General features: G+C 41.6%; 4 protein-coding genes, 10 long non-coding RNA genes and 4 pseudogenes across 48 annotated transcripts, besides 54 other annotated features; 10 read left to right on the top strand and 8 right to left on the bottom strand.

Annotated features, from left to right (window-relative positions):
* Window positions 17,332-17,584, bottom strand: RN7SKP204 (RN7SK pseudogene 204; annotated as a pseudogene).
* Window positions 38,354-38,473: an enhancer, noted in NCBI's record as "active region_24036". NCBI's record gives its function as "activates an Ori minimal core promoter by ATAC-STARR-seq in GM12878 lymphoblastoid cells {active_cell/tissue: GM12878}" and the evidence as "EXISTENCE:reporter gene assay evidence [ECO:0000049][PMID:35858748]".
* On the bottom strand, window positions 43,172-44,075 carry RPS4XP7 (ribosomal protein S4X pseudogene 7; annotated as a pseudogene).
* Window positions 51,053-51,122: an enhancer, noted in NCBI's record as "active region_24035". NCBI's record gives its function as "activates an Ori minimal core promoter by ATAC-STARR-seq in GM12878 lymphoblastoid cells {active_cell/tissue: GM12878}" and the evidence as "EXISTENCE:reporter gene assay evidence [ECO:0000049][PMID:35858748]".
* Window positions 76,637-76,766: an enhancer, noted in NCBI's record as "active region_24034". NCBI's record gives its function as "activates an Ori minimal core promoter by ATAC-STARR-seq in GM12878 lymphoblastoid cells {active_cell/tissue: GM12878}" and the evidence as "EXISTENCE:reporter gene assay evidence [ECO:0000049][PMID:35858748]".
* Window positions 76,827-76,936: a silencer, noted in NCBI's record as "silent region_16932". NCBI's record gives its function as "represses an Ori minimal core promoter by ATAC-STARR-seq in GM12878 lymphoblastoid cells {active_cell/tissue: GM12878}" and the evidence as "EXISTENCE:reporter gene assay evidence [ECO:0000049][PMID:35858748]".
* Window positions 77,317-77,696: a silencer, noted in NCBI's record as "silent region_16931". NCBI's record gives its function as "represses an Ori minimal core promoter by ATAC-STARR-seq in GM12878 lymphoblastoid cells {active_cell/tissue: GM12878}" and the evidence as "EXISTENCE:reporter gene assay evidence [ECO:0000049][PMID:35858748]".
* Window positions 77,688-207,458, top strand: GFOD1 (Gfo/Idh/MocA-like oxidoreductase domain containing 1). 5 transcript variants are annotated; one of them, NM_018988.4, is made up of 2 exons: window positions 77,688-78,650; window positions 199,626-207,458. In NM_018988.4, the coding sequence occupies exons 1-2, from the start codon at window positions 78,398-78,400 to the stop codon at window positions 200,543-200,545; spliced, it is 1,173 nt and encodes a 390-aa protein (NP_061861.1). In that variant the 5' UTR covers window positions 77,688-78,397; the 3' UTR covers window positions 200,546-207,458. The 5 variants fall into 5 exon arrangements, 4 of the variants coding, with proteins under 4 accessions (NP_061861.1, NP_001229558.1, NP_001229557.1 ...); NM_001242629.2 differs by lacking the exon at window positions 199,626-207,458 and adding an exon at window positions 94,658-96,020; NM_001242628.2 differs by lacking the exon at window positions 77,688-78,650 and adding an exon at window positions 79,144-79,277.
* Window positions 77,717-78,196: a silencer, noted in NCBI's record as "silent region_16930". NCBI's record gives its function as "represses an Ori minimal core promoter by ATAC-STARR-seq in GM12878 lymphoblastoid cells {active_cell/tissue: GM12878}" and the evidence as "EXISTENCE:reporter gene assay evidence [ECO:0000049][PMID:35858748]".
* Window positions 78,327-78,436: an enhancer, noted in NCBI's record as "active region_24033". NCBI's record gives its function as "activates an Ori minimal core promoter by ATAC-STARR-seq in GM12878 lymphoblastoid cells {active_cell/tissue: GM12878}" and the evidence as "EXISTENCE:reporter gene assay evidence [ECO:0000049][PMID:35858748]".
* Window positions 78,327-78,500: a biological region, named in NCBI's record as "ReSE screen-validated silencer GRCh37_chr6:13487020-13487183".
* Window positions 78,337-78,500: a silencer, noted in NCBI's record as "fragment chr6:13487020-13487183 (GRCh37/hg19 assembly coordinates)". NCBI's record gives its function as "represses an EF-1alpha promoter that drives an FKBP-Casp9 reporter gene in an ReSE screen in K562 erythroleukemia cells {active_cell/tissue: K562}" and the evidence as "EXISTENCE:reporter gene assay evidence [ECO:0000049][PMID:32094911]".
* GFOD1-AS1 (GFOD1 antisense RNA 1) lies at window positions 78,517-79,027 on the bottom strand. The gene is made up of 2 exons (NR_046709.1): window positions 78,835-79,027; window positions 78,517-78,607 (listed from the first exon to the last, which is right to left on the bottom strand). It is a non-coding gene; the product is annotated as a GFOD1 antisense RNA 1 (long non-coding RNA).
* Window positions 81,072-81,141: an enhancer, noted in NCBI's record as "active region_24032". NCBI's record gives its function as "activates an Ori minimal core promoter by ATAC-STARR-seq in GM12878 lymphoblastoid cells {active_cell/tissue: GM12878}" and the evidence as "EXISTENCE:reporter gene assay evidence [ECO:0000049][PMID:35858748]".
* Window positions 84,601-85,800: an enhancer, noted in NCBI's record as "BRD4-independent group 4 enhancer chr6:13479720-13480919 (GRCh37/hg19 assembly coordinates)". NCBI's record gives its function as "activates an origin of replication core promoter dependent on BRD2, P300/CBP, MED14 and CDK7 cofactors, and independent of BRD4, by STARR-seq in HCT116 cells {active_cell/tissue: HCT116}" and the evidence as "EXISTENCE:reporter gene assay evidence [ECO:0000049][PMID:35650434]".
* Window positions 93,077-93,371: an enhancer, noted in NCBI's record as "tiled region #12646; HepG2 Activating non-DNase unmatched - State 16:ElonW, and K562 Activating DNase matched - State 6:EnhF". NCBI's record gives its function as "activates a minimal TATA promoter and a strong SV40 promoter by Sharpr-MPRA in HepG2 and K562 cells {active_cell/tissue: HepG2 | K562}" and the evidence as "EXISTENCE:reporter gene assay evidence [ECO:0000049][PMID:27701403]".
* Window positions 98,153-99,352: an enhancer, noted in NCBI's record as "P300/CBP strongly-dependent group 1 enhancer chr6:13466168-13467367 (GRCh37/hg19 assembly coordinates)". NCBI's record gives its function as "activates an origin of replication core promoter dependent on BRD2, BRD4, P300/CBP, MED14 and CDK7 cofactors, with strong dependence on P300/CBP, by STARR-seq in HCT116 cells {active_cell/tissue: HCT116}" and the evidence as "EXISTENCE:reporter gene assay evidence [ECO:0000049][PMID:35650434]".
* Window positions 101,545-102,196: an enhancer, noted in NCBI's record as "OCT4-NANOG-H3K4me1 hESC enhancer chr6:13463324-13463975 (GRCh37/hg19 assembly coordinates)". NCBI's record gives its function as "activates a minimal SCP1, AML or CMV promoter by ChIP-STARR-seq in naive and primed H9 embryonic stem cells {active_cell/tissue: H9 hESC(naive and primed)}" and the evidence as "EXISTENCE:reporter gene assay evidence [ECO:0000049][PMID:30033119]".
* Window positions 102,197-102,849: an enhancer, noted in NCBI's record as "OCT4-NANOG-H3K4me1 hESC enhancer chr6:13462671-13463323 (GRCh37/hg19 assembly coordinates)". NCBI's record gives its function as "activates a minimal SCP1, AML or CMV promoter by ChIP-STARR-seq in primed H9 embryonic stem cells {active_cell/tissue: H9 hESC(primed)}" and the evidence as "EXISTENCE:reporter gene assay evidence [ECO:0000049][PMID:30033119]".
* Window positions 102,925-103,597: an enhancer, noted in NCBI's record as "H3K27ac-H3K4me1 hESC enhancer chr6:13461923-13462595 (GRCh37/hg19 assembly coordinates)". NCBI's record gives its function as "activates a minimal SCP1, AML or CMV promoter by ChIP-STARR-seq in primed H9 embryonic stem cells {active_cell/tissue: H9 hESC(primed)}" and the evidence as "EXISTENCE:reporter gene assay evidence [ECO:0000049][PMID:30033119]".
* Window positions 132,302-132,351: an enhancer, noted in NCBI's record as "active region_24031". NCBI's record gives its function as "activates an Ori minimal core promoter by ATAC-STARR-seq in GM12878 lymphoblastoid cells {active_cell/tissue: GM12878}" and the evidence as "EXISTENCE:reporter gene assay evidence [ECO:0000049][PMID:35858748]".
* Window positions 133,093-133,142: an enhancer, noted in NCBI's record as "active region_24030". NCBI's record gives its function as "activates an Ori minimal core promoter by ATAC-STARR-seq in GM12878 lymphoblastoid cells {active_cell/tissue: GM12878}" and the evidence as "EXISTENCE:reporter gene assay evidence [ECO:0000049][PMID:35858748]".
* Window positions 133,981-134,040: an enhancer, noted in NCBI's record as "active region_24029". NCBI's record gives its function as "activates an Ori minimal core promoter by ATAC-STARR-seq in GM12878 lymphoblastoid cells {active_cell/tissue: GM12878}" and the evidence as "EXISTENCE:reporter gene assay evidence [ECO:0000049][PMID:35858748]".
* Window positions 134,131-134,230: an enhancer, noted in NCBI's record as "active region_24028". NCBI's record gives its function as "activates an Ori minimal core promoter by ATAC-STARR-seq in GM12878 lymphoblastoid cells {active_cell/tissue: GM12878}" and the evidence as "EXISTENCE:reporter gene assay evidence [ECO:0000049][PMID:35858748]".
* Window positions 135,950-136,019: an enhancer, noted in NCBI's record as "active region_24027". NCBI's record gives its function as "activates an Ori minimal core promoter by ATAC-STARR-seq in GM12878 lymphoblastoid cells {active_cell/tissue: GM12878}" and the evidence as "EXISTENCE:reporter gene assay evidence [ECO:0000049][PMID:35858748]".
* Window positions 137,030-137,459: an enhancer, noted in NCBI's record as "active region_24026". NCBI's record gives its function as "activates an Ori minimal core promoter by ATAC-STARR-seq in GM12878 lymphoblastoid cells {active_cell/tissue: GM12878}" and the evidence as "EXISTENCE:reporter gene assay evidence [ECO:0000049][PMID:35858748]".
* Window positions 142,526-143,315: an enhancer, noted in NCBI's record as "OCT4-NANOG-H3K27ac hESC enhancer chr6:13422205-13422994 (GRCh37/hg19 assembly coordinates)". NCBI's record gives its function as "activates a minimal SCP1, AML or CMV promoter by ChIP-STARR-seq in primed H9 embryonic stem cells {active_cell/tissue: H9 hESC(primed)}" and the evidence as "EXISTENCE:reporter gene assay evidence [ECO:0000049][PMID:30033119]".
* Window positions 145,235-145,324: an enhancer, noted in NCBI's record as "active region_24025". NCBI's record gives its function as "activates an Ori minimal core promoter by ATAC-STARR-seq in GM12878 lymphoblastoid cells {active_cell/tissue: GM12878}" and the evidence as "EXISTENCE:reporter gene assay evidence [ECO:0000049][PMID:35858748]".
* Window positions 159,135-159,335: a silencer, noted in NCBI's record as "peak5665 fragment used in MPRA reporter construct". NCBI's record gives its function as "represses an SCP1 promoter by STARR-seq MPRAs in K562 erythroleukemia cells {active_cell/tissue: K562}" and the evidence as "EXISTENCE:reporter gene assay evidence [ECO:0000049][PMID:32103011]".
* Window positions 164,489-164,538: a silencer, noted in NCBI's record as "silent region_16929". NCBI's record gives its function as "represses an Ori minimal core promoter by ATAC-STARR-seq in GM12878 lymphoblastoid cells {active_cell/tissue: GM12878}" and the evidence as "EXISTENCE:reporter gene assay evidence [ECO:0000049][PMID:35858748]".
* Window positions 181,416-181,735: an enhancer, noted in NCBI's record as "active region_24024". NCBI's record gives its function as "activates an Ori minimal core promoter by ATAC-STARR-seq in GM12878 lymphoblastoid cells {active_cell/tissue: GM12878}" and the evidence as "EXISTENCE:reporter gene assay evidence [ECO:0000049][PMID:35858748]".
* Window positions 209,583-209,672: a silencer, noted in NCBI's record as "silent region_16928". NCBI's record gives its function as "represses an Ori minimal core promoter by ATAC-STARR-seq in GM12878 lymphoblastoid cells {active_cell/tissue: GM12878}" and the evidence as "EXISTENCE:reporter gene assay evidence [ECO:0000049][PMID:35858748]".
* Window positions 211,548-214,131, bottom strand: LOC105374936 (uncharacterized). Its single transcript, XR_926496.3, has 3 exons — window positions 213,945-214,131; window positions 212,689-212,759; window positions 211,548-211,667 (listed from the first exon to the last, which is right to left on the bottom strand). It is a non-coding gene; the product is annotated as an uncharacterized LOC105374936 (long non-coding RNA).
* Window positions 227,092-227,201: a silencer, noted in NCBI's record as "silent region_16927". NCBI's record gives its function as "represses an Ori minimal core promoter by ATAC-STARR-seq in GM12878 lymphoblastoid cells {active_cell/tissue: GM12878}" and the evidence as "EXISTENCE:reporter gene assay evidence [ECO:0000049][PMID:35858748]".
* Window positions 235,431-236,673, bottom strand: LOC124901261 (uncharacterized). The gene is made up of 2 exons (XR_007059457.1): window positions 236,390-236,673; window positions 235,431-235,563 (listed from the first exon to the last, which is right to left on the bottom strand). It is a non-coding gene; the product is annotated as an uncharacterized LOC124901261 (long non-coding RNA).
* Window positions 236,406-236,912: an enhancer, noted in NCBI's record as "NANOG-H3K27ac-H3K4me1 hESC enhancer chr6:13328608-13329114 (GRCh37/hg19 assembly coordinates)". NCBI's record gives its function as "activates a minimal SCP1, AML or CMV promoter by ChIP-STARR-seq in primed H9 embryonic stem cells {active_cell/tissue: H9 hESC(primed)}" and the evidence as "EXISTENCE:reporter gene assay evidence [ECO:0000049][PMID:30033119]".
* Window positions 236,406-236,935: a biological region, named in NCBI's record as "NANOG-H3K27ac-H3K4me1 hESC enhancer GRCh37_chr6:13328608-13329114".
* Window positions 236,546-236,935: a silencer, noted in NCBI's record as "silent region_16926". NCBI's record gives its function as "represses an Ori minimal core promoter by ATAC-STARR-seq in GM12878 lymphoblastoid cells {active_cell/tissue: GM12878}" and the evidence as "EXISTENCE:reporter gene assay evidence [ECO:0000049][PMID:35858748]".
* Window positions 236,751-260,337, top strand: TBC1D7 (TBC1 domain family member 7). Of its 7 annotated transcripts, none has more exons than NM_001143965.4 (8): window positions 236,751-236,832; window positions 238,382-238,501; window positions 240,114-240,194; window positions 244,193-244,380; window positions 248,580-248,717; window positions 257,543-257,688; window positions 258,761-258,890; window positions 260,101-260,337. In NM_001143965.4, exons 2-8 carry the CDS (start codon window positions 238,390-238,392, stop codon window positions 260,185-260,187), a joined length of 882 nt encoding a protein of 293 aa, NP_001137437.1. In that variant the 5' UTR covers window positions 236,751-236,832; window positions 238,382-238,389; the 3' UTR covers window positions 260,188-260,337. The 7 variants fall into 7 exon arrangements, with proteins under 7 accessions (NP_001137437.1, NP_001305734.1, NP_001137436.1 ...); NM_001318805.2 differs by having other exon boundaries at window positions 238,325-238,501; NM_001143964.4 differs by having other exon boundaries at window positions 236,751-236,972.
* Window positions 236,751-298,752, top strand: TBC1D7-LOC100130357 (TBC1D7-LOC100130357 readthrough). 2 transcript variants are annotated; one of them, NM_001318809.2, is made up of 9 exons: window positions 236,751-236,832; window positions 238,382-238,501; window positions 240,114-240,194; window positions 244,193-244,380; window positions 248,580-248,717; window positions 257,543-257,688; window positions 258,761-258,890; window positions 260,101-260,226; window positions 297,453-298,752. In NM_001318809.2, exons 2-8 carry the CDS (start codon window positions 238,390-238,392, stop codon window positions 260,185-260,187), a joined length of 882 nt encoding a protein of 293 aa, NP_001305738.1. In that variant the 5' UTR covers window positions 236,751-236,832; window positions 238,382-238,389; the 3' UTR covers window positions 260,188-260,226; window positions 297,453-298,752. The 2 variants fall into 2 exon arrangements, 1 of the variants encoding a protein (NP_001305738.1); NR_134872.2 differs by lacking the exons at window positions 257,543-257,688; window positions 258,761-258,890; window positions 260,101-260,226; window positions 297,453-298,752 and adding exons at window positions 270,390-270,492; window positions 283,735-283,859; window positions 289,740-290,439.
* Window positions 256,848-258,047: an enhancer, noted in NCBI's record as "CDK7 strongly-dependent group 2 enhancer chr6:13307473-13308672 (GRCh37/hg19 assembly coordinates)". NCBI's record gives its function as "activates an origin of replication core promoter dependent on BRD2, BRD4, P300/CBP, MED14 and CDK7 cofactors, with strong dependence on CDK7, by STARR-seq in HCT116 cells {active_cell/tissue: HCT116}" and the evidence as "EXISTENCE:reporter gene assay evidence [ECO:0000049][PMID:35650434]".
* Window positions 262,138-262,187: an enhancer, noted in NCBI's record as "active region_24023". NCBI's record gives its function as "activates an Ori minimal core promoter by ATAC-STARR-seq in GM12878 lymphoblastoid cells {active_cell/tissue: GM12878}" and the evidence as "EXISTENCE:reporter gene assay evidence [ECO:0000049][PMID:35858748]".
* On the top strand, window positions 269,702-292,194 carry LOC100130357 (uncharacterized). Of its 2 annotated transcripts, NR_160971.1 has the most exons (5): window positions 269,702-269,802; window positions 269,900-270,013; window positions 270,390-270,492; window positions 283,735-283,859; window positions 284,132-286,131. It is a non-coding gene; the product is annotated as an uncharacterized LOC100130357 (long non-coding RNA). The 2 variants fall into 2 exon arrangements; NR_134859.1 differs by lacking the exons at window positions 269,702-269,802; window positions 269,900-270,013; window positions 270,390-270,492; window positions 284,132-286,131 and adding exons at window positions 281,846-281,987; window positions 291,782-292,194.
* Window positions 277,451-848,521, bottom strand: PHACTR1 (phosphatase and actin regulator 1). Of its 21 annotated transcripts, none has more exons than XM_005248934.4 (16): window positions 848,392-848,521; window positions 847,545-847,779; window positions 846,441-846,589; window positions 815,498-815,644; window positions 511,759-511,923; window positions 405,004-405,084; window positions 382,602-382,769; window positions 380,283-380,489; window positions 359,152-359,473; window positions 337,225-337,472; window positions 335,095-335,251; window positions 292,373-292,428; window positions 286,959-287,020; window positions 281,726-281,866; window positions 279,066-279,142; window positions 277,451-278,225 (listed from the first exon to the last, which is right to left on the bottom strand). In XM_005248934.4, the coding sequence occupies exons 3-16, from the start codon at window positions 846,541-846,543 to the stop codon at window positions 278,210-278,212; spliced, it is 1,950 nt and encodes a 649-aa protein (XP_005248991.1). In that variant the 5' UTR covers window positions 846,544-846,589; window positions 847,545-847,779; window positions 848,392-848,521; the 3' UTR covers window positions 277,451-278,209. The 21 variants fall into 21 exon arrangements, with proteins under 21 accessions (XP_005248991.1, XP_047274329.1, NP_112210.1 ...); XM_047418373.1 differs by having other exon boundaries at window positions 847,735-847,779; NM_030948.6 differs by lacking the exon at window positions 380,283-380,489.
* Window positions 286,950-287,119: an enhancer, noted in NCBI's record as "active region_24022". NCBI's record gives its function as "activates an Ori minimal core promoter by ATAC-STARR-seq in GM12878 lymphoblastoid cells {active_cell/tissue: GM12878}" and the evidence as "EXISTENCE:reporter gene assay evidence [ECO:0000049][PMID:35858748]".
* Window positions 290,798-291,997: an enhancer, noted in NCBI's record as "BRD4-independent group 4 enhancer chr6:13273523-13274722 (GRCh37/hg19 assembly coordinates)". NCBI's record gives its function as "activates an origin of replication core promoter dependent on BRD2, P300/CBP, MED14 and CDK7 cofactors, and independent of BRD4, by STARR-seq in HCT116 cells {active_cell/tissue: HCT116}" and the evidence as "EXISTENCE:reporter gene assay evidence [ECO:0000049][PMID:35650434]".
* Window positions 292,709-292,808: an enhancer, noted in NCBI's record as "active region_24021". NCBI's record gives its function as "activates an Ori minimal core promoter by ATAC-STARR-seq in GM12878 lymphoblastoid cells {active_cell/tissue: GM12878}" and the evidence as "EXISTENCE:reporter gene assay evidence [ECO:0000049][PMID:35858748]".
* Window positions 306,625-307,125: an enhancer, noted in NCBI's record as "H3K27ac hESC enhancer chr6:13258395-13258895 (GRCh37/hg19 assembly coordinates)". NCBI's record gives its function as "activates a minimal SCP1, AML or CMV promoter by ChIP-STARR-seq in primed H9 embryonic stem cells {active_cell/tissue: H9 hESC(primed)}" and the evidence as "EXISTENCE:reporter gene assay evidence [ECO:0000049][PMID:30033119]".
* Window positions 307,126-307,626: an enhancer, noted in NCBI's record as "H3K27ac hESC enhancer chr6:13257894-13258394 (GRCh37/hg19 assembly coordinates)". NCBI's record gives its function as "activates a minimal SCP1, AML or CMV promoter by ChIP-STARR-seq in primed H9 embryonic stem cells {active_cell/tissue: H9 hESC(primed)}" and the evidence as "EXISTENCE:reporter gene assay evidence [ECO:0000049][PMID:30033119]".
* Window positions 316,917-317,211: an enhancer, noted in NCBI's record as "tiled region #805; HepG2 Activating non-DNase unmatched - State 8:EnhW". NCBI's record gives its function as "activates a minimal TATA promoter and a strong SV40 promoter by Sharpr-MPRA in HepG2 cells {active_cell/tissue: HepG2}" and the evidence as "EXISTENCE:reporter gene assay evidence [ECO:0000049][PMID:27701403]".
* On the top strand, window positions 335,315-342,327 carry LOC105374933 (uncharacterized). 2 transcript variants are annotated; one of them, XR_007059456.1, is made up of 4 exons: window positions 335,315-335,767; window positions 336,169-338,127; window positions 338,743-338,871; window positions 341,310-342,327. It is a non-coding gene; the product is annotated as an uncharacterized LOC105374933 (long non-coding RNA). The 2 variants fall into 2 exon arrangements; XR_007059455.1 differs by lacking the exon at window positions 335,315-335,767 and having other exon boundaries at window positions 337,471-338,871.
* Window positions 335,697-335,786: a silencer, noted in NCBI's record as "silent region_16925". NCBI's record gives its function as "represses an Ori minimal core promoter by ATAC-STARR-seq in GM12878 lymphoblastoid cells {active_cell/tissue: GM12878}" and the evidence as "EXISTENCE:reporter gene assay evidence [ECO:0000049][PMID:35858748]".
* Window positions 335,957-336,016: an enhancer, noted in NCBI's record as "active region_24020". NCBI's record gives its function as "activates an Ori minimal core promoter by ATAC-STARR-seq in GM12878 lymphoblastoid cells {active_cell/tissue: GM12878}" and the evidence as "EXISTENCE:reporter gene assay evidence [ECO:0000049][PMID:35858748]".
* Window positions 347,505-347,705: a silencer, noted in NCBI's record as "peak5664 fragment used in MPRA reporter construct". NCBI's record gives its function as "represses an SCP1 promoter by STARR-seq MPRAs in K562 erythroleukemia cells {active_cell/tissue: K562}" and the evidence as "EXISTENCE:reporter gene assay evidence [ECO:0000049][PMID:32103011]".
* RNU1-11P (RNA, U1 small nuclear 11, pseudogene) lies at window positions 351,033-351,248 on the bottom strand (annotated as a pseudogene).
* Window positions 370,129-370,218: a silencer, noted in NCBI's record as "silent region_16924". NCBI's record gives its function as "represses an Ori minimal core promoter by ATAC-STARR-seq in GM12878 lymphoblastoid cells {active_cell/tissue: GM12878}" and the evidence as "EXISTENCE:reporter gene assay evidence [ECO:0000049][PMID:35858748]".
* Window positions 601,510-606,478, top strand: LOC124901262 (uncharacterized). Its single transcript, XR_007059459.1, has 2 exons — window positions 601,510-601,597; window positions 602,375-606,478. It is a non-coding gene; the product is annotated as an uncharacterized LOC124901262 (long non-coding RNA).
* Window positions 608,726-609,517: an enhancer, noted in NCBI's record as "OCT4-NANOG hESC enhancer chr6:12956003-12956794 (GRCh37/hg19 assembly coordinates)". NCBI's record gives its function as "activates a minimal SCP1, AML or CMV promoter by ChIP-STARR-seq in naive H9 embryonic stem cells {active_cell/tissue: H9 hESC(naive)}" and the evidence as "EXISTENCE:reporter gene assay evidence [ECO:0000049][PMID:30033119]".
* Window positions 677,701-678,304: an enhancer, noted in NCBI's record as "OCT4-NANOG hESC enhancer chr6:12887216-12887819 (GRCh37/hg19 assembly coordinates)". NCBI's record gives its function as "activates a minimal SCP1, AML or CMV promoter by ChIP-STARR-seq in naive H9 embryonic stem cells {active_cell/tissue: H9 hESC(naive)}" and the evidence as "EXISTENCE:reporter gene assay evidence [ECO:0000049][PMID:30033119]".
* Window positions 713,692-714,221: an enhancer, noted in NCBI's record as "OCT4-NANOG hESC enhancer chr6:12851299-12851828 (GRCh37/hg19 assembly coordinates)". NCBI's record gives its function as "activates a minimal SCP1, AML or CMV promoter by ChIP-STARR-seq in naive H9 embryonic stem cells {active_cell/tissue: H9 hESC(naive)}" and the evidence as "EXISTENCE:reporter gene assay evidence [ECO:0000049][PMID:30033119]".
* On the top strand, window positions 730,535-736,693 carry LOC105374934 (uncharacterized). Its single transcript, XR_007059458.1, has 5 exons — window positions 730,535-730,610; window positions 731,336-731,408; window positions 733,543-733,683; window positions 736,044-736,118; window positions 736,609-736,693. It is a non-coding gene; the product is annotated as an uncharacterized LOC105374934 (long non-coding RNA).
* Window positions 815,022-815,523: an enhancer, noted in NCBI's record as "H3K4me1 hESC enhancer chr6:12749997-12750498 (GRCh37/hg19 assembly coordinates)". NCBI's record gives its function as "activates a minimal SCP1, AML or CMV promoter by ChIP-STARR-seq in naive H9 embryonic stem cells {active_cell/tissue: H9 hESC(naive)}" and the evidence as "EXISTENCE:reporter gene assay evidence [ECO:0000049][PMID:30033119]".
* Window positions 815,649-816,333: an enhancer, noted in NCBI's record as "H3K4me1 hESC enhancer chr6:12749187-12749871 (GRCh37/hg19 assembly coordinates)". NCBI's record gives its function as "activates a minimal SCP1, AML or CMV promoter by ChIP-STARR-seq in primed H9 embryonic stem cells {active_cell/tissue: H9 hESC(primed)}" and the evidence as "EXISTENCE:reporter gene assay evidence [ECO:0000049][PMID:30033119]".
* On the top strand, window positions 817,830-820,383 carry LOC105374935 (uncharacterized). The gene is made up of 3 exons (XR_001743982.1): window positions 817,830-817,992; window positions 820,000-820,148; window positions 820,251-820,383. It is a non-coding gene; the product is annotated as an uncharacterized LOC105374935 (long non-coding RNA).
* Window positions 821,006-870,071, top strand: LOC107984015 (uncharacterized). 2 transcript variants are annotated; one of them, XR_001743980.1, is made up of 3 exons: window positions 821,006-821,162; window positions 864,704-864,782; window positions 869,931-870,071. It is a non-coding gene; the product is annotated as an uncharacterized LOC107984015 (long non-coding RNA). The 2 variants fall into 2 exon arrangements; XR_001743981.1 differs by having other exon boundaries at window positions 864,704-864,913.
* On the bottom strand, window positions 828,339-828,488 carry LOC124901503 (uncharacterized; annotated as a pseudogene).
* Window positions 891,638-892,139: an enhancer, noted in NCBI's record as "H3K4me1 hESC enhancer chr6:12673381-12673882 (GRCh37/hg19 assembly coordinates)". NCBI's record gives its function as "activates a minimal SCP1, AML or CMV promoter by ChIP-STARR-seq in naive H9 embryonic stem cells {active_cell/tissue: H9 hESC(naive)}" and the evidence as "EXISTENCE:reporter gene assay evidence [ECO:0000049][PMID:30033119]".
* Window positions 892,855-893,356: an enhancer, noted in NCBI's record as "NANOG hESC enhancer chr6:12672164-12672665 (GRCh37/hg19 assembly coordinates)". NCBI's record gives its function as "activates a minimal SCP1, AML or CMV promoter by ChIP-STARR-seq in primed H9 embryonic stem cells {active_cell/tissue: H9 hESC(primed)}" and the evidence as "EXISTENCE:reporter gene assay evidence [ECO:0000049][PMID:30033119]".
* Window positions 926,982-927,041: a silencer, noted in NCBI's record as "silent region_16923". NCBI's record gives its function as "represses an Ori minimal core promoter by ATAC-STARR-seq in GM12878 lymphoblastoid cells {active_cell/tissue: GM12878}" and the evidence as "EXISTENCE:reporter gene assay evidence [ECO:0000049][PMID:35858748]".
* Window positions 956,679-956,798: an enhancer, noted in NCBI's record as "active region_24019". NCBI's record gives its function as "activates an Ori minimal core promoter by ATAC-STARR-seq in GM12878 lymphoblastoid cells {active_cell/tissue: GM12878}" and the evidence as "EXISTENCE:reporter gene assay evidence [ECO:0000049][PMID:35858748]".
* Window positions 959,197-959,491: a silencer, noted in NCBI's record as "tiled region #7011; HepG2 Repressive non-DNase unmatched - State 12:CtcfO, and K562 Repressive DNase unmatched - State 12:CtcfO". NCBI's record gives its function as "represses a minimal TATA promoter and a strong SV40 promoter by Sharpr-MPRA in HepG2 and K562 cells {active_cell/tissue: HepG2 | K562}" and the evidence as "EXISTENCE:reporter gene assay evidence [ECO:0000049][PMID:27701403]".
* On the top strand, window positions 979,884-982,520 carry LINC02530 (long intergenic non-protein coding RNA 2530). Its single transcript, NR_149140.1, has 2 exons — window positions 979,884-980,184; window positions 981,781-982,520. It is a non-coding gene; the product is annotated as a long intergenic non-protein coding RNA 2530 (long non-coding RNA).
* Window positions 982,521-1,008,275: the final 25,755 nt, after the last annotated feature.

Raw genomic sequence — 1,008,275 nt, 5'->3', positions numbered from 1 at the left:
CAACAGTTGCCAGAAGTTAGGAGTGGGAAGGGGTGTGATTATAGACAGCAGAAGGGAGTTCTTTGGGGTGATTAAAATTGTCTGTATCCTCGTTGTCATAATGGTACACAAATTTATGCACATGCCAAAATCCACTGAACTGTACACTAAAACAAAACAAAAATGTGACTTAATTGTGATGGTTGGACAACTTTTTAAATTTACTGAAACTCACTGAATTGTTCAACTACAATGCGTGAATTTTATGATAAGTAAATTACACCAGGAGGAGTAGGGGATGAAGAGATAGAGAATGGCTAAAGTGGGTTCATTATACTATTCCTTCTACTTTTGTATATGTTTCAAAATGTTCATATTAAACACTTAACAGCTGGGCACAGTGATTCCTGCCTGTAACTCCAGCACTTTGGGAGGCTGAATGGGGAGCCCAGGAGTTCAAGACCAGCCTGGACAACATAGGGAGACATTGTCTCTACAGAAAATTTTAAAAATTAGCTGGGTGCGATGGTATGTGCCTGTAGTCCCAGCCATACGGGAGGCTGAGGTGGGAGGATCGCTTGAGCTGGAAGGTTGAGGCTACAGTGAGCCTTGGTCTTGCTACTGCACTCCAGCCTGGGTGACAGACTGAGACCCTGTCTCTAAATAAATAAATAAATAACAACAACAACAAAAGGAGGCTAGGTATCTCAGAGTCACTGAGGCCAGGTCTAGGACCACCTGCCAGGAGCAATGCTCAAAATTCCACTGCAGAACTGCTGCAGAAGGAACACCTCAGTAGCAACTACCAGGATCAGATCTGAGCTTGAACCATGGATGCTGCGCATTGTGGATATGGAGGTTACCCCAGGCACACTCTCTCTGCTGCCCGAGAAGTTGAATTTCTGAATCCTCTGCCATTGTCAGTGAGTTATTTTTGGTCCCTTCTTTTCGTCATTTTTCTAAGTCAGGGTGGGTGCCTCTGCAGAACATCAGTCCTGCAGCTGTTACCTGGGAAAGCAAGCGTCTTGCATTTTCACCTTCTGGAGTGGAAGACTGACTCTGCTTCCCACCAGAACTCACAAGGTGGGAGAATTCCCCAAACATGGGAAAGAGGTACAGGTACTGAGCAGCCAAAAAGAAGGACAATGCCCACTGCAATACCAAGTACAACCTTCTTACAAGTGTTGCCTTATATTGGCCTCTTTGGGTCTGGAAATGCTTCATATTACAGCAGCAGACTTACATGTTTTCCGAAACATGAGGATGAGTGACCAGGTATCCACTTGCCTGTGCGTCTCTTCTTTCACATACTCCACTACAGTTTCTAGACAGACCCTTACACACTCTAACCCTGTTAGCGTTTTCTGCTCCAGCATGCTTCATAACACAAGCTTTTCTTTCTGCCTCCTTGGCCAATAAAGGCCAAAGGCAACGAGCAGAGCTCAGGCTTTTTGACACTTTATAAAGACAGCTTTGAATCACAGATCACATCCTTACAGTACACCCAGAGGGAAGTGAGTAAAAGGCAAGTTTGCAGGTGTCCTTTACTTTGATGTATTTGTCCCTTGGCAAAAGTTCCGTGGTGGAGGAAGGATATCCTTCATCGTCTTACATTTCACTGAATGCCAAAATGGTACCTATGCAGCTCATTTCCACCATGGCAGCTGGCTACCATGCTTCACTTAGGCTATCCATATATTATTGAAGGAGAGATTTTTATAGCACACTATAGGTCCTAAGTGCTTTCACATCATTAGTAAGATATTTTTCCCTGAATCTTCAGGTCAATGTTAACATCTTTTGTTTTAAGTGCAACTACTTGGACACACAGGTTATGTGATGGGCCTAAGGTTAGGGAGTGAGGCACTGTCAAATCTGAGATTGTGTGATCTCAACATTGTATCATTCATTGGTAGAAGGCTGCAATAAATCCAGGCCACTTTAAAAGTCAAAAGCAAGAGAAGAATTAACTAAGTGCTGAGCTGATTCTTTTGGAAGCTTGGCTTAGGGAAGTGCTGGCTTGAGAAGGGTCTTAAACCTTGCTGCTGTAAGACTTCTAAATCAATCCAGCTCAGCGCCTTAACCACAGACACTAAAACTGTCACTAGAGACATCTCTCCCTGGGTTTTTACATATTCACACTCATGTTCCAACATGACCTTCTTAGGGGTTAATGGAAGAGGTGGTTTAGACCCAAAGTCACTAAACTTGATATAAAGAAAATATTTACCTAAATAAAGCAGTCATTTCTTGGCTGTTAGCCAAGCTATCAGTTATTCACAGTTGCTAGCTAATATTTTATTATTCTTTTCTTCATAGTCAGTTTAAAATATATTTTACAAAAATACTACACTTTTTTTTTCTTTTTCTTTTTCTTTTTGAGACAGAGTCTTGCTCTGTCGTCAGGCTGGAGCTGGAGTGCAGTGGTGCGATCTCGGCTCACTGCAACCTCCACCTCCTGGGTTCAAGCGATCCTCCTGCTTCAGCCTTCCAAGTAGTTGGGACTACAGGCACGTGCCATCATGTCCAGCTAATTTTTGTATTTTTAGTAGAGACGGGGTTTCACCATGTTGGCCAGAATGGTCTTGATCTCTTGACCTCATGATCTGCCTGCCTTGGCCTCCCAAAGTGCTGGGATTACAGGTGTGAGCCACTGCACCCGGCCAATAGTCCACCTTTTTTAGGACTCTCAGTCAAGGAAAGGTTAAAAGCACTGAAGTGAATCCTAGGGCATTGCCATGCAAAATCAATAGTTGCTACCTCTGGGCTTTAGCACCAGAAGACTGCTTGTCTTTCAATTTTTAATTTTACCTTCCTCAAAAAGGCTGAAGGAAAGCTCTAGAAGGGAATTCAAATTCAGTTCTCCTTGCATTCTAGAAAACCCTACAATTAAGCAATAGTAATCTAAAGAGAGAATCCAAGAGAGTCAATCATTCTTCAGCCTAGTAGAAAAAGCTTCTACCTAAATGGACTTTTTTGTTCACTCTTGCATTCTATCATCTCAGCATCAACTAATTTTCTGAGCTCTTCACTGTCAGCTATTTATTTCTGAGGCAGCATAATGCAATATTGTAGAGAAGGCAAGTATTTAGGTATTTGACCCGGACCAGGTAGGAATGGAGCCTGTTGAGTGTGGAGTAACAAAACCCACCGGCTAAACTATTGAAATGTCATTTCCAAATCGGCCATTGAGTAATCCTGCTGCTAGCTCAAAAAGAAAACGAGTGACTTTTGGGCCTGCCACATGTCAGTGTTCAGGTCACCAAAGGTCAGCAGAGGCGAATGTTGGAAAGAACACTTAGCTGGAAGTTCAGGCGGAACACAGCGAACCAAGCTCACTGGCACATTTCCTGTTTGGTTAAATTGGGGGAGATTGGGTATATCATTTTCAAGCTTTTTTTTTTAAGATGCAGAATATTTTCTTCAAATGAACCCTTCACACAAATCTGATGGGCAGGATGTTCCACATTTAATGACGTATGTAAACAGAAATGATTACAAAACAGAAGCCATGCAACATTAGCAATACAAGCTGAAGATTCCTTCTTTTAGGGGCTACGTTTAGCATGCAATGAAGCTGACATAGCTTCATTTAATTAGGCCATATAAGCGTTTTCCCTTTGACAAAATATTAAACTGGGAGGTGGTTGGAAATTGTGTTTTTCTTCAGGCCAAATAAGCAAAACAAAAACAAACACTTCCGATTTTTTAAAATTTTGTATACACTTTTGAGAACATTTTTTTTTTTTTTGAGACCGAGTTTCCCTTTTGTTGCCCAGGCTGGAGTGCAGTGGCGCGATCTCGGTTCACTGCAACCTCTGCCTCCTGGGTTCAAGCGATTCTCCTGCCTCAGCCTCTCCCGAGTATAGGATTACAGGCGCGTGCCACCACGCCTGGCTAATTTTTGTGTTTTTAGTAGAGACGGGGTTTAGCCATGTTGGCCAGGCTGGTTTCGAATTCCTAACCTCAGGTGATCCGCTCACCTTGGCCTCCTAAAGTACTGGGATTACAGGCGTGAGCCACCGCGCCCGGCTGAGAGCATATCTTAATAATAACAAACATTTATGGAAGACTTAATAGGTGTCAACCACTGTGCTAAGCATTTTACATATTGCTTTAATCAGAGCTCGTGTTGCAAGAGGCAGAAACCTACTCCACACTGGCTTACGGAAAAGAGAGAATGTATCACGTACAGTTGAAAAGCCCAGAAGTATAAGAAACTTTAGAAATGCTGAAATGCAGAAACTTAAGCTCTTTTACTCTTTTTATTCCCAGGCAGACTCTCCCTAGGTGATGGTAAAAATGGTTACCAGCAGTTCTAGGTTTACATTCCCTTTTCAGGAAGAGAATGCCTCTTTCCCACTGGGGATCCTAATAGGGGCTGAATCTCATTAACTTTGCTTAGGTCATGTGACCACCTAAAACTTACCACTAAGCCAGGAGGCTGGACTATCCTGATTGGCCAGATTTGGGTCACATGCTCTTCCATGCAGCATGGAGAAGTCAGTCAGCTTCATCTGTGCTGCGGGTACTAAATAAGAATTGAAGAGGGTGATCATCCCAGAGAAAATTAACGTGCTATTAGAAGTCAAGGAAGAAATAAATTCTGGGCAACCAAAAACAACAGATGTCACTGCAAAAGTCTATTTTATACATCAGATAAACGAAGGCTCAGAATTTTTAAGTAATATGGTTAAGGCCACATAGCTGGCGGTTCACTAGGCTTCACACAAACTTAAGTAAAGATTAATAGCCTAAGCTTTGGGATTAGACAAGTTTGAGTTTAAATCTTGCTCCCAGTGCTTATTGGCTATGTGGTCTTGGTTAGGTTATTTATTAATAGTTTCCCTGAGCCTTAGTTTCTTTATCTGTAAAATGGGAATAATAATAATACTGTTAGTGATCAATGGGCTGCTTTTCCAATGCATGTAGAGGCCAATACCATGGCATTGACTTTTGAGAAAAGAAATGTTTAATTGTGAGTTGACTGGCAAGCAGACAGGGAGAAACATTCAAATCTGTCCTCAAGCTGGGGCTGGGTCAGGTTTTATAAGCATGAAATAATAAGATGTAATCTGATCGGATCTTGCAATGAGGTGACATAATCTGATTGGATCCTGCCATGGGGTGACACCAGAGCTTGATCTGATTGGATCCTGGATCCTGCCATGCATTGTCTGCTTCTTAATTGAGACCCCGCTCCTCCATCCCATCTCTTAGATTCCCCTGGTGGTTGCACACCTGGTTCATTGAGGCATGCTCAGATTATGTCACCTTCAACCTGGGAGTCTATGGCTATTGAAAAGCAATTTACAACATTGTTACATAAAAATTGAACTGGAGTGGTCTGATGTGATTACAATATCTGTTTCACAGAATTAAATAAAATAACATATAAAGCATTTGCTGTGTTGTTCAGCACATAGTAAGCTTGTAGTTATAATAAAGTTATACTAACAGTAGTAATTTTAATATTATAACTCATTATTTTTGGCCTTGCTTCAAATCCCATAACTATCTAAAGATATCAGTCTATTTTGGCAAGAATTATTAGTAAATTTAGACATGTATAACTAATTGATGTTTTAGGGTTATAAGACCCTACATAAGTGAAAATAAAGTTTAGAAGTTTGATTAATTCTGATTATATCCTTCCTACTATTTTCTGGTGGCCATCTTTCTGGTGGAAATACTACCTATCTTTTGCCCTATTCCACTTTTAAACCTTTAAAAAAAAACAAACTGGCATCTTCCTATTCTGTCAGTGAGTGGCCCTGACCCCAGGGCAAAGCTCTGGTCTCTGTTTGGCTTGTTGTGTTGGTAACGATTTTCACCTGTGAGTGAGGTTTTTGGCACAGCCTCTGAGCCCTCATTTCACTCATTCTCAATTCAGTTTGAGTAACAACTAAGGTTGTCAGACACGGAAGGAGACACTTATGATGATTTGAAATTCAAACCACACACATTCAGTTTTGAAGCAAAACAATAGGCATCAGTCAAGACTCTTCCCTTTTCCAAACTGTAGCTCTTTTATTCCAAAGTAATAACGATGACCTCTGTCATCAGATTACTCAGATATAAGGTGACCTAGAAGCCAGGCTTATAGCACTGTTATTTTTATTAGTCTGATTTTTCTTGGGAGTGTTTTAAGGACTGGGGAATGTATGCTGTTCTCAGAGAAAAAGGGAAATACCTTAATCATGTCGAGAGTTTACATATAGGACTGTCTGTTGGCTTTAATATATTGTCTTGTGATAATGATAGTTTCATTAATAACAACAATATGTTATTGTTGAAATTGGCTAATTTTCAATCCAGTGTCAGGTTGTGAGCCAAATTAATTCCTCCCCGTGCCTGGCACTCCTGTGCCTGACAGCCCAGCTCTGTCCCAGCCCTGTTTCCTGCGGCCTGCTGTCTGCATCTCAGCCTGCATCTCTGCCAGAGGAAAGCAATGCCTAACAGTCATCCACACCACTTCTCCCACTGCTTTTGGGTGGGCCAAACTGTTGCCAAGGGTGCTACCAGCCCACCTCTGGGAGGGTTCTGGGGCAGGGGTAATAGGACCGACTCTTGTCTGTCTCAGCTTGGAGACTATACTTCAAGAGGACCTTGAGCACCTGGCAGCACCTGGAAGGAAATCAGAGAAATACAAGGATGATCCAAAGGGTTAAAAAAAAGAAATGGTAGGGTCAGGCGTGGTGGTTCACACCTGTAATCCCAGCACTTTGGGAGGCTGAGGCAGGCGGGTCACTTGAGGTTAGGAGTTCGAGACCAGACTGGCCAACATGGTGAAATGCCGTCTCTACTAAAAATACAAAAATTAGTTAGGCGTGGTGGCAGCTATTTGGGAAGCTGAGGCAGGAGAATGGCTTGAACCTGGGAGGCAGAGGTTGCAGTGAGTGGAGATTGTGTCACTGTACTCCAGCCTGGGCAACAGAGCGAGACTCTGCCTCAAAAATAAATAAATAAATAGATGGTTGTTAGCTCACTTAACTTGGAGAAAGGTAGCCCAAGAGTAGTTTTAATTAGATATTTTAAGTATCAACTTTAATAAAGAAATATTTATTAAGAGTCCACCATGTCCTGGGCAGGTGTTATACATGAAGAATCATCACCTGGAAAACAATGGCTAGCCACTCTGTCTCTGCTGAGGATGGAGCAAAAGCAAATGGATTTGCATAGCAGAATAAGAGTTTCAAATTAGCTGTAATGAAGAATTTTCTACATCACATAATGAGAGCTATTAAATGCTGAATGGCTTGCCAAGGGAATGGAGCAGCCAGGAGGGGGCCTGGGGCTGGCTTTGCTAATCAGTTCTGGGTGGGTTGAGACCCACAGCTCACAGCAATCAATTGTCCAAGTAAAGCTGGGGATGTGTTGTTTATCTCTCTGTGTTATTTTGAACCATAATTTTTACAAATACTACTGAGTAATCTCTCAGAAGTGTTAAAAACATGTTACTCAGAGAAAAGAGAAATGAATATCTGAACTCTAGATGAGAAATTTCACAATAAAAACAGCAAGAGGTTTCAGTAAATATTTTCAAATATGTAAAAAAAAAAATGTTAAATGGAAATAGCAACCTGAGGACAATACCAAGTCTATAACAAATGACAAATATTTGTTATCTAATTATTCATTCAAATTGATTAGAAAAACATTAACTCCCCAATAGATAACTGGATTAAAACAAAAACAATCCATAAAAGGAGACTTATGTCTGGCCAACGAATGAAAAAAAAAATCACTGGACCTGATTACTTATAAAATACAATTAAGTCCAAACAACTCACTAATTCTTGATTTTAAAAATCAACTATATTTTTAAGTAATAGTTTTTATTGCTGATGAAGATAGAAAGGGGTCTAGTTGGACATTAGTATGACTCTCTATATGTAAAGCTACTTGAAACATTTATAGCAATTCCATTTTCATTTTTAGAAATCCATCTATCCTAAAGAAAATCTAAATCTAAATATAGTTTTGCTCAAAGATGTTCATTGCATTATCCACAATCACAAGTTCAACATTATCTATAACCAGAAAAAATGGAAAGTAACCCAAATGTCCATTAATAGGTGAATGATCTCATAAATTGTGATAAAGCAACTCAAAACATTGGACAACAGCTACAATTATGTTTAAGTAGAGTTATTATAACATGGTAAAGGTCATGTTCAATATTAAGTGAAAAATGCATGATATGCCTGGTTGTGCCATTTTCTAGCTCTGTGGCTAGTAAGAGATTCCATTTCTCATCTGTAAAATGTGAAGTAACAAAACTGTCTTTCCATCAGTTTGTTTTGATCATTAGGTAAAATTAGCCCAGCACTTTGGGAGGCCGAGGCAGGAGGGTTGTTTGAAGCCTGGATTTAGAGATCAGCCTGGGAAACATAGCAAGACCCTCTACAAAAAACAAACAAAAATACAAAAAAATTAGTCGAATTGGTGGTGCACTCCTATAGTCCCAGCTACACAGGAGGCTGAGTTGGGAGGATCACTTGGGCCCAGCAGTTTGAGGCTGCAGGGGGCTATGATTGTGCCACTGTACTACAGCCTGGGACAGAGGGAGATACTGTCTCTAAAATATATATCTATATGGATATATAATTATGTACACAAAGTGCTTAGCAAAATGTCTGGAAAATATCAAATGCTTAATACATTATAGCTTTTTTTTTTTTTTTTTGAGATGGAGTCTCGCTCTGTTGCCAGGCTGGAGTGCAGTGGCACCATCTTGGCTCACTGCAACCTCCGCCTCCTGGGTTCAAGCGATTCTCCTGCCTCAGCCTCCCGAGTGAGTAGCTGGGACTGCAGGCATGCACCACCACACCCAGCTAATTTTTGTATTTTTAGTAGAGACGGGGCTTCACCATGTTGGCCAGGATGGTCTCGATCTCTTGACCTCGTGATCCACCTGCCTCGGCCTCCCAAAGTGCTGGGATTACAGGCGTGAGCCACCGTGCCCGGCCACCTTGTTTTTTTTTTTTTAGAGTGAGATATAACCTTGCATTTAAGGAGTCATCACAAGTATTTAAATTCAAAAGCTAAGCCTACAGGAAACCCTAGAAAGAAACAGGTCAAAGTCAGGGGTGGTGTCTGTAAGTGATTAACTATAGGTTCAAATATGTTTCAACCCTTCTATATCTCCACTACTTTTATAATGGATGAAAAAAGCTGGGTTCTTTTCTTTCTTTTTTAAAAAATTTAGTTAAGTTTATAACAATAGTTTCCAAAGATGAGTGGCAGAAATAGATTGCCACCAAAGTTCAGGTAGACATTACAAACATTATTTGGCAGTAAATTCAGTGACTTCACTGGTCATGGAAAAGGGAGGGGTTGCCACCCTCAAGCCCCCAGCTCCTCTCCCCCCACTCTGCTATCTAGGCCATGCCAGGACACAGCTGAGCCTAAAAAGGGCTTTTCTAGTGTTTATAAAGCTGCCTCCATGGCCTGTCTTCTTGTGCTTCTTGCATTCTTTTCTCCCGCAAGCAGAGAACTGCAAAGACAGATTTTCCATAAAAAGCCGAGCTTTTATATAACCAAAAGCCTGATTCATCTTGCTTTACTTAATGAACGCCCAAATGGATTTTTATTTTTACATTCTCAAAAAAACTCCCTTCTTTATCCTTGAGTTAGAGGTAAGTGGTATTTTTGTTTTTGTTTTTAAGTTGTCATATTCTTTACTGAAAAATAAACTATAGGGAAAAACTCTGCTAGTCATTCTTTTCCCAGGACCATCGTCTACACATTTTGGGGATAAGGGTGCATGCTCGCTCTGTTTGCACATATCCTCACAGGTGTGATGTGGAATACAGGGATCTGTGGGGAGGGAAGAAAATGGGGGCAAGTCATTGTAGAAAAGTCACGACTATCCCTGAATTCTAATGTTCTGGTATTCATTTCAAGGACAACCGCGAATAAGGCTTGGGATAAATATCCTCAAATAACCTCCCATGAATTTATACACATCCCATAACCAGAAAACATTCAGAACTTTCTCCACCCATTGCTTCCTTCCTCTCCAGTCTTTTTAAAAGTTGTTTGATTCACAGCCACGTCATACTGTCCCCACCTAGCGCTGCCTGCTCCCCTCCACCCTGGCGCCTGCAAAGAAAGCGGCTCTTCATGGAAAGGCAGCTGCATGTGGCTTCCCTCCCTCCCATGGGCTGGGAAGGTAGAACTCCCGCCTGGAGGAGCTGGGCAAGCCTGGCGCCAACCCCATCCCCAGCCCAGCTCTTCCCAGCTGCGTGGTGAGGCAGGCTCTGAGCCTGGGATTTACCACGAAAAGGCTCAAGGAGCATAGGCAGGCTGGCCTTCATGCCCCTGAACTTGAGATAAATGCTGTCTCCTCTTGGCCAGCACTTCCTTGCAGTGCCTATTAGATAGAGAAGAAAACTAACAAGAAAGACTATTTCAGTCTTTGCTGTGACCATGGAAAAAAGATCATGCTGAGATTTATAAAACAGATGAATGTGCCCCAACCCAGGCACAAGAGCTTTGCCTTAGAGTGAGGTTTCTCAACCTTGGAACAATTGGCATGTAGGGCCAGATAATTATTTGTTTTAAGAGGCTGTTCTGTGTGTTGTGAGATATTTACCAGCATCCCTGGTCTCTATCCACCAGGTAGAGACCCCCACCCCAAGCTGTAACAACCAAAAACATCCCCAGACATTGCCAAATGTCTTCCAGGAGGCAGATAAAATACAAGGTGCCCAATTAAATTTGTATTTCAGATAAATAATGTGATATTTGGAAGGTACTTATGCAAACAAATTTTCTGTTGTTTTCTGAAATTTAAATTTAACTGAGCACCATGAATTTTTATGTGCTCAATCTGGCAACCTTACCTGGGGAACAAAATCATTCCCAGTTGAAAACCACTGCCTTAAAAATACCAGGAACTTGGGGGACAGTTCTGGGGCTTGGGTTTCTCATCAGCGGGATTGATCGTCTGCCCAGTCTAATGATTCTGAAAGCTGGAGATTTGGAATAGTCTCACCCCCGAGCCCCTCCATCTTGCATGCTCCCCAGCCACCTCTGCCCCAAGGCAGACCTGCAGGGAAGAATTTCTCTCTGGAGAAACTGACTGGGGACACAGAAACCACCTCATCACATTGATATTTGGGATTCTGCAAAAAAAGAGGGCAGACCCTCTGGTTGATCATCCTAGCAAGAGGCCTGCCCTGCAATAAGCCTCACCCAATGGAAGATTGCTTCCCACTAACAATTTTTGATGCCTCACTCTTGGATAAAAATGGACAACCAGTGATTTAGGAGGGAAATCTCCCAATATGACAGAGATAGACTATAGCCTATCCTGCTGGTCTCGTTTCTTTCTTTTAACAAAGCCCTAAATGTATTCAGGGTAGTAATGTGCACAGTTCTAGATGATGAATCATCATTGGGCCATGCCAGAAATGGCTGGCATTCCCTTTTCCATTATTTTTTCTTGCTATGAATGCAGATGTGATGCTTGGAGCTATGGCAACAATCTTATGGTCATGAGGAAAAAGCCAAAAGAACTCTAGTGCTACCAGCCAATATCTGGTTGGCATTAACCAATGCCAACATCTACCTATTACTGTATTTCTTGTGATAAGAGAAAAATAAACTCCTTTTTGTTTAAGTTTTTTGTAACTTGTAGCTGAAAGCATTCTTAACTGATACGAAGACCAAAGTAAATAATTCAGGACACAGAAAAACAAAAAAACCCACAACTTACTCAAATCTGTGTAACATCCTTAGAGAAATCAAATATTGATTAATCATTCCTCCAAAAGAGAGTATTTTTATGAATTTCTCATTTCTAGTATTTCTTTAAGTACAATATATATTCTTTTTTTTTTTTTTTGAGACTGAGTCTTGCTCTGTCATCCAGGCTGGGGTACAGTGGCACAATCTCAGTTCACTGCAGTCTTCACCTCAGCAGTTCTCCTGCCTCAGCCACCCAAGTATCTGGGACCACAGACATGCACCACCATGCTTGGCTATTTTTTTTTTTTTTTTTTGTATTTTTAGTACAGATGGGGTTTGGACATGTTGGCCAGGCTGGTCTTGAATTCCTGACCACAAGTGATCCACCCAACTCGGTCTCACAAAGTACTGGGAATACAGATGTGAGCCACCACACCCAGCCTAAATACAATATATATTCTTATTCCCTCCTTTTTACACTAAAGGTAGCATACTATATACATTCAATCAAATAATATTCTGTACACTGTTCTGAATTTTGCTTTCATCACTTAACAATACAGTCTGTGATCTCTCTGCATCAGCATGAGATCTACCATATTTCTTTTTACAGCTCCATCAAATTGGTGTACCCTAGTTTGTTCAGCCAGTATTTGACTGTTCAATGCCTGGGTGGTTTATAATCTTTAAATTTTACATATTATGCCACAGTGAATAGACTCGTACATATGTTCTTTCATACTTATGTATGAGATTGTGTAGGATATATTCTCAGAGCAGAAAATATGTCTGTATTTTTGGTAGCTGTTGCCAGATCCCCCTCCATAAGGAGTTGTATGATTTTGCAATAAGAAAATACAAGACCAGCCTGGCCAACATGGTGAAATGCCATCTCTACTAAAAATACAAAAAGTAGCTGTCATGGTGGCGGGCACCTGTAATCCCAGCTACTCAGGAGGCTGAGCCAAGAGAATCGCTTGAACCGGGGAGGCAGAGGTTGCAGTGAGCCGCCAAGATCGCGCCACTGAACTCCAGCCTGGATGACAGAGCAAGATTCAGTCTCAAGAAAAGAAAAAAAAGAGAGAAAGAAAGAGAGAAAGAGAGAAAGGGAAAGAAAGAAAGAAGGAAAGAAAGAAAGAAAGAAAGAAAGAAAGAAAGAAAGAAAGAAAGAAAGAAAGAAAGAAAAAAAGAAAATACAGGAGTGCCTATTTCTCTTCAGCCTTCCCAACAAAATATGATGTCAAATATTTAGGATTCTTTTCCCCCCCACCATATTAGGGAAAAAATGGCAGCTTGGTATAGTTTATATCTATATTTTTCTTATTATAAGTGAAATTGTTCATATTTTTATATGTTTAAGGGTCATTTATAGTTCTTTCTTCCATGAACTCTCCATTGCTTCTACTTTTTATTTTTGTCTTGATTTCTAGGAACACTATAAAGGGAGATTAGCCCTTTGTGATACAATTTACAAATATTTTCCTACTCTGTCTTTTGATTGCACTTTTGATGTTTTTGCCACGTAAAAGTCTTTGTTATTTTATGTGGTTATCAATCTTTTCTTTGATGACTTCTGAATTCCAAATCATAATTAAAAATGCCTTCTCTGTCCCTTAAAGAGTTTACCCTATTCTCTTTTATTAGATATTCATATATTTTGCAGTTTAATTACTTACATTTAAATCTTTGATCCATTTTGAGTCTACCTGGCCATATGGTGTGAAGTGTGGATCTAGCTCTATCTTATTTCAAATGGCTGACCAATTACCCCAATACCTTTTGCTAAAAAGTTGGTCTTTATTCCATGAACTGGAGATGACACCTTTGTCATATATTAAATTTCTCTGTAAGGTTGAATCTCTCTGTGGGCCTTCTATTCTACTCCATGGATCTGCCTGTCTTTCATGCATAATACCATACTGTTTTTATTACTAAGGCTTTGTGTGTTTTAATATCTGGTAGGACTTGTCCTCTCTCAATGTGTTTCCTCTTAGAATTTCTCTGGCTTTTCTTGCTTATTTATTTTCCCAGATGAATGTCAAAATCAACTCCAATATTTCCAGAAAAAAATGGTTATGTTTACTGAAATAGCATTAAAAACAGATTAAGAATGTTGGCTGAAATAAAAATTAATGATGAAGTTTGAAAATAATCAAATAAATCTTTCAGAAAAAAATGGACAAAAAGAAAATTTGAGAGAGAAAAAAAATATCTGAAAGCTCAACTCAGGAGGTCAAATGATCAACTAGTAGGCATTCCAGAAAGTGAACACAGAGAAAATGAAGGAAAGGAAATTAATAAGGAAATAATTTTTTAAATGTTTAACATGAGCTTCCTGACTAAAACAGCCCAGTATATTCCCAACACAATATGTAAACACATATTCCCTCTCCCTCCTTATTCCCGCCCTCTCCCCAGGAATAATTTGAAAACACCAGAGATAAAGATTATAAAACCTTCCAGAAAAAATAATAGGTCACAATCAAATTAATGAAAATTACAATAGCATTAGGCTTCTCAACAGCTCCGCAGGGTTCTTGAAGAATCTCTAAGAACAACACAGGATTCTTGAGCAATGCCTTAAAATTCTGAAGAATAATTATTTTCCACATAAACTTCTGTGCACAGGCAAACTACTAGTCAAGAGTAAGAACCAAATAAAGACATTTTAGTTAGACATTTAAGGACTCAGAAAAATTTATATCTGATGCACACACCTTTCTGAGAGGGTTACTTGGAGGATGTTCTCTATCAAAATGAGGAAATAAACCAAGGAATAGTGAAAGATAAGGAAGTCAGTGGCTGCAGCAGGCCTCAGCAGGACTTATGGTTCTTAGATGTGGCTGTACATTAAAATTGATTGGGGAAACTTATTAAGCATATGATTATATCCCTCCACTTCACCCTCCCCATCTCCAAATTCTGATTTAATTTCTCTGGAGTGGAGCCCAGGTTTTAGTGTTTCTTCAAAGTTTCCCAGGTAATTCTATTGAGCAGCAAAGGTGAGAAACACCAAATTATGAAGAAAAGTATCTTTCTATATACAGACTTTTAGTCATTATGGATGGAACAATCATTTGCTGCTTTTATTGTGTTTTTCAGCCAGATCTGCAGGTCAGAACTTTAAACCACAGGTGAATTCCATGTATGATACAGAGTATTTATGTATTAACTACTAGCTTTAAATGGTTAATATTCACAGGGGAAATACAATAGGTTTTTAGAGTTTTTCAATATATCAGAGAAAAAAACAAAAAAGATAAGAAGGCTGGGCGCAGTGGCTCATGTCTGTAATACCAGAACTTTGGGAGGCCAAGGTGGACGGATCACGAGGTCAGGAGTTCGAGACCAGCCTGACCAACATAGTGAAACCCCATCTCTACTAAAAATACAAAAAAATTAGCTGGGTGTGGTGGCGGGCACCTGTAATCCCAGCTACTTGGGAGGCTGAGGCAAGGAGAATCGCTTGAACCTGGGAGGTGGAAGTTGCAGTAAGCCAAGATGGTGCCACTGCACTCCAGCCCAGGTGACAGTGCGAGACTCCATCTGAAAAAAAAAAAAAAAAAGATAAGAATAAGATGCAATGATTGGGGGACAGTTTGTAAATTTCTAACCTTTGTAAGAAAGTAGGGATGCCTTGAACGCTACTCTTTAATATTCTTTAAAAGAAACAACAAACGTAAATAACCCTCTCCATTGGTAAATAGAGTGCTCTCATTAATTTCTTGGTAGGAAGAGTCTCCCCATTAAGCTAAAGGGCACAAGTCATAGATCCTGTATAACTAGGATTAACTAGTTTTTGCCTGGTGTGGCCGACACCAAGACTTTCTCTGCCTTCTCCTGCTCCACTCAGCTATCAGTGTCTTTGGCAACACCAAGGTATTGGTTTCTAGATCATAATTTTTGCCTGGATAACTAAGGGCCAGGGCCTGACTTGGTTTTTTGTTTTTGTTTTGCCAATTAATAGATACAGGACCAGTGCCACCATAGCCTTGCCTCTTGTGAACACTTCAGATGTTCTGAAAAGTGATCGGATGAATGATGTTTTGGGCATCCTGAAAGAACATGATCGTCCCAGGCTGGGCTTCTAGAGGAGTACCTCCATCTGCCCAGTCACCAACAGCCCTCTGGTGGGAAATGAGTAGAAGAAATTGGGGAAGATTTTAATTTCTTTTCTTTCTGTGTTAGTTTGTTCTTGCACTGCTATAAAGAAATACCCAAGACTGGGTAATTTATAAAGAAAAGAGGTTTAATTGGCTCACAGTTCTGCAGGCTGTACAGGAAGCAGGCTGGGGAAGCCTCAGGAAACTTACAATTGTGGTGGAAGGCAAAGGGGAAGCAGGCACATCTGACATGGCTGGAGCAGGAGGAAGAGAGTGAAGGAGGAGGTGCTGCTACACACTTTTAAACAACCAGATCAAGTGAGAACTAACTCATTATCACGAGAGCAGCAAGGGGTCAGTTCACCCCCATGATCCAATCACCTCCCACCAGGCCCCTCCTCCAACATCCCACCAGGTCCCTCCTCCAACATCCCACCAGGCCCCTCCTCCAACACTGGGGATTGCAATTCGACATGAGATTTGGGCGGGAACACAAATCCAAACCATATCTCTTTCTTTCTTTCCTTTTTTTAGAGATAGACTCTTACTCTATTGCTCAGGCTGGTTTCAAAATCCTGGGCTCAAGTGATGCTCCCCTCTCAGCCTTCCAAATAGCTGGGAGAGCATGCGTGTGCCACCTTTAGTTTCTTTTTTAGTTAACCTAAGGGATTTGGACTTTACACTTTAATTCACAAGGGTAAACATATTGGATTAATTCCTTTGAACTGTAACATAAAATTCCTGGACTTTAACTTCTTTGAGATTTTAATCTTTGAACTTTGAATCCATGGTGACTTCATGACAGGAGGCATGTGTTGTTGGCATTTTATTGTCATTATGATGTCATTTGAGCTCACTGCACAACCTTTGGTAGGCTGTACTGAACAACATGATGAACTTAATTTGGGATGGAAAATAGAAGAGGAAGTAGATTTATAGCTTTTTAGTACCTCAGAGTTAATTTGATTAATGTGGGGGTGGGGGGGATGGATCTAGGTTTTGTGAGGCCTGATGTGTATACAATATGAGGGAAACTTTTAAGAACAAAATTATGAATATCAAAGTAGATATGAAAGTGAATATTTGTTTAGATTGAAAACAGAAGTCACAGCCGGGCACGGTGGCTCACGCCTGTAATCCCAGCACTTTGGGAGGCCGAGGCTGGCGGATCATGAGGTCAGGAGATTGAGACCATCCTGGCTAACACGATGAAACCCTGTCTCTACTAAAAATACAAAAAATTAGCCGGGTGAGGTTGCGGGCGCCTGTAGTCCCAGCTACTCGGGAGGCTGAAGCAGGAGAATGGTGTAAACCCGGGAGGCAGAGCTTGCAGTGAGCTGAGACGGTGCCACTGCACTCCAGCCTGGGCAACAGAACGAGACTCTGTCTCAAAAAAAAAAAAAAACAAAAAAAGAAAAGAGAAATCACAACAAGTTATGATTTTATAAAACTGACAAAGACCACAAATACTGCTCATCTAGAAATTGACATGTTAATATTATTTTTAACCAAAAAATATATTTATTAAATACATATTAATAAATATTGTCACTCTTCTACATTATTTTGAAAGCTTGTTTGAAGGTTCTAGCAGGGGAGCGCAGCTGCTTGTATACCCTTGACTGAAGACCGGTCCTCCTCTATCAGGGACGGTTGTCCTCTTCGACCGAGTGCGCAGCTTCAGGAGGGACACACATAGAGTGGTAAGGGAGGAAGGGGACACCCACCTAGCCAGCCAGATCAGCCGAATCAACCCTGACGATTAGTGGGGTGACAGATGTCGCAGCCAGATTGGCCTCACATCCTCTCTACATTATTTTGGCTGCATACTTTTTGATTACCCCTTCACAAAACAATGGTTTTATAATATCATTTTATGTAGAAAGAATAGAAAGACAATTCAGTCTTCCAGCGTGGTTAAATAAAATTTCCCTCAATTGCACAACATTTTTCATTAGCAACAAAACTTTACTTGGAGATCTTGAGCTTGATCTTAAACCAAATATAAAAGGGACGATGACTTCTGTGTAAATCATTTTCCCAAAGAAAAAGGCACAAAGGGATTACTTGTATCAAATTCATCACTTTGCTGATTCTCTTTCCTGAGAATCAATGAGGAAGGTGTGGCAAGACTGTTTGGGAAAAAAAATCCCTCTTCACAGTACCAGAAAAATGGAGTTAGAGGATTGTCTCTCCTACTGTCGATGAAAAAAATTAAACTCTGTAAAATATTTGATGAGATTTATTATGAGCCAAATATGAGTGATCAATGGCCTGTGACATAGCTGTCAGGAGATCCTGAGAACATGTGCCCAAGGGAGTCAGCCTACAACTTGGTTTTATACATTTTAGGGAGACATAAGACATCAATCAATACATATAAGATGTACATTGGTTTGGTCCAGAAAGGCAGGACAACTGGAAGTGGGGGCTTCCAGTCATAGGCAGATTCAAAGATTTTCTCATTGGAAATTGGTTGAGTTATTATCTAAAGACCTGGAATCCGTAGAAGGGAATGTCTGGGTAAAGATAAGGGGTGGTGGAGACCAAGGTTTCATCATGCAGATGAAGCCTCCAGGTAGGAGGCTTCAGAGAGAATAGATTGTAACCATTTCTTATCAGACTTAGAGTCTCTTCTATCACCCTTAAGATGTGTTTTAATGTTACTGTTGATCAGATGTGTCTGAATTACAAAAGGGAGGAGGGAATAATGAGACATGCCCAACTCCCGCTTCCTGTCATGGCCTCAACTAGTTTTTCAGGTTAACTTTAGAATGCCCTTGGCTGAGAAAAAGGGTCCATTCAAATGGTTGGAGGGCTTAGAATTTTATTTTTGGTTTACATTACCTTCCCCAGCATTTTGCTCCAATAACTTGTTGGGCATAACCATTAAATCTACGGTCAAAAGAATGCTGTTGGTCCCCTTGGAGGAGAAGACCACAGTGGATCAGGGAGGTCCTGCTCCTACCTTCCTTCAAAACCAGGCCCTGCTGTTTTGCAGCAGCTGTTGGCTATATTGGCAGGCAGCATTGATTTTTGTCCTCAGAAATGTTCTCAAAGTGGCTCAGAAGCCCAGAAGTACATTTATTTTAAAGCAAATGAAATTTAAGTTCTAGAGCTCCTCCATTGTGCAGGCCTCTTCAGAGGCTCACTGTATTCCATAGAGAAAAAAGCTAGGTCTTTATTGCCTTCTGCAACATCACCAAAGATCTGGGCCTCAAGTGGCTCAAGCCATCTTTCTGCCTAGGGAGAAGTGAAATTTGTTAACACCAATAAGGCAAAGAGAAAGGTAATTCTCTGCTTCTGACATGGAAAACAGGATTATGCAGCAAGATTTCAGCCATGGGAGGCAGGCTATAGTGTTAAAAAGGGATTTTCTAAATGCCTTTATCCACCCTCCTTTTCTCTCACCCTGAGACCAAGCATGCCTTTTTCCCTGCTAAATCTCTAGTGCCTCCAGAGCTCCTGGGACAAAGCTGGCACTCAATTAATACAAGCTGAATAAGTCAGTGAATATATCCAGAATCTAATCCTGTTAATGCATCAAAGGATACTGTCAAGAGAGTGAAAAAGCAACCCACAGAATGAAAGAAAATATTTGCAAATCACATATCTGATAAGGGATTTATACCCAGGATATATAAAGAACTCCTACAAAAACCAAAAAACCTAAATTCATAAAATGGGCAATGGACTTGAATAGGCGTGTCTCCAGAGAAGATACATAAATGGTCAATAAGCTCATGAAAAGATGCTTAACATCACTAGCCATCAGGGAAACACAAATCAAAACCACAGTGAAATGCCACATCATACCCATTAGGAAGGCTATTATGAAAAAAAAAAAAACAGAAAATAAATGCTGGCATGGATGTGGAAAAGCAGAAATCTTCCTGGGTTGCTGGTGGGAATGGAAAATGGTGAAGTGCTATGGAAAATAATTTGGCAGTTCAAAAAATTTAACAGAATTAAACATAATTAACATATGATCTAGCGGTTCTACTCCTAGGTGTATACACAAAGCAATTGAAAGCAGGGGCTGGAACAGATACTTGTACATTGATGTGCATAGCAGCACTATTTACAATAGCCAAAAGGTGAAAGCAATGCATGTCCAATGATAGATGATTGAATAATCGTCATGTAGTATGTGTACCTATGTATATAATATAACATCATGTGGTGTATGTGTATATATGTATATTGTAATATGTATATATGTATATAATAATATATATGTATGTATATATATACAACAAAATATTTTTCAGCCATAAAAAGGAATGGAGTTGTAATGTTAGCAGTGGTGAATTCATACGGGTCTGCAGCAACCTCAATGCTTGCCTCCTCAGAAGAAAGAACTCGACCGAGGGGCATAAAGCAGAGGGAGAGACCGAGACAAGTTTTAGCGCAGGAGTGAAAGTTTACTAAAAAGTTTTAGAGCCAGAACGAAAGGAAGTAAAGTATACTTGGAAGAGGGCCAAACAGGTGACTTGAGAGATTCAAGTGCATGGTGTGACCTTTGACTTGGGGTTTTATACATTGGCATTCCACATGTGCAGTGGCCTGCCAGCACTCGGGAGGGGCTCCATGCACAGTGTGTTTACTGGAGTTGTAGCACGCTCCCTTGAGGCGTTTTTCCTTTACCAGTTGAATGTTCCTAGAGGAAAGTCATATACGGGTTAAACTCTGCTATTTTACCTCTTAGTGCAAATGCTTGAGTCCCATTTGCCTAACTCCTGAGATCTTACTGGGAAGCTGCTGATCACAGTTTCAGGTGTTTCTATCTATTGGGAGACTGCCCTTCCCTGGTACCGGCTGTGATCCATTATTATTCTAGAGAAACAGTATGACAACTGCCTGGCCATTGTCGGCTGGCTCCCTGACATTCCTGATAGGGGTGGGGGAGCCCTCTCCTGCCCTGCTGATGTCTACCTAACAACCTACTCTAACAGTGACACATGCCACATGGATGAACTTTGAAGACATTATGCTAAGAAGCCAGACACAGAAAGATTGTATGATTCCACTTATATGAGGAACCTAGAATAAGTATATTCATAAAGACAGAGAGTAGAATAGAGGTCACCAGGGGCTTGGGGAGGGAGGAATAGGGGTTGTTGTTCAATATGGGTACAGAATTTCTGTTTGGACAGATGAAAAATTTCTGTGGATGAGTGGCACTGAGCACAATGGTGTCAACGTCCTTAATGCCACTCAACTGTATTCTTAAATATGGTTAAGATGGTAAATTTTGTGTTATGTGTATTTTACAACAACAACAACAAAAATTTGGGAGGCTGCTAGGGGGAAAAGGTCTAATCCTATTGACTCGACTTACATATCTCTCAAAGAGCTGTGTGCTCTTTTCTGTTTTCACTGCTACTGGCCTAGTGAGTCCAGCTCCCATGGCCTGTACCTAGATTATTGCAGTGGCCTCCTCACCTGTCTTCTGTGATCATTCTTTCCCTTTCTAACTGATTCTCCACAGAGCAGCCCGAGGGGACCTTCAAAACGTAAACGGATTGTGTCAGCCCTCTGCCTAAGAAGTGCAGAATGCTGGAAGGTTCAAGCCAGGAGTGCTATGACTAGATTCACCCTATTTAAAAAACTGGCTCCTGTAGGGACATCAGATTTATAAGAAACCAAGAGAAGTGGTTCTCAGACTTCAGTGCCATCAGCTGGAGGGCTTGTTAAGACCCAGATTTCTAGGTCCCAACCCTAGAGTTTCTGACTCAGTAGGTCCGGGGTGAGGCCTGGAAATGCGCATTTCTAACAAGCTCTCAGGTGATGCAGTTGCTTCTGATCCTGGAACCACTGGGGTTTTTTATTTTAAATTTTTATTTATTTCATTTTTTATTGTATATACTTAAGGCGTATCATGTTTTGAGGTACACATACGTGGCAAAATGATTACTACAGTCAAACAAATTAACATATCCATTATCTCACATATTCTTTTTTGCGTACATGTGGTTAGAACACCTAAAATCTGTTAGCAAACTTCCAGTATACAACACACCATTATTAATTATTGTCCCCTGCGTGCAATAGATTCCAAAACTTATTCCTCCTAACCGAAACTTTTTTTGAGACAGGGTTTTGCTCTGTCACCCAGGCTGGAGCGCACTGGCACGATCTTGGCTTACTGCAAACTCTGCCTCCCGGGTTCAGGTGATTTTCATGCCTCAGCCTCCTGTGCAGCTGGGATTACAGGTACCTGCCATGGCACCGAGCTAGTTTTTGTATTTTTAGTAGAGACGGGGTTTCACCACGTTGGTCAGGATAGTCTCTAACTCCTGAACTCAAGTAACCTACCCACCTCAGCCTCCCAAAGGGCTGGGATTACAGGTATGAGTGACCGAGCCTGGCTTGAAACTTTGTGCCCCTCAGACGAACATCTCATTACCACCACCCCACCCGCCCAACTTCAGACCCTTGGCAACCACCATTTTACGCTGATATTTCTATGCACTTGACTTTAAGAAGATTCCCTATGTAAAGTGAGATCATGCAGTATTCTCTCTCTCTACTGGGCTTGTTCCAGTTAGTGTAATATCTTTCAGATTTATCCATGTTTTCGCAAATGGCAGGATTGCCTTCAAGGGCCACATAATATTGTAAGCAACGTTGGCAGGTTCTTGGTCTCACTGACCAAGAATGAAATCACAGATCCTCACAGTAAGTGTTAGTTTTTAAAGGCAGCGTTTCAGGAGCTTGCTCCTTTCGAAGGTGTTTTGAGCTTTTTCTTCCCGGCAAGATCACAGTTTCGGTGGCTCAGCTGGGACCTTCACAGTGACTGTCACAGCTCTCAAAGCACCGTCTCTAGAATTCTTTGTTCCTTGCAGTAGGTTCACAGTCTCTTTGAGCTTGAGAAACAAAGCTGTACACCTCCATAGTCAGCGTTTTAACTCATAAACGGAACGCGGACCCAAACTGAATTACAGCAGGAATTATTGCAAAAAGCAAAAGAACAAAGCCCAAACCACATGTATAAAGGACCTAAATGGGTGACCATTGCTGGCTCGGCAGCCTGCTTTTATTCTCTTATCTGGCCCCACCCACATCCTGCTGATTGGTCCATTTTACAGAGAGCCGAGTGGTCTGTTTTGACAGGGCACTGATTGGTGCGTTTATAATCCCTGAGCTAGACACAAAGGTTCTCCACCTCCCCACTAGATTAGCTAGATACAGAGTGTCGATTGGTGCATTCACAAACCCTGAGCTAGACACAGGGTGCTGATTGGTGTGTTTACAAATCTTGAGCTAGATACAGAGTGCCGATTGGTGTATTTACAATCCCCTAGCTAGACATAAAGGTTCTCCAAGTCCCCACCAGAGTAGCTAGATACAGAGTGTGGATTGGTGCATTCACAAACCCTGAGCTAGACACAGGGTGCTGATTGGTGTGTTTACAAACCTTGAGCTAGATACAGAGTGCCGATTGGTGTATTTGCAATCCCTAAGCTAGACATAAAGGTTTTCCAAGTCTGTACCCGACTTAGGAGCCCAGCTGGCTTCACCCAGTGGATCCTGCACCCTGGCCGCAGGTGGAGTTGCCTGCCAGTCCCTCGCCCTGCGCCCGCGCTCCGCAGCCCTTGAGCGGTGGATGGGACTGGGCGCCGTGGAGCAGGGGGCGGCGCTCGTTGAGGAGGCTTGGGCTGCACAGGAGCCCACGGAAAAGGAGAAGGCTCAGACAGGGCGGGCTGCAGGTCCCGGGCCCTGCCCCGCGGGGAGGCAGCTAAGGCCTGGCGAGAAATCGAGTGCAGCGCCGCTGGGCCGGCACTGCTGGGGGACCCAGCACAGCCTCCGGAGCCGCTGGCCCGGGTGCTAAGCACCTCATTGCCGGGGGTCGGCAGGGCCGGCTGGCCGCTCCGAGTGCGGGGCCCGCCAAGCCCACGCCTACCCGGAGCTCCACATGGCACGCAGGCGCCGCGCAGCAGCCACGGTTCTCGCTCGCGCCTCTTCCTCCACACCTCCCTACAAGCTGAAGGAGCCTGCTCTGGCCTTGGCCAGCCCAGAAAGGGGCTCCCACAGTGCAGCGGTGGGCTGAAGGGCTTCTCAAGCACGCCCAGAGTGGGCGCCAAGGCCGAGGAGGCGCCGAGAGCGAGCGAGGGCGCACGCTGTCACCTCTCAATATGACGTTAATGTACATACTATAATTTCTTTACTCATTTACCCAACGACAGATACTTAGGTTGATTCCATCTCTTGGCTGTTGTGAATAGTGCTGCAATGAAAATGGGAGAGCTCTTCAATGCACTGATTTCAATTCCTTTGGATATAAATCCAGGAGTGGGATTGCTGCATCATATGGTAGTTCTAATTTTGATCTTTTGAAGAACCTCCAAACCATTTTCTGTAGTGGCCAATTCGCATTCTGGGACCACACTTTGAGAACCACTGTCTTTACATGTAAGCAGGGAGAGCACAACTCTGTGGCCTGGTCTTACTGTCTTAATTCTTGACCTTCTGTCCCTCAAATAGGATATTTGCCAACGTATCCATTTTTTTTTTCATGTTCCCCAGGCTGTCATCTAGTAAGTTCTGTCTGCCGGGAACACTCTTCTTTCTCTATTCCTCCAATCTCCTGTACTCCCGTGTTCTGCCTGGTTAATTATCATTCATCCTGCAGGTATCTGTCTATTTGGGTGTATGTTTGTGCATCTATTTTTAAAAAGCAAATTTATTGAGATAGAATTCACATACCATACAATTCACCCATTTAAAGTACACAGTTCAGTGGTTTTCGTAGAGTCACAGATACGTGCAGCTATCACGATCGTCCATTTTAGATGATTGTCACTTCCCCGAAAATAAATCCGTTTGTCATAAGCTATCACCTCTCTGCCTCTCCCTTTTCCACTCCCAACCCTAAGCAACCAGTAATCTACTTTCTGTCTCTATAACTTTCCCTGTTTAGGATATTCATGCAGATTAAATCTTATAGTATGTGGTCTTTTGTGACAGGCTTCTTTCACTTGGCATAATATTTTTAAGGTTCATCCTTGTTGAAGCATGTATCGACATTTTATTCCTTTTTATAGTGGAATGATATTCCATGCCTCATTTTGGTTCTCCATTTGTCCATGTGTAACCCTGGACAATTGGGTTGTTTTCATCTTTTGGCTATTACAAATAATGCTGCTGTAAACATTCTTTTTGTGAGATGGAATTTCACCTTGTAGCCCATGCTGGAGTGCAGTGGCATGATCTCGGCTCACTGCAACCTCCGCCTCCTAGGTTCAGGCAATTCTCCTGCCTCAGCCTCCTGAGTAGCTGGAATTACAGGCGCCCGCCACCATGCCCGGCTAATTTTTGTATTTTTAGTAGAGACGGGGTTTCATCGTGTTAGCCAGGCTGGTCTTGAACCCTTGACCTCAGGTGATCCACCTGCCTCGGCCTCCCAAAGTGCTGGGACTACAGGCATGAGCCACTGCACCCGGCCCTGTAAACATTCTTGTACAAGTTTCTGTGTGGACAGATGGTTTTATTTCTCTTAGATATATATCTAGAAGTGGAATTGCTGGGTCATATAGTAACTCTTGTTTAATTGGTTGAGGAACTACCATCTGTTTTCTAAAGCAGCTGCACCATTTTACATTCCTACCAGCAGTGTGCAAATGTCTAATTTCTCTACATCTTGCTAACACTTGTTATTGTCTGCCATTTTAAAAATCATAATCATCCTAGTGTGTGTGAAGTATTATCGTGGTTTTGATTTGCATTTCCTTGGTGTCTAGTGATGCTGAGCATTTTGTCATGTGCTTTTTGGCCACTTGTATATCTTCTTTGAGGAAGAGTGTATTCAGATATTTTACCCATTTCTGATTGGATTGTCTTCATAAGAGTTCTTTAAATATCCTAGATGCAAGTCCCTTATCAGATGTATGATTTGCAAACATTTTCTCCCATTCTGTGGGTTATCTTTTCACTTTACTGGTGGTGTCCTTTGAAACATAAAAGCTTTTAATTTTGATGAAATGTAATTTATCTATTTTTTTCTTTTGTTTTTCATGATTTTGTTGTCATATCTAAGAATCTTTTGCCACATCTAAGGTCATGAAGATCTACCTCTATTTTCTTCCAAGGGTTTTATAGCTCTTGCTCTTACATTTAGGTCTTCGACCCATTTTGAGTTAATTTTTTGGAGATGGTTTGGGTAGAGGATCCAACTCCATTCTTTTGCATGTAGCTATCCTGTTATCTCCACACCATTTGTTGAAAAGACTGCCCTTTTCCCATTGAACGATCTCAGCACCCTTGTCAAAAATCAATTAACCATGGGTATATGGATTTACTTCTGGACTCTATTCTATTCCATTGATTTATGCATGTTTCCGTGTGCCAGCACCACATTGTCTTGATTACCCTTTCTGCTTAAATGTTGTTACAGTATTTCATCAAATGCATTGTGATCTTGCAGATGTTAAAGTGTAAAAAGGAAGGATCAGTGTTTCTTGTATCCCAATGCCTGAGATGTTAAGGTCTTAGGATTGATTAAACGCATGTGTCTGGGAAAACTTTCTTTATCCCGATAGACTAGATTAATCCTCTGCTCTGTGTCCCTGTTTCACCCAGGACTCATCACAGCATTTATCATACTATTGTGACTGTTCCTCTTAAAGCCAGCGGTTCTCAAAGTGTGGCCCACAGACCAGCAGTATCACCCTCACTTGGGAACTTGTTAGACATGCAAATTCTCAGACCCCCACCCCAGCCCACTGAATCAGATACTCTGGAGGAGGGGCCCAGCCATGTGTATTTTATCAAGGCCTCTGAGTGAATCTGACACACACCGAGGTTTGAGAGCCCCTTGATTCAGAAGGTCTGTGAGGGTAGAAAGCACACCTATCTGCCCACCATTGTGTCCCTAGCACTTGGCATGGTGCCTGGTATGGATTAACAATCAATAAATGTTGAATAAATAAATAAATGAACGAAGTGCCGTGACTTGCCCAAGGTCATATGGACAGTAGGTGAAAGCTGAGAGCTACATCACCTCTTTCTGTCTTGGTTGCCGGGCTTATGGTGTGAGGTTGACAGGAATATCCTAATTCATTCAACAAGCATTTGTTAAAGAATTACTGCGTTCTCAACATTTTGCAAAATTTGGCCAAATGCTCTAGCTTTGGTAATAAAATGTGAGGCATCAGTAGATAACTTTGTAGGATCATTAGAAGCACTTCAGGTTCAGAAAGAATTGGGGAAAGTTAGACTTTATTAAACAGCAGGGGGAGCTTTGTGAAGAAGAAAGCAGCCCATGTTGTAGGGCAAGCCAACCCAGCATAAGGACACTTATTTATTTAAGAATAAATTGGTTCAAAGCCGCTTTTACACTCAATTCCTATAGACACACCCTTCTTCCTATTGGATTTCATTATCTGGACATTCTCTTTACACAGGCTTAATAAAATCACTCTTAAGATAACAACAAAGCTTTAAAGAACATATTTGTGAAAAAAACAACAATATTCTAATATTCTGAAATAATAAAAAATTCAGCTAATCACAAAATAAATGCATGTCACTGGGGTTATATATGTTTTATATTAGGCATATTATGCCTAATAGTTTTAAGTTCTAATGAGGCAAAAAAGGTGAAAGGTTAACTAAACAAAGGACATTGTTCTCCTTGATTTTTGAATGGTTATATGGATTCTGAGGATGTGTTTTCATAATTATTAGAACATCGATGCTTTTCTTTTAAATCTTTGAGAGTATTTAAAGTGCATTCTAAACAATGTTTGGCACAGTAGTAGGAAACCACTCCTGTAAATTTTATTAGATTGCTTTGGGAAGGTACAGGTTATCAGAACAGAGGAAACCGAGTTATGCAGAAGACAAAACACACTGTTTATGGCCAACTTCTGCATCCCCACAAAACACACTGTTTATGGCCAACTTCTGCATCCCCACAGAGTCTCATTACTAAGCAAAAGCCTTCCTCAATCATCCAACTTTAATTTTATAACACTGTTTTAATAGAAATCCACATTGTATCCTGCTTTATTGGAAGTGGGTCTCATTTTGATGGAGCCAGTCCTTTGCACAAGGTTTCCCCTGAAACCTCCTGAGACTTTTATCAGTGTGCAAAGGAGACAACCTACAGCTGTTTTGTGTGAATTGGCTGCTGTTAAAACAAGACAGGCAATAAAAAGAGAAGGCAAATTTAAAGCTGTAAAGCAAAGACTTTGAAATCAGAGTGCAGTGCCAGCCAGTCATTCTGGAAATATTTTAATCATTCAATAAGAAAAAAAGGTTTTCTCTAGAGTGGATGATTCTACAAAATTTTTCAACTATAAGCTTTCAACTTCAATGGAGATGGAACAAATGAGTGGATTTATTAGTCATATGACTTCAAACAAGTTATTTAGCCCATCCATGCCTCAGTTTCCTGATTTTTAGAATGGGGATAGTAATCAATAGCACTTACCTTGCAAGCTGGTTGCGAGGGCCGCACATGTACAGAGCTTGGCAGAAAGCCTGGCAAACATTCACCGTCCAGTAGATGTTTGCCACTATGTGCAATTGTTTTCTTTGATGCTCATGTTCACAATCTCTTATCTGCATTTCCCAAATCCAAAAAAAGCTCTGCAAACCCCAAACTTGCTGGTACGATCTGTTCTGAATTGACAGGAGGCTGATGGGAGGCTTTTTTTTTTAAATACCATTTGGGATAAATTTTATATGTTTTGTAGTACAGATATTAATGTATTTACCCTTCTAAAATCCAAAATGTTCTAAATTCCAAGCCACTCTAGCCCCAGGGGTTTCAAATATATGATTTAGGGCCTATTTCTACAAGATGCCAATGCGACTCAGAGAAAAATGAACAAACAGTGGATTCATAGATACCTGGATTTGAATCCAGATGTGGTCATCTACCTTGTGGGCCTTGGGCAAGCAACTTAACTTCTCTAAAGGCTCAAGTGATTGATACACAATTCCTATTACTGCACAGGGTGCAAACTTCTTCATATTCTTGCACCTCCACTCACAACGGTATCTTTCCCTTCATTCGTCCTTACAACCAACCACTTTTGGGGATTGCCACATACCTGGTTTGTTCAAGGCCACTCTCCCACTGCACCCTTAGCTAACTATACCACAGGTGAACTGCGTATGAGCCAATGAGAAAGTTCTGTGGATTCCAAGAAGGGAGGGAATGATTCAGAGGAAGGAATTGGGTTGATACATTTCTGATACCAGCTAACAATCAACTGGGATAAATTCCCAAAGGGCTGCTGCCCCACAGGTAATTTGCACCAAGGTAAAAATGGTTAACAGCTCAAGGTGGTGATGGGTTTAATTCATTTGCAAATTAGAAAGGGAAAAAGTAGAGTCTCACCTCACCATGTCATTGCTGGCTGCCAAAAGATTGGAGAATGTGGGAAAGGCAAGATCCAGAGGTGGTTCATTGGCCTGGACTGATTTATTAGAGAGGTCGCTTTAGGCCAGAAAACCTCAACCCTGACTCCTCAGCCAGCACCTTAAACAATGCCCATCCAAGGCAAGCAGATCGCTTGAGCCCAGGAGATCAAAGCCAGCCTGGGCAACATGATGAAACTCCATCTCTACAAAAAATACAAAAATTAGCCGGATGTGGTGGTGCACGCCTGTGGTCCCAGCTCCTCAGGAGACTGAGGTGGGAGGATCGCCTGAATCCAGGGAAGTCAAGGCTGCAGTGAGCTGTGATTGGGCCACCGCACTCCAGCTGGGGTGACAGAGTGAGACTCTGTCTTAAAAAAAAAAAAAAAAAAAGAAAAAAGAAAAAAAAGAAAAGCCAGGTCCCTGTTCAGATCAACTGGATCAGAATCTCTGGTGTGGTGTGTGCAGGGGCGGCGGGGGCAGGGGGTGGGCTGGGGGTGTGCAGGCAGATGTCAGTAGTGTAAAAAAATCTCCAGGTGATTCTATATTCAGCTTGGTTGCCACCTGCTCACTGAAGACACCTGGGAGTTTTAGGAAATAAGTACTGATGCCCAGGTCCTCCCCCAGAGATGCTGAGCCAACTGGCTTGCATATAAATGGCCTGGAATGTGATGGATCATCAGGATTTTTTTTTTTTAAAGTCCAGAGTGATTCACAGTGATCCAGGTTATCTCCCAATGTGCAGTATTCATTTCTCCTCACAACTAGGTTTCCTGGAATTTTTATCAAGAATTCCAGCTGCCGTAACAATAATGTTCAGATAATACAATTTGAAAGTTTATTTGGTTCTTTACTGAAAATTCACCTTTTCAGGAAAAGATTTAATTTTTGAAGTGCCTTAAATAGGCTGGGCAGAGTCTAGTGAAAATTGAAAACACAACTGACAGCCATTGAATTGATTACCTGCCTGGGTATTTTTCTCATTACCAAGAATTACTATTATCAGATGAAGGAATGGAGAATACAGAACATGATTCATGATTGTTTTAAGTAAGTCTGCAAGGTTAGTGTGTATCACATACATGATGTACCTTTACATATTACTATATGTTTCATGTTTGAGAATGTCTTATTTTTCACTGGCAGCTAAATAGTTGATTGACATCCCTGCCTTTATGGCACTTCACCAGGTACCTGAGACTCCAGAAGTGAGGTGACAAACCCTGCCTCTCAGAGCTGAGCAGTGACTGAGCAGTGGAGACTGAGCTCACTTACTCTGCACTTTCTCATCATTCCATGACTTTGCTTTGCATCTACTGTTGGCAGCTGGAAGGGCCAAGGGTCCTTGCATTGCCCTGACCTTCAAGGGCTCCGGATTTCCTGTGAGAGATGTCCAAGCTCCTTATCTGGGCATGCACAGCCTTGTTGGATCATCAGCCTCTTCTCCTGCCCAGCCCCAACCATGCCAGCCACGTCGGGCTGCTCCCTGCTCCTCCAAGGCCTCTCCTGGCCCCTGCACCTTTGCCACTCTCCACCTGTGGTGCATATAAATACCTCTTTGGGGAAAATAAGAATTAAAGCCCTAGTCCCTCTATGATCCAACAGAAGTGTACTCGGTTTGCTTGAGAGAGCCCTGGTTTGTATCAATATATGTCGGCACTTTAGCTTTCCTAGCGCAGGAGTGTTTTATATTTATTTTGATAAAAACATAATTCAGAATATTAGGTGAGCCTTTTAGGGAGCTTCGATTTATTCAATGCATTGGTGAACTCCAGAGTTGACATAAATGTGCTCTTTTGGGTGAGAACTCATCCTGCCTCTCGTTTGCAGGACCTAATGAGATAGAATTATAACGTAATTTTTTTTTAAGACAGAGTCTTGCTCTTGTCGCCCAGGCTGGAGTGCAATGGCATGATTTCGGCTCACTGTAACCTCTGCCTCCTAGGTTCAAGCAATTCTCCTGCCTCAGCCTCCCAAGTAGCTGGGATTACAGGCACCTGCAACCATTCCCGGCTGTTTTTGTATTTTTAGTAGAGACTGGGTTGGCCAGGCTGGTCTCAACTCCTGACCTCAAGTGATCCGCCCACCTCGGCCTCCCAAAATGCTGGGATTACAGGCGTGAGCCACTGTTCCTGGCCAATTTTTTTTTACATATAAGAATCCTTTCCATCCGGTCAAAACTCTAACACTCACTGAATGGTCATTGCGGAGTTTAAGAGGGAAATCCACTTAGAGCATGAAGGACCGGCCTGATACCCTGGGCCTTCTGATTTCTGGTTTTGAGACATGTTCTTTGCAGAGAGTACTCACTCCTTCTTCCTCTGTCTTCTCCTTGACTTTATTTCTTTCTGTGGGCTTTATGTCAACTAGGTCAGGCTCCAAAATCCCCAGATAATTGCTTTATTTTAAAAATAAAACGTAATTGGTGGTACACATGAACATAAAGATGGAGAAAATAGACTCTGGGGACTCCAACGGGATGGGAGGCTGGGTTGAAAAATTACCTACTGGGTAAAATGTCCAATATGTGGGTGATGAAGACACTAGAAACCCAACTCCCACCATTATGCATGTAATACCCATGTAATGAACAAGCACATGTACCTCCTGAATCTGAAATAAAAAAATAAAACACAACTGGTATTTGACAGGCAGTGTGGTCAGAATACAACTGGTATTTGACAGGCAGCTTGACAGGCAGTGACAGGCAATGGTAAGCATACAGAGCTGAACTCAGCCAGTTTGGGTTCACAGCCTGGTTCTGCCACTGACTACTTCTATGATTGTGGCAGTGAACTTAATTTCTTTTTGCTTCAATGTGTGTGCATGCGTGAGTGTATGCGTGCATGTGTGTGTATGTAATGTAGGCTTCAAGCTCTAAGCTCTAATGAATTGAAAGTTCCCAAGGTGGGGAGTGGCTAACGGCTTGTCTTTCTAGGTTCTGAAATCGTGCCTGGTCTATCACTCACCTGTCCCAAGAGACACACCACCACCAGGTACTCACTCTTTATTCTGAAACCTAGCTCCTGCCCTTAAACTTGCTTTCTTTCTCACCTGGTAATTGAGTTGAAAAACTCAGCCTGAGCAGCCTGAGATGTCAACTTACTGGTTCCTTACTGGGGGCCCCACCTGGATCCCTTTTGGTTCCTGAAAGTACAAGTCATTCTATACCCTGAAATGTACCTCCACCCTAGAACAGTTTTCAAAAGACAATTGCCAAAAAATCCTTCCCTAATGTCTATTAGCTGTTATCATGTCTCCCCTTTCAAATGTCTTACCCTCAGCTCAATCATTCATTCATTCAACCAACCAACCAACTAACCAACCAACCAATCAACCAACCAACCCACCCACCAACCCACCAACTAACCAGTATTTCCTGAGTTCTAGGCACTCTGTGGGAAGCCCATTCCCATTTGAAGTTAGGTATAAGTGATATATAATATAAGTTATAAGTTAGGAAGCTCTGGTGACCTGGGAGCCTGGAGGAGAGACAGACAGTCCAGCTGAAGGGTAAAGGGATAACCATGGCAGGCTTCCTAAAAGAGATCACTTTGAGCTGAGTCCTAAGGGCAAGTGGGAATCAGCCCTGGGAGGAGCTGGGATATGCAAGAAAGGCTTTCCAGGTGGAAGACAAAACAACCAGGTTGGGAGAGGGTGCAGCAAGCCAACTCCCATGGCTCCTTCTGGGAGCTGCAGAGCCTGCAGAGGCTGAGTTCAAAGCTTGGTTCCACTCCTTTCTTGCCATATGAGCTGAGGAGTGGAAGACAGAATAACGGCTCTCCAAAGATGCTGCCGTCCTAATCTCTGTATCTTGTGACTATGTTACAAGATGTTTTGCAGATGTGATTAAGTTAAGGATCTTGAGAAGGGAAGATTATCCTGGATTATCTGAGCGAGGCTAATGTAATCACAATGGCCCTTAAAAAAAGGAGGCAGGAGGTCAGAAAGGAGAGCAGGAAATGGATGATGGAATCATAGGTGGAGTGATTGTAGCCTTGTGGCGAGAATGCAGGCAGCCCTAGAAGGTGGGAGTGGTAAGAAAATGGATTTGCCTCTAGAGCCTCCAGAAGGAATGCAGCCCTGCAGGCACCTTCATTTTAGCTCGGGGAAACTTGACTGTGGACTTCTGACTCCAGAACAGTAAGATAACAAATTTGTTATTTTAAAGCACTAGGTTTGGGCCGGGTGCAGTGGCTCACATCTGTAATCCCAGCATTTTGGGAGGCCGAGGTGACAGAACACTTGAGGCCAGGAGTTCGAGACCAGCTTGGCCAACACGGCAAAACCCCGTCTCTATTAAAAATACAAAAATTAGCTGGGTGTGGTGGTGCACACTTGTAATCCCAGCTACTCCAGAGGCTGAGGCAGGAGAATAGCTTGAACCTGGGAGGCAGAGGTTGCAGCAAGCCAGGATCGTGCCACTGCACTCCAGCCTGGGCTACAGAGTGAGACTCTGTCTCAAAAACAAACAAACAAACAAACAAACAAACAAATAATAATAATACATAAATAAATCACTAGGTTTGTGGTAATGTGTCACAGCAGCAATAGGAAACTCACACACGGACAAGATGAACATCCCAGTGCACGACTGCCTCTCGTATAATGGGGCTAGAATAGGATTTCCATGGGAGTGCTGTTCTGAGAGGTAAGTTAAATAACACAGTAGACAGTGCTTAGAATCGTGCCCTGCATGTGGGAAGTACTAAATTATCATCTCTTGCTAGAAAGTTTGCCTTTTTATTCCACATGAAGTAACGCTACAGGAGCATTTTAAGCAAGAAAATAACGTGAGGAGATTTGCATTTTAGGCAGATCCAGTGGGAGGGTGTGGAAAATGGGTGCAGGGGGTGAGAGAGAGCAGGAGAGAGCAGGCTAGTAGCTGGAAGACCAGCCAGGGGGCTCCTGCCATAGCCCCGGGCAGTGGCAATGGGGACAAGATCTAGGGCAGCCTTTCCCGAGCCCTCTGTCTCACTACCCTACTGGGTTTTTAAATGCCCTCTTAGTGTTGTCAATACGGTTGGCTGCCAACCCAGAATTTGTTTCCCTCTTCTTCCTCCTTAAAGGAACCCTAATTCTAGTCAGATTTCATCTTCCTACATACCTCCTTGGGGCAGAGACTCCATCCTGTTTGATCAAAAGTTAATTTGATTCCCTCTGCCAGTTTTTGGTTCTGGGATGCGCAAGTGACCCAATTCTAGTTAAGGAGACATGAAAGAAGTCTGTGAGATCTTTTCGCGAACAGTCCCTCTCTCCTTGGGGAGTCGCAGGAAGGAAAGGCCTCTTCTCCCTCTGGCCCTGGTTATACCTGAATGGATGCCTGGAGCTGCTGCAGCCACCTTGCTTCTAATCTTAGGATACAGCAAAACAAGAGAGGTGGAATGAACTCCAGTCCTTGTTGACATTTTTGAACCACTAAGCATAACCCCTTGTAAGTCGTTTCCATAGCTAGAATTAAGCCAGTTTCTTTTACCTAACAGATAAGAGCAGGCTTACATACAATCTGAGGCAGTTTTATTTATTTATGTGCTTATTATTGTCTCCTCTGATAAGATTGGAAACTCTTTGACTGTGAGGCCTTCATGCCTGCAATCCCCCAGTATCTTTTTTTTTTTTTTTGAGACGAAGTCTCACTCTTGTCCCCTAGGCTGGAGAGCAATGGTGAGATCTCAGCTCACTGCAACCTCCGCCTCCCAGGTTCAAGTGATTCTCCTGCCTCAGCTTCCTGAGTAGCTAGGATTACAGGTGCGTACCACCACGCTCAGCTAATTTTTGTATTTTTAATAGAGACAGGGTTTCACCATAGTGGCCAGGCTGGTCTTGAACTCCCGACCTCAGGTGATCCGCCCGCCTCAGCCTCCCAAAGTGCTGGGATTATAGGTGTGAGCCTCCGCGCCCGGCTGCAATCCCCCAGTATCTTGACTGTGCTTGGCATATTGTTGCTGCACAGTAAATTTTTTTTTTTTGAGATGCAGTCTCACTCTGTCGCCCAGGCTGGAGTACAGTGGCATGTTCTTGGCTCACTGCAACCTCCGCCTCGCGGGTTCAAGCGATTCTCCTGCCTCAGCCTCCCGAGTAGCTGGGACTACAGGCGTGTGCCACCACACTCAGTTAATTTTTGTATTTTTAGTAGAGACGGGATTTCACCATGTTGGTCAGGCTGGTCTTGTACTCCTGACCTCAGGTGATCTGCCCACCTCAGCCTCCCAAAGTGCTGGGATTATAGGCGTGAGCCAACACACCCGGCCATAAATATTTTTTATTTGACTTTTAAGACAAATCTGATGACTTGGATGCGGAATGGTGAGGAAAGGGAAGAATCCAAGATGACTTTGTGGTTTGGGGCCTGAGTGAGCAACCAAGTTGAAGAGTGTGCCACTAGCAGAGTGAAACTAGAGGCGGAACGGGCCAGACCTATGACCCCACTGGGCATTTTTACGGTGATCCTTTTGACTTCTCTCTCTACTGAGTCCCTGGTTGTTACCATGGATGCTTTGTGAAAACAGTGAGTAAGGAAAAACATGTGGGACCCCAAAGACAAGGCTAAGAAACAAGGATTTGGCCATTTACAATTCCTCATCCCACCTTTTCCCATACTACAGTGTTTTGGGGACACGCTAGTCTTTAAATATGGGCCTCTCATCCTGATTTGGCATTTTGTGAAATCGTTCTTCACTTGAGAGCAGTTCTTGTCAAACAGTATCAGGATTTTGATGTTAAAGGTGCCTTGGGAGATGAAGCTGACTGACAGGTGATACAGGAAGCAGGAAAGCCCTCCCTCCTCAATCCCATTCAAGTTAAATAAAACCCATTTTTATGGCTAACTATATATATAAATTCCTCTTCCAGTCAGCCCCGCTCCCTCGCCTGCCCAAACATTACAAAGCAGTTGTCACCTGGGCTTTGAGATTCTGGGTCTCCTAAATGGCCCAGCAGGCTGGGAGGGCCGCCCCAGGTTGCTGCGGGCCTCACGGTTTGGCCATAAGCAGGCCCTGCATTGCCTGTATTGTTTTGGGGCCCTGGAGGTTGCTTTTTGTTTTCAAGCTTGCTTACCTCTACTCTCTCTGTTTTCCTGATTATCAGGAGAAAGCCCTTCCTCTCCCCCTTCCATGGTGACAGCCTGAGCTGTGCGTGCGTTTCCCGCCCTCTCCTTTCCTCCTTTCCCACTCTAAATGCTTGGCAGGCAGACACAACTCCCTATCAGAGGTGTTGGTGCAGAAGTTGTCACCTCTGCCTACATTGACAACTACACACTGTCTGCTCCAGGACTGTGTAAGCACAGCCAGGCTGGAAATTGATTTGCTCTTTGTTGCTGCCTTCCTCTTGAATTACATTTTTTTAAAAAAAAGAAAAGTGAGAGAAGCTAAAAGTAAAAAGACAGATGCAGAAGAGAAATACAGCTCTCAGATCTTGCTTCAACTCATCTTTCTTTTGGGGGAGGGGATTTCTTTCCCTTGGCTTTATTGAAATATAATTGACAAATAAAAAATAGAAATTAAAGGCATACAACACGGTAATTTGATATAAATATATATTCTGAAATGACTACTAGCATCAAGTTAATCAACACAAATGTCACCTTATATAGTTACTGTTTCGTTTCTTGTGTGATGAAAACACTCCATTTGCTCTCTTAGCAAATTTCAAGTATATAATACACGATTATTAAATATAACCACCAGGCTGTGCATTAGAGCCTCAGAACTGATTCCTCTTACAACTCAGGTTTGTATCCTTTGACCATGTCCCCATTTCCCCTGACTTCCCAGCCCCCCAAACCCCATTCTACTATGAGTTTGACATTTTTAGATTCCACAAATAAGTGAGGTCATGCAATATTTGTCTTTCTGTGTCTGGCTTATTTCATTTAGCATAATGTTCTCATCTATGTTATAAATAACAGGATTTCCTCCTTTTTATCAATGAAGAATACATATATACGTGTATATATGTACATATACACGTATATACACATATATATGTACATATATATGTACGTATATATATGTATATACGTATATATGTACATATATACATATATATATATATAATGTGTGTGTGTCCCATTTTGTTTAACCATCCCTCTGCTAATAGGCACTTAGATTGTTTCTACATCTTGGCTACTGCGTGACTAATGCTGCAACGAACACAAAGGTACAGATATCTCTTCCACACGCTGATTTCACTTTTTGTGGATATATACCCAGAAGTAGGAATGCTGGATCATATGGCAGTCCTATGATTATTTTTTGAGGAACCAACCCATTCTTTATCAAAGTGGAGGAACCAAGAAGGAAGTCCTGTTTAATATATGAGGCCAGGCAGTAAGGCCCTGCAGTCACTGATTGAATGCCACAAGAAAGGGAAGACGGCACAGCCTCTGGGAAAAGATATTGGTGCTCCTTTTAATGTTTGGTGTGCTTAACACAGTTGCTTTTTTTTTTTTGAGATGGAGTTTTGCTCTTGTTGCCCAGGCTGGAGTGCAATGGCGTGATCTTGGCTCACCGCAACCTCTGCTTCCCGGGTTCAAGTGATTCAGCCTTCTGAGTAGCTGGAATTACAGGCATGTGCCACCACGCCCAGCTAATTTTGTATTTTTAGTAGAGATGGGGTTTCTACATGTTGGTCAGGCTGGTTTCATACTCCTCACCTCAGGTGATCCGCCCACCTCGGCCTCCCAAAGTGCTGGGATTAGAGGTGTGAGCCACCACACCCGGCCCACAGTTGCATTTTTAGAGAAAACATGAGCCAGAGCACATTGGTGCTGAAGCAACTAGTGCTCAAATGCTGTGTGGCTTTGGCTAAAGCCCTTGTGTGGGCAGGGTCAGGATGAGAGGGGTCATCCCCATTCATTCTCCACCTCTCTCTACCCTGACTGTGTGGCCCAGGAGATGCATCTCTAGGGACAGCTTCACCAAAGCTCTTTGCCTGACAGCTTCTGGGCATTCCTGGCTAATGGGGGCACCTGGCGGGGATGGAAGGGAGGAAGGCCGCCCTGGCAGTGGCTTTGTCCCACAGCTCCTGGGAAGCAGTCCCTCTCCCAGCTCTGGCGGTCACTGGGCTGCGGTACCATATTCTGTCCCTTTGCCCCTGCAGTGCTAGGGGGGTAACCACTCCCAGCGTTTGTTTTCTCTGGTGCCACACCGCCCCTGGTGCCACACCGCCCCTGGTAGAGTCAGTCCTTTCATCCTGCCTGCACTTCCGTAAATAGTCCCCTCATTACATTTTTTTTTTTTTTTTCAGTTAAGCAATTTGGAGTGTGCCATCTGTTTCCTGCCCGGCTCTGGCTGATACTGTGACTAACCTTTTCACTGAGGCTTAAAATAAGTTGGTGATGCCTGTTTACACGGATTTAGTAGCCAACACCTGCAGCTTGCTGTTTTAGGTCTGAGCTTGCAAATGAGCCCCTCTTGCCAGGGTCTTAACTGTTGACTCTGTACTTTCCAAATTTTCTATAGGGGTGCTTATTATTTTGTTTCCTAGCCTGAGTTTGCGGTTTGCAGTGAAGTAGGACTAGCAAAAATTTAGGAAGCTATAGGATAGAGTGGTATGGCTGCATGACCTCAGCAATTGCTTAACCTCCTTGTGCCTCAGTTTTCCTCATCCCTAAGATGGGCATCATAATAGCACAACCTTATCTTATAGGGTTTTCCTGAGGGTTAACTAAATTTAAGTGTGTAAAGTACATAGCATAGGGCATGGCACATAGTAAATGCTCAAAACAGGTAGTTCTTATTATTATTTTATTGGAGGAAGGGTTTTACTCAGAATTATATGATAAGGTTAGAATCCCAGCTCTGCCATTGAGTAGATGGGTGACCTTGGAACTATTACTTAAACTCTTAAACTCTTCGAGTCTAAACATCTACATGGGATTAGTAATGCTTGTCTCACTTAGTGGTTGTCAGACCAAAATGTGATCATGTGTAGGAAAGGTCTTTGTAAATATTTGTTTTGTTTTGAGACAGGGTCTCACTCCAACGCCCAGGCTGGAGTGCAGTAGCACGATCTCAGCTTACTGGGTTCAAGTGATTCTCTTGCCTCAGCCTCCCGAGTAGCTAGGATTACAGGCATCCGCCACCACGCCTGGCTAATTTTTGTACTTTTAGTAGAGACGGGGTTTCACCATGTTGGACAGGCTGGTGTTGAACCCCTGTCCTCAAGTGATCTGCCTGCCTCAGCCTCCCAAAGTGCTGGAATTATAGGTGTGAGCCACCATGCCTAGCTGGTCTTTGTAAATTCTAAACCACAAATATGAAGTACAAACTGAAGATCATCTGATCTACACATTGTAGAAGATTCCTTTTTGTCCTGCATGGGTCTTTGCTCTGGTTCATAAGTTAGGAGGGTTTCCTAAAGGAAAAATGGGTGTTTGTTTCTCGTCTAATCATTATGGGGAATGTAGTTTTATCCGGGGAAGAGAAGAGAAAAGGCAGTGTGGTGATTTTGGAGGGAATTTGTCATGGTGATGCAGGAGGAGTGAGCATGTGTCAGGGAGGTATAATTTATTTTTCAGCTTTCTGGAAGCATGATGCTCTTCAGAAGCCTGAGGCCAGCACTCCCTGGCTAGGAGGCAGGCATGTCTAGAAACCTGGGTGACAAGGAAGGATAAGGCAGGGGAAGACCTGTGTTAAAACTTGCGCCATGTTGGCCAGGCTGGTTTTGAACTCCTGACCTCAAATGATCCACCCACCTCAGCCTCCCAAAGTGTTGGGGTTAGAGACGTGAGCCACCACATTAGCCGGGCATGGTGGTGGGCACCTGTAATCCCAGCTACTCAGGAGGCTGAGGCAGGAGAATCGCTCGTGCCCAGGAGGTGGAGGTTGCAGTGAGCAGAGATTGCGCCACTGCACTCCAGCCTGGGCAACAGAGCAAGACTCCGTCTCAAAAAAAAAGAAAAGAAAAACTTTAGACAAGGTGAATTTAATAGAGTTTAATTAAGCAAAGAGTGATTTGCAAATCGGGCAGCCTCCGAAATCAGAAAAGGTTTAGAGAAACTGGCAATTCCGCATGGTTGGAGAGGATTTAGGGACAGAAAAATGAAAGGGACAGTGACTACTGAAACAGCCAGATTGGTTACCGCCTGGCTTCTGCCTTATTTGCACATGGTGTGAACAGCTGGCTGCTTGTTGTGATTGGCTGAGACTCCACTACTTGTTCCTAGAGTAATTTACAATCTGTTTATACCTCTAGTTGGGTTACAGTTCACTGTGTATGGAGACACCTTTAAGCTGAATGTAAACTATGTAAGGAGGCAACTTCAGGCTAAACTGGAATATTCAGCCATGAGAAAAGAGACAGTGCAACTGGGCTGGAATGGACGGAGAGTTGAGGGGCTACAGAGACCACCACTGCTTATCTGAAGGGCCCAGCCTGGGAGTGCGACACTAGACTGCATGGGCACCTAAGGCTGTCCCAGGATGTTTGTGTTTACATTTCCTCTTAAGTGGGCCTCCCTCTACAGGAGCCAGTATATGGGATGCTGCTTAAATAGATCGTGCTCCCCACTCCCAAAAGTGGTCCTTGTCCACATCTCCGGCTGTTTTTGGTACAGAGGTGCAGAAAAAAGTTTGCTGTTACAGTTTCCGGTTCTGGGCTCCAACCACCCACATATAATTTGCTCTGTTCTTCTTGCCCTAGGTGATTTCTGGAAAATCCTGCTGGCTCAGCTCCTCTGTGATCTTGCTGACTTTCCACAGCATGGCCTGAGGCCCATAGCACGCTCAGAGCCCGCAGTCCTCCCTGAGCCTGGCCAGCTAGCGGCAGGGCCTTGTGGCCTGATGCAAATGCTACCACTACCCAAAGGCCATTTATGAGACTCTCCAAGCAGCTGCCTCTAAAGGCCATCCTACCAGCATTTAAATGACCCTCATACAAGTTTTCTTCATCTCGGGGCTCTCCTACCAGCTCCTGCTGCCTTTTTTTTTTTTTTTCTGGCAAACATATTCTTCTGTGACTTTCTCTTGATTGACATGGGGTGATGGGATGTTTCTATGCTCCTATTTGGGTATTTTTAGAAGCTGACTGACTGACCTGCTCCTCCTTCCTAGAATGGTTTAGTTTTTTGTGTCACTTGGTAGAGACACTGCAGGGCACTGTGTGGCATCTGCCTGGTCTGTTTGTCAAACACCGGCTCAGGGTCGCAGCTGTCAAGTCTGGAGGGCCCAGAGCACAGGCAGCCTTTTCCTGCAGCCCAGATGAGTTGACATGGGACCTGGGCTCTCGCCGGGCTCAGCCCACACCTCTCAGAACAGAAGGCAGTTGGAGGAGTGGAATAGCGGACTGAAATGTTAAATCAGGGAGCCCAGAGGTTCTCTACCAAAAAATTCACGCACCCTGATTCCCACTTCCACTTAGAAACAATTCTGCTTAGTCCCGTCTTTCAAGCCCACTGAGCACCACCTATGAATTATCAGGGGCACCAGGCAGATGAGCGACTCTTTCTGTCCACTTCAACATGCTCTCTGACCCAGCCCTGGCTGGAGTGAAATTTTTAAATGATTTTTTCATTTGCATATTTCCATATGGACTATGAGATTCCTGAAAATGCCTATGCTTAAAATAATGAAAATAAATAATTAAAAATAATTAAAATGCTTCAACCTTCAAGAGTGCATTTATTATTAGATAAAAAGGCTTCCATTATTCTCAAGGAAAAAAAAATCAAAGATCCAAAATAACAACTTTGGTTCTGGTCGTTTTATATACAGATAGATAGATAGATGATAGATAGATATAGATAGATAGATTTTTTTTGTTTGTTTCGTTTTGTTTTTTTAGATGGAGATTCACTCTTGTTGCCCAGGCTGGAGTGCAATGGCACAATCTCGGCTCACTGCAACCTCTGCCTCCCAGGTTCAAGTGATTCTCCTGCCTCAGCCTCCCAAGTAGCTGGGATTACAGGCATGTGCCACCATGCCTGGCTAATTTTTTTGTATTTTTAGTAGAGACGGGATTTCACCATGTTGGTCAGGCTAGTCTCGAACTCCTGACCTCCTACCTCAGGTGATCCACCCTCCTCGGCCTCCTAAAGTGTTGGGATTACAGGCATGAGCCACCGTGCCTGGCCCAATATATTTTTCTCTTTTGTTACAGGATGCATATGACAATGTGGTACACTATCAAGGTCTTTGGAAGGCAAATCTCAAAACAGGGTTTCAGTTGCAGAAAACTGAATGGCACACTCTGCCGTAGGAAGGGAATTTTTTTTTTTTTTTACAGTGTTCTTCCCACTATGTGATTTGATGATCATTGCAATGAACCGTATGTCCTTGAGTCATATCCTAATGCGAAATTGCTTGCTGACTAGGAAAAAGGAAGCTACGAATCAGAGCTGTACAAAAGTATTTTAAAATTTTTATCATGAAAACATTAATCTTCCAAGGATACTTGGAAGAGGATGTATGAATTCTTCCTGTCATTGTTGGGTTGGAACATGATGGTCTCATGAATATTTATTTTAAGTGGTTTATGATAGAAAATTTCAGATGATAATGTAATGAAACTCCACCAATCTGTTGACCAATTTTAACAATTATCAACATTCTGCCAATCACGTTTCATCTATCCTCCTTGTTTCGGGGTGTGTGTGTGTGTGTGTGTGTGTGTGTGTGTGTTTTCCAGTATTTTAAAGCAAATCCCAGCATATATAAATGCTTTTAAATGCTTTGATACGTATCTCTAACAGACAGGGCCTCAAAAAAAAAAAAAAAGACCCATGCACAATTATACCTAACAAAATTAACAGTAACTTATAATATCATCCAACACAGATCACGGTCAATTTGTTACATTTGTTCAAAAAGTCTTTTTATCAATTGGTGTGCTTTAATTGGGGTTTAACAAGAGCTATACATTGTGTATGGTCGAAATACTTCTTGAGTATTTCTCCCTTCCACTCCTTCTTGCATTAAAAAGATTTTTTACTATAATGAAAAATTTCAAACATATACAAATGTAGAGAGAATAGTGAAGTAGAGCCCCAAGTGCCCATAACCCAGTTTCAATTGTTTTTTTTTCTATTAATCATGCCACATTATTTTTAATTACGTACAAAGATCTGACATGTCACGCAGGGACCATTTCACCCAGTGCTCTGTTTGGCCACCAGTCTCTTGTCTCTCTCTTCAGCAATGGTGAGGCGGATACCCTTTCCTCAGGGAAGAGAAATCCATGGTTTGTTGCCCTTGCCAATAACAAAAATGTTGGAAAGTTGAGTGGCAAAGCTGTGGCCATTGGCATCTTTCATGTGAAACACGTCAAAAGATCCAGGGTGCCTCTCTCTGTTGGTGATCACACCAATTCTTCACAGGTTAGCACCTTCAGTCACCATACACAGGTTACCAGTGTAACTTGATGAAATCAAGTAATCTTGCCAGTCTCCAAATCAATACGAATGGTATCATTCACCTTGATGAGGGGATCAGGGTAGCAGATGGTGTGAGCATCATGAGTCACCACATGAGGGATTCCTTTTGTGCCCACAAAGATTTTTCTCACTTTGCACAACTTGTACTTGGCTTCCTCAGGTGTAATACAATGTACAGCAAAGTGACCCTTGGTGTCATAGATCAGACAAAAATTCTCTCCCATCTTGTCAATGCTGATGACATCCATGAATCCAGCAGGGTAGGTTTTGTCAGTTCGGACCTTGCCATCGATCTTAATGAACTGCTGCATGCAACTCTTCTTCATCTCCTGTCAGGACATACTTAAGTCTGTTCCTTAGGAAAGTGATGAGGGGGAGACACTCTCTCAACTTGTGGGGACTGGTGGATGGACGAAGAGCAAACACACTGGTCAATTTATCCAGCATCCAATGCTTTGGAGCTGCTACCTGCTTTAGATGCTTCTTGGGACCATAAGCCATGGCTGTGTTAGGCAAGGAAAGGTGGCCTTAGTCTTCTGGTGCACATAGAAATTCATTGTTTTTTTTTGTTTTGTTTTGTTTTGTTTTTTTGAGACAGGTTCTCATTCTGTTGCCCAGGCTAGAGTGCAGTGGTGCAATCACAGCTCACTGCAGCCTTGACTTCCCAGGGCTCAAGCAATCCTCCCAGCTCAGCCTCCCAAGTAGCTGGGACTACAGGTGTGAGCCACCATGCCCAGCTAATTTTTTATATATATATTTTTTAGAGATTGGATATCACTTTGTTGACCAGGCTGGTCTCGAACTCCTGGGCTCAAGTGATCCTCCCACCTCGGCCTCCCAAAGTGATAGGATTAGAGATGTAAGCCACAGTGCCTGGCCTTCAATAGTTATTGATAGATGGATGATCTAGTTTCATCTATATCTCCTTTCCAACCTCTACTCCTACCGCTAATATGTCATTTTAAAACAAATCCCAGGCTTTATATAATTTCAAAGGTAAATACTTCTGTATGTATCTCTAAGAGATAAGGAATTTTAAGAAAGCAACCACATCTTTGTTAGATCTACAAAAAATTAATGATTCCTTACTATCATCTAGTATCCAATAGGTGATGTTACCATTTCCCTGATGAGGCTAGGTGTAGTGGCTCACACCTGTAATACCAGCACTTTGGGAGGCTAAGGCAGGAGAATCACTTGAGCCCAAGAGTTTTAGACTAGCCTTGGCAACACAGGGAGAACGCCTTTCTACAAAGAAAAAAAAAAAAGAAATTAGCCAGGACTGATGGTGTGTACCTATAATTCCAGCAACTTGGGAGGGTGAGGTAGGAGGATCACTTGAGCCCAGGAGTTTGAGACTGCTGTGAGCCATGATTACACCACTACCCTCCAGCCTGGGTGACAGATGAGAGCCTATCTCAAACAACAACAACAACAAAGACAATTTCCCTGATTGTCCCATAAATGTCTTTTTACAGTTGGTTTCTTACAAGTGGGATTCAAACAAGGTCCATACATGGCATATGGCTGATACATGCTATGGACTGAATTGTGTCCCCGCTAAATTCATATGTTGAAGTCCTAACCTCTAACATGACTATATTTGGAGATAGGGCTTTTAGAAGGCAATTAAGGTCAAAATGAGGTCATAAGGGTCTTAATCCCATAGGATTGGTGGCCTTATAAGAGGAAGAGAGAGAGATCTTGCTCTGTCCACGAGCATGCGCTGAGGAAAGGCCATGTGAGCACACATGAGAAGGCAGCCGTCTATAAGCCAGAAGGAGAGCCCTCACCTGAACCCAACCCTGCTGTCACATTGAGCTCAGACTTCTAGTCTCCAGAACTGTGAGAAATAAATTGTTGTTGTTTAAGCCACCCAGTCTGTTGTATTTTATTATGGCAGCCAAACCAATACAATATGCTTCTTAAGTCTTTTACATTCCCCCACTATCACGCCCTTTTTATGCCATTCATTCATCAGAGAAACTGGGTCACTTGTCCTACAGAAATTCCCACATTCCAGATTTCACTGGTTGTATTCTCCTGGTGTCATTTAACTTGTTTCTCTATCCCTGTATTTCTTATGAACAGATAGATAGACCTTGGTTTGATTTAGGTTCATTTTGGTAAGACTTAAAGGTGGTTTGGTATTCATTCTGATTGTAACATATCAGGAAAAATATGATGTCTGATTTTTCTACCTTTACAGGTTTAAGCTGATGGGTTAGTGCTAGGTGTTCTCAGCCTGATCCATCCATAATAAAGATCCTCATCAACCTATTATCTAATGGTTTTTGCAGCCATTGCAGTTCATTGCCAGAATCCATTAATTCAATAAGGACTTGAAAATGATAATTTTCTAGTTCTGTCATTTCTTTTTCTTAGCTGTGATCCTTCTATAAAGAAGAAATTTCTCATATCAACTACTCAGTTATACTGAAATACAGTTTATACAGAAAAAGGCAGGATAAAATCCTTTCCTTTTATTTATCAGCCTGTCAGCAGTTGGTGCCCTTACAATCTCCATAGGTGACCATGGATTTGTTTTTAAATTATCATTATGTGAACTATTGGATTTTTAGATACTTGATGGTTTCACTCTATTATCTTTTTCCATAAAACTGACTCAACTATGGCCAGAGAGAACCCCTTCAAGTTAGCCTCTGCATTCTTTTGCCATCATCCCAGGATTCTTTCACAGTGCCTTTGCTTTGGGGCACAATAAGATGTTCTAGCCTTATATCGAAAAACTCCTGTCCCAGATCATGACTCAGATGTTTTCCCAAGGGTCCCTGGTGTCTTTTTAGTAAGAAGTAGTATTTAGAAATCATATCTGGTGCTAGAGTTGCTCATTGCTGCTGAATTGTCATTGCTTCTAGGTCTGATGGACAGTGCTGAGGATTGCAAATGTCTTCCATCACCAGTGAAACTGTAAATAGCTCTTTGAAACTTAGTAAATTGCTCAAAAAAAAATTTTTTTTTTTTTGAGACGGAGTCTCACCCTGTTGCCCAGGCTGGAGTGCAGTCGCACAATCTCGGCTCACTGCAAGCTCTGCCTCCCGGATTCACGCCATTCTCCTGCCTCAGCTTCCCAAGTGGCTGGGACTACAGGCGCCCACCACCACTTCCGGCTAATTTTTTGTATTTTTAGTGGAAATGGGGTTTCACCATGTTAGCCAGGATGGTCTTGATCTCCTGACCTCGTGATCCGGCCCTCTCGGCCTCCCAAAGTGCTGGGATTACAGGCATGAGCCACCGCACCGGGCCGACTTTTCTTTTTTTATTCAGGGTCTTACTCTGTTGCTCAGGCTGAGTGCAGTGCTGCAATCATGGCACACTGCAGCCTTGAACTCCGGAGCTCAAGTGATCCTCTTGCCTCAGCCTCCCGAGGTAGCTGGGATACAGGAGTGTGCCACCATGCTTGGCTAATTCTTTATTTTTTGTAGAGATAGGTTCTCGATGTGTTGCCGAGGCTGGCCTCAAACTCCTGGACTCAAGTAATCCTCCTGCCTCTGCCTCCCAAAGTGCTAGGATTACAGGCATGAGCCACAGTGCCCAATCAAAGACTTCTTAAGCGTTTTTTCATTTTACTAAGAGAAGAGGGCCAGTCATGGTGGCTCACACCTGCAATCCCAGAACTTTGGGAGGCCAAGGTGGGCGGATCACCTGAGGTCAGGAGTTCGAGACCAGTCTGACCAACATGGAAAAACCCCATTTCTACTAAAAATACAAAATTAGCTGGGTGGAGGTGCATGCCTGTAATCCCAGCTACTCAGGAGGCTGAGGCAAGAGAATTGCTTGAACCCGGGAGGCGGAGGTTGCAGTGAGCTGAGATTGCGCCATTGCGCTCCGACCTGGGCAACAAGAGTGAAACTCCATCTAATAAAATAAAAAAAAAGAAAGAAAAAAAAAGAGAGAGAGAAGAAATAAAGAAATAATAATTGAGAAAACTGAGCACTGCTAGAAAATAAGTACTAAAAGAAAATCAAAGTATCAACTTGGACAGATAAATGTTGGATACAAATGATGGCACAAATATTAAATATATATTTTGCTGAACATTGTGTTTTTCATGTTATTTTACTCTTTCTAATAATAGTGGTTTATTCAATATATAACAAAATATTAATTATTTATACTTGTTAGAAAAGGCCCAATAATGACAGTTAAATGCATGAATGACACTCATAAATCAGGCTAAATTTGTTTGTCAAGCCGTGTGTTCTGATTTGGGGTTCAGACATATGCTTACCTCTAGTGGAGAATGGTACATCAAAATGACCATAGCTGGATTATTTGACCAGTAGCCCTTGTTCCAATTCTTTACTCACACATTAACCTTTTGATCATCATTTGCATTCCCCTACAGATTGCTTCATAGGGAAAGGAATGCATTCACCAACAGACCTGAATATTTCAATCTGCTAGGCAGTCGTATTTCCTGTGTCAAAACTATACATAGGCATTTTGATTTATACATCTGTTTTCTGTGACTTTGGTCAGTGTGAGTCAATCCTCTGAATCTAACTGATCAGATGAACTGGAAAAACTGGATTTTTGGACGTTCTCAAATCAAACTCTGGACTGACAACCCCACCAAGATTCCACCGTCCTGGGGAAGTCCTGTCTATGAAGGCAGCCTGCCTCTCTTTTTAAGGTAGTACATTATTTTGGTCCTTTTAGGAGAGGGTGCTGTCACCATTTAGAACAATGGATGGAGCATTAGCTTTGTTTTCTGTTTCCAACATGTTGACTAACTGTGTGTGCTGTGGCCCTGCATTCGGTTCTGCCTCAGTCTTTGCACGCTTTGGCCTGGAGCCATCCACGGCCACCTACAACATACACTCTAACACAGCCACCTCCCGGTCACTCTCCAGGTCTTGACTCAATTACCCCTTCTTGGGGAAAACTTCCCCTACCCTCAGACTAGGCAATGTTCCACGTTCTCATGGCATGCTATGCCTTTCCTTCCCACCACCTGTCACAGTTCATAATTAAACATTTATTTGTGTGATAATTAGATTAGGGTTGAGAGATAGGGACCCCCTCTGTTGTGTGCACCTTTTATCTTCTGTGCCTATCATAGAACCTAGGATGACCGTAGGTGCCCATTACCCATGTGAGTACCTGAATGAATGACTGACGTCTGCCCAAGTGAGGCCAGTGACTGTGGCACACTGGGAAACCAGCTCATGGGGGCCCACATAAGGGGCAAATTCAGCCTCACCCAGATTCTCTTTTCCTCTCCTGTAGCTCAGCACCCCTTAAGCCTGGGCTAGAAGTTCATTAGCATCCTCAGACCCACCAGCTGGCTTATCCATGGGGTGTAATCCTTCATCCTAGTTAGTCCTGTGCTGAGGTTGGGATCGAGTGTGTTCTTGGGGTATCATGCTCATTACTCTTACCTCTGCCATGTTGGCCCCTGGTTTCTGATAGAGTTCCCACCTTAAATCCAGTGTTCTTCTGTGACAGACACCCTGCCCCAAATGTCAACCCACTCGATGCTCTGCTCAGCATCCTCTCTCCTGTCCCTCCAGGGGATTCCTCCACTATCATGTGACTTGGGCTTTAGTCTGTCCCTTATTTATTGTGTGATCTTGAACATACTGCATTGGCTCTTGAGCCTTCATTTCCTTAATTAGAATACTGTATAGGGCTTATCTAAGCGTGCCACTCCACTACCATGCCCTGGCGCTTGAGGAACTAACTAGATAATACAGCAGCACTTCTTCACTGAAGGTAACAAAAGAGTGCCTGGCCAGTCCATATTTGGGGAAAGCATCTCTAAAGAGGGCACCTTGGAGGTGAGAGCTGAAGGACAAACAGGAGGTACTTTAAAAGGTGTGAGGTGGCTATGATGACAACTTAATCCATTTCAACAAGTATTTAATGGAGCAATGTCTGTTTCTGGAATTGGGTTATTAGCCAATTTGGAGAAAACAAAAAGGCACATTATACTCCTGGGCTTCCTGCTGCTGACAACTGAGCTCTAGAGACCACATATACACACAGCCCCGTGGTTCTCAGCCACGGGGGGTTCTGCCCCACATAGGAGGAAAATTTGGAGACATTTTTGGTGGCAGGGGTGGCATGCCACTGGCGCCTGGGGGTAGAGGCCAAGGATGCTGTTAAACATCCTGCGATCTGCAGGACAGCCCTCCATGACAAATGTGAAGCGTTGAGGCTGAGAAACCCTGACACAGCCAAAGCAATGAGCCCAAACCACAGTACTGAACATCAAGGGCCCAAATCAGGGCTGCAGACATTTCCACTCTTAAAAATTTTTACTCATTTTCAAAATTTGTCTCAAATACTCTCTCACCCTTGAAGCCATCCCCAGTGCCCCTAGTCAGCCTTCCTAGGGCCCGTTGTTTAAGAGCACGGGGCTCGAAGGCAGACACAGCTGGGTTCACATCCCAGCTGCACAACTGATTAGCTGGGTGGCTTTGGGTGAGTCTCCTCACCTCTAGAAGCCTCTGCTTTCTCATCCATAAAACACAGGTAATAGAACTGGTAATACCACAGTGGTACTACTACACAGTGTTCGAGTGGTGATCACATGTAAATCACAGCATCTGACGTCCAGTGTGCATCCAAGAAAGGGGAGAATTCTTTCCTTTGTATTCCCACAGGGGCTTTGCCTGTAAGCTGCTGAGGTGACTTGGCTAATTTCACCGTGTACCAGGTATTGCTCCAGTGCTTAACATATTTTAATCCATTTAATTTTTATAACAACTGTGTGTTCCCCTCCAAATTCATATATTGAAGCCCTACTCCCAATATGATAGTATTTGGAAATGAGGTCTTTGGGAGGTCATTAGGTTTACATTAGGTCATGAGAGTGGAGCCCCCATCATAGGATTAAGAAGACAAAGAGACACTAGAACATTCTCTCTCCTCTGTGAAGATTTGGCAAAAAGGTGGCCATCCTCAGACCAGGAAGAGAGCCCTCACCAGACATCAAATCTGCCAGCACCTTGATCTTGGTCTTTCAGTCTCCAGAACCGTGAGAAATAAACGTTTGTTAAAGCACCCAGTCTATGGTATTTTTTTCATAGCAACATGGACTAAGACAACAGCCTCATGAAATGGGAAGCATTTTTCTATGCTTTTTACAAATATAGAAACGGAGGGCAGGAGAGATCGCATGGTCCCTAACGTTCAGCTAAGAGAGATGCAGGATTATAGGTATGGCTCTTCCTTTTGTTCTTTCAGGAGCCTTTTCTAGCATGTGCTATTTATCAAGGACTTTAAGGATTGGGATATAAAATCAAAGGAGACGCTTCCAATTTTCACCATCTAGTCAGAGAGTCATGCAAATCAATGATTACAGGATTTTATGACAATTCAAAGATACAGTCACACAGGGAGCTGCGGGGGTAAGAGAAGGGAGAGTTAGGTCATAGGGCCACGGGATGGGTACAAAACAAAACCCGACTTTCAATCTCTGTTTTAGCCTTCTGTGAACCACTCGACCTCTCCAAATTTCGGTTTCCTCCTCTGAAGAAAGCGCACAGCACTTACTGGCACCTGGTAAAGATTAAATTGAATTGTATATGTGGAAGGGACTCCCTAAAACGCCAGTGAGCGCCCTGGGGCCTTGTGTAGCCGGGAAGGCTTCTTGAAAGACGTGGTGTGTTTGGTTTGGAGAGAACAAGTTGCTCTAGGATGTGAGGACAGCACCTGGGTAGAGGGTTGTGGTTCACCAGAATCCAATTGCTAGAGTAGTCCTGAGTTGAAGTTGCCTCTATGAATGGACATGGTCTAATGTGGCCTCTTCACTGACCCACTCTGCATAGCGAATCGCTCTCTGCCTACTTCCCTTTGCCCAGCAGCTGTGGTGAGCCCAAAGGCCTCTCCTTAGCTAATGAGGAAAGAAATACACCACTAGATGTGAAAGAAAAGAGGGGGGAGTGGCTAGGCAGTGGCTCATGCCTGTAGTCATAACTCAGAAGCCCGAGTTGAGTGGATCACTTGAGGTCAGGAGTTCAAGACCAGCTTAGCTAACATGGTCAAACCCCATCTCTACCACAGATACAAAAGCCAGCCAGTTGTGGTGACACATGCCTCTAAACCCAGCTACTTACTGAGGCAGATAATTGCTTAAACTAAGAAGAGAACAGCAGCACGCCCAGATCGTGTCTGGAATTAGCAGGTTCTCGGTCCTGTCGACTTAAAGAATGAAGCCACAGACCCTCATGGTGAGAGTTACAGTTCTAAACGATGGTGTGCCTAGACTTTTTCCTTTCTGGTAAGTTCATGTAATCACTTAACTACAAATCTCCACGGTGGTACAACCCTTGAAAGTGTCACGTGTGAAGTTTATTTTTCCCAGGGGGTTTGTAGTCTGTTCTAGCCTCCATGAGTGAAGCTACAGACCTCCACAGTGATTGCTTCAACTCGAAAATGGACGTACCCTAAATTGTTGACGCCCACCTGCCCAAAGTTTTTTCTCTCCCAGCAAATTCATAATCTTCTAGCTTTAAAACCCAAGCCACAAACCTTTCCAGTAAACGTTACAACTCGCAAATCTCACGGACCAAAAACACAATAAACCAACACGATGAAACCTCCACCACCCGCCTAACAGTATCCCAGTGGTTTTTCCCATCCTAGAGTCGGGTGGCCTGCTTTTATTCCCTTATCTGGCCCCACCCATATCCTGCTCATTGGTCCATTTTACAGAGAGCTGATTGGTCTGTTTTACAGAGAGCCGATTGGTCCATTTTTAACAGAGTGCTGATTGGTGTGTTTACAAACCTTTAGCTACACCCAGAGTGCTGACTGGTGCGTTTACAATCCTTTAGCTAGACACAAAAGTTCTCCAAGTCTTCACCCGATTAGCTAGACACAGAGCACTGATTGGTGAGTTTACAAACCTTTAGCTAGACACAGAGTGCTGATTGGTGCATTTACAATCCTTTAGCTACACTGAAAAATTCTTCGTGTCCCCACCCATCCCAACCCAGCTGGCTTCACTTTTTTTTGGTACTCACCAGGGAGCTTTGCGGCACCTAGTCCAGGCACTCCAGCAGCTGAGAGCTCGTCCCAGACAACCAAGAGGGAAAGAAAAGAAAGGAGAAACAGACGGAGACTCTCCATTGTGGCTAGCGACCCCGTGAAGAGAGAACGGAGATCCACGCAGGACCCAGCCTCTGATCAAACCCAGTAGGTGCCGGCTCACAAGCGCCGCCCGCAGCCGCGGTTCCCGCTGGCGTCTCTCTCTCCATACCTCCTCCCAAGCAAAGGGAGCCGGATCCGGTGTCGGCTAGCCCCAGAGAGGAGCGCCCACAGCGCAGCGGTGGGCTGAAGGGCTCCTCGAGCGCTGCCAGAGTGGACGCCGAGGCCGAGAAGGCACTGAGAGCGAGTGAGGGCTGTTAGCACGTTGTCACCTCTCAAGATCACGCCACTATACTCCAGCCTGGGAGAGAGAGGGAGACCTAAGGTCTCTGCAGCACCAGTAAGGCAGGCAGCCTTTGCCCCACTGGTCATCAGATGAGACATTGCCATCGCATGCTTGGCCTTCTGAGTTCAGCTCCCTTCAAGATGGCCCTGGATGTTGAGCTTGTGCAGGAGGTTCCTCGCAGTCGGAAATAAAGAGCGCTGAGCCCTCACAGTGGAATTTGTCCCTCTAGGACTTCAGGAAGGAGCCTGGGCTTTGGAGCAGATGCTGGCTAGCTGCCTAGCTCTGGGCAAAGGTTAAACATCTCTCAACTTTATTTTTTTATTTGAGAGCTAGGGACAGCGTCAGCTAATTTGAGTGTCTGTTGTAAGGACTGGAGTCAATTTATGTGTTGGACCTAACACAAAGCATAATATACAGTTGTTATGCCATAAAACGGTAACCATTCTTGCTAAAGATCTGAGGAGGCTTTGTGCTCCTGAGCAAGGAATGAGCTATTTAATATCTTAAGCTACTAGACTGTTGGGAAAAAAAATCATGCTAATAGACCACACTTCCTCTAAACAGCAATCTTATTTTTTTAGAATACTAGTCTGTCCGGGCACAGTGGTTCACACCTATAATCCCAGCACCTTGAGAGGCCGAGGCAGGCAAATCACCTGAGGTCAGGAGTTGGAGACCAGCCTGGCTAACATGGCGAAACTCGGTTTCTACTAAAAATACAAAAATTAGCTACTCAGGAGGCTGAGGCAGGAAAATCGCTTCAATCTGTTGAGAGGTGACAGCGTGCTGGCAGTCCTCACAGCCCTCGCTCGCTCGGCGCCTTCTCTGCCTGGGCTCCCACTTTGGCGGCACTTGAGGAGCCCTTCAGCCCACCGCTACACTGTGGTAGCCCCTTTCTGGGCTGGCCAAGGCCGGAGCCGGCTCCCTCAGCTTGCTGGGAGGCGTGGACGGAGAGGCGCGAGCGGGAACCGGGGTTGCGCGCGGTGCTTGCGGGTCGGCGCGAGTTCCGGGTGGGCGTGGGCTCAGCGGGCCCCGCACTTGGAGCGGCCCGCCCGCAAGCCCCGGGCAGTGAGGGGTTTAGCACCTGGGCCAGCGGCTGCGGAGGGTGTACTGGGTCGCCCAGTAGTGCCGGCCCACTGGCGCTGCGCTGGATTTCTCCCCGGGCCTTAGCTGCCTCCCCACAGGGCAGGGCTCAGGACCTGCAGCCCGCCATGCCTGAGCCTCCCGCCACTCCGTGGGCTCTTGTGCGGCCCGAGCTTCCCTGACGAGCGCCGCCCCCTGCTCCGTGGCGCCCAGTCCCATCGACCACCTAAGGGCTGAGGAGTGTGGGCGCAGGGTGGGCGACTGGCAGGCAGCTCCACCTGCGACCCTGGTGGGGGATCCACTAGGTGAAGCCAGCTGGGCTCCTGAATCTGGTGGGGATTTGGAGAACCTTTACCTCTAGCTAAGGGATTGTAAATACACCAATAGGCACTCTGTATCTAGCTCAAGGTTTGTAAACACACCAATCAGCACCTTGTGTCTAGCTCAGGGTTTGTGAAGGCAACAATCAACACTCTGTATCTAGCTACTCTGGTGGGGCCTTGGAGAACCTTTGTGTGGATACTCTAGCTAATCTAGTGGAGACATGAAGAACTTTTGTGTCTAGCTCAGGGATTGTAAATGCACCAATCAGCACCCTGTTAAAACAGACCACTCAGCTCTCTGTAAAATGGACCAATCAGCAGGATGTGGGTGGAGCCAGATAAGAGAATAAAAGCAGGCTGCCAGAGCCAGCAGCGGTAACCTGCTCTGGTGTGCTTCCACCCTGTGGAAGCTTTGTTCTTTTGCTTTTTGCAATAAATCTTGTTATTGCTCATTCTTTGGGTCTACACTGTCTTTATGATCTTTAACACTCACCATGAAGGTCTGTAGCTTCACTTCTGAAGCCAGCGAGACCACTAACTCACTGAGAGGAAGGGCTAACTCCAGATGTACCGCCTTAAGAGCTGTAATACTTTAGAGGTCTGCAGCTTCACTCCTGATCACAAACCCACCAGAAAAAAACTCCAGACACACCGACTTCAAAAATTCTAACACCGCGAGAGTCTGCAGTTTCATTCTTGAAGTCGGTGAGACCAAGAACCCATTAATTCCGGACACGCTGGGAGATGGAGATTGCAGAGAGCCGAGATCGCACCATTGTACTCCACCCTGGAGGACAGAGGGAGATTGTCTAAAATACGTATGTATGTAACAGAAAAGTGCACCAATCATCACACCTTGGCAAACTATTACAAAGTAAATACGCCCGTGTGACTAATAATCCAGATGAAAAAAACACGACTAGCACCCCAGAAGGGAAGCTCAAAACTCCTCCCAATCAGCCCTGTGTTTCGCATGTGATTCTGACCCATGTCGCCATAAATTGGTTTCCTATAAATGAAATCACACAGTATGAACTCTTTTGTGTTTGGCTTCTTTCACTGATTGTGAGATTTGTCTATCATCTCTAGTAGTTGTAGTTAATTCGTTCTCATTGCTACTTAGTATCCCACTGAGTGAATACACTTTATCGCTTTTAATCACGACTCTTAAAAACCGTTTTTAATGTGAGGTATCAGGATAATTTTCTTAACTGGCTGTTTAACTTTGTACTTGTACATACAAAAAAGTATCTTAACCATGGGACCTTACTAAACTTGGCAAGAAATAGGTTAAGTAACCCAAGGGGCGCTGGTGAGCCCATTCTCTCGCGATCTTGTCAGAGAATAAATTCAAAGCTTTACAGGGGTGAGAAATACAGCCGTACACGGAAAAATCAAGTTTCTGGTGGAGGAGGGAACAGCCCCAGTGGGTATTTTAGTATCCTTTGGAAACCTTACCCACTCTATTTCCAACTACGATTGCTTGTTTCATATCAAGAAGAAGGAAGCTTCCAACCTTAGATACTGTGGAGGTTTACTTTTTATTTTTTTTTTTAATCTTCAAACCTGTCCTACTTCTTGGTGGAACTATGGGAACTGTGGTTATATTAAAAATGTTTGCTTATTTACTTAAGCTCCAGTGAGTGACATTGCTTGATAGTGGTGAGTCTAGCTTCTCTCAGTATTTTGTTTTATTGAAATCCCCATGACACAAGAAAGTCAGAGGTTGTCCAGCCCAGCTGTGAATTATTTGAGCTTAGCATCTGGAATTCCTTTTCAGCTATTTTGGCAACAAGGAAATCCCCAATGTATTTTGCCCCAAGCACTTTTGCACTTCTTTTTTTTAAAAAGTCTGTCGTTTAGAAAGTAATTTAATCTCGAAACCCCTAATTATAGTATTTTAAACTTACTCATTCAAATGGTGTTTGTAAAAAGATACTTGTTCCAAGAAACCTGTAAGACATTAAAAATCCTACTCACTCGACTTTCCCTTGCCAGAAATAGAAAGAGTGGCTGCCAAGAATAAATGAAGCTGTACAACCACTTTGTAAAACTATTTGGCATTATTTCTCAAAATTGAACATTCGTATAACCTATGACCCAGCAATTTCATTCCTGGGTATCCACCCAACAGAAATCCATGCAGAGATACGCACCAGAAGACATGTGCCAGAATGTTCATACCAGCACAATTTGTAACAACCTCCGACTGTAACTAAAGCCGAATCTCTCTGAATAGTAGAATCAATGAATAAATTGTGGTATAGTCATACGATGGAATATTACACAGCAATCAAGTGAATGAAATGCAGCTGCGCATAGCACACTGACTGAATTTCCAAAACATCATGTTGAATAAAGGAAGTCGTATGAAACAGAATACATATTATATCATTCCATTATATGATGTTAAAAGAAACCTTTGTCATTAGAGGTGAGAATAGTGGTTGCCTTTGGGGAGAGGAGAACAGACAACGATAGAGGGGGCTAGAAGGGGACTTCTTGGGTATTGATAATGTTCCATTTCTTGACCCGGAAGGTGGTTACACAGATGTGAGCACCGTGTGATAATTCACTAACATCACTTTTGGTTAGTGTACTTTTTAATAAACAAGTTTTTAAAAGTAAAACAGAATAAATGCATGCTAAACCTCATGAATTTTAATATTTTTGAACAGCAATCTAACTCTGAGAAAATATATGTATTCCCCACCCCCCCACATCTCATCTTTTTTACTTCATCTAATTAGAAGGTAGCCTCCATTATACATTAGAAGGTAGCCTCCATTATAAAGTACATAGTTATGTACCTTAATCATTTGCAATACCCAAATGTACCATCAGTATAACAGTTTAGTTATAACAAAAATATCTCATCAATTGGTCTCCTGATTGGAGCAGATAAAAGATCCTTACAACTCTCTTTACAAATAAACTATGGTTTTCTTATAATTCATTAAAAATACTTCTCTATTAGTTAAAAAATAAAAACTAAAAAGAATTCCACTATAGACAGCTCATCTCATTTCTAGAGCAATATGGTTTTTTGAATCATGACACAATTTTGACATCAGATTATATGTATAGAAATATACATATAGAAACTTTCCACGTCTCCACATGATAAAATATATTCTGTGCATTTCATTTGCTTCCTGATGAGTTACATGCTCCTGCTAAGAGTAACTGTGAATTGAGTTCTTGAAGGATTAAAACCAACCACCCAGATTTTCCTTCAAAGCTCCTGGGTCTTTGGTCAGGTCATGAATATTAATGAGGTTGGCATAGTGTCCAGCATGGGTATATTTAGGTAGTTAGGTCTCCATGTAGTGGATACAGTGATAAGTGCTTCCACTGTTCTCAGACAAAAAAAAAAAAAAAAAAAAAAAAGTGTGGCTACTGCATTTTGGAGCCAGCTTTCAGGGAGTGTTCTGCTTAACCACAAAGCCTGTGCACACACAGGTTTTATAAAGAATATGCGATGGTTAGAGGGAGTGAGAGGGAAGAAAAGCAAAGGCAGCCTTCTGCCTTCCAGAGCAACATCTGGACTGATCTGAACTTCCACTACAGACCACCTATTTCTGTGTGTGTATATATATATATATATATATTTTTTTTTTTTTTGAGACAGAGTTTCGGTCTTGTTGCCCAGACTGGAGTGTAGTGGCACAATCTCGGCTCACTGCAACCTCTGCCTCCTGGGTTCAAGTGATTCTCCTGCTTCAGCGTCCTGAGTAACTGGGATTATAGGCGTCCGCCACCACGGCCAGCTAATTTTTGTATTTTTAATAGAGACGGGGTTTCACCATGTTGGCCAGGCTGATCTTGAACTCCTGACCTCTGATGATCGGCCTGCCTCGGCCTCCCAAAGTGCTGGGATTACAAGCATGAGCCACCACGCCCAGTCTTATTTCTTTGTACATTTTTAAAAAATTGATTGAGTCAGTGACTTTTACAGTTTCTCTTTTCCCCTATGGCACAAGCTTGGATTTCCAAAATAGTCCAGCATGGTACCTGGCAGGTATTTACTGTTCATGGAATGAATGGCTACAAGGCAGGGGATACTGGGACTGGATGGGACCTTGGGCACCCACTAGCACAATTCTCATTTTTCAGATAAGGAAACTGTGGCCACAACAGCCTTGAGGGTAACTGGACGTACCGATGCAGAGAGGCTGTGGGTTTCCCTGCTTCTTGTCTAGTTCTCTCGCTGACCCCCTGCCTGGAAGAGTTGGGCATATGTCTGTTACACTATTTAGCAGAACTTTGGGTCGGGAAGCTGATCAAAGAACCAGGACTTTTCTCTCCAGCACTGGGCACGGTGCCCAGCCCATACTAGGTTCTCAATAAACACTTGACTAATGAATATGTGCGGACTTAAGAAGTACATTCTTGGCCAGGCTTGAGGGCTCATGCCTGTAATCCCAGGGCTTTGGGAGGCAAAGGTGGAAGGATTACGTGAGGCCAGGAGTTTGAGACCAGCCTGGGCAACATAGCAAGACCCTGTCTCTACAAAAAGTTCAGAGAAAGCAACTGAAAAAAAAACCTCCAAAATACAACAACAACAAAAACTTAGCCAGATGTGGTTGTGTGGGCCTGTAGTCCCTGCTACTTGGGAGGCTGAAGTGGGAGGGTCACTTGAGTTCCGGAGTTTGAGGCTGCAGAGAGCTATGATTGTGCCATGGCACTCACTCCAGCCTGGCAACAGGGTAAGACCAGGTTATATATATATATATATAATATATATGTTCTAACAGGTTAAGGTCACAGCGCAGGGTTTCTCAGCCCTCGTCATCTGCCACCCACTCATACTTGGTGTCCCTGCCTTTAGAAACCTCTCCTTTTTTTTCTTTCTAACTTTTAAGTTCAGGGTACAAGTGCAGGTTTGTTACATAGGTAAACTTGTGTCATGGGGGTTTGTTGTACAGATTATTTCATCACCCAGGTATTAAGCCAAGTACCCACTAGTTGTTTTTCTTGATCCTCTCCCTCTTCCCACCCTTCGTCCTCCAAAGGGCCCCAGTGTGTGTTGTTCCCCTCTATGTGTCCATGTGTTCTCATCATTTCCTCCCACTTACACGTGAGAACGTGCAGTATTCAGTTTTCTGTTCCTGCACTAGTTTGCTAAGGATAATGGTCTCCAGCTCCATCCATGTCCCAGCAGAGGACACCATCTCGTTCTTTTTTATGAGAAGCCTGTCTCTTTGGTGTCACTCTTCCATCCCAGGGCTCTACTCTGTGCTTCTGTTTCCAAAGCTTGGCTTCCAAGTCACTGTCTCGGAAGTTGCCAGTAAAAGTCCTACACTCTTACCTCTACTGAGCATTCTAAATAGATGCTGTGATTACCGTTCGACTTTGTGCCCGGTTTCATTCTAGTGAGTGTTTTTTCCCTGCTACTCTGAACTATTCTACTGACCCTTATACAATAAAACCGCGGCCTCGTTGTGTTTCTGCAACCTGGGCAAGAAGAGACAGGTCACCTGCTTGACACTCAGTCTGAACAGAATCCTTCACAAGTTGAAAATTGAGAGCAAAACTTATCCAGAGAAGGAAGAGATTCTGAGCAGTTGAAGGGCCAACTAATTACAAATGAAACCAGTGCTTCTAAATCCGGAGTCCCTTGAATAAATAACATGGAACGCCACTCCTGGGGCAAGCTCCTGCCTTTAGTCTGGGGGCTCAGTGGTCACTGGCGCACAGCCCTGGCAGGAGCCAGGCCAGGTAACTTACACAGAGGATGATGTGAACACCTGTATGTCCCGTGACCTCCACAAATACAGGCCTCATTTCAAAGGGAGCCAGAATTTGGTTAGCAATTCTGGGTGCCTTCCAAGAGTGATTGAAATGAAAATATGTTCCTCCTAAACAAGAGGAAATTCCAATAGGCTAAGGAGAAATGGGACCTTAGGACCACTGAGAACACATATAATTAACTCAGTACACATTTACTCAATACACATCCATCCATTCTTGAGACATATGTATATTAAAAATATAAATTAGTATTTTAAAGATTTTTCAGGTTGGTGTTGGTACAAACAAAAACTATGTTATTGGTTAAAGATTTGAGATTTTATTAAGAATTCCAGGAAGTTAGATGCTTCCTGGAGATAATACAAAAGCCACAGAGATGTTGGTCCAGATAGTGTTGAAAAGTCTAGCTTTGGGTGTTGGCGAGGGTGTGGGAAAGTATAAATTGGGACAACCTGTCTGGAAGGGAGGGTAGCTTGCCAGTGTGTTTCAAAAGTGATTAAAATATAGCTATTCTTTGATTAAGTAATTTCACTTTAGGAATCTATGCTTAAGGAAATAAAAAGATAAAAATGTGTATATTTGAGGATTTTCATTGCAATAATATTTGTTAAAGAAAAACCCAACAAACAAATCTATAAACAACTAAAATAGCTATAAATAAGAGATTGGTTAAATAAATTAGAATTCAACCATTCTCTGAAAAACATTATTCAGTGTTTCAAAATATTGATGTGGAAAGATGTCTGTTAAGACTTTTTAAAAATTATTATTTTAAAATTATTATTATTTTTTAGAGACACGGTTTCTCCATGTTGTCCAGGCTAGTCTTGAACTCCTGGGCTCAAGCAATCCTCCCATCTCGGCCTCCCAAAGTGTTGGGATTGCAGGCATGAGCCACCATGCCTGGCCTTGTTAAGAGTCTTGATTGATAAAAGCAGGCTATAAAACAGCTATTTTTATAAGGTGGAGGGAGTATATATACATGCAGGTATGCCCTATGTATATGTAAAGAAAAGGTCTAGAAATATATACGCCAAAATGTCAACAATTGTGGAATCTTGAGTAATTTTTACTTTCTGTAAAAGTAATTTATACTTTACTTTCTGAATTTTGTATAGAGGGCAGTTTATTCCTTTTTGGAGAAATTTCAAAAATAGAGCAAAGTATGAAGAATGATATAACAACAGCTGTCAATCCACAACCCAGAAATGATTATCATTAGCACTTTGTTATGTTTGTTTCAGCCTTTTTAAATAATAGAAATGAAATATTGAAGTTTAAGTAGCCGTTCCCATTCCCCTTTCGTATCTGAAGAACCAACTGCTACTGGGTGTTTAGTGTATGTACAGAGGACATACACTGAGATTGGTCAGTGTTTCACAGAGGGAAAAAACAAATAGAACAAATATAACATATATACATTATATATACTAATGTATATTGTACATGTAATTGTCTATACTAATGTGCAACATGTATACATTATATATACTAATGTATACTACATATATAATACTACTAATATGTGCTACATATATACTACTAACATATACATCTATAACTGCAGTATATTCTTTTACTCTGGTTTTATATATACTAATGTATATATGTTGCACATTAGTATATATAATGTATATATACATTTTACATTTGTTAATTTTTGTCAATCTGATGGATGGGAAATAGAATCTCACCCTGGTTTAATTGGCATTGCTCTTGTTACTAAAGATGGCTTAATGGTCATTTAGGTTTCCTCTTCCATGGATCATCTATTTATTTATTTTATTTGTTTTTCTATTGGACTGCTTATCTTTTACTTAATAATGGATTCTTTTTATGTTCTGGATATTGTATGATGCAAATATACAATATACTAATGTATATATAGTATATATATGTTGCATTATAATGTGTATATATATAATATATATACTAATTTACTCATGTTATATGTATATTTTATATATAATATATGTAATATCACATGATTATGCAGGTGGGAAAGTCCCAGGAACTGCAGGGTGAGTTGGCAAGCTGGAGACCAAGGAGAGCTGATGGTATAGTTCCAATGTGAAGGTGGCAGGCTCTACACCCAGAAAGAGGTGATGTTTCAGTTTGAGTCCAAAGGCAGGAAAAAAGCCAATGTCCCATTTTGAAGGCAGTCAGGGAGGAGAAATTCTCTTTTACTCAGGGGAGAGCTGGCTTTTTTGTTCTAGTTAGGCCTTCAAGAGACTGGATGAGGCCAACCTCCACCTCTACCAGGGTGAAGGCAATCTGCTGAATTCAGTCTATGGATTCAAATGTTCATCTCATTAAATGTTATTCTATTATTCAAACATCCACAATAATGTTTGACCAAATATCTGGACACTTTCTGGCCCAGTCATTTTTACATTTGACATGTAAAATTAACCACTGCTGTCTTCCCAGTCTATTTTTTAAGCCATGTATTGAAGTTTAATTTACATACAGTTTTAGCACACAGTCCTATGAGTTCTTCCAATTTGTTTTAAACAGACACACACACACATATGTATTCATTAAAATGCAGAATTGTTTGCATTGGTTTTAACATCAATATAAAAGTAATCACATTTTTATTTTAATCAATGTTATGTTTCTGAGACCAATGCATATTGACACATATAACTGTGGTATATTCTTTTAGTCTGGTATAGTATTGGCTTAAATATACTATCTTTTTTTTTTAAGTTGTTCTTTTTTTGAGGCAGAGTCTTGCTCTGTCGCCCAGGCTGGAGTACAGTGGTGCGGTCTCAGCTCACTGCAACCTCTGCCTCCTGGGTTCAAGCGATTCTCCTGCCATGGCCTTCCAAGTAGTTGGGATTACAGGAATGCACCACCATAACCAGCTATTTTTTTTGTATTTTTAGTAGAGACAGGGTTTCATCATGTTGGCCAGGCTGGTCTTGAACTCCTGACTTCAAGTCATCTGCCCGTCTCGGCCTCCCAAAGTGCTGGGATGACAGGCGTGAGCCATTCTGCTTGGCCTTAAATATACTGTATTTTATTTATTCATTTTATAAATGGACATTTAGGTTGTTTCCAATATTTCCCTACTGTAGTCAATTCAGCAATAACTACCTTGTATGGGTCTTCTTGTGCTATTGTGCCAGAAATGCTCGATGGAATCTCTGGAACTGCTAAAAGTGGACTTGTCAGTTCACAGAGTATGTACATATTAGGTTTAACTACATACTGCCACATTGCTTCCATAATGGCTATAACAATATGTATTCTCACCAGCAATGTCTGAGAATTCCCATTTTCCCACATCCTGATCAACCCTCGATATTTTTATATTTGTTAATTTTTGTCAATCTGATGGATGGGAAATAGAATCTCACCCTGGTTTAATTGGCATTGCTCTTGTTACTACAGATGGCTTAATGGTCATTTAGATTTCCTCTTCCATGGATTATCTATTTATTTTACTTGTTTTTCTATTGGGCTGCTTGTCTTTTACTTAATAATTGATTCTTTTTATGTTCTGGATACTGTAGGATGCAAATATCTTCACCTTCTTTGTCATTCATCTTTTAACCTTGGTCATCGTGTCTTTTTCTTTATTGCATGTGTCTACGTGTATGTGGATATGTGTCTGATTTAAGAAACATTTTCTACAATCACAGATATTCTCGTTTTATTTTCTAAGAAGTTCTAAAGTTTTTTGTGTAAGGTGTGATCCAATTTTACTTTGTTTTAGGGATAAGGCATTATATTAGTTATCTACTGCTGCATAACAAACAATCCTCAAGTTTAGCAACCTAGAAGCATATACATTTATTATCTCATAGTGTCTGAGGGTCAGAAATCTGGGAACAACTTAGTGGGTGGTTCTGGCTCAGCAGTTAAGCTGTGGGGCAGGGTTGCAGTCATCTTGCTGTGGACTAAATGCTTGTGTCCCCCCAAGTTCATGTGTTGAAGCCTTAATCCCCAGTGTGATGGTATTTGGAGGTGGTGTCTTTGGGGGTGAGTAGGTTTAGATGAGGTCCTGAGAATGGAGCCCTCATGATGAGATTAGTGCCCTTACGAAAAGAGGAAGAGACCAGAGCTCTTTCTTTCTCTGCCATGTGAGGACACAGCCAGTCAAGAGACAGGTCCTCACCAGTCACCAGATCTGCTGGCATCTTGATCTTAGACTTCCCAGTCTCCAGAACTGTGAGAAACAAACGTTTGTTGCTTAAGGCATCCAGTTTGTTGTTGTTGTTGTTGTTTGTTTTGTTTTTGAGATGGTGTTTCACTCCGTCTTTTTGCCCAGGCTGGAGTGCAATGACGTGATCTCGGCTCACTGCAACCTCCGCCTCCTGGGTTCAAGCGATTCTCCTGCCTCAGCCTCCTGAGTAGCTGGGATTACAGTTGCCTGCCACCACACCCAGCTAATTTTTTGTATTTTTAGTAGAGACGGGGTTTCGCCATGTTGGCCAGGCTGATCTTGAACTCCTGACCTCAGGTGATCCGCCCGCCTCGGCCTCCCAAAGTGCTGGGATTATAGGCATGAGCCACCACACACGGCCTGTAGTTTTTTTTTAATAGCAACCTGAGCAGACTAAGACACATCTGAAGGCCATGTTGGAAGATCTGCTTCCAAGGTGGCACATTCAGATGGTTGTTGGTGGAAGGCCTTGGTTCCTCCACAAGGTTGCCTGAAAGTCCCCATGACATGGCAGCTGGCTTCCCCCAGAGTGAGTGAGGCAAGACAGAGAGAAAATGTGAGTAAGTAGGAAGCTGCAGTGCCTTTTATGACAGTTTCTAGAGTCACTCACTGTCCCATTTTACCCTGTTCATTAGAAGTGAGTCACCAAGTCTAGCCCACAGTCCATGGGAAGGGAATTACACTCCATATCTTAAAGGGAGGAGTGTCAAAGAATTATAGCAGTCGAAATGCATCATAGGTACAAAGTATCATTTGTCCCACCCCTACTTTTAAAAGTCTATCCTTTCCTTACTGATGTATAATGACACTTCTTTCATCAAGTTTCCACATATGCAGACATGTTTCGGGGGTCTCTATGCTGATCCATTGACTGATTTATCTAGTCTTGCACCAACACTACAATGTAACTTTACTACAATGTAACTTTACAAACACTATACTGTAACTTTACAAATCTTGGTGGGTGATAGGCCCCTGGTGGCAGATTCAATGATGAACACACCTCCTGTATACAAACGCTTGTGTAGTCCCCTCCCCTCAAATCTAGGTTGGCCTTGTGACTTGTTTTAATCTTAGCATGAACTAGAAGTAATACTATGTCAGTTCCTGATCTAAACCTTAGGCAAGGGGCTGGGCCTTGTGGCTCACGCCTGTAATCCCAGCACTTTGGGAGTCCGAGAGGGGCAGATCACCTGAAGTCAGGAGTTTGAGACCAACCTGGCCGACATGGCGAAACCCTGTCTCTACTAAAAAAACAAAAAAAATTAGCCGGGTGTGGTGGCAGGCACCTGTAATCCCAACTACTAGGGAGGCTGATGCATGAGAATCGCTTGAACCCAGGAGGCGGAGGTTGCAGTGAGCCGAGATCATGCCACTGTACTCCAGCCTGGGGGACAGAGGGAGACTCTGTCTCCAAAAAAAAAAAAATAATAATAATAATAATTAATAAATAAATAAAAATAAAAAATAAACCTTAGGCAGGGCCTAGCATTCTTGGAGTCCTGAGCCAGCGTGTGAGCAGTCTGGCTACCCTGCTGGAGAGACCTACAGGAAGAGCCCACAGGCCCTGAGACTTCCTAGGCAAAGAGAGGAGCGCCCCCATCTTAGCAACCCAGCTGACTGGTCCCCAGCTAAATGGGGCCACCTGAGTGACCGCCTGCAAGCACAACAGCACTGCAAAGCTGAGCCCATTCCAGACTGCAGAATCATGATGTTTGCTTCAAGCCATTAAGTTGTGGGAGGTTTGTTATATACCAATAGATAATTGAAACAGCTCTTTTCCCATCCTTGTACTTCTTTTTCCAAATTACCTTTATTGAACTATTGACTCATCTGGGGAAAGAGTATTAAATCTTTCTTTTTATTCATGTATTCAGCTTTTCTTTTTCCTTTTTCAGCAACTTTTGATATTTTCCCTATAAAGCCCTGAACGTAATTTGCTTAACTTATTCTCAGGATCAATATCATTTCTGTTGCTATTGTGAATGAGAATATTTTCTTTACTATGTTTTCTAATTGGTATCAAGGAATGCTATTGATTTTTATGTGTTGATCTTGTATCCAGAAACTTTGCTGAATCCTCTAATAGTTTGCCTGAAGATTCTCTTGGGTTTCAAGTAGACAATCTGAAAATAATGGCCATATCGGCTGGGCACAGTGGCTCACACCTGTAATCCCAGCACTTTGGGAGGCCGAGGTGGGTGGATCACCTGAGGTCGGGAGCTGAGACCAGCCTGGCCAACATGGAGAAACCCTGTCTCTACTTAAAATACAGAATTATCCGGGTGTGGTGGCGCATGCTTGTAATCCCAGTTACTCGGGAGGCAGAGGTTGCAGTGAGCCGAGATCACATCATTGCACTCCAGCCTGGGCAACAAGAGTGAAACTCCGTCTCCAAAAAAAAAGAAGAAAAAATGGCCGTATTATCTTTTCCTCCGTGATTCTTTTGCCTTTTCTTTTCTTGTCCCTTTTCATTGGGAAGAACCTCCAGTGTGATATCAGGTAGTAGGAATGATAATGAGTACACTGGCTTAAGTAGAAATGTGTTTGAAGTTTCATCAGTTATTATGACATTATTACAGGTTCAAAAAAAATCTTTATCAAGTTAAAATCTCCATCTATTCCAAGTTTGCTAAAAGTTTTACTATTTTTTAAATAAATGGGTGTTGAATTTTATTGCCATCAATTTATGGCTGTCCTCCCTTTAATATCTTCATATTTTAAAGTAACTTAATACAGGTTTCTAATGTTGAGTCATGGATATTTTTACAGGATAAACCCCACTGAGTTATGATTACTTTTATATACTGCTAAATCAGATTTGTAAGGTTTTTATTTAGAATTCTTTATATTCATAAATGATACTGGCTTATAATTTTCTTTTCTTTTCTTTTCCTTTTGAGACAGTCTCGCTCTGTCGCCCAGGCTGGAGTGCAGTGGCGCGATCTCAGCTCACTGCAAGCTCCGCCTCCCGGGTTCACGCCATTCTCCTGCCTCAGCCTCCCAATTAGCTGGGACTACAGACACCTGCCACCTCACCTGGCTAATTTTTTGTATTATTAGTAGAGATGGGGTTTCACCGCGTTAGCCAGGATGGTGTCGATCTCCTGACTTCGTGATCCGCCCTCCTCGGCCTCCCAAAGTGCTGGGATTACAGGCGTGAGCCACTGCGCCCGGCTGTTTTGTTGTTTTTGTTAAAAAATACATACTTTTATGTCTATAGTAACCTCAAAAAATGAGTTAGATAGCTTTTCCCTTTTGTTCTATTATCTGGAACTGCTTGCCTAAAATAAAATTGTCTGTTCTTTGAAAGTTTGGTTAAACCTGCCTGTAAAGTTGTCAGAACATACTGCCTTTCTTGAGGAGAGATATTTGACTAGCCATTCAATTATTTTAATAGTTATTGGCATATTAAGATTTTCTATTTCCTTTTGAGTCAATTTTATAATTTCTATAAAGTTGTCCATTTCAGGAAATTTTTCAAAATTATAGGCAAAGATTTATTTATAGTATTTTTATCCCAAATATTGTTTTAGCCTTTTCTCTTTTTTCTAATTGTTCTTTCCAGAAATTTATCTATTTTATTAGTCTTTTTATTAACAACCTTTTGGTTTATTAATAATATTTATATTCTTGGTTTTAGATTCTTTTTATGCTTTTATATTTATTTCTCTTTTCTTCTAGTTTTTTTTTTCTAGAGTGTTTATTATTGTTTCTTTCTAGATCATTAAGTTGAATGCTTAATTCCTTAAATTTCAAATCTTTTTTGTTATCCAAAAAAATGAATTTAAGCTCCAAATTTCTACTTGGGTACAATTTTAGCTGTACCTCATATGTTTTTATATGGGTGCTTTTATTGTGTTTCATTTCTAAATATTTTCCATTTTCATCATGGTTTATTTTCTAATCCAGAAATTGCTTAGAATAATATTTTTAATTGTCAAATTTATGGGGTGAGGGGATACTTTCCTACTGTTGGTTTTTATTTTCAGTGCCCTGTGGTGAAGGACGACCTAATGACCTCATTCCTTTGGAATTTGTTGTGATTTCCTTTGTGGCCCAATAAATTGTCAAGTGTGTAAATGTTCTGGGTGGGTTTATAAAAAATGTGTATTCTTTGTTGGGTAAAGATTTTTTTTCTAAATATCTATTATTGTTTCTAAATATAATGTAAATTTATTGTTTGGAAAAGAGGAAGAGAAAGAGTCTACATCTCAGGAATCTAGTCTTATCAGAAAGGGAAGAAGGATTGCAGAAGCAGAACTTGAATAATATCCTGGGAAACCAAGAAAGCTAATGGTTTGCTGTGTGTGTGTGTGTGTGTGTGTGTGTGTGGGGGTGTGTGAAAGAGAAACAGAGAGGAGGCTCCCATAGAACTGTAGCTTACCTCTGTGATTGCACTTCTCACACACTATATTGCAGTTATCTGTTTGCTTGTTTGATGCACAAAGCCATGAGTTCCTTAAGGGAAAGCTTAAGGATGGAGCTTTTAGCTCTGTATTCTCAGTGAGCATCTCCAGGACTCAAACACAGCAGGCAGTAAATGAACAGAAGTGGAAAGAAGGTAGGGCTGCTGGTCAGCTGGTATACAAGTACCAGGTATGATTGTGCTGCTTGGTGAAATATTCAGCTGCTGCCCTGAGCTTTTAGTACCGCTTTGCCACCCACTGCCTTGACCTCTTCCCAAGATCCCCCAAACCTTACTGTGATCTAGTGAATGAAAGTGTTGAGGCTTGGTCTAGCAAGGAACCTCCAGGACTCTGCTCCAGAAATATACATATTTGCTCTGATTGGTCGGTGCCCATAGCATACCAGTTGTTAAATATTTTTTCTATAATCTCTGGTTGAAGAAATGAATAGTCTTCGTTTCCTTCTACACCTTTTTTGCTGAGTTGTGTGATGTGTTCTCTCTGCCATCCTTCTCCCAGGCTGCACTTTGGCCCTGGTTACTTCTATCTAAAAACAAACCCAGTGTCTCTCAGCCTTTTGAGTGGCTTTCTTTTGGACCTTATAATTACAAGGCCACAGCCTACGTATGGTGTTACTGCCTAGATACTTCCAGGTCAAGTGATCTATCTTGGATTCTGCATGTTGCATCTATTAATAAATAGGTGAGATGTTTGAAATGGAGCATGTATTGTTTTATATATCTACTCTTTAAACCAGAAACGAAGGGCCTAAAATAGTACTCTTAATTTGAATTGCAGATGCCATGTCATTCTCCTCTCTCAACTGGAAATTAAAAATTTAAATAGTATTTATTTACTTTCTGCCAGACTGTTATAAAGGTTATTTTTCTGGTGCACTAAATCTGTGTGTATAAGCAGCATGTTAATGACTTGGGACGCTAAATAGTTTTCCTATGTGCTTATTGATCTGCCTGGAAAGGGCACCATCCTTGCTGTCTGTTTATTTATAGCGCAATTATATCATCTGCCCTACACACCTTAATAGGCTGACAGAGGCAGCAGAAACGTACACTGAACAGCATTACCCCAGAGAAGCTGTGTGCATGAAGAGGCCAAGCACCCTGAGACCTTCACACACCAAAAAGAAAAGTTCTGTATTTTGCTCAGAAGCTTCTGTGATGCCTAAACTCCTATGCATTGATGTAAGGGCATTCCCGCTCTCCAAGAGCCATAGATTGGCTGGTGGTAAGTCAAAGAGTGTCTAGGCTTCTCTTGGCCTGGTGGGTGATACAGATAAGCAACGTGTTGCAGTATAACCTACTTGAGTCAACTATTATTTTGGGCATTTCAGAGGACTAGTGACTAGCTAGACACTTTTAGGTCTTGACAAGTTCATGTACTCAGAATGGAAGAGGAAAGAGATACTGAAGCATCTGACCAGAACTGTTAGTTCACTTACACATTTAAATGGTTTCTTTTCCTTATTGTGACTGTAAGAAAAAAAAATGGAAAAACCAGAAATGCAGGCAAAGGTGTATTACTTTTCATTTTCTAGGCTATTTATTCTTAAAAATTTATAGTTGTAGGCACAAAAATGTGAATTACTTAATGTCACTGTGGAGTTAAAATAATTAAGATGGTAGCTTTTCTATATTTTATCATATACATACGTATATTTTATCATAACACAAAGACAAAAATATGTAGTTGTGATCATATTATACATACAATACTGACTGGCATTGTAAACCCAACGTCATGCTATAAGCATTTTGTCATGCTATTACATGACGTTAGAAAATGTTTTCATGGCCGGGTGCGGTGGCTCACGCCTGTAATCCCAGCACTTTGGGAGGCCGAGGCAGGCAGATTACCTGAGGTCAGGAGTTCGAGACCAGCCTGGCCAACATGGTGAAAACGCTGTCTCTATTAAAAATACAAAAATTAGTAATCCCAGCTACTTGGGAGGCTGAGGCAGGAGAATTGCTTGAGCCCAGGAGGCAGAGGTTGCAGTGAGCTGAGATCGTGCCACTCACTGCACTCCAGCCTGGCCGACAGAGCCAGATTCAGTCTCAAAAAAAAAAAAAAAAAAAAGTTTCCACGCCTTTGTGGCTAATTTGTTCATTCAACAAGTATTTATTATGTATTAGTGAGGTACCAAGTACTGTTTTAGGCCCTGGGATATAGCAGTAAATAAACCAATAATATCCCTTGCCCCAGTAGGCTTACATTCCTACATTCCAGCCAGGGGCCAAGGAAGTGAACTCAAAGCAGACTGTGGTAAGTGCTGTGAATGGAATTAAACGCGGTGTTGTTGGAGAGCAACAGCAGGGGCTTGGGAAGGATGGCTACCTCAATAGGGTGGGAAGGATGCAACATGTGAATTGAGCCCCAATGGCCTCTCCAGCCAGGAGAATGAAGGGCTGAGGGAAGAGCACTTCCCAGATGAGAAAACAGAAAGTCCAAGTGTCCTGAGACAGGAAAGATCCAGGCAAGACCAAGGAACCAAGGGGAGGTGAGTGTGACTGAGGCAGAAGGGGCATCAGGTCAAGAGTGGGTGGCACTAGAAGTGCAGAGAACAGAGCCACCTGGGTCATGCTGAGGGGTATAGATGGCATTGTCAGTGCAGCGCAGGGAGCAGGGGAGGGCTCTAAACAAGTCAGTTTCATGAGTGATGCTTTTGAAAGCTCTCTGATTACCTATGGATTGCAGAAGGCAAGAGAGTGACAGTGAGTCCTGTTAGAAGGCTACTGCGGTAGTCCAAGGCAGAGTTATGGTGGCCAATACCGTTCCATGCCTCTGTCCCCGAGGAGCCGCACCACAAACACAGTGTTGCTTTTCCTGACCTGGACTGCAGCTCTAGTAACCCCCTGCTTAGGGAGCCTGTTGACCTGTGTTAGAAGGGGAATTAAGTGTGCTTCCCTTCCCTACAGGGACCAAGTGCTTGCAGGGGAAAATAGGGGCTGTGGTACCCTATTATACCACAATGTAAGTTCAAGGGCAGCATGCTCAGTGGTCACATACTCTGATTTTGAAATTAGGTGATTTAGTTCAAATGCTTGCCTTTATGATCTCAGGAAAATTACTTAACTTTAAAAAATCTATCAGTTTCTTTTGTAATAATGGGGATAATTGTATCTTCCTGAAAGAGCTAAATGTAAATATATGCAAAGTGCTTAGCTTAAAAACAAGTTGGGCCTGGCTTGTTGGCTCATGCTTGTAATCCCAGCACTTTGTGAGGCTGCAGCGGAAGGATCATTTGAGCCCAGGAGTTCGAGACCAGCCTGGGCAACATAGTGAGATCCCATCTCTCAGAAAAAAGAAAAGTGCTTAGCTTAGTGCATCACGTATAATGAACACTTAGTAAGTGGCACCTATTATTAACAACAAAAAGAACAAAGAGTTGAATGTATAATGATGAATGGATGCTTTTAAAACTCTCCTAATGAAAACTAGTTCTGGAGCATATCTCAGTGCTAGGAATATTAGACTGTTTATAGACCTTTACTATTCAAGTTTTTGAACCTGGCAAAGCTATAATTCCACAAAAAGCAAAAGTATTTCATTCCACAGACATTAAGATTTATAGGAACACTGGGCATCTATGGACAGTCAACTAAAAAGAATCAAAGCCTGTTTCTACTTTGTGTCATAAAGAACAATAAACAAATCTAATTAAAGAGCAAAACTTTTCTATTTCATTAAAATAGTAACATATTTCCAATATTGTGGAAGCAAGTAAACCAAACTATTTACAGTGGCTGTGTAAGGATAGAATGATTAAGGCTGACTTCGTCTTATTTTCTAAAATGTCTGTAATACGTACAAATGACTCTTACAGTGAAAAATACCTTAAATTATCATTAAACTAAATTAATATGAGAAGAAATTCCATTTTATCATCATCTTAGAGATAGGAATACAATTATTTCATTTATTTTATTTCATTTTATTATTACTATTATTATCATTTGAGACAGGGTCTTGCTCTGTCTCCCAAGCTGGAGTGCAGTCAATCATAGCTCCTGCAACTTTCAACTCCCGGGATTATGCAATCCTTCTCCCTCAGCCTCTCAAGTAGCTGGGGCTACAGGCACGCACACCATTCCTGGCTAATTTGAAAAAAGTTTTTGTAAAGACAGGATCTTTTTATGTTGCCCAGGCTGGACATTTATTTTCAGTGACATTCAACTGGGCCTAAAATCTTCACACAAATGCAAAAAGTAGAGGCTGGCAGCTAAATCATGGATGGAGGGAAAGAAAATTTTAGGCTTATTTTCAGAACTGTTTTAAAATGTCAGAACCTCAGGTTGTGTTACAGGTTGGGATTCAGGATCCACGGTTTAAGAGGGTTTCACATGGGCCGGGCGCAATGGCTCACGCCTGTAATCCCAGCACTTTGGGAGGCTGAGGTGGGCGGATCATGAGGTCAGGAGATTGAGACCATTCTGGCTAACACAGTGAAATCCCATCTCTACTAAAAATACAAAAACTTAGCCGGGTGTGGTGGCGGGCATCTGTAGTCCCAGCTACTGGGGAGACTGAGGCAGGAGAATGGTGTGAACCCGGGAGGTGGAGCTTGCAGTGAGCTGAGATCGTGCCACTGCACTCCAGTCTGGGTGACAGAGGGAGACTCCATCTCAAAATAAATAAATAAATAAATTAATTAATTAATTAAAAAAAGAGGGTTTCACATGAAGAACTTGAAGAATAAGACTCGTCTGTGGGGACCATGTGCACAGGCACTGTGTGTGCAAAGGTCTTTATCATCAGAACCTCAGAATAGATGCATGCTCAGAGTTATCCTCCCATGCCCAGGATGGATGAAGCAAGACCTGCCTAACTAGTGAGGACACAAGTGCACGCCTAGCTTCTCCACTAGCCTCAAGCTGAGAAATGACGCCAACATTTTTTTACTCTCCTCCCATGTCCAATTAGCTGCCAGGCCCAGGAGACTTCATCTCTTTGTTATCTCATGATATCTCTGTGCTGGTATCTTCATTCCCATAACTGCCACCTTTCTTAGTCCTCTTTCCCTCACTCTGGGGTCACTGCAGTGGGCTCCCTGAAGGGCTGGGTCCAGTGGCCCCTCACGAGACACCCTCTGTACTGGAAGTTGAGTAATGGCTCTAAAACACCAATCTAATTATTCATTCTCCCCACCATGTTCTGGCCTCCGCATACAGCTTTCCACCTTGAGTTAGCCTGTTCATAGCTTTTCTCTGTCGAGACTATTCTCCTCTCTTTCTTCTGGCTAACTCCAGGAAGTCTTTCAAAACCTGGGCCCAGCCCACTTCTCTCAGTGCATGTCTTCACAGTCTTCCCATTCAGATTTCAGAACCCTCCTCTGCTCTCGAATCAACCCATGCAGACCAGTCTTATGGGTGCGTCATGTTGTGTTGCCATGGCCAATTCATGTCATCAATCAATGGGCTACCAGGCGTAAGCAACCTGGGGGCAGGGGCTCTGTCCTACTCCACTGTGCATCTCCATTGCATGTGCCATTCTTGCACACGGCACTTGGCACGGTTCTGATGACTTTATAAATATTAACTTATAACAACACATGATTGTTAGAGGAATGTGCAAGCATTCATTCAACAAATGGGTACTGAATATCTAGCAGGTGCCAGGTACAATTTTAGGTGTTGGGGATTCAGAAGTGAATGAGACACCCAAACTTCTTATCTCAGTGAATTTGTAACCTGTCAAGGCAAATGAATGATAAACAGATAGGCAGGCATATAATATAATGTGAGGCAGTGACAGGAGGTATAAAGAAAAATAAAGCTGGACAAAGGGATGAAATATGACAGAGTTGTCATTTTAGATGAGATGGTCAGGCCAGGCAGTCTGAGCAGAGGCTTGAGCAAAGTGAGCAGAGAGCCCCGTGGATTTGTGTGTGTATGTGTGTGTGTGTTGGGGTGGGGGGAATGGGGTGTCAGGCAAATGAAACAGCAAGTGCAAAGGCCCTGGGGCAAGAACAAACTCAGCCTGTAAAGAGCACAGCAAAGAGGCCAGAGTGCTGGAATGCAGGGTATGGGGAGGTATGCAATAGGCCTATGGGTTAGGCCAGGTAGAGTCTTTCAGGCATGCTGAGGCCTTTGGAGTTGATTTGAAGTGTGAAGGGTATTCACTGGCAGGTGCCAAGCATGACGGGTGATGATTCAACTTATCTTTTATGGGATCTATGGACTACGAGGGGCATCACTGGAAGCAGGTAGACCAGTAAGGACAGTGGTCCTGATAGTGATGATGGTGACTTTGACTCCCCAACCATGGCAGGGAGAGGTGGGCAGACTCTGGATGCATTCTGCAAGTGGAGCAGACAGGATTTGCTGATGGTTGGCTATAAAGGATATGAGGACCAGATGACTCCATGGCTTTTGGCCAACTGGTGAACTGGTGATTTTATTTATTGATGAAGGAGGAATGGCTTGAGAGTAAGGTTGGAAATGAAGTATTCTGTTTTAAACCTTTAAGTTGGACTTGCTAGCAGGACATAGTTTTGCCTTCTATGAAATGGAGATAATGTTTATTTATAAATTTTAATGAGAATAAAATGTGATCATTTTCTTTGATGTTATATAGATAGAAGGTCTCTTTTCTTTTTTAGAGAAAAGGTCTCCCTCTGTCACCCAGGCTGGAGTGCAGTGGCATGATCAAGGCTAGGCCCACTGCAGCCTTGAACTCCTGGGCTCAATCCCACCTCAGTCTCCCAAGTAGCTGGGACTACAGACACACAACACACCACCATGTCCAGCTAATTTTTAAATTTTTTAGGAAATGAGGTCTTGCTACGTCGCCCAAGCTGGTCTAGAACTTCCGGCTTAAGCGATACCCCTGGTTAGGCCTCCCCAGTCAGTGGGATTATAGGTGTGAGCCACCACAGCAGGCTTAGAAGGTCCATTTTTTATTCACACTCAAGCTAGGGGTAGAGTTCTTTTTAAAAGAACACAAACAAAACTCCATCTTATTACTTAGATATTGCTTCACTGTACAATGGTCTCTCTCATCAAGAAATGACATTGGTAACAGACCCATTCTCTATATTTATTTATTTAACATTTATATAGAACTTACTATGCACCATGCCTTATTCTCAGGACTTTGTAAGTATTAGTGAATACGATCCTGTAAAACCCCTTGTGGTATATACCATTATTACCCACCCATTTTATAGATGAAACTATGCCGCAGAGAAGTGATTTGCTCAAGGTCCCACAGCTAGTAAATGGCAGAGCCAGAAGTCAACGCCAGTGGCTCTAGCTGTGCTCCGACCACTACTGCACATCCTCTGCTCCCTGAAAGCCTGGCCATCTCTGACATGTGACAAGCCTGTGATGTATCCAGCCCCTTGGGTCTGACACCACTGCCTGCCCCTGTGCCCAGATAGGCGTTCCTGCCTTGGTTCTTACAAAACCCCTGCTCAAAAGAAGCCTGTTAGTATTGAGGGCAACACCCCTCTTTGTCTCTCAGTCCTCCCCAGGCTGCTGCCAGCCACCCAGCACTGTGTCCTTTGTGCCTTTCTTCTAATGCCCTAGGTCAGCCTCCACCCCGCATTGCCACACACAGCTTTTTTGGTATCCTGCTCTCTCCACGCGCCCCGCCTCACTGCCAGTTGTTACAAGTTGTTTTAAACTCTTGCAAGTATCACGTTTTCCACTCGTGTTGCGGCAGACCATGTGCTACATTGAGCCCAGTGCTGAAGACAGGAGATGAACATGACCTGACCCATGACCTCTCCAGAGACCTTCAGCTAGAAGACGTGCCTTTCACTTTTTAGTCCCCTCTCCCGGCACCAAATGGGTGCGAAGCGGGCATTCGATGAATATGCATACATTTATTTAGCAAATGTTTATTGAGCGCCTACTACATACAGGGCAAGGCAGTGTGCCAGGTGCCAAGGATATGGCGGAAAACCAGACAGACGCAGAGTCCCCATGGCTCCAGAGGTGCGGGGCCAGCCTTGGCCAGTCCTCCTCAGTGCCCCCTCGAGGGCCTGGGAAGGGTGCAGGGTGGTGGAGGTGGGGGCAAGCTGGGAGAAGTAAAGGCTGCGGTAAGTGGCGACGGCAACAGGAGCCGAAGCAAGAGGCGGGCGTGGCATGTGGCCAGGGCGACGTATCCGTCTCGAAACTAGACACGAGACGCACGTGCCGCAGCGGCCTCGGAGACCCCCTGCCCCGCTGCGGCCGTACACACCACAGCGTCTACGCGGGGGCGGGCATGGGCCTAGGGGCGGGGGAGGTGGGAGGCAGATGGGAGCCCGCCAAGACTGGACTGTCTTGGAAGAAGGCGGCTGAACCGTGCGTGCGCGGCCGGAGCGGGGGCGCGCGATTGGAGCAGGCTAGCTTGGAAGGAGACCGTAGAAGTCTGCGGTTCCGTGCCCAGACTCTGGGGCCTGGATTCCAATCGCAGGCCTGTTGCTTATATATGTCACCTTGCGCAAGTCCCTTAGCCTTCATTGCGGCTCATTCACATCACTGGTAAAATGGGTTTACAATAACCTTAGGTTGCTGCGAGGACTAAAAGGGACAATACCTGGAAAGGCGTTAGTATGATGCTCAGCACGCAAGAAACGCTCCGGGAGCCGAGGTTATTATTATCGGCTGTTCGCACCTCGCCGGGTCCCCTCACCTACCCCAGGCCAAGGCGCCCACTGCTCTCTTCCAAGGGACAGGCGACTAACCTATTAGGGCGCGTCCTGCCTAGATAGATGTATTTGCTTGGTTGGGGCGGGGTTTGGAGTGAAGCAGGGAAGAGAAGGAGATGGTGAGGGCAAAGAAAGGGAAGAAGCGGAGGGGCAGGAGGCGGGCGAGGCGGCCTGGGCGGGGCCGGGGAGGAGCCGGGCTGGGCTCCCGGGGCCCGGGCGCAGCGCGCACCCGGAGCTGGCGGCGGCGGGGGCGGGGGCGGCGCGCGGCGGCCAATGGCGCGCGGCGCTGCAGCGAGGGCGGTGCAGGAACACCGGCCGCTGACAGCCAAACTCGCCAACTCCGCCCTCGTCCCCGCGGGATCCCAGAGCCTGAGCCGGCCTGGGGCCGAGGCCGCCCGAGCCGCGAGGCGAGCGAACATGGCAGCAGAATGAGGAGGCTGGCGCCGGGTCGTGGCCGCCGCTGCCGCGCTGCAGCTCGGGATCCCAGTCCGGCGCGCTCCGGGCCGCATCCTTAGCCGGCCTCCTGGCGGCCGCGGGATTATTTCATTCCCAACGGAGAGCTAGGAAGAAAGGAGACTCCCCCGCGGAGCGGTTCCGTGCTCTGGCAGGGTGTAGACGTTTGTCTGTGCGATTCGCCGGCTGCGCAAACGACGCGGGAGAGAGCCGGTCCCGGGCTGCGGCGGCGCGGCCGCGGGGATGAGCCGGCCATGGAGCGGCCTTGGCGGGGCGCACGCAGCGGACTGGCGCTGCCGCGGGAGCGCAGCCTGAGCCGGGGCTCCAGGGGGCTTCGAAGCCTCCGGCGCCCTGGGGGGGTCCCTGCCGCCGACTCCGGGAAGGACGCGAGCCCCGCGTGGCGGACACTGCCGCAGTCACCGTTCTGAGGCGCCCCGAGCTTGCTCCGCCTGCAGCTCGGTGCGCTCTGGGCACCCGGGCGCCTTGCCCGGTGCACGGCGGCTGGCGCACCGCGGCTAGATTGGCTACAGGAGCGGGGTGCAGGACTGGCTAGAGGTGGGTGTGTGCGCGCGTTGGACTGGAGATCCGAGCAGAAGCAGAACCAGGCGGCTCTGAGCAGCCATGCTTCCCGGGGTGGGCGTGTTCGGCACCAGCCTCACGGCCCGTGTCATCATCCCGCTGCTGAAAGACGAGGGCTTCGCGGTGAAGGCGCTGTGGGGCCGCACGCAGGAAGAAGCGGAGGAGCTGGCCAAGGAGATGAGTGTCCCCTTCTACACTAGCCGCATTGATGAGGTGCTGCTGCATCAGGACGTGGACTTGGTGTGCATTAACCTGCCGCCGCCCCTCACCAGACAGATCGCTGTCAAAACCCTAGGTGAGCGACCCCTACCCCGCATCCTCCGTCCCACCCCCGCCCTTTAACCTTCTCTAGGTTCCTTCCCCCCTGCCTTTCCCTCTCCGCATCCCAGAAGCTTACCCTGCATCTACGCTGCCCCGGGGATCTGAGATCCCAGATCCGACTCAGAGCTCCCTCCTTCCTCGTCCCCGGCCTTCCCCACCTTTGCGCTTCCCTCCTGCCTCCTGGCACCACTTGGACGCGCTTCCCCACGTGTGTAGATTGCAGGCTGGAGAAGGCGTGTGTTCCGGGGATCCGAACTAGGAAGATCAGATGCCGATAATAGGGGATAGGGTGCTCCGCGAGAAGAGGAAAGTTACTCCTCAGCTGTGTGTGTAGTGTCCAAGTGTGTGTGTGTGGGGGGGGGGGATGGGGGGGTGGAGGAGGGTTGTGCGCGCGCGCGCCTGGGAGAGGCGAGTGCGCGCCCAGAAACGCCTGAATAAAAGGCCGCACACGTGTGTCGGGTTTTCTTGGGTGCGATAGAGGACCTGCCCTTCAGCAGCGGTGGCGCCCTGCTAGGGTCGTTTGTTTCTTTCTGCTGTGAGTTAGTTTAGCGTGAGATTGCAGATGTTACCATCGGCTGGAATTATTTCGTCTGCGCTGGAGGCAAGGACGGTGGGAGTGGTTGGATGGGGGTGATGATGTATTAGAATGTTTTCAGAGGCGTCATAGGTTAGTAAAGACTGATTTGGTAAAACCAGGGGGTTTTAACTTTTGACTGCAGCCTCCCGGGAAATGTCTTCTGCCCCAATTTGGAGTAATAGATTTTAAATTTTTAGGAGGATGGGCGCAGTAGCTCCAGAGGCATGGATGCTTTGCATGAGAAAAGGCCCTCCCTAATCGCCTTCAGGAATAGTTTCGGAAGGCACAGTGTTGACCCGTGGGCTGGAGATGAGTTCAGGGTGCCTCACCATCTGGTCCCTGCTCCCCTCAACTCCCAGGCAGTCTGAACAATCTCTGAGGACAGAGTAGCAGCCTCTCAGCCTATGCTCAGGGGAAAGAGAAGGGCATGTTTTGTTCATCATCAGTTCTTGCACGTAACCTAAAACAATCCCAGGAAGGTTGCTTGATCTTACAATTCCAAGAAAATGAGCAGCTCACCTTTGAAAGCTGAAGTTTCTATTGGTGAGGAAAAACACAAAGCTTATAACAAGAACAAAGCTTATAACCAGATGAAGCGAATAGTAGAACAGATTAGAAGGGAGGAGCTGCGAAGGAACAGAGACAACATCCAGAAACCAGCCGGAAGTTATGTAGTCTTGGAAAGACTGTTTTATTTGTTAAAAATAGGTATGGATTCAGGGTAGGTGAAATATACGTGTGTTTTAATTCTGTCTTCGAAGAGCTATGAACAGAATGTAAAACTCTTTCTCCATAGAAAGGCATTTTCATCAGGCCATTTGGCTATTGACTCAGATGCAACATCTGATAGAATTCCTAAGGAGGCTGCCCACATTGTCAGTTTTAATTGTCAGTTAATTTTATTAAGTGTCTGCCCTTTGTGGCCTGTTTCTTTGGCCTTGAACTGAATGCCATTGAACTGAATGCTAATATTTATTTTCTGTTTAATGGAACATGTATGTTGGGTGGATAACTCCCTTGTTTACATTGGCTCTTTGCATATCAAATATCTTATAACGATCTTATGGTATAATTCTATTAGTGCAATTTGTACAAAACTGGTCCCTGATGAGCCCTGCGTATACTGGAGAGCTTAGGACTGGTCATATCTGAAAGACCATGTTGTTAACATCGTTTCTCCACCATAAAGATGGCAGTTCCTGTCCTGGGTTCAGACCCACAGAGCAAACCTAGAGCAGGAGGGTGGCAATTTGGGGAACAAGGATGACCTTGTTTTCTGGCTGTCTCTGGGACCATGGCCATGAAAGTGTCTGGGGGCTCTGGTTTCAAGAGATGTGACACAAATTAGACATTTCTGGATACTTCTTCTGTTCTTATTTTTCAAATATCCCTGTGACTTTAATTAACAAGACATGTCTGTTACCTCTTCAAAACCAGCGATAAGAGGCATAATAGACCTAGTTTAGTAATGGTGATGACAGAATAGGGTTTTGTTCATGTTTTTAGGGTAGGTTTTGAGCTTCTTTCTTCTTTCTTTTTTTAACTCCTTCTTTTGCAGGGTGCCCCTGCGAGTGCACAGTGGGGTGGTCGTCTTGGTTTGCTTTACAGTCACTGTTGAAGGTTCAACACATAGAACGTAGGAAGTGAAAAACCCCAAACAGTTATCAGGCTGATCTGGCTGTTGGGAGTGTATAGATACGAGTGTTTGCCTGGAATTGAAACTAGCTACTTTGACTCATCCTGGTAAATTGTCCTTTTAGCAAAGGCCTGGACTTTGAATTGCTTGCCCAGTGAGGGTGACAGGTCTGTAGCCTTCGATCCACACTCATAACTGGTCACAGGCCTGTCAAAGTAAGGGGCTAGGGACCCTACTTTGTAGGGACCCTACAAAGTGTGGTCTAGGGACCACAGTGAAATGAAACTTCAGATCAATTGAATCACACACATCCTCCTTTAATTTTTAAAAATTTCCTCAAAATCCCTACCTTTGTGAATGAGGCATTCCTCTGTTGTAGAGGCATTTCTACCAAGTGTACTTTCTACACTGTCCAAGGCTGCCTCTTATTAAGTACATACTGTATGCCAGGCAGCATGGTAAGTGCTGTGTATAAAGCATTTCATTTCATGACTAAAATAATCCTCTAAGATAGATATTAGCTCCATTTCACAAATGAAGCAACTGAGATTCAGAGACCTGAGTCACTTTGCTCCTAGACCTACAGCTAGAGATTTGAACCCAGCACTCTACCTCCCCCGGAGTCATTTCTTCCTCTTCCATCAGCTGTACCTGTTCCTCTGCCATAGATCATGGCAGCCCAGGTCAGACTGTTGGAGTTGTCCTTTATTCCATCCCAGCCCTGGAATCGGTTCCCAAACCTGTTTGATGCCATCTGAAACTCTCTGTGTCTGTTCCCCATAGAAGTCAGGTCCTTTCGTAGTTTCTGAACTAGGTTCCAGTCCACCCCACCCAACCCTGCCTCTAGCCACTATCTACACTGCTGCCAGGTATGGAGTATCTGGCAGTGCTAGAGACCTGGTCATGTCATCGTTTCCCCTTTCAGGAAAAGCCCCAGCTGATTGGCGTGACATGCCCAGCCTCACATCCTGAAGAAGTGAGCCCAGCCTCACGTCCTGGTGGCCATTCCCGAACCCAAGGGCTTCAGCGAGCCCACCCTGCTGGGGTTTCCTTGAATGGGCCCTGTTGGCGCACATGTCCAGGTCTCTGTCAGGAACTTCCTTGTCCCTTGAGGTCTCCTTCCATGTTCGCCCTTCAATACTCAGCCCAAGTGTTACCGCTTCCTCTCCCTCAAACCCCCCACCCTACATACCCTTCTGTTGTCTCAGCACTGTGTGCCCCCATCTTGCCTAGCACCTATTTTAAGGCATTCATTTAACATTTAAATTTTATTTAGTTATTTTGAATTGGCTATATATTCATGTGGTACAAATTTCAAATGCTATAAAAGTACACAGTGAAGACTGAATGTCCCCTAGTCCCTGTCTTTGGACAGGAGGCAATCATTATTACCAGTTGTTTATGTCTCCCATTCAAGGCCATATATATATGTATATATAACACATAATATATACATATATTTTACATATACACTAATATATAGATGTATATATAACATAAAATATATGCATATATTTTACATAGAGATACACAAATATGTGAAACTCTGAATGTGAAAGTATTAAAAATAATATATATTTTTCAAGGTATATCCTGGCAAGTATATGTATGGGAATTTAATTTAATTTAATCTAATTTTATTTTATTTTTTGAGACGGAGCCTCGCTCTGTTGCCCAGGCTGGGGTGCAATGGTGCGATCTTGGCTCACTGCAACCTCCACCTCCTGGGTTCAAGTGATTCTCCTGCTTCAGCCTCCTGAGTAGCTGGGATTATAGGTGTGTGCCACCACACCCAGCTGATTTTTGTATTTTTTAGTAGAGATGGGGTTTCCCTATGTTGGCCAGGCTGGTCTCAAACTCTTGACCTCAGGTGATCCATCTGTGTTGGCCTCCCAAAGTGCTGGGATTACAGGTGTGAGCCACTACGCCTGGCCTGTGTGGGAATTTTAAAAACCTTTTACACAGTTGGTAGCATGCCATTCATTCTTATGGACCTTACTTTTGTCATGCAACAATATTAGCTTGAAAATTTATATATGTTAAAATTTAAATATTATTTTAAAAATATATTAAATGTATTAAATTTATTACATAAATTTTATATAGTAATATAATCAATGTTAAGCAATATAAATATTAATATAAATTATATTTAATCAGTTAATATGCATTATTAAATTTATGTATATTTATATCTTTACATATACAGCATATACATATACACATTTGTATATATACATATATTAACATATTTATAGATATACATGTATGCACATTTTTATATATATTACAATATATAACATATAATATATACATATATTTTACATATACACAAATATATGAAACTCTGAATGTGAAAGTATTATTGCTCCTATTTTTGGCTACCTAGTATTTCATTGTATGGATACATCAAAATTTATTTAAGCAGTTCCCTGTTACTCAACATTTAGGTTGTTTCCAATTTTGGCTTATACAACCATGTAATGAATAATCTTGAGCATATGTCATTTTGCACACATGCCAGCTTGTTTGTGGGATAGATATGTAAATTGCTGGTCAGAGAGTACATGCTGATTACATTTAACAAAGATATTGCCTAATTAACTGGCACCTAAAATGACACTGTATTTTTTGTTAATTTCCTTGTTGCCTCTCCCAGCAAGCGTCTTGACGGTCAGGACGCAGACAAGGCAAAGAAGCCTCACTCACCTTTGTGTCCCCAAGCCAGCCTGCCTGGGTCCAGTCTTGTTTCTTATGCAGTCTACTCTGTACAATGGGGAAAGTGAGCACATGTGCACACGTGTGTGTGTGTGTGTGTGTGTGTGTGTGTGTGTGTGTGTAAGGTATCACTCTCCACTTTCAGTGGCTCCCACAGCACCTAGAATAACATCCAAGCTCCTTGGCATGACTTTCTTGGCCTGAAATGGCCCTGCCTTGTCCATCTCTCCCACTTCTTGGATGGCTTCACACACTCCTGGACTCTATATTCCGGCCACCTGGCCTCTTTTCTGTTCCTCACATGCCAATCTCTTTCCTGACTCTTGGCCTTTGCACCAGCTCATCCCTTTGCCCAGAAGGTTCTTGCCTCACTTTTTGGAATGGCTAGCTCATTCTCACTTTCAAGTCTCAGCTTACGTGTTACTTTGGGCGAGAGGCCTTTCTGGATCCTCCCCTCCCAATTAGAAAGTTCTCCTCCAACCTCAGTCCTGCTTCTGTCATCCTCTTTCTCTTCCTGGTAACACTCTTCCTGGTGTGTGATGATCTCTTTCATTTGCTTGCTTGCTTTCTTGCTTGCTGTTTGTTTCCCCAGCTAGAATGTGAGTTATTTCAAGGTAGGACCCTTGTCTGCTTGGTTCACCAGGGTACCCTTATCTCCCTTAGACAGTGCCAGACACTTAGTCACCTAGTAGACACACTATGAATATTTATTGAATGACAAATGAATGCATTTTCACTGAATACATGTATGCCTGGGGGAAGGCAAAAGGTTCTAAAGAGAATGTGTCAATTAACACATAGTATTCTTATCCTCCTGCATGCAGTAGCTGAATGCCTCTCAGACTTTCATGTGTGGTTGTATCACCTGGGGATCTTATCAAAAAACAGATTCCAGGTCAGGCACAGTGGCTTACACCTATAATCCCAGCACTTCGGGAGACGGAGGCAGGAGGATTGCTTGAGCCCAGGACTTCGAGATCAGCCTGGGCAACATAGTGAGATCTTGTCTCTAGCCAGGCATGATGGTGCATGCCTGTAGTCCTAGCTACTTGGGAGACTGAGGTGGGAGGATCACCTGAGGCCTGGAGGTCAAGGCCCAGATCATACCACTACACTCCAGTCTGGGCGACAGAGTGAGACCCTGCCTCAAAATAAAATAAAAACCAGATTCCTGGGTGGGACCTGAGATTCAGAATTTCTATCCAGCCCTCAGGCAGTGTGGATGCTGGAACAGTCAGACACTAAAGATGAGATAGCTCTCTGCCTTTGGGAACAGAAGACATACCCTCCTGTGAGTAATTAACCTGGCAGGGGAACCGTGCTAAAATACCTGTTGCCTTGTGTGGAATGTGATGACATCTGTTTTCATGATCTCTGTTTTTGAGACAGCAGTGCAGACTCTCTTGGTGAAGTTTCTCCATGGGAGTGCAAGGCTCTTTTGGGATGGTGAGTAAGGCCACAGGGTTTCCATGAGCTTTGATCTTGCTGCACATTGATCTTGTCCCAACTTGTTTGGCGTCATCAGCTGAGGACCTGGAGCAATTGGCCCTTTTCTGTCCTTCTTCATGGTGTCAGCAGTTGCTTCATGTTGAAGAGGGCTGCCAGGAACAGAGGTGAGGGAGCAAGGAGGAAATGGGGTTGAGAGAGGATTTTGCTGGCCAGCATTGCCACGCCAGCGGAAATAAGGCTGCAGATAATGCTCATGATGCACTTGGACTTGACAGCAGCCATTCTGACATCCTAGCAAACCCTGCATTTCCAGTTCTTGCTTGAGGTCTCTTCTGGATCTATGTGAAAAAGGTGATTGCGTTTTTCTCTTTGGGTTCCTGCCCCTGAGCACTGAGTGAAATGATTTTTGGTCTATCAATTTGTCGTAGAGCCGAGGAAGCCCTTGGGCATTATTGTTAGGAAAAGTCAAGCATCACCAATCTCATTTCATCTAATTGAAATTAGGTGCAGTTGAACGATTATTTTGTTGAGGATATCTGGCTTTGATAATGTGCAATTCTGCAGAAGTTTCCACTGGAGGGAGAAGAAGCTAAATGAAGAAGTTGGACATTTTGATACCTTAAACTGGGGAAGAAGAGCAACAACAAAAAGTGGAAGTCAATAGCATGTTTTAAGGGTTTCACCAAGAATGAAATATACAGGCACTTAGTTATATATTTGACTCAGGGCAATCATAGCCCAGGAAAGAGCATCATTATATAAGATGTTGTGCTTCATAACACTCATCAATGAAAGGAAAGGTTGACAGGTTACTACTGTGTGACTTTGGGAGTCATAATCATCCTTCCTGAGCCTCAGTTTTCTTACCAATAACACACAGCTAACACTATCATATAGGGTTGGTGTGATAAGTAAAATGAGAGGGAAAATATAAAGACCTACCTGGCAGCTGCCCTCAGCTCTCTGCATCAAGCTCAATAAACAGTAGTTTTTACTTTGCCCTAATGCAGTTAGTTCTTTTTAAAATTTTTAAAAATTTTTAAGTGAGTAGTTCTTTAGACTCTTCCAAATGGTGCTTTTGAAGATTTTTTAAAACTATTTTTTGAAGAGATGATTCCCTCCTGTAAGACTCAGAGACTATATTTAAATTTTTTCTTTTTTTTTTTTTTGGTAAAGGGATGGTACCTAAGCCAAGCTTCAGGTGTCATATTTGCTGTGAATCCAGTACGTGCTTCACAGCTACGTGATCACTCAAAGGTACTGATGGGGTTACCAAGAGCTCACCATGCTGCTCTGAAGATTTACTATCCCTTGCAGTGGGGGTGCTTAGGGGGGTTTCCCACATGACGCAGGAACAGGGCTGCAGCAGGGCTTTAGTAGATACCTGGAAACCAGAAACCCTCTGAATTTTATTCTGCTTCTCTCTGTGTGTCTGCTTCCTCATTCACCCCTCTCTACACCAGCATCCTCTGCTTCACAGGTTCATGTGGTGGGTGAAAGATTGTCCACACGCAGCTCCCAAATATGAACATGACAAGTTCAGCCACCTGAAAGGTGCAGCCCTGCCCCCGCACCCAGCTGTCTCTGTTTGTACCAGATGCTTTCTCCCTGCTCAGTCTTTCCTGTGGTTACCCACGGTGTGGGGGATACATGACCAAATGCTGCGGAGACCACCCTGCTGGAGGGGTGGAGGGATTGTTAAGAGCAGTCATTCTGATCTGGGCTGCACTCTCCAAGAAAAGTGCTGATTCTAAGAATCTAGATGGTGGAAGTTATTACAAATATGGACATTTCGGCTGGGTGTGATGGCCACGCCTGTAATCCCAGCACTTTGGGAGTCCGAGGTGGTGGATCACCTGAGGTCAGGAGTTCGAGACCAGCCTGGCCAACATGCTGAAATCCTGTCTCTACTAAAAATATAAAAATTAGCTGGGAGTGGTGTTGTGCACCTGTAATCCCAGCTACTCGGGAGGCTGAGACAGGAGAATCGCTTGAACCCAGGAGGTGGAGGTTGCAGTAAGCCAAGATTGCACCATTGCACTCCAGCCTGGGCAACAAAATGAAAAAAACTCTGTCTCAAAACAAAAACAACAAACAACAAACCAAATGTAGACATTTCTTGATTGTGTAGGTTTTTTTTGTTTCTTTGTTTTGTTTTTTTTTTTTTTGAGATAGATTCTCACTCTGTTGTCCAGGCTGGAGTGCAGTGGCATGATCTCAGCTCACTACAGCCTCCACCTCCCAGGTTCCAGCAATTGTTGTGCCTCAGTCTCCCAAGTAGCTGGGATTACAGGCATTTGCGACCACGCCTGGCTAATTTTTGTATTTTTGATAGAGATGGGGTCGCCATGTTGGCCAGGCTGGTCTCGAATTCCTGGCCTCAGGTGATCCACCCGCCTCAGTCTTCCAAAGTGTTGGGGTTACAGGCATGAGCCACCATGCCTGGCCTGATTGTGTAGGTTCTTTATCCACTTTGTGAAATACACATTTGGCATTTCACTGTTTTGATAATAACCATAGCAAAACAGTGAAAGAAATAATAGATGTGGTCATCTATTAATACCAACCTAGTTATTATTATTAAATTATTATTAAATTTAAGACATATATATTTTGAAGAGTGTGATGGGAAAGTAGATAAACATGACCAACTGCATGGAGTTCTGTGGTCTTGGTAGGTTTGTAGACCTTTACCAAGAGCCTCCTGGGTAGTGTGTGCAGCAGGTCACAGGAGTGCCACGAGACATAGTCCCTTTCTGCTCAAGTATTGTCTTAGGAGCTTGAAGGAGCCAGGAGTCAGGAAAAGATTGAGGGAGAAGGATTTCTGCCTCCAGACTGCCTTTGTACTGGAAACTGCAACATCAACTCTTCTATGGGTCTCCAGCCTGCCTGTCTGCCTGCCTGCCTGCCCTGCACATTTTAGACTTGCCAACCCCACAATTGTGCGAGCCAATTCCTTAAAACGAATCTCTCATCTACACACACACACACACACACACACACACACACACACACCCCCTATTGGTTCTGTTTCTCTGGTGAACCCTGACTAATACAGATTTTGCCTGGATCAAGGCCACCTGGCTAGGCAAGCTGAGCAAGGAAATACCTGGAAGACGCGTCGGTGGAGAAACTGCTCTGGTTAGTTCCGCTGGTGGGTGTGGGCTCCCTAGGAGAGCAGCAGGCCTCTGAGCACTTGTCCTCAAAGCAGGAGACCTGGAAAGCCAGCGTTCTTTTGGGTTCAGACTTGAGCTAAGGAGATTGTTGGTAAAGAGGCTGTCACACTCACCACTGAGAGCCACAGTGACACTTCACCCCGACCAATTCTATACCCGTCTACAGGTCTTTGACTTCTAGGGTTTGGGCAAGTCTGGGATGCCTTGGGGTTTAGACTTTCCTTGAGAATTGTTGATATCCTACTGTGGAGAATTAAAAAGTGCAGGAAAAATAACTTTACATTAAAATGTTATGATTTAAAAAAATTTTCCAGTCTCTAATTTTAATAGCCTTTAGAGTATTAAGATGCTTCTTTGATTAATGTCCTTAAACTGAAACTATAAATTACTCCACAATTGTAAAGCTCCAATGAAGTTGGTTTGCAGTTTTAACACTACTTTTTAAAAAAATAACTTTATTGAACTATATATACCATAACATTCTTCATTCTTTTTATTTCACAATATTCACCCATTGTAAGTGATTCCATTATTTTTAGTAAATTTATATATTTAGAACATTTTCAACACACTAAAACATTTCCTCATGCCAATTTGCAGTCAATCCTCACTCCCACTTCTGGCTCCAGGTAACTACTAATCTACTTTCTGTCTCTATAGTTTGCCTTTCCTAGAACTTTCATATAAATGGAATCATGAAGTACGTAATCATTTGTGCTTGAGTTCTTTCACTTAGCATAACGTTTTTGATGTTCAGCCATGTTGTTGCACGGCTCAGAAGTTCATTTATCTTTATTGCTGGGTGATACTCCATTGTGTGGATATACCGCATTTTGTTTATCCATTCACCATCTGATGGATGTTTGTATTGTTTCCAGTGTTAAGTGATTGTGAATAATGCTGCTGTGAACATTTGCATATAAGTCTTTTGTGGAGCCATGTTTTCATTTCTCTTGGTTAAATACCTAGGACTGAAATTGCTCAGTTGTATAGTGTGTATATATTTAACTTTTTAAGAAACTACCAAACTGTTTTCCAGAGCAGTGGCATCATATTACATTCCCACTAGCAACATAGGAGAGTTCTAATTTTCTGATATCATCACCAGCACTTGGTATTGTCAGTCTTTTTTTTGAGATAGTCTCACTCCATTGCCCAGGCTGGAGTGCAGTGGCATGATCTCAACTCCCTGCAACCTCCATCTTCTGGGTTCAAGTGATTCTCCTGCCTCAGCCTCCCAAGTAGCTGGGATTACGGGTGTGCGCCACCATGCCTGGCTAATTTTTGTATTATTATTATTATTATTATTATTATTATTATTATTATTATTATTATTTTGAGATGGAGTCTTGCACTGTCACCCAGGCTGGAGTGCAATGGCGTAATCTCGGCTTACTCCAGCTGCCGCCTTCAGGGTTCAAGCAATTCTCCTGCCTCAGCCTCCTGAGTAGCTGAGATTACAGGCATCCGTCACCACACCTGGCTGATTTTTTTTTTTTTTTGTATTTTTAGTAGAGACGGGGTTTCACCATGTTGGTCAGGCTGGTCTCGAACTCCTGACCTCGTGATCTGCCTGCCTTGGCCTCCCAAAGTGCTGGGATTACAGGCGTGAGCCACCGCGCCCAGCCTAATTTTTGTATTTTTAGTAGAGATGGGTTTTCACCATGTTGGTCAGGCTGGTCTCAAACTCCTGATCTCAAGTGATCCGCCCACCTCAGCCTCCCAAAGTGCTGGGATTACAAGCATGAGCCACCATGCCCAGCCTTGTGAGTCTTTTTGATCATAGCCATTATAGTTGGTATGTAGAAGTATCTTGTTAGGACTTTGGTTTGCATTTTGTTAATAATAATTAATGATGTTGAACAGCTTTTCATGTGTTTATTAGACAGTCACATTTTTCTTTGATAAAATGACTATTCAAATCTCATACTCATTTTTAAATTGGGTTGTTTGTCATTTATTGATTTGTAAGCATTGGTTTTGTGATTTTCTTATTTTGTTGAGGTAGCAGACTTCACTTGGGGGAAGGCGTAGAGTTTTTGTTTTTGGTTTCATATACTTCCTCTTATTTTTGATTTTGGAACTAGTACAGCGGAACGAATTCTCCAACCCAAGAGAAATTAGTTTTGCCAAGTATTTACTGAAATGGTTCATGGAGTAGAAGAGAAAGACTACCAGGTGAGGGGTGCTCATGCCTGGGGCTCTGGCATTGCCCAGGGCTGTGAGAATCCACTGAACCCTCTGCCAGGGGCATTTCCAAGTTGAAGATTGTCTTCCAGTAGGGTTTTCTAACCACCTATTCTGCCCAGTGTCTGGAGAGTGTTTCTTTTTTTCCATTTATTTTTAGTTAGTAAATACCTTTTGAATCCCTGTAGCACTATGTTAGCTGTGGTGAGAAATGCCCTATAAAGTAAGACATGGTCTTTGTCCTTGAAAGAAGAGCGCATAGGCAAACATGGAGCAATGCAATGAGATACATGACTAAGTGCAGAGTGACTGGTTATATTCACAATGCCAGGAAGAGCTTGCTTGAGGCAGTTGAGTAATCCCTCAAAAATCATTATTGGATTAAGGGTCGATCACCTGGGTAAGCTTCCCAGTGCCAGTCTACAAAAGGCACTAAGGCAAAGGGGAAAAAAATGGCATTTTTATTTTTATTTTATTTTATTTTTTCCCAAGACGGAGTTTTGCTCTTGTTGCCCAGGCTAGAGTGAAGTGGCACGATCTCAGCTCACCGCAACCTCTGCCTCCCAGGTTCAAGCAATTCTCCTGCCTCAGCCTCCCCAGTAGCTGGAATTACAGGCATGCACCACCACACCCAGCTAATTTTGTATTTTTAGTAGAGACAGGATTTCTCCATGTTGGTCAGGCTGGTCTCAAACTCCTGACCTTAGGCGATCCACCCGCCTTGGCCTCCCAAAGTGCTGGGATTACAGGCGAGAGCCACCGTGCCTGGCAGCAAAAATGTGTTAACAGGATCCCCCTCATAAAACGTTTTGTGTGTTTGAATGAGACACTTGCAGCACAAGGGGCCCGGAAGGGGCTTCCTCTAAGAGCTGGTGAATTATTGCTTCCAGTTTACTGCTGCACATTTGTTTTGTTGAGTAGGGAACATGAGCTTGACATCAGAGATAAAATGAGTGGGGCCCCACTCGTCCCGGGTGCACTTCCCCTCTTTGGTGGGTTGCTGAGAAGGTGGCACTGCAGAGAGTGGGTGCTGCCTGAAAGCTGAGGAAAGGGGCATTCCTGAGAGCTGGAAGGGTCCCAGAAGACCTCTTGGAAAAGGTGGGTTGGTCTTCAACTGGGCCCAGAAGAGGGGGTAGGATTTAAATAATTGAAAAGGAAGACATGGGAGGCTCTATGATATAAAGTCCTCCTCAAGGAACCACTGGTTCTGCGAGATAAACTGTGTGGCTTGCAGTTGACCTGCTAGAGCAAAGTTAGAATGGTTTAAGAATGTCTGAAATTCTACAAATACTTTTCTTCATCAGCAGTAAGTGTCACTTGCATCTTTCTTTCCCTTCGTATCTCAAATGGTGACAGCCACAAATGACAGAGCTCTGGGGTCAGTCAAGGCAAACAGCTTGCTGGAGTGTTGGAAAGGACCCTGTTGAGAGGAGCCCAAATGGCCGCCTTAGAGGGCGTGGGAAGAACTGCAAAAGTTGATTCAGCTAGTAATGCTGTCAAGACAGCTCTGTGTCTGATGGAGTCAGGGGCATGCTATGGTAAACAGAGTCAGCTGTTGAGAGGATGCCTTGAAGGGTGCCCAGCCCCTGGTTTGGTGCTTACATCCGATGGTGGTGGGAGCACCTGTTCTCTTGTTATACAGTTGAGACCTGATGGTGCAAGGGTCAGGGCTGGCTGCAGCAATAATTTACTAGATGAGCAAGGATGCAATAATCTCCTTGGAGAAGGACATTTGCATATGACATGTGGACATGCCTCTCCCATCTTTCATGGTGGGTGGGGCTACAAACTCTGGATTTGTGTCACTGGTGTTTCAAATCCCTTTCTCACCTCCCTTTCTCCTCCCTTTCTCACCTGTCAGCATTCAGAAGTGAGAGCTCATGGAAATGATGATTGTGAGGCTCTCTCAGAGTAGTCTGCCATCTTGGGAGATGGTTTGAGGAAGAGGCCACAGTGGTGGAATGAATAGTTAACTCTTGACTTGGGATCCAGAAGTCAGACAACAGAGCCTTGCAAAGTTACTACGCTGGCTAGGCTTTTAAAAGATCCCTAGATGTGACAAAAATTGTCTATCTTCATTTTTTCTATTTCAAAAGGAAAAGTTCCTTGGCTAATTTGATGTCATTCTGGTGAAAGTAAAGTGATGCTCCTGAAGGCTTTTTTTGGTCAATGGAAAAGGCAGTTTGAAGAGGCTGTCCCATCAGACTTCAGAAAGCTGGAGGCACTACAGAAATGGGTGTGTGGGCACTGCCCGGGGTTGAATCCTTGGCTGGCCATGTGCTATGTGGGTGTGGGCTCCTCACTTAACTCTTTGAAGCCCCAGTTTCTTTATCTGTATAATGGGGATAATAAAAGTACCCATCTCAGAAGGTTGTTGACCTAAACAGGGCTTTGTTTAAAATGAGGACTCAATAAATATGAGAATCTTGCTTAATCAGAACTTATTATGGTGAACTACGGTCCATTTATGATTTTCCTTGAACAAAGATTTATTGAGTGCCAGCTACATACCAGATGCTCTCTGGGTCTGTGCTATGCAGTATGGTAGCCATTAGCCACATGTGGCTGCTTAAATTTACATAAAACTAAATAAAATGAAAAATGCAGTTTTGATGTGGTTTGGCTGTGTCCCCGCTAAAATCTCAACTTGAATTGTATCTCCCAGAATTCCCATGTGTTGTGGGAGGGACCCAGGGGGAGTTAACTGAATCATGGGGGCCGGTCTTTCCTGTGCTATTCTGGTGATAGTGAATAAGTCTCACGAGATCTGATGGGTTTATCAGGGGTTTCCACTTTTCTGTCTCCCTCATTTTCTCTTGCTGCCACCATGTAAGAAGTGCTTTTCACCTCCCCCCATGATTCCGAGGCCTCCCCAGCCACATGGAACTGTAAGTCCAATTAAACCTCTTTTTCTTCCCAGTCTTGGGTATGTCTTTATCAGCAGCTTGAAAACAGACTAATACAGTTTCCTCAGTTGTCCTAGCCACATTTCAAGCACTCAAAGGCCACATGGGGCTGGCTGGTAGCTACCATATTGGACCATGCAACATAGAATATATCCATCATTGCAGAAAGTTCTACTGGACAGCATTAATGGATATAGCAATGGGTAAATCAGTCACTTATGTGAGATCCAAACATGGATTTTTGAGCAACCCCAACCTGTGGGTGTGTTTCATTTTCTCCTGGGAATGTGTTGATAGTCTCCACCTTGGGCTATGGGTGTCTCAATACTAATTAGTAGAGGTTTAACAAGGTCTGGGTGCTGCTTTCTGGATTTATTAGTAAGGACTCTATTATTAATGAGAAGAAGATGTGCTGTGGGAAGTTTCCTAAATTCTTTATTAGACATAGGGACTGAGCAATGAGATAAATGACAGTGCCCCTCCCTGCTCCACCCGCCTTCCCTCAGGTTTATTACAGGACTTTAGGTAGCAGATGGCACGGACCTGGGTGGGGTGATGCCAGGGCAGGAATTCTGCCTTTGCTCATGGGTAGCATCTTCCTTAACCCTCTCAGCCATCCTCTCGGGGAGGTAAGAAAGACATTTTCCCTCCTCAAAGCACCAAGAAGCAAAGGGTCTTAGTAGATGGCCCAGGAAGGTGGTGAGGGGAAGGAAGTATATGCCAGGCCTCTTTGTCCTGCAAGAACTTTCGAGAACACCTGGCAGCTAGCTCCTGAGGACCTGGGCCAGGGGGAGGAATTTTGACTTCAGAGTAAGGTGCTTTCTGCCCTACTGCCAACATGCTGTGCAGTTCCATGGGCAATGGGGTTTCCGACTTTATTCCTCCTCTCTCCACTCCCTTGTCCTTTCCTTCAGCCGAGGGGAGAGGCTACATAAATACTGAAGCATGAAACCTCAACTAATACGTACTTACTGTTTTGCTAATTATTATTGCTTTTTTTTTCTTTCGAGTCCCATTAATGTTGTGAAAGCCACATCCATCTGTGTGAGCAATCTTTAGGGAACTGGGACTGCTAAGTTCCAGCTTGTGGGGGCTTGGAGGGAGAGGTAAGTGTGCATTTGTGAGAGTGTGAGTGCACACACACTACAGTGTGCTGCCCACAGAATGTCTCTTGACTGTAGTCAAGGGCAAAGTAATGATTTTAGAGTACTTGTTATTTAAATGTGTCCCTGGCAGGCTCTTCTTATCTCCCACATGAATATGAATAATCAAAAGTGGGTGGTAGAAAATGAGATGTGTTCCTCTTCTCTGTCTCTTCTCCCTTTCCAACAGAACCAGGACATCAGAGGAAGAAAATCAGCAGACAGAAAAATACTGGGGAAAAAAAAATGCCACGTGGTTCTGTTCAGCTGAGCTTCTGCTCCCTCCAGCACCCCCACATGGGACATTTGTTTACCCCCCACGATGCTGCTCTTGGAGAGTCCCAGGGGACAGGTTTCAAGCCCTTAGGGATGCAGCCTGTCTAACTTAATATGCACAGCCGTTCACATCCAGGGCACAGAGGCAGCCTGGCTTTCCCTGGAGGCCCACGGGGACCACAATGCTGCATTTGTCTGTGGAACTGAGATTTAGCTGCACATTCTTGCCTGAATGCAGCGGGCCTCCAGCCACAGCCTGCTGGCATGGGGGATTCCAGGAGGGATGTGCTTCATGAGCCGGCAATTGCCCTTCTTTCCAGTCCCCAGACCCAGTCAAGATTACAGATAGATGCGTTCATCGCGCGCAGGTGCTGGGGAAGCCAGTGGGACATCACTGGCTACATTCACCAACAGGATTTTCCAACTGCAGTATTTATCGGTTTTTCAAACGAATTCAACATCTGTATTCCTCACCCATTTACTGAGTGGCTACAATGTGTAAGGAAATATTCTCAGTCATGGGGAGTTAGAAAAGGTCAAAGGCATATAAGATATGGCATGTGCTCTGAGAGAACTCATCATCTATCCAGAACCTACTCATCACTTTTGGAAAGAGAAGAGAAACTAGCATTCTATGGAGTACTTACCATGTGCCAGATTTGGTGTGAGACATAGTACGAGTGTTACTCATTTACGTCTCATGGCCAACCTCCAATGTGGACATTTAGCATCTCCATCTTACAAGTGAGAAATTTCACTGTAGAGAGGTTAAATATCATGTGTCATTGATTCTGTGACATGTATTATTTTCACATTTGAACATCTGAAATATAGATATGTCTAAAAGGGCTTTTCTTTCTTGGTAGTAAGATAACTGTAGGTCTTTGCAGTAGTGTCTTAGATTATGTGAAATATGGTATTTTGGCAAGTGTACATGGCTAAGAACAAGTGGAATCAGAATTCAACTTAAGTTTGCTTGACTCCAAAGCTTATGTGTTTTCCAGTATAATGTGCTGCAGTATCAATGGTCTGTATGAACAAAGGCCATATCATTTTTATTGACAAAGTATAGAAACGGGGAAATGGTGACTGAACTGGAACTTGCATCATCTAATTCCATAACTGAGGAGACAATAGCCTGGGGACTGCATGTATCCCACAGGATGTTAAAAAATTGAGAAAATGTTATTTCATGATCTTCACTTCTCTGTTGATTATAACTTATTTTTGAAGAGGCTAAAATAAATGGCAAACTCTTGTATGGATAAGATATAAAAGGCGAGTGTGATGTATTCCTCCATCTGTTCTGGTGTGCTCCAGGCTGAGTGTGGTGCTGTTACCAACAGGGATTCTTTAGGGGATGTGACCAGTGGCCTCTTTACTGTTCTGGAGGGCCATAATAGGAGACACAGGCCAACTCCCTCTCCTACATAACTGAGTTCTGGGAAGTCCCCAAGAGCAGGCCCATGTGTGTTTATTATTGTCACAATGCCCTGTGGCCAGCACTTGCAGAGAAGAAGCAAGGTCTGTTGAATTCCACGAATGACCTGGATTCAGACAGCAGTAGCAAGGGCTCCATAGGGGAGGAAAGAGCTGATCCTGCTGCTGGCTTTTGCACACCATAGGCTTGATCTGCCTGGCTCCCATATGCTTAAACACATTTGGTTCCATAATGGGCTTTGATTAAGTCATTTTCCCAAGCAGCTGATGTGAAAAGCAGAGAACTGGAAGGGGGATTGGTCAGGGGGGCCTTGATATCTCAGATGGGAGGCTGTGGGGAATAGTGGAAAGAGAACACTGCTGGTAATCAGAACACCCAGGACAGGCTGGAAGCTCCCTCTCTCCTAACACCCAGGGGAAACCAAGTCTCAGAGGAACTGAGTGGCTTATCCAGGTTGTCACAGCTGATCACTGACAGCTAAGTCAGGACCAAACCGAGGTCTCTGCAGAGTTGTGCCTATTACCTTATGAGGTTGTTTAATCACTGGGGAACTGTGCTTTTCCAACAATGAAGAAAACGAGGCGGTTGACTTCTTGGAAGTTTCTGAAGGAAATAACCTAAAATAACAACAATGAAAACACCTACATGCACAATAGTGTTCAGTGAAGCCTTATTTGTGATTACTGAAACACTGGAAACAACATAAATGTTCCACAGTAGGAGAACAGTTAGGTAAATATGATAAATATAATTGATAAAATACTAAATAGCCATTAGAATTATGTGTAGGAAGACTAGCAATATAGGAAATTTTCTTATGATAATTTCCTATATTTTAGGTAAAGAAAAAGGACACAGAAGCATTTGTATATTATGATGATAGCCTTGTTTAAAATCACACACACGCACACACACCTAGAAAATTAAAGTCTAGTAAGGAGCCCAAATCCTAATGATGCTTGTTATCAAATAATGGGATTATAAATTTTTTTCTTCTCTAAATTTCTTGTTTTAAAAAAATATCATAATGAAAAAATATATTTTTCAAAAGAAAGAGACAATAAGATGGGAAAAAATGGTTTGGTTGGGGTGACTCTCCAGTTCTTATATTCTGTGATCCTTTGGCTCTGGACTGGCTGTTCCCAGCTGCAGGTACTTGTTTTTCACAGGGCAAAAATGAGTTTAGCCTTGGCCAAAGGAAAAAGGCAGTCTTCTAGGAAGTGGAAGTGGTTGAATAAAGGTCTAGGGACTCTCCCGTTGTTTAGGAGAGTAATTGGGCATGACTCTGAATTTGGGGAGAAACCATAGACTCTTGGCTGCAGGGTAATTTATTTGTATTTCTAACCTTGTGTGCCCAAAACCCAAACAGGTCAGAAACAGCTGGAACAGTCCTATCATTTTTCTCTGCCTCCTGCATTTGCCCCAGGGTGGGAAGTGAAGCTCTTGTTGGCTTCATTCAGCCTTCCAAAGAAAATGCGCCATTCAGCCTTCCAAAGAAAATGTACAATTGCAACATTTCCATTTTTTATTTCCCCTTTTCTTTGCAGGCAGGTTTCTTTTCAGTCAAACCTGTGTTGGTATAAATGGTTAGCAGTTTTAGAACCCTGGGCCTGAGAAAATTCATCACCATCTGCTTGAATCTCTTTATGGGCTGTGTGTGTGGTGGTGTGCAGCCAAAAGGGTGTTGGCCAGAGAGCTGGACAGGCGGTTCTTGTCCTGACACCATACTAATTAGCGGTGTGACCTTGGGCAAGTGACTTCACCCTGCTAGACTTTCATTTCGTTACCTATATAACACAGGCACCAGAGTCAATTTTTAAGAGTTCCTTTTAGCTCCCACCTTTTATGTTTATTCTAATAACTCACTTTAAAAGCTTGGTATTGACTTAGCCAAATTATTTAATTTGGTAAATATTTTTATGTGCTGTTTTATTATGACTGCTGTCATATGGTTGGTTCACTTGGCTTCTGCTATTGCTTCTTTTTTTTTTTTGAAATCAGTTACACAAATATACACAGCTGTCCTTTATACCAGAAAGCATTCTTTCTTTTATCTGTAAGGGAGGAGATGTATTCCAGGGCAAAGTAGCATGGCTCATTGTTGGTTAGTGGGACGGCTGCTTGCCAGTAGTGTGTGTGTATGTATACGTGTGTGTATGTGTGCATATGTGTATGTGTGTGCCCATGGGTGTGTGTGCACATCTGCCCAATGTGTCATGCCTTGTTTTTTTCCCCTCTTTAATGGCACTGCTGAGAACACATCTGCATGAATAACTGCTAATACCAACTGTCAAGCTAGCAAAGCAGTGGGGTTGGGTATAATTTTCTAGCATAAATTTATCAGCACAGTGGGCGTTTGGGGTTAGCTCCTTCTGCAGATGCCTCGTGAAGCAGGTTGTGGTCCACTGCACCAAGGAAAGATGTAGTTTTGCCAAAGAAGAAGTACTGTGCCATCAGCAGCAGATCAAGGGGATATTATCCATCCCAAGCAACTGCAGGTCAGAAATTGTATCATGGACAGTTCACAGGAGGCCACAGGGAGGGAGGTGATTGAGAATGTCACCCTGTCACACTTGAGTCACTGGCGGGTACAGCCACTTTTTATGTGGGTGCCTGCCACTGACAGGCTCCCTCGGCATGTAGTTACCCTTCTTCAAAGGTAGAGGATGTGACATTAGTAATCTGTGTGGGTGGAAAGCCTGTTGTTACTGGTCATAACCCTGATGGAAGAATTAGTGGACCTCACCAGGCCAGTATAAATGTAAAACCCAGAGAGGGTCTTGAAAGGAAAAGAAATCTGTTTACTTTACTTCTCTCATCTTTTCTGTCTATTATCTTCTAACTCAGATCAAAACTCCATGCCATATGGCAATAAAGAGAAGGCACTATACCATCATCTTGTACCTTCCAAAGAAGTGACATAACCAAAGCATCCCAGGATTAGCAGAGAATGAAGGAGCCAGTGGAGACTTGCCTGTATCCACATGGGACATTTTTGGGTCCTCCGAGATCAGAGGTGGCACCCATCTGCCCTAGCAGTAACTTTACTCTTGATGTAAATTTGTCAAATTTGGTGTTTGACAGTCATTTTAAATGAGAAGTGTTCCTAAGATCCAACCTAGGCTGAGTCATTTCTTTTATTTCTAGAGAATCCTGCTGGTTCCTCCCTACAGAGGAGATATTTGGTATGATGACAGTTTCCTGTGTCAGCTGGGTGTTGGATGACCCAGGTTTCATTATAAATGTGCTGATAGTGCACATGGATCTTTTTCCTCTTTCCTTAAAACATTTTTAGGGAGACAGGAAACCTTGGTAGGTTTCTCATTCCTGATACTAACTCACTTTATGACCTTAACAGGGGTCCCTCAGCTTCACTGGGCTCAATTCTCCTTCTAAGACAAGGGGTTTGTTACGGTGGTTCTCAGGCTTGACTATGAGTTAGGAACACCTGGGAAGGTGTCAAACATCCTGAAGCCCAGGCCGCACCCCAGACCGGTTACATCAGCGTCTCTGAGGGTAGGAACTAGGTATACATGTTTTTTAAAGCTCCTCAATGTTAAGAAGCACTTGTTTACAGCAGTGCTGCTTAAATTTTAATGTGCGTGTGAATCACCTAGGCATCTGTTAAAATGCAGATTCTGATTCTGTAGGTCTGGGGTGGAGCCTGAGATTCTGCATGTCTAGCAAGCTTCCAGGGCATGCTGATGCTGCTGGTTCATGGACCAAGCTTTGAGCAACAAGATTTAGAATCTAAGCTTTAGATCAAGCTTGTCCAACCCCTGCCTGTGGGATGCATGTGGCCCAGGATAGCTCTGAATGCAGCCCAACACACATTCATAAACTTTCTTAAAACATTATGAAAATTTTTTGCATTTTTTTTTAGCTCATCAGCTATTGTTGTATTTTGTATGTGGCCCAAGACAATTCTTCCAATGTGGCCCAGGGAAGCCAAAAGATTGGACACCCCTGCTTTAGATGATCAATTAATGATAGTACAAAGCTTAGTAATTGTTTGCAAAAATGTGGCACAAGAAATATACTATGAGAATGAGCACAGAAGAAGAAGCAATTATATTTGGCAGAGGAAATCAGGTGTGGCTGCACAGAGGAGGTAGCATTTCAGAGAGCCTTGAATGACGAGGAAGGTAGTAGTCAAGGAAACTTCTGTTTCTTCAGAGAAACAGAACCAAAAGGATACACACACACACACACACACACACACACACACACACACACACACACGGAAAGAGGAAGAGAGGGTGCAGGGAAGCCCTGCAGGGTAGACCTGGCCAGTGGGCTAGAGACCTAAAGAAAAGTTAATGTTGCAGTTCAAGTCCAAAGCAATCTGCTGGCGGAATTCCTCCTCTTCAGAAGAAATCGGTTTGTTTCTTGTAAAGCCTTCAACTGATTGGATGAGGCCCAGCACATTATACAGGGTGTCTGCTTTACTTAGTATCTACTGATATAAATGTTAATCTCATTTAAAAAATACTTTCACAGGAGCATCCGGAAAAGTGTGTCACCCAATATCTGGCTGTTGTGGCTTAGCCAAGTTGATATATTGAAATTAACCATCACAATGAGGGAAAGAGTATTTCAGTTTCTTCTGACCTCTAAGAACTATAGAACTATAGCTGGACAGGGAGGAGCTTGTGGTCCTAGGGAGCAAGAATGATTTCTGGACACTGTTGACATTCTAACAAGTCTTCGTTCTGTGGTAAGGATAGAAGGGCAGGACTTCACAACCCGTAGCATGGATGCTGGCTCAGCTGTGGTCTCCCTGCCCACTGCCTTCTGCCCTTACTTGTGCTGGGGGCACTGGAACCCAGATGAACGTCTGGAGCCTTCCACTTGCCTGGCTGTGTGTCCAGAGGAAATGGGTTTACAGGGAAGAGTGCATGGAAAATCAGGTCTGCAGGAAAACCCATGTGTGGCACTGTGGAGCAGACACTTTGCCTCACTCTCTCGTGATCTGAGTCATTTGGGAAAGGGGAAAATGAGTGGGGGTAAATCACCCAAACATCTGCAGGCCAGCAGAGTAACTTTTTCTGACCCTGACTTACAGGGAGAACAAATTTTATATTATGATCCGGTATATACGTATATATGGTTTGTTTTTTGTTGTATGTTGTTTGTAAAGCCAGTGATTAAGTTTGAGGTTTGGCAGGTAGGATTTGTTTAAATTCCAGCAGATGGAACTAGAAAAGACCCATGATTTCACTGACCTCAAGACCCTGCTGGATAGATATATATTTATCTTTGTATTTATGTACTGGATCATAATTAGTGTATATAGTGTACCTATATAGCATATATATACTGTATCAGTGTTAAAAAATTTACAGATAACCTACGTATGTATGTATGAATATAAATAAAAATAAACATAAGGTTTATGACATGATGCTTACCCTTGTTTCATTGGCACGTGAAATGCTATCGTATTTTCTTTCTTTCATTTCATTAACAAGAAGAGGAAAAGCTGGCTGTGACCCACTGAACTGATTTCACCATGCTTAATGGACGGATAACTGTGGGTTAAAGAAAAGACCCACACCCCGGTGACGTGGAAAGAGCTTGTGATCTGGAGCAGTCCTGTCCATAGACGTTTCCAAGACCATGAAAATATTCTGTTTTGCGCTGTCCAACATGGTAGCCACTGGCCCCGTATGGCTACTGAGCATATGAACTGAGGCCAGTGTGAATGAGGAGCTGGATTTTAAATTGTCTTTCATTTTAATTAATTTGTGGCTCCTGTGATGGACAGCACAGATCTGGGTTGCTGCCCTGTGCCTGCCCCTAACTCGCTAATTGGCAGTGAGACCCCTTTTTCCAAGTGCAGCATCTGTAAACTGGGAGGCCAGACTCAGTCATCTCCCCAGGGGCTGCCAGCCCCACCCTTCTGCATTCCGGTGGTCTGGAAAGCCAGGCTTTGGGCTTTCAGCTGGGCATGGAGTTAATTAAGTACCCTGGGCGGTGTCACAGATAATGTGCTTTGCATTTTTAAATGCTCTTTAAGAAGCTGGGTCCTTCTTCCCTTTCAGTTGCTTAATTGCTCACCTGTATTTCTTGACAGTTTGAAAAGAGAGCTGCTCTCTGCCTCGTGAAATCTTAGCAGCCCATCTTCGCTGACTTGCTGAGCTCTGGGATGGCATTTGCAACCTGAACAGGAGATGCTTCACTTTTATCTCGCTGTTGCTTTCTTCTCAAGGATAAGAACTCTCTCAGCCGAGAGGCAGAATGTTACGAACGGAGATGACAGTGGCAGTTTGGTGCATAGGTTAACCATCGGGTTGGGTTTAGTTTGTTTTTGTTGTGTGTTGTTTGTAAAGCCAGTAATTCTGTTGGAGGTTTGGCGGATAGGATTTGTTTAAATTCCAGCAGCTGGAACTAGAAAAGACCTATGATTTCACTGACCTCAGGACCCTGCTGGGAACATTAAGGGGCCCAGGAAATGATGGGGGAGGGGTGATTTCCTCCTCACTGTCAGCAAGAAGAAAAGTAATGATAGTCAACCTTGACAGAGGAGGTGGGTTTGGCAGACTGTATCACTTGGCTTATTTGACTTCTCAGAAAGCACTTCCTTCTCCCAGGTGCTCACAGTTGACCGGACTGAAGATGAATTGGGTGTGAGGCTCACACAGCCCATTGATTTGTGCTGAGCCCAGAAGTGATCTGAGACGTTCTGACAATTCCTTGTGGCTCTGATGGGTGGGGTACAAATAGGGGCAGAAATCCTAGGAAGAACCCTAATTTATGACATTCACAAATTGGGAACAAAAATATCCATTCCCTGATTAGAATGAAGCGGTCCAAGGTTGCGAGGTCCTTGTTTGCTTCTTATTCTCTCTGTATAGAGATAATGAGGGGCATTTTAAAAAATAGTGCAATACTTTTGAAGACACACTATATCAGATCCTTCCTCACCCGCGACATAAATGCAAACCCCATGGTATTTGCCATGTGCCAAGCATCTCACTTAATTCTTACCACTACAGTCTGAGGAAGTGACTCTTCACTTGCACATGGAGAAACCGAGAGGTTAAGGACCTTGCCCAGCGTTACACAACTAGGAGCTGGTGGTGTCAGAGCTTGACTCCCAGCATTTGTGCTGTTGCGCTACTCTGCTGCCTCTCAACTTGAGGCCTGACCAGCTGGAGGTGGCCTGCTCTGCCCCAGGGCATTGGTGACTCATTGCACCATGCTTGGTACACAGGGTGCAAGTGGCGTTCTTGGTGCCCATCACTCTGAGAGGTGGGAACCCTGGTCCTCCACAATCCAGCTCTCTTGGTAGAGGCTGAGCCTGGCTCGTGTGTTTTCTGGAAAGAGCTGAGCCTGGGGTGAGGTGGGATGATGGAGAAAGAGCCTCCTTTCTCTCTGAAGTCAGAGGCAAGGAGTTCATGTGAGGGAGAGAGTGAACCCTGGTACACACCAGCTTAAGGGAAAAACACCAGCACACCACTCACAGATGCAGCTGACAGCAGACAGCCACAGAGGTGACCGGGCAATGTGGGGGCAGAGTGGTGCCACCCTGCTGCGGAGGGTGGAAGGTATGAGCTGACAGTGGATGTAAAAACAAGCGGGGGCCGGCAGCTTGGGCTCAGCCAACTGAGGCCATGGTGATGGTGACAAGTCTGCACTGGAGGAATCCCAGCTGTGGTAGTTGACTTGGGAGCCCCAGCATGTTTCAGATGGCATTGGAGCAAGGGTCTGTGTGGGGCTGGGCCTGTAAAGGCTGGATGCCTCCCTTCCCCTTCAAACTCAGTGTCCCTCCTTCTCCCTAGCAGCTCTGGCTCAATGACACTACAAAGAGGGCCGAGGGCTGCTCCTGATCAAGAGAGCAGCACACTTACTGAGGACCCACCATGCACAAGATACCCCACCAAGGGCTGTGAAGGAGACTGCAAACATGGTGAGGTGGATTCTGGGCTTCTAGGGAGTCAGTGTGGAAGGTTAAAAGTAGACAGTACACACACTCATAACCCATGCCAATAGACAAAGATACATCTTAGACAGTCTTGTGCTGCTGTAACAGAAGAGCACAGGCCAGATAATTGATAGCAAACAGAAATGTATTTTTCACAGTTCTGGAAGACTGGAGTCCAGGACCAAGGTGCCAGCATCTGGTGTCTGCTGAGGGCCTTCTTGAGGTGTCCTCACCTGGCAGAATAGGGCAAAAATTGGCAAACTCTGTGTCCTCACATGGTGGAAGGGCAGAAGAGAGTAGACTTACTCCTGCAAACCCTTTTTAAAAAAATGTTATTTTATTTTAAGTTCTGGAATACGTATGCAGGACATGCAGATTTGTTACATAGGTGAATGTGTGCCATGGTGGTTTGCTGTACCTATCAACCCGTCACCTAGGTATTAATATGCATTAGATATTTATCTTGCATGCATTAGATATTTATCCTGATACACTCCCTCTCCCCACACCCCCAACAGGCCCCGGTGTGTGTTGTTCCCCTCCCTGTGTCCATGTGTTCTCATTATTCAGCTCCCACTTATAAGTTAGAACATGTAGTGTTTGCTTTTCTGTTCACAGGAACAGAAGTTTGCTGAGAATGATGGCTTCCAGCTCCATCCATGTTTCTGCAAAGGACATGATCTTGATCCTTTTTATGGCTGCATAGTATTCCATGGTGTATATGTACCACATTTTCTTTATCCAGTCTATCATTGATGGGGATTTGGGTTGATTCCGTGTCTTTGCTATTGTGAATAGTGTTGCAGTAAACATATGCATGCATGTATCTTTATAACAATGATTTATATTCCTTTGAGTATATACCTAGTAATGGGATTGCTGGGCCAAATGGTATTTCTGGCTCTAGATTCTTGAGGAATCACCACAGTGTCTTCCACAATGGTTGAGCTAATTTACATTCCCATCAACAGTGTAAAAGTGTTCCTATTTCTCCACAGCCTTGCCGGCATCTGTTATTTCTTGACTTTTTATTTTTATTTTTTGAGATGAAGTCTCACATTGTCTCCCAAGCTGGAGTGCAGTGGCGCGATCTCGGCTCACTGTAACCTCCGCCTCCTGAGTTCAAGTGATTCTCCTGCCTCAGCCTCCCCAGTAGCTGGGATTACAGGCACACAACACCATGCCCAGTTAATTTTTATATTTTTAGTAGAGATGGGGTTTCACCATGTTGGCCAGGCTGATCTTGAACTCCTGACTTCAGGTGATCTGCCCACCTCAGCCTCCCAAAGTGCTGGGATTACAGGTGTGAGCCACCATGCCTGTAATGAGCCTCTTGACTTTTTAATAATCACCATTCTGACTGGCATGAGATGGTATCTCATTGTGGTTTTGATTTGCATTTCTCTAACGATCAGTGATGTTGAGCTTTTTTTCATATGTTTGTTGGCTGCATAAATGTCCTCTTTTGAGAAGTGTCTGTTTATGTCCTTTGCCTACTTTTTGATGGGGTTGTTTTTTTCTTATAAATTTAAGTTCCTTGTAGGTCCTGGATATTAAACCTTTGTCAGATGGGTAGATTGCAAAAATTTTTTCCCATTCTGTAGGTTGTCTGTTTGCTCTGATGATAGTTTCTTTTGCTGTGTAGAAGCTCTTTAGTTTAATTAGATCCCATTTGTCAATTTTTGCTTTTGTTGCAATTGCTTTTGGCAGTTTCATCATAAAATCTTTGCCCATGCCTATATCCTTAATGGTATTGCTTAGATTTTCTTCTAGGGTTTTTATGGTTTTGGATTTTATATTTAAGTCTTTAATCCATCTTGAGTTAATTTTTGTATAAGGTGTAAGGAAGGGGTCCAGTTTCAGTTTTCTGCATATGGCTAGCCAGTTTTCCCAGCACCATTTATAAAATAGGGAATCCTTTCCCCATTGCTTGTTTTTGTCAGGTTTGTCGAAGATTAGATGGTTGGAAATGTGTGGTCTTATTTCTGAGATCTCTATTCTGTTCCATTGGTCTATGTGTCTATTTTGATGCCAGTACCACTGCAAGCTCTTTTGATAGCAGCATTAACCCACTCATCAGAGCAGAGCCCTTGTGGCCCTGGCACCTACCGTTAGACCTCACCTCCCAACACTTTTGCATTGGGGATTAAGTTTCCAATTCATATATTTTGGAGGGCACACAAACATTCAAACCACAGCAAGATAGGACAAAATCTCTGGATCCTTTCTGCATGTGCCTTTCTTCTTGCTGTCCACCTGCCTTTGATAAACAAACACAGGCATTATCTATCAGTTACCATTCTGGCTGTTCTTTAGGCTTCTCTTCTCACTATTCCATCATCACTTCTTACAAGAAATCATGCCCCAAATGCTCTTCAGCCCCCTCTCACTTTTTTTTTTTTTTTTTTTTTTTTTTTTTGCTCAAGGGGAAATGGAGTCTTTTTGCTGGCTGCCTTAGTGACAATACCACCTGCACAAAGCACTTTCATATCAGCATATTTTTGTCCCTCTAAGGTCCCAACAACCCTATAATGCAGGTATTAGTACCATTTTGTAGAAGAGGAAAATGGGGCTTAGAGAGTTTAGGTCACTTGTTGAAGGTCACACAGATAGTACAGGAAGGGCTCTGGGACTGAAATCAAGGTCAGTGTGCCTCCTCCACCATGCGAGATCACCTGATGAGTTCAGTGGAGAGCATTATTGATTACATCTTCATTTCAAAGGGGTTTGGAAATAGTATATAAAATATTGTATAATACAGGCTGGACGTGGGGGCTTGTGCTTTTAATCCCAGCACTTTGGGAGGCCAAGCGGGGGCGGATCACAAGGTCAGGAGTTCAAGACAAGCCTGGCCAACATGGTGAAACCGTGTCTCTACTAAAAATACAAAAATTAGCTGGGCATGGTGGCAGGTGCCTTTAATCCCAGCTACTCGGGAGGCTGGGGCAGGAGAATCACTTGAACCGAGGAGGCAGAGGTTGCAGTTAGCTGAGATTGCACCACTGCACTCCAGCCTGGGCAACAGAGCTAGACTCCATCTCAAACAACAACAACAACAACAACAACAACAAAAATTGTATAATTCAAAGAGGGTTTAAAATTATGGATGAGGAAAACAGGGCAAAGGGACTAGGAAACAGTACTTTTGCATTTTAATTGTCATTAGTTCAAACATGAGCTTTTGGATGAGGTGAGACTTCTGGGTTGATGAGAAGGAATGAAATAATCCTTTTGAGCCACTGCCTCCAGGCAGAGGTCCAGGCATCGCCCTGGGACCTGTGCTGTTGGCTGGATAGAAAATGCTTCTTGATTTCAGCTGCAGGCTGCCGCTGGAACGGGTCAAGCGAATGATGAAGAGCACACTGAGCCAAGCCAGTGGAAGCCCCCAAGTTCATTTTTCTTGTAAGAACAGGCCGGCAGCCACTTTCAAAGAACATGTGTCATAGAGTCTAGTTTAGAACTGCGTTAAGGATGACTTGCTTACTCTGAATCACATCCAACTGCAGAGCTTTGTTATAGATGGTTGTTGGCACTTAGAGGGAAATACCCGGTCTCTATCAATAATCAGTCATGCTCTGGCACAAGAGAAGCAGCACTGAGTGGGGCATTATCCGACCACGTTCTAGTCGCAGCTCCATCATCCCTGGGTGTGTGACATGTCGGGATCAGTGTCTCTCAAAGTGTATCTGAGGACCACTTCAGGAGGACCCTGGGTTGGGGGTAAGAGGGAGACTCTGGGTCCTGCCCCGGAATATTGGGTGCTCCTGGTGCTGTGTGAGCCAAGTTTCTTGATTGGCTCTCTGCTTATGGCAGGCTGATTTCTCATCATCCCCAAATGTTTATTGAGTGCCTGTTATCTAGAGGGCACAGTTTGGGATATTGTAGAACTTTCTAGACACCATCCCTCCATTTTAGACTCTGGAAAATTTCAGAAAGTCCAGGTCACCTCTCAAATTCCTGGCAGGTGCCCATTTGCTTCTGGCAAGGTCTGACTCAGGATCCACAGGTGGGATTGTTTTCTGGGAAGGTTAAGCTCCTTTTGCAGTCTGTTTTCACTTTCCGTGTTGGGCAGATGTGGACCTGCTCTGCTAGCTGTGGGCTGTGGGCAGCATTGCCCATTTGCTTCCTGTTTATGAGAGAAAAGCCCCATCTTTGATTTTCCCAGGTGGGCCACTGAAATCACCTGAATGCTCTGAAACTGTCCCTGACTTCTTTGCTCAGGTGCCCCCGAGTTGTGAAGTGGCTTAGCTCAAAGCCTCCTGCAGGGCACCACAGTCTGTAGGAGGTCTCTTGTTCTTATATGAAAAGCTCACGTGAACTTTCTGTTCTACTCAGTAATGTCCCTGTGATTGTCTGAATAGGAAGGTTTTCATTCCCAGGAGGCTCAGACCTCCTGGCTCCCAAGACAGATCTGTGCGGGGCCAAGACGAGCAGCGTGCAGGCCGCCCACTCTATATGGTGCAGCCCTAGGAGGCTGTATGTCAGGACCTATCATCTGTTCAGGTTTAATCACCTGCAGTAAGAGAGCAGTCTAATCTGTCTATATATTTATTTAGATTCTTGCTTTAGTCTAGAAAGGATTAGAGGTGACCGTGATGAGTAGTTCAAAAATTAACCTGAATTTAATGGGCAAAAGAAAGTGGAATAAGCTTGCACCTGTAGTCATGACAATATTCATGAGAAATTTTTAAAAGCTAAAGGAGGCCAAGTGTGGTGGCTCACACCTGTAATCCCAGCACTTTGGGAAGTCGAGGCGGGTGGATCACTTGAACTCAGGAGTTTGAGACCAGCCTGGGCAACATGGCAAAACCCCGTCTCTGCAAAAAATACAAAAGTCAGCCGGGCGTGGTGGTGGATGCCTGTAGTCCCAGCTACTCAGGAGGCTGAGATGGGAAGATCACTTGAGCCCAGGAGGTGGACACTGCAGTAAGCCAAGATCATGCCATTGCACTCCAGCCTGGCATGAGAGAGGGTGACAGAGCCAGACCCTGTCTCAAAAAATAAAAGATAAAAACTTTAAAAAGCTAAAGGAGTCTCTTAGAAGCCTCATTTCCCTTCAACCCTCTGAGATCTTGCTTCAAGGTAGGGCTGTTGCACTTTAAAACCCACCTCTGAGACCCATGTCCTTCTTGGGATGATGGAACTTAGCCAAATGAGGAGAGAGCCCCCAGCCTGTCAGGCCTGCTGTAGCAAAATCATGCCCCGCAATCTTGTCTGAATAAACAGCAGTCAAGACAGAGGTATGCCTCTAGTAAACTCCCATCCTGTCTATTGGACAATGCTGTACCAAGAGGGCTGACGAGGCCAGTGTTAAACTGTGACCGACTGGGAGTTGAGGATGCTCCGGGTAATGAGTCCCCCTCCCTGTTAGCAGAGTTCCAGTAGGTGGGTGTTCCAGTGCCTAAGTGCAGGCAAGTCATGGGGCAAGGTGACCTTCTGTGCCTGTCATGATCTAATAGAGCTCTTTGTGTGGGTGTCTGTGCTTAATTTGGCTGAAACATTTATTTCTCTTCTGAATGGGCTTCCTTGTTTCACACAGAAAGTTGGCCCATGTGGGGTGCTGCTGACAGGCAGTAGCAGGGCGTCTGGTGGGCTACCGTTTTGGCTTAATGTTTACTCCTTTGCCTGCAGTTTTAGGCATCCCTCTGTCAAACTGTCAACCCTTGGTGAATATCATAGGATTTTCTCTTTAGAATAACCTGTGTTCGCATCCCAGGTGTTTTTATAATTCAATTCAAACCAATGACAAGGTGGCTTTCCCATTCGTGGTAGCCACCCGGCTGGGGACCATTCCCCACAGTTTCTGTGAGTCCAGAGTTGGCTTCACTCTCAGGAAACAAAATCCCTGATGGGCATCTGGAATTACCAAGGTGATTTAGTGATAGGGACTTCTAAAAGAGCTAACCCCAAGCACAAAACTCAGTTCGGGTTGGGTCAGAAACCTGACCCACCCCGCACCTCTCTGGGTGTATTGCTCACTGCCAGGCTTTGGGGCTGTTTCAGGAGGCTATGTTCTTACAGGGACAAGAGCCAGTGTGTGTGCGTGTGTGGGTGTGTGTGTTTGTGTGTAGAGCCCTGGTGTGTCAGGCACACGTGCAGAGAGATTTAGATCAGCAGACCTCAGATGACGAAACCCTAAACTCTAGCGGAAGCAACTGCATCAGATGGTGGAAAATCTCATCCAAATGCCTTTACAGTGTCTTTCAGGTTTTTGATATCAAGACAACCAGAAATTTGCTGTGAGTGACAGCCAGGAGGTGATGCTAATATCCTGGGGTCTGAAGATTCCTCCCCTCCCTCTACGAAACTCTTGCTCTGGTGTCCATTTGTGGGGCCACCTCTCTCCCCCTCTTGCAGCCCACAGAAGGACTGGGAAGCATTGACAGTGGTCCCCAGCTGCCACCTGCTGTCTGTGACTCATGCACTGTCTGTGGGAGGGTGGAGAATATCATCAGTGGGTTGCGGGGCAGAGAGTGGGAAGTGTCTGCTTTGTGGCTGATGTGTGAGTGTGGGAACATGTGTGCTCCTGGACGGGAGTGGTGGCATTGCTCATTCTGAGGAGCTGGCGGGTAGCATGGAAATGTGTCTTCACTTGGTTTTTTGGGTTTCTAGTTTCCTTTTTTCTTTTTTTAAGACATAGCTACTGAAAGGCCAGGAAGTAGGACTTGGGGGCATGCCAGTGAGTTGGAAGCCGCATTAATGTCCTGTATCTTTAGCTCTTCAGTCCAACAAAGGTGCAATTATTATGTTATGCACATGCCTTCTGCAGGATTATGTATTGGCATTGCTGATTCTAGCTAATGTCTTTTAGCAGTTTGATGGGCTTATATTAGTTTCCGGGAGTTGCCGTAACAAAGTACCATCAGCTGGGTGGCTTAAACAACAGAAATTAATTTTTTTCAGTTCTGGAGGCTGGAAGCTGGAGGTATCAAGGTGTGGGCAGGGCTGGTTCCTTCTGAGGGCTGTGAGGGAGTCTGTTCCAGCCCTGTCCTGGCTTCTGCTGGCCTGCCGGCAGTCTCTGATGCTCCTTGGCCTGAGGATGCATCACCTCGTCTCTGCTTTCATGTTCAGTGGGGTTCTGCCTGTGTGCATGCCTGTGTCTGAATTTTTCCTTTATATAGGTGGCACCAGTCATATTGGATTAGGGCCAACCCTCATGACTTCATCCTGACTAATTACATCTGCCACAACTCTGTTTCCAAATAAGGTCACATTCACAGGTACTGGAAGTGAGGACTGTGACATCTTTTGGGGAGACACAATTCAACCCATAATGAAAGCAAAAGGGGGTTTTGTGTTCCCCTTATGTGAGAGGTCATGTGATCATAGGTTATGGAGGCTGATGGCCTGGGATTGACAGCTGCCACTTACTAGCTGTGTGTCTTTAGGCAACTTGCCTGTCTTGTTTCCATATCAGTAAAATGAACAAATTTTAAAATATGGTTGACAGGTTATAATTTAATACACATAAAGTTCTTTAAAGAATACTTCGCATATTGTAGCTTTCACTAAATCTAAGTTGCTTCTGTCACTTCTGCTACTACCTCTATTTGACTTGCTTGTTTAAAGTTATGGGAATATAGTTTTATTGAGGATGCTTTAAAAAGGGTGAATTGAAAGGAATAAGGACATTGCCACCTGAATTTTTAGATTTATGTATCTTCAAATGACTCAATAATTGCTCACTCTAGGAAATCTGCAACTATGCATTGTGTTTTGAATACTGAAAAGAAATTATCTTTGAAACCGCATTTATTCATTTGATAAACATTTATTCAAGCCTCGCTGTACATGAAACACTTTGCTAGGTAGTGAGGTGCATACAAAAATGACTGTGATAATAGCTCTGGGTTTTAAAGAGCTTGCAGCCCAGTGAGAGACAGAGACATAAAGTGATGCAATAATAGAAGGTAACAGGCGTTCTTCAAAATGCTGCACCTGGATCGACCTGGAAGCAGGATGGAAATTTCAAAAGAACCCAAGGAGATAAACACAGTTCCTTATCTTCAATTCTGAATTTGAAAAACAAAACGAAATGAACCTTTGAAAATTGAATTCTTTCTTTGATAGGTTTGGTGCAAACTCAATTGCTTATAAAACCTGAGCTGAACTGATGTGAGGCAATAGTTTTATCTTCTTTCCCGGCATGTGAATGTTCACAAAGTTTGCTGAAAAACACCAGGGATGGTACGTAACATCCAGTAAATGCGTCACCAGATTCCCTTTCACATCTGGCCCAGAATCCCTGGAAAAGGGATGGTGGGACTGTCTAACTAGATATTTTACAGCCAAGGAACACTGAGCTTCAGAGGAGTCAGACGGTGTGCTCCAGTCCCAAAGCTTGGGAGCAGTGCGATCTTGTCTTTAGTCTCCTTTCATCTGGAACACTTCCACAAGCTTTATTTGTCATACAGAGTGAAGAAGCTAAGTCTGCCTGCTTGGCTCAGCCGATCCTAATGGTAAATGTTAGGCCTGCTTTGCTTACAAGTCACAGAAGCCTGCTTGAGGAGTAGACAAAAAGAGGGCAAGGTGGGCAAGGTATGATTAGGATATGGGGTGCTCTGGTTGGAAAGTTTGTATCCTTGCAAAATTTATATGTTGCTGTGAGGACACAGCGAGAAGGCGCCCCCTGTAAACAGGAAGGGAGCGAGCCCTCACCAGATGCCGAATCTGCGGGCACCTTGATCTTAGACTTCCCAACTCCAGAACTGTGAGCTACAACTGCCTGTTGTTCATAAACCACCCAGTTTATGGTGTTTTGTTATAACAGCCAGGATGGATGCCATTAGTCCATCCATTAGTCTGAAATACTTCAAGTGTGTGGTTCCTAAGAACTGGCATGTTTTCTTACATAACCACAGGAGAATGATCAACTTTAGTATTTTTAATATCGATGCAATGCTTTTATCCAATTCACCGTCCATATGCCAGTGTCTCCAGTTGACCCACTACAGCATCCTCCCCCTCTCAATATGATCCAGTCTCGGGTCAGGCATTGCATTTGATTGGATCTCATGGAGCCCCAGACAGAGCCGTGGCTTAGCCTCAGGAAGGATCAGAATCAGGGACACAGGGAACCCAGGAGTTTTCTTCCTTTGCCTCCCACCTGAGCATCTCTCTTTGACCATTCACTTTTTCTGCTTCCCAGTCCACGTGATAGAAAACAGCTACTACCCGCCAAACCTAACTTTTTATCTCCTGAATTTAAGACAGTGCTGAGCTGAACTGGAGCCTTTTAAATCCAATCCAAATCCCCATGTGTCTGCTTCCCGTTTGCATGAGGATGGAAAATTGTGGTGGTGAGTGGGGCCCTAGTCAAAGAAAACATGACATGGAACACACACATGAATGCAGTGGAAACCCTCACTCCCGTGGTGCATTTGACACAGGATCATTCGTTTGCCGACCTTAACCTGGTGTCCAGCGTGTCTTTGGGGTGAGCATTCCCAACCCTGGTCCTTGCCACCTTCTGCAATTGCTGACTTGCCCGCCTGCTCCCCTGAGATGATGGTGCATCCTGTTTGCCTGGGGCCAAGGCAAGCTGCTTGGCCTTTGGCCGCCCCTCTCCCCCAAGCTACTGGTTTCAAATTGATGGACCCTAGAGCCCCCATGCCACCACCTGCTTGACAGCTACTCGGAGGGCTTTGCTGATGAAGTCTCAAGACACCTCAAGGTGACCCTGTGTTGATCAGAGTGGACTGGCCCTGAGCCTGTGTTCTCTACAAGCTCTCGTACATCATGACTGAACTGCTGGCGATGGCTCCCTGACCTCACCAGGCCTGGTTGCACAGCCAGGCCACTCCCTAGGCTCGGGCCTCCGTGTTGCTGGTCTGTTTCCCTCCTCTCAGGCCTGTGGGTCATGGATGAGGGCCGTGGATGAAGGCCTCGTCAATGTCAAAGCCCTTCCCATGTTTGGGGCCAGTAGAGTCTGGCGGAAGAGAAAGGTTTTCAAGGCCAGACTTAGTCTGGGCAAGTCACTAAACCTCGCCACATCTGTATTCCAAGGGGAATGAACCAGATGTTCTTTCAGGGCCCTGTGGCTCTAAGAAATTCTGTGATGTCACTAAAAACTCCGGCAGGAGTTGCCCGAAGTGTACAAAGAATGAGCACCATTGCATCACATGGGGCCAGCCCAGAGGTGAGGGCTACTCTAAGGTCAAGGTGTGGTAGGAAACCTTAACAAGGACAACCAATCACAAAGCAGCTGAGGCCTGGGATTTACATACCTCACCGGAGTCTTGATTTATTCATCGTGCAGGCCCTAGGCTGCTGTCCTTATAAGGGCCTGCCTGCAAAGTTGACCCTTGGCTGGTGTCTGGCAACTTAACTGATAAACAGTTTCCTTCGCCAATATACAATTTTTCCTAAATCATAAGATGGGCTTGCTGTGCCGAAGCTGCTTGTGCAAACAGTATGATTTATACTGAACACTGCTTTCTATTTGGGAGTCTGGAATTTTGGGACATGGTAGGCAGAGGCTGCCTACATCAGCAGCCCCACGATAAGGTCCCTGGGTGATGAGTTTCTACCGAACTTCCCTGGTTGACAACACTTCACATCTGTAGCCACTGCTATTTGCTGGGGGAGTTAAGCACGTCCAGTGTGATCCACTGGAAGAGGACTCTTGGGAGCTTGGGCCTGGTGTGCTCCGGTCTTCATCCCATGCACCTTCTCTTTGCTGGTTGTGCTTCATCCTCTTTCACTGTCATAACTCTTAGCCATAGGAACAGCTGTATGCTGAGTCCTGCTACCAGATCACCTCTTACCAAACCTGGGGGTGATCTTGGAGACCCCAAACACACTCATGGATTTTCAAAGTGACTAAGCGCAAGTGAAGATAAGTCCAGTGTAATTCCCTGGTGTTAATTCATGCTACAGAGGATTGGGCCCCTCTGCCTGTGCTAAAAGGAGCTTTAGCTTAGTTAACATCTGCAACTGTGGCGTCATGATTACTTACGTCCCCCTCAGCCCCACCTAGAATCCAAATGTTGTGCTGTCCATTGAGAGGCCAGATCATTTGTGGTCTAGGGGTAAAAAATCACAGAAATCTTGGCCTGGTTTGACATTCTGGAATATGGAGGAAATTCTCAGGAACAGAATTTGGCTGGTGTGCCTTCTCACCTGGGCAGCTCTGGCAGCGTTCTTCGGAAAGAGCAGCAGCAGCATTCCTTAATTGAATGGTGGTGACAGTTCTCCAGAACCAAGTCAGGAAAGCCAGTTAGTCTTATAGAAGTTGGGAAAATTTACTGCTGGAGGAAATATTATTTGAGAGGAAGTACAAAGTCTTAACCTTAGTGTATTAGTATGTTTTCATGCTGTTGATAAAGACATATCCGAGACTAGGTAATTTATAAAGAAAAAGAGGTTTAATGGACTCACAGTTCCATGTGGCTGGGGAGGCCTCACAGTCATGGTGGACGGCAAAAGGCACATCTTACATGGTGGCAGGCAAAAGAGAATGAGAGCCAAGCAAAAGGAGAAACCTCTTATAAAACTATCAGATCTTGTGAGGCTTATTCACTACCATGAGAACAATATGGGGGAAACCGCCCCGATGATTCAGTTATCTCCCACTGGGTCCTTCCCACAACACATGGGAATTATGGGAACTGCAATTCAAGATGAGATTTGGGTGAGGACTCAGCCAAACCCTATCACTTAGCATACTTAGAGTTTCTATGAGCTTTGAATAGAAACCACATAACTTTTTCTGAATGCTTTAGGTACCCATAGAGTTCTGTTCTGTGAAGGCAGAGTTTTCGCACCCTTCATGGCAAGAACTGTGGGTCTGTAACTAAGGAGAGGAGAGTATGCACTGTCATGCTTGGCTGTCGCATCATTTATGGACCATGAGAATGCAACAAAGGCTGTTCTTTGTTTTTCTTTGAGATAGGGTCTCCCTCTGTCACCTAAGCTGGACTACACTGGCACAGTCATAGCTCACTGCAGCCCCAACCTCCTGGGCTCAAGCAATCCTCCTACCTCAGCCTCCCAAGTAGCTGGGACTGTAGGCATGTGCCACCATGCCTGGCTAATTTAAAAATGTTTTTTTTGTAGAGACGGTGTCTCACTAGGTTGCCCAGGCTGGTCTCAAACCCCTGGTTTCAAGTGATCCTCCCAACTCAGCCTCCCAAAGTGCTGGGATTACAGGCACCAAATCAGTTTTTGTTTTTTTGAGTAGCCCTTTCTTCTTCTTGCAGTTGCCCTGGATTGCCCAGGTGGCTCTCCAAGGGCAGAAGGAGTCATTCCACCTCTCTGTATTCCAGCGTTAAAATTAGCCCCTGTTTTAGAGACTTTTGGTTCTGTCTCCAGAGCTAGGGCTAGAAGTCAGCAGCTTTAAGAACAGAGCATCTCAGGAGGTACAGCCAGATCTCTGTCCACCAGGTTTCTAGAAGCATGACCCTCAGAGGCTGTTTTGGAAAAGTTTATAAATTCCTTGGTGGTTTAGTGGTGCGAGACACTGACTTTAGCTGTATGCCCAGGAGCTGCTGCAAACAACATGCAGGCAGTAGGCAGATATTGTGCCTCCCTTGACACTTATGAGGAAGACTGAGTGTTGCAATGGCATTTGGAAACTTCCATTTTCTATTCAAATTTGTTCACCAGATCCTTATCAGGTGGAAGACTAATAAGAGCACAAATAGTGAAGGGGACCTGAGGCTTACCCTTTCCTTGAGGCTAAAGCAAGAAAAGGAAACCATTGGCCAGCCACTTTTGTCAAGCACTTCCTTTGTGCAGAGAACATGCTGTGCTCTGTGCCTTATAGGGGTGGAGGATAAACAATTGGGAGGAGGGGCTCCCTTCCAGAACATCCCATGGGCTGCATGAGAGGGCAACACTGAAGCCCTCACCATCACTTGCAAGAAATGACTGATGGGCACTTACAAAACAACAGGTAAATGAACGAGTACATTAGCGTTCCATGTATAAGATGATTGTCCCCAGAGTCAGGTGTGGCCAATTAGAGAAGTTGCTAAGAATGAGGTTTTTGAAGGAACTGCTGAAGCCAGACCTTTATAACAAGCATGGTCTTGTTCCCTGCTGCGTCAGCTTGCTCCACTCCTTTCTTCCCTGCCTCTGTTCAGGGCACCACGAGTGCCCCCTCCATCCCTCCACCCAGGCACACACCAGAGACTTGGAAGCCATGCTAGATGTCCACCTCCCTCCTCCCTCCAAATCCACCCCAAATTCTACCACCTCCATTCTCTCCACTGTGGCCAGTAATGCCCAATGCTTCCAGTGACTCCATTTCACCCTCAGGATAGAGTTCCAGCCCTCCTCAGCCCTCTGTGCCTCTTTCATCCTCACCTCCTACCCTCAAATGTTTGAGGCTTTATAACTCTGTTCTCTTTACTTTTTTGATTGATGCCTTTTCCCTAATGACTTTGCTTTGACTGGAAAACTCTTTTTTTTTTTTTTTTTTTTTTTTTTTTTTTGAGAAGGAGTCTCGCTCTGTCACCCAGGCTGGAGTGCAATTGCACGATCTCAGCTCTCTGCAACCTCTACCTCCCGGGTGCAAGTGATTCTCCTGCCTCAGCCTCCCAAGTAGCTGGTATTACAGGTGCCCACTACCATGCCTGGCTAGCTTTTTTTGTATTTTTAGTAGAGATGGGGTTTCACCATGTTGACCAGGCTGGTCTCAAACTCCCTAACCTCAAGTGATCTGCCTACCTCAGCCTCCCAAAGTGTTGGAATTACAGGCGTGAGCCACTGCACCCAGCCTCAGAATATCTTAAGTTCATATTTTAATATCTTAAAGGTAAAATGAGTTCACTAGGATGGGCCCTGATACACCATGTCGGATGTTCTTATAAAAAGGGGGGAATTTGGACATAGACACACAGAGAGAGCACCAGCACCTGACTTGCAGGCTGATGCATCTACCAGCCAAGGAATGCCAACGATTGCCAGCAAACTACCAAGAGATAGGAGAGAGGCCTGGAGCAGATTTTCCTTTACAACCTTAAGAAGCATCCAGCCCTGCCCACACCTTCATCTCAGATTTCAGCCTCTAGATCTAAGACAATAACTCTGTTTATTGAGCCACTTGCTTTGTGGTCCTTTCTTACAGCAGTCCTAGGACACTAATAAGCCTTCTGACACCGATCTTCTGTGATCTTTTGGGATGGTGGTGAAATCAGCGGATTGTTTATTTTAACATCTAGGAGATCAGATAGGTTCCAAAAGCATCCCTTACAGATGAGCCCATTTTTGCCAATACTTATTGTTACTTAGAGCTGGATGGACTCAGAATTGGGGAAACCATCTCTGTTTTGGACACCTAGAAGATGGGCAGAGAAATGACTGGTGGGGATGAAGGATGTTGTTGCTGCCAGTTGGTGAAAGGAGAAAAGGCTCAAATATGTGCTTCTGATCTCTAACATCCCTTTCCACCATCAGCAGGACAGATGAGTGGGATCACATCGGCCCTTACCCTTTTTCTTGGGATCCCTGCTTCCATGCAAGGCTCCCCTTGCTGTAGCTGGTGGCCACTTGCATACATGTGCTTGGGGCAGTGGATGTGGCCTACACGTGTGATTCGCTGCCAGTGTCAGGGGTGTGTTTGCTGACGCTGCTTGATAAGCCACTTTAGGATTAGCAGGTGGCCAGAGTGGGCCTGGTGTATCCCTTGGCTGTTGCTCAGACTCTCCCGGCTTCACCATGTCCTGTGTCTGAATCCCAGGCTCTTTCCAGGCTTTTCAGGATGTGGATCCTCCCCACACTGTAACAACCTCCAACCTAGAGATCACAGCCACCAGTCGATATAATTAATGACCCCAGTGGTCCCCCGGGTTCTAACACATACAGTTCTCTGTCTTGATGCTTTCCCCCTCATTCTCCTGGGGCAGCCTGGGCATGCTGGTTCTTAGGATTCAGTTTTGGGAATTGCAAGTGTACAGGCCTGTGTTTGGAGGTTTTAAAGGTGATTTGAAACAAATTCCATTTAATGATGTGGCTATTTCAAAAGCCTGTCCCTGTCACATTAGAATCCCCAGAGCTGCAGCTTTGTTAACTTTCAGTTTGTTATTGGGCTAGGAATGGGCTGTGATTATTAGCAAAGTGGACAGAACAATTGGTTCAGACTCCAGCATGGTGGTTTTGAGATCCCGTCTCCCTCTGCTAGTCTATTTTTGACCCTGCCAGCATCATTTTTTTCCTTTTGAGGTTGAATAAACAGACATTCTCTAACCTTCCTCCTGCCACCCAGCACTCTCCTTCTGATCAAGGTTGACACATTTAGCCCACTCTGTGGTGTGATGCTCTATGAAAAGATCAGACCTACATTGTGGCGTCCACCTGAGAGGTGTAGGACAGCTGAGGTTGGACGTCTGGACTGTGCAACCCAGCAGGACAAGCCTGTGTCACACATGGCCAGAAGCTATTGATCTCTTGAAGATTAGTCCTGAGTTTTACTTGGTTTGTGTGTCTTCTAAGTGGCAGCATTAAGCTTTCTTGTTTTAGAGCAAACCTCTTGATTCTGCAGAAATAAGGGAAAAAATGTTGCCTTTCTTTTGAAAGCAAGCCTGTTAAGAAGAACAGAGATGCCAGACCCAGCTGTCTTTTCCTCCTGGTTCTTTGGCTGTAAGAATCTTCTTCCCACTTCAGAACCATACTTGGAGGGGAAAGAAGCCAGGCATTGCCAAATGACGAGATCTGTTTGTCCTTGGCTCTGGATAATGTGAAACAAGAGCTTGTTTCCCTAAATAGTTTTAATTCTATGGCTATTCTGATAGGGAAACGGTGGGATTGGATCTTGGTCTCTTCAGATTGAGGGCCCAGTACAAGTACAGAACATTATTACTGTGATCGATAGGAGATTATAGCCATGGGCAGTCTCTGGAACTCATTTATATGCATATTATTTCCTTAGTAATCAAATATGAATCTGAGAAGTGGTGCTCAACGAGCATCAGGAAATCTGGCTCCTGATGAAGACAGGAGTTGGTGAACATCTGCAAGCTTGGAAGGCTGCCAGCCGATACCTTCACCGGAATGCTAACTCCTCCCTCCTCCCTGTTCAGCCTCGGCGCCTGTGGCTGGCTGCTGAGCCCTCTTCCTTTGCCGTGTTTAGTCCCTGCCAGTGTATGCAGAAGTTGGTGTGTTACTGATCATTAATGTGGTGTTATTGCCAGACTGGTATTTGTATTCTCAATCAATTTCCTTTAGAAGGGGATTCATTTAATACTTAGAGGGGGTTGATTTTTATGGTGGAGCTGGGGAGATGAAAAGATACATATTTAATTTTTATGTTTTTAATTAACATATAAAAATGGTATATATCGATCATATACAATGTGTTGTTTTGCAATATGTATAGGCTTACTTTGGAGAATTGTGGGTGCGGTTCCAGGCCACTGCAATAAAGCAAGTCAGACACATTTTTATATTTCTCAGTGCATATAAAAGTTATGTTTACACTACACTGTAATCTGTTAAGTGTGCAGTAGTATTATGTCTAAAGAACAATGTACATACTTTCATTAAATTTTTTTTATTTTTAAGTTTCCAGTTACTTAGACATAAAACGTTCTATATTAAATATTAAATAATTGAAATTCAATCCCAATAAAAATATTGAACATAAATATAAAGCACGTGAACATATATTTTCATTAGGATAAAGAATTTTCCAGATTTTTTTTAAACTCTAGAGAAAGGTTCTTTTTTTTTTAACAGGAGCATGTGTATATTTGTTAGCTAGGTAAACTCATGTCACAAGGGTTTGTCATACAGATTATTTTGTCACCCAGATACTAAGCTTAGTACCCAATAGTTTTTTTTTTTTTTGCTTCTCTCCCTCCTCCCACCCTCCACCCGTAAGGAGACCCGCGTGTCTGTTGTTATCTTCTTTGTGTCCATGAATTCTCATCATTTAGCTTTCACTTGTAAGTGAGAACATGTGGTATTTGGTTTTCTGTTCTTGTGTTAGTTTGCTAAGGATAATAGCCTCCAGCTCCATCCATGTTCCCGCAAAATACATGATCTCATTCTTTTTTATAGCTGCATAGTATTCCATGGTGTTTATGTACCCCATTTTCTTTACCCAGTCTGCCATTGTTGAGCATTTAGATCGATTCCATGTCTTTGCTGTTGTGAACAGTGCTGCAGTGAACATTTGTGTGCATGTGTCTTTATGGTGGAATGATTTAGATTCCTCTGGGTATACCCGTAGTGGGATTGCTGGGTCCCAAATATTTTAATTTGCTACAAAATGCGAATGATCATCTGAGCCTTGAGCAAGTTGTAATCCTTTTGCCGGTAGAGGGTCCTGCCTTGATGTTGATGGCTGCTGACTGGTTAGGGTGCTGGTTGCTGAAGGTTGGGGTAGCTGTGATGATTTTTTTTTTTTTTTTTTTTTTAAGACTGAGTCTTGCTCTTGTCGCCCAGGCTGGAGTGCAATGGTGCAATTTCTGCTCACTGCAACCTCTGCCTCCTGGGTCCAAGCAATTCTCCTTCTTCAGCCTCCCGAGTAGCTGGGATTACAGGTGCCCACCACCATGCCCAGCTAATTTTTGTATTTTTAGTTGAGACGGGGTTTCACCATGTTGGCCAGGCTGGTCTCGAACTCCTGACCTCAAGCGATCCACCCACCTCAGCCTCCCAAAGTGCTGGAATTACAGGCATGAGCCATCGTGCCTGGCTGGCAATTTCTTAAAATAAGACAATGATGAAGTTTGCTGCATTGATTGATTGATTTCCTTTCAAGGAAGATTTCTCAATATCATGTGATACTGTTTGATAGCATTTTACCCACAGTAGAACTTCTTTCAAAATTGGAGTCACTCCTTTCAAATCCTGCTGCGCCTTTATCAACTAAGTTTATGTAATATTCTAAATCCTTTCTTATCATTACAACAGTGTTCAGAGCATCTTCAACAGGAGTAGGTTCTATCTCAAGAAACCACTTTCTTTGCTCATCCATAAGAAGCAGCTTCTCATCCATTCAAGCTTTATCATGAGATTGCAGCAATTCAGTCACATCTTCAGGCTCCACTTCTAATTCTAGTTCTCTTGCTATTTCCATCACATCTGCAGTGACTTCCCCCACTGAAGTCTTGGATCCCTCAAAGTCATTCATGGGGATTTGAATCAATTTCTTCTGAACTCCTGTCAATGTTGATATTTTGACCTCTTCCCTTGAATCACTAATGTTCTTAATGGCTTCTAGAATAGGGAATTCTTTCCAGAAGGTTTTCAGTGTACTTTGCACAGATCCTTCAGAGGAATCACTATCTATGGCAGGTATCATTTTACAAAGTATATTTCTTAAATAATAAGATTTGAAAGTCAAAATTGCTCTTTGATCCATGGGCTACAGGCATGAAAACAACACTCATCTCCTGGGACATCTCCATGAAAGCTCTTGGGTGACCAGGTGGATTGTCAATAAGCAGTAATGGTTCGAGAGGAATCGTTTTTTCTGAGTAGTAGCTCTCAACAGTTGGCTTAAAATATTGTGCTGTCATCCAAGCTTCGTTGTTCCATGTATAGAGCACAGGCAGAGTAGATTTAGCATAATTATTAAGGACTCTAAGACTTTTGGAATGGTAAATGAATTTTGGCTTCAACTTAAAGTCACCAGCTGCATTGGCCCCTAACAAGAAAGTCAGCCTGTCCTTTGAAGCTTTGAAGCCAGGCATTGACTTCTCTCTAGCTATGAAAGTCCTAGATGACATCTTTTTCCAAGAGATGGCTGTTTCATCTACATTGAAAATCTGTTGCTTAGATCACTATGTTTCATAATACCAGTAATGAAAAAGTCTGAAATATTGTGAGAATTACCAAAATGTGATAGAGAGACATAAAGAGATCGCATGCTATTGGAAAGATGGTGCTGATAGACTTGTTTGACGCAGGGTCGCATAAACCTTCAATTTGTTTAAAAAAATGCAATAGCTGAAAAGTGCAATAAAGCAAAGCACAATAAAGTGAGGTGTGCCTGTATATACTGTGGAATGGCTAAGTCAAGCTAATTAACATAAGCAGTACCTCACATACAATGTTCAGCATCCTTTCATTATAACGATTAGAAAAAAAATTGATTCCCGGCCTTGGCCACTGTCTGTATGGAGTTTGCATGCTCTCTCCGTGTCTGCCTGGGTTTTCCCCAGGTGCTCTAGTTTCCTCCTACATCCCAAAGCTGTGTTATTAGGAGAATTGGCGTGTCTACACAGTCCCCATCTGAGTGAGTGTGGGGGTGTGTGTGTGGGTGTGTCTGGCCATGGGATGATATCCTGTCCAGGGCTGGTTCTCTCCTTGTATCCTGAGCAGCCAGGACAGGCTGCAGCCACACATGCTCCTAAACTGGAATAATTGGGTAAATGATTATCTTACTTGTTTTTGTTAATCTTTCTTAAATATGTATCTATCTATCTATCACATTTACTTCAGTATTTAATATTATAAGTGTTTTGGGTGTTTATTTAGAAGTTTGGTGATATTTTTGTGACCAGAAATATGCCATAGGAACTTAACTCTTGTTTATATCAATTAGTCTATGTCAAATTGGTTTCACATTGGTATGTTGTTATACCAATACAATATACTCAATATACTTTAAGTGCAAAGTTGCAATTTCCAAGAACGTATTGATGAAGGGAGAACTTACTATTCGTAACATTTATTTTTGCAGTGAGACTAGTTCAAAATCTACTATCTTACCAATTTTCAGGAAAAGATACATTTTTTAACACAACGTATGAAATCGGACAGAACCCTAAATTCAGTTATTTTCTCCTTTTTGTTGGGTGTTTATCTATGTGATGCGTAAGTTACGTGTGCCACATTTCGTTTGAAAGAGATTTATCACTTGCAATGATCTCAGATTTGTCATTTTATAGGGAGTTTTTCACCCCAAACCCCACTCATTTAGAAAGAAGAAAAGTCAGAGCCCATAGGTGTGTGCTGGCAGCGTGGATGTGGGAGGATGAAGAAGGGCAGATGTCCAGGGTGGACCCTCATGCACCTTCAGAGCTGGAGGGAGGTCTCAGAATCCAGAAATAAACTTGGGCCCAGTGTGGGCACCGCACTACCCTAGCTTCTGTGGGAAGGGCTGGGGAAGGAGATCTTACTGTTAAATGCTTATTGTACCAAATTATATCAACCTTAGTAGATGTGGACTGTGAGATGACTTCTTCACGATGATCTGATGGACTTTTAGGTTAGCAGATGAAGTAATCTGTGTAATAGGCCAAACCCTATTCTTTTTATTCCCATCCATCTGAATACACAGCTGATTGCAGCAGTTCCTTCTGTCTGTGGGGAGGAACAGTAGGAGAAGAGCAGTGGAGAATGTATCCAGAGCAGGACAGACACACACCAGGGAAATTTTGGCAAAGCTGGGGCTTTAAAAATAACAAAATAAGCACTATTTTAAAGTATTTAAAGAGCTCTGCATTTCTTGAAGTGAACTAGGGATGTTAGGGTAATTACCCAACTACTGTTTACATTGAAAGCTGTTCTCTGATTTAATAGGAAACATATCTGGTTTTGATTTCTGAAAACATCTGGTAGCAAAATTGCTGCCAGGAGACCCAGCCAGTCCTGAAATGGGAGGAAGTCCGAACTCTTGGTTTTCTAGCGATGAGGAGTGCTGCCCAAAGCTAGGGCTCTGAGAGCAGTCATCGTAGATGGACTGATTACAGTCCAGGAGGTGTACATGGTTCACAAATAAAGAATTCATGTTGGCCACACACGGTGGCTCATGCCTGTAATCCCAGCACTTTGGGAGGCTGAGGCTGGTGGATCACCTGAGGTCAGGAGTTCGAGACCAGCCTGGCCAACATGGTGAAACCCTGTCTCTACTAAAAATATACAAAAATTAGCTGAGCGTGGTGGTGGGTGCCTATAATCCCAGCTGCTTGGGAGGCTGAGGCAGAAGAATTGCTTGAACCTGGCGGCAGAGGTTGCAGCCAACTGAGATCGCGCCATTGCATTCCAGCCTGGGTAACAAAAGCAAAACTCCATCTCAAAAAAACAAAAAAAAAAGAACTAATGTTAACCCTTAAATGGAAAGACCTGGCACTCCGTGGAAGAACTGAACAGCCTGGAATGCTAGGATTGATCAAGCTTGGATATCCTATAACAATTATCATTGATTGCCAACATCCAGTATTCTTAATTTCAGCTTTAGGGCAGTATAGGGCAAGCAGTCAAGGTCTCAGGTTCTGGGATTAGAGAGGCCTGGGTTCAAATCCTGTCTCCTCTACTGACTTGCTTTTGTGCAGTGGTTCTTAGTCTTTGCTGCACATTAGAATTGCCCGTGAAATTCTTAAAACTCTGGATGCCCAGGCTGTATCCTAGAGCAAGGGTGTAACAGTCTCTAGGGGTGAATCATAGACATTGGTGTCTTTGAAAGTATTCTCCCTTCTTCTCACCCTGGGTAAACATGTTGAGAGCCACTGTTTAAGACTTGAAAAGTTTCATAGCTCAATAGTGGAGTTTCATCATCTAGAAATTGGGGATAGTATTATCTAACATACATGTTTCCCATGAAGATTAAAAGAGATAATACATGCATGGTGATTAGTCCACTGCCAGGACATAGTAAATGCTCAGTAAATGACAACCAACATCCCCAGCTCAGCTTCTTGAACTCCTGGCCTCAAGAAATCCTCCTGACTAAGCCTTCTGAGTAGCTGGGTTACAAGATGAGCTACTGTGCCCGGTGAGCTCAGTTTCTCTACCTGCAAAGAAAACTTCTGAAGTGCAAATGTGGTGGTTCCCACATATGCTAGAAGGGAGGCAAGGGAATGCAATTCTTGCATTTGTTTGACAGAGACAGTCAGATACTCTAAGCCTATGGTGTTGTTGCAGAGAAGCATTGAGGGAAATGGCTGAGCATCAGAGCCTCTTCTGACAACTGTGCCACTTTCTTAGACCTACAGGTACACCCAAATCCACTTGAAATTACAGAAACACATTATCTTCTTTCAATTTTCAGTTGTTTGTTCCTAGATTCTCCTTCTTATTGTGATAAGTTTTTAAAATGTGACTTTATTGTAGTGTTAGACAAGGGGCAGTCTTGAGAAAATTAAATGTGAGGAAGGTTTGGGGAATGTACCCCTAACCTTCTATCTAGTACATCTAGACCAGTTAATCCCTGAGTACCCTGATTGCAGAGATGGATGTTTCTAGACATGAAATAATGCAAATTGGCTTTCATTTCTATGATTCTGTTCTCATTCACTGGTATAAAATCATGTCTACTTATAGGATATCAATTTCTGTCAATGTTTCATAAGTATTAATTATAAAATCCATTGTGTCTGGATTAACAATTCTGCTCTCAGAACATTACCAGCTAACACCTTCACCTAAGTACCAGCTCCAGTACAGATTCACTTATTCAGGGGTTTTTACTGGCATTTATTAGTGCTAGGATGTTCACCACTGGGCTGGGGTATGGACTTCAGACCTCAGAAGGTTTGGGTTGAATCCTAGATCAGTACTTCGTCACTGAACCTTGGTTTCTTTATCTATAAAATGTTAACAGTGGGTGTTCATTTTACAGGGTGATGGGTGATGACGATTAGAGATGATATAAATAATATATATGTTGGGTCCATTATAAGTGCTCAGCAGTGTAGATGAATATATATTAATATTAATATATTACTAATTGAGAGACTAGTCATTCAGTTTTTCAAATTTAATTGTTTTCATGCATTTTTGAGAAGGTATAATTTTACATTCAGAGATGGTACTGAATTTTCTGTGAGGCTTGGGAACTACTCTTGAGTGGTTACAGGCTATAGTAAAAGTCTGTGTGTGATTACAATTAGCTTTCTTTGTAAAGAGGGTAATTGCATCCTCAGTTCCTCAACATTTTTGTTGCCTTCTTGCCTTCCATGTTGAAATGAACTTCCCTTTCTCTTCATTCTTATGTAAACACAATGCACACAGCTTTTGTATTCTAAGTTTTAACAGAAGATCACAACTGTGCACTGGGGGTATTCAGGGCTGGGTTCATCAATACTAAATCTTCAAAATCTCACTTTGGAATGGAAGAGGAGGCTCAAATTAGTGTATGCCCTTCGATCCTCCCCAAGTTCTTTGTGTGTAGCCTACTAAACCCTTCATCACATAACATCGCCATTTGGCATTTATATGCCTCATCCACTAAATTAAATAAATGAAATAACATGTTAAAAAGTGTGCACTGAATGCTAACCACATAGTTTGTATTTTTCTTTGTCTTTCTTTCCATATTTTATTTTATTTTTCTTCCTTCCTCCTTTACCCATTTTCTCCCTCAGCATTTTATTTCTCTGTAACCCCAGGGCCCAGCACAGCATAGCTGAAATAGATGTTTGCTGAACAAAGAATGAGTAAAGTATCTTTACTCTTGCAAACTCAAGTGCACCAGTAATGATTTCTGTCTGGTATATGGCAGTGTGCTGACCAGACATAGCAGTGACTGCCAAAGGTCATGATCAGTATTTTGGCCCATGGTGTATGCATTGCTGTATATCTATACACATCCATCTGTTACATGATTGCTAGAGGGTGGGTTTGTCTTTTTGAATGGGCTGATTATAAGAGGTTTGAACTAAAAAGGCACCAGTACTTTAAAAACAATGATAGCTGTTCTGCCCAACATAGTAGCCGCTAGTCACAAGCAATTATTTACATTTAAATTAATTAAAAGAAGATAAGATGAAAAATTCAGTTCCTCAGTTGCACTAACCACATTTCAAGTCCTCAGTGGTCACATGTGGTTAGTGGCTTCCATATTGAACAGCACAGATAAAGAGCAATTCTAGCCTTGCAGAAAGTTCTATTGGCTGCATGTGAGGGAGTGTGGAGGGATTTCAGGTGACTTTTAGAGTTAAGAGGGTCCTACTCAAGCCTGTCTCCTACATTTGCTGTGGTTAGAGAAAGGATGATTTCAAAGATAAAATCTTCAGCGAGGCTTGGTGTGTCATCAAGGGAACTCGATGATGGAGCAGGGAGAGGCAGAAACCCAATACCAGGTTGGGTATTGGGAGAGCTTTGAGAGCAGGGAGAGGCTTTGAGGGTAGAACTTCCTGACTTTTCATCATTGCCTTCACCAAGACCCACCTCATTTGGGTCAGCCTTTCCCTTTTTCTCATACCTTACTCACACTTTCCCTCTGAAAGTGGTTTTAGGAGATAAACACAACTTGGCCAAGGGATATCCAGGCCCTGCTTTCCCAGAGCCTCTGAGGCTGATGCCGTTGGACCAGCAGCTTGGCCTGGGGCTGTCCATATGAGCTGGCTCTGCACAAAGCTCTGAACTGGAGTTCTGAATGAACACAGTGCCTTTGATAGAATGTCACATAAAATGATCTCGCTTCATATTTCTCAGGCTAGCCAAGCCTTTTATAGGAGTAATCCGATAGCTCATCAATCATTTTCTCATATACGAAATGGAGAAAATAAAGCCACAGAATGATTAAGTATGTGCCCAGCAATTCAGCAATAGCGGTCAAGGTGAAAATCGTCACCCTTCACCTTTGCAAATCGACTTGTGGAAATTCATTTAGCTACATTAGCACAACTATTTATTGCAGCATTGGTTATAATACTGAATAACTGGAAACACCATATGTGTCTATGTAAATAGGGGAATGGGTTAAGTGAATTGTGTCATATTAATACAACACACTATTATGCAGCCTATAAAACCATAATTTAGATTTGCATATGCTGATATGGAAAGATCTCTAAGATACAGTAAGTGAAAACTTAATATGTGAAATTGAATGCAGAGCATGATCCATTTGTGTTAATTATGTTTAAAAGATAGATATTCTAGGAGAATATATAAGAAACTTTTACAACTGTTTTATTTGGGGAATGAACAGGAGTTGGCAAGGGAAAAACTTAATTTCATTTTATTTCCTACTGTAGTGTTAGACTTGTTTTAACAAGGAACATATTCATGTTTTACTTTCATTTTTAAATTAAAGTTTATTTATGTGCTTTCAAAATTTAATTTTTAAAAACATGTTTGTATACTTTTAGCTCAGGTAATACACACATGTGATTCAAAATTCAAAGGTACAAAAGAGTAAAGTATGAAATGTTAATCTTCCTGTTTCTCCATCCTCTGGTCACCCAACTCCCCTTCTTGGAGAAACCACTGTTACTCCCCGATAACAGAGATGAATGTTTCTAGAAGTCAAGAACGCAAATTGGGTTTCATTTCTGTGATTCTAGTATCTTGTAAATCCTTCCAGATATTCTACTCATGTAAGAGAAAGTTCATTAAAGTTAGTTTCTAATTATATTTGTAAACATGAATGTGTGCTAAAATCTCCTTTGACCATCACTCCTAACCCCTCTCTTCCATTCCTATATTTATAATATTAGGGTTTTAAAAACATAGCTAGCTGGAGAAGAAACCCAACTTTTCCAAATTTATTAGTCAAGAACAGCAGGCAAAAGTTCAAAGTTCCCAGCTAGCCTGTTACTTAGGGCCCACACTTTGTGCACAGGAAATGCTATGAAACCATATTATAAAGAGTCATTGCATGGTTTGGATCAAGTCTAGCTTCCGGGGAAGGCATGCAGTGGGCTTGGAGCAGTAGCTGTTTACCAACCAGCACAGAAGTTTCTCAACAATGCAACAACCTGCTTGGATGTACTGCGGGTCTTACTGGGGCAAACCCACCTGGAGGGATGGTGCCCATGACTGGTATAGTTTCTTTGGAGCTAACAGTCTAGTACAGGAAAACACACCATTGATTATTTAATTACAATTATAATAAGAGAGATGAAAGAGAAATAAGAGCATATGCCAGGGGTCTGAAGTAGTTCGTGAGTAAAGGAAGTCTTATTTGAGAGGAGAGTATGAATAGGAAATTAGAGAGGGAGGAAAAGTGTATTCCCGGCAGAGGGTACAGCATGTGCAAAGGTAACTTGTTCAGGATGCAAGTAGGGAATTAGCACCTCTACCACAACCAATATTTTACAGGTCAAAGACACACTCTTCAAGGGTTCTCTGCTGCTCTGTGTTTGAGTTCCATTGCTTGTTGTTTCTTTATTAGCACTCTGTTCCCGGGTAGGTAAATAGAGACGGCAGTTGTAGCTCAAGGCTGCAGTCCCCAAACCCCCTTCTGTAAGGACATGAAGGCTGGGATGTTTGTGAGTATAGCACAGAATGTGCTTGGAGGTGCTCAGAAAGAGAAAGCTCTAGAAAGGGGCAGGTCTACGGTTGCCCTGGAGGTGTTTGGTTTGAGACATGTGCCGCTCAGGATGTGTGAGTTTCTGCAGTGACCTTGCTGCCGCAAGTGGTCTGTTGAAGGGTCAGATGCTGGTTGAACATGTAGCAAATTCTCTAGGCCTCTGATTTTTCCAACCACGTTTTGCCTTGCTGTTTTTGGTTCTTCTGCTGTGTTCTGGCCTGTAGCCTGCTCTTCTGAGAACCTACTATGCTTCTATTTACTGTCTTCAAGGAGTACCTTCCCTGTTTCATTTGCCTGGCTGATTTTTACTGGTCTTTTATGTTTTGCTTTTCTGGATGTCTACTTCTCCTTCCAGTTCAAGAGTTAGGTGCTTGACTTCTGTGCTCCCATGTACCCTGCACTTAACTTTTGTGTTCTTATAATGCCCTGCACTTGACTTCTGTATTCCCATAAAGCCTTGCACTTGACTTCTGTGTTCCCATAATGCCCTGCACTTGACTTCTGTGTTCCCATAATGCCCTGCACTTGATTTCTGTGTTCCCATAAAGCCCTGCACTTGACTTCTGTGTTCCCATAAGGCCCTGCACTTGACTTCTGTGCTTCCATAATGCTCTGCACTTGATTTGTGTTCTCATAATGCCATGCACTTGATTCCTGTGTTCCCATAATGCCCTGAACTTGACCTCTATATTCCCATAATGCCCTGCACTTGATTTCTGTGTTCCCATAAAGCCCTGCACTTGACTTCTGTGTTCCCATAAGGCCCTGCACTTGACTTCTGTGCTTCCATAATGCTCTGCACTTGATTTGTGTTCTCATAATGCCATGCACTTGATTCCTGTGTTCCCATAATGCCCTGCACTTGACCTCTATATTCCCCTAATGCCTTGCGCCTGACTTCTGTGTTCCCATAATGCCCTGTCCTTGACTTCCCCGTTCCCATTGTGGCCTCCACTTGCCCCACACAGGCTGTAACACTGGCTGTGACTCTGATGCTCTCATAAATTGTGGTGCTTCTCAGGACTGTGTTTACTTCCTCTTAGTATTCAGGGGCCTGGTGCAGGCCTTACAATAAGACTATGAAAATGTTTGTTGAGACGATAGTCTGCAGATAAGCGCCTTTGGGAACTGGAACAGGTGATCTGTACGGGCTGAGGGAGCCTTAATGGGAGAGTCGGCTCTCTGACTGACTCTCATGGTTTGGGCAGAGGAGAGAGGAAGTTGTAGGCATTCTGGGTGAAGCTGTTGGCAGTGCACTGAAGAGAGAGGGAATGCAATGTCACCTCTCAATGCAATGTCTCTCTCTTCAGTGCACTGAAGAGAGAGGGAATGCAACATGAAGGACAAAAGAAAACTTCCCCCACCCCAACCCCACATGAAAACTCCCCTCAAGGCTTTCTTCCATGAAAGTCCTCCTTTAGCTTAACCCAGTGATGTTCAACTGGGGAATATTTTGCCCTCCAGGGAATATTTGGCAATGTCTGGAGACATTTTTGGTTGTCCCAATTGAGGAGCTATCAGCATCTAGGAGTAGAGGCCAGGAATGCTGCTAAATATCCTATGATGCACAGGACAGTCAGCTCCCTACAACAAAAAGTGACCCAAAGGCCAGGGCTGGTGGCTCACGCCTGTAATCCCAGCACTTTGGGAGGCCAAGGCAGGTAGATGATCTGAGGTCAAGAGTTTGAGACCAGCTTGACCAACATGGTGAAACCCCATCTCTACTAAATACAAACAATTAGCCAGGCGTGGTGGCAGGTGCATGTAATCCCAGCTACTTGAGAGGCTGAGGCAGGAGAAGTGCTTGAACCCTGGAGGTGGAGGTTGCAGTGAGCTGAGATTGTGCCATTGCACTCCAGCCTGAGTGACAAGAGTGAAACTCCATCTCAAAAAAAAAAAAAAAAAAGGGACCCAGCACAAAATGTCAGTCATGCTGCCATTGAGAAACCCTAAATTAGGCAGACTGTGGCTTAGCCACATGTTGATCATGTAGACTGGGGCTGCATGAGTAAATGTTGGATGTTTCTAATTAACTTGTACATGTGACCAGTGATGTTCTATGAGCAGTGTTATATGACCAGAGATATAGGAGAGGAAGCTGGTTTGGGGCAAGTTGCTGCTTTGTTTATTGACACTCTGTCTTCTGTCACTGCATGGATGAAGGTTTGGTGGGATATGCAGTTACAGTGTAGGAAGGGGAGACAGATGCACAGGAGACAGAGCAAGGTGGGAGGAGAGGCTGCAGTAGCCTCTGTGCTGCCCGCTCAGGGAACAACCATAGTGATATGGCAGGATGTGCACAGGCCACAGGCTGGAACCTCAAGGGAAACCGTGTAGCTGGGTGTTGTGATAACAGCAAGGTAAGGGACTGGATGGGGTTACTTTCTTTTTTGATGCCCTTTCCTGAAGTTTCCCTCTGGCAGAAGCGTCACCTTTGGCTGACGTGGAAATAGGAAATTCACCCTGTCTCCCTCTTCTGTTTTCTTCCTAAGGTTCTTGTCTGTTTAGAATACCATTAAGCTGGGCGTGGTAGCTCACACCGTAATCCTAGCACTTTGGGAGGCCAAGGTGGGAAGATCGCATGAGCCAAGGATTTTGAGACCAACCTAGTGAGATGCCATCTCTGCAAATAATAATAATAATAAAAACTATCCATGGTGGTGCATGCCTGTGGTCCCAGCTACTTGGGAGGTTAAGGTGGGAGGATCACTTGAGCCCAAGAGGTCGAGGCTGCAGTGAGCCATGATTGCACAACTGCATTCCAGCCTGGGCCCCCATCTCAAAAAAAAAAAAAAAGAAAAGAAAAGAATATTACTTAACCAGGAAGAAATCTGGTGATTAGTTGTGTGGAAAATGGCTGTCTTCTGTTTCTGAATGGACTTGTGCTGTTACACCTGTTGGTTTTTTGTTTTGATGTTTGCCTGCTCAGAGTGGGTTCAGAAGCCATGTGGTGTGTGACTTGGGCCTTGCTGGGGCTGAGTCACCGGGGAATGAGAACCCTCTCCTCCCTGAGCTGTGTTAACAGAGTAGAGGCAGAATGCTGCTGAGGAAATGGTCTCTTAGTGATTTTGAATACCGAGGGTGGAGAGAATTGCTTTTTTCATGAAATCTGCCGTTAGAGGCACAGGCTCTGAACAATCAAATATTTCTGCCAAGCTTTGGATTTTGAAGGCAGGCAAAAGGAAGGAGGGACTTTGGGAAAATGACTTTAATTAGAGATTTTTAGCTGGTGACATTTCATACTTGGTGCAACCTGGGAACTAAATGTAAGTGGTCATTTAAGTTTGTATTGAGGTGCTGGGTCCTTTATTGCTTTGGTTTCTTTCTCATCACAGATGAAAAGCTTCATTCTTAAAATAAAATTTGCATAATGCTAATTGGAGTAGGGCCGTTCAGAGAAGAGAGTGGGTGCAGTTTTTTAGTTAGAAAAGTGCCACCAAGCTCTGTAGCTAAAAGGGCATTTGGCCCTATTGGTGAGTGTGGAATTATCTGGAGGGAAGGCTCTTTCAGCGTATGACTTTAAAGAAAGATCACAGAGAAACTGAAAGTCCAAATGAACCTGTGTGAAAGTGCGGCTAGTCAAGACAAGGTGGTACCATCATGCTCCTTTTGGACGAGGAGAGAATATGAGTGGTAGAGTAGAAAGAATAGGAGGTCCAGGATGGAATCTTGACTCAGACTAAATGACCTTGGAACAATTGCTTAACATTTCTGAGCCTCAGTTTCTTCATCTGCAAAATGGGCAATAATAATAATCTTACTTGCCTAGAGTGGTAAAGATTGGACACCATAACCGTGTGGTACACAGCACAGACCGTGGCAGAGCAGGTGCTATCATCATAGTCCCCACCACCACTAACCTCAGGCCCATAGATTTCAGTTTCCCTTCTCCAACTCATTCTTCTTTGCAGAATATAACATAGTGATTCAAAATAAGCAATGTGAAATTAAATGGCCCTGATTCAGTCCCAAACCCAGACTTATTAGCTGTTTGACCTGAGACAAATGCCTTCACTGCTTTCTTTATGCCTCGGTTTCCCGATGTATAAATATGGCAGTGAATATCAAATGAGATGAAGCACATATAAGGCATTCGTATGATGGCTGGACTGTAGAGAGGGCAGGAGAAGGTTACCTGAAAAGTTGGAGATGGAGTGTCCTCAGGTAGGTATCCTGATGGGAGGGAGTCCTGGAGAAAGAGAGGGTGAGGAGTAGAGTTTGGTAGCGAGCCTGACAGGAGGAGGAGGGAGTAGGGCAGACCACCCAAGACCCACAGATAGCCCTGGTTTCCACTGTCTGGAGGCTGTGCTGGAGGCCACAAGGATACTTTTCCCTACCCGCTGTCCCACTACTCCTGCCATAGGTGGACTCCAAGAGCTTCTTTCATTAAGTCTTCCCCATTGTACACAAGCTGCCCGTCTCTATGGGAACCCCATAATAGGAGTGTTGAGAATATGGATAACACTGTGGCCAATCCCTGCACTCTGTTTATGCTTGATGCCATACCCTATGTGGCTCGGGTTCCTTCACAGTGCAATGGCTGGATTTTATTTTTTAATTTTTATTTATTTACTTATTTATTTATTTTGAGGTGGAGTCTCGTTCTGTCACCCAGGCTGGAGTGCAGTGGTGTGATCTCGGATCACTGCAACCTCTGCCTCCCAGGTTCAAGTGATTCTCCTGCCTCAGCTTCCCAAGTAGCTGGGATTATAGATGTGTGCCACCATGCCCGGCTAATTTTTGTATTTTTAGTAGAGAGGGGGTTTCGCCACATTGGCCAGGCTGGTCTCGAACTCCTGGCCTCAAGTCATCCACCCGCCTCTGCTTCCCAAAGTGCTGGGGTTACAGGCATGAGCGACTGCTCCCGGCCTGGCTGGATTTTAAAAGCAAGCATTCCTACAGAGTGCAGCTACACAGAAGCTGTGATCACCTTTTATAGCTGACCCTTGGAAGTGACATGGTGCCATTTCCACTGCATATTTTTTCATTAAGCTGGTCCCAAAGATCCATCCAAATTCAAGGGGAAGGACATATATTTCACTTCTTCATCAGGAAGTGGCAAGGTTCTGGAAGAACATGTGAGATGAGAAGTAGTGTGATCACTTTTGAAAAATACAACCTGCCATACCACTCTATACATGCATGTGTGTGTATATATATGTATAGTAGCATATTTGTATAATAATGTATATATTACATATCTATGTAATATTCATACATATGAATATATAAAACTTAAATGTTTTACAAAATAATACTTCCCTTATTACCTAGGGTACACTCTATGTTCTCTTCTATTCTTTTAAGAAAGATGCTCTTTGCCAACCCACTCAGTTGATTTCCTGCCACACTATTGTGTTGTGCCCTGTTCTATTTCTTCCAGATAGCCTTGGGCAAAGGGCTGTTTCTTAGAGCGCCAGTGTCTAGGCTGTGCTCAGGGCACTACCTGACTACGTTTCTGGCCAAGCTTTATGACGTCAGCAGTTCCTGTTGTACTCCTGGTTTTTGGCTAGCAGTAAACCCAAACTTTTCTGTCTGAGAGGACCGTGGAACTCACCCTCTCCCTGTGTCTGAAATTCCCTGAGGTCTTTGCATTCGATAGGCATTCAATTGCATTCAATAGTTTGTCGTTCTTAAAGCAGCAAGCTGGCAGAGCATCCTGGTTGATGGCATATAAACAAACCAATTCATAAGTACAGCCATTATTTCACGTTGGGGCCACACAACCCTTTGACAGCCAGTGTCTGCCGCATAGGAGACCAGCTCCTCCAGGCAGCCTGTGGCGCTGTTTCCCTTTACTGGCAGCTGTGCTATGGCCAGCCAGGGCTTCTCAGCCCAAAATGAGATAGCTCCAGTCTTTTCACTCTCATGAAAAGAACAGCTTCCCACCCATCTTGATTTCTGCTGGGGTCTTTCCTCTTTGTGCCATTTGAGAGCCACCTGGGAGCACATCTTAGTAAATATATGACCTGGGCTCATGTTTGTAGAGTCCTGTCTGAGCATCTAGCAAGCTGGCTCACGTGCTCAGGGACTTGGTACCAATTAAGACATTTATTCCCACTTTTCATATGGTCGAGAAGATGTATGTCCAACACAGTGCTTTTAACTAGGTCAGAGAAAAAGCAGGCGGGAAGCTATACATTTTACAATACTTAGTGGACCTTCTTGCTAGAATTAGTGAATGGTCAGAAAGTCCGCTTCTGATGGAGGGCCAAAGGGAGCTCTTTCAGCTCACAGCCGGGCTGTGGTGTTTGGGGAGGGAAGTTTGAGAGTGGCCGCAGAAGTACAGATGATCAAAAGCAGTACTCCTGCCGCCCGCCCTGGGAGGGGGCCTGGACTCCCTCAGGGAAGGCTTTTTTGGTGCTTTGGGTAGAGAAGCTGGAGATAGCAACTGTTGAATTTCCCCAGGCTTCGTGATTTAAAGCCCTGAGCCTTTTTCCATTGTTGTTCTTGCAGCGGCCTTTAATGTGCTGGGTGTGAAAGGGAGTGGAAATGAAAAGCCAGCGCATCGCATCGCACTGGGGGCCTGAGATCAGAAGGTGATGGAAAATGGAAATGTCAAGTTTGCGTTTCCACTGCTGGCCGCAAGGGCCTCAGGCGGCACCCCCTCCTCCCGCCTCGGCTTTCGCATCCTTCTCACTTCCTCCCCAGCCCCCCAGTTTTCACACGGCCCAGTGATAAGTGTCACTCTGGGCTGAGTGAGGCTCGTGGCTTGTCAAAAGAGGCACTAGGACGAGAACAGAGAAATTCAGCATGGGCTTGAGAGGCACGTAAAGGAACTGGCCTTCTAAAGACACCGCAGAGAGACCGCAAAGTGGGTTGGTTTTCCTTTTCTAACACTGAGAAGAAAAGGAGTTCAAAATTCACACATGGTTGATAGAAAAGACGATCTGTTTCCACATGGACTTTCCTATCTCTGTGGTGCCCAGGATGCTTAGACCTGTGAGTCTTTGAACCCAGCTTGTGTTGATGTAGCTCGGGGCACTGTCAGGCCTTTGTGCCCAGCCAGGCGTGGAGGTGTTTGAAAAGAGAGCCATCAACACCTTTCCATCGGGGACTTGCGATTTTTCTCTTTTGGTTGAGTCAACTTTGAAGTTTAGTAGTTCCTTCCCACGCTTGGTGGCCACAATGTCACGAGGCTCAGCCTGGTGTCGTGGGGCTGCTAAAGATTCCGTAGAGGCTGGAAAGGTGCCTGTCAGGGGCACCAGGAATTACGTACAAGTCTAAGGAAGCTCCAGGCTTAGGAAATAGTGGGATAAACCTTCCTTTATTATCGCATGGGATAATCACATTTGTGAAATGTAGATGTCTCAAATTTATACAAATTGAATTCTGAAAAACATCAGAAAAGTTTATTACAAAGCCTTTTTTTTTGAGACAGGCTCTTACTCTGTCACCCAGGCTGGAATGCAGTGGTACAATCACAGCTCACTGTAGCGTTGAACTCCTGGGCTCACGCGATCCTCCTGCCTCAGTCTGCTGAGTAGGCGGGACTAGAGGTGCACACCACCATGCCGGGCTAATTTTTGTAGCGATGAGATTTCACCATATTGCCCAGGGTGGTTTCAAACTCCTGGGCTCAAGGGATTCGCCTGCCTTAGCCTCTCAAAGTGCTGGGATTACAGGCATGAGGCACTGCGCCTGGCCAACAAAGTCCTTTTTTATCATCATGTTTTTAACTCTTCACAGTTTTCTATGTCTGTTACCTCACTTGAGCCCAGCTGGATTTTTGACCATTTGGATAACAGTTATTGGATTTTTCTGGAAGTCTCTACATGCATGTTCTCTGTTCAAAGGGCTTGAGGTGGACAAGTTATGCATGGCCTTCAGTTTTGGGAAGACTCTGTATGATCCTGATAAATGTAATTTCAAGATGATTATATCAAACTGAAAAAGGTGCATTGTGATCCTCTGTTACCTCAGTTTTGTCCTGTGAGGTCCAATCACACACAACTTCGGAGCCACTGCCCGCTTCCTTGTAGTTTACAAAAAATGCTTTGCCACGCTCATCACAATAACTGTGAGAGAGATATGATTATATTTCTGCTGTGCAGAGGAGAAAACTGAGGCCCAGAGAAGTTAAGTAACCTCCCCCAAGACACAGATATGAGAAAGAGATGAGACTCAAACCCCAGCCTTCTGGCACCAGGGGCATGTTCTTCCACCAACAGACACTGACAGCCGTTGCCAGAACAAGAGAAAGCTGGGCAGAAGTCGACACCTTTGGCAAAGGGCTGCCTGTCCTCTGGCCTTGCTGGTTGTTAGCCCCGCTTCTGCTCATAAGGTCCTGCATTATCCCTCGCTCAGGGGTTGCCTTGCGATGGGCCTGGTCACTCTGCTTCCGCATCCTCAGGGGGCTTGTTCCTTCTGCTTGTCCCAGGTGCTCCCTGGACCTCACCTACCTCGGGTGCCTTCAGAACACCAGCAGGGGATTCATTCACCTTCTTAGGGGGTAGAGGCCGCTTCCCGGGCGTTTAAGGGACAGGCAATGGAAGTGGGATCCTTGAGAGACCAAAGGACAGTGACGCAGAGGTCATAGTTACTTTCCTGGGAGCAGAGTAGGTTCGTGTCTGGTTCCTGGTCCAGCTCCACTTCACTGCTCCCATTTCCCTTGTGGCCCAGATGGCACAGTAAGAGCTGGAGTCTGATGAATCTGGGGTTGTGTGTGGGACACCAAGCCCCATTGACGCCTGTTTCTGTGGCTTCCTGGCTCTCATATCTTCTGTATTATAGGACCAGGCAGTCTGGGCCTGTGGCCTGCCTGGGGGCGTGTGTGGCCTTCTTGGCCCAGAACTCCCTCCTAGGAGGCACAGCCAAGCCAGGGGAGAAGGGAGAGAGCTGGAGACTGAATCATAGCCTGACTAACCTGCTTTCCACGTCTGCTGGCTGCCTAGAAAGCTCTGTGATATTTGCATCTCGCATCGTGTGCCCTGGAGACTTAGAGGTAGAGCTACTTCAGAAACCCAACTGGCACTGCCTGGCGTGAGCCTGCTTCTGTGTGAGCAGCATGGCGGAAGACCAAGCTTGTCCAGCCTGCAGCCCGGCACGGCTTTGAATGTGGCTCAACACAAATTCGTAAACTTTCTTAAAATGTGAATTTTTTTCTTTCTGCGAGTTTCTTTTTCTTTCTTTCTTCTTCTTTTTTTTTTTTTCCTAGCTTATCAGCTATCATTAGTATATTTTATGTGTGGCCCAGGACAATTTTTTCTTCTTCCAATGTGGCCCAGGGAAGCCAAAAGATTGGACACCCCTGGCCTAGACCCTTTTCCTGAACCTGGCTGTCATCATCATTTCTGTCAGAGCCGGATGGAGACTATTTTTAGTTGGCTTTCTGGGTGAGATTTGACAGAGGCCAGGATGGGAGATGTCAGAATGTGTATACTGGTGAGGAAGCTGCATGGGATGAAGATCTTGAAGCTTTCAGATCTGAATGAGGACTGCCAATTCTGGTTTATCTCTCTGAGCAACCCCATGAGGGACTTTAACAAGCTCACAATTTTCAAATAGATTTTTGAGCTGTTTCCCAATCCTCCTAATCCTGTCTATTTTAGCTCTGGCCTGGGGAACATCAGCCCCAGGGTAGTGGCCAAGAACACAGGACACCTGGGGCCAGACTGCTTGGATTTAAGTCTGGGCTCTTCCTCTTACTACTTCTGGGACCCGGAACAAGTGACTTAATCTTTCCGATCTCAGTTTTCTCATCTTTAAAATGGTGGCAACAATGGTAACTAACTCAACAGGTTGTGGTAAGAAATAAATGTGTTAGGCCAGGCTCAGTGGCTCATACTTGTAATCCTAGCACTTTGGAAAGCTGAGGTGGGAGGATTCCTTGAGCTCAGGAGTTTGAGACCAGCCTGGGCAACAGAGAGAGACCCCATCTCTACAAAATAAACAAAAAATTAGCCCAGTATTGTGGCATGTGCCTGTGGTCTCAACTGCCTGGGAAGCTGAGGTGGGAGAATAGCTTGAGCCCAGGAGGTCAAGGCTGCAATGAGCCTAGATTGCACCACTGCACTCCAGCCTGGGCTACAGGATGAGACCCTATCTCAAAAAAAAAAAAAAAAAAAAGAATTAAATGTGTTAATATATATAAAGCCCTCAGAATACTGCTTGGCATATGCTAGGTGCAATATAAATTTTGGAGCTGCTACAGTTATTGTTGTTATTATTATAATGTTTATATGATTTGTCCCCTCATGAGAAGTTCTCTAGATTGGATGGATAATTCCAAATTTGTTTTTAAAACCTTTGTAAAATTTCAAAATGATGCAAAAGTATAAAAGGAAGACTTTTTGAAAGAAAAAAAACCCTTGTATCAATGAGGAATAACCACTATTAATATTTTTGCATTTCTTTCTATATTCTATACATTTTTATATGCACATAGTTCTTAAAACAAAATAATGATTATACTGTTTTTCCAATTTTCTCCTTAAGAGCGTGTGGGTATCTTTACATGGTATGGAGTCTTCTTTGAAACCTGATTTTAATAGTTTTATGTTGTTCCATTATTTAGGGTAAGTATTAAAGTATTCTCTTGTTCACCTCCACATGTCCAATTTGTACTCAATGGGGTAAGTTTGAGAGGGAACCCCTTGAAATATGGCTTCTCTGTTTAAAGAGGATTTAAGATAAGCGTTGATGTGATCACCGTGGTCACCATCATCATCATCATCATCATCTTCCTAATGTTTGGCAAATCTGTTAAAGAAATGAGCATACCCAGAACCAATGCATCAGGGTTATGTGAGGGCAGCCTCCAACCCATTGTAGAGGCAAAATTTTTGGCCACTAGACCTGAGCTCAGCAATGGAGTGGTAACTCTCTGAGCCCATTATAATTATTTTAAAAAAAGGGTGAATGACCAGGCTGGTCACAGTGGCTCACGCCTGTAATCCCAGCACTTTGGGAGGCTGAGGCGGGTGGATCACCTGAGGTCTGGAGTTCAAGACCAGCCTGACCAACATGGAGAAACCCCATCTCTGCTAAAAATACAAAATTAGCCAGGCATGATGGCACATGCCTGTAATCCCAGCTACTCAGGAGGCCGAGGCAGGAGAATCACTTGAACCCAGGAGGCAGAGGTTGTGGTGAGCCACAATCACGCCATCACACTCTAGCCTGGGCAGCAAGAGCAAAGCCGTGTCTCCAAAAAACAAAAAAAACAAACAAAAAGAAAGGATGAATGACCATCTGCTGAGGATGCTCTTGCTTCGGGCGGGAGGTAGATCAAAAAGGATGTCTAAGGAAGGACTTATCTCTGAAATACTTCAAGTGAAGGAACTTCATGTAGGGCCATGTAGTGGGAAGAGGATGCCTTCCATATCAAAGTGGGCCCACCCCCGGTTCTGCTACCGACTCACTGAATGCCCTTGGCTCAGTAACCTGCACCCTAAACACCCTCCTCCTCTGTATGGTAAAGTGGACCTGACCACATTCTCAGGGCAACCTGCGACACTCATGGAGAGCCGCTTGCCTCGAGCTTTGCGCATGACAGGTCCTCAATGAACAGACCAACTATCATATATTTCAGGCGTGTCTGTGTGTGTGTCATGGTGCATGAGTTTCATCTGTCATTGGGAATCTGGCCTCAATGCTGGGGTGAGGAGTTTGGGTATTTATACGTTGCTTCCTGTGTGTCAGGTATGGTGTCAGGCATATTACACAGATAAATGCTCCTTGACCTAAGATGGGCTCAACATTCTAATAAACTCATTGTCAGTTAAAATATTAAGTTGAAAATACATTTAATATCCCCAATAAACCCATCTTAACATCAAAACATTGTAAATCAAACTGTTCTTAAGTAGGGGACTGTCTATATTTATCTTGAAATCTAACACTGTCTGGGGTTTCATTCCCTTATTGTCTTTTGGAAATGAGACAGACTTTCAAAGGCATTCACTTGGTTGGTTTTCAAGAATGTGTTCAGTAACCCAGCTGCAAGGGGGTGTCTCTGCCACCGTCGGACATGCAGTACTTTGTAAGTGGCCTGTTCATTCCTGGACTTGCTCTTCTACCTGGAGGATGTGTGTGTAAAATGAGGTACATGTAGGAGAAATAGCCAATTAACGCAAGCTGGGTTTAAAATAGCTCCTTGGGTGAACCTGCTAGTCACACACATTCACACAAAGCCTACCTCGCCACACCGAATTTCCAGAATTGTTAAACCAGGCCAAGACATTCCCACCAGGGCACTTCCTGTTTCACTAAGAGAAAATTCTTGCTAAGAATTCCTGCCCTCTGGTTCCCTGCAGCTTTCAGGAAAGCTTTTGTTTAAACAAAGGAACCAGCCTACTGGTATCTGGGTGAACACAGGCTTCCTACTTAGATGGAAATGATCTGAATGGAGGGGGACACGGGTTTCTTTTTTCATTCCTTTTTTCCCTGTCATCCACCTGAACGCTAGTGACTTACTTGCAAAGGATTGGAGTAGAGACACGTAAAAGACGTCTTGACTTTTGGGGAAGTGACTTTCTGCTTCTGTCTTGTCAAGGCATTATTTTAAATAAATTGAATAAGCAGGAAAGTGGAGGATGAAGGATTTGTTGGATGATATTGAAGCTGGGAGAAAATGGACACTCTCTGTGTAGCATCTTGGGGACACTAAGTGTCACTTGGTGGACCCTAGTTTCCTCCACGGGGTGGATGGGGTCTCAAGCCCCCTCCAGCTACGCCATTTTCTGCATTTGCAGAGTCAGATTTTCTCTCCTGAGAATCCGTTCGGACAGCATGTGTTTTAGGGTTCTTTTACTCCACTTGGGGTTTTTGCAACACAACAAAACATACAAATGAGCTTCTTGTTCATTTTGTTGTCACCAGAACCTAAGTATTGAATGGCAGCCTTAATTGGAAAAGGGCACGATTAGAAGAAAGGGAGAGAGTGTGTGTTTGTGCATGTGTTCTTGTCCTGTGTGTGTGTTTGTGAGTGTGTGTGTGAATGAAGGTGAAAAAGGGGAGGGGACCCAACCAACCCCTAGTTTTTCTGAAAGCCTGTTGATTTATTTTCTTCCTCCCCTGTGGATATATTTCTCCCCCAAAGGAATTATGTAGCTCATGATTTCAGATTTTGGCTCAGTGGTGCTTTCTGGAGATAAAACGCAGCCGTTGCTTTATTCATCACAGATTGTTGTGCCTGTTTGATTTGCAGCCTCCGGGAAAGGCCTCGTGTGCCCGGCAAATCCTCTGCTCCCTCACTAGAGATCCTCCGTAGGCAGGATGAGCTTCCGGCCTGATCTTCTCAACAGTCCCTTCTGTGATGTTCATCCTAGTCAGGCCTTAGAACATAATAGATCCTAAAAATGCTGATCGAATTACAGAAGGTTTTTTTTTTCACTTGCCTCTGGGAGGGAAGGCTAATAAAGATTGCAGTGGTAGGGTGGAGAGAGTATCTGGTGGGCGGCATATGCCTTTTGCGCAGTTGTCAAATATAGAGGTTGGGATAGTGTGGAAATATTGATGGTTTTTTTTTAAATATGGATGGATATCCTGCAGAAAGTATAATTTTTTAAGCTTTTCTTACTTTTTTTTTGAGACAGGGTCTCACTTTGTCACCCAGGCTGGAGTGCAGTGGTGTGATCACAGCTCACTGCAGCTTTGATCTCCTGGGCTCAAGTGGTCTTCCAACCTCAGCCTCCAGAGTGGCTGGGACTACCAAGTGCATGCTACCATGCCTGGCTAATATTTGTTTTTAACTTTTTATAGAGATGGGGTCTTGCCGTGTTGCCCAGGCTGGTCTCAAACTCCTGGGCTCAAGCGATCTGGCTGCCTCCACCTCCCAAAGTGCTGGGATTACAAGCATGAGCGAACATGCCTGGCCAGTTTATTTTTTACTCACATTTTTATATGCATGTGATAACACCAACAGAAAAACAAAAGCTTCAAAAATATCCATCATATAAATGTACCATACTCTCTTTAATTATTCAAAATAACAATGTTATATCTACCCCTTATTGAATACTCACTGTGTGCCAGGCACTGGGCTAAGAATTTTACATACATTATTATTGTTATTTTTAGACATTTAGGTGGTTCGTGGCTCCCCCTCGCCACTATAAATAGTGCTTAGATGAATATCTTTGCAGATAATATTTTGTCTGATGTATGACATCCTGTTTAGAGTGAATTCTTCTATGTACAATTACTGGGCATGGAATTTTTTAAAATACACTTGAAACACATCACAACCTGCTTTAGTGCCATGTTATACTCCCTCACAAAGGAAGAAGGTGCCTAGGCGTATGTCCTCTCAAAGACCCGGAAAAAATCAGTCCTTTGTTGAAGTAGAGCCATTGGCCTGCTGGATAACTAGAAGTCTTGTTAATTTAAGATAAATACCTGGCAGTTTATTCTAGAGACTTAGGAAAAAAGACAGCAGCTCTTGACTGGGTTTTCACTGGATGCATTTTGAGGTACTGCACAGGAAGAAGAAAACACGTGCCTTTTGTCTCAGGGAGGTCAGGAGTTTTCAGGAGGGCTCTGGGATCCATCTCGATTGGTGACAGCTTTTCTCTTTCCCCTGCTTTTCTCTTCCGCTCCTAATTCCCTTAGTGTTCCACTCTCAAGCTAGCTGTATCTAGGAAGTGGGTGGGATGAGCTCTTCCTTGGAAAGATGCCCAAGAATTGGACTACGCTTGGGATCTGAGAGTAGGATGCCCTCTTCCTGCCAGAATTCGACTGCTGTTCCCTCGCCCTCAGACCCCTGCCAGGCCTCCATGTGTTGTGTCCTGAGGCTTGGTTGTCACTCTCTAAAACAGGGCTGCATGGGTAGATGGGAGGATATCTATTTGGAAACAAATCTGTGTATACAAAGAAACTAGAGGGCCCACTGGCTTTGGGTTTTCCACGAGAAACTGTGTTTTCTCCATCCAGACCTCATTCAAAGGCACGGATCCCATGCGAGCCAGAAGGTATGGACTGAGCCCCTTCTCTGTGCTGGCCATTGTCTCAGACACCAGAGGGAGACAGGGCAGTGAACAGGCAGACCACGTCCTGCCTGCATGGAGCTCACACACCTTCTCAGAGGGGAGAGAGATGACTGCATCCCCTCAGCAGGTGATAAACACATTGCCCCAAAGCCCGGCCGGCGGGGCACAGGAGTGATAGGGGCGAGGGGTGAGCAAAGTGCCAGCCTCCATGGGGTGGGCAGAGAAGGGCTATCCGAAGAGGGGACGTTTAAGTAGAGATTTGAAGGAAGCAAGGGAGGGAGACATGAACATTTACGGACAGCAGGTTTCAGGTGGAAGCAACAGTGAGTGCGAAGGGGGTGGGAGTGGGTTTCCGTGTCCCGCAACCGTGAGGAGGTGGTGAGCTGGAAAGAAACAAGCGAGGGGGAGAAGTCAGAGGAGCGGCGGCACGGGCGCTGCAGAGGAGGAAGCAGATCGTGGAGGGTCCTGCAAACCACAGGACTGACTCGGGGTTCTACATCAAATGTATTCAAAGCCATCGGAAGGCGGGTAGCAGGGGAGTCACAGGATCCAATGCCCTGTTTTAAGAGGTTGGCTGTGGCTCTGGTTTAGCCATCGGCAGGGATAGAAGCAAGGAGACCAGCAGCTACTGCCACAGTCCAGGAGAGAGAGGATGGCGGTCTCTGTGGAGAGTGAGAAGTGGCCCATTTAAGAGCACATATTGTAGGGCGATCAATGTCATTTGCTTTCACTCATCCCTTGGGAGGAAATCTGTGGCCTTTAGAGGCCTCTGGCATCCTTCCTTCCCCCAGGGAAGAGTAGAAACTTTAAAAATAGTCTGTTCCCTCTTTGGAATCTTGATCTCCAGATCTCAGTCATAGTTTTTAATAATCCTTGCCTCCATCTCGTTTTGGAAGACGTTCACCTCTCAAATGGGCATGAATCTTCCAAGTTCTTTCAGCAACAGGGAATGCAGTGGAAGTCCAATATGGCAACCTGGACTTCAGCAAGAACCATCTGCTTCTTCTCCTCCATGCCAAGCCTTCTGCTTAATGGGAGCTTGAGAAAAACACAAAGCCAGGAACCACCTGCTGGGGCTCCCAAACTCCATGATCTGACCAGGAAACACCGACCGGACAATTGGCAGGATGCATTTGAAATCTGTTAGCTCCAGCACCTGTTTGACTTCCTTCTAGGGCTTTGCATTATTGATTATATTCATGAAAAGGACTGAGAAACATTTCCCAGTGTGGCAGGAAGGCTCTCGCTGGACCAGTGCTCAGGAGACCTTCTTTTTTATTCCAATTCTGGAATTGCCGTTGGCCAGGTGTGTGGCAACAGGCACCCATCCTTGCTGGGACTGCTTCTTTATCTTCAGCATGAGTCCCAGACAGCTTGATTTCTAAGATGTGTGCCAGCTTTAACATCTCACAGTTCTAAGCTAAGAGTATGAATAAGAAATGAGGAGCAGAGGTGACAGATGACACCAATACTCTGGGCTTCGGGTGATTCCTTAAAGTGGTGTCTCAGGTTCAAGTTCAGAGCAAGCTCCCATGTGTCACCTTTTAGGCCTCTGCATTCATTATTTTCACAGGCTGCATAACTTGATTCATTCCATTAAAGGACACATGAGCAAACTGAAGGCTGAGATAAAAAAATAAAACTTCTTCATGCAAGGAGAATCATCCCTGATGGCTGCATATTCTGCAAACGGACCTAGTTTGATCAGTGATGTGTCAATCAGACCATGTGCCCAGATTGGATTTTTGCAGCTCCGGAGGGTAATTAATGAGAATGGGACAATTCCCCTTCCAAGAAGTGGCTGTTTCTTCCAGTTCCAGCCTTCATTTTTCTTTTGTCCCTTCTCCATCTTGTTATGATTTATAATCCTGCCTGTCCCCTGCAGTGGCTTCGGTGTAAGATTTTTACTAAGTAGGTGAATGGCTAGCTTCCAAAAATGACAACCTTTGTCCAGGTCTGGGGCTGAGGCCAGGTCAGATAAGCATGATACCTTTCTCTCTTCTTACCTGCAAGTTAACACATTCTTTCCAGGTGCAGGAGGATGACAGACCCAAGGCATTCAGCTTTAGAAAGTGTTTTTCTCCTCTCACTTTGTTTTTGTTTTCTCACTTGGACTGTTGCATATTGTTTTGAAATTCACCCATGCATTGATGAAAATGGCCAAGGTTTTCCAGAATGCCTGCAGGAGTGTACGTGCTCTCCATGGTGAGGGGTGGGTTAGACCCTTTCAGCTTAATCTTTTCCCAGCAGGTTCTGAACCCAGACATGCATTGTTGTTTCGACAAAAACATGGCAACTGATATTGTTACTCATGCTATGGTTGAAAGAATCCATATTCCGGGAATTATTCTCCTGCTGCACTTACGAGAAGCCATTCCTGGGCTCAAGGCTCTGTGACTGTTTTGAGCCTGATGTTGTTCTGCGTCTGTGCCTGACAGGCTGTGTGATGCAGTAAGAAGCCCTTTGTGCTTGGTTACACCGACTGTACTAGCAGCACTGTTGTAGTTGCTAAATAGCACTAGGACTTTGGGTCTCTAGGTTAATTCTCTGGTTTTGTCCTTGGAGCTGATTTAAGTCCATCGGCTCATTTAGCAATTGTCAGGTTCTTTTGGAAAATATTTCTAGACTCAGCCATTGGAAATAGGTTAATAAAAAGTCCCCAGCCTGTAATCCCAGCACTTTGGGAGGCCGAGACAGGCAGATCACGAGGTCAGGAGATCGAGACCATCCTGGCTGACATGGTGAAACCCCATCTCTACTAAAAATACAAAAAATTAGCCGGGCGTGGTGGCGGGCACCTGTAGTCCCAGCTATTTGGGAGGCTGAGGCAGGAGAATAGCGTGAACCCGGGAAGCGGAGCTTGCAGTGAGCCCAGATCGCGCCACTGCACTCCAGCCTGGGTGACAGAGCGAGACTCCGAAGTCCCCGAACATGGAGTACTAGAGTTCTCTAGAGTACAGAATAACTTAGCATGTGCTTCTCACTTAGCACATTGTGCAGTGTTTATAATGGTTTTAAAGAAGTTGACTAATTGATTTAATCTTGTCTTGTTCTTTGGTTAAATGATAGTTCTGATAGGGATATGATAAGAATGATGATGATGGGATAGCTTGAGAAGCCAGTGGCAGTGTCTCAGCCAGGCTCTACCCTGGGTCCTCTTCACTCTGTCAGCAAAGCCTGACCACTTTCTTTTCCTTTATTCACTTCTCAAATCTCTGCACTTTTCTCCATCCCCATCTCCATCACTCTAGTCCCCATTGCTACCATGCCCTGCCTGAATAATGCATGCACAATTTTTAGCCTAGAGCCTAGCACACAGTGAGTGCTCGATAGGAGTAAATAGGAATTTTTATTGTGAATAATTAAAGTCTGGTACATCTATATGAGATACCCTCTCTTGGTTAAAACCTTTCAGAGACTTTGTATTACCCTTAGGATAAAATTTAAGCTTCTTACCAAGGACTACAGACCTAGCCCCTGCCCAGCTCTCCCCCTCACCAAATGACACTATCCCTTTTGTGATGGCACAGCAGCCGTACTGACTTTTTCATTTCTTGGACCCATCAAGCCCCTCCTCTCCACATGGCTAGCTTCTTCTCATCATTCCTTTTTAGCTTAAATGTCACCTCAGTGAGGCCTTCTTCGACTGCTGTTTCTAAAGTAAGTTCCTTCTTGTTATCCTATGTCACAAACTCCATTGGTTTCTTTCATAGCATTTTCACAACCTGAAATGATGTTTCTTCCTTTCTTTAATTGTTTTCTGGCTGTCTCCCTGTATTAGTCCATTTTCACACTGCTATAAAGCATACTTGAGACTGGACAATTTATAAAGGAAAGAGTCCATTTGTAATTGACTCACAGTTCTTCATGGCCAATGAGGCCTCAGGAAACTTACAATCATGGTGGAAGGCAAAGGGGAAGCAAGGACCTTCTTCACAAGGCGGCAGGAGAGAGAGAGCATTAAGGGGGTATGGCCAAACACTTTTAAACCATCGGATCTCATGAGAATTCACTCACTATCATGAGAATGGCATGGGGGAAACCACCCCCTTTATCCAGTCACTACCCACCAGGGAAGTGACACATGGAGATTACAGTTTGAGATGAGATTTGGGTGGGGACACAGAGCCAAACCATATCACTCCCCAACTAGACCCTAAATTCCTCGAGGGATGGGACCACGTTTGTCTGTTACCACTGTGTGCCAGAAACATGGTTGATGCTAGAAAAATATGTCAATGTTCGTTTAATGAACGAATAGAAAACTAGACACCAGTCACCATAGCCATATAGATAATAATGGTGGTCAGTTAGGCGGATGGCCATCATGGCTCAAACTCTATGTGCTTCACATTCATGATCTCATTTAACCATTTCTACGTATCCATCTGATGAGTAAGTGGACCATTGAAGAGGTCAGCTTGCCCAGCTAGTGAATCCGGACACATAGAAGGTCTGCTGTCACTGGATGCCCTGTGGAACTTAACCCAAACATCCCCCTGACTCAGGACATGGGCAGATGCCTCCCCTTAAGGAAAAAATGAGAAGTAGGAAGGCTTCTGAAATCTGCAGCCACCCCCAGGTCTGGACCGTGCCCAGTAGCATCCACTTCTTCAGAGTTGTGTTGTGTTCTGAGCCGGAGAGGCCAAGGCAAGGTGGGTGGAGGAGGTGGGGGTGACTCAACGACCCCTTCTTCGCTCCCATAATGGCAGTGCCCTCCCTCAGAAGGGACATTGATGTTGAAAGGAAGGGGGCAGAAGGGCAGGCCAACTGGAAGGCAAAGAAAGACTGTGCTTCCCACAGGCAAGCACATTCTAGAACTGTCCCATGTGCTCAAGTTCTGGAAAGAGTGGAAGACGGGAGGGGATTGGCTTTAGGAGGACCTGAGAAAAGTTAGGTGTTGGTGTCTAGTCTGTGAGGAATATTTTAAGTGTCCTCCCCAGACAGGGCACGAGTGCTGGGGAGGAATCTGGATATAGCAGTGAAGGATGAAGAGGGGGTCCTGCCAGCAGGGAGTTGGGCTTGTGCCCTGCTGCTAGCTGTTCTGGGATATCATGGCTGATGTGCTTTCTCATTGGTGCCTAATTCCCTTCCCTGCTCGGATACTACAGTTGCTGTTCCCTGGCAGGAAAAGCAGGCCTCATTCTGTTTCTAGCCCTTGCATTTGTTGGGATTACAATGGCCTTTACTTTGAGTCACAGTCTCTTTTGACTTATGCCATGTTCATAGGATTCTAAGCCCTCCCCCACTACCACCCAAGAAAATCTAATTTAACATGAAAATTACTTTGAGCTACATAATCTGTCTTTGGACTCAGAGTGGATATTCTGATTCCTGCCATAAACAAAAGGGAACCCCTTTAGAAGTTTAGATTCAGGATAATAGCCAACATTTATCAAGCATTTCCTACATGCCAGCCACTGTGCTGACATTTTTCCCAACATGCCTATGATATGCATGCTGTTTATTGGTCTCCATTTTACAGATGGGGCTATGGAGGCACAGAGAGATCACATGAGGGACCTAGGTGGCCATGCCAGGAATTGAACCCAAGCAGAGTAGCTCTTGGACTAGATCTCATCAACTCTGTGCTGTGCTACATGCCTGGCCAGAGATAGCTGTATTCACCCTGGGCTACCAACCTAAGACAAACAGCTCAGCTTCTCAGCCTCTTAAGCCTCTGCTGGCTAGTTTTGTTCTGTTGGTTGGATTTGCAGGGCGCTGGCCGACTCTGCCCAGTGCTTCCGGCACTCACAGACCTGCGTCACAAGCCTGGCTCTCCTGCCAGTGTGACTGCACTGCCATCTCAAGTCATCTCCAAATATGTGCATCTTTTCTCGCCATCCACATTGCAAGATGCTAAGGAACAGGGCCCATGCTTTGTTTGTGTCCAGTTTCCCCAGGGTACCTAGCTTGTTAGTGGGTACTTATAAGTGGTTTAATGCCAGTTAGCCTGGCTGGGGAACACGATAGTCTCTGCTGAAGAGGCAGCCTACTAATAGTAGATAAAAACCTGCTTTTGATTGGTGTGAGCAAGCCCTTATCTGTTTTTAGAATAAACGTGATTTGCTTTGGCAACTGTAAAGCAGATGGAAAGCATCATCTGTAGAATCTAGAAACTGATTTCTGGGAGAGTCTTAGGGGCTTGGCCCTATTATGCATTCTATATTGGCCTCTTTATATCAGGCATCTCTGTGCTGCATAATTCCTAAGGTGACTCTTGGTCCCATTAACCTGTGCAAGGGACGGAACCAAACTAAGCTTTGAGATTGAACCTCGTTTGCTTGGTAGAGCCTTGGGGTCTTATCTGCCAAGCTGTTTGTTTGGCTTTGCTGTGGGCTGCTTTGCACACATGCTTGTTTGGACAAGGCAGCACAGGCTGTCCCATGGTCCAGGGGGTGGTAGCTGGGGCAGCCTTGGAGGGCAGGGTCAATTCTTGCTTCAGAGTGGTGCTTTTTTTCCCATCTTGGCCAGGGAATGCTCATACATTCTTTTCAGCCTGCCTCACTCTTGGCTTACCTTGGGTAAGGAGAGTACAGAGCTAAACTACAGCCAGCTGGAAGTTCCCTGCCCTTCTAGAGCTGAATGCCACTGTGGGGACCATTCATTAGAGAGGATCACGTTGGTTTTTCTTGGATCGGACCTCTTCTTTTGATTATCCTTTTGATGAGGCATGTGTGCTCATTACTTGTCATTGTGCATGCTGACTCCAGCTGTGCTGATGTGCCTTGGTGGCAGGAGAGAAAACTGGAGGCCAATGACAGGCTGAACAACCCTTCACAAGTGGGTGGCCTGCTCCCCATAGTGCCAGTCCCCAGGTAGATTTTTAAGACTGGCAGGTCACCTCCGTTCCTTCTTCCTGTCTCCCAGGAGAGTGTGGAAGGGTCAAGGCCCTGTGGGCAGATGCAGTGACAAATTGTGTGGCTGGTAACTGAAAAAAGAGGGCAAAACCTCAGGTACGAGTGGCCCCTCAGTCTAGGGTGCAGGCACTCCAGCGGAACATGTTGGCAAAGGCTGACTCAGTGGCAGAGCCAAGAGGGTGGGCCATGTGCCTGGGCAAAACTTCATTCCCAGTTCAGATTTCTTTGGGCCTCTCATGTATACAGTACCTGCCACTGAGACCACTTGAAAGACTGAAGATGCTGGGCAAACAGGATCATGCTTATCGTCATAGCAACACACACACTCTGAGGCAGACAGGATCCCCAAGGCCTTCTCAGATGAGCATTTGATAATAGCTTTGCTCAGAGGAGCCCTCTCCACCCCGTCACTACACTTGGTCATTACAACCTTTGTGCTTCAAAGGAGGGCGGGGGAAGTGCTCAGAGCACAGGGCATGCTGAGTTGTGTTAGCCCAGAAGGGAAGGCAAGAGGAGGGAGCAGAAGGCAGGCCTGTTGCCACTGATTTCTGCAGCCCACGCTGGTTCTCCCATCCCAGGGTCGACACCCCTGGAGTAACAGTAACAACGGGGGGAAGGGAGTGGATGTTAAAGACATTTGAAATATTTCATAACTGATACTGCCAACCAGAAGTGATGTTGGCTCTGCTTCCACACTGGTTGAATATCAGTTCTGCTAAAAATACCAGTCAACCTTTGTATTCGTTTGCTAAGGCTGTTTACGCTGGGTGGCCTAAACAAGGAAATTTATCTTCTCATAGTTTTGGAGGCTGGAAGTTCAAGATCAAGGTGCCAGCAGGGTTGGTTTCTCCTAAGGCCTTTCTCGTTGCCTTGTAGGTGGTGTCTTCTCTGTGTCCTCACAGGGTCTTCCCTCTGTTGTGTCTGCGTCATCTCCTCTTCTCCTAAGGACACCAGTCCTAGTGGATTAAGGCCCACTCCAATGACCTCCTCTTAACCTAATTACCTCCATAAAGAACGTGTCTCCAAATATAGTCACATTCTGAGGTACTGGGGGTTTGAGCTTCAATATATGAATTTTAGAGGGACACACTTCAGCTCATAACACTTATAATGTACTAAGTGGCAGTCTAACCCTCATAGCTAATATTGGAGCTCTTGCTAAGGCTGGAATTGCTCTTAGCACTTGCTGTGGATTATTTCCTTTAATCCCTGCAATAGCTCTAAAGTAGCTCTTCTTATTTCCCTCATGTTTCAGTTAAGGAAACAGAGGCACAAAGACGCTGAGTAATTTGACCGCAACAGCTAAAAAGAGGCAGAGCAAGAAGTTGAACCAGGCTGTCCCATTCCAAAGCTCGTGCTCTGGGCTTCCTGCTCTGGTCTCTGAAGTAAAGGCTTTCCTTGGGCTTCTCACTGGAAATGCTGTCAATGAGCGGGTTGTAGAAAGGGATCATCCTAATTCCTTGAAGAGAAGGAAAAGTTAAGGTGCTCCTTCCCGCCTCTGACTGGCTCCTATCACAGACTGGATGGCAGGCCTTCATCAGTGCAGCCACTGTACAGGAAGGAGGCCTTTCTGGTGACACAGTGTTACTGCGTCTGAGGAAACCGGGCTGCAGGGTACAGCTGGATGAAAATGGGCAGCTGAGGGCCAGGCGCGGTGGCTCAAGCCTGTAATTCCAGCATTTTGGGAGGCTGAGGCAGGTGGATCACTTGAGGTCAGGAGATCGAGACCAGCCTGGCTAACATGGTGAAACCCCGACTCTACTAAAAATACAAAAATTAGCCAGGCATGGTGGCATGCACCTGTAATCCCAGCTACTCGGGAGGCTGAGGCAGGAGAATCACTTGAACACAGGAGGTAAAGGTTGCTGTGAGCCGGTATCGCGCCACTGCACTCCAGCCTGGCTGACAGAGTGAGACTCTGTCTCAAAAAAAAGAAAAGAAAATAGACAGCCGATGTCTTTGTGGATCCTCACTTGGTAATGAAGGAGGCAGGCCCTGGAGCCACGGGTTGGATTCAGTCAGGGTTTGGAGCCCTCTGTCTTCACAGCTGGCTTCTCTGTTCTCCTCTGTGTTTCAAGGTGTCCCTTTGCCTGGAGTCTTCCTTCTGTTTTTCACCATTCCTGCTGACAGTCTCATTTGTCCTATAACGCAATGACAGCATACTCAAAGGTCTGCATACATGCTGGCTGTTTGCAGGAGCTGGGCTCCTCCTGGTGAAAGCTCAGGTTTACCATACAATTATGTGAGGCTTCCTTGTTACTTTGAAAGCTTTCCTTCTGCATCCGTGAAATTAAACTCTGTATTGCTGTGTGAGTAATTATGGGGCCCTTCTGTGCTGAGGCAGAGGGTGAGGGGTAAGGTGTTGATTCTCAGCGTTAGTGTAGGGAGTCAGGTCTCTCTCCTCTACCCTCCTTCTTCCTCTTTCTCCTCACTTTTTCTCCTTCCATCCAAATTGGTCAGACCTATATTGGTCTGTCCTGGGATCCCATGACACTGACTCTGAGCTTGCAAATTGTTCTCTACTTTTTTCTGCCAGCATATTGGGTAATTAATGCCCCTTCTTTCCACCTTTCTTCCTCTCTTCCTTTCCTCCTTTCTTTCTTTCTTCCTTTCTTCCTTCCTCTCTCTCTCTCTCTCTCTCTCTCTCTCTCTCTCTCCTTTCTTTCTTTGACAGAGTTTTGCTCTTGTTGCCCAGGCTGGAGTGCAATGATGCTATCTAAGCTCACTGCAACCTCTGCCTCCTGGGTTCAAGCAATTCTTTTGCCTCAACCTCCCGAGTAGCTGCGATTACAGGCATGCACCACCACCCCCAGCTAATTTTGTATTTTTAGTAGAGATGGGGTTTCGTTATGTTGGTTAGTCTGGTCTCAAACACCTGACCTCAGCTGATCCACCCATCTTGGCCTCCCAAACCTTCTTTCCAACTTTCATTGTTGTTGTCAGGATTTACCAAGCATTAGGTAGAGCCTCCTTCCTATAAAGATGAGATAACCCATCCAAACACAGGAGCAAGCCAGCTGCATTGCCAGAGCCAGGGCTCCCAGAACACAAATTCCAGAGTAGCTTGCTATATTTATCTGAAGTTAAGGCATCTTCCCAGAGTGCCAAACAAAACATTTGTGCATCATCTGGGGCTTTATTTCCCTATGTTACCTGCTTTTCTGATGATGTTTACCTCAGTTGGCCTTAGAGGTTTACCCTGCCAATCTAAAAAAAAAAAAAAAAAAAACTAAAAATCCGTATCATTTTAGAAATTCAGTAGCAGATCCTATTTCAATTCAGTTTCTTTCTTTCTTTTTTTTTTTTTTTTTTGAAATGGAGCCCCGCTCTGTCGCCCAGGCTAGAGTGCAGTGGCACGATCTTGGCTCACTGCAACCTCTGCCTCCCGGGTTTACACCATTCTCCTGCCTCAGCCTCCTGGAGTAGCTGGGACTACAGGTGTGTGCCACCATGCCTGGCTAATTTTTTTGTATTTTTAGTAGAGACGGGGTTTCACTGTGTTAGCTAGGATGGTCTCAATCTCCCAACCTCGTGATCTGCCCATCTCGGGCTTCCAAAGTGTTGGGATTACAGGCGTGAGCCACCGTGCCCGGCTGCAATTCAGTTTCTTTCTTATCTGTTAAGTTCAAATAGTGGAATCCTCTTTATTAAATAAACTATGTGTTATACTCCCTTTAAATTATTTCTGCTTGTAAATCTATCCTTCCTACTATCTCTCTGTGCATAAAGACGTAACTAAAATTGCAGTCCCCTAATCTCATGATGGTTACTTGACGGATGGTGGGTTTGGAGGCATTTCATTTTCTTCTTAGGATTTGTCTCTTTTATTTCATTGTTTTTTTCCTTCCTTCCTTCCTTCCTTCCTTCCTCTGTCTCTTTCTCTCTTTCTCTCTCTCTCTTTCTCTCCTTCCTTCCTTTCTTCCTTCCTTCCTTTCTTCCTTCCTTCCTCTCTGTCTCTCTATCTTTCCCTCTCTCTCTCTCTTTCTCTCTTTCTCTCCTTCCTTCCTTCCTCTCTCTCTCTTTCCTTCTTTCTCTTTCTTTCTTTCTTTCTCTCTCTCTCTCTCTTTCCTTTCTTTCTTTCCTCTCTTTCTTTCTTTCTTTCTTTCTTTCTTTCTTTCTTTCTTTCTTTCTTTCTTTCTTTCTTTCCTTTCTGATGGAGTCTCACTCTGTCACCCAGGCTGGAGGGCAATGGCACAATCTCAGCTCACTGCAACCTCCACCTCCCTGGTTCAAGCAATTGTCCTGCCTCAGCCTTGCAAGTACTTGGGATTACAGGCACATGCCACCATACCTGGCTAATTTTGTATTTTTAGTAGAGAGGGGGTTTCACCATGTTAGCCAGGCTGGTATCAAACTCCTGACCTCAAAGTGATCCACCCACCTCCACCTCCCAAAGTGCTGGGATTACAGGCGTGAGCCACCACACTGGCCTGTGTTAATTTTTAGAAAATGAACTGTCATTTTTCTAAAAACAATGGAGTAATTCCAAGATAAGCGACTATAGAAGTGAACAAATCTATCAGCCTGACTATTCTCTTAACAAAGCTGTGTTACCCGGGTGAGCACAGAGTACCTTCGGACATGAAATCGCTAAAGGTAGAGGGGCCCGGGCATCAGGTGATCTCCTGTTCATTAACTCTTCTGTTTGCTCCTGGCTGGATTTTATTTTGACTCACTGGCCTACTTTCCTCAGGTCCTGAGTTGTTCACCTGAGCTCCTCATTATCTTTTCTCCCTGCCAGGTCACATGGGGAGGTCCTTGCAGGCAGACATTTTTGCTAGAAAAGCAGCCATCAGTAGAAAAGCTATTCTCGCTTCACAATTAATGCTGTTTTTTAAGCAAAATGTGCCCCTCCTCAAAGTTCCACTGGAAACCATAAGGAGGAACAAGGGGAAGCTTCTACCTCACTGCCCAAGATAAGGAGCTTGCTATATTGTGCGGAAAATTGAGTTAGGCAAAGCGAGGCAATTGGAACTAGGTCCTGCTCTAAGAAGGAAAGGAAATTAACCTTTGCCTGCCATAGTCTGGCCCAAGGCCACATTCAATTGTGTTCTGATCAGGCAGAGGCTATTGCCTGAGCTGGAGAGAGAAGGTGTCACTTCATAAAGACTCTATGTGGAGGATAGATGCTACCGTGGCCGGGCTCTCAGCCACGTTCTTCTGCAGTATGCAGTAGGGAAGGGCACATTTCTCACATGCCTTCACCAGATTATAGTTTTCTGGGAGCAAAGCCAAGTGCTCCCACCTTTGGGTGCTGACCCAAGAAGAGATATTCTGTGAACTTCTGCTCTTTGGTTGGGCAATCTCCGAGAGTCAGTTGGTTGGGTGAGTACAGGGAGGAGGGTGGTTGAGATGGAGTCACCCTATTTATTTCATCACCGTCTACATTAAACAAAGGGTTTGTGTTTGCAATTCTCTTCTGATGAAATCCAGTGGCTCAAGAAAAGCCATCTGACTGAGGCCTATTGTAATAGCTGATCCTCTGAGCCCCATTTGATCTTAACTTTACTCCAAGTTTGCTACATAGAAACTCAGAACTGGGCAGAAGATGACATTTGCACAAAACCCCATTCCCGCTTTTGATTCAAAGATAAGCCCTTTGAACTTGGCCATCTCAGGCAATTTTCTCGGCCATTGTAACAGGGTGTTTTGAAGACACTCCCTAGAGACATAACAAAGGGCTCTATTTTAATGTCATCCTTTATTCCAACTGTCTGGGCCATTCTGGTCAAGGAGTGCTGCTCTGTGCCAGCCTGGGAGTAGGCAGCATACAGAAGAAAATGGGGACAAAGAAAGGCAAGGAGGAAGATGTAGTCTTTGAGGCCCGGGAGCTGGTAGGGGTGTAAGATTCTTCATCAATAAGAAAAGTAGGAAGAGCTGAGGCTGACTTTTCAATGTGAAAGCCAAATGGTGGGGTCATCTATTTTAAGGGTATCCTCCTTTCTTCTCTTCAGCAAATAGATCCCAAGCATACAATTTCAGCTGCAGTAACCCAGATCCAAAATAAAAAGTTCTTCCTCCCATAGCAGTCGCTCTGTAAGCAGTCTGGCAGCTCTATAGTGTTTGGGATCCAGGATCCTCTGTCTTGGCGCCACCATCCCTAGAGTATTGTCTTTGCCTTCATGGCCCAATATAGCCTTATGCTTGTCACACAGGAAAAGGGAAATGGAGGGTGCACCATGGAAAGTTTACACAGCTCTTCCATTCACATCCCATTGGCCAGAACTTAGTCACATGGCCACACTTAATGGCAAGGGAGACTGGGAAATGGAGTTTTTTATTCTTGGCAACCATGGGTCCAGCTGAAATGAGTGGTTCTGCTGCTGGAGAAGGAGAGAACTGACAAGGGCAGAGGAAGGACAGCCAGAGGTCTTTATATTTGCTATCACACTGTGTACAAAATGCCAACATGGGGATAAACACAGGCAGCCAACCAGAACAGGACTGTCAAAGAAGGCCTCCCAATCACCTACTGTCAGACACTTTAAAGGCCCAATGGATGAGAGTCCACTTTCTTAAACCCCAGTTTCAGCTGGACCTTTATTTCCCCTTCTTTGTCAGGGAAATTGAATTTAGAAGTTGAGGTTTGATGAGCTACTCTAGATCTTTGCACTTAGCATCAAGTAAGGAGATGGAAAATATTCCTGGAAGCATGAATTTAAAGCAAATAGAATTCTTCTCTTCTCACTCTCGATTGTGCTCTCGCTCTCTTCTTTCTGCCCTCCCCTCCCGTCTGTTTAGGATTAAGGAGTTGTACAGTCCTAACGTGAATACAGGCGCCCTTTCTGAAGCCGTGTTACCTTGTATTTGTAGAGCGCTTGCAGGCTTTGCACAAGCTGTCCTTCAGAGGGTTTCAGGGCAGGGGCCAGGGGAGGAGGGGTGCTACAGAAAGCTCTTATGTAATGTGGTAAACAAACAGCAAACGGCGTTTCATTTTCCATTAGCCAGAGAGGCATTTTATTTCCACTAGAAATGGGAGCAGACGTGAAAGCAATTAGTGTTAGTGGGTTTATAGTGACGTCCCTGGAGCCAGCAAAATCCTGGGGCCAGATGTCTGTACTTTACTGGTTCCTTGTTCCGAGAACATTTGTGGGTTCTTTCCACCCCTGCCCATCTCCACCTCCTGCCAAAAGGACCCAAAATATAACAGTTGGGAGAACATAATATTCCCTGAATAGCAGAGGCGGGAGGCCTGTTCTTTAGAGATAGAGGATGCTGCCTCAGAAGTTGGGGTGGGGAGGCCAAGAGTGAAAGGAAGATCCTTGCCAATGTCCCCAGGCTCCTCCTGGCCCTGGAACCCTTCAAGCCACTGATGAGTTGAGGCTGGGGCTTGCGAGTATCTCTCAGGAGTGGCAATGTCTCAATCCCGTCTTTTATGCTTCTTTGTTCACTTTATCTTCAACTCTGCCCTATCCCACCCACAATACACATATAGTGGGAAAGACAGAAGGAGAAACAGCAGCAAAAATAGAAGCTGTGAATGTCCTCCCCTCCTCCTGTATGCTGGAATAATATGATCTAAGTTTCATTCCATCTCAAACTTTACTATAGCCACGGTCACCAGCAAGACCACCAAAACCCTGGAATCTGCCACTTACATATTTTCTAATGTAGAGGTTCTTTTCCTATGTAACCTCACATCTTCTTTCAAGGCCTCATATTGGATGATTTATAACTGGTCATCTCAATCTGTGCTGTCCCATTCAGAGTCACTAGCCACTTGCTAGCTATCAGCACTTGAGCCAGTCCAAATTAAGATGTGCTGTAAATATAAAACATACACTGGGTTTCAAATACTTCGTTTGAAAGAGAAATGTTTATACTGATTACATGTTAATAAAATTTTGGATATATTGTGTTAAGGAAAATATATTATTAAAATTAATTCCACCTGTTTTTTCCCCTTAATTAACGTAGCTATTAGAAAATGTAGAACTATGCAAGTGGCTTGCATTTGCAGCTTGTATTTTTCTCCTATTGGGAAAGTACTGGTCTATGTTATCTTTTAAAATACTGTAGCACTTTTTTTAAGTTATTGAAAATATTTAAATGAACTTTTAAAAACCTTCTAAAGCTTGAGAAGACTTCAAAAGAAAAGAAGAGGCTCTGCAAACCTTTATAAGAGGAAAGTTGGATAGCCAACAAAGAGATTTCCTAGCATTTGAGATAGAGTCTAGAAACTTAATCACCTTCAGGGACCAGGTACTGATGTAAGGTGAGATGGGGTTGAGGATAGACAACAGAGAATGGTGGGGCTTGTGGTGCACTGGGGAGAGAGGTGCCCTACATAGAGACATTTAAATTAAAAAATTTTTAAACATTGGGTGCCTCATAAAGCAATGGTGAAATTTGACCCAAAGGTGGAATTTGGCACAGAGGACTCTAGCATGTTATTCTTGGAACCTTTAAAAACAAACTATTTTACATGGCCGATCCCATGAAAATTACTCATGCAGACAACTCCAACCAGGTTTTGTAAATGAGAATTTCCTCTTTACATCTTGAAATGACATTACTTTAAATTTTGCACCCAAGTGTGCATGCAGCCTCCACTGTGTAGTTCACATGTTCTTTTGCTAAGAACGTGGCTAACAGTTAGCTCATACCGAGTTCCTGTTCTGGGAGATGCTGGGATAGTGTTGCCTCATTTAGTTCTTGTAACACCCTTTTGAGGCTGGTGGTATCTTCATTTTTATTGAGGCTGAAGGAAATTAAGCCACCCCCTTGGCTGTAGCAAAAAAGCAGCAGAACTGAGGTTCAGGCTCACGTGTTTCACATACTACAGTTCTAATCCAAAGGATTTATAAAACTTCATCATACACATTGTCTCATTTGATCCTTAAAAGAAGTTCATGAAAGGCAGGAAGCTTAGGCAAGTTCCTCGGTCTTCCTGGCTGGCTGCAGTTTCCCTCAGTTCTAAGAAGGGGCTGGACTAAATGACTACTTGATGAGTCCATGGCTTTGTGACTTCCTGGTGCAAGAAAAGGCTGAGCCTGGATCAGACTTGGACCCTTGGGATCCCTTAAATGGTTCCCCATCTCAGAATATTTTGCACAGTCTTTTCCAGTAATTTTCTATGTGCATTAAAATGATAGTCAATATTTTAGACATCACAGAAATGTATTCCAAGTTTCATTTAAAATTAGGCTGATTTCAAACTATCGTTGTTTACTTTTTAACTTTTAAAAATATATAAACATTCAAACATTTTGCTATTCATATTTCATCTATAACTTCCCACTTTTTTCCTGCCAAAAATGCCATGTATTCACAGAGTTGTACAACCATCTCCATAATCAATTTTAGAACATTTCATCACCCCAGAAATAAACCATATATCCATTAGTAATCACTCTTCCAACATCCTTCCACTGCAACCTTAGGCAACCACTATTTTTTCTGTTTCTATAGATTTGCCTTTTCTGGAGATTTTATATAAATGAAACCATAAAATAAGTGGTCTCTTCTGAGACTTCTTTCACATGTCATAATATTTTCAAGGTTCATCCATGTTGCAGCATATATCAGCACTTCATTCCTTTTATGGCTGAATATATTTCATCATATGGCTATACAGTCTTGTAACAAATAACAATGTTTCAGTTAATGATGGACCACATATATAATGGTGGTCTCATAGTATTATAATTTTTACTGTACATTTTTACAGATACACAAGTACTTACCCCTGTGTTACAATTGCCTACAGTATTTAGTGCAATAACATGCTATACAGCTTTGTAGCCTAGGAGCAATAGGTTGTACCATATAGCCTAGGTGTATGGTAAGCACATAAAAACCTATCATCAGGCTGGGCACGGTGGCTCACGCCTGTAATCCTAGCACTTTGGGAGGCCGAGGCAGGCGGATCACCTGAGGTCAGGAGTTTGAGACCAGCCTGGCCAACATGGCAAAACCCCGTCTCTACTAAAAATACAAAAATTAGCCGGGCATGGTGGTGCATGCCTGTAATCCCAGCTACTCAGGAGGCTGAGGCGGGAGAATCACTTGAACCCAGGAGGTAGAGGTTGCAGTGAGCTGAGTTCGCACCACTGTACTCCAGCCTGGGCGACAGAGCGAGACTCCGTCTCAAAAAAACAAAAAATACCAAAAAAAAAAAAAAAACCACACACACACACACACAACAAAACAAAAAAACCCTACCATTTAGGTTTGTGTAAGTACACTGTATAATGTTTGCACAGCAAAATCGCCTAATGATGCATTTCTCAGAACATATTCCCATGAGAAAATGATGCATGACTGTACCACCTTTTGTTTATTCATTCATCGGTTGATGGACATTTGGATTGTTTCCACCTTTTGGCTATGGTGAACAGTGCTACTATGAATATTTATGTACAAGTATTTGTTTGAGTACCTTTCTTCATTTCTTTTGGCTATATACCTAGGATTGGAATTGCTGGGTCATATGGTCACTCTATGATTAACTTTTTGAGGAGTTGCCAGGATGCTTTTCAAAGTGGCTACACCATTGTACATTCTTACGAGCAATGTTTGAGGGTTCCAATTATTCTACAACCATGCCAACACTTGTTATTTTCTGTCTTTTTTATTATAGTCATCCTAATGGGCATAAAGTAGCATCTTATTGTGGTTTAGATTTGCATTTCCCTAAAGACTGATGATGTTGAGCATCTTTTCATGTGTTTATTGGCCATTTATATGCCCTCTTTGGAGAAATGTCCATTTAGATCCTTTCTCATTTTTTATTTGAGTTGTCTTCTTCTTACTGAATTGTTAAGTTATTTACATGTTATAGATACCCTTTTTCTTCTCACATCTGTGACTGGCAAATATATTCTACCATTCAGTCGGTGGTTTTATATCTTGATGATGTCCTTTAAAGTACAGTTTTTTGTTTCGATGAAGTTCAAGTTATATATGTTATATATAGTCACTTGTCTTTTGGTATTATATCTAGAGAAGGCTTTGCCTAAACCCGAGATGTCAAAGTTTTACTCCTGTGTTTCCTTTGGAGAGTTTTATAGTTTTAGCTTTTACATTTAGGCTTTGATCCATATTGAGTAAATTTTTGCATGTGACATGAGATAGGCCTCCAACTTCATTTTTGTGCATGTGGATAGCCAGTTGTTCTAGCACCACTTGTTAAAAAGACGATTCTTTTCCCATTGAATTTTTTGGCACTTTTGTTGAAACTCTGTTGATCGTAAGATAAAATTTATTTCTGAACTCTTAATTAATTCTTCTCATTGATCTATTTGTTCATCCTTATGCCAGTAGTACACCATCATGATTACTGTAGCTTTGAGGTAAGTTTTGAAATCATGAAGTGCTAAAGTAGTTTTCCTACTACTTTTAAAGAGGATATTCTTTCAAGATAACATTTGCTATTCTGGGATCCTAGCATTTTCATGTGAATTGTAGGACCAGCTTGTGAATTTCTACATAGAAAGCAACTGGAATTTTGATAGCAATTGTTTTGACTCTGTAGATCAATTTGGATAATATTACTGTCTTATCAATATTAGGTTTTCTGATCCATGGACGCAGGATGTCATTCCAGTGATTAAGATCTTCTTTGATTTTTTTCAAATAGATTTTTTAATTTTCATAGTACATATTTTGTACTTCTTAAATGTATTTCTAAGTATTCTGTTTGATACTGTTGTAAATGGACTTGTTTTCTTAATTCATATTCAGATTGTTCATTTTTCTGCAACATTTTAAATTAAATAGTGCCCCATTATCCATAAATACTTGTATGACATTCCATTTGTAAATACCATAGCTAGCATCTCTAACTAATAAGGACTGGTTCCTTCCCTTTCCCTTTTTCCCTTTCCCTTCCCTTCCACTACTGGACCCATGACAATGAACAAGGATTCCCTGCTCTCATCTGCTACACGGCTCAGATTCAGATATCCTGGATTATCTATAAAATGTCGTCTCATGGTTGGCCTTTTGGAATAGGGATCCAAACAGGCCCACGCCTTATGCCTGGCAATTAGACCTTTCAAGTCTCCTCCGTTTTCTAAGAGTCCCTCTTTTTTCCTTTTTGTGCTTTAAGGGTTTAAATTCATATTATTCCAGTGCAATAAGTCTGTCACCTCACACAGGCTAACATCTATAGTCAGACATCCTCCTTAAATGGGTCTCGGCTCTCTCGCACCTCACTTTATAGAAAGGAATTTGAAACATAGACTTATGGTCTTCACAAGTATGTGATGCTGTTGTTGGCTCTCCAGGCACCTGTTGAGGGGAAGTAATCCTTGCTGAGGATATTGACAGAACATCATTGTTTCCTGTCCCCACCCCCTGTACTTGAGAGTCAATGACTAATAGTGATAAAGAATGGTGGAGAGGACTCTCGTGCCTCTTTCTTTAATAGGTGAAGAACCAGTCTCCCTTGTCCCACAGAACAGTTTGTCATTCAGGGCCTCCTGTGTTCCCTCACCATCTTTACTCTCTAGTCACCAGATATGGTGTTGTCTCTGGTCTCCCAAGACTCTTCCCTCTTGCTTTGAAATGTTCATCTGCATGTAAGACATGAGTCTGACTAGGGTCCAAGCAGAGCTTAAAAGTGGAAAAAGATTCTCCCACTTTTATGTATTTTTCCATCAGCAGCACTTCATTCTGACGAAATGTGTGCTCTTTTGATCACTATCTGCTTCGAATTACTCCTAAATTAAATTGTTCAAAAAGGATAAACTCGAAACGGAGGTTCTACCTGGTCTTGTATCAGCATTTTCCTGATCCCTGCTAAGAAAGTGAGCCTCATAACAGGAGGAATGGGACATCTGAAATATGTTTTTATGGAGTATGGCCAGGCACTAACCCATCAGCACAGAGGTGCCTAGGAGCTGGAGTGGGATCTTGGTGGCTTCCGCAGTGGTAACCACCAACTCTTCAAGTTGCTGAGCTTTGGAGAGATGGGGAGGATTCCTGGATAATAGAGAGATATTCAGGCATTTCAGGGCAGTGGCTATTTACTAACTGATAAATAGATATTTTAACATTTATCCCACCCCCAATGTGACTGCCATTGTGTGCTGGCTGAATCCCTGCCCGGTCCTGCATGTCTTAGTGTATTGGCCTGCACTATGTCTATTTTAGAGCTTTTGCCATCCAGGAAGTCTTTATTTTCTCTTCAATATATCAGGAGGCCAGAGGCCTCTTAAAAAAAAAAAATCAGAATCCCCACAGTTGTATAGATTAAAACAGCTTCTCAGTAACTGTGTGACCACGTGGAGGATCTTAGGAGAAAGAAATGATGTATTGGCTTCCCCAAAAGGGAGCACCCCTCAGAGACATCAGATCACCCTTCTCCTTCTCCCTGCTACTTTTGTTGAGGTAATTTACATGCAATAAAATGTACCTATTTTAAATGTATAGCTTTGTGAGTTTTGGTAAATGTATATACCTGTGCAATGCCACTGCAATTTCAAGATATGGAAATTTCCAATCATTCCGGATAGTTGCCTTAGTTGACTTTTTGGTGCATTCTCTACCCTCCCAGCCTCAGCCCCTGTCCCAGCCCCAGTAACCACTGCTGTGCTTTCTGCCCTGATAGCTCACTTTGCCTGTTTTACAATTGCAGATAAATAGAATGTCTGCATCCTTTTGCCTCTGGCTTCTTTTCACTCCGCATACCGGTTTTGAGATTTCTTCATATTGTTGCATGTCTCAGTAGTTCATTTATCTTTACTGCTGAGTAGTATTCTATTTTATGAAGGTATCACAATTTATTTATCTATTCAGCTGCTGTTGGATGTTGAGTCATTGCCAGTTTTTGGCAATTATAAATACAACTGCAACAAACATTCACATTTGGTTCTTTTGTGTAGATATATGTTTTCATTTCTCTTTGGTAAATTTCTAGGAGTGGAATTGCTGGGCTTTAGAGTAAGCCTTTGTTTTACTTTATTAAAAATCTGTCTTGCTGGGTGCCGTGGCTTGCACCTGTAATTCCAGAACTTTGGGAGGCCGAGGCGGGCCAATCACTTGAGTCCAGGAGTTCGAGACCAGTCTGGGAAACATGGAAAAACTGTCCCTACATGCCACCCCTCCCTCCCCCACCACCAAAATTAATCCAGGCTTGGTGGTATGCTCCTGGAAGCTGAGGTGAGAGAATCACCTGAGTCCGCGAGGTTAAGGCTGAAGTGAGCTTTGATTGCGCCACTGCACTCCAGCCTGGGTAACATAGTGAGACCCTGTCTCAGAACAAAACAAAACAACAAAATCTGTTTTCCAAAGTAGTAAAGTGCTTGTCTAGCTCCTGCCTTTTAAATGCCCAGTGTTACTGTAACTGGCTCATGATTTGTGCTAGAAAAAATAACAACGAGTCAAATCAACTGGTGTCTGTGGCGTCCTTGTCAATAGAGAGCTTTCAAAAGCAGCTGAGCCCCTGGATGTCCCTCCCTACCTCCTGTTCTGGGATGCTGCCCCGTGGTGGCCATTGACTGGTCTGAGCCCTGACCTGAGGGAAAGTGGAGTCGCCATTTATTGAGAAGCCCGGGAGGCTGAGCAGGCGGCAGTGAGGTGCTGATGGCTCAACAGAGCCTCTTTCTGCCTGCAGGCAGCTGGGATCCTAAATTACCTCCTTTCTGAGTCCAGGAAAGCCCATTAATCAAAACTAAACACCCGATGTGAGCTCCTTGGACGCTGCATTTGTGCACTGGGGTGCACATTCTGGGTTAAATATACAAAATAGGTGTTTAAGGACAGAGGAGCAACTTTTTTTGAAACAATTTTTTATTCAGGTAAATTTACATACTGTGAAATAAGCAGATAGTAAGTGTATACTTTAATGAGCTTTGCTAAATGCGTACACTCAAATCACCACCAATCAAGATTTGGAACATTTCAAAAGGATAAACTCGAAACGGAGGTTCTACCTGGTCTTGTATCAGCATTTTCCTGATCCCTGCTAAGGAAGTGAGCCTCGTAACAGATCCAAGTTAGGTGTCTGTGAATGCTGTTAACAGTAATAACTGACTAATGTGCAAGGTATGTACATACCTGATCTCATTTAATCCTCAGAACAGCCCTATGAGGTAATAGTTCTCATTTCCATTTTGAAGATGAGGAAGCCGAGGCTCAGAGCAGTAACTGACATTGTACATAACATAATATACGGTATAGTACAGTAACTGACATGAAACAGCTCGTGCTGGCAGCCCCTGGAGTCAAACCCAGCGGCAGAGGCTCCAGGTTTGCACTTTCCCCTATACACAGCTTCTCAGACTTCCTTCTGCAATAGCAGTTAAGGACAGGGCAAAGAAGATGCATACTTTGGAAGATAGAGGGAGTATCTGGGGATGTGGCCCATAGTCGGAAAAGTCTTCTTTTAAAAATTAATGCAAAATTTGTTTTCAGTTCCAAATGTGACAGTGTTTATTTTCATATAAAATATGTTTCATTTGCAAAGGTTTGCCCCTGCCCCCATTCAAATTGTTAGTAATAGAATGTGCCGGGATAATGCCACGTGGGCTGTGTGTTATTCCGGGTATGCCCACTGCAAGACATCACCATCTTCTGCTCATTCCTAAGACTGAATTGGTACTTGGCCAAATATTTGTCCTGTTCCCCACCCTGCTCTCCTGTTTTGCATTGGCTTCTAAAGTGGAAGCAGGTGGAGGCAAATATCTGCCCTCCCAGGTGGTATCAGTGCCTTCTGTTCTCCCCAGTGGGCCGGCCCCTGGGTTTTATGATACAAGGCTGGGCCTCCACCCTTCCAGGTTATGGCAGAGGCTGCCCCAGAGATGCCAGAGGGCCTGGAGGTGAAAGAGGAAGTGAAAAGTGAAGATGCAGATCACTTTCTCACGGCAGGCCCGAGTCCTCAGATGGAGAGACAAGGGGCCTGAGCTGGACACCACTTTTCATTTCGAGGGTGGCTTCACATTTGGATCTTTTGTGTAGATATTTGTTTTCATTTCTCTTTGGTAAATTTCTAGGAGTGGAATTGCCGGGCTTTAGAGTAAGGCTTTGTTTTACTTTATTAAGAATCTGTCTTGCTGGGCGCCATGGCTTGCACCTGTAATCCCAGCACTTTGGGAGGCCGAGGCGGGCCAATCACTTGAGTCCAGGAGTTCGAGACCACTGTGGGCACCCACAATGGGTCTGCTCCTGCTCCCTAAGCAAAGGTTCTGGGTGCTCTTGTCCCTTCTCTGAGCACTGTTTCCAACATCTGGCCTCTCTGTGGCTCTGAAGGTGTCGGTCACTGCACACCTGTGATCACCACCACTCAGGAAGCCCTACCTTCCTCCTGGGAGGTAAATATCCCTTCCTCTGACTTGAAACATCCCCAGGTATATGAGTTTCCCTTGCTGTTGTAATAAATTGTCACAAATTTAGTGGCTTAAAACAATACAGATTATTCTCTTCACAGTTGTAGAGGTAGAAAGTCTAAATTCAGTGTGCTGGCAGGGCCGTGTTCCTGCTGGAAGCTTCTGGAAAGAATCCATACCCTTGCCTTTTCCAGCTTCTAGAAGCTGCCTGTATACCTTGGCTCATGACCCCTTTCTCAAGTCCCTCCAACCTCTTGCTTCCAGGACACAGCTCCTATGACCCATTCTGATCTCCTGCTTCCTTCTTGTAAGAGTGGTGCTTACCTCCCACCCACCTGGCTAATCCAGGATAATCCTCCCAGTTCATGATCCTTAACTTCATCCCACCTACAAAGTCTCTTTTGCCATTCTATAAGAAAACATTCACAGGCTCTGGGGATCGGGATGTCGACATTCAGTCTGCCACACAGGAGGACTCAGAATCCTTGGCACCAACTCCTAGGAAAAGGCCACCTGCCCTGTAGGTGATGATGCTATGGGCACAGCTCTCTGTAACTCAGTGTGGCGCTTACTTTGAGAGGTGCACTGGAAAGCACATGGCCCCTCAGAGCCAAGTTCAAATCCTGACCCAATTGTTAGCTCTGTTAACCTGGCACAGATTAAATATGCTATTTCAGAGCCTCCATTTTCTGATCCATAAGAGGGAGGTAGAGATCTGCAGGGAAGATTGAAGATAAAGCATCTAGTACTGTCGCTGGCAAACAGTAGGTGCTCAACAAATGATGGCTATAATTCTTTGGAGGATTTCTAGTGAGCTACGTAGAAGCAGAAGTGACACTGTTCCTCAGCTTAGTTCACATGGGTGATTACATGGTTACTAAAAACAAACAAATGAAACATGTAAATGCGTTCCCCAGGCCTCCAAATTCTAAAACCCGGAGCTACAAGTTTGGAAAGGGCAGATGATAGTGACATACAATGATGACATTCCTGCATCCCCTTCCGCCTGCCCTCTGCTCATCCCAGGCTCAGATCCCCCACGGAGTAAACAAAGCACAGCTAGACTAGAATTGCCTCAGTGCCCTGGACTGGGGCTACCACGGCCTGAGTGGGACCCTCAGGGTCAGGTCCTCAGCTTCTGTGCTCATGGCTGGGAACTAACTGGTGCACGGTGGAGTGGCCGTAGCGTTGATGCCAAGGAAGTTTCTTCAGTGGGAACAAAGACCAGGGAACTCATAAAGCCTCTGGGCTCTTTATCTCAAGTGGAAAAGGGCTAACATTTCTGACTGAGTACTGGCAGCCAGTTGCTTTACATAAGTTATCTTTATTTGATCCATCAGGATATTGCTGTCTACATTTTACTGATGAGGAAGCTGGAGCCCCGAGAGCTTAACTCCCTTATCTGAGCTCACACAGCTAGGAAGGGGCTGGCATCTGTCCAACCTCTAAGCCAACCAGCCCATGACACAGCAGTATCTGAATTTCTGGCTAATTCATGAATCTCTATTGTATTGCAAGAAAGGAAAAACAAGATCCCCTTATCAGAGGCAAGGGAATGATATATGAGTTTTATCGGGTGGTTTATAGGCTCTTTATCATGGATCCAGTGCCTCTTGGGAGATGGCCATGCCAAGGCCATGGCTGTCATGCTGATGGATGTGCCATTCCTTGTTTAATCCAGCCTGTCCCTCCCTCCTGAAACCTTAGCCCCCATTTCCCATCTAAGGGACATTGTGAGGGCAATTTTTTCATTTTTAAATACAAATTTTAATTTTATCTATGTATTTTTGAACTGGCAATGTAGTCACCTTGTTCAAAATTAAAAGAAGCCTGGGCAACATAGCAAAGCCACTGTCTCTACGAGAAAAAAGAAAGAAACCTAGCCAGGCACAGTGGCTCACACCTGTAATCCCAATACTTTGAGAGGCTAAAGTCGGGGGATTCCTTGAGGCCAAGAGTTCAAGACCAGCCAGGGAAACACAGTGAGACCCTATCTCTACAAAATTTTTTAAAAATTAGCCAGGTATGAAAGGCCGGGCATGGTGGCTCACGCCTGTAATCCCAGCACTTTGGGAGGCCCAGGCTGGTGGATCAGTTGAGGTCAGGAGTTCAAGACCAGCCTGGCCAATATGGTGAAACGCCATCTCTACTAAAAATACAAAAATTAGCCGGGCATGGTGGCACGTGCCTGTAATCCCAGCTACTTGGGAAGCTGAGACAGGAGAATCACTTGAACCCAGGAGGTGGAGGTTGCAGTGAGCTGAGATCATGCCACTGCACTCCACCCTGAGCAACAGAGCGAGACTGTCTCAAAAAAAAAAATTAGCCAAGTATGGTAGCATGCACCTGTAGTCCCAGTTACTTGGGAGGCTGAGGCAGAAGGATTGCTTGGGCCCAGGAGTTTGAGGCTGCAGTGAGCTATGATCACCTCACTGCACTCCAGCCTGGGCAAAAGAGCAAGACCTCGTCTCAAAAAAAAAAAAAAAAAAAAAAAAAATTCAAAGGGTACAAAAGCAGATATGCTGAAAAGCTCCTTCCATCCTTCCCCCCGCCAGACACCCGTTCTCCTGCCCAGAGACGACCAAAGTTATCAGTGTTCCTTCCGAGAGATATTCTACATAAATTCAAGCAAATATATATTTATTCTTTTTTCTGTACAGATGATAGTATACCATGCACATTCTTCTGCATCTTGCCTGTTTTTGTCTAACTTGTCATATAATACATGAAGAACTTTCTCATTTTTTCATCTGAAGTACAAATTTTATATAAAATTATGAAAAAGATAATGTGTGACTAACAACAAGGTACATCTTTTTAAATGAGTCTATTTATCAGTTAGCTAGCTTGCACAATAACTGTACATTATTTAAGACATTGGCCAAGGAGCCAGGCACAGTGGCTCACGCCTGTAATCCCAGCACTTTGGGAGGCCGAGGTGGGTGGATCACAAGGTCAGGAGATCGAGACCATCCTGACTAACATGGTGAAACCCGTCTCTACTAAAAATACAAAAAATTAGCCGGGCGTGGTGGTGGGCGCCTGTAGTCCCACCTCCTCGGGAGGCTGAGGCAGGAGAGTGGCCGAACCCGGGAGGCGGAGCTTGCAGTGAGCCGAGATCGCACCACTGTACTCCAGCCTGGGCGGCAGAGCGAAACTCCGTCTCAAAAAAAAAAAAAAAAAGAAAAGAAAAAAGAAATTGGCCAAGGAAAATAATGTACTATTTTGTAGAGTCCATATCAACTGAATAGGTAACAACTCCCTCTCTGAAAAAACAGTTGTTTGTAATCAATGATTTTTTTAAAAATTAAAAACTCAAGCACTGGTTGGCACTATTGAAAAGAAATAGTTCAGCAAGTTTTGTTATCACCAGACTTGAGAAATGAGAGGAGGAGACTCTGTTTTCAGGAACCCCTGTTATGGTACCGTGATGGAGAGCTCTACAGGAGCTGCGCTGTTGCTGTGTCTGCAGGGTCTCTCTGGACTGGCCGGTGGTCCTTTCTACAAGGATGGCAAGCAGGGGAAGGGGCATGACTATAAAGGCTTCTGTCCCATCTTCTTACTTCTTTCCTTTTTTTTTTTTTTTTTTTTTTTTGGTGGTTGTTTTTGAGATGGGGTCTCGCTCTGTTCCTCAAGCTAGAGTGCAGTGGCATGATCTCCACCCACTGCAACCTCTGCCTCTCGGGTTCAAGTGATTCTCCTCCCTCAGCCTCCTGAGTAGCTGGGATTACAGGCATGCACTAGCACGCCCAGCTAATTTTTGTATTTTTAGTAGAAACGGAGTTTCAGCATGTTGCCCAGGCTGGTCTTGAAATCCTGACCTCAAGTGATCCACCCACCTTGACCTCCCAAAGTGCTGGGATTACAGACATGAGCCACCACACCCAGCCCTTTTTCTTCTTTCGATAAGGTCTCACTCTGTTGCCCAGGGTGGAATGCAATGGCACAGTCATAGCTCACTGCAACCTTGAAGTCCTGGGCTCAAGCAATCCTCCTGCCTCAGCCCCCCAAGTGGCTGGGGTTACAGGCACATGTCACCATGCCTGGCTAATTTTTAATTTTTTTTTTTTTGTAGGGACAGCATCTTGCTATGTTGCCCAGGCTGGCTTCAAACTCCTGGCCTCAAGCGATCCTCCCGCCTTGGCCTCTCAAAATGCTGGGATTATAGGTGTGAGTCATTGCACCTAGCCCTTCTTATTTCTCTTCTTCTCTGGAAATCTTCCTGACTTCTTTGTTTCTACCTACCTGGCTCATCTGCTTACCCCCTCTCTCACAATATGAAATGACAAGAGTCAGTTATCTGAGAGGATCTGCAGCAGCAGCTACAGGCCAGCTCCTGCAGGCTCTCTCTCCATCAGGGTACAGCAACAGGGTCTGCTGAAGACAGGCTCCTCCTCTCTCATTTCTCCAGTGTAGTGATACAAAAACTTGCTGAAATATTTGAAATACCAAAACTCTTTTCAATACTGCCAACCAGTGCTTGAGTTTTTAAATTAAAAAAAAAAGTAATTAAGAACAACTTTTTATTTTTTGGTGGAGGAGTCGTTACCTATTCAAAACACACTGACCAGAGGAAACAGATTTTCTTTTTTCTCTTTTCTTTTTTTTTTTTTTTTTTTTGAGATAGGGTCTGGCTTTGTCACCCAGACTGGCATGCAGTGCAACCTCTGCCTCCCGTGCTCAAGTGATCCTCCCGTCTCAGCCTCCCAAGTAGCTGGGACCACAGGTGCACACCATCACACCTGGCTAATTTTCATATTTTTTTAGTAGAGGTGGCATCTTGTTGTGTCGCCCAGGCTGGTCTCGAACTGCTGGGCCAAGGGATCTGTCCACCTCAGCCTCCTGAGCTGGGATTACAGGCATGAGCCACTGCACCCAGCCTAGGAAGCAGCTCTTAGTGTGGCAACAGGGAGTGGGCTGTCTCCTCGTGTCTACCAGAGTAGTCCCTGGTCTACAAATTTCAGAACCTTGAGTAGTTCCCTGCTATGCCATGGGCAGGCCTGTTCACCAACTGTCTACTACAAGTAACTGTTTATCAACTGTTTTAAAGAATAACCCACAACAGCCATTGGTAACAACAACAAAATGACCATCGGTAGAATTGATTGAACATGGACTGTGTCCCAGACCCTGTGCTAAGCTCTCAAGATGGTTCTCACCACTCCAATGAAGTCGATACCCTTATATCCCCATTTAACAGATGAGGAAATTGAGGATTAGGGAGATTAAGTTACTTGTCCAGATACGTGGTAGAGCTTTGAGGTCAGACTCAGCCCTTGGTCTGGCTCGCCTGCTGGCATCCTTTCCCAATATTCTCTACTGAAGCTTTCTTTTCTCTTTTTGAAAAGAAAAAATGGAGTTGTTACCTATTCAATTGATATGGACTCTACGAAATAGTACATTATTTTCCTTGGCCAATTTCTTTTCTCTTTCTTTTTTTTTTTTTTTTTTTGTTTGTTTGTTTTTGAGATGGAGTCTCGCTCTGTCGCCCAGGCTAGAGTGCAGTGGCACAATCTCAGCTCACTGCAACCTTCACCTCCCAGGTTCAAGCGATTCTCCTGCCTCAGCCTCCCGAGTAGCTGGGATTACAGGCGCCCACCACTGCGCCCAGCTAATTTTTATATTTTTAATAGAGACGGGGTTTTGCCATGTTGGCCAGGCTGGTTTCAAATGGCCAATTTCTTAAATAATGTATAGCTGTTTTGGTAGCTAGCTAGCACCGTCAGATAATTCCAGCCACGGTTACTGGAATTGAAGTCCATTTCTCACCTTCTACCTTCACTCAAACAAAAAAATCGAATGTTCACCATCCACTGTGAAATAACCAATCATATCCTTGAAAATCTTAATTAAGTGTCCTGTGAAACTTTCCTTCTCTGGGCTTCTTTCTTCCTTTCCCTGTTACGCTAACTTCAAGCAACAGAGGTTTATTGGAGATGGTCTTTGCGCTGGGCCAGTAGGGGACACCAAGAAATAGATATTCCTGGTTGTGCTCAAGGGTTTCAGCAGCTGGTTAAAAACCGCTGAGCTAGTGTTTATTCGGCACTTCCTGTGCCAGGCACTGTGCTAAGTAGCTTGCATGCATTGCCTCATGCAGCCCTCATAACAACCTTTTGAGGTAGATACTGTTATTATCCTTCCTTCCTTCCTTCCTTCCTTCCTTCCTTCCTTCCTTCCTTCCTTTCTCTCTCTCTCTCTCTCTTTCTCTCTCTCTTCCTGTCTTTCTTTCTTTTTTTTTTTTTCACAGGGTCTCACTGTCACCAGGCTGGAGTATAGTGGTGCTAGCATGGCTCACTACAGCCTCAGACTCCTAGGCTGAAGCAATCCTCCTGCCTCAGCCTCCCTAGTCACTGGGACTACAGGCATGCACCACCACATCTGGCTAATTTTTTAATTTTTTGGTAGAGATGAGGTTTCGCTGTGTTGCCCAGGTTGGTCTCAAACTCCTGGGTTCAAGGAATCCTCCTACCTCCACTTCCAGAGTTGCTAGGACTGCAGGTGCATGCCACAGCACCCGGCTATTTTTTGTATTTTTTTTAGAGACAGGGTCTCACTATGTTGCCCAGGCAGGTCTCGAACTCCTGGGTTTAAGTGATCCTCCTGCCTCGGCCTCCCAAAGTGCTGGGATTACAGGCCTGAGCCACCATGCCCAGCCCCTGTTTTATATAAACAACAACAACAACAACAAAATGGAAGCCCAGAAGGTTTGGAGGAACTACCTCACTGTAATAGAGTTTACAAGTAGTTGGGACCTCAATATTCCACAGGAAAATATGCCTAAGAATTCCAGATGTCATATGATTAAGGCTCGGAAAGTCATAACTGGCTCAGGCAGCAAGTATTAGAGAAGGAGAGATACACAAGGCTTGGGGTCCTCAGGGGGGATGTCCCAGAGGTGGTGGGACTTAAGTTGGACCTTGGAGAAGAGTGGCACAATGGGGACTGGAGAGGCAGGTAGCAAAGGAGGGAAGGTGGGAATGTGCACGGGGGGCTGAACTTGTTTGAACTTGATGACTGAGCAGAGGAAATGCAGGGGGTCCTTTTGGTGAGGTAAATCATGGTAAACATGGGAAAGTAAAAAATGCATATCATGGGCAATGGCAAAGATTAAGTTCTAAACAGAAGGGGTGTGTATGTGTCAGTATTTGGAAAATATTAATAATATGGTAGTTTGGAAAGGGGCGTTAGATTTTTTATTATCATTATACTTTAAGTTCTAGGGTACATGTACAGAACTTGCAGGTTTGTTACATAGGTATACATGTGCCATGTTGGTTTGCTGCACCCATCAACTTGTCATTTACATTAGGTATTTCTCCTAATGCTATCCCTTCCCCCACCCCGCACCCCCCAACAGGCCCCAGTGTGTGATGTTCCCTGCTCTGTGTCCATGTGTTCTCATTGTTCAACTCCCACCTATGAGTGAGATCATGTGGTGTTTGGTTTTCTGTCCTTGTGATAGTTTGCTGAGAATGATGGTTTCCAGCTTCATCCATGTCCCTGCAAAGGACATGAACTCATCCTTTTTTATGGCTGCATAGCATTCCATGGTGTATATGTGCCACAATTTCTTAATCCAGTCTATCATTGATGGACATTTGGGTTGGTTCCAAGACTCTGCTGTTGTGAATAGTACTGCAATAAACATATGTGTGCATGTGTCTTTAAAGTAGCTTGATTTATAATCCTTTGGGTATATACCTAGTAATGGGTTCACTGGGTCAAATGGTATGTCTAGCTCTAGATCCTTGATGAATTGCCACACTGTCTTCCACAATGGTTAAACTAATTTACACTCCCACCAACAGTGTAAAAGTTTCCTATTTCTCCACATCTTCTCCAGCATTTGTTGTTTCCTGACTTTTTAATGATCGCCATTCTAACTGGTGTGAGATGGTATCTCATTGTGGTTTTGATTTGCATTTCTCTGATGACCAGTGATGATGAGCATTTTTTCATGTGTCTGTTGGCTGCATTAATGTCTTCTTTTGAGAAGTGTCTGTTCATGTCCTTTGCCCACTTTTTGATGGGGTTGTTTGTTTTTTTCTTGTAAATTTGTTTAAGTTCTTTGTAGTTTCTGGCTATTAGCCCTTTGTCAGATGGGTAGATTTCAAAAATTTTTTCCCATTCTGTAGGTTGCCTGTTCATTCTGATGATAGTTTCTTTTGCTGTGCAGAAACTTTTCAGTTTAATTAGATCCCATTTGTCAATGTTGGCTTTTGTTGCCGTTGCTTTTGGTGTTTTAGTCATGAAGTCTTTGCCCATGTCTGTGTCCTGAATGGTATTGCCTAGGTTTTCTTCTAGTGTTTTTATGGTTTTAGGTCTTACATTTAAGTCTTTAATCCATCTTGAGTTAATTTTTGCATAAGGTGTAAGGAAGAGATCCAGTTTTAGCTTTCTACATATGGCTAGCCAGTTTTCCCAGCACCATTTATTAAATAGGGAATTCTTTCCCCATTGCTTGTTTTTGTCATATTTGTCAAAGATCAGATGGTCGTAGATGTGTGGTGTTATTTCTGAGGCCTCTGTTCTGTTCCATTGGTCTATATATCTGTTTTGGTACCAATACCATGCTGTTTTGGTTACTGTAGACTTGTAGTATATTTGAAGTCAGGTAGCATGATGCCTCCAGCTTTGTTCTTTTTGCTTAGGATTGTCTTGGCTATGCAGGCTCTTTTTTGGTTCCATATGAACTTTAAAGTAGTTTTTTCCAATCCTGTGAAGAAAGTCACTGGTAACTTGATGGAGATAGCATTGAATCTATAAATTACCTTGGGCAGTATGGCCATTTTCACAACATTGATTCTTCCTAACCATGAGCATGGAATGATCTTCCATTTGTTTGTATCCTCTTTTATTTCATTGAGCAGTGGTTTGTAGTTCTCCTTGAAGAGGTCCTTCACATCCCTTGTAAGTTGGATTCCTAGGTATTTTATTCTCTTCATAGTGATTGTGAATGGGAGTTCCCCCATGATTTAGCTCTCTGTCTGTTATTGTTGTATAGGAATGCTTGTGATTTTTGCACATTGATTTTGTATCCTGAGACTTTGCTGAAGTTGCCTATCAGCTTAAGGGGATTTGGGGCTGAGATGATGGGGTTTTCTAAATATACAATCATGTCATCTGCAAACAGAGACAATTTGACTTCCTCTTTTCCTAATAGAATATCCTTTATTTCTTTTTCTTGCCTGATGCCCTGGCCAGAACTTCCAACACTGTGTTGAATAGGAGTGGTGAGAGAGGGCATCCTTGTCTTGTGCCAGTTTTCAAAGGGAATGCTTCCAGTTGGTGCCCATTCAGTATGATATTGGCTGTAGGTTTGTCATAAATAGCTCTTATTATTTTGAGATACGTTCCATCAATACCCAGTTTATTGAGAGTTTTTAGCATGAAGGGCTGTTGGATTTTGTCGAAGGCCTTTTCTGCATCTATTGAGATAATCATGTGGTTTTTGTTGTTGGTTCTGTTTATGTGATGGATTACGTTTATTGATTTGCGTATGTTGAACCAGCCTTGCATCCGAGGGATGAAGCTGACTTGATCATGGTGGATAAGCTTTTTGATGTGCTGCTGGATTCGGTTTGCCAGTATTTTATTGAGGATTTTTGCATCGATGTTCATCAGGGATATTGGCCTAAAATTCTCTTTTTTTGTTGTGTCTCTGCCTGGCTTTGGTATCAGGATCCGACATTCCCTTGACTATGAAAAGGAGTTGTCAGATTATCTGGGCATTGCTCTATGTTGCTGCTTGGATGCTCATGTAAACATTAATGGCTCTGAGAAGTATTAATACTGTGCTGCATTAGAGAAGCCTCTTCCATGTGGGAAAGCTGCTTGCAATTTCAATTTCTTGTGTGTATGCCTATGTAACTGAGTGTTTAAAATTGCTTCAAAAACTATCAAAACAGAAGCACACAGAAGTACACCTATTAGGCGAGGATATCGTTGGTCTAATCATCTATCCTGGGACTCTGAGAAATGAGATGGAGGCTGGTAATGAGGATGGAATGCAGAATTGATGCTTTTTAACATTTTTCACCAGCATTTCCCAAACTTCTTGACCCTAGCTTCTGTTTTTAATGCATGGCACAATCTTGAACCCCCTGTAGGGCCGGTGTTCCTCAGAAACGCTTCAGAACAGCTGTTGTAGTCCCATCTCGCTTTGCCAATGAGGAAATGGTGCCCAAGGCCACACAGATGGTGGCTGAGTCAGGACTGGGACACGAGACCAGGGGTGCACATGAAGTCTACACCTGCCACATGCCCATATATGCTGATTATTCAGCCTCTGAAAGTAAAGGTGTGTGTTGAGGTGAGCACCACCCATTGAAAGCCCCCAGGAAGAATGGCAGAATGAGGATCGTTGGGGAGCAGAGCTTTGTGGGCAGCTGGTGTTCACTGGTGCAGGAGCCAATGATGGCTGGGAAGAAGACATTCTGCCCCAAACGTTAGCCCACCTGTCTGCCCAGGCAAGTGGCACTTCTGCTGACGCTGGCTGCTGGCTGCTGGCAGGGACAGCCGCATGTCCTCCGAAGTACGCGAGATTCCTTCACAGTCAGGCCAGGTGCTACCTGGAGTCAGCTTTCACCTACGCGGTGTGTATCTAGTGCACAGGTGTATCAGTTTGCTTGCTTATAAATGAAAAGGGGGATTTGGACCTGACGGATAGGAGGCTCCTTAGAACAACTCGACATCATGATCCTTTAGGATCTGGAAATACAAGGGAACCGAGGATTCTGAACACTGAGGCTGTTGTTTAAAAAAAATAAAGTAATTTGGGAAGCGGAGGCAGGAGAATCGCTTGAACCTGGGAGGTAGAGTTTGTGGTGAGCCTAGATAGTGCCATTGCACTCTAGCCTGGGCAACAAGAGCAAAACTCTGTCTCAAAAAAAAAAAAAAAAAAGGAATTACCCAAACTCCCTGGCCTGGGGCAACAGATAGGATAAGGGAATGGAGTCATGGAGTCTTATAAGCTGGTGATTGAGGGAAAGACGGAGTGAAAGGAAATCTAAAGGAGAAGAGAATTGCTTAGACCTGAGTACTTTTTCTGTGCTGAGTACTTTTTTGTAGAGCAGAGAGGGAACTGAAGGGGAATAATTCACTGGCTTTATCCTTAGAAGTTGGGATTTAATGTACTCTATAAGTGCTTTGACTTCCACAGAGTACATTCTGTGGGCTTTAAGCCCTTGAAGAAGGCAGGTAGCTTTGTTTTAGTCACTGTATTTTACCTATACCTCACTTATACTCTATTTAAATAAATACTTACATTTCTTTTTATTCTTCAAGTAGAAATTAACCTGCATACAAAAGTTGCTCAATGAGCTAACAGAATAATTTGGCAAGTTCTACTCATAAAACCCTTGATGATTGGCTTGTCTTACTGCACTGAGAAAGCAGAAAAATGATTCTGTGATTTTCTTCTCTTGTCTGGCAAAAATATAGGACAAGAGTTCTCTTTGGACCCACATTCCTATCTTCTGTCCACAGCCCCAGCAGAACAGCCACTACTCCTTGTTGCAGATTGGTTGGTCTTTAAGGGAGGCTCCCACCATAACTATTTACCAGTGTTGAATGACAGTTCCATTAAGTATGTCACATGGTTCCCAATGGTACTTTTATGTTACAGATGTCATCTTGCAGTTTAGTAGGACCAGAGCTCCATGGGGGCAGGTACCTGGGTGGAATCTCTCCTGCCTGTCCTGTCTTGAGATACCTACACGGAAGGCTGGCACACGCCCGAGATTAGACTGTCAACCTCACACCGGACACACACCTCCTCTGCTGGCCCCAGTATTGGATGGCAGTGGTTGCCAAGCAACCAGGTTATCTGCACTCTCCCGGTTACTGAGCAGATACAGAAGACAGGCCTGCAACTCTCATTGTAGGGTACAGCTGGGAGATACCCCAGGGGGCTGGAACTTGAACTCTGCTGCCACCAGCTAATCCTCCCCTGTGACCTAAGGGTCTCTGCCTTCTGGATCTGTGAGTCTGCCTTTTGAGAATGGAAACAACCATCTAAATAGATGAAATGATAATAGATTCAAGCTTCAATAAAACGGAGCCCCAACCTCATGGGCAAGGAAGTCTGCTAAATCCAGAGGAGTTTAAACTGATTTATACCTAAATTTTCTATCTTCATTTGTACGCAAAAGCCCTTTAAGAGGCAATTGATTATTTTACAGTGCATCAGAGAGCTCAGAAAAATGGATTTACTCTCGAGGTCAGAAAGGCACTGTGCGCATCTCTGCCTCCCAGCCTGTGGAACCGGCGAGTTAGCGTGTCAGTGGTCTCCCTGTAATCACTCAAACCTCGCTGTGCTGCTGTGGATCATTGAGGGCCTCTCATGGCCACATTCTGTTGTAAATCATCAACGAGTACTAAAAAGTCTCTACAGCAAGTGAAGTATGCAGAGGAGACACCAAAGTATTGACCAGTATGAGAAGGCTCCTACGTTTCAGGAACTTATAATTATGGTTGGGAGTAGGAGGACGCAGACATTCTGGAATAGAGGTGTCCAAACATTTTCCATGCACAGTGCCTTTAATGTCTCAGCAATTTTCTTGATGGTGCTCCTAGGCCAAAAGAAAGACTTCACGAGTTCATAGAGTAAGTGACTAAGTCCAAACAATAAGTATTAATCCTAATAACTTAGCAGGTGCTTTAAAAAATAACTCATAAATCGAAAGAGTAAAAACATTTTTGTTTTATTTTAGTTTAGTTTAGTTTAGCTTAGTTTTTGAGATGGAGTCTCACTCTGTCACCCAGGCTGGAGTGAAGTGGCGTGATCTCGGCTCACTGCAACCTCCATCCCCGGGTTCAAGTGATTCTCCTGCCTCAGCCTCCTGAGTAGCTGGGCTTATAGGCGCATGCCACCATACCCAGCTAATTTTTGTATTTTTAGTAGAGACGGAGTTTTGCCATGTTGGCCAGGCTGCTCTTGAACTCCTGACCTCGGGTGATCCACCTGCCTCGGCCTCCCAAAGTGTTAGGATTTACAGACGTGAGCCACTGCGCAGTACCAATATGTTTATTTTGTTCTTAATCACAGTGTTAATGGTGTTAAAAAATAAATGTAGGCCCATTAACATTTTAAAGCGCTTACTTGAACATTCAGCAATTCATGAGTCCAGCAGTACCAGACCAAAAGTGGTTCAGTGCTCCACCCAGGGGTGTGAAGAAGCAAGTCAAAGTGGAAAGTCCCTATTAGATGTTAGTTGGCATTTCTAATTGGTTAAGCTTCAGTTTCATTTTACTGTTTACATAGGGTTGGGTTTTGATTTGCTTACATAGAAACCCAAGGCGTGAGAGCCATCTCAGCCTAATGGCCTTCCCATTAATTATTTTAACAATGAGATGTGTATGCCTATGGGGCACTGCACTTCTCAAACTTGGAATCAGATAGAACTCTGCCACCCACAGTTCCATCCCACACCTTGATTTTTTCCTAGTGTATGTTTGTTCTAATCACAGCAACTGCCAAAAACTCAGCTTCACAGAGATAGGCTGTCACTGAAAGGAATCTTGTGTAACTCAGTGTTGAAACTGGGAACTTTCTCCAGTTAGCAGTTCCTGCAGTATCCAATAGATGTCAAGTAACAGAATGTTTCCCTCTAAATTTCAAAACACACTGCAGTTACCCTGAGTTCACCATGGGACCTCTGGATGCCTTAGGTTGGGAACCATGGTTCTAAAGCACAGAAAGTAGTTGTGGAAAATACAAGATTTGATGGCAACCTGGGTGACCCCCCATCTTTTCTCCAGTAGGTTCTTAATAAATGTTTGTGGGATTACAAAGGAATATAAATCATTCTATTACAAAGATACATGCATGCATATGTTCATTGCAGCACTGTTCACAATAGCAAAGACATGGAATCAACCCAAATACCCATCAGTGATAAACTAGATAAAGAAAATGTGGTACATATACACCTTCGAATACTATGTAGCCATAAAAAGGAATGAGATCATGTCCTTTGCAGGGACATGGATGGAGCTGGAAGCCATTATCCTCAGCAAACTAACACAGGAACAGAAAACCAAACACTGCATGTTTTCACTTATAAGTGGGAGCTGAACAATGAGAACACATGGACACAGGAAGGGGAACAACACACACTGGGGCCTGTTGGGGAGTAGGGTTGGGGGAGGGAGAGCATTAGGAAAAATAGCTAATGCATGCTGGGCTTAATACCTAGGCGATGAGTTGATAGGCTCAGCAAACCACCATGACACACATTTACCTATGTAACAAACCTGCACATTCTGCACATGTACCCTGGAACTTAAAATAAAATTTTTTTTTAAAAGTCTGTGGGGTTAAATGGTTACATGAAAATCCACAATTCCAACTTGTATTAGTCTGTTCTCACACTGCTAATAAAGACATACCTGAGACTGAGTAATTTATAAAGGAAAGAGGTTTATTGACTTACAGTATCACATGTCTGGGGAGGCCTCACAATCACGGTGGAAGGTGAAGGAGAAGCAAAGTCACATCTTACATGGTGGCAGGCAAGAGAGTGAGTGCAGGGGAACTTCTCTTTATAAAACCATCAGATCTCATGAGATTTGTACATTATCATGAGAACAGCATGGAAAAGAACCCCCCCCCCCATGATTCAATTACCTCCCACTGGGTCCCTCCCATGATACCTGGGAATTATGAGAGCTACAGTTCAAGATGAGATTTGGGTGGGGACACAGCCAGACCATATCACAACATGATTTCTTCACCATCATATTTGACTGGCTGCCAGATTGCATTCAATATTGTAATATATTATAATCAAGATAAGCACAGATACACAGAGCCAGATTATGGGGGTTTGGATCCTGGCTCAACCACTTACTAGGATGTGAACTTGGGCCTTGACTCTTGAGGGTTTGGCTTTGTGTGTGAAATTGGAAGGACAATAACCTCTTCAGGTTTTGGGAGGATTCAGTGAGATGATTCCTACAAAGCACTTCGCAGGTACTTGGTGGTAGTTACTGCTTCAGTCAGCAAGTTTGTGTGTGTGTGTGTGTGTGTGTGTGTGTGTGTGTGTGCGCGCGCGCGTGTGTGTTTTATTTCTCTTACTCCAGGGGGCACTTTTAGACTTCAGTGTGATTGAGCATGGTGACCTGTCTCAGGAGGAGGTGTTCATGAGAGGAGGGTGGCTGAGGGCTTGGGGGAGGAGGAGGGGAGGGGATAAACCACCTGTCCACACCCCTTCCCACTGGAGCACAAAGCAAGCCACACTTGGGCCTCTGTCCTTGTTCTCTGCATCTGACACACCTTTAGGGCATTGCAGTGTCTGAGACATCTAGACATCTCCCACATGCTCCACCCAAGTCCTGTGCAAATGTGATGAGTGGCTGATTGTCCAGGAGCCCCAGGCCAGACTTGTTCCAGCACTGTGTCCATGCAGAACCCTTTCCTGGGAATCAGTGAGTCCTTTCCATATGGAAGCATCCCCAGGATGTAGAAGGGAACCTTTTCAGCTCCGCTGGGACCCTTTTCTCAGGGGCTGGAGCCTTTATTACCTGTATCCTGGCCTCTTCTAGGGCCTCACTGTATTAGGTGGAAGAGAAAATATGAAAACTTAACTCCTAGCCCATTTCCTTGTCTGTAAAATGGGGCTGCTGCCACCTGACATCACCAAGCAGGCTGTGGGCTTCCAGCTTTTCAGATTTTGAATGAGTGTTGCTGGGGCCAACACAGATTCAGGTGCACCCAGTTTTCTGGGAGTTCTTGCCAACTGGGTTTCTGTCTTCAAAAACAGTCTGCATTATTTTTGCATATTGTTGCAAAAGAAAACAAAGCACCAGGACTCAGCCCAGCCAGCACCAGGGGCAGCATGACTGCTCTCCACCCCCAGGAGTGAGCAGTATTTCAGCCTTTCAGCCTTGGATAGCTGGGCTTGCTGAAACCCCCATCTCATTCAGCTCAGTGGTTGTCATTGGGTCCCTAGGTGAAACATTAAGCACTGTCCCTTGGAGATAAGAGGTTGTAGGAGGGAAGAAATCTGCTGGCTTCTGGGCTGCAGGAGGAAGCCTGGGCAATCTGGGGTCAGATGCTTTGTAAACATTCCCTTACACTCCCCACTTCTGTGTCTCACCTTGCCCATTTCTGAGGTTTCTGAGCTCTGTTGATAAGACGAATTTCCCAGCGATCCTCAGCCTAGTGAGGATGGTAGCATAGACCTATGAAAATATCAGCTTGCAACCAAAAGTGAGGTTTTGTGATTTGGAAAGAGGAGTTTTAATCTACAGCCTTGCATAGCTAGCTAAGCCTTCCTTATTTCCTGGGAGCAGTTAATAATGTGTGTAGCTAAGTGCTCAGGCAACCTCTACCCTCCATTTTTCCAGCCTTGACTCCCTGTGGCCACCCCAGCCAGCCAGCAATGCCAACACAAGTCTCCGCCAGGGGTGTGTGTATGTCATAAATTGAACTTGACATTCGCTAAGCTGCTCCCGCCAGCACCCCATCATGATATTCACGTGGGCAGATCTGGGGGCTGCAGTTTTGCATTTTGTTTTCATTCATAAGAGCATCTGCCCAGGGATCCCTGGAAGAGAGCCCTACAGTAAGTGTATTCTTTGGTTTTATTTGTAACTACATCTCAGTAATAACTTTCTTCTTGCAGTAGGCCTATTCCTTCCACAAACTTTCCCATATACTATTCATTTCATACTGTCAGCAGTCTTAACAAAGCTGGCAGGACCAGATATCAGCTCTGTTTCACAGACGGAATGGAATGAGTGGCAAAGCCAGATCTAGAACCCACGTAGCTTTTGAGTCTGTATCTTTCCCATCCCCTGTGCTGCCACGCACTTACCTCCCTGCCACCAACTTGTTTTGAATTCTTGCAGCTCTAAGAGCTGACCTGTGTAGTTTTTATTTGGGTCTGTTATTGACTTGAGCAGACATTTATGAGCACTTTTCATGGGTCAGGACAGTGCCCATCTGTCCTTTCATCCTCAAAGCAGCCTGTTGAAGAAGGTGTTATTATTCCAGTTTTACAGGTAAGTGAACTAAGCTTCTTTGGGCCACATGGCTTGCAAATGCCAGGTGAGAATTTCAATCCACGTCCCCTGACCCTCATTTCACTTCCCTGTCTGACAAATCACACTAGATCTTGGGCTGCTTTACTAATAGGCACTCAGAGCTTCCTCCATGTCCAAATCAATCTTTTCAGAAAGGGGTCCAGAAAGCTTGGAAACCTGTTGTACTCAAGAGGCATTTAAATTGCCAACAACAGAAACTACCTGGCTGATTTTAGCAGAAGGGAATTATTTGAAAGGACCTTAGTTCCTCACGGAAATGTATGAGAGGCTGGGGAAGTCAGCTTGAGAAACACAAGGAACAAAGAAAGGCTTGGCAGCTGCAACCACAGTCCAGATCACACCAGAGAACCCATCAGGTGTAGACAGAGTCGGTTGCTTGCAGTGGTGCTGGTGCTGGGTGATAGAAGCCGTCATTGCATCACGGGCATCACAGCCCTAGAAACTAGATGCTGCTACCCCCACTGCCAGCACAGATCTCCACCTTCCTCCATTCTCATGTACCAGGCCAGAGTGGTGTCCCTGGTTGGCCAAGCCTGGCTGTGTGCCCATGGCTTTGCTGCAAAGGCTTCTGGGAAAGCAAACAGCTGGCGTGCCTTCTATGGGGGGAGGCTGTACCACCCACCAAGACTCTCAGGTGGGAAATTTCCCAATCACAGCAAGGAGATTCAGGGGCTGGGCAGCTCCCCAAAATCACACATCTCTACTACCTTTCCTCCCCCAAACACACAAACACTCAATTATTGCACTGTAGGTTACTTGTCAGTTTTTACGATTACCATCTTCCCACCACTCCCTGGGCCTTGGCACAGACTGCGTCTACCATTGGAGCTGGTGCAGGTGAAAGTGCTCTGGGCAGTAGCACGTTAATCATGTTTACCACCTGCTGTGGGTGGAGCCCTGGAGCTGGTTTGCCTCCTGGCTGCAGGAGGGGTTTATTGCCTCTGTTAGGCCACACCAGCAGCAGATGGGGTTCTCATAAGCTGATTGTTTCCCTCTGCTTCTGGCTGAAGCAGGAGGATCTCTTGTTTCTTGGGGAGGAAGCATGGAGCACTGGGCTGCTTTCCTTTCTTGGGCAGGCTTTGGCCACTCTAGGTGTTTTTATCCCTCCAAGGACATGCGTTCCTAGGCTGCAGGAGGTGGGGTTAATGTGATCCCGCAGTGGCTTTCCTGCTGGCACCTAGGTTCATGGAAGTGGAGTATGTGGCATGCCCATCACTGCCTGGTTCCTTTGGCTGAGATGAGAGGTGCCCACTTGCGGAAGGCTGGGGCCCTGGGAGGACTTCCTTTATTCAGCTGTGGGAATCCTGTAGGAACCCCAGCACTATAATGGCTGGTTTCCCCATCCTCTCTCTTTCTCGATAATAATCTTTCAGTTGTCCCAGCAGGTTCACTGCCATGGATATGGAGCAACCAGCTATTCGTCTTCAAAGAGAAGAGCCACTGTGTTCTCCCATGTCAAGCCTCCAGCCCTTCTTGCTTTCCAGTTCTTTCATCTTCAAGCTCTAGACTCTGCCCTCCTTTCATTGATTTCCCAAATCTTCTCAATACAATGCTGGGGTCTGCTGGGGGCGGAGCCTGAGGGGTTGGCACTTCCTTTATTAACCCATCTGGTAGTTCTGAGGCTCAGTCGTTTCATCCTATCCCCCATTCCACTCATGTGAAAAATGGAAAACACGGGGCTTTGGGACCACAGAACTGAATTTGCACCCTGGATCTGCACATATCTCTGACCTTGGGCAATCATAATCTCTAAGCCTTAGTTCCCCATTTTCTACAAATGGGGGTGATGGTGCTGGAGTGGTGCTTAAGTGAGCCAAAGGGAAGCCCCTGATGCCAAGTGGATACATACAATTTTAGCTCCTCTTCTCTTCCTTGTGCCCTTTTCTGCCCCAAGACTGAGGCTCTGGCCCTGCTCTGCACCTGTTTCTGTTGCTACTGCCTACAGGGAGCCCAGAGGTGGGGACACAATCTCATTGATAACAAGGGACTGAAAATAGATCTTAAAAACCCTAGAGCACCTCACTGAGTCTTTCTTTTTGATGGAGTAAAAACTACTGAAGGAACTCAGAAACAAAGAGAGTTTTGGAAGGAATGTAGACATATGTCTGAGAATACTTAAGACTCTTCCTCTGTGGGGGTTTCTAGAGCTTGCAGGCAGGTGACACAATGAGTGGACGGGGCTGGAGAAACTGTGGGAGGTAGAATTCTAAGAGGACCTTTGCCACTTGGTGTTACTTCTGTGATTAGTTCTACGGCAAAAAGGGGATCATCTGGGTGGGCCTAATCTAATCACAGGAGCTCTGGAAAGGTGGCAAATTCTCTCTCACTGGTGGCAAAAGAGGAAGTCCAAGGGCTTCCAAGCATGAGAAGCATCCAACTTCCACATGCTGTTGCTGGCTTGAAGATGGCAGGGCACACAGCAGGAAAGTGGGCTCTGTAGAAGCTGACAGCCAGCAAGGAGATGGGGACCTCAGTCCTATAGCCACAAGGAACCAAGTTCAACCAACAGCCTGAATGAGCTTGGAAGCAGATTCTTCTCCAGAATGATTGTGTGAAACCCTAATCAGGGATCCAGCTGAGCCCACCTGAACTTCTGTTCTAGAGAACTGAAAAGCAGTAAATGGGTGTTGTTTTAAGCTGCTCAGTTTGTGCTGGTTTGTTATAGCAGCAATACAAAACTAATACAGGACAGCAATGCACTAGAGACTGGTGAGGACTGTGGTATACTGGAGATGTACATGCCATCTAACTGTGGAAGCCACTAGATAGCTACAACTGAGTGTTGTCATGCAGGAGGCTCTGCAGAAGAAACCCAATGTTTCTGGATTTTTGCATTTTTTGAGACCAAAACTTAGGACTGTGTGAAATATATTGGCTTTTAAAAAAAAAAAAAAAACATATCTGCTGGGTAAATACACTTGTGATCCCTTCACTAAAGCACAACCCACCTTGAATAGAGAATTTCCTACATTTATTCTGAGATGTTGCCTAGTTTAAAGTATCTTGCCTTCCCACTGTACACACAGTGAGGATAGTGTTTCTCTTGAAGTATTGACTTGCAATCAACAAGGAGATTCTGAGGTTTTGTTGGGGACTAAGTGAGGGCTTTGGGAGATGATAGGAGGTTCCCAGCCTTTTGGATGTGTGATGAGGTTTCACGCCATGCTTGGGAAGAGAAAGCATAGATTCCTTTATTTCTCAACAGCCAGGCTGACCGCCATTCTAGGCCTCCATCCTCTTAGGTGGGTGGGTAGGAAATGGAATTGTAGTTCAACCCAGCAATCTCACCCAACCCAATCATTTGTGTTTTCTTGTATCTCAGCCTCTTTTACATGACTCTGGTGACCCAATGTTTGGCATTCTGCTTTTTCCTCTTCCACTCCAGAAATTGGCTCTTTCTATGGGGGTAGTGTGGCTTATGAGACTCTGGCTCTGTCCCTTGGATCCAGGGGGTGCACTGTGAATCCTGGCTTGTCCAAGCGTGGAGTGGTGGTGTAGGCTCAAGAATGGCTGTTCTAGGCCACTCTCTAGAATAGCGACCACCGAGGTACAGTAGTTGTCATTTGGCTATTTTGGACCAATATAGCAGGACTCAACTGCTGGAGTTCACAGTCCTGGCCATTTTCCTCTGTCCGCAAGTCCCTGACCACTGTCACCACTGTATCCAACTCCAAACCTCTGTTCTCCCATGGGACCTCTTGCCCCCGTCCCACCTCCCTGCCTCCTTAGACTCTGGTCTGTATGTGCCACTGACATGAAGGGGAGGACTGCCCCAGGCCTCCCTGCATGGGAAGCTGGCCACTAGCTTGGAAGGTCTCTTGGTTCTACATACCTACCTGTTGTTTCTAGACCTCTACCCTCAGTCTCCCTTGGGCTGGAAGTAGCAAGCTTTTCTTTTCTTTCCTGGGGAATGCCCCTGCTGGAAGGAGCTGGCTAGTGACTCCCCAATATCATATCTGCATTCTCAACTGTAGCCTCAAATATAAGCTGTAGAGATGGAGATGTATGGGATTTACCAATAAGGTAACAGAAATTCGAAAGTGTTTCAGGAGTAAATGCTCATTACACATGTGATAGTTTCCGTCATTAGATGACCAAATGCACACGAAGCAATCTGAGAAAATCCCCGTGCTAATGGGGGTTCCTGGGCAATAAGAGGGCCCAGGCAACAGGCTTGAGTCATGGGGGACGGTTCACAAAGGGGTTGGTGGGATAGGGGCTTGGCCTTATGGGCGGGTTGAATGTAGAAAGCACTTGAGCAATTAATTCAGTTCAACACTAAGTCCCATCAACATCAGCCATCCTGACTTCCTTTCACTGGCTGTAACCCTCTTTCCAAGCCCACTGATAGCCCCAGGAGCTTTAACACAGGAGCTGAATATGAGTCACTCTGACCCATTTCCGTTTCAGGTGTGAAATTAGGATGGAAACTTAATCAAATTGCCCTGAGACTTTAGATGTCACCCAGCAGAACATCGGGCCTCCCATCCCCACCGCCCTGGTTTCTGAAGCTCACTGCAGTCAGTCGCATGATTGTCTTCAGAGCCCTCCTTTTGTGCTGTGTGCTGCAGACATTGCATATATGTGCACAGGCAAGTGTAGCCAGTAAAAATAGGAGCGTGTATCTCTGGGTGACATGGGTGCAAAGAATAACCTAGCCAGCCTTAAGAGAAGGGTGATCAGAAGGCAGCAAGGGTGCAAAAGTTCAGATCAGACCCAAAGTACGACTTGATGGGAGGAATAAGTCCTAGCGTTCTATAGCACTGTAGGGTGACTGTAATTAGCAACAATTTATTGTATATTTTCAAATAGCTATAAGGAGAATACTGAATGTTCCCAACACAAAGAAATCATAAAGATTTGATTTCTTTGGCATGGGTGCAGTGGTTCATGCCTGTAATCCCAGCACTTTGGGAGGTCAAGGTGGGCAGATCACCTGAGGTTGGGAGTTTGAGACCAGCTTGACCAACATGGAGAAATCCTGTCTCTACTAAAAAATACAAAATTAGCTGGGCTTGGTGGCACATGCCTATAATCCCAGCTACTTGGGAGGCTGAGACAGGAGAATTGCTTGAGCCCGGGAGGCAGAGGTTGCAGTAAGCTGAGATTGCACTGTTGCACTCCAGCCTGGGCAACAAAAGACAAGAGTGAAACTTGATCTCAAAAAAAAAAAAAAAAAAAAAAAAGATTTGAGATGATGAATATGCTAATTACCTTGATCTGATCACTATACATTATATGTATTGAAACATCACTATACCCCAGCAATATGTATAATTATTACGTGTCAATTAAAAAAACTTATTTTTGGCTGGGCGTGGTGGTTCACACCTGTAATCCCAGCACTTTGGGAGGCTGAGACAGGCAGATCACTTGAGGTCAGGAGTTCAAGACCAGCCTGGCCAACATGGAGAAACTCTGTCTCTACTAAAATTACAAAAATGAGCCAGGTGCATTACAGGTGCATGCCTGTAACCCCAGCTACTAAGGAGACTGAGCAGGAGAATGGCTTGAACCTGGGAGGCGGAGGTTGCAGTGAGTTGAGATTGTACCACTGCACTCCAGCCTAGGCGATAGAGTGAGACTCTGTCTCAAAAAAAAAAAACAAACACACACACACACACACACACACACACACACAAAAAAAAAACATATTTTTAAAAAGACTAGGCTGGCTTTGTAGCCAGACAATCTGGGTTCAAATTCCAGATTTGACTCTACTACTATCGAGTTGTGGAATCAGAGGCAAGTTGCTTACCCCTCAGAGGCTCAGTTTCCACATCTGTAAGATGGGAACAGGACAAGTACCTGGTTGTGTAGACTAAAACATGAAAATGCATGCAAAATACATTGTGCCTCCTCTGGCACAAAGTAAGCACTCAATAAATGACTGTTGTTGCTATTTGAAATTGTACCATTTGTGCTATGAGCAGATCAGACTAGTCTTTTGAGTTGGGAAGTTGTATTGATGTTAAGAACTTTCATGGGGATTGAAAATCGGGGATTTAGTCTCTTCAAATGGCCTCTTTTAATGTATATGGAGGAAGGGACAGAGGGAAGAGTGAGATTTAGACAAGTCAATCCTGATGATACTTCCACTTCTTTTGCAGTTTCTAACTTCAAAAAAAAAAAAAAAGCGTAGTGTGTGTGTGTGTGTGTGTGTGTGTGTGTGTTGGGGGAGCAGGAAGGAGATTAGCAGGAAGAAAAATAAAAGGGGAAAAAGAGCTGGGCTAAATGGAGTGTTGCAGTAAGTGAGTGAGAGAGTGAAAGTGACTAAATGTCCCATGTCTCAGGGTGCAGGGATGGAGGGATTATAAATAGCTCTGTTCATATGCTTAGTTCTGTTGAAACCAGAGATTTGTCTTTGACCTGCCTTTTTTCTTTTTCTTTACTCTAAACTCCAATTCTGCTTAATCTTTCTTGAATCACAGATTATTTTAAGAATCTAATGAACCTCTCTCAGAAAACTGTGCATCAGGATATACACACAACAGTTTTTATAAACAGTCCAGTATTAGCAGTTTCCCAGATTCCACATTAAACACCATTAATCTTATTTTAGACCATTTTTTATACCCGAACCAAACTCTGAATGATGAATAGGCAAGCTCCTATGCATGCTTCAGAACCCAGCTCAAACGTTCCCTCTCCAGCAAAACTTTCTTCCATGCCCAAATCGGTTGGGCAGCCCTTCCTTCATGGTTTCATTGTTTATCACTTTCTGAGATCTGCATTCCATAATCACGCCTTTCCTGATTGGTCTCCTCTACTAGACTGTGAGCTCTTATTCATCTTTCTTACTCATTTTTTGGTCCCAGTGCCTAGCACAGAAATGTTGAAGGAACAAAGTATAAATGAAGATAATGAGTTCCCTACTTGAAATGCAAAGCAAGCCGTCTCTACCTTCTGCAAATGCGAGGAAAAAATAGGAAGCCATATCTGATGGGACTTCTTTTGGGGGCTCTGCCAATCTGCTGGGACAGCTGCAAGCCAGCCTGCAGAACTAGCATCCGTTTTGGCTTCTAGAAGATAAGGGGCTGTCAACACAAGTGGAATGATGGGGAGGAACTCGTGGAAAGTAGCATTGCCTCTGAGATTTCCACCATGATTAGATCAGGGATTGTGTGATTGGAAGTGTGCTCACGGGGAGGGATGCTTGAGGTTCCAGGCTGATTATGTTAGGGAACAGCCCTGGTCCCTGGGTGGCCAGGTGTCAGCCATCCTTCAGGTACCCAGGGATAACTTCCCTGATGAAGGGCAGCAACGGGTACCTGCTCTGTGGGACAACAGAGCTCCATCTTTCCCTAGAGGTGTGAATGGGAAGCCCCTTGCCCAGACTCCCAGGGGTACCATTTGGATCAAGTGTCAGCCCCACCAAAGCTCTGATCTGTCCTGAGATAGGAGCAGAGACTCAGCCACAACTTGGAGACCCTGAGCTTGGAGGATATAAGGGGAGCAGCTGCCTGAAGGGCTTTAGGGTCTCTGGGCTGGAAACTCTTCCCTATAGCACAGATTTCTCAGGAGGGCCATGAATATTTTGGCTCGGTTACAGAGAACACATTCAGCAGGCTTCGGAGGGAGCTGATTTTCCATTTCCCCATGAGGGATCTCAGGAGGGCAGTAAAGCTTCTTCTGAAATTATTTAACTTAAAAGCTTCTGATGAAGATCAGGCACACTGCCTTGCACATAGCACTCTAACCCGTCAGAAGTTTCCCACGGATCTCATTTTGCTCCTAATTACAGCACGGCAACATAGGTTGGAAGGTATCTCTCAGCTCCACCATTTTAAAGACAGATAGCTTCGCTTTATTTGCTGCTGAGAGGATATTGTCTTAAAATTTTAAGTTGGTTCAAGCCCCAAAGCCTTCAAAAGACCCAGCTTTAGCTCTTTGTTCTCACACAAAGGGCTGCCTGGTCTTTGTGGAGTGAGTTGTGAAGGCCTCCCCAGAAGACTCAGGCCAGTCCTCGTGTGCTTTCTGCCACTCACCCGTGGTCACACTGCATCACATTGACAGATGCGGCAACCCTCCAAGACAGCCATTTCTGGATGCAGGGACAGAGCCCTCAGGGGGGCGAGCTGAGCATGGAGCCGTGGCGTGATGGTTCACAGTCCTGGATGGATGCAGCAGAGTGACCCTCACCCATCATACCCGCATGTGCACAGAAAGCCCCTCCCGTTCCTCTACCACCATTGAGAGCACCAGGGGACTTTGCCAGACCTCTCCCACCACTTGGGAAATGTTTGGGGCTTGGCAAAACACAAAACATACTTTCTCAGGCACTTCTTGTTTTCATGGTTTTCATTTTTCACTGCCTGTTAATCTGGAGTGAAATAGAGTCCATATGTTCCAAGTCCCTTTGCCTAATTCTCTGCAGCATGATTTTTATCTCTGAAATTGTTTGAAGTCCCAAAGTTTTTGATCTTTTTGCCTCAGAAAGTGGGCACCACATTTTGCCACAAGAGGATGTAAACCTGAGACCTAAAGAACGTGTGTTGGCCTGGTGCTCCCAGAGGTGTGTGGACTCAGCATGGGACAAGTGGCTCCCTTGTCTTTTCAGGGAAGTTGTTCACCTAGGAGTAAGAAAGTGCAGATGGCCTCCTTAGGCTGTGCACAGTGACCTAGGGCAGTATTCTTTTCTCATGGCAAAAGGGGGAAAGCCTTTGTAGGTTTCTCCATTAGGAAATTAGCCATGGCTGTAAAGGGCTTATAAGAAAACAGGGCCTCTGCCTCTGCCTGAACCCCTCATTTTCTGTCTTCCCGGTAGAATCTACTTACCCTCAAGTCAAAGAAATGTCATAGCCACGTGCTTAGAGAAGAGTGCAAGACTGCCTCTACTTATTTCCTACATTAAATGGGAGAGAGTGCTTTTCTCTAAAGAGCCATTTTGGTGCTTTCTCCTATGCTAAGACAGATGATTGTCATGAGAAGATCAAATACCTGTGGTATTTGCTGGAGAGCCGAGTCCAAAGCCCAGGCTGACAGACAGGCAGTTTGCAGAACAGGTACCTGTGTGCTTTCTTCGGGAGAAATCCCAGCATACAGTGAATGGCATCTGACACACCCAGGATTGTGGGGTATGTCAACCACACACTCAGACAATGCAAGTTCCCTTTACGTTGCACGTGGTTTTAGGGATGAGAGGAATGCTCTGTGCCACACTAATCCACCTACACACATACATACATACACACACACACACATAAACACATATACACACACACACAGTGTCTGACTAGAAGTCTATACTTAGAATTGTGCTCCTTTAGCAAGAACCTTTTGATAGCGAAGATTTGGGTGGGGAAAAGCTGGAAAAAGAAAAAACCTGAGGATCTTGAGGATCTCAGAGTGGGCTTTTCAGAAGCCCACCGAGAGAGGTAGGGTAAGGGAAGACTGTCCAGAATGCAGAGAAAACAAACTTTGCTTAGCAATTCGTGAAGGGTCTGCTGGCTCTGCGTTTTGGGTTCCTTTTGGAACTGGAAGGATTATCTTATTTTTAACAATATGTCCCAAAGCCTTTAAGAATTTATTGTGAATGTATGATGATGCCTGGGCCTCAGAACCGGAGGGGATCCGTGCATGGGCTTCAGGTTGTGGCAGAGTTTTGTGCATCTGTCTGAGTTGCATGTTTTGGAGAGAGAGTCCACAGCTTTCAGTAAGAATCATAAAGAGGTCTTGAGCAAATGGAGCAAGAAGACCTGGCAACAGAGCCCGGGCTTCTGAAGCTTTCAAGATTCAGGGTCAGCAGAACCTTCTACCAGCTCTCTGGGGCTCAGGAACTGGGATGGGCCCATGAGAGCTGGGACCTGCCAGCTCCCCTAGACTTTGGAGGACCCTTTTTCCATTATTGTGAGTGCTGTCCTTCAAAGGTCTTCCTGTCTCTTTGTGGATTTTTTTAATTAGCTTTTTTTTTCTGACCATAAAATTACAAATTTAGAAAATATGGAAAAATGTGAAGAAAATAAAATCAATCATAATCCTACTAATCCAACCACTCCTACTAATCAGAGTAAACCTCCTAGGGTTTTTCTTTTTCTTTTGTCATTTCAGAGAGGGTTGAGATCATATATGTCTATGAATAGAGCCCTTTTCATTTAACATTACATCATAATCATCTTACTTGCCATTGAAAAGTCTCCATAAGCATCATTTTCTATGGTTGCACAATATTCTATTATATGGCTGCATGACAGTTGACTTAACCCTTTTTCTGTTGGGTATTTGCGTTGCTCATAGTTGTTTTGTTTTTTGTTTTGAGACAGGGTCTCACTGTCACCTAGGCTGGAGTGCAGTGACACAGTCATAGCTCACTGCAGCTTTAAACTCCTGGGCTTAAGTGATGCTCCCACCTCAGCCTCCTAAGTAGCTGGGACTACAGGCATGCATCACCACGCCTGGCTTTTTTTAAGAAATGGGATCTTGCTATGTTGTCCAGACTGGTCTCAAACTCCTGGCCTCAAGTGATCTCCCCAAAACTCCAGAATTATGGGCGTGAAGCCACTGCATCCAACCTCTGTTCCCAGTTTTTTGCTATAATAAATAATGCAGTCAAAACTATCTTTGGGCAAGAAGCCATGCTTGCATATTGGATTAGTTCTTTATGAGAAATTCCTAGAAGTCTCGTTTGACTTTTGAAGATATCGTGTGTTAAGATGTTGCCGAGACCCATCTGTAAAGCATGAATGTTGCAAAAGACTGTGGGCACAAAGGTGGGGCAGGCAACAAGGTTTGCTGGGTTCCTGCTGCACACTGGATGCACCACAGGGTGCTGTGGGTATTAATGGAGACTTAAGCATTAAACAACCCAGCCCTTATCCTTGAGGGCCTTACTGTATAATGTGGAGCCATATCATATATATTAGGTTGGTGCAAAAGTAATTGCAGTTTTACCATTAAAAAGAGGGCACCACAATTACTTTCAGTGGTAAAACCACAATTACATTTGCAGCAACCTAATAAATAGCCTGAAGGGATGTGTGTGTCTCAGATCCCTGGGGAATCCACATGTGAGTCTCAGGGTGGAGTTGCATTTTTGTATATCATGTCATGTTCATTTTACATCTTCTGGAGCTTTCATCAAAATCTCTTTATCTATGGAGCTGCAAAGAATTCCATGCAATCATTGTTTTGGGTGTGTAGGGAAGGGGTGTGGATCATTTTTCTCTAATTATTCTTCTTTTATTATTTTATTTTATAGTTTTTATAATAGAAAAAAATAAAAACCTTTTCTTAAGTGCCATTAATATGACCAATAGCGTATACTAAGCAGATGGCAGTCAGGATCCTGCTTTTGGGGACCTTGAAATAGGGTGTAGTAGAGGCCAGAGCCTACACCCAATGGGTGTGAGGCAGATTTTGGCAGTATTTATCACCTGTCCCTGCAGTGACCTACCGCTGCATTTACATATAAATCTGTTCCTGGTAGCATGAGCTGGTGTTAGATGAGCCTTATGCCTACGGGATCATATTGTCAGAACATAATGTTACACAGGTGTGTGGCACTTTTGGCGATACAAACCAATGTTATCTTATCTCTCTGCCGGAGCCTCAGTCCTCATCTGGTTGCTAAGCACTAAAAGAGCTTCTCACTGCTATTTCATGGCCATCAGGGGCACCAGCCCAGCTCTGCCAACATAGAAGAAAAGGCAAGGAGGTGTGGTCATTCTGTAGGCTCCAGGCTTTTCACTCAGGGCCAGAACTAGATGTGCACGTGGAAACTGACAGCCATGGTTTGTATTTCCTTTCTCCAATCTGTACCGACCAGTTCTAGGATTTGGCTAGCTCTTCCACTGGGAAAATGAGAAAGCCATGTGCCAGGCTGTGGCCCTGGACAGACATCTGCAATCTCACGACTTCTACAAAACCCCATCTTAGCTCAGCACGTTGTAAGTGTTCGTGGATTTTGTCAATTGAGTGTCTGTAGTCAGGACAAGTGGGATAGGGTGGCGTGTGTCTCATCACCCCATTTCTCTTGGGGTCTCTCCCACATCTGCGGCTGGAGTGCCCAGGTCTCCATTAGAGGGTCTATGGGTGAGCATGCCTAGACCACAGAGACCTGCCCCAGGACAGGTGCTTTGACTCCCAAGTCTTTTTGCCTAGCGTCTGTTTTATCTGACTTGCTAACAAATCTGTGTCATTCTTTTTTTTTTTTTTCTTGCCCTCCAGTTGGCTGTTTCTCCAGGTCCAGCTGAGTTGTTTTTCTTCTTCCCTGACTCTTGGCTTCCATGAAATAAATCCCTTTCTCATTCCCTGCCACTCTCCTTTCCTTTGATCCTTTGTTTTCCCCAGACCCAGAACCACTTAGTCTCCTAAAGGGCTCAGAGAGGCATTTTGGTCTCTGTGTAATTTATACACACATCACAGTCATCACATAAGACTAAATCTTATTTGGCCTGACCTCCACTGGCCAAAAGCAACATACCCCACCCTGAAGCAGATGGGGGTCGGGAAGGAAGCAGGCACTGCCAACTCCTCAGATTTAGGTGATATCCGCTCTTTGTAGGAAAAGAAAAACGTTAAACGAACACATCTGTGACCACTGCCAGCCCTAATCCAGAATGCAAAATAAACAAGCATGATAATGCTCAAAATACAATCCTGGGGAATTGTGAGGGGTGGAGAGGGGAAGACATTAGCCAAAAGCTTAGACCTTCAAAGGGTATCAATAAGAAGTTCTTCAGACTTAATTAGACTTACCTTGGCTAGGATTTAAGTTTATGTATTCTTATTCTGTCCAAATACAGGCACTCTTCTCCTTTCACTATATGATTTTTAATAATAATACACTTTTACTAAAAATGATATTTTAAATATAAAATACAACATATCAAACATTTTATATATATGATAACTGTAACAATATATTTTATATGTAAAAAGATTATATTGTATACTTTAATAGTACTATCTAATATTTTGTATTTAAATAACATAAAAGCAAAATCTATTTCTGTTTAAAATGTTATAGGTTTATATAAATAAAATATAAAATGAAGCATTTTATACTACCTTAGCAAATATTGTTAAACATTTCTAAAATATAGGTTACTTAAATATCTTAAAATAAACCTTACTATTTAAATCAATACCAGACATTTAACATTAAAATTAAGTAAGTCATGGCCTTTTGGGACCAGGACACCTGTAATCCCAGCACTTTGGGGACTTAGAGGGTAGGGGACCACTTAAGACCAGGAATTCGAGACCGGCCTGAACAATATAAGGAGACCCCTGTCTCTTAAAAAAAAATTGGAGACCCCATCTCTTTTAAAAAAAAAAAATGGCTGGGCGCAGTGGCTCACGCCTGTAATCCCAGAACTTTGGGAGGCTGAGGTGGGCGGATCATGAGGTCAGGAGTTCCAGACTAGCCTGGCAAACATGGTGAAACCCCATCTCTACTAAAAATACAAAAATTAGCTGGGCATGGTGGCGGGCGCCTGTAATCTCAACTACTCGGGAGGCTGAGGCAGGAGAATCGTTTGAACCCAGGAGGTGGAGGTTGCAGTGAGCCGAGATGGTGCCATTGCACTCCAGCCTGGGTGATAGGGTGAGAATCCATCTCAAAAAAAAGTTTAGCTAGGTGTGGTGGCACCTACTGTCTTAGCTACTCAGGAGGCTGAGGCAGGAGGATTGCTTGAGCCCAGAGATTTGAGGCTGCAGTTAGCTATGATCGCACCACTGCAATGCAGCCTGGGGAACAGTGAGATTCTGTCTCAAAAACAAACAAACAAAAAACAACAAATTAAGTAATGCAACATAAATATTTAAAGTAATATTGAAATATATAGAATATCTTTTTTATTTTCATTATTTTTTATTTTTTGAGACAGAGTCTTGCTGTCCCCAGGCTGGAGTGCAGTGGCCAGAACATAGCTCACTGCAGCGGCCAGAACATAGCTCACTGCAGCCTCAACCTCCTGGGCTCAAGTGATCCTCCCACTTCGGCCTCCTGAGTAGCTGGGACCACAGGCGTGCACCACCACGCCCGGCTCATTATTATTATTATTATTATTATTATTATTATTATTATTATTATTGAGACAGGATCTCTCTGTGTTACCCAGGCTGGCCTCCAACTCCTGGGCTCAAGGCCTCCTCCGGCCTTGGCCTCCCAAAGTGCTGGGACAACAGGCATGAGCCACCACATCTGACCTTCTTTTTCTATTAATGTGAAATATTTTAAGATCTGACCCAGGGACGCGCGCTCGGACATGGTCCTGCCCCGCTGACCGCTGTCTTCCTCCCACCCGCAGGCATCGGCAAGAACGTCATCTGCGACCGCACGGCCACGCCGCTGGACGCTTTCCGCATGACCTCGGCCGCCCACTACTACCCCAAGCTCATGAGCATCATGGGCAACGTGCTGCGCTTCCTGCCGGCTTTCGTGCGCATGAAGCAGCTGATCGAGGAGGGCTACGTGGGCGAGCCGCTGGTGTGTGAGGTGCAGGTGCACGGCGGCAGCCTGCTGGGCAAGAAGTACAACTGGAGCTGCGACGACTTGATGGGCGGCGGCGGCCTGCACTCCGTGGGCACCTACATCATCGACCTGCTCACCTTCCTCACCGGCCAAAAGGCCGTCAAGGTCCACGGGCTGCTCAAGACCTTCGTGAAGCAGACTGACCACATCAAGGGCATCCGACAGATCACCAGCGATGACTTCTGCACCTTCCAGATGGTGCTGGAGGGCGGGGTGTGCTGCACCGTCACCCTCAACTTCAACGTGCCCGGCGAGTTCAAGCAGGATGTCACTGTGGTGGGCTCAGCCGGGCGCCTGCTGGCCGTGGGCACCGACCTGTACGGGCAGCGCAACAGCGCCCCGGAGCAGGAGCTGCTGGTGCAGGACGCCACGCCGGTGAGCAACTCCCTGCTTCCGGAGAAGGCCTTCAGCGACATCCCCTCGCCCTACCTGCGCGGCACCATCAAGATGATGCAGGCGGTGCGCCAGGCCTTCCAGGACCAGGACGACCGGCGCACGTGGGATGGGCGGCCCCTCACCATGGCCGCCACCTTCGACGACTGCCTGTATGCCTTGTGCGTGGTGGACACCATCAAGAGGTCCAGCCAGACGGGCGAGTGGCAGAACATTGCCATCATGACCGAGGAGCCGGAGCTGAGCCCCGCCTACCTGATCAGCGAGGCCATGCGCCGCAGCAGGATGTCCCTCTACTGTTAGCACAGATTGAGAACCTCGGGGACTTGAGCCTTCTGCAGGGGATGTCCACAGAGAGGGAAGGGCCGAGGGGAGAGGGTGACCATGGGGAATGTGGGGATCAGGGAGGTGGAGGGACAGTGTGAATAAATGGCATCTAGGAAGGTAAACTCCAATCCCGGTGACCGACCCCAAACCAGACTGTTGGTGGGCTGAGCTCCTAGCCTGGAAGCATTCAGGAGAGCCTGCCATTCCTGGGATGATCCCTGCTGGGTATTTGCACGAGAGTGGTTTGGTTTAGCTGCCTCTGCTGCCCTTTACTGTGACAAGCAAGGAGGGGTTGCTTCCCTCCCTACCTCATCCATCCCACACACCTTGGCCTTCTGCAAGCCAAGTGGTTCTGCAAGGTCAAGGCACTAGTATCAGATGGCAAGCTCAGTGCCCGGGATACCCACTGCTGGCAGGAGAAGGCCCATTTTCACAGTCCACAGAAGCGTGTTAGGCTGGGGTTGGGGGTGGGATGGGCTGGTGAGAAAGTTCAAATTCCAGGAAGCCACTTTTTATTGGATATAAGGTATCTAACGGCAAAAGTACTTAGTAGCAAAGTGGCCACCTTTTGATTGATTGGGCTTCCTCATAGGAAGCACTGAGGGTGTGTCTTTGTACTTGGTTCATTGCCCTTCACCTGGTAGAGAAAGAGAGGTCAGAAATAGCAAGCAAAAAGCAGGACTCCCAGGAGCCACAAGAAAAGAGCACAGGCTGCACCAAAGCAGGGGCAGCAGAGAATAAAATATCCCTTTGAACTTGTCAACAATTAAAAAACTGCAAGGAGTCACCTTATAACACTATTTCCAGTAAAGGTGGAATTGAGTATCAGAGGGATTACTGCGGTGTTAAGGTAGCCCTGCCACGTGGCTCTCCAGGCAGGGCCAAGAAGACAGCACAAAGTATGGGTTTGGCCATAAGCTCATATGCTGCCCCCAAAGACTGGGGAGAGCTGTGTGCCTCAGTGTTGCAGTGTGAATTCCTAAATAGAGGGTAAAGTGAGCCTAGCCAGGAGGTGTTTGGGGCTCTATCGCGCATCTCTCCTACCAAGCTGGGCAAGAGCTTTTAGGAGATTCATCCAGCTTTGTGGATTTAGAAAGGAAGCCTTCAGTTCCAATCAGAATCCTCTTTCCTTACAAAAAAAAAAAAAAAAAAAAAAAAAAAAAGGATTTTCCTTAGCTCCAGCATTTGCTTTCAGGATTCTGACACCTGAGAATTTGGGGGTAGGTACTAAACGAAACAAAACAAAAGGACAACAAGGAACATTATTTCTAGTGTTTCTAAAATGGGGGTTTAGAACCCCTTAAGGGGCCATACTTAGGCTTGAAAAGGCTAATGTTGGAAAAAACATGTTCTTCTAATTGGTCTGCTGTCTGTCTTGTCCTTGCACACTCTGCTTACAGAGTTTTGTTAGAGATGCTGAACTGCAGGCTGGGAGCAGGCAGTGCCAAAAGGGAACAGACACACACACACATGCACGTGCACACACACACACACACACACACACACAGATTTTTGAATGGTTGCTACCGACAAATGTCGCTGAAACCATTCTTTAAAAATTCAGATCTGGTCTTGAAAGAAAGAGCCAATCAAGTGCATTCAGAGAACAGGGAATTATCCTTTGTTATCTTTGTTTAATTCTTCACCCCACGTAAGACATTTGTCAAGTGTGGACGTGGAAGCCATTCCTCATAAGTCTACGTAGCTTTTGTTCACAGGCTCACTGAAGTCCAACAGGTGTCTTTACATGCAACTGAGGTTTAGAGTTCTTTTCAGATAGCTGCCATTGGAACTAGAAGGGAATCTAAGAGGACTGGAGTCCACCTCCAGCCTGTGTAGGCAAAATCTGAGAATGAACAGCCCAATCAGTTGCATCCTTCATTGTCCTCCCTAGGGTCAATATTCTTTGAAGCCCAGGCTACTCATAGGTGCAAGTGTGGTGTGTCCAAACACGAGGGGAATGCTGGGCATTTTCTAGAACAGAGAAGTAAGTACTGCCTTCCTGGAAAGAGTCGCCCTGCTTCCCGAGGCTTTGCTACAGCACTGCAGGGTGGGTAAGCTGAAATTCCATGCGTGGTTTGTTGTGGTCCCTGACCTGTTGCTGACAGACTTCATGGTCAGCATTCCAGCTCTTGCAGCTATCAGTTCCAAACCAGAGATTTGCTGGAATGGAAGTCTCCCAATAATAGTTTGAACAGAGGCCCATGTCATGGACTGCTTTGGTTCACATTCTTCTTCTTTTTTTTTTTTTTTTTTTGAAATGGAGTCTCGCTCTGTCACCCAAGCTGGAGTGCAGTGGTGTGATCTCAGCTCACTGCAACCTCTGCCTCCCAGGTTCAAGCGATTCTCCTGTCTCAGCCTCCCGAGCAGCAGGGACTACGGGTGGCTGCCACCACAGCCGGCTAATTTTTTGTATTTTTAGTAGAGACGGGGTTTCACTGTATTAGCCAGCATGGTCTCGATCTCCTGACCTCTTGATCCACCTGCCTTGGCCTTGCAAAGTGCTGGGGTTGCAGGCGTGAGCCACCACACCCAGCTGATTCTGGTTCTTCTAAATTGCTCCCTGGGAAAGTAGTTTTTGGGGAAACATTGGAATTATTATTATTATTATTTTCTAGCTAGCCTGAAGGGCTCCGATTAAGGATGAAGGGAAAGTAAACAAAATGATTCAATGGGTTTCATTTTTCTAAGTCATTCATAACCTAAATAGGGATATTCCTGGGGTTTCAATTGTATGTTTCTGTACTAAACCATAATACTCGCGAAATCTTTTCCCAAAACTTCGGGTTTTGGAGAGAGGTCCCCACAAAGGCCTCTAAGCTCTGTAATACATATTTAATGTCTAAAACAAAAAATCTCATTTGAAGCTGGGGTATTAGAAAGAACATATATTCTTTAAAAGAGGCATGAAAAAATATTTTAGTGTGTGTACTCAAATTTTATCTACTGAAATGCATGTAGTAGGTAGGTGAAGGAACAAGAGAAAGAAAAGAACTGGATAGTTCATTTTCTTTAAATATAAACTGTAGCAAATGGGTTTGAGATACTCCTTTAGTGCTCCATTTGCCCTTATCCCACCACATGCAAAGACTTGATTTGGGGTAGCTATATGAAGCTGAAATCTCTAGCCTTCAACAGTGTTCTGCAGAAGGACTTTGTTTCAGCCCAGCACCGTTCATCATGCCTTTAGGGGTCTGGGTACCCACAGCTGACTTTGACCTAGGACTAAAACCCAGCAATCTTTTGGCTCCTTTCTGCTTTGTTTAATGTGTTTCAAGGGCCTCGATGCAAGGAGGCAGTGCTTTAAGAGTCTTCCCATTTAGTTCCTGCATGCCTGTTTCGTTCCCATCAATGTGCGAATGGCCTAGATTCCAAGTTATGAGGGAGGGTGTGGGTCAGGGTTCTTACCTGGTATTTAAAAAATGTTTGGGAGTGCCCTGGGCCTATTTGAAAAGTTTGAATCTGTGATCACTGTCAGCTCCTCCAAGACTTCTCCTCTCAACAGACAATTGCATTGTAGGGCACCCCAGACCCCCCTTAGCCTACATGGCAGCAAATACCACTGTGCCAGTTATATCTGGACTCTAGGGTAGTCTTGGCCAACTCCAAGACTGGCCAACTCCAAGACTTGTCCACTGTGTGCAGAGTATTTTAAGTATGTTATCTCATACAATCCATAAAAACAACCCTATAGTGTTGGGTATTGCTATTTCTTTTATACACATGAGAAAATGGAGGCAGTAAGAGGAAGAGGAACTTGTTCAAAGTCACACAACTGTTAGGCAGAAATGAGGTCATTCAAATCCTTAATCTTCTCCTCCAGACCACACTGCCTCCCAGGAAGAGATGTGGGCACCTCCTGTTCTTGCCAGGCAGGAAACCGCTCCTTATCAATGTCTACGGGGTCTGCTCTCACACCCAGGAAGGACTGTGACAAGCATGGACTAACCTGCGGCTCCACTCAGCCTGCTGTCAGCACCCTCCTGTTCAGCAGGATGCAACATCTGATGTTCTGCCAGGAGGCTGTAGAGCTGCACATAGAAGTAGCCAGTGTTTCTTCCCATTCCAAAATGGAAATATCACTCAGCCTTTTTTAAAATTGACTTCCTATGTTCATTTTGATTGTAGGTGATGCAGCAAGCCTCAGGGCTGGGGATTTTCAAAATCTTGTTGGCTGACTATTATAGATGGCCTTGGAATTTGCTCTTGGGGGTCTGAATATAACGTAGGAAAATGTCCTTTCTCAGGGAGTGGGGCTTTAAAGTTCGTTTGTTTGTCACTCCAATTTTAGCTGTGCACTGCACCTTTCTTTGCACCCCTACTCTCTTCATCTTGTCTCATAGCCACAGCTATTGAATTTGGCCTGTGATCATAAGTTGGGTTTCTGATCTGATCTCTTGCATTCTGGTGGGTACTGGGGGCAGAATCAGCTTTGTTAATGATTTTCTGGGCAGAAGGTAAATTCAGCTGCATCTGAAGGGGCTTCACAGTCCAATAGCCGTCCTTTTGTTTTACATAACAGAGAGTGATGGTCAAGGCCACCCACATCTTTAGTGGTAGAGCCAGGACAAAAAGTCAGGTTTTCTGCCTCTTAAGTCTCATGCTGCCTCACATAGCACCTCCAGAGCTCTAGGGAAAGGAGGCTCAGAGAGATGAAGTGACTTGTCTGAAGTCCTGTGGCTAGTGGCAGAGAAGTTGGAATTAGACCTGCATTGGACCTCAATTCGCTGAGCAGTTGCAGGGAAATCTGGAAATCCTTTTTTTTTTTTTTTTGAGACAGAGTCTTACTCTGTCACCCAGGCTGGAGTGCAATGGCGTGATCTCAGCTCACTGCAACACCGCCTCCCGGGTTCAAGCGATTCTCCTGCCTCAGCCTCCTGAGTAGCTGGGATTACAGACGCACGCCACCATGCCCGGCTAATTTTTGTATTTTTAGTAGAGACAAGGTTTCCCCATATTGGTCAGGCTGGTCTTGAACTCCTGACCTTGTGATCCGCCCGCCTTGACCTCCCAAAGTGCTGGGATGACAGGCGTGATCCACCGTGCCCAGCCGGGAAATCCATTTTTTAAAATAAATTCAATTATGTCTTGAATGTACTCAGAAAACGAGCTGTTTAAAATGTCCCATTGTGACTGTAATGTGAACAATGACCTCTAACTTGTATTTTATTTGGCAAGGATGGGGGATGTGCATCAAATCTTCACCTCTGGGATTTCCTGAGGCTTGGTCTACTTGGCTCACCCTCCACCTGCATCCCCACCCCACTCCTAGATATTAATACAAATCTAGCCTTGACACCGCCTACTGCTCCACCACCGCCTACGTTTTTGGCCATCAGAGCCTTGGAGTTTACAGAGCAGAGGCCATGACATTGGGGAGCTTGTTTAAAAATCAATGATCAGAACCCCACATTTTAGTTTCCTTTTGGGGAGAAAGAGGAGGGCCGTGGAAGAAAAGGGGTGTGCAGCTGGAGCGTTATTATGTCTTTCTCAGCGGCAGGCATGCCCGCCTCTCCACCTTCTCCCCGCCAGGCACAGGAGCCAGCAGCTGGAGCGTGCTCTGAGTTTCAGGGGACCCCCCACCCAGACTGACTGGGGCTTCTGGGACTTCTCATAGGAAGAGTCAAGACCTCCTGCGCTTCTTTAAAAGGTGATGGGCTCAGTGTTCCCAGTGGCATCTGGAGGTGAAGCCGGTACTGTCTCAGGAGTGGAAGGCAATGGCCCACTGGCCTTTTTCTCCCCCACGTCACAGTCCCCATTTGCTGGAGCCCTTGAGGGGGCCACCGAAACTGTGGCTCTCATTCAGCCTCCCAAAGTGTTGCACTACTGAATACTCCTTTCTGTTTACACCAGCAGTGAATAGAGTCATGAAAAGAACATATTATATGCAATGGCTTGATGCTTAGTGTGGCAATCAAAAGCTTGCCTGGGCAGATGTAGGCAGGGGCTAGACAATAGTCATGGAGTTGTCACCAGGTCACTGTCTCTCTCCTTCCCCTTCCAGGTCTCTACTGTCCCCTGCAGCCACCACAAGGGCTAAGCTGTTGAATGAGCCCCTTGGTTTTTCCTTATAAACGCAATGACTTACTTGTGATTCTTGGTCTAATCCCAGGCTAAGAAACAAAACAAAAGCTTGTGATCTGACCCATTCCTTTGCTGCCTTCCTTCTCTTTCAGGCACCTGGACGTATTTAGTATTCTGCCCTGTGCCTTGCCCAGGGGAGGGAGAAGTTTCTAGCAAATGTGACTTTCTGTCTGCTGCCTGGTGCTTTTATAGTACTTCATCTGCTTTTTATTGTTGTTGTTGTGTTTTTTAACCAAAATGGCATTTGTTTGGCTGTCATTGTCGAGTATATATTTATTGTGTTTTACAAACATGAGTATATATGTATGTATATGTATAAAACCAAACTTATATATATAAGAAGTCAAGGCATGTATACTAGATATTTTAAAGAGTTATTTATCAAGGGAAAAAGATGTGTGTTATAAAGTAAACAGAGTCTATATTTTCTATATAATGTAGATAGTCAAACATAGCTTATAAATTATAGGAGGTTTTGGTTTTCTTTTTTATTATTAAAGGAAAAAAAGAAGAAAAAAAAAGACAATGAATGCAACTGTTCTTAGTGTTTTTAAGGCCAAACTACTGTGGAAGCTGGGAGGCGGCCCTCCCTGCGGGCCTCCAGCAGCCCTGTGCCTGCCGCTAGGAGCTCCAGAGCTGATGCCCGTTGTGATCTCTGCGATGCTCGATGCTCGGAGCCAGCGGTCAGCATCACTCAGCCAGCTGGCCTGTGCCGCTCTGACGTGGCTTCCAGCTGTTCTCCGCAATTTGCATTGGTGGGATAAAGGAATGAAAAGGATAAATAAAGATTTAAAAGAAAATACAATTCCAGCTCTTTGCCTGTTTTTTACACCCTGCTGCTCTCAATATAGGCGCCTGATCAGTTTGTGGGATCTGAAGCATGAATGGGTGCATCCAAGGTAGAGGGGTGTGGGTGCCTGTGGTGTTTGTGTGTGTGCTGGGGGAGGCTGTTCATGAGTCAGCATCCATGAAGCTGAACAATGGAAATCAACAGACCTACAATTTTGATTGAAAACCAACGCGTGTGGGAACTGGAGGCACTTCAAAGCCATCTGGTTCAAACCCTCATTTTGGAAATGTGAAAATGAAAGGCAAGTAACCTACCTATGGCCTCTGGGTATGTGTTTGTGTGTCCAAAGCTAGTGTGGACAACCAAAGCTAGTGTAGACAACAAGAGGATGAGAACATAGCTCTTAGATTGGGGGAGCAAATTTTAGAATTCTCTAGAATTCTCTAGTATTTTAACACTGTAACCTAATACTTCACACCAAGCACTGAAAAACAATTTTTTTTTTTTTTTGATACAGGATCTTACTCTGTCACCCAGGCTGGAGAGCAGTGGCATGATCACAGCTCACTGCACCCTCTACCTCCTGTGGCTCAAGCGATCCTACCACTTTAGGCTCTTGGGTTGCTGGGATTACAGGCACATGCCACCACGCCCAGCTAATTTTTTTTTTTCTGTATTTTGTAGAGATGGGGTTTCATCATGTTGCCCAGGCTGGTCTCGAACTCCTGGACTCAAGCGATCTGCGTGCCTCAGCCTCCCAAAGTGCTGGGATTACAGGCATGAGCCACTGTGCCCAGCACTGACCATTTAAAAGAGCGTCTTTGCTTACTTCCTTCTTAGCAGTGTTTAAGGGCAACCATCGCAGATTGAGCTCAGCCTAATTTCAAATTTGCATGACATAGAGTGTTTTATGGAGGGGCTGGCCTTTCCTTTCTATCTTTTGCTGAGTCTTAGAGAATGCTCATGAATGTTCCTTCTGGTCTATGGTTTCCCCTTCACTTAAAAATAAGAATTAATACTGCAAAATCTGAAATCTCATTCACTCCTTCATGAGCAGGTCCTGATATAAATACATCCAGAATTCAGTCCATCTATTATGATAACATTGTAGCAACCCCCTGTATCCACATAGATTATTGTCTTGAACATATGACATTCTCATACCACATGATTCTGCAGTAAATCTAACAGCAGTTCTAAATAAGGCCAAAAAGGAGAGTGCTTTGTCAAAACTAAAAGCACCATCCACCCAAATGTGAAGTGTCATCACGATGGCATCCATTCCCCTAAGTTTCTTTCAGCAATGTGACTTGAGAACCAACCCTCAATGAAAACTCGAATCTCCTAACCAGTTATATAAATTTTAAATCTAGGAGCTAGTTCTTCTTTCATGGATTTTGGATTCTCTTTGTGATGTTGGTTTGTCTCAATTTAGTCCCATTTCTTGCTTTGTAAACCTGCGATTATATGCCTCCTAGTAAACCACATGATATGATCAGCGCTGCTTTCATAGTCTCTGAACTGTTGCTTAAAAAGAACAGATATAATTGCATGGTAAGTCATTCAGGTTGCTCTTTACTGGTGAAATGAAGAGAAACCTGGGTGTCCTCTGATGTCTGTCTATACACCCCACCTCCCTGATTCACAGAACCATTTTCCGGTTTCACTTCTTGCTTCTTTTATCTTGTGCATTTTTAGCACCTGTTGTGACAAGCCTGGGTGACTCGATCTAAAAAATGAAATGACTTACAATTACTGTAAGAATGAATTACAGATACATGATGTATGCACAACTCTGTATAGAAATGAAAACAAAAATAACTTCACCTCACTCTAATTCATAGGCTACCATGTTATTGACCCTTATTTACCTAACTTTTGCTTAAGCAGGAAAGATCCCTCTGCCTAGATATCCCCTGGGCTTGGCGCCCTCACTCCTCCACCCCAGCCCTTATGCATTTGGCAGTAGTAATGGCCCCTGCAGGGAATGTTGTCCAAGAAGTCTAGATGATAGAGATGAAGAAGGCACATCACTTCACAGAGTTTATGCCAAGTCACCGCCAGAAGCGCAGTGTTACAATTTACTTAAGCCAAGACTGCTACAAAAAACTGATGCAAATGGAAGCTATTCAAAATCCTTTGCCTTGTGCATTCAAGTTGAGGCTCCCTTTTGAATCCTATCTCTGAGTCTACATCTGCTGGGTAAATTCCTGAACGATGACTTGAGCTGTGACAGCTTTTGTAGCATTGCTGTGGTCCAACCACAACTCTGTAAGATAAACTACCTAAGCTGGTTGTTGGACTTCCTCTAAAATGTCATTCTAATTATAGAAACACCTTTCTTTCCTGATTTTATACAGATTCTAATCACCTTAACTGCTTCTCTTCAGCCATGAATGAAAGCGAAAGATTAAGTCACTTTTAGAAGCCTTCTTGGGCAATTATAGATTAATTCATTTCTCGCTCATTGAAGGGACTCAATCCTAGAACAACAGTCTGGAATACATGTGTATGTATGCCCCTTTGTCTCTGACCTGCTCATCATTGGCCATCAATGCCCTGGGAAGGAGGGACCCTAGGAAGGCCTGAGGGGCTGCACCTGATGTGCAGGTCATGTGCACAGACCCCACAGGTTCAGGCTCAGTGTTGAAATTCCCTATGTCATTAACTCCCTTGTAGGAAGGATGAAAGGGTCTAGATCAGATTTAAGTCAGACATAGGCTATTTGAGGCGCCTGTGGGAATGGCAAATCACTCCAGACTCCTCAGAAGCAAAGGCCAAGCAGGCCTGAGAGCTAGTGAAACTCCAGGGAGAGGAGCAAGACCAGGATCTGCGCTTTCTCAGCTTCCCAAAGCTGTCTGTCTCGGAACTAACAAATGAGGCTGACTCTTCAGAGTTCTAGGCCAAGGGATCCGGACTTGACACTCAAGTTTCTGCCATGAAGCAAAAGACAGAGCTAGCCTGGAAAGAGCAGCTCTGTATCACTCCGGCTGTGAAGTGCTAAAACTCGACATCTCCCTGAGGAAACAGGAGAGAAGAAAGGATGGAGAGAAAAAAAGAGAGGAAGGAGCTGGCATTAATGGACCAGCAAGGGAAGGAGAAGGGAGCAGGAAAAGCGGTAGTTCACGTAGGGTAAATTAGATGAAGGGGAACAAACAGCGAAAGGTCAGAGGGCTCTGCACTTAAAATAAGGAAGCTTGTGAAGATAAGTAAATGTTGCCTGAGATATCTGAAGTAGGGTTCCTCTTTGGCTGACAAGCCTTAATCTGCACTCTGGAAACAGCTTGTATGAGGAGGAGGACGGCAGACAAGGAGGAATGAGGGAGGAATTCTTACAGGAACCATCTGGCTGAGTCACTTTTAGGGCTGTTCAAAGCTACCCAACTGTTGACATTTCCTGGAAATTCTTTAATGCCAACAATTGTGTTAAATGAGCAACATCCTTAAGACCCCGAGTGCACCTTGGATCCCCTCGTCCTTTCTTGTTGCGTTTGCGATTTGCAAATCCCCTGAACCTGAAGTCTTCAAGGATTCAGCATCTGCCATTTCACCATGTGTTAGTCCCCTCCCTGGGCCCCTTCAAACACACTCTCCACTCAGAAATCTACCATTTAGCCTTTATTTATTTATTTATTTATTTATTTTTGACGCACGCACAAGGCTTCTCACTCCTCCTCAGCTTTCAAAGAATCCACCCACTAGGCTGTCACTTCAATCTGCTGTCTCCTCCTGCAGCACAGAATTTCTGAAGAAAGTCCCCAGGTGAACCAGCCTGGCCAGCAGAAATGGATGCTCACCCACTCCATCTAGCCCCTGGCCTCTGCTCTCCTGGACTCCCTGGCTCAGTCCTCAGATCAGTTCCGGAACTTCTCTCCTTAGGTTTCCTGTAACATCCGGGTTTCTCCCTTACTTGCTTAAAACAACCTCTTGCTTTCATTCATCCATTCATTCACTCTGAGGCCATCTGAGGAAAGCTTCCTTACCTGCTTTCCTGATGACCTAATATATGCTGTACCCACCTACTTCCTCTTCCTTGAATGGGGAAACCAAGTCACAGGGAAAGATACATCTCTCCCTTCTAATGCTGGATCTCATTCCTTACAAGCCTGCTCTCATTCTCCACCTCCAATCTCTCTGTGTCCATTCTTCTCTTCTTTTCATCCGTCAGTTATGCCAGTGGCTCCCAGCCTGGAGTATGAATCTGGGGGCAGGGGTGTCTCTGAACTTAGGTGGGGAAAAAAATGCATCTTTATTTTCACTAACTCTAAGTGAAATTCAGTATTTTCTTTGATTATGACAACAAATCACAATTGTGTAAGCAATATCTGTGTCTTTATCACCAATAGAAATCACATCTATTTTCATCTTTTTTTTTTTTTTGAGATGAGGGTCTTGCTCTGTAGGAGTGCAGTGGTGCAAACACAGCTCACTGCAGCCTCAAACTCCTGCTCTCAAGCAACTCTGCTGCTTCAGCCTCTTAAGTAGCTGGGACTACCAATGTGGACCCATGCCTAGCTAATGTTTTTAAAAATGTTTTGTAGAGACGAGGTCTTACCATCTTGCCTAGGCTTCACATCTATTTTCAGATCTCATTATTGGTTTTGCGATATCTTGAAGTGGCATTTATAGTCATTACTTCTCTGAGATTATGGAAACCAGTAGACCACAACCAGCTTTTGTTATTTAATACTTCAATGAAAGGCTTATACATTGTTTTATTGATAATTTTTTTAAATTTGGAGAACGATACATCAATATAATTTATTATTTTGTAATTATATGCATACTGTTTTGCACACTTAAAAACTTTATTGGAGACCAAGACAGGAGGATCCCTTGAGGCCAAGAGATTGAGATCAGCCTGGACAACATAGCCAGATCCCATCTCTATAAAAAACATTTAAAAATTAGCCAAACATGGTGGTGTGTGCCTATAGTCCCAGCTACTCAGAAGGTGGAGGTGGGAGGATTGCTCAAGCCCAGGAGTTTGAGGTTACAGCAAACTATGATCGTGCCACTGCACTCCAGCCTAGGTGAAAAAGCAAGACCCTGTCTCAAAAATAATAGTAATAAAAATAATTTCTTTTAAAAAAACCTTATTGGGCAGGGAGGGGGGCCATTATTCCCAAAATTGGTCATTAGCTTCACCAGATTGCCAAAGATACATTTCTTAGTCTGTTTTGTGTTACTGTAACTGAATACCTGAGGCTGGGTAATTTATAAAGAACAGAGATTCATTTCTTACAGTTCTGGAGGCTGGGAAGTCCAACAGCATGGCACTGGCATCTGGTGAGAGTCTTCTTGCTGTGGCATAACCTGGCAAAGGTCATTACACTGTGAGAGGGTGTATTAGTCAGGGTTCTTTAGAGGGACAGAAGCAATGGAATATGTATGTACGTGTGTGTGTGTATATATATATATATGTATGTGTGTGTATCTATATGTATACACGTATATACGTGTATCTCTATGTATACACGTATATACGTGTATCTCTATGTATACACGTATATACGTATATTTTTTTAAAAAAAATCCTTTTTTTAAAAAATAAGGATTTTTAACATCTCTCCACATCAGCACAGAACAATCTCATTCTTTTTCAATGGCTTTACTGAATGAAATCTGCATTAAAAAATTATAATTTAAAATATGTATTCGGCCGGGCATGGTGGCTCACACTTGTAATCCCAGCACTTTGGGAGGCCAAGGCGTGCAGTCACATGAGGCCAGGAGTTCAAGACCAGCCTGGTCAACATGGTGAAAGCCCATCTCTACTAAAATTACAAAAATTAAAAATTAGCCAGGTATGGTGGCACACACCTATAATCCTAGCTATTCAGGTGGCTGAGGCATGAGAATCGCTTGAACCGAAGAGATGGAGGTTGCAGAGAGCCAAGATCACACCACTGCACTCCAGCCTGGGCAACAGAGAGAGACCCTATCTCCAAAAATATATAAATAAATAAAATGGTAAAATGGTAAATTTTATGTTACATGTATTTTACCACAATTAAAAAAACAAAAACAAAAACAAAAAAAAACTTTTTGAAGCTCTTCAGGTAATTGAGCTGCTTTGCTCCTCCTGCCCCTGGTCCAGTCACCAGCCTGACATTTTGGAGACGCCTACTCTCACTTTGCCTCTTTTGCCACCATTCTGAGTCCACTCATTCTAGAGAAATTAAAAGCAAAAAGACGAGTTGTATTTCTTCATGGAAACAGTTCCCTCTCCACGGGCGGCCGCTAACACGGAGCTGTAGCGGTATGAAAGGGCTCCTTCCTAAGCCTGTCAGGGGTCGGCAGACGGCTGTTATGCTGTTGGTGCCACCGACAGCCCCAGTACTCTGGGAGGACAGAATCCCTTTCAGCTGTGGAATGCCTTTCATCCTCCGTGTTGAAAAGCTCTGCAGAAATCAGGCCAGGGCTTGTGAAGCGCAATTCAAGCCCAGGCCCAAACAGCCCAAAGAGCCTGCTGTGGCAGAAGTCTGCATGGAAACCTACCCTCCCCGTCCCTGCTAAAGCCTCCTTGTACTTTCTTCCACTTGCATTTCCATATCCCTGACCCATCTACAGGGCTCGGAAAAAGCCTTTTCACACGTGATATGTTCAGATAAGTTAAATCCCCTGAAATTCTGCGTGACGTGGTGTATCTGTGCCATTTAGTGTCGTTCCATTGATCCACAGACTTGGGAGCAGTTCAGATCTGAGGGAACAAAAGCTGGTCCAAGGACATCATTGTCAAATCTTCAACCCACAGGCAGGCTCTCCCAGCACCTCGGGAACTCTGTGTCACAGCAGTCCATGGAAGTATTGCCCTGGCTACAGGCAGACACTTCACAAAGAGGATTTTGTGACCTGGACAAGTTACTGTGGTATGCAAAATTCTTGCATCTGCCTGTTAAGGAATCACTGAATGTCTGGGCGGATCTGTCTTCATATTTTCCACATTCACACAGCGTGGCTCTAAGGTCTGTCCGAGTCCCATCAGTTGGGGCCTGGCAGGGAGATGACTCCATTGGAGACCCAGGATTTTCCTCTCCCCGGCTGGTTTCTCCCAGGTCATTGCACGTACCAACATTTCATCATTTCGTGGAAGTTTTCTTAGGTGTAGCTCTGACCTCATCTCATAGGTTCATTCAAGATTCTTCATGTTCTCCTTCCTACACAACAGCCACTATACTATAAGAGTCGCTTCACTGAAGCCTGTCACCGTGCACCACTGCCACCCACTGCACTGCCAACGCTGTGTCCACGCACTCAGGAACCGTCCCTTCGGTTAGGTTTTTACCTGCTCAAACGTCATTCCTTTCAGCTATGGTGGCCTTGCCTGGCAGGCCTGGTTCATTTTTAAGAATTGGAATCCAGGGAGTGGTGAGACCTGGCTGTTCTATTTGGAGAACTAGGGGCCGCCACTCTCAACGCGTTTTCATTTTCCTGCTGCCTTCCCTCTGAGATCAGACATTCTCAGACTCCATCCTACGGCTGAAATCCTGGCAATTGCTCTATACTGAGGTATGGGAGTTGGGAACAAGCCCTGTGTAGGTCAAAACAGGCCCCTGAGTTCCTGGCAACTGGGTTTCCTAAGATAAAGGTCTTGCTCCTGGTTGCTGGCTTGCCATGGTGCCAAATAGGCCCTTTACAGCCTTCTTGTGGCATGGCTGTTTTCCAAAAATTAACCAGTTCTAGTGTGCGTTTCAAGAAACTTTACTTTCAGCACAGGAAACAAATATCAGCTTCTCATTCTGGTTTTCATGCTCTGGGTTGCTAGCTGGCAACTTTTGTCTGCTCTGAGACTCCTGAAAGATGTCACACCCTCCATCATCAGAGTTGTGTGTTACGTAATCGGTTTTGCTTGGATTCTCAATCAGAGCTACCATCTTCCCCACCTGTGCACCCCAAGTTCACCTGGGTGATACAGCAGTCTTTAAGGATGGGGACCGGACAGGTGTGGTGTGGAAAATTACCTCTAGGTCAGCAGTTCTCAAAGTATGGCCCCCACTCAGCAGCATCAGCATCACATAGGAAACTTGTTATAAATGCAAATCCTCAGTCCCACCCCAGACGTGTCGAATCTGAGGCTGGATCCAGCAAGCCCCCCAGCTGAGTCTAACGCATGCTCACTGGGGCCACGGCTCTAGGTGAGGCTTTGTTTGCCCTCCACCTGTCCCTTATCACAGGGGTCCGCAACCTCCAGGCCATGGACGGGTACTGGCATTATACTCTCACAGGAGTGCAAACCCTATTGTGAACTGTGCATGTGAGGGATCTAGGTGCATGCTTTTTATGAGAATCTAATGCCTGATGATCTGTCACTGTCTCCCATCACCCCCAGATGGGACCATCTAGTTGCAGGAAAAGAAGCTCAGGGCTCCTACTGATTCTACCTTATGGTGAGTTGTATTATGATTTCATTATATATTACAATGTAATAATAATAGAAATAAAGTGCACAATAAGTGTAATGCACTTGAATCATCCTGAAACCATGCCCCCTGACCCCTGGTCCATGGAAAAATTGTCTTCCATGAAACCCATTCCTGAAGCCAAAAAGGTTGGGGACTGCTGCCTTACAAGAATCACAGTTTTAGGCTGGGCGTGGTGGCTCATGCCTGGAATCCTGGCACTTTGGGAGGCTGAGATGGGAGGATCACTTCAGGCCAGGAGTTCAAGACCAGCCTGGTAAACATATTGAGACCCCATCTCTAATTAAAAAAAAAAAAAAGAGTCACAGTTTTAGAACAGTGGCTCTCAGCCCTGGCTGCATCTTAGGATCACCTGGGGAGCTTTTATAAAGTATAGATACCCTGACCTCACACCTAGAGGTTCTGATTGAATTCATCTGCTGGGTCACAGCTCTTCAGGTGATTCTAATGTTCAGATAGGGCTTTAAGAACCATTCACAGCCAGGCGCGGTGGCCCAAGCCTGTAATCCCAGCACTTTAGGAGGCTGAGGTGGGTGGATCACCTGAGGTCAGGAGTTGGAGACCAGCCAGGCCAACATGGTGAAACACCGTCTCTACTAAAAATACAAAAATTAGATGGGTGTGGTGGTGTATGCCTGTAGTCCAAGCTATTCTGGAAGCTGAGGCAGGGGAATTTCTTGAACCCTGGAGGCAGAGGTTGCAGTGAGCTGAGATCACACCATTGCACTCTAGACTGGGCTACAAGAGCGAAACTCCGTCTCAAAACAAACAAACAAACAAACAAAAAACCACTCACAAGCTTCTCCAGGCAGAGTTTGGCAGCCTTGCGAGTAACCACCCATTTGTTCCTCACCACCTCCTCCCAGCACAGAAGTAATTTATTTTTTGCAATTCATCATGATCACTCGTCAGCCAGAGAGGTAACAAAATGTAGGACACAGCATTGCCAGGTTCAGGGAGAGACTTGGATTTCTAACCCGACCCCTCACTGGCTGCAAACCTTTGGGAAAATTAAATCATCTAATCTTTCTAGGCCTCAGTGGCTTCCTTTACAAAATAGGAATTATATTAACATTTATTGGATAGTCTCTTAAGGTCTTTTCCAGGAAAAAAATAAATCTTTGGTTCTAAGAGCTTCTGAAGGGTCTGAACTTGTCTTCAGCATAGAATTGCTAATATTGAGTTTTCATCCTTCAGGATGAGCAGAAGATATTGTGAGCCAGTCCATTTTGTGTTTTTTCCAGTATTCACAAATATGGGCCAAGCCTAAAAGAGACTGGCACTCAGCACCCAGATGCCAAGAAGGAAGCCATGACAGTGGTATGTTTGTACTCCTGCTCCGTGCCCTAGAATGTTCCAATGGGCACTCTGCAGCTGCTCAGGAGAGAGACTTCCACGCTCAGTGTGCCCCCGACTGCCACCCTCCATGTTCACAGACATCCTCGTCCTTCTCACTGCCACTTAGCTACCCACCCTTCCTCCTGACTCCTCTTCACTTTCCTTTTATTTTTTTTGAGGCGGAGTCTCACTCTGTCAAACAGGCAGAAGTGCAGTGGTGTGATCTTGGCTCACTGCAACCTCCACCTCCCAGGTTCAAGTGATCCTCCTGCCTCAGCCTCCCGAGTAGCTGGGATTACAGGTGCCCACCACCACGCCAGGCTAATTTTGTATTTTTAGTAGAGATCGTGTTTCGCCATGTTGGCCAGGCTGGTCTCGAACTCCTGACCTCAAGTGATCCGCCCACCTCAGCCTCCCAAAGTGCTGCAATTACAGGCGTGAGCCACTGCGCCCAGCTCCTCTTTGCTTTTCTTTTTGGCCCTGCAAAGACTACAATAATCAGCCTGTGACTATCTTCACGGAGCTCATCCATCCAACCCTACTAACACGAAGACTCCTATGAAAAACAAGTCAAGTGTTCCAGGAAGGAGAAGGTGAATAGGTCAAGTGTTTCCTGAATCAGTTGCTTAAATAAAAAAAAAAAAAAAAAAATTTTTTTTTTGCATATTCACTTTCTTCCCTGAAAACAAAATAGTTTTATATTCCCCTCCCTCCTATAGCCCCACCGGAGGAAGTAATGGGATTAGAAGGCTAAGAGAAGATGGTAAGTTGTTTGAAGCTGATAGTGTGTCCTCAATACTATGTTAAAAGTCAAGTAAACCTGTAATTTCTAGGAATCTCTTCACAGAGAGAAAAAAACTATATAAGGACCCCAGGAATTTGGCTAGAGGACACGGCCAAGCCTTCCCATGGTCCAGGTTGCCACGGAGAGGCAGGGATGGGTTCCACATGCTGGTGTCCCAACTTCAATTCTTCTGCCCACTCTGGACTCCATTTCTGTAATCAGGGAACACCCATCCCTTCTCTGGAGGAGAGGTGTAGGAAAGGGCTTCAACAGGCACTGGGCTGTACAAGTTCTAGTCCTTTTCCCAGCCTGAATTTGGGAGACTCAAGTGCAGTTGGCCAAGAATGACAGTCATGCTTTTTATCCACAGGGGATTAGGTGTGTTCTGATCAAGCTGAGAGCCTTTTATTCTCTTTTCCAGATCCTTCCCTTGCTACTGGCAAGATGTATGCATATTCCGGATCCCAGGTCTGTTGTCCCCTCATGCCATGTGGAAGTTTCCCAAGACTATAGAGAAATGTTTAGATGTGCAGATGCCACACACTAATTCTTAGAGTTTCTACGGCCATTATGACTAAAGGGATTTTTGTATACTGTTTAATTTTTTGGTTGGGTCTTTGTTTCACTTTTTTTTCTAATTGAGGGGGAATTTTAAATTGTAACCGTTGTTACACCGTGAGCAGACACAGTACCTTCAAGACAACTTCTCCATCCTTTTGGTTTTATAATATGTGCATCCTAAGGCACCCTTTTCAAAGTTACTTAGGTGTCAACCTCAGTGTACAATTCTACAATGAGTAGAACCTGCATCACAGTGAAATAAACTGGTCCAGCTGGTATGATTCGATGGTTCTGGCACTTCCCAAGCACAGTATTCCTCTCTTCCATTCTGTCATTCATACCTGAAACTCCACCCTACTGATTAATGACATATCCATGCTGAAGCACAAATATCTCAGGAGAAAGCAGCTTATTGATGTTGCCTGAGTGATACTTTATTTATCAGATCCTTTTCAATATGGCATTCACTTGAGAGCCGGTTTACAGAGCGGGGAAATGTGGGCAAGAGCATGGTTTATGCAGAGACGGCCTGAGATAGGGCCCTATTCGGCTAGGGAAGTGTGACCAGGCCCTCATGTAATCCTCACGACCATAGCAGCTATTGTTTAACGCACCAGCCCCCACCAGCCCCACCTTTTGTTTTTTTGTTTTTTTTCAAATTCAAAGCTCAGAAAGGTTAACTAACTTACTAAGAGTAGCACAGATGGCAAATGATAGAGGTGGTGTCTAAACCCATATCTCAACAGGAAGCCAGATTCCACCGTGAAATGCCAGTTAATTCTGACACAATCTTACCTTTTTCTTATAACATCACTCATCTAATCAATTTCGAGAGTTTCCCATTGTCCTGGTGATGAGGCAAAGGGCCAAAAAACATGGAGCTTCATGTAGTACCTGAGAGACCACAGCCAAGGAAAAATTACTCCAGTGATCCAAAGAAAAGAAGCCTCTTTGGGATCTCCAACATGCAAACTGTAGTTTTGTATTGTTTGTTTAAAATAATTAATCAGGTCAGTTTGGCTTCCTATTGAACTTACTTGAGGTCTGTAACACTGCTAATGAAAGGAAATAAATGAATGAGGATGAAGAGTACATGCTAGGGTACTAGCATGTAGATTTCCAGAAATGTTCTAAGTCCTAAATTAGTTTTCCTTGATGGATACCTGCCAACTACCTGTTTGAAATTAGACTTTAATTCTTGATATTGTGTTGAAATTCTGATTCCATCCTATGAAGAAAGAGTTTTTCCCATGATCATTCATGCTTTGCACTTGCAGGGGTGGGTGTCTGCATAGGTTAGAACATGGTATGATCCCTGGAAGAGAATAAATAAGAGCCTAATACATGTTTGTGGGGAGAGGAAGATAGGGCGAACGTGTATTAGGAAAAAAAATGTCTGTTGGTTTAGGAAATAATTTTGGGGCCCTTCTGGGAACTATGCACCAGAGGAATCCAAATCCAGAATAGTGAGAAGATGCAGAGGAAGAAATGAGTTGAAAGTTTTTCAGGAGACCAGAGTTGAGTTTCCTCTGATTTAAACTCAGGATAATTGAGTCAAGTATAAGAACTGAGGAATGGCTGGGTGCGGTGGCTCATGCCTGTAATCCCAGCACTTTGGGAGGCTGAGGTGGGCGGATCACGAGGTCAAGCGATCGAGACCATCCTGGCCAACATGGTGAAACCCTGTCTCTACTAAAAATACAAAAAATTAGCTGGGCGTGGTGACACACACCTGTAGTCCCAGCTACTAGGGAGGCTGAGACAGGAGAATCACTTGAACCCAAGAGGCGGAGGTTGCGGTGAGCTGAGATTGTATCACTGCACTCCAGGCTGTCAACAGAGTGAGACTCCGTCTCAAACAAACAAACAAACAAAGAACTGAGGAACTAGATTGTGTTGCAGGCATTCTGAAGGTGGGATGGTGGCAAGATGGTTTAGGCTTGAGTAGAACAACGAAGAAAGTATACGTTTCTCAATGAAGAAGGGAGAGGAGGATAAGATCAAGAATGAACGTAACAGGACCAGAAGGCCAAAGGTGCCCAGGATTGGGGCAGCAGGGCCTCTCATGAAGTCTGTTTTTCTTAATTGGCAAAGAGCTGGGCTCTCTGCCCTCTGCAGCTGCACTTTCCTATGAACGTAAGATTGGCACGTTTACATCTGCTCACATCTCTGTTCTAGGGGTTTCATGGCATTCAAATAAGTGGTCCTGCAGGGATATTTTTATGGAAATCAATTTTTTTTGGATATAAGTTTGGTTGCATAAAACAGAGTCTCAAAGTAATAGAAACGTAATCAAGATACAGGTCTCCTTCTCCTTCATGCAGCAGGAGAAGCTAGAATGGCGGCTGTTCTGACGAGCTGCCGGGGGTTGGACTTACCTATCTGGTTGTCCCATTTTTCCTATGGAGTCATCTTTGTCTGGATGGTTCTGAATGGCTCACCCCTGTGATTGTATTCTAGCCATCAGGAAAAAGAAGGGAGTGTCCCTTCCCTTGAAGAGTATGACCCCAAAGTTTCACATAAAACATCCCTTTCCCATCCTTTGACCAAGACTTAGTCTCGTGGTCACGACGACCTGCAGGGGAGGCTGAGAAAAGAGGCTGACTTGGCTCACGGTTCTGCAGGCTGTACAGGAGGCATACAGGCATCTGCTTCTGGGGAGGCCTCAGGAAGCCTTCAACCATGAGGAAGGCAAAGGGGGAGCGAGGCACCTCAGAAGCCTGGGGTAGGAGGAAGAGAGGGAGTGGGGAAGTGCTACACACTTTTAAACAGCCAGATCTCACGATAATTCACTCACTCACTATCATGAGAACAGCATCGAGGGGATGGTGTAACCCATTCATGAGAAACTGCCCCCATGATCTAGTCACCTCCCACCAGGCCCCCACCTCCAACACTGCGGGTTACAATTCGATATGAGATTTGGGTGGGGACACAGATCCAAACCATGTCACCCTATTATACCCATGAGAGGTTTCCCCACTCTGGGCCACTTTGACCTAAACTTCCACGTTCTCAGTTGCTACCATACTTGACTTTCCATTTAGATCACTCCCTAAAGACCCAACTTCAGCAATCCTAGAATAGAAATGGATATATCCCTCTTACAAAAATTTTTTTTTTAATTCAAATAAGACATTTTTGAAAAAGGAAACTAGGCCGGGTGCAGTGGCTCACGCCTGTAATCCCAGCACTTTCGGAGGCCAAGGCGGGTGGATCACTTGAGGTCAGGAGTTCGAGATCAGCCTGGCCAACATGATGAAACCCCATCTCTCCTAAAAATACAAAAATTAGCCGAGTATCTTGGTGCAAACCTGTAATCCCAGCTAGTCAGGAGGCTGAGGCAGGAGAATCGCTTGAACCCGGGAAGCAGAGGTTGCAGTGAGCCAAGATCGCACCACTGCACTCCAGCCTGAGCGACAAGAGCAAGACTCCATCTCAAAAAAAAAAACAAAAAACAAACAAACAAAAAACAAAGAAAAAGGAAACTAAAACTAAGGGAAAAGCAACATTAAAAATACTAACTGGTATGATCTAGTGCTCATTATTTATATAGTGTCAGCTACTGTTGTACATGTTTTAGATACTTAACTCATTTAATCCTCACAACGGCCTGTGGTGCATGTATAATAATTATCAAGATCATTCTTTATAAGTGAAATAGAAAGAAATTAAGTTTTTGTTTTGTTTTGTATTGTTTTTATCCTTTGTCATAGAGCTTGTGAGAGCAGAGTTGCAATTCAATCCCAGTGATCTGTTCTGGAGTCCGTACTCATTCTCCAAGTCTTCATTCTCTAGGTCTCATTCTCTCCCTGTTCACCAAAGCATGAAGACGGGCACTCACAGGGCATGCTCTCCTTGGCTAAGCTGCCTGGTCAGTAGCTGTAGTTGGCTTGGAGGGCATGGCTTCCTGGCAATTCTGCTCCATTCCCAAGTCACACTTCCCTTTGTCTAGGCTGTCTCCACCTATGGATAAGCCCAACTTTTTCTTTGGTTGTTTCAATCTGGCCCTTGGGGAGACCTCGAAGGCCCTGTGTATCATCCCTTCACTTGCACTCCTGACTCTAGGCCAACCATCCTCTATTCAAAAATGAGGCTCCAGCATTTCTCCCCCTTCTTGCCAAATCAGCAATTATTCCTTCGCTACCAGACCATTTTCATAATCTCAGAAACGTGCTGCTTCTTCCTCTTGGCACTACCTCCTAATGCCCCCCATACCCAGCTACTACCCATTTATTTGCTTTTCTTTGCAACAAAACTTCTCAAAAGAATTTCTGAAGGTCTCTGTCTCAATTCTTCCCTTTCCATTCTCTCTTAAAAACATCTCCATCGGTCTTCTTCCTCACTGATCTTGTCAAGGTCACAATGACGTCCCATTGTCATCTCTCAGAACTTTTACTTGATATATCAGCAAACTTTGACATGGTGGATCACTCCCTCCCTGATACACTTTTTAAACTTGGTTGCCAGAAAAATCTCTTGATTTTCCTCCTACCTTACGGTGGCCCCTTCCCTGTCATTTATGCAAATTCCTCATTTTCTCCCTGATCTTTTAATGTTGGCGTCTATTTTTTCTCCTCCTCCATCTGTCCACTCCATTAGTAATCTCATGGCTCCACACGCCTTTATTTGCTGACAGCTCCCAAGGATATACATTCTGTCTGAAGCTCTCTGCTGAACCCCAGATATCAGCCAGGGTCCACTCAGGAGGCAAAAGCCACAGAGTAGTTTGCACAGGAACAGTTTAATATAATTATAATGGGGGACTGGAGTAATGGATGATGGGCTAGCAATCGGTAAAGAAAATGCCAAAGGATACATAAATAGATAAAGGGAGCTTCTGCCATCTATAAGGCTGAGATAGAGTGTTCAAGAAGAGAACAAATCTGGAAGAGGAGGACCTCCACTCATACTCTAGGGCTGAAATCCAGACCTTATTGGAAAGGGTGCAGCTGTGGCTCATGGGAAGGTGGAAAGGTTTGCTGAGCTGCTACACTGATGTTACTGAGAATCGGCCCTCTCTGGTGCTGGGGGAGCTGCCTGTTGGTTGGTGCTACACCTTGGAACTTGCTGCAAAGTCTGCTGATTGGTGCTGTGCTTCGGAACTTGCTGCAAAGGTATGGAGGGAAGCCAACCATAAGAGGTGTCTTATGCTGCCAGCTGCCAGGTAGTGGCTGCAGCTCACTGTAGGACTTGGGTGCTGCACACACTATGCACACTGTAGGGGCCTGCCACGAAGCATTCACCAGGATTGGGAAGAGAAGCCTTTCCTCCTGCAGCATCCCTCCAGTGCACTCTGCTGAGAAACTTTCACATCATTCCAGAGGGCAAAGTCAAGATATTTACATGGCCCAGCTCCATTTCCACAGACCAGATAATGAAAGGTGGATCTGGAGGTGAGAGGCAGTTAATTGATAACTGGTGTACTCCAGAGTTGGGACCAGCCATCTACTTGACATTTCTACTGGATGTCTTATAATCTCAGAAGCACCAAGTCCATGCCTGCTCTATGTACACCTTTCCCCGTTCTTCTGGCTGCTTAGGTTCGATAAAAGAGGTCACAGTTGACTCCCATCTTCTCTCACACCCCACCTGTAAATTGTGGGGAACGCCTATTGGCTCTACCTTAAACATATATCTATAATCCCACTACTTGTCACTCCACCCACTGCTGTCCCCCTGGTCCTGGTCATCGTCATGATCCCTTGCTTGAATTGCAGGAATACCTCTCTGTCTCTGTTTCTTCCCATGTGCCCTGACATCTATTTTCAACATAGTAACAAATGCAGTTCTTTGAAAATATGAGTCATATTATATCAATTCTCTGCTTAAAACTCCACATTTCACTTAAAGAAAAGGCCAAAGTGCTCACAGTGACCAAAGTGATCTAACTTCTCTCTCCCACCCTGTAACCCTTCTGCCACCACACGTCTACTCTGTCCTTTTGTGGCTCCAGTTCAATACTGGTCCCCTTGTCATTCCTGAAATAAATAGACATGCAACCTCACCCCCAAATACCCAATCAGCATTTCCCTTGTCAACTCTTTTCTTTCTGAAAAATAAATGTCCTTATTTATTATATCCATTGTCTGTTGCCTGTTTGCCCCACTAGACTATATATCCCTATCCTCCATAGGGTAGGGATGTTTTATGTATGCATTTGGACATACCCAAGCACTTAGAAAAGCCCCTGGAACATAGTGGGAGCTCGAGAAACATTAGGTGAATATTGAAGATCTAGCTCTGCATCCTCAACAGAGGACGGTGTTCCGTGGCCACACCTCCTGCCAGCTTCCTATACGCCTGAAGAAATTTGCTTTCTCTTCCTGTTAAAAGCTTGTGCTTCTACTGAAGCCTCTTCTCAAGTGCCTGCTTCTGATCTGGGAGCACCTTTGTTCCGTCCCTCTGTCAGTGGCTCCAAGCTCTCTCTGCAGACCCATTCAGGTGTTCACATGCTACTTCTTCCCTTCAACCCTCTCATCCCAGCCCTTCTTATGCGCAGTGAGAGAAGAGGCCTTCCCACCCCAACAGCCCCTCAGGTCATCAAACCATCGGCCGTGGATTAGCAATCAAAGTAATCATAGGTGCTTTATGGGTTTATTTATTTTAATCCTCATGATAACCTTGTGAGGCAAGTAGTGCCAATATGCCCATTCTACAGAAAAGACAAATGAGGCATTGAGAAGTTAGTATTTTGCTTAACTAGCACATTGAGGAGGTGGAATGTGTCTGTGCCCTGTTGCCAAAATGCAGTTTTATGTCATGAAAATGACAATGACTAATTTGGAGGGAGCTAAGTCTGACTTGAACTTGAATTAAGCATTGGTTTTGAGCTGAATTGTGAAGGGATAGAAGTCAAAATGTGATTTTCCAAAGTGAACAGTCCTTAATCAGTCTTAATAGGCTCCAATGGGAACCAAATCAGAACAGCCTGACATCATCCCGGGCTTCGTGTCCACACCCCCAAGACTGGCTGGTGTGCAGGGTCTCAGGTTCCTATTTTTATTCCAGTTGTACCACCTCCTGGCATTATCTGAGCAATGGCTTCCCATTGCTCTGAAATCCCCCATGTATGCATTAGCGAGTTAATTCTTTCTCATATTCTACTACCTCTCACAGTCTGAATGCATTCTTCTCTAACCCTTATGTAACCACCTACTGTGCACACAAAAGCGCTGGATCTCCGCATGGTTTTCTGGATTCACTCACGTCTCTTTCAGTAGATCACAAGCTCCTTGAGGGTGGGGGCGTGAGTTCCCAGTGCTTGGCATGTAGGGACTCAAATGTTTGCTGAAGAAGGAATGTCCAGAGCCCCCTCCAGTCCCCTCTATCCTTCTTATCAAATCAAGCTCTCTGGAGAGGATCTGGTAAACTCATACCAAATGATCCATTTGGTTGAATGTATTACTCCTTCCTTTGGCTTTTTAATAGTGGAGAGAGCCTTAAGCCAAGGAAATGGTATTAAATACAGAGGAGGGGCAGGGAAGAAAGATTTGGGGCAACTGGGTAAGACTGCCTGGCAAATCATATTATATAGTTGGACATCTCCTTTATCTCTGTGCACTAAGGAAGTACTCCAGAGTCAAAACCGAGCCAGTCATTTTTCAGTTTATATCTTCAGAGAAAGCGCGCGCCTGCACATGAACAAACAATGCTGCTTCCCCTGACTCCTTCACTCTAACAAACTCTCCCTCCCATTTTAAAATTTTTCATTTGCCGTGACAAGTTCCTTTATTGTTTTGATTTTTGTTTTTCCCTAAGACATGCTACTTCTCCTAAAAGAACTTTTTTTCTTCTTATTCCTAAATTGTGACTTTTTTTTGTTTCTTTGAGACAGGGTGTCACTCTGTTGCCCAAGTTGGAGTGCAATGGCACAACCACAGCTTATTGCAGCCTTGGCCTCCTGGGCTCAAGCAATCCTCCCATCTCAGCCTCCTGAATAGCTGGGACCACAGGTGTGCGCCACCATGCCCAGGCAATTTTTTGTATTTTTTGTAGAGACTGGGTTTCTCTATGTTGCCCAGGCTGGTCTTGAACTCCTGAGCTCAAGTAATCTGCCTGCCTTGGCTTCCCAAATGCTGGGATTACAGGTGTGAGCCACCTCACCCCACCCTCAATGGCGACTTCTGACTTGCAGCTTGTTGAAAATCAAGTATTGATTTGTATGAGTGAATGGAATAAATCAATGTGGAAGCCTGGCCTAGTACAGGGACTTCAGGATCATTTGCTGTATCAAATGTGTATGCAAAAGGTGCAGCAGTCATATCTAAGAGCAGGGTTTTGTTTTGGTTTTCTTTTAGAAAAAGTATTCCTTATTCCATTTGCTTCTTTTTAATTTTGTGCTTTTCCTGTACTCATCGCAGTGACGTAGCCCAAGTCCTCCCGCGAGAGTTGTCAAGACTGTCCCTCCTCAAGTTCCTCTTCTCCCATTCCTCCCTCTCTGCCACTTTCTCCCTCTTTATTGTATTTTAATCTTGACAATCAGTGAAGCTGTTGGAGGATTTAGAGGAGCAACCCTCCATGTCTTAATAATTGTGCTGGGTTTCGTTTCCCCTGTGAAAGGAACTATCTAAAATCCTCTAGACTTTTACATGTGTGTTATAAACTCAACTGCAGTGCTTCTTGAGCAATCCTGTGGGCAAGGAACTAGCCACAAGTTACTAGAAAAACCAAATGAAAAAGACATATAAAATACAAGCTCATAATGAGATTCAACAGACATAAAATGAATCTGTCAAACTGCTATCAAAGTATCTAAATGCTCTCGATTTCTGTACTTATCTCACAGGCCCCTGACCAACAGCTCATGGACAGCACCAGAGAGGGGACCGCACTTGAAAGAGCACTGCTCCAGCAAAGTATGTTGTTCACGCCTTACAGTGTTTTGGTTTAAAAGAAGAGATGAAGACTGGGTGCAGTGGCTCGTGACTGTAATCCCAGCACTTTGGGAGGCTGAGGCGGGTGGATCACCTGAGGTCAGGAGTTCAAGACAAGCCTGGCCAACATGGTGAAACTCTGTCTCTACTAAAAATACAAAAATTAGCTGGGCATGGTGGCGGGCAGCTGTAATCCCAGCTACTCAGGAGGCTGAGACAGGAGAATAACTTGAACCTGGGAGGCAGAGGTTGCAGTCAGCCAAGATTGCACCATTGCAATCCAGCCTGGGCGACAGAGCGAGGATCTGTCTCAAAAAAAAAAAAAAAAAGAAGAGATGAAAACACGCATAAATTCTTCACCTTTCCCCAAAATCTAAATAAGCTAACAAAAACTCTCTGTGCACCAGAGAGCATGTGTGCACGTATACACACTCGAATAACAAAACTTTGTAGACAGGTAATACAGTGGAAGGGTTAATTAAACCAATGGACTCAGGAGCCAGATAGCAACCATTTATAAGTTGCTTCCACTTAAACTCATTTACAATAAAATGTGGATGGTAATAATAATGCCAGATTCTTAAGACAATTAAATGGCATAATATGCATGCAGCTCTTAGAAGAATAGGCACTCAATGCCTTTAATTCTTCTTCTTTTTTTTTTTTCTGGAGACAAGTCTCGCTCTGTCACCCAGGCTGGAGTGCAGTGGCACCATGTCAGCTCACTGCAACCTCCGCCTCCTGGGTTCAAGCAATTCTCCTGCCTCAGCCTCCTGAGCAGCTGGGACTACAGGCATACGCCGCTATGCCCGGCGAATTTTTTGCATTTTTAGTAGAGACGGGGTTTCACCGTGTTGCCCAGGTTGATCTCGAACTCCTGACCTCAGACAATCCGCCCGCCTCGGCCTCCCAAAGTGCTAGGATTACAGGCGTGAGCCACCGTGCTAGGCCTATTATTATTCTTTTTGCTTCGTGGAATAAGGCGATCCCTGTTGCTTTGCTCAGTATTTCCATCTGGAAGGTGTAGATGAAACTGCGGTTTACTTGGCAAGCCAGGGCCAGTCGTCTCTTCCCCAGCATCTGGAAACATCTACCGTCAGTGGGTGGAGGCAGAATCCCAAACCTCATAAAGGAATGAAGTTTCCCTTAACTCGGTGTGAGGAGTATCCCAACCGTCTACTGCTGCTGCCCTCTGCTGCTGCCATTGAGAATTACACCAAGCCGAGTTTCTGCCACAAGACCAGCAAAATCTAACCTCATCTGGGGGGAATTAGCAATATAGGTTGAGTATCCCGTATCTAAAATGCTTGCGACAAAGTGTGTCTTGGATTTGGGATTTTTTAAGATTTTGGATTATTTGTGTATACACAGTGAGTTATCTTGGGGATGAGACCCAAGTCTAAACATGAAATTCATTTATGTTTCATATACACCTTGTCCACATAGCCTGAAGGTAATTTTATATAATATTTTAAATAATTTTGTGCATGAAACAAAGTTTTGGCTATGTTTTGACTGCAACCCATTGCATGAGGTCAGGTGTAATATTTTCCACTGGTGACATCATGTCAGTGCTCAAAAAGTTTTGGATTTTGTAGCATTTCAGATTTCCAATTTTCAGATTAGGGGTGCTCAACCTGTATGGACTTTGTTTAGGATTTCATTGAATATCCCAGAATTCATTTTTCACAGTGACTTTAACATAATAGCACTGCATTTTTATAATCTATAACTATTTCTGGACATTTTCATGGAATATTTTTTATTTTCCTTTAAAAAAAATTCTATTATTATTTTACAGACAGTCTTGTTTTGTCACCCAGGCTGAAGTGTTAGTGGCACAAGCATAGCTCACTGTAACCTGGAACTCCTGGGCTCAAGCAATCCTCCTGCCTCAGCCTCCCAAGCAGCTGGGACTACAGCCATGTAACCAACCACCATACCCAGCTAAATTTTTTATTTTTTGTAGAGACAGAGTCTCTGTTGTTCAGGCTGATCTCAAACTCCTGGCTTCAAGTGATCCTCCCACCTTGGCCTCCCAAAGCATGCTGGGATGAGCCACTATGCCTGGACATCAAACGTTGCTCTATGTTACCTCAAGCAGGCTTCTGAACATGGCCAATTCTCTCCTTTTTTTTTTTTTTTTTTTGAGACGGAGTCTCGCTCTGTCGCCCAGGCTGGAATGCAGTGGCGCGATCTCTGCTCACTGCAAGCTCCGCCTCCCAGGTTCACACCATTCTCCTGCCTCAGACTCCCAAGTAGCTGGGACTACAGGCACCCGCCACCACGCCCGGCTAATTTTTTGTATTTTTAGTAGAAACAGGGTTTCACCATTTTAGCCGGGATGGTCTCGATCTCCTGACCTTGTGATCCGCCCGCCTTGGCCTCCCAAAGTGCTGGGATAACAGGCATGAGCCACCGCGCCCGGCATGGCCAATTCTCAAAGCTACTCTTCTCTGACTTTCTCATTTTGGTTTTCTGTACCCCAGTTTCCCAGAGACTTAAGGCCCCCAGTAGCTGTGACCTCTCTTTTTTCAAGTCCTCTCAGTGGCTCAAACCAACCCCTCCCACCCTCTGCAAAAGCTTTTAGCACCTCGAGAGAGGCACTCCTGCCTCCAAGCCTCTCCCTTTTACAGGTCATGGAAATCCATTGTTCAAAGGCTCTCTCTGCTCTGAGTCATCTCTCCACAGCCCATGCTTGGCCCACGCTCCTTGGGCCTCCTGCAACCCACCCTGCCAGCTCCAAGCCTTATCTCTCATGACCCCAACACAGCTGCCAGGCTGGCTCCCATCATCCACATACACATTGTCATTTCCTGCCTTTGCGTTTTAGTGATTGCTCTTTCTTGTGTTGAAAAGGCACTCTTTTCTATAAAAATTATTCACTGCACAGCTCAAATGCTATTTCCTATATAGTGCCTTCTCTAAACACTCCAGGGAGTACCTTAACTTCTATGACATTTCTTGTGTCTTACCTGGGTTGCGCTTATCAAATGCATTGTTACTTGGGCATATTTCTTCTTAAAATTTTTTCTACTATCATATGACCCAGCAATCCACTACTGGGTATATATCCACAGAAATGGAAACCAGTATGCTGAAGAGCTGTCTGCACTCCTATCTCCATTGCAGCATTAATTACAATAGCCAATGCATGAAACAACTCAAGTGTACAGCAAGAGATTAATGGATAAACATCTACTGTCAGTTGGTGGAGGCACAATCCCAACCACTGTTTAGGAATGAAGTTTTCCTAAGCTCACAGTGTGAGAAATATCCCAATCATGGGTATATTCATGGGTAAAGAAAATGTGGTACATATATGTACAGCCTTTAAAAAGAAGGAAATCCTGCCATTTGCAGTAACATGGATAAACCTGGAGGACTTATTATGTTGAGTGAAATAAGCCAGGCCCAGAAAGAGAAATATTGCATGATCTCATTTATATGTGGAATCTCAAAACATTGAACTAATAGAAGCAGTGAGCAGAATGGAGGTTATTAGGGGCTGGGGTGGGTAGGTGTTAGAGAGATGTTGGTCAAAGGGTAAAAAATTTTAGACAGCAGGAATAAGTTTAAGAGTTCTATTGTCCATAATGGTGACTAAAGTTAATAACAATGTATTGTGTTCCTGAATTTAATGTAATACTTTTAAAAACTTAAATGAAATAGAAACATTTCTTCAGAGACCTAAACTACCAAATCTTTTTTTTTTTTTTTTTTTTTTTGAGATGGAGTTTTGCTCTCGTCGCCCAGGCTGGAGGGCAATGGTGCCATCTCAGCTCACTGCAACCTCCGTCTCCCGGGTTCAAGCAATTCTCCCACCTCAGCCTCCTGAGTAGCTGGGATTACAGGCAACTGCCACCATGCCTGGCTAACTTTTTAAATTTTTAGTATAGACGGGGTTTCACCATGTTGGCCAGGCTGGTCTCGAACTCCTGATCTCAAGTGATCCAACAACCTCGGCCTCCCAAAATGCTAGGATTACAAGCGTGAGCCACCGCGCCCAGCCCTAAACTACCAAATCTTAATAAAGAAGAAACAGATCTCCTGAATAGCCTCTATCTATTGAAGAAATTGCATGTAAAGTTTAAAACCTTCTCACAAAGAAAACTCTAGACCCAGATAGTTTCATTGGTGTATTCTACCAAACATTCAAGGAAGAGACAATACCAATCTATACATACCGTTCCACAATACAGAAGAGAAGGGAATACGGAAACTGTTCACTTTCTACCAGTTCCATCGCCCTCCTTCTCCTCTTGCCTCCACCTCCATGATTGGGAGTTCCTGTGCATGTGTACAGGTACCCCAGACCGCAGGCCCATGCTTCAGGCACAGCCCCTGCAAACAACCACCACACCCCCAGGGCCAAGGGGTGAGCCCACCAGTGGCTTTGAAAATGGGAAGCTTACCTGGTGCTGTTCCATTCTTCCAAAGCTCAACACCCCACAAGAATCCACCTGCTCTCGGTTACACTAAAACACCTGCAAGTACTTGTTTTTTATATTTCGTCCAGATTTGATCATTGTTATCTTTAGAAGAGTGACCTGTTTTTTGCATCACAGAATCTAACTTGGTTGTGAGATGCCCTTGTCACCAGCCTGGTTGTTCTATTCCCAAGATGGCACACAACAGAAATACATATTGCTTCTCAAGGTAAACCCCTCACCTTTGAGAAGTGTGTGTTTTGCTGGCTATTTCTGAGATCTGTAGCTTTGGACCTCTCTCTCGTTCTCTGCCTTTTCCTACACGTGCCCTGCTTGGTTTCCACTGCTTTTGGAAACTTCTCCACCTACTTGACATATTATTTTCTAGTTTCACTGAAAATAGAGTTTGCTTTTCTACCCCGCTGACTGTACCTACTGTTTTGACACTAGAACTATCAAAGATTCATGCAAAAGAGAAGACAGGGCCGAGGTCAGACAAGTATCAGTGGTTAACGGAATCATTATTTGTTAAATGACCCCATACGCACTAGGAAACCTATGGCTGTAGCCAGAGGTTTCTATATACCAGGACAGTATTGGAAGTCTATAATCACATGTACGTAAGACATATGCCACCCGTTTTGACAGGTGAACCAATGTCTCCTCTCTGTAACAGCATATTTCTGGGGTACAGTTATGCATGCTCAGGAAGGGCCATGAAAACACACCACTGTGTTAAGTGATACAGGTATAAGCTTGGGTTTACTAGAGGAAAAACATACAAGCAGAAAGTAGTAGAGTGCATGCCATCCCTGGAATCGAATTATCCCTCAGCTTAGACCAGGCATAGAGGTTTACATGCGCTGTGACCAACATTCCAATAAAGACTGATCTCCATGCCCTTAATATTGTAAATATTTACAGTGATGAGGTGGTTCTGCCTATCTGACTGAGTTAACACAGACCTGCTGAGCCAGTTTTCTGCCAAATTACCACAATGAAGAAGAAATGAGTGTCCAGGACCATCCAGGTTTGTCTCTCTTCAGATGTTTTGGAGATGTGGTTTGACCCATGAACTATCTGAATGTATATGTTCACCAATTATGCTGTGATGGGATTTTTACTACATTCACTTTAATGGCTTCTCAACATGAAGACAGTTGTCCTACAGCCATAACCTCACTCCATCTCCATTTCCTTATCTCTAGAAAACGAGGCGCAAGGATTGAGGCCAGTGGTATGTGACAATTACTATTCTGCCAAAGTAAATTTAGAAGCTGAAAGATAGGATGCCACTTCTGAAGATATGCGGCTGTTTTTATGCCCTGAAGCTTAGCTCTCCGCACCACACTTCATGGGACTCGCTGACCTTTAAGTCCCTTTCAACCTTGAGATTTGATTCTGTAACTAGCAGTACGGTGCATTTTTTAAAAAATAATTTAGCAAAAAAGGCTAACCACTAGAGGGCAGAAATATTACAAGAAAGGAGTGATGCCTGTTACAGTGAAGTACACCTGTGAGTTTTACAAGTCTTATTTCAATTAAATTCCACAAAATTTTATTGCCTGACAACTCCATTCTATAATCTGTGTTATGCTAAGAGTCCAGTGACTAATAATGCTGACAGTTCACAACTCAAATATGCAACTGTAAGAACGAATGGCCACCTGTTCACATTGTGTGATAGCCCTTTTCATTTGTTTAGAAGTCTATATTAAGCACTTACTGTGTGCCAGGCGCTGTTCTATGGACTCAGGATACATCAGCTACCGAAGCAAAGATCCCTAACCTTGTGAAACTGACGTTCTGGTGGGAGGACAGATCCAATAAAAACTAAAATAAATAAGTCAGTAATGTAGTGTGTTAAAAAGTGATCGGTGCTGGCCGGGCGCTGTGGCTCAGGCCTGTAATCCCAGCACTTTGGGAGGCCGAGGCGGGTGGATCACTTGAGGTCAGGAGTTTGAGACCAGCCTGGCCGACATGGTGAAACCCCATCTCTATTAAAAATACAAAAAATTAGCTGGGCGCAGTGGCGGGGGCCTGTAATCCCAGCTACTACAGAGGCTGAGGCAGGAGAATCGCTTGAACCCGGGAGGTGAAGGTTACAGTGAGCCAAGGTCGCACCATTGCACTCCAGCCTGGGCAACAAGAGCAAAACTGTCTCAAAAAAAAAAAAAAAAAAAAAATGGGATCATTGCTGTGAAAGAAGGAAAAGGTAGAACTGCATACAGGGGATTGGGATTCAGGTAAAGTGTTGCAATTTTAGGTAGGGTGGGGAAAGTAGCCTCAGGGAGGGGACATTTGATTGAGACTGAGGTAAGTGAGTGGGCCATGTGGCTAGCAGAGGATAATGTGTTTCAGGCAGAGGGAACATGAGAAGGTCCCAAGGCAGGGGAGTCACTCATAGTAGCTGAGACTGAGGTACAAGGAGGTAGACCATGAGAAGTGTTGTAAGCTGTTGTGAGCACTTCAGTTTTTCCTTTGAGAGAAATGGGGAGCCACTGAAGGATTTTTTGCAGAGGGATATTTTTAGATTCATTCTGGCTGCAGAGTTGACAAAAGTCTCAAAGTGTTATCTCTTAGGGAAGCTTCCACATATTCTGTTATCAGCTCATCAAAAAACAGAATGGAGGGCAGTTGAAGGCACCCATATTGCTGTCACCATTCAGTGAACAGCAGTCTTGAAAATTGATTGTATGAATTGGAGTAATCTTCATACCCAGCTAAATTAGAGTCCAGAGATGAGGGAGAAGAGAAAGCAGTTGGGGCACAAAGTGCCTGCCCAGGAATTATATTGAAAGCCAGCTGCCAAGGTGACCTGCTATAACCTGAAGACCAGTTTCACCCAGTAGCTGCTGAAACGAATTGCTGTAACTCTAAGACTAGTTTTACTTACCACCTTCTCTCACAAATTAGAGCTTGCCTGTTCCTAAAAACTTTGCTTAGGGTCAATGAGCTATCTTTCAAGGTAATACATAACATTTCTCTAATGAAACCTCCAACCATCTCTTTGTTGTTCTGAAGACCACCCCAGTCTGTGTGTATGCCCTGAACTGCAATTCTGTTTTCCCAAATAAAATGATTTAGAGACTCATCTTTGCATTTTTAATTGATCTTGACACAGCCAATTCACATATATCCCTACTGTGCCACATGCCAGGCACCATGCCAAGCACTTTACATACTTTCTCATTTAACCCTTCCCACCTTCTATATAATCACCATTGGTGATGATTTTATTTTATTATTAATATTTTTTGAAATGGAATTTCTCTCGTTGCCCAGGCTGGAGTGCGGCGGCACCATCTCAGCTCACTGCAACCTCTGCCTTCCGGGTTCAAGCGATTCTCCTGCCTCAGCCTCCAGAGTAGCTGGGATTACAGGTGTGTGCCATCACACCCAGCTAATTTTGTATTTTTACTAGAGACAGGGTTTCACCATGTTGGCCAGGCTGGTCTCGAACTCCTGACCTCAGGTGATCCGCCTGCCTCGGCTTCCCAAAGTGTTGGGATCATAGGCATGAGCCACGGCGCCCAGCCAGCACCGATCACTTTTTAACACACTACATCATTGACTTATTTATTTTAGTTTTTATTGGATCTGTCCTCCCACCAGAATGTCAGTTTCACAAGGTTAGGGATCTTTGCTTCGGTAGCTGATGTATCCTGAGTCCATAGAACAGCGCCTGCACACAGTAAGTGCCCAGCCCTGGTGATGATTTTAAAGACAAGAAAAGGCAATTATAAAAGTTAGTGACCGGCCCAAGGTTTAGATGAAGTAAATGGAACTTGTGTAAGGTAACTTGAAGAACTCTGCTTACTCATGTGAACACTACCCAAGGAAGGTTTAGTACCCCAGTACTGAGGAACTAAAGATGGTGGTGGTAAGGGAGTGGGGAGGGGCATCAGTGTTTGAGTTCAACCACCACACGTTTCTTCATTTTTAAGTTCTGTCTAGCCATTATACACACATTTGTCTGCACTATAACTGGACTTCTGCACTGTTGATAGTCCTAAGTTTCCTTCAAAGCTTGGCATCCGTGTGGCTTATTTGGTAGAGATTTGAACTTTCAAAGGGACGATACCCATCATTGGGGATTTCTCTCAAACCCTGGCGGTTTAAAAACCTACTTGGGCACTGCTGCTCAGCCAGCCCGAGGACCAGGGAGGCAAGCACAGAAATAGAAAGCATTTGTAAGTGTTAGTAGCTACTTTAAAGAGTAACTCTGTTCTGTTAGACCTACTAATAACAAATTAGGAGCTTGCATTTAGCACATCTTTTTTTAAAAAAAAAACACGTTCATTTTTCTCCTATGTTATAGTGTTTTACCTGAGAGGCTGAATATACTAAGACAATGGCCAAATCTAATATAAAAATAGACCTCCAATCCACAACCTGCAGCAACCTGCCCAGAAAACCAGTCAGTTACCTACAATAACCAACCCAGGGAGCCTGCCTGCTCTAAATCAGACTTGCACTCCTCTGCCTGCCTTTTTTCTTCTCATTCGGATGGTCTTCATCTATTCCCACATACCTGGGGTGGGGAGGAAATTAGCAAAAGCAAAACCCGGGTCCTGCACGCAGGCAGCTTAAGTACGGCCCTAGGGCTCGGGTCTTCCCTAGGCAAGAACCTCGAGGGCCGGACACGGGAGTGCAACCCAGGCACGCGCCTTCGGATGGCCAGAGTAAATGGTCGCGAGATTTTGCGGGGTAGCAAGGGGCCGGGTGCCCACGGCGGGAGAAACTACACTACTCTGGAGGCGAGCCTAGCCCTTCATCCCGTCGGGTTTCACAAACGAAGCCAGAGCTTCCTGGAGTGAGGGTGGAGCTTCCTGCCCGCGCCCTCTGCGCATGCGCCCGCCCGGCGCCCGCCCGGCGACCTGGAGTTGATGTCACGTCCGGCGGCGGCGGCAGCGGCAGCGGCAGCGGCGCTGAGTTTTGTCTCCCGGGCCGTCTGGGCGCGCGCGGGTGTCCCAGGTACCCCGCCGCCTCCCTCCTTCCCGCAGGACTCGTCCCTCCTGGCCCTGGGCCCCAACGGTGCCCGCCTGCCCGGCGGTCGGTCAGCGCACAGGGCACGGCTTCCTCTGCTTCTCCCGGACCACTTAGTCTCAACCCGGGTGTGTTTGCACTACTAGAGGTGAAGCATCCATCATAGAGAGAATGGGACCTGGGGTCTTGGACCAGGGTGTTTTTACTTTTCCCATCAGGTGGACGCGCATGGGCAGGAGATATTATTTGCAGCATTTCCTCCTAGAGGACGCCTTTGTCATTGTAGTGCAATCTAAGAATGGGTGTCCTTAGACAACAGGGACCGACCAAATCGTCATGCAGCTGTTTGGATGCTTTAAAAAAATAAATCCCCACACTCATTACGCGTTTTATGCTGCTGACTTTTTTATTTTTAAGACATCTGCTCCCGAAAGCTCAGAGCCCTTTAGCATTTCATTTTCTAAACGAATCCTAATCTTTCCTGTGACTGAATCGGTTCAGAGGATATCTTTTCAATAAGGAAGGAAGCCCTCCCCTGCTCACTGGGGACGTCGCAGGGTTTTTAAACCTAAAGATTTACTCTTTTGTGCACAGACGCTGGAAGCATTTGGGTGAGGCAGTGCAGTGCTTTTTGGGAAATGCATCAGATCTTTTCTGTTCTTGAAACGCCAAATCTAACTTGGTCTTTTTTTGGATGAATTACCGCCAGTATTATGAAGGTTACTGTGAAGGAACTTGAGACCACTGAACTTTTTGAGTTCTTGCGGTAGATTTTAAATCGTTTTTCCGTCTTCAACTCTGACTTTGGGATCACTGTCAATTGGCTACATTCTTTACCCTCTTCTAGTTATAATTTAATGCGATTTATTTGTTGTGGGTTTTGAATTTCGATAGCTACACTTAATAGAATTGTGTTTAAAAGAAAGATAAGTGAGGAACTCGTGGCTTTTTACTTTTATATAACTTAATTTTTCATTTTACAAAATGCCCATTTAAAAAAAAGTAGCTAAGCAAAAGAAAGGAAATTAAAATCATCTAGAATCCTACTATCTAAAGATAACCATTGCTAACATTTTGGAATAGAGTGTTAAGTTTTAAAATACATGAAATTTGTAAAAAACAAAAAATGAAATCATAGTGTATACTGTTTGAGTATAATTTGCTTGACGTATCTTGCCTGGCTTCCATTTCACTTATTTTTTTTCTTTGCGCATTTATAATAGCTACAGAATGTTCTATTGTGCTAGGCACTCATAGGTATAGTGGGAAACCTAGTGCATAAACCTTGTGCCATCTATTTTATCAGCTCAGAGAACTTTTAACTTATATCTTGGTTTTTAGCCAAGATGCATAGGTGAGATAGTTGCAGAACTGAGTTAAAGGAAAAATTTAATATTGGGTCCTATGCAAGGGTACATCATATTGAAAAGGTGGAGAACATCATTGAAAATTATTCTAATTCTTGACTCTTTGTTTCTAGACTCACTTTTCCCCTTCGTCTTTCTCTCCCTTTCTGTCTTTCTGTGTCTCCTCCAAGAATGAAATATGACTGAGGACTCTCAGAGAAACTTTCGTTCAGTATATTATGAGAAAGTGGGGTTTCGTGGAGTTGAAGAAAAGAAATCATTAGAAATTCTCCTAAAAGATGACCGTCTGGGTGAGTACTTTTAAAAATTAATCTCATTGGTTCTCAATCACTCCACATGTTCTGAAGTAAATATTTTCTTAAAAGACATCCAGAAGCATTGGTTACTTGCTGTATTTTTTAGTGATGTGGTGAAGCAGAATGGTGTATTTTGAGAAAAGATTTTTCAAATTTATATTTCACTGAGCGTCAGAAGTTTTTGAAAGGTTTCTTAAGAAAGTCAGTAGTATTTTTTTCTTTTATTGAACCCATATGTTTTCATGTATTATCTAGGTAAATTTGCTTCTGGGTAAATTTGCGATAACTCTGGTCATGATTTTCTTTTTTTTTTTTTTTGAGACCAAGTCTGACTCTGTTGCCCAGGCTGTAGTGCAGTGGTGTGATCTTGGCTCACAGCAACCTACACTTCCTGGGTTCAAGTGATTCTCCTGCCTCAGCCTCCCAGGTAGCTGGAATTACAGGCATGTGCCACCATGCCTGGCTATTTTTTGTATTTTTAGTAGAGACAGGATTTCACCATGTTGGCCAGGCTGGTCTCAAATTCCTGACCTCAAGTGATCCACCCACCTCGGCCTCCCAAAGTGCTGGGATTACAGGCAGGAGTCACCATGCCCAGCCCATGATTTTCTTTTATGGAAATACTAAGAGTGCATTGTATATTGACATTTTAGTTTGAGCCAGTCTGAATAAGGTCTGTTGTTGACTAAAGTAAAATAAACTGAACCGTAGTTAAAGATAATACTTTATTTGCATAGAGTACTTTTAAAGTTTCTGAAACATTTCTCACCTTATCTTTGATCTTCAATTGTGCGGTCTTTGCTTTAGTATGTCTGGTATTCTCCTTTGATAAGTAGAGGAATTGAGGGTCAGGGAAGTCACTGTAATTTATTGGAAAATGTAGGGATTTGAAGGCAGACTGTACCACTTAATAGCTATGTTAGTTTGATCAAGTCATTTAACTGCTTTGAACTTCAGTTTCTGCATTTTTAGAACAAGAACTACCTAACAGGCTTGCAGTGTGAATTAAATAAACCCTGTGATTAATAACTACCACTGTTATAGGGAATGTAGTAATATATGCAAAATGCATCTCCAATGCTGTAAAATGCAAATTGTTTTTATTTTTATTATTATTTTTAACACAGAGTCTCACTCTTGCCCAGGCTGCAGTGCAGTGGCACGATCTTGGCTCACTGCAACCTCTGCCTCCTGGGTTCAGGCGATCCTTCTGTCTCAGCCTCTTGACTAGCTGGGATCACAGGTGTGTGCCACCATACCCAGCCAATTTTTGTATTTTTAGTAGAGATGGTGTTTTGCCATGTTGGCCAGGCTGGTCCCAAACTCCTGACCTCTAGTGATTTGCCTGCCTCAGCCTCCCAAAGTTCTGGGATTACAGGCATGAGCCACCGTGCCTGGCCGCAAATTGTTTTTAAATAACTTAGTTGGCAGAAGTCTTGGGCTAGAAATCAGACTAGTATTGCCTCTCCTAAACTTACTGACCATATGGTAGACTTCCCCTGAAGAAATGTCTTAACTATTCTTTGAGTTTTAAAAAATGAAATGTGCCTTGACATACTGTGATCAGCATGAAAAGCTTCTAACAATTGTTTTCTTCTTCCTCTAGATACTGAGAAACTTTGTACTTTTAGTCAGAGGTTCCCTCTCCCGTCCATGTACCGTGCATTGGTATGGAAGGTGCTTCTAGGTATGAGACCCAGGAGTTGGAAGATTTATCTTAAAAAATATTGAATGAAGGGATCATTTGCTATCTTATCAGTCAGAAAAAGGAGAATTTGTTTAGGCCTTTTACTGAATATTGGATCTTCCCCAGGAGGTTCAATTACCACTCATTATTTTCTGTTCTATTAATGATACTATAGAAGAGAAAATAGTTTATGTTCCTGAGACAAGATCTGGGAAGAGCATTGGAGTAGGAGAAATGAGAATTGGTTTAGGCTTTGCTATCAGCTGGGTAACCTGGAGGAAGGCGACCCCTCTGGGACTCATTTTTTGCATCTATAAACTGAAGCTTTTGAGCTAAATTACTCCTAGTTTTTAGCTCTAAATTTGTAAGATTTTGTGATTCTCAGCTATAGAGGTATAACTTCCTAATCTGTCAAAGAGGAATTGGAGACTTACTACTCCCTAGAAGTGTGAATGACTAAATTCCAGTGGTGCGAGTGGCTGAGTGAGAAGGAAAACTGATCTTACTTAGTTTCTATGGAAGAAAATGTGAATTAAGTGCCATGAGTAACTGGCAGCATCCCTTTTGAGCCCAAGATTTTCTTTCCCCTATCATTGCTGAGCCTGCTGGAGCATATAATTCCTATCCATTACCATCCTCCTTTTCTTTCTTAAAAAAAGTATTTTTGGCTGGGCGCGGTGGCTCACACCTGGAATCCCAGCACTTTGGGAGGCCAAGGCGGGCAGATCACGCAGTCAGGAGATTGAGACCATCCTGGCCAACAAGGGTGAAACCCCCTCTCTACTAAAAATACAAAAAATCAGCTGGGCATGGTGGCATGCGCCTGTAGTCCCAGCTACCTGGAAGGCTGAGGAAGGAGAATCGCTTGAACCCGGGAGGCAGAGGTTGCAGTGAGACGAGATGGCACCACTGCACTCCAGCCTGGGCGACAGAGCGAGACTCCGTCTCCAAAAAAAAAAACAAAAAACAAACAAAAAAAAACTTACAGTTTGTTCACTGTAAGATAGTGGCGAGTACTAAATTCCCTGAAGAATATAAACTATGATTGCTCCTTATTGGGCATCCCTGTATGCCTGTCAGTAGGCTGAGTAGTTTACATAGATTATACAGAGTAATCCTAGAATCCCTGTGAGGCAGGTATTGGTATCCTAATTTTGCAGATGGGGAAAAGACTCTCTGAGGCTAAGTAACTTGCCTAAGGCATTATAGCCTGTAAGTGGCAGAGCTAGGATTTGAGCTTACGTTTGTGGAACTCATTTGAAGGTAAGATAGATTGTGGACCTCATTTTCTTTCCAAAATGTAGTATCTTTTCAGGGCTTGAGAAGCCTGCAGCCCTGTCTGGTTATGTAATATGGAGGCAGCGAGGGAATATAAGCGGTACTAGGAAGGCCTGCAGAATGACTTGTTTCTTGTTCATCCTGGCAGTCTCTGTGCACTTTTATGTCTGGTAGGTCAACGTGCAGTTACAATCTGGAGAAGCGGTGACAACTATTTTAGTTTTTCCCAGAGCACTTTTCTTTAAATGTTACTGTTCTCCGTGCCTTCTGGGGTACATTTTAAGTGGTAATGTCAACAGTGTCGATTTATGGGAGGTGCTGTGTGTCTATTAATAACTGCAGTGGATTAATGGGAGTTGTGCAGTTGTGCTTTCCCTCACTTCTTGAGTGCTACAGCCTATCTGGCTTATTCCTCACTTCTACTCTTCTTAACCATTCTTTCTTTTTTTTTAATTTTTTTATTTTGAGACAGAGTTTTGCTCTGTCACCCAGGCTGGAGTGCAGTGGCGCGATCTCAGCACTGCAACCTCTGCCTCCCGGGTTCAGGCGATTCTCCTGCCTCAGTCTCCCGAGTAGCTGGGACTACAGGCGCGCACCCCCACGCCCGGCTAATTTTTTGTATTTTAGTAGAGATGGGGTTTCACTGTGTTGCCCAGGCTGGTCGCAAACTCCTGAGCTCAGGCAGTCCACCTGCCTCGGCCTCCCAAAGTGCTGGGATTACAGGCATGAGACACCGCGCTCGGCCCACCTTTCTTTATCATGTCATAGTTATTTTTTGAGGACAAGGCACTGGAAGTTTAGAGCTGTCGCCTGTGTAGGACACAGCCTGACTCTTCCCAGCACAGAGTTTTGATTACTTAGGGATCTTTACTTCAAATGCCTACTTCCTGATACTATTTTAGTTAAATATCAAAAAGAGACATTTTAGGACTAGCTCTTAGAAAACAGGTTTAAGGGTTAATGTGCTGCCTCTAGCAGGGTGATGAGGGTTTGGTCACAGCTGTTTAAGCTGTATTAGCCGAGATGTAGGAGACACTTTAGTGTGTTCCCTTGGCTTTTCTGGAAGCCTGGCACACAGTCTCATAGCATGAGTAAAGATTTCTTTCAGGGAAAAGAACATTTAAGCAAGTTTTTTTTCTAACATTAACTGGTATCATGTTAGCTACTATTGTTTTTGTTTTCTGGGGTGTTCTTTAGAATACTAAACCTGTGGCATTTTGCACCAAAGAGGGATTCATAGTCAAATGTACTAGCTAACACTTATACAGCTTAGTGTTTGCTGAGTACTCTTCTGAATGCTTTGTGTGTGTTGATTTGTTTATTCATCTCAACAACTGTATGATATTAGATATTGTTATTCCCATTTTTCAGATGGGGAAGCTAAGACATAGGAGATAAAGTAATTGCTAAAGGTCACCACCCAGCCAGTTAATTGTAGAGCTGGAATTTAAACCCAGGAACTTTGCTCCAGAGTCTGTACTTCTGTAGAGCCTCATTAAGTTTAATGAGGCTTGAGTAAATAAAATGTTTTTTTTTGTTTTGTTTTTTCTTTTTTTTTCTTTGAGACAGGGTCTTACTCTGTTTTCTAGGCTGGCGTGCGGTGGTACGATCACAGCTCACTATGGCCTTGACTTCCTAGGCTCAGGTGATCCTCCCACCTCAGCCTCCCACTTCAGCCTCCCGGGTAGCTGGGACTACAGGCATGTGCCACTGGACCTGGCTAATTTTTTGTAGAGACAGGGTTTCCCAAATACCTTCACCCAGTTGCCCAGGCTGGTCTTGAACTTCTGGGCTCAAGTGATCTGCCTGCCTTGGCCTCTCAAAGTGCTGGGATTATAGGCGTTAGCCACCATACCTGGCCTAAAATGTTTTTCTTTATGGCAAAACTTAGTGCCATGAAAATTCATTGTCACCATTTCCCAAATCTGTTTGATGAGGGCATTTTTTTTTCTCTTGGGGTTAGCATTCTGTGGAGAAGCATTTGGTGAAATGCTTATCCCATTTCCTGCCTCTGGCAGGTGGGGAAAACAAGTGCCCAGAAAGACACATTTCAGAGTCCTAGTATTATCCAGTCCGAGGCTAGAACCCAGGATGGCTGGTCTGTCTAGTGGTCTTTCCACTGTGTTTCCTCAGAGCCATTTGTTTGTAAAAAAGATATGACACCATGTTTAAATGGGTTAAGGAGCTTAATATGTCATAGAAATGTCCTGTAAGGTGACCTCACCAATGAAGATTAAGGACTTTTGTGACCTGGAGGATAGGATACTTAGTGAGCAAGTTTTAACTGTTGGGGAAGAGAAGAATTCAATGGGCTGTTGGTGGTTCTGAGATGTAGGGGCCAAGTACAAAGACTAGGGTGAGACCTCTAGGAGCTAAAGGCAGCCTGAGGCTGCCATAAATTAAGTTAAACCATTGTTAGGATTGATGTGGTTGCTAATCTTGAATGTATGCGGCATACTTATTCAAGGGCTTTGCCAGTGTTGTTTCATTTCTCTCTCATATCAGTGATGCATCAGCACTCAAACATTGATAATATTTCACATTTAAGATTGTTTTATAGTGAGAATTTCTAAAAGAGATTCTACATGGTACTTGAATGTCTGCGTGAATTCTAGCCTAATTGTGTGGGTCGCTTCTCACGGCATCCTCTTTCATAGATGAGGGATTTGGAGTGATGGCTCAGTATTTTGTCCTTTTTTCGTTTTTCCTGTTCTCTCTAGGAATCTTGCCTCCACACCACGAGTCCCATGCCAAGGTGATGATGTATCGTAAGGAGCAGTACTTGGATGTCCTTCATGCCCTGAAAGTCGTTCGCTTTGTTAGTGATGCCACACCTCAGGCTGAAGTCTATCTCCGCATGTATCAGCTGGAGTCTGGGAAGTTACCTCGAAGTCCCTCTTTTCCACTGGTTAGTGGTCACTTTTGTCTGACACTAAGCTCAACTCTAGACCGTCCCATCTTGCCGGCCTTTGATTACATCATGTTTTGCCTTAAAAACTTTTGGTGGCTCCCTGTTGTTATTAGAATAAAAGTGACACATCTTTACTTGGCATTCATGGCCATGCACATTCTGACCCAACCTTCTTACTTTTTGTTTTTTTAAAATACGTTTTATTTTGAAGTAATTTCAAACTTCCAGAAAAGTTGCAAGAATACTACCAAGAATTTGCATATACCCTTTACCCAGATTCTCCAGTTGTTAACATTATGCAACTTTTTTCTACATCCAACATTATTTAAAAAGTTAAAAAATAAAAAATTGTAGGTGCTAAGTAGCTTTAAGCATCTGTTTTGCTTTGTGTGCATCTGTTTTGCTTTGTTGTTTTAAAACGTATTTTTTTAAACACATTTTTTTTTTCCTAAATCATTTGAGAGTAAGATGCAGACAGGATTCCCTATTACCTCAGATTCCTTCAGTGTACACTTCCTAAAGACAGGACACCCCTGTAGATAGCCATAGTACAGTCCTCAAAACTAAGACATTAACATTGATACAATATTAACGTAATCTACCAGCTCCATTTGAATTTCACCAATAATGCCTTCACAAATAATCAAACGGTCAAAGTTCTGGGTGAGGACTGGATCCTGGTTTAGGCATTGCACTGGGTTATCATATTGCTTTAGTCTCCTTTGACTTGGGACAGTTCTGTCTTTTTTTATCTTTCATGCCTTTGACATTTTTGAAGGGCATAATCAGATGCTTTGAAGAAAGCCCCTCCCTTTAGGTTTGTCTGGTGTTTCCTCCTGATTAGATTCAGGTTATTCATTTTTGGCAGGGATACCAAGTAGGTGATGCTGTGTCCTTCTCAGTGTCTCTTATCAGGAGGCACATAGTGTGAATTTGCCCCATAAGAGGTAGTGTTAACTTGGATCACTTGGCGAGGGTGCTGCCTGCTGGAGTTTTCCGCTGGAAAGTTTTTACTTTTCCCTTTGTAATTGCTATTTCTCTTTGTGGGGAGACACTTTAAAACTGCTATGTAAACATCCTATTCCTTATTAAACTTTTGCTCATGAGTATTCTCATTTGACGATTTCTAAAAAATTTTTATTTTTTAACTTTTTAAATAATGTTGGATGTAGAAAAAAGTTGCAAAAATAGTGCAGTGTTCTGAAATACCTTCACCCAGTGTCCTCAAATGTTACATCTCATACAACCGTAATGTAATGATCAAAACCGGAGAATCACAATACTGACAGCTACTCTGTAGGCCTCACTGGGATTTTGCTGATGTCCCACTGATGCTCTTCTTCTGATCCAAGATCCAGTTCCGGATCACACATTACATTTAGCTGCCACGTCTTAGTCTTTAATCTGGAAGAGTTCTTTTTTTTTTTTTTTTTTTCTTTTTTTTGAGACAGAGTTTTTCTCTTTTTGACCAGGCTGGAGTGCAGTGGTGCGATCTTGGCTCAACGCAACTTCTGCCTCCTGGGTTCAAGCAATTCTTGTGCCTCAGCCTCCAGAGTAGCTGGGATTACAGGTGCGCACCACCACTCCCGGCTAATTTTTGTATTTTTAGTAAAGATGGGATTTCTCCATGTTGGTCAGGCTGGTTTTGAACTCCCGACCTCAGGTGATTCACCTGCCTTGGCCTCCCAAAGTGCTGTGATTACTGGCGTGAGCCACTGTGCCTGGCCTGGAACAGTTCTTCAGTCTTTGTCTTTCATGACCTTGACACTTTTGAAGAGCCCTGGCCAGTAGAGCATTTCTCAATTTGGGTCTGTCTCATGTTTCTCCATGATTAAACTCTGGTCACGCATTATTGGCAGGAATATCACAGAAGTATGGGACTCATTACTGTGCTGCTAACTTTGATCACTTGGGTAAGATGGTGTCTGTGGAGTTTCTCCACTGTAAGGTTACTATTTTCCTCTTTGTAATTAATAAATAACTGTGGAGAAGTACTTTGAGACTTGTAAGTAGCCATCCACTAATGATTCTTGCCTGAACCAATTTTTACTATGCTGATTGCCAAATGGTGATCTAACTCCTTCATTCTTTCTGCATGTATTAGTTGGCATTCTTCTCTAAGGAAGAGTTTTCCCTTCTCCTTCTTTATTTATATCAGTATGAAATTAAAGTGTTATTTGTTTGGCTAAAACAGTGAATTGTTCAAATGGATTTGCTGGAACACTCCTATTTTACAAAATTTATTTTTATTGCAGATCTAATTTTTTTTGACGTTAATGATGAGGTATCCATGGACAAACCTTAGAGCTAATAAAGATCATTTATATTTCTTACGTTTATCGAGAGAGAAGGTCCCTAAAAAATAATTGGAATAATTTAAGCAATCATCTTTAAATTTCACTTATTGGCAAAGTGAAGTTGATAGTACTACACAAGTTCTTAAATTATATATCAAATTAAATTAGATTAGGAATTGAGATGACAGGGTATAGGTTCCGCCTCACCGCTACTCAGCTTGTCTGTGTTCCAAGCTGAGACACCTTTACTGCAGCCTCAGGCAGACGTGCTTCTGAGTGTGTGTTTTGGACTCTGCCATCCCACGTCTCCCAGTCATGATCCTCATTGTATTAGTCTGTTTTTGATTGCTTATAACAGAATACCTGAAATCGGATAATTTATTTTAAAAAGGAATTTATTTCTTACAATTCTAGAAGCTGGGAAGTCCAGGATTCAGGGGCTACATCTGGTGAAGGCCTTCTTGCTGATGACTCTCTGCAGGGTCCTGAGGTGGCACAGGCTATCACATGGTGAGGGGGCTGAACGTGCCAACGTGCTCACCCAGGACTCTCTTCCTCTTCTTAGGAAGCCACCAGTCCCGTTCCTGTGATAACCCATTAATCTATGAATTGACCCACTGATGAGGGCAGAGCCCTCATGATCCAGTCACCTCTTAAAGGCCCCACTTCTCAATACTGCCACAATGGGGATTAAATTTCAACATAAGTTTCGGAGGGGACAGATATTTGAACCGTAGCACCTACTTAGCGCCCACTCTGCCTCATTTTTTAATCCATTAATAAGAGGGTGCAGCAGTGCTCATCACAGGGCCAGGAAGGACGACATGGGTCCTCTTCCCTTGACCTGTCAGTGGTCAGGAGCAGTCAGTGATATGCCACCTTTCGGGGTGCCAAGCACAGTGCACAGAACTGCACGGGAGTCCAAGAAAGGAGATTTTCCTTTCCCTTTTCTTCCTACTTATTTTCCATTCTCCTTTGACACATTAATAAAATGTTTTGAGAAAACTTATTCCCTATGATTTAAATTATGTTTTTCTTGACATTTTATAGAATATTAACAAGTTGAAAGAAGGGCTTAGAATGAAATAATACATTAAAATAACAATTTTGATTTAAGTCGGTACTTTTTAAGGGAAAGTGTGATACTTCTTAGTTTCTTTTTAACATTAAAATCCTTCAGCTATTAAATCCTAGATGAAAATGTAAAGCTTTTTGTATATGATATGGTGTTTGAAAGCAGAAGAGGTTTTCAAATAAGGTCCCGGTTTTTCTAAGATTTCTCTGTTGAAATTTACCTGAGAGTTTACTTTCGCATTCTGAGTATTGACACAAGGTTTGAGAAATGCCATTCTTTTGATTCCTAAAATTCTGATTCTAGGAACATTTTAACTTTTGTACTGCTTAAGATAGAACAAAATTCTGAAGGTATGCGTGAATGCTTTGAAATAAAGCAAATGCTTTATTAGTCTTTTTGGAGCTCTTCAATATTTGCAAATTACTGTGCTGAAAAATGTCTCCAGTTACTGATGGTGCTGTTTATTACACCCTTTTCAAAGATATCCTCACCTAGTACTGAGAATATTTTTGGGTGGAGAGAGTCAGTGACTTGCTTATGATTTATGTTGACTCTGTGAGGGGCTTAATGTTAGAAGCTGGGGAGTGTCTGTACACTCAGCCTGAAACCTGGTCATTCATAAGCAGCACTGACCCTGTAGTTACTCATCTTTTTCTCCCCCTTGCTCCCCTCTTCAGGGAGGGACTCTGTGCTTTTTGATCCTACTTTGATTTATTAATGTAGCCTTTTCAAAATTTAGGGAGCAAGGTTTCATTTTTTATTAAAGAAATATGTATTCCTCTCTTTCACTGCCTTCCTCTTGAGATTTATTATTAATCTTTCAGGAGCCAGATGATGAAGTGTTTCTTGCCATAGCTAAAGCCATGGAGGAAATGGTGGAAGATAGTGTCGACTGTTACTGGATCACCCGACGCTTTGTGAACCAATTAAATACCAAGTACCGGGATTCCTTGCCCCAGTTGGTGAGGGCTTTTTTTTTTTTTTGGCTATTGGAGAGTGAACAATGGTAGTGGGGGTCTTCAGGGAGTGCTCTTACCTCCTGGGGCTGCTGCAATTCTGAATAACCCTTTATAGTAGAACTCAGCAAGCGTTTTCTGTAAAAGTCCATATAATCTAAATATTTCCAGCTTGGTGGGCCAGATGGTCTCTATTGTAACCACTCAACTCTGCTGTTGTTGCACAAAAGCAACCTTAGGCAACGCATAAAATAATGTTCCTGGCTGGATTTGCTCTGCTGCAGGCCAGAGGTGGCCAGTCCTGCTCTATAGTATTCCTTATTCTGGTCTAGAATCCGCTGGTCTAGAGTAATCCCTCTGTGTAAGTTAAGGTTTTCATTTGGCTGCATATAATGGGAAGCCCAAATACCAGAAGCTAAGAATCCAGGCAGTGCAGAGCTGGCGCTGCAGAACCACAGTATGGAGAGGGTTGCAGACTGCTGCCATTCTGCTCCAGTATTCATAGGAATGATCTTTCCTCTCGTGCTCACAAGGTTGCTCTTGGACCAGCGGCCATGACGTCTGTGTTCTAGGCAGAAGGAAAGGGAAGGCAAAGGTAAACACAAAGGAATAAGAGGGACAAGCCAGCCACAACTGTGGCCCATTAGGCTTTCCCTCTGCATGTACAGCTGACCTTTGAGTAGTGTAGGTTTAGGAGAACTGACCCAACCCCAGCATAGTTGATACTCTGCATATAACTTTTGACTCCCCCAAAACCTAACTACTAATAACCTACTGTTGACTGGAAGCCTTACTGATAACATAGATGGTTGTTTAACACATATTTTGTACACATATTTTGTTTCCATTTTTGTTTTTTTGAGATGGAGTCTCATGCTGTCGCCCAGCCTGGAGTGCAATGGCATGGTCTCGGCTCACTGCAACCTCTGCCTCCTGGGTTCAAATGATTCTCCTGCTTTAGCCTCCCAAGTAAGTGGGATTACAGGTGCCTGCCACCACACCTGGCTAATTTTTGTATCTTTTTTAGTAGAGACGGGGTTGCATCGTGTTGGTCAGGCCGGTCTTGAACTCCTGACCTCAGGTTATCCGCCCACCTTGGCCTCCCAAAGTGCTGGGATTTACAGGCATGAGCCACCACACCCAGCCACATATTTTGTTATATGTGTATTCAGTATATTCCTGTAATGAGGTAAGCTAGAGAAAAGAAAATGTTAAGAAAATCATAAGGAAAATTAAATATGTTTTCTATTTATGAAGTGGAAGTGGATCATCACAAGGTCTTTATTCTCATTGTCTTCACGTTGAGTAGGCTGAGCAGGAGGAGGGAGGGAAGGATGGTCTTGCTGTCTCAGGGGTTGGCAGAGGTGGAAGAAAATCCATGTTTAAGGGGACCTTTGCAATTCAAACCCATGTTGTTCAGGGGTCAACTATATGTTAGTGACCAGGACTGTGTCACTTGGCTGCCCTGTCTGCAGTAGAGGCTGGGAAAGGTTCTTTTTTTAAAAAAAGCTGTGTGATCTCCTACTAAAACAGGGGCTCTGTGAGTGACATAGGAGGGGCACATGGGAGTGTGGCAGGCAGCAAGCTGTTTCTGTCATAGCCTGGCTTGGGAAGGCAGAGAACTGAATGGTACTTGCTGCATTGCACAAGCTAGTCTTCCTTTGCCACTTTCTTTTTTTCTAGTTTTTTCCCCTTATTTATCTCATTTATAAAAATAAACCTTTTTTTCTTAAATCATTGGGTTATTTCCTTTTAAAATTCTACTGAAAGTGGTAACTGTGGTACAGGGTGCAAGATGAGATGCGGGGCACTGATGATGGTTGGATGAGCATTGAGGATCACTGCAGTTAATTGTTAATAAGGCAATGTGCAAGACCCTTCAGCTTCTGAGAACACTTACAAGAGCAGTTTTTATATATTTCAACTAAGTAAAATTTGATTTTTAAGATTTTGAAATTTGATCCACTTTGTTGATTTCAATAAAAATAATTTCAGCCTGGAAATGGAGCTTAAGTAAATATGTCAGTTGCCTAATCAAATCAGGAGGTCTCAGTTATATCATACCATGATCTAATTAGCTTTTCTTATTTAATATTCGAGTAAGTCAGTAGCATTTTGATAGTTTATGCTATTCTTTAAAAATTCATCCTTTATTTTTCGTAACATAAATGGTGAATGCATTCTCAAAAGAAATTCAGCAATTCAGATGAATCCATGTTTCCCTAGACCTGGACTAACCACCCCCCATCCCTGCAATTCCCTACTTCTCCTTCTAAGAAGTAAACATTTGTCATTAGCTTGGTGTGTATTACAAGATTCTCTTATGTGCATGCATCTATGATATGATTTTCCTTTCCTTTTTTTTTTTTTTTGAGATGGAGTCTCGCTTGGTCGCCAAGGCGGGAGTGCAGTGGCGCAATCTCGGCTCACTGCAAGCTCCACCTCCCGGGTTCATCCCAGCCTCCTGAGTAGCTGGGACTACAGGCACCCGCCACCACGCCCAGCTAATTTTTTGTATTTTTAGTAGAGATGGGGTTTCACCGTGTTAGCCAGGATGCTCTCGATCTGACCTTGTGATCCGCCCCCTCGGCCTCCCAAAGTGCTGGGATTAATCACATTAAGTAGTATTATACTGTACATGTGGCCCTATGGTTCTATTTTTGTTTTTTAACTTACTGCCTTGGAGAACTTTCCAAGGCAGTTTAGACAAATCACTAGTTTTCAGTCCTGACTTCCTGTTAGTACCACCTGGGAGCTTTTAAAAATTACCATCACCTTTCCTCCACCTAGACAAGTGAAATCTGAGTCTCTGAAGGTAGGGCCCTGGAATTCTAATTTCTTAAAAGCTCCAGGCAATTCTGAAGTGTAGTTAAGGGTTGAAAGGCACTCATTTAGAACCACCTTTTAAAAAATATTTACTCCTAGCATTTCCTGTTACAAATTTGCTCTATTTAAACCTAAGAGATCCATACTGAGAGTAAGCATGCCCTTGTCCAGGCTCCCTGTGTGTATGCGTATCTCTCTAGGCTTGGTACCTACGAGCAGATGCTCAAGCAGAGGGGAGACATATTTAAAATCTATTCATTTATTTTTGACATATTTAAAATTTGAACTGCCTGGCTGCTCATCCAAAGGCCATATCAATTTATGCTCCTACCAAACAGATGATGAGATTTCCCATTTTCCACCCCATTGCCAATACTTGATAGTATCAATGTCTTACATTTTTATCCATCTGATAGTGAAATGGCATCTTATTTTAATTTACCTATCCTCAGTTTCTAGTGAAGTTGAGTATGTTTGCATATGGCTATTGTTTTGTTGACTTTTTTTCTTTGTAAGAGTTATTGGTATATAGTCACTCTTGGATCTGTAGGGGATTAATTCTAGGACTCATTGAGACAGTAAAATTCATGGGTGTTCAAGTCCCTTACATAAAATGGGACTTGCAAATAGTATTTGCATATAACCTACACATCTCTTCCTGTATACTTTAGATTACTTATAATACATAATACAATGTAAATGCTATGTAAATAGTTGTTATACTGTATTATTTAGGGAATAATGACAAAGAAATCTGTGTCTGTTCAATACAGACACAACTATCCATTTTTTATTTCCTGAATATTTTTGGCCCATGGTTGGTTGAGTCCATGGATATGAGGGTCGACTGTACCCTGGATATTTATCCTTATCCCTTACGTTTGTTGAAAATAGTTTCTGTTTGTTGTACAAAATTTTAGGTTTTGATACAATGAGATTTGCCAGCATTTTTTTTTTTTTTGCTTTTTTGTGTCTTACTGGTTAATTAGCCCTTTCCAACCCCAAGATTAAAAAAATATATATTTTTTTGTTTTCTCCTAACTTTTTTTTTTTTTTTCTGAGATGGAGCCTTGCTCTGTCACCCAGGCTGGAGTGCAGTGGTGCGATCTCAGCTCACTGCAACCTCTGCCTCTTGGGTTCAAGGGATTCTTCTGCCTCAGCCTCCTGAGTAGCTGGGACTACAGGCACGAGTGTGGCACCATGCCTGGCTAATTTTTGTATTTTTAGTAGAGACGGGATTTCGCCATTTTGGCCAGGCTGGTCTCGAACTCCTGACCTCAGGTGATCTGCCCCCACTCGGCCTCCCAAAGTGCTGAGATTATAGGTGTGAGCCACCACGCCTGGCCTGTTTTCTCATAACTTTTAAAAATGCTTAAACATTTTAAATTTAGCTCTTTGTCAGGGATTTATCTTTGGTTGGCATCAGACACATACTGGATTTCACTCTTACGCTTACCTGCAACACCACTACTTCTACCAACACATCACTCCTCCTCCTGTTCCTCTTCTCCCCGTCTGGTTGGTGTATTACTGAGAATGTACTTCATGTCAGGCAGTGCTAAATTTACATTGTTAGTGAGCACTTCATTCAAGCATATTATCTTTGTTTTTACAGATGAGGATACTGAAGCACAGAGAAGTTAAGTAAGACCAAGGTCTCAGTTAGTAAGCAGTAGAACAGCACTTACATGGTGTATTTGTCAGTTCATCCTTTTTCCACGGATTTGAAATGCCACCTTTATCATATACTGGATTTCCATATATGTGTGTGTGTATATATATATAAATACATTTTTATATATATTTATATTTATATCTATATCTCTTTCTGGACTCCTTTTTATTCCATTGAGGTATTTGTCTATTCCTGGGCCAAATCACATGATTTATTTAATACAACTTTCTAGCGTATTTTGATAGCTGATAAGGAAAGTCTCTTATTGTTGCTCTTTTTCAAAAATGTCTTGGCTATTCTTGAGCTTGCCTTTTTCTTTTCAGAAATGAATTTTAGAACCAGCAAGACACTTCATGTCCCTTAAACTTTCGTTTCCTCATCTTTAAAAATGGGGCTTCTTTTTGTGTATGCATTACAGTGCCTAGCAAGTAGTTTTAAGTAGTTATGAAGTTCTCAGAAAAGTCATCCAGAATGTATACAAAACCTAAACTTCCTTGTGTTGCTTGCTGTTTGATTTCGGCATCAAGTGATTTGCTTAAACTTTTCTCTCTAGTGAAACCATCTTTAGTCTATCTTATAACACACAGTTTAGGTTGCTGCTTAGTTCTATGGAAATGTGTGTATGATGGACAGTGATGGACTCAAAAGAAGATAATGATGCCCCTGAGTGGTGATATGTCTATTCTGCCATACTATCCTGATTCCTAGGATTGCATCATAGCCTCTCTCCTTACAAGCTTTTCAAATTGAATTCTGCTTTTTGACAAGGTCTCTCATAGTCGAGGAGAATAGAGGCCAACTTCAATTGTATGGCATGGAAGGTTTTTCTTAAGCCATCTCAAACTTAATTGTGTTAATCATTAAAGTAAGTGATCTTTGTTTTATTGCTATTGACACAGTTTTTTAAAGCTCTGCTAAAGAGGTTTTTTTTGTAAGCACTATTAGCAGCTTCTTGCTAAGTTTAATATAAATTCCTCTCAGAGTGATTAAGTACATATTTTTGTCACGTTTTGCCTTCTGTTGATGATGTATAGTTTATTGTCCTCATGAAGTAAGACTATGGGGGTCATAGAAATATTGAAAATAACCAAAATGTTTAGGAGTAAAACATAATTATGGTTATAATAAATCACATCTATCTATAATAAATCACATCTATGTTATCTATCATTTGCTAAGTATGAAAAAGGTCAGGCAATATAAATATTAGCTCCTTCCATTAAAAAATATATATACACATATGTATTTGAATTCACCTTCTTTCTTAGATGAAGCAGTAGCATACAGTACACATTCTTCCCATCTTGCTCTTTTTACTTGCTATGTACTGGAGATCATGCCATATTAGTATACAGAGATACTCCTTATTCCCTGTCATAGTTTCATACTACTGTCCTGTGTATATATTCTTAAACAATATTCTTTTTTTTTTTTTTTTGAGACGGAGTCTCGCTCTGTCACCCAGGCTGAAGTGCAGTGGTACAATCTCAGCTCACTGCAACCTCTGCCTCCCAGGTTCAAGTGATTCTCCTGCCTCAGCCTCCCAAGTAGCTGGGATCACCGGCACATGCCACCACGCCCAGCTAATTTTTGTATTTTTAGTAGAGATGGGGTTTCACCATGTTGGCCAGGCTGGTCTCAAACTCCTGACCTCAAGTGATCCACCCACCTGAGCCTCCCAAAGTGCTGGGATTACAGGCGTGAGCCACCACGCCCAGCCTACAAAATATTCTCAGGTTAATATATTCATACTGTTCTATTGTGAATATAGTTTATTCAACCTGTCTTTATTGTTGGCTATTTGGGATGTTTTCAGCCTTTTGCTGTTTGTTATACACAGTGTTACAGGTAAATAGACTTGTGCATGCAGCTTCTCATGTGTTTGCTAGTATATTTGAGTTGGATTCCCTGAAAATAGATTGGCTGGATCAAAGGGTAAATGCATAAATTACTTTGCTAAATATTGCCAAATTCCCCTTCATAGAGCTCATAGTCTTTTCCATCCTCACAACCAGTAGATTGTTTCCCTACAGCCTTGCCAACATGGTATGTCAGTAGTCTTGAATTTTTGCCATTCTGATAGGTAGGCAGTGATACTTCAGTGTAATTTTATATTGCATTTATTTTGTTGTAAGCAAGGTTGAGCATGTTTTTATATGGGTAAGAGGCAGGTGCATTTTTTTTCCCTATAGAGTTCTTGGCTTTTTTCCTTCTCCATTTTAAAAAGCTCTCTTTAGGTAGGGATATTAACCTTTTAAGATTATTCATTAACCTGGGAAAATGTCCACAATTTGAATGCAAACAGCAAAATACTAAATCGTGTATTCAGTATGAGTTCAACTAATAAAAGAAAGAGAAGTGTGTCTGTATGTATGCAGGATAGATGCTCTATAACCTAAGTATTACCAGTAGTTATCATTGGGAGTGTGATTATACTTGCTGTCTATGTCCTCTTTATTCTTTAATAGAGTTTCAAGATTTCTTATAATAGGCTATAATAAACCAGGAAAAAGGTTAAGAAATTAATTAGATATTGGCAAAAAGATGTATATTGAGCGATTACTAAGATATTGATTGATGTATTTAAAACTTTATATTAATTCACAGTATTGATTTGCTCACTCAACAGTTATATATTGAGTGCTTACCATGCCAAGTGATGTGCTAGGTACTGAAGAACCAGCAGTGAACAAAACAGATACAGTAGCTTCCCCCCGTGAGCTTATTGTCTGATAAAGGAAAAAGACAATACATAGTTTTAAAATGTTCACACATCTCCATCTTGTTTATTATTTGTACTGACTTTTGGATGAAATTTTCTTTGCTCTGAGACATAATATATAACTCTGTGTGTGTGTTTTCAACCAAGTCAATAGGAAAAAAGTGCATATATCCCCTTTGCAAAACCAACCAAATTTCCTTGTTTGGGAAGTTGTCTGCAGTGTTATTGAGAAATTCTAGGAACCGTTGAGCAGTATAGGGAGGTTGGATAAACAGGAAGAAGAGATATCCTGAAACAGAAAGGGGAAAGCTGGACCAGATATTATGATGTGGGCCCCTCTTTGCCTGGCTAACTCCTGTCTGTTCTTCAGAGGTCAGCTCAAATGTCACCTCTCCTGAGAAACTGCTTCTGCCTCCTACAGCCCAGGTTAGGATTTTCTCCTGGATGTACCCAACATCTTGTGCTTGTTCCCATCATAGCATCACAGCGTTACAGTGTATTGTAGTTACCTCTTTACTAGTATGTCTCAAGCTGTAAGCTCCTTGAAGGCAGGGATTTTCTCTTACCTTTCACTCCATTCATTGTGTGTAGCACAGTCTCTGACTATAGTGGACATTGTAAAGGTGATGAATCTCCTCTTTAACAGAAGCAGAGAGGTATAGATATTGAGTAAAATAAACATTACATTTGCTTAAGTGATGCGGGCCCTGGTTGTACTCCTGCAGATAGTGAGTGTGGACTTTAGGATTTGACTCTTAGAGCCCATTCTCAGCCAGTGGACCCTAAATATAGCAGCCAGCCTAAATATAGCAGCCAATGCAAGATGGATTTGGCCAGGTTTGGGGAGCTGGCTTTATTAGCTCTCCAGTCTTCTAGTGTTGGCTGCCACCTGACCTCATGAGAGAGGCTACCAAGTGGAATCCAGGTGCTTTGTTCCCTCTGAGTTATCCCTTGAATTCTAAGAAATTCTTGTGCACATTTATGTTGAATACAGAGTTCACCCTCTGGACATCCCTGTTGTGTGAGCCTGCTTGGCACTGGTGCACAGTGGTGCTCAATCCAGGGCAGTGTATGTATGGTCAGTGACTGGTCAGCCCCTTCTCATCACCATCACTTTTTGTCTTACTCTTCCTAATGCCCTCTCCCCACTCTAATCCCACTCTATTTCTTTGGTTTTACCTTTCCTCTTTCCCCCTTTTTTCCTTAGTATATAATCTGCTGCTCTAGACCAGCCAGTAATATAATGGGCCTTCCTTAGCTCCTCAGAACAACTGAATTTTGCTTTGGACTTTTGCCTTAGGCTGTTGAATCTGGCTAGTGAAGTTAGTATTAGGGTGACCAACCATTCCATTTTGCCTGGGACTGCCTCAGTTTTAGCACTGAAAGAGCCCTGTGTCCTGGGAAACTCCTCAGTCCTGGATGGTTTGTTACTTTAGTTAGGGCTGACCTAGGAAACTGCTGTGTCACAAGTGACTTGGATAATTCTGAAGTTTTGTTTTCTAATACTTCCTTGAATTCAGCATGTACTTTTTTTTCATCAGAGACTATAATATCAGATGATGTTATGACACAGAAAATGAATAATCTCTGTTCTTGCTTAATCTTTAGCCAAAAGCGTTTGAACAATACTTGAATCTGGAAGATGGCAGACTGCTGACTCATCTGAGGATGTGTTCCGCGGCGCCCAAACTTCCTTATGATCTCTGGTTCAAGAGGTGCTTTGCGGGATGTTTGCCTGAATCCAGTTTACAGAGGCAAGTAGGTCTTTCGAAGACATATTGAAGGCTTGGCGTTAGAGCAGAGTTCTGGCCTTTCATGTGGTCATCCCTCAGATTATAAATTTGCTTTAGAACAATACAGTAATTTGAAGCTCAGTCCTCCAGCAGCTACCGTAACAGCACATGATTCTGCTTATTCTTGAATATACAATTAGAAAAATTAAGGGCCCTCAGTGCGTTAGATGCTGTGAAGCAGTCACACCTCAAATGGTCTCCATGAGTTTATATAAGCGTCAGCCCCTTTTTTCCAGAAATGTGACAAATCTTCCTCCAGTAGAAATCTTAGTGTTAGTTTCATCATGATATCTTTAAAGAAGCTGAAAGCAGTCAAAGATTTGACTAAGTTCTTCCAGTCAGTTTCAGACATGTCTGGGTATTTCGGAGTCCAGGTGCCACCCATTAAGACTTTGTGATGTAGTAGAACAGTAACTCTTAAAATAAGTTATGGCACTGAACAGTGCAATACACAGAGAACATTATAAGATAATATGTAACTAAGTGTATGAAGTAGAATACCAACTTTTAGGAGTTACAGGAATGATCAGAATTATTATTTTAGAGTGGTTATAGATCAGTAACTGGCTCCTTACGCCCTTGGAGAAGTTTAAGGAGTCTGTCCCCAGAATCACTGGCAATGAAATTGAATTTATCCCATTTCATATACATCTTTTGTTGTCCCTTAGTAGGCTATAATTATATTAGCATTATGGCATATTAGCAGAATATAAACCATTAGTTTAGGATTTTCTTTTTCTTCCTCAGAAATGTCAGGTTCACAACATGAGGGAATATGATTTTGGTAGATTCCTAGTGGAGCAGTAATTTTTAGTAAACTTTCCTTTCTCCTTCTAGTGCTGATTGTATCTAGAATAGATTTCAAATGGCTTCTGTATTTTGTTGTTGTTTTGGTGATTATTTCATAAAAGTTGTTCTTTGAAGCTTTTACATAAAATTGGAGCAATTTGATTTTATTTTGTAATTTGAGATGTCTAGGCTAAACATAATTCTGAAACTCATATAATTTGATTATATCTCCTTATTTTTGTAGGGTTTGGGATAAAGTTGTGAGTGGATCCTGTAAGATCCTAGTTTTTGTAGCTGTCGAAATTTTATTAACCTTTAAAATAAAAGTTATGGCACTGAACAGTGCAGAGAAGATAACAAAGTTTCTGGAAAATGTAAGTGTGCTTTGATTTGATTTTGAATCTGGAAATGAAGTTACCTTAGCAAGTCAGATTTTCCTGTTACATTAGATTATTTCAGAGAAATAATTACATGATTTTAGAGAAATAATACCTTAGAATGTTTCAGAGAATAATTATAATAATGATTATTTTAGGGAAATTATTTAAGAGAAATAATAATTTGATTTGATTTTGAATCTAGAAATGAAGTCACTTTAGCAAGTGAGATTTTCCTGTTACATTAGATTATTTCAGAGAAATCATACAGTGTATTTTTACATTATAAGAAACACTTTTCCCTGAAAAAGTTTGGCCTAAAGTTGGCCTGAGGGTTAGTTTGCATCCTGTCTTTGGGAAATGATGGTCTGAGACCATCTCGTGAATGTGTCCACTTAGAACCAGAGTCTCATCCTCCATGTGACTATCAGCAGGCATGTCAGGAAAAGGAATAGGTGGGATCTGTCATTTTACAATGAGTAATTTTTGTCAGTTCAAAAGGGGTTCTGTATTTTGGAGGATTTTGTAAGCCATTTCATTTCTGTTACTGTCTCTGGTGTAGTCCCAGTTGGGTTTATTAATATACAGTATTAACCTAGTATATTGCTGAAAAAGGCAATGGTAATGAAATTAACTTTTCCCTCGCTATGTATCTTGGAATACCCTTTACCAGGCAAGAAGTAGGATTAAAGAGACTTATGCCTGAATGATTTTCACAGAATCCAAAATCTATTCATTTTTAAAATAGTATTAACATTTGAAAAATGGCCTGGTAAATTATAATAAAGTACTGAGTCAATATGCGTTGAATAAATGAATAATCATCATTATAACCAGAGGTGGCTAGCAGTGCGAAGCCTGTGCTAAGTATTTTCCATGGGTTACCTCATGTCCTACTGTGAACAGCTCTGTGAAGTCAGGCTATCATTTCCCCCATTTTAGAGATGGGGATCTGAAACCCAGGTAGCTTAGGTAACCTGCCCGGGGGTGCACAGTTAGTGAGCAGTGCAGGATTTGAACCCAGGCAGGCTGACACTGGAGCCCTTTCATGTCCTCAGGTAGCATGTGACGCAAGTCTTTTATGCTGTCACTTTCTGAAAAACAGTGCAAACTCCCATGGAAGTGGATTTCATGCCACAGCGAATGAGGGAAGACACTGAAGTTGTCAACACTGAAATTTCACAAAGACTGATTTGCTTGCCCACAGATTCCCCAGGACAGCTCAGACGCGATCGTGAGCAAGGCCATTGACTTGTGGCACAAACACTGTGGGACCCCGGTCCATTCAAGCTGAACGCACCCGCTGGTTGTGGACCGTCTGCCAGGCACCACAGTGAGCATTGTGTTCTTGGCATGTGATCTGGGAAACTGATTGAATAATACACTTTTCTTGCTTTGGTGCTCAAAGTGGTTTTTTTCCCCCAATAAAATTATTTAATTGAAATGCCTGGTGTTGCTGTGTTGGCGAGCAGCATCTTGCAGTTACATAGAAATGTAAAGTTCATCTCTGAATAGCATTTCAAAAGGGTTGTTAGAAAATAGCTCCCTGATTTTAAAGCGGTTTAGTCAGGGTGAGTGGGTGTGTTAACCAGCAGTGCATAACTAAGCCTGCCCTGCCTGTCTCTAATTAGCACCAAGCTAGTTACTTTCAAGGTCTGTTTCTAGAATAAGAGTGACTTCCTTTTGTTGACACCTCAGATTTGGCTTTTGTTGATGCAATACGTGTTTAAATCCAAGCCAACTGCCTTCTGAGGCTTCATCTTGCTAAACAGGCTTTAAACAATTCCTTACTCTTTTTTCTCTTTGGGCCAGTTGGAATGAAACCATTATTGAACAAAATGTGTTTGAATTGCTCCTAGGAGCAAGTACTTGTTGGATATTTTGCTGCACTCACATTTTTCTTGATGGGGTGTTAAATGTGGGATGTTAGGGTGCACTGTGCCACGCACTAAAGCAGTGAGAGAAATGGCCGGTGAAGGTGAACAGCTCATCACCCCTGGGCCACCTTGTGCCACGTAAATGGCATGGCCACTCTTCACTGGATAGTTCCCGGCTTTGGGAGTAGTGAGTGAAAGGGGACCCTTTGTTTCACACCGGTTTAGCCTTCAGACCTGCAAGAGCCTGAGTGGTGAGTTGGATTTTCCACCCACCCCCTAAAAGACGAGGGCAGCTATGAACTTATAGAGGTACAATTCTGAGAATTCAGGCCCTCCTTAGTGTGTGAAATATCTGTTGAAAAAAAGTTCAGAGAAAGTGTGAGCTGTTGAAATCTGCTGCTTCTGAATACTAACATATCCAAGAGTATTTAATTTTTTAAAATAAAAATGCACTCCAAAGAAAAACCTTTTAAAGCAAAATTGCTGCCTAGAGTTAAAATTTTAATAAAAAATGACTTATTGCCAACCATTTATGCCGGAGCCAGGCAGGAGCGCTGGTACTCTTAGGGAGCAGGAAGGCTTAGGGGCTGAAGTTCCTCTGACTTCGCTGCTTTGGCTGGAGGCCAGCTGATCTGAAACGAAAGACTCTTACTGTACTGCTGAGAGATCTAAAAATAAATATTCTGCAAGTATATTCTGTCAAACCCAGTTTGGTAAAACCTTTCTGGCTGTAGGGTGTGGGGCGGCGATTTTTTCTTGAAGTTAGTCAATCTGAGAGTTTTTATTAAAACACTGATTGGCGGAATGATTTTTTTAAGGCCCATCCTGAGAAAGTGGTGGATGGAGAGGATGAGCATCCAGTTTCGCTTCATAGCAGAATTTCACTTTGCTGAGAGCTGAGTGTTTTGAAAATGTTTGTGCCTGCTGTCTTGGGTGAGGAGCGCAGTTCCTGATAAAAATACATCCATATGCCTTTTCTTCAAAACATTTTGTCAGGATACTGCAGAATTTTTCCTTCATATATTACAACCCACGGTTCCTGTCACAGACTATTGCGGCTAAAATGTGAGATTCTTCCTCGCCCTTGGAAAGCTGGAATTTAACATGATCAAATTTAGTTTCTGCTCTTTCCCGTCTAGAGATTTGCCTTAAACACAGATGAGAGAAGATCTCAGTCCTCTTGGCCAGGAGAAAGGAAGGCCGAGGAAGGTTGGAGAGTGTGTGTGTGTTGGGGGTGTGGCTTTGGCCTGCTGACAAATCGAATGGATGGATTGCGTCGAGGTATAATTGTGTAGAGGATTGTGTGTACACAGGCTTGTGTGTCAAGGCTGTTTCAGGAAATGAGGTCAGGGTTCATGAGAATGAAGCACTTTCTTTGTTAATGGAAAGTTCGCCTGAAAATTATGAGGCAACACTGAAATCATATGATGCGCTGAAGGAGCTCCGAGGACCTTCTTGCACTGTAGCTCTGGGTATGACAGGCACTTGCCCTGTCTTGAATTGCATAAGTTTCCTGTCATGTGGTTATCACGTCCCTATGGTGACTCAAGGTTTTGGTGTTTTCTGTCTGAAAATGAAGAACCTGGAGGGAAGCCAGTGGGGATGAGGAGGGTAAGCAAAGAGCTTAGATGCCCAGGACCAGATCCTAAAATGAGTCACTGGCTCACATGGCCCAAGTGACAGCGCCTGCTCGAGCTCTGTGACCGTAAGCAGCAGAGTGACATCCCAAGTTCTCCAGCCAAGGCAGCCTTTGGGGAGCCTGGTGAGGGGTGTGGGGTGTGGACAGTGAATCTGCCCGGGTCACATAAGGTCAGCAGCCTTTGTCTTTAGCTGGGTGTTTTGGGTCTAGAAGGGCCAGAAGGTGCTTTCCTCTGCCCTTGACAGAGAGGGAAAGGAGTGTGGGAATTTGGGGAGCAGGAGTTGGTGGCATCTCCTCTGTTGGTGAAAACAAAGAGCCGTTTCTCCTTGAGACTGTGTGCCAAATGAAACTGTCCGTGGCTCTTGGCACAAGCCGTGGCTCCTAGATCAGCTGATGTTCCTCCAGAGCTGGCACCAGTTTGAGTAGGAGGGAGGGGTGATGGATGGCGGTGTGGAGAACAGAGGGTGGTAGTGATTTCTGGGGGACCACGGTGGGGGTGCTGGCCTTTCATGGCTTTCCCGACCAGTCGCCCTTTCCACTTTGGTCCCTCTGTCAGCCTTGCCTTGGGGAGGTTAAAAAGTGAGTGGACAGTTTCTAGATGAGGTGATAACTCCCCATAAGGGGAGCCCCCTCCCAGGGGCTGATTTTACTCCAGGACAATGACAAAGGGAGTTGGAGAATGTCATCAGAGAAGGACACACAAGAATCCTAGAAGCTCATCCTAAGCACAACTCCAAATTGAATGTCATAGCAAGCGCTTAAGGTTCACATCTCCAACTCATACCTAATACTGAGGTTTTCCTTTGCAGTTTACCAGGAACTTACATGGCAGGCACTCGGGACTGCCAGAGCTCACGCTAAGCACTGGCTTTATCACAGAGTCACTTCCTGGTCTTCTCCATCATCCTTTCCTAGAGTCTTAATAAGTAGCAAGCTGGTGCTTGCTGGACATTTTAGCATCTCTCTTTTCCCTGCTTCTGCCTGCCCTCTGGACATAATACTAAGAAGATTTGAGAGGGGGGCAGCAAAGAGGAGAAGCTTTGGAAGATTCACTCCTAAACATCAGGTGGCTGCACGCTATACCGCAGTGGGCCTGCATTCCCACCTCCCGTTTCTCCCTCCTCTGACCGATATGTTTGGTTCATTTGTCTTTTTATTTGTTTTCATTCAATCACAAAATATATGTGAATACAGTCTTAATTATGGGCCAGGTACTGAGCTTAATTGCTGAACAAGACATGGTATCTGCCCTCTCGGAGTGTACAAGCATGCAGGGAAGACATATTTAACAGATAGATGTTTTGTTCCAGACATCTTTAGTAGAAACTCTCAACTCCTGTGCTGCCACACCAGGGAGAAGGTGGACTGAGTCTGTCCAGAAGCTCCAGAGGAAGGGTAGAATTGCTGTGAGATGTGTGATTCTGTGTCCCCTTCACTTAGTAATGGAAGAGGTGACAGGAAGAGCCTTGGACCGGGCAGGGGGCATGAGCATCTGCCCCACTCACTAGTTTTGCAAACCAAGCCAATCACTCAGTCTGTGTCTTGGTTTCCCCATCATCAAACAGTGATTCTGTGACATCCCTCCCTCCCCAGCGTGCTTGTGAGCATCACATGAGTTGGCTGTGAAAGCACTTTTAGAAGCATGGAACTCTGGATATTTAATATTTTCAAGAGCATCATTTGCAAGAGTGTGGCTAGGCACTGTCTCTGTTTGAATCTACCGTATGCTTGGAGGCCTAACTCAGCTCTGCCTTCTCTGAAAATTTGTTAACTGCCAAGCTCAAAGTGCATTTTCCTAACTCTGAGCTTCTGTAACATTTCAGGGACCACTCATTTAGCAATAATTGTTTGGAAGTCTCTTGTTCGGTTGTCTTGAACTTTTATTAAGTGTTCCATGTGGTTTCCCTCTAAGATGCAAGATTCTTGAAGCCAGGGGCTGCCTTTAGCACACCCGAGGCACTGGCAGATTCAGTGTCTGGCGAGGGCCCTCTGTGTGGTTCATAGATGGTGCCTTCCTGCTGTGTCCTGGTGGAAGGAATGAACTCTGCTCTTTCAGCCCGTTACAAGCGTCCTAATCCCATGCATGAGGAACCACCCCAAGACCTCACCACCTTCCAAAGGCCCCACCTCCAAATACCATCACCCTGGGGGCTAGGATTTCAGCACACACATTTTAGGGGAAGACAAACATTGAGACTAATACATTGGTTTAGAATGATCTGTTTACGTCCCAGATTTATGTGACCTCTTTGAGGTTAGTGGTAATGACTTATTCTTTTTTTCGTTCCCCCAGTGTCAAGCACATCTCCTAGCCCACGTGGGCTCTTCATGAATATTTGTTGAATATGGGAAGGCCTGGTTCAGCATTAAGACGCCTCCATTGACAAGTAATAGAGTTGTTCTGAAGCACGCTTGCTTAAAGGAGATTTTATTATAGGATGCAGGGGTGAGGCTGAGAACCTAAAGAGGGAGGGCTTGGAGTCTGGGATGGGACTAAAGAGACCCTGGACCCTCTCGTCCTCTTATCTATGATCCACACAGTGTGTGGGCTCTGTCTAGAGTCTGTGTCTCTGCAGTCTGGATCACTCTGGTAGAAGATGCCCCACCCTAAGACGCTAAATGTATACATTACAGGTCCAGCCTCTGGAGACAGAGTTTCGTGACGCAATTCCTAAATCCATGGGAAAGAGGCTGTGGTCTGGCCTGGGCTTGGGGCTGCCTGTGGGCCAATCATGTAGAGCCTAGTGGGTGGAGGCATCCCACAGCAGACGCAGGGCCACCAGGAGCCTCCCTTGTGTCTACTGCAGTGCAGGGAGTGGTGAGCAAGGGGCCTGGTGGACAGGTCCACTGTGAACTGGGAAGAGACTCTCAAAGACTCTCCGCTCCACTTAGATCTGTTGACCAGATAAATGCCCTGCAGAAGGGCCAGGGGGTAACAAGAAGCCTTCCACCTCGACTAAGTCTCAGTGACTTTTCCTGCACCACTTCTTTCTGGTTTCTGCCAGCCAGGCAGGTGGGCAGCCAGCCCTTTCCGACGAGGGTGGGCAGAGGGGTAATATCACACCAGCAGCCTTGGTGAACTGACTCACATGGCCAGGTGCTCCCTTTGCGAACTTTCATACCAAGTCGAATTCAGTCCGAAAGTCTACAGAAAGTCGACTTTGCCCAGCTCCTTCCCCTCCACCTGGGTCAACTGGGGGGCTTCGCTGGCAGCAGCTGTGTTTATTTGTCTCTGATTGCTCAGGAGGGTGTATAGTTTCCCTGCAGGGTGTCCAACATCTGGGTGTCCAGACCAAGTTGGGCTGTGGCCAGGCTGGGTGGCAGTTGAGTGAACCTAAATAAAGCCAGTTAGGGGAGGCAGCTGCTAAGGCTGACTGATTTTCCGATCATACGGAAGGCACGTCCGGACCCGAGGGACGTCAGAGCTGGAGGGGAGCTTGCAGATCACTCCATACACAGATAAGAAAAGTGAGGTTCCAGGTGGTCTAGTGAGTTATTTATACAAGGTCCCAGTAGCTGAGCAAGCTCTGGAACCCAGTCATCCCCGCTGCCTGTCCAGAGTGTATTTCACCAAGCTGCTCCCTCATTCGGAAACACTGACCCATCTTTCTCTGAGCCTTAAAATCTCTCCATCTGGGCAAAACATTCGAGAGAGGCAGCATCTGCTTGGACCTATTGCTGGCTGGCTGGCTGGGTAACTCAGCACCATGTCCTTATTTGTACCCCAGGGGAGGGGATGAGAGTACGAGCTCCCACTTCACAGAGTGGTTAGAAGGATGAGCTACAGAAACAGACGTGAAATCCTTAGACCAGTGTCTGGCACAGAAGTTGGTAAATGTTAGGTATTATAGTTCTACAAGTGTTTTAATGTGCATTCTCCTCAGAGAGTGGCGCTGTGATGCAGAGTCTCACCAAAGACTAAGAGTCCCAGAGCACACTGCTTCCTGAGAAGAGGTTTTTAGGAGAGTGGAGGCCCATTGCAGACTCTTTAGGGCATTGCGTTGGAACAGGGCTTCTTAAACTTGAATGTGCCTTGGGAGCCCCTGGGGTCTTGGTGAACTGCAGATTCTGTCTGTAGGTCTGGGGTGGGTCTGGCTTTCTGCATTTCTAACAAGTTCCGTGATGATGCTGATGCTGCTTGTCCAGGGGGACCACAGTTTGAGTAGCAAGGGCCCAGGGAATGTAGATTTCACCTAATGATGACAGGTTTAATGCTGATTGCAAAAGAAAGAAATATGCCACTTGCCTGTGCCTTTTTCTCATTTTTAAGCTAGTCTGACCTCGTTTCTAAGCTATTGCTAAAGTTTATAAATCACTGGAATAGTTTATCAAACCTGGAATAAAATCTTGATACTGAAATGTGAATGTTTTCCACAAATTGTTCCCTTTCCATGCTAGGAAGTGGTGTCACTCTAACCGTATTACAAATCAGCTCATTACCAAGGACAGCTCTGTGGCAGCTCACCAACTACCAACTACCTTATAGTTGCCTACTCATTCTTCATCCTCTCTCTTCCTTACTAACGACACCCCAATTTTATTTGAGGCAGGAGTGTGTTAACATACCTTATTCCCCAGGCCCTCTTGCTGAAAGGAATGGCCAATAAGATGGAAGGTAAAGTCATTAGGTAGGACTTCCAGAAAAGGTTTTTAAAGAGAATTTATTCAGCTGGCAGGTAAATTTCCTCTTCCTGGTATTTCCTCTTACTTTCTGCGTGGAACACATCCATAATGGCAGGAGCTTCAGCAGCTATCTTGGAATGTGGGGCAACATCAAGAATGGAAGCCACATGATAAGGATGGTGGGGCCGAAAAATAGAGCTACACATTGATGGTGTCACTACCACACACGCTCTTTTCTGCTTCATTCCAGACTGCCTTTACATTTTAAAAAATCCCGATTTGTTTCAGCCACTATTATTTGAGTTTTTGGTTATGTGAAGACTGTTAGACCTAATGCTAACTGACACCACCAGAGCAGATGCAGATTAGCAAGGCAGATATGGGTTTAAATCTATGTCTAAAACCATCATCTTTCTGACTGCCCTTTCTGGGATTCACTAGTGGTATAGGGTCAAGGGAACTGGATTGAGAGTTCTTTGCTCATCTCTGCTACTAACTGTGTGACTGTTTTTTCTTGGCCTCAGCCCCTTCATCTGTAAAACGGGGATGAGAGATGAAAGTGACCAGCACAGTGCTGGGGTGCAAAACTCATTCCGCTGGTGCTGGGGGCAGGGGTGTCTCAGGATGATGGTGTGGGGATGTGATGCAGTGGCCAGTGCTAATGCAGCAAGGAGGGGCCCCGTGGGGTGAAGCTTGGGTGCTGGCAGCAGTGCAGCTTCTAGTCCTTGCTTGCTTTAAAAAAATTCTTTTTGAGATAGGGTCTCACTGTGTCACCCAGGCTGGAGTGCAATGGTGTAATCACAGCTCACTGCAGCCTCGAGCTCCTGGGCTCAGGTGATCCTCCCACCTCAGCTTCCCCGGTAGCTGGTAGCTGGGACTACAGACACATGCCCAGCTAGTTTTTTGCATTTTTTGTAGAGATGGGGTTTCGTCATGTTGCCCAGGCTGGTCTCGAACTCCTGGGTTCAAGAGATTCACCCACCTCGGCCTCCCAAAATGCTGAGATTACAGGCATGAGCCACTGCACCCCACCTTCTAGTGCTTTCTTTAGGGGTGTCCCCCCTTGGTGTGCTGAGGGCAGCAGAGCACCTTCCTCTGTTGTGACCAGAAGGTTTGGACTAAGTGACCCTTTTAGCATGAATGGCCTTTGGTTTTGTTGGGAGGGAGCTGGGGGCAGCACAAGCAGCTTTCCACTGGGCTCAAGAAACCTGCCTTGGCGTCTTCCTCCACCTAGGCATGATGCTGAGGCCGGGGAGGCAGCCCAGGCAGCATCTTGCCTCCCCGCACAGCTTTGCTGCTGAAATCTAAGTGACTCTACCCCGCTACTTGCTCTGAGCCAGCCGAATGTCCGGTCAAAAAAAGAGCATTTGTGCTGTCCTGTTGACTGGGGCCTATAGTAAGATTGAAACCACAGCAGAACTGTGCACACCTCTGCTGTCCAAATCAGAGATGCTTTTTGCTTCTAATATCACTCAACTACTCTCCAAACCTGAAGCTGTCACTCTTTGTCCTTCCCCTCCTCCCCACTCCAATCAGTTACGTTCGGCACCTGCAGGGTTTCCGCTCATGCATAGCTAGCTGATTCCTGGAGGGCAAAAACCATGTCTTTACAGTGAACTAAAAATATCAAGAGACGCACTTACCTCCCCGCACAGAGGGGGGTCACTAGGGAGACCTGAACTAGGATGGCTCAATTGGAGCCTCTCACTGTTTGGCCCAGTGGGTCTCCGTTTTTCTGCCCAGCTGCTGGACAGCCTGAAACATGCCTGCCTTTCCTTACTGTGGCCGGTTCCTGGATTTTAAAATTGGGTATGATTGAAATAAGGTCGTCTGGGTGTGCATGTTACACGCAAGTTAAATTTCCCTGTTCGAGTTTTGTCCTACAAAAGGCAGTCAGCCCTGTGTGTTCTTTCTGGTCTTCTTATTTTAAAAAAATAATTGTAACTAAATTTTTGATGGAAAAGGAACATGTGCCAATAGAGGGGAAAGGCAGCCAGGACAAAAGGGTCTACAGTGACCGGTGGCTGTTCTCCGTGTCCCAGCCCCAAGGACCCTTCCTCAGCACCAACTCCTGGAGTCTAACAATGAGCGTGTTATTTCAGGTACTTTTCTAGGAAGAAAGAGGGGATTTGTCCTGCCTGCTTTGGGGCTGTCATCACCAAGTCAGTGAGATGGAATTGAGGAAAACCCAAGGTGGCTCAGCTGCCACAGGGGCTCCTGCCATGATTGCGTGGATGCTGACGAGCGGGCTGGGGGCATGGGGGAGTGGGGCTCGCCCAGGTGACAGCTCATATTCTAATGGTGGCTTGGAAAATGTCCCCACCACCCCAGCGACAACGCAGCACACAGTCTGAACAAAGCCAGCCTCTTGCCAGATGGCATTTTTGCTATTTTAACCCCAGGGCCTTGCAGAGCCGGTACGCTGGGGCTTCAGTGAGGCGGCCAAGGCCTTCCAGGAGGCTCAGGTGTTGAGCCATAAAGCCCCAGATGTGCTTCATGCATGACGGCCTCGGTCGCACAGTGGCAGGCCTGCCACACTGCGGGGACTGGCCACAGGGTTGCTGCGTGAGACCAAAGCCTTTACTCTGATGCCGTCCCTGGTCAGGACTGTCTGAGATAAGAAGTTCAATCCATGTGTGAAGTGTTTTTTTACCTGTGTAGCTGAAGACTGGCTTGTCCTCTTCTGGGTGGGGGCTCTGAATGGACCCCAGGACCATGGACCCCAGGGACCCCCCTGCCACACTGGACAAGGTGTCAGTGACCACTCCAGGTTGGTGATTGGTGATTAAGGAACAGACAGCATTTTCCTCCCTCCCTCTACCATTTCTCTTTCTCGTTTTTGTTTTGTTTTGTTTTGTTGATTAAAGGTAGAACAGCAATGGTATCTCCACATAGGAAACACCAAGCCTTTGTGACCACATGAGCCGCAGCGTCTTCATCATGGATGAGGAGGGGAACCAGTTCTGGAATTCTGGCTCAGGGTAGATGCATCTTAACGGAAGAAGAATTAGTCAATTCTGTTTCCGTGGTTTACTCTTCCTGTCTCCTGCAGATGAATTCATTAGTTTAATTAATGAGAGCCCTTTGCCTTCCTCTGCAGTGTTGCCCATGGAAATAGTGGATGATCATGGCTCCCTATTATGAAATGTGGAGAGCATTATTTGATTAGGAGCAGAACCCTTTTCCCCCCCAGAAAATAGCCTCTAGGTAAGGGACTGGACGCTCACACACGATGAAGTGTCTGGTGTTCTTCTCTCTCATTAGGTAGCATGCCCTTCTCTTCCTGCCTTTGCAACAGCTCTAGGTAGGACCCACACTGTACAAGTGCCTCATTCGTGACTTCTGCTTCCCTTGCAGGAAGGCATAAATGTTGGCTGACTGTCAAATGCTTGTGGGAGGTCCCCACGGAGTGGAGAAGCGGGAGACTCAGCTTAATCACAGACAAAGTTGTGCATGAGAGGTGAGAGGGAGGAGCTGGAAGCCGGGGCTTGGAGGCAGTCCATGATCTTTCCGTCTGTGATCCTCAGTGTCAGAAAACTATGTAATCACTCAAGACAGGCAAATGGGATAACTGGATGGATGCTGAGGAAGTGTGAACTCAAGAAGGTAGAGGGAAAGCCACGACACGTCAGCGTAGCAGGGAGGTTAAGGGCATTGCCTTAGAGTCAGGCAGACCTGGGTTTGGAAGCCCCTCCGCCACTTACCATCTGTGTGACTTTGCCCACGTTGTTGTTTGGGGACCTGAGTTTCCTCATCGGTGACCAAGGTGTCGTAAGGGTTAAAGAAAATGGTGCATGAAGATGGCCTAACAGAGTGCCTGGGGTACGGTAAGTGTTTACTGTGTGGGAGCTGTTAGTGGTGCTGTTGGTAGGGATCAAGTGACCAGGTAGCCAGAGTTAGAAATCAGGGCCGCCACCTGCCAGGTGTCAGAAGAGACAGCTATTTGTTCATACTTTTTTTTTCTTTGTATGCTTCTCATTGAGTTCCAAGGTTGCCTACATGAGACCTCTCTTGGACTCCTTTCAGGAAAGCTTAGTTGCTCAGTGCCCGAGGGCCCTTGTTAAACCCTGATTGTCCCTGAGGTGGTCACCACAACATGGCCACATCAATAGCATCCCTCACAGGACTCCCAGGTCACACGCACCAGAAGGGTCTGCTTGGGAAGCCTGAGCAGAGTGATGTAGCAGGGGACAGGAGGTGAGGCTGGCGGAAGTGAGCAAGGGCCACACTGTCACTACGGATGCCACACTGCAGAGTGGGGCTTGATGGGTAAGACAGTGGAGGCAGGTACCAAGAGGGAGGGTGGGGTGAGCCCATCTGAGTTGGGAGACATGACTCTCATGGCAGGACTGGATGCTGAGGCCACAGGCAGAAAGATCATGGCTGCCGTCATCCAGGTGGGAGAACCTTTTTCAAAAATTAGTATATCTGTATTTTATTTTATTATTTATTTATGTTTCAATAGCTTTTGGGGTACAAGTGGCTTTTTATTATTTTTTGGAGACAGAGTTTTGCTCTTGTTGCCCAGGCTGGAGTGCAGTGGCACGATCTCAGCTCACTGTAACCTCTCCCTCCCGGGTTCAAGTGATTCTCCTGCCTCAGCCTCCCAAGTAGCTGGGATTACAGGCACCCACCACCACACACAGCTAATTTTTTCTATTTTTAGTAGAGATGGGGTTTCACCATGTTGGCGAAGCTGGTCTCGAACTCCTGACCTCAGGTGAGCCACCTGCCTCGGCCTCCCAAAGTGTTGGGATTACAGGTGTGAGCCACTGTGTCCGGCCTCACAAGTGACTTTTTGTTACATGGATAAAATATATAGTAGTTTATTCTGAGATGTTAGTGCTCCCATCACCTGAGTAGTGTACATTGTACCTAATGTGTAATTTTTCATTCCTACCCTCCTCCCACCCTCCCCCTTCTGAGTCCCCAAAGTCCATTATCTCATTTTTAGGCCTTTGTGTCCTCATAGCTTAGCTCCCACTTATGAGTGAGAACATACGATACTTGGTTTTCCACTCCTGTGTTGCTTCACTTAGAATAATGGCCTCTAGCTCCATCCAAGTTGCAGGACACTCTACGATACCCTGCTGCTTTTTAGAAAACCTGGGCCAGGGGCTTGGGACAGATCTGAGCTACAGCCATAGACAGGGAGTCATCTGAAGCCACACCCGTGGAGGAGATCACTTAGGACCTGTGGAGAGTGAGCCAGGGAGCGTTTGCCGAGTCAAACAAGTCAAACGTGTCCTTTGGCTTAACAGGTTAAGTAGCTACATCCGCAGAGCACCCTCAAACCTGCGATGCTGTAGGGGACAAAGCATTGTGTCGTAGACATCACCCATCAAGACCCAAGAGCACTCCAGGGTGTTTTGCCCAAGGGCAGGGAGAGGCAGAAGGATGTCAGATAACCTGATTGATGGCGGCTTCGGGATGAGGCCCCATGAAGGCACTTGGGAGGGTAGGTCCCAGGGCCACCCAGCTCTCCAGGAGGGCAGTGCATGGCAGGGAGGGACTGCAGGGACAGATGGCAGATTTGTGGTGACCTGAAGGAGAGGAATCTAAACTGTTAGAGACAGGCCTCAGCCGGACTTGCTTTAAAGTTAACTCTTTCTTAATAACTAAGTTGAATGTTTTAAAAATGCCAGTATTCCCAAATCATGGACAAGTTGATGCTCCAAAGAATATTAGGAACATCTAATTCACTGTCTCTGTTTTCCATATGAGGAAATTGAGGCCCAGATAAACAGATGCGATAGACACACCAGGCTGCCCCTTCCTGCAGAGAGAGAATGTGTAGCCACAACCTTTGTTTCCTTGGGAAAGGGCTCCCTCCGTAGCAGGATTATGGCCAGTTTCCTTCCCTCTTGCCAGGCAGTCTGCTAGGAGTTTTATCAAAGCTGTTTCTTTCTTGTCCTTTCACTGCCCTAAAACTTGCAATCAAGTTCTCAGATTAATTTATCAAAAGTCAGAGAGCGGCCGGGCGCAGTGGCTCACGCCTGTAATCCTAGCACATTGGGAGACCGAGGCGGGCAGATCACGAGGTCAGGAGTTCAAGACCTGCCTGACCAACATGGTGAAACCCTCTCTCTACTAAAATACAAAAGTTAGCCAGGCGTGGTGGTGGGCACCTGTAATCTCAGCTGCTCAAGAGGCTGAGGCAGGAGAATCGCTTGAACCCAGGAGGCAGAGGTTGCAGTGAGCTGAGATCATTCCACGGCACTCCAGCCTAGGAGACAGAGCAAGACTGTGTCTCAAAAAAAAAAAAAAAAAGCTCTGCAAGGACAGAAAGAAAGAGAAACTGATGGATTTTTGAAATATGAAAACCTTTTTGTAAAGTACTTGCCCCTTCTGTCATAGCCACTGCTGCTCCAGGGGCCCCCTGGCTGCACAGGTGAGAGCTCTGGGCACAGATACTCTGATGCAAATACTGCAGGACCTGAACATCCAGGAGGGCTTCACTGCTGCTTCCCAGCAAAGATATGAGCAGTACATGGGGGCACTCAGAGATCTCAGGCAAAGGAGAGGTGGCTCCCTTTGGGGATTCTTCTCCCAGCCTTTGAGACTCAGAAGTGGGATTCCTGGACCAGCAGCATCAGCAGGCCCTGAGAGCTTATTAGAAATGCAGACTCCCAGGCCCTGTTCAGACCTGCTGGCTCAGTACTTGCATGTTAACGAGACCCCCAGGTGATTCCTAGGCAAGGTGGTTTGAGCAGCACGGCACGAGGTTGCCCTTTACCAGAACAGCCTTTCTACGCTGCTGGACGAAGGATATGCTACCCAGCAACGTCCCCCACCTAAAATGCAGCCCCTCTGCTTCCGCTGAAAGCCTTCAAAGACAAGTAGTAACCAGAAGGTTATGCAATGCAGTTCTTTGCTTTATACATCAAATACTCAGGCTTCTCAAGAACGGAGATAGAGGCCAGGCACGGTGGCTCACACCTGTAATCTCAGCATTTTGGGAGGCCGAGGAGGGTGGATCGCCTGAGGCCAGGAGTTTGAGACCAGCCTGGCCAACATGGTGAAACCCTGTTTCTACTAAAAATAAAATGCAAAAAAAAAAAAAAAAAAAATAGCCAGGTGTGGTGGTGCACACCTCTAGTCACAGCTACCCGGGAGGCTGAGGCAGTAGAATCACTTGAACCAGGGAGGCGGAGGTTGCAGTGAGCCAAGATCTCCAGCCTTCCCAGATCGTTAAAAGGACAGTTGACATTTTAGATATTCTTATAAAAATGTTGAGGAAGGCCGGACGCAGTGGCTCACGCCTGTGATCCCAGCACTTTGGGAGGCTGAGGTGGGCGGATAATGAGGTCAAGACCAAGACCATCCTGACAAACATGGTGAAACCCCATCTCTACTAAAAATACAAAAATTAGCCAGGCATGGTGGCGCGTGCCTGTAATACCAGCTACTTGGGAGGCTGAGGCAGGAGAATCTCTTGAACCCAGGAGGCGGAGGTTGCAGTGAGCCAGGATTGCGCCACTGCACTCCAGCCTGGCGACGGAGCAAGACTCAGTCTCAAAAAAAAAAAAAAGTTGAGGAAAAAAATCCTAGTACACAAAAGTCTTCTAGAAAGTTAATGTATGTGCTACAATACTTCCTTCCCCCAATAATACCAGAGGAGACATGCGGTTGTCCCGTATGTCCACTCACTCTCACTATGTATTTTGCAGATGAGCTGACCTCTCCCATTCCTGCAACCTCCCTTTCCCAGTCAAAGCATTTTTGGTGGTTTCTGCTGCTGGTTGATAACAAAACACACAAGAGTCAAGAATTTTTTTTTTTTTTTTTTTACTTTTTTTTGGTTTGTTTTTAAAGAAACTGCATACATCATCAGAGACAAACAATAATTTAAATACCATGCAGTTTCTGTATGTACAAAACCTAGGCCACAGAGATCCAGTTTAATTTGTATTCTCTATTTACATCGTTTTCCTCATACAGCCATCATCTGTTAAATTAGAACCTGGGAGATTAGGGGATTGACGGTCACCACACTCACTCCTATACAAAGACAAACTATGTACAGACACCCAGGAAGCAACTGGAAAATGCAACCGGTCTGGGGATTAACAGACAGATAGGGAGAAAAAGTCATTTAAGGTGACCTTTGCCCACCGGCTGTGCACAGGGAGAGCCTGAAATTCCATTCATCAAAGCAACACACCACGATTTTCATTCGGCAAATAAAAATACATGTTCATAAGCGGGAGAAAAATAAACCCAGAGCTTTTCATCACATGTACCGTCACATTGTTTGGTTTCTCTAATCTGACATAAAGGCTAAAGTTTTAAAAGTTTTACAGTGCTTTGAGGGCCTTTAGAGATGAATATATCAGCCATTTAAAAAAAGCTAGTTGGCTGATGGCGGTCTCTTCTGTCACTGATTGATTGGGGGCGGGGGCAGGGTTGGGCAATGTCTAATCTTTAGAAGGAAGCATTTGATTTGAGACATTTCACATTTTTCCTCTCACGCTAATCCAAATGAAAAAAATGCTCAACTGGGAATTTACACACATAAAATAAACTTTGACTTGCCAGCTACAGCTTTTTCAAAAAAGAGATGCATTTTAAGTCATCTAGCTCACCTTTTTATTTTTTCCCTTAATTAATGTCAAATTGTCATCTTGGAAAGTAACACAAATTGCTGCAGTTGTCATGACATTGTAGTGAAAAAAAAAAAAAAAGAAAATTGAATAGGTCTCTAGAAAGACCTTAAGGTTTTAAGAAAGGAAAGAGACAGCAGAAGGCCCATCCTGCAGGCCACAGAGGTTGCTGAGCCTGTGTAAGAGCCACTTAAAACGGGCTTGAAATAGCCCATCCTGAAGGCGCAGGACCTGTCAATGGCAGGGGAGGTGCACCCCTCAGTCTGAGCAAGTGACTGCTGGAAAGGAGGCCCTGCAGGAAGAGCAGTGGAAATTGTGTTCAATATCTTCCATGCACAAAGTGGACTGCAACATGAGGGCACTTTGGGCGGAAACCCTGGGCTGTCTGCTGGCTGGCTGCAGGGAGATCCGCTTGGGCCTTATATCCCCAGGGAATCTGAAGGGCCAAGAACTAAGGCCAGCAGAGAAGCCATGGGCCTATCATGGGAGGAGTCCGGTCAATGGAATGAATTTCCTTAGGACTCGCTCCTGGCCAGGGAGGACCATCATGCCAGGGCACCGCGTGTGCCAGGAGCCCAGCTGCAGTTAGAGGAAGTTCAGACTCAAAGCCTGGCCGGCAGGCAAGTCCACCTGGAACACGTGTCCGCCCGCCCGCCGTAGAGAAGTTCAACGAAAGAGCCCTACATCTTTCGTCATACCATTTGCACATTCAAACGTCAGTAAGCCTTTCGGGAAGACTGTGTTTACAGCCACACTAAAATCCCGATCACATTTTCCCTGAACAATACCTCTCCCCACGGCAGGAACTATTCAGATTCAAGAGTTAAAAAAAAAAAAAAAAAATAGGATCTAGTGATGGCATCCTCCTTGGGTCGGGCAGAGGCGTGCTGGCTCCAGGTGGCAAGGCAAAGCTGCAGCTGGAGGCACCGCCCAAAGAGCTGCCCTGAACTCTCCCCAGCAGTTGTTTGGCTCCTGGGTTAGTGCCTAGATGGGAGCCGTTCATGCCTGCAAAAAAATGCAATGGCCTCGTTGACGGGTGTGCATCCTAAGAGTAACCTGCTCCCACAGGGTTTGTGGTGGGGAGACGACTGGTTAACTTTTTGGAAAGGCCAAGCTGGCGTCTTTCTAAATGGCATGTGTGGTGGAGAGTTCCACCACCTAGAAAGACTGGAGTAACGATGGAGTCACTCCAGAAGGTGAGAGAGCTCTGCAACTGAGGGCCTGCGAGCTCTGTTATGAAGGAAATCGAAAGCTGCAATGGGCCTCGTTAGGATGCTGTTAGGGTTTAGGAGGGTCCTGGCCTCATCGCACACCCTATCCTGGGTGTCCCAGTCAGAGACACACCCACAGTCACGCTCCCTGGCATCATGAGGGTAGAGGGAGGAGCTCTCTGGATCAACTGGAGCAGGAAGGGGCACTGTGGACAGGTGTGGCTGGTGTTGGCCTGATTCTGGCACATGCCCAACTCTGGGGCTCCTTCACAGAAACTCTTCAGTGCAAAAAAAAAAAAAAAAAAAAAAAAAAAAAAAAAAAAGAGAAGGCCATGGAGTGGTTCCAAGTCCCTCAGTGGCTGGAAAGCCAGTCCTACAGGAGTGGTTTCTGGCCTGCATGCACTGGTCCTATACACAGAAGCTAAGAACTCCCAAGCCATATAATCAGCTTCAAGGCGCACAGAGAAAATAAATGTCAGCCAAGCAGTTTCTGACCCCACAGGATTCAATAGGGTCCTCCCACTCAGACTTATAAACAGCACAGGAGTACCTTAGCAATGGCTGTGTGTGTGCGTGGGTCACTCATGACACTGGACACTCTGGACACAGTTGGGTTGATTATTTGAACTGAGCATATGACATCTTTCCCCTTCTAAACCAGAGCTTCCTGAAAGGCAGCTCAGCTCAGGCAGAGGGAGCAGGATGGGTGCTCAGTGCCAGCCTTCGTAGCCAAGAGGCAGCCAGACTCCCCCAGAAATGGGCCCTTCCCTTTTGTTCATTGTGTGGGTGGTGGCTGAAAGGAGGGAAAAGCCAGGGGCAACTGAGAAGTGTTCACTCCTTCTTGGCATCAACTTCAAAGGGCCCCCAAACCAAATGTCATGTCTGGAGCCAGTACATTTGGCCAAGTGTAGAAGTCCAACCAGATCATTAGCTTTGCACAGTACCCCCAAAACAAACCCACCCCTTCAGCTTTCTTTGGACTCAGATGACAGACACTTGTGAGGAAGAGGTTTGCTGGAGACTTCATGAAGGTAGTGCCTGCTGGGCCTGGCTGGAGAGGACAAGGACCGTTCCACCTGCCAGACAGTCTTCAGTCAGGGCCCTGCTGGTGCCCTTGGCACTGCCGGGGGTTGGGATGCATTTTGGTGTCAGAAGTGGGACCAGCAGCTCGGACCGCCGAGCCATCACTTTTGCGTTTTCACACATAAAATCCTGATTGTGTTTCCTTGATTTTTCTTCTTTTTAAAAAAAAGGCAGTTCAGAAGATTTACATCGTAATGGGGAAGTGAATAAATACCAGCACTTATGGTTCTTATAAATTTATGTTTTGAAGACAGCATAGCACTCAAGAGGAATTCGACTGTTAAGGTCGGTGAAACCTAAGGAAACAAACAATTACATCAAGACCAAGGGGCTGCCAAAGGTGCAGGATTCAACAGTCCAATCTCCCATCTTCAGGGAGGTTCTTGACCGTGAGAGGGAGGTGCGAGCTTCCCACCGTCATCCCCACAGGAGTACCACTGAACACACACCTGGCTTTGAAAGTTTCATCTGGGGCAGCCCTGGTGGCCTCCACCTCCTGCCATCAGCCTGGATCCAGCAGCAAGGTGCAGAACCCAATCTGTGTCTCTGAGTCTCTAGACTAAATACTTGCTATATCCTATTTCTCTAAATGTTCCCCCCAAAAGAAAGTCAGAATTAAATCAATGGCTCTGTTGCTAACTAGCAATGCAACCTTATATAATCCTCTTAATCACTCCATGCCTCGGTTTTCCCAAATATCATCATGATGCTGGACTGTCAGGGAGAATGTCAGGGAATAACAGAAGTGGTCCACTTTGGAAGTCCCGTGTGGATGTGGTATTTTGTTCAGGTTTGGCCTCTGCTGACTGGTTGCAAATTGGCAACAATCTTTTCTCCTTGACCTAAGTTTTCACAAAAACCCACCTTGGGGTCGTTGGTAGTCTGGTGCTTATCAGACCTTTAGTTTAAATGAGTGAAACTCAGACTTTGCAGAAAGTTGGTTTTAGCCCGGGCCATCTGTGTTCCACTTCCTCGTTTCAGTAACCTAAAGTGGAACCGCATGCCTGCCTTCCTACTATCTTCCCTCTCATGGCACCCTCCAACCCACTCATGTCCCACAAGTGGGAGAGCTTTATTTGGAGATAAATATTGCAACTTGAGGGAAAAAAAGGAAAAAAAAAACCCTTAATACTAACCTTGTTAAGTGTCTACTCAATTCATGAACTTCCATCTCAGTGCTTTTGAATTCATTGAGCTCCTTTCGGATGGCAGCCTGGAATCAACAGAAGCCCATCAATGTGCAATGGGAGAGAGACAGAAAAAAACTCCCCTTTCAGTTCATTCCTAACAACATATTTTTCTTCTTCAACAAAGACAAACAAGTTTAAGATGGATTCTTTCATTGGGAGGAAGAAAAATCACCTGAGATGTCCTTTAAAACAAAGATTCCCCTCCTTCCCTAAATCTAAGTTGCAAATGATGACAGGCTATTGCCCAAAGTGTGTTTTTCTTCCTCTTTTCATAGAGCTGTGGCATTGAGGCATCAGTGGTGGTGTACACCTACCCCACACTCCTGGGGGCCCAAGAACACATTCAATGTCAACCTCTCATCTTCCATAAATAAACAAAGCTCAGCACAGGCACAGTGATGCCTCGAGGTGGAGACTTCCAGAAGGCGTGGATCAAATTCTCCAACCAAATTAGGGGGACAGGTGATGGCCAGCTCCCTACCAACAGTTTGTTTTTGCTCTTTTACAACTTCCCTGACTCTTCAGTGATGTATTTCACCATGTGAGATACATTTTGAATAACCTCACATGTTCTGAGATGATCCCGAATCACCCCATCCTTATAATACTGCCACTGAAGACACAGGGCCTGGAATCAGACAGCAAAGAGAGGCCATGAGAGAGCAGGGGAGGAGGAGGGGCTGGTAAAGAAGGCAGCTGGGGCCAGAGACAACCTCACTCCTTCCTCAAGGGTGGAAATTGCAAACGTGTGCCTTCTTGCATAGCTCTGTCTATGGCCGATACTTGCTTTGATGGGAATATCAAGGCCCCAGGAGTTTGAGGAGAGAAAAGTCTTCCTGTAGGATCAGAATGGCCCTCCCCAGGAAAAGAAGGCTGGCTTAGGTTTAAGTGCCTGGGTAGCAGCTTTGGGGGTGGGGGCAGGGGTCACCCCATGCTTCCTGTCTTCTGTCCCCAACAGCCATTGAGAAACTGGATATGTTTTCGGCCTAAGAGCTACTCAGAACTCTATGAGGGTGCAAGTAGAGATGTCTGTGGTTTTCTTGCACACTTGCTAATATCCTTATCCTTGCAAGCATACCGCAGAGAGAGTGTGGACAGGAGAGGACAAGAGTGAAAGCCCCTTCCTCTTCGTATTTAGATGACACACTCCTGGGGAGCTGGGTTTGTCTGTCAGGGGCATGGCAATGCCAGTTCCTGGGTTGCTCCCACAAATTCCCTTGCAGAGAAGATGTGAATGCTGTGTTTACAGAGGAGGGCACAGTCTTCCACACATGGTGTCTGTGGGTTGACCCGCCACAGGCGAGGTCGTCTCTGGAAGTCTATCTGCCTCTTGCTGCTTCCGTCCCAGCCAAGTGCAGCAATGTGCCTGCATACATGTTTCCTGCACCTCCTGGATCCAGGGTTGGTGATAATGTAGCCAGCCTGGGCCATAAATGACTTCCTGCTGTATCATATAAGAAAACCCTGGGTCCCTGAAACGGACAGTGAAGGCAGGACTGTTGAGCAGAAGGCCCCTGACACACTCCATAGTTTCTATCGTTACCTACACATTGGGCAGAATCATTATTCCAGTATATATATATATATATACGTGTATCTATATATATATATATATATATATATATTTTTTTTTTTTTTTTTTTTTTTTTTTGAGATGGAGTTTCACTGTTGTCATCCACGCTGGAATTCAATGGTGTGACCTTGGATCACTGCAACCTCCACCTCCTGGGTTCAAGCAATTCTCCTGCCTCAGCCTCCCGAGCAGCTGGGATTACAGGTGTGTGCCATCACGCCCGGCTAATTTTGTATTTTTAGTAGAGATGGGGTTTCATCATGTTGGTCAGGCTGGTCTTGAACTCCTGACCTCAAGTGATCTACCCGCCTCGGCCTCCCAAAGTGCTGGGATTACAGGCGTGAGCCACTGTGCCTGGCGCACAGACTACATTTTTAAAAAGGCCCTTAACCCTCCAGCTCCTCATGGTGACCAGACTAGAATCAGAGAGGATTACCAAACAGAGGTTCATTCTGATACCTTGTCTGGTGGACAGAGAAAATGATTTCTCATTGGCATCACTGCTTTTCCTAAAAAACAAACTGAACCTCAGATTATTCTTTTTGTTTTCTAAATCGGCGAGGGGCTAGTGCAGTGAGATATGTTTTGCGACGTCTCTTTGATTTATGCCCTATTTCCCTCCTGGGGTTATGCGTCTACTTTGTCTTCTCTTTTGGTTTGGTGAATCCCTCGTTGGATGCCGGCAGCACCATCCCCTATACGGAAGGGCTGTGATGAGCCTGGAGCCTCTTGCCTTCACCTGTCTACACCTATCCAGTGCTATTCTCTTTCTCTGGGCACAGCCTCCCAGGCTGCTGCTCCTCCTCCTGTAAAATGGGCACAGTATTATGTGCCTTGTGTTTTCTCCGATTCAGCAGCCTTTCCGCAGATTATCTGTGGCCCCTGGGGAAAGGTGTTGGGGTCTCAACACTCCATTATGGGGACTGCGGCTGAGGCCTGGCTGCAGGTCTCCCTACACGCTCCCCAGCGGTGAGCCCAGCGAGACCCAGCAGACGGTCCTGCCTCCCACTCTCCAGCACTCCCCTCTGCTTACTTTGTCTGCAGCGGTGAGGCGGGTCCACGGCTTATCTGCCCTGCGGTCATAGTCCTGAGCGTCAGCCACCTCCACGTAGTCACTGAAGCGGATGAGGATCTTTCTTTCCCGAAGCTCTTCCACCGTGGGCCTTTGACTGAGCTGCAGGGAGGGAGAGAGATGGACCCAGTCAGCCAGAAGGGTTGACCATGGCACTTGGTCCTGTCTGTGAACTTGCAGGTGTGGAAAATAAGGTTCAGTGAGGCGATGGATGCATCGCATAGTGAGTGAGGGGCAGGGGCAGGGGGAGGGCCAGGGTGGGGGGACCCAAGTCTCCTGACTCTTGGGAGTGGGACGTTTCTAGGTCCTAAGAGAGAGCTTTGTTATCCCTTACATACCCTCTAGGCCAAGCTCTTTTTTTTTTTAAACTTAAAAAAAATCTTTTATTATGTAAATTTTCAAAACAAGGAAGGAGACTAATGTAATGAATTTGGTGTATTATCACCAGCTTCAACAATAATCAACTCTTGACTACATCCACATGTAGATTGCTTTGAAACAAATCACAGGCATCATATCATTTTATCTGTGTATATTTCAGTATAGAATATATAAAGATTAGGACTTCAAAGCATATTCACAGTACTGTTTTTACACCTATACAAATCGATAGTAAACAGTCTCTATCTTCATAACATTGCTGAGTCCCAGTCATTACTAGAAGCTTGTCTTTCTGTTTGGCTGTGGGCGCCTGTTGTGGATTTCTTCTTATCTGTCCTACTCCCACCAGGTGACAGGGACATTCTACAATGATTCTGTCTTATTTTGGATTTGTGAATCCACATCTGTGTCACATCGAGTGCTTTCTGCAAGGGGGTTTTGCAGTGCATTTTGTGTGGGTTTTAGATGCAAAAAAGCGTATGTGCAAATGGTATGCAAACTCTGGGGTATGCAGGGATGGGAATCTGCTGGCTGAAGAGGTCAGCCCAAACATTGCTGACGGCCCTCTGCAAGAAGTTCAAGGGGAAGGTCAGTCAACAAATGCGGAGTTGAGTAAGTACAGAAAAAGGCCACATTTATGCCAAGGGAGACTCAGGACCAGCCCTTTGGATGGTGCATGATGAAGGACTGCAGGAATGAGGGATGAAGCAAGTAAAAGGAAGATTCGTATGTATTTTGCCATCTCCCGATATTAGCCATGAAGACCCTTCCTCTACTTTAGCAACATAAGGCTGACATTTCTATTATCTCTTCCTGTCACCAGGTTTATTTCTCCTGGAGCAACACAGTTGCTCTCTTTAAGATGCTGTCAAATGATGTTCAATCAATGCTATTTAAAAGCAGTTTTCCCTTTGAGCCCTAGACTCTGTGTAATTCTATTACTAGAAGACACTATCTCATAGAATCTTGCAACTCAGGCCCGTAAAACAAACACAATGGAGTCCAAACCACCCTGGCAGTTTCGACTCTGCAACAGGCAGCTTCCAGACACCCGTGGCTAGTGCGAGAATGTTCCAACTTGCTCCCACGCTGGCAGAGCACAATTAGAGGATGGCTGGCAGGTATCAAATAGAGTGGTGGCACACCCCGGACAGGGCCAAGGCAGGCCTACAGCTCCCTCTCAGCCAAAGGCAGGAAGCTCTGGGGATCAGGGGCTCAGCCGCCTCTGGTGCCGGCCCCCCTGCCTAGACTGCATGTAGGCCTCCCTTGGCTTTCTTAGGCACGACAACATTCTGGCACCAGTGTGGGCCTGTCGCGGGAACCCACAGGCTTCCCAGGCTGTTATGGCTGTGGTCACCGTAAACAAAAACAGCAGTCATCCTGACTCCAAAACATGTTCTCCACAATGTGAGTGCAGGGAGATTTTGTGCTATAATTAAAATACATAAAGACATGCAACATTTGCCATATTTACTCCAGATAAACAGACTCCTACTCAGAATCCTGTCTGTGTTCCTCAGGACTTGCTGGGTTTACCTCAAGGGGCCAGACAAAGTGTTATTTTCTTTTCTTCATTTTTCTTTTTTTAGACGGAGTCTCACTCTGTTGCCCAGGCTGGAGTTCAATGGTGCAATGATCTCGGCTCACTGCAACCTCCGCCTCTTGGGTGCAAGTAACTCTCCTGCCTCAGCCTCCCGAGTAGCTGGGATTACAGGTATGCGCCACCTTGTCCGGCTAATTTTTGTATTTTTAATAGAGATAGGGTTTCGCCATATTGCCCAGACTGCTCTCGAACTCCTGATCTCAAATGATCCGCCGTTCTCAGCCTCCCAAAGTGCTGGGATTACAGATATGAGCCACCGAGCCCGGCCCAAAGGGTTATTTTCTGAGTGCACCCATGATGTGAGAAAAGTTGTTAAGCCCTGACTTTCAAATTTCTCTTCCTGGAAACTGACCTGGATTTTACTAATGTCCTATCTATGGCAGAGTCTGGAGTGAACCGAAGACTAAGCATAAATGCTGCAGGTCAGGGGCTGTTTCTTATGCCTGAACATCGCGGGGCCTTGGACACCGTCTTTCCAAATCAAGACAGCATAGAGCACAAGTGCTCAGAGGGAATGAGCGAGGATGCAGCTGGCTGCTGCCTCTCAGAGTCACAGTTGGTGCACGGACCCCAGCACTAACAAACGGCCACCAGGACGCTCCTCTGTGTGCATGGGCTCATGTCCCTGACCACGAAAGGCTCAGAAGACGCACCTTTGGCCTGGTGCTGGCTGTAGCCTTCGGGGCATCTGGAACCTGAAGTCCTTCCTTGAATGCTGCAAAAATAATCTTTGCAGCCAAAGTCAGGCCCGCCTCGGCCTCCCAAAGTGCTGGGATTACAGGCGTGAGCCACTGCGCCTGGCCGCAGGCATGTCTTTTTTAAAAAGACAAAGCATGTAATTTTTATATTAGTCTCAGTTTGGTCAGAGAAAATGACTGGTCTGTTGCTATCAGCCTCAGTTACTACGCTTTATTTTTTATTTTTCTTACTAGTGCATTACAGTTAAATAGAATTTTATTGAAGAAGTTATTGGGCTGAAGGCAGATCACTGTAAAGCAGCCCCCATCACTGGCATCTGGTCTCAGTGTGATAAATGCTCAAGAGGAGAAGAACCTTCACAGGGCCAGGAAGTGATGATGTAGGTTCCCTACCTGCCGGAAGGCGCCACATCTCTGCCCGCAAAAGCAGATATGGAAGTTGCCCCTCTGTTCTCCAGTCTCTCTCTTAGAAGCAGTTATCCCCTCTCAAGCTCCTTATTTCTAACCCCCCCAGCCAGTCCCAGGGGAGGGCAAATGCTAAAATTCCAAGGCCATTTCCCTGGGAGAAGAAAGGAGAGGTGAGCAGGAACAGAGAGGCAATTATTTGATTGTGGAGACCCGCAAAACCTATGAACTATTTGGGGTCCCCATCCCTAGTGTCACCTACCCTAGGGAGATGGGTGTGGAAAGGAAGACTCTTTACTCGCTCATTACCAAATCATGCAGTTAGTCAAGTTCTCCGCAAAATCATATCAACTTTGTTAAGAGATAGGAATTAAATAAATGTCTAAGTATTTCTCTGTGACCGTCTTTTAGCAAGCAACCTTAAAACTGGGTGAATTTTGGGGATCCAGCAACCAATTCTGAAAAATTTGATGAAAATCTGATTTAAACAACTTTTTTTTTTTCTAAGTGTCTAGACCTTTCTGTATCAGAAATGAAAGTTTATCACAGTGTCTTTTTCGAGCCCCAGTCATTTCAAGGACACGATGAGAAAAAGCTAATGCATCTCTCCTGCTCTTCTCACTACTCAAGCTCAGGAAAAACTGCACCCTGCATCCAAAGAGTGGGTGGGCTTAAGGATGTAAAGGGTCCAACCTTGACGGGTGGGACAGCGACTGGCTGGTGAAGTCACTTAGCTCTTGCTCTAGTCTCCACCAGGGTGACCCCAGCCAGTCGTCTGGCCATTCAGGCACTTGTTTGTCCAGCTCTTGCTAATTGGGTTGGCATTTGGCTTGTCACCAGGTATTTGGGATGCTCGCAGGGAAAGTGTGGAGAAATACAAACCATCACCTTAATAATTGGTATGATATTTCAGGATCTCTGAATTTCTTCCTTTGTGTGATATTTCTGGAGAGAAAAATCCACTAATAAACCTTTTTAAAATTAATATTAATGGGCCTCTTAACTGTAGCTAAGATATGAGAGTATCTTTCTCTCAAGATGGTCACTGTAGGAGGCTGATTAAAAACACTTTGACTTCGTCAGACAGAAGGGAGTATTGTATCTTGCATGTCATCAATTAATTAAACTTTTCAGCATCATCCAAGAATAGCCTTAACAATGCGTTTATTATTAAAGAGGACACTCATGTGGAATGAGATGCATGCGAGGCTACAGTGCATTGCCAAACCATCTATTTTTGGGGTTAAGACTATATTAAAATTCCAGTTTTATGACTTTAAGCTATGTGCTTCTCAAACATCTGCTTTAAATTTGTCAGTACTTTCGTAATTTAGCCTAATAAAGTTGCATAGTTCTTAATTCCTAGGGAAAGAATAGTGTCAGGGGGAGCAAAAAAAAAAAAAAAGTCTATACTTTCCCAGGGTCATAGCAAATAATTGTGTAATATTCGAACTAGTAATTTTTTTTTTTTTTTGAGACAGAGTCTTGCTCTGTTGCCCAGGCTGGAGTGCAGTGGCGCGATCTCGGCTCACTGCAACCTCTGCCTCCTGGGCTCAAGCAATTCTCCAACCTCAGACTCCCATGTATCTGGGACTACAGGTGCACATCACCATGCACAGCTAGTTTTTGTATATTTACTTTGACAAAGACAGCATTTTACCATGTTGCCCAGGCTGGTCTCGAACTCCTGGCTTCAAGCTATCCACTCACCTTGGCCTCCCAAAGTGCTGGGTTTATAGGCATGAACCACTGAACCTGGCCTTTGAACTACTGATTTTGATTATGAATTTCCCATTGCTTAATGGGATTATAGTGAATTTTGTAAAACAAAACATTTAGTATAATCAAAAATACAACGCAATAGCCATCGAGTTGTTAGGAAGTAGGTGGGTGTCACAAAATCAAACAACATTGAGTGTCACCAGCTGAAAGGACTGAGGGTCATGAAGCTGAGTGGAGAGGTCTTATAGAGTAAGAGAGTGGCACTCTCTGACACAGGAGGAGAGGAACCAGGCAGCGGTGAGGCCACTGAGGCCAGCAGAGGGCAGAGGTGTGGCAGGCAGCCCACCCTCTCCTGTCCCAGCTCTTGGCATGGAGAACCACCTACCTTTCGGGTTAGCCTCCTCTTGATCTCTCTCTTCTCCTCCTGTTCCTCTTGTTCATTCCGAGCTAAAAAAAATATTTAAGATGTTTTTTTATTTCAGTAAACAGTGTTGTGTACAGGTGCATCCTTTGGACCTTGGCAGGCTCTAGGCCAAGCATCTCATTTTAATAAAGGGAAGAGAGTACTCCTGTCCCCTCCCCCAGCTGCCCTTCTCCTTATGGGGATTGCTTTCCAAACTACCTGCGTTGTTTCAAATTGCTACTGAGCAGGCTGACCTTGTCATTTTGCCTTCTTTACATCACATGGGGTTTCAGGTCTCCAGGCAGAGATGCTGGGTTGAGAAATGTGGCTACAAGGCAGGAAGGTAGGTTTTTTTTTTTTTTTTGACACGGTCTCGTTCTGTCTCCCAGGCTAAAGTGCAGTGGCACAATCATAGCTTACTGTAGCCTGGAACTCCTGGGCTCAAGTGATTCTCCTACTTCGGCCTCCCAAGTAGCTAGGACTACACATGCACGCCACCACACCTGACTAATTTTAAAAATGTTTTGTTGAGATGGGGGTCTCATGATGTTGTTCAGGCCGGTCTTGAACTCCTGGCATCAAGCAATCCTCCTGCCTTGGCCTCTCAAAGTGCTGGGATTACAGGTGCAAGCCACCGCACAGCCCAAGGAGGTGGGTGGGAATGTTGACACGGGGACACACAGGCATTTGGGGAGATGTGAGGCTCCTTTCTTTGGATAAGACTGGGGCTCACTCATTCTTTGTTGAGCCTCCCAGACACTGAAGGAGGCTCATTGTGGTATAGTCCTTGTGTCTGGTGCCCTGTGGGTGTAGAGAGAGCAGAAGACTGCCCTCAACCTGCTGCAGGAACAAGACAAGGCAGGAGGAATTTCAAAACGCTCACCTTTCACAAGCCCTGATTCCATCGATTGTTTGAATCTTCCATGAAGTCCACAGAGCATGGGTGAGGCCAGAGTGTGGGATACAATTGCCTGCATGTAGACTCTTTAGGAGTGGCTCAGAAGAGTAGACTGCAGAGCCTGAAAGCTCTTGCCTTAATATATGGGTGATTTACTCATCAGATTTTTAAATAGCTGTACATGGGAGAGTCTGGGGTAGGGGGCAGATACTTGAAGGGCAGAGAATCTGGGCTTATTTCTCCTTTTAAGCTAACTGGATGACCTGGGGTAGACCATTTCCCTTCTGAACCTTGGAAGAATTCCTTGATATCTGTGGAAGCACAGATATCAGCGTAGCATTGTTGGACTTGGAAAAACTATGGAAGTCAGCTTGTATCAAAGAAGGCCTGTGATTCTCAGCCGTTAAATTTCAAATGGCGTTAGTAAAAGGAAACACGTTGATTTTGGCATAGGGTGCATCACGACTGCCTGGGACACTAGTTGGCTCATTTTGAAAATCACAGTTGTTGAATTATATTTTGGTAACTTCATTAGTTTGTTGTATTGGTGCACACATGCAATTCAGGTATGGTTGCTGATTGTCTCAGTATGGGACAGGTCTTTATTTTATTTTTTAAATTTTTTTAATTTTTTATTTTTTTGAGATGGAGTCTTGCTCTGTTGCCCAGGCTGGAGTGCAGTGGCATGATCTCGGCTCACTGCAAACTCCACCTCCCAAGTTCAAGCGATTCTCCTGCCTCAGCCTCCCGAGTAGCTGGGATTACAGGTGCCCACCACCACACCCAGCTAATTTTTGTATTTTTAGTAGAGATGGGGTTTCACCATATTGGCCAGACTGGTCTCGAACTCCTGACCTCAGGTGATCCACCCGCCTCAGCCTCCCAGAGTGCTGGGATTATAGGCGTGAGCCACCGCGCCCGGCCTTGGGACAGGTCTTTAAAGGAAGGAAACCCCCTGTGCCTAGAAAGGGGTGGGGACCATCTGATAACTGTGTCACCTTTACACTCAAGGTGACTATACCTCCCACTAGCACAAGTGGTGTAAGGTCAGAGCAGAAATCAGGCCCTTGAGGGCCACCCCCACGGGCCTGATTTGGCCCCCCAACCGCCTGTGGGCATAAGGCTTTGTAGAAAGGCAGCACAAGAAACAGCCACATCTTGCTGTGGGCTGAGGTCACCAGAGGTCCCTGCTCCAGCCTACCCTACAGTGCCTGAAACCGTCACCATGAGTGTGCTTTCCTTTGGATTTAGAGATCCTATCTCCCTCCCGGAGAGGTTTTTTTTTTTTTTAATGCAAATTTCTCTTGAATAAAAGCCCATTAAACTAGTCAGCCATTAATAGCTCAGTATGAATTAATCTAGTAGAGATAAACTGGGGGGCAGACAGCAACACCCGGAAGTAGGGAGCCCCCAGACAGTGACATTTGTACAAATGCAAATTTCAGTGGGATAAAACCTATTAAACTAGTCAGCCATTAATATCTTAGTATGAATTAATCTAGCAGAGTTAAATGGGGAGGCAGACAGCAAGAACCAGAAGGAGGGAACTCCCATTTTGCGATGTCTCAGGTGGGAAAACGGATGGAAGAAAAGGTGGTCTGGATGTTGGGTCACCAGGGACAGCTAGAGGGCACACGGTGAAAATTTACAGAAGCACAGAATACTAGGGCCATGAGGGGACCTAGTGACCACCTCGTCTACCACTCCTGGTTTATAACTGAGGATCTGAAGCCTCAGGGGTGTTAAGTGGCCAGTCACACCCTACCTGGCTCAGTGGTTACACAGATAGGTTTTTTCCTGTGGTCATGTTTTGTGTGGGGCCGGCTCTCCTCCTCATTACTAGCCTCAGACTTCTGATCCTACAGGTCCCTTCAGAGCCGTGAAGGCGGGCATCCTGTGACACAGCTGACACAGCATGGAGCCTTCATCTCCTATGTGCGTTTCTTAGGTCACTCTGAGGGGTGGGGCCACAAGCTACCACCTACAGAATTGATACCTTTAGTTCAAAGCCATTGACCAACCCAGGTTCATGAATTTTCAGGCAGAAGGTACCAAGACAACCCCATTAGGCAACTAGGAAGACAGGCCAGGAAAGGCCTACGATGTCGTCATTACAGCTGCCACCGTCAGAGGGTTCATTATGTGCTCAGAGGTGCACAGGGCCTCACTGGCTGCTGGACAGAACAGGGGCTGCTCCCAGGACCAGGCAGGGTGGGGCTGGAAACCAACCCAAGGCTCTCAAAGCTCCAGGGCTGAGCCATGGCATCTCTGTGCCCTGTTCCCCACCACCCAACACCGAGCAGTTCCTCAAATGGCTGAAAGCTCAGAAAATCAGTTTTAAAACAAACTATTGGAGGATGTTTTCTTATACCACTAGACATTTTTTTTGTTTAACAATCGCAATAGATTAAATTTAAAAAAATATTTAGGAGAACATAGTTCCAGAATACAGGGAAAAATAAGAACCTATGGGAAAACAAGTTGATTTCTGAAAAGTTTCAAAACTATGAAATGACCAACCTGTTAGAATTGGTCAAGTAGTTCTTTAATTTGCAACTATGTGGCCAGGACAAGAGGGATTAGGGAAGAGAATAAAAGAGAACCATGGGAACAATCTTTCACAACTCCTTTTTGGTCCCCTGAATCTAAGTTCCCTGGTTGATGGCGGTAAAAACCCAAGCTCAAAGGACCTGTAGTCTCCCAGGGATCTGGACAAGCCACAGCGGGGATCTGATATCTTTGAGAGAGCCCAGAGCTGAGCTAGGGGATTTTAGATCTCTCCAGAAACCGTACTCCTGGTGTGATAAGCACTATTTTCTGAAACCTAAATAATCCCCCGGAGGCTTTTAGCTTCTTTGAGTTTAGGTCTCAGGTCAGAGGCCACAAGTACAGCAGCGGGCTGTGAGTAAGTTGTACAGGTTCACCTGGCTGTTTATCTTTCTCTCCAACAATGGGAAGTTTATAATGGCTCAGGTACCAGATTGGGGCCGAAAGGAAGACATCCTACAAGCCAAATGCTTCCCTGACCTTGGAAATGCTTTGAAAAAGCTCTGAATTCATTATATAGAATATTAAGCTTGGAAACTTTAAAGGGTACCCCTTGGGCAGAAAAAAGTAAACACACATTCCTAGAGACCTAGGCAAAGCGTAGGGTTCCCCCACGACTGAGGAAGGCTAATCCTGAAAATAACTTCTACTGAGAGTTGAGGAAGTGGCGGCTGGCGTGGGGACGGGAGGCAAGACATTGATAAAGGCAGAGTTGACATAAACGGACATGCGGGGGCGTCGGGCGGGGGTGGGTGCTGTAGGCAACAGGTCTCCCCACCAAAGCGGAACCCAGCACCCACCTTCAGCAGACTACGAAATGCCGACCAAGTCACAAGGCCACAGTGAGCACGGTAGAAAGGTAAAGTCAAGAATATCTTAGTGTGGTTTCAGTGGAAATTCCCGGCAAACTCACACTGCGGTTGCATGTGATTTACTGGGCACGGGGCGGGGCGGGGCGGGGGGGCCGGGGGAGGCAAGGAGTCAGTCTGTACAACATAGCATTTCTAGAAAACTCTGCATAGTATATATCTTTCTCTTCTGGAGAGAAATTAGAAGTGTGTTGTGGGGTAGGGGGAACAGGGTCATGAATTAAGCCAGAAATATTTGTTCACTATCTTGAGGCCAGTGTTGGCGAGAATGGTAGCAATGAATGAATAGAATGGTTTGATATTTAAGTTATTTAATATCTACCACTAAACTGACGCATACTGCTGTCCATCAAATGCTTGATCTCTTTTAGTATTTTGTATCCTGTTTTCTCTTTTTTTTTTTAAAGCACCAAGTGGATCCTCTGTACATATTCAAATGTCTCTGTGTCCTAAACCAAACAAGGGGCTCATTTATTTTTTTCTGTCTGCAGCAATGGTGAAAGGCAGTTTTCCTCGAATGAGAGCATCAGACAGGCATGCCCGGGACCAGCTGTGGGAATCCTGAGAGACAGACATGAAGCACTTCACTTGGAAATGCTTTCTTAGTCTTTCAATTTAACATTCAAAGGGATGAGGGATTTTTATCAACAGCAGCCAGCTGCAATGCAAAGTCATGCTTTCTAGTCTCAGTTCAAATGGACATTTCCCTTATTTTAGCCGTGCATATCACAGTCTCCATTTTCAAGCCAATTCTGGTTTAAAGGTGACCCTGCTCTTAAAAATCATTAAATAATAAGTGGTCTCACTCTAATTTTTCAGCTTCTCTCTGACTTTACAACTCACTAAAAGGAAGGTTCTGCCTGCCGCCCGTGAGCTTCTAAAGAATAAAGTGGAATAAAATTTGCCTTCTCTTTGGGGAGGTCGTCTTTGGTGTTCTAACATGCACACATGAAGCTTCAACCGTTAGAAAGGTTTTCAATGCTTTCCGCAGAGGCGCAAGGTAGAAACCTTGTGGCCTACCATTAAATAATAACAAAAGCCGCCACAAAACATCAGGGATTGCCATGGGCTTAGTCACTTACGTTTCAAAATGTTCCTCTGTTCCAGTTCCTCTGCAGTTGGCCTCTGGCTCAGCCGCCTACGGAAAAAATCCAGGAAAAGTTTTTGGACCATATCATAGCCTCCTTGGGTCATTAATTTCCTCGGCCCTTGCAGATACATGAGACAGTCAGTGGCTGGAGTTCTTGTTCCATCCTGTGCTCTGAAAGACTGACTCTCGCCACCACCGCCTCCTCAGTTCCTCAATTTCAAGCCCAGGAGAGGCACGTGCGTCATGTCACAGCCGCTGACCCCCGCCCTCCTCCCTGCAGCGGCCCCTCCCCAGCCCCATCTCCTCCAGTGGCCCCAGGCAAGTGGACTGCAACTCAGACGGGACTCTTTTCTTCACAGAAGTCCTTTTCTTTCCTTGTGGCCTCCTAACTTGGGGACTGTGGCCTCTTGCCTCTCTCTCCCTCCCTTGAGGCTAAAGCCTGTCTCCTGCCTCTTCTGTGCAGACCCAGTTAGAACATAAAGAGGTCTGTGGCCCCGGGGACATGTGAGAGAATGTGTCTGTCTGCAGAGAACAATGGCTGCTCTTCTTCTGGTCCTGCTCCTCTTATTTCGGAGGCTTAGAAGACATGAGTGGCAAAGGCACAGAAATGATACTTCTGTGGCCAGGCGTGAAATTTAGCCACCGTACATGAAACATCATAGCCAGGGCATGAGCCTGCAATGACGCAATGGGTGGAGGCGGGACAGGCAGTGGATGGCACGTAGTGACAGAAGTAGCCAGGGAACGGGCATGGCATCTGAGGGGAGAATGCCTGCATTAGGTCCCAGGAATGACTGACACGGACTCAGGAGCCTGAGCAGGAACAGAGACATCTGTACCTTTGAAGCTTTTGGTAATTATTTAACAACCTGCAATTATCCGGCATTCCACTTCACCCATTGGGATGAGGTGTGTGAGAAACTGAATCATTGTAGAAGAAATTTTAGGCTTCTCAGACTCCTCTATTGGGATCTAAGGGGTAGAAATGATGCTCTCCTAGTTGAGGAAGTTGCAGTCCCTCCTTGGGTATTAGAAACTGGTGTCTATAGTCGGCAAGATGTTCACATCTTGAAATCTAAAGAGAGATCCTAGAGTGAAAATATCAAGTCAATGAAGTCTCCAAACCTAACTACAGTTGGTCCTCTGTGTCCATGAGTTCCACATTCTTCGGTTCTACCAACTGCTGACGGAAAATATTAAAAAAAAAAACAAACAAAAAACAATAGTCTAAAATTATTGATATAGCATTTATCTTGTATTAGATATAAGTAATTTAGAGATGATTTAAAGGATATGGGAGGATACACATAGTTTTTTGCAAATACTACGCCATTTTATACAAGGGACTTGAGCTTCCTTGGATTTTGGTATCCAAGGGAGTCCTGGAATCAATCTCCCAGAAAGGACTATATTTTTAATTCAAAGCTTGTTGTCATTTGTGTTTTTGTTTATTGTGCTGGGCCAGAATCAATTGCTTCTGTGACATTCCCGTGTCACCACCACACATCCTATATAGGGAATGGGCTTCAATGTCTCATATAGTTTGGATATTTGTCGCTGCCCAAATCTCATGTTGAATGGTAATCCCCATTGCTCGGGGGGAGGCCTGGTGCAAGGTGCTTGGATGGGGAGCCCTCATGGCTTGGTCCTAGCTTCTTGACAGTGAGTTCTTGCAAGATCTGGTCATTTAAAACTTTGTGGCGAAACCCCGTCTCTATTAAAAATACAAAAATTAGCCGGGCATGGTGGCACATGCCTGTAATCCTAGCTACTTGGGAGGCTGAGGCAGGAGAATCGCTTGAACCTGGGAGGTGGAGGTTGCAGTGAGCCGACATTGCGCCACTGCACTCCAGCCTGGGTGACAAAGTGAGACTGTCTCAAAAAAAAAAAAAGAAAAAAAAAAAGCATGTGGCAACTCCCTGCTCACTCTCTCTCTCTCTCTTGCTCCTGCTTTTGCCATGTGATGTGCCTTCTTCTCCTTCACCTTCCTCCATGATTGGAAGTTTCCTGAGGCCTCCCTAGAAGTCAAGCAAATGCCAGGGCCATGCTGCCTGTATAGCCTGCAGAACCATGAGCCAATTAAACCTCTTTTATTTATAAATTACACAGTCTCAGGTATTCCTTTATAGTAATGCAAGAATGGCCTAATACAATGTCAGAGAAAGGATTTTTGGTCATATACCTGCTTATAAAGCCTATAGCACCCTGAAACTGTTGGAAATTGCATTCCAAAGTGTTTTTAAGAGTATAAGAACATTTTCATATTTATTATTCCTTTTCAAAATATCCCTGTGGTATAATATAAAACATATTTATCTTTGACCCAGTTCCTATCACAGAGCACCTAAAACCCCTGGAATTTCTGGGGTGTCAGGAGTGTATTTTGTTACTTGGAATGAGTCCCTTTGGATTACACCAGAGTTTGTGCTAATTAGGTGACTTAGGATGGGGCTGGCCACCAGAAAGAACACATAGTTAGAGGCCTGGAGCTTTCAGCTGGGAAGCAGGAGGGTGGGGGGCTGGAGGTGAAGTTCTATGGAAACTCTTAAACCACAAGATTAGATGAGCTTCCAGGTTGCTGACCATGGGGCTGGGGGGCACTGTTGGGAGGGTGGCACCCAGAGAGTGCACAGAAGCTCTGCCTCTCTCCCCCAATACCTTGCCCTGTCCATCTCTTCATCTGGCTGTTCATCTGTAACCTCTGTAAGAAACTGGTAAAGTAAGTGTTTCCCTGAGTTCTGTGAGCTGTCTTAGCAAATTATTTGAACACAAAGAGGGAGTTGTGAGAACCCCAGTTTACAGCTAGTGGGTCATAATATAGGTGACAACCTATGACTTGGTATTGGCATCTGAAGTGGGGGCAGTTCTGTGGGACTGAGTCCTTAACCTGTGTGATCTGACACTGTCCCAGTAGAAAGGGTCAGAATCAAATTGAATTACAGGATGTCCAGTTCATGTCTGCTGGAGAATTGCTTGGTGTGTGGGGAGCTGCCTCACACAGAAATGTGTGGGGTCACAGAAGTGTGTTAAGTGTGAGAGTAGAGTGAAAAAAAGTTTGTTTTTTTCTTTTTTTGAGACAGAGTTTAGCTTTTTTTGCCCAGGCTGGAGTGCAGTGGTGCGATCTCAGCTCACTGCAACCTCTGCCTCTCGGGTTCAAGCGATTCTCCTGCCTCAGCCTCCTGAGTAGCTGGGATTACAGGTGCGTGCCACCATGCCCCGTGCTAGTTTTTTGTATTTTCAGTAGAGACAGGGTTTCACCATGTTGGCCAGGCTGGTCTTGAACTCCTGACCTTAGGTGATCCACCTGCTTCAGCCTCCCAAAGTGCTGGGATTACAGGCATGAGCCACTGCTCCCAGTCAAAGTTTGTTTTTTCTCTTTGCAATCCCATTAAGACATTTTTCATCCCCATTGACAAGGGCCAGCTGTGTATTTGGAAATTCACAATATTAGGGGGTCTAAATTTGGATGCAGTAGTCTTTGAATTCTTTCTAAAATAGCATTCTCACGCTGCAGGAGGAAAGCGATGATTATGCAACTGAGTGAGCCGGTGTCAGAGGTCTGGAATGCAGCTTACCAACTCCACGTTGAAAGATCTTAACAGCTCTTTCTCACCTGCCAGTTTATTTTCCCTAAAAATACTTGCTGCTTTTATAAGAGATGCGCAGCCACTTTTATGGAATGGTTTGGTAATACCCAGGCTTTAAGTCAAGCTAAGTTTTGGGGGCAGAATGTTTTGAGAAAGCCTTGTAAATGTGGGTGGCGCCTACATTTGGAGATCAGGCCAGTGTTTTGGAGTCTTATGCGAAGTGTCTGCAGACTACATTGTTCCCTCATCAGCTTTGACGGTGCCATCCCATTGATCTCATTAGTGAACATGACAACTGGCTCTGTGGTGGCCTCCCCTTTTTTTTATGGGTGGTCATATTTGGAGGGGGCAAAACTGAGTGACTAGACTCTGATCAGAGAAAATTCTGTTATTAACTAGGCTGCTTTATAGTCAAACACTCATAATTTCAAATGAGTTCCTCTGTTTGTGTTTCATTTCTCTGGAAAGCGACTGAGAACATCAAGACTAATCATAGCTATAACATGCAGCTGAGCCCGCCAGAAGGGCCTGTGCTATAGTTAGTTGTTTTGACCTTGAAAATGAGATTTGGGAGGAAAATGATATGGTGGCATTGTAAGGACAAAGCACTAAGTAGCTCAGGAGCTAGGAGGTTTGGGTTCTAGTCCAGGCTCTGCTCTGAACCTATTTACCTCAGACAAGGTATCAGATCCTGCTAGGCCTATGCTCTTTTCTCTGCAAATCATAAATACTAGTTTAATAAGCTAAGGCTGATTTAATGCCTATAATGTAAGGGTATGGTTCCAAGCACTGTACATATGTTAGTTCATTTAATCTTTATCTTAAGATTTTTAACTGAATTCCAGTTGCAAAGTCTCCTTTGCCCTGGGACGTTACATATTCATAGATCTGGGGATGAGGATGTGGACATCTTGTGGAAGGGTGGCCAATATTTTGTCTGCCATAACTATGATACTTTACTAGTCAGAGGTTGCAAACTGATGCCTGGTGCACTGGATTTGACTCTATCAGTTCTCTTTGGCATGCTCAGAGGTTACACTTTTTTCTCTTTTTTGAGACAGAGTCTTGCCCTGTCACCCACGCTGGAGTGCAGTGGCACAATCTCAGCTCACTGCAACCTCCACCTCCCAGGTTCAAGCGATTCTCCTGCCTCAGCTTCCCGAGTAGCTGGGATTACAGGTGTGTGCCACCACGCCCAGCTAATTTTTGTATTTTTAGTAGACATGCGGTTTCACCACGTTGGCCAGGCTAGTCTCAAACTCCTGACCTCAGGTGATCCACCCACCTCGGCCTCCCAGAGTGCTGAGATTACAGGTGTGAGCCACTGAGCCCAGCTGGTTATACTTTTTTTGAGCCTGAATGCCTTTAGACAGAGTGTGTGATCAAATTAGCCCTCTCCCCAGGCCTCACTTATGTAATACAGGTGAGCACGCTCACATCTGTCCTGCTTTTTTTTTTTTTTTTTTTTTTTTTTTTTTTTTTCAGATCATTCCTGGACCCCCGAGGGCCTCTGAGTTTGAGACGCTGGCTGAGATCAAATGATAAGAATTCCAATTTTTGTTTTCCTAAGTCTTTCATCTGCTAATCTACCCAACATGAACCACGGGCCACATGAAGGGCCAGACACATTCTTAAGCGGCTCACAGCCTAGAGGTGCACATCTGTGATTACAATGTGCAAGGTAAAACTGGATCAACAGTTTCCAAGGACTGGCATGTAATAAAATATCCTCAAAACAACAAGCAAGTTGGGCGTGACTTAGACTTTCACTGCCCATGTAGAAGGCACTGTACATTCTTGCAGCATCTCAGTTGGCCAGCAAGAGGTGAGTCAGAAAAAAACCATTCAGCAGCCACATGGAAGTGGGGCTCACTGGGCACAAGGCAAAACTGTGAAGAAGATAAAGTGTCTGTGGTTCTGCATTGACTCTATTCCCTGGAGTCCTCCCCTCTCGAGTTCCTAGAATTATGTTATCACTCTTGCTCTATCTCATTCCTATCAAGACCTGTTTTAGAAATGGGTGCCACAGACTCAGTTACATTCAAATGTAAACCCATTCATTCATTTAGCAAGTTACTTATTAGTGCCAGTGCTGTGTCAGGTTCTACATTAGGTACCAGAGTACAGTGATGAGCAAAACCAGTCCCTGCCCTTCTGGAACAGAGAAGACTGGAAGAGGATGGGGGTAGCCATTAATCAAACAGTCACAGAAATGAGTGCAAAATGTAGCTGGAGTAAGGGCTTCCATGGTGAGGCACTTGGTGCAGGGATCTCTGGATCTGACCAAATCAGGAGGTCAGGAAAGGCTTCCAGGAGGAAGTGACACTGTGCCCAGAGCTCAGGGATGGAAGAAGGATGCTCCTTCTGGGCAGAGAGTAAGGAGAGAAGATTGGTGGGAAGGAGGGCAGGGGCCAGATGCCGTGGGTGTGATTTGGATCTGTGTCCCTGCCAATCACATGTTGAATTGTAGTCCCCAGTGTTGGAGGTGGAGCCTGGTGGGACATGATTGGATCATGGGGGTAGTTTTTCATGAACGGTTTAGTACCAACCACTTGGTGCTGTTCTAGTGAGTTGAGTGCATTCTCGCGAGATCTGGTTGTTTAAAAGTGTGTAGCACCCTTCCCTCTTGCTCCTGCTCCTCCAATGTGAGACTCCTTGCTTTCCCTCTGTTTTCCACCATGATTGGAAGCTTCCTGAGGCCTCACCAGAGGCAGATGCCAGCATCATGCTTCCTGTGCAGCCTGCAGAACTGTGAGCCAATTAAACCTCTTTTCGTTATAAACTACCCAGTCTCAGGTATTTCTTCACAGCAGTGTGGGAATGGCCTAATACAGATGCTTCCGGGACTTAGATCTTCTTTTTCTAGGAGCAATGTGAAGCCGTTGAAGAGTTTAAGTTTTAGGGTGTGAGAGGGGAGGAGTGAATGAAATGATCAGACTTACAGTGGAAAGAGATCATGCTGGTTATTATATGGAGAAGGGATTGGGGGAGGCAAGAGGAAACCCGAGCAGAGGCTTTGGGAGGCTTGGCACACCTGGTAAGAAATGGTGGAGGCTTGGGCGAGGCTGTGGCAGTGATGTGCAAGCTCTTAGGAAGTCAGGTAGCATATGTGAATGGACAGGAAGAAGCAGGTGTACAGGATATCTCCTTAGGTTTTCTAACTCATGCAACTAGATGGATGGGAATGCTGTTCACTGAGGCAGGCACACTGCAAGAGAACCAGCGTGTTTGTGAAGGAAGAGTGGAAGAAAACCATGAATTTGAATTTGGATCTGTTACATCAGAATGCTCCTGAGACATATGAATGAAGCTGTCATGTAGGCAGCAGGATACATTTAGCTCAGTGGAGAGGAGAGGACTAGGCCAGTGATAGAAATCTGAGACTAGTCTGCAATATAGACAATATTTGAAGCCATGAGTATGGAGAGAGTAGAGAATGGGAAGAGGCGAGGGCTTAGGATGGAACTTTGCCGAATTCCAGTATTTAATGCATGGACTAAGGAGGATGACCCTGCCATGGATTCTGGGGAGGGGAGTTCTTGGAGGTAGGATGAGGACTAAAATGTCATATCATGGAAGCAACGTAATGGGAAAGAAAATATAGTAACTAATGCTAAGGCTTTCTGAAGTGGAGTCGAAGGTTGCAAGAGGATCGCACTCACACCTGCTGAAGGTCAAACCCAGGGGATGTTCCAATAGACTCGGTCAAACAACTGAAGTCAGCATCTGCTGGCCTTCAACACCTCAGCTGAGAGTACTCTCATTAACTAACCAATCACAACGGCTTTGTGATTTAGGATTTCTGCCTGGCCAATGAACTACTTCCGAAAATAACTTTTTATGACAATCCTCTATTTTAAAAATTCTCTCCTGCAGCCTGCCTTATAGGGCACTCTTCAGGGCTGCCCTGATCCGGTGTACCCCAGCTGCCATTTTTGCTTCCCAAATAAGTGCCTTTGACCTGCATGTCAATCTTTTCGTTAACAGTAAGATGATAGGTATGGCCCACAAAGAGTTCTGAGAGCTGCTGTAAGGTTAGATGAGGCCTGAAAAAAATGCCCACTGGGTTTAGCACCATGGAGGCTGTTACTGACAACACCTAGAGCCCCTTCAGTGGCGTGGCAGGAAGAGAAGCCAGATTGGAGAGGGCTGAGGACAGGGGTGGAAAAATGGATGCACCGAAGCTGGAGGACTTAGCCACGAAGCCTGGCTTTGAAGCGGGTGAGAGAAGTAGAAGTGAAGGAGGCTGTGGTGGAATTTTATTTTATTTATTTTATTTTATTATTTTTTTTTTTTCAGAGATGGGGCCTCACTCTGGTCACCCAAGCTGGAGTGCAGTGGCACCACCTTGGCTCACTGCAGCCTCAACCTCTCGGACTCAAGTAATCCTCTCACCTCAGCCTCCTGAGCAGCTGGGACTATAGGCATGCACCACCATACCTAGCTAATTTTTAATTTTTGGTAGAGACGAGGTCTTTCTGTGTTGCCCAGGCCAGTCTCAAACTCCTGGGTTCAAGCTGTCCTCCTGCCTTGGCCTCCCAAAGTGCTGGGATTACTGTTATAAGCTACCACACCTGGCCAAATTGTATCGTATTTTTTTCTCAGATGAGGGCTCACTCTGTGGCCCAGGCTGGAGTGCAGTGGTGCAAACTCGGCTCACTGCAACCTCTGCCTCCCAGGTTCAAGTGATTCTCCTGCCTCAGCCTCCCGAGTAGCTGGGATTACAGGCACATGCCACCACACCAGCTAATTTTTGTATTTTTAGTAGAGATGGGGTTTCACCATGTTGGCCAGGCTGGTCTCGAACTCCTGACCTCAGGTGATCCACCCACCCTCAGCCTCCCAAAGTGCTGGGATTACAGGTGTGAGCCACCACACCCAGCCCAAATTTTATTTTTTTAATGGATGAAAATGGGGCATGTTTAATGGAAATAATCCAGATTAGATGGTGGGGGGTGGAGGGAGAAGCTGAATATATAAAAAGGGAAAGGCCCAATTGGTAGTGCATGAGTCCTGAGAAGGTAGGAGGGCTTGGGATCCAAGGGATGGAGGTAGCATTATTTTTGAGTGGAAGAAGAACAGCTCTTTACTGGGACAGCAGGGAAGCAGGACAGAGTGGGTTGCATGTAGATTTGCAATGTTCCGTATTGGAATTATAGAAGAGTTCCCAATTGATAGCTTTTGCTTATTCTTTCAAGTTGAGATACACTGAAGATGACTTATTTTAGTTTAAAATTTTACCATTCACTGGGAGATTTGTCTTTGATCAGAGACAAATTCACAAACCCAAAGCATAAAGCTCCAGCTTTGGAATTCTAGTCATCAAAATTTTCGGGGGACACCCAGGGCATCTTGCCATCTTCACCAAGCAAAGCAGCCATCTGCTTGGCTCATTTTATGATCGATGTACCTGGTGCATCTCTTAAGTACTGGTTAACATAGAAAGCTGAGCAGCAGAGCACGACGACGTGGTCACCTGTATGAATCATCCCAAGGAGCTGCTAACTCCAAGAATCAAAGTCAAGATGCCTCCTGAATATACTGTATCTCCTTTGCTCCCACCTTGCCAGTAGATTTAACTAGTTGTATCTGATTAAAACTAACATTAAATTAAACAAAATTCCTGACTGTATATCTAAACGTGATCACTTTGCTAGGTGTCAAAGGCAATGATTTTTGGAGATAAATTTTTACATAAAATGAATCATCCAAAATTAAATGTTTAATGTACTTTCAAGGGATCTTAAGTAGCTTTGCTACTATATATGTGACCCTGGTTTATAAAATATGTCTGAGCAGCAAAATGGTTTCCATGCCTCAAATGGTTTTTTCTTTACCATGGACTATGGCTAAATGATTCAGTGAACTGAAAAAATCTCTGGGTTCCTGTTTAAATGCCACATGCTATCAAGTGCTGTATGTGAGCCTTCTATTTTCTTTAAAAATTTAAGAATGGATCTTGCCTTTTTTTTTTTTTCAGTCTGAACAATGCTGTCTCTACTGGTGACCATAAGAAATAATCAAATAAATTGAAGTTTTCTTTTTGCATGGAAAGACTGAAAAAAAAAAAAAAAAAAAAAAACACTAAAAGCCCAAAATAAAGGACACTTCAGTTTTGACCTTGGAAAAAGAAGACTGGTAGAGAATGTAGTGGCAAGATGCTTTAAATGTATGCAGAGCAGGCAGCATTGTCTTTGCACATTACAGCATCTCCCTAGAGAAGTGACAAAACCCTTGTAGGTTTTGTTGGTCTGACTTGTTGAGGCTGACAGAGATTAGTTGTGCTGCACAGAGCTAATGGGCTTTCTGCCGTTTCCAGAACACCAAGGTCACAGCTTTCATTAGCATTTACAACTGCTTATTGTTTTGAGGGCCTTGATTTTAAAGTCTGGATCTCTGAAACTGTATCTGCATTTCAGGACAAAGGAAAAACAGAATTAACTTGGGTTTTCTGCAACTCAGCACCAGAGAAAGGTAACTGCATTTTCAGACAGATGGAAAGAGGAAATGCAAAAGTCCTCACAGAGAATGACAGAAAATAAGATCCTCTCTCCAAAAGTAGGAGGAGATGGGGTTTTCTAACAGGTATCCAGAAGTGTAGATGGGCTTGGTGGGATCAGGGGAAAGGGAGAAGCACTGAATTCTATCCCCTCTACATCCTTTGGAAACTTCCTCCTGAGAACCTATGAGTTCCATGAGGATTGGGGCATTTCTGTCTGGCCTTGGTTATTACTACATCCCCAGTTCCTAAGAGAGCATAGAGAGCATAATAGATGCTCATTTAGTAACTATTTAACCCAGATCCCACCAGTTCAGATGCCACACATGCTCCTTGGATGATCTCATCAACACTCATGACTTCCAATAGCATCAATATGCTGATGATTCCAAAATCTAAACCTCCAGTCATATTTTTGAGTTCCTGGCCACCTTTCTAACTGCTGTCTTGTACTCCTATGGGCCATCAGACTTAAAGGGTCCCAAATGAATTAACTCATCTTCTTCCCCCATACATCTTCCTCTCCAAGTGGTCTTGTATGGAGTCCTAGTGAGATGCCCAGGCCATGAAACTGGGAATCATCCTGTCTGAACTTCACTCTTGATGGCCAATCAACCACCAAGAGTCCTATATCCAAACCATCTCTGATTCCATCTACCACCACCTTGGGGAAGCAGTCCATCAGCATCTCTCCCAGTTGCTGCCAGCCTATCCCACTCTGGTCCTCCTCCAGCCCATACAGAATGATCTTTCTAAGGGACCGATCTGATCACACCACTCTGTGCTTGAAAAGTAAGTATGCCTTTACAGTGCTCACAGGACAGAGTCAAAACACTCAGTGTTCTGAAAGATTCTTCATGATCTGGCTACCTGCCTGTCAAGAATCTGCCCATTCTGTCCTTCACCCAGAATGATCTCTTCTTGGTTCCTTCCAGATTTGCATGCCCTTCCTCATAGCCTTACCATTCTTTTCCTTCCTCTTTGTCTGTCTAACTGACAATAATCCCTAACGTTACAGCTTAAAGCTTCAGTATCACTTCCTCTGTCTGCAAATCTCTTGGTTTAGGTGTCCTACAGTGTGCAACAATATTCCTGCATGTTCCATACCCCAGTGCTTGTTTTACTTTCTTTTATTGCCTGTCCTATTCACCAGACAACAAGGCTTACACTCTGTGAGGCCAGGGCCACCTCTGCCTCACTTAGACAACCAGGGATAGCTTCCTGTCCATAGAATCTGAGCAGGTGCACAGAACACCCTCCTACTCCACCCCTGCACAGAAGGGCTTCCTGCTTGGGGTTTAATGCTCTGTTGCCATTTCAAACTTTTCAATATTTTTTTATCTTTTGAACAAGGAACCTCTCACTTGTTCACCATGACATCTGCAGAGCCTAGCACAGAGTCTGGTAACTGGAGATGCTTAATGTTTGTGAAATAATTAAATGGATGCTACTTGGTGACTTTTCCTTACCTTTAACCTTTACCTCTTTCTTGGTTCTTTCCTTAGGGCAAACAACTGTATTCTCCATTAGAAATAAAACTCTTTAAAACAACAACAAACGAACAAAGCTGTCCTCCTACGCCAGCCTCTTCCTCCAGCTCACCCCTCTCACCTGTCTGCTCTTGGCTGCCAGACCTCTCGAAAGGGTGGTCCAGGCTCGAGGTCTCAGTAACTCTCCAGTCTGGCTTCTGTTCACACAGCTTTACTGTGCTGGTTCTCAGCATGGGTGATTTTGCCTCCTAGGATGCATTTGGTAATGTCTGAAGTTATTTTTGGTTGTTGCGATTGAGAGGGTGCTGTTGGCATCCGGTAGATAGAGGCCAGGGTGCTAAACATCTTCCAATGCATGGGACAGCCCCCACCACAAAGATCATTCAGTCCAAAGCATCAACAGTGCTTAGGTTGAGAAGCCTTGCTCTACTGAATCAATTCTTGATAAGGTCATCGATGATTCAATTGTCTAATCCAGTGGCCTTTTGGAGCCCTTATTTTACTAAACCTTTCTCTATTATATGATACCTTTGACTAATAGTCTCATATTTCTCTCTTAATATTTCCTAATTCCTGCTACTCAGCAGATCTCAGGTGTGATAAAAGCCCAGGGGTGCCCTATCCTTCAGAGTGGCTTTGGGCAGTATGATGCATGCCAGTCACCAGCTTGGGTCAGCCTGCTGTTTAACAAGTGTGAGATCTTGAATGAGACGGCATTCCTCTCTAAGCCTCAGCTTTTTCATCTCTGTGCGATGGAACAAAGAGAATACTTTAACTGCCAGTCCTGGTCAAAATTCTTAGTATTTTAGTGCTAAGAAGGGGCAGAGGAGAAGTTGGGAGGCGGGGAGGACATAGCTTGGTTGTTTTACTCCTCTGCTACCAGCCTTCCACCGCCTGACATTGCGCTAAGAATAATGCTTGAATTCACTCCACACCACAGCCTGGCCACAATGCCTCATTTACCTTCACTCCCTTATTCACAGTAGGACAACCCAGTAGCACATTCACAGTTTAGGGAAGCTGAGATGCCTCCTCTGATTCTACCAGGCAGAGGTAGTAGTTCTGTCTATGGAGTTCCCCATCTTGACGATGGCCTTATCCATTACATTGGTGATACCTGCGTACATGAAGATCTTCTCAGTTGGACGATGAATGCTCCAAAACCACCAATTACATCTTATTTATCTCTGTGTTCTTAGTACTTAGTACAGCAGCTGGCACATAATAGGGGCTCATTTGATTTTTTATGTTAAACAAATTAATAATCTCTCGCCCCTGGAGTTGTGCCCATGGGATGAATGAGAATGCTGGGCGTATGGGAAGGCATTCCTGCCACAGAAGAGGGGCTGCTGGGAGGGCTGAACAGCAGTTTTGCTTTTATTCCTCAGTACTATGCCCTTTTCTCTCTGCAAACTGAGCAGAACAACTCTTAATACTATTGATCCGCACGCCCAGCTCTTCCCAGGCATTTCCATCAATGATTTTCAAATTTCTGTCATTCCCCTTAAGCTAAGAACAGTTAGCCTGGCTAGAGGAGAGAGCACAGAGGGGGGAAGATGAACTGGGGCCCTGAGGCCCGCATCCTGGCCTGCCTGCACCACTCATCAGAAGGTCCCTTGAGCACATGACATCTCCTTACCCCTCCATGCCCAATTTCACTATATGACAAATGGTCATAATGACATCTAGCCCGCCTGCTGTGTAGGACTGTCAGGAGGATCAAAGGAGAATTAGATGTGAAAGTCCCTTTTAAAAATAAGTACAAAGCATGAAATACTATTTTTGGTAACTTGAAAAAAATCCCTTACCTGAAATAGATAAACAGGTTACGCTTAAAAGAATATTTTTGGCTTTATTCTCTGGAGGCTATGACCCCAGTGCAATGGCCTGTGGCTAAGATGAGACACTGAGATAATAACCCAAAAAAGTATTGTAATATTGCTGGTCATGTTGAGTGGAAATCACTTTTGGAGTAATGATGGGACTGTGTGTATTACTAGGCATCAAATCCATTGAAAAACAAAACAGTGAGACGGTTGAGAGCCTGCACAGTGAACATTTTCAGTATTATTAGGATTATTGGACATAAACCCCATGTCAGGATGATTCCACTTTGAAAGAGTATCTGAGTTGTTATAACAGAAATTAAGGTAGTTAATTACAACAGAAATTAAGACAGTCATTTCAACAAGGCTATTTTTACAAGAAGAATCCATCAAAATGAGTGCCAAAACATTGTGATGCCAAAAAGCTAGGAAATACAGAATAAAAGACAAATGTCCAGTGCTCCACCACTTTAAAGTGACTCAGGAGATTTGGTCACCTTTAGCTTAACTCCTCCAACCATCCCTGCGTGTATTATGTGCCAGAAATTGGGCTAGGCTTTCAGTTAGAGCTATATATAAAAACAACATCAGCAAGAATGACCACGCACAGATGATTTAAAAAGCTCTGCCATCAAATATAGACCATGTTTTATCTTTTGCTATTAGCTTCTCCTCACACCTTAAAAACTAAAATTTAGCCTTTGCTTTTCCCTGCTCCTTTCCAATAAAGAGCTCTACCAGGTACCTTTGGCAAAAAATGAACCTTCTTTCTAGGAGCACAAAGCATTTTTTAAGTAACCCTCTGTCAGAGTCTTCAAGAAGCTTAACATGATCTGATCAAAGGAAAAGACTGAGATTGAGGCAAAACTGGTGCAGGGCCACCACTGCCAATCATCACCCTTCACGAGACTAGTGGGAACAAAAACCACACTGAACTTATAACTTCAAGCCCATTGCTGGTCCTCTTGCTACAGCATTTTGTCTCTTTTCCTGATCTCTGCCGCTTGCCATGGTTTCTATGTCAGTGGTTCTCATTCCCGTAGCACCTTAGAATAACCTGTGTTACCTTAAACCTGGGCCACATTCTTAACCAATTAAATCAGAATGTATGAAAGTAGAGCTTAAGCACTGTTTTTTTTTTTTCTTTTTTTAAGACGGTGTCTCTCTCTGTCGCCGAGGCTGGAGTGCAGTGGCGCGATCTCAGCTCACTACAACCTCCGCCTCCCAGGTTCAAGCAATCCTCCTGCCTCCCCCCTAGAAGCTGGAATTACAGGCACGCGCCACCATGCCCAGCTAATTTTTGTATTTTTAGTAGAGACGGGGTTTCATCATGTTGGCCAGGCTGGTCTCGAACTCCTGACCTCAGGTGATCCATCCACCTCGGGCTTCCAAAGTGCTAGGATTACAGGCATGAGCCACTGCTCCCAGCCTGTTGTATTTTTTTGTTTGTTTGTTTAAGCTTTGCAGGTAATTCAAACCTGCACTGAGGATTGTGAAGAATCCCAGGTCAGTGCTTCTCACAGCGTGGTCCCCAGCGTCAGCATCACCTGGGTGCTCTCTAACCTGCAAACCACTGGGCTCCGGAGCTACTGAATCAGAAGGTCTGAGAGTGGGGCACAGCCATCTGTGCTGGTTTTACAAGCTCTCTCCAGGAGATGCACGTGCATGCTAAAGTTTGAGAACAACAGCTCTAGATGCTGTCATAAAAGGTTGAAGGAGGCTGCTTCAATAGGTGGGTGGACATGCAAGCAGGTAAGGTTAGAGAGATGTGAAGATGTGGAGACAGCCTGCATATGACTCTACTGACAAGACAGAGGTCACTGAGCAATAAGGAAAGAAATAGCATGCGCAAAGTGTCAGCCTCCATCTACAAGGGAAAACGTGAGATTTGTGTTCTATCCTGTGGAAGTAAGAAGATCCCAGAGGAGTCAAGAGCTGTGATTTAGACCAATGGGTTTAACCTTTATTTATTTTATTTTATTTCCATTTTACTTAATTCAATATGATTTAAGATATATCTGATGAACGTTTTCCAGATAAGGTGCTGGATGGGTGGGAATTAGAAAGATGATTATGATGTATAATAAAACTCTATGAAGTTAGGGATTGATATGGTTTGGATCTGTGTCCCCACCCAAATCTCATGTTCAATTGTAATACCCAGTGTTGGAGGTGCAGCCTGGTGGGAGGTGACTGGATCATGGGGGTGGTTTCTCATGAATGGTTTAGGACCATTCCCTTGGTGCTGTTCTCCTGATAGTGAATGAGTTCTCATGAGATCTGGTTGTTGAAAAGTGTGTGGCACCTCCTCCTCTCTCTCTTGCTCCTGCTCCTGCCATGTCAGATGCCTCACTCCCCCTTTGTTTTCTGCCATGATTGGCAGCTTCCTGAGGACTCCCCAGAAGCAGAAGCTGCTAGGTTTCTTGTACAGCCTGCAGAACCAGGAGCCAATTCAATCTCTTTTCTTTAAAAATTACCCAGTCTCAGGTATTTCTTTGTAGCAGTTCGAGAAAAGGCTAATACAGAAATTTGAAACTGAGGAGTAGGGTATTGCTATAAAGATACCTGGATATGTGGAAGTGACTTTGGAACTGGGTAATGGACAGAGATTGGAAGAGTGTGTAGGGCTCAGAAGAAGAGAGGAAGATGACGGAACATTTGGAACTTCCTAGAGACTGGTTGAATGGCTTGTGACCAAAATGCTCAAAGTGATATGGACAGTGAAGGCCAGGATGATGAAATCTCAAATGGAAATGAGGAACTTATTGGGAACTGGGGCAAAGGTCACTTCTGTTATGCTTTAGTAAAGAACTTGGCTGCACTGTGCCTCTGCCCTAGGGATCTGTGGAACTTTGAACTTGAGAGTGATGATTTAGAGTATCTGGCAGAAGAAATTTCTAAGCAGCCAAATTCAAAATGTAGCCTGGCTGCTTCTAATGATATATGCTGACATGCATGAGCAAAAAGATGACCTAAAACTGGAACTTACATTTAAAGGGGAAACAGGGTAAAAGTGGAAACTTTGCAGCCTGGCCATTTGGTAGAAAAGAAAAGCCCATTTTCAGGGGAGGAATTCAAGTAGGCTGCAGAAATTTGCATAAGTAAAAAGGAGCTAAGTGCTAATAGCCAAGACAATGGGGAAAAGACCTGGAAGCCACTTCAGAGACCTTCACAGCAGCTCCTCCCATCACAGGCCCAGAGGCCTAGGAAGGAAGAATGGTTTCATGGGCCAGGCCTAGGGCCCCGCTGCCCTGTGCAGCCTTGGGACACTGCTCCCCGCATCTCAGTCACTCTAGCTCTAGCCATGGCTCAAAGGGGCCCAGGTGCAGCTCAGGCTGCTGCTTCAGAGGGTGCAAACTGTACGCCTTGGTGGCTTCCATATTGTAGTAAGGCTGTGGGTGTTCAGAGTACAAGAGTTGAGGCCTAGACTTTAGAGTATGTATGGAAAAGCCTGGGTGTCCAGGCAGAAGCCTGCTGCAGGGGCAGAGCCCTCATGGAGAACCTCTGCTAAGGCAGCGCAGAGGGAAAATGTGGGGTTGGAGCCCCCCCCACAGAGTCCCCACTGGGGCACTGCCTAGTGGAGCTGTAAGAAGAGGGCCACTGTCCTCTAGGCCCCAGAAGATCCACTGGCAGCTTGCACCCTGTACCGAGAAAAGCCACAGGCACTCAACATCAGTCCATGAGAGCAGCTGTGGAGGCTAAACCCTGAAAAGCCACAGAGGCAGCACTGGCCAACGCTTTGGGTGCCCACCATCCACACCAGTGTGGCTGGGATGTGGGACATGGAGTCAAAAGAGATTTAGGAGCATTAAGATTTAATGACTGCCCTGCTAGGTTTAGGACTTACATGGGGCCTGTAGCCCCTTTCTTTTGGCTGATATCTCCCTTTTTGAATGGAAGTATTTACCCAATGCCTATACCCCCATGTATCTTGGAAATAACTAACTTGTTTTTGATTTTACAGGTTCATAGGCAGAAGGGACTAGCCTTGTCTCAGATAAGACTTTTGAGTTAATGTTGGAATGAGTGAAGACTGGGGATTGGTGGGAAGGAATGATTTTATTTTGCAATATGAGAAGGACATGAGATTTGGGAGGCGCCAGGGGCAGAATGATATGGTTTGGATCTGTGTCCCTACCCAAATCTCATGTTCAATTGTAATACCCAGTGTTGGAGGTGGGACCTGGTGGGAGGTGATTGAATGATGGGAGCAGTTTCTCATGAATGGGTTAGCACCTTCCCCTTGGTGTTGTTCTCCTGATAGTGAATGAGTTCTCATGAGATCTGGTTGTTTAAAAGTGTGTGGCATCTTCCCCTCACTGCCTCTTGCTCCTGTTCCTAGCATGTATGACACATTGCAGCCACTTTGTTTCCTGCCATGATTGGAAATTTCCTGAGGCCTCCCCAGAAGCAGAAGCCGCTATGTTTCCTGCGCAACCTGCAGAATTAGAAGCCAATTAAACCTCTTTTCTTTGTAAATTACCCAGTCTCAAGCATTTCTTTATAGCAGTGCAGGAATGGACTAATACAGAGATGTGTTGCTTTCCTGCCTTGGGGAGCTAAGAGGTGGGTCTTTCTCAGTTCAGAATTTATGTCCTCTCTTAACTTGTTGCATATAAGAATTTCCTATCTATAATGTCTTTATATAAAAATAGATAAGTAGTCTATTGCTTTCTTGGCTCTTATGGAAGATGCAACTAACAGTAATCTACATGAGTCACACTGAAAAACAGGTACAGTTCATTTGTCAACTCTGGTTGGTTGGTAAAGGCAGCCTGGAGCTCTGTGTTGAGAAGGATTCTGAAGCCTGCCCACACCTTTATAATTAGTTCTGTTGTAAATAAACCCTCCTCAGGTTATCATAATTAGGAGCCATCTGTTTCCTGCTGGAACCTTGACTGATGGGAAGATCATGATAGAGAACGTCTTCCTTTTTGATGAAGGTATTCAGATTTGGGACACTATGGATATCCAAAGAGGAAGGAGACACTTGCTTTGATAGTCATATAACCACATCAATCCTGGTGATCAACAGTGACAGATAATGGCAATCAGATTAGATGACCTTTGCACCATTTCTCTTTAAGGATAGAGAGTTACACTGGGCCCAATACTCCAACTAAGAGGACTAAGCCAAAAAATATTCAGATGACTTATAAATAACAATTTTCCATGTCACAAAAATACATAACCTCTAATGTTTGCAAATTACCTCAATTAATTCTGGGATACCCCAGTTGGTTTTTTTTTAAATTTATTTTATATTTATTTTATTTTTGAAATGGAGTCTTGCTCTGTTGCCCAGGCTGGAGTGCGGTGTTGCAATCTTAGCTCACTGCAACCTCCGCCTCCCGGGTTCAAGTAATTCTCCCACCTCAGCCTCCCGAGTAGCTGGGACTACAGGCATGTGCCACCACGCCTGGCTAATTTTTGTATTTTTAGTAGATATAGGGTTTCACCATGTTAGCCAGGCTGGTCTTGAACTTCTGACCTCAGGCAATCTGCCTGCCTTGGCCTCCCAAAATGCTGGGATTACAGGCATGAGCCACTGCACCCAGCCACCCCAGTTGGTTTCTAATGTGTGCCCCAAATCAAGTCCTGCAATTATCAAATGGCATTGGGCATTTTCCTCCTTTACTGTCTTAGCCCTTCAGTGAGGTCTCCCAGCAATGCCTAATCACTGCCACTGCCCAATGTGGAGGCACAGATGTCCACGTCCATGCAGCTGACCTCCCGCAGGAAAGGAGACTGCTGGTGGACCCAGGATACACCCACCGAACATGCCCACCACTGTGGGCATGCTTAGGCTCTGCTGAGTCTAAAGCAGGTCTTTTGCTGAGATTCAGATGGTGGTGGACATCCAGATTTCCTTTTCTTAACTGAAGGCTTACCCTAGGTATCACTGTACTTATTGTCCTTACTTCTCTAAGCAGTGTTGCTTCTGATGATTACAGAACTGTGGGGCAAGGACAAAGAGTGATCAAATAAAGAGAGGAAGTTCTGGTGTTTGCTATAGAGAGGGACTGTCACAGGCAATATTGTGGTTAGGTTGATATGCACAGCCCAGACAACAGAAAAATGTCATCATTCATTCATTTATTCACAAAGTACCATGGTTCTAGATTTCTCCAATGCCTGTGCTTAGTTGGGCCTCAATAAACAACACATGCACCCACCAATCATTTTTCAAAGGTAAGCAAGGGATGAAACGTTAAAAATAGGCAACAAGGTGCCTCCTTCCATGTCTTTCTCTGACTGCAACACGTGGATTCCTCCTAGGAGCTACAGAACATGTGCAGCTCATGTGTTTTAAATGTCACCCGCAAAGGGCCAATCTCTCATTTTGGGGCGATCATACTTCCCAAGGAGAGGGCTGAGGATAGAGGGTGGGGAAGAAGCCAGGAGACGGGTGGCAGGAATCCCGATCCTTTCCCTCCTCATTCAGTGGGGCCACAGCTATTTTCCTTCCAGCTGTCTCCCAAAGTCTCTTCTGAACTTGTTTCTGGAAACAATAACAACTCAAGTTCAGATGAGATCTCATGCTATTTAGAAACCTGGAAACGAAAACACAAAAACCCCAAGGAATCTCAGATGCTCAAGTGGAGGGGGGTTTTGGCTGCAATATTTTGCTAAGTTTTCTATAATTCTCCTTTAATAAAAGTCTCATTTTCCCTACCTTTCCTGACCCATGGTCCATAAATTTAAACATAAAGCTTCATTTTTAAGCCAATAGCCTTGTAGCCCAAAGGAATGGTATGAATATAGATACTCTCATTAATCTCTAAGTGTTTTCCTGCGGCCGATACTCTTTCACAAAATACATTTTTCTGCAGATGTGACACAACAACAAAGAGACCCCTCTCCTCTCCCCCAAAACTTTTTTTTTTTTTAATAACAGCAGCATGGCAGATTTTAAGAATGTCTAACCAGTGTAGATTTGTATTTTTGCATTCTTTGAAAATTGGTTAATTATAATGAGATCAGGATAGATGGAATTTTAATAATGGAAATAATGGAATGAGTTATTTATCCAGGAAAGGATCTATTTATATGGGAAACGGAAAGAAGGAAAAGAATGGAAAATGGAGAGTCAAATGGAAGTTTCAAATAGACTTTATCCTTTTCTTTTTTAGACTTTTTTCTTTTCTTTCTTTCCTTTTTCTTTTTTTTTTTTTTTTGAGACAGGATCTTGCTCCGTTGCTCAGGCTGGACTGCAGTGGCACGATCTTGATTCACTGCAACCTCTGACTCCCAGGCACCTGGCTAATTTTTTTTTTCTATTTTTTTTTTTTTGTAAAGGCAGGGGTTTGCCATGTTGCTCAGGCTGGTCTAAGCGATCTGCCCTGGGCTCAGGCGATCTGCCCACCTCAGCCTCCCAAAGTGCTGGGATTATGGGCATAAGTCACCGTGCCTCCTGGCCTTTTCTTTCTTTCTTTCTTTTTTTTTTTTTTAAGGCAGGATCTTGTTCTGTTGTTCAGGCTGGAGTACAGTGGTGCAATCACAGCTCACTGTAGCCTCAAACTGCTGAGCTCAAGTGATCCTCCCACTTCAGCCTCCCCAGTAGCTGGGACTATAGGTGTGTGCCACCATGCCCAGCTAATTTTTAAATTTTTGTAGAGATGGGGATCTTGCTATGTTGCTCAGGCTGGTCTTGAACTCCTGGCCTCAAGCAATCCTCCTGCCTCAGCCTCTCAATCCCCTTATTATATATATAAATTTAAATGATTTTTCACTAATTCTTCAGCTAATCTACTCAATGGCTTGAGAGAGAGCCCTTGAGAGCGCAGATAACTGCTTTCAAATAGGAGACTCAAAGAGAGGCTGAATTTAGAGCTGGTATCTGCCATAGGACTGTCAGAGCTCAGCCTGGCACACATTAGTCCGTGTTCTCTTCCCTTCCTTATGGTTTTTTGTTTTATTTTCTCACATTCCGGTCACATCAAATACACTCAACACACACATGCACCATGAATACATCCCCACCCTCCCCTATATGAGGCCAGACAGACATCAGAGACCACAGCGCCCCCAGCACATGGGCAGGCAGTTTCTTGATGCTGAAATGCCCCAGCTGGAGGCCGGTGAGAACCTGGACAGATCCTATTTGCAGCCCTGCACCCGTGACCGTAATGTCCCTCTCAGGGAGCACCAGACAAACCAACTCCTGCAGTGAAGATAAACACCTGCCTCCATCCTGAGGGAACGACTGATTGTGTAACGTTCCCCTCAGTCACAGGAGCCATCTCCCCCTTCTAGGAGAGCGCCCGCCTATGGCCAGCATCCCACCCGATGTGTCTCTAACAAGAGGTCACTGGGAGGCTGAGTGTGCCTGGCAGGCAGAATCCTACCCACAGCAGACAGGGACACACAGCCACTCGGGGCCCTGAAAGCTGCCCTTCTCAGGTGGCTGCCACTCATGGGAGAGGCATGTGGACGATGCACAGGGACCACTGTCAGTAGCTCCTTTCACTGATCAGAAGATTGATTGTGTGTGTGTGTGTGTGTAAAATGGATATGTTTTCTTCATACAATAAGTGTCATGTAGAGGATTTGTCAGCCTCTCTTCACCACAGTGTTACACACATCCCAAGCATATTCCACGGTTTTGCAATTTGCCAGAGCTCTTGCCACATCTCTTCCTATCTGTGTAACACTCCATTTGTGCACCACCTGTCTTGAGGATAGACCTGTCTTGCGCCCAGACCTGTCTTGCGCCCAAGGAGTCATGTTTTAGTATCTGGCTCTTACTCGTTGGCGACCCTCCTTCCAGCCCCCACCTTTTCCTGCAGGACTTGGAATCTAGCTTCAGCTGCAAAAACAGGAACATACTTCTCACACCTGCTGATATTTATTTTCAAGCTAAGCCTGCATGGCATGGCTGTGGCCTTCCTTTCTTAAGGACAACATACATTTTCTGCTTACACAGATTCCTTCTCTCAGTCTGTCTGCACAGCCAGCCCCTTCTTATCTGGCCGGCAGCTGAGCTGAGCTGCTTTCAATGATACCTGGTTGTCCTTGAAGTAGCTTTTCTAACTGCTCAGGTAATAAATCAAGTTTGAAAAACTGGACCGTATTCCCAGCATAATCTGTATGCTATATGATGCTTCACAGGCGGATCTGGACTAAGAAGTAAAGGTAAATGGGATTATTTTGATGATTAGAGTAATGAGCACAAAGGAAATCCCTATGTGTGTGAGGATGAATTTAGTTTCTTTCTCTAATGGAGATATTTCGGGCACATGCACTTTCTAAATAGATCTAGGATCAGCACTGTGAGAGGAAGGCCACATTCTCTAATGTCCTCAGTCTAGGTCCTTAAATGTCTCATTTCTTTTTTCTTCAAAGGGCCAGATAGTAAATACTTTGGGTTTGTGGGCCATACAGTTTCTGTTGCAGCTACTCAACTCTGCCATTATGGTGTGTAAGCAGCCACAGAGAGCAGGTAAATGAATGAGTGTAACTGTGTTCCAATAAAGCTTTATTGACAAAGACAGAGAGTGGGGTGGGTTCAGTCTGTGGGCCACAACTGGTGGGCCCCTACCATGGAGTGTCACCAATGTCTGAAAACTATTTCCTTGAAGCATCAGCCAGTGGAGCAGAACCACATAAATGGTCATAACTTACAAGACGGAAATTATTTTGGTTTCCCAATGAAAAATGAAATAGGTGATTCTTTAGTCACCATACTTTTTTTTTTTTTTTTTTTTTGAGACGGAGTTTTCTCTGTTGCCCAGGCTGGAGTGCAGTGGTGCAATCTTGGCTCACTGCAACCTCCGCCTCCCAGGTTCAAGTGATTCTCCTGCCTCAGCCTCCTGAGTAGCTGGGATTACAGGCGCCTGCCACCACATCCGGCTAATTTTTGTAGTTTTAGTAGACATGAGGTTTCACCATGTTAGCCAGGCTGGTCTTGAACTCCTGACCTTAGGTGATCCACCTGCCTTGGCCTCCCAAAGTGCTGGGATTACAGGCATGAGCCACCACGCCCGGCTTAATCACCACACATTTTAGTGTAGTTCATACCCCTGACCAGAAAAATGTAATCTTCTGGGGCCTTTAACACACTAGACCAGCTGTCCCCAACCTTTTTGGCACCAGGGACTGGTTTCATGGAAGACAATTTTTCTATGGATGGGGGTTTGGGGGCAAGGTGGTTTCAGGGGTTGGGGTGATTCCACCTCAGATCATCAGGCGTAAGTTAGAGTCTCATAAGGAACGTGAAACCGAGATCCCTCACATGCACAGTTCTGAGAATCTAATGCCGCCACTGATCTGGCAGGAGGCAGGGCTCAGGCAGTAATGCTCACTCCCGCCACTCATCTCCTGCTGTGGGGCCTGTTTCCTAACAGGCCACAGACTGATACCAGTCCACAGCCTGGGGGTTTGGGCACCCCTACACGAGCATGGCCAAAAGGCTGCAAAGAATAATGCTGATAAGCCACGAACAGTTAATCAAACCTTTAAAAATGGTACAGTTAGGAACTGTGGCTGGCAAGGGAGGACGGAAGACCTAACTTCTCCTCCTCTCGTTCTTCATCATCCTTATCACTCTCAATAAAATATCTAGAAGACATTATAGCTTATGCATTGGCTTTGCTTAGTTGGCACGCGATTTTGATGTTTGCAGAGTGCTTTTTATGCCAACTTTCTCTCCGCTGTGGCTTCCAGTCTTCTGTCCCTTGCTTGTGCTTTAGCCCACACATGCAGATTAGATTTTTGGTAGCTCTGCAGTCAGATCAGAGCTGCAGGGATGTGGCTGCAGCTGTGAGTTCCTCCACTTACGGCAGCTAAAGGCATGCTTCTCCCAATATGAGTTATTGCCCCGTCTACTAATTGGCCTTACAATGATGATTTATCTCCTCTAACAGGGTCTCTCACTTTGGGGCTTTGCGATCACCTCAACATGAGGATAACCGTGATCACACACAAGAGACCAGAATTTCCCCCTATATCAAGTTTATTTGCCAAACAGGCAGTTTGAAAGATTTTATAGAAATGACGAGTTTTCAAGTTCAAAACATGTTCCATAGAATTTTATAAATACCTCGATGCTATATTATCAACAAATTAATGCATAGAGATCACTTAATATGTGATACACATTTATGATACATTTTAACTAATTAGGTAGCCTGCAGCTGACGTGATACAATGTTTTTCATTGTTTTGTTTTGAATGAATGAGCTCACTTTATTTCTGCCTAGACAAAGCTATATGCATTTACGGTTTCCTCCTGGGAGCTGCCTGAGCATATCCCAGTGGCTCTGTTTGCTGACTGTGGGAAGAGAATCAGATTTCACAGGCTGTGGCCCCAGATGGCTCTGTTCATTAAGAACTGTGAAGAGAGAGGGAAACTTGACAGAGAACCACCACAACGAGGGCCAAGGCTGCTCAGCAGAGATGCTTCAAGGATGTGCTGTACTGATATGGCAGGCTTCAGGGAGAAGCTGCCTGCTCACAGTTCCATGAATATAAAGGCAGTGCCGAGTAATTGAAGGAGGATGTGCTGAGGGCTTCACCTGAAATGCCACATTAACCAGGCTTCTTTGGGTAGAATGGGCAGGTGGTAGATTCATTGGTTGAACCAAATTTGTCGATGGTAGCTCCTTCATAACGTCATTTAAAATTTTTGTTTTTTTTTAAAGAGGCAGGGTCTCACTATGTTGCCCAGGCTGGAGTGCAGTGGCTATTCACAGGTTTGATCATCGCAGACTACAACCTCGAAGTCCTGACCTCAAGTGATTCTCTAGCTTCAGTCTCCCGAGCAGCTGGGGCTATAGGTGCATGCCTAGCTTCCACAATGTCATGTTAGTGTATAGGAAGATGCAATTATCTGTCTTGGCATCTTTTAAGAGGGAACTTGGGCTGGGCACGGTGGCTCACACCTGTAATCCCAGCACTTTGGGAGGCCAAGGCGGGCGGATCACCTGAGGTCAGGAGTTCGAGATCAGCCTGGCCAATGTGGTAAAACCCCGTGTCTACTAAAAATACAAAAATTAGCCAGGCATGGTGGCTGGCGCCTGTAATCTCAGCTACTTGGGAGGCTGAGGTAGGAGAATCGCTTTAACCCAGGAGGCGGAGGTTGCAATGAGCCGAGATGGCACCACTGTACTCCAGCCTGGGGGACAAAAATGAAACTCCGTCACACACACACACACACACACACACACACACACACACACGAGGGAACTTGATAAGTTACAATGTGAAGATTAGCAAAATGAGGAAAATCCTAACAGTCGAAAGGACGGTTGGATTTACAGGAGAGGCAAACCTCTTTTCAATACACTGATGACCTGTCTGCACCCACTGTTTATCTGTCTACCTATTTCTTTTCAAAGACACTAAAGAGGCTGCCCATTTTGAATAACTGTTGTTTTAATGAGTTGAAGGGCACAGAAGATCAAATTTTCATGAACACACTTCCTAAAATAGAAGTGTATTCACTTATATTTCAAAGGAATTGCTTTTAGAATTAGAGGAAAAGTGATTTTCCAGGGTTGTATCTTTGGATGCTTTTCCCTGTTTACATTCTGCCTCAAAATTACTATTTAGTTAGGCATGTATGCAATTTTTGAGGCCATTATAAAAGTCTTGGCATCCCAAGAGGAGTGAAATGATCATAATGAAGATAAATAAAATGAATTATTCCTATTAGCATTTTGCATGAGATTCGAGGTGTTTTGCCAGTAAACAAAGATACATGGGGACACGTGAAGAACAACTGTACTGCAAATTTCTCAGTTGTAATCTCGTTCTGCTCTTTAAATATTCAGGTCCATGTGCAAGCTCTGTATAGGGGCTACAGAAAAATCACATCCCATCAAGCCTGAAGCCAAATTTGGTGGGTGAGGGAGAAAGAGCACTATATGCAATGGAAATTATAGACTGGAAATGCCAACTTCACCACTGAAACAAAGAACAGATAATTCTTAATAAGTATACATGATTAGAGTTTCACTTATCATTTGAAAGAATCACAAGAATAGGCCAACTCTAAATTAAGGTACCAGCAAAAGAATTTTCCAGAGTACCTGCCTAGTTTTCAAAATGATTAATGAGACTTTGCTCAGCTGTAATGAACCATCAGCCATCCAGGTAGGGAAACATCTTTCGCTCGCACATTTAATTTCAGTGTTCTTTTGGCTAAGTGGGATCAAGGAAGATCATGGTGGCCGTGAAAGAATGTATCTGTGGGAGAATTCAAGGATTCCTTTTACATGGGCCTTTTGATAACTGAATATGTTTTTTAAAGATTTCATTCAAAACCTCCACATTATTTATTTTTCTTTTGAGAAAATCAACGAAGATATATGAGTTGTTATGGTTGCTAACTAACAACTGGCCTGTTTATTCCAGTAAAACATGATCTATTTCTCTCTCTTTTTTGAGAGATATTAATTTTAAGCACCGACTGGGTCAGAGGACTTTATTTTAAATCCTAGTTTGTCAGAAATTACTGTGTGAACTTGGCTAGTAGTGTAGCCTCTATCAGCCATTTACCTGTAAAATTAAGGCTAGATGCAGTGATAGTAAATGTCCATTTAAGTTCTAAAATGTTCTATTACACTCTGAGATCCTAATGATACAGTTGTGAAGTGGGTGAAGAAACTCACCAAAGAACTGGGATAACTGGCTAGCTATATGCAGGGGATTGAAACTGGACCTGCTCCTTACACCATATACAAAAATCAACTCGAGATAGATTAAAAGACTTAAAACCTAAAACTATAAAAACCCTGGAAGATAACCTAGGAAATACCATTCTGAACACAAGACCTGGCAAAGATTTCATGAAGATGCCAAAAGCAATTGCAACGAAAAAAAAAATTGACAAATGGCACCTAATTAAACCAAAGAGCTTCTGTACAGCAAAAGAAACTGTCAACAGAGTAAACAGACAAGCTACAGAATGGGAGAAAATATTTGCAAACTATACGTCCAACAAAGGTCTAATATCCAGCATCTATAAGAAACTTAAATTTACAAGCAAAAAACAAACAACCCCATTAAAAAGGACATGAACAGACACTTTACAAAAACAGAAATCCATGTGGCCAACAAACATGAAAAAATGCTCAACATCATTAATTATTAGAGAAATGCAAATCAAAACCACATATCATCTCACACCAGTCAGAATGTCTATTATTAAAAAGTCAAAAAATAATAGATGCTGGCAAGGTTGTGGGGAAAAGAGAATGCTTACATGCTACTGGTGGGATTGTAAACAGCCATTGTGGAAAGCAGTTGCTATTTCTCAAAGAACTTAAAACAGAATTACCCGTCGACCTTGCAATCCCGTTACTGGGTATATACCCAAAGGAACAGAAATCATTCTACCATAAAGACACATGCACATGTGTGTTCATCACAGCACTATTCACTGCCCACAGTGAAGACATGGAATCAACCTAAATACTGTTGCGGGAAGTCAGGGACCCCAAACAGAGGGACCGGCTGAAACCATGGCAGAAGAACATGGATAGTGAAGATTTTACGGACATTTATTAGTTCCCCAAATTAATACTTTTGTAATTTCTTATGCCTGTCTTTACTCAATCTCTAAACATAAATTGTAAAGATTTCATGGACACTTATCACTTCCCCAATCAATACCCTTGTGATTTCCTATGCCTGTCTTTACTTTAATCTCTTAATCCTGTCAGCTGAGGAGGATGTATGTCGCCTCAGGACTATGTGATAATTGCATTAACTGCACAAATTGTACAGCATGTGTGTTTGAGCAATATGAAATGTGGGCACCTTGAAAAAAGAACAGGATAACAGCAATTGTTCAGGGAATAAGAGAGAGAAACTTAAACTCTGACTGCCGGTGAGCCGGGCAGAACAGAGCCATATTTCTCTTCCTTCAAAAGCAAATGGGAGAAATATCGCTGAATTCTTTTTCTCAGCAGGGGATATCCCTGAGAAAGAGAATGTGCAGCTAGGGTTAGGTCTCTGAACTTGAACTGGCCCCCCGGGGCGTACCTGTCTCTTATGGTTGAGACTGCAGGGGTGAAATAAACTTGTCTCCCATAGCGCTCCCAGGCTTATTAGGAAGAGGAAATTCTCACCTAATAAATTTTGGTCACACTGGTTGATCTCAAAACCCTGTCTCCTGATAAGATGTTTTATCAATGACAATGGTGCCCGAAACTTCATTAGCAATTTTAATTTCGCCTGGCAGCTGTGGTCCTGTGATCTCGCCCTGCCTCCACTTGCCTTGTGATATTCTATTACCCTGTTAAGTACTTGATGTCTGTCACCGACACCTATTCGCGCACTCCCTCCCCTTTTGAAAACCCCTAATAAAAACTTGCTGGTTTTTGTGGCTTGTGGGGCATCATGGATCCTACCAACGTGTGATGTCTCCCCCGGACGCCCAGCTTTAAAATTTCTCTCTTTTGTACTCTGTCCCTTTATTTCTCAAGCCAGCCGATGCTTAGGGAAACTAGAAAAGAACCTACGTGATTATCGGGGCAGGTCCCCTGAAAAAATACCCATCAATGGCAGACTGGATAAAGAAAATGTGGTACATATACACCATGGAATACTATGCAGCCATAAAAAAGAATGAGATCATGTTCTTTGCAGTAACACTGATGGAGCTGGAGGCCATCATCCTTAGCAAACTAACACAGGAACAGAAAACCAAATACCACATGTTCTCACTTACAAGTAGGATCTAAACACTGAGTACACAAAGACACAAAAAAGGAAGCAACAGGCACTGGGGCCTGCATGAGGGTGGAGGGTAGGAGCAGGTTGAGGATCAAAAAACTACCAAACTACCTATCAGGTACTATGCTTATTACCTGGGTGACAAAATAATTTGTAAACCAAACCCCCACTATATGGAATTTATCTCTATAATAAACCTGTACGTGTACCCTTGAACCTAAGGTTTTTTTTTTCTTTTAAAAGAAACTCATTAAAGAGTTTCCAACAAGTCATAGGCCCAAGGTCCACACAGTGACAAAAATCTCTGAGCCAGTCTGAAAGGCCTAGATGAGATATTTGAATATTCCCTGCAGTAAAATCACCTTTTAACCAAGGTTTAGGCCATTATTTGGATGCTTCATAAAATGATTTAAATCAGAGTTTATTCATTGCCTCCTGGTAAGTTCACAAGTGACTGAGAAATCCTTTCATGGTAAAATTATGAGAGAAATGACACATCTTTGTGGCTGTTTTAAGCTCATAAGTGGTTATAAGGTTGTAGAAAAGAAAAAAAGAACATCTCGCAAAAAAAAAAAAAAAAGTGGTCTGACAACTCAAGTTGAAGTTGTTCACATTAATGCACAAGTTTAAGAGGAAAAAAACCTCAGAATCAGATGTTCAGATTATTCAGTGTTTACATGATCAGAGCCCTGACTCATTCCCATTCTTTTGGGGGATATTTTAAAGGAAAAAAAAATGGCAAGAGAAATAATCTAAAATACATTCACACCCATAAAAGAATTTGCTACAGAGAGATCTGCGCCTTCTTCATGGAACTTGCTGTGTCTTTTCCAGTTGAAAGCAGAAAACAGTAAGCATACTTTGACTCACTCATCTAAACCTTCTGAGAAGCATAATTATCTAGCTACCTTTTAAATAACACCCATTACAGAGCTGTGCACACAGTTGGTGCTTAATCAATAGTTTCCAACTGAATCAACTGGCTGAAGCTGAGGTTCCCATGTTCTCCCTTAGTAACTTGTTTCCCTGGAAATTTAACCTTAAACTCATATAAAACAAACTCACTCGAGCTCAAAGTCCACTGTTCCTTTTTGTGATTTCTCAGTTGTAGTTAAGCTAGTTTTTCCTTTAAAGCAAAAGCAATGTTGATTTTTTTGAGTCTGTTTTCTCAAATTGAGATCATTTTGATTTCCATAAGTTGCTTTACTAAACTTAGCCTTAGGTGCAAATTCATTGATATAGACCATGGGCATTAGTGACCTCCATGTACTCGCCCCAAGACAGACCCCTCTGGCAATCCAGGTGATATGCTCCATTCAGATGTACCTGGTGCCCCTGAATTCCAACTGCTAATTGTGGAAAGTCTTTTAATCAAGTCTCTTATAGCTGTGACAGTCCCTTTACACAAGTGCAAGAATCATGACCTAAAGACCTGTGTGGCAACTGTAGGCTCAGTGGAATTGTGGAAAAGGTCCTTTACGCTCATCCAACACTGCGTGTGCTTCTCTATGTTTTCCACACTCCCTTGAAGTGAGATTGGGTTCTGATGAATGGACTGTGAGCAGAAGTGATGTGTGTGCCTCCTCTGCCTGCTCTTCCCTTGCTATTGAGATTGGAGTCATGTGTTCTAGAAGCATGTAATGGCTATCTGACGGATCAAGGCTACCAGATCCACATTAGGCTTAACTCCAGTGAGAAATAAACCTTTGCTGCTTTAGGTGACTGGGATTTAGGATTTTCCTGTTAGGGCAACTAGCATTACTTATTCCTTTTTTTTTTTTTTTTTTTTGAGACAGAATCTCACTCTGTTGCCCAGACCGGAGGAGTGCAGTGGTGCAAACTCAGCTCATTGCAACCTCCATCTCCTGGGTTCAAGCGATTCTCCTGCCTCAGCTTCCCAAGTAGCTGGGACTACAGGCCTGTGCCACCACACCTGGCTAGGTTTTTTTTTTTTTGCATTTTTAGTAGAGATGGGGTTTTACCTTGTTGGCCAGGCTGGTCTTGAACTCCTGATATCAAGTGATCCACCTGCCCCGGCCTCCCAAAATGCTGGGATTACAGGTGTGAGCCACTGCGCCCACCCAGCATTACTTTTTCTAATAAGAGTCGAGCATGATACAGTATTCAGACTCACCAGGAGAGGGAAGGAACTAGCATTCATTATCTACTACAGTTGAAAGTCTTACTCATTTGGTGCTCTGGATGACCTTGTGTGGGAGGTCCGTTTTACAGATGTGGAAACTAAGGCTTGACAGGGGCCCAGCTAGTAAGTGGTGAAGAGCTTTCAAGCTCAGGTCCAGCTCCAAAGTCTTTGATTTCTCTTCTTACTAGCCCATTGCTTCTCAAACTTTAGTGTGCATCAGAATCATGCTGGTTAAAATGCAGATTCCTGCACGCCACCTCCCACCCGGCCCAAGAATTTCTGATTCTGGGTCTGGGGTGGGGCCTGAGAATATGCATTTTCAACAAATTCCCAGGGGATGCTGATGCCATTAGCCCAAGGGCCACACCAGGAGAACCACTGCATTGGACCTCTGTTCCCCACATTGCAACAGGCACAGGTATTACTGAAATGCAATAAAAAAGCCCAGTTAAGCCCGAGATAGAAGAACATCTCCTTTCCTCTTCTTCATTCCATGCCTTATCTCTCCCTTGAGTACATTTGCACATAGCTTGACCCACTGCCACTGTGGAACTCTACAGTCCACCAAGATACCTACCAAACCACAGGTCCTTGGGAGGGAAGCTCTGTTCAACATAAAAACTCAACCAAACTACACATTTTTTCCAGTGGGTTTGCCAGAAATAGGAAAACCCTGGATTTAGAAGATGTGCTTCTCTTTGCCCTTTATCATCTCTGAGATCATTGGTTCAGTTTCCTCATCTACAGAATGGGATTCCCAGTAGCGGCCACCTTGCAGGGTTGCATGGAGATTATTAGATGAGGTGCTGATGGGGAAACACTTTATCTACAGCAACAGGCTTTAAAGTTATAAATGGCACGTATCAGGGACCTTCGCCCTGAGAGGTCTTTAAATGTAGATGGATTGATTCTTCTTTCACTTAGCCAAATATCCTGGCTGGGTACAGTGGTTCATGCCCGTAATCCCAGCTCTTTAGGAGGCTGAGGTGGGCGGATCACTTGAGTCCAGGAGTTTGAGACCAGCCCAACCAACAGGTCAAAACCCCATTTCTACTAAAAATACAAAAATTAGCCAGGTGTGGTGGCACACTCCTGTAGTCCCAGCTACTTGGGAGGCTGAGGCACGACAATCACTTGAACCTGGGGCGGGTGGAGGTTGCAGTGAGCCAAGATTGCGCCACTGCACTCCAGCCTGGGCAACAAAGTCAGACTCCATCTCAAAACAAAACAAAACAAAACAAAAAAACAACAACAAAAAAAAACCCACAACGAATATCCTAAGAAACACAGCCTTTCTTCTGCCTTCTGCTTAGATTAACAAACAAGAACAATCATTACAGATTAGGGGAAAATCACCTGAGAACAAAAAGTTGCTGTGAGTAATAAACAGCCCAGTCTTTGAAGCTTCCTCTTCATCTACCCTAAGAAGAGCCTCTTAAAATGTGACCATGCAGCCCAGAAGATTCATCCATTCCCTGCTTAGTCTGCAGTTGAGTATAGCTGTGCTCTCCCCACCCCCTGCACCCAAAATTTGAAATGCTGCTGGAATAATCAGTTGTTTAAAAAAGCTATGAAATATAAAACAAAGTAAGACTCACAACCTCCAAGAATGGCCACTTTTTTTTTTTTTTAAAGAAACTTTGCAAGTTTAAACACTAAGATCGATTGTGTTCCCACTGGGTAAAAGGCAGCTCTTTGTCCACCACACTTACTGTATCACTGAAAAATGTACAGACTGCCGGGGCAGCCGCAAGTCACAGATGCAGAGAACTAACGGTGCTCTCCAAGATGTGGCTCTGCTCCTCAACATGCGGTACTGGGCTTGCAGACGGGGCCTCCTCTCCTCCTGACACACAGGCATGGACATACACACAGAGTCGAGGCTCAGAAACTCTGTCCTAGCAACAGGATGTCAAGAGTTCAGTCTTTGCTGTAGCTCTTAACAGCTAGAGGCTGGGTAAGAGGGCAAGAGGCCATGCAGATCCCTGCAAGGGCTCTGAGACATGTTCAATGGCTGTAGGTCCCTGTGATGGCTGTGACCCATGGCTCAATGCCAGAACCTCTACATGTGTGGTTTTGAAGTTTTATTCTACCTCCTTCCAATGCGTCTTGCTCAAGTCTTCTTATCCAGACAGCTTTCTCACCTTCCATTGATTTTTTTTTTAAATAAGCCCCAGCGAACATGTGGTTTCTTTAACTTTCTATCAAACAGGTAGTGCTATAGCCTGAGCTCATCTGAGCACCTTTCAGAAGATGTCAGCATTCCCAAAGAGCTCTCAAAAAGGATTTTCTATTGCGTGCAGTGAGTTCATAAAAGATGTCAAATTACCTGAAAGCAGCTTAGCTACACGAAGTCCACGCATTTGTGGTACAAATGTTGTAGAACTCAATAAATACATTCAAGTTATGCTCACCCTGACCTGACTTGCTCCCAACACACAATTTCAGTTTGGTGACTGGCGTCTTCCTTCAGTTTTATGGGAGGTCTCAGAATCCTCCCAGTTTTATGGGAAGTCTCCCTGGCCTGAGCCACCCCCACCCAGGCTTTGTGGATCTGAAGATGAGCGAATACCAGGGCGGTCTTTCCGTTTCTCTCCTGTGCCCCCTAAGCTGTGCCCCACTCCCTGCTCCTCCACAGCTGAGATGAAGATGAGGATGAGGAGGAGGATGATGATGGTGATGATAATGGCGCACAACCTCAAGGGCTAGGCCTACAAGCATGGCCTCTAAAACTTCACTCCAGTCTATTTTCCTTCCTTTTTTCTTTGGAGTGGTAATTCACAGTGACACGTATCCAGGGACACTAAGTAAGTCCAAGTTGAATTGACATCATAGAGCCTTTTATTGTTATTCCTATTTTTAGAAAGTGTTTCTGCAGCAGAAGAAATTACCTAGCCAGGGGAGATGCCAGCTCACACTCAGCATTAGTCCTTAGATTCCTGGGGAGACACTATTTGGCACTTTGGAGCTAGGTGTCGGTGTGTCAGACTCACCGCACCAATTTTCCCCAACCATAAACACTACCCAAACTACATTTAGAAGTCAAGATTACTGTATTTTATTGCCTGTGCTACAAGCATAAAAAATGGATTTCAATTTTCTCTCTTGAACACCGTACCATGATTTAAAGCAGCGCATAATCCTTGGTACATATTATTTCATATTCTGCTTATAGCAACAATGGTGTAGACTACTTAGGAGTATAAAATACAGATTTAGGATACTTTTTCTATCTAGCATATTATGAAATTCTAAATAAGACAGAGTAACATACTAGGTTTCATGGAGATGATCAGACTATTATCTCACTATCTCATTCACTAAGTCACAGTAATGATAAAGTAGTGAGGAGGAGAGAAAAGAGGAAGAATTTCGGTCCTTTACGAAGGAGAAAACTACATCTGATCTACCCCATGGGGCTTAGTGCCAGTTTCCACGCCTTCAGTGTAGATTGAAGCTATCAGCGTCACTAGGTGCTTTAACCTTAAACCCGTCTGATTCCCAGGCTGTGGGTGTTAAGGAAAAGAAAGCAGTGACGCTACTTCACCAGCCTCAACCAAATTAATGTGTTCTTCAGGAGTCACTTGTAGACATTCTGCAGCAAGCTAACTAAATTCCTAAAACAAAGACCTGGAGCAAGTGCTCATTTTTAGGAATATGGCATACTGATTAACAATCAATCCACACAAATAAGTAAAGTCATGCACCTCATAACAACCTTTGGGTAACGGACTGCATATGGGACTGTGGTCCCAAAATATTATAATACTGTATTTTTATTCTACCTTTTCTATGTTTACATGCACAAATACCATTGTGTTACAATTGCCACAGTATTCAGTACTGTAACATACCACACAGGTTTGTAGTTGAGGAGCAATAGGCTTTACCATCTAGCCTAGTGTGTAGTAGACTCTACCATCTTGGTTTGTGTGAGTACACTTCATGATGGCCACACAATGACAAAATTGCCTGACACATTTCTCAAAATGTAATCCCATCGTTAAGCAATGTATGACTGTACATTCAAACTAATTTGGATTCTACAGATGCTAATTTTAAATTGCTACTGATATACACATACACGTGCTCACATTTACATTTACAACATACCTACTATTCCTGTCTCATTGTCTCCTCGGCATGTGCAGTGCATGCACACAGACTTCATGAATATACTATAAATAGAATAAACTACACCATCCAGGTCCAAGATTTAAAACAGGAGGCCCAGAACTGAGATGGAGTCATTGGGCTGAATTCAGTCCACAAATATATATTTTTGCCTATCTCATTTTTTTTTTAAAAGAGGGGTCTCATTCTGTTGCTCAGGCTGGAGTGCAGTGGCACAATTATAGCTCACTGCAGCCTCGACCTCCTGGGCTCAAGGGATCCTCCTACCTTAGCCTCCCAAGCAGCTGGGACTACAGGTGGACGCCATCATGCCCAGTTAATTTTTAAGAATTTGTTTTGTCAACATGGGGTCTGTGTTGTCCAGGCTGGTCTCAGACTCCTGGGCTCAAGTGATCCTTCTACTTTGGCCCCCCAAAGTGCTGGGATTATAGGCATGAGCCACTGTGCCAGTCCTATAAAGTCTAAAAAAATTGAAATTGTCATTTTAAAAATCCAGATTCTTTTTTTCAGAAGAGCTAACAAACTAGTCCTTCATTTTTGCAAAACAACAGGGGGTTGAAGCTGAACAGTGATGGCCTCTTGATGCAAGGGTGGACTTTTCATTTCGCCCCTGTTCCTAACACTCCCTATTCATCTCCTCACTGTCTGCTTCACTTCTGTGCAATATCTGTCTCTTCCCACATGCATTTGGGGTCATGGTCCCTTCTCTAGGTAAACCCACTTGAAACTTCTCCAAGGGTTATGGATTGAATTCTGTCTTCCTAAAACTTCTAGGTTGAAATCCTAATCCCAGTACCTCAGAATGTCCCCTTATTGAGACAGGGTCTTTACAGGGATAATCATGTTAAAATGAGGTCTTTAGGGTGGGGTAGTGGGCCCTAATCCAGCATAACTGGTGTCCTTATAGAAAGGGGAAATCTGAACACAGAGATACACACAGAGGGAGAGCATCATGCAGAGACGAAGGCAGAGATTGATGTGATGCATCCACAAGCCAAGGAAGACCAAAGATTCCCAGCAAACACGAGAGGCCGGGAGAGACGCCTGGAACAGATGCTCCCTCGCAGCCCTCAGAAGGAACCAACTCTGCTGACACCTGGATCTCAGACTTCCAGCCTCTAAAACTCCGAGACAATGCATTTCTGTTGTGTATGCCACTTGATTTGTGGGACTCTGTTATGGCAGCCCCAGCAAATGAATACACCAAGTAGCTTAAATAAAGTCAGTATCTTCCTTTGATCATTGGGAATAATCATAGGTGAGTGGTCTGCATTATTGGCTATGTCTAGCTTAGGAAAAGGACATCACAAGGAGAAATATTCTTTCCCAAACCAAGTGACCAGGCTTCCAAGAGCTTCTACATAGAGATGCATCCAACTAGAAGTGGGGAGTCTCCCTGCTCCAGCTCAGGTGATGAAAAAATTCTGGTCAACTCTGACTGCCAAAAAAAAAAAAATGCCCATAGTTCATTCCTGAGTAGGAGGGTGATATTTCAAGGGTGAAGGGATATTTTAGGGGAAGGAGTATGTCAGGGAGGTAGACAGCCCCAATCCTCATTTACTCCTGAGCTCACTTTAGATGATAAACTCCTGTGTATATGGTGAGGCACTTTCCATTTTATTTTTCTTTTGCAGGCTTTTTCTTTCATCTGGTCCAAACAACAAAGAGGGTATGGGTGGGGACAGAGGACCTCAGTTGGAGAGGACTGGGCCAGTCGATCCTCTGTTGGGTCTGAAGAGCTAGCCGTTCCCTAGGTGAGGTCCCAAGTAGACTGGCTGTTGTCTGACCACAAATAGGTCATGTTTTGGAGTCTTAGTCCCTTCCTTTAAAAATGAGTAGCCCTATCAACTTACTGAATGACTGACTTTTTATAGGATGTTTCAGAATCAAAAGCACAACTTGTTAGGCATTAGGTTACTCTTTAGTTCCAGAACACCCCATACCTAGTGATCTGAAGCTCCAACTTCTGGGGGTTTCACTTCACCAACCTGTCAGTGTCATAGGCTGGAAAGTGAGGAAGTGCCAGAGCATGCTGTCTCTGGCAGATCACGAGGTCGCCCTGACAGGGCACCCTAACTATGAACTTTGAGAAGCATGGCTCTGTGTCTAATTTTTTAATACTGATTTTTTGGAGTAGTATGTTCAATTATATTTCAAATAAACAAAATGGAGTCATGAGGGAACATTACTCTGGTGGGAATAAAAAGCTTGGCAAATGAACAGAACTAGAAGTAGATCTGATGGCTAAGATCCCATAGTCAGGGCACCTCCTAGTTCAGGATGCAGAATCCCAAGAGGAGATCTAGAGAGAATGCAGAATGGTTTTGCATGGGGCGGGGTAGGTGGGGTGAGGGATTGCCCTGAGGTCTCTGTGTGTCCACTGGAGATGAAAAGTGCTACTCATGTAGCACTGAGAAGTGACACTCAAACCAGTGGATTCTAAGAGAACTTCATCAATACGAATCTAAGCAAATGTCCCCATAGGTACCATTCCTTTATGTATAAGACACAGGTACTACTGCAGTGATACACCATGCGCATTACAATTCAGGCACAAATAACCATATTAAAAAGGATCATATGAAATGAATGTAAATAGAAGCTCTACAATTTTTGCCTGGCACCCCAGTGGATGGCATCATTCACCACCCCTTGGTCCTCTGTGCCATCCTGAAGTTCAAAGTCTGTATACATATGGAGGAGGAGCAACGTGAACCCTGTTGACCAATGTTCATGTCTCTGGGGCAGTCCACACGTCTCCAATGGCAGTGGACTGAAATAGTTATTTATTAAAAAATCCAGATGACTTGCTTATTGAGACTTAGTAGAGTCTGCCCAATAGCCTCAACAAGTGAACATTTTTGGAAGCACAGTAATTTTGGCATTTTTATGTAGAAACTCTGCCTTAATGCTGGGAGGTTCTGCAGAAGTTGACATCATTTTACTTGGTGTTTCTGTTTCCCATTCCTCACCCTCAATTTGGGATTATTCTTAGAATGCTACACATCGTGGTCTTTTTTTTTTTCTTATGTTATTGGAACTGTCAGGCTAAAATTATGTTTTCTATCTTGCTGACTCCATGAGGACCACAGACTTGGCCACATGCTTTTCAAAGAGCCTAAGATTTCCAGTACATTAATAGCCAGAGAATGCTGCAGCCTTGTAGCTTCAGAAATGCCAACTCTACAGCACATGTCTACATTCTTTTAGTTACTTTTTGTGATCATAAAGCACATATTTTGCACACAGTAATCAGATGACCTAGTCTAATGCCCTCAGGGCAAATGACTAGGGAATGAAAGAATCAGAGCCAGAACCCAAACTTCTACTCCAGAGTAGCTCGCTCTCTACCACAGTCACTTTTTGGTTCTTGGATTTCCCCTTCATTCTGCCCTGGCTTCAGGATGAATGGGTGGCTAGAAGCACAGAGTTGAGCTCTCAGTTCTAAAGGGAATAGTCCCTAAAACTCTTTGGGTCTGCATTAATGGCTGTGCTACCTCAAAAATGACCTTGAGGTATAGATATGGCCTATCTGCCTGATGTGCTGATCTCTGTACAACTTTGCCAATTTGCTAGGCATGCCTGACAGTCTGTCCTTTAGGTACAGTCCCTGCAATCTGGCTAGAGCTTCCAAGGGTCTTACCACAAAGAAAGAAACTCCCTAGTTGAAAGAGTGAAGGACAAAGTGGATTCAGAGGAAGGATGCAGGCCATCTCAATGGCTTGAATATGCTGCCTTCTCTACTTTGTCTTTCTGTCCCTAGTTGATGTGTCTTCTCCTGCTGGTAAGGTTTGGTTCTGTGTCCCCACCCAAATCTCACCTTGAATTCTAATCCCCATAATCCCCATGTGTCAAGGGCAGGACCAGGTGGAGGTAACTGAATCATGGGGGCAGTTTCCCTCATGCTGTTCTCATGATAATGAGTAGGTCTCACGAGATCTGATGGTTTTATAAGCATCTGGCATTTCCTCTGCTTGCACTCATTCTCTCTCCAGCCACCCTGTGAAGAGGTGCCTTCTGCCATGATTGTAAGTTTCCTGAGACCTCTCCAGCCATGGGAAACTGTGAGTCAATTAAACCTCTTTTCTTTATAAATTACCCAGTCTCAGGTATTTCTTCATAGCAGCAAACTGAATAATACACCTGCCATCCACCATAATGAAAGAGGGCTGGGAACAATGTATACTATGGTAAACCTTCAGTGGATGTCCTTATAAGGGGAAGAGTTGGGAAAGGGCTGATTTACCAGGATAAGATTTCAGATGCAGATAACTTCTTTCAGGGCATGGACGGTTTATGTCTCTTCCCACCTCTGGGTTTTGTGACTGCCTTTGCTAGCTAATCATGGTGGTGGCTTGTGGATATGTATTCAGGCAGGAGAGGCTGGGATTGTCTCCCTTTTTAGGAGTATGCTCTGGGGCAATGGTGCCCTTTTTTACTGTGTTAGTCTAAACCAGGTGCAAGGACCCCACAGTGAACAAGCAGGTGGCCAGCCTCACAGGCCGACTTCCTATGCTTCCCATCTCTCTCTCACACTTGGCACAGAAGAGGTCACTGGGGCAGCCAGATGCTCTGGCATCTCACTCCCATCTGCAGATAAATCTTCATTTGCCCCTCACATACCTGGGGCTCTCCTTGTACTGTAGCAGAGCTGGAGGAATGGGAAGTGAGGGGAAGGAGCTATAATAAAAGATCTGCTCCTTCTCTTTTTTCTGATTCCCTAGAGGATAATGTGTAAACTTGAACAAGCTGGGTCAGGAGTAGCCCAGAACCACACCCACCCACCCCAACCACCCTCAGAACCGAGATCTCGTTCTATGTAACCTGAGAGAGATTGGGGAAGCCAGGATCATTGTCTTCAAGTATGCTACAGCATGCCATGTTATGGGGGATGAGGGTGCAGAAAACACAGAATAAGACCAATGGGTGGGAGTGGCATGGACAGATTTCAGTTCAATATTGGAAGAATGTCTAAGAATAAGGCTCTCCAACAATGGGACAGGCTCTCTAGAGAGCTGTAACTATCACTGAGGTATTAAAAGAGAAGGCCATGTTACTTCAGTCAATGACAGAAAGTATGTATGTGTGTGTGGCAGGTGGTTAGATGTTTTCATTCTATGACTCTAAAGACTGCATAACACTACGTCCAATCATCCATCAGTGTTGACCATTTTACAAAGCCCTGTACCATTACAATATCCTCCAAGAGGAAACCAAGTTAATTTTGAAAAAGAAGCTGCTCTTAGGTAGCAAAATAAATCAGGTGGGAGGGAAGAATACTGGCATACTGTTGGATGATGCCTATGTCTACATAACCTCTAGGCACCACCTTTCTCACTTGTACAATGCAAAGGTGATGGTGAAAACAGGTAACTGATTGCTTGCTATGGGCCAGATACTGTTTTAAATACTTCTATTAACTTGCTTAATTTTCACAACTCACTCTTTTACATATGCAGAAACACAGGTAAGGAGAATAAGTGACTTACTTAAGGCTATACACCTAGTAAGAGGGAGAATCAGAATTAAGCCCTGGTAGACTTCCACACATTATGTCCAGGCACTCACAACAGTGTCTGGTACAAAGTAAGGGCTCAAGAGAGAGAATTCCAGAGCTGTGCTGTGTGACATTATGCAAAGTAACCAAAGTTCTCTATGCCTGGTATTCTCATCTGTAAAATGGGTATACAAATGGTGTATCTTATAGACAGGCTCAAAGACAAACAATGTAATACATATAAAATGTTTAGAGAATGGTGGCAAATAGTAAGTACTCAACAAAGGTTACCTAATGTCACATAAACATGCCCTTGATTACAAATACATACATGGGTGGTTAATATCTTAATATAACATAAAGCTATGCCCATGTCTGTAATATCCATACATAAAGGGCAATCACTCAAAATGAGTCCCAGTGGAGTAATGAAGCATCACTACCAACCACTTAACCGTATATCAGAGAGTGTGTTTGTCTGATTGCTTTGTGCTTAATCAAACCACACCTTATCTCTCCATAGGTCCTCAATTCTATTACATGATGGAGGCTGTTCTTCCTTCCTTCCTTCTTTCCTTCCTTCCTTCCTTCCTTCTTTCCTTCCTCCCTCCCTCCTTCTCTTTCGCTCTCTCTTTCTCTTTCCTTCTTTCTCTTTCCTTCTTTCTTTCTCTTTCCTTCTTTCTTTCTCTCTTTCCTTCTTTCTTTCCCCTTCCTTCCTTCCTTCTTTCCTTCCTCCCTCCCTCCTTCTCTTTCGCTCTCTCTTTCTCTTTCCTTCTTTCTCTTTCCTTCTTTCTTTCTCTTTCCTTCTTTCTTTCTCTCTTTCCTTCTTTCTTTTCCCTTCCTTCCTTCCTTCTTTCCTTCCTCCCTCCCTCCCTCCTCCTCTTTCGCTCTTTCTCTTTCCTTCTTTCTTTCTCTTTCCTTCTTTCTTTCTCTCTTTCCTTCTTTCTTTTCCCTTCCTTCCTTCTTCCTTCCTTCCTTCCTTCCTTCCTTCCTTCCTTCCTTCCTTTCTCTCTCTCTCTCTTTCTTTCTTTCCTTCTCTCTCTCTCTCTCTCTGTCACCTGGGCTGGAGTGCAGTGGCACAATAATGGCTCACTGCAGCCTTGACCTCCTGTGCTCAAGCCATCCTCTTGCCTTAACCTCCCATGTAGCCGGGACCACAGGCATGTGCCACCACATCTCGCTAATTTTTGATTTTATGTAGAGATGGGGTTTTACTTTGTTGCTCAGGCTGGCCTCAAACTCCTGGGCTCAAACAGTCTGCCCACTTTGGCCACCCAATGTATTAGGACTACCGGTGTGAGCCACCGTGCCTGGCCAGATGATGGAGGCTTTTCTACAGATGATTATTCTCCCTGGAAACCTGCCTCTCAATTTCTCCCTGAACCTTGAATCAAGTGAATTTTCCAAGATTTGGATAAATAAAGGAGAGGGCACTATAGAAACAACCTTGGAGACAAAATGGGATGTTTTCCATTGTCTCTTCCTTTTTTTTTTTTTTTTTTTTTGAGACAGAGTCTTGCTCTGTCACACAGGCTGGGGTGCAATGGTGTGATCTCGGCTCACTGGAACCTACACCTCCCAGATTCAAGCAATCCTCCTGCCTCAGCCTCCCGAGTAGCTGGGACTACAGGCCACCATGCCTGACTAATTTTTGCATTTTTAGTAGAGATGGGGTTTCACCATGTTGGCCAGGCTGGTCTTGAACTCCTGACCTCATGTGATCCACCTGCCTCGGCCTCCCAAAGTGCTGGGATTACAGGCATAAGCTACTGCGCCCGGCCGAGACTGAATTCTTTTGCTAGAACCTGGAGAGCTAAAGGCCCACTGCCAGGGAGGCAGAGGGTGCCGCTGTCCTACCTGGTGAGCTTGGTGCCAATCTGTTGCCTCAGCTCCAGCCGCTCCTCATCCGTCTGCCTGGGAAGGATGTTCTTTTCTTCCAGCTCTCGCTTGGAGGGCCTGTTGCTGAGTTTGATGGCTAAGGAGTCCTTCCTGCAGACCTTCATGGCCAGGGAGCCTGTAGGAGACAGAAATGAGTCAATTAAGGCTTACATATCTGCCTGGGCTCCCACAGGGCCAACCCTGGGTCATAAGATACAAGGCAGGAAGGAAGTCATCAAGGTTTTAACACCTGAAAGTGGTTAATGCCTCAGTTCCTAGAGTTCCTGCCATTGCCACACACTCTACCCCTAGCACTGTGTGGGGCACATGGACAGCACATGGGGAACCTGTGATTGGGTCTCTGCTCTCCAGGAATGTCTAGCACGCAGGCAACATCACAAAGGAGGGCAGGACTGGCTGTGGGGTGCAGTGGACTGCAAAGGGGGAGATAGGACAGAGGCTTTTAGCAACTAGGGGAAGTTTCACGAGGAGGAGGGGCTGACACCTGAAGCAGAGATGAGAGTCCAACAGGCAGCAGGTGGGCGGGGATCTGTGTCTGCAGAAGTTCAGCGGTGAAGGCTACACCAGGAAATCTCAAGAGACAGAAAAGATCAACTACACTGGAGCTGGGGGGACGTGAAGGAGAAAAAAGGTAGGCGGACAAAGTGGGGCTGGTTGGGGGTGGGAGTGGAGGTGAGGGCTTTGAAACACGCAATATCCTGGGATGGGTTTTTTCTTTTCAACCCCAGCATTTCTGAGCAGCTGAGGCAGGGCTTCCCTACATCTGATATAAATCAGTGGTTCTCAACCAGTGGTGATTTTGCTCCCCAGGGAACACCTGGCAAAATCCCAAGGCATTTTTTGGTTGTCAAAACTAAGGTGGCAGGCAGAGGGTGCTACTGGCATCTAGCGGACAGAGGCCAGGGATGCCTGTAAACATCCCACAGTGTACAGGACGGCCCCACACCAAAGAATTATCTGGTCCCAAATGCCGGGAGTGCTGAGGTTGAGAAACCTCTGTATAAAACATTTAATTCTCTGGATACTGAACAGCAAACAGGGGCTGAGCAGCTGCTCCTTCCATTCATGGATCATTGAGGTCTCTGGCTGCCCTGTGTGGTTCTTTCCTTGACATCACTTGGATCCCTTCATAGCTCACCAGGTCTTACTTGGAGCCAGCTATTTGAAGCCTGGTAAGTAGAGAGCGAGAGAAAACGCCAGCAGGCAACAAGTCTGAGGATGGCTTTGGGCTTGATTGAGTAGTGCTTTTCTTCTTTCTTCCTCCACTAGTTTTAGAACATGAGCTTCAGAATGTGACAGAGCCCGCATCAAACCCCAGCGTTGCCCCTTAGCAGACGTGAGGCCCTGGGCCAGCGCCTTGTCTCTCCATTTTCTGCCCTTATCTGTAAAATGAGGCAATAGTGTCCATGCCTCAGGGTTGTTGTGAGATGTAGGTGAGAGATTAAAACCGTAGCCCATTGTCAGGCACACAGTACATGTTCAATGCATGGTTGCTATTCTCATAAGTTCATTTATTAAAAAGTTGGCCAAATATCAGGCTGTACTCACGTAACTAAAATTTATTTACTGTTCATGGCCAGAGTGATAGGTTTTGAACTTTGCTTTCTTCATTTCTTCTCTTGTCTCTTAGCACATTTAAAGGTCATAAATAAGAAATTTAAATTGAGGCCTTCTAAAGTTGCTGAGGTATGCTTAAAAAGTGAATTTGTTGCATACACAGTGAGTAGTATTTGAGTGTTTGCTAGACAGGGACAGAGTTTTAAACTTCTTAAAGTTTTTTTTGGGTGGGGGAGAAGTTGCATCCTAAGAGAAGCAACAAAGAAGCCACTTAAAGAGGTAGGAGGTGGCAGTAATTTTTAGAGCTAGGAGGGAATTTAAGGAGGGCATTTAGAGGACATTTACCCTCTCCTCTTACTGATGTAGGAACTGAGGCCCCAACAGGTAGACTAAGCTGCCCTACGACCCAGGACCAGTCAACACCAGAGCAGGGATTAGAACCCAGACTGCTGGGCTGCTGGGTCCACTCTCTGCTGTCTTTCCACAATAGCATGCTTCCCCACCCCTGGTGATGAGTTAAGATGAACGCACTGGTGTATAATGAGCTGTCGTCGTCTTCGTCCTCCTCCTCTTCCTCCTCTTCTCTTGTATACAGGCAAGAAGAGTCTTCGTAGTCTGACTCATGAGGCACATTTTCTTTATTGTCATCACATTCAATCACAACAGTTGGCACTTGTCTTATTTCTGGAAGGCCCATAGGTCCTGCTTTGGTGACCCCATCACCCGAGTGCAACCCAGAGCTGTGGTAAGAAGTGGAACAGGGGACCCGCTGCTCAGAGCTGTTTAAAGACAAGGAGGAAAGAGGAAATTCACTTTGGCTAACGTGCTATATAAATGCATCAAAACCATTTTAAAACTCAGTTGCCCAGTCCTAAGAGACAAAGGGTCTACTGGGCAAGTAAAGTTCCATTGCTCATCTTACAGGGAATCACTTTAAGACGGCACGGTGTCCTGATGGGAATAGTGGCTAAGATGGCACGGTTTCCTGATGGGAATAGTGGTTAAGATGGCATGGTTTCCTGATGGGAATAGTGGCGTGGGATAGGAAATAATAAATCCGGCTCCTCGTGGGTGGTGTGATGGTTGCACAATGATGTGAACGTACTTAATGCCATTGAACTGTATGCTTTAGAATGGTTAAGATGGCAAATTTTATGTTATCTGTATTTACCATAATTAAAAAAAATTAAAAGCAAGGGTAAAGGATTAATTTGATAGTGAAGCTACAGATTCAGGAGAGAAAGATAATAATTGAGGTTCTAGTTTTCTAAAGCTACACAGGGCGACTAATAGGGACTGAGTGTGTGAAAGACTGAAATGCTGTGGCTGGAGATGCTGAGAAAGGGAAGAGCGGGATGGACACAAGGCTGGAGACCCATGCATGACATTGTTAGCGATGACCTAGAGAAAGTTCTCTCCCACAGGGAGCCACAGGTAATGCCAGTCTGGATATTTTGCAGGTCAGTTTTCTAAGAGGCATCGAGGATGATGTTTTTGGTTCTACCTCTTAAGTTGAACCAACTTGGATCAAATATCTTTGTTAACTAAAAAAGCTATACTGCTGGGCGTGGTGGCTCATGCCTGTAATCTCAGCACTTTGGGAGGCCGAGGCAGGTGGATCACGGGGTCAAGAGATCGAGACCATCCTGGCCAACATGGTGAAACCTTCTCTCTACTAAAAATACAAAAATTAGCTGGGTGTGGTGGCACGCACCTGTAGTCTCAGCTACTTGGGAGGGTGAGGCAGGAGAATCGCTTGAGCCTGGGAGGCAGAGGTTGCAGTGAGCCAAGATCGTGTCACTGCACTCCAGCCTGGCAACAGAGCGAGACTCCATCTCAAAAAAAAAAAAAAAAATCTATACAAGTTTGTTGTTCGAAAGTTACTACATGCGTGTCATCAAAAATAAAATAATTATTTTCTTAATCCTCTAGCTGAGGATTATGTAGTAACTTAGAACCCTTTTTTATGACAGGCTTTGCATGAAATCTAGTAAGAATCATAGAATATGAAGCCAGAAACCATAGTTAAATTTTATAATTCTTTTTCAGATTAACTGGAAGTGGAATTTATATCTTTCATTTAAGGAATTTCTAAATACAGGAAACTCAATGCATTTTACCATCCAAAAGTGTTTGACATGCCTAAGGAAATGGAGCATGAGGTTATATTATATATCAGTAAGTCCTACATTTGAATATTTTATCCAAAAGAAATCTGACTTATGACATATGAATGCATGCCTCTCCTTTGAAACTTTCAATTACGCTTTAAATTATTGCTATGCCTAATGTAAATTCAATTAACTTCCTTCCTTCCATTGTTTGCAAAGAGCTGTTTTTCTCTTTGTATTTTTCACAGAACTCTTCAGTGACACAAATGGAAAAATCTAGTTAACACATTATGAGCTATGATGTTCAAGGCAATGAACTAAATCAACTTAAAAAAAAGCCAACTACTGAATAGGATTAAATCACGTATTTACAAAATGCAGCATCTTATTAGTGGTTTATCACATTAGTGGTTTACGTTGGTCCATTTCCCACCTAATTGAATACAAATGACAATGGGAGCAGGAGGGTGAAGTACACGATAGATGGCCTCCAGGGTGGCGAAGGGTGATGAAAGTGGGGCTGGGGACTTGGTGCCCACCCTGCAAAGCAGCCCTTTTATCAGTGACAGCCACTCCATTCCAACTGCGCTTGGATTTCCACATTGGGTATTATAGGAAGTAAGGATGGAAGAGGCCAAAAAATGTAATTCCATGGCTCATGTTTTGCCTGAATCCTGTCTTTTCCTCTCTCCACTTTTTGGTTAATTAGCAATGGTTCCTATAAAGGCACAGAGCTGGGGATAACGGCAGCCGGGAGCTGGGGATGAAAGCAGTCAATAGATTCTTGTTTGGTGGGAAGAATCTTTTAAGGAAAAAAGTTGGAAACTAGAGAGTATGAGTTCCTTAAGGTAGAAGGCTCCAAGTTGATTCAAGAAGATAAAGAAGAGAGAAAAATGCAAAGGAAGATAAGAAACTCCACCACATAGGTAGTGTGTAATCAACAAGAGGCTGTGGTTTCCTCTCTTTCAAAGATACATGGGCAGCGAGAGACCTTCTTGCATAGGATGGGATTAAATGGAGGACAGCTGGCTACTTTGAAAGGTACCAGGTACCATGCTACTGGGTTTGTCAAATAGGGATTGGTCAGGTGGCCAATGACTGCCTGTTGGGGCACTAGAGAAACAGCTAAAGACTTCTGGGGCCAATCAGGTCATCTTCTTGATGTGTGAACCCTAGCATGTGCTTGAATGCCTAATTTTCCTTAAGACTGAAGGAGGTAGTTTTCCATGAAGCTAGGTGAATCCACCAAAAGAATTGTAAAACATTCTATTAATAAATATCCACTGAATGCCAACTATGCATCAGGAAGAGTCCTGAGAAGAAGACAAATGCCCCGATAAATCCACCCCTTTTGTAACTATGGAGAACCACAGGAGAGCAAGAAAAGAAAGGAGAGTATAGAAGTTAGCTGAAAAGGAGGCTGGGAAGGTTAATATGTGGCCTCAGTTTGGGGAGTCCAGACAGATCTGAGTCCACGTTTTGCCACTTACTCTCTTCTTGACATTGGCCAAATTGTAGGGCTGGTGCATGTGAAGTCGCCTGTTGACACGGCCTCAGATGAGACCCTCACTGGTTATTGACAGACATGGCCTTCCAAGTGGTTTCACAGCAGGCTCAGTTTCAGTCCAGTCTCCAGAGCTGTCGGAGCGGCTTTCTAAAACTCGGATCTAAGAGCCTCACCCATGAGAACTTTGAATGCCTCTCAAGTCTACAAAACTACTGCTCTAGGAGTGATGCAAATGAAAATTCAGTTAACGCATCATGAACTGTACTATTTGAGGCAAAGAACCAAATCAACTCAAATGCAGCATCTTATGACACGTGGCCTGTGCCCTGCTGCTGACAGACACCCAGCAGAACATCAGTCACTGTAGCACGAGTTTTTTTTATAACATAGTTATTACCTACATCTGCTCTAAATACAGGCTCTCATTCCGAAAGGAAGGTGAAAACCATTAGCCTGCAAACAGTAGCTTAAACATAATGTCACGTGCCTGCCACACCCTACATAATTTGGCCCAAATTATTAACCCAGACTCATTCCCACTTCTTTACTTCTGTCTCCAAACAACTGACCCCTTGATCACCTGCAACTATGCATTCAATGCTCTTGGCCTGGAATGTGTTCCCAAACCATCTTCACCTCATTCATTCCTATTTCTCTCTCAATACTTGTCTCAGTCAGTGCCTTGCCTGTGTTTATGGGAGAGAGTCCTCAAGGGTGAAAACCATGATCATCTGTTTGCTTACTATCTTCTCTTCACCACCCAAGGCTGTAGGCTCCTTGTCGGGCAGAAGCCACATCTTCTGTTTGTATCTGGTTCCTATTACTATGCTTAGTGCCTAGTATCGTGCCTGACACAAAGTAGATGCTCAGTAATTGTCTATTGCTTTAGCCGAATGAAATAAATATGGGCTGGAATGACTGACATTTAGATATATTTGTAAGCAGTCAGCAAAACATGTTCAAAAGGCATTAACTAAGGGGTTTTTTTTAATTTTCAGGGAGGCATCTAGTGGTGTGCTGCAGGGATGTGGTGCTCTGGACTTGGTTAGCATCTTTATCAATGGCAATGACAAAAAGGGCATCCTCAATGAATAACTGAAAGAGTTGAAGGAGAGAAGGAAAGAAGGGAGAGTGAATAGAGAGAACATTTACTAAATGTGTAATTTTCACACACAGTGTTGCATTTCACCTTTCCAGCAACCGTATGGGACAGGTGCTGTTCTCCCCATTTTATGAAGCAGGAAATTGAAGCTCTGAAAGGGTAATGAATAGGCCCACAAGGACACAGTTGGTAAAGGAAGGGCTTGAAATTTGAACCTACTGTATTACAAATTCTGCATGCAAAAGTTGAACTGTGATACTTATGAGATGTGTCCTTTGATAAAACACACACCTGACTAAATGTACCCAGGCAAGATGGAGGAAATATCATACCTTGTCAACAACGTGTGTAAAAAATGGGCATCATTATTTATAACTATTTTAAGTCCTACTAACTAGGGTAGGTAATAGTATTCTACCCTGCCATGACCAGGCCACTCCTGGGGCACTGAGTTTAATACTCAGGGCGTTCAGGAGACCCATCTATTCACCGATTCACCTTGGCTGCTTTTGCACCAAAATAGAAGAGTGGAGTAGTTGCAATAGAGCTGAAAATATTTACTATCTATCTGGTTCCTTAAAGAAAAAATTTTCTGTGCCCTGATCTGAACCAGTGTTTTCTAAACCTTGATTATACTCCCACCTCCTTAATCTTTTTTGTGTATGGCATCTTTGAAGTCCATTTACACTATTATTTACTTTGTAATTTTTTAAGTCAGTACGGTATTTTTTAAAAATTTAAACACTATTGTAACCTCATCCTAAGCAAATGATATCTTTGTAATAACAGGTTTTGTATGTAAATCATATAGGTTTATAACATGTTAAGATATATTTTTATATTTGTAATACATATATTTTCAATATTGATATATGCATAAGTACATACAATATTCAATAAAATATTAAAACTAATAAAAGGTTGTCCTAAACTCATTTTCTGTACCACCAATGATGCAGATATCACAGTTTGGTTAAATGTTGCTCTAGACCAGGCTTTTTCGACACAGGCATGACTGACATTTTGGGCCAGATAATTCATTGCTTTGAGGGTTGTCCTGTGCATTGTAGTACACTTAGCAGTACCCCTGGCCTCTGCCCACCAGATGCCAGCAGCACTTCCTCCAACTGTGACAGCCAAAACAATCTTCAGACATTGCCAAATGTCCTCTGGGGGACAGGGGGACAAAAATCATCCCAGATTAGGAGCCACTGGCCTAGAGCATCCACAGTGGCTTTGCTGCTTGCTGCATTCTCAGCACTGTACCATGTGAGTCTCTTCAAAAGCCACTTAGGTATTAATTATCAGGAATCTGCAGCATTCGCTGAATGATGAAGAACTGTCCAGATCCTCTCATGTGAGTTCCTGACTTATCAGGTGTGAGGCTGGCATTCTGGGGGCTGCAACAAGATGCTGATGCTCGTGGGGTTCTACTTACTCAGTTACTTGCACTCCTGCCTTCAGTTCCTGAGCTGTTAGTTACCCCATGAATGCAAGAGCTCCAGGCTGACGCTTGAGTGAAACAGGTTTTCTCATTCTTTGCCCAGATCAGTGATTTACTGAATGACACTCAGTGGTCTGAGAGAGTCACATCTTCCAGAGTACCTATCAACAGGAACTGCTGACTCGTGTAATAAAATCTATTCTAGATCACTCACATCAACATTCTTTGGCATTAAGCATTTAGTTGGCTTCAAATTCAAATGGACTTCATTGCACATGGGTTGTGTTCACCCTCCCTCTTCCTAAGGGCTAACTAGCTTCTAAAACCGCAGGTAAACATGAGGAATCTCATCCTAACCTCCGAGATGGAGTCTTTGTTCATTCTTTTTTTTTTTTTGAGATGGAGTCTCACTCTGTCACCCAGGCTGGAGTGCAGTGGCGTGATCTCGGCTCACTGCAACCTCCGCCTCCTGGATTCAAGCAATTCTCTGCCTCAGCCTCCCAGGTGGCTGGGATTACAGGTGCCCACCACCACACCTGGCTAATTATTATATTTTTAGTAGAGGCAGGGTTTCACCATCTTGGCCAGGCTGGTCTTGAATTCCCAACCTTGTGATCCACCTGCCTTGGCCTCCCAAAGTGCTGGGATTAGAGGCGTGAGCCACCGTGCCCGGCCACCTTTGTTCATTCTAACTGGATTATTACAGATGATGATGGAAGTTAACATTTCTAAATGCTCACACTGTCCCACGTGTTGATTCACTTAAGCCTCACAAGGATCCTAAGAGATAGGTACTATTGTGATCTTCCCGTTTTAGATGGGAAAATGCAAAGGCACGTGGCCAAGGTCACACAACCAGAGGGGTGCAGACACTGAATTCAGGCCATCAGACTACAGGACCTGATCTACTGATGTCACTATACCACTGCCTATGTAGAAGTAGTGGTCCCCCAATGGTTGCAAACTTTAATCTTCTTCCAGACCCTCCCCCTCCCCACCCACCCAGTCCACCCTCTATTCTGCTGTCAAACTGGTCTGATCATGTAATTCTCCTAATCAAAAGAGCCAGGAAAGGCCTCATTGTAAACTGGATCAACTCCACCCTCTACAGCATGGATTAAGAGGTGCCTCACGATCTGACCCTCCAACTCCTTTCAATCTCATTTGTTATTATTCCTTACCATCTTCCTAGGGTTCCAGCCATATCAGACCACTTGCCATTGCCCAAGTACCCTGTGGACTTCCCTGCCTCCTCCCTCTGCTCCTGCAGTTGCTCCGCCCCAGAACTCACCCTTCAGATTTTGGCCTAGAGAGAGCATCCTGCCTATCTTTCAGGGATGACTCAAATCTCATTTCATTTGAGCATCCTTTTCTGATTTTTCCAATGGAAATCAGTCCCTTCTCTGCACATCCATAGCCTCTGTTCCCAGCTTTGTTATAGCATCTGCCACATTATGTTATAATTACAGGCTAAGCATTTACCCCCCACGCCAATTAACTGTGAGCCTCTCCAAGACAGAGGCTGATGATCTTCCTGCCTCTACCTCTACATTGCACATGTGTTTGGAACTGATGGATAAGTTGATCAAATATTTGAATTGAAGTCACACACAATCAGAATACACCACATTACATTTTCAATTACTTAATTTGCTAAAATTAGGATCCCTGACCCTTAGATAGAGTCTTGCTGTTGTAGGGAAATTATCTTTGTGAAAGGAGCATTAGGATTTTTGGAAATAGTGCTCTAGAGGTCTTTTTCCTAAGAAGACAACTCAAGGAGCTAAGGCACAGAGATCTATGCAAGCAAGAGCACATTGGTACCGTGTGGCCTTCATTCCAGGACTGTGTCTGCACAGAAGAGGTAACAGAGAGAGCTTATGATATTCCAGTTTCCAATTCTATACTCACAGGCCGTCAGCCCACTTTAATTCAGACTGTCCAAAGTTAGGCTGCTTTGTAAGGTGACGTCATTAAGCTTGATGAGATCTATATGGTTTCCTCTTATACTAACATTCTATAATGAATTTAAACAAAGACCAAAGGCCTTAAATTATTTTCCAAGGGAAAAACAGATGAATTTCTGCTCCCTATCACCTAGGTAGCACCAAATAATGTCATTTTCTTGACAAATGTAATAGGGATGAACATGCAGAAACTGAACAGCATTCCATGATATTCACAAGATGTTGGACAGATAGATGCACCATTTCGGAATATTTCCACACAATGTCTTAAAGATACCAGCGGGTTCCACAGCTCAGGATGAAGGAGCAGGAGCATCTTTCAAAACCACCACATGGCTACCGCAGATGGTCCTTTAGTGCCCTATGAAAGCGTGTTGTAAATGTTCATCATCTCATTTAATCACCACAAAAACTTGCAGAGTTAAGAAGGGTATTGTTATTATCTTGATTGTTTATGAATGGGGACATGAGGTTTCTGAGAACACAGTGATCACTCGGCAGTGATCACAGCAGGATGTGAACTCAGGTCTTCCCACCCAGGGCCTGTGTTCTTTCCATGAACCATGTTGCTTTCTCCTGGAGAATCAGCAAAGCCCATCATTTTTTCTGTAGATGTATATGCTGACTATGAAATGCAATTTATACCGCAAATTTTAAAAACCGTGGACTATAATATTTTTATAACAAAAAGCAAGGATAACAGATGTTCACACAATCCAGCTACTCTCTTGCTATGAATTTTGCTGTGAAGAGTCCCATGATGAGCGCTATTATGGAACACACAGGGAGGGGGTTTGAATTCTAGACTTGGGGATACAAGTTTTGTGTGAGTAGCACATGGCTGGGGGTGAGTAGGTGTGCGGAGAGAATAGGCGACAAGAGGAAGGACAGAATAATTACCAGGCTGGATAATCCAGCCTTGCACAACGGAGCGCTGCTGATAAAAAGGGGTCGTGCAGTGGGTTTTGTATCTGTTGTGGCCACTTTAATAACACGTCTCCTTGAGGATAGAGAGGCATCACCACCACGCTCCTCCCATGACCCTGCATGATGGTTCTTCAGTGCCCCGTCCCTGCCCGACATCACATTACACATTCACAGGCTTATTACCTGTCGCTCCCACTAACGAGTAAGCTCACAAGGATGAGGACTTTGTTTCATCCTCATTTTCCCCTAGAGGATGGAACAGCTTAAATGAACAGAAAATAATGAACAGAAGTATCCCTAAAACAGAAGCCTTGCTATTTACACAAGAAACACTGAAAAGAGACATATTTGGAAAGCTTGAGAGGAAAATGGCAGTCCCGAGTCAATAAAAGGCACACATTTAAAACTGCCTTCCTCTCATCACATCTACAGGATGCCTTAGGGAGGTGAAAAGCTGTACTCTATTCCCTTGGTCTTGTTCCCACCAAGAATGACCTTTACCAAGCCTTCTTTTTGGAAAACTCGACTCTTCTCTTTAACTCTGTTAAACTAAGTAGGAGATGCATAGGTTGAGAGCCCGGGTAGATAACCATTTCTGCCTCCTTTCCCTTTTTCTACCTTTTCTCTTCTCTTCTCTTCTCTTCTCTTCTCTTCTCTTCTCTTCTCTTCTCTTCTCTTCTCTTTCCTCCTCCTCCTCCTCCTCTTTTTCTCCTCCTCCTCCTCCTTCTTCTTCTTCTCCTCCTCCTTCTTCTTCTTCTTCTTTTTAAATAGCTCATTGCAACCTTGGACCTTTGGGCTCAAGCAATCCTCCCACCTCAGCCTCCTGAGTAGCTTGTACTAACAGGTGTCACCATACCTGGCTAATTTTTTGATTTTTTTTGTAGAGATGGGGTCTCGCTATGTTGGCCAGACTGGTCTCAAACTCCTGGGCTCCCAAAGTTGTTAGGATTACAGGAGTGAGCCACCGTGCCTGGCCTTTTCCCACCATTTCAATGGCCGAATATTTTTAAGGGATCTCTAGACTTCAAAAATGAAGACACTGACTTATCTTTCATGTTCATTACTGGATAAGGGTAAGGCCCAGACTTTACTTTCAGTCTTTCATACAGGAATGAATGCCAAGACATCTACAGTGAGTCTGGGTCATTATAAGAGGCACTCCCTTTTCAAGGGGGCTTTGTAATCATCACTTTATCTCCATTCCACGGTACAGGCTGATGAGTAGGAAATCACTGTGACCCATCCATGGGAGGGGAATTACTGGCCGGCAAACACCTTTGAAACTCTTGTAGGGAATCAAGGGCAGGTCATAAAATTGAAAATCACTGTCTCTTTTAAATCCTTAATCTTTCTCTAAAATAGGTGGGATCCATTTCACCATCATTTCTAAAGAAAAACATGTAATAAAGGGAATATTGCTTTCTGATATCTGATTTTAAATGCATCCACTGTTAAAAAAAAGAAAGACATTAATCTCCTCAAAGGACAGAGAAAATTTATTATCTACAAATATGACACTGAAAGCCAAATTAAACTTCAACAGGAACAGCTTTTGTAATTTAGTCTGCACAAGTTATGAAGAGAGTTTTCAGAGGGGAGAGAGAATAATCAGCCACTTTCCTCTTGGAGACCAAAAATGTGTGAGAAATTATGCTGCAAATTGCAGTGCCTGAGGCTGAAAAATAGCAGAAATAACCAATGTAGCCTAAGAAAATAGTTAATCAGCTTCTTTTTAAGAAAGCAGGCATACATTGTGTGGTTTATCATGGCCTAGGATTAGCCTTCTAAGATAAGACATGTAACATTAAAGCTTTTGTTTTTTGTTGAACTTTAGTCAGCAGGAAACTATGCTGTTCTATATATAGACGAGGGTACTGAGCCTTCCTGAATAGAAAATGTATTTTGAGTTTTTTTTTTCAGCAGTGGTAATGGATTTAAATTAATTTGTTCACAGCCTCTGTCCTTTCAGGGACCAATGACCCACATTTCTGAAATATTATCTGGGATTGGGATGTGATGAACAAAACCATAAGACACACAGAGTCTGACCAAGAGCCCATCCCTCCCAGCACTCTCTATTTCTGATGGAGAAACCAGTGGTGGCTTTTCTACTTGACTTTGTCCCTAGACGCTGGTGAGTGTTCTAGCATGCTTGGCTGAGCATGGGTACTAAAAAGGCAGGACAGAGAGTCAGCAGAATGGTGCGAGTCCCAGCTGGGCCATTGCTAACCTTGTCTCTTGGTGTTTGGCTCTTCATCAGTTAAATGGAGAAACCTAGGTGCCCACCTCCCAGGCAGCTGCGAAATTAGAAGACAATGCTGGTGCAGTGTGCTTCCTGGACAACAATGCTGAGAGTTGCCGTTTTAACTAGGAGTACATGTCAACACCAACAATTTATCATAAATTAGTCATTATAGATATTACCCACTAATTTATTAAAATATTTCCTTTAGTGTTTTAATATTTTTGATCTGCAAAACTTTCTGGACGATGGTTTCCAAGAAGATCAAAGAGTCAATATTTGTGCATTGGAAAAGGGCAGTATTTCTATTGAAGCAAAAAAAATCAAAAGCAGATTCCCTTTCTTTTGAAAATACACTTCCTTTTTTTAATCCTCTTAAGTCTTAAAAAGGTGTTAATGGTTTGTACAGTTTCATTTTAACTTCCTTAAAGTTAAGCAACTTAGGAAATTGCTTAGACAATTTCCTTGCCAACCTTATAGGGAAAGATGGGTCTTGCTCATAATGACATTACTTTGCACTAAAACCACATCATGTACCTTGGAATAGCAGTTAAATCTGAAAAACAACATGTACGTGTAGGCAATTAAAGATGATAAATATAGGCTTTAAAATCAAAGAACTGACCTAAAGTAAGAGATTGACAGTGCTGGCTTCCAAGGGGCAAGGACAAATGTCTAGCTGGAATTGTGTGAGATTTTGAAGAGATGATCATCACCATAAGAAGAGAATCTTTCCCTGGAAACATATTTCATTTAACAATGTAGGCCATTTGTTATGTCATGAAGAAACACGGAACTACAAAGCAACACCACTTCACAAGCAAACAACACCTAGGTGTTCAGAGTTTCATTCTTGCTGAGGCACTGATTCATATCTGTGTATTGTCAGGGAACACCCTAATTAGCAGGTGAAACATTACAGACATAAGCCAATACAATAATTATTTAGACTGTTAAGGCTAAAAGAAACCCTAGGGATCATCTAGTTTAGGAGGAAGAATTATTCTTTAGAATTTCCTGTGACCCTTGAGGCAACATGAAGAAAAGTAATTGTAACCATGAAATGTATTTACCCAAGGATTATAAATTGTATTGTGCTCTTTGAAAGGCCTAAAAATAATCATGGGATAATAGAATTCTAGAGCTTGGAGGGATTTGAGGGTCTACTGATTTCAATTTCTTCTGTCCAATGTAAAAATGATTCCTTTTTCAATATTCTTGACAAATTCATCTCTAGCTAATATGTAAATGTAAAAAGGGGACATTATAAGAAATAATAAACTATTCGTATAAACTTATCAGTTATAATTTTAAAGGAAAGATTGCTTTGTTACTCTGTGCCTATCACAATGCTTGGCATGCAGTGATCAATGGGTGTTGCTAAGAGTTCAAGACGACTCTGGAACTTTCCTGCATCTAGTTGATCATCCAGATTGGACTGGCTTATCCATGTTAACACAGATGTACATTGACTATGCCAGCAGAGGTAAAGCCATTCTACTTCTCCAAAATTTCACATTACAGTTAACCTACTTCAATATATCTAATCTGCAGTTAGAGTTGGATATGTCCTTAGCAGCTGATCCGACCTGTATGGTTTTTCTTTACATAAGTACATGAGTAAACCATTTGGGACTCCTATTAGCCTGATTTTTCTTAAAAAATATTCAGTGTCCTCTCTGTTGGCTCTTGGGTTCTTCCTTATATCTGATTACAATGTTACGTCATCAATCTCATTCTCTATGCTATGTCTTCTAAAAACCTGGAAAACAAATGCCAACTCCCTTTTCTTATCAAAAACCTCATTCTCTATCTGGAGACAGTATATCACCCCTTCCTCTAATCTGCCTAAATGTTCTCTCATTCCCATTCTCCTCTCCATCTGGTTATTCCTCTCTTTTAGCTTTTAGTTTAAATGCAGTTCTTCAGAGAAGACAACTCCGAATTTCATAGACCAGTTGACATTCCTGTTGCACATTCTTCTCCCTCCCTGCACTCTCATGGGTACTGATCTGTCCAGTCTATACTCCCAGCAGGTTCTAACCTGCACTGAGGGTTATCTTCTGTATTTTGTTCACTGTTACATCCCCAGTGCCAAGCACGGAGCCTGGTCTAGAAAATGTACTCAGCAAAGAATTGGTGGATCTTCCATTTGCTAAGCAAACACAGGTACCATCCTTTCTTTTTGCAGGGCCTGTTTTCATTCAAGGTTTACAAGTCAGTAATTGCCTGAAATTTTTTCCTGGCAAATGTCAGTGCTTTCTTCATTTAGCTGCTCAGGGACTTTGGGACAGGAAGAGGTAGATAAAGAATGAATTTATTAGAAACGTATTTATTTTTTCATTTTTAAGGCCCATAGGTGGCAATTTCCATCAGAACTAAATGTATGGTACTTAAAATTTTCCTAAACTAAAACTCACTGGGTGTAAAGAAGGCATCATTAAAAATATCTATTGATATTTTGCATCAGTTGATAGCATGCATGAATGATACTAGTAACAAAAACTCATTCATATTTAGCCTTTTTAGATCAAACTCAGAGATTTCAATTATTCTTCCCATGTGAACTCACCTGGTCTACCAACACACTCCTTCCTCTAATCCGTCTAGAATGTACCCGCATTGCCTTTCTCCTCCTTACATGATTGCTCCTATTTTTCAGGTCTCAGCGTAAAATTCTGGAAGTTAACTTTCAGGTTTAGTCTAAGGACACTGGATAGAGCTGAACTATCAAATACGATTCCCTACACCTTAGCGATCTTAGCATCCCTACCTTAGCTAAGGATGATGACCCCTCTCCCATTTTATCATTCATGAAGGATTTGCTCCAAGAGAATTAATAAGAAGGGACGATGTACTTCAATGATGGCTAAAGTTCATAATCAAAATTATAGTATCTGGAGCTCTAGTTTGATATTATCAGGCATGACAAGTAAAGATCTAGATTTAATTTTAAGGGAGGAACTTTGTACGTTGTTTCTAACATCAAACACAACACAACAGGAATGGCCCAACAGGGGAAGCAGGAGTGGATCCTCAGCAAAAGCCTGTTTCTTTTCTTGCTTTTTTTTTTTTCAGGGGAAAGCGCAAGCACAGTCCCCCACTACCACAAATTATGCAGTCGAGTTTCCCACATTTGGGAAAATCGCAGGGGTCAGCATATCCGGAGTGCGATGGATAAGCCTCGCCCTGGGAAAACCACCTTCGTGATCATGGTATCTCCACTGCCAGGTAAGTATGCAAAAGCCTGTTTCTATAATTGAGACAGTTTGTAACAAAACATTGATCATAAAAGTAAGATATTTTTCTATTTCAAAGATTAGAGTAACTTTTAATGAAACCCACTCCATAAATAGTTTCAGAATACTTCCTACATGACAGGTACTATGGCAGATTGTGGCCCATTTGTGCTGCTATAATAAAATACCCAAGACTGGGTAATTTAAGAAGAACAGAAATGTATTTCCTCACAGTTGTCGGGGCTGGAAAGTCCAAGATCAAGGCGCTGGCAGGTTTGGCTGTCTGGTGAGGGCTGCAGCCTCTGGCTGGGAGAAACGCGGCACGCTCACATGGTGGAAGGCCAAGAGGGCTTTATGCTGCTGTGTGAAGTCCAGTTCACAAGGGTCTTAATGTCGTTCATGAGGGAGGAGCCCTCATGGCCTAATCACCTTTTCAAAGCCCCACTTGTTAATACTAAGACATTGGCCATTAAGTTTCAACTCCTGAATTTTGGAGGAGAGACACTCAAACCATAGCAAATGGGGAGACAAGGATGGTTCCCATCCACATTAAAGAGAGAATATACAGAGAAACACATAACCTGTTGCAAGTATGCAAAAGGGGTGTGTGCAGGAGGGCAGAGCTCTGTATGGGAATCTGAGAAGGGATCACAGAGGACCTGGTATTTTAATGTCTTGAAGAACAAGAATTTTTCTTTGTGAAAGAAGCTGCTCTGGGTGGTAGAGGACAGGATGTAAGAGAGTGCATTCCAAACAGAGGGAACAGTTCAAATTGTTAGAATAAAGAAAATATAAAAGGTTAAAGACCACTAATACTGCTTAATATTTATATAACATATGCCTTGTGAGAACTCAATCCATCAATAGGAAGCAGATTAATAAGTGAAAGAATATCACTGCAGCTATGAGAGGCTCTCCATTCATTCAGTTATTCTTTCACTCACTCACTCACTCACTCACTCACTCAAACCTATAAGCCAGGCCCTGTTGTAGGCACTCTGGATACAGCCATGAACAAAACAGTTCCTGCCCTTGTGGACTGTATGTTCTATTAGGTGAGAAGAGCAACAAACCGAATGAAAGGCAAATGACACAAAACGTTAGATGGTGAAAAATGCTTTGATAGGAATAAAAGGAGCTGGGGAACAGGCTGTGTTGCGAGGAGGGTTGCAATATTGAACGGGAAGGGCCTCATTGAGGATGTGACATTTGAGTAGAGACCCGAGGCAGGTGAGTGTAGGAGCCCTGAGGATATTTGAGGGAAGGGCAGTCCGTCCAGGGGAACAGCCAGTGCCAAGGCCCCGTCAGGAGGTGTCCGGCACGTCCGAGAATGTCCGAGAATGTGCGAGAATGGTGGGAAGGCCGCTGTGTGAGGGAGGAGGGAGCAACAGAGAGGGGAGCTGATGAAGCGAGGGAGACCACAGGGGCAGTCCGTTAATACTCAGGTTTCAACCCTGAATTTTGGAGAAGAGACGCTCAAACCATAGCAGATGAGGAGACAAGGATGGTTCCTGTCCACATTAAAGACAGAATATAGAGAGAAACACATAACCTGATGCAAGTATGCAAAAGGGGTGTGTGCAGGAGGGCAGAGATCTGTACCAGAATCTGAGAAGGGGTCACAGAGGACCTGGTATTTTAATAATGTCTTGAAGAGTAAGTAGATTTTTCTTTGCAAAAGAACTTGGAGTGGGTGTGGGCTTCTGGGCCATGGGGAGGATTTTGCTTTTTACTCTTAGTGAGTTGGACAGCGACAGAAGCATTTTGGGCACAGACATTGTTAAGAGCTGAGCAGTGTCCCCAGATAAATTCATATGTTGAAGTCCTAAGTCCCAGTGCCTCAGAATGTGACTGTATTTGGAAGTAGGGTCTTTAAAGAGGTGAGGGAGTTACAATGATGTCAGTGGTGTGGGCCCTAATCCACTATCACTGGTGTCCTTATAAGCAGAGATGAGGAACAACCACACACAGAGGGAAGACCACGTGAGGACACAGAGAGAAGACACCACCTACAAGCCAAGAAGAGAGTCCCCAGGAGAAACCAACCCTGTTGGCACCTTGATCTCGGACTTCTAGCGTCCAGAACTGAAAGACAATAAATTTCTGTCATCTAAGTCACGCATTGTGTGTGTGTGTGTGTTTTTAAATGGCAGTCCTTGCAGACAAAGACAGTCACGATCTGACTTTCCTCAAACCCTGTCTCTTTTGCTGTTGTAGTGGGGATGGGCTGCAGAGCAGGTGTGGACACAGAAGAACAGGTGGGAGAAACTGCAGTAAGCCAGGCAAGGCCGACTGAGGCTCAGGCAGGAGAAGAAGGAGCATGTAGAAGTGTTGGTCTTATCCCTGTGTATGTACAGTGTGGACCAGACAGGATTTGCGGACAGTCAGATGTGGGGAACCAGAGAAAGGAAGGGGTCAAGGGTGACTCCAGGTCTTTGGCATGAGCGACTGAAAGTGTGAAGTTGCCTTTAATTGAGAAGGGAAAGACTTCTTTAAAGTGCATTCCATTAAGAATCTTCCTAAAATTCCTTCAGGGTCCACATGGATCCACATTCCACCTTCATTTTACTAATAGGAGACTGGAACACAGAGATCAGCCGAATTAAGATCAGAAAGAAACGGCGTCCTGATTAGGACTTTACATCTGACTTCTAGGATTGATGCCAACTAGATCACGGAGCTTACTGCAGATATTAAAAATAAAAACACTGCATCATCTTTGAAATGATAACAAAGGCATAAAAATGATATAATGGACTTTGGGGACTCAGGGGGAGGGGTGGGAGGCTGGTGAGGGATAAAAGACTACACACTGGGTACAGTGTACACTGCTCGGGTGATGGGTGCACCCAAACCTCAGAAATCACCACTAAAGAACTTATCCATGTAACCAAAAACCACCTGTTTCCCAAAAACGATTGAAATAAAAATAAAAATAAACAAATAAAAAGTTGTTCCACAACAGGGTCACTAAATAATCATGAATTCAACTCTTTAATGACTTTAAGAAAAGCTTGTTTCTTAAGAACAAGAGTAAAGGCTAGCAAAGATTTAAGTACAAAAATGGGGAAAAAATGCAGTGTTATTTATTAGAATGGAAAGTTGAGGGGAAATCTCAATGCAAAAAAAAAAAAAAAAAAAAAAGAAATGATAAACCATCATCTTCCAAAAGATGTGGCTCACCAGGGTGAGGGGAATGAAGATAATCTAATTTGAGGAAACTTACCCAAACAAACAGACTTACCCAAACCATTCTAGGGTCACTGAAGACAAATTTTCCATGCTGGCTAATGTTCAATACCATTTGCTTACTGTGTGACATGCAATAACCCCACTGATTTGGATTCATTAAATAATCTGATCCTTACAAATGACCCTAATGAGGCTGCTGGCATTATGATTATTTTTATTTTACAGATAAGGCATGAAAATCAAAAAGAGGTTGAGCCATACGCTTTGGGTCACACAGCTAATACGTGGTGTGTCTAAGACTCAAACTCCGGCAGTTAATTCTGGAACCCACACACTTTGTCCTGAAGTAGGGGTGTGTGATGCCACCAGCTCGGACCCCACTGCCTAGGGCAACCCTGTGATTTTGAATAAATATGACCCTTTAAATTTGCTTCAAGTGGATTCTAGCTCCTTCCCCCAAATCTTGTGAGCCAAAGCTGTAAATAACCACGCCATTGTTTAGTGCCATCAAGCAGGCTTAGGCAAGGTAGTGTCTAAGAACTTCTCTGCAGGTGTGTGCCATGGCTTACACCTGTAATGCCAGAAATTTGGGAGGCTGAGGCAGGATGATCACTTTAGACTATGAGTTCGATGCCAGTTTGGGCAACATGGCAAAACCCCATCTCTACAAAAACTATAATAAAAAAAAATTAACTGGGCATGGTGGCGTGCACCCGTGATCCCAGCTACTCAGGAGGCTGAGGTGGGAGAATTGCTTGAGCCTGGAAGGTCGAGACCGCAGAGAGACATGATCATGCCACTGCACTACAGCCTGGGTGCCAGAGTGAGATGCTGTCTCAAAAATAAAAAATATAAATAAAAAGTAACTTCTCCATATAAATCAGAGCAGATTTGGTATAATCTCAGGGGAACACGAACAAGATGGTATAAGATCTAGAGAAGTCCTTAAATGAAGGGAATGGTAGCTATCTTCAAAGATTTAAAAGCCTTTTACAGGAAAGGAAGATTAGAAATAAGATCGGGAAGGGGCAGATACAAATTTCAGTAAGTAAAACTTTTAATAGAGAGGGAACTTTCTAACAGTCAGACCTTCTTGACAATGAAGCAGGCTATGTTGGGACCTGGGGAACGTCCTGTTGGAGCAGAGACCAGAGGATAAATGGTCAGGAACACTGCTGTGAGCAGGGGCTTGGTGGCCTGGATGGTCTTCAAGGCCCCTTTCATTGATAAGATGACTTGTGCAAATGTATGGTCCAGTGTCAGGCATTGATGCTGTTTAATTCACCATTCAACTTTGTATATTACCTATAACTTTTTCATCAGGATCAGACTGTCCATCTGGACCGATGGCCTATGGTGTGACATTCTTTGAGATTTCAGGGGGCAGCAATGGCCCAAACAGGGGGTCGGTCCAAGGAACTTTAAAGGCAGGATGCCTGAGTGTTTGGTAATGCCTCTCCCTTCTTGCAGAGTTTTTTGGGGTCACTGGAAATTGCCAGGAGGATAGAGAAATGATTCTTTCTTTCTGTATAAAACTTGGTTAGAACAAGAATGAAATCATGTTGACAGGCAACAGGGAGAATTTTTAGGCAGTAAAAATCAGGGGGAAATCACCCAAGACAGCTGGTGATTCCCTCCCTACACTGAAAAGTGTGGCCTGTGACCTTGGCCTATTTTGAGATTCTTCCTGGAGATGACTGGAGACACACAGAAAAATCTCTCCAATCTTTGTTTGGGAAGAGGGCCTCTGGGATGGTCTTTGTTTGGGAAGAGGGCCTCTCTTTCTCTGGGGTGGCAATCTTGTCAAACTGATGCATGCATTAATCTCTGCAGCCTGGTTGGTCTGTTAGGACAACCCTATGCTTTGACCTCGAGTGGGAAGTGAGGGAGAAAGAAGGAGGAAATGACTCTGAGTTGGGACAAAGCGCAGAGACTGCCTTGGCTCTGCTGCCGAGATCATGCTGCATACCCTGCCCCCACCAAAATTCCCTTATCCGACTAGATCTACCCATTGGTCTAAATTAAACTGAAATATCCCGCAAATACCCACAGATATTATAAAACTTGTCAGTTAGCATCTTTAATTGAACCTTTTAATATGGTGTTTTTTTTAAGTGGAAGCATATTTAGCAATATACTATTAACATGCTATCCAAGTATCTTTTCTGATGATTGACGCTCATGAGAGATATGAAAACTTAGTGGGTGCATGTAGACATGGGGTTGGGGGGGTGGGCAGCAATGACGTTGGCTGCTACATGTCCTTAGGAAGCAGCTGTGTGTTAGTACAAAGATCTCTGGACTTGGAGAGGGAAGACCCAGGCTGGAGGCTTAGCCTCTCAACTTACTACCTAGGGTAGTGTTTTCCAAACATCTACAGGGAAGAAACAGTTCTTACTGTTTAGTTCTTTCCATTTTCGATCCATCACAAACTGATGCTTTTGTAAAATATAATACAAATGTAAAAATAATGAAGCCCTTTTTAATGACAAGATTCAACAGACATGAAATTATTCTGTCATATTGCTGTAAGAGTATCTAAAACTTGTTCTCAATGTCTGCACTTACGTGGTTGCAGATGTGAGATAAGCCATTTGTGGGCCACCCTTTGAGAAGGTGGCTTTGGGGAACTTAGTGAACCTCCCTTAGTTTCTCCATCTACTCCGTTTCCGTAGATGATGTGAGGATTAAATAAGATGACAATGACAGTGATGACAATGTGTATGTGTAATAGATTAAAACGTGCCAGCCACATTTTAAATTATTATTGTTCTAATTAATAACAAGAATAGTTGCCAATGACAGCAAGGGGCCAAATTAAGTTTTGTTTTTTTCCTTTTGCAGCAAGGGCAGGTGTTAACACCAAACAATCAAGTCAGAATTCCTAGACACAGCAACCTCCCAGTGAATCACTCCTTTCCCAAATGCAGAATACTCAGCTGACAGGCAGGAGCAGAGAAAGCCACCGAGAGTCAGGAAAACACAACCCGAAGCTCCCGCCTGTGCATCTCGCTTTTAGCTCTCTGGTGATTCGCTGGGACCTCCATACTGCCATTTTCCATCTGTAGGACCCAATGACCAGCAGCCACTACTATGGGACAAGCATTCAGCTCACAGTCAGAGATACCCTTTGCACCTCATAATCATACTTTCTCCTTGTTACACCAGGGCACTCAGTCAAGCAATGTGCCTCAGAGCCCCAGTGGGAAATCCCAGTGCCTTCTTGGATGTGAGGTAGGTGGCGGTGTTTGAATACACACACACACACACACATACACTCATGTGTGTATACACAATCAAGAGTAATTGAGAACCAGTTTGAGAGATCTCCCTATGTGGTGAGGAGTTAGGGTCGTGGCTGCAGGCCTGCCTGTGGGGTCATCTTTGCAGCTCTCCCCGAAGAGCGACTGGAGGCATATTCTGGTGAAAGAGGGAGCTGCCTTGGTAGTGGCCAAATATTAGCCTCACAAGTGCACATAATCAGAGCCTGGGACTCTGCTTCCTCCATCAGCAAGAACAGGGTATACCTTCCCACCTTCCCCAGCCCTCTTGTTTCCCTCCAACACCTGCCAGTCCTCATCTTTTCTTATTTCATATTTTAATTCTTTTGAGTATCATAAAAGTAATATACACAGAATTAAAAAGTACTATAGAAAGATATGAAATATAAAAGTATTTTCTCCCCATTTCACCACACCAGGAATAAATGCTATTAATGACTACGTATACATTTTTCCACAAAACATTAATGCTTATAGAGACACAATATGTGCGTGCATGTGCGTGTGCATGTGTGCATGCATGTGTGTGTGTGTACATGTGTATGTGCGTACACTCACACGTATGCAAAGATGGATATACAGCAGGTCCTTGAATAAGGTCATTTCATTCAATGTCATTTTGCCATAACATTGATGAGAAAAAAAAAACAAACTGATTCCCAGCTGGGGCCATCGTCTGTGTGGAGTCTGCACGTTCTCCCCACGACTGCATGGGTTTTCTCCGTGTACTCAGGTTTCCTCTCACATCCCTAAGATGTATATGTCAGGTGAAATGGCATGTCTACACTGTCCTAGGTCTGAGTGAGTGTGGGTGTGGGTGTGGGTGTAAGTGTGCCCTGTGAGGGGATGATGTCTGACCAGGGCCAGATCTTGCCTTGTGCCTTGGGCTGCTAGGACATGCTCTGGCTAGCCACCACCCGGAACTGGAATAATTGGGTAATCATCTTCTTTGTTTTTATTAACCTTTCTTAAATGTATGTACAGCTCACATTTATTTCAATGTTTAATATTAGAAGTGTTGTGGTCTTTATTTAGAAGTTTGGTGATATTTTTGTGACCAGAAATATGCTATAGGAACTTAAGTCTTGTTTATATCAATTAGTCTATGGTTAAGTTGGTTTTGTTAGATTTTATTTTACTGAAGTTGCAATTTTCACGAACCTACTAATGACACTGAGGACTGTGTGTATATATAAGCATATACATATATACATGAATGTTAGTTTTTCTTTCCGATAAATGTGATTATTCCAGAGCTTTTCAATTGGCAACATTTTTTTTTTCCATGCTTTGACCTTCAGTTTTTTGTCTCATTTTACTTTCAAACATTTTCCCCCAGTGGGGATGACCCCTTGTTCACATTCCTAAGTCATGGTCCAAATCCCTAGGCCCCCCTCCCCAGCCAACCCCTCTCCTCCCGTCCTCCCTCCTGGTGCCCACCTTTACCTTTCCAGCCTCTGCATGGTCATGGCCAGCGTTTTGTTGAGCTCGTCTATCATTCTGCAGCCCGAGGGGTGCATGGGGAGGGAGCCGGTGGTGGAGGGGAGGTGCTGGCCGTGGCTGCCGTACTGCAGCTGGTGCTGGATCTGGGAGGGCAGGACAGTGTGGTGGTGCTGGGCCACACCCTGCTGGCCACTCTTCTGGGCTGTGTAGGACACCAGTGAGAGGTCTGGCCCCCCCACGGGCATACAGATCATGACTTTCTTTGGAGGTAGCGGAGGCGACAGTTTCACTGGCAGACAAGGCAATTTCACAGGGGCGCCAGGATCTGTGGCAGAAAGAGGGCGAGAGGCAGATGTGAGTTTGGGGGCATCAGAAGAAACTCAGAACACCAGATGCGCTCACCTGGAGACTGTGGCCAATGAGTTGAGCCTCTTAGGTAAAATGCGTCAGTTGGAGGCACCAGCGTGATGAGTGCTACTCAGCAAGTATCCATTGACTCTTGTTTCCTACTCCAAGTGCACTTGCACTGGCCATAAGGGCCTTCAGGAACCCAGACATTAGTGGTGTCTAATGCACAGTATGTCAGAGACTTGGGAGCGGCCCAGATAGTGAGGCAGGAGGAAGGAGGCATGTGATGAGCTCTTCTGCTCATGGACACCCATGGACTGTCAAGGAAACCTTTGCTAGGATACGCCAAACTATGGTTTGGATGCAGTTTGTCCCTGCAAAAACTCATGGTGAAATATAATTGTCAATGTAAGGATGTCGGGAGGTGGAACCTTTAACAGGTGGGGCCTAGTGGGAGGCATTTGGGTCACGGGTGTGGATCCCTCATGAATAGATTAGTGGTGGGTGTGAGCGAGTTCGAGCTCTCCCAGGAACGGACTAGTTCCCAAGGAAGAGTGGGTTGTTAAGAAGAGTCTGGGTTCCTCAGTTTCTCTCCTTTGCTTCCTCTCTTGCCATGTGCTCTCTGCACACACCAGCTCCCCTTCTGCTTTCCTCCATAGGTGGAAGCAGCCAGAGGCCCTCACCAGAAGCACCATGTTTCTCATACTTCCCAGTCTGCAGAACTGTGAGCTAAAGAAATCTCTTTTCTTCACAAATTACCTGGCCTCAGGTATTGTTACAGCAACACAAAACAGACCAAGACATGCTAGTCTACAATATATGTCTACAATTTTGCCATTATGATGTGAACAGATCCTTTCAAAGCTGGAACTTCCCAACAGGCATGGGATTTAAAGCCAGCCCTAGGGTCAAGTCCACCAACAGCATGCCACTCTGCAAGTGCCTTTACTGCTGCCAACCTTAATTCCCTCTTCCATCACCTAGGGACGACCATCCTGCTTTGAGAGGATGCTTTGTGAAGATTAGTTTTTGCAGATCCTGGCTTGGGTGCACGAGTGGGGCAGGAGTGAGAGTGACTGCTGGACTGGTGGGCCCACTCAAGTGTGGGCTACTGAAACAGTAAGGAGGCTCCCACAGGGGATTCCAGGCTGCTGGAACCTACCTAGGACCAACTGCTGGGTTCCATGACAATGCCATTGAGCTTCCTAGAGATGCTCCACATTTGAGGGGCTCAGGGTCAGACTAGACCCCAGGGCATTTCTGGGAAGATGTAGCCTGCTGCCATACCCCACATTTCTGGAGGGGAACCTGGTTGAACCCTGTGGGTTGTAGGCTTGCCTGGGAGAAGCATGGTCTGGAACAGCACAGCAGGGAGGAGTAGGGAGTCTCAATGCCCCACTGGCACCCCGTGTTGGGGAGCACCACGCAGTTCTGACTCTCCATCTCGGAGGCCATAGATTCTTCTCTAATGATCTATCTGCCTTGAACGTGGCCTTCCTCCAGTCTAACTTACAGTCCTGCCAAAATGACATTCCTAGAGCACAAATCTGATTACGTAGCTCCCCAGTTTAAAACCCATCCATGGACTAAACCTTCCTGATACATCATTCAAGGCCTTCCATGGGCTGGCTCCTGCTTGGTTCATCTCTTCATGTCCACATTGTACCTCTATAAAGTCTGCTCTGGTTCCCCCAGTTGGAAATAACCTTACCTATGGCACCTGAAAAGCTGGAGCAGAATCTCTCCTATGGCCCAGATCACTTCTCCTGTGGATTCTACTTATTTGGTGGCCCATGGATTCAGGGTCTCCATGCTCAACAAAGTTGACCAGGTGGCCTTGGCCATTCTCCCAAGAGCTGCTGCAGTCTTCCCCAGCCTCCTCCAGGATCCTCACCTTCCACAGATGCCTCTCCCTATCCCAGTGAGGAACTGAAGAGGAGCACTCACGGCTTCCCCACCTCCCATTTAGTTCCAGCCCACTTTTCTCACCATTACCCAGACCATCCACCCTCACTCCTGAACTGCTGAGTTTCCTAAACTGCCTGATGTTCCCATAACCCTAGGCTTTTGCATGTCACTTTCCCTCAGTTTAGAATATTCTCCTCTGTTTTGTCTTCTTGGTCAATTACTAGTCGCCCTTCAAGATCCACCTCACAAACAATCACCCCTGAAAAGCCTTCCTTGATCATTACATCCCTCTTCCCACTCTGTGGAAAGAGAGTGGGAACGTGGATGCATATTATGTCCGTGTTAATCGTGTTAATGATGATAGCAGGAATGACGACAGTCATGATAATCAAGACTTCTATCATGCTTACTATGTGCCAGATACTGTTCTAAGGGCTCTTTGTATTCTAACCGGTTTAATCCTTACAACAAGTCTGAGGTAGATGCCATTATTATCTCATGTTTACAGATGATGAAACAGGGTCTCTGAAGACACTATGCTGCACTTCCTGTTTACATAACTGTCTCCTCTCCCGGAGAAGAGTGACAGTGTGTAATTTATTATTGTACCTCAAACCTCAGCATCTTGTTCAGTGACCAGCTCACATCACAAGAGATGCAAATCATGTTTACAGAATGAGCCAAAGTTATGATGATCTGCTGTGGGATGAATTCACACCTTCCCCAGAAATAGATACTCTAGGAGGGAGATGTGAGCCTGAAACAGATTACAATTTTAGGATCACGCAGTTGTGGCATATGGACACTAAACTTCTGATCCTACCGCTGAGACACAGAAAATTCTAATCATTTCAGGGGGCCTGATAAGATTGCTCCCCAACACCAGAATGCAAACCAGTCATAACCACAGGCTTCCGCATGTTCATTCCTGAGGGCTTGTCCTGTTCATTGTGACCCCTCATGCACATGGTGCAAGGTCACCACATTCAGGAACTTAACAGGCAGGCTAGCTAGTTCCAAAGTGCTGAGACACGGAAAAACTCAACACCATTGTCCAGCTCATCTTACTGAAGGGTCCACTTACATAGCTCTTAGAAGCTTCAGTGCAGGCGGGCGCGGTGGCCCACGCCTGTAATCCCAGCACTTTTCGAGGCCGAGGCAGGTGGATTACTTGAGGTCAGGAGTTCAAGACCAGCCTGACCAACATGGTGAAACCCCGTCTCTACTAAAAATACAAAATTAGCTGGGTGTGGTGGCAGGTGCCTGTAATCCCAGCTACTTGGGAGGCTGAGGCAGGAGAATCACTTAAACCCAAGAGGTGGACTTTGCAGTGAGCTGAGATTGCACCATTGCACTATAGCCTGGGCGAGTGAAACTCTGTCTCAAAAAAAAAAAAAAAAAAGCTTCAGTGCAAACCTAGCAAATGCAGTATGTCCTGAGGTGTTAAGGATTTTGCTCCAGGACCCTTAACCCATAGTCCTTCATTTGAAGACTCTGATTCTCTAAGGCAAGTAGGTGCTCATTTGCTTGGTCAGGAGAAAGAACCAGGAGGGCAGAGTGGAATTCTCTGCCTAGGAAGGAGCAGTGATTATATTGAGTTCTGCCCATCTTGTTAATCAATAGCTTCTCGTAACATTCCACCACTTCTTGTGACTTCTTCCATAGCAAAACCTACTTGGTTTCATCACTAGAAAATTGGCCAAGTGAGCCCCAGCAATTCTATGGAAACAGGCAAGGAAGAAAAGGCCAGCTGGACCAAGTTAGTGGAGACGGTTGTTCTTACTGTTCCAGGAAAGGCATGCTGGGGCCTTGGGGAACCCCCCTCCTTCTTTCCTGCTGCATCTCCTTTCTGGTCATTGTGATGCACATAGCTATGAATTAAAGGGCAGCGAATAAAAGCAAATCATTTAAAATCATTTTTGGCTCAGTGGATTTCATAAAAATGAACAAAAGTAAGAAAAGGGCTAAAATCAGGTAGAATTACTTGCTTTCTGTGAATTAGCCATGCAGTCTCTATCTTTCCCTAAAATTGTGGATAACTGAGGAGAGGCTGGGCAGCTCATGTCTTTGTTAGAGTGGCAATGCCTATTTGTATATTTTTACAACATCTTAACACCAAGTCATTCCCCATAACATAACTAGAGGCACGATTTGGAACCAGCTGCATATTATCTGTCATTCTGAACTTCCATCTAAGCTTTTAATCTCCCTTTTCCCACTCAGACTTCTGTATTCTCTGGCTTCTTGACCACTACACCAGTCTAGACACTCATCTCCTCTTATCGTGTGGATAATGCGGTCCCAGCCCTCTGATCTGTCCCCACTCTGTACCAGATATCTATCTCCCTACAGCACCTGCTGGGCATGCGTGAGGTCCATGATGGCTCCATGCTCAGTCCATGCTGCAAGTCCAAGTATGACTCTGTCTGGACTCTACTATGAGTCTCCCACTTACATCTCTCTCGTCCACTCTGGCCTCTGGATTTCCCGATAACCACGCTCCTTCTCTCTTCAGGGCCTTTGCTGTACTCACCTCCTGAAATGCCTTCCTGTTCCTTGATAATAAAAATTGCATTTGCCCCTCAAGCGGCAAATGAAGACCCGCTTTCCTCTGGCAGCCTTTCCTCCCTTAACTCCTACAACCCTGGTGGTCAGCAGCGCCAGTGAATTTGGCTCTGTTTTGTGCTGGTTACTGCTGGCTCCATTTGGGTCAGCCCTGTCTTCCCAGCTAGTTCCTGGATGGCTCCTCCTACATGTGCTGCAGCAGGACTCTGAGGCTGGGCAATGATGGAACGTGCTCACTGCCCTGTGGTCCTCAGGACCAGGACTGGGGGTGCATCAGAATCACAATGATGCTCATTCCTCTTCTCAGGGATTCTAGGTTGGGTTCCAGCATTATATTTCTTTCTTTTTTTAATTTTTTTCTTTTTTTTTTTTTTTGAGACAGAGTTTCGCTCTTGTTGCCCAGGCAAGAGTGCAATGGTGTAACCTCAGCTCACTGCAACCTCCCGCTCCCGGGTTGTTCAAGTGATTTTCCTGCCTCAGCCTCCGAGTAGCTGGGACTACAGGTGTCCGCCATGATGCCTGGCTAATTTTTTTTTTTTTCATTTTTAGTAGAGATGGGGTTTCACCATGTTGGCCAGGCTGGTCTCAAACTCCTGACCTCAGGTGATCCACCCACCCCGGCCTCCCAAAGTGGGTGGCCACCCAGTGCTGGCCACCTGGCCCAGCATTGCATTTGTAAAAAGCCACAGTCAAAAATAACTCTTGGCCTCTTACTTTTGTCCTTTTCTCTGAACAAAAGGGCACTATTTCTTAGAGCAGAGTCCTTGGAACACCTGCAATAGTTGCCTGATGCAACTTCATGTTCCTGGGCTTTACTTTGGACCTGCTGAACCAGAATCTTTGGGCCAGACATTTGGATTTAAGATGCTTCCTGGCCGGGTGTGGTGGCACGTGCCTGTAATCCCAGCACTTTGACCCCGTCTCTACTAAAAATACAAAAATTAGCTGGGCGTGGTGGCACGTGCCTGCAATCCCAGCTACTCGGGAGGCTGAGGCAGGAGAATCGCTTGAACCCAGGAGGTGGAGGTTGCAGTGAGCCGAGATTGTGCCACTACACTCCAGTCTGGGTGACAGAGTGAGACTCCATCTCAAAAAAAAAAGATTCTTCCCAAATGCTCAGCATATACAAGGAGCTGAGAATCACTGGCTCAGGGTGCTAAATCGCTTGGTGTATGGTGCTGCCTGAGGCAGGGATACTGCAGCACTCAAGGCCAGGATGCATCAGTTCCATCCAGCATCTGGACCAATGTCCATCCTGGGGGGTCATTGGGATAATTTCCAGATTCTATTTCTATGCTCCCAACATGTAAAAAGTAAAAGAGCAATTTTCCCTAAACCAATTTATTAAAAGCTAATTTGCCTAAAATCTATTCACCTAATGATTATCTTGTCCACATTAGAATGTGCAATTAAAGGATACTTCTTAAACCAATTTGTCTAATGGCACTTCCAATTGAGTTTTATAAAAATCATTTGTCATTGAGCCTTTTGTAAATGATAAGATGTCTTATATCCTTGTGGGTGAATTTTTCTATTTTATTTCTATCTATAGAAATAAAATCTTTTATTCTATTTCTATCTATATCTTGTCTAAACTTTAAGGATGTTTTAGACAAGTTTGCATAAAGAGCCTTTCTTCAAAATTTTGTGTCAAGCAATAAGTACTTCATCAAACAATTAGCTTTTCCTACATAGTTGATTCAAAGCATTCAGGTTCTTCTGCCTTCTTGCTGATTTTTTATTTACCCTATGTGCACTCTGTAAATTTACTAAACAAACCAAGAAATATATATCTAGTACCCATTTCTGTTTAGTGAGGCGATTACATTTTTATAGTGAGGATGACAAAGGGAATTGGGTAGATCAGGCTTCTACTGCATGGCATCCACTTTTCAAGATGCCAATGTTTTTTTTTTTTTTTTTTTTTTTTTTTTTGAGATGGACTCTCACTTTGTCGCCCAGGCTGGAGTGCAGTGGTGTGATCTTGGCTCACTGCAACCTCCACCTCCCAGGTTCAAGCAATTCTGCTTTAGCCTCCCAAGTAGCTGGGATTATAGGTGCACGCCACCAAGCCCAGCTAATTTTTTGTATTTTTAGTAGAGATGGGGTTTCACCATGCTGGCCAAGCTGGTCTCAAACTCCTGACCTCGTGATCCACCTGCCTTGGCCTCCCAAAGTGCTGGGATTACAGGTGTGAGCCACTGCTCCCAGCAGCTAACTTCTTAAAGTAGTGTTTCCATCAGCCTCATTAGGGAAGCTTGGGAGAGGCAGATTCCCGGGCCTCACCTTCAGAGTTCAGATTCAATAAGTCCACAGTGGTGCCCAGGAATCTGCTTTGTAAACAAACTCCCAGATCACTCTGATCTACCTGGATGGAAATGACACCTGGTGCTGCAAGTTCTCATCAGGCAAAGAGGCACAAAATCATTACCAACATTTGTTGGTCTAAAAAGTATAAGATAAACTATAAAATCATGCACTGATTCAGTTCTGTTGGCTTCAGCAAATTGCTTAATCTCTTTGATGTTCAGTTTTCCAATCTGTGAAATAATGTGTTATGGCAAGGTTGTCCAACCGGCGGCCTGCATGCGACCCAGGACAGCTTTGAATGTGGCCCGACACAAAATGGTAAACTTTCTTAAAACATGACGGGATTTATGCACGGATCTTTTTCTTTTCTTTCGTTTTTTTTTTTTCACTCATCAGGTATCATTAGTATTTGTATATTTTATGTGTAGCCCAAGACAATTCTTCTTCTTCCAATGTGGGCCAGGGAAGCCAAAAGGTTGGACACCCCTGTGTTATAGGACAATTGTAAAATTAAATAAAGTACATAAACCGTGTGGCATAGCGTCTGACACTCCAGACACTCCAGACAGTTATTCCACAGAGAGTAACCATAATTCTTGATGCTATCACCATCCTCATTATTAATTGCCTCCTTTAGGAAGCCCATCATCCCGAGGCTGGCTGAGGCGCCTGCCCATGGGACCCCCAAGGCCTCGTGCTTCCCTGTGTCACAGCATTGCCTATTGAGTCAATTCAATCCCTTTCATTTTTCTTAACATGTTGCTGATTTTTCCTTGCAAGGGCTATGTGTGATGTAGTAATTATTAAATTTCACTGAGCGTGGCTATTTCCTCCTGTTTTACCTGCTAGAATGAACTAAGCCTAGTGCATAGTAGATACCCAATAAACGTTTGTTTATCTTTTCATCATGTCTTCAGGGCAACGGGAAAAGGTGGAACTCAGTGACTGGTTTCTGCTGTATTAAAGGTCTGCGAGTCAAAGTGTGGCCAATGGACTAGCAGGAGCCACATGGCCTGGGACCTTATCAGAAAGGCAGATGCTCAGGGCCCACCCCAGACCCTCTGGCAAGATCTCTAGGGGACGCTGATCTATCAAGTCTGAGAAGCACCCCTGAAAGAGGCATTCCTTTCCAAAGAGGCTACTCCCTCCATAGGCAAAATAACAAATGCCCAGAGCCTTGTGGAGGAGGAGATTATCCCAGCACTGCTCTGGGAGGGCTGGGAAGGAGGTGCAGAGGCTTCTGCTGTGGGCCGAGGGCAGAATGTCCTGGTGAAACCACCACTGGCTTAGAACTCAGAAGAATGATTCTAGATCCTTGAGGGATAGCATTAGGAGACATACCTAATGTAAATGACCAGTTAATGGGTGCAGCACACCAACATGGCACATGTATACATATGTAACAAACCTGCACATTGTGCACATGTACCCTAGAACTTAAGGTATAATAATAATAATAAAAAAAAAAGGAACTCAGAAGAGCTGGGGTTTAAGTACAGCTCCAAGACCAAGAAACTTTGTTACTCTTCCTAAGACATTTAGCTTTCCTGAGCCTCAGTTTTCTCATCTGTAGAAAGGGAGTATTGCCCAGAGTATAGATCTGTAATGAGAAGTAAATAGATTAATAACTACACAGCTCCATGCAAGGTGCTGAGGGGACCTTAGGGTTGAAATCTAGCCTGAGGCCTGCCCTGGTGTGGGGCTGATTCACTCTAGAGGAAGGGGCATCCTCTACAGGGCACTTTTTCTAATTTTACAAAGTCTCCATATAGGTCAGCAGAAGGCCTGAGTATAAAGTAGCCCCCGTACAGTCCTTGATGCATCAGAGGAGATCAGCAAATGTAGTCTTGATTCTGAGACAAACATCATAATACATTCCCCACCTCTGCCATAGGTTGTTTGGAGGGTCAGACAGGATCACGTGAACGTGCTTTGTAAATTGCAAAGTACCTTATATAGCTGCAGTGTTGCTAATAGGGCTTTCACCACACTTCTGAAAATCCACCTATCCTGATGCTTTCCAGCCTGGGGTGGGAAGGTAGAAGCCAAAAAAACAACAGAGAGTGTTTAATATGTGGTGGTACTATCATAAGTAAGCAGTGGAAAAGAGCAGAGGTGATTGGAAAGTGAATCAAGTAATAGAGCAGAGAGGCTTGCGAAAGACTTCCATGGCGGTTCTCCATGCTTGCAACAAAACACCACCACAAAATGCTCCAGGAGAGGTTTCTAGGTTTCAGTGTATTGTTCTGATGCACACCGCACTACATCGGTATTGAAAACTAGTGACTGGGGCCGGGTGCAGTGGGTCAAGCCTGTAATCCCAGTACTTTGGGAGGCCAAGGCGGGCGGATCACGAGGTTAGGAGTTCAAGACCAGCCTGACCAACATGGTGAAACCCTGTCTTTAAAAAAAGTACAAAAATTAGCTGGGCGCAGTGGCATGCGCCTGTAGTCCCAGCTACTTGGGAGGCTGAGGCAGGAGAATCGCTTGAACCTGGGAAGCGGAGGTTGCAGTGAGCTGAGATTGTACCACTGCGCTCCACCGTGGGCAACAGAGTGAGACTCTGTCTCAAAAAACAAAAAAAAAAAGAAAGAAAACCAGTGGATGATCTAGGAGTCTGAAAACCTGCGTCCTTTGCTTTTAACTGCCTGAGGAAGACATCTAACCTTCCTGGGATTTTGTCTCTTTACCTCTAAAGATCCTAGAATAAAAATGCCTCCTTTCCCTTGATTCCTGGGATAAAAATGCCTCCTTTCCCTTGACAGCACCTCACTGAATAAATGGTTTTGCATCTATCTGATGCATGATATTTATTAATTGTTGGAGGATACACACTACTTCTTGCCTTTCTAATGATGATGGTGGCTGCTCCTGCTGGGAAACACACAGAGCTCTCTGCTTGCTGACTTATTTCTGCAGCTAGACTGATTGAGATGCAGTGTATTCATAAAACTGTCTCTGTTGATGGAGTGGAAGAAGCAAAAACGACCAGTTCCAGAGAACAAGGAAAATAAACCCAAACCGTGAATGTCACAGAGCCATAAAACCCAAGAGGGCTGTATTTCCAAACCTGACACAGCCCTGGCTGATGACTTCAGACAAGGAAAGAAAAAGCAAAGATGACTTCTAAAGTTGGTCCTTGTGCCGTATGGCTGTAGCCGACACACGGAATAAGTGTGGACTAAATAAATACACCTCTAACCTCTCTTCTTACCACCACAAATGAACTTTTTTTTTTTTTTTTTTTTTTTGAGACGGTGTCTCTCTCTGTCGCCCAGGCTGGAGTACAGTGGCGCGATCTCAGCTCACTGCAATGTCCGCCTTCTGGGTTCAAGCAATTTTCATGCTTCAGCCTCCTGAGTAGCTGGGATTACAGGTGCTCGCCACAACGCCCAGCTAATTTTTGTAGTTTCAGTAGAGATGGGGGTTTCACCATGTTGGCCAGGCTGGTCTCAAACTCCCAACCTCAAGTGATCCCTTCATCTCGGCCTCCTGAAGTGCTGGGATTACAGGCATGAGCCACCGCGCCAGGCCACAAATGAACTTTTTAATCAGCACCTGCTATAGAGGCCCATTTGTAACTGCTGCTGTATCGGCAGTTACTTGTCAATGAGCACAGCACTTAGTGCCCAATGAATAAAGGTGTTGCAAAATTTTCTCAGTCATTTGCCAACTAGTTGCAGTGAGTTGGAATTACTTATCTCCTTTAATTACTTAACCTTAGCTATAGGTACTCCACCTGAAGATGGTGGACTATAATAAAGGGCCTATTGGCAGTATATCTGGAACAGAAATGAGAGTCTAGCATCACTAATCTACTAAATCAGATTCCCCTTGGCTGCAAGAAAGAGGTCAACAGGAGCTCCATCAGTTCCTTCAGAACACGAGGCCCGCCTAGGGATGATCACTCGCCTGGCGTTTTGCCTTGGTCAAAGGCAAAATGTGCTGACTGACCCCTTGTGGTGAGAGGGATGATGTTGAGAGAAACAAGAGTAATGAAAAAAATGTTATTTTTGTGAAATGCCCCAAACCTGGCTTTCCCTTCCAAGCCAGGTCAGCATGTGAAAACCACAGCAGACATCTGGCCTCCGTGAGGACCGTCCTCAGATCTGGAATCATAACCTCAAGGGCCATGATAACATACACAACCCTGGCACCCTCAGCTGACTTAGTTTCAGAGCCGCTTTCTACAAAGAAACATTAAATTTAAAAAAAAATTTTACTAGACAAATAATAATTGTAGATATTCATGGGATGACATTTTGATACATATTTGTAATGTGGGATGATTAAATCAGGCTAATTAACAAATCCATCACCTTACATACTTATCATGTTTTGGCAGTGAAAACATTTAAAATCTTCTGTCTTGGCAATTTTGAAATATACAATCCATTATTAAATGTACCCTGGGAAGATGGCCATGAGTAGGGAAGGACTGGAGAGGAGAGTCACTCTCCAGCTAACTGAGTCACTTAGGCACGTCACCCTTGCAGGGCATGTAATTCAGTTAGTTTTTTTTTTTTTCTTCAATAAAATTACACAGTATTCATTGCCAGAGAACTGCTCTCTTTTCTTTTTCCTTTCTTTCTTTTTTTTTTTTTTTTGAGACGGAGTCTTGCTCTGTCACCAGGCTGGAGTGCAGTGGTGTGATCTTGGCTCACTGCAACCTCCACCTCCTGGGTTCAAGCAATTCTCCTGCCTCAGCCTCCTGAGTAGCTGGGACTACAGGCACGCGCCACCACGCCCAGCTAATTTTTGTATTTTTAGTAAAGACAGGGTTTCACTATGTTGGCCAGGATGGTCTTGATCTCTTGACCTCGTGATCTGCCCACCTTGGCCTCCCAAAGTACTGGGATTACAGGCGTGAGCCATCGCGCCCAGCCCAGGAAACTGCTCTCAAAGAGTCAAAATGGTAGATGTCCTTCTAATCATGGAACAAACACCTGTTGAGAGGATCAGTAAGTATTTTGTGAGAAATTATAAATCACCTATATAAAAACACATCATATTGTTTATGTCTGCAGCCATGGACTGGTGCTGCTGCTCCTAGGGAGACCGGAAGAGAAGAATGCCCTTCAATTGATCACTGTGCTGTTGAACCTGGGCCTTCTGCAGGACAGGCATAAAGGAGGGTGAGAAATGCAGAGATGGAGAGATGAAAGGATCATTCATTCATCCAAGCAGATAGGGAATCAAATCAAAGTCACCACGTCATCAGGGTGAGCATCGACACATTCATCTGCTCTCAAAACATGCAAAACAGGAGATAGACGTATGAAGTTTGAAAGTAAATTGAGATCATATAAAAGAAAATACTGAGCTGGATGTGGCAGATCTCGCCTGTAGTCCCAGTTACTTGGGAGGCTGAGGCAGGAGGACTGTTTGAGCCCAGGAGTTGGAGATCAGTCTGGGCAACATCGAGAGACCTTGTCTCTAAAAAAATTTTAAAAAATTAGCTGGGAGTAGTGGCGCATGCCTATAGTCCCAGCTACTTGGGAGGCTGAGGTGGGATGATCATTTGAGCCCAGGAATTTGAGGATGCAGTGAGCTATGATCATGCCACTGCACTCCAAGTTGGACAACATAGTGAGACCGCATCTCAACATACACTCCCCAAAACTATATATATATATATATATATATATATACACAGAGAGCTATTAAGAGGTAGAATATTCATGGTGACAGTGTAAGTTCAAGCTAGATCCATAAATACTTTAAAGGAAAAACAAGGATGGCTGCAGCTCATCTCTTACCTTGCATCTCTTGGATGCAGGATGATATTTATTCACTGTTGGAGGTCACACTCGTATTTTTTGCATTTACAATGATGTTAATGGCTGGTCTAACTGTCTGTAGTTGGTGTGTGTAAGAGCATGCCTGTTTCCTTCCAAAATTCTTAGTGTACGGCCTGAGAACTACGGCTGGACCATGAGTTTGACCAATATGGATGACTGTCATGTTCTAACTGCTACTCTTTAAAGGGGTTGCTTTTACATCTAGGTTATCATGTTTCCTTCAAACACTACAGAATACAGGGGAATCAGGGTTAATTTATGGCAGAACTTAGAACTGGAGAACATTTTGCTAACTTCCCTAAAATGCAAGTATCCTGCTATGAAGATACAGGCAAAAGATCATCAAACTCCTCCTTCAGCAACAGGGCTTCTCTCCCTCACAAAGCCTCCTGTTCAGCATTAGCTAAGGACTCAGCAGGGAACACATCAGATTAAATCCCTGCCCTCATGAAACTTACCCCTGGGATGTTTAGAAAATATGCAAAAGGAAGGAAGCTTGGTGCCCTTTGCAATTTCATGTTGATGTTGGACATGCCCCAGTTTATTTATACATCCAGTTATAAATCCATCGAACAGCATTACTGTCCATCTTATTCACAGGAACAATTGAGAGACATGCTTGGCTGAAATCAAGCAATTGCTGCTAAAAAGTGCACAAAAGATGCTAACTTCCTTCTACAAAGTTAAATCCTTCCTCGTGACATTCACAGCTCTCCACAGTTTCACCACAATCCACTTTTCAGCCCCAATTTTCCTTACTACACCACAAGAATCCTACATCCCTGCTGATAGGACTATTTGCTATTTCTTGAACATAATAAGCCTTGTACCCACGTGCCTGTGTGTCCTTTGCATCTTGTTTAAGAACAACCTCCTCCTCCAATCCTACCTGTCAAAATCCCACTCATCTTTAAGGCTTGTCTTAAATAACTCCTCCTTAATGATGCTTTTTCTTGATTCCTCCAAAAGGATTTGACTTGTTATACTTGAATTTATTTAGAGCCATGTTTACATCTCCTCCTATTAAACATTTTCTGTAGCTTATCACAGCCTGCAGCTCCTCCCGCTGATGGCCTTAACCATTTTTGTACATTGTATGAGGGCTGGCAGAACACCTTGCACATAGCAGGCATTGAAAACATAAGTGCTGAGTGAATTAAATCTCCAACCTAACAGTGCTACAAAAAAGACAGGTATTTTGCTACGCTCTTTGCCCTGGTTATAGAAATCAGAGCAGAAAGCATCCTTTAAAAACTGTTTTAATCAACAGATAGTCCTTGTATGCACTGCAGAAAAAAAACTTCTGCATTTTGAGAATAGAAACAAGACTGGAAAAACATGGAGAAATGGGTAGAAAAGTGAGTATAAAAAGTAAAATCAGCTAACTCCCCCATTCGTTCTGTGTTGTTTCCATTTTTTATTTTTTGTATGAGTTTTGACATCTTAAAAACCTTTCTGGCTGGGGAGACTGTCCCTCCTGGGGCTGACCAATTCTCAGAGTTAGCAAGGGCCAAGTCAGGAGCAGCCCTTTGATATGGAAACAAGCCAGTCCAGAGCCAGACTTCCTCTATCAGGCCTGTCCACCCCAGGATGCATTATTCCTCTGCCTTAATCATCCCATGGCCAGGTACCAGGCAACTATAGAACATTTGTATAGCTTAGAGCCTGCTGACACCATGCAAACTAGCCAGTCCTAAAGTGCTCTGTCTGCCCTGCTTTGCCTTTCTGCAGAAACCCCAATAAACACTCTGGCCTCGGCTTTCCCCTCTCCTTGCTTTCTGCCTCCTGACCACCCTGAGGCTTCCCCATGTGCCCTGTGTGGTGAGCCGTGCCTCCTGTCTCTAGGGCCCGTGAGTATAATAAACCTTATGGCTGCACTTGACCGACCATCTCACAAAGAACACAGAACACCTTCAAATTATCAGTTACCAAGAGAGACTTCTATGCAAACATTCATTTTTTTTCCATTTAAAGGCATAGATAAAGTCCAAGCTCACAGTGGTCTAATCTTTGGTTTTATTGCACTGGGATTACTGGGAGGGAAGGCAGGGACAGAGGCAGAAGTAGCCAGGTGGTTCTGGAGGGTTGGAGAGGAGGACATGGAGGGTTGGGAATGTGGGGATCAATGGGGGAGAGAGAGCATCAGAGAAAAACAGAGACACATAATGAAATTACGCAGCAGCATGTGACTGTAGAACAGTGAAAAAGTCCACAAAACTAGAGAGATAGCTATAACCAGGAATATTGGTCAAGCATGGAGAGAGGATTCTTGTTACACAGGTACACATGCTGGGGCTGAAAATAACACAGGTCATGGACACCATTTGTCAGGCAAAGTTGTAGTAGCGAATACTTTGGTAACATTGAAATGAGCAATCAACTAAGTTCTGAGAATATATTAAGTTTCCTTGTATTTTGAATTCTAACCACTGTGCAAATAAGTCCTGGGTAGGTGTGTATTATCAGTAGGACTTGTTTTCAAGGATAAGCCTCAGTTTCCTTTCTTTGCTGAAGTGTCAGTAATCTCTAACTGTGGTCAGATGCTTCCCATGTGGTTTACCCCTGCTCCTGACTCTTACACAAACTGTCTCCTTTGGGTCTGTTCTTTGAAACCCGACCCAACTGAACTCAGATCCTCCTCTTTATAACCAAGTGCCTTGAGTATATGACTAATTTTTGAAGAACTAGATAATTTTTGTCCTTGAGTCATGCTGTGGACTGAATTGTGTCCCCCCACCTCCTAAATTCATCTGTTGAAACTCTCACCCCCAATGTGACTGTATTTGGAGTAAGGAAGTAATCAAGGTCAAATGAGGCAATGAAGATGGAACCCTAATATGATAAGATTAATGTCCTTATAAGAAGAGACATCAAGCCGGGCTTGGTGGCTCACGCCTGTAATCCCAGCATTTTGGGAGGCTGAGGCGGGCAGATCACTTCAGGCCAGGAGTTCGAGACCAGCCTGGCCAATATGGTGAAACCCCACCTCTACTAAAAAAAAAAAAAAAATACAAAAATTAGCTGAGCATAGTGGCACAAGCCTGTAATTCCAGCTACTCGGGAGGCTGAGGCAGGAGAATCACTTGAACCCAGGAGGTGGAGGTTGCAGGGAGCCAAGATCATGCCACTGCACTCTAGCCTGGGCGACGGAGTAGAAACTGTTTTAAAAAAAAAAAAAAAAAAAGCAGAAGAGATATCAGAGATCTCTTTCTCTCTCCCTGTTATGTGAGAACATAGAGAGAAGGGAGCTGTCTACAAGCCAGCAAAAGATATGTCACTAGAAACCGAACCCTACGGACCTTGATCTTGGACTTTCCAGCCTCCAGAACTAAGAGAAATACATTTCTGTTGTGTAAACTACCCAATCTACATTCTTTAGTTGCGGCAGCCCAAGCAGAATAACACAACTTTTAAAAACAAAGGGGCCGATTTTCAAACTTCTTAAGCAGATGAAAACATACAATGCTAAAACACAAAGAAAGCTGATTTTTTTAAAGATTTGGGAATAGGCCGGGCAAGGTGGCTCATTCCTGTAATCCCAGCACTTTGGGAGGCAGAGATGGGTGGATCACTTGAGCTCAGGAGGTCCAGACCAGCCTGGGCAACTTTGTGAAATTCCTTCTCTACAAAAAAATACAAAAGTTAGCCAGGCGTGGTGGCATGTGCCTGTAGTTCCAGCTACTCAGGAGGCTGAGATAGGAGGATCACTTGTGCCTGGGAGGTGGAGGCTGCAGTGAGCCGTGATTGTGCTACTGCACTCTAGCCTGGAAGATACAGTGAGATCCTGTCTCAAAAAAAGAAAAAAAAAAGGGGGGGTGGGAATTTTGGTGGAGATACTATAAACAAATGGTTATAAATGAGGATTCTGGAGTCAAAAAAAATAGGTTCATGCTTATCTGCCACTTACTAGCTAAGTAACTACGACCAAGTCCTTTAATTTCTCCAAATTTCATGCTCATCTGTGAAAAGAGGTAATAATGATAACAATATCAAAGAGTATGTGGTAAAGTTCTCAAAAAAGGCTGACATTATTATTACCCAAATGTGAACATCTGACTGTGAAGTCCAGCTAAATTGATTTATCCTTCATTCAACTGGCATGCCGGGGGCACCTGCCACAGGTACCTTATGCAGAAGGCATAGGTTATTCATGCAGCGTTGAACATCTGACTTCTGGAGCCAGAATGCCACAGAGAAGTGACTGATGATGACTTAGAGAGGCAGGAGACAGTGGCTTTTGCCTTCATCACCCTTTTGGGGTCACCCATCACTCCAAGGATTCCAAGAAGGATGCATTTCACTTCAGATCACATTCATTACACAACAAGCTCTGTCGGACACTGTACTTCTGGAAACAAAGGAAACTGATGCCAACAACTCCTGGCCCTGTATCGCATGCTGTTGCATGGTTGATGTTGGAGGAGGTGAGATGGAAGGAGATTTTAACAAGAAATGAAGCAAGACAGACAGGGAGAATGAGAGAACTTCTCCCCACCTGGCTGATGAACAGAAGAAATTTGTAAGACAAATACTCTCCAAATTAATTACATTTTCCTGATAAAGTGGAAGCAAACGCCACGGTAGAGGTATTTCTGCATGACTTTCCCTGACTGTGAATTTGGTAGTAGTTCCAGTTCAGCCTCACATTTCCTCCAGCATTCTACCAGACCATTAGCCACTGTCACTCCCCATTAATCACGCTTGGTGTCTTTCAATTGTCCTGTGTTTCCTTTCAAACATGTCACCAGAGCAGCAGACACTGAGAACAGGCTAAAACTCATGAGTCTCAATTTAGAGTTCTAGAATTCTTAGTTTATTAATTCCTTCTGACATGGCCCAGATGTCTTCAGAGCAATTAGTAACAGAACAGGGTTAATGTAGCTACCTCATGGTGATGCAGATTCATTATAACTGATTGCTCACTTATAAAAATTAAGCAAGTCTAATTGAGTTTAAGCCCAAAAGGATAGCACTAGATTTGCAGTCCACGGACTTCTCCACCTGTCTTACTTTATCATGTTTAAGAGGTTACCAGGTACTACATAGTAAGGATATTAGCTTTTTGTGTATTTTTATTCATTTGATCCAAGCTGTATAGAGGTGAGGCATATAGATAACAGAGTCTACTCTCTCAGGAAAGGACCAGGGAAGCCAGAGAGATGGGGCCAATTGAGATATCTTCGGTCTCTCATATGTAAAGAACCCTGTGGATACCAGGCCACCTGAGCTCCTGGGCTCATAGATGAAACTTAAGTTTGTCTCCATTAATGAGATAACTAGATAAATCAGAGGTGTCGTCAGTTAAGAAATTCTGCTGACTCTTCTTTTTACAATGTCATATCTACTGGTTTGCTCTCTCTCTTCTCACTGATATCAGTCAGATGCTTGTTAGCTCATATTTCAATGACTGGAGAAGCCTCTTCAATGGTATCCGTGGCTCAGGGTATCCCTGGCTCAATGGTATCCCATGGCTGAGTCCATTTAGCTGATCTGACTTTGGAGTGCATGGCCTAGAGCTAGCCTTGGTGGTGGCTTCTCTGATAGGCCTTCAACCTGCTCCTCTTTCTGCTCCTTCTACATGGTGATCCAAGATCTCTTAAAGGCTAGTTTTCATCATATCACTCCTCTGCTTAAAAACCTCCAAAGTTTTTTCACTGCCTAGGGATTAAAATCTAAATCTTTTTATGCCTTTTTCTAGTGAGTCCTGTCTCTCAGTATACTTCAGAATGAAGCTTCCACCCCTACTCAGCCAACTCTTCAATGACCCAAAATGTTGCCACCTCTGAGGTTTTGTCTAGGGTCTTCTTTCCTGGAATACTCTTCCCTCATTTTCTATAAATGTCCTTCATGCTTGAAAAGTCAGTTCAAGCTTCAGCCTTCTCTTTATCAGACTGCATTGAATTGCAAGTGTTACTGCTAACAGTAGTTGTGTTAGTACTCTCTCTCTACGTATATATATGCATTCATCAAACCAGGGGTCCCCAACCACCAGGGCCATGAACCTGTACTGGTCCGCGGCCTATTAGGAACCGGGCTGCACAGCAGGAGGTGAGTGGCGGGTGAGTGAGCAAAGCTTCATTTGTATTTACAGCCACTCCCCATTGCTCACCATTACCTCCTGAGCTCCACCTCCTGTCAAATCAACAGCAGCATTAGATGAGCGCGAACCCTATTGTGAACTGCGCATGTGAGGAATCCAGGCTGCATGTTCCTTATGAAAATCCACTGCCTGACGATCGGTCACTGTCTCCCACCACCCTTAGATGGACTGTCTAGTTGCAGGAAAACAAGCTCAGGGCTCCCACAGATTCTACATTATGGTGAGCTGTATAATGATTTAATTATGTATTACAATGTAATAATAATAGAAATAAAGTGCACAACAAATGTAATGCACTTGAATCATCCCGAAATAATCTCTCCCGCCCCACCTCCGGTCTGTGGAAAAATGGTCTTCCACAAAACTGGTCCTTCGTGCCAGAAAGGTTGAGGACAGCTGCATTAAACTGTTACATATTCCTATCTACTTTGATACTTAGTACAGTATTCTGCCTATTGTAGATGTGTTGAATAAATATGTACTACATGTAGGGGTTTATTTTGTACAATGTTTAATCTTTCTTAAGGGAAATTTGACATCAAAGCCTTAAAGGGTGCATAATCTTTGACTCAACAGTTCTAATTTTAGAAATAAATTAGAGAAAACTCAGAAGTGCTTATGAAGATATATGCAGGCTGTTGCAGTTGTTTGCTGTTGCGATTTAGCAATAAGGAAGATGGAAAAACTTTAAGGGGTCAGTCAAGTAAACCCTGATCCATCCAAGCAGCTAATAAAATCACGTTGTGGAATTGTTACTAACACGAAAATCAGTTTACAATATATCACCAAGTGCAAAAAGCAGGTGACAAAACAATACGTACAGCAACATTCAATTTTTATTCAATAGACAGACAGATGGACAGTGGATATTGCCTAGAAGGAGGCTTATGGGACCTTTTCTCCTTTGTAGTTTTCTGTGAATTTCAATTTTTGGACATCGAACAAAAGTGTTATTGATATGTTAGATGGTTCCGTTTGATGGAAATTTGCTCTTTCAAGCCATACACATCTGACTTGGATGGACATACACATTAATAGATTAGTTTGACATGAGCCCATGTCTAAGATGGACTCTTATAGAACTCAGTATCACGTGAAAGACAGCCTGCTCTGGAAACAACATTAGCTGAACTCGGAGTTGAGAAATATAGCATCGATTGTGCCTCTATTACAGAATTCCTGTCAGCCCTGGAAGTCACTTATTTTTCTTGAACCTCAGTGTTTCTCCTATAAGATAGGTGAATATTTTTCCCTAATTCCACCCCCATTACATGTTACAAAATGTTACAATGATTACCTAGGTATTATTTGTCAAAATACCGAGTGCTTTTTAAAAAGGCAGTCGATCAGCATCAGGTGAAACTATTATCAAAGTTGGAGAAATGACCCTCTGAAATATTTTAATCTCTGATTATACCACAGCCTTCAATCACAAAGTGGTATCTAATTCATGTGCCAAAGTGCAGTGAAGTACAATTTCACTGAGTGCTCAATTTAATGCCTGTGGCTACATTCATTAAGTAACACTTCAGAAACACTGCAAAGGACGTGTGCAATCATTTTAGAACAACATTGCTAAGCTTACTCTTCTTTTAAAAGTATTTACCACATAATTTGCAGATTGTCTTTTTTTTTTTTTTTTCCCTAAGAGAACAGACAGCACTGACATGAATTTTAATAGGTGAAATACACTGGGCTTCAGATCAATAACTTAAAGACAAAAAATTTAAAACCTTGACATACTCATATGGAGAAGGCACTATTCTTTATCTTTGCAAAAATGTTGACATTGAATCGATTTCACCTAGATGAGCAAATAATCTTGAATTAGTCACTTAAATACAATGTACACATTTACAGATACACATGACTGAAAGCTCTTGGCATATGGCTGGTAGGTGGATATCAAATGCTGCTTGACACAAAAACACAAACCCTGGTCATGACTGCAGATATCAAGACACACACAGAAACACCCAAACATCCCACAGGGCAACCTCCCCAGAGAGCTGCCTTCAGGCCTCAGTTCAAAGAACAAGAGAAAAAGAAAATCCCTTGAAGGGAAGGAGGGACTGCTTGCCCCAGAAGACGTCTGCACTCACCTGTTAAGTGGTTGGCAATCCTGGTAGTGGGTTTGGGAGGCAGGGCCGGGGGCTGCTTGAGAAGGGGCAGCTGCTTCACTGGGGTCTCTTCATGGTCTCCAGGGAAAGCAGCAGGTTTTTTGGGGGGCAGTAGCAGGACTGGTTTGGCTGAAGGATCTTGGGACAGGAGGACTCCAGACTCACTGGCAGAGGGACTCTCTTCAGACACTGAGGGGACAACCACATGATACACAGGAGACATTACACAAACGCAGTGCAGGCGGGGCCAGCGGGGAACACAGGACAGGGACTCGGGCTGGCAACACAGCGGAGCACCGATGCTTCAGGCCGCCACGCATGTGTAGAGAGCTACAGCGAGGAGGCCAGAAATCCAGTGAAGCAGGAGGACAGAGAGAGGAGGCAGAGGAAGAGAGAGAGTGGAGGCGGGAAGAGCAACAGGGAGAAAGAGGAGGAGGATGTTTTCTCAAAACCATCAAACACTTGACCATTTCAAACTCAGCTTTGGTCATGCAAACCCTACACATGCTCTAAGATGGGACTCATGGGGCACAGCAGGAATCACCAGGGTGGCCAGTGCAGAAGGCCCAGGATGCAGAGCCCCTCTAAACCAAACCAGAACTGAATGCCAGCAGCCTCGCTGGGGCCTGCTTGCCCTTTGCTGAGGGGCAAGAGGGAGTGGATTCAAACAAGTGGAGGGGCTCAGTTTTGTCCACTGGGTCCGCTCTGTCTCTGCTCTCAAATCTGCGACACTGGGTACAGATGACAGCCTGGAACGCTGACACCTCATAGGCTGCACCCCAGGCACTGGACGGCTGCTCCTCCAGGTTCTGGAGTGCCCGGCGCTGAGCAGCAGCCTCTCAGCCCAAATTCTGTAGTTTTAGCAACAGCATCCTGCCCCCACCAGCTCCTGTAAACTTTGACGAGGCAAGGGATGCTTTAAATCAACCTTTTCATCTTCCCCTTTCCTCTCTCTTCTTGCTCACCACAACTATAGTTTTCTTTTATCAATTCCTCCATTTCTCTTTGCACTGCATTGGACGCGCCTCTTCCTTTCTTTCATGGGGGAACCCCTGACTGGCTTTCATGAAGAGTTGTCATTGGGTGGTGGCACACACCTTCCTATCATGCCGGTAGCTTGGCTGATGACAGATTGAAACTCTGTGATTCTGCTGGAATGACAGATTTTTACTATAACAGTCAAATCTATCTGACTTCAGTGTCACAAGGAAGTCTGGATTCTTTTTAAAAAAGCACTGCTTTCATTGGGAAACCCTCCCTGGGGTGGGAGGGTGTAACTCCACTGCATCTCCTCTCACCTCCCGCCACCGCCTCAGTGAGAAAGCCTGTAAGGGACTCCTCCCCTCCCCACCCTCCTTCCTCCTCCCTGATCAGGTGTTCTGTGCAGCACCAAAGCCCTGCTGAAAATCCTCATGAGCACTACATTCTCCTGCCTCAGGGACACTATTATTGTCAATGTGGCACACAGTGATGGAGCAATGACTCACCGGGTCCCATAACGAAGCATGGGAATTAACCCTGTGAAACCTCATCCCTCCCACCCTCCCACGTGACTGCCTATGGATGTGGATTTTGCACATGATGGGGAGAGAGGCCTTTCTATCTATACTCTGGATATTGCAAGAGGTTCCTTCTCCCAGACTCATCTCCTGACAAGTACCACTGCTCATTAGCTGTCAGGAGGGACCTATTTTGGGGCAAATTAGGACCGCTCTGCAAACCTTCTGAGAGGATGAGTATTGGCCACTCAGCCACCTTTGGACCAAAGAAGGAGATGACAGTCAGATGGCATCAAAAATCAGCTATCAGCAGGATACAATTCAATCAGTAAATTATATACAGTTTAATAGACAATTAAATTAATTGACTATATCCAGTAAATTGATACAAGTATTAACTGGCATACTGGGACTAAGACTAAAGGACCTTTCAGACAGACGAATTAGATAGGTATCATATAGAAATGTAGGATTCCTCAGCTTTATCTTAACAGAGATGAATGTTAAAAAACAAAATAATAATATTTTAAATCATTAATGTTACAAAAATAAGCCATATCATCTTTAAAGAGATTAAGGTAGTAAAGAGTTTTTTAAACACTGTAGGATAATAAGTGTAAGTATATTCCATTTTTAAAAATACTCAGTATGTACTAAAAACTAATCTGTTTCACTAAATTTCCAGATCCTTACGCTCAGGATAGTCCAAAATAGAATTCCAAGTCCAGCCAGGCCAAAGATCCCTGGTGCCTGGCTGGACTTGGTGTCTGGGACCTGCTCTACAATCCTGCCGGGGCATTACCTGGCCCATCCATGATGTCTGACGGTTGGAGCACCTCATATGAGCAGGGATCCCTGGGCATTGGGACTGGCTCCATTTCGGACAGGGCAGGCAGAGACAGCTGGCTGGAGCTCAGGGACTGCCCATTTTCTAGGGAGTCCTCTTCATTGGATATAGAGAGTTCCCCATCTGTCAGAGAGAAAAGGAGATTGCAGAGTTAGACAATGTCTGCCTTTCAAGAAAGAGTGGCACTTCCCGCCTGCTGAGTCTAGATGCTGCTGAACAATCAAGGTCAGCCTCTGAAACCAACATCTGTTATTTTGCTTTTAAGACATTTATTTCATCGTTAGAGATATGTTGTCTAATCATCAGGGCAAAAATTTCCAATGATCTTCAGCATTTTGCCTGTTTTCTCTGTGTCTTTCTAACCCGAATCCATCACGTTTTCTATGTATTATTATTATTACTTTTTTTGAGACAGAGTTTCACTCTTGTTGCCCAGGCTGGAGTGCAATGGCATGATCTTGGCTCACCACAACATCCGCCTCCCGGGTTCAAGCGATTCTCCTGCCTCAGCCTCCTGAGTAGCTGGGATTACAGGCACGTGCCACCACACCCGGCTAATTTTGTATTTTTATTAGAGATGGAGTTTCTCCATGTTGGTCAGGCTGGTCTCAAACTCCCAACCTCAGGTGATCCGCCCACCTGGGCCTCCCAAAGTGCTGGGATTACAGGCATAAGCCACCGCGCCCGGCCATTTTCTATGTATTTTTAAAAATAAAAAGTAAATTAAAATTATTTTTTTCTCATAATTTCTAAAAACTTGGGAAAAAACTCAGCAAGCCTCAGAGATTGGAAGACCAGGATTGGGAATTCCTACTTTAGGGAGCAAAGGGCTTCATGTCATTCAACACGCACCAAGGTCCTGTCTTCTGTTTGCCTCCACCCTGGTCCAATTTCTCTACTTGGATAAACTATTAGGACAGCTCTCATCTGCACCTAACAGGCTGCAGCCACTCAGCGATGCTGGGAAGTGCCAGAATTCTCCCGGTGCCGACCACCAATCACGCCACGTAGTGCAGACTTTGATGTTGCTTAAAGCTCAGCAAAACAAGGACCACGGTGCAGGATCAAAGGCTCCCATACAATGGCCATTTGTCAAATCACAATTCCCCCTGTGTGATTTCATCCTAGCCCAGGGGAGTCTTAGATAACTAGACATTAAAGTCAAATTAATTTTTAAAGAGGACTGAAAGCTGTTCCAGCGAGATGAATAAACACCAGATGAAAGACTAAGTTCTGCCGAGTCAGAAACAGAAACCAGCAGAGCAATTATCCGACTTAAAACCAGAAGCAAGATGACAACTCGTAGAAAAGAAACAGTTAAGTGACTCCAAGGTGATTCTTGGGTAAATAATCCTTTCCTTTTTGCTATGTTCCACCTCTAGTTTAATTTTATAAATCACTGATCTATGGTGGCACAGAATCCCTCCTTGGCCCACCCCCGCCCGATTAGAGTCCGTCCAGTGAATATCTGTTTAACAGAATAATCAACAAACCAACAGGCCTGAAACAGCATATGATTCAAGGGCATATGGTGTTTGACCTGAATCTTCTATAAGCATAGAAAAAATATAATGAATGCCAAAAAAAAATCATCTGAAGCGGACAGTGTAAAGCACCAGCATTTGAAGAGTGTGTTTTTTTTTCTTTTTTTAATTCCGCTTTTTTATATGCCCAAAATGGTAGTAAAAGTTATTATAATTGGGATCAATAATATGATGATTACTAATTAATAAGAAAGCAAAAGCAGTGCAGACTGTAAGCCCATGCAATGGAAATCACACAGATGAACTGGGAGTCTTTGGGATGGGAAGGGCTGAGCGTCAGTGTGTCGCTATCCCATCATGGATGCTCCCCAGTCTTCTTAACGTGCCTTTATTTAGCATGTTCAAACAGATGCCGTGGGAAGTAACTCTGTTTCAATTTCCCAGTTGGTGGAATAATGATGCAGCTGTCATTCAGCCTAACACATCTCTAGGAAACCGCTTTGATTCTTGATGTTCCAAAGTATAATAAAAGTGCTGGACGAGACAACCAGAGGGGACGGAGGTCTCAGGGCTCTTGCCAAGTTCTGCTTCTTTGGGGGAAGGATGCAATCAAATGATTGCCATACATTTTAACAGTTAAGAGTACCATAGAAGCAACATTAGAAAAAAGAGATGTAACTGCGGTTGGATGACTCTAGACTCTCTCCATGAATCCTGGGCTTGGCTGGTAACAGAGAAGCAATATTGCTTGCTCCTCTTGGGACATACTAACTCTTGAAAAATTGGGCTCTCTATAGATTAAAAGTAATGTGGCTAAATCACAAAGGCCCAAACCACTTTGGAGAGGAAATAAGCTTGGGAACTCCACTGTTATAATTGCTAAATACACATTTCCTTTGAAAAAGTAAAAACAGGAGAAGAAGGTGTAAGACACTAATCATATCACCACCCTACCTAACAGAAACAGTTTCCTCTTTTTGAACATGTTTTTCAAGATTGTAATCTTACTGTGTGCCAAGTTTTATAGCTTGCTTCCCCCATACTATTATAAGCATAACTATCATCTTAATGATTATACTGGATGACTATATATCAATATTTACTTGGCTAGCTCCCATTTGGTTGGTCACAAAGGGATAGACTTATGCTATTATGAAAAAAATGCAGTGAGGACCATCGTCTTGCATACAATTTTTCTGCAATTAGAATTCTCCCCCTTTAGGATAAATTCCAGTAAATGAAATTTTCATGTATTAATATTCCAATGTCTACTGACACATACATGGATCCTGTGAAATTGTTTTATTAAAGGATTTTCCAATTTACACAATTAGAAGAAATGTACAGACCATACACATATTTTAGCTTTTGGCAATTTCTTCAACATTAATATTGATAACCTTGTTCTGTCTATCTATCTATCTATCTATCTATCTATCTATCTATCTATCTATCTCTATCTACTTATCTATCTACCTACCTACCTACCTATCTTCCTACCTATCAACCACCCATCCATCCATATATGTGTATACATATCTAGTAGAAAGAAATGAAAACCATTCAATAAGTACAAATTCATTATTAATATCATTTATGACCAAGATGGGTAGCAATAAAAGTAAAAACTATTTTACTTGGATTCATTTAAGGATGGAGTAATACTGCCACTTTTAAGTAATATTTTAAATTTTTTATTATGACATTTTTAAACACACACACACACACACACACACACACACACACACACACGAAACATTAATGTAATGGGCTGTATATACCCATCATTAAGCTAAGGAATTATCTGGGAATTCCTAATGCTTGGTAATTCCAAGTGTTATGAATTTGAAGACTAGTCTCTCCATGTCCTGCTATTTATATATCAGTACTGGGTTTGTTGTTGTTGTTGTTGCTGTTTGTTTGAGACAGGGTCTCACTCTGTTGCCCAGGCTGGAGTGCAGTGGCATGAACATGGCTCACTGCAGCTTCCATCTCCCAGGCTCAAGTGATACTCTCACCTCAGCCCCCAGAGTAGCTGGGACCACAGGCCCACACCACCATGCCCCACTAATTTTTATATTTTTTGTAGAGACAGGGTTTTGCCATGTTGCCCAGCCTCATGTGGAACTCCTTGACTCAAGTGATCCACCCACCTCGGCCTCCCAAAGTGCTGGGATTACAGGTGGGAGCCACTGCACCCAGCCAATTGATAATGTTTATTAGCATCTTTACCAGCATTAAAAAATTCACATTATTAAAAAATTCTCCCCAGGAAGAACGTAACTTGCCTCACTAAGGTGAGGCTTAGGCATTATCTGTATCCCCATCTAGCTAGGTCATCACCATCTTGTTAGTGTGGATGAGACAGTGTTCACTGAGTGTTGGAAATTATGCTGATGTTTTACATGAACTTCTAAAGTCATCTGTGATAATGGCTTTGAAAAATGGTACACAATAACCTCCAATCATGAGCTGCTTCCTATTAGAATTAGTAAAATGCAAACAGCAGGAAGAAAGAAGGCAGGATGAGACATGGGTTAAGACAGTGGTTCTCAAACTGTAGCTGGCATAGCAACCCGCTGGAGGCTATTAAAAAACAGATTGCTGGGCTTCACCCCCAGAGCTTCTGACCCAGTAGTTTCTGGGTGAGACCCAAGAATGTGCACATCTAATAAGTCCTTGGGTGATGTTAGTGCTCCTTTTGCTGGTCAGGGTACCACGCTTTGAGAAAACACTGAATTAAGGATAAAGAGTAAAGGAGCCAAGAGAAACTGCAGTGTAATTGTGCCTCGTCCTGATGAGGTTTCCGGCAGGAAATGCTGGCTGTGTGGCTAACATGGGACAGACAGCATGAGGAAGCAGGAAGTTGTGTTGTCTAACCGTGGATCATGAATATGAATCTGACACAAAGGACAATGGGGCTGGAGAGAGCAGAAGGATGAAGTGGAAAAGAAAAATGTGTTTCAGAGGCAGACACGTCTAACAAGGTAGAAGCAGGTTACAGAAGCAGCAGAGAATAGTATGCAGATGTCAGTGTAGGTCAATGTCATAAGTCTTAAATCATGAGACATAGAAAGCAACGGATCTAAGATATAGAGCTGGCCACCAAGATTGTGCCAGCCTTACTCTCCTCTTCTGGTGAAGCATAAGAAACAAAGATGTTAGGAGAGTCAAAGTTAACACCAAATCAGAGAGAATGAATAAACTCATTCAATAGACAAACACCTGTTGATGACAACATGCATCATCTACCAGAAACCTCCAACCCCCGACAATGACCTCATGGAGAAGCCAGAGGTTTGCTGTTAGCTCATTATGATACTTGTAGAAACAACTGCTCAGTAGGCTGCTGCCAGGGCCCTGGAGCTTACCCATACCCCAGCCTGCCGCTCCTCCCATAAGTGAGGCATGAGGCAAACACCTCAAATGGACCTTGTCCAAGTGGCTTAAAAAAATGGTTTGTTGCTACATTATTGTTCTTCATTTGGCTTTAGGGACACCCCCTGGTTTTGGGGTGATCAATATCAACTTCTGTTCAATTACATTTTCTCAAATCCTCATGGTTAACCGAAGTTGTTTTTTATAGATGACTGTCACTATGGAGAATGGGTGACAGGAATTCTTTCAGGCTCTCATGGGTACCTATGTAACAAGAGTTTTATTTAGAAATAGATATAAAAATCTGATATGTATATATATATACACACACACACACATATATACACATACATACATATATGTGTGTGCATGTCTGTGTGTGTGTGTATATATATATAGAGAGAGAGAGAGAGAGCGCAAGAGAGAGACAGACAGACAGACAGAGAGTGTCTTGCTCTCAGAGTGTTGCTCCATCACCCAGGCTGGAGTGCAGACTTTACCTCCTAGGTTCAAGTGATCCTCTCACTTCAGCCTCCCAAGTAGCTGGGACTACAGGTGCACACTACCATGCCTGGATTTTTTTTTTTTTTTTTTTTTTTTTTTTTTTAGAGATGGGGTCTTGCTATTTTGCCAAGGCTGGTCTTGAACTCCTGGGCTCAAGTGATCCTCCTGCCTCGGCCTCCCAAAGTGCTGAAATTACAGGAATGAGCCACCATATCTGGTAAAATATTGTATGAAGGAAGGACATTTTATTCTGAAAAGGCTCAGGGTTCAGGACCCTCTGGAGTTTAGGATTTTTAAAAGTGTCAACTCTAATTCTGAAACACAAAAGTACATTAATAAATGTAAGCTCACCACTAAATCTGATTTTCTATGATATGAATTATGGTTCATATTTTTGAAAACCCATGTTTAAAATGTATCTCTAGTGAGCTAAGAAATCCTTATTTAATAAATAACCATTGAATATGACTATGAAGAATTGCTTTATATCTATATATTGAACCAATATGGCAATACATTTCACACAGATCCAAAAACTAAAAATAAAACTTTAAAACCAGAATAAAAATGTACGAAAAATAGAATAGTAGAAACAAATATATATTTATTTATTTATTCAGGTTGTTCAAGAGGGAAGCCAGATGGATAGTGCTGACTTCCTTATAGAACTTTCTGATTTTTAATTTGCAAAAGGAAATGTTGTACACCAAACAGAAGAACAAAAGCAGCACAATGGAAACATACGTGCTACACAGACCTAATAAAAGAACATACTCTTCCAAGTAGGAAGAGTGTTTGTTCTGGTAAATAAAAAATCAAGTCCCAGGTGCCACTTGTAAAATGCATAACCTTGCTAGGAATTAGAGAAATGCAAATGAAATGACCATGTGAGTGACGTGGATGCATGAGATGTGTTTGAAATAATGTCAAGCACAAAAGCAGGAATGGAGGACAGTATGCACATGTGGATTACAATGACATGAAAATGAAATATGAGTGCAGGTTGGCAAAGCTCTGAAGTGAATCTGGCATGATATAGAACTTAATGATCATTCACTTTTTTTCCCCTGCAAGATGCTTACATTTATTTTTAAAAATACAAAAAAATTGCATGCTGCCATGTTACACTAAAACAATAATAGCTTGGTTAGAGGGGAAACCCATTCCTCATTCCTCTGGTTTCTACATGGAGACGTTTTCCCCAGGGCTTCTGCTTGCCTACCCTCTTGCCCCTCTTAACTGCTGCTTCATTGCTGGGGTATAAGCACTGGCCCCTGTGTCTCCACTGGGGGAGCCAATCCATCCTTTCCCTCCTGCCCTGGACCCGTGTTGACTCCAGACTCAGACTTTCCCAGTTGGTGGGCTGATTTGAGGTCAAGGCTAGGGGAGGAGCATGATCAGACCCATCAACGACTTCCTCCAGCCCAGCTTTTGCCAGTGATAAAGGAGATCCCCTACTTCGATCTCCCATTTGTCTTATTTCTCACATGGTTCAGAAACTCAGAGACAGAAGATGGTTCAGAAATTCAGAGACAGAAGAAGAGTGCTAATAGAGGGCCCCTCAAATCCTTAACAGTCTGGAGACTCAAGGGAAGAGAATGCTTTTTCCGCCTCAGGTAAAAAGAAATCGAAGGAGGCACTGACAGGTGATAGAAAGAATGGTGTTAGAAACCATGCTCTCCTGGGGGACCTGCTAACCTCAGTTAACAGAGGTGTGCTGGTGAGCGCCTCTAATTTGTTCTCAGGAGAGACAGGTGGGGTGAAGCGCAGCTGCAATGGAAAGAAGCCCTGACTCAGAGCACAGGGAGAGCCCTGTTATCCTGGCCATCACTAGCTCTCAACAAGCCACTTAGCTTCTGGGGACCTTAGTGTCTGCCCCTTGAAAAGAAAAGGACTGTGTTGGATGATGCCTGACTTCCTTGCAGATCAAAGTATTCTCTGCATGAGGGCTGGAAGAGATGAGAAAAAGCGCCCCCACCCAAACTTGCAAATCATCCTGAAATATCAGATGAGCTAACACAGCACAGCATTTTATATTCAGGTTTTCTTTTTCTTGCCTGACATACGGTTTAGACCTATTACAGCAAGAACTAGAAAGTAAATGAATGAATTTCTGCTTTATTGTTGGCTAAACAAAGTTTTATATTTTTATTTTTTAAAAACTTGTAAGTAAAGTTTTCACATAGATCTAGAAATCTGTGCTCTACACAAAAAGGCTCTGTACACAGCAGAGAGACAGGGAGGAAGAAATGAAAGGAGAAAGAAACATTTCTGGAGCATCTTCGGTGTCCAGCATTATGTTGGACTTTTTATATATGATAGTAATAATAACAACCTCTGAAACAATATTTCAGAGAACTTACTATGTGCCAGGCTGTGTTTATTTTTTCCTTCCTTCCATCCATCCATCCTATGAAGTTAGTACCAAAATCACTCTCATTGTTTAGAGAAAAGTGAACATTAGAAAGTTAAATAACTTGTGTGAAGTCCCTAGCTCAGTAGATGCTGAGCTAGTACTATATGGTAAGAGAGAGGGAGGGGGAGAGAGAGAGAGAGAGAATGTATGTGATTTAATTTAAAATGGCTTACTTGGAAATTTTAATTCCTTAAGGATGGCAAGAACCACATAGAATCCTTTATAAATAAGACATGTAGTTGTGATTAACAAAACTCAAACTCTCTTAACTGTTAGTTCTTGTAGAAGAGAATAATGAACATCATGAAACCATGGCTACATTTATGCTTCCATTGTAAAGAAACATTATGTAAGTGAAGTGCCATGCGACAATTTTAGACCAAAAATCATAAGAAGAATTAACTACACTGCATCTTTGTTGGTAATGCAAATGTGTTGAATTTACACATGCATGCTTGCAAAAATTCAAACACATTTTAATTTACTGATGATCACCTATGGCTATAGTTAGCAAAATAAAGAAGTCAAGCCACCCTGTGTTAAAGCAAATAATTATCCTTGTGAAGACACAGAAGAGGAGGCTAACGCAAGCATTTGCTAATTGCCTTTTCTCTCTGAGACAAGAGCTGCTGTTCAGCATGTTCTGTGTTCCCATTTTAGCTTCCCAGACATGCCCTTTGTGCATCTCAAATGGAGAGTCTAAGGTGCTTCCCACACAAGTGTCATTCTGGTGTTAGTGGTCCTAACATTAGTGAGGCTGAAATAGAGACTTCGTCTTATGTACTTTTTTGACATTGATATATGTTTTCTATGTGAATAGAAAAAAAAAATCCACTCATTAAGGGGGCATAGCTATTGTTTTCAATGGAAAACGCTTGTTATCCCAGCACTTTAGGAGGCCGAGGCAGGTGAATCACGAGGTCAAGAGATCGAGACCATCCTGGCCAACATGGTGAAAACCCGTCTCTACAAAAAATACAAAAAATTAGCCGGGCGTTGTGGCGCATGCCTGTAATCCCAGCTACTTGGGAGCTGAGGCAGGAGAATCACCTGAACCCCGGAGGCAGAGGTTGCAGTGAGCCGAGATTGCGCCATTGCATTCCAGCCTGGGCAACAAGAGTGAAACTCCATCTAAACACCTCAGAGAGGTGTCGTTTTAGCAAGAAGATGCAGAGCTCTGAAAGCTTCTGTTAATCCCAACAACCTTTCAAATCACTGCAATCGAAGCTGCCAGTTGCCCCGATAGTCAGTAAAATGACGTAAAATGATGTGTTGAGTAACAGTTAACTAAGTAATAATTTATCTAAGGATTTCCTCGATGGATTAAAAGCTCTAAGCCTAAGAAGTTGGAAATGTTTCTGAGGCATTTGTCAATCTCTGTTGGAGATATTTTCTCCAGTTTGCCTGAGTTTAGGGAGTTCGTGTGATTACATGGTGCCATAGTTGTCATTTTAAGGAATTTTAAATGTAGAGCATAGAAGGCAATATATTCTTATTAAATGTTGCCTATTTACTAATGAGTGTGACTATCATTTGATGCTTGGGCATTTAAAAAGACTTGATAGTCTTACTTGGAAGAAGAAAAAAACAAAAAACGATTTAAGTTGGTGCAAAAGTAATTGCAATTTTTGTCATTACTTTTCATTAAAGCTGCAATTACATTTGTACCAACCAAATACATTAGTTCTTTGGCACTTTTGGACTTTTCCAAGTGAAGAAAAGTCATTTTGTTGTGTGTGTTTGTGTTTAAAAGTCTCTGTGCACTGTCAGGATTTGAGGCAGACACTACAGGGGACTGTAGGACCAGGGAACCTATATTTTCAGAATCTACAAGTCAGAGAATCTTCCAGTTTTTTTACCCCTACCTGCAGCCAAGTCTTTGGATTATTCTGACCAATATGCAAGAACAATCTGGCAAGAGCCGTGATGTTCTTTTCTGCCTCACGCAGGCATCTCACAAAATCCTTCTGAATCCAACTACCTTGAAAATCTGTGCAAAATTTATTTTCATTCTCAGAATTTAATTGATTCTGTGTTACTTGGAGTGGATATTTTCACACAAGGAATGAAATGGTACCTGTTTTTGTACTCAAAGAATCATCTTGCTTTTTGTTATTGTGGTTATTGTTCTGAGTTTATTATCCTATTTTGATTTTAATAGGCTTCTCCTTCTTGCTGAGAAGCCTTTGCCTAAAACATTAAATAGGTGAGATGCAATGACTTTCCATCACAAGAGTGGCAAAGACATTGACCCTGGGTAGCTTGTTTCAGCTGCACTTCCCTGGAGCTGTTTCCTGCTGGATTTATTAGTATTTGCTGCCTCTGACTGCACCTCATGGTCAATAAACCATGGCTCATGTGGAGTCTGGGCTGCTTCCCCTGCCTTCAGCCTCCTGGTAACCTGAGCGCCTCATTACATGGAATTGTGTGGTGCCTGTCTCCCGGGTATGGTTATACCTCCCCAGCAGTCTGCACGCCAAGTGCATGGTTTCTCAGATGATGTATCCTCATGAACTATCAGGGCTCTGACCACTATTTCCAAACAATGACTCTGGCTCCAAGGTTTGTAGCTGAAAGAGGAGTTACCATCTTGCTATTTCTGGGCATTTTGATATAAAAAATGCAACTGGGGCAGAGATTGAATATAAATGAACAGAATGTCACAGTTTCTCTCCTATGGAATCTGATAGTCTGAATCTCACAGAATCAGTCATTGTGAAAGGGGCCTCTTTCATCATTAATAGGGTAGCCCAACTGAGCCTAGCATCCAAGATTTTAGAAAAGGCTAGAGTTGACCGGGCGTGGTGGCTCACACCTGTAATCCTAGCATTTTGGGAGGCCAAGGTGAGCGGATCACCTGAGGTCAGGAGTTCAAGACCAGCCTGGCCAACACGGTGAAAACCCGTCTCTACAAAAAATACAAAAAATTAGCCGGGCATGGTGGCGCATGCCTGTAATCCCAGCTACTTGGGAGCTGAGGCAGGAGAATCACTTGAACCCCGGAGGCAGAGGTTGCAGTGAGCCGAGATTGCGCCATTGCATTACAGCCTGGGCAACAAGAGTGAAACTCCATCTAAAAAAAAAAATTGGCTAGAGCTGGGGGAGGGAAGTTATAGGGGATGGCCATTTCAAAATTTGCACAGCTCTGTTTCTCTAGCTGGGCTCTCAAATAGGGCATTCATTAGACACATGTAGTGGTGTTCAAGTTCGTTAAAATTGAACAAAATTCACAAAGCAGTTCCTCAATCAGAGTAACCACATTTTAAGTGCTCCACCACCACACGTAGCTAGAGGATACTGCATTGGCCGATGCAGATGACAGAATATTTCTGTTACTGTTGAAAGTTCTACTGGACAGCACCGCTCAAGGTAGACTTGAAAATCACAACCATGGGCCTTACATGTATGCAAAAGTCAATCCATTTCTGGAACAGAGAGGTTAAAATGATGCTGCTACACTGATCTCCACCATAATGAGTGTCTGGCTCAGTGTACTGTAGTCCTATTAGAGAAACTGCAGTTGTGGGAAACCTGGAGTGCTGGGATGGGGGATGAGCTCCAGGGCACACATGGACAGTGGGAGCCCTGAGAGCAGTGAGACAGAACTACAGAGGCACACATGGCCCTTGGAGGAGTCCTGAGCCTTCAGTGGATCTCGGCTCTACTTGGGCGGAAGTGGGGTGGGGTGGGGTGGGGACTGTGAAGAGGACTTGAGAAAAGCATGAAAGGAGAGCAGAAGAGCAGGGAGAACAGGTGGCTGGTGGAGACCATAGCTAACCTTGATCGAGTACCTGCTCTAAGCAGGTGATGACCTAACTTCCCACATTGGATTACGTCCTTTAAGCCCAAACGGGATTATGTCCTTTATGAGATGACAGGCAAGGGCCAGAATGGAGTTGAAGAGTTCATCATTCCATGGGAGGATGGAATGATTCCCAGAGACTCTAGGAGGATCACCCGGTTGGTAACAGACTGCCTTCAATCAAGCAGGCTTGGGCCTGGGAACAGTGAGAAGGGATCAAATGAAAGCATGGCCTTGCTGGCGGCAGCAGTCTAGGGTCCTGGGGTTATATTCAATCAGAAACCAGAGTCTAGAGAGATGAAAAGATGCCCTGTATCTTCCACAGACAGAACACGATGGAGCCAGAACTGGAAACCCTGGCTCAGGACTCCTGCAAGAGTACTGTTCTTTTAGACATTATGAATTGGGTGGCGTGCCCCATTGACTTGTCTAACTTTACACAAGTCTTGGGCAAAAGTATGAAATCTGGAACATTTTTCTAAGCTATTTCCAGCTTTTCCTTCATCAGCTACTAGACTCCCAAAGTTTGGCTGGCTTTCCAGTTATAAAGGTCAATGCATGTCAGTGGCTGGGGAGTAATAGAGCATTGGAAGGCCGGGGACATGTGGATGAGGCATTGATGCCCACTATGCCCCACGTACCCTGCCCTGCCATGAGTTCACAGGAGGGGTCCAGGTAAGCAGTTAGAAAGGGTGGTTTCATGGTGGATATTCCAATATGAATTTACATCATGCAGCAGCACTCAGGCAGGTGACTGTACTTGCAATACTTAAATTTATGGAAACATTTGTCAAAATTAGAGGAAAATATCTGATGGTTATCTGCGCAAATTTTCATCTATGAGACATGAGGGTAATCCTGAAAAACCTTTGGTGCAAAATTTTCTTGCTGTCATCAAGATACCAAGAAGATATAGCCTTCGTTTGTTCCCTGTACACTGTGGTATACGCATGTGATGTAGGAATTGCTGCAGCCATCTTGTCACCATGAGGAGTTACAGCCAGAGGATGGCATCCATTAGCCATGGTACACAGCTGATGAATGAACCAGCCCTGGAGCTGCCCTACAATTGGACTTTATTATGTGAGTTTCATTCTTTCACGCAATAAATATGAAATGAGCACCAACAAACTCTAAGATTGTTTGAGGCATTTGGGATACCTTAGAGGACAAACATACAAAAATTATTAGCCTGCAGACTTTCTAAATTTGCTTATTGTTTCAGTCTCTTTAACCTTTTTATTACCTGCATCTAGAGCATCTTAACTTACACCCTGCTGCCTGCATACTGGCTTCACAGGTAACTGAAGAATCTATATAATAGCATAAATGTAATCAAAAGGGCACTTTTATTCCTGATCTTTTTCTCATTCCTTGTCTTATTTGATGTGTCTGCATTTGACAGTGTGGGCCACTTTGTCCCCAGCTGAGCAACAGTCTCTTGTGTTGGCTTCCATAATGCTACACATTTTTGGTTGACCTCCTATTTTTTGACCACTTCTTAGTTTTTGAGGGTCCTTCTTACTCCTAGGTCATTTTTTTACTCCCCAAACATTAAATGTTGGGGTTCCATGGAGTTTTCTATCAGGGCCACCTTATTTTCCTACTCTACATTCTCTCTGAGAAATACCATCAATTTACATGACTACAGGATGTATACACTGACCAGTCCAAACCATCTCCAGCCCAGCCCAGCCCAGATCTCCCTTGAGTTTCATGTCTGTATACTTAGAGGTCTACTTAGATATTTGGATATCTGAGACTCAATGGGGACAAATCATCACAATGTTTTGTGTCCTAAACTCACTTCTCTCGGGATCCCAGCTCAGGGAATGGTCTACCCAGTCGCCCACGCCCAAATCCTGAGTCTCAGCACTGCCTACTCCCTTTCCTCACTTCCCCAAATCTAAGTGGTCACAAGTCCCTTTAGACCTCACCTCCTAGAACTCTCCAGTCTGTCCTCTCTTTTTCCCCATGCTTACTACCCTTTTCCCCACTACCCACCATCACATCCTCTGAATCCCAGCAACGGTCAGCTAGCTGGTATCCCTGATTCATGTCTTGCTCTCCTTGCAAGTCAGTCTCCCTGCAGGCAGTGTGATGAGGCTGCAAATCTGATTACGTGGAAAACCCTCCCAAAGCACCTCACTGTTCTCAAGATGAAGAATAAACAATGAACATAATTTTCCAGTCTGCATGATCTGTCCTGACTCCCCCTTTCCTTACAGACATGCTGGGCACTCTTACCCCTTCTCTTCATTTATTCCTGACTCCGTGCCTCCAACTGGACTGGTCCTTCAGCTTGTAACATTCCCTTACCCCTCCTATCTTCTCTAGCATGATTCTTACTCACCCCGCAGGGTTCCTCTAAGATACCACTCCTTCCAAGATGCCTTCCCTAAGTCCCCAGGCCTCGGCGGGTGATGCTTCCACATGCACCTGAAAATACTATCCTTTCTCCATTGTAACTGCCAAGCAGACTAAACCCGTCATCAGGACTGTAAGTTCTATCAGCCAGAGACGCCTGGCTTGGCCTTCCTAGTATTCCTGGTGCCCAGGATGGTGCCTGAAACACAACAGGCACTCACAGACATATAATGAATGAATACATTTATGTGGAACGCTTACTCACTACAATAATAATTATTATCTCACTAATTCTTTAGGTTTGGGATAGTGGTTTTCTGAAAGAACAGTGTTGCTTAAGAGAATTGTTATCACAATTGCTCTTTATTCTTATTGTTTAAACCACTTTCTAGCTGTCTTAATTTAACACCTTTACATTTTCAAAGGTGGATTTTGTTAAAAAAGCAAGTCCAAGTAAACCTATTGTATTAAGTGCTTAGGTGCTACACAAATGATTATAGGTTGTTGATGCTGAAAGTAAACACTCTTTTCATTTTCACATGGTTACTCCAAATCACAGCTTTCAGAAAATGCCATTTCTAGGTGAGACGTCAGAAACAGCTAAAAACATGACAAACAATAGTGCCTGGTAAAGGCTGTGAAAAGCATTTCCTATAAACGTCAAGATTTAGAAGTCTATGCACCTGGAATACCAGATAAACTATGGGATTTAAGAAGGCTCGAGTCTACATTTGTCTCCTCTAATACAGAGAAGAAGTTTTATTTTTATTTTTAAAATACGATGACCTTTTAATTTAAATATTGGGCTTTTTCATCTTGAATGTCAGAAGACGAAAAATGCGACCCCTGTGTAAAAGAGTTGTCCATTTCAGGAAGCTTCTGTTTGTGTTTATAATTAAAAATAACACCTTCCAACCTGATTAAGGTTGCTCCAACCTGATTAAGGAAAAAAACATACCTCAATGTACTTTATTACTTGCTGTGGCATGTTATCTCTAATTTCCAGCACACAATGGAAAGCAAAGTTGCTCACTGGCACACTGTCAGTTTTATTCTTTCCTTGCAGGATACATGCCCTCCTTATCTCTTTTCCCCTCCCTGTAGGATTACCTCTTCCCCCAGGTCTAGGTAGGACTGCAGTGGAAACTACTAGGTGAGCTGCGGCAGCTTCACTGATCTCACGGCAGGCTGCCACATTTAGGGTGTGGAATTGTCTAACATGCAGGGAAAATGTCATTTCATCGGATGGTAGAGAAGTGGTCTTCTTTTCCCTCCCCATCCTCCCAATAAAAGATACATCCACGTGAATTACACATACCCATACCATACAAAGTGAGTGACACTGTGGTAGAATTGAGGCTTCATAGAGAAATTCAGTGATGGAAATAGCACAATCACCACTGTTATCCCTAACATTCTACAAATACAGCATCATGTTTATTTGTAGAGATTACTTGCAACAGCCAGTAATAGCAATATTTATTAAGATTCTCAGATAACCAATGTGCATAGCCTTCCTGTGTCCCTATAAATCCCACATGAAGAACATATGATCTCAGCAGGGGTTTTAAGAGTTCACACTCACCGGCTGTGACTTAGGTTACATCAATAACCTTTCTGGGCTTCAGCTGCTTCCTGCCTACATTGGAATAATCAGTAGCTAGCCAGGTGACTTCGTGAGATCCTCGCCAAGTGTGAGAAATATTATCACTATTTTATTAATGACCAAACAATATACAGTTGCTCCTTGAATGACACAGGTTTGAGCTGCATAGGTCCATTCATATGTGAATTATTTTCAACCCAACACAGATTGAAAAACCTGTGTTTGGAGGGCTGATGTTCTGTATACATGGGTTTCACAGGGCTGACTATGGGACTGGAGGATGTGCGAAATTTGGTATGGGAGGTGGTTCTGGAACCAATCCCTTGCGTATACCTCGGGATGACTATACTATTGACTGACATTGCTATATTTTTCCCATACCACTTAAAGACACTATCTGAAAGTAGGGCATTTGGCATCCATGTATACAAATATATACATAATATAATATTACCTATTTAAATAACTGGCAATAAAGTTTTATGGACCATAAAACTGAATAAATAAGGGGGATCAGTGTTCTTAGTATTCTGGATTTCGCCGGTGCAGTGAATAAACCAAGTCATGTGAACATGCAGAAATTACCTCATGCCTGCATTCATTGCTTTCTATTCGCATTTGCTGAACATCAATTTTGTCCCAGGCACTGCTATAGACACTTGGGCTACAACAGGGAACAAATCAGACGAAGACCCCTGCCCTGCTTGGTGGAGCTTATGAAGTGAGGAGAGATAGGCAAGAAAAAATTAACATGATAAATACATAATTTACAGGCGTCTGAAGGTGGAAGGTGATAAGAGATAGAAGAAAAAAGGAAGAAGGAGGGTAAGGGGTCTAAGAACTTAGAGAAGGCGGCAGCAATTTTAAACTTGGTGGTCGCAGAGTAAGCTTCACTGGGAAGGTGACACCTCAGCCAAGGCTGGAAAGAGGAGCCAGCCATCTGGATATCTGGGGGAAGAGGCTTCTGGAAGAAGGCGCAGCCAACGCAAACCTCGAGGGCCAGGAAGCAGGGCTGAAGTGGCACCAGGGAAAGGGAGTTTGTAGGAGGGATGAAGAGAGTGAAAACGAAAGTTAGGGGTTGGAGGGCAGACCATGCAGGGCTTTACGCTGTTGTAGAAACCTGGAATTTCTGAGTGAAATGTGGAGCCACTGCAGGCTTTGAGCAGGCAGTGACAGGCTCTGATTTACAGGGTAATGAGAGAGAAGCAAATGCCACAGAGAGGCCTTTATTGAAAAGAAACATCCCGGGGCAATCTGAAGAACTTAAGGGCTCATGAATGAAGTTACAAGTTGCCTTAAAGTTGTAGTAGGACCAGGTTTCAGAATCTGGGTGCCCATGCCCCTGTTTGAGCCACTCGGTCACTTCGTTTAGGTCTCTGTGAAAATATCACCTCCCACAAGAGGTCCTCCATGATTGCATTGACCTAAAATCACAACCCCCTCCCCCTTCGCTTGACTTTATTTCCTTATCCTGCTGCTTCATTTTTCTTCAGAGCGCTCATCACTCCTTGGCAACAAATACTATATGTATTATTTCCTATTTCTGAGTAGAAGGTAAACTCTGAAATGGTAAGATTTTGCAATTGTGGTTATCACTGTAGCTCCATACCGAGGCAACTCCTTGGCACGGAGGGAGCACCTGGTGCCAATTTGTTGAATGAATAAATACATACATAGCCCGGGAGCCAAGGAGAACTTTGTTTAATTAAACTTTGTTTAGTTTGTTTAAATTAAGTTCAAATTTAAGCAAATAGGTCATAAGATTGAGGAATAAATAAAAATAAACTGTCGAACTATAGATTATTTTACACCATTAATTGGTTTAACATTTTTACTATTTATAGTGTTGGCAGTTCACCTTAACATTTAAGTTGTGTTCTTTATAAAACAATCATATTGTAGAAAATCAGGAAAATGAGAAAAAAAGAACCTATAATTTTCTGTCCATGCTACCATCACAACTAACATAATTTAAAATTTCCTTTTATGTGGTTTTCAAAGTGTGCTGCATTCTTACCTGGCCTCAATATATCTAGAGATCAAACTATTTCCTCTGATTTTAAAACTTTTATCTAAATCTCTGGATTGTAAAATTATGTGATTCAATATGGAAGCCAATAATAAAAAAAAAAGCTGTTGAATAACTATGCTCTTCTTGTCTAACACACTCTGTTAAATGAGGAATCTCTGTGCCGGTTCAGTCGACATTTGAGATTACTTTTCTTAGACCCAAGCTCTCATTTTGCCTGAATTAAATTCATTGACCAGTTTGGGATTTTAACCCATGAAGGAAAATGGAAAGAATTTTGAGAACTGTCAGAGTAATAAAACCTCATTAATTTTGTGTGTACTCTGCCCAAATAATTACGACTCTCAAATCACTAGTTTATTTTCATGGTTTCTATGAACAAGTGGGGCATTATCAGGCAAAATCAATAATGTAAAAAGCACTGGAAGGGAAAATCCTACCTACTAAAGACAAATTATCTTCCACCACATTAGTAGTATCGTGCACACAAACAGCATAACTGCGGCACAAACAGAGGTGGGGCCTGGAGGCTGCATGCAGGTGGACAGGCTGACACAGTCATTACAAATCAATGCGGCAGCTGTCAGGGTCCATGCATCGCTGGTGGAAACGATTTTGCTGCCGGTAACTAGCTAGAGTCATGTGCGCTAACACAAGGAGATGGTGCAAAATGAGGAATGACCAGCCAGGCAATATGGAATGATTGCTCCGAATCTATGAGATTTATCCTTGAAATGAACAACTTAAAAAAAGAAAGTCTCTTTGCCATTTGCCGTTCATCAGGTTGCGGCAATAAAATTCTATTTGCTTTACCCCCCGAATCTCAGATACAGGAAAAAGAATGATATTATAGAAAGGGAAGAACAAATGACAGGAAAATGACTTGCTTAGAGGCTAAGAGGAAAGCCAGGTGGAACCGAATTCGGATACAGAAGACCGGGTTCTCGGTGGACACTGACACGAAGGCCATTCTGAGGAGGTCACAGATCTTTGTACTTTTTAAATCCTCAGACAAAAGGGGACAGTGATGTCCACTCTTCTGAATTCTTGGGCCTGTTGATAGGGTCACCTAGGGTGAGGCACATAAAAGGTTTGAAGAAAATATAAAGGACAATGATGATGATGATGAGACTACCAACAATCACAGCATGTTAACCCTTATTGAGAATTTATAGATTGCTATAAAGTCACTGTTATAAAAAAGTCACTGTTCTATTTCATATGTGCTATCTCCTGTAATCCTCATCACAACATCACCCATACTTTCAGATAAAGCAAGAGAAGCACAGAGAAGTCAAGCAACTTGACTAAAGTTGCACAGCTAGTCAACAGTGGAACTAGAATTGAAACTGATTCCAGGGCTCATGCTCCTAACTGTAGATATACTATAATATGAGGCAATGAGATTAATATCCACAGAGATACAAAATGAGTGCTTTTATCAGAAAATCCCATAGAAAACACAAACCTATACACTACTATGTGCAACGAAGTTTTCATTTTAGCCTGTCTCTTCTTCTCCTCTTCCCAACATCCAAACAGTAAACATTTTTGAGCATCTAAACTATATCAGACATGATTTGGGGCTTGGGGAATCGCAGCCTCTGAGGCCCCTGCTCTCCTACAGTTTATGTGCTAGTGAGCAAAGTCAGTCAACAAACAACAGAAAGAACAGACAGTGATAAGTGCAAGGATCAAAGTAAAACAGGAAGTTGTGGTGACAAGTGACATGTGGGGACTAGACTGGTCCTTCCCTCTGCAATCACTTATTTATGTATGTATGTACAGATTTACTTATTTATTTCCTTTTTTGAGACAGAATCTTGCTCTGTTGCCCAGGCCAGAGTACAGTGTGCAATCTTGGCTCACTGCAACCTCCACCTCCTGGGTTCAAGTGATTCTCCTGCCTCAGCCTCCCAAGTAGCTGGGGCTACAGGCGCATGCCACCACACCCGACAAATTTTTGTACTTTTAGTAGAGACAGGGTTTCACCATGTTGGCCAGGCTGGTCTCGAACTCCTGACCTCAAGCGATCCACCGCCTTGGCCTCCCAAAGTGCTGGGATTACAGGCGTGAGACACCGAGCCCGGCCCGCAGCCACTTACTGAGTGCAGGTCCTGTGTCAGCTCCATGTGTGCTGATGGAGAAAGAAGCAAGTGTGACAGAGGCACAGCGCCTGCTCTCAGGGAACTCCTAACTGTTGGTGAGGACTTGGGGCACCAACAGTCTGGAGTTCCTTGAGAGCAGCCTAAGGGACCCTCCAGTCTCAGGGATCCTGTTTCTTTCCCTATCAAATGAGGCTTTTGCTCCAACAGTTTGTGACTTCTTTTTATAAGTCAGGAAGCCACTTAGGCAATTCTTATCTTAACCCAGTTATTAGATGTAACGGAAATAATAAATGCTACTGTACATGTATTCTCTACTTCAGAATATTCCTGAGGGAGAAGAGGGATTGTTTAAGTGGATCTGAACAAGTTTTGGCTGTAACAATAATATTTATTTAAGCACTCGGGTGCTTATTATATAATATTATACCTTTAGTTAAACATTTTCCATCTCTCCTGGGGGGTGAATATGGGGAAAGGAGCTTATGATGAAGCATGGAGATTTAAAGTTAGAACAAGGGAGGGGCCGGGCGCGGTGGCTCACACCTGTAATCCCAGCACTTTGGGAGGCGGAGACGGGTGGATCACCTGAGGTCAGGAGTTTGAGACCAGCCTGGCCAATGTGGTGAAACCCCATCTCTACTTAAAAAACAAACAAACAAACAAACAAACAAAAAAACAAAAGTAGCCGTGCATGGTGGTGCGCACCTGTGGTCCCAGCTACTCAAGAGGCTGAGGCAGGAGATCCACTGGAACCCAGGAGGCGGAGGTTGCAGTGAGCTAAGATCCTGCCATTGCACTCCAGCCTGGGCGACAGAGGGAGGCTCTGTCTCAAAACAACAACAACAACAACAACAAAACAAGGGAGGGTTGGGGGATCATACAGGCAGCAAGACATTGAAGAAATGCAAGAAAAGTATGGATTCTTTTCCTGGAGAGCTTAATCCATCAAAAAAGTGGTATGCTGGTATGGTCATACACAGAAATCGATGGATAAAGCTGGCTTACCATAGGGCTTGCTTGACCCCAGGAGGTTCTGATAATGACAGAACGTAGTTTGGAATCATGCACCTTCACATTCTGCCTCCATTATGCCTTGCCACCAGGGCAGGGCAAGAGCTAGGCCACTTTTCTCTTGCATTTCAGGCTAGTAATTTGTGCTAAGAGAAAATACTTCAAAAGTACCACGGGGAAGGCCCATGACAAGAATGAAGGAGGTCAGATTCACCAGAGGAATAAGAACCAACCCACAAAACAGTGGAGTCTGAAAGATGCGCCAGAACCCAGAAGTACCACCTGCCTCGTTGTAGTAGAACACACGAGGCATGTAGAAGACCTACAAAAACACAGCAAATGGACTGCGTCGGCAGATTACAGGACCACTTTGACTATCAGGACAGATTGTTAAAGTAGAATATTATGTGATTTAATAATCTGGCCCACCAGATAACACCTGCATGAAACAATCAGAAGACCTGACATAGAAAATCACTGTTGATGATTTTAACAAGATTGGAAGTGACAGTCTGTTATTTCACTTAAAGCGCTAACAGAGGGAGTGTGGTCCTCAGAGTGAGAGAAAGAGATAAGAGGGAGAGGAGGGAGGAGGAAGAAGAGGAAGGAGGAGCAAGAAGAGAAGGTGCACGCATGCAAGTTCAATTGAAAATTGCAAAGGCCGGGCGCGGTGGCTCACGCCTGTAATCCCAGCACTTTGGGAGGCTGAGGTGGGAAGATTGTTGAGCCCAGGAGTTTGAGACCAGCCTGGGCAACATAGTGGGACCCTGTCTGCACAAAAATACAAAAATTGGCCAGGTGTGGTGATACACACCTGTGGTCTCAGCTACTCAGGAGGCTGAGGCGAGAGGATCCCTTGAGGCTGGGAGGTCAAGGCTGCAGTGAGCCGTGATTGCATCACTGCACTCCAGCCTGGGCAACAGAGCAAGAACCTGTCTCCAAAATATATACATAATAAACTAAAATACCATAAAGCTCTTAGAAAAGAGGAGTGAAGGATACTTCATATGCCATGTAGTTCACTGCATACGTTCATATTCAAAGGCAATAATTCAATAAGCAAAGGACACGTGGTATTCACCAGCAAATATCTGTGGACACATTCACAGAGCATTTGAAGCACCATAATATTATCATTTCCAATATCTTAAATGTACAGTCATATATCACAAATTTATCTCCTTCAATTTATTCTATTGTGGCAAGATGGACCACCAAAAGCAAACAAACAAACAAACAAAAACAAGTTAAGGAAATCCTAGATGAGTATGGATTTCTCACACTTGTCTTGGGAATACTTAGTTGCTGAAAGGGCCTAAACAGGTGACTGCACCCTGGTCGTGTGTATTTGCATGCCAACAGACTCACAACCAGTGCCTGCATCATTCCCGGGGCCACATCATTTTGCTTAGCCTCCTGTGGTTTGATTCCAATGCTCAGAAAAGGGAGTTTTATTTCCTTCGTCTCATATGATGCTGACAGCTTCAGCACTGTCTGCTATGTTCTCTTTTCTCTCTAGAACTGTCTGGAGTTTTAATGGTTCAAATCCTGATATCTGGTGATGCAGAAAATGAAATGGAACTCCAAGCAATATGCATGCAGATTCCACGCATGACTCTTTGACCCGGGGATGACAGACCAATCCTCCTTACCTTTATCATAGATTTCCTTCAGGACTCCTCGCTTTATCAGCTCTTCTCTGCTTTGCCTCATAGATATTTTCCTTTCCAGGGCTACAAACAAAAGACAAACAGGGAGGCAGATGTGAGTAGGTAACAAAGTTGTCTTCTAAAGGATCCTATGTTAACACATATGGCAATGTAACATACGAGAAAGCTTCTGTAAATCGTGCTTTGCTAATGTGAGCTAATGAGACATACCAGTTAATATGTTTTGATACTATCATAATAAACCTTTTAATCAGATGATGTCATTTAAGCTTCCAAATAATCTTCAAATTACCACCTATGACAGGGTAGGCATTCTTTTTTTTTTCTGAGACAGAGTCTCACTCTGTTGCCCAGGCTGGAGTACAGTGGCGCGATCTCAGCTCACTGCAACCCCTGCCTCCCAGGTTCAAGCGATTCTCCTGCCTTAGCCTCTTGAGTAGCTGGGACTACAGGCACATGCCACCACACACAGCTAATTTTTGTATTTTTAGTAGAGACGGGGTTTCATGGTTTGAGCCAGGATGGTCTTGATCTCCTGACCTCGTGATCCACTTGCCTTGGCCTCCCAAAGGGCTGGGATTACAGGGGTAAGCCACTGTGCCCAGCCAAGGTAGGCGTTCTTATTTAATTGAACCCCAATTTATGGTTGAACCTGTAGCACAGAAAAGCTCAACAACTTGTCAGAGTCACATCGCTATTGAGTAAAGGAACTGGGATTCAATGCTAGAAATGCCACCTTGGATGTCAGCCAAACCTCATGTCTTACTGAACTTTCCTGAACATGGTACTTCCTCCCAGGAGGGACTGCTGTTTCAATGATCTAGTTCATAGAGATCATGCCTCACTGAGGATTCTGTTGCTTTCCAACTATTTTAAAAAATGGTGTGAAAATATCTTCTGAGAAGTTCTCTGGTGTGGCCTCCCAAGGTCCGGAGGTGATACTGTCTAAAGGTAGGGGTGGCTTCCATGGCACGGCCCCTCCACTGCCTTCTTCTCTTAGGCTCCAAGCTGGAACAGCCAAATGGAGAAGGAACCATTCAGTTACCCAGTGCACCTCCACCATGGCCCCACCATGCACCTAGGTCAAGTGCTTGGGAAGGTGGCAGCGGGGCTGGAGGAAGGAAGAGGTAACAGTGGGTGTGCTGGGGGGCAAATCAAGTAGAAACAACCCAGGAGTGAGGAAATGAGGGGCTGCCCAAGAGGCAGGCCTGTGGCTCAAAGGAGGGACACAGGCGAACGTGGGGAGGAAAGAAGGCTATTCCAGCAGCTGGCGCAGTCTCCGGTACACACTGACTCAACCTCCACAGCCTTTGAAAACATATTCAGGGGAAAATCATCAGCTTTAAAATAAGGAAACTACTTTATGCAGACAAATTCAGATACAGATTAATTAAACACACACTGCCCTCAACGGAATTTAGTCCAAAGAATATGAAGAAGAACTAGAAAGAAAGCAAGCAACAAGGATTGTGGTTCTAACTCTGCCACCCTCTAAGCTATGGGACATGAGTCGAGTGACCTTAGTCAAGTCACTTTGCCACACTGGGAAAACACTGATGCCTCAGCCCAGCCATTCCAATTTCATAGGTCCGGGGTGGGACCAGGACATCTCCATTGTGATAAAAAAGCTCTCTGGGTTATTTTCAGGCATGACTCGGCTGAGAATCACTAATTATATATTTTGGAACTTACTATTTTAAAAATGTTACGTTCTAGCTCCCTCTCTGAAATTACAATGAATTAAGTGATATGAGGGAGAAAAATAAATGTTAGGTTAGAATGCACTCACGTAGAGCTGACAGAGAACATATTAATCCTAAAATAGAGACATAAATCTGTACCCACAGAAGTGACGGCAGGAGGGCTATATGGGAGGACAAGGGGGAAAGCTGGGTGCAGGAAACATGGAAACAGTGTTTGTGTGGGGGTTCAAGAGTTTTATTTGTCAAACCAGATGACATTATATGGTGGCAGGAAGGCAAAAAGATGTTCTATTCAGAGCTTGGGGAAGGGCTGGAGAAGGGACAGGGAATTGCATGCAGTTAGGTTAGAAAGTTCTGCCTGATTTGAAAAGATCTGCTAAGCAGCCGGGCGCGGGGGTTCACACCTATAATCCCAGCACTTTGGGAGGCCGAGGTGTGTGGATCATTTGAGGTCAGGAGTTTGAGACCAGCCTGGTCAACATGGTGAAACCCCATCTCTACTAAAAATACAAAAATTAGTTGGGCGTGGTGGCGCATGCTTGTAGTCCCAGCTACTTGGGAGGCTGAGACAGGAGGATTGCTTGAACCCGGGAGGCAGAGGTTGCAGTGAGCGAGATTGTGCCACTGCACTCCAGCCTGGGCAACCCACGGAGACTCTGTCTCAAAAAAAGAAAAGAAAAGAAAAGAAAAGATCTGCTAAGCAGCACAGCAGCACAGCGGAAGAAGACTGGACAGGTAAGGTGAAGCAGGGGGGCTTTAAGTACGGGGTTTGTTACAGATGTTTGGGTGACAAAAAGCCATCCGAATATAAAGAGATGCTTTCCCCTTCTGTACTTAACCGCATAAATAAAACGGATTTCTCTTAAACAAAATGAGGTTTCCTAGGTGTTGTAAACCACAGACTAAAGTGGAGAGACCTGGTCTACAGCGCTAAAGGAAGATCTGCAATGAGGTGAGCAGAACCCTGGACTTGGAGGTCCAAGATCCTGAGCTATTAAGAGAAATGTGGATGTTCTCAGGCTAAGCACTCAGCCATCTGGACATCAGCTGTCACTCAACAACTGTGGATCTGCTGTCCATGGTCAAAGGCACCGGCTGGGGCTGGAAATAATGGTGACCAAAGAGACAGCCATCGCCGTGATAGAGTTTACAGACTCATGTGACATTCAGACCATCATCAAATGATGATATTACTTAATGTGTGATCACAAGTTAAGATCAGTCCTCCTTAAGAAAAGGGACAAGTTCCTATCAGAGCATATGGTAAATATTGTCCCTGATTGGGGTGTTGGAAAAGGCTTTTCTGAAGAAGAGATCTTTGAGCTGAGGGGGGCTGGGTAGGGGCCAAGGGAAATGCTCCAGATAGAGCAGCCTGCTCTAGATGGAGAAATCATGGTTCCAGGAAGGAACAGAAAGAAAGCTGGTGTGGCTGCAGCTGCCAGCATCAGATGAAGAATGTTTGAGATGGGGTAGGAGGCTGGGCCATGAAAGGCCTCATGGACCATGTTATTCTAAGAGCAATGGGAAGAAATGAACAGCTTTGAGAATATGAAAGATGAACATTCACTTTAATATAGAGAATGGATTGGAAAGAGGCCAATGACTAGGTGATTACAGGCATCTAGGCAGGGGATGATGGTAGCTGAAATGAAGATGCTGTTGACAGTGACAAAAGATGCACCCAAGACGTGTGAAGGTGGCAATGTAGACACAACTAGATGTTAAAGCTTGGACAGGGATATGCAGGAAAGAGAAAGGCCAAGGAGGATACCTTGGTTCTTGACTGCATAACTCAATGGACGGTGCTGTCCATGACTAAGGCAGGGAATACGGGGTGAGAATCGGGGTTGGAGGATGCATGACAAGTTCGATGCTAGCCACATCCAAGAGACGTTATCAAGCATGTGCTAGGGAAATGCAGTTGGATACTTCATCAAACAGACATGGGAAGTTAAATGAGAATGTGCTACGTGGCACAGACTATGCCAGATGCTTTCACGCACCAGTGCTTCTCAAACTTTTCCATGGAAACATTCCTTATGACACAGGGAGAATACTAGGGGCTCCAAGTGTATGACTCAAAGTTGCCCATGCCAAGCATTAAAGAAAGTACATTTCTTTAACGTCCTAAGTTTCCTTTAAAAGTAAATGTAGAAATCACATAATATATCTGTTTTAGTTTAAATAAGAAAATACTCCTGCTCCATCACCACCAATTTCCAAGTTAAAGTGACATGCTGGAAAGAGATGGCTTATTTCTTCTATGGCTTTGTCCATTCCTGGTATAGAACCCTGAGCCCACAGCGAATGCACAGATTATTTTGAGAAGCATGAAAAATTGTTACTTAACTTAATCTTCACCACAATCCTGTAAAGTATAATCATTCCCAATTTACAAGGAGGTACCTGAGGCCTAGCAAAATGAACTTACTCAGAGTACCACAGCTGTAAGTGGAAGGGCAGAAAGAGATTTTAATGCTCTTCCCTTTTTCTCCATGACGCAACATCATTGTGAGAATGATTATAATGTATAGGAAAACAAAAAGGCTCTAAAAACAGAAGGCAATCTGATTTGAGTTTACTTGGGTTGAAAGTCATAGTAAAGTGACATAATTCCACTTTACTCTCAGGAGCTTCTTTCTTCCCTGTAAGGAAATCTTCAGGTTTTTTTTTTTTGAGAGGGAGTCCTGCTCTGTCACCCAGGCTGGAGTGCAGAGGCATGGTCATGGCTCACTCCAACCTCTGCCTCCTGGGTTCAAGTGATTCTCCTGCCTCAGCCTCTCCAGTAGCTGGGATTACAGGCGCCTGCTGCCACTCCTGGCTAATTTTTGTATTTTTAGTAGAGACGGGGTTTCACCATGTTGGCCAGGCTGGTCTCGAACTCCTGACCTCATGATCTGCCCGCCTTGGCCTCCCAAAGTGCTAGGATTACAGGCGTGAGCCACTGTGCCCAGCCAGGAACTCTTCTCTTCTTACCATCTCTCTTAACAAGGTATGCATGACACCTCTCTTCTGGTTTTACTTTAAGCAGCTCTTCCAAAGTCGGAGCTAAGTTTCAGTGGGGTCAAAGTGTTCTGCAGCAGGCAGGTGTATGCACACTTACCCCCCATGTCTGAGGAAGCTGAGAGGACAAAGAAAAGCTGAGAAATTAATCTTCTGAATTTGTACTAGGGACTCACAAACAGAAGCCAGGGCTGGGTCTTGGGCAGCAGTGAGATGAGATAGTGGATCCCCAGGCCATTATTCTCCCAGACCCAGGGCTTATATACTATATGGAAAGGGTCTGCATGATTGAAAAGAAAGTGTAGGACAACCGAAGCATGGTAACATTAAGGTTGTTTTGACCTAAGGGCAGCACTTACGGTAAGTACATGCTCTTGCACAAAGAACAGTAGATAAATTGGAAATCTCAGAGGCCTTCTAAGACCTGGGGTTAATCAGAAGCCAACATGGTGGATTAGCATCCAAGATGAAGTTGCTTTAACTTTTACACTAGGACAAGCTCAACACTGCTCCAGGAAGTAAAATACTGTGGGTTGACTGGTGCAAAGGGACAACCATTGGACCTGGTTTATGACTGACCCGTAAAACACAGCGGGAAATGGGGTTGATATGGGGAAAAAAGAAAATACAATGGTTTCCCTTCTCACAAACTGGGTATGGTCTGACCCTCCTTCCTCAATAATTTTGGCTTTGGGTAGAACAAACATGAAAAAGGAAGAAAAAAGAAGGAATTATGAAAAGTTAAAGAATTTAGAAGAAGAGGAGTGAGCCACCGAGAAAGGGAGAAGGTGTGATGTGTCATGTACCAGCCCGACGGATGGCAGGGATAAGATAAATCAGCTAAATGAGAACCGAGGTGTGAGGGTGAGCTGACTGCCTGGGAGTATTTGGTCTTTGGGAGGTAGAAAATGAAAGTGAACAGAACAAAGCAATCCATCCCTTTAAGCAAACATCTGTATTTCTAGAGGTGCTGGAAAAGCATGAGAGCAGATATTATTTTTATATAAAAAAATAAAGTCAGAAGGACTTATTTTAAAACAAGAAAACCTATTCTCAAATCCAAAAATCACTCTGATATTATACAGTTATTAAAATACACGGCAGGCTGGGCACGATGGCTCAAGCTTATAATCTCAGCACTTTGGGAGGTTGAGGTGGGCCTCACTTGAGGTCAGGAGTTCAAGATCAGCCTAGCCAACATGGTGAAACCCCATTTCTACTAAAAATACAAAAATTAGCCAGGCGTGGTGGCCTGTAATCACAGCTTACTCAGGAGGGTGAGGCAGGAAAATTACTTGAACCCAGGAGGTGGAGGTTGCTGTGAGCTGAGATTGCACCACTACACTCCAGCCTGGGCAACAGAGTGAGACTCCATCTCAAAAAACAAAATAAAATAAAATAAAATACAGGGCAGTATAAAATCCAAGTGTCCACACGAGGGGATGCTTCAGTGTAAACCATTTGGTTATAAAACTGGATTGCAGTGATGGCTGCACAACCCTTTAAATTTACTGAAATCATTTACTGAAATATACTTACAATGGGTTCATTTTATGGTATGTAAATTATACCTCAATAAAGTTGTTAAAGAAAAATGCCTGTAATAGCAAAAGCATTAGTTAAAAAAATGAAAATAGTAAATCTAAGCAGACTAAGAAATTAATAAACTTTAGGTCACAAAAAGCTAGGAGGCCAACATTAAAATTGAAAAATTAGAAATATAGCATATAAAGGTAAATTTCTTTTCAGCAATGTTTTAAACCTCTAACACCTAATTGATCAGTAGAACCAAAACAGAAAAATCCGGAGTCTAGTTCTCCCCAAAATGAATATGTGGCTTAGAAGGTGGCCAAGGCAACTCCCTGATCTTTAGAAAATAACCAAATTTCCAGCCTGCAGTCAATGCAGAAAACCATCAGAGGCTTTACAATGTGATGCTGGCAACTGAAACACCAAAAGAGAACTACATAAACCAGCAAAGGTGCAAAGACTACTTCTAGAAACATCTAGTCTACAATTCAAAACCAACATATGAGAAGCCTGAAGACAGAAAGCAAAAAAGCAAATTGTGCTTTGCTTTTATAGACCAACAATGTTAGCTGACAAGATCCAGACATGTAAAAAAAGAGATTTCGCATATCTCACTTGCCTGAAATATGACTGGAAGAATGATTTCTCAATTAGAGTGCCAAACATAGCCAAAAATGGCCCCAAGAAACTGTATTTAAAGGTTGGCATGTCCAAGGAAGGCTCTCTAAACTTGCCTTCAAACTCTGCCTTAATATAAAAACTAGGCATGAAACCTCAAAAGGCATGGCTATTCTTGCATCTTTACCACTGTGTATTCACCATGCACTTTTATTCTGTATTACTGATGCTCTGACACCTCGGAGCCTTGCCGACCCTGGATGGACTGCCTCTCCTGTGGCTGGCTGATTCCCAGAGAGAGTGAATAGAATTCTTTGAATGTGCCTTTCACATCCAAATGAATCTATTCAGAGCCCACAGTCCTGACCACCTCCTTTAATGAGCTAGTACATTCCCAGTCGCTGTGCACCTGTCCTCAGCACTCCAGGGCCGGTACTAGATGACTAGAGACCACCCCTATGTGACAGAGCCCACTGAAAGTGTTCCTGCTGGCCAATCCTAAGCCTGCTTATTCTGTCTTGCCTGTTCCTTCCCATGGAAACCACAAACAAGGCTCACGCCCACATTTTCCTCCCATACCTCCCCCTGTGTGGCCCTGCTTGGGTGGCATGCCCCTTGCTCTTGGGATTTGGGAGTAAAACAATCTTTTCAATGGCAGTTGTCTTCTTATCTGTTGGCCTCACCATACCTGAAGAATAATAAAATCTCCAGTTTAAAACACACCAATCTTTGCACTAGTTTGTAAAGAAGGAAAAAACAGGAAAACTAGGGAAATTCTCACAGCTTTCTGTTCCACTTTGTTGTTCTAAAATCTGTCTGTATGTGAGCCAGTACTTTAGAAATGAGCAGTCTGGAGATAAAGGACCAAAGACCACCTCTACTAACAGTGACAGTAGTTCTAGTTTAGTCATTTTTTAAACTCCTCTTCTGAGCCACCATGTCAGTCTATGCTGTATTTACGAAAGCCAGTTCCCCATGATACCTCCTTAATGTATTTTCCCAGTCTCCCTTTCCATATGAATTTGTGATGAGCCAGGGAATCCTATGCCTCTTTGACATTGATGAATTTTTTTTTTTTTGAGACGGAGTCTTGCTCTGTTGCCCAGGCTGGAGTGCAATGGCTCGATCTTGACACACTGCCACCTCCACCTCCCAGGTTTAAGCCTTTCTCCTGCCTCAGCCTCCCAAGTAGCTGGGACTACAGGCACCCACCACCACGCCTGGCTAATTTTTTGTATTTTTAGTAGAGACATGGTTTCACCATGTTGGCTAGGCTGGTCTCAAACTCCTGACTTCAGATGATCCGCCCACCTCTACCTCCCAGAGTGCTGGGATGATAGGTGTGAGCCACTGCGCCCAGCCTGACATTGATGAATTTAAAATAAGCATCTTGGATGGGCTCATTCTCCTTGGTGGAATACCTAGGTTAGATGAATTTGTTAAAAATAGGGCATTTAAAAAAATGTCTTGCACATACACACACACACACACTTATTTATAAAAATAATACATGAAAATATTTTACTGTAAAAAACTCAAGAAATCAAGAGAAAACAGTCCTTTTCACTTTCTCTCCCTCCATAGGCTAACTCATCAAATCCACTACTGCCTCCATCTTTTTCCCCGCCTCTCCCCTGCAACAGTCATACCTTCCCAGACCATATACAAATACCATTTTAAAAACATAAATGAAATCATTCTATGCATGTTGTTCTACAAGTCTTTTTCTTCCTCTAACTTATCAAATGGTTCCATAGCTCTTCCCACCTCATTCTTTTTGAGTACTGCATGCCATTTCATGGGATGTAGGTACTATGATTTATTTAACCAGCCTGCAGCTGAAGGCAAGTTAAGTTGTTCCCACATTGTGGCATACAAACATCGCTACTGTGTTCATACTTGTTCAGGCACTCATGTAAACATGTATAAGGATTTTTCTAGAATATATAGCTAGATGTACAATTTCTGGGCCGGGTATTTTCTATGTGCTCCCAGTACTGATGGAAGAAAGAAACTCTTATGTTCCATGACTTTTAAGTATTGATGAAGTAAAGATGAAGAAGTTGGAGAAAAAGCAATATTGATGTTAGAACAAGTCATTTGGTCCTGCTCAGATTACCAGAGCAGAAACTTATTTAGATTTCTCTCCAGGACAATCTATCTCTGTTGAATTCTCTGCTCAACTGCCTTTAAATTACATTCTGAAGGGAATAGAAAGTTGAAGGGGGAAAAGCAATTGAGAAATGATGAAATTTGTGGTAGCTTACTGCTGAGTAGTTTACTTGCAAGTCAAATCTATAGCTTTTATCCTTTGTAAATCTTACAACTCCAGTAAAAGGAACTTTTTAGGCTAGAAATCTACAAGTGACAAATGCAATGAGCCTCCAGAACCTAGAACATGCCTCCACTTCCCATCTGGCTTCATGAGTAATGAGAATTATTCATATGATACAATAACTGCAGCCTAGAAAGACTCAAAACATAATAATCAACCCACGTATTAGTGTGATGCAACACCTATAGCCTAGAAGGATTCCAAATGAAACAATCAATCCACATTTATGCTATCTCTAGAGAAAAATGCTTTCTTAAGATAAAGAGATGTTTCAAAATTAAGTTTATATAAACAATATATAAAAGAGGAGAAAGGGGAGCAATGAGAAAAACCTAGTGGTCTTCCATTTCAAAAGACCAGGTGGCAAATATCAGTTCATCTTTTATGTCATAAGGAAGTTAATGAGAAAATAAATAAGGTTGTCAATCTAATGATATGTTGAAAATGGAAAGGAATGTAAAAAAGAAAAAAGAATGCAACTCTGAATGTCTAATTTTAGACAACATGATATGCTAAACATATTCAATAAAAAGTCATATTAATCTAGAGGCAATTTGTATGAGTACCACATATTGGGTCTTTCACTACCTCAGGTACCATGAATATCTAAACATTTTGCCAGTAACCCAGTTATTACTAGGTAAGAGGGTTTTCAATTACTTGATAATCCAAGGAAAGCTTATCGAATCACTAATTCAAAATGAAAGAAAATTTATTATTATTATTATTATTTTCTGAGGCAGAGTCTCACTCTGTTGCCAAGGCTGGAATGCAGTGGTGCAATCTTGGCTCACTGGAAACTCCACCTGCCAGGCTTAAGTGATCCTCCCACCTCAGCCTCCCAAGTTGCTGGGACAGGCATGCGGTACCACACCAGGCTAACTTGTATTTTCTGTAGAGGTGGGGTTTCGCCATGTTGCCCAGGCTAGTCTCGAACTCCTGGGCTCAAATGATCTGCCTGCCTCGGCCTTCCAAACTGTTGGGATTACAGGTGTGAGCCACTGTGCCCAGCCAGAAAATTCTTTTTATATTTGGCAACTAAGGCCAAGTGATCCTCAAAAGCAGAGAGAGGCAGGTCAGTTTAGAACTTTTTTCCTCTCTAAAAATCCAAACCACATGGAACTTCTATCTAAATCAGGGATGTCCAATCCTTTGTCTTCCCTGGGTCACATTACAAGAATTGTCTTGAGCCACATATAAAATACACTAACACTAACAATAGTTGATGAGCTAAAAAAAAAAAAAATCGCAAAAAAAAATCTCGTAACTTTTTAAGAAAGTTTACGAATTTGTGTTGGACTGCATTCAAAGCTGTCTTGGGCTGCATGTGGCCCAGGGGCTGCAGGTTGGACAAGCTTGAAATCTGAGGGCTCACTGTCCTTGTTGCAAGACAATAAGCATAGATCCTGATCTCTGCTCTCTGTTAGCCCCTCCCCCATGATCACAGTAGGAACTTTAGCAGAGTCGACGTGAACAAAATCCCTCATTTCCAACACAGACGCCCAACCACTCTACTTGTGTAAACCTGCACAGTGAGCCTGGATAAATTCTTCATGGCCCATGAGGTACGAGATGAGACTTTATTTACTATGGTTTGCAATTATATCCAAGTCATCTACATCAGCACTTTCTAAAGTCTGTTTTTGCAGAATAGTAACCCACAGAGATGCTCTGAGAAAAGGGTTCTGTGCACAAATAATTTTGGGAAATGCCATGTACTGCTGGAGAATCACCATGTTCATTAGCACACTGAAGGCCCTGAGAAGACTTGGAATAAAGGAAGCAGTGTAACTCAGTTTCACCGTTCCTCCCCAGTTCGTTGGACAATATGACCCTTTTATGGAGTACCATGGGGCTGGTGCTCTGAGAAAAAGCCTCTGGGAGATGCTGATCTAAATACCAGATTGCAGAAAGCAAATGAGGTGTTCTGTTGTAAAAAGGCACCAGGGAGGTCAGCTCGCTCAGCAGGGGCCGTGCTCTTTCATCAAATGTTCTGGTAAACATTCAAATGTTCTGGTAAACATTTGAAACAAACACAACCGAAAACCCTAAGTCCAGCAATATCAAGTTAGGAAGACATGATGACCTGGAAGATCCTAATAGATCAGAATGACCAACCGTCTACCTACCTGCACTCCTGTGGTCTTGGTAGAAACTTCAGTCAGTAGAGACCTGCATTCCAATGAGCTCCCTTGGCTGGGCCAGCCCTCATGTGCATTCCCCTAATAAAGAAAGCTATAGACTTCCTGAAGAAGCTCAAGCAGCCCAGTACTACAGAGTATCTCCTCAAGATAACAATTTTGGTTTTGATTTCATTTCTATTAGGCTTGTCTTCTGAAAATAATTCAGATAGCATACTTTCCTCTGGAGTGATACAGTATGAGGTAGACCATGTCATTAACACAGAGGAGCCTACTTGTTTTCCTCTTGACTATGGGATAAGTACCTGAAGTCAGGTCCTATGGGAGCTCTGTTAACTGAGTAGGTATATGTGAAAAAAAAGGAAGGAAACAGCCTCATTTTCAGCATGCTGTCAAAAGTGCATTCTTCATGAATTTTGATTGGATCTTAGTTTGAACAAACCAGCTGTTGAAGCATTTTGGGGTCAGCTAGGTAAATATGAATATGAACTGGGTATTAGATCATATTAGGGAATTATAATTAGTTTTGCTACATATAATGGTCTTGGATTACACAGAACACTTTCCTTATTTTTTTTGGAGATGTATGATTACAGACGTCTGTAATTTACATTAAAACACTTCAGAAGGAAAAAGCAATTGATATAGGCAAATCTTAGTCATGTGATGGCAATGCAATTATAGCATATATAGTTATATCATTATACAATTCTCTCAACTTCTCTTATGTTTGCAAATTTTCAAAAAAAAAAAAAACCAGTAAACACACAAATGAATCTTACAAGCCATGCTGAGTGAAAAAAAAAACAAGGCAAAAGAACACATATACTATGGTTCCATTTATATAAAGTTCAAAAACCAGAAAAACTCAATATATGGTTTAGAGAAATGTATCTCTAAGCTTTAGAACTACAAAGCAAAGGAAGGCTATGATTACAATAAAATATCAGGACAGTGGCTACCTCTGGTGGGGAGGGGAATTACAATTAGAAAGGTACATTAAGGGGCTTCCAGGTGCTGGCAATATTTACTTTTTTTGACTTGGGCAGTGGTTACACGGTGTTCACTTTATGACCAACTGTTAAACTGTATATTGATGCTTAACCCACTTTCTCAATTTATATTTTATTTCCCACATAAAAAAAATTAAACGACATTGTTACTAACTCTGCTTCTTTGTACTATTGCAATAGTTTCTGAGGGGGAATAAAACACTCAGTCATCATATAATGAAATCATGCAGCTGGCCAGTAAACTAACTCCTGTTAATGAAAGAAAGGGTGGTTATAAGGCAATAAATGCCACAATAAGTCTTTTCCTGGTCATTTCTTCAAATAGGTCAGACAAGAGTGCAGAAGGTTGCTCTTAACAAACACTTGCTTAGTCTCTTTCCAAGTCTCCAGAGAGCAAGACGGAAACTTGAAGTATTGGGGGAAGAAAGCCAGCAGAAAGTTTTAGAGGTGAGTAATTTTACAGAAGTAAGGATTCTGAATTTGGAAAATAGGATTGACTATCCTTGAAGACCATGTTTAAAGTGACAAGTCAGAAGCAACTGAGAGAAGATAGCTTTGCAAGGACCAGGCTGCATATTCTTGGGAGTGCACCGAGGAAAATTTATGTTACAACTTACAGATTCCATTTTCTATCTCTCTGCACCAACCTGCACAGGGAACTTCAAATCAAATTCGAACAGAATAAATATCAGTTGTCTTTTCTGAGAATTATGAGAAATAATTCCGTCTCCATTTATTGGTCCCTTATTATGGGAACGTGGTAAAACATGACTTGATAAAACTAAGATCTGAAAAATAAACTATGTTAAGCCCCACGTACAACCTTCACTTTGTCCTTTCACATATATATCACCTATTAGGACAGACTTTTTCATTAAATGTGAAACAGGTGACCCTGCAGTGAAAGAGAATGTCATGTGATGAAAGTGTTGATGTTAGACACAAACGCTCAATGCTCTGGGGCTTGCTTGTATTACTTGTAAGAGGGTGTATCATAACATCTAATTTTTTTGTGATTGTGCTCAGATCCACAATTCACATTTCCACCCTGTTCTCTGCTGCCTTTAACACTCCCCCCAGGAATAAAAAGAAAATTCATTGATTCAGAGCTAGTGAAGTGGGTTTCTCCTTCCAGATGTAGGAAGTATAATGGTGTACTGTATTTCATTCCAGACACCTAATTATTATTGATCGCTTTATGATAGAAGTGTATTGCCCAAAGCACTGAAGAATGGAAATCTGAAATCCTGCCCAGAACGGCTTAATATCCCAGCTACCACCTGTTACCTAAAAGATAATAGCACCCTTGTTCAAAGTGTTTTGTGGTGCCAAGTTAATGGAAATAAGCTTGCCTGCTTGGCGGCTTGCTTTTTGACTCATGGTTGGATCAACCCTGCTGCAATGAAATCTTCAGAAGACAGTGTTAAGATAGTCAGGTTTTACATTCTTACTGCTTTGACTTTTTATCAGACAGAGAAAGACAGCAGTGTTAGATTGAGGGTTTTTGGTTGTTCTTATTATCTATGGTTAGAAGAAAGTTAGCTAATAATTTTGAACCAAAATTTAAAAAATCATAACTATGCATAGCTATGTCAGATGTCTATCCAGACAAATATTTTGCCTGAAGGGGACATTTTGTGTGAAGACTTGATTTCTCCCCATTATCACCATGGTAACACTTATTATGTATTAGGAACCATGCACTCTGTGCTTTCCACATAGTACTTTATGTAGTAAGTCTTACAACAACTCTGAGAGGTTGGCACTATTATCCACACGACAGATAAAGAAGATGTTACATGACCTGCCCAAGTTGCAGAGCTGCACTTGAACCCAAGCCATGGGATTCCATTGTGAGAACACTTAAGGATGACATTATCACTGCCTTTTTAAGCCTTACAAGCTAGGGATATGGCCCACAGTTTGTCAAGCAGATCTGCAAATGAACAAACTTGTACAGATAGGCTTTCGTGTATATACAGAAGAACTAAAGATACAATATTTTGCTCTCTCCTAGGCAGAATTTTGGCTTGATATATTAGTCTGCAAGGGCTGCCATGACAAAACACTATAGACCGGCTTAAACAACAGGAATTTGTTTTCTCACAGTTTTAAAGACCAGAGGTCCAAGATAAAGATCTTGACCCTTTTGGCTTCTGATGAGGGCTCACTTCCTGGCTTGCGGATGGCTGCCTTCTTGCTGTGTGTTCACGAGGCCTTTCCTTGGTTCGTGTGCTCAGAGAAAGAGAGCTCTCTGGTGTCTCTTCTTGCAAGGACGTTAATTCTATCAGATCAGGGATCCACATTTATAACCTCATTTAACTTTAGTTACTTCCTTACACCAAATACAGCCACGTGTGGGTTAGGGCTCCAACATATGAATTTGGTGGTGGGGCGGGCACAAACATTCAGTCTATAACATTTATAAACTGTGATCACTTCTTAAATCATTTTTATTAAGTTTAGCAGTTAATTGTCATTGAATGAGATTTCACATATGAAGACCAAGCACATTGCCTTAAACATAAAACTCAATCAGCTGTGACTGTTATTATTAGCACTCTCCTACTTTAGGAAAAAATTAAACTATTCAGAGGAAATAAGTCACAAATGTATAATTTAACTTTCTTCTTGTATACATATATGATAAGGTAATACCCATATTTAGGAAGGCAAATATTTGCTCAGCTACTTCTCAAGAGTCATTTCAGGTGGTGAGAACTACACAGGGAAGAAATGTGCAGATTTTCTGTTGATTCTGATGCCTATCCTTGAAATACTGAGCTATAACAAGACTTTTATACCAAAGCAGAATAGACATGCTCACGGAGGATATGCACAATAACTGCTTCTTAAAAATAGATAACCAATTGATTAAGCATCATTTATTTTACAGAGCCTATTTCATTGCAACAGTAATTTTTTCCTTGAATTAGATGTTTATATATGTTTGAATTGAAATCTAGGCACTTTCTTATTTTCTACTTGTATCTTTGCCTATCCTGCACCTGTACTACATTGTTCTAATCACTGTAGCCTCATCATTAGACTGAACATCTAGTAGTATACATCCTTTAACTTGGTTCTTCAATTGCTCTTACCATTCTTGGTCCTTTGAATTTCCACACATACTTTTTTTTTTTTTTTTTTTCTGAGACAGGGTCTCAGTCTGTTGCCCAGGCTGGAGTACAGTGGAGTGGCATGATCATGGCTCACTGCAGCCTCCACTTCCCGGGCTCAGGCAATCTTCCCACCTCAGCCTCCCAAGCAGCTGGGACTACAGTCATGTGCCACCACATTTGGCTAATTCACACATATTTTAGAATCAGTTTGTCAATTTTCATAAAAAAACCTATTGGGGTTTTTATTAGAATTACACTGAATCTTGAGATCAATTTAGGGAGGACTGGCATCTTTACAATATTGAGTCTTCTAGTCCATGAATATGCTCCATCTCTTCATTTTATTTTTATGTGACTAAAAACAGGATTTAAAAATTATTTTCAATATGTGTTGCTGGTATATAGCAATACAATTTATTTTTATATATTGACCTTGTATCCAGAGATCTTGCTAAATTCATTTAGTTCTAATAGTTTATGAGTAGATTTTATTGTATCTTGTAGGTACATAATTATGTCATTCACAAATAATGGTTTTATTTATTGCTTTCAATCTTTAAACCTTTATTACCTTCTCGTCCTTTATTGCTCTGGCTAGGTCTTCTAGTGTCATGCTGAACAGAAGAGGTGAAAACAGTCCATCTTTTCTTATTCTAATTTCAGGAGAATATCCTTCATTATTTCACAATTAAGTTTGTTATCTACTGTGAGTTTTCTTCTTAGTTTTTGTAAATAACTTATATCAGAATTTAGAAGTTCCCTTCTATTTCTACCTTCCTTCAAGTTTTAAGAATGAATGTAAAATTTTATTAAATTTTATCTGCACCTATGAATTGATCATAAGATATTCCCCTTTATTCTGCTAACAGTATAAATAATATTGGTTGAGTTTGAATATTACAAAAACTACGCATTCACAGGACCAATCCAACTTTAACTGTGACATATTATCCTTTTAAATATATCATCAGATTCAATTTCCTAATATTTTATATAAATTTTTTATGTTTATATAATGAGAGATATTGGCCTGTAATTTTTCTGTCTTATGGTATCATTACCATGTTATGGAATCCAATTTATGCTAGTCTTTTAAAACAAGTTGGGAAGTCTTTCCTCATTTTATTTTTTAATTTATATTTATTTTTATCACTCAAGTGTTTGAGCACCAGGGGTAGCAGTATCACTTGAAGGTTTACTTTAAAATGCAAATTTCCACAATTGAAAATGTAAAAACATTTTTTAAAATGCAGAATCTCAGGCCCCAGCCCAGAACTACTGAATCAGTATCTGTGTTCCAACAAGATCCCCAGGAGATATCTGCACACACAGTTCGAGAAGAAAACGATTTATATATCTTTTTAAATTTTAAGTTTTTGTGGATAAATAGTAGTTGTATATATTTATGGGATATGTGGGATGTTTTGATATAGGCATGCAATGTGTAATGATCACATCAGAGTAAATGGGTATCTATCACCTCAAGCATTTATCCTTTGAGTTACAAACCATCCAGTTATACTTTTAGTTATTTTTAAATGTAAGATTAAATTATTATTGACTATAGTCACCCTGTTGTGCTAGCAAATGCTAGTTCTTATTCATTTTCAACTATTTTTTTGTACCCATTAACCATCTCCACTTCCCTTCCTTTCTACCCTCAACTACCCTTCCCAGCCTCTGGTAACCATCATTCTATCATCTAACTCCATGAGTTCAATTGTTGAAATTTTTAGCTCTCCAAAATAAGTGAGAACATGTGAAGTGTGTCTTTCTGTGCTGGGCACTTTCCTCTTTTTATATTATCTAGAGTCAGTTTGTGTAAAACTAATATTATTTCATTATTAAATATCCGGGAGACTTCATTAATGAAGGAAGCTGGGCCTAAAGTTTTCTTTTGGCAAGGTTTTTAATTACCAATACAATTTGTTCATTAGGTATAGTAGTCGTGTTTTCTTTTTTTTTTCACACTTCTCAATTTTAGTATTTACTACAAAGCCACAGTAATCAAGACAGTATGGTACTGGCATAAAAACAGGCATAGAGATGAATGGAATAGAATCGAGAATCCAGAAATAAACTCTCATATTATGGTCAATTGATTTTTGACAAGGGTACTGAGAAAATTCAAAGGGGAAAAATAGAACTTTTTAAACAAATGGTATCAGGACAACTGAATATCCTCATGCAAAATAATGAAATTGGACCCCTACCTTACATTATATTAAAAAATCAAGTGAAAATGAATCACAGACCTAAACAGTAGAGCAAAAACTATAAACTTCTCACAAGAAACAGGTGTAAATCTTCATGACCCTGGATTAGGCAATGGCTTTTTAGATATGACACCTAAAGGACAAGTACATACACATACCCAAAGTAAAACTATTGGATTCTCGGCCAGATGCGGTGGCTCACACCTGTAATCCTAGCACTTTGGGAGGCCGAGGCAGGTGGATCACTAGAGGTCAGGAGTTCAAGACCAGCCTGGCCAACTTGGTGAAACCCTGTCTGTACCAAAAAATACAAAAATTAGCCAGGTGTGGTGGCGCATGCCTGTAGTCCCAGCTACTGGGGAGGCTGAGTCAGGAGAATTGCTTGAACCCAGGAGGCAGACAGTAGTTGTGTTTTCTATTTCTTCTTTTTTCTTCTTAAATTTCTTTCAACTGCTTTTATTTTAATTGAATAATGAAACCTTCAACCTTAATGTCCAAGTAATTTAGAAATGTGCTTTCCCGTTCTGCACACTAAGCACATTGTGTTTTGTTCAGCCTCAGCCCTCTCCCCTTGCATGGCAAGACGTTTCAACCAGAAGCAGGGTCTGGGTTTAGCTGGATTGCACCCCAGCATTTATCACTTAATGATAAAAATAGTGTGGAAAATATCCATTATCCTCAAATAGGGGCAATGAATTATTCTTCTGTATTTGGGAAAAATCAACCTTTAGTAACTGCATACTATCATGGAAAAAAACAATCCCAGAATATTTAAGTGGCAGGTTTGAGAATCAAATGTTTACCCTAACTGCAATTGAAAAAAGCTGAAAAACAAGCACAACAAAAAAAAAAAAAAAAAAAGAAAGAAGAAATCTAAACATGTGTGGAATAAAGAAAATAGAGAAGAAAGGTCTAAAAGCACAGTGCTACTCAAAGCTCTAGTTGAAGCGTTCTTGATCTTACAGAACGCCATCATCCTCACGGTAATGACAAGGCAGCGAGACAGGGCAGGAAGCACACTGCTTCCTTAAATGAGCACCCAGACTTCTCCACTAGTTTTTTGTGACTGCAACTTCTGATTTTGTTTTTGACGAGTATTTTTACACTTATTTTGAAATAAATGTCACACGCATAGTGGAAGCTGACGAACAGGCAATCCTTAATTCACAAATAAAAATAGCAGACATCATTTTCTTTCATTTGTTTGAGTCAGGTTCTTTAGGACATCATGAATGGAGCTTTGTTCCATAATATTGTCCAGCAATTTCTTAGTTCTAGAGACTGACCCCCAGTTGATTTGAGTTGGGTTGATCTGAGTAAAGGTCTGAGCCAAGGCAGCAATTTAGAATTCAAATTCTGCTTCTTAGTACAATCTTGGCTGGAGTTAGGGAGGGGATAAAGGATTTGGCCATGGGGCTGATGGGAACCCAGCTGATCTCAATGGTGTTCAAAGGCAAATGCAAACTGTCAAACCCATTTTCTTTTTCTTTCTGGCATACTCATAAAAGGGACTCTGCTGGTCCTCACCATTGGGTTACTAGAAACTCTTGCCCGAGGTTATATTCTACACAATATTATAGGAACAAGTGATGAAAACAGATCAATCAACTTGATTTGATTTCTCCCCTCATTAAAACATCCTGTCACTTGACAGAGCTAAATAGATAAATTAATTTCTGTGAAACCATGAAGATAGAGGCTAAATAGAAAGTTTGTCTGGACTCTGTCATGCATTATATCAAAACTATTAGTTCCATGGTACTGACAGCTTCATTTTTTACAAACATTTTGGTAGACTATAAATAAGAAAATTTATCATCTTAACCATTTATAAGTGCACAGTTCAGCAGTGTTAAATAGATTCACATCATTGTGCAACCATCTCCAGAACTTTTTCAACTTGTAAAACGAAAACTTTGTATTCACCAAACAGTAACTCCTCATTCCCCTACAACCCAGGCCCTGGCAACCACCATTCTACTTCCTGTCTCCATGAGCTTGGCTATGATAGGTGTCTCATTAAGTGGAATCATACAGTATTTGTCTTTTTTGTGACTGGCTTATTTCATTTAATACAATGTCCTCGAGGGTCATCCGTGCTATACAATGTGTCAGAATTTCCTTTCTTTTTTAATGATGAGTAATACTCCATTGTATATATAGGCCACTTTTTAAAATCCATTCATCTGTCAATAGACACTTGGGTTGCTTCCACCTCTTGGCTTTGGTGAACAATGCTGCTATGTACATGGATATGCATCTCTCTCTCCGAGATACTGTTTTCAATTATTTTGGATATATACCCAGAAGTGGAATTGCTGGGTTATATGGTAATTCCATTTTTAATTTTTTGAGGAAATGCCTCACTGCTTTCCAGAGCAGCTGCACCATTTTGATTAGCAACAGTATACAAGGGTTCAAATTTCTCCACATCCTCATCAATATTTGTTATTATCTGTGTTTTTAACCATCCTAGGGATATGAAGTGATCACTTAGTTTTAATATGTCAAAATTCAGAGAGAGGAAGATCATGAGAATCTAACATTACATATATTTGGCTGTGAGCTTAAATACTTTTAAAAGTTGCCCTTTCTTCACCTCAGAGCACAGAAACAATAATATTACAAACTAAAGTCCTCCTTTGACCCTTTTGGATTATAAGACTTTTGAATTCTCTGCAAAGGGAAAGTGGAGATGAATTTTGTCAAAAGCATGAGTAAGTTAGGAGGAAGGGTTGCATTTTTTTTTTCCAGAAAAGGAAATGAAGGTTTTTATTATTGTGGTTTTATTTTTAATTTCAAAATAGAGACTTAGCCACAAATTTCTTTATAATTAATGAAGAACAGTAGCTTTGCTGAAATTATTTATATCTTCCTCTGTTGTGTGTGATGAAAGTCTTTAATTATGTGAGCCAATCAAAGTTTCTAGTTAATGAGGAAACCTGCTTAGCTTAGCTTGGTATGTAACTTGACTTGACCTCTGTCTTTGAAGCTTCACTGGGGCTTGAAACAATGCTGTTCTTTCAAGTTCAGTTCCTCAAATGAAAGTTTTTTGGGAATACAAAGGTACAATATGAGTTCTGTAAGCCTTCCAGTTCAAGCAGATTCCAATAGACAGAAAATATAAATACAACGGAAAAAACAATTTGTGAATAAATAGAGCAGGTGTTGGCAAACTTTTTGTGAAGAGGACCAAACAGCTGATACTTAAGGCTTTGCAGGTCACACTGTCTCTGTGGAAATGACTCAATTCATCTGTAGCAGCTGCAGACAGTATGCAAATGGATGTATGTGGCTGCGTTCCAATAAAACTTTATTTACAAAAATATGCAGTGGGATGGATTTGGCCTATGGGTCATAGTTTGTTAACCCCTGTTGTAGAAGACCCAAAGGAAAGAACTTTGAAAATTGGGGTCTTTTTTCAAAAGTAGAAGAGGAACAAGCTTTCAAACTCTGGGCAAAAAAAAAAAAAGGCAAATAGCAAAATTAACCCTCTTGATATGATTTCTCTAACTAAGTATAAAACTGTGGCTTTCATGTAAAAAAAAATTATTTCATGGCTCCATGTCATGTTCAAGCTTCTGATCCTTGATCTAAAGAAGCTCAAGATGGATGAAAATCAACGTAAGCTTATATGTGAAACCCTAAGTCCTAACTCTTCCTTGCAAGATCATATTTAACTTGACAAACAAGAAAATGTCAGGAGACAGCCAGGAAGTGCATCCTTAAACAGAAGTCACTCAACAAATGCTTTTTGGTATATAAGGAAACAACATTTTCCTCATGAACATACAATCGAAGGCTCCAAGGTCACCACTGGAAGGAAATGCACCTAGTTAGTGGGTGGCTGGGCCAAGGTGCCTCTGACAACCACTCATTTTCCCCTTTGAGTTTCTCCCAAGGTGGTGACAAAGACTCTCTCCTTGAACAAACTTGAGACAGTTCCTCTGAGGTCTCTTTCCAACTAGGCTTCAACCTTGGCCTGTAAGAACTACAACATTCAGTACAAATGATTTCACCCACTTTTCAACACTAAGGGACTTGAACAAACACTACCACAGTTTCTAGCAGCTCAAAGCCATGTCCCTAGGAAGATAATCCCAGTAACCTTAAAATGCCTGCCTGAGAAGGTTCAACACCACCAAAAATATTTGCTGTTTGTTCTAATCAACACTTGAAAATAGACCCCTAAATTCCCTTTTCTTGGAGCATTTACTTTAGAAAGCTTACAATTGTAAATCCTTTCTCTGGGCCTTTGAGATGTACATGTATCTTCTACAACCCAGGAACGTCTTTCCAGAGACCTGGGAGCCATCTCTTTGACATGTAATCATTGAGAAGTATTAAGCCCCCATCTTCCAGTCTCTGGGGGAGGCTAGGAACCTAATTTCAATAAGCACCAGTTAGCACACACAGATGGCCTCATCACATCCCTTAAGGCCCTTCAGTATGTTTCCTTTAGTAGCTCCCAGTGCTTATGAGGACTCCTACATTTTAGTTTCCATAAAGTTGAGCTCAGTATACACTGGGGTCTCTCTCCTACTGCAGAAGTACTGGAGAAAATCCATCTCACTGCCTTTAATTAGCATCTGGCTTTCTTTCTCTTTGACAATGGTTGCTGTTCCATGCTGCCTTCAGGGGAAACTGCTCTATCTTTAATGCTCAGGACACAAGAGGGTGAGAATTCTCTCCCCTTATTTTCCTTAGCATGTCTTGAGATATAGCACCATTCCTATTCCAGGAGGCCCAAGCCGACTTTCTGAATAAGGTTTTACAGGTGAGCCCAACAGACATATTTTTCTCTTCTACCAAGAGCTTGTCCTCTCAGTTTTGTATTTCTGGAGAAACAAGACTCTCTCCCTAGTGAATGATGCCAGCAATGGCCTCAATCATTTCCATTCCCAGCGCACAAATGCATGGGTCACCTGTGCAGCATGAACACATCTTAGCATGAAAACAGTTGCATGGGATTCAAACAACAGGAACTGCTAAACATAGAAACTTGAATGTTATTTAATCTTTATTTTAGATAACAGAGGACAGAAAACGGTACATAGATGAATTAATTCAAATAGTTTAACTTTCAAAAATTCCATTCTGAATGTAGAATTTCTGAATTAAGTTGACATTTCCAAAACCAGTTCAGTTATTCATTTATTCTATCACCACATACCGAGTTTCTTCATAGTTAAGACATTGGAATAGGTTTAGGTAATAGGCACATTCCATTAACTCAATGCCTAGGTACATCTTGAAAAATTACTTTTTATGTTCTATAAAAAGAAAAACAGAGCAGAAACAACCAAACCAAAACCAAATGCCTCCTGTTTCTAGGCTTTGAAAAGATCCTTGCATATTCTGGGAAGAAAAGACTGTTCATTGATTAACTCAAGCTGCCTTAGTGACTAATTTGCCCCAATGCTCTCCAAACATAGCTTTTCCCCCATAACAAAATACAAGCGTACCTTGTCTTAGTGCTTAGAAGACAGCATTTTATACAAATTGAAAGCTGAAAGCTGGTGACAACTCTGGATTGAGCAAGTCTATCGGCACCATTTGTTCAACAGCATGTGCTTACTTTGGGTCTCTGTGTCACATTTTGATAATTCTTGCAATTTTTCACACTTTTCATCATCATTAGGTCTGTTATGGTGATCTGTAATTATGGCGATCTGATCTTTGATGTTACTATTGTAATCGTTTTGAGGTGCCACAAATCACACCCATATAAGACAGTGAACTTAATTGATAAATGAAGTGTGTGTTCTGACTGTTCCATTGAGCTGCCATTTCCTATCTTTCTCCCTCTCCTCAGGCCTCCCTATTCCCTGAGACACAACAATATTGAAACTGGGCCAGTTAACAACCCTACAAAGATCTCTAAATGCTCAAGTGAAAGGAGGAGTCGCATTATCTTTCATATTAAATCAAAAACTAGAAATGATTAAGCTTAGTGAGGAAGCATGTCGAAAGGTGAGACAGGCCAAAAGCCAGGGCTTCTTTCGCCAGTTGGCTAACTGGCCAAAGTGCTACTTCAGTGAATACATGAATGATAAACAAGTGAAACAGCCTTGTTGCTGATATGGAGAAAGTCTAAATAGTTTGGATAGAAGATCAAACCCAGCCACAATATTCCCTTAAGCCAAAGACTGATCCGGAGCAAAGCCTAACTCTCTTCAATTCTATGAAGGCTGAGAGAGGTGAGGAAGCTGTGGAAGAAAAGTCTAAAACCAGCAGAGTTTGATTCATGAGTTTTAAGGAAAGAAGCTGTCTCCATAACATAAAAGTGAAAGGTGAAGCTGCAAGTGCTGATGGAGAAGCTGCAGCAAGTTATTCAGAAGACCTAGCTAAGAGCATTGAGGTGGCTACACCAAATAGATTTTCTTTTTTTTTTTTAGGATACGTTCATTTTATAGAATACTTTTGGGTCAAAAAACATGATGGAAAATTCCAGTAAAGTACAGTGAGAATAATGACAAGAAGCATGGAAAGCTGGAAGAATGGTATAATAATATGCAGGTTAAAAGTGGCAGCTATAATCTCACTTTTATATAAATACATGTGCAGACAAAAATATCTGGAAGGGTATACATTAAAACACTAAAGGTAGTTGTTTCTGAACAGGGTGACTTTTTTTTCCTCCACTATTTGCTTATGGACATTTTCTCTTTTTTTTTCTATTTCAAATACATTTTTATTTATTTTTTATTTTTATTTTTTCCCCTAGAGATGGGTCTCTAGAGAAATGCATTGCCCAGGCTGGTCTTGAACTTCTGGGCTCAAGCCATACCCCCTTCCCTCAGCCTCCCAAAGTGCTGAGATTATAGGCATGAGCCACCGTACCTGGCCTAAAATACGTTTTAATTAAAAAAATTAAAATGTGTTTTCCACATTAGTCTCTTTCTGTCTTTATCTCTGTCTGTCTTTGTCTCTATATATTGTCTTTACTGATAGCACTGAATTTTAAGGTCACAGCTGCTTTAAAATTAACAAAGTGATTAAGACCTGTGGGCTAAGAAACGGTTTTCTTTGACTTGCAAATGTATCCAGATGAAAAGTCTTCTCAGTGTAATAAATCGCTGTAATAATCCTTGAACACTTGGCAAATGCCTTTGATTGAGAAAAGTCAGTTGCATGAACTGGGGCTGACCTGAAGAATTACGGAGTCTGCATCCGGGGTGCAGGGCAGGTGTACAATGTCTAACAGCGACTCCGCAGGGCAGCTGGGGACGCACAGGGCTCCCAGAATGACAGGGCGGTTCCAAATACACCAGCCTCCCAGAAACGTGGCCCTGGCGATCTAAAGACCTTCAGATCCCAGGACTGCCCTACCGGATTCAGTGTCTAATGAATGGCAGGTGTTAGGAGGCAGGCAGGGGTTTCTTGTGGCAAATCCTGATTCACAGCTGGAAGATGGATTTCTGCCCTCAGGAAAACGGTTTAGTGGGAGGTGGTGAGAGTTAGCTGAAATTTCCAATAAAACGCAGTCAGAGCAGTGAGCTAGTGGGCACAGGAGAGCCTCAGTCAGTGGCTCAGTTATCTTCTAGTAAAACAATGGAAGAATTGGCAATTTTCTTCATATTTCATTTTCCTGACATGCAGGATGGTGAAGTGGCGAAGAGCCTGACTCTGGAAATAGCGAGAAGGGGTTTACGCTCTGGCTCTGTGTGTACTCGGGTAGGTTACCTAAGTACTCTATATCTCAGTTTATCAGCCCCTGAAATGGACGTAGAGTCCCCTGCCTCATGGAATTACTGTGATAATTTTTTTTTTTTTTTTTTTTTTTTTTTAGTATTTATTGATCATTCTTGGGTGTTTCTCGGAGAGGGGGATTTGGCAGGGTCATAGGACAATAGTGGAGGGAAGGTCAGCAGATAAACATGTGAACAAGGGTCTCTGGTTTTCCTATGCAGAGGACCCTGCGGCCTTCCCCAGTGTTTGTGCCCCTGGGTACTTGAGATTAGGGAGTGGTGATGACTCTTAAGGAGCATGCTGCCTTCAAGCATCTGTTTAACAAAGCACAACTTGCACCGCCCTTAATCCACTTAACCCTGAGTGGACACAGCACATGTTTCAGAGAGCAAGGGGTTGGGGGTAAGGTTATAGATTAACAGCATCCCAAGGCAGAAGAATTTTTCTTAGTACAGAACAAAATGGAGTCTCCCATGTCTACTTCTTTCTACACAGACACAGCAACAATCTGATTTCTCTTTCCTTTCCCCACACTTCCCCACCTTCCACTCGACAAAACCGCCATCGTCATCATGGACCCTTCTCAATGAGCTGCTGGGTACACTTCCCAGACGGGGTGGCGGCCGGGCAGAGGCGCCCCCCACCTCCCTCCCGGACAGGGCGGCTGGCGGGGCGGGGGCTGCCCCCTACCTCCCTCCGGGACGGGGTGGCTGGCCGGGCGGGGGCTGCCCCCCACCTCCTGGAGGGGGCGGCTGCCAGGCGGAGACGCTCCTCACTTCCCAGACAGGGCGGCTGCCGGGCGGAGGGGCTCCTCACTTCTCAGACGGGGCGGCAGGGCAGAGACACTCCTCACCTACCAGATGGGGTGGTGGTCGGGCAGAGACACTCTTCAGTTCCCAGACGGAGTCGCGGCCGGGCAGAGGCGCTCCTCACATCATAGACGGGGTGGCGGGGCAGAGGCGCTCCCCACATCTCAGACGATGGGCGGCCGGGCAGAGACACTCCTCACTTCCTAGACGGGATGGCGGCCGGGAAGAGGCGCTCCTCACTTCCTAGATGGGATGGCGGCTGGGCAGAGACGCTCCTCACTTCCCAGACTGGGCGGCCGGGCAGAGGGGCTCCTCACATCCCAGACGATGGGCGGCCAGGCAGAGACGCTCCTCACTTCCCAGACGGGGTGGCAGCCAGGCAGAGGCTGCAATCTCGGCACTTTGGGAGGCCAAGGCAGGCGGCTGGGAGGTGGAAGTTGTAGCGAGCCGAGATCACGCCACTGCACTCCAGCCTGGGCAACATTGAGCACTGAGTGAGCGAGACTCCGTCTGCAATCCCGGCACCTCGGGAGGCCGAGGCTAGCAGATCACTTGCGGTTAGGAGCTGGAGACCAGCCCGGCCAACACGGCGAAACCCCGTCTCCACCAAAAAAAATACGAAAACCAGTCAGGTGTGGCGGCGCGCGCCTGCAATCCCAGGGACTCGGCAGGCTGAGGCAGGAGAATCAGACAGGGAGGGTGCAGTGAGCCGAGATGGCGGCATTACAGTCCGGCCTCCGTTTGGCATCAGAGGGAGACCGTGGAGAGAGAGGGAGAGGGAGAGGGAGACTGTGGGGAGAGGAAGAGGGAGAGGGAGACTGTGGGGAGAGGGAGAGGGAAAGGGAGAGGGAGAGGGGGAGGGGGAGGGGGAGGGGGAGGGGGAGGCCAAATAGATTTTCAATGGAGACGAAATAACCTTCTATTGGAAGATGCCATCTAGGATTTCTTACGGGGGAGCAAAGAAAGCAGTTTCTTGAGATGGGAGTCTACTTCTGATAAAGATGCTGTGAACATTCTTAAAATGACCAAAAAGGATTGAGAATATTATATTAACTTAGTTGAGAAAGCAGCAGCAGGGTTTGAGAGGACTGACTCCAATTTTGAAGGAAGTTCTATTGTGGGTAAAATGCTATCAAACAGCATCACATAGTGCCAAAAAATCGTTCATGAAAGGAAGGGTCAATCAATGCTACAAGCTCCATTGTTGTCTTATTTCAAGAAATTGCCACAGCCGCCCCAACCTTTAGCAACCCTGATCAGTCAGTAATCATCAACATAGAATCAAGGCCCTCCATCAGCAAGAAGATTATGACTTGCTGAAGCCTCCGATGATCATTCACTTTTTTTTTTTTTTTAGCAATACGGTATTTTTAAATTAAGGTATGTACATTGTTTTTTGGACATGATGCTTAATGGCTACAGTGTAGCATAAACATAACTGTTACATGCACTGAGAAACACCAACATGTGTGTGACTTGCTTTACTGAAATACTCACTTTATTTCAGTGGTCTGGAACCAAGCCTGCAACATCTCAGTGGTCTCTCTAAAAATAGGAATCACCATCACTATGTCACAAACCATGACATCGTGAATAGACACTTAGTAAGCATCTGCTGCGGGCAAGACATGGAGGACAGTGGGAGAGCACGGGTGTCTGCAGAACATGCAATCTAACTAGGGCACAGTCTCTAGAGAAAGCTGATAAGCTGAGGGCCATGTGATGAGAAGAGAGACTAGGGGCTGCTATGGGCTTAGAGGAGGGAGCAGTCCCCACAGGCAGGTGCCAGTAGGTGAGACTTGCGCTGGAACTGGAAGGGAAAGAGTTTGGCTCCATGATGACCTGAGCCAGGAAGTGCCACTAGTTCATCAGAACTAGAACAAAGACCTCAACCAGTTCTCCCACTGAGTTATTGTAACTCCTCTGAGTTACTAAATCTGAAAGATTCTTTTGAGTGGGTTAGTACTTAAACCTCTACTGTAATAGATGAATTTGATGCCTGAGATGAGAGTCAATTGTTTACAGTCATGGAGTGGGTGACTATTTGAATTTCTTCAAATTTAAAGGGGTCTAGTGCACTGTTTTACTTACAGTGGTTCTTGGAAAGGATGCTGGAAAAAAGGAGATTAGGAAATATGAAAGTCAGATTTTGAATGACAGCTGAGTTCAGCTTCTTTTTCTAAACTTCCAGCTTTGTGAATTCCCTTTCTACATTAATAAAATAACAGGAAAGGATTAAGGGAGGTTATGTTTGTGTTTGAGGTACAGTCAAATGATTGAAATGCATCCTCTAAAATATTTAACAGGTCTACCCAACCATTCTGAGCAAGCTTTAAAAATATTTTAACCATTTTCAAAGCAGAATGCCACATGTTATCAAATTAAAGGAAGATAAAATCTCTCAAAAATTTAAACAGGATTTTGAACTGAAGGAATTTAAAAATAAACATTGCTCTTAACTTATTGAGAGTTACAGAAATTTTTTTATTTCAATTGTTTTTGGGTAACAGGTGGCTTTTGGTTACATTGATAAGTTCTTTAGTGATAATTATTGAGATTTTGGTGCACCCATTCATCCGAGCAGTGTATGCTGTACTCAATGTGTAGTTTTTTACCCCTCATCCCCCTCCAACCCTTCCCCGCAAGTCCCCAAAGTCCATTATATCATTCTTATGCCTTTGCATCCTCATAGCTTAGCTCCCACTTATAAATAAGAACATACAATATTTGGTTTTCCATTCCTGAGTTACTTCACTTAGAATAATGGTCTCCAACTCCATCCAGGTAATTGTGAATGCCATTATTTCATTCCTTTTTATGGCTGAGTAGTATTCCATGGTGTGTGTGTGTGTGTGTGTGTGTGTGTGTGTGTGTGTATGTGTATATATATATGTGTGTGTGTGTGTATATACACACATATATATACATATATATGTGTATATATATGTATATATATGGTAGTTTTGATCATAAAGGGATGCTGGAATTTGTCAAATGCTTTTTCTGAACCTATTGAGATGATCACATGATTTTTGTTTTTAATTCTGTTGATGTGCTGTATCACATTTATTCACTTGTATATGTTAAACCAACCTCACATCCCTGGTATGAAACCCACTTGATCATGGTGTATTATCTTTTTGATATGCAATTGGATTCAGTTAGCTAGTATTTTCTTAAGGATTTTTGCATCTATATTCATCAGGGATATTGGTCTGTAGTTTTCTTTTTTTGTTATGTCCTTTCCTGGTTTTGGAATTAGAGTGATACTGGCTTCACAGAATGATTTAGGGAGGATTCCCTCTTTCTCTATCTTTTGGAATAGTTTCAGTAAGATTGGTACCAATTCTCCTTTGAATGTCTGATAGAATTCAGCTGTGAATCCATCTGGTCCTGGACCTTTTTTATTGGCAATTTTTAAATTACTTTTTCAATCTCACTGCTTGTTATTGGTCGTTCAGAGTTTCTATTTCTTTCTAATTTAATCTGGGAGGGTTGTATATTTCCAGGAATTTACCCATCTCCTCTAAATTTTCTAGTTTGTGTGTGTAAAGGTGTTCACAGCAGCCTTGAATAATCTTTTGTATTTCTGTGGTATTGGTTGTAATATCTCCTGTTTAATTTCTAATTGAGCTTATTTGGATCTTGGATCTTTTCTTGGTTAATCTCACTAGAGGTCTATCAAATTTGTTTATCTTTTCAAAGAACCAGTTTTTTTTGTTTCATTTATCCTTTGTAATTTTTTTTGTTTCAATTTCATTTAGTTCTGCTCTGACCTTTTTGTTTTGTTTTGTTTTTGTTTTTGTTTTTCTGCTGGATTTGGGTTTGGTTTGTTCTTGTTTTTCTAGTTCCTTGTGGTATGACATTAGATTGTCTATTTGCACTCTTTCAGACTTTTTGACATAGGCTATGAACTGTCCTCTTTGTACCACCTTTGCTGAAGCCTAGAGGTTTTGGTAAATTGTGTCACTATTATTGTTCAGCTCAAAGAATTTTTAAATTTCCATCTTGATTTCATTGTTGACCCAAAGAGCATTTAAGAGCAGATTATTTAATTTCCATGTATTTGTATAGTTTTAGGGGCTCCATTTGGAGTTAATTTCCAGCTTTATTCCATTGTGGTTTGAGAGGATACTTGGGGTACTTTCAATTTTCTTAAATTTATTGAGACTTGTGTTGTGACCTATTATATGGTCTATCTTGGAGAATGCTCCATGTATTAAAAAAAATGTATATTCTACAGTTGTTGGGTAGAATGTTCTGTAAATATCTGTTAAGTCCACTTATTTTAGTGTATAATTTAAGTCCATTGTTTCTTTGTTGACTTTCTGTTGTGATGACCTGTCTAGTGTTGTCAGTGGAGTATTGAAGCCCCTCCACTATTATTGTGTTGCTGTCTAACTCATTTCTTAGGTCTAGTAGTAATTATTTTATAAATTTGGGAGCTCCAGTGTTAGGTGCATATATATTTAGGATTGTGATACTTTCCTGCTGGACTATTCCTTTTATCATTATGTAAGTCCCTATTTTTTTTTAACTGTTGTTGCTTTAAAGTCTGTTTTGTCTGATACAAGAATAGCTACTCCTGATCACTTTTGATTTCCATTTGCATGGAATATCTTTTTCTACTCCTTTACCTTAAGTTTACATAAGTCCTTATGTGTTAGATAAGTCTCTTGAAGACAGCAGATATTTGGTTGGTGGATTTTTTTATTCATTCTGCCATTATATTTTAAGTGGAGCATTTAGGCCATTTACATTCGATGTTAGTATTAAGATGTGAGGTACTGTTCTATTCATTATGTTAGTTGGTGCCTTAATACCTCGTGTTTTTTTTCCACTGTGTTATTGTTTTATAGGCCCTATGAGATTTGTGCTTTAAGGAGGTTCTATTTTGCTGTATTTTGAGGTTTTGTTTCAAGATTTAGAACTCTTTTTAGCATGTCTTGTAGTGCTGGCTTAGTAGTGGCAAATTCTCTCAGCATTTGTTTGTCTGAAAAAAGGCTTTATCTCTCCTTCATTTATGAAACTTAGTTTCACTGAATACAAAATCCTTGGCTGACAATTATTTTATTTCAGGAGGGTGAAGATGGGACCCCGATCCCTAATGACTTGTAAGGTTTCTGTTGAGAAATCTGCTGTTAATCTGATGGGTTTTTCCTTTATAGGCTACCTGATACTTTTGTCTCACAGCTCTTAAGATTCTTCCTTTCATCTTGACTTTAGATAGCTTGATGAATATGTGCCTAGGTGATAATCTTTTTGCAATGAGTTTTCCAGGTGTTCTTTGAGCTTTTTGTATTTGGATGTCTAGATCTCTAGCAAGGCCAGGGAAGTTTTCCTCAATTATTCCCTCAAATAAGTTTTCCAGACTTTTAGATTTCTCTTCTTCCTCAGGGAATGCCAATTATTCTTAGGTTTGGTGATTTAACATAATCTCAATTTTCTTGGAGGCTTTGTTCATTTAAAATTTTTTTTCATTGTCTTTGTCTGATTGGGTTAATTCAAAAGCCTTGTCTTCAAGCTCAGAAATTATTTCTTCTACTTCTTCTAGACTATTTTTGACACTTTCCACTGCATTTTGTATATATCTAAGTGTATCTTTCACTTCCAGAAGTTGTGATTGTTTTTTCTTTGTGATATCTGTTTCTCTGGGGCATTTTTCATCCATATCCTACATTTAAAAAAAAATTTATTTAAGTTGGTTTTCACCGTTCTCTGTTATCTCCTTGAGTAGCTTAATATTAATAATTAAATTTCTAAATTATTTATCTGACAATTCAGATTTTTTTTTTAGTTTGGATCCATTGCTGGGAAGCTGGTATGATCGGGGGTATTACAGAACACTGTTTTATCATACTACCAGAACTACTTTTCTGGCTTCTTCTCATTTGGGTAGACTAATTCCATGTTTGTTGTTTTCATGATATGGTTTTGTTGTGTCCCCACCCAAATCTCATCTTGAATTGTAATTCCCATAATTACCCCCATGCTGCTGTTCTCATGATAGCAAGTGACTTTTCACAAGATCTGATGGTTTTTTAAGGGGCTTTTCCTCCTTTTGCTCATACTTCTCCTTCCGGCCGCCATGTGAAGAAGGATATGTTTGCTTCCCCTTCCGCCATGATTGTAAGTTTGCTGAGGCCTCCCTAGCCATGCAGAACTGAGTCAATCAAACTTCTTTCCTTTATAAATTACCCAGTCTTGGGCAGTCCTTTATAGCTGCGTGAGAATGGACTAATACAATGCATATGTTTGAAACACTGAATAAATACATTATGCTATGCTGCCAACTACAGCTTCCACTACAGATAGAAAGGGCAAACAAGAATACTGAAGCACTGTGAATCAAATGGGCATCCAGAAAAAAGTGTGGGTGTTGAAGGGCTTAAGAACATACCACCCCCAAAATATGCCACTCTGACATATTGACTATTTTGAGTTAAAGGCCCTTAAAAACCAGTAAGTATACAAAGACCATTGGTGACCTTCCTTCTATTTTCCTTTGTTTCTTTTTTACAGGGTCTCTCTCTGTCACGCAGCCTAGAGTGCAGTGGCACGACCATAGCTCACTGCAACCTCAACCTCCTGGGCTCAAGTGATCCTCCTGCCTCGGCCTCCTGAGTAGCTGAGACTACAGGCATGTGCCACCATACCCAGCTAATTTTTTTGTTGTTGTTGTTAGAGATGGGGTCTCACTCTGTTGCCCAGGCTGGTCTCAAGCCCCTGGCCTCAAGCAATTCTCCCACCTCTGCCTCCCAAAGTGTTGGGATTACAGGCGTGAGCTACCACTCCTGGCTTCTTCCTTCTGTTTCTTAAAAGCAGGTGATAATTTCCATGTGAAAGATGCCCTTCTTACACCAGAAGGAAAGTATTCTTATCGTCAAGCAAAGGAGATCGAGGCCCAGAGAAATCTATTTAAACCAACCTTGTTAAACGAACCCTTATCTTCCTAGCCACTTCTCCACCCAATTAACTACCTTAGCCCAAACCGCTTTACCTTGTTATATTTTCGTAATTTACTGCTCTGTCCAATTCAGCATATAAGTGTTCATTTCTGTGTCTTAATTTTCATTTCTTGACGAAGGCTCCCATTGTAAAACTTGCATTAAATACATTTGTATACTTTTCTCCTGTTGATTCTGTCTTATATCAATGTAACTCTCAGGCCCAGCCAAAAAACTTGAAAAGAATAGAGGTAAAAATTTGCCTCTCCTACGATGTATATAGTAAAGTTTTGACAATTGGTTAGAAGTACAGATTTCTGTAGTCCAATAGACCTGAGCACAAATTCCATATCTACCATTTACTAATTGTGTGATCCTGGGCAAGTTACTGAACCTCTTTACATTTTAGTTTCCTTGTTTGTAGAGCAGAAAAATATTTATCACATAAGGTGGTGCGATATTTAAATGAGCCCAGATATGCACTTAACACATGGTGGATATTTAGCTTGTATACCATGGTGGGTCACCTTTTTAAATGAGCCAAGAAATGCACTTAATATGTGGTAGATATTTAGCTTGGATACCACTGTGGGCCGCCTTTTTGGTTCTAGGGCTAAGAGGCTTGTTCAAGGCCATTCTTCAGTGGGAAGAGTTTGGTCTCTTGATGCAAACCATCTCTCCATTCTGCTAACTTGCAGAGGTTCAGCTAGCATTTAGTACACTTTCAACAGCAAGTAATATTTTATGGGCATCTGGGTTTGTCCTTCTTGCAAATTTTAAGAAGTAAATAGTGAAATTCTTTCTTCCTTCCTTTCCTGCCCTTCTCTTTCTCCCTGCCCCTCCAGACATTTATTTGGCACGTACTAGGTACCAGATACACTGATGTTTATTGTTACTTAAATGTAAATGCAGTACTTTTGCCAATTAGTGAACTGACTAACATAAATTCTAATTTACACACACTCACACACAGCCAATTCAGTTGTATGATTTGAACCATTTTTCTTTCTTCTTGCACCATTATTTGGTCTGAGTCCCGAGAAGGAAATCTTACTTGAATAACATAAATGTTTTTAAATATTATTAAATTCTTAATATCAAATATTAACCAAGCACAGATGCACAATCTGGACATCTTCCATGTGGAAATATCTTCATACAAAAGGCATTTATTTAATTTGGACTATGTTTAACATTTTTTTTTTTTGAGACAGGGTCTCACTCCTGCTGCCCAGGATGGAGCGTAGTGGTACGATCATGGCTCACTGCAGCCTCAACTTCCCAGGCTCAGGCAATCCTCCCACCTCAGCCTCCCAAGTAGCTGGGACTATAGGTGTGCACCACCAAGTCTGGCTAATTTTTTGTATTTTTAGTAAAGATGGGGTCTTGCCATGTTGCCCAGGCTGGTCTCAAACTCCTGGGCTCAAGTGATTTGCCTGCATTGGCCTCCCAAAGTGCTAGGATTACAGGCATGAGCTGCCATGCCCAGAAACACAATATTTTTTAAAGCACAAGAAATATACCACTAGATATTGGGGATTTTTAATTTAAATTCTTTAATTTTTTATGAATTTTTAAGAGTGACATATTTTTTCCTTTGCTGGAGGGAGACAGAAGATAAAGTCATAGGAGTAGAAATTATAAATTACTTTTCAATAGGTTTCTTCCATTGAAGCTAGCATAAAAAATGACTGAAAGGTAAATGAGAACAACTTCTAAAAGCTGCTGGTCTTAAAAACAGATAAAATCAAGCTACATACAAAAAAAAAAATCCAGTGCAATAGAAAGACTACCATTGTATTTACAAATCAGAATACAAATACAAATTAGAGCAGAACAGATATTTGAGAATTTTCAGGAAAAATCCCTTCTAAAACCATCTAAGACTGCCACTATAGCAGGAAATTATTACAGTTGATTCTTGTTACTCTTCATCTGTCCCTGGCTTCTCCACTCCTCTGCAGCTGGTTTTCAACTTTCTCTGGTTTGCTTAGTCAATTCACCTGCTTCCCAGCCGTGAAAGTTTGAGGACTTTTCTCTTTCCTTTTGCCTCTTCCACTGTTCTCATTGTCCTGTGGATTCATGCCTCTATGCCCCTTTATCATTTTACTGGTGCTTCAGGAGTAGATGGAGACAAAGTTCTGTGTTCAACACCCTACCAGGACATCTTTAGTTTGAATCTCAAGATTTGGGTCATATTAAGGACTGGCCATTTTTGTCCTCTCAAATTCCTATATTTAAGATCTAACCTCCAATGGGTGATGGGATTATAAGAAAAGACACCATATAAGACATAGACATACTTATAAGAAGAGACACCAGAGAGCTTGCTGGCTTTCTCCATCACGTGAGCACACAGTGAGAAGGCGGCTGTTTGCAAGCCAAAGAGAGAGCCCTTACCAGAACCCCACCATGCGGGCACCCTTATCTCAGCCTTCCAGCCTCTAAAGCTGTGAGAAATAAATTTCTGTTGTTTAAGCCTCCTAGACTGTGGTATTTTGTTATGGCAGCGCAAGCTAACAAACATGGGTTTGTGTCTTTAATAAAAAGGCCTTTAGAGATATGAATGAAACAATATTTGACTAAGGATAAAGGCAATTTTGAACTGTCTTAGTGGCCAAAATGTCCACAGGTGAGGGGGGTATGAAGGAACAATAAAATGACCAAATGACTGAGTCATGTGAGCCTGTTCATTGGACACCAACTACTGCATGTGCATACCTAAATGCTCTCGGATGATTTTGTATTATAGGGAACATACATAGTTATTTTATTGACTCATTTCAGAAAATAAATGGAAACAGATGTTATTATAGCCTTCAGTGACATGAGCCCCAGGAACACAATTTATTGGGAACTCCATGGTATGGGAAGCTGTGCTCTGTGGCATCCCAAGTCGGGTGGGATGCATCACTCTCCTAGCATCAACAAGAGGTCCCAATGGTAGCTTCTGGTTAAAATGCTGTGGGGAGGGAGACCTGCTTAGATTTTGGAGCAGTGCTTATAACCTCGCTCTCTGCAGTTCATACTCCCACATCCCTTGGATTCTTTTGATGAGGATCTTGGCTCAGCCTTTTGGATAGTGGGGGCACTCTATTTCCTTGGATCATCTGCACATGGGAGGACCTGCATCCCCCACCCAGCTAAGATAGCAAGCTCCCTGATTCCTTTGAGACTTGGGCTGTCTGACTTCGGGTGCAGGGTTCTTCATCTTCAAACCTGCCATTTGAAATACTGCACCTCAGGACTGCCTGTGTCCCCAGCCTCTGCCTCAGACCACACACCACTGTGAAGCCTGAAAGCATGCAACTCCTACCTGGCCCGGGCCACAGGTAACACAAGGGAATGTGATGGGAGCCTCTAGTGTGTGTGAGTCACAACATATACAAACACAATTCATCATGGTTTTGATTTCAACCTGCTGTTCTTTTTTCTGTTTCAGAAGAATGGTTATGCACATTGGCACTCTTGTCAAAATTTCAGTGATTCACAACAACAACAAAACACCCCAACTATACCCCTCCACCCTCAAATCGGCAAGAATGAAAGATAGCTTCTAATTTCATGGAGGATATTAATGACTTTCATTTTCCCTCATCAAAGCTGGCTGTAGGATCTAAATTTAGGTGGCCTTCCTGTTCCCATTTTAATATACACACCCATTATAAGCCTTTAAATGTTTAATGCTTTGCACCTGGGTGAGAGAAAGGGCCAAGCTGTTAAGCTCCTTGCTCTCCTTCTTGTCCTTCATTTATACTTCCATGACAGCCCCATTCAATGCTAACTCTGCTCCTCACTGTAAGAATATACAGATTTGGAGATTCCCTCAAAACCTTTAAAATGTTCCCACTACTAAATCTGATCCCTGGGGAGCTCAGCTGGGATTTCCCCATGCAGAGGGGAGAAAGGCAATGCGATTCTCTCCTAAGTCATTACCTACACCCAGGAGCTGGATACAGGCTGAGCTGGCTTTAGGTGAAATCATATAAGAAATGTTTATCTTCATATCCAAGCTATTTATTCTTTCACTCTTTTTTGGGGGGCCCTTTTCTCCTCCCAAGTTCTGAGAGCCACACTCTGGGAAATTTGCTACGTTCTTGATTTTTCTTTATGTTACTTCCAAATTCATCTTGTGAGCACTTCCTGAGACACTTCCCTGGTTTCTAAGAAGCCAGGTAATTAAACAAAATGAAAGAAACAAAAAACACTGAATATGTGCTGCCTCGAATGAATATTTGTATGGCACTGTGCAAGCTCATAGGTAGTAACCCTTGTTTGTCTTTAAAAGAACTAAAGACAGTGACTTTAACTCACAGAGTTGATCTCATGCTGAGAGCATCAGGCTAGACTGGATAAGTGGTCCTTCCGATGGCCCTAAAATCATGCCATGTACTCTCTAAGGGAATTATACCTAACAGTATCTTCCAATTTCCAAAAGTTGAATTCTCTTTAAAAATAAAAAAGTACACATACAAAAGATTTTAAGTATTTAAAAGTAGAAAGATCAGTACAATGAACCCCCATCTACTCATCCCCCATTTCAACAACTGTCACTAAAATTCTTACAAGTTTGACAAACAAATTGCCCTCATTCTAGCGGGAAAGTCCTGTATTGGGTAAGCCAATATATCAATAGCTTGACATTGTCAGGACACGTTAACCTACAAGCACCATGCTGATGTGCACACACATTTTTAAAGCTTTACTTCTTCTGACAGTTACGAAGCTCTTCTGAGATCAGGTGTGGAGGAAGCTCACCACATCTCTTCCCTTGGGAGGGTTCAACTTCACCTAATTACAGACATAAGCTGAATATGAATTTGGGGAATCAATCAGTAGCAGGTTATGCAATGCCAATTAAAAATAACCTTTGAAAATACAAGATACCTAGATGTAAAACACAAAGTCCTTACATACTGAAACTCTTAAAAATGTTTTCTTAAAACACTTATTTCAATCCTCATTGGATTGCCTACCATTTGGAAAGTGCGGGCAAGTATTCTATTAGGGAGGATGAGTCTTTATTGAAGAGTGGTGGCTGTCGGGCTCAGGAATAGACTGCCTCAGTATCACACAGAAGCAAAGGCAGTCACACCATAAATGTGTGGCATGTCATAATACTGCCTATATTTATTATAAGACTTTATGTATATATTTTCACATACATACTTATATACGCATATACACATATATATTTAAAACTCATGCAGTCCTGAACTTCACATTGCATGATGCATTTTCTGAACTCAGTAAGTCCCTGTTCCCAAGATTCCCAAACTGATTCACTGTGAAGCCTTGCTCATATGATCACCATCATTTCATGCACAGCCTGCTTTCCATGAAGATTGCTGCAGCCCTGGGCGAGGCCCTGTCTAGATTGAAAGAGACATCGATGTGTCTTCCTGCAGCCAGCCTTGCCTGTTCCCACCTAGCCTTCATATAGCTGCCAGATCTATTTGCTGGAAACCATGTCAGATCATATAAAATGTACCTTGAGTCCCTTTCATGTCTCTCCGTTGCTTATAGAATAAATTCACATTCATCAAATTGGCATGTGAGACCCCATGCAAACAATGTATCAAATAATAATAGCTACGATAATATCCTACATAGCAGAGTGTAATCGTTAACTCCTGTTTAATAGTTAACTATATAGACTTCTATGTTATAATTATATAATTAGTATATATGGTCAATAATATGAGAAGACGTGACCTATCTGAAGGAAGTACTATATTACCATTTTACAGAGGGGAAAACTGAGGCAGAAAGTGATTGGGTAGCTTTCCCAAGGTCACCTAGCTATTAAGTGACAGGATTGGGAGTTGGACCCAGGCAGCCTGGCTCTGGAGTCTGTGCCTCTCACCATTCCGTCCCCTGCCAGATCTCCCTTCTAAGTGCCTCCATCCCCAGCCCATCCACATTCTAGTGATTCCCTCCAGGCACACTGTACTTCTTTGCTGGCATCGCTTCCCCTATCTGGAAAACGCATCCATCTCAAGCTAGTGAAAGTTCCTTCTGCAGACCACCCAAGACCTAAGTTAACATCACTCCCTCCACATGGTGGTGCCCACGCCTCCTTTACACCCTTATCTGGTTCTGTCTTGTGTAGCTGGCTGTCAGCTGCACCTGTCTGAATGCCCGGCAGACCTCATGTTCTTTAGACTAGGGTGCCAGGCTTGTTCTTTGTCATCTGGGGGTTGGCACAGAGCTCCCAATCACCCTGTCACTGAGTTTAATGATACAAATGTGAAGACATACAGAGGCATCGCACACTGCAATGCTGGGTAAAAGTTTTCTCTACAAGAGGCAAACATGTGCTTTAAAATGACAACAATAATGAGGACTGCATGGAGTCCTTGCAGATGATGTCTTGCCTTTCCCCATGCCCCCTGTTTTTCCTACAAGTGGGGGCAGGGAAGAGAAGAGAGGAAGGGCAGCATGCCCTCTGCAGCCACAGCCATCCTGGCTTGCAGGATTACATAAAAGAGATGAGCCTAACAGTCTGTCAAGGAAGCAAGGAGGTCCCACACTCAAGGGCTAGCGAAAAGAAAAGAGAAAACCAGCCACCCCACCTTCGGCCTCCTCTAAATTGCTACCATCCCAAACCACTCCTACACTTTCTCCTCCCCACCCTGTGAAGACAGAAGTGGCCAGCAGCGTGCTTCGACAGTCAGCCTTCCTGGACTCTGTCCTTAACTCATTTAAGATCATCATTTTCCTATTAACTCTCCATGCCAAGAAGTCCTATCTCAGCAGTGTGGGTTTGGGATGTCACAGTGGGGCCCCTTGTTATTCAATTTCACTGGGTCTTCTGTTTTCCTACTTTGTTTAAATGGAATGTTTTTCTCCAGGAAAAAAAAAGGAGGGGAGGAAGAGAAGGAGAGAGGGAGAAGCAGGGAGGGAGAAGAAAGGAAGAAGGAGGAAAGGAAAAGTTAGTTTGCAAAGCTAGATTGTAGACCAGGAGGGAAGTCCTTCATATGTGGCAAGAATGAATAAAATATTTGTAAACTCTTGAGACACTGGCAAGGGAAGGTGTTTTCTCCACAGAGAAGAGGAGGCACCAGGAGAGGTATTTCCAGAACTAACGGACCATGTGTCCATGGGCCCCTTCACCACGTATTTCATCCAGCAGGTCGATTTGATGTGACAGGCAGGGTGCATCTCCAGGAAGCGACTCCCTCATAAATAAAGGTGGGTTTGAGTTGGATGTTTCCATACAAGGAAAAATCTGTGGCACACGCTCTTACCACTCAGACTTTGTCTCTACAAGTTTGGATTCCTGGAAAATGACACAGGGAAGGGTAACTGGGAAAAAGAACACCCGTCGGCTTCTCATGGAAACATCTGTTCTGCTGGAAGTGTTCCTGGAGCTGAAGGTGAGCTGTTGAGACCCCAGGTGCTAAAGCTTTAGCAGAAGCATTTATCCGCTCAGCCTCTCTCAGGCCCTGCCCTTCAGGGATGACCTGCTGGAGCACAGGCAGAGGTCTGAACCTCCTCCTCAGTAGGAAGCAGAGATGCAAAAGCAACAAACCTGGGACGTGAGTTGTAGCTGCAGGGGCTGGGAGCTCTGGGGGCCTCTTCCCCCAGCATCTATTCTGGGCTAGTGGGTCCCTGAGAGGCCTTCTTAGGGAACAGCCTCAGCACTCCCCATACATCACAGAGCCTCACCTTCCTCTAATGTGGAGAAAATTCATTTTCCCACTAGTGAGGTCAGTATGTGTAGGACTATACGGTAGCTTTCTGATGTTGTGAGAAAAGTGACCAAATTATCATGAAATTGGTAAACTTTATACGTGAAAAATCTCAAGTCAATTCTGAAGCCAAATGCTGTTTTCCAAGTAGTGTTAGAAGTTTAAATTAATCCCAGTGGGTTTTCCAAAGTGTATCACATGACGCTAGTCTCTGTTTGGGTATTGTTCTGGAAGAGAAGCTTTTCTTACCATGCACAAGGCCTAATTTGCTATCTTCCACCATGTGAGAAATATGCTTGGGGAGAAACAGAAATGAAGTTTAAAAAAACTATTTTTTTTATGAGGTAGATAAAGAGAGAGGCTGAAAAGAGAAGACAAGGAGAGGAGGTTTTTCGTAAGCCCTCTAATAAGGCGAGATGAAACCTTTGTTCAGGGTCTATTATGTGCTAGGTGCTTTTTGACTCATAGGAACTCTCAATAGTTCCTAGCATTAGAAGTAGTATCATTCCCATTTTACAGATGAGGCAACTGAGGCTCAGAGCACCGCAAGAATCATCCAAAAGTGAGTCTAGTATGTAGCTAAATAGAGTTGCAAACTCAGGTAGTTCTAGCTGCAGTGCCTGGGCTCTTTCCACTGCGCCATGCTGCCCTTCTTAGAAAGGGCCCTGGGCCAGGCACAGTGGCTCACGCCGTAATCCCAACACTTTAGGAGGCTGAGGCAGGCAGATCACGAGATCAGGAGTTTGAGATCAACCTGGACAACATGGTGAAATCCTGTCTCTACTAAAAATACAAAAATTAGCTGGGCATGGTTGTGCGCACCTGTAGTCTCAGCTACTTGGGAAGCTGAGGCAGAAGAATAGCTTGAACCTGGGAGGTGGAGGTTGCAGTGAGCCGAGATCATGCCACTACACTCCAGCCTGGGCAACAAAGCGAGACTCCGTCTCAAAAAAAAAAAAAAAAAAAAAAAAATGGCCCTGGTTGGGCAAGCTTCAGAGCAATGAACTCACAGAGAAGCTTCACGAGGATGTTATCTAATAAGACAGCAGGACTTGGGTAAAACTCCCAGGCAAGTGGCTTCTTGATTCCTTGCTTCCCTGAGGTCAGTACAGTTCTGGCCTTTCTGAGGATGTGAAGGGATCCCAGGCATAACTGGGGAACAACTGCCGTCTTCACATACATCCATGAAACCTAGGTGCTTCTGGATGTATGTGAACAATAATAGCACATGTTCAAGCCTAGGTGCTCCTGGCAGGAACGGTGGAGGAAGCAGAAGACCCATCAACACGTTCAGCTTACAATCCATTTCCATTTTAGAAAAGTTTAAAATATTTCTCGGAAGCTTTAATTCATCGGTAGAAACAGACCAAATGTTGAATTTCTTATTTGATTCCATCTAGCTTCTAGGACCAGCATTGAGCACTAAATATTGATTTAAGGAGGAAAGTAATATGAGATTCTGTGTGCAACGTGAATATTTAAAATTATGCTCCGGCTTGTAAAAAGCAAAAGTTGAGTGGAGAGGGTGTGGTTGCACTCATTTATGTGAGACGTCTGTTGCATGCTTAGCACCTGCAGAGCTCTGCGTTAGGTGGGATAAAAGCACAGGAAAGGAGATGGCTAAGGAAGGAGATTACAATCGCCAGGGGATGATGGATGGATATGGCGCTACTCTCACTGATGAACATAATGTAGAGAGAAAGTCATGTGATCTGTGCAGGCTAAAATTATAAGGTGAATTACTGTAAATTATGTTACATGCCATTTTAAAAGCCTGTCTCAGTGGGATTTAAAATACGCACACATTCACATATAACCCAGCTCCTTGACTAGAGACCACATTTTTTGTGAAACTTACAGTGTGTACTAACTGGTTACACAACAGGTGCGAAATAAAAACTTGTTTGGTTGAATTAAGCAGGTCAGATGGTGATGGGAATTCAAATTTTAGCCCTTTACAAGCCAAGGATGTATTTTAATTTGACATTTCATGCCCCTTATTAATAGTCCACTGAGATTATTCATAGATACCCATTTCCCAAACAAATCCATATGACATCACTACTGAAAAAGAGCCCAAGTTTCAAAAAATGACCAGATATAACAAACAATGAAAAGGATATCAACTAAAACCAAACCCTAAACTCACTAAACATGGCATCTTGCCTAGGTCAAGTCTGCAGAAACGAAACCAAGTGGTCTCTTGTCTTTACTGCTACAAATAACCAGTGACTTTTAATTTAAAGGAGAATCCAAGAGACTGGGGAAAAGACGCAGGTTTCCAAAGAAAAGTGTCAGCGGCTCTGAAACAACATGGTGGCTGACTTCTTCCCATGGGACACCTTGTCCTTGGCATTTCTGGGCTTCAATGTTCTGCAGATTTAAGGCTGGGTCTGAGTGACTAAGTCAGCTCAGACCTCACTCAGGTTTTGAATAAACCAAGATGCAATTGAGCACCTCACTTTAATAGGCAAGCTCTGAAACTTTAAAAAGTGAAAATAACATGTCTACATATCAAGCCTTACCACCTACTAGCAGTGTCACTTGGGACAAGTAATTTAATCTATATGCCTCAATTTCCTCATCTGACGAGGATAATAATATTGTCATGTACTTTACAGGGTATTGTGAAGATGAAATGAGATCACTCAAATAAAATGCTCAAAAATTTCTCACCATTATTATTCTCTCTCCAGCAGTTATTTTTCCATTTAGTCATTAAACAATAATTTAACCTTCTTTAAATTGCAAAATATTACACACTTACAAAAAAGTATATAGCAAGTGGATGTATTTTTATTTAAAAGGGCATACCTCTGTATCCATTACCTGGAAATAAGAAATAGAACCCTGCCAGTTCCCCAGAAGAGCCTCACACAGCCCCTCCCCACCAATTTCCTCCATCCTCCCTAAAAGTAAACACTGTTATGTCTTCTAAAATACTTCAATAGTTTTTCAAGGCAGCCTTAAATGACTTAATGCATGGGAATGGTAAGTGCTCAACAAATGTTGGCTACTTTTTAAAAAAGACAATATAAGGTACACTCAAGAAGTTTACCACTTCCTCATTTGACATTGCTCTCACTTCATAATTGCACTTACATGCAATGCTTCTCACTTTTAGCCTGTCTCAGGGCATAAGCAGTTTGCATTTATCACTCTGCATAAGGCTGTGGGACATCACACCATGCTGGATTTGTAATGCTGGCTTTTGTTAATTTAATGCATGTTCCTCCAATTTCAGTTCAGTTATCTGCCTATTGGTAGCCTCCTCAATAGTGTCCACGAGAACTGGAGCCATAATGATTGCATCTTGTTGATTGAATTCATCTAGAACTTTTACAGAAAAACCAGATAGTTCCAGTATAATTTTGGGAGAAAAAAGTGGAGAACTGGTGTGTCAAGAGACAGTCTGCAGCACACTAAGCATCCCAGGGCCACTTGGTCACATACATGGCAGATCCCTGTCACACCAAGACATCTTTCTCTAGTCATCTGAAGCAGAAGATTGACAGCTTAGCTGAGAAATCCCCTACGCACCTGCTGTTCTGTCTCTGGGCTTGGTGAAATTTTTTAGAAGAAATGTGTTCTCATCCCTTAGGCTTAACTCTGAATTCAGCTGGAGCTGCGGTGGACAGTTCTGTGTGAGCGCAGACACAACCTCACTGAAAGCACCCCTTCTCAAGCATGCAGTGCTCACATGCATTTTTCCATTATCTGCCCCAAGCCCTTTATACAGCCTACGTGGAGCCTGGAAACGCCTGGGTTTAAAGCCATCAGGATGGGAGCTTCGACTGTGGCAACCTTAGTAACTAAACGCATCTTGATAGTGGCTTTTCTTCCTCTCTGACTTTGCCTCATTCCTGTTTCCTGAGACCACCTCCCACATAAACTATCTGCATACAAACCCTCATCTCAGGCTCTGTTTTCAGGCCAATGCTAAGTAAGACATGGGTAGAAGGGAGAAGAAGGTGTAGCTTAAAAAGGAACCCCTTTAGGAGGCAGAATCAAGTGCAATGAAGACTGATAAGTGGTGAGAGAGAGAGAGAGAAAGGGAGAGAGAGAGTGTTTGTGTTGAAGGTTTGAGAGAGGGGGTTTTTCTCAGTTCTTCCTGAATGTACTGTGTAGCTGTAGGTTGGTCATTTTATGTTGAGTTGGATTGCAGTAAAATCAGAGATATGTAAGTCTTCAACCAAACAGTTCTCTGGCAGTGTAAAAATAATTCTGGGCTGAGTCTGTCCCAAGTCATTATAGCATTTAACTATAAGGACGGAAAGAGAAACAAACCTACGTTAGGATCTCATACAGTTCTCTTATCTATAAAATGAGGGCATTGGTCCCAACTTGGGAGGCAGTTTAGCCTAGTTAAAATTTCAGGTCCTGGAGTCAGACCAGTTTGAATTCCAGCTTTATGCATCAGTCACTAAGTGACCTTACATAATTTTTTTTAACCTCCCTAAGGCTGTTTTCTTATACATAAAATAGGTATAAGACTAGTTCTGTGAGAATATGTATGCAGTTTACTTAGCACCAAGTCTGGGATATAGTAAGTGCTCAAAAAATGTGCACTGTTATTATTGTGATGATGTTTTAGATTTATAACTTTTAAACCAGGGCTTTTCAGTCTCAGCACTATTGACATTTTGGGCCAGATATTTCTTTGTTGTTGGGGAGCAGGTCTCTCCCATGTAGTGTATGCTGTTGAGCTGTATCCCTGGCTTCTATCTACTATTTGCCAGTAGCACATCCCCTACAAGTAGTGACAACAAGTAGTACCTCCAGATATTGGCAAATGTCTGGCAGGGCAGGAGAGTAGGTGGCAAAAATGCCCTGGATTGAGAACTGCTGAGCTAGAGAAATTACATTTTAACTCTAAATCTGTTGATTACTGATTGTTCTGAAATTTAACTTATCACATGGTATATGTGTATATTTGTTACTTTACATTTATGCTATGTTGAAGCTCTCATCCTCTAATAGAAGAACGTTTCCCTTGGGGAAAGGAGGGTTGACTCGATGCTGCAGATCAAGTCAGACAGGATTACCTGAGCCTGGAGAGACTATCCATTATTCCTAAGAATGTACCAAGAATATGAGAGCTAGGGATGAACTCAGACAAGATGACTTCTCTCTCCACTCCAGAGACTGAAACTCTGAGAGGTCTCCAGGAAACACGGAGTTTTTAGAAAGGAAAAAAAAAATAACTGTATTCTTTTCTGATCTTGAGCCAACTAGTGAGAGCAGCTAGAGCAGGTCTTGGCAGAGGAGAGGGAGAGAAAGTAAAGCCATCAGAGCGAGTCTGCTTCTGGGAGGCTGGGAAATGGGGGGCAGGGAAGCCACGGATGAAGGAGCACCAGCAACCTGTGTGCATTCAGCTACTTTTAGGACCAGAAATCTGCCCTGTGCATGGCTGTTAGTGAAATATTTTTGCAGACCTTTATGTTTTCTTTTTGGATTTTCTTAGCATTTTATGTTTCTAAAATTAATATAGTTTTATTGCTTTTTCTCCAGTTGGAACCTGGTTTTTGATACTTGCAGGTTACCTTGCTCAATACTTTCAATATTTCTAACAACCAGCCTTACAACTTTAGTCTTAGAACTATCATAGGGCCTGCAAATAATAGTAGTTGGTTCCTTCCTTTCCAGTCCTCATAATTGTAAAATAGTTTTCTTGACTTCCTACACCGGACAGGGCCATGGGTACATCGGTGAGATAGAAGCCCGATTAGCTGGGAGTCTTGTCTTGTTTTAAATGCTGAAAATCATTAAAAGTGATGCTTCCTCCCATTTTGTGTGGTATCTGGTTTTGTTTCTATTGTTATCAGGACCCTTTATTAAGATAAGGGATCTCCCTTACTACTTCTGCTGCATTGGTTGTTAATCATGAGCAGGTGTTAAATTCTGTAATATAATTTTTCTGTGTCTACTGAAATGATCATATCTATGTTCTCTTTTGTTAATGTGAATTATTAACCGAGTCTAATGGAATGAGGTAGGGTGCGTCCCTTGCTTTTCCTTTCTCTGGAAGAGACTGGTTGAAATTGTAATGATCTGTTTCTTGGAAGTCTGGTAAAACTTGTTTTAAAATCTTTGATGTATTCTCCCTTGAAAGAATTCTATCTAATGATTCAATTTATTTAATGGTTACAGACTTACTCAGATTCCTACTTCTTCTTGGATCAGTTTTGACCAGTTATCTTTTACTAAAAATTTATTTCATCTAAGTTTTTTTTGTTTTGTTTTGAGACAGGATCTTGCTCTGCCACTCAGGCTGGAGTGCAGTGACATGATCATAGCTCACTGCACCCTCAAACTCTTGGGCTCAAGTGATCCTCACACTTCAGGGCACTTCATATGCAGATGACTGAAATTGGACACCTTCCTTACACCACATACAAAAATTAACTCAAGATGGATTAAAGACTTAAACATAAAATCCAAGACCATAAAAACCCAGGAAAGCAACCTAGGTAATACCATTCTCAATATAAGAATGGGCAAAGATTTTATGAAGAAGACACCAAAAACAATCGCAACACATGTAAAAACTGACAAATGGGATCTAATTATACTTAAGAGCTTCTGCACAGCAAAAGAAACTATCAACAGAGTGAACAGACAACCTACAGAATGGGAGAAAAATTTTGCAACTATGCATCTGACAAAGGTCTAATATACAGCATCTATAAGAAACTTAAATTTACAAGAAAAAAACAAAACAACCTCATTAAAAAGTGGACAAAGGACATGAAAAGACACTTCAAAAAATGACAAGTGGCCAACATATTTTTAATATGAAAAAAGCTCAACATCACTGATCATTAGAGAAATGCAAATCAAAACCACAATGAGATACCATCTGACACCAGTCAGACTATCATTAAAAAGTCAAAAAATATCAGATGCTGGTGAGGTTGCAGAGAAAATGAAACACTTATACACTACTGGTGGGAATGTAAATTATTTAATAGTTCAACCATTGTGGGAGACAGTCTGGCAATTCCTCAAAGACCTAAAAGCAGAACTACCATTTGACTCAATCCCATTAGTGGGTGTATACCCAAAGGAATTTAAATCATTTTATTATAAAGACATATGGACATGTATGTTCACTGCAGCACTATTCACAATAGCAAAGACATGGAATCAACCTAAACGCTCATCAATGATAGACTGGATAAAAAACATGTGGTACATATATACCATGGAATACTATGCAGCCACAAAACAGAAAGAGATCATGTCTTTTGCAGGAACATGGATGAAAGTGGAGGCCATTATCCTTAGCAAACTAATGCAGGAACTGAAAACCAAATACGGCATGTTCTCACTTATAAGTGGGAGCTAAATGATGAGAATACATGGACACACAGAGGGGAGCAACACCCACTGGGGCCTAATGGAGGGTGAAGGATGGGAAGGCGGAGAGGATCAGGAAAAGTAACTAACAGGTACTAGGCTTAATACCTGGGTGATGAAATAATCCGTACAAAGAACCCCCATGACACAAGTTTACCTATATAACAAATCTGTACATATGCCCTGAACTTAACAGTTAAAAAAAATGAAGGCACTTAGTAAATATCCTAGAGCTAAAAAAGAAAATCAAAGGGAAATATGGCAGGAAGAAGAGAAAAACTATTAAATGCTTCTGGAAAGAAAAAAACCATGCAAGAATAGAACTGTAATGAGTTGATTATTAGCTCTGCAGAGAATATCACAGGCACAGCGATGTGAACACGCATTATTGATTTAACTATATACCTATATTGAGAGGATGGGGGAAGGAACACAGAGAGTTGGAGTAAGAGTCTAACTTAAGAGTAGGAAGTAAACATCTCAAATTAATAACCGAGGTTGTGACATTATAAGATCCAATTTAGAAATCTAAAAAGAGTTAAAACTGGTTTCTTTTGAGCAATAGGACTAAAACAATGAGGTGTGCGACAGGGAATGGCTGTTTTCATTGTAAGATTTTCTCTACTATTTGATATTATAAAACACATACATATTTTAACTTGACAGAATTTAAATTAACAAATGCAAATAACCAGAAGACACATGCAAATTCAAGCATAGCAATAATAAAATAAATGGAGTTCCAAATAAAGTTCCAACAATAAGATACAAATTTTTACTTAAATTGGAAATTTAAAAAAAATTGAGTATCCACTACTAAAGAGATCACTGTGGCATGCACACTGTCATACAGTGACCCTTTGGGTTTAAAATAATCTATCTAGACGGCAATATGGTAATTTGTACAAAGAGCTAGTCAAATATCTCCTTCCTTTGACACAGTAATTTCATTTTATCCTATGGATATAACAAAAATGTACATTAATACTAATGCAGTGTAACTGAGGGTCTATGTTCTTATTTGAATTGTGGGGATTCTTATGTAAATTGTGGTATATCCATTCAAAGGACTATTCTCCAGTCATTAACATGAGAATTCCTGAATATTATAGAAAAGACTTCAAATATAAAAAGAGAGAGGGAAAAGGAAAAAAAACAAAAAACAAAAAACAAAAACCCAGGGCACAAAACTCTGCAGGAAGAACAGAATTTCAGCTTCCAGCCATGATACTACAGTAGCCAGATCTGACCTTCGACTGTAAAAAAGTAGGAACCTGGACAAAACTTAAAAACCAACTATTTTCAGATAGTTCAGACACGCAGAGCAGTTCTGTGAGACATAAGAAAAGAAAACAAATGAAGTGAGCCCTGTGATCTCCCCAGTTTTCTGTCTGGAGACACTTTCCAGTCTGTGGTACAGGAATGGGAATACCAAAGAGCTTAGCAGTCCTACTGAGTTGAAGAGATGGAGGTTGTAGTTCACAAGGATACCAGGGTAACTGGAATATGAGAAACAGAGTACTAGAGAGGAGAAAGCGGCACGGAGCAGAACTACAGAAATCCTCCTGCGTTTTTAGCTGAGATTCAAAACTGTTGAGCACATCACAACCTTTGGGGAAAGAAAAACTACCAGAAAGCTGAAGTCATTCAAATTCTGACCATTAAAAGTGAAGAAAACTCAGTGAACACCTGCAGCATTGTGCACAGATCCCAGAATGCCTTAATAGAAGGGTTAAACTACGCATAGAGGAAAAGCTACCTTACATCCATCCGAAACAAACTTAAAAGCAAGCTTTGGAGGGATCATGCAAATTACTGCTAGCCAGAATAAAACTTAATACTCTATACAGAACTAAAATAAATGCTTGGTATTTAATAAAAAACTACAAGATACACAGAAAAACAAGAAAACGTGAACCACAACCAGGAAAAAAAATCAGTCAATAGAAACAGATGCAGAAATAACAGAGATAATGAAATCTGCAAATGAGGACTTAAAAACAGCTGTTTTATTTATGCCCAAGGATTTAAAATATGAACATAAGAGAAACTGAGAGAAGCTTAAGATATTAAAAAAACAACAAAGAAATATAGAACTGAAAAATACTGTATCTAAATTAAAAGTTTCTCTGGATGAGAATAACAGATTAGACAATATGAAAGAAAAGATCAGCGAACTTGAAGACACAAGAATAGAAACTATCCAAACTGAAACACACAGACACACACACACACACACACACACACACACGCTGAAAAAATTGAACAGAGGCTAAGTGATTTCTGAAACAATATGAATGGTCATCACATACATACAATTTTCATTCCAAAAGAAAAGGAGAGACAGGGAGGAACAGAAAACTTTTGTAAAAATAATGGTTAAAATTTATAAAATTTGATAAAAACTATGTAAGTATAAATCTACATATCCAAAAAGCATAACAAACCTAAAGCAGGATACATGTAAAGAAAATGACTCCAATGCATACCTTAATCAAACTATTCCAAATTAGTGATAAGAAGAAAATTTTAAGAGTAGCCAGAGAGAAAAAATATTAGATACAGGTGAAAAAAGATAAGAATCATCTTTGACTTCTTATTAGAAATAATGTAATCCAGAAGGCAATGAGTGAATAAGTTTATATTATAGAAAAAAAAATCACCTATAATTCTATACTCAGAGAAAATATCCCACAAAATTAAGGTAAAATCAAGAACTTTTCAGATAAACAAAAGTTATAACAATTTATCATTAGTAGGCCTGCACTATAAGACATATTAGAGGAAGATTTTTAGGGCTGAAGAAAACAATATCAGATGAAACTCAGATTTACATAAAAATAAAAAGCAGGATGGAAAAAATACCTTTTACTCAGTTTTACATTTATTTAAAAGATAATTACCTGTATAAAAAAAGTAATAATGCATTGTGAGGTTTACATGTTGAAATAAAGTGCATTTCCACAATAGCACAAGGAGTGAGGAGGAAAATGGAGGTTTACTGTTTTAAGGCACTGATATTACACATACAGTAGTATATTATCTGAAGGTAGACTGCGATAAAATTAAGATGAATGTAGTAAATCCCAGAGCAATCAATAATATAACAAAGGAATAGAGCTACTAAGCAAATAGAGTACATAAAATGTTTTTTAAAAAAACTAAAAATAAAACTCAAATCAAAAGATGGCAAAAGGGGTGAAAAGGAACAAAGAACAGATGAGACAAATGGAAAATAAGTAGCAAGAATGGTAGATGAGATCCAACCATACTGATAATTGCACAAAAATAAAATCCTGATCACTATATGCTATCTATTGGAAACCAAACATAATTTAAATGTAAAGACACAGATTGGTTAAAAGTAAAAGAATGGTATAAAGATATGCTATTTAGACACTAACAGGAGAAAGCTGGAATGCTATATTAATGTCAGATAAAATAACCTTCATGACAAGAAATAGTGCCAGATATAAATAATATCATTACATAATAATGTGAGTCAATTTTTAAAGACAACATATATAATAATCCTAAACAACAGAATTTGAAAACACATTAATCAAAAACTGACAGTATGAAAGGAGGAAAAAACAAAGTCCATAATTATACTGAGAAATTTTCAGTATTTTCTAGGAAAGTAGACAAAGACACAGTAATGACATGGAAAACTGGAAGAATACTTTAAACCAGCTTGATCTAATTGTCATTTATCAGATACTTTACTCCAAATTGCAACATGCACATTCTTTTTAAGGACACATAAAACATTCACCAAGTTATTTTATACACCAGGCCATAAAAAAGTCTCATTAAATTTAAAATGTCTGCAATCATATGGAATATGTTCTATGACTGCAATGAAATTAACTTAGAAATCAAAACCAAAAATATTTGAAAAATAGTTATATATTACAAAATTAAACAACACTAGCATACATAATCAATGAGTCCAAGAAGAAATCATAAAAGAAACTAGAAAATATTCAGAAGTGGATAATAATGAAAATGTAAACTACCAAATTTATGAGATGTAGCTGAAGCAGTGCTTTAAGTGAAAATCTGAAAACCTTAAATCCTTTTATAATAAAGAAAATCAATGATACAAACATCCCACTTTAAAGAAATGGAAGAAGCGAAATCAAATTGAATTCCAATAGAGGAAAAGGAAATAATAAAGACTAGAAATCAATAAGAAAGGAAATGAATGGTTGTTCATTCATTCATTTTCTTTCTAGAAAGAAAAATGAATGAAACTAAAGGGTGTGTCTTTGAAAAGATGAGAAAAAGTGATAACCTCTAGGAAAACTGATTATGAATAAAAGATAATTTTAAAAATTATGAATATCAGGAATGGAAGAAGACCTAAGGGACATCACTACTGATACTATAGACATTAAATGGATAATAATGGAATATTGTGAACAACTTTTGGTTAATAAACTCAACAACTAACAAGAGATGAAGAGATTGTTTGAAAGACGTAAATTATCAAAAGCAACATAAGAAGAAAGAGAGCAAATAGTTCCATAGCTATTAAAGATAGTGACATTGAAATTGAAACCCTTCCCACAAAGAATACTCCAGGTCCAGATGGCTTCTTTGCTGAATTCTACATTAAAGAATAAATAATAACAAATTTACACAAACTTATTTAGATACAAAGAGAAAGAGACCAAGCATGGTGGCTCACACCTATAATCCCAGCACTTTGGAAGGCCAAGGTGGGAGGATTCCTTGAGCCCAAGAGTTTGAGCCCAGCCCTGGCAACATAGCGAGACCCTGTCTCTACCAAAAACTTTAAAAATTAGCCAGGCATGCTTGCATGTGCCTATAATCCCAGCTACTCAGGAGACTGAGGATTGCTTGAACCTCGGAGGTCAGGGCTGCAGTGAGCTGTGAGTGTACTACTGCACTCCAGCCTGGGCAACAGAGCAAGAGTCTGTCTGGAAAGAGTGAGAGAGGGGCAAGAGAGTAAAAGAGAGAGAGAGAGAGAGAAGGAAACATCTCCTAACTCATTTTATAATGTTAACTTTCCTCTGATAACAAAACCTAACAAAGACATTACAAGGAAACTACAGGCCATTATCTCTCATGAACATAAACATGAAAATCCTTAACAAAATACTATCAAATTTAATCCAGTAATATATAAAGAAAGTATAATACAGTATAAACCAAAATATTTAAACTGACTGGTGTTTATCACGGTCATGCAAGGTTAGTGAAACATTCAAAAGGCATTGAATTGCAGTTCGTCTTTTTGATAGAAAAAAGGAGAAAAATCATCTGCTCATCCCAAAAGATGAAAAAAAATTGGGCAATATTCAACATCCATTCATGATTTCTAAAGAAAACTAGAGATGAAAAAAATTCCTTAACTTAACAAAGGCAGCCTGAGCAACAAAGTGAGACCCCATCTCTAAGAAAAATAAAATAATTAGCCAGGCATGGTGGTACATGCCTGTAGTCCCAGCTCCTTAGGAGGCTGAGTTGGGAGGATTGCTTGAACCTGGAGGTCAAGGCTGCAGTGAGCTATGATTGCACCATTGCACTCCAGCCCAGGTGACAGAGCAAGACCTTGTTTTTTAAGAAATAAAAGAATAAAAAATAAACAAAGGGCACCTGCAAATAACCTGTAGCTAACATCATACTTAATGATGAAAGACTGAACAACTCTCCTCTAAGAACAGCAACAGGGCAAGGATGTCCCCACTCACTACTTCTATTTAACACTGTGCTGTATTATAAAATGCTCTTAAAAATATCCTCAGTAGCCAGCACAATCAAGCAAGATAAAAATAAATAAATAAAAGGAATCCAGATTGGAAAGGAAGAAATAAATATTTATTTGCAGGCAATATGATTGTTTATATAGAATATCCTAAAAACAATGTCAATGAGAAAAGAAAAGAACTTTTATCTGAGGAATGTGAGACCTTTTAAATTATCAGGCCCATAGAAATGTTAAAATGATACAGCAATCATATCCTACTTCCTCCTTTAACTATATATTCATCCTTAAAACTGTTTGCTGTTGCCACAAGTAGTCATAAATCAACCTACTAATGCTGCACCAGACACTATAACTCACACCCTATAGCTTAACAACAGATAGCCAATCACTAATCAATGTTATTTCTGTAAACCATTGAGAATTCCTGATAAACAACTTTATATCAGCCCACTCCCTGTTACCCTTTTATTCTTAAAAAATCCACTTGTAACTGCTGCTAATGGAGTCTATGTTCAGAGCAACTTGAATCTATGCTCCTTGTTGCAGTCCTCAAGCTTGGCCCAAATAAACTCTCTACTTACATTAATTTTGTCTCAGCTTTTTCCTTTAATTAGGTGTAAGTGCTTCCCTGAGTTCTGTGAGTCCTTCTGGAGAATTACTAAGCCAAAGGTAGAAACCCTTAGATTTGTAGGCAGTCAGTCAGAAGCATGGGTGGCAGGGGGACCACTTGTGGCCGGCATGTTCAGTAAGGGCAGTCTTGTTAGGGACCACAACCATGCCTTACAACTTGTGGGGTTTGCACTAACTGGATGGTTAGTGTCAGAATTGAACTGCTGTATACTCAGTGCCAGAACTGTTGAAACAGAATTAAAGGGGGGAAAAAACCTTTTTGGAACTGGGGCATGTGTATCTCCATTTAATAGGCATACTTCCCTCCACACCCCCACCCCGCCCCCGACACACACGCCAGAGACAGTGTCTCACTCTCTCACCCAGGGTGGAATGCAGTGGCATAATCATGGCTCACTGTAGCCTCAACCCTCTGGGCACAAGTGATCCCCCCAACTCAGCTACCAGTGTAGCTGGGAGTACAGGTGTGCATCACCATGCTCGGCTAATTTTTAAATTTTTTTGTAGAGACAAGGTCTCCCTGTGTTGCCCAGGCTGGTCTCAAACTCGCTCAAGCAATCTTCCCTCCTTGGCCTCTCAAAGTGGTTGAATTACAGGTGTAAGCCACCATGCTGCGCCAACAGTCATTCTTAAAGACAGGTGAAGTGTTGAGAATTACTGCCACATTTACCTATCAGACCACGCTCACGATCCTCTTGCATACACATGACTGTGGTGGTGGAAAAAGGACAGAGGATAATGTACTAAGAGTAGATTAGTTTATAAATAGTTCAAATGCTCTCCAAAATCATATTCTAGTAACAAAACTTTAAGATTCTGACACAATAAAAACCTGTTAATTTGAATGATATTAATTTGAAATTTATAGAATATAGGTAAGATTCAGGCTTTGGTTTATCTTTGCATAGCCAATACCTTTTTATAGTGGAATAAAAAAGATAAGGTCCTTCTTAGGGAGAATATTTAAGGAAGAAAATTACTTTCTGAAGTGGACATAATCTACCACATACAACTAATACTTATGCTAATTCTAAATTGGCCTTATATATTCAATGGGATCTCCTAGACAACAATGAGAATGAAAGGCTGTATCAATTAAGAGTTTCATAAGTTAATGGAATAAAACTTGATCTATTTGCAAAATATAATTTAAAGTAAATTTCAGACTCTTTTAAAAAAACTAAATTTAGTGGCTTTTTTCAAGTAATCTGAATTAGTAAAGTTTGATGAATTAGGCTAAGTTGTCATATGTCATTAACATATTGGCAAGGTCCCTGTCATATTTCTCTTAAAGCAAACAAGGAGTTCAAATGTTTCCTGTTCAGTCACCATGTGTACCCCTCAACACACACACAGGTATGATCTTGCGTATATATTTCACCAGATTACATAAAACATTTGCTTTAATAAATTTTTTTTCTTTTTTACCTTTCCTATGGTGCTGAAGGAAATATTTTTATGAAAGAGAAAGACTGGTAAGTTGTTACAGACTACAGGAGACTAAAGAGAAAGAGAAATATTAACTAAATTCAATTTGAAGTCCTGGATAGGATCCAAGAAAGAAAATAAACTTTCATGGAAAAAATAGGTGAAATTCTTTTCGAAAAAAATTTTCTTTATTTTTTATTTTTTTGAGACAGAGTCTCAACTCTGTTGCCCAGGCTGGAGTGCAGCAGTGCGATCTCAGCTCACTGCAACCTTCACCTCCCGGGTTCAGGCGATTTTCCTGCCTCAACCTCCCAAGCAGCTGAGACTACAGGTGCGTGCCACCATGCCCAACTAATTTTTGTATTTTTAGTAGAGATGGGGTTTCGCCATGTTGGCCAGGCTGGTTTCAGCCTCCTGACCTCAAGTGATCTGCCCACCCTGGCCTCCCAAAGTGCTGGGATTACAGGCATGCGCCACTGCACCCTGCCAATATAGGTGACATTTTAATGAATGCTGTAGTTGATAATATGGCACCAATGTTAAGATCCTGCTCTTGATCACTTTACTATGGTTTTGTCAAATGCCAACAATGGGTGTCACAAGGTATGGGGTATAAGGATGCTATGTGCTATTTTCACAACTTTCCTGTAAGTTTAAAATTAGTTCAAATTTAAAAGTTCAGAACAAAGAAACACTTCTACCCCATAATAACAATTATATATACTTTTTGTTTTGGAAGGAGAAATGCTCATCTCAAGAAGCTACTACAGGTACTGGGAGATGAATTGAAATAATAGTAGTCCTGAAAATTTTAACATCTGTTATTTCAAGAATAATTTCTTCTTACAAAAGTAACATAATCACCATGCAAACACTACAGAAAGTATTTGCAAATTCTCACAACAATAACAAACCACAGTCAGCATTTTTTAGCAACTTTCCTGTTTCTCCTTGGAAAAGAATTCAGATACCACCTATATCCAAAGCTATTAGAGATCTCATGCTTAAGAGTGGTCATCTCATCTCTAATTTATAATGTGCCTCCAATTATATCTACTGCTGAACACTAATATGCTTGCCAGAAAAGCAATGCAATTAACAGCATGGCATTTTTTCCCAACAGGACGAAGTAATTCATTTTGCATGTTTCCAAGCCACATTTGCGACAAACCTTAATAGGTGGAAATAAGTAGAAAAATTTCTCTCTTTTGTTTTGATGGTATCATAAAATGAATTCCAATCAATTCAAGCCGAGGCAAACTGAGCCTCTTAAGTTCCAGAAAGAAAGAAAATAGCATGGCTTGGACTGCCTCACACTACAAAGAACGAAGCAAAGGTTGTGAGCTCCTTTTACAAGCTGGCTTCTTGGACCAAGGTTGGCTGGCCATAAAGGAAGCAATGGGGGTCTGTCTGTCACGTTAGAGATTATTTTTAAAGGTGTGATTTGCATATGAATAACATAATGCAACATCAACTACATTTTCAAAATAGCACACACTGCTATCACACCAGGATGTTTTGTGAGCTTTTCAAAATAAGAACAGTTTTCACTACTAATGTAGACATTTAGAAACTGGAAACAATGGCAACATTTTTTTCTTCTGGGGTGATTTTGTACATTCTTGAGGTCCCACACAGTCTACCTAGGTACCTAAAAGAGATCTGGCAACAGGCTTGGTTGCTCTGTAATGTTACCAAGCCAAAAGAAACCACACCAAAATTGACACCAAAATATGCACAATTCATAGTGGAATTGCTGTGAATGGACTGGCTATGATGTTAAATGCTGAAGTTCTCCCTGTCTTTCATTTATAATTATAAAACCTACTGTGGGGATTTACAATTTTTATTCACTGTGTTTTTGGTTCCTTGAGAGTAAGAAAATATTCCAAATTTCAGAACCATGGTTTTTCATAAGGCCAATGACCTTCTCCAAAAACCCAGAAACTCCCTTACTCCGAGCCAAAGAGAGGGGTTTTAATGAGTCTCCAGGACAACTTGGTCAATGTTGAATTCTGATGATTAGTCTGAAACTTGATTGTACTTGTTTTTCCTCCAGCCCAATCAATAGTTCCTTCCATGGGGCTTGTTAGATGCTGATTGCTAAATACTTGGCAACTCCTTTGCCCTCTGGGAAAACAAAGAAAAGTGCTATTCTAATTACAGAGGTGAAGCTCTGGGTCAGTAAGCAATGCAAGTGTTTTTTAAGTTACCCAAATTTTGACAAGCATCCTCTGGCTAGGGAGGAAAGCCTCTTCAGATAATTTTTGGGGTAACTAGAGAATGGACGTTCAGCAAGACCTCTTTGAAACCTAGTGGTATTAACCCTTGAGCAGCAAGCATGCTGTAGGGAAACCCAGTATTCTATGCATCTGGCTTTACCCACGAGGCTCCCTCCATGAATAGGTGGGTCTTCCCTGAGTTAAGAGCTCTTCACTGATTATGAGCAGCACCACTGAGACGTACCACTGAGTTTGTGACAGCCATTCTTATTGCAAAAGTTAAGCTCCTCTTTGTCTTTTCAGAAATCTCTTGTCCTCTCCTACTTATTCAGATTCTGGCAACATACTTTTTGCTGGTCAGCCCACGTGCTGCTTGTACCAATGGTGAAATACTGTCCACCACTCAATATACTGTTTTGAGTACCATATCCACCACGTTCTGACCACATCACTCTGTGAGTTACATAACTAGAGGTTCTTCTATATTTTTTCAGCTATTCTTTCATTTCTTACAACACAGGTTTATTGCAAAAGTGGTAGACGGAAATCACGTGAGTCAGCTGCTCCTGTTGTTGGCTAGACTAAACCAGGTGTACTCGGTGTGGTCAGACCAGCAACATCCATATCTCTTGGAAGCATACTGCTATGGTCTAAATGTGTCCCCCAAAGTTCAGGTGTTGGGAACTTAATCCCTAGTGCAATGGTCTTGGGAAGTGGGGTTAATAAGAAGTGATCAGGTCATGAGGACTCTGCTCTCATGAATGGACTGATGTGGTTATTGTGAGAGTGGACTGTTATAGAAGTGAGTTCTGCTCTCTCTTGCTCTTGCCCTTACTTGCCCTTTGGCCTTTCATCATGGGCTGACACAGCATCAAGGCCCTCAAAAGATGCCAGCACTATGCTCTTGAAATTTCCAGCCTCCAGAACCATAAGCCAAATACATTTTTGTTCATTATAAATTACTTATGGTCTGTGGTATTCTGGTATTCTGTTATAACAACACAAAATGGACTAAGACACATAAAAATGAAAGTTTATGGGACTATTCAAGATTTACTAAATCAGGATCTCTGGAGGGTTGGGGGAGTTGAGCCCAGGAACATCAGTTTTAACAAAATCTTTAAGAAATTCTAATGTACTGTATACTACTATCTGAGAAGTAGCTTAAACAAGCTAGTCATTGAAATTGCAATCTGGAACACCTGGTCACCTCTTCTCTTTACCCTTTCCTTATTATCAGCATTATGTTAGCCTCCTTAAGTAACTGAGGAGATATAAACAGGGCACAAGCATCAATCGTCTTACATTCTGCAGAATCCTTCCTCTAATTCATAGTTAAATAAATGCTTGTTGATTGATTAATTCAACTCCACAGAGGATTTCCTAAAGTTAATAATCACACAATTTGGTGAGGGTAATCATGCTAAAACACAACCATCCAGCTAGCTTACAATTTGGGAATTTAAGAAGCCAAGAGATGGAAATACCAAGACTTCCATTGCAAGGTAAGAGAGGAATAACTGAATAAATATAACGTGCAACAGTGTGGTACTCAGGTATGGAGACAGAGAGTTTTGGAGGTGAGCGAGTGGAGAGCTGAAAAAAGAAATTTTTTCCTCCACTCCTTTACTGAATGGTGTGTCTTCGTAGTTTTGTGACATACCTACTACAGGCAGACAAGTTATCAAGTTTAACGGTTGGGGTTTATACACATGTAGAAATAGTTCTTTTTTGCAAATACTAGAAAAAAAATCACTACAGACCTTTTGCCTCCAATCATATTTCACTATAGCTAACCACTTCTTCATCAAACCTAAGCATAAAAATAACAAGTTTACCTGTTTCTTGGGGTCTTTATCCCCCAAAACTTATACTAAACTTAACATTAAATAAATTTGTATGTTCTTTTGCTTGTGAATCTATCTTTTGATTGATGTAGGGGCATCAGCCATAAACCTAGTGATGGTTGAGGACTAGATATTTTCCTCTTCTACAGTATTTGGCTTCCTTTTCTAGTTTTGTTGTTATTCTTTCCCTCACCACCAGGGTTTCATAACACACTCAATATTTGCTTGTTTGAATATTGTTGATTATTATGCAGTCAAGCAGACTAAAACTAGCCCTTGTTGTGACATTAAATCAACAACCCTTCCTGATTTACTATCATCCATAAGGCTCACAAATTACAGAAGACTTTGACTGAGGCTAGTGCTAATTTTTAAATGTGTGTCTTGTTTGTTTCTCAATTTAAAAAACAAGCAAACAAACTATAAACAATCTTGGTAAAGAGAAAGCTGAAAAGTGTGTTTATGCATTAATATCTCTTGTTGAAACATTCCAAGTTAATGTCATTTTATTGGGTCAATGTAGTTATGTTTGGATTTTACCTAAGTTATCTTTCATGTTCATGTAGAATTCTTCAAGATGAAACACTCTTTAGAGGTAAAAGGGTATACACCCACACCCACATCCACATCCACACCCACAGAGTATCTCCACTGGGAGTGATTTTTGATGAAAACAGGAACACTCTACCTCACAAGCAAGCTGCACCCCATGGGAATGGGAGCCTGTCCCACCATCAGTGGCTCTAAAAGAGCCAGTCTGAGTGACCAGAGAATTCAGTCCATTCCAGAGGATGTTCCTATTCATCACTCACTCACTGATTCACTTGACTACTGTGAGTGGGCATCCACCACATGCCAGGAATGTGTAAGACTCAACAGACAGACAGCCTACAACTTGCATTCTACTGGAGGTGACAAACGTTAGATCATCAGAAGAGGAGACATATGATGGTGAATGGAGAAAAGTTCGAGGGAAACTAAAAGGCATGATGAACAACTGTGATAATTGTGCCTGATTTAATTCAGAGGATGTCTGAGCAAGTTACATTTAGACAGAGATGGAAGGGATAACTAAGACTTTACCCAGGTGAAGACTGCGAGGTCACATGCAGAGGCCACAGAGCCGGAAACACAGAGCATTGAGGTGGCTGTGTGGCTGGAGTGACCAAGCCAGGGAAGCAGGCAGGGCCTAATAGGCCACATCAAGGACTTCATGTGTTGTAAGTTACTGAAGTGTATTAAAGAGGAAATGATATGACTATGTTTTTGCTTTTATCCCATTACCATGGCTACAGGGCAGAGACTTGATTGCAGTTGCCCACGTGGATGTAGGAAGATGATAGGAGGCTGTTGTGATGGCTCAGGCAAGAGATAGCCTAGGATAGCTATCTTATTGGATAGCCTAGGAAGGAGTCACTGGAATTAGAAAAAAGTGAACACATCCCAGAAATAATTAAGAGCTATGATCAGCAGGATTTAGAGACTGACTGGATGTGAGAGGTGGTAGACAATGAGGTGTTCAGAATTACTTTTTTCATTCTGAGTGAAAGAGTGGATGTCAGGCCATTTACGGAGGAAGGAGACACAGAAGGTGGATCAGGTCTGGGAGGTGAATGATGAGTTTAGTTTTGGCCATCTTGAATCCGAGGTCCTCACAACACAGACTAGGGATATCAAGTAGGGGTCTGGTGCTTAGAAGGAAATCCTGTTGGAAATATAAACTTGGGTTGTATCAGCTGGTAGATGATAGTTGAAGCCAAGTGTGTGATGAAAATCCTCAAAAGAGGGAGTCCCAAAGCGAAGGCCTAGATAGCAACCCACAGGGATGTAACAGGTAGAGGTTGGGGAGAGGTGGAGGAGTAGCAAGGGAGAGAGAAGGAAAAACAGGAAGGCACAGTGAAACAGAAGCCAAGAGAAGAGGGCCTTAAATAAGAAGGACTGTTCAATTGGGTAAATATTCTTGGGATGCTAAGTAAGAGGAAATCTTTCAAGTAGCAACATGGAGGGTGTGGACCTTACAAGAGCAGTTTCAGTAAAGCAGTGAGCAACTTGAGAAGTTCCATGATGAGAGGTGAAACTACTAGTAGCCAGAGGAAAACATAAAGTCAAAGGAGTGTTTTCTAACATGGGAGGTGCTTCAGTATGCTTGACTGAGTAGAGGAAGGATCTAGTAATAAATGAAAACTGAGATCCATAAGAGAGAGGAGAGGATGTGGGATTCTGAGTAGGTGGGAGAACAGGACACATGCTAATCTTTAAAAAGCAGAGGGACATTTCTTCTATTGTAACAGGAGGAGCAACCCAGATAAAAGGTAGATTAGACGGTGGGAAGTTGGGGGCATTCCTGTCTGAGGGCTGCTGTTTTCTATATTAGGCTCCTAAGGCCAAATCATATAGTGGGGATGGGAGTAGGAAATTGAAAATGGAAAGGAGGAGACCTGGGGATACTAGAGGAGGAGTAAGTCTCTGGGTACAAAAGGAAAGTGAATATTCTAGACAAACATAATAGGATGGCTAAAGTGGTATGGAGGCCCCACTGAGGCTGCCAAGTTTGCAGTAGGGCAATGTGCCATGGTTGAATGGGAATCTGGTTATTAACTGCTCTATGACAGGCTAGATGGTTAGCCAGGGCAAGAGGGGCATTCTTCGGCTTTAAATTAGTTTCCTTGCATGAAGTTAAATGGTTTTGTAAGGCTCAAAAGTAAAATAACTTTTCCTCTGCTCTTACAATCAAGAAAATGTCAGAATACTACTACAAATCTCTCACGATCAGTGTAACAACAAAAATAAATTACCACAATGAATTATTTTAGAATACAAGCATTCCTTTATACTATTTCTGGTGGAACTAGGGGCAGGAGGTGAAGAGGGGTGGGGGCAGGAGGCCAAGACATGAATTGATTTGCATCAACAAGAATAATGTTTTTTTAAGAAATATATCCACCTTAAGTAAGCACAATGCTTTCCATTTTCCATAGAAAACATAAAACCAGTAGACCATTTGAAGATCTAGAAATAGTATTCCTTAGTTAGAATGCCAGAGCCTCAAGGGAATTCAAACTGACCCTGTCTATAATTGTGTGGGTTACAAGGAGTTAACTTTGTCCTGGAACAAGAGTGTAAACCTGACTTGTCAAAATTTGCATTATGTTTCCAATTATTTATCCTCCACCTTATTAATGTTTATAGTAACAGAGAGCTTGAGTCCTCTTCTTTTTTAATATCAGATTAATTATTCACTATACATTTAAAAACTTATACTATGCTGCCTTTCTATGTCACCTTTGTTTTTTCTTATTGCACACAGATGCAATTAAAAGCTCTTTCTGTATTCCAGAAGTCACGCACGACAGGAGGGAGAAGCTACATGCCTCTTGAAACTATTCATAGAATAGATCCAATCTCTCCTTGTTATTTTTCCTGGCATCTCTAGACACACAGACTTTCCTTAAAAATAACACTTGCGAAAGCTATGCTTAATAAATAAATTTGTCACTATGCTGACATATCCAAATCAGAATGCTTTAAAGACAAACAGAAAACTAAGACCATTGGAGTTTCTTCACGAGTTTCAATTCCCTGAGTCTCATCACATCCTCAGTCTTTGCACTTGTTCTTTTCCCTACAGGACAAAATGACATATTTTTCAAGTGTCCACAGCCTCCCAAGTGTAATTACTAATATTATATTAATCTGTACTCACAGTGTCACCAACACTTGATTTGCTTTCCTAAGAAGCTTCCCAAGTATGATTTCCCCAAGGTTAAAGAGTGGAAAAGAAGACACAAATGTAAGAAGCTTTGCCCGCTATGGCTGCCCAACGATTTCTAATTAGCCTGTGTATTTGAAAGATCTGAAGCATTGGTTTAATCTCTAATCAGAGAAGGAATTTCTCTTGTACCTTTAGAGAGGCTTGTGAATGAGCCAATCGCTTGTTTGGCTCCTAGGATACCAGAACTAACACCAGGGGGTGGAAAGCAAATGATCAAATTTATTTCCTTTAGCTATCAATTTGATTTCTATCCAGAAAAGTCTGTTGTTTAAAAAAGGAGGGGTGAGGGGAACTGTGGTTTGGAAAGGTTCTCATTTTAACCTCTGTAGGCTGTCTATGTAGATTGACATAAAACTCAAAAGTTAACAACATCTGTGGGGATGTGGTTAAAAAAACAGGGAGCTCAAAGGAGAAGAAGGTCATTCCCAGTTGTAATAATTTCAGACTCTAACTACTGGAAAGCACACAGTTAAAAGAAACAGCACACAGATCAAAAGGGACCACCCTGCTACCTTTTGGGTTTCAAAACCTGCAATTGTTCCTATCCACTTGTTTTCTTGTACTTCATGACTTAACACATAAAACGTGAAATGTGATAAGCCAATGGGTCAAAACCCAGTTCTTCCTCTAGATAGGTTACCCAGTAAGCTTTACAAGCCTGGTCTAACAAAAAAAAAAAAAAAAAAAAAAAAAAAAAAAGCCCTTCACAATAATTCACTTTAAAGTTTAGTATCAATTTACATTTCTAAAGTTCAAGGTCATGTCCCTTCCTCCACCCTTTGCCTGCATCCTCCATTCACTTCAATCTTTGTACGACCTTCCAGCTGTGAGCAGATTTATGTTTTGAGTCTGCCTATTCCTATTTAGGCATGCCAGAATAAAGTTAGGATAGTGGGAGGATCCCACAATACATATTTTTTTTTTCTGGTTAAAACACAAACTATCAAACCTAGAATGAATCAACAGAATACTCTGCTAGGTAGAGACCACGTCTATTTTACTTGCATCCTGCAGACCTAGCAGAACATCACCTAAAAGTGAACAAAAGTGAGTGCTGAGGATGGTGATGCAGGCTGCCATTTACTCAAAATTTAAATCACTCACCCTGAAAAGTAATATGCTCTGTTCTCTATTTGCTTATTTTATGAATTAATAGCCCATTAACAGTGCCACATCTTCTACAGGGCTTCCTCTCTTAGGAGTGACATTGGAAATAGCGTTATCAGTCTGCTCAAGCTGCTGTAAGAAAACACCACAGATTAGGCCACTTCAAAAACAGAAATTCATTTCTCACAGTTCTGGAGACTGGGAATTCCAAGATCAAGTTGCTGGCAAGGTAAGTTTCATTCTGAGGCCTCTTCTCTTGGCTTGCAGGTGGCAGCCACGGTGCTGTGTATTCACATGACCTCTTTTTTAAGAGAGAGAGACACTAGGCTAGCAAGCTCTCTGGTGAGTCTTCTTATCTAATCCTTCCACATCAGGGCCCTGCTTTGACCTCATTTAGCTTTAATAACTTCTGTCCAAATACAGCCACACTGGTAGTAAGGGCTTCCACGTATGAATTTGTGGGAAGACACACTCAGTCCATAAAAGGGAGAAAGAAGGGGTGAGTGATTAAATAATGTTGCATATTTTTTTCTCCAAACTTTGTATTATATTAGTGTAATATATATATAGGTAATAATCAAATGTACTTAATCTTATGCTCTCTTCTGCATCAAAAGATTGTAGTATAATTGTGCTGTCAAACACACCTATCAACTTTATGCTCCCATCTCTGTCGCCTTCAGCCTCGTTCCTGGGCTCCTTAGCTGTCTCCTGTTTCCTTCTCTAAACCAGAAAGATACTCTATCACTGGGTGCAGTGGTTCATGCCTGTAATCTCAGCACTTTGGGAGGCCGAGGCAGGCAGATCACCTGAGGTCAGGAGTTCAAGACCCGCCTGGCTAATATGGTGAAACCCCCCCTCTCTACTAAAAATACAAAAATTAGCCAGGCATGGTGGCAGGCACCTGTAATCCCAGCTACTCAGGAGGCTGAGGCAGGAGAATTGCTTGAACCCAGGAGGCGGAGGTTGCAGTGAGCCAAGATTGTGCCACTGAACTCCAGCCTGGACAACAGAGTGAGATTACATCTCAAAAAAAAAAAAGACACTTTATCATTTTTAAAAAATAATAGAACCACAGAAAAAGTATAATACAGGCAATATGTTTTGATTTTAAAATAGAAAATCTATTTAGCTAATTTTAACCTAAAATAAAAAATAGCTGGCCATGTGTGGTGGCTCACACCTGTAATCCCAGCACTTTGGGAGGCTGAGGCGGGAGGACTGCTTGAGCCCTTGAGCCCAGGAGTTTGAGACCAGCCTGGGCAACATACTGAGACCCTGTCTCTATAAAAACAAAAATAAATTAACCAGGTGTGGTGGCACGCATCTGAGGCCCCAGCTACTTGGGAGCCTGAGGAGGGAGAATCACTTGAACCTAGGAGTTTAAGGCTTCCGTGAGTTGTGATTGCACCACTGCACCCCAGCCCGGGTGACAGAGCAAAACCCTGTCTCAAAATAAAAAGAAAATCATAATATCTGACCTTGGTGAAAGACTGGCTCTTCGAAATCAGATTCTGTCCAGCATTCAAGGCTATCTACTTACTGGACTACTTTAACTTTCACTCCTAGTGTTTAGTCCATTCTTGATACCTTTTGTCTTTGCTGAACAGAAGTGAATAAATATAATATTAATAAAGAACTGGACTAGAACCCAATATAGAGGATAAGGACTGGAACACATTTTATTCAAGGAATTCACTTGAGGCAAGGAGGCCCAGTTATCAGTCTCCTGAATACCTTATTTGTACTGAGTTGTCTATGTTAGTGCGGAGGGTATAACCACTAACTAAATTGGCCTGAAATGTGTAATACAACTGTGATTTTGCTGACCCAGTGTTAGAGTAGCATGCTGGATGGAACAGTAATAACTGTGATAAGGAGAATGATGATGGCCGTGGGAGGCTGATTGTTTCTAATAATCGGAATGATCTTTCTTATAGAACATTTGGCTCAATTCTCAATTTATGGACTTGGATACATTTGGTATTCTTCTGGCTAAATACAACTGAATGCTAACATATTTTTAAGTTGTTGCAATATATGCAAAACTACATGGCTGGCTCAGAAGATGCCTCTTTGTAATTCATATTAATGCATTAAAAACTAAATTCAATAAAATTTGACTTACTTGTATCTTGCCTATAGTTCATAAAACCTAATATCAGTTTCAAATATTGTAATACCTGTTTCTAAATAACAAAGTAGATACATATTGCCCAAGATCACTAAGAATTCTGTCAACCATATGAATGCAAATCACGCTTGGACTGACCCTGAAGAGTTCCCCAATTTGTCACTGACAGACACAAACAAGATCATGGCTAGACCACCCAAGGCCTGTGGGTCTGTTGTAAAGATCATCAGACAATATTCCATAATCTCCTCTAGATGCCTATTTTCTATTATAAAAACTTTCAAAAATATAGAAATGTTGCTTTCCTGCCAGAATCCCTCAGGCTGGAGTTACTTGGTTCTCAGTGAAGGCAAAAAGCATCAGTCTTCATCCATGTTCTATAGCAAAGCATGTATTCTGGCATCTCTGCCACACTGTGCTAATGGGTAGAGTTCCCTTCTGCTTTTTTACTCCATCCAGGGCTTCCTACATTCTTGGTTTAGCTCTTTTCCACGTTCCCATTTCCTCACTGTCTCCCATCACCGCCAGATGGGACTGAGTAGTTGTAGGTAAACAAGCTCAGGACTCCCACTGATTCCATATTATGGTGAGTTGTATAATTATTTCATTATATATTGCAATGTAATAATAATAGCAATAAAGTGTACGAAAAATGTAATGTGCTTAAATCATCCTAAAGCCACCTGCTGTCCCCAGTCCACAGAAGGATTGCCTGGCTTCTGACATTGAGATCTTGACGATCTCAAATGATTCTTTACCATTAGACTGGAAGCTACTTAACAGCAGGAATGACATCTGCCTGGTTCACCTCTATATTTTTAGTACCCAGCACAGGACTTAGTAAATGACAACTGTTCAAGAAATATTTGTTAAAAGAACAAATTGTATACAAAAGAATGAAAATTGGGAGGCCCTAAGCCAGGGGTCCCCAACCCCCAGGCCCCAGGACTGGTCTGTGGCCTGTTAGGAACTGTGCCGCAGAGCTGGAGATGAGTGGCAGTTGAGTGAAGCGCCATCTATATTTACAGCCACTGCCCATCACTTGCATTACCACCTGAGCTCCGTCTCCTGTCAGATCAGTGGCATTAGATTCTCATAGAAGTTCGAACCAGCTGGGTGCGGTGGCTCATGCCTGTAATCCCAACAGTTTGGGAGGCTGAGATGGGCGGATCATGAGGTCAGGAGATCGAGACTGTCCTGGCTAACACAGTGAAACCCCGTCTCTACTAAAGATGCAAAAAAATTAGCCAGGCGTGGTCATATGCGCCTGCAGTCCCAGCTACTCAGGAGGCTGAGGCAGGAGAACAGCTTGAACTCAGGAGGCAGAGGTTGCAGTGAGCCGAGATTGCGCCATTGCACTCCAGCCTGGGTGACAGAGGGAGACTCCATCTCAAAAAAAAGAATTGCGAACCCTATTGTGAACTGCGCATGCAAGGGATCTAGGTTGCCCGCTTCTTATGAGAATCTAATTCCTGATGATCTGTCACTGTCTCCCATTACCACCAGATGGGAGTGACTAGTTGTAGAAAAACAAGCTCAGGGCTCCCACTGATTCTACATTATGGTGAGTTGTATAATTATTTCATTATATATTACAATGTAATAATAATAGAAATAAAGTGTACAATAGATGTAATGTGCTTAAATCATCCTAAAACCATCTGCTACCCCCATTTGGCAGAAAAATTGTCTTCCACACAACTGGTCCCTGGTGCCAAAAAAGCTGGGGACCGCTGCTCTAAGCTATGTTCTCATTCTTGTCTCACGTCACTAAAGAACAAACTCAGTGAACTACAGCTGTAGTATTCAAGGCCAAATGCTGGCTGACCTAAGAGGCCAAGTTTGGTCCAATATAGTCATCTTGGGGACGTTACTCAACAACTTTAGTAGAAGTTAACAATGCAGTGCCGGCCAGGCACAGTGGCTCATGCCTGTAATCCCAACACTTTGGGAGGCTGAGGTGGGTGGATCACCCGAGGTCAGGAATTCAAGACCAGCCTGGACAACGTGGTGAAAACCCGTCTCTACTAAAAATACAAAAATTAGCCGGGTGCCTGTAATCCCAGCTACTTGGGAGGCTGAGGCAGGAAAACTGCTTGAACCCAGGAGGCAGAGGTTGCAGTGAGCCGAGATGCGCCATTGCACTCCAGCCTGGGCAACAGAGTGAAATTCTGCACCCCACCCCACCCTGCCCCTCAAAAAAAAGAAAATAAAAACAAGCTCAGGGCTCCCACTGATTCTACTTTATGGTGAGTTGTATAATTATTTCATTATATATTACAATGTAATAATAATAGAAATAAAGTGTACAATAAATGTAATGTGCTTAAATCATCCTAAAATCATCTGCTGCCCCCAGTCTGCAGAAATGTTGTCTTCCAAACAACAAAAGGCTTGGGACCGCTGCCCTAGGCTGTGTTCTTATTCTCATCTCATTTTACTAAAAAAACAAACTCAGTGAATTACAGCTGCAGTATTCAAGGCCAATTGCTGGCTGACCTAAGAGGCCAGGTTTGGTCCAGTATAGTCATCTTGGGGATGTTACTCTGAAGGGAAACTTGCAGGGATAAAAATGAACAACTTTAGGCCGGGCATGGTGGCTCACGCCTGTAATCCCATCACTTTGGGAGGACGAGGTAGGTGGATCAAGAGGTCAGGAGTTCAAGACCAGTCTGACCAACATAGTGAAACCCCTCTCTACTAAACATACAAAAATTAGCCGGGCATGGTGGCGGGCACCTATAGTCCCAGCTACTCGGGAGGCTGAGGCAGGAGAATGGCGTGAACCTGGGAGGCAGAGGTTGCAGTAAGCCAACTACTAAAGAACAACTTTAGTAGAAGTCAACAATGCAGTGCTGGCTGGATGGGGTGGGGTGGCTCATGCCTGTAATCCCAACACTTTGGGAGGCCGAGGCAGGTGGATCATCTGAGGTCAGGAGTTCGAGACAACATGGTGAAACCCTGTCTCTACTAAAAATACAAAACATTAGCCGGGCATGGTGGCATGCACCTGTAATCCCAGTTACTCAGGAGGCTGAGGCAGGAGAACTGCTTGAACACAGGAGGCGGAGGTTGCAGTGAGCCGAGATCGCGCCATTACACTCCAGCCTAGGCAACAAGAGCGAAACTCCGTCTCAAAAACAACAACAACAACAAAAAAACCCAAAACAATGCAGTGCTGTTGTTCCCTTCTATTATACTACTTAGCTTCTGGCATTTCGGCTTACCTGATAGCCTGCTGTTGTCCACTTCTGATTCTAAATGACATTCCCTATTCATTTCAGGAAATTTATTATGTCACAAGGAGGACAAATCCAAGTGATGCAGATGCTACAGGGCATGTGGCTGCATTTTCCTCTGGCCTCCTCTCACCAGTTTGTTCCACTGTGGTTACCGTTTGTCAGTTTTATTCACTAGCAACAAAATTGGCAACATAAATGTGTCAGCCCATTCAGGAACTCCAGTGATAGGTGCTGTGAATATACAGCTAGTAGGACGCGAACCAGAAGCATCATCCGGACTCCAGAAATCTGGTTTTCTATTAATTGTCTAACGCTGACCCTGTCACATGACCATTAGTAAATGAGTTCATTATTTTTTGGCCTTGGTTTCCCCACTTAATGAACACTTTGGATGAGGCAATTTCTAAAGTCTCTTCAAGTTCTCAAATGCTGCAATTCTACCCAAAAAATGATGATAGCATATTGAGTCAGAATCCTTCAGGAAACAAGCTGACGTATTCCTGGCTGCACACTGAGACCCAAGAAAGCCTGCCCTGAGCCAGGCACCTAAGAAGACCTCTCCCCAGATCTGCCCTTCTATACAAAGTGAGATGTCTGGGCCAATGGAGTGCACCCCCCTAGAGCCTGCACCCTCTCAGAAATCCCACTCTGTGTACTGAGGACCCCTGGGTTCTCTGCCCAGATGGCCAAGAGCTTCCAGGGGATGGAGCTTGAGCAGATGTACTGGTAAGTGTCCCCACCTGTGCCCCAGGGGCTTCTTGTGGTGGAGGGATGGGCCCAGGGCAGGAAGAGACGGGGGCAAACCAAGAGCTAAGGGGGAGGGGACTGTGTTTGTAATCTTGTTCAGTTTGTCCTCTTGTTAGTGGAGGACCTGTAGAAGGTCCCTGTCTGATTGCACAGTGACAGAGAAGGTAAAGGAGACAGAGGAGATGAAGCAGCCCCTTCCTATCACCTCTTGGCAAATCTAAAATAAATTGCTCTGTTTTCTGGATGTTTGAAGTTTTGTATAATCCATTTCTAAATATAACTGGCACCCTCTTTTTGCAAGACTGTCTATTAGGCTCAAAAGATACAAAGCTGAACAGCAGATTGCCTGTAATCTTGAGAGCCCAGGAGGAAATATTTCCATGTGCATTGCATTGTATCCCTGTTTTCCTGCAGACAAGGGTCATTTAAATGTCAAAGCTGACCTTAGAAGGGCTCTTCAAGGTGACTATGGGGACAAGTTTGTGACATCCAAAAGGCTGAGAATCAAAGGTGAGCAAAAATAAGGAGAAAGGAACATCTTATACAGAAACTAGGGTCAAAACAAAGCCTATCCAAGCTGTGTTTAGGGGGCTCTGGAGAGCAGCTGTTGGGAGCAAATTTTCCAGATCTAAAAAAGAAAACCTGCTAAATAGATGCTGGCCAAAAGAAAATGCCTGAAATATAGTCATTACTCAAAAAAAGTTTGGGAATATAATTAAATGGATCAATAAACACTCGGAGTACAGAACCACCTAGGTAGATATTTGAAGTTAGAAAGCATAGGGAGAATCAAATTTCTCCCAGGTGGCAAGATAAAGAGCCAGGTCCAGGGTGAAATGGAGAATCAGCTACAGAAACCAGAAGCACAGCTCTGAGTACTGAGGGTTTTTTTTTTGCGGGGGGTAGTGGGGCGTGGTGGGGGGAAATAGAACTGTCAAGAATAGAATCTTTTAAAAAATATTATGTTTTATTATTACTTGTAGCTGTTATATATGAATTCAATTGTTTTTAAAATCTATTATATTTTATTCACAGCAAACTTGCTAAGTCCTACATATTAGTTCTAAGTTTGTTTAGATTCTCTTGCACTCTCTGTGCGGGAATTGTGTCTTATTTTTCTGGGTTGGACCTCAAGAACTATGTTAAATAGAGGGGGTAAGGATGAACACTCTTCTCTCTTACCTGTCATCAAAGAGAAGGTTTCTAGTGTTTCGCCCTTCAATATGGTGATTTTTGTAGGGACACATTACCAGGTTAAAGATGTGTGCTTTTGGCTGGGTGTAGTGGCTCATGCCTGTAATCCTAGCACCTTGGGAGGCCAAGGTGGGAGGACTGCTTGAGCCCAGGACTTCGAGATTAGCCCGGGCAGCACGGTGAAATCCCATCTCTACAAAAAATACAAAATATTAGCCAGGCGTGGTGGCATGCACCTATAGTCCCAGCTACTAGGGAGGCTCAGGTGGGAGGATCACCTGAGCCCAGGAGGTCAAAGCTGCAGTGAGCTGTGATCACACCACTGCACACCACCTGTGCAACAGTGGGAAACCCTGTTTCAAAAAAAAAAAAGAAAGCCTGCTTTTATTTGTAATTTCCTAATATTGTTTCTTTCTTTAAATCATGAATATTAGATATCCTCAGTGCTTTTTCTTCTTTTGAGATAATTATATGATTTTCTTAATATGGTCAGGCAGTAAGTTATATTAATAAATTGTCTGATGTTAACCTATCATTGGATGCAAAAAACTCACTTGAACATGAATTTAGTTTGATAATATTTCATCTATGTTGCAAGTAAAATTGCTCTACAAATTTTCCTTTCTCATACTATGTGCTTTGGTATCATGGTTATACAATAAAATGATTAAGGAGCTTTATTTCATTTTCTAGAAAAATTTGTAGTTTTTCCTCGATGGTTTGGTAGAATGGTTAAATCATCACCACCTAAGGCTTCATTTTTTAAAAAGAAGGATGATTTTAAGCTACTGTATGTAATTTTTACCCAGAATATATATATATTAGATATCTAAAATATATTCATATATTTTATACATATGTTATATATAAAAATATATATGTTATATATATAACATATATATATAAAACAGTCTGAAAACTCAATAAGAAAATGAACAGTTCAGTTTAAAAAATGGTCAAAATACTTAAACAAAGATATAAAAATGGCAAATAAGAACATGAAAAGATGCTCATTAGTCATTATGAAAATGCAAATTTGAATTACAGTGAGACTCATACCTATAAGAATGGCTAAAATAAATGAATGGATAATACCAAGTGTTGACAAGAATACAGAGCCACTGAAACTCTATCACCTTGTTGATGGGAATGCAAAGTGGTACAAACACAGCATGACAATTTCTTATAAAGTTAAACATACCCTTACCACATAACCCAGAAATCTTACTCTTAGTTATTTACCTAGGTGAAATAAAAACATGTATGTACATAATAGCCTAAACCTAGAAACAACCCAAAAGTCTTTCAACTGGTCAAATGGGTAAACTATGGGATATCCATGTAATGAAATACTACTCAGCAACAAAAAGGAATAAACGACAGATACACACCATAACACAGATGAATCTGAAATGCATTCTCAAAATGCTACGTGCTACATAATTCCATTCTTACCACATTCTGGAAAGCACAAAATCATATTGGCAGAAAAAAAAGCACTGGTTACTGGGGCCTAGGGGTGAAGAAAAGTTGTCTACAAAGGGGAATGAAGGAATTTTTTAGGGCAACAAAACTGTTCTGTATCTTGATTGTGGAGGGGGTTACATGTCTGTATATATCTGCCAAACTCCTAAAACTGTACATGAAAACGGGTTAATTTTGCTGAGTGTAAATTACATCTCAATAAAAAATGTTTTAAAAGAAAATAAAGATTTTTAAACTACTGATTTAATTGCACACTGGCTAGAGTTTAGTTGCCTTTTCTATTTCTACTAGTATGCATTTAGGCAATTTATATTATGTTATAGAAACTCTTTTTAACCTAGGTTTTCAAATTTTGGCATAAAGTTGTTCTCAGTTTTTCCTTTTGATTAAAAACTCTGAGTTCTATCTGTAGCTATGTACTTTTCCTTTTAGCTTTTTTTTTTTTTTTTTTTTTTTAGAAATGTGTATCTTCTTTATTTTTAGGCAATTACTTTGCCTAGATTTTTACTCAATTTAGAAATATTTTCAAATAACTGTTTTTAGGCTTTATGGATCTTATTTTTTAAATTGTTTTTGATTCATTAATTTTGGCTCTTTTCAATCTTTCTTCTTTTCTAAGGTATACATTTAAGGTGATAAATTTACCTCTACATACTGCTTTATGCTATATCTCACATGTGTTTGACACATAATATATTTATTCTCAGTCAGTTCTAAGTATTCGTTTAATGCTGAATGTATAATTTATTCTTTAATCCATAAAACATTTTAATGTTCATTTTTAAATTTCCAAATCTATGATAGGTTTTGGCTGTCTTACAGCTTGTTAATCATGCATTTTAGCTTTCTATATCCTCACTTCTTTTTGTCTGCCTGATCTGCCAGTTCTTGAGAGGTATAAGTTGATAGATTTGTTCATTTATCCTTGTATTCTGCCAACTTATGCTGTATATATTTTAAGACTATAAAGTTAGATACATACATATTTTGAATTGTTGCATCTTCCATTAGGAAGTTTATTAAACTCTTCCTTTTATCAACTTTATAGCTGCTTTTTGCCTGAAAATATATTTGATTAATATTTGCATAAATTAGCATTCTTCTAAAAAATATTAGTCTATCCTTTTATGACCTTCTAAACTTTTCTATCCTTATGTTTAAAGTATGTTTTATAAACAGGAGATATTTGAATTTTGTTGTATACTTTTTTTATGGTTAATTTTGAATAACATTTTAATAACACAGTATTATTTTCAAAAAGATTTAGTAGTGGAGTTTAGTGAGAACTCTTCATGTAAGAGTTAAAGTATAAATTATTATGGAATGAGAGATTATAACGGGATTTCCAAATTTAAATTTAGGTTTAGATCTCCACTAAATGGAGTTAAACTTTATCAAATAATGTCATTAAATGGTCATGTTTAGTGATATGGAAAAAATGTTTGCAATAATAATAATTTGTTGTATACTTTTTAACATCCATCTTTTAATTGGTATATATTGAATACTTACATGTATTGTAATTGCGGACATATTTGGATTTATTAATATTTCTCCCCCTTTATTCTACGCTAATTGCCATAATTTTCTTAGCGTTTTCATTACTTTCTATTAGAATGATAAAGTTTTCTTTATCCTGTTCCCTCTTCACTGGTTTAAGTTACATGCTCTACTTCTATTCTTTTAGTAGTTAGCCTTAAATGTTTAATATGCTTACTTGACTCAGAAAGTTCAAAATGAATCCCTATCACCACCTTCCTCCAGAATAATATAGTGAGCTTAGAATGTCATTATTCACGCCACCCCCTCTTCTTATACATTGTTATGTAGGATACTGGCTCTTCCTTTAAAAATTGCTCATAATAATTATTTTTAATATTTTTAAATAAGGGGCACTTATTTACATTGATAAAAGAATGTTGCCAATTTATTTGCTCATTATTGCTTCCTCCATTCAAGTCCTTTATTATGTGTTCATTTTTCTTTTTTTTTAATTTGTATTAATTCTTTTTTTTAATTATACTTTAAGTTTTAGGGTACATGTGTACAACGTGCAGGTTTGTTACATAGGTATACATGTGCCAGGTTGGTATGCTGCACCCATTAACTGGTCATTTAGCATTAGGGATATCTCCTAATGCTATCCCTCCCCCCTCCCCCCACCCCACAACAGTCCCCGGTGTGTGATGTTCCCCTTCCTGTGTCCATGTGTTCTCATTGTTCAATTCCCACCTATGAGTGAGAACATGCGGTGTTGGTTTTTTGTCCTTGCGATAGTTTGCTGAGAATGATGGTTTCCAGCTTCATCCATGCCCCTACAAAGGACATGAACTCATCATTTTTTATGGCTGCATAGTATTCCATGGTATATATGTGCCACATTTTCTTAATCCAGTCTGTCATTGTTGGACATTTGGGTCAGTTCCAAGTCTTTGCTATTGTGAATAGTGCCGCAATAAACATACACGTGCATGTGTCTTTATAGCAGCATGATTTATAATCCTTTGGGTATATACCCAGTAATGGGATGGCTGTGTCTAATGGGATGGCTGGGTCACATGGTATTTCTAGTTCTGGCCAGGGCAATCAGGCAGGAGAAGGGAACAAAGGGCATTCAATTAGGAAAAGAGGAAGTCAAATTGTCCCTGTTTGCAGATGACATGATTGTATATTTAGAAAACCCCATCATCTCAGCCCAAAATCTCCTTAAGCTGATAAGCAACTTCAGCAAAGTCTCAGGATACAAAATCAATGTACAAAAATCACAAGCATTCTTATACACCAATAACAGACAAACAGAGAGCCAAATCATGAGTGAACTCCCATTCACAATTGCTTCAAAGAGAATAAAACACCCAGGAATCCAACTTACAAGGGATGTAAAGGACCTCTTCAAGGAGAACTACAAATCACTGCTCAATGAAATAAAAGAGGATACAAACAAATGGAAGAACATTCCATGCTCATGGGTAGGAAGAATCAATATCGTGAAAATGGCCATACTGCCCAAGGTAATTTATAGATTCAATGCCATCCCCATCAAGCTACCAATGACTTTCTTCACAGAATTGGAAAAAACTACTTTAAAGTTCATATGGAACCAAAAAAGAGCCCGCATTGCCAAGTCAATCCTAAGCCAAAAGAACAAAGCTGGAAACATCACGCTACCTGACTTCAAGCTATACTACAAGGCTACAGTAACCAAAACAGCATGGTACTGGTACCAAAACAGAGATATAGACCAATGGAACAGAACAGAGCCCTCAGAAATAATGCCGCATATCTACAACTATCTGATCTTTGACAAACCTGACAAAAAGAAGAAATGGGGAAAGGATTCCCTATTTAATAAATGGTGCTGGGAAAACTGGCTAGTCATATGTAGAAAGCTGAAACTGGATCCCTTCCTTACACCTTATACAAAAATTAATTCAAGATGGATTAAAGACTTACACGTTAGACCTAAAACCATAAAAACCCTAGAAGAAAACCTAGGCAATACCATTCAGGACATAGACATGGGCAAGGACTTCATGTCTAAAACTCCAAAAGCAATGGCAACAAAAGCCAAAATTGACAAATGAGATCTAATTAAACTAAAGAGCTTCTGCACAGCAAAAGAAACCACCATCAGAGTGAACAGGCAACCTACAGAATGGGAGAAAATTTTTGCAACCTACTCATCTGACAAAGGGCTAATATCCAGAATCTACAATGAACTCAAAGAAATTTACAAGAAAAAAACAACCCCATCAAAAAGTGGGTGAAGGATATGAACAGACACTTCTCAAAAGAAGACATTTATGCAGCCAAAAAGCACATGAAAAAATGCTCATCATCACTGGCCATCAGAGAAATGCAAATCAAAACCACAATGAGATACCATCTCACACCAGTTAGAATGGCGATCATTAATAAGTCAGGAAACAACAGGTGCTGGAGAAGTTGTGGAGAAATAGGGACACTTTTACACTGTTGGTGGGACTGTAAACTAGTTCAACCATTGTGGAAGTCAGTGTGGCTATTCCTCAGGGATCTAGAACTAGAAATACCATTTTTCTTCTTCCTGAACTGTTTCTTCCACATTTCTTTTGGGGACTATCTCTTCATGGTCAGCTGTTTCAGATTCCTATGGCTAACACATCTTTATTTTACCTGAATGCTGGTTTACCTAGGCACAAAACTGTTGGCTAATGGTATTTGCCTTCAGCACACTGAAGATATAATAATATTTATGGCCAGCCATCTCCAGTGTGTTGACTTTAAGCAAAGTGATACCCATTGGAGCCATTGGTGACTCAGTGGAGGAGAAGGAAACATACAGAGACCAGCATACACTCCTAACGGTGGAAGGAAAAAGGATGAAGGCATCGCGATGAGTGGAAGTAGGAGGCAGAATAACATGGAGTGTATGAGAGAGGGGGGCCATCAGTGAAATGCTCAAAGTCTGCACCTAGACCAAATGATCCCACCTAGGCCCCTAATTGTTCTTTCCTTTAAGTATTAACATCTGTTCTTGCTCATAAGAAAGTGTGGCCAGATTGATCTTACCTGCAATTCTTTGTGAATTGTTAACCTAGGAAAGAAACAGCAATGATGAAAGAGACACCACTTGTTCTAGTATTCCTAAATTCTCGTAAATGAAGTCTATTGCTGTAGCATTTAAACAGGACAAACCACGCTTCCCTTTGACTTCTTGTTTTTATTGTTTTAGAGACAGGGTCTTACTCCATCGCCTAGGCTGAAGTGCAGTGGTACAATCATAGCCTACTGCAGTCTCAAACTCCCAGGCTGAAGTGATCCTCCTGCTTCAGCTTCCCAAGTGGCTGGGATTACAGGTGCACATCTGCACACCTGGCTAATTAATTAATTTTTTTTTGTTAGAGATGGGGGTCTTACTATGTTGCCCAGGCTAGTCTCGAACTTCTAGCCTAAAGTGATCCTCCTGCTTTGGCCTCCCAAAGAGCTGGGATTACAGGCATGACCCCAGCCTGGCTGCTTCTTTAAGTACACTTTTGATAACATCATACAGTGCTTTCAAATAGTTGTAACCAGGAGCAGTGATTCGGAAGGGCATTGTGCAAAGAGATATTTTGCTAACAGAACAGATACATGTTGCGTCTATCATTTCTGCTGCTACTATATTTATATGCAACTGAAAACATAAAATTTGACCTGTTTCTCTTAAATTCGTTGTTTTAAAATCCAAGAATATTAGGGTTGTCAGGAGCCTCAGAGGCCATCTATTCTAAACCCACCACTTCACGCATGAGGAAACTGCTGTAGGGGAGTTCATCTTCTAGTAGAACCCAGTTCAGAAAGTACAATGGAGTTATGCCAAGAACTTCAAATACTGGCAGAGCCCTGCTCAAAGCAATTACTACTATAACCCACTGTTTTATTTTTCAACTTTTGGGGTACATGAAAAGACTGACACTTTTAGGGTTTTTATGCTCGGTGTTTTAAATACTGCACTCTGGACTACTCTCTATTCTTATGAAGAAAATAATCCATTGGTTATTCAACATGTTCTGATTTAATGTTGATGTAACAAATTGTACTCCAAGTGCTTGCTGTATTTTTCCAAAAATATTCTCCTTTTTAGCTTAGCCTGAAAATTCCTCTGGTTTTCTATTAGTCATGGAAGCAAGCCATTAAAAACTTTTTTTTTCTTTTACGAAAAGTTCTTTCGTAGGATGACATAAAATTTAGGTGGAGAAAGCTCTATCATTACTGTAGTACTTAATTCCTAACACATATTTATTGTCATTTCTACCAGGTTTTCTTTTTATATTTTCCTTCTTGTGATATCATTCATTATCCTCAAGGACAATGTAAGGGAATTTATTTGTCACAGACAGCATTCCTGGCTGCTGATCAAATGAGTTCATTCCCAAGATAATTACTTCTAGACAGCAAATACAGGCCACAGAAGGTGACAAAACCCGGCTTTTATCCTATTTTGTTCACTGGTTATTTGAATTATTAGTTCTTGGAAGACCATCTATACCTTCAGAAGGTTATTTCATTTTAGAAGACTTTGCCGAAGCAAATCACATGCACCATTGGTTTAGTTGGTTAATGAACTAATCAATGAAAAGTCTTATCCATTTTGACCCTTACACACCCCAGTTCCAATTAAACCAGCTGGGTAAAAACTTCAATAGGGTTAATTTTGCCAGCTGAATAAGTTCATGCTCAACAAGACTCTAGGCTTATTACAGAGCTCTCTGGATAGACACGTCCTACAAAATTCTAAACTCCAGCACTTGAAATAACTTTTTTAAAGGCTCCTAAAGAAATGCATTCAAATCTTCTAAGTCAGGATAGTTGTGCTGGGTGGGGGTCAGGGGTCAGGTGGAAAGGAGGGGCAGTGAAGTTCAGAGACATCCAATGTCACAACATTGGATGACAGGGTTGCCCTAAGTGGAAGACACATGTCCTATGTGGCATGTTTCTTATACAAAACTGGGTATGGGTGAATTTTTGAGCCTTCCAACACAGAAATCCTGTTAATGGCTAGAGAAACAGACATCAAGGGAGACTGGTTACACGCCGTTTCTCTGTATTTGTAGAAGAGAATGCTCGGTGGCTGTCAAAACGAGAGGAAGGTTAGATGTTATAAAATCTTGGGAGGTGGTCTAGCCTAGGACACATATTTTGAAGATGAAGTGAGAAGTTTCGAAGAGGTGAACTCACTTGTTCAAGGTCATATGGCTAGTTATAGCCAGAGTGGTGATCTTGCTGGTATATCACACTGCTACTTTTAATTTAACATCCAATTAAAAAAGAATGAACAAATCACTGCACACCCTGAGATTGGTACATAATGCAACCTTCTCAGGGTCTCATGGGAACCCCATAATTAGATTGCAAGCAGGTACTGGGCATTTTACTTGTCAAAATCCCTTGAGGTATGTTTCTGAAACTTACTGCTGGATGCAGCAGTGGCTTGCCAAGCATTCTTTGGCCAGCAATCCCAGTGCCGTCTATCTGCGTGTCTCCTGTAGCGAGAGGAGTGAAAAATTAATGAGAAGCTCAGAAAAGCTCATTTTCAAGGCTATAGAGATTGGGAGGGCAATGAAAACTGGAAGGGAAGGGAAAGGTTTTAAGCTATCAGCCTCAAGCTCTGACAAATCACATAAATGGAGTGTAAATGTAAATATGCCCACATGGAAATGGAATGTCACCTAAGAGCTATTTAGGGAAGGGCTGGATCTGAATTATAAACACCCAGGGCAGAGCTCCTTGTGATTCACTCATGGGTATCTGTCCATCTCTGCGATGCCCAAACCTCCAGCCATCGCATGTAAGCAGTAAGGCCTGTGTCTCCATGAGTTGGCATTGCCTCTTCATGAGGAAGAGCCGTGATCATGATTCAAATGTGTTTTTCTCTGATCCTGCTTGGGCACAACAGCCTATATGCCTTATGAGGATGAAGGTGGATCTGGAAAAATCAAATATCTTAAAAAAATTTGCTCTTGGAAAACTTTTTTTCTTTTCAACAAGGTGATAAAATTCATTTTCCAAGAAGAAAAAAAATTAAGTTTGGGTTAAAGACTGTAAACTATTTTATTGACAAAGCTAGACCCCCCCAAACAGCAAAATGGGCACAGATCTATTCCTAATAGGAACTGAATGTGGTGGGACTTTATTTGCAACTGAATGCCCTGGTTACCCACAGCTCAGGTTTTTGCCTTTACTTGTTCTTTCTCTTAAGCAGTTCTCTAGCCACTGGGCATGTGCTCCTGGCTATACAACTATTCTGGAATATGATCTCTGGGGGAAGGATTACTATTACTCAGAAGAACTCTTGAGCTGGGAAACCAGGAGGATGCTAATCACAGGAACAACTCTTTTGCTGATTAAATGTATCTGCCAGTCTGGTAATGAGCTGCTGATAGACCACAGCTCTGGATAATATTTTTAAGATAATAATGAACTGCTCGCAAACCTCCAGAAAATGCCTAAGGAAACTAGAAACCTGGCTATCTTTTGAGAGCAATAGTCTGTCATCTCATTCACTGCTGTTATGGTTAGAACTACATTCCTCCAAAATTCACATGTTGATGTCTTAATCCCTAGTGTTTAGAATGCAGCCTTATTTGGAACAGGGTTGTTGAAGATATCACCCATTGGATTAAGATAAGGTCATGTTGGAATAGTATAAGTCCCTAATCCAATATGACTGGTGTCTTTACAAAAAAGGGAAATTTGGAGACAGACAGGCACACAGGGAGAATGCCATGTGAAGCCGAAGGCAGAGGTCAGGGTGATGCTTCTACAAGCCAAGGAATGACCAAGATGGTGAGCAAACCACCAGAAGCTAGGGGAGATACATGGAACAGATTCTTCCTCACAGCCCCCACCCACTCCCCCCAAAAAAAACAGCTCTAGGGAACTGATACAGCTGCCCCATAGGGTTAAGAGTGTTCCTGTCCTTTCTGAGACATGATAGAATCCAGCCTTGGCGTCCTACACTCCCAGTAGATGACCTCTCCTTCATTGTGTGATGGGGGACCCCTGGATCCTCTTTGGCCATGAGTGTTCCTTGTCATAAGCAGATTCCCCTTCTTTTCTCATCTTAATTCAACTCTTATCCATGGCTGTTAAAGCACCCAGTCACCCAGGGTCAGAACCTCTAGGCTATCTTTGATTTCTCCTTCTCCCTCACCCCGATATTTTGTCTCGCAAGTCTTGTTATTTCTCCTCCTCTGTGCCTCTATTTCTTGGCTTCCTTTCATTCTGGATGCCACCACCTCATGCTGGCTCCAATGTCTCTTGCCTAGACTGCTACGATAGCCCCCTAACTAGCCTCCCTGGCCAGGCTCCCCCTGTTCCTGTTGGTTGTATCTCTAACTGCCAGTCAGTCACCCAAAGGCCAGCTGTGATCATGTCACCTCCTTGCTCAAAAGCCTCCAGTGGAATGAAAGCCCAACTCTGTAGCTGTTACTGCTTTCCATGTCTAAACCCAACTTATATCTCCCAGCAGTTGCCTGTTATAACCCCTGATCCAACTGAATCAAACTTCCAAAACACACTTCTGATCTGTGCCTTTGTTTATTCCACTGGCTGTGTCTGAATATCCTCTCCCCTAATTCTGCTGTTCAAAATCCTGGCCATTCTGCAAGGACTGTAGCTGTGGTGGTGCCACGGTTAGGTGTGCAGGCCCTGGAGTACAATGAACCAGATCAACTCACTGAGATATGAGCTTGGCAAGTTATCAAACTTCCCTGTGTTTCAGTTTCCACAAATGCAAGATGGGAGTACATAATACCTCATTGGGCTAGAGGGAGAATTAAACAAGTGAATGCATAAACCACACTTAGACACATAAGCATGCAATCACTTTTTTTTTTTTTTTTGCTTGCATCATTTCATCTTTTAATGTTCCTGAAGCCTCCTAAGCCAACTTCAGTGTTTTTTTTTGTACTTTATTTTTTTTTTTATTATACTTTAAGTTTTAGGGTACATGTGCACATTGTGCAGGTTAGTTACATATGTATACATGTGCCATGCTGGTGCGCTGCACCCACTAACTCGTCATCTAGCATTAGGATCTCCCAATGCTATCCCTCCCCCCTCCCCCCACCCCACCGCAGTCCCCAGAGTGTGATATCACTTTCAACTACCATTGTTGAAAGCAATGACCCTCTGCCCTGACCTCTCAGAGCGTTCCAACTAATCTGCTCTTTTGGCACTTAAGTTCCTTCTATCATTCCTTTTGGACATGCTTCTCCTTAACGCTATGACTTTGCAGCATTTCTTCCTGCATCTGGAATGTCCCTTCTCTCTTTCCAACCTTGAACACCAGCTTCAAAAGCCCCAGGGAACCTCACTCTGTCTTGTTTGCTTCTCAGAGCTCTGTTGCCATCTCCACTCCAGCTCCAACTGGGCCACACTCAAGTCTCTCAGAGGAAGGAATTGCATTTTTTCATCTTTGTAACCAAGGGCCTAATTCTGGGTTTAGCACTTAGTATGTACAAAATGAATGCTTGCAAAACATGCAGAAGACCAAATGTTGGTGTGAATACCCCAATGAACGTAACTCTATCACATTTTTCTCTATGCAGCCACCAGAGCCAGTGTTGCTAGGTGTTCCGTGTTTGTTGCATGCATGCATGAACAGGTGAAGGGCTGAAATAACCCAAGGCATTCGTATTTCCCAGTGGAGACTGAGGCCATTTCCCTGGGAAATAATTATCAATTGGGACTAAATTAAGACAATTAAAGGATTACTTACTTTGTGCTTCCAGAGCACTTTTTATATGCTTCATAATCACTTATCTTGCAGCCCTGTAATTATTGGCTGCCAGTTCTATTTCTTCCATTAGTGTGTGCTCAGTGTGGGTGACTGTGTCTTATTTAGCTCTCTATTTTTTGTACCTGGCATTAAGGAGATCTTAGGTAAGTGTTTGTCGAACAAAGGAATTTGCTCAGAAAACTGAGCCAAACAATGGGGCACAATGAGCCATTAAGTAACATCAGCCAACCAGAAAAAAAAAAAAAAAAGATGCTCCCTTGCATTGTTTTTTTCAAATAATTCATTGCTAAGAAGGTATTTCTGATCAAATCCTATTGTCATTTCCATGACATAACTGAAAAGAGAAAAATTCTTAGCTGTATTAATCTAGTTATCCTGGACTTGGATCTAGCTTGACTTACAGTATTTTGTTTTCCAAGCTTGCTGCAGGGAGTCGGAGGGCAGAAAGATCATTTGGCATATGACCTTGAGCTATAAAGCATTCTGTTAAGGGGTATTCAGGGAGCTCAGGCTGGGAGTCTAGAAGACTTGAACATAGCCTGGCCAAATGCTGGACATTCAGCATGCCTGGAAGGGATAAATCCTCTGTGTATTTCCCTTTCAGAAAGCAAAACTAGGACTGAGAAAGAAGGACGGCCGCAAGGGGCACCTGTGGCCTTTATGTATTGGACTCGTTGTCTTCAGATGAAAGCTGAGCAAATTCTGCATGGAGAAAAGAGGCACTTCTTGGAGCAGGTGCCAGAACCAATTTTAACCCCTTACTAAATACAACTACTCACTGACTGAACTAAAAGAACCTCAAGTCAGTAACAAGCAACAGTACCAGGGTCATTACAAAGACCTTACTCAAGGGATCAGCTTCTTGTTTCGATGGTGGCAAATCAAAATCATTGAGGGAAGCTATAGTGGGCTGGGGTGCCAGGCTACTAGAGTTCAAATCCTGGATTTGTTCTTTAAGAGCCACGCGACCTTGGGGCAAGTTGCTTAACCTCTCTGTCTCAGTTCCTTCTTCCACAAAATGAGACTATATGAATAGTTCTTATCTCATATGGGTTTGTGATAATAGGAGTTAATATATGTGATGAACTTGGAAGAGTGAATGACACATAAGTAATATATATGTTGATAAACCAAGATTAAATTAGGCAAAGGTGATGTGTGGCTAATAGTTGGTGAAAATGTCTTTTGTAATTACTTTTTATAAAAGCAACGCATACATATGACAATGATTCAAATAATTCCAATCTCAATACCCAATTCTATTTCCCAATGATCACCACACTCAAATGTTTCTTTCATGTTTTTGCAGAAAAAATTATTCAGAAATCAACAGGTGGATATATACAGTCTATCCCTTCAAATGAATAGGATCATAATATTCATACTGTTCTCCACCTCATCTTGCTTTTTCCCATTAACTGTGTATCTTAAAGTCCTCTCCGTATCTGAAGATAGACGTCTTCTTCATACTTTTCTATGACTTACTGGTACTCCACTGTGTAGAAAGATCATGATTTGTATAACCAGCCCCCATTGATGGCATTTACCTTGTTTCCAGCTTTTTTGTGTGTGATTATAAACATTCTGTAACAAACAACCTTGTACATCCTTCTTATTATATTTCTGCAAGTATATATATGTAGGTTAAATTCCTGGCAATTTGCCATTTCTTCTGGGCATGGCCTTCCTCAAATCTGAAACTTTGCAGCCTCTCTTTTTCCTGCATGTGGAATGCTCTTCCTGTCTTACTATCCTTTGCCAGGTTGATGAATTACAAGGTCAAGGGTAAGTGCATCTAAAATTTTGATTATTTTTGCCACATTGTATTCCAAAAATCTTGCACTGACTCCTCTTTCCACCAGTGCTGTATGGGTAGCTGTTTCCCAGTCTACTTTAACACCAGCTGACAGAGTGTCGTTATCGATTTCTTATCTTTGCCAAAGTCATAAGTGACAAATGGTATCTCAGTAGTTTCAATTTGTATATCCTTAATTATAATATGAGTGAGGGTAAGATCTTTTTTATGTTTATGGGAATTTGCATTTTTCTTTGACTTGCTGGTTCATATCCTTTGCCCAGACAATTTGTCTTGAATTGAAAATATGGGCTAGGTGCAGTGGCTCACGCCTGTAATCCCAGCACTTTGGAAGGCCAAGGCGGGTGGATCATGAGATCAGGAGTTTGAGACCAGCCTGACCAACATGGTGAAACCTTGTCTCTACCAAAAATACAAAAATTAGCCAGGCATGGTGGCATACGCCTGTAATCCCAGCTACTCGGGAGGCTGAGGCAGGAGAATCACTTGAACCTGGGAGGCTGAGGTTGCAGTGAGCCGAGATTGCACCACTTCACTCTAGCCTGGGTGACACGGCAAGACTCCATCTCAGAAAAAAAAAAAAAAGAAAAAGAAAATATGAACTCTACTACTTCCCTGCTTAAAGCCTTTCACAGTGACCTACTGCCTATGGGATAGTCTGGAATCCCTAATATGAAAAAAAGGGGCTTGTGTGTCATCTGGTCCCATCTATGTCACTTCTCTCAATGGTTTATTCCTCTTGTCTCAAGCTTGCTGGCACAGAAACACCTGGCCACTTGTGGTCCCAGATCTCTTTGTCAATAAAAATTCATAGAATGGGTCAGGCGTGGTGGCTCATGCCAGTAATCCCAGAACTTCGGGAGGCTGAAGCGGGCAGATCACAAGGTCAGGAGTTCGAGATCAGCCTGGACAACATGGTGAAACCCCTTCTCTCCTAAAAATACAAAAATTGGCCAGGCGTGGTGGCATGCACCTGTAGTCTCAGTTACTTGGGAGGCTAAGGCAGAAGAATCACTTGGACCCAAGAGGTGGAGACTGCAGTGAGCCAAGATTGTACCACTGCACTCCAGCCTGGGTGACAGAGTGAGACTCTGTCTCAAAAAAAAAAAAAAAAAAAAAAAAAAAAAATTCATGGAATGATTGGTTGAAGGAATTCCAATTTTCATATAATTCATCTTAGGGAACTACCTAAGAAACATTCAACTATTTTCCTCAAGTATTTTCTTTTTTTTTTGTTAATCCTGTTATCAGATACCATTTGTAAATATTATGTCTTTTCTGGTTTCTGCTTGTTTATGATCCGGAGATCTTCCAGCTGGCTCTTACTAAATAAAGTTCTCACATACTAAACTTCAGTTATTCTGATAGGGAAAATGTGGGACTACGGTGGATTGGTCCTTTGCAACATTCACAGCAGGAGTATAATAAACTACAAAAGACGAAATCAGTCTAAATAAAGGCCAATGATCACGGCTTCCCTGAGGCCACTCTGGACAGACTGTCTAATGCCGGAACATCCTACTTCCCTACTTGATTCCTCACTAACCACCTTAACTTCACACCATTATACATCTCCATCTTCCAGCCCTGCTGAGTGTGAAGTCATTACTCTCCATATCACAGGAGGTGTAAATTGTTACAACCTTTTTGGAAAGCAAGGGCCCATAAAACCATAAAACTATTCACACCCAATGCACCCCAGAACCAGATCTCTATCCCAAAGAAAAAAAGTACAAATAAAGGAGAAATGCATAAAGAAAAAATAAAGAAAAGAAACACATACATGTTTGTGGCAAGGTTATTTATAATGGCATACAACCAAGGGAATGTTTTAGAATTAGGAGGGTGACTACTCAGCAGTGAGCTAGAGTTTCTACTATGACATAAGGTCAACTTTAAAAAACAAAAAAGAGAGAGGTAAAATTAGATCTATATTTTGATTTCAACTATGTGGAATTATTATGAAAAAATGAAAGCAAGTATGTATAAATGATCATAATGTATAAGACTGTCAGAATTAAGGGTGCATTTTTGTCTCTGCTTTCAAACTTTAATATCAATTATTTATATTTTTTAAAAATTCTCAAGTTTTCTTCTAGTCAGAATCTACACACCAAATTATGACAGTAAAGACCTTCCATAGGCATGCTGTTGGTGACAAACAAGTTAAATGACTGATCTAAAGGCATTTAATTAATGTATCCACGATTAGGATTCAGCATTACAAGAGCCCAGTCTTTTCAGAACTACTGGAAACAGATGTGATAATGGGCACTGGGGAATGGCACGTTATTATGAGTATCCTTGTAAATATCTGACCTACTTCTATCAAGTGATGTTTCAGCCATTCATCAGGAAAACAAAGATCATCCTTGTTGTAACAACAGATTTGCTAATGAATCTTTTCAGTTGTCCACAGATGAAATAGAGTTTTGTGCTACAACAGATAAATTGTATAACCTTTTTTTCATATAAACATATTATTATAAAATGATGCTGCTGAATTACAGTTCATAGTTGCTTCATATAATCTTCTTAGAAACATCTGGAAATATAATTAACATGAGGCTCAAACTACAGCATTGAACAACTCCTTCCTGTATGCTGGGAAGCATTTAGAAGCCCCTTTTCCCCACAACGACATGCAGTGGTAGCAGGCAGCTTCCTACATTTTAACAGAGGTTTTCAGAGAAGGTAAACCCCAGCAATACGGAACAAAACCACTATTTAGAGGACCTAAAAATGCTGCTATGCCATAGAAGAGATTTTTTATTTTAGAAACTCCCATTTGGTTAATTTGAGGACCAAAATAGACCAAACATTACAATAGTCTTCTACGGCCAAATTACATCTGCATCTGAACATCATTAGCGCTCTGACTTCTACTCCACACAGACCTCTCCCAGCTTTGTGCTAATTTGATTTGACAGGAAAAGTCCTCAGAGGCATTTGAGGTTATCACCCCATCCTCCTAACTCAGGTCAGAATACCACGCAATGTGGGTTCTTGGTGTACAACTTTCTTTTTTTTTTGAGATGGAGTCTCACTCTGTCACCCAGGCTGGAGTGCAGTAGCGTGATCTTGGCTCACTGCAACCTCTGCCTCCCAGGTTCAAGCAATTCTCCTGCCTCAGCCTCCCATGTAGCTGGGATTACAGGCGCACACCACCAAGCCTGGCTAATTTTTTGCATTTTTAGTAGAGATGGGGTTTTACCATATTGGTCAGGCTGGTCTCGAACTCCTGACCTCAGGTGATCTGCTTGCCTCGACCTCCCAAAGTGCTGGGATTACAGGCACGAGCCACTGCACCCGGCACAACTTTCTTTCATTCATGCGATGACATTAATATTCTACATGTTTTATATTCACAAATTGCCTTCACCCAACTCTCCTTCAGGGTAACAAAAAGAAGAAAGACCTTTAAACATGACCTTCCAGAACTATTTGATTCAGTCCTTTTTTTTTTTTAATTATTAAGGCTACTTTATATTTGTTTTAGTCAAACAAGTTCCAAATCCTCATTAATTCATTGCCTAATGTTATTTCTCTATCTCCTTCAACTTAACAAAGAAATCACCATCAACAAAACCAATCAACCAACAAAAACCTTGTTTTTTTTTGGTTGCTGCTGTTTTGTTTTGTTTTTTTTAAGCAGGCAAATTCATATACATCATATAGGTATCTTTCTCTGCCTTGGGAATCCAGAATTAGTGACCAAAATCACCAAGTCCTATTTCCAATCGTTTCTGTTGTCTTAATGAGATTAGATTTCTGAATTCAAGTATGTTTAAAACTTACCTACCCAGATATGCATACATCTTAACCTTTTCACTCTGTATGTTTTCAAGTCATGGGTAACTGTGATGTTTCCAAGTAAAGCCCAGAAGACTTTGGGGTGAGACAGCCTTGCAATTCCAATCCTCTAGGGCTATATCATTAACCAGCCCTGTGACCCTGGGCAAGTTACTGGCCCCTCCTAAGCCTCTTTACCCTCACCTATCAAACAGGTATTAGGCATAACTAAGTAACTGCCTCAGAGGACTGCTGGGGCGCTGAGAGCCAGATTGCAGCTAGTTCACACTTGTCAGGTGGGCACTCAAGCACTAGCTATTACCATTGTTACTAGTAGTGCTAATGTATATTAATAACATAATTATTAAGTTTTTAGTGAATAAAAGTCAAAGGGAAAAGGTCAAAGAATTCTGGGGAAACCCAAAAGACACCAATGCATATCTAGATTAAAGTGACAGTGAAGAAATGAAAGGACACAACTGTAATTCGACTAGATAAGGAAATGAAATTGAGGCTTAATTCAGAAGTGTCCTCAAAGGCAATGATAATCATTTCATAGAGTCAGGGTGCTATTGGAGGGGAAGCCTGCTAGGGTGAAAATGAGGCATTTGGTGTACACATACTTATTTGAAGTTCTGCAGAGGGCTGGTCTCAGGGCAGAAGTTGGACTTGCCAACAGAGATCTGAGTCCAGTGCGACCATGGAGTCAGACACCAGCACTGTAGCCTTAGACTACAGGCTAAGTTCAAATTCCAACTTGGTCATTTCTAACTGGCAATTATTGAGTCTCCCTAAGCTTCAGTTTCCTCACTTGTCAAATGAAGTTAATAATACTATATAGGTCTGTTGCAAGATTCAAGTCCATAAGGCATGGAAAGGGTCACGTGTATTTCATATTATTAATACATAGTAATATGAGCAGAGCACAACAGAAGATTGCTCCTGCTGCAGTCAACCGATATGACATTGTTGAAGCACATTCTACCTGGGAAGAAGGAAATCAAATGAACTTAGGAGACATCTAAGCTTTATGTGGAATAGATGAGTGTTCCAAGAAGAAAAGGAGAGGGAAAGAATGGAAAGAAAACCAGAGCCGAGGAAGAAAGAAAGAACAATATGTTGAACATGAAGAGAAGTACTCCAGGAGAGTCAGGCATGACTCCCAGGACTGGTCCAAGGAGAGGCAGTGGTAAGACGTGTGTGTCATGCAGGTCTAGAGGGCCTGGAAGTGGGGCAGAGGCACTAGACCTGGTGGCATGGGAGCTGATGACGGGAGCCATCAGAACTTTGGAGAGAAAAAGAAGTGTTAAAGGAATAGAAAATAAATTATTGGTGAAAGAAATGGCACTGGGACAGAATTTCCAGACAAGACATTCAGCAGAAGAGGTGCAAGAGAGGTGGCAGAAACAGTGCGAGGACTGGGAACAAAGAAATTCAATTCTGTACAGAAGCAAAGATACTCAACCTCCATTAATTAATTTAACTGAGATGGTAGACAGTGGAGGGCCATGTTAGTGTTCCTCTGTTTCTGGGGTCCAGCAATCCCTTCTGTTTTCTTTTGAAAGTTAACTGGCGCTTCTTTTCTGTTTGTAAAACAGCACTGGCCTCGGGGCCTGCACATCTGTCTCTGTGGTTTTGTACAGGGTGACCATATTCTCCCTGCTTTGCTTAGCTCAGGCCTGGTTTAGATTATCGTTCAGCCTAAGTAGTTATAGCACCCCATTTCACTCTCGGAAATACCCAGGTTTGGAACGTAAAGTAGAAGGTCGCTCCATTTAGTACCTTCTATTTTCGAGCCTTCTGACTTGCCACCAATTTCTGCTTTTCGAAAGGATACTGTGCTCACCTTCCCTCCCAAGAACATCTCTTCCTCTATCGTGCATATTTCTGCCCGTGACATAGCAAAGGAGAAACAGGATAAAGCACTTCCTCAGTGGCCATTGTGTTTGCTCACTTAATTGTAAATTCACAGAGAAAAGGAAATACTTTAGTGAAGAAACTTGCTGATACCCAGGAAACTACGGAACAAAACTCCAGCTTTGTGGAATTGTACAACGTGTCTAAAGGCAGGCTCCTAAACTCAGCACTGAAATGAACACTGCCTAGATCTAAGAAAAGCTTATCAGAATCATGAAGTTATCCATACACCATCCACAGACTGAAAATAGGAAATAAACCTTTCCTTACTCTTAGATGTCTGTTGTGTTTTTCAAATGCATGTATAGAAGAAAAAATAATCATAGATAAAACTTAGCGCAAAGTACTATTCTAAGAGCTTCCCATCAGTTAACTTCTTTTTGAATCCTTAAACTTATAGAATGCCAGTTTTTTGTTGTTTTTTGTTTGTTTTTGAGGTGGAGTCTCACTCTGTCACCCAGGCTGGAGTGCAGTGGTGCCATCTTAGCTCACTGCAACCTCTGTCCCCCAGGTTCAAGCAATTCTCATGCCTCAGCCTCCGGAGTAGGTGGGACTACAGGCGCACGCCACTATGCTCAGCTAATTTTTCTAGTTTTAGTAGAGGTGGGGTTTCACCGTGTTGCCCAGGCTGGTCTCAAACTCCTGACCTCAGGTAATCTGCCTGCCTCAGCCTCCCAAAGTGATGGGATTATAGGCGTGAGCCACCGTGCCTAGCCTAAGGTGCCAGTTTTATCCCTATGTTAAAGATGAAGGAACTGAGGCAGAGAAAACACAAAAAACTTGGCCAAGATAACTCAGCAGTCAGGCTCCAGAGTTTGACCCCTAACCACTAGTCTATACCACCTCTCCCATAAAACTCCTTATCTTAGAAGTAAGTAGCCACACATACATCATACAATAAAAAGCCTGTATCTTTTTATAGAAATATTTCTGTGCCTATCTAGCCCCAAATCTAGCAACTACTGAGGCCTGTGTGATTACTGTCTGATTACCTAATCAATGCATATTTTGTTCCTATATATCATACAGCAGAAAGAGATAGTTATATTGAAAACATAAATGGAATGATTCTGAAGGTTTGTTTCATGCCAGTATCAATTTACTCTTTCTTAGCTATTCAACAAATAGAGTGCATCCTCCAAGTACATGGCATTGAACTAGATACTGTGGGGTTCATACAAAGACGAGTATGCTACACCTTGACTTTCCTCTTTAAAGACTTTCAATAAAGACTCGTATCATGGCTTCCAGTGTCAGTTTTTATTGATGAGCTTCTCTTCCTTCACATTTCTTTATAGAGATACGTCAAAAAAGGAAAGCATCTTGTAATATCACTGTTATGTGTAGAAGAATTATGTTTTAAAGCATCTGAATTATCGATTTCCACCCTCATGGATCTGAAATGCGATATATTTGAGAAGACTGCAGGCTAAGTTCAAATTCCAGCTCTGTTATTTCTAACTGGCAATTATTGAGTCTCCCTAAGCTTCAGTTTCCTCACCTGTCAAGTGAAGTTAATAATACTATATGGGTCTGATGCAAGATTCAAGTCCATAAGGCAAGGAAAGGGTCAAGTATATTTCATACGACATAGTAATATGAGCAGAGCACAACAGAAGATTGCTCCTGCTGTTGTCATCAGTGTAACATTGTTGAAGCACATTCTACCTGGGAAGAAGGAAACAAGGAGCAGCTGTTGTCTTGCCACACTTTGAACAATGGTAGTAGCTGGCTTCCAAAGACAAGCCCCAATGAACCTTGTTCTGGCATCCACACCCTTGTTTAGTCCACCCAACAATGAATCTGGGCTGGTCCCATGGCTTGCTTTAACCATTAGAATAATGTGACTGTAATACTAAGCCAATGTTGTACCTAAGCCTTTAAAAGGCATGGAAGCATCTTATTTTGTGCTTTTAGGGGCCCTCAGCTCCCTGCTGGAGAGACCATAGGAAGAAACCCCATGGAAAAGCCCTGAGACAACATAAACAGGGAAAGGGGCCCAGCTTTCCTCGCACCTTAGGGAGCCTCCAGATGACTCCAATGCAATCCACCTGAAAATGCATGACAGACCCCAAGAGAGACCAGCAGAAGAACAATCTCACTGAGTCCAGTCAATCCCCAAGCCATAAGAGATAATACAGAGGTTGCTGTTTTTAAGCCATTATGTTTTAGGGGGTTTTGTAACACAGCAATAGATAACCCAAACAATAATGCTGTCCAAACAACCTGAGCTTTTAACACACGCAGTCATTTAGCCTAACCTGTGCACAACTATGAAAAACTGGAAAACAATCATGAATGATGGCAAATTCTTCAAACTCGGGGACCTTCCATCTTACGCATCCATAAGTACCCTACCTCCTCTCCTCTTTCAGATCTTAGTAAACAGAGAAGCTTAAAAATATATTAATATCTGGCTGGCTGTCTTACTGACTTTCAGTTCAACATGTACTTATCCGGTACCTATTCTGTGCCAGATGCTCTGCTCAACACTAGAAGACAAGAGGATATCAGCAGAGTCAATGCTATTAAGGATTTTATAGCCTGGACTTACACGCAGAGAGTGCTGGATAAAGTTCACTTTGAGAAGAAACAATTACATCTTTTATCCAGCCCTAGAAGGTAACAGATTTCCATAGTCTTTAGTCTGTACCTGTTAGAGATTTTTTAAAAACAAAACAGGACCATTAAGTCTGCTTTGCTTTCTAACCACTAGATGGTCCCTTTGTGGGTCATGATGAATACACAACTAAAAATATTCCCTGCTTACCTATGCTGGATCTTTTTTTTTTTTTTTTAAAGAAGAAATGAAATGCTCCAATCATTCACCCAAAGGGAATATGTGATCTGGCCAGATGCTGAAGGCTATTCAACTTGGTTTGATAGTTTCTTATTAAAATCAGATGCTAACTAGTGCTCTGATTATTTGCATGTTTGCTTTTCCTAGTCACGAGAATTGTCATTGCTGAAAAATGTGTGCAAATATATTTATTTGGCTTAACAGTCACTTTGCTGATGTTTCAATTTCCCTGAGAATGCCACAGCCATGTTAAGGCAAATTTTGCAGCTTGACACAATCTAACCAATCTTAAAAAACATCCCCCTCAAGCTCACATCCCCTTTTGTTGTTTGCTATATATTTCTCATTTTCCCTCTCAACCAAACATCTTAAAAGAAGATGACTACCTCCTCTCCTCTCATTTACTCCTCAACCACATGCTATCTAAATCCCAGCTACGTGGCTTCCCTAAAGTCATAATCCCAAAGGACACCAATGATGAGTTGTCTATGCCCACCGGACACCATCTTGTCAAGATCTGCCAGGGTGGACTCTTCTTTCTGAAACTCTCTCCTCTGGTTCACCGAGACCACCAGTCCCTCCTGGTTTTCCTCCAAACTCCAGTGGGCCATCTGTCTTCTCTGTAGGCTCTGCTGCCTCTGTTCAGAACTCACAGGCTGGTGGCCCTCAGGGTGTTACTGTACCCTCGACTTTGCTTCACACTTTACTTTCTCTCTTTGGAGTTTTCATCCCAGGGCTTCCATGATCATCCAGGTGCTGATGACTTCCAATCTGCATTTCTTAGACCTCTCCTGACCCCAGTTATCTATACCCAAGGAGCCCTCCATCTGAATGTCTCAGAAGCACATGAAAGCTGGCATGGCCCCAAATAAATTCATCTTTTCCCCTCACAAATCTGCTCCTCTTCAGTGTATCTGACTTAGTCAATGGTACAATGTGGAGGAAAAGTTAAATATTAAATTTGAACTCAATTGAACATGGACACAAACAATGGTCACCAAGTCCCGGAACAGATGAGTTGAGGCGTTCATCCAGCACTGTTTTGGAGAAATCTGTATTTCAATCTATTCCTATATATTAGTTATTGAAAAACAATAGACAATCACAAAAATCAAGTTGACTTTTTGCGTTCCTTGAGCCCAGTCGCAAAGGGCCTTTGTGACTGGGCCTCATGCCAAACAACTTGTTACAAAAAGACCTAGGGTCCCAGACCACGCTGAAGCTTCATGAGACGTCTCCTCATCTGTGCAGAGACAAGCGGCTGACTCTGGAGCCCAGGCTGTTGCTTCCCGGTCTGGTGGTGAATCCTCCATAGTCTGGCAAGTGTGGATAGATAGATATATAGATATATATATATATATATATATATATATATATATATATATATATATATATATATATATCTTTTCCCTTCTCCCCTTCCCGTTGCAATTTATTATATTAATTTGCTTATTATACCATTTGCTTATTATATCATTTGCTTATTATATCTGCATTGCCATTTACGTGGGATAAAGCTTGTTTACCCTTAAAGATATTGTGTGTGTGTCTTTTCTTCTCCCCTCGTGCATCTCCTGCACAGAACATACCTCCATCCATTTAATTGCTCAGTGAGAAATCCAAGAGTGGTTTTTTATTCTTCTCCCCACTTCCACATCCAATCTGTAATCAAGTCTTGCTCGTTCTGTCTCCTAAATATCTCTTGGATCTGTTCACAGTCTTCAGTTCCTAATGTCACTATTTTAGTCTAGGCTATCTCCCTCTCTCCCCAACATTATAATCAACCACCTGCTAACCAGTCTTCTTGTTACCAGAATCAATAAGGACACAATATTCCATTTGATGTGATAGGAATGAGGTATCATCTTAATTCTATCACAAGTAAATTTTCTCTCATTACCAACACAATATTTATAGAAGTTGTTATATTATAAACTTGTAAACACCACTTGGTGCCACTCCAAGCTTTTCCCATAATATAGAGAATAATCTTTCTAAAATGCAAGTCCTCTCATAATTTCCTATTGCATTAGGATAACACCCAGACTCCTTAACATACCTCATAAGACCCTTCATGAGCAGATTCTTGTCCATGTCTTCAGCCTCATCTCTCACTACTCTCTGTCCCTTCCCCCAACAATCCTTTTCAAGTCATAATTTTTTTTTTTTTTCAGACAGGGTCTCACTCCATTGCCCAGGCTGGAGTACAGTAGTGCAAACATGACTCACTGCAGCCTTGATCTCCTGGGCTCATGTGATCCTCCCACCTTAGCCTCCCCAGCAGCTGGGACTACAGGCATGCGCCATCACACTCAGCTAATTTTTAATTTTTTTTTTTTTGTGGTAATGGGCTCTTTCTGTGTTGCCAAGGCTGGTCTCAAACTCCTGGGCTCAAGTAATTCTCCCGCTTTGGCCTCCCAAAGTGCTGGGATTACAGGCATGAGTCACCGTGACTGGACATAATTTCTTTTTAAGCTGTAGACTGTTAACCTCTCCTCTCTTCCCTGGCTCTCCTACATTCTGTTCTGCCCACCAGGAGAGATTTCCTCACATGCATTGCTAACCCCTTGGTTAAACATCCCTTTCTCTAGCAAACCTTTCCCAGTAACTTGCCACTCAGTTGGGCTTGTCTCCTTCAAGCTCTCAAAGCCCCTGTGCATCTCTTATCACTTCACTTCTGCTTTATTGTAATTGCTGGCTTTATTGTCTGTTTTCCCTTTAAGACATAACCTTTGGGAGGTAGGGGCCATGTCCGTCCTCACTGTTGCAATGGTATGGACTTCTTATGAACAATGGCAGCATCTGGCACATAAATACATTCAATATGGTAAGCTGGTATCCTTTATGAATTTCCTATAGTTTATAGAAGTCCAACAGCCTAGATTCTGAACAAGTAGACTATATTACTCTGTTAGAATGAGAAATAGGAACACCAAGGGAGCACTTAAGTTAGAGTGCAAGGCCTGTAACCCTCCATCTTTCAAGCACGTAAGAGCCTACTCAAAATCATCCATTTTTTCAACCTATCAATTTTGTCTCTTTGCTTTAAGCTTCCAGCTCAAGAGCTATGCCAGTGATGGGCCATAGAGTCTTCATGGTGGACATAGCTAGTCTTATGCTGGATAAGAGGCCATGTTTCCCTTTACCAACAATAATTTTCCATCCCACACTACAAAGATGTCAAGACAAAATGTGATGTAACTAAGGGTTTATTTCTCTACTCCAAGAATTGCAAATGTACTCTGTCAATGACACGGCATGCTAGGGTTTCCTGATAGAGGAATGAGAAATCTGGGGCTAGCATGGAAGGCAACCATCTTGGACACCAGGGACAGACTCTTCCAGAACAGCCCAGAAGCCTATCACCATCAGGTCCAAAGGCAGAATCCAGTGTAGACTGCCTTGACTATCCAAGGAGTTTTATTTAAAGAAGAATAATTCTAGAAACATGGGCTTCCATGGAAGTGATTCCTGGGACATAGCGGTTGTTAAAGTCATAAGCAACTCTGGGTGAATTGATGGAAGACATAAAGGAAGCAGAATCTAGCCCTGTGGGAAAGGGGAAGCCGGGAAACTAGGCAAAGTGGTTGGCTAACAGCCCAGGGTTAAGGGCTGGTCCTTGTTTGATTGGGGGATTTCAGGATAAGTGGAACCTATAGCAGAATGACAATTAGGCAGAGGGGTCTTAGGGAGAGGACTGGAGATCTATGCTCACCTGAGTACCTGAGACTTTCCTGTGCATACATACTATTACATCAGTCTTCTGTTGCAAATAAAATACAGGGCAAAAGCAAGGAGACTGTTTCTGGATGCTGTCATGAGTATCAGGAGAGTTCCCAACATATTTCCGGCCCAGCCCTTCATCATTATCATCAATTACGTGAAGCTGACAGAAGCAGACTAAGGCTATGTTTCACAGGTTCCCAACTGCATGGAAGATGAACAAGCAATCAATTATTTGTATCTGAAGCTGCTGCCTGATTATCGTACTACTTTACCTATATTAGGTGGGTCTCCTAATAGCTGGAGCGAAACATTCAAAAGCAAATTTTGGTTTTGATTTTCTATGAATCAATTGAACTGCAGTACTTTATTGCTTAAAAATATGATGGGCCAAAACATCTCAATTTGGAAAAGGAAAAACAAAATTTTTCCCAGAAAATATCGGTTCAAAATTAGTTTAATGCAAAAACCAAAGAGGAAATTTCCTTTTTTTCCTCGATTGAAAATGGCAAATTAAGTCAGCACAAAACTCAGCAAATAAGATATATAGTTGTTAGTCTACTAGTAAGTAGGATCATTTACCGTGTTTTGAATAAGGCAATTTCCAGTTTCCTAACTTATTCCTCCACCTCAGCTGTCCACTCCCATGGTTTGAGTTTGTATCTTGTCTCCATAACTGTATCACCTTAAAAACCACTAATTCAAGAATGCAGCTGTTTACTCATAAGCTCATGATCTTCTGTATTGCTTCTGCAATTGTTCCCACTGACCAATTTAAACTTCTTTGACCTCTTTGGAACTTAATATTTATTGATTTTTCTAATTCCTCTGAACCCCCTGGACCTTTCCTTTCCTATCTAAAATTCAGTACTGCAGTGGGTCCCCTGCCAAACGGTGTGCCCTAAAAGATACATCCAAGTCCCAATCCTTGGTTCCCATGAATGTGATCTTATTTGGAAATAAGGTCTTTGCAGATACAACAAATTGAAGGATATCTGAAATAGATTATCCTGGATATATAGGTGGTCCCTAAATCAAATGTCTGGTACCCTTATAAGAGAAAAGGAGAAAGAGAGAGACTTGAGACACAGAGAGATGCCATGTGAAGGTGCTGGCAGAGATTCAAATTATACAGCTGCCAGCCAAGGAACACCAAGGATTGCCAGTGGCCACTGGCAGGGAGGAGAGAGGCATGAACAGATTCTCCCTCAGAGTCTCCAGAAGGAACCCACCCTGCCAACACCTTGACTTCAGATTTCTGGAACTGCAGGAGAAGCTCTGTTGTTTTAAGCCACCAAGTTTATAGTAATTTGTTATAGCAGCTTAGGAAACTAACCCAATCTCCCTTGTCCTCCTTTTCTTTCTACTCATCTGGCAAAACTCCAGTTCTGGATGGACCCAACTATGAGCTGTACCAGGACAGCCAAAAGCCAATGAAAAAAGTCACCAGTACCATGTAGAGTCATAATCATCAATCTGGAATGGACTTCACCCTGTACGTTCTTCTCCTCCTCTCCCTGTTAGGAGATAACCTCGCTTATTACCTAGACAAACTCAGTCACCATTGGAAGAGATCACCAAATGTATTATTCTGTCTACTGCTGCAGCTTCCCTCTGATTGCAGTAGAGTTCATTCCTTTTCTGATACTAGCCCTTCTTTCTGTGCCTTGTAACCCACCTACTCCTCACTTCTCAGCACCCTTCCCCTATCTCTTCTGTCTCATATTTTCTAACTCCTTCTACTGCCTCTTTCACATTTGCTTTTCCTATTGATCTCTCGTGCATCATAAAACAATGGTGACAAATCAGAAGACACACACACAACCCCCTATAGACACACATAGATTTCCTCCATCACCCATCTTGTCCTATCTCTTACCCACTTAGCTGCTAAACTTCTCAAAAATTTAACCCCATCTTACCCCAGCTCCTACCAACTTCTCACTCTACACTAATCTGACATCTGCCCCAAACAATCCATCCAGGCAGCTCTTGCTAAGTCACCAATGATCTCTAGTTGAGTGGAGCCACTAGTGTCAATGGACATTTTTCTGTACTTCTTCCACTTGACTTCATGGTATTAAACACGGTTAACTGTAGCCTCCTGGATGCCTTCTGTTCTTGGTGTCCACCACATCTTAGGCTTCTGGTTTTCCTCCTACCTCTCTGGCCACTGCCTCTCTATCTCCTTTACAGGCTCCTCCTCCTCTATCTAGTCTTAGGGACAATAATCTTCCCTCATCTAGAAGACTGTCCTTGGCCCTCTTCTTTCCATTTTGTTCTTGTTTCCTAGCCAATCTTACATCTAGTCATCACTCTAATTATTATATATATGCAAACGACCTGAAATTTACATAGCCAGCCCAGACCTCTCTTTTTCATTCCACATATTCAACTGCCAACTCTGGATATCACAAAGTTGACTCAAACACATATCTACACACCTAAAATTGGAATCATACCCCCAAACCTGTCACTCTTCCAAAGTACTCATCTCAGATAAAGCCACCACCATAAACCAACATTAGGGTGTCAAACTTTACACTTTAAAACCATTTTTTTATTTTAAAAATTGTCAACTTTATTGAGGTATAACTGTGTGCAAACTGCATATGTAAATATACAAGTAGATGAGTTTGGACCTATGCATACAACCATGATATCATCACCACAATCAAGGTAATAAACACATCCATCACCTTCAAAAGTTCCCTTGTGTTCCTCTGTGGGTTTTGTGTGTGTGTGTGTGTGTGTGTGTGTGTGTGTGTGATAAGAACATTTAACATAAAATCTACCATCTTAAATTTTTAAGTGCACAATACTGGATTGTTAATTAGAGGCACTGTATTATACAGTAGATCTCTAGAACTTATTCATCTTGCATAACTGAGCTTTTATGGCCATTAAGAAACAACTTCCCATTTCCCCCTCCCCTGGCAACCACCCTTCTACTTGACTTTTCAGATACCTCATGGAAGTGGGCTTATGCCACATTTGTCCATCTGTACCCGGTATGTTTCACTTGGCAGGGTGCCCTCCAGGTTCACCCATTTTGTCACAAATGGTAGGATTTCCTTCTTTTTTAAGACTAAATAATATTGCCCCCAAATGTCAAAATGGAACATTCCATGCCAAAGGCAACACTGCTTCTATCTCTCCTTCTCATGTTTGACCCATTACTAAGTCATTTGTTCCTTATAAAATCTCCCAAATCCATCCTTTTCTACCACCAGACATTAGTTCAGGCTACTATCATCTGCATAATGCCTCCCACTGGTCTGTCTGCAGCTACTCACACTCCTGAATTTGCTCTAAACGAGGCAGAATCAGTGGGGAGCTGGTCTTTGGTTACCTCTCCAGCCTCAACCCGCACGACACTCAGCTCTCCATTCTCCAGCCACTGGTCTTTCTCGCTCTCCTAGACGGCTCACCTCTCCTCTTCTACCACAGGGCCTTTGCACAAGCTCTTTCTGCTGCTCATTTTCTACATTTCTACACTTTCCTCAGACTCTAGCCCAAACCTCTCTTCCTTAGGAAAGTTTCCCTGACCTCTCAAGACTAAGTGAAGTCCCCCCTCTCCTTCTCCCAAGTACCTTTCCTTCATTGCCCTTATCACAGGTGAGACTTTACCTTTATTTTTATAATTTCAACATTGGACCAGCTGTTTCTCCATTATATCATGCATGCCAGGAGGTCACTGACTAGGTCTGGTTTGGCTCATGGCTATATACCCAGAGCCAGGTGACATTCCGGCATGTGGTGGACACTCAGTAAAAGTTTTTCATGTTTTTTTCTCCCCACCAACAACCAAGACCCTAGGTGTGCAGAAAATCTTAGAAGCACAAAGGGAATTCTGACACATTGTAGATTTCCACGGCCAACCCCTGCAGCTTATGATTTTCTGTCAAGAGGAAATAAAAGCATAACTCGGTGGTGTCTTCACAGTTTCTGCCTGCCAGTTCTACTTTTCTATAAATACAGTCCTCATTTTCAAGGAATTTGGATAAGATCGCTGCAGTTGACTATTTGGGGAGGCACTGCCTGTTCTATTTCAGAGGGGATGTTATCATCTGTCTTCATTCCTGGGGCAGGTGTGGAGATGCATTGTGGATCCCATTGCAGATTCACATAAGAAGCTGAATGTATCAGGCTCATAGGTTCACAAGCCCTGGGCAGGGCCTCGGAGGGCAGACTGAAAGGCATGTGAGGATCGTCTTCCCTGAGGACCCATTATTTTATGTTCCATCCATTCCTGTTTTCCTCCTGCCATCCTGTGATGCAGGACTTCTGCTGAGAGCTACTCCGTGTCTCAATAGTGCTTTCACCACCATCTGGAGCTCAGCCCCTGGGTCTTAATGCTCAGGGCCTTTTAAGGATGGCAGCCTTCAGCTTAGAACAGGAAGGATGTAAGAGTAGCATTCGAAGTGGAGGTCTACGTCCAAAACATCCATGTAATCGTTGATGTCAAAATTGAGGGAAACGTTGAAATCATAATTTTCCAATATAGTTTTCTTATTGCTATACAACTGGTAAATAAAATTTCTGAGTGTCCCCTTGTATAAGGTACACTATCTACTATCAAATATTGTAATTTATTCCTTGTATAAAGGTACACCCAGAAATTTAATTACAAAGAGACACATAAGCCCCTGTAACAAGTTACAGTTAAACCACAGTATACCTAATCATGGCAAATTATAAATGTAACCCAGTCTGTAAACAATAACAAGCAAAGTAAACATTGTATTGATGTCTTTTTGTGTGTTCAAAGAGGGATATAATTTTAAATACAAATAAATAATATGAATATATGGACTTATTCTTTCTTTTTAAAATGGTGGATAATATTGTACATATGAAAGGATATGATATAGACTGAGCAAGATTTTCTCATTAACCAAGCTCTACTCAGCCTCCCCTGAACCCCTTTTTCCTTTTTTTAAAAATTAATACACAATAGTTGTATATATTTTGGGGGTACATGTGATATTTTGATGCATGTATACAATGTGTAGTGATCAAATCAGGGTAATTGGGAATATCCATCATCTCAAACAGTTATCTTTTCTTTGTTGGAACATTCCAATTCTTCTTTTCTAGCTATTTGAAATGTATAAAAAATTCTTAACTATAGTCTACGCTATTATCAAATATTATACTTTATTCCTTCTATCTAACTGTAGTTTTGCACTCATTAACCAACTTCTCTTCGTTCTCCCTTCCCCCACACTGAACTCCTTTTCAACTGAGCCTGACTTTGGCCTTCCATGTTCTTCTTTCCATTGTCCAATTTTAGCAAGGATCCTGGTAAGTCAGTTTAACCAGAATCTCCCCATCCTCAATATCAGATAATTCTCATTATCTAATCATTAGGTTCCTCAGTCCCCACCATCTCTCAGGTGATATCTGATCACCCTGGCCTGTCTTCAGCAAGAATCCTATTAGATTGGCTTAGCCAGAATCTCCCTTACTCCTGATGTTTCCTTTTAGTAATTTTCCACCTAGGGACCCTCACTCTGCTCCTTGGTTGTAAATTCCCACTTGCCCATGCTGTATCAGAGTTAAGTACTGACCATTTCTCCCACTGCAAGACCCTATTGCAGTGGTCCCTATCCTTCTTTCAGTGGTGTTGAATAAAGACTGCCTTATCTTCAACAAGTGTCAATGAATAACTTTTCCTTTAACAACACATACATACAAGACAAAGATAGGTATACTAGCTAAAATTGGCTAACCAATGAACATTCCCTCAATCAACCAATTCTCATGTATATTTACTTAGATATGACTCTTATACACACATGGAAAAGTTTGCTTTGCATATGTGTGAGATTGGGTCTCAGCTGGTCACCCAAGCTGGAGTACAGTGGCACGATCACAGCTCACTGAAGTCTTAAACTCCTGGGTTCAAGCAATCCTCTCACCTCAGCTTCCTGAGTACCTGGGACTACAGACATGTGTCCCCATGTTAATTTTATGTTTTGTAGAGATGAGGTCTCACTATGTTGCCCAGGCTGGTTTTTAACTCCTGGGCTCAAGGGATCCTCTTACCTGGGCTGCCCAAAATGTTGCGATTGCAAGAGTGAGCTACTGTGCCTGGCCAACTTTTTTAAAACTAGCATACCTTTAGTTACATCATGCACCCATCCATCTATCATGATATAAAGATATACTGTAGTGTATTCTCTACTTTCTCTAATTCAGGAGTGGAATGTCTCTAAGAAAACAAAACAAAACTGCATACAAATATCACATTCAGCTGCCACGTTAATCAATCTGGCCACAGAGGTCACAAGAACTTGCTATGATCATTAATGACAAGAATGATTTAAGGTTAGCAACTCTGCTTGTCACATGTTTCCATTCTTTCTCCCATATGAGCTTAAAACAAAATTTTTGAAGACGTTTAATAATTCATGAGTAATCTGATGCCATTGCATCTGCACCTATCAGGTGATATGTTTTCCAATGTCTTGAAGACGTTGGCATAATCGGTCATGTGAGAAGCCTCAGGGCTTTGCCTTGTGGCCTTGTCAAATGAACTAAACAAAGCCCTTGACTTGCCAGGAGGAAATGCATCCATCACTCCATCATTCAGAGATTCATGGTGACAAATGACAATTACCGAAATGTGTGTACAAACTATTTTGCTTAGCAAAGTCAGGAAGAGACCTCATGGCATCTTTGTTTTATATATATATATTTTTTTCAATGCTTACAAAACACTCCCATTTTCTTTCTTGTTTCAGTGTCTTACATCTTACTTTGCTTAAAGAATATATTTCACTTAGATTTCTTCTCTCTGAGACAATGACCTAAGTACCCTTTTCTGTCTCAGTGGAGGATACACATTTGGAGTTTTGCTCACTTGTAAATCACTCAGTTGTTTTTAAGGATGCACAAATGACCTACAGGTTTTGCGACACCTTAAGGAACCAGCACGATGACTGAGAGAGTGGAGAATGCAGAGTCAGAGTGGTGGGACTTATATGGGTAATGATTTAGAAATTTATGAAATTCAGAGATTCATTCTTATCTCAGGAATTAACAAATATAACATCAGGATGGTGGGGCTTCCATCTAAGAAACAGAGTCAGAAAACATGGCTATCATGAGAATTAAGATTTCAAGACTCTGCAGATTTTCTATGTTATTCTCTTTCTTTCCCAAAAGTGATTAGCATTAAGATTCTCAGATCTGTGGACTGATATTCAGGTACAAGAAGCACATCTCCTATTTCAAGGTTAGTTTAGGGGTGAGGCAAAGAGGCAGGAAACCCAAGAAATGGAAGAGGTGATGATTCTGAGCAGGCGAGAAGGCAGGTTGAGTTTTTGAGGATGTAGAGGGAAGAAGGAAATGAAAACCTTGGGGTAGCCCTGGCAATGACTGGACACGTGATTAGAAAAATCAAAACAAAGTGCCATGGACTTAGTTGTGTCCCTCCCAAATTCATATGTTGCAACCCTCACTCCCCATGTGCTGGTATTTGGAGAAAGGGGACTTTGGGAGGTGATTAGGATTAGATGAGGTCATGCAGGTAGGGCACTCATGATGGAATTAGTGTCTTTATAAGGAGAGACTCTCAACAGTCTGCTCACACTCGCTTACGTACATGCTCTCTCTGTGCACACAAAAATGAAGAGGTGATGTGAGTGTACAGCAAGATGGCTGCCGCCTACAAGCCAAGAGAAGAGGCCTCAGAAGAAAACCTATCTTGTCAGCAACTTGATCTAGGACTTCCAGCCTCCAGAACTGTGAGAAACACATTTCTGTTGTTTAAGCCACCCAGTCTACAGTATTTTGTTATGGCAGCCCAAACAGACCAAAACCAAAGGGAATCTGTATAGCTCTTCCACTGTCTGATCACAGACCCAATGGGGTGAAGTCAAAACTCTGTGTCTTTCCCTGTAGCACATTTCCCTCTGCACACCCTTACTTATTTAAAAAATATCCACCTAAGATGCCATACAAACTCTCCACAAATATTAACTCATGTAAGGTATTATTCTTACTTCTATTTTACAGACGAGGAAGCTGAGGCACAGCATTAATAAACTGAGCAAGATCATATAACCAGCAAGTATCAGATTTGGGATTCAAATCCAGGAAGTGTGGCTCCAGGATCTGTGCTCTTAACCCCTCAGCTGTGCTGATTTCCCCCACATTTCTTTGCTGTCCATTGAGCCACAAACCGTACAGTTATCTTTGCCACTACAATGATTCATTTGTATTCTTTGTTTTCCTGCTATGTCCAAGAATCACTTATTCAAGGTTTTTCCTCCATGAAATAACCTATTCTTATCTGCCAGTAACCATATAACTTGTTTTCTGCTATGTGTTCACTTTTACTGGAATAGTGAAAATAACAATGAATATAATAAACGCATCATCAACGCCAGAATGAAAGCATTCAATTATAGAAAAGGCAGAGGTCTAAATTCAGATTATTCGTAGATCAAATTAAAAGGGTGGTTCTTTAGTTTAAAAACAAACAAAAAATCATGAGATAGGAGAAAACACATAGGATATAAAAGTCATTCTTGATCATACTGAAAAAATTTTAAAGACAAGAGCCATTCCAAGGCTTGATATTTTTTCTCCTTTGGTTCAAACAGCCTATTGCAATTAAATTCTGTTAAGATAATAGAGTTGAAGGCAACAAACACCAAATGGGAAATGAAAGAACAAATCATCTTACCTGCTGACGTGTGTTTGAACTTTTCGCTTTTCTTCTTCCTCCATTTCCAAGGCTTGAAAATCCTTCCCAGGTTGGCAAACTTACTTCTCCTGCGGATGGGTGGGGTGTGGGTGCCTGGGACGAGGGAGTCAGAACGCATCGCCGCCAGCCTCTCCACTTCCTCAGCTTGTTATTTCCAAGAAAGAGATGAAAACAAAGAGAGAAAAAAAGTGTTAAAATGGGAGCCTCACAGATGGCCAACGTTTTCCATGGTTACAGATAACAGAAACCACGTGACTAGAGTTTCTCTTTGCCTTTTGGAATGGAAGTCACACCAGTGTGTTCTGAAGGCTGAGGACAGTTGGCCAACCCCTAGAGATTCAAAACATCCCAACCAAATTTGCTCAACTTCTATTTAGGCTGGAGGAGGAAGAGAAAGAGGAGGAGAGCTCTCTGGACAAGTCAGGGACTACCGCCCAAAACAGGGAGAGGCCACCAGAAGATTCAAATGAGAGTCAGTGTAACTACTGGTCCGGCAATTTCTCAAATAAGACTTGGCAGACGCAATCACTACAGCACTGTCTACTGAGAAAAAAGAAGGGAGAAAACATTTATCAACTGTCTATTCCAAAGCCAACGTCTCCAATACCCACTGCTGTCTACTTCCTACTACCTGGCTTTACCTAGACCTTCAGCAGCACTGAAATCTGTTAAGCAAGTGACTGTACTTTAGGATTACTGATCGATTTTGGAGTCACTCACACTTCCATTAGAATTTACAATTGTCTTAATTCCACTAGTTTTTCTTTTCCTGGAGTCTTGCTTAAAAAAAAAATTCTTAGAAATTGAGAGCTGGGGGTATCTTTAGGGAAAATCTATGCTAATCCCAATAATAGAACACTTGAGCATATTCAACTTTCAATCTCATAATGCCTAGTGGACCCTTCCTTAAAGGCCACAATCATCCCAACCTCTTTTTACCACATGAAATAAAACAAACTCTTTTCCATATTTACAGATTCCAATACCCCAACTTGAATTTTTAAGAAAGGAATAATCAGAGAAACTAAGCTCTTTGGCAAAATTGAGAGCATGGAAGGAATTCAACTTCCCAGAAAGCAAAATGATATCTGAAGCCATGGCAAATCCCAAACCACTTTGTTCCCTCAAAAAATTCATCCAGACTTCTGCAACCTATGCATTCCTTGCAAGTTCAACCTGCCAATGACCATATAAAAATGATAGTCAGCTTGTTGTGGTCTGAACATAGTTTTAACTCAGGAGATCCATTCATTAAATACATATGGAATTCTGAGTGTGTGCTGTGGCAGTTGTATTGGTGACAGATGTGATAAGCTAGTAAGAGCTCCCCACAGCAGGACTGAAAGAAAGTAGATGGAATTGAGAGACACGTCAGAAGTAAAGTCAAAAGAACTTAGTGACTGATTGAGTGACCAGAAGGACTGGAGGCAGATCATTGGCAATTCCAAGATTCAGGTCAGCAGAGTGGTACCCTTCATTCATAGAGATAAGGAAGACAGGCGAGGACACAGGTTTAGGGGTGAGGGCAGTGATGATTTGGACATGCTGCAATGAACAGGGCACTTAAACCTTTACTACCTGGTTCAGTGCACTGGGAGCTCCTCTTTTCAATCATTTGATTAAGTGGCCACTTAAATCTCTGCCAGATACTATGATCATTTCTGGGGAAGACACACAGGAAAACTGGCCTTGAGCACAGAGTCCCAAGGAGGAGACAGAGAGATCAGTGTGTAAGAACATACCACAACAGAGCTACAATATAAAACTCAATGTAAGTGAAGAGGAGAGAGCAACTAATTCTGCTTCACAGCATTGGAGAAGACCTCGAGGGAGGTCACTTTGGGCTTAAGTTTTGAAAGAGAAGGGGCTGTTCTCCTGGCAAGGGGAAGAGGGAGAAGCGGATCCCTGGGAGGAGAAACAGACCCAACAGGAATAGAGAGGGCTGAAGGCATGGAACATCTAGGGACTTCAAGGAACTCAGTCAACTGTGAGCCTCAGTGACGTTAGGTGAGATGAAGCACTAGTGGAGAGAGACAGGGGTTGGAGGGTCTGGAACCAGATCATGTAAGCTCTTGAAATGAATTGGCATTTGGGGTTCATCCTCTGAGCAGAGGGACAAGGAAAATTTGAAAATGGGAAACTGGTATTATCACATTCAACCAAAATGTATTGTATGCCCACTCTGTACCAGATGCTTAGGCTATGACGGTAAACAAAACAAATAAAAATACCAACTCATAGAGCTCACATGCAGAGGTAGGGTGAAGGGCAGACAGCAAACACTGAAACCAAATAAATTATAGAGTATGCCAGAAGATACTTGCTTTGGGGAAAAAAATAATGAGTGGAACCTGGTAAAATAGATCAAGAGTACTTTGGGTAGAATGGGGGGGTCGGCCTGATCGAGAAGGTACGTGATCAGGATGCAATTAGATTTGTTTCTTAGGAATATCTTTGCAGCAGCAAAGGTAACCTGACTCGGAATATGGGGAAATCCTTGACAGCGAGAACAATCAGGAGGACACTGCAATCACAGTAACTAGGATTCAAGCAGGGGCATGACAGAAGGATAGGAAGAAAAGATGGGATTCAGCCAGGTGGGAGAATCAGCAGATTTGGTAACTCTCTGGATAAACATGAGAAAGTACCAGGAAGCAAGAATGGCTAACATTTTTAGTTTTCATGACTAGGTCAATGTGATGATTTTACATGTTTTAAAGAATTTGATGATAAAGGAAGAAGCAGAATAGGATGGCAGCTCAATGGGGACAAGAACTTTGCAGCCAGATAATTCAGTATTTTTGCAAAGGCTTTTTAGGGGTTAGAACTTTATTTCCTGAGGTAATGAAGAACTATTGAGAGGAAATTTGCCAAGGTAGGAAGGAGAGACTTGATTTGGGGGTCAGTAGGCTGAGCTGCCAGAGCCAGGGGAAAGTGAGAGATCGAAGATGTAGAAAAAATGCTGAGAAATGTATGAAACATGGTTCTTAGGAAGGCGAAGAAGTGGGATCAAAAATGCACAAAAGTATTACTGATCAGGAGATTTTATGCTGAGTGATTGAAAGTTTGAACTGAGGTCTCTGATCACAAATGGCATAGATCAGATGTGGGCCTCAGGGAGATTAATTTCGCAGCAGTGGTAAAATAACAGATTACTGGAGGCTAAAGGAGGAAGATAAAAGATTCAGAAGGTTTTAAGTACGGGTTGTGGAATGGCTGAAGAGAGTGGTAACAATAACAACAACACAGCTACGACAAGGAATAAAAAAAGAAATCAAATCAGGCAAGTAAATAGCCTCAGAAGTAACACTGAATTTGAGCATTCTGCTTTTTAAAAGGCATCAGCTGCTTGAATTGGTGCTTCTTCAACAATGTCAGCAGAGCCACACAAGTAGTAATAATTGTGGGAAACCACAGCAAAGAGGTGCTGAGTCCAGGAGAGAAGCAAAGTCACCATAGTCCAGAGGTCTGATTCTCACAGGTCACTTCCTCTTTCATACTCATCACTTTCCCCTCATTCCTTACCTTGGTGTATAGTCTTGTTGCTTTTGTCCACATTTTACAAGTCTCCAAACCTATATTCCCAGACTTACTCTCCTGCCTTCAAACCTGTATTGGATACTTTTACTAGAAGCCTGTTCCTTGTAGGAACTGCAGGTGGCTCCCCACAGCATACAGTAGGAAGTTCTAATTTCCTGTACTGGCCTTCAGACAAGGCCAAGAATCACTTATTCAAGTTTTTTCCTCCATGAAATAACCTATTTTTTATATTAAAACAACCTGACTTATTACTCTCAACCTGAGTAAGCTGCTCAGAATGATCTTCTAGTACTTCTCTAAACACGTGTTATAGCCAAAATGAAATACTCCTGGTAGAAGCACTCATCCCGGGATCTCTGGATCCTAGTGGGCTTCAAGGGGATGGGTATCTGCATTTGGTTGGAAGATTTCCTATCATTCTTTGATTCTCAAAACAGCCTAAGACACAAAAGTGAAGTTTTTAAAATATTCAGTTTGAGAATTCTCTGAGTTCAGCCAACATCAAACATCTGCTACAGGTTAAAGAGAAATTATATACAGAATCCTTTAAAAAATCAAGATAGTAATTATTCAGGGTTGATACTGAGTTTGCTTCTCATAGTTGGCACTCAATAATGACTTACTGAGTAGATAACTGGGTAACTGCATTTGATTCAGTTCATTTGCTCACATCTTCAGAGGTATGAAAATATGTATCGTTACTTGTCTTAAAAAAAAAAGTGCCATGAGAACCGAAACGCTTTTCCATAATCACATCTTTAAGAAATGGATACAAATTATTCTGAAATTGCCCCATTAAAATAATGATATGAAATTAGAAGTGCCTTTGAAAAACCAAGAGTGGCAAGGAACACAGGGTATTATAAAGGTATAATTATAACTCAATAGTTAAATGAATCCTTAATAAGTATTATTATGAAATTCATGATGTTTAGCTCTTAAATTCAGTAGATTATTGAGCAGACTGGATCACATTAGGTTTAGCTGATTTATATTTTAATCACCCCATTACATTTTTCTCCAATTAATTTGATGATGGGGCTAGCTTTGCCATCAGATAATGATATTGGAAGGCTTAAGTGTGAGGATGGCTCAAGAGTGAGCCAACTTATGAACACAGTTTGAAAAGGAAGGGAAGGCTTGGTGCGGTGGCTCACGCCTATAATCCCAGCACTTTGGGAGGCCAAGGCAGGTGGATCACCTGAGGTCAGGAGTTCAAGACCAGCCTGGCCAACATGGTGAAACCCTGTCTCTACTAAAAACAGAAAAATAAGCTGGGTGTGGTGGCATGTGCCTGTAATCCCAGCTACTGAGGCTGAGGCAGGAGAACTGCTTGAACCCAGGAGGCAGAGGTTGCGGTGAGCTAAGATTGCACCATTACACTCCAGCATAGGTGACAAAAGTGAAACTCCATCACACACACACACACACACACACACACACACAAAGAAATGGAAACCAAAAAACAGGTCTCAGGATAAAGTGGTCTCCCATTGCAGGAACCAGAGAAAGAAAGGGATGAAGGCAAGTGGGAGAGCAGGGCGTGGCCTGCCATGTTTTGGAATCACAAACAGCCTTTTTTGGAAATGGAGCATGTAAAGACAGCTTCACTTTGGCCTGCTCAAAGGTGGCTACCTCATGCTGTCTGGAGAAAATGCTGAGCCACACATGAATCAGCTTGAATGTCAACTGCCAGGACTGAGCATGTTGAATCAAAACGTTGGAAGCTGGGCAGCTGAGCTCCTTCAGAAGGCTGAAGTGAGGAGAGAGCCATGGGCAAGCAAACTCCTGGGGTCTTTCCTGCTCTACCATCCAAGAGAACACTCTTTGAAGGACCACACAGTTTGGGCTCCCACTTATGACAAAACTGGGTTTTGTTTTACCCATAGGGTGGAAATGATTGGGAGATGATTTTTCTTTCTCCTTAGACAGGCCAGAAAGAAAATATTTGATGTATGCATGATTTTAATGACAAGAACCAAAGTACCTAGGCCAGATGGTGTTCTGAACCCCAGCCCTGGTGGCAACCTGGGATTACTCTTGGTGGGCTCCTAGGGCATGCAGCGGGAGGAGCTGGGCCGGGGCTCGGGGCGCTCCTCAGGTACACCATATTTCTCATGGTGGTTTGGCTTTCAAAAGGCTTGTGCAAAGATGGCATCACCTTGGCTTTCTGCTGGCCTAGAAAGTGCTCGTCATACAGTATCCCAGGGAGCAGCCTGGAATGAAGGAAGCATGGTGTCTGTGCCATCTGATGTCTAGTCAGAGTCAGCACCAGAGGCAGGAGGGCAGCCCATTTGGGACCCCAGTGGAGATCTCCCCATGTGCTAAATGCTCCTAGGGTTTTTGGAGGACCTAAGATTCTCATAAATTGGATTCTTGTTTCTTAACCCTAAGTGAACTCAATAACAGAACGTTTATGTTGCAGGATCTGATAACCTTCGCTTTTGCTTGTAATTAGAAGGGGTTATATACCTCCCTTATTTCACCACCCTAGGAATGGGAACCAAAGATCAGAGTGGAGGTAAGGTAGGCTGTCAGCTCACTACGCTGAAGCAGCAGCACTGCCTTTTTTTTTTTTTTTTTTTTTTTTTGAGACAGGGTTTTGCTCTGTCACCCAGGCTGGAGTGCAGTGACATGATCTCAGTTCACTGCAACCTCCACCTCCCAGGTTCAAGCCATTCTCATGCCTCAGCCTCCTGAGTAGCTGGGACAACAGGCGTGCACTACCACACTCGGCTAATTTTTGTATTTTTAGCAGAGACAAGGTTTCACCATGTTGTCCAGGCTGGTCTTGAACTCCTGGCCTCATGTGATCCGCCCACCTTGGCCTCCCAAAGTGCTGGGACTACAGGTGTGAGCCTCCACGGCCAGCCTGCGCTGCCTTTTCCTGCCCTGCAAAATGACGCCACACAGGTGCCCAGCCATTCAGAAAGGTCCCTTTTATAAATGTACTGTCACTTTCAGAGCTACCTTATCATAAATAAATGAAGGGTTGATATGAATTATCAGGCATATGAGGACACTATTTTTCCTTTTTCATTCTAGAATAAGTCATGCCATACACTTATAGAGGCTGGATCTCTTGGAAGAGTTTCTGACAACCTAGAATTGATTAACTAGAAGATTTTTTGTTGTTGTTTTTTGATTTTTTTTTTTTTTAAAGAGTAAAACATGTTTATTCTAAAAATCCAGAGTGCCTACCTGGTTTCATTAGGAATGGGATGGGGACGTAAAGTGGGGAGTGGATGGGACAAAGATTGGGCATTAAAGAGGGAAAATGATGGGGACAACAGAGACTCTTTTAGCACAGAGAGGTTGCCTGGTTAAAGGAAAAATATACACCATGAAGGAGCTGGGAGATAAATCAACAAGGCCATGTTGTCCAAGAGCTATTAAACACAGACACGATGCCTGAGAGAGTACTCATGTTAACATCGGTGAGTACGAGGATCACTGACCTTCACTGCCCTCACTTCCTTCTTTCAGGCTCTTCTGCGCCTCTGTGCACCACCCTCCTCCACCCCATCCCTTAGCATCCAGTCAAAGAGGGATCCAATTTATGTATTAGCACCAAGCTGTGGACACTGATACTGGCTGAGCATATGGTAATGAGACAGCAACATTTAACTAAGGCTTTATCTGTCTGAATCCAAAAACTGGATGACTTGAGTAATGCAAGTCCCGGTGGGGATGGGTAGGAGGAGGGAGCTCTGGTGCTCCTCAGCTGCTTGGACACACAGGTGGCTATCTTTCTACCTAGGAACCATCAGAGGAAACGCCACTTACATTCCACACAAAACAACACCCACACCCCAGATGCAACCATTACGCCACATCATGACATCTGGCAGTCTTCCCCACTACATCTCTGGAGGGAGAGGTCAATGTTTACATTGAGAGAGTTGCTTATCAATCTTATTGCTTGCAAGAATGGTAGTCCTCATGGGGGAAGAATCAATAGTGTGTGCATGCCTATATGACAGAGTCCTGTGGTCTGGGAGTGGTGGAGAAAGGAGGGAGGCTCCATATACCTGGACCCAAACTTCTCAGCAGATTTGCTCAGGCTCTTGGCCAACTTCCTCCTTTGTCTCTGGCTTCTACAGAGTTCTGCCTGGTAAAGGCAGCTCTCCCCACTGCCGGAGGCAAGTTCCTAGGGATGCTTTCATCATAGGTGTACTGCTGCCTCCTGCACTGTGGACAGGCAGAGCTGCCCTTTAGTGGCCCCCTGGGAAAACACTGTGCTGACATACAATGCGGGGAGATGGGAAGGAAGGAAAACTCAGGGATCCATAGGTCCAAAGATGGCCCATGTTTCTGTTAATTTGCTCCTGAAGCATGAATTGACAGCCAAGAATACAAGAACATCCATAAATCCTGGTGCCCTAAGATGTACTAATTTTAAAGAAAGCAAGAGGGTGGCTCTACTGGTTTTGGAATCGTAGGCCACTGTATCAGAAAGAGGCCACATGACTAATGCGGTTTATGGGACTCTGCGTTTCCTCCTAAAAGGAGGGGGGATTGTAAACGGTACAGTGTTTCCTTAGGTATCGGTGCTGATGACTATTATGACGGTAAAGATGATCATTGATGATGACGATGATGATGACAGCATCCATAACAGCTAACATTTTTCAGTCACTAAGTCTATTCCAGACACTGATCTAAGCACTTAAAATGTGTTACCTTATATAATCCTCAAATTAAACTTGTGAGCGAGGGCTATATATTATCCCCATTTTAGAGCTGGAGAAATTGAGAAGGGACTAATGAATAGGAAAAAGTGATTCTCGAAAGAAGAGAAACACATGCTTTTAATTAAGACATGCCTATTTGCAAGAATGTCTCCTCAATGTGTGAGAGTCTGGCTTTTTGAATCTTTGTATTACTCACTAAAGTCATAGGAGGGCTTCAGGGATGAGGGAGGAAATGAGCTGCTTTTTTGAAAAGGCTGCAAAACAGATGCCAATTATAAATTGATCCTACTGTAGCAAGGGAAAAGAGGAGCTGTCTTACCATAAAATGTCATATAATATAGATGTACACCTGTCTGTAGGTGCCCTGGCGAATACCCGCCCTAGATCACTAGGACAAGAAGAACCGGTAGGACATTATCTGCTAAGGACCTGTGCTCAAGCTACAATTACGAACTCAGCGGGTGTCAGTCAGGCCTGGAATAGGCTCAGATATGCTTCACTTAGAAAATGCTAACCATCGTGTATAGGGGAAAAATATTACGAAACTAGGAGGATGTGGGTCCAGATCCGGAATCTACCACCTAATAGCTGCTGGTGGAGGTGAGTTCTTTCTGGCCCCCACCAGGTGGCAAGGGCTTCCTCATTCTCCTCTGGAGAGTCACTCCTCCTCTCCTCGCACTCTGGGTGGTTCAGGAAGTTCATCTCCGTCCTGACGCCAGAGGTGGGCATGTGACCCAGTGCTGGCCAATCAGAGCATTGCATCTCCACCCTCCACCCACAGTAATTAATTCAGGGATGAGTCATTGAGCTTGGCCAGGCAATGAGACTCAATGCTGGAATTTGTTGGAACTACTGATAAACATGCTCTTTCAACTGGGATTGCAGATTACATAGGCTCTAAGCCTAATCAAAGTAGGGGTCACAAACTAAAACATCTTCATTTAGCCTTGGTTAATATTAAAAGAATTTCCAGGTCACAATGATGATTCATAAGCGTTGAGAAGAAACGATCCTATTATGTCAAATACTTCATATTTCCTAAGAACTGTGTTAGAAGGATGAAGATACTTCTATTCCATGAACACAGGGCAATGAAGAGAGCACATTGTGAACAGACCAGACAGGTAGGGAGGAAAGTTCCTATTTAAATTTAAAATTATAAAATTTTAAATATTTAAATTTAAAATTATACAGGTTCTATATTGTTAGACTTATTGAGCTAATAGATGTTATTATCAAAATTCTTCCTTAGATATTCAGTACAAAATTCTTGTTTTATCTCCCAGGAATGTATCCTTCAACCACTAACACATATAATGACTACAAAAACTTATAAAACATTCTGTTGTTCATTTAATCTATAGAATACATTTGTGTTGGCAACAGAACTTATTTAAATTGTAAATAAACTCCCAAGTCTTGTGTTAATCCAAAGCAACAATCTTTAAATAACGTAGACCCTTTTTTCATCTTAAATCTTTAGACCCTAGGGTCTGATATTCTTCTTGCAGTTAAATAAATAGTGCCTTTTACAGACTCAAATCCCACCTCAACAAAGCCTGGTTTCCCCTGCAGGGGTAAGCAAACTCTTTCTGTTAAGCCAAATAGTAAGTACTTTAGGCTTTATGGACCATATAGAGTCTGTTGAAGTACTCTACTCTGCTGATGCACTGTAAAAGCAGCAGTAGACTAATATGCCCAAATGGGCATGTCTGTATTCCAATAAAACTTTATTTATAAAAACAAGCATCTGGCCTGCATGGCCATAGCTTGTTAACCCTTGTCCTATAGAGCTGTGGATAATCTTTCAGCCTCCCCAGCGCCACCCCCCACCCGCCTTTTTTTTTTGAGATGTAATCTCACTTTGTCACCCAGGCTGGAGTTCAGTGGCTCTATCTCCGTTCACTGCAACCTCCACCTCCCAGGTTCAAGCGGTTCTTGTGCCTCCACCTCCCAAGTAGCTGGGATTACAGGTGCACACCACCACGCCCAGCTAATTTCTGTATTTTTAGTAGAGACAGGGTTTTGCCATGTTGGCCAGGCTGGTCTCGCACCCCTGACCTCAAGTGATCCACCCACCTCGGCCTCTCAAAGTGCTGGGATTACAGGCGTGAGCCACCATGCCCAGCCCTTTCAGCCACTTTAATGGCAGAGGCTGCCTGAGAATTGAGCCACAACAGAGACAAAGAGAACAGAGATGACTCAATGAAACTGAAACCTCATTACATCACTTGGTCTTCTGGATCCAGCCCTGCCTGAAACCACTATAACCCTGAATATTTTCCTTACACGAAGTAATAAATTCTCTTTTTTACTTACACTAGGTTGAGTGGGGTTCTCTTTTACTTGCAACTAAAAGGGTTCTAACAAATTCACTGTGTGACCTTAGGAAAGTCCCATCGGCTTCCTCTCTGTAAAATGGGGATAATACAGACTTATAAAGATAAATAGGCATATACTAAAAGCATTCTTTTGGGGCACAGAACATGGGCTCAGCTAAAGTTATCTAAAAGTGAAAAGTCTCCTCTGGTATCAGCTTATTACCACCTGGCTAATAAGCGTTCCACTAGGGGTGAAATTCGTTACCATGTCACCACTAGAATATCCCTTAAGGACTTACATGAATTTAAACAGTTTTGGAGGCTCTCAACTGTGCTGTCTCTTCAGACTAGTGGATCTCAAAATTTAGTGCATATAAGAATCAACTGAAGTACCTGTTAAGAATTTTAATCCATCTCAGACCTACTGAACCAGGAATATGAATGCATAAATAAGCAGCCCAGGTAACTTTGACGGCAGTGTTCTGAGAATCACTCTTTTGAGGCCTGCAGTATTCCTAATGAACCCTAGGATCCTACTCCCTTCTTCCCAACTATATCCATTGCCTTCAGGTGGCTGGCTAAGAAGAAAGATCCTTAGTGTAGAAAATTCCATCATACTTCAGTGCTGCCTGCCAGTCCCTAAAACGTGAAATCACTGGGAATAATTTTAAAATGCCTAATGTTCATGTAGTGCTTTATTCTAAGTGCTTTTAGATCTATTATCTCATTAGATCTTCACAACACCCCCATTATGTAGGTGGGGTATAACATTTCATTTGTTTCTCTATATATGACTATGGTACTATTTTCTCAAAGAATCGAATTACAATTTAGCCTTTTAATGGCTCTGAGAAGGTCTACAATAAACCTTTTAAACTCTGTTGAACCCTTTATTTTCCAAACTTAATTTAATCACAAATATGGTTGGATAGTGTTTTTTTGTGGGACACCATTAAGGTCTTATAGACTTGTGTTCCATGAAACACAATTTATCAAATGTTGAGTATCGTTTTGTACCATTCTATAGTTAAAGGAACCGAGACACAGAGGAGTCAAGGGATTTGCCTAGAATGTGGCAACTCACACAAAGTTGCCGTGGTCCAGGACTGAGTCTAGAGACGTATCATCACACATCTTTTCCTGTGGATGGTTTGAGGATGCTCAAGACCAGGCAGTGCAGGCTTTTTGATTCAACCTTTGCAAAATCTTTCCCTCCATTAATACTGTCAAGGTTAATACACTCCTGGACATTTTTTCTCTCTTGAACTCATTCCAAAATCTCATGATAACAGCCACTCTGTTACCTATTAAGTGTAGGATGATAGAGAACCTGATGAAACTTTACATTCCATTTGAGAATCACTTCTTGAGTCTACTTCCTTTTAAGCTCAGATTTCTCATTTTCTCTCTCTGATGACATTACCCTGTTTCCTTATGTAGCTCCCATTACCTCCCAGGTGAGTTTTTCAGTGCCATTTATCATTTGTTTAGTGACGAGGTGAAATCCAAATAGTACTGCTGAAGTGAGTATTTTTGCAAGGGTGTTGATCCTTGCTAAAACATTCTTCTCTTCTGTGTGTGTGTGTGTGTGTGTGTGTGTGTGTGTGTGTGTGTATGTATTTTAATTACCACCAGTGGCTCTAACTTGGACTTGTTTTGATTATTACTCAGAAAGTAAGGAACCCTGCTCATATCTTTGTCAAGACTTTCACAAGGAATTCTTAATTTTCCTTGTCTCAGAACACAGAAATTGACTTCCATTAGTCTTTTTTCAGAGGTAAATGTCGTATTATTTTTGTCCTGTTAATTCCTTTGGGGACTTTTTATTATTCTTCTGCATGAAAGATGTTAAATTTTTAAAGAGGTCTCAACAGAGAAAGTCACCTGTTAATTTTGCCACATAGGAAGCTCTGAATTCACATTTGATTTAGTGTTTATTTTTAAATTATTATTTTCCTTAAGTTCTTTCTTCCAAATGTCTGGATATAATGACCTCAGAGCCTAGAATTGGGACTTTGAACATCAGGTTTAAGTGCATTTAATCATGACTTGCTGTGTAACCACAGGCAAGTTAATCGGCCTCTCAAAACTACATTTCCTTAACTACAAAAAATGGGAATAGCAATATCTAGCTCTCTGATTGCATATACAACCATTATATTAATACATGGAAACTCTAGTATAATAAGTGGCATTTTGTGGGTGCTCATTAAAGATTTCCTGACTCCAAATTTAGAGTGTTGATTGCTTATAACCGTTTCAGTCTGTATACACTCTTGATTTTACTTGAATCTCACACGAGGGTGGTGGCTGGTGGGCAGGGTCCTGTGTCTCAGCTGGAGGGTAAGTGAAAGAGCAGCTAATGACTATCCAATAAGACTCATCAATGAAACTAACCAAGCCACACCAGATCTCAGTGGGAATTTTCCCCAAGTTGAATTGTTGGCTACAATTTGGGCTTATCATCTGTCAAATATGTTTTCCTGCATTACTTGCAATATGGTTTTTTAATGTATATAGTATCTTTTTAGTTTTCCTTTAGGACACATAATGAAACTCATCTTAACTAAATTAGCTCTATTTGTGCTTGTTCCTTTTTCCCTTTCCAAAATTTAAGCATTAAATTATAAGGCAACAGGTCAAGGAAAGAAAAAAGGGCAGGCACAAGAAATAGAGAAATAGAGAAATAGGCTGATGTCAAGGGTCCTGCTCTCAGCCCTGCCCTTCAGGACCTTTTGGGAAATACTAAGGCCCATGAGTGCAGGAGGTTATGATGTATTGATGTGGCAAAAAATAGTTAAGCATTTAGTGTACATACATCTCAAATTATGAGGGTAGGGATTTTGAAGAAAGAGAAGAGGAAATTTCTGCTCTTTAAAATCCTAAGATGCAAAGTACTGTGCAAAGGAAAACATTATCTTATTTTTAGAGGAATTAACATATAAAGCATGTATATAATGAAAGATAATAGAAACTGCCCTGTGTGGTGAAATAATCTTAAAGGTCATTATTTAATGCAAAAGCATCATCTGTTTCTGGGGTCAAGCTCAAAAGTTAAAAAGATTATCAGTATTCACAGATAATTCCTGACTACCCCAGATTTATTTTAATAGGAAAAGAAACTTCATTTACTTTTATCCATGCCTGGGAATCTCTACGCACAATAAGTAGCTACAGTTTCCAGAGTGCCCTGCTATCTTTGCATTCTGTTTCTTAATGATCATTTCAATTGGTTTCTGAATTAAAGAGCCATTCTCTTAAAAACAGTCACCACAAGGGACCTTGGTCTGGCATCCTTGTTATGTTGCAAGTCAGAATTGTGAGGACCAGGTGGGTTAATGACATGAGCTGCAATCCCCACAAATAATTCTTCTACTTTATCTACCAGAAAAACTCAGGAGAGTGCCTGAGTTCAGCAGAGAGTAGGCAATTATTGATGGGAACTTTACTGCAGAGCTAATCAAATATCAATCTTGGCTGTCCTGAAATTGATTCTGAAGGCAAAGAAAGGCTTTGTCACTGAAATGCAAGATTTGCAGAAAAAAATTCTCTCTTATCAATCCACATTTCCTGCTTTAGACCCTACAAATAGAAAATATTTTTGAAGGTTTTCTCACTGAAAACATATTTAAGTGATTACTGTGTGCAAGAGGAGTAAATGGTCATCCTCACAGCAACTATCTGAATAGTGTTCTATCATTTATCAAACACTTGCCTAGTTATTATATCATTTGATCCCTACAACAAACCAATAAGAAAGGTGAAGTGAATATTTTAAATCTTATTTTACAAAAGAGCAAATTGACAATGGCAGAGAAAACTGGCCGCCTGCCAAATCCATTCTTCTATTTAGTGAATACATCTTGATTTTTTGCCCTACTAAAAGAATGTTTCCCAGCCTCCTCTGAGGGTAGGTGTGGCCTATTATAGCTTTTACCAATGAGATATGAACTAAAGTGTTCCAAGTGACTTCTTGGAAATCTGCTTAAAGATAAGAGATATGCCATTTCTTTGGTTTGCTTTTCCCTTCATCCAGTTTTCTAGATCAGAGAAGTGATGACTGGAACATGGCAGGCACTGTGAGGACAAGGGCCACTTCATAGTAATAATGGAGTTGTAAGCTAGGAGGCATCTTGGTCTTTAAGAACTTTCTGGAGCCATCAGACATAGCAGCCTTAAACTGACCGCCTCTGTGCTTCTTTTATATGAGAGAAAAATTCATCCCTATCTTATGTTAGTTATTACTATTTTAAGTTGGTTTTATGCAGCTGAACCTAATCCTAATGCAAAGAAGTAACTTGCCTGACTTTATACAAACTCTATAGTTTGTAAGTGGCAGAACATCAAGTGCTAACATGCATGTCCATATTTCACACTCTGTCTCTGGCAGAATTTCAGAACCTTTTATAAGCTGCTTTTTAGTTTGTAAAGGAGCCAAGTCCTTCCTTTTTTTTTTTTTTTTTTTAAACACTTGAACACTCATGCAAAAGTAGCTGATCCCCAGGGAGGCTTCCTCCCTTTCCTCTTCCTCTAGAGTACTTTTGTACCTCTCAGGCTTTGAGTTAAATTATGGAATTTCCCATGGTTCAGTTCTCCCTAGACCATTTCATTTGTACCTATGGCTCTAACTACCATTGATAATCTTAATATTTTTAAATTTATATTTCCAGCCCAGAAGGCTCTTCTCATTGACACAGTTCTTACTAGCTGTGTAACACCAGCCAAGTTTTTAACTTCTCTGGGTCTTAAGTTACCACATCTGAAATATGGGGATAATAACAGCATCTGCTTCATGGGTTATTGTGAGAATTATATTATTTCATACAAAATAATATTTGGAAAAATATCTGAATTACTACTAGTCTCATCATGACTCTGCATCTCCAAATAACATTTCATAGGCACCTCATCTTCACTTTATCTAAAGTGAGTTATTCTTACCCTTAACTGGATCATTCTTCAGTAATGGCAATGCCAGTGATGTAATTGCTCAGAGAGAAACCAACGAGTTGTCCTTGATACCACCTTTTCCCTTATGGCCACCAGCTCTAACTCATCATCAAAACTGGTCAAAGGTAACTCTTAACTATTTGCCAACTCTTCCCACTTCTCTCTTCATGTAGACCAGTTATCCATATCATCAGTTTCTGTGTTCTGACTTTTGTTACTTGCCCTCAAGTCTTCCACACAGCAGCCAGGAACATCTCTTCTAAAGATGAATCAAAGCATGCCATGGTTCCTCTATGAATCCCCCAATGGGTCCTCCTTGCTCTTAACGCCCTGGAGTCTGCCCATCAGCTTAGAAGGACATGTTCTGTCCCATCTCCAATCACTCACTGGCTCCAATTCTACTCCTCACTCTAGTCTTCAAACACAAGAAACCCATCATTTCTGCCTCAAGGCCATTCGGTCTGCCTGGCTAATTAATTAGCCAGTCACTGATGCATGCTAGTTTCCTCTGTAAAAGACAATGCTGCACCCTTATCTGTCCATCTTCCTTTTTAATATAACCCAGACTGTGCTCCAACACTTAGCTTCTTCACCAGACCATGAGCTTCCTAGAGGTTGATCCCACCCAAGCTCTAGTGGGTGGATCTCTGGTTAGGGATTGGTTAACAGGTAGGTTAATGGGGAGTTTGGGGGGGTGCCTGTAGGTAGTGAGGCTTCTAAGAATGGCTTTCTCACACTTAGAGAGAGATACCTATTCTGTATCTCTAAGTCCTACTTCTGCCTCTGATCACTATGGTGTCAGGATGTGAGGCCTGAACTATTGTAGCCACCTTGCAACTGGCCTGAGGATAGAGTCCTGAAGCAAAGGTGGGCAGAGCAGAGAATCATGGGGTAATCAGGCCTGGAGCCTGCCTCATTGATACATTTGCTATATAAGATAATAAATGACCTTACTTTTTGGGCCAAGATGCAGGAGAACTTCTGTGACAGCAGCCAAAATCATCCTAATTGATATGACCCTACCCTCCATGTTTGCTATGGAGGGCAAGGACCGTTTATGACACATAGGAAGTAACCAGTGATTATTTTTTGAATGGATAAATGAATGAATGTTTCTCAGAGAAAGGATAGGCTCTGGTTTCAGTATGTATATTTCCCATCTCCTGGAATATTCATGGTTAGGACAAACCACTGTAGTTAAGATTTATCCTTTATTTACTTACAGGCAGAGCCATGGCTGGAGGTAGGGCTGTGGAATAAGAGACAGCATCTACCTCCAAACCACAGGTAAGAAATACCATGTGGAGAATTTTCTCGCATGACAGGGTAAGATTAGAGGCTACCACGTTTCCTTAGAAATTTGTCTTGGTTGTAAGTTTATCTCGAGTTTGAACTGAGGCTGTTGTTTCAAGGTGACCATTGGCTTTTCACATGAGTTTGTCCCATATGCCACAAGAGGATTTGCTAATTTTGGTCATATTTGACATATTATTGAAGAGTGACATCACAACTTAAGCTCTATTTGTATTTAATACTGTAAAAAGATAATGACCCCTATGTTCAACCATGACAGATTGATTAAATGAACAACCATTTAATGCGTGTCTATGCAGCCATTAAAAATTATAAACAGCTCTCATTATTGACATGAAAAATTGCTATAGTTTGTTGCTTAGTTTTGCCAAATATTATGTATAATTCTATTTTTCTACAAGAATGGCTTACTTGCCTATCTTCATATCTATTTATGCATAGGGATAGGATTTGGAAGAAGAAACTCAGCTGACAGTGGTTCTATTTGGGTGATAAAGTTATAGACAATTTTAAGCTTCTCTATAATTTTCTTTTCTTCAGTCTTTTTTTTTTTGGAATGCGGGGGTGGATTTAATCCCATCACTGTCAGCGACTAGCCATATGCTAAGCCTCAGTAGCCACCTTTGTATAATAGAGAAAATATGAGAACCTATCTCTTAAATTGCTATGCGAAATGAATATATGTAAACATTTAGCAATGGAGTTAGCATGTGGTAGGCACTAATATTAGCTATATGAAAAGTATATATCATCATTGTAATATAAATATTACGTTTGTGTTTAAGCCTAACAAATCTACAGATGGTACTTAGTGGAAGTTGTGGTTGAATGTGCAGGGCATAAAGGAATGACTGATGACCTTGAATGTGACCTTTCCTCCCCAAGGCTATCACTGACGTATGTGCAATGCAGCATGTAAAAGCATGGCTTCAGCATGGAGAGTCATGAGTCCCATGACCTAAGGCAAATTTTGTCACTTTACAATGAGAATAATAATAGTTTCTTCATAGGGCTCTTGTATTTCAAAAGATAATGTACTTAAATACTGAACACAGTTCGTGGACATGGTTAAGTGCCCAGCAAATATTAGTATTATAATTCATCATAAAATAATACTTTAAGTATAATAAATTTTGCCTTGACATTCCACTAGTTTTATTTTTACCTAGAGAATTGCTTGCATTTTAAAATAAGGTTGTAGGAATTATTTAAACAGAAACTAGAACAATGCAGTAAAATGGGTTGTTAGGTTTAAAAAAAAATCATATAGAACTTTTCTGGAATATTTATATTTTGAAAAGATAAACCCCTACCTAAAAAATGGGAGGGGGGAATAAGGAGATTCTGAGAGGAGGGTATATAATAAAATAAGTTCAGGCTTAATTGGATGCCAAATTCATTTTTATCTGTTAGGATTTAATTTATGTGAAAATGGCAGTCTAATGAAAAATGGAAGTATTTATAGATTAATAACAACAGAGCCCATTAGCTGGTGTAATAAGACATATCTATGATTAATTTTTGTCTAGGGAATATAAAATAATTTGGGTTTTAATCTTATAGCTAAATTGACTAACAAAGCCAAGAGTAACTCAAATACATTCACAATATTATCATGCCAGGCACAAAGCAAACACCCCATGAATACTTTGAAGGCTTTAAGGCATTTATTTAAATAGAAATTGCCTGAGATCTGGTGTAGATCCACTAAGCAGAAAGAAATTAGACAACATGAAGTCAATATTTTCATAGGTCTTCTAACAGCATTTGATATTTGTTGAACTATCCTTCAAGAAACATTGAAAGTAATTTATCTATTTCCTGGCTTTTCACTACCAGAAAAGGACTTTTTCTGTGTGCCATTTATACTGCCTCAAATGCAAATACAATTGTTCACTTTGATACTTATAAAAATTAGTTGCATCTACAGGATTGAGCTGGTTCAAGAAAGATTCAATTCAGGAAGACGAGGCAGGCTAAGGAAATCTTTATTTGCAAATATAGAAGCCATAGTCAGAAAATTTAAGTCTGGCAAACAAGTCCTCTCTATAACACTCAGATAACAACCCAGCCCCAACCCTAATACCAGTAACAGGAATTTTTCTTTTAATTATCTGCAGAACTCAGCCACATGTCCACTGGGGGAGAAACAGTAGCTTTTCATCTTGAGCTCTTTCTCAGCTCTCTAAGAGAGTAATAACTGAACCTCCAAGATAAAATATGAGAGGAAGTGGTTTGGAGGGGAAAAATCTATATTAAGTACTTTAACAAAAGGTTTCTCCAACAAACTGCGTTTTATGAATTTAATTCAACAACCATTTATTGAGCATCTGCTCTGTGTGCAGCTTTGTGCATTAGAAAAAGAAAAGTCCTGGCCGGGCGTGGTGGCTCACGCCTGTAATCCCAGCACTTTGGGAGGCCGAGGCGGGCGGATCACGAGGTCAGGAGATCGAGATCATCCTGGCTAACACGGTGAAACTCCGTCTCTACTAAAAATACAAAAAATTAGCCAGGCGTGGTGGCGGGCGCCTGTAGTCCCAGCTACTCGGGAGGCTGAGGCAGGAGAATGGCGTGAACCCCAGGGGGCGGAGCCTGCAGTGAGCCGAGATCGCGCCACTGCACTCCAAGCATGGGCGACAGCGAGATTCCGTCTCAAAAAAAAAAAAGAAAAAAGAAAAAGTCCTGTCCTTCACAAGTACTCAAAATATTGTGGGACACACACTCATCTATTGGCTTAGACAAGACAACAATTTCAGATTTTCTTGAAGATAAGTTCATACGGAGGTTTTAAAATTATTTCTTAGGACCATTTTGCTTTATTATATTTGGTGTAAAGTATGAACAATTTTATTAAAAGTCATAAACTAGTTCTTTGTTTAGGGCACTCTATGGGACAGGAAGAAAGTAAGTCAGTTCTATCTTTATAGCACTGAGAAAGTTCTTTTCTAGAATAGTTCATACTATAAAAGTTGAAACAACTTTTATGCCAGCAGCCATGTTTGCATGAATTAAGCTTCAAAATTCTGACAGATTGAATCAATCCTGTATATAGCATTTTCCTTTCTGGTTCTCAGGCTGACCAGCTAGGATAAACGGCTTGAAATAAACAGCATTATACAGTTGCCTTAAATTCTTTTTTCTTTATCTAATTGCCAATAACTGCTAAGTATGGCTGTTTACCGAAGGAATCAATGATATAATGGTGCATTTTAACAGAGCATGGCCATATAAGACAACTTGTCCATAAAACAGGCAGTAATACTCTCATGTATAATAGTATGATGATAACCTGGTAGCTAGAATATGACAAGTGTATGCAGTCATTGCACAGTGAAAATGAAAAGTCACTTCAAACAGATGCATGTCTACAGTTTGGTTAGGGCTGGAAACAGGTACAGAGGGGAAAATAGTCTCATTTCATTCTTCCAAATCATAGCCCTGCCAAAAAGCAATGAGAAGAATTTTGTTGACATTAAAAATCTAAAGTTTAAATAAGAGAGTTTAAAGGCAATTTTGTGTAATTCCTAATTTTGGGGGGTCTGGCTGGCGTATTCTTCCTAGAGTTGCCTCCTTATATATGTAGTTGCAAGTTAGGATGAATGCCTTAGCACTCTGGAAAAACAATGAAATCATAAGAGTGGGGAAAGAGAAGTCACGTTCATTTTTACGACTTTCAGAAATAGAGGCAGAACTTTTTTTAATTTTACAAAATCGAGACTTCCTCTAACGGGAAATTTTGACCAAAACTAAAAATAACAACATAAAAGAATAACAAAACATCTCTCATATCACTGGGCACAGTAGCTCATACCGGTAATCCCAGCACTTTGGGAGGCCATGGTGAGTGGATTGTGTGAGTTCAAGACCAACCTGGGTAACATGGTGAGACCCTGTCTCTATAAAAAATAAAAATTAGGCAGGGCATGGTGGTTGCATGCCTATAGTCCTCGTGAGGCCGAGGCGGGAGGATCACCTAAGCTCAGAGTTCAAGGCTGCAGTGAGCTATGTTCGTGCCACTGCATTCCAGCCTGGCAACAGAGCTAGACCCCATGTCAAAAAAAAAAAAATCTTTCATAACATCTTCCATATTCTCAAACAATAAAAATTTTATGACAAAGTAAATATCGCATAAATATATAAGGCACAGGGATATCCTGTATGCACAAATAAAAAGAATCTAGAAAACACTGCTGTAAACATAGCAACAATAGGATTTATTCTACTGCATAATCATAATCATGAGCCCTCACAAGGACTAAGGGCTCAAAGCTAACAGATGCTTTGTCATTTGTTTATATAGGTCTTCTGCTACAGTAAAATGCTATAAAATAAAGTGGAGAAGAGAATAAAAGCACATTATTACATATAAACAGACTCTGAATAAAATAAATAAGCTGAACTTAACGTTTTAGGATAGCCAACATTTAAAATACTATGGGCCACAATTATTTTTCAAGGTACTGATATTCAGTATATAATGTGTCTCTTTAACAAATGGTAAATATAGAATAGACTAAGGAATGAGTTGGCAAAATTATTCACAGGCTATATAATATCTGAAATATATCTCCATGGGTAATTATTCTGCAGCATTAGGTAACATATTATATTCTAGAATTGCTTTTCCTGATGCTGAAATTTGGGTGTTTCATTACACTAGTAAATTCCATAAGGGTCAGAATAGTGATACAGAAAACTACATATGTTCTTACTGTAAATATTTTCAAGATAATTTAAATACTGACATCTTTCTCCACATCCTCTGTAAGTGACCATCTTAATACAGGTTAAACAGACATTTACATTTAGCACTTGGTGTCAATCCAGTAAGAAATGCAAACTTTGATTTCATTTTTCTTACTACTATTGTATTCCTTGGGCAAAGGTGAGTCAAAAAGAAAAGTGGCAATTTTTAATACTTGTTTTAAAGACATGAGTAATGTCAATCTTATTTTACAAATTAAATGCATCCTAAAAATAAATGAACTTGTTTCAGGGAATATAGCCAATGTGCCAGAATTTACCTGGAAAGGTGTCCTGCTAGACAGGTAGAACAATACCCCCCTCATGCACCTAAAAAGTCATCCCTTCCCAGCCACATGTAATGTGGCATATTACTAAAAACAATCAATGACCATGCTTTCATATGAGAAGAATCAGATCAAAAAATTGTATCACCCCTCATCTTAAAGTTTTAATAGAATTCGTTTCAATTAAACTAGTGGTAGACTTACATCACTCTTGGGATATAACCACATTCAATGTTGCTAACCAGTATGAAGTACATCAACTATTTGTCTAAGCAAAATTCACAAAGTCTAAAAGTGAATGGTGGCACAATAAACATATTCCAACTAAGTATTCCAGCTAAGTCCTAAAATAGACAAACACTGCATAGGGATGGTCACTCTATTTTCAAATTGAAAAAAATATCAGAATACATGGGGTTCCAATTACATTAGATCAGTGGGGCAGAATACCTAAAATTAAGACTATCCTGAGAAATCAGGCATATATTCCAATATGAATAAGTTATTATTGCTTGGATATGTTGGGACATAATGTCTCCAGGCACTGTTAAACATCAATCTACATCAGTGGTTCTGGACCAGGGGTAATCTTGCCTCCCATGAGACATTTGGCCAAATATCTGGGAATATTTTTGATTGTCACCACTGGGGTGGGGTGGGGGACATCTGCTACTGGCATCTAGTGAGTGGAGGCCAGGATACTGCTGAACATCCTGCAATGCACCAGACAGTCTTCCATAGTAAAGAATGATCTGGCCCAAAATGTCAATAGTGCTCAGGCTAATAAATCCTGCTGTCTGTATCCTCTGAACACATGATCCTAAAGAAACTAGACCTAGTTGAGTGAGTTCTGCTTTCACCTCTTCTATACATTACTGAATGATCATTGTCTCAGCACGTGAATGAGTGTTTGTAATGAGTATTCTCAAGGTGTAGAACAGAAACTATTCTTCAGTACCAACAGACAGCTGTTTCACATGTGTGATTTATCTTGTTTCAGCTATAATACAAACAGATCATTTTGAAAAGCAAATGCCTTGACTGGCTTTAACATTCCTAGTTTATGAGCAATGGATTCTACTTCAGGGAATCCCTAATTAACAAAGCCAAGCAATTAATTGATTCCAAACGTGAAAAACTAAACCGTTTATGTACACTGAATGCTAAAATCTCCCCCATCAGATTTCCTATTTAATTGAAATTCCACAAGACTTCTAAGTAATTTTTTTATGTTCTGCATTTTAATACTTTATTTTTCAACATCTTCTCTTCCTCCCCGTTAGCTATAATATATTGAGTGCTAAGTGACAGGAAACTCTGTGTAAGTTTCTTCACATGAATTTTATACTTATAACAATCCTCATTGGTAGGAACTACAGATATTTTCCTTATTATCCTTCAAACTCAAGAAATCTAGAGAAAACAAGTGCAAATAAAACGTCTGTTGCACTCACAAGCATGAATTCAGTGTGAATGCGTTTAATACAATGAAAATAAAGAAGGAAAAAAGGCCAGGAGTATAAAAATAATACTTGTAACCACAATAACAATAAAAGCCACCATTTATTCAGCACTTACTATATGCTAGGGTCAGTGCCAAGCACTTCACATTATCTCACTTAATCCTACCACCAACTCTAAACGTGGATGCTATCAGATTCACCATTTTACAGATGCAGAAACTGAGGCTTAGTCTGAGAAGGTCGCACAACTAGCAAGTGGCACATCTGGGGTCTGTGCCTGTTCTGTCTGTCACACTTGAGAGTCCACCAGGGGTGCACAAATCTGACCTTCAGTTCAAATCTGACCTGCTGCCTCTCCTTATAAATAAAGTTTTACTGGAACACAGCCATTCTTATTTACATATGCACTGCTTCTCACTGCATTTGCACTAGAACAGCAGAGTAGAGTCATTGCAACAGAGACCGTATGGTGAAAGCCTAAAATATTTACTATCTGACCCTTTACAGACAAAGTTTGCCAACACCTGTTGAAACTCTTCAATAATATGTAATGTCAACTCAACACTGTACTCCTAGCTACGTAGCTTCATTTCATGTCAGTATGCTCCTCCATCTATTTTTGTAGCCATCTTGAGAGCTAGTAATTACCTTCTCTTTGTATTTTGCCTGCTGAATGATGGCAGTACTATATGAGTGAAGCCCATTAAATTCTGCCGTCACTAGCCATGCCAAGCCCCACTCCTCCACACCTGTACTATAGCTTGCTCAGCCCCACATCATCTCAGCCCACTTCCAATCAATTCCCCATCCCTTCTGCACGGCTGATGCTGCGAGATGAATCCAATATGCCCTTTTCACCAAACCACTCCTCTGCTGAAGACTCTGCCGTTACTTTATGCAGGGCATCCCCTGAAGTCCAGACATTTCTGTCTACAATTTAACATTCTTTAATCTTACCTGATGTTCTTTCAAATTCATATCATTTTAATACAGTCTTGTAATTAAAAGAAACCTGGTTTCAAACTCTAACCCCAACACTTACTACCAGTGAGACTCAGGCATACTATCTAGTTCAACTGAGCCTCATTTTCCTTTTCTACCAAATTGAGATAAATAGTATCTATCCCGGGAAGATTAGATTAATTCTCATAATTGGCACATAATAAGTGAATAAGCAATGTTATTACTGCTAATATCCAAAAAGCCAGTACACCTACTCTTCCTTCCTTCCCTCTGCCAGTGTTCATGTTATTCCCCCCACTTAGCATTTCTCCCTTCCTCAATCTACTAATCCAAACCAGCCTCTTCATACAAAGCCTCCTCCTAGACACTAGTCCACACTGAACTCTTGCTTTGGTGAACTCACTCGTGGTCAGCAGTACCCACCTTGCTCCTTATTCAGTGGCTCTCAACTCAGGAGCAATCTTGTCTCCAAGGTGACATTTGGCAAGGTCTAGAGATACTTATGGTTGCCACAAATGGGAGGTGGGTGCTACTGGCATCTAGTGGGTAGAGTCCAGGCATGCTGCTAAACATCCTACAATGTACAGGACGCACCTGACACTCCCCAATAGTAAAGAATTATCCAGCATAAAATGTCAACAGTCCTCAGCCTGAAAAACGCTGACCCGAAATATTCCAGGCATTGCAATCACAAGGTCTCCAGAAGCATCAACCCTGCCCTATCATTCTGTCATACTGCCTGCTATGGAAAAGAGGAAGCTCCTGATTCCTGGATTGATTGAAGCAAAAGTATGATTGATATAATAATTTAATTTGCATTTATATCTCTGTTAACTAAAAATCACTGAATAAGTATGTCCAGCAACAGTGGAAACATTTCTTCTCAATTACTATGCTATAGTTTCAAGCTAATAGCTTCTGGTAGAAAAGAACAAATCACAAAGGAATCTCAGTGTGTGTTTCTTTATCTCTCACAAGTGGGAATGTAGTCAGTCAATACAGTACTTTCTATTGGAAGATTCTAACGCAGCACATTAATTTTCCTCTAGGACATTAGTCACCTGTGGCACTCTGCAAAACAAACAAACAAACAAAAAACAAGACATATGTGTGATAAAATGCATGTGGGTAAAGAAGCATCTATACCCTGTTCTTAGAGATTACCAATGCACATTTTCACACCAGGGGCTCTGAGACAAAAACATTTGCTTAACTTTGTTCCGCTCAGTTTTCCACCCTAGTGTGATCCATATATCAGGCCAGGCGCGTTGGCTCACACCTGTAATCCCAGCACTTTGGGAGGCCTAGACGGGTGGATCACCTGAGGTCAGGAGTTCGAGACCAGCCTGGCCAACATGGTGAAACCCCGTTTCTATTAAAAATACAAAAAATTAGCTGGGTGTGGTGGCGCATGCCTGTAATCCCAGGTGCTTGGGAGACTGAGGAAGGAGAATCGTTTGAACCCAGGAGGCAGAGGTTGCAGGGAGCCTAGATTGCACCACTGCACTCCAGCCTGGGTGGCAGAGTGAGACTCTGTCTCAAAAAAAAAATTCCACATATTATTGTTACCATCCTGTGCAGCAAGTGTTAGGTGGAACACATTTTGGAAAACATCTCATTGAAGTTGGCAAAAACCTCAACATTGAACCATAGAACTTGAATTATAGTTTCTCACAGTGTAATCAGAGCTGCTCTGGGACACTAAATAGCAAAGAAGCACAACATAGCCCCCTTAACTTGAGAAGTGTTGGTAGGAAGAGCACAGCTTCTGCTGGTTTCTGTTGCAGTAACATGGACCCGAGGACTAGCCAGACCACACTTCCCGTTGGCATAAAAGACAAATGAAGGAACTTGTCTTTTCTGCCTTATCACCTTGGACTGGATACAACAGTACTGACCTCAATATATTTAAACACTAGGCAGAAAATTATTATTTTCTCACAAGCAATAAGGCTAATTTAAACTTTTGCAGGACAAAGAAAGAAAAAACCCCAACAAATAGTGACTCTGAATATCCTTAAGCAAGCAAAGTAAGAGAGCATTTGCAAGAGACCAAAGGAGCAGGTACTCGGTACCCGGTACCCTCTTTCTCCCCACCCACTTCCCAACCAGTCCCTAATCCTCTCTAATCCCTTATATCCCTAAGTCATAGACCCAGCTGTTCATTTTTAAAATTCTGTGATACCTATGGATTTAGCTGTATTGCAGAGGACTGAATTCTGAAAAGGATCTGTACTTCCTAGAAACCTCAGCCCAACCACCTTTGCTTAAGACATGCAGACTTGTTATTATTTTTTTTATTTTTTATTTTTATTTTTATTTTTTTGACAGGGGACTGGCCATCAGCAAGGTACTCTGGTGTCTAGAGCAGCCTTCAGGACATTGATCTTTAGAGCTGGCCATTACTCTGTGACCTGCACAGTCTGAAGAGGTTTGGCTGGGCACGGGGTGAGGACATGCACACCCAGAAGCAATGTAGCAGCAACAACGCTGCCATCTGTTCCTCTAGCTCTAGGGCTCCCTCTGCGCTTTCACCTTGAGATGAAAGGGCTATCATCCTCCCACCCTGTGAATCACACATACATGCCTGTTTGGTCCTCCATTCTCCCACCCACCACCACCATGAACAGAGAGGAGAAGACGGGAAGAAAAGAGAAATCCGTCTCCTTCCTCCCTCTCTACAAGCCAGCACTATGGATATAAAAGCACAAGACTCCCTGTGTTTTTTGTTTGTGAAAAGTCTCCAGATACCTCCTACATATTTTCAAGACCCTCTGGAAAAAAAGCTTGACCCTCCTATACCTGGGCCCCGTTTGCAAGAAGGAAAACAGAGAATTTTAAAATATCACAGAATTTTAAAACACAGGGAGACTGAATGACCTGTCCGAGCCCAGTTGGTTTGGAGGCTACTGGAACTGAAACTTAAGAGCCTGATTCCCAGGGGCGCTCTGTTTTCCTAACCCTCTCCAGAGGCTGCTAATTCCTTCTCTCTGGTAAACACTGCCAGGAATTGCACTCTTAGATTTCTGCAATAAAAATAAGCCATACTTGCTTTCTAAAATCATGGTGGAAATTCTCCCAGTTAAATCTGACTGCGATTTAGGCTATGATATTTTCAAAGCAAATTTGTACCATTTTATTATGGCTAATTATGTATTTGGAGTTAGCAATGCACGCTGACCCATCTGTCATAATTATGGCTTAAAAGCAAAATGTCATTCCTGTCTGGTCCTCAACTCTTGTTTATAAAACCAGGGGTGCATTTTGGAACCATCAACAATGTTAAGAGGAGAGCACAGGGACTATACAACTGTTCCAACTTCATTCTGAGCAGTTGCTTTTTTTAAAGAGGTGATTATTCACGTTGGCATGAGATTAAACATTCTTCTGGAAATAATTTGAATCTAAAAATGTTATATTCCTACCAATTTCTATATGATGTAATGTAATTCTTTAGCCAATACATACATGTTTCCAAAACTAACTCTGCCCTAGGACATTCCATACACACCCATACACACAGACACACACACACACACACACACACACACACACACACACAAATAATATATGACTTATCTGGTTATGCCTGACTTACATCACAGGTTATTCTATTAGATGTCGTCTTCCTAGAATTAAATTTGGGGTATAATGTCCACTATTATGAGGTGATACTTATATTCTAGAGATGCAAGTGCCACCCTACAATACAGTGTATCTCATCTAAATGGAGGACAGCAGGGAACAACTTTTAAACTATAGTTCTGAAAAATTCCAGGACTCTGCGGCACTATGTCAGGGGAGGCCTGCCCATCTGGCCTAAACCAGAGCAATCTCCCTTTTATCTGGTTTGTATATGGGCGTCTTCCAAGATGCTTGTTAAGTTTTCTTTTTCCAAAGAATAACTCTTCTATTATATGTTTCTTTACTTTTTATTTCTTGACTATAGATACTCTTTTTTGCTTTTTGTTTTGTTTTTGAGACGGAGTGTTGCTCTGTCACCCAGGCTAGAGTGTAGTGGCACAATCTTGGCTCACTGCAGCCTCAACCTCCCCAGCTCAAGCAATCCTCCTACCTCAGCCTCCCAAGCAGCTGGGACTATAGGCACGCACCACCATGCCCGGCTAATTTTTGTATTTTTGTAGTGATGGTGTCTCACTATGTTGCCCAGGCTGGTCTTGAACTCCTGGGCTCAAGCAGTCTACCAGCTTGGGCCTGGCCTGATACTCCTTTTTGTATAAGTTCTCCTTCTTTTGCCCTCTAGAAAAACTAAAAAAATTAACCTAGGCATGCAGCCCAATGACTACTACACTTTTCAGGTATTCCAAGCCATTTCTAGTGTCTTACCACAGGAATCTGCATTGATATTCACAGATTCAACCTCAAAGACCTGGGACAAGGATGGGAGGGGTCCAGTAGCCCATCATTTCTACTCCCACGGCAAAGGGCATTTTCAGCTGCAGATATTAAAGCCTCTTCTTTTGTATTGAGTTTTACTTTGGGTAGTGGTGTTCCGACCACAGGCTGCTTAATAGTGCATGAATAATTCATATCATGACTAGTAGAAAACAGCCACATACTATTTGTTCTGGATATGAGCACATTAAGGCTTTGGGCAGGCAAAAAAGGTTCACTGTATCATTTTGAGGATGATGAGCTCCTGTCTGGTGGCCTGTTTGACTTTTCAGGGGGATGGTAAAGGGATGCATAAATCAGTGAGTTACTGAAATTTGCAGACGTGATTCTTGAAAATGTAGCAGATCAGCAATGTCCCTGCAGCCAAGATCTGCTTCTCTACACATCCTCTCATCATGTGGATTAGGTCAGCTCATCAGACCGGTGACAGTTTCCAAACATAAGTAAACACAATCTATAGTTTCCACTGGATATGTCAAACAAACAGTTGCCCATAAACAGACTTCAAGTCTTCCAAGAAAGAACCTAATTCTGGTAGATGTCCAGCCTGTCAGAGAGGGATGGTCCCTAATTGTGCAGCAGATTTCAGCCTTCAAGTTGTGCGAGGACATACTGGTGCCAAATCTTACTGAGAACACCTTCAGAATCAGCAACATCTCCCTATAATGCATCTCTCAATAATTCAAACTAATATGCAACTGAGTCTGGTAGGCTGTTATTCCCGTTTTTTTTTTTTTCTTTGAGACAGAGTCTCACTCTGTCACCCAGGCTGGAGTGCAGTGGCTCGATCTCAGCTCACTCCAACCTCTGCCTCCGGGATTCAAGTGATTCTCCAGCCTCAGCCTCCCAAGTAGCTGGAATTATAGGCAAGTGCCACCATGCCCGGCTAATTTTTGTATTTTTAGTAGAGACAGGGTTTTGCCATCCTGGCCAGGCTGGTCTCGAACTCCTGGCCTCAAGTAATCTGCCTGCTTCGGCCTCTCAAAGTGCTGGGATTACAGGCATGAGCCATTGTGCCCGACCCCATTTTTTTCTTTTACTTTCCATGGCCAGAAGAATTCCATTCACTTTTGCTTTCCCCTTCTGTTACTTGTTCCGCACTCTTTCTGCTCATAGACAGGGAGCAGTGCTACTGTTTCAAGGAGACTGCATCAAAAGAAGATGGTGCTTCACTACAGGTTGCTATTGTACTTGAAATAACCTCAGAACCGAGGTAAGGGGACAAGGGAAGCAGAATGTCACAGTCCTAAAAATGAGAACGAAAGAACGGGAACTTTTTCCCCCCAAGAGCCTCTGCTGAGGTTACAGCTTGTTTAGAAGAAAATTGTTTGATTTTATAATTACTTTTGTGGGTTGCAAAATAATTACCGTGGAGGCAAATCTCCATGTGCCAAAATAGCAGAGGCAATTGTTCTAAAGTTCACATTGAAACAATAACAGAGTCAAGATGATTAACTCTTAGGTGGGGATTAGAAAAGTCATCCCTCTTTGTAACATGTGCCAGCCTGAAGCCCACATAAAGGTCAGGGTGGGAGTGGGAACACTAAAGATACTCCACAAACTGAATTCAGATCAGTTATTTCTTTGTAGGCTGATTTTCATTTTAAACCTGTGCCTCTGAGTATCCCACAACATCAAATAGCTTTTGAAAAGACCAACACTGCAATTCAGGTGAACGACACAGATATGTAATTGGACACTGGATAATCTACAGGGTCATTTTCAATTCTAAAATCAGACTATGATGCTAAAATGGTCAGGAGTGGTACTTTATTTTTATTATTATTATTATTATTATTTTGAGACAGGATCTCCCTCTATGGCCCAGCCTGGAGTGCAGTGGTGTGATCTCAGCTCACTGCAACTTTTGCCTCCTGGGCTCAGGTGATCCTCCCACCTCAGTCACCCAAGTAGCTGGGATTCCAGGCATGCACCACCACACCTGGCTAATTTTAGTACTTTTTGTAGAGACGGGGTTTCGCCATGTTGCCCAGGCTGGTCTCGAATTCCTGGGCTCAAGCGATCCACCCATCTCAGCCTCCCAAGGTGCTGGATTACAGGTGTGAGCCACCGCACCCAGACAGGAGAGATACTTTCTATTTACAGCAACTTTGATGTCACCAGGAGTTGGCAAAGTTTTTTTTTTTTTTTAAGGCCAGAGAATAAATATCTTAAGCTTCGAGAGTCTCTGTGACAACTTAGTCTCTGTGACAACTTAAGTCTGCAGTTGTAACTTGAAAGGTGCCATAGACAGTGTGCAAGCAATTGTGCATGGTTGTTTCCCAATAAGCCTGTATTTACAGACACTAAAATCTGAATTTCGTATAAGTATCTTGTGTCATGAATTATTCTCCTTCTTTTGATTTTTCTCCAGCCATTTAAAATAGCAAACAACATTCTCAACCTACAAACATAGGCAGAGGGCCCATGGGCCATAGTTTACTAACCCCTGATCTAGATAGGTTTTAGGCACCTCCAGCAGAATGGAAGTAAATTCATTTTACAGGTGGAAGAAACTTAAAAGCAGGTAGAGGCGTCGGAGGTCCCCTCGGCCTCCTCATTCTAACCAAACACCCTCTTCATCAGATAATTTCCACTTCAACTTTTCAATGAATTGACGGTTTGCTTTGGGTGTTCATCTTTGCCCAAATTTCCCTGAATGATCATATTCACATTTAATTAATTGCTTTAAGAAGTTAAACTTAATTGGCCAAAATAAACAGTCACTCCTCAGAGGTTCAGTAAAGTGTGAATCTCCAGGCAGCTGAAAGTGGCTTGATTGCCCGAAGGTGGGAGCCAGAACCGGACAGACAGCTCAGCTGCAGCAGCATGGGCAGGTGACATTTAGGAAGCCATGAGCTACTCTGACTCTCTGACCCTCTTCTCTTAAATGGTCACAAGAGTAATTCCAGCTGTAAAAGGTTGTTCTGATGACCACAAGGAAATAAGATACACAAGCTATAAAGTGTAATATAAATACATTTATGTAAGGTGTCTAAAATCACTAGTTTTCTTAAGTGGACTGAGTTAACTCTTTTTCTTGACCACCAACTCAGTCAGTTAGAACCTTCTGACTTTCTTTCTTAAAAGTCCTGCAGGGTGGCTATCATCCATAACAGATAATAACAAATGTCAGAAAAATTGCAGAGAAACTGAACTTTTATATACTATTCATTGCTGGGGGGATGTAAAATGGGGCAGCCAGTTTGGAAAAGAGTCTGGCAGACCCTCAAATGGTTAAACATGGAGTTACAATGCAATCTAGCAATTCTACTCCCAGGTACATACATAAGAGAGATGAAAACCTGTGTCCATGCTAAAGCTCGCGCATGAATGTTTATAGTGGCATGTTCAGCAAAGCCAAAGAGTGGAAACAACCCAAATGTCTATCAACAGATGAATGGGTGAATACATGTGATATATCCATACAATGAAATATTACTCAGCCATAAAAAGCAATGAAATTCTGATACATGCTACAGCATGAATACATTTTGAAAACACTGTGCTAAGTGAAAGAAGCCATATATTGCATGGCTACCATATATAAGGTACCATATATTGCATGGTTCCATTTATGTGAAATGTCCAGAATAGGGAAACCTATAGATTAGTGGCTGCCTGGGATTTGGGGATGGGGTGTAGGGAATGGAATAATGAATGGATAGGTTAAGGGGAACAGAGTTGCTTTTTAGGTGTAAGGAAAATGTTCTAAAATTGATTGTGGTGATGGATGACAATTCTATGACTTAAACACTATTAAATTACATACCTTAAATTAGTGAACTCTGTGGTGCGTGAATTATATCTCAATAAAAATGCTTTTTAAAAAATCCTCCAGGAAATACTACAACCCGTCATGGAGCAAGTCCCAGCTCCTTAGTGTGGTATCCCAGGCCCTTGGTATGTGGCCTCTGTCCATCTCCCCAGGTGCCCTTCTCACCATCCCCCAGCCACATCACACCACTGTCCTTACAGCCACTGTAATAAAGGGACACACATTCATCGACTAGATCCATAATAAACGAACATGTACATTCATGTACTGAACATATCTTAAGTGGATAATACCTGTGCACCGTTCTCAGCACTAGAAACATAGCAGTCATGAGGAGATAGGACAGACCCTCGCTGGAAGAGCAGCATTCAATGCCCTCCTCTGGCCTCTTGACCTTTCTCTACCCTTGGTCTTTGTCCTGCTTCCAGTGACTCTTTCCTTCAGGTATCTGCCAGCCCAACCCTATTCATCCTACTCAATTCAGCCCAAGTACCATCTTGTCCTACATGACCTGCTGGCCTTCACCCCCAGGGAGGAGATGGGTTCCCCACCTACGTGTCCATGACATCCTGAGTCTGCCTGTCACAGCAACGTCCCTCGCTGGACTGTTTCTCTCAGAGCAGGAACTCATTCTTTACCTCTCTACTCACACGTAAGTTCACTGTAGGCATCAATGCTTGATACATGAATAAACAAATGACCATGTTCTATCCTTCCTCTGGACTTGGGTATAAAAATAATACAACACTAAAAACAATCATCATATAACTTCTCTTGAATGGTCTACTGCTAACCTTCTGGCTGATTTTTTCCCCTGGGCTGAAAATCTCTATAATTCACTTCTTCTTTTCCAAACCAACAACTGGATTCTTGTTTAGTTCCTGGTTCTATTGCAACTTTTGCCTCCTTGGACTTACCTTTTCTCCCTTACAGCCTGTGGGGTGAAGTAAGGTCTCCTGTGCCCCTCTCTCTGGCTACCTGGCCTTCAACAAACTCACCTTTATCTCTTGGCTTTCAGCTCAGCTGTCCCCCTGGCACAGGTAGCCTGTCCACCAGCAGTACCACATTGAACATCATCAATGGTGGCTCCTAACTGGCTCAATGGACTACCACCCTTCAGGCTTTTAGACACTTCTAGAAGGCCCCAAAGCCCAGTCAAGTCCAAAAAGTTCTCACCATTCATATATAAGTTAGTGAACCGAAGAAATTGAAGTTTAGGGCTAGGAAACAAGTACTGATCCTTTCACCCACCCCCATTAAAGTTTTATGGATATATTTTATCTATTACCTTTTTCAATGTGAGTGTTTTTATCTCCTTTAGACAAATGAGGATATTTCAAGCTATAGATTTCACAAATTGTTTAAATATGTCTTCTCCTAAACTAAGTGACTATTTACAGATGTCTGTAAAGTGTCAGAGCAATATTAGAACAAAAGGGGAAATTATTAGTAAAATTATATATGAGCTCAAAGTTATGTTAAAAATAAGGCAAGCTGACTTTGAATTGCTGGTGATTGAAAGTGTATTATTGGACATACTCTGAGCCTGAAACAGATATTGCAGAATCTTGGTCTTTTGGCTGTTCAAGGTCGTTAAACATCCTTTGTTGAGCTATGAGCAGCATGGAGCTGGGTCCTTGTCTTGTCTGGTCCTTGCCTAGGCACTAACAGCAACAGCATCGTAAAAACTCACTCAAATTTGCTTTAACATAATACAAGAGTAGGGGAATCTGAGTGATATGTCTATGGGAATTAATTATCCTATTATGTCTACTTTTGCATATGTGTACAATTTTTCATAATAAACTTTTTTTAAAGGGCATCTTGGGCCAGGCACTGCGGCTCACGCTTGTAATCCCAGCACTTTGGGAGGCTGAGGTGGGTGGACTGCTTGAGCCCAGGAGTTCAAGATCAGCCTGAGCAATGTGGGGGAAATCCTGTCTCTACAAAAAGAAAAAGAAAAAATATATATATATATATATATATTTCAACTGTAAAAGTTTAAAATATATGTATATATATACACAAATTAGCTAGATGTGACGGTACATGCCTATAGTCCCAGATACCAGGTGGGAGGATAGCCTGAACCATGATTTTGCCTCTGCACTCCAGCCTGGGCAACAGAGTGAGACCCTATCTCAAATAAATAAGTAAATAAATAAATAAACAAACAGATAGATGAGTTGGTCACATCGCCTCTGCTTAAAAACCCTGTGCCATCTTTGGTACTTGCAATCTGAATTCCTTTGGAAGTGGATGCAATCTGAACTGCTTCTGAAACTGAAAGAGGCTTTTCCTGACCTTCCTTCTCTTGCCCAAGGTGGAACCTACCACTCTGTCCTCAGTCTGACCCTTACCTTATTTGTCTTGTTAGAAATATATGTTTAAATATAGAGAAGAAGTGGGTGCTCTCATCTTGGACTCAATCCAAGGAAGTTTAATTACAGAAGAGGCAGAGCAGCACAGTATAGCAGGGGGAAAGGCCCAAGGCAAAACTGGACTTGGGGGGTAACAATACAAACGCTAGCAATCGCAGCTAATATTTCTCAAGCACTTTCTCTTGCAAGGCGCCATGCTAAATGCTTTGTACCAAATATCTCATTGAATCCCCACAACTAATATAGTAATATTCCCAAATCACCCAGCCAGCAAGCAGAGGAGACACTGAAAACAGGCAGTACGTTTCCAGAATTCAGCTGTGAACCCCAATTGAAAACTGCTTCCCTCTTCAAGGACAGGTTCTGTTAGCAGCCCTGACACCAAATGGTGGTTCGACCTCGGTAGACTGCTCACTTAATCCTTATGCATCTTCATTTTCTCACCTGCAAAATGAGGGATGTGATCCACAGGAACTCACAGGGCATTCTCTCCTAAAAGGCTGTCTCAATGGATGAACTCTACAGTCAGTACAGCAGAGAATTAGTATGACAAATTGTTATTCCTAAAGTTCACATTGGAATCCATTAGAAAATATGCTAAATGTTTCTAATCCCTAAAACAAAACTTGGGAAAACATCTAGCAAGTCCATGGATTAGTAAATTTCTATATAAATGTTTAAAAAATAGGAATCATATATAGTAAAATGAAGACAACTGTGATCTACTGATAAATTACATGTAAAAGGCACTGACAAGCAGTTGCAATCAATACGTCTTGTTTCTAAATCCATCATTTTATTACTTTTTAAGTGTCATTACAAAATAAGACTGAGAGGCTTCAAGATATTTTTAAAAACTGTTAAAATATTTTATTTCTATTGAAATTACATCTTAATACATAATTATTAAATATATTATAATTCCTAAAATTATTCTTCACTATTAATGGACTCAAAAGGAGTTCAAATGCACACAGAAATGTGTATGAAATTAAATACAGAAAATACTTCACTTTCTAGATTTTCTCTAAATTTGATTTTTAACTATTTGTAAATTAAATCATATGCTCCTATTAACTTTTAATATAAGTTCAGCGATGACTTAGCTGTGTTTCTTATGGCTTTATGACGTCCATAACTTCTAATCTACCTGGTTGTAAATTACTCTCCCTCTATCCCCACTAAAGTCAGCCTCTCTATCAAGTAGGTAAGGAGGGAAAAAACAATTAAATGCAGCAGAAAATTCTGCAATTCCTTCTCATTCTTTACCATAATAAACCGAGCTTATTGAGACTGCACATGTATACATCACACACACACACACAGATATAAACAGACACCACAATACCTAATGTTCCACATTCAGTGTAGGTGGCAGAGATAAATGGCCATTAAAAAAATCAACTTGATGGTAGGTACAGTGGAAAGTGTCTTGGTTGTTGTTGATGCATTTTTTTTTTTTTTTTTTTTTTTGAGACAGAGTCTCACTTCTTCACCCAGGCTGGAGTGCAATGGCGCAATCTTGGCTCACTGCAACCTCCACCTCCTGGGTTCAAGCAATTCTCCTGCCTCAGCCTCCCCAGTAGCTGGGATTACAGGTATGTGCCACCATGCTGGCTAATTTTTGTATTTTTAGTAGAGACAGGGTTTCATCCTGTGGGCCATGCTGGTCTCAAACTCTTGACCTCAAGTGATCCACAGGCTTTGGCCTCCCAAAGTGCTGGGATTACAGGCGTGAGCCACCGCGCCCAGCCGCATCTTGGTTTTAAAGTGAAACAGATGAGGGTGTGAGTCTTTGTTTTCCCCTGTATTTACTCTGTGGCTTTCCTATGTAAGCTTGTTTCCTCACCTGAAAATAGCTTTAGTATTGAACCAAAACAGCAAAGACGGAAGGAAACAAAAACTGTCTTTGGCCATTAATGGTGAATTGTGTTCTATGGTTTCTTAACAATACAGAATTACTTAAAATAAGTTTAGCAAAACATCTTTAATACTAGTTAGTAGATACCAGGAAAAAAAAAAAAAACTCTTGAGTAAAAAGATAATTGCTAAAATGTAATTTCACCTTTTATGTACCTCTCAATAACCAGACATATTTTATCCTTTAAAGTTTATTCTTTATAGATTGTCTTTAAACTGCAAGTTATTAAAATATGCTTTAAATAACTATTTCATATGCAAAGAAATTAAGTGTGAAAGAAACTCAGTGAACAATACCTTTGTAAAATTTCATCTGTGTAAAATTTCTAGAAGGGCTTTCAAGTTGTATCAGAATTTTCTGTGGGTGCCACCAAGTGGCCTCTTCGGTGATGAATGAGGAACCAGGCACACTTCTGGTACTGGACATAATACAGGTGTGCCTCACCTTAAGAAGCACCTTCCTCTATAGAGCCTGAACAAACAGGACATCGGGGAAATCTGTTTGGCTCATTATGATCTTGAGCATACAAATGTTTTAAAATAGCTGGTGCTCCTGGCATGTAGAAAATATGACTCAAATTGCAAATCGCTTCCAGAGAATTTATCTAAAAGAACATCCACTCCCTACAGACTATCATGGGAGGGCAATCTTGCCCAAAGTGAAATTTTATTGGAACTTCCACAGTGGGCAGTGCTGCTTTGGTTTCTGGCAGTAAAAGAAGAAGGGTTAAACTCCTGACCTCACTCCATTTTGGTGATTAAATGAGTGCACCACACAATAGATTGGCAGGATTAGCAGCATGAAATTAGGCAAAAATTAGGCACTATAACATTCGGTCTCCCCTATTTAAGAATCCTTTGAGGGTAAATAATCCTATCAGGTGATATGTGAGCATCCATACATAGCTTTTTGGAAGTGTGTGAGGCTGTGGAGATGACGCACGTTTCAAGAAGAACTGTGTGCTGTAGGTTAAAATACATACCTGTCTCCATTGACGGGGTATACCGCATTTACCAGTGACAGCACTCATAATGACATTTGTAAACACACATCCTTGAATATGGACATATACCTTTCCTCACTGCAGCAGCATTTACAGACACTAATTTAAATAAACTCCCAGTGTTGTGGAAGCAGCCCATCTGGGCAGCAATTCAGTCAAGAGAGCAACTGACATTTAATAACCATTTTAGCCTGCATCTCAAGCTCTGTTGCGTTACATGGGAAAGGTCTGGCTTTGGGTCATCTGATTAATCCATTTGTATTCCATAGGTCTCGATGTTATCAGCTGATGTAGTAACCAACACATGTCAGTCAGTGTGTGCTTCTCAGAAACGTATATCCCCCCTACACCTAATAGCAGGGGCGTTCATGTGTTTTGTGTGTGCGCCTTCCTCCAGTGCCGTCCCAGTTTTCCTCTTGGATGCCTGGTGGTGTCCTGCACAACCTCTCTTGCAGTTTAATCAAAGAAAACGATAATGACGCTAGCAGGACTCTAATTTTGAAAAGACATTAGCCAAGCCAGAGTCATTTCATTACTCTGCACTTCAGAGGCCGACTAAGAACGGGAGGGATCCTAAGTAATGTTTGTTCTTCCAAAAGGAACAGCAAAACCTGCCTAGCTGATAGGAAAATCTGCCTGCCCAAGCAGGTGTGCGTGTCAGGCATGGAGACGAGCTTCAGGTCGGCCGGTAGCTAAGGCTTTCAATGTAAAATCTGCTGCCTAAAACTTTTCCATGACCTCCAGCGGCCCTGCAGAGCCTGTTCGGTGAGCTGCTCGGGAACCGCCTGGAGGGTCGCGCAAATGCACAGCCACACAGGGGCGTCCACAGCTGCAGAGGCTTCTGCCTGGTCCGCGCCGGCGGTCCCTCGCTCTGGGCTCCTCCTGCCCAGAGTCGCTGGCAGCCCGGCACGCCTTCACTGCTCTACTTCAGATTAGACTGCGGGAGCTCTGGCTCGCACACGCCCAGGCTCACCTGGAAGATGCGGCTGCGCGCCCCCTCCCCCACCTCTCCACATTTTGGTCTTTGGGCATCATTCCAGCAGGGACCAGCAGCGGCACTCCAAAAATCACAGCCATGTTTTACTCTAAACAGGCGTCATTCAACAACTCCACAAGTCTCTAGGGCTCTGGGCGCCGCAGCCAAACCGCCTCTCCAAACTGATGCCACCCGAAGGAAGCCCATGTCCGTAACGCAGTCCAGCAAACCCTGTATCCCATCATAATAGGAGGACGGGGCAACAGTTAAGAAGCCCATGGAAGGAAAAAGCAGGAGTCAGCGCTTTTGCTACCGACAAATCCCCTAAGCCTCGGCTTCCCAAATGAAAATCCCAGACTTGCTCTTTTAACTGTTTCAAAACCCTCATTTTGGGGACCATATACGTCAATGGGATGTGCAGGGTTGCGAGCCCGGGTTGGGCTGTGGGTGGCACTCTGCAAAGTGCCCGGCGGGCGGCTGTCATGTCTGGGTGGAGTGCGGATGTCCCCGCAGTTTTCCAGGCGACAGACGCCGGCGGTGCCCCCAAACTGAGACAGCCCGAGCCACCTCCCCGCCTCCCGCGCTCGCCGCCGCCGCCCCGACGGGCCCCGGCACTCACCGTCCCGGGCGTCCTCCCCCCGACTGCAGTTGCTGCAAATGTGTTTGATCTCCTTGCCTAGTTGACAGTGGATCACAAAGGACACGTTGTTGTTGTTGTTGGGGGCGGGCTCCTTCAGGGGCTTCATCCTCAGCAAATAAAAAGCTTTCTTTTTGGGTTTCTCGGCGCTCGCGCCTGGCACCGCGCCCTCCCTGCAGCGCGGCGAACGGAGCGCAAACCTCCCCGGCTTCGCTGAGCGCGTGGGCTCCGCCATCCGGCCCCCGGGCGCCCGGGGCCGGGCGCTGCTCCGGCCCCCGCGCGCTGCCACTCGCGCCCCTCGGCCTCGCCAGCATGCCCCCGCCCCGCCCGCGCCGGCCGCTCTATATAAGCACCGCCGCGGCGGGGCGGGTCGGGGAGGGCGCCGAAAGGGTCTTGACCTCGCCGACCTCGCTGCCCCAGCCAATCCGGATCCCGAAGCCGGAGGAGGGGGTAGGCAGGGCGCTCCTGGGTCCTACCTGAGAAGCTCCACTCCCACCTCTCTCGGGGTCTCACGTGCACATCCTCCTCTGGCAGCCCCACCCCTCCGGAAATCTCAGCACCAGCTACTGAGAGCCTGCTGGGTTTGAAGCTACCTTCACTCTCAAGAGCTCCAGGGCGGAACGCCAACCCCCTCCCCCTTTTCTTCACGCCTAAAGCTGCCGAATGAAAGCAAAATGTTTCACACGGAAAGCGCTGCACTGGGAAACCTCGGGTGCAAGCTCCCCTCCAGGGCCACAGCAAATTACCCTCTCCGGCGGGTCCAACCCGTAGCCCTTGACTTTCACTGGAGCAGACAACCTGTTACAACATAATTGATGTTTTCACCTCCCATAGAAATTCTCCGACCCGAAGGAGATTGTTTAACGCCAGGGTCATTAAAAAGGAAAAGAAAACGCTGATTTTATCAAAACTCAGAAACAATTTGCGACTTTGGGATTGTCAGCTAATTTGGCCAAATAACTCTCCAGCTGTTTTAGCACAGTGACTAAGGCTTAGCAAAGCGAGTGACATCTACCAGGATTTCCAAAGGGAGAACAGGGTCTTTTCTTTAAAAAACAAAACAAAACAAAACAAAAAATTGTTTTTAGAGATGGGCTGTCACTCTATCGCTAGAGTGTTGTGGCACAATCACAATTCACTGCAGCCTCGAACTCCCGGGCCCAAGCGATCCTCCTGCCTCAGTTTCCTGAGTAGCTGGCATTGCAGGGAGAACAGTGCCTTTAACAAACCATGCAGAACAAATCAAAGCTCAATAACTTGTAATTATTATTCTTCAGCCATGGATTTGCCTTATTAAAATCATGCTATTTCTAATAAACCACCAATTCACACAACAATCCCAAGACTCAGATATCGCCAGTCCGATATCACCTTTTAGAGAACTAAGGCTTAGAGAAGCCCTATATCACAATCACCTTGTGTGCTTATTTTAAAAATAGAGATTACAGAGCCCCAAATCCAGATATTCTGGTTTAGTAGGTCAGTGCAGGGTCCAGGAGTCTGTACCTTTAACAAGCTCCCCAGGTGACTTCAATGCAAAGCATAAATGGAGAAACAGGTGTTTACAGCCAGGTGTACCTGCTCCCAAGCCTGTGTTCTTTCCACCCTACTGCATTCACTCTGAGTCACACCCTTGTCCTCTTTTCCAACCTACTGGAATAGTGTCAGTTAAAGAATGCACTGTCACTACCAGTTGTTTCTAGGAACTTCCTCAAAGCTAATTTCACAATTCCCTGTCACTGCCTCTTCCACAAAAGGCAGGTCTTTGCTAGTCTCTCCTCCAACTGGGCGAATTCTACACATACAGTTGCCTCACAGGTAACAAGGTCAACGATCCACTGAGGATATTAAATTACTGTATTACAACAGGCTTCTGATCACTCCAATTCTACCACTCTATCATTTCTACTACTTCTCATCTGCAAGTAGTCTGCACAAATCAGCACAATAAGAGCTTCATCTTCATTCTGGAGTTAGGAAAGTCAGGTGTCCAGCTGCCATCGCCTCCCCTAGAGGGGGATGGATGTAGAATGCAGGTCTCTGTAATTAGATCTCGATCCCTCTTGGTACCCATTGAGGGCTTCAGCAACCACCCCCCTTTTGCTGGACTACCAGCCAGGCCAACCACAGGTGAATCCACTATGTCTACTCATGTCAGATTCATGTCACCCGGTCCCTGGCTAATTATAAGCCTTATCTTAGAGATTACAAAGGACCTGTTTGTTATACTGGTTGAGTGCACCAGGGAATTTACTGCATTGTGTTCTGAGCAAACATTTGTTATTCTCTTTTGTAATTCCTTGGGTCCCTCCTCCAAACTATCACCCCTTAACTCCCTTCTGAAAAGAGGAGGTTGTGTATTTACCAGCAAATTACATGTTTCCGTAAATGTGTATTTTAAATTGCATGCCTTTTCCGCCTTACTCTCTGCCCCACAGGTTAGAACAGTGGACCTGCAGAAACCCCATCTGACCTCATTAAAGCAACTAAGACTGAAGCAATCTTTTATTTCCCTTGCAGAATACTAAAGGGCTCTGTATGTTTCTATCTTAATTGGCCAACGGGCATTGTGATTGTATCATACCAAACACTGACACAGCCACCAGCTTAGCCTCAAATATTAAAGGATGTGCCCTGGGCTGTAGGGGCCCTTTGTTCAAGTTAAGTGTATAAAAGGTATGAAGTTTACCTGGGAGAGTCATTTCTCTTGTTTGAGGATCCATCTTTCTGAACTGTCCTCCCTGAGTTTGCAGCCTCTAATGGTGCTATGCAATATAGTATCCACTAGCAACATGTGGCTGTTTACATTTAAATGAATTAAAATTCAATAAAATTCAAATTCATTTCCTCAGTTGCACTAACCACAATTCACATGCTCAGTGGCCGCATGTGGCTAGTGGCCACTGCATTGGGTAAGGCAGATTATAGAATATTTCCATCACCATTGAAAGTTGTATGAAACCATGCTGTTCTTAGCAGATGTGTGCATTTTAGTGTCTCAGACTAAATTCGAGAATCATTAGTTTAAGTTTCAGAAGCTAAGAAGTGCCATCTCTTATTGTTACAACAGAATGTGTGTGAAGAAGGGCCCAGGATGGAATATAGCTTAGTATGGGCAGCAGTTTGGAAGGTGGCCGAATCTGGCAGCTTCCAGCACTACCTCCTTGCCTCAGCAGGCAGCAGGGCTGATGTGCGCACTGTCCCGCATTTCCTCTTGACCCTGCTCTGTACCCTGAATGCTGCCTCAGTGAAGAATTACTACTGGTGTCCATTATTATCGTTTCCTTGTAGCTTTTTTTTTTTTAACCAAGTTGATCTAAATGAGGACGAGCTCCTGTGATCACGCTCAGTGTCACTTAGCTGTATGACAGTCTCCTTCCCATCCCTTATTTAGGATACACTTAACTTGCAGATCCCCTTCTGAAACTTGTTGGGTGCCCTAAGACCCCACTACGTAAAATATGACCCCAAGGACCAGCAGATCCCAGGTGCCTGAGAGCTTGTTAGAAATGCAGCACTTCAAGCTCTAGCCCGGAATCTGCATTTTAACAAGACCTCCGGGTGATTTGGATGCATATTGAGGTTTCAGATGCACACTCTAGAAATCAGCCTACCAGAGGAACACATATTTTCATTCCAAAGTAAGTCATGGATAGGACTCTTGATCTCATGGAACTTGAAACTTAATGGGAAGGGCTGGGTGTGATGGCTCACGCCTGTAATCCCAGCACTTTGGGGCACTGAGGCTGGTGGATCACCTGAGCTCAGGAGTTTGAGACCAGCCTGGCCAACATGGTGAAACCCTGTGTCTACTAAAAACACAAAAATTAGCTGGGTGTGGTGGCGCGAACCTGTAATCCCAGCTACTCGGGAGGTTGAGGCAGGAGAATCGCTTGAACCTGGGAGGCAGACATTGCAGTGAGCCGAGATCACGCCATTGCACTCCTGCCTGGGCAACAAGAGCAAAACACCGTCTCAAAAAAAAAATTAATAGGAAAGAGGGTGCACTCAATACAAGGACATATAAGAATAACAGAAGACAGCCAGCTGAAAACGTGTGGAAGTTTGTAACCAAGAGTAGCCACAGAGATCTATGCATTTAACATCAGGGGTGTGGGGTGGGGAGGGTCATGTGTAAAGGGAGTTCTGCAGTGATTATTGTGGAAGAGATGGCGTATATGCAGGAGGAGTCCCCTGAGAAAGTTGATCTGAAGCAGTAGGGGGCAGAGGGTGGTGGTGGTGGTGGTGGTGGTGGTGGTGGCAGTGTAGGGAGACTGCAAGCTCGCAGACTAGGAGTTCATGGGGTGGGGAGGTCAAGGATGGGCAGCCATTGGCCTGGCAGGACCTGTTACAGCCAGCAAATGGAGTTTTCCAGAAGATCCCACCATTAGGGTGATGTGAGGGCAACTGCAGACCTTGAAATCCCCCAAGGCTGAATGTGAGAAGCAGTGTGTGATCTCCTGTGAACTGAGGCTTTGTTCTGCTTTCTGCTTGCCTATGCTCCTCCCCATTTTGAATGCCCAGCTGTTATGAGACTTTAAAGAAACCTACAATCAAAATTAAGGGTAGAAATTTAAAAATGCTCACAAAAGTGCTTTAACTCTTACGGAGAAAGATACAGTAGAAATACAAAATATTAAGGTCAACACAGGGCAAAGCAATGGAAGTGTACTCAAATAGAAATTACTATACATATTTAATGTAAGAAAAGATTTTTATAAAAATCTTCTTTTCCTCACCCAGTATTTTTTCTTTGATTTGAACTCAAGCTATTCATTCAATTTCTACCCTGCTTCTATGTGTCCTTTCCTGTTCCTATCCACCCTGCAGTGGGTTGAATGGTGTCCGCCTCTCCCACCTGGAACATGTGAGTGTGACCTTATTTGGCAAAAGTGTCTTTGCAGGTTTAATTAAGTTAAGGATCTTGAGATGAGGAGATTATCCTAGATTCTCTGCGTGGGTTCTAAATCCAGTGAGAAGTGCTTTTTATAAAAGGCACACAGAGGAGAGACAGACAGAGGAGGAGAAGACAATGTGAAGATGGACTCGGAGATGGGAGTGACACTGCTGCCACAGGAATGCCAACAGTCACCAGAAGCTGGAGCAAGGGGAGGAACAGACTCTCCCCAAGAGCCTCTGGAGGGATCTTGGCCCACCTTGAACTTGAACTTCTGGTCTCCAGAACTGAGTGAGAGAATAAATATCTGTTGTTTTAAGCCGCTAACTTTGTGATAATTTGTTACACCATCCCTAGGAAACAATACACTCCCTAAACATCAACAATATGTGATATTCTTATTACAAGAATAGCATCTATTTTTTTCCAGGTTTGCTCTAAATGTGCAGTATGTTAAAACCAGAACTGCAAGCTCATCTACAAAGTGCAGATTAAGAACAAGGTTAAAAAGTACTTCTAAATGGTTCATGGACACAGAATGGTGCAGCGCTGCTGCTATGCGTGTGTGTGTGTTGTTGTTGTTGTTTTGGGGGTATTTTTTGGTTTGAGTTTTTTGTTTGTTTTTTGCAGATGCTAGACTGGAAGTATGGAGTGGAATGGAAGAGAAGACTGTGATTAAGAGGAGATATAGCTTCCAGGCTGTCTCATATTTGATATAATACATTTATATTTCGAGCAAGGAGATGTGATCAGAGCTTGCTGTGAATGGCTAGTGAAAATTCCTTAGGAAATTTAGGGGTATGTAAGTGGAGGTCATATTCAGGGCCTCAGCACTGGTCCAGCTGTATGAATTGTTTATGGCTGGCATCTATTCCAACAGATTGAATATTCTTTCTGACTCTTGCACGTCTAGTTATTAAATATTTTGAATGTCACTCCTGCATATGATTGACAAGCTTTGATTGCCCCGCAAGTGAGGCTTTTCCACCACAGTGTTTTTCTGCCAACTGTGTTTTGAAGCCTAAAGCGAAAGTTCCTTTGGCTTTAGCTTTTCCCTTATTATCTCTTGATCAAATCTGGCAGACTTTTGATATAAGCTCCAGGGACAAGTTTAGTTAGTGGACAAGGAGTTTACAGAAACAATTGCATAAAACAATCTAGTTGAAACATCTAAATGTGTGAGCAGTTTTTTGTGTGTTTTGTGGGGTTTTGTTTTTTATTTTTTATTTGTTTATTTTAGCTGAGGTTTGTTTCCCTGAAACTTTGAATGGAAAGTAGTTTTACTTCTAGGCTTGTGATAATTATGCTTACTAAGGGGATTGCTCTGTGAAAATTATTCTATGAACACTTAGCAGATAGCAACATGATGAGAAGGAAGATTGGAATCATTTTAGATAAAACAGGTGGAGAAAGAGGTGATTGAAGGAGAACTATCCAGAATATGATTCCTGTAGTTTTTTGATTGCAGCATTATTTCGGAAGACTGCTTTCTCTTCCACATTACCACTGATGAGAAGAGGGCTGGGGTAGTCTACCTCTTAAGTTCAAAAAAAAAAAAAAAAAAAAGGATCTCCAAAATAGGCCATGTTTTCAGAGTGAATATCATCGTTGTGGACATGACAGAAAGAAGATCTGGTCTGGTGGAAATTTTTCTGCAAAGTCTTGTAACATTAAGCATTTCTAAAGCCTGTATCGCTAATATCCAAGGAAGACTCTTATTCTAAGTTAAAAAAAATTTAGGATTAGGTATTGCTGCTCATGTCTGGGGATAAATAGGGGACAGATTAGGTAGAGGTTGAAAATTATCAGAGATTAGTGAGACTTCTAGTTGTTCCAAAGTATTCAGTTTCTTTACATTTTGCTCCAAACTATAAATCCCATTCTAAATGAGATTTATAGACTGATAAACATAGCCTTATGTTTTCTTCTTTTTGGCAGATTTAGACACTTCTAGATATTTGTCTTATAGAAATAAAAGTACCAGAACATAAAGGTGCTATTAAGTGTGTTTACATTACAATAAAATAAAATAAAGCAGCTGGGAAGTCAAGCAATAAAGGAATGACTGCATAAATTGTGGTATATTTATAGCATGATGCCACTAAAAAGAATGAGTCAGACCTAAATAAGAGGACCTGGAAGGATTTCCACAATATATTGTTAAATGAGAACATTAAAGTTCACAAAACTGACTAAAATATGATCTCATTTTTGTGAAACAAATATTGTAGACATTACTAGTGCCCTCCAAATATTTCTGACTTGCTGTCTTCAGGCACATGGTAGGATTGCAGTTGGCACAGCCAGAACCCTTTGTGAGTGGGGCCATTCTGACCTATAAAAGATAACTGAAGTTCAAGATAGCAGCTATGGCTTCCCTTTGGGTTCTGAAGTGACGCAGTGATGAGCTCAGCTTATCTAACGACCCACAGCAGTCCTGTACTATGAGACATGAACTTGTGTTGTGTCATGCTGCTGAAATTTGGGAGTTGTTTTCACTGCAACACGATCTAGCCTATCGAGACTAATAAAACAATGAGAAGTGTGTGTGTGTGTGTGTGTGTATCATATATCACCTTATTTAATATAAGTTGTGTATGTATCACCTTATTTAATATAAGTTGTGTATATATCACCTTATTTAATATAAGGTGTGTATGTATCACCTTATTTAAATATCATACTAACATCATAAGATAGAAGCAGTATTTCCATTTTTTGTACTTCACAAAACAGAAGATCGGTGAGATTAAATGAATTTCCCAGGTCACACAATTAGCATTTGGCCAAGTAGAACTCTGAGTCAAAATGAGTTTACAGCAAAGCTCACCTTACTGTCTCTAAACATTCCACTGACATTCAGAAAGCGGCTAGGTAGTTTTTCTTCAGAGGACCCTCAGCACTATTTTAGGATAGAGCATATGGCATCATAAAACACAACCAAGAAAGGTTATCGGACTACAGGCACAGGACACAGAAACCTTGGCTGCCATGCCGAGCATCGCTGCTGGTAGTAAATAGAACAGGGATAAAAATAGGATGCATAGGTTCTTATCTATCATCTGTATTGGCAGATCCTGCTCTTTTAATCTTTAAAACACACTGTAGTTGTGTACTGGCTGATGTGATCCTTTTAGGGCTGGGATTGTATCTACATTGTGGTGAGTCCCTCAGGGCCGTTTAACAAAAGCTCACCATCAGCTAATGATAATTGGCCTTTAGGACAGAATCCTAATTGTTTGCACTGAGCAGGTGCTGGAACAAGGTAATAGGATAATGTAACATTGGTGAGAAATAGAGAGTGGAGTGGCCCTTTTTCCAAGTGTGAGAACTTTAGTTACACATGCAACATAATTGTGGGGGGTGGGGTGGGGCAGGGAGTTGTAGGTAGTCAGCTCTGGGAAGATTTTAAGTGGATGTCACTGGTGTATTAAAGTGGGACATACAATTGATTTCTTCCATGGGAAATATGACGTCGAATTCACCGAGGAAAACAATGGAATATGCTCTAAGACTTGTGAAGTGAATGATCAAAGGAACACCTCTACTTCTAACAAGGCAGGTTGTATCTTGATTCCGGCACTCCAGGGTCCTGTGATCCCTGAGCTTCCAAACCAATTTTTACAGTACAGAAGCCATGCTGAAGAGAAAGGATATTTATATTTATACATTATATTTCAATAGAGCTTTTCCTCTGTGATTCATATTATATCCACACAAATTAATATAACAGTTTGTAGCCATTTTACATGTAAAAGCAATGTTGTCTGCAAGAATCAAAGGGTAAATCAAAAGCTAAGAGGAGTCTAAAGAGAGCTCATATAAAGGGAGCTTAAGGGTAGGACAGCAATATGTGAATGTTGTATGTATGTTGTATGGATGCATGTGGATATATATATAGAGACATATATACTGTATGTATAGAGACAGTATATGTATATACTCTATATACTCCATACTCCATAGAGAGATAGTCTAAGTTCAAGGTCAGCCTAGGCAACGGTGAGAACTTGTCTAAAAAAAAAAGAAAGAAAAAAGAGAGAGAGAGATTTTAAAAACCCATTCAGGTTCATAGCAATGAGTTTGCAGGGAAAGAAAGACCACTAGCAGGGAAGAAGGGGAAGGATGTAAAGGATGTATCATTTAGTGAGCTTCTGGTGTATCTGAGAAACTGCTGGGCTTTTTATTAATAAAAAATTTAAAGATATTCATTTGTAAAATATATTTAAAGAATAAGAAATATATTAAATATATATTACAAGCAAATGTTATATAGTATTGTATATTTTACATAGATTTTATATTTTTAACCACAAATTTTATCACTTAATGCTTACAATGGTTACAAGGTTTGAGGTGTTTCCCTTATAAGGAAAAAGCTGGTGAGAGGAAGTTGCACAAAGCTATATTGCACAGATGTGCCAAAGCCCAGATCTGAAGTGAACGCAGGCCAGACATATCCACTCTCCAACATATCATGCTGCCGTCCAGAACTTTGCACATAAGAAAGAGGCAAGGGGAGGGAGAGCATTAGGACAAATATCTAATGCATGTGGGGCTTAAAACCTAGATGAGAGGTTGATAGGTGCAGCAAACCACCATTGCACATGTATACCTATGTAACAAACCTGCATGTTCTGCACATGTATCCCATAACTTAAAGTAAAATTTAAACAAGAGGATATATTGACAAAGAACTAATATTCAGAATCTACAAAGAACTCAAATAACAATAACAACGACAAAATACAAATAAGCCCATTAAAAATTGGGCAAAGGACACAAACAGACATTTTGCAAAAGAAAACATACAAAGGGCCAACAAAGATATGAAAAATGCTCAACTTCACTAATCAGAGAAATGCTAACTAAAATCATAGTAAGATACCATCTCACACCAGTCAGAATGGCTATTATTAATATGAAAAAGTAAAAAAATTAACAGATTGTTGGTGAGGATGCAGAGAAAAGGGAGTACTTATACCCTGTTGATGGGAATGTAAATTAATACAACCTCTATGGAAAACAGATGGAGTTGTCTTAAGGAACTAAAAATAGATCTACCATTCAATCCAGCAATCCTACTACTGAGTGTATACACAAAGGAAAATAAATCATTATATTAAAAAGATACCTGCACCCATATGTTTATTACAGCACTATTCACAATAGCAAAGATATGGAATCAACCTAAATGTTCATCAACAGATGACTGGATAAAGAAAATGTGATATATATATATGTGTATATATATATATACATATATATATATAGGAATACTACTGAGCCATAAAAAAAGAATGAAATCATGTCTTTTGCAGCAACCTGGATGGAACCACAGGCCATTCTCTTAAGTGAAACAACTCAGAGACAGAAAGTCAAATACCACATGTTCTCACTTATAAGTAGGAGCTCAACAGTGGGTACCCGTGGACATGGACATAGAGAGTGGAATGATAGACACTAGAGACTCAGAAGGGTGGGAGGATGTGGGAGTGAGAAATGAGAAGTTATTTAGTGGGTACTATGTACTCTTAGGGTGATGGCTACACTCAAAGGCCAGGCTTCACCTCTCCATAATATATCCATGTAATAAAAAATGACACTTATACTTCCTAAATCTATTAAAAAATTTTTTAAAAGAAGCAGTAATGAAGGCAAAAATATCTTTCCAATGCACTCTAGAAAAAAAAATTCCTGGAAGACTTCCTAAAGATGAAGGATCTATCTATCCATCTATCTATTTACACTGGAAGTAAATCTATCTTTTCAATTTATAGATTATTTTTAAAGTACTGAAACAAATACTCTATCTCAAATCTTGTAATTTATTTTTAAAAGTATTTTAAAACATGCTATTTTTCTTGGCAGTCAGCAGGTGAAAAAACAGAATTATTAAATTTTGACAAAAAGAATCAATCCTTAGAGAAAGTCTGAGTTATGATAAAAAATGAATGAAACATTCTGACTCTATAGATAATAAATCAACATATATTTATATTTTACCAAGTCTAATGCACAGAAATAGTTTAAAGGAATCTTGCAAAAATTTTAACTATGTGAAGTCCTTCTTCCAGTTTCTCTTTTTTAAGTCCCCTTTCTCTTTCTTTTCCCAAATTGGCAATATATCAGGGAGACCTGAACTCTCAGGTTAAAATCCTCTGATTTCATGAAGATAAACCTTCAAATCTGTCCATTTCTTAAAGGCAAAGAAGCCCTATCATTTCCACTTAACTAAATCCTAATCTCAAATTTACCTTAAAAATGAAACACACTTGTTTTGCATGCAAGGTAAATATATAGACACTGCTCCATTACCTAAACCTGATGTTCAAAAGTTTAAGTTCTCAGACATACTTCAGGGCATTAATGCATGTGACTTACCGGCATAACTCCTCAAGCTTTTCTGTTAATACATTCATGAGCCCATAGAGGGCATATTATCATATTTGCATATTCAGATTAGCTAATTTTTCTTAAATGGTGCATATTAAGACAACTGGGAACTGTTTAGAACACTTTATACACAGTTTGGGAACAATTACCCATCATTACATTCATTTAGAGTTGACTCTCGAGGCAGGCATTGGTACAGCCAAGTTTGGTTTTTGACAGTTGCACATGATCAACCAATAGATCACACTGCTTCGATCTTATGTATATTTTCCAACAGAGAAAGAGTTTGGCCTTTTCCTCATGGTGCTTTTAAGCCTGAGGAAATATAAGCCTGAGGGTAATATAGAAGACACATGATAATCATAGGAAATGCTTTCTCCTAAAATTTTTCCTACGTTTTGTTAACAAATAAATAATGAGAGAGATAGGTAATTCCATGCAGAGTACTGAAATAAAAAAAATAGAGCTGAGACATTTTCCTGTGAATAAATATTTGTAACTGCTAACCAAAAAAAAGTGGACATGTATATAATGCTTTATAGTATATATTGACATTTTGCCAGGCCGTGAAAGAAATAGGATAGCTGAGCTAATAGAGCAGGCATTTTTGCCTTTACCTGAGACAGAGTGTTGTTTGCTGAAACAAATGAGCAATGTGCCACTGTGCTCTCCAAAATGATCTTAGCTCAAACTTTATAAAAGAGGGAAAAGACAGGTGACTCATGAAGGAAGGGCTCATTCCTTGTAAATGCATAGTTCAGTGTTAATTGTAAATACCAGCATATGCTTGGTAACATAAAGAGACTGCTGAGAACTGTTTAGAGCACCAAGTATTGCGGGGAGGAATGAACGAGTCAACAAAATCTTCACAGTTCAAATCCAAATCAATTTGAATCCAGGTTGATACTACTATCCATATTGCTACCCGCAGTAATCACTTGTCAGTCACCCAGACTGAAACTTCCAGTGATGACAGCCTTAGAAATTAGTGAAATTCCTCATGGATATTCTGTTAAAATCTACCTATCACTCAAGCATGATCAGGAGGATTAGGAAACACAAAGCTTTCACACCAAAGTGAGAAGGAGGAGAGAAGACCAGAAACAAGACAGTGCTTCCCCAAAGTGGGGGGCACACTATTTATTGGATGTCACTTTCTAGGCTGTCAGGTTTCTGTTGAGAGGTGGCACTGAATCAAGAAAAGGGAGAGATTGACCTTTTCTGGGAGAAACTGAATTTCAGAATGCTACAGAGAAGCCTTGAGAAAGACTTCTGGGCTGTTGCAGGTCATGGTGGGGAGAGGACAATGAAAAAACTAGAGTTGGAATCTGTAGTCATATGCTCAATGTCAAGTCCAGCCCCAAACCATTTGCACTGTCCTCGTGTGAAAACCATCCTCCTTTCAAGGTCACCCTTTCTTCTCTGCACTTGAACCCTCTGCACTATCTTTTGGTCACTTCCTCCGAATACAGTGCCAAGACTTATTAATTTTTCTTCCCAATTTTTCTCTTATTTATGATGAAAAAATACTCGAAAGCTGAGAGTGGGATGAGATGGCATCCTCATTTCATTCTTTAGAAAATGAATTAAAGTAACAACCTCTTTCATTATTGATTTTCACAACTAAAAATCCATCAACATCATTTGTAATTTATTAAACACCTGTCTTTATTTATCACAACATTACTTGCATGACATTTTCTACCAATGGAACCACTTCTGACACAGTCTATCCCCTGATTCCATCATAAACCTTTCCTAGGAATCAATGATTCCAGAAAGCCAACTAAGTTAGCTTTGATTACAAAGACAAAACCTTTCAGAGGGGTTAATCCTCAAAGTGATCAATACATTCTTCGGTTGCCAAAATGAGGGCATTGGACTAGCAGAAGATTGCTAAGGCCTTTCCAAAAATGTAATTCTTTGACTCTAATAGATGCTAAATTGCAACTGGAAGATTATCTTGGGGAAGAAAGAAACATAAATAACCTTGTTGGAAGAGGAAAAATGACACTCTAGATTGAAGTGAGAGCTTGCTGTGAGCATTTACCTTTCTAAGGTAACAAATGGTGACCTGCAGCCAAGACAGGCTTAATCTTCCTCTATAGCTGCATCTTCCACCACCTTTGTTTTTCTCTCCTTCCTTCCTTCCTTCCTTCCTTCCTTCCCCTTCCTCCCTCCCTCCCCCCTTCCTTCCTTCCTTCCTTCCTTCCTCCCTTCCCTCCTTCCCTCTCTTCTCTTTCTCCCCCTCCCACTCTCTCTTTGTCTCTCTCTCCCCTACTCTTTTTTTGGAGACTCTGTCGCTGAGGCTGGAGTGCAGTGGTGCAATCATGTCTCACTGCAGCCTGGACCTCCTGAGCTCGAGAGATCCTCTCACCTCAGCCTCCTGTGTAGCTGGGACCACAGATGTGCACCACCACACCTAGCTAAGTTTTAAATTTTTTATAGAGACGGGGTCTCACGATGTTGCCCAGGCTAGTCTTGAACTCCTGGGCTCAAGGGATCCTCTGGCCTTGGCCTCCCAAAGTGCTGGGATTCCAGGTGTGAGCCACAGCACAGGGTCATCCGGCAACTTTGGTACCTGCCACCGCTTCAAGCTTAGCTGCTCCAGATGACTTACAGTTCCTCAACAACACCATGCCTTGTCGTGGATTCCCACATGCCCTTTCTTCATATCTTTCTGGAGCCTCTTTCTTGTTCTTCTGATCATAGCAGTGAGGGTGCCATTTTGGAAGACACCTGCAGTACACCCTGACCAACAGAGTTCCCTGCTCAGTCCTTTGTGCCACCTTGGAACTTACTGCTAACTGAACATTTATTGTAACATCCTGTAAGTATTTAAGTTTTTCTTCATGAAATATTTCAAATACAAGACAAAAAATGATGAATATAATACTTTCCACCTGGGCATTATTTAGGTTTAGAAATGTTAACATGGAGTCCTAGCTGCTTTAGTGTTTCAAAAATAATGTAAAGGAATACAAATTACAGATATAGCCAAACATCACGGATGCTCCCTTTTCCCACACCTTTTCCTGGAGGCGACTACTACCCCGAAGTTAATGTTTGTGTGTCCTGTTGAACTTTTACCATATAGGTATGCATTTGCGAGCATTAATATAAAATATTGCTTTATAGGCTTCCAATGTCCATACTTGGTATCACACTTTAAGAATCATTTGTAACATTCTATATTTAATGCAACACTATGTTTTTGTTTTTTCTTTTCTGAGACAGAGTCTCACTCTGTCACCCAGGCTGGAGTGCAGTGGCGCCGTCTCAGCTCTCTGCAACCTCCGCCTCCTGGATTCAAAAAATTCTCTGTCTCAGCCTCCTGAGTAGCTGGAATTACAGGGGCCTGCCACCACGCCCGGCTAATTTTTGTATTTTGTTAGTAGAGACAGGGTTTCACCATCTTGGCCAGGCTGGTCTTGAACTCCTGATCTCGTGATCCACCCACCCTGGCCTCCCAAAGTGCTGGGATTACAGGCGTGAGCCACCATGCCCGGCCTCAACGTATTTTAAGATTATTGCATGTTGGTTCATGTAAACCTAGTTCATTCATATTTCCTGTTGCATTAGTATTCCAATAGATGATTCTATCACAAGATTCTTCAACCCTTACAGAGGGTTATTTAGTTGGTATGTAAATTTTTGTCAATGACAATCCTCCAGTGAGCATCCTAATCAATTCTCTTTTGTACCCTTGTGCAAAGGTTTCTCTAAAGAATATAAGTAGAACTGCTGTGTCATGGGGTACGTGCAACTTTAGCTTAACTAGATATTGACAGATAGCTCTTAAAGTGATCGTTAACAATTACCCTCTCATCAACAGTGTATGAAAGTTTCTCTTTCCACTTCATCATTACTTGGTACTACCATTATTTCATTTGGGTTTTCAGAATGCTGGGTTATTTAATTGCTATATCTTGATTACCTTTTAGGTATTCAGGTTTCTGTGTCTACAAATTACTTGCTCATATTTTGTCCACTTGTTTATTGATTTTTTTTTCTCATTGATTTATATAGACTCTTTTTTCTTCTAGTATAACCATTGTTTTTGGCTTTATGTGTAGTACCAGTCTTTCAGTCATAATTTTGTTTGTGAGTCCTTTGTCATATAAAGATTTTTTTAAATTTAAACTTACCAATTGTTGACTTGATGTTTTGCGCTGCCTTGGGACTTTTACTTTTTCTTTTCTTTTTTTTTTTTTTGACCAGGTCTTGCTGTGTCGCCCAGGCCAGAGTGCAGTGGCAATATCATAGCTCATAGCAGCCCTGAACTCCAGGGTTCAGACAACCTCTTGCCTCAGCCTCTTGAGTAAGTGGGGACCAGAGGTGTGCACCACCATGCCTGGCTAATTTTTCTTTAAGTAGACATGAGATCTCACTATGTTGTCCAGGCTGGTCTCTAAATCCCTGAGCTCAAGGGATTCTTCTGCCTCAGCCTCCCAAAGTGCTGAGATTACAGGCATGAGCCACTGTGCCTAGCCTATTTTTGGACTTTTAAATAAATTCTTTTCTATGATGAGGTTATGCAATCTTCACCTATATTCTCTTTTTAAAGTTTCAAGGCTTTGCTTTACATATTTAGGTTGTTAATCCATCTGGAATTTGTTTTTATATATGATGTGAGCCAGGAAGCCAATTTATTTTTTACAATATGGAGAATAATTTTTTTCCTGAGTACTGCATATTGCGCAGTTGATTTTTCCTATACTGATTTATAAAGCTACTTTCGTGATGTACCAGTGGACTGAGTTATATTGAATATTTTAAATATATTTTTATGTATAAGTCCTGACGTTCTTTGCACACTAGGGTAACTGTAGTTAATAATAATGTGTTGTATATTTATTTTTTTTGTTTTTTCTTTGAGACGGAGTCTGGCTCTGTCGCCCAGGCTGGAGTGCAGTGGCGTGATCTCGGCTCACTGCAAGCTCTGCCTCCCGGGTTCACACCATTCTCCTGCCTCAGCCTCCTGAGTAGCTGGGACTACAGGCGCCCGCCACCGTGCCCGGCTAATTTTGCTATTTTTAGTAGAGACGGGGTTTCACCTTATTAGCCAGGATGGTCTCCATCTCGTGACCTTGTGATCCGCCCACCTCGGCCTCTCAAAGTGCTGAGATTACAGGCGTGAGCCACCGTTCCTGGCCAATGTGTTGTATATTTCAAAATAGCTAGAAGAGAGGATTTTGAATATTCTCGCCACAAAAAATGATAAATGTTTGAGGTGATGGATATGCTAACTATCCTGATTTAATCATCACGCAATGTATAAATGTTTTGAAATATCTCATTTGTACCCCATAAATATATGCTGTGATCATGTGTCAATTAAAAATAGAATAAAACTAGAAAAAATGGCAGGCAGAAGAATAAAAAGACTCTCTCCTCCCCATCCCCCATATATTTATCTATATATAAATATATACAATATATATTTGCTTTAAATATATATTTACTTATATATAATATAGATTTACTTATATATATAAAATATATTTACTTATACATAAATATATAATATACATTCACTTATATAGAGATTTACTATATACTAATATATATTTACTTATATATAAATATATATTTATTATGTAATAAATCATATATACATGTATTATAAGTTTATAATACATTTATAATTTTTCTTTTTTTGAGATGGAATTTCGCTCTTGCTGCCCAGGCTAGAGTGCAATGGCGGGTGATCTCAGCCCACTGCAACTCCCACCTCCCAGGTTCAAGCGATTCTCCTGCCTCAGCCTCCCGAGTAGCTGGGATTACAGGCATGCGCCAACACGCGTGGCTAATTTTGTGCTTTTGGTAGAGATGAGGTTTCTCCATGTTGGTCAGGCTGGTCTCAAACTCCTGACCTCAGGTGATCTGCCTGCCTTGGCCTCCCAAGGTGCTGGGATTACAGGGGTGAGCCATCGCACCCGGCCATACATTTATAAATTTTAAAAAGTTATCAAATAGTTTGCTGGCTTGGGTTAAAATATTATATTTAGAATTTCTGCATTTAATTTACGTTCATAAATTAGATTGATCTGTATGTTTTCTCTCTTATATGGTCCTTCTCCAGTTTTTAGATCAAGGGTTGTATCACTCTAATAAAAAGATTTGTTGAACATTCCTTCTCTTTCTATTGTCTTGAAAAGTTTATATAAAATAGAGGTCACATATTTAGTCTCTGGAATAGCTTAAATAAGTTAAGAGTAACCCTTCTTAAATGTTTATTAAAACTCATCAGCCTAATTGATTTTTACTATAGATCTGATTTCTTCAGTGATTGTAGTGATTTATTTTCTAGTGCTTCTTCAGTCAATATTGGTAGTTTATAGTTTATCTAGAAAATTTTCCATTTTATTTAAGTGTTCCAATTTACTTGCATGAAGTTGATCATAATATTTCCTTCAGTTATTTTAAAATTATCTGTTAACTGTGTCCTTCTAATAGTCTGTTTGTGCCTTCTTTTGTTTTGTTTTTGATGCCTCTTGCCAGAGATTTGCCTATTTTATTAACATTTTCAAAACAAGAAAGTTTTTGTTTTCTTTGATTTTTGAGTGTCCATTGTATCTTGGATTTTCTTTCCATGAATTTCACCTCTTATTTCTATAATTTCTTTTTTCAGTCTTTGGGATAGTGCTGCTGTATCTTTTCATATTTATTGAGTTGACGGCATGGCTAATTCACTTTAAATATTATCTATTTCCTAACACATACATGCAAGGCTACACATTTCCCTCAAAGTACTATTTGCAAATCTCATGTATTTTGTAAGTAGTTTTAAATTATTGTTCAGTTCAAAATATTTCATATTTAGAAATGATTTACTTTTGATGTACGAATTTCTTAGGTATTTATTTAATTCCAAACATATGTTTTAAGCAATATCTTTGACACATATATAGCTTTATTGCATTTTAGAGAAAATACTTTGTATATTAATAGTTTGAGTTGTTCAAATCTCCAATAAAATTACTAAGTTAACTAATGTATAAGTTACTGTGAAAAAATGTGTCTTAAAAAAATTCATTTATAATTTTGGATTAGTTTTCCCTCGTAATTTTAATCATTTATGCATTTCATATTTGGAGACTATTTTGTTAAATTTTTACATCTTCCTATGAAATATTCCCTTTATCATTATTAAGGAAATCATTAAGTATTAATCATTTACCATTAAGTATTAATACATAATTATTTATCTATAATCATTTACCACTAAGTATTAATGGATACGTAATTAAGTATTAACGAGTACCATTAAGTAACAATTTTCCTTATCTTTAATAATGTTGTTAGCTTTAAAATCTATTTTATTTAATAGTAATATTGGTATGCTAGTTTGGTTTACTTTCGGTTAATATTTGCCTATTGTTTCATTGGTGCATCATGTTTTTTTTCTACTTTGAGCAGAGAAGTTTAATCTATTTATAGTTGTTGTGACTCATTTGTTTCATATTATTTTGGTTTTCTATTTGTCTTTGCACCTCTTGATCTCTGACTGATGGGGTTCTATTCTTTCTTTTCCTTTCCTCTAATTTGGAAGTTATATATTTTGTTTCTGTTTTTTTTTTTTAATAGTTGTCATTACAACTTTAACATATTCTTATGTTTCTGGCCAGTATATCCTGAACAAGCCCAGAATGCTGAAATCCGATCACCCCTCTCTGTTACTTAGGTTTGCTTTCAGTTCTACCTTGTCTGTAATCCCACCCCTTTAGAAAACATTCCATCATTGTTTCATGTTGTTTTACTTTTACAAACATATTTATCAACTTCACATCTGCCTCTTCAATCTCACTCCTTCCTTCTTGGTTCAATTTTCTTCTTTCTGAATGGCAGGCGATTCCTTTGTTCAGTGAGGGTCTATGATTAACAAACTCAGACCCTGAGTTTACTAGCATGAATCTTTATATATTTTAATTATCATTATCTAATAAACATATGTAAGTAGTTAAAAATTTAAATAGTGCTAAAAGTAGTAGTCTCCTGTTCCTCACTTCCCCAGACATAACAATTTCCAACTGTTTTTTCTTCCTGAGCTATTCCGTATGGTATTTAACTCCAAGTTTCTAAATAGTATGCTTATAATACTCTCTTAATTCATTAATTTACAATACTATTAACTGTATATTATAGTAGCAGACTGAGCGCTCTTAAGCCTTCCCATTCCCCTTTTCCTCCTCCATTTGTATATCATATTTTGTAAAATATTCAAATTTTACATATTTCAATTTTGTTAAAAATGGTTCTTTGGAATTCTATGATTACACTTCCTAGTTTAAACAACTTTTCATTTTTCCTGGAGTTAGTAATCACTTAATTTTTTTCCTGAGTCTTCTTTGAACTGATCTCTAATTTTTTCCACACCCTTCAATAGCTTCTCAGTATAACACCCCAGTCAGCCAAATATTTCAGACAGGGTGCCTCATTTTGGAGCTATGATTATGTGCCTAAATCCAGATGCTTTTGGATTTAACTTCTCCAAGGGGGGGAAAAATCCCACCTCTTGAGGGAGTGACAGAGAAGTTGCTTTACACTATCCCCTTTTACTATCTTTTGTGTCACCTAATATATCATATTTTTCATCTCAGTTCTCAGGGCTTCATTCTGGCTGATTTTCTTTGATCTTCCAGTTTATTAATTCTATCTTTGGCTGTGTCCACTGTGCTATTTAATTAGTGTTTAATTTCAAAGACTATATTTTTCATTTCTAGTCTGTCTTTTTTTACTGTTGTTTTTCATAGTGGTTTCTTTTTCACTGTGGCTCCTATTTATTCTCTATTTCTTTTCTTATTGTAAGCATATGTATTTGATAGAAACCTTTATATTTATATCTTATTTCTAGTTCTTCATTTGTTGAATCTGCTGACTTTATTCTAGTCTATTTCTTCATGTGATCTGGAGATTTTTCATTGTGAGTTTATACTTAACAGGATGCTTTTCCACTCCTTACAGAGTGATTTTTTATTTGCTTCTATCAATATTCCAATGACTCTAATGGCCTGGAGAGGGGAAAATATGTTCGCTTTTAGCTCCAGGATTCCCAAATCCTCTGGGTACTAAAAATTTGGATCACATAGGCTTTCAGTTTCAATTTCTCATAGGGAATTTCCTGCCTCTACAGAGATCCCCTGGGCTTACAGCTCCTTCCTATTTTCCTGACCTTATAGGCAAAGTGATTGTTTTGTCTTTTTTCCCAATTTCCAGATTTATCTATGGGCAGGACTTCGAGGAGGCTTCCCTTAATCAGAGTCTTAGCTCTCGCCTGAAGCAAATGCAAGCCTGTCACATCTCTGCCCTTAAATTGAGAATTGAAACTCCAGCCCTCCGTGTCTTAGGTATGTATCCAGGTCAGACACCCCACAGTAAAGTCAGTTCAGTCTATTATGCTGCTGAAAGTTCTTCTGATTATTTCTTTACGTGTTTGTCTCTCTCAACTAATGAATGAGTATTTCAAAGGCAAGAACCAACTTATTAACCATTATTTCTCTCTGCTCTACTATCCCAACTCCTAGCAAAAAACCTGGCAGAGAGTAAACAAGAGCATGGCTAATACTGATAGAAGAGCTAGAAATAAATTATTTAGGTAGATAGTGAGGGTAAGAGAGTCCTCAGTAAGGTTTCCTTTTAGTAAAAAGCAGCCCCAAAATCATTTCTTTTCTAACAAAAAACGGCCTGAAAAATCAAGCTGCAAGCATAGATAAGCAAGCTAGAAGCTTACACAGGTGAATGCTGGCAGCTGTGCCAATATGAAAAGGCCACCTGGGGGCTAGGCATGTTCAACATGGAGGCTCTATCTTCCTTTTTCTTTGTCAACCATGTGTGCAGTAAAGAAGCAGGCAACATGGCGCCAGCCAGGTAAAGAACCCATTTGCATAATAAAAGATTAAGGTGGGGAGGCCAGCTTCTTCACGCACTATGTAAATGGCATACCTGGTCTGACCAATATTTTGTGCCCTATGTAAATCAGAAGCTGCCTTCTCAAGCTCGTCTATAAACCCCTGCCCCACCCCGGGCATTTCACCACAGAACCGGAAGACCCACTCGGGAGCCCCTCTCTCTCTGTAGGAGAGAGAGCTTTTTTCTTTTCTCTTTGTTTTGCCTATCAAACCTCTGCTCTTAAATGCATTCCTTGTGTGCATCTGCGTCCTCAATTTCCTTGGCATAAGGCAATGAAAAACAGCACCGCTTCAATATTTGGTAAATGAATGAATTTAATTTAGGTGAGTTTGACACCTACTAAAAAGTTCGGTACAACTTGTCACTTGCAACATGGTGTCCAAGACACAGATAAGAGATACGTCAGAGAATAAAGAGAATTAGATAGCAATAACTGGGAGATGTCTATGGAACCTGATTGTTCTGACCTCTTCTTCAACTGGTTTTCTTCCTCACTGTTTGAAATATTGTTTAAATTAAATAATTAACACTATATTAAGAGCCAAGAATAGCACTCAGAGGCTATATTTAGCTTCTGGCTACCTGGTTATGCCGTGCAGTGAAATGAGGCAAGAAGTTTTTGACAATTTAATTAACATCTTTCTAGATTTTCAATTTTTAAAATATGAAGCCCCATGAAGGGACTTCATTTTCAATTTATTTACAGTGTAAGAGGAGGAAACTCTGATTTCTCCTTCAACATTTATCACTGGGGATTTGGAGGGGATTGGAGAAGGGAGAAAGAAGGAAGAAAGGCCTTGTCTTCTATTAACCTAGAGCTCACCCTTCTCTGTAGCTTCCTTTAAGTCAGTGGTTTAACTTTGGGACGTGGTAAAATAACAATGTGTGTGTTGTCGGTGGATTTGGGGTGCTAGAAAATAGCAGATACTAATTAGGATTTTGAAAGACCTTTCATAAGGGTAAAAAAAAAAAAAGACACAGAAACATACTTATGTCAGTGCCATAATTGAGTAAGGCTGTGTATTCTGATTGGAAATTTGCAAGGCTTATTACATTGAATACTTGATATTTTCATTATTTGAGGTCTTGAGCAAGCTTTAAATAAAGTGTGTTTAGAAAGTACTGTGCACGTGATCTCCTCCTCCACAAACACAAAACCATTATAGTTTTATCTAATTAAACTACTTCCATTTCTTCCTCAGTGCCTACCATAAGAGTGCTGGCCTCTGTCAATAGTGGTCCTCATCATCCAGCTTATTTCTCCATATGGCAACAAAATGCTGATGAGGAAGTTTCAGTTCAGTTATAGTTATTTTTTTCTTAAGAAGAAAATGATGTAGGACAGGACTTTGTGAGGGAAGAACAAACCAAAAAGTAGAAGGGAATATTTTTAATGACATCAGAGAAACTGCATAAGACCACTTTTCTGTATTGCCGGCCTCTTTAGAAAGTATTCAGTTGGCAGGTAACGGAATGACCTGTTGTAATCACTGAACACTGACATATTGATCAGCTCTGTAAGGGGAAAATTTTCCAGTATGGGGCAGTCCTGTGGAGACACAAGCTAAACATGCCCATCTACTGCCCTGCAAACCAGGGCCACCCCTTGGGTGCCAGGGTCCTTGTCTATAGAAGCAATTTGTGTCACCCTGGGTCAGTGTGTTAGCAACCATCTCACCTGATTTATAAAAGAAATGGCATCCTGGTCAGCAGGGTAAACTGCTTGGCAGCCTACCCTCCTGGAACAAGGGACAGGTAATAGCGATATGGACAGGAGGCAGGGAAATACTGGGCAGAAGAGGGTGGTTCCCTGGCAAAAGCCCCACCCTCAAGCCTGGAAACTATGGCCCTAAATGAGAAAAGTTATCCCTGTTTTCCAGCCCAAATGTTGCCTTTTTGGCCTGCCTCGCCCTGCTATCCTGTGCCCATATAAACCCCAGACCCCAGCTGGCAAAGAGAAAAGTGGCTGAACACCAAGAGAAGAAGCAACAGAGCATTGGAGACTATAGATAGATGTGGCTTAACTTTAGATGGCATGACTTCAGAGAGGAGCCCGGTCGTCTCTGGGAAAGATCACCTTCATCCTACACCATCCCCTCTCCAGCTCCTGATTCTCTGAGAGCCACTTCCACTGCTTAATAAAATCCTCTGCATTCATCACCTTTCAAACAGTTCATGTGATCTGATTCTTCTGGATGCCAAACAAGAACTTGGGTATCAAAGGGGCAGGTGCAGAAGGCTGTCACCCTGACCTACCACTGAGCTGTCAACACTTAGCCATCCATAGACAGCAAATTGTATACATTTGCTAAATTTACAAAAACTAAAATTGTAGCTAAAACTGTAACACACCCGTAGAATGCTGCCATGGGGCTGGAGCCCAAAAGCGCTTGGCCCGGCCCTGGCACCCACTATCCTGTGTGCTCCCTCTTGTGAGGGTTTCAGCCTAGCAAGTTCGAGCGAGTGAAATTCATTCCTGTTGGTGTTGAAGTGGTCGGCTGGTCCCAGAGCTGGTGCACTCCAGTTCCTGCCCATGAAAAGGTCAAGGGTACTCTTCAGTCTCAACAGGGCCCAAGGCCAACCACAGGTGGGAGTGCCGAGCTCCTTGGGACATCTGATCAACTCTCAAGGCTGGGGGTGGGTGGAATGGTATTGGAAGGTTGAAGAGTATCCCAAAAAGAAGAAACGGGGTGTAAGGGTGGCACAGGTCTGGTCTGGGCCCAGGGCTCCTAGCTAAGACAATTACTGCTTTGCCATCCAGGCATCTCATAAGACCTTAGAAAACTGTTGGGAAAAGGGCTTGTGGGGTGCCTGTATAAACTGGCTATAAAAATATGGGACAATAAGTTGTGGAAAGCCACAAGAGTCCTCTGAGGAGGAAAGCCTCCTAATTGCCATCATGTTCCCATGCTCAGAGTGAGACCCGCTCTCTTACCTGTAAACACTGTGCTCAAGGAGAAAGACACTCCTTTAGAACACTGAAATGTGGACAGACGTATGGGCTCCTAGTTAAGCCTTCTCCCACTAGCTACTCTCCAATAAGTTAAAGATATGCTGTTTGAGCACAAAGGAGATTCATTTAAACCACCATTGCTATAGATTACGCCTATGACACATTGCCTCCCTTTCACTGTTTCGTCCTGAACATCTGCTTCTTTGATCTAAGTGACTGTACTCAATAAATACTGTGGAGACCAAAACTCTGGGCCTTTCGCAGCCTCCATTTTGCAACTGGCCCCCTGGCTCCCACCTTTATAAACTCTTAACTTGTCTCTTCTCAATCCTTTGTCACCACCGGACTTTGGATATCCTACAGGCAGTGTTGAGACTGGTCCTCAACAGAAAACATTAAGAGAAAGTCACCAATATGGGAGTTGCAGGGGTGAGGTGCTTCTGGCCTGGGTCAGAAACTCTGAAGTTGCATTGGAATGAGCAACAAACCCAACATCTATCTTGCTGGCCTCCCAGACTATATGTTGGTATAACCTGCAACTCAGATAGCACCTCCTGATGATAACTTTCTTGACTACCCAAAGTTATTCATTCTACCCTCAGTGACCCTGAAGCATTTTCTTCATGCCTCACCTCTCACTTGGCTTTGTGAATATATGTTTATATCTCTATCTCCCCCTGTAGACTTTGAGACTCTGTGGAAAGCAATTATATCTTCTTTATATTTGTGCCTTTAGTTCCTGGACACATGAATAGCAGTGATGTTTGGAAAATTAGTGAATAGATGGCTTGCCCACCTGAAAGTCACCTTTTGTATTAGTATTTCACAGGCAGATTACTAATTACCATGTATAGGATTCAACGTTATAAGATAGGCATTATGATGCCAGGGTAAATATTCATCTTGAGTGGTTAATACAGTAATTTCCTTCTTGAATCTTTGTTGCAGCAACAGGCGGAGTGAGACACACATTGTTCTAGGAGATCTGTATTCCTTGGAGGACTCTGCCAAGTTCAAAAATGTATAGGAGCTTTACCTTCTAGTCACACTGACGGTACCTTGCACCTAAATCCTGCTTTCACACCTATTATCTGTTTGATCCTCTCAAAACTCCTGTGAGATGAGTAGGCTCTTACTGTGATCACCATTTTACAGCAGGAGGCAGCAAGGCGGACTGGTTAAGTGATGCATCTCTGGTTCTACATATAAGGGTGGTGCTGAAATTCGAACATGACTGTCTTGGCCAACCAGTGTTTTTCCCACTATCTATTCACCACCATGATGCTGGTCAAATTGCTTAACCTCTCAGCTTCAGGTTTCTTATCTGAAAAGAGGAATAATATGCTCTACACACTGGGGAGGTAAGATCAAGGAATTTAAAAGATGCTTAGGTACTTTGCGAACATTATACTTTTGCATCTTGGTGGTTTTCCATGATTGCCTGATGGACATATCTTCATTCATAATGCATCACCTCTATTAGCATCGCTGATAACTTTGTAGCCAAGGATCAAAGGGGAGCCTCCGCTTCAATACTTCATTATGAATATTTAGCATGGCATCCAGACAGTTTTCACACACTTCTGCTACCTACCCATGGTAATTGGTGATCAGTGTGATGTGGCTTCGTGCCACATAACACTTTGAGATGATTTCTAGGTCAGCTCCAGCAATCAGTCTGGATGAAGACTATTTAACTTGTAATTGCTTATGACAATTCTTCCATCTTTTAAAAAGCTCTGACGGAAATGGTACTCTTATTCCTCTATGTCTTTTACCTGCCAATATGTACTGCAAATGGACCCTAAGGCATTCAATTTCCAATATTAATTCACATTGATGACCTTAGTTGGCTGCCACATGACATGTTTAAGATTAGAGTTGAAGGCCCACCCCTGTGATCAGCTAAGTTGACTGTTCCCACAGCCACAGGCTAGCCAACCCCCTTAGAAATGTGCACCAGTGGCTGCCAAGGGGCCCCAGCAGGAGAGTGTAAGTGGTTAGTCCCATCTAGCACAAGTGCTGGAAAATTCACAACATCCATGCAGTCATAGTGGGGACTGGTGTTGCCATTTTCATGTGAGTGAGATTCTCTGGCAATTTATAGTTATCATCAGGACTTTAGAATTCTGCTCTACAGTAGAAACACCATTAACCCTTCCATCTTATTCTAGCAAATCTTCGCCCTTCTAAATTTTTAAATTTTAAAATGGGTTACCTCTGCCGCTCTATTCCTACTTCTTCCACTATCAGCACCCCACATACAGACAAGTGCCTCTCCTGCTGCATCTGCCTAAACACTGCTGCTGAATGAGCTTTATTTGCTCAAGAACTATTTTTATCCCATCATTCTGCTTGAAGATCTCCACTGGCTTACACAATCAAGCCCAAAGCCATCCTTTTGGAACTAGAAGCTGCCTTAATCTCTCATGGTTTCACCTGTGCATCCCCAGCTCTCATTATTTCCAAACAGAAACATTTGTCTTCAGCACTTTGCTTTTGCTCATGCTTTGTTTCAGCTAAAATGCTTCTCCTTCTACCTAACTATTACAAATTGTTCCAAGTTGAGCTCTCATCTCATGTCTTTCTACAAAGCCTTTCATTAATGTTCTGGTCCGCAATGCTATTTTCTTCTCTGACTTGTTACATATGTTGATGTAACATATTTTGGAGCTGAATCAAATACTCTTTTGAGCTGTTCTCTAAGTGTTTTTCAATGGATAATGTCATTCTGCTGTAAAAAGGCCTTTCTTATCTCTCACTCACCTGCAGAATAAAATAAAAATCCTTAATATTCTGTATCTTTCTAAACCTAGTCATAATAGATTATTGGCTATAATCATAATCATCCATATTACATTTCTTTTAAAATCATATACACTTATATGTGTATACATATATAGATGTGTGGATATATATATTCCAATTGTGAATACAGTACATTCCTATTGTAAAAAATGCACAGATGACAGTCTTATATAAAGTAGGAAAAATCATTTACAAATCAACCACTCTGAGGTAGCCCCTATTAGCATCTTGACAGGTGTCTTTCAGGTGCATTTCTTAGCAAACCATAGGCTTTCACTTCTCTAAACCTTTGCTTACCTTGTTCTCTCTGAACTATGTTGCCCTTCTGAGTCCTCTCTGATAAGCATACTGATGGATCAAGGACTGCTCAAATACCGCCTCCCCTTCAAAGCTCTCCATACACCCGTCCTCACAAGTAAGATGGATCCTCCTCCCCACCAATCTTCCGTAGGTGTCTTCTATGCTGGCATCATGGGGTCTGGCATGCATATGCACATCTATCTGGCATGCACACATATCTGTCGCCCAAACGAGACTGGAAGCTCTCTGATGGCAAAACGTGTTTTATCCATCCCTTTCTTTAGCATGCTGCCTAGCATAGAACTGGCATCAAACAAACACTGGGGGGAATAATGAACGCAAGAGCATTAGTATGGCTTCTCATCTAGTGAGCTAAAGACTGAAACCATACAGTAGTAGGCCCATAGCACTCCGTGAATTCTTGTCAGCTGTGTTTCTAGCACATCAGATCTTTTATGTTAGAACTATTGTCTATTTAGTAATGAAAGGTCTGAAAAGACTTTAGGCAATACTTTTTCAGCTCCACAATACACAACTATGTGTGTCACCGGTGCAAGGTCCTGGGATGCCCATGCAGACATCACCCAGATCAAGAAAACAAACTTTGCCAGCGTCACTGAAGCCCCCACTGATGCCTCATCCCAATCTCTACCCACCCCTGCTCCTGAAAGCTCAGGGCAAGTTGTTTCTAACATTATAGTTTAATTTAGCATGTTTTTAGCCCAGGCGCGGTGGCTCATGACTGTAATCCCAGCACTTTGAGAGACCGAGGCAGGTGGATCACCTGAGATCAGGAGTTTGAGACCAGCCTGGCTAACATGGTGAAATCCCCTCTCTACTAGAAATACAAAAATTAGCCGGGCATGGTGGCAGGTGCCTGTAATCCCAGCTACTTGGGAGGCCGAGACAGGAGAATCACTTGAACCTGGGAGACGGAGGTTGCAGTGGGCTGAGATAGTGCCATTGCACTCCAGCCTGGGCAACAAGAGTAAAACTCCATCTCAAAAAAAAAAAAAATTAGCATGTTTTTGAACTTAATATAAATTGAATTATACAATACGTGTTCTAGCTTCTTTCCCTTAATATTATGTTTATGGGATTCATCTACATAATTGTGATTTTGTTACTTCTATTTCTGTGAACTATACCATTGCATAATTACACCATAATTAATTTATCCATTCTATTCTTAATGGACATTGAGTTGTTTCTAGGTTTTGGCCTTTATAAAAAATACTATTAACTTTCATATTCGTGTTTGTGTAAGTGTGTGTATGACTCTCTCTCTCTGTGTATATATATATATATATATATTTTTTTTTTTTTTAATTTGTAGTACTTTACAAACTTCTGATGATGTAGTATGGTCAATATAAACAGTAGCCACATTTAAATACATTAAAGTACAAAAGAATTTGGTTTTTCATCGGGAAGAAAATTACAGGAGGTACTTACTGGTATACAGGAGATCCAACTGCATCTACCTTCAATCAATTTTAAACCTATGCCTGCTATTTGAGCCCATGCAAAATCTAGTCTCTACAGGTTAATTTCTCAATTGGAGTAAGACCTTAGGCTTAATTTTTCCTATGGTTCGAGAAAATTGAACCATAGAAAATTTGGATTATTGAGATAATTTATGGAGATGAGGTGTGAAATAGAGAAATTATAAACAGTACTTTTCAAAGTGCATCTTAAAGTATCAACTTAGAATGTTGATGATGCCTATGAACCTCATATTCTATTAATAAAAAATAAATTTTAGTTGGTTTCAGTTGGATGAAATTGTATCTATATATACTAGTGGAATATTGTGGTTTAGATGATTTTAACTTAAGGGACAACCCGGCTTTTGCCAAGTATAGAAGCAGTTCCAAAACTTGTAAGTGAGAAGTTTCAAACTCAAAATAACTATTTTAGTCATTTGGTCTTGCTCAGATTTTGTTCTTACATTTCCATGAATGTGCTATAAAAATCTCCTGGGCTTCCTGTTTATTAAGAGCATGTTCTGAAACTGTGATTGATGAACTCTCCAGTATTATAGATTCATCATTAGACGGTTTGCTTTTTCCTTATGAAACAAACTGCTCGGTTGGGGGAGGTGTAGACAACAGGACCCATCCTCTCCCCAGTAATGATCCCAAAATTATTTTAAAACTAGTTTTAGCTAATATCCTATAAATGAAAGGTGTAACCAGGTTAGTACCCATGGAATGACAAAATCGAAAGTGGTGACCATATATTAAAAGGGATTCTTTCTTGGAACACCAGAGGGGATAACTTAGAAATAAACAATGATATAAGTTCCTAAGGTTAGAATTGTTGACTTAAATCCAGCCCTGACGTGGCATGTTTCTAGAACCAGCCCTTCTTTCTATTCCCACTATCTATGCCCTCTGGCTCTTCAATCTGTCCAAACATCAGTTCTGGAAGGAGCTACTTTGTTGAAAGATTAAATTATCTCACATCGCCTGCCTCCTTAACTACCTCCAATGGTTATCAATTTCCAAAAAACAACAACAACAAAAAAGGCCACACTCTTGACTATATGGCCCCAGACTAGTTAGGTTTTAATCTAAATTCAAAATACATCTCCTTACCATCTCATACCAGTTAGAATGGCGATCATTAAAAAGTCAGGAAACAACAGGTGCTGGAGAGGATGTGGAGAAATCGGAACACTTTTACACTGTTGATGGGACTGTAAACTAGTCCAACCATTGTGAAAGACAGTGTGGTGATTCCTCAAGGATCTAGAACTACAAATACCATTTGACCCAGCCATCCCATTACTGGGTATATACCCAAAGGATTATAAATCATGCTGCTATAAAGACACATGCACATGTATGTTTATTGCAGCACTATTCACAATAGTAAACACTTGGAACCAACTCAAATGTCCATCAATGATAGACTGGATTAAGAAAATGTGGCATGTATACACCATGGAATACTATGCAGCGATAAAAAAGGATGATTTCATGTCCTTTGTAGGGGCATGGATGAAGCTGGAAACCATCATTCTCAGCAAACTATCGCAAGGACAGAAAACCAAACACTGTATGTTCTCACTCATAGGTGGGAATTGAACAATGAGAACACTTGGACACAGGAAGGGGAACGTCACACATCAGGGTCTGTCGTGGGGTGGCGGGAGTGGGGAGGGGTAGCATTGGGAGATATACCTAATGTAAATGATGAGTTAATGGGTGCAGCACACCAACATGGCACATGGATACATATGTAACAAACCTGCACGTTGTGCACATGTACCCTAGAACTTGAAGTACAACAATAAAAATAAATAAATAAATAAATAAATAATAAATACGTCTCCTTAGAATTCCTACCCTCTACTTAACATTATCCTCTTCTATATTCCAAGTCCTCACCATGTACCTTCAAGACTCTTTGGTTTTACTTTTGTAATTATTTTTGTCTGGAGTGCTCTTCCCGCCCTCTACTTCTCCATGTCTTCAAATCTTTCATAACTGTCAAGACCCAGGTTAAATGCCACCTCCTCTTTTGAATCAGATAAATTACAATCAGATTTTGCTTTATTTAGCATTTACTTCACTCTTCCCTGTATTAATTAGTTAGTGACCTATCTTTATTCTCTACTTGTTCATAATCTTTTTGAGAATAGAAACTAGGCTTTCTTTTTGTATTTTCAGTGCTATCCACAGTTCCTTGCAGCAAGCATTAAATTAATTTGTATTTCCTTGAGTTTGCAAATTCAACATGTCATACAAGAAAAACAAATCAAGGGACTGGAAATCTCAAGCATTGGTTTTGTTCTCAGCTTTTCTACTAACTAAATGACTGTGGTATGCAGGAGCACTTTCTTCATATGTAAAATCAAGATTGGTCTTCATGTCTTTAGGGGTCTTAGCCTTAATGATCAAAGAAGAAATTCAAAAATTCATTTACACCAGATGTAACATCTCTAATTGCATAGTTATTGTGAATATACATCTCATTAGTTATAGCTAGAAAAGTAGAGCATTTTTTTGAGAGTCAGGAACTTATCCACTGGATGGATGAGCAAACAGAGGCTCTAAAAGTGATAGAAACAGGAGTTTGGACCCCAGTTGTTCAATTTCAAGTCTAGCGATTTTTGGAAAAGTAAACTGATTCTTGAGAGCAAGCCTGGAAAGGGAACTTTAGATAGGTTTGTTTGTTTATTTATGTATTTATTTTGAGATGGAGTCTTGCTCTGTCACCCAGGCTCGCTGCAACCTCCACCTCTCGGGTTCAAGCGATTCTCTGCCTCAGCCTCCCGAGTAGCTGGGATTGCAGGGGCTTGCCACCACACCTGGCTAATTTTTGTATTTTTAATAGAGATGGGGTTTGACCATGTTGGCCAGGCTGGTTTTGAACTCCTGACTTCATGATCCACCCGCCTTGGCCTCCCAAAGTATTGGGATTACAGGCGTGAGCCACCATGCCCGGCTGATAGGTTAATTTTAACAGTGAGTAAACAACTGACAAGTAGTAGAAAAGTCATTCATGTCTCAGAGGAAAGGACTAAACAGGGTTCTAAGCAGTAGCCGGAGAAAGTTGCTTTGGGGACTAGAACCTGGGCAGTTCTAGCTAGAGGACTATTAGGGGTTGTCGGGAGCTGCAGAGAGCTGCCAGGAGGGGCCAGCTAACTTGGGGGAAGTCACATGAGGAAAGCCTAAGAATGAGGATGTTAAGACCTGTTGATTAGGTGAAAAGCAACCTTACAATTTACCTGTTTCAGTTCTGGAATTTCAAGTCAATATGCAAACATCTAATCTCTTCTCAAAGGTCATTAGTAAAAGAGGCTCATTGGGATTTGGGAAGGGAGAGAGTAAGCAAAAAAGATGTAGAAAAGTCTAACAAGAAATCAAACTGGTGGCAGAGAGGGGCTTAGAGAAAGAAAGCAAGCCCAGGTGGATTCGGGAGATACAAATAATTTGATGGGGTTCAAGCAACTGCCAACTCATTTGGACCTGATCTAGACCCTGGGAATAAAGCAGAAAATATTGAAAATACATATAAAAATATATATGCCAAGATGCGCTGAGGCATACATTTAAGCTACCTACTACAAACTGCCCACTTATACATGGTTTGTACCCTGAAGTTTTCTTCCTTGTAGTTCAGAGACTTCCTGTTTCAACCAGTTCACTGGTCATGTCATGTCCAATCGAGGATGGGAAATGAATATGAGTCAAGACAGCGATCCCATGATAAAATTCTGAATGGGAGAACTCCTAACCTCTTAACCTGGAAAAAAGATTTGGCAATTCAAATAACAGGTAAAGAAAAGTGCTTACATCTGGGGATGCTTTGTGGAATTTTTCCTACGTAAGCACGATAAAAATCTTTCCAATGTGAGATTTTCTCAGATTGTTCACATTCTAATAGGAGAAAGAAGGGAAATACTGTCTACTTCATTTAATTTAAAGGTTTTCTTCCTATTCATGGTAGTAATCAGAATATGCCAAGGCACAAAATCATATCAGTAACAAGACATTTGGCTGGACAGTTCCAATTAGCTTGCTTTGCAAGGGAGGCAGGGATGGGGAACAGTTTTTATGCTACTGTCTTTAGCATCCTTTTTTTGATTACTTTTTTCACCAGTATTTTATACTATTATATTTATGAAATCAGCTCTGAAAAAATTATGAAGTTCTTGGCGATTCTAGTCACATTCACCTATTGAAAAGGCCAGTTTCCTAAATGCAGCACTCATGCAAGAAGATAGATTAAATGCAATGTTGCAGGAATAAGCTGACTGTTGCAGGCTGCATATCTGAGGACTTCTGATTTGTAATCCTGTTTGGCAAGCATTCCCACCAGTTATCCTGAGGGAAGCTGACCAGGTTTATGTCAAGGAGAATGGAAGCACATCCCCAGGCATCTGTATAACCCGCACACACCTCAAAAATGGGAGGAAGAGTAGGCGGAGCTATGAATACTGATGTACAAGTTTTATTTTAAAGACATCGTGTAGGCAGATTCAGTCCTACTTGGGGATTTCTGAAAAATGAAAATATGACTAAGGAGAGACTTCATAAAAATATATAAATAACAGCAAGGATATATCTCTTCCGGGCTGTCTTTGTCTTTGGTCTGCACCAGTGTCTCTAGAATGAAGTAAAAAGAAGTTATCTAAGACTTAGGACATGGGGGTCTCAAATAGTTTTCGTAGACTTTTTTTTTTAAACTGCCCACTCCATCCTATCCTCCTTGCCACAATCACACATAGAAGTCATTCTGCTTGTGACTCAAAAATAGTGAATCTAAACTCACCACAATTTTAACCCCTAACTCTCCTATGGATTCATTCCAATGACTATTGGGCACTACTGGGTAAGTGCAAGTCACCGTGCTATTTGACAAAACATACTTTGCTCTCTGGGAGCATATAATATCACTTGTATGGGACATGCTTGACACGCCAGATCCTGGTGCCCTGAGTCTAGGTCTGGAAGGGTGACGCGGGGAGATAATGAATCCTTCTCTCATCCTGGTCACTTTAAGGCTAGTGGGCAGATGGATTGGCAAGAGCAAATAGAAATCAACAGGCCAAATAATAAACCTTTTAGCATCTGTCATTTGTCACACACGTGCACACATGCACACGTACACACACATACATACACACATACTCCATGCTTCTTTTTCTGTATGCACTTAGAATAACAAGTTTTCACTATTAGATAAAAACTGTTATCTTGAGGACTTATGCCACCCTCCTTTTGCTATGACACAAAACAAAATAATTTGACCAGGATCTCCTAATTATGTCATCAGCTTTTCCATCAGTAGATTGAACATTTCTACGTACCATGAAGAGAACTATCTCCACTTGTGGCTAACAAAGCATGCTAATTGTGAAAGTGATTTCATCCTTATGCAAACAAAAAAGAACATTTTGGAGAGCCATTTTCTGGGTGAAAAGCAGGTCTTCTTAAATCAGTCATTCCAAATAAACTATGTTATTTACCAGGTATTCAACAACGAAAGGATGAAACAACCTTTTAGCGTTTGATTTTGTTCCAGAAAGAATCACAGTGGCTTACAGAATTCCCCAAATACACTGTAACTAAGTTACAGTGTAACTTAGTTGTGTGGGGTTTTTTTTTTTTTTGGAGGAGGGGGTCATTTTCTTTAAAGGAAAACTCACTGCATTGGAGGTCCTCCGCATACAAACATAGAAAGGGAACGTTTCTCTAAACAATAATGCCTGTGTGTGAGGCTCACAATGCTACAAAGTTACACCAAAACAACATGATGCAAGCAATGAAAATGTGAAGGTGCATTCTAATTGGGTGTGCCACCGTTCTGTGGATGAGAGTAGGATCTCTTCAGAATGTCAGACCACCAGAGACCCACTGCAACTGCAAAACAGAGCTCAGGAGGGGTCTCTGGACCTCGCCAACTATTCTCTCATAGCTACATGTGCACTGTGAACTCCTGAAGGTAGGATCTGCTGGCTGACTTGCATCCTTTGTTCAATGCCTGGTGCAGCACCGCCATGTTTAGAGATGCACCTAATGGATTCAGAGACATGCTTAATGATTATGATAACGATTAGAGGGAATCTGCCCAAAGTGAAGAATAAGGGGCCAGGTAAACTTTTCAAGCAGCAAAAAGAAAGCAGAATTCACTCTTCCGCCTCCTCCACCTGAAGAAAGGTTAAATATGACAGTCTCTGGCCAACACAGACCCTGGTCCACCAGGGACAATGTGCTCAGTGGCTGGGTTGGAGGTGGGAGTGGAGTGGTCTCCTGGCCACTCTCTTCTTCAGCTTCTTCTAAAGAAAGGGCCTTAAAATCAACAATCATTTTGAGCATATTAAGGACAAAACAGTGCTAGGGGCATCTCCCTCCTCTTTTCACCAGCTGCCCTTTCTTATTCCTGCTGCAAAGGTCTACAAAAGCAGAAGACCACGCCCAGTAATCACTAGGAATATTCCAGTTAAAATCTATAATGATCCTGGTGGTCAAACAACTCAGATGGAGCCATTTTGAGTTTCATAACTTGTTAGTACTTAATTTCAGTCTGAAAAGCTGGAAACACTTCTTTCCCTTGAGACTTGATACTGCTGTGGTAAGTAAGGAGTTAATATGAAGTCGACCCCATGCAACAAACACGTGTCATCAACTATGAGCCAACACCGTCCTAGCAGGCACTGCAAATACAAATAAGACATACGTGACTATTGTCAAGCTTTGTAGGTGGGAGAAGCTCATCAGAGCAACAACGTATCCCAGATGTTAAGACACAGGGTGCGGGGAGGGAAAGAATGCTTATTTTTATTGGGGAGCCCGAGAGACATCACTATTGGGTGTCTTGGGAGCAAAGTCTTAAAAGAGAGATACGGCAGCCAGAGTGCTGAGGAGGCAGAGCAGGGCAGCAGGCATGGAGGTAGGCGAGCCCTGACTGCGTGGAACGGCAGACAGCATGAGTGGCTGGGGTGTGGACGTGGTCCTGAGAGCCTGGCAAGAACAAGTATTGGAAGGGTAAGGACTGGACCCTCCTGGAAGGCCTTGGATGCCTTTCTAAAGAATTAGTGATTATTCTTAAGATGATGGAAAATCAGGGAGAGAGAATTTGCACTAGGCAAGGGGGTGACATGATGAGATTCAGATTTTGAACACAGACTCTGGCGGCCAGTGGGAGATGGAGGAGTAGAGTGGATGGTACTCAGGGGCCTAGCCAAGGGCACTGCTGCAAACCAGGCCAGGCAGGATGCGGTTGGATTTCTAGAGATGGAAGGAAATATCATGCAGGATGCTGAAACATACAGGCAGATTTGCCTTGAAGATACGGGAGCTGAAATTAGGCCTGGGCCCCTTTCCAAAGGCCTTGGGAGAGGACCTAGCCACGTGTTCACATGCACATATGTTTTTCCTAAATTTTCAAAATCAGATATTTCTATATTTTTCCTTAGGAAGACCTCCTCCAAAACAAGATCTACCCCAGCCAAGAAATGTTATTTCAACAGGGGGAGGCTGAGGTTCAGAGATGTTAAATGACAAAGACATTGGAACAGATCAGGCGAAGAGAAGCTGAGAGAAACAGGACAGAGCCACACTTTTAAAAGCCTCACTTTTAAAAGCTAAATGGCCCACTATGTTTCTCAAGATGGAGATCTAGAAAAAGGTCTAGAGAAAGACTTTCCATGAAAACATCACCTTTCCCCATTAGTGGCATGTTCATTTAACTTCGATCCTTACATTACACTAATTACTGAGCTCTCATTGCTAATCAAATGATTCACACAAATCCTTGCAGACCTTGTTTGAATGGAGGATTCCAGTGTTTTACTTCCATCCTTGTAAAGCCAAGGATAACTTTATAAGTTTTAGGGGGAGAGAGTGTGTGAAGCTATTACATATAGTGATAAGCTAAAAGAAATGGGTCCTAGATAGTTGTCCTTTCAAGTTGAATGTCTTGTTTAAATGTGTTGTGTGTGTGTGTGTGTGTGTGTGTGAAAGAGAGAGAGAGAAGTAGAAGGAAGAGGAGGAAAAGGAACAGCAGCAATATATAGCCGTCCCTCCTTATCTGCAGGGAGGTACATTCCAACACCCTCAATGGATGCCTAAAACTGCAGATCATTTTTGGCCAGGCGCGGTAGCTCAAGCCTGTAATCCTAGAACTTTGGAAGGCCGAGGCAGGTGGATCACCTGAGGTCAAGAGTTCAAGACCAGCCTAGCCAACTTGGTGAAACCCTATCTCTACTAAAATACAAAATTAGATGGGTGCCTCTAATCCCAGCTACTCAGAAGGCCGAGGCAGGAGAATAGCTTGAACCCAGGAGGCAGAGGTTGCAGTGAGCCGAGATTGCACCATTGCACTCCAGCCTGAGCAACAGAGCGAGACTCTGTCTCAAAACAAACAAACACTGCAGATCATAGCGAACCCTATACATACTATGTTTTTTCCTATACATACATATCTATAATAAAATTTAACTTATAAATTATACACAGTAACAGATTAGCAACAATTACTTATAATAAAGTAGAGCAATTAAGTAAAATCAGTTACGTGAACACAAGCACTGTGACACCAGGACAGTTGATCTGATGACTGAGATGGCTACTAAGTGGCTCACAGGTGGGAAGCATCTTCAGGAGAGACACCAGATAAAGGAATGATCCACGACCCAGGCAGGACAGAGTAGACGGAGCAAGATTTCATCACAATATCAGAACGGAGTGAAATTTAAAACTTACGAATTGTTCATTTCTGGAATTTCCCATTTAATATTTTCAGATCATGGTTGACGATGAGTAACTAAAACCACAGAAAGTAAAATTGCTGATAAGTGGGAAAGACTATAGCAATGGGGTAGGGCAGAAGGAGCCCTGGACACATATGAGAACACTTTAGTCCATAAGTTCTGGAGTCCTGGTGGCCAAATCTCTGAAACTTTCAAGGTCCTGGTTTCTTCTTGAGTCAAATGGAAGGGTTGAATCAGATGCTCTACAAAGTCCCTTTTTATTCTAAGATCCCAGGTTACACATAAGTCAAACCTTATTTAAAATTCACCCAAAGACTCACGTTTTACCTGTTTGATTGTTTCCTAAAGGAGTTAAACCTATACTTGACTTTATTAGAATATTCCATATGCTGCTCACGCACCACCTCTGAAAAGAAATCTAAAAGTCGGCAATCCTGCTCTCTTGTTCCGAACTACAAAATGATTGAAGCTTAGAATTCCTTGGCCAGCTGTCTCCTTCCCCTTCCATCACCCCCTCCCCCAGTGATTGATTGCTAAGCCTCTTCTATTTTTCATAGATGTTGGCAAGTTGAGTTCTCAGAAATAAAGTTCAGAAGGGGGAAAAGGAATTAAATTTTCCCATTCCTCCCGCCCCATATATTTCTAAAAGCATATCTAAATGCCAAATCTTTTCAATGGATGATCATAAGACCAATCGGCCCATTTTACCTATAGCACTGGCTGGTGCATTTAAAGAAAGATTCAGCCTACCAAGGCAGCTCATGCCTGTAATCCCAGCACTTTGGGAGGCTGAGGCAGGAGGATTACTTGAGCCCAGAAATTAGACCAACCTGGGCAACAGCGTTTAGTGAGATTCTGTCTCTACAAAAAAATTTACAAATAGCCAGGCATTTTGGTGTGTTCTTATAGTCCCAGCTACTCAGGAGGCTGGGGTGGGAGGGTTGCTTGAGCCTGGCAGGTTGAGGTTGCAGTGAGCAGTTGATCACACCACTGCACTCCAGCCTGGGTGACGGAGTGAGACCCTGTCTCATAAAAGAAAAGAAAGACCCAAAATACATAAAGAAAGACTTTTGGCCAAACTGAATCTTCTATACCAAGCAATTGAAAATGAGCTCCTTAATAGTTAAAATGTCTCAGCGCTATAACATTTTAATGTCATTTCTGAAGAATGGATATAGAGAAAAAAATTCATTGCAGATTTTTGCAGAGTGAAGTTTTAAGAGTATTTTCATATAAATAATACAGAGCAGCCATAATTTATTAACATATCACCCTTTCCACTCTGGTCAGGATCTTAGTGAGCTCTTCTTTAACGTGTAGCTGCAAATTAATTTTCTGGTCCATGTCCATCATGGAGATAGCATGTTTATGCTGCTAAACATTGCAGAACAATGCCTTGTAATCTCTAGAAATGTCATAGCAAGTTTAAAAGAATGCAAAACACAGGCCGTGGGCTTTCCTATTTCCTAATTTAATATTCATTTCCCATACTTCCCCACACCTCTCACACTCATTGTAACAGATAGAGTCAGCACTCCCTCGGCCCATAACCCAGTAGCACTTACTTTTCTAATTAGAAGCTTACTGGGAACATCTACAATTGTACAGAGGGCTTTTTTCCCTGACCGTAGGAGTATGGGAGACAATGCTCAATGAAGCAGTGATCATCCAATGATGGAGAGGAAGTAAGTGAATACATACCCCAATTTCTACACACTTAAATTGGAATAACTTGGAGGTATGTTTCACACAGTGGTCAGTGGCTTGAAAATAACACCTTTTACTGACTTTCTTCTCTTTTCTGTCGTACTTCCCCAAATCCCTGCTGGTATTTTCTGTGTGCACCTCTCAAAATATTGCTTGCACTCAAAATCTTATCTCTGGGTCAGCCTTTTGGAAACCCCAAACCCCAAGACCCAGCACATACTTCCTGTATCCACCAAATGTTCTGAGTTTATGAGATTGGAATTGAAAGGCACCGCAATTGAGTTGTCACCCAATTGAGTTTTCACCCAATTAGAAAATGTTGGTGAATTGATTTTTATTTGGAAAAACTGAGATCTTGACAAACTGATCTCAAGGTCACATGAGCAGTTAATGTCAGAGAGCAGATATCCTGAGTCCACCAGTTTTTTACTCTGTGAGTGAGACAAATCTGGTTAACGGGCCGGGACATTTGTGAGCTAAAATACTACTTCTAGCAGAAGCCTGTCATGAGATTTGAATTGAAGGATAGAAAAAGTCCATGGTGATATGCTGAGTGTAAGAAGAGAACAAAAGATTAAGAGGATGATACAGTATGTGAAGGTGACAGGAGTTACAGAGAATGGCATTGCTTGCATTGGTCAAGGAGAAATGAGAATATATAGGGAAACTCTGAAAAGGAGCTTAAAAAATCTCACACTCCTGGCCAGGCACGGTGGTTCACACCTGTAATCCCAGCACTTTGCAAGGCGGAGGTGGGTGGATCACAATGTCAGGGGTTTGAGACCAGCCTGGCCAATATGGTGAAGCCCCGTCTCTACTAAAAATACAAAAATTAGCCGGGCGTGGTGGCGCATGCCTGTTGTTCCAGTTACTCGGGAGGCTGAGGCAGGAGAATCGCTTGAACCCTGGAGGTGGAGGTTGCAGCGAGCTGAGATCGTGCCACTGCACTCCAGCCTGGGTGAGAGAGCGAGACTCCAACTCAAAAAAAAAAAAAAAAAAAAAAATCCCAGCCTCTTCAACCCCTAATGTATATGTTTGTTTGTTTGTTTATTTGTTTAAAGATGGTTAGTTCTCCCACCTTGAAAAAACAACCCCTTAGAACCCAGGACCCTTGAATAACAATCAATAAGCTCCTTTCTTTGCAGCGTGCCTTTGGTCAGAACAGTCAAGGCTGTCTCATGGCCTCTGGTTTTGTTCCTCTTCTGTTGGTGCCTTGACATTGACAATTTACAGCTCTGGCAGTAAGTGAGCAACCCTAGAGCAAAATAGATAACACGGATCCTTTAAAAAACAACACACTGACCTGTTGAAAAAGAGCTTTATGAAGCTTATATTTGTCTCGAATGAAATGGTAGAAGAGAAAGTATGCCTCAAAACAGTTTATAATGCAATGTAAACATTATTCTACGTGTCTGTTTGTTCCCATTTGTCCACATTTCCACATTCCTTTGTCATGAGACCTCTCTGAGGGCTGAACATATGAAAGTTATTTTGTAATTTATTAACTAATAATAATAATGCTTTCCAAGGAAAATGATATTCTTCATGGCTCATGATCAAGTCTTTATTTTATTCCTCTAAAATTTCGAGTGGAGGAGATTTAAAATTGGAGGCAAATAAATAATAATATTATTTAATCTAGTCTTGCTTTTGTTGTTATAAATAAAGAAAAGGTTTTGAGCTTATGTTCAAGGTCAAAATGTGGAAGACTACATTTATTCTCAGACTCCTTTTAAACAAAGGGTTTCTAGAGCAGGGTGGTGGCCTAATCCTGACCCTGTGAATATGGTACCTTACATGGCAGAAGGACTTTGCAGCTGTAATTAAATTAAAGGTCCTGAGAAAAGGTTATCCTGGATCATCCAAATGGGACCAATGTAATCACAAGGGTCCCTATAAAAGGAATGCAAGAGGCCCAAAGTCAGAGAGAAAGGAGTTGTGAGGGCAGAAGCAGAAGTTAGAGTGATATAGGCCAGCCGCGGTGGCTCACGTCTGTAATCCCAACACTTTGGGAGGCCAAGGCAGGTGGATCGCCTAAGGTCAGGAGTTCGAGACCAGCCTGATCAATACGGTGAAACCCCGTCTCTACTGAAAATACAAAAATTAGCCAGTGTGGTGGCGTGTGCCTGTAGTCTCAGCAACTTGGGAGGCTGAGACAGGAGAATCGCTTGAACCCAGGAGGTGGAGGTTGCAGTGAGCCGAGATTGCACCACTGCACTCCAGCCTGAGTGACAGAGTGAGACTCTGTCTCAAAAAAAAAAAAAAAGAAAGAAAGAAAGAAAGAAAGAAAGGAGTTAGAGTGACACCAGTGCAAGGAAAGGGCCATGAGTCACGGAATGCCGGCAGGCCAGAGAAGCTGAAAAAGACACAGAAATGGATTCTCTTCTAGAGCCTCCAGGATGATCCAGCTATGCCTATACCTTGACTTAATTCCAGTGAGATTGATTTTGGTCTTCTGACCTCCAGAACTGTGAATAAATCTAGTGTTGCTTTAGGCCACTAAATTTGTGGTAATTTATTATAACAGCAACAGAAAACTAACACAAGGGGTATGTGTAGGAATTAATGCTGGGCAATCTACCAAACAGTTCAACCTCATGCTATGCACGTGAATTCACCCAATTTCAAGGCGGCAGAGTGGAGTAGAAAGAGCAAAGCTTTAGATGAGACATCCCCTGAGTTCCAATCCTGGTTCTGCCACTTCCCGTCTGGTCTGCGTGCCTCTGGGCTATTTACCTCTCTGAGTCCTAATTACCTCACAGGTAAAGCAGTAGTTGTTTATACTATATCACATCCAATAGAATCACAAACCTACTGCAATGGCAACAAACCATCCAGATATAGTAAAAGGTATCGGTAGGTTGTTGTGAAGTTTAAATGAAATAATTTGCGTAACGAGTCTCTACACAGTGTTTCTTATACAGTAGGTGCTCAACAGAAGTCAGTTCTCTTCCTCTCACCCCAACCTTACATAGCAGGGGCTGTGTATAATACCCCAGGGAGCTTTCTAAAATGTAAAGGCTTGTATCTGCATCATTAATACCTTCCTGCCTCAACTGGGATAACAACAAAACTCCTTAGCAGGGTTTGTGAAATGCTTTTTGTATTTTAACAGCTTATTAAGACATAATTTACATATCATAAAATTCACCTGTATGTGATTCACAATAATTTCATGGGTATTTTTTAGCATATTTGCAAAATTGTATTATGCATAGTGCAGAATTGCCATCACTACAGTCTAATTTTAGAACAGTTCCATCATCCTAAAAAGGAATAGAGTGGTGATTTACCACCATTCTTTATTCCCATCCTACCCCTCAGTAACTACTCATCCATGTTCTGTCCCTGTGGATTTGTCTTTTTGGACATTTCGTATACATGGACTCATACAATATGCAGACTTTTGTCCTGGGTCATATTTACCTTTCCAGGCTTACCTTACCAATTTCCCATCCCTCAGTGATAGGACAGCAAAACTGTAATTACTTTTAGTCGTTTGAGTTTTCACAGTTCCCACCCTTCTGCCTTCAGCCCTATCTATGTGCATGTGCCTTTGCCTGGAACAACCTTTGCATCCTTCAGGTATCAAAGAAGACAGCTAAGTATGATGTGCAAAGAGCCCAAGAAAGATGGTGCAAAGAGGCCAAGAAAGAAAGACTAACCCTACGGCTAGTGTTGGGTGAAGATGGAATCAGAGAAGAAACAAACAAGAGGGACCCTGATTTGTTTCTTCCAGCCCTAGCTGGTTTGTGCTGCTCAGCCCTGGGACATGAGTGGGTTACATTAACTCAAAGGGCCAGGTCAGAGCACGCAAGGTCTCAAAACAGGGTATTGCAATGAATAACAGGAAACACTTCATGACTATCCTGGCCATGTCTATTCTATTAATGATCATTCTACTACTTATCACTACTACCCAGTTTCAGCTTATGGAGAAAATGGTTAAGAAGACATTGGCAATGATGATTGTTTTTGGTCAGCCTTTGGTTCATGCACATGAGCTACCCACGGCATAAAATGGGAAATGTTTATATGGCATCAACATCTTTCATTCTAATTTTTAATTAATTGTAATGTTTAATTAGAGCCTGTCATCATAATACTGCTGGCAAAAAAGATGGGGTAAATAAAAATGGCTTTTTGTTTGTTTGCTTGTTTGTTTGAGACAGAGTCTTGCTCTGTTGCCCAGGCTGGAGTGCAGTGGTGAGATTTCGGCTCACTGCCACCTCTGCTGCCCGCGTTCAAACGATGCTCGTGCCTCAGCCTTCTGAGTAGCTGGGACTACAGGCACACACCACCACGCCTGGCTAATTTTTGTATTTTTAGTAGACACAGGGTTTCATGTTGGCCAGGATGATCTCGATCTCCTGACCTTCTGCCTCGGCCTCACAACGTGCTGGGATTACAGGCGTGAGCCACTACGCCGGGCCAAGAATGGCTTTTTGGTGGATTAGATTTAAATTCTAAAATACTGCTGTGCACTGAAGTCTTCTCCCTTTGGGTTTAATATTTAAATAAGTTGATATGTTTATTAGCTAAATTGGGTCTGCATCCATCTGCCAGAATAAACAGGGACACATTCTTTTCTATGTTGCCATAGTTTTATTATCAGAAATTAGGAGTGGCCTTAAAAATAACTGCTCCTGTTGGCTAATTATTGTGAGGAAGAGAAGTTTAGTCTCAATTAAGCTAAACTGACATAATTGTCTTTGGCAGGCATTCTCTAATGTTTAAGTCCACAGTATTTAATTACCCCAACCACAGACAGCACATTCAGCTTCTTAGAGGTGCACTTTGCAGGTGACTCATCCAAGAAGATCCATCAGGACGCAGTTAAAAGCAGAATCAGATGTTCGCAGAAGCAATACTACATTTATTTTATGCTAGAGACAAGTGGATTGTAACATTTGTTCTCAACATTTGTGGTTTTTGTTTTGTTTTTTGTTTTTTGTTTTAAGATGGAGTCTCACTCTATCACCCAGGCTGGAGTGCAGTGGCATGATCTCGGCTCACTGCAACCTCCACCTCCTGGGTTCAAGCAATTCTCCTGCCTCAGCCTCCTGAGTAGCTGGGATTATAGGCGCGTGCCACCATGCCCAGCTAATTTTTTGTATTTTTAGTAGAGATGGGGTTTCACCATGTTGGCCAGGCTGGTCTCCAATTCCTGACCTCAAGTGATCCGCCTGTATTGGCCTCCCCACGTGCTGGGATTACAGGCGTGAGCCACTGCACCTGTCCTGTTCTTAACATTTTTAAGATAATATTTTCTCCTGATATTTTTTTGGTGCAAGATTCTGAGTTCTCAATTATGTGTCTAAGTATTTAAGCATATATTTTTGGTAGAGCTGGGGTTTCACCACATTGCCTGGGCTGGTCTCAAACTCCTGGACTCGAGTGATCCTCCTACCTTGGCCTCCTGAAATGCTGGGATTACAAGCATGAGTCACCATATCAGGCCTAGGAATACCCTCGGCAGGGGTGAAAATACAAGACAGGTTGCTAGATTTTCATAGCTGAATGTCAACTCTGTAGTTAGTGTATTTGGAATCTAAAGCATTTGGCTCTTTCTTTTATCAGGAACACAGAAATAGCCACTTAAGGCTTTTACTAGAGAAGTCAAGTATGAATTCCCTGCAATCCAATACTCAGCGACTCAGATAAGATATCTGATTTTAAGAGAGGCAGACTAAAAATATTAGCTCAATTTCTCCAGGTCAGAGCTTCTCAGTGCTAGCTATACATTAGGATTGCTTGAGGTACTTTAAAAATACCTATGCCCAAGTCCCACCCAGAATATCTGAGTTAGAATTTTTAAAAGGCTGTCGAGGGTCATGAACCACTCTTCTAGAACCTTGTTTCTCCAAGTGTGGTGCATGGACTAGCAGCATTACCATCACCTGGGAGGTTGTTAGAAATGTAATATCTTGAGCCCCACTTCAGACCTGCTGAGTCAGAATCTGTGGATTAACAGAATCCCCGGGAGATTCTAATGCATTTGAAAGTTTGATAACCACTTTCTTTCTTTCTTTCTTTTTTAAAAGAAGATTCTATACATTTTTACTATCAGATCATCAAAAAGCAGCACAGCAGCAGAACTCCCTGGTGAAATGCCTTCATTGAACTCTAGTTTCATGATTTGCCTGGGGATCAGTGGAGTCCATTTGTGTCAATTATACAATTCTCATCAAATCATCAAAGACATTTTCCTACTATATATCCAATATCCCTTGAACAAGAATCCACACAACAAAAGTCCTTTCGCATTTTAGTGACAAAAAAAGCTCACATCACCAGATGAATTTAGTTACTCCTTAATTCAGACAGAAAGTAGAATGATGTTTTCAAGGGGCTGAGGGGAGGGTGAATGAAAAGTTATTGTTTAACGGGCAAATGTTTCACTCTTGCAAATGAAGAGTTCTGGAGAGGCACGGATGGTGGTGATGGTTGCACAATACTGTGAATGTACTTTATGCCACAAGCCTGAAGACCTAAATATAGTCACGATGCTAAATTTCATGTTATGCATATTTTGCCATGAAAAAAAATTAAAGAAACTCAGGAAGAAAGAGAATTTTGCTTTTCCTTTTCCTGGAGTCAATAGCTCCTTTGAAGCTGCTGTTTTCCAAGCTCATTTGTGAAATTCTACCTTAGGCTTTTAACGGCTACAATGCCAACATGATTTCAGTAGAGAAGTTATCTCTGAACCATCATTTAGCAAATGGAATGTGGGGGGAAGCGGGCATGCGATTCCATGAAGGGCAATGAGTTTGAGTGGAAATCATGGAAGCCCGTGATCACCCTTCCCTTGGGTTCTTTTCCCTGAAAGAGTTCTATAATTCTGGTGAGTGGAGAGGGCACATAACACAGACTCCCCGAAGGAATTATAAAGCCAGCTCTGCCATGTTGGAAATCTCGGTATCCAGGGCTTCTGCCCCGACAACCAAATCCAGAGCCTCTGCTCAGGCGTCTGTTAGCTCTTGGCAAAACGGAACTTCCTGTTTTCAAGATAGTGTTTTCAAATGGCTCATAAAAGCTTTCTTGGACAAAACTAGTCCTTGCAAAACAATATTTTGATGATTAAACTATACATGAATCAGAAACATATGGAGTGAATTTCCCTTGGGTTTGGCAAAGCACACTTTGGACTTGATTCCGTCCAGGATACTTGAAAGATGGTTGCAAGTGTTTGTGGAATCAAATGCGGCTTCACTTTTCCCAGTTCCATTTCTAGGGAATGGAAGTTTAAGAAGAGATCAAAGATTTCTTAGGTTTCTTTGTCATAGCCTTTGTTTCTACACTACCAGATCTCTACACACATGCAGGATTTACTCACCTAAGAGTTACAGTTGACTGAGTATATAGCACAGTTGCCAGCAACATTGCTTTTCTCTCTCTCCCTGGTTTCAGTGTAGTTCAGCAGGTTTCTTCTTTAATTTATAAATGAAGGGTTTCAGATTTGGGTTATTTCAAAGAATAGAGACTCCCTTGTAGGAGAACTCTTTTCCACTTACCTACAAAGATTCAAGCTTACTTTTCTTCTTGCAACCCTCAGCATTTGAACTCTGTGGGCAGAGTTGTTTTAATGGAGTGCCACAGCTCTGGAGAGAGCACCTTCCATGTGGTCAGAAAGAATGCTCACCTCCTTGGACATCTTGGAGGGCCATTTGAGAAACAAGGAAGGAGCCCAATATTCTGATAAGAGTTTTATGTATTGTCCACATTTTTTAATATATGAAGATGAAACATTTGCTGTATTTGGAAACACTTTTATCCATAAGAACAGTACTAAAAGGGCTGTGGGAACAGCCCTTAATACTTAAGTATTGAGGATTTTTTAATTTTGTAATATCTCAGGAACATGGGCAAATAATTCTCAGCAATACAAATTTGGGAAACATAAAGAGAGACTTCAGGTCTTTAAAAAGGTTCAGAGATAATTCATATCAGAGATGAAATGTAAAATGAGGACCATATCTTTTTATTCCAGCTTATCCAAATCTAGTGGAAAAATAGCATAAGCATGCTTCTCCTCTGTTCACGAGCACATCTGTAAGTCACCTGTAGCTCCATTAATGTGAAATGCAAGAGTCACTTCTCAGTAATATATATTATATTCTAGGAAACACTGAAATTTCACATATTTTTACTAAACAGCACAATATAACATAACACAAATAAAATGTCCAATTTTTTCAGCTACCAAATCATTTTAACCACCCTTTTGCAATATCAACAAAACAAAACAAGAAAACCTAAAGGCCAGAAGAGAAGAACAACCTTCCTGTGGGAGAAAAGAATTTGAACAAAAACATGAAGGTAGAAAAATATGTGGTGTAAGGAGAATGTTGGAAAAAGTAAAAATAAAAACAAGAAACTAGAGAACAAGGTCAGGTATCATTAACATTAGTGCTTCTCTTCCTCCAAGATCTGAAACTCCAAAATGTCTCACTGTGATCACAACCAGCCAGGGTCCCCTTGCCTGGGTTTGCATTCCCTGTTCTGTGCTTTATCAGCAGGATGTCCAGGGACAAGTTACTTTACTTCTTTGAGCCTCACTGTCCTCATCTGTAACATGGGTATAATAGTCCCTCTTTCTCTCTTATAGGGTCGTGAGGATTCAATGACATCATTTAGCAAGAGTCTCTCAGCAGCATTTAGAACACAGTGAGTGCTCAGGAAGTAACAGCTGGCCCGTCTGCCCCCAGCCTGAGTCCTTACTTGCTGCTGGAGCTGCTTCCTACCCTCCCTGCAACCTTGACTCTCAGGCCCTCCAGACTCAACCTTCCATCACCTTCACCTGACTTCAGGGTCCTCCTGCACCCCTTCCTCCTCGTAGCCCTCCACTTGTGCAGTCAGTGGTCAAAGCCTATTGATTCTACTCCCTCAATCATTTATACTTTGCCTCCTCTCTTCCATTCCTTGCCACCGCCATGTCCGGGCCCTTTAATGTCTTTAGAAATGTGTGCCATTTATGACATTCCAGTCTGAGTTCATGCTAGCTGTGCAGCTTCCGACAAGTTTCTTATTTCTCCAAGCCTCAGTTTACTTTTCTGTGGGAAGGAAATAACTAACAGAGTCTCACTATTTATGGCAGTTTTGTCTCATAAAGTCACTGTGAACACTGAAGTAGTGAATACTGAAACATTGTTACTGGAGGAAATGCAAGGTGACGTCTCCGTGAGCACGTTTTCTTCAGCCCACCTGTACGTACCTTTGGTTTTCTGTTTGTTTCTGTTGAACCATGCCGGATTTAACACATACCGTTGATTCATCAACATTGAAGCCACACGGCCAACAGCACTATCACTCATGCCTGAGCCACGCTCACTGTATGTTCTCCATAAAGCTCGTCACAGCTTCCCTGAAGTTAGAAGCACTGCATCGCACTTCAGCATGACGCTTGGGGCCATTCTAAACAGCAAAACCACCAACAAAAAGCACCAAAATGCAAAAAAAAAAAAAAAAAGGCACAAAATAGACTGTGAAAAAGACACATCAACAGGATGAGAGCTCAAACAGGGAGGCAGAGCCTCACTTTGTTCCATCTCAGCTCAAATTTTCGCTGCTCTGCACATGTCTGTGAATGGCTGTGAAAACGCCACAAGGACTGATTTTTGGGGTTACAAATACATTCTAGTGAGTAGGCAAATTTTGCAAAAGCAGACTCCAAGAAAAATGAGGATTGACTGTACAGCCAGCCCTCTGTTCAATCCATGGGGGGGTTCAAAATGTGAGGAAAAAATAAAAAATCACAATACAGCAGTAAAAATAACACAAATGTAATAAACAATACAGTATAACAACTATTTACATAGCATTTACATTCTATTAGGTATTATACGTAAGCTAGAGATGATTTAAACTGTGTGTGAGGATGTACATAGATTATATGCAAATACTACGGACACTATTTTCTATCAGGAACTTGAGCATGGCGGGGGTAGTGGGACTGCGGGACAGAGTGGAGGTGTCCAGGAACCTGCACTGTGGTTCCCTATGGATATCAAGGAAAGACTGTGTTTGTACCTAAACAGATCTTGGAAAAATGAGGAACAGCTGTATTTGTACCTACCATGCAGGCTTGCTGTGCAGATTAAAGGACATAATCTAAGAAGTAACTGCTAGGCAATTAACAAGTGAGAGCTATTATTATTATTTATTATCATTATTATTTATTACCATTATGTTCTCCACTGCTGCAGTTGCATTTGTAACTGATGGTGCCCCCATCAACTTCCATTCACTCCACCTAACACATAGATTAAACTCTGACCATGTCACTTCTGGGCTTGGTATTCAAATTCTTTTCAATGCATCTACCATCGGTCCCTTTCTCTCTACCCTCTCGTTCAACAAAACTGGCCTGGCCACCATGCCTCATGTACACTCCAGGCGTGCCTTCCCCTGTGAATTGGCATTCCACTTACTTTCCTTCCTTTGCTGAAAATGTCTCCTGCCTCCCTCTTTCTGTTCCCCATTCTCCTGTATTAAAATATACCTATTCAGCTCTCAAGACTCTTAGGTTAAAAACATCTCTAAAGCCTTTTCTAGCCAGAATTAATATCTCCCTCTTATCATCCTCAATAATCTTTTTTTTCTGTTCTCATGGAAGCTGTCATTTTCTATATTTTGTTAAAATTTTATGTACATGTTTTATTTCCCTGAATAGGTATGAGTAGCTTTGATTCCTTTTCTCATATACTGCGGAACTCTTTGCACAATACCTTGTCTTTAGAACAGTAGATAATAAATGCTTACTGATTAAATACAATAACAAAAATACTCACAAGGTAGTTGGCTTTGCTTTACTGAAAAAGACATGATATTTATAAAAACACATTTTTTTTTACTTGAGAAATTCTACATATGAACAAACCAACTTTAAATTAAAAAGAGAGTTCGTAATTTATACTAAAGCCAAAGGGAGCCAATATTAACTAGTTTTCTTAAAGTCTGGTGACTTGTTTCTGAACGTTTGTCCTAAACATTTTCAGCCTCCAGGCCCTTTTTTGGGCAAGTTATGAACCTTGAAATCAGAGCTAAATAATACAGGTGCCAACATACTCTGAATTACATCACAGGGTCTTTCAACAGCCTCATTCTAATAACAACAAGAGCACTTCACACTTGGCGAGTTCACTGCATCCAAATAGCTTGAAGCTTGGGCAAACTAATTTTGTACACTAACCTGTTGCTTCTCTGCCTCTGAAATGGAGCCTGGTAGAGGGTAAGTCTGTCTACTCATGATTGAGTATGTTCCTGTTTGTGAGAATCAGGAGGTGGGAATCAAAACGCCCGGATCATAACTCCCAGGGAACAAATCCTTCTTGGGCACTGGAGGCATACTGTATTTTTAATGAAGAAAGACATGGCAGGGTGTTTTACAAGTTACTAAATGTGTGCTCCTTTGTTCCTCCTAATATATTTTTTTCACCATCGTCAGTTGGTTTGTTTTTTTTTTTTAAAGAAAATCAAAGTACATGTCTTGCCTGAATGATTTCCCCCTTTATGTTGCATTTTCCTGTTTGAATGGAGGATCCAGGCTGCTACCAGGGAACTGGTCTATGCCTTACCAAAGTGTGCAAATGGTCCCGGTAACGGTGCAGCTGTGGAGGGGAAGAGGAAGCAGTGAGCAGGCTCACCCTCATCTGTGGGCGCCTGCAAATCACCTGCTCTACTCTTGTTATTACTTTTTCGTCCATGCCTTTTCAAGTCTGTTAATTTGGAAGAAGCGTCAGTTCCTCTGCACTTCCCATATTTGTGAGAATACCTCAGCTATGAGCTGGACTTCCTGTCTCTTTCTCTGAATTCTGAGATCCAACATTTAGAAAGGAAGTGACTTGTAAATACCCCTTGCAAATCCTCTTCCTCTCTACTGACCAATTCTGTTTCAAAAATATATAAATCAATGTGTATGTGTGTGTGTGTGCATGCATGTGCTGAGGTGTGTGTATTTCAAGTAACCATATCCTTGAATATCACTGTTCATGCTGAATGGAGACAGGGAGAGCTGGGGACTGACTGAAGAAATGGAGAAGGCCATGCTTGATTCTGCAGAACATGGCAGGAACCTGGATGACAGGATCAATCTTCCTGTAAGTGATGAAACAGTGAAAGGAAGTGGGAAATTATCCAGAGACATGCCGTAATCCTTTTGACCTCAAAGGAACATCTAATTCAAAACTATGTTAAATCCATTCTCCAAGAACAGCTGTCACCACAGAGCTGCAAAACTTGTTAGGTACAATCTACCAGTGCTTTGACAGAATGCCCAGGTGGAAGTCAATAAAACAAGGTCCTCCCTTTCCCTTGAGATTAATATACTCTAGAGAGTCAAGCTTCTCTGGAAGCTTGGCCCAGGTCTACCAGGCTGCCTTTCCTGGAGTCTCCTCACAGCAGTTTGGTGATACCATTTTCTTCTAAGGCTGTACCATGTTCCCTAATGGATCTGATCAATTCCTAAAACAAGAAGAATGCATTTTTAATGAGTTTTCTTCATTAACTTGATAGCTGTTGGGGGCCAAATTGTGCTCCCTCCTAAATTCATATGTTGAGGCCCTGACCCCTAGTATGTGACCTCAGAATGTGACTCTATTTGGAGAAAGGGCCTTGAAAGAGATGATTAAGGTTAAATGGGGTCATAAGGGTGAGGGATAATCCAATATGACTGGTGTCTTTATAGAAGAGATTAGGGCCAGGCACAGTGGCTCAACCCAGCATTTTGGGAGGCCAAGGAGTGAGATCACTTGAGCCCAGGAGTATGAGACCAGCCTGGATAACGTAGCGAGACTCTGTCACTACAAAAAATTAAAAAATAAAGAAATTAGCTAAGGTGGTGTCATACCCCTGTGGTCCCAGCTACACAGAAGGCTGAGGTGGGAGGTTCACTTGAGCCCAGGAGATCAAGGCTGCAGAGAGCTGAGATCACACCACTGCACCCAAACCCGGGTGACAGAGACAGATCCTGACTCAAAACCAAAAACAAAAACAACAAAAAAAGAGAAGGAGACTAAGGCACAGACACCCACAGACTAAGGGACAACTATGTGGGAGGATGAGGTGAGAACGTGGCCATCTACAAGCCAAGGAGCAAGACCTCAGGAAAAATCAACCTTACCAGTACCTCAGTCTTGGACCTCCAGCCTCCAAAACTGTGAGAAAATAAATTTCTATTGTTTAAGCTACCCAGTAGTATTTTGTTATGGCAGCCTTAGCCAACCAATACATCAGCTATGGACTATCCAAGGTGATTTTCTTCATTACTATCTATAAGAAAATCCTGGTTTTCAGTAACACACATATTCCTTCTTTGGGAGGTCAATTTCTTTAATCCCAAATAGTTATCAACACAAGTTTGTACTTTAGGTTCTTGTCTTCCTTTCAGTTTGGACACAGGATATCATATGTTGCTCTTCAATAACCTGACAGTAGGGTAGGAATTATTTTTACTATTTTCTAAGTGAAGAAACTGACTCAATGGCATGATTTACCCAGGGCACATGAATTTATAACCAAGTCTTTCAATACCGCTTTCCCTGCTGCTTCTCCAACATTCCACTCCTTCTTCTTTTTCCCTAGCATTAGAATATACCCAAGTTTGGGTGTTTTTCCATCTCAATTGTTTTTGAAACTTGTTTCTCATCTTTCTGTATTCTGTTGGATTACTTTTTTTTGTTTCTCTTAATTTTAGACATTTGTGTTATCTTTGTCATGGATTTCTTAGAAGACACCCTACACTATTTTTCACTCTGCCTTCTTTAGGACAAGTTCCAGGAGAGATTTTTTTATCCAGTTAGTTTCCTAAGAAGCTCAACCTATACCTAGAGAACCTTTTAGGAAACCCTTTCCCTGCAACTGTGGATCCTGAACTTTGTAGGAAGCTGAATACTCATGGAATGCCAAACTTAAGGGCCTTTGGCATCTTTACCCTTTAGAGTAATTATGCTACTGTCTTTGGACTTTACAGTATACGATCAGGAGTTTGCTTTATGAGAGGCATTAAATCCCCATGTTAGGAGACTGCAAAAAGAAAATACAAACACAGTCATTAAGGGGCCATTTAAGGGTAGTAGATTCTGTGTTGTCCCTAGTGGAGGCTTGGAATTGTATAGTCATGGATCACTATAGCCCATCTGCGGGAATTTTCCAAGTCGGGTAAAAGCCTACAGGATCCCTGAGCCCATCAGATTCAGGATGAGAAAAGGGCAGAATCACAACTTATAGCATGGCTGAGGCAGGAAAAATCAAACCCACTACATCCATTAGAAGGTGTTTGGGGCTGTCCGGAGACAAGGGCTACTTTGTCCTTGTTGGACCCTCCCTGGTGTGGGGTCGCTGTGACCCAGTGGTAGAGTGCAGGGAGTCTGGGGACAAATGTTGTTTATCTGGTGCTGCCACTGATGCCCTCTGTGGCTTAAACCAGTTCAATTGACCCTTCTGTCCAAAACACGCAGACACTCGTGCCTTCTCATCTAGAGAAATACAAGTGTTATTGAATTAATTCCAAAATATTTGTAGGAGCACAAATGTGAGCTAAAGTTTCACACATATTCTTTACTCACTGGCACATTCAAGGGAAAAAGTGACCTGGTGTTTCAAGTACTTTGTGGTCACTAGACACCATAAATGATAACAACAATAATAGCAAGTACTTTTTCAGGCACTAAGTGTGCCAGGCACAGCACTACGCGATGTTCTATATAATTTACTTCCCATACAGCCTGTGAGGTAAAGCAATGTTACTCTCCAATTTTATGGATGAGGAAACTGAGCCTTAGAAAGATCAACAAACTTTCTCAATGTCACTCACTGAAAAGGTAGCAGAATTGGAATGCAAACCTCAGTCAACCGAACTAAAAAAAACTGAAGCTTTTAATCAAAGCACCTTGATTTCCATAAAGACTGAATTTTCAAAATCTGTCCTATTTCACCAGTTGTCCCATAAATGTTGGACTATCCCAGAAATGAACAAAACCTGGCATCCAAACTGCATTTCTCAGACTGTTTCTCACACTGAAAGCAACATAAAAGTCCTCTGTAAGATCACAAGTCCTGGTCCTTGATATAGAAAATGTGGGCACCATGATCTATGCAGAGGAGCAAATTTTAGAGAATTAGAGTGGAAGGCAATGCACTCAAAACCAAAACTATTTTGAGCATCTTGTTATCTTCTGTGATTTGGGAGGCACTAAAGAGCCTTGTAGTACCTGGAGGTCATCCTCATGAATCTCAGTCCTCATGATATTATTGAAGTGTAGAAAGGTAGGTTTCCAGCAAGTTTCAACAGATGGAAATCCAGATAAAAGGAACTCACTCTGCTGATATTAATTATTTAAGCAGTGTTTTCTCGAGGGACTGCCATGGCCTTAAAAAGGGGCTCTATGAGCTGTTCTTTTATATTATGAATATTTGTAATACTATAGCATCTACATTTCAAGTGTGGGCTTTAGTGAAAAACTTTGTTATGCTTTTTTAGCTTTGTTGTTTAGTTTTGTTTGTTGAGCATCAGAAGAGATGGGAGTGATAGGGCCACAGTAGAGAAAAGACTAAAAATTCATGATCCACAGTCTTTTTGCTTCCCAAATATGGACCATGGTTTTGAAGATTTAAGAACCACAGATTTAAGATCATTTTTTAATTCCGATATACAAATATCCTCTTAAAAGATAATTGTACCACTTTAAAGAGTTGTTTCTGTTTTCTTTTCTTTTTTTTTTCTTTTCTTTTTTTTTTTTTTTTTTTGAGATAAAGTCTCACTCTATCACCCAGGCAAGAGGGCAGTGGTGAGATCTGGGCTCACTGCAGCCTCCGCCTCCTGGGTTCAAGCTATTCTCATGCCACAGGCTCCCCAGTAGCTGGGACTACAGGTGTGTGCCACCACACCCAGCTAATTTTTGTATTTTTAGTAGAGACAGGGTTTCACCATGTTGGCCAGGCTGGTCTTGAACTCCTGACCTCAAGTGATCCACCTGCCTTGGTCTCCCACAGTGCTGGGATTATAGGCGTGAGCCACCGTGCCCGACCCCTCTTTAAAGAGTTGTTTCTATCAGATACATTCAACTCATATAATTTGCCCAAACTGAGAGAAGGGCAGAAAAAGAAGGAAAGGCAGTGAAAACTTGAATGCCTCTTTGTAGATATTATTCTAAGGACACTTTCCTTTTGGTTCTAACATCACCATATTTTGTTTAGAGCAGCTCATGGGGCCAAACAATAAAAAAGAAATAACAATTAGAAATGAACTCTTTCAAACTAACATCTTGTTTATTTCTCAGGCTCTTTAGAAGTCAGTGTTAAAAGAATCCATGTAGCATTTCTTATTCATGCTGAGTGAGCTGTTATCAGTTCCCGTATTGATTTCTATCTCCACGCAGCAAGCCTCAAAATGCCACTGCCCCAAGCTGGAATCCCACCAAGCCTATCCCTTATGTTTCCGTTTATTTTCCAAGTCGTCTTTCCTTTTTCTTCAGCCACAAATTCTCCCTGAACCCACTTTCCCCAAAATAACAGCTGCGGATTCAATTTTTCCTTTCCTGTCTCTTTAAGTCAGAAACTTCCTGAGGTTCCTAAGAGCTGCCTGCCTCAGCAGGCACCAGGACTCCCAGCAAGTCTCCATTGCAGTGAGATTTGCAAGTGAATCTCCTTTGAAAATCATCACCAGTTTTGTATCCATCTCTTCTGACTTTGAGGCATCTACACTAACACCGTGGGCTCCAGCCTATCCTATGAACCCGGCCCGAGGATTTCAAAACCAAATCTATTGATATTGGCAGCTCCATCAAAGGAAAATTCTCTAAACCGAACAAAGCATAAAACCAATACAAAATCCATCTAACAAATAAACAAAAGGCAATAACATGATTTCAGACGCCAATGCCTACCTTAAAGGCTGCCCAAAGCTCTTTGCTCCCACATGCATCCGCCTCTCTGGGTCTGTTTCCTGGCTTTCCAATAGCTGTGCTTTCTTAAATTGAGCAACAGTCTCCTCAAGTGTCGGGCTCTGAAAATACACATGCTACACACGCCCATGCAGCCTCTCGGTGCCAGGCAGCCCCTTCGCCTTCCTTCCCGGCCGTGCCAATTCCCTGGCCGCTGACCAGCTCCCACGTGGGATGGAATGGAGAAGGGGAGGGTGTCAACCAAAGTCGGGGGATGGATTCAACTCACCGTGGACTAGGTGGCCACCCATCTGGCATGAAGGGTCCATTTTATCCCTTTTCTAACCTAAAACCGCCTCCACGATGGTCTCTCCAGCCTCACTCAGAGCCCAGAACAGTTGGCAGGCACACCAACCCCTCCTGGGTGTGACCTGCGGGTACTCAGACGTCTCTAAAGTGGCAGCCTCCAGCCGGTGGGGCACAGACTGCCTCTTACCTTCACAGAGCCCCAGTCCTTAGAAGCCCAGCTGGCGTCTCCAAGGAGTCCTGCGTTTTACTTGACATTGGAGGCAACCGGTTGCAGAAACAGGGAACATTTCAAAATGAAACAGAAAGTAACCCGGGGATCCAAACCAGACCCCCGACCTGCCTCGGCCGTCCCCAATCTCTGGGAGTCTTCTGACTCAGCAAGCCTGTACAGCTGTTTCAGCCTGGAGAGGATTCAGAGGAAATGCAGCTTGGAAGTCTGGAACTCACAGCCTGGGCTTTTTTTTTTTTTTTTTTTTGAGTATTTGTTGAGCTTTTTAACATGCAGTTTGTCTCCTTCTGCAGGGAATTACTCAGTGATCCCGTCACCTGACTCAGGGCAGTTCCATTATATAATTCTAACTGCTATTAGATCGCTGATCGGAAAACCACACTTGCCTCCCCTTTCCCCCACCCCCCAGCATCATCCACCCCACCCCGCCCCCTAGGAAGGGAAGAGGGAGGAAGACCTCAAAACGCGACACAATGACAATTAACTTTCCTTGAACCTTCCCTGGAAGGACTGCATTTTTGCAATGCACTTTAGTTCCCTTCGGTTCAATTCTTGAGTAGAGGACCTCCCAAATGCCCATGAGGAGTGAGTGGGAATTTCTCAGGATGGGACGGTAGCAGCTTTCCTGATTTTCTTTTAGGATGGTTCTCTGTAGGTGGGATAAGGCGCTGAATGGATTTTCAAATGATCAAGTGCGTCGTCAGTTGAAAAGCTTCAGGTAGATTTATAAAACATGTGCAAATAAAACCTAAAACCGAGAATCTTCTATTATTTTTTGCCACATTTCCGTGAAATGCCAAAGGGGTGGCTTGGGTTGAGGGGTCTTGAGCCAAAACCCCTGCCCTGACCTCGATCCTCATAAACCCTCTCCAGCCACCTCAAATAAGCATAATGCCCAAGGGACAACATCTTGCTTTGCTAGGCAAACATTTCTGAAAGGGCAAGCTCCCAGTCTCCACTTTCAACCATATTGCAACCCCTCAGGCCACTCTAGATAGACATTTTGAAGCCACGCCTGTCCTAGGTGAAGGTAATAGTAATAATTCCTCAATGCCCCCAGTCCCTGTCTTAGCATCTGTTATCTCTGTCCAGATGATACCCACTAAGGAGCAAGCATGTTCAAACAGAATCGACCCATGAGTGGAACTTAAGTGGCAATCAATGAGGGTAACACCTAAAGCATCACACAATACGACGATCAAGTTAAAAAACACTCCAGCCCATTTGCTTTTTCCATGTCAAAGCGCAGATGAACTATCTGCATAGCTCTCGGCTCCCAATCTTCTCCCAGCCAGCGGAGGCTTGTTGCTGAATACAGGAAAAGAACTATTTATGTTGATGAGAACAAATGCTAATGTTGGTCAGCCTTGTATGGGTTTTTCTAGTCTCACTCCTTTTCTCTCTCCTGGATCTTCCCAGCCCATAATCACCAGAGGAAACTACTTTCTCCCTCCTGCCTTCCTCCACTATTGTAAGTAATGTTAGATACTATTTTCATGTTAAAATATGTGACATTAGACAGATACAGTACCCTAAGAATCACTTTCAAAACACTTTGTAACTATCTATCCACATACCCCCCTGAGGTCAGCATGGGGTAATGACTGTTCTTATGGAGACCCAGAGAAGCCAGTGTCATAGGCGGGAGTTAGAAGACGGGTCTCCTACTCTTGGTGTTCCGCTTTGCAGAGGAAAACCCAGATAGACATGAGAAAAATATTAATGTGTAAACCTGAAAACCTGAATGACAGATTGATGTCTGTTTATGTCTCTCCCTCCAGGTGTAGTAAATACAAGCTATTGTGGCCGTTGCTACAGTAACTTCTTTCTTAATAAGAATAAAGACACATAGGAAGGTGTTAGAAAACATCAGGTGGTGAGACATTCATCAGTAATGGGAGGAGGATGCAGTAATAAAAAATATACCCTTGGCCTGTACATAGTCCTTAAATACTGGCACTGCAAATCTCAAATTTCTTAGACCAGCACTGTTCAATAGAAATATAATGTGGGGCCAGGCATGGTGGCTCAATCCTGTAATCCCAGTGCTTTGGGAGGCCAGGCGAGAATAGGAGTTTGAGACCAGTCTGGGCAACATAGCAAGACCCCGTTGCTATAAAAAATTTTTTTTAAAATTAAAAAATTAGCTGGTTGTGTGCACCTGTAATTCCAGCTACTGGGGAGGTTGAGGTGGGAGGATCCCTTGAGCCCAGGAGGTCAAAGCTACGGTGAGCCACGACTGTACTACTGCACTCCAGCCTGGGCAACAAAGCAAGATGCTATCTCTCTCAAAAAAAAAAAAAAAAAAAAGAGGAAATACAATGTGAGCCATAGATGTAATTTTCAATTTTCTAGTAGTCATATTAAAATTTTTTAAGGGAAATTATTTTTGTAATATATCTTATTTAATCCCATATACCCAAAACATTATTTCAATATGTAATCAATATAAAAATTAATGAAATATTATGTATTCTTTTCATACTGAATATCTGAATATTGGTAAGTGTTTTATACCCTCATCACATCTCAAATAAGACTAGCCACATTTCAAGTGCCCAGTAGCCACATGTGGTTAGTGGTTATCACATTAGATGGCCAAGCCCTGGATTATATATGGCCATTTTGAGGTTAGAATTTATTTTAGGGGAACAAATTTGTCTATCCCTACTTGCACATTTTAGAAAAATAAATTATATTAATTTGGTTCTAGCCCTATGGCATAATTCAAGTGGTAATCTCTTGGGTGGAACAATAAAACATCAAATAAGCCTGGAATTGAAATAGTATTAAAGATTCAACTTCTTTCTTGCCACTAGAGGATCATGAACATTAAAACATCAATCTCAGGTTTGTAAAAAGTTCTTTCCTTGTGTTGCCCCAGTTGCCCAAGCTCAGGCTCCCAAAGTCTTATCTTGACTTGACTCTACTTTCTACACATCCTCTCTCTCTGCCCATTTCCCCTAGCCCTCCTAATAGACCCCTCAATCTTATCAAGTCTACCTGTCACCTTTTCTCAAGTGGCAGGGCCTCAGCCAGTACCCAAACTATCACGAGCACCCCTGCCTGGCCCTCCTGACTCCACTTTCTGACCACTTGAGTTCAGTTTCTACCCTGCCTTCAGTGTGAGCATGTGTCAAAGCAGACATTTAATCATATAGCTTCTCAGCTTAAAACTTTTAATAGCATCCTACTGCCTTTCAAATGGAATCCACACTCCTTGCAGTGATATGCTAGGCAATCATAAAGTGGCCCTGGGAGCATTTCCAGCTCAGCTCTTTGCTGCACAGTCTTTGAATTTACCCTAGTCTACATGCTTAACTGTGTCATGGCTTCTCGGTCTCCCTGCCTTTGTTTAAAGTCTGTTTCGTCTGCCTGGAATGTTCTTCCTTGAAATGCCTATCCCTTACCAAATAGCGAAATCTTTCAAGCCCAGCTCAACTGTTTCCTGTAGTTTTTCCTAATCTTGTAGTCAAAATTAACAGTTTCCTCACCTATGTCATCACGCCGCTTTTATTAGTCAATGTATTATAACTTTTATCACATTCAACTATAATCTTATAATATGCTATACAAGGACCTTTCCAAGAATAGGAATTATGTGTGTCATTTACCTATGAATTCACCTTGGGACATAAGAGTATTTCAATAAATGTCTGAGGAATTACAATACTCTTCCTTTCTACTCCTCCTTCTGACTCTCTAATCCCTTGGTGTATTATCGTTACCACCATCATCATTCTCGTCATTACACAGCAGCCAATATGATCAGCACTTACTAGGTATCAAACACTGTGCTAAGCATTTTACACAGATTTCATTTAATTCTAACCAAAAATCTGTAAGGCAGGGACTTATAATATCCCCAATTTCTAATAGCTGTGGCATCTTGAATACAGTTTCATTCTTTCAGCCAGTGTTTTTAGGTCATTCTTATAAACACCTGTTTAGACAAGTTGATGTGTAGTTGTGTCTCCAAAGTACACAGGGTTACATATTTGTTAACTTATTTGCAAACAGGCTAAGGCATGTATTTTTGTTTTATATTTTTAGTGTCTCTGACTCTTTAAAGCTTCCAAATTTTAGTGGGCTGGGAAAATAGAAAACTAGCTTACTAGCATTTTGTGTAGAATGAGAATATTGTAGCTTTGATTTTATTTTTATGTATTTATTTATTTTTGAGATGGAGTCTGGCTCTGTTGCCCAGGCTGGAGTGCAGTGCCGCGATCTCGGCTCACTGCAATCTTCACCTTCCAGGTTCAAGAGATTCTCCTGCCGCAGCCTCTCAAGTAGCTGGGATTACAGGTGCCAGCCACCAAGCCCGGCTAATTTTTATGTTTTTTGTAGAGACGGGGTTTCACCACATTGGCCAGGCTAGTCTCTGACTCCTGACCTCAGGTGATCCACATGCCTCAGCCTCCCAAAGTGCTGAGATTACAGGCATGAGCCACCACGCCCGGCAAGAATATTGTAGCTTTGAGTAAGGGCACAAGGGGCACACTGCCATGTGGATGTCACAGGACCTGACATTCAGCCTTTTTCTCAGAGTCATTTTTGGCACTATTTTTGGCTCTCTAGTAGTTTCTACCATAATTCAGTTTATTGGTGCTTTAAAAAATGGACAGACCAACCATCCAATGCTGGCAAGGACAGGAAGGAACCCTCATTTATTGCTGGTGGGGACTCAAAATGGTACAGACACTTTGGAAGACAATTTGGAAATTTCTTACAAAACTAAACATATTATCATATGATCCAGACATCCTGTTCCTTGGTATCTACACAAAGGAGTTGAAAACTTCATGTCCACACAAAAATCTGCACAAGGATAGCGGCTTTATGCATAATTGCCAAAAGTTGGAAGCAATCAAGATGTCCTTCAGGAGGCGTATGCATAAATAAACTGGTACATCTGGACAATAGAGTATTATTTAGCATTGAAAGCAAATGAGCTCTCAAGCCGTGAAAAGACATGAAGGAAATCTTAATGCCTCCATGGAAAAGAGCCAGCCTGGAAAGGCCACACACTGTTTGAGTCTGACTACATGATATTCTGGAAAAGGTAAACACTATGGAGACAATGAAAAGATCGGGGTTGGGGGAGGGAGTGATGAATGAGTGGAGCACAGAGGATTTTTAGGGCAGGGAAACTACTCTGCTCAGATGATACTACAGTGGTGAGAACATGTCATTAAACATTTATCCAAACCCACAGAATGTTCAGCACCAAGAGTGAACCCTAATGCAGGCTGTGGACTCTGGGTGATGATGATGTAGGTTCATCAATTGTAACCAAGGGATCACTCTGCTGGGGGCTATCCACAGGGAGGCTGTGCACTCGTAGGGTAGGAGGTATATGAGAAATCTCTGTTCCTTCTTCTCAACTTTGCTGTGAACCTAAAACTGCTCTAAAGCACATGCCTGTTTTTTTAAAATATGAAGGGACCAGAGAACGTCTTGCTCACGGGTGCCCAGGGCTGTGCTCACTGGCTCGAGTGCAATGCACCAATTGTTTTTCACTGGGTTGTCAGTTACTCGAGTATTCATTGCTTTCTGCGTTTTGTTTCCATAATGCCACTACATAAACAGCAGTGCATGTACTAAAGGTTTAACAAACTCTTGTTGAAATGAAATGAATAGAAAATACACCGGGTGCTTCACATAATAAATACGTATTTTCACCTACTTAAACAGCATCATAGCCTCAATGTCAACAGAAAACTATTACCAAAGGGGTTTCTGGAGGCTCTGGAGCCTGGGATAGCCTCAGACTTGCACAGGCCATGGTGCTAGGAGGCCAGGCTCAGGGCTAAAGGAGAAGCTGATTTCTGAAAAAGCCTAACTCCCTCAGGGACTTGATCCAGGAAGAGGCTTTTTGCTCTGTGTGCTCCAAGGGTCAGCCCTTGGCCATCACTGCCTGGCTTTACAACACATTGCACAGGGCAGAGCTGTCTCTGCTGGGCAAAGTACTTTACCCTCTGAGAGCCTCAGTTTCCTCATCTGTAAAAAGGGAATGAGGATATTGCAGATTATAACTCCCCCCTTTTCTTTTATTATCTTAAAAATGAGTTTATTTTGTCTCCTTGCTATCCCTGGCTGACTAACTAAGGGTCTTTGTATGGAGATCTTTTTGCCAAGGCCATATTAAGCTCACCACGTTGCTAAACTTAGACTAGCCTGTTTCTGCTCTCCCTTGGAAGGTCTGCAATACGATAAACAAGAAAGGTATGAGGTCAAAGGATTCTTGTTCTGAGCAAAGCGGACAGTTTCACATAGAGCTTCCCAGAATGAAGGCAGGGCCTGACAGGAATGAGATCAGAGGCCTCCAGCATAATCTATAACAGAGCAGTTATTACCTTCCTCCCTGCCAAGTCAATGCCACTGCCAATCTCGGAAGCCATTTTTCAAATTGCTTTTTGGCCAGCTCAGCACAAAATCTATATGACAGCTTTACTTAGGGAGAGCAACAGAAAAAGGCAGTTTCCTGCAGGATCAGGCCCTTTTGTTGGTCCGTCTAATTCTCTCCAAGGCACCATGTGGAATTTGTGTCATGACTTGTGCCCAAATAGGACCAAGACCCCGGAAAGATACAAGAACTCAGAGGCCTAGGTAATGGCGCAAATGAATGAGGTGTTACAAGGTAGCAACTGCAGTAGGAAGAGGCCTGGGATGGAATTCTAGTTCTGCCACTTGCTCACTGGGGCCAGGTGAGTTAGCCTCTGTTTCGTAAACTGGGGGGAAGTTCTAAGGTGATGTTTGTAAAGCACCTGTCAGGGGCCTAGGGCAGAGCTGGAGCTGAATGATCCTAGCCAGGTTGGTTTCTTAGCCTCCTTTTTCTCATGTATAAAACGGAGAAGGACAACAATGCCCCTTTTGTACAGTTATTTGGGGGAAATTAAATGAGCTCTCCAGCAAATGGTGAGTACCACATGTGTGTGCCTCTCCTCCTCCCTTCTCCCGGAAAACCTCTAAGTTGCAGATTGCATTTTCCAAAGATGAACACAATCATATCTCCAATCCTATGTGGTCTTCTAGAATCCTACCACTCCACCATCAAGTGGTGGAATCTAATTCCTCTCTCTCTGAATCTGAGTAGGCTGGGAACTTGCTTACACACAGTATGGTAGAAGTAATTCTGTGGGACTGCAGAGATGCCATCATAAAAGGCAATGTAGCTTCTCTCCAATTAGTTGGGATCCTTGCTTTTGAAGCCTTCAGATGACAGGTAAGCAGTTAACTGCTTTGAGGCCGCCATGCTATGAGGAAGCCCAACTTAGCCTGCATGGAGGGACCAGAGAGTTCCCAGATGCTCCAGCCCCACCCTTCAACAGTTGCTGCCTGAACTGCAACCTCATGAGAGACTGAAACAAGAACCACTCAGGTGAGTCCTCCCAAATCCTGGCTCACAGAAAGATGAGAAATTATCAAAATGATTATTGTTTTAAACAGCTAAATGCTGGGGTGATTTGTTATGCAGTGAAAGAGACTTGGGACACTCCAGTAGCTACTTAATAAAAATCCTAAGCAGCCCAGGATTGGAGCATTAGGTGTGAGACGGCAGGGGTGTATATAAGGCTTGGCCTCTTAGTCATTCTATCAGCCGTGGGGATGAGAAACTCCATTTTCAAGTAGTAATCTAATCCTTCTCTTCCTCAGAGCACTGTGTAATTGTGTGTGTGTAGTGGTATGAGAAAATCCCACCATTGATCCAGATTGATTCGTGATTTTTTTTCAAACCACAGAAGCTGTTTACTTTTATACTAAATCTTAAAGTTACCAAACCATTTTTGATTTAAAAGGACGTTAATACTTAACAGTTTTCAAAGTGTTTTATATCAGGGTTTATATATTCTTTAAATTTATTTTAAATAAACCACTATAGCACTATATTCAGACCCCCTTCCTGGTTGGAATATCCTCTCCAACTCCCATGCCTTTTTGGCCAATGTATGTCTATACCACAGTTGCCTCCAGAGACTCACCTCCTCCAGGAAGCTCCCCAAACAAACACAGTGGATTTGGGTCATTTACTTAGTCTTCCCTCCCAATGAGCACTTATGCTAAGAGAGTGGTGTCTGTGCTGGAAGATGTTGCCCTTGAGTTACTATTTACTGGGCTTTCCTAGGTGTTTCATTGACATAGGTTGTATCTCCACTGTGGTGAAAATTTCTGGAGAATGTGGACCATTTTTCTTTTTTTTCCTTTTCTTTCTTTCTTTTTTTTTTTTTTTTTTGAGATGACGTTTCGCTCTTGTTGCCCAGGCTGCAGTGCAATGGCATGATCTGGGTCACCACAATCTCCGCCTCCTGGGTTCAAGTGATTCTCCTGCCTCAGTCTCCCAAGTAGCTGGGATTACAGGCATGCACTGCTACACCAGGCTAATTTTGTATTTTTAGTAGATATGGGTTTTCTCCATGTTGGTCAGACTGGCTTCTCACTCCTGACTTCAGGTGATCTGCCCGCCTCGGCCTCCAAAAGTGCTGGGATTACAGGCGTGAGCCATTGCGCCTGGCCCATTTTTCTATTTCTTTGTACCCCAATGTCACAAGGATTCCTTGATCTGACCTTCAAGCATGTCTGTTATAAAAATTTATTTTGAAGTGCTCTTATGACTTTCCACACAAACAAAGAAAAACAGCTATAAATGCTTGGAAGTAAAATTTAATATATCACTAAATTGTCAAATATTCAAATACTTCAGAATGTGAGAGCAACTTTGAGTAAGTGCATGTGAATGAAATGTAGATGATGAACACATAAAAAAACCTAATTGAAAGATAAATATGGCCTCAATTACCTCTTCCTAGAGGAAAATAACATGGGGTTCAAAGCTTAGGTACCGGAATCGGGCAGGGTCAGGGTTTAAATCTTGACCATTATTACTTTAACTGTGTGACCTTTGACGAGTTCACAAGTCTTGAAGGGGGATAAAAATAAAGCCTATATCATAGGATTATTGTCAAGATAAATGTGGTTTGTGTTAAATACTTAGCATCATAACTGGCACAGAGAAGGCATACATCTTATAGTTTACTGTTATCATCTGCATCACCACCATGACCACCACCAACAACCCTATCCTAGTCACCATGATGGGTTTTGCTCTTAAGGCCTTAGAGCTGGCTGGGATATACCTCTTTCTTTATTTAATCACCTTTCCTTCCACTGAGACATTTTCCCTTCAACCCAACTATATTTCTCAGCTTTTATGTTAATGTCATGATCATGATTGTTTCAAACAATCCAAATAATCTCAGGGGCTCTGTACAGCTTACCAACACCCAGCCATGACTTGACACTAGGTGTTTTCAACTGTCTCAGTCAGCATCACCTACTGGCCAGATTACCCTAGAACAGGAAGTCTGTTTTGACTAATGATGCAGAACCATCCAGCTCCTAAGTCTGTTGCCAATCAGCTTGGCCTTTCCTTTAGGGATATGGAAAGGTTCATGGCGCAACTACAATGAGCCAACAGAGGAGAACATTAGGGTTGAAAAAGATAAAGTCTATTGGAAATAACATTATAGATTACTTGTTCATTCACTTATTCATTTATATATTAATTCGTCCATTCAACAAATAGTTATTAACAGCCTGCTATGGATCTGTAGGATATACAAATGTGAAGAAAGCAGAAGTGATTTCTGCCTCATAAAGTTTTCAGACTGGTGGAAAATAACTGCTTTGTCATCAAATGACCCTGGGTTTGAATCTGACTCTGTCACTTACTACGTATTTAAATTGTTTAGACCTTTCTGAGCCTCACTTTTCCTTAGGGTGATTGTGAGGATTAAATAATTCACGGAAGTCTACTGCTTACCACAGCCCCTGGCAAGATCTACCATTTCTTTCCCCAAAGGTCATATAATTTATAGCCACTAGAGTCAGGATGCAAACCCAGGAGCGTCTGGCTCCCACATTTATGCTTTCAAAGAAATGTTCTAAATATTTCCTTAAAGTCTCACTACTTTTGATTTAGTTTTTTCCTCCCAAGTCACTAATTCATCATCCATTCAAAAATAAGAATGTTGTTTTTTCAGATGTTTTTCCCATGTCTTCTTTATTTCTCATTGAACCCTCTGCAGTAAACCACTTCCCTCTACATTAACTGATGTGAAAATCATGAGGCAACTGTTGTCATCACAGAAAAAAAAAAAAAAAGCAGAATAGTTATGTTTCTTCAGGTTATACTTGGGAAGCCAGATAAAGTGCTGGGTTATGCAGACCATCCTGTCTCAACAGTGCAGTAGAAAGAGGCATAGTAAGCATCTAGCAGAAAGAACTTGGCTTGCCACGTGGTAATTTATGGGTATTCCTTTTTTTAATCTAGAAGTTGGAATGTTACAAAATTATATTAATGATCTAGGGGACCTCCACTAAAAATCCAGCACCATCGGCCGGGCATACCTCACGCCTGTAATCCCAGCACTTTCGGAGGCCGAGGCGGGTGGATCACGACATCAGGAGTTTGAGACCAGGCTGACCAACATGGTGAAACCCCATCTCTACTAAAAATACAAAAATTAGTCAGCCGTGGTGGTGGGTGCCTTTAATCCCATCTACTTAGGAGGCTGAGGCAGGAGAATTGCTTGGACCGGGGAGGTGGAGGTTGCAGTGAGCCGAGATTGTGCCACTGCACTCCAGCCTGAGCGACAGAGCAAGACTCCATCTCAAAAAAAAAAAAAAAAAAAAAAAAATCCAGCACCATCATTGCACTGTATGTGTAATGCTTCTTTTGACTCTGAGCCCTCTACCATATTGGACACCACACTGCAATTCTTTTCTCTCTTTCTGCAATACCACTTACTCTAAGCTACTTTTTCATTTGTTTGCTTCAACTGTACTTCTTATTTCTTTGCTTTTTCTCCATTTATCTGCTTCTTAAATGTTGAGTTCTCTCTCAAGCCATTTTTTGGCCTTACTTTTCCCTGGATGATCTCACTTCTGATCTTTTAATCTATTTTTCTAGAGCCTTCTCTTCTACACCACTTGCAATTTTCCCAATTCACATCCTTACCCTCTCTTACCAGGTCTTCTGCAATAATCTAACTGGTTTCCCATTTGCAAATCGCTCATATCTCGGAGCTTTGTTTTTCACACCGCCACCAGAATTGGCTTCCTAAAACCAGGTTAGTACATGACACCCTTTCTCAAAGGTTAATATCACTCCCTTGACAGCATAATGTTCAAGTTGTTTAGCATGGCACCCAACTTCCTTCACTACATTCCTGCTCATTTTTCACTCCATCCCTCCCTGATGCCACATTTTCTGCTATTATAGTCTACTTAGTATTCTACACACTTTTCATCTTTCCCTACCCACCTTCTCACTGGACAAGGCATTTCTTTATTCTTTATCTTTTGTGGCATTTCCCAATATATGCTCCTCAGAATACTGGTCTTGTGAGATGTCTACTGAAGAAAAGAAATCTGGTAATCTGGTGTAATACTGTATACTAGATCCACTTCCACCCCCGCCTTGGAGGTTTCATGAACTTTAGCATTTATTTATTTATTTATTTATTTATTTATTTATTTTTGAGACAGAGTCTTGCTCTGTTACCCAGGCTGGAGTGCGGTGGCACGATCTTGGCCACTGCAACCTCCACCTCCTGGGTTCAAGCAGTTCTCCTGCCTCAACCTCCTGAGTAGCTGGGACTCCAGGCACCCACCACTACGCCTGGGTAATTTTTGTATTTTTAGTAAAGTTGGGGTTTTGTCATGTTGGCTCGGCTGGTCTCGAACTCCTGACCTCAGGTGATCTGCCTGCCTCCGCCTCCCAAAATGCTGGGATTACAGTCATGAGCCACTGTACCCAGCTGAACTTCAGCATTTAAAATGCTCTGAGAAGTCCTGCAGCAGGTAAATCAGGTTGGCTTTGCTACCCAGTGTTTCCTAAACACCAGATTCCTCTTTTTCTAGAAACCCGTAAGAATTAGCATTTAATGACCGTACACTGGGAATCCCTGATTTATTCAAATCTTCTTCACTCATTCACATTTTATTTCATCTGTCCTTATTCATGGACTTGGAAAATATTTATTTAGCACCATGCCAGGCACTGGAGAATGTACTGAGAAAATATTCTCGACAGCAAGATGAACATAATTCCTGCTTTCATGAAACTTACAGTTTTGACTGAACAGTGGATAAGTAAACATGCAATAACCACAAAATGCAGTAAGAGCTATCATAGGGGAAACAGAGACAGTTGTGGCAGCGCATAGCAGAAAGACAATGAATCTGGGGGAGTGATTAGGGAGGGCTTTCTGGAGGAAGTGGTTTTATATGGGGACCTAAAAGAGAAGTAGGAGTTAGTCAGATGGGAATAAAGGAGGCAAAAGGGGAAGAATGTAGTCAGGGGCAACTGCTCGTATGAAGCTGCTAAAACCAGAGAGAGCATGGCATGTCTGAGGGAGTAAAAGAAATCTTAACTCTCATGCCTGTAATCCCAGCACTTTGGGAGGCCGAGACGGGCGGATCATGAGGTCAGGAGATCGAGACCATCCTGGCTAACACGGTGAAACCCCGTCTCTACTAAAAATACAAAAAATTAGCCAGGCGTGGTGGCGGGTGTCTGTAGTCCCAGCTACTCGGGAGGCTGAAGCAGGAGAATGGCGTGAACCCGGGAGGCGGAGCTCGCAGTGAGCCGAGATCGCGCCACTGCATTCCAGCCTGGGCGATAGAGCCAGACTCCGTCTCAAAAAAAAAAAAATAAATAAAAATAAATAAATAAATAAATAAATAATTCAAAAGGTGACGACGTCTTCACCGCTCCTTTCATCCCCATTCACGGGAACTTTCTCTGTCTTCTCTACGTTACCTAGCTTGCAAAGTGGGTGTTCAGAACACGCTTGGGCATTACAGTAATCTGATCAAACAATTATTTTAGGGGGACAGATATGTTCTTTTGAAGCACAGAGCTACACACATACCCACTTCCCAACTCTTTCAGTAAAGTCAGAATAAGGAAGTTTATTTTTTAAAAGGTTTACTGTTAAAGGGCACTTATAGATGTTGTATTAATTTTGTTTCTAATTTATTTTTTAAATGAAAAGATTAGCAGAGGTATGTAATTGTGGATGGTGAGGGATTTTCTTAATCAACCCCATTGTTATTTTATCCTCCTTAGTATGTTTTGCATTTTTAGGCAGCTTGCTTTTGTCAACTAGCAAACAGACAGGCCAAATTGTAATTGGGCAGATTGAACTAGAAGCTTAGAATTAAGCATACTTAACAGCCCAGGAGTTGGACTCAGCGTCTCTCTCAGTAGCCACCATACTGAGATGGCATGCCCTCGATCATTGCCTTAATTCTCAGACACACTGTGCCTCCTGCCTTTCCTTCCATGGCTGCTGTCTGGTAATAAAAGAGTCATCCCTTTTGTTATCAGTAGAACAGAGGGTAATGTCTCTTAATTAACAAAAGGAAGTGGTGCAATGTAGTAAGAACACTGCAATTGTTTCCAATTAATCCCACATGCAGTTTGGCAAAGTTAATAATCCATAAAATGACCTGAGACCTAAATATGCAGAAGAGTCATCTTTTGTCCATTATTTTTCTATTGTTCCAGCAAAAACAAGAAAATTCCAAGACTAGATGCAAGGCCTACAGATTTAGAATATCATAAATTCTTAACTATTATCTCAAATATAAAATAAATTTACATGTGCCATTCAGAGCTTATGAATTTCTAAATGTTTTACAACCTTTATAAATCATTACATGTTGACAGGTGTCAATTCAACCACAGTGAAGCAATTACTTACTTGGATATACCATTTGTCACCAAAGCAACGGCACCTTCCCATTCATATAAAAGCAAGAAGGACACGTGCATTTTAATTTCATCATCAGTGTATTTCTAAATTATTTGAGGATAGAGAATGTGTCTTACACATCTATGAACCCCTAAAAATGCCACATGGATCATACTATCCCAGGTCCATAACAACCTTTTCTTTCCATTGTGGCAGAATACACATATGTAAAATTCACTATTGTAACCATTTTAAGGTGTAGAATTCAGTGCCATTTAGTATATTCAAAGTGTTGTGCAGCCATCGACACTACGTAGTGCTATAATATTTTCATCAACCCAAAAGGAAACCCTGTAGGCAAGAAACAATCATACCTCATTCTCCCATTTTCCTTAGCCCCCTGGTAAAACCAACCTGCCTCCTGTCTCTGTGAATTTGCCTATTCTGGACATTTCATGTAAATGGAATCAGACATATGTGGCTTCTTTCTCTTGGCATAGTATTTTCAAGGTTCATCCATAAAGTACACATGTCAGTACTTTCTTTCTTTCTATGGCTGAATAATATTTCATTATATGGATATGCCACATATTGTTTGTCCACACTTTGTTCATTGATGAACATTTGTGGGTGTTTCTACCTTTTGGCTATTGTGAGTAACGCTGCTATGAACATTCCTGTACAAGTTTTTGTTTGAACATCTGTTTCTAATTCTTTAGGATATCTGTCTAGGAGTGGAATTGCTGGGTCATATGGTAATTCTATGTTTAACCTATTGAGGAATGAATAATACTTTTCTATTGAATATTACCAGGATTCTGCAAAGATTGAATGTGGTTGGTAGGGCAGATCTATACCTGCTGAAATGCCTGGGTGAAAGAGCTATGGAGCTTTGGGATATGTGTGCTTGTATCAGCATCGGTCAGGAAGATTGACTTGTATGATTCATTTCTCCACTAGCTCATAAGCTACTTTCTTCAGTGGAACTGCATTGTCAAACACTAGGGCATTGGAGTTGGACTGTATGAATTCCAATCCCAGGCTTGTCATGTATCATTGTGACCTTATTTACATTTATTTATTTGAGACAGGATCTCGTTCTGTCGCCCAGGCTGGAGTGCAGTGGTATGATCTCGGCTCACTGAACCTGCCGCCTCCTGGGTTCAAGCGATTCTCCTGTCTCGGCCTCCCAAGTGACTGGGATTACAGGTGTAAACCACTGCACCTGGCCACTGTGTGACTTTAAACTAGTTGTTTGACTCCTAAGACTTAGTTTCATCACGTGTAAAAGAAAGAACTAGCTCTAACTACAACATGAAGTTGTGGTTACTTTAAACAGGGCAGGGTATTTCAAAAGTGTAGTATATCACTTGGCAATAAATACTCAAAAAGTATTAGCTTGTATTGTGTTTCTACTACTTGATATCCCTGTGGTGTTTAAGTAGCACAGTGCTAGGCACACTAAAAGGCACATAATCATATGGAAATAATGACATATTTAATGGGAAATGACTCAGATCATTTTGAGGATTATCAATTTTTTCTCTTTTTTCCTTCTTTTTTTGTTGTTGCATGTCTGTTGGAATATTCTGTTTCCTCAAGGGTGGGCAAAAGATGGGATGTGGCATTGGAAACTCAATGTCAATGAATGTAGGCAGAGATTTTCTTATGGGTACTTTTCCTTTAATCCCACTCTGGATGAGGTCAGTTGCTGGCAGAATGGGGGAATTGATGAGCCATTTATCTCCTGCTCAAAGTGTTTCATACCTTGGGGAGGAGCTTCTCCAAAAGGAAATATCAAAGAACTCTCTGTCTGTATTAGAAAATGCATTTTAGTTAATTCAGGTCCACTCATGATGTTTTGATTGCAAGCCCCATATAATGACCTTTGAGTTCACTTTACATATTTTTCTATGCCAGTGCAAGCCTTCAGCGTTACAAACATCAGGTTGCATATACTTTTGCTTGTATGCTTGCTTCTGGCTGAGAATCTGCCCTGGGCTCTGACTATGCTGTATCCCTGACTCATGCTGCTTCGAGGCTCGCCTGTCCTGACGTACACCCATAATTCACAACTCTGCAGCTTCCCAGAACCCCAATGCTACACTTCAAGGACGTTTGGCTCCTACTTACTGAAGGTAGGAGCAGATTCAAGTGGAGAGGCAGGAAGTGGCGAGTGAGAGGTAGTGACATCCGGTCACGAACTCTCCCTGCTGAGGAAAGGTCTTAGAGCAATGTGCTGAGTGATGAGGCCCCTCCACCTCTTCTTTACTTACAATCAGCCTGGTACTACTGTGGTTTTCTGCTTGCTTCTCTTCACAGTTATGACTTGTAAGAAAGACCCTTCATCATTTTACAGAGGTGATTTATGCCATAACAAATGGCCATAAAGAGTGCCACAACTGCAGTGGGCCAAGCACCAGATGTGACACAGAATATGTGATGTAGGTTAAATATCAAGTACCTGTCAGTAATTTGCTACGACTCTGAGGATACTTCTTAAAGAGGACTTTACTGCTGGTCTGGTTTAGCCTTTCACCAGCTGAAGAAAGTTTACCCAAACGTATTGGGACTCAAGGGTTTTCTGTAGGTGAACTACAAAGGTGAGTGGAGTGCCCTTGACCCTGAGCCTCACTGGTAGGTAGAAAAGGATTGCTCATATGAGATTGATGCCATAAAAAGCCCAGGAAACATAACGGCCAAGTGAAAATCATATGCTTACTCTGCAAGCACCTCTTTAAGGCCAAGCCCCCAGGCTCTCCTTCCAATAATATTGTAATTACTAAGGACAATCTATACAGACACCTTGAAGCCATTGCTACATGGGGTGACAGTAGTAAGAATCATTTCTGTCTGTCCCGATTTTTCTGTCTTAGCATCCGTCATGAACAGATAGTAAGCGTCTCTGTCCAAATGATACATATTAAGGGACAAGTGTGTTCAAACATTAAAATAGTCCCACTAATGGGAGGCTGAGAAACGTAGATGGCACAGATGAGCAGCACAGCACTCAGAGAGTCATTAAACGTGAAGATCAACATAAAAATCTCCAACCTGCTTGCTTTACCCATGTCAAAGCCAGGATGAGATGTATGTAGGACATGACACACAGAGGCGAGAATGTATATTTCCATCACTTCTGAGCAACTTCCTAGCAAAAAGTTCCATGAGGACTTCCACCTCCTTAAAGTCAAGGCTTTTCATCTATTACGAATTCTCAACTGACTTCTGGGGCAAACATCATAAAGCAATTTTATCTCCACTGAATATTTCACCATTCTAAATAGAAACTCTTCCAGCCTCTTACCCTGTTGCTGAATTTGCCCTAAAGAAAAGTAACCCTAAACCAACATATGCAGGCTCTCATGAGTTAAAACACAAACCCCTTACAACCATGTTATATATATGAAATTCATCTTTTAACACAAAAAGCTGAAAAGCAGTTTTAAGAAGACTTCACAATGCCATCCCACACCATGAGTTATTTAATTGCAATAGGAATACATGTACCAAAAATCATTCCCTAATTAGCTTAAACCTAAAACAGCAGTTGTTAAATATGTGATTGGTGCTGTTGCAAGAGGGTGTGCTTTTGCCATTGTGTCGCAGAGGCTGTGATGGTGTTCAGGTTTTATTTTTAAAGTTTGGGTAATTATATCTTAAACTAACAGCAGGGGGGAAATGAATCATGTATTTGTCTCTCTTATTACAGCTTCTCTCCCCAAAAGTGTTTCCTTTCTTGCCGCATTTACCTAGCTGGCAAGGTGTTACTCTGGGTCCTGAGGACAGAAGCATCTGGGATTTGATCACAAATTGTATAGTAAACATTCTGAGACAGGTGACTGCCACCCAAATTCATTATAAAGTGGAAAAAATGCACTCAATTAATTCAGTACATTTGCTGGCTATAAAACTTGAACAATCAACAAGAAACAGTTTGGCATTGGAGGTAAAGTTCTGGACTGGATGTCAGAAAACCTGGATTTGAGCCCACCTCTGCCAGTGACTAGTGGGGCACCTCTGGCCCCCCCTAGCTCCTGGGGTCTCGGTTCTCTTTTATGCTCACTTAGGTTGCTTGCAGCTCTGAGATGTAGAATTCCACATCAATAAAGAAGAGTGGAATGGTGTGAATGTCATGAATATACAGCTACTTGTATAATCTACTGCTTTTCTCCAATTAGTATGAGCTATGCGTCAGCCTTAGACTTGGCTGGGATTTTGACTGATGAGGAAAGAGTTCTAGATACGAGAAGTGACTGGTTAACAGTCACACTCTTGTTAAATGTGGGAGACAGAGTACAAACCAGGGATTTCTATGTTAGGTGGGCTCAAATCCAGGTTTTCTGACATCCAGTCCAGAACTTTTCCTCCTATGCCAAACTGCTTCTTGTTGATTGTTCAAGTTTTATATCAAGCAAATGTACTGAATTAACTGATGCTAAGGCACCACCTACCTAAGGCATCAGTTACCTAAGGCAATCTCTCCTTCGATTATGGAGAGACCAAGTGACATCTAAATTAAAGGCTTTACCATTGTATTTTCCAATGGTTACTCATTATTCTTAGACTAGGGGACAGCATCTGGAATCCAGCAGTCTCAGTTCTGGTTCAGCATGATTTTGCCACACAATACAGCATCTATATGTCCTAGGTTTATCTTTGTTCAGAAAAGCTGTATTATGTAATAATTAAGAGTATGGGCTTGATACCAAGATTTGTATGTGACTGTTCATAGCAGCTTAATTTGTAATAGTCAAAAACTGGAAACTTCCCCGCTGTTCATTAACAGGTAAATGGACAAATTGTGGTATATCCATACAATGAAACACTACTCAGTGATTAAAAACGCATGAACTGTTGAGATCTGCAACAACGTGAATAAATCAGAAAATAATTAGGCCAAGTGAAAGAAGCCAAACAAAAAAAAAAGTTCATCCTTTAGTGTTCCGTTTACATAAAATTGTAGAAAATGTAGGCTAGTCGATAGCAACAGAATGCAGATCCTTGTTGCTTGGAGATGGGAGTCTGGGGAGGGGATGAAAAAGAAGCAGGAGGAAGCTTTTGGGAGTGAGGGATATGTTCATTATCTTGATTGTGATGGTTTCATGGGTGTATATATATGTTAAAAGCTTTCAAATTATATGCCTGAAATATGTGAAGTTTATTATATACCAAATTATACCTTATTTTAGCTGTTCCAAAAAATAAAAACTAGAAACACCAGATAGGGCTTGGTGTTGAAAAACCAGATGGGGCCATGCCGTGTTATTGTCATTGTTATTATTGTCATCGTGTGGTGCTATTGCTGATGGTGTGCACGGGTTTGTGCTCCTCTATGATTCCATGCAGCTAGCCTAACATAGAGAGGTGGCTGGGCAGAAAGAAGACCTGGAATCAATTAGCTTGGTGAAGGCAAATCTCATTTTTTCCTGGCTCTGTAGGTTTCACTATGCACTATCTGTGTAACCTTTGGTGAGTTATAAACATCATCTGAAAAACAGTAGGACAGGAAATAACAATTCTTACCTCATGAAGTTGCCTTGAGGATGAAATAAGTTAATGTTTGTTAGGTGCTTAATAAAAGTTAACTTATATTATTATTTTCCCAGAACACCGAGAAAGGATTCTGTTTTGTTTGTTTTTCAGACTGAGTCTCACTCTGTTTCCCAGGCTGGAGTGCAGTGGCGTGACCTCGGCCCACTGCAACCTCCACCTCCTAGGTTCAAGTAATTCTCATGCATCAGCCTCCCGAGTAGCTGGGATTACAGGCATGTGCTACCATGCCTGGCTACTTTTTGTATTTTTAGTAGGGATGGGATTTCACGTGTTGGCCATGCTGGTCTTGAACTCCTGACCTCAAGTGATCAGCATGCCTCTGCCTCCCAAAGTGCTGGGATTATAGGCCTGAGCCACGGAGCCCAGCCAGGATTCTGTTTTATCTTTTGCATTGCATTGTGTTTTCATAAAATTTAAGTTCATCAGTCTATTTAAAGAATATTAACATAAAGCAATTCATACAGGTTTCCAGATTGCTACTCAGCACCCTCTCTGGGAGCTTTTGTTCTGCCCACACTCTCTAAAATAGTAGCCCTTTCCCAGTCACTCTTTAGACCTTGCCCCTGTTTTATCTTTCTTCATAACTCTTACCGCCACCTGACATATTATATATTTGCTTGTTTATTTGTTTACTCTCTATATCCCTCCCCTGGAACATAAGCCCTCTGAGGCTAGGGACTTTGTCTGTTTGGCTCACTGAAATATAAAATTCACTCAATCAGAGGCAGGAGAATTGCTTGAACCCAGGAGGTGGAGGTTGCAGTGAGCTGAGATTGCGCCATTGCACTCCAGCTGGGCAACAAAAGTGAAACTCCGTCAAAAAAAAAAAATCCACTCAATTAGTATGTGTTGGGTGTTGAATAAATGAATGACTGCATTATCTTCAAGGGCCTTCCTTTGAGATGGTGGCAGTGTGGTTGTGGCCATTTTTATTATTGTCTTTGTGTGGTTCTGTTGCTGAAGGTGACCACGTGTTTATGCACCCCTATGATTCCATGCAGCTAGCCTAACACAGAAAGGTGGCTGGGCAGAAAAAAAGACCTGAAATCGGTTAGATCAGTGAAGTCTTAATCTCATTTTATTCCTGGCTCTGTGGGAGTAAGAGACTGCATAGGCTGAATAAGATATTTGAGAAAATAAGACCGGGGCCTGAAACTGTTCCTTAAATGATAAACAAAGAACAGAAATCTTAAGTTTTGGAAACTTGGAAATACATTGGCTCTGATGTGACTCATCCTCAGACACTTTAAAAAAATAGTCAATGAGAAAAAAGACTGAAAGGAAGTTAAGTCTAGGGCAAAAAGTCATCCCAGGCCTCCAGTGGCCCTCGAAACTGCAGCCAATTTGTTCTGTTTTGGGTTACTCAAGACTTACCACAACTGTCTTTTTGCCTTCTTTTTAATTTTGTGAATGCAAATTACATGCCTAAATCTCAAAGGAGCTAATTCTTGACCTGCTTGCAGTCTCCTGCCTTGTCCTCCTGCTGCCGCATTTCCTATAGATGCTATTTCTTCAAGTTTGTTGCTTTAGGAAAAATGTGAAAAGTGCATTAATGCACCAAAACAATATCCTATGGAACATGTGCTTGGATCTAAAATTGTATTGCCATCAATCCTCATGTGAGTGTAACACACTCAGATGTAAACAGTCACTTAAATTATTCTACCTTGAACCTTCTCCTTAGCAATCTGCAAACAACGCCATATAAATGAGTGGCAAGTGTTTCAGTGCGTACAAAAGACTTCCTGAGTTAGCATTTGTCATCTTTTATGTTTTAATTATCTCATTTGATTTCTTTATTGTTGCAATTACATTCTAATTTTGTGTGCAGACACTTCAGTGCCTCAGGCTAGATTAATCAATTAATATTAAAATTATTATTATACTGGTATAGATAAGTGGATAGGTGGCTAGCACAACTCCAGATCCATGTTTGATTCTGAATAAAGAAATTCTAGCTGTGGAAAATTACTTTAGACTACTTTGAAGTGAAAAATGAGACTCTTCCTAAAATCCTAAAGTAACATAAGGGATTTGGATGGATTTTGTTTGTTTTGGTGCTATATCAACACTCATTGTTTGTTGCAAATATGTATATATCTTCAAGAGGGCAACAAGATTATCTGTTTTTTTTTTTTTAATGACACTCAAGCTGAAATCATTAGGCAGTAGCCTTGATCAAAAGCTCTAGGTGAGCAGGGAGTTTGAGTAGGTTGTGAGAACATTAGGTTTCAGACAAAATGAGAAAACATACCTCCCAGCCATGAGATGACTGCCCGGTTCAATGCACAGGACTAACAGATTTTTCAGGAGTCTATGCTTGCATGCACACAGGCTCACAGCTCCCACGAGTGAAGGGCCAAACACAGAACCCAGCTAGTCCTTGGGGCTTTGCAAAAACCATGTGGTTAGATGGAAATACAATAAGAAAGAAAGGGCCCTAGGTTCTTCATGAGTCTCAGGAAAGAATCCCTTCCTCCAGGTTACTGCTCCCCTACCACACTACCCCAAAACCCCAAAACATACATTTACATACACACATACACACACACACACACGTGGGCATACCATAAATAACATACTATGTCACTGTCTGAGATGCTATTTTCTTTGTCTGAACTTCTTTGTTATAACATCAGTGTAGGCCAGGTGCAGTAGCTCATGCCTATAATCCCAGCACTTTGGGAGGCCGAGGCAGGCAGATCACTTGAGGTCAAAAGTTCGAGACCAGCCTGGTCAACATGGTGAAACCCCATTTCTACTAAAAATACAAAAATTAGCTGGGTGTGGTGTTGGGCGCCTATAATCCCAGCTACTCGGGAGGCTGAGGCAGGAGAATCGCTTGAATCAGGGAGGGAGAGGTTGCAGTGAGCCGAGATTGTACTACTGCACTCCAGCCTGGGTGACAGAGTGAGACTCGGTCTTAAAAAAATAAAAATAAAAATAAAATAACATCAGTGTATAAGTTACATCATACTTTTGGTCCTTGTTTGTTCTTCACACCGTGGAGGTGTTTGGTTCACACATTAAATTATAGGCTCTTAGAATATAGTAATAGCAACTGGTAATATTTATTGAGCTTTGCTATGGCCCCCCACAGTGTCTATTATCTCATTTAATCCTCACAGCAACCATATGAAGAAAGTGCCACAGCTATCCCCATTTTAAAGATAGAGAAAGTGAGGCACAGAGAGTTGATGGTACATGACCTGGTGAGGGATAGAGCTGGGATTGAAAATAGAGACAGGGTCTTGTACATCTTGAGCAATCTCTTATAGTGCAGTACAAACGTGTACCCGGTTATTAGCTGGTAAGTGCTCATTAAAGTTTTTTTTTTTTGTTTTTTTTTTTGAGAGAGGATCTCATTCTGTCACCTAGACTGGAGTGTAGTGGCATGATCTTGGCTCACCGCAACCTCTGCTTCCCAGGCTCAAGCGATTCTCCTGCCCCAGTCTCCTGAATAGCTGGGATTACAGGCGCGTGCTACCACACCCGACTAATTTTTGTATTTTTATTAGAGACGGGGTTTCACCATATTGGCCAGGCTAGTCTCAAACTCCTGACCTCAAATGATCCACCTGCCTCGGCCTCCCAAAGTGCTGGGATTACAGGCGTGAGCCACCACACCCGGCCCTACTAAATGGAGTTTTAACACATCTGGTGAGTAAATGCATGCTCTGTTACAGTCCTGGGAGAGATGATGCAGATCTGATAGCTCCTCAAAACCATCACTCCAGAGCCATGGAGTAAATTTTACACACTGACATGGGTTGAATTGTGTTCTCCCAAAAGATATGTTGACATTCTAACATCCAGTACTTGTGAATGTGACTTTATTTGGAAATAGCGTCTTTATAGATATAGTCAAGTTAAAACAAGGTCGTTAGGTTAGGTCCTAATATAATTTGACTGGTGACTTTATAAGAAGAGAAGAGCCCCAGAGACTGACCTGGACAAAGGAAAGATAATGTGAACACATAGAGAGAGACAGCCATGGGATGACGGGGTCAGAGATTGGAGTGATGCATTTTTGAGCCCAGTTAACACCAAGGATTGCCAACTGCTGCCAGAAGCTGGAAGACACAAGAAGGTTCTTCCCTAGAGCCTGCAAAAGGACCGTGGCCCCACCAACACCTTGATTTGGGACTTCAAGACTCCAGAACCATCAGAGAGCAAATTGATATTGTTTTATGTCATGTAGTTTGTGGTACTTTGTTACAGCAACTCTAGGAAATGAATACACACGCCAACCCGCATTTTCCCTTCCCATATGGACCAAAGAGTAAATGTCCTCTCAGCCAAACTCTTCCCCCTCTAAAGGCAGCCAAACCACCCTCCTTCTCTTAGCTCCTTGAACAGGGCTCATACCCTGAGTAGAGAATTGTCCACCTGTACTGGGGCCTGAGCAGATGTGGGCTGATGTAGTGTATGTAGGGGCTGTCTTCAGGAGGCCGTGGTTTTCCAGGGAACACAGTTCGAGCCCAAGAGGACGCCCAAGAGTTGGCACTGCTGGTCCCATTCTTGCTTCATCCATATCCCCAAAAAGGGAAACGCCTGGACATTGTGGAAACATGAAGACATTAAGGTGTGAGCCCAGGTCAGATAACAAAGAGATAACAAGAAGAATCACCCTGGCGAGATCCATTATATTAAATAGTCATCAGTTCTAACCGATCTGTTTGCTGCCTTTGTGTCCATCTTCTAGTTTCTCCTTGTTTTGGTGTCATTTGGATCCTTATGTTATGATTATATGGAGATTGTTTTTAAAATTATCCCTTTAAACATCTAGTTTATTAAATATGTCCTTTTCCATGAACATTTTAATTTATATAATTATTCTTCTGTATGCAGTTATTTGTAGGACATTTAAAGCATATAACTTACCATTGAATTTCCTACACTAAGAAAAATATGAAACCATTACTTCATCAAGATTTGGAATAAGGCTAGGTGTAGTGGCTCATGCCTGTAATCCCAGCACTTTGGGAGGGCGAGACAGGGGGATAAGGGATAACCTGAGGTCCGGGGTTCAAGACCAGCCTGGCCAACATGGCTAAACCACATATCTACTAAAAATACAAAAATCAGCCGGGCTTGGTGGCGCGTGCCTGTAATCCCAGCTACTTGGGAGGCTGAGGCAGTAGAATCACTTGAACTCAGGAGGCGTCCATTGCAGTAAGCCAAGATGGTGCCACTGCACTCCAACTTACATGACAGAGTGAGACTCAATCTCAAAAAAAAAAAAAAAAAAAGATTTGGAATAAATTAAATGCTGGCTGTATAGTTAGATACATAATAGCAAAGGTAGAGACTCTCTGCTTATGAATTTTGGCCCAGTCATTTCTAAGCTCCATAACCAAGGTCAGTTGTTTAACTTACTGAACCTCAGTTTCTTCATGTATAAAATGGGGTAAAGTAGCAGCTTCTACTTCTTAGGGTTACTCTATGGATTAATGAGATAATGCAGACAAAAGCTTAGGAAACCACTGGGATCATTCGGAATTAAAAGATATTGTTTAAGGGGTCAGAATTGTTTAGCTTAAGAGAGAAGAATAGACAATGATTTAATGTGTCTTTATGAATATGACAATGATTTAAAGCGTCTTTGTGTATACAAACAATAACCAGAATGATCTAAGATTGAGGATTTCTTGACAAGATTATTCAAGAATAAGTAGACTTATATTATAAATAGAAGGAGTTTGGTTATTTTTTTAAAAGGCCTATATATTGACTAGACATTGGAAGTAGATAACAAGGAACACTTAATGATTTTTATCCTTGGAGATATTTGGGAATAGCATTGGCCATACTTGCTATCTTGGAGGGCTTACATATTTACTGGCATAGAGACAGGCTGATGAATGAGAAATTTTTTTTCCAAATTCCTTCCTAGACTAGGATTCTAGGACCAGATCTGTCAGTCTGTTCTTGTGAGATCCAGGAGAAACCAAGCTACATTCATGGGCTTCACTGCTTCTCTCCGAAGATATAAAGTGGTAATGGCCTCAGTAGCAGGCAGGAGAAACAGGTTATTGAAGCAAAGTCACTGTCGAGAGTTGTGGTCCTCAGAACTGAATGTGCATCAGAATAATCTGGAAGACTTATTTAACACAGATTTCGGGTCCTACCTCCAGCATTTCTGATTCAGTAGGTCTTGGGTGGGCCTGAGAATCTGCTTTTCTAATGCATTACTAGATGATGCTGATACAGCTGGTCTGGGACCATACTCTTGGAACCACCGGTCTATAGAGGAAGAGATGCTGAGAGTGGAAGACTCTTACTATCTGAGTGAAATCTGAGTACCAAGGTATTGGCCTGGGTCTCAGCTGGCTGAACCTCCCAGCTGTGAGCTGTTGAGACCACAATTGAAATGCATGTTAAGCCCTTTCCTTAGCACACATTTGCCATCCTCTGCTTGCCTGCACTAACAGAAAGAATACGAGGGCAATTCAGGGCATACACTCCCCTCCTTTTTTACTTATGTGAATGTTTGTGTGATTCTGCTTTGTGACTATCACCGCTGTTTAATTAAAGTCCCCGGATGCTGACGTGAGCAGTCATCCCATTTATCATCTACTCATTCACCCATCAATCCAGACTTAAAAAATGTATTTGCTATTTACATAAGCAATGCCCCACAGTATGAGCTTACTTAGACTGCACCTCCAGTTTTCTCCTGGATTTATTTTGGGTCTCTGGACATTTATATTAACTTGCCATGGTAGTGACTGCTGACCTCTTTCTTTGCATAACAGAGCCCCCTGAATTTAGCTGGACACATAGCTATTGTGCTTATAACTACAGTTGCCAACTTTCCCTGCAGGTAGGTATGACCCTGAGACTAAACTTAGGCTAAAAGGAGATGAACCAAAATAATGTATGTAACTTTTGGGTTATCTTCTTGAAGGAGAAAGATACTTCCCCAAACTTCCTTTACCTCCTTCTCACTCTCTGAAAAGTCACAATCGTTGGAGAAATACCAGAAACCACTTGTTAAGGATGGCACTGGACCACTCTCTTCCAGGCTATTAATGTGACAGAAAAGCAAATTTCGATCTTAAGCCACTATATTTTAAAGCCTCTTTGTTATAGACGCTTAGCCTTTACCTTGACCACTAAAATTGCCTACATGGCTGTCCTGTGCATTTGTCACCTTCTTTTTTTTTTTTTTTTTTTTTTTGAGACAGAGTTTTGCTCTTGTTTCCCCAGGTTCAAGTGAGTCTCCTGCCTCAGCTTTCCTGAGTAGCTGGGATTACAGGCATGTGCCACCATGCCCAGCTAATTTTTGTATTTTTAGTAGAGATGGGGTTTCACCATGTTGGTCAGGCTGGTCTCGAACTCCTAACCTCAGGTGATCTGCCCACCTTGGCCTCCCAAAGTGTTGGGATTACAGGCATGAGCCACTGTGCCCGGCTCATTTGTCACCTTTCTGGACTCAAGATTCAGCTGAAACGTCTAGATTCATGGTATTCATACACCCTTTTAGATTCATGGTACCCATACACCCTTTCTCCTACTGAATTACTTGCCAACTGGCCTTGAGTTGATGTTTATTTCCAGCCCTTCCAACCAGTTAGAGTCTTGGATTCAGGCTCCTGTGCTCTCTTCTGCAGTGACTCACCACCTAGGATAAGATGCGATGACTTTCTGGGGAACAAGTTAACACTGAGGGCAGATGTGGCTGGCAACGCTGTACACAATTCTGTTATAACAGCACAAAGACAATGATTATCCAAGTACTGGTGTAATTGTTTGAGGACCTAGCCTCAGCTCTTAGGAACTTCTCTTTCTTTCCATGTATCCCCAAAGAGGTTCTCCACACACCCAAAAAAATTCTCTTGGCCAGCGCAGTGGCTCACACCTCTAATCTCAGCATTTCGGGAGGCCAAGGTGGGAGGACTGCTTGAGCCCAGCAGTTCAAGACCAACTTGGATAATAGAGCAAGACCCCGTCTCCACAATAATTCCCCCAAATCAGCCAGGTGTTGGGGCACACACCTATAGTCCCAGCTACTCAGAAGGCCTGGGTGGGAGAATCGCTTGAGCCAAGGAGGTCAAGGCTGCAGTGTGTCATGATTGCACCAGGTTCACTCCAGCCTGGGTGACAGAGCAAGATCCCCATCTAAAAAAAAAAAAAAAGTTCTTTCTGTTTACAGGCAGTGTTGGGAGATTAACTAAGATACTGCAGTATTTAGGGGATAAAATATTTTATTTTTAAAAAAAGTGGTGCAAAAAAATTCTGTAGACAATAGCTATGCTGGAGTCTCAAAAGACTGTCATTTGCAATAACATCTTAAAACAATGGTTACGCAAGCAGGAAGTGCCATGAAGGCATTCATAGAAAATTAAAATGATTATTTCTGACACGCTTGAATGAAGGAGCAATCTCAGTAGAGGCTGATCAGTTAGAAACTATTCCAAAATATTATCTAGGGATGCTGGGTGCATTTTTCTAAACCAAGGTAACACAGTGAAGAAGTTCCAGGCTTTGGCTGTGAATAAACAGTCCTCAAAAGAGGTGAGATTGGCAGCTATTGAAGTGGTGTGACTGAGGAACAATGAGTCATTTGTTCTTTGCATTTGTCTGTTTCAAGCCTGAGAGTCACCTTGTTGTTGTGTCTTCCTTGGATTAAACCATGGTCCTTCAAGTTCTTCCAATAAAGGGCCAATGCATCATCTGAGGATAACATTTGAGAGCTTATAGTTCCTCTCTCTGGGAAATTTAACCATCACTGCCAATAAATCCACATCAAATTTCTGTGATGAACAGTTTGAAGGACTGGGGTCTCTGGAGTCAGGTGCTCCAAAGCAGAGGACAGAACAGAGATTCGGGTGAACGTGACTTACTAGATAAACGCTCTCGAAGCAAGGGAGTAGGTAGGAGGAGTAGGTTAGGGCAGGAGAAGCGGCTACACCAAGGATGAGATCTTAGCTGGATTCTAGCTGCAGCCTAACCACGTGGGGAAACTCTGAAGCACAAATTGCCTCTCAGAGTTGGTCCCAGCTTTAGGCAAGGGGTCCCTCCTTTTGTTCCTCTGTGCCAGTTGATCATGCATTGGCTGTGAGCCATCCCAGGTGAGGGGGATTGGAGGTAAAGGGTGGAACATGAACTCCGAAATGGAGCTGATCCGGCTTTGCTTAGCATAGTTCTCTAAAGCAGTATTTCTCAAACTTTGCTGCACATTGGAATTGCCTGGAGATCTTTGAAAAAACACCAATGCCTTGCTCCGACACTCAGACATTCTGATTTAAGGAGCTTTTTCCTGAATCACCTCGCTTCCCTCTCTTCTCCTTCGAGACTCATGTATCCTTCCTCAGTGTTACCTTTCTTTAGTCCTGCCTTAGGGGATGAACATAGCACCTTTGCCTGTCTTTGTTATAGACTCAAACACCCTCTATTGAATTTTCCTGTCCACCTATCTGCCTTGCCCAGGGGGCTGGGCTCTCCCTTTGAGAATATGAGTAGAGCTTTAATTTTCTCTCTGTCCTGCCCCCTACCACGATGCCTGCCACATAGGACAACTTCAGGGCTCACCACATGAACGGATGGATGGATGGATGGATGGGTGGGTGGGTGGGTGGATGGACAGATGGAATGAATTGCAATTTTCAAGTAAGTTGCACAGATGCAAATACTCTGTGAACTCGGAAGAGGAAGCAATCCTTCAGGGCTGGAGCAGGCTTTGAGGAAAAGGTAGAAATTAAACCAGGATTCTGAAGATAAAAGAAAGACAAATCCCATCATGCCCTAGTTTCTAGGACTACCTAGAACCCTAGGGGTTAATTTCAAGCCAGTCCCGTTCGTAGGTGGTGGGATGAACGTTGAACGTGCCGGGCATTTTGAGGGGTTTCGTTCAGCAGCCTGCCATAAGGACCAACCGTGGCTTCTAACACACATAGCGAAAACAGCTTTGGAAAGAGATCTTGCCCTTCTCCCATGGTTGTTTGAAGATGATTGCTCATCCTTCAGCAGGCCTTTCTCTCAGGAGGTGTCTGCCGCATCTCCTGTTCTACGTGTTAATGAGCCCTGGGTGAAATTGGGGGGCATGCTGGGACTGGCATGATCACCCTGGGATGATGGATAGCTGTGCTGCCCCTCCTAGTCTGAGTCGACAGAGGGGCTCCATGGCTTATTCAGAGTGGCTATGCCAGAAATTGAATGTGAGCTGACAACCTGGCTGCCATTCAAAACAGGTGAGAGAGAAACAATGCTGGTGGCAGAGCAAGAGACACCCACGGTCAGCAATCGGAGGTGCAGCCCTCTTAACTCTGTGCAGTGCTAACCTGCCGGGAGGATAATTCCTCTTAGACTCTCATGAGACAGCAGGGGCTGAGCTCGCCCTGTTCCTGTGCAGAAAGGTTATGTCTATCTTTTTATAGGTGGACATCAGGATGCCTCTGGGTTTGCTCTTCAGCAGACTGCATTCTATAAAAACACTTTAGATTCTCAAATGGTCCTGAGCCCCAGGCATTGTCATCACGGGCATGTGAATTCTTTTTTGGTGTATGCATGCATGGTACCTATGCTGTTTGCTATAGTGTTTAAGGGCCCAGATTCTGGAATTAAACAGACTTGGATTCAAATCCTGGCCGTGTGACTTTAAGCAAATAACTGAGTTTCCTCAAGCACCAGTTTTATAATCCACAAAATGGGAATACTAATAGTACCTTCTTGATAGGCTTAATGTGGCAACTGAGATGATCCATGCAAAGCACTTAGAGTTGTTCCTACAATATAAGAGATTTTTTTAATGCTTATACAGTATTATTGTTGTTGTTGTTAATCTTCCAAAACTGATCATCTTTGCAAGCCCATGCAAGAAAGTGTGCTAGACATTGAAGATATAAAGACAAAGAAGACCTAGCCCCAAAGAGTTTATAGTCTAGAGAGGCAGATGTCCTCAGGGAGCACTAAACTAAAGTCCCTTTTGAAGTACTGGGTCACCATACTCTATATTGCACCTTTATGTGAATTAGAAAAATAGATGCTCCCTTCTGCCACTCGCCTGGATTTTAGACCCTTGCCCTCTAGGCTAGGTGTCCTTGTTCAGCAAACAATCTGAATAACTGCACATGATGACCCAGGGTGATATGTGCTATGCCAGCAGCATTAGCAAAGTTGTGATTACTGTATTGCTTGCGGAAAAGTGAAATAAATCTTTACAGAGAAGGTGACATCTGAGCTGGATCCTAAGCAATTGACTAGATTTAACTAAGGCTTGCAGGAGCTGGCAGAAATGAGAGCTAAACAAAGGCACAGAGGCATGAAAAGACTTGGTGACTTCAAAGATGAGGCCAGGCAGGACCAGGACCAGCGCATGTAGGGATTAAATGCTGCACAAAAGAGATTGGTCTTTTGTCTGTAAGTACTGTGAGCTCATGATCAGCTCTGCTGGAGCATAGCCTCTGCTAGATATTTGTAAGACGGATTTGTAAACAGAGAATCAGAAGAGAAAGTCACTCTATAAATCCTGTTGGGAGGAATGAGGGTCCATACCAGATTGTGATGGAGAAGCTGCCAAAGCCAGAAATGCTACAAAGGCGGAATCTTCAGGACTTGATGGGCAGCTTTCTATGGGGACAAGGATATGAGTCAGGAGGTTTGGTGAATGTTGATGTTGTGAGACAGGGTGGAGCAGGTGGAGCCTGGACCGTGGACAAGTAACACAAGTTGGGAGAAAAAGGAATTCGAAGTAACTGTAGGGTATCCAAACATAGATATGGATCTAGAATTCATGTGAGGAATCAAGTTATAGATTTGGAAGTCATTGGTTAACAGGGTAGAACTGAAGCCATGGGAATTGACTAGATTCCCCAGAGAGGGTATGTAACCAGAAGAGAAGAGCATCTAAGACAAAAATCTTAGGAAATGTAAACAAAGGGCTGAGAGAAAAGACAAGAGTCAAAGGGAAAAAATGTAAAACCCAAATGGTGGAGAAGATCCAAGAGAGACACTGGAAAGAATGAAGGCATCAATGGTAGCCATAATTCTAGACGAGGAAGAAGTCAGGGCATTGGGCCATTAGCTGCACAGAGTTCTATCTAGTAGTAAGGGGTCTGAGAGGCAGCATTTAGGAGTTCAGAGGGGACATAACCAAAGAAGCTTCAGTAGCAAGGTAAAGGCAAAAGCCACACTGCAGAGGGGATGGCATGTGAATTTAAAGGAAGAACGTGGAAGACGGAATATAGACTATTTTCAGAGATATTAGTGAAGAAAGGAAAAGAGATAGGTGATAATGGCTTGAGGGCCAGGCAGGGTTCATGTTAGGATGGAAAGTGGAGTGGCAGAGTTTGAAGATACACGAGAGACAGGCCCCTGAAATTTTTTTTTCCTATTTCTGCTTTGGGTTGCAGGGAAATGGGAGACTGCTTTTGGGGGAGCAGAGAAATGGGAGCTCCCAGGCCATTTTGTTCTCTGATACTTCATGTTACTCACCTTTGGAGTTGAATTCTGGGCTTTCTGTAATATCAGTGTAAATTGCAAGATGGGAAACTATTTTTAAGTTTTACTAGTGGAATTGCATTTAGTCACCAGCCAAATCCAGGACCTTTGAAATAAGATATGAATTCTGAATAACAAGAGGAATGGGGAAAATGTACCAATATTTATTGCAAATCTGTTAAATCCCACTCTATGGGCTAGAAGTTTTATGCACATCATCTAATATAATCTTCACAATTGCTATATGATATAGAAGGTATTCTCTTAGAACAGTTTCGTACCTTAGAAAGACATTAAGTTATTAAAATTTTATCCAACTTTTTGTGTGTATGTCATATGAAAGAGTGTTCTTAGGTTTAACGAGATGATGAACAGGGTCCAAAATATTAAGACTTGCTGACCTAGATGACCAATATATTCATAACCTAGAGGAAAAAGATGGCAGAAAAAAATTTACTTTGAACCTATAGCTAATATCACAACATAACCATGTTGAATCAACAAGTCAGTTGAGCCCTCAACAGAAAGGTGATAAAGTTGTTGGAGTTGTTGGGAGATGTTTGTTCTTGAAGTTTGCATTGCACATTTCTTATGAGATATTCGATTGTATATAAAATACAAATGACATCTGCTGTGTGTGCATTTTAGCAGCCACTGCCAGGAAAGCATATGCCAAGATAAATAAGAAACTTAGGTGATGGATCTGAATGTGAATCAAAACCAGAAAAACAATCCATGCTGGCATAATGAGCTTCTCACAGATGATTTCTGTCATAAATGGTATGTATTGAGGGGTAATGCTAATGAAATGAGTTGAAAATATGTCTATTTTCATTATGATCATCAATTTGCAATACAAATACGTAAGAAAAACCACTTCTTCATTTTAAAGTTGGGTCCAAATGAGTGTAAGCAACTGCCAAAAATGATTACTTACTATAGTTTAAATTTTTTTTTTTTTTTTTTCCGGGACAGAGTCTCGCTCTGTCGCCCAGGCTGGAGTGCAGTGGTGTGATCTCGGCTCACTGCAAGCTCTGCCTCCTGGGTTCATGCCATTCTCTTACCTCAGCCTCCCGAGTAGCTGGGACTACAGGTGCCTGCCACCCTTGCCCAGCTAATTTTTTGTATTTTTAGTAGAGACAAGGTTTCACCATGTTAGCCAGGATGGTCTCGATCTTCTGACCTTGTGATCCACCCACCTCGGCCTCCCAAAGTGCTGGGATTACAGGCGTGAGCCACCGTGCCCGGCATATAGTTTAAAATTTTAAATCTCATTGTATATCTCATTAAGAGTTCATGGAAATTAGTGCATTGCCAAAAGATGGGCAAATCAGTGTCAATAGAAAATTTAACCAGTTTGGGATGGTTGCTTGTAGAAACACACATAAGACCAATAATAAAGCTTGAATTGTTGTTTGCATTTACTTTAAATAACCTAAATATAATTACAAATTAACACATGTTGGCATATGTATGGACACACACGTTTATCTGTGCCTATATGTAAATATATTTATGTATATATGTATTTACATACATACACATGTATTATCTAGAAACACATAGTCTCAGCAGTTTATAAAGTAGGTCAATTTAGCTTTAAGGGCAAATATTTTATATCATCTAAACTACTGCCTCCAAAACTTACCCCAATACAACAGCAACAAAAAGCACAGTTTGTATTTGGAGATCATGTCTTTCAAGATTGAATTAGTAAATTAAAGTGTTTGATATTCAGTTTACTTTAGAATGTTACCTTATTACCACGAACAGAAGCTCTTCATTATCCAAACCTCCACCTTTATGGTGGTGTTTAGAGAGGCAAACAATCATTGTAATATCAACATGTGACACATGAACCTACTGCTTATAAAATTAGTCATCATCTCTCTCACTTCCTTACACTACTGCCTCTTCAGGCCTATCCTGTCTTTGAAGATCGGTTTCTCATTCGTGTCTAATGTTACCTGACAACACAATTAAAATCAATTGCAAAGGGAAAGAGCAAATCTGGTGAAGAATGCATGGTTTCTTGAAGTTAGTGAAAATGATGGGGGAGAACTGCAAAACTAGTGAATCATGAGCTTCTGAAAGAGATTCATTTGTAACTGAGAAGGAAAAAAAGAATTGGCAAGGATAATGATAAGATAGATGCTTCCATGGAAATAATTTCAATATCAAAGTATTGGTATTAGGAAAATGGAGGGGGTTCTCAAAAAATTTAGCAAATGCGATTCTCTTTTGGATCATGCTGCAGAAGTCATGCATGATGTCAAGGATATTGCATTGTGCTATCATAATATTTGTTGCAAAATTATTTTTAGTGAAAATTATTTTGTGTTCTATAAATTATAGCATGTAATATTTTATCCTAAATTTCATTAGAGGATGACATTAACTTACATAGATTCATTTTTCAAAGTAAATTCTCAATCATACATCTTTTTTACTATTTATTATTAAAGCATAGGTCCTTTGGGATAGATTCATTTCCATGACCTTTGATAAAGACTTGTCAGTCATATCTAGACCCCTGTCTCCTCTCATCTCTTCTAGTTTGGGCACATCCTTAGTCTCCTTTGCATTAACTTTTGAGTTACTGGAAGTCTCTGTAACTATTCCTAGCTGCACAGGCAATAGATTTATGGAGGAAGGCTCTGTTTCGGATTCTATTTTTGTAATCAAAATTGCATGGGGGATTTTTGCAATCAGAATTATGGCAGATTACATATCTCCTGACATAGTGTCTGTAGAAAACATTCAGTAAGTATTTACTAAAGGAATATAGTTCTTTCAATTTACTCCGGGGTCTGATGCAGAGTTCTAGGAATAGGGTGGGTTGTGGGAGGAGGTGCTATTCCTTTTAATTCCTGTACCCTGACTCCAAAGGCAATGCCAATCTTAATAGACAATGGTCTCAGTGGATAATGTATACCTCTTCAGAGCTGCAGATAATTTCTTCATAGAATTAGTGAATTAGTAAGCAACTAGTAAGTCCTTCAGATCTACTTAGAAGGTATTTACTTCCATACTCCTTCTTACCACCCACTGACTAGGAATGCACACTATTGAAAATGAATGGGTAAAGGATAGTAGGAGGAGTGAAATGGAAAGTTGAAATCAATGCATGGAGAATCAGCTAGGAGATATATGTTCTTGTTTCCATCTCCATGTTTATGGATGTGACTTCTAAACACGATCTAGCTGTTCCATGCATATTCAAACTCTCATTTTAGGTTAGGATGAGAACTTTGCTTTATTCCTTTATGGATGCTGATGGCTCTGCACAAGCTAACTCACATGCCCTTGCTTTACTTTCCCTGGGCTCCAGCACCATACACTGCATGCAGTTCTCTAAAGCCAATATTATTAATGTGTACTGATCTACGTAAAATAAGACAGAGCTATGAATAATTTTACATGCTTTTGCTAAACATTACCCTCAATACTTCAGTCACAATTATGAAGTCTTAGAGTCATTTTTTATTCCAATTTTCCCATTTAATGAATGAGGAAGCAAGATCTTGCAAGGAGAAGAGTCCTTTGTGAGGTCATACTGCCAATAAAAGGCAACCCAGAAATTAGAACCCAGGGATCCCAACTCCCCATTCAATGTTCTGCAAATGACATGGGGTATTCCTTATAAAAGTAGCTCACAGATGTTCTCTGCTTTATAGTGCCACAAAGCAAAGTGATCATCTCCTTTTGATACTTGTTTTTACTGTGACTTTGTGATGTGGATAGCACAGGCACCATCATTCTTATTTGCAGATGTGGAGAATGAATCTGAGAGAGAGTAAGGGCCCTTTTCACAAGGCCTGCTGGCACTAGAGCCAGACAACACTGAGATGCAATACACAGCAATGCATGGACCAGCCTTCTTGCCTTCCTGCCTCCCTCTCTCCCTCCCTTCCTTCCTTCCCCCTTGCTCCCTCCCTCCCTTCCTTCTTCCCTCCCTCCCTGTTTCTCTCCCTTCCTTCTTCCTTCCTTCCTTTCCTCCTCCCTCCCTCTCCTTCCTTCCCTTCTTCATTCCTTCTCCTTGCTTCTTTCCATCCTTCCTCCTTCTTCCTTTCCCTCCTCCCTCCCTTCCTTCTTCCCTCCCTCCCTCCCTCTCCTTCCTCCCTTTCTTCCTTCCTTCCTCCCTTCCTCCCTTCCTTCTTCTCCTTCCTTCCCTCCTTCCTTCCTTCCTCCTTCCTCCTTTCCCTCCTCCCTCCCTCCCTCCCCTTCCTTCCTTCCTTCTTTCCTTCCTTCCTTCCCTCCTTCCTTCCTTCCTTCCTTCCATCCTTCCCTCCAGCATGGGTAGGATGTCAGTGTTTCACAGTGCACTAGCATTTTAGTCTTGAAGACAAGGACTGTCTTTTTCATTTCTGTGTGTCCTGCACACTCAGCCCTGTGCCCAGCATTGGTAGATACTCATTAGTTATCGAATTTATTCTCCAGAAAGCTGGGTGTGAATGCCTGTGCTGGTTCCTAACAAAGTGGTCAAGAACATGAACTTTGGACCTGATCTAAAAAATTACTTGGCCATTTTCTTTCTAGTTGTGTGATCATGGCAGGGCAGGGATAGAGTGAAGCAAGTGACAAGCTTAGGGTGCTTGGTTTAAGGAGGTGCCCATTCCCAGGTGCACTGCACCAATGTGAGAACGGGCACATCCTGAAAGTCTGCACCCTAAGTGTCTCATTTGTCTCACCCTAGTCCTAGCTCTGAACTGGGGACAAGTGCCTTAATTTGTCTAAACTTCATGTATCAAGCAAGGATAGTAGTACCAAAATCAAATGCCAAACCCAGTATCCAACTCAAAAGGCTGACTTATAGCTAAATGAGATGTTTTGTACAGTGTTTGAAACATGATTAATCACTCAAAAGTGGTAGCAGTTATTATTAGGGGTTCTATTTTCCAGTCCCTTGAATTTTACAGCATAATCCCCATCCATCCCCAAAAGCTGCTTGACATAGAAATGTACACCTTCTTACAGCTACTTTCTTTCTTTTGTTTATTTTGCTCCTACTTCACCTTGGCCTGGCCTTGGCCTTGTTCAAAGGGGCACTTTGATAATGACAGTACTTTTACATTCACCATAATTCTACAATTTATGAATTATAATGTAGCTACAAATTTATTTCAATATTGCATTCTGCCTCACTCCTTATAGTGCCTGGCAGGGAAAATAGGAACAGGAAGAGAAGCAAAAACTTAATAATGAATGGATTACCATTAATGAAGAGATAATGAAAAACATTCATTAACATCACTGCAAAGTCAGACTCCTTGACAGTTTATTTCAGATGACAGATTTTTAAAAGTTCTTAATCTGCTCTTTTAAACTGATGAGTGATTCACACTGGGGAAGAAAGAAGCAGCTTAAGTTTCACAATGCTAACGGTACGAAATGTTCCATCCATGTGGATTTTAAGCCTTCTACAATTTATTGGAAATTTTCACAGGTTTATGAGTCTAAAACACTTTATGCTTCACTGTACTCATTGTCAGGTAAATTGGAGGCAGGACAAAAACAAGTTTAGTTATTCTCTTGATCTCTCCTCTCTTTGTTCACCATCCGTTAAGTTTATTTGGAAACTTTCAGCAAATTTGAGCAGATATTTATCTGTTAACAGTAACAACAGCAATAATCATACCAATATTTCTTGAGCAAATAATGTATTTCAGGCAAAATATTTACATATTAGTTTCTCTGTCTCTTTTTGATAATTATCCTCCAAGGTAGATATTACAATGTTTTGAAGATGAAAAAACTAATATAGACTGAGGTCAAAAAGTGATTTTGTCAATGTTACACAAGCAGTAATGTGTGTGAATTGAATTTAGGCCCCTATGACAATAAAACCAGTGCTCTTTCCATTGTACTCCAGGGCTCCTAGAGTCCTAGGCACAGTGCTGGATTCCGGGAATAAAAACAAAAGACGCAAAAGATGTAGGGCTCTCTCTCTCCTTAAGATCAGGGTCCAGCAGGGATAAAAACACTAACTACAGGCATAATACATATTTAACTCTCTACACATAAAATGATGGCTTAACTTGACTTTGGAATTAGATTGCAGTGAGGAATGCCAAGTGTACCAGAGCCCAAAGTCATGGGAAGCATCACAGTGGAAAAACTCTCCAGAACCTTTTGCATGAGAAAGTTAATTCTAAGTTTTGGAAGGCACTTGGGTAAAATATTGATCATATTTCCTTGATTCTGAAACACAACTTCTAGATTGCAGGGATCCTGTAGGATCTTAGTACCAGTGTGCACATCCAATGTGATTGTGTTTCTTTTTTTCCTTAAAAGTCTTTATAGGCCGGGCACGGTGGCTCATGCCTGTACTCCCAGCACTTTGGGAGGCCGAGGCAGGCAGATCACGCGATCAGGAGTTTGAGACTAGCCTGGCCAACATGGTGAAACCCCGTCTCTACTAAAACTACAAAAATTAGCTGGACATGGTGGTGCGTGCCTGTAGTCCCAGCTACTCGGGAGGCTGAGGCAGGAGAATCACTTGAACCTGGGAGTCAGAGGTTGCAGTGAGCCAAGATTGCACCATTGCACTCCAGCCTGGGCAATAGAGTGAGACTCCATCTCAAAAAATAAAAATAAAAAAAGTCTTTACAGGCTGGGTGCATGCAGTAGCTCATGCCTGTAATCCCAGGACTTTGGGAGGCTGAGGCAAGTGGATCACTTGAGCTCAGGAGTTCGAGACCAGCCTGGGCAACATGGCAAAACTCCGTCTCCATCTCTATTTCAAAAAAAATTAAAAATAAAAAGTCTTTACAAAGCCAGTGGTGAGCCCTATAAAACAACTGCATTTTAAAAATCAAAGAAATTTCGCAACTTTTTCTTGTTCCTGGACTACCACTAAAAGGTCAAAGTTAAAGCTCAGGTGATCTGAACGAATGGTTGTTTCCATTTGAGTGCAAATTATATTCAAATGGTCTCTTTCACCAATAGACACCTGGTCCACTTCTAGGGGTCTGGCTGGGATTGTGCTTTTTGATTCTATCTTTAGATTTATAATGTGTCGCAATGGTTTTAGGCACTGGCTAGTGATTTTATATGATGAGGCAAGATTTAGGGAGCTTAATCACCTATGACATATAACACATTGTTTTATGCTCAGAATGACATCACATCAAATTAATGAATGTTTAAAAATACGAACAGACAACCTCTACATGCTAATGAAACAATGATAACGATGGCATCTCTCACAACACATGGCTAATTTTATGTACGACAACAGAAGTAATGTCAACAAACACGATTATAAATGCGCTGCCAATGTGTGCTCAAGTCCTTTCACTAGGTAGAGATGCAATTAAGTATAAAACAAAATTGTGTTTGCAATTTGAAGTATACGGATATGTGTGTGTGATTACATTGGCTACAGCATAAAAATTAACTCTAGACTGTTCAAAAAGAGTAATGGAAATTTTAAAATGTCAGCCTAGTGTTTCCCCAGAACTCTGATGATTCCTAGATGAGGAGGAAAGTGTCAAGGAGATTTGCGAGTGGGCCAAATAGCCAGCCTTCAACCTAAGGCAAGTCCTGTCTGGTGGAAATATATTTGTGGCTCTTTATAGGGATGGTTACCTGGAATGACTTATAAAGGTGATCCATGGTGCAATGCTTTTGTTTGCCTGGGAATAACACAGCATGGGAGAGCACAGGATGAAAGCTAAGAGTGACACGCCATTCCTGTTGTCATTGTATCTGTTTCATATCACTATGAATGGTGCCAAAGCTCCACATCATAGAAGGCAGGATAGCATTTTTGTGGTTCTTTTTAGTTACCATTGAACACGAATTGCATTCTGTGTTTAGTGCACAATCAGAATAGTGGTGCCTGAATTTCCAGTCACCCTAAATTCCCGAGTTCTGAGTTCCTGAGTACAACTCAGTGAGAGTCAGTATTGACATGAGGGGCGATATTCACCTCTCGGTTTGAGCTGCTTTTCCTTTGTTTGTTCATTTGTTCATTTTTATTTAGTTATGGATGGGGTCTTGCTGTTGCCCAGGCTGGAGTGTAGTGGCACAGTCGTAATTCACTGTAATCTCAAACTCCTGGGCTCAAGCAAACCTCCTACCTCTGTCTCCTGAATAGCTGGGACGATAGGCTCATGATGCCACCTGGCTAATTTTTATTTTTAACTTGTTTACAGACAGGGCCTCATTTTGTTGCCCAGGCTTGTCTCAAACTCCTGGCTTCAAGTAATCCTCCCACCTCAGACTCCCAAAGCACTGGGATTATAGGTGTGAGCCACTGCGCCTGGCCTGCTTGTCATTTATGACTCTACTTGGGGTTGACCAAAGGGAGCAAGCACAACATGAACATGAATGCTTCCGAGATGGCATGATCCCTGTTGAGGGTCAACCTAAACTGAAGATCTGGAGCTAGGCTCCACCCCATCCCAAGCAAGGCCATCCTGAGATGTTAACTGGCTAGAGAAAAATCCAGGCTATGCTACAAGTCTTGTGACAACTTCACTCAACAACACTTATTAGCACCCTCACTATAATAGAGAGGCTGATCTGAAAAACATAAACTGGTGTACAACTTGAAAAACTGTCCCCAGCCATGGAAAACATCATTGATTAAGCCAATATGAAGATTAAGTGAAGAATCCAAGTGCAGCATTGAACTTGGAGGCTGGCACACTTGCTTTGGAAGCCACAGTTATAATCACAGCTCACCTCTGCTACAACCAACCTTAAAAAGGTAATAGTATCCTTCAACTAGAAGTCGTTTGGATTTCTGAGTGAGCATGAGTGAAGCACTACAGTATCCTTGAATGCTGATATGTTGAAAGTAAAAAAACATTAGTCATTCATCACTTTGACAATTTATTCTACTCAAGAGCCCGGGCCCAGAAATATCCAATTCTCCTGAGATTTATTAGTTATTAATCATTTTGAGTTAGCAAATGAAAATTTAGTGAGTGTCAACATTATGCTTTATATTAAGGGTGCACATATTGGAAGATCTAGCATTTTAATTTTGATCTATTTTTGTCTCCTACAAGATAGGTATCCTGACCATCTAAATGATGTTGCTCTCCCAACTGCAGAGACATGGCAATAAATTTGTCATATGGGCTGCTGGTGCTCTTTTCATCATTCATCCATTCATCATTCAACAGACATATACAGAATGCCTACTCTGTACTAGGTGCTGGGGATAAATTGTCAAAAAAAAAAAAAAAAACAGTCCATGCCCTCTAGTGTATAAACACTGACAAAGCCTGACGTGTAAACAAGTCATTTAAAATATTGTATCTTAAGACATAAAATGAGAGCAGAGAGAGAAAAATAACTAGCTGGCTGGAAAGATTTTAATAAGAATTGACATCTGAGGTGGAAATTGAAGGACAAATAGAAGTTTTCCACTGGAGAAAAGCAAGGAAGGGTATTCCACACAAGGGCGGTGAGTTGGTTTGAAGTAGAGCTGTGGAAATTCAGGGTTTTGTATGAGAAATTCAGTCTGATGGGAACTGAAAGATGAGGCTGCACAGACATGAAGATTGTGAGTAACCTGCTGCGAAGATGAGGAGTTTGGAAAAGGGAAGTCATAGAGGGAGGGTGGTTTTGTTTCGTTTTAAGTTAATAAACTAGTTTTTGGAGCAGTTTTAGGCTTATGGAAAACTGAGCAGGCAGAGATACCAATGTATTACCCTTTTTGCCACGCATTACAGAGATACCCATGTATTACCCTTTTCTCCACGCACAGTTTTGCCTGGTATTAACATCTCGCACTAGCTGATCAGGTACCAGAGGTTTTCAATCAAGGGCATAATAAAGATAATTTTGTTATTTTAGGAAGCTACCTAGTAGTCATGCAGGTATGGGGCTGGAATGAGAATGTACTGGTGGCAGGACAACCAGTCATGAGGCTGTGGCCAAAGTCCATGTGAGAGCAAAGAAGAGGATGAACTAACTCAGAGGTGGTAGGGGTGACGAAGCAGATGGGTTCAATTCTAGAGACATTTATCTGCTAAGTTGTTAGCAAGATTTGGCAACTAACTATGAGGAGTGAGTAGGAAGGAGTTTAGTTTGGGCAACTGTGCTGGTCAGATTTATTATAGCTCAGCTCCAAATTCACCTCTTAGTACCTGCTCTGTGATAGTAAACTGGACTCTAAGCATTTCTCTTCTACTATGTCCATGGAGGGTACTGGAGGGACATTGCAGGAAGAAGGGCACTTCTCCTCCTGTTTTTTTTTTTTTTCTTTTTTTTTTTTTTGAGAGAGAGTTTCACTCTATCACCCAGGCTGGAGTGCAGTGGAGTGATCTCAGCCCAGTGCAACCTCTGCCTCCTGGGTTCAAGCGATTCTCCTGCCTCAGCCTCCCAAGTATCTGAGATTACAGGTGCACATCACCTTGCCCTACTGATTTTTGTATTTTTAGTAGAGACAGGGTTTTGCCATGTTGCCCAGGCTAATCTCGAACTCCTGAGCTCAAAGTGATCCACCTGCCTTGGCCTCCCAAAATGCTGGGATTACAGGCGTGAGCCACTGCCCCTGGCTCCTCCTGGTTTTGATGCTGAGTTTTGCATTTTCTTGCTCTCACTCTGGTGGTGCAGATGTGTGTGTGTGTGGACATCCAAAGGCTCCCCAGCTGCACACCCAGAATATGCAGTCCCTTGGTCACCTCACTGCTCTGGCTTGCCCTGGCATCACATTGCTGAAGCCGTCTTTATGCAGACAAGACATACTCCAGGACTTGAGCTCCAACTCCCTTGTGAACTGCCCATCAACCTAGGCTCACCTTCATCACAGAGGGCCAGTTCCTGCTGCCGAGTGACTGTTGATCAGCTCTGGTGTGGACAACTCAGCCAAATTCTCCATCATCCAGTGGACTTCAAGGACACTTTCTCCAGTGGACCTGAACCTCAGTCCTTAGGAGGGGTCCCAGTTCCAAATTTGTCCTGACTTGCCTACTTTTCCTTAGCTCTAGACTGCCCTTAAGAGTCCTCTTTATAGTTACTCCACTGTCATAGTTTAATGATTTTTTTTAATATTGTTCCTTTTTTTCAGTTGACCGTGTGATTTCTGTCTCCTGATTGCTCCCCCTGAGAGAGCAACTGAGTGGATGGTGGTCCTTATTGAGACTGAGAAGGAGGAAAATCTTTTGGTGGTAAAGAGAATGAATTCATATTTGCAATTGCTACATTTAAGGTGTGTGTAGGACCTCCAGGCGGAGAAATCAAATAAGTGATTAGGGCAAGAATGTAGAACTCAGGTTGGTGATACAGATGTCTTCAGCGCATCTATAGTAGCTGAAGTGAAGTGCGGACATACAGTTTCAGAGCTAAGCGAGGTCAAGAATGGAATCCTTAGGATTCCCCAAGTTTAAGGACTAGGCAGAGTGAAGGAGCCAGCAAAAGAGGTGAGAAGGAGCAGACTCAGAGGTAGGAGGAGACCTAGCAGAAGCTGGAAGAAGAAGTTGCCTCTGTTGGGAGCAGTGGCTCATATCTGTAATCCCAGCACTTTGGGAGGCTGAGGCAGGCAGATCACAAGGTCAAGAGATTGAGACCATCCTGGCCAACATGGTGAAACCCCGTCTCTACTACAAATACAAAAATTAGCTGGGCATGGTGGCATGTGCTTGTAATCCCAGCTACCTGGGAGGCTTGTGCCTGTAATCCCAGCTACCTGGGAGGCTGAGGCAGGAGAATTGCTTGAATCTGGGAGGCGGAGGTAGCAGTAAGCTGAAATTGCGCCACTGCACTCCAGCCTGGCAACACAGCAAGACTCCTTATCAAAAAACAAAAAAACAAAAAAAGAAAAAGAAAAGAAAAGAAGTTGTCTCAGACCACTCAGTGGAATTGAGTGTCTTCAGAGTCTGCTTCAGGTTGTTCCCAGAAACAACATCTTCAAAAGTGTCAAAAATGAGTAGGGTGTAAACAGGTCACCTCTGTGACCACCTCCTGTTTGTGAACAGTGACGTGTTTGTTATTCAGGAACACCTGGGATATCGCTTCCTCTTCTTCATCATGAAACATGCCCAAAGGTTTGCAGCTCAGCTGCTGATGATTCTGGGCCACAAAAATCATCAGACCTCTCAGGATTTGAGGCCCTGAGATCCTCTCTGATTTTGAGAGGGGCTGAGATAAATGTGCGATGCATTATGCTACTCCAGAGCTGGAGTTTGATAAGGATACCAGAAAAATCATCCCACCTCTAAGGAGTTCTCTCGTACTAGAGAGCATGCAGGGTGGGCCTCTGGAGTCAGCTGGGAGCCCCTATATGATTTGAGAACAGTTTTATCCATTCGGACATTTCCTGGGGAGACATGGTCTCAGATGGAAGCTGTTAGCGTTTAATCAGTCCTACCAAGTTCAAGGTTGCCCAGTGCCTAACTGTCATATGGCTCTTTGGATTTGCAGCAACGGGGTCGTGGGACTTTGTGTGCTAAAATTTGAGTGAAGGTTTTGACATTTTAAGTGCTCTTGGGACACAGTGAGAGCTCACGGCCAATTTGCCTGACAGCCTAGCCTCACAGGCTAGTCACCTGATGACCTCTGGAGCCAGTGCTGTTCCATATTCTGCATGATCTCTTTCCAAGGAGACATCATCCTTTGTGCTTTTATCAGATGGGAACAATTTAAAATGTTTTGGTTGTATGTCTACCTTGGGTTTTTCTGTAGGAAACTTGGTTTCTGATCGGATATTGCTAAAGTATGCATGCTGGGAGATAGGGGAACAGGTATGAAGCTTTTTCAGGCATGACAAATCCCTCCTACAAAATATATTTATGATGGCTTTAAAAGCCAGGTTTTTGTTTGTTTGTTTTGAGACAGGGTCTCATTCCAGTTGCCCAGGCTGGAGTGCAGTGGCATAATCTCAGCTCACTGCAGCCTTGGCCTCTGGGGCTCAGGTGATCCTCCCACCTCAGCCTCTTGAGTAGCTGGGGCTACAGGCACGCACCACCACACCTGGCTAATTTTTTGTATTTTTAGTAGAGATGGGGTTTTGCCATATTGCCCTGGCTAATTTCGAACTCCTGGGCTCAAGCAATCTGCCTGCCTCAGCCTCCCAAAGTGATGGGATTACAGGCATGAGCCATTGCGCCCAGCCTACAAGCCAATTTTTTAGAACCTTCATTTCTTAGATAAATGAGGATGAAACAAACCTATTCCTCAGCAAAGGTATGCTATCAGGGTGGGGGAGTGGAAGGCATGGGGGAAACAGGCCCAACGTGAGTAACATCTACATCCCTTGCATGTTTACTTTTATACCAAGCATAGCTTCACTTTAGAGGTATGCACTAAAATTACCAGCCAGAAAAACCTTTTCAAAACTGGACAACGGAGTCTCTCTTTGGATAACATGATGTGGGCACCACAGATAATGGAAAAAATTACCAACATAGGCCCTCTGATTAGTGTTACAAATAGGGTCCCCTGGGGGCCTACCCTTGTCTGCTCTTGAGATTAAATGCTGTTTTGGGCCAAGCACGGTGGCTCATGCCTGTAATCCCAGCACTTTGGGAGGACAAGGTGGGTGGATCACCTGAGGTCAGGAGTTCAAGACCAGCCTGGCCAACATGGCAAAATCCCGTCTCTATTAAAAATACAAAAAAATTAGCCAGGCATGGTGGTGCATGCCTGTAATTCCAGCTACTCGAGAGGCTGAGGCCGGAGAATCACTTGAACCTGGGAGGCGGAGGTTGCAGTGAGCCGAGATCTCACCACTGCACTCCAGCCTGGGTGACAGAGCGAGATTCCGTCTCAAATAAATAAACAAACAAACAAATAAATAAATAAAATGCAGCTTTGAGGTACAACACTCATCACATGTCTCTCTGTCCTAAATGATGTATTTTCCTTTCACCTTCCTCTTTGATTGATTTGTTTTCAGGTAATAAAGTTAATAGAGCTTTCTGGAGAGGATTTCACAGTTGGTGGTGGAGAAGACTTAGCTACTTTAAATGACAATGAGATTATTTTGTAAAGCTCTTTGGAAAGGGTACAAAGGCACTTATAAATGTATCCATTATAAACCCCCTGAAAGATAGCAAAACTGCAAAGGCTGCTGGTTTTCAGCTGAGACGCCAGCGGTCACCCTGGATTTTTTTTTTAAACAAAAAATCATTTGAGTATCATAGGCTCTGGACTTTGCTTTTGAACTAGATAATCTTTGTGCCATCCTGCAGAAAAACAGCCACATTATTATTTAACATATGTTGCCCTCTAGCAGACACCTCAGTATTGCAAGCATTTTATTCAGAAATTGTTTTTACTTACCAGCTCTCTGGCAAGTTCACAGAAAAGCTAGACTTTCTCACCAGCTAAGATAAAGGATATGCAATATTTTTAAAAGTGTATTTTCCTCTGGGGATTCTTTTCCAAAGTAAGATATGGTGTGATATATATTCTAATTCTCTTTCTTTCTTTTTTTTTGGAAGACACAAAACCCCAATGTTGATTTCTGAAACACAAAGCCCCCAATGTCGATTTCTGCAGAAACTAGAAGAAACACAGAAAATTGAAACGAACCTACAAAGAGTTTGGAAATCACATATGGCCATGAGATCTATGGCTAGGCAGAATCCACAACATGGGAAGTCAGGAAATGAAAGGTAGTGAGCCTTCTAAGTCAACAGGGATTTCCTGAGCACCAGTTTTGCACAGCTTTGTTAAGTGTTGTAGGGGATTGGCTTGCAAACTGTTTGTGAGGTTGTGATTGGACACCTTGGGGACTGTTCCTCACCATCTCCATGCAGCCCCTTTGCCAGCCAAACTGAGCTTTCATGCCAGTCAGAAATGGTGTTTCCCTCTGAGCTCCTATGCCACTTTGCCACCCTTGGGATGCCTGCCACATGACACCATGCGCCACAGTTCTATGTGTACATGTCCCATCTTCCCATCTCTAAGGTTCCCAGAGACTCACTTGCTGAACTGCCATAGTGCAGCAGAGCCAGCCAGATCTGATTCAGATCCAGGCTTTGCCACTTAACCTGTCTTTGCACCTTAGTTTTCTCATCTGCAAAATGGGAAAATGCCCATCTTCATGACTATGTGGAAGATTAGAGAATGGCCTGCTCATAGTGGGCATCCAGTAGACGGCGGCTATTACTGACAAAAGGGGACTTCTGTCAATAATAATATGTACGTGCTCATGGTGCTGATGAACAAAGCTGCAACTGGATCCTTGGTTACTGTTTCCTAATTTACTTAAAGAGGAAAAAGTTGAAGGTATTTATTTTCACTTGGTAAAGCCTGTTTGTTTTTCTTAGCAATACATTTTCCTAGAGAAAAAAAGAATTTGATCAAGCAGATTTTCTTTTCCTATTTTTCAAAACAAGTACTATATGCATTTTGTTAGTGCATGAGTCTGCCAATTCTCATTGGCCTGGTATCCTCCTACGATTATGCTTGGACACCTATCACTAGACACCTAAGGTTTTATAAGACATGAACTGGCAAGTGGGAGACAAATGCATCCTGGGGGGCCATTATTAGAGTTTCAGTGGTTATGGCACATTGCTGCTGATAGATACACTAAAGGGCCTGATATAATCCTTGGTCTATCAGCTTATACAGTAGAGCTCGTCTAGGAAGATGTGCAGCAGAAAACCTGCCTACTCCTCCCTCTTGGCTGGTCTGGGGCCCCAAGTGTTTTATACAAAGCCTGGACTTGGCTCTGATCTACACAGAATTGAAGAGCAGATGGGCTCATATAAAGGAGCTGAGCCAAGGGAGATTAAGCAGCTCTGTTCTCTAGAACTCACTGCCACCACCAGGCGAAGGCTGCGGAGTTTGCCAGGGCAGGGCTGGACAGATACTGAAGGCAACTGGGATCTTCGAATGTGGGGCTTGGAGAGATCACCAATGGTTGTTTGTTAGAAGTTGAAGAATAGTGGGAATCGTAAGCCCTGGGTATGCAAGAGTGGTGAGCTTAGACGCTACTGGGCATGTCTTCTAGGGAAATTTCAAATATTCATGGGGGAGGTCCAAGGGAATGCTGCCGATCTTAAGTCACAGCAGCAGCCAGGATGCTCTCCCCTTGATTTAGGCATTGGTCCAGTTTCAAATGAACTCTCATGAAGACTCCACTTGGCAACTGTACTACACTGGCATTCAACCTGGAGGGGATACATGGGCCATTGTATTTACACTGCACTTTTACAAATGAGCAAGGTTGTTTTCACCTACTCATAACAATCATTTCTTTCATCTACCTCTTATGAAGACACCGCATCCGGCTCGATGCCATGCCCTTCATATTTTTAAATTCACATCCATGTTCAATTAGTGTAATTACAAAAATAAATTTAAAACCAATTACTCCCGCATATAATTATACATCTCACAACTCAGCATTTGCAGATAAAGGAAGCCATAGCTGTTATGACAATAGTTCCTAATAGCCTGGAACTGTGAATTAATTGCAGTTTAAGACGGCACCACAATGTAAATAGTGACATCGTTATTATTGCAAGATCACTGCACCACAAGGAAGAATAGGTTGCAGTGAAATTGTGGGAGAAGGGTCACTAGTTTCCATCAACATGTAACCAAATGGTGGGGAGATGGGCAAGAGTATGACATGAAATGACTGAAAAAGTTGGAGTCTTTAAGAAAAAAAATTTTGTTTTTAATCTTCCTGACCATTTGTTTCACTCACATCCACTCAAGTACTGAGGAGTCCTGGAGACTTCACCTCTGTGACAATGTGGGTCCTCACCTTGCCTCTCCACCTCCATTGCCTAAGTACTGCTATGCACTGATCATTTCTGTTTCCCCCCACCGTCTCCTCATGCCATCTTCTTCTCTCTATGCAGCCACCTGATGCATTTTGCTAAATTGAAATTTGACGGTATCATTTCTAGGCTTAAAATCATCCAGTGGTTCTTTATGGCTAGCAGGAAAGCGGTTCTCATGTTGTCAAGCAAACCTACAAGGACCTACAAGGAGATGTGCGGCTTCCTGCCTGCCATGGGTCATCTCCTTCCTCCTGTTCCTCCTACCGCTTGGGCATCCAGCACCCGGCTGACCTGCAGTTCCATGAGCACACTGTTCTTAACCTTTGCATGTGCCTGTGCTCCCTCTTTGTGGAGGACCACACAGAGGCTGGCCCCACTTCCCCACCCAGCTCCATGCCATAGTCACCTGCCCCATTCTTATCTGCCTTTCAAGATTCAGCTCACACTTCACCTCCTTTGCCAGACATTCCTTGACTGCTGCAGGCAGAATTGTCTCCTCCATCATATTTGCACAGCACCCTTTTTTTTTTTTAAATCTCTGCAACTGCACTTAGCACATTTTATTATTCTTTCCACGTATGCACTGGCTTCTTCACTAGACTGTGAATGCGTTAGGGACAGCCACCAAGCTTTCCATCCTATTTATCCCTGGGACTGAGCTCACTGCTTCATCTATAATAGGCAGTCTCCATATTATTGTCCAATTCTATTTTTAATTTCGGTTTATTTTCTTTACATAAACTCATAAAGTAAAACAGGAAAAGTTTGGTCTGGAGAAGCAAAGATGAAGGGGAACTCGATAACGATCTTGAAGAATTTGAAGGGTTGTCCTATGAGAAAGGATTTGGGCTTGTTCTACCAGGCCCAGGTGCGATTCTTGGTTGATGGATGGAAGGCATAGTGAGATAGATATTAGATCAATATAAAGAAGAACATCCCTAAATGTCAACTGTTCAAAAAAAGAATAAGCTGTCTCTTGAGTTAGTTGGTGAATGTCTCACAGCTACATAGGCTAAGCTGGAGATTTTGTGGGAATTATTCAAGAATCACATAGATGGACACACAGGTTGTCTTTTTATATTGTGAAATAATAATTAAAACATGACATTGATGTTCCATTATACTACCACTCTGCATCGTAAGAAAAGGCCTCAAGGAGCCTCTAACAAGGTAGAACAAAACTCATGGAAGGAACCTGGACATCTTTCTTGAAAGCTCACAAACTTTAATAGTGACCAAGCCATCCCAATTCTATCTTCTTAACACCTTCCACTCTCATCTCTCTTATTTAACCCCTTTGCCTCTGGTGTATAGAGGCCCTCACAAACTCCAACCTAGACTATGGTTCTACTCTTCTAATATCCTGAATTAGTACCCACTCCTTCTTCTTCAAGAAAGATGTCCAGGTTCCTTCTGTGAATTTGGTACCAGGCTGATTTGGAGACAGTGATCATGTTTGAATGTACTGGGGAAAAATTAATGAAATTTCTAGATCTTCAAAACTGAGGACCAACCTTAGATCAAAATGACCTCCACAAGTAGTTCTACCTTGTTAGAGGCTCCTTGAGTGGAAATGAATGCTTTCAAATTGCAATAACTACATAGAAATAAAAGACACTAGCAACTATTCATAGAAGTCTTATATAGTGGAGAGCACATAAGTGAAATTGCTCATGATTTTCAAACTTCTCTCCTTCTTCCCTTATCTGGTTCTCTGGAGAAATAAAAACCTCAAGCTGATTAGGTTTGGTTAACTTATTTCTACTTTAAACTATAATTATTTTTCTGATGCACTAGTAATATGAGCTTCTAAGAGTTGCCCAGACAGTTGACTAACCAAAGAGAATTTTGTAATGTAACGGAAAAAGCCAATTGTTCATTGAAGGGAAATATGTCAGTAGCTGAAAGGACTTTAAAAAGAGGAAATGCCAACTATAGAATCTAGTTAATATTTTAAATTAGATCTTCATTTTTATCTAGTGGAAATATTAAAAATTTGAAGGAGGAAATAGAGAAACCTTATAATAACATGATTACCAGTATTGGCCAACTCTTAGTTTATCTGCCTCAATTCCTTTCTCAGGGAACTACTCTGTGCCTCTTCATGTGGTTCTGATGGGTCCATCCTTCAAGTGTGCTGTCCAATCACAGTGGTCGAGCCAAGTGTCAATCAGAAAGCCTAATTTCTCTAAATGTAATCATTGATCCAGAGTGGACACGTGACCCAACCAGAGCCAATTGGAGTTCTTTTGGGGGACTGGAAAGCTTCACTGAGAGTGGGTTTCCCATTCAAAGGTCATGAAGTGTATTCAGTTTCCTCTGTGTAGAAAGATCCTGCTAGAAAACGAAGACAACAGAACCAAGAGATGGAGACACATAGAAAGGGTCATGATGACACTTAAGGGTCTGTGTTCATCCTTGCCTGAGCTAGTACTATCCCTAGAGCCAAAAAATTCTCCTTTTATGTATTTATTTATTTTTAGTTAATTTTGGATTTTAAAGGAGAGAATACTGACTGATTTCATACTCTGCATTGAATAGTGCTTTTTAGTTCTCAAAGCTAAAAACATACAGATGATCTGAGAGAAGGAAATATTTTAGTTTATTATCAAGAGCACTTTTCATTGAAAGCTCTGAAAGCATCTTTAAACATGAGGTTTTTGGAGGGAGAAAAGGCTGACCCCTTGAGCACTCTAGCTCTATGATCATAGGAAATGAGAAAATAGAAACACATAATTTATATGTATTGTAAGCCAAGTATCAATTCTGAAATGTTTTGATATCCCTCCCAAATCCCTAGATTGCAGTAATTCTATAGTCGAATGCCACTGAGCATAAGAAGTAATATATTTTTAAGTCATTCTAACTGGTGAAAACCAGAGCTGTCAATAGGCCAACTACCAGAGATTTCATTTTACACTCAGACCACAAGTGACATTTCCATGAATCTGACTATCTCATATATAGACAATGACAGACACACAAAATGTGCCTTAATTAGTCTATTACATAAATAGAAAAGCAGAAATAAAGTGAGAGAAAGGCAACTTGCAAAACCATTCCACTTCTGTTCTAGAACTTTAAAATAGTTAGAAGCAATACTAAAAGTTATTCATTCAACCTCTTTACTATGCTATGTTGGGACACTGTCACACATACATCCCAGGAAATTTAATTAATGAGATGTTGCCACGTAGGAATATTCTAAGCCCCTACTATCCTAATATCATCTTAAATGTATAAAAGGTGCCCACTGACTTAAACTGATAAGTTAAATATAAAGCAATATGAATTTATGGTTGTTACATGAAACTGGCAAATACTCCTCACTCAAGCCACCAAAATCCTGTCTTTGGACCTCTCTTCTCTGCCTGGTTAATTCCTTGTCATCACCTTCTCTGGATGTGCTGTCATGCCCTCTCCCTCCTGAGCCTGTTTTAGTTATCCCTCTCCTGCTGTCTGTCACATAGAACTGTCACTCTCCTCTATCTCCTTCACTAGACCGGAAATGACAGCAAAGACCGTGTCACCCTCAGTTCTGGACCCCAGAAGAATAGCACAGTTCCTAGCATATAGGATGTGTTCGACAAATTTTGTACTTAAATGAATATATGGCTGCTGATTAGACACATAGTATGGGAACAGGCAGCTCTAGAACCAGCGCTGAAGGTCTTATTAAAAGATACCCATCACTTTAAACTAGTTTGAGTTTAAGGACAGGAATATACATTCCAATGGATCTTACCTTGAAAATGTGCTTCAGTGGTTGTTTACCACCAAACCTTTGACTTCCTATGAGGACACTGGTCCTGCACCCCGTTAGCTCCATGCTTTTCCACCCTGGGTGGTCATTAGAATCCCCTGGAGAAACTTTAAAAATCTATAGCTATCTTGTCCCCATTTAAGCCAGGCTCCATGGGGTTGGGACCAGGCATCATAATTTTTCAAAAGTTCCCCAGGTGATTTTGACGTTCAGTGCAGGGTTGAGAAACATGGAATTAGTTGGTGGGTAGAAGCCTCCCCTACCATCAAGTGGGCTTTCCACTGGACTTTCCTGCTATTTTTATGAAACTAGTTGGAATCCTGGCCCAATAAATAGCACTTATTGCTGAGTGCTCACTGCATGCCAGGGACTTTGCATACCTCATCTCAACAAAATCACTATTGTTCCCTTTATATACAAAAAGAAATTGAGGCTCAAAGGGATTAAGAAGCAGCAGCGATGAGATTGAGATCCACCTCTCTCAGAAGTCAGACCGTGCCCTTTACATGACATATTAGGCTGGTTGGATGGGGTTCTGATTGTGCTAGACTGAGTCCGGGTCAGTGCCTCGGGGTATGTAGCTGGTTCACCCTGCAGGTAAAGAGTCATTTATCCTTCCCCAAGTCAAAGAGGTGTTAGGAAAATGAAGGTGGAAAGGTTTAATGTTTGATGTGATTCTTACGGCAAGTAAACTACTGTAATGAGTAGTTTCTGTTCTTTCTTCACTTTTTTTTTTTTTTTTGAGATGGAGTTTTGCTCTTGCTGCCCAGGCTGGAGTGCAGTGGGAAGATCTCAGCTCACCACAACCTCCGCCTCCCGGGTTCAAGCAATTCTCCTGCCTCAGGCTCCCAAGTAGCTGGGATTACAGGCACCTGCCACCACGCCTGGCTATTTTTTTTGTATTTTTAGTAGAGATGGGGTTTCACCATGTTGGGCAGGCTGGTCTTGAACTCCTGACCTCAGAGCCTCCTATATTGCTGGGGTTACAGGCATGAGCCACTGCACCCGGCCGTAATGAGTAGTTTCTATAAAAGAGACTAGTTTAAAGACAAAAGGAAATGCTAAAAGAAAGCCCTAACTATTGCCTTTATATATAGTTTATTTGTTAATTCATATGTATGTTTTGGTTATTTAATAAACATAAATGAAAATGTCTTCTCTGTTCCAGATGCTGCATGATATGCTGGAGATATGTAAAAGAATAGCTCAGTAATCCCCTAAATCTTAAAATGAATGCAGGCATTGTGTCAAAATAATAATAAGCAAACTCTCCACTAAAAATTATTTTTAATAGTTAAAAACAGGAATTGACTTTAAAAGTTTTAAGGCTCTCACCTCCTTAATAAGATGCTAAATTATAAAACATATGGCATTATCAGGAAATAAGAAGAAACAAAAAAATCATAGATATCCCAGTTGAATTCCTGACCCATTTAGAATGGTTTAGGAATTGTTAGTAGGCTGAAATCTCTCTTAATTTACCACAGACTTTATACATATTTTAAAACTCAGCTCGTGGAAAATATAACTATGGCCAATGATTTTAAGCTATTTTTATATGATCTCAAGGGCATAGACATATTTATTACCTTTAATAAAGTAATTAAAGTCCCATTTTACTCATGCTTCTTAATGATTATGTACTGAGTTATTAGGGAGAAGGCTATAAACCTTTCTAAGGGCAAAGGCCAGGAGGGCAGAATAAACCAGTGGGGAGCCTTGGAGAATTGCACCCAATGTGCTCATTCTTAAATAGGAAAGAGGAAACAACCCATGTCAAGAAGGATGGAGTCCAGTCCTGTTGCCCTTGTAAGGAAGTGAAATTTGTTTAGCTTCTTCTTTAACCTTGCAGTGAGGCAACCTTTGGCTATGCTGACCACGTGCATGATACATTTGGACTAATGCTATTTTAGGTTGGTATTAGTGATGGGAACATTCACTTCTTGGCTCCTACTTGAAGACATGTCTCCCTTTAATAATATCCACCCTTTACCACACAGTTGCTTTGTGCCTTATACTGTTCTAAGTGCTTTCCTTATCCTTATTCATTTGATCCTCTCAGGAACCCTTGACGGCATTCCCACCTTATAAATAAGGAAACTGAGGAACACAGTGGTTAAGGAAGGTGGCCAAGTCTCCCAGGTAATGCATGGCAGAGCTGGGAGCCGAAAGCAGGTGTCTGGCTGCAGGACCCTCGCTCTTCACCACCACACTTTGTCACCTCTCATGAAGACGTTTGCTTCTCTTCTTCCTTCACCTCAAATTCGTAAGTTGAAAAAGCCACCAGGGATGTTTGGAACTCATGGAGGAAGGCAGTCACAAGGGGCCGGTTGGGTCTCGACAAATGGTGTCATTGCCCTAAGTAAGCTGAGTGTCTTCTGGGGACCGGGTTGCTGGGGTCTTAAGTGGCCTGTTGAGATGGACAGTGTGGGTTTGTTCAGCTTTATCAAAATATGGATAGTTCATCCTGCTTTGAGAGAGTAGTGAGCGAATCTGCACATTCTCCAGGCCAGTTATATGTTCTTCATATATTGATGAATGTATTGATTCATTCAATCATCATCCAGTTGATTGATGGAGCAATCGAACATTCAAGAGGAAGAAAATGAATGCTGGGAAAAGAAAATCCAGGTTATGCCCCTCAGCCTAGGAAAGATGTGGAGAAAAGTGATACCACAGAGATGAACTGGGACACTGTTTGTTGATGGAGCTGACACTATGTTTACCCGAGGAGATGTTGTATGTTCATCCAATGGAAGAACCTAGAAGTTCATCCAATGGACGAACCTAGAAGTATTGGAAGGTAAGGGGAAGATTGTTGGGAAAACTCATTATAGTAGGTTCTTTATTTTTGGAGACAGGATCTTGCTCTGTCGCCCAGGCTGGAGTGCAGTTGTGTGCTCTCTGGTCACTGCAACTTCTGCCTCCCGAGTTCAAGTGACTCTCCTGTCTCAGCCTCTTGAGTAGCTGATATTACAGGTACGTGCCACCATATCCAGCTAATTTTTGTATTTTTAATAGAGACAGCGTTTCGCCATTTTGGCCAGGCTGGTCTCGAACTCCTGACATCAGGTGATCCACCTCCCTCCGTCCCCCAAAGTGCTGGGATTATAGGCATGAGCCACCAGGCCTGGCCTATAGCAGGTTCTTAATCTCAGTTCTGCTGACCTTGAGGGCTGGATCATTTGCATTGTCTGCAAGGGGATGTCCTGTGCATGTAGGGGGCTTAGCAACTCCCTGGCTACACTGTTAGATGCCAGTAGCATTCTCCAGCCCCTCCCAAGTTATGACAACCAAAAACGTCCCAGACATTGCCAAATGTCCCCTGGAGAGCAAAATTCCCCCCACTTCCCTTGTTGAGAAACCACTGTCAAGCATAGACACTGGAGTTTATTTTTCAGGGATTCCAGGCTGTCTAAGGTGGTTGATTCTTTTTTCTGTCTTAGTCTGTACAATAAGAAAGCTTATATAAAAACGCTTGGGCCAGGTGCGGTGGCTCACCCCTGTAATCTCAGCACTTTGAGAGGCTAAGGCGGGTGGATCACCTGAGGTCAGGAGTTCGAGACCAGCCTGACCAACATGGTGAAACCCCGTTTCTACCAAAAAATACAAAAATTAGTCAGGCATGGTGGCGGGCGCCGGTAATCCCAGCTACTCGGGAGGCTGAGGCAGGAGAATTGCTTGAACCCAGGAGGCGGAGGTTGCAGTGAGCCAAGATTGTGCCATTGCACTCCAGCCTGGGCGACAGAGCAGGACTCCATCTCAAAACAAACAAACCAAAAAATGCGTGAAATCCATTTTATTTTCTCTGCCCTCTCTCCCTCCCTCTTTCCTCCTTTCCTCCAACCTTTCCTTCCCTCCTTTCTCTCTGCTTTCTTCCTTTGCATTAGCTTTTTGGATCACATTACCATCTTTGGGGAGGATTACAAGAGGAGCCTCTTGTTCTTAGGTATCCTCTACTTTCTTCACTTACAATGAAGGCCAAGAAGCAGCTGTCTATGTACAGAAATAGGCTGTAGTAATGTTTTTGGTACCGGTGTGTAGATACTGTTGCAAAATCACTGTTAGAAGCAGAAAAGAGAATCCTTATTCTCCAGTAGCCCAACAGGGCCTCCATCAGCCCATGGTTTGCCTCACTTCCTGACTCAGTGCTCCTTATTTCTTTACTTACAAAGAAACAAAGTGAAAGAACATGCCTGGAATGGGCTCCTGATCCCCTTACCCTCTCCCCTAGGAGGTACCCTCAGCAAGAAAACACACATTCCTCCCAAGAGCAGGGCCGCCTACAGATTGTCCCTTTATCAACATGCTTTCTCAACTGCCCTTCGTAAAAAAAGAAAAAGATAACATTTAAACATAAAAATGGAAGGTAACACTTACCTGAGCAATGAAAGAAAAAACAAGCAAAAGAGGTTTAAACATCAAGCAAAACGTCGAGTTAAAACGAAAACACACACACAAGAGTTAGGAATGATTAGTGAAAAGTAGATAAAGTAAAAATGAGGCAAAGAATAATTCATATACAAGTCAGGCACTGAACATGGACTTTAATATAAAAATTGATATGTATATATATTTTGAGACAGGGTCTCACTGTGTTGCCCAGGCTGGAGTACAATGGCACAATCTCTGCTCACTGCAGCCTCTACCTCCTGGGCTCAGGTAATCCTCCCCACTCAGCCGCCCAAGTAGCTGGGACTACAGGCACACACCAGTACGCCTGGCGTAGTGTATTTTTGTATTTTTTGTAGAGACAGGGTTTCGCCATGTTGTCCAGGCTGGCCTCAAACTCCTGGACTTAAGCAATCCACTCACCTCAGCTTCCCATGATAAAATATTAAAATAAGCCAAGACAATGCAAAAGAACAAACAATTTTAGAGACCAGAAAATGTAAAGCTTGAAAGCCTCTCAGCACAAGATGAGTGGGAGTTAAAGTAAGATGAAAGTAATAATAAATCACAAGATAAAGGTATCCGCTTCGAAAAAAAAAATGATGAGCTAAATGGAAGTTGTTTAAAAACAACAGAAAGAGGGGGAAGGAGGGATTCAGACAAGTTAAAAATAATAAAGTAAAAAATCTTAAGTTCAAGCAATTTAAGAGGCCAATCTTTAAGAGGAAGAACAAGTGGTTTGAAGAAGTGAAGCAAGGAGACCAGAAGGCGATACAGTGGGGTGAGGTATGTCAGAGATAGGGTTGCCAGATAAAATATTTGTTAAATATTTGCTAAATCTGGCCAATGTGCTTCAGGGAGGGTCCACTAGACAGAGGAGGTCCCCTAGCTTGGTTTTCTGGCTGCCAGGGCAGGGGCCACTGGTGGTGTAAGGGGGCAAGCTGTGTCCCCAGTGATGATGGCCCTCTTGTGACCACCATGGAGCCCATCCCTCTCAGTGGGATGGACACAGGGAGGCACCACACATCACAGACCCGGGCGTGCAGTCTCCTGCGCAGTGAGCTCATGCCATGCTGGAAAAAAGCAGTTTCTTGATCAATCGTAATGTCATACACTTTCCTCAACAATTCCTTCTCATTTAGAAAGACAGAGTTGATCTGAATGTGAAACCACACTGCAGGGCTTATCCTAAGCATAAAGATGTCCTTTGGGAGTCTTTTCAACGCTTAAGCTATTCTCAGTCAACCCAGAAGAGGGTGCAGGCAAACACACAGTGACTCCAGTACCTGGAAATTGCAGCTTGCCTCTCTTGTCACTGACTGTTTTATTACTTTAGTGTCTGATTTTTATGAATACTTGCAAGTAACTACAAGGCACACCCTTTTAATTATAGTTTTATTCATTCACTCAGACAAATTAAAGGAACCCTATTAGCTGGGCTATTTTAACAGTTTATGACATACAGATATGTCTGAAAATTACATTAACAGGTAAAAGGCTGATATATCATCTTTCTCTGGGGGTGCTGTTATTACTTTAATGCCTTTAAAATGATTATTTCCATCACTATTCCCCATAACAACCCTGCATTAGGAAAGTAAAACCTTGCTGCAATGAATATTTCTTGATCCCTTACTGTATGTCAGGCATGTGATAGGTGTGGGCAAATCATGAATAAGATTTGGCCCCTCCTGTAAGGAAGGTACAGCCCTATTAAAGTGGGGAAACCACAGACAAGCAGCAATTTCAGTCCAATGTAAGAAGTGATGTGAGGGAAGCACGCACAGGTGCTCTGGGAGAATGCAGGGAGGCCACTGTCACAGATACTGGGGACCAAAGGAGGCTTTACCAGGGAAGCTGCATATGAGGAAGCATAGGCCAGAAGTGGAGTGGGGTAGCTTTGCTGGTGGAAGCACATTTCAGACAGGCCCAGGGGAACAGCATGTGCAAAGGGCAAGGGGTGAGATACAGCGAGGCAAGTTGAAGGAACTGCAAGTACTGGGAACAGGGCTGCAGTGCGGTGCAGGGGAGCTGATCAACACATAGAAGGGTGGAAGGCAAGCGGGTAGATTACAGAGAACCTCACAGAGCATAAGCTAAGGAATTTGCATTCTGACATCGATGGGGAAGTCCCGGCAACAAGGACAGATTGCGGCCGACAGAGAGAGAAAGAGTGTTCTGCCTGCAGCACGAGACTGGATCCGAAAGAATGGAAGCAATGAGTCCTGCCAGGAGCTGGCCAAGGTGGTCCCAGTGCGAGTCAATGTCAGTAGCCTGGATTAAAAGTAGCAGCGGCCAAGATAAAAGGAGGCAGATATGTCTGAGACATTTAGGAAGTCGATTTGACAGGAGTTGGCCATTTGGTCATGAAGGAGGATTGCCAGGTTTCTGGTTTGGCAAATAGGCTCTTGGCATTGCTGCTGATGGAGACAGGAACTATAGAAGTGGGCTGAGGGCGAGTGGAGGCTGAGTCGGGGACATGTTGGGGTTGTGGGGTCTGTTGGACACATGGTTTTAGGATTGAGGAGGGCAAGCTCGAATGAAGTGGAGCTTTGAGAGTCATCAGCTCCCGTCGGTATTTGGAGACGAAGGAGTGGACGGATCCCTTGGGCAGGGAAGCTTTCCAGAGAAGAGAAAATGGTAGAGGGCAGGACCGTGTGTAAACATAAGGTTTAGGAGAACAAAAGGAAGGAGAAGTGGCAAAAATGGACAGAGAGATAGGAAAAAGAGAAACCCTAAGAGAATGAGGTGGCCTGAGGTGAAATAAAATGAGTGATTCAAGGAGACAGTGGTCCACAGTGCTAAATGCTGCCCCGGAAGTTCAGTAGAATAAAGATATCAGTTCATGTCCTTTGCAGGCACATGGATGAAGCTGGAAACCATTATTCTCAGCAAACTAACACAAGAACAGAAAACCAAATACCACATGTTCTCACTTATAAATGGGAGTTGAACAATGAGAACACATGGACACAAGGAGGGGAACATCACGCACCAGGGCCTGTTGGAGGGTGAGGGAATAGGGGAGGGAGCACATTAGGAGAAATACCTAATGTAGGTGATAGGTTGATGAGTGCAGCAAACCACCATGGCACATGTATACCTATGTAACAAAACTGCATGTTCTGCACATGTACCCCAGAACTTAAAGTATAATAATAATAATAATAATAATAATAATAATAAAAGATTACAAAGTGCTTGTTGCATGTTAGAACAAATACACAATAAGTCATTTTGGCTGGAGAGGGCTTAGTGGAATGGGAGAGGCTACAGCCAAATTGAGGATATAAATAAAAGAGAGGAAGTGGACGCTATAAATTAGGCGAAGTCTGTGTGTGCCAGAGTAGGGGGAGTTAGGGTGATAGCCTATGGCAATAATGAGAGGATGCAGGATTGGTGGAGGCTTTATTTGTAGCATGGGAGAGACTGGGCATGTTTAATGTCAATGGAAAACACTAGTAGAAGCAGAGGGATGATAGAGGAGGTCCCCAAAAGAGGCAGGATGGGTGGAGTCTGTGGCCAGAGGGGTGGGATTGGCTTAAAGCGGGAGGATGAACCTCTTGCGCTGCAAGAATGAGTATTTTCTATGGGATTATTTGACTTAATGACATAGATACCGCTAAATCTCCTCCTCACATGGAGATGAAGTGAAAATAAGAGACAAGGTTATGACATATTTTCCATGTCCACTATGCAACAGAGGGACACAGAAGCCAAGGGTGGTGAGGAGTCTCATTATTATACAGTTTAATTACCTGTTGTTTTCAGAAATGGCCCCTTTAAAAAGGATGTGTGTGATCATCCCTGCTGGGGAAATTTTATTTTGGTCCAACATTTCCACGTCTGCCCTGGATCCAAGTGATGGATTTAGGTGGAACTCTTTGTGACAGTGAACTAACTGCTCAAGAAGGCATACTGGGAGCTTAAACTTCACTATCAACAAGGGATCAATAGAATTTCCAGCTACCTTACTTTGAATTCTACCCCTAGTACATTGGAGATAACTGACCTTTCCAGTTCTCTAGAGAGACCCACTGACCCTCCAAAAAAAATACAAGAAGGACACTTAAAAGGCAAGAAAGAACCACATGGATCAAAACCAATTGTGTGGGAAGAAATACATATAACGAACCGTCAATTCACTGTAGTTTTCTAAAGGAGACACTTTATTCCCTAAATAAGTATGTTTAGAACGGCTTTCAGCACTGGAGAATGTTTCTCTGCTGTTTACTTTGTTTACTTTTATTATTAACTAGAATCTCCCGGGGAACAGGGATCCCATCCAATGCCCTATGGTGTTTTCTGTCCCATGGCACTGTCTGGCATTTCAATCCCCTGTGAAGCACTTAATTGTACCTTAGGGTTGGGGTGGGCCTCCGTGATCCGGGCATGCTCAGTTCAGACGGGATAGCTCAGAAGTCTGATAAACATAAAATGAAAGCTGAGAGTAAGCAGGTGACGGGAATTGTCAAGGGAATATGTGGTCTATGTTTCTGAAGAATCTGTGAGAAGAAACACCCTAACAAATCTATCAAATGGTGCTAAATCAATTACAGCACGTGTATGCAGTTCCCAAGTTAATTTCTCCTGCCCTACAATTGAAGCCTATTCTGATACTCATGTTGAGTTACAAGGGTAATGCCTGCTCATGGGTTTACTGTATTACAACAGCAATGTGTAGTTTATGTCTTTACGTACACAAGGGCTATGCCTGACGTACATAAAGTCATTGTGGTATTGGCATGTTGTCTATTAGGCGTTTGCTCCATTTGCATTAATTCTGTTGTTAATTCCCTAAAGTAGGTTTGAAGGGTTCCAGTCAGCATTAGCATGCAGAACTTGCAGCACTGGATCTGAGAAGCTACAATATACATGGCATCATGTGTTTATCTTGAGCTGCACACACTCAGAGGGCTTCTTCACTAGGAAACAAGTACTATAATGAGGTCTCCTTGACATGATCCCTGTGGCTCATTCTATTTAAAGCAGAGTTTCTCAGTCCTGGCTGCACATTAGAGTTACCCAGGAGTTCTGGAAAATCCTTGTGGGTGAGACCTACCCAGACCAATGAAGGCAGAATCTCTGGGGGCATCCCTAGTTCTGAAATTCCCGCAGGCAATGCTAATTTGCAGCTAGGCTCGAGAATCAATACGTAGAGTTCTGATGAAGATGATGTCACTTTGGTTTCATTTTGTTGGATAAAAGGTGTGGAGTATGCAATCCTCCGTAGCAGAGCTTGTATTTTGTTTAGAAAGCAGTTACCACCATTGCTGCACCTGGTCTCATAATCACAAGGTTGACTGAGGGACCCCTTTACCATGTTACTATCTAGTAAAACTCATCAAATTCCACTACCTTTGCTTATTATAGTTTTGTTAACAGTAAAAATAGAAAGAATCAGCTGGGCATGGTGGCTCATGCCTGTAATCCCAGCACTTTGGGAGGCTGAGGCAGGTAGATCACCTGAGGTCAGGAGTTCGAGACCAGCCTGGCCAACATGGCAAAACCCCATCTCTACTAAAAATACAAAAAATTAGCCAGGTGTGGTGGCAGGCACCTGTAATCCCAGCTACTTGGGAAGCTGAGGCAGGAGAATCGCTGGAACCTGGGAGGCAGAGGCTGCAGTTTGCCGAGATCATGCCATTGCACTCCAGCCTGGGCAACAAGAGGGAAACTTCGTCTCAAAAAAAAAAAAAAAAAAAAAGAAAAAAGAAAGAGTCACAATATCAGACAAGAGTAGATTAGTTAAATATATACACAATATCCTAAGAGTAGAATATTATACAGATATTAAAAGCAATTCTGCAGGTTTGTTTATTTACATTCATTCATTCATTTAACAAGTATTTACAGAGAAACCCTGGTGTGCCAAACAGTGTTCTAGGCTCTAGGGATATAGTAGTGAACAAGAAAGAGATATTCACATGTTTTAAAGAGAAGGTTTAAAAATAGCATGCATATTATTTTATTACATATAAGCATAAAAATATGGAAGGATCTACATTAAAATATTAATCAAGATCTGTGTGATGAAATTAAAATGATTTTAATTTTTGCTTTTTTGGATATTTTTTTCTATGCTGGGCTTTTATTCCTCATGTAATTCTAGGTCTATAAAATAGACATTCGATTCCATTTCTCAGATGTCTTATAGCTCTAACAGAAACATGTTAAGTGACTTAACATGTAGCAGGACCTGTCTAACTCTACTATGTGGTTAGGGGTGACAGCATGGCTGGGCAGAAAAGTCAATGAGAAGTTTTTTTGTTTCTTTTTTCAGAAGGAGTCTTGCTCTGTCACCCAGGCTGGAGTGCAGTGGCGTGACCTCGGCTCACTGCTACATCCGCCTTGCCAGTTCAAACGATTCTCATGCCTCAGCCTCCCAAGTAGGTGGGATTATAGGCGTGTGCCACCACACCCGGCTAATTTTTGTGTTTTTAGTAGAGATGGGGTATTGCCATGTTGGCCAGGCTGGTCTCGAACTCCTGACCTCAAGTGATCTGCCTGCCTTTGACTCCCAAAGTGCTGAGATTATAGGCGTCAGCCACTGTGCCCCGCCCAAATGAAAAGTTTTGATGGCCTCTGGCAGCGACAAGCCTGGCTACTGAGGTTTAAAGTGTAGTGAAAAATAATTACATTAATTCTCCTAGGCTTTTTTCTTATTATTTGCTTTTGTCCACTTGCTTTTCTGTGTAAGTACTTGAGATATTAGAGTCTCAAAAAGTACTTGAATAGATGAGTTAATGATTTGCAAGGTGGTTGAACCTGTGCCCAATCATTCAACTGCAATATTGAAAGTAGCCACAAGATGGCGAGAACGCTTAAAAAGTAAAGAGACCAATAAAAATCCCACAGTCAGCCAGTGGGTGATGTGTTCCCTTGCAAATTGCCATTAACGTGAGCTCACTGACAGACATGTAATCATCAGCCTAAGGTGTCTTGTCTCCTTTGCCCCTGCTCAGCAGAGAGTGCAGCTGACATCAGTTACATAGAGGGGTTCCAGAATCTTCTCTCCCTGCAGCAACAGGGCTGCTTTGCTAAATATGGAAGCCCATGTGACACTTGACTTAGCAAAAGGCTTTAGACTTGCGTGAACTGCCTGTGTGGAGAGCTGCTTGTCCCTGAGGGAGAAGTAGCATCTGCAGTCATGCTGGAAGAAGAGAAAAGGAAACCATACTGTATATATATATAGTTTTTCTTGCCTTTGGTCAGTCTGAGGGCTGGAAAAGAGGGGCTGACAGAATGGTTGAAAGATAATAATAGTGTGATCAGTCTGCAGGCTTCAGAGGCTAGGGGTACAGCAGGTCCAAGGGAGGAGGAAGAAGGACCCCCCCAAAATACAAGTTGTAAAAAAATCATAAAGTATGTAATAATGAAGGATTCACAGGGTCATCTTGCATATATCTAAAACCTGTCCAGGGATTCGCTTTCCAGTTTATGAATGAAAGCAAGTGAACCTTAAAGCAGCATTTAAAAAAATTGTTGATGGATGAAGGCTTATTAGAAGATATAAATATAAAAATCTTGCTCTTGTTAACTTTCTTTTTTGGATTTCTGTGCCCCAGCCTCCCTCGCATTTGTGTGCCTGATGTGAAGTGCATACGCCCTGGAGCTGCACAGCTGTGTTTGGCTTCAGCTTTGTACGCATCTGTCTATGTGACCCTTTTGACCTCTTGGAGCCCTGGTTTTCATGCCTGTAAGATATGGCTTACAGGAAGAATCAGAGAGTCATGTTTGTAAAGTGTCTCACATGGCCCAGCACATAGTAGGGGTTCAAATAAAATGATTTTCCTTTCTTTCCAATCTCACCTTCAGCCACTTTACTTTCGAGTGTTGCCTGGACACTATATTGCCAAGACTGTGTGCTTTCTCTCTCTCTCTTCCTTCTCTGGAGGTCTCTATCTTCCTCTTTGTCCTGGAAATCCCACCATTACTTCAAGGTCTGGTCCAAGTAAAGGTGTTCCTCAGAGCCCCACTGCCCCAATGCCAAAGAGCACTCTGATGAAGTCTATTCTCCCTATCAATGATGATATCTCTTGTGGAACTTATGCTGCTTAATCAGAGATAATAGTTTCCATGTCTGCCATCCTCCTTTACTCCACATTGTGTGTTCCTGGAGCATGAGCTATGACAATGTCTTACATGTCTTCACATCTCTGAATAAATGGAAGAATGAACTTCAGTTGCACTGTTCTGTTCCTTTTTTTCCATGGGGGGAAAAAGATGTCTATAAATGTGTCTGAATCAGTAACTGCCAATGTTTTTGCTCTGCTTGACCATTAACTCAAGTTATAGTCAAAGAAAACAAAACATTTAGATAAGACCATATTATTATGTCAACAACCAAACTCGGTCCTTCGCTTGAAGATTTTGCAGTTGAGTCTGCAAAAACTCTAACTAGCTATAAATCCATATGGGAGCGTATGTTTCATCACTTCCCTCTGACAGACCCAGATGCAGCTCTGTATTAATTAAATCCAGGTCTGAAGAGCCACTATCCAAGCAAAAGAAGTTATGCATGTGTAGCTTATTACTTACATAAAGTGAAACCCTCCCTCACTAAATGCATTGTATGATAAATGAGCTGGACACTGTCCCAGGCCTTTCAGTTTTTACAAAGAGGATAATTTTCTTTAATGTCCTCCTTTGGCAAAGACTACGAATTTTGACAAGAAAATTCAAACTGAGTGAAACTGCTTGCTGTCTCATATCATTGGGTATCCCAAGACAAGAGGAGCTCAAAGCTTTTAGTAACATATTTGGAAAGGTTGAGAGTTCATGAGGAGCACAATATCACTAATGTATTAAATATGGATTTTTAGCATAAGCTAGTAGCTTCCTAGGGAATGCATGTCTCTTTAATGTAGAACCTTTACACTTTACTTGGGAATGATTGATGGAATTGCTAATAGCAGCCTTACAAGTATTATCTCATTCAATCATCCTCAGCACCCTCTATGGTGGCCCTATTATTATCCCTGTTTTACAGATAAGGAAACTGGAGCTTGGGCGTTTAAAAGACTTGCTGAGAGTTACACAGAATGTAGGTGAAATGAATTCAAGGCTGGTTTGATCTCAGAGTAAACTGTTACTATGTACAAAACCTTGTAAGGCTGTTAGTAAAAGTGACTTATTCTGGTTTGCTGTTCATAATGTAAACAAGGATAGGTTACATGTTCATAAAACACAGACTCTGAAAAATGCTACCACAGGGCACAAATACTCTAATGGAAGCACCAAACATTGTGGAACTTGGTCAGAGGAGGAGGGGGATCATAAAGGCTTTTTGACAGGAGCATAAGTGAGTTCATGAAAACCAGAAGTAACCTGGAGTAGCCATTGGTAAGGTTTATCCATCTTGAGGCTTTGAGTCACATAGCATCTTCAAACTTCATTTCTTTGTTTCCTCATGATAAAAATGCAAACATGTCTCAATCTAAGTAATGACAGCACCATATTTATAAGAAAGTCAGAACATTTAGGGAGGTCTCCTTTGTATGTTTGACTTCCAACTCACATTTGAATAACTCACGGAAAAGGGGCTGTCAGGGACAAGATATGGATTAAACTACATCATGTTACCCACTTTAGCATGTTAACATAATTTGTAAAAAAAAATGGTAGGAGTACTGACTAGCTTTTCACACTGATCACCCAAATGTTACATGATCATATTAAAAATGGTGATATTATCCCCCCAAGAAAAATTGATACTACTTTGCAAATTACTACCTCCTCAAACATGATGAATGAGAAAAAAAATTTAACTTTCATTTGAAATGCAAGTAAAATGATAAAGGAAGTAGCCTAGCAACCTACAAAAATCTTTTTTTACAAGTTTATATTTCAAGGAATGAAGATCAGGGCTCAGCTGGTCATTTAAGGAATGATTATTGAGCATTACTTTGTCCCAAGCATTATTATCAGCAACTGGGATACATGAGTGAACAAAATAGACAAAGGTATCTGGTCTCATCAAACTTACATCAGTGAGGGGAAGATAGATATTACACAGTAAATATAATAGGCAAATTATTAGGAAGGTTAAAAGGTAATATAGAGATACTGAAAAAAGAACAAGTAAAACAGAGTTGGAAGGACCAGAAGTGTGGTGGGGCAGTGTTCGTTTTTAAAAATGGTGATCCACATGTATATCCCTGAGAAGGGGAGATCTGAGTAAACACTTAAATGAAGTGAGGGATTTAACCAAGCAGATATCTGAAGGAAGATCACTCCAGGCAAAGGGAAACCGAACGCCTAGAGCAAAGGCCCTAAGAAGGGAATGTGTTTGATGTGTTTGTGTTCAGGAACAAGGTGGCCCATGAGGCTGGGTCAAGCGAGTCAGGGGTGGATGAAGGACAGAAATATGGGGAATCAGGACCCAGAACAGGTATGACCTGCACATAATGGGGGCGGGTTGGCTTTTCTCTGAGTGAAGTGGAAGCCATTTCAGGGTTTTGAAGAGAGGAGGCTCATAGTCCGCCTTGCAACTGAAAAGGCTCCCTCTGGCTGCAGTACTGGGGACTGCAGGGAATGAAAGCATAGTAGGAGGCCTGTTAGCACAGCGAGCCCCAACCTTTTTGGCACCAGGGTACCAGTTTCCTGGAAGACAATTTTTCCATGAACTTGGGGGCGAGGATGTTTTCGGCATGAAACTGCTCCACCTCAGATCATCAGGCATTAGTCAAATTCTCATAAGGAGAGTGCAACCTAGATCCCTCACGTGCGCAGTTCACAATAGGGTTCACGTTCCTATGAGAATCTAATGCTGCTGCTGATTTGGTAGGAGATGGAGCTCAGGCGGGAATGCTCACTAGCCCTCGCTCATCTCCTGCTGCCCCACCCACTTCCTAACAGGCCATGGCCCAGTACCAGTCCACGACCCGGGGGTTGGGGACCCCTGTGTTAGTGGACCATGGCAGAACACAGGTGATTTGAGGGTGCCCTGGACCAGGTAGTAGCAGTGAAGGTAAACTGCCAGGATGTGGTTTCCCAGGTGGGACTACATGTTTACAAGCCCCCAGATAGCTTGACTCCAATCTATCTCTGCCAGTTTGGGAGTCGTTTAAAAAAAAAAAAAAAAAGGAAGAAGGAGAAGGAGGAGGAGGAGAAGAAGAGGAAGAAGAAGAAGAAGAAGAAAGAAGAAAGAAGAAGAAAATTGAACCTTGGAGGATTTTTGCTCTAATCAAATTTCAAGTCCATCTTTCAGTTACATCATTTGTTAAATGAATCTATGAACATAAAAACTTGAAATGCATCAAAATGGCCAAAAAAATAACACTGAAACACTAGCTAAAGAAAGACTGGTTAGCTCATTGGTAGATCTTTCTTGCTGCCAAACTACTCCCAAATGTCACTGAAATTTGAGAGAAGGCCGACAAAATCATTTTAATTCCTTTCCAAGCCTATACATTCCCAAATAACATGTTTTCTTTACATTTGTAGTTCTCCCAGCACGCATTGATTAGGACATGTTGAATCATTCTATGTCTTTGAGACAGGCAGAGATAGAGGCTCATTCATCTTACTGAAGTAAACATTCACTTTCCTCTCTCACCCTTGTCTGTGGGAAGAGTGTACTCCATCCCACTGATTTTATTTGTGTGTTTTTGAGATTGGGTCTCGCTCTGTAGCCCCAGCTGGAGTGCAGTGGCATAAACACAGCTAATTGCAGCTTTGATCTCCTGGCTGAAACCATCCTCCTGCCTCAGCCTCCCACCTCAGCCTCCCAAGGCTCAAGCCACCATGCCTGGCTAATTATTTTGATTTTTTCTAGAGACAGGGTCTCATTATGTTGCCCAGACTGGTCTTGAACTCCTGAGTTCAAGTTATCCTTCCACCTTGGCCTCCCAAATTGCTAGGATTACAGGTGTGAGCCACCATGCCTGGCCTTACCCCATTGACTTTGACCTTGATCTTGTAACCTGCTTTGGGCAATGAAACATAATTGGGTATGACATACATTTCATCAAAGAAGAAAATTCCAAGAAGCATTGCACATTTCCATCACTTTTCTTATTCTTTCCCTCTCAGATACCTTTGGCAGCTGTTCTGAAATCAGAAGACCCATGGGACTGAGCCATAGGTGACCACCAAGCACACATATAACGTGAGAGAGAAATACATATTGCAAGTTACTGAGATTTTGGAGTTGTTTGTACTGCAGCAAAACTGACTAATATGAAGTCATTTTGGATGGGTGTGTTCTCTAGATAAGTGAATGGTTTCTTTCTTAGAGTGCAAAACATTTAAAAAAACACATATTTTATTTAGAAAATCTAAAAGTTGTTCCATTAATGGGCATTTAAAAGAGTTAAATAAAACTAATTTTCATGACTTGAGGTTTTAAAAAATTATGATTAATTATAAATGCTAACATAGGTATACTTTATTAAAATGTGGATTTCCATTCAAAACTTTTCTGTTAAATGATACATGTCTTAGTCTATTTGTGCTGCTATAACAAAATACCTGAAACTAGGTAATTTATAAAGAATATAAATATATTTCTCAGTGTTCTGGAGGCTGGGAAGTCCAAAATCAAGGCACCCACAGGTTTGGTGTCTGGTGAGGGCCCATTCCTAATAGATGGCACCAGCTAGGCATGCTCATGTCGTAGAAGGAGCAAAAGGGCAAAAGGGGATGAATGAACGCTGTATCCCCATGTGGCAAAAGAGCAAAAATGGCCTCAGCTGCTTCCTTCCAGCCCCATTCTAAGGCACTAATCCATTTATGGAAGCAGAGCCCTCATGACTTAATCACTTCCCCAAAGACCTCACCCAGCCATTTTTTTTTTTTTTTTTTTTTTTGAGATGGAGTCTCACTCTGTTGCCCAGGCTAGAGTGCAGTAGCTCAATCTTGGCTCACTGCAACTTCTGCTTCCTGGGTTCAAGCAATTCTCCTGCTTCAGCCTCCCGAGTAGCTGGGACTACAGGTGCCCATCACCATGCCCGGCTAATTTTTTTTTTGTATTTTAGTAGAGACAGGGTTTCATCATATTGCCCAGGCCGGTCTCGAACTCCTGAGCTCAGGCAATCCACCCGCCTTGGTCTCCCAAAGTGCTGGGATTACAGGTGTGAGACACCGTGCCTGGCCAATACTACTATGATAGAGATTAAGTTTCAACCCATAACTTTGGGGGACATTCAGACCATAACAATATGCTTCCTGAGATTAGAGATAGTGTTGTACCCATCTGTGTATCCTGAGCACCTAGAGTAATGCCTGGCACATAGTGGACTCTATAAATGTTTGTTGAAAGCATTTGGCAAATGAGGGCATGAGTAAGAAAACCACAAAGAGCGAATGTCATGCTCCATGTTGGGGGTTTCCAGCTTTTCTGACTGAGAAGGTGATGTTCCATGGATAGACGCTGCTAGATGATAAGGGTCAGTGACAGGATGGAGGAAAGAGGCTATGAGTGCTTAGCTTAGCCGGCAGGTTTTCAGTTCGCAAGTAAGATTTGGGGAAATGAAGAACAGGGGCATGTGAGCTGCATTCCATGCCTATAAGGACTCAGCAGAAAGCTGCAACGTATTAAGCCTGTTATAAGGTTAAGCCTCCCTTTACTGTCTTCAGGTGCCTGGCATTTTAGCATGAAAGTCCCTCCATTCTTCCTTTTGGTGCATGTTCAAAGGAGCAGAGGATTCCCCGAGGAGAAGAACAATTGGAGTGGAACCTGAGGAGCACAGGAAGGGGCCTTGATTCTCCCAAACTTGGGAGGGACTGGCTGAAGTAAAGTAAAAGGAGGCCCCTTGGTGCTGGCCAACTGAGTGGAACAGCACATGGCTGGCTGGGAAAGTCTCCAGCTCATTAAAAAGAAAAGGAGGAGGAGGGGGTGGAGGACAAGGGGAAGAGGAGGAAGAGGGGGAGGAGGAGCCATTTTATCACATTGGAGCTGCACGCTGCTGCTCTGAAACCGACCACCACCTTCTGTTGGGATCCCGTGCTTGGAATCAAACTTTTTTGCTTCATGATTCACACCTCCCATCCCTCTTGCTACTGTTTTTTGAAGTGACAGCAAAGGCATTTTTTTTTTTTGGAACTGCATTCCTTAAGATTCCACCTGCCACCTAATCATTAAGTCCCTGCAGAAAGGAAGTATCAGACACAAAAAACGAAAGAGCACTTCTCCCCTGTCTTCTCTCCTTTCAGCATCAGGTGTCTCCATGAGCTGTGAGTGGGTTTCCTTCGGAAGGTTCTCTGTTGGGTCCTGTGTTGTTGGGTTGTGGTGTTTCCTTTTCTTCCCCAACCATGCACTGATGTGGGAATAGCAGATGTGACATTTGAGAGTTCAAGTTCAGCGAATCCTTTGGGTGCATGTCCTTGGGGAACTTATCTAATCTCTCTACTTGTCTCAATTAACTCTTCTGTAAAATGGGCATAAAATATGACTCCAAAGAGTTATTTTGAACATTTAATATGAAAAAATATTAAAAGCGGTTAGTAGAAACAAGTGAGAATGTGTATAATAATAAAAAGTATGATGGAAATGCTTTTCTCTGATATGGGAATTGCTCTCATTGAGAGTGACCTTTTAACTTTTAAAAGTTTTCCTTCATTTTCAGGAAAGTGTAAGTCTGTGACCTTTGAATGTTTTTTCTTAAGTTGCCTTTTTTTTTTAACAATCAAACAACAACTTTAACATGAGGATTATATGCACTTGTGGTTTGCTTCATTCATAACAAGGCAACAATGAGCCAATATATTGAGATAAAGGTAGAGTCAGTTATGAAGCTTCCTTGGACAGGGTTTTTTGTTTTGTTTTCTGTTTTTGTTTGTTTTCTAGAGATGGAGTCTCACCCTGTCACCCACGCTGGAGTGGAATGGTGTGATCTCAGCTCACTGAAACCTCCGCCTCCTGGGTTCAAGCCATTCTCCTGCCTCAGCCTCCCGAGTAGCTGGGATTACAAGTGCCATCCACCAGGCCTGGCTAATTTTTGTATTTTTAGTAGAGACAGTGTTTCACCATGTTGGCCAGGCTGGTCTTGAACTCCTGACCTCAGGTGATACGCCCGCCTCGGCCTCCCAAAGTGCCAGGATTACAGGCGTGGGCCACTGTGTCCGGCCTCTTGGACAGGGTTTAAATGGACAATTGTGTTCCCAGATCTTATTCCGTGTGCCTGCCATCGCTAGCATCAGATGAGAACTGCCCCCTTGATTTCCACGTTTGTAAGGGTGTAAATAAAGAACAGTATTTTTTCTAGGAATAAAGCGACATGCAAGTGGCTGTGTCATTGTGAGGATACTTTCAAACTATAATCCTTCTGGTGAAATGGTTCATTAAACAAACCCTGTAAGGGGACGGCCAGAGAGACAGAAAGAAAATGCATCTTTGCTATTTCTAAAGCCAGATTGCAATTTCCAACTTCAAAGGGGGAAAAAATAGCCAAAGCCTCAAACATCCTCTATCCCTGCTTACTAGAAAACCAATTTTCCAGATAATAGGAATTCTTTGATCAAAGGCAGGCAGGCATTTCCCTTTAAGTGGGTCAAATGATAATTGCCTACAGGAAAACCCACGTTAATAAATTAATCAGTATTCTGACAGCCTGCAAGGGATGTGGACAGATGCTTGAGGACAGCCTTCCCCCAGAAGTTTTCTCAAACAGTACCAGATGCACATGGAAAGGCCACTCTGGAGCTGGATGAAAGCATTTCTTTATCATGGGGCGGTCTAGGTCCGACGCAAGGCAGTTCCACGGGACCTTCCCTGCATTCCGCAGGGATGTGTGGCAACCTCACTCTAGGCTGTAGGCAGAAGCAAGCATCAGTGGTGCCCTCAGCTCTGCACTGTCTCTGAGTGGGTTGAAGAGGGATGGTGTTAGCATTACTAGGCACAAAGAAGGCTTTCCACAAGGTAGATGGTCCTGTTCATCCTCTAGGACTCGACTCCAATAATTTAGCAGATTGCTAAATTATCGAGAAAACTCCACTGGTTCCTTTATCCAGCTCTCCTATTAAAGTAAGCCATCTTGTAAGTGTTTATTTATGATTAGTCTTTTTCAAAATTGGGTTACTAGAGAGCAAGGATTTGTGTGTGTGTATGTGTTTGTGTGTGTTTGTGAGTGTGTGTGTATAGTGTACACAGTACCAGGTATTCAGTGGTGTTTAATGAGTGAATGAATGAATGAATGATGCATTGATGCCTGCCATGATTTTGACGCATACAAAATTCCAAAGGCCGGGCGCGGTGGCTTACGCCTGTAACCCCACCCCTTTGGGAGGCTGAGGCGGGCGGACCATGAGGTCAGGAGATCGAGACCATCCTGGCTAACATGGTGAAACCCTGTCTCTACTAAAAATACAAAAAAATTAGCCGGGTGTGGTGGCAGGCGCCTGCGGTCCCAGCTACTTAGGAGGCTGAGGCAAGGGAGTGGCATGAACCCAGGAGGCGGAGCTTGCAGTGAGCCGAGATTGCACCGCTGCACTCCAACCTGGGCAACAGAGTGAGACTCCGTCTAAAAAAAAAAAAAAAAATTCAGTAAACCAATTATGTACTTGTCTGGACTGAACCATGATGCCCATCTCTGTGTGTATATGATCCCTTCAACCAAAGTTTGTGCTAAGTTACAAATGTACAGAGAGACATGAAAAATGAAATAAAAACCATAAATATTGACTGAGCATAGTAGTGGGACAGATATTGGGAAATAAAAATGTATGGGTCAGGTCCCTGCCCTTAAGTGCTTATGATACGCTGGAGAACATGTTTGTATGTATGTATATGTGTTTGCATAGGTATATGTATGCATGTGTGTATGTGGGTACATGTGTGTGGTTATGTGTGTATATTTGTGTATGTGTGTGTATGTGGGTACATGTGTGACTGTGTATATATGTATGCATGTGTGTATGTGGCTACATGTGTGTGGTTATGTGTGTATATTTGTGTATGTGTGTGTATGTGGGTACATGTGTGACTGTGTGTATATGTATGTGTATGTATGGGCATGTGTGTGTGTGTGCATGTGAGTGGGCAGATGAAGAAATACATATACTGGAATCTTATAAGACAATACCTAGTAAGGCCAAAGGACTGGTACTAGTGAAAAGAGAATTATGATATGTATGCAGGAGGAAAGGAAAAAGAGTAGGAGAAGATAAAGAACGGGATGTGAGCACTATCAAGATGCCAGTATCCTTCAGTCCCAGAGCCAGATCTTATCAACTTGTTCCAGCTCTCAGACCCGCAGGGAGAAGGAGAAAACAGGACCTGAGCCATCCCCAGACAGCACAGGACTCAGGACTCAGGACTCAGGACTCAGGTCTCAGGTCTCCTGGGGCCTGGAGTTGGGGTATTTCTTTTTCTCTTCTGTGTGGTTTTATTTTTTCAGACTTTCTACCTTTAAAAAAAAAAAAAAGCTTGGACGGGCACGGTGGCTCACACCTGTAATCCTAGCGCTTTGGGAGCCCAAGGAGGACAGATCACCTGGGGTCAGGAGTTCGAGACCTGCCTGGCATATATGGCAAAACCCTCTCTCTGCTACAAATACAAAAATTAGCTGGGCGTGGTGGCGGGCACCTATAATCCTAGGTACTTGGGAAGCTGAGGCAGGGAGAATTGCTTGAATCCAGGAGGTGGAGGTTGCAGTGAGCCGAGATGGCACCACTGCACTCCAGCCTGGGTGATAGAAAGAGACTCTGTCTCAAAAACAAACAAACAAAAAAAGCCTGACATTCTTGTTTTGATATACCTGAGAATGCTACAATCCAGCTGGCTCTCCCTCAGGCAGGGGCTGGGGTGGGGGGATCCTCTTGTCAAGCTCCCAACTCCATAACTCTGACTTATCTCAGCCTACCTGTGGGGACCATGCTGCTGGCAGCCTCTGATTACTTCCCCCAGGGCAGCAGCATCACTAGAATCATTAAACTTCCTGCTGGCCTAACACCTCCTCCAAACAGGTGCTTTTAAAGACCTTTGCAGGAAGGTGCTGGAGCCCCATTAATCACTTCTCCATGGGTGCACATAAAGCTGTCGTGTTATATCTGGGATAATAAAATCACTTTCAAGCATTACTACACCAGCTCACACTCATTTATAACATACTTCTAAGTGCTTTACAGAATATTATTTTTTCTATTGAACCCACACAACTACCTCACAAGGAGGGTAAGAAGCCAGGAAACCATCCAATTTTCCAGAGTAGACAGCCACCCTTCCAGAAGGGCGATAGGGTTTGCTCCAACCTGGGGGCTAGTCTCTATGGTGATGACAGTACTCATACATTGCTTTTCTTTTTTTGTTTTTACTTTTTAAAATTTTAACCATTTTCATCTCTCTGATTATTTTCACATTCTGCCTCAGATGCTCTTATTTTGCCCCTAAATTGATTTTAAACAGATGAAAACATTTCTTTCTACACTGCCAAGGCATTAGTTGGCATTCTTCTTCTTCTTTTTTTTGTATTTTTATATTTCTTTTCATAGGTTTGAAGCTGTGACTGCATGGTAATGAGATAAATTGCCACAAGTCATAAAAAGTCACTATGTGGATCTGGGAGTCAATTTCATGGATCTGCTCAATCCGCCTTCCCTCTTCTTGGGGGCAAAGTCCTCTTCTTATTATCATCGTCCCTATTTCTTAATCATCTCCAATCTCTCCCTTCTCAGGCCAAGTTCTCTCCAATCAAGCAGCCACTTTCATCTTCATTCCTCCTTCCTTAAGCTACTATCTTATTTTTCACCCTGTTTCCCATGCGAAGACTCCTAACAATGGGCAATAGGTGGGTAGTAGCACCTGCTTCCCTCCATCCCCCTGTCCCTCTCAGCCTCGGGTGCATCCTCACAGTGAACGAAGCCCCAGCCCCCAGTCAAATGCCCTGTTCTTATCGTTCATTGTCTTTAATTCTCCTGCAGCATTTGACCATGTTGAATTTGTCTTTAACACACCTTCTGCCTTGGTCTTCAGGACACTTCTGTACCCTGGTTCATTTCCCACCTCTCTGACTTCATTTTTACTCTTCCTTTATCCCAAACCTGCCTCCTGCATCGTGGAGATTTCCAAGGGGTTGGATCCTGACCTTTTGCCCTTCTTTCTCACTCTCTGCTGGCATGGGACATCATAGCTTTATTTATTCACGTATTCAAGTGTATGTCTATTTACTGAGTTTAATAGTGTTTAGTACCATTTACTTAGGACATCGCGAGTCCTACTGTGTTCCAGACACTTTTCTGGGCCCTAGAGATTCCGTGGGCAACAGGACCAAGCTCCTGTCTGCTTGCAGCTCACACTCTCCTGGGGGAAGAAGAGTGATGACGTTATGAAGTAAACAAATTGGGGTGATGAAATGGAGAGGGAAGAGGGTCTTAAGAGGTGACACTAGAGCTAATCCCTGAATGATAAGAAGAGCCAATCACGGGCATGTCTGGGGGAAGAGTATTCCAGGGAGTGGAGCAAGGAGGTATGTGACATCTACATAGATGACTCCAAACTCAGGACCACACATAGTGACATTTTAAAGAGCTCTTCTTATCTCCACTCGCCTCCTAGCTATCACCATTGTCCCTGCAGGTTCAGCGCCAAATGCAACCCTTCCACAAAAATCAGCTCACTCTATCTTAAATTCTCCACCTCTTCCATGAGTGCCAGTTAGGCTGGAAACTTGAGAGTCACTCAGCATACAGCATCGCCCTCTTCCTTAATATTCACCATGGCAACAAGAGCCCCCACTGTCCTTCCTTTTTTACATCTGCCGCCTTTCACGCAGCTCCCTGTTGTCAAGTTCTTCCCTACACAATTCAGCTCTTAGTCCACAGTCAGATAACTACCATTTGTTGCAAACTTACGCTATTCCTGGCACTGTGCTTCGTACTTTACACACCTTCGCCCAGACTACCTGTCAGGTACTCTTAATAGCTCCATTTTACAGATGAAGAAACTGAGGCTCAATATCCCCCTTAGATAATGACCTTCACTACGCCATTTCATTTCTTTTTTAAAAATCTACATGATAAAAGATCACATTTCACAGCCTGATAATCAAAAGCTCCAAATTTCCTTTTGAGCCACAGCTTGCCTGTTCCGCGAACATGAAACCTCTGACCCTGCCAATCAATGAATCAATTTGCTTTTACCTATTGTCTTTTCTCATGCTGACCTCCATACCTGGAGTGCTTTTCTTTTTTTTCTTTTCCTTTGTTCAAATCTTGCCTAATCTTTGCACTTCAATTCCACATTTGCTTAGGTTATAAAAACCCATATTATATATTTTGGGATCCATTCTGGGGCTCTTATTTATGCATAAATTTCCTTTATACGACTATGAACTCTTTGTGGGTACACCTGTATTACAGCACAGAATGATGGTTAAAAGTATGAATTCTAGGCCAGGTGCAGTGGCTCACACCTGTAATCCCAGCATTTTGGGATGCCAATGTGGACAGATCACTTGAGCTGAGAAGTTCCAGATGAGCCTGGGCAACGTGGCAAAACCTCTTCTCTACAAAAAATACAAGAATTAGCCAGGTAGTGTGTGCCTGTATCAAGTCTCTGACAGGGACACAAAGGTCCTGTAGTTCTAGCTACTCAGGAGGCTAGAAGTGGGAGGATCGTTTGAGCCAGGAAGGTCAAGGCTGCAGTAAGCTGAGATCACATCTCTGCACTCTAGCCTAAGTGACAGAGTGAGATCCTGTCAAAAAAAAAAAAAAAAGAAAAAAAAGTATGAGTTCTAGAGACAATCTGAGAGTATGAATCTCCAAATCTGTCCCTGAATTGGCATGCGATCTCTGGAGTTCCATTTCCTCATTTATGAAATAGACTTGGTGATCATAGTACCTACCTCAAAGGGTTGCTGTGAAGTTTAGGTGAATGCATGCACATAAGCATGTGGTGATCCTGGAGCATAATAAACACTCAATAGATGTTAGCTCTTTGCACCTCAAAATTCTGGGAATAATGTGGCCTTAATGAGTATCCTTTTACTAGTGATCTATTCAAATTATTAGATATGTGTATAACAGTGTCCTAGCTACTACAAGGATAGAGGAAAGTGCCCATACGAGAGTAGAATAATGGCCATTGTGGATCTGATTCATCCCTTGTTGTTTGTGGAAGAGGTGGGGTAGAGAAGTAAAGGTTATGAAGTCAAACTGTCTAGGTTCAAATCTTGACACTTCATTTCTGTGTTGCTGATTTTACCATCTGAAAAAAATGGGAATAATAATATTATCTGTTTCAGAGAGTTCTTGTTAAGGACCAAACAGGAAAATAAATGGAAAATACTTAATACTCAATATGTGTTGGCTATTGATATCATTACGAGTTAGTGTTGACCTAGCCCTGCATCAAGTCTCTGACAGGGACAAAAAGCTCCTGAGAAAAAGGTCACAAATCAGGTCTAAGAAAGCCAGAGAAAAAAAGAATAAGAAGACAAGACCTGCTACTTCTGGTGGCTCCTAGAAAATACTGGGTACCTGGGGAAGGTGAGTGTAAATGCAGAAAAAAAGCCAAGGGGTCTCCGAGGGTTCCCCAGTTGCCTGACCTACAAGGCTTCCCTACTTAGGGTGACATTTAAAAGAGTTGAGTGGTCTTGGGCAATGGTATTATTTTTTATTCCACGCTTGTTCTCAATTTCCACACTCAACTGGGCAAGACAGACCCATGTTCTCTTCAGAGAGATTACTCTTCTCTCAGGTCTATCCTTTCCCCGTCTGCACCACTGTCTCTCCCTTGGTTCACACTCAAGGTTCAAATTTCTTGCTCAGATGATTGTCATAGCCTCCTAAAATTTTCATCGCCTCCAGCAATAGCCTCTGCAATACACTCCACGGGAGCAAAACCAGCCTGCTTGAGAAACATGACTGTAAGCAAGAACTGTATTAAAATATTGAAACTGTGAGCCATCACACTACATCTCCAGACTATTAACAACCCCCAGTGCTCCACGTGCCTTTTCAATGCTGTTGATAAAAGCAGAGGCACAGGTGAAATTTTAAACGGGTGATGATTGCATGGAGTCATAAATTCCAAAGGAGTCCACTGAAAAGGGTGCACCTAAATCTGTCTCACGCCTCTTTATCTACCTCCTCCTGTTTTAGACAACAGTTTCAAAGTATAATATAAACACTTTCAGGACCCAAGGAAGTTTAAAGGGGGACAAGGCAACTTAGTGACACTGAGCTGCTCACTGGTGCTCTAAATATTTCAGAAGTGAAATATTCACTTTTCAGTATTTGTCAGAAGCCCACTAAAAAATCCCCAGAGCAACCACTATATTACCAGCCTGAGCTCCAACTTCATTTGTCAATTTTTGGCTCACCACTCAGCTCTTGGTAATAGAGAGCTTTATGTTTCTTCCAAAGTATCTGATATATGAGCTAGCTGGGGTTCCCCTGTAAGATGATAAGCTCCCTGAGAGCAAGGGCAAGGGCTTCAAGAGACTTACTTTCTTGTTCTGACTCTACAGTCACTTGGTTCTGTGACCTAAGAAATACTCAATTTCAATGTTGACATTTTTCTACCGTTAAAGTACAGGAGTTGAATTAGATGTGTGGCCCCAAGCTGGGGATTGTAAGCCCCTGGTGGGTAGCAGAGATTTTTTTCAAAAGTTCATCAAATCCATAGCAGCTTATTATATTCTCAATCCACAGATATTAAAAATAGCTATGATTTTGTGGGGACCATCAAATTGTATTTTTGAAATGGGTCCTTGTACTCATGGCAAAACATCAGCTAAGAGCCCCTGTAAGGTTCTTGGCTGCTCTAATGTTTATTCATTCCTTTGTTTAATACATATTCACCGAAGGCTTATCCTAATCAGGTACTTTGCTAAGTGCGCTGGAATCTGAGGTGGAAAAAGCATGATTTTGGCCTCAAAGAGCAATGAACACTTAGCTGACAACTGCAACCCAGCATGATATGACTGGGAAACACATATTGGAGCCTTTCTGAGCTTTTAAGTGAGTGTATCATTTGATCTTCCCCACTGTGAGAGGGGGACTCTGATCATCTTCATCTGAGGAAGAGTCAGCAGATGCCAGAGAGTCAAGAAGCCCAGGAGGGAGAAAATTCCATTAAACTCCAAAGCCTGAATTGTGGACACTGAGCCTAAATTGCTGTTATGAAGGTGAGCGCACAGTGCAGTTGAGAACTTATGTTGGAAGGAAGATCTTGGGGGAATTAGAGAAAGTGTCACAGCGTGGGGACATGAATCCTCTGATAAAGGAGGAGTAGCTTGCCAGATGGACAATCAAGAAGATCATCCAAGAAGAGGTGGGAGCAAACGCAGAGCCACACAAATGGGGAAGCCCGGGGCACACCTAGGGACCCTTCAGAGTTCTGTAGGCAAGGGCAGGATGATGGGGGTGGAACAGGCTCAGGAGCAAACAGACGGCTGTGATTGGGCACATTCCAGTTCTGTATGCTGGATGCTCCGGTATACAGTAGGTGGTCTCTATTCTCAATTGATTAGGGCTGGATGATGTGCATCCAGTTCACCGACATAGTGTTTAACAGTATTTTCTTCCAGGAGAGGCATTATCTCAAAAACTACTCTACTGTCACCCTGGATGGCCATCAAAGCCTTTGTTGATCATATACTGACCTTCAGAAGGCAATGGCTTCATATACCCTGAAGCACCCACATTACAGGTGTGACAATCACACAACAAGCATACATACAAGTCATTCTACTGCAACCCTTTCAGCGGTCACCCCAATGGCTTTGCTTTGTTGTGAACCTTATCATGAGGGTTAATTCTATGTGTCGTGTCAACTTGACTGGGCCACAGGGTGCTCAGAGTAAACACCGTTTCTACATGTGTCTGTGAGGGTGCATTGGGACGAGATTAGCATTTGAGTGGATTCTGTAATGTAGATTTCTTTCCTCAGCGTGGAAGAGTATCATCCAATCTGTTTGGGGCCTGAGAAGAACAAAAGGTGAAGGAAGGAGGAACTTGCATCCCCTCTTTATTTCCTGCACAACTGCTAGAAACATCTCATCTCATCTTCTCTTGATTTTGTACTGGGATTTATACCATCAGCACCTTTGGTTCTCAGGCCTTTAGGCTCAGACTGAATTACGCCACCAGCTTTCCTGTGTCTCCAGCTTACAGATGCAAATTATGGGACTTCTCAGCCTCCATATCCTATGAGCCAATTCCTCATAATAAACCTACCTATATCTAATCTATATCTATATCTATCCTACTGGTTCTGTTTCTCTGGAGAACTTTGACTAATATACTTACCTAAGGATGATGCAAGTTTAGGACTTTTTTTTGTTGATGTGTATTTTGGAATCAATGCTTCTTAGTCTGTGTACAGTCTTTTAAGTCAGACAATACAGATTAAATATCTGCATGCTTGGCCTTGCAGGAGAAGTCCTCCCTGAGAAGACAGTGATGTGTTTTTAATGCTCCAAAGGCAGGAGTAAGCTGAAGTTTAGAAGATCATTTTCTCATTAGAGCAGATTTCTAACTCTGCAGTTTACTAGCTGTGCGACCTTGGATAAGTCTCTTAACTGCTTCTTGTCTCAGCTTCTTTATCTGTAAACTGGGAATGATAATGATATTAACCTGAGTATTGTTACTTTTGTACATAATAGTCTGGTCATTGGATCATTATGAAGATTACATAATTAATATATATGCTTACATTTAGAACAGTCTCAGGCACATCGTAAGCAGGGTATAAATATTTTTTCCTTGTATCAGGAGGTTCTGCAGAAGGTATGACTGAAATCCAGCCTATGCTTTGCTCACTAAGCCCTGTGTCCTGCAGAGAGGCACCTTTTCCTAAGTGGTACAAAGGTGTTCGATGGGCTACGGTAGCCCTTCTTCTAGAGGAGATGAATCTGCCCTTACCTGCTCACAGCCTTTTGTTCTCTTTATTTTGAGTTAATTGAGAAATATTTGTAAAAGCTTCAATGGACTGATTATAGTGTCCCCATCTTCCCATTCGTGTTCCTAACCTCCTTAGCTTTATTATAACGTTGGGCCAAGAATGCTGGAGCAGACCTTCCTGGTTTTTCCACGCAGCGCCCCTGGTCCTCCTCTTTACACACTTGTAAAGAGCACGGTGGAGATTCATAAGCAACACAGAAGGCATGTGTTGTCACATGGTCACATTTAGTTTCTGCAGTCCCTCTCAGAAAAGCTCGAAAAATATTGACAACACAAGCCAGGTTTATCTAGCAAATTCTCCATTAACTGGAAGGAACTACAAATCTTCAGCGCTGCCTGGGAGCTCACACAAATCTCCACAATAGTGATTTCCAAATGTTACAGCAGAAAATAGCATAGCAACTGAAAAATGTTTGGGGTTATAGGTTTAGGTCAAATTGGACTGGGTACCTTTTTTACTGGTCTTTCAAGAACAAGATAATAAAGACATGGTTTTTACTTACAGGGGCAGCTCAAAAAATTGCAAAAAGCCTTTCACTTGGGATCAAAAGGCCAAGGCTGACTCTTGGTTCTGCTCAGCTTTGGGTGATCTTGGGCAAATTCACCTAATTCTGCTTTTCAGAGCTAGCATGGGCCTTACTGGGCACAACGCAAATATCGAGGTGACGAGTTTAAGTGACTTGAGAAATGTTGCTGAGTTAGCAGAGCAGGGACTTTCAGCCTTGACTCCTGGCCCAGGGCTCATGGAGCACGAAGAACCCTGTGGAGTCACGATGAGTAATAAATGATTTTTCCAGATAAATTGTAACATGCACGCCATTGAATACATTAAGTACAATGTCCATGTGTAAATTTCCTGTGGGAATTCAATCCTTATGTTTCTGAGTCATTTGGTGTTAATTCATGTAAATGTTACTCTTTTGAGAGCTATTTGATGTCCAATGTGCCCTGTAAGCTTGGTTCTTTTTACATAAGCCTCATTTATTTATTTGTTCATTTATTTATTTGGTGCAAAATCAGGAAATTCTTCTTTGCCAAGAATAAACACATTTGAATACCAGATGATTCAAAATTTTCTCTCAAACTCAAGGTCTGCCAGATGAATTAGTTCTAATCCTCTAAATAACAAATAAAAGGAGGGGTGAGGGCGTTCCCAACTCCAACCTTCAAAATGACAAGCTGACATAAGCAAAGCATATGTTAAGTCATTCAGGTGCGTTTTCTTATTTTCCATCAATGTGATAAGGATTTGGGGAGGGGGAGGAGGAAATTGGCATTATTCTTATAATTGTTGGTTCAAGGCAGAGACCCACTGAATTTGTTCTTCTTGTGTTTTGCAAGAGGTTCTTTCAGTTTGATACCACATTTGGAAATGTGTTTGATCACATTTAATTGCAGATAGGAGGAGGATGTAGATGGTGGTGGCTCGATGGGGATGAGGAACTTGTGGGAGCCTTATGTAGCCTACCAATTAGATCTTTAGCTAAAAGGAATAGAAATGTAGACACAAAGAATAGAGGCAAGTCCTAGGGTGTCTACGGTATAACCCTTGTTTTGAGGAAGAAGAAAGATATGATGAATAGCCATTTGGTATTTATACAGCTGTTCTAAAAAACTAAACTGTAATTACTGAAATGAGGCTTTTCATCTCTGAACTTTAGTAAGCCAAGTTGTGTCTAGCCATGAGTTCAGCTCTCCCCTTATTCTCAACTCTCAGATGCCCCTTACTGGATTGCTATTCTGGAGGAACAAGCCCTGAGGATCCAGAGTTTCTCTAGATCCTTGCTACTGAAAGTGTGTCAAGCCATCTAGCAACACTGACATTACCTGGATCATCACAAAAGGTGAAGGAAGGAGGAATCTTAGAACTTCAGAACTCTTAGAATTTCAGAACTTTAGGCCCACCCAGTCCTACTGAATCACAATCCGCATTTAAACAAGATTCCTAGGTGATTTGTATGCACATTAAAGTTTGAGAACTATAGCTTTAGAGAGAGAGAGAGTTGGCAAACATTTTCTGTAAAGTGCTAGAAAGTACATAAACCAGCCTTGTAAGACCAAAAGGTCTCTGTTGCAACTACACAACTCTGCCTTTTAGTGTAAAAGTAGCCATGAACAATCTGCACACCCACAGGCATGGCAGTGTTCCAGTAAGTGTTATTTACAAAAACCAAGTAGAGGCTGCATTTGGCCTGCAGGGCCCAGAGTTACAGGCATATGTTGTTACTGTACAAAGCAGAAAACCAAGTCCTCTCCCTTACATCCTCCTCTGCCCATTCACACTCTTTGGCCTTTGTACATCTACTTTTTCCTGTCCCTAAATATCTCCTCCCTCTTCCCTTGACTCCAGGCCCCTTCATTGTCTGGGGAATTCACATGCTACCTCTTCTCTCTAGGCTTTCTCTTCTGGGTTTCCCCAGAATTGATTGCTCCTTTTTTGTGGCTTGAAATCCCTGTACATGAACACCTGATGTAAAACGTATACTTACCTGTATTGAACCTTTTTTTCTCTTCCACTAACTTCTGAGGGACTTAAAGGCTCAGTAACGCACTTATGTGTTTATATCGTTCTCTCCCACTATAATGTCCTTGAGAGCAGGCATTGAGTTTTATTTATGTTTGCATATCTAGTGGCCAGCACAGTGACACAGCATATATTGATAAATGTTTATTGCTTTTTTCATCTCTGATCCAGACTGGTCTTATCTTAAGAAAGATATTAGGCCAGGCAAGTTGGCTTATGACTGTATTCCCAGCACTTTGGGAGGCTAATGTGGGAAGATCACTTGAGCCCAGGAGTTCGAGACCAGCCTGGGCAACATGGCAAGATCCTATCTCTACAAAAGAATTTTTTAAAAAGTTAGCTGGGTGTGGTGGTGTGCACCTATAGTCCCAGCTACTCAGGATGCTGAGGTGAGAGGATCACTTGAGCCCAGGAGTTGACGCTGCAGTGAGACATGACTGTGCCACACTGCACTCCAGCCTAGGTAACAAAACAAGACTCTGTTGAAAGCAAAGAAAGAAAGAAAAAGGAAGGAAGGAAGGAAAGAAAGAAGGAAGGAAGGAAGCAAGGAAGGAAGGAAGGAGAACGAGAAAGAAAGAAAAGAAAGAAAGAAGGGAGGAAGGAAAGAAATAATTGATGTAAGGAAGGAACTAAAAAATATATTTAGAAATAAAGAGAAAAATGGACCTGAAAGAGCTGTACAACCACAGGAGTGCCAGGGGTTGATGGCACAAGGATTTGGGTCCTGCCCCCTTGAGGAGGATGTACCTGTATGCAGCATGTCTAAAGGACTGTGGTGATGAACACGAATGATGAGAAACTTCGGGGGGCATTTGATGTCATGGGGGAAAGAAGTTGAACTACAAACTACAGGACTGAAAGGAACCAGGCTCACAATTGATTAACGTATAATAGGGATTTCTCCTTTTTGAAATTTAAATAGTCACATCGTATATCCTCTATATTCTTTCTTGTATCAACATACATGGAGAGTTGAGTAATTAAGTGGTTATGTACATATGTACATAAAATCAAAGAGCAAAGAAGTGAAAAGGCAGGTGTATATTTGCATGTATGTGTGTGTGTGTCTGTGTGTTTGTGAGATATTATCCCTTTCTTAAGTTTTTTATCATGGAGATTTTCAAACATCCAGTAAGAGTAGAGTTAATAGTATAATAAACTTCCATGCATCCATCATCCATCTTTAACATTTTCCAAGTTTATTTTTTTTCATTCTTCTACTTCTAGTTTTTAGTTAGGGTATTTAAAAACAAATCCATGCTCTTGTTCCGTGTATCACTAATAGTTATTGCAGTATGTACCGCTAACAGATAAAAGTCTTCTTTTAATGTAGCCACAATACACTTACGTATTTCTAGCTTGGACCTAGCTGATAAAGCTTAGAGGCAATGGAAATCCAGTAGCAATCAGAACCCTTAGCATCTAGATTATGGGCAACAGAGTGAGATTCTGTCTCAAAATAAATAACTAAACAAATAAATAAAACTCATGTTCATAATGGTAAAAAAACTCATTGGTCACTAACTCATTCTGAAAATTGGTAGATAAAAGGAAAAAAAAAATCCATCACATGTCCTCTCTTTCACATACAAACTATTTCAGGGTAACCAAATGTTTGATGAGGGAATGTTTTTTTTTTGTAGAACAATACCAGCTAATCAATGCAGAGGAAATGGGAGAATTATTAAATAACAATTTCTAACTGCTAATAAAATAGTGAATCTAGGTGACAATCATGAACAGCTGTGAAAATGTTTAGGTGAAAGATTGGCGAGGAACTTCAGAATGGATGGATCGGGCTGACACTACCTAACTAAGCCCATTAATCAACCTTCACATCACCAAACAGGGGGCAATCAGACCTTAGATGACTACCCATAAAGTATTCTTGGCAAAGAACTGAACCTGAATCTTATCAGGCCAGTTTTCAGAAAATATCAGGTATAGAGAAGCATGGCAAATGACACTATGGGGATGAAACAAGCTAAATCTAGAATGCAGGAAATGCTGCAGATTAAAGGATCCATTTTCCATAACAAACCACATAATCAAAGGGGGAACTCTCATACATTGAGACTTAAAAAGCTTATAAGTCAAACGCAATGTGAGCATCTCTTTTAGGATCATGATTATGAGAAACCAATTGTAAAAAGCCATTTGTAAAATTATTAGAACATTTGGACACAGGGAAGCGTTTTGAGGCATTTTTAGGGTGGGGCTGGGACTTGTAAATGTCTAGTGAATCAGGTGTGTGATCCATACTTATGTCCCAAAGTCCAGTAGCACATAGCGGTGAGCAAATACCAACACATTCTTTTCATCTGGCCCCCTTTCCTTGAATCTATGAAGTCCATTTTCTGCTAGAAGTCTTTCTTCTTCATCAGTTTTCAACTTTCTTAGTTGCTATCATATACCTTTCATTCCTTCCTAGATAGATTAGATTTGGGTCTTTCCATAAAGTTGCAGCCACACATTTGCTAAGAGTCTCTTAGATTACTTCTACACAAGCCTAAACTCATTGATTACAGATGATTACTCGAGTCTTAGTCTCAAGACAGTCATTTTATTTCCTGAGTATGAGGATTAACTACTTTCCCCACGTACTGATATTAGCTCTTGTTTTTGTAGAGTTAATTTATAAAAAACAAAAACAAAGCTGCTTTGGTGAAACCTTTTAGAAGCTGATAAAAGTCAGCTTCCCAACTCACCAGTCCAAGACAATCCTGTCAGTGAGTGTATGTGGCTGTTGACTCCTAGCTGGAAATGGAAGTATGAGGATGGGCTTAGGAAGTTTTGATGTACCCAGAAGGAGAGGCTTAACGTACTTCAGCATGCAAAGGTGGAGAAAGAGAAAAATGCACGTGGTTGTGTGTACCTGTGTATCTGTATATGTGCAATTATAGATGTGCAATTATATGTATATGTGCAATTATAGATGTGCCTGATGTAGAGACACAGACCCTTCAAATAAAATTCCCAAGGAATTTCCAGTGTGTTTTCTAGATGATTGTAATTTTAAACATTTCGCAGGCTGACATTTTCTAGTAAAAATCATTCTACCAAATCCCTCTCCAAATGGGGAGTTGATAAAATCTCCTTGATGAAACATGTAATCATACATTAATGAATCTTCCATTTAAAAGAATTGAATTAGATTACATAGCAATAGTCTAAAAAAAGAAGAAAAAGAAAAGCATTCTAAGCAAGATATGTATTTCTTTGCCTGAAATGAGAGTGTCAAAGAATGTCTTTGAATGACAGAGCACTGTGTAATTACACCTACATGTACTGCTGCATTCTCTGACATCTTATTGAAGAAAATGTGCATGTTTGCCTTGAGCCAATTAGAGATGTTGTTGATACAGGGGAAGCATTGGAGTTTTTTTTTTTTTTCCATGTCCTTATTCATCCACAGTGATCATTCAGCCAGCTAATTTGCTTCTCCTCTTTCATTCGATCCAATAAAATGTATGAGGGCTTGTTACAGGCACTTAGCCAGGTGCTGCAGGGCAATATAAATAATCAGACTATCACATAAGGTTATCTAAGGTCACAGTTTAGTCACCTTATAACCCTAGGACCAGGGACAATGCCTGACACAGAGTAAGAGCTCAGGAACTATTGCTAAAAAGATCTGTGGTACTGTACTCAAGTTCATTGACTTTACACTCTCGTATGTGTGAAAGATACACTCAAATGTATAGAACTACAAAATAGAATGTGCTAAGTACCAAAAAGAGGTGGCTAAAAAGAGCCACAGACAGAGAAGATAGAGAAATTCTGATCCAAAAGAATCTCATGTAGGTGGGGAGATTTCAAGAATAGAGACTGTGAAGGACATTCAGGCAGAGTGAACGTGATTAACAAAAGCACTATGGTCAGCAGGAAGGAGGAGGACTGGTTTGCAATGCAGTGAAGAGCCCAGTTTAGTTGGAGTGTCAAGCATAGGGCTAGATCATCAGGGGAAGGTGCAAGGGTGGTAGATAGGGCTGGACCATCAGGGAAAGCTGCAGGAGGACCAGTATTGTGGTACAAAGTGGGGGCTAGGGCTAGACAGGAAGGTGGAGGTGCAGAAGATGGACTATTGGGAAGAGGCACAGGTGGTTGAGGCTAGGACTGGATCATCAGGAGGAGGTGCAAGGGATTGGGATAGGGCTGGACTCTTAGGTAGAGGTGCATGGAGTGTGAGACAGGACTGGATTAGTAGGCAGGTGGTGCTAGGGGTGGGAAATAGGGTTGGACTATGAAGTGGAGGTGGGTGATAGAGGAATCTACATGTTCTACTAAATTTGTCCCTCATTCTGTACATCTTGGGGAACCACTGTCAGCCACAGGCTGGGAATCTATCAATGCCCTGTGAGTCTCTGGTGGCCCAGGGTTGTTCTACCTGAAGCACAGTCAGCTCTGAGGGACATGCAGATTAGGAGGCTGTGGGTGGCAGTAGAAAGGGGCTTGGATGAAGAGAAGAGTATGTTGAACTTTGCTAGTGATTGTAAAATAGAATTCACAAGGACCTGCTACCCAAGACCTGGAACCGACTACTGGGCAAGTTTTAGGATATTCTTACCTAAAAGGGGTTCTCCAAAGTGGAACCCCTTTGGAATTCTGCTTGGAATTCCAAGCAGAATTGAGGTTCTTATATTTTCCTGGCTTTTGGTGAAAAGACAATATGAAGCTATTATTTTCTTTTTGTTCTAAATGATAGAATGCCTGCCTGGGGTCTAGGTCCTGGTCATGTTTTAAACTGCCCTTAAGTTTTCATAAACTGTTGCTACACTCTTTCTATGATCCTCTGGGGAAAGGCCAGGACATATGCTTTTTGCTATTTTCAGAGTAGTAAGAAAGAATTTGACAACTTTCTTCTCTTTCCCCTCTCCTCACCCTTTCCCATTGCTCCTTTCTTTCTCTGTCTGCTATTATTATGTGTTTCTCTGCAATATCTCCATCTTCTTCCCCAAGTGCTATTTTGGTGAAATCGATGAAAGAGTCTTGATTCACTCATCTTGATAGACTGTGGACTGTCTCCCAGCCAATCCTGGCTTCACGTGTCCTCTCCCCTTTCTCTACTGGGGTTGACATCTCCAGAATATGTATTTTCATGCCAAATGCATCTTTAGAAATACATATCATCTCATCATGAACAACAAGAAAAAAAAGATGGTTATCATTCCTTAAGGAACTTCAGAAATATGGTAGGGTTAGAAGGGTTGACATGTGCACTGGTCAGCACCTGAACTTTTTTTTTTTTTTTTTCTTTTTGAGATAGAGTCTCGCCCTGTTGCCAGGCTGGAGTGCAGTGGCGCGATCTTGGTTCACTGCAACCTCCGACTCCCTGGTTCAAGCGATTCTCCTGCTTCAGCCTCCTGAGTAGCTAGGATTATAGGTATGTGCCACCACGCCTAGCTAATTTTTGTATTTTTAGTAGAGATGGGATTTCGCCATTTGGCCAGGATGGTCTCCATCTCCTGACCTCGTGATCTGCCCGCCTTGGCCTCCCAAAGTGCTGAGATTACAGGCATGAGCCACCGTACCTGGCCTTAGCACCTGAACTTCTTATTCCCAGCAAATATATCTATGGATTGGTGTGGAACTGTGGCAATGTTAGTCTAAAAATAGAGGGGTCTAGGCATACAGACTGTCTTATATGTCTACCCACACACAGACAATAGGCCAGTTCCTCCCTTCCCCTTGCTTCTGGTAATCTAGTTAAATTATGCAAGGAACAAAAGGAGGAAAAAAACCCAACAAATACCTCTTGATATTTCACCATCTTGCAATGTAGTCACCTGACTTTAAAATTCTTAATACTGATAATGACAGCGTATTTGTATTTTGTGAAGTGCTGCTATGTATTAGGCATTGGGAGAGGGCTCTGATAATGAACTGAGTTTCTCCAGCAAGAGGGCTAGTGTTAAAATTCTAATTCCTCCATTCATTAGCGCCTTGTCAAACATTGAATTAATTAACCTCTGGGGCAAGTCAGTTGCCATCTCTGTACCTCATTCTCACTTTCAATGAAGTGGGGATAATAACTGAGCTGGAATTCATTATGGTTACTAATAAAGGAATTGGTGCATATTAAGAATTTAGAAAAGAGCATAACAAATAGGAATAACTTGTACATTATGTAATTCAATTGTTGGAAGAACTTGATCATTTAGGTATTGTTATTTCCAGTTTGCAATGAGCCTAGTGAGGTTCAACTCTCCCTTGCCTCCTAGAAGCAGCCACCACAGAAGATGCAGAAGACAGTCAGGTGCCTACTGTGAAGGCTAGAGTGCTAGGATGGGGATCAAGTGACCTGGGTTTTGGTCTTGACCTCTGAACTGAAGAGACCAGTACAAATACCCAGGCTGGAGGTCCAAAACTGAGCCTTTGCCTAAGTATGTTGCAAACCCCCCTTCGCTGGAGGCCTGATTTTTTTTCCTTTCACCAGTGCCTGATGCAGCTTGTAGCCTGGTGAACTTCTCTCTCTCTCTCTTCACTACAGGTTCCAAACTATTAGCTAAGCTTAAAACTTAGCAAACACAATGGGCAACTGGGGGGAGGGAGAGAGGAGGATAAAAAAGCATTTTGCAAAATGGCATTGTAGCCCTGAAATCCATACGGTACCACGTATTTCCTTTGAAAGCTTTGTTTCGGTTCAACAGCAGTGACAAACAGAAAGCTAGTTTAGCACCTACGGGCCACTTGGTTTCCTAGCATACAAGCCTGCTGAAAATACCTCCCATCTATTGTTGGCATTTCTTCTCTGCCACCAAAGCACAGAGTCTCTTCTCAGCAAGGCAACTTGCATAATATTTTATTTGCAGAGGGAAGCTGGGCACCCTGCAGAGCCTCCTTAACCATTGTGAATATAAATGGTACGTTGTGAATATGACTTCTCAATTACCCCAAATCAGCCTACAAAGACATGGCATGTGTGTGGGAGGAAAGAAGATTGAGTGGGCGGAGCCTTGTAGGTACCAATTCTTTCTGACATAAAAAAAAAAATAGCAGTCCTGGGGTGCAGGGGGAAAATTCTTGAAACTTTTCCATTCTTTTTCAGGGAGAGAGAAATGGATGAGAGAATTTCAGAGCTGCCTGGAACCAGTCCTCTACCAGGGATGTGGGTGGAAGGGTGGGGAGAGAGGAAGAGGTTAAAATAGCCCATAGGTTAAGTTTAAAATGCAACCCAAATATTTTTCTCTCTTTTTCTTTACCAGGAAAAGCTCAGGTCCTATAATATATGCAATCTGTTTGCTTGATATACCATTTGTTCTAAATGAGAGTAAGCGAAAAGCTTTCAGTCTGTAATCAGAAACACCACCATCAGCTTGAATTACTTAGGCACACGGAAAGAATAAATTCTGGCATTATTATCATTATGGTTCTTCCCCAAAACTGTTGCTTGGGCTGAAATTTGCTGAGTACCATGCCTATCCCCATACAATATAAAACATAATTGAAAGAGTTGTAAATCTCCCTCCGGAATCACTCTCTCAGGCAGAAAGGGGATGACTCTGAGGCTCCCTCAGCTGTTCCTGTTGGAGGCGGTGCCTTTCTTAGGGTGGGGAGGGAGGAGGGAAAAGACAAAAAGCACAGGATGGAACCTAGGGCCAAGCAGTGCTCTCCCACTGAACTTCATCATTGAGCCATCTGCATTCCCTAGGGGAAGAGAATCATTAGGTTTTATAGCTGGAAGAAAACATACCAAACTCCTCATGCAAGAAATGAATCCCCCACATCCAATAAGATCAAGGACACTTGTGGGAAAAACATAGCAAGCTGTCTAGAAGTGGGACTGTCCCGGAACATCAAGAAATTCAAACCTGTCATTTTACAGCTTTGCAAACTATTATATTTGAATGGTTCTAATAAGCAGAGGATGACAGAGCTTTCACAATGGTGAAGCTTTGTTACAGCTTCAGACTACTGAGCACGCCACTGCCTATAGGAATAGTGTACAAAGGTGCCCATTAAAGAGAGTGAAAAGACCAGAGAATCAAAGATTAAAAGAGCCTGGGGATGAAGGATTGTCTACACACACGCAGGCACACACACACACACACACACACCCATTAAACAATTACATGGTATCTCAGCAATAGCCTCATATTGGAATCTAGACAGAAGGCAGCAGGTATGACCTTGCTGGTATTTGTCAAATTAGTGCATCAGTATTGAAGGATATTTTTCTGCTCCCATGATACCATCATTGTCAAGGCATTTCACTAGTCTGAAGCAGTGCTGTCAAGATGTCAGTATAAATAACATTATCAGTGGTCTTTATCCTTCCTCCCTCTGCCTAGTCCTCCCAGTGCCCACAGTGTCCTCCCAGTGCCACAGAAGCTGTGCCTCTGCTACGGTGGCTATCCATCATAGTTGTCCGGGACTGGGGGTTTTCCTGGGATGAGGAACTTCCCATTTTAAAAGTTGGGGTAGTCCCAGGAAAACTGGGAAGGGTTGGTCACCCTGTCTCTTGCCTTTTCTTCCCTACCCTCCACTTCTTGCCCTTGGCTAGTGCTAACCAGCACTAACACAGTGGCACTAGCACACCACACTTAGTTGTGTAGATAGCAATGAAGAACAGTCGATTAGGGCCACAAACAAGAAAATCAAGAAGAGAATGAAGTGGATTATAAATGCCGGGCTGTATAAGTCAACCATGAAATCCTTTAAGCTACTGAAGAAATCCACACTGGAAACTATGCTCTAGTCCATGGAGGTCTCCATGTTTGTCTCATGGATTTTCACTGAATCTCTTCAAAAGGACAAATTAACTGAAGGAATTATTTCTTAGAATTTAAGACTGTGGGGGTGTGATTTCCTTCTGTTTTTTTTTTTTTTCTTTATGAGACAGAGTCTCACTCTGTTGCCCAGGCTGGAGTTCAGTGGCGCAATCTCAGCTCACTGCAAGCTTCGCCTCCTGGGTTCACGCCATTCTCCTGCCTCAGCCTCCCGAGTAGCTGGGACTACAGGTGCCCACCACCATGACCGGCTAATTTTTTGTATTTTTAGTAGAGAAGGGGTTTCAGCGTGTTAGCCAGGATGGTCTGGATCTTCTGACCTCGTGATCCGCCCACCTCGGCCTCCCAAAGTGCTGGGATTACAGGCGTGAGCCAGGGCGCCCGACCTGATTTTCCTCTTAATTACATGGAGTTCGCAAACAGCAACACCCTTTTGAATCAGCAGCATCAATATCACCTGAGAACATGTTAAAAATGGAAATTCCCAGGCCCCACATCAATCAACTGAACCCGACACTGTGGGGATGGGGCCCAGCAATCTGTTTGTACAACCCCTTCAGGCAATTCACATACATGCAGTAAAAGTTTGAGAACCACTGAATTTGTGTACCCACATCCTCGCTTCCTTATTTGTGATTGACACTCAGTGGATTAGTAAGACAGTCCAATAAATCGGGTGTTGAGTCTAGCTTTTCTATTACCACTCTACGCCAGATCAGGAAATTAAAGGTATTGAATACCACCAGCAATGGTAACTATTTCACATGGTACCAGATTCACAATGCCTTAGTGTCGGTGCATGAAACTCGAACAACTGTATCCTCTCTACTACCCATTTACCTTTCCTACGTCTGCTGTAAGTTAATCTCATGAATCATGAACTGCTACAGAATTTACCTTCACTGAACTCACCCTCAGCAATTGTTGCTCCTGTGGATCTACACACACACACAAAAATCACCTGGGCCTTTTTATTTTATTTTCAAAGATGTTTTATTACTTGAAATGCTGGGCAACATAACAAATACATTTTATGAAGAAGGTAAGCGTCAAATCAATTATCATCCTATTTTGTAGCATGAAATTGTGATTACCCAAACCTGATTTTCTTAACTTTTAAACAACACATTTATTTCCTGAGAATGTCCTCCCAGGACTGCACTTCTGTGATCAGATCCTGGCCTTTGAATGGGAAAAGCTCATTCAGGGCATTTCATAATCTCACCTCCTTATCTGTTTTCTGCTGGCTTAATAAAAACAATAGTCATCTCGATATTACAGTATTATGGACTGAATGTTTGTGTCTCCTTCAAAAGTCCTAACCCCAATATGACAGTATTTAGAGGTGGGGCCTTTGGGAATTAATCAGGTTTATAGGAGGTCATGAATCCCCCTGATGGTATTGGTGCCTTATAGAAAGAGAAAGAGAGAACAGAGCTTACTCAGTCTCCATCACATGAGGATACCATGAGAAGGCAGCTGTCTGCAAGCCAGGAAGAGGGCCCTCAAGGGGGCTAGCACCTTGATCTTAGACATCCAGCCTTCAGAACTGTGAGAAATAAATATCTATTCTTTGAGTTACCCAGTCTGTGGTACTTCATTGCAGCAGCCTGAGCAGACTAATCTATACAGTAAAGACTCCAACTTCATAACTTCTCTACATACTGTATATGTTAGCAAATGCTGCTGACAATTATACAGCTGTAGAGTTCATAAAGCCCTTTAATGGATTATTGTGATGTATTTATCAGAGTCCCCATCTAAAGGTGAAAAGCTATGGTTCTGAGAGTTTCAATGACTTGCTCAAGGACACAGGTGGTAAGGGGTAGCTCTGGGGTGGAACCCATGTCTTCCAAAGAAGAGGTCACTGTTCTGTTCATTCAACACAGTTGCTTCAATTGCAGAGGGGTCTTCCTGGCCACTTCTAGACTCTTACATATAGAATCTGGTACAAGGTTATTTATATATTGTAGGTTGCTGTAATTAATTAGTAGTAGAAGGTGCATGGAGATATAATTTTGGTTCCAAAAGTTTCTCAGATGTGCACACACATCAGAGAAGATGTGCTTTTTTTTCAGTTTCCTTTATTCCTTGTTCTAGACCCTGCTGAACGCAAATAGCATGGTGCATCATGATCCCTGTGGTGTATGAAAAAGCAGAAGTATTTGCTGAAACTCTGTTGAACTTTTTAATGGCTGTATGAGTAGTAACTTACCACTGATCATTCTTCTCTTGTCTCGGGCTTGTAAGGGAGGGGGATGTGGCCCTAAACAGTAAGTATCTCTGTGATAAGAGCCATCCCCCAGTGTATGCCGGTGACCCTGAGATGGACAGTAGAGGTGTGTTTCCTCCTTCCTCACAGTCTCCCAGATCTAGTGCTTTGTAGTTGACCTAGACTGTGACTCCAGGGGCATTATTTCTTCCTGATGTCTCAGTAAGATCCCCTGTGCTCAAGGTCAGGCCATTCTGGCTCCAGATCTCCACAGGACTCACCAACATTGGCCAACCATGCAACTCATGCTGAATTTACAAGTGCTGTCGCTGCCTATACCCCGATACTGGTGTTTTCATACGGAATATTGAGGTTGGCTGCTTTACAGTCAGCCCACACACAAGTCTTTCTCCTTCCATCTGCTCTCTCCTTTCACACTTCCATATTATATTAGAATTCATGTTGGGTCTCTCTTCCTAGAATATAAGCTTCTTTAAAAGCACAGACAATATTTATCTGTAGATCCCTCACCTTTACTTCCACTAACATATAAATTATTGGCATAGTAACTTACACATGGTAATCATAGTTTTATGATACACACACACACATTTTGTAATACATACATGGTACTTTACATATACTAATATATATGCCCACATCCATTCATATATATTTACATATATGTGTGTTTTTGTGTATATATGTATTTATTTCCAAGGTTAATTTTTTTAAAAAATGAACTGATCGAAATGAGCTATTCTGGCATAGAGCCAAGTTTTTGGTTCTGGTCAGAATGTGTACTTCTTGCCAGAAATGATACGGTTAGATGTCCTACATAGTATTTATATATGGGAGAGTATGGTTAATTGCAGTCTAAAGAAAAGAACTGAAAAGACAAACTTTTGTAAGTTACATGTTCATAACTGACTTACTTAAAACAAAGAAGACCACTGCTCCTCCTTTACTTACAGCACAGAGCCTCTACCCTGTTTCATTGAGCTATTCTTCTTCTAACAGCAGAAGAGCAATACAGTGATGGGAAGTCATTGGTAAAGGAGTTTAGCTTCTCTGTTTCCTCTTTTCAATTCAGCATATATTTCATTACAACACATGGCTAAAATGCCTGTCTTAACTTGAGGTTTATATATGGGATGTCCTAGTCTAAGGAAGACTATGGAGTTAGCATTATTATTGTTTTTGTTGTTTGGTTAACAGGACCTGTGTGTAGTCTAAAGAATATCCAGATTGGCAAACCACAGTGCAACCTCCCTTTTGTCTTCTGAATAGTAGCGTTGGGTGACTTGTTAAGCCTTTTTATGGAACCTTCCTTTTAAGAAATTAGAACCTTCACAATTGCCTAACAGGCAAGTCCCTGCAGCTCAAGAGAAGTCCCTGAATAAACAAAGTGTGTTCTCTATTAAATGTCAACACAACCAAAAATGTTTACATTTTGGTAGTTCATTACTAATTTATTTAGGAAATACTGGTCAGTCAATAACACATCAAAAACTGTGTGTGAGTGTTTTGGGAAGAAAGGCATGGCCACTATGATGGCACTGTCTATGGACCACATGTCCAGGGCAATGACATTTTGAAGATGGTGTGAAATTATAAAACCACTTTATAGTGTTGCCTTACTTGCCCATAAAAATTAGTAGAGTTTGTATAATACATCAGCAATGAATTTTGTAATTGTCAAGCGATCCTTATATCATAACCTTGGAAGAAGAGTACACTTAAGATATGCTTCTTATATGAACAGACACTTTTCAAAAGAAGACATTTATGTGGCCAACGAACATATGAAAAAGAGCTCATCATCACTGGTCATTAGAGAAATGCAAATCAAAACCACAATGAGATACCATCTCATACCAGTTAGAATGGCGATCATTAAAAAGTCAGGAAACAACAGATGCTGGAAAGGATGTGGAGAAACAGGAATGCTTTTACACTGTTGGTGGGAGTGTAAATTAGTTCAACCATTGTGGAAGACAGTGTGGTGATTCTTCAAGGATCTAGCACCAGAAATACCATTTGACCCAGCAATTCCATTACTGGGTATATACCCAAATGATTATAAATCATTCTACTATAAAGACGCATGCACATGTATGTTTATTGCAGCACTATTCACAATAGCAAAGACTTGGAACCAACCTAAATGCCCATCAATGGTAGAATGGATAAAGAACATGTGGCACATACACCATGGAATACTCTGCAACCATAAAAAAGAATGAGTTCATGTCCTTTGCACGGACATGGATGAAGCTGGAAACCATCATTCTCAGCAAACTAACATAGGAACAGAAAACGAAACACCACATAAATGTTCATAAGTGGCAGTTGAACAATGGGAACATATGGGCACCGAGGGGAATATCACACACTGGGGCCTGTCAGGGAGTGGGGGATAAGGGGAGGGATAGCAATAGGAGAAATACCTAATGTAGATGACAGGTTGATGGGTGTAGCAAACCACGATGGCACATGTATACCTATGTAACAAACCTGCACGTTCTGCACATGTATCCCAGAACTTAATAATAATAATAATAATAATGATGATGATGATGATGAAGATGTCCTTCTTAAGCCATTAGTTAAGAATTTTTACAGGAAGCGCAATGGTACCTTAGTGGGGTTGGTGCCGCCTAGCTCTAAAAACCTTCTGCAGAATATTGGCACCATTTTACAGGCTTTCTCTGGAGAATTTCTGGTGTATTTGGAATTAACATCTATTGTCCTCATGTATTAGAGCCCATGTTAGTTAATGATGTTGAACACACTGGTTTTTGGCAAGGGTACAAAGATGAGGTATCATCCCTAATCAAGAAGAGAGCTCAGTGAGCATTTGGGGGACAGGCAGGCTACTTGGTGATGGCCTAGTTCATAGACCTGCTCTCAAAGTCTCAACCTTGCACACACGGTTCTTGAGATGTGTTTGCTGCTGCTACTTAAAAAACCCTTCAAATCCTCAACTGCTACCTTTTCTCATTGCCTCTGGACTTTTACCTGCATAAAACCCATCATAAGTGTCAAATTTAGATATCACTTAGCATAGCATCATTGGTACAATATTCAGTTCATGAAATATGCTTGAGACATTCAAGCCATGGTGAAAACTACCAATATGTATAGGAAAGAAAAACTATAAATTGCTACATACACATAGTGTACATATACTATATTTATAATACACACATTAGCTGTAAGTATCATTCGCTGATATGGAGCATGTTGACCAGCTCTTTTATGGTTATATCCCAAGTGCTGTATATTTCATTAGGAAAAAAAGTATGTGTAGGGTATTAAAAAAGAATGGCCAGTAACCTGTGATAGTAGGGTTTAAAACCAGCCATTATTTTCATTGGCTTACCCTTGTTTCTTGCCACATCCTATTAAGTCATGTTTGTAAAGGTCTTTGCAGCTCCTAAAGCTCTTTCAGATTTATTTTTATCATTTCATGAGAAATTGTATATTTAGGGTCCAACACCACAGGTTTTGGAATAAGGCAGCCAGGTTCAAATCTTGGATGTGAATCTTAATTGTCTGGTCTTGATTAAGCTATTTAAATTCGCCAAGCTTTAGTTTTCTCCCTTATGAAACTGACATCATAATATCCACATCTTAACATTGAAGAAGAACACTGAACATCTTAACAATAGAAAAAATGCAAATTAAACACTCAATGAATAGTTGATGTTTTGATAGCTGCACTTTGTGTGTGTGTGTGTGTGGTGTGTGTGTGTGTGTGTGTATGTATGTGTTGGCTCTTTTTTTTAAGAAAAATAAAAGCAGTCGAGTACAGTGGCATGATCATAACTCACTGCATACTGAAACTCTTGGGCAAAAGGGATCCTCCCACCTCAGCCTACCAAGTAGCTGGGACTATAGGCACACACCACCATGTCCTGCAATTTTTAAATTTTTTTTTGTAGAGATGGGGGTCTCACTATGTTACCCAGGCTTGCATTGAACTCCTGGCCTCAAGCAATCCTCCCACCTAGGCCTTCCAAAGTGCGGGGATTACAGGTGTGAGCCACTGCACCCCAACCTATAGCTAGACTTTATCTCCAAACTTAGCCACATTCTTATGAAGTATACAGCAAATGTGCCACTATTATCATTATTGCTATGTTGACAGATGAGAAATTAAACCTGAAAGTGTAAATAACTAGGGCACTGGACAGTTATATATTTACCTCTAAATTAACAAATTGGTTTTATGATTTGTACATTTCAGCCTTTTGAGAGTGTAATCAGCAAGCGTCAGCCTCCGCAAGCCTGATGTGCACTGGGACCCTGACCAGAAAGAATTTCTGTGCCTCTAACAATAAAGGTCAGATGCAGACTGCTGGAGACATTGTCAATATAAATGTCACCTCGTGAGGTCCCTTAAAGGCCTTCCCAGCCTTCTGCCAAACTCATTGTGTGCCTTGCACTCCAACTTCTGCAATTTACATTATTTTAACTTTCATGTTGCAGGGAGATTGCATATCTGTTTCTCTGCTCTACCGTAAACTTACCGAGAACAGGCTATATCTGTAATCTTTACCTCTCAAATGCCTGGAACGGTATCTGGCATGGATGAAACACTCAATACATGTCTGCTGAATGACTGAAATGACCTCACTAAGATGACTGTGAATAAGTGGTAAATTCCCGACTTTAAACCCAGATCTTGTGACTACAAATCCCTTGTTTCATTTCTGTAGACTTTGGTTGAAGCCAGGCGATTGAGTCTCATTTCTTTACCTAAGGGTGGGAGAATCATTACTAGTACTGGGAGACATTAATCCTGATGAAGTGCTGAAAAGTACAGTCCAAGGCTTTGGTGACAGAAAACAACAACAACAGCAGCAACAACAAAATAACCCAAATTCATACTGTTAGTTCATTCAGCAAGATCGTCTTCATCACCAATGAGTGCTATTTCTGCCTGGGAGAATTTTTTTTTTTTTTTAAGATGGAGTCTTATTCTGTCCCCAGGCTGGAGTGCAGTAGCGCGATCTCAGCTCACTGCAACCTCAGCCTCCAGGGTTCAAGCAATTCTCTTCCCTCAGCCTCCCTAGTAGCTGGGAATAAAGGCACGCACCACCACACACAGCTAATTTTTGTATTTTTAGTAAAGACAGCCATGTTGGCCAGGATGGTCTCCATCTCTTGACCTCGTGATCCTCTGGCCTCGGCCTCCCACAGTGCCGGGACTACAGGCATGAACCACCGCGCCTGACGAGAATGTTGATTTTTTTCTAATGAGCATGCAAGTATATTAGTCTCACTTTAAGTGTAAATTTTAGATCCTTCTTGTAGAATAACATTTGACCTAATTTTTATCTAAGGAATAAATTCCCATTGCACTGTGGCCCGCAGGCAGAAAACACCTCATAGGAAAAATAAAGACAAACAACCCTGTGAAGAAAATGAGCATTTGATTTACTACATACACAGAGGTCCTTATTAAGAAGAGGAAATTGTTTTTTCCAGGTTCTGTGTTCAGGAGTCATACTTTTTTTAGTTGGTTGTTTGAATCTATCTGAAACACAATATTCCTCAAACAGAATAACCCCCCGTTTCAAAAGAGAATGGAAATGACCGAAGCCTCAATTTTCAAGGGCTGAGGATTCTGAGATTTTCCTTGCCGCTGCAGGGTCCTTTTCTGCAGGCAAATTGTTCAAGAAAACACGGTCTCTGTCTCTGGTCATTAGTGAAGATGACAATCCTCTGGGTACTTCTGGCTTAATTCTCAAATAAAAACCAGCATTTTGTTTAGACTGGCCAAGGGCATATCACCGTTCTTTCACCACAGCTGCTGAGAGCTGGTTGGAGTGAACAGCCGATCAGGGAACGCAGGATCTTGAAAGCCTTAGGGCTGGTGATGGTTATAGTAAAAACCCAGCAGGAAGTGGGATTCGCTGTAATCACAGGACTCCTGTATATTTGGTTGATCATAGATTTGCATTTGGTCCTGCAATTATTTTTCAGATAATTTAAGAAAGGATGAATTTGGGCCAGGCACAGTGGCTCACGCCTGTAATCCCAGCACTTTGGAAGGCTGAGGTGGACGGATCACTAGGTCAGGAGATCGAGAAGACCATCCTGGCTAACATGGTGAAACACCGCATCTACTAAAAATACAAAAAATTACCCTGGCGTGGTGGCGGGTGCCTGTAGTCCCAGCTACTTGGGAGGCTGAGGCAGGAGAATCACTTGAGCCTGGGAGGCGGAGCTTGCAGTAAGCCGAGATCGCGCCACTGCACTCCAGCTTGGGCGACAGAGCGAAACTCCTGTCTCAGAAAAAAAAAAAAAGAAAGAAAGAAAGAAAGAAAAAGAAAAGAAAAAAAGAAAGGGTGAATTTTAGATTTAAGCTTAAGTAGACAGTGACTTAATGAGTTGAATGGACCAAACAATTCTACTCCCCTAGGGTCCCAAGAAGATAGGGCTGTAGTTGAATTTAGATTCACTGAGCTTTTCCACTGCTTGCCTCTCTTAAAACCATCATTATTAAAGATATATGTTACCTTTAGTCACAATCTTCTTCCAATTTAGCAGCTTTTGTTTGTGACTATTAACTTTAAAGTTTACATGCCCTGGGCTGTAAGGCTCTGGAATTAAAAGAACCAGGATTCACTCTAAGCCATTTTGCCAGGAAGTAACCAAAGTAATAAATCTTTAATTAATGTTTTTATTCTCAGGTAATACTGTTCTTATGACATTTTCAGATTCTGAGCCAATATTTTTATTTTAATTTTTTTAAACTTTCCATTTTATTTTAGATTCGGGGGTACATGGTCAGGCTTGTTACAAGGGTACATTGTTTTATGCTGAGGTTTGGGCTTCTATTAATCCCATTGCCCAGATAGTGAACATAATACCCAATAGGAAGATTTTCAGCCACTACCTCCCTTCCTCCCTCCCTTCTTCTGGAGTTCCCAGTGTCTGTTTTTCCCATCTTTATGACCCTGTGAACCCAAAATTTAGCTCCCACTTATAAATGAGAACATGCGATATTTTATTTTCTGTTTCTGTGTTAATTCGCTTAGGATAATGGCCTCCAACCGCATCAGTATTGCTGCAAAAGACATAATTTTAGGGTTTGTTTTTTGTCTCATAGAGACAGGGTCTCGTCCTGTCTCCCAGGCTAGGGTGCATTGGTATAATCATAACTCACTGCAGCCTCAAACCTCTGGACTGAAGAGATCCTCTGGCCTCAGCCTCCTGAAAAGCTGGAACTACAGACATGCACCACCACATCCAGCTAGTCTCAAACTCCTGGAGTCAAGCCATCCTCCTGCCTAGGCCTCCCAGCATGCTAGGATTACAGGCATGGGCTATGGCACCCGGCCAATTGGTTTTTTATGGCTGTGTAGTATTTCATGGTGTATGTATACCACATTTTCTTTATCCAGTCCACCATTGATAGGCACCTAGGTTGATTACATGTCTTTACTATTGTGAGTAATGTTATGATAAATATGAGTACATGTGTCCTTTTGGTAGAATGATTAATTTCCTTTGAGAGTACACCCACTAACGGGATTGCTGGGTCAAATTGTAGTTCTATGTATTTTTAGTTGTTTGAGAAATCTGCAAACTGCTTTCCACAGGGGCTGTACTAATTTGCGTTCCCACCAACAACGTATATTCCCTTTTCTCTACAACCTTGCCAACAGCTGACATTTTTTGACTTTTTAATAATAGCCATTCTGACTGGTGTGAGATACTATCCCATTGTAGTTTTGGCTTGCATCTCTCTGATGCAAGTCAAAATGTTGAGCATTGTTTCATATGTTTCTTGGTCTCTTCTATGTCTTTTGAGAAGTGTTTGTTCCCATCCTTTGCCCACTTTTTAATGGGCTTGTTTGTTTTTCTCTTGTTGATTAGTGTAAGTTCCTTATAGATTCTGGATATTAGACCCTTGTTGGATGCATAGTTTGCAAATAATTTCTCCCATTCTGTAGGTTGCCTGTTTACTCTGTTGAGTTTCTTTGGCTGTGTAGAAGCTGAGGCTGAGCAAAGTTTTTAAGAATTAGGTATTCAGGAAGTCCCTGGACAAAAATTCATCCATCTAACGGTGATATTTCCTTAGGTACACAACAAAGCATTCTATCCTGATTTGATAGAAATAAGGGAAAATGCTAACAAGGTACAAACATCCTCTGAGACAAGTTGTTCAACCAAAAATACATCCTATTAGCCTGGCCTACTACCCTACATCTGAGGGAATGAAATCAAAAGAAACATACACATTTCCATGACAAAGCTTTAAGCAGATTTTGGAGAAACCTTGTGCTTGGCAGCTCTTTGGAGAAATGGGTACTTTGGGCATTTATTGTTCCATTTTAAATGAATCAATCAAAGTAGTACATTGCTACTTTCCCTCAAAAGGATTTCCATCATCTCAGAATAAAAAGTTAAATTTCCTAAGACATTGAAGGTTTTTCATGGCATAACTCTAGGTTACGTTTTGCTTCCCACTATAGCCTTATATACACCCATAACCCAGTCACCTGGGGTTGTCAATACATGTAGTTCCACCTATACGTATTGACAACGCCTATATGTCTTTGTTTCTGCTTTTGTCCCAGTCAGGAATATTCAGGCCCTAAACATCTACCTATTGACATCATATTAATTTTGTAAAGTCTTTTGTAAGTACCTTCTCATCCATGAAGCCCTCTGATACAGTTTGGCTGTGTCCCCACCCAAATCTCATCTTGAATCGTATACAGCTCCCATAATCCCCACATGTCCTGAGAGGGACCAGGTAGAGATAACTGAATCAGGGGGGCAGTTTCCCCCATCCTGTTCTCATGATAGTGAGTTAGTTCTCACAAGATCTGATGGGTTTATAAGGGGCTTCCCCCTTCACCGGGTACTCATTCTTCCTCCTGCCAACCTGTGAAGAGGAGCCTTGCACCATGATTGTAAGTTTCCTGAGGCTTCCCCAGCAATGGGGAACCATGAGTCAATCAAACCTCTTTCCTTTATAAATTACCCAGTCTTGGGTATGTCTTTATTAGCAGTGTGAGAACGGACTAATACACCCTCTCTGTTCCCTTCATTCAGAATAAATTGTCCTTCATTTTCACTCTCTCAGCACATTATTTGAATCTCTACTTAGCATTTAAAAAATTGTCTTGACTCATGACGTGACATGCCAACCAGAGTTAACAAATAAATCCTATCTCCTGTGCCAAATCTGATCAGCTTCTTTTGCCTGTCTAGGTGTTTCGTTGGAGATTCTGAGGCTGAGTCCATGAATAGGAAAGAAAAAAAGTCTGCAAGGGACACTGGAGCAGGGCAGTGGCAGCACATGTGACGTAGGTTTACCATTTCTTCAAGAGACTAACTTTTTGAGCCCAGGATTGTTTTTTATCCAATTTTATACATTTTACAATGTTTGTTTCTTGACAGTTGGTACTTAATATGTGCCTTTTGAATAAATTGAATTGAAATAGGCAGTGCTGGAGACTTAGGTTAGAAGTAAGGCTGGATTATCGATGCTTCAAGTTGCAATAAGATAGCAAAGGTTCTCATAGGAGCGAAGGCACCTAGAGATTTTAGGACTTAGGTTACAATTTCTTCACATAGGATGCATTATACCCAGTGCTGATAAAGGAAGGTGATGAATTTGGGTACTCACCAGATCCGAGAGTCAATGACTTCCAGAGATTGCCATGATTTCAGCATGCTTGGATAAGGAGTTTGTATCCTAAAAGCAAGTTCTATAAGCTTTGCTGTCATAAACTATCAGAGTGAGGAATGATTTTTTGGTAACATCAGTGCCCTCTTTGAATACTTTCTGAGCAACGTTTACTTTTTTCATTTCCTACCAGCAATGATTGTATGCTTTTGTGATCCATTGAGAAGCATATATCACAGAAAGCTTTCCAGGATATTGGAAGGCTTTAGGCCACAGACCTAGGGGGATTTTCAGGGTTTTTGTATGCTGCCTAGAAATATATCAGTAAATATAAATATAAATATAAAGAGATTGCAGAAATCATCTGGTCTGACTCTGTTGTTTGACAGGTGAAAGAAACGGAGTCCCAGGAAAGTGAGCTGTCTTGCTCAATTCTGCCACTTTGGGTAACGGCAGATTCAGAATCTGGTTCCTGACTTCTGCTGTACCATCCCGTTCTGCCTTCCTCCATATTTCTATGTCTGGTACTATTATTTCTTAAGTTGGATTCTTCTGATTGAGATTATGACTTTCTTTGGTAAGATTTTTGTTGTTTTCTGTTGTTAGATGTGTTTGTTTTTATAGGATAGGGAGGAAGAAAAAGAGAAAGGCATGGGTCACCCCAGCTCTGGGACGTTGCTTGGCCCTCGTCAATTTACTGGTACTTTAAATTGGCTTCACAATTATTTCTCTTAGGGCCTCAATACCTCTTACCACATATTAGAACATAATAAAAATGTTTTTTGGCCTAGCGTGGTGGCTCACGCCTGTAATCCTAGCACTTTGGGAGGCCAAGGAGGGGGAATCCCCTGAGGTCAGGAGTTTGAGACCAGCCTGGCCAACATGGCAAAACCCTGTCTCTACTAAAAATACAAAAGTTAGCTGGGTGTGGTGGCGCGTACCTGTAATCTCAGCTACTCAGGAGGTTGAGGTAGGAGAATCGCTTGAACCCAGGAGGTGGAGGTTGCAATGAGCTGAAATCACACCACTGCACTCCAGTCTGGGTAACAGAGTAAGACTCTGTCTTAAATAATAATAATAAATAAAATAAAATAATAAAATAAAAATGTTGTTTTTCAGTGGTAGTACCAAAGATCATGGAATACATGACAAAAGAAAACATTCGGCAGAGCAATGCCTGATTGTGTAAGATTTTTATTTTTTAAAGGAAAATTCAGAGTTTAAAATTCCAACTGCTTTAGAATATGTAGAATCTATTAGATTATTAAGGATTTGGGAAATCAAAGTAGAAGCATGTGACGTCTGTGTAATTACATATATGCCGGACTCTATTCCAACCCAGCTTTCCTATTGCTGTGCATGATGAGTTACTGGGTGCTTGCGTAATTAAGGATAAAATGGAACCTTTTATTGCATTAGACTGTTATTACTCATGTCTGTTTCCCTCAGGAAATCTGTAGGCTGTTGGCTGATTGAAAGGCAAAATCTGAGTATTGTTGGATTCCTTTGTGGTAACATTTTCTAACGCCATCAAAACCCACTGCTATTCTCAACAGCACTGCATTTCCTTGCATTCCCTTATTAATGTCCCAGATTGTTATTTAAATGTTCGCCTGTGTATTGTTTCCCAAGCCTCCCTTGAACTAGGCTATTTAAAGTTCAAAGCCTCACTTTATACTTGTTGCATCCATTGCTCAGCACCCACTTCCCTGGTACAATTCTTGTTGATCAGTCTGGCCAAGGACATGTCCGATTTTCTAAATCTATTGCCTTTGTATGAGTTTGCAATAATTATGTCCAGTTTGTGGAATCAGGGTGAGGCAGAATTTTTCAGATGTGTGAACACACGAACTCTCTTAAAATTGGGAAGATTTAGATATACTACATAGGTGTATGAAAACACTGGAATATAGTTATGGGTTTAATTATGTCCCCCACCCCAAGAAGACATATTGAAGTCCTGAATTCCCGTACCTTGGAATGTGATCTTATTTGGAAACAGGGTCTTGGGAGACTTAAGGGAGTTAAGTTGAGGTCATGAAGGTGGGACCTGATCCAATACAATTGGTGTTCTTATAAGGAGAGAAGAAGAGGCACAGAGGCACGTGCAGGAAGAGGGCGTGAAGACACACAGGGAAAAGACAGCCATGTAACTGGGATGATGCATTTACAAGCCAAGAAATGCCAAGGACTGCCAAACATCAGAAGCTGGAAGAGGCAAGGGAGGCTCCTCCCCTAGAGCCATTAGATAGAGCATGGCCCTGCTGACACCTTGGTTTCAGACTCAGACAATACATTTCTATGATTTTAAGCCACTCAGATTTTGGTACTTTGCTACAGCAGTACTGGGAAACAAATACCAAGACTGAATGAGGCCAAAGGCTACTGGAGACCCAACTGGGAAAGAGTGATTTTCTGCTAAAGTGAGAACAAATGATGAAGAAGTAAAGTTTCCCTTCCCCAGGCAATGCCATACAGAAGGGATGGCAAAAAATTTCATCTTGTGTGCAAAGTTGATTAACTAGCAGTGGCTCCCTGGAGCAAGAGTGAAGGAGGACTTTGCATCTGCACGCGGGCCTGATGGGCAAGAGTGCAGGCATCGATCAGCAGTATCTGTGGTGAATGTAGATGAGGTAGGAGTTAGACTGTAGGCTAGGGCAGCAGTAACCATTGTTATTCTGGTGGCTTCTTGGAAGTTGTGACGGAAGAAGGAGATCCAATATCTGGCATAGGCTTTGGGATAAGAATAGGGAGTAGAGATAAAGAGGTAAAATTTGCCCAGGGCAAGAGGGAAAAAAGAATTCATGACGATTCCAAGTTTCAGTCCATGCAGTCAAATACCATGACATGGCAGGAGAAAGGACATAGAAGACAAGAAATCCTATAAGATCTCAAAGCCAGAGCAGGAAAAAGAAGCAGGCATTAATTTTTGTAGCATGGAGTCACCCAGGAAATCTCAGTGACAAAGCAGTGTATGACTCACCTAATTTTGAATAAATATGGCTTTATTTATTTTCTGAAAATTAAAACCTCCTACTGTAAGGTTTAATTAATAATTAATTAATGGTTTAGTTAATATAATTATTGGGGGTATGAATTGTGTATTTTTGTTTTATATTTCAAAGATTCCTAGGAATTCTGGGGGAAAAAGAAGAAAGACATTTCCCTCATTATTATTTCATTATCTGGGGGACGGGAAAACTTCTAAATGCTGCACAGATGATGGTTTATGACATCATAGTTCATGGGACCTGAACTATGCCAGGCCTCATCGGTTCTGCAAAGCAATGAAATCATAACATCAGCAAAATCTCAACATTCCCTAGCTCTTGCACTTCCCGCCCATATGGACTCTGTGCCAGCCCCAGGCTGTCTGACCTACATGCTCAGCCTGTCCACTACCATTACTGTGTGCTATCTAGACTATTTTTTCTCTTCCAATCAGACCCATCATTCATGTCTCCAAAGAGTTCGGCCTGAAGCTGCTTTCCACAGGGGGTTGCAGACAACTCAGCATCCTCACATTCCCCGACATAGGGTACCTTCTCTTCCTGGCAAGTATATGTGTTCATACAAGGAAACGAAGGTCTGGCTGACCGAATCACCGACGTGGGACCTCACCACACTGAAGCCTAAGCGCTTTATTGTTAATTGTGAGGGCTCTGCACTTAAGTCTTCCAGAACTACTGGCATTGCGGCAAGGCCTTCCTAATTGGCTCATTCTTTCACACGCTCCTAGGGAGCTTCTGTCATTGCTCTTACGTTGGGAAAACTGCAGCATCTAACTCTTGCCACACTGGAGACTTCCTGCTGGGGAGAGGGGGCATCCATGTCACCTTTAGAGAATTTGCACTGTGAGATGAATCAGGTGCCATCTGCAAAGTCATTTGACTTCTGTTTAAAAAGAATAGTGCCTGTCTTTGAAATTCAAGAAAGAACAATCATTGATACTGGGAGGCAATAAGATTAAATGTGCTTTGAGAAGTGAAAAAAAAAAAAGTCTGATTTCCTTGGCATTTTAGTGGTTCTAATGAATGTCCTTTGACTGTCAGCCATTAATCCAAGAATTTACAACCCTTTCTTAAAAAAAGAAAAAAAGATTTGCTTCCTTTAAATTGAGGTAGATTTCTTTCTCAGGGGAGTTCATTTAGTGTTCTCTGACAGCAGAAAGCCATTTGAAAAAACATTCAGAACCAGAAACCTAGCTATTTTCCTCATTTTTGCTCAAGTTCCCAAGTCTTATTTTCAAAGTGATCAGTAACACTGAAATGTTTATCAGGATGTGGAAGAAAAACCTATTAAATGTCATTTAAAGTGAGATAATCTTCAGGCATGTTGCAAACCAATTGTCTTGAGAAACCTTTTATCAAATGCCCCTCCCCTCCTTTCTAGATGAAATGCTATTACATTTCCAAATAAAAGTCTCTACGAGTTACATTAGATTTTTAATAGAAATGAGATGGGCGCCTTGATTCAGTCTAATGGAGCCTAAAGAAGCTTGGGAAAAAATGATAGTAGGAGAAAAGAAAAATGAGCAAGCACCCTTATGTGTGTTTGTGTTTATAGAAAATCTTGTAGTTTAACATATGTATATGCACATATATGTATATTGGTAAGAGTATGTCAGAGAAAATGGACAAATCTTGATCTTCCATTAGCGAGTGATCATTTCTGATGGTTAAGATAAAAATGTTAGCATACAGGTTTGATTTCTTGTGTGGGTTGGTTAGTTACTCTGTTTATAACCAATACGTGCTATTGATCTAGCCTAGTTATGGATGGATTAATGAAAATCTCGGTGCATGGCATCAAGGATAATATTTGGTTATCATGAATCATTTATTTTCCTTTTCTTCTTTATGATGTTCAATTCTAGCACTGCCCAATGATCAGCTGCAGTCTCAGGAAAGGCTGTTCTTCTAACCACATCAAGATGGTGAGATATATCAAAGTTCAAATAAAAGATAATATACCGGAAATAGTGAATATTTTCAAAACCTCAGTTAACTGGTATCAGTGAGATAGAAATCGTTTCAAAGGGGCAAATTTTGAGGAGTTTTGTTCCTTTAAGCCTTAGCTTTAATTTTTTAAAATTAATTTTGGATGGAAACATCTCAAGATATATTAGCTGTTTTCCTGCCTTTGGAAACACAGCATCTTGAATGTAAAGTAGCACTTTTTAAATAGTTTATTACCATGAATCTTAATTAGGATACTGTGCCACTGAAACATCTTGGGATGTATTCAGTAATTTTTTTCTTATACTAGATGGCTGCAAGCTGCTGTTCTCATTGAGGTAGTATAATTGTTTTCATAGTTTTTCTGTTTTCTTTGGGCTAACAGTTTCTAGCCACTACAAATATTAATACTAATACTAAAATCAATACTAATAACCAAATGTGTTGGATTTATATGTCAATTAACATTCATAGATTCTCAGTAAGTATTGAGAAGCACTGTGCTTAAGATAAATGAGCTTTGTGTCATATAAGTTGACTACTCAAAGACCTTTAGAGTTTGTTTCTTGGTTTTTGACTCATCTCTTTTGTCATAGATGAGATTGCTGAATCTTTAGTTTACAAATAGTGAGTGGCTATTATTTATCCGTATCTATCTACCTACCTACCTATCTATATCTGTATATTTATACATATACATATATAATGCTGGTGTTAAAAATGACATCTGTGAATGTGATTATACCAGGTGTGGTCGAATTACCTACAACTATGAAGACCATGCAGCAACATAAAATGCTTATAAGAGAACATTATCTTTAACAAAAGAAAAAAAGCAAGTTGCTGCTGGGCGCAGTGGCTCACGCCTATAATCCCAGCCCTTTGGGAGGCCAACGCGGCCAGATCCCTTGAGCTCAGGAGTTTGAGACCAGCCTGGGCTACATGGCGAAACTCCATCTCTACAAAAAAAAAACAAAGAAAAAAATTAGCAGGGTGTGTGGCGTGTGTCCTAGCTGTGGTCCTAGCTACTCAGGAAGCTGAGGTTGGAAGATTCCTTGAGCATGGGAGGCAGAAGCTGCAGTGAGCTGAGACGGCCACTGCACTCCAGCCTGGGTGGCAGAGTGAGACCCTGTCTCAATAAAAATAAAAATAAAAATAAAAAGCAAGTTGCTAAGTGGTATATAAACTGTAGTTGCAATTACCACAAATCTCCTAAGGCCACAAAAAAAAAAAAGGACGAAAGAAGCATTAATTATTAAGGTGATGATGTTATACATTCCTATATTTCCAAAATTCCTGTAAGATTAATATTACTTCAAAAGTTAACAAGCAAATATATGACTAAAAAGCTCAATAAGAGCCAAGTGTTCCTACCACACCTTACACGTAAGAAATCTGGTTTGGTTTGTAAGTAACATCAGTGCATGCCTTGCAGCTCTGAATCTTAGACTCAAGGTCTACTCAGTTTTGTTAGGAAACATCTGCCCATAAAGTTTTACCTAACAGTAAGGTCCTTAAGATGCTGAAAGGAAATTGGGTTTATTAGAACACAGAGACCTTAAAACTGTCACTATTTTGAAGGAAATTTGCAGTATTGTCTCAAGAAAAGTATCTGACATGTGTTGGTACCAACTTAAAATTTTCCATTTACAGAATAGTTAAGATTATATTCTCTGTATCAGCCATCAACATTTATCAATCCATTCATTGATAACTATTGACAAACGCACATGCTTACTAAGCTCTCATTATGTGCCAAGCAGTCCACTGGGCACACCGACCAACAATTAAATATCAACATGTGGCTAAAGTCATCCTTCCAAGTGGAGAGCGAAAGTCTTCATGTTATGTGTTTGGAACTCAGTTTGTTTGTTTGTTTGTTTGTTTGTTTGTTTTTAAAGAAATGGCTTCAGTATCGTTATCAGTTCCCTCCTCTCCACAGTTTTGCTAACTGCAAACAAATTACATTTAAACTATTCACCTTGCTGGCTTGGTTTAGGAATTGGCAGGGAAGAGATGCATACTTTCAGCAGGTGCATGAAATCTGCACACAATGAAATTGCTTACTTTGTCAGATGAAATGTTAAGGACAATAAGGGAGCTATTTTAAACAAAGAAGTCAAAGTTACTCTTGCCGAGCCTAAGAGAATACTGCCTTCTGGTGAGACAAATCACCTTTTAAAAGGAATAAGATAACGTACATTGCAGGGACGCATGTGCACAATTCCGTATCAGAGCCCACAAAAGGAACTTAATAAAGCACAGAATTCTGGCACTCAGATGTGCAGGAAGCAAACTAAAGAGATGCATTAACCTCAGTCTATCTTCCTTTCGGAGGTATTTTTTTGGTAAACCTTACACAAATGCCTTATATATGATAATAATCTCAGCACATTAGACTGTCTCGGTGCTGAACAGAAACAGTAATCCCTGAGGGGAAATACCTGCCGTGCTATGGATGATAATGCTGCCATCTGATGCTGCAAAGCAGCAGAAAGACTGCCCAGCACGGAGGGCGGGGGGGGGGGGGGTGGGTGGTGTTCACAATGACATCTTGGCACTCTTCTCCTTTCTCTCTGCAAAAGAATGAGCAAGCACCTGGCAGTGGAGACTGAAATGCAAAGGAGAGAGTGGGGAAGGATTTACAAAAGATCTGCTGGCCTATGTGATGGGTAACACTTATGCATCAAGAGATCTGGTGAAGAAGAAAAGAGACCGAAATAACTGAGGGCACTTCTCCACTTTCCCTCTTATAAATCATGCATTGATGTATAAGCAGCCCAAACACATAATCACGCTGTAAATTTTTTAAAAACCCACAATTTTGAAAAACGTCGATCCAACGCTCAGATGCAGATATGCATAAATATGCACACAAACACACACATATTACATGTATACCATTATGGCTTTATTAATTTTTTTTCTTCAAAATCTTATACCAGGGGAGAAGGGAAACATAATAGGTGGCCTTTCTGTAACCAGTTAATTTGTCTGTTGCTGCTCAAGCATTTATGTTTATACTTGCTGCTCAAGTATTTATGTTTTTATTTGTTCCCACCACTAGAGGGCTAAGCAGAGGGGACAGGTTTTTCTTCTAGGCCCACGGATTGCTTTTAACAGTAGCCCAATTTCCTCCCCAAGCCACTTTCCCATCATTTCTTTAGTGGTACCTTCTGCTGCTGGCTTGCTTGCTTTTCTTTTTTTTTCTTTCACCTTTAATTCTTTCCTTCCTACCTCAAATACTTCTTGAAACATTGCAGGCTCCAGAAGGCGGATGTTCCATCTAGTATTTCTCTGTGCTTTATAATGCAGTGTTTGCAGATAGTAATAAATTCTAACAGTTATTGAACACTTGCCTACCAAAATATAAACTCCCTAGAGCAAGGAACTGGTTTGTGTGCTTTACCTCAGTGTCCTGTACGCATAGAACTTTGCCCAGTACATCATAAAAGGCATCACGACCTGGGTGCCTTAACCTATATTTTCTCTGACCTCACAGTGCGATAGTTGCTCTTGTTAATGTTTTATTTTATTTATTTATTTGTGTTTTTTTGGGGGCGGGGGATAGGGTCTTGCTCTGTCACTCAGGATGGAGTGCGGTGGTGTGATCACAGCTCATTGCAGTCTCAACTTCCTGGGCTCAAGGGGTTCTCCTGCTTCAGCCTCCCAAGTAGCTGGGAGGACAAGTGTGTACTGCTACATTCGGCTAACGTTTTAAAATTTTTTGTAGCGATGGAATCTTGCTATGTTGCCCAGGCTGATCTCAAACTCCTGGCCTCAAGTGGTTATCCTGCCTCAGGCTCTCAATGTGCTGGGATTATAGGTATGAGCCACTGCGCTTGGCCTGATTCTTGTTAAATTTTAAATCTCATTTCATGTAAGAGGAACCTTGGGTTCAGAGACACCAACTAAGAAATAACTTTTAGTTTCATGTCTTCAAAGATTGACTCAAAGTGATTATTGCTCAAGGTCACGTAGCAAGTGAGGATAGAGCTGAAATTCACACCTATGTCTGTTTGACTTTAAAATTATTTTGTTTCTACTGCACTCCATCGATGCAAAGAAACAAATGACTTTTATGACCAGCTAAAACATTGTATACAAATATTAATACAGACTTGACCTGTTTTCAGTGAAGAGTAAAGGGAACTTTATTGATTGATAGTCTACCACATGTCATACCTACTATGAAGTCTGTTACTCATACCATCTCCTTCATTTAATGTCAGTTTACCATCTTTGAATATTCAAAGTTAACCATCTTTGAATATCTGCAAAGCTCAAGTTGCCCATGTGGGTCTGAAATCCTTCATCTTATTCTCATTGGCATTGAGAAGAAGTTGTCAATTTATGATGCATGGTTTAACACATTATTTATGAGGAATCAATGGTTTTCAAGCAACTGGTTTGCTCATCAGCTTCAAAAGAGATAGGTATTTCTAGGTAAAGCAATCTTTCTATCTGTTTATCTATTTATCTGTCTATACACACACACGTGCATAACTGCTATTTTCCACTCTCTGGGCTCTGCTCTCCCGACCTGCCACCCCCAGCCTTCAAGCTTCTACACCAGATTCTAGACCTCCTCATTTGTGTCTCCTTTTTTCCTTCTAGGCTGTCATAAAATTGTCACTGAAATGGGAAACAATGAAAAGAAAGTGAACCAAAAGACTAGACAGTTCAGGCACCTGCTGTCCAAACCTCCGGAGCTAAAGTCCTTATTGGAGCTACAGAAATAACTTTTATTTTCATGTCTTCAAAGATCAACTCAAAGTGATTATTGCTCTTAAGTAATAATAGAAAAGTTCTGAATATTCTCCTTGCTATAGGGAATTTTAACAAGAGAAAAGAGTCCTAGTTCCCACATTAAGATACTTGGACCATCAAAACATCAACTCAAAGTCTTCCTACATTCCAATGACAAAAAGAAACTGCTAAGAAAATGTTTCATTTAAGTAGCATATAAAGGGTAGATAAGTCAAATTGTGACCTCCAAAACAATTATAATTATGTGCTAGATGTCCATCTAATGGTTACATTGACATTCTTTAAATAATCAATAGGTACATTACATTAATGTTGATTTTGCAAGATTTAGAAAAAAACACCTTTAGGCCGGGTGTGGTAGCTCACACCTGTAATCTCAGCACTTTGGAAGGCCGAGGCATGGGATTGCTTAAGGCCAAGAGTTTGAGACCAGCCTTGGCAACAGAGTGAGACCCTGTCTCTAACAACAGCAAAAAAAAAAATCAGCTGGGCATGATAGTACTTGCCTACAGTCCCAGCTACTCAGGGGGCTGAGGTGGGAGGATCACCTAGGCCCAGGAGGTGGAGGCTGCAGTGAGCCTTGATCACACCACTGCACTCCAGCCTGAGTGAGAGTGAGATTGAGACCGTGTCTCAAAATAAAAATAAAAAATAAAAAACCTTTACTGTTTAAATGCATTGATTAAAATGTGTTTTACTATTTGAAATAATTTCAAAATTATAAATTACATCATTTCAACAGTTCATCAGTAATTTATGACATTGACCCATTGGGCAAAATTACACAGCCTCCTACTTACAACATTGTCCTTACAGGAAAATATGACACCCTTACTATCATATGTTTTCCCCAGTAACACTGGCAAAGTTGAAGACTGTCTATGTAGTGTGCCACACTGAGAGAAGTGATACTCATGAGTCATGAAATTATGCTTTAAATAATCAAGTTAACTGTATCTGAATAATGCAAATTACTCATTGGGATGTTTTCAGAAATGTTTCAATAGAATTTTTAAGGGTAAAACATAAAACAGGCATCATTTGTTCTCCTTATAGATTTTTTTCCAATGTTATTTTACAGATTTATTTTTATTTATTTTATTTATATATGCCTTATATTAAAAGGTAGAAAAACAGTTGTCTTAGAATGAATCTCCTTATTACTAGTGGCATAAAAATAACATGATTGTTTTGAGTGATGCCACAAACTTGTACAGATTCAAGATGAGATCAAAAGATTCTAAAGGGCCTTCTTTACCTTTTTTTTAAATAAAGGTGTAAGAAGCCCTTGGACAACTGAAATAAGCTGCTTAATTAAATGATAATATCATAGAAAAGAATATTGCCAGGGGTTAAGATTCCCACAACAGATACTGCAGATAAACCAGGATAATTATCAGAATGATTTTTGGTATAAACTTGAAATGTTTACTGTACACATTCTTGGCCAACTCTTTCAATTGTTTAAATAGAACACTGATTTTTAAAACTATCATTTCTAGTCTCCCTTTTTGATAGCTAGATAGCTACAGTAAACATTGAAATGCTGAATTATTCCGTTTGACTAATATTTCTCCCTGAGCATGCTGGAAATTTGATTTTCCATTTAGTCATCAGCATTTAAAAAATATTTCTTATCTTCCTAGTGATGTAACAAAAAAGAAAATCTTGATATCTGATGCTCAATTCATTTGTATAATGCTCTTCTCCTCTGCATTAGAAGTACATGGAGCTGAGATATTGTGAAGCCCCACTCATTTTCATCTTAATGAGAGTTTCCTAGAATTTAACAGGTTCAAGCTGGTGGCCTCTCAAATCATCCTAGTGCAACTATGGTAGAGGCACACTCTTTAAGTAGAATGATGTGATTCTGCACAGCAAACAACAAAAAGGAAGAGACAACACATTGGTCTAATGGAAGAAACAGGGTCTTAGGGTCAGGGCTTCATCTGACAGCTTATTAAATGTGTGACCTTGGATGTGTCATTTAACTTCTCCAAATCTCAGTTTTCTTATCTCATACCATAAGGAATTGCTGTGAGGATTAAGTGAAGTAACTCTACCCAAAGAGCTTAATGCAGTGCATATTATGCAACAGACAGTAAAAAAACGAAGTCAGTTCTTATATTTCTCACTGCTTTAATGCAGCCAGGAGACCCCGTCCTGCGGAGTGCCACTTTCGTGAGTTCCATGTTCCCACTTAGACTCCTATTTAAGGTTGTGCCCCAGCATGGCTGAGAGAGTGACCGTGCCATCCACAAAATCAACTCAATTGCTGAGTCTGTAGCAGTATGTCCTTATCAGCTCAATGCAACAAGCATCACTTAAATACTTCCTTCATGCATAGTACTCTCCTTTAAAGCAGTGATAATATCCCTGGAAATTTGAACAAAAAGAGCAAGAGAAAATGGTCACTACCTTTGAATAGACATAAATTTGGGGGTGGAGGTGTAGACCTATGTACTTTCCTTTTGGTAGAGATGGTGAGACTTGTGCTGATGTATGGGTATAGGAAACCTATGTCTAAATTACCCATTTCTATCTAGGATTTTACTGAGTGCTGCATCATAAGGTCCCAGAAAGTTCCACTGCTGTGATACATTGCTGTTGCTCTTCCTGGATGAGAGAGTGGGTCCAGGCAGCAATACAGAAAAGAGCTTCTGGCAGGCTCTCCTGTCTGGACTCTTTTTCTACAAGTCGATCCCTGGACACAGGCTCCACTAGCCCCTTTCTCATGAACACAGTCTTCTTTTCTGTTATGCTTAGGTTGTTAGCATGATGGAGCAAGTTAACAGAACAAATGGGCAGTATTTAAAGATAATAAGCTAGATATGCCAAGATAATGGCTTGACTAAAGCCAGTTGCTTTGCATTTTTAGATGAATTCTATAAAGATCCATACCATGCATTCTTGAATGAATTAGCATCAAAAAAGTATAAAATACAAATGGTTTATATTTTTGAAAATAATTTTCAAAGTCAGTGATCTGTAATCAGATCCCCTTGATCAGTCAGTCCCTACAAAGGACTCGCTGTGGGGTGGAGGGGGATGAAAAATATCCTGATTACTCCCTGCTGACTGACTTAAAGGGAAGGAATGATAGCTTGCTTGATGCCTGGGTAGCAGCAAGGATGGGGCAAGTACAGGAGCAAGGGCTGACACCATTCCTACATGACACCTACATAAAAACTCTGCTTGTGATTTCTCATCAATATCTAATTCCCCTACATTGGTGCTGGGAGTACTCTCTGAATAAATAAAAAAAAAGTATAAGTCAATGATCCTCTGTTCTTGCTTTATGGCCGTGTTCGCTCTACACTCTGGTCTTCTAGTCACAGGCACTGTTTTCACCTTCTGCGCAGCCTATCTTCACCACATCTGATCAAGGTGTGAAATGTTACTCAGCATCAGCATGCCATAGACAATTGATCTTACTTCATTCATTATAATTTAACGAACCGTGTGTTATGCATAAGGGCGAACTCACTGTCTTGTGTGTACATCTTGATCTGTTGGTGACCAGTATCCTGTTTCTGTTAACTGCATCAGACTTTGGAATCAAGTTGGGAGGATGAGGCTTGAGGAGACCAAGATAATCCTGGTACCCCTATGAGGGGTCAGTGGGACCAGGCAGAAGGAACCCAGCCCACAGGCCCCATGACATATCTAGAAGGGCCAGCCTACCTCAGAAGTAGCCTGGCTACTCTGCTTTATGGCATGACAAAACCTGACTTTACTGAACCCCACAAAGGACTCGCTGTGGGGTGGAGGGGATGAAAAATATCCTGATTACTCCCTGCTGACTGACTTGAAGGGAAGGAATGATAGCTTGCTTGATGCCTGGGTGGCAGCAAGGATGGGGCAAGTACAGGAGCAAGGGCTGACACCATTCCTTGGTCACAGATACAATGTATGCATCTTCAACATGCAGTCCTGTGACATTTTGAAAAGAGTATTTAGACCCACTGTTAGCCTTCTTATTTGCATCTTCAAGTTCCCTATTCCTCAAAGCAAATTCTGAGGTTCTGAGGTTGAACTTTTCTATGGTTAGAATCCAGGCCCTGCTACTTGCTAGCCATGTGACCTAATTCTCTCTAAGGCCGTTTCTACATTTGTGAAATAGAAATAATAACAGTTCCTTTCTTCCAGGGTTGTATTAAATTACACATATGAACCATTTAGAGTAAATGACATGCAGTAAGTACACAGTAAATATTAGCTAGTACCATCATCATTGGCAGCAGCATCAGCAGCAGCAACAGCCTTATAATTTAAAGACCCCAACATTTTCCGAAGACCCTAGAGACCAGAGACCTGAGATGCAGATAAGGCTTATCAAACATGGCCAAACTGCCCAGGCTGACTCACACCTGCATTAATGCCATTCTGCTTCATGTGGGGGTTGGGGTTATTTTTAACCATACTTAGGGGAACACAAATTCACAACCATTTTGAGGCTATTGAATGAAATTATTTTGTAGTGCCCATATTTCATGAGTGCTTTTGTACTCATTGATTTAGAGTTGCAATCATTTTCCAAACACATCCAACAAAATGGCATTAAAAGCACAAACAAGAGAACATGAGGGCCTCCCATTTTACGAAATTTTACTTGTTTATTTTACCAAAGACAACTTAACTTGTTATAAACTACTACTTTTAATATTTTCCAGCATGAATTTTCTTCTCCTATTTTATTTCTATGAAATTCTAAAGTACTGCCTTTAACTGAATAGACAAGATTTTGCTGGATAGCAGGGGTTATATATGGTCTTTCAATCTAGGAATCGAAACAAGGAAGGGTGGTGAGATAGGAAAGGAGGAGACAGGCATCAGATACAGTGGCATTAAACACAGACACAGTGCCTGGAGGAACCAGGCATCAGACACAACCAGGCTCCAGGTTGGCTTCTGTGATCCCTGCCTTCTGATTTTCATACCCTCATGTGACCCTTTTCTCTTGTGTGTGAGCAGGAACTGTGACTTGTTTTTACTCGGTATGTTATAGCCACGGGGACGGGCTGTCACTTCTGTAATTATACAATATAGGAAAACGCTTTCACTTGCTGGTTAATGCAGCTAGTAGCCGTGTTGGGGTGGCCTCTTGCCACTGAGGATCCTCCAGCTGACAGCAGGTGAGAAACCAAGTCCCTCAGTCCTACAACTGCAAGGAACTGAATTCTGCTGACAATGACATGAGCTTGGAAATGGCTCCTTCCCCAGTTGGGCCTTCAGATGAGAATGTAGCCCTGGCCAACACCTTTGCAGCTTTGTGAGACACTGAAGCAGAGGATCCAGCTAAGCCTGTGAGGTGATAAATATGTTGTTTTAAGCCACTAAGTTTGAGGCCACATTGCTGTGCAGCACTGGAAGACTAATACACATACCTATTACTGTCAGTCACTGGCTTGTTACTTTAACATATATATCTCTGTAGCACTCCCAATAATTTTGTGAAGGTTTTATCCACATTTTATAGAGAATGTTGCTGCTTAGGTTGTTAAAACTTGCCCAGGGCCACATAGCTACGTTGGGGTAGGGCTGCAATTCATAGAGAAAAAGAGATTTTTGTGGTTTGTTTGTCTCATTTAGGTAAACTGTGTTAAGTTGGACAAATGATATCTCTTCCTTATCTTTATTTTTCAGAAGTAGAATGGAAAAGATGCTAGATATCTGCTTAATTTTTTCATTACATTGGAACTAATAGGACTGATGAGACAATGCCTTTAAGAAACTCCTGGCTCCCTGGAGAAAGGCAGATAATATTTGAAATAATTTTGAAGATTTAAATTATAAAGTGAATTATTGAGGAGGTGCTTGCTTTCTTAGAACAATTCTCTCCTCTTTGTAACTAAAAGACAGTAATTTTAAAAGTATATAATTTATATCTCTAGCAATATTACACAGATATTATTTCAACTATCATTTCTAGAAATGGACCTTTAAGCTAAACGAGTCCAACTCTGGTATTTGTAATTTTTTATCATCATTCTTTACTGCATTGGTTCTGGAAAATCTGCAAAGACACTATTATAGGACCAACAGGTTTTTGTGCTTGCTGCACTGTAACAGACCAATTACACTGAGACAGCAGGGTTTGTAGCAGAGAAAGACTTTAATGATTGCAGGACACTGAGCAAAGAGATGGGAGGAAGCTCTCAAATCCATCTCCTCAAGGAGTTCTGGGCTGGTGTTTTAAAGAGGAACATAGAGGGGGAGGGGCTGGAAAATTGAGGTCATTGATTGGTTGGGGTAAGAGGGATGCAATCATCAGAATGTGGAAACTGCATTCCTTGATAAGCCAGCTTCTGGTGGGGTCCTTTAAACCAGCTGATGTCAGTAGTTTTACTGGCATGTAGGACCTGAAAGAACATCTCAAAGGGAAAACTTAACATTTCATGATGTTCAGGTTGTTATCTATGGAACAGTTAAAGGAAACTATAATTTTGTAGCTGGGTCTACATGATGCTAGGACAACAGGCACCAAACAACTGTGAGGAAGCAGGTCAGAGAGCAGCTGACCTAGCAATTAATGCTGAATGTGCTGCAGGCTTAGGTTATTTTTATTTTTTCTTTCTCTCTTCTTCCCTGATTAATTTAATAAAGTTTACAGGGACAGTTTCAATGATAGTCTGATTAGTACTTGAAGATGTCTTTTCACTTTCCAGTTCTCTAAATATTGCTGGAGATGTTCCATTCTTCTGTTTAGCCTAGTATCCTTTGTGCTATTGACATCAATAAAAGGATACAACAAGGGAATAATCCTGATAACAAATACTCAAAAGAATCCAAGGTTTTGACTTTGATTTCTTTAGGTTTACCAAACGGTGCCACCAAAAGAATTCAGGTAAATTGCTTGCCCAATGGAAAAAGAAAATCTTATTCCATCATTTGTCCTGAAATTGAAACTGAAAAAAGAAACAGAGTTGGCAGGAGAGAGAAGAGGGAGACAGCAGTTGAAACTCAGTACCAGGCTGATACTTCATATTTTAAGGCTCTGTGGGTGCACTTTCTGATGACTTTAGAAGTCAGGTGAGGCTGATGGCTTCCTTACAGGTTACAGAAAGCAATTCAAGCTGAAACAAAGTCCTCGGTACTCAGTTCAAAAGCATTGCAACCATTATTATTGTTGTTTTGTGGTTTTAAATAAAAGGCCATTATGTTTTACAGGATTTTATAAGGAAACAATGTGGGCACACTGAGGATTTAAATTTTTTTTTATTTTTGTTTCAAAAAAAATTTAAAACTTTGTGCTTTGCAGCTATTCAAAAACTGAGGATGAAATTAGTATATGTGAAATTTCATTTGCAGTTATCTTTAAGTATTTTCTTTTGTGTGTGTCCCAAAAACCTGAATCTTAATTTAGATATTTCCACTAAAAAGCTACTAACTTTTTATGTTACTTAACTTTTCTGATCCTCTTTCCTTGTCAGCAAAATCGAAATAAAACATCCGTCCTATCTACCTTAAAGGGTGTTGATAACATAAAACCATGGTGAAGAATAAACTATTGCATAAAACATAGCAAATTATTAATATTTAGTCTATCCCTATTCATACTTTCTTCTCTAAAATATGTCTTAAAATGGGTATCCAAAAAATGTGTGATATTAGTTGCTGGGAGGGAGACTTATTTCTCCTGAATACCCTTTTAAAACTATTGAATTTTGAATGACAATGTACAGTCTATTAAAAATAAGGAAAGAAAATTAAAGCCAATAAATAAGTGTTTAAAAGTATTTCCTCAACCGGCCTTTCTTCTCAAGGTCAAATCCTTCAGGCCTGTCGTACTGCAACAGTCGTCTCCTTGATTAAGGGTTAGGCCAGGGAGCGGTCCAACCCTCCTCTGAACTACCCACAGCTGCTCCCCAAGCCTCACACTCTGACACAGGTGTCCCCAGAAAAACCTCATTTTCCTCTCTCCACATTTTTCTCACTGCTGGAAAGGAAGAAATGTCTTTATAATGTGACCCTACCCAAGGTTCCCCACCTGACTTCTCACCTCTTACTCCAGGTTTGTCCACACTCAGTTCTACCTTCCACAAGAGGTCTGCACTCTCCTCAGGTTCTCTCCATTTGGGATGCCTGCCTTTGCTCTGCCAGCTCTTCACATCCCATCCAGGTCAACTCTTACCTCTTCTCTAGCTTTTCATCCTAAGCTCATTGCTCCCTTTTTCTGAATTATCTTCATTGTTAATTGGTTGTGAGGCACAAATAAATCATTTTGCCTTTCAAGCATACATTTTTACGAAGAGGGTATTTGAAGAGGTACAGATGCTTCCACCACTGATAGTAATCATTCTGTTCTAGGAGGTTCTAGAATGTTCTACATTGTTCTAGCAACCTATCAAAAACTAGTCACTTGAATCAATCCATATGCATATTTAAGCAGAATATATTGTATGGTGTTCTGAAGACAATATTGAGAGAAATATTTATTTGGACGTACACACTCTGAGTTTTGTTTTTATCTCATTACCTTATGACTCTGACTACTACATCTCTAAAATAGGGTAAACTATTTTTGGTATTAGGTTTTGCTTGTATTACTCAAGTTTTTGTTTCCACCCACTGCTATAGTTATCTGGACTTGTGTGTGCACCTGGCCATAGCTACATCTATATAAATTTTATTCACGGGTGCACATTTTGCATATACCTTTGTGTAGTTTAAAAATGTAAGTTATGTGCTGATACCCTTCCTTCTCTATTTTAACTTCTTGGATAACACTGCCATTTCACTTTATCATTTTAAACCTACTTAACTCTACCCAATCTGCAGAAATGTCAACCTAGAGAATCAGACTTCACAAGCTCAAACTCCCCAGGGAAGAAGGTTGAGACATTTCTACTCATATCTATAGATGTATTATGCCAATCAGGTCCCAGGGTTGACAAAATACAATTACTTCAGCCAAAGGGAACATATTTTTATTATCTTCCAGAATCTTTTGAAAAATAGTTATTGAGTACCTATGTGCTAGACATTGTTCTAGTGATACGCATCAATGGAAAGAATAAGTAAAGTCTTGTCAAATATCTTAGGGGAATGGGTGGGAATAAAAGCAGTGGACAAGTATAAAATTATGATTTCAGAGAACAATAAGTGCTATTGCAGAACTATAGCTGGTTGATCAGAGCCAAGAGTGACCATAGCCTACTGTCAGGATGGGGATCAGGAAGGTCTCTCTAAGGGGGGCAGCTCCAAACTGAGACCTTGATTTACAAAAACGATGCAGCTACAGGATAATCAGGGAAGACCACTCCAGCTGGAGGGAGTTACTGGTGCAAATGTCAGAGTGCCCAAGCATGGTAAGTACGGGCAGGAGTAGAAGGAGAGGGAGGCTGGGCCAGCCCAGGCACTGTCCACAGCAGGCTAGGGGATGGGATTTTATTCCAGTGTAGTAGGAGGCCATTAGAGGATTTATAGTTAAAAGTGTTCACCCCAGCTGCCCTATGAAGAATAAACTGTGTCCACATGCATGTGCATGTCCATGTGTGTATATGTAAGAGCGGAAGCAGGAGACCAGTAAATAACTGGGATGAGAAAGGTGATGTTTTCAAATACAATGAACGTGGTGATGAACATGGACAGAAGTAGATATTCAGATGTCATTCAAGAATTGGAGGTTTGGCCGGGCACAGTGGCTCACGTCTGTAATCTCAGCACTTTGGGAGGCTGAGGCGGGCAGATCACCTGAAGTCAGGAGTTTGAGACCAGCCTGGCCAACATGGTGAAACCCTGTCTCAACTAAAAATACAAAAATTAGCCAGGTGTGGTGGTGGGCACCTGTAATCCCAGCTACTCAGGAGGATGAGGCAGGAGAATGGCGTGAACCTGGGAGGCAGAGGTTGCAGTGAGCTGAGATCGCACCACTGCACTCCAGCCTGGGTGACAGAGCAGGACTCCATCTCAAAAAAAAAGAAAAAAAAAGAACTACAGGTTTGTGGAGCAGAGATTATCTAGTATATCAAAGATTCCTTAGATGTGCCCAGGTTTAACACGAAAAGGAAGCCAAAACCCAAGTAGCACATGGATAGTTCCTCTACATCACAGCATTCCAGAGGCAGGAGGCACCTCACAGTGGGAAGACAGTGAACCTCATAGGTGAAGTGACTTCTTCATGGACACACAATCAATTGGCTCCACAATTGAGACTGTCTCCTCATATTCTATCTACCTCACCAAATTTGGAACCATTGCTAATTTGGAATTTGCTCTTTTGATCACATTACAGTTGATAGTCTAAAGCTGCAGGTTGCTTATCTCATGTGTCCTAAGACTGATTGTGATGGAAAAGAAGTCAAATGTTTTGGCTCAGAGAAGGCATTTTAGCATTTAGCATATTATTCCACACCCCGTGTCTATTACTGATATATCTGTGTGCCTGACAACATAAGAGGAACAAAAGATGGGGGGTGGGGGCTGTTCTTTTCCAAATAACAGCTTAAAGGTCTGAAACTAAATTATTTATTGAGGCAAAGGGCTTTGAAACAAGCAATGGGGTAAGTGAAATCTTGAGCATTACACCACATTTAATAAAAACATTCCAATTTTGCTTGCTTTGCGACTTCATTGGCTTTCATATGAGAAGTTCTTGACTCCCTAAAGAGCTTAGTATTTGTGTCCCAGTTACCAAGGCCAGGTTGAAAAAAAACCCCAAAGTGCTTCCTGTTGACAAGAGATGAATTGTCTGATTATTCGAGACATGTTAGGCCATAAATTATTTTGTAATGCTTACAGTTCTAGAGCGGCTTATTTTTTGTTTTTTATTTTCATGCTACTGTGTGACAAATATGCTGGCCTAGCAATGACAGCAGCATTCTAAAGCTAAATGTATCAGAACATTCAGCTCAGTTTTACGGTATATGAAATGAATTCCATTTCAGACTCTTAGCTAACATAAGATGTTCTTTCCAAGTGTTCTCCCTATAATAAGTGCTGTACCCTGGAATTTCAGACTGCTATCTTGAGAATGTGGGAGAGAACCCCTAGATTTCACCATAGTTCTGATAGAGATGAGCATCACCTTAGTTGGCACACTCATTAAACCTTTTCAATGTCTACTTTTCATAATTTTTATGAGCCCAGGTCTTGTTCTGTCACCCAGGCTGGAGTATATTGGCACAATCATGGCTCCCTGCAGCCTTAAACTCTTAGGCTCAAGTGATCCTTCCACCTCAGCCTCCTGAGTCACTGTGACTACAGATGGATGTACCGTCAAGCCTGGCTAAAATTTTGATTTTTATTTCCTCCTCCATAAAATGAGGAGGGTGTTCAGATCACACAGTCTAAGATCCCTTTCCCAAGTCAAAATACACAGTAACTATTTTAAGAACTCATTAAAAATTGTGTGTGTGTCTGAAAAGACCAAGACCATATTAATGAGAAGTGTATTTTCCATCTCTTAGATTTAATCTTCTCTTCCCTTATATCTCCAAATAGCCAAGAAGAAGAAAAGTCATTACTGTATGAGCATTAACATAGGTGGTTCTAAATCACATCACAGCTGTCATTCTTGTTGTGTCAGTCAAGGAATCTGATGAAACATAGAACAATTTCAGACAGGCCAAGGCCTCCTATGAGGTAAGAAACACTTCGAGAGAAGCCACACTTGGAGTGTGCAATAGTGCAATGTGAATTTAAACAAGGGGGCAGACTTCTGACCCAGGCTGTAGGTCTTTCTATCCAAGTAGGGCCTGCATTTCAGCTACTGAGTTATGAAATAATAGATGACATTTTCTTCTATTTTAAGCCCATCCCTTGCTCTTAGGTCACTGAAGTGCAAACTGTAATCAATATGTACCTGAGGTCCTGAGTGACGGGTTCTTGTCTGGATGATTTTTCTCATTTGGGTACCATGATCCTTTCTATTTTCTAACAAACCTAATGTCTATAAAGTGCAAAGACTATAGACCCCAGTGTTCACATAGATTTCAAAAATGCATCGTAATTTCAATGTTCATTCATGTATTTGTTCATGTAGCCAGTTATCAATGGATATTTCTTGAGCAACTACTATGCACAGAGCAATGATTTTTAATAAGAAAACATAGAGAAATATTTCATCTTTATTTTCTTTTTCTAGAAGAAGCTCAAATACGATAGTTCTTTGATAACTTTGTATGTTGTAGGTTTCTGGAATTCAACTTTTTAAAATGTTAGGCACACAGTTCAGTTGATAGTTACTCTAAAAGCCAAGACTTCGCCACTACGCAATATATCCATGTAACAAAAGCATACTTGTACCCCCTAAATCCATAAACATTTTTTTCAAAATAAAAAAATTTTTTGAGGCCAGGTACAGTGGCTCATGCCTGTAATCCCAGCACTTTGGGAGGCCGAGACGGGTGGATCACCTGAGGTTGGGAGTTCGAGACCAGCCTGGCCAACATGATGAAACCCCATTTCTACTAAAAAAAAATACAAAAAAAATGAGCTGGGCATGGTGGCAGGTCCTGTAATCCCAGCTACTCAGGAGGCTGATGAAGGAGAATCGCTTGAACCCGGGAGATGGAGGTTGCAGTGAGCCGAGATCGCGCCACTGCACTCCAGCCTGGGCAACAAGAGTGAAACTCTGTCTCAAAAAAAATTTTTTTTTTTTTTGAAAATTAAAAATATGTATTACTCAGAAGAAATGAGTCTTCAGTTAGTATATCCTGCCCCTAGGTGATAATAGACTGGTGGGAAGGCTCTTCGGTTTCCCTCCCCCTCTCTCCTTCTAGTCATCATTTCTATTAACATGTTCAATATAGAATTCATCAAGGTGAGCTTAAATATGTGGATTCCATAAAGCAGAAAATGAAAGAAACAAGTACCTTACCATCAATGCCTTTTTCACAGCTTTTTTTTTTTTTCTAAAGCCCTTGAATCTTATCTTAAGGGCAATCCACTAAGGGAGTAGAGTAAGAGTCTGGGAACTCAGGTCCACTGCGTATCAAACTTGACTGGAGTTTTTAGTTCATTTTCAATTTTCAGCCTTCACTTAGTTGTGAATTAAATACATGGAGTGTCTTCAGTAAAGTGAAGATGTCTTTCTTTCTTTCTTTCTTTCTTTCTTTCTTTCTTTCTTTCTTTCTTTCTTTCTTTCTTTCTTTCCCTCCTTCCTTCCTTCCTTCTTTCTTTTCCTTCCTTCCTTCCTTCTTTCTTTTCTTTCCTTTCTTTCTTTCTTTTCCTTCCTTCCTTCTTTTCGTTCTCTCTCTCTCTCTCTCTCTCTCTCTCTCTCTTTCTTTCTTGACGGAGTCTTGCTCTGTTTCCCAGACTGGAGAGCAGTGGCACAATCTTGGCTCACTGCAACCTCCGCCTCCTGGGTTCAAGCGATTCTCCTGTCTCTGCCTCCCCAGCAGCTGGGATTACAGGTGCCAGTCACCACACCTGGCTTTTTTTTTTTGTATTTTTAGTAGAGACGGGGTTTCACCAGGTTGGCCAGCCTGATCTTGAACTCCAGGCCTCAGGTGATCCTCCCATCTCGGCCTCCCAAAGTGCTGGGATTACAGGCATGAGCCACCGCGCCTGGCCTCATTTTCTTTTATTATCTTTTCTTCATCTTACCCACTCCACTCATAAAATTGGAGCCTAATTTAAGATCTCTTCTGGGCTATTTTAAAGAGTTTCAACTACTAAACTCTTTCTACTGTTATTCCATACTCCAAGCCACTAATCCAGGTTGCCAGTCAACGTTTCTAAAGCATAGTAGTAATCAGATCACTCACCTACTCAAATACTTTCCAACGAGTTTTCATCACCTCCTAAGTCAAGCACAAAACTCCTTTGTCTTGTACCTGAGGCAACAATTTGGTCCCAAACTTCTCCTCTATGAAACCTAAGAGTTCCTCAAGGCTATGCTAGGCTGAGATACAACTTCATGTAAACAGTTGTTTCTGCTACTAGAAAGAGCTTTTTCCCTAGCCTCTATGCTGTTGTTTTTCTCTCTTTTTCCTTTACAGAAATCCCACTCGTGTGCACTGTGATCAGGCATTGCCTTGCTGTGATAATAACTCCCCTGGGCCGAGAGCTACAATGTATGTCTTGCTTCTATTCCAAATTGCTTTCTTGTTGTTGTTTTGTTTTGGTTTCATTATTTGCCTTTTATTTTTAGTTGGCACATAATAATGGCACACATTTATGGGGTACGGAGTGATATTTCAATACACGTGTATAATGTGTAATGAACAAATCAGGGTAACTAGGATACCCATCACCTCAAACATTCACGATTTCTTTCAAAATCCTCTCTTCTAGATTTTTGAACATATACAATAAATTGTTTGCTATATTCACTCTACAGTACTATACAACCCTAAAACTTATTCCTCCTATCCAGCTGTAATTTTGTATTCATTAACCAATCTCTCCGTAACCACCCCACCCCACTTCCTAGCCTCTAAAAACCATACAAATTGCTTTCTAAAAGAGCTTGTGTTTTTTTTTACAACGAAGCATTATTTTTCCCCAAAAATAATTTTTTGGTCGGTTTTTGTTTATTACAAAAGCAATACATTTTCATTCCAGAAAAAGAAAACGAAGATAAAGAAACAGAGGGAAACAGAAACCATCCATAATCCTACTCCTTCAAAGACAGCTACAGTCAAATTCTCATGTAACTCCTTCTCTTTTGGCAAGAATATTATACCCTACAAAGGTCTCTGGTGTGGATTTAAAATACTACAAGTCACCCAATATTACGAATAAAAGAAACAAAAAGAATAGAAATTCCACCATAGAGTATACTTGATATCTACTTCTGATGATTATTTTCTTATAAAAAGAACACATCCACATAATTTTACATCCTTCTATACAATCAAAATTTACTTTAATCTCTGTGTTTTCATGTGCAGTTTTTTATACTGAATACATATAAACACGCTATAGGAAATGTACTGTATAAGAATCAATGCTATTTAAGTAGGTAACTGCAAAAGTCAGTGACAATTCATAATTAGTGGGAAGAATAGAGAAGCAAAATGTCCCACTTTAAGCCGAGAATTTTATGATCTATAAATAAATCCTTTTGATGCATTGGCCTCATACGCAGCAAAATCACAGAGTGACAACTCTATTGCCTACCCACTCAGCCAACTGGGATTGGTTAAGGTTAGGTAGGTAATCAAAGCCCACAGCTACTTCTTTGTATAGGTAATTCTAGCTCTGATTAACCTGACAATCACATTCCAAAATTAAGTTTTTTACTGAAAAAGAAGGATGTTAAACAATTGCTGAAAACCAAAGTGACTAATGAGTATCAAAAAAGCCCAACAAGCCATAATTTATCCAAATATTCTATTTATTGCAAGCTTCACCCCCCCTCACCCTCACATAAGACAGAAAAGAAAGCTCTTCTTGTTATTTTCATATTATCATGTAATGTGGTTGAAGGAAATTACATTAAAATTTACTTCTGCTTTCTTTATATCATTAGTATGCTTGCCAAGGGCCAGTCTTTTCAGGAAAAGTGGACAATTTGAAGCTGGTATGTGCTTCCACAAAAATACTAGATTTTGTCAGCTCCAAGAATATCTGTCATAAACATCAGGTTCTGCCAATCCTAGTAAATTGGATTTGCATCTGTGTGAGGATATATGTTGCCTTTTTCATGAATGAAATACCTCTCTTGACTCTGTCTATTGACACTGATGTGGTGGTCATTTCAAATTATCTTCCAGAGGTAGATTCTCCATACACAGGCTTTCATTCACATGGATATATCTTAAAATAAGCAGAGCTGTATTACTTAAGTTAGAATGAATGGCATCTTTGGATTAGAAGGCCTTTGTGTAAGCTCTAAGAGGTCTACAAAATCTTTGAAATGGTACATAAAATGTAATGTTATGAATCAGTGCATTTTTCTAGGGATGGAGCTTTCATCATTTTTGCAATGGATTTGTGACCCCAAAATGTCTAAGAATACTTGCCCTACATTAAATACAATTGAGCGAATTTGCCTTCTCATCTATGTGGTGAAGTTATAGCAGCTATTTGGGAAGTTCTTATCTCTAAAGTAATTAAGTAAAAGATAGAAAAAGTCCTTTCGAGAAAACTCCGGGAATGTTAGCCAGCAACATTATCTCAAGATGGGTTGTTTTCTTAAATAATCAATAGCGTAATGACTATCAGCTTTATGCACAGAAACAACAAAGAAGGACGATAACGAGTGAGGGAAAGTGGGTATCCCACAGAATTGCAACAAGTGAGGGAAAGTGGGTATCCCACAGAATAAATAAAATTTGGGTGGTTATTAGGATGTTCTTAGCATTCAATTCTTAAGAGTGTTAAAATTAGTCCAATGGAACTCGTTGGTCCTTCTACAGTCAGTCAGGGTGTCGTGGAGAAAGTGATTCATTGAACAAAGCATGCCCATAATGAGTCCCAGGAGAAATCCCTGCTTGATCTTCATTTCAAGATTAATTGTCCTTAACCTGAGTTATTATTTCCTTTATATTGATTTATGGACATTGTGAATTGTGCAAACCTGGAAGTTCTCTAGCACAGTATATTTCAGATGCACTGCAAGGGATTTTTATTATTACTATTAAAGTAATGAAGTTTGTAAATTACATACTTAAGACATAAATTAGAAAAGATTCAAGGACACCCTATAACAATGTCACAGTAATTTGAACTCCTGTATGCTTTCTTCCTGAGAGGCAGAAAAATAGAATAACAAGAGGCAAACTGGCTACAGCTATTTCCCCATGGAGATGATAATCTCACAGGCAAAAGTCATCTGTTCTACAAGTTGAAGTAGGGAAAACATTGGGAATTGTTGCTAAATTTGATCAAGTTTTTAAATTTTCCTAGCCAATTATGTAACCGCATCTAAAAAAGACATGTGGGTCATCATGATATAAATGTTTAGTCTCCCTGGCTCTACTTTGCCCAATACTTTATTTTTACTTTTTTGTGTAGGGGGAGACACATTTTAAATTCACATTATCTTTTTGGGGAGTATATATCCTTGTAAGCTCTCAATTCCTTTCCAGAAAAAAAGTGGTAAGTACATGAATGGAAATACTGCATTAAATATACCCTCTATTGGCTTTCTTGGTTCTAAGTCACTCAGCCAAATGTCTGCATTTTTGGAGTTAGCCATGGGAAAAAATTACTTTCAGTCTCTACATTACAGAACCTTGTCATCTATGTGCATGCACAAAATCATACTGAGAAACACTCCCAATCTATTAAAATGATTAATTAAAATACAAACAAAACTGTAATCTAGGAAAAACACATGGAGTTGTGAAAAGTCCCCTCCTAAATGTTTCTTTTCTTTTCTTTTCTTTTCTTTTCATGTGTTATTTGTAATGTTTATCTCCTCGTGAGTGGAGAGTTTACCAAGAGTAAAGGTGAGTTTGGGAAACCTGAATTTCATGAAGTGAAGAGAGGAAAGGCAGTACCCTAGCAGATGAGAATGAGACAACCAGACCTGCAGAGGAACTGATGGTGAAGGAAAAAGCAAAAATGGAGACAGAAGGACACTCTAGAAAGAAATTGCATAGGAGAATGTGGTAGAGGCAAATGACTGGGAAAGGAAAAAGGCAGGAAACAGGCCTTTGAGATTCACTGCTTCTGTGGATACAACTTCCACAATCCAAACATAAAAACCAGAATGATGAGATTGATCATCACAACCAGCACTTGACCTTCAAAATACAAATTGGCTGTATTAACACAAACTTAGGTTTTTAAATTAACTTATTCTGTTCATTTGTAACATGCTGGTATGTCTCCAAATAACATGGAGAAACCACACTAAACAAGAAGCTGTCCTTTCATTCAGAAATGAGCAGAAAAATAAAAGAAATAGTAAGAGCTAAGATTTATTAAGTGTCACCATGTGCCCCTTACTCTTCTAAACACTTTTTTTTTTTTTTTGAGAGAGAGAGGGTTTTGTTCTGTTGCCCAGGCTGGAGTGCAGAGGCACACTCATAGCCCTCTGCAGCCTTGAACTCCGGGGCTCAAGCCATCATCCTGATCCAGCCTCTTGAGTAGCTAGGACTACAGGTGCACACCACCACACTCAGCTAACTTTTAAATTAAATTAAATGTGTGTGTGTGTGTCTGTGTGTGTGTGTGTGGAGATGGGAGTCTTGCTATGTTGCCCAGGCTGGTCTCAAACTTCTGACCTCAAGTTATCCTCCTGCCTTGGCCCCTCAAAGTGCTGGGATTACAGGTGTGAGCTACTGCTCCTTGCCCTTTTCTAAGCACTTTAAATATATGAACTTAATACCTTTTCCATTGATTTTACAGATGTGGAAACCCCAGCACAGAGAGCACAAGTCACCTGCCCAAGGTCACTGTGGTGGTGAGCCAGGATAGAGCCCCTTTCAGACCCAAGTACTTTGGTTGCAGAATCCTTGCTGTTCACCACTACACTCTGTATTAGACTGAAACATACATGGACAGAACTACAGATACTAAAGTTAATTTCCTGAAATATCAGGACCCAAGAACTAATATATTAATAGATCCCATTATGACATGGTTGAGAAGAAATGAAGCATGCAATGAAAATAGTGCTAGGAAAAGAATAACTTTATCTACTTTATTTCTAGCCTCCATGCCTTTCTTCACTACCCCCTCTAAACTTTCTGAATTCCATTCTTAAGTCATCTTCTTTCAGAAAGGTAAACTAAAAAGTCTTTATATGGCTTTTCTTTTCTCTTTAATAGTATGCAGATTTATAATGTCATTAGGGACATTAGGTAGGCCAGCAGTCCCCAGCCTTTTTGGCACCAGGGACCAGTTTCGTGGAAGACAATTTTTCCACGGACCAGGGTAGGGGGATGATTTTGGGATGATTCAAGTGCATTACATTTATGGCGCATTTTATTTCTATATTGTTATATTGTAATATATAATGAAATAATTATACAGCTCATCATAATGCAGAATCAGTGAGGGCGCTGAGCTTGCTTTCTTGAAACAAGATGGTCCCATCTGGGGGTGATGGGAGACAGTGACAGCTCATCACACATTAGATTCTCATTAGGAGCATGCAACCTAGATCCCTTGCCTGTGCCTTCCACGATAGGATTCTCGCTTCTATGAAAATCTAATGCCACCACTGATCTGACGGGAGGCAGAGCTCAGGCAGTAATGCAAGCGATGGGGAGCGGCTGTGAACACAAATGACGTTCCGCCTGCTTGCCCACTGCTCACCTCCTGCTATGCAGCTCACTTCCTAACACATCACAGACCAGTACCAGTCCCTGGCCCGGGGGTTGGGGACCTCTGAGGTAGGCAATAGAATTTTCCTTCTAAAGGAAGGAAAAATATAATTCAGGAATGTATGAAATCAATATGTGGTCACACCCCAAAGAAGCAGTGAATGATCCCAGTAGCTAATGAACTTGAGTTTATATTTGTTTGCAGAATAAAAGAAATGAATATGATGAATTAACACTAAGTAGAAGCTTCTAAAATGGCAGCAAATTAGTTCTGCCCCATTATAAAAACAGACCAACCGACAAAATCGAAATGTAGAGTGAACCTGAAGCTCCAACTGATAAAGGGATTTTATAAAAATCAGTTAGCATAATTCAATACAAAACTGTGTTCTGAAACTGTAACAGGGTCATTTGGTTCCAGAACTTTCACATTCCATATGGATCTCCAATTGCTATGAAAATCTACAAGACAGATCTGTCCAAGTCCAGAGATGGGCTTGTTATGTTTGTAATAACCAAGAAAATACAGTTAGCCTTTAATTTTGTTCACTTCACTCAAAAAATTCCACGAGTCTTATTGATTTTTTTGAACTATTGGAACATTTCTTATATTTTATTGTTTTAAAACTCACTGTTCACTTCATGAATGGGTGCTTTCAAATTAACTGCTTGAATTCACTGTGTGTTGATTTTAATAAAGCTCATTTAAAATATCAAATTAAGCACTCACCATGTGTCATTTCTTCTTCCAAACACTTTAAATATATTGACTTATTTACTTCCTTCCCAAAATCTTAGGTCAAAGTGACTTATTCTTCCCATTTTGCAGATGTAGAAATCTAAGCACGTAGAATGTAAGTAACTTGCCCCTGTTTACACGGGTGGTAGGTGACAGAGGCCCCATAATTAGGCGATGTCTGCAGAAAATTAGGTTTTGCAATTTTGCCTCGATATATAATCCTTTTCTAATCAGAAGCCAAGGTGCCTATTAACACAATATTGTTCAGTAAATCTATTAATGAGGCTCCATGGGTTTTATCTGTTGTTACTGCTAAGCCCACTCATATCCCTGACCCAGATGTTATTGTTAAAGGAGGACTTGAAGAGTAAAATCAAACGGCATTGTCCGCTGCCCTAACCTCTCTTGCAAACTTTCTCTGTGGCCTTATGGCTCATCTACCTTCTCAGAGGTAACAAAACAAAACAAAAATCCTTCTCTCACTTTTGACCTCAGAATCCATGCATGTTAAATAATGTTAAAGCTGTGGTTTTGGGCTGCTTCTGGCTAGAAGTCTATTCTGGGAAAGAAAGAAGGTCTGGTTCTGTTCTTTCCTGATGGGCTTCTGTCCCTCTGTCCTGCCCTTGCCCTCAAACTCCAGCCATACCCTTGCTAGATGCCCCGGCTCCTCTAACACTTGGAAGAGCAGGGAAGGGAGAGGAGGCCTGGGGCGAGGAACATATTAGTTGCTTAGAACTTTTAGGACCCGGCTGTGGTTTCTTCTGACCGTGGCAGATACTTACAGTCAATTCTGTCTCATGGAGGGCTTGGTGGATTGTCAGGCATCCCCTAGCACCTGGCTGGGCCCCAGCCCTCCTTCATGTGGTATCGCTCCCTTGTGCCTCCCTGACTAGAATTTCTGGATGGCTCCTCGTGGTCTCCCCTTAGGTCTCTGGTTCTTAGAAGTCCGTTGTCACACAGGTTCTCCCTGTTGGGGACTCTGTCCTTCCAGGTGGCTCTCTGTAGCAAAGACCATGTAGAACAGCTCCAGGCCAGTTTCTATTTCTGCCAACATCTCCTCCTCTCAAAACACATGCCTTTGACCTTTAGTCAACAGGAGTCCAGTGACTCCAAAACCTCTGTCATGCTGCCACAGCCAGGTTCTTGTCCCTTATATTTCCAGACCTGTGTCCTCCAGCAGCCCAGAGTCTTCTACCAACACTACAGGCCACATGATAAACTCTCCTGGGGGTTTCTTAAAGTTCCTCTTACTTGGCCCCAGGCTGAGGGGATGTGTTTGAACTATGGTCTCCTCATGGGGCTTACAATTAAAATGATTTTCCCCAAAGTTTCCTTTCAAAGAGTTTTCAGAATACCGAACAATATGTACAAAGACGCAGTCAAGCCTGTGACCCAAAGTCATTTGCTCACATATCTGGGCGGAATCTGGACCAGTTTGTGTGACCTTTGACAACTTATTTAGCCTCCCTTCTTCTTTCTAAATCCAATGTGCCAATAATATCTAGAGATGTTTTAGAAGTTGACAAAAACATTTATAAAGCCCTTAACCCAATACCCTGGCCCAGAATAGGCAGTCAACGGATAACATATATTATCGTTTTAAAAAACCTTGATTTTTTTCCCAACAAAATATCCTGTGAGTCCCTTGCATTCATACAGAGACATTGAAAGACTAAATGACTGACTACACATTGGAGTGTAGGACAACAGAGGTATGAAGTTTCCTGGGGTTTCAGCCTGTGGTTTAGGACCTGAGCCACACTCATTGATGCTTAACTTCTCTCTCTCTCTCTCTCTCTTTTTTTTTTTTTTTTTTTTTTGATGTGAAATCTCACTCTGTCACCCAGGCTGGAGTGCAGTGGTGCGATCTCAGCTCACTGCGACCTCCGCCTCCCAGGTTCAAGCAATTCTCCTGCCTCAGCTTCCTGAATAGTTAGAATTACAGATGTGTGCTACTGTGCCTGGCTAATTTTTGTATTTTTTAGTAGAGACGGGGTTTCACCATGTTGGCCAGGATGGTCTCAAACTCCTGACCTCAGGTCATCCAACTGCCTTGACCTCACAAAGTGCTAGGATTACAGGCGTCAGCCACCACGCCTGGCCAGTGGTCAGCTTCTCATGCACTTCTTCTTTATATTTGAGTATTGAAGACACAAATACATTGAATAACCACATTGGTAGGTCTCAGAAAGATTTTGTGTCTAGCCTACACAAATACAAGTAAACTAAAGGTCCTTCCTGAAAATCTTAGATCTCTATACCAGGTTTTTCAGTAAGAAAATATTTGGAAGTAGTTTGAAAAGGTGAAAGTGTCAAACAAAAGTAAAGGCATTGTTCTCATTTCTCAACAGCACATAGGGCAGGTTTCTTTTTGTCTATTTTTTCCTTTCCTGGAGGGCTCGGTTTTGGTGATGGTAATGATGATTTTTTGTTAATAAAGAGTTTATATAAACAGTTCTCATATCTTAGCAACTCAGCTTCTTTTCTCAATCAGAAGAGGTACACTTGAATATGTTAAGTTTGAAGCAATAACAAATTCAAGTTTTAAATTAAATGTCTCATGCTTTGATTTCCAATTAATTTCTGTTTTCTCTTCCCAAAGTAGAACCTGTGCATTTGTAAATCTCCTGGTTGAGTAACCCTTATGTAAAGACACTCAAAGTATACAAGGCACTCCAAGATAAGAGAGGATGAGAGGAGAAAGCGAGAAGAGAGGAGAGCAGGAGGAGAGGGATGTTATATAAAGCATCTCTTTGCTCTGAAACAAGTTTTCATTGTACTTAGACCATTAGAAACACTAGTTGGCTAGGTGAGGTGGCTCACACCTGTAATCCTAGCATTTTGGGAGGCTGAGGCGGGCGAATCATGAAGTCAGGAGATTGAGACCATCCTGGTTAACATGGTGAAACCCTGTCTCTACTAAAAATACAAAAAATTAGTCAGACGTGGTGGCATGCGCCTGTAGTCCCAGCTCCTTGGGAGGCTGAGGCAGAAGAATCACTTGAACCTGGAGGCAGGGGGTGCAGTGAACCGAGATCCCACCACCGCACTCCAGCCTTGGCAACAGAGCGAGACTCTATCTCAAAAAACAAAACAAAACAACAACAAAAAAACTTGTTTACTGATGAGTGAATACTCAATATTTATGCAGAAGAGGTTAGGGAGGTAATAAATGACTTACACTTGTATGCAATAATCACCCCCATCCCATTCCTCCAAATCGTTAAGTTCTCAGTTTTTACTTTCTCTCCCATGCTTGAATCAAGTGCTGCTAGGGTGTAGAGTTGTTTCCTAGGAAATGAGTTGCTACGTATTTAGGCAGCAGCAGAAAGGAAGTAATACATGCTTGGTGTGACTAGTCTCTAAATAACTGTAAGTTCTGGTACCTTGATAATCCCAAGAATAAGCTAGAATGAGGATGGTTACTGAACTGGAATCGAGGATACCTGACCTATAGAAGTGGCTTTCTGCTCGCATTTGATGTTAGAGTAATTACTCATCCTAAACTCAAATCAGTAAAACAGAGCTGCGTCCCTCACTGCTTTGAATGATTCTGGACATGGCCTTTTTGAGGCTAAAAATAATAATAATATCATCTCTATACAGATTTTTAAAATTACAAATCACTTTCCCAAACACAATTTCATTTGGTCATCAGAACAACACTTCTTGGGATAGACAAGAATTCATATTTCCATTTTATGGCAGAAAAAATCGAGACACAGTGAAGTTGTTTTTATTGCCCAAATTCACAACTAATAAGAGGTGCATTGAGAAGAACCCCCGGCTTTTCCTAACTCCTACCTTACTGCGTGAAGTGTGATGTTATCACCTATATCAAATAAACATCCTGTGTGGTTGAAATATATGAGAGACTCAGACCACCTGTTTGAGCTGCTCTAGTGTTCACCACAAGAGCTACTGTGGAACAAAAGAGCAAACTGAGTAACTCCATGAAATATTTTGCTTGCAGAAAATAAAGCAATACATTGTAATTGCAGAGAATTTTCCTTTCAAAATTACATAATGCCCATTATCTCATTGTCACTCTGGGATATTAAACGAGAAGCCCCAAAAGACCTACAAAAATCCGCAAAATTCAACAAAAGGAAAGCATTATGGTATGGAAATAGAGTGGCAGATGAGACACACTAATCAGTTGGAAGATGCCGAGGTTTTGGCGGTGGAATGCCCAGTGTTCATGGTTTTCAAGTCACCATAAGTCAATGCTTTGACTGAGAAGTTGCAAAAGGTGCAGTTGTAGTGTTGTTTTGTTTGCTTCAAATGTTTTCCAAACTCTGCGCTTTATTTCCAGCTCATATCTCCTGCAAAGACATTTCTGGCATGTCCTATGCCTGCATTTTCTTGAATAAACATGGAAATACAGAACTGCTGTACTTTCCAACAGATTTCCAAACAGTAAAAAGGAAGCTGACTTGTATGGAGAGTTCTGGACCAATCTGTTTGGGCTACAATTACCTTGGAAATTTTATACCTATGTTGGTATGGGTGAGAGGCCAAGAATCAGATGCAGATGATGACTCTGTATTCTAAGAAGTGATGTACTTTTTCCTAAAGGTTTTGATTTTTTTATTGGAACAAAGCTGTCAACTCATTAGAAAATATACTAAAGAATTCTTTTCATAGCTCTGTATGAACATGAGGAAGACTGGCCAATATAAACTCCTCATACTGTAGAATCTGAGTGACCACAAATTCTTTGCAGCAACTTCCATCACGTGAAATCTACTTCCCACTCCTTGCATCTGGGTTGGTCATGTGACTGACTTTGGCTGATTAGCAAACCAAGACTTGAAATGTACTTGCCTACTGGAGTTTGCCCTCTGTAGCTGCTAGAACTCTTTTGCCATCATATGAACAAGTCTGGGTTGGCCTCCTGGAAGATGAAATACTACCTGGATACAGGCCAAAGCTAGCCCAGACATCTCAGCTGACCCAGCAGAGTCCCCAGACACGTGAGTGAGGCCATCCTTGACCATCAAGCCCAAAAAGGACTGTCCTAGACTGGAAGAACCACCCAGCCAAGTCACAGATTCCTGAGAAATAATAAACATTGTTTTAGGCTAACTTCTGGGTAGGTTTGTTACGTAGCAAACACTAACTGATACACACCTGGCTCCCCTAAAAATTACAATTTAAGGCCGGGGATGGTGGCTCACACCTGTAATCCCAGCACTTTGGGAGGCCAAGGCAGGTGGATCACGAGGTCAGGAGATCGAGACCATCCTGGCTAATATGGTGAAACCCTGTCTCTACTAAAAATACAAAAAACTAGCCTGGCATGGTGGCAGGCGCCTGTAGTCCCAGCTACTCGGGAGGCTGAGGCAGGAGAATGGTGTGAACCCGGGAGGCAGAGCATGCAGTGAGCCGAGATCGTGCCACTGCACTCCAGGCTGGGCGACAGTGCAAGACTCCATCTCAAAAAAAAAAAAAAAAATTAAAGTAAACATGTGCTTACCTTTAATTGGTAGTGATCTTCCACAATATATAGTTTACCTTACTAATAGAGGGTAGAATGATTTCAGTACCCATCTTTCCTGAAAAATATAACCCACATCTTCCACCTTACTGTTTGAAAAGGTCCAAAGATTTGAGCTCTTTTCTCTCACTTCAGGAGGCTGTATCAGTAATAAACACTATCATTTATATAAGCAGTTACTCCATCCCAGCTACTGTGCTCAGTGTTTCAGATGCATTAACTCACTCAACTGTAGCAAGAGCACTAAGATGATCTCATTATTTCCATTTTCCTGTTTAAAAAACTGAGGATCAGAAAGATAAACTCGTCCAAGGTCCCACAGTATATGGCAGAGCCCGGTTTCAATCTCAGATCTGACTCTCAACCACTTTAACTTATGGTTTCCCAAGCCATTTATTATTGCTACAAATATGTTTATAACTTTTCTTGGTTTTGATGGGTAGAAGGGTCTGGAAAAGGTACAGAGAGGAGTAAAAGTTACCAGAAAAGGGATACATACGATGTGATGATAAATTTCACCTGCTTCATAATTTGACCTTCTATCACTTTCCTTGGTTAAAGTCCCCTTTGAAAAAAAGTCCACTCTCCCCAAATTCACTAAAAATAAGAAAAGGCAGCCAAGGTTTATAAATGATCAACATCTTTAGGCAACTTCACAAGTATGATCCTAATCCTATCTTCCCGACAATCAAAGAAGCCATATTACCACCATAAAAATCCTGCCGTTACATGCATGCACATATATTCAATAGATTCACACAGAGGCAGGCACACACATGCACCCCCACACACACAACCCTGTGTCTTCTTCCTCTCCCTTCTGTAGTAAAAATTACGAGTGTCCTTCCCGGTTGGCAAAGTGTTTTTTTCCTTTCTTTGTGGCTAGACCCCGTGTGGATGCTCACAGCAAAGACAAGCCATAATTCTACTGCACATCCTTCTGTAATCTAAATATTGTCCTGATAATTTGGTCATCTTCCTCAAAATGGGACTCCTGAATTCTTTTGACACTTGTCAACACATCTTTCTGACCCCCTCTAGCTTGTTACTGGGATAGGGAAGATTTTTAAAACAAAGGCAACAAAAATCAAAGCCTGTCTTCCAGGCTGTGCCTATTGCCATTTTTATAGACAAAAACAAGATTTATTGCTTCTGAAAAACTGTATGATACCCTAAAGTTGGGAGAATAGAAGAAAGGTATAAGCTGTGATTTCAGTGGACAGTGACACACTGACAAATGTCTCCCAACCACAATGCAGTGCAATGCAGGGCCCTGAAGAACAAAGATTAACATGTCTCAGAGTAATGATTCTTCCCCTAGGGAGCAAACCTAATCAGACTTTATCTCTCCCTGACATGAAACCCTAGATACACACCCACAGAGTTTAATTACATAAGACTAAAAGACTAAGGGGAATAACTGAATTTACCTTAGAGAGAACTTCAGATTAAGAGACGGATAAAATGTTTAAGAGATGACATCATTCTTTGAAACTCAAAAAGCATGGGGCTTCCCACAAGAGGGTAAGTGGTTCACATCTCTTTTGCATATATCAGGTATCATCAAGTACATTAAGGCGATACATTAACAGCTTCTTTACGTTAATGCCAATGTTCATGAATCTCTAAATTAAGAGCCTTTTATGCAGTTCCAATCCAGAGCCATTTAAGGTAGCATTGGTGGACAGTTCCAGAATCTGGTAATATTGTGCAACTGTTGTTTGCTTCTCCAATATGATCCACCTGCAGGGGTGAAGAGGTGTAGTGAGTTAACTTTCTCTTGCCTTGCCCATATTGGAGGGATCCTTCTCTTTGGAAGCTGAGTATATGCCCAGGAAATATTGATTCTTTCACTTGGAAACGGAGCATAAACCCACAGCAACCTGCCTTGTTCCCCTAGAAGATGGACACACACCAGGAGAAGAAAAAGGACTTTTTTTCATGAAAACCTTCAGTTTCTTGTGGAAAGGTACTACCTACTATTTGGTGTTCAGTTAAGTAACAAAAGCAAGCTAGACTGGGGAAAAGGACAAAGGGTTTATACAGAGAGAAGAAGAAAATAACTGAAGACAAGGAAACAGATCCACCCTTTACCGCTTTTTCCAGAGAACTGTATTTTCCCCGTTTTGGATGTGAGCTGTAGTTTCACAAATGTGACTTAATTTGGGAGAAGGTGAAGGAGTTAAGTAGCATCACACCCTGCCAACTCACACTCAATAAAAAGGGGAGGATGATTATTTTCTTCCTTTCCCATTTCTAAAGGACAAAGTAAGAGTAAGCTTCATTAGCAACCACTGAGTACACGGAAACAGATTAATTTGTCACCTTTGCTGTTTAGTAGCAGTGATCTGGCTTCAGAGGGAATGATCAAAACAGGTAAGTTTGGTGTAGGGAAATGCAAGTAGAGAAAATTCCAGAGTATGAGGTTCTCAACAGAGATAGGAATCTTGGGAAGCAAATTTGATACTGGGGAGGGGCAGTTTCAGCGTCTAGAAATACAGGGAAAAGAAATACAGGCACTATCAAAACAAAACAACCATTTGCATTGCTTCAGTTTTAAGAGGCCTCTTGAGATGTTTTAATGTGAAAAAGCAGTTATCTACAGGTTGTTAAAATTTTTTCCAAAACTGCAAACAGTGTGGTGGCCCTCCTTATGGCATGGGGGTGTTTCTACATTGAACTGTAACTCAAAGCAAAGCAATTAGAACAGATTCTTTGAGCATGATTTTTAATTGTCTGCATGGGAGACTGTATCATTACAATGACAGTTGGCACCATGATGGATAAACACAAAGTACTGAAGCTCAAAATTAGTCTTCATTTTGTCACAGAGGAATTTGCAACTGTGCTCAATTCACTTGAAGCATGTTGTGTTTTGAGACAGACTTAATGGAGGATCTCTCACAAAGGACCAAGGATTTGGGCTCTTGGTTGCATAAAGCAGCCTCCCCCAGCAACTCAGAATCACTAATGGTGGGGGATTAATGTCCATGGAAGTGGAACAATTAAAACATATTGTCTCAAGGGATACCCTTCAAGTGTTAGACTAACTGTATCGAGTATAGCTTTTTTTGTTTTTTTTTCTTCCATTTGTAGAACATTTGGTGGGTGATGGCTTTCTCTAGGAGGCAATATATAATATGGCAGAGGTATAATACAGAATCTTAGCAAGTCCTGTGGTCAAAGCCTTATTTTACAGGTTGGGAAACTGCGGGGCAAGGGACTTACTCAAGTTCACACAAAACTAGGCAAAACCTGATCAGGTGCAAGAAGAGCAGACTGGCTAGCTCCCAATTCAGTGCGCTTTCCAGAGAGTATCTGTGGCCTTTGCCAAATGACTAAAACAGCAAAGAGACATTTTTGGAGCGTCTATTCTGTGCCAGGCACACAGCACTTTTCATAAATGTCTTTGTTTACTTCTTGCCACAAGCTAATGAAGATCGGGACATTGAGGCACAGTAGGCGGTAACTGGCTCATGACTGTATGGCTCATGAGGAAGGTGACTGGAGAACCCTGATCTTTGGATTCCTTCCTCTTTCATCACAACACTATCAACACAGGGCAGCAAGAGGAGTTTGTACTCCAGAAATGGGCTGGAGGTCAGATCATGGGGCCAAACAGGAAACATGCACTAGAAATTGCTGCTTCCTTAGGGGACATGAGAGAACAGAAATTCCACCTGACACCCAGGAGCTAAAACCAGGGTAAAGTTAAAGGAGGGATGTGTCTTCACAGGGGAAATGGAACAGAAGGAGCTGGACTGAGAATGAACAGCGGTGCTCAGAACTGGGCATCCACTGAACTGATGCTTCTTAAACTAAGGTGTTTAGGAATCCCCTGTGCAGCTTGTCAAAATGCAGATTCTGATTCAGTAGGTCTGGGGTGAGGGCCTGAGATCCTGTGTTCCTAGCAAGCTCCGCAAGGATGCTGATGCTGCTGGCCTGTGGGCCACACTCGGAGTGGCAAGGCTCTGATAATTTTCTTCTTCTGAACCTCTAGAGCACTAGTTCCAGTGGTGACTTGCGCCTAGTGTTGGCCTTCATCTAGCTGCTCTTAGTTTTTGATGCAGTCTCTGGCCTGATTGTACAGTTTAGTTTACTAGTAAGAGAGGGACAGGCGGAAACTACAGAGTGGCTTTTCCAAGGCTATTATCACAGGAAGGGCTCTGAGCCTTTGCTAAGGGGCTGGTTGGTCATTAGTGGTTTGGGATGGCAGGAGCACACTCACACTCTGGATGCAAACTTCTCTAATGGCAGAGGGACTTGGTGTCTCTAAACTGTTAGACTGTGGTCTGCTGATGACTCAGATAATTGGAAAGAATGCAGTAGAGTAGTGGTTCCTAAACCATGAGAATCTGGCAAAAGCTCTGCCCGCTCAGCCTAGAAAACTGCACACATATGTGAAGTTTTCCAGATAATTTCAAGGTGTTCATAGACCCCCCTGAAGCTGGTTCATGAAGCTAAGGTTAAGTATAAGGCCCTTCAACTCTAAAAGGGCTCTCAGAACTTGTGTGTGAAACCAATATCCTAGCACACATTTAGACAACACACATTTATAAAAATAAAAATGAGTTTCAGTGAAGTGCAATTTGTAAATATTTAAACACTTATTGAAGAGATGATTGGGGCTTCCTGTCTGTTTTTTTCTCTCTCTGTGCATCCTTAATACCTAAGATCCACCAGGTTATAAAAAATAATTTGAATTTTTAATTGTTTTTACTATCTCCTAGTTGACAAAGCTTCACAACCAATTAGAGAAATAAATTGGCCTAATGAATTAATTATTAAAATCCACCTCTGCTGTTGCTGCCTCGGTCATGCTCATGCATATTCAAGGTACTCCCTCTCCTCAATGGTTTAAACACAGCTGAAGAGGTCTTCTTCTCTGAGGATTGCCAGGCCATGAAAGAAAATTGCTTATGGGCTTCAATTTGATGAAAGTCCAATTACACACCGCTGAAGTGCAACGGGAATTTCTGTAATAAGTCTCTCTTTTGAGTCCTAACAATCATGCGATTTCAAACACAGGAAACCACGAGCAAGGGTCTGTTTGGCCTACTCTGAAATGTTGTGCTCGAATCACTAACGTATCAGCAGAGAATGGAGAAAGGCATGACGATGGGAAGTAAGCAGCCTACAGACAGCAGGGCTGAATAAGCTAGGGGCGTTCACGAGCTTTCTGAGAGACAATTCAGTGTAGTGTAGAAACACTGGGCTTGGGGTCAGGAATTTGGATCCTAGGCCTTGTTGGGTGGTTTATTTGCTTTATAAACTTAGGCTAGACACTTCGCTTCTTTTAACCTTAGTTTTCAGATCAGCAACATAGGGTTAATAATTCCTTTATCTTAGTGCTATTACAAGGACTCCACGTGATGACACACTTAAAATATCAAACTTGGTGCTTTGTTCGTGTTTAAAAAATGTTAGCACTTTAGCCACAAAAAGAAATGAAGCACTGAGAACATGCTACAATGTGGATGAACTTAGGAAACATTATGCTAAGTGAGAGAAGCCAGACACAAAAGTCACATACTGTATGATTCCATTTATATAAAATGTCCAGAATAAGTAATCTGCAGAGACAGAAAGGGGAGTGGTTGTTGCTAGGACTGGGGTGAGGGACAACAGGCAGTGACTGCTAAGTGGCCACATGGTTTTCTTTTGGGGTAATGAAAACATTTTGGGACTAGATAGAGATGGTGTCTGCACAACACTGTGAATGGACAAAATGCTATTGAATTGCACAGTTTAAAATGGTTAATTTTACGTTATGTGCATTTGCCTCATAAAAAAAAAAAAGTAGCTCTTGCTTGTCTCTTCCCCAGGCACCCTGTAGATCAACTTCTTCTTTCAGAAAAAACAAAGGACCATGAATCTCTTTGACATCCTTAATGAAATCTTACCACGAGCTGAGCCCTGTGTCGGCTGCCACGGAGACATAAAGGAAACCGAGTATGGTGCCTGCCTTCAGAAAGTCTACTACTAAGTAGGCAGTCAGAGGCAGAACACCGAGTTATGTAAACAACGGTACCTGATGAAGACAGGCCCAGACCAGAGCTGCTTCAGAAAGGGTGATCCGTGTGGGGTAGAATAAAAAGGCAAAAAACAACACAGTGTGGGATGTATTTGGGCTAACAGCCTCAAACTGGAGAAGATTTGGTCAAGATAAGAATAGAAAGTAAGAAATAAATCAAACCATATCTTTCTAAATTGAAAGATAGCAAACATAAAATAAAATACATCACGTACACTAATCTTAAGTGCACAGTTCAATGGTTTTACATTTTTATATACCCTAGTAACCACTACCGTGTCAAGATATATAGCATTTCCAGTAAGAAAATGTGTATACTTTCAACAAGTCAAATTAACTAAAACCCACAAGTTATTTTCAGCAATGAAACTATATTCTCCAGTGTAGCCTTATATAATCAAGGATTCATTTTATGTAATGGTTTTAAATAAACCCAGTGCTACATCTTCCCAATTTCAATTGCATTTATTTAGGAGGTTTATGTGACCAGGAAAATTGTAATCTAGTACATTTTTCAATGTTGTCTTCAAACTATCACACTTACTTCGTCCTATGATTTCTGAAACTCCCTTATGTAATCTACGACTGATAATAAAACAAGCCAACGGAGCATCTTCCTCTATCATGCTAAATCCCATGTCACTTTAAAGCCCACGAAATAACCTAAGAAATCAATCTTGTATTGGACAGGCTATGGAAGAAGTCCTCAGAGCACCCACTGAATCTACACATGAGGCAAAGAAACATCTAAGAGGAGTGAGGACAGGCAACTGACACAAAGCGCGTCAATGAAGAAACGGACTGCTCCCCAAGTGTGCCCTGCCTGATACTCATGGGCAACTGGGTGACCAAGCAGGCTCTTTCTTGAGGAGTTAGAATGTGAGAGACATATGGAGAAGACATACAATAGCATAGTGCAGGGGCAAAGAAGCACAGAGAAAAGGAAGTGAGCAGAAAGGAGCCAAAGGAGAAAGGAGATAGACACATGGAGGTAGTTGGTAGGAGAGGAGGAAGAAGATGCATGAGTGGTGAGAAGAGCAGAGTCAACCACCTCAGCTATGAGCAGGGCACACCACGGCAGTCACTACCTGGTGGCTATGGGGAGGATGCCGGAACATGAGCCTTTGTTGTCACTTTCTGGCAGGTGGAGCAGCCTCCCTGTCCTGCAGCTGCTGAGACCTCCCAGGTATGGAGTCTCAGGATGGGGTCTCAGGTTGGAGTCCCAGGATGGGGTACCAGAAACCCCATCCACTGAGAGAACACAGTGCATCTCTGCATCTGGAAACCTGAAGAGCTTCACACAAATTCTGCCTTATATACAATTCAAAGAGAGCGTTTTTCTAGATGCCAGGGGATGTGGAGGGATGGAAGAGCAGTGTAAATTATCTTAGGCAAAAACAAACAAACAAACAAACAAACAAACAACAAACCAACCAACCACAATGCAGAAAAAAGAATACTTTGGCATGAAGCCAGGAGCAATTTTGGCCCCTTTGTCTCTTATTATCAGTGAGAAAAAAATGAGTTTGAAAATACCTAACTTTGAAATGTGTATATTATATGAAGAGAAAAATAATCTGAAGGTGACATTTCATTTTCAACCTACGTAGATTTCATTTGATTAATTTCGTTCTGTAACCACCAAAACTGAATGTGAATAAGACCTAAAAGACTTGTTGGGAAGCAAATGTAACTATCCAGGCAATGGATCTATCTACACACAGATTTTAAGAAAATTTGGTTCATTTATTCCGTAGTTTCATCTCCTAGTATTAGAGTCCTAGACACCTTCCTTTTGAGTATGAGGCCTTAGACTTTAATATCAAGATGATAAGAATTATTTTAAAATGTATTTATTGTTTTAGCCATTAGTTAGAATAACAGAATCATACATTTTGCTGTCCAAAAAAGATAATTTTTGATACAATTTATTTTTTATTGTTTTGGATGGAGGGAAAGTTCCAATCCATAGGCCTTCCGTATGTATCTGATCTTGTAAGGACAACTGAACTATAGAGCTTACTTAAAGCATCATCCTTTTTCTCTAAGTAAGACACCTGTGCTCACATCTACCATTTTATTAGTGGGCATAATATTCCCTAGAAGTAAATAGAATTTTTTATAAATGGAGAAACTGAAATGCTTGTTAGAGGAAAAGCTGAATGAAAGAAGATCCTTAAATCTAAATTCCTGGAAACAGAGTTGTGTTTTGTTTTGTTTTATCTGCTAGAGTAGGGTTGATAAATAGGTTTCATCTCTCATGCCAGTTTGGATAAATGGATAGTGGCTGCCAAGAGCAATGCTGTGAATAACTGAGGTTTCACTGGGCCTTCTTAGGGCAGAGTACTAGGATTGATGAGTGATATCTGTTGTGGGCACAGGAATGGGGCTGGGTGTGGAATATCTATATTCCTGCACTAGGGTGATTGATTTTTTCAATGTCATAATAAAAGCACCTATGTAAATATCAACAATAGCTTTTATTTTCCATATTACCAAAGCAATAACTTTTACTGTAGAAAGTTAGAAAACACAGATAGCTTAAAAGTAAGACAGTAGATGGCTGGGCATGGTGGCTTACTCCTGTAACATCAGCACTTCGGGATGCTGAGGCAAGAGGATGGCTTCACCCCGGGAGTTTGAGACCAGCCTGGGCAACATGGGGTAACTCCATCTCTACAAAAAAATACACACCAAAAAAAACTTAGCTGGGAGTGGTGGCACATGACTATAGTCCCAGCTACCCAGGAGGCTGAAGTGGGAGGATCACTTGAGCCCGGGAAGTGAAGGTTGCAGTGAGCCAAGATTGCACCACTGCACTCCAGCCTGGGCAACAGAGTGAGAGAGAGACCCTGTCACCACCCACCGCCCCCAAAGAAAGAAGAAAAGAAGAAGAAGGAGGAGGAGGAGGAGGGGGAGGGGGAAGGGGATAAGAAGGAGAAGAAGGAGAAGAAGGAGGAGAAGGAGAAGGAGAAGGAGAAGAAGAAGAAGAGGAAGAGGAAGAAACTAAAAATCACTACTATTTTATCACCTAGAGATGTGGCAACAACACTGATAGGTATTCTCTTTTCTCACTGAGTTATTATTTTCTAGAAGTGGGATACTCATGTAGTTTTATAACCTGATTTTTTAAATCTTCATCTTATCTCATGAAAACCTTTCTATGTCACTTACAATATCTTCCTTGTATTCCTTTGTATAAGTTTTATGTAGTTTTACCACTATTTTCATACATTATGATGGGTTCTAATTTTTACTCTTTTAATTACCCCAATTCCATAAAACATCTGTAGCCAAATCTTCTGGCAACGTTATTAAATTGGGATAAATTTTTATGGGTGGATTTGTTGGAACAAAGTGAATGCAAATTACTTTCAGTATGTACTGATGAATAGCCCTCCTGAAATGTTTCAAAAATTTATTCTCCACTAAGTTTTTAAAAGTTAAAATATATACTTTTAAACCTATCCAAGACTGAAAAATAGTGCCCAAAGACTGAATAAGATTTAAGAGACGGATAAAGAATCTCGTTGTATAGATTAGTAATCAGTGCTCCAAAAACTGGTTTCTGTTCATGTGCTTACAATGAATCATATTAATGTCATATTAAGAACTATAGAGGTGACAAAATACTTTTTTAAACGTGAAGATATAATGGAAAAGTTACCTGCTTGTCATGAGTATCCTGACTCATTAGGTGGACTCATTAGGTCCAGTAGACTAAGTGGAAAATTCAATCTCTAGATTACACTTACTGACTGTAAATCTGCCTAAAATAACCAAAGCTGAGGTGTGAGTATCTAAATCTTTACTCTCCTCAAAGCAAATTCAAAACACTTTATTGGGCAACGACATTTTACGAGACACAGTGATGCAAAGAATATTGAAATGTGATTTCAGCCTTTAAAGCTATCACAATGCTATTGGGTGTTCAGGGTAACAAATACAAGAATGGATGTAAGGAAGCTCAAGATCTAGGGAGAAGAGGAAGCAACAAGCTATGCCTGTGATGCTCAGTTCACAAAGGAAGGACACAAAGGAAGGTTCACAAAGGAAGGACAATTTAAGATGGGTTCATTGGGCAGACTGGGTGGTATGAGAGTGTCGATCAGAGTTCTTATCCGCTCTTTGTAAGAATTTCACATGCTTCCGTTCTAAACAAAACAGTCTGCTGACAAACTAAAATATCTGAAATAAGCACTGATCAGCAGGATCCTTCTGTCTACTCTCTGCCCTATCTTTCTCAGGTCCTTATATTTCCTGGGGTTGGCACAATAATTAACATGGAGAATCAACTCCTCGATATACACTAGCATCCCTCTTGGTGAAAAATTCTCCAAAGTAGCATTATCTACCTCTTCAATGCCATCAGCCTGTTGCGGAATAAAAGAAAATGGAATAATTAAATATTTTATTTTTTCTCTTCCAGTTGCTATCAACATAAACAAAAAATCCATTTTAGAAAGATATGATTAAATAATCCAAATAATATTCATTCCCACATCCATTTATGAACTACTCATCGGGTACCCACTCTGTACTAAGTACTGTGTGAGATTTTTTTTAAAAGCCCATCTCTATGAGATAATTAAGCACTGAAAAATCTATGAAAGCACACATGTGTTACAACATCATCTTTCAGAATCAGGATCTTTATGTTTTGGGAAACAGAGATTTGTTTGCCAAAATACTGTAGCATGGAAGGAAAAAATAAGAATCTTTGTGTTTTTAACCACAACAGCTGCTTTGAAAAAAATGTCATCATAAAAATAGTTACGCATGAAATGGTAATTGCTCAACTTGTCATCTGATTGCTAGATTAAAAACTCCAGATTTGTAATTGCAGCTATCATGCAAACAAATTCACAATTCTGAAAATATATGTCCTGCTGGCTGTGTTTTTTAAGGACAGCCATTTTGCCCAGGGATTTTGATGTAAAGTATTTTAATCATCCTAAAGATTGAAATTTATAGCTATTACTGGTGAAAATGTATAATGCAGATCTGTTTTATAAAAAAATTATTGCTTCACTAAATAATACTGTATAAAAGATAATTTTCTAGTATTAAAGCATGCTAGGAATGGCAGAAGTTATACTCTCTAAAAAAAAAGGTTTTAAAACATTTGATTATAGCTGGGCGAGGTGGCTGAGCCTGTAATCCCAGCTAGGAGGGAGGCTGAGGCAGGAGGTCATTTAATCCCAGGATTTTGAGGCCAGCCTGGGCAACATAACAAGACCCCCTCTCTAACAGATTATAAAAGAGAAAATTAGGGAGGTGCTTAGTCCATAAAAGAGGGAATAAGGGCCTGAATTAGGATTTTGTGACCTAAAAGGAAGGGAAGTGAAATTAAAGTCTTTACAAAAGTGCCTCATACATGATTGGCAACTGATACAATGTAGTAGGAGAGAAAAAGAGAAATGAACGTTTTCTTCCAGATTGAAAGTCCGTGTGATGACAAAGATGGTGCTGATGTCATGGGACCAGAATAGAGGGAAAATAAATATATTTAAATGAGAGGATGGTAGACACTGCGGTTGAAAATGGAGTCCTATCTAGGTTATGAAATGCAGATGAGGATCGCAGAAGGTGTAGATTTTGGAGGCAGGTATTAAAGCCTTGAGACTGGAGAGGATTTCTACAAAAGACAGTGTAGAGAGAGAACTGAATCAAATATAGAATACTGAGCTATATTTGGGAAAAAGGGGTAGGAGACCATAAAATTGGGATTTGGGAAGTGGGAGAATAACAAGAATGCAGCATTATGACACCAAGGAATGTAAGCTTCATGACAGAAGTTGTAGTCAACATTGGCAAATGCTGTTAGAAATCTGAAGATAAGAAAATAGGCCGGGCATGGTGGCTCACGCCCGTAGTCCCAGCACTTTGGGAACCTGAGGCAGGCAGATCACCTGAAGTCAGGAGTTCGAGACAATCTTGGCCAATGTGGTGAAACCCTGTCCCTACTAAAAATACAAAAATTAGTTAGGAGTGGTGGTGGGTGCCTGTAATCCCAGCTACTCAGGAAACGGAGGCAGGAGAATTGCTTGAGCCTAGGAGGTGGAGGTTGCAGTGAGCCGAGATCTTGCCATTGCACTCCAGCCTGGGCAACAGAGCAAGACTCCATCCAAAAAAAAGAAAGAAAGAAAGAAAGAGAGACAGAGAGAGAGAAAGAAAGAAAGAAGCCATTCAAGTTGACAATTAGTAGGTCATCCATATCTTTCAGAGAATAGCCATTCCAGGAGTATTGTGGGGCAGACGTCAGAGATGGAAGTACAACGAAAGGGAGGTGACTAAGTGGAGGCTGCTGAGTGGTGACGAGGATTGTTTGAGACTGGGAGAAGTGAGACAGAATTTAAAGCTACACAAACGTGTCGCACTTCTAGAAAAGTGAGATAGGGGACTGACAATTATTTGAAGAATTATGACCTCAAGTAAACCAGATTATTTTAGAAGACATTTATTTTAAGGAGAAGTTAAAGAGTTTGGCACCTAAAAATGTATTGTTAAATAAATTCCATACAATGTGTTAATTGATGAATTTCAAGTGTGATATTTTCAACGCACAGATGAGTCATTTCCTTCGTGGTAAGAATTTCCAACTCAGCTAACAAGATAACTTGATAGGTTTTAGCCCCAAACTTCACCAAAAAATGTTAAAAAGCCAAATCCCAGCAACCCACATATAACCCAAAAGGCAAATTCCTTTGCAATGCATACATTGAGGATAAAAGAGGGGTAAAATTCTGAATAGCATATGAAGCAGTGATTGCTGTTTTGTATAATTTTGTAGTGGTAATCACTAGTATACAATTTTTTGAATATATGTCTATAGATTAATTCTTGTCCATTTTTGGAGTATTTATTTTCACATACGTAAGTTACTAGTATGCTCAGTTGAGGTCTATTCAAAGTTTGACAAAATGATTTAATAAAATATTTTTTATTTTGAAACAGGGTGCCACTCTGTCACCCAGGCTGGATTGCAGTGGTATGATTTCAGCTCACTGCAACCTCACCCTCCCAGGCTCAAGCAGTAGCTGGGACTACAGGCACATGTCACCACATCTGGCTAATTTTTGTGCTTTTTGTAGAGACAGGGTTTCGCCATGTTGCCCAAGCTCATCTCGAACTCCTGGGCTCAAGGGATCCACCCCCCTCCCAAAATGCTGGGGTTACAGGCGTGAGCCACTGGGCCCAGCCTGATAAAATAATATTTAATAAAATCCCTATAAGAAAATGTTTTATATTTCAAATAATCATTCTGTAATGGGACCAGCCATCTTCTTTCAGTGAATTGTACCTTTTCAGGTGGTTAAGCCCAAACCCTCTGTTTTATCACATCTCTGAGGTTATCACCCGCTGGGCCATTCCAAGTAAGAAAGAACATATGAGAAGAAATCAGAAAAATTTATGGGACAAAAGCCATCTAACATAAGTCAACAATGAAAACAGCCTCCCACAAGTCACTGAATAAGAGGCAGAGTTGTTTTCTTTGATCCAAATATAAGAATGATTAGATGATTCAATGAGCAGATAATTCCATAGGCATTTGGTTTTAAACTAAAAAGGCAAAAGAAGTCTAATAGCCACAAGATGGTACCAGATAATGTTTTGTAGGTGGTGTTGATCTTCTCTGAAATAGAGTGAATTTAGTCATGCTAAGGTCAGATGAATGGTATAAAACACCTCTAAGCCGAATTTTTCTCTCTATGCATGGCCTTGGAGAATTCTAGAAAAATGAATCCTATTTAGCCCTTTGCCGAGGACCAATTGATAATTTGTTACTATTTGGAATTTTGTTCTTTTCCCTGGAGATTTTCTTTCTGAAGAGATTAGAGCACAGGTTCTCAAATGGGGTGGGGTTGAGGGGCAACTTTGTCTCCCAGGGACACTTGTCAATGTCTGAAGAAATTTTTTTGTTTGTCACAACTGGGAATGCCCTGCTACTGGCATCTGGTCTGTAGAGGCCAGAGATGCTGCTAAATAACCTGCAAGGCACGAGGCAGCTCCACTCCTTCACCAAATAATTATCCCGCCCAAAATGTCAATAGTGCCAAAGTTGAGAAACTCTAGATTACAGCACAGTTTAGAGGAATTTAGAAAAAAGAAATAGTTGCATTCCTGATATGTGTGGCTTTGTTTGGTAAGAATAAACAGGAATGTTTCTTTGTCCTATTTATTCAAGTACATTTTACACTCTAAGAGTGCAAGAAGTATAGTGTAAGGTGAGGCTGCTTGAGAGTAGCATGGTTTTGGCACGTTTTTGTGACCCTTAATTTCCTCTTCTTCCTTTCGGGAGGCCCAATCTGCTGTAGAGTGTTCTTTAGTCTTCCTCACCTTCCCTAATATGTCTCCTCCTCCTTTTCTGTGAGGGGCTGTGGACTCAGTCAGAGGACTGGAGCAGGTGCAAGGATGAGAGGGGAAGAAGTGAAAAAGAGAGACCACCAATCTCAGTCCTGCCACAGCCTCCTCTCAGCTTTTGGCTCAAGGGTGCCAGAGATCTGTGAATTATTGAACGCAGCGGGGTTGACACATAGAACTTTCAAACAAGAGAACCTGTCAAGAAGTGACACAATAATAGGACCAAGTAGAAGCAGTGCACAGTTCTTGAGCAGTGCACAGATAAGACAGTGTGGCTTGTCAGCAGATCACAGTTTAACACACAAGCTTTGAAAGGGGAAAAGTTATGGCAGCCTGGAATTTTAACACACGTGTTCACCTTCATCATATCATGGAAGGTGGCTCCTCTACAAAGCCACATATATTAGCTATCTTCACATAGGGTTTTTATCTTGCCACTTTTGTCATTCAAGAGTAAGGAATACACTGAATTGATTTTCTTTTAAAATGGGAAACCAAACTCAAAACTTGCAGTCACTTTTAAAACGTCTTCTCTCGGAATAAAATGATAGAGACGAGAATCTTGGGTGCCAAGGGGCTTTCCATCAAGATCGTAAACACTGAGCTTAGAGAGGTAATCCATTCCTATGGAGTTAAGCTTAAAATTTTATATTTTATAGATTCCAAATTCACAGTTGTAAAAACATTTTAGCATTTAAGAAATCAGAATGTATCTTGTACTTGATGGGATAAAAAAGCATTGCGTCATAGTTTAATTGGTTTTCTCTTTTTTGGTGGCAGAGAAAATAATGGTACATCCTACGGTTGATGGCATTTTAGATTCAGTATAATAAAGAAAATACATTCCACATTTCTTAGAATCACTCTGATCTGGCAGGTCATCTCTAATTGCTCCTCTTCTGATACTTGTATATACATCATTTTTCTTGTTTTAATTTGTTCCTGTTCTGCTTTTATTTTAGCCTAATTATATATTCCATTTGCCTGCACACAAAAATGACTAATTTTGTGTGTAGCTTTTTGTTCCTAAGACTGTTCCTTTTTCTTTTACGTTATAGTAAATTGCCAATGAGGAGTATGAACTTATAAGAACTAAGAAATAATTGTTTTATTCAATAAGTTATTATGTTGGAAAAAGAAAAGCATAGGTGGAAGTCAGATCTACTCATCACCTTTGGCATTAACTGGCTATTAATGCCAGTTATATTTATATGCCCTTTAAGTCATAGGAAAATTGAGCTACATATTATTTTATATAATAAAGTACATTTATTATATAAAATAAAATTATTTTATATAATATGTAGCTCAATTTTCCTATGACTTAAAGGGCATATAAATTCAAAGGGTTATGTAAGGTTTAATGATCACACCAAACCTATGCAATTTTCTAAATTTGAATCAGATGAGGCCACCAATATAAGTAATGGTAAACAAGGTCATCAAAAGACAATGTCTGACAATTTATTTAGTCACTCCTCGGAAACCTAATTCCTGATTCCTATGAGTAAAGGCATTAGCTGAAATGTTGCAAGAGGACCTCAAATTCTAGGAATCTAACATATTGGAGAAGAACTGAGGCAGAGATTCTTCTTTGCTCAATAAAGCTATATTAAATAATTCTCATTTGCAGACAGTTTTTCTTGCTTTTTATGTCAAGCTTTCTCAGCTTAATTTAGCCTCATTAATTCCAACCAAATCTCCAGATGATCTCTAAGATGCCTTACAGCTTTAAAATCCCAAGATTCTACTAAATGCTTCCTTCCTAAACTTCTACAGACTTCTTAGCTCCTTCTCTGCAATTAATTCCTCCCCCTTCTGCCATCCATACCCCGTCATAGTCTATCAGCCAAGCAGTGAGAATATTCTGTTCTTTTTTATTTTTATTCTTATGTGTGAACCCTTATAATCACTTTCATGGCCCCTTATGAACTTGCTCTAGTTTGCCTACATTCTTTTGATAATGAGATGGCCAAGCCATACATAGTTGGGTAGTGAAGTACTGACAACATTTTGCTCAAGCAAGTATGTGGCAACAATGCTGCTGGGCAGACTAGGAGGCACGTGGCCACTGTTGACCATCTCACTAACTTAACACGCACAATGAGGCTTTATCAACAAGTTAGATGGTGTTCTTCTATGATTCATTTGCAACGACCTTTTCAGCCTTTTTATAATACATTCCCCCTTCTACATTATTATCAAAATATATTAACATGCTCTAAATCTTTGTCCAAGTTACTTCACCAATACAAATGATTAATTTAAGGCACATATCATTACATCTATTTTCAGCATTATTATCTTGAGAACAAAAATCAAAGGCCCTAAAGAATCCCAGTAAATAATTACCATATACTGTACTGTTTTCCCAATAACTTCATGTTATTTAAAAAATTATTAAACTCAAAAATGTATTGGCATAATTCACCATTTAGAAAATGAACTAATCAAATTGGCTTTTTATCTTCCTTCTTTTTTTTTTCTTTTTCTTTTGAGACAGGGTCTCACTGTGACACCCAGGCTGGAGTACAGTGGCAGGATCAGGGCTCACTGTAGCCTTGGACCTCCAGGGCTCAGGTGATCCTCCGACCTCAGCCTCCCAAAGAGCTGGGACTACAGGCACATGCTACCAGTCTGTGCTAAATTTTATTTTACTTTTGTAGAGCTGGGGTTTCACTATGTTGCCCAGGCTGGTCTTGAACTCCTGTCCTCAAGCAATCTGTCCTCCTTGGCCTCCCATAGTACTGGGATTACAGGTATGAGGCACGGCACCTGGCTTCAACTTCCAAACTTTCTTAACTCAATATTTTCTAGATCGAATAGCTCACTCTCTTCATTATGACTTCCCTAATGAACTCTACACATATTAAAATTAGGAGTCACTCTTTTAACTTTAAGAGAAAAAACAATGGCATACAATGAGACATAAAATCAATTCGTTTAACTGGAGTCTAGGAAAAAGTTTGTAATAGGGAGAAAATACTGAAAAAATAAAGTTAGTCTCCCTGCATGTGTTGCCCACTCACTCTTCATCTTCTTGGGTTGTAGCCTTTTGGTGAAGTGCCCAGACTTTGAGATTTTTCTCTTGCACATATGGAATGATAATCTTTATATTTTAAAAATGAACTCCAGAGATTTACATCCTTTGAAACTCATTCTAACCAAAGAAATGACTAAACATCTAGCCTAGAAAATGGTTGGATTTGAGATTTTTCTTTGCCATTGCTTCTTGCTTATATGACTGTTCTATTTCATTTTTCTATGGGGTAATGAAATAAATACGGAGTTTGAGATAAGAAGACCTGGGTTTGCTGTGCCTGTCATTTATTTATTTGGATTTCAGTGTTTTTAGCAATATAATGGAAATAATAAGAATAATGAAAAGCTATCACACAGTGTTGATGGAAAAATTAAAGTAAATAATGTCTGTCAAAACTTTTTGTAATTGCAAAAGAGTGTAACATGCTATAGCGTTAGTTCAAAATTAGTTCTGAGTTCTGGGTTATACCAGCGTCATCTTTCACCACATTTTTTCTATGTCTATTCATAGTTGTGAATATATCTGTAACAGTTTGCCTAGAAAAAATTCTATAAGAATCCACCTTTATTTCATTATATTCAAGGTCATACTACATTCAGGTTGAAACATCACTGACACTAGATTTTCATAAAGTCTAACCACATGGCTGTACAGCTTGGCCAGACTACCAAGGTTATTGACACATCAGAAATTTGTAATATGTCAGTTTCTAGCAATGGTGGCTGGGTTAGGTGAGGCAGGTGCCCTTCTCACTGGTCTCTTGTCCAACCCAAAAGAAATGTAATTAGTTTTTTCATTTCCTGTGAAATTACTTTGAATGTTGGTAAGTATCAGAGCACCTGGTATTGTGAATGCCTTTTTTTTCATTATAGCAGGAAGACAATATAGTTCTTTTTCATGAAGAAAAGTAATTTGAAAAAAATCTAGTATTTTGAAAACCTAGTAACTGGCTCTAGCTTTGAAAGCTAACAATGTCTCATTGACATATTCATCTTGATTCTGGTGGCATTACACACCAGAGCCCAGCTGGTTCCTGACCACCTATTGTGACCCAGCTTGATGTATGACCTCGCCTTGTATCCATCCTATCCGTAGATCATGATGACATATCCGATGGGTAAAGATCCTTTATGAATCTTATGACTTGAGCAAAACTGATTTGAATCACATGTACCAAACACGCTCCACAGAAAGGTCAAATTAAAAAATAGATATTCATTTTCCCAAAAGTGACTAAGGTAGAATATGACATTTAGAAGTTGTCACTTAGCCTTTTCACTATTTGACATAGTCTTAAGTCAGTGAAATGCTTTCATTTGCTACCTAGAGATCTTCACAAAGGAAAGAAAAGAGAACAACTTCAGAGAAGAAAGAATCTTAATATACTTTTGGGTGCAACTGGTGGAATTTGGTTCTTGGAGAAAAACAATCAACTATAATGAAAGAATAGAGAGAATGTTCCCTTCCACTATATAGATTCAGGCAAGGGCCATAAGCTGTTTGCATTTTGAAACCATATGAATTTATTCTAAACACTATGTCATGGTATGCATCTTGATTATGCATCAAAAATTAAAAGCCAATTGAAAGCTATACTCTGAAAGATAATCCAGCATGAAAAACAGCTTCCTTTGCGATACCCTGACCTCTTCAGCGACCATCCAAAGCATACAGGACAAGTCACCACACCCCCACTTAGAAAGCAGGATGTGCACTCTTTCTGACAAACCTTCAGAAGTAAAAAGCTGGTGGCATCACCCGGGCACTGACTTTAAATTGGTCATTTGTTACTCAGTCCGTTGTTCTATCATGCTTTATTTACTTAAGACTTAAGTAGTGCTGTCTAGGCTGTTCCTTGAGTCTGGAATGCCTTTCCAATATCCACTACCTTTTTGAGTCATTAATCCCTTGAAATCTTAAATCACTTCCTACCTCTTTCCCTAGGTTTCTCCTACCATCTCATGCAGTTGTAATCTCTACCCCTCAAGTTCAATTTCATCTACACTATTCTATCACTGCCATCCATTATATTGGAGAGATCTCCCCCTGTGCTCATGTAATTAAACAAATATCCACTCAACCTCCAGATTTCTGGATTGAAAGCTTCCTTTCTTTTTCTTTCTTCCTTCCTTCCCTCCCTTCCTTTCTCCTTCCCTCATTCATTTAGTGAATATTTATTGATGGGTGACTCTGTGCTAACCACAGTATGGTACCAGACACTGAAGATACAGTAATTAACCAAAGTCCCTCCCCTTATAGAGCTTATGTAGGGGTGTGTGTGTGTGTGTGTGTGTGTGTGTGTCTAGGAAATGATGAGACATTGACAGTCCAAGAAAATAACCATGGAAATATAAAGAAATGATACTATGTTAAATAGCGGTAGGTATCATAAATATGTAATGCAAACTGAGAAGAGAGGGAGGCTACTTTCAATATAGTGGTTTGAAATGGCCTCTTTGATGAAGTGACATTTGAGATGAGACCTAAATCACAGAAAGAAGCAACTCCAACTCCTGTGATCATCCAAGGAAGAAGTGTTCTATGTAGAGGGAACAGGTGGCACAAAACCCCCAGGGAAGAATGAGCTTGATGCGTTGACAGACAAAAAGGACAGTGTGGCTGGAGTGTGATGAGTGAGGAAGAGAGGTGTCCAGGAATAGGTTGGTGTGGCAGGTGGGTGAGGCAGTCCAGAGTCTCCACCGGCCATGGGAGGGTGCAACTTACATGTGCTTTCCCCTATGCTCCCACTGTACTGGCTACCTCCTCCAGCAAAGCAGCTATCCTCCTGCATTATTGTTTATTTCCTTTTCCTCCTAGTCTGTAGGCTCCAAAATACTATGGAGAAGGTGCACAGGAATGACTGCTGGAAAGAAGTAACCGATGAGTTACCTTCCACTTGCATGTCCCATAGGTAGAGCCACTGCAATTATCAAACTCTGCAGGGTCAGTCAGTGACAAATGTACTGATGACCAGATTGAAAACTCAGTGGAAGTGCTTGCCTTTGAATCACTGCACAATATGCAGTCCGTGAATGTATGCCTTTTGGTTGTTGATCTTTGTTATAGAATCTTTTCCCTGGAGCCACTGGAAGCACTTGATTGCCCTTTAGCTGCTTGCAAGTGGACTGCTACAGAATTTGCAGTGGGGTTTTCATGTTATCAATCTGTCCCGCTTCATCTATTGTGCACACCTAGACTAGGCATCTCCATTACTCCTGGAAGGCCTCAGGTTTGGCAGGATCAGTTCTCTTCTCTCCAACTGGAGTCCTACATTATTCATATCCCTCTCTCTCTCTCTCTCACACACACACACACACACACACACACACACACTCCTAGGCTTCGGAGCTGGACACCCTGGGCCTAATGTCTGGCTCTTCCACTGACAAACTTTGTGTCCTTGAGCAAGTTTGTTAGCACATTTCTGAGTCTTAATTTTCTCTTCTGTAAAATGGAGGCGATAATAACTGCTCTTCAGTGTCAGCACACAGAGTGAGAATTTTACAAAAGTGTCCAGCACTTCCTCCGGAAATTAATGGGAAAAGATAGATATTAGTTGCTACTTTGTGTATCTGCTTATTCATTGCTATGGACTCTAGCTTTGGGGTTCTCCATTGTTCATCTGCCGTGTGGTCCAACAAAAGCTCTTTTCTGTGTGATGCTACCTTCATTTACTGCAAACCATATCTCCCACCTTACTTCTCTCCTTAAGTGTCTGCAGAGACTCTGCACACCAATGCCTAGCAGATATGTGGGGAATCCGACCATAAAATCAAAGATTAGAAATCAAATTGGTTATCAATTAAAGACCACAAGTCAAAAAATCAAGACATCCGAAGTCAAGCATTCATTTTGCAGAGGCATCTTAAAGACCCATCTTGCTGTGCATAGCATTACTATGCTGATATTCAGTTAACAGTCAGGATAAATACTGCTGCTGGTTCAGAGTCTGTACTGGGAACAAGGTCTCATGAAATACATAGCAATATAGCAGACAGTCTGGGGCATCAAGCAGTCTTCCAAGTAGCATGCCCTGGGAGAAATACTATGTTTTATTTCTCAAATTGTTTTCATTCAAATTGGGCATTATACATAATTGCTATAATACAAACAGCATGCCCATGCTTACGTAAGTCAAAGGGCACTCAAATATTGTAAAAGCAAATGCATATTTAGAAATGACAGCAATTAAATCTCCCTACCCTATATACCCCCAAATGTTATTCTTTTTCCTTCTTTCCCAAGTCTTTTCAACTTAACCTAGAAAAAAATAAAACAATTTCGTTGGTTTTGGCAAAGTTTCAGTATGCTACAGAGTTAAAATCTTTGGGTTCTAAAGGAACACAGATGTATATGTTGAAAATTTTCTAACTTAGAATATTAATTCTTTATTTACTTAAATTTACTGAAAGGCCAAGGGTCTTTAAGAAATTTTAAGAAAAGGAATTGATTCTTTTCTTAAAAATGTAAGGTCTGGCTAAGAGGAGACAGTATTCTATCAAGACTTCCCCTGAAGAAAATTTTCACTCTGTTCCAAAAAAGGTTAATACATTTGGCTAAGTTACCTAAGTATTTAAAAAGGGGAAGAATTAAAAAAAAAAAACAACTCAAAAACCATGATGTTGTTCCTTATATAGATCAACTGACCTCTCTCAAATTGTTTAATATGTATGGGCACAATGAAAAATTCACTGATTCTATTTCCATACCCTTCTCGCCCTCTCCTCTTCCCACATTGTTTGGTTGGATGTTACCTGACTCAAACAGTAGCACCTATTAATCATACATCCAACCTTCAGATGGCCAATTTTGTTACAGTCCTGTGGTTCCCAACTCATTGGTGAATCAAAATGTTCTTCCCCAGGAGCATTAAATCACAGGCACTTTGTGCTCAAAATGTCTTTATCCTTTTAACATAAATTAATGAGTTTCCTGGAAAGGTTAAAAAAAATGAAATGCAAGATAATGGTTGTCATTCACATCCTTAATTGACACAGCTAGTTACCCGAGAAGGGCAACTTCAATGTGGGGCTCATTGCCAAGAGTAGTTTACCTCTAGACTGCAAAGTACACATGTCATTTGTTTTCAGTGGGATTATTAACTAGAATTTCTCTCTTCTCTCTCTAGGAAATATCATCTTGTAAATTATTTCTTGGTTTTTATTCTAGATCCTTGCTACTCTAAGTGTGTGGTCCATGGATCAGTGGCATGAGCATCACCCAGGAGCTTGTTAGAAATATAGAACCCCTGGCTCCACCCCAGGCCTAGAAAATCAGAATCTGCATTTTAACAAGATCCTCAGATGAGTGATGTACACAGTAAATTTTAAGAAGAAGCAAGAGTCTGTCTAGGTCATTTGTGACAACCTCCTGAGTGATGGCCCCCTTCTCTCTTCACAGCCCCCTAGAGTGATCTCTGTCAAAAACAGATCTGGTCATCCATAACTCTTCCTACAATGCCCTCTGTCATCTGGCCCCTGCCTCCCCTCTACGTTCCCCACTCTCTCTAATCCCTATGCTGCTCACACTCACACCACTTACTCTACCTGTGCTGAGCAATATGGCAGCCACCAGACAAACAGTAGACACCACATGTGTCTGCTGAGCATTTGAAAGGTGGCCAGCATGAATTGAGACATGCTGGAGGTGGAAGACGCACATCGAATTTCAAGGACTTAGTATGGGGAAAAGAATGTAAAATACTTCTTGAAGTTTTTATGCCGATGACATGTTGAAATTATACTATTTTAGATATATATCAGGCTAAGTAAAATGTAGTATCAAAATTAATTCCAACTGTTCTCTTTTACTTTTTCTAATGTGGCTAGTCAAAAAGGTAAAGTTTCATGAATTTCTATTGCATAGGGCTGCTCTATGCCCAGCATATTCAGGCTCGTGATCTGTTTGGGCAGTTCCCTTGGTTTGGAATTACCCTCCTTACCCTGTCTGCCTGGCAAATTTCTTCCCCATCCAAGTACTTCCTCTGCTTTCCCTGGCACCTCCTTTCAGGAGAAAGCAAGGATACCCTTAACACTTCAGCAGTAACTCCACTGTATCTTTATAAAATGGTATCATAGTCACCTGTTCATAGTTTGATCTCTCTTACTAGATTAATTAATCTATGACTTAAAGGAAGAAGAAGGGGTCTCATATTTGAGGGCCTACTATGTGTGCAAAGTGCTAACAATTTTACAATGGATTATGTTCCATTTTGTTCTCATAAATAGGCCAAGTGGGTTGAGGCTCAGAAAGATTAACTTATTTTTCTAAGGTCACCCAGCTGCTAAGTGATTGAACCAGGATTTCAACTGAAAGCTCTCTGACTTTAAACTCTGCACCCATTGCATTTTATTTCTCTTTATAGCTCCAGGACTTAGCGGAGTGCCTGGCATTTTGTTGTTGCATAATAAATGCTTTTTGGATTAAATTTCTTTCTAGTTCACATGAATTCACACTATACTCTCACTCAGATTACTAGCTGCCATTGGGTAGTTTGAGAGGATGCTTTTGGAAAGTGATATTGATTACATTGGAAATCTGATGACTCATTAAAGAAAACAGAAACATGAGTCTATTTCAAAAGGCTGATTCAGACCATATATTTATCTATAGCCTTTGGAAAACAGAGTGTTATGGTTAAAACACCACTAATTTGAGAATCATAAATCCTGGATTCTGATGTGCATCCCACCACTAAATTCTACCACTAACTTTTAAAAGTCATTCTTCTTTTCTGAGTTTGGTTTCTTAATACAATCAGAGCTTACAGCACTAGGTATCTTCCAATTCAGAATTTTGCAAAAATTTTATTTTCTCTGTGATTTTGCATTTCCTTTCAAATCTTGAAGCATAAAGAACAACATCATTTATTAAATTTTCCTTTTGTTCACTTGATATACAAAAAGATGGAGAAAAAGGCACTAGGACAGAAATCTTGCAATATCCCATTCAGTTAAGACTTGTTCCTTGCCAAATAGCATTCTTCAAAAAATGCCAATTGGGAAAAAAATAACAAATCTGAATAAAGAAAAAATATGCAAAGCTTTGCATTTACAAGATTTTATAACCCAATAAAACTCAAGAATCGCTACTAGCGGGAGGGGTTGCCAACTCTCGCATAAGGGAAACACTCGACATTTGCTCAACTTTAATTCTGAAACACTCATAAAATACTGACCTAATAACTTCCCATTCAGAGCACTTGAGAAATACCACAGCAAAGAATAAAAACATTAATGTGAACGCTACTAATAATTGTCCTTTTATTTAATTCTAACAGGTGGTGAGGGTTGATCATGTCTTTAGGGGGAAAATGTAGCTTTGAAGATAAAATTAAAATGGCAAATCTCACGAACTTGACTGGGAGCAAGCAAAATGTAAAATCTAAGCAATGTCTCTGACTAGGAGGGAGCTTGCTGAAAATAGAAAGCCTGTAGGTGTAGTCAAGACAGAAATGCTTCAGAATTCCTTTGATGATTATTCCAAAAAAAAAAAAAAAAAAGCTTCTCTTTAAAGCACAAACATAGTGGGAAACATCAAGCTTGAAGAATCTACAGCTCTATTTAATATCACTTAATCTTGAATTCCATTTTAATGAAATCTAAAAAGCCTCAGAGTCCAAAAGACATACTAGGCCAAGTTAAATTTTCAGGATTTTGAACAAAAATTGGAAGATCATGATCACAGTGAAGTAGTTTCTAAGACACAAATAGCACTGAAATTTTCGCAACCCTGGACAGCTTGAAATGCATGGGCATGATTGTGAGGTCTATAGCACTGCATTTGAGTTTTTAGTAATAAAACCACTCTATATATTTTTATTTTTTCAGGATGATGTCAGAAATCTTCTTTTTTTTTTTTTTTTTTTTTTTTTTTTTGACATGGAGTTTTGCTCTTGTTGCCCAGGCTGGAGTACAATGGCGCAATCTCCGCTCACTGCAACCTCCGCCTCCCGGGTTCAAGTGATTCTCCTGTCTCAGCCTCCCAAGTAGCTGGGATTACAGGCATGTACCACCACGCCCGGCTAATTTTGTATTTTTGGTAGAGACGGGGTTTCTCCATGTTGGTCAGGCTGGTCTCGAACTCCCGACCTCAAGTGATCTGCCCACCTTGGCCTCCCAAAGTGGTGGGATTACAGGCATGAGCCACCGCGCCCGGCCCATTTTCTTAGTTCTAACCACAAACTATGGTGCAATTGCATTGATATATAATCATATACATATGAAAACACACACACACATATGCTTATGTCTACTTTCATATCCATACATATATACCTGCATGTATACTAACATCTTCTTTGGGATGCTGTTCAAATGTCACATTGTTGGGGCTGCCTTCCTTGACACCCTTTATTAGATATCACCCATTACTTTATATCCCTCTTGCTTTGCTTTATTTTCCTCCATGACTCTTAACACCAACCTCATATTATGAAACACATTATGTATTTACCGTCTGCTTTCCCCACTATGGTGCAACCCTCAGGCAAGCGGGGATTTTTTTCTGTCTTATTCATTGCTACACCTAGAACAAGATCTGGATGCAGAGGTGATCAGCAAGCATTCACTGAAAGAACAAACACTTAACGGCTGTTTATTTTGTGGTGGAACTGTGCTATTCATTCTACACACAGTCATTCATGGTCTCATATAATCTTCTGAATAAAAGTTGGTGCATTACTATATCCTTTTCAAAGGTGAGTCGTAGAGCAGTGAAGAAACTCTCTCAAGCATGAGGCTTCAAAGCCAGCCTGCCAGTGCATTTCACCACGCATCATTTCTGCCTCATTTCTCTGTCCTTTGCTAGGGTTAGTGAGTGTGCATCTCCTTTTGCTGAAGGACTGGCTTCTTCACTCTGAGGACACCATGCTCATACTTCACCGTAAGGCTTTGTTCCGGTCGTTTCATTGTGGAGTGGGATCAGTGACAAGTTCCTGGGGTATTATTCATCTCTGAACTATTGGGCTGATCTATTTCCTCCAGTATATTCCTCCATCCCAGGGCAGGAAATAGGAGCAAGGACCTCAGATGGGCTCCTTAGCAACTATAGATGAGAAGGCTGAAGGTTGAGATTGTTAATATCCTCATTCAAAAAACATGTCCATGTCCTCTAAAAACTTCTACCTGCTTCCTTCTCCTTCTGCAGACGGAAGCAGTCACACATTTTTCTGTGTTCCCATAGCATTTTGTATAAATCTCTGGGACATTTGTCTTTCCTATTATACAAAATTGCTTACATGACTGTCCTTATCCTGCCACCTCCCCTGTGTATCCCAATGCATGACATATAATTAGTGCTCAATGAATGTGGGTTGCATGATGACTGAATAGGATGTCTATCGTGTTTGCCTTCTCATTATTCATTCTGCCTTCTTTTAATAACAGCACACTGATTTTAAAGGGGGAAATTAGTCTTCCCCCATTTGATCCAATCTTGACAGAACTGTCAACCAAGTTGTCCCACCCACACATGGCCAAGGATCAGGCAGGTGACCAAGCTAAACCAGCAAGGCTCTCTTCCTGGAATTTCAACATCAAGCTGGATAAATCTCCTGATTTAGCCTGATGGAAGGGACCTACAGAGATGGATTCTAATCCTTTCCCAAACCTAGTTCTTCACTTTCCTTAAGATTCTCTGATCCATCCTATGTACTTCTAATAATATCCTCTTTTCCATAAATTGGCCATGATCAGTCTCTCTCCATTCACCAGCAAATATTTACTGAGCACTCACTATGTCATCTTGGTTACTGAACAAAACAGACAAGGATCACTGGTCTAAAGGAGCTTACATTTTATTAGGGAGATAGACAATGAACAATGCGAAAGCAAGAGGGCTGGGAATGGGTCAGTTTGCAATTTTAAATAGGGTGGTCAGAGGAGGCCTTACTTCTGCAAGAACTTGAGGGAGGAAAAGGAGTGAGTTACATGATACCTGGAAAAGAGCATTCCAGGCAGAGGGAACAAAAGTGAAAAGCCTCTAAGGCACCAGTGTCCCTGACGTGCTGGAGAAAAGGAAACAGGTCATTGTGGCCCATCAGGGTAAGTGAGCAGGGCAATTCTAGGGAATGCCATCAGAGAGGTTAATAAGCTCCTAGATTATGAAGGGCCTTGAGGTCATGTCAGGATTTTGGCTTTTACTCTAAGTGAAATTAGGAATTGACCAAGGGGTTTTTCACAGAGGAATGATATGACCTGCCTTTCATTTAAAAAGGATAGCTCTGGTTTCTGTTTTGAGAATAGATGTTGAGAAAAAAATGGAATGGAAAAAAGAAACAGGGACTTATTCAGAGGTTATCAGAGTAAACCAGGTTAGTGGCAATGGAGGTCGTAAGATGTGGTCAGAAACTGGAAATATTCTTAAGGAATAGCCAACAGAATTTCCAGATATAGGCAGTGAAAGAAAAAGAGGGAGGGGGGAGGGATAGCATTAGGAGATATACCTAATGCTAAATGACGAGTTGATGGGTGCAGCACACCAGCATGGCACATGTATACATATGTAACTAACCTGCACGTTGTGCACATGTACCCTAAAACTTAAAGTATAATAATAATAAAATAAAATAAAAAAATAAAAAATAAAAATAAAAAAAGAAAGAAAAAGAATAGTAGGGAAAGATTCCAAGTTTGTAGTCCAAGTACGCAGAAAGATGGAGTAGCCATCGACTGGGATGGGAAACCTGAGGGTGGGGCAAATTATGGTGGGAATGAAGAGTCCAGGTTAGGATGAGTGTTGGCCATTTGAGTGAGGATGTCAAAAAGGAGTCAGCTGTGTGAGTATAGAGTCTGGAAGAGTGTTATGGGCTCAGAATATAAATTTTGGAGTTGTCTCTTCATATATAGTATTTAAAAATCATAATAGCAATTGAGATCATTGAGGGAGTTGGTATGGATGGAGGAGATGAGAGAACCACGGACCTGGCCTTGAGATACTCCAATGTTAAAAAAAAATCAGGGATAGGATGAGGACTGTGAGAGGGGACTTGGAATAAGTAATCGATGGCTTGAGAGAATCTAACAGAGGGGGCTGTCCTGGAAACCAGGCACACAAGGAAGGTTTACCAATGGGGTAGAGAGAGGGTCTGTAGTACAAAATGTTGCTGACCAGCCAAGTAAGATGAGGTGTGAAAATTTCACTTTAGATTTAATAGCATGGAAGTAAGTCATTAGTGATCTCAGCAAAATCAGTGTCAGGGAAGTGGGAAAACAAACACCTAAACCTGGGTGATTCAAGAGGAAACGAGAGCAGAGGCATTGTGCGCAAAACTGACATACAAAAGAAGAACAAAGAAATGGTGGTTATATCATCCAAATGACCTCAGCTGATGCAAATGCCTTACATTCATTTCTCCTGGAATGATTTCTTCCTTTCTTCTCCGAATACTCTCTCTACTTCAGCTCCTACCTTCCTTTCAAAGTCTAACTCACATTATTCCTCTCATCTTGCAATGTTTGCATTGGCATTTATTTCCTATGCCTTCAAGTCTTCAATGCAGAATTTAATCAAATCTGCCTCCTCTTGTTACTTTAGGGTTCTCTTACGTATCTTATCTCCCTCCAGAATTATTAGCTCCTAGAAGGCAGAGGCAATGATTTAGATTTCTTTTGTGTTCTTAGAAATGATCACTAGAATATTCTGGGCACAATGGGCACCCAGACAAGGCCTTGGCCACTTTTCTCTGTCAGATTTATGGATATCCTTAAATAAATTAACTAATTTCTCACTTTATTAATATTTTGATAGGTAAGGATAATAACAACTATTGCAAAATTAATGTTGGAATCTTTTTCCATCTAAAAATCAGAACAGTGAATCAAGGTGAAATAAAATTTTACAGCCCAATATATTCTCAGTGTCCTGATGAATTTATTCTCATTTATTATATTTCGTTCCTCTCCATCACCTATGAGGTCCTCATTAAAAATAGGTGATTTTGTATATCATCACTAAGTCATTCAAAATCCTTAGAAATAACTCTGATAAGATAATATTTCTCTCCTGACCATGGCCTCTAGATTTTCATTTCTGCAAAGCAAAGCCCTCATCTCGCTAAGTGGTAGAAATTGGAAATATCACCACTTAGTTACATCAGCTGATGAGGTAGGGAACTTGGGGAGGGAAGCGTGGGTCTGTGGTGCTCAGTTTCCTTTGTTGAGGTGTTTTTTTTTTTTTTTAATTTGAGATTGAGTCTCATTCTGTCACCCAGGCTGGAGTGCAGTGGCGTGATCTTGGCTCACTGCAACCTCTGCTGCCCAGACTCACGCTATCCTCCTGCCTCAGCCTACCGAGTAGCTGGGACTACAGGCGAGTGCTCCAACGCCTGGCTGATTTTTCTATTTTTTACTAGAGACAGGGTTTCGCCATGTTGGCCAGGCTGGTCTCGTACTCCTGACCTCAGGTGATCCGCCAGCCTCATCCTCCCAAAGTGCTGGGATTATAGGCATGAGCCACCGTGCCTGGCCTCCTTTGTTGAGTTTGCCTAAGGCTGTTAGGTATGGCCCCAAGTGCCCTCTGGAATAGCAGAGCTTGGGTTGGGGCAGAAGTTGCTACCATGGTCTCTACAATTTGCCACCGTACTCATCCTGAGAGGCTGGTTCAGAATCTAGGAGGGTCACTCTGGACAGGTAGCACAATTAAGAAAGGTCCCGGGAACCTGTTGGGTCAGCACACCAGCTTTGGCCTTCCAGAATCCCTCCAAGAGCAGGAGCTCAACTGCAAATCAGAGCCACACTGAGCTTTCCCCCATAGTCTCCCTAACTTTTGTCAAAAGGCAAGTTGGAATAAACTCCCAGAATCTACCTCTGACTGTTCTTTTGATCAGCATCCCGGGAAACCATTTGCTCAGGACACATCAGAACTTTTCCAATCTTGGCCTCGAAGATATAAGATTTGCCACACAAAAGAGACTTACGCCTTTCACACTCAAGTCATGGGAAGATATTGTTGTCTTTTTCTATGGGAGTATTTTTCTATGGATAGGGTTTAACTGTGTGGCACTGAAGTAAATATTCAAAATGCCTATGCTTTACACTTGCTTTTAATCTCATACCTACTTGGCTCTAACCTGAAATAACAATAAGAAGTTCTAACTTTAAAACAGCAACCTTTTCAATGGAAAAGACTGGCATTAAAGGTTAGCAGCCAACCCTGATCCAGCCTCACACATTGTCCTAATTTCACCAGCTGTTTAAGGACGGGGTGCTCTCTAAACTCCCTTCAATTCTAATATTTTATAAGAACTTTCCATTCAAATCATCTCTTTTTCAGTCAGTTGGAAAATGGTCCTGACTTTCCATTGCTTCAGTGATTGAAATATTTTCCCTGGCAGTATTTTGCTCCTGCTTTAACAGTGTATTTCCTAGCCTCTCTGAATTTATACAAAACTTATAATTTTCCCTCAGTAATAGAAGGTAGGGCATAGTGTCCTTGCTGCTCTCTGTTTCCCAAAATTCACTACTATCAGTGATTTAACCAGGAGTTATGAAATATGTAATTTTATAGATGGAATATTTTTATACATGACTATGGTTTCAAGCATGCCTTGCTCTGCCACAAGGGTTCAGTTACGTGGTTCTGAAGTAGAAGAAACAAACAAAATGACTGCTTTTACCAAGGCTGATGATGATGGACCTTGAAGAGCTTTGCTCTTGTACGCCTGAACCAGCTGTCATTTTGAACTCAACTTTAGAACAACAATTTCCAGGTCTCTAGCTTCTGTGATACTTAAATTCTTCAAAGAGTGTGGGAAGAACCTGTCAGTTAATTCTGATTACAAGCAAACCTGAAGCACATAGGCACAACCATTAACAATTCGCACTTTCCAGAAACTCAGAGAGTTCAATTTTTCCCCTTCTGCTTCCTCTTACTTGAGTACTGATTTCTGAATCTCAGGCTGACATTCCACTCTGGACTGTATTAATCTGCATATTTGAAGCTTTGAAATTAATTGTTAACAAAAGATCTGAATTTGTATTAAGAATTATTTTCCTATTCAAGAGTCATCTTAGAAAGCTATGAATTTGTAATGCTGGATGTATACACACACATGCATGAATGTGCAAGAAACACGAGATAAAAGAGAAGCTCCTGGTGTGGGGTTGCCATCAGTTCATGAGTAGCATGAGAAACCCAATTACATTCCTTTATAATTGAACATTGTACTATGTTTAAAGACACAAAAAGCTATCTGGCTAGGCCATTACTACAAAGGTCCCATTCACTGGGGAAGAATATGCAGTCTTTCTAATCACTATGTTGATATTTTTGAGTATCCAAGGGCAGAGGGAGAAAACGCATGGGGAAGAAGTTTTTATTTTCCCTTTGACTAATGGGTTTAACATCTCAGAATGATGTTATTAGCACAATATAACCGTTGAAATTTGACAGGTCGGCTTTTCAAGAAAGAATTCCCTTGAGGAAAGTCAGAATAAATCTCAGCAATAGGGTGAGTACATTCAGTGGACACACTCCACTAAATAAATAAATAAAGCTATGATGAATGAATAATATAATGAATATAATGTGAGTAATGTAATACATATTGTATATGGTACATATAACATAAACAAATGAATAAGCCATATTAGCAAAGCAAAAACAGTTTGTTCTAACAAAATGTGTTAGAGGGCACCTTTTACCTGGGAGATCGGGCCTGCTTTAAGGATCTATTTTCTACGATGTCCAGTTTCTAAGAAACCTCTAACTAGTTTTGGAATGCCAGACAGCCTTGACCCAACACATTGCAAAACTACTTTTGCTTCAACACAAGAGAAGAAATCTGAATTTTCCTTCTGGTTTTCTGCTCCCTTCAGCAACTGGCCTGGCAGGTTTGTGGGGATTAGTCAACCTTTGCACTACTTCAGTATGTTGCTTCAAGACATCCAGGCATAAGACGTAACTATGTCTAAGGTTTCCTTCCTGAGCAAAACAGGAAAAAGCTCTGCCTATCCGTATGTGTCAACCTAATACATGTACCTCCATTTATTATCTTCCATCACAGCTCTGCCATGGAGTGGAAATTGGACCGGTGGTGGATACAGCCACCTTTTCTATGACAATACAAAATAAAAACTACAATGACAGTTATTGTTGGTGAGGTTCAGTATTTGTCTATATGGCAGCTCTGATGAATTGCATTTTTCACATAGGTATGTTCTACATTTCTTCTTAGACTATACACTCCTATGGGGAGTTCAATCTTCCTTTTCTCTTTCTTTTGCTGTAGTATATGTGTGTATGTATGTGTATAAATATATAAGCATAATATATGTATATGTGTGTATGTGTATAGATATATATGTATAAATATATATGTATAATATAAAATATGGCCTGGCTCGGTGGCTGACACCTGTAATCCCAGCACTTTGGGAGGCTGAGGTGGGCGGATCATCTGAGGTTGGGAGTTCGAGACCAGCCTGATCGACATGGAGAAACCCCATCTCTACTAAAAAAATTAGCTGGGCATGGTGGTGCATGCCTGTAATCCCAGCTACTCAGGAGGCTGAGGCAGGAGAATCACTTGAATCCGGGAGGTGGAGGTTGCGGTGAGCCAAGATCGTGCCATTGCACTCCTGCCTGGGCAACAAGAGCGAAACTCAAAAAATAAAATAAAATAAAAATAAAATATTTATAAATACATATATATACACGTGTGGATGTGTATGTATATATCATTACATATATGTATATATCATTATGTATATATGCATGTTTATCATCATATATGTGTATAGATATACATGTAAGTGTGTATGTATATATCATGTATATGTGTATAGATATATATGTGTGTATATGTACATATCATGTATATGTGTGTCTAGATACATATGTATATATGTGTGTATATGTATATGTGTATAGACATGTGTGTATAGGTATATGTGTATAGATATGTGTGTATATGTATATGTGTATGTGTATAGATATGTGTGTATATGTATATATCATCATGTATCTGTGAGTCTGTATAGATATATATGTATGTGTATATGTATATGTCATCATGTATATGTGTGTATAGATATATATGTATATCTGTGTGTGCATGTATATAGTATCATGTATCTGTGAGTGTGTAAAGATATATATGTATGAGTATATGTATATATCATCATGTATATGTGTGTATAGATATATATGTATATCTGTGGGTATATGTATATTCATCAAGTATATGTGTATAGATACATATGTATATGTGCATATGTATATATCATCATGTATGTATGTAGGTGTAGAGATATATGTGTATGTCCATGCATATATCATGTATATGTGCATATGTGTATAGATATGTGTGTGCATATGTACATATCATCATGTATATGTGTGTATGTGTATAGATATATGTGTGTGTATATGTATATATCATCATGTATATGTGTGAGTGCATGTGTCTACCAAGCAAGCATAAAACTAATTGGTCTCTTGTGTTGATCTTCCCTTTCTCTGAATTTCTACAGCAATTACCTACAGTGCTGATATTTATTATTTCACTATTTTATTTATTTAACATGATATAGTAGAAAAATGTGGATTTGAAGTCAGTTACCTAAATTTGAGTGCTATGTCTAGTTACTTGCACTTAAGCCTGCTAACCTTTAATTTCTTCCTTTGTGAAAAGGAGGCAATAATTTCCAAGATTTTTGTATAATGTTTGAAATATATGTAAAATATCTACCATGCAATAAAGGTTAACTGTTACAGAAGCTGCTGTGGTTTTATTATTGTCTTTCTTCACAATTTGATCAAAAGCTCCCTGAGGCTGAAAACTGCTAATTTGGAGTCCACCATGAATAGGTGAAGCCCATTCATGTTCCTTGTGCCCTTGTCACCTAAACATTGCACCTCAGCTGTCATTGAGCCCCATGTATTGCTATGCACAAAAGAGCAAAGAAATGTGTCTTTAAAAGAGCAAATTAATAAATGAGTGTTATTAAATGTTGTTATTATACTTTGAACCAACATTAATCCAATTTTTTTTAATGAAAGGCATTTGACCGTCATATAGATTCTGGTCAGTGTATTCCTATACATCTGCTAGGATGCACAGCAAACACAGTATGTGCCTGTGCACAACAAAATGAGTATGTGCCTTTCGTGCAACCTACCTGGGCAATGGATGCAGGGAGATGACAATATAACATGATGACTTGTGACTTGAAAACAGGGTTCTGACATTAAGCAAGTCATATACAAGCAAAGCAACAGGCTGTTGACAGCCTTTCATTTTCTGTCAACAGCTCAGACGTTCTCCTAACTCATGTAAACTGAAAGTGTTTCATTTGTCTTGCTTAAATCACGATTAAACTAAACATACGGGGCCATAGTTCACAAGGAAGATTCATAACTGAACATGGTAAATGTTTGAGTCCAGGAATAATATAGGTTGAACACAAATATTTATCCTTTTTTTGCCCCTCTAAATTTCCCAACTGAGTTTCCAGTGGCTATATATTTCATAACAGGATAGGCAATAAGGTAATTACTGTGTCTACTTGAATAATTCTTTTTGATAGCTACATGGCCCCTCATTTCCCGTAATCAGGGTGCCATCCAGAACCTATATTTTCTGTTTCTCTGTTACTTTGCCTGTCTAATTAATAGTAGTCCTCTTTTTTAATTCTATGGCTGGCCATTATCCAGCTCTATCTAACATTCCCTAAAGCCTAAACACATCTCGTTTTATTTCTTGTAAGTTGTTATTAGTTCTTTTCCTATAATTATCCCATGTGCCACCACAATCCAAGCTCATAAAATGTAAAATAATAGATTTAAAGGCTTAGGTGGGAAAATTTACATTTTCCAGCCAATATTTCTATGGAAAACATTAATCATATTCCCAGTATTGCATATCTATATGCAAACATGAGAAATGCAAGCTGATTACAGCTTGTCCCTGTGAATACAGCCTCCTTATGGCCTGACATTATACTGGAAGGGTCAGTTAAGGTAACTGACAAGTCGAATGTGTCCTTTCTAGACACCGGCCCAACCTGCTTGTCCTGCTGAAGAGAGTAGCCAGAACTAGTATGCTATGTAAGGCGTCATGTTCCGTGTCATGTTTTAAACCCTCAGATCTAATGAATTTGATCAAGAAGCGGCACCTGACTGCCAACCCTTGGGTTGACCAGAAACCTATGAGATGCCTTGATACAAAAGCTCAGCCTCAATTTTTTTAAAGCTTATCCCTGATGGACTGGGAAATGTTCTTTGTTGAAAACATTGAGCCAGACCAAGAAGCTTCTAGGCCCCTCAGAAACATGGCAGACAGAGCAAGAGGGAGCACAGAGCAGAGGCCAGAGCCCAGGCAGGAGACAGCACAATTCCACTGCCATGGGCATTCGGGAATGAGTGTCAGATGGGTGACTTGGCCAGATAGGCCATCGTTTGAGTGACAGAGATCCTTGTCACATCACGTTCCCAGCTTCTTCTCCATCACTGTGTCATGGTGTGGCTAAATGCATTCTTTCACTTGGGATTTTGAAAGGAAAATTTTAAAATAAGCAGTCGGTTGGTAGTGAGAGAAGAGTACACATTTACCACCCTCCCTCCCTCCAGGAGGAGGTCAAGACAATCAGAAGCAGAACACCAAAGGAAAGATTCGGGAACACTCTTGCCTCTAACATGGTGACGTGATGGGTCCTGGAGCCGATGTTAAAGGTGTGTAGACAGTGGCTGATCTCTGCCATGTGGCATCTCCCTCCCTGTGGCTAGGCTTTTCATTAAGCCCCCGTGGATTAGGATGACAACATTGAGCCTCTGTTCCTTTCCAGTGGAAAGCCTATCTAACAGTGGACATGCTTAATGAAAATATTCTTTCAAAGTGGAAAATCCTAGAGCCCGTGTAGGCCCATTTGGAAAATAGTTTGCAAGCATTTGAGGGCAGCAAACACTTCCTTATGACCACAGGCACTGATTTGAAAATGGCTCCAGTGCTAGAGATTCACGTCCTGGGTGGAACGAGTATTTAGTAGTGAAGGAGCAATCACAGACCTTATCACTGACAGCAGGTGCACAAGTTGTCTGGATTCTGTACTGTAAAGTTATCACAGAACAGGGGACTCACAGTGAAGCCAGAATCATCCCAGATCCAGCATGTGGGCAAAAGGAGAAGCTCAGCAGGGGATGCCTCTAGGTCTGTGCACAGAACACAGTGGGGACTCAAAACCACTTAAAGAATTTATTGATTTTTCATTCTTCATGTTCCATAGGACCAGAGTGGGGAGTGACAGGGAATGGGCAGGCTCTGCATCCTGAGTTGAGAAGAATTTCAGTTTTTCAAAAATGACTACTAGTAATTTGCCTGAGAATAGTATGACTGCCAAATTGTGCAAAAGGTCCTTCAGCAGCCTCTTCTGGTAGCTGAAGGGGAAAGAGAGAGGAAAGGAGAGCTGAGGAGGAAGCACTAATATGTCTCTCCCCATTCCTTCCCCCACTTCATCTGTCCTCCAAAGCCATCTAGCACAGAGGGGCTGACAAAGATGAAGCATGAGTGAGGTCAGTTTGCACTCTAGTATTTCAGAAATTGTCCATTTAAGCTTTGTGTATGTTTTTAGAGTTTTGGGATCACACTCCAAAACAGTACCTGGATGCCTTTTTCAGGTGACTATCGGGCAGCTTGAATGCATGCCCTCAAATACAGGGCAGGCAGCTTACAAAAGCACCTGGTTTGAGCATGTCGCTGTTTACGCTCAGAGTTGGTCATTATGCATGCAAATGAGAGAGGTATTAGCGATGTGTACTAGGCTTTGATTCTTTAGGTAGATGGCAGCCCCTAGTGCTCTATTCCTTTCACAAGGATCTGGCAAAGATTTACTCTGTGATAAATGGCTTTAATCCACCAAGTGAAATTGCCTCTGCATAATTTTGCTGTGTATGAAGTTTACAGGAGAGTGGATTTACAATTTAAGCTCATAATTGCATAACAGTAATTACTTGTTTCTGTATGTCAGGCCCTGATTCTTTTATATGAAGCTGTGTCTGCAGAATACTTAGGTATGTACATGCACACGCACACACAATGGAATGGCTTCTCTCTCTGACACACACACACACACACACACACACACACACACACACAGAGAAAAGATATATATATATGTTTCCACCACTCTATCTTCTAGATTTGGGCTTTTATTCAGCACATACCTGCCAAAGATTTGAAATTTTAAACAACAGTAACAATAATACTAAAATATAATCAGGTTCTTGAGTCCCTAAATTCTCCTAAACTTCCTGGCTTCCACCTCCAGCATCATCCAGTTTCCTGCCACAAGTTCTTAATACATTTCTCTTCTCTTTCCTTTTCTCTAGGCTAGAGTAGGGTGGGCACACACATGGACCTCATCAAGGACTTGCATATTCAGAAATAACCTCCAAATAGCATTTAAAGCTCAGTGAGTAATATTCATGAAAAGAGCATTACATAATTCACCATCACATATTCCTACTTGAGATGCTCTATCTATACGGAAAGGGCTTTGCTTAAATTAAGCTACATATATATATATAGTAAGCAAATGAGAATGTAAGTATATATAGCTGCATCGCTGCTGGGCAACCCTGCCATAGAAGATGCCAAAAATATTTCTTTCTGGACCCTATGGCATAACAAGAAAATAGCCGTTTCGATAAACAGAAACTGATCAAGAAGGGGTCAGGAAACTTGAAATTAGGGTTTGATTACTTGGTCAATTACACCAAATGGGTTAAAATGGGAAGATTGCCATGAAATTAGGGAAATAAGTGGAAATGGAACTAATGGGTTAGAAGGTGTTATTTATTTATTTATTTATTTATTTAAGAAGCGGTCACCAGGAATATTTTCCCAAGGGAAATATTTCCCAAAGCTTTTGCTTTAATTAACAGAAGTAAATATGACATTACGAAAAAGTTTAACTGAGCTAATGAGTCAATTTGAGAGTCTGGATTTCTTTTTTTTTGAAAAATTAAATGAAAAAAGAGGAAATTTGCTTCTCCAACTTTTTTATTTTTGAGATGGAGTTTTGCTCTTGTTGCCCAGGCTGGAGTGCAATGGCGCGATCTCAGCTCACCGCAATCTCTGCCTCCCAGGTTCAAGCGATTCTCCTGCCTCAGCCTTGCAAGTAGCTGGGATTACAGGCATGTGCTACCACACCCAGCTAATTTTGTATTTTTAGTAGAGACAGGGTTTCTCCATGTTGGTCAGGCTGGTCTCGAACTCCTGACCTCAGGTGACCCGCCAGCCTCGGCCTCTCAAAGTGCTGGGATTACAGGCATGAGCCACCGTGCCCGGCCGCTTCTCTGACTTTTTAATATAAAGTGTCTTCCATGTACAGTTATGCAGGATGTCATATCACGAGGGCACTGAGCCAAGGGCAAGTAGGGCTGAAATCCTGCCTGGCCCCTGTGGCTTAAGCCATGAGCCCTGGCTTGGGGCTGTGTCTGCAGGGGAGGGGGGACCCTTTTCTAATTTGCACAAAGGCACAATGTAGGTTAGTAGTGACCGTGTAATATACTATACAGAAAAATCAAACTGCATTTAAGTGTTTTATGGCATTGAATTTCAAAAATTTGTGCTATTATATAGAGACTACTCTTTCATATAGTACAGGTTCATAATAAGTTTTACTATCTTCCAAGGTACTCTTTTCAAACTGGTGTCCATGGTCATCAGAAATGGGAGAGAGGAAGTGCTTGGACATGTTTTTAAGATTCTCCACATTATCTAAGGGATTTGATTTATAATACCTTTATGATTTTATTTTGATGATAAACTAAACAATCCTTTTGTGTGTAACAGCAACAAGTAGTACAGGCAAGAATTAAAAAGTGGACTTAATAAATAAATGATTTATTTGCACCAAGTAAATTTAAAGAATAAATGAAGACTTTCCTGTGTTCTTCCAGAAAACTATCACCCCAAACTTGAAATATACAGGCACGCTGAGCTCAAAAGCACTGTTGCCACAGCAGTCTAGTACCATATTCACATTTTAAGCAGTAATTTAATTTCAGCCAAACAACATCTTCTGCCACATTAAATTAGTTTTGTTAACTTGATTTTAAGTGATTTTGTAGCCTATATTTGATTTTAATTTGTTTGGATTTTATGGTTTCACAAGAGCTCTCAGAATCAGTTTATAACCAGGTTTGTATATGTACATGCTTAACATGTTTGTTATGTCACATATGTGTATAACAAAAATAATTAAGTCAATGCCAGAGACACAATAATTCATTTTTTTTTTCTTTTAAAAGGATCCACACCTGACTCAACCTTGAGACTTCCCCTTGTATCTCCCGCACCACACCTGCAGCTTGTGAGCTGCTGTGGGGCCAACACAGTCACTGAGAGAAGTCATCCCATTCATATGCCCATACCAGTTAATAACTGTAGTCTAGATAAAGAAAAGGTGGGGCTGGGCGCCATGGCTCATGCCTGTGATCCCAGCACTTTGGGAGGCCAAGGCAGGTGGATCACCTGAGGTCAGGAGTTTGAGACCAGCCTGACCAACATGGCGAAACCCCGTCTCTACTAAAAATAGAAAAATTAGCCGGGCACGGTGGCAGGCACCTGTAATCCCAGCTTCTTGGGAGGCTGAGGCAGGAGAATTGCTTGAACCTGGGAGGCATAGGTTGCAGTGAACTGAGATCACACCACTGTACTCCAGCCTGGGTGACAGAGCAAGACTCTGTCTCAAAAAAAAAAAAAAAAAAAAAAAAGAAGAAGAAAGGGTGGTATATATACACCATGGAATATTATGCAGCCATAAAAAAGAATGAGGTCATGGCCTTTGCAGCAACATGGATAAAGATGAAGGCCATCATCCTCAGCAAAATAACTCAAGAACAGAAAATGAAATACGCATGTTCTCACTTGTAAGTAAGAGCTAAACACTGAGTACACCTGGAAACAAAGAAAGATACCTGGGCCTACTTGAGAGCTGAGGTTGAGAGGAGGCTGAGGATTGAAAAACTACCTATTGGGTACTACACTTATTACCTGGGCGATGAAATAATCTGTACACCAAACCCCTGTGACACACAATGTACCTATATAACAAACCTGCACACGTACCCCTGAACCTAAAATAAAAATTAAAAAAATATATATATATATATATATAAAACCGTAGTCTGAATAAACCTCAAATGTGTCTACACTATAATTCTTCAGAAGTATGCAAGTGCTGATGTATTGAATAAAGTACAAAATGTTTGCGTATTACCCAATTCTTCATCATTTCCAGCAATCCACGGATATATTAAACATAGATGCTATGGGCACACCACACACATTTTTGTGGGACAATTGAAAATTTCTAACCTTGAACATGAGTGTATTTTAAAATGAATGAAAATTACTGCTGTTGGAGCCTTCTATACACCACTATTATTTTGACTCAATGGAAAAAGGATTGTATTAAAGGTGGTATTTTGTAACAAGCTATATCATGTAAAGAGTCCTAACTAGTTTTCTACATTTGCTAAAGAATTTAAGACTCTTCCATGTTATTCTATCATTGAACATCTTATTTCCTCAATCTATAAGTGAGCAGTAAGAAGAACGTAAGGATCCATTTGGTTACATAACTAGTACTTGAGGTTTCTTATATTCTTAAGTTAGGGAAGAGACGTATAAATGATTAATGAAGATAAAAACAAACTTTAAAATAATACATCCATTCTGCTTAATCGTTAAGTGGGATTTTACTTAGGATACATGAAATTCCAAATATTAAAATGGAGTACTAGAACTGATTCTAAGCAACACAAGGCATTTCTGAGTTCCCGTTAGAAGCTGAGCTCACATCTGCCCAATGACAATGGCTGTGGAATGCTCTGCAAAGCCAAGTGGAAGTCTTTGCAGGATGGTGGCATTCAGATCACCAGGGACAGGAGGGTCAGCTGCTGCGAGTGATTAAGTTTCTGGTTTACCAGAGGCTGCTGAAAGTACTGATTCCAACTCTCCAGAGTAAGCTTTTTCAGCACAAGTAGAAAGATTATTTTCTTATTTTGGACCAAATTAAATTGTAAACGGTAATGAGGAGTGTGTTAAGACAACAGAAAAAAATTCTCATGTTTTTCTTCTATCAACAAGGAAAAGGAAAATAAAGACAGTGTTGGCTACATAATCAGCACTTTCTAGGCTGATGTGGATTTGTATATTTTTAAAAATATCCCATTTAAAGCCAAAAGATACAGAAATAAACTCAGGTTTGCTTAAATATTATATGCGTTTTAAAGAGAAAACATCTTTAGACAGTAGTTTGTTTATTTCTTTAAATTTTCAAACATCACTTAAGCATTCAGACTGAGTGGACTCTTAAGACTGGAAGATCTCTTAGAACAAAGAACATGACTACATCGTTCACCATTATCTTTACATTTCCTGGCAGAATGCCTGGTATAAAGTAAGCATTTAATAAATCATTATTAAATAAAGTAATTATTTTTATTAATTTATGTATATAATTAATGAATGGTTTCTCATCCATAGAATCAATGAAAATGGTTGATAATTTGTCTTCTGCCTGGAGGTAGGTAAGCCTGGTTGTACAGTATGTTCCAGGCAAAACTATTGGCAGGAGAGACTCTTGGAATGTGAGATCCTCAAATACCAAGCTTCTAAAAAATGTACTAGAGTTAGAGCAAAAGGAGACCACCTGCTCTGAGATTCCCATATGTACCAGTTGCATTTCATCCCATTTTGTATCTCATATAAATTTGCATATTTTCTCCACCACAATGGGTTTTTTATAAAGCACAATATTAAATTTTATTTTCATTTGTTTCTTGGCAATCACAAATAAATGAAATACCCCAGAATTAGCCTTTGCCACCATGGTACAAATTTAAAATGTGAGTGGCACTGTGCAGTCACATTAGGCCACACGATTAATGAGTTCAGTGAGTGGAAACAGATGTGTGTTCTCATACTGTATTTACTATATTACTAGTTAACTATGTGGCAACAGATGGCCAGATCCAACTTTGTCTAAATAAATATTTTTTAAAAAACAATTAAGATATTTATTTTAACTTTTAAAAATAAGAAGTGTTATTTCATTAGGGGTATTTTTGAGAGTAGAACATTGATTTATCACAGGGTTACAAGTATTAAGGACCTCTTTACTTGAAAAACTGAATAAAATGTGGTACAGCATGTGTGTCTCTGAGTGATAAATTAATGTGTCAAAAAGATGAAGGGAGACTAGGTTCATCCTGGAAGGATGACACAGTAAGGGCACTGAAACTTTCCCTGCTCACCCTCTTCACAGGACACTCCAGCTAGTGAGGCCCTGAGAGGCTCCTGCCCGACACCCTCATCCCCTGGACACTTCACAAGTTGGACACGTCCTTGGAAAGAAAATAAAATGTTTCTGGTCCCTCAGTTCTAGCCATGTTCTAGAAGTGACTCAGGAACTTCATAGGAACATCTTACTTCACTTTATTTGGAAATGGCTTTGCCTTTTAAAAACTTAACTGGATCTGGCACCAAGGCCCGCACCTCTTGCTTCTATACCCTTTCCTGAAAACTGACTATCAGAAGTAATGTGTCTGTGTCTGTGGATGTGATACTGCATTTAAACATCCTACAGATACTTAAAGCCTTGACAAAGTATTGCCTTGAATATATTCAAATAATGGTCAGGCACGGTGGCTCACATCTGTAACCCCAGCACTTTGGGTGGACGAGACAGGTGGATCAGGAGGTCAGGAGGTCAGGAGTTTGAGACCAGCCTGGCCAACATGGTGAAACCCTGTCTCTACTAAAAATACAAAAGAATTAGCCAGGTGTGGTGGTGGGCACCTGTAATCCCAGCTACTTGGGAGGCTGAAGCAGGAGAATTGCTTGAACCCTGGAGGCGGGGGGTGCAGTGAGCCAAGATTGCAACGTTGCACTCCAGCCTGGGCAACAAGGGCGAAATGCCATCTCAAAACAACAACAACAACAACAACAACAAAAGCCAAATATGTTCAAATTATTGATTTGAACATATTTCCTTTGAAGTATTGGGGAAATGAAATACACGCCTCTAGGTTTCAAGGAGTTTACCGTGCTGTTGAGAAGACAAGATCTGAGAGCACTTTACAAATTGTAGAGTGTTAAGCAAACATTAATCATGAATATTATACACAAAGATAGCTACTAATACCAAAAACATATGAAAGGCTAAAATAAAGAATATTTCCAATACAAACTATGTATCCATGATATCTGAACAAAACACTACTACCAATATTTTAAATTTTATTAACTCTGTGACCTTCCAGTTGAACACCTTTATTTGTACCCATCTTACTCTCTCGTTCTTTTTCCTTCCAGATGTACTCTTTAGATTCCCAGAGTGAAACCCTTAAGCTCAAATCCTAAGAGGAAACTGTTGTTGGAGTTTAGAATATACTTTCTGGGCAGTAATCTTAATTACCAAATTGATGAACCAATCAATCCAAAGTGAGTGACAACTATGTTCTACCCTAGAAATGAAAAAAAGAAAAGATGAGCTCACCAAACAAGAAGTGATTTCTGACTTGTAGAATGGGAAAAATATTAGGTATTTTTGTCAAAGTTTGGTATTTTTAAGCGTAATATGAGAAGTAGATATTCTGGCAAAGTGAAACATCCATGTGGTTTTAAATTTTTTTTTAAATGCCAAGTTGATGCCTGAAGCAAATATTCACAGCTCAGATATTATGAGATCTTTGAAATCTTAGGTTTTATATTAGAATTGGGCCATGAGATTAACTGACAGCCTTCTGGTTCTATTACATATGATTATTGGGGATAGTTTAAAGTGTGTTTTTCAAGTATGACTTAAAACTAAGTAACAGAATAAGCAAAATTGCATTTCTTATACCTTCAGGGAAGCGATACATTGTTTAAACTCTGAAAAATACACTAGTGAATCAGGTGAGGCTAGATGGTATAAGTTACAGTAACTGGAAGTTAATTGGGGAAATATACCATTTGTCACACTATTGTTAAAATATTGAGTTGACGCAGGGTGTGAACATCCCTTGGTTCACACAAGGGGCAACTCCCAAATGTGAAACTTCAGTTATTGCGTGTCCATTAAGAAATCCTGGCATCAAATAAAATTGAGCTGAAATTACCAGTCTTTTTATCTGGAGATACAAACATTTTTTTAAAAAACCCTGTGCAAAACTTTATTTCAGAAAAATGTGAACAGAAATCATTGAACACCAATGACTGGCTGCCACTTCTACAAAAGAGATACTTCTGCTGTGTGCTCAATCCATTCACCAGAATTATTTTATTCCTTTCATTATTTTAAAGGGCATATTTTCTTATTTAAAGGTCTTGTTATTATCACATCCATATTGTATCTTCATATAAATGTCTGGAAATCCTTCTGGATTTGCTAGAAGTTTAAATTAAAAATGGGAGTTGAAAATAGAGTCCATTTGTTATGATCTGTAATCACTTCTAACACTTGTCTGCGATTCAACGACACATCCTAGTGCAAACAGAAACTTTAAACACGGACTATCATGTTTTATTTGGCATGCTTTATGCAATATAAATTAACATAGACCTTTCCATTTAAGTGCAATGGTAAGGGTGGTATTTTTGATCAATAAGTTGTCGGAAGTGCGGATCTTACACTTAAGCTCAATTAGTATATTTGCTGAGTATTTGAGAATGATGAGATCCACGCCCAAGTACCATTTATCTCACAAAAAAAGTCAAAAACACTGCAGAAGGGGACCATATGGTCTGAGTACTATGGGAGAGAAAATGTTACTTAACAGATGAATGCAGGAGAAAGGCCATTGTGCAGAGTAAAGTAGGCACAAAATATCTTTAAAATAAATCTAGGCAAAAGAAAATCTCCACAGAAAGAGGATAATTGTCCATTGAATCTCAATATTTTTAATAGATTCCTTATTGCTATCTAAAATCATCAAATCTGTTCTCTCCCCTTATGAAACATGTATATGTAACATATGTATAAACATATCAAGAAATTACATTTGGAATTGGTGCACACATAATTAATGCTGTTTGAATAATTCTGTGACAAAAATCAATATGTGAACCTGCATATCCTGAATTAGCATCTGAATATGCCCAGAACCTTAGAAAACAGGATCTCATTTGGAAAGCATGTAACCTAAGTGGGGAAATCAGATTAGCCACACCTCTGTGAAAACAGAAAAACAATATCAAACCTCTCTTGACATCTGTCTCCCTCTAACTAGGGCACTTGTTCTCACCTTTCACTCACAGCCAATGTCCTGGAATGGGAAATCAACTTTTAGTGCCTCTACTTTCTCGCCTCTCTTGATTCTTCTACCCACTGAAACTAGGCGTCTACGGCTTGGCTGAAAGAACATCTGATGGAGTCACTGGCCATTTTCTCTCTGCCAAGGGACAAGAACATGGTCTCCCTGGTCTCTCTGCTGCATTTGAACCTGCTGTTTCTTCCATTTCCCCAGAACACCCCTTCCCCCAGTCTTGCCCTTGTCCAACTTCTATCCCTCCCCAGAGTTGTAGTGGCTCCTATTTTTCTGCAGTCCTTTAAAATTGATGTTCCATGGGAGTCTGATCCCAATTCCCTTCCATCTCTCTCCATGGTTTCCCTAGCATAGAGCTTCCTTAACTTTTTGCCATGTCATGGCAAATATAGGAAAGGGTGGTATTTTTAAGTTACAGTCGGGTAAAGCAATAGCCTGACTGTATATGGCAGACCCTGGTGTGGGAACTTGAGCTGGTCCTACTGGAGCATCCCGGATCCAGACTTTGAAGGGATGCACACTTTAACACAATTCAATCCACTGGGCAAGAATCTTTGACCCAGATCTTACCTGCTTATGATTTTAGTGAGGATGAATATTTCTCCTGAGTTCCCAATCCATGTATTCACTGCCTGCTTGAATCCTTCACAACGATGTCACCCCAAGACTCCCCTGTGTAAGTGTGAGCTCATTAACCAGTCCTGTGAGCATCTGCCCCCTTCTCTGATTTCTGAACTGGTAAGTAGAACCACTAGTCTACCTAAGGTGGAAACTTAGAGGTCATCTACCCCTCTCCTTAATCCTTCATGGTCATTGTTTACTAGGTCCTGAGTATCTCACCTCTTAAAAATGTCTTAATCCTAAATTAATTTTCCATTCCTATTACTGCTCTAACTCAAGCCTTTATCATGTCTTGCCAAATATTTAAGATCAACCCAGTACCTCCCTGCCTCTAGTTTCGGGCTGCTCTGATCCATCTTTCTCATGTTGTTATCATGAGCTTTTTGGAGCAAAAGCCTCTGGGGCCCTGCCTTGTCCAGCTCCCTCTCCAGTCTCATCCTTTGCATGTCCTTGGTCCCACGACAGGTTCCAGTCCTACCAGCTTTCTTGTTCTTTGCAATGTGTGCATGCGATTTGCACTCATGCCTTTACACACACTCTCTCCTCTGCCTTTCCGGGAGAAACTGCTCTTTCCTGAAGCCCTGCTGAAGCACAGCCTTCACCAAGAAGCCACACTGGGTCCCCAGGCTCTGCATTTCTATCGCAGGCTCCCCGTTTTCTATCGCTCCCTCTAACCCCCCAGCACAGAAGCTGCTCAAGCTCTTATGCTACATCACATTCACCTTCCACACCTGTCTTTCCTCTCATGGGTGCTCCTCAATGGCAGAGATGTCTTTGTCTTGCCACGGCCAGTTCGGTGCACTGCAGATCATCTGTAAACGTTTTTGAAGGAATACATATACAATCTTGTGAACCAGGGGGACTTAAATGCCAAATGAGTTTTGTGCAGACTGTCTTCTCTGATTAGAATGCCCCTCAACTCTTGAAGCTCCTCCTCCATGTCCCTCCACACATGGCTTCATCCCTGGGAAATATCCTACTCATCCTTTGAGGACCAACCTCAGTGCCTTCCTGTCTAAAGATCCCTCACTCTCCCAGACTGGGCCAGCCTCTTCATTTCCTGTGCCCAGTGATGCTTTGTCTGTATCTCAACTATGTCACCATCTGTTTACAATCCCTCTACCCAGCCAGACTCATGTTCCCAAAAACGAGGGGCATGCTTACCTATCTTTGTGCCCATAGTGTCTACACAGGGTCTGGGCATAGGAGATGCTAAATAGATGACTGTTGTAAAAACAGATGTATTAATACCTGGAGTACTAGTCTTGCTATCCCCACTCTGGAATAATTGTAAAATCAGTTTAAGAGTCCCCATAATGGGAGGGCACAGCAAGGAGGCTTTCCAAAGGAAAGGGCAAGAGGACCCGAAGTCTTCACTGACTCATACCCTGCTTCCCACATCCTGTGACATTTCAAATCGCATCAGCATCCCAAACAGAATTGTAAGTGACTAAACACTGGTATATCACATCTTTTATGTGCCTCCTGAGTTAAATGATTTACCCACCAAGTTGAGTTACCTAAAAGAGATTTGAGTCTTCCCAAACACAGCCTGAACTATGGCGTGGGACAAATTGCTTCAGCCAAGGCTCGACTTGGGGGGTTAAAGAGATTTTCCTCTGAGCCTGTACACAGATCTATCTGTACAGAAGGAGAAGCAATGCAAAAACATCGCCTCACAGAGGGATCTCACAGCTGAGCCAGCTGGCTCTGCTCAGCCCGAGTCTGTCTGTGACTCTTCTCCCAGCAGGTGCTGAGTCGCTAAAGCTTATTAGCATCCTGGGCTGACTGGGCCAGTGAACATTTCCTCAGTGCTCACTATGTACCCACGACCGTTCTAAGACCTTTACTCATATTGCCTTATCATAATCCTCACAACTGTGAAATAGATGCTATTACAATATTATCCCCAGTTTATCCCAGAAGAAGTAAGACACAGAGGGTTCATCAATTAACTCAAGGTCCCATACATAGAGAGGCTGTAGGTGGGATTCAAACCCAGTGGGCTAGACTCTGTAAAACCCACAGACCCCAATTCAAATCAAGACTGGAATTCATTCCTTTTTCAAAAAGAGAAAGAAGGTGAAAATGTTTTAATTTAACATTTAAATTTATACTTGACACATAATAATTGTGCATATTTATGAGATGTGATGTTTCAATGCATGTATACATAGCATGAATGATCAAATCAGGGCAACTACCGTACCCACCACTTTAAACACTTATTTTTTTGTGGTGACAACATTCAAAGTCTTCTCTTTCAGCTGTCTTAAAATACACAATACATTGTTATTTGCTATAGTCACCCTACTGTGTATATCCTCCTATTTAACTGTAACTGTACCGATTGACCAACCTCTCCCAGTCCTCCCCATTGACAATCCTCATCTCATCCATGCTCCTCAGCCTCTGGTAACCACCATTCCACTCTCTGCTAATATGAAATCAACTTTTTAAGACTCTATATATGAGTGAGATCATGTTGATACTTGTCTTCTGTGCCTGGTTTATTTCACTTAATATAATGTCCTCCGAGTTTGCCCATCTTGCTGCAAATGGCAGGATTTCATTCTGTTTTATGGCTCAATAGTATTCCATTGTGTGTGTGTGTGTGTGTGTGTGTGTGTGTGTGTGTGTGTGTGTGTGTGTGTAGATAGCACATTTTCTTTATCCATTCATCTGTAGATGGGCCATTATGGAAAACAGTATGGAGGTTCCTTTAAAAATTAAAAATATAACTACCATAGGATCCAGCATTCCCCTTCTGGGTATATACCAAAGAAATGAAACCAATATGTGAAATAAATATCTGTACCCCATGTTTACTGCAGTGGCAACCATAATAGCTGAGATATGGAGTCAACCTAAATGCCCAGCTACAGATGAAAAAAAATGTTGCCCCTTCATACTAATCCACCCACCCAAACCCCTAAGGAAAGTAAAATCCAATCTCCATTCTAAAGGTCTCTCTTCGCAGGATCTGTTACACCACAGGGATTTGATGGTGATAACTGTTTCTTCCAGGATCTGTTCTTAAAAAGGATTTGGGCCGGGCGCGGTGGCTCACGCCTGTAATCCCAGCACTTTGGGAGGCCGAGGAGGGCGGATCACGAGGTCAGGAGATTGAGAGCATCCTGTCTAACACGGTGAAACCCCGTCTCTACTAAAAATACAAAAAATTAGCCGGGCATGGTGGCGGGTGCCAGTAGTCCCAGCTTCTCCGGAGGCTGAGGCAGGAGAATGGTGTGAACCCCGGAGGCGGAGCTTGCAGTGAGCCGAGATCGCGCCACTGCACTCCAGCCTGGGCAATGGAGCAAGACTCCATCTCAAAAAAAAAAAAAAAAAAAAAAAGGATTTGATAGTGTTCTAAGAGATTGTCCCCATAGAGAGAGATGTTATTGTACCTAGTCATATCAAACTTGTCAAAATCAGGTAATTCTAATTCCCAGTTGACAAACCTAATTATCCTAATGCGCCAGGTCTCACTTTCTACATCAAAGAAAAACGCCAAGCCCATTATGCAATAATATTTAAGCCAAGTACCACTAAAAATTTCTGCTTGATTCACTTGTTCAGGTAGAATATGCTACAGTAACTTAAACAAGATTTATCAATGTCTTTTAAGTTTGGCTTGTCATTTTTCCTGGAATTCTCCATCCTGTGGATATTTTCTTCATCAATGATCTTCCACCCTGAATCATTTTCCTCTGTATGTCAGAATGCCCGAAAATGTCCTGGAGAGCTTTAAAACACACCAAGAGGGCAAACAGTCTCATGTATTACCCTACACCATCTTTGTGCATAAATGTAAAACCCTAATCTGGTTTCTTGGTGTATGAACAGGTAGTCCTTTATGGTCATCATCAAGTCACATTTTTAAAAAACGAAAGTGTAAAGGAGATTTCTCATGTCTCCTTGCAGCAAGTCAGGTGCTCACCTGGAACCCCCATTTCATCTACACCTGCATTTACTCTAAGTTAGCAACTATTTGGAAAGCAAATGAATGAAGGAAACCTTTTTCTCCATTGCTTAAAAAACACATGTGTCTTGCAGAAACTGAAATATGATTTATAGAGGCTTCCTTTGGAAGGCCTACATATAATGACTTTCTTAAAGTTCTGATCTAGTCAAGTAATGGTGCTGAGGAGAGCAAGGCTGGGGGAATTCTGAACAGTTGTTGACTTCTTGCTTCCAGATGCACCTTGCCAGCTGGCAAGCCTTCTGTGGGGGCACTTCAAATGACTCACCATTTATTTGATTGAAACTGGATTGCAAACAGAGTTAATGTATTACAGTGGCATTAGCTGGGAAATGTGGAAATGCTGCGTAATATGTTGGGACGCTGACCCACCTGACGTATTATTGAATGGACTGCAAAAGGCAATCCATTTTCATCTTCATACATGACCAAAATACAATGTGAGGGGACAAAATATCTCCTATGAAAAATTGTTTGAATATGCCTATATCATATAGATTTATATGTATTCTAAAGATGGAAGCCTATTTTCAATAGACATGCTTACAGTCTTTCACCTTAGCCATAGTGATTTTTCCATATTAAAATAGCAGTAAAGCAATAATAAAGTTACCTATCAACACGCTTCTAGATCCTTTGAAATAAACATTTGAACATTAAGTTGCCACATTAAATTGGTTGAGCAAAACCATTCTGATACTTTTCTTTCAATATTTTTAGCAGCAAATAAAACATGCCTAAACTATTTGTATGTGTACTTAGATAGTGCTGACAGTATGTCTATTAAATATCATACTCGACTCTGTGAACTGAGCACTGGTGTGCTGGTAAATGTTTAATAACCAACCCTCTAATTTATAGTTGTTTTTGCTGACTTCCATGGTGTATGTGTTGCCTCCATGACTGATTTCAAGCTACCAATATGACGTCACTAATCTTGAAATTGGGAAGAGATATGCACAGTCAGCTCTCATGAACCTAGAGAGTCAGCCCAACATACCCCTGGAACTAAGTTACTATGAAATTTCTAGATTCCGGGGGTTTTTCCTTTTCACTTTGTTTTTCTCTTCTTATGGACCTCAGAGTTCTGTAGGACACAATTTCCTCACCTGCAAGATGTGTTCACTGGAATAGGTAATCTCTCAGCTTTCTTTCTGCTCAATTCTTTAAATATCTTAATAATTTTCCTTCTATGAATTAATTGTAAGGCAACCTGAGCATGACAACAGACTGAAAGAAAAATTCCGTTTAATCCAAGTTTATATTCTCAGGACATGGAGTTGAAGGACAGCCTCTGAGGTGGAGCACATCATTTCCATTTCAGTAAGGTTTATTTTTAAAAGTTCAGGTATCGTTTTCAGAAATATATAAAATGGGAGGCACCCATGATTTTTGTCACAGTGATGATAGTTCCTAGGGTCCAGGTCAAAAAGAAAAAAATTTCCGAGTCAATGAGGAGAAACACACTATGGTCAGGCTGTACCTGCTTCATTTCAACTTCTGCATTTTCAAAACTGGCAAAATCAAAGGCATCCTTATTTTTAAAGTGCAGGGGAAGTAACATCTAGTGTTCTTTGCAAGAATTGCATGTTAAATTTTTCTTCATGTCTAGGAAGTCACTTGGGAGGAGGCCATGAGTTGAATATTGATGAGGAAAAGCTAATGGTATGTATCATTGCAAGTGATATTGCAACCATAATATAACATGAGTAAAAATCAAAATAACCCTTTCTTTCCATATGACCTAAACACAAACCCTATAGAGAACATCAGGTCTCTAGATTATTCCAGGGGCTGAAGGAGTGGAAACAGAAATGCTAAGAGGCCTGACGGGCTTGTAGGCAGCTCTGAGGGGACAGGTTTGTCTCCTTGCTCTAGAGCTTCTGCATACAGAAATTGCCAGAATAAATCAAGGACCAGATATATGAAGATGTTTGTAGATATTACTAGATAATGAAAAAGAAATCCAATAAGTTTGGTCTAAAGATGGACTCATGGGGAAGTGGTCAATACCCTCATGCATTCCTTCATTCAACAAATAACCTTTGAGCATCTATTACAGGCCATGCCCTCTGCTAGCCACTGAGGATTTACAGGTGAATTAGGCAGATGTTGTCCCTTGCCTCGGAAAGGAAATCTCTCTCATGGATGTTGATATTTCTACTGATAGATTTAGTTGTTGATGAAATTGTTAACTTGTATTGCGTACATAGCAAGCTTCTGATGAATGTTTGTTAGATTAATATTTCATGCAATAAGTCAAAATAAAAGATAGCAAGTCATCTTTCCTTAACATGGTGATACCACATCAAGGTTTTATGTTGATAAACAAAACTGAGCCTTCTTCTTGCCTGAGTTGTTTGAAAGGTGCTTATAAAGCATTGACTACGCCAGGTACTTCACTTCCTATCCCCCTTTAACCAAATTCTAATAACTCTGAAATATGAGTATTTCCATTGCATAAATAAGCCAGCTACCATTCAGAAAGATAATAAACTTGGTCTACAATTGCCCAACAGTGTCAGAATTCAAACCCACGTCTGTGCCTCCAATCCACACTTTTCTTCTTCTGCTACTGCAATGCTTCCCAGCACCACCAAGAGCACTCAGACCATCATTTCATCTTTACCTGACCAGAGCAGCTCCCATATGTATCCATGACCTCTAGACATTTTCTCCTTCTATGCATGATGATAGATTGCAAATCGGTGGGAGCCCCACTTCCCAAGGAAGGCTAGAGCTCTACCTTTTACTTTGAACACCACTATTTTCATCTGCTCCTGACTGTACAGCCTCTAAATCTTCACCACCATAAGGAATTTTATCCATATCCTAGGCAGGGCCAGGAAAGTAATGAAAGAAGTTATGAGAACCTAAGCCTTGAAACCGTGTTCTCCCACTCAGGGGAGAAAAATAATTGAACCTCAGCAAGAGGTTTACAGAAATGAAGGACTTCAGGGAAAAAATAATAATGTTTTTATGAACCCACATAAATAACATCATTATTTTCTCTTAAGTCACCAAGAAAAACCACAAGATAAATGAAACTAGCTATAATTTTGAAAAGATACTAGACTGTGCTCAAGATTCATTGTGACTATTGGGTTCTATTTGAGCTTTTCAGAGGTTGACAGAGAATAAAGACCTGTGGCAACCAGCAACTAGAAAGAAAATTGCACTAGCCTTAATACACAGTAATAGTAGCTTTAATACACATTTGCTCCACAATACTTTGTGTGCAGCAAATGCATTAAAAACTTGAATCAATGCACTAGTATTCATAGCAAGATTCTCATTTCCTTCTAGTTCTGAATGATGAGTCTTGGCAGCAGAAAAGTTTTCATTTGTACATTAACATCTACTTCTCTACTTGGTCCCCTTCTGTGCCTTTTCATTACAACATGTGATTTCTTCTCCAAATTAGTGTCACCATTTCAACTCTGTGTGGAACAACAAATTTGGTATGAATACCTTCTGCTTTGAGCTTTGGTATAAGGTTAAAAGAAATCACATATTTCTCAGTTGGGCTTTTTTTCCAAACAATATATTTTTATTAATTATTAATTAATAATATGTTTTATTAATCACTATTCTTATTTTCCTTCTGCCCCTTGCCACCAAAGGTCTTAGTTAACAAAGTACTGTGACGGTTAAATTTAAACTAAATAACCAGTTGATTTTTTAATGAATCATGCATAATTTTGTGCAAATAAATTGGTGAGATATTGACATTACATTCATATTTGTGTATAAAGGGGCTGTTTACAGCTTTTACTTAGGATGAAACATCTATAATAAATGAATCTGGCAACACAGCAATAGGAGAGAACTAAAGTTATGCCTGATTGAGTAATTATGCCAGCCTTGTCTGTGTTGGCTAAATTCAGTCATTGTTTCTTTCCCACCTCAATATTTTCACTTCACTGTCTTTGATAAGCAGAACCATGGAGGAGACAGAACACAGATCCCAGTAGCTATAACTCTGCTGAATTGTTCGTATAATTGGGTTTATGAAAGGACTCCATAGATGATATATTTCTTTATGAGGTAGCTTTACAACAGAAATTGTTCATACAGATCATATTATATGAGCCGTAACCCAGAGGCCAATGAAGTGAGTTTAAGGCTGATTTGAGCTTACTTTGTGTTGACCTGGTATTATTTTTGTGGATGGTTTTACTTGGTCTTAGACTTAATACATGTTGTCATTTATTTGGCTGCTGTTTTGTTGTTGTTGTTGTTGTTGTTGTTGTTGTTGTTGTTGTTTTTGAGACGGAGTTTCACCTTGTTGCCCAGGCTGGAGTGCAATGGCACGATCTTAGCTTACTGCAACCTCTGCCTCCCAGGTTCAAGTGATTCTCCTGCCTCAGGCTCCCAAGTAGCTGGGATTACAGGCATGCGCCACCACGTCCAGCTAATTTTGTATTTTTAGTAGAGACGGGGTTTCTCCACGTTGGTCAGGCTGGTCTCGAACTCCTAACCTCAGGTGATCCACCCACCTCAGTCTTCCAAAGTGCTGGGATTCCAGGCGTGAGTCATCGCACCCAGCCTGACTGCTGTTCTATGAAACAAGTCGTGACGTGGTTTGACTCAGATTTTGGCAGTCAAGAGAAACAAGGGCAAATCTTTTATTCCTAGAAATTTAAATGTTCTTAAGATACCTGAAAGGACCTGACCTATATAGATGCAAACATATATATCAACTTTTAAAAACAAGAATTTTCTAATCCACTAGACAGCAAACCAAGTGTCATTTACAGTAATTGTTGTCAAGGCTGCCTGGTTGCTTCATGGCACAGGGAGGAGTTCTGAGGTGAGGGTAGAGTGGTATTTGGGGTGTAGGGACCATCTTTGGCTAAGATTTCAGAAACCACACTAATGATTTATTCCTTCATATTTAAAATGAACTTCTTACGTGATAGGTTAAAAGAAAACTACCTCAGGCATTTTACAGCTTGAAAAAAGATTTAGCTATTGTGAAATTTTTCACAATTGTAATAATGTATCAAGCATCTAACTTGCTCAAAGCCTATTAAACAAGCGTTATTTATGTCAAATGCAGTAAAATACAGCCATGAAAATCATGTGGAATCACAAATCACGGATAACAGAGAAGCAGTGACTAACCAAAATTTGGTGTGGTCTGCATTATCCGTCACAGCTCCAGCCCCAGACAATTGGCTGAAACATGTTGCTTTTTTTAATTAATAAAATTCATAGTTTAGGAGGGTATTCTAAACTGTAAAACTCAAAGACCAAATAAATAAATACATAAATAAATACGTAAAAACCCAGTCAGTCATAAATTTGCTTCTGCCTTTTCTATTCCAATTGAATAACTTTAACCTGGAGAAACTGTTTCTAGAACTAAGTCTCCTTACACCCGGAAGGCATTTATAGGTCCCGCACCAAAACTGTTGGGAGAAATCACTTTTGTTATTGAAAGAGTTGCTTCTTCGCTGATTACAGCCAGGGTCATGAGCAGCTAGAGCAAGGATGTTGCTGGAAGGCAGCGTGGCGCGAGGTCTGGAAGAAATGCAGGGCAGCTGGCTTCACAGCTGTGCGAACTGTGTCATTCTATGGTTTGAGTGGGAGGGAGTGAACAGCCCTAGACTTCCGCAGATCCACAGGGGATCTTTAAGTCTCCCCACTTCAGAAAGGAAGGTTTGCCTTGAACCTTGGGTTGTGTTTTTGTAATGTCAAAACAAATAATTAGGGCATTCAGTTGGGGAAACAGGGAGAGGGTGAAGAAAAAGGGAGAGGTGATTGAAAAAGAAGGATGCTCCCTGGTTACTTGGCTGAGTGTCTGCCTTGGGCTAAGTTGGACTAGCAGCCTACGTGGCAAATCACATGGTCCTAGTAGGAAGTACAGTTGCTTCTACAGTTGCTTCATGCCAAGTGCCTTTTTGATGACTGTTATCAAGTAAAAAGATGAAGTGAGGTCAAGACCACACTAAGAAGTTAAAAATGTCTGTGACTCAAAAACACTTGTAAAATTCAAGCACTTTTTCTCTTACTAATGGAACATAATATCCTGAGACCACATTTCATATAATGATGAGAGTTGACAGTGGAAGCATGGAAATGGCTTAAATGTAAAAATTGTTAAATGCTGGAGTCAGTGTTTCTGGGCTATTAGGCTGTATTGAGTTTTTGGCCATGGCAAAGGCAACACTTTAGGGGAAATCAGTCTATGTTTCACATTTTTATTTTAGTGCCTTAGTTTTGCCACAGCTAGACATCTAAAGCTGTCCCATTCACCCAGACCACATCTGTTTCTTGCCTTTGTATGGCACTTGGCTGTTGGCAAAGCATTTTCACATTTGGTTTTCAAAGTAGCAATGAAAATTAGGCAGAAAGTGTTATCCACACGTTACAAGTTTCAGAGGTTCAGAGAGATGATTCAGCTCACAAGCAGCAGACTTGGGTTTTGGAACCAGCAGGTCTCCAAATCCATTCACAGAACGCTTGTGTCCATTATTCAGACAAGAGAAGATGCTCCACTGGTCTTCAGAAAGCTACGATTCTGTTGTTTGTTTGTTTGTTTTGAGATGGAGTTTCACTCTTTTTGCCCATGCTGGAGTGCAATAGCACGATCTCAGCTCACTTCATCTTGCGCCTCCCGGATTCAAGTGATTCTCCTGCCTCAGCCTCCCGAGTAGTTGGGATTACAGGTGTGCACCCTCACGCCCAGCTAATTTTTGTATTTTTAGTAGAGATGGGGTTTCATCATGTTGGGCAGGCTGGTCTCGAACTGCTGACCTCAGGTGATCCACCCACCTCCACCTCCCAAAGTGCTGGGATTATAGGCGTGAGCCACCGCACCTGGCCTCTGTGGTTTTTGATGTGATCTTCTGACCAACATGTACGGCCTCCCAAACTGGAAGGTTGTGTTCTATTTCTCCTCCCCTTTTTCTTTGCCTCCCTCTTTTCTTCTCCCTGTATCTCTTTCTCTGCTCTTCTTCTGTTTCCCTCCCCACACAACACTTCCTCTAAGTTCAGAGGACTATTGGAATTTCCAGTAGGTCTTTCTCATTTCCACGTGGCCATTTGTAAGAGGTATTTCAAGGTTGATTCATTCAACTTTACTCAGAGGATGACCTATTCTTAATGTAAATTTTCCTAACTTTCTAAGTCTGGGGGTGACTTCCTTTCTCATTTGGGGCTACTCATATTCATTGTGTTGTCTAAGTAAGAAGGATTGAATAGGGGTAAAATATAACGGCAGGAAAATTTTCTCCTGTGAGTGTTTCTGAATTTGTAACTCATTTGGTCTGCTCCAAAGAGTAAGATGTGGTCATCAGAAACGAATCATTTTTTAAATTTTTGGTAGAATCCTGGAGGAATAGAACAAGCATGAAGCAGAAGGAGAAACATAATGGACCTCATTCTCCACTTCGTGCTAACAAACACTCACTATGTGTCAGGCATTATTCTAAGTGCTTTACACTTATTTAATTATTTGCTCTTTAGAACAACTCTGTAAGATAATTACTATCACTAGTCCTATTTTACAAGTGAGAGAATTGAGGAAGGGAGAAGTTAAATGCCTTGCTCAAAGTCATACAGCCAGTAAGTGGCAGAGTGAGGATCAGAACCCAGGAAGTCTGGCTCTAGGGTATATCCTCATAACCACTGTGCTACCTCAGAAAAGAATGGTCTTTGTCACTGCTCCTCTTTCCCTCTTTGCAGGGCCCATGATGACTTCCATGGTCCTAGGTCCTTTTGCCTTTGTGGGCCCCTTTCACTACATAAAGTATCAAAAACTATATTTTATGACTGTGTGGGTAAAAAGACAAATATAATCCATGGGTTGGATTACATTCATTTTTTTCCTTCTGACTGTAAAAGAAATTAAAACATTTTTCTTGGCCCCTAAACTTATCATCAGTGTGGCCCCATGCCCACTGAGCCCAAGGGCTAGGTCGGTACTTACTCTTTGGGATTTTTCTTTTTCACCTTGACTCATGTCTAGACAAGAGAATAAATTTACCACACTCTCAGCCATTTAGTACCAAAGTAGGATTTTTTTTTTTTTTGCAAATGCCTTTTCTGAGTTTAGGATTAGCCCCGAGAAATCCACCAATTAAGTAAATGTTTTTCAAATTGTAGGTTGTAAAGTCATTTAGGTAGGTCATAATTCGCATTTTTGTAACAAAAATATATTAGAGTGGAGTGGAGTGGCAAGGGATGGGATAGGATAACATAGAAAACATCAGGGTAATTTGCACCTTAAGTGTATTTTGGAGAATATTTTATTTCAATTATAATAAATATGTATGTGTGTTATGTGGGGTGCCATAAAGTGCATTTCTCACAGTGAGTTCCAGCCATTCTTTTTTTTTTTTTTTTTTTTTTTGAGGTGGAGTCTTGCTTCTTCACCCAGCTGGAGTGCAATGGCATGATCTTGGCTCACCGCAACCTCTGCCTCCCAGGTTCAAGCGATTCTCCTGCCTCAGCCTCCCCAGTAGCTGAGATTACAGGCATGTGCCACCATGCCTGGCTAATTTTTTGAATTTTCAGTAGAGACAGGGTTTCACCATGTTGGCTAGGCTGGTCTCGAACTCCTGACCTCAAGTGATCCACCCGCCTCAGCCTCCCAAAACGCAAGGATCACAGGCGTGAGCCACTGTGCCTGGCCCCAATTTTCTTTTTTTAATACTAGGGTAGGATACATTCCTAGTTCCATCTCTTCTTTCCTTTAGCAATGTCCAGCTTTAAATGTGACCCCATAGAAAAGCTAGTAATGTAAGCTTGCTGTCTTGTGGTAAATCATGTCTATTAAGTATACAGGTTTTGAAGTCATATGAAACAGAATCCAAATTCCAGTTCTTTCTCTTATTAGCTGTAGTACCTTCACTATGTCATGTAACTTCTCTGTGATTTATTTCCACGTGGATAAAATTAGGATAATAATAATGATGTCAATCTGATGGGGTCATTGTGAGAATAAATAAGAAAATGCTTATAATGTCAAATATTTATCTCTGGGCCCTTTTTTTTTTTTTTTTTTTTAGAAAGAGAGTCTCGCTCTTTCACCCAGGCTGGAGGGCAATGGCGTGGTCTCTGCTCACTGGGTCTCTGCTCACATGGTCTCTGCTCACCTCCGCCTCCTGGGTTCAAGCAATTCTCCTGCCTCAGCCTCCCGAGTAGCTGTGACTACAGGTGTGTGCCCCCACACCGGCTAACTTTTGGATTTTTAGTAGAGACTGAGTTTCACCATGTTGGTCAGGCTGGTCTCGAATTCCTGACCTTGTAATCTGCCTGCCTCAGCCTCCCAAAGTGCTTGGATTACAGGTGTGAGCCACTGCCCCCAGCCCAGACCTCATTTTTAACCTGTGACTTGCATAACTGCTTTTTCATTTTTTTTGAGACAGAGTTTCACTTTGTCTCCCAGGCTGGAGTGCAGTGGCTTGACCTCGGCTCACTGTAACCTCCGCCTCTCGGGTTCAAGCAATTATCCTGCCTCAGCCTCCAGAGGAGCTGGGACTGCAGGTACACACCACCACGTCAGACTGATTTTTTGTATTTTAGTAGAGACGGGGTTTCACCGTGTTGGCCAGGCTCGTCTCGAACTCCTGACCTCAGGTGATCCGCCCACCTTGGCCTCCTAAGGTGCTAGAATTAGAGGTGTAAGCCACCACACCTGGCCATAACTGCTTTTTAAATGTAGCCACTTGGATGTCTGATAGAGGTCTTACACTTGACATGTCTTTCTCTGAGCTCCTGACCAATCCTCCGTGCCCCCAAATGATCGTTCTATCCCTCCTACTGCTCAGGTGAAACCTATGAATTACTGCTTGCTCTTCTCCTCTCACAACCTACATTCAATCCATCATGAACGCATACTGGCTGTATCTTCAAATACACAAGGACCTTTACCACTTTCCACTGTTTCTGCTGTACCACGCTGATGAGCCACCACCGTTCATAGCCTCCAAACTGGCTTCTCTGCTTCTTCGGTGCCCCTCTCTAGTCTGTTCTGAACTCAACAGCCCCAGTGATCCTTTAAAAAATCTGTCAGACGGTGTTACTCCTATGCGCAAATCCCTGCAGTGCTCCACACTTCACTGAGAGTAAAGTCAAAGTCTTTGCAAGGTCCACCAAATCTTTTCTAGTCCCCATTCCTTCTCAATCCCCCTCTTCGTCTCCCTTCCTTACTCCTCCCCAGCCACACCGGTCTCCTTGCCATGCCAGGAACACTCTAGTTTAGGTCCTTTTCACTTGCTTGTCCTCAGCTCTCTCTCACTCTGCTCCCCACCCCATATGGGCATTGTTCATTCTTTTACCCGCACTGAAGAACTGTGTTCAAAGCCCTTCTCCTCCATGTTGTCTATCTTGAAATCCTCTCCTCTTCCTGCTCCCATATGCCGTACCCTCTTAGTCTGCCTTATTCATTTTTGTCTTAACACATTGACTTATAACATACAATACAATTTACTGATATATCTAACGTTTCTTGCTCATAATCCACTTTTGGTAGTAAAAATTCATGAAAGTAAGATGCTATTTGTTTTGATCACTGATGTATCTCAAGTGCCTAAAAAACGGTCTAAAAAAGGGCCCAGGTGGAATAAGAGAGAAACTCACGAATAATACAGGTTTTTCTGTACCTCTGATTAAACCATGATTTAATATTCGACCACCTAGTGTTTGGTTGATAGAGATCTGGCAATAATGGCCTTTCCATGTCTACAAATGGCAAATGAACATATTGATAAAGTTCAGAATTATCTCAAAACCAAGATGTATATTAAAGTCTCATCTACAGTTACAGCCCAAGTATTTGCTATCAAAGATTCTGCTGCTGAATTGCTAGTTTAATGTATACAAATGTGGCAACAAGGATCAATAGAAAGCCTACAGGCTTTTACACCGCACTTACATTCACAAATGTTAAACAACTACTAGTGTGATATTATTCCTGTTGTCCTTCAGTAACTGTGTAGAAAGTCATGCTAATCTGTCATCATTCAACAAGGCCATAAAATTGATTTTGTCTTTTATTTAACTACCCTTCATTATATAGAAGACTTGTAAATTAAAGCAATTAAAATGTCAATACTGCCCACTCCCCCACCCCGAAATCACATCCACTTTAGCACCTACCAAAGTGGGTAAGGAAAGTGAGAAACAAAATATGAAACACTAGAGTTTCTCTTGTACCATACAATGAAGAAAATGTTATATCAACTGTTCTTTCAGGCCCTTACAAGACATTGGCTGTAATGTATGTCCCCTTTTTCACCCCATAAACTCAAGGAGAAAAAAAGCTCTACAAATTGTCTTCTGTTCCCACCTGAATTTTAATTCTTGTACACTAAATAATGATCATGAATTCAAGTTGCATATGTCAAAAAGCGACTCCATAAATAACTTTACATTTTTTTTGCTTTAGTGTTAGAATCTACGTATGAAAATGTATTAATGTGCCTCTGCCGCATTTATTATGACTGGTAGGTGATGAACCTGTCAGTTTATATGCACGTGAAGAAAAAGGGAAAGAAGTTTCTTTGTATTTCATGGCTAGGTCAGTGCTTAGAGGTTAGGATCCTTCTTTCTGTGAATTCCAAAGAGATATTTTGTTTTGTAGGATTCTGCCATTTAGCTGGTCTGCCCACATGTTTACCTTCCCTGGTAATCTAAAAGGGTAAAGGGGAAATATAGATCTTACATACCCGTTTAATTTTAATTATAAAGGAGAACAGGTTAAAAGACTTGAAATGCCAATTAGGAGCCGAATTAGTATTTAGTTTCCTCACTCTCCATTTATTGCTAAAATTTCTTTAATATCTTACTCTATTATACAACAAATATCTAGAGATCATCAATTTGAATAATCCCTGAATATTCAAATTAAAAATATAACTAATATTTTGTATATAAATGTGCCTATATAATAGAGATTCATTCTTCTTTTAACTCAAAAATTTCCATAACTTTGCTGTGATCAAATATTTTCATTCTTATTGTAATGAAGCTATTTTATATGTTTTATACAACAAATAAGACTATCTATAAAATCAGGTGTAGTATGTATCCAGTAATACAGCTGGAGTTAGAAGTGTCAGTTATTTTTAGATTGAATGGGACTTCAGAGACTTTAAATCTAAAACCCTCATCTTAGAGCTGAGTGAATCAAACCCCAAAAGGTTAAATGGCTTGCCCATGGTCTTAGGAAATTGATGCATTAGAATCAAATTCTTCTGACTCTTGCCTCAGATATTTCCTATAAAACACGCCTCTGTGGGATTTTATAGAATTAAATTATATAGACATATATAGACAAACCAAAAAAGTAATTTACCATGTAGCCATAAGGTAATTGTAAATACCATACTTACATGTTTAAAAATAATAATGATGCTCAGACCAAAGAGTCTAAGAAAATCTAATTACCCAACATAGATTCTGTGTTCAAGTTGTTTCACAAATATTTATGGGAAAGTGCTTCCCATTTACTCATAGTGTTAATTACAGCCACCCCTTGGTAACCATGAGATTGGTTCCAAGATCCCCTGCGAATAACAAAATGCGTGGATACTCAAATCCTTTACATAAAATAGTGTAGTATTTGCATATAACCTAAGCACATCCTCCTGTATACTTTAAATTATCTCTAGATTACTTATAATACCTAATACAGTGTAAATGCTACGTAAATAGTTGTTATATGATTTAGGAAATAATGAAATAACTCTTTACATGTTCAGTACAGACGCAGCCATTCATTTTTTAAAAATATGTCCCATCCCTGGTTGGTTGAATCCACAGATGTGGAACCCATGAATGCCGAAGGCCGACTGTACTTACTTCCTTGTACCTTTCAAATATTCATTACACTATCTGGGGTGATCTTCACTGGTACCATCTTAATGCATGACATAATGAGATTATCAGGTTAGCTAGCTCTAACTATATATAGCACAGAAGGAGGGAAGGCTTCTACACTAGAGGCTCCTGGTGAGCTGTGAGATCCACCATTTGAATTCTGCCTACCAAATACAGGAAGCAATACTTAAGAGTTTGGGCCACCAAATAAAAGCCAGACCCACATGGTCTGCCTTCAATTTACAATCAGTAACAAAAAATATAGTGAGGAACACACTGGCATTCTTCAGCAAAAGAGTGAAGGAGGATGCCTATCAAAACCTTTAGGTTGGTGAAGCAATCTCAGATCAGGATGGCAATAATATTTACAATTTGCCAGCCCAGGCGCACTGGCTCACACCTGTAATCCCAGCACTTTGGGAGGCCAAGGCAGGTGGATCACGAGGTCAGGAGATCGAGACCATCTTGTCTAATACAGTGAAACCCCATCTCCACTAAAAATACAAAAAAAAAAAAAAAAAATAGCCAGGCGTGGTGGCAGGTGCCTGTAGTCCCAGCTACTCGGGAGGCTGAGGCAGGAGAATGGCATGAACCTGGGAAGCGGAACTTGCAGTGAGCCAAGATGGCACCACTGCACTCCAGCCTGGGTGACAGAGTGAGACTCTGTCTCAAAAAAAAAATATATATATATATATATATATATATATTTACAACTTGCCTAGGGACAGTTCTCATTGCTAAGTGATGATGGCACATTCTGAGCTGCCACTTCTCTATATCATGGGCCTCCATTATTTAGCTAAGCGATAAGGGTGGAAGAGAGGTACCCTGGGACCTAGTTTATAACTTCTTTTTGTAGACCCATCCATCCTTATAGGAAACCATAGCAAGCCAGTTCTGACTGCCATTGTCCTCTGGGCCTGAAAGGGTGAAAGAGACCAGTGAAGGCCAGAAACAGCTATCCTTGGTGGACATCCAGAACCAAAACAGATCTCAGCTTTCCAAAGAGAATAATTATGCTGGTGTTGACCATACTGTTAATTTAAATTCTCCCCCATACAAAGCAATTCTGATATATCAACAGAAGTTAAACCTCCTTATGATTAGAAAAGGACACATTTTTCTCAATAGTGCCTAATAATGGTTTTGTGCCTAAATCATCAGGATGCCTTGCTTTCCTTCTTTTGACACCCCTTTAAGAAATATAAGATGGGCTTAATTTTTCTACTTACTTTCATTCACTTTAGTATGTAATTATAGAGTTTTTCAGTTTCAGCAGCTTCTATGTATCAGGTAATCCTCCATATACTGTCAATCTAAAGATAAATAGAATACACTAGCCCATGGGAATGTACCTGCCAGATGAGCTGCAACTCTTCATTGCACTGACTGCAATGCAGTGAATGAACGACCTCATAAGGCAGGCTGCACTCTTACAAGATAAATGTCAGTGATGGGTTCATTCTAAGTGAGAATACAATTAGAAACACTTGCTACTAATAGTGTGAACAGACTCTTCTGTTCCAGGATGTCCTTTTAACACATTTGAATTCCTTAGGGGAAAAATCCCTTTTTGAATGTTTTAATCTTTGATGTGTCTGGGTAACCTTCGACAGATATATTGACTTAATTTTCTTTTGCACTGATAACATCTTCAATCATCTATCAATGTTTGTGTCTACTAAATGCTGAACAGAAGTTAAAAACCTAGAAAAAGGACTCTTAGAAAAATAAAAGTCATGGTTCAGAAAATTTCTGTTATCTATGCTCTCAATTTTAGCTGAAACTTGAAATTAGCATCTTCATACATTGATGAAAGACCCACATTTTGGTGCTATTCTTTGACTGACTTGCCACTGTAGGTGAAGAAGTATATCCTTCACTCAAGCTGCAGAGTTATTTCTGAAATGATATTATTAAGTACTGTTGGAGATAGGGTGTAGTTGAAAAATCCTTAAGTGTTTAATTAGTATTCAAAATGCCCAGTCCACTTTATTTGGCAACTGGACGATTAGTTTAATGATTTAGTGACAGCCAAGTAAAAGGAATATATGTATATGTATTCCTTGAAGCATTGCTAAACCTCTAAAATATCAAACATGGGTTTATGTATAATTACTGGTGTGGGAAAGCAAATATTAAACATAAATAGTTTAAGCCAATAAAAAATTTCTCTGGAAAGAATAAACAATAAGTAATTGTTTGGGGGCAGGATTGGAAAGAAAGGGCACAGGACTTGCTTAAGTGTTCATAAATTGTGGTTAAGACATAAACAAAATTATCTCTATGCCCAGATTATGTAATTTATTGGGAGTGTGCATGCTTCTCTGTTCAGCAATGCTGATAACAACACTAATAGTTTAATTACAACTTGCTGCTTAAGGAGATAAACAAGGCTGTTTGCTTTTAAAACCAGGGGTTACAATTACTCTTAAATGCGGGAGAAAGGCACATCTGTGAGTGGATCTTACTTCGTTAGGGAAGCAACCAGAAACCAGCTGGAAATAAACAAGCCCCAGGAGTGAGCAGTTGGCGCAAAATTAGAGCATAAACGCCCGATTTGAGCAGCGGAGCAGTAGGCGTGATGCGTAGTAAATAGGCAGCAAATGTAGGTGGAGAGGGATGAAAAAGTTTTTGGTAGCCTGATCTTATGCATTTTCTTCGGGATTCCATCACAGGAGGGAAAGAGTACCCATCCCTCCACTGTCCAACTTACAGTCACTTCTCTGTCTCGCTTCAGCACCACCAAGGGAGGACAGCTCCCCTGACTGCAGTACAGACCAGGCTGCTAATGCCCTTCCTCCTTTAACAATATCCTCTCTGCATTTCTCTCTTACTGGTGTCTTTCTTGACACTTTACATTAGGAATATTTTAAGGGACATATAGAAGGGACTGAGTGCTTGTCTGGCTTATTTATTTCCAGATGAAACATAGATAAGTCCTGTCTGAGCCAATCTTTAAATTGGACTCCAGAGCAATTTAACCAAAATAAAAGATTGCAAGTCACTAGGTTTAATCTGGTGACAAAGTAATTAATTGAGTAGCAGCTGAAACTTGAAACTCTTGTTTAGCACTTTATTTTATTGTTTTGTGATAAAAGTACTAGTAGAAGGTAAACAACATTTACTAACTGCTGCTTTGGCTCTGTTCCTCCTGGGCTAAGCAAAGGGGTCAATAGACTAATTTCCAATATCACTTGGTTGGGAAAACAATCTTGCTCCTAAAAGAAACTATTATCGGTCCTTTGTGAGACCCCTCACAACCATACGCTGAATCTGAAACATAGAAGTAGGGGATTAACAATTCCAAAGTGGGAACCATGGACTACTACAGCATGCCATAGAAAATGCCAAAGCTTTCTAAATAAACTTGTCTTCAGCTCCAAAGTCAGAGGCAAACATTTAAGAAGTGACAAGATATACATGATTAAAACCACAAATCATCAAGACAGGAAAATTATATTCCAAGGCAGTTGGCCACTCTGGCACATTCAGTTACCATTCTTCCAGCCATAAGGGTATGGTTGCTTAGTCAGTGCATCTTGTTTTTCTATGCAGTTTTCTCTTTTGTCGAAACTTCTCAACAGGGCATAAATACCCATCATCTGAAGGTTCTCTTTGCTCTAACACATGCACCATGCACGCGCACGCACGCGCACACACACACACACACATTTTGTTTGATTTAGTCCCATTTCCAAGAGTTTAGTTTCCTAAAGCAAAACCTACCATCTGCTTTATAACTTATTTTGAAAGGCAGTCTTCAGGAAAATGCCCTCACTTTTATTATAGTTGCTAGAATAATAAGGGACCTTGGACAGGAAGAGAAAACAAACTAGGATGGAAGCTTAGGAGTCATTCAGAAAAGGCAGAGCTATGAAGTTAGTGGTGAACAACTTCTTCCCAGTGATAGTGACCACACACGAGTAAGGCACTCTAGAGTCGAGTTAGGAGCAGCAGCAGCAGAGGGAACAGTAGATGCTGGACTTTACTCATTGAGTAACCTTCAGTGGACTCAACTGAGGCATTTTTTGACTCTGAATCCCTCAGTCCTCCTTCTGTTGCTTTCCTTCCCCCTCCCTCCTCCCTTCCTTCCCCCCTTCCTTCCTTCCCTCCTTCTTTCCTTCCTTCCTTCCCTCCTTCCTTCTTTTCTTCCCTAGCGCCCCACTGCCTTCCCTCGTTTCCTTCCTTTCCTCCCTATCTTCCCTTCTCATTTCTTCTCTCCTTCATGTACCTCAGTTACCCTTTTCACTTAATTCGATCTGGGCCACTTTGGGCACCAGTTCCAGGGACAGCATCAAGTCACCTAACGTGCATTCTCCAGACCATGCTATTATGACCAGCACGGTAGCTTCCCAGCTGCTTGGTGCAAGGAAAAGGTTCCGTTCCAGGCGGCCAGCCCCGCCCCCTCTCCCCACTCCAACACCGCAGCGGCGGCGTCAACCCGTCAAAGCCAACAGAGTCTGAATGTCACCAACAAGTTCCACCCCGTAGTAGCCGCGCCAGCCAACCTCGCCCGGGGAGCCTCGCCAGACCCCGCGCCCGCAGCCTGCGCATGGGCGCGCGGCCCGGGCTCCGGGTTATTCCCGGGATCACTGTGGTCACTGACAGCACTTCCTCCTCCCCGTGCCGGGGAAGCCCGCGTGGGACTCGGGCGGATGTGGGGCTGCACGCGCCGCCCTCCCCCACCCCGTAGCTCGCACACACGCCCTCTGCGCACCGGAGACACAAAGAGCGCGAGTGCTGAGCGCCCGACTGCGGGGGGCGGCGGGGAGGACGCCCGGGAGGGGCGGGGGCTCAACAGCCGGGGAGGGAGGGAGCAGGGCGGGGGCGGGGGCGCGGCGCCAGGGGCGTTCTTACCTGCCCCCAGGTTAAAGGAGATCCTGGCCTCTGCGAGGTACGGCGTGTCGCTCTTGGAGCGCACTCTCCGGATGGGCCGCCGGTCTATATCATCCTCCGAGGATGCCGCCATTAATGTGGGAGGCAGGAGCAGGGTCGCCCGGCGAGCTGAGAGGGAGAAGGAGACGGAGGGAGAGGGAGAGAGGCGGAAGGGGGAGGAGGGGAGAGGAAGAGGCTCGCGCACGGGGGAGGGGGAGGGGAAGGGGGAGGGGAGAGGAAGGGAAGGGGTGGGGAGGGAGTGGGAAAGAGAGGGAAAAAGGAAAAAAAAGGGAGAGAGAAAGAAAGAGAGCAAAGGAGAGAAAGGGGTGAAGGGAGAGAAAGAAAATCCGTTAAGGATCTGTGGACTGGAGCAGAGATCAGGCTATCCCTGGCTGGCGCCCGGGGCTCCCCCAGACTCCTCTCCCAGCCACAGGGCCGAGGGGCCAGTGCTTTTGGCTGACACCCCGCCTCCCGCCTGCAGCCCCAGTTTCCAGCCCTTGGCACAGATAGGCTCTTGCGAAAGGGACGACTCCAACGCAGAGATGCCCAGTCAGCACTGTGCCCTCTCCCGCCAAACGCGCTTACGCTGCCCAAGTGCACACTACGGTCTCCTTCACCCACAGGCTGCTCTATGTGAGCGTGCCGCGCCCGCGGTCCCAGCTCCGTGCGTGGAGTTACTACTTCTGGGGTGCAAGCCCTGGTCCCGCTGGTCATGGAGGAGGGCATTGTGCCCAGCCCAGCCCTCTCTACTCCCTTACTGCCAGGCAAGAGCTCAAACAGAAAGAGAACTAGATCTGAAATCTTCAGAAGTTTTCTTATCTGCCCCCTTACAACTTAGAGGTGGGGAGTGGAGGAAAAATGTCTACAAGTTTGGGAGCCGTTTGGTAGTAAGGTTTCTAGAGTTGGTATTTTGAATGTAAAGTAGGTATATGCATGCAGAATTGAGTGGCCTTTTCTAACCACTAACTTCTGGGTTGTGTTATCTCTACATAAGTACTCATTCATTTTAACCGAATTCCTCTTTATTTGGTCACAAATAATAGTGTTTGGGTTGGACTTGTAGCCTCTACAACCTGGCAACATTGTTTCTGCAGGAGAGGTGATCAAGGGGACTTTACATTTCTTTGAACGCCTGCACTGCCCCCTGCAACCCTACCTGTAACACAGCAGAAGAACCTAGAAAGGTTTCTGGGGTGTGAATAAGAATGGTTTGATGCTCCTGCTGAACCTATTGATGGGCTAAACCCTTTAATGTTTGTCTTTCTGCAGCTGTAGGAACTTAGTCTTTTTGTGGCCTGAGTTTACCACTCTTCTATCTAATAAGTGCCCACCTGGAGTACAGATTAAATCTTACCTTGCTTCCCTCCCTGCTACAAAGGGCATCTCAGTGTGGACTCAGGGGAAGTGCTGATCTGACTGTGCAAGCCCCCCCTCTCCACTTCAGCGGTCAGTTCTAACTCTCCACTTGCCTTTTCTCATTCTAGAATCTTCTTCTCTCTTCATTGGTCTTTTACCTTCACACGTGCATAGTAACTACTCATTTTAGGAAAAATATACCTGCCTTTGGCCTTGCTGCTTCCTCTATCTGTACCATAATGTTTCCTTCCCATTCTGTTTAATCTTCCCGTGGAACTCCTGGCCATCAGTCTCTGTTTTTACACTCCAATCTCGTCCTTTCATCCCCGTCATTGGTTTCTGTTATTTTAAAAGCCTTCTATCCATGTCCTTCTAATAGTCAAAACTAATTCTTTCTTAGCTTCTCTGAAATACTTAGTAATCCATCATTCTTGAAATAATCCCATCCTTTGCTAGGCTATCTCCCTAATCTGATTTCTAATTGTTGGCCAGTTCTCTGTGTTAATCTGAAACTGCTTATGCTGGCATTAAGAGCCCTCTACAACCTGTCTTTCCCATCCTCATCTCCCATTATTTACCTCCAGTCTGCTTGGAGCCACCCCAACAAATCTGGCTCATTTTTGTATCTGCACCTTTGCTTAAGTGACGCACCACAAATTTCTTAACTATAAACATTTCCTGTTCTCTCTCAGAAATGTGAAGTGACTAGCTCATTAGTTTATGGCATGAACCCAGCATATAGTAATTAAATTTTCAGCAAGTTTTGTTTGTTTTGAGACTGGAGTGCAATGGCATGACCTTAACTCACTACAGTCCTGACTTCCTTGGGCTCAAGCAATCCTCCCACCCAAGCCTCCTGAGTAGCTAGGATTACAGGCATGCACCACCATGCCCAACTAATTTTTTTTTCTTTTTTGTAGAGATGCGGTCTCAGTATGTTGTCCAGGCTGATCTCAGATCCTTGGCCTCAAAGGATCCTCCTGTCTGGGTCTCTCAAACTGCTGGGAATACAAGCATGAGCCACCACAGCTGACGAACAGCTATTTTTGAATAAAGTAAAGGAAGAGAGGGAGGGAGAGAAGAAGGAAGAAGAAAAAAAAGAAAAGAAGTGAAGGAGGGTTGTGAGTACTCATAACTAATGAGTGGCTGAACTGGGGACCAAATCCATGTATGCCTGATTTCAAATCCTATGCCCTTAACTAGTATTTGGATTTGCTAAGTATATATATTTGACTGATTAGCCACCTTTCAGATTCACTGTTCTATGACATATGCCTCATTATTATTTCCCGTTTATCACTGTTAAACATAGTTTTAAAGTGAAGGCCTCCTCTTCCAAGAGGCGCAGCGGAGTCCTATATGGCTCATCAAATGAATTATGAAAGTTAATACTTTTAAAGGACTAACAGGCTGTAAACCAATCTATTGATTACAACTTTCGGGTTCAGGTTCTTAAGGAAGTGCAAAATGTAAGGAAATAAACAATTCTAAATACTGTATGAATGGTGCCTCCTGTGAATTAATGCAATCTATTTGATTGTTCAGAATTTGGAATTCCCCATTCCTTTCTATTCTCATTCATCAGCCATGTCTCTGGAAAAATGATAACGTCATCTGGAGGAATATCTACACTTAGCTCTGCCATTTCAGAGAAGTACATCTTTGAATTCCTGTTTCTTATTCATTTAACATTTTAGAGGATTAGGAACTTAATATTGCTACCACTTTAGCTTTATCCTTCTTCAAAGGAGTTTAAATGCACTTTTGTATTATTTCATTATAGGCTATTTTATTATTGAAATAATTCCAGATAGCTAAACTTTTGACAAAAATGGGCATAGAAATACTACATTTATCTCTGTGTTATTGAATTCTTTTTGAGACAGGCTCTCACTCTGTCACCCAGGTTGGAGTGCAGTGATGCAGTCTCGACTCACTGCAGCCTCCACCTCCCCAGGCTCAAGCAATCCTTCCACCTCAACCTCCTAAGTAGCTGGGACCACAGCTACATGCCTCCACCAAGCCTGGCTAATTTTTATATTTTTTGTAGAGCTAGAGTTTCGCTATGTTGACGTAGCTGGTCTCAAACTCCTGGTTTCAAGCAATCCGCCCAATTCAGCCTCCCAAAGTGTTGGCATTACAGGCCTGAGCCATTGTGTCCAGCCTTGAATTCTTTTATCACATTTTTATTTCTAATTGTTATCTTCCATTTCTTGACTTCTGTGATTTACTTTCTTTGTCTTTCATCTAATTTTTTCTATTCTCTTTTTACTTTGCCTTTCTTTTCTCACACCCTTCCTTAGTCTTCGTAACAGTTCCACACAGTCAGTCCCTTTTCATGTATCCCCTGTTACCCTATACAAAGGACTCATTTTAAGGGCTTGTCCCAATATTTCCACATTCTTTAGTCTCTGGGACTCCTTTCATATTCATGACCTCTTTTCATAAAACATCTGGCTGCATGACATCAGTGGAAGAGCGCTAGGGGTAGGCATCAAGATGGTGGGTGCCACTGCCAGTAGTACTACTACCCCACCCAAGTGACACTGGGCAAGTCACTCTACCAGCATGGGTCCCATTCACCTCCACTATAAAAATGCAAGGGTCAGATATCATGATCTTAAAGGCGCTGCCTAACTCCAATACTCTAGTGTTATTTGTAGCTATTCTTGTATCTCTGCTTTCCATAAATATCTGTGGTGTATTTTGTCTCTTAATCTAAGAAAATACATTGGTCCTTTGTAATGAATTATATTTAGAAAACCACATGGCATCCATACTTCTACCCAGGTGATTTCCTATTTTTTAAGTCTATTTTATATAACTCTGCATCCTTTAGAATCTATTTTTCCCCCTCATGCTGTTTCCATCATGTGACAACACCCACATGATTGTTTATATGTGTGAATATGTGGATGTAGGCATCTGTACAGAAGCATTGAATTCAACTGTGACCTCAATGACTTCTAAATGTAGTTTTTATGCACCCTCCCCACCCCACTGCCACCCATGATTGCGTCTTTCTAAATATGACTCCTGACTTGGGAAGAAGGCATTTTCTCTTTTCCTTTTCCTAAAACCAGTCAACATTTTAACACTGTAGACTCTTAAATGTGTGTTATATCCAGAACTACAGCCAAAGAAAAAGAAGCAGCCCAACAGAGAGCTCAGGAAAATTACACTTCATACATCCAACTGCTATGGAAGAGGATGGAGGTGAGAAGCGGAGGGAGAAAGAAGGATGTGATATTCCATCCCCATTAAGAAAATTTTTCAAGTAAGTAAACCTTACCCTTTAAAAATATTACTCAAAATATGTTTCTAGGACACTCCTACATCAGAATCACTTGCGATACTTGTTAAAATGTCTATTTTTCAGGCCCCCAATCTGAACCTACTGAATCAGAATTTGAGGAGATGAGACCTGTATACCTAGATTTTCAAAAGACTCTCAACTCTATCCACTCTCATCACTTCTATTTAACATTATACTGGAGGTCCTGGCCAGGGAAGTAAGGCAAGTAAAAAAAAATTCCAGAGATATAATGATTGGAAGGCAAGAATAAAATTGTTGTTAGTCAAATATGTTATGATTTTATACCTATGGAATTCATAAGAATCCACAGACTGTTAGAAATAAGTAATTTTCAGAATGTCACTGGATACAATATCAGCATAAAACATCATTTTTTTGCTGCTCTGCCTATGGAATAGCTATTCTTTTATTCCTTTGGATTCTTAATAAACTTGCTTTAACTTTACTCTATGGATTTGCCTCAAATTCTTTCTTGGGTGAAATCCAAGAACCCTCTCTTGGGGACTGGATTGGGACCCCTTTCTGATAACATCTTCCTTACGAAACATGAAGGGATGATATTGAGGAGACTCCAGACCCAAAGGAAATAGATTGCAGCACTGACTGGCCGATTTTGGAGTCAAGGAAACTTTTCTTTTTATTGACAGCTTTTAACAATTGAGTAAAGTGTACTCCTGTGAACAAAATTTGGAGCACATTTCTTTCTCTCTTCCTGATTTCTCCAAAATTTGGAAACTATTTGTGAATATTCTTAACTTATGGCAATATACTTGTTTGCATAAGTGCAATGAGAATCTGCTTTCTTTTGCAACAGGACACAATTGGAGAAACTGGTTATTTTGCCAAGGCTTTGATGGGAATGGCGTGGTTCCCTTTAAGGAAGCAAATTTGACTTATAGAGCCAATAAAAGCCCCTTGGGAAAACTGGCCTCATACCTTGTCTACACAGTACTTGTACAGGGCTCCTGACCTATGGTAAGTAAAGAATAACATTTTCTTTCAAAGAACATATTTATTTCTGCCTTCATTTCGTGATGTACCCAGTAGTCATTCAGGAGCAGGTTGTTCAGTTTCCATGTAGTTGAGCGGTTTTGAGTGAGTTTCTTAATCCTGAGTTCTAGTTTGATTGCACTGTGGTCTGAGAGACAGTTTGTTATAATTTCTGTTCTTTTACATTTGCTGAGGAGTGCTTTACTTCCAACTATGTGGTCAATTTTGGAATAAGTGCGATGTGGTGCTGAGAAGAATGTATATTCTGTTGATTTGGGGTGGAGAGTTCTGTAGATGTCTATTAGGTCCACTTGGTGCAGAGCTGAGTTCAATTCCTGGATATCCTTGTTAACTTTCTGTCTCGTTGATCTGTCTAATGTTGACAGTGGAGTGTTAAAGTCTCCCATTATTATTGTGTGGTAGTCTAAGTCTCTGTAGGTCTCTAAGGACTTGCTTTATGAATCTGGGTGCTCCCATATTGGGTGCATATATATTTAAGATAGTTAGCTCTTCTTGTTGCATTGATCCCTAAGAATAACACTTTCTGACAGGCCCAGCAGCCCCAGGTTATCTAGGGACCTCAAGAGGAGAGGAATCATATAGATATTTAATGGTACAAAGCCATGGCTGGACTTGGCTTTAGAAAACTCTTATCTGAGTTTCTTTATGGAATAAAGTTCCATCAAAGCCAATTTAAAAGCCTATGTGAAAGGTAATTATTCTTGCTGCACTTTATACAAATAATCAGGGCAAGTATAAGACTAAGGTTTACTTTTGCAAACAAATTGGTTCTATTATGATTTGTCTTTAGCAAAAGTGGGAGACTGGAGAGAGAAAAATTATGTTTCAGGAACTGTGGTTCACCTGTTATTAGATTCTAGTGTCATCAGTTGTTTTTACGTTTGTTTTTTTTTTTTTTTTCCTGCAATTTAGACTAACCCTGCTTATTCTTGTGAACTAACAAGTAATCTCTGGGTGCTGCTCAGAAGAAACAAAAACGAAAGGGAATGGGTAATGCAACAATCTGGATTAATACTCTAAATTCTGGGCACATATTGGAATCAGCTAGTGACTCCATATCAGGTTGGTTCCAACAATTGCCCAGTTCCTGGAAAGCCTTCTTATTTAGTTTACTTGGAATAATTTTCCTTTACTGTTGTGGAATATATTTGCTGTTGTACTCTTTGTGTAGGAATGCCAGATAAGCTTACTGAATATTTTCTTAAATTGAACACTTATTATTCTTCCAGATATCATCTTTTGCCAGATCTGAGAGTTATGAATGACCCTTGCCATATGTATGCTTTGTAACTGAGCTCCTCTCTACCCTGAGTACCAGAGACCCTAATAATTAGGAATATCATCACCCCTATTCAACCAGAAGCAGTTATGGAAGCTGGATCTTTGTCTTTCTATAACCCTTAGGATTAAGGGTTCTCTTGTAAAAAGGGAGGAGGAAATGTCAGAGGCATTTGAACCAGAACAAATCCATCTTGAATAAGGGCTGGGTAAAATAAGGCTGAGACCTACCAGGCTGCATTCCCAGAAAGTTAGGCATTCTAAGTCACAGGAAGAGATATGAGGCTGGCACAAGATACAGGTCACAAAGACCTTGCTGATAAAACAGGTTGTGGTAAAGAAGTCAACCAGAACCCACCAAAACCAAGATGGCAACCAGATTGACCTCTGGTTGTCCTCACTTCTCATTATGCGCTAATTATAATGAATTAGCGTGCTAAAAGACACTCCCATCAGAGCCATGACAGTTTACAGATGCCATACCAACATCCAGAAGTCACCCTATATGGTCTAAAAAGGGGGAGGAACCCTAAGCTCTGGGAACCACCCACCCCTTTCCTGGAAAACTCATGAATAATCCACCCTTTGTTTAGCATATAATCAAGAAGTAACAGTAAGTATAAGCAGCTGAGTGGCCCATGCCTCTGCCAGTACAGTAGCCATTCTTTTATTCCTTTGCTTTCTTAACAAACTTGCTTTCCCTTTATAAAAACAGACAAAAAATCCCCCCCAAATCATTTTTTCTATATAGTAGCAAAATTAGAAAATGAAAAATTTAAAGTACCATTTATAATAGCATCAAAACCATCAAATATCTATCAATAAATTTTAAAAAAGATAAGCAAGTCCTCTGCATGAAAAACTATAAAACATTACTGAAAAAGATTAAGAAGACCTAAGTAAGTGAAAAGTGAGATAATATGCAATAATCGTGCTCATGGATTGAAAGACACATATTATCAAGGCATCAATCTTGTCAAATTGACCTATGGGTTCAATGTAATTCCAATCAAAATCTCAGTGTGTGATTTTTTTTTTTTTTTGGAGTTTGACAAGCAGATTCTAACATGTATATGAAAATGCAGAGGGAGAAGACCAGCACAATCTTGACAAATAAGAGTAAAGTTGGAGGATTACAGTAGAAGATATCAAGACTTATTATAAAGACATAGAACACAAAAAGAAAGTAAGATAAATAGATCAACAGAAAAGCATACAGAATCTACAAACAGATATGAACAGTCACTTGGCTATGACAAGGGTCCCACTACAAGATAGTGGGGAAAGGATGGACTTTTCAAGAAATAGTTTGTGGTTACACAAGTATATATATGGTGGAAGAAAATAAACCTTGATCCCTGCCTCACACAATATTAAATTCCAAATGGATCATGGACTTAAATATGAAAGGTTAATAATAAAATTAAAGGTTAATAACAAAATATTATTAAAGGTTAATAATAATAAAATTTCTAAAAGAAAAATTTTTCATAAAAGAATATTTTTATGACCTTCAAAAAATTTTTAAGCAGGGCGTAAAAATCACTAATCACAAAAGAATAGATAGACATGCTGACACCATTAAAATTAAGAACTTCTGTTCATCATAAGACACCACTAAAAATGTAACATATTAAAGTATGTGAGATGAACAGTGCTGGTTGGGACATTTATTGCACTAAATGTTTATTTAGATAAGAGAAAATATTTCAAATCAATAATGTAAGTTTCTATCTTAGAAACTTAGAAGAAGAAAAAATAAATCTAAAGCAAACGGGAGGTAAGAGTTAATAAGGATAAAAGCAGGTCAAGGAAATTAAAAATTTTAGGAGTTGAAAAATAAATGAAACAAAAATATCATTTTTCCAAAGAAAAAAATCAATGATTAATTAAGCTCCAGCAAGACTTGTAAAATTAAAAAAAGATATGAATCATCAATATCAGGAATTAAATAGGAGTTATCACTATGGATCCTAAAACTATTAAAAGGATATAAGAGAATAAGAGAATATTACAAGCATCTTTCTGTTTATATATTCAAGAACTTGGTAAAAATAAACTACATGCCTACTTAAAAAAAAGAAAAAAAATGAGAAAGACACCTTTAGGAGATTGGAAAAGCAGGCCACAGACTGGGAGAAGATATTTTCAATACATATTTAACAAAGGACTTATAACCAGAATATGTAAAAGATCTCCTTAAACAGCAACAAAAAGATAGCTCAACTCAATTTTTTTTAAATGGACCAAAAACTTGAACAGACACTTAATACAAAAAATGATTTTCAAATGTTCAAATAAGCATATGAAAAGATACTCAGCGACATTACTTAGAGGTAGATTCAAATTATAGCCTCAATGAGGCTATAATCTGGCTAAAATTTTAAAATCACTTAATGCCAGTACTGGTGAGAATAAGGAGGAACTGGAGCATCCATGCAATGCTGATGGGAACATCACTTGTAAAGATCACCTTGGAAGACTTTGTTTACATAAACATGGGTAAACATACTAGACCCATGACATGGACCAGCATGTCCACAGCAGATTTATTCATAATGACCCCAAACTGGGAACAATCCATCAACAGGAAAATATATAAACATAATTGTAATGTCTTCATACATTGTCAGACATAAAAAAAAAACTACTGCTACATGCAGCAACAAGGACGAATCTCTTAGATATGATGTCGAACAAAAGATGCCAGCCCTGAAAGACTACATACCACATGATTCCATTTACACAAAGTTCAAGAATAAGCAAATCTCATATACCATAATAGAAGGTTGGTGAGAGAGATGTCTTGGACGGAGCACAAGGAAATCTTTTGAAATGTAGGGAATTGTATGTTGATTTGGGTCGTGGTTGTACTTTTTAGAAAAGGTGATAACTTTTGTAAAAGTTCAAGTCACACGTTTTATATTTGTGCATGTTGCTCTACACATGTTATATATCACTAAAAAATAAGGCCCAGTAAAGTGGCCCATGTCTGTAATCCCTTTGGATTTACTTTGGGAGGCTATGGCAGGATGATTGCTTGAGCCCAGGAGTTTGAGACCTGCTTGGGCAACATTGCAACACTCCATCTCTACAAAATTTAAACATTAGCTGGGCATGGTGGTACGTGCCTGTGGTCAAGTTACTGGTGAGGCTGAGACGGGAGGATCGCTTGTACCAAGAGGCTGAGTCTGCAGTGAGCCATTTTCATGCCACTGCACTCTAGCCTGGGCAACAGAGTGAGACCCTGTCTCAAAAATAAATAAATTTATTTATTTATTTATAAAAAGCTTCTAGCTTATTAAGATGCAGAAATCAGTTTGAGAATTACCGCATTTAAGATAAGTACTAATACTTAGAAAACCACAGTATTAATAAATATGAAATTTAATTAATCCATTAAAATAATGTATTGATGACTTGGGCTGTCTTTATACATATCAGCATTTTATTATTTCAAAATTCTGTCTTTTTTTGGTGTGTCTCGCCCTTATTTTTAGGCTATCATCCTGTCTATTTCTGATAATGATGATCTTTTAAAGATTCAGGTCCCAGCATTTTGTGCCGCATTAAAAATAACAACAGAACAGCAGATAACTGAGTTGGAAGTATATGAAGGCATAAGAAAAGAATGATGACAGTGGGCTTCTTGCTGTGGACAGTTAAGCCTTACTATGTCTTGTTAAAACAGCATTCCCCAAAATGCAGAGGACATGTCACAAGAGTGTCGCAGCACTCAGTTTGAAGGGGCTTATATGGGCCAAATCTGGGACAATTTGAACACAAAAACAATGAAGTCCACTAGTGAATAATAAACCATTATATATGGGTACTCATTAGTTTTGATAATAAATGGATAGATTAAAACTGGTTTAAAAAACATAAATAATATAATAAATTCAGAATAGGGGAAGGCTCTTGGTTTTGTTTGTTTGTTTTTGTTTTTGAGATGGAGTTTCACTCTTGTCGCCCAGGCTGGAGTGCAGTGGCGTGATCTCGGCTCACTGCAACTTCCGCCTCCCAGGTTCAAGGGGATTCTCCTGCCTCAGCCCACTTGAGTAGCCGGGACTACAAGCGCACACCATGACGTCTGGCTAATTTTTGTATTTTTGGTAGAGACAGGGTTTCACCATGTTGGCCAGGCTGGTCTCCAACTCCTGACCTCAAGTGATCAGCCTGCCTCGGCCTCCCAAAGTGCTAGGATTACAGGAGTGAGCCACCATGCCCAGCCTGGCTCCTGCTTATACTAGAATGCTGAGAGCTGGCTCGTCAACGTGGAGGAAGTGCCAGAAGTTGAAAAATCATCAGTTTGCAGCCATCATAGTAAAGATCAAGCACGAACTGATAAGGGATGCTAACTCTAGGGGAAAATTTTTAATGATGGGTGGGATATTTTCATGGCCTTAAAGTTTCCCCCCATACACTTACTAGTTTCAAACTAGAAAGGGGACAGCACCTTCACGAGCAATTAAAATTATCATCACCATCGAGGGACGAGTGGACATTGGATGCCTCCAGAAGTGATGTCTAGGGAAATATATAACCACCTTTGGAGCACCCCAGACTAGAATGCATAAACATAAGTCTAATCATGAGAAAATGTTAGACAAAATTAAAGGGAAAGGAAACTATATTTTTCACAAATGCCAGTGTTTTTAAAGACAAATTAAGGGTGTGAAATTATTCCAGATTAAAGAAGGCAAAAGAAGACAGCCCCTAGACCAGTACTGGATTCTAACCTTAGACTGAATTGACCCTAGACTAGTTCCTGTCCTGGAGGAGGAAAGTGCTTTAAAGGACATTTTTGGGTCAACTGACAAAATTGAAATACAAGGAGCAGATTAAATTAAAGTATCAGTGTGAAATTTATTTCAGGGGATAGATGCGCTGTGGTTATGGAAGACACTATTCCCACTGTTAAGAAATGGGCCAGGCATGGTGACTCATGCCTATAATCTCAGCATTTTGAGGGAGGATCACTTTAGGCCAGGAGTTTGAGACCAGCCTGTACAACATAATGAAACTTTGTTTCTATAAAAAATTTTAAAAATTAGCTGGGCTTGGTGGCACACGCCTGTAGTCCCAGCTACTTAGGAAACTGAGGCAAGAGGATCGCTTGAGCCCAGAACTTTGAGGCTGCAGTGAGCCATCATCATACCACTGCATTCCAGCCTGAGTGACAGAGAGAGACCCTGTCTCTTAAAAAAAAAAAAGAAAGAAAGAAAGAAATACACAGTAAAGTATTAGGAATAAAGGATTTTGATGGTTCAGAAAAAATCAGATGTATATATATATATAAAGCCATATATAAAATCACATATAAAAATACACACACGCAATCATACATATATATTTCCTCCCTCATCTCTCTGGACACATATGTGTGCATGCGTGTGTGTGTGTGTGTGTGTGTATAAAACAATATCTCCTCTGTATATATACCATCATGTGCCACATAATGGCATTTTGGTCAATGATGGATCACATATACAATGGTGGTCCTATAACTATACTATAGTTTTACAGTACCTTTTCTATATTTAGATACACAAATAGCATTGTGCTGCAGTTGTCTAAGCTATTCAATACAAAAACGTGCTGTGCAAGTTAGTAGCCTAGAGCAATAGGCTGTACCATATAGCCTAGGTGTGTAGTAGTCTATATCATCTAGGTTTGTGTAAGTACACTGTGATGTTCATACAATGACAAAATTGCCTAATGACACATTTTTCAGAATATATCCCCATTGTTAAGAAACCTGTGAATGTGTGTGTATATATGGGTAAGGTATATATATGTATATGTATATACATATACATATATACACACACGGTGTAAAAATGAGTGTATATGTGTGTATATATTTTATGTGCGTATGTACACACAGATACGCACACAGACACACTCCTCTCTAGACGAATAGATCAATAGAGACAAGAGAGAGCAAATGGAGTAAAACGTTATTAATAGGTGAATCCACACTTGATCTTAGCCAAAAGGCCAAGAAGCAATTTTTTAATAGGTGAATCTGAGAAGAGTACATATGTATTCTTTGTACTATATCGTTTTTGCAAATTTTTGTATTTTTAAATTATTATTTTTTAAGTTAAAAAGTGATTGTAAAAAAACATGTTTATTCTTTTCTATTTAGGAGAGTTTCCAAAGGTTAGAGATGATGCCCCATCCTTACTTTTAAGTTTTTCTGAAATATTATCATTGTCAGATAGTCCCACAGGCTGTGGACAAATATTGATATTAATATTTGCCCATAGATATTGCCCACAGATTGATAATACTGTGGACAGTATTGATATTAAGGGTAATATGTCCTAGACTTACTGGCAGTCTTTGAATTTTTGTATTGATTCTGGTATATTATAGTCAGGCAGATTTAGAATCTGGGTTGTATAGATAAATTATATCTCACCATTTTGCACATCTAACATGAGTTAGAAATATAAGAACTCTTACACCTCACAATTAAACCCAGTACAACATCACTAATTATAGTGGCAATATTGAAAATCATTCATGAAAAGCTACAAAATGTAAATGATGGGGATGAATATCATTAACTATAATAACCCAACTTTCAGTAATAACTTGCTAATCTTAAATAGGTTTCACAAAAATATACCAAAAAGTTTTTTGGACTTTTTATTACAACTAAATTTAGTACATAGATCCTGGAACATTTTTCTTTTTCTATGCATATGAATACTTTGCTAGAAAACAAACCATCTGAGGAAATGTTATTAGTACATCTCAGTTCTCGCTGCTTAAACTTGTCATTAATGGAGCTGTCCACTACACAAAGTTCTGATATTTGTTCCCTTTTGTATGTGGCTGATTCTGTGGGCTACACAGGGAGAGGAGGTGGCTGCCTTGTTTCTACTATTGCAGCTCAGGGTTCCAGCTCTACTGTGTTCCTCTGGGCCCCAACTTAGGTCTTTAATGTTGCACAGCTTCAGGGATACATCATTCACTTCATAGGAAGAATCAAGTCCACAACTTGTACAGCCATACCTTGAAGGATGTAGCTCCCAAAGAGATGGAAGCCAGCCCTGTTTCCTGTAACAATATGGGTCTAATATTGACTTTGCTCTAACTCTTCTTTAAAGTGTGAATACCTAGCTTTTCTTATTGCCTGTATATACATGAATGAAAGACAATTCAATAGCTACCCTAACATTGGTATGGTGACTTCTCTCCCTGAGAGCCTACATAATTATGCAATATTGTGCCTAATTTTGAAACCACTTGATGATGTGAGACATATTAACAAAAACTGTTTAGGTGTATGAGCTATGCTCCCTCTTTCTTTTGAAATTGTCCTGCCCCTGTAAAAACGTTTGTATTGTGGTAGCCAGCTTCCAAAATGGCCCTTGATGAACCCCGACTCTTGGCACTCATGCCCTTGTGTAGTCACTTCCTACACTGAATTAGGCTTGGTCTCTGTGACCACAAGAATATGCTATAAGTGATAGTATATCACTTCTGAGGTTAGGTCATAAAATGTCTTGTGGCTTCTGCCTTGCTTCCTCTTTGGGATCTTGCTTTGGGGAAGGTCAGTTGCAACGTGATGGAGACACACCAGCAGCCTATGGAGAGGCTCATGTAGCAAGGCATCAAAGCCTCCTGCTAGATGTCATGGGCATGAGCCACCTTGAAAGCCTCAGTTAAATTTTCAGCTAACTACAGCCCCAGCCAACCTCGTGACTGTCACCTCAGACCCTAAACCCCAACAGCCCAGCTAAGACTCTCCTTAATTCTTGACCCACAGAAACTGTCAGATAGTGTGTTTGTTGTTTTAAGTCACTAAATTTTGGGGTAATTTGATACGCAGCAATAGAAAAGTAATAACTGTGGGTTCACAATGGACTCAGAGCATCAATTGTTAATGCCTAATACTATCTATGTCTATCAGAAAACTGAAATCTTAACCAGTTTGATTGAACTATTAGCAAATTTTAAGACAGAAAACAAAAATTAAATGACAGCACAAATCTTTCCAGTGGAAAACCTTTCTTTTCCTTCTCCCCATCTTAACATATCTAAACTCCGCCCATCCTCTGTGGCTGAAATGTTTTTATTCCTGTCTCCAGTACCACCATGAGACTACAGTAACTTTCTCTTCCTTTGTCTCTGCTCACCTTGTGGTACTTTATAATTTTCACTTGTATGAATATATTAACAAAATAATGTGGATATTATTTTTCTTCCAGACAATAGGAAGTAATGGTTCACAGTACAATCTTTGAGGTTAGCCTTCCTGAGTTTGTGTCCAAATGACATACTTAATAGTTACATGATTTCATGCAGGTCACTTACCTCTTACACATCTATAAGATGGGACTAACATAGTACCCACAAGTTGGGGCCATTACAAGGATTCAGGCATATAATTCAAGCAGTATTTGGCAAAGGAAATTCCTGATAAACATTTATTATGTTAAGACTATTATTACTAGCGAGCTCCAAGCAAGACTGTGGCTGAGAAATTAAACCTTGGCATAATTCCCAAGCTTATTAGACCTTGTAAAAAAGTTAGTGAGCTCTCCAAGCTTTGGTTTCCTTATATGTAAACTAGAAATAAAATAAACGCTCTCACTGGGCCTTGGGAGGATAAAACATTATGTAATAAATGCAAAACACCTAACATAGAGCCTGACAAATGGTAGGCGGGAAACAAATGTTCGTTGCTTCCTTTCCTCCCAGTTTCTTAAAGTAGACACTGTGCAGAGGGGCTGGGGGCTGGCTGCTGAATCACGCTAGATGCAGAAAAAGAAAATGTGCTTCAGGCTTTGTATGTTGAACTGAGTTGGGCAGAGACCCAAGCAGATTTCTATTATTTGAATGTTGAGCGTTCCTCGTTTAGATATAGAAGTAACTTTTCCAATCTTACTTGATAGTACAGGTAACATTAAGACTCATATATTTTGATTTTATATCTTCCACGTGGCTGATTTTCAATATAGTTGCTGTAATTAATGGCATCTTTTGAAATCTAAAGGTTCTAGTATTTCTAATTCATATTCAGTGTACACACAAGTGATATATACTTGGACATATCTTTGCGTGGCAAACTCTTGAGCTTGGTTACTTGCAAAATAACTTCAGAGGCAAAGGCTGCAGGGGCTTTAATCCTATTTGAGCCCCATATACAAGAAGACAACAGGATGTAGAGATATGGGCACAGATGAGACATTGAGAAACTGGGTTCTGGCTCCTGCTGTGCTACCATCTACCTCCATCTGGTTTAGCTAAGCTATTTCTCTCCAGAAAGGCAGGATGTTGTAGGGGAAAGCTGTGAAGCCAGAAAGACTCATGTTTGAATCCTGGCTTCACCTCTTCATGGTTGTGTGGTATTCGGTCAGTTTTTGATCATTCTGAGGTTTAGTTTCTTATAAATTGGGGGCAATAATATCTAACTCATAGGTTTGTAGTTTCAAATGAAACAAATATGCATAGTTTCTGTTATATGTTAGGTATTTAATAAACAGTGTTTGCTTTTCCTGTCTTCCCTAAGCCTCAGTTTTACCACCTGTAAAATGAGCTAATTAAATTAAGTACCTTCCAGCTCTGATGTCCTATTATTGTAGTAATTACACGGTTAAATGAAACATTACAAATATCCTGTTAAATGAAACATTGGGGCATTTGCTGGTGATGCATAATAAAATGCATCTATCTACAATAAGGAGAAGAAATATTGTGTTTGTGGAGGGGAAAGAACATAAAAATTTCTAAATGTATGAGTCTAAGAAGGAAGAACCACCCAATATAGATTACATAGATATTTTATTTGCATTCTGTTGTGTCTACAGATGGGCTGATGACAGTGATTAGATCACGAGGTATTAGTCAGAGACTCTGTCTAGTAAATAATGGCAGAACAGATCCAGGGACATCAACCCAGCTGGCAAAGTCACCCGTTGGGAAAAAGCAAAGCATGGTTGACCTTTCCATCAGAGCCCAAACTGTGTCTGATTATTTCATAATTCAGTTAGAATGAACTACTTCAAGGTAAAAAGAATTATTTTATTGTTTAAATTCAGACATAGAAAAATTAAAAGCAATAAATCTGAGGAGCTTGATTTAAGTTAGAAAAATCTGTGTGTGCCATGGAATACTACACAGCCATAAAAAGGAATGATATCATGTCCTTTGCAGGGACATGGATGAAGCTGGAAGCCATCATCCTCAGCAAACTAACACAAGAACAGAAAACCAAACACTGTACGTTCTTACTCATGAGTGAGAGTTGAACAATGAGAACACGTGGACACAGGGAGGGGAACAACACACACCAGGGCCTGTTTTGGGGTGAGGGGTGAGGGAAGGGAACTTAGAGGATGGGTCAATAGGTGCAGCAAACCGCCATGACACACGTATACCTATGTAACAAACCTGCACGTTCTGCACATGTACCCCATTTTTTAGAAGAACTAAAGAAAAATAAATAAATAATGAAAATGTCTTAAACAGCACCCCCAAAAAAAATCTGTGTGTGCCCATGTGTGTAAAAAGAATATAAGAATATTCACCAGGTTGTAAAGAATACCTATTTTTAGATGATGGGGCTAGTTGAGTTTTGTTTTGTTGTTTGCCTATATATTTTAAATTTTTCTATAATTACTATATGTTGCATTGGTAGTGAGAGGGAAAAACAAGTTATGTGTATCGTAAGACACTCCCGTGGAGACTCGGGCAGGTTTCCCTCCTCCCCCACCTCCCAGGAACTCCAAGCAAATCACATATTCTGCAACTCAGTATAAGGGTCAGAGGCCCCATCATTCCATTTTGATAGTTTCCCAAATAAAAAAAAAAAAAAAGGTAAAACTTTCCTTTAAGAAGTTGAACCTGAGTATAATGACATAAAATGGCTCCATTGCCACATTTGTATCGCACAACATTGAGACATTCTACCTTTGAATGTGTGGCGACATGTGAGCATCTGTCCATCCCCACATGCCCGTACATGGATGTCTTTGCTCGTATTTCCATGGTCGCCAAGATAACATAGGACCACCAGTTGCAGTGGGAAGAATCCAAAAGCTCAAGATTATAATTCTGGCTCCATTACTAGTAGCTGTGACCTTGGGAAGTCACTTGATTATTAGAAACATAGATTACTTCATCTCTAAAATGGGGTCAATATCATGTGCCCAATAAATTTCCTTTTTATAGATAAAATGAGATAATAAATACAAAGCCCTTGGCACATAGTCTGAGTCTGCTTACTCTCATTTTCTTTTGCAATTTCAGTGTACATGTCCAGATTATTAAGCTAGCATCAGATATAAGGCTAATGTAAAAATATCTCTTGCAGTGTGATGTTTGGAATGTGGTCTAGCTTTTCAGAGACAAGAATTCAATTGGGCTAAGCCAAGTAGTTTCTTCTCTGCCTGTCACCTGTCAAATTTAGTCACCAAACAGTGCATAATCAACTAAATGAAACAGAATATATTACTGCATGGGTTTTAAAAAGGTAATATGGCCGGGCATGGTGGCTCACACCTGTAATCCCAGCACTTTGGGAAGCCAAGGCGGGTGGATCACGAGGTCAGGAGTTCAAGACCAGCCTGGCCAACATGGTGAAACCCCATCTCTACTGAAAATACAAAAATTAGCCAGGCATGGTGGCGGGCACCTGTAATCCCAGCTACTCAGGAGGCTGAGGCAGGAGAATTGCTTGAACCCAGGAGGCAGAGGTTGCAGTGAGACAATATCGTGCCACTGCACTCCAGCCTGGGCAACAGAGCAAGACTCCATCTCAAATAAATAAATAAATAAATAAATAAATAAATAAATAAATAAATAAAAAAGGTAATATTCTGCATAATATTCCATGGTGTATATGTACCACAGCCATAAGAAAGAGCAAGATCATGTCCTTTGCAAGGACATAGATGGAGCTAGAGGCCATTATCCTTACCAAACTAATGCAGCAACAAATACCAAATGTTCTCACTTATAAGTGGGAGCTAAATGATGAGAACACATGGGCACATAAAGGGGAACAACACACACTGGGGCCTATTGGAGGCCGGAGGGTGGGAGGAGGGAGAGGGTCAGGAAAAATAACAAATGGGTACTAGGCTTAATACCTGGGTAATGAAATAATCTGTACAACAAACCCTCATGACACAAGTTTACCTATGTAACAAACCTGCACATGTATCCCTGAACTTAAAATAAATGTTTTTAAAAAGGAAGGTCTATTTTTAACCAGCTCTAACTGAATTCCCTTTTTCCTCTTCCTTTGCAGCATTTTAGAACAAGCTATAGTTATATACAATGATTGAGCTGCATTGAGGTTTTTTTTTTTTTTAAATCACGTGTGTTTTTTTAAATGACCTTATAAGTGTTAACTGAGAATTTTGCTTATTATAAAAATACAAGCCAGAATTTGCAATAATCTTAGTGACTTCAAACATTTGGCTCATGTAAATATTTCAAATAGAGTATTAATTGTAAGTACTGGTGCTAGGAAGAAAATTTTGTATTTATAGAAGAAACTTTTCATTTAGAAAATATGTTTTTATAAACAATCTCCCAATCTTCTAAATAATGTGAAAGGAAAATAAAAGGCCCAGTAGAACCACATATTCAGAGGCCAATGTAAAACATGTTAGTGAAATTATTTTAGGAGTTACCAAGGAATATAGAATATTTTGGGTGGTTTTCCAAGATCTCCATACCAAGCTTTAGATCCATGGAACTTATTCCATACTGATAATCTAGGCTTGGCTGTTCCATAGGATCTCCAAACTCAATATGCTTTAAATGGAGTTTCTTTTTCCTACCTTCATCTTGGTCATCCTCCTGTATTCTCCCTCTCAGGGAAGGGTTGCATCATTCACCGAGCAGGCCCAAATACAACATGTGGGAAGCATTCAAAGAACCTCTCTCTCACTCTCTGTCTACCTACTTTGTCACCGCATAATCAGGAAAAAAATCTTCTTAATATTTCTAGAATCCTCTCCCCTTTTGAATTCTCTCAGTCAGTTCCCTCTTTAGGCTTTCTTCTTGTTTGAGTCACTGCAATAGCCTCCTGATGCCTCTCCTTGCCTCTGGTCTTCCTCCCCAGTGTGTCCTGTATGTTAATGATCTCTATAAAAGCAGACCTGATAACATCTCCTCTGTATTCGCTGCTTTAGTGGATTCAGTATCAGCTTTGGGATTCCTTGGTCTGGCATGGCACAGCCTCACGTGCCATGACCCCTGCCTGCTGTTCTAGTCTTCTCTTACGCCATTCTCCACCTCTACAGTATAACCTGTCAGCCTAGGCAGAGTCTAACACGTGCAGTTCTCCAGATGGATCACCCTCTTCCCATGCCTGTTCATGCCTTGTCACAGGCCACTTCACACAGCCCAGAGTATTCTTTTTTATCCTCCCTCAAATGCAAGTGAATTGTCATCTCACCTTGAAGCCAACTTAGAAACAAAGCTGCATCGATGATAAACTGTAGAGTTTGCTCTGATTTCAGAGGAAATCAATACAGTTTAGCTAATGTTACCCAGAGGCAGAATGATACAGAGGATACTTTTGGAATTTGTTAGTAATTTTATTTTAAAATCAAAGTTGTGCTGCTTGTTCTTGTTCTTGTGTTTTAAGGCTGTTTCGTGTCTCCAAAGGGCTTAGAAATTTGAATCGGAAAGAAATGGCATCAGAGAAAAGAAGTGATGGGGCGGGTGGGGGTCTCTCTTGGGAAGCAGAAGCCCTGCCTATTTCCTCTGAGGCTTGACAAAATTAAAGCATAATTAACATAAGAACGGATACATTCATTAAACATGTATCAGGTGCTTGACGTCTTGCTTCGTGCTTTATATTTGTGTGTTTCTAAACTTTAGTCATTCCTATATGACTTTTTATGTATTTTGCTGTAGCTGAGTGCCATCTAGCCTATTATTTACTTAATATTACTCCTTAAATGGACTTAATCAGCCTATTTTTCTTGTACTGCTTGCTCTAAGCAGTGGTCTGTAAGTGTGCAGTGCTGGCTATATATTCTTATATTTTAATTAGTTTTTCTATTTATGTTTTTCTAAAACACCATAAAATAAATACATGATTATTATGAAAGAGTTACATATTACCTGAAAATTATATATCATACCACAGTTTGTGAAACTATGGTTCATTTAATCCTCAAAATAACCTGTTGGGTTAAGAATTCTTATTACTGTCATTTGCATTCAAAAGGGAAAGGTGAGGCAGAGAGAGATTAAATAACTTGCCTAAAGTTACAAGCTAGGAAGTGAAAATCATCCTTTGAACTCAGAGCTGTGCAATTCTAAAGCTCAAGTCCTAAACACTATGATATTTTTAAGCTAATATGGGAAACTATCTTATTCATACCCCCAGTTTTATAAATATAAATATAAATATAACCTTATAAAATTCCAAAGGTACGTGAAAGAAATTAAAAGTAAATACAAAAAAATTAAATAGTTGTGTAGGGTTGATTTTATTCTTCTTGATTTTTTTAAAGACAGAATCTCGCTCCATTGCCCAGGCTGGTGCAGTGGCATGATCACAGCTCACTACAACCTGGAAGTCCAGGGTTCAAGCAATCCGCCCGCCTCAGCCTCCTGAGTAGCTGGGACTACAGGTGTCCACTACCATGCCTAGCTAATTAAAAATATATATATTTTTTGTAGAGATGGCATCTTGTTATTTTGCCCAGGCTAGTCTCTAACTCCTGGCCTCAAACCATCCACCAGCCTCGGCCTCCCAAAGTGCTGGAATTACAGGTGTGAGCCACTGTGCCTGGCCCTCTCATTTTTTTTCCCCTTTTGGCCAAAGGCATTAACACTCCCCTTGCTTTGCTTTTATGATTGAAAAAGGATATATAGATCTTGAAGATAACTTTGTTGAGTCCTAGTATTTCAGAAGTCCAATTTAAGACAAATATTCATTCCATGGTTTTGCATAAGTGTGTATGTCCAACTGCTTACTGAGAAATTCTTAAAAATATTAAAAATGATATTGGCGTGGGCTGATTTTGAAGTGTTAGGCTCCCTATCCTTTCTTCTGCTAGCACAGGCACAAAGGGTGGTACCAACATTTTTGAGAAAACAGATTTGTTTGGGCAAATGAGGAGTGAGAATGATTTCCCTAGCACCTGGTGAATTGTTTATGCTAACTGGGTCATGGCTGGCGCTGGGTGAGTGTGGGCTGCCTCTCATGTGTGGTATGTGAGAGCAGGAATGATTAATTGATTGAAATTAGTTCATTGCATTTTCACATCATTTTCTTCTTCTCTGGCTCTCGTTCTCTCATTTTCTCTCCCTCTTCCTCTCATCCCCATGCCCTACTTTATGTATGAGTCCTGGATCACAATACATGGCAAAGCAGATCCTTGCTAGGGGCAAAGGCACTAAGAGCATTGAAAGGCTGTGTACAGTTAAACTGTGAGCACCAAGAATGAGACTTTGCCTACGGAGAATTGTCCTGTTCCCAGGGCACACTCCAGAACAGGAGGGTTGGATTCAATGGTCATCTATGTATCTGTTGGAGTTGACAGGTTGGCTAGCTCCACGATACTTTTTCTCTCGATCTGCCTTCACTGTCTTTTTCACCCATCATGTTCCCTGTATTAAACACAGGTTTGGAAAGCCTGGGTGTGAGCAATTAGAGGTCTGAAATGGAATGAGTGGGCAGTTAGGAGGGTAGGCATGGTAGGTAGTTTGTCAGTTGTGTGTGAAGTGCCATATACTGCTTCCTGACTAGGGTGATGGAGAAAAACAATAACAACAACAAATAAAAGCAAAAACAAAATAAAACAACAAGTATTTGTTGAGGGTGATGCCTCAAGCACCAAGACTGGAAACAATAAAAAATAAATTCTCATCTGAAGCACTTCTCAGAGACAAAGGTCTGGAAAACAGTATGATTACATATCAACTATTTGGATAGCAAACCAACAAAAATACAGGATATTACCTGGCAGGACTCTGAGGGGCAGGTGGGAGGACATTAGAAGGGAGAATGGAAAAAGTTATAACCTAGTTGTTTAATCGTGTCCAGATGAGGATTGGGTTGACTTGCAAGCACTGTTCCTGCCCCAGTCCTTCTGAAGCAAATCAGACCTGTAGGTCCAGATATGAGCCATATGTAAGGTCATGACATGAAGGGCTCAGGAGACAGGCATGGAGGAAGAAGACAACCTGATTTCCACTGTGCAAGACTCCTAAAACACCATGGCCAGGCTTCCAGTGAGTGGTTCTCAACGTGTGTGTTTCCAGTGTGTGGTTTTAGGTGGGTGTCTACACCCGCCTTCCTTCGAGTCTGGTTAGAAGCGTGAGTGGGATGGTAACTAGTTTGAGGATTAATCAGCCAAAAAGTATAAAAACAGGACAGTAAACATCTAAGAAGGAAGGGAAAAGGGGATCTCAAGGTGCAGCTCAGAGCTGGCTTTCTGGACATGTTCAGAGCAGCTTTTAAACTCAGCTCAATTAAGCTCACCGTAGTAAGAGTTGGGTGTTTGCCTATTCCATAATTCTGCTTTTAGGCAGAATGAAAACTCCATCATCCCAGACTATTCTATATCAAAAAGCCCTTTTCAGAAGAATACTACTCAGGGATCCCTGGAAGTCTATTTTAAAAGATTGATTTTTTTCAATAATAGACCTAAATTTCCCTGCTGTATATTCTTACTTTTGTTTAATTTCTTCTTATATGAGATACAGCAGAGTTGATGACTTGCTTCCATTGCCTATATCTCTATGTATTTGAATATTATTTTTGCATGTCCTTCCCTTCAGTCTTATGCAGGCTCCATTTTCAACTAAAGATTTTAATTCTTTAAAAGTGTTAGGAGGTTCTATTTTCTAAATCTTGAATAATCACACCCTTTCCTGGAGTCTAAAATGTATCTTTATACTATGTACCCATAAAAATGTTAAAAATATAAAAATTTTTTTAAAAATTCTTTTTATAGTGTAGATTTAAGCATTCTCACCCCATCAGTTCAATAGAGACATTTAATAAATGTTAGTGCTTCTACTGTATAAGAAGGATGATATTAAGCACCAAGAAGATGCTATTTAAGGAGATCACTGTGATTGAGGTAAGTCACAGACACTTAAGTAATCGTAAAACAAGAGTATCAATAACTAATCAATAACAATAGACAAGGTACTAGACACTTTATAGGCATACCTCACTTAATTCCCAAAGTCTCCTGCGGATTCAGAGCTAGCATTATATCTATTTTGATGAGGAATCTGAGGTTTAAAGAAGTAAAGCCATTTATATGAGCTCATGCATCTAGCAGGTGGTGGAGGCAGAATCATAGATGATGACAATGGCTGTAGTGTAGGCGTGAACAGCTGTAGTATAGGCAATGGGAGGAAGGCCTGGGAAAGTTAAGCAAAGCTTCACAGGGGAGGTGACAATGGGGCTGGGTCTCCCTGTAAGCACAGCAAAGGAAATAGTATGAGCATGTTTTGTGTTTGTTACTACTGTTCCTGATTTTGAACTAATGGAGTGCTACCAAATGTCTTTGTCTCTTGGGGCCATGTTTGAAGTCCTAGAGGTTTAGAGTCAGGTTTAGAGTATATTTAACTCAAAGCTGAAGACTCAAAAGTCAGCTGCTCTGACCGATTTCACAGAGTGGGCAAAGAGTGGAGGTGGGTGGAGGCGTGAGGGGAGAGACGGGGTTTGGATGAATTCCTCTGTATTTCCAAAAACAACTTAAAGAGACTCTTAGCTGCTCACTGTGGCATTCATCAGTTGTCAAAACTGGCATTTCCCTTTTTTGAACAAGACAATGTAGATGACAGAAAAGGTGCATTATGACAAGTAACAGTGACGACTGAGCCTGGTTCTAATGCCGAGTGTTATTTTAAATGATAAAAGAGGGGAAATCATTAGCAGGAGTCACTAGGATTGCCTAGTGACTTTTGTCATTTGGCTGCCTTTTAATGTATTTTCCCTTTAGAAGGTAATTTGAATGTCCGAGTATATTGATGGTTTTTGAGAAAAGAAACCTCACACAGTGGACAGGGTATGGATGTGATAAAATGATATCTGGTTCTGTCTCTGCTGTCCTCTTTTAAGCTGTGTGATTTGAGTTCCCAGCAGAATGACTCTGAGCCACAGCTTGACCATCCCTGGAAGTGTGGTTTGGTCAGGGAAGTTACCTTTGCTGATCTGCGGGGTTGATTTGATCAGTCTAACTAGATGAGAGGTTGCCTCTGCCTGGCAAGCAGCATGAGACAGCTTAAACAAAATAGCTTGGGCTTTGGAGATGGATATGTTTGAATGAAAACTCTGACTCTGCTGTTGTCTAAATGTACAGCCCTTTCAAGATACTTCACCTCATCAGTCTTCGGTTTTCTAGTCTGCAACATGAGCATAGGATTCCCGCTTCCCAAAGTTCCTTTGAGGGTTAACAGATACAATGAATATACAAGGGGCAGCCCTTGATACAAAGTCATTTTTATTTTTATTTTTATATATTTATTTATTTTTTGAGATGGAGTCTCGCTCTGTCACCCAGGCTGGAGTGCAATGGTGCGATCTCGGTTCACTGCAACCTCTGCCTCCTGGGTCCAAGTGATTCTCCTGCCTCAGTCTCCTGAGTAGCTGGGATTACAGGTGCCCACCACCACACCCAGCTAACTTTCGTATTTTTAGTAGGGACAGGTTTCACCATGTTGGCTAGATTGGTCTCGAACTCCTGACCTCAGGCGATCTGCCTGCCTTGGCCTCCCAAAGTGCTGGGATTACAGGTGTGAGCCACTGCGCCAGCCCATAGTGCTTTTTAAAAGTCCATTTGCATCTTCCCCATGGTTCAAATTCATTTAAAGTGGAAGACCTAGATAGAGAAAGTTATTCGGGGAAGAATAGCTGCATGATGCTGAAACCTTTTACTATGAAACAAAGGTCAGTAGTTGTCAGCCCTGGCTCCACATTTGAATCTCGTGGGGGCAGTTTAAAAGATTACCGTGTGTGGGGCTTATCCCCAGAGATTCTGATTTAATTGGTCCATAGTGGACTCTAGCATTTAGGTTGTGAAATCTCCCAGGTGTGGCCTATAATCCCAGCATTTTGGGAGGCTGAGGTGGGAGGACTGCTTGAGGCCAGGAGTTTAAGACCAGCCTGGGAAACATAGCAAGATTCTGTCTGTAAAACTTAAGAAATTAGCCAGGCATGGTGGCATGTGCCTACAGGTACTTGGGAGAATGAGGCTGGAGGATTGCTTGAGCCCAGGCGTTTGAGGCTGCAGTGAGCTATGATCCTGTCACTGTACTTTAGCCTGAGATGACAGAGCCAGACCCCTCTCTCTCTCTCAAAAAAAAAAAAAAAAAGAAAAGGCCAAAACAAGGATTCCAGGTGGTGTTTGTAATGTGCACTGAATTCAACTGTTGCTTCTCAAACTTTAATATAAATTACCTGGAGATTTTGTTAAAATGCAGATTCTGATTCTCTAGGTCTAGGGTGGGGCCTGAGATGCTACATTCCTAACAAGCCCCAGACGAATGAATGAAGCTGGTGCTGTCAGTCTGGGATCACACTCTGGGTAGCAAGTGACTGACGATCCATAATGGTGGTTCTCAAGCTCCAGTATTCATCATAAAAACCCATGGGCTAGTTGAAAAAATGGCACTGGAGCCTGGGGCTGGCCCTCCCAGGGTCTGTTTCTCTTGGCTTAGGAAGAGACCTAAGACAGTCCCTGGCCTATAATGTCCATTTTAACCTAAAAATCTCATGATGTTAATTTTGTGATTTTATAATATGTCTTCTCTTCAAGTTCAATTGTTCACTACAAAATTACAGAGTCTGAAGTTGAGTGTGTGGGGTAGCATTGTCAGAAACCTGAAACACAGATGAGCTCAAATTATGTGATGCCAAGACATGATATTTGAAGCCATGTGTATCTCTAACCTCTGGAGTTCTCCTTTTCAGTTAAAGGGGACTTCCGCAGAACTCCCTTCGTGTTAGGATTTACCATTGGCAAACGACTCACTAGTTAATCAAGAGAGCCTCCTTCACTGACAGGAGGCAAACAGGAGGACCCTGTACATTTTCTGCTCTCTGCAACACATCATACCTTCTAAAGCAGAATCATGAGAGAGGCAGCTGATCTCCCCCACCTTGAGGTCCAACCAGGGGAAAATGGAGGTGGGAGAAGATAACAGGTTCTTTATTCAGAAGAATAGATCAGGCACCTTTGAAAATCTCAGGGAATTCCAAAAGAATTTTTCTCATGATAAATTGCCTTTTTCCTTCTTTTTCTTCTCACCCTCCTGGATTCCTCTTGCTTTAACTAGCTAAAACGTCCTCTATTCAAGGGAAGGCTATTGCCACTTTCCAAGAAAAATCTAAAAGAAACAACTCTGTGTGGATCAAAAACATAATTCTGGCATTGTTGCTTTGGATAAAGATTTTGCACATGACTAATACAGAAGGTGTTATCTTCCTGGAACTTTATGAGTTTGTAAATAAATTGATATGAGGCTGTCATGTGGGAAATGAGAGAGGGGAACTCAGATTTTCTTGCTTTTCCCTTTAAAAACATTTACATCTGTAAGAACACTTGATCAGTCTATAGAAATATCTGCATGACAGTGAGAATAGACTACTCAAAAATGCAATAATCACACAACAGTTTAGCCAACCAAGCCTTAGGTCACCCAAGTTTTATATACTTAACCCCATACTGTACTTTCAAGTTGGCCTTCTTTTTAGAAGAAGTAATCAAATTGGGGCTACTTGGCCTTACTAATATCCTCTGCACTGGCTGGACTGGCCAAATAGAGAACTGCCATGTGGTGGAGTGATTCAGCAATAGCATGAGACCCTAATTGTCTCAAATGTGTTTCTCAAGAGCTGGCCGCCAGCTTGCCCTCCTTCACTGGTCCTCGGAGCCTTGCCGTTGGTTCGATACAAGCTTGAATCCGGCCAATGTGTGCATCTGGTTTGGATGGGAAGGGTGCCGGCCATGGTACTCAGGCCTTCACCCATTCACTGTTCCTTTATTAGGCCTAAGGGGTGCTGGTTGTCCAGGACAGACTGTGGAATCTGTGCAAAGGGGAGGGAAGCTACAGTGGAGGAACCCATGCAATGCAGTGCCAAGCCCCAAGTAATGGTAAAAGCAGAACTTGAGAAAGGAGCCTCCCAAGGTGATAGGTCCTGTGTGCTGGGGATCTAGGGAAGGTGTTGGAGGGAGAGGGACTCTCATCTTTAAAGTGAAATGAAGGACAAGACAGATGGAGAGCAGCAAGATGAGCTATTTTTCAGTTATGCCCTGAGTTGGGTTTTGACAGGACAAGAAATGAATCACTGCATTTTTAAATGTATTTAAAATTTCTATTTTTTGTGGTTGTTGCTAGAAATAGGTTTAACTTTTTAACTTTTATCAGGCCACATTTCTTGTTTGCAAGGCAGTGGCTTCATTGTGAAGTTTTTTTTTTTGACAGAATCTCACTCTGTCACCCAGGCTAGAGTGCAGTGGTGCCACCCCCACTCACTGCAACCTCCGCCTCCCAGGTTCAAGCGATTCTCCTACCTTAGCCTCCCGAGTAGCTGGGATTACAGGCATGCCACTGCGCCTGGCTAATTTTTGTATTTTTAGTAGAGACAGGGTTTCACCATGTTGGTCAGGCTGGTCTCGAACTCCTGACCTCCAGTGATCCACCCGCCTCGGCTTCCCAAAGTGTTGGGATTACAGGCGTGAGCCACTGTGCCAGGCCCATTATGAAGTTTTAAACAGAAGAGGATGGGCTTTTGCTGGGATTTTTACTTTATTGATTTGCTCGTGTGTAGCATTTCTTATGTGGCAGACACTGTTTTAAGCCCTTTAAAATCTTACCTCATTAATGCTCTTAACAACCTGTGAATTAGGAACTATTACTGTTTGCATTTTGCAGAGGAGCCTGCAACCACTATGTCATCCTGCCTCTAGTGTTGAGTACAATGTTCCTGTTGTGAGGTGGAAGAGGAGAAAACGGGATTAGGTGGACTGGTTCGTAAATACTGTCCCTAGACTGATGAACTGGCTAGGTAGCCATCCCTGGAGCTCTTGCTTAAAATGCAAATTCACAGGCCTTACACCAGGATATCTGGTTCAGGAAGACTGGGGGTTTTGAAACACTGACCTAGACAATGTGTGCGGGAACCCCCGCCCCTCCTGCAAATCCAGGAATCCTTGATTGAAACATCATCTGATTACTCTAATACGAACATGACTCCAGGGAGCAACAGTAGCTTATGCTGCCACCTCCCATGCATTTTCTAGTCCTTCCAGCTCCGGTGTCTAAACCACAGTCACTGATGGTGACAATTCTGACCACTCCACCCCCAGCTCCATCTGCTGAAAACCAGAAGGCTGCCTTGAGTCCTCCCGAGCCTCCCACACACTGCCTGCTTTCCTTCCGTAAGATCTTGGAGCCCACGGTCTTCTTAAAGGCTTAAAGCATCCCCACAGCAAGACAAAATGGGCATCTTTATTCTCTATAATTAACTGCTGCCCCCCTTTCTGTTTTGCCAACAGCTATGCGGTTCAGCGGGATGACCCCGCTACGGAGCATTATTGTCTCATTCCAGTCGAATGGACCAATCACATAGCAATGTGTGACCTTGAGACTGGAGAAGGAATTGAGCCTAACTTCATCCCCCACCCCCTTCCAACCTCCATTCTACCTCTACTTCCAGCATTTTCTTACTTGCAGACCCAGAAGAGGTTGGAGGTCCTGGCCAGTCTCTCACTCTTTTCCTTCTTCACTCACATTTTTATGTGTCTTTAAGTGGCTGGGAACAGCCATGTTGACTCCATACACCCAGAAGTTTGAGGAGAGTTTGCTATTACATCACTTCTGCTAATTTCAGCTCTGCTGTTGAGCACACAGACCTCAGCAAATCAACCAGACCATTTCCAACCCCTCTTGACTTTAAGAAGACTGGGTCATGCTCTGAGAAATGAAAGCAGAGAAGGAGATGGCTTGCAAGCCCCCTGAGGTTACCACGATAAGTTGGCTTGAGAGGGAGGTAAAAGCAATTCAGAGGACCACTTGGGAAAGCCCAGACAGGATATTATCAGTGGCGTGTGTAAAGTTCCCATCACCATCTAAAGTGAAAGATGCCAGAATTATAAAAACTGACTGCATTATCTTCTCAGCTCTGCTTTGTGACTTCTAAGAATTCAACTGCTTTTCTATTTTAAAATAGGGACATTGTCCTCCTTCTCAATGCATCACCTGTATCATTTGGGACATGCCCATCATCAGGTTGCTTTGACTGAACACCTTAAACATTTCATGGAAAACAGAAAATATGTGAAAAAAAAAATCTCCTCCTAGTCACGAGATCCCATATAACACTCCAGCTTCTTCTTTAATGTGGTGGAAAAACATTCTAAATACCCCAACAGAAGGGCAAGAAAACTGGAACCTAACTGACCATCTTGAAACATGTAATAAAAACGGACACATCAACCACACTTCCCAAGAGGCTTGCTCCCTGAATGTACACTAGTAATTATCTGAGGCGGTAACTGAATTCAGCTAAAATAGAGAAGGCAGCTATAGAGAAGCTCAGCGCTTCTCTCAAGAGCCCCTAATCCTGCTGGATTCCAGTCCACTGGGTCATGATGCCCTAAGATTTCAAGAGCTGTGGCTGCAAACTGGAAATTCTCCAAGGGGAAGAGCATTCTTGATTCTTTTTGGACATAAGTGTTGGACACAGGTGGTAGGAAATCATTTCTAACATAGCTTTCTGAGGGGCACTTACACCAAAAGTTGGGCATTTTTTTAACCACATCCAAGAAGTGTGGATTTATTTATTCTATTATATACCTGCCTCAATTCCAGCAGCAGTTTGGTAGAGGTTATCAACTTAGAAATACCGGTTATTAAACTTTCAGAGCAAGGCTTTAACAGCTACAGCCTACATGGCTGTTCATATAAAACCGACGTGCAAATAAGAGGAATTTCTTTTTCTTATTTTATTACCTTGAGCTCCTTGACTGTAGAAGAATCTTTGAGCTGACTCAACATCCAAGAGTCTGTGAGCAGACTCTACATCCAGAAAATAATCCATTTTGGGATAATCCATCCTTGATGTTCCAAACACAGAGTTTTGAGAGAAAACACTGGAACACCTATAAAGAGGAAAAAAAAATCCACAATATTTTAGACGTCAAGTATAAAGTGTATATATAGATGTACTTTAAAATGTTTGAATAAGAATATCCCATTATAATATTCTACTACTTGATTGACATTTGCAATTCTAAAGCCACCCCCCAGCATAGCTTTCCTACCGTGTGAGAAAATGCCGCATTTAGCCAACATTCATTAAAAGTAATATATTCTACTCAGGAAAAACAGATGATCTGATCTAAAGAGAGATAACATACCAGCCTTTCCTTGCTTTATATTCTCTGGAACATATACTGTTAAATTCACATGCTATCAGTTTTCAAAAGGTCTATTTGATAAATAGCGTCATTAAGTGTCAGCCGTTGTGAGTGTTGATCCTCAGCTCATCCTGGGACTTTCGGATTCCCCTGGAGCAGGGAAAATTGCCTGGGAATCCGAGCCTCCACTCATAGATGCCGTGCGTTTATGACACACACTGACATATTTGCTGTACAAATGCTTTGAATTCCTTCCTTTCCGGCGATTCCCTTCAGCACATTTTATAAAGTGCTAGAGGATCGTCACCTGCCTGTGCCTGGCAGGGGCTGATTTTTGAGAAACAATTGTGGTTTGTAGAGCAGCAAGAATGATTGCAGCATTACAGTGATCCCTATATTATCATACACTAGCCTGTCACAAAGCTAATATACTTCCCCAGAAAACATTCAGCCTGTTGGGTTCTTTTTTCAAGCCTATGTAGCCTTTCCCTGATACTCACACAAATGAATTATCTCTATTTCTGCAGAATATTTTTTTGGAAAGAATTAACAAGACAAAGTCATTAAAACCAAGCTTGGAAGTCTAATCCAATTGGTTTCTCTTTCTAACAGTATGTATTTTAATTTAAGAAACCAAGTCCGGTAAGACAAAACTTTTAAAAATACCCAAAGGTACCCCAATAGCAAATATACTTACTGCAAAAAATAAAAATCAAAGGCTATCTGTCAGCGGTAAAACAAGAGCCGTTCCAGCCAGAGTGTCTTTGATCTTGCTAAATATTCCCGGTGAAAGTAAACGATTTTGATTGTTTGATTAGAACAGTGATGAATAATGCATACAGTCCACTGGACTTCCTTTATCAGATAAAATGGCCAGAGCACGTTACCTTAGCAACGGAAGGTGACGCCAGCCTCAGCCTCTGCACCCTCCCCTGCGAAGGGAGAAAATTACCAGTTTCCCGTGTAAAACTTTGGCAGAAAATCATCAAATCCACATGCATACATCATGCAGGGCTATTCCCCAGCCCCCTATCTCTTAGGCAGAGAAGTGCCATAGTCATTAAAAAAAAAACAAAACAGATTTATGTCTTCATTGTTTATTTTCATAATCCCAAATCTTAGTTTGATTTGCAGCTACAAAAGAATAGAATATGAAATGATTAAAAATTTAATATATAGAAAAGTTGTCTAGAAATTTTTGTGGGGGCACCAGTTATTACCCTAATGCTGGCCTAAGAGTGGCAGGGAATGGGGGAGTTTAGGGAAAGGCCATTTTAGCTTAACATACGTTAGACATTCCCCTGTTATAATTAATACACAGAACAGCCACCGGCATCTAGGCTGAAAATAACTCTTCCCTTCTGCAAATCAGTCACTGGAAGAAGCTTAAAAAGCTGTCTGAAATTTCCCAGATTCTGAAAGACATATTATAGCATAGATTTTGTGGGAGATCCCCACTCCCCCCACAACCCCCATCCCCGGCAAAGGAAAATTAGCCAAAAAGATATTTGAAAGGAAGAGTCTGGAAGTTAGCGGATACTCACCGGCACTTGTTGACCCCTTTCAACAGGACACGGTAGAGTACAAAACAAAGCAGTGCGACGCTTCTGAGCCCGCAAGCACAAATGAACAGCTTCTAATTTTCCCTTCAATCTCGCTTCAAGAGCACTGAGCAGAGGGAAGTGATGGATTTGCCCATTTATACTGTGATGAAATGCAACCCTTAAGAAGAGATCTGAGTGGAGCTGCTCTTTAGAACACATTAGACTGCTAATTTAAGAAAATTGAAAGGTTTTGTTTTACTGTCTTTTATGTGTTCTTCTCTGCTACCCCCTCAATTTAATTTGCATTTAAAATTATTCTCATGTCTCCTCAGCTCTCCAAGGTGTGGAGTACTTTCTAATCATGAAGGCTGCTCCAGTAGGGTTTGGTGCAACACCACTTTTATGCTGAGCTGCAAAACAAGGCAGGTAGTCATAATTGTGAGCTGTTTTCTGGAGCGAAATACAGAGGGCACGTTTGATGTCACCCCTTCCCTCTTGCCTGGCTTTCTTCCTTTCCTTGCTTCTGATTGCCTGGTCAAATATCCAGCGCAGATCATGCCAGTCTGCCTAAATGCATTTCTCTCTGTCTGAATGTAACAAAATAATACCAACAACAAAAATAAACTTTGGCTAGTATCTCAAGTTATTCTGGTTTAATATTCTTCCTACCAAACCTCAGTAATGACTTTTAGGCACAGTACTTTGAGATCTTCATGCAGGGCATAGTGATAGCCAAATGCAAGCCCTACTGTGGGTTTTCCACAACCTCTTGCACCCTTTGTTGACCAAGCAGAATTGCTCATTAGTATGGTGTGGTGTACAGTGGGTCAGCTTGTTAAGAAAAGAGCATTTACATTTGATAAGCCTCGGAAGGAAGACCATCAACACCACCCCTGTCCCCCCACTCCCTATACACAGCTCGGCTGGCTGCCCTTGAAACAAACCTGAAAATCCTCTGCTGTTTGTTTTGTGGGGTCTCCCTCTCCCACCCGATCAGAACAGATCAGACACCAAGCCGGTGCTGCAGACAGTTAAGCCTCATGAAAAAGGAAGCTGAAACTACCAATCATATGCCCTTGTAGGAAAGTCAACTATGGACTCTGAATTCTGAAAGCTTTGCTCCAACCCAAGGACTGACTTCTTTAAGGTTACTTTTCTATTCAGCACCCACTGGAGACATGCTGAACACTTGACATTTATAAGAGGAGAAAGCTGTCTTCTGGTTCCTTTTACTTACTGTGAGGTGTGGGCGACAGGTTCTGAACTCGTTATTGTAATTCTACTGAAATTGTAATGACTCATAGATGAGAGAAAGAGAGAGAGAGAGAGTATAAGTCTATGCTGCTGACCAAACCTTTAGGTGAGTGCAAATGAATGTGTGATTGAAGAAAGAGATGCTAAACTGGAAATGTGAAAAATAGAGTTGATTCCCAGGGGGTAGGTGGTGGATTTGGAAGTCAGTCATTTCTGGAGAGTTGACCAAGAAAGAGAAATTTAAAATACTTTACAAAGTGAACAAATAATATGAAAGGGTCGTAATTTAAGAAAACTCAGGAGGGAAAATTTCAACTTAAAGAAATGTATTTGGGGCCGGGCACAGAGGCTCATGTCTGTAATCCCAGCACTATGGGAAGTCAAGGTGGGTGGATCACCTGAGGTTAGGAGTTCAAGACCAGCCTGGCCAACATGGTGAAACCCCATCTCTACTAAAAATATAAAAAATTAGCCAGGCATGGTGTTGGGTACCTGTAATTCCAGCTACTTGGGAGGCTGAACAGGAGAATCGCTTGAACCTGGGAGGTGGAGGTTGCAGTGAGCTGAGATCATGCCATTGCACTCCAGCCTGGGTGACAGAGCAAGACTCTATCTCAAAAAAAAAAAAGAAAGAAACAAAGAAAGAAATGTATTTGGGAAGGGGATGATTATTCATTTGCAAACAGGGACTTACTTTTACTAAATAATTATCACTGTGTTCTGTAGCATCATATGACCAACTTCTGTAATAGATTTTCAAAAAATGATCTCACTCTCTGGGGAATATAGCTATAGATTACATATAGGTGTGTGTGTGTGTGTTCAAAAATTATTTTTAAATATGGTAAAGCATAGTAATGTTCAAAAGCCAATGTCAAAATCTGATTAGCTCAATTCTGTTTTGTAACTTTAAACTGCTCCAAAACAACACTTATAATGGTCTATTGTTCTGAGAAATAATCAGAGAGGAAGGCAAGGTTACATCAAGTATTCAAGCTAACACGTATTCGGCACTGAACAATCCAACCCAAAACATTCTCAAGATTTCAGCTCTGCAAAACTTAATTCAGTGTTAAAATATCTCTATGACCTAGAAATAAAATATTATTTTAAAAATTCCAAAATCAAGTCATATGTTTTACATTGATGGCATTAAAATATGAAAGTGTAGAACTGTAAGGTTGAAACAAATAATCTAGAATTATTAAAAATATGTGAGATGGTAGAGAGATACATACTTTTTTGTTTTTAGTTTGGTTGGAAGAGGATACATATGTGAGTATTCTATACACAAGCAGATGTATTCAATTAATTCAAAACAGAGGTATGCTTCATGATGGAATCTAGAGGCAAGTAAAGATATAAGCTTGTATTTATTTTGGGGGTGTGCTTATTTATTGTGTTAGATGGCAAAAGACCCAAACATTCCAGGAGAGATCACATGATTTGTAAGTAGGTAACTTGCTCTTTTTACATTATGCTGTTGACTTCCATTGGAACCAGCCTGGGTTTATCCTCTTTGCTAAGAGATAAAGCAGTTCTTCTTATTTATAATTTTACAATGAATTTTCCTTGTTTAATTACCTTATATTCCAGAGCTCCCTAGAAGACCATGTTTTATATTTGTGTTGGACTATTGAGGTCTGGCCTTCTACTTAAATGACATCCTGGAGAAGATTCTTTTTCTGCTAATAAACCCAACTAACTTTAACTTTAAAATATTAGAGACTTTCTTAAAGTGTGATGATATGTTGGATCTGTTGGTTTGGTACCTAGATTAATAATCTTTGTTGAAGTGCTAGCGTGCTAGACAACCACAGAAAACAATATTCATTCATTTTTGCAAAGACCTGACCCCAGAATGTTTCAATAGCAGTGGCTCCCTCTGCTTGATAAGTCACTTTACCTCCCAACCCCTCCCTCGAAAGAAATTTCTTTCCTTTTTTTTTCTTTCATTAAAAAAATTAATAGTAACGGGGTCTTGCTATATTGCCCAGGCTGGTCTAGAACCCCTGACCTCAATTGATTCTCCTATCTCAGCCTCCCAAAGTGCTGGGATTACAGGTGTGGCCTCCTTTCCTTTCTTTATAAAGTTTGTCATTAATTGATAGGGGTACTGCAAGTATTTTATCTAAGGCTTTATTCATATTGAAATCTTGATGGCAGAGAAAACATGTTAAGCCATCATCAGTTATTTTGGCTTTAGAGTAATTGAACTTTCAGTTCTTTCTCGTGAATAAGTTTTGATGATACTTAGAAAGCTAAAGAAGGCTGGGAAGACTGGGAAACTGTGTGGAGAAAGAAGTCTCAGGGAAGAGACCTTAATTCTATTCCGTATAAGCCTACAGTCATGTTTTGAGGGCTTCCTTAAGTTTAAGATACCTGGTACTCTGCTGTTAGAAAAGGGCATTAAATTTGTTAGCATCTTCATTTGAACCAGGGCCAAAGCTGCCTTATAGATTCAGAGGTGGATTCATTAATTCTATTCAAGAACGTTGTGCCAAAGGAGTTTCCCCTTGGGCCATCCTCAGTTAGCAGGAAAAGTCTTCACACCAAAACCACAAAGCCCTCTGCTCTTGAAACTGCCCTGGAGACAGCCACGCTGGATGAGGTGCACACTGGACAATATGGTGGGGCCAGGGCCAGGCAGAGGACATCCATTGGCCTCACTTGCTGCCCACTTCTGAAAATATCCTTTCCCTTCTGTTAATACTTTTTAGAAAGGTCAGTTGAGAGAGGAAAGAACAAGAGTTCATATGTCATCTTACCCTTCTGCCAACTGGATTCTAGTAAGTTGATCTTACTTATAATATGAAAATCTTTTTGTTTCAGAGAAAAAAATAGTCAGATTCAGTCCCCATCTCTGTGCCCAGGTCGTTCATCTGGAAATAGGGGAAGGGGGAAATGTTGAGTAAGGAAACAAGAAGTTCTCTAGCAACTCTCTACTTACTATAACTGTCAAATATCTAAATATGAAGACGTTAAGATGACCACCCAATGATGGAGAAGTACATTGACAATAGTAATTTTTTTACATGAATTTTAGGATACATAATAATGATATTTGACTTATTCCCTCTGGCAAGAAAATCACATTGCCCTCAATTCTTTCATTCTCTCTCTCTCTCTCTCTCTCTCTCTCTCTTTCTTTCCTTACTCTCCCCCTCTCTGTGTGTGTGTGATTTATTTTCAACTCTCCTGGAGAAGGCTGACAAATTAGTCACAAGTTCCCTAGTGGGAGGACTAGCCTTTTCCTAGTCCCCCTAAAAATCCAGATAGCAACCCTGAAAATATCCAAACACATATTCAAGAAAGAAAGAACAATAATCTCTAAGAGCCACAAGTCTAATAGACCCTACGTTAATGATATGGCCCTTGAGCCTCCAAAGCACATTGAACAAATAGGACTGAACATAGCAGTGAGAGCTCACAGGGAGGGAGGCAGTGTGGGTCGTATCTAAATAGTAATGGACTTAGGTGACTCATTCCTTTTAGCTTTAAAATACACTGACACATTCTACAGCAAAGTCTGTATGCTTAAATATTAACACTTAATGTTTTTCTTATGTATATGTGCAAAGACATTTGATGCATATCTTTGTATAACAAACAATTATTATTATTCATGACATAGTCCCCAGTTTAATTTGTTGTTCAAAGGTAAATGCTTTTAGGATCTGTCACCTGAAGGCATTGAAGGGTATCATATCACAGGAATTAAGTTTCCAAATCATAATTCTCTGCTCCTCGTGGATTAAAGATAACGGAAGACTCAACTCCTCTCTCCTAAGAGGAATGCCTTTATTTGTCTTTTCTGAAACAAAGAGAACCTTGTTGGTATTCACTGCATTTTAATATATCATAAACATTATCAGTAAATGAAAGAAAAATAATCTGTCATATTTAGCCTCAAAACACTCATTGCTGTATAATGAGCACCAAAGAAATGTTAGCTAATCATTCAGGAGACAATGCGTGAAGTAGTTAAAAATATCATCTAGAGGATCCTAGTTCTGTAGCAGAACCTTGCACGCTAATCTCCTTGGGTCTCAGTTTCCATCTCTAGCAGAGGAATAAAAATCAGGGCCAAATGAGACAACGCAGAGCCTGAACACAGGAAATACATAGGTAGTATTTAACAATAATTTTTGAACAGCCTACATGTATGCAAGGAGTTGAGGGAATAGAGCACCCCTTCCCATCCACTCCAACTGTATCCATCTAATATGTTGAGACATTGCCTCCATCACTCCAATTGCAAATAAGCTCTTAGTCCTCTGAAATTCGGTAGTATTTTGTCTATATCTCTAACGTATGTTGTAGTTAACTATGTATGTATACATGAAGATTAAATGAGTTAATATGTGTGAAGCAGCTGGAGTGGTGCCTGGCTCCTCGTACACACCCAAGGAGTGTTAGATATTATCATTATTTTTCTTCACAGAGAGTGCTTCAAGGCACATTTTTTTTTTCCTGGTGGGCCATATAAAGTAGGAAAGCATTGAGGACCCATGCCAAGACATCTTCACCAAAAGGACATCTGTTATTCTTTTTGCTATCCTGCTTTCCTGAGCGAAGTTTGCAACAGTGAATGACAAACTAGAGCAGAATTTTCATGAGTTCATCTTCTCTTTCCTCAGCCAAATTAAATGACACGATATATGTAGATGCTTGGCACAGAGTGGGCACTTTATACACTGCGTAATTGCACAACAACTGATGTTCTGGCAGGGTGCAGTGGCTCATGGCTATAATCCCAGCACTTTGGGAGACTGAGGTGAGAGGTGAGAGGATCGATTGAGCCCAGGAGGTTGGGGCTGCAGTGAGCTGTGATCGCGCCACTGCACTCTAGCCTGGGCGACAGAGCAAGACCGTGTCTCAAAACGAACCAGCAAAACAACTGAAGTTTTCTATTCTTCCAGGGATTGGTCCACAGATCTTGCCCACTGTAAATGTTCAGGTATTATACATTTATTCATCATTGTTTCATTAGCAGATGATAGTTTATCACTCAATATGTGCCAGACACTGTAAATAGTTGCTGGGAATACAATAAGCTAGTTTGATTCCTTCCTCAGGAGATTACAGTTTAGCCTGAACTTTGATTCTCTTAACTTTTTTTCATGTGAAAGCATACACTGAAAACTATCCTATCTGTAAATGAGCAGAAATGTCTAGAAGCAGTCATCTCCAGGGTCTCAGCCACCAACGACCAAGAGAGAGGCATTTTGGTATGCTGGTTGGGAACCTTTGTGTAGTGTTCAACCTTTAATGTGTTTAATTTCTCCTTAGCTTTTCAAATTAGATGGGAATACAGTACTTAGTTGGTGGTAGGGGAGGAAGGAGTAGACACTCAAACCTGGTACTGTGTTTAATGCTGAAATTGTAGGGTGGCACTCTCATGTCTGAACTTTGAATAGCAACAAAAAGGATTAGCAGGCTGACTGATGGAAAAAAAACAAAACAGAAACATGTACCACCATGTTTTAAACGAATAATCTTTAAAAATGGTTTCAAGAGCTGTTGGTTTTAAACCAATTGATTTTTAAATGTGCTTTCACAGTACTACGATGATAATTGCCTTGAGTGAGTTACCATCCGTCACAGGCTCTTTTGTATATTTCACAGCTCTCTCCTGGGAGGACAAATAATAGAACTGCATTGTATTTCACTAGCCTGGGAATTGTGGGACCCAAGGTACTTGGGAGAAGTTCATGTTCTTTAGCCCTTAGAGCATTGGGAGTAACATTTTTCAGGTTAGTATAACCTCCTCTGGCAGGGTAAACATTTGGGCTGCATTTTTTTAAAGAGCCCTTGATTTAAAAAAGCTGGTAGTGGTAAACAGCAAGACTCTACCATCACATTTTTAACATAGCTCTGGAGGAACTATGATTTAAAATCAAAAGTCTTCTCATTCCTATGGCAACCAAAGAAGTATTCAACTAATGTAACATGCTGTGTCCATTAAGTGCTGTGTTCCTCCCCCACCTTCTGCTGCCTCCCTCTCTCTGGATCAACCTGAACCTCACTAAACTGTATACCTGGAAAAAGGCTCTTTTCCAGATGCAGAATTGGCTTGCAACATGCAAGCCATCAAACCCATGAATGTAAAAGGGAAGAGTCCTCCCAGAGGAAACCTTTACAAACCCAAAGGGAAAAAGCACCCCAAAATAGAGACACCGTCTGCTTCCCTCATTTGACATGTTTGAGAGCTCCTTGTTTTAAAGCCAGACACAAATCTGTGAAGAGATTCCCTTGAGTTACAACCCTTTTTGGGAGCAGCTACCATGAAGATAACATATGTGGTGAGACAGAGCCAACAGCACCCACTGTGCTGCAGCACAGCCATGGGAACATTTATCACACATTCCCAGGAAGCTGGAGTGGTTACTCATGCTTATAGAGAAATACCCTCCCTGAGCCACTGCCTCATGGGGTGGTGGGGGTTGGCTGCCACCATTACTGCCTACATTTCAAGGAGGACTCCAGTGGCTTTATGCTCTCCTAGAGGGCTCCTTTTTTTAGTCAGAAGCTGAAGCCTGAGATTCAAAGACCCCAAAATCAAGGAGAAGCAGAGTCTGAATTCTGGCTAAGTGATTTTGAAATTTACAAGAAAGAAAATAATTTTCAGGGTGGAGATGGCCAGGGATGCTTTACATAAAGTCTTGCATAGATTCCAATGTGGATGGACTGGTCGTTTGCTTCTGGTTCTTTGGAGAGGTTCAGAGGAACATTCTGAATCACAGAGAAGCATCATACCTCCATTGGCTTCTCTTTGGACTCCAATCCCTGTCTTTCTGTCCCTGGGCTTCCTCAATGACAGTGTATGTTTGAGAGGAAATTGGGTGAAGACTGTCCTCAATCATTGTATTTGTGGCAAGTGTAAGGACTGAGAGGTCTGTTGCTCTGTGACTTTAGGCACAGTGCTTCCCAGCTCTGGGCTTTTCTCCCATCATTTGTATGACAGTGATGTTAAACTCTTTTAAGTTTAAAGTAAGTCCAAGTCTAAGGTATCTATTGCTCAAAAAGTTTAGAACTGAAGTTAATAGAATTGAGACCTGATTAAAGCTTTCTATTTCTTTCTTTTTATAAAATGAGACTAAGATATGTACAAGCAGACTGTACAGTGAGACCCACGGTACGGGGTCTTGCTGCTCAAAATGTGTCCCTACAGGGGCATCATCACTGGGACACGGGAGCTTGGGACCTGCAGAAGCTTGAGCCCTAGTCCAGACCTCCTGTTTCAGAATCTGCATTTTAATAAGATCTTCAGGAAATTCATGGGCACATTAAAATGTGAAAACTACTGACAGAGAGTTCTTACAGAGGCTGTGTTTCTCTAAATTTGTTGGCACTGAGGTCAACTGTTTCAAGCACCCTGACTTACTTTGCCCATATCCCTGGTGATGTTATTACTGATCATTTTTTCCCATCAAACAGGTGAGAAAACCTAAACTCATAGAGATTAGGTAACTTGCCTATAGTCACACAATAGATTATTAGATGTTGGGCTGAAGTGGATTTAAGACAGACTTCCTTGTGTGGCCAATTAGCTGTGAGGGAGAAGAAACCAGGTCTTCTTTAGAATGTCCACCATAAACCTCGCTTGTTTATTAACAATAGCATCTCCTGGTATAAAACCCTTTATGTAGCCTTCCCCACCTGCCCCCCAACTTGACATTGTACTTTTCAATTTAAAAATGATCATTGGATTCTCAAGACAGCCTCACATGAAAATCAAGGGAGGGATTCTCCATTTTACTCAATTCTGCTTCATTCTACAGAAGGGGACAGAAAGTCTAGAGAACCTAATGGACTAGTTGGAGCTAGTAAGTGCCAGAACAAAAGCTGAAGCCCAGATGTTTTGGAGTCAAGCCTACTGTGACAGCACCATCTTCACATTGTGTCTCATTCAGAGTGTTTATCCTGCTGGCTGCTCTGTGCCCACACTTACCTTAAAGACCAGGACAACTGGTGATGCCTTCTTGGTGATTCTTCTTCGTGATTCTTTTTTACTTTTTTATTACAGAAATTTTATTGTGGTAAAACACACATAATACAAAACTTACCATCTTAACCATTTTTTAGTGTATGGATCAATGGTATTAAGTACTACACATGAGTGTGCAAATATCTCTTTGAGACTCTGCTTTCCATTCTTTTGCGTAGTCCAGAAGTGGAATTGCTGAACCATATGGCAATTGTGCTTTTAATTTTTTGAAAAACTGTCATACTGTTTTCCACAGAGGCTGCACCATTTTACATCTCCACCAAGAGTGCAGAAGTGTTCCAGTTTTTCTACATCTTTGCCAACACTTGTTATTTTCTCTTTTTTAAAAAAAAAAATCCAAATGGATATGAAGTTCTTTGTGATTCTTGAAGGAGCATTGCTCTTTGAATGGCCCTGCTTGCACACTGGGTAGGCCAATGGGTGTCTGACACAAAGGCCAAAGCACTTTGATTTGAGCTTGTTATAGAGTCAAGATCACAAGCATGCTGTTGAGAGAGTGAAAAGACAAGCCACATACTAGGAGAAAATGTTTGCAAATCATATATTTGAGAAAGGGATTGTATCTGGTAAGAAAAACTCTCAAGCCTTACAAATAAGAATACAAAAATGCAATAAAAATATGGGCAAGACATTTGAATAGACACATTGCCAAAGGAGACATGTGATGACAAATAAGCACATAAAAAGATGTCCAACATCATCACTCATTAGGGAAGTGCAAATTAAAATGTATTAGAATGTCTAAGGCAAAAAAGGGTGACCATACTGGGTGCTGGCAAGGATGTAGAGCAACTGGAATTCTTACATTGCTTGTGGAAAATAAAATTATTACAAGTATGTTGGAAACATTTTGACAGCTTCTTGAATAAACGTTCACCTACCATATGATCCAGCCACTCAACTCCTAGAGGTTGCCTAAGAGAAATGAAGGCATATGTCTTGTAAAAAGATTGTTCATAGCAGCTTTATTTTTAACAGTCCCTAACTGGAAATAAGCCAAATGTCCCTCAACAGGTGAATGGATAAAATAACTGTGGTGTATTCATACAATGAGATACTACTCAGCAATAATAGGGAATGGACCACTGATACCTGCAACAACACAGGTGAATCTCAGAAACATTTTGCTGATTGAAAGAAGCCAGACAAAAAAAAGGAGTACATACTGTGTGATTCAGTGTATATAAAACTGTAGAAAATGCAAACTAATACATACTGACAGATTAGTGGCTGCCTGAGAATGAAGTTGGGTAGAACAGGGGAGATGAGATTATAAAGGGCATAAGGAAATTTTGGGGGATAATGGGTGTGTTCATGATCTTGATTGTGGTGATGGTCTCAACAGTGTATGTAGTTCAAGAGTGAATTAACCATATTACACACTTTAAATATATAGCATTTGTTGTAAGTCTGTTATGCTTCCAGAAGAGCTATTTTTAAGAATTGAAGGAAACTGTAATACCATAATGGATGTTTTCTCTTTTATTATTTCAGCTTTTATTTTAGATTCAGGAGGTACATGTGCAGGTTTGTTACAAGGATATATTGTATGATGTTGAGGTTTGGGGTATGATTGACCCTGTCACCCAGGTACTAAGCATAGTACCCAATAGTTAGTTTTTCAGCCTCCTCCACCCATTTGTCCCCAGTGTCTATTGTTGCCATCTTGTTGTCTATATGTTCTCAATGTTTAGCTCTCACTGATACGTAAGAACATGTCATATTTGGTTTTGTTCCCGTGTTAACTGGCTTAGGATAATGGCCTCCAGCAGCATCCATGTTGGATGCAGCCACAGTTCATGGCTGTGTAGTATTCCATGTAGTATTCCATATACCACATTTTCTTTATCCAGTCCACCATTGATGGTCACCTATGTTGGTTCCATGTCTTTGCTATTGTGAATAGTGCTCCAATGAATATACGAGTGCATGTATCTTTTTGGTGGAACAATTTCTTTTGGATAAATACTCAGTAATGGGATTGCTGGATCAAATAATAGTTCTAAGTTCTTTGAGAAATCTCCAAACTGCATTCCACAGTGGCTAAATTAATTTACATTCCCATCAATGGTGTATAAGCGTTCCCTGTTCTCTGCAGCCTTAATAGTATCTGTTGTTTTTTGACTTTTAATAGTAGCTATTCTGACTGGTGTGAGATGGTATCTCATTGTGATTTTGATTTGCATTTCTCTGATGATTAGCGATGTTGAACATTTTTTCATGTTTGTTGACTGCTTGTATGTCTTCATTTGAGAAGTGTCTATTAATGTCTTTTGACTATTTTTTAATGGGGCTATTTGTTTTTCGTTGCTTCAGTTTTTAAGTTTCTTATAGATTCTGGATATTAGACCTTAGTTGGAGGCATAGTTTGCAAATGTTTTCTCTCATTCTATAGGTTGTCTGTTTATTCTGTTTCTCTGTTGATTGTTTATTTACTCCTTCCTTCCCTCCTTCCCTCCTTCCTTCCTTCCTTTTCTTGCCTTCCTCCCTCCCTCCCTTTTCTCCTCCTTTCCTTTCCTTTCCTTCCTCCCTCCCTCCCTCTTCCTTCCTTCCTTCCTTCCTTCCTTCCTTTCTCTTTCTTTCTTTTTCCTCCTTTCTTTCTTTCAACAGGATCTCACTCTGTGTCACCCAGGCTGGAATGCAGTGGTGCAAACATGGCCCACTGCAGCCTGGACCCTCCTGGGATCAAGCAATCCTCCTGCCTCAGCTTCCCAAGTAGCTGGGACTACAGACACACCACCATACCCAGCTAATTTTTTTTTTTTATCTTTTGTAGAGATGGGGGATAGTTTCTTTTGCTGTGCAGAAGCTCTTTAGTTTAATTAGTTCCAATCTGTCAATTTTTATTTTTGTTGCAATTGCTTTTGAGGACTTAGTCATAAATTATTTCCCAAGGCTGATATTCAGAATGGTATTTCCTAGGTTTTCCTCAAAGATTCTTATAGTTTGAAGTCTTACATTTAAATCTTTAACCCATCTTGAGTTAATTTTTGTATATGGTGAACGGTAGGGGTCCAGTTTCTTTCTTCTGCATATGACTAGCCATCTATTACAGCACCATTTATTGAATATGGAGTACTTTCTCCATTGCTTATTTTTGTCAACTTTGTCTAAGATAAGATGACTGTAGATGTGTGGGTTTATTTCTGGGTTCTCTATTCTGTTTCATTGGTCTGTGTGTCTGTTTTTATACTGGTACCATGCTCTTTTGGTTATTACAGGCTTTTAGTATAGTTTTAAGTCTGGTAATTTGATGTCTCCAGCTTTGTGCTTTTTGCTTATGATTGCTTTGGCTATTTGGGCTTCTTTTTGATTCCCTGTGAATTTTAGAATAGCTTTTTTAGTTCTGTGAAAAATGACATTGGTAGTTTGATAGGAATAGCATTGAAACTGTAAATTGCTTTGGGCAGTATGGCCATTTTAATGATATTGATTCTTTTAATCTATGTGTATGAAATATTTTTCCATTTGTGTCATCTATGATTTCTCTCAGCAGTGTTTTGTTGTTCTCCTTATAGAGATCTTTTACTGCCTTGGTTAAATGTATTCCCAAGTATTTATTTTATTTTATTTTTTTGCAGTTATTGTAAATGGGATTGCATTATTGATTTGACTCTCAGCTTGAATATTGTTAGTGTATAGAAAAAGATACTTTGATATTGTATCCTGAAACTTCACTGAAGTCATTTATCAATTCCAGGAGCCTTTTGGCAGAGTCTTTAGAATCCTCTATATATAGAATCATATTGTCTACAAAGAAAAATAGACTTCTTCTTTTCCTATTTGGATGCCTTTGATTTCTTTCTTTTGCCTGATTGCTTGACTGGGACTGCCCCATAATTGACCTTAATGTCCATTTTTCTATTTTATTTCTTTTAGTTAATGTTATGAGAAATTGGAAAGGTGATTTTTGAAGATTTAATTCAGCCTACAAGTATTTTCTCCATTCAGAAAGTAGTTATACCATATATTTCTTATTTTAAAACATGTACAAATTATTGTGAAGCTTCTGCATTAGACATGAAACAATTGTTGCTATAATTATTATTTTTCATAGCATCAAGCCATCTTGACCACTGATGCTAGAAGTAAACTGGCCTTAGTGTAGTAGTGGAAGTCAAATAGCACACCCACGAGTGGCTTAGCACTAAGCAAACTCAAATAAGGTATTTCTCAGAGAGAGGGAAATATAACAAGGAAAGTACATTTTTGAGATTTTAGATTAAAATATAGTGGTTTCAAAGCCAAATTTTATTGAAATGAGATAGAAGCATACATCAAAAAGGGAAAATGGGTCTTTGGAATGGTTATAGGGTTATTTTGTGTCACCGAATGAGCAATTGTTGAAACAAGTTGTTGAATGGTAGTAAGAATTTCTCATATGATCACTTGAGCAACACAATTAAAAAATATATCTCTATCCAGTTTGATTTTGACTCCAGTATCCTTTAGCTTACAGGCTGGTCTGAACTTCTCTGAAGTTGTCTTCAGAAGGAGGCATCTTCTCCAAAGCTCACTTAAACATGGAAGAAAATCCCATATCTGTTAGAAATCGGCAGAATGACATGTTTTTCCATTTTAGTTTCTTGTTTGTCTTTAAGAAATATTGAGAAAAGCCAAAAGCTATGTATATATATAACATACAAACATGAACACACAATGAAAAACTGTTCTTAGAATAAATATTTTCATAATCAAAAGAGATATAAAAATTTAATTTATTTATCAGAAAAAATGAAGCACAGAGTTCTTATTTGGTATCTATGAGAACTGAATTGTTTATGCCATAAAAACTGGACCAATCGCTATAGTATCAAGCTGGCTAGATTTGATTAATTGACTAACTGACATTTGCTATCGATTCATAAACATCATAAAACATGAAATTTGTGGAATAAATGCTGACTTTTTTCTTGAAAAGTTCAATTCTGATCAATGGAATGAAGTAATTGAGCATTGTTTATTAAATATTGAACAGTTATTAGATTAAACAATATGAAATCGCTGGTATTAAACCACTTCTGGCTTACAAAAGAGTCAGGCACTGGTGAGGTGCTAAACGTTAAAATATGATTAAAAATAAAATGATTACATTCAAAGAACTCAGTCTACTGAAGAAAACAGACTCCAAATCTGATAAGCGTGAGTGTTCTATAAGACAGGTGTGTGCGTAGAGGCAGGGAAAGTGGAAAAACTAACTTTGCTTCAGCAGACATTTTACTAACTGCTATCCACCAGTAATAGTGCAATATTTTAATAGAATAATCTACATGTTCTTTTCTGGACTCACAAATTCATTCTGAAGGTAATAACACCAACAACTGTATGTGGAATGATAGAGAATAATTGCCTGGGAATGTTTTCAGCTTTTGTGCTCAAAAACTTTAAATCGATCTGTTCTTCTGTCCTCTTAACAAATCCATTTGGAAAATTTTTGGATATCAGCAAGGAGACTGTCATCAAATGATTTATGCAGAACCGAGCAGTGATGCAGTTCCCTGGCAGTCCATTTTGTTGATAGTCATGAAGAGATCAACACTCCAGGGGCCTCTTCTATATACTTGGGATTATTATCATAATCCCCAAATTATAAGATCTTTTGGGAGATAGCTACCATCTTTCTTGATATCCCTGTTTTTAGCCATAAACACATTTTAAATTCATTGGCACTCACATGGCTTTTAATCCTTATAGAGAACTTCTTTCATGTTAAAAACATTATATTAAAAAAAAAAACCAAGCTGAACCACTTTCTAAACATTTAAAAGTTTTAAAACACCCACTCACCTTAAAAAAAAAAAAAAGTAATAGCACACCAAAACTTCTGATGTCACTTTCCATGGATGTTGACGCATTTAGGTTGTCAGTTCTATTTCTGTTCACTTAACTGTAGCCTCCAATTTCCACTTATAGCATTTAGCTTGGAAATTTGGCATTGTTCAAACTTCAATGGCTGCAAAGCCATGTAAAACATGGTACAATAAAAATACGCCTGAAACTGCCACACCTTTTCTGGACAAATCTCGAGTTGGTTTTATAATGGTGAACACGCTGCTTTTTTTTTCCCCCTAGGGCTAAACTGTGGAATGAAGGATACAGAAACAGCTATCACATTGCTTAATAAAAACTATCATTTATACATTTGAATTCATCCTAATACATGACTATTTGTTTTTTCTATTTGCTAAATCGACATCTCTTAATTCTGTTGCTCTCTAGGGCAGCTAAGCAATCAATTTGAGCTTAAACAAATAAATGTTTATTGAGCAAGCTGAATTCTTATAGAGAGTCAAAGATGGCAACATTAGGATTCATTTAGTGCAAGCCATTCATTCTGCACTTCCTTTAGTGATGCTAACAGTCAAAACAAAAAAAGAAATAATAGAGTTCCTCTTCTAGGGGATGGGGGGGGTTTAGTTTTGTGGAAGGAGAGATTTGTAAGACAAATAATTGCAATTCAGTTTAACGTGCTGTTTTTAACAGAGGCGTGGAGGAGGGAATTTAACCCACTCATCTTGGACTTTAGAGAGTGTTTGACTTAAATTTTGAGGAACTGAGTTTAACAGGAAGATAAAGTGGGGAAGAGAATCTTTGACAGATGGGGCATCCTGAGTAAAGTTGTGGAAGCTAGGGAGAGTCCAGCTTATCTCAGGAGGAATAAGAAGTTGGACAGATTCTTGTACAGGAGAGGTTCAGGTATTGGCAGAAGAGGATAAAAAGGTAAGCAGGAATCACGCTGTGAAGGATATAGTCCGGCTTCCTTCTCTAGAGTCAAGACTGAGGCAGGTAATCTTGTTAAGAAGCAACTGACAGAGTCCAGGCATAACATGAGGAGGATTTGACTTAAGAAGGTGAAATCCAATTTGAATCACTTTTAATTTCAAGTCCCTCAGAAACATTCTAGAGTAGATGTTTTAAAGACAGTAGGAAATTTGGGTGTAAAGGGAGAGGTCACACCTAAAGATATGGATTCTCAATCAGCATGTTTGGAAGTCGAAGCACTGAGAATGAATGTGATCTCTTGATCTCTTCTTTAATCGTTTACAGATGGACCCTTGAAGGAAGAAAACATCGAAGGAGGAAAGAGAAGGCTTTGACATAAATTGAGAGGAACAAGGAGAAAGAGGTTCGTTGCTCTGGAAACCAAGGAAGAATCAAAGAGGAGAATGGAAGATGTCACATATCTAAGAATTCTTTATTGGATTGGGCAATTGAGGATTCACAGATGATCAGAGGAGCCAGAGACAAATCAGAGTGGTCAGTCTCTGCCTACCAAATTCAGAATCTCTTGACAGGGTTCTGGTTTGGGTATGACTACATTAGTAGCTAGGGTTATCCTACCGTGTAAAAATACTTAGATGATGATTATTTTTTTAATGCCAGTAGTCAATGAAGCATTCTTCAATGTCTTCTTCCTGAATTTCTCCCACCTTTTGATCTGAAATGAAACCTTAGGGGAACTCACCCAATTAGCCTCTATGCCACAGTCTAAGCCTCCAAATTCTAGCAATTAGGTATTTTATAGCAGCAAATGCAATTCGTTTACCCAAGATAGGTTACATAAGGTAGGCTAGAACATTCTGGTTTCAGTCACTTGTTGTCCTTTGGACTTAGCTGAGGAGCTTCTTGAGCCTATGCCCTGCCCCAGAGATTCTGATTCTGACTAATCAGTCCGGTTAAATTTGCACAGGGGTTAGGCCCAGTCATCGTTATTTTTTAGGATCTCAGAATACAGAAGGAGTTAAGAACCAGTAAGTGGAATATTCGAATGCATTATATCCTTGGTAGTCAAAGTGATCCACACAGCATAATTTGTGTCATTCACCTGCAGCTTGTTAGACATGCAGAATCCCAGGCACCACCCAGACCTACTGAATCTGAATCTGCATTTTAATGAAATTTTTAAAAATTTTGTAATTGTTTTCTATTAAAAAAAATTTTTAGGGAGGGGGTCTTTCTCTGTTGCCCAGGCTGGAGTGCAATGGTGCAATCATGGCTCACAGTAGCCTCAAACTCATGGGCTCAAGCGGTCCTCCTGCCTCACTCTCCTGAGGAGCTGGGACTACAGTCGTGTACTACTATTTTCAGCTAATTTTTTAGAAACAGTCTTTGTAAAGATGAGATCTGGCTATGTTGCCTGACTGGTCTAAGATTTAAACAAAGTTTAAAATCCTGCATTATATGTTAGACTTGACCAAAGTCTTGCCTTTGTATTGCCCTGAAGATAATTGGGCAGACCTGGCTAGACTCAACTTAAGTACCCTCTAAATTGCTAAAACACTAGTTTAAACCCTTGCTGCACCTTCCAAGCACCTTCAGACCTTTAACGATATATTGAAGCTCCGACTTTCCCCCTAGAGATTCTGATTTATTTGTTCAGGGGTGAGGAACAAGCATTAGTATTTTAAAAGCTCCCCCAGATGGATTCTATTGTGTAGCTAGGGAAAAAGATTCATTGTACTAAGAAGTCCTAAAGGGAAGCAGAAATCTAAATTCAATTTAAATATAATAGAATTTTTTAATATAATGAGAGCATAATGCTAGGAGTGTATTCATAATTGGAGCCTCAGCTGCTGTGCAGCAGGATGGTGTGAGGGCAATGTCTGAAGGTCTCACTGATGAATGAATGATGGCATATTCTTTAAGAAACATTCGAGGCCGGGCGCAGAGGCTCACTCCTGTAATCCCAGCACTTTGGGAGGCCAAGGCAGGCAGATCACGAGGTCAGGAGATTGAGACCATCCTGGCTAACGCAGTGAAACCCCATCTCTACTAAAAATACAAAAAATTAACCAGGTGTGGTGGCACACACCTGTAATCCCAGCTACTCTGGAGGCTGAGGCAGGAGAATCACTTGAACCTAGGAGGTGGAGGTTGCAGTGAGCCGAGATCGCACCACTACCCTCCAGCCTGGGTGACAGAGCAAGACTCTGTCTCAAAAAAAAAAAAAAAAAGAAACATTCAAGTTTTTAGTAAGCTCTTGCAAGAGTTTCAATCAATTAACTTAAAACACTTATAACAACAATTTTTAAAAGTTAGTAGAGACAGCACTAGGATAAAAACTTGTCTTATGTTAAAGTAGTTTGAGGGAGCAGGAAAGAGCAAGAAGTCGGAAGAGGTACTTTTCTCCTAGCGGGAAAGATCTGTAGGCCTACATTTGCTAAACCCTGAAACAGTGGTATTTTGCAAGACTGAAAGACTTTGTGTAGGTGTACGCAGAATGTCAAGGATGAGTCAAAGATTAATACCTAAATTATAGAGTATGAAATGGGAATTTCATGCCTCTGACTTGGAAAGTTGGAAAGAAGGAAATATTGACGGATTCTAAAGTACAGTTGACCATTGAACAACGTGGGGGTTAGGTGTTAGGGTTTCAACCCTGCGAAGTTGAAAATCTGTGTATAACTTTTGAATCCCCCAAAATGTAATTACTAATAGCCTACTGTTGACCAGAAGCCTTACCAATAACATAAACCATCAGTTAATACATATTTCCTACGTTATATGTATTATGTACTCTATTCTTACAATAAAGTAAGCTAGAGAAAGAAAATGTTATTTTAAAAATCTTAAGGGAGAGAAAATATATTTAATATTCATTAAGTAGAAAAGGATCACCATGAAGTTCTTCATCCTTATCATCTTCACATTGAGTGGCTGAGGAGGAGGAGAAAAAGGAGGCATTGGTCTTGCTGTCTCAAGGGTGACAGAGGCAGAGGAAACTCCATACATAAAGGGACCCTGGCAGTTTAAACTGTTGTTCAAGAATCAACATACTACGTATTATAGTTTAATCAAGTGGATTATAACCAACTTCAAGAACTATTCACAATAGCAAAGACTTGGAACCAACCCAAATGTCCAACAATGATAGACTGGATTAAGAAAATGTGGCACATATACACCATGGAATACTATGCAGCCATAAAAAATGATGAGTTCATGTCCTTTGTAGGGACATGGATGAAATTGGAAATCATCATTCTCAGTAAACTATCGCAAGGATGAAAAACCAAACACCACATGTTCTCACTCATAGATGGGAATTGAACAATGAGAACACATGGACACAGGAAGGGGAACATCACACTCTGGGGACTGTTGTGGGGTGGGGGGAGGCGGGAGGGATAGCATTAGGAGATATACCTAATGCTAAATGATGAGTTAATGGGTGCAGCACACCAGCATGGCACATGTATACATATGTAACTAACCTGCACATTGTGCACATGTACCCTAAAACTTAAAATATAATAAAAAAAAAGAATGGAGAAAGACTGAAGCCATGCATTTAAAAATAGTTTAAAATTTTAAACTATTTAAAAATAGTTCTGCCAAATTTCTCAAAGCTTATTTACTGGCAAGTTTTCCCAAATGCCCAAATCATGCTACAATTTAAGTACAGCAGTGATCCCGAAAGTGACCTTCTAGCAGAATGATTCTTTATGAAATGTGTATAGAATGTATTTTTGTATTCAATAACTACTGTTAAGTTTTCCAAACTGTCCTGGGTACCTAAGGATGGTATTAAATAATTGCAAGACATTCTCTCTGTACTTGAGAGACTTAAGCCTTTGTTCAATAAAAACAATTAGAGAGTTGTGTATTTAGGGAAAATATTCTATTTTCAAGATACAATAAAGCTACACTTAAATACAGAAAAACTGTAAAGTCATAAAGTTCAAGGTTTTAAAAATTAAATGACAGCAATAATACTGTTGATGATATGAGAATGCAAAATAGCTGTAGATGTTTTAATATACAACATTTTAAAGAAATTACACTTGGTTCTCCATATCCAGGGGTTCTGAATCAGTAGATTCAACCAACTGCAGATCAAAAATATTTGAAAAGAAAACCAAAAAGTAATAATACAACAATAAAAAATAATACAAATAAAATATCAATACAGTATAATAGCTACTTCCACAGCATTTATATTGTATTAGGTATTATAAGTAATCTAAAGATGATTCAAAATATAAGGGAGGATGTATGTAGGTTATATACGGATGCCATACTATTTTATATTAAGGGGTTGAGCATCCTGGATTTTGGTACCTGCAGGGGTCCTGGAACCAATCCTGGTGGATACTGAGGGATGACTATATTATGTAGCTATAGTACACAGAGTCAGTACTGGCCTGAGAAGTTGTAACACTTCATAATTCTCCTTTCTCTAAGATAGAGACATAATCACCTACTCACTCCAATTCTTGAATTAGGGTGGATAAAAATATTCTTGCCTTACCTTCTTACCTGAACGTGTTAATTTTGAAAATGAAAAAAAAAAAAAGACGTAGAAGGAGAGCAGTTTGCAATCCCATCTTTCCCCCACTTTCTGTTCTCTGTATTCTGTGATGGTGGTTACTTTCAGAAGTGAATAAGCTATTGGAGACTGAGGAGAGTTGAATTTATGATAGACTTTTAGAGAGTGCTCACCATGTGCTGCACTTTCAAATAAATTCATTTTATTTCATTCTTGAAAAGTTCTTTTGGGTGATATTATGCAACTTTGACAGATGAAGAGGAAAAATGGAAGCTCACAAAGATAAATTTACTTGTCTAAAATCACACAAAGGAAAATTTCAAACCCAGTTTTTAAAACTAAATTCCCTACAGGACATGACATTTGCTCCCTGGGTTGTAGAATATCAGTACACAATTGAAAATGCCATAGAGTGAATCTACTGTTAAAGGAGCCCTGGTGTGGTCCAGGGTTCTTACTTTGGCTACTTTCTTTGAGTCTTCAACCTCAAGGTTGAGGAATTAAGAATATGATCCCTGATTCAGATTCTGGCTCAGCTGTATACTAGCTCTGTGACCTTAGCAAGCCAGTTAACATTCATTATTGAACCTCTTTTTCCTATTTCATGAAAAAGAATTCATGATGCATAATGAATTCATTCCTACCTCCTATGGGTGTTGTGAGAATTAAACGTGTAAATTACATAAGTGCTTAGAACAGTGCCAGGCATGTGGTAAGCATTCAATACATGTTAGCTATTCTTATCGTCAGGACTCTAAAAGTCTGATTCCAAACCAACCAGCTCTTCTAAGCTGCAGGCTCATATATCCTACGTGCCGATGGTGAGGATGTTGACCTGGATAGTTGTGGACCTCTCAAAACTCATCATGCCCCAAATCGAACTCGATTTGGACATAAGATAATACAAAGCGTTCAGCACAGTGAATGATCAAGAAGGATGCAATAAATTTAGCTGTTATCACTATAGATTTCAAAACTTCTTTCTCCTGTATTCTTTTTTTGTAGAATCTGCTTTATTACCCAGAGGATACAATGAAGGAAGCTTGGGGTCATCCTAAATTCCTGAATTTTCTCTATTTTGCAAGATCCAGCCAATAATCAAGTCTAGTCACTTTTTCCTCCTCGTAAGTATCTTCTGTACCTTCGGTTCCCACTGCCTCATCGTTTTTTGTTCTGGGTATTTGAATAGGCTTCTCGTGGTCTCCAGAATCCAAGGAATGCTCTCTTCAATCCATTCTCTTCAATAATACAGGAATGAATCCTTAAAATTCAAATTGAGCATGTCATTGGCTTACCCTGAAGTCCTTCATTCACACCCATCTGCTTCCAGGAAGTGCCCCTCAGTCCTGTCTTTCTGTGATGTATGAGACCACCTCCTGCTGGAGGCTTACCTCTCAGATGTACCAGTCGTTGTGGCCACAGTGGCCTTCTGGAATTTTCTGTACACTCTCATTCCTGAGAGTCTTGCTTATGCTCTTTTTCAGATCTGGAATGGTTTTTCCCATCTCTGTAAAGAAACATTTTCATCTGAAAAATTGGGAAACACCATGATTATTTGACACATTTAAAAAATGCCAAGTATATGAAATTAAATTAGGTAGAATGATTTTTGGGGGGATCTAAAGAATTGCCAATTAGTGAATACACAGAATGCCCAGAAGAGAAGTTTTACAAAAATTGTTAGGGTAGAAACTGTTATTACTAACAATTTTCTGTGTAGAAACTAGTATAATCTTTTGGATGCTAAGGAAGCTGTAATCTGGAATTACAAACCAAAGACAAAACCAAACTTCAGACATTGCTGGTGCTACCACCATGGAGAAGGAGAGAGATTCATACGTAATTGAAATGAATCAGTCTCTTTCTATGGCTTAGGTGTCTTAATGGGGCGAGGTGTCAGTTTTTACACTGCTTACTGGCATTGTTTCAAACTACAAGGGCCTCTGTGCACCACCTGACCTGGGAACTTATCTCCTGGTACCCGGAGAGGGACAGATGACTTGGATTTGATCCTAAATGGGACTATTAGAGAAAAATGGCAGTTAATACATCAACAGAAAAAAGATTAATTGTTTAGTAATCTGGAAAGGGATAACTATGCCAACAATTTCAAGGAAGAGAAGAAGCTTTTCAGTAAGTGGTTAAGATAAATATTTTGCACACTAAAATTCTGCAAGTCATTTTCCTTGGGTCAAGCTGACTGTCTTTTACACACAGCTTGTCAATGTAAAAACTTAGGTCATTTAAAATGCATTTCCTTTTAGAATCTTCTATCTCAAACAATCCTAAATTTAAAAATCAGCCTAAAACCTTCAAAACAGGCAGATGTTTGCTCTGCCTAGCAACAGTGGTCTTTGGTGATTTCTTATTTCTCTGTGATGCAGTTCAGATTCCCTAGCATGACATTCAGAGGCCCCAGATTTTTCCCATTCAGCAATTGCCCTCCATCATCCTATTTCCACAAGCATCACCTCTTCTAGTCAGACCACACTTGCTGGCCTCTAATGATATTTTGCTTTCTGTCACCTCCTCATCCTTGTGCATAGTCTTCTTTCTGCCTAGTAAGTTCTTCTTTCCCTGTATAAGTCTCTTTTATCCTTCAATATTCTCACACCAACTCCTAAAGACTGACTTCATAGCCTTGTTATATTTCTTTCCCTGACACTCCCATAATGCCAGGTCCACGCTTCCATTGTAATCACAATGATGATAACAAGTATTTCCTCCTAGGCTATGAGCTTCTTTTCCTTATCCCCAGTTTCTAACACAGGGCCTCAAACATAATACTGTCTATAGATAAAATGAATAAAGTGTCATAGTATTTGCTGGTTGACTTTTAGGCTGTTCATAGTAAGTGCTATCTATAGAATGAATGAGTAAAGCATCACAGTACTTGCTAGGTATTTGACATTTAGTTGAATGGCTCCTACTAAGAACTGTCTAAATATATGGCTGGCTTTTAAAATGGTCCAGTTATAATTGTCATAAATCTACAATATGTCTGACACATTGTTTTGTATCTGTCATGTGTAATTTGTGCTCAATATCAGGATTTGAGTAAACCTCCTCTCCTCCACCTTCCATCTAGCCCATGCCCTGTGGATAAAATGAACTGTGTGTGAACTCCAAATGTCACTTTTGCTTTGACATCTAAATTGGTATAATATTCATTTATTCATCATCCATCATTCACTCATACATATTTATCGGGCACTTTCTTTTAGAATTGGGCACCAATTCTAAAATCAATTGTGTTCTGATTATGCATTGTATTACATCTTCTTCTGTGATATTATATTATACTTATTTGTGAATGTTTTTGCTTTTGTCCCCCGGTACAGTTCCTGATATACAGGCATTCAATAAATATTAGGTGAATAATTAAATTGAACAATTCATAATCCAATGGCTAAATTTGGTTATCTATTCACTAGTTTAAATTCCAGATTTAATTATCAAACTCAATAGGTAGCTTAGATTTATTTTCCAATTCAAATTCTCTGTTCACACATTATCTGAGATGACAAGAGGCCATATAATTAGGTTGGTGGCTTTCAAATATGTTTTTAAAGCACCAGAACTTTATTTTCAGATGTAGTTAAAATACAGAAGATTGTATAGAAAAAGTAAAAAAAAAAAAAGACACAGTTCTATCACCCAAAAGCAATGTTTGAATTCCAGTGATGTGTATATTACCTGCAGATCTACAGTTGTGTAAAACACCAGGATGCACCATTTACATAGAATTCAATGAATTCACCGTTTACATAGAATTCAACATCTAGAGTTGTCCAACCTGGTATCCCTCATTACCTTACTACCTTTTATGTATGTACATCTATGTATATAGCTCAGTGAACATAGCATTCTGCTTTTCTAGTTTTTATCAGTATGTTCCGTATTATTAAAGTCATTATACTAGTTAACCTTTTATTTAATTTACCATCGTTCTGATAAAAAAATTTATACATGTAGCATTTGTAGAGCTCCCAGAGAGAGGAGTTCATGCTTTCTGTTAGTTTTGCGTGGCTCCCATTAGGAACCTGGCATATAGAAGTATTTCATGTGACATCATGACCTATCAAAACAGTCTTGGTTCCCATGAATAAAATCATATCCATCTCTCATAGTGGATCTCAGAATAGGGAGTGAAAAGGTATAAAAACAAAACCTTACAGAACTACCTGCCAACAACATTCATTACAAGTTACATTTCAGTTAATATAATTCTTCTAGAAAATAGAGTTAAGAGCCAAAGACATCTTTGACTAGTGATACTAAGAATTCATCAGAAGGAACCTTTTCAGCAGTAGCAAAAATATGCTAATGGTCTTTATTACTTTATTATTTATAATAAAAGGCTGATGTACCCTTTCTCTACATCTATCTATCTATCTGTCTATCTACCTATCTATCTATATAAAATGAAAAACTCTGCATAGACTTAACAAACTTGCACATTCTGCACATGTATCCCAGAACTTAAAGTATAATAAAAAAAATTAAAAATTGAAAAAAGAAAAATGAATGTAAAAAAGTGAAACCACCAAAAACAACAGAAAATTTTATGAGACGATTTAATAAATCTGTAGGTGATGAAAACTTTTGATACGTCAAAACAACAGAAATAATAACTAATGACAATGCTAGAATATTTAGGGCTATATAAAAAACAAAAACTTCTATAAACAGGAAACATCTTACAGTGGGACACTAAGGATTAACATCCCTTCTATATAAGAACAATTGTAACTCAATAGAAGAATTGGCAAAGGGCATGAAACAAGCAGAAATACAAATGACTAGTAGCCAGTTAGTAAGTGGCTATTAAGTGACTAACAGAAGTGGGACTCAAGGACTGCCACCTAAGCCAGGATTCCTAGATTCATCTGTCCTAATGTGACTTATCCAAGCAGAAAAAAAATTGAATATTTTTTCATCATTGCATATAATGTTATTATAACTATATGAAGTTATAATATATGAAATTTTTTAGATCAGTGCATATAATGTTATAACTGTATGAAAAATGTAAGTGGCTAATAGAAGTGACTTTAACAAATGGAAATCTCTACTCTATGCCTCTCTTTCTCTTTTTCCAGTGACTGTCTTAATAGTTTTGACAGTCATGCATAAACCCATTTGCCTTTAGCCCTATATCCAATATAAATTCGTTTGTCCCAGATCTTGGTGCAGATTTTCCTGTGCTTTGTGAGTCCTTCCCCATCTCTCCACCAGCATTGTATACAAGAATGCATACATAACTTTCCCTCCTTAGCCTGCTGCCTGCGCCATCTTTGGGGAGCCCAAGGTCCAGCTATTTGGGGCCAGCAGTCCTTCTAGTAGTCAATGTCACTTGTCCAACTTTCTGAGTAATCTCATCAGAGGACTGAAAGTAAGAAGGACTCATGGACTGCCTCCCAAGCCAGGATTCCTAGATTCCTCTATCCGAATATGACTGATACAAGCAGGAAAAAAAAATTGAAAAATATGATGCTTGTGATGTTATTATAACTATATGAAAAATATATTTTCATGAAGAAGAATATATACATAAAGGAAAACAGCCATGCCACAATGACAGAGTTATAAGTTATTTATATATAGTTTACTGTAAAACAATATTTTTTAAGTTGGATGCTTTTAACTTTTAATAGAAAGTTAAGAAACGTATTCACAGGTGTAGCATCACATAATAAACTTGAACTTCCAAGGGGTGGATGTAGCCTGCCCCTTTCTGAGGCTCACTAAGCCCCCTCTCCTGTTCATCTCTTCATCCTGAGCTTAAAAAAAACTCTCCTTGAAGGGCAAGGTAATGAGAGAGCTAGCCATTCTGGTCCAGTACATCTTAAGATATTTTAAGCCATAAAATCAAGTTATTCAAAATCTTTAAATAGTGCCAAGAGACATCAGGAGGAAACTAATGAACTATTGGTGAGAAATTTATTTTATTCTGTATTTTACTTTAGATGTCAGGTAAACAGTAAAAACAAGTATTTGGGGTAACTTGTGAATAAATGATTTTTTTTTGTTTGAAAAATTGACATAAGCTGCTGAGAGGTTTTTGCTTGTTAATTCCATGAGTAACCTTACAAAACTGTGCTTCACAAGTTGATGGATTCTCTATATTTTCTGATTGTTCAGTTCATGACTGAGAGAGGACATATATGCAATTCTTCTCCACACATTTATTTCTCCCAAAAGGGTTATTTCAAAGACATATGTCATAGTAATTCTTTGAACAATATGGTGATTATTTTGTTTCCCCTCAGAAAGACCCACCAAATATGCAATTTTGAAAATGTTAGTCTAGACCCTAGCCTGGGAAGAACTTGTACAAACCTCTTTCTCTTATGGAATCTGGGGTGAATCTACCCATCTGTTTCAGTAAAATTTTTTGAGAGGAACAGGATCTAGAAATATCCAGTTAATAAATTTTCTAACTTCTAAAATTAAAGGAACAGGTTTTTACTTCATTTAAATGGGTAGACACTCTCATTTAAAAAAAAAAAAAAACCTGATAGCATTATCTTTTCCCATGTGTAGAGAACAGTATATTTAAACTTTGTATTTGAACAGTCTTACCATTGTAAGGATGAAGATGTCTCTGGTGGTCATATTTTTACTCATTTTTAAGCCTTTATAGTGCATCTTGCCATTGATTGAATCATTGCTATAACAAGCTGTAAAGAGGTAACGGTGAAAATTTTGAGAGATCAGAAGGAAGAAAAGCCCACTTTTCAGTGAAAGAGCATTGCATCTATCTTGATTATTGGTCTCTTTGGGGCATTGTGATAGAAAACCATGAAAGCAATGCTGTTCTGTACTTACAGAGACCAGGTTTATAACCTGAATATTTCACCATTTGTTGTAAGATTTCATCTTTCCACAAACAGGTTTTAAATTTGAGCCATGACTAAGCAAACAGTTTTACAAACAATTTGCAGGTGAAACACGTTTTATGCCTTAGTTTCAAAAGAGCCCAAAAGCTCATTCTATGCAAACTGACAAGGGAAACTCAGAAGCAGTACCAAAACTGGGCATACTCACTTGGGCATTAATGGATGTTAAGTGCCTTACTATGTTCTGAACCACTCTCTCCCCAATAACAGTGAGTGGGGGGACCCTCCTGCATGATTGATGCTCTCCTCCTCCCAGTCTCTCTCCCACATACAAAGGAGGAGGCTTATGGGCTCACACAGTCCGCTTAAACCTCTCCTTTGCATATCCTAAGACTCAGTGTTCCATATGCTCCAAGCTTGTGCTTACTCCTTTTTTCGTTGATTTTCAGAAGTGGAAGTGACCAATATAGAGATTAATTTCCTTGCTGATAAAATGATAAAACCAAGTCTTTCTTCCCCCAACTCAACCAATACAGAAAACGGACATCAAAACCCATCTACCCCCTTTTCCTCCTTTTACAGTGGTGAAAGGAATTCTCCTCCAATCTCAGGTTTTTCCTTCCACATGAACTCTAAATCCTATTATCTTTCATCTCCTCACTGACCGCAATCCATCAGTCATTCCTCTTCTCTCCCTTAACTTTCTATTTTGATGTTATTTCAAACCTATAAAGCTGGTGCAGCCATAGTACAAGAAAATCCCATTTACCCAAATTCACCAATTATTTTCATTTTGCCTCATCTACTTTAGCACCCCCTCTCTCTCCATGAGGAATTATTTCAGATCCATTGGCAGAGACAGTTTAGCTCTTAACTCCTAAATACTTCAGGTTTCTTTTCTAAGAACAATGAAATTCTCCTCCATAACCATAGGGCAATGATCAAAATCACAAAGTTTAACATTGACATAACGCTATTACTTAATCCAGCGTTCATATTTAAATTCCATCAGTTTTCCTATTACTGTCCTTTATAGTTATTTTATTTATTAAAGAAAACATTTATTATAGGTTTAGGGATCATGTGAAGGTTTGTTATATAGGTAAAGTCATGCCACAGGGATTTGTTGTACAGATTATTTTATCACTCAGGCACTAAGCTGAATACCCAATAGTTACTTTTTTCTGCTCCTCTCTCTCCTCCTACCCTCCAGCCTCAAGTAGGCCAGAGTGCTTGTTTATGTCTCACTTTGTGTCTCACTTTGTGTCTATGAGTTATCATCATTTAGTTCACATTTATAAGTGAGAACATTAGGTATTTGGTTTTATCTTTCTATGTTAGTTTGCTAAGGATGATGGCCTCCAGCTCCATTCATGTCCCTGCAAAGGACATGATCTCATTCTTTTTTATGGCTGCATAGTATTCCATGGTGTATATGTACCACATTTTCTTTATCAAATTTGCCATTGATGAACATTTAAGTTGATTCCATGTCTTTGCTATTGTGAATAGTGCTGCAATGCATATACATATGCATGTGTCTTTATGATGAAATGATTTATATTCCTTTGGGTATATACCCAGTAATGGGATTGCTGGGTTGAATGGTAGTTCTGCTTTTAGCTCTTTGAGGAATTACCACACCTTTATAGTTATTTCCTTTTCTTGCTGTAGGATCCAGTCTGGGAGGACTCTTGCATTTAATTGTCATATAGCTTTAGTTTCCTTAATCTGAAATAGTTCCTCAATGGTTCTTCACCTTTTCTTTTGTGTTTCTTGACTTTAACAATTTTATAGAGTAAATACCAATTAATTTTTAGAATGTCCTTTAATTTGGGTTTGTCTGTGGCTTCTTCATGATCTGAATTTAAGTTTTTCATTTTTGGCAGGGATATCACCAGTATAATTTTGCATCTCTTTCAGTATATTTTACAGAAGATACTTGATACTGGTTTGCTCCAGTCCAATATTGGTAATATTCACTTGGTTAAAGTGATGTCTGCCATATTACTATACTGTAAAGTTATTATTTTTCCCATTGTAATTAATAAGGTATTGTTGGGGGATAATTTGAGACTATATTAATATTCTGTTCTTCATTAATCTTTCACTCACTACCTTCCAACTCTACCATTCCTTCCACATTTATTAGTTGACATTTTACTAGAAGGAAGAGCTTTCCCTTCTCCTCCTCTATTGAGTGAATGAATGAATGACATTACCATAGACTCATGGGTTTTACTTTTTTAAAAAATGGATTATCTAGTTCTATGATAATTAATTTTAGTTGTCAAATTTCTTAAGTTTTGGCCATTGAGTCTCTCCCCTATATCCTTTTACCTCTCTCTGCTGGCTGCTTCCCGCAGCATTTAAACACTTCTCTCTCCTTTCTAGACGTAACTCTCTATGTATTGCCATATCTCTCAGTTTCCTTCACAGCTCTATTTCTTGAAAGAGTTATCTATACTTGTGCTTTCCTCTTTCTCCTTTCCCATTCACACTTCACCCTACTTATGTCTGTTTTACAGCTATATTGCTCCACCAAAACTGACCCAAATCACCAAAACCAAAACTGATCAAAACCATGAAAAAAAATGACCACTCAGTCACTAGTTGAGTAGATATAGAAACATTCTTTTTGATAACAACTTCTCCCACCTCTCTCTGTTTTAATATTTACATTATCAAATAAAAACAGGCTGGGCATAGTGACACAAACCTGTAGTCCCAGTTACTGGGGAGCCTGAGGCTGGAGGATCCCTTGAGCCCAGGAGTTAGAGGGTGCAGTGACCTATGGTCATGCCACTGCCTTCTGGCCTGGGTGACAGAGCAAGACCTTGTCTCTACAAAAATAAAATAAAATAAAAACAGATACAGAAAATCGCAGAGAATAAGCGTATAACAGTGATTATTACAAATTAGACATCCTGGTAAACATCACTCAGGCCAAGAAATAGAACTATGCCTGCCACCCCAGAAGATTTTTCTTCCACAAGTAGCCACTAACCTGACATTCTTTGTTTTTGTCCCACATATTTCTAAGCATCCATCTTGACGTTTCTGTAAGGTTTTGTCACTCATGTATGTATCCCTAGATACTATAGCTTAGTCTTGCCCACTAAAAAAAAAAAATCAATATATCGTTTAGGTCTCTTTTCATCTTCAGACTATTCATCGCTTTCATCTTTTCCACGCCTTTCTATCCTTAACAATTTCACTGTGGAAGAACTGGGGCCCCTTTATTATAGAGTTTTCTCACAATGTGAATTTTGCTAATTGCATATTCCTGGTGCAGTTTAGCATGTTACTCTGTCCTCCTTATTTCCTGCAAATTGCCAGCTGGGCCTAAAACACTTGGTCAGACTTGGGTGTGATTTCTTTGGCAAGACCATAGGTGGTGGTGTGTTCTTTCATCAGGATGCATATTATGTCTGGTTGTTTATCTTTTTGTACTATTAACAGCCATTGATTCTCAACACCTATATCCATTAGATCACTGGGGTCTGCAACATGGTTATATTCTAATCTGTCATTTCTTTTTATTTATTAGTTTGAAACGTTTTTAAAAGAGACACTTTTGCCCATCTGTTTGGTTAGTGGAGGAAAAGCTGGATAAATCCTTGATTCATTTCTTTATAAGTTTTCAAGGTAATGACTTAGTTCTCTGTTGTCTTCTGAAGATAATCAACTGCTTGAAAAAATATTATTATGAACCCATGAATTTAAACATATTTAGTTTCAATATGTTATAAATCTTATATTTATTGAATATCAAGTTGCTCCACCTCTGACTAGTTTGAGCCTTCTTAGGTTAGATCCTGAGTCTTTTTAACATGGCTAGTGGTCTTTAATTTCTTTCTTGCTATCTGGTAGACCAAGATATTCCAGGAACATCTTGTATATTTCCTGCTCCATACCTGAAGCCCAGCATTTTCCCAACAAGCTCTGGATTTTTATTTCTTACTTTTTTTAGAGAAAGGGTCTCCCTCTGTTACCCAGGCTGGAGTGCAATTATGTGAGCATAGCTCACTGCAGCCTCAACTTCTTGGGTTCAATTAATCCTCCCACCTCAGCCTCCCGAGTAGCTGGTACTACAAGTGTGTGCTACCATGCCTGGCTAATTTTTTTTTTTTTAATTTTAGTAGAGATGGGGGTCTTGCTATGCTGTCCAAAATGGTCTTGAACTCCTGAGCTCAAGTCATCTTCCCATCTCAGCCTTCCAAAGTGCTGGGATTACAAGCAAGAGCCACCATGCCTGGGCTGGTTTCTTTTCTTTTCTTTTCTTTTCTTTCTTTCTTTCTTTTTTTTTTTTTTTTTTTTTTTTTTTTTGACAGAATCTAGCTCTGTCGCCCAGGCTGGAGTACAGTGGCCCGATCTCAGCTCACTGCAACCTCCACCTCCCAGGTTAAAGCAATTCTCCTGTCTCAGCCTCCTGAGTTGCTGCGACTACAGGAACATACCACAATGCCAGGCTAATTTTTTTGTATTTTTAGTAGAGATGGGGTTTTACCATATTGGTCAGGCTGGTCTCAAACTCCTGACTTCAGGTGATCTGCCCGCCTCGGCCTCCCAACGTGTGGGATTACAGGTGTGAGCCACTGCGCTGAGCCAGTCTGGTTTCTCTTTAATGGGAACTAATATTTCGAGTGCTAATATAACCTAGTACTATAGATGCTCTGTGTTACTGGGTTGGTCACTGTTTTCAGGCCTTTTTTTTGAGATGGAGTCTTGCTCTGTCGCCCAGGCTGGAGTGCAGTGGCGCAATCTCGGCTCACTGCAACCTCTGCCTTCTGGTTTCAAGTGATTCTCCTGCCTCAGCCTCCCAGGTAGCTGAGATTACAGACATGCACCACCATGCCCCGCTAATTTTTATATTTTTAGTAGAGATGGGGTTTCACCATTTGGCCAGGCTGGTCTCAAACTCCTGACCTAAAGTGACCCGCCTGCCTCAGCCTCCCAAAGTGCTGGGATTACAGGCATCAGGCCTATATTGATGAAAGGAATTATATATATATAGTATTAAGTATATACATAGATGTGTATATATAGGTGAGTTTAAATATGTATATATATGGGTGTGTGTGTGTATATATATATACACACACCTCAATGCTTTATCCAAGTGATTCTCAATTAGGACTGAGTTTCCTCCTAAGGGGATGTTTAGCAATTTTTAGATACTGTATTAGTCCCTTTATATAAATATATCCCTTTAGTCCCATATATATATATATATTTATATATATATATGCCTTTATATATAAAGATATATATATGCCTTTATATATATATATAGATATATAGATACATAGATATAAAGCTGATTTTATTAAGTATTAATTTACACAATCACAAGGTCCCAGAATAGGCTGTCTGCAAGCTGAGGAGCAACGAAAGCCAGTCCGAGTCCCAAAACTTGGAGTCTGATGTTCGAGGGCAGGAAGCATCCAGCACGGGAGAAAGATGTAGGCTGGGAGGCTGGACCCATCTCATCATTTCACATTTTTCTGCCTGCTTTATATTCACTGGTGGCTGATTAGATGGTGCCCACCTGCTTAAGGGTGGGCCTGCCTTCCCCAGCCCACTGACTCAAACGTTGATCTCCTTTGGCAACCCCCTCACAGACACACCCAGGATCAATACTGCATTCTTCAATCAAGTTGCACTCAGTGTTAACCATCACAGACACATTTGAGGTTGTCACAACTGTGTGGAGGTGATGTTACTGGTGTCTAGGAGGTAGGGGCCAGGGTTGCCACTAGACATCCTAAATGCACAGGACAACCTCCCACCACAAAATGTTAATCATGGTTGGTGGGATATATGCCTGTAGTCCTAGCTACTCGGGAGGCTGAAGTGGGAGGATTGCTTGAGCTCAGGTCTAGGCTGCAGTGAACTATGGTCCATCACACTCCTGCATTCCAGCCTGAGTGACAGAGGGGGACCCTGTCTCTGAAAAAAAAAAGTCATGCCAAGATAGAGAACCCCTACTATCCCATAGTATACACATATAATAGTCTCAGAGTAATAATATTGATGCTACAACCATTAGTGAGTGATGTTTACCAGGATGTCTAATTTATAATTATAATTACCAGGATGTCTAATTTATAATTATCACCAAAGCAGTTTAAAGATGTTTTAATAGGCCAATCTGCCCATCCCCATCCCATAATGACTGTATCATGTCTACATTTTCAAATCATACTGCTATTACATACTAAACACCCTCTCTCTTTTAACTCCATTTTGGTTCTACAAGTTGCTGTATATTTCGTGCTGTATATTTCACTCGTCCTTATGTCAATGTCTCTGCAGTCATCTTTGTTCTTCAAAGCTTGCTTTCTATTATTTTGGAAGAAATCATAAGAGCACTGTTTCCTTAGTCCTTTGCTAGTGATCACAGTTTTTCTGTGCCCTTTGTCCTTGATGGTCTGTTTTGCTAGATATAAAATCTCTCGTTCACAGTCATTTTATCTGAAAATCTAAAGTATTTTATTCCTTATTTATCTGGTAAAATGCATTGCTGCCAACAAATCTTATGATAACTTGATTTCATTTCTTTTATAAATTCCTTTAAATTTCAACAATTTTACTAGATTACCTCTTAATATTGGTTGTTTTGGGTTAATATCCTCAGGTGGATTTGTGCTCTTTTAATACGTAACCTCAAATCTTTCTAAAAAAATGTTAGAACCATCCTCTGAAATTGTAGTTTTGAGTATTTGTTTGGCTTTTTTGCTTTTGGTTTTATTACTCTTCTTTGGAACTGTCTGTTTGTTGGATCATCTTTGCATATCTCCAACATTTGTCACTTTCTCCTGAGTCCCTTTTGAATGTCTTTGTTTCCTTTTGAATGTAAAAAATATTTGAATTTTTTATTCTATTAAGGGATTATTTGGTGTGTTATTCCTCTTGTGTTCCTTCTGGTTTGGTCCTCATTTCTAAAATGACTTTCTTCTTTTGTTTCTAACTCTTCTTGAGTTCTATTATCCCATGTAAGTTTTTCTAATTCTGATATATGTTGATCTTTTGTGTCTTGTGTCATTTTCTTAATGTCTTTTAGGTCGTTTCACGTATGTAATCATTTTCATTTATTTACTTTTTAATCATTTTGAGATGAAGGCTCACTCTGTTGCCCAGGCTGGAGTGCAAGTGCATGATCTCCTCTCACTGTAGCCTCTGCCTCCCAGATTCAAGTGATCCTCCCACTTCAGTCTCCTAAGTAGGTGGGAATACAAGCATGTGTCACCGTGCCTGGCTAATTTTTGTATTTTTAGTAGAGATGGGGTTTCACCATGTTGGCCAGGCTGGTCTTGAACTCCTGACCTCAAGTGATCCACCCTCCTCGGCTCCCAAAGTGGTGGGATTGCAGACGTGAGCCACCGCGCCTGGCCCTTTTTGATTTATTTTTGGAACATATCTTTTGGCATGTTTTTACTCTCTACAGGATACTACTCTGCTTATTATTCTCTTTTGTCTTATAGAAACATTGTAAGAAATTTGAACTTGATAATTCTCTGTTGCTCATTTTTGTGAAAAATTTACTTTTTCTGAACTTTTAGAAAGAGTCATTGTTCTGGTAACTTTTCTAATGTTATAAAGCACCTTTGGTTATTCTCATACAATGTTAAACATTTTTGGTGGCATGATTTAAAATATTTCTTGTCTCTATTCCTTTCTCCTAATTTGAGCTATACCTTTCTTTCCTATGCTCAATTTTGATTTCATTTGTCCAGTGTGGAGGCCTTTCCTATGAGGAGCTCTGAAGCTTCAGCTTCAGGAGTTCAGATGGGTTAAGCCACTCCAGCCTCTTGAGACCTTCCTACTGTGGGCTTCACTCTTTTAGAAATGAAGAGCATTAGAGTGAGGAAACCCCTGTTAGTTTCAGCTGCTGTTCTCCAATTGCCCCACAGTACCTTCCAGTGAATTCCTTGGGCTAAATTGGGGTTCTGTTCTCAGGTGTGTCAAGGACCTTGTTGCTCCCATCTGCCTTCTCCCACACAGAAGCTGAAACCATGTGGCGTTTGTGACCGTTGATGGCTTGTTGTCACCCCCATTGGGTTTTGGGGGGTCTTCAGGGTATCTTGTGATTGAATCTCATTCTCTATACGTTTTGTTTTGCGATTTCATTTCTCTCTCTCCCTTTATGTGGGAAATTTGGGAAGATCCAAATACTGTTCCACTGTGTGCCCTGCCACTGTCTGCTAGGCATTCTTGAAACATTCTATTACCTTAATTTTTATTTCAGCAATTTCTCCTAGTCTTTCTTCTTCTTCTCTTACCACCCCCTTTCAGTTTTCTTTCCAGGTTCTTCCTTCTGCCAGTCTCCTAAATGTTGGGGTTCCCTGTAGCCCTTTTGTTTTTCTAACTCTGCAATTTCTCTGTGGTCTCTCTGGGAGTTTGGATATAATCCACAGATTTCATTGCCACCTAGATTGTGATAACTCCAAAAACCTGTATTTACAGGGATGACTTGTAAATACCGATCGTTCTGCCTTCTGAGCCTCAGATATATACACATATATGTGTACATGTATATATATGTGTGTGTGTATGTATATGTATATACACATATATATACACATATACACACAGATATATATACTCTGTGTATATATATCTGTATACATGTGCATATATATACATATTTATGTATTGTATGTATGTATCTATATATGTGTGTGTGTGTGTGTGTGTGTGTGTGTGTGTATATATATCACAATTGCCTATGGGATTGTCTTATTTGGACTTCTTTTAGGCCCCTCAAACTCGACATATTCAGAACTGAATTAATCATCTCACCCCAAAATCTCCTTCTCTTTTTTCCCCTATGTCAGTAACAAGCACCGTATGCATCCATTTACGCAAGCCATACATCGCTTGCTTTTTCTTTCTCATCCTAACCCAATTAATTCTTATCCTTACCTTCTAAGTAGTTTCCAAATTTGTCACTTTGTCTCTGTTCCATCCTGGAATACCACAATATTTTCCCAGTTGACATCCTGGGTTCCAAAACTGCCTCTAGCAACATGCATTGAAGTTGCGATGGGTAATATGGAAGCATTTCCTCCTGTTTCCCTGCTTTCTCCCTCTTACTCTTGCCCTCTGGAACCCAGGACAAGACAGGGTTGAAAGAAGTGCAATAAGCAGGTGGAGCTGGGGTCCTGTGGGATGGTGTCACCCGCACGCCACATCTAGGTTGAGTTAGGCAAATCAGCCTAACTCAAAAAATCTCAGTCTGGATGTGGTGCCTCACGCCTGTCATCCCAGCACTTTGGGAGGATGAGGTGGGAGGATCACTTGAAGCCAGAAGTTGAGACCAGCCTGGACAACAGAGCAAGACACCATTTCTACAAAAAAAAAAAAAAAAAAAAAAAAAAAAAAAAAAATATATATATATATATATATATATATATGAATGAATAAATAAAGAAATTAGCTGGACATGACCGTGCACTCCTGTAGTCCTAGCAACTTGGGAGGCCGAAGCAGGAAGATTGCCAGAGCCTGGTAAGTTGAGGCTGCAGTCAGCTGTGATGTGTCACTGCACTCTAGCTTGGGTAACAGAGGAGACCCTCTCTCAAAAAAAGAAAAGAAAAGAAAAGAAAAACATTCTGTGCCCAGAAGCTGTGGAGGAGAAAATAACATAAATCACCTCTGTTATATAATGGCCTAGTTGCTTCTTATGACATAGAATTAAATCTGTTCAAGTCTTAAACTCATGACTAATAGAAATAAAGCAGTGGCAGTTTACTTGAGGAGCTGGTTGACATTTGGGGAACAAGAGTTTTGAGCAAGATAAGATAGTAGTATATTTACCATTACTGACTTTTATCTGATCACTTTCAGTGATTGGAATTTACCTTTTTTTCTGCCAGTAATCTCTGCCTTTAAATTTTTTTTAAAACATAGTATTACAATGAGTTAACGATTATCCATCATTTATTTATTAACCAGGTTTATGTCATTTGACTATCATGTGTCTCATGTGTTTCTTTCCAACTCCTTTTTATGGAGACTGGCTCTCACAATGTTGCCCAAGCTATTCTTAAACTCCTGGGCTCAAGCGATCCAATCCCCTGCCTCAGCCTCCCAAATAGCTGGGATTACAGGCCAGCAGAACCGAAACTGACTGTTTCCTTCCAACTCTTGCACTTTCTCCATGCCTGCCCTTCCACGCACAACTTTCTTGTCTTTTGCTCCCTCTTCCTGTCCTTGTTTTCATCCCAGCTGGCTGTCCCTTTCTTCTTCTCATCTCCAGTCCCTTCCCAATCCCAGTTTTTATTCTCTCCTTCGCTGGTGTTCCATTAAAGCCATCCTTATTGGCTTGTCTGTGGAAGTTGTATTTGTCACTTGACTACTGTCTGGTCGGTTTTCACTCTCATGTTTTCACTCCATTTCTGGGTGCATTTTTCTTTAATTAATTAATTAATTAATTAATTTTTGAGATGGAGTCTCGCTCTGTCGCCCAGGCTGGAGTGCAGTGGTGCAATCTTGGCTCACTGCAACCTCCGCCTCCCAGGTTCAAGCAATTCTCCTGCCTCAGCCTCCTGAGTAGCTGGGATTACAGGCACACACCACCAGGGCTGGCTAATTTTTACATTTTTGGTAGTGACAGGGTCTCACCATATTGGCCAGACTGGTCTCAAACTCCTGGCCTCAGGTGATCTGCCCGCCTCGGCCTCCCAAAATGCTGGGATTACAGGTGTGAGCCACTGCGCCCATCCTCTGGGTGCATTTTCTATGGCGGCTGCATTGTTCTGACTATGGTGGCTGCATTGCTTCCTCAATGGATACTCACATGAAGGCCTCATTATGCCAGACCCTCACTCTTTAGCATATTCCTCCTGCCCTCTAATGCTTGTATGCCAGGTAAGGAAAATGGTCTTCAAAGTAGGGCTGCATTTCCAATTTTGCAAAGGAATAAAAAATTATACTCATCCTCTTAAATGTGTATAGAATTATATTCCATTAGAATTTCCTTATTGGACTTTCTTTTCAACAGTGTGTTTCTAGCCTTTCTTAAGCCAGTTCTGGTCCCTCGGAGGTATACCAGAATTCACTGTTGAGCAGAACTGTCCCCCTTTCCTAAACTGGACTCTGGGGCCCAGGAATCTGTGACTGCTGGTATGGTGGGTTGAAACTAACTGTGTACACATAGCAACTCAACCTGGGCTGCCGGTTGTTGGAAGACAGCTGGGGTTTGGTGTGTAATGGGTGTTTGTGTGTTGGAGGAAAACAATCACAGTTTAGTCTCTGCATTCAACACATCTGTTGGTGGCAGGATTGGCTCTGCTGATCGCCTGGTGAGGAGTCTCTCCACAGCATGAGCTTGTTGTGCCAGGAGCTCCTGCTGGGCACCTTGCTGCTCTTTGCTGCTCCAGCAAAGAAAACCAGAGGGATTGGCATTTCTTCTTAAACACGCAAGGACCTGAGCCAAGTGAAGGAAAAAAGACATCAACAAATTTCAAAGCATCCTCTCTTGGTGTACAAGGTCTGTTAGTTTTATAGGCAACATTTTCAGTATTTCTTAATCAGGTAACACATCATGGCCATCCAAGGTTACCACTTGCCCAGTCTGAGATCTCTGCAGTGATGGGGTGTAGGCTACTGAGAAGTCAATGAATCCCTGTCAATTCCTGACAGATGAGAAGGGTGAGCCTACAAACCAAATGGAGATGTGGAGACTGAATTCCTGAAATAAGAGGGTGTGCTGAGCATGGAGAAGGTAACTTTAGAGATGGAAGCTAAGGACTTTGAGAAACTGTCCAGGCTTCCAGTAGAGAACAGCCTTCCCCCTCCCATTGTGCCTCATACTGGTTCATTTCCAGCCTCCAGGGAGCAAACAAGCAGGGTCTATGATAGACAGTATAATGGAGTCCCCAGAATTCACATCCAGGCAGCCCAGCATTCAGAGTAGTGAGAGAGAAGAAACTGTTCTGCTTAAGTCAGAGTGGACTTTTAATCCCACCTAGATCTTCATGTAGGCTGTCAAACTAGGCTGAGTACAGAGGCTCATACCTGTAATCCCAGCAAAAGTGAGGTTGAAGTAGGAGGATCACTTGAGGCTAGGAGTTCAAGACCAGGACCAGCCTGGGCAACATAGTGAGACCTCATCTCTACAAAAAATAAAAAATAAAATATAGCCATGGTACACACTATAGTCCTAGCTACTCAGGAGGTTGAGGAGGGAGAACCACTTGAGTCCAGGATATTAAGGCTGCAGTGAGCCATGATTATGCCACTGCACTCCAGCATGAGTGACAGAGTGAGACCCTGTATCAAGGAAGGAAGGAAGGAAGGAAGGAAGGAAGGGAGGGAGGGAGGGAGGGAGGGAGGAAGGGACGGAGGGAGGGAGGGATGGAGGGAGGGAGGAAGGAAGGAAAAGGAGGAAAGAAATAAAGAATCTCAGCCTTGTTTTCGGGGCTTTAAAGTCCTGCATTTCAAAGTATATTAGTCTGTTTTCATGCTGCTAATGAAGACATACCTGAGACTGGGCAATTTACAAAAGAAAGAGGTTTAATTGGACTTACACTTCCATGTGGCTGGGGAAGCCTCACGATTGTGGTGGAAGGCGAGGAGGAGCAAGTCACATCTTATGCGGATGGCAGCAGGCAAGAAAAGAGAGCGTGTGCAGGGAAACTCCCGTTTTTAAAACCATCAGATCTCGTGAGACTTATTCACTATCATGAGAACAGCATGGGAATGACCCCCCCCCACCATGATTCAATCACCTCCCACCAGTTTTCTCCCATGGCACATGGGAATTGTGGGAGTTAAAATTCAAGGTGAGATTTGGCTGGGGACACAGCCAAACCATATTGCAAGGTCAATGAAATATAGTCCTAGTGACCCAAAAGTATTTCAAATCTGGCAATGAAAAACAAAAAACTATCAGTCCCCTAGGACTGGTTTCTTCAGGCTAACATCTAAAATTCAATCTGTCTTTTTCAATATTGAAAGAGATCTCAATGTTCATTATAAACGCTTATCAGACAAAGCTGGAAGAAAACAGAGAAAATGACTTTTACTATTGGACATCAGTTGGTGTGAGAGCACCTGTAAATATGTCTCAAAACAGGACCATGGAGACAATGACAGCAATGTGAGGCCAGGACAGGGCAAAGTTAGTCTGAGGACATGAGAAGGCAGCAGAAATGGCACAGGCTAGGATATGACTCAAAAAGCCTTTTTATATGGCTGGTCTTTTCTTTAATTGCCTCTTTGCCTGGTTTTCATGGCAAAGTGTGTCTGTGGGAAATGCCTTAGCAGAGAACCAAGGCCTAATAATTCAGCTTGACAGCAATGCTGACTGGAAAAAACTGCAAATGCACACATGGCTTGTCTATCTATTTTAATCATCTTTACTAGACAGTTGCCTAACCATCCACATCTATTCGCCAGTTTGATCCATCTTAAGAGCACCTGCTACGGGCCATGTCCCATTATCTGAGTGATGGCCAGAGGTCTAGGGTTAATGGATGGCTCTGAACGTTGTGATCAGGTGCTGCTACGGGTGATTTGCACACATGGCAGTTTAAACTTTGCAGAGCTGATTCGTATGAATTCCCAATCATCTTCCACCATCCATTTGCCCTCCATCCCTCACCAACTAAGCTTCTCAAAAGAATTGACTTCACGTGGCTTCTTACTTCCTCACTTCACATAGACTACTCAGCACCCTAGGGTTTGGCTTTAGCCCCCACCACATGGACTTGTTGCCGTATTTACCAGATGCTCCTCCGTTCTTATCAGATCTGACATGACAGTTCACTTCCTCACTTGACATCTCAGCTTTTTTGGTTCTCCTCATACATCTCTGAGCATTTTAGCTCCATGTCCTGTGTGGCCCCTTTATTTGCCCCATTGCCATTGGTATCCCTGTGTTAGCTTCAGCCCAGTTGTTTTTCTCTCATCAGATAATCTCTGTACCCATATGCCCATTCTCATGTGCTCAACCACATTCTACATACTGATGAGTCCCACATCTGCCCAGCACAGAATTCTCTCCTGAAATTCAGATTGTTTACCTAATTCCTGATAAAGCTAACGATTCAATCTCCATCTAGGCACTAGCTCCACTTTAGCTAAACTCAACCGATCCACGCTGATGGCATCATCTTTGGCTCTGTATTTACTCTAGCTTGATTCTATATCCAGTCAACAAACTGTGAAAGCATCTGTGAATGCTTACTGCCATCCTTCTTACTCTCTCACAAAAATATATCCCCCAAAGCCATCAATTTTTAGTTTATAATTATCTCTATAATTATTTCTTCAAGCCATCACTGCCTCTTTCACCTTACGCTATCCTAGAACAGATACTCTCTAGTGGGGAATATTGTACCAGCCCCTGCTTATTTTACCATCCTTTGATCTTTTTCCCATCACATTCATTTTTCACAAAGCAAATTGTGAAAAATGCCTTAAAATCCTTCATTGGCTTTCCAGGACCGGCAGAATAAACCCCAAGTTCTTTGACATGGTGTATATATATCTGACTCTGACCTGGCCTCTGCCTTCCCTCAAATTTTATCTTTTGTATTTTATACTCTAACAACACTGAACACTGAACATCGACCATTGTTTACTTCCCTGCCTTTGATCATGCCATGCCTCTACTGGGAAGGTCTCTTCCACCATTTTTATTTTTTACTTTTTTGATTTTGATTTTTGATTTATTTTTATTTTTTTCTATGCATTTTGATTTTTTTTCTATGCACTTTTTTTTTTTTGAGATGAAGTCTTGCTCTGCCGCCCAGGCTGGAGTGCAGTGACACAATCTCAGTTCAGTACAACCTCCACCTCCCCAGTGCAAGTGATTCTTCTGCCTCAGCCTCCCAAGTAGCTGGGACTACAGGTGCATGCCACCACGCCCGGCTAATTTTTCTATTTTTAGTAGAGACTGGGTTTCACCATGTTGGCCAGGCTGGTCTCGAACTCCTGACCTTGTGATCCGCTCCCCTCAGCCTCTCAAAGTGCTGGGATTATAGGCTTGAGCCACCATGCCCAACCTTTTCTATGCATCTTTTAAAAATGACTTCAAGTTCTACCTCTTTAGGAAGTCTTTGCAGTTCCATCCTCCCCACTCCCCAAACCCACTCTGGTGGATTATGGGATCTCCTGTAATCCCGTAATTTGCACATTTCTCCTTGCTTGAACTTACAATAACGCGTTGCAATGTTAATGCCTCTCTCTCCCACTAGGCTTTGAATTCCCTGAAGTCAAAGTCTGATCCCTTCATCATTGTGTGTTCAAATCCAAGCACAATTCTTGACCAAGTGAGCACTCAACTAGTGATCGTTGAATGACTGACTGAGTCTGTGAACAGGTCTGGTTCTTAGTTTCCTTTGGTAAATTAAAGTATAGGAAGGGGTAAAGAATGGGATTACTATAAAAGGAGTACACATCATTTGTAATTGTTACACCTAATTTTAAATGCAATTACTTTAAGAGAAACACTAATGGATGTGGAATTAAAAAGAAAAGAAGAGATTGCATGCAGTAGGGGATGAGAAATGAGCAGGAGAGGGGTCAGAAAATACACTGAGGAGGGCCTGGAATTTAAATGGGAGGTTGAGGAACACAGCAAGAGGTCTGGCTAGTAAAAATGGGCTCTGGAGCCCCATCTAATTAGGGCCCTTTTTGATGTGTAGCAAAAGAAACAGCAGTAACAAATATACTGGGGGAAAAAAGCTAACTCCTTTTCCCATTCCAGCGGGGCTGGTGTATCAGCCGATGAAGTACAAGGTTCTTATTTAGGGTGGCACTTGGGAGAGAGAATCCCCACGAGGAGAAAGAGAAAAGTGGTAGGGAAGTACCTAGGAGGAGATTCACACTCTTGGCTGGCAAGGTGCCCTCTCCCTTTGATTGCTAGAAAGGAAGGAAGGAAGTTCACTCAGTTTAAGCCATGAGCCAGCCCGCCTTGCTCTCTGGGGAGATGGTCAGTGCTCTGCTACCTAGGACTCAGCAGGGAGCTGCCACTCATCAAAAACACAAATTAGTTTCTCTTCTGACCCACCTGTGCAGTCCTTTTAGGGTCCAAGGACTCAGAGGCAACCAGCGCCTTTGGCTCATTTGTCAAAGGAGGGTAAATTTTTGAAAAGCAGAAGTCACTGGAGAGAAAAGGAGATTTTATCCCAGGCAAGAGGAGCAGGAATATCAGGAACCTGAAAGTGGAAAAGTGTAGGGTACAAGTTATCTAACCTGTAGAGTACAGTAAAATTGGGAGTTACAATTGAAAAGCTATATTAAGTGAAATGGTATATTTGAGTTCTAGGATTTTCCTTTTGTGCTATGTGAATATGTATATATGCATCTATTCTGCAGACTTGTCTGTGAATTTCCAGAGACCACAGTGGTAGATAAATCGGTGGCTGGACAGGGAGCCAGCATGAGAATCACTGCTACAATCGCACTGCAGTTGTCAGGAGAAGACACTGCAGATGTCACCACTAAACAGTCGATGCCACAAGTTGGGCCACCACTGCCCAGCCCTGGCTTTCATGCACGTCCATGTGAAGAGACCACCAAACAGGCTTTGTGTGAGGAACATGGCTGTTTATTTCACCTGGGTGCAGGCGGGCTGAGTCCAAAAAGAGAGTCAGTGAAGGGAGATAAGGGTGGGGCCGTTTTATAGGATTTGGGTAGATAAAGGAAAATTACAGTCAAAGGGGGGTTGTTCTCTGTCGGGCAGAGTGGGGTCAAAAGGTGCTCAGTAGGGGAGCTTTTGAGCCGGGGTGAGCCAGGAGAAGGAAATTCACAAGACAATGTCATCAGTTAAGGCAGGAACCAGCCATCTGGATGTGTACATGCAGGTCACAGGGGATACGATGGCTTAGCTTGGGCTCAGAGGCCTGACATTCCTGTCTTCTTATATTAATAAGAAAAATACAATGAAATAGTGGTAATGTGTTGGGACGGTGAAAATTTTTTGGCGTGGTATGGAGAGATAATGGGCGATGTTTCTCAGGGCTGCTTCCAGCGGGATTAGGGGCGGCATGGGAACCTAGAGTGGGAGAGATTAAGCTGAAGGAAGATTTTGTGGTAAGGGGTGATATTGTGGGGTTGTTAGAAGAAACATTTGTCATGTAGAATTATTGGTGATGGCCTGGATACGGTTTTATATGAATTGAAAAACTAAATGGAATAAGAGAAGGAGAAAAACAGATATAAAAGGTCTAAGAATTGGGATGACCTAGGACATCTAATTAGAGAGTGCCTAAGGAGATTCAGCATAGTCCTGCCAGCAAAGATTATTTATTTACTTCAAGAGTTAAGAGTGGCAGTTTGGGGATAGCACCAGGAGATATCAGCTGTGATGGCTTGGAGAAACAGTGTAAACCCGCAGTGTAAACAAGAGCAGGGCATGTATGAGTAGTTGAGAACGGTGAATAGGAGTATGACTAGACAGAAGATAGTAGGGATGACAAGTTTTTTGGGGCACAGTCTAAGTTGGTCTGGTGTCTGGAATGAGACTGGGGCCTAATAAAAAGGAGCATCTATATAGGAGCTCAAATGGGCCGTACCTTGTAGCATTCCGAGGACAGGCCTGAATTCTGAGAAGGGAAAGTGGTAAAAGTATTGTCCAGGCCTTTTTAAGTTGGTGGCTGAGCTTGGTGAGGTGTGTTTTTAAAAGACCTTTAGTCCGTTCTACTTTTCCTGAAGACGGAGGACCGTAAGGGATATAAAGGTTTCACTGAATACTAAGAGCCTGAAAAACTGCTTGGCTGATTTGACTAATAAAGGCTGGTCTGTTATCAGACTGTATAGAGGTGGGAAGGCTAAACTGAGGAATTATGTCTGACAGAAGGGAAGAAATGACTGCGGTGGCCTTCTCAGACCCTGTAGGAAAGGCCTCTACCTATCTAGTGAAAGTGTCTACCTAGACTAAGAGGTATTTTAGTTATCTGACTCGGGGCATGTTGAGTAAAGCTAATTTGCCAGTCCTGGGTGGGGGCAAATCCTTGAGCTTGATGTGTAGGGAAGGGAGGGGGCCTGAATAATCCCTGAGGAGTAGTAGAATAGCAGATGGAACACTGAGAAGTTATTTCCTTGAGGATAGATTTCCATGATGGAAAGGAAATGAGAGGTTCTAAGAGACGGGCTAGTGGCTTGTACTATAGCATAGCCTGCCTTTGCTGGTGTGTGGCGATTAGGCCTGGTGGAACCGCCATCAATAAATCAAGCGTGATCAGGGTGAGGAACGGGAAAGAAGGAAATATGGGGAAATGGGGTGAGTGTCAGGTGGATCAGAGAGATACAGTCATGGGAGTCAGGTGTGGTATCAGGGATAATGTGGGAGGCCGGATTGAAGTCCAGGCCAGGAACAATGGTAATTGTGGGACTTAACAAAGAGTGAGTACAGCTGAAGGAGCCGGGGAGCAGAAAGTATATGCGTCAGGTGCGAGGAAGAAAACAGATTTTGGCAGTTATGAGAAATGTAGAGAGTGAGTTGAGCATAGTTTGTGATTTTGAGGGCCTCTAAAAGTATTAGGGCGGCAGCAGCTGCTGCACAGAGATATGATAGCTAGGCTAAAACAGTAAGGACAAGTTGTTTGGACAGAAAGGCTACAGGGTGCGATCCTGGCTCTTGTGTAAGAATTCTGACTGCACTAACGATGCCTAGGAAGGAAAGGAGTTGTTGTTTTGTAAGGGACTGAGGTTTGGGAGATTAATCGGACACGATCAGCAGGGAGAGCACGTGTGTTTTTATGAGAATTATGCCGAGATAGGTAACAGATGAGGATGAAATTTGGGCTTGACTGAAGTAATGGGGGCTGTCTGTGAAGCCTTGCGGCAGTACAGCCTAGGTAATTTGCTGAGCCTAATGGGTGTCAGGGTCAGTCCAAGTGAAAGCAAAGAGAGGCTGGGATGAAGGGTGCAAAGGAATAGTAAAGAAGGCATGTTTGAGATCCAGAACAGAATAATGGGTTGTAGAGGGAGGTACTGAGGTTAGGAGAGTATATGGGTTTGGCACCACGGGGTGGATAGGCAAAACAATTTGGTTGATAAGGCGCAGATTCTGAACTAACCTGTAAGCCTTGTCTGGTTTTAGAACAGGTAAAATGGGGGAATGGTAAGAAGAGTTTATAGGCCATGCTGTAACAGGCGAGTGATAACAGGCTTTAATCCTTTCAAAGCATGCTGTGGGATGGGATATTGGCATTGAGTGGGGTAAGGGTGATTAGGTTTTAATGGGATGGTATGGGGTACATGATTGGTCACTAAGGAGGGAGTAGAGGTATCTTATACTTGTGGGTTAAGGTGGGGAGATACAAGGGGAGGATGTGAAGGAGGCTTTGAACGGGGGAAAAGGCAGCAATGAGGTGTGGCTGTAGCCCAGGAATAGTCAGGGAAGCAGATAATTTAGTTAAAGTGTCTCGGCCTAATAAGGGAACTGGGCAGGTGGGGATAACTAAAAAGAAGTGCTTAAAAGAGTATTGTCTAAATTGGCACCAGAGTTGGGGAGTTTTAAGAGGTTTAGAAGCCTGGCCGTCAATATGCACAACAGGGAAGCAAGGGAAACAGGCCCTTGAAAATAAGGTAATGTGGAGTGAGTAGCCTCCACATTGATTAAGAAGGGGACAGACTTACCCTCCACTGTGAGAGTTACCTAGAGCGTCTGTGATGCTCCTGTATGCTTCTGAGGCAATCGGGCAGTGTCAGTCTTCAGCTGCTAAGCCGAGAAGATCTGGGAAGGAGTCAGTCAGAGAGCCTTGGGCCAGAGTTCCAGGGGATCTGGAAGTGGCTGTCAGGTGAGTTGAACAGTCCAATTTTCAGTGGGGTCCCGCACAGATGGGACATGGCTTAGGAGGAATCCTGGGCTGTGGGCATTCCTTGGCCCAGTGGCCAGATTTCTGGCACTTGTGGCAAGCTCCTGTGGGAGGAGGTTCTGGAGGAACCCCTGGCAGCTGCGGTTCAGGCGTTTGGAAGTTCTTGTGTGCTGGAGATGTGGCTGGGGTTTGTCTCACAGTGGAGGCAAAGAATTGCGACTTTTTTCTATTATTCTACACCTTGAAGGCAAGGTTAATTAAATCCTGTTGTGGGGTTTGAGGGCCGGAATTTAAGTTTTGGAGTTTTATTTAATGTCGGGAGCAGATTGGGTAATAAAATGTATATTGAGAATAAGACGGCCTTTTGACCTTTCAGGGTCTAGGGCTGTAAAGCGTCTCAGGGTTGCTGCCAAACGAGCCATGAACTGGGCTGGGTTTTTCATATTTGATGAAAAAGCCTAAACGCTCACTAATTTGGGAGAGGTCTGATAAAGAAAAAGGAGCATTAACCTTGACTATGCCTTTAGCTTCAGCCACCTTTTTAAGAGGAAATTGCTGGGCAGGTTGGGGAGGGCTACTCATGGAATGAAACTGTAAACTGGACCGGGTGTGAGGAGGGGAGGTGATAAAGAGATTATAGGGTGGAGGAGCGGAGGCTGAGGAAGAATTGGGACCTAGCTCGGCCTGGGGAGGAGGGGAGAGGTCAGATGGGTCTGTAGAAAAGGAAGATTAGAAAGACTCAGCGATGCTTGGGGTTGGGACTGAGGGGACAGGTGGGAGGGAAAGAAGGAAGATTTGGGATGAGTTGCACTGGGCACAGAGACTGGGGAGGGACTGATGTGTAAAAGAGTGCCTGGACATCAGGCACCTCAGACCATTTTCCTATTTTTCGACAAAAATTATTTAGGTCTTGGAGGATGGAGAAATCGAAAGTGCCATTTTCTGGCCATTTAGAACCACTGTCAAGTTTGTATTGGGGTCAAGCGGCATTGTAGAAGAAAATAAGGCATTTAAGTTTTAGGTCAGGTGAGAGTTGAAGAGTTTTATGTTCTTAAGAACACAGGCTAAGGGAGAAGAAGGAGGAATGGAGGGTGGAAGGTTGCCTATAGTGAAGGAGGCAAGTTTAAAGAAAAGGGAGAGTAGAGACACAGAGGGAAGTTGTTCGGGGGTTCTTACCCTCCAGAAAAGCGGGAAAGGGGTCAGGGCACAGAGATACGAGGCCGGGGTGTGGAAATAAGGGATCAGGGTGTAGAGATATAAGAGGTTGTGGTGCAGAAGTAAGGAATCAGGGTGCAGGGATACGAGGTTGGAGTACTTGCCCCACCCCTAGAAAAGCGGGACTTGCTGCTAAGGGTGAAGAAGAAGGGGTTGGGGGTTTCTTGCCCCCAAGAAAGGCAGAGAAGGGGTAGAGACATGGAGAGAAGGGGTTGGGGTACTTCCCCCTCCCCTAGAAGAGTGGGACTTACTGCTAAGAGTGAAGGAGAAGGGGTTGGGGGTTTCTTGCCCCCCAGAAAGGCAGAGAAGGGGTAGAGACATGGAGAGAAGGGGTTGGGGTACTTCCCCCTCCCCTAGAAGAGTGGGACTTACTGCTAAGAGTGAAGGAGAAGGGGTTGGGGGTTTCTTGCCCCCCAGAAAGGTGGAGAAGGGGTAGAGACATGGAGAGAAGGGGTTGGGGTACTTGCCCCTACCCCAGAAAAGTGGGACTTGCCGCTAAGGATGAAGGACCAAGGCAGGCGTCCCTGCATGGTCTGACACCTCTGAAACATGGGTGAATAATCAGAGAGGTGTCCCTGCAATGATTAAACACCAAGGGAAGGCTGCCTTCCCAGTCCGTGACCGGCGCCGGAGTTTTGGGTCCACAGATAAAATGTGTCTCCTTTGTCTCTACCAGAAAATGAAAGGAATTGAAATTAAAAGAAGGGAGAGATTGAAGTGTGGCACCAAGATTGAAAGGAGAAAGAGGTTGAGGGATAGTGAGGGAGGTTGGAGAAGAGAGTAAAAACAGGCCACTTACTGGATTTGAAATTGGTGAGATGTTTCTTGGGCTGGTTGGTCTGAGGACCTGAGGTCGTAGGTGGATCTTTCTCATGGAGCAAAGAGCAGGAGGACAGGGGATTGATCTCCCAAGGGAGGTCCCCCCAATCCGAGTCATGGTACCAAATTTCATACGCGTCCGTGTGAAGAGACCACCAAACAGGCTTTGTGTGAGGAACACGGCTGTTTATTTCACCTGGGTGCAGGCGGGCTGAGTCCGAAAAGAGAGTCAGCAAAGGGAGATAAGGGTGGGGCTGTTTTATAGGATTTGGGTAGATAAAGGAAAATGACAGTCAAAGGGGGGTTGTTCTCTGGTGGGCAGAGTGGGGTCACAAGGTGCTCAGTAGGGGAGCTTTTGAGCCGGGATGAGCCAGGAGAAGGAATTTCACAAGACAATCTCATCAGTTAAGGCAGGAACAGGCCATTTTCACTTCTTTTGTGGTGGAATGTCATCAGTTAAGGCAGGAACTGGCCATCTGGATGTGTACGTGCAGGTCACAGGGGATATGATGGCTTAGCTTGGGCTCAGAGACCTGACACTGGCTGTGAGACCTCCTCTGTACTTTTGCCACTGTGGTCCCTGGAAACTCAATGCAACTGCTGCTATTGAGGTTGCCCACAACCACCAAAGCTTCCCTGTAGATTTCCTCTTTTCATCATGAACTCCTAAGTCATTCTTGACTTGGTACAGTTGATGGGCCAAACCTCAGTTAGGTGCCCAAGCTGTCTTCAAGGGAGCCTGGCAAACAAGCATTTGGGAAGTGATGGTCTCTCAGCAAAACTCATCAGGTGGAGATTTTTCCAAACATAGAAGGCACAAGACAGTTACCATAAAAATAAAATAAAAAAATTTAAAAATGGCAAATTCCTACATATGGTCGTTTAAGTCAGACTGTTAAAGTTGTAATCACTCATTCCTTCACTAAGAGTAATGTTAGAAATTGAAGTAATGCACTGTATCAATCACATGATAACTCAGTAATATTACAAGCTCTTTGTGTTTTTTACAGTGAAGGTAGTTTTCAACCTTTGAATAAATTTGTTTCACAAATTCGACTTCAACATTGGTTTGAAACTCATTTTGTTGTCCAAAGGAATGAAAGTTGTCCATGTGAAATATTTCACATGTAGTTTGTTTTCTTGGCCATGACACTTCATTTAACTCCAAATGTTATCTGAAGTATAGGAGAAAAAGGAAGAGATATTTACATATGTGTTAATTGCTTTTCAAACACCGTTTTATCTCTCCCCTTTTTTGCAATTGCTTCTTAATTCTTTTTTATGCAGTAAAGCTGGGGTGTATAGTCACTGGGTCTTTTGCATCTTCCAAACTATTTGTCTGCTGTCATTGTACGTGACAGACAGCTTGAATGGATGGGCCATTTGTAGGTCATGCTCTCTTTCTTTGACGACTTGGGGGCAGAACTCCAACTGGTTCTCACATTATGCAGAGTCTGGATCTTTTTCCCTTGATATTTTTACTTGCAGGTTCAATGATTCTTTATCTTTGAAGTCCAGTTATATTAACTGATACATTATCTAATGTCTGCTGCTTCAACTTTACTTCTCCATCCTCAAATTAACTTCCCTGTTTTCTTCTCCTCTCCAAGAAGAAGAGTGAAGCGAAGAGTGAAGCCCAGCCTGGGACGAGTGCTCCCGCCCCATCACTTGTGCTTGCTCTTGGGTTGCACTTTTCCATCCTCCTCTCTCTCACCTGACTTGTCTTGCCTTCTTGTGGGTACCTTTTCTCTGAATAATCCTGCCTGCATCCTCTCCCTCATTAAAAACAATAGATTTTTGTCTGCCCCTGCTAAACCTGAAAGCTACTACCTTTCCCCACTTGGCATTGCCAACTTTGCACACCTCCAATCCTGCTTTTACCCTTTCTCCCCTATAGAATTGAAAATTTATTCACTAAACTGGAGGATCCTTCAAGCTCAGGTTCCCCATGTATCCCAGCTTCTAACACAATGCCTGGAATACTTATGTGTGTGTGCGTGTGTGTGTGCTTGTGTATCTTCAAAACATTTATTCAAATTCAGACCTCCCCAGAATTCTCTGTGGCCATCCACTTCAGTGAGCTTGAAATGAGCTAAACTAATAGGCAAAGAATAAAAAATAAATATATGGGGAGGGAGAGGAAGAGCCTGTTTTGCTACAAAGCATTCTTCAGAGACTACATTTATGAAGTCTGTTGGAGGACATGGAAGAGAGCTCAAAGAGGAACTAATTAATAAATGAAGACTCCCAGCACCATTGCACCTCATCTTTTTTTCTTTTCTTTTTTTCCTTAAAGGCAAATAAATCCCCAGAGCTTCCATTGTCACCTCTGTCTGGCCCCATGACTCCTGACCCTGGAGTTGCAGCTGCACTACACACCTTCCCCTCTACTTGTCTGACATCCTCACCTGTTGTTCTTAAGTCTCAGTATATTGAAATCCCAACCTTAAACTCCCACCTAAACAGTTTCTATTTTCCTCTTGAGGCCTCTATTTTGCTGGCTGATTTCATTGGCCTCTTGACTGCCCAAGCTCAAGACCTAACTATCCTCTGACTTCTTCCAACTTGTCCCTCCATGCAGTCCCATGCCAGGTTATTTTATTCTACTTTTGTAATATCCATGGATTCCTCCTTTCTATTCCCACACGCATTGTGTTGCTTTAGTTCCTTTTTTTCTTGGCTCACATATTAAAACAGGCTTCTACTGCACCTCTTGTCTATGCATCTTCCCAGCCATTGTATGCACGCTGCTGCCAGAATAATATTCTGCTCAAACCCATTCAGTCCTCTCAATTGCCACCAAGTACAGAAGAAGGAAAAAGAAAACAAAAACATCCACAAAATAAACACTTCCTTCTGTGTCCAAAGGGATTCTGCAATATGATCTCATCTTATTTTTCTGTCCACTACTCTACTAAAGCAAACTGTATTCAGCATTCCTGCCCTCCCCCTGGGCACAGTGTCTGTGCTGGGAATGCACTTTATAGAACGTTCATTTCTGATAACACATAACTCAGTGCTCAATACAGACATTACCCCCTTAGCAAAACCTTTCATGCTTCCCACACCTGGTTATGACACCTTTTGCTATAAGCTGCTTTAGACCATTGTCAGAACTCTTCTTGGGACATTTCTCTTCAGAGCATATTGTGGTAACCAATGAACCTGTGATATCTCCCACGGGCTGCTAGCATGTTAACACCACATCTGATATACACCTGTGTCTGTCATGGTACTTATCCTAGAGCTTCACACCAGGGGTCTACTTTTTTTAGATTGTATACTTCCATTATATTTAAAAAACATGTTCTAGCATATATCACTGTCGTGGGTTGAATATGGTGAAGTCCTGAACGCCGTTACTTGTGATCATGACCTTCGTTGGAAACAGGGTTTTTGCAAATACATTCAAGTTAAGAAGTCATGCTGGGGCCGGGCGCGGTGGCTCACGCCTGTAATCCCAGCACTTTGGGAGGCCGAGGCGGGCGGATCACGAGGTCAGGAGATCGAGACCATCCCGGCTAAAACGGTGAAACCCCGTCTCTACTAAAAATACAAAAAATTAGCCGGGCGTAGTGGCGGGCGCCTGTAGTCCCAGCTACTTGGGAGGCTGAGGCAGGAGAATGGCGTGAACCCGGGAGGCGGAGCTTGCAGCGAGCCGAGATCCCGCCACTGCACTCCAGCCTGGGCGACAGAGCGAGACTCCGTCTCAAAAAAAAAAAAAAAAAAAAAAAAAAAAGAAGTCATGCTGGATTAGGGCGAGTTATAAATCCAATGACTACTGTCCTTATCATGAGGAGGAGATTTGGAGGCCCAGAGACATGCAGGGGAAGAGGCCTTGTGAAGATGGAGGCAGGGATTGGAGTGATGGAGCTGCAATGCAAGCCAAGGACCACCATGAATTGCTGGCAAACACTAGAGGCTAGGAAGAGGAGAGGAAGTGTTCTTCCCTGGGGCCTTCTGAGGGCATGTAGCCCAGCTGACACCATTGGGTTTGAACTTCTAGCCTCTTAAATTGTGAGAATAAATTTCTGCTGTTTTAAGCCATCCAGTTTATGGCAATTTGTTATGGCAGCCCTAGGAAACTAATATAACCACCTCTATGGAAATTAATATAACCACATATATAGGTGGTTATATTAATCATATATATGTGTGTATGTGTATAATTTTATGTATACATTGTATACTTGAGATACTATACTAATATATACATTATAAAGCACATAAAAACACAGGAGTTTTTAAAGTATAAGATAAAAATAAATAAATTATGATTTTTTTGTGTTGCAATGGGCATCGTTGAGTACTCTGAGTGTATTCAAGGACAGCAGCTTAGTAGATGCCTAATAAACGTCTGTTGCATTTAATGAGCCTGTGAAAACTAGATATAACTATTTGGACCTTTCAGATCAAACTTCCTTTAGATTTTGCTTTCTAATTTTATGGCATTATAATCTGAAAATATAATACGTATGATATGATTTTGTAGAATTTTTTAAACTTTTGTTTTTGCCTAACTCATGTCAATTACTATGACTATTGACATGTGTTTGAAAGGAATGTGTATTTTCTGATATGTAAGTACCTGTCTATGTCTACATCTATATCTATACCTCTATCTGCCTATCTATATTTATAAGTTGTGTTGTTAAGTCTTTCTTGTGTGTGTGTGCATCATCTGTCTCATCTATTTTGGAGCAGGGGCCATTAAAATCTTCAACTCCAAGCAGATGAATCTATATTAAGTTTTCCTTTATGTATTTAAGGCTATATTCTATGCAATTACATTCTAGATCAGTTTAGAGCCTCACTGAATTATCATTATCCTTTTTTTTTTTTTTTTTTTGAGATGGAGTCTCACTCTGTCACCCAGGCTGGAGTGCAGTGGCATGATCTTGGCTCACGGCAACCTCCGCCTCCTGGGTTCAAGCGATACTCCTACCTCAGCCTCCTGAGTAGCTGCGACTATAGGCGCCCACCACCACACCCGGTTAATTTTTGTATTTTTAGTAGAGACGGGGTTTGACCATGTTGGTCAGGCTGGCCTCGAACTCCTGACCTCGTGATTCTCCTATCTTGACCTCCCAAAGTGCTGGGATTACAGGCATGAGCCACCGCGCCTGGCCGAATTATCCTTCTTATAGTAAATGATGCAACTCTTTGATCCTTAATAAAATCTTAAATTTTATTTTAACTAATGATAAAATAGTTACGATATGTTATTTTAACTTGTATTTATCTGATATTCCCATATTTTAAATCTTAGATATCCTTTTATTATAAATATGTCTCATAGACTATATTGTTGGCTTATATTATTTTGTTTGTATTGTTTTTAATCCAGTCTGAGATGCTTTATTCTTTGATCTTCGTTTACACCACTTATACTTATTGTGAATACTTCTTCCTGTCATTTTTTTATTTACTGTATTTTCTTTTTAAAAATATTCTCATTTCTACTTTCCCTCCATTAAATTATATATATTTTTTCTTCTCCCTCTGGATTATACAACTTCTGTATTATACAGATGTTTACATTTTTCTACTTCTTGCATGCATTAAATTTTTCCTCCCTCTCTAGGACTCATATTAAATAGACTTTTTTCACTTTGTCCTTTTCTCTGTATCTCTTAACTTTTCTAATTTTATCTCTTATTTATGTCTTCTTGAAGAGTTTCTGGACCTAATATTACAATTTAGTAATTGTTTTTCACTCTACCCGTTCTGCAAATTCACCACCTTTTAAAGTCTGTACATAGCTATAAAGTTTTTTATGTCCGTTTTCACCAAATGCTGCTTAATTATAATTGCTGACCTCAGCTCAATGTTTGCAATATTCTCCCTTATGGAAAATACAATGGAAAATTGTCATTACGCTTATTTTAAATTCTTGTTCTTTGTGCTTGTTAATTCTGCTGACTTTAGCATAGATTTTCCATATGTGATCTAAATTCTGTGCCGCTTGTGCTTGCCAGATACCTCCTTATTTTCTCTGGGAGCTCATATCCTTTTGGATCTATTAACCCATATTGGCTGGTGCTGTGTACACAGTGGGAGGGACAAATACCTCAGCCCTAGCTTCCACCCCCTGGTTGGTTAGGAAAAGGAGCATATGCTCAGATTGGAGAGCGTCTGATGGCACAATCCGAGTTACTCCACGCCCATCCCCTACCATGAAGCGACTTTGCCTCTTAAGAATTCGCCTCCCTGAGCACCTCTGTTCCAGAAACCACTTATTTCGAAAAGCCCTCAAATTCTCAGTTGGTTAGAATTATCTAGCCAAGGGGGGAAGTGGGGTGAGAGGGGGGCAGAGGGAACGTATAGAGGGCTGGCCAGTTTATTGCACCTGTTTTTGTACTCTTTCCTCCCAAAGCCTGTTTAGGAGATTCTCTGATGTTACCATTCCTCTCCCTGACAATGGGCTGGAACTGTAGTTTTTCCATTCTGTAGTAACAGCAGATAAAATAATGGAGAAGAGGCCGGGCGCGGTGGCTCAAGCCTGTAATCCAAAACTTTGGGAGGCCGAGGCAGGTGGATCACCTAAGGCCAGGAGTTCAAGACCAGCCTGGCCAACATGGTGAAACCCCGTCTCCACTAAAAATACAAGAAGTAGCTGGGCATGGTGGCGGGTGCCTGTAATCCCAGCTACTCGGCAGGCTGTGGCAGGAGAATCGCTTGAACCCGGGAGGCGGAGGTTGCAGTGAGCGAGATCGTGCCGCTGCCCTCCAGCCTGGGCGACAGAGCGAGACTCCGTCTGAAAAAAAAAAAAGAGGAGAGAAAAGGATACCGCTAACACATGCTCCCCACCTGGCTCCCGTTCTCCCTCCTGTCCTGACTCCTCAGTGCCACTTCCGCCACATGCACCGCAGCAAAGACTCAGCAACTTCTCTCTCCACGGGGATTTCCTCTGGTTCTTTGTTAGGTTCTAGGATCTATCAGCCTCCCCTCTCCTGTGGCATCTACCTCTTTGGGCACGTGGGAAGGAGCCAGCAGCCTTTATTAGCTCTTGCCTTTAATATTTGTATGATTGAAAGATGTCAATATCCTGGACATCCCCCCAGTAAAAATCAGCTCTGTCACAATACATGCATCTTCCACGGTTGCTATTCAATAGTTGAGTAAAGGATCTCACAAATAAGCTTGGGTTGCTTAAAACTTCAATAAAACCATCTGAAGAGGATCAATATAGAAAGGGGTCATTAAAACAGGGGTTAGATCCCACCGCGAGGTGACATCAAGGCAGATAGCCTGGTGAAGCATTTGAAAAATCAGAAAAATCCTCAAGTGGAAACTAAACATTAACGAAGTATTGCTAGTGAGCTTTAATATCTCCAACAAACAGGCAAGCCCACCTCACATCATCTGTAGCAGGAAAAACACAGCAAAGGCGAATGTTCTGGCAGCCCAGAGTTTCAAGGAAGAATGAAGTACAGTGACGACATGCCTTAGTGAAGCTTGTACATGTGTGTGGGTGCCAGAGCCAAAGAGAGAAAACATATATCTTTCCTCAATCCCCTTTCGAAAAATGAAACTGCTGCATTAGCAAGGTTACTTGAAAAAGATTATTACCTATTCTATTTTTCTTTCTTTTTTTTTTTTTTTTTTGAGACCAAATCTCGCTGTATTGCCCAGGCTGGAGTGCAGTGGCGCGCAAGCTCACTGCAACCTCTGCCTCCTGGGTTCAAGTGATTCTCCTGCCTCAGCATCCCGAGTAGTTGGGATTGCAGGAGTGCGCTACCACGTCCGGCTAATTTTTGTATTTTTAGTAGAGGCGGGGTTACACTGTGTTGGCCAGGCTGGTCTCAAACTCCTGACCTCAAGTGATCTCCCCTTCTTGGCCTCCCAAAGTGCTGGCATTACAGGCGAGAGCCACCACGCCTGGCCTGTTACCTATTCTTTTAAGAAGGTTGTCCCAAATAGTTTTCTTTGAGAGTTACTCTGCTTATTTAAGGCTGGTTTGTTTGTTTTTGCCTTCTTCTCCTTGAACTGTGAAATCAAAAGACAAGTGGAATGGACAAAACCAACGCAAGGTAACTCAGCCAACACTGACAGCTGTCAGTCACTGGAGTTTTTGAAAGAGGAAGCACTTGTTTTCCACTGCAGCCAAAAAAAGGTAATATGAGCAAGCTTGATGGCAAGGTTCTGCTACGTTACTAAAAATGGAAATGTTGCCTGGGCGCGGTGGCTCAGGCCTGTAATCCCAGCACTTTGGGAGGCTGAGTTGGGCAGATTGCCTGAGGTCAGGAGTTCCAGACCAGCCTGGGCAACATGGCGAAACCCTGTCTCTACTAAAAATACAAAAAATTAGCCTGGCATGGTGGCGGGTGCCTGTAATCACAGCTACTCGGGAGGCTGAGGCAAGAGAATCGCTTGAGCCCAGGAGGCAGAGGTTGCAGTGAGCCGAGATGCGCCACTGCCCTCCAGCCTGGGTGACAGAGTAAGACTCTGTCTCAAAAAAAAAAAAAAAAAAAAAAAAAAAAAAAAAAAAAAAAAAAAGGAAATGTTTTTTCTTTGCTTTATTTGAAGATTGTCTTAAGAATAGTGAGATCATTTGAAAAGAAAATGAACAAAAAAGTCTATAATTGTTTGAAAATAATTTAGAAATGTTTATTTAGTTACTGATATTAAGGATAGTAAGGGAATTCATTAACAATCAGTTGCCCTGAAAATAAATATGCTTCTCAAATATCCAGAAAAGAGCAAATACTCTCAGTTTTCATTTTAGTAAAATTAGAGTACCATTTGGATAAATAAAAAATTGTTCTAAGAAAAATACAATGAGGTGCTAAGTGCTTCCCCTGAGTATAATTTTTAGGCACAGTCATTCACATTGTGTTTATTAAGCAGACACAGGTGATTTATATGCATACTTAAGGGTTTTCTAATATATATTGGGTAAAAACTCCATTTAAAACAATGTATCTTTTTTTATAATATTTTATTATTTAGTATAGTATATTTGATATTATAACATACAGAAAATTTTACACATACAGAAAAATTGAAAGAATTTTAGAGCAAACACTGAATACACACCAAGATTCTACCATTAACATTTTGCTATACTCACTTTATCACATAGGTATCCACCCCACTAATCATGTAGAAATTACCATCCTTGCAGAAGCCCTCTCATGCCTTTCTCCGCCAATCCCCAGCCCTTCCTCCCAAAGGCAAAGACTCTAGATTGTCATCCACCTTAGATTTAAAACTCAAATTTAAATGCCACTAATGACTTCCCGAATGCTTATATCATTTTGAAATAGTTGGAAATTTACATAATCCTTTTAATTTGTAAAGTAATCTATCTAATGGGTATTGTCCTTTCTGGTCAAACAAATCAGAGCCCACAGTTCAGGAAGAATCATCAGTCCTCCAGTACAGCATCACTTTGGGTGACAGTTGATCTGTGGGACTCAGTTCTTCATTTGTAAAATAGAGATATCTATACCAGCCTCAGACTCACCTCTGGCATGTTGTAGGTAAGAAAAAGAAGAAAGAGTTAAAGCTTCTACCAAAATGCAAAATGTTTTCCTTAGATGTAGTGATTAGGCAAATTGAATTATTAATGGCACATTGCAGGTACAGTCTTGGCAATCACATGTTTTGCTAAATAAACATTGTGAGCTTTATTTCCTGGAAAATTTGGTAGAATTACATAATTGGCTCAGTGTGCTATAGTTCCACTTTTCTCATTAAGGACATTTAAATTCTTGCTCTAACAAAGCGTGTAAAAACACTCTTTACAATAGTGGTATGTAATAATACGCTTATTTTCTGTCCACTCTAATAATTCAAATACATTTTATTTATTTCATCTTTGTTATTTATTAAATAAATATTTAAGAATAAAATAAAAGAACATTGAGGTCTTTTCTCTACATACTAATGGTAGATCATTTTTAAATTGTTGCCTAAACCACTGCAAAAAAAAAAAAAAAATTGACAGCTGATCATTTTGAACCAAAGAAATTTCTAGCTAAATTACTGCAGGTCTCAAGCACATGAACCATTTCAGATATAAGTCAATTTGAAAATGAGGTTGGAAATCAGTACCCTGAAGAGGCAGCGCAGAACATTTAAATCGCATGGCCTTTGGTTTCCAAATTTGGTGTGTAAATGTTACTGCCTTTAGATGTGACTTTAGAGAAGTCAGTTTCCATCTCTGAATTGTGGCTTTGTAGGTTCCAGAGCATTTATTTGTCCAGGGTATGGTTTGTGATGAGGAGTGTGGGTGAGTTCTTCCTGTGAGTCTATTTACTTCTCAGCCCGGGGCATTCCTTTGTGGCATGTGGGGTCTTTTCCATTGAATGTGCGTGATTCTCTAACTTTGATACGGTTCCCATTTAACCCCAGCAGAGCACAGAGAGATAGGATCATGATGTTCTCAAGTCAGTGATTCTCATGCTTTAATGCACCAAAGGATCCCCTAGGATGTTGATAAAAGTAAGGCTGTTGTGGGATTCAAGCTTCTGCATTTCTAATAAGCTTCCTGGTGAGGCCTATGCTGCTGTTCGCCAAACCCACTTAGAGTAGCAAGATCTTTAGAGAAGGATCAAGAATGACGTGTTCCCTAAGCAGACTAGTCCATGAAAACAATCTTGCCACAGCTGGTCAAATTCATCTAATTGAGCAGCAACAGGTCAAAATATAATCAATTCCTTTCTTGTCGTTCAACTTGCCCTAGAGCATTATTTTTCCCTCTCAGGCAAAATGACTGAATGCTGAAAGGCTTCTGCTGTCTTAAATCTCAAAGTGAGTAATCAAAGCCAGGTTTTAGGCAATCATCAGCAAAGAAAAAAATATAGTGGAAAAAACCCAAACACTCACACATCTGCCTAACACCATGAGTGCAGTAATCAGGGTGCCTCTCTGAGGGACAAGTAAAAATGCATCTTTCACCTTTACTATTCCCCAACTGAATATACAAATTCTAATTAAGTTAATAAAGTGCTTATGGTTAATAATTGAATCAGCACTAAAAGCAATAAAGAATAGAGTAAAAATTATCTAAAGTCCCAGCATTCAGATATAACCACTGCCGATAGCTATAGAAAGCATGCTTCTATGTCTGTCTCTAAATATACACACACATAAAACATATTTAATTTTACATAATTAAAATGCACTTTGAATATTGTATCAAAAAGTGGCTGTTTTTACAAAAATAAGGTTACCCATCAGTAAGTCTTACCAACAATGTTACTTTAAATAGCTGCTTACAATTTCATGGCATAGGTGGAAGAGCATCACTTTTTTTCCTAAAAATTTGAAGACATGCATTTAATATTTTATTAATTTTATATATTATACAATTGTAAAAGTTAAAACAGCATTGGTAATTACAGAGCAGAGAGCAAAACGTCACCACCAATTTTAACTCTCAGAAGTACATTGTAATATTAGATGAGCCGCATTCCTGACATTTTCCTGTGCATATATACAGTTGGAAATAGAACTAGATAAAAGAAATCATTTTTATAAAAATGAATTTTGCCATACATATTAAGTAAAATGTTTCAAATTTAATTATAATTGAAGATAATAGGGAGGGAAATAAAGTCAAATTTTGTAGAATTGTTTCTGTGTATGAAAAAGTACCACCTCCAGGATCTATCACTTAAACTTTCTATGGGAACTTGAGCAAATTACTTAACATTTCTGTGCTTTGGAATTCTGATCTGTAAAATGGGATTTAAAGTATCTAAATCATAGGGTGTTGTGAGGAGTAAAAAGGTATAAGGTAGAACATTGAGAATAGCACCTGGAATACAATGATTCATGCATGCTATTTCTTTTTAGATTAGCTCAATTATACAGATTCATTTTAAAGAAAATGAATTATGAAAAACAACAGAGGTGGGAATCATGTTTTTGAGTTGAGTTTAATTTTGAAAAAAATTTAGACAGTTTTATTTGGTTTTCTGCTATGAAAGGTGGAGAAATTTATCATGCTTTCTCTCCCTCCCTCCCACTTCCTTCCCAACCACATCCTGACTTCTATTTTATTGTTTTTATTTAACTAAGAATATTAACATCTGCATTCTGCTCTCTACCTATAATTCTGATAGTTGTTTCATCATGATTTCAGATTGAAATTAATGCAATACTCAGTACTCATGGTTTGAGGTCAGTGTGCACTTTTCTGAGACCTTTATTTTGATTCATCTTTTGATTGATTTCACATGGATTTCACTTTGGAGTCACTGCTTTCATCAAAGGCTCATGGGTACGCTCTCCTCTGATTGTTTCCTGACCAAGAATGTCTGTTAGTTTAGTACCTGAGCAATAATTTAAGCTGAATATTATATTCTTCAGTAATACTTTTCTGCAGATTTTTATATGTGTTTTTGTATTACTTCCTGGAATTTAATGGCAGTTATTTTTCCTTTCTGTAAGTGAATTGCATTTCCCTTGGATAAGTAAAGATTTCTTTTCTCTCATTACACTTAATGTTCAGTAACCTCTTTATGACCTGTCTTCATGCAGATCTTCTATTAATAGAAATCTTGCACAGAACACAAAATGTCCCTGTGTTCTGTAGATTTAGTGCTACCTATATTTAGGTAAATTTTCTTCTGTTAGATCTTTTCAAAAATTAATTGTGAAAGATATATACAACTGCATTTTAGGGGTCTCTAAGGCCACCTTCAGGTTCAGTGATTCACTGGAAGGACTCACAGAACTCAACAAAGCTGTTATACTCACAATAACAGTTTATTATGGCAAAAGGATACAGACTAAATGCAGCAAAAGGAAGGGGCATGTGAGGCAGCGTTCCAGACACCAGGGGTGGGCTCCCAGTTGTCTTCCTCTATGGGAGCTGTGCAGACACGGCTCACCTGTCCCAACAATGACGTGTGTCAACATGCATGGGTACTGCTAAACAGGCAGTTCAACCAGGATCTGCTGCCCAGGATTTATGTGCTTGTGTCCAGAGACATATACAGGCATGGTCGACCACCCACATGGCTGACCTTCAGCTCCAGCTCCTCCAGAGGTCAAGCTGCTATCTCTAGCCCTGGGCTACCACCATAAATCACATTGTTAGCATGGACTGTCTGGTCTGGGCCTAGGCCTGGGTAGAGAAACATACTCTTACCAGGCAGGACATTTTAAGGGATTAGAGCTTACCTACCTCTCAGAAGCTGCCCAAAGGCCAGGCCTTTTTAGGGGCAAGGTTAGTAAAGCACAACAGAAAACTGCATAAAAAACACATGTAGATTAGATAGATTGGTAGGTAGGTAGATAGATGGATAGATAGATAGATAGATAGATAGATGATAGGTAGATAGGTACGTAGATAGATAATAGGTAGGTAGATAGATGATAGGTAGGTAGGTAGACAGATAAATAGATAGATCATAGGTAGATAGATAGATAGATATATGATAGGTACGTAGGTAGATAGGTAGGTAGATAGATAAATGATCAAGAGGTAGGTAGATAGATGATAGGCGAGTGGATAGATAGGTAGGTAGGTACATAGATAGGTAGGTAGATAGGTAGGTAGATGACAGATAGATAGATTTCAGAACATTAGTAGAAAAAACAACCCTCCATTCATTCCCTACTACCCAGGTTAGGAAATAGACTATATTACCAGAACTTTTCCCAGTTGTATCATTTCCCCTCTCCACCAGAGGCAACCACTGCTCTGACTTTTGTGTTAGCCTTTCTTTGCTTTTAAAAACAGTTTTTTTAATCCATGTATGAATTTCCAGTCCCTCTCTCTCCCTTTTTCTTCTCTGTCTCCTATCTGCCCTTAATTTAAAAAAATCTAAGTAGCAAGTACAAGCCTAGTTATGTTAGGAAAGGCCCACACTGCATGAAGGAAACATAGCTGAATATTCTCTGGGTCATATTCTGGCTTCAGCTTCCCTTGGAATTAACAGCAGCCTCCTCTGAGGAAGTAAGTGGGCGAGATCATGACTGAGTCCTGGGAAACTCAGGGCTTGCCAAGGTAGGGCGTCTGGCGGAGATGAACTGTGGGCCACATTCTGGGTATCTGACAAAAATATGAGGGATTGGGCTGCTCGGTATTTTCTGCTTCTCAGCTTGTGCAGCAGAGATATAGATTGCTCACCATCTGTTCATGTGGTCTGCCACATTTCCTAGAGCCCTTGCAGTTAGTTGGGGCCATGTTTCTGGTTCTTGCTGAAGTGCCGGGAGTGCAGGAGATGTATTGTTACTTCTGAGTAAAAGATCACAAGCTGATGCTAGGCTAACTCTCTCTCTCTCTCTCTCTCTTTTTTTGCTGGGGAACAAGATCTTGCTCTGTCTCCCAGGCCAGAGTGCAGTGGCGTGATCATGGCTCACTGCAGCCTCAACCTCCTGGGCTCAAGCATTCCTCCCACCTCAACCCCTCAAGTAGCTGGGACTACAGGTACACCATCACGCCCAGCTACTGTTTGTATTTTTTTTTTTTAAATAGAGATGGTGTTTCACCATGTTGCTTTGCCATGTTGCCCAGGCTGGGCTCGAACTCCTGAGTTCAAAAGATCCACCTGCCTCAGCCTCCCAAAGTGCCAGGATTACAGGCCTGAGCCACCGTGCCCGGTCCACTGGCTAACTCTCTTCTAAACTGCCACAGCAATTGTGGAAACAGCACATTAAGAATAAGCATGCTTGGCCTGGTGCAGTGGCTCACTCCTGTATTCCCAGCACTTTGACAGGCTGAGGTTGGCAGATTGCTTGAGCTCAGGAGTTTGAGATCAGCCTGGGCAACATGGCGAGACCCCATCTCTACAACAAGATACAAAAAATTAGCCAGCCATGCACCCCAGCCTGGGCGACAGAGCAAGAACCTGTTTCCAAAAAACAAAAAAAGAAGAAGAAGAAAGCATGCTTATCAACCTGGGTGCCTCAGAGACTTTGGATGTTCAGTGTAAGAGTGAAAGGTCGCTGAGGTTTTGAGTTAATTTGTTACACAGCATAACCATGGATACTCTGATGAAAACACCTCATCATGGCATACTTTTAGCTCCCAGGTAAAGGTGAATGAAGCTCCCTTTTGTGGTTTGAAATGAGAGTCTTTAGATGTGTCAAAACATGACCCAGCATTGAGCTTGGAGGAGACAGCAGGAATTTATGCAGCATGTGGGGAAACAACCCAAGGCACAGAATCTGGAGCGGGCTCACCCAGGTGTTCTGGGTTGAAGGCTGTAGGGATCTTGGTGAAGAAAGATTTCTGTATATTCGTTTGGGACATACTACTTCAGACTGGACTGCTGCTTTCTAATCTAGAGCGTAACTATCATTCTGAGATTTTCCGTCTTCCTTGGAATTCCCTGGGAATTCTCTTTGTCTCTCTCCTTCATTGGATGATCTATTTTCCATGTCCCTATGTCTTCCTCTTTCTTGGTTTATGCACTCATTTCAAGGAGCACATCCTCCTGCAGCTTCTTGTCAAAGGGTGCACAAAGTTAATTTTTTAACACTTTACATGCCTGAAATGTCTTCATCTTACTCTCTCATACTGGATTTACAGTTTGGCTAATAATTGAATTCTAGATTAGCAGGTTATTGATGGAATTGCTGTATTTTCTTCATGCTTATAATTGCTGTTGGAAAGTCTGATGCCATTCAGATTTCCAATTCAAAACAGATGTTGAACCTCTTTTTCTCCCTTTGGAAGTCTACAAAATCTAGTCTTTGTCTTTGGTATTTTGAAATAGGGACAACAATGAAGGTTGGTTGCATCTGTTTTCATCCATTATTCTGGAAAATCAACAAATCATTTTTTTTCTTCTAATAGTTTTTTAAACTTTTTTTAAATTATGCTTTAAGTTCTGGGATACATGCACAGAACCTGCTGGTTTGTTACATAGGTATACACGTGCCATGGTGGTTTGCTGTACCTATCAAACAAATCATTTTTTAAAAAAGAACAACTTAAATGAAATATAATTCACATGCTATACAATTCACTTAAAGTACAATGAGATGATTTTTAATACATTCAAACGGTTGTGAAACTGTCACCACTATTAAATTTGGAATATTTTCATGGCCACAAAAAGAAAGCCCATACCTATTAGCACTAAGTTCTTATTTTCCCAATTCCTACCCCCACCACAACCTCCAGCCCTAAGAGCCTACTAATCTACCTTCTGTTTCTGTGGATTTGTCTTTTCTGGCCATTTCATATAAATGGGATCATACGATCTGTAACCTTTTGTGACTGGCTTCTTTTACAAGCATGACACTTTCTAGATTTATCCATGTCGTAGTATGTACCAGTACTTTATTCCTTTTTATTGCCTTACCACATTTTGCTTATCCATTCATCAGTTGATGGACAGTGGGTTTCCATATTTTCAGTATTGTGAATAATGTATTATTTGTGTACAAGTTTTGTGTGGACATATACTTTCAGTTTTCTTGGATATATACCTAGGAGTGGAACTGCTGGGTCATAAAATAACTATGTTTAACTTTTGATGAACTGCCAGACTGTTTTCCAAAGCAGCTGTACTATTTTACATTCCCATCAACAATGTATAAGGGTTCCAATTTCTTTATATCCTCTTGGATGGCTGGTATTGTCTGTCTTTTCGACTATATACATCTAAGTGGTGTGAAGTGGTATCTAATTGTGGTTTTTGATTTGCATTTCCCTGACGGCTGCTAATGTTGAGTCTCTTTTCTTGTGATTGTTGACCATTTGTATATCTTCTTTGCAAACAGCTCTGTCAGTCATCCTCTTGATTTTGGCATCTCTTCCATTTTGCCTCCAATTCTAGAGGGATGTGAGGCTGCCACTTCATGCACCTTGTGGGAATTCTGTGAAGTAAACTGTGTTGAACCTCAACTCTCCCAGTTGCAGCCTTGAGGTCTGTATTTCTGGTACTTGCCAAATTAGTTATCATTGATGCATTTGCTTTTCAGCTTCTGAAATTTTGTTTTATTTTTCTCATCTTTGTTCCCTCTGGCATAGCATTATTATTACTGAATAATAATAATAATAGTTGTTATTATTCTGTGATTATAGTGGGGCATTAGGATTAAAAAAATTATTTGCGTGTATTCAAAAAAATTATTTGCATGTATTTAAATATACCTTTAAACATATTTTTGTCGTATTTTGTTAGTTGTTTTCTACCTAGGGATAGGAACTATCTTGATGATGGATTGTGTTTGTCTCTCTTTTATATCTCTTATCATTTTTCTAGTTGCCTTATCTGTTTGCCTGTTTCCTTAGCATTCATTATGTTCAAAGGCTTTCCCCTTCACCAGGAATTTAATTTGCAGTCATACTTAATCTATTCCTTAACATTTTTACTTTATTTCTTTATTTGCTAGGTAAGGGTAAACTTTTTGGCTCTCAATTTGTTTTATTGGCTGGAAAGAGCATTCACATTTCCTCTTACTATATGGTGTTATTATTTTAACTCTGAGTACTTAACATATTAAATGCATATTCTTCTAGAACTTTTCTATGACATGAGGCACCCACTAGGAATTTTTGTCTGTTCTTTGGTTTGTACTTTCTTTTATTGTTGTTCTTTTCTTTTCTTTTGTTCATGTTAAGGTGGGCCACTCTGTCTACGCTTGAATTTTTCTAATACAGTATGAATTAACACTCACTAATGATACTTCTAATTTATCTGATAGCAGTGTAAGAATGTGTCTTCCCCTTGACTCACACTTTGAAGCAGGGGGATTTTGGTTTCATTTGCTTTTCTGAGTTTGTGGACACTAGATGGGGGACAAACATTGGAAGTGATGGAGAGACTTCTACTGCAGACTTTATTAAATGGCAAAGACTCTCTTCTCACTTCTAAGATTGTCTCAAGTGTCCTGTTTCAGAGTTTACTCCTTCTATGTGGGGGATGTTCTCAGTTATCTTCATAGGTTCTCGGGGATACTTCATTAAGCATGTAGCGCCCACAAATAAGTGATTATGATTTTTCTTGTCTTTGTAGAGATCCTGTTATCTTAGATGGTTTTATTTATGATTGTTTTTCCTTGAATTTTTTTGAGTTGAGGATTAGTCAGAAGAAAATATCCAGACCAAAGCACAAAAAACTAAAAGGATAGAAACACAGAAAAGAGCAAGACACATGGAACATGGTGAAAAAGTCTAAAATATGTGTAATCACTGTGACAGAGGAGAAAGAAAGAGACAGGGATGATAGTTGAAGAGGTAATGGTTGAGAATTTTCCAAAATTGATGAAAGACATCAAGCTACAGATTCAAGAAGTGCTAAGATCTCTAAGCAGATGAAATACAAAACACGTTATACCTAGGCCTGTCATACTAAAACTATGGAAAACAAAGAGGAAATGTAAAATCAGGCCAGAAGAACAAAATAATTCTTGCTTGTTTAAAAAAGATGACAATATTGAAATGCAAAATCTCTTTTCCAAGTATTTTCCTCAGCTTTACTTTTCCTTGACTTTTAAAAGAAAAATAAGATGATACTACATACACCATTAAGAAATTTGCATTTTCTTTTTGGAACAATGTATCTTTCAATGTCAGCAAATGTAAACCTAGATTGTTCTTTTTGATTGCTGAAGGGTGTTCTGATATATCAATGTCCACAATTGATTGAACAAATCTTCTATTGAGGGAGATAAAAAAAAAAGAACAAAATAAATTTCGCCAATATCAAAACAACACTACATATTAGTTTAACACTTACTATAGTTGGCACTGTTCAGTTCAGCAAGTATCAATTGTTATTTAAGTTAAAGGTTATTTGTAATTTTTTATTAATAATGCTAGTATGAATATATGTATTTCCAGAGAAGTGTGCAAAGATATACAAATGCACATACATATGCACACATAGAAATACTTCCATAAGTACTTACACAGACAGGAATATCTTTGCATAGTATTTCTAGAAGTATTTTATGGCCTAAATTCCTAGAGGAAATATTACACTGTGTTAGACTTTTGCATTTAAGTTTTGGCAGATACTCTTCATCATTGGTGAGGTGGATCTGCTTCTCATATAGTTATGCTATTTTTGTTTGTGACTTAATGATTGATATCTGTTATTTATTTTCTACCTGCTTGCCTTTAAGGTCTAGCAAACACTTGAGCTTTCAGGAATACCCAATCTCTGTTTCTTTTCTCTTTATGTATTTCTGAACTGCACTAAGCATATGGTCATTTCACTGTTCATTAACACCTCTACCAGACAGTAGGTTGAAGAAGGAAGAGAAGATGAACTCCTAGCCATCCATCTGTGGTTTTGACGCACGAATCTTACCTCCCTCGCATATATTGCTAGAGCATTGTTGTATTCATGGTGTAAAGTAGAATTGCTTTTCACTGAGAAATCATTCTTACGCAACTCAAGAATAAAACTCATGGGAAGAGAATAGAGACCAGAAGTAAAATAACATTCCCCTGCAAAGTAAACAAAAAGAGTGTGCACAGTGTGTTTGTCATAGCTACAGGCATGTTTAAAACCAATTCAATGTTTTATTGTGGTGTTTTCTAGTATCACTAGCTATTTGAAATAATTATATAAGATTAGTACAATCACAGAGACAAATTACTTTGCAATCAGTACAAATTGTAATGTTGATAACTGTTATATATTTATAGCTCTTTTTGTTTTCTATTGATTAGTTGATGATATGCATGACATATTATGCATAGTACTAAGTTACAATTTAAAACCCAACTTTTTACTTAGTAGTGCTTGTACTGCCCCGCCTAAATTCTACTAGTCTTCTTAGCACCAACCAACAGAAGACCAGCCCTTGGTGTGGGCACAGTGGCTCATGTCTATAATCCCAGCATTTTGGGAGGTTAAAGCAGGAGGATTGCTTGAGCTCAGTAATTTGAGACCAGCCTGGGAAACAGTGAGATCTTATCTCTACTGAAAAAACAAATACCACCACCAACAAAAAAACTAGCCAGGTGTGGTGGTGTGCACCTGTAGTCTCAGCTACTTGGGAGGCTAAGGTGGGAGGATCACTTGAGCCTGGGAGGTTGAGGCTGGAGTGAGCAGTGAAAGCACCATTGCACCCCAGCATGGGAGACAGAGTGAGATCCTGTTTAAAATAAATACAAATACAAATAAAAAAAAAAACTAGCCTTCAAGCAAGTCTTAATTTATCCCAAGGTTTTCTCCACACCTATTTTTAACATTCTCTCAACAGTGTTTCCTTATTATAAAAATTAATTTTAGTTGTTAAAAAAATCTATATTCACATCTATATTCATCCGTCTGTCCATCTGACAGTCATTTATTATTTGTTCTGAAAAACAGACTATTTTTCCTATTACATGTATAAGAATATGGTTGTTTGAAGTTGTATAAATATCTACAAGCTGGTATATATAAATATATAAAATAAATATATGTTTTTATTATATGTATTACATGTATAATTTTATATATATTATATATCTCCAAATATTAAATAGCAATTCTCCCAAATTATCACCCAATAAAAAGGGCATTGCCTTATATTCAAGTCCTTACAAATTTATCTACTAAATATCATTTCTTCATATTTTGAATACCAAAGTGTTGGTTGGGTAAAGGTGTATTTTTTCCAGATGATTTCAATCAATTCCTAATTATATATTGAAATGTTGTGCTGGATGTCTGATGTCAACTGATTTTCGTCTGTGCTTTAATCAGCTACCTTATATAACTTTTAAAAACTTTGAATAATTTTATTGATATTCTTGAATATGTTACATTGAAAATTGTATTACTTTCAAATAGTGATAAACGTATTTTTTCTGATGTCTTTCTTCTTTTGTTTGTTTTATCATATGATTTCTCACTTCTAGACTATTGATAAATAATGCTGCTATCATTATACATTTTGCTTATCTATTTCTGATCTAAGTGTGACAGAACAAGTATTTCCTCATGAAGTATGATGTGGCTTCTGCTTTCAGGCTAAAAGCTCTTCGTTTATGAAATACAGTGGTAAGCCTAGCTCACTAAGAGTTTTTGAGAATTATTTTCTGTTTGACATAAAAATATTTTAAAAGGGAGTTTTAAAGTAATTTGATGCTTTTGGTTTAACCTTTTTATACATTTCTGGTGTTAATGTATAAGATAGGAGAAAACAGCATGTATAATTTAATTTCTTAAAATTTATCGATTCATTTTCTTTGCAGACTAGTGTATTATCCTTTTAAAAGTATTTCAAGGGCATATACACACATACCTACACACATATTAATGAATCCAAGTTTATTGGATGAATGGATTTCACTTAGAAATTGATTTTGGAGACTCTAAAAATAAGTCTGACAGCATTTGAAGGTAGCCATGTCTGCTTTGTGTTTTAGAGACTCACACCTGACAGACTGTGCAGTCTATTTGTAACAATGGTTGTGATCACACTTACAGAAGAAGTCTGTCTGCAAGCTAGGGTGCCCAAGGTTCTAATGACATGCAAGGAAACAAAAGAAGTTCAGGGAGTATTTTCAATGTGTTTAAAAGTGTGATGGGTATATTACATCATCTGCAGGAAAGCTCACAAGAAAATTGTACCAGTTACTTATTGGCAAACAGCCATATCACAAACAAACAACCGTCTAGCTCTGTTATTTCATAGAGATGTGTTTACCCTATGGAGTCAGCCTTAGGTTAACCAGGAGTCTTGCTCATCTTGTCCGAGCTCACTCATGCATTGGGAGTTGGCTGGTCTAGGCTTGCCGTGACTGAGATAACGGGCAACTCAGGTGTGGTGGATAGGTCTCTTATCTTCCAGAGGACTAGCATGGATGTATTAGTCCATTATTGTATTGCTATAAAGAACTGCCTGAGGCTGGGTAATTTATAAAGATAAGAGGTTTAATTGACTGGCAGTTCCATACTCTGTATTGGTAGCATGGTTGGGGAGGCCTCAGAAAACTTACAATCATGGTGGAAGGCAAAAGGGAAACAAGGACATTTTACGTGGCAGGAGCTGGAGAAAGAGAGAAAGCTACGAGGGAGGTGCTACACACTTTCAAAAAACCAGATCTCCTGAGAACTCTATTAGGAGACAGCACTTGGGGGAAGCTGCTAAACCATCAGAAACTACCCCCATGATCCAATCACCTCCGACCAGGCCCCAACTCCAACACTAGGGATCACAATTCAACATGAAATTTGAGTGTGGACACAGAGCCAAACCGTATCAGTGGGCATGTTCTTATGTTGATGGCAGGGATACAAGAGGCAGCAAGCAAACACTTGCAAAGCCCCTGCAGTACCAGGCATAGAACTAGCCCACTGCCATGTCCACTTATTCCAGAGGTCAAAGCCAGGCACATGGAATGGAGAAATACTCTGTCTTTACAGGAGGAGGTCCAAAGTCACTTGACAAAGTGTGTGGGTTCAAGGAGAGGTAAAGAATTGGGGTCATAGTGCAATTAATTGTATTGTTCTTAGTTATGAACTAAGACATGAGCTAGGAGGAATTCTGTCAATTTCACCTCTCAAGCCAATCAGAAGCTCTGACCATCACTTATAAAGGTCCTTGATGCATACAAAATGGTATAATAAATTATTATTTAATATTTTGTGTTGCATTGATATATGATTTCAAAATACAGTGAGAAGACATGATAAAAGAGGAGTTTCACTGTGAAGAGCTTGTGTGCAATGGATGCATTTGGTGCTAATTAACATGCATCATGCTACAAAGTAATAAATACAGTGATGCTATAGTTTTTCTGTATTTTAAAGTTTCTATTTATAGTCTGATTTCCTATATCATGGCCTAATTTCCCTCCAGCCTTGGACCTGTGGGACCTAGTTAATTCTGTTTGCAGGGGAAAAAAATGTACCTCTTTTCTTCAAGCTATTTTATCTCTTTCTTTGTATTATTCTGCAGCGAGGCACTTAGTGCCTCTGGAGTTGGAAGATTGTTTTTTTCACTAGCAGAGATGACAAAAAAAAGTAAACTTTGATTCTCCTTTTATTTTGGTATTTAAATTCATGATCTATTCATAGGCTATTTTGGCTTGAGAAGCTGTGAATTTTTTTTGTGATGGAAGTTTTCAAGTGTTCTACTAAGTTCTTGCAAGCTTTCCACCGAATCACGAACTTGCAGAGCTAGAAGGGATTTTGCAGCCCCTCTAGACAAATGAGCCATTGCAGGAATCTTTTATTATTATTATTATTATTACTGTTATACTTTAAGTTCTGGGATACATGTGCAGAACATGCAGGTTTGTTACATAGGTATGCATGTACCATGGTGGTTTGCTGTGCCCATCAACTTGTCATCTACATTAGATATTTCTCCTAATGTTGTCCCTCCCCTAGCCCCCTACTGCCCAACAGGCCCCGATGTGTGATGTTTCCCTCCCTGTGTCCATGTATTCTCTCTGTTCAACTCCCACTTATGAGTGAGAACATGCAGTATTTGGTTTTCTGTTCCTATGTTAGTTTGCTGAGAATGATGGTTTCCAGCTTCATCCATGTCCCTGCAAAGGACATGAACTCATCCTTTTTTATGGCTGCATAGTATTCCATGGTGTTTATACGCCACATTTTCTTTATCCAGTCTATCATTGATGGGCATTTGGGTTGGTTCCAAGTCTTTGCTATTGTGAACAGCGCTGCAGTAAACATACGTGTGCATGTGTGTTTATAGTAGAATGATTTATAATCCTTTGAGTATATACCCAGTAATGGGATTGCTGGGTCAAATGGTATTTCTGGTGCTAGATCCTTGAGGAATTGCCACACTGTCTTCCACAATTGTTGAACTAATTTACACTCCCTCTAACAGTGTAAAAGCATTCCTATTTCTCTACATCCTCTCCAGCATCTGTTGTTTCCTGACTTTTTAATGATCACCATTCTAACTGGCATGAGATGGTATCTCATTGTGGCTTTGATTTGCATTTGTCTAATGACCAGTGATGATGAGCATGTTTTCATATGTTTTTTGGCTGCAAAAATGTCTTCTTTTGAGAAGTGTCTGTTCATATCCTTTGCCCGCTTTTTGATGGGGTTGTTTTTTACTTGCAGATTTGTTTAAGTTCCTTGTAGATTCTGGGTATTAGCCCTTTGTCAGATGGATAGATTGCAAAAATTTTCTCCCATTCTATAGGTTGCCTATTCACTCTGATGACAGTTTCTTTTGCTGTGCAGAAGCTCTTTAGTTTAATTTGATCCCATTTGTCAGTTTTGGCTTTTGTTGCCATTGCTTTTGGTGTTTCAGTCATGAAGTCTTTGCCCATGCCTGTGTCCTGAATGGTATTGCCTAGGTTTTCTTCTAGGGTTTTTATGGTTTGGGGTTTGACATTTAAGTCTTTAATCCATCTCGGGTTAATTTTTGTATAAGGTGTAAGGAAGGCATCCAGTTTCAGTTTTCTGCATATGGATAGCTAGTGTTCCCAACACAATTTATTAAATAGGGAATCCTTTCCCCATTGCTTGTTTTTGTCAGGTTTCTCAAAGATCAGATGGTTGTAGATGTGTGGCATTATTTCTGAGGTCTCTGTTCTGTTCCATTGGTCTATATATCTGTTATGATACCAGTACCATGCTGTTTTGGTTACTGTAGCCTTGTGGTATAGTTTGAAGTCAGGTAGTGTGATGCCTCCAGCTTTGTTCTTTTTGCTTAGGATTGTCTTGGCTATATGGGCTCTTTTTTGGTTCCATATGAAATTTAAAGTAGTTTTTTTGTAATTCTGTGAAGAGAGTCAATGGTAGCTTGATGGGCATAGCATTGAATCTATAAATTACTTTGGGCAGTATGGTCATTTTCATGATATTGATTCTTCCTATCCATGAGCATGGAATGTTCTTTCATTTGTTTGTGTCCTCTTTTATTTCATTGAGCAGTGGTTTGTAGTTCTCCGTGAAGAGGTCCTTCACATCCCTTGTAAGTTACATTCCCAAGTTTATTTTATTCTCTCTGTAGCAATTGTGAATGGGAGTTCACTCATGATTTGGCTCTCTGTTTGTCTATTACTGGTGTATAGGAATACTTGTGATTTTTGCACACTGATTTTGTATCCTGAGACTTTGCTGAAGTTGCTTATCAGCTTATGGAGATTTTGGGCTGAGATGACAGGGTTTTCTAAATATACAATCATGTCATCTGCAAACAGAGACATGTCATCTGCAAACAGAGACAAGGACTCTTTTACAGAACATTATTGCTAAATGATGATCTGACATTGGCTTGAACACTTCCAGTGATGGGAGCTCACTGCTGTAAAGAGAGGACTATTCCATAAATACAGTCAATAGATGAACGTGCATTACAACAATCTGTCCCTTTCCCCCAGTAATATTCTCCGCTTGATTCTAATAGTGTCATCTGTAGCAAGTAATCTGTTCACTTTTCCAATGTGACAGACAGCCAAAATTTGAAGTTCATTAGAGTTGATGATTCCTGCTGTAAGGATAGATATATAGGTCAATACAAAAAATAGCTGATCAAGAAGTGGACTGTTCAGGAAACAACAGATGTTTTAGAGTATATGGAGAAATAGAAATGCTTTTACACTGTTGGTGGGAGTGTAAATTAGTTCAACAACTGTGGAAAACAATGTGGTGATTCCTCAAGGATCTAGAACTAAAAATACCATTTCACCCAGCAATCCCATTACTGGGTATATACCCAAAGGATTATAAATCATTCTACTATAAAGACACATGCATACGTATGTTTATTGCAGCGCTGTTCACAATAGCAAAGACTTGGAACCAACCCAAATGCCCATCAATCATAGATTGGATAAAGAAAATGTGGCATGTAAACATCACAGAATACTATGCAGCCATGAAAAAGGATGAGTTCATGTCCTTTGCAGGGACATGGATGAAGCTGGAAACCATCATTCTCAGCAAACTAACACAAGAACAGAAAACCAAAAATGGCATGTTCTTACTCATAAGTGGGAGTTGAACAATGAGAACACATGGACACAGGTAGGGGAACATCACACACCAGGGCTTGTCAGGGGGTGGGGGGTGGGGGATGGGATAGCAATAGGAGAAATACCTAATGTAAATGACAGGTTGATGGGTGCAGCAAACCACCGTGGCATATGTATACCTATGTAACAAACTGGCACATTCTGCACATGTGCCCCAGAACTTGAAGTAAAATTTAAAAAAATGAAAAGCTCTTGTTCAATGCAATGTAGAAATACAAAAAAAGAAAGAAAGAAAAAAAAGAAGTGGACTGTTACATTTACAGGTGGTTGATTTTTTTTTTTTTTAATGGAGTCTCGCTCTGTCGCCAGGCTGGAGTGCAGTGGCGCAGTCTCGGCTCACTGCAACCTCTGACTCCTGGGTTCATGCCATTCTCCTGCCTCAGCCTCCCAAGTAGTTGGGATTACAGGCATGCACCACCATGCCCAGCTAATTTTTGTATTTTTTTTTTAGTAGAGACAGAGTTTCACCACGTTGGCCAGAATGGTCTCGATCTCCTGACCTCATGATCCACCCCCCTTGGCCTCCCAAAATGCTGGGATTACAGGCATGAGCCACTGCACCCAGCCAGGTGGTTGACTTTTAACAAACATTTCAGGATAATTAACTGGTGAAAAACTTGTCTTTTCAACAAATGGCACCAGAACAGTTAGATATCCACATAAAAAATTGAATCTTCAAATCACCTCACAATATATATATAAAAATGAACAGAAACAGACATTCACATAAACATAAAAGCTGAAAGTATGGTACTTTAAACAGAAAGCATAGAAGTATATCTTCTTCCCTTGTAGGAAGAAGATATTTCTTAAATATGATACCAAAAACATAAACTATAAAAGAAAAAATTAATAAATTACATGACATTAAAATTCAAAAATGCTCTTCAAAAGAAACTGTTAAGAAAAATGAGAAGTCAAGTCATATGCTAGGAAAAAATTCACAATACATATATCTGACAAAGGACTTTAGAACTTACAGTGTACTCTTACAACTCAATAAAAAGTTTTTGAACATACCAGGTACAAATAGGGAAAAGATTTTAGCAGATTCTTCGCCAAAAAAAGTGTATACAGATGGTCAATAAGCACATGAAAGTAGCTCAACATCATTAGTCACCAGGGAAATAAAAACTAAGAGATCCCATTCCTCACCACCAGGATAGCTAAAATTAAAAAGGCTGACAATACCAAGTGTTGGTGAGAATCTGGAACATCTGAAACTTTCATGCATTGCTGTTGGGAAGGTAAATTGGTATAATTACATTGGAACAGAATTTGATGTTTTGTTATAAATTTAAATATTGTTTTACAGTGCTAGCCAGAAATTTTACTCCACTGTATGTACCTAAGACAAACTAAAGCATAAGTTTACAGGAAGAATTTTACACGAATGTAATTAGAAGCTTTATTTGTAATTACTCTAAACAGGAAACAACCCAAATGTCCATCATCAGTTGATTAGATAAACAAATTGTTACTTATGTTAAAATCAACACTTCTCAACAATAAAAAGGAACAAACTATTAACCTATGCATCATCCTGTTTAAATCTCAAAAACATTATGCTGAGGGAAAGAAGATAAGCAAAAAAGATTATATATTGTATAATTTCATTTACATTAAATTTTAGGAAAATCTAAACTGGTCTATAGTGACAGAATATTGCCCATGTGTTGATGGGGTTTGAAGTGATGAAATTTGACTGCAAATATTCTATATCTCGATTGTGATGGGTGTCACACGATTGTTACATCAGGATATCGTTTGTCAAAAGTCACTAAATTCTACACTTAGATTGTATACATTTTGTTGTACGATAATTATGACTCAAGTTGATTTTTGAAATGTTTTTTTCTGATTGTAAAAGTAATACAATCTTTTTTACAAAGTATGAGAAACAAAATGTAAAATTAAAAACAAAAACTGTGACCCAATACCCAGAGAAAACAAATACAGAAGATATGATATATTTTCATTTCCTTTTCCTTCTGATATATATGAACATTAAAGTTTATGTGGCATTATTGGATATTTGGGGGCATATAATTTATTGTTAGAATAAAGAATGCCAGAATAAACTTTTCGTATATATTCTTTGACTAAGCTTCCAGTAATTTCCAGAGCCATATTACTAGTCAAAGGGTATTACATTTTTTTATTATACTTTAAGTTCTGGGGTACATGTGCAGTACATGCAGGTTTGTTACATAGGTATACACGTGCCATGGTGGTTTGCTGCACCCATCAACCCGTCATTTACATCAGGTATTTCTCATAATGCTATCCCTCCCCTAGCCCCCCACCCCCCGACAGGCCCTGGTGTGTGATGTTCCCCTCCCTGTCTCCTTGCTATGCTTTGTAAAATTTTTTCCTAGAATGATGATCTATTTCTACTAACCATATGTAAAGCACGACTTTGATCTTTGCCATATCCTAAGCATAATTGCTAATTACTGAATTAGTCTTTTCTCATTTGAACAAAGGTCATTTTAATTTGCATTTTTTTCTATAAGTAATTAGATTACATTTTTTCTTAAAATATGTTTATAGTTACTTATGTTTCTATAAATTCTGTTCAGGCACCACGTCCATTTTTTTTCTGTCATAATTTTATTAATTTTGAGACAGAGTCTGGCTCTGTCACCCAAGGTGGAGTGCAGTGGCACAATCACAGTTCACTGTAGCCTTGACCTTCTGGATTCAAGAGATCCTCCCATTTGTGCCTCCCAAAGTGCTGGGATTACAGGTATGAGCCACCATGCCTGACCCAGTATTTTATTTTTAATAGATATATGTGCTTCCTTATCTCTTAAGGACATCACTGTTTGTGGGTCATATTGGTTTTAAATATTTTTCTCAGATTTTTTTTCCTGGTATTTTGGTTGTTCAGACCAAATTTAACAATTAAAATACCAAAAATTTCTATTTTTGTGTAGTCAATTTTTAATTTGAATTCTGCTTTTCAAGATGTTAGCAACCAAACTATACAGGAATTTGAAAATTTTCTGTATTAAGCACAAGGCAGTATGATTATTCCATATATGAAACCATAAAAGAAAAATAGACTGGACTCTACTAGAAAGGAAAACATGGAGAAACTTTTACCTGCCTCAGCCTTGCAACAAATAACATATATAATCTACCTTAAAATAAGAAATACGTAATAGTTGAAGGAAAGTAAAATACAGAAAAGAGAGCGCATGAGGTGGTGTTTTGGCATATGCCACTTCTTATAGGCAAGGAGTATAGATATGGAGTTGGTGGTTAAGGTTATGATACATGTTTAAGATTGGATACTTAAAAGCTTACCTGCCTGGGTCTTAGGGAGCTACTGGTAGTGTGTATACATGGACCTCACTCATAGTCAAGAATATTTGGACATTGCTCACATGACTCTTCCTAAGATATTGGTATAAGAATAAGAACCTGAATTTCAGAGAGTATTGACTAAACCATAATGTAAGGTTCGAGCAATCAGGTGGTTTTCACAGGCCACGTAGTGTTGTCCAAGGGTTTGAGGTGATGTGAATGAAGTTTTTTGCGTTAGAGAATCAGTGACCACAGAGGTCTTTCTAATCTGTGTGTGAGCACCGCCTGCTGGCCACCACAGGGAAAATTGACCCTGGGAAGCTGTTTCACGGAGAAGCATTGGTGCCTAGACAGGGTATCACAGTCTTTAAAGAAGTTTGGCCATATGCAAATTACAGTGATGATTCACTGTGGTATGCAAATTACAGTGATGACTCACTATGGAAAGAGATTTTTTGCTTTCAAAGTGTCTTGGAATGTGAGACTTTGAGAATTATCTTTCTAAAGGGAGCGAGTGTGGAAAAGTTATTCTAATGTGCTGTTTGTAGGAGAGTAGGTTGGTTTAATCTTCAGGAAGTGCATTTTGGCAATGTGTGCCAAAAAATTAAATTGAACTACCAAATCCTACTTTTAGGAATTTATCCTAAACAAGTAGTAAAAAAAATTAGCGAAGATAATTGCAAGGGTTCTTTTTTTTCCCAAAGTAATATTATAGTGGCGAAAAAAATGTATTCCATTGTGAAGTAAAGAGACTGTTTATGTAAACTATGGTTTGGCCACCTAATGGAATACTATGTTGCCATAAAAAGGATGTATGTATTTTGATATATATCAATATGGCAAGGTATCTATAGTATATCATTAGGTGATAAAATGCATGTCCATTAAACTTCATGTACTGTATCATGAGCTCTGGAGTCAAACGGCCTTGTTTCAAATTCTGGCTTCTCCACTTGCTGTCATATGAGTTTGGGCAATCTGACCTTTTCTGTCCTCAATTTTTTTATCTCTAAATAGGAAATTTATTGATAGTACATACTTTATAAGGTGGCTTTAAATATGAAAAAGGAATTCAAATAAAGGGCTAAAGCTCACTACACCTAAAAAAAAGTCAATTCTTTTGATTGTATCTTTGTGCTCATAAAATATATTCCCACTTATGTTTCTATCCAGGAACAGAAGTAAAGAATAAATCAACATAATGGGGCTATTTATCTCATAGTGTTGTAATTAAAGGTAATTTTTAAAATATTTTCTTTATACCATTTTATATATTTTAGTTTATACTTTTAATATGTATCACATATAAAACTTAAAATAATCAAAGCTATTTTCTATACAAAAAAAGAAAAGCAGCCTTCTTACTGCAGGAACAGTAAGGCATCATTAACAACATACTTTTTGAACTGAAAATGAATTGAATTTGAAATTTCAGATCATATTTAGAGCTTCATAATCGGTTTGGCCAGGTGGTGTTAGTAGTCACTGAAATTTACAGATGAAAGCATGAATCCTGAATACCCAGATAGAGTTCAAATTTTTCTCAAATGAAATATCTATAAAAGCTGGGAAACAAACTAAATTCCCCAAAGGAATGCTTTTCTCATAATCTCCATGATTTAAGCAAAAGTAGGGCAAGTACTACTGATGTGCATATAATCATAATAATGACTTTGAAATCTGATTTAATGCTACAGAATGTTCCTTTTTTGTCATATATCATCCATGGAGAGGAAAAGATAAAGGAAGAGAAGGAAAGAGGCCATATATGATCGTTTTTGAAGTGCTACCTAAATTATCTGATTTTTATTCTTAATGGATTCTTATTTGAAGTTTGATGTCAGTGAATGTTGAAATAAGAAATTATCTTAATATCACATTTCCAAAGTTCCATTTGTGTTTCTCTACAGGGTTCTATTTAATGATACTTGTTTGCAAATCTCAGTGTCTGCACATTGCCCCATACTCAAAATAGACAGCAGGGGGCAATTTCTTTCAGGATTGCCCTTTCTAAAATCTTTGTGTTGTTACAACCAGAAGAAGAACCCAGCCATAAAAATATTGACGAACCGATGTATGAGTTTCACAGTTGGGCTTATATGAGTATTAAAGTTCATGGTGGAACATGGACATTTAACCACGTGCAAGGATTTATTTTGTTTCAGATCAAGAAAATTATCTTGACTTTTCAGATAAGATGGGAAGATGACTACAACACAGTCATCTAATACTCTTTTTCCCCAAATTCCTTCAAAATAAGAAAGAAAAAACCCGCATGGCCATTGGAAAGTAGGAAAGGCACTATCGAATTTGCACTAGCTTTGGAGAATTTATTGGAGAGGTGGTGAGATGAACCCAGATTGATGAAAGTTCTAGAGTGACTCACAGCACTCCTCCTGTACAAGAGCCGTGCTCCTGGAAAGGAGGGGAGGAGATTCTGCCAGACCCAGGCTAACATCCAAAACTAATCAAGCAAGAGCTGGAGATAAGCAAGGCCTGTTTTGTAAGATTTGGACCCCACCAGTTAAGCTCCGTTGTGGAATGTGAAATGTCAAAGAGACATCAACTCACATGTCAACAGCAGTTGATTTATACTGACTGCATGCTTGTGTTGAGAAGAATTTAATGCTGTGACTGGGCTGAGCAGTAGGGTTGCCAGATAAAATACAAAATGCCCAGACAAATTTGAATTTCAAATAAACAACACATACTTGTTTAAGTATATATTATGTCCCAAGTATTACACAGGACATGCTAAAATTAAAAACCTATTTGTTGTTTCTTCAAATTTAACTACGTACCTTGTATTTTTATTTATCAAATTTGGCAATCACGTGTAGCAGTGAAGAACATGCTGACTATTGGTTTTGTCTGCCATGATTAATGAAAAGAGAAATGGCTCCACAGTCCCAAGGAGACATGGAGTCAATTCTACTGTCCAGCATCCACAGTCTCATGTGAAAATGACAGGTGCAATATTCACCACAGAGAATATTTATAGCTCTGCCTTCTTCCCCACTGCCCAGTATTCAGAGATGCTCAAATAACAATGTAAATTTATCTCAAGAAAAATACTCTCTCACTCCTCCCTAACTCATTTTATGAAACCAGCATCATCCTGATACCAAAACTGGGAAGAGACACAACAAAAGAAGAAAACTTCAGGCCAATATCCCTGATGAACATTGATGTGAAAATCCTCAATAGAATACTGGCAAACCGAATCTAGCAGCATATCAATAAACTTATCCACCACGATCAAGTTGGCTTTATCCCTGGGATACAAGGCTGGTTCAATATACACAGATCAATAAATGTAATCCATCACAGAAAGAGAACCAAAGGCAAAAACCACATGATTATCTCAATAGATACATAAAAAGACTTTGATAAAATTCAACATCCCTTCATGTTAAAAACTCTCAATAAACTAGGTATTGATGGATCATATCACAAAATATAAAGAGCTATTTATGTCAAACCCACAGCCAATATCATATTGAATGGGCAAAAGCTGGAAGCATTTCCTTTGAAAACCCATACAAGACAAGGGTGCCCTCTCTCACCACTCCTATTCAACATAGTATTGGAAGTTCTGCCCAGGGCAATCAGGCAAGAGAAAGAAATAAAGGGTATTCAAACAGGAAGAGAGGAAGTCAAGTTGTCTGCAGATGACAGGATTTTATATTTAGAAAACCCCATCATCTAAGCCTCAAAACTCCATAAGCTGATAAGCAACTTCAGCGAAGTCTCAGGATACAAAATCTATGTGCAAAAATCACAAGCATTCCTTTATACCAACAATAGACAAGCAGAAAGCCATATCATGAATGAACTCCCATTCACAATCGTTACAAAGAGAATAAAATACCTAGGAATACAGCTAACAAGGAGTGTGAAGGACCTCATCAAGGAGAACTACAAACCACTGCTCAAGGAAATAAGAGAGGATGCAAACAAAAGGAAAAACATTCCATGCTCATGGATAGGAAGAATCAATATTGTGAAAATGGCCATACTGCCCAAAGAAATTTATAGATTCAGTGCTATTCCCATCAAACTACCATTGACATTCTTCACAGAATTAGAAAAATCTATTTTAAATTTCACATGGAATCAACAAAGACCCTGCATAGCCAAGACAATCCTAAGCAAAAAGATCAAAGCCAGAGGCATTATGCTACTTGACTTCAAACTATACTACAAGGCTACAGTAACCAAAACAGCATGGCACTGGTACCAAAACAGATATACGCACCAATGGAGCAGAACAGAGACCTCAGAAATAACACCACACATCTACAACCATCTGATCTTCAACAATCCTGACAAAAACAAGCAATGGGGAAAGGATCTCTTATTCAGTAAATGATGCTGGGAAAACTGGCTAGCCATATGTAGAAAACTAAAACTGGACCCCTTCCTTATACCTTCTACAAAAATTAACTTGAAATGGATTGAAGACTTAGATGTCAAGCCCAAAATAAAATCGCTAGAAGAAAACCTAGGCAATACCATTCAGGACATAGGCTTGGGCTAAGAGTTCATGACAAAAATGCCAAGAGGAAGTGTGACAAAAGCCAAAATTGAGAAGTGGGATCTAATTAAACCAAAGAGCTTCTGCACAGCAAAAAGAAACTATCATCAGAGTGAACAGGCAACCTACAGAATGGGAGAAAAATTTTGCAATCTACCCATTTGACAAAGGTCTAATATCCAGAATTTACAAGGAACTCAAATAAATTTACAAGAAAAAACAAACAACCCCATCAAAAAGTGGGCAAAGCACTTTTTGAACAGACATTTCTCAAAAGAAGACATTTATGTGGCCAACAAACATATGAAAAAAGTTCATCATCACTGGTCGTTAGAGAAATGCAAATCAAAACCACAATGAGATACTATCTCATGCCAGTCAGATGGCAATTATTAAAAAGTCGGGAAACAATAGATGCTGGCAAGGCTGTGGAGAAATAGGAACGCTTTTACACTGTTGGTGGGAATGTAAATTAGTTCAACCACTGTGGAAGACAGTATGGTGATTCCTCAAGGATCTAGAACCAGAAATACCATTTAACCCAGCAATCCCATTATTTGGGTATATACCCAAAGCAATATAAATCATTCTACTGTAAAGACACATTCACATGTATGTTGATTGCAGCACTATTTACAACAGCAAAGACTTGGAACCCACACAAATTACCATCAATGGTAGACAGGATAAAGAAAAGGTGGTACAAATACGCTATGTAATACTATGCAGCCGTAAAAAGTAATGAGATTATGTCCTTTGCAGAGATATGGATGAAGCTGGAAGTAATCATCCTCAGCAAACTAACACAGGAGCAGAAAACCAAATACTGTATGTTCTCACTCACAAGCAGGAGTTGAACAATGAGAACACACGGACACAGAGAGGGGAACAACACACACCAGGGCCTTTTGGGGGGTGGTGTGTGAGGGGAGGGAACTTAGAGGATGGGTCAATAGGTGCAGCAAACCACCATGGCACGTGTATACCTATGTAACAAACCTGCACGTTCCGCACGTGGATCCTGTTTTTTTTTTTTTTTTTTTTTTTTTAGAAGGAATTAAAACAGAAAGAAAGAAAAAGGAAAACATTCCCTCTCCCTAAGCACCTAGACTTGAAGAATTAGCAACAAAACCACAAACAAATCCCACAAACTCATCTTAACTTCAACTTGCCTATAAGCCAATCTGGGCAGCAGAGACTTGCTTCTGAAAGGATGGGTAAGTCACACATCTTAGAAAAGATAAAGCATTACTTTTAGATTAAATCTTGTAAAATTGCCACGTTTGTAAGTAAAAACTTGTTGAAATACTGGCAACTTTGTATGCTTCAACCTAATGTAAGAACTGCTCTGAAGAATGAAAGCAAGCGCTTCCCTCTGAAACAGATTTACCTCAAGAAGGAGTAGGGAAAAAGTTAAATGGCTTTGACTATGTTATCAATATGCCTTAAAAGAATTTGCATACATGAATCCAAAATAAGGAGCCATGAGGTTCTAAAATCAGAGTTGTATATAAAGAGATTAAAGACACAAGTATTCAGATAAAAAACCATGATGTATGCAATGCATGCTAGATATGATACTGAAAATATGAAATTTTTTAAGTAGAAAAAAACCCTCAAAACTGTTCCTGAGATTAAGACAGAAAATATAGAGATAAAAATGAAAGAAGGAAGAAAAGAAATGCTGAGGCACACAGAACATAATGAGGAGCTCACATTTATGACTTCCAGAAGAATAGTGTTTCTGATGGACCCAAGGCAATAATGAAAGGAAGAAGAAAGTTTTCCTAAACACCAGATTCTAGATGAAAAGGGCTCATCAGGTGCTGAGGAAAAGAGAGTGATGCCACATACCTGTATGCCATGCACAGGGGTGACAGGACATAAACTTGGGTCTCCACCAGTTGGTCCATGTAACTGAGCAAGAAATCAAAATAGACAACTGGAAAATGCGTGGGTTATGGCAACAGAAGAAACAGCAGTGAGCAGGAGCATTGAAACTAATTTAATATGAGACAGACACCCAGTTTACATAAATATGCACCTACAACATGATAAAAATATCAGTAGGCCTTGACAGAGAAGCTTTCTATAATAGTAAAACACAAATAATTAGTTAATTAAATAATAATGACATAATCATAATTGAGTTCTAAAATTCCAGGTTAGATCAAGCTGAGGAAAGGATAGGAGGTAATGCTACCTTTTTTCATCTTACACAAGACGAATTGAAAGATAATTCTTTTCAGTTTTGACATTAAAAAGCAGAGAAAAAAGATTAAGTATAAAGGAAAATGTGGGCCGGGTGTGGTGGCTCACACCTGTAATCCCAGCACTTTGAGAGGCCAAGGTAGGAGGATTGCCTGAGTCCAGGAGTTTGAGACCAGTCTGAGCAACATAGTGAGACCCCAGTCTCTACAAAAAATAAAAATCGAAAATTAGCCAGGTATGGTGGCACAGGCCTGTAATCCCAGCTACTTGGGAGGCTGAGGTGGGAGGATGGCTTGAGTCCAAGAGGTTGAGGCTGCGGTGACCCATGATTGCACTGCCACACTCCAGCTTGGGAGACAGAGTGAGATTTTGTCTCACAAAAAAAAAAAAAAAAAAAAAAACAGAGAGAAGAAAATGTGATTAATAATAAAACAAAAAAGGCCGTATATCAAAATAAAATACAGAGAAAGAGAGGGAAAGATGAGAGGGAGAAACAAAGTCTTTTTGGCAAAAGACTGAATCAGAGAAATAGAAAGGGGGAAAACCTGTTAGAAGAGTACATGGATTTAACTGCCTGTCAAGTCTCTCAAACAGGAGAAAAAAACCCCAGAATTGAATTATGTGGAGATTTTAATTCATAGACCTGAAGTAAAAAGGCATAGCTCACTGCAAAATAAAAAAGAGTCAGCAACAATTCTCAAGTAACCATAGTCAAGAGAAATATGTGCTCATGTAGGTGAAAGCATCAGGAAAGATGTATTTTCTAATTCTTAGTTGCTAGGTATTAATAGTGGTTATCTCTAGGTGCAGGTTAATGTGAACTTTTGTTTTTCAACAAGCTCTGTTTGCTTACTGATATTTGCTATTTCTTTTTTTTGCAGTGATACCTTTTGCTTTTGCCATTCAAAAAAATTATAGTTACTTTTACTTTTTAAAAACCTAATAAATTATAAGACCAAGAACAAACCAGACACAAAGTCACTACATCTATGATAAGATGTTACTATCCTTAATAGACAATTAGGATTTGCAATTCAATCAGAAAAAGATGAATTCCTGCTTAAAAATTTGGGCAAAGGATTATTGCTAACATAAAAGCTAAATAAGTAAATAACGAAGCACCAGTCCATTTGATATTCATGTGGACATTCAGCAATTGAATATAGATTATTAACCTATTTAGTTATTCACATAGATTCCATTTGTGAATGTGATTGACTTTCTCTTAGATTGTATTTTCAAAGTAAATTTTGTTTTAAAAGTTAATGGGTCTAAATAACAATCAGAAACTTTTCTAACAGTTCAGAAAACTGGAATGTCACCATAAAATTTTTTGGAAAACTTGGTTATAAGACATGATTTCTTTTTGTTTGTTTGTTTGTTTGTTTGTTTGTTTTGTTTTGAGATGGAGTCTTGCTGTGTCTCCCAGGCTAGAGTGCAGTGGTACAATCTTGGCTCGCTGCAACCGCCGCCTCCTGGGTTCCAGCGATTCTCCTGCCTCAGCCTCCTGAGTAGCTGGGACTACAGGAGCGTGCCACTACGCCTGGTTAATTTTTGTATTTTCAGTAGAGACGAGGTTTCACCATATTGGGCAGGCTGGTCTCAAACTGCTGACCTCCTGATCTGCCTGCTTCGGCCTCCCAAAGTGCTAGGATTACAGGCGTAAGCCACCAAGTCTGGCCTTCTTGGTGTTTTAATTAATAAAATTTAGGGGCAGAGAATTGGTTGGTACTTTTATCAAACCTTGCTAGAAGCAGAACGTTGCCATCAATATATTTGTCAAAATAGGAAATTAGAATAGTTTGTATAGGTGATTTTTAAGATAAAAAATAATGAATATAAAAATATCAAGTCCAGTTTAAAAGGCATTTAAAATTATTTTGAAGTACTAATAAGTCTTCTCTTGGCTTTCCCTTAAGTCAGCTCAAGGCTCTCCTTTGGCTTTCTTGAAACATATTGATATATGTCCATCCACCACAGGCTATAGCAGACATTCTTACAATATCAACCTAAAATTAAAAGACTCCAGAAAATGTACTTGTACTGAATTTATCATCAGTAAGTGTTATATCTCTATTGGTTTATAACTGATACACAAAATTTGCATTGCAAGTTCTTTTGAATCAATTAGAACATATTTAGCCAATAGTTCTTAAAATCAAGTACATTATGCCGTCACTATAAGTAAATCAATTACTCAATAATTGCTTCATCAGAAAGAAGAATTAAGTTTTACAGTTAGGGTAAAAGTTTCTGACAAGAAGGATGTCTTATCTCTGTAATTAGAAGCATGGTAATTTATGAATTCTGCAAAATTTGAAGTTATTAATCAGTATTTTGTGCACCGTTTTAATAAAGATTTAAAATATTCCCCCTGTCAAAAAATAAAATTGGTCAAAGGACATAAACAGTTTAGAGAAGACATGCTAATGTTCAATGACTCTGTTAGGATTTTAATTTTTATTTTTAAATTTTATATTTATTTATTTATTTTGAGATGGAGTCTTGCTCTGTCACCCAGGCTGGAGTACAAGTGGCATGATCTCAGCTCACTGCAACCTCTGCCTCCCAGGTTCAAGTGATTCTCCTGCCTCAGCCTCCTGAGTAGCTGGGATTACAGGCACCCGCCACCACGCTCGGCTAATTTTTGTATTTTTAGTAGAGACGGGGTTTCGCCATGTTGGCCAGGCTGGTCTCAAACTCCTGGCCTTAGGTGATCCACCCGCCTCGGTCTCCCCAAGTGCTAAGATTACAGGCGTGAACCACCATGACCGGCTAGAATTCTGATTTTTAAATACACACATATGCATAGCTAAAAGTCATGAAAGGTGACTTTTAAAATGTTCACAAAGGTTATTTTTATTATCCTCTTTGTATCTACCTTTGTTCTCTGGAAATGAGCATGTATTACCCGTGTAATTGTGAGACAATATGAAAATAATCATCTCTCTTAACAGAAAAGAAAGTGACGTGTCATGGCACACACCTGTAGTCTCTGCTACTTGGAGGCTACGGCAGGAGGATCTCTTGCAACCAGCGTGTGCTATGATCATGCCCATGAATAGCCACTGCACTCCAGCCTGACCAACATAGTGAGATGCCATGGAAGGAAAGAAGGGAGGAAGGAAGGAAGGGAGGGAGGGAGGGAGGAAGGAAGGAAGGAAGGAAGGAAGGAAGGAAGGAAGGAAGGAAGGGGAATGTGCCCTAAAATCTGAAAGCGGGTTTGTGAAAGTGAACAAACTTGCTCAAAGCTAAAGAGAAGATTAGAGCTGAGATTGTTCTCATCTCCTTAGAATATTTATCCATCTTTTCCATCATTACCTAAGTTTCCTTGAATACCAGCAGGGCAGGAGGCTGGTCTACCAGTTGTACAGTCAGTGGTAGGCCTGGGATCAGTGGTCACATGTGTGAACTCTCAAGCTGGAGCAGAATATATTAGAACACATTATCCAGAATAATCTCTAGGAAAACACACTTTTAATGCCTGTTTGCCAACATACCCTTTCTTGAGAGGTACTATTCTTGGAGCCTTAAAGTGGTCATGCATTCTGTGTCTCCAACTTCACAATTCCTATGCCCAAGGTTGACTCAAGTTCCCCAGTTGTCCACACAACAAGGAGAATGCAGTAGCAATTTAAAGGAAAACTGTCTGCATCAAGCAGTTGCAAGAAAAAGAAACTAAAAAAGACAATTTCGGGTACTTTTTAGGGGTGAAATACTGCATGATTTATCTATATGCAGTGCATGGCTTACCTTTCTACAATGGAAGTGGCATTTCTATATCCAAACCTACTGCAAGAGTTTCAAGTTCAGATGAAGGCATTATTTTCTATTTTTATAAATAGCCCATTGAGGACCTAAAATCTAGAGCTGAATATTTGTCTCTCCCCAGAAGATTTACCAGGACAGATGGCAAACAAACCAAAGATAGAGGTAATCTTTGTCCCAAATGAAAGGAATGTAATTACTTGAGCTACTTCCAGCTCTCAAGTAGTCATCACTAGAGCTAACCCTGCATTTCTTGCAAGCCTCCTGCAGATCCTCCAGGAAGAGGAAAGTGAACCAGAACTGAGCACACAGATTCTCTAAAATGTACACGTTTTTGTATTTCTGTGTAAGATCTTACTACACAAAATGGATAATTATTTTTGATCAAATTTTGACACGCCTCCACAGACAATTTGCAACTTGAGCTTAAAAGTCCAGAAGTATGCCCACAAGAAAATAGGAGACCAGCAGTCAAGTCAGTAGGCAGGATGGGGCTCCACTGTACCGTGAGATTCCAGGGTTCAGAGAAGGCCTTCAGACATTTCCACAAAACTAGTGATTGAGCCACAACAGAAACAAACCAGAGTATGTTACTTTTATATAGCATTTTATAGTGTATAAACTGTATTCACAATTGTTTTCCTTCAGCTTCAGCAGTGTTTGTGAAGCCTTCATTCCCAATTCACAGATTTGCAAATTTACTCAGAGAGGTTAAGCGATTTGCCCAAGATCACACAGCCAGTCAATATTGGAACTTCAACTTCTTTTTGCTATATGAAAGTCATCATCCTCTTGCCAATTTATGGTAACTTACCAGCTGGATGATACAGCAATTACACATTAGGGCTTCATCCCTTTAACTGAGATAGTGCTCCTGAAATGTTTCTGCAGATGCCTGTCTGGTAGCAGAGGGTCATGACATCAATGGTAGAGGAATGGGTGGCTTTGAGGGCTTTGGCTCAAATAGCCTATCACAAATATAAGCTTTCTTTTCACAGTTTTGTGTTTTATCTTTAAAATTGTGGGGTACTTTGCCATCCCCACTTATAATGTAGCCATGCTTATTTTAGCATACAAATATTTAAAATGAGGTACCATTAATCTTTACATTCAAGAAGATGTACCGTGTTTATCCTGTGACTTTGCATACTCTGGCAGCCAAATGTACCACAGGATTAAAGATACCCTGATGTGAGAAGCTCAAGCATTGCTTCTTATTAAAATTCAGTATGGGGAAAATCACCAAAATAAAAAGACATGATGGTATGTTAATTTCAGTTGCTTCTTTTAAGAAGTTTTGATGGGTTAAATCAGGTAGGTGATGTAGACACAGTTTGCTTTGGAGGACAGGGAAGAAAGTGGAAGGTGGAGGTTGAGGAAGGTTAAGAAAACAGATGGGGTAAACTGGGGGCGTAAAACCAAATGCTGTCTTTTTACAGTTTTATCTAAAGCCAACCCTGAGTCTGTGTCCTTGGTAAGCATGACTCAAGAAAGAGCTACTTAAACACCTTGATTAAGGTAAAAATTGTTTGATTAATAAGTTTTTAGAAATGAAAAATTAAAATCATATCCTCAAGCATTAAACAAATTCTAATTCAAGATATATAGAAAATGTTCTAGCTAGCTGTAGTAACAAATATGAGAGGCAAGACTTGCAAGGATTTCCTTATTTATACTGTAAATATTCCCCTGACTTGAACTGGTTACTGGTTACCTGTTTGAAATAGTCATCATAGCAAAAACAAACAAACAAAAGATCAGGCTATTTATAATTCTACCATATAAAGGCTACTTTATTTTTTATTGTTGAAATTTCAACTTTTAGATTCGGGGGTACATGTGCAGGTTGGTTACATAAACTTTTGTGTGACGTTGAGGTTTGGGGCCTGCATGATCCCGTCGCCCAGGTAACAAGCAGAATACCCAACCTGAAGTTTTTCAGCCCCGTCCACCCCCTCCCTCCCTCACTCTTCCAGCGGTCCCCAGCGTCTGTTATTCCCGTCTTTATGTCCATGTGTACTCAATGTTTAGCTTGTACTTATAAGTGAGAACATGTGGTATTTGGTTTTCTGTTTCTGCATTAGTTCGCTTAGGATAATGGCCTCCAGCTGCATCCATGTCACTGCAAAGGACATGATTTCATTCTTTTTTATGGCTCTGTATATGGTTTCCATAGTGTATATGTACCACATTTTCTTTATTCCGTCCACTGTTGATGGGCATCTAAGTTGATTCTATGTCTTTTCTACTGTGAATATTGCTGCAAGGAACATAAGAGTACGTGTGTCTTTTTGGTAGAACAATTTATTTTCCCTTGGGTATACCCAGTAATGGGATGGCTGGGTTGAATGGTGGTTAAGTTCTTTGAGAACTCTCTGGACTGCTTTCCACAGTAGCTGGACTAATTTACATTCCCACCAACAACGTATAAGCGTCCCCTTTTCTCCACAACCTCACCGACATCTCTTATTTTTGACTTTTGAATAACAGTAAAGATGTTTTAAAAATTACAATTTCAGTATCACTTAGAAGCCTACAGAGAATTTTGTTACAATGAATTTGGAGGTTTTATTTCACTTGTTGGTACTCCAGGATGAGAATAACAAAACATTATTTTTTCTTCTTTTTTAAGCTTTATTGAGGTATAATTGACAAGTAAGAATGGTATATATGGCTGGGCGCAGTGGCTCACACCTGTAATCCCAGTACTTTGGGAGGCCGAGGTGGGCGGATCATGAAGTCAGGAGATCAAGACCATCCTGGCCAACATGGTGAAACCCCGTCTCTACTAAAAACACAAAAATTAGCTGGGTATGGTGGCGCACACTGTTATCCCAGCTACTTGGGAGGCTGAGGCAGGAGAATCGCTTGAACCCAGGAGGTGGAGGTTGCAGTGAGCTGAGATTGCACCACTGCACTCCAGCCTGGTGACAGAGCGAGACTTTGTCTCAGACAAACAAACGAACAAAAAAGAATGGTATATATTCGAGGTGTACAGCATGATTTTTAAGCGACACATTGTAATTGAACATATTTATGGGGTGTGCTTTGATGTTTTTATTCATATCTATGTTGTATAATGATCAAATCAGGGTAGTGTATCTATCACTTTATCCATTTATCATTTCTTTGTGGTGAGAATATTCAAGTCTCTCTTTTAGCTATTTTGTAATATACAATACTTTACCATTAACTGTAGTCATTCTACTGTGCATTAGAACACCAGAACTTATTCCTTTGGGCTAATCTTAATTTTGTATCCTTTGACCAAACTCTGTCTTCTCTTCCTGCCCCCACACACCCCAGCCTTTGGTAACCACTGTTCTACTCTCTGCTTCTATGTAACATGAGGTTTTGACATACATATTCATTGCAAAATGATTTCCATATGTTAATCAGTCAAGCTAATTAACATATCCATCGCCTCACATTGTTACTGATTTTGTGTGCGAATACTTAAAATCTACTCTCTTAGCAAATTTCAAGTATGCAATACGTTATTATTACTATAGTCACCATGCTGTACAGTAAGTCTCCAGAACTTATTCATCTTATAGCTGAGAGCCTGTACCTTTGACCAACATCTCCCCTTTTCCCCCAACCCTTAGTTCCTGGTCATCACTTTTCTACTCTCTGATTTTATGAGTTCAATGTTTTTCGATTTCACATATAAGTGAGATCATCAGTATTTTCTTTCTGCGTCTGGCTTGTTTCACTTAGCATAATGTCCTCCAGGCTCATCCAATTTGTCACAAATGACAGGATTTCCTTCTTTTTTACAGGTAGAATAATATCCCATTGTATGTGTGTGTATGTTTTATATATATATATATATATATATATATAAACACAAACTTGACTTTTGAATAACAGTAAAGATGTTTTAAAAATTACAATTTCAGTATCACTTAGAAGCCTACAGAAAACTTTGTTACAATGAATTTGGAGGTTTTATTTCACTTGTTGGTACTCCCGGATGAGAATAACAAAACATTATTTTTTCTTCTTTTTTAAGCTTTATTTATATATATATAAAAAACACACACACACATACATATATATATATAAAACACACACACCACATTTTCATTTCCATTCCTCTGATGATGAACACCTAGCAACAACCACAACAACAGTAACAGAGACAACCAGCACTTATGAAGCACATGCTACACTGGGCGCTGGAATATGTGCTTTTGGTTATTAACTCATTTAATACTTATATAACCCAATGAGGTAAATGATATTATTAACCTCATTTTGCAGATGAAGAAACTGAGGCATACGGAGAGTCAATAACTTGGCCAAGTTCACATACTTAGAGGGTGGGTTATTTACTAATTTTTTACCGTTCCAATGAATAACTTAGTAAAAATGTTCAGTCACAGAAATCAATTGATAAAGAATTGTTTTAATTCAAACTCTAATAGGTCGTTTGTACTTTTCATTCATTATATATATTTATTTCAGCATATATACACATATACTATGTATATATAAGTGCTAGTTTACACACACACACGTGCACACACATGCATACATGTGTATGTTAAAATACATATATAGATGTATATAACAGCTGTATATACATACCTCCCAAGTCCTGCTATGGGAGGATGCAATCTAAATTCGTAGCAAGTGACTTCATGGTGTCTACGTCTCCTTATTAAGGTCACAGCAGCAATTATTGTAGACACTGTCTTATGTATCTTCTTGCTTATAGCAGTTACTCTATTTTTATGCCAAGAATCACTATCACATTTTCCAAAATCAATTTAACACTCCTTTATCAAGAGCCCACCAGGTTTAAGGCACTGTCAGGCAGTTTCCTTTGAGCAAAGGGCTGTTTGCAATGCCTGAATCTGGGTGTATTGGATGGCTACCATTTAAGCAGAATACACCCAAGCACTGTGGGCTGTGTTAGCCATTGTCCATATGCAGGAGGCAAATTCATCCTCAAATTATTTCTTGGACAGTTTGCCTCTAGTAATTAAGAGGTTAAAATTTTCTCACATTTCCGTTGGAAAGTTTCTTTTTATTTGATTCTCCCAGGTGTGAAATAATTTAATACTAGTCTCTTTCTCCAAGCCTCTCTGCTGGGGTTCTGAGCTCAGTCAGATAATATTTGGAAAGCACTTTGTTCTCAGAAGAAAGGTCACACTTAGAAGGGTTGGTATCATCCACCTGACTGCACCAGGGGCAAATGTTGTCCCTAGCTAAGCTTCTGCCTTCAGATGCTGTATACCAAAAGCATATGTAATAAAGAGAAACTCACTTTTCAAGCTTGAGTACAAAAGAATAAAGCAACTCCTGTGCCTGAGGGAGTCTTGGAAGCCAGGTGAAATAAAGCAGAAAGCAGTGGTTAGTCTTGCAAATCAGTGGAAAAATCATCAGACCACAATATCCATGATAGCCCAGAACCTTGCACTGGGCTTAATCAGGCTCACAAACGACACTCAGTACTCTCTATATGCTGCCTTTGCAAATCGCTTTCTTTTTCTGCTTTCTTGAGCTGGAGATTAAAAGAATCAATAAGACAACTATTTGGTGGCACTTTGGATTTTAATGAACTACACAGTCACAAGGCAATTATATTGCTAAATCATTAATTGCCTTTGAGAGTTCAACAAATGTTTATCACATCTACTATATTTTGATCATTGTTAGTGGAGGAGGTTCTTGAATTACAGTAATGAAAAAGAAGTGACTGAGTTTATATATGAAATACATGAAAGTTAACTGAACCATTTAATGATTTCAATTTTCTTGTAGCCAACTAATATTAACTGCAGTGTGATAAAAGGTTTTTCAATTGACTATTGTTACAACTTAAAATCTATGCACAATACCTGGCGCAGTGTCTGGGACATAGAATGTGTTCAACAAATGTTATCTCCTTCATTTTTGATATTGTTTGGCTCAGTGTCCCCAGCCAAATCTCATCTCTTATAATCCCCATGTGTCAAAGGAGGGACCTGCAGTCCCTACGTGTCGAGGGAAGCAGGTGATTGGGTCATGGGGTGTTTTCCCCCATGCTTTTCTCCTGATAGTGAGTGAGTTCTCATGAGATCTGATGGTTTCATAAGTGTTCGGAAGTTCCTCCTTTTCTCTTCTCTCTCTTGCTGCCTTGTGAAGAAGTTGATTGCTTCCCCCTTTGACTTCTTTTTTTTTATTATTATACTTTAAGTTTTAGGGTACATGTGCACAACGTGCAGGTTAGTTACATATGTATACATGTGCCATGTTGGTGTGCTGCACCCAGTAACTCGTCATTTAACATTAGGTATATCTCCTAATGCTATCCCTCCCCACTCCCCCCGACAACAGGCCCCAGTGTGTGATGTTCCCCTTCCTGTGTCCATCATTCTCAGCAAACTATCACAAGGACAAAAACCAAACACCGCATGTTCTCACTTATAGGTGGGAATTGAACAATGAGAACACATGGAACCCCTTTGACTTCTGCCATGATTGTAAGTTTCCTGAGGCTTCCAAAGCCATCTGGAACTGTGAGTCAATTAAACTTCTTTCCTTTATAAATTACCCAGTGTCAGATATTTCTTTATAGCAGTTTGAAAACGGACTAATACAATTGTCTTCTAAAAAACTGGAAATTTTTGCAATTAACTCCCTGAGTGAATTTTACATTTTGGTATGTCATTCTATCTCTAGTGGCCAGTGCAATTTTCATCATCAAGTAGGTGGTCCATAATGTTTGCAGATGGAGTGAGCCTATCACAGTGTTAAACTGACATTCAGATTATTTCCTAGCAGAGTCTACAACAATGATCTAGTAAATAAGGTAAAGAGCAGGAAATAAAGAAAAATAGATTCAGTTTATTCCACTTCTGAGCCACCTTGCTATTTTTTTGGCCATTTATCTAGACTACTGGTAGTTATTTCATCTCATCATAGTAATTGATGATGTAACTCTAAATTTTCTTTACAATGAACACCAACAAAGGCATATTTTAACAGTTTTATTGAGATATAGGTAGTATGCCATTAAGTTCACACACGGTGTACAATTCAATGGCTTTTAGTATATTTATAGCATGTGAATCTATTGCCACGATCAGTTATAAAACATTTTCCTCAGCCCAAAAGGAAATCACACACCCTTTAGTTTTCACTTCCCCAGCACCTCCTCCCTCCACCCTGCCCATTTCCCCCAGCCAAAGGCATCTATGAATCTACTTTCTGCCTCTTAGAGTTACCTATTCTGGACATCTCATATAAATGAAATCATACAATCTATGGACTTGTGTGCCTGGCTTCTTTCACTTAGCACAATGTTTTCAACATTCATCCATGTGGTAGCATGTATCAGTACTTCGTTCCTTTTTCCTGCTGAATAATATTCCATTGTATATGCATAGCACATGCTGTTTATCCATCCATCAGTGGATGAACATTTGGGCTGTTTCCACTTTTTGGCTTTTATGAATAGTGCTGCTATAAACATTTGTGTAGAAGTTTGTTGTGGATTCATCTTTACTTTCTCACCTAGAACTAGAGGAGCCTATTTTTAAATATAAAAAATATATACTCCTCATATACATTTACTTATCAGAAGAAATGGTGGGAGAATCTTCAACGTAGTGGAAAGAGCATTGAATAGGAGTCTGTAGGAAGACCAGGGCACAGGGTATCCTCTCAGTTCTGGTACTAACCGAACATGTGACCTTGAGCAAGGGGCTTTACCTCTGCCTTCTTGTACATAAGGGAGTTGGGGCCCTCACTTGAAGGTCAGCCTGCAACCTGTGCATTCTGAGAATTTGGTGTAATATAGTGACTCAGAGTTAGTTCTAGTTAAAATTTAAGCCTAAATCCAAAAGCAATATGTCAATTAGGTCAAGGAAATGGACATACATCCAGTTTAAAAAAAAAAACCTGAAGATCCAATAACAAATAAAAATAACCCTCAGTTGACTTTAGGAATAATTAAAGGTTGCACCAGAAAGAAGGAAAAAGTGTATTCTCCATCCTTACATCAATGTCTATTCATAAAAAGAGAACATAGGCTTATTAGGTAGACTCTTTTATACTTTCTAAGAAATGCAAAGAGAAATTGGAGTTGCAAACCTACCTTTTTATAATCTAAGGAAAAGCTTTTACTAATTACCAAGAAGAAAAGGAATACTTTATGAAAACAGTTAAAGATGTAGTACTATTTCTAAAAGGGTACTCTATTCAAGAAAGTTCTTATGCTTTCATGAGAAAATGTTAAAAATTTTTAAATGTCCTTTGCAATTTATCTTTTGTATTTGTGAACACACACACACAGAACTTAAGTAGTCTGTTGTACCTACTGAAGAAAAAACTAGAAATAACAGTGAATATCTGGCATTTTTTTTTACATGTTAGGAGGTAAAAATCAATGCAAATGACATAAAAAATCATAAAATGAATAGAGTAATAAAAGGCTTTAAAAAATTCTGAAATCCAATTAATGTGATCAACATTAAAGGTTTTCCTTTAGCAATCAAAATCCAGTCCATTTAGATTTATTTGAGAAATGTCAACTCTCTCCCTAGTTAATGTTATTTAGGGAAAGAAAAACCATCCTGCCCTAGATTCCTGGTTTGGTATTAATTTATATTTCCTCATGATTTTATTAGCCAGTGGCCAAAGGAAAGTCGCATATATATATATATATTTGAGACAGAGTCTCACTATGCCACCCTGGCTGGAGTGCAGTGGTGTGATCTCGGCTCACCGCAACCTCCGCCTCCCAGGTTCAAGCAATTCTCCTCCCTCAGTTTCCAGAGTAGCTGAGATTACAGACACCTGCCCCCATGGCCGGCTAGGAAATTTGCGTATTTTATTACTGTTTTCTTCATCTAATGACTAGAAAGAATGATAATTTCATCTTTACTAGTTTCTTTTATTTATTATTATTAATTTTATTAGATAATATAAACGAAAATAGTGCAAAGTAACAAAAAAAGCCAGTCATCTACCCTATCCTCTCCCCAGAGGTAATCATTGTCAATTTTTTTGAGATTTCCTTTGGCATTTACCTTCGTATTCCTGAACGCCATTTTTATGCCATCATTTGTTTAAGCTCTGTTAGACATTGTCTGTGGATTTCCTACATGGTAGATGAAAACTTTTAACTTTCTTGTTTCCTTTCCTCTCCCTCCACCCTCAATAGAATCTTACCTCATTTTTAGTCTAATCTGAAACATTGAATTCAACCCATAAAAACTGAAAAATTATTTTAACTGTGTGTGTTAGGCAGCTTCTAAGATGGCTCCACTTATGTTCACCTCCAGGTTTACATGGCCTCGTGTAATCTCATCTCCTGGAGTAACTTGCTTCTAATCAATAAAAGAGGGCAATATCTCAAAGAATGCCGCATCTGTGATTATGTGACATAAGATTGTATACCTTCTGGCTTTCTAGCAGACTGGCTATATTGCTTTCTTGGCTTTGCTGAATCACACTGCCATATTGGAGAGGCCCACATGGCTAGGATTTGAAAGTGGCCTCTGGCCAACATCCATTGAGGGACTGGAGCTCTTTGTAACAGCCTGTGAGAAACCAAATGCTGCCAACAACTATTGAGTGAGCGTGGAAGCGCTTCCTTCCCCAGTCAATTGTTTAGCTGAGATGATAGTATTTGAGCTGACACCTTGACTGCAGCCCGTGAGAAACTTACGAAGCTTAAGATCCAGTTAAATCATGCTCCGATTCCATTAGGAACCAAATTAGGATAACTAAAAGTCTATGTAAATATTGTTTACTCTATCTTGTTGTATACTGTGATTATATTTCTTCTTGTATAACTTTTCTTTCTGTAATTAATAATTTTATTTTTCCATTTGCTTAGTTTTCTTTTTTAATTTCAATAATTTTTGGAGAACAGGTGGTTTTTAGTTACGTGGATGAGTTCTTTAGTAGTGAATTCTGAGATTTTAGTGCACCCATCACCTGAGCAGTGTACTCTTTAGCCAATATGTAGTCTTTTTTTTTTTTTTGAGACGGAGTCTCGCTCTGTTCCCCAGGCTGGAGTGCAGCGGCATGATCTTGGCTCACCACAACCTCCGCCTCCTGGTTTCAAGTGATTTGCCTGCCTCAGCCTCCCAAGTACCTGGGACTGCAGGCATGTGCCACCATGCCCAGCTAATTTTTGTATTTTTAGTGGAGATGGGGTTTCACTGTGTTAGGCTAGTCTCAAACTCCTGACCTCGTGATCCGCCTGCCTCGGCCTCCCAAAGTGCTGGGATTACAGGGCAATATGTCGTCTGTTATCCTTCACCTCTCTGCTCAGTTTTCTCTGACCTTGTAGTTTTGCCGTATTACCCACTAATTATGTTAAACACTTCTCAATAAAAATTTTTCATATAGTAAAGTCTATTTTGATAAGGAGCTCCACTTTCCTTTTCTCTGAAGACAACCACTCTTGTTGACTTCTGTTTAATTTTTCAATATGTATTTGTTTGTCTGTGGGCCTGTACATAACTCTTATACTGAGACATCTCTTTGCCATCTTTCTAAGACTTTTCTGCACCTCTTCCTTCCTGTTTTGGGTGCCCTATTTCTTGAATCCTGTGTTTACCTCCTTCTTCTCTTGTTTTTTTTTTTTTTTTTTTTTTTTTGAGACGGAGTCTCGCTCTGTCGCCCAGGCCGGACTGCGGACTGCAGTGGTGCGATCTCGGCTCACTGCAAGCTCCGCTTCCCGGGTTCACGCCATTCTCCTGCCTCAGCCTCCCGAGTAGCTGGGACTACAGGCGCCCGCCACCGCGCCCGGCTAATTTTTTGTATTTTTAGTAGAGACGGGGTTTCACCTTGTTAGCCAGGATGGTCTCGATCTCCTGACCTCGTGATTGGCCAGCCTCGGCCTCCCAAAGTGCTGGGATTACAGGCGTGAGCCACCGCGCCCGGCCTCTTCTCTTGTTTTGCTTGTTTTTGTTTCTTCTCTTTGTTATTGGCTTCCTAAGTAAGGACTGATGGAAGATCAATGTTTTGAAGCTTTGCATGTCTGACATTTTCTTTATTTTGTCCTCATACTTGGTTAATCATTTGGCCGGGTGGATACTTTTACTCAAAGTTTTGAGGACACCGATCTCTTGCTTCTAACTTCCAGTGCTGATGTTAAAACGGTCTTTACATCCCTACGTATAAATTTTTTCTTTCCTTTCTTTTTATTCTTCTCATCTCTGTTTATTCCCACTTCTGGGAGATTAGTTTAATTTTTCAACATTTTAATTGAATGTTTTATTTTGGCTTTAATACTTTTAATTTCCAAAAATCCTGTCTAGTTATTCTATTTGTATTGTGTCCTACTCTTGTTTCATGGATGCTTGTTTATATTTGACCAGGTGTGAGCACTAAAAGCCTCTCTGCAGAGACAGGGCTTACTGAGTGGAGGGCTGTGTCAAGTCATTAGTCACAGAACTAGCTGTTTGGTTGAGTGTGGCAAAAACTTCCAGCTGCTCACCAAAATCCATTCCCAGCCTCCTTGTAGTTAAGAATGCCTTTATGGGCCTGGCACGGTAGCTCACGCCTGTAATCTCAGCACTCTGGGAGGCCAAGGTGGGTGGATCACTTGAGATCAGGAGTTCGAGACCAGCCTGGCCAACATGGCGAAACCCTGTCTCTACTAAAAATACAAAAAAAAATTAGCCAAGCCTGGTGGCACATGCCTGTAATTCCAGCTACTCAGGAAGCTGAGGCAGGAGAATCACTTGAACCCAGGAGGCGGAGGTTGCAGTGAGCCGAGATCATGCCACTGCACTCCAGCCTGGGCGACAGAGTGAGACCTTGTCTCAAAAAAAAAAAAAAAAAAAAAAAAAAGAGTGCCTTTGTGACTGAGTTCTGTGCAATGGAATATTAGCAGAAGTGATTTTTGCCACTTCCAGACCTGGTCCATTAAAATACCCTAATCTACTCCTTTATGGCTGGAATAAAAAAGAGCTTCAGAAAATGACCTTAGAAATCATATGTCAAAGACAGTAGAGATTCTATCAGCTCAGGTGCCTGCAGGATGGCATGACTCTTACACAGCAAGAATTAAACATAAATGTGTTTGCACCATCAGGCTTTTTTTGAGTCTATTTGTGATGGCAGTTAACCATCTCTGATATGTTGAGTGAGGCCCCAAAATGTCAGTATCTGGGTTTCTTTTCTGGCTTGCTTCACTTTCTCCAGAGATGGATCCTCTCATCTCTCATCTGGAAGGATGTATAAGCCTGACTCCTGGCATTCTGTCAGTTGGGAATTGACAGAGGTAGGTATGTAGTATACAGACTTTTCTTCTGATTGCAGTGTAGTGATTTACTACCACCTTCCTCTGTGCTTGGTGTTTCTGAATATTGAGCCTCTTTAATTTTCTTTCCCTAAATAAATTACCTCTTATATTCAGTAGCAGAAGTGGAAGGAAAGTGGCCTGCTTGTTTGGAAAGGATGAAACACTGGTATCTAACTGCTTTTGAAACAGATTTCCAGTAAAACCGCTGTGTTTAGCCCTTCTCCCTGACCTTCACCTTTCAAAGTATCCAGTGCCTCCAATTCCTAAGCCTTTCCCTGGGTCTGTAAAGCAAATTTGCTTGTTGCTTGCTGGCATCACCTTCTGCAAAATTTAGATTTGACCTTTCACTCTCCTGTTAAGTTATACTATCCCAGCAACTGTTTTCTCTCTTCCTACTTTGTGGATGGCGATTGAAAATTTCATCAAAACAGGAGTTTGTGTTTCTTATTCTGGTTAATATGAAGTGGTTGTCAAGAGGAAAGACATAAAGAAATGTCTCTGCTTGACCATCCTAAAGCCAGAAGTCTCTTATAATTTTAATGAATCTAAATTAACTACCCAAAGAATTATTTTAAAAAGACAAAGAGATCCAAGGTGAGTTATTTCCAAATAAATTAACAGAATATTTTAAGTTATTTTTTATTTTATTTATTTATTTATTTATTTATTTATTTGAGACAGGGTCTTGCTCTGTTGCCCAGGCTGGAGAATGGTGTGATCTTGGCTCACTGCAGCCTCCACCTCCTGGGTTCAAGTGATTCTCCTGCCTCAGCCTCCCAAGTAGCTGGGATTACAGGTGCCCACCACCACGCCAGGCTAATTTTTGTATTTTTAGTAGAGATGGGGTTTCACCATGTTGGCCAGGCTGGTCTCAAACTCCTGAACTCAAGTGATCCACCCGCCTTGGCCTCCCAAAATGCTGGAATTACAGGTGTGAACCACCATGCCTAGCCTTTAAGTTCTTTCTGCTCATTTAACTGCTTAGTAGAACAATAAGTCAGATGTCGCAGAAAAGGAATGGAAACTGCATTCCATCACAAACTCAGAGTTCTCACAATCTTAACATGGACATTTTGCAATCTTGAGACTTGCTGTCTTGCAGTCTTGTGGTCTCAACGTCTCATCATTGCCTTGTCCCACTTCGTCATGGTCTTCAGTCTCACAGGCTCACGGTCTGTGGATGTGCCTAGTACTGTAGTCTCATGGTCTCACAGTGTCATGGTATTGCAGAGTCGAGGGCTTATTGTTTAAACAAATTTTGATTATGTTTTAGATTTACTCTGGAAATAATTTTCTGAATATAAAGCACCCTGTATTAATGGATGAGCCTTTTGGAGTTACTTGTATGTTTTGATTAGCAATTGAACATATATCTCTTTTTATCAGTAGCTAGGTCTTTGTTTTTATTTTTTCCAATATTGCCTGACATAATCTATCTCTTTGCCGTCAAAAAGAAATAGTCAAAGATTAGTGTAATATTTCTAAGAATAATACTTGTTATATTTCTGTATGTATGATTAATGGAAAGCAGCCCTCTTCTGGGCGCATTGACAACCGTAATAATATCAAACGCCCAAGAAAGAAACTACCAAACACAATTTAATTGCCTCTAACACCGCAGCTGAATTTGCGTGCCAATAATCTCTTTTGGAACTGTAGCTCTTTTTATAATAAAAAAGTACTTTAGCAATAACAAGTTTCAACAGAAGCAGGAGATACGTGGGAGGACGTTGAAAACAGGGACAGGCATAACATTTTATTGTAGGTGGTTTTTTTTTCCTTTCCCCCTACATGATGTCAGTTCTGTACGAACTGAATCCTAGCACAAGACTTTTTCTTTGGGGATTTTTGTATCTTTTAAAACCCACTTGATTGTTAATGTCAATTCCCTTTTTTGAAGAAAGAACAATTGTTAATAGTTTGGGATGCTTATTTGAAAATGTTCACATTCGCTGGGTTCAAATGGGGTCAGCTGAAACTGTATTCTTGACTTTGGCCAGAGATTGTCTCAAGCTGACTTGGTTCACCCTGCATCACAGATGATTTCCCAGAATTACAGAATTATTAATATCCTTTTCTGAAGAGCCCAGTGATGACCACAAATATTAGACATGAAAGGGGCTTGAGGGAGCAATTCTTTTTTTGCCTTTATGTACTGTAGAGAAGAAATGGGGTTCCCAGTCAATCTAGGAGTTTACTTATAGTCACGTAAGTAGTTAATGACAAAGGTAGGGCACTAACCTTCTGAACTGTATTCTTTGTCATCATATGCCTACATACATTCTTTTTTTGCCTTTATGTATTGTAGAGAAGAAATGGGGTTCCCAGTCAATCTAGGAGTTTATTTATAGTCATGTAAGTAGTTAATGACAAAGGTAGGGCACTAACCTTCTCAACTGTATTCTTTGTCATCATATACCTACATACAGGGTTGAAAGGGTGGGCTTTCCAATTGATTGTTTTTATGCACACACAGGTCACCAACAGCCCAGTGGGAGGAAGCTGTGCATGGCATTGTGTTGTCACTCATCCTTCTTTCCTTGGTCTTTCAAAACCTCTTGGTTAGATGTGTATAGTTATCCATGAGACAAATTCAAGAGCTTTTACTGAATGACATGAGAATTGATGAGTGAGCAGAGGATTTGGGAGCAAAGCCATCTCAGACAATGCCAATCGCCCACCCCCTCTCCCATGGGCTACAATTTACCTACGTTAAGCAGGAATCGAAAAGGTGAGAAATATTGTACCTTCCAGTTAATGCCTGAAGCTTGAATATCCACCGAATACATTCTATAATTAGATTAGCTACTTAAAGAAATTGAGATATAATTAACATAAAAAATATGCACATCTTAGTTGTTTTGATGAGTTTTTATATTATTTGTAAACATCTGTATTATGAAAAATTTTAAACAGAGAAAAATGGAAAGATTTGTACAGTGAACATTCACATCTGATCACCTAGATTCAGGGTTGGCTGAGATTCTTGAGTCTACAAATTTTGTGTTTCACCAAACATGGAAACATTTCAGCCATTATTTCTTCAAATATTTTTCTGGTTGTGGGGACGCTCATTCTCTCTTTCCTCTCATTCTTGAACTCTAAAGATCCTGTGTATGTTACGTCTTTTAATATTGCCCTGTAGGTCTCTAAGATTTTATTCATTATTTGCAATATTTTTTCCACTCTTTTTTCTTCAGATTAAATCATTACTGTTTTTCTGTTTTAAAAGTCAATAACTCTTTTCTTTTAAAATTTCCAATCTGCTATTAAGCCCATCCATTGAATTTGTATTTCAGGTATTTGATTTTTCAGATATAGAATTTCCACTTTGTTCTTTTTATCTAGTGTTGAATTCTTGGCTGCATTTATTATCTTTTTCTTCATTCTGACCACTGTCCTTTACATCCTATAGCATAGTTGTAATAGGTGCTTTAAATTCCTTGCCTGCTGGTTCCAATATCTGGAACACCTCAGGGTCAGGCTCCATTGATTGCCTTTTCTCTTGAGTATGGGTAATGCTTTCCTCTTTCTTTATTGAATAATTTTGGATTATATTCTGGGCAAATGATATGTTGTAGAGACATGCTAGCAGGCAGATGTCTAGACTCAAACTGCAAACCCTGTGCCCTGCAGCTGAAGGCAGCTAAAAGTTTAGCTGTTTCTTTGGCCTCAGCTAGATGGCTGGAAGTCCGCAGGTGTGGTCTGGGGGCTAAGAAACAGTTTGAGCAGAGTATACACATAGTATTTGAGGCTCCCTGTGTCTGTCTGTCTTTTCTGGGGGATGATTTCCTCATTTCTAGCTGTAGAAGTCAACCCAACTTCTGATATCGTGTTCTCCAAGCCAGTAAGGCAGCACACGTCCAAGCTGTAGCTGCTCTGCTTGGTATATAGACTGTGGTATGCCCTCAGGCTAAAGCCATACAAATACCAAATTCTCTCACTTGTATTCTGTCTATCCAAACAATACTCGCCTTCCAGTATTTGTCTGATTTCCTCACTCTCTAGGAGTTTCAGATAGTTTTTTTTTTTTTAACATTTTCCCCAGAGTTTATAGTTATTATTAGAGGGTAGAATAACCTGGTAGGAGCTACTTGGCTATTAGCAGAAGTGGAGCCCTTTCAGTCATTGAGACTTAACATTCGTATACACCCTTGTAACCTCCATCCAAAGCAAGATAAGAGCATCTCCATCCCCCCTAAAAATCTCTCTGTGCTTCTTTCCAGCCACGTTCTCAACACTAGCTGATTTTTAGAACCATACATTTGTTTTGTCTGAATTTGGATTTCACAGAAGTGGAGTCATACCCTCTAGCCTTTTGTACCCGGCTTCTCCCATTCAGCGTGATGCTTTTGAGATGCATCCAGGTGGTCATGTGTGTCAGCAGTGCTTTTCTTTTTATTACTAAAGAGTGTTCCATTATGGGAAAATACCACAATGTGTGTACTATTTTCCTGTTAAGGGACACTGGAGCTACTTTTAGTTTGGGACTATTATAAATAAAACTGCTATGAATATGCTTGTACAAGTCAATTTCTTGTTGTGGACATGGATTATCATTCCTCTTTTGTAAATAGGTAGGAGAGGAATTGCTGGAAGTCAAATAGTTCTCCATAGTGGTTTACTGTATGACATCACCACCAGCAAGGTCCAAGAGCTCCAGATGCTGCATGTCCTTGCTGACACTTGGTGTTGTCATTGCTTTCAATTTTTGCCGTTCTAGTGAGTATAAATGGTATTTTATTTATTTTAAATTGCATTTTACTGGCCGGGCACGCCGGCTCACTCCTGTAATCCCAGCACTTTGGAAGGCTGAGGTGGGTGGATTGCTTGAGCCCAGGAGTTCGAGACCAGCCTGGGTAACATAGCAAAACCCAGTCTCTGCAAAAAATACAAAAATTAGCTGGGCATGGTGGTGTGCACCTGCAGTCCCAGCTACTTGGGAGGCTGAGATGGGAGGATTGCTTGAGCCAGGGAGGTCAAGGCTTCAGTGAGCTGAGATTGCACCACTGTACTCCAGCCTAGGAGAGAGAGCAAGGCCCTGTCTCAATAAATAAATAAATTGCATTTTGTGGATGACTAATGATGCTGAAAACTCTTTCATGTGGTTATTGGCTACTTGTATATCTTCTTGTGGAATGTGTCTATTCAAAACTTTTGCTAATATTTATTGCACTTTTAAAGTTGGAGACTTGTAGCGATTTTTAAATATGCTCTGGGTATGTGTCCATCTTCGGATATGTATTACGAACATTTTCTCTGATTCTCTGGTATGTCTATTTATTTTCTTAATGGACTCTTTTGATAATCAGACATTTTTAGTTTTGATAAAGTCTAATTTATCAACTTTTTTCTTTTGGGGGTGCTTTTACTGTGCAGTTGAAGAAATCTTTGCCTATCTAAGATTTACTTCTAATCAAACCATAGTAAATACTGGTAGGTTTCTGAAATATTTTTTCTCTCTTTGAAGCTTTGAAACTTTGTATGTATTCTCTTTATCCAGCATAAAATGCTTTTTGAGGTAAAATAAAATATTTTCTGCAGCTTGTTTGGGCTCTGGGCAAGATAGCTGAAAAGTTAATAATATTTATACAGTGACTTACATGAAAAGATGCTTTATAGATGTTTGCAAAAGTAAATCAACTTACAGATCCGGTAGGAAACTTTGTTCAGTAGATTTGAAATTTCTGATTTATTGTTGCAAATCTATGAGGTGATGTGCTTGGAACAAGCCCCGGAGCACTGATCTGTGCAGCTGCTATGCCAAGGCATGGAGGGCTTAGCGCTGAATCTTACAGATGCACCAATTCTGCCAAAACATATGGGAGGAACTCACTTCAGCTCTTGCTTAAAAGATAACAACACTTTTGGATCAATGGCAATAATGCCAAATTAACACAAAAATCCTTAATTGTGTGTTTCTGATGAATGATTAGTCTCCTAATTCAAAAAGGCAGTGAAACAACCTCCAATTAAAAGTAATGTACTTTACTTAGATTGAATAATAGACAGCATTCTCAATATTCCAACTTGGCATGTAGCAAAGGGGTGATGGAAATTCGTATTTGCCAAGACTGCATGGCAGTTCAGAAAGTTGATTTTAAGCAGGATGATTTCAGAATAATACTTTCCCCATGAGCACTACTTTTTACAGAACCTCTTATGAAAGGGCCTTTCAAAAACATATCTGAGATGAGACAGACTATGGTAGAGTGACTTCAGTTTAGGACAGCTCTACCTTCACAAAGACTTAACAAAGCTCAACTCCTGTAACGCCCTTTATAATGTTTAAAGATGTGCTGTAGGTACTTTTTTGCATATTATCTCTAGTTCCTCACACAATACAATTAGGTATTGTATTGCAAATGAGATTTTATACTCATTTTACAATGAAGAAGTTCAGACTCATTAAAAAATTGTAGAAACCATCCACCTGGTAAGTAGACTTTGGAGGATTCAAACCTAGGTTTGTTTATCAGCAAAGCCTGAGTTCCCCCAACCACCCCCGCCCCCCGGCACAGCACACTGCTTCCCTGGTTCAAGGGCACCATAAAACTTACTACAGTGGAAGGAAATTCCAGAGTTTAAGCTATTGTCAAGGTAAGTCATATATGTGGTCTTCCATTGGTCATCTTGACAAGCTGTGAACAGCTTCATAGATATTTCCTGTTGTTTCTCTATGGTAAACCTTGACTGGCAGGTTTATAATTAGTCTTTCTGTCCAACCCCATTTCTCTTCTCCAGTGAAAGGTTTAGCTATGACACTAAGTCCCTTTTCAGTGAAACAAGGAATATGGTCACTTCTAGTTTGATTTATGCAGGACAATCGGAAAGATTGGGCAAAAGCTGGCTTTGGCTTTCTTTGTTTAGGCTATCTTTGGTTGAGAAAGTGGAAGGGAAAGTTCAAAGATCCAGAAATGGTAAGAAGAAACAAGAAAGCCATCAAGTTTGGTTTATTTTCTCAAGTTGATTATTTATGGCTAGTAGTCCACAGATGAAGAATTTTAATGATCGAAACCTAGAAATATGTGTTGTGCTATTTTGAGCCTGTTTCTTTAAAATGTAAGACTGCTAGAGGTATGAAGAGAAACTTTTGTTGTTTAAAAATAGCATTCGATATTGACAATCTTTTCAAAGTTGCTCATAATCACCATTTAACTGAGTGGATTTTATTTCTGGATACCAAAAGATATGATGATGCTTTTGTTTCTTTTTTTGTTCCTCTTTTTGCAGATAAAGCACACCCTGTCTACATGCACTTTCATTATGCTCTGTTGCAGGAAATTAGCTAACATTTGTGGAATGTGTCATCTTTTACTGCTCAAGGGTTTTGTTTTTCATCCTTTTACAGAAAGGATTGTTCTTAGCACCTTACCAAGAGCGCATCAATATAGTCACGCCACAACTGATGGGTATTGTCTGTTATTTTCATAAAACAGTGTGCAAAAGGCTTCTCAGCCTTCTTTACATAATACAGCGAGTGTCAATAAACAGAGTTTTGTTTTTTTTTTTCCAACAAGCATAGACATTTTATTGGCCAGGTGCGGTGATTCATGCCTGTAATCCAAGTGTTTTGACAGGAGGATGGTTTGAGGCCAGGAGTTTGAGACCAGCCTGGGCAACATAATGAGACTCATCTCTATGGAAAAAAAAAGTAAAAAGTAAAAAATTAGCTGGGTGTGTCTCACGTGCCTGTGACCCAAACTACTCGGGAGGCTGAGGCAGACAGCTTGAGCCCAGGAGTTTGAGGTTACAGTGAGCTATGATTGTGCCACTGTACTCCAGTCTGGATGATGGAGTGAGACTCTGTCTCTAAAAAACAAAAAATAGACATTTTATTATCATCAGGCTTACTATGAAGACTAACAATTGGTAACTGAAGTTCTGCACTGAAAATTTATATTTTAAGATGGTTTTTTTCACAAAAGGAGCTTTTCTTTGTCTAATATTTAAGTCAAGATTCTTGTTCCTGGCTTCAGTATCTCTGCAGTATGTTCATATATTTATTCCTCTGTGTGTGTGTCTCTGTGTGTGTGTGTGTGTGTGTACATATGCATATACACATATATACTCATACCTGCATGCAGGTTCCATTGCTGTTTATCATGTAGGAATTTTTTTCTCATCAGTGACATAGGTTTAGTGACCCATCTTCATTAACTATATCACGAACATTCAGGGACACAACAAAACTAACACTATCAGAATAAATTATTCATCCAAAATCCAGTTTTCCTTCTGGTAACCAAGTACTTAATGATCAGAACAGAGAAAGGCTAAACTTAATAAATGAGACTATTTAAATGAAAATATTCAGGATTGTAAAGGTAAAGATAAATGTTATGTTTGCTGTATTTACAGCTCCTTTGTATGATGCTGTAGCATTTAAAGCCCAATATCCATGTAGGAAATGATGAAGAAGATTGGCAATCAATTGGGAAATTGAATGGGGATGGGTAAACTTTACAGCTGTGGGTTTTAACCAAACCCAATGGTTGTTTTACTACCAGAAGAGTGATTCTGTGGCATATATTTCTTGCAGAAAAGAAAGAGGAGGGATAAACATGTGAGTGCATGTGTCTGCGTATGACAGGGACAGAGAATAAGGAAGCATAAGAATTTTGAGATAATCAGTAGGGAGGGAAAGGGAGAGATGAGCAGGGAGGGAGATGTTAGACTGGCTGTCACAGTGAGGCTGATATTTTTAATTTCTCTTTTTTATTCCCTGTGCTCATTTTGGCTCCAAGTCGCTGAGGCCGTTTCTTCATGAGTTTTAGTATTCTAGTCTAGTGAGACACACAGGGAGACGAGCAAACAAGACTTCAGTGTGAGCCCATCGATTGCTGAAGGGACCCTCGTCTGGCAACATCATTCCTGCATTTTGAGGTCAGCAGTTCTCAGGAAGCTAGGCTGGCTCAGTGCTTGGGATCTGCAGTGGAAGCTGACGCTCCCCACCAATCATCCAGTGAGCACAGGCAATTCTATCTTCCCACTGCTCTAATGATAATGCATTCCTTCCCTTTGAAACACTTAATTTTCAGATTTTGATAACTTCTGCCCACCTTAACTCCTATCAATCAGACTTTATGTAACAGCACTGTGTTTGGTTCCTGAAATGAAATATATTCTTCAGAACAGCTATAAGTGGAACAGGCTCAGAAAGAAGAGTGGATGTCAAATACTGTTTGTCATATCCTAGTAAGAAGTAGACTTTCATATGTAACACATGATCCCAGTGTAGCTTGATATAAATGGAAGATTTAAGTGAAAGAGGTCTATAATTTTGTTGGCAAAATAAAGAGAAATTTCCCTTATGCTAAGACCAAGTAGCCAAAAGTATCTCTGAAAATGGTAGACCTAATTCAATGAAAATCCCTCTGAAATTCTACCAGAGCTTTCGTGATTGTGTTAGTGAAACTCATCAGGTAAGGCTGGAGCTATGAGGATTCTCATCATTAACTTAATGGGGTTTGAGACTCAGATGCTTGAAAATGTGTAAGGTGGTTTGCTGATTTAATGTGAAACCGGAACTGTTGCCACCAGCCGCTCCTACCCACCCCATGTCCTGCCATTCCCATTGTAAGACATGTGTTAATGAGAACTGAATATCATGTGATGGCATCATTGGATCAGTTTGGGAGCCATTATCATACCACCCATGTGTGCTTGCTTTTGCCGTTATGTATTTTCTGGTGAGCAGTTGGAGTTCTTCCTTCAGTTACGAAGTGTGAGTTAATAGATGACACTCTATCCTAGACACTAGGTGGCGGCAGACTGCTGAGATAAACCATTACCCAAGGGACCGAGAGGCTCAAACCTGTTCCCCAATACTCAAAAGGCAGATGAAAATGGCAGGTGGATAAAACTGAATGGTATGAAACAACACACGCAAGATTGCAAATTTTCAAAGGCATGAATCACTATTGCATCCCCCAAAATCGTGTGAAGCTGCTTAAAGCTAACTTTACTTTCTTTAAAACGTCCTGGAGCAGTTATCACCCAATGGCCCTAATACCGTATCCAGTTTTGTTACATCTCTGAAGTCAAAGGTAGACACCCAGATATCATAGCTTCTCTCATTTATCATGAAGGGTTAACTCTAAATCTGTATTTTCAACCAATCTCTTTTTTTTGTTTTAAACATGTTTATAGTTGTTTTAAGTGGTAATATTTAAGTTCAAATAATTAATAGCAATATTTATTAATACTATCAGCCCAATGCTTGAGTAAAAATGCTGAAAAAAGTATAAGATGTTCAACTGTGTGCAAAGCACCACTGAATGTTTTCTAAGAATATTAATTTCTTATGAAAGACTAATAATAGATTGTCAATATAGTTTTAAATATTAAATATAGAACCAAATAAGATTTGACAATGAGAATTTAAAGACCATCATACTGTATTGGTGCACATGACATTCTAATTTTCAGTTTTTTTCCTATAAATGTTTCCTGTAATATGTCTTTGTGAATTGTTTTTTCCACTCAGTTTTAACTCCTAATCAGACCCAGCCCCACCTTGGAGAAGTCAACATCTTTAAGATGTGGAACATTTTAAGATTTATTTAAACTGATGACCAGCTAAAGATAAATAAGATAAATCATAAATATAATAAAAATAAAGAAGAATAAGAAAGCAAATAAAGAAATAAATAATTTTAAAAGAATAAAAACAAATTTAAAAATAAGTTTTAAAAACAGGACACTTTATATACTCTCAACTGGCTATTTCTGTACTCCCAGGGCATAAGCTGAACATAAATGACACTAAATAGGAACCCTAAAAAGAAGTGGAACAGAATTCCCAATGATGAAACCTGGTGCTTCAGGAAAATTCCAGTGTTAGAAGACATTGTGTTTGGAATGAATCCCCCTACACGCTATTACCAAATAAAGTTGTGCCAGGGCAGAATTTGAAGTTTTGTGAATTTGTTTTTAGGTTTTTAAATTGATTTAGGCTTCAGGAATTTCTAAATTTCTGCCAAGTCTAAATAGCTCTTTGTGGTAAGGCTATTAGCCTGTCAACTAGATATCACCAAAGGTCTTCATGAAGTACAAGTGGAAAAATAAGAGACAATTGCACTTTGCATGGATAGCTAAAAATATTTTCCACTCTCAAATACTCATCAAGTAAAAAAAAAAATCAGAGTATGGGCCTTATATCAGGACACTAGTATTTTCTTTGGGACTCTTATTTTTTATGCATAGGCCATATGTACTTTACTAATATTCTACAATGTATAATAGAATTTGGTAATATAAATAACTTGTGGTTTTATTTATATAAAAATTATATAAAGGTATAAAAAGTTTTCATTTTCACTTGCATATTTAATGCGTTGCTTTTGTAAAGAGGAGTACATTTATTTGAAGATAGAATTACCTAGAACATAAATGATGTATGGTTGCAGAATAAACACATTTAAAATGACTTCTTTAATTAATTTTTGAATTTTGAATTTTACCTTATTTAATGTTGATTTTTCTTTTTTAAACCATAGCAGGGTACATTTCTCCTTTGCTACCTGGCTCTACTCTCGGCCAAACCTCCCAGCCCATGGATGAGAATTCTCTTGTGTATCAATGGATATGCATGCTTTATTTTGTTTTATTCTGAGGGGATCTGTTTCTTCCCACAGCAGAAAAAGCAAAGTTGCCTTTTTCAAAGTTGCTTATGCCGTAAGGCATAAGATGGTGGTAATTCTTTGTGTCGACATCTATTTTAGTACAGTTTAAAAGTAGGTACTTTTTTAGTATTTTCAAAGGGGTCTGTCCATATTTCATCTTGATACGTTATTTTTTGCCTAGCACAGTGTCTTGCCTATGGGAAGCATCATATATGTTTTAAATACATCTATACAGTTTAATTGAATGCTAATAAATTACTCCCCCAACTCAGTAATAATGGAGAGAAGGCCAAATGGAAGTGAGGGTGTGGTCATACTCGGAAGGGATTCTTGAAACTGTCTGGTAGAAATAAGGCTTCTATTAATAAATCAGTCAATTCAATTAAACACTAGACTAGTGTCCATTTAATCAGCTTCTGAATTTTGGGTGTACAAGCAAAATAGTGTACGGTTTGGGTGAGTCTGGTTTGTTTTGTGTTTTCCACTATGAAAAAAATCAGAACCACTAGAGGTCACTCCAGTTATTAGCAAGAACTGGTTAGGCTAGTCTTTGTCTTACAGGACAAGGCAGCTCTGGCAAGCCTGCCTAAATTTTGCCATCAGCAGAAGCAGAATAAAAGTTAACTTCAATGCTCATAAATGGTTAGTACAAGTCTATGGTTTGCTCTATCCCATTACGCCATCCTGATTTACCTTCCTCCGTACCATTTCTTTCCGCTGTACCATTTCAATAATAACCTCAGCAGCTGTGTCTACTATGTGTTTATTATGCATCAGGCAATATTCCAAGGATTTTGCATCATTATCATCTTTACTTTGCACAGCAACCCTATGAGGGCTGTACCATTACTGCTACCATTTTACAGAAGATAAAATCAAGGCTCAGAGAATTCACAAAGCTGAGTGACAAGGCTGAGATTCAAACCCAGAGCCCACACTGGTAGACACAGATCGGATCCCATTAACAACAATGGGGTATGCTTGACTCTTATTTTCTATTTAAACAACAGGTTTGAGTGTTGTAACAGGAGAAAAGTTTCGGAATGCATATATGTGGCAACAGGAAGCACTTTGGCATCCCTCAAATCATACTCTACAGGTCAAGCAAATGCAGAGTTGTGTGTGTGTGTGTGTGTGTATGTGTGTGTGTGTGTGTATTTGGGAGGGGAGAGAGAATAGAGGGGAGTATGGAAAATGGATCTAACAAGTTAAAGGTGGGATTGCTGTTCGACATAGTCAAATGGCCAGGCCAGCAGACCCATAAGTCCATCACTTCCAAGTGACTTATCCAAAAGAAAAATAAAACACACCTTCCCAACCCTGCCATTAAAAAGATACTACTCAATCTGAGCAGCGGTTGTGTACTGTGTCTAAAGCCATGAAAGCACCTTTTCTACAGCATCTCGGAACATGTTCAGCGATTTGGTGAAAGACCCAGGAGCTCTTATTCACACCCTGCTTTAAGCAGTAGAGAGCTCTGCTGGCTCAACAAAGCATTTTTTTTTTTCCCCAAGGATTGATAGTATCTATGTATTTACATAATACCTCTGCCTGTGGCAAGCCTGACTTAGATGAAGAAGTGGAGGCTGAGGGAATTTAAAGACACTTGCCTCAGGTTACAAAGCAAGTCAACACAGATGGAGTTTAGCATCCCCAGCCCTGGAGTTTCCACTCAGTTCTTGGGCTGCTAGGACCCTGCATTGTGCTTGTTGGTATTAAACCTGAAGATCTCCCTTGTAGAATGTTCTCACAGGATCCCGCTCACCAAAAGGTGACGGGGGATTACAGTTTACCCTAACAAGGCCAACATCTTAATCTCATAATGAAACCTTCTGAGGATCCCCTCTGCTTTCACTCTGAGCCCCCATAAAAACCAATCATCATGTATACCCCTCCACCAAATGGTCGCTGCGATTGGCACCTGTCCTGGCCTGTGCCTTTGGAATGGAAAGTCAGGATAGTTTCAAAGTTTCATATACAATAACAGGAAAAAAAAATGAAACAAAGGAACATTTTAAGCAGCAGTCCCCACCTCTGAGCTGTTTCTTTCCAATCTCAGCCAAAGCTTTGCATACCTCAAATCCCCTGAGAGCAGAGAAGACTATAAAACAAACAGTTAAGATTTTTTGGTGGGGGAAGGCGGTGGGGGGGCCACAACAGAGGAAATAAAAATTGTTATAAGCTTTATCTTCTAGCATAGCTTGCTGCCTTTCACAATGTTCTAAAATGACAGAGAGAGTTGAGAAGAAGGAAAAATTGAATTCCAATTTATTTATCTCACACTCTCTAGCATTAGTACAAGAAGTAGTATTTGCTGGAAAGATGTTAAAGTAGCATTTGCATTTCAAGTCATTCTTCACATTTTAACTTATATATAAGGAACAATAAAAGTCCTAGATTAGAGACTCTTTTCAACTTGAAAGGTGGGAAAACAGGATTTAAAGGAAAAGAAAGAGGAAACCTGGTAATAGATTGTGTCCTATATAACAATCAATATTCTCTAGTTGACGGGTTCATTAGCTATTAAAACGAAGAGCCTTTCTGGAGAAAAATCATTATAAAAAGTACCATGGATGGGGCTTACTGTTGTCAGAGAGGTAATGGTTATGCTAGAGAGTACTCTGAAGAAGAAATCTGAAGAACTGCATCTTTGTGCATGTCAATTTCTCAGGACCTCAGTTTCTTCACTTAGAAAACCTGAGTAATAATATTCTATCATTTCTTTCTTGTTAACCTTTCTTGTAGACATGTTTTATATCATAGATATTTTATTAGAATCAAACAAGCCTTTTAATGTAACAGACACAAGAAAAAATTTTATTAGATAGCATCTTTCAATTAAGGTCTTAAAAAATTCTCAGTTGAGTATTCCCATTTTATGATTTAGAAAGATACATAACAAAGGCAGATAAAGAGATCATGTTAAATTATTTGCTTTAAGTTCCCCCCAAATTGAGCTAGTGTCACCAATGGAGTTGTAATGGCCAGTACATTCTTCCACTTGCCAGGACAAACACCTTGCTGTCAATCTTGGCTTCTTTCTTTCTCTAACGCTCCCAATTCATTCCAATAGGAAGTCCTGTGAGGTCTCTATTTGTGACATATATCCAGCGTCTGACTACTTCTCATTGCTTCCATTGCCACCTCCCTGGTCTGGGTCACTAACTGCACTACTGCAACTGCCTCCTAACGGCTTCCACCTGGGCATCTCCCCACAAATCTATTCTCAAAACAGCAACCAGAGGGATACTTCAAGATGCAAGTTAGACCATTTTCCTCCTCTGCATCAAATGCTCCAGTGGCTCTCATCTCCCTCAGAGAAGCAAATCCTTTCAATAGGCTCCAAGGCTGTATACATCTCGCCCCCTGCTAACTCACTATTTTCCGCCATGCAGCCATGCTGGCCTTTGCACTGTTCCCTGAACACAGTTACTTTTGCATCTCAAGACTCCCATGCCTTTGTTTTCTCTGCCTGGGTTACTCTTTCTCCAGATATCCTCATGTTCTCACCTCATCTCACTCACCTCCTCATGTGCTTCTGAAAAGTCACTCTCTCCGTGAGGTCCTTTCTCAGCTTTATATTTAAAATCGAAATCCACCACAACCCACAGGATTGCCCGGCCCCCTTCCCTTTTTATTGTTCTCCACACTACCTCCCATCTTCCCATCTTCTAATACCTACTTTACTTAGTTCTTTGTTTGTTGCTTGCTTTTCTCCTCCCCCATTAAATAACTCTTTTTAAAATTATAATTGCCACTTTTATTTTAGATTCAGGGGGTACATGTGCAGGTTTGTTACATGGGTACATTGCATGATGCTGAGGTTTGAGATATGAATGATCTTGTCCCCCAGGTAGTGAGTATAGTACCCAGTAGGTAGTTTCTCAGACTTTGCCTTCCTCCCCTTCTCCTCCCTCTAGGAGTCCCCAGAATTTTTGTCTCTTTAGTTGTCTTTTCATCCCCAGATCTTAGAATAGTGCTTGACATATAACAGGTGCTCAATGACTATTTGCTCAACGAGTAAATGATGCAATAGAGACCCAGACACCTCAGCCTTAGAATGTTTGACTTCTCCTAAGAACCCAGGAAACTTCTATTTCACTTATCATAACTAATTCACAGTCTCTTTGTAAGGTAGGTGTTTTTAACCCATATTTTACTGGGGGAAAATGACATACCAGGTGGTTGTCTTCCTTTAAGTCATATAAGCAGTTAAAGATGAACTTCATGAGAGGCCTAGGCTTTTGGACCCAAAATTTTCACATCCTTCACTCCCCCAGGTCCCCCAAAGAGCAGGATAAATTTTCAAAGCTGAAGTGCTATCATGTTTTGTGGATCATATCTTTTGCACATGATGCCCAGAACTTCCATTCCATATTATAAAACTATTGCTTAAAGTAATTATTTATCCAAGGAACTTAAATTCTTTACAAACAGTTCTATTTGCACAGGAAGTGTGTCTTTTTATAATTTACTTACAACTGGGTTTTCCAGTATCTGCAATTAAATTAAAATATATAAGTTCACTAGATTTGTAATCACTTCTCCATCCCAATTTCCATTTTAGAAAAGAAAAAAGTTCTTTAGACTTTAGAAGGACTTTGATATTGGATTGATCTTCAGAAAGATCTTTGAACTAATAGCTCAATTAAGCACAATTAATTCATTCAACTACCCCATAAGCCACAGTAAATCACCACTCAGAAAGCCCAACCACTTGGGTCACTGGGGCACTTTTCAGAACGATTCAGTTTATGGGGCAGTCCTAAAAATGTCATTCTGTTTATCCAGGCATCTAGGAATGATGTCAAGTCTGAACACTACCAAGATATCACCTTCACTAATGATGCCTATGATGTGGTGAGAGAGATGCTGTTTTTCCTGCTGCTGTTCCCAGGGTAGCCTTTAGAAAACAAAGGCCTCAGCTATGTAGATTCTGTCATGAAGCAATGTTTAAAGAGGTTATTCATAGAATCATGGCGGTAGCAGATGGAGACTTACAGAGGTTATCAGATCTATGTCTTTCCCTTCTGGCAGGATGATATCAACCACACAGCATGGCCTAAGAGATGGCTAACTGGCTTATGCACTCTAGATCATTGTTGTTCTGGTTGTGACATCAACTGTCCATGTCATGCTGGATTAAGTCTTTAATTTCCCAGGAGGAACACAGCGATCATAGAGCCATAAAACAATCTGGTATGAGTGATAAGTAATGGAAGGAATTAAATATGATAGGGATATAGAGGAAATAATAACTAACTTTGGTTGAGATATGTGTATTTGCACAGTGGAAAGAGTAAGGAGGAATATCAAGAAATGCTTCAGAGAGGAAGTATTTTATTTGTATTTTGAAGAATAAATGCAATTTTTTCAAGTAAGTAAATTTAAGGTATTCCAGGCTCAACTTTAAGCAGAAGCAAAAGCACGAGGTTTGAAAACCATGGCATGATTGAAAAATCACGATGAAAAATCTTTCCAAGTGTATGCTTGGTGGGTAAGGAAGGGGAGGAGACATCAGAAAAGTATATTGTGAAAAGTCTTAAATAATTTGCTGCATCACAGTGAGAATTTTGATTAAGGATATGGACTTTCTTCTGAAAGCATTGAGGAGCCGCTCAAGTGTTTTAAGAAGGATAGCAGAGAGATAAAATTTATCGCTTAGAAACATCACTCTTGCACAGCTTTAAAGAATTGGAGGGTGGCCAGAAGAGGCAGAGAGATGCATTAGGAGGCTTTTATTCTAAACCAGGTGGGAGATGAGGATGGCCAAAGCTGAGTAGTGACAGTAGATGGGATGTAGAGAGGAGGTTAGAATTGATTAATGTTAGGAAGGAAGATCTAACATAAATTGCTGTTGGTTTGGTGTGAGAAGTCAGAGAAAGTAATCCCTACAAGTGAATAAAATTGCTTGGGAAAGGTAATGGAGTGAGAATTGGGTCAAGGTCTGAACCCTGGAGACTACGAACATTTAAGGGATAAGGACTAATAAGTCAGGAGGAGACAGCTAAAAGGAAGGGAACTGGTAAAGAGTCAATATTTCAGAAAGGAGAGTATTCCATGAGTATCTTACTTAGAAAGGAGAGCATTCTAAGAAGGAAGAAAAGATCAGCAATATACAATGGTGCAGAAAGATCAATTAGAATGAGAATTAAGATGAGTTCATTGATTTTTCAATGAGGAGATTAATAAAACAATCTAAGTACTGGTAGGGGAAAAACAGATTGGGATTATTTTAATAAGAGTTTTTCTGTGTGTGCGTGTGCATGTGTGCATATGCATGTTTGCTTTTTGAAATGGAGAGGAGCTGAGCTTTTGTTCATGCTGAACCTAAGGAAGAGGATAAAGATGCAAAGATAATGGAGATGATGATTTCATAGCTTCCAGGTGAGATGTGAAAGGTCCAGGTCTCAGTGACTTGAAGAAAGGCTGGGTTTTATCTAGGAGGAAGAGGGAATACATTTTCCTATGAGACCAGGTGATGGGGTGGAGGGAGATATGGATGGATAGGTGATGGCAAAAATAAATGGAAGATTTTCATGAACGGTGGTCTCTCTTTTTTCGAGAAACAGAAAATTAGTTTATTTCCTGACAGTAAATAGATATAGGGCAGCGTTGAAGGCTCAGCACTACAAAGTATAGAGTTAGTGACTCTGAGGAAGAGTTGAAAAAAGTGCAAGCAATGTTTGAGTGTTCATTTGAGTTGGGAATCACAAATGGCCCTGTCCTGCTCCACACTACTGCCTCCTTTGTGAATGCTTATTCACTCTTCAAAGCTCACATTAGATGCCATTTCCTCTAGCATGTTATCTGTTATAGAAGCCATCCCTATAACTTACTCACTTTTGAATCGCTAGGTTTGAGTAAAGTGCCTGGAACACTGCAGCTGGTCAATAAATGTCTGCCCCAGGAACACACATTGCAAGGAAGAGCATGAGCGAATTCCCAGAAGAATGGCTAGAATTAATTTAGATAAAATGTTTTAATCAGAGAAATTCATCTTCATCTTCTTCCCACTTCTCTTCTCTTCCATCATCTTCTGTCTCCTGATGTCTCTGCCATCTCTCTTCAGCTCCACTTCCCGTACCCATCAATAGCCTTCCCCTTCTGAAACAGTCATCTTTGCCCTCAGCTGACTATATTCTAATTTGTCCCAAACACCACCTTAATAATTAATCCAAAAGTCAACAACACTTAAAATAAGACTCCTCCCAAGTGTATTTGTTTTAAAAAGGAGAGACACTACTATTTGCCTGGAGAAGCAAATGAGCTCAAATATTACAGAGAAAGAATCCATCCTGACACGTGGAAGCCTTCCTTCTGGGTGGCTTCCCTGCTAATAGGCTCAGCTAGTTTCTCAGGGAGGAAGCCACCATCACCACATTTTTCATTCTGGGAAAGAGATGACCTTGCTCATTATTTGGAGGAGTAGGGAAAAAAATAAACACTTGGTACATTGCCTTAATAAAAATTGAACAAGCATGTATATGAGGGACAGCCATGCTCTAAAACACAAATTGTATGTCTCTCTTCCCTGCTCCATGCTAATCTCTGTCAATACTTTTCACCTCTCTGTAAATGCTCCACTCTCCTATGACCTTTGCTGGAGTCTGTGTTGATAGGGAGAGATTTTTGTAGGTTTGCCTGCCATTCTCCTTTATGTGTATTATTAATGTCAATACTGGGTCAATATTCCTTTTGCCATGAAATGTCCAGTGAAAGTCTAACATATCAATTGATTACTCTTGTATGAAGCAACTAAAAGGGAGAAATGAAGTGCTTATATAGAAGAAAGACATCCTTAAAACCAAGAAAAATTAAGGCATCACTGATAGTATTTACTGAGCCATCAGAGTGGGTATTCATCAGTTTAAACCTCTTGTGTGAGTCTTTTTGCTGACAAATACGTCTTGGATATGATGCAACTTTTTACAATTAATTCTAGGTGATCCTCCTGCACCCAGGAAATCTGTGTGCAGAGCTTAGCATGCCTGGGACCAGTAAATAAAGTTTTCCTCCGTGCAACTAAACCGTTTGATTGCTGTTATTGATCTTGACCACCATGAATAAATTTACAAATAGCAGGTTGTTTTTTTCTCCTAGGGTGTCTGATTTTCTGCCCATTCTCTTGAGTCAAATTACATTGTTTATCTCCTAGTGACTCCATCATTTATGTTTTTCCTGGGATCTCCAAAAGCTGAGAAATACTCAAGGCTGGGTTTGCCTGAAGGATACTGAAATCTGCTCATTTGAATCTCCTTCCTCCACGAGTTTCTTATCTGGTCCCATCCACAAATTCACAAAGATGTTGCATCTGGGGGGAATCCCAATTAGATCTTACCCATCCCAATTTAGCCCGTTTCGAAATCATAGATGCAGGAAGAAAACGGAACCACCATCATTATAACTTGTAGTTTCTTGGTTTCTGTGTGACCTGTTACTTTTTCTGCTTACTCCTTCCTCTGTTTAACTCTACATCGCTTCCCCTTTTTCCTATAGACTGTTATTTACCCTATGGTTATAGGCAAATTGATATTTCAAAAGAAAGGAAAAGAGAAACAAAAGTTCTGCACCTTGTTCCTCCTTTAAGGACAACGTTTGCAAAAACAGTGACTTCTGAGCTGAGACCACGTGTTGGAGCAACTACCTCACGGGACCACTTTGCAGGACCGCAACATCTGCTTGGGATGGTCTGGGTTCAGCCTTATGTGATCATCGTTCCTAAAAATAGTTTCTTTTGTTTTGTTAATAAAATTAGAGAATGCTGATAAAGTTCTCTTAAAGGGTCAAAAGAGGAAAGCTCATAAATTACAGCATTCCATTAATGAACAAAGCTACAAGAATGCAGATTGAGAAACAGCAAAAATTACAGGTCACAAGCTCTGTGATGTGAAAGAGTAGGAAGCTTCCAGCCTTTCCTCCACAGGCAAGATGAAGAGCTGGAAATGAACTCACCCTAATCTCTAAATTAACTTAGATAATGCCAGTTCCCATATATCTTTTACTTATCTCAGATGAAAATGAAATTGAGGTGAAAGAAAGCCCAGGCATGCTCTTCAGAAGCTCAAAGCAGAAGAAAAGTTGGTCAAAGAAATTACTACTTCCATTGTGTGTTTCTTTGTATAGATCTAAATAAACACAAAAATAATTATCCTCCTCCTTCTCTCCTTCTTTTCCTCTCTTTAATATTTTTTTTAAAAGTTTTACCACACTTCTTTGCCAATTAGAGCCACAGCATCTAAGCCCTAGATAGTCCCTTTTTAAGAGGTCTTCCTGCATGAGCCCTTCTCCTCCCACAGCACATTACATTTCTTCCTTTATGTACGGGTTAACCACATTATTTATGGTCAAATTGGGACACTTTTGAAAGTGAAAGAAGTGTTACAGTAGGTAGTCAGGCAGAGATGAGCAGAGCAAGAGAGGCTTCCCCACTCCCCCGCATGGGAAAGTCAAACAACCGTCAGGTGATGGTCAGGCAGTTGTCAATTGTCTCTCTAAAACAATCATTGGTTGCAACCCATGCAGGGAAAGGCAGTCTCTCAATAGAAACACCTGAAACTGGTGATCAGCAGCTTCCCAGTAAGATCTCAGGAGCTGGGCAAGTGGGCTGACACCTGTAAACTAAGAGGCAAAATGGCAGAGTTTAACTGGATATGACCTTATGGGAACGCTCGACTGATAAGGGAAGAATGCTTCAAGTGAGCATGCGCACAACTCCAGTAAACACACGGCACCTCCCCTCCCAAGAGCTGGGAGGTCACTGCTCATGCAGACAGGCTGCCCTAAGGAAAGGCTCAGGGGAGAAGAGGCACAACTCCTCAGAAACGTGCCAACATATAAAACCCCAAGTCAGAAGTCAAATAGCGCTCTTGAGCTCTCAAGTTGCCCACGTGGCCCTCTTGCAAGGGTGCTTTATTTCCTTTTGTTCCTGTTCTGAAGCTGTTTAATAAGCTTTCACTCCTGCTCTCAAACTTGCCTCGGTCTCTTACTCTGCTATAGGCCCCTCAGTTGAATGCTTTCTTCTGAGGAGGCGAGAGCTGAGGTTGCTGCAGACCCATACAAATTTGCTGCCACTAACAGGAGTGCTGTTAATGATTACTCTGGGACAGGAATACATAGCGGGGGCGATTGCAGGCAAACTGACACTTAACATTCACCCCACTTCCAGGTACCCATTCAGCTGATTCAATGCTGGTTTCCACTTGCTGACCTGCTGCTTTTGGAGTCCTTCTCAAGTTGCTTCTTATGCGTCAACTGGGTGGCAAACTCAGTGGCCTCTCCTCTAGGATTCCCCTCCCTTTCACACATAGGCAACATCTCAGCAAATGCTTTTCTTTCTCAAGGTCAAGGGAAAACATTCAAAACATCTCTTGTGAAAGTTATGTATTTAAAAGGCTGAAACCTGAAAAGAAGAGTACTGGTGTACATGAAAAATCTCTCTCTGGATAAATGCTTGAGGAGACGGATACCCCATTCTCTGTGATGTGCTTATGTCACATTGCATGCCTGTATCGAAACACCTCTTGGAACCTAGAAATATATACAGCTACTACATACCCACAAAAATTAGAAGTTAAAAATTTTAAAAAAAAGAAAAACCTCTCTCCTACTGGTCTGCTTGGTTCTGATCCTGGTTCTTTGGCAAAGCTTTTTTTACTTCTGCTTTTTTTTGGCAACTAGGTAGAACTTCAGGTAAAATAAAACAAATAAAAATGTATTGTGAAATATACAATATATGCAAAGGAGACTATGAAACGTTTATGTGCCATTTAAAGAATAACACTTAAGAACTAGAATATTGCCAGTATTTCAGAACCACCTTCCTCACCTAGTAAATCTCCATGATCATGTCCTCCTTCCCCTTGACAGAGGTGACAGCTCTCTTTAATTTTCTGTCCATTATTACCAGTTCTGCTTTTCAGTTTTTCACACTTGTGTGTATCCCTACAAAAGATCTCTGCTTTTTAGGGGGTCAGAGGGTGATTTCATGTAATAAGGAAAGAAAACTGTCATTCTTCTAAGAGCAAATTGTTCTTTTTAGAGAAAAAAAATTACTAAAACCTGATGTGCTTTCCAAATACTTAACCAACACATCACACATCAACACATGTGGAAGGGAAGAGGCTTAGGGAAAATCCTCAGCACTCACACTCCACTTCTAGGGCTCTGTCTTTGTGTTCCATTTCCGTATGGATGAAAAGCCAGCTTCCATTGTTCGGAATTTACATGAACAACTAATGTCCCCGAGGAAGTGGTGACTGATGTGGGATTTCCAACTTGTGGCAATTCTGCAGGCAGAGACCATGTTAGGCAAAACTGCCAACTATGTGAAGTATGTTGACAGTGGCACTCACTAAATTCCTATCCTCTGAGCCTCTGTGCCCACCTGGGGAGCCAGTGCGCTCTCTCATTTTCTATCATCTTGTTCATTCAAACCTTAAAACTAATCCATCACATTGATGAAGCTTAAGATAGGGCTTTGTAATCATTTCCCACCCAAATGGTCCAGCGGTAAAGGATAAGGGTATTTCGAGGGGTTTCTGGACATGAGAAGGCCATGGTAAGTATAGATTTGTTTATTTTCATTGTGGAGTATATCACACGTACACAGAAGAAACTAAAATACAACTGCACTCTAAGGAATAGTGATAGGCCGGGCGCGGTGGTCATGCCTGTAATCCCAGCACTTTGGGAGGCTGAGGCGGGCGGATCACAAAGTCAAGAGATCGAGACCATCCTGGCTAACATGGTGAAACCCTGTCTCTACTTAAAAAATACAAAAAATTAGCTGGGCATGGTGGCGGGCACCTGTAGTCCCAGCTACTTGGGAGGCTGAGGCAGGAGAATGGCGTGAACCTGGGAGGCGGAGCTTGCAGTGAGCCGAGATCGTGCCACTGCACTCCAGCCTGGGTGAGAGAGCGAGACTCTGTCTCAAAAAAAAAAAAAAAGAATATTGATAGAATGAACACCCACATGCCCAACACTGAGCTTTAGAAATGGAATATATGCCACACCTTAAATCTTTCTGGGTAAACCTCAAAGACTGCTTCTCCCGCCCCTCATCAGAGGTAACCACTGTCCTGAATTTTGTGTTCACCATTTCCTGCTTTTCTTTATGGTTTTAACACACGTGTATATAACCCAAAACAAAATATAGTTTAGTTTTTTCTTTGGGGGGAATGTATATAAATTGAAATTTTTTATTTATATTTTCTTGGGACTTGCTCCTCTTGCTCAAAATTATGTTTTGGGAAGTCATCCTGTTTATGCCTGTGCCTGTAGCTCACTAAACTTTCACCGTTGCACAATAATCCTTCCTATGAATTTATTTACTCTCCTTTTTTGTCTTTGAGACAGAGTCTGACTTGTCACTGGGCTGGAGTGCTGTGATGCTGCTATCACGGCTCACTGCAGCCTTGACTTCTTGGGCTCAAGCCATCCTCCCACCTCAGCCTCCCCAGTAGCTGGGACTACAGGTGCATGTTACCACGCCTGGCTAATTTTTTTTTTTTTTTTTTTTTTTTTGAGACGGAGTCTCACTCTGTTGCCCAGGCTGGAGTGTAGTGGCGCGATCTCTGCTCACTGCAAGCTCTGCCTCCTGGGTTCACGCCATTCTCCTGCCTCAGCCTCCCCAGTAGCTGGGACTACAGGCGCCCGCCACTACGCCTGGCTAATTTTTGTATTTTTAGTAGAGAAGGGGTTTCACCTTGTTAGCCAGGATGGTCTCGATTTCCTGACCTCGTGATCTGCCTGCCTTGGCCTCCCAAAGTGCTGGGATTACAGGCGTGAGCCACCGCGCCCGGCCACGCCTGGCTAATTTTTGTATTTTTTGTAAATATGGGTTTTTTGCCATGTTGACCAGGCTGATCTCGAACTCTTGGCCTCAAATGATCCGCTGGCCTTGGCCTCCCAAAGTGCTAGGATTAGAGGTATGAGCCACTGCATCCAGCCAGTTGTAGTACATATTTAAACTCCCACCAGATGTAGATGAGAATTCTCATTGCTCAACATCCTCTTAATGTGCTACTGTCTGGTTTTACTCCCAGTCTGGTGGGTGTGAATTGCAGTATCACAAAACTTCACTGTGATTTGTATTTGTACTTCTCTGATTAATGATGAAGCTGAGTTTCTTTCCATGTGTTTATGGGCCATGTATGTTTCCTTTTCTTTGGAATTCCTTTTTTGGGTCTTTTGCCCATTTTTCTATTGGGTCATTTCTCTGTTTCTTAATAATTGCTTGGAGCTCTTTAAATAGTCAAATTAGGAGTAGTGATAGATAAAAATATTAACTACATTTTATTTACTTTTATATATGTGATTTGTTTATATTTGCTGCTCCATAGTTAATTATTTCACCCTTTTGACAAAGAAGGGTTTTTAGTTTTAAAATAATTGAATTCTTCAATTTTCTTCTAGAGTTGTGCATTTTAAATTTTGTTTATAGATACTATCCTACATGCTTTTTTGGGTATTATATGGTTTTGGCTTTTACATTTATGCCTTAATCCTCTTTGAATTTGGTGTTTGTGTATTGTGCATTAGTTGAATAGTTTTTCTTTTTCTCATTGATCTCAAATACTACCCCCACCATAAATCAAATTTTCATATATCTGTGAATTTGTTTCTAAATGTCCCCTTCTGTCGTTTTGGTCTATTTCTTTATTAATGTGCAATATCACATTGTTAATAAGTTAATAACTATAGTTTTACAATGTTTCAATATGTAATGGGACAAACTCCTTGTTTTTCTTCCTTGGGAACATGTTGGCCATCCATTACCCTTTACTCTTTATAGAAATTTCAAAATCAACTTGCCATGTTCCATGGAAAAACCTGTTGGAGTTATCATAATTACATTTATGTTTATGTCCATTAGAAGAGAATGGACAACTTTATGATATGAATCGTTTTATCCAGGAACATGGTATATTTTTCCATAATTGAGTTCTTTACTGAACTTCAAAAAAGCTCTCTCCTTCTTCTCTATTGGTGTCCTGCATGCCTTTTCTTAGATTTATTCCTGTGTGTTTATGTATTTTATATAATTTATGACTTTTGTAAAAGATATCTTAAAGTACATTTTCTATCTGAATTTTTTGATATATATATAAAATTGCTTTTGTTTATTCACTAATTTGTCAATTTTCTTAATTTATTTATTTGCTGATATTTATCTGTTTAAACAATATCACCTGTTAATAATGAGAGGTTGAGCTGGGTGTGATGGCTCATGCTTGTAATCCCAGCACTCTGGGAGGCTGAGGTGGAAGGATTGCTTGAGTCCAGGAGTTAGAGACCAGCCTGGGTAACATATGGAGATCCCTGTCCTTACAAAAATAAACAGTAGCCAGGCACGGTGGCATATGCCTGGGGTCCCAGCTACTTGGGAGGCTGAGGTGGGAGAATCGCTTGAGCCCAGAAGCAAGGCTGCAGTAAGCTACGATGGCACCACTCCATTCCAGCCTGGGCCACAGAGTGAGATCTTGTCTCAAATAATAATAATAATAATATAGCAACAAGAAGAAGTTGATTTCTTTCCTAGTAATTCTTAGAACTTCTCTTTTTCTTGTTTTGTCTTGATAGTTGAGACTTCAACTGCAGTGTGAAAAAGAAGTTGTAAGACTGGTCATCCTTGTCTTGTTCATGATCTTAAAAAGAATACTTGTAACTTTTACTATTATATATCGTATTTGCCCTAGAGTTTTGTAGGTCTTCTTTATGAAGTTAAAGACATTTCCTTTCTAAGTCTTTTTACTCATTTTCTTTCTACTTTTATGAAAGTATTATCATTAATGTTTATTGATTTTATTGAACATCTTTTTTGCAACTATAGATGTAATTATATGGTTTAATCTCTTTTAACTTGTTAAAGTAGTGAATTACAATAATCCTGATCTGTAGTTTTCCTATTTTGTTCTGTCCTTGGCTAGCATTTATATCAAGGTTATACAACTCTCATAAAATATGCTTGGAAGTGTTCCTTTTTTTCTGTTCTTGAATTTATGTAAGAAATATTTGGTAGCATGAGTAAACTCTTCTGGCACATTATTTCCTGTGTGACAAGATTTTTAACTACAGATTGAATTAGATTTTACTATACAGGGGATTTCTAGTTTTTCTTAAGTTATTTTTATGTAATATTTTCTACAAATACATATATTTCATCTGTTCACAACTTGTTGGCCTAAAGTTGTTCATAATATTCTTTTTTTTTCCTTTCTAATATCTATGGAAAGAATAAGTATCTTCTCTCTTTTATGCCTAATGCTATTTGTTTTCATATTTTTTCCTTTTTGGGGGGTAAATATCACCAGACATTTATCGCTTTAAGGAACAATTTTTAGCTTTTTGAAATTTTACTTTCTGTTTTATTTGTTTTTGTACTTATTTCTATTATCTTTTTTTCCCTTTCTTTGGGTTTATTGTGCAGTTCTTTTTCAATTGTTTTAGGTTGGGTATTTAGTTCACTCAATTTTAAGACTTTCCTCTTTTCTAATGTAAGAACTATAAACAATTTTTTTCTCTGATAACTGCTATTGTTGCCTCCTATAATTTTTAAATATAGCTTTTTGTTAAGTGAGAGGGATGGGGTCTTGCTATGTTACTCAAGCTGGACATGAACCTCTGGGCTCAGGCAATCCTCCTGTCACAGCCACCTGAGTAGCTGGGACTACAGGCATGCACCACCATGCCAAGCCTAAAGATAGCATTTTTCTTAACTCTAACTGCATAAACATTGAATAAATAAAGCAGTTTGCCCAGGTATTTATTTACATAATCTGATAATGTGTTGAGAGCATTAGGGCATAGAGTACAGTTTTCATAATTTCTAATGTACTTTTAAAAAAACTTAGATACACCTCAAATAAATAACTCCATAATTTCCTTTCCCTCTCATGTATACATACCTTAACAGGGTAAAAAATAAAATTAGCACGTTTAAAATCAGAAAACGTTCTTACGCAAGGCCCATGGCCTTTTGTATTTATGCTACCTGAAACAGAGAAGACTGAACATTGTAGGTATAGCTAGAAAAACCAAGACTGAATGTGCTTTTAGTTCATCCTCTTTCCAATTAGACACTTCCTCCTTTGCAGGTGGATCCTTTTAGGGGCCCTAGTTTTGGAGCCCAAGAGCTTGGTTTGTTTTAGACTCAACTTCTTAATCAAATGTATCTTTGGCATGTCATTTAACGACTTTACAGGCCGGGCGAGGTGGCTCACGCCTGTAATCCCAGCACTCTGGGAGTCTGAGGCGGGTGGATCACCTGAGGTCAGGAGTTCGAGACCAGTCTGGCCAATATGGTGAAACCCCGTCTCTACTAAAAATATAAAAATTAGCTGGGTGTGGTGGTGGGTGCCTGTAATCCCAGCTACTCGGGAGGCTGAGGCAGGAGAATCGCTTGAACCCGGGAGGTGGAGTTTGCAGTGAGCTGAGAGATCATGCCACTGCACTCCAGCCTGGGCAACAGAGCAAGACTCTGTCTCAAAAAAAAAAAAAAAAAGACTTTACAAACTTCAGTTTCCTTATTTGTTCATTAAAAAATCATAATATCAAATTCCTAGAATTTTTCTAAGGATTTAATAAATGTGAAAAAAGTATTAAAAATAATACTTTATATTTACAAAGTAAATAATTATTAATTATTTTTCTCCCTATAGCAGTATTTCTCCTCAAATTTTCATACTTTGTTTTTTTTTTTTCCTCCTTTGTTTTTCTACTTTCCTACTTCTCCTAGGAAGCTTTCACTTTCCCTCTCTAAATGTTACCGGAAAGGGGTAACAGACCACGAGACAGGGTTCTTGGATCTTGCGCAAGAAAGGATTTGAGGTGAATCCATAGAGTAAAGTGAAAGCAAGTTTATTAAAAAAGTAAAGGAATAAAAGAATGGCGTACAGAAGCAGAGCAGCTCTGAGAGCTACTGGTTGTCCATTTTTATGGTTATATCTTGATGATATGCTAAGCAAGGCGTGGGTTATTCATGCCTCCCCTTTTTAAACCCTATAGGGTAACTTCATGATGTTGCCATGGCATTTGTAAACTATCACAGTGCTGGTGGGAGTGTAGCAGTGAGGACAACCAGAAGTCACTCTTGTCTTGACTGGGTGGGTTTTGGCAGGCTTTTTTTACTGCAACCTGTTTTATCAGCAATGTCTTTATGACCTGTATTTTGTGCGACCTCCGATCTCATCCTATGACTTAGAATGCCTAACTTAGTAGGAATGCAGCCCAGCAAGTATCAGCCTTATTTTACCCAGCTCCTATTCGAGATGGAGTTGCTCTGGTTCAAACACCTCTGAGTCTTCTGACTTACAGGCCGAGTGTTAGAGATTCAATCTTCATAGATGGGAAATCCCCTAGAGATCAATTACATATTTAAAGCACCTCTTTTTGCAGAGGAAAAACAAAGGGGCAGGGAATGATTATCCCAATGTCTGTCACTGGGGGAGGTAAAATTTCCTAGGAGTTAATGGGAGAGTCAAGACCAAAACACAGGTTTCAGGACTCTTCTTACCTGATGAGTGGAACTTTTAATTTTTATTTAGTTAAGTGTTTTGGCCAGTAATTAGCAACCCTTTATGAGGTAGTTATGCCTATAAGACATCCAACAATGGTCCTCTATTGAGTCTACTAGAAAAAAATAACAGTTTTATTAAAAGGCTTGATAACTATGTGATGTTAGTCCAGAGTACCTATGAAGTGATGAACCTCAAGATGCCTATGAATTTAGAAATAAAATAAAATTCAGTCAATAAAATACAACGCTACATTGCAAAGCCAGATCTTCAAAAGCCAGTATGGGGCACAGAACGTGGTAACTGGATAAAAAGTATTTCATTGTTGTTATTTATTTTGTCATCCTTGAGGAAACAGTCCCTAATGGCAAGTCACTTGACTTATAAACTAACAGACTTCATTAAATCGATATTGATTGATTTGACATCAGCAGTCACTCACTGAGGTTCATTCAGTCCACGCATCTGAAAACACTGGGGGATCATGCTTGCCCCTAAGGTGCCGTGACTTTGGTACACAACACCTAAATGTCTCCAGAAAGTTCACAGATGCCTGGCTAGCCGCCATCACTCCGAGTGCAAAGGATGCCCAGTGCCCAGCTGATTCCATCACGACAGCGTCCTTAACAATAGCTGTGGACTATTGCTTGTTTAACCTAGCTTCAGGGACCAACATCATTCGTGGAGAGGGAGCGAGCAGGAGTCTGGTCAGTCACGTCCAGCCTTGGCGCCTAAAATTAGGCAGGGCTGTGGAGTAACATGAGCGGTTTGGGCGTCCACTGTCCGGCTCCAGTATCCCCGAGTCCAGAGGCAACAGGAGTCTCTAGTCATTATGCATGTAGAGAAATCAAAGAATTCGAGAGCAAGGGCCTGGAATGCCTGGCTGCCTCCCAGCTCTCTTACGAAGAAATAAATTCCATTGTTGTCTCACTCTCCTTTCCGTACTCTCAGAATCAGCAGTTACTGTACGCCAGCACCTTTCACTCTCCAAGGAGACTGCTCAGCTACAGCAGGAAGCACAGGGATCTTAAAACATAAACTCACAGTGCTCCCCACATTGATCTCCCACACAAACCCATCTCTCCTGTCAGGGACTGTGGGCTTCGTGACTTTCTCCATGTGCTGGACTGTCGCATGGTCACTGTTGCCAGGGACTCTTTGAACTAATCCCAAGCCTATGTCAGAAAAGCCTGTGATCGATTCCCAGTGCCATCCTGAACCACAAGATTGGAATATCGCACCTTTCAACTGCCTGGGCTGATAAACAATACAGCATGTACTCAGCTTCATAAACACTCTGCCTTGTTACAAAGGGCATTGCAAACTCGCCGTGATAGGACTTGACCTTAAAAGCTATAGACAATCTAGCGGAGCACAGACGGTTTCATAAAGTACAATCACTTCCTGGAATTCTTGGGCCAGTGCAGTCGGAGCCGTGCAAATCCTGTTTTCCTTGCATTGTTTCCTGCATGTGAATATCATCAGTCTAGCAGGTCTGTAACCATGGCACTTGTAAATAGCCGAGGGGCGACTTCTGATAAAGGCATACAGTTTTAAGAAGCTTTTTTTTTAAGACAAGCCTAAGTCAAGCTCTACAAATGCCATATAGTAACAACCAAGTCGACAAATTGCATTTTCTAAAGCACATATATCCAGATCCAGATTTGTTTTTAAATCACCAAGGGAAGCAGAATCGATGCCCATTGTATTGAGGGTACCGTGAGTTGTTTTTCACTTGTTGTAATGTGAATTTCCACGCCAAATCCATAGAGATGGACACTGACTACAATTGCTAGCAATTCTTTCCACAGTATGTTTCCTTTTCCACTGAATGGGGTTGGGAAATTTTAATTGCTCCATCCTTCAGTTTCTCCAATCAGCAAGAGGAAGAGAAAACACCAGTTATTTCTTGGAATGCTCAGTTTAAAACTTTCTCTTCAAAAGTTTGACACCACTCTTCCTACTCCAACTTTATTTGGTGCTTGACAGGCTCTTATTTAAGCTTTGAGATGATATGGTGAATGAAACGTGTGGTCTCAGCTACTCAGGAGGCTGAGGTAGGAGGATCACTTGAGTCCGGGAGGCGGAGGCTGTTGTGAGCTATGGTTGCACCACTGAACTCCAGCCTGGGCAACAGAGCGAGACCCCCACCTCAAAAAAAAAAAAAACAAAACAAAACAGGGAGACACAAACAAATAGACTGCTTTAAGTTTCTGGAAAATCCAAAGATGTTTACTAGATTTGCTGCAAATGCCTCAGTATGTAAAGTTTGAATTGGCTGAATCAATCCTGATTCTTCCGCTTTCTATATTATTGAATTGTTGGTTAAACTGACAATAAAAGTTAAAATTCTTAGCAGATGTAAAATGTGATGGATATTGGGCGAAGTGTCGACAAAAGTGTTTTAGGCTGAGAAGGATATCCTTGGGAGAGAAAGAAAAGAAGAGACCACTCATACAATAGTATGAGACTATTGCTTATGTTTTCATAGACTTATGTTTAATTTTTTAAGATTCAGAAGTCTTTCTGAAACTTTATTTTCTCTCTCTCTCTTTTTTTTTGAGATGGGGTCTCTCTCTCTCTCTTTTTTTGAGATGGAGTCTCTCTCTCTCTCTCTCTCTCTCTCTCTCTAGCTTGGGCTGGAGTGCAGTGGTGCAATCATAGCTCACTTCAGCCTCAATCTTCCAGGCTCAAGTGATCTTCCCGCCTTGCCTCCTAAAGTGCTGGGATTATAGGCATTAGCCACAGTGCCTGGCATATTTCTATTTCTGAATTTTAAATTAAAATCAGTAACATCTGACCAATATCTTCACTTGAGTATCAAGGACAAGTTTGACGCCTTTGGGAGAAATTATGTCTTCTATTATGCCAACACATTACACGTGGTAAGCACTAAAAGTTTTAGGATAGTAATTAACAAAATATACCTCAGTTTAATGCTTTCTCTTAAAATAATGCTTTCTCTTAAAATATTTTTGATGAGTTGTTTTTCTCATATCTTATAATGATGATCTGCTTTCAAATCTTCACTTTCCATGAAACTACTCTGTGTTTCAGGTGTCATCTAACTTTTTTTTTTTTTTTGACAGTCTCTCTCTGTCACCAGGCTGGAGTACAGTGGGGCAATCTCGGCTCACTGCAACCTCTGCCTCCCGGGTTCAAGCGATTCTCCTGCCTCAGCCTCCCGAGTAGCTGGGACTGTAGGTGCACGCCACCATGAGCAGTTATTTTTTGTCTTTTTAGTAGAGACGAGGTTTCACTATGTTGGCCAGGCTGGTCTTGATCTCTTGACCTCGTGATCTGCTGGCCTCAGCCTTCCAAAGTGCTGGGACTATAGCCGTGAGCCACCATGCCAGGCCCATCTAACTTTTAATATAGATTGTATGATGTTTTCATAAAACAAGCAGGGCTCAGAAAGGCCGTATAAAGCCACAGAGCCAGCAAGCAGCAGAGTCTGCATTTTAATCCATATGTTCATGGCTTCAAAGCAATGTTATTTAACTCTAACAATGCAATTGAACTAACAACTGACATCAGACACAAATATTCTGAAGAACCTGGAGAAATAGAAAAGAATTGGATAGAACTGATGGCTCATGGGCAGAAGCTGTGCATCAGGAAGAGGAAATAAATGGCATTGTTCAGCCATGAAGCCATATAATTTCAACCTGACTTTCCTTCTCTATTGTCCTGTCTCATTGTCTAGCTTGAAATGTGGCCGCAGTCATGTCAAGTGGCTAACTTCCTGCATATTTGGTTTCCTCATGGGAGCTTAGTAATTCCTGATTGATTTAGAGCAAGAAAGTAAAATAAATTCTAGTTTTTCCAACTTCCATGCCATGGAAGTGAAAATGTATTTTCACATTGATGTCTTTAACCACTTCCCCTGCACGAACTAGTGATATGATGCCAATTCTCAAAGGATCTGACTTCTCTTTGCATTTACATAAGTTCTCCGAGCTCAAGGGTAAGGTAATGTACACTTCCCCTGGCAGCCAGCAGGCTCAGAGGCATTCTCTGTTGGTTAAAACCACTTCTCTGGGTCCCATTACCATATTGCCTGCAACCTAATAATGCCACGCCAAATTTGGCCTTCTGATAAGCAAGAGTAACTTCCTCTATAGCCAGAGGGAGGCACATAGCATGACTTTGGAGCCAGACATAGCTTTATATATTATATTTACTTTAGGGGGCAATTCATTTACGGGCACAGGCAGGGACATAAATACCTCCTTTTCATGAGGGTCCCAGAGGGACAGCAGGCATACAATGTCACTTCATACCACACAAACAATACAACATAGAAGACTCCTCCTAGCATAATAAACAAGCCACAGTCACCGTGTTCTTGACATTGACAATGCTTTTTAAAGTTAGATCAAAAAGGTGCTTGGGCTTTTTAAACATGTTTTTAAACTTGGTGTCTGTCTGGACAGGGCAAAAAGTCCTCTCCATCTGTTGGATGCAATAGACCTGGAAGTCGCGTGATTTAAATAAATTGTGCTTGCAGCATTTTGAAGGTATTTTTCCTTAGGAGCTGCATGGTAAAAAGAAATTATTTGGGGTTTTCGTTCTGTCCACAATGTTTAATCAAGTATAGTTTATATTACTTTTCTTTTGATAATTAGACAAAGCCTGGTAGAACAGAGAGCAATCCAATAAAGAAGTGAAATTTCAGCTTACATTTTTCAGAGGATCACTGAATACATCTAAGATTTACAATTTTAATTATTGGCTATAACTATTAACTTGTAATTAATTATATAAAGTATTTTGATATTTTGATAGGTTTCTTAGGAGTTTTATTTTTCTTTTTTAAGGGAGGCAGTAACTAACTTCTCTTTTAAAAGAAAATTAGCTTAAACATCAATTGGAAGTTAAGGCCAATATTAGAGAAACATCAAATTACTTCCAAAAATCAACCAGTCTGTCTCCTTGTGTCTGTCCTGCGTTTTGAAAGTGTGAAAAACCAATAATAGAAATTTTTCTCCAAAATAAATTAAATATCATTTACCCAGGAACAGGAACAAAAAGTTTCTCAGTCCTAAGAATGTAGTCATCAACATATGTCTCTCTGTATAAATGTATGCCTGTTTAGAAGAAACAAAATATTCTTCAGACAATATCTACTTATACTCATTAACAATTTATTTACCAAGAGTATGCACTCTTTCTTACTAGAGTAATACTGAGTAAGGAAAAGGAATTCAGACCTGTATCCAGCCAACATGGGTATTATTGTCTCTAACCAGTCATATCCATGTTAGAGATTGTCTGGTTAGAGTTAGAGCAGGGACTCATATATGACTGGGACACAAACTGAGATAGATAAATCCCAAAGATAGACATGGATAAATTGCTAAGGGAGGCCCTATTTGAATTTCAATAGACTCAAATGTTAACTCCTGCCATCACAAGCAGAACAAAACATTGTATGCTCAGATACCAGAGTGTTTAATTCATCAGCGGCTCTGTTGATCCATGTGTTGTATGGGATCTCCAAGATGTTCACTTTAGTAACCTACCTGCTCATGGAAACAACCAAACTTCAGTTTAAGTATGGCTTATCTCTTTACTCATGATTGGCATTTGGAGCTTCTTTTTTTTTTTGAGATGGAATCTTGTTCTGTTGCCCAAGATGAAGTGCAGTGGCAAAATCTCTGCTCACTGCAGCCTCCACCTTCCTGGTTCAAGCGATTCTCCTGCCTCAGCCTCCCGAGTAGCTGGGATTACAGGCGCGCACCAGCACGCCCAGCTAATTTTTGTATTTTTAGTAGGGATGGGGGTTTCACCGTGTTGGCCAGGCTGGTCTCCAACTCCTGACCTCAATTGATAACACCCGCCTCGGCCTCCCAAAGTGCTGGCATTGCAGGCGTGAGCGACTGTGCCTGGCCTCATTTGGAGCTTCTTGTAGACTTCTGAGAAATGATTTACCTCAGTTGAAGGAAGATGGATTGCATGTCACAGGCAAAGTGTGTTTGGACAAGCTGTGTGAGAGTTTTCATGGCTAGCAAATACATTGTCCCACAAAAGGACATAAAAAAAAATATCTCACTCTAACACTAAGAAATACCACAATTGATGTCATAGTTTTTAAATAACAATTTGTATAGCTGTGGTCTTGACCCACAACAGTCAGTTCTATCCAAATACCTTGCAAGACTTGTTTCCAACCGTCTCTATAAACAGTGAGAGCATCATCCAGTGTCCTGAGGTAGTTGATTTAAGCTCAGAGGCGGGCCTCGCTCTCTTGAAAGAAGCTAAAGGATATTTCTCCTAATGCTGGCAGGGAAGAAGAATTATCAGTTTACTCCACAACATTGACCAGCTCAAATCACACAAAAACAGAAACTTTCCATGGTTTCCAAGCTGTGGCGTTTTCTAATAGACTTTTCTGCCTATCAGTAATTCTTTCCAAGAGGTTGGAAAGATTCTTTTTAAATTTATCTTTAAAGCAAAGGTAGAGCACCCTTTGGAAATCATAGGTTGTTTATGGTGTCCTTGCTGTACTGTGAAATAGTCAGGGGCAGTAAGAGTTTCGGTTGTGGCTGGGGAAGAGTCTATCTCCTCACCATCCCCCATCCCCCATACCCATCTGCCCTTCTTAGGGATTTTATTCCATCAGTGGTGGGAAGGATCATCTTCAAAGTCAGTGAGAAAAATGGCATTCACTAGAGATGTTAGAATTTGGAAAGAGTGGCCAGGCCCTGTGGCTCATGCCTGTAATCCGAGCACTTTGGTAGGCCGAGGCGAGTGGATCGCTTAAGGCCAGGAGTTTGAGACTAGCCTGGGTAACATAAGGAGACCCCCACCTTAACAAAAAAATTTTTAAAATTAGCCAAGCATGGTGGCCCCTGTGATCTCAGCTACTCAGGAGGGTGAGGTGGGAAGATCTCTTGAGCCTGGGAGGTTGAGACTGCATTAAGCAGTGTTTGCACAACTGCACTCCAGCCTGGGTGACACAGCGAGACCCTGTCTCAAAAAAAATTGCAAAGAGTTACTGGTGGGACCCCAACACCCAATTTGTCAATGGGACCACTTCCAGAGTTTCAGGATTTACTACTCCCAGAATAGAGTTGCAGTTGAATGATACAATATGTGGTAATTTATCAATAATATGATTAGTACCATTTCAACCAAGGTCCAAAAAATTCAATGGAGATTTATATGAGACAGATGTTCCCTGAGATAATTCCTGCCAATAAACACAAATGGGGCTCCAAAGAGCACCCATAAACAGGGTAAGAATTAAATAACAAAAACCGGAGACAATGGAAGGATTATGAATATTCTGATGTACCATCTTTTTTTTCTGAAAGGCTTTGTATATTATTCATTTTTTTTCTTTAAGAACAATAAATAATATTGATGACTTGTTTCTGACTCTCTTGGTCAAGTAAAAGAAGTCAAAAGAATTCTAGTAGTGGCAGGGTGACCGAGTCTATTCTATATAGTGTCATTAAAATAATTGCTATTTGCAAGCTGACAAATTGTACCAAGATTCCCTAGGTTTTGTTTTTCTTTGAACCACATTTGGAACAAGAATAAACAAATCTCACTGCAAGGTGATGAATTGGATTTAGTCCTGGTTGATTCAGGCCTGGGCGATGGTTCTGAAATTCTTGTCTATGAGTCTGAACCTGTTGAGTCATTGAAAATCAGCAGTACTAGGGTGCGCTATGCTGGTGTAGTGCAAACCCAAAGCCATTAAAGGACGTAACACAATAAAATATTATGCTCTGGGTTGCCCAGGGGATGAGCAAACCTCAGAATGCCCAGACATGCACCTAAAATTAGGAGGGGTCTTCACATTCTTTAACAATGCCAATTCTCCTATTGTTGAGAAACACAAATTGGTGAATATTTCTGGATGGGTTTTCTCAAGCTGACAAGTGATTTTCTGGCTCTTTGTTAGAGAGAGAGAAAAAGGAGAGAGAGAGAGAGAAAGAATTGCCCTAAGGATAAACTATTGGGCTCAAAATCCAAAGTAGACTTAAGATGATTAATGTAAATTTTCTTGACTTCATTTATTTATTTGTAATAATGTTGTCATCTTTGTTCAATGGGATTCTTAGAAGTTTGTGGCATATGGCTTAAGTTACACTTGAATAACCTGACCTATACCTTCAAAATCTTGCACATGCACATTTTGGAAATTTTAATGAGTCAAATGTCAATGATTTTTTTTAGCAGCCAGTCCTTAACATGAAACACATAAAACACAAAATTTACTTTCAAAAAGTCAATTTCATACTCATCTGCAGCTTAGGATTAAATCACTCATATGAGGCAAGTAAACTCAGAGAATGATTCACTTTACAAGGGTTCTGCAGGAGGAAGCCTAAGACATGTTTGCCTTGAAAAAATAATACATCTCAGTTGTTTATCAACCTAAAATTCTGGGCACATTTTACACTAAAATAGAGAGGAGTAGGATTTCATTTTTTCTCTAATCAATTTCCTTCACAGAAGCAATAAAAATCAGACCCAAATATGCAAGGAGACTCAACAGTCGATGTCATTCAGTGCCTCTTTTCACTATGAAATAGATAATATTTTGTTACCTTAAGGAGATTACAGTGCTATCTGCTTCTTCTCCTGTTCCTCTTTCTCCTCCTCTTTCCTTTTTCTGGGGATGGGGATGTGAGATTTGGGAGAAGGTTAACTGAATGGCATATGATGAGGGACAATTTTAAGACATTTCAAACCCTTGTGTCTCTCAGGCAAATAAACAGCCCTATTTTTGTCTAAAGAGTGTGGGTTAGGGTCTGCAACCTGCCCTTGCGCAGCAATGGAGGGAAAGGAGAGTGACAGTTTCAGGGAGCTCAACTCACCCAGGAGGGGCAAAACGTTCTTTGTGAATTCCTTCAAATCACTGAAGCTGCCTGTCAGATTGCATCTGAGTGTTCTAGCATATCCCTGGGAGCCGCAGGCCATCCCTTGCTGCGAGGGTCCTGCGTCATTCTGAGCAGCAGTGCCTGGAATGCAGGCCCGCTGACTTTGAGGAGTGTCAGTAGGCTCCTTTCCCCAGAAGCCACACATGACCTGGGGCAGACAGCCTCTGAAAGCTAAGACTGGGAGCTGCTGGACATAGAGGAAGAATAAGACAGAAAGGAAGGAGGGAGGGAAAAGAGAAAGGAGGAACATAGGGTAATAAGCAGAAGGAGATTAAGGAATAACAGAACATTTTGTTGTCAGGAATGAAACCTATCTCCATGCCCACCCCCTAAGATTTGTTTACCCAGGTATTACTGCATACCTATAGCTATACACATACCCAGACACAGCCATACCTGTACATATACACATAACTATAGCTATACACGTACACACAGACACACGCACACCCATACCCACACATACACATATACATATACCTGTAGCCATGCACATGCACTGACATATGGCCATAAACATGCCAATAAACATGCACACAGCCATACACATACATACATGCATGTCCATACCCATACACATACACAAACACATACCTGTCCATGTACACATACACAGATGCATAGCCATAGTCCTACACATGTACACACTCATGCCCATACATATACACATAACAGTACACATCCCCATACCTGTACACATTCATAGCTATGTACATATATGCATATTAACCAGAATCATGATATTGTTCTTCTTATCAATAGAAGAATGTCATTACTTTCAGATCATTATACATATATCATTACTTTCAGATCCTCATGCATCATAACTGGAAACTAATAACTCTGTAAACTATAAACTGTGTAACCAGACATGTTTTTCTCAGCACGCATGGCTTCCATTCCCGTTTAGTAGTAAAAGCAGATCAGGGCTAAGTCCTTGTTAGCAAATCATGCTGATTTATTTTTATTTATGTGTTGCGCGTACTGGTTGGAAAGGTATTAAGCCTGTGGGACATTTAGTAGAATATTCTTCAAAATTCTTGAAATTGCTGATTCAGTTAGAGAATTCCACAGGCATGAGTTCTTACATGAACATTGCAGTACAAAGATTAATGACCTAAGCATTTCAGTTTTAGCTTCAAGTCTAAAGGTGGAAAGGGGCCCACTCATAATTAATAAAGTGATGCTGACTCATACAGGCTGGTAGGCTTTTTGCCATAAACAGAATAAGTGTATCAGCTTTAAAAACAAAATTTAGGCCTTGTCTGTTCCAGTTAACTTGGTATACATGAGTTCCATCAATCTCTATTTACTGTGTTAGACATTACAACTGAGGCATTTAAAAATATTTATTTATTCTTTCATTTTAAAATAACAATAAGCAATTCTATTACATGTTAACCTAAGTAACATATTTTTATAAAAAGCTATATTTTCCAAAACAAGAAACAAATTTAGTGAGAAGGGTGGCATCGCTTTATATTTTTGCAAGTCTCTTTAATGTCTGGCTTAACAGAAGACAGCTGGGTTCTCAAATCTGTTTCTGCATTCAATCTGCTGTGTTATGTTGATTTCGTTGAAACGTCTGAAAAAATCCAGTCTCACAGAGATAAGTAGTTGAAAAAGTGAAGAATTTGTAGCCTACCTGAAAGAGCACTGCTGCTGTAGACAGTAGCCTATCAGAATCTCACACCAGTTTCTAGCAAGATTTATATTTTCGATAGATTATTCTAACAGGCCAATGAATTAGAATGAGCGAGACTACCGTTCAGAGGCTATTCTGTATGGCAAGGTGATAGAACTGAAAGGGTTAAGTGACCCATTCATGTTGAAGGTGACAGAAAGAAAAGAGAAGAAGGTGACAGGGAGAGTGGAGGTGGAACACAGGTTTCTGTAGGGGATGACAAAGACTATGATGTTGCCATCAACTGTGGTAAGGATTAGCCTTTGGAAGAGTAAATCTTTGTGAGATAGGAGGAAGGAATAAAGAATTCTATTTTGAATATGTTGAGTGTGAGTTCCTGTTATGCATCCAGATAAAGGTGTTGGGGAGACATTTGATTCCATGAGTCTGAGATACAGGGGAGACGCCCATGCTAAAGACTGGCAATTGCCAGTCATCAGCAAACAAAAAGAGGCTAAATATTTGAGAATGGAATAAGTTCTCCAGAAAGAACAAGTAGAGTGAGGAGTGTGAACAAGAACAGACACTAGGAAACACCAAAGTTAAGGCTGGATGGACAGAGAGAATCTCATGAAGTGACCGAGAATGAGAATAACCAAGAAGCTGTGGTATAACTAAAACCATGAGAGTATAGAATTCACGAAGACTCTGGCTAATGGATTTACAGCAGCAGGAAAATCAAGCAGGATGACGACAGAGATATGGTTATTGGTGTTCGTAGAACAATACCAGTAGAGTGGGTTGGACAAGCATGTGGTATCAACTAGATTGTAGGGGACTGAAGCATAAATTGGAGGTATAAGTAGAAACAGTAGAAATAACTTTTTCCTAGAAATTTGGCCGAAAATAGAATGAGAAGAACAATGCTATAACCAAGCAGAGTCAAGAGAGTTTGATTTAGCACAAAGGAGACTTGAACATGTTTATGGGATAAGGCAATGAAGGTAGTTGCGGGAAGAACTTGAAGACATGGGTTATTAATCATCACAAAATATTCTAGGGGATAAAGGGAAAAAACTATCAAGAGAGCAGGTATTATGTCTCTTTCATTCTCTCTCAAATATCACAGAATATTGATCTTACGGAGAGAACACAGACAAGTTGAAAGGATTAACAGATTCAACAATAAGCAACAACTCATTTCTGTGGTTATTAAAGGACATATTAATAATTTGTTGACATTTAGTAATATGGGATGAGAATCTGGAAATGAGTACTCCACTACAAAAAAGGACAGGCAAGACTGGTAAGTGTGGGGGAGAAGGGGAAAAGATAAAAATTAGCCTAAAAACTACTCCCTTACCCTCCTGCTTACAAGTTGGTGTCTGCTTCTCAGGAAGGAGAGACAGTGTACCAATGACACAGGCAGAGTAAACTGCATGTCGTTCTCATTACAGACAGCAGCTGTGGTTTTCCCCAACAAGCCCCTTTGTTGTCATCAAAAATAACTGATATAAAGAATAAACTCCTTAGGGAACCTTTTCCAAATGGTGCTCCTTGGAACACGAGTGCCTTTTGAAAAATTCATAAGTCATTAAAAATTAAAGGGGGGTGGCCTGCAAGAATACATGGAGTTAAACAAAGTTAAGCAGATTTCTTAACAGAAGACTTGACAGAATCATTACTATAATTACACACATTGGGAAGTTTTCATATGAGTGATATAATAGGCACCATTTCCCAAACTCAATCATTCAAACATTGTGTGCATTGAACACTTACTGATTTACTGATTTATGCTGTAACTGTCACACCAAAGAGGGCAGTTTGGGAAACACTGCTCTAAGGTATTGTTAAACTCAATAATGCGTCCCTGATTATTACTGTCATGATTCTTGTGTCTCGTGAATAGTTACATTAGTAGGTACCCCACTTAAATAACCCAATCTTAAGGCTTATTTCCAAATAAGTGTACTACAACCCATATTCACAAGCCAGTTTTGGTGTTATGTTATGACAGTCTGTTTTTTATTTTATAACAACTATCACCTCTGAAAAAATAGTCCATGGACATCAGAGACTCTTAATAACAATGTTTTGGTTGAAAAGATGATAATAAGATGCTGTGGGGGGATCACAAAAGAGTAAAAAGCACGATCCCTGCTCTTAATGAGCTTAACAGTTGGCTGAGGTAGATAAGAGAATTACATGAAAAATTAAATGATATAAAAGTTACATTGTATTATACAGTAAATAAGAAGCATCATAATTAATCATGACGCATGATTAACTGAGATTAAAAGGTAATAGACAAGGTGGTATTTGTCACATCTAAGGGCATATATTTGTATGAATTGAATCACTACCCACACTCCCAGAAATATATGCACTTCCAAAAATGTGCTGCATCAACTTGGAGCCCCACCAAGACACTAGGCAGGGCTGCTTCTATTGTTTCAGGATACAGACAAGAGTGTTGAGACAAATCTCCTCCTTCCAAATTCAACCAACAGCTGAGAGCACAGCACCCTCCAACTCCCCTTAGAAGACCACAGTCTCCATCCCTAGATTGGAGTGGATCCCAGCAAGTTTACACCAAGGTCTGTTCTGAAGGAGAGACACTATCCCTCAACCTGGATCTCAAGAAGCTGGTCTGACACCCCAACCAGCCATCTGCTAACAGCCAGGCATTCCTGACATGATTGCTTGATGAGTCATTTTCAGAACTCTCAAATTTGTGAAGTGCATTGCTTTATTTCCATCCTCATTTTTCCCCCCAGCTAGAAAAGCTTCCTGATGTCGTTCTTCCTGTAAAAACATGATTAATTTTTAGCCCTTGATTAGATTCAAATTTCTGTAGAGGGCAGTGAACAGGTTGCTTTGTTCTGTCTCCAGCTAAGAACTCAAGGAAAGAAAGCCATTTAATGTCTTTTCTACCTTCGGGAGAATTCTGTGGACTTTGTCCACTGTACCATAGCATTGTAGTCACAGGGATGTGCCCACGGCTTTCAACACAAACTTGCAGCTCTTTGGAAATGGGCCAATAAGAATGCATACTAGAGAGATGGGCTAGGGAGCATTGAAAGATTGTAGACTTTGACTAGCAACTCCATTCTGATAGCTGTTTATCCACATTTTTAACATTTATAAAAATGTATAAAAATATAAAATGGCATTGTTTCTCATTGGGCTAGAAATTTTAGATATTCTAGAACTACCGTGGCATCAACATATATTTAAGACATGATAGGTTTAGACAAAAGTGATTAAACTAAAAGCCATTGGCATATGTAAGCATACGGTTCACTGATCATAATCCAAGCATCTAATTTTAATAAAATATTATCAATTGTGGTTTCAGTAGTCTGTATCATCTCCTGAACATAGTAAAGCCTCCTAAATATATGCCATAAATATCTTTTCCACACAGTTTTTTGATTCATATTTTATTTATTAGATTTATTTGTATCTCATTCTTTTCAAAACGTATTTGTAGTTGACATTACAAATGACACAGTAGGTAGTACAATAAGGAAGTGATAAGCAAATCAGTAAATGCATGCAATTATCAGCAAACAACAGTCATGGAAACCTCAACTGAAATGGACAGCTATGGGAAAATAGAGTGCTATAGATCAATAATATTTTATATTTTTATAATTGGATGAAAACATATAATGATAATATACAGTGGTTGAAATATATATATATCTACATAGATGCATGGACATAGCTTTTATAGTCTATTGTAAATATGTATATTAATACACAAAATAAACACACACATATGTGAAGAAAGAAGGATATAAAAATTATTAGAACTATAGGAAAATAGGAACTAATTGTTAAGCTTTAGTTCATGTTGAACACAGTAGCACAGAAAGCCAATAAGAATTTTGAGGGCATTTTATTTCCCTAATTAGCTTTTCCTGAAGATAGAAAATAAAGTGCTCTAATTTTAAAGAGCAAGAAGTAAAGCAAAGAGTTAGCAATGACCCATGTAAATGTGGATAACAAAACCACTCTCTTCCATTCTTCTCAGGTTTCAATAATTATTATTATTTTGAAATTAGAAGACATTTCAAAAGATACTGACAGGGGTAGGTCCTGAGTGAACAGGAGACAAAAATGTGTGAATTGCTATTATTGCTATTATATTTCATGTATATGCCAGGTTATTGAGTTTTGAAAGGGAATCCATTATCAGGAATGGCAGATAATAGCTTAGCACTAAGCATATCCTCTGGAACATGGTACTGCTCATGGGGAGACATTTGGAGCATCTAGATATCACAATACTAAGAGAGTAATAGCATTTACATAAAGCTAAAAATGCACATATCCAATAAAGTAAATTGGTTTTATACATCATGGGCAGAAAAATTAATAATAGATCTTTGAGAGCCCCAGAATCAATTATTGCCTCCTTGAAAAACCAGATTCATTTTGCCATTATTAAGAGGCAGATGATATGGGACTAGAAGGTAGGAACTTTCAATCAGAACATTGGCTATCTTCCAACATTTAGTACCATGTTTTAAATAATTATGTGCTTATATGATAATTTCTTGAATTGTATTTATATTTAATTTTATTCTTATTTATTTTTATTTTATTTTTTATATTTTATTTTATTATAAGGATCTCCCTCTGTTGCCCAGGCTGGGGTCCAGTGGTGTAATCTCATTTCACTGCAACCTTGACCTCCTGGGCTCAAGTGATCCTCCCACCTCAGTCACTCGAGTAGCTGGGATTACAGGCACATGCCACCACCCTAGGCTAATTTTGTTTAATTTTTTGTAGAGATAGTTCTCACTATGTTGCCCAGCCTAGTCTCTAACTCCTGGCCTTAAGTGATTCTCCCACCTTGGCCTCCCAAAATGCTGGAATTACAGGCATAAGCCTCCGCGCCCAGCATTTCTCAATTTTAAAGTTGTTAATTATTTATTGACATTTTGCTCAGAAAATGAGTGCTTAACATTCTTACATGCTTCTTCATTCCTACCCTAATTATTAATAATTGAATCATGTAGGATACTATGATTTCGTTTCCCTTTTTGTATAGCTGATCATTTTTCCTGTAGTCAATTATTGCTCTGATTTTTAGTTTGCTTGGTTTTCTATGCAGCTAACACAAATTCATCCTTTAACTCACCAATAATCAGTAAAACTCCCTTTCATGTAGTTAAATACATCAGTTAAACCTATCAGTTTCATCTTTTTCCTGAAGTCAATATTCCAGAACCTTCCTCCTCCTGCTCTCACACGAGTTGATTGCCCTCCAGGCCTGCTACACAATATCCTCTTGGAGCAAGCATTTCTTCTCTTCCACTAGGGAATTTCTTTCATTTCTCTCATGTGTTAGATTGCCTGTTACCTGGATCCCACATCTTCCTCTTTCCTGGTGTACTTACTCCTTTGAAAGCTCCTTTAATTAATTTCTGGGAATCCTTCCAGAATGTTCAGCCTAGAGCAGGACTTGGCAAACTGCAGCTTGCAGCACTGATTCATGGCATGTTTTATATAACCCTTGAATTAAAAATGGTTTTTATATTTTTAAGGGGTTGTTAAAAATCAAAAACAAAAATAAAAACAAACAAAAGCAGAATAATATGTGACAGAGGTTGTATGTGACCCATAAAGCCTGAAAAATTTATGATTTTTTTCCTTTACAGAAAATGTTTGCCAACTGCTGGCCTTGAGTCTGCTCTTCAACCCTAGCAGAGATTTTATAAAGATGAATACCCTACACCAAATCCTTTTCTTTGTAAATTAGACTGATTTACATTAGCTACACTGATGTGCCTAGGGTTTTTTCTTTCTTTTTATGATTTTAAATTAATGATTTACTGTCATAAAAGGCTAGTTTTCTATTAAAAGTTTTCTGGAGTCAATTTTGATAACATAGTTTTTTAAAAATGTGTCTTTTTGTCTTGATCCATTCTGCCATGATGCTGTCAATTTTATTAGCATTTATACAGAATAATAATGGCTCTGATAATTTCTCTAATTCATTTTTGCCTTCTATTTTAGTAATTTCAAATTCAGCTTTATCATTTCATTCTTCTCCTTTCTTCCTTGCTGTTCTTTTTTAACTTCCTAATTTGGTTGCTATTTAAATTTTAGCTTTAAAAACTTTCTAATGTAAAGATTTCAGCTCTGTCTCCTAAGCATTGATTTTTTTCAGTGTCTCATGTAATGACATGTTTTTGATGTTGAATCATTCTTTTGAGTACTCACATTCTATTTCTTTGTAGCCATTACCATTTTCTTAAATGCTATTATTAATCTTTTTATTTGTTTAGTTAATGTCTTTCCCCATTAAAATGTAAGCTTCTTAAGAGCAATTTTCTCACCTGCCTTGCTCACTGATACATGCAGAGGCCGCAGAACCCAGTAGACCCTCTAAGATATACAGGAATGATGAGCAATTGCTCTCTTTTCCTTCAAGAGCCAGTCACAATTACTTTCAGATGCTTTTTTTTTTTTTTTTTTTTTTCAGACAGAGTTTCGCTTTTGTCACCCAGGCTGGAGTGCAATGGCGGGATCTCTGCTTACTGCAACCTCCGTCTCCTGAGTTCAAGCAATTCTTCTGCCTCAGCCTCCTGAGTAGCTGGGATTACAGGCACACCATACCCAGCTAATGTTTGTAGTTTTAGTAGAGACAGGGTTTCACCACGTTGGCCACGCTGGTCTTGAACTCCTGACCTCAGGTGATCTGCCTGCCTCGGCCTCCCAAAGTGCTGGGATTACAGGCATACACCACCGCGCCTGGACTCTTTCAGATGTTTTATTCACGTTGAGACATTAATCTATAAATGAGGATAAATTATTACATCAAATTTCCTTTCACTGGGGAGAAGATTAAATACAGTAAAGTGTAGTTACTACAATATGTATTATAATATATAATAGAGGACATATTATTAACTATAGGGCAGCAAACAAGTTCTGATTTTTAAATTCTGCCATAACAATAGAATGTGTAGAAAGAAGCTTAGCGAGGCAATGTATATAGTGGACTAGAAATGTAGTTTGGATTTACTTATTCTGACTTTAGGTGAGTTACTTCATTGCTATGCTTCAGTTGGCAATGGTAACAATAATTATAACCTGCACGTTAGGAATTTTATTAAATTAAATAAGAAATCATTTTAATAGACACCTGATTCAAAATGTCAGTTCCAATTACCTTCCATTCCTTAACATGGTTCAGTCTTTGGGAACTGATGAATTCTGAGACTCAGAAGAATTCACTGCTTTAGCTATATTAATAGTTATAAATGGAGTCACAGTAGATACCTGGCTAATAATATCTTCATGTGTTATTGATTTCCGGAGGTATTTACAATCTATAAGAAAGTGCAATGTGAAGATGAATAATTAGATAATTTATTATAAGATTTAGGCTTTGATCATTGAAGAGAAGAAGGACCTAGAGGGGTCAAGACTTATTTCCCAAGGCCTTGGATTGAATTCAGTTTTCTTTGTACCAAAGTGGAAGTGCAAAATTGGGTACCAAACCCACATACGTGCCGGAATGCAATTATAAATTCTTCAGGAAGATGTTTTCTCCCGTTTATCCAATGCCAAATTCAAGACAGGCAAATTTCCTCAATGTCTTCTTCTATAGGGGAGTGTATTTCTAGTTCGTCTTGATATGTCAGTTTCCAGTTTTTAGCACATTATTTGCTATTTCATTCATGTTTAAAAAGCATCCTTTCTTTAAATGTTGATATGTGCACACCAGTGTCAGAGATCACTATTTTATATTTAACAGCAGGTCCCTTGACAATTTAGAGCACAAAAACCTTAGAAAGCTGATCTGAGCCACGTGTAAATGAGGAAAGTATTAGGTCTGCAGGACGACATTCAGTCACATCCTTCCCCATGGCAATGACCTTCCTTTCTTCATCGGCTGCCTGACCAAGGAGATGTAAAATAACAGGATTGCATGGATGGTTTTTGAGAGCATTGTCATCAAGTTTGACTATCATTATTGAAACAGCTTCCAACTACTAACATCTTTGAGGTGAGACGTGTGAGGGAGAGTGGGTCAGGCTTTCCTTTTTTCCTGCTGGTATTTGTTTTTGCCTCAGATGGTATTCCCTGCTTGGTAATATATGCCTTGACTTTGTGACCTGTCTTCCTGCAATAATTCTTTGGTGGAAAAATCCAGCAATACAGCCAAGAGTTAGTTCTTCCTCTGGCTTCATGTGCCTGGCCCAGAGATAACATCTTGCAGGGTTAGCAAACACATGTAGCTCAGGTTACGGTGTTAGCCACTCAGGACTCCTTCTCGAGCACTAGGCCAATGGGGCATCATTCTGTTTCCAAGTTCAAGACTTCAGTTAATTTATGAATAGTGGAGAGGGACTGTAACTTGGCATGGATAACAATCAATGAGCTGGTGTACCTATGTTCTATAATTTTGGAATGTAAGACAGGGTGGTGCTGCTGGAAGTGAACAGTAGCAGAACTGAGAAAGAAGGGGAAGGATTTAAACTCTCAAAATGTAGACAAATCCATTCACTGAAATTCTCACAGAGACTCTGACAGAGATAATCACACTTAGCCATGACAGAAAATAACATTTGTATCATTTACACCACTGAGAATTTTAGGCAGTAAATAGAATAATTCAAGGCACTAAGTTGTGTTAAGACCTGGGGCATGTTTCAATTCCACCCTGTATTATCTGTAAGGCTGCAGCATATGTCTTGGTTTCTGCATATATAATATTGCCAACTTCGTGGTATTTAAGAATCAAGTTTGACCCTTTGTGCAATGTGGATGCAAAGGTAAAATGGTGCAAATGCTATGGAAAATATGATGGCATGTCCTCAAAAAATTAAAGAAAGAATTACTGTATGATCCAGCAATTCCACTTCTGAGTGTACTGTAACCAAAATAATTGAAAGCAGAGTAACAAAGACACATTTACACATCTACATTCACAGCAGCATTATTAACAATAGCCAGGAAGAGGCAGAAGCAAGCCACATGTTCATGGACAAATGAATGAATAAACAAAATATGGTACAAATGTAGAGTGGAATACTATGCAGCCTTAAAAACAAGGAAATCCTGTCACATGCTAAAACATTATGCTAGGTGAAATAAGCCAGACGCAAAAAGACAATTACTCTACGATCCCATTTACATGAGGTAAAGTAGTCAAATTCATAGAAATAGAAAACAGAAAGGTGGTTTCCAGAGGTTGCTAGCAGGAGAAAGGGGAATTTGTTGTTTAATTGGTGTAAAATTTCAGTTCTGCAAGAGGTAAAAGTTCCAAAAATGTGTTTCATAATGATGGAAATATACTTTTAAAATAATTTCAGTAGTTTTGGGGGAAGAGGTGGTGTTTGGTTACATTGATAAGTTCTTGAGAATTTGGTTCACCCATCACCCAAGCAGTGTACACTGTACCCAATGTGTAGTCTTTTATCTCTCACTACCATCCCATTCTTCCCTCTGAGTCCCCAGAGTCCATTGTATCATTCTTATGCCTTTGCATCCTCACAGTTTAGCTCCTACTTATAAGTGAGAACATACAATGTTTGGTTTTCCATTTCTGGGTTACTTCACTCAGAATAATGGTCTCCAACTCCATCCAGGTTGCTGCAAATGCCATTATTTTATTTTTCATGACTGAGTAGTATTCCATGGTGTGTGTGTGTGTATATATATATATTTCACATTTTTTAAAATCCACTTGTTGATTAATGGGCATTTGGGCTGGTTCCATACTTTTTCAATTGCAGATTGTGCTGCTGTAAACATGCATGTGCAAGTGTCTTTTTCATATAATGACTCCCTCTGGGGAGACACCCAGTAGTCAGATTGCTGGATCAAATGGTAGATGTACTTTTAGTTATTTAAGGAATCTCTGTACTGTTTTTTCATTCCTACTAGCAGTGTAAAAGTGTTCCCATTTCACCACATCCATGCCAACATCTATAATTTTTTTATTTTTAAGTTATGGCCATTCTTGCAGAAGTAAGGTGGTATTGCATTGTGGTTTTGATTGGCATTTCCCTGATAGTTAGTGATGTTGAGCATTTTTTCATATGTTTGTTGGCCATTTTGTATATCTTCTTTTGAGAATTTACTATTTATGTCCTTAGCCCACATTTTGATGGGATTATTTGGTTTTTTTCTTGCTGATTTGTTTGAGTTCCTTGTAGATTCTGGATATTAGTCCTTTGTCAGTTGCATAGTTTGAGAAAATTTTCTTCCTCTCTCTGTGTGGTCTGTTTATTCTGCTGATCATTTCTTCTGCTGTGCAGAAGATTTTTAGTTTAATTAAGTCCCATCTATTTATCTTTGTTTCTGTTGCATTTGCTTTTGGGTTCTTGGTCATGAACTCTTTGCCTAAACCAATGTCTTAGAAGAGTTTTTGCAGTGTCATCTTCTAGAATGTTTATGGTTTCAGGTCTTAGATATAAGCCTTTGATCCATCTTGACTTGATTTTTGTATAAGATGAGAGATGAGAATCCAGTTTAATTCTTCTATATGTGGCTTGCCAATTATTTCAGCACCATTTGTTGAACAGGGTGTCCTTTCCCCGCTTTATATTTTTGTTTGCTTTGTCAAAGATCAGTTGGCTGTAAGTATTTGGCTTTATTTGTAGGTTCTCTATTCTGTTCCGTTGGTCTATGTGCCTATTTTTATACCAGTCCCATGCTGTTTTGGTGAATATAGCCTTGTAGTATAATTTGAAGTCAGGTAATGTAATGTCTCCAGATTTGTTCTTTTTGCTTAGTCTTGCTTTGGCTATGCAGGCTCTTTTTTGGTTCCATATGAGTTTTAGGATGTTTTTTCCAGTTCTGTGAAGAATGATGATGGTATTTTGATGAAAATTTCATGGAATTTGTAGATTACTTTTGGCAGTATGGTCGTTTTTATGGTATTGATTCTACCCATCCATGAACATGGGGTGTGTTTCCATTTGTTTGTGTCATCTATGATTCTATGATTTCTTTCAGCAATGTTTTGTAGTTTTCGTTGTAGAGGTCTTTCACCTCCTTGGTTAGGTATATTCCTAAGTTTTTTTGTTTTGTTTTGTTTTGTTTGTTGTTGTTTTTGTTGTTGTTTTTTGTTTGTTTTGTTTTGTTTTGTAGCTATTGTAAAAGGAATTGAGTTTTTTATTTGATTCCCAGTTTGGTCGCTGTTGGTGTATAGCAGTGCTACTGATTTGTGTACATCGATTTTGTATCCTGAAATTTTGCTGTATTCATTTATCAGATCTGGAAGCTCTTCAGATGAGTCTTGAAGGTTTTCTAGATATACAATTGTATCATTGGCCAAAAAAGACAGTTTGACTTCCTCTTTGCTGATTTGGATGCCCTTTATTTCTTTCTCTTATCTGATTGCTCTGTCTAGGATTTCCAATACCATGTTGAATAGGATTGGTGAAAGTGGGCATCCTTGTCTTGTTCCAGTTCTCAGGGGGAATGCTTTCAAATTTTCCCCATTTAGTACAGTGTTGTCTGTGGATTTGTCATAGATGGCTTTCATTACCTTAAGCTATGTCCCTTTTATGCCAATTTTGCTGAGGATTTTAATCATAAAGCGATGCTGGATTTTGTCAAATGCTTTTTCTGCATCTATTGTGACGATCATATGATTTTTGTTTTTAATTCTGTTTATGTGGTGTATCACATTTATTGACTTGTGTATGTTAAACCATCCCTGCATCCCTGGTATGAAACCCTCTTAATCATGGCAGATTATCTTTTTGATAAGCTACTGGACTCAGCTAGTATTTTGTTGAGGAATTTTGCATGTACGTTCATCAGGGATATTGGTCTATAGTTTTCTTTTTCTGTTATGTCCTTTTCTGGTTTTGGTATTAGGGTGATACTGGCTTCATAGAATGATTTGGGGAGGACTCCCTCTTTTTCTATCTTTTGGAATAATTTTGGTAGGATTAATACCAATTCTTCTTTGAGTGTCTGATAGAATTCTGCTGTGAGTTCATCTGGTCCTGGACTTTTTTTGTTGTTGGTAATTTGTTTATCACCATTTCAATCTTGTTGTTTGTTATTGGTCTGTTCAGAGTTTCTATTTCTTCCTGGATTAATCTAGAAGAGTTTTATATTTCTGGTAATTTATTCATTTCCTATAGGTTTTGTATTTTGTGGGCATAAAGGTATTCATAGTAGGCTTGAATGGTTTTTTGTATGTCTGTGGTATTGGTTGTAATATCTCCCATTTCATTTCTAGTTGAGCTTATTTGGCTCTTCTCTTTTCCTTTCTTTTCTTGTTTAATCTCATTAATGATCAATCAATTTTGTTTATCTTTTTGAAAAAACCAGCTTTTTCTTTCATTTATCTTTTGTATTTTTTTGTTTCAATTTTATTTAGTTCTGCTCTGATCTTTGTTATTTCCTTTCTTCTGCTAGGCTTGGGTTTGCTTTTTTCTTGTTTCTTTAGTTCCTTGAGGTGTGACCTTATAGTATCTATTTGCACTTTTTCAGACATTTTGATGTAGGTATTTAATGCTATGAACTTTCCTCTTAGCACCACTTTTCCTGTCTCAGAAGTTTTAATAGTTTGTGTTACTATTAGAGTTCAGTTCAAAGAATTTCAAAATTTCAATCTTGATTTCATTGTTGACATAATGATCGTTCAGAAGTACATTATTTAATTTCCATGTATTTGCATGATTTGCACGTTCCTTTTGAACTTGAGTTCCAATTTTATTCCTTTGTGGTCTGAGAGAGTACTTGACATAATTTCAGTTTTCTTAAGTTTATTGAGACTTGTTTTGTGGCCTATCATATGGTCTATCTTGAAGAATGTTTCAGATGATGATAAATAGAATGTATATTCTGCAGTTATTGGGTAGAATGTTCTGTTGGGTAGATACCTATCTGTTAAGTCCATTTTTTCTAGGGTATCTAGTTTAAGTCTATTGTTTCTAGTTTAAGTCTATTGTTTCGTTGTTGACTTTCTGTCTTGATGATCTGTCTCATGCTGTCAGTGGAGCAATGAAGTTCCCCACTATTATTGTGTTCTGTCTGTCTAATTTCTTAGGTCTAGTAGTAATTGTTTTATAAACTTGAGAGCTCCAGTGTTTGGTGCATATATATTTAGGATTGTGATATTTTCCAGTTGGACTAGTCCTTTCATCATTATATAATGTCCCCCTTTGACTTTTTTAACTGTTGTTGCTTTAAAGTCTGTTTTGTCTGATGTAAGAATAGCTATTTCTGCTTGCTTTTGTCATCCATTTGCATGGAATATCTTTTTCCATCCCTTTATATTAAGTTTATGTGAGTCCTTATGTGAGTTTGTTGAAGACAGCAGATACTTGGTTGGTGGATTCTTATCCATTCTGCCATTCTGTATCTTTTAAGTGAAGAATTTAGGCCATTTATTTCAACGTTAGTATTGAGATGTTAAGTACTATTCTATTCATTGTGCTAGTTGTTGCCTGAAGAGTATCTTGCTTTTTTTCCCATTGTGGTTTTTTTTTTTTTTTTCCTTTTTTTTTTATGGAGTCTCACTCTGTTGCCCAGGCTGGAGTGCAGTGGTGTGATCTTCGTTCACTGCAACCTCCATCTCCCAGGTTCAAGCAATTATCCTGCCTCAGCCTCCTGAGTAGCTGGGATTACAGGTGCGCACCACCACGCCTGGCTAATTTTTTGTGTTTTTAGCAGAGGCAGGGTTTTGCCATGTTTGTCAAGCTGGTCTCAAACTCCTGACCTTGTGATCCATCTGCCTCGGCCTCCCAAAGTGCTGTGGTTACAGGCGTGAGTCACTGCGCCCAGCCTTTGTGTTACGTTTTATAAGATTTATACTTTAAGGAGATTCTATTTTGAGGTTTTGTTTCAAGATTTAGAACTCCATTTAGCAGTTTTTGTAGTGCTGGGTTGGTAGTAGCGAATTCTGTCAGCATTTGTTTGTCTGAAAAAGACTTTATCTTTCCTTCATTTATGAAGCTTAGTTTTGCTGGATTCAAAATTCTTGGCTGATAATTATTTTGTTTGAAGAGGCTAAGGATAGGACCCCATTCCCTTCTAGCTTGAAAGGTTTCTGCTGCAAAATCTGCTGTTAATCTGATAGGTTGCCCTTTATAGGTTATCTGATGCTTTATCTCACAGCTCTTAAGATTCTTTCCTTCATCTTGACTTTAGATAACCTGATGACTATGTGCTTAGGTGATGATCTTTTTGTGACAAATTTCTTGGATGTTGTTTGAGCTTCTTGTATATAGATGTCTAGATCTCTAGCAAAGCCAGGGAAGTTTTCCTCAATTATTCCCCCAAATACGTTTTCCAAACTTTTAGATTTCTCTTCTTTCTCAGAAACACCAATTATTCTTAGGTTTGGTCATGTAACATAATCCCAAACTTCTTAAAGGCTTCAATCATTTTTTTAAATTCTTTTTTCTTTGTCTTTGTCAGATTGGGTTAATTCAAAAGCCTTGTGTTTGAGCTCTGAAGTTTTTTTTTCTACTTGCTCAATTCTACTGTTGAAACTTCCCAGTGTATTTCGCATTTCTCTAAATATGTCTTTCATTTCCAGAAGTTGTGATTGTTTTTTATTTATGCCACCTATTTTTCTGAGTTTTTTGTCCATATCCTGTGTTATTTTATTAATTTCTTTAAGTTGGTTTTCACCTTTCTCTGGATCCTCCTTGAGTAGCTTAATAATAGACCTTCTGAATTCTTTTTCTGGCAGTTCAGAGATGTCTTCTTGGTTTACATCCATTGCTGGTGAGCTAGTGTGATCTTTTGAGGTGTTATAGAACCTTGTTTTGTCACATTACCAGAATTGCTTTTCTGGTTCCTTCTCATTTGAATAGATTATGTCCTAGGGAAGATCTGGGGCTTAAGAGCTGTTGTTCAGATTCTTTCGTCGCATGGGGCGATCCCTTGATGTGGTGCTCTTTCACTTACCCTAGGGATGGGGCTTCCTGAGAGCTGGACTGCAGTGACTGTTATTGTTCTTCTGGGTCTAGCTACCCAGTGGAGCTACTGGGCTTTGGGCTTGTACTGGGTAGTGTCTGCAAAGAGTCTTGCGATATGATCCATCTTCAGGTCTTCCAGCCTTGGATACCAGCACCTGCTCTATTAGAGGTAGCAGGGGAGTGAAATGGACTCTGTGAGAGTCCTTGGTTGTAGTGTTGTTTAGTGTGCTGGTTTTCTCAAATGCTGGTTATGCTAGCAGTGAAGTTGTCGTATGGACTGGTTCAGGACCTCTGGTTATCTAGGATGTTAGAGGTGATGGAATTAGCTATTGTTTTCTTCCTCCTTGGAGCAGAGTTGTTCTGTTATGAGTTGCTGTAATGACTTGAGTTGGTTGCCCTCCAGCCAGGAGGTGGTGCTTTAAAGAGAGCATCAGCTGCAGTAGTATAGGGGGGATACAAGCTTGCCCTAAAGTCACTTGGATAAGTATTCAGGTTTCTCAGGTGATGAGTGGGGCCATAGAGCTCCCATGAGATTATGTCTTTTGTCTTTGGCTACCAGGATAGGTAGAGAAAGACAATCAGGTAGGGACAGGTTTAGGTGTGTCTGAGCTCAGACTTACCTTGGGCGGGGCTTGCTGCAGTTAATATGGGGAATGGGGGAGTGGTTCTCAGACCAGTGGAGTTATGTTCCTAGGGGTATTATGGCTGCCTCTGCTGCTTTGTACAGGTCACCACGGACATAGGGGAAAACCGAGAGTGACAGGCCTCACCCAGTTCCCACGCAGCCAGCAAGACCAGTCTCACTTCCACCATGCTTCCCCAACAGCCAACAGAGCCGAATTTATATCCAGGCCTCCAGTGGGCAGGGCTGAGATTTTGCTTCAGGCTACAAGCCTCCCTGCTGAGAAAGTAAGCAGGGCTTTCAGGCCTCACCCCTCTTTGCCTGCCATGGTTTCTGGGCTTGTATCTGCACTTTCCATTTGCCATCCCTGGATTCGGCCCAGGAAAGGCACGCTCATTCGAAATTACTATGAAGTTTAGCTGGAAATCTCCTTCTTCCTGTGGCTCTTCCTCAATTCCACTGGCTGCTGTCTCCAAGGACTCCTGTGAGATAAAGTCAGAAATGGCTTCCCTGGGCTTACTTGGGGACTGGGAGTGCCTACAGGGCTCTTCCCACTGCTGCTTCTACTTTTACAGTTTGCTCGACTTTCTAAATTCATTTCAGCTCTAGGTATGTTTAAATCCTTCTCCCATGATGTGGATTTTCAGGTTCCCCAGTGAGGATGTGTGTTCAGAGGTGAATTTTCCCCCCTCACACTTAGGGCACTCACAATTTTTTGGCTGTCTCACAGAGTTTGCAGCAGCAAGCTGCTTCTTTCAAAGGGTCTATGAATTCTTTTAGTTTCCCTGGTATGTTCCTGCAGTAGTTCTTGGAGCAAAAGTTCACCTACACACTGTTCTGTCCATCTGAATGAGAGCTGCAAGTTAGTGCTGTGTCCTATCTGCCATTTTCCCTGATATCACTCTGATGAAAGTATACTTAACACTACCGAACTGTACAAGTAAAAATGATTAATATGGTATATTTTATATGTGTCTTTTTTTGACACACACAAATAAAATAATTACATTTGTAAAGGCAGGAATGATCCTTTTTCCTGCTTATCTCATAGGATTGATGTGATGTGAGGATTAGATAAAGACAGTGAGGCTGGGGATGGTGGCACATGCCAGTAATCTCAGTTATTCATGAGGCTAAGGGAAGAGGATCCTTTGAGCTCACAAATTTGGGGCTGCAGCAGTGTATCATGATCCTGCTGCTGTGAACCATGACTGTGCTACTGCACTCCAGCCTGGGTGACAAAGTGAGATCCTGTCTTTAAAAATAAATAAATAAGTAAGTAAGTAAATAGATAGATAGATAGTGATTACACATATGACATGACACATGGCCAGTGCTAATTACTGCAGCCTTGCTTGCAATAGTAAATGACTGGAAACAGTGCAAGGATAACATAATACCTTTTGTGTAAGAAATAGAAAAACATGAATGTGTATCTGTATATTCTTATATTTTCATAAAGAAATTCTGAAAGGATGCTGAAGAAACTAAAATATTTATCTGTAATGGGGAGGGAAAGGTCATAACAAGGGTGGAAATGAGACCGTTCACTGTTTCCCTTTTGGGATTGTTTTGATTTTTGAAATATAGGAATACATTGCCAATTTTTTAAAAAGGCACTATGCGAAAAGGATTTTCAGAGCTACAAAACACTATATATGTATAAAGGATATTACTATTTTTATAATTATTAATAACATATCAAAGTAACTATGTGTTTTACAGATTATTAGTCACTCAATAATTCATGATTCCAGTCCCTTTTCTACTATATGATATACCTGAAGTAAAAAGATTTAATTTAGCTCTTCCTCAATTGGACTCTTCCTCAAGTTCGTGTAAAATTGTGTAGTTTTTATTTGAAATACTCTTATTCACCTCCACTCCCCCTCCCAAATCTCTCCTGTGTTCATATAGTTTGATTCCTAAATTTCAATTGGAGGTGATGGTCACCTATCCATGACACATGTCACTTCATTGAGAGCCAGACCTAGTATAGCAGATAAGATTGGCTGGGCGGTTGTCATCCTGATTCTGCAGTGCCATGTCACTCTTCCTTTAGCTGTATGGAGTGAGGGAGGGACTGTCTCTCTAGAGAGAGTTGAGCTATTCTTTGATCATACAAAGGAACCACAGCTGACACCAATCTAAGGTGTAATATCTCCTAGGAAAATGGTTGTCAGTGGGGGGCAATTTTGCCTCCTAGAGGACATTTGAAAATGTCTGGAGACATTTTTAGTTGTCGTGACTTGGGGGCGGGCTGCTACTAGCATATAGTGGATAGAGGCTAAGAATGCTGCTAAATCCTGTAACGCATGAGAGAGGTCCCACAACAAAAAATTATCCAACCCAAAATGTCAGTCATGCCACCAAGGTTAAGAGACTCTGTTTTAGGAGAAATGGCATTTTACCTGAGGTCCTTTGAATACCAGAGAGCCTTTAAGATGTCTAGGAATGACTTATTAATGGGGAAATGTCAGGACCATGGGAACTGGTGGTGAGAGAGATCTCCAGCCAGAAATCCTTTCTGGCTCTTTTCAAAACATATCACTGTGTGTGTCAGCTCAGTCCTCTGATTCTTCATGCTTCCCTTGCTCACAGTGGACTGATGATTAATGGATTAGTTTGCTTGTTTTCATCTGTTACGGTACAAGACATACCAATTCCTAACATTATGAGACCTGTTTTTCAAACTATGCCACCCCCAATATGTGTTGTGCGTATCTTGAATAGATAAGCTTCTAAGCCCCTCTCCTGCCACCTCTAACCTGACCACTCTTTTCTGTTTTCCCAGCATGGTTTGCACGTATCTTTAGTCTTGCATGGGTTGCATTTATGGGTTTATGTGTCTGTCCATCTCTATTGTGGTGTGAGCTCCTTAAGAATGTACTCTTTGCTTTCAAATTACTTTACATATAGTAAATTCTCAGTAAATATTCATTGAATCAGGGAATGAATTCAGCTTTAAAATATGAGAAAAAATTGAATTCAAAGAGAATAACTATATAATATATTTGATTAGATAGCTAATAAAATCACATTTTTTTGTATACACTTTTTTCTCAATAACACGTAGTTAACCTAAAACAGCCCAGCTTTATGGAAAAGCACTTATTTTAAAACAGCCCATCTTTATGGGAAAGCAGATATTTTATGATGGTGATAAGGTTATCTGTTCTGTTGATATTAGTTGCCATTTCATTAATTTTTTACAGCTTTTTCCTTAAGTGTTTGTTTAGCTCTCAAATAATTCAATGTTCATTTTATTCAAAGCACTATATTGTGTGCTTTAGAGATACAAGGATGTATTATACATGGCTCATAGACTTTGAACTGTGGTTGGAAATACAAGATATCCTACTTTTGAAGAGATAAATAATAGGTGAATAATAAAAGGAGAACATTTAAGTAACAAGTAATATAGGTGCAGAACTCTGTTGGCATTTAAAAGGCAGTCATCAATAAGAAAAGGTTGTTTTTGTGATTGCTGATGAGGGACAGCTGGGTTTTAATAGGTAGT

The sequence above is a fragment of the Homo sapiens genome, chromosome 6 (assembly GCF_000001405.40).
Source record: "Homo sapiens chromosome 6, GRCh38.p14 Primary Assembly".
Classification (NCBI taxonomy): domain Eukaryota; kingdom Metazoa; phylum Chordata; class Mammalia; order Primates; family Hominidae; genus Homo; species Homo sapiens.
The sequence above is the reverse complement of the archived record's forward strand: the minus strand, read 5'-3'. Positions and strand labels throughout refer to the sequence as shown.

Excerpts from the sequence above, each read along its gene's own strand:
- PHACTR1 (NM_001322314.4), bottom strand. The coding sequence starts at position 551,401 with ATGGCGGAGCCCACGCGCTCAGCGAAGCCGGGGAGGTTTGCGCTCCGT. Across the intron at positions 287,021-292,372 it reads ACAGAGGAACATTTTGAAAC|CTCGGAATGAACAAGAGGAA; the intron begins GTAAGTGACTAA and ends TATTTTTTTTAG. Across the intron at positions 279,143-281,725 it reads GCCTCACCGCTGCAGACAAA|GCTGCCATCCGAAAGGAGCT; the intron begins GTAAGCAGAGGG and ends TGTTGATTCCAG.
- TBC1D7 (NM_001143965.4), top strand. The coding sequence starts at position 238,390 with ATGACTGAGGACTCTCAGAGAAACTTTCGTTCAGTATATTATGAGAAA. Across the intron at positions 238,502-240,113 it reads CCTAAAAGATGACCGTCTGG|ATACTGAGAAACTTTGTACT; the intron begins GTGAGTACTTTT and ends TTCTTCCTCTAG. Across the intron at positions 258,891-260,100 it reads TAACAAAGTTTCTGGAAAAT|ATTCCCCAGGACAGCTCAGA; the intron begins GTAAGTGTGCTT and ends GCTTGCCCACAG.
- GFOD1 (NM_018988.4), top strand. The coding sequence starts at position 78,398 with ATGCTTCCCGGGGTGGGCGTGTTCGGCACCAGCCTCACGGCCCGTGTC. Across the intron at positions 78,651-199,625 it reads GATCGCTGTCAAAACCCTAG|GCATCGGCAAGAACGTCATC; the intron begins GTGAGCGACCCC and ends TCCCACCCGCAG.
- TBC1D7-LOC100130357 (NM_001318809.2), top strand. The coding sequence starts at position 238,390 with ATGACTGAGGACTCTCAGAGAAACTTTCGTTCAGTATATTATGAGAAA. Across the intron at positions 257,689-258,760 it reads CCTGAATCCAGTTTACAGAG|GGTTTGGGATAAAGTTGTGA; the intron begins GCAAGTAGGTCT and ends TTATTTTTGTAG. Across the intron at positions 258,891-260,100 it reads TAACAAAGTTTCTGGAAAAT|ATTCCCCAGGACAGCTCAGA; the intron begins GTAAGTGTGCTT and ends GCTTGCCCACAG.